At 41.3% G+C, this 1,074,950-nt stretch overlaps 6 protein-coding genes and 1 long non-coding RNA gene across 29 annotated transcripts; 3 read left to right on the top strand and 4 right to left on the bottom strand.

The window, feature by feature from the left end:
• Positions 1-34,240: 34,240 nt before the first annotated feature.
• On the bottom strand, positions 34,241-42,227 carry GHSR (growth hormone secretagogue receptor). Of its 2 annotated transcripts, none has more exons than XM_048864888.2 (3): positions 41,564-42,227; positions 40,432-41,287; positions 34,241-36,863 (listed from the first exon to the last, which is right to left on the bottom strand). In XM_048864888.2, exons 2-3 carry the CDS (start codon positions 41,201-41,203, stop codon positions 36,559-36,561), a joined length of 1,077 nt encoding a protein of 358 aa, XP_048720845.1. In that variant the 5' UTR covers positions 41,204-41,287; positions 41,564-42,227; the 3' UTR covers positions 34,241-36,558. The 2 variants fall into 2 exon arrangements, with proteins under 2 accessions (XP_048720845.1, XP_074988211.1); XM_075132110.1 differs by having other exon boundaries at positions 34,241-36,815.
• Positions 42,228-53,605: 11,378 nt separating this feature from the next.
• On the bottom strand, positions 53,606-66,060 carry TNFSF10 (TNF superfamily member 10). Of its 2 annotated transcripts, XM_048864381.2 has the most exons (5): positions 65,489-66,059; positions 61,131-61,283; positions 59,185-59,230; positions 58,463-58,555; positions 53,606-57,776 (listed from the first exon to the last, which is right to left on the bottom strand). In XM_048864381.2, the coding sequence occupies exons 1-5, from the start codon at positions 65,612-65,614 to the stop codon at positions 57,325-57,327; spliced, it is 870 nt and encodes a 289-aa protein (XP_048720338.1). In that variant the 5' UTR covers positions 65,615-66,059; the 3' UTR covers positions 53,606-57,324. The 2 variants fall into 2 exon arrangements, 1 of the variants encoding a protein (XP_048720338.1); XR_007358477.2 differs by lacking the exon at positions 59,185-59,230 and having other exon boundaries at positions 57,648-57,776; positions 65,489-66,060.
• On the top strand, positions 64,797-66,009 carry LOC125642691 (uncharacterized). The gene is made up of 2 exons (XR_007358479.2): positions 64,797-65,058; positions 65,342-66,009. It is a non-coding gene; the product is annotated as an uncharacterized LOC125642691 (long non-coding RNA).
• Positions 66,061-111,583: 45,523 nt separating the features above from the next.
• On the bottom strand, positions 111,584-139,564 carry NCEH1 (neutral cholesterol ester hydrolase 1). The gene is made up of 5 exons (XM_048863976.2): positions 139,238-139,564; positions 127,737-127,965; positions 124,212-124,281; positions 118,590-118,761; positions 111,584-117,327 (listed from the first exon to the last, which is right to left on the bottom strand). The coding sequence occupies exons 1-5, from the start codon at positions 139,466-139,468 to the stop codon at positions 116,710-116,712; spliced, it is 1,320 nt and encodes a 439-aa protein (XP_048719933.1). The 5' UTR covers positions 139,469-139,564; the 3' UTR covers positions 111,584-116,709.
• Positions 139,565-144,052: 4,488 nt separating this feature from the next.
• Positions 144,053-197,509, top strand: ECT2 (epithelial cell transforming 2). Of its 9 annotated transcripts, none has more exons than XM_048864749.2 (26): positions 144,053-144,183; positions 148,270-148,390; positions 148,972-149,130; positions 154,847-154,926; positions 155,026-155,118; positions 156,197-156,379; positions 158,118-158,207; positions 159,380-159,487; positions 162,516-162,589; positions 162,725-162,855; positions 164,118-164,233; positions 164,450-164,512; positions 165,070-165,292; positions 167,277-167,413; positions 168,083-168,202; positions 173,836-173,904; positions 174,825-174,935; positions 176,288-176,384; positions 177,594-177,675; positions 178,596-178,674; positions 178,919-179,038; positions 185,197-185,335; positions 187,076-187,230; positions 189,657-189,764; positions 190,383-190,529; positions 196,019-197,509. In XM_048864749.2, the coding sequence occupies exons 2-26, from the start codon at positions 148,306-148,308 to the stop codon at positions 196,106-196,108; spliced, it is 2,859 nt and encodes a 952-aa protein (XP_048720706.1). In that variant the 5' UTR covers positions 144,053-144,183; positions 148,270-148,305; the 3' UTR covers positions 196,109-197,509. The 9 variants fall into 9 exon arrangements, with proteins under 9 accessions (XP_048720706.1, XP_074988210.1, XP_048720705.1 ...); XM_048864748.2 differs by lacking the exon at positions 144,053-144,183 and adding an exon at positions 144,450-144,558; XM_048864752.2 differs by lacking the exons at positions 144,053-144,183; positions 196,019-197,509 and adding exons at positions 144,450-144,558; positions 194,343-194,729.
• Positions 197,510-223,698: 26,189 nt separating this feature from the next.
• On the bottom strand, positions 223,699-340,262 carry SPATA16 (spermatogenesis associated 16). Its single transcript, XM_048865252.2, has 10 exons — positions 339,648-340,262; positions 315,833-315,978; positions 304,926-305,015; positions 282,555-282,639; positions 262,827-262,974; positions 258,261-258,407; positions 256,237-256,349; positions 247,200-247,364; positions 240,966-241,046; positions 223,699-223,968 (listed from the first exon to the last, which is right to left on the bottom strand). The coding sequence occupies exons 1-10, from the start codon at positions 340,260-340,262 to the stop codon at positions 223,846-223,848; spliced, it is 1,713 nt and encodes a 570-aa protein (XP_048721209.2). The 3' UTR covers positions 223,699-223,845.
• Positions 340,263-476,253: 135,991 nt separating this feature from the next.
• On the top strand, positions 476,254-1,057,800 carry NLGN1 (neuroligin 1). 13 transcript variants are annotated; one of them, XM_048862808.2, is made up of 9 exons: positions 588,833-589,359; positions 592,580-592,732; positions 602,100-602,905; positions 603,338-603,397; positions 758,457-758,516; positions 767,820-767,972; positions 1,047,300-1,047,512; positions 1,052,241-1,053,030; positions 1,054,215-1,057,800. In XM_048862808.2, the coding sequence occupies exons 3-9, from the start codon at positions 602,413-602,415 to the stop codon at positions 1,055,035-1,055,037; spliced, it is 2,592 nt and encodes an 863-aa protein (XP_048718765.1). In that variant the 5' UTR covers positions 588,833-589,359; positions 592,580-592,732; positions 602,100-602,412; the 3' UTR covers positions 1,055,038-1,057,800. The 13 variants fall into 13 exon arrangements, with proteins under 13 accessions (XP_048718764.1, XP_048718765.1, XP_048718769.1 ...); XM_048862810.2 differs by lacking the exon at positions 588,833-589,359 and adding an exon at positions 589,582-589,933; XM_048862807.2 differs by lacking the exons at positions 588,833-589,359; positions 592,580-592,732 and adding an exon at positions 476,254-477,015.
• The last annotated feature ends 17,150 nt before the right edge of the window (positions 1,057,801-1,074,950 follow it).

Raw genomic sequence — 1,074,950 nt, 5'->3', positions numbered from 1 at the left:
TTGCGCCGGCAGCGCGGTGCGCTGAGGCTGCGAGGGAGGAGAGACGGCGGGGGAGGGGCAGGGGGCTAGCCACCCAGGCTGGGAGCTCAGGAGCCGGGCAGGAGGGTCCCACAGGCTGGATGTGGCCCGGGGGCCGTAGTTTGGCCACCTCTGATCTAAGGTTATTGTCTCCAACCAGCCTACTGGTAAAATAGGATTTATGGATACCTCTTGCTGGCTTCCCAATTGCTAATATGGCAGAGCATAATGTGTTCCCGTGCTACTGGTATGTGTGTGTCCTCTGTAGGCCCCTCTCACCCGAGCCTGAAAGTAGAGAGCTTGGGCGATAAGGTAGATGCCAGTGTTGGATTTTACTTCAGGAAATGCAAACCGCACTGTAATCATTCTTAGATTTTGCCATGTAAAGCAGCAACTCTTCAGTTCTTCTTCGAGGGATGGTCCCTGCTGTATTCTCCTGCGGCTTATATGCATGTGCCATGAGTCCGGAGCTGGAGCTTTTGAAAGTAGTCGTGTCCACATGGGGTCCTTGCTCTGCCACATGGTTTTGTCCAAGGCGATAAAGGGCAGGGCGGACCCACCGCAACCTTAGTTCCTTCTCAGCACAGCATGGTCTGAGTTGGAGCCTCTTCTGTTCTCTTGTGACGCACTTCTATAAACTGAGAAAAATGACTTTCTTTTATTTCTGTACATAGTTAATATTTTTGTTGCTTTTTGTCAGAGTTTTAGTGTCAGTAGTAGTTTTTAGGATTTTAAGGACTTTGGGATGCCATTTCACAAGTCACTCCCCTGCCCTCCAGCACCTTTCCTCGGTGCTGAATTATGCTGAAGACTCCAGGGTTCAAAATCTGCACTTCCTGCCCTCGCTTGTTCTCAGTCAGCAACAAGCACCTTTACTGCTTGGGGGAAGCCCATGTCACATCCAAGTTCAGTATCTGCCTCCCCTTCCTTGCCCATACCCAGGAAGGCCAGGCTGTTCACCTCAAGAAACACCTCACAGAGGTCACGAAGAGGCCACAGTCGGATCCAGACCAGGGAACCCCGTCCCCGTACATCAGCCTGAGCAATCAAGGAGCTCAGCTCCTACCACGGAGACCCAGTCCTGTTCTGCCGGTACCATTGCTATGGACCCTGCATCGGGGCCTAGCCATGAAGCAAGGAAGCATGTGCATAAGCATGGCAAGTCTTCCTCCAGGCCCAAGAAGGATACTGCTCCATCCACAAGTTCTGGCCATGGAGAAATGGCACATTCCAAGGCGCACAAGCATGACAAGAAGCTGCACAGGCCGTTGGCTCCATCCACTGAGCCTCATATTCCTTCCAGGTCAGCACCGCTGTGGTCAAGGGAGTTGCCAGTTCCAAGACAGACCTCCATTCCAGCTCCGGTTCCTAGCAAGGAGCACATTCTGCTGATGCCGGGGAGACTCGGGTCAGCCCCCAAGCCTCATTAACTGTTTGCCTGATCTGAGGAGAGGTCTCCACACCCCCATGTGATGTCGCCTCCTTGGAGGGTGCATTCCCCCGTGCTAGACCTGCCTCCTTCAGACCATGTTCCCACCCGCTCCCCTAAGGCTCCTGCAGTTCCACCAACACCACCATTTGAACTGAACTCTAATTTCTCAGGATTGAAGGACTCAGACAAGGCTCAGACGCTGCCCCTCCCATACCACCAGTGTGACTAGCCCAAGGCCCCACCAGCTCAATGGCAATATCCTCTGTAACTTTAGTGACCTTGTGGCCAAGATGGTGTTGACTCTGCAGGCAGATCTGGCCAAGAGAAGGCGCACGCAGGAACACAGCAAGGAAAGTCCCTTCCACCCCAGGGGCACCCAAGAGTGAACACACACACACCGGAAAAGTACAATATCAAAAAGTACAATATCGGAAAGGGAAATATTTATTTACAGAGGGATGAAAGGAGAAAAACAACAGGGCGATATATAGGGGGAGCAATAAAACAGGGTTGCATTCAACATAAGGCCCCACAGGCCCAGAGGTTTCAGTCTGAAAGGGCAGACACCGAGCAATGTGTCTTCACACAGAGTTCAGGAGTCCTGGGCAAAGTTCCAGTCCAGTGGTGAGTCTTGGGTGCTCCTGGTCATCTTCGGCACCAGTAAACTTTCCCCAACAAACCCCTCCGGTGCCCTCTTCTGCCGCTCTCTTCAAAGCCACACAGAGCAACAACCTCCCCACTTAACTAGCTAACAGCCTCTCTCCTTATTCCCAATGCAAAGTCACAAGCTCCAGTACTCATGGCCCCATGCAGCTCTAGGCAGCAGTGATACTGGGTCCAGCTCTTGTTTGTCCTTCTCGGGTGATTCCTCCCTGGCACAGTGCTCCTTCTGGCTCTTGTCCTGGGGTGTCCCCGATCAGCTGCTCTGTCCTTTCCAGGCTTCAGGCAGGTTTTGGCTGCTTCACTCTATGAGGGCCTGCTTGCTGCAGCCCTTCTGTCTGGAGCTCCAGACACACACACACCCTGTGGGTCTCCCCTCTTCCTCTGCTCCCCCTCCCCACAACAGAACTTCCTCCTCCTGGAACAGTCAGCACTTCCCCCCTTAGGAAGGGGCCATGCTCTCTAAACCCCAAAGGGGTTACACCTCTCTTTATACAGCACAAGGGTCTTTGGTACCCTACTCCATGGGGCCCTCCTCAGCAGCCGACGGAACCACCGGGATGGCCGTACTGGGGGTTGTGGCCACAGTGTCATAACCTTCACACTCTGCTCGTAAATAGTCTCCCATTTCCCCCCTTCAACCGTTGTCCAGCAGGCATTCCAAACCACTGTTAGACCATGCGCCTCCAAGTCCAATTCTGATGGTACTGATGGAACCAGAGTGCTTCCCTTCATTGTCCTAGGCTGCCACAGTGTCTTCGACTCCCTCCTCTCCCCTGGATGATGACCAACAATTCCAGGAACGGCTTCATAGGGTGACTGGTGCCCTCAACATCCCAGGAAGTGTAAGATAAGCAACACAACTACTTGAGATCTTGCATACCTCAGTACTGGCCCAAGTGACCCTACCAATCAATTATGGGCCATCCTTCAATCAGCCCAGACTATCAGACACACTCCAGCCACCTGCACACCCACCCCCGAAAGCGGCAGAGAAGAGTTACTAAGTGCCTCTAAAGGGGTCTGAGTTTCTCTTCTCACACTCTCCACCCAACTCCCTCGTCATCCAGGCAGCAATGAAACGGGCCCATCAGCAGCACCCATGTTCCATCCTGGTGGATAAGGAGGGCAAACACATGAACCTGCTGGGCCACAACGTCTTTTCCTCTGCCAGTTTTATATTTCCAATTACTTGGCTCTGTTCACAAAATACAACTTCCTTACCTATAGCAAGTTACTGGATTTCACAGACAAATTGCCCCAGCAGGATCAAGACTATCCTAGAGGAAGGGAAGCTGATTGTGAGGACAGCGCTGCAGGCTGGATACAGCAGGCACTTCTTTGTACACAGTGGCTCCAGGGATAGTCCTGCAAAGAGAATCCTGGCTACATTCGTAAGGTTTCCCAAGGGAGGTCCAGATCACCATAGAGGTCTTCCCTTTCAATGAGTCTCATCTCTTCAGTCAGAAGACTGATGACTCCCTTCACTCCCTCAAAGACTAGAGCAGCAATTCTCAAACTGTGGGGTGAGCTTCCCAAGGAAGACATGGGAATGTGTCAAGAGAGGCACAAGCTTTGTGTTTTTAGGGTGGTTTCTTTTTTAAGAGCTCTGGCTGTCAGCCCCGGGTGGCTGTGGCTCATGCAGAAGGACTGTGCCCACCCATAAAGGGGACAGCCAGAGCCCCACTGCCCGGGCTTGACTCTCCTTCCTCCAACTCCTCAATCCCTCACCAGGAGGCAGCCCTGGTCGGGCCCTCCTTCCCCTCCCCTTCAATCCCTCACCTGGAGGCAGTAGGGCTCCAGCTGTCAGCCCCAGGGTGGCAGTAGCAGAGCAGAAATAAGGGTGACAAGGGGTCACTAAGTCTGCTGTGAAAAGTGATGACAAATGTCACCTTTCACATCGCCTCCCTTATTTCTATGCTGCTGCTGGTGCAGTGCTGCCTTCAGAGCTGGGCGCCCAGCCCGCAGCCACTGCTCTCCGCTCTGTCTTCAGACTGGGAGGCGGTATTTGTACTTGGGGAGGGGGGTTTAACGACTACAGGCTCAAAGAAAGGGAGCCTGATTAAACAGATTTGAGAATCACTGCTCTAAAGCCACTCTGTGATCGCTGGGCCAAGCACAAGTTCTACCACCCACCTCCAACTCAGTGATTCAAAGCCCCCCAGTTCTTTCAACAGCGGCCCTATGAGCCTCTTCGCAAATGGCAGAGGACCCAATGACCCCGTCTCTCAGGTTCATCACCGTCACAACCTTCTGCATCGCATGCCCAATCCTCTCAAAAATGTTATTTCTGAGTATACATAGAGAGCCGCCAACCACCATGCCTTATACTGTGCCCCTGATCCACCCCTGTTGCCTAGCACTCTTCGTACCAACCTGGAGTGCGATAATAATGGACAAGTGGGTCCTGGATATCATTCGACATGGCTATACAATCAAGTTCCAAACGCTACCTTGTCCACATCCCCTGCCCTGAGCCCGCTTCAGGGATTGCTCTCACAACAGTATCCTAGAAGTGGAGTCCTGGCTGCAAAAGGGCGCCATCTCAACTGCTTCACAAGGAAGCCAAAGGTTCGAATGGTCACCGTGGCGGCCACCATTCCTTCCTCAGAAAAAGGCATGTAGTTCATGACTCTCGATGTGCAGGATGCTTACTTTCATGTGGATATCCATCCTACCCACAGACATCTCCTGAGATTCACGGCAGGGCGTTGTCACTTCCAATACAGCGTTTTTCCGTTCAGACTCACCACTGCCTTATGCTTCTTCACCAGAGTTTTCTTGGTCATGGCAACCCACCTCCAGCATCAAGGGGTCCTTGTGTTCCCTTATCTCGATAAGTCAGATCCCTTATCTGACTGAGAAAGGAAACTCGAGCCTCAACCGCTATGCTGCTTACACTCCTCTTCTCCCTGGGGGTAAGCGTAAATGTTGAAAAATCGACTTTGGACCCCACTCAATCTCTAGAATTTATTGGGGACACATTGATGCGATCTTAGTGCACGCTTACTTACCAGAAGACAGGTTCCAGACCCTGCAGGAGCTAATTTCCAGGGCGATATCCAGTCCTTCTGTCCCTGCCTTTCTTGGTCACATGGCAGCTTGCACTTACGTGACTGCCTTCACTCGTCAATGTTTTTGCTTCCTACAACTATGGCTCCAGTTTACGCCTGAGACCTGATCAATGCCCTCCCACCTCTCTTCCCCCGCCTCCCCCAATTAAACCAACCTTGGGTGAAACTCAGGGAGTTCACGACTAAAATTGAAAAAAAGAATGTTCTGCTGTTGATAAAGCACCCCCATCTCAGGAATGTCCCTAAAGAGAGTTATAGCCACCAAGGTTGTACAGCAGAGACACCCAGGTGCTGGGAAATTAGGGAGGATACAGAAAGAGACTCAATAAATGGTAAGATAAGCTCTGACCAGCATTTTAATGCTGACCACCTGCATAAGCAGAGAAGGTCATAATTAAGTTACAATATTGGCATGAAAGATAAAATGTAAAAAACCTGTAAAGGAAGGAGGCTACATAGGTGCCAGTGAGTAACTGGTTAAGATTTTGTTATTTAGGAATGGGATAATGTGATAGGTTTAGTAAATTTGAAGGAGGTAGCTAGTTTTACCTATATAATGTAAATGAAAAACAATCCATGTTGGGAACCGTTTCCAGACTGCAGTTCAACATCAAGCTGCTGGAACTCTGACCCCTCTGCACAACTGTGATGTGCAAAGGCTTCACCGGGAACTGCCAGATGAATGAATCCTGACTGGCCATCGGGTGAAATTTGTCTGTATATTGGGAATGGTGACCATTAGAGATTTGCTTGGTATTCGTATTCTGTATGTGTTGCTAATAAATAGATGTTTAGAGCACAGCTGTATAAGGCTCTTTCACTGGGAAAAGGATCTGCAGACCCATAGAGCCCTGAGCCCCAAGGGAAAGAGCAGGTACTTAAAATGACCAGGTTTCTTCCTGAGCCCTGGGGGTAAGGATAGGTGCCTTACACCCTGAGCCCTCGGAAGGGAAAGGGTGGGAGTGCCTAAATTGAATGGGTCATGCCTTGAGCCCTCGGTAAGGTATAGGCGAGGTGCCCTAAATTGAGCAGATAACACCAGAGGGTCTACTTTCCCATGCGACACTCAATAGACTTTCCACTCACTGTTTCCTGCAAACTTCTCTTTTCCCTCCAGTGGTGGATGGCTCTGAGTCAGGTCTGTACCAGAGTATCATTCCTTCTGTCTTCCCCCTCCACAACAATTATCACAGACACCTCACTCCTGGGTGGCTGTATGACTCAGGGTACTTGGACTGCTCAAGAGTCCTGGATGCACATCAACACCCTGGAGCTTTGGGCTGTGCAGAGAGCATGCCATGCATTTCTCTCATCCATTCCTTCCTGTCACATCCTCGTCATGTCGGACAACGCCACCACTGTCTACTACAGCAACAAGCAAGGGGGTACGAGGTCTCCTGCATGCGAAAGCAATTCGCCTTTGGGATTGGTGCATTGCCCACAAGATCCTGTTGTTGGCAGCATACCTTCCCGGAACTCAGAACATGACTGGGGACTCTCTCAGCAGGAAGTTCGTGACTGACCATGAGAGGGAGCTTTACAACACTGTGGTCATCAGCATCTTCAACCTCTGGGGAACTCCAACCAGGGACCTCTTCACCTCCCACACAACTGCAAATGTAACCAGCACTGCTCCAGAGGAAGGCATGGCACCCTTTTCAGGAGGATGCCCTCATTTCCTGGTCTGATCAGTTCAATTATGCCTTCTCCTTCTGCCGCTTCTGTCACAAGTCCTACACAAGGTCAGGTGGGAGACAGCGACGGTCATTCTGATAGACCCTTTCTGGCCTCACTATTTTTGGTTCCCCCTTCTGTGCATGTCAGTGCACCCCCCACTTCCACTGCCACCTCTCCTGGAATTACTCATGCAACAGGACAGACAGATCTGGCATCCCGGTCCCCAAACTCCTGACCTCCAGGCTTGGTTTTTGAATAGACATCTTTGTTAGAGTGGGAATGCTCATAAGCAGTACAGAATGTCCTCTTGAGTAGCAGAAAGGAGTCCATGAGGTGATCCTATGAGGCCAAGTGGAAGCGTTTTACCTCTTGGGCCCAGAAGAAGGATCTTGCCCCTGAGGATGTGGACATTTCTCTTCTTCTAGACTACCACCTCTGCCTAAAAATGTCTGGCCTTGCTCTCAACTCCATTAAGGTCCACATGGTTGCTATCAGTGCCTTCCACCCTCCAGTGGAGGGGCACTCTGTCTTTACTCTCCCATTGAATTCTAGGTTTTGGAAGTCCCTTCTTCACATCTTCCCTCCTGTTCAGCCCATTGCTCCCCAATGGTACCTCAACCTTGTCTTCGTGATGTTGATGATGTCATCCTTTGAACCTCTGGCCTCATGCGCTCTCCTCTCCATAAAGGTCGCCTTCCTGGTTGCTATGACTTCCGCGAGAAGGGTTAGTGAGCTGAGGGCCATGATGATGGACCCCCACTTTATTACATTTAATAAAGACAGTTTCCCTGTGCTTGCACCCTAAGTTCCTCCCGAAAGTTCTCTCATTTTCATCTCAACCAACCAATACACTTACCTTCTTTCTTTCTGAAGCCTCATGCCTCAACAGAGGAAAGGTGCTTTCATTCCCTTGATGTCCGCAAGGCTCTGGCCTTCTACCTGCAGAGGATGAAACCCTTCAGAAAGTCCCCTAGACTATTTATCACTATAGCTGAACGTGTTAAGGGGCAAGAGATTTCCACTCAGAGGATTTCTAAGAGGGTATCAGGGTGCATTACATGCTGCTACCAGTTATCAGGGCTGTCTCCGCCCCGTGGGATATGGGCCCACTCCATGAGAGCACAAGCATCACCTATGGCTGCGCTTCACAACGCGCCTCTTACAGATATATGTAAGGTGGCCACATGGGGCTTGGTACATACATTCTCTTCCCATTATGGCATCTAATTTAGTAGCCTGTCTGACACTGGCCAGTACCAAATGCTTCAGAGGCAATGCAAGAAACCCTATGGTAGGTAGTTATGGAATAAGTTGTCCAGAAGGATAGTTTCTTCCTAACTTCCGGGAGTTAAGTTTGGTTTATTCTTTGATATATAAGGCTTTATATCCCTCGTTCAGAGCAGCTGTTTTCCATTCCATGGTCCCATCATCTTAGAATCAGAGAACATCATAGAATCATAGGGTTTGAAGGGACCGCAAGGGTTATCTAATCCCCTGCCAAGATGCAGGATTTGTTATGTCTAAATCATCCAAGACAGATGGCTATTGAGCCTCCTTTTGAAAACCTTCAGTGAAAAAGCTGCCACAACCTCCCAAAGCAGTCTGTTCCATTGTACTACTGTTCTTACAATTAGGAAGGTTTTTTTTCTGAGATCTAATCTAAATCTGCTATGCTATGGTTTGAACCCATTGCCTCTTCTCCTGCCCTCTGTGGCAAAAGAGAACAACTTTTCTCCATCTTTTTTATGGCAGTCTTCCAAGTATCTGAAGACTGCTATCATATCCCCCCTTAATCTCCTCTTTTCCAAACTTATATATACTCAGTTCCTTCAGCCTTTGCACAGATGGTTGCATTCTGTCCCTTTGATCATCATTGTCACTTACCTCTGGATCCTTTCCAGTTTCTCTGCATCCTTTCTATACCTTGATGACCAAAACTGGATACAGTACTCCAGCTGAAGCCTAACCAGCACCGAGAAGAGCAGTGCTATCCCCTCGCCTCACTTGAATGCTATGCCTCTGTTGATGCACCTAAAATTGCATGTGCTTTTTTTGCAACGGCACTGCACTGCTAACTGATGTTGAGGTTGTGATCCACCACAACTCCCAGATCCTTCTCAGCAGTGCTGCTGCCAAGCCAGTTTCCCCCCATTCTGTATTTGTGCCTTTGGGTTTTCTTCCCTAAGAGGAGCACCTTATATTTGTCTTTCTTTAATTTCTTTTTCTTGCTGTATCCCAGTTCTCCTTTTATCAAGATCCCTGTGAATTTTAGCTCTATCCTCCAAAGTATTGGCAACCCCCCCCCCCCCCACCATCACCACCAAGCTTTGTGTCATCTGCAAACTTGATCAGTGTGCTCTTTATTCCTACAAACAGGTCATGAATAAAGATGTTAAACAATGCCGGACCCAGAACAAGATCTCTGTGGAACCCCACTTGAGGCCTCCCTCCAATCCAATATCATTTCATTAACAGTTACTCCTCCTTGCACCCTCCTGCTGCGTAGGTACTATTTGTTAGTCACCCTCAGTGGAATACAATAGGGACCATCACTCGAAGAAGAGGAGGTTACTTATCTGTAACTGGAGGTTCTTTCAGATGTGTGGTCCCTATCTGTATTCAACCTGCCTTCCTTCCCCTCTACTGCGCATTTCTGGTTTGCGATGGAGAAGGAACTGAGGGTGTGGTTGGTCTGCTCCACCCTTTTTCGCCTCTGACAAAATCATGAGGCTGAGCAAGGGCAGCATATGCACAAACCAATGGACACTACTACTTTCAAAAGCTCCAGCTCCGGGTGCATGGCACATGTGTATAACTCTCAGTGGAATACAGATAGGGCCCACACATCTTGAAGAGCCTCCAGTTACAGATAAGTAAGCTCCTCTTTCAGATCTTGGGACTCCCAGAGATTGGGAGAAGAGAGGACCCACTGCCTGCTTCTGAGAGTTTTGGCAAGAGCAAGAGCTATTTCTGGCCCTACGAATGAGCTCTAGACTTACACAACAGGAGAACAAGGACAGTGAACCAAACATTGTGCAGCAAGTCTATGTTTCCTTGCAGTGAAGTCTGGTCACAGTGACTAGTGACTGCTGTTTCTATAGTAGCACCACTTCCATCTCTTCCTTTTAAAAACAAACCATTCACTATTTATGCTTTACTTTGGACAGTCGCAGCTGTAGGGATAAATGGAAACTTCCAAAAAGATGTGAGACCCTAATTACGAAAGGGTTTATTCATCCTTACCAAACTCTCGCTTTACAGAAGCAAGTTGCGCTGCGGCAGGAGACAGTGCATTTGCAATGGGACAGATGGGACAAGTAAGAAAGCAATCTGGACATGGAGAACAATGTCACTCACTTCCTGTGTGTAAACTTTTCCTGCTAGATTCATGCCGAATATTGCATTTTAGAAATCTGCTGCCATGCCACATTTAGCCCTTGTGTTAAGAGCACTTTGCCATGGAATGGCACTTGAATTTCATGCTTGTTAACTCTTGTTCATATAGGAATAGATTTTTTTTTAAACAAAATGGAGCAGCTGGCTGCCCCACTTTCCAGGAACTCCCGAGGCTGCTCCCAACTCTGGGAGACTCCCTGGGCTACTCCCAGGGAGCTGAGCAGCATGGGGAATCTCAAGGACTCAGGGGAGTGCTGGAGTTTCCACAGCTGCCAAGCTCCCTGCTCTATGACGGGGGGCCTGGAGGTCCTAAGATCCCCATCTCCAGCCAGGGCTACCAGATCTGCCAGACTCCCTGCCCATAGGTGCTGGAACTATGGGTGCTGGGGGTGCTACAGCACCTTCTGGCTTGAAGTGGATTCCATTATGTTCCGGGTTTATAGCTTGGTGCAATGGCTCTCAGCACCCCCCACTATAAAAATTGTTCCAGCACTCCTGCTTCCTGCTGTAAAGCTAAGAGCCTAGAGTCTGGGCTTCTAGGCTCCCTGTGTCAGGAAGGGATCTCCATCCCTAGGACAATCCACATGGCAGGGCTGTCCCACAGCTACAGACCCTGAAATCCTGGGCAGTCCAGCCACCCACCAGGTGGCCTGTCAGAATGCCAGGGCAAAAGTTCATTGAAACCAAAAAGTTTCAGCGAAACATTTAGTTGTAGATTAATCTGCATTTACTAACCAAAAATCATTTTACTGACAAATACCCAACCAGCTCTAGTAAGAACCCCTTTTAAATCATCTTGGCCTTCAGAACACAGTGAATGCCACCTACTCTCTGTGAAATGAATACTCCAAACCGGGGGAATTTTAAAGGGCAATTGTTTCAGAGAATGCCTGCCCTCCATGATAAATTACGGTTGCATTTATAAATTCCATCTAAAATCACTAACTTCTCTACAAAACAGCATTGTGTCTGCCTGATAGTCTGTTCACAAAGAAACCCAGTCAACACACTGGGGAGATATTAAAGCAGATTCCAGGGGCCAGAGATGGCTTGGACAGAGCAGTTAATCAAGGCAGACCGCAGAACTGTCTTCTGTGAGACCCTTTGAGGCAGCTCCTATTTGCTTCCAAATTGAAAGTCATCTTATTCCATAGACTATACAGTAGCATAGTGCATCCAGAAATGAAGTACATGATTTTGTGCAGTCCTAGCTAAGACAGGTCATGGGGAGTGAACATGAGCCAGCATCACCTAAATTACCCATCAGTTGTGGATCAATATTTTAACACATGTGATTCTTTTCAGCCAGGAGAGGCCTGAGCTCAATTACTTTACAATTCTCTTTTTTGCTACAGAATCTGGATTGAACACAAGAAAATATTTCCTTGTAAGTGCTGTCATTCTCATCTGAATTGAGGAAGAAAGGACGGTTTCCAAACAGATCAATCATAAAAGTGCAGCTGTCAGCATATTTCTAATACATCATCATATAACTGGAATGGAAGGGCTGGCATTTCATCAGCACTGTCCGCAGAAGTCATAAATACTCTGTGTATAGACACAGTTGCACTTGTAAAATTTAAACAATATCCAGACTACAAAGTACATTAACATGCCACTGTGTAAGGGCCATGGAAATGGGCCTGAGAAGGTAAATTCAGATCCGGCTCTTGAACCTCAGACAAAGGCCAGGGAGGTGTTTCGATCCAGTTCCACCTCTAATAGGTTATTTCAACCAATGCTGTTTTACCAGGCCTATATAGTGGGCTTTTCCCTGGGCCTTTCTTCTTGTGTGAAGCGGGAATAATCACATATACCTAATATATAGTCTTAAATCACTTTATTTTTGACAGGACGCAAAATCAGAGATGTAAGGGCAGCTACTGCCGTAGACACTGAAGGCTTGTCTACACTTACCAGGGGATCGACGTGTGGCGATCAATGCATCGGCGGTCGATTTAGCAGGTCTAGTCTAGTAAGGCCCACTAAATCGACCGCAGATCACTCTCCCAATGACTCCTATACTCCACCAGAACGAGAAGAGTACGAGGAGTCGATGGGTAAGCGTCTCCTGTTGACATAGCATTGTGTGGATCCCGCGGTAAGTAGATCTAAGCTACATCGACTTGAGTTATGCTATTCAAGTAACTCAAATTGTATAGCTTAGATCAGCTTTCCCCTGTAGTGTAGACAAGGCCTCAGTCTTCTACAAACTGTCTACCAGCTGTCTGACTGCACTCAGCCACTACCTCTGTCCTTCAGCCGGCGTGCTCCATGATCTCTCCTCACACGGCTAGGAAGCTCCTTTTGTGAGAGTCAGCACAATTTAGTAGACTGAGTGAGAGACCATTCCCAGCTCTGACACTGTCTTCCTTTGTGTGGCCATGGTCAAGACACATAGGCCAAAATTTTCAAACTTGGGCACCCACAGGCATGGATTTAGGTACTTACCTTTATACAACTCACATTTGAAAATGTAGACCCTAACCATTCTGTGCCTTTTTCCTTGGGTGAAGTGGGGATAATCACATATAACTACAATTCAGAGGACTGTGGCACAATCAGAAACTTGATGTTTGTAAAGTGCTATATCAGTCCTAGAATACACCAGAAAACACACAAATCCCTCCTAGCTGCCCCAGGTACTCAGCCTACAAAGGGAGAAGGTAAATTAATGAACAAACCTGATGTTTCATCAACAGTGATGCTGCTACAAAGGGGACAGAGATGTTTCTTTCCAGGAGGGAATTGCATCCCATGGAGGACTGAGATTGGGAAAACGGGGAAATATGGCAGATTTTCCGTCAAACGCTCAGCTTTCTCTTTGAACGCTGTGCAGACACGAACCACAGATGAGTGTTTTGGAATCTTTAATCCAAGCACAACACATCCGCCAGCATTTTTCTTTCCTTTTTGTACATTGAGCTCGGTATAGATCATTTCCCTCTGACCACTTTCATTGCTCTGCCTGACCCCTTTGTCAGAGCTAAGGTTTAAAAGTGCAGCTGATACATGTATGGGAGTTAATTCTAATATTGCTAGAAACTGGTAAAACAGATCTTAATACTGCAAGGTGCTGAGTGTCTCCGGAGAGCGCCCTAGTCTGAGAAGAGGTCAGAATTGGGAACTCAACAGAAGCTGAGGGTACGCAGCACCTGGCAAGATCAGACACTCAAACTGTTTCTTGGTTGACTGACTATCCATGTTCATATTTGGGCATAGGCAAGTGTTCCGAGGGTAAACCAGCTCAGACTTTTCAAAAAGGCCCCCAACTCAAACATCCCTGCCCAGAACTCAAATGGAGGTCTTTTCCTGAGGTCTGAGCAAACCTTGGATAGCTTTCTTTATTCTGTAGATGTGATGAATCTGCGCAGTGCCATCGGTTCATACTTGAATCTGGCAGTTTTTTCTGGATCTGTTTTACAAACAAATCTGGTTTTGAAATTATGTGTGGACTCCAGATACTTTAATATTCACTTACATTTAGAGTGCTGGTGCAGATATCATTCACTGTGCTCCCTGTAGATATGAACCAGATGTAAATAGAGAAAGGAAGGCCCTTATATCATTTTCCCTGAATACTCATAGGGATGAGCACAATCTCATCAGAGACCCTTTGATAAGCCCAGCTCTTTGGATCTATACAATAAGTTGAAATGATCACTTAAGTCCCTACTCTTGGCACCCATCCTCTGACAATCTACAGATTCTTGGCTGGGTACAGTAGAAAACAATCCAAAGTTCCATTAGTTACTTTCAAATGCAAAGCTGTAGCTATAGCCTGTGATCTACTGTTATTTAGGCGAATGTGCTATTTGTTAGTTTGTGTATTTATATTGATGATGAGACTTGGTATTAACATTGATGTCTTGCCACTTGGGACAATCAATGCCTTTATTTACAGTGCATATTAGCATTACTATAAAGTTAATACCCAGTCCAGGCTGTTCAGTGTACTTTGTGAATGCGGCTTCCTGGCAATTTCACTAACATTTCTTCCTCACTTTTTTTCATATAGGAGCTGTTATTCTCTACTAGTAAAATTGGACTAACAATAAAAAACCCCACAAGGGTGTTGTGGGGATTAATATGTGAATAGAGCTGAGCAAATCATTCAGAAGGAGTAATTTACATGTTAAATTTAGTTCCATTTTCTGTCCACAGAATGTTTGAGAGCCAATCACTAAATTCACAAATTAAATGACTAACCAACATTGCGTATTCCAATATTAGCCCTGGTCTACACTAGGACTTTAGATCGAATTTAGCAGCGTTAAATCGATTTAAACCTGCACCCGTCCACACAATGAAGCCCTTTATTTCGACTTAAAGGGCTCTTAAAATCGATTTCCTTACTCCACCCCTGACAAGTGGATTAGTGCTTAAATCGACGTTGCCGGCTCGAATTTGGGGTACTGTGGACACAATTCGATGGTATTGGCCTCCGGGAGCTATCCCAGAGTGCTCCATTCTGACCGCTCTGGACAGCGCTCTCAACTCAGATGCACTGGCCAGGTAGACAGGAAAAGAACCGCGAACTTTTGAATCTCATTTCCTGTTTGGCCAGCGTGGCAAGCTGCAGGTGACCATGCAGAGCTCATCAGCAGAGGTGACCATGATGGAGTCCCAGAATCGCAAAAGAGCTCCAGCATGGACTGAACGGGAGGTACGGGATCTGATCGCTGTTTGGGGAGAGGAATCCGTGCTATCAGAACTCCGTTCCAGTTTTCGAAATGCCAAAACCTTTCTGAAAATCTCCCAGGGCATGAAGGACAGAGGCCATAACAGGGACCCGAAGCAGTGCCGCGTGAAACTGAAGGAGCTGAGGCAAGCCTACCAGAAAACCAGAGAGGCGAACGGCCGCTCTGGGTCAGAGCCCCAAACATGCCGCTTCTATGATGAGCTGCATGCCATTTTAGGGGGTTCAGCCACCACTACCCCAGCCGTGTTGTTTGACTCCTTCAATGGAGATGGAGGCAATACAGAAGTAGGTTTTGGGGACGAAGAAGATGATGAGGAGGAGGTTGTAGATAGCTCACAGCAAGCAAGCGGAGAAACCGGTTTTCCCGACAGCCAGGAACTGTTTCTCACCCTAGACCTGGAGCCAGTACCCCCCGAACCCACCCAAGGCTGCCTCCTGGACTCAGCAGGCGGAGAAGGGACCTCTGGTGAGTGTACCTTTTAAAATGCTATACATGGTTTAAAAGCAAGCATGTGAAAGGATTACTTTGCCCTGGCATTTGCGGTTCTGCCTTTGCAAAAGGTTTCTGGGGAGGGCAGCCTTATTTCGTCCTTCATGGTAGGACACTTTACCACTCCAGGCCAGCAACACGTACTGGGGAATCACTGTAGAACAAAGCATTGCAGTGTATGTTTGCTGGCATTCAACCAAAATCCGTTCACGCGGTGGGAGGAGGCAAAATGCGACCTTGTAACGAAAGCACATGTGCTATGTATGTAATGTTAACTTTCAAGGTTTACCCTGAAAGAGTGTAGCCACTGTTTTATAAAATGTGTCTTTTTAAATACCGCTGTCCCTTTTTTTTTCTCCACCAGCTGCATGTGTTTCAATGATCACAGGATCTTCTCCTTCCCAGAGGCTAGTGAAGCTTAGAAAGAAAAAAAAACGCACTCGCGATGAAATGTTCTCCGAGCTCATGCTGTCCTCCCACACTGACAGAGCACAGACGAATGCGTGGAGGCAAATAATGTCAGAGTGCAGGAAAGCACAAAATGACCGGGAGGAGAGGTGGAGGGCTGAAGAGAGTAAGTGGCGGGCTGAAGAGAGTAAGTGGCGGGCTGAAGACAGGGCTGAAGCTCAAAGGTGGCGGCAGCGTGATGAGAGGAGGCAGGATTCAATGCTGAGGCTGCTGCAGGACCAAACCAGTATGCTCCAGTGTATGGTTGAGCTGCAGCAAAGGCAGCTGGAGCACAGACTGCCACTGCAGCCCCTCTGTAACCAACCGCCCTCCTCCCCAAGTTCCATAGCCTCCACACCCAGACGCCCAAGAACACGGTGGGGAGGCCTCCGGCCAACCAGCCACTCCCCCACAGAGGATTGCCCAAAAAAAAGAAGGCTGTCATTCAATAAATTTTAAAGTTGTAAACTTTTAAAGTGCTGTGCTTAAAGTGCTGTGTGGCATTTTCCTTCCCTCCTCCACCACCCCTCCTGGGATACCTTGGTAGTCATCCCCCTATTTGTGTGATGAATGAATAACGAATGCATGACTGTGAAGCAGCAATGACTTTATTGGCTCTGCAAGCAATGATTAAAGGGAGGAGGGGAGGGTGGTTAGCTTACAGGGAAGTAGAGTGAACCAAGGGGCGGGGGGGTTCATCAAGGAGAAACAAACAGAACTTTTACACCGTAGCCTGGCCAGTCATGAAACTGTTTTTCAAAGCTTCTCTGATGCGTACCGCGCCCTCCTGTGCTCTTCTAACCGCCCTGGTGTCTGGCTGCGCGTAACCAGCAGCCAGGCGATTTGCCTCAACCTCCCACCCCGCCATAAACGTCTCCCCCTTACTCTCACAGATATTGTGGAGCACACAGCAAGCAGTAATAACAGTGGGAATATTGGTTTCGCTGAGGTCTAAGCGAGTCAATAAACTGCGCCAGCGCGCCTTTAAACGTCCAAATGCACATTCTACCACCATTCTGCACTTGCTCAGCCTGTAGTTGAACAGCTCCTGACTACTGTCCAGGCTGCCTGTGTACGGCTTCATGAGCCATGGCATTAAGGGGTAGGCTGGGTCCCCAAGGATAACTATAGGCATTTCAACATCCCCAACAGTTATTTTCTGGTCTGGGAATAAAGTCCCTTCCTGCAGCTTTTGAAACAGACCAGAGTTCCTGAAGATGCGAGCATCATGCACCTTTCCCGGCCATCCCACGTTGATGTTGGTGAAACGTCCCTTGTGATCCACCAGAGCTTGCAGCACTATTGAAAAGTACCCCTTGCGGTTTATGTACTCGGCGGCTTGGTGCTCCGGTGCCAAGATAGGGATATGGGTTCCGTCTATAGCCCCACCACAGTTAGGGAATCCCATTGCAGCAAAGCCATCCACTATGACCTGCACATTTCCCAGGGTCACTACCCTTGATATCAGCAGATCTTTGATTGCGTGGGCTACTTGCATCACAGCAGCCCCCACAGTAGATTTGCCCACTCCAAATTGATTCCCAACTGACCGGTAGCTGTCTGGCGTTGCAAGCTTCCACAGGGCTATCGCCACTCGCTTCTCAACTGTGAGGGCTGCTCTCATCTTGGTATTCATGCGCTTCAGGACAGGGGAAAGCAAGTCACAAAGTTCCATGAAAGTGCCCTTACGCATGCGAAAGTTTCGTAGCCACTGGGAATCGTCCCAGACCTGCAACACTATGCGGTCCCACCAGTCTGTGCTTGTTTCCCGAGCCCAGAATCGGCGTTCCACAGCATGAACCTGCCCCATTAGCACCATGATGCATGCATTGGCAGGGCCCATGCTTTCAGAGAAATCTGTGTCCATGTCCTGATCACTCACGGGACCGCGCTGACGTCGCCTCCTCGCCCGGTATCGCGTTGCCATGTTCTGGTGCTGCATATACTGCTGAATAATGCGTGTGGTGGTTAATGTGCTCCTAATTGCCAAAGTGAGCTGAGCGGGCTCCATGCTTGCCGTGGTATGGCGTCCGCACAGAAAAAAGGCGCGGAACGATTGTCTGCCGTTGCTCTGACGGAGGGAGGGGCGACTGACGACACGGCTTACAGGGTTGGCTTCAGGGAGCTAAAATCAACAAAGGGGGTGCCTGTACATCAAGGAGTATTTCAGGCAGGACTGCACGGAGGGTTCCAATAAGAAATGGTGCACCTAAGTTATCGTTGTTATTGGAACAAGGAGGTTAGCCTGGCCTCTGATTGATACATGGCTAGATTTACCTCGCTGCACCTTCTCTGTGAGTGACTGCAGTGTGACCTAGAGGAATGAGTCCCCTAGACAGGGGAGGAGGCAAATGAGTACAAAACAAATCTGGTCTATTTCTTGTTTTGACCCACTCCATCTATCTTTTACATCTTTGGCTGGCAGCAGACGGTGCAGAAGGACTGCATGCCATCCACATCTCATGGCTGCTTGGCAGAAGATGGTACAGTACGCCTGCTAGCCATCCCCATCTCTTGCCTGCCTGGCAGAAGATGGTGCAATACGACTGCTAGCAATCCTCATCTCTTGCCTGCCTGGCAGAAGATGGTACAGTACGACTGCTAGCAGTCCGTATCGCCTGCCTGCTCACCATAAGACGGTTCAATAGGACTGACTGCAGGACTAAAGAGAATGACCTGGTCAAGTCACTCCAAATTTAGTCCCTGCGCCCATGTCTGCCCAGGCGCTCCCAGCCGACGCGGCCAGGAGCACCTCGGACACGATGAGGACGACTACCAGTCGTATTGCACCGTCTGCTGCCAGAAGGCAAGGGGTTGCTGCTACTGTGCAGCAAAGCCGTACCGCGTCTGCCAGCACCCAGGAGACATAGGGTGACGGTTACCTGAGCGGGCTCCATGCTTGCTGTGGTATGGCGTCTGCACAGGTAACTCAGGAAAAAAGGCGCGAAATGATTGTCTGCCCTTGCTTTCACGGAGGGAGGGAGGGAACGGGGGCCTGACGACACGTACCCAGAACCACCCGCGACAATGTTTTAGCCCCATCAGAGCGCTCCATTGTGACTGCTCTGGACAGCACTCTCAGATGCCCGATTGTTTGCCATTGCTCTGATGCTGGGAGGGGCGCTTACAGGGTTGGCTTCAGGGAGCTAAAATCAACAAAGGGGGTGGCTTTACATCAAGGAGTATTTCAGGCAGGACTTCACAGAGGGTTCCAATAAGAAATGGTGCACCTAAGTTATTGTCCTTATTGGAGCAAGAAGGTTAGCCTGGCCTCTGATTGATACATGGCTAGATTTACCTCGCTGCACCTTGACTGCAGTGTGATCTAGAAGAATGAGTCCCCTAGACAGGGGAGGGGGGGGAAGCAAATGAGTACAAAACAAATCTGGTCTATTTCTTGTTTTGACCCACTCCATCTATCTTTTACATCTTTGGCTGGCAGCAGACGGACTGCATGCCATCCACATCTCATGACTGCTCGGCAGAAGATGGTACAGCACGACTGCTAGCAGTCCGTATCGCCTGCCCGCTCACCATAAGACGGTTCAATAGGACTGACTGCAGGACTAAAGAGAATGACCTGGTCAAGTCACTCCAAATTTAGTCCCTGTGCCCATGTCTGCCCAGGCGCTCCTGATCGACCTCACAGAGGCGACCAGGAGCACCTCAGACATGACGATGACGGCTACCAGTCGTACTGTACCGTCTGCTGCCACAAGGCAAGGGGTTGCTGCTACTGTGTAGCAATGCCGTACCGCGTCTGCCAGCACCCAGGAGACATAGGGTGACGGTTACCTGAGCGGGCTCCATGCTTGCCATGGTATGGCGTCTGCACAGGTAACTCAGGAAAAAAGGCGCGAAATGATTGTCTGCCCTTGCTTTCACGGGGGGAGGGAGGGAACGGGAGGCTGACGATATGTACCCAGAACCACCCGCGACAATGTTTTAGCCCCATCAGGCATTGGGATCTCAACCCAGAATTCCAATGGGCAGCGGAGACTGCGGGAACTGTGGGATAGCTACCCACAGTGCAACGCTCCGGAAGTCGACGCTTGCCTCGGTACTGTGGAAGCGCTCCGCCGAGTTAATGCACTTAATGCACTTAGAGCATTTACTGTGGGGACACACACACTTGAATTTATAAAACCGATTTCTAAAAAACCGACTTCTATAAATTCGACCTTATTCCGTAGTGTAGACATACCCTTAGTGGTGGATAATACCCTCTGCTGGCGGTGTGCCACTAAATTAAAGCTAGTGCTGTTGAATTCAAAGTTGTGTTTATAGTTTACCAAAGATAGATACTCTCTGAGGTACAATGCACGCTAAATGGTTACCAGAGTGCACTGAGGCTATTGCACAAAGAGAGAGGGAGGCAGGAAGCAAACCTGAATTTGTGAGCTGAACCATGTCTCAGATCACCGGGGTTGGCTGTACGTATACTACCATGCTTCAGCTGTGGTGCTCAAGATCTGTGCTTCTAACTGTGGGCTCTGGCTTGGTGTGTAGTTTGGACTGCCTTCAGCGGCTAGCTATTCAATATAAGTTTTTATTAGGGGTTAGTTACACATTGTTCAAAGAACTCAGAACTACATGGTGTTTACCTCCTCCCAACCCTTGAAGTAAGAAGTAGATGAATGTCGTCCTTTTGAAAGCAAAGATGGGATGATCACACTCCAGAGTAGGTACAGCATGGGCAGTGACAGTGCAAATGTCTTCATACTGCTTCTCCAGTGTGCCCCAACCCTGAGCTGGAGGGACTGGACTTGATTCTGATCTCACTTACACCAGTGTAAATCCATTAATGCTAACAAAGTTACTCCTGATTTACACTGGTGTGATTGAGATCAGAATCAAGCCCACACATTCTAGGGTGAGAAGGTAGGAGTCAGATATGCATTTTTTCAAATCTACAGCCTTTCTATTGATTTTACCAGCAAAGGTGCCAGGTGTGGCTTGGATGAATGAATATCTGTCTGCTATACCATTGCTTCGGGCAACCAGCTGTTGCTGCTCTCTGAGTAGCAACAGATGTCCGGGACCTTGCAGGTTGTTGTTTTTTCTGGTGGAGAAGAAATCAGTAGAGTGGTATCTAGGTATGTATAATTTGTTGTATTTATACATATTCAGAAGTCCTGGACCAGAGGTAGTCAACCAGCACACTGGGGAATCCCTTCCTTCAAGAATCCCAGCCTAACACCCTTGCTCAGTTACCAGAAAGCAACTGTGCCTCAAGAACTGACTCCAATCTGAGGCCATGACAAAGAGCAAACTCCCCTTCTGCTCACGCAGTTCCCTCTACCCAGGACTTTGCGTAAACAAAGCTAGCACAACACAGCATGTCTTCCCAAGGCTGAAATTTGCTAACACACTAAGTACAAAAAAATAAATTAGACTACATGTAGCAGCACCACCTGGTGACACCTGCCATAACACAGCTTATTTCACATAGGTGACCCTACAACGGCTGAATGGTAACAATATTCAGTTGCTACCAGTTTGAGATGGATTTGAACCAGTGGCTGACTTGAATACTGGCTTAATTAATTTTCATGGAGAATTTGGATTTTGCAGGATGCCTTTTGCTCTCTTTTGTAGTTCTCCATATTAAGGTCAAGGTGTTTATGCTACTTAGGTTATATGCTTTAGGGATTTTGGTATTGTGTACTAGCTGCAGCAAATGGTTAAAGTACTGTATTAGATTCTATTCCTCTCCTCCTGAGTGACAGATCATTCAGAGGACTAGACAGCTTGTGTGAATAAGTCTGTATAGCAAAGAGCAGCATGAATGATTGATTGTTTTGGACTCCTCTGAGCCTGTGTAACACTTTCATTTTGATGTACAACATTCTAACAATGTGAAAATCAATATACATGTGAGAAAAAGAAACAGGAGTGACATCTTGTCCTCTCTCGTTTCTTTGTCTTTTCTCCTCTTCCCATTGCTTTTACACTCTAGCAATGGTGGTGAATGCTAGTGAGGCAGCATTCAAGCCATACCTAGGAAGTTAGGTTTGGCTAATTTATTCCCAGTACCAATTTTTCTTTTTAAAATCAGATGGGCCAGGTCACCTGATCATTTGACTCCCAGCCTATCAATACTGTACATTATTTATTATCATTTGTGTTCTGGCAGTGCCTAAAGACCCCACCTGAAATCGGGGCCACATTGTGCTAGGTGCTGTATACACACACACACACACACACACACACACACTCACTCACTGTGAGAGACAGACCCTCCCGCAAAGAGCTCACAGTCTAAATAACAGGTTTCAGAGAGGTAGCCGAGTTACTCTGTATCAGCAAAAACAACGAGGAGTCCTTGTGGCACCTTAGAGACTAACAATTTTATTTGGTCATAAGCATTTGTGGGCTAAAACCCACTTCATCAGATGCACGAAGTGAAAAATACAGTAAGTAGTATAAATATTACAGCACATGAAAAGATGGGAGTTGCCTTACCAAGTGTGGGGTCAGTGCTAACAAGGCCAATTCAATTAAGGTGGAAGTGGCCTATTCTCAGCAGTTGAGAAGAAGGAGTGAATATCAAGAGAGGGAAAAGTACTTTTGTAGTGCTAATGAGGCCAACGCAATCAAGGTGGACGTCGCCCATTTCCAACAGTTGACAAGAAGGTGTGAGTATCAGCAGAGGGAAAATTATTTTTTGTAGTGACCCATCCACTCCCATTCTTCATTCAGGCCTAATTTGATGGTGTCCAGTTTGCAAATTAATTCCAGTTCTGCAGTTTCTCATTGAAGTCTGTTTTTGAAATTTGTTGTTGAAGAATTGCCACTTTTAAGTCTGTTATAGAGTGTCCAGGGAGATTGAAGTGCTCTCCGACTGGTTTTTGAATGTTACAATTCTTGATGTCTGATTTGTGTCCATTTATTCTTTTGCGTAGAGACTGTCTGGTTTGACCAAAGTACATGGCAGAGGGACATTGCTGGCATATGATGGCATATATCACATTGGTAGATGTGCAGGGGAACGAGCCCCTGATGGTGTGGCTGATGTGGTTAGGTCCTATGATGGCATCCCTTGAATAGATATGCGGACAGAGTTGGCAATGGGGTTTGTTGCAGGGATTGGTTCCTGGGTTAGTGTTTCTGTGGTGTGGTGTGTAGTTGCTGGTGAGTATTTGCTTCAGGTGGGGGGGCTGTCTATAAGCGAGGCCTGGCCTGCTTCCTAAGGTCTGTGAGAGTGAGGAACCATTTTTCCAGGATAGGTTGTAGATCATTGATGATGTGCTGGAGAGGTTTTAACTGGGGGCTGTATGTGATGGCCAGTGGTGTTCTATTATTTTCCTTCTTGGGCCTGTCATGTAGTAGGTGACTTCTGGGTACCCATCTCGCTCTGTCAATCTGTTTCCTCACTTCCCCAAACTAAGTTCTCTCTCCATTCAGGTGGCCCCGCAAGTGTAGGACTGAAGCACTTGGCAGTGAAGCTTACATTGCTGTTGCCTATGCTGTACTTGTCCTCTGAATAAATCTATCTGGCTAGCTAGGTATTTATACTATTCTCATCATGGTAGCATGTGAGTGTCTTAGAAATGTATTAAGGTTAACAACGTTCTGTGCTTCTCCCTTCCCTAGCTGGCACTTGTGGGGCTGCTATGTCAAAGAAGTGAGATTTACATTTGTTCTGAAAGCTCATGGTCACCCTGGTTTCTTCTAAAAGTCTTTATCCCTTTGTGCTGCACTGTGAAATGTACCTCTGTGGCACTATATTAATGTTACTCCTTAGCCAAACTTTGGAATCTAGTGGGCTGTTTCAGTTAAGAGGAGACATGGATGATGGAGCCAGGTGTTCCTTTAATGGAATTCTGTTTATTTACAAAGAATGTATAAAGTCCTGTTTCCATGCTGTCAAGGTTCCTCCCCCACTCTGAACTCTAGGGTACAGATGTGGGGACCTGCATGAAAAACCTCCTAAGCTTATCTTTACCAGCTTAGGTCAAAACTTCCCCAAGGTACAAAATATTCCACCCTTTGTCCTTGGATTGGCCGCTACCACCACCAAACTAATACTGGTTACTGGGGAAGAGCTGTTTGGATGCGTCTTTCCCCCCAAAATACCTCCCAAAACCTTGCACCCCACTTCCTGGACAAGGTTTGGTAAAAAGCCTCACCAATTTGCCCAGGTGACTACAGACCCAGACCCTTGGATCTTAGGAACAATGAACAATCCTCCCAACACTTGCACCCCCCCTTTCCTGGGAAATGTTGGATAAAAAGCCTCACCAATTAGCATAGGTGACCACAGACCCAAACCCTTGGATCTGAGAACAATGAAAAAGCATTCAGTTTTCTTACAAGAAGACTTTTAATAAAAAATAGAAGTAAATAGAAATAAAGAAATCCCCCCTGTAAAATCAGGATGGTAGATACCTTACAGGGTAATTAGATTCAAAACATAGAGAACCCCTCTAGGCAAAACCTTAAGTTACAAAAAAGATACACGGACAGAAATAGTTATTCTATTCAGCACAGTTCTTTTCTCAGCCATTTAAAGAAATCATAGAATCATAGAATCATAGAATATAAGGGTTGGAAGGGACCCCAAAAGGTCATCTAGTCCAACCCCCTGCTCGAAGCAGGACCAATTCCCAGTTAAATCATCCCAGCCAGGGCTTTGTCAAGCCTGAGAACACATACCTATCTAACACGTACCTAGCTAGATTACTTACTAAAAGTTCTAAGACTCCATTCCTGGTCTATCCCCGGCCAAGACAGAATATAGACAGACACATAGACCCTTTGTTTCTCTCCCTCCTCCCAGCTTTTGAAAGTATCTTGTCTCCTCATTGGTCATTTTGGTCAGGTGCCAGCGAGGTTACCTTTAGCTTCTTAACCCTTTACAGGTGAGAGGAGCTTTCCCCTGGCCAGGAGGGATTTCAAAGGGGTTTACCCTTCCCTTTATATTTATGACACATGCATACAGCAGGAATCAGTCAGCAAGAGACAGTGTCTTTGCTCACTGTTCTGAGCCCCTTTCGGCCAGCACTCAGCCCAAAAAGCCTTCTCTCTAGTCTTTATCTGAGGGCCACATTCTGGCTGTGTCCTTGGCTTTCTACTCTTTCTCTCTCAGCTTCTCTGCTGTTTCTCCCACTTCTTTCACACATATAGACAAACACACCTCCACCACCTAGAAAAACCCCTCTGCCCATAGGTGCCTTATATGTGCCTTGTGTTTTGGATGGAGGCTGCTTTTGTTTAAGCTCTCTATTCTATAAAGGCGCTCGACTGCTTTTGACATTTGTCCTGAATGAAAGGCATCTGCTACACCCACCAATTTCAACAAGGTTTAACCCAACCTAGTTTTAGTTAATAAAAACTGAAAAATGCCAGATGGGGAAGTTGGATCCCCAATAAACAAATGGGGCCTGGCAACATACCCCATACTACGCTTTCTGGAATTTCTTCATAATACTGTGTTATCTGGACTTCTGCAAAAACCAAATCAATATATTCTCAGAATACGTGTTAATCAATCTCATTATGTGAGCAGCTTGAGATACAGGGAGATATGATGGAAAAATCACTAAGAGGATGATTTTTTTTTTATCTTCCAGAGGAGGAATTATTCAAAGACAAATGCCTATTTAATTTGCATTTAATGCTGATGAAAAATGCCAGAGACTGAAGTCCTCTACCTCAGTCACAAATGACAGCAGGAAGGCAAGTTGCTTGTAGCTGCTGCACTTGCAAACTAGCCTAGAGGGATCAGCTATAGGGCAGGGAAGGAATTCAGCCCACATGGCCCATTCAGTCCTTCGCTCTTCATCTGCAACTGCTAGTTAGGGGATCAGTGACATGGAGACCCAGGCAGTGGAAGGATCTCTTAGGACATTGAGTCCTTTGAGGGTATGGTAATCTAACCATAAATGAGGCCTCAAAATGGGATTGGGCGTTGGGAGTTAGTAAAAATAAAATGGATCTTTTAAAAAGAAATATGTGACTAGCAATTGCTTTGGATATTCTGGAACCTAAAAAGGGACCAGCATGGAACCTGGATTCTGAACCTGCCCACTGAATTTTGCATGGGTGAGTTTTGATTTCAAATCCTCAGATCAAAATGCAATTATTGGTTTGGTGCTGAATCAGATCCAAAGCCTGGAATGAGCCTCTCTTCAATTTGGATGTAAGTGAAACCCCAAGATATGAACATGTAGGGCCAGATCCTCAGCTGGTGTTAATTGTCATGGTTCCATTGACTTTGATGGAACTGCACTGATTTGTGCCTTCTGGCTTATGGTCAGCAGCTCAGATTCTGTACTGGGAGATGGGTAGTTCAGAAAATATATATTCAAATGTTATTCGCTTTTTGTACTAAGCAAACTTTATTAAAAGTATTTTCTTCATTTGGGGGTTGTGAGACTTCAGATTCACTTGCTCTGGTTTGGTCACAAGAAGAAAAAGAGCCAGATAATAAATGGAAACATATGGTATAAAATATGGCTTCTGGAAGCTTCTTTAAAAAGTCTTGAGAGACTGAATGCTCTGAAGTGCAGTATTCCTTTTCTGCTATATATAGGATGGCAATGTAGATGATGCCTCTCAGGATGGAATGGACGCAATGATGAAACTTTATACCTCTCCTGGCAATATCTTTCCTGTGTGTCTGCAGCACCCATCTGTTGAATTGAACTCTGCTGAATCGTTGTGAGCCTCAGCTAGAAAGAGCTATAGTAGTTCAAAGAAATGCTATGTTACTGGTTGGGGTGTATGTATCCCTGCTCCCTACTGCAATGAAACAGACTTGCCCAAAGATCTGGGTGATATTCTCACCCTGTAATTGTTGGCCTACACAAACGTGTAGTCGGTGGGTGAGGTGGTATGTGTACACCCTGCTCTAATAGATCATTGTATGTTGGAAGCATCTAAGTGAAATGACACATCCAAAAAATGCCTAACATCACTGAAAGATGATGCTACATCCCATGAAAGAAGTAACATTAACTTCAAAATGTTTCAATACATATTAGCAAAGTACTGTTTATACTACTGCTGGGCAATGTGTAATCTTTGATTGCAACAGCATGTTTACGATATGAGAAATGAGGGCAAATAATATATGTCAGGCCAGATGTTCCAAAGGAGTGTGAGCTTCTGCAATTGTACCTGCCTAATGTATGTTTGGATACAGTACACCTAGTGTGTCCTTGCTGGGGTCCATAGATGCATAAGCATTTGTACGACCACACAAATACTGACTGTGTGTGTCACTTCAGTTATTTATATATATATACACTGGGAGTTGTTAGTGGTACACACACAAATGCATGAGCACATCTTTGGGAGTCAAGAGACCTAGGTTCAATCCCTGTCTCAGCCACAGATTTCCAGTGCAAGCCACTTAATCTACCAGTGCCTTAGATTGCCCCTCATAAATTGGGGTTATACTTCCCTACCTCACAAAGGTGGTGTGAGAATAAAATCCATTAATGATTGTGAAGCCTTCAGATATATAAGTACCTATCAAGACATCAGTAGATGTGTAAGTGATAAGTAGTGCTGTTTAGAAATACATGAACTTGTTCCGTTGGTATTGACACCTCCTCATCAATTATTGGAAGTGGACCACATCCACCCTGACTGAATTGGCCTTCAGTATTGGTTCTCCACTTGTAAGGTAACTCCCTTCTCTTCATGTGTCAATATATATTTATGCCTGTATCTGTAATTTTCACTCCATGCATCTGAAGAAGTGGATTTTTTACCCACGAAAGCTTATGCCCAAATAGATCTGTTAGTCTTTAAGGTGCCACCGGACTCCTTGTTGTTTTTATGAACTTGTTTTAATTATCTGGTTTTACTTTTCAGCCAAAGGGCAGAATCTACCCCCTAGAACAGTGGTTTTTAACCTTTTTTCATTTGTGGACCCTAAAAAATTTCAGATGGAAGTGTGGACCCCTTTGGAAATCTTAGATCCAGTCTGTGGATCTCCAGAGGTCCATGGATCACAATGGGAAAGCCACTGCCCTAGAATGTACAACACTCTACCTCCCAGCAATGACCAGATCCCACAAAATTCTCATTGACTTCAGTGGGAGCTGGATGGAATCCCAGAGAACACACTGTCAGGACATGGGCCCACAGAGACTGATACAATCCCTTTAAAGAAATAGATGGCTTAATCAGAATAACCTATGCTGTCTGGGCTTCTTCATTAAACAAGGAGTTAACAGTTCAGTAAAGCTTGCAGCTTTCATCTTTGCAAATAAAAGACTGTTCTCAACAGCTGCTTCATCCAGTCTCTCAGTAGAATGAAAAAATTCTCCTTTGTTTACACCTACGTAGAATCCTGATATGCTAATATAATGTTCACGGTGATGATCTTAATGGAGTGTGGCAGCACAGAGAAGTTCTTCCATAATAAAGAAAATAAACTGCCTGTATCAAATTATTTAATAAAATCTTTTATTGGTGTTCTTCAGCTACACTATGACTTGGGCTGTATGCCTGCGCAGTTGAATAAAAGGGAATAAGACCCTCTCTTACACAATACCTTGGGTCCAGATATGCTTGAGTGAACAGAGCTACAGACCCACTTACTTCCTCCCCGGAACAGGTGGTCAGAATGGGAAGAGCCTGGCTCCATATCACCTTCCCAAATTCAGTGCAGAGTAGCTGAGTCAGCCAGGGTGAACAGGGGGAATGTATGGGAATATATGCCTGGTATAAGCCAGAAGTAATGTATTTACTCCTTAGAAGGAAGCAGGGGGAGAATTGTGGCTTAGAGGGAAAGTCAGAAATGCCCAACTCTTTAAAAGCTGGCACCATCATAGCCTGAGATGGTATGACCAGAAGCAAGAACATTCCAGCAGAAGCAGGATAGCCCTTAAGGACTTAGCACCAGGCTCCCAGCAACGCTCTGTTCCCGTTTCGACACCTAAATAAGTGGCCAGGTTTCAAAGCAGCACAGCATGCTGGGTGCTATGCACTTTTGAAAATCTGACCCTTAGTCAGGTGCCTAATTGGGAGAAAATCTGACAGAGGGTGTGGGTGCTGAGTACTTGGAAATCTGACTTTGATCTCTTTTGAATATCTGGCCCCACACATGGCAACAGTCAAGGGTTTAATGTTTATCAGCACTCTGTTTTGTTTTTTAATACTTCTCAGTGGCCTTAGTAAAAAGGAAGGCTGGTCCAGTGGTTAGGCCACTAGCCTGCCACTTGCAAGATCCAGGTTCAGTTCTCAGCTGTGCCACAGACTTTCCCCCATGACCTTGGGCAAATCACTTGTTTTTCTCTTTGGCTCAGTTCCATATTGATAGCAGCCTTCAACTACCTGAGGCGGGGGTTCCAAAGAGGATGGAGCTCGGCTGTTCTCAGTGGTGGCAGATGACAGAACAAGGAGCAACGGTCTCAAGTTGCAGTGGGGGAGGTCTAGGTTGGATATTAGGAAAAACTATTTCACGAGAAGGGTGGTGAAGCCCTGGAATGGGTTACCTAGGGAGGTGGTGGAATCTCCATCCTGAGAGGTTTTGAAAGCCCAGCTTGACAGAGCCCTGGCTGGGATGATTCAGTTGGGGTTATTACTGCTTTGAGCAGGGGGTTGGACTAGATGACCTCCTGAGGTTCCTTCCAACCCTAATCTTCTCTGATCTGTAAAATGGGGCTAATAGCACTGCCGTGCCTCCCATGGCGTGAGGATAAATACACTGAAGACTGCGAGAAGCTAAGACACTATAGTAATGGCTCCATATAGATACCTAAGATGGATGATTTGGAAGTAAATAAAGTTCTTAACCCTTAAGGTTCTATGTGTGATTCTATTTCTCCAATAGGAAAAAAAGAATCATACTAATGGGGACCAGCCAGGCCACCCCTCCTGGCAGACCCAGGACTGTGCAGAGGCAGCCACCCTCTGGGAGAATTCGGATCCCAGGTGGTGTCTGCCCTCCTCCTCCCCCCCTCCAACCTGACCTGGGGGAAAACAACACATGGAAACCAGCCAGCGACTCCAGCACATCGGTGCAGAAGCAGTCAGAGCAGGGACACTTAAAACTTTCTTCAGTTTTGACTAGACTTTCTCTGCCCTGTGCTGATTGGCTGTTTCCTCCAGCCTCCCCCTCCCCCCCACCCAGTATCTTCACCTCAGATTCATTCTCTTTTCCCCTTCCCTGCCCCCCTCAACCTCCTTCCCTGATTCCCTACTAACTATCCCCCTCTCCAAAAAATTGTGGCTCTACCATGACATTTGCTGCCACCACATTGTTCACTATGCTTGTGTGTTACACCCCTTGCCTCACCGTGTCTGTCTTGTCTATTTGGATTATAAACTCATCAGGGCAAGGACTGTCTGAACAGTGCCTAGAACAACGGGGCTGCATTCCTGGTTAGCCTTTAGGCACTACTGTAATAAACATCATTAACAAACAACAACAACAATAATAATAATAATAATAATAGAAATTTGTTAAAATGAAAATGTTCTTTTTTATTTGAGCACTAACTACTTTGTGTTGCAAAGCTATATTGCAGGCAAATCCTGGTGTAAACTCAGCAGCATCAACTTTACTGTTTGCGTTTTGCTTCTTTTGATTGTGTTTACAGTCAGAGTATGGTGGAAAGCAACTACACTCCCAAGTCCATTTGACACACAAACTTCTGTCATATTATTTCTGAATGCCTATTTATGCAATTTGATATTTAAGTGCTATTTTATGGCATACTTTTGGCCACAATACAATAGGACATGTTCTTCTGTCCTGTGCTTGACTTCATGAAAGGTACATGCATAAATCAACGATGCTTTCCAGTAAAGTGCTTGGGATCTATTTCATCACCAATTTAACCTGTGACCGAGAAATAAGATGCAGGCAAATTGTTCGCCATTATTTGTGAAACTATAATAGACAATGTAGAGCTAGAAAAGCATTTAAATGCTGTATCATTTAATGAATGAACCTTCAGTCTAATGGGCAAATTGCTCTCTGTGTGGGTTCTTCTCAGATACGGGAGTTAAAATGCAGCAAATTTCAACTCATTGCGTTTTCTGGAAATGTTTCCATTTGGAATGGCGCAGTTTGCTTCCCACTGGACAGATGCAGTGGGATCCTCCTACTCAGCCTGTGGATTAACCATAGGCAAAGAGCTTTCCTACAGAGGCCTCCTGCCTCACTACTGCTGCCCTGCTCTACTGGCCCCTCAAGGGTTCCTGGGTAGCATAGCACTGATATGAAACCTATAGGAGACACGGTGTCCAGAAGCTCCCTCAACTTTGACTGCTTCTGAAACACCTCTCAAGGGGCATTTCCAAATCACCATGGGAGACTCAGCGTAAGTTGCTACAGACTCCTTCTGGGGGTTTGTGAGAGAGGATTCAAACAGAGCTTGGAGATGGAGTTATGATTTGTCTACCCTAAGTCTTGGAAGGAACTGGAGAAGTCTCCTAGGTCTTGTGTGCACTAAAAAGGTTTAGCCAGTAACCGCCCCTGTCATAAATGTAAAGGGAAGGGGAAACCCCTTTAAAATCCCTCCTGGCCAGAGGAAAAATCCTCTCACCTGTAAAGGGTTAAGAAGCTAAAGGTAACCTCGCTGGCACCTGACCAAAATGACCAATGAGGAGACAAGATACTTTCAAAAGCTGGGAGGAGGGAGAGAAACAGACGGTCTGTGTCTGTTGGTATGCTGCTTTGCCGGGAATAGAACAGGAATGGAGTCTTAGAACTTTTAGTAAGTAATCTAGCTAGGTGTGCGTTAGATTATGATTTCTTTAAATGGCTGAGAAAAGAACTGTGCTGAATAGAATGACTATTTCTGTCTGTGTGTCTTTTTTGTAACTTAAGGTTTTGCCTAGAGGGATTTTCTATGTTTTGAATCTAATTACCCTGTAAGGTACCTACCATCCTGATTTTACAGGGGGGATTCCTTTACTCCTATTTACTTCTATTTCTATTAAAAGTCTTCTTGTAAGAAAACTGAATGCTTTTTCATTGTTCTCAGATCCAAGGGTTTGGGTCTGTGGTCACCTATGCAAATTGGTGAGGATTTTTACCAAACCTTTCCCAGGAGGTGGAGTGCAAGGGTTGGGAGGATTTGGGGGGAAAGATGTGTCCAAACTGCGTTTCCCAGTAAACCCAGTTAGAGTTTGGTGGTGGCAGTGGTTATTCCAAGGACAAAGGATAAAATTAATTTGTACCTTGGGGAAGTTTTAACCTAAGCTGGTAAAAGTAAGCTTAGGAGGTTTTCATGCAGGTCCCCACATCTGTACCCTAGAGTTCAGAGTGGGGGAGGAACCTTGACAGCCCCCAAGTGGAGACAGAGCTCATACTGGTAAAAAAGTGCATTTGCCAGTATAACTTATACCAGTTCCCTGAATGAAATAAGCTGCAGCAGCAAAAGGCCTTTTTGCTGGTATAACTACATCTATACTAATGTTTTGCTGGTATAGCTATGTCAATTGGGGTGTGCAAACCAGGCCCGAGATTTCTGTCTGCTGTGTCCTCTGTATGCTATACTCTGGCACCCAACAATACACTTTTTTTCACTAACTCCATGGCTAGGCAGGCTTCCAGAGATACAGGTGCATTTTTAAGTGATGCTGCTTTGGTTTTTTTAAAGAATTTTAAGCTATTTTCTCTTCTAATGGTATTTGAAATAAGTTCTTCTGTAGAATTCTGTTCAGTTTTCTTATCTCCAGTATTATATTTAAAAGTCTTAGAAGAGAGATAAAGCCTCATGCTTCAGGGCATAAGCCAAGAACTAAGGCCTTGTCTTCACTGCAAAAGATGGTGGGTTTTTTACATTGAGAGTTAGTTTGAGATAACTATCCTAATGTAAAATCCTAGACATGGCACAGGTACTTATTAACTCGTTAATCTTATACTGTGCTCTTAGGACTGGCCTCAGTGAGCTACAGGTAAAGTAAAAACCAGCTGTGCCTTCTCTCCACTAGATTTTACCTGGGGAATGCTTTATCAATTTAGAAACCTACCGTTTTTTTTCCCCAGTGAAGACATAGCCTACCTGTCCTGGTCTAGGCAGTAACTTTCCCAATGGGCAAGCTATTCCTTATTCATTCACCTCAGGGGAGGAGGGGTGGGGGGGAGAGAGTTGCACCTTTTCTGAAGCATCTGGTACTAGCCGCTTTTGGTTACAGGATACTTGGACTACCTCAGGAACCATTGGTCTCATCCAGTCTGGCAGTTCCTATTTCCCTTGAAATAATGGTGTTCCAGTATCTACTCAAAGGACACAACCCTATTATTAATCCCAAACTGTCACCTCGTGTCAATCAGTGTAGCTCCTTTGACTTTGACGGAGTTTTTGTAAGGAGAGGTATCAACAGCTACTAGTATGGGAGCAACTAAGCAAATGAGATGATATAATGTTAGCGTGGGAGTGACTATGCTATTGTACATGGTAAACATCTGAACATGCCCAGAGACAACTTAAATGGTCCCAAAAGTCTGACCAGACTCAGGCTGAGCTGGCTGCTCTTGTAGTTAATAAAAATGCAGGTGCCTGTGTTTTGCTGATCAGGGCCAGAGTGCTCAGCACTTTACTGGAGCAAGGCCATGCACTGTATAATGTAGAGAAAGAAATGTACTTCCTTTTCATTACAACCATCTTTCCTGACATCTGTGATTCAAAAGTAAGGGTCTCAGGGCCTTGTCTACACACAATGTCGCTATATTGGTACAGTTGAAGTGATACAATCCCACCCCCCACCTCTCCGTGCGGATTCAGTGATATTGGTATAAATATGCTTTCTATTGGTAGAGTTAGTTCTGTAAAGGAATGGAAATAGCCATGCCAGTAAAAGGAACCTTTATTTCACCAGTATAACTTTGTTCACACTAAGGGGTTTACCAGTATAACAATTTAACTAAAAAGAATCACATCCTAACTGAAATAGGTTTCAGAGTAGCAGCCGTGTTAGTCTGTATTCGCAAAAAGAAAAGGAGTACTTGTGGCACCTTAGAGACTAACCAATTTATTTGAGCATAAGCTTTCGTGAGCTACAGCTCACTCCACTGAATGCATCCGATGAAGTGAGCTGTAGCTCACGAAAGCTTATGCTCAAATAAATTGGTTAGTCTCTAAGGTGCCACAAGTACTCCTTTTCTTTTTGCTAACTGAAATAGTTATACTGGGATAAAAATTATGTGTAGGCCAGGCCTTATTCTTATTTCCACTGAGGCCACTTTATCACATTTGGCAATGTAAAGTGGTTTTAGTGTAATGAGACTCAGGCTCAAACTTTACTTACAAGAAGTTATTTATGCTAAGTAATGAATCTGAGCAATAGTTATATTTTACCTTGGGAATAAAAGCAACACATTAGAAATGTTTCTAATTCCCATCCCTCCCCAAATAGTGTAAACAGTAGTATTGGAAAGTTTCTCATAAATTTATTACATTTTCTGTCCACACATAATACTATCAAACACAGTTAAATTTAGAAATGTTTATGGTTATGTTCCATTTGTATACAGAGTAACACAGTTTGTAAGCTAATAATATCTTTACAGTCTTTTCAAGATCCCCAAGTTTCTCGTTTCCCTGAGTTGTATGATGTGTCTAACCAGAACCCTGTTTGTGTCTCAACAGAAAAATGAAAAAAATCAACAAAGCAGAGATGCCGCTAGATACCAGCTCAGAGACAATTCTATAGTCTAGTCTGTCAGTTACCTGCTTCTGTCTCATACTAGCAGAACATGAACTGGTGTCAGACAGTCAGGGGCTTGCCTCACCCTTGAGTTTTTAATTTGTTAACCCTTTGCATCTTGGATGGTTATAAACCCAGCTGCTTTTGTCTCTTCACCTATACGTTTGCACCCAATTACTTCACATTACAGATGCTCACTGGCTTCAGCAAGTGCAGGATCAGGCCACAAAATGGACTCAGGTGTCACATCCCAAAAGAAGCAGTCTTAACTTTAATGCTTTTCAGATAGCACAGCCCAAACAAAACAATCTATATGCAAAACATACAGCAGATACAGAATAGGCCAAATTCTGATCTTAGTTACACCCGAGCCGTTCCATTAACTGGAGGTGTAAAAGAGTAGAATATGGCCCATTATCCTTAAAGGAATTTTGGACAAGACAGATAATTTATTAAGGGGAGCAAGCTATGGGCCAATCAGTAACAAATACAAGAAACAAAATAAGTATAAATCTGCTATTCCACATGCATGCTATAAGATTGTATAAGCCTACATAACAATAGAGGCAGTACAGGACATCCATACAGCATAAAAGATGGACAGTACTGGAAAAAGAGACCTGAGTTACAAAAATCATGGAATTCAAGGGTTTTGAAGATCAGCAACCCTGTGTGTGTTTTAAAGTGTGTCACTGCTCTCTGCTGGATGGAATCAGAACTGCTCAGCAGTGCATCATAGGCACTATACTGGTAACAGCAAACTGATATTCTTTAGATGAAAGGGAGCTGTGCTTTTGGGACAGGAGTTTCATAGATTCACAGAAGGGATCATTGCGATTATCTGGTCTTGCCTCCTGTGTATAGCAGGCTATAGAACTGCCCCAAAATAAATCCTAGAACTTATTTTTAAGAAAAACATCCAATCTTGATTTAAATATTGTCAGTGACGGAGAGTCCACCATGACCTTAGTAAATTGTTCATTCCAATGGTTAATTACCCTCCCTGTAACCAAGTTCTGAGTAGCCATGGTGTTCAGCACAATGACAAGTGGACAGTTCCTAGCTAGTCACAGATTTGTTACAATATTAAAACAATAAAGCTTGCAAGTTCAAAGACATCAAGATACTTACAATCAAGCCAAAGAAACTGTGTGGATGATATAGCTATCTTTTCAGTCGCATTTTGATGAGATTTGTGATTTAAAGTTTTTAGTGGGAAAAAATATCATGCTAAGGAATATTTCTTCTTTAAAAGATCACTTTGGTGGGGATTGCATTCAGTAGTTTTCCTTACTACATCGTTGTGATTCTGAAGCTAATACTGTCCTTGCCATACTGATACATTAAAAAAAAAAATTCAGTACTGCTCTAATAGCTTTGTAAGGCAGTTCTGCCTAAGGTATTGTTTTTATTTCCCTTCTGTTCTGACATGATCTGAAGGCCATTGATTTTTAGCATGTTTGAAACTTTTCCACTTTTATTTCTTTCTCTTTCATAAATCATTTCCCCTTGAAAGCTTTTGACCATGATTATGGCATAGCACAACAAATTCAATGTTTACTTGCAAAAGGCAGCTGAATTAAACTTCTTCTAGGGACTCATCTTTACTTAGGCAAAACTTTCAATGAAGTTGATCGGATTGCTATCCTGATTCCATTGACGTGTTAAGGTTATCATGGGACAAATCCTGCTCACCTTAGCTCCCAATGAAGTCACATAAGTAAGGTGGACAGGGTTGCCTCCTGCTTTTTAATGGTAAAGCCCAGCTCCCTTGCCAGTGTCTTCATATAAAATCATAGGCACCAAAAGCTGCAGGAAAATAACACTAGAGCATTGCTGAGTTCTGTCAGCATGGATCACCTGTCATCTGCTCAGTGCTCAACTCATTTGTCTTACCTTTAACTGGCTACATCATATCTTTCATCAAGCCCCAGTGATGAACAGAAATACTGCTTTACATTTTGCTTTGAATATCTTTCTCTTTCATTATGGCTTTCTGTATAATATTCGTAAGTGATGCTTTAGCACTTGATATAGGTTGTCATGTAATCACACTAGATTCTGACCAAGCACGAGAATGTTCCTGCTTTGTAACAGAGAATCTGTTCTTTGGGAGAACTTTGAGTCCAAACAACCTGCAAGCAGCAACTCGATACTTCTTAGACATAATGTTGTACAGGATAGGGTTGATGGCAGCACTAAGGTAGAAGAGGACAAAGGATACCAAGTTGCAGTACTGGCTGATCACAGCTATCTCCAAGGATCCGGCTTCAAAGGATTTGGAAAACAAATATCGTCCTACATGAAAAGGCAACCAGCAGAGTATGAAAGCAAACACCACCACAGCTGAAATGGAAACAGCAGAAGAATATTAAAACAATAGGTCATTTAAAATTAAATGTACTTCTTTAATACTAGTGAAATTTAAAGAGTGTGATTTGCATAAAGTAAAAAGCTGATCATAATTTATTTTATTTTTTGGTATTTGTTTTTCCTAAATTAATATCTACATTATTAATAGATTATAAATCTCATTAATAATAATACAGTAAATATACAGCTATATTTTAATATATAAATCCCAGTCGAGTTTAGTGTAGAATAGTTTTCAACTACATCACTTTGGGTTTTTGCTAAAACAGGATTGGAGGAACAATATAGTGATGAAAACACTGACATTAAGTGTTTTCAATTAACGGTAACATACACAGTGTTTAAAAAAGCTCATAAATATAACTGATGGCTTTAGAACTGCAATTTTACATTAAAAGTGTACGGACATAGAGCTATATTGAATCTGGGTAAAGGACTCAAAGAAAGGGAAAATGAAACTGGAGCTCTGGAAGATTTATCTGCAAGATAATGAAAGACAATAAAACAAGCTACTAAGGCAAGCACAATCCATCCTATGAACCTTCTGGCTTGTATATTGCTCTTGAGAATGAATTACCCCAAGAAGAGCAAAGCTAAAAATATGCATTTGAAAACTTGAGCTTTTGCCCATTTTGCTTTCTACACTTCCTGGAAAGTGGGGAATATTTTCTATTGGTTCATTACACATTATTGGTTCAACAGTACTTTTTAAATTGTTTTGAATAGCCCTATTCACATACAAAAAAGACACACGAATTTCAAGATAGAGTTTTTAACAGCCTTTTCATTTGGTAGTTAACTTATTTGATTTTACCAGAAAACTCATTTTGTTTATTATCGTATCTGGGTAAGATCCTGGCCGCACTGAATTTAATGGGTGTTTTGCCACCGACATCAATGGGGCCAGGTGTGTCATGCAATGGCTGAAACAATATTTATAGAGTGTGATTGAAAAGCAATTGAAAGGGGATAATTATCACCAGCTTTTCACAAAACATGATTTCTATGTTTAAATGCACATACAGCGAGAAATCATAGTCTCCCAATTTTGCTGAAAGCAGCTTGATTTTGGGAAAACCATTTAATAAGTTTCTGCCTCGGAGTCTCCATTTGTAAAATGGGACAGTAATATTTCCTTTACTGAGTCTTAATTTATAAGAAATTAAGATAATCTAAGAGAAGGTGCTAAGGAATCAGATTTCAGAGGAACAGCCGTGTTAGTCTGTATTCGCAAAAAGAAAAGGAGTACTTGTGGCACCTTAGAGACTAACCAATTTATTTGAGCATGAGCTTTCGTGAGCTACAGCTCACTTCATCAGATGTTTACCGTGGAAACTGCAGCAGACTTTATATACACACAGAGAATATGAAACAATACCTCCTCCCACCCCACTGTCCTGCTGGTAATAGCTTATCTAAAATGATCAACAGGTGGGCCATTTCCAGCACAAATCCAGGTTTTCTCACCCTCCACCCCCCCACACAAATTCACTCTCCTGCTGGAATCAGAGTTACTATTATAAACCAAGGCCAACATTTTCAAAAATAAGATACGTATGAAAAATCAGCTTGACTGGGCTGAATTTAGGTATGCTGAGCCATATTTAGCCTCTAAAAGCTAATGGCGTGATCGTCAAAGATGTTGAGTCCTATTGATTTTACTGAAAACCACACAACTTTTTTAGGCCCTTGAATATGGATATAGAAGCCTAACTTTGCCTTTTGATAATTTTGAATTGTTGGCCATTCAAATCAATGGAAGCTGAGGGCATTATGCACCTTGCATTACTGAACCCCTATTAAGTTCTTTCATTATATCCGTCATTAGATTTCCATCGGGTAGATAATGTTGTCTTTCTCTTAAAGGATATTCTAGCCACATGCAGTGTCATTGTAGCTGTGTCAGTCCCAGGATATTAGAGAGACCAGGTATGGGAGGTAATATCTTTTATTGGACCAACTTCTGTTGGTGAGAGAGACAAGAGTTCGAACCTGAAGAACAGTGCTGTGTGGCTCAAAAGCTTGTCTCTCTCACCAACAGAAGTTGGTCCAATAACAGATTCTAGCCACAGTCCTTTCATTCTCTGATGTGGTGTGAAGCAAGGTGTTTGAAATATTATTAATGTTTGCAGCAGTGCTTTAGGATTGAGGTAAGTATTTTAGGATTGGAAATTGGTATATTTAAACTTTTAGAAATATAAATATGGAAATGAGGTACTGGAGGGTTTTCTTCCTGTAACAAGCAAAAATTCACAATTCTGAAAATTTAGATCAGGAAACAGAAGTGTAAGTAGTGAGTTACTTCCAAGGTAACACCTAACCCTCTGAAGTAGTCTATCAATCCTAAAATGTAATTGAAGGTACATGAAGTATCACAGCTTTTATCACACATGCTGTTGTTGCCTAGTAAATTAAAAAAACATACGAATAAAACAATCAGTTAGATACAGTTAATAATTTAGATACATGGGACCACACTGTGTAGCTCTTTGGCCCATTACTCCAACTTAATTGAATTTAGTAAAGTGGGGCTGTCTCCTGCAAAACCTTATTCATGTGAGAAAAAGGTTACCTACATGAATAGACCTTCTGAAATCAGTGGGATTACTCATATGTGAAAGGACTACTTGCACAGGATCAATGCTGCTAGAATAATAAGAGAATTTGTAATTTTCTACCAATAAACTGATGGTAATTTTTTTCAAACTGATGGTGCCAGAAAGTGTTATCTTTTTCTGTACTAGTGGATCTAGTCCATACATGGGATGCCTGTTAACTGCACTGACATTGAATGCTTATGGGGTCAGATTCTTTAGGGTTAAAGACATGTGCCCATTTGTATGTTAAGGTTAATATTTTACAAGCAAATAATATTATTTTACTGAAAATATTTAAACATACTAAATTAAAAATGACAGGGGCTAATGACTTGGTCTTGTTTCCCACAAGTCAATGGGAGTTTTGCCATTGACTTCAATGGGAGCAGAATCACAGACTCTAAAAGAGAGAGAATATTCCTTATTAAGTACTTTAGCTTTCATTACATTAATAAACTATATTTGTTAGTTTTCTTCAACAGGCTCAAAGAAATTGACATTCCCATAATTCCCTACATGCATTGATCCATTCTGTTTAGATCTCCTGCAATCAAACATCATGCTTTTAGAAGGGTTTCGTTTTGTGGATAAATACAAATCCTCTCAAACTGGCATTTGGTACCTTTAATTAGTTACAAAGAGGTTCAGGAATTTTCAGTGCAATAGTGATTGTAATATTGATATTTTTCATTAATTATTCTTTTCAATATCAGAGATTGTTATATTAATATCTGCCCAAATATTTTGCATAGGACGCCGGTATAAGTCACAGAGAGTGAAGAGTGTTGTTATATTGCTACTATAAACTTTAGCCATATAGTAAAAATGGTCTATAAATACTTCACTTTTAGTGACCATTTTAAAGCACCGTCAATGTCTCTCTCTCCCTCTCTCTCTGACACACAAACGCCCAACAGTAAAATGGAATTAATATAAAATCCTACCTAACATTTTCACAGTTTGTTTGTTGTTCTTGTCCCTGACAGAGGTATTTGGTCCTATGTTCTTTCTCTTCCTCCTCCAGATTTTCCTCCCAATAAGGCTGTAAAGCACAGTCAGGCAAAACACAGGCAGGAAAAAGAAGACGCTGGAGGTCCAGACCATGATGGTGAGCAGCCCTGATTTGATCGCATACTCCGTAGCTCTGCACTCGTTGGTGTCCAAGGGGTTCGTTCCATTCTCGTGCTCAACCCCAACCAAGACAAAAATAGGTCCCGCGCTTGCAAAGGACACAGCCCAGAGGACCAGGATGACCAGCTTGACTTTCCCTTTGGTGATCACTACTTTTGCTTTGAGGGGGAAACAGACGGCGAAGTACCTCTCCACGCTCAGGGCTGTGATGTTGAGGATGGTGGAGTAAGTGCAACTTTCGCTGACGAACTGGAAGAGCTTGCAGAGGAGGTCTCCGAAGTTCCAGGGTCGGTACTGCCAGAGCCGGAAGAGATCCAGGGGCATGCAGAGAAAGATCAGCAGGTCGGAGAAAGCCATGCTGGACAGGTAGAGGTTGGTCGTAGTCCGCATGTCTCGGAACCGGGACACCACCAGCATGGTCATGAGGTTGCCTAGAATCCCAACGACGAAGAGGAGGACGCAGGTGACCGTGATGCCCGTCAGCACCGGGGCTGGGAACAGGTGCACGGGGTACTCGGGCCAGGTGTCGTTCTCGTAGCCCGGGGCAGGCGCGCTGGAGTTCGGCCAGCCGCTCTGGTTCCACATCCTGCCGCCTACTCCGGGGGCAGCAGGCGGGTTCCGCGGCTCGGCGGCTCAGCTTGTCCGGGGCAGCCCCGCGGCGCTGGGGTGCTGGAAGGAAGCAAAGGCGGGCGGCACAGGGTTAGAGACCGGGGGGCACAGGGCCCTTAGCAACCGAGCCGGCCCCACCAGCCACCCCGAGGCCACAGGCGGCTGCGCCCCCAGCCCTCTCGGCCTCTGCACCAGGTGCGAACCCCCTCCTCCTCCCCGCGCTTGCAGGTGCCCGGCGCCCCATCGGCGGCTGCCCCCTAAGCAGCAGCAGCGTTAGCCCCCGTCCCGTTCTCCGCTGTACCTGCAACTGCTCCTGCCTCTGCCTCCCCGGCTCACCTGCCCTCCGAGCTCCATCTCCGCTGGCCCAGCCATCCGGGCCGGGGCCGCCGCTGGAGCCGCTCTGCTCCGCTGCCGCCAGGCGCCGACCGGGGGCTGCTGCGCTCGCAGGTGCGGCCGGAGGGAACAGCTGGGGCCGCCCCGCGCCGCCCTCTCCCCCCTGGGCCACTGGCCCTGGCGGCGAGCCCGCCTCCCCGCGCTCCGCGGGCGGGCTGGGGGCTGCAGGGTGGCCGCTCCCGCGGAGATCCCGGCAGCGCTGGGGCCAGGGGAGGGGAGATAGCCAGAGGGGGAGTGTGAGCCAGTGTGTGAGGAGAGAGGGTGTGACTGTGTCAGGAAAGGGTGTGTCCCTGTCAGAGGAGAGGGCTGTCCTGTGTGTGTGTGTGTGTGTGTGTGTGTGTGAGAGAGAGAGAGAGAGAGTGGAGAGGGCTGTTCTCTGTGTGTGTGTGTGTGTGAGAGAGAGAGAGAGAGAGAGTGGAGAGGGCTGTTCTCTGTGTGTGTGTGTGTGTGTGTGTGTGTGAGAGAGAGAGAGAGTGGAGAGGGCTGTTCTCTGTGTGTGTGTGTGAGAGAGAGAGAGAGAGAGGAGAGAGAGGGCTGTTCTCTGTGTGTGTGTGTGTGTGTGAGAGAGAGAGAGTGGAGAGGGCTGTTCTCTGTGTGTGTGTGTGAGAGAGAGAGAGAGAGGAGAGAGGGCTGTTCTCTGTGTGTGTGTGTGAGAGAGAGAGAGAGAGAGGAGAGAGGGCTGTTCTGTGTGTGTGTGTGTGTGAGAGAGAGAGAGAGAGAGAGTGGAGAGGGCTGTTCTCTCTCTCTCTGTGTGTGTGTGTGTGTGTGAGAGAGAGAGAGAGAGAGAGTGGAGAGGGCTGTTCTCTGTGTGTGTGTGTGAGAGAGAGAGAGAGAGAGGAGAGAGGGCTGTTCTCTGTGTGTGTGTGTGTGTGTGAGAGAGAGAGAGAGAGAGAGAGAGAGAGAGTGGAGAGGGCTGTACTGTGTGTGTGTGAGAGAGAGAGAGGAGAGGGTTGTCCTGTGTATGTGTGTCAGAGGAGGGGGTGTACTGGGTGTGCATGTGTGTGTGAGCGGAGAGGGCCATACTCTGTGTGTGTGTTTGTACGTCAGAGGAGGTGGTAGATGGGGGGTTGTGTCCCTGTCAGAGCAGAGGGCTGTACTGTGTGTGTACCATCAGAGAAGGGTGTGTGTCAGTGTCAGAAGAATGGGTGTATTGTGTGTGTGTCAGCATCAGAGGAAAGGGGTGTATTGTGTGTGTGTCCTGTTGGAAGGGGGTATATTGTATGTGTGTTGGTTGCAGAGGAGGGTGTCTGTCTGTGTCAGAGGAGAGGGGTGTATTGTGCATATGTGTCCTGTCAGAGGAGGGGGTGTATGGTGTGTATGTCAGTGTCAGAGGCGAGGGGGTGTACTGAGTGTGTTGGTGTCAGAGGAGAGGGCAGGGATGCTGGAACTAGGGGTTCTGGGTAGTAGCACCCCCTGGCTTGAAGTGATTTCCATCATATCCAGGGTTTACAGTTTTGTTCAATGGCTTTTGGCCAAACCAAGAGCTGAGTGTGACTATAAAGGTAGATTGTCCATGACAAAGTCAGTGTAGAGTGTGCAAAAGTGCTGGAAAAGAGACAGCTATGTGTGAGGGGTTTTGTAGACAGAGCATGGATGTGACAGAAAAAAATGTGTGGATGTGTATGAGGTGTCAGTGTGGTCGAAAAGAGGTGTGTGTGTGTGTACATGCAAACAGTGCATGAGTGCTAGGCAGGAAGGTGGGCATATGCAGGGGGTGCCAAACAAAGGGGTGAGTGTGGTTCAGTGCAAAGTGTTAGTATCTGTGAAGAGAGAGTGTGTAAAAGGTCTTGGGAGAGAGACAGAAGTTTGGGATTTTTTAGGGGGAAATGGGTGTTTGAGGAGGGGAGCAGACAGTGTATGCTGTGTGCTGGGTTAGCAATGGCCTGGATAGGAAGAGCGCCCAAGCTCTCAGGGAAAGAAATCTAGAGGTCAGTGAAAGAAGCCCCATGTGTCAATGTCTGAAGAGCTGCAGTACAACTGATCCGCAGCCGCTGGAAGGAGGCCAGAGAGAAGAGAAGAACCACATGGGCTACATTATTTTGTTCAGCAAATCAAATCTGCACTTGTAAAACTGTGCAGTAAGGAGCTGACAGTTCTTGCAATTGATTTCTAACTTTCTGATATTTCCTTAGGTGTTGGTTTAGGTTAGTTTGTTTCCACAATGTGTGCAGTAAAAACCTGGTGCAGGGGCCCCAGTGTATGTGTCTTGCTGTTTTTGCTGCTAATCTTGTTACAAGAGGGATCTCAAGGGGAAGAGGAGGATACACATAAGGGTGCAAATGACATGATGACTAAATTTGTAGGTGGCTTATGTGACTCCTGGTAAAGTAACAAGGCAGGCTGATGTTTTCTTCTCTTCATTCAGATCTGTAGTTCAATGACATTGAGCAGTGAACTTGTGAAATCAGATTTTTAAAAACACATCATACATGGAAGGAAGGAACTACTGTTCATCTGGAAGTTTTTTTCCCCACTGTACTGGGGGATTCCCTGCTCCTTGGTGATGAAGAGGGATTGTGTTTACCCAGGAACAAACTCTGGTTTTAAAACAAACCCTCCTTTTAGATGCATATTGCCCTCTGTCCAAGACAAACCTGATAGAAATGTGTCATGATGAACCTGTTGTGTATGAGAGTGAGAGAATCACTGCTCTCTAACACACAATTAGGGTGTATTAGAAGGGTGGAATCAGACTGTCACAAGCTCTTTATTGCCATCAGGTAGAGTGAATTGTCTGTGGGCCTCAGAGTAGTGTGATCTGCTACCATGAAATGCCAAGTGACCATTGTGTGCTGCAAAATAACAACTAGCCATAGGTGTCAACGTATCACCAAATCATTCACGTTAGGAATAGTGAATACAAAAACTGAGGTTCATGTTAATTAAACAAACCCTGTTGGCCAGTTCCTCAGCTGGTGTAAATTGGTGCAGCTCCATGAAGTCAGTGGATCTACCCTTGATTTAAACCAGCTGAGAATCTGGCCCAATATCTTTTAAAGTTTGTTTACAAGTCATCTTTAGGAAAGGATTTCTAACTGAAGTATCGGCACTTTTCACGAGAATAGGGTCCTAGATAAATTCTCTTTTGGCTTATTAAGTACATTCTGGGGCTGTCTACATTCCCCTCAATTTTTCAACTGGATAAGATATATTCTTCAGTTCCTGACATCAGTGGTTGTGAAGGGAGGTTATGATCTCTTGAACAGCTGCTACATTTTGATTAACAGGTGACTTCACTTTATTGGTGGTTTAAATGGTCTCTGTGTGTAGTTTGTCTATTAAATTTGCAAAGTACACTGCAATCTCCAGAGTTGGAAGCATCTGTTAGTATCACTATCCAATAGCTGCAAATCTAGGGCTAAACACCAATGCTTCTGGGGCATTATACCTCTGAAAGTGACTTCTTTCAGATGACATAATACCAGAGCCCTGACCACTTATAGTCACTGAAGATTCCACAGTACGTTTTGTAATCATAGGGGTGTTATGGCATGCTGGCCATATTCCAGTTTGCTTAGGTTTGTTTTACTTACCTAAACTCTTCTTGGACTTTCAGTTGTAGTCAGTATTGTTCAGTTCTGACTGTAGCATAATGTTCCTCTGAGCTATTCAACAATTGCTGGATTTCACCCCAGAAGCGGCTGAAAATCCGTGGTGGTTGATTTGAAGAAATATCTTTCTATGCAGCTATCTGCTTCTCTATTCATCTGCCTTTCTAATTATGTTGCCAACTTTCTAACTGCAGAAAACTGAACACTCTTTCCCCTTCCCCACCCCTTCCCCCAGGCCTTGTCCCTGCTCACTCCATCCCCCTCCCTCCATCGCTCACTCTCCTCCACCCTCGCTCACTTACTCATTTTCATCGCTCTGGGGTGAAGCCAGGGTTGAGGGGTTTGGGGTGCAGGAAGGGCCTCTGGGCTGGGGATGAGTGTTTGGAGTGTGGGAGGGGGCTCTGGGCTGGGGCAGCGGATTGGGGTGTGGGAGGGGATATGGGCTCTGGGCTGGGGGTGTGGGCTTCAGGGTGAGGCCAGAAAGGAGGGGTTCAGGGTGCGGGAAGGGGCTCCAGGCTCAGGCAGGGGGTTGGAGTGCAGGAGGGGGTGAGGGCTCCGGCTGGAGGTGCAGGCTCTGGGGTGAGGCTGGGGATGAGGGGTTTGGGGTGCAGTAGGGGCTCTGGGCTGTGACCAAGGGGTTTGGAGTGTGGGAGGGGGTTCTGAGCTGGGGCAGGGGGTTGGGGTACAGGAGGGGGTTCGGGGAGTGGGCTCTGGGTGGCACTGACCTCAGGCGGCTCCCAGGAAGTGGCACCACCCCCACAGCTCCCATTGGCTGTTGTTCCCGGCCAGTGGGAGCCGCGGAGCCAGCACTCAGGGCAGCACCTGCGGGTTGCGCCAGCACACGGAGCCCTCCTGGCCACCCCTGCATCTAGGAGCTGGACATGCCATCTGCTTCCTGGTAGCCACCCGGAGCCAGGTAGGGAATCGGTCAGCCACGCTTCACTGCCAACTGAACTTTTAATGGTCAACACCGCTACCATAGTCCCTTTTTGATGGCTGTTCTGATCGAAAACAGGACACCCGACAACCCTACTAAACATCATAGAATCATAGATTTTCAGGCCAGAAGGGACCATTGTAATTGTCTAGTCTGACCTCCTGCATAACATAGACCTTTTCTGTATTAATTCTTGCTTCAGATCCAGTAGCTGTGGTAGAACTAGAACAAATCTTTTAGAAAAACATTCAATCTTGTTTTTAAAAATTTCTAGTGATAGGGAATCTGCCACAACCCTTGGTAAATTGTTCCAATGATTAATTACCTTCACTGTTAAAAATGTATGCCTTATTTCCAGTAGAAATTTGTCTAGCTTCCACTTCCTGCCATTGGCTCTTGTTGTAGCTTAGGTAGATTAAAGAGCTCTATATCGTAAACGTTAGTAATGGAAAAGATATAGTAGAACATCCAGTCCACATACTGCCAGCGCAGGATTGTTCCCTATCATTCATATTATTGTTTTGTGTCCAATCTAATTTAAATGATATCGCTCTATATAATAGTGGAACTGGTAGTGCTCCCTACATTTAGGTTGCCTAGCACATTGCATGAATACAAAGAATTCTTGCAATATTTTCTTTGAGAAGTTCTTGCACCTTCATTGTCTTCAGCGGACTTTTGATGCTTGGCAGGAAGAATGCCCTCAGGCTACTAATGTGCCTTTTCTTTGTCTCATGAAATCCTATTCAGCTTTTGCTGAGGGATAAACTTCCAGAAATCACCAGTTCCGATCTCTTGCTTTTGTTCCTCGGGATGATTGTGACAGCTCGCCTCGTGAACATTCTAAAGCTGGGGACATGTATGGCAGGTGGCAGGGTGAATGTGTGTGTGCTGGATTCTCCACTCCCCTGACCTATAATGTGGCCCTAGTAACCTGTTTCAGAGTAGCAGCCGTGTTAGTCTGTATTCGCCAAAAGAAAAGGAGTACTTGTGGCATCTTAGAGACTAACAAATTTATTTGAGCATAAGCTTTTGTGAGCTACAGCATCCGATGAAGTGAGCTGTAGCTCACGAAAGCTTATGCTCAAATAAATTCGTTAGTCTCTAAGGTGCTACAAGTACTCCTTTTCTTTTCTAGTAACCTGTGTCACCCTTGGGTGCACCACATGGGAAAGGAAATAGTCCAGGCTTCCACCCCAAACACATATCTTAACCCCCACCTCACTGAGTACTTAGCCCACTGCACATACTCCCTCTGTTCCCACGAGCACTGCATAGGATTGGAACTCCCGAAGTCCCTGTTGTGGAGGCAGGAGAAGGGAAGGCTAAAGAACATACACTCAAACATGTGTACGCAAACACACAAAACAAAAACAACTATGTTAAAAACATTTAGTTTGCAAAGTCAAGCACTCAAAAGTCAGGAAATGTCAAATTTATGATTGCCTATGCAACCTTAATTCAGCCCCCTTGTGTATAGGGTTAGCATTATGATAAGAGTCTTTAAATACATAATCACATGCTATTATTTCCACAGGACCCCTGCCTCTTTCAGTGCACAAGATGGAGCTACAAAGGGGACAGAATTAAGATTGTGCAGGCAACTGCAAATTGGTATGTCCTAACTGTTGAGTGCGTGACTTTGCAATATTGCTCTTTTAGCTTTGTTCATTTGTACGTAATAGCTTATATATAAATATAGTTAACTCAGCCCCTTTTCTTTAGGGCACAAAGGGAATGAAAGATGGGCACATACCTGATTTTGAAAAATGTTGCATACAAGTATAATTCAATAGAATAGATAAAAATCCGTATTTTTTTCAGATGTTATGCATCACCTTATGACATGCTACACAGCTCAGGGACATTCTCTGTGTTTTAGGGACTTAATGCCACAAGTCTGTGCCACTTTGTACCAGGGTGGTTTGCAACTTAAGGGCTAGAGGCCTGGGCCCAGCTAACCTTGATTACTAAGGAGGCACACCTGAGGAGGAAGCATAAGAGCAACAGAAAGAAACTGGACTGCTGGCCTTGCAGAGTTCTCAGGGAGACCGGGCAGGCTGGGGAGGAATACAGAGGCTGTTAGGACTGAGTAGACTCCAGTACAGAAACTTGAAACTTGGGAAGTGATACAACAGGTAGGAAAGGCCTGGGAGAATGAATGGACTCGAAAACTTTATTTTGAATGTTAATTTCATAAAGCAGAACCAGAGAAGAGATGGGAATGGATAAATGGATTTGTGAGGAGGAAAACAAAGGCGAAGGACCACTTGCAAGGCTGCTCTGAGGCCACAAAAGGGTACCCAGGCAGCAGCCCCTCTTTGATGCATCTATATCGGTGGATCTTGAATATGGGCCTGATCCTGAAATCATTCCACTGAACTCTTACTGATTTTTGATGGAAGTGCAGTATGTAGAATAATGGCATGACTGGGTCATAAATACCAAATTTCATTTGATTTAACAGCATTCCAGCCTTTGTTGCTTAAACAATGTTATGATTCAAGGGGTTTTCAAACTGTGTTACCTAGTCAGGGCTAGACCCAGGGCAGCAGTAATATGAGATTGAGAAAAGGGGATGCACAGATGATTTTTTATAACAATTTTTATTTCCGTTTGGTTCAGTCATGTGTTTGCTGTGATCTCCTTGCTGGTCTTCTGAGCACTTGGCGATTTTGGGCCACATTCAGGCTTGGTGTAAACAGGTACAACTCTGTTGATTCATGCATTCATGCATATACTTTAGGAATTGTGTAGTGCAGTGGCAAAGAGCTTTGCCATTGACTTTGATGGAAGCTGGTTTAGATCCCAAATATTATTTACTTCCTTTTATCTGCAACAGCAGGGGGCAACATTTTTAGTGCTGGTCCCGGAAAGGGAAAAAGTTAATTCATCACTGTTTAAAATTGCATGGATTTTTAATTTTTGTTTATTTCAAGCACTGTTTTTCCACTGTTCTATCCATTAACTGGATGTATGAGACACAACATTTAAAAAACCCACAGCAGTGTACATTTACATAGAATATGTTTACTCTCAAAATATCTGTGCTGCTTTTGTGAAGCAAGTACTAGAGTTAAGGTTGCAAGAGAGTTTCTATTTATTTCTCCCTGTTGTTTTCTCCATTTTCTTTTCATCCAATAAAGTATTAATTCCTGCTTCTTACATCACAGTTTGTTGTCATCGGAATCGCTGAAAGTTCTGAACATGGCATGATTGTGGCTTTATTGCAGGAAGATGCAGGAAGAAAGTGGGAAAACAGACTGGGAGGAAGAAATCTCCCTTTTAAAAATGACATATCTACAACAATTCACAGAAAAGCAAAAGGCAGATATTTGATTATATCAAAGGGCATAATATGTTTTGATTTGTATTATATATTTTATCAAGTGGAAGGGCTCTTTTAAAGACAATCATGTAGCATCTGACATATGCTTTTAAAGTACTAATAAACCATTTAATAACTAACAACAAACAAAATCTTTGTACTTTAACATAATGATGAAAAAAACCAGAATATCCTTGAGTCACTCCATAGTTGTTTACATGGAGGTAAACATCTGCAAAAAGACTTAGAAATGGTGTTATTTAAGCAGTGACACTCTACTGTAGAATTTAACTTTACCTCTTTGCAGTGCTTTAATCCATTACACTAATAGGCCATGTCATACTAATGCTTCAATCACTTATCTTCCTACTCACTAAGCTAGGGAGGGAGGCTGTGGTTCTTTGGTCAGGGCTATACTGCATAGATTCATCAATTCCAAGGCCATAAGGGAGCACTGTAACTATCTATTCTGACCACCTATATAACACAGGCCATAGAACTTCCCCAAAATAATTCCTAGCGCACATCATTCAAAAACAAAAATCCTATCTTGATTTAAAAATTGTCCACGATGGAGAATCCACCATGTTGCTTGGTAAACTGTTCCAGTGGTCTATTACACTGTTAAAAATTCATGCCTTATTCCCAGTCTGAATTTGTTTAGCTCCAACTTCCAGCCATTGGATCATGATATACCTTTCTCTGCTAAAGAGACCATTATTAAATAGTCGTTCTTCATGTAGATACTTATAGACAGTAATCAATTCACCCCTTTAAGCTAAATAGACTGTGTTCTTTGAGTCTATCACTATAAGGCATGTTTTCTAATCTTTTAATAATTTTTGTGGCTCTTCTCTGAACCCTCTCCAATTTATCAACATTGATTTTTACTCTCAGTTAAATAAAAATCTAGAGATTATATTAAATGACTTATGGCGTAAAAGAGTAATGGAAGATTTTATTGTATTTCTTATGGACATCAATGAGAGTTTTGCCAGAGTAAGGACTTCAGGATTTGACCCAATATTATTTTCTTCCTTTGGCTTCCCAGATAGAAAGTTTTGACTATTGTTAGGATGCCCAGCATCTTTCCACAAAGCTTTGCAGTCACACGGCAACAAACTTTGCCACATTGAAGGTAGCACTGACAAGGCTTCACCTGACTTTGTGTGTATTTTATTATTAAATTTTACTTGTGTTGCATTAGTTCCAAAAGGCCCAGGCTCAGACTGCAAAATAAATCATGCCCAGCCATACTTACTTGTTGGTTTGTCTGTTTCTCATATTGGATAGAGAGCAGTAGCTTGCTGACTGAGTTCACCAGAAATGGAAATCTGCAGTTAATTTGCTTTGTCATCACCCTGTGATTATAGGGAATAAGTACAGATGGTTTAATAGAAAAAAAGAGAACAATGTGATCTGAAAGAGTTCTAACCAGACAAAACCAAAAGTACATTTGAGAGAAATAGGTGATGTGGACTCCAATCTGATAAAATCATTAGTGACTACCTCCACATGTAAGAATGTGAAAAATGATGGTTCCCTAACAGTTGCTAAGGCTGTTGGTGCTATATATATCATACGTTTTAGGACTCCCTGGCCCAGTGGAATGGGGATATGGGCATCATAGAGAAGGAATATAAATTATGCTAAATGTGATAGGAACCGCCTATAAATAAAAATGAGACACTGCATAACAAGCAGATGCACACTGTAAATTACAGCCCTAATACCAGGAATCAATGCACTATCACCAATAAGACAACATTACTGTCATGTTCCTGATACAATTTCATGTTGTCCATATGAATTTGAGAAGAGATTAATGTAAAGAGATACCCAGAGAGATTCTGAATTGGAAATCACTCAGGAAACGGATCTTGGAATTGGTATAGAACCAGTGTTTCTCAACCCTGCGGCCTGCCTGGGGCCCAATTAGCACACAGCTGCTGCCCAGCTCAGCTGTGTGCTAAAGGCTGGCCTGCGTGGTGGGGTCCAGGCTGCCTGCCGCCCACTGTGGTAGGGCTGAGGTTGGGGCTGCTGGCACGCCCCGTGTGGCAGGGTCCAGGCTGCCGGCTGACCCCAAGGGGTTGGGGGTCCAGGGTCCGAGGCTGCTGCCTGGCCCCACACAGCAGCGGTCCAGGACAGCCACACAGCAGGGGTCTAGGGTGGGCAGCTGGCCAGCCCCGTGTGACCGGGCTCTGGGGTGGGCGGGGCTCCAGGGTCAGGGTCTGGGCTGCTGCCGCCCTGCCACCTGGCCCCTGGGGCACAGGTAACACATTGTGGGCTGCATAAATAAGTTGAGAACCGCTGGTTTAGACAGTTGAGTTCACTGTGCAGCGGTAATCAATGGAGGTAGGAGACTCTGTTAATCAGGAGAGAGTTAACAAAACAGAGACTATTTACAATGCTACTATGTAAACTAATGGTACATTTTTAAGCCTGAATATGGCATTCAATTTTGGTAATTTCATCTTCAGAGCAGCAGAAGAGAAGCAGAAAAGTGCTAGAGAAGGGCAGTGAAAATGATTAGAGGCTTCCATATTACAGATTTGAGAGACTGGGGCAAATTAGACAGTAACCTCCTCAGGTGTATGCTCTTCTGGAGTATAGGAATTGCCATACTGGATTAGAACCATGGCCCCACCAGTACTGTGTCCTCTCTCTGAGAGTGGCAGGTATCAGATGTTTTAGAGGAAGATGCAGAAATCTCACCTTAAAGCAATGTGGAATAATCTGCTCCTCACATTAGGTCTCTTCTTCATCCCTAATATTTAGAGATTGGTTTAAACCTAAACGCATGCATGGGGTTTAAAACTTCCAGGTGGGGCCTATGCTTCTTTACATGTTTGTACAACACCAAACAGTGGGGCCTGTTTGGGACATCTGGATGCTACAGCAATATAAATAATAGTGTAATTTAATATGGCGAAGGTGAAGTGTATAGTGAGAGTCAATTAGCTGATCTGATGTATCCTTTCCCATAACAATACAAAGAGGGAACCCTTAATTAAATCGAAAGGAACCCACACAAAATAAATATTTTTGAGGCATGTTCTGTGGGTGTCATTTCCATCTTGGGCACCAGTGCTACAAGATGAGCCACTGGGCAGACTCCTGCTTTTTGCTTTAATGGGGGTCTCCATGCATGCTGAGCTCCAGGCACATGGATCAACTTGCAGGATTGTGACTGTGCTTGCTACCACTGTTTCAGGTGTGTCCTTTACTTGAACAGGGAATAAAACAAACATTGTGGTGAATTTACTTAGATTGTAAACTCATTGGGGCAGGGACCAGCTCTTTGTTACGTTTGTACAGTGCCTGGCACATAGGGTTGAGGTCTTTAGGAGACAGTGCAATAACAATATTTTGTACTATGTAGGCACTGCCCTGGTAGGGCTGGTGTGGATCTTGCCTGCTGAGGGGAAACTCTGTTGTGGGATGGCATCTCCAGGAGGTACCTTCCTTATTCACCGACTTCCCAGCACAGAGTACAAATGCACATTTTGTTCCCCAAATGTGCTATTCTACATTGTGGGGATAGGAGGGAAGTAGCCCAGTCTCCTCCACACCATTTCACCAGTTCAGGCAATGTCTGCTCATGGGGACACATGGGCTGAGAAGTCCTCTGTGCTCCCCTTAAATTTGGGGTTACAATTGTCATTGCCCTTTTGAAGAGCTCCTGTCCACCTTCTCCCTCTCAACATGCTGTTCAAGGACCACGGACAATCTGTCCTATGAGTTCAGTGGGTCCCCTGCTGCAGTCTGGTAACAGAAAGGGTTAGATGTTTATATGACTAAGAACAGAGTCTCTGTTTATAATAACTACGGCTAAAATTATGGGCCTATTTCAGGAAGGTGATGAGACACTCCAGAAAGGCTCTCAATACCATACAGTCTCTGGCTTAACAAGGATTTTCAATTTTCTTCAATCCAGTGCTTCAGGGATTACCAGCTGGGATCAGGAAGCAACTTCCTCATGTCACGATATTGCAAAATTACATGCATTATGGGCCTTGCACTGAAGTCAACAGAGAACTCACTCTCTGACTTCACTGAGAATTGGATCAGGCCCATACATATCTCACGGTCAAGATATCAGATTAAGTGAGATGTTGTTATGGCAGCCTTAAAAGAACAAGAGTAATAATTAAAAGACAAAATAAGCATTTACTAAAAACATTTTATATAAAATGTACAAAAATTACAATTTTTTTATCGAAAAGTTAGTGTTATTGCAGCTGCACACGCACAATGAACACAAAACTATTTGCTACATTTACCGTTGCAAGTCAAGAGGGTAACGAGGCTGGGGGAATGAGAGAGTGAATCCACACACAGAAATAGTAAATACATCTATTTGTCTTCAAATGAGTCCTTGTCAGATATTGCTCATTAGTTTTTCACCAGGCTGTGTGTCTTTGGATTACTGGGAAATAAAATACAATTATTCAGTCTACTCCCTGTTGTGCTACATATATTCTCCCAGAATGGAGTGACATAAAAATGTGTACATATGGAGAGGAAAAAGGTTGGAAATGCCTGGGAGCACTTCCTAAATAAAATTGGGCCCATTACTATATATCAAGTTGCAGAGACAAAGTGATGAAAAACATCTGTGTGTAGTAGATACTACTATCTGTCTTAAGTTACTGTCAGCTATGAATTTGTGCACAGCCCCTATGGCTTCTTCCCAATTCTTTTCCATCTGTGTCTCTCTGAGCTCTATAGACTTTTTCTTAATCATACGTATGGTTTTCACTTTTAGGCTACAACTAATATATCTGAAATTCTCTCACAGTTAAGAATTTTTTTTAAAAAAACAAGCACCTAAAATAACTGGACTTTGAAAAAACCCCATTATTTTATTTGTATGCTTGTAGTTGAGTATGTTGCTGAGGAGTTAAATCATATGAGCCTGATTCAGGAAATGAAGTCTATGGGACTACTCAGTTTGTAAAGTGAAGTACATATATAAGACTTTGAAGAATCAGGGACAGAAACTAGATCTGGAGGGAGCTGTTTAATGCAGTCTTGTACTACTCCTGTATTAAGTAAGAGCACTGTGTCAGCTGAATCAAAAATTAGAACTGGGAAGAAAATTTGGATAAAAGTTGTCTGGAAATTATTTTCTTTTGAAAATTTATTAAGCTAAAAACTGAACTCTGTAGTTTGAAAATTAGTCAGTTTTGTGAAAAATAAACACAGTATATCCTAATCGGATTGGATCAGATTATGCTGGCCTTCCTCTCACTGAATAATATCTAAGGGGTTGGTCCTGCCCCATGAAGTTTTTTGCACTGATCTGAATGGGAGCAGGGTCAAGTCCTTACTCCACAAACAATTTCATTGAAAATCAATGGACCAACTTGCAAAGTAAGACCTCGCTCGTGGAAACACCTACACTCAGGCTTAACTTTATGCACTAAGAGTACTCCCATTACAAGATTGGGACCTAAAGTATTATGTAATATGAGTAAGGGCAGCAAAATCTGGCCCACGCTTAACTAGATAGACCCGAAGTATCTACACCAGTGTAAATCAGGAGCAGTTCAATCAAAGTCAGTGGTGACCAGCGTGAAACTAGTGCAAATTCATACTGTATTCAAGATTAGGAAGCCACCAAATAAAGCTAAAAACTCTGTGGTGTGGACTTGGAGAATTCTTAGATAATGCTTCAAAGGACTAGCTGAGAAAAATATATAACGTATAGGAGACATGACTGCACCGCAAAGCCAGCTTCTCCAGTAAGCGCTGGAGCAATTCACAGAATTGGTTACTATTGAAAATAACATATTTTCCTCCGGTAGAAACAGGAAACACAGACTGGAATAATGGTTTCGAATCTCAACCTGCTTGTGCTTTTTTCTTCTCACCAGTCAAAATAAAGAGATTGCTGTCAGTTCTTTTCTTGCTGTTCACAGGTAAGGTAACTAGAGTGACTGGCGTGCCTACCTTTCTGATGTATATAGACAAGGCAAGTGAGGCGACTGACGCACATTCATTCCCTGTTTGCCATCAAGAAGGTAGTAGGGTGAAGGGTACACCTGTCTTTCCTGTAAGCCATGGACAAAGTAAGGCCGTTTGCCGACTTTCTTCATTTTATGACTCCTGAGGCAAGCTTATTATATCAAAAAATATAGGGCCAAATTCTCTACTGGCTTAATTCTGTTTACTTTGATTTACATCTGCAGAGAATTTGGTCCATATGACTTCCTTGCCCCACTTGCCTTTCACTCCCTCTTTCTTTCAGAAATATATGGTCTTTCCTGGGCTAGATCTGTAGCTGGTGTAAATTGGTGCAGCTCCACTAAAGTCACTGGAATGGTGCTGACTGTTGTACGCTACCCGAAGATCTGGCTCTCCTGCCTATTTCTTAACAGAACTTTAACTTTTGAAAACCAGTTCTAATCTTACAGCTAACCAATCTAATATTCAGTCCAGGTAGAAAAATAAATGCTATGTCGTCCCCACACAACCCTGCAAATAAAACAAAAATCTAAACAATATTAACTAAAATCAGCCCATGCTGAAGCAGAGATAGTCACGTATCCTCTCCAGGAATGAGAATGTTCTCCTTCAAATCCAAGCTAATTATTCTGCATCACATCATGTTCCATGGCATCAAGCCAATCAACATGAAAGAACCACGTCATGTCATGCTTGATGTGAGACAAATAATGTAGTCCTCTGAATGCAACATTTAAAGGAAAACACTTGGGTTCTGGATCAAATTTTCAGTAAGTATAGAGTGAATCCATATTTGAACATGCTGTAAGTGTGGTGAAATCTCTGCAGTACAATGTTAGTCAACTAAGCAGGGATTATCAAAATGTACTGGGAACTCAGAGTATTGACTTACTGATTTCAATGGCTCTGCTGTGCCACTTCATTTTTCTGTCATCTATGCAACATCCAAATGAAGACAAAAATAACCAGGCTGTGATCCCAGGCAGCACTTAAGCACATGTTTAACTTTAAGCACATGAGTATCCCATTGATTTCAAATGGAGTACTTGCATGTCAAAGTTAAGTATAGGTTTCAGAGTAGCAGCCGTGTTAGTCCGTATTCGCAAAGAGAAAAGAAGGACTTGTGGCACCTTAGAGACTAACAAATTTATTTGAGCATAAGCTTTCGTGAGCTGTAGCTCACTTCATCGGATGCATTCAGTGGAAAATAAAGTTAAGTATGTGCTTAAATGCTACTGTAGTTTAATTGTTTGCTAGCCTTTCATTTTAGGAAATCTAAGATTCAAACATAGGGCCTGATCCTGCAAACCTTATTCTCAAGAGTGTAGTCCAACTGGCATCAGAGGGACTTCTGCTCATGTAAAGATTACTCACGGGAGAAAGAGTCAGCAGGATAGGGTCCAAAGTGTCGTTCATGATAAAATCCATTTTCCAACCTCAATCGAATCCCCTCTACAAGTCGATTGTCTCCATCTTGTCCCTATGCAAATCCACCGTTCCTGCAGAGGGACTGCCACAAATGAGGTTTTGAGATGCTTTGGTAGAGTGGCATGAGGAACCTTGGATAGTGCCTGCCTGCACTTGATCCGGTCCTAGCCAAAGCTATTCATCTTTGACACGTTAAAATCCAGGCAAGCCCTAGACCACTAGCATGTTTCGGGATCTGCTGTGCTGTTATACAAGGCACAGTCATATGCAGCTGCAGCCACCTGCTGCTCTTCCATATTATGATCTGTTGCGATCATTTCTCAGAGCAATGAAACCTTTCACAGGATGAATTCACAGTTGGGATTCTTGGGTTGTCACTATTGCTTTGAAGTCACTGTATTGTCACAGTGGCTTCCTCCCCTCTCTGCCACCTTAGATTACAGAATTTAAAAAATGATTTCCTTTGGGAGTCTGGTTTTCTGTTAATCATTTAGCTGATCAAAAAGGCTCCAAAAAAACTTGCTTCTTTGTCCATGTCAACCATGTCCTCATTACTGACAGAGACAAAAATCCTATCATCCCTTTTCATCTGAAATACTCCACCTTGATATATGGAATAAAGTCCATATTCTGCCTTTTTAGACCAGCAGCTAGTTCTTGCACTTTTCATGAGCAGGATAGGCTCTGGATATGTTGTCAGTTTGTAAACATACTGGACCATTTGCTTAGGGTTTCTGATTTGTGCTAACAGATCTGATTCTGAATCCTCGTTCTCAGGTTCGCGGAATCGAAAGTAAGTTTGAGAGTAGATGTAATAAAACCCTGTTCTGGGTATGATTAACTCCCCATTTTTCAACTCCACATTATAGAGGAATGAATGGTCTTTCCTTGAGGGTTCCCAGGTATTTATTTTCTGCCCAACACCTCTTCTGGATGAGAAATCTATTCGAGGGGGAAAAAAATAGATAAGAATATAGAGCTAAATAATGCTGTGTGCAACAAAGTCCACTGTCTCTTAGCTGATGTGACTGTTTTTCAAAAACTAAATAAGAGCAATGGGCCAGATCCTGCTTCAGATGGCCCAACCTCTCTTAAAAGGTATGTCTTCACTTGCTGGTAGATCAGCACTGCTGCAATCGATGCAATGGGAGAGCACTTGAGTACTCCACCGCCTTGAGAAGTATAAGGGAAGTAATAGTCTGTTCTATTTTTTTATGATGTGCCTTTCACCATAGCTTCTAGGCCCTTATACACATATCTTTCTCCAAAAAGACACTGCAAAGGGGATATACAAAGTTAGGAAGAGGGAATTTTAATTAAAAAAACAACTAAAGACATAAAAGGAAGGTGCACCATAGATCCCAAGTTGAATGGGTTTGATACTACAACCAGAGTGAGCTGAAGAATTATTCTGACCAAAACCAGAAAATCTTTTATTTTTTTTAAAACCTTCCCTGTTTTCTGGCCAAAAAGTGTCATTAAGTCCCTGAGAATCAAGCAGAAAAGGGTGCCTAGAATAATCAGCAGTCAATATTCATTTCTGGAAAATTGCAAAGCACACACATTCAGTGATCTTTCCCTATTTGGTATCCGTTTTCTTCCTTTATCAATATAGCAAAATATCTTACTTGATGTGGATAGAGAGCTCTTCTTATTGCGGCTTCCAGTTAAGTGAGCTGCTATTCTGTGTCCATGGTGCTGAGATCCCTGTTCTTCAGTTCCTGGAAGAGTTAGAAAAATTTCAGTTACGTGAAGATGAGAAATAACCAAACAACAAAGCCATTGTTATCTCCATGGAAATATGTGACTGTCTAATTACTAAATTGACAGTATTTGAGGATTTATGTGTTTGTCAAAATATTTTATTTGACCAAGTCAATGAGAGATTGAAGTGTTATGGTTGATATGGTCAAAATTTCTCAGAACTTCCCATACTCTCTTTGAAATGCCTTTTTAAGCCTTCTATATGTCGTGTCCCTCCTCTCCCCCCCCCAAAAAAAACAGTGCCCACAACAACAAAGTACTATTTGTTCTCTGAAGCACAGAGAGGTTAAATGAATAGCATAAAATCACTGAATCAGAGACAAGAACAGAAGCCAGGCGCTTTTCTGGAAACCTGGTTCCATGTTCTAATACCTTGACCACATTTTCTGACAGCTTAATATGGCTCTTAAAATAATACCAACAGCTACTCATTTCCCATGCTTTGCTGCAGAAGAACTGGACAACTGAGTTAGAAATTAGGAACTATTCTCTACAACTGGAAAACATGTATGGAACCACTGCACATCTGCTACCATCACAGTTTTTCTTTTTTATGTGCTAAATAAATGTGTTACATTAAAAATACCTTTCACCGCAGATGAAATGTTTTCCTCATAGTTTCTTGATATCATCTGCAAACACACGTAAAGAAAACCGTTTTCTTTCTGGGAAATCAGTAGAGCAGTGACAAAGATGCCAGAAACACAACTATTCCACATACTCTTATATGCCACGTAACTGAGCAAACTCCAACATTTGACCATCAAGCAAATTTTATTTCTATTTGTAAATAAAGGCAGACATCAAAAGGAAACTGTATCATTAATTTCTCACAGCAAACTGTTTTGCAATAATTTTAAATATCTGGGGCCAAATTTGCAACGGAGCTCATCCAATTGAGTGTTAAAGTTCTTTGGAAAATCTGGCACTCAGTAAGAGGAAATATAGAGTTCATGGCATCAGATTCTGCTTGCAATTACTCCAATGTGGATCTGGAGTAATTTGGTTGTGGAGTAATTCACTGGGGATACTCCAGATTAACCCTGGTACAACAGGGGTGAATTAGATCCAGTGGTCTTCACTAGGAGCCCCCTGGAGTCAGTGGCAAAACTATTGATATATAAATAACAGCAGGAATATACACACAGCCACTTTCAGGGCTAACACTTTAGTCATTCAGGGGTGTGAAAAAACACACCCCTGAGCGACAAAAGTTTTAGCACTGAAAATGCCAGTATAGACAGCGCTTTACATGGCTTCCGGCGATAAAAGCTACCACCTCTCATTCAGGGTGGTTATTTTTGATCACCGGGAGAGCCCTCCCCCGGCAATAAAGCGTGACTACGCTGCACATGTCACGGTGCTACCTCAGCCACGCTGTAACATGGACAGTGTAGGCATACCCTTCGGTACTGTAGTAAATCTCATACCCTGCTCTCAGTCAGTCTATCACAAAACTTACATTCAATATCTTGGACTAAGACTCTTGTGAAAATTTCCTGGCTTTCTTGAGGTTTTAATCAGATCCCACCTTATTTTCATGTAATTTTGATGTTTATTAAGCAAAAATCTTTTGTCACTTGAAGCCATCACTATTTCTCCAGTGTAACTCATGGTTCCAGCCTCATGGGAAGGGTATTTTGAATACACTGAAATAGCAATACAGTTTCCATTGAGCCATGATGGCTCCTCAATTGTAATATCACCATGAGAACAACAAAAGCATTGTCATCTCCATGGAAATGTAAGAGACACTGCCATTATCCAAGGAATACTGAGGTTACAGAATGTAATGGCTCTGGATTTCTTGATCTGCATTTCATTGACCCAAAAGGTTTCTTTCTAGCATAGTGTTTATATGGATTTTGGAAACAGCTACTATATGCATATGCAGCAGTTGCTTCTCTAGGAAACAGTCTGAATCCTAAGTGTCTTTCCAGTGGTAGCAATGTTACAAGTTGTAGCGCAGACAGGGTGACGGGCCTTTTTCCAACTATGCTGTATAACTGCAGGACTGCACTGGTGCAAAAAAAAAATATTTATGAATTTTCCCCATTGCAGAAACCTACTAAGTTAATATAGTGAGCCAAATTCTGCTCTCAGTTATACCACTGACATTTGGAGTAACTCTGTGGACTTCAGTTTGGGCCAATATTTTATTTAAAACAGACCTCCAGTGCATCATCATATAATAACTAAATCAATATTAATTTACTAGATCAGTATTTCTCATCCTTTTCAATTTGGCAACCCCTTATTCAAAGTAAAACTTCTTCACAATGACATTTGTGTTAAAAGTAAGAGTAAAAAAAAAGTATCAATGATAAGCATATATAATTTATTAGTGTGTGTGTGTGTATTTTGAAAGGGTGACACAGAATACCTGACTTGAATTGCAATTTGACCACTAACATGCAAGGAAACAGTTTGGGATTTGCGTTTTATTTCACTAGTTGGAGCTTAACTCTCTGAATCATCTGGATTGTTATAACCAAGCTCCACTGTTTAGTCTGTGTGAAAGTTCCAAAGTACCTTTTTAATTAACTTTCCTAGTTGCCACTTCACTTGCCAGCAGGGGTCACTCTCTCTTTCTTCATTTTCATTTAGATCCACATGTCTTATGAAAGTTCCGAGATCTTCCCCAGTGAGACAAGCAATGCCGCTCTTGGAATATGTGTCCTGGAGCTGTGGTAGAAGGCAATAAACTAGTTAATTCACTTAACGTGCAGATATATGATGCATTTCTAAAACTCCTGTGTTTAGGAAAACCCTTTCTGTTCTAAGTAACACCAATATGCTACAGCAAGTAATGATTTTATAAAGGAGAGTTAATCCTGTCTTTACATATTTATTTAGTTACAACCAGATACCTGATATGCAAGAATACACTTACATTTTTATCTCTCTGGTCATAAACTGAACATTCAGAACTCAGCTGAATAAGTTTATGCATTTGCAATATCTACGTCACTAATGCTGAGAATTATTTTATCAGCTCTAACACTGTTAGAATTTAGTTCCTTTACACAAGGGATCTTCCTTCACTGAGGACTGAAGATAAGCCTGAAAATCAGCTGACACTGCTGCCCCACTAACACTGAATATGAGCCCGCACATCAGCCACTAACCCACTCCCCATGTCTGCACTTTGGACAAATTCCACCCCAGATTCAAATCTTGCAGCTTGGGGCATTTTCTATAATGGAAGGGGGCTAGAAGACCACATTCCAAACCCCTTCCCTATGAATTTTGAGGAAGCAGGCACTCGGATCTGATTCCACATCTCAGTCTTGTGACTTGGGCCCTTCTCTACATCATTCAGCTATCTAAAGAGATCATTCCTTCTTCTGAGGTGTAAAAAGAGAGTGAAATCAGGGCCCCACTCAAGTCAATGGCAAAAGTCCCAACGACTTCACTGTGGTCAGGAATAACTTTCCTAGGTATAGTTTAAAAGTAGTAGTTTCAATAGTTTAAAATAATAAAGAATAGAGTGAACAACAAAACCCTTCCTCAAGCTCTGCTGCTTCTGCAGGGGATAATAATAACCCATTATCAAAACTGAAGCTGGCATTTGTTGCTTAATGCAAGAACACAGTAACCTAAGCAGCCTAGAGAGAACTCCTGTAAATTTACAGAACTCAGTGATTCATCATCATCATCATCATCCACAACCCCTGTTAAAACCTGTATGCCAGTAAAGTTTGGAAAGGAAAGAAACCAGTGAACATACAAAGCATTCAGACTGGCTTCTTCTTCTTGATTTAATAGTTTAACTTCAACCATTCCTATCTTAAAGGATTTTTTTTGTTTGTTTGTTAATCTGCTGCCTCTGGATGTTAATTTACTTAACATGTCACAGTTTCAACTATCCTTCAAGCTTGGAACATTCAGCATCAGAGAACCAGGAGGACTGTTCTCGACCCCTCCCCCCACCATTCCCATCCTGTCCTGTCTGCTTGAAAACAAAGGAGGCAAGCCACAGATTTCCCGCTTTAGCAGGATGGAGAGAATTCACCCATCTGACCCTACAAATCTGACCTCACTTAACCTGAAGCTCCTGACCTTTGTGCAGCAGCATCTACAGAGCATTCCCTTATGTTTAAAAATACTACCGTAGTCTATAATCATTGACGCAAAATGCTCTGACTGACAGGAGTATCCCTACAGGCTTCTGGATCATTACTGCAGAATAGGGTAGTATTATTAATATAAGATTTCTTACTTTGGGAACGTTACTTAAATTGATGGAAATAAGCTATACAGATATAAGCACCTTTATACTAGTGCAACTGCATCCATGCTAAGGGGTTGGTTTTTAAACCAATTTAATTAAATTGGTACCAAACTTGTGTGTAGACCAGCCCTTACCAGACCACTCTCCTACCAGATCTAGGGACCAGGAAAGGAGAGGGCACTTCAAAACTTTGCTCTTCAACCTGGAAGCAAACAGTACTGCCATTTCTGCTTTTTGCTTACTTGTCACACACCTAGCCCCTGAGAAAACTTTACTGTACTAGTACCTGGCATTGCTGCAGCAACTTGCACCCACAGAGTTTAATGCACTCTGCAAACACGAATGTGGCAGGGAAGTATTAATATTCGCATTTTAGAGGTTAAGGAAATGGAGGCACAGGACGTTATGAGGCTTAATCAAATGATATTTGTACAGCACTTTGAGATCCACTGAGGGAAGGTGTCACAGAAATGTTAAATGGAGCATTATTAGTGAAATATTTCTACAAGGTCACCCATTATCTAAGGGCAACATCTGGATTATGCTTTTAAAGTCAATTAAGTCTATTTTCTTCACTGTCCTATATCCTGGATGTGTAATCAACTCTACCGTGCATCCTAAGTCTGTCACTGCTTTTCAACACTCCCCTCCCATAAGCCAAACTAGGCTGTTCAAAAAGCTTTATCCATTTTAGGAACAACAGATGGTTACATTTAGCTAATCAGATGACTATCCATGTAGACTGAGAAAAATTACCTAGCATTAAATAAGATTTTTAATGTGTACTGACAGCTGAAAGGATCTGACACCTGGCCAGTGATGACTATTTGACAGAAGTCTCAAAATACAGATACTATGAAACGGCAAAAAGAAGGGAAAAGAGGGACCAGGCTCACTGATAAATATCACTAATCATAACCCACATGTACAATAAAGGTAACAAACTGTATTTACAGTTCTAATATAGCAGTGCCTTACATCTGTGTGTAGGAGAACAAAAAGGACATGTAATAGAGACACCATGTAATATAATTATGCAGATACCTAGGCTATTTTCAGCCCAACAGAAATTCCCTTCAAGGTGAGGGGAGCTCGCCTTCACACCACAAAGGTGTTAGTTATTCTCCTGCAATCATAAGAGCTATACCTGTGGTACAAATTGTTGGAGGTGGTTTATTTGGGCTAGTAGAGTACCCTTTCAAAAGTTCAAACCATACCTATTTGGAGGAAAAGCAAATAGGCGAAGGTGCTGTGTTTACTAATTGCTCATGTTCAAAAGTTGGATAACAAAGAACTTTGAACCAAGTATATGAGGGTTGGAACAACTTTGGGTACTCACCAGAACAGTGTAACCTATTTTCTTAGGACAAATGTGATGTTTCTGTAAATCCTTAATCTCACCAGATATGAAGCTATCAGAGTAACAAACTCAGCAGACAGGTCCCCAGTTTTATCCACTCAGGAAGCCTGGTATGGATTGTAGAATGGTGCAAATCATCAGATAAGAATTTCCCAAACCATCTGATTTAGCCATCTCAAAAGAAGCTGTGAGTAGAGTACTACTAAATTTTGCAGGTGGTAAATTCAAGGGTTGCAATAATATTTTATATTTATACAGCACCTTTAAAATACAAGGATCTCAAAACCCTACAGAAATGATAGACCTAGAATGCTGCTTGAGTGTAGCCACCTCTGGAGTTAGGGAGAGCACCCAGATGGGACAGCACAGTATAGTAGAGATGGACAAACCCACTACCCCTGCAGAACTGCCCTGGGGTCATGAATGTCCTTAGAGGACCCTGGTTTTTAAAGTCTTGTGCCAAAGTCAACCCGCCAAACATTGCGTGGAACTTCGATTACCTGCTTAAGAAAAGGTAAATGGCTGAGCTGATGCTTCCAGGATATGAACCTTTGGTTGCAGGGAGTGCAAAACACAGCCCACTCCACAGACATTCCCCAGCTCTCCGCGTGGGGGGCAAGGCTCAGCTTGTGGTCGGCCTGAGATTCTATCAGGATTAGTCACTGTCTGAAAGCGAAGTATTGCCGTTGGGGTTGTTTTTAAGCCTGGGTGACTATTCGGGTGAGAAAGCTGACTCCCCTTCTAGCCCCGAGCCACTACCCGTGTCCGGCAGTGCCGAGCAGGCACCAACCGGAGCGAGGAAAGAGCAACTTTGGAACATTAACGAAAAGCACCTTTCTGCTTCGGCGGGGAAATAGAAATATCCGGTGAGTTTTAAAAAACTTCTCTTTTCGTGGCCTTTGTATTCCGCACACAGAGCAAACAAACCCCGCCAAGCAGCAAAACAAGCCCACCCAGCCTAACCCATTTCTCCCACAATGAAAGCAAAAGCTCTGAATCGCTAAGGCTTTCCTGCTAAAATAAACATTGCCAAACTACCGTTCGCCTAGGGCCCAGTCCTGCTCCCTGTAAACACTGGGGGTGTTGCCACTGCCGTCAGCGGGAATAGGATCAGTCGTGCATGAGCCCCTCCAACCTTCCTTTGAACAGGACAAGGGCATACCCGACGCATCCCGCCCCCCTCCCCCGAACAGATCTGCAACGAGAGCGAGACAGAGAGCGAAGGAGCCGGCCAAATCAGCCTGCAGATGGAGCCGCGCTGGATCCGACCCCGTGGCTCACCGCCGTGGTACGCACCTGTTTCAGCTCATTAGTGAAGTAAAGGAAAGTCACCGCCACGCAAATGGATTGCAGCAGCACAGCGGAGATCAGCACGAGCCCACAGGTCTGGCCGGCGCTGGGGCCAGCCGTCGGCAGCATCATGGTGGCTGTGCGCGCACAGGGAAGACCCACAAGACTGGGAGAGCCAGCAAGGCAAGGGCGGTTGTTATTGTTGGCTTTGTTTGAGGTGGAGCTCTTCCTGGTTGAGCAGGGCTGTAGACTTTGTCTCTCGTCCACCCCCCTTAGAGGATTTCCCTGCTGGCTGCTCTCCAGGAAATAGGGAGGGGGGGGGGGGAAGGGGGGAGACGGCACAACAACAACAATCCTAAAGTCTGCACATGAAAAAAGTACAGCCACAAAAATCCAGCTTTCGTGTTTGCAAAACCGGTCTGTCCTTGAGCTCTGCTTTCTTTGCTGTATAGGCAATGCTGCTGGAAAACAGACTGGGGGGTGAATATCATTTAAATAGCTTGTGAATAGCTACGCCTTTGAGCAACCCTTTCTTTGTTCCTTGTAAAGCTATAATTTCTGCCACATGCTAATACAGAGCCTGATTCGCTTGGCTCACCAGTTTTACACCTGCCTAACCCCATTGAGTTCAATGGAGTTGTGCCAGATTTACATCAGAGGGAGTGAGGTCAGAATTAGACTCTTAGGTGTATTGAAAATGCAATAAAAAAGCAACACCAAGATGCTGTTCTCCATGTTGCAAGGCCAAATCCCCTCTTCCCCCTCCCTTCAAAAAAAACCACAGGGTAGGTTGGAAAAAGAAGGTACTGAAAAAAGGTCCTTCACGGAAGGGGAGCAGCAGTGGTTCTCAGCTGCCTGGCAGCCTCTGCTGGCAGTATGATCTGGGGACAGGGCTGAGGGGAAATGGATGTGGGGGAGGATAGGGGCCCTTCACAGCATCATTCCACCTTCAACCTGCGGAGAGTGTGCAGTGTAAGATATTGCTGACTTTGCCCTCCTGAACTTACCCTGGGTTTCCCCTCCTCACATTGGACTATTCTTTGAGGGGCATTTTTGGGCAGCTGCCATTAGAGAGCCATTGGAACATGACTCCTAAGAAACTGGGCTTCTGTGCAAATGCCCAAGCCATAAGCTCTGAATTCCACAAGATTTCTTGGAGCTTCAAGAAGATGAAGACCTCTTGAAAGAACAGTATGTAGGAATTGACATGTGGAATTGACATTCATGGAGATTCCTGGCCTTACTGAGGTTCTCCTGTAAGATAGCCTTTACCTGTAGAGTTGACTGGCACCTTAAAGACTAATGGATTTATTTGGGCATAAGCTTTTGTGGGTAAAAAACCCACTTCTTCAGATGTCTTCTTATGCCCAAATAAATCCGTTAGTCTTTAAGGTGCCACCGGATTCCTCATTGTTTTTGTGGATACAGACTAACACGGCTACCCCTCTGATACCTGTAGAGTTGGTGATTCCAGTCAGCTTGCTGGTGGATTGAGACCACCCCACTGGCTATTAGTTCCCTCCCAAATCAGTCTTGCCTGCCCCAAGCAATTTTGATTCTTTTCATGTGCTGCCTGCTTTTTGAGCCTTTAGCTTTCCTTTGTCCACAACCGTGAGAGCCAAGCAGGAGATTTTCAAAAGCCCCTCAGCAATTTAGGATCACAAGACTCACTGACTTTCAGTAGGATTTGTGTTTAAGGGATTTAGGCACTTTAGAAAATCTCCAGTCTAGAAACTCTTCACTTTTTATATGAAATATGAGATTCTTACATAATCACCTGACTCCAGAATCTGGGGCTTTAAGAGCAACATCAAATATCATGAGACTTATGATAAATGAAAGTTGACAGCACTGCCTCCCTTCTTCATTTCCTCCCGACACTCCTCCATCCCTGCCTTGCTGGCAGGCTCAGTAGAGAAGACTCCCCTTCTACCACTAAAGTTGGTTCCTTCGGGTCCGGGTTTTGGTACTTTGGCTGAGTTCTGTGGGCAAGCTGATATGGCTATTGTGCCTATTCGCACTCTAGTCTCCAGGGCTGTCCCTCACAAGCACTAAATTCACTTCAAAAAGATAAAACAAAACACGATTTCCAAGAGCTTTTGTTTATATGTGTTTACCAAAGCATCTGCTGCTACTAGTTCTCTCATAGATGATGGAGCCACCATAGTCTGTGTGTGGAGGGGTGTGTGTGGGGGGGAAGCATGTCTTCTCTTTCCCCTCCAACTTCTCTATTTAAACTCTGAAAACTGTGTCTCTTCTACTCAGACTTTGTTCACACTAGCAAGTTGTACCTGTAGAGTTAAAGCAGTACAATTCCCCTTAGTGCGGATGCAGTTATTCTGGTACGAAGGTGCTATAAAGAACTGCCTTAAGTCACCTTCGTACCAGTATAACTGCATCCGCACTAGGGACTGTAGCAGTATATGGGTTAAAAAAAAAAAAAAAAAATCGCATCCCTAACTGACATAGTATAAAAACTATGTAGACCAGGCCTCAGAGGTACTGTAGCTTTGAGGAGGTGTGTGACAGACAGTGCCAATATGGATCTATTGACAATGCAGATGGTTGTGGGTTGAAATCCACAGCAAGACCTGAATTTACTTTATATTGACATTTCAGAACTATATTAGGGTTAGAGACTGTCCTGTCAGACAGGTACCCCAATGACAACCTTATATTTGTTCAACACATGAGAGGCCTACAACACAGCCTTGGGCACCACCCTTTCTTCTTGACAGATTTAGCCAGTGAAGCTGTACCAGAGAAATTTCAGTAGTGGGGCAGGTCAAAACAGCTGAGAAAATTGTGTTAGGATGAACTTGCCAATAGGTGATTGGAAGCAAAAAGTCTGTGTGCTAAATGCTGTAGCATTCAGATTTTTATTGTATCTCCCTCTCCCCCATTTGGAAACTCCCATCCCATTTCCAGAGAAACAGGACTCTCTGCCCAAGGTTTACTGTCCAAATAGAGTGGAATCAAAAGTGAAAGTAGAACAGATTTCACAGAAAGTTATAAGGTGCGCCGGGTTAGGGATTCATTCTTCATCTTGCATTTTGGGCCCTTCTATGGCCTCCCAACAGACTTCCCCCAAATCTGCAAAGTTAATGGGACTAATCATATGAGTAGAGCTACTCATGCATGTAAGTGTCTGTTGGAACAAGGTCCTTAGACTGTACGGTGCCCCCAGTGTAGGGCCATGTCCTCCTATTGTTGTTCCTTATAAGCTCCATGCACATTTATGACGCTGAATAAGTGATAAATAATAACAGGAATAAATGGTACCCCCAGTGTCCTTATTTAAAACCAAATTAATAAAGTTCACATTGAAAAAGAAAGGTGTGAAAAAAGATAAATAACATTCAAAGGCTTTTCCCCCAAAAATGATGGTGTCACATTTCATTTTGAATTTCCAAATTTCACTAACAAAAAAGACCCCATAAAATTGTATGGGTTTTCACACTAAGGTAGGATAATTTGGGAGGAAAATCAGCCCATTTTCACTATAAAATAGACATATTTAAGAGGGAAAATTGCACTCATTTTAAAGTTTCCTGTTCTGAAATTAAAATATCTTTCTTACTGTACATTGCACAGGTGAAATGTACAATTTTGCAGGTTCTGAAGGTGAAAATGACCATTCTGTGGGAATTGCACACACACTGAAACTTCTGGATTACAACATGACCTCGAAGGAATTATACAAGCTTTCATATTCCATTTAGCTAAAAACCTGTTCTGCCCTTTTGCACACTGCAGGAGCTGAAGTAGCTCACTAGCAAAAGTAATGTATCTGATCAGCCTCTGCCTAGCTGCCAAGCAATCCCTCTGTCACCCCATAAAGCCTATTCATTGACCCATGCACGGGACTTTAATAAGGGATAAACTCACTCCCTGTCCCATGACAGGATAGTGGAAGAAACCTAGGTACATAAGATCTGCATTACTCACTACACCAAGAAAACATTCTAGCTCTGCACCTCCAATCACTCTTCCCTAGATGTCTGATCAGTAGGAATCTTCAATACCTATGCAAATCTCTGTAAAACATGCTGAAGTGTCCCTATTTCCCCACTGCAGTGATGGCAGGCACATTTTCAGCATCATGAGGGGCATGGAGGTTCAAGTCTAATGCTGCATTCATGAAGATGAACATCATTATTAATATTTATAATATATTATTTGATTTATTATTTGCAGTGCAGTAGCACAGAGGAGTCATGGACCATGGCCCCATTGTGCAGCTGCTGAAAAAAAGATGGTCTCTGACCTAAAGCACTTACAATCTACATACCTCCAAATGCCTAACTGGACAATATGAGCCACATGCAAATGAGGCAGACTATAGTAGATGTTCTTGCATATAGGGGCTCTCTACATTGCCACTTCTTCTTAGCAACAAGGGATGTCCTGGTTTCTCCATATGACTTTACTGTTGGTGCTATGGCTGGGGCAGAGGAATCCAGCCGATCTGGAAAAGGAAACAGCACTGTGCTGTGTTGTCATATTCTAGCTTTTCACTTCTGGAAACCATGGTCCAAATGGAACCCCTAGCTCTTTGATCACAAGTGGAATGAATCATCCCCATTTGATGCCTCAGGGCTTGTTTATACTGGGAAAGTATACAACTAAAGGTGTGACATTAATGCGCACAAGTTAAAGTGAATTAAGCCTCCCTGTGGAGTCTCTCATTCAGGAGTAAAGTGGCTTTAGTTCTCAGTTGCTTACTCCTCCTCCAGGATTAGTCCTGGCTACAACTGGGTCTCTCTATTTAGAGGTGACACAATGAAATTCACACACTAAAGCAAAGAGAAATGGGTGTTTAACTAGAACCAACTTCATGTTGTTTTAGTGGCCCGTGAACTCTTGATACCAACTGTCACAAATGGTCCAAGGCTTATCTCAGTGACAAGGTGAATGTGCACCTAGGGCTCTATTTTTAAGGCATTGCCCCAGTTTGGAGGCCTGATTCTTCCCTCACTTATGCAAATAACTGCATTAAACGGCACGATTCCTGGTTCCTTTTATGCTGGTGTGAGAGGCGAATCAGGCCCTGGGGGTAGCACATCCACACATGGGAAGCACAGCCATTACTACACCCTTGACGGAGGTAGCAGTGTGTGGTTTCCTCCATGGCCAGGCAGCTCTGATGGTCACTGGAGCCATCTTCCTGCCCTCCCTGAACCTTGTGCAGTCTTGTGTTCAGGTAAACACAAAAATTGTGATTTGGACCAGCCTTTGTATGGTGAGTGCAGGGTGCTATCAAAGGCTACTTGCATACACCCTTCCTATCTTTGTATATCTGCCTAGTGACAAATCCCAGCCTGGCCCCTACTTAGCATTTAATGTAGACTGTAGGTTCCTTAGAGGAGGGTCAATGGACCAGATTCTGAGCTCACTTTTCACTGTTTTTTAACCATTGCAACTTCATAAGAATTATTCCTGATGTACTCTGGTGTAAGTGAGATCAGAAATGAGCTCTATTTGCCTGTAAAATACCCTGCTCACAGGGTATTTTATTATTATTTATTAATAATAATTAATAAATTTAAGCTTGGCCTGCCTCAGTATAGGTTGGATGAGTCAATCTTTTCAGGCTGGGCACAGCTTTATTTTAAATGCCCCCAGGATAGGATTTATTTCAGAAATATCAAAATGACCTCATCAAAATGTTGTTTCAATAGCATCAAAACACCTCATTTTGTCTTTATTGTTTCAATTATTTTATTATATTGTATTATGCAAAATGATAAAGATTAAATGAATGCTTTGACCTTATCAAAATGAAATAATGAAACATTTCAATATTTTTGACAAAATCAATCTGTTCCCTAGAAACATTTCAATTTAATCAAATACAGATTTAATATTTTCAGATGAAAAACTGTCCTGTCAGAAAATTTTCAACCAGCTCTATCAACTTTAACTAATAACTTACTTAGTGAGCAGAAATCTGTCAAAGTCAGATTCAAGACTCACTGAATTTGTCAGACCACTCTGTTTATTAGCAAAGCGCTTTGCCAATGCACCCAGATATATGTGAGCCTTCTGCAAAAAGCTCAAGCCAACCCATTTATACAGACAAGCCAAAGCCAATCCAACATAGGAGACAAAAGGAAGCAGAAACCGACAAATATACATACATATCTTATTTGCATACTAACGTTTACCAATTTCCTAGCTCAGTAGGAGCTCTAAGTTAATTAGTTTGAGGACCCATTGTCTCACACTCCTTAATGTTTCTCTTCCTGACAACTATATTTCAACAAATCTTTCAAGCAGCATTTCTTTAATGAATTATAATTTCAGTATAATTCATTCTACTTTCACAATCCCGCCTTTTGGTCAAGCTACGCAATGACCAACAATTACTGGGTTCCACATATCAATTGTTCTTTATCTCTTTGTTCATCAGTGATATTTAAAATCATCAAATTAGCGCTCTGGTTTGGGGCAGCTATCTGTGTAGCATGCCTGACACAATTTTGGATACAACAGGAAAGTAACTGAGAACATACAAAAATTATTAGGATTCCAAACAGGAGAGTTAGGGCTCCCTGAAACAACCAGTTTCCTATGCCAGAGAAATTGAAAAGGTTACTTAGCCACTTCCATAAAGAACTTGGCTCTTCGTGGGGAAGATATGCGATTTGTTCTAAGTGGCTAGCACGATCTATTACCTCATTGGTGTTGTCTGCGATATACACACAGCAGTCTTTTCCAATGAGAGCACAAGTCCCTCCTTTTGCCGCCAGCACTATGTCCAATACCTGATGGTTTTGGAGGGCCATCTGTCGGATTGCCCCTGTTTCTTTGGCCAGGGCTCTTAAACTTTCTCCAGTTTCATTTGCCATTATTTCAACTACTGCTTGTTACCTTAGGAGCCTTTTTGCATGGTGTATTACTCCCCCTAATGGTATTAAGGAACCGCCAATGGCCTCTTCCCAGTTTAAGGGGCTTATGTTATTCACATACCATTGGGCATCTGTTAAGTCCCTTCTTTTTCGCCTGAAATTGCGGAGGCGTTCTCGAGGGAAGGTTCCTAGCACTCGGAATTGTGGGAAGAGTCGGGCGGGATAACAGATTCCTGACCAATTAGCTGGTAGTGCGGTATAAGCTCTGGTCCCACACACCCAGTGATGGCCTATTAAGGCTCGGAAGGGTCAGTTGCACCCATTTGTCATATAGGTGTTTGCAAAGGAGGAGTAGTATCCCCCAAAGGGTACAGGGTAATTCTTCTTACGAGGAATGGTGTTATTGGCATGACATTGAAAGATTGTATTGTTTTCACTAAGGTTACTCTAGGGGGAACATGAGATTGATTTCTCTGTTTGATCCCAGGTTGAGAAAAAATTTGTATCTCCATACCCGGCCCGCCACTTTTTAGTTTTGTTTGAATAATCCCATACACCATTGGCCACAATATGCTGAAGGCAACGGCTTTTCCCCAGATCCAGCCCTGTCCCATTACACACCCAACACCAATGACCCTTTCCCTCCACCACACTTGTCCATTTAGATGCATTTATTCCCACTGCTTCCCAAGTGTCATTGCTGTTCCATATTTTGTTAAACGGACGAGGCCCTCCAGTGAGGACTGGGGACTTGAGTGGGATAGCCAGGACAGGAACACCAGTTTGAGAGTGGGCTGGGATGTGGCTGCAGACCCAGCAATTAGAAATATTAAGGGTCTGAGCTATCCACACCTGCTGCTGGATAAAAGAATTGTCATCGTGGTCTCCCCAGACCGTAAGATACCAGCAGCCGAGGAACAGGCAGAGGCGCATGTTGGAGGCAAGGCTCTTCTGGTTCTGACAACCTCAACTTAGGGAACCACAGTCACGGTTTTATGACCACCAGGCAGTAGGCACTAGGCTCACTATTGCTTTTTTTTTTTGTTAGTCGTCTGCTTCTGGCAACCCTTACGAGAGCGTAGATTGTAAGGTATTGCAGACTGTTCCTCTGCGTCTTCTTCTGGAGTCAAAATTGACTCTGCTTTGTCCTGAGGTGATGATTGGTTCTCTGGGGATGGTGCCTTCTTACACTGTGAAGCATGTATCCACGCTGCGATGCCAGATAGTTTAACAGCTGTCTGTGTAGTAAGCAGTACCTGATGAGGACCCTTCCATCGGGGCTCCAAGGCGTGCTTTCGATGATGGCGCCGTACGTAGACCCAATCCCCTGGCTCGAGGTTGTGGCAAGCGTCGGAGGTGGGTTCCGTGGGCCAGGCGTCTCGAACCTGTGAATGGAAGTGACTTACAGCTTGCATTAGTCTCTTGCAATACTGAAGGAGCGCACTGTGAGTCAAGTTCAAATCTGGAACGGGAGTAATGGTAGTCATAGCTCGCATAGGGCGTCCCATAACAATTTCAAAGGGACTTAATTTATGCCTTTGGGATGGAGTGGATCTCATGTCCATAAGGGCTAATGGTAAGGCTACTGGCCAGCTTAGTCCTGTTGAGTTACAAATTTTAGCAAGCTTATTCTTAAGTACACCATTTCGTCTTTCAACTGCACCTGCACTCTGTGGGTGGTAGGGACAGTGCAACAGGTGTTTGATATGCGATATACGGTCCAGGTGTTGAACAAGTTGTCCAATAAAATGTGTACCCCAATCACTGGACAGAGTAGCAGGAATTCCCTTGGCAGGCATAATATGATTTAACAAACATTTGGCAACAGACAGTGAGTCAGCCTTGCGACAAGGAAAGGCTTCAATCCAACCAGAGAATAAACATGCCATAACCAATATAAATTCATATTGTTGACACTTAGGCATTTGTACAAAATCAAGTTGCCAATGGAAGAATGGTGCTTGAGGCAGGCCCCGGAACCCCGGGTGACTTTTACAGGTTTACCAATATTATGGCTTTGGCAAATGGTACAGGCTGCACAGTGGCGGGCCGCAAAAGAGCTAAAATGGGGGGCCCACCATCGTGTCTTAGTTACAGCAGAGACCATCCCCTCCTTTCCGACATGCGAAACACCGTGTAGCAGGGCGGCCAGAGACGGGTAGAGTGAAAAGGAGGCTACAAAGGCACCAGTAGGCGAGCGCCAAAGAGAATCGGGATGTAGAGAGCAACCTTGGGCAACCCAGGATTCTTTCTCGGTTTCTGGGGCAGAGTCTTGGAGCAGGGTGAGGTCAGTGAGGGACGGCGGCGGTATAGAAACAGAAAGGGAACCTAGAAATGCATCTGGGGAAGGTTCTATGGCAGCAGCATGTTTAGCAGAGGCGTCAGCAAATGCGTTACCCTTAGCAACATCAGTATCCGCCATTGAGTGGCCAGGGCACTTAACAATAGCTAGGGCAGACGGAAGTAAAACTGCATGCAGGAGGGCAGCGTTGTAGGGCCCATTTTTAATAGGAGTACCAGCAGAGGTAAGGAAACACTGAGTTTGCCAGAGGGTACCAAAGTCATGTACAACCCCAAAAGCGTAGCGGGAGTCAGTGTAAATGGTGGCGGAGCATCCCTCCGCCAAAAAGCAGGCACAGGTGAGGGCAACTAATTCAGCGACTTGTGCTGAGGTTACAGAAGGTAAAGGCGCAGCTTCCAGGGTTTCAGAAAGTGAAACTACAGCGTATCGTGCAAGGAGACGACCTTGGTTGTCTCGAAAACAGGAAACATCAGTAAATAAAACAAGGTCAGAGTTAGGGAGAGGGACATCAGAAAGGTCAGAGCGCGGGACAGTGACAGCAGAGACAGTTGCAAGGCAGTCGTGGGGATCACCGTCATTAGACAAAGGAAGGAGAGTGGCAGGGTTTAACTGAGAACAACGCTTTATGGTGATATATGAAGCTGATAGTAGTAGAAGTTCGTACCTGGTAAGGCGGGCAGAGGAGAGGTGGCCTGTGTTACGTTGTAGCAGGAGAGTTTCTACAGAGTGAGGGACCAGGAGGGTAAGAGGAGGGCAGAGAACAAGGGAATCAGACATTTCGATTAGGCGCGCTGTAGCAGCCACAGCATGCAGGCAAGGGGGTAAGCCTTGGGCAACAGGGTCTAAAATGGCAGAGAAATAAGCCACTGGGCGGTTCTTTTCTCCGTGCATCTGAGTGAGAACTCCAGGTGCATACCCAGATTGTTCGTGGCAGAAGAGGGTAAAAGGCGTAGAATAGTCAGGCAGCCCTAAGGCAGGGGCAGAAGCCAAACCCTGTTTGAGGGAAACAAAGGCAGAATTGGCCTCGGGGGGCCACGGCATGTGGTCAGGCTCAGAGAATCGAGTGAGTTCCTGGAGAGGTTTTGCAAGGGAGGCATATTGGGGAATCCACTGTCTGCAAAATCCAGCCATGCCTAAAAACTTCCAGACCTGGCGTGGGGAGCAGGGTCGGGGAAAGCTAAGGATAGCTTGGACGCGGGTGGGAGAAAGTGCACGGGAACCCTGGGAGAGGAGAAAGCCAAAGTATGTGACAGAAGCTTGACAGATTTGTAGTTTAGAGTGAGAAGCTTTGTGACCCTTATTTGCTAGGGCAGTAAGGAGCACTAAAGAGTCAGTTTCAGAGGCAGGCAATGAAGGGGAACAGAGGAGTAGATCATCCACATATTGGACTAGTGTGGACCTGGACGGGAAAACAAGGTCAGCAAGGTCTCAGGCTAATGCTTGGGAAAAATATGACGGGCTTTCAGTATACCCCTGGGGCAGTGTGGTCCATGTGTACTGTTGCCCCTTGTAAGAAAAGGCAAACAGGAACGGGGTGTCAGGGTGAACCGGGACAGAAAAGAAAGCAGAGCACAAATCAACAACAGTAAAATGAGTTGCATCTGGCGGGACAGAAGCCAGAATCATCGCTGGGTTAGGGACAACGGGAATGGCAGGTATGACAATGCGGTTAATGGCCCAAAGATCCTGAACAAACCGCCATAATTTACCATCAGCTTTTCGAACTGGGAGGATAGGGGTGTTACAGGGGCTGGAGCAGGGGATAATAATGCCTTGTTCCCGCAGGGCGGTCATGATTGGAGCAATTCCAGCCTCTGCTTCGGGGTTTAAAGTGTATTAAGACAGGCAAGGCAGAGGTTTGGAGGAATCAACAATAATGCAGACGGGGTCAGTATGTAAACAGCCCACTTCAGACGAGTGGGTTGGCCACAGAGAGGATGGGACCTGTGAAATTAGGTGTTCAATGGACGGGACCAATGGGCAGCAGGGGACCGGAGTGGAAAGGGGAGTTTCTGACAGCAGGGAGGCTACCGAATCACTCAGAGAGGACTGGGGGATTTGTAAGTAGACATCATCCGGGGAACAGTAGATGGTACAGCCAAGTTTACATAACAGGTCCCGACTCAAAAGGTTCACCGGAGTGGAATCCGAGAGGAGGAATGCATGGTCCACGGAAAGGGGACCAACCTGGACTGGTAGAGGTTTTGAAAGGGGATAAGGGGTTGGGACTCCCGTAATGCCCACAGCAGATATGGTTTTTTCGGAGCAGGGAACCTCAGGCAGGTCGGCAGTACGAACTGCAGAGAGCGAAGCTCCCGTATCAACAAGGAAAGGGAGAGAAAGATCATTAATAGTCAAAACACATTCACCTGTGGGAGTGAGAGGTAGTAAAGGAGCTAAAATTTCCTGAGGTTCCCTGGTGTTCTGTCGTTGCTGTGAGACAAAGTAAGTCTGGGGACTGTCGGGCTGTGCCGACAGGGGGTCTAGCTGGTTGTTTGCAGAGCTATTAGGCCGGCGCGGACACTCGTTTTTCCAATGTCCGGGTTGTTTACAGTAATTACAAACACCCCCAAAACCCGAAAATCCAGTTCCACGGCCCCTCCCGTGACCACGTTCCCCTCCCTGGTACTATTTACCTTGCCCTGAATAATGCTGTATTTGCAGGGCCATTAACTTTTGGGAAGATTGTTCCTCCTTTCCCTTTAGAGTGCGATGGCAGTGTTCTGCCACTGATTGCAATTTATCCATGGTTTTAGTTTCCCACCCAACACTTATTCGCTTTAGCATACCGCCAATAGCAGGTAGGAGGCCATTAACAAACGCATGAGCCAGGGCGCCCTTCCCATTTTCACCCGGTTGCTGTATACCAGAATGTTGCAGAAAAACATCAGTCAGTCAGGTGCGATAGTCACCCGGACTTTCTCCCTGTCGCTGTTTACAGCAATGTATGGCTGTCCAGTTTGTTTTTGGAGTCCATACTCGAGGGATGGCCTCATGTAGGTTTTTAGCTCGGTCTTTACAATTTTTCCGGTATTCAGCATCAGGACCGGTGTCTGGTAAAGTTGAATGGCGCTCGCTGATGGGCCAGTTGGCTGCTGTGAGCCATTTTTCATGCTCGCTAGGGGTTACAGGTAGCTTGCACAGCTGCAGGAGGTCTGCCTCAGAGGGTTCATAGGTGTCGCACACTAACAAAAATTCCTCTGCAAATGTTGTAGGATTTTCCAGGGGCTTTGGAAAACCTTTTACAATTGAAAGGAGCTCTGTACGAGTCCAGGGTTTATAGCTCCAAGTGGGACCCTCTTGTAGGCCCCCAGTATGCAGGATTCGGAGGGGAGCCTGGATAGGTTTAGAGCCAGAGCATAAGCGTTGGGCCCAATCAGTGTCCAGGCTATCTTCGTATGTATGGGGAAAAACAGAGGAGTCAGGCAGACTGGAGGGTTTCGGGGGAACGGGGTTTTTTTTTTTTTTTTACGGGTCTGAGTGGTACCGGAGGAATGGGCCTGGGCGGTATTGGACGATCCGGACTGGTCTGAACTGGAGACCCTTGGGAGTTGTTGTGACTGCCTATTGATCTGATGCAAGGATGCCAGGCCAATTAATGCATCTTCCTCATCGTCATCCCCAGAATTTAACAAGAGGTTTTCTTCGTCCTTTCCCACAATGAGATGGGAGTATGAAGGGGGATGGGATCGATCCTGATCTTTTCGGAGAACGGGATAAAGGGGAGCGCTCAGTCTGGCAGTGGGAGAGGAGGTTTCTAATAAAGCTTTTAACTTATCATTTGAATCCTGGACAGAGGCAAGTTTTGATTCTGTCCACCTATGATTTGCCTCTTCCCACCACTGCATGAAACAATCTACCTCTCCTTTTGCCAATTTAGTTTTAGGTTGGCCGAGTTTGTCTTTTAAGATGTCTACTCGGTCTTTGTCCCAAGATCCTAACAGTGGCCACTAAATTCTGGGATTCTCCTGAGTTAGCCTAGACCATTTTTCCAGAAATTTACAGGAGTCCGGACCCTTCCTAAAATACATAAAATGAGCCGGTGTTCCTTTAGTGAACTGTCCCGACTTAGACATCTGGTTACCCATACGGGAGGACTTTACACACCAATCACACAAGAAGGAAAGTCGGGTTTGTCAGAGCAATGCCCACTGCAACACACAAAAGGAGCCCACAGGCTACTGCCTCAATCGCCCTTGCTTTCACACCAAGGGTTTTACCCAAGGTGCAGTGCGGCTGCGATTGTGCAGATTTCACTCACTCAGACCATGGGGACAGGAACCCTTTGGTCAGCCGATCCCTGGACGGAGACGGCACCCAGACTCAAACACACCACAGGGAGGACGGATAGACACAGAGACAAGACAGTCCTCAGTCCGGACAAAACACAGTAATAATTACCTGACCAGATTCCTGATGTCAGATCCCAGGATCCCTACCAGAACAGAGTGGGAACCAACTGGTTCGATGGCGTAGACTTCACTGTGGTCATGCACCCTTCCGTTCTGGCGGAGGACCGCTCGGGCCAAATGCCCAGGTGCTGGCTTGCCACAGCCGTCCTAAGAACGGTCAGGAGTCACACGGCCCCAGTGAAGACGGTTGCCATCTCGGTGGGACCTCCAAATTGTCAAAGTCAGATTCAAGACTCACTGAATTTGTCAGACCACTCTGTTTATTAGCAAAGCGCTTTGCCAATGCACCCAGATATATGTGAACCTTCTGCAAAAAGCTCAAGCCAACCCATTTATACAGACAAGCCAAAGCCAATCCAACATAGGAGACAAAAGGAAGCAGAAACCGACAAATATACATACACATCTTATTTGCATACTAATGTTTACCAATCTCCTAGCTCAGTAGGAGCTCTAAGTTAATTAGTTTGAGGACCCATTGTCTCACACTCCTTAATGTTTCTCTTCCTGACAACTATATTTCAACAAATCTTTCAAGCAGCATTTCTTTAATGAATTATAATTTCAATATAATTCATTCTACTTTCACAAATCCTAGAATAAGTAAACATGGGTGCAACTAACTATGGGCCCAAATGTGAAGTCCTCATTCAATAGGAGTGAAGTCCTGGTCCTACTGAAGTCAATTGGACTTTTGTCATTGACTTCAATGGAGCTAGAATTTCACCCTTTGTATTTAGTTCTTACTTAGATAAAACTTCTGTTCAGATAAGAACTTCAGAATTTAGCCCATTGTAAACAGAAATCACCATCCTCTTAAGATGTAGCTGTGTTTCTCAGGGCTGTGAAAAATGTTGAGCCCTAAATGTCATGGTTAGGTCGAACTGGCCCCCGGTGCAGACGCAGCTAGGTTGACGGAAGAATTCTTCCGTCAACCTATCTGCCATCTCTCAGGCCATGTCTACACTATGAAAGTACTCCAAAGTTACAGAAGTTGATTTTTGGGAACAGATTGTATAAAGTCGAGTGCATGCGTCCACACTAAGCCCATTAATTCGGCGGTGTGCGTCCACAGTACTGTGGCAAGCGTCAACATTCCGAGCGGTGCACTGTGGGTAGCTATCCCACAGTTCCCGCAGTCCCCGCTGCCCACTGGAATTCTGGGCTGAGCTCCCAGTGCCTGATGGGGCCAAAAATTTGTCACGGGTGGTTATGGGTAAATGTCGTCAGTCAACCCTCCCTCCCTCCGTGAAAGCAATGGCAGACAATCATTTTGCGCCCTTTTCCCTGGATTGCCCAAGCAGACACCATAGCATGGCAAGCATGGAGCCCGTTCAGCTCACTGCAGCAGTTATGACCATTGTAAACACCTTGCGCATTATCGTGCAGTTTATGCAGAACCAGCACCTGAAAAACCAGGTGAGGAGGCGACGGCAGCGCGATGATAAGAACATGAACACAGATTTCTCTAAAACCGCGGTCCCCAGCAATTTGGAGATCATGGTGTTACTGGGGCAGGCTCATGCCGTGGAACGCCGATTCTGGGCCTGGGAAACAAGCACAGAGTGGTGGGACGGCATAGTGTTGCAGATTTGGGATGATTCCCAGTGGCTCCGAAATTTTTGCATGCGTAAGGGCACTTTCATGGAACTTTGTGACTTGCTTTCCCCTGCCCTAAAGCACAAGAATACCAAGATGAGAGCAGCCCACACAGTTCGCAAGCGAGTGGCAATAGCCCTGTGGAAGCTTGCAACGCCAGACAGCTACCGGTCAGTCGGTAATCAATTTGGAGTGGGCAAATCTACTGTGGGGGTTGCTGTGATACAAGTAGCCAATGCAATCATTGAGCTGCTGCTATGAAAGGTAGTGACTCTGGGAAATGTGCAGGTCATACTAGATGGCTTTGCTGCAATGGGATTCCCTAACTGTGGTGGGGCTATAGATGGAATGCATATCCCTATCTTGGGACCAGAACACCAGGACAGCCAGTACATAAACCGCAAGGGGTACTTTTCAACGGTGCTGCAAGCACTGGTGGATCACAAGGGACGTTTCACCAACATCAACGTGGAATGGCCGGGAAAGGTTCATGACGCTTGCGTCTTCAGGAACTCTGGTCTGTTTAAATGGCTGCAGGAAGGGATTTACTTCCCAGACTAGAAAATAACCGTTGGGGATGTTGAAATGCCTATAGTTATCCTTGGGGACCCAGCCTACCCCTTAATGCCCTGGCTCATGAAGCCATATACAGGCACCCTGGACAGTAGCGAGGAGCTGTTCAACTATAGGCTGAACAAGTCCAGAATGGTGGTAGAGTGTGCATTTGGACGTTTAAAGGGTCGCTGGCGCAGTTTACTGACTCGTTCAGACCTCAGCGAAACCAATATTCCCATTGTTATTGCTGCTTGCTGTGTGCTTCACAATCTCTGTGAGAGTAAGGGGGAGACATTTATGGCGGGGTGGGAGGTTGAGGCAAATTGCCTGGCTGCTGAATATGCACAGCCAGACACCAGGGCAGTTAGAAGAGCGCAGCAGGAAGCGCTGTGCATCAGAGAAGCTTTGAAAACCAATTTCATGACTGGCCAGGGTACTGTGTCACACTTCTGTTTGTTTCTCCCTGATGAAAACCCACCCCCTTGGTTGACTCTAAATTCCCTGTAAGCCACCTGCCCTCCCCCCTTCAATCACAGCTTGCTTGCAAAGAAAATAAAGTCACTATCGTTTAAAAAACATGTATTATTTATTAATTGATTATAAAAACAAGGTAGCCCGGGTGGGGTGTGGGAGGAGGGTAGGAGGGAAGGAAAAGGCCACTTTAAAACTTGTTTAATGCCAGCCTTCTCTTGCTTGGGCTGTCCGCTGGGGTGGAGTGGTTGGGTGCCCGGAGGCTCCCCGCCCCCTGCGTTCTTGGGCGTCTGGGTGAGGAGGCTATGGAACTTGGGGAGGAGGGAGGGCAGTTAAACTGGGGCTGCAGCGGCAGTCTGTGATCCTGCTGCTGTTCATGAACCTCCACCAGACTCCGGAGCATGTCTGTTTGATCCTGCAGTAGCCCCAGCGTTGCCTCATGCCTCCTCTGATCTTCCTGCTGCCACCTCTCCTCTCGTTCATTGGCCACTTTCCTGTACTCTACTATTGTGTCCCTCCATACATTCTGCTGAGCTCTGTCAGTGCCGGACGACTGCATGAGCTTGGAGAACATTTCATCGCGCATGCATTTTTGTCGCCGCCTTATCTGAGATAGCCTTTGGGATGGAGGAGGGAGGCTTGAAACATTTGCAGCTGCTGGAGGAAAAAAAGGGAGTGAAGCATTTAAAAAGATACATTTTACAGAACAATGGCTATACACTTGCACGGTGAACAATACTATTCACATTACATAGCACATGTGATTTTGGTACAAGGTTGCATTTTGCATCTTATATGGAGTGCCTGCGGCTTTGGTGTTAGCGATCACACACGCAGTGCCAGGCAACAGAATTCGGCTTGCAGGTGGCAATGGTAAGCCATAGTCTTTTGGCTTCTGCAACCTTCATAACTGCAGTGCCCTCCTCTCCCATACCAAGCAAAGCACGTTGAGTTGGCCATTTAGTGCTACGGTTTACCTGCAGCAGCAGAAACCAAACTAACCCCCCTTTCCCCCCACATCCAATTCTCTGGGATGATTGGTTTACCCCTCACCCCATCGCATGGCTGGTATCAGGGAAGATCCCTGCTAGCCAAAAGCGAACAGCTCAGCGCCAGTGGGGTCCCCCCCCACAGCATGGCTAACTGCGGGGAGGATTTCTTTTCAGTCACAGGCGAACAGCCACCTCTGAATGTCCCCTTAATTAAATTCCCCTATTTCAACCAGGTTACCATAAACGATATAACTCTCCTGAGGATAACACAGAGAGATAAAGAACGGATGTTGATTGAATGCCAGCAAACACCGGGACCATATGCTGTCAGGCTTTGTCATGCAATGATACCAGATTACTTGCTACTAGCATGGCATGGTAAAGTGTCCTACCATGGAGGACAGAAACCTTCTGCAAAGGCTTTTAGAGTACCTCCAGGAGAGCTTCATGGAGATGTCCCTGGAGGATTTCCACTCCATCCCCAGACACGTTAACAGACTTTTCCAGTAGCCGTACTGGCCACAAAAGCATCCCAAGTCCTCAGGGCTACTTAATCATTAAAAAATGCTTGCTTTTATAACATGTATTATATTTAAAAAGGTACACTCACCAGAGGTCCCTTCTCTGGCTTCTTTGTGTTGGGAGGGTATTTCAGTCAGGGTGATAAAAAGATCCTGGCTGTCGGGGAGAATGGTGTGCTGTGTGCTCTCCTCAAGCTCGTCTTCCTCCTCATCTTCCCTGTCCACAAAATCCTCAGGCATGGCGGAGAGTACCCCATCATCGAAGTCCACGGACAGGGGTGGGGTAGTGGTGGTAGTGGCCCCCCCTAAAATTGCATGCAGCTCAGTGTAGAAGTGACATGTCTGGGGCTCTGTCCCGGAGCGTCTGTTTGATTCTTTGGTTTTCTGGTACGCTTGTCTGAGCTCCTTAAGTTACACGTGGCACTGTGTTGCATCCCTGCTGTAGCCTCTGTCCCTCATGGCCTCGGAGATTTTTTGAAATGTTTTGGTATTTCATCTTTTGGAGTGTAGTTCTGATAGCACGGATTCCTCTCCCCATACAGCGATCAGATCCAGTACCTCCCGTTCGGTCCATGATGGAGCTCTTTTTCGATTCTGGGACTGCATGGTCACCTGTGCTGATCAGCTCGCCTGGTCAAACAGGAAATGAGATTCAAAAGTTCCCAGGGCTTTTCCTGTACATCTGGCCAGTGCATCTGAGTTCAGCGTGCTGTCCAGAGCGGTCACAATGGTGCACTGTGGGATAGCTCCCGGCGGCCAATACCTTTGAATTGCGTCCACACTAACCCTAATTTGAAACGGCAGTGTCGATTTCAGCGCTAATCCCCTGCTTGGGGAGGAGCACAGAAATCAGTTTTAAGAGCCCTTTATGTCAAAAAAATGGCTTCGTTGTGTGGACATGTGCAGGGTTAATTTGATTTAACGCTGCTAAATCCGACATAAACTCATAGTGTAGACCAGGCCTCAGAGAGGTGGATTAACTACATTGACAGACAAACCTCTTCTGTCAATATAGGAAGTGTAGAAATATCTGTTGATATAGGAAGTGTAGACTATAACTTTGCCACTGTAGCACCTGTTGTGTAGATATATCCTCAGGACATGAAATTTTTCACAACCCCAAGCGATGTAGCTAGGTTGATCTAATTTTTAAGTGTAGGCAAGGCCTCAGACCTCTTACTAAGATTTCTCATACTGAAGCAGACCATTGATCCATCAAGTCTAGTATCCAGCAGTGGCCAGTGTAGTCATGTTTGAATCTGGCTATTAAAAATTGGATCCTGATCTCCTGCAGCCTTGCACCTTATGGAGTCCTCCAGACCTGTGCAAAGTGGGTGACTATCACTGCACCTGAATGGTGGCATCTTACTTCCACTTTGCAGAGGTGAAAGCAAGTACTCAAGGTGCAAGGCAGTTGTGAATCTTAGCTTTAATAATTCAGAGCAAAGTGGGAGGGAAATCCATAACTTACCTAGCTGACTCTGTAGCATTTTAGAGAGAGGAAAAATAATTCCTGACAAACAGCAATCTACTTATGCCCTGAAGCATGACATGTTATTACCCTTATCTTTGATCAGAGACTTTGCCCTCCATGAAAATAGAACAGATAAGTACTGCTCTGTGGGGTGCCAAATATGCAAGCAGAGAAAACTAAGTTTCTTTCACTTGCTTCCTTTCTGTAAAGTGTCTTGACTGTCTTTGCCTGATGAAGTGACATCTGATGTGAAGTGACATCTGATCTGAAGTGACATCTGATGAAGTGAGCTGTAGCTCACGAAAGCTCATGCTCACATAAATTGGTTAGTCTCTAAGGTGCCACAAGTACTCCTTTTCTTTTTGCCTGGGATGTAGTTTCTACCCGAGACAGTTTAAAAGAAATACACAAACTGATACTTAGGGAATGATTTTAATGAGATTTCTCCTTTCTCAGTGAGAGAAACTGCCATTCGCACACTGATGTCCTAAGACTCCTGACAATATTGTAATGTGGTGCACCTACAAAAATGCCATCCCTTAGGCTGTGTCAAGCCCTGTGTTCAAGACTTGTGTGGGTGCAGAGAGCAAGACTGAAGAACAGGGGGCTACTTATTTATCCTCTTAAATGGGGTACACTTTCTCATTCCTATAAGTAAGAAGAGAAGCACCACCACTTGGCAAACAGATTTAGGGTTGTCTTCACAGCAGTTAGGCCAGGTCTACATTACAAACCTATATCGGTATAACTACACCCCTGAACGACACCATTATACTGACCTAACTCCCCCATGTAGACAGCACTGTAATGATTTCAGAGAGCGTGGGCTACATTACAGTTAGGAATTATTTAGGTTAGTCGATGCTAAAGAAAACTGGGGAGAACTTTAGAGAGGACTTAGGTGAATAGGCAGCATGGTGAATAGGCAGCATGGTGGTAGATTACATTAATTGTTAAAAATGCAAAATAATGCAAATTAGAAGGAATAATCTGAATGATTCATACAGATCGCTGAGTTCTAAATTAACTGCAACTACTCAAGAAAAAAACCTGGCCCTCATTGTGGATATTGTATTAAAACGTCTTTTTTAAGTGCAGCCATGGTTAAAAAAAAAAAAGGGTTCGGTTGCATAACAAATAGGGTAGAAAATTGTTTACTAGAAATACTATAAGGCCATTGCAAAAACCGATGGTCTCTGCATTGGGAGTTTTCTAGGGAAAGTTTTGTTTTTAATCATTTTGAAACGGCAAGGCTGTCACCTCCTCAGCCCAAAGTTTAGAGATTATAGGATAACAGGGAGTAGGACTTCCTCTTAGCCAATAACAAAGCCAGGAGTTTAAAAAGTGTGCTGTGGCCTGATAATCAAAGGGAGTGAAGCCAAAGGGGGCTGGGCTTGTAATGGCATTCCTAAAAACTGCTGTTCATGGAAGGTAAAGTTTGCCAGTTTCAGGATATTTTCCATTGCCTGAATAACCCCGAGCCCTGCCACAGTGCAATCCAGTTAATAACACAGGCAGGAGGAGGAAATGAAAACCATCTCTGAGGCTGACGCACTTGCCACATACATCATGCCCCTTCCAAACATGTTATTTAGATATTTAACTAAAGATTGGATTTAAAAACATTTGGTTTAAAAAAGTAGCCAGTTAATCTATAACTGTGGCAATAGTTGATGAAAGTCCATAGGGCTGACTTGCAGGCAAGTTGCATATTTTTTTAACTAAAGCCACAGTATATTTACTGGTCTCAGAGTAACAGCTGTGTTAGTCTGTATCCGCAAAAAGAACAGGAGGACTTGGGGCACCTTAGAGACTAACAAATTTGTTAGTCTCTAAGGTGCCCCAAGTCCTCCTGTTCTTTTTGAGTATATTTACTGCCATGGTTTAGCCTTTTCTGTCCTCCTGTATCTAGAGTTTAAAAATAAATTCAAGTTGATACGCCTTCATCTTGCAAAATAAGGTAGGATTTCAGTGCCTGGGGAAAAGGAATAAAGCAAGCACTTCCCAGCATTTTCCAGGCAGGATTTCCTTATTTGACAAGCTGCACTTGGGAAGGAAGTTGGACACTAAACCATAACAGGGGACAATCAGTATCTAGTGCAAAACAGCAAGCATAAAACTGAAGAGCGAAGTTTTTTTTTAAAAAAAAGATCAATATTTCGGTGTTGCCAAATCTCAAAATAATTGTCGTAGCTGGGTAGGTCCCAGGATAAGAGACAAGGTGGGTGAGGTAATCAGAAAAAAACTTTTCTCGGGAAAAACGTCCTAACAGTAAGAACAGTAGGACAATGGAATAAGCTACCTAGAGAAGTTGTGGAAACTCCTTCACTGGAGGTTTTCAGAAAGAGGCTGGATAGCCATTAACAAACCCTGCGTCTTGGGAGGGGGTTAGACTAGTGTAGTTCGAAAGCTTGTCCCTTCCACTAAAGGCAGTTGGTCCAATAAAAGACACTACCTTACCTATCTTGTCTCTTTCCTGTCCTGGGATCAACAAACATACAACAACACTGCAGTAATAATGGTTAGCACTTTAAGACAAGGGACAAACAATGATATACTCACATTCCTTATATTACTTCTGAAGCCAGATATGTTTTGTTACTCCCATTTTATAGATAAGGAAACAGAGACACCAAGAGCTTGAGGTTTGCCTAAGGCTGCATGGCAAAACATAGGGAGAGGCCTGGCAGGCAGTGGGATTTTCAGCCATACTAACTACCCATGTAGCTGCCCAAGTGCTAACTAGTGTAGACAGATAAAGCTACTGTCTGTGCCAGTGTGAGTGAACTAGGATAATAGTATAGGTGAAAATCATGACTTACAGTGGCTTTGCCATCTACAGCAGGGGTTTGCATTGGCACAGCTACGGAGGCATCTGTCCACCCATGGCTGTGATCATGGCAAATCTCTTGTGCAAACAAGGCCTAAGAATATGGATCGTTTAATGCTACCTGTCAATATTTCTGCCTGAGCTGGTCTAACTCTTTTCTTTGCAAAGCCACATTGTTTTGCTGTCTCCTTATGGATTGTGGATTGATACTGTATCACCTGGTTAGGAAACTTTAGGGGTGGGAATTGCAAAGCTGAAAATGTTGCAGTTTAATCTTTCTGAGGCAAATTCAAGATAGAAATTGCTTCATAATGCCTGGGGATAGTAATCTCAGAAAGATAACCAATGGCTGCAGGCTGCAATCAGCCAGGAAAACTAGCTCTTCAGGACAGTTAGGTTGCAAAACTACCTCCATGACCAACTCAGTTAAAACAAAAAGAAAAGGAGGACTTGTGGCACCTTAGAGACTAATAAATTTATTTGAGTATAAGCTTTCGTGAGCTACAGCTCACTTCATCGGATGCATTCAGTGGAAGATACAGTGGGGAGATTTATATACGCAGAGAACATGAAACAACGGGTGTTACCATACACACTGTAACGAGAGTGATCACTTAAGGTGAGCTATTACCAGCAGGAGAGCGAGCGGGTGGGGGGGAGAACCTTTTGTAGTGATAATCAAGGTGGGCCATTTCCAGCACTTGACAAGAACGTCTGAGGAACAGTGGGGGGTGGGGGTGGGGGTGGGAAAATATCTCCCCCCCCCAACCCCCACTGTTCCTCAGACATTCTTGTCAAGTGCTGGAAATGGCTGAATGCATCCGATGAAGTGAGCTGTAGCTCACCAAAGCTTATGCTCAAATAAATTTGTTAGTCTCTAAGGTGCCACAAGTACTCCTTTTCTCTTCTAACAAGGAACTTTACTAGTGTTAGGAAAACAGCATTTTCCCTAAAGCTACTTTCTGTTTCACTATACAGCATTCCTAATTTTTCGCCTGCCGAATTTCCTGCTATAGTTTTAAGAAAACAGAACACAGATTCTCATTGTAACAGGGTGTGTGCTGGCCCATTAAATCAGGCTATAGGTCAGAGGTGGGCAAACCATGGCCCGCGGGCCACATCCAGCCCGTGGGACCCACCTGCCCAGCCCCTGAGCTCCTGGCCCGGGAGGCTCACCCCCCAGCCCCTCCCCTGCTGTTTCCCCTCCCCCACAGCCTCAGCTCACTGCACCGTTGGCACAGTGCTCTGGGCGGCCGGGCTGTGAGCTCCCGGGGCAGTGCAGCTGCAGAGCCCGGCCTGACCCGATGCTCTGTGCTGGTCGGTGTCATGGCTGGCTCCAGCTGGGCGGCACGGCTGTAGCATCGCCAGCCTCAGGTGCTCCAGGCAGCACGGTAAGGGGTAAGGGGGGGTTGGATAGAGGGCAGGGAAGTTTGAGGGGGTGGTCAGGGAGCGGGGGTGTGGATAGGGGTCGGGGCAGTCAGAGGGCGGGGAACAGGGGGGTTGAATGGGGGCAGGGATCCCGGGGGGACAGTCAGGAATGAGAGGAGGGGTTGGATGGAGGGGTGGGGGGCAGTCAGGGGACAGGGAGAAGGGGTGGTTGGATGGGGCAGGAGTCCCAGGGGGCCATCAGGGGGCGAGAAGCGGAGGGGGTTGGATAGGGGTCAGGGGCCAGGCCACGCCTCGCTGTTTGGGGAAGCACAGCCTCCCCTAACTGGCCCTCCATACAATTTTTGAAACCCGATGTGGCCCTCAGGCCAAAAAGTTTGCCCAACCCTGCTATAGGTCAATTACTGCCCATGCCCGGTTCAGCATGTAATGAGGGAATTCTGGGGAATGTAGTTCAGAGAGGCTGATGGGAGATGTAGTGCAGACATGTGATGAACAGCAGGTGATTGCAAGACTATATAATGCAGATGTTTGGTTAGTTTTAGAAAGACCAGGGAGAGGTCAGACTTAGAGTAGAGGGAAAAGGTCTGGGAGGAGGCCTAAAGACAGGTAAGAAAAGAACAAAGAACTCTAAGGAGGGGTAAAGAATATGAAGGAAAAGGCCTGGGATGACATACATGAGTGTGGGCTTGAGATCTGGTGTTGGTATGTGTGCTTGGGCAACCCACTGGTGAGCATGCATTACAGGTTCCCCTCAGCGTCTAATCCATGGAAAAGAAGATTCCATTGTAGATGTTCCCTGTCCCCTCCTCCAGCTCTGGAGGTTCCCACTCTATCCCTGGTGTGTTGGCCAAGATGGCAGCTGCCACAGTTGTTTGGTGGCCTTCTGTTGAAATTTCCAGTGAGTGTGGCAGGAGGTCCCCTCTTGATCCCTTCCACTGACAGAGGTGAAAGTTGCGGCCTGTGGAGAACCAAAGAAGGAGTCGTTTAGCCTGAGGTGGGCCAAGAATCTCTTTAGCCCTGGGTCAATGAGGCAGTAGACTGCTAAGCCCAGGAAGGTTGAAGTGTTTTGTTTTGGACTCTTTTGGTTGTTCTGGAGAGCCAAACCACTAAAAAGCAACCAACCTAACTGACCCTTCTACAAAAGGGAGATTGAAAATCTGAGGAGAAATAGAGACACCTGAACTGGGCAAACTGAGGCACAACCACTTCCACTGATAGGTAGGACTCTGTTGCACTTGGAAAACCTAAAGTTGCGTGTTCTGACAACTGCAGTGCACTCGTGCTACAGTCTATTCGATTCCCCCTTCCCTGCATGCCATATAGAATGGAGCTGGGCTAAATGGGAATGAGTTAGCAGTTGGCTTTTTTCTGTGGTCCTGTGATGCTAGAGCACCTTGCTGAAAATGTACCTAGTTATTCATTCTGCTCTGCCCACCACTGTGGCTTCAGGGAGCCCTGTGAGTAATAGAACTAGTGTGATTCTGCTGACTAACAGGCAAGGAGACAGGAGTTGGGGGTCTGCATCTCTTGCACCTTTCAGGGTGGAAACCACAGAGTTGGCCTCTATCTCTGACCTCACCCAGCAGACCTTACAACACAATCTACAGATCCTCTCCTTATTGCCTGTTAGAGCTCCCTTAACACACAAGGCACTAGTGTCTGCCTAGCCCAGTGGTTCCCAAACTTGTTCCACCACTTGTGCAGGGAAAGCCCCTAGCAGGCCGGGCCAGTTTGTTTACCTGCTGCGTCCACAGGTTCGGCCGATCGCAGCTCCCAGTGGTCGCGGTTCGCTGCTCCAGGCCAATGGGAACTGTTGGAAGTGGCGGCCAGTACGTCCCTCAGCCCACACCGCTTCCAGCACCTCCCATTGGCCTGGCCATTCAAGGTGGGACTTTCCGGCACACAGCCTGGACAGCTGGGTTTAGTATAGGGAGGGAGATTTGGTTCCTGTGATAGCTGGAGATACTATGGAAGTACAGTGGCCCAGATTCACAAAGGGACTGAAGCACTGCAACACTGAGAGTGGCAATACCTAACTTTTAGGCACCTAGCAAATCCCAGGAATAACAATGCGATCCGCAAAGCCTAGTTAGGTGCTTTTGCTCTCTATACAACACATGGGGAGAGAGAAGTGCCTTAGAATGCAATTCACAAAAGCCAGCATGCTAGGTGTGGGGGCTACCTAAGCTAGCCAATGAGAGATCCTTCCAAGAAGGATATGTCCTAAACCCCTCCCCTCTCTTGGAGGTATGTACCGATCTGAGCTTGTGATCCACCAACAGGAACCTGTCTCCTGGAGTCAGGCCCCTTAGATGCCTAATAAGCTTTGTGAGGGAATGAGTCGGGCACTTGCCTTGGCTGGAGAAGGTGATGCCTGCCTTATAACAGTCAGCCCAGTGGTTAAAGTACTCACCTGGAATATGGGAGACTCAGGTTCAGTTCCCTTTCACTACAACAAGGGGAGAAAGGATTTGTACAGGGGTCTCCCATTTCCCAGCTGGGTGCCCTAAACACCAGCCTGTAGAATTCAGAGTAGCAGCCGTGTTAGTCTGTATACGCAAAAAGAAAAGGAGGACTTGTGGCACCTTAGAGACTAACCAATTTATCTGAGCATAAGCTTTCATGAGCTACAGCTCACTTCATCGGATGCATGTAGAATCACACTCTTTCCCACCCAATGGCTATGAAAGTATTAATCCACAGTGGAACAGTCATTGGGGGTGAGAGATTGACTCTGTTGTTGTTTAGGGCACCCGCCCAGGAGGTGGGAAACAGCAGGGTCCAGTCCCCCTGCTCCAGTCACTCGTTCGTTATTGCTCCACAGTGGAACAGTTTCAAGGAGAGAGACTTAGTGAGCCCCATATTAGAACATCCCATAGCCCAGTGATTAGAGCATTCTCCTGAGACATGAGAGACCACTGTTCTTTCTCCCCATCAGGCAGAGGGGGAAACTGAACCTGGGTCTCCCACATCCTAGGGGAATGCTCTAACCACTGGGATACAAGCTGTAACATGAGCACTTCCTCTTGCCAGATTATGAATGGGACCCAGTTTAGTGAGCAGCCTCTGAGCATGCCTTCTCTGCACGTAAGATAGACATTCGTCTATCTGTGAATCGCTATGGAAGATAGACAATTGGACACTTAGAAGGAGGCAGCAGTGTGTATGCCCAGAGGCAGAAATTTAGGCACTGGGGGAAATTCTACCATGAAATCTGAGTTGCCCAAGTGAGTTTAGGTGCATAAAGGGTTTGCTGCAAATTTTGTGGATTGCACTGGAGCCTAAAACTAGGACTTAAGTGCCTAAATCTGGGTTGTATGATGATGCACCTAAATACCTCTGTGGATTGGGGCCAGGGTGACCACATGTGGTGATTATTAATCTGCAGTCTGTGTCAACTGTGAAATGTACTGGGAATGTAGCGTTATGTGGTCTTTATCTCATGATATTTAAATGTAGGTATCCACACTATTTGACCCCAGTGAGAATTCGTCTGTCTCCACTGTCCCAAAGGTATGTATCTTTCTTTTTACAACAAGATAACTAACGTGCCACAGTTATCTCGCTGTCAAATCCTAGTGGAGACAAGGCAGCTGTAAGTTGAACAGCAAGATAGCTAGCTGAAGTCAGCATTATATTCCCCCCACACAGGGCTGACCTTGCCTAGTTTGTTTCCTGGTGACACTACGAGGCCTTGTCTCCACTAAGGCAGGGAATAGTAACTGAGAGTCTGCTGAAAGAGCCTTGAAAGAAAGAAGTATCTCTCGTTTCTAAAGGGTTTTCTTGTTGCTAGCAAAAAGTTTCAAATGTAGGAATATTTCTCTCAAATGGAAACTGTCCTTACAAACTGCAATTAAAAATCTTTTTTTGCCCTTGTGACTAATCATGCCTCAGACACCTTATGGACGAGTCCTAGAGCAGTTCTAATTTTCTTTAAATTCTATATTTGTTTTAACCTTCTTATAGAATTTGGAGGATACAGATTTTTGGAGATTTCTTTTGTGGTTCTGAGGAACTCTGACTGGACCTGAAACATTCCTTCCTTAGGGGAATAGAAGGAGAAATCATGGATTCTCTGTCTTAGTTGTTCCATATCACTTATCAACTGAGACAAGGTGAGTGAGGTAATATCTTTTATTGGACCAACTTGTGTTGGTCCAAGAGACATGCTTTCGAGCAGCACTGATTTCATCTTTAGGTCTGGGATAAGATCATGAGGAGATAGAAGTGTTGTGGTGCACTCTCAAATTAAATGGGGTCATGGTAAAGAGCCAGACCTGAAGAAGGGCTCTCTGTAGCTAAAAAGCGTGTCTTTTTCACGAACAGAAGTTGGTCCAATAAAATAAGGAAAAGCCTGGCTGACCATACCAAAATAGTCATTTCTGAACATCTTCTCTCTTATTTTAGGACCTTAAAACACTTTGGAAACACTGGGCCAGCACCTCAGCAGATGTTAAAACTTGCCATCTTTCAGAAATGGGGGGGTGTCTGCTAAGTGGGGGAAGGGAAAACATTTGTGTCCTAATATGAAGATCATGAGGAGACAGAGAAAGTGCCATAAAACTTCTAATTAAATGAGGTAATTGTAAAGTACAATTTACTCTCAAAATAAGGTACACGTGGAATCCTTGGACCTGATTCTCCTCTCATTTTCATCAGTTGAAGTTAATGGAACAACTCACATGAGTAACTAGTGTGAGCAAGGGATTCACCATCTGGCCCATTGTGTTCCCAAGGGTGCATGTTCTGCTTCATAGCTGATGGATATATATAGGTTTCATTTAAATTACAGATGTAACAGAAGCAAATGAGGGTGCTATTATAGAACTGAATTATTATCAGTATTGTCTCTTCTCTCAAGATTACCTTAGCTGGGAGAACGTGCTTGAGAAGAAAAGTACAATATCAAAGGCCAACAAATTGCATAGATTTTTACACAACTAGATTTTCTTCTCTCTAGTTTCTTTAAAGATGCACTTACCATTGCAACCCCTGTGTGACAAGGGGCAAGTGCTGTTTCTAAGTGCACTTTTGTTACACTTGAAAATATATCCCAAGAAACTGATGCTCATTTGGAGATCAATGTGCTATCTTTTAAATAGCCATTTCTTTGTCTATACTGGCATCTTCTACATTCTTAATGTCTGGCATTTTATAAATACTATCTATTATCTACTCGTGTTTGTGCTGGTATGATTACAAAGGAGGCAATTCCAACAGAAGCATACAGCACATAGGCAGGCAGAGAGACTATTAATTTCAGATAGCCCAGGAGTTGCCAAACTTTTTGGCCTGAAGGCCACATCTGGGTACAGAAATTACATGGCGGGCCATGAATGTTCAGGAAATTGGGGGTTGGGGTGCAGGAGGGGGTGAGGTGCGAGGTCTGGGGTGGGCCAGAAATGAGTTTTGGGTGCAGGAGGGGGCTCCAGGCTGGGGCAGGGGAGTGAGGGCTCCGGCTGGGGGTGCGGGCTCTGGGGTGGGGCTGGGGATGAGGGGTTGGGGGTGGAGGAGAGTGCTCCAGGGTGGGACTGAGGGGTTCGGGGGAGGGTGGGAGGAGGATCATGGCTGGGGTAAAGGGTTGGGATGCAGGAGAGGGTCAGGGGTGCAGGCTCTGGGCAGCGCTTACCTCAAGCAGCTCCCAGAAGCAGCAACATGTCACCCGTCTGGCTCCTATGTGGAGGCTCAGCCAGGTGGGTCTGCGTGCTTCCCTGTCCTCAGGCGCCACCCCTGCAGCTCCCATTGGACGCGGTTCCTGGACAGTGGGAGCTGCGGGGACAGCGCTTGGAGCGGGGGCAGCGTGCAGAGCCCCTTGGCTGCCCCTACGCGTAGGAGCCAGAGGGGGGTCATGCCACTGCTTCTGGGAGCTGCGTGGAGCGGGGCAAGCCCCAGATCCCACTCCCTGGCAGGAGCTCGAGGACCAGAGTAAAATATCTGGAGGGCCGGATGTGGCCCCTGGGCCGTAGTTGCCCACCCCTGAGATCGCTTTGCTCACAAATAAGGCACAATGAAGTTGTCAATCCCTTTGAAGCTTGTCTCTGGACGAGGTTGAGTTCAAATGCCGCCCGCCACCCAGCTGGTGCAGGAGAGGAGGAAATTCAGGCAGGAAAAGGAAAACAAAGAACTAAAGTAAATAAAATCCTATTTTCGGAGGAGGAGACACAGAGACAAGGGGAAACAGACTGAATTCCAGTTCCAGAAGAAGGGGGTGTTTGGACAAGCTAAGACAGATGTATGTGGGCTGTTGTGTTTAAAAACTTTTTTCTTTTTAGGCTTTGATATCGATTGTTGAGATTAAATCATACTTTGCTTTGAAAAAAGCTGTTTTGTCACCACGTTGACACTGGTCACAGTTCCGAGAGAGAAGAATTGGAGGACTTGAACCCAGTTGGGCCTGTTGAGGCCTCACATAGGGGACTGTAGCCTAGTATCCTGGTCTGAGGGTGAGAATCATGACATTCCGCCCCAGGGAGGTGAAGGCAAAAGACCTAGAGGGGGTGCACCTGGACTTCTAATGTGGATTAGAGGATAGACTGTGAATTGTGACACCAGATTGCCCTTCCTCTCCAAAGGCATTCCTGATACCACCACTCTATGACCCAGACTCTTGCCTGACACCACCACTGTATGACCCATGATGTTATTAATAATGGCCTGTATTTTTATAGGGTTTTTTTTTTGACATATGATATCAACTGTGATTCCAGCCATGGTATGTATTAAGAAGGGTTCATCTCCAATTAGTAATGTTCAGCATGCCCTTTGCTTTTCTTGGTGCATATCCATAACTCTCATTGGCATCAACTGCTGCTTCTGCTCTTCATGCAAAACTCCTATCTGAGCATATGGGATTAGGGTTGATCCTGTTGTTTTTGGGCTTTTACAACCCTGCATTCTCAGCTGGATCTTTATTTCTAGTGTACTGCCAAACCTACCTTTCCAGCACAGCAACAGCGTGAACCATGATCAATAGCTGCACCTTATTGCAACCAAGAAAATTTGCAATGAGATTCTCATGTGCTTTGGGGAAACCAGGCTTTCTCCAGCCTGAACCTTTTAAAGGCTTGATATTTAAAACAAACCCCCATTTCAGGCTGCTCACTAACCAACTCATGCTCTGGGTAGCCCATGTAAGGATCTTTTTCCCTTGTGCTGGGGACAGTTCAAGTCACCATCAAACTCTTATAAATTATTGGTAGGTGGTCTCTCCACTCTCTTCTTTTGGGTCTGAGGATCAGATTTGCATCAAAATCCCGCCTTTCACGTCCGAGAGTTAATAACTGGTTTACTGATGGGCGTGGTCCAAGAACTGGGCTAAGAGCCAGGAGCTTCCAAATTCTAACATTAGCTCCCTCTGTGACTTTGGGATAGTAACTTAACTTTTCTTTACCAGGTTTCCCCCCCTCTCTGTGGGGGGAGGGGAGGGAAAGGACTCTTACTCACTCACAGGCGGCTTGGGAAGAATTAATGTCTGCAGAGCACTACAGGTAACTTAGCACTTTCTACCTACTTAATGATACCTTGATGTGTGTCTGCTTTTTAAAGAGGTCAACTGCATCTTTTTTTTTTTCTTCACATGCTTCTTTATATACAGAGATTTAGGCGTAAATTATAATATTTATGTACCAATATTGCTCACATCAACATAAACTAAAATAGCAATCTTGAGCCGTGCTTGGCAGGATGCCACATCTGGAATGTCATCATGGTGATGGCTGTGTCAGCCAACCCTTTCTATGACTTAGTTTAAACGTACATGATTAAATTAATCCCTGATGCAATTCCAGTGTAGTTTCACCTGGCATGAACTTGGCCTGCAAATCTCCTTGGCAAACGTCTTCCTTACATTTATAAGATTGTCTGTCTTAAGTAATTTTTAATAACCAATATAAAAGTTTTTCAGTTCAGTGCAAGCTGAAAACTTGTATAAGGTGCTTATTCAGACTTCCATGAAATCCAAACAACATATAGTACAATTTCAAAAGCCCATGAGAGAGGAGTTCTTATGTTGTCTTTGCTTTGCCTCTTTGGGTTTAAATTTAACAGAGACTCTTACTGAGCTATGCTCCTAATAAAACTGTAATATTCTCCCACTCTCACATCTATGTATGCAGACAGCATCATCTCCGAACAGCCCTCATGGATTCTTACATTGTTTCTGCTCTTTGCTAGGGCCATGGATTTGGAGTTAGGGGACCTGAGACTTTGTTCCCAGCCTAGATCTTTCCTATCTCCTCCATGAGAGGATCTGTTCTGTCCTCCCCATCTTAAAACTCTTCTTTAGGTGTCTCCGTTCCTGTCCAGCTTGAGGTGCCTTCTGAATATAGTGCCAAATTTGTATAGCCGCAGAAGAGGGAGCTGCATTGTACTCTGACTCTGGCAATATCAACAGAATTGTTAGCTGTGTTCTAATTCTAGAATCTCTGTTCACCAGCAAGGCTCAGATAGAGTAGTTTATAGAAGGTTGGGTGGGGGAGGTACTGGTCTTAGGGGGACACTTGTGGTATGCTGTTGGTGAAATCTGGTTCTTTTCAAATGCAAAAAAAAGGTCAAAAGTATTAAAAGGCTGGAATAAATCAACTCCATGCTTGGTCATGCTGCTTTAGCCCTACCAGTTCCTCCACTTCAGTTCAATATTGGTGATGCACAGTGCAGAAGGAACTCAGCCTGATTTTCAGATACCAGACTCCGCTTGTAGTGCTGGCAGGTAGAAAAAAATCTTGTCTTGACTTGCCAACTGAGGAAGTCTTATAAAATCACTGAATAAATATGGAAGATCTGAATTTAATCTTTTACACAACCACTTCTGACCTATAGGAAAGACATGAATGTGTGGAGTGGAGGAGAGGCATTGCCCTCTACTGAAAACTAAATTTACTGTACAATGGTGTGGTGATTACACATGTGCACCTGAGAATTAAAGAGGCTAATGTAGAGAGTAGGAAGGAGCATGTGACCCAGCTGATGCTAGAAAAAGTAGCCCTATAGAAGGCAGAGGATTGGCTGAGGGAAGGATGCTCTCTGTAAGGGTGAAGCTTACCCTGGGTACTGAGGCAAGTTTCATCCTTAGAGGATCTTCCTTTAGTAGTAAGATAGCCTTTAGCATGGTTAGAACTCTTTCTGCCTGTGAGGGAGAGCAGTTCTTGGCTGCCATAGACCTTGAGAAGGTTTGCTTCAGATAACAGTGTTTGCTTCATTGCTATTTAAGACTGGGCTGCTGTAAAGCATTAATTGTATGCAGTGTTGTAGCCATGTTGGCCCCAGGATACTAGAGAGACCAGGTGGATGAGGTAATATCTTTTAATGTCTGTCCAGACGTGAGGAAGAACGCTGTATAAGCCCAAAAGCTTGTCTCTTGCAAGCAGAAGTTGGCCAAATAAAAGAGATTACCACACCCACCTTGTCTCTGTAAAGCATTAATGGCTTTTCTTTTTGCTTTGACTTCGTTTTCCTGTGTAAGCAAGCCCTGACTTTACAGTGCTGGCAGTAGAACTCCTCCATGTGGACACTTTATTCAGAAATAAAAGTGACTTTACTCCAGAGTAGGTATTCTGGAATGAAGTAATTTTTATTCCAGAATAGTATCCCCATGAGGGAGTTATACCAGTATAGCTATCATGGAATTACTATTTGACAATAGCTATGCTGTTTAATGTCTCCATGTAGACAAGCTCTTAAGCCTAGTCTACACTTAAATCTTAGATTGACATAGCTACAGTGCTCAAGGGTCTGAAAAATCCCACTCCTGAGCCCGGTAGCTATGCCAGCCTAACCTCTGGTGTAGATATATCTGTGACAGAAGGATGCTTCTGTTGATCGAGCTACTGTTGCTCTGGAAGGTGGCCTACAGAGATAGGGGGGGAAAAAGATCTTCTCATCACTATAGGCTGTGTCTATGATTTGAGGTTATGCTGGTCTAGCTATGGTGCTGTAACTGTTACTATAGTCCCCATAGTGTAGACATGGCCTTAGCCTGAAAAGGCCTCCCTTATCTGAAATATCCACAAATGATTATAGTTTACAGCTGATGCTTTTTGCTTAAGTATGTGTGGGATGGTGTTTTGGGTCTGATATCGGTGCTGCCTTCCATCATTCTGCTGCTAATGTGTAAGCCTGGAAAGAATCAAGGTCCTTTTCCCGTAGCTGTATAGATTCTGTAATACTAACAAAAGTAAAAAGTAGTAAATACTCACTCTATCTTCTAACACAAATAGAACCTTGAATATATACAAGGAGGAGACCTAGTACATGCAGCAGTGTGCTCTTTGATCATCACACAATTTAAGAAGCTTTGATGCTAGTTGGTGTCTCCACTCTACTGTGTATGTGCATTATTATGGTAGCATCCACATGCTCCATTCAGGACTGGAGCCCCGCTATGTGCCTGGAGGGCTTGCAGTCTAAGGCCAGGAGCCTGTAACCCCTTATGAACCCCATTGAAGTCAATACAGATCTGCAATGGTGCAGCAGATCACACCTGCAAGAAGCTCCAGGACTGATGACAAACACATGACTAATAAACATGTAACTTTACTCTGACCTGTGCAGTAACTAGCTTTTAAAAAGCTTTTACACCTGCTCCTCTTCTGACAGAAGAAACTCTTATTATGCAAATTCAAAAGCAGGGATAAGAGCAGGAAATAAAAGGGGAACTTGACATCTTGCATCAGCCTGATCTTATTCCTCCTAGACCTGCCTGCTGACAAGTCTTCCTGTACTTTTGTCAGATGTTAGTATGAAAGAGGCTGTTATGGGTACAGCCTCATTCTGACACCATTTGACTTCATTTCCTAGACCTGACTTTCTACCCTCCTGTGTGAAATTAATTTTGGCAAAACCTTTAGTGAATTAAATGGCTCCACAAGTGTTCTGTTGGCTCAAATCATGTTTAAAATCCACGGTCAGCTTGATTTATATTGAAAAGAGGAACTAGGACAGGCCAATTATCCCCTCTTTTTTTTTTTTTTTATTTGCCTTCTTGTGCATTGAGCCTTTGGCTACTAGAATTAAATTGGAAAACACAATTAAGAGAATAACTGTAGCAAACTTACAAAGAGAAATATCATTCTGTGCTGACAGTATTATTCTTCATATTGCTAATCCTCTGCAGATCTATCTGTGATATTAGATTTGATAGATGCAGGTTTCTTTTTCAAGATACCGAATTAATTGGAAAGAGTAAATCATATGCCTAGTTTCAGAAGGAGGAAAAGGGGAGATGTGGCCAGATAGGAAAATAATGTGAGATTCTTTTTTTCCAAATGAATGTAGTTTGAACCTAAAATACAGCAGCAAAAAGAAGCTTCAAAAATGTGTGGCTATCCTGAGTTGGAAACTATAGTGTAGAGGGCTATAGAAATGCCTATAAATAAGTTTGCAATCATCTGTGATGAAAAGTTCATGAAATTAGAATTACTGCTGATTTTTTGGGTCAATCTCAAAGCAAGGCTGACTGAGAGCATTCGAGGTCAGAACTGAATTATTTACACATCCCTAACCAGACTGGCTGTCCCTTGATACCTTTTATTTAAGGTTCCCTAAGTGCCTGATGCATTTAGCCAGTTGGAGCCTCTTTCTATGCATCTTTAAAATTCAGAAGGAGAGTGGCATTAGTGAAGGTCCCCTCCTGCAAACCTCAGGAAATCAGATAGGGGTTTGCTGTGCAAAGCTCCTTTGCTCTCCATTCCCAAGTTAGTTATTTAAAAACTAAGGAAATTCTCTCACAAAACTTTGTTAAATTAAGTTGGAAAGCTAGGAAATGCAGAGTTTTCAAACAAGGCATCCAAACTACTGACTTTGCCCCTGTAGTGATGGTCTGAGAATCAAACTCATACTACCTTATCTATAACCATTGGCTTTTTACTTTTATCAGTGACCCTAAAAAACTAGAATGCTTTAATCTTAATAGCACAGTGCCTTTTGTCCTTTATCATCCGAGTAAACAGTAAAGAATCTTGCAAAGAAATAGATAAAGATTAAACAAATCTAGTGAAATCTGTCAGTCCCCACCCTTTCATTAAAGACCTACAGAAGTACTCAACACCTTGCAGGTTTGAGCCCTGTGATTCTGTGTTGCAGCACAAAACATCTCCATATAGAAAATCCTACTCCTAGAGCATGGAAACACAGCATTTACATGGAAAGAACAAAGTCACATTTGGGACAGGAGGCATGTATGAATATGATAAACTATAGAACCAAGGTTCTGTGGTGCTCATTTTCAATACCTTATGCACAAAGAGTGGCCCAGGATAGATGGGGATGGCTGAGTTTTGTTCAGGCCCTAAGTGACATCCAATAATACAGGAAGGATTTGGATTCTGATGTGTGAAGAAAGGAATATGACAGGCTGGCATCTCCATGGGGCAAAATGTAAACTAGAACCAGACATCCTAACTACAAGTGCAACTGTAACACAACATTTTCTGCATTTCTAACCTTTTAATTGTAGTGGTATTGATGGGCAATAAGTATATTTTCAGATCACTGATGTGCATGCTACCTCAATTTCAGTGTTAAAGTTTTTCTTATGTGCATACTTTTACAGGCTTGCATTCAACATGGAAAGAAGAGCTCCAAGTTGTTCTTTATCTGTAGTATTTTCTTATTTTTGATTTACTTGAAAACAACTTGTTTTCTGCAATACTGGCAACAATTGAGATGTTTTACCAATAATCTTTACCAGAATGCAGAGACTCGACACAGAGCTGGGTGTAACTCCCCACAGTGGTTTGTTTATTAATCCTGATTACTCATGCTGTCACTGAGAAAACATGAGTAAAACTAACTTAGACTTGGGAAACTGAAACTTATCGCTATATTAACAAATATTCTTTTGCTTAATAGAAAAGAGGCCAGGTCCTCAGCTGGTGTAAATAAGCATAGCTCCCCTGACTGCAGTAAATCTATACTGACTTACACCAGCTGGGAATCTGATCCAAGACTTGTAAACTTTTTTGATTAATGAGAAGCTGCCATGTCATTCCCTGATCAACTTTCAGAGCGATGATATTTTGGTTCTGGCAACACCAAAGATCACGGGTTATCACAAGTTAAAAAGAAATCAGTGTATTTCTCTTACCTACTGTCCTAATCATAGATCTGTGAACATTGTCAAGCACATTAATACCCAAAGTTCACTGAACTAACATGGCTCATTCTATTTAAATTCTCACGGCATATGTAATAACGTGGTTGGCAGTGTTAAAGCAAGACTAGTAGTTTGGGCATGCAACTCGGAGTCAGGGCTTCTGTTTCTTCCACCTCCACCCTCCCCACCCCATTTCTATAATGGATGGCTTACCAAAGATCCCTGTATGAGTCAAGGTCTGAAAGTTTTGGCCTTAACCTCCCTGTGCTTCAGTTTACCTACCTCAAAGGTTGTAAGAGACTCTCTGGGAACTGATCCTGTCTCTCTCTCTCTCACTGGCATAGTGTGCTAACTACAAAGCCACCTCCATGGTGGCAAACTTAACACATAACTACCAAAATACTTGCTTAAATAAGAAATATTGACCCTAATGTGAACTGTAACTTTTTGCGCATAAACCATATATTTTCAATTGAATGAGTGTGGTTTTATGTCTGTGAGGCTAGTAAGCCCAGTTCTGCACTCTTTCACAGCCCTAATGAAGTCTACACTCCCATTGTTTTCTGAGGGAGTTTTTTTTCCTGGTGAGTACTACAAAACTTGGCACCAGTTCAGGGAACAGTTATCAGGAAATTAGATGCTACCTGAGACTGTGGAATTCCCCATCCCAGTAGCTGAAGGAGCAACAGTTGAGTTAATCAAATACAAAGGTGAACACCACCTCTGCTGGTGTAGATAGGGTAGCTCTAGGTCCTAGAGGCAGCATAGCGTAGTTGGAAGGAGCATTGGACTGGAACTGTGGAAATGTGGGTTCTGTTTGTGACTCTGGCCTGCTAGGTGATCCTGGGCAAGTCACTTCACTTCTCTGTGGCTCAGTTTCCCCATCTGTAAAATGGAGAAAATGTTACTGCCCTTCTCTGTAAGGTTTCAGAGTAGCAGCCGTGTTAGTCTGTATTCGCAAAAAGAAAAGGAGTACGAGTGGCACCTTAGAGACTAACCAATTTATTTGAGCATAAGCTTTCGTGAGTTACAGCTCACTTCATCGGATGCATAAAAGTGGAAAATGCAGTGAGGATATTTTTGTACACACAGACCATGAAAAAATGGGTGTTTACCACTACAAAAGGTTTTCTCTCCCCCCACCCCACTCTCCTGCTGGTAATAGCTTATCTAAAGTGATCACTCTCCTTACAATAAGAAAAGGAGTACTTGTGGCACCTTAGAGACACTCCTTTTCTTTTTGCGAATACAGACTAACACGGCTGTTCCTCTGAAACCTCTCCTTACAATGTGTATGATAATCAAGGTGGGCCATTTCCAGCACAAATCCAGGTATTCCCTCCCCCCACCCCTCTCCTGCTGTAAGGCTCTTTAATATTTACTGATGAAAAGTGCTATAAAAGAGTTAGGTATTTATTATGAAAGTTAGTGGATCTATGCTGGTTTATATCAGCTAAGGATCTGGCCCAAAGATTTTGCATTATAGTAACTGTTGCATTTATAAGCTCTTTTCCCTCTATCAGATGCTTATCTTCCTGCAGAGCAAAGGTCTCAAGGTTATTGAAACTTGATACGGACACTTTGGAGGGGGGTGATTAGCTTAAAATGTTACTAGTCTGAAAAGTGATTATAAAAATATATTTGCAGATCCTTTTAGCTAATAGGTCTCAATGATTTCTGTATCAAATGTACTTCATTTACACATAAAAAGTTCTTTCTAGTTCTGCAAACTCATGCTTGGGTGTTTGAATCAAGATGGATTCCATTCATCATCACCAATGATAAACTGACACCTGTGTAATCCCATTATCTTCAGCTGATTGGCATTTAGTAAACAATATTTGGTGATGCATACCGAGGAAGAGAATCCAACAACGTTGGCTCTGCATGGCTAACAGATTTAAAAAAATCATTAAACATTTAGTTTTCTCACTAAAGTCAGCAGATACACAGGGGTACAAGTCTGACTAGCAAGAAGGTGCCATTTCCCCATAGTCTTTGTCTTAAGAACAGCCATACTAGGTCAGACCAAAGGTCCATCTAGTCCAGTATCCTGTCTTCCAACAGTGGCCAATGCCAGGTGGTTCCAGGGGAATGAACAGAACAGATAATCAACAAGTGATCCATCCCCTGTCACCCATTCCCAGAGTCTTAGGGTAGAATCACAGTAAAGTGACATCAAAAAGAAGTTTTGAATCAAAATGTTGGTGTTAAAGAAAAGACCAAAAGGAGAAGGGATGGGGGTAGGGCTGTGTATGTTACAAAGCCTAATGCAAACAAATGTTTTCTTTCATGTAGATTTAAATAGTCCCTAGGAGACCCAAACATACAAGAATTGTGCTAGCCCATGAGAACCAGAGAGTGACACTAGCCGAGTCTGATAGTTTCTTCTGACCTTAAAGTCTGTGAGTCTGAGTTATCTGAGGTGTGATATAGTGCATTAATCCACACCAGAGGGGTGTGAATTCTAGTGTGCACTAGCCCTTGAAACAGGACTACATTAACACACACACAAGGGAACTTTTTGTGCACACCAGCAGGGTCCATGCAGGACAGCTTGTGTGAAGCATGCTAGTGCACACTAGAATTCACATCCTGCTAGTGCAGACCAATGCATCATGTAGACAAGCCCTCTGTTAATCTTAATGAAGTTATTCCAGATCTGTACTACTATATCAGTAAGACTTGGCTCTGTATACATTTTATTCCTTTTGTGGTTATTGTTGCTAACGTTAGATAACTAGTAACTTAATTTTTTTAAAATATATTCTTCCCCACATCGGCTATTGGTTTCCTGCTTCGTGCATTTCATCCCTTCCCTTCGACAGTGCAACTAAACTGGTCACTTCACATTGTGGGTCCTGTCTCTGATCTTGCCTACTCTAGGTACATAGGGGATAAATCCACAGAAATATGTGGAACAATCCTGCTCTGCTTCTGTGACTATAGAAGCTGAGCTAGGCGACCCAGCGTGGGTATAGTGTGGTGTTGTGGATGTTGTGCCATTATGTAGATCTACTTCTCATTCTTCCTGAAAGGAGATCAGGAAAGTAAGCAAGCACATGTGGAAGCCTTCAAGACTTCAGCACGATCTAGGAGCATGACTTGCTCTTGTTCACACAAGATGACCAAACCATATTTTAAACCTGTTGGTACCATGATGTAATCAGATCCTGCAACACGGTATCTCTATAACATAGATGAGACATAAGAGTGCAGTGGGAGGTAGGAAGAAGCATATAATGAAGTCAGGTTTCAGAGTAACAGCCGTGTTAGTCTGTATTTGCAAAAAGAAAAGGAGTACTTGGGGCACCTTAGAGACTCATCAACTCCATGCAGATTTCTTCAGAAGACTTCAATGGCTTTCTGCAGAGATGAACTGACTGACTTTGACTGGCTGCAGCAGAAGTCTGGTTATTATTTCTGCTTAATAAACTCCATAATTAGTCTCTTCTCTGTGTAAAGAACATAATCATTCCAGACAGCAGATGCATAAGGAGGCAATGTCACTTTGGCTTGCAGTCAACAAACATTTGAAATACCCCAGCATTCATTCTTAGCTACTGTCTGATTTAACTCTAAAAATACAGCATCACATGTTGTACGTAGGACTGTCTTGCAGGCCAAACATCTATTACAGAGGACTGAACTGTCAAATTAGACTCTTGTGCTTGCAACCAACTCTAGGTTCCTCCTGCCTACAATACAAACCAAATTATTATCTTATAATATTTGTTATCCTCATAAGCAAGGGGAAAAACTCCATGGTAGTACAAATGTGTTTTCCTGTGTGTGTATAAAACCCTAGGAAAACACATTTGTACCCCTGCTATGGAGTTTTTTTCCCTGCTTATGTGGACAAAACAGGTTATAAAATGGATTATATAATATGAACATAGTTTACTGTAGACCAGGGCCAAAGGCTGGGCATGTCTGTAGCTTTGGGCTTGTTCCTACTGTGGCTTGATACACGTTTCAACCAGGCTCAAAAACGATTGTCAGCCATGGTTCTGTGCTTGATGACCTTTCTCCAGCATAGTGGTACTATTATGGACAGGGATATTTTTAAACCATCATGGTACCCTAGGCTGTCTTTACTTTGAGCTTTTTCTTAAGATGTCCCCCTATCTCACTATACCCATTGCAGCTCTCTCAGCAATAGCAATGATGACAGGGCTAGTATAGACAGCAGAGTGTCTTCGAAATGCAGCTCAGAGCAAGTCTCCATGACATGGGTGGTAAAAACACAATGACCTCTAGCCCCTTCTCTGTAGTGAGAAACCTTTACTATTGGGCCAGTAAAAAGCAAAGAATAACAACACTTGGCTCTTCTTTAAACACTTTCCATCCATCAGCCTCCAAGTGTTTCACAAAGGAGGGTAGATATCATCGTTCTCATTCATTGTAATTTACAGACTGGCCCTTTTAGAGAGCTGCATTCCCCCAGAGGGGCTCTAGGGGGAATTCTGTCTCAGAAGCCACAATGGATATGCCTGCATAGCCAGAACAAACCTGTGGCAGCAAGTCTCAGATCCTGGGCCAGCAGACTCAGGCTTATGCTACAGTGCTATAAATAGATGTGTAAACATTCCAGTTTGGCCTGTGAAACCCATCCCCTCCCTGGCTTTGGAGCCCAAGCGGGACCCTCTACAGGGCTATATTTTAGTGCCATAACGTGAGCCTAGGGCTCCGGCTGGAGGTGCGGGCTCTGGGGTGAGGCTGGGGATGAGGGATTTGGGGTGTAGGACGGTGCTCCAGGCTGGGACCAAGGGGTTCAGAGTTTGGGAGGGGGCTCCAGACTGGGGCAGAGGGCTGGGGTGCGGGAGAGGGATCAGGGCAGGGGTTTGGGGCATAGGAGGGGGTCAGGGGTGCAGGTCCACGTGGCCTTTACCTGAAGCACCTCCTGGAAGCAGCGGCAAGTCCCCTCTCTGGCTTCTATGCGGAGGAGCAGCCAGGCGGCTCTGCGCACTGCCCTGTCCACAGGCTCCTCCCCTGCAGCTCCCATTAGCTGCAGTTCCCAGCCAATGGGAGCTTTGGGGTGGCGCTTGGGGCGGGGGCAACACCCCTAAGCATAGGAGCCAGAGGAGGGATATGCTGCTGCTTCTGGGAGCCTTGGCATACATGTGCAGAGAGGCCTCCGACCCTGCTCCCTGGCAGGAGCTCGAGGGCCGGTTTAAACTGGCTGGAGGGCTGGATATGGACCCCAGGCTGTAGTTTGCCCACCCCTGGTGTAGCAGTGAACCCAGTATCTCCTCCCAGTACACTAGGGGAGTACAGTTAGGGTACCACATCCCTCTCCTACTCATCTGGGATGATTTGCAAACATGAGGAAGAAGCATTTCTTAGAGCACAGAGATTGCTGTTGTGCCCTCCACCCACTTAGGCATCATTGTTAGAGGCAGACACAGCAGACCCTTAAAGCTAGATTCTGCAAATGAAACCATCAAGATATATCTTTGCCCCTACATAGCCCCATTGTTTATTAGCTAGAGCACTGGACTGCGGTTGAGGAAACTTGGGTTCTAGTCCTCGCTCTGCTTCTGGGTGACCTTGGGCAAGTCACTTCCTCTTTCTGTGCCTTAGTTTCCCCATCTGTACAATAGAGGTAATAATCCTGACCTCTGATCCACTGATGAAAAGTGCTATCTAAGAGCTAGGTATTATTATTCATTTGGAGGATCTAGCCCTAAATTTGCTCATTCCTGTTTTGGTCCTGGGAAATAGCCTTCCCTCGGCAATAAAGAAATGCAGGGATGCCTGCAGCAAACAAAAGGTGAGACTCGAACACATGCACCTCCCCCATCAATTGGTCCTCAAGGTCAGAATCCAAACCCACCGCAACTAGCTCTCCTGAAAAAGAATCTTGTGGTATGCAAAACACAGCAGGTGTGTCCAGTTGTGAGTGGGAGAGGAGAGGGCTGTGGGTCTCTCACAGCACAAAGACAGTGGATTAGCATGGATTCCAGTGAAGCATTTGCGAGTCAGGAAGTAGACTGAGCTGACCTGCATATAAATAATTCAGTTCCTGTAAGCACACTTTCATTTTTGTACTATTGTCTTTTTAAAAACATCTTTTCTTCATTCAGGGCAAAAACACCCAATTGGGAGCTTTAATTCATCACTTGCTTTCCAGTGTGCCCTCTGCTGGCAATTCATTGAACTTTTTTTTTTAATTAAAAGCCTGGGATCACCTATTGCAACAGAACTACAGATTTAAGAGTAAAATACCTTTTTTCCTGTCCAATAAACTCTGAATTCCACACCTAAACTGCACTAAGTATCATGCAGAAGTCGTGATACCTTCAAATGTCTCAACACAATGGAAGCATTGTAGTTGGGTCATTCTAGACTTAAAATGTCCCAGGTTTGATACAATTTCAAAATGAGCTACACAAGGATGTCAACTTCTGCAGAATAAAGTAGCTCATCAGGAGTTAGGGTGGAGATTTTTTTTAGACTAGTTTACCTAAAGCAGAATGTTGGAAAACATTTTAAGATGCTCTGAGGGAATGATTACTTTTGCATTTGGCATGACACTTGTGACTAAAAGATGTTAATGATCCTACTGCCATCACTATTTAAACAATATTAATGAAAAGAAACAAATGCAATGGGACTTGTGCCAGAGCAACGATGAGATTTTAAACCATCATATATTTGTGCCAGAGAGTTGTGTGAAAGTTTGCGGGGGGTATCATGCTGTTTTATAGGCAAAGCTCAGTTTTCAGAGTTATTTCCTCTGGACACATGTGCTGTTATAGCTGGGATTGTAGATGTATTGTGGCTTTCCCTGCAGAGCACAGAGCTGGCTTTGCACTCTCTCCACAAGAATCTCTGCCATGAGGGTGTTTCCTGGCAGGGGAAATGGGGCTGGTCTATATTGGGCTACAACAGTCTGCTGCCATGGGCATTTCTCAGGTGCTCAATGGCAGCTGTGACCACTCTTATCATGCTGTGTATAAGTCCTGCTGTCAGCCTGTCTTCCTCCTGTCTGGATCCACCTGGTGTATCTTGTCTTACACTTCAACTGCAAGCTCTTTGGGGGAAGGACCATCTTTTCGTTTCATATAGCACCTAATCCAATAGGGCCCTGAGTGGGCCTCTAAGGGCTACCACAATATAAATAAGGCCCATAGGGGCCTGAATGATCAGTGGCAGTTCCAACATACAGGAGCTGGTTCAGTCAGCCCTCTACTTCCTCCCTTAGTCCCTGATTTGGGTTCTGCACTAATGGAGGGATGAATAGCAACCATAGTTGTCACTGTTCCCTCCACAAAAGTTCCACATGGCAGCCCAGAAATAATGGGAGTGGCCAACGTGGAGGATTTGGAGCTGCTGTGACATGTTCCCCCTCTGACATGGCTCAAATATTGAGAGTGCTTTTAAGGGCTGACAGTGGCTGCTCACAGTCATTACACAAAAAGAAAAGGAGTACTTGTGGCACCTTAGAGACTAACCAATTTATTTGAGCATGAGCTTTCGTGAGCTACAGACTAACACGGCTGTTCCTCTGAAACCAGTCATTACACAGTGCACTCTCCTTGCTCAGTGAGAGCCCCAGGACCCAGCCATGGGCTTGGAGCAAGCGGAAGCACTGAAATGCATCAGCTATGGCAGTATTGATGGGCCTGCTGAGAGCATAAAAGCAAGTCCTCTTACCCACATGGCCAAGATCCACAGAATTTGGATCAGTGTTCTATAGATCCCCGGGGCAATGTAGACATAGCCTAAGTCAGACTTTTCAAGACATATTTGGTTCCTGCTGCTTTAAAATGTTGTGGATTTATTTTTATTTCTAGTCTTCTCCCTGTACCCTTTCTTCTTTATAAATCCCACAAGAATGGAGTTCTGTGGCAGGACGGCCTAGGTGGAAGCAGTGACAAAATAGCACAGCAAGACACTTTCAAAGTAATGCCATCAACACCATTAAAAAAAAATCAGAGTAAAAGGGAAAGAGAGGACAGGAGTTCAGAAATTAAACAAGAAGTCGAAGGTAAAAAGAATGTGGATGGAGAAGGATCTAAAAGTTCAACCATCTAGAAGCCAGCTCGTAAATTATAATAATTATACATATAAAATACTTGCCATAAAGAAAATCCCTGTACGTTAGTGAAAAAAATCTCTTTGAGTGAAGAACACAGACAGGTGTCTATCTTCAGGCAGCATGACAACAATGGTGCAGGGGTCAACTATTGCTCATCCAGAACAGATGAAATTGATATTTATCATTTGATAGAACAGAAATCAAGGAAGACAAGGTCACTGTAGCAGAACATTTTCACAGGATCAAGGTTTCCTGCTTTGAAAACAAATATTCTGGCTGTGACTCAGCATTTCTGAAGCAACCTTGTGGCCTCCGAAATAGTCTCATTCCATTGACTTCTTCTAAGTGAAAACATGACACAAATTCAAGGCAGCATGTCACACCTCTGAAAAACAACTTTTTTTCACCCTCAGGGCACGGGTGAGGGAAAACTCCCTAAACACACAGGACCAATCCTCAAAGGTCTTTTAGGCGTTGTACGGCTGAGCATTGCAACACCTAACCCTTAGGTGTCCTACTGCCTAGTTAGGGTGGCCACTCATACATCCTCAGAATACCAGACATTCCAGTACTTCTGGGAATGGTGTGGGCCCACCTTTGCTGGCATGACCTCCCATACCTATGAGGGCATGCCAACTGGGGTGAAGCAGTGTGCTTTTCAAAATGGCATCCCCCCATCTGTGATACCAGTCAGAAACCACATCCAGTTTTGTCTCGGTACTGGATAGGGGACAAACCATTTAAAAACTGGAATGTGGTTTAAAACCAGACAAATGGCCTGCCTGCACTTAGTGAATCCTCAGTCTTGAGCATGGCACCCAGGCTCCCCATACAATACACAGGGAGAATTAGATGCCGAAGAAAAAGCTGAGCTGTGAAAGCTGCCTAGCAGTGAAATTCTGGGAAGGGAGCAGGGAGAAGAGAGAGGCCTAAGCAGTTCTCTTGATGCACCTGGCTGATGTCACCCATCTCTTGTCCTCCCTCCACTCAGGATCCTCGGATATGAAACCCTATTCTGGAATTAAGCTGTTGACCTGGTTTAGGTACTTAGGTAGCCCATGGCTGATACCTCTCTCATGCTTACTCTTCATTTCCCCATGCACTTAGCTGTCTCCTGTGCAGGCACTGCACTGTCCTCCCCGCACATTCAACCCTTCAGCTGCAGGGAGTGATGGGTAACAGGCGTTAAGAATGCTCAGAACATGCCTACAAGATCTGGCCTTGCTGGGGAGATAGATGTTCCCCTGCCTAGTTTGAGAATCCTGCATTGGTGCCCCCAGGGCTTCAGCTTGAGGTAGGGCTCTGAGTAGCTTGGTAGTTGTAGGGCGGTATCAACGCTTAAAAAGTTTTGTGAATACTGACCAGCAAAAACTTATGTGCCTAGGGGACTTAGGTGTTTACAAGGTTAGGTGGCAGCTCTGCAGTGTTTTTTGAAAATGAGTGGTGTCTAGAAGACTTAGACACCTTCTAAATACAGTACCTTAGGGCTCTGGATCACACTATATTGTCCTCTGTCACTAGGAGTTGTTTTTGCATACACAATATGGTCATGAAAAAAGATGCACAACAAATACATTTTCATCTATTTATTGATTGTGTATCACACTTGCAAATTAAATTTTATGACCTCTTTTCCCCGGCAGTGGGAAAGAAGCAGAAACTGGTCATGCATAAGATATTACATGCACCCACACCAAGTATGTTGTTCTTTTGGTTTTGAACATCTTCACAAATACAAGAATGCAAACCCAACTGGGCTTTAACTATATTTTGTTACTTGCGCAGTTTAGCAGCTTAAAAGGATTTTAACCAAGTTAACCCACTATTTTCTCATTAGCTTTTTTTTTTTAAGCGATGCAAGTCAGACAATCTTGGTGACCTTTTTAGTAAAAGATGGGTGGGGATACAAAAAAGGTCCAAACACTAATTTGGAAAACAAAGTCTAGGACAATATTTGGGAATTCAGGAATAGTCAGTACTCCCCCTCTGGAAGTCGGGGCCCTTTCACATGTTTGTACTTGGACACCCAAAATCACTCGTCAATAGCCCGCTCCCTGCCCAGGCTCAGCTTCTGGGGACAGGAGCTGACTCTGAGCATGGCGGGGGGCTCCGGCGCACTTGGCTGCTGCCCCCAGAAGCTTAGCTTGGGCAGGGGGCAGCCTGCTGCTGCCGCAGCCAGGCGCTGTCCCAGTCAGCCGCTGTGCTGCACCGGGCACAGTTCCTGGCAGCGTGGCTGGAAGAGGAGAAGCTCTGGTCCCGCCCCTTCCTCTCTCCATCCCAGGCCGGCTGCTGGGGGCACTTGACCCTACTGGAGGGTCACTTGACCCTTTGTGCCCCTCCCACGCATCACCCTTGCTTGGTTAGTGAAAGCAGGACCTAACTACTAATGGTTCTATTAGGTTAATTTCTCTTTGGTTTCCCAGTGTACAGTTAAGTCCTAGACTGGTGCTTTCATGGTCACCAGAAACACTCTCCTCTCACTATGGATGAGGAGACCTAATTTGTGTAGGGGAAAAAAGCAACCTACAAAAAGTAGTTAATAGTATTGGTCTATTTTACCAAAAATTCAGCAGGTTACTTAGCATGACTTCTAAAAGAAGTTTAAAATGTTTTTAGATAAATATAAACATTTGAAATATATAGGATTAAGTCCAATATCTGTACAAGGTAACAATGTGCTAAAAGCCCCAACTCTCACTGAAATGAATAAGGGTTGAAGAAGCTCAATACCTCCCAGGATTTAGGCCTGTCCAAATGCAGCTCTTCAAAAAATGTGGAGTCATTGGAGTAAATCAATGTATTGTAACACGGATTTTCCTTAATCTCTTCCAGACAAGAATCAGATTTGCCTCACTGTACATATTGGGCCAAGTTGGACTCTCAGCTGAGTTAGACTGGTGTCAGTGCAGTTACTCCAGTTTAACTCAGAAGAGAATATAACCTGTGAACTTCGATCATGGGAAAAACTAGAGCAAGGAGGCAAGAAGTAGAAATACAGAGGAGAACAAGCCTATGGCTTACATCAGGCTGATGTGGAATTTCTGGAAAGTGTCTTGTGCTGCTATACTCAACTAAACTGTTTCAGAGCCGGAATCCTGATTTCTTGTAACCCGTTAGAGGACACATTACGCAGCTTTACAACTCAGTACCATATACTTGTTACTTAGCTGCAAGGTAAAACTTGTTCAGATACTTTGATATAACAAGTTGCTGCTGTTGCTTCACCTTCATATAGTGCAGCCATTGTGGATTTCACATCAAGATGGCGATGACAATGAATAAATTCAATCCAGTTATCTACTTGCTACCATCTTCTGTGCTAAAAATTTAATATGCTTCAGTGCATGAAGGAACTTTACAACCAGCTCCATGACTATATATTCTAGCTGTGCTATCCATGTCACTACAGTTAAAATAGATCAGTAGTTCCATTATAACTTCATATTAGGGATTTATAACTGCCATAAACATATGCAGGGCTAAAACTTTTGCAGACAAGTCTTGGGGCCAATTTTCTTATTATAGAACACAACCCCAAATTTACAGGGCTATTAACCACTTGGATGCTATTTTGTAGTACTATAGCAACTTTAGTTTTCTAAAATGCATTTTATAAGCCTGTAGCTGAGTGTACCTTAAGCTATTTTGGTACTAAGATTTATTTTTTGAAGTACAAGGTCTGATCCAGAGCTCAATGAAGTCAATGGCAAGACTGCCATTGATTTCAGTAGAGTTTGAATCAGGCCCATCGCCATAAAGGCCCTGAAATAGAGCTAAATGAAATCAATCGAAATGTTTTCATTGACTTCAGTGGAGTTTGGTGTAGTCCCTATGTTAAGATTTGCAGGCTAGCTTTCGAGTGTACACAGTAGCATTGAAACTAAAACCCTGGATCCATTACACTCCTGAGGGGGGGAGCTTTGAAATCAAGATCTGAGTCTGAAGCTTCCTACATTTTGGGATATTTGGATACACTAGCCAAATTTTGCTCCAATTTACATATATGCAAATCTGAAGTATCACCACTGAAGGCAATTAATCAAAACCAATGTAACTGAGAGAAGAATCTGTGTCAGTGGTTTTACTTGGCCAGTTACTGAAATTGGCTTGGGCTGTGCACTCTGTGTGAACCTACAGCCAGAGATCAGTTTCAAGCTCTCATGGTTCAGCATGGACTGGGGCCCTCTCTTGTTAACCTTTCTTAATACACACAATTATAGCAACATCCTGTTGTTTCTTGCTGTGAACCCATATGAGACAACCAGGTCATTCTGCCATTAGCTCCCAGTCTATATGTGCATATACTAATGAAAATGGACCTCTAAATATCCATTTTAAAAATGTGGAAGTCAATCTGGTCCATCAAGTACATGTGTTTAGAACCTTCCCACAGAAATCAAGTACAAAAAAGGCTCTATTTTAAAATGTTCCATAATAAATTGACAAAAGCCAGGAAGGTGCTTACTTTAGTGCTGTAAATTTGCAGAGCACTGTAAAGCTGAGCCAGAGAAATAAGTTGTCTTTATCAGAGGGCATGTACTCCAATGGCCCACGCTGGCATAGTACAGAACAATACAATACAGAGACTGAAGAATGGGAAAGTTTAACAGAGTCCCTTGTGGTATCACAGTGCCTCATTAACGTTTACAAATGTATCTTCAACACCCTTGTGAAGTACAGAAATATGACTCCCTCTCTTACAGAAGAAAGAACTGAGGCACAAAAATGAAGCAAGTTGCTCAGTCACACACACAGTGGCAGAGCTCAGAACTACTGAAATCAGCTATCCCAAGTTAAAGCATTAGACTTAGATCGCAAGACAATTGCTCTTTCTGTTTTAGCTTAGAAGCTCCTGGCTTTTGTCAGTTTGTCACAGCTTACATTCAATAACAACAACAAAAACAACAAACATTATGCAAAATACACACTGTTGTAAGTAGTTTCCATGTCCTTGTCTTAACTTCAGTTGTGGTTGTCTGGCTATTTTAGAGAGGAGCTCAAGTTGCAGAACCTGATTCCCCAGTAGCATAGGCTATTCATATCTGGGATTTTGGTTCCATCCATGAGAGCGAGAAGATCCAGCTGCATAGTTCAGTCTGAATCTGGACTTTTAGGGTAAAGCTCATCTCTAGTGATTTTGCTTGCTACACAGGGGAAACTTCCTCCAAAAAGCATGGAGGACAATGAACGGAAGTTACAAGCACAGAAGAGACTCAGTGAAGAACAACTGTAAATGTTAAATACAAACATCAGTGCAAACCACATAGAGGGCTTTTTTATTTGTTAGTATTTTCATATTTTCTCTGAAGTGGCCATAAAGCTGAAATTTTAAAGGCAGGCATAGTCACAACCTTTGGCCAAAAATGCCATCAACTTTAAAGATGTAAATTCACAAATGGAATCTGCATTTGGTGAAGTTTCCATTGGTCCATAAAAGCTTGCACACCGCTTTGTCTGTGTGTAGGATCAATGTCTGTTAAAGTCAACAGAAAGGACCTACACAGGCTTCATTCTTTTTTACAATTTTTTTTAGCGCTGTGCTTGTTTCAAAAAAGGACCAGATTCCAAAGTTGTTACATTTTGGGGGTAAAAAGCTTGCTTAGCATGCTTTAAAATGCCTTAAAGTTGGAACTGTTTTTTAAAAAAAGCTATAAATCTGTGTGCCTAAAGGCCAGCACCTAAATCCATATTTAAGCACCTAAATAAGTGGCCTGATTTTCAAAATTGATGAGCACCACAGCTTCCCTTGACTTCAGTGGGATTTGTAAATGCTCAGCGCCTCTCAAAATCAGGCTACCCTTATTTAAGTGCCTAAAACCGAACACCTGTTAACTGAAAATTGTGGCCTTGGTGCCTAATGTTATGCATCCAAACTTGAAATTTTGACTAATAAGAATAAGTTTGAGGAACACTGATTTTCTTGTTGAGAACTGCTCAGTGTTCATTCACCATGGTTGCAACTGATGTCGCATCTGAATCTACAATGGATTAGTTTTTAATGGCGCGACAAGGTTGGATGAGACCAACTTCTCTTGGTGAGAGAGACAAGTTTTTGAATCACACAGAGCTGCTCTTCAGGTCTGGGAAAGGTACTCCGAGCGTCAAAAATTTAAATTCATTACTCAGCTAGACACTAAAAACCATGGACTGAACAGAGACACTGGATTTGTGGCTTATTACAACAATCTGTAACCCACTAACCTCCTCTTTTTGTCCTGTGACTGCAGAGATGTTAACGGGCCACTCTACCTTGAATGGTCCCTTAGCAAATATGCTAACTATTTATGAAAAACCATTTGTTCCACCTTGCATTTTGCGATGACCCTGGGAGTACCTTTCCCACCAGAGCTGAAGAAGAGCTCTGTGTGGCTCAATAACTTATCTCCCTCACCAACAGAAGTTGGTCCAATGAAAGACATTATCTCACCCACCTTGTCTCTCTAATATCCTGGGACTGCCCTGGCTACAACTACACTGCATACCACAGTGTTTAATAAATATTTAGAAAATTGCTATGCTGGACAAGGCTAATCAACTACTAACCAAGTAGTTAGTGACACACTACTTCTTGCAACAGAAGCTCTATAACATAATCTTGAACAAATGAACTTAGCCTAAAAGTGCACAACTTTTTTCTTTTTGAAATAGTGAGCTTTAAATTGACTGTTCTGTGCCTTCTAGAGAGGACTCACTTTCTTCACAGGTTTTCAGCAAGCCACTTTATGTAGCTGTCTCTGGTCCGATGTCCTGAAGAGAAATTGGTAGGCCAAATAGTAAAGATCATGCAGCCATGAAAGCAGTCATCAAAGTGATCAAGTGTGACCTCCACACCTGCACTCTCCAACCGTTTGGCATACATTATTCCATCATCTCTCAGGACATCATTCTCGCAAGTCAGGATGTAGGTCTTTGGCTGAAGCTGGAAAATTTCTTTTTCTGCTAGCAATGGAGCTGCACGTATGTCAAGTAGTGCAGGTATTTCCTGGATGATTTCGGCCTTCCCTGTGGGTTGTATCACAGGTTTGTAATTCTTTTTGAACGTTGAAGGCAGGAGAGAAGTCCAGTTCAGACGTCCCCTGAAAGAAACAGCCTGGCTTATGTCGAGGGAAGTGTGGTTGTTGATCAGCATCGAGGGGGCAAAGTCGTAGTTACCATTGAAATAGTCTATCCAAAACTTCACCATGATGAAGCGAGGAAGAACAGGCATGTCAGTGTTCTGCTGGTATGAAGGGGTGTTAAAGTCCAATGCCTGAAGGACTGGATAGATTAAAGCCTGCAACTTCAGTTTGTTGGTAACACTGTCATCTAGACTAAGCTGTAGGAAAAACACAGGACAGAATCCAGATTGTAAAAAAGCGGTCACTGCTTATGCTGTATCTGATCTTACATCACTGGTTCCACTGAAAGGAGTTACAATTCATTCCCCCAAGAGGAGAGAAACCACCATTTGGTGTTTTATGGACAAATGCTCTGCTGGTGTAACTCCGCTGCAGAGAATTTTGCTCTTAGTCTGGAATCTTAACAGTTTAGATCTGATTCTGTTCTCACCTGCACTGCTTTCACACCAGTGATTTCAATGGAGTCATAGCTGATTCACACCAGTGTAAGTGAGAAAAAGGCCATGTCTACCCTAGCAAGTTTATAGTGGCACAGCTGTACTGATGCAGCTCTATGCAGATTGGAGCGAGCTCTTCCGTTGACATAATAAAATCACTTTAACGAGCGGCGGTAGCTATGTTGGCAGGAGAAGCTCTCACGCCGACATAGGGCTGTGCACACTACCACTTATGCCAGCAAAACTTTTTTTTTCATGCCCGGGAGCAACGTACATTTTGCCGGCATAAGTGTTAGTGTAGACATGGTGTAAGACATGCCATTTCCCAATAAAAGGGCTGCTCTCTTGGGTGTTCGTCCTAAAGAACTGACCTGATTTGGTAATTGCCCCTTATTGATTGATTAATGGCAATTGCCCCTAATTAAGGCCCCAGGCTGCCTTAAAAATTCCAACCAGATCAAATTCAGACTAATTTAAATTAGAAATACATATGGTATGAATAGCAGGGAAAATAGATTTTTCCTACAATTGAATTCAAACTCTTCTGTTAAATTGTCTTCCTGTGAGGAAAAAATGCCATTTCATTAAAAAAATTATTTCCCCTTCAATTGTATTAAAAGAAATAAGTTCATTTTCAAAGACGGGCAGCTGCAAAAATTGCTTATTCACAAAATAGGGAACTGAATTTAGGAATTATGCATTTATGTGCCCAATTAGTCACTTATGCAGGCAAATAAAGGATTCACTAGCACAATGGGTAAGGTTGGTACCTAAATTGCACTTTTAAAATCTGGCCCATAACAACTTATAAAAGCAGTAAGACATTCTAGCACTGCTTGATTCAGAAATAATTGACAGGTCTTACTTGTGTCTAGCAGCTGGCTTTTACGGGGGACCACTACCATTCTATCTCTAAAGCTAGTCTGTCTCTTTGTGATGATGCAGCACAAATAATCTGTCTACCCATGTGCACTGCTGGAATATGGATTGTTATTGTGATAGATACAGACAATGGATTTTACCTGCTGGCACACAGCAGCAGCCAGATTTCCTCCTGCGCTATCACCAGAAATTGCAATTCGACCTGGATCAACTGAGTATTTAGCTAGGATATCAGACTGCAGAAAATACTTTGTTGCACGTAAAGTATCGTGGAATTGCTCAGGGAAATGAACCTCTGGTACCAGCCTGTACCTACAAAAGAAGAAAGAGGCTTACGTAGGATAATCATTATATGCAGAAAATGTACCTTTCTAGGAGGACTATTATGTACTATCAGGTGGATAGTAAAATGCAAAAATAACTTAGTTTAAATATTATGGTTGAAATATTTCATATTTCACACTTAAACAGTATTTAACTGCCTACATGTTGTTATTACAACTCTAATTCTGAACGTGTGATGCTAACTCACTGAATATGAATAAATTAGGAAATTGTTAAGTGGAACTTTTAAGTTATCTCCCAATAGAGGATCTCAAAATGTGCGGATTCATTCATTAATGTTTTTATCACAAAACCTGTAAAAAGCAGGTGGTGGTATCTGTTCGGTGTGGAGGCTGAATACCCTGCTTAGCCCACATGGGTACGGGTAAGCCATGTGTCCCCAACAGAATAAGGATATGAAATCAAAGTTATGGAGTTCCCTGTCCCCTGCATTTGTAATTATAGTTGGTGGACACAACAGTGGAAACATTTAACACAGCTACAGCATATGCAACATGAAATGAATGTGGGCCAGGAATAATAATAATACCTAGCTCTTATCTAGTGTTTTTCATCAAAAGATCTTGAAGTGTTTTACAAAGGAAGTCTGTATCTTTATCCCCATTTTACAGTGGGGGAAACTGAGGCATGAGTGAAATGACTTGCCCAAAAGCATCCAGCAGACCAATGGCTGAGCCAAGAATAGAATGCAGCTCTCCTGAATCCCAGTGCAATGGTGTATCTGTTAGGCCTCCTTGGTCTTCAAAAAACAGTGGGAGATGAATGATTTTTCAGTCATTACTTAAACCCTTGGGGGTCTCAGGGTTTCTCTAGAGCTGTGTAAATACCATTGACCCAAACTGAAATTTGCGGGGAGGAGGGGAAAGAGGGGATTTTTGATAATCAGGATGAAAAGTCAAAAGTTTTTCAGTATCTTTAAAGCTTTCTCAGGACAGGAAAAAACTGTTTCCCGTATTCCTGAAATGTTCAGCTTAATTTAATAGAATCATAGAAATGTAGGGCTGGCAGAGACCTCGAGATGTCATCAAGTCCATCCCTCTGTGCTGAGACAGATTAAGTATACCATCCCTGACAGGTGTTTGTCCAACTTGTTCTTAAAAACCTCCAATGATGGGAATTCCACAACTTCCCTTGCCATCAGCCCATGAGCGGCAATAGAAAAGCTACCCTTTTCTCTAGTGTTCACAGCAGGCGAAGAGTCTGGTTTCTTTTGTTTTCCCTGTTAGGATTGTTGTGAGCAACTGGCCATTCTGAGCAGTCGTTTCTGCCGAGGCAGAAGTTAGCATTTGTTCTCTCCCAACTTGTGAGCCAAATCGGAATGGTGGTATTATGTGAAACAAGTTTGCAAGTCAAACTTGTGCCAGTAGGCAGGGTTGTAATATAAATGTGTCTAACTGCACCGGTTGGAAATGTAATGTTTCCTGACATTTTAGATCCGCAGAAAAAGATGGTCAACTCCTCCACTCAGGAAGCTAACAGGATAGCCTTGGACATTGCTTCCTAAAGTTGTGGCTGTTACAGAAAACACCCTCAGAAAGATATTCTTAATCAGTCAGCCTTTTGTTCTCTCTCCCCAAAGTGATCTATTGTATTTAAAAAATCTCACAGGCCCTGCAAACTTGGTTTTGTTCCTAGAGTAGTCTTCGGCTGATACTGCAAGCAGGCTGCTGCTTGGAAGCTACATCATCCTCAACACTAGGGCACCAGGAGTCTGTCTGGTGGGTAGACATGGGGTTGTGATGACCCTTTCTCTGTTGTGGGATTAATTTGAGGCTTGCAAGTCAGGCTGAGTCTTTTGACCATGTTTTTGCCATGGAAAGACAGGCAGCTGATTAAAAAGCACCTTCAAAACTTGCTCCCTTGTTTATCATGCCAGCCTGGCAACAGCAACGCAGGCCCTTGTGTCTAATAATAATAATAATTATACTTAGCTCTTATATAGTGCTGTTCATCAGCAGATCTCAAAGTGCTTTACAAAGGTCAGTAGCATTATCCCCATCTTACAGATAGGGAAACTGAGGCACAAAGAGGTGAGATAATTTACCTCTGGTCACTCAGCAGGCTAGCTGTACAGTCAGACATAGAATCCTGGTCTCCTGAGTTCCAGTCTGCTGCTCTATCCACTAGGCAACACTACCTCAGTAGGTGGTTTTTGCGATTCTTATTCTCTTAAGCCTTGTATAGCTTAGTATGTAAAGGTGTGTTGCTAGAATGTTAGCTAACATGTGCTAACCAAAATGACAGGCCTCAACTCTACCAGCTTAGCATACGTTAGAGGCAGTGTGTCTTGTCTAAGGCTAGCTAACACCCTTTTAAATTCTAGTCTAGATACGGCCTTAACTTTCAGCCTGCTGAGGATGCTCACTGATTTGATCTCATTAATCTTGCCCTGTGGGGTTTATTGAATATAATGTGGTGGACTGACTAACACTCTTAAATGCTATCTCCTGTATCCAGGATAAGAATTGATTCACCGTGAAGCACGTGCCTTTGCATAAAACGAAACGTGTGCTATATTAGATCATACTCCTATATTCTACTGACTGACTGTCTTGCATCCAACAGAAATTATATGTGCAAAATAAATTTCAGGCATAATATTGAGATAAATAAGAAGTTTTTCAGATTCTTAAAACTATTTAGGCTTTAGAAAGTAATCTGTTTATTACATTAGATAAAGTAAGATATGATAGGCCTTTGGGAATCCCCTCTACAACTGGATAACAGATTGGGTATGCAACATTCAAGTGAGAAGATGTGCAATTAAACTAATGAGAAATCAAATTAGACTGCACTGAGTACAAAAGGCTTGATTGACAGAGATAATGGTTGGGTAGAGAAGACAAATGGCTCACCAAAACAGGCAGGATTACAGCATCATAAACAAGAAAAGGAATAATAAGGGACATTTCAATATTGTGATAGCCACTTGTCTGCAATGGCTAACATCTTGCTCATTTATTTTTGTGTTTATTAGAGGAGACAATTAAAAGGAGCTGGAAACAACTACCCTTAAATTATATTGGAATGAATACTGTACCAGTAAAATCAATTCTGCATAGGCTGTAATTTGTAATGAGGCTGTAATTTGATCATGAGAATTGGCAAATAATCTCATTAATTCAGTCACTGGCCCCACTCTTCTGTCAACTTTAATATTTTCATTTACAAAAGAAAAGTGCTTAATGCAACCACTCAAATTTCCCTCTTCTGGTTTATTAGAGTAGCCCATTAATGTACTTAGCAACTTAAGAGGGTTGTTAAACTAAGACTCCATAAGGTAAAGAGAAGGGCTAAATTCACCACTGCCTTCCAGCTTGTGTAGTGATTTGCACTCGTGCAAAGTGTGTGGCAGTTATCAGGTGAGGCACACATCCTGGCAAAGTAATCTCTACACTTGTGTTTGATACCATCACCCTCAATGAGGGCTCTGCCATCATGATATTTTATTATGCTTGATCACAGAAAAACCTGTTGGTAAGAAACCTGACCACTGTGAACATACCTTTTGTGCTATTACTCTTTCTAATTCTCAAGTTACATACATTTTGCCTTTAGATATTTGCCCTTGACTGATCTAGTCTGCCTTTCCATCTGTCTGCTCAGTTCCTTATATTCTCTCCTACATTCTTCCATCTCCAAGCTATTCTCTTTCACTCTGCACCGTTTTTCCACTAGTTTATACACCTTCTCAGTTACCTACGGAGCACTCCGACAGTGACATTTCAGAATGTGTGCTTCGGTGGTTTTGAGCATAACAGTTTTCATTTTACCTCCGTATGTTGGGATTGTTCTCCTTCACCTGTCCCAGTGACTCAAACCCATTGTGGACTGAAGTTATATAATGGTTGTTGATTTTGGATAAGTCCAAATGTTGAATGTCCTATGTTTAAGTTTTAATTTTGTTTCACGCTAACAGCTGATGGTCTGCACCAGTCTGCACTCAGGAAAGTCTATGTTCATTGTGTACTTGATCTCTAGTATAGCTGTATCATTACATAGTTGATTTGGTTCTTTGTGATACCGTCAGGTAAGCTCCATGTGTGGACAGAAAAAGACTAATGCCTATGTTAGAAATATTATTTGAGAGCAGCAGATCCTGATGTCAGAAATCAACACATGCAAACTTATGTACTTTGCTCACATTAGGTGTAGAGATGGCAATAACCCTGAGAAAGTTATTATGGAAGGAATGGTAGCAGGGATGACAAATGAGGAAATGGATGGTATGCTGCAGATCACTGTAAGGTCAGCATGAAGTTAGAGATGGATTGTGAAGACTTCCAAAAATTCTGTTCTGATGTCACCAGTATTCAGACATGAATAAATGGAGGTACTTACTTTAAGTGTTCGGGTGAGGTTAGATCAATGTATCAAGTGTCTTTTTTTGTGGAGGAGCGGGCACAGCAGGAAATAGTCTCCACTGCATGTTTTAGTTAAGCAACAGTGGTAAAAATCAGCTACCAATTGAAGTTCTATACCAGGGATCAGCAACCTTTAACACGCAGCCCACCAGGGTAAGTCCCCTGGTGGGCCAGGATGGTTTGTTTACCTGCCACATCCGCAGGCTCCCACTGGCCACGGTTCACCACTCCAGGCCAATGGGGCTGCGGGAAGCGAGGGCCAGCACATCCCTCAGCCTGCACTGCTTTCCGCATTTCCCCCATTGGCCTCGGATGGCAAACTGCAGCCAGTGGGAGCCACGATCAACTGAACCTGTGGACACGGCAGGTAAACAAACCGGCCCGGCCTGCCAGGGGGCTTACGCTGGCGGGCCATGGGCCAAAGGTTGCCGATCCCTGTTCTATACCATACCTTAATTGCTTCTAAAAGAACGAGAAATATCCTTAGTTCAAATCTACCTCACAAATCTCAACCTCCTGCTGGGAAGCACAATGACAGTGACCACTGAGAGAGACAACAGTCCCATCTGCTGACTGGAGAGATTGAGGGATAGGTATTTCTCTCTTCCTTCAAAGGGTGAGGGGGTTTGTGTGTGTATATAGAAAGTGTGTCTGTGTTTGTATTGTGATCTCGATCCTGCAAGCACTGATGCACACGAGTTACTGATTCATCTGAGTAAACCCACAGTTTTTAATAGGATTACTCGTATGCATGTGTTAGCAAGATTGTGGCTTTTTAGTTCCAGTTAAAGTGGTTCCCCCTCACTCCCTTTTTACTATGTACTTTTAAATGTCCTGTACTATTGAGAGTGCCATTATCTCTTATAATGAGAACAGAATTCAGATACCATTCTAATCCACTGTCATTGAGAAGGGCACAAAATACCAAGTCCTGCTAAAGAGACTTTTTTCAAATGAAAACCTTTTAAACAAGTCACGACAAAGAAAAAAGCAATTAACTCATTCATAATGATCTATATTTCTAAATACTTTAAGATTTTGTTGATTACTCACTCAACTGAGACAATTACAGCATTCAGAGATTCTGCCATGATCCTGCAGAGATTGTTATAGAAGCTTGTTCCTGGGAATAAGACGACCAAACGTTAGTGGAAGACAGTAAATTTTGTGAATATGCATATTGTACACAGCTTTACATATCTTTAGATTCATAAGAAAAACAGCAAGCACTTATATTCAATCCTGCAAAAACCCCTGACATTATAATAGACACTCATTATTATCAGTAAATCTTTATGCAAATGTAAAGAAATGGAATGGAATGCAGTCAGTGTATAACAGCAGGTACCATGATCTAATGGAATGAACACAGTTTGTGCACTCTCTTCCTGGCTTTGCCATCAACTTATTGTGTGACTTCAGGCAAGTAACTTCACCTCTCTGCCACAGTTTCACTTACCGCTACCTAACTACACTGGGCTGTTCTGAGGATTAGTGTCTGAGAAATGCTATTTTTGTGCATTTTTGTCATTGTATATGTGGTCGTGATATTATGCATGCTGGACTTGAAACTTTCAGTTCCTACTCAAGGTAGTAGTCCTATTAAAGTCAATGGGACTGCTCACCTGTATCAGGGCAGCAGGTTCAAAGCCATCTTATTTCTCAGGGTGCTAATTTTCTTTAATTCTATGCCTCTTCAGTTACTGAATAGGTATTTAATGGTGGTGGAGGATATAACAATGTATTAAGCATCTCTTTAAAGTACACAGTCTTGATATTTAATATTTAGCAGTAATATTTCTACCACTAATTTTTACATCTCAAACTGCAATAATGTGGTTAGAGTTACAGTGATCTGAGTGAAGCACTGTAATTCTGAAGCACACACTCTGCCCCTTGGGAGTGCTATGCAAGTGTTACTACAGAACCAGTGCAGCTGACCAAGTTCTATAAAGCATCACTAACAGCTACCTATGACAGGTCTTCCTAAAGACTGCACTGGGCCACCGGGGGCGGACCAGTCATTGTGACCCTGGAGGCCACGCCCCCTCTTGCCTGCTGTACGTGCTCCAAGTGGAGAACTCAGATAAAAGGAGGCAGGCCAGTTGCGGGAGTGGGGGTACGCTGCTGGCTCTTGCAGAGGTACCTGCAGTGCCCCTGGCGGTAAAGCCCGGGGACCAGGTCTACCTGCCAGCTGCCGTGACTACCGTGGAAGCCGAGCTGCCACCTGTTGAGGAAGCTGCTTAAACTACGGCCCAACCCAGAGAGGCATGAGGCCTCTAGACTGATTGTTTACCGTCCCGGGGCTGCATCCTGTTTGCTGCTTCGCCCTGCCCAGGGGGCTAATTCCCTAGTCTGTTTGGTTGTTTGCTGTCCCAGCCAGAGGCTGCCAAGCTATAGACTAATTGCTTACTTTGCCCCACGCAGGGGCTGCAGCCTGCTTGCTGCTTTGCCCTGACCAGGGGGCTAAATCCAGAGACTGTTTGATTGTTTTGCCACTCAGAATCCACGGATTTCCCGTTTAGGTGACCCCGTCGGGGAGCCAGGCCACAGGTGGCTGAAATCAGCCATGTAACAGGGAAGCCAACGACCGAGTGGCAGAGTGGACTACCCCCATACTGGACTGATGGGGGCACCCCAGCTTGATCAGCAAGGCCCCGCCGTTACAGGGCTAATTGGGAGAATTCTGTGAGACTAGAAAGGTAGAGAAATTTTTAATGGGTACAGTTACTAATTATGGACCAAATAGGCTGGCATTTCCAAAAGTGCCTACGTGATTTAGGTACACACATCCAACTGAAAGTCAAAGGCACATCTGATAATCCCACCCATAATCGTTCTTCACACTAAAACTGTCATAGGGTTAAGCAGTAATTAAATCTGCACCTTTCAACATACAATATGCTTTATTATCCTCTTGGAAGCACAGAAGATGAAGAGGGCATGGCCTTCAATCTTCACCCCAACCAGGCAGATCTTAAGGACACCCACAGGGAGTGTTTGCGCTCACAGCCCCGCACTGAAGATTCTACTCCCTGACAATAGTGTGGCTGGATTAGTGGCCAGGCTATCACTGTCTACAGCTGCGCACTACCTTCCACATTCATAGCGTGTTAACTTAACACCACTCTAGGCAACTTTGATGGCCAAGGCAGTTTTCTGCTAAAAACACTGGTTTTCTAAAGGAGTAGGCCATGCAAAGTGCCTGGTCTCCACCTCCCTCTAGCTGCCTCTATCCCCTGCAGTCGCACATCACTCCAAATACGTGTAATTTAGAGCCAGTCAAAAAATGGGAACATTTCCACAAAAAGCTTCAACATTTTCAACTACCTATGAGGTGATTCTTGCAGAAGGATAAACTGCTGCCTGGGGCTTAGGCAAAATATATCATGTAGCCATCAGTCCCTAATCGTTTGGTCAGTGTTTACTGTCCTCCGTGGCATGCAACACAGAGACCATGGTGACCTACACCAGTGGTTTTCAAACTGTGGGTTGTGACTCAGTACTGGGTCAGGGGATGTAAGACACTGGGTCATGGAGGCTCTGGTCAGCACTGCCGACCGGGTCGTTAAAAGTCCCGTCGGCGGTGCTACCCGGCTAATGCAGGCTAGTTCCTACCTGTTCTGACACCCGCTGCACCCCAGGAAATGGCCAGCAGCAGGTCTAGCTCCTAGGTAGGGACGCCACAGGACTCCGTGTGCTGCCCCTGCCCTGAGCACTGGTTCCTGGCCAATGGGAGCTGGGGGAGAGGGGAGAGGTGCCTGCAGGTGAGAGCCATGCAGAGCCGCTTGCGCGCCTCTGCCTAGGAGTCAGACCTGGTGCTGGCTGCTTCCGGGACTCAGCGCGGTCCACAGTGCCGGGACAGGCAGGAAGCCTACCTTAGAACCCCTGCTGCACTGCTGACCAGGAGCCACCCAAGGTAAGTCTGCGCCCAAACCCCACACCCCAATCCCCTGCCCTGAGCCCCCCCATACCCAGAGCCTCTTCCTGCACCCCAAATCCTTCATCCACAGACCCTGCACTCCCAACCCAGAGTCCTGACGCCCTCCCGCACCCCAAGCCCCTACCCCAGCCCAGAGCCCCCTCCCACACCCTGAACCCCTCATTCCTGGCCCCATCCCGCAGCCCTCACTCTTGTACCCCAGCCCTGAACCCCTCCCACACCACAAACCCCTCATCCCCAGCGCCATTGGGTCGTCAGCGTCAACAATTTTCTTCAACTGGGTCACCAAAAAAAAGTTTAAAAACCACTGACCTATACCAGCTTGGTCATGAAGGAGTCCCCATAAATAACTCTCTACTCTTTTCAGTATGTGTTTAAAATAAGCTTCTGATTCTTTTGCAGCCATGTGCTGATAAAGAATGCACTTGTTTTCTGTTTCAGGATTACTTTTCTGCCTCTTATGGCGAGAGTTGGGACAGTTACTATAGATCCAGGGTTCCAGCTCTCATTAGGTTCAGACATGTCTCAGAGAGCAAAACTCTCAGCTTCTGGGTGGGAGAACAGCTTTTAGTAACACTGAATCTGCTGTGATGAGAACATATCATAATCCACTCTAATTAATGATAGACACATACTTGCACTTGCCAAAGCCCATCCTCCTCCATGGATGTAAACGACACTACGCTTTAGTGTTTCGTCTTGCTTTGGAGAAGGTTCAAACACTCTGACTTCCACTCCATCAAAAAGGGCGTCTGTTATCTTAATGTGTTCAGAGGACGAGGGCTCCAGCTTGTCAAAAGTACCAATCACATAATTCAGAACTCTCAAGTGATGGCTGAGTCTTAGACAGTGAACCAGGTTGCACTAGGGAGAAATTGAGGAGTGGGGGAAAAAAATAATTTGTTACTCACAGGCTTATCCTACTATGTTGCATTAAATATCCTTGCAATTTTCTTCAAATGACAGTACCTGTAACTAGACAGGCAACAGAACTTAACACCCATGAGGTAATGATGTCAAAGCCTTCCAAAGTTATATTATGACAAAACTGTGCCACTCAAGGAATTCTCAGGGCATGTCTACACTACAAAAAGAGACCCAAGGCAGTGAGTCTCAAAGGCTGGGTCAACTGACTTGGACTCCCGGGGCTTGCACTACATGGCTACAGTGTAGTTGTTTGGGTTTAAGGCTTAGCCCTGAAACCCAGTGAAGGAGGTGGGTTTCAGACGCTGAGCTCCAGCCCGAGCATCTATGCTGCTATTTTTAGCCCCATAGCGTGACTCCAAATCAGTTGACCTGGGATCTGAGATTTCCTGTCCCAGGTCTTTTTTTTTTTTTTTTTTTTTTTTGGCAGTGTACACATACCCTCAGTTGTCTTAATATATATTTTGGGAAAAAAAAGCACCATGAGCACTTGGAAGATCAAGATGGTAGTGGGACACTGAGACACTCCACCTTGAAAAACACAGTTAGATAGAAAAAGAATCGTCAGGAGTGGGTAGCACGGTAGCAGTGGTTCTCAACCTTTCCAGACTACTGTACCCCTTTTAGGAGTCTGATTTGTCTTACGTACCCCCAAGTTTCACCTCACTGAAAAACTACTTGCTTACAAAATCAGACATAAAAATACAAAAGTGTCACAGCACACTATTACTGAAAAATTGCTGACTTTCTCATTTTTATCATATAATTATAAAATAAATTAACTGGAATATAAATATTGTACTTACATTTCAGTGTATAGTATATAGAGCAGTATAAACAAGTCACTGTCTGAATGAAATTTTAGTTTGTACTGACTTCGCTAGGTCTTTTTATTTAGCCTGTTGTAAAACTAGGAAAATAGCTAGATGAATTGATGGACGCTCTGGAAGACCTCTGCATACCCCCAGGGGTACACGTACTCGTGGTTGAGAACCACAGCACCATAGGACCCTTAGAACTGCTGAACTGTGTGTCAATTTCTTCCAGTAGAGGGCAGTAATACACATATACAGTAGTCATTTTGTTATATTATTACAATTAATTTCTGCATTTCTCATAGTGTATTGGGAAAGTTTAGGTGTTAATAAAATCCCATAATCACAAACTTTTCTACACTTCCAGTGAAAATATGAACCATAAAGATCCAAATTTTCTTCTTCTGACTTTACTAGTCTGAATTGCATCACCTAGTTGTTAGGCAAGAGTTAAAAATTCAGTTAGCAGCTGAGACAGAAACCTACGTAACTAACAAACAGAAATACCAGCGGTCCAAGGATAGTGGTAGCTGTAAACACTTGATAGACTTACATGGTCAGATGTCCGCACAGTAACTCAGCCTCTTGGTAAGAAAGAACAGTACAAACCCCTGCACAGCTCTCCGGATATCTGTGAACACTCATCCCCCCACCCCTTCGCCTTAAGAATAGTCACAGATAAATGATGTAATTAAAATAGCTTCTATGTGTATGTCCTGCTCCTGTCATTATCATGTTAAATGTTCTCTCCCTCTCTCTGAAATAATGTTTGTCTCTGTAAGTACGAAATAAATGCAAATAAATTAATAAGAAAAGGTATATAATTGGTTACTGTAACACTATACTTTTGAAGCTGTTTATCAGTCTTTCAGGTACCTTGAATAAACCTCTTCAGTATTGTCTGTGCTTGCCTGATTCTAGGGGAAAAGAATCTCCTTGCTTCACACAGTAAAGCCTGCCTTGCTTTCTACAAGCTGAAAGAGTGTGAGTAGCTCACTCAGTTGGGGCCTCTGCCTCAGTTTATTCTTCCCTAAACTGATTGCAATAATACCTGCCTTGTAGGGACAGTGACTGTGAGGCTTAATTCATGTTTAAAAAGCTGTGAAATCCCTGGAGAAAAGGTGCCATAAGTGTATTCTTCTTCTTGTGTATAAATGATTCATCCTGAAGTACAAATCTTTTTACTTTCAGTAAGTTTCTTCGAGGAGAAATCTCAATTACTGAAAACAAGACTGAGAGCAGGGAGTTTGTGACTGAGAGGCAGGAATTGGTCTCAAGGGAACATGGTGGTGCTTGCTAATCAGCCCATCTGTGTTTGCTGACTGAATGTTTAGCCTCCTAGGATAAGATCAGAGCACTAGAAGCAGAGCGGGATGGGAATTTATTTCTACCCACTGAGCCCTTTGTTGAGATGCAACAAGAAAACCAGCACTGGCCTAACTTTTTACCTATATATGGGCTTCAGGGATGTCTATGCTGCAGTTGGGAGGGTGCTCCCAAGTGCAAGTAGACTGACATGCACTAGCTCTGCTTGAGCTAGCGAGCTAAAAATAGCAGTGTGGCTGTGGCAGCTCAGGAAGAAGCTTGGGCAAACCCACCCTATCGACTGGGGACATTCAGGTGCCTAGCCCAAGCTCCTGTCCATGGCCACGCTGCTCCTTTTAGTGCACTAGCTTGACTAGACCTAGAGCATGTCTGTTTACCTGGGCTGGGAAGTATGCTCCCAGCTACAGCACAGACATACCCTCAGGATGCAATTCTGGTATCTGACTTCTTGTACTTTGTTTACGCATCTTGCCCAGAGAGGATAAAGGACCTACTACTACCAGCTAAGGGAGATCCCCTTCAGCCGAAAAGGTAGAGAACTGTTTCCCAATGTACATACGATGTATATAGTAATTGTGCTTGCAACACATCATATTTTTCCCAGGCATGCTGTGGAAGATCCAAGAGGGGATGTGGAAGGGAGATATCAGGCCAAACCACCCAGTGCACTATGATAATGAGGCTACTAGTGGGTATTTTAAAAAAAATAGATGGGTTGGAGGGGAGGTCTTTCACTATTTTGGAAGGCTGACCGCTTGTCCTGGCTGAGGCATGCTAGAAACCAGGAAGGAGTCTGAGCCCCTTTTATAATTATTCCCAGCAAGTCAGAGTGTTGAGCTGGGAGGTAAGGGGAATGGTTACCAAAAGCCATGGGAGCTTGATACCCAGTAACATTAGAGGAAGTGTCAGAAGTGATATTTTACTTTGTGAATAGACCATGGATAAAATTTTCAAAAACACCTAAGTGACTTATGAGCCTAAGGGCTTGTCTGCTCACAAAAGTTTTACCTCTAACTATACTGGTGAAGTTGCAGCAGTAAACACATACCCTTAGTGTGGATGCCATTATACTGGTCTTTTATCTGGAATAACTAATCCTGCATGGGAAGGGGGGCTAAATGATACTGGTATAAGGTATCTTTATACCAGTAAGACTGCATCCACACTAGGGGTTGTACTGGTATAACTTTAAAAAAAAAAACACTAAAATAATCACTCTCCCTCCCCCCAATCAAAATAGCTATACCAGAATAAAAATTGGGTCGAGACCATGTCTCAGGAGAAAAAAATCAAAGGTCATTTAGGCTCCAAAGTGCCATTTGGAAATGGGTTTTAATACTACTAAGTGTTAATCTTTTGCTGATTTTTCCAATTCATTTTAAGGATGTGTATTTCACAGATTATCAGAGGGGTAGCCATGTTAGTCTGTATCCACAAAAACAACGAGGAGTCCGGTGGCACCTTAGAGACTAACAGATTTATTTGGGCATCATCTTTCGTGGGTAAAAAAACCTACTTCTTCAGGCATGCATCTGAAGAAGTGGGTTTTTTACCCACGAAAGCTGATGCCCAAATAAGTCTGTTAGTCTTTAAGGTGCCACCGAACCCCTTGTTGTTATTTCACTGATTGTTAATAAAAAACTGTCCTTTGTATTTACTACATCTCTGCACTGTTATTTTCCCTGGTCACTTTCCAGTGGTAAGCCTGGGAGCCTGTTACTGCAGGCCACAGTGTCAAAGCTTTCAGAGGATGGATAGTTTAACAGAAGCACACTATTCCTACAAATACAGAGGGATAAAGCCCATCTTTTTGTTCTGTGTATGTCCAGCAACTAGCACAATGGGGGCCTCGTCCATGACCAGGACTCCTTGGCGCTACGGTAATATAAATAATATTTCAGAGGAACTCCATTGAAAGAAGGATTTGTTGCATGACTGCAGATTCCTTGTCATGGAGGCTTTATTTCTTTGGGGCCATAAATCTAATCTCCCACCTATGGTACTTTACAAAATTTAGATAATCAATATTCAGTACAAATATGCGGCATTAACATTAATCCAACTGGTGTATAAAAAAGCCCCTAAACCACCTTCACTACATGTGCCTTTAGAAAGAGACAGGCTTTGAAGTATGCCTAATTTTATAAATCTCAGCTTCAATGGACCAAGGGGGGCAATCCACTTCCAAAGCTGAGAGGCACTGACAAAGGATGCCCTCCCAGCAGCCTGTTTAAACTGCGGCAGTATTACGCTGTGAAAGAGATGGCTTCTCAGGAAGCCAGGTTCCAAAATGTTTATGGTTTTATTGACTGAACACCAGCTCTCTGTGTTTAAGAAAGCCCTCCCATTAAAAAGAATACAAAAAGTATCAACTCAAACCCTGGAAATGCTGAATGCACAAGACAATTTGTACCTTTGAATTTCAGATCATACTATTCTCCCTCTGTTCCTCCCATAGGAAAATCCAATTCAAGGTTGAATGCAGGAGGGTTTCACTCACACATGTTACATTAGGGTAAATGTAAGTCAATGTGGATCAGAGAACTACCCCCACGCTTCCTTTGAGGTTCAAAGAAGTTCAGTAAAGTTATGTAATGCTTTGACATCTAGCTGCATTGACTTCAGTGGAGTTGTGCTGATTTACACCAGCTGTGATCTGACCCTTTGTGGGTCTTGTGGTTGTTCTGAGAGGTTATTTTTTAGCCAAGGAAATTTTGTGAAACCGTTTTTCTGCCTGATCTGCTGTAGTTCAACAACCAGCATGTTCATAGAATCATAGAATATCAGGTTTGGAAGGGACCTCAGGAGGTCATCTAGTCCAACCCCCTGCTCGAAGCAGGACCAGTCCCCAACTAAATCATCCCAGCCAGGGCTTTGTCAAGCCGGACCTTAAAAATATCTAAGGAAGGAGATTCCACCACCTCCCTAGGTAACGCATTCCAGTGTTTCACCACCCTCCTAGTGAAAAAGTTTTTCCTAATATCCAACCTAAACCTCCCCCACTGCAACTTGAGACCATTACTCCTTGTTCTGTCATCAGCTACCACTGAGAACAGTCTAGATCCATCCTCTTTGGAACCCCCTTTCAGGTAGTTGAAAGCAGCTATCAAATCCCCCCTCATTCTTCTCTTCCGCAGACTAAACAATCCCAGCTCCCTCAGCCTCATAAGTCATGTGTTCTAGTCCCCTAATCATCTTTGTTGCCCTCCTCTCCAATTTATCCACATCCTTCTTGTAGTGTGGGGCCCAAAACTGGACACAGTACTCCAGATGAGGCCTCACCAATGTCGAATAGAGGGGAACGATCACGTCTCTCGATCTGCTGGCAATGCCCCTACGTATACATCCCAAAATGCCGTTGGCCTTCTTGGCAACAAGGGCACACTGTTGACTCATATCCAGCTTCTCGTCCACTGTAACCCCTAGGTCCTTTTCTGCAGAACTGCTGCCGCGCCATTCGGTCCCTAGTCTGTAGCGGTGCATGGGATTCTTCCATCCTAAGTGCAGGATTCTGCACTTGTCCTTGTTGAACCTCATCAGATTTCTTTTGGCCCAATCCTCTAATTTGTCTAGGTCTCTCTGTATCCTATCCCTACCCTCCAGCTTATCTACCTCTCCTCCCAATTTAGTGTCATCTGCTAACTTGCTGAGGGTGCAATCCACACCATCCTCCAGATCATTTATGAAGATATTGAACAAAACCGGCCCGAGGACCGACCCTTGGGGCACTCCACTTGATACCGGCTGCCAACTAGACATGGAGCCATTGATCACTACCCATTGAGCCCGACAATCTAGCCAACTTTCTGTCCACCTTTTAGTCCATTCATCCAGCCCACGTTCAGGGAAAGGAGCAAACAGGTCTTGCCCAGATTGTTCATGTTAGCTCACATTCTCTCTGGATAGGGAGCCCACATGTCCAATAGTTAGGGCATGTCCCTGTTTCGTTTCACAGAAAATTGTTTTGCAAATCTGCAGCTGCCTGGCTACCTGCAGGTCTATCGCATGCTGTCACCATACCCTGCTCCCATGAGGCCTCCCTGCAAGCCCCACCCATTACATGAGTGATGGAGCCAGCCCACTCCCACTTATGGGACTTACTGTTGTCAAAAAACAATCAAAGGGAAGAAACCTACCAAGTTCACACATTCCTGTACATCAGGGTTTAGAGAGACTGAACAATTTCTGTTAGACCCAGACACTCTTTTTATCTTAATTGTGCTTAGTGCTTAGCTACCAAAGTGACAGGCGCATTAGAAATATCTTTGATATATGCAAAGATTCGTTATCATTTCTAGGGACTGAGAATGTGCTGGTTACTAAATGAGAAAGTCTTGTCCCCTGGACTTTGCAATCAAAATCTACGGTATATGGAATCAGAGACTGGTTCTGACTCTGGGCACGTCTGGTTGTGGCAAAGCTACTGCCAACTCAGTGTCTGCAACAGAACTCCCAATGTTGCTAGCACCTTTGGAGTTTAACTATTGTGAGCAATGGCTGGGCACTTAGGGTATGTGTACACTGCAATTAAAAACCCACGGCTGGCCCATGCCAACCAACTTGAGGTTGCGGGGATCGGGGTGACAGGCTGCTTAACTGCAGTGTAGACATTCAGGCTTGGGGTGGAGCCCAAGCTCTAGGGTCCTGTGAGGGTCCCAAAGCTCGGGCTGCACAAGCCCCAACATCTACAGCGCAATTAAACAGCCCTTTAGCCCGAGCCCTGTGAGCCCATGTCAACTTACATGGGCCAGCTCCTGGTGTCTAATTGCAGTGTAGACATATCCTTAGAAAACTTCCTGAATGGAAGCAGGGCCACAGAGGCTTGGTTTGTGTTTGACAGGGTGAGGCACAGCTTCCTGGCAAGCACCCAGCAGAAATAGGAGTGGTGAGCATTTGTGTCTCTGTGAGTATAATCACTGCCGAGAGATCACAAGGCCCTGAGGCTATGTATGAGTTTAATCATCTGAGGACTGTCATCCTTGATTGATTGTGGAGAAATGTGCCAGTCCCTTCCTCAAAGCATGTCACTTTTGCTTCCTTCCTCCCTTTCTTTGTAATCACACTCCCTATGTCTTTCTTGTATTTCTGCATTGCATCTACATGCCCTCTTCTTTATTAATCTTTCCTGTACCAAGGTCAACTTTATTGACCTTATTCCTTAGCCCTGCCCAAGCTACAGTTTAACTGAGTTTGTAACCAGTTAGGGGCCTGGCTGGCTCTCAACATGAGTTGTGCTCGCACCCCGTGTGTTTAAAACTTGATTGGTATCTGGATTTCCCCACCAGGAAGTTTGCCAATACAGCGGGAAGCATTAGACTGGCATAATGGTTCTACACTGCCCCCTGCCTCAAAGCCCCTATATTAGGCTCTTGCTGGGATGAGTTGGAGGAGGAAGGGGTTGTGGCAAGAGCAATCATACTTCAGTTGTTCTGAGCTATGGATGTGTGGGGAGCGTTGCAGCTCAGTCCTAAATTACAGCACCCCTGAACCAAACATCAGCCCAGGGTCACAGCCTGCTGGCATGTTTATCTTTCACCACAGTTCACCACAGTTACTTTGCTGTGTTGGCACGAGAACTTGCCAATGTTTGTGTAACCAGTTTGACTGGTCCTCCTTACCCAGAGCTCTTTGTGGTAGCACCCTAAAGCAGATTGCCATATGTGCAGCTGATGCCATATCTTTCAGGCACTCTCATCTGGCAAGAAAGATTAGGATAGCTGCCCATACTTTCCTAGAATGCACTTCTTACAAAAAAAACCTCATGGTTAATCAGACTGATAGGCAGAAAAGTTGCTGTGTGGACATAAACTGACCCATGTTTCTTGTAACTGGTTACACCCACCATGCCTGTAACACGCAGCAGAATCTTGGTTGTAGTGTGGACAAGGCTTTAGTCTTTATACTTTCTCTTCTTTCTCCCAGGCTTTTGGTTCTCATATTAACTTTCTGTCTCTTCTCTCTTGGTTTCTTTCTCACTTTCTCCTCTGATCTCCCTCACCTTCAACCTGTTCCCCCTTTCCTCTCTCATTCTCTGCCACACTCCTATTCCTTCTTACTATCCCACCCTGGTGTTGTCTCCCCCCATGCCAGGAATATGTTGCCAATTGAAAGTGAGAGAGATACAGAAACACACACACATGCTGACCTCCCACAATCCCGTGCTCTGACACAGCAAGGACAGTGAATTAATATAGTGAATTAATATAGTTAGAAAGTAAACATATCATTTCCACCAAGAAACTGTAATGTTTAACTGTCACACTGTCTTTATAAAGTTGTTTTAATAACATGGCTTCAGAATAGTCGAGAGGACAGTTAGGTATTATATGATTAGAAGCAAGTAAAGTCAAGTTTCAGAGTAATAGCCGTGTTAGTCTGTATTCGCAAAAAAAAGAAAAGGAGTACTTGTGGCACCTTAGAGACTAACCAATTTATTTGAGCATAAGCTTTCGTGAGCTACAGCTCACTTAAAGTCAAGTTCATGCTCTTGGGAGAAAAGGTTAGACACAAGAACTCCAGAGATTTTAAAATCAGAACATTTAGCCAGAAAAGTATTACTTCAGTCTGCAATCAAACCCCTCGGGGATATTATTGTGATAAACAGTAACAAGCTGAAAACACATTCAGGAGTAGGTGAAAGTTCAATGGACACATTTAAAGAAACCTAAAACCAGTCAGTGTTGTAACAACCACTGAGGGAGCCAGGGGGAAATTTAGCCCTACTGAAAGTATCCTTTGTTGTAAAAACTGACTCTGAAAATAACTGCCATGGCTTGACTTTTATAGTTACCTCTTCAACTACTCACATTGAGTTTTTGGTCTTTCAGGCTCCCATTTTAAAGACAGTCCCCCATTCCTGAGTTCATGCTGTCACTCAGCTTTGGAAAGCCTCCTAATTAATATCTGCCAAGCACCTTCTCCCTCTTTGCTCCTTAAAACAAACTCTTGAAGGCTCAGCTGTACTGTGATGTGTTCCATCTATGAAGACTACACTACACTCCATATTTGTTCTGTATTGTACTCACTTTTTACTTTCTTTAGAAAGTAAACTCCTGTGGGCGGGGACTGTTTGTTGTTTACCCAGTGTGCAGTACCATGTATTTCTCATGTTACATAAATAAATAATATGGTGGAGACATATGGAGTTTATACCCTAATAGTAACATGTACACAAAGACTGATTAAATCAAGAGCAGATGTCTTTCTGGAAGATATGCTGTCATTCAACTAGAGGTTATGGGCGTGATGCAAGAATTACAGAGTGAAATTCTATAGCCTATGTTATGTAGGAGGTTTAAGTAGATTATCATCACATGCCTTCTGGCCTTAAAAATCTATGAACTGATTATGATGGATACTTACAATCCAACTGCTTTAGACACTCATACGGAACACATGAAGGGGCCCAAACATGTAAGGTGCTGAGCACCCTTAACTTCTATTGAAGAATGGAGCTATTTTGGAGCACTTTCATGTCATTTGGCCAATGCAATATGTCATCTATTACAAGGATGTGTGAGAAAAACAAGATTTTTCAGTTCACCCCCATGTAGACTTTTTAAAATGGCAGTCTTGGTCTCCACACAAAAGCTAAGACACATCATTTAAATGTTTTTAAATTGCTATAAATTGGTGTTTTAAAAGGTGTTTTTCACCTATGCAGTTTTATAAAATGAAGCACTACTGGCAAAAATAGTTTTTTTAAAAGTGCCTCAGCATATATGGCAGGGTAAAACCCTGATTGTCGCTATAAAAAGATTAGACTATATTAGCAGAAGAGGAATTAAATTCATGTAAAACCATGATGTGAAACGTTTTGTAACCCCTGGTCTGCATGATGTCACCATGCAAACACCAGAACAAAATTTAAAGTGGGGAAAAGGTTAGGGAGCCTCTGAAATGTTATTTGGAAAACACAGTATAACAAATACAGTGTCCAAAGGTAGACTCCTCTTGTTTATTAGTGCAAGCCCAAATACTAATTTTACTCGACTTGAAAGACTTTCCCTCTGCTTTCAAACTCTTCCACACTACATTCTTCATGGAATATGATGGGTAAAGTGCTAGGATAAAAGCACTCAATTTGTTTCTTCTCTTAGGAAATGCAGAGAAGGCAACATGTAATAAACTCCATACAAAAGATCTCCATCATCTAGAGAGAGGGAAATACATTGCATCTGAAATCCCCAAAACCTTATGCTTCTGGATACGTGAGTGGGATTAAGTAAAGCAGAGATCAACAACAGCCCCTTCTCGGTTATGGCATGCAGGAAATGTCTACGACTGCGCGGGGGGCTGTAATGAGGTTAGCTGTCCTCCTTACCTGCCTGGAGTAGGGACTGACTACCAAATGCTTTGATTCTACAATGGAGTCAGCCCATCACTTCCCACTGTCAAATGATTCAGGGGGTGGGGGTCCTAAGGAACTGAAAAGGGTTGGTTTTGTGCTGAGCAGTGGGAAGAGCCTTCGCTCCGAGCTGGCTCCCCAATGTCACAAGGGCAGCCGCAGCCTGGTAAACAAGGTAAGGACCGACCTCATGCTTTTGAAGTGGATGGGCCGGTGGGGCATTTTCCTCCCAGCTGATATGTGTGAGAGGGAGAGACAGAGAGATCCGATTTTGTTTCTAGATGCCGGGAGTCCATCAGCCACCGCAACTACATTCAAGGGAGCAAAAAGAGCTGGCACAAAGAGGTTTCTTTGGCATTTCTCATTCATTGAATGCAAAGGCAGCGAGGGAGGAAGAGGGAGCGCTTGCTGCTGTAAATCAACCGACCAATTAATCCAAGAGGCGCAGAGCCGTCAAACAGCAGAACTGATAGCGTATTAGCATTGTACTTTAAAGAAATCAAGGTCAGATACATTTGCAGAGCTAATTTCTGCCAACTCGCTCGGAGGCGCCTTGGCGGCGGCAGCTGCTCCAAAAGGCTGAGACGCCTCTCCTCTCTTTAAAATCAGTCCCTGGACACACATGGCATTTCCTCAGCTGACTGCAACGGAGAGAAATACAAGGGGCGTGTGGGGGTGGCGAGGGAAGGCGAAGAGAGAATAAAATTGCATGGATCAAGCTTACCATTTGCTGGGTTGCCCTGAAAGTGGCATCCAGCAGCATGAGCTTCCAGGGATCCGACACTGTGCTGGGTAAGGGCAGGTACACATAATAGGCTGTCAGGGCTACCAACGCAGTCAGCAAGACAAAGGCTGATTTCATGCTGGACCGGTGCCTTCTTTGCTGTGTACAAGCACAGACACTGAAGCAAGTTTTTTCTGCCTCCTGACAAGTTTGCTGCAAGGTAGCTCCCATTCACGGCTTTCATAACCTTCACAAGCCAATCAGAGGACGCGTAAAGAGGAAGTCTAGGCTTTTCCGTCCCCCTACATCGGTGTCCTTGCAATTGTTTTCGTTTCATCATGTTTCGGGCCTTATCTGAGCACAGGGACATCTAGGGGACACCGTGATGCAGTGCACCACCCGAATCGCATGCCTATAGCCACACAGCAGATAACGCCCAGCACCAGGATCAGGCTGCCTTTATGTAATCCAACCCCCAAATCATCAGGGTTAACGGCAAAGTGCTGCAAATGTTGCATCTGATAATACCCAAGTCTCCAGTCCCTCCAGGACCTAACTTTACACGCAGCAGGAGCAGTACCATTGAAGCCCAACCCAGACACTTTGTGTGCCTATGAACAGTCCCAATGGCTTCAATGAAACTGCTCAGACAGGCAAAGCTCCCTGAGGGGCTTGCAGGATTGGGAGCAATATTTTTACAAAATACACTGCAGTACATATATTAAAAGTATGACTGCAGCGAATGAAAACTACACTACACTTAAGGACCATGAACAATGTATGTATTTTTCACCTCTGCCCCCCCTCCCCCCCACATGTAGAAGCTTAAAGTTGGGCAGTGACATATTGTCAAAAGAAAAGGAGTACTTGTGGCACCTTAGAGACTAACCAATTTATTTGAGCATAAGCTTTCGTGAGCTACAGCTCACGAAGGCTTATGCTCAAATAAATTGGTTAGTCTCTAAGGTGCCACAGGTACTCCTTTTCTTTTTGCGAATACAGACTAACACGGCTGTTACTCTGAGACATATTGTCAGTTACAATAACCTCTGCTACAGGCCAGTGACTCCTCACTGACTGACAGTAAGGCAGGGAAGGTATCCTTGACTATACTTGTATTTAATTTTACAGAGCCTATAATACCAATGCACCTATGTGGTGACAGGAATGGAGAGATCAGAATCCACTGAGAGAAGCATGAGGAGCATTAGATCTGTCTCTGTCAACTACCGAGTCGATAAATGAGAAATGAAGGATGTATGTTGGAATCCATTACTTTGGGTCACAGAAAGGGGGTACTTTTAGGAAGGGGGTAGACCCAAGGAAGGTAGTAAATGGCCATTCAATCAGAAGAAGAGAAAAAAGCCTCAAGTGGAGACAGTTTCTTAAAAAAATGTGTGATAGGGTTAAATTTGTACATACTATAGTTTGGAATGGGCATGCTGAAAACCCAGGGAAGGAACTGTAGATTTGGGATGAAAATCTGTCCCCTTTGAAGTCAATGGCAAAACTTCCCTTGACTTCAATGGGGCCAGGAGTTTACCAAATGGCTACAGCACAAATTTTGCTTTTTACTTCAGCAGAATTTATCTCACATACAATAAAAAAAAATCCTAAACAAGTTTCTTCTTCCTTATCCTTTTCTTCCCTCAAAAATTCAAAGTGGAGGCCACTTCACTGTGTCATGCCAAGTAACAGACATGACAATGTTCAGCATGGATCTGACTAACCTCCATATCACCAATGGTTACCCTATATTTGTGCTTGTTTATGGGACCATTAAACAAATTCAAATATTTTGTTAAATGGCTTGTCTCACCATGAATAAAATACACATAAAAGAATGAACACATCCCTAATTTTAATATTTATTTTAAGATTAATTCATCAGATAAGAAAAGACATAGGAAACTGACACAATTTATGTGACGCTCCTGAAAAGAGAAGCTTTCTAAAAGAAATGGACATGAAAAATTAGATGACTAGTTTATAAGAAATGAAAAGCTGACACCTGATCCTGTTGTCATTGGAGTCAAAGATAAAAAAACATCCATTAATTCCAGTGATAGCAGGAGCAAATCCCTGAACTTTTGAGGAAACGGGGTTTCAAGGACCACAACATATTTATAATTTTATATTACATCACAAAAACAGAATGTGTTTTTGAGAACTGTTTCCACATACAGTTTATTGAGCAAGTTGTATGTTAAAGGGCTATTAGGAAATGAGTCAGGAATACAGCAGCACATTAACACTGCTTTATTTAAAGAGAATCAGCAGTTCCATGGAGAATCTGTTTTTTCCAGAAGTTCATAACTTGGTTGTAAAAAATTGCTGTGGGTTGGAAAACAACAAGCAAGGTCTCAGCTTGGGAGGGATTCTTTTTTACAAATTAGCAATTTTTTCAGTCATTTCTATATGCAAAATATATGGGACACAGTCTCTGCTGGTGCAAACTGGCACAGCTCTACTGATTTCAATGGAACAGAGAATTTTTCCTGAAATTAGAATGAAAGCCAGCCTTTGAGCAACCACTCCAAGGTATTGCCAAGGATTTTACAATGTTATATTATTTGTAATAAGAATCATGTATTTCAGTGTCCATAAAGTACACGCATATATGCACATAGGGCTGGACTCTGCAAACACACACATTAAGTTATGCATATGTGTAACTGCAGAATCTGGGGCAAAGTTCATGCACAAGAGATTCTGCACTTCGCATTGTTCCATTTGTTGGTTCTAGTTTTGATGCTGAAATGCCAAACAGTAGTCAGATACAATGGCCGTATTGTTCCCCTGAGATCCAAGCCCAGCACTGATCCTCTGTAAAGGTATTTCCCAGTTAATTGACAGAAGTGGAGTCAGCTGTCTTTGTTGCAGGATTCCCCCATCCTCCAGACCCCATGGAGACCTTTCTGAGGATACAGGGTCTTTGCTGAGGGATGAAGTGGAGGCTGGATGGCTAGGAAAGGAGGAGTGGGATGGGGGCAGGACTCTGTCCCTCCAGAACATACCCAGAAAAGATAATGTACTATCTATCTGGTTTGCAGGGTTCAAACCTTTTACTCATACATGTAATCCTTATTTACATGGGACATATGCCTGCAAGCCCTTACTTGCATGAGCAATCCCTACTATCACAAGCAGTGTCCCCTTTCCTTTGGCCCTTAGGGTCTGACCCAAAGCCCACTGAAGTCAACGGAAAGACTCCCACTGACTTCATTGAGCTTTGGATCAGGTCCTTAGTCCTCAAGATACCTAGAGTAGTAAGAATCCCTAATATAGAAAGGATGAATACTATCAAAACTTTTAATTTTGGCATATAATAATTAGATTAGAAGGACATCAGTCAAATTCCTTTTAAATTGACACAGTCAGAACTTACTAAATTGGGCCTTTCATAAGATGCTGAGTACATACAAAAATACTCATTTCCAAATCACAAAGGTTTAATATTAGAGACAAATAAAAAGAAGAAAAAATCAAAAGCATTAGATATGGTTAGTTTTATATCAGTTTTGATACAGTTGAGTCAGCTGACATTCACATTAATCAACTCATTTTTCCTTCTTTTGATTTAATTTGATTATTCAGAAGCTCCTCTTCATCAAAATCATAAAATACTTTTTAACATCCTTAAGGCAAAGCTTATTAAATTTATTAATGCGGCAGTATTTTTGATGGCCAAAGTAAGTATTTATAATTATTTTTATCATGCCTAAAGGTGGCACAGGTGATTTACTGAGCAATTAGATCTTTGGCTTAAAGAGACAGATTTAAATATGATGTGACTAAGGTGCCAGCAAAAAAGTAGGGAATAATGGCGTGAGAAGGGTGAGCTAGCAGTAAGATTGTGTGACTCCGTTTAAGAATGTGCACACCTGCAGGGTCAATGACACATTGCTTTTCTTTTTATTATTATAGTCATATTTCTAGGAAGCATTTTAGAAGAAGTACCGCCTCAGGAGACATGAGGAAAGGCAGCTCCAGTTTGCCAGATCGGGAAGCTTGACTGAGAACTCAACTGAGCCAACAAATCCTAACAAATAGAAATGGTTTTCCTTCTAGCTGGAGCTGAGTTAGATACGTCTGGGAAAATATGTATTTTACCATCAATCTTAATGGCTACAAAACACATCTAGGTAGGAAGTATCTAGAGTGATCAGACAGCAAGTGTGAAAAACTGGGATGGGGGTGGGGAGTAATAGGAGCCCATATAAGAAAAAGAACCCAAAATCAGGACTGTCCCTATAAAATCAGGACATCTGGTCACCCTGGAAGTATCAGAGGGGTAGCCATGTTAGTCTGTATCCCAAAAACTTTAAGCTTTTGTGGCTTAAAAAAACCCCTTTTCCGTGCATCTGAAGAAATGTTTTTTTTTGTTTGTTTTTTTTTAACCAGGAAAGCTTATGCCCAGATAAATCTGTTAGTCTTTAAGGTGCCACCGGACTCCTTGCTATTTTTGTCAGGTAAGAGTCCCTCAGGATCTACAGTTTCCAAGTTGGGGCCCCCATCCCGCACGCCCTCCTGGGGCACAGCAAGGGCAACGCTCCCATCACAGGCAGACATGGAAAGGACAGCGCCTGATTCCCTTCTCGCTCAGGCTGGCTTTAAAGGGACTTCGTTTAGGGCCGTGTGACTCCTCCCCTCGTGGACACTGATGTCATGTCTTAGGGGCGCCGTGACCTGCAAGGCTCGGGTAGGGGGCAGCGGGGCGGGGCCCATGGTCAAGAGGGGCCCAGTGGCCGGCAGCTGCAGTGTCGGGGCGGTGGCGATGGGCGGAGCTCTGGGGACCAGGGCGGGGTTCCTAAGGCGCCGGCCTTGAGAGTAGCCTCTGGGACAGTGGCCGGGCAACGGCAGCTACATCCGGGTCTCTCTCTCTCTCACTCCCCGGCTTGCCGTTGGACTCATTTGAAAACCGCCATCAGCCAATCAGAGCCCAGGTGAGCTCAGTCCCTGTGATCTATGTTGGGCAAGAGGAGCGACAGAATAGTTCCCTTTCATTCACACACCTAGGGATGAGGGAATCCCGGCCGGCCAATGGGAGATCGCTTTGCAATGAGCAGCACGGACAACGCCCAATGCCCGAAGGCAGGACAACAAGCCCTTTTCAAAGAGCGAAGTGAGGGTGGGCGGAACCTCGTGATGCCAATCCCGAGAAGGTCTAATGGGAAACCGGCTTTCATAGGGACGCCTGCGCCGACGCCGCCTGGCAACCAATGGGCGGCTCGCTTAGAGCAGCGGCTCGCTTTTTGAATTGGGGTCGGCGGCGGCCGCTCATGGTACCTGGGAGAACTGTGCCGGTTGCGGGTTTGGCGGTGAGGCGCGGTCAGGGCCGGGGACGCCGGGCCGGGCGGTGCGAGAGAAGAAGGAAGGGGGCCGGGCGGGGGCTGAGCCTGAAACCTGCCGACGCCCGGGCCGCGCAGCGCACAGCCTGCTGCCGCCGGCTCCTCTCTCCCAGCGGTGTCGGCGCTAGCCCCCCGGCGAGCGGGTTTGTGTCGCTCGCGGCAGTCCTTCAAAGCCAGCAACGCACCTGGGCCTGGAAGGGACGCGGTCAGCTTCCGCCACTCGCCCTGAGCGCAGCCCCTGCCTGGGAGCGCACCTGCCGGGAGGCCTCCCTGCCAGGCGGGTGGCTTCACAAAGCCTCCCTGGCAAATACCGTCTCTGCCCCTCGGGGCTCTTTGCAAGCGCCCCGCGAGCGGGGAAGCTGGCCAGTGCCCTGGGAGGTACCGAAAGTGCTGTCAAATACCCGGCATTAGCAAAGCGGGTCCCCCAAGCGGGCTTATAGCAATATTAGCTGTTCGTTTTTAACAATAGTAATTGTGGCTGGCGGGGGCGGAGTGTGTGTATATGTGTGTGTGTTTGTGTATATATACTCTGCATGTTGGCAGCTTTATTTTTCTTGTAACCTTAGATATGTACTCCTGCTATCTTGTGACCAGAATTTCAGGGCTGTTTCAAGCCATGATCGTTAGACTCTCAAAACATAGAATGAGACTTTTTTTTTTATAAATTATTGCAAAAATCATTCAGAAAAGAGAGAGCTTTAAAATGGAGATGCACAGGGTGTAGCTTTTATTAAGTGGGCAAAGACCCCTGCTACTGTACTTGCTTGTATTGGTATCCATTTTAAATGTTTACACTTGTAAGCATGTTACTAGGGCCAGGACTCCATGTGACCATTAATGGCAGATTGACCTCCCTCCACTATTGTTTTAAATACTGCTTTAATAGACTTTTTGTTCTGCATTTCTAATTCAAGGACATCACATCTTCCTCTTTACTTGATACTTTGTTTAATTTGTGTAATTCTTGCCTACCATACTGTGGTATGTCAGGGCACTTAAAGTTTGTAAAATGTTTAGGACCTTTGTGCAAGAATAGTGTCCTCTGAACTGTAGAGGGAATTCCTTCTTCTGGCTATTTACAAGAACTATAGTAAAAAGCAGAATTATCAGACGCACAGAAAAACATGATTTGTTGGGGGGAAAAGTAAACTGCTTTTGTAATGGGAAGTCAGGCCTCAGTCTATTAGAATTCTTTGTGGGTATTAACAATCATGTGAATAAGGGTGGTCTTCATAAAGTGTACTTGGATTTTCAGAAAGCTTTTGACAAAGTCCCTCATCAAAGGCTTTTAAGGAAACTAAGTAGTTATGGGATAACAGGGAAGGGCCTTTCATGGATCAGTAACTGTCTAAAAGATAGGAAACAAAGGGTAGGAATAAATGGTCAGATTTCACAATGAAGAGTGGTTTTCCAGTGAGGTTTTCCAGGGAGCTGTACTGGGATCTGTGCTATTCAACATATTCACTAATGATCTGGAAAAGGGAGTGAACAGTAAACTGGTAAAGTTGCAGATAAGTAAGTCCAAGGCTGACTGTCAAGAGTTGCAGTGGGATCTCTCAAAACTGGGTGACTGGACAATGATACATTCAGAGTAATGCTTGTTGGGGGCGGGGGGACATAATCCCAACTACCCATATATAATGGTGGGTCTAAATTACCTCTTACCATTCAAGAAAGAGTTCTTGGATTCGTTGTGGATAGTTCTCTGAAAACTTTTCTCCGTGCACAGTAGCTGTCAAAAAGGCTAAGAGAATGTTAGGAGCTATTAAGAAAGGGATAGAAAAATGAGACAAATATAATGCCACTGTATAAATTTATGTTGCTCCCACACTTTAAATACTGTGTTCCATTCTGCTTACCCCATCTCAAAATTGATATAATGGAAGTGGAAAAGCTTCAGAGAAGCGCAACAAAGATGATCATAGATATGGAATGGCTTCTATATGAGGAAAGACTAAAAGGGTTAGGAGTGTCCGTCTTGGAAAAGATGACTGGTGGTAGGGATATGATAGACTATAAAATTGTCACTGGTGGGGGGGAAAAGTGAATAGAGAAGTGTTTATTCTTTCCCACAACACAAAAACCAGGGGTCACCCAATGACATTAATGGGCAGCTGGTTTAATACAAAGAAAGAGAAATAATTTTTCAGACAATGCACAATTAACTTTTGGAACTCATTGCCATGGGATGTTGTGATGACCAGAAGTATGACTAAGTTTAAAAAAAGAACTAGGTGAACTAATGGAATATAGGTCCATCAATTGCTATTAGCCAAGGTGGTCAGATGCACAACCCCATGCCCTAAACCTCTGACTGCTAGAAGCTGGGAGGGGAAGACCGCTTGATCGCTCCAACTGTCCTGTTCTGTACTTGGCTCCTTGAAGCTCTGGTACTGGCTGCTGTGAGAGACTGGATACTGAGCTAGATCCATTGGTCTGACCGAGTATGGCAATTCTTATGTTCTTTTCTCTAAGGATTGTCTGCACATACAGTGCCAGAGCAGTGGATCTGCACCAGTGTTTAGTGAAGACACTCCTAGACTGAAGGGAGAACGTCTCCCATCAGTGTAGTTAATACACCTCCGTGAGAGGTCACAGGTATGTTGGTGAGAGAAGCTCTCCACCTTGCATGTGAAGTTAGGTCAGTATAAATACATTGCTCAAGGGTGTGGTGTTTTCACTCCCTTGAGTAATGTAGTTACACAGACTACAGGTTTGTAGGGTAGACCTGGCCTATGTCAGTATATAAGGGGAGATCAACTTTGATGTCTGTAAAATAATGTTGATCTTTGTTACTTGATTGATTAGGCATTGCACTCCTTGCCCATACACCATGTTCCTGGAATTTTACTATGTCCTCTCCCATGCAGTGTTTTAACTTGTGACTTCAAAGACTACTATTTTAAAAGGACATTGTATTTTACAAGTTTTGTTTGTGTTTTAAGAAAAATAATCTGTTCATATTGTTGTAAGTAAAAATATTTATCCCTTTTTGAGCACAGTGAGTTGTAAGGATATCCATGAGTAACATTTTGAAGCTGTCCTTCCTTAAAATAATAAAAGCGTAGTACATTTGGGAGCATGAGGAGAGAATATCTGCAAAAAGGATACTTAGCACTTTCTCCTTGATTTTTATATAGTACCTATACCAGGGTATCTTAAACCTTTTTCATACAGTTTCATGTTCCCTCATACCACTGTGCAAATACTTTAAGCTGCATGATGGATCACAGGAATTGCATATTTCCAAACCCACTTACAAAAACATGGTTTTTCCTAGTCAGGAGAATCCTAGCCAACTGAATTGATGATTGAGATAAGTGGACCTGGCAACGTGAGACAGGGATAGCTTTTTTTCCCTGAAGTTCACAATTGTTCAAGCAGCTTCTCAGAAGATGGAGAAACATATTGTGCGGACAAGGAGTCAAAGGATCCTTTAGTGTGGGACAGTGAACTCTGAGAATGAGTGTTAATGTTCAACAGTCTTCATCCTGTGGAAACAATAGAGTAAATTTCCCAGTGCTGGATAGTAAACTTATGTTGCTGCTTTGCCTGTTGGCGTCCTGCAAATTCACTGATTCCACACCCCCATGTCAGTTAGCTGAGGAATTTTGTATTTAAATGCTGCACTGAGTACTTTATTAGTACTTTTTTTATAATACTTTATAATTCTGTATGTAGATAATGCACTTGGTGCCTCTATGAGGCTTTCCGGTGATGGCAAGGAACCCCTTCTCTCTGTCTGTGATAAGGACTGCATCACTGAAATTGCCTAGCAAGACAGGCCTGAGGAACTTCAACAGTAAGCTGCACAAATCTGGTCAACTCATCTGGGGAATCTGAGGTCAAGTGTGTTGGCCTGTATACTACAATCTTCTTTCACCTTTGGAAAATGTATGCAAACCCCATTTCTTTTTTAGTGTGAACTTCTCTGAAATTAAATGCAAATAACACGGTTAATCCATCTTCCTGAATCTCTTAGACCATGTTTTAACAAAATTCCTATCTGGAGTAAGCAAGCAATTTCTCGAGATCCTGGATCAAAATAAATCCTTAAATCTGACTTTTTTTTTAAAGGGAACACAGGGCTTTTTATTCCCATATCCCTAGCTATCAAAATGCCCTGTCTTCAAACAGTTTTCCTCAAAAATAGACTACTATGAATTACCTGTAGAAACTATTTCTGTGATAGTTGTTTGTATAATTCTGCGACTCTTAAAATAGCTGTAGGCTAAGAGGATACTAGCATGTAAGTGGGATTTGTTAGTTCTAATATTTAGAAGTCTAAAACTAACTTCTCTACCTTTCCACAGGACTTTTTACGGACTATTTTTTTAGTATGTACTGTTCAGATGAAACTTACTTTGGGTACTTATTTTGCAGCCACTGAGGAGAGAAACACAGACTTGATCATGACTGACAGCAGTATGCTAGTGTCTGACACCGGAAGGAGTCTCTTGGGAGATTCTTCTGTTCTTGATTCAAAAATTATAGAAACGTCCAAGGAAAATATATTTATTGGATTGGCTTCAGATGCTGAAGGTAACAGGAAAAGCCTTTTTCAATCCTGTCACACTTGTTTCGTTTGAATATTGTTTCTTGGACGATATATACATATACGTTGTTTTTGTTTTGTTTTTAAATGGGAAGGTGTCAATAGCCTGAAGCCCTTTGTACAGCCACAAAGTGGGTACTGAACCAAAAGTAGTGTTTCTGCCTTCTCCACAGATATGTTAAGAGGACAGAACTGTACAGGTGAAAGTAGTTCATTCTTGCTCATCACACAAAGTGCCAACCAAGAATCCAGTCATAGTGGTGGTTTTATGATGTGGACGCTTTTACTAAGAATAGTCATTGATCACCAACTTGCTTCATAGGCCTGTGAAGAACCATGAGATGGGTGGCTTTTTGGTCTCTACTGATGTCTATAGATTTGAACTAGTAATCTACATCTAGAAAGATCTACATTGATTACTAATCTCCTGAATCATACAAACCAGTCTTACCCCCCACCCAAGAGAGACTTTAGAAATTAAAGTATGTTCTATTTCCCACAAAATAGTGTAGTTTTCCTTGGTATTTGATTTATCCTCTTTCTCCTGGTATTTCCAGAATGGATGTCTCTACCTGATTACTTCATTCACCCTAAACCTCTAATTAGAGGAGATCTGTAAAATTAAAAGCAGAGTAATTCTTCAGTTTGGAAGCTAATGAGGCTCCTGCAATTCAACCAAAAGATTGTTAGTAACTTGTGGTGATTTGTCACTTGCAGTGGCTCTAAATATACAGTATCAGTATTAATAACTCTTTTGATCTAGGTTCAAAGTAAATATTTCATCCCATTCTCCCTTCCTTGTTTCACATGACAAAATCACACAGTTGGTAGTTTCCATTCAATAGGCCATGACCTAAACATCCATATTTGTGAAGAACACGAGCAGAGCTTTTTTGGAAAAGCTTGGAGAACATATATCCACAAAATGTCTGGTTAAATTCATGCCACTACTTTAACTTTTTGTGAATTCACCAAACTATGGTAAAATTTCTTACTACCAAGGCTTTTGACCTAAATTAGACAGTATAGGTTAAAAAAACAAAACCCTTCGTTAATCAAAGGAATGATGTATTTTGTCCTTTGATTACAGGCCTGTCTCTGTTCAGTACCCATCTGTTGCTAAAAAGTGCAAGTCATAGAAATGTAGGACTAGAAGGGCCGTCAGTAGGTTTCCTTAGCCCTGTCTCAATGCAGGGGACTAAGTATTATCTAGACTAGACCATCCCTGACAGGTGTTTGTCAATGGTCACCTTTGATGGGAAAGGCTAAGTAAACTAGCGTTACACGTACTATTAATTGTTCACAGGTGTGCATTTGTATGTCCCAAATTCGTTGGGTTATTTCTGGTGTGGCTGCAACTTTGTCTAGAGGCAACTAGGAGTTTGTTAGGAAAATCAGCACTCGCAGTTAAAACACATTCTCTGCAGTAACTTCCTTGAAATGAAATCCTGTGTTCAGGGTTTGAAAACTACCCTTGCTCATGGTCAGTAGAAAGCTTTCACAGACAAGTGCCATCAAATTATGCAGAATTTAATCTTATTTACAAAATTTAAGATTCTGGCTCTTTATCTGCAACCTGTCAACATGAGACAAATGGAAACTGAGGTAGTACTGTCTTTCTGAACTCTGTCTGCAGACTTGAATGCCTCTACTGCTGCTCCTTGCTTTCCCGGATTGCACCAGTGGAAAATTGTCTAGTTTCCTATCAGTTAAACTGAGGATATTTGGAGTCCTGTGGATAATGGTGAGACTTATGAGGTAACAGATTAATCTAATCCTGCACCTTGGGGAAGCTCTGAGCAGCAGCAGAGGAAGGCATTGGAGCTGTCCATATAGAATAGGGCTCTTCCCTTTGGAATTGGGGTGCATTTTGATCGGGTTGATAGTCCTTTAGAGAGCCTGACTATTATGTAGACTGGCCTCTCAAACCCCTCTTGATGGGGACTCTGACTGTTTTATTGCTTTACATTCTGCCATGGTATAAACTTGAACTGCTGTCATCACTTGCTCCCTTTTGTACTCTAGGAAAGTGAGGTCTCATAGAGATCAAAATACAGAGGCTGAAAAGCTAGATTCGATCAAGGTAACAATAACTTCTATAGTGCCTACATTGGCTCAGATAGGCAACCTCTGGAGCCCTGCCTCATTCCATAATTTTGTGTGCCCACATCCAATTTAATTTAATTGGTATAGGTAGTGCCAGTATTATACAATGTACTAATCCGTGAGTATGCATGAAGTACTTTTTTTTTTTAAACTAAAAGCTGTACTAAATAAAAATGGACTTTTGGTGGAACGCTGACAGGAGCATTTGATCTAAAGACTATCATTCCTAAGATTTTCTTCCCTCTACTGAGGTGGTGTAGAGCTATTTATAAGCTAAGTTTAAAAATCCTTTGATAGGAAGTATATTGTACTTTAGTGTTAAATAGATAATATTCTTTGCTGAAATTGGAGGGGGGGAAGACTCTGGACTGGAGTCAAGTATACAAAACTTGAATCCAGAATTTGACCAGTTATAAGTTCCAAAAATGACCCCTCAGAATGTAAATGCTCATGTATCCTTAACTATAGGAGTCTCTCTGCCTAGAATAGATAATGCTATACAGCACATGTTCTAGGCAAAATAAAAAGCCCTCTGCTTTCAAGAGCCTGGTCTAAAACAGAGATCTCAAACTCAAATCACCACAAGGGCCACATGAGGACTAGTACATTGGCCTGAGGGCTGGATCACTGACACCCTTTCATATAAAGATACAAAAGCCCCCAGTCCTGCCCCCACTTCACCCCTTCCATGAGGCCCTGCCCCTATTTCAACCCCTACCCCAAATCCCCAGCCCAGCCCCTCATCTTGCATCTCCTCCCCTGACTGCATGGCCCCCTGCTCCTCCCCCCTCCCTTCTGGAAAGTACTAAGGGCCACCAAACAGCTGTGCGGGAAGCTCCTGGAGGTAGGCAGAGGAGTGGGGGGAATGGGGCAGATGGGGAGGGGAGCTTGGCATGGGGCCAATGGGCCATGCATTTGAGACCCCTGATCTAAAGACAGGAATGGTGGTAAATAGTTACTGCAGCAGGAATGAGCCTCTGAACTTGGTATGCAGTAAATATGAGCATGCAAGGTAGTATGAAAGATGTGAAGTTGGGAGTGAGTAAATGAGATTGAGGGAGCAATTTAGGAAGATTCTTGGACACAAGTGATGTGATGGAGTTATGTAATGTTGTGGAAAAGGAGTGGCTTGAATAAGACTTTTCATTGAACTGTAAACATACAGCACTTCATCTTGACTCTGTAGCTAAGTGCACTTCCAAAGGTATATGCTAAATAGCCATTTGTGATTCTCAATTTTTTTTAAATGACTAATTCAAATCTGCCACCTGTACCTCTGACAAATCCTGCCCATTGTGGGAGCCCCTTTCCTTCCAAAAAGGTAAGACCTTTTTTGTTGCTGGCATTCCCGTTCAGTAATTCTCAATTTAGGCTTTCTGTATAACCCATTAATCAGTCATACTGGTGCCCATTAATAAAAAGCAATGTTTGAGAAGTCTAAAATTGTCTTACTGCAACTCTAGAATAAACAGACCTTTTAAGATCTGCAGACTTACTGTTTGGGGTAAGATACTTGCATATAATTGATCCTTTTTTTCCCAAAGGGCACAGCTAACTTAAACTTGTTCAATAGTTTCAGATACCCCTGCCCTGAGTTGCAATCCCCTATCCAATCCTTTAGGCTTTAAAATCCTACTCTCTTAAATTTACTCTCCTTTCCTGTGTGTGAAAGGTACATACCTAGGATGAAAATGACTAGATAAGGCTCATAAACTGGGGAAAATATCAGATGCTGTAGTGACTTGGGTGTTACGTGGGAGAGTTAGTCTTTCACAGAGAAATGTGATTATTTTTTTTTTAATCTCTTTAGTAAATAGTGTTAAAGTAAAATCCTGTTCCCTCAGTTATGCCAGGCAACTTTCTATCTGCCTCAGGCCTTTCAAAAGACGCAATTCTGTGAATGCCTCCGGGATGTATGCTGGAGAAATGGAGCAAGTTCATAGGGGCTTAGACATCACCCTTTTCTTTTGTTCGTTTTTTTTGGGAAAGCTTTAACGTTAAGATATTAGACATTAAAATACTACAAAATACTAAACAGCCATGCCTCTGCACCATAGACTAACTCCACTTTGCAGCAGTTTCTTCTAATTGTGACATAGAATAACTTTCTGTTTGGGATTGATTTGCACAGTGAAGGAGGAAGGCTGGTGAGTGGCTTAAACATTTCTTTGGTAAATTTGTTAGATAGCTAATTCTGTTAGTAGCATGGAACTAACGCTGCTGTGCCTCTCAATACTTGTTGATCACTTCCCCCCCCCCCCCCCCCCCCCCTTCACACAGTTCCTGTGTGAATATGAATGAGCTCTTCATTGGTCATAAACTGTGGTCTTGCTTCATCGTAGACTCTAGCAAGTATATGGCTCCTGAGTTCTACTTTTAAACTGTATCTGGCTTGCTGTCAGACTGGGATAACATATCTAGTGGGGCCCCGTGGGGGGGTGTCTGTTTCAGGTCCAGTACTAGTGAACGTTTTCATTAATTACTTGGATAATCGAGTGGAGAGTATACTCCTAAAATCCCCAGATTATGCCAGACTGGGAAAGGTTGCAGGTACTTTGGAGGATAGGATTAAAATTCAAAACAACCTTGACAAATTGGAGAATTGGTCTGATGAAATTTAATGTAAACAAATGCAAAATACTTCATTTAGGAAGGAAAAAATCAAATGCACAAATACAAAATGGGGAATAACTGGCTAGGTAGTAGTATTGCTGAAAAAAATCTGGGATTATAGTGGATCACAAATTGAATGAGATGACCATGAGATACAGTAGCCAAAAGGCAAACATTCTAGGTGTATTAACAGGAGTATCGTATGTAAAACACAGGAAGTAATTGTCCTGTTCTGCTTGGCACTTGTGAGGCCTCAGCTGAAGTACTGTGCCCAGTTCCAGGCACCACACTTCAGAAAATTATGTGCGCAAATGGGAGCAAGTCCAGAGAAGAGCAACAAAATGGGAGAAGATACCCAGATTTTTTTAAGCCTTTCCTCATAGATTAGGTAGTGTTTCTTTTTCAGAAGAAAAGACTGAGGGAGGATTTGATGTATTTGACGACTGTTAAGGGCTGTTATATTTAAGTCAGTTGTTCTCCTTGTCCATGAAGGTAGGACAAAAAGTAATAGGTTTAATCTGTAGCAAGGGGAGATTTAGACTGGATAGTACAAAAAAATTCCTAACTGTAAGGATAAGTACTAGAATAAACTTCCAGGGGAGGTTGTGGAATCCCTGTCATCGGAGGGTTTTAAGAACAGGTTAGACAAACACCTGTCAATGATGGTCTAGGTTTACTTAATCCTTGCTCAGCATTTGGGGCTGAACTAGATGACCTCTTGAGGTCCCTTCCAAACCTACATGTCTACGACTGATGCACTGTGCAATCCATCGGCTGCAAGCTTGACTTGAAGAAGAAGTTTGTTAAGGCAGCACCCAGTCTTCAGAGTTGAAGTACTCTTGGTAAATAATACTTTTTGAGAAAGGACTGTGGATCTTGGCAAGATACCAGTGTACAGTTGCCATACATTTATGGCTTTGTTTAACATTAGGATTAGATTTTTTCTATTGGTTATGAATATTGCAATTTTTCCCCCCCAAACAGAGGAAATGCCTCAGATTGAAACCAGAGTGGTTTTAATTCAGGAAGCTGGGAAACGTGAGGAACTCTTGAAAGCCTTGGAGGTATGTGGCTTTAACATAAAGAAGTCGTCATAATGACATTGTTTTGACAAACTTCATGTAAGTAATTTAATCTCATACCGAAGTTCTCCTCTTCCACAGACCATTAAGATAATGGAAGTCCCAGTTATAAAGATAAAGGAAACTAGTCCTGGTAAATCGGAAGAAAAGCTAATAAAAAGTATAATTCATATGGTATGTCAGGCATCTATGTGTATATGATTGCATGAAGCATGTTGCACTTCACTGGGACTGGAGTGCACAAACACTTAAATTTCATGATATTTGGGTGTGATGAAGGCACAATAGACAATGTTTCCTGTGGTGTAGTTTGAAGCTAGTTGAGTAGAAACTTGTATCAAATTTGAAACTGCAATTTACTTAAGTGTCTGTTCTGAATCCCTGAACTAACCTATTTGGTGTACTTAATGTGTTCCATGCTTGGATATGGAACTCTCAAATGATATATGTAATGCTTCTGTTTAGACTTTTGTAAGTTTCTTCTATGAACTAGCTTCATAATCAGTTAACTGGCTTTTCTGATTCAACAGTGAAAGAGCTACAATATATGATTGGTGCATGAACAGTTTTGTAAGCATTAAGTTGTTTCTTAATGTGAAGGATTCTAGAAAATGGAGTTTAGACCTGAAGTCTCCAGATTCAGAGCAGCCTGTAGTTAAACCTTCTGAAATATGAAGTCTAACTTCACGCAGCATGAAACATTCCTTTATGGAATCTTTTGGTCTGCAAGTTGCAACTTTAAATTGCTCAACTGAGTCTATTTTTAGTGAAAGAGTTCCAAAATATACAAACTAAATTCAGATGCCATGAAGGAAAAGATTCACTTTTCTGTTGTACAAGAACAATTGTATCCAACTGAGTTAATGTAACAAGATATTAGTTGATCTTACTCTTATATTGTCAATGTGGCACCCTCCTCCCCCCAAAAAGACTGAGGAAATCCCTAAAGAGAGGTAAAACCATTAATATTAGAACAGATACTTTAGACTCTTAAACAAGTCCTTAAATTCAGAATCTGAAATCACTTTAGAAACCTAGATCATCACTAGTTCAGTGCTAAGAATATACAAAGACATGGGGTTTTTTTGTATCTTTAAACAGAATATGTAACTTTTTGGAAAACTGTAAAGCTGTCTTTGATACTAAATTTCTTTAACACTTCAAGGTAAAAATAATCTAAGAATGACATACCTAGTAAATGAATGTTGCATGAATGACACTTTTATTTTAATATTGTGTGGAAAAAATTAAGGAAATTAAAGTGCCCTATATCAAGATGGAGTCTGTGGAAGAGTTTGGGGATTCTGAGTCTCCAGAATTTGAGACAGTCTTCATTGTAGCAGACTTTCAAGATACCATCTTGGAGAACTTGTACAAGTTTGACTGTCGTGTTCTTGGACCTCCAATAGTACTTCATTGTGCTCAAAAAGGAGAGGTAAGGTGAAAGCAAATGACCTATACTTTTACTTTATTTGTTGATGGACACTGACAACACATGTAAATAATACTAACATGAAGATTCTGACTACTTTCTTCCTATGGTAGACATTTCATTTAAATTGCGATTATAGCTCTCCTTATTGTTTACGTAGATGAAGATCTGGTATTGTGATGGGGCAGCTATTCTGAATCTCTAAATTCTTCTGAACTGGAGGCATTGCTGAAAGCTGTATCAGTCTTTCTCAGTGCAGAATTCAGGTCATTCACATGTCCGTGTTTCACAACATACATAAATGGCCTTTAAAAAACCAATATATATAGTAAGCACCCATGGCTCTAATTAACGTGACTTGGGATTTGTTGTTCAGCACTTCCGAAAAGTAGGCCATAAATGCAGAGTGAGTGGCTTACAACTGCCAAGCCAATGTGCACAAGTAGCTCAAGCCAGTCAGTTATGTTCACAAATTACTTCTCTTCCCCCACTTCCCTGGGATACCTTTCCAGAGAAATGCTGGAAAAAGTACTAGACCTGGTCTATATACTTGGTTTGGTTAATGGTGTGAGGTTTCTTAACCAAAATAGTCACCCAAGTAAAAGTCCTGGTGTAGATGCAGTTGAGCTGGTATAAAAGTGCCTTATACCATATAGTTTATTCCTTTTCATGTACAGGAATAGATATACTAGTATAAGCACCTTCTATGCCAGTGTAAATGCATCCACACTAGAGGGATTGTACTGCTTCAACTATACCAGTATATTACTTGTAGCACCTAGGATGGTTAAAGCAGTATAACTTTCTAGTGTAGACAAGACATTAATGTAATGTATAGTGTTTTTTCTTTTTGTGTATTGCTTCCTTTTCTTTCTTAACACTTTCGAGAGCCTTGGTGACAACATGAACCCCTTCATTGCTCCCCCTCTTATACTGCTATTTGCAGGTTATTCTCAGAAAGGGAAAGCTACTAGGAATTCAAGTCCTGAGAAATCCAGTTAAATTAACTCATAAAAAAATAAAAACATGGTGTTGAAACTGCTGATAATGATGCCTATGTTAAGTACCATTTGAACCACCCAAGAATGGGTATCCAGCATAGGCTGAAAGTATTTTATAATCCATTTTCTAATCCCCTCTAAAGTCTGATGACAAAAAAATATTCAAAGTAGGATCTCTGACAGACAGGAGAAGTGCACAAATACTACTTTGCACCAGGAAGAGGTTTAAGGAAATACAGATGCTAATTACTAACACTTACTTGACATTAATAAATTATCTAAAATGCTCCTCTTCTTTGGAATACTGCACTGAGTGAGTAAAGAGTGCTTTAGTGCCAGGCGCTTTTGTCCTACATGGTTGCTGTACGGTGCAGAAGAAGTTATACTTCTAATACTAACAGTTGGGGGATAATAATGCTCTGTTGCAGGACAGTAGTGTATAATATGATCCTACAGGAAACATAGGGACACCTATGATAAAGTTACAACTGTAACAAGTTTACAGCACTGTTTCAGCACAGGCTACAGAGATACTTCAATCATTTCACCAAAATGCTGGCAGTTCCTCTTTCAAGACATACCAGAAAACAATGAGCCTTGTTAATTGGTATCCGGTTGGTATCAGTGCATTTTAATAAAGTTAAAAGCCTGTAGAGCCACTGTCCAAGTTTTTTGTTTAACCTTTTTTTTAAAATAGCTTGTGGTTCTGACTACTGTAACAAATCGTTATTTGATTTCAGCCTCTACCTTTCTCATGTCGCCCATTGTACTGTGCAAGTATGTTGAATCTGGTGCTGTGCTTTACAGGATTCAGGAAGAAAGAAGAACTAGTAAGATTCTTTCTTTTGTCTTACACCCTTGTCCCCTCCCCTTTCTTGGACTGATTGATCTACATGTAACTATGTTCAAGGTAGTTTTCTGTTACATTACCCCTAGTGTACAATGTCTAACGGTTACTAAAGCTTGTATTCTTGAGTACAGTTTTAGGATTCTAGGGTGTACTTAAGACACTCTCCTGCTCCTGTTGAAGACAGTGGGACTCACTGACTTGCATGGGAGCAGGATTGGACCCTTAGGCAGCATCGAGTTGATCACCTAAGAATTTGACCTGTCACTTGTGTTGGATAATGTACGTGCTCTTGAGTGCACTCAAGTGAAACTTGGATATCCTGTTCAGAGCATTTGGAGTGTCACTGCCATGTACTGTAATAGTGTCAGAACTACAGCAGCATCGTTCCCGATCAGTAGTCAAATGGGAAACTTTGATATTACAAGAAGCAACTGATAATTCACTTGGTGTCTTGCTATCATATAAGCCACTACTGAATCAGTGTTCTGGCATGGTATCAAGGCAAACTGTACTGCTGGAGATGCTGGCAACTGCATGAAGCACAGAGCCAAGACCATCTTCCAAGAGCTAGGAGTTAACTCTGATGTCCTGCCAGACTCAAACTGAGCAGTCCACATTCATTTGTTCTAAACTCCTGTTTTTTTTGTTTTGGTTTTTCCCCCCAGCCAAGTATGTTAGCCTTCATTTCTATGTTTTAATAGCCCAGAATCCAAAGAAAACTGCCAGTTCCACTTACAGAAGTGGCAGCATGACAATGGGCTATGATATGTTGGGAGTCATCTTGTTTAGTGGCTTTGTGCTGCTAGGTAAATTTTTGACTTTGATGGGGTGAGATGATTGTGAAGCAGCATGAGCAGCTAACTGTATAGCTGAGAAAACAGCAATGGTGACTTGTATGTTTCCTTAAAATACATTTGATTATATGTTAAATACTTCTAAGGCAGGTAACATTTATGGCTTGCCAACCATGTCTCCTTTTTAAAAATGACTCCTTTAACTACAACAGTACAGGTTAAATGAACATGCAAAAGCTTTAAGTTCCAGTGTAATTTGTATGGTGTGTGCATAGACCTCTTGTCTTTGTCCCTTCATTAACAGCTGTAAGTTTCAAAAAGTGTATGATTCTCTTACTTCCTGACTCTTGCTCTTCAGGTTAAGCTTGTGACCTTGGTTCATCATATGGGTGGAATTATTCGAAGGGACTTCAGTTCAAAAGTTACACATCTGGTGGCTAATTCTACGCAAGGAGACAAATTCAGAGTACGTGAACTTGAGTTTGCACTTCAAGCACTTCAAAAAGTTTCTCAGTGTAGATTGACCCTTTCAAATCAGACCTTTTATTTTAACTTGGAGCAGATGCACTTTTGTAATGAAGAAAATATGCTAAGTAGAAAGGATTAAAGATTTCAGCATATCTTTACTTCCGTGATGTCAAGCTTTAAAAATAACAGGTGGTAATTGTTTAGCTGTTGGAATCAAGAAATGGCCTGTTTTTTAAAAATACCTTTTGTCTAAAGGCTTTTGTTACAGATGAAAACAACCTCTGAAAATAAGCATTTTGTCTCTTGTGAAGTACTTAGCATTAAGTTAACTGAGACCACTGCAATTAAGGTTTCAGAGCACTTATCAGCTTGTTCTGCTTCTATGGGTGTGCCTACACTACAATAAAAGACCAGCGGCACAGCTGCAGCTGACCCTGGTCAGCTGACTTGGGATGCTGGGCTAACAATTACAGGGTAGAGGCTCAGGTTGAGATCCACCCCCTTTGTGGGATTACATCACAGAGGCTGGTCTCTAGTCCAAGCCTGAATGTCTACACTGTTTTGAGCCCCATGGGCCTGAGTCAATTGACCTGGACTCTGTGACTTGGTGCCACAGATGTTTTTGTTTTTTATTGATGTGTAGGTGTACCCTATACTTTTCACAAGTATCAGGAACATTTGTTGGTATAATACAGAACATTAAGGGTGCCTTATATACATAGCAAATGTCTTTAAGTGCTGATCGTATTCCATCTTGTGTGCTGTGTAACTTGACCAGTATTGGCTGCAACTGCTGTTGGAAACTTAATGCATTACATAAAGATACAAAGTGGAAATCAAAATTGTATAGCTAATACGGAACACTTCCATCTTTTTAGGTCAATAGAAGGACCCTGCTAGTTACAGCAATAAGCCTTCATAGTCTCATTCTACTATACTAAAACAAAAAGAAAAGGAGTACTTGTGGCACCTTAGAGACTAACCAATTTATTTGAGCATAAGCTTTTGTGAGCTAAGCTTATGCTCAAATTGGTTAGTCTCTAAGGTGCCACAAGTACTCCTTTTCTTTTTGCAAATACAGACTAACACGGCTGTTACTCTGAAACCTATACTAAAACAACCATTCTTATGTTTTGGTCAGTATGTTGATCATTACAGGGGAATGCTTTGCTGTCTGGATGCAAGTTTACTGTGTGTATATATAGCTAATACACTCTGAATCTTTATTGGGATTTCTATATTTGATTTGGCACAGGCTACCAAAACACAACTATCTCCTTGCAATGGAAGCAGTGACAATTCTATTGTGGGGATGACCCTAAATTATGTCCTGCTGGATGTTCTGAGGGTGGGAAGAAGTGTCAGAATAAAATAAGTAAAAAAGGATACGATTTGGTCTTTAACGAACCTCTGTGACGTCTTTGGCTTCAACCCCTACCATAGAAGCAGTGCTCAGCCTTCAGTCTCTCCTTGCAGTTGCCACCCCCCCTGTGGTTTTTTTAGTAAAAGTTATGAATAGGTCAAGGCCTTCTGTAAACTTTTTTTGTTTTGTGACTTTTACTGAAAATAACCATGACCCAATTTTAACCTTAAAAATAGGCTAATGCAAACCTTCAAAAACTGTAAGCTGCAGATGCAAGTTTGTGGTAATTTCTCTCTTATCTGAGCAAAGGTAGAAACATTTTTCACTGGATAATGTACTTCTAGGCTGCAGCTATCATTGTAAATGGGGTACAGCTTAACGCTCACATTTACTGGGTAAATGTTGAAATGGATGTTGTGGCTTTGAGTCTGTTAATGAGTAAAGATACTTGCGCATCTAAAGATTCTCTGTACTGTAATCACTCTACCTACAGTGATACTACTACTACTTGGTTATCTGCTGATAGACATAGTATAAGGTGGGGTGCATAACTAGTTAAAAGACTGTACTCAGAGTAATTACCAATGGTTTGTCACAGTGGGAAGACTTATCTAGTGGCGGTCCCACAAGGATCTGCCCTGTGTTCAGTAGCATTAAATATTTTCATTAATGACTTGGGTAATGGAATGGAAAGTGCACTTATAAAATTTGTGGATGACATCACGCTGGAAAGAGATGCAAGCACTTGTGAGGACAGAATTAGAATCATAAAAGACACTGATAAATTGGAGAATTAGTCTGAAATCAACAAGATGAAGGTCAATGACAAGCACAAAGTACTTCACTCAGGAAGAAAAAAATGAAATAACTGGCTACAGAGTATTACTGCAGAAAAGAAACTGGGGGTTATAAGTGGATCACATATTGAATGAGTCAATGTGATGCACTTATGGAAAAAGGCCAGTATTATGGGTCTATTAACAGGAGTGTTGTATGAAGACCTGGGAGGTAAATTGTCCTGCTTTACTTGGCACTGGTGACACCTCCGCTGCATTACTGAGTCCAGTTTTGCTTTGAAATTTTAAGAAAGATGTGGGTAAATGAGCGTCCAGAGGAGAGCAATAGTGGGCTAAAATTTAGGAAACATGACCTATGAAGAAAGACTTTAAAAATTGGGTGGGTTGACAAGTGGTGAGGGGCCCTCCAAAAGTCTCCAAATATGTTAAGGACTGCTCCAAAAAGGATGGTGATCAATTTGTTAAAGTCCACTGACGGTAGGAAAAGAAATAATCTTACTTTACATCAAGGGAGGCTTTGGCTAAATATTAGGGAACACAGTCTAATTGTAAGGATAGTGAAGGACTGCAATAGGTTATCTAGGGAAGCTGTGGAATCCCTGTCACTGGAGGCTTTGTAAGAATAGTTTAGACAAACGCCTTTCAGGGATGTCCGTCTCAGTGTGTGCGGATGGACTAGATGACCGCTCAAGGTCCATCCGGCCCTACATTTTCTGTGATTTCTGTTTCTCGGAGGAATAACTTCATCCTTTTTACAATACCTGATTTCCAAATTAGAAATGTTGCCAGGAATCTTTCTCCAAGTTTGGAAGGAACTTAAATGGAAAGTTCACTTGTCATAGCTAATGACTTCCTTCTCCTTCTAGCTTGCTGTGAGTCTGGGAACTCCTATTGTGAAAGCTGAGTGGATTTACAAGGCTTGGGAGAGAAGGAATGAAATGTAAGTGTTCCAAAAAAAAAAAAAAAAAAACCCAAACCCCACTCAATTTGTACCTTTTCTATGGTACAAAAACAAGCTTCTATATAGTAGTGACAGTAAATATACAACTGGTTTTAATGAATATTTATTTTTAAGTGACTTCCGTGCGGCTGATGAAGAATTCAGAAATGAGTTCAAGGTTCCCCCATTCCAAGACTGCATGTTAAGTTTCCTTGGATTTTCCGATGAAGAGAGAATTAACATGGAAGAAATGACAAAAATGCAAGGTTATTGTTATTGATCACATTTGCAATGGAATTTATAGGCAATGCATTTTTATCTTTAAATCTGTCTAAAACTAAAATGCTGACTCTTTGCATGTAGGGAGATTTGAACAGATCTATTTAAAAAGCTACATTTAACTTTAGATCTCGGGGGCATAAAGCATGTAGCAAAAACAAAAAAACCACACACCTCGCTTTGGTACGAAATAAGTTTGTTTTTTCTGCAACGCTGTGGATTCAAAATTGTTGCTTTTACTATTTCTTTCCTGCCATCTACCCCCTACCCCTTCCTTCCTCCACATCTAATAGTCAATATTTAACTTTTTGGGAAGTTGGTTAGAAACACGTGCAGTGTGTATGCTTGGCTTCTTCTGACTCAAAGTTGCATTCCACAAATATCTGTTCAAGTGTGTTACTTGAAGCGTGTAGTACTCACAAGTTTTATTATGTATTTGCAAGAAAATAAATCCCTTGTATAGAATTTATGGCCAAATATTTGTTTCCCTTCAATAGTGTAATACAATGTAATGAGACTACTTGGCTGACTCGGTTGGTTTAAGGTCTGTTCTTACAGTGCTGTGTGTGTAATGTTTTATATATGAGAATCTTGTAACTAAAGTTTTTCATATTATATAGAACTGCACCAACTATTGTCATGCAAACATTATACAACTGAGCCTTTATCAAGACAGAGGGAAGGAGTCTCCCTCTTTCAATGTCCTTGTAGCCCATATGGTACAGCTAGCTTTACAATGTACATAACTTCCCATTTGTAATGGCTGTTTAGGTAAGCCATTTCTGGCTTGCTCTTTAGGAGCAATGTCTTTGTTGGAGTCTCGTTCTCAGACATTCTCAAAGATGTTCTCCAAATTATTTTTAAAAAATAATCCCTAGTGGCACCTGAGCTCCAGGAGAGCAAGAGATCTCTCTCCCTTTTTTAACTTCCACCATAGCAGAAACTGTGAACTTGGGGAGGGGCTATAGTCCTAAATGGTGCACCTTGGCTTATCGAGGCTGTCCCCTGAAGTTGTACTGCAATAGAATGTCTGCTGATACTGTCGTCGTTTCCAGAGTGGTGTGTGCCGGGGGTGCCCAGGATGCAGCTGTCTCAAAACTTGCTGACCAACTCCCCCTTCATCTTGCATCTTCTCTCCTTCTTTATTACTCCTTCTCTACCCCAACTTTGATACTACTTCAAAATAATCTCTTACCAAAACTTTAGATGCCTAATTCTTCAGTTAATTTGATTTATTCTCTTACTATAGGTGGGCAGTACTTGCCAGTTAGTGATGACAGGTGCACACATCTGGTTGTTGAAGAAAATACAGTAAAAGATCTCCCATTTGAGCCTCCAAAAAAACTTTATGTTGTAAAGCAAGAGGTTAGTGTAAACAGAAGTCTTAGTACTAGAGTATTTTTTTAATCATTCAATATGTAAGCAACAATTCTATTGGGTATATATAATATATATTCTGAATGAACATAGTTACACTTTGAGGATTTTTTCATACGTGTATGTGGTATTGAATATCTCAGGTTAAAAGCTTGTATCAAGTTTTTGAAACCAGTTATAAAAGACTTTCTTTTCCCCATATAGTGGTTCTGGGGAAGCATTCAGATGGATGCCAGAGCTGGAGAATCCATGTACTTATTTGAAAAGGTATGTTGACCTTTAGTAGTATTGTAATATGTTGACTCTGAAAGCTCACATCCTGCAAATACTTAACTTGATTACTGTGAATTGTCCACTGAAACTGATGGGATTACTCACAGTAATAAAGTTAAGCATGTGTATAAGTATTTTAGGGCTTAATTTGGATGCTGATAACTCATGATGACAGTATATTTCTAAAATTCCTAAATTCTCTTGAAGCATTCAGACTAAAACTTAAACATGTGATTTACTTGGACATTGCTTGCTTAGTAGTCACTTCATGGTGGTCTCGCAGTTATGCAGTACAGAATTTTTAAAGCTGGAAAAACAAACACAGCCTTTTTTTAATAGAAATCCTGTTTAATAACCTAAGGGACTGTAGTGTTTTAAACTATTAACATGTTTGCTGTATAAAACTTTCAATTATTTTGTTTAACCATACAGCAAAATGGGGGCAACTGTCTTGTGTAGTGTATATATAATCTCTTTTCTGTAGTCTATACAGAATCAAGTTGGAGGCAGTGACTAAAAGTACTAAACTGAATTTTCATATCTAATTACAGCCAGAGAGTCCTGAACTCAAAAAGTCAGTGTCGCAACTTTCTCTGAATACCCCAAATAGCAATCGCAAGAGACGTCGCTTGAGAGAGACCCTTGCACAGCTCACCAGAGAAACTGACATGTCACCATTCCCTCCTCGGAAACGCCAATCAGCTGAGCATTCCCTTTCTATGGGGTCTTTGCTGGATATTTCTAATACGCCAGAATCCATCATTACCAATGGAGGTAGTTGAAAGAGGTTTAACCAAGCTTACCAGTGCTTAAAGCAGTATTCTTTGCAAATTACAGAAGTAGAAAAAATAAGCTATGCTACAGTTCTGACAAATAACTACAGGCTTTCTCCCTTTCAAATTATGCAGGGAGCAGAATAGGAGTGAGGCATTCAGACACAGGTAGAGGCCAGGCCAGCTGTCGTCATGTCAGTAGATGTAGTCAAACATGGAGGAAAAAATACACATTTACCAAATATAAATCTCCAGATAATGTTACTCCAAAGCAGTGTGTGAAACTTGTGAAAAGTCTCCAGCGAACAAACAAGGTAGCTAGCATTAAGTCCTCTGGAAACCTAGGCAATAACATACCCGGAAAAGGGACAGTATCAAATCTCCAAAAAAAGATCCTTTTTCCAAAGGAAAGCAAAAAGATCCCTGTAAGGCCGACTTATCTTGAAGCCTTGAAAGATACTTTTGCCTCATGTCAACATCTTGTAGGGACAAATAACATATCAAACGTGCCACAAGATTGTGAAGAACCAACTTGCTTAACTTATGTTGACCAATTAACTAACCCAGAAACTAATATCTCTGCATTTGGTTCCTGTGGCAGAGAGCAAATTGCAAAATTCACAATTAGTCAACTCCTGGAACTTGGACTCCAGAATAAACCCCAATTCCAACATGCAAGAGAGAGATCTGGAAATGCTACAGATGTAAATATGAATACCCTGACTTGTATGAACACCTGTGATTATGTCCAGCAAGTAACCTATGGCCATAGTCATCAGGGAAAGGACAGCAAGGACCAATGTAGCTTTATAAATGAAACATCTTTGATAGAGGAGACTAATGTTTTAGTAGGAGACTCTGAACCTTCTTCTGATTCAAAATCAAAAGCCAGTTACAGTGATACCAGTGCTGCTCTGATAACAGGTAAGAGTACTTGCTGCAGGCGCAGTAATGTTGAAGTTGATCAGTACAAATTCAGAAAAATCAGGCATAAACTTCCCCTCTAAGCAGTGTTTGTTAAATGTACGTCATCTACTTGGGATGTGACCATGTCATTCTTCAGAATGTACAGAATATCCCAAATCAACCTCGGAGTCTGTATTCCGAACACCACTAGCTGCACAACTAGTTCCCCATGAGTCTCTCCTGTAGGGATAGAGGTTTTCAGGCTTTGCATAATGTGGACCTTATCTTTAGTCTCATACACCACGTACCATTTCATTGGCAGTTGCTCATCTCATGACAAATGCTTACATGGAAAAATAACAATGAGAAAAATACTTACACTTTTTTTTAATAGCATTCAGCAGCTAGAAATAGAGAGGTACCTTCATATGAACAGGCAGCTCTCTGAACCACTAGAGTGGTGCACCATTTTGAGAACTAATCCTATAGGATATAAAATTAAGGTTTTTTTAAACAAAAAACTGATTACAGTACTCTCCCTAGCTTTATGGATATTATCCATAGTGTAATGTCACTGTCCTAGGGCACTTGACAGTCCTAGTAGGAGCTTTAGCCCAAACTCAAACTCTGTCAACAGTACACATCTTACAATGGCACAGCTGTACTGCTGCAGCTGCACCGCTGTAAGGTCTCCGGCCAGCATAATTAAACCATCCCTAACTAGCGGCAGAAGCTATATTGGTAGGAGAGCGTCTCCTGCCAACATAGCACTGTCCACACTGGCACTTTTTGTTAGTGAAACTTGCGTCACTCAAGGGTGGGGTTTTCCCCCCCACACTCCTGACTGACCAAAGTTTTACTAACAAATGTGCCAGTGGGGAGACAGCCAAAAGAAGTCTCCTGCTAATGGAACACATGTTCTCCTTGCATCAAAAAAGATAATATAACCTTTCTATCCCTTTTCGATATTAAAGGGGATACCTTTAACAAAAGCAGCTGATCTTTCTGATAATCTTGAGAATCCGTTTTGAAGATTTTAACACAATTCTAAAATAGTCTGTCTCTTTCCCTTTCGTCAGAAACACCAAAATCCTCTTCAAAGCCTTCCAAAAATTCAACTCCTCTGCCTGCAAAGCAGTCTGCAAGATGGCAGGTTGCAAAGGAACTGTATCAGACAGAAAGTAATTACGTAGATATTCTGACAACAATTATTCAGGTAAGTTGTTAGATTTGCTACTGTATCTAGATGAGTCTATTTAATTTTCAGTCCCACCACTGATTTGCAGTTTGATACAGCCTCCTCTTTGGAGGATCTCAAAACACTTGGTGTTTATTAAAAACTCCCCTTTTCTCGACTGATGTCAAAAACCTACTCTAGTGAAGATCTGGAGAGAGAGAGAGAGGCATAAGACTTCAGAAAAAAGAAAAGGAATTTGTTCAGCATGCTTTTTTTAAAAAAAACTATACAAAAACAGACAACTAAAATATTGAATGCCATTGAGCTAATTTCCTTTGCAGTAGCTGATCATACATTTAAGAATGAGCTCAAATATGATTCATCAATTAGAGATGTTGTAACAAGCCTTTGCCCTACTTTTCTAATGTGGTGGTTACAGAATGGAACGGCCTTGGTAATGGATGAATTTAATGCTTCTACCCTCAAACCCAGGATTTACTATGTGGCATAATACAAAACACTCCAGTGAAGTGTGGGAATGAGGAGTTCCTCTTGTCAAGTTTATGGTTATAGAAAACATGACCAGGAAATAAAACATTGCAAATCTTTCCTTCACACCAATATTTCAAGTTTAATAGTGGTTAATATGTGTATACATTATCTCAAAGATGAAAGCTGAATCCATTAAATTTTTGTTTGTTCTTTCAGTTATTTCAAGTTCCTTTGGAAAAAGAAGGGCAGCTTGGAGGACCTATCCTTGCACAGGAGGAAATTAAGACCATATTTGGCAGCATTCCAGATATCCTTGATGTGCACACTAAAATAAAGGCTAGTTTTGTCATGCTTATCTCATTTTCTTTTTTCCTCCAGACCATCAGTTATTTTCCAACTTGAGTTATTTATTGTGTGTAGCTTTTAACAGTAGACATCTGTTCCACTCAATTGGAGGGGGTATTCTTAACTTGCTTGTGTTGTATAATGCTGTCTGGTTCAGAATGACTGGCTGCCATGTTTTGTCTTGAGTTGGCTCTATTTCAGGACTGGTGAATGATGTGCAAATCTAAAACAGCTTAGGATCCTGCAGGATCAAAGGCCCTGTACATATAAGTAGGTGGTACTTGTAGATTGAATGTAGAAGACTTCAGACCATTCTACAGTAGATATTGTAGAAACTCTTCATTCAGATTACTCCACTCCACAGGCTGGCTTGTTTCATTTCCTTCTCAATAGCTGCTTTCACAGGGAGATCTCTCTAGCTGTGGGATTTTTTTTTGGGGGGGGGGGGGGGGCGGTCTTTGACTGACCTGGGCCCACATTCTCAAAAATAGTCTAACATTAGGCTAACTTTCCGAAGTGTTGAACACCCAGCAATTCCCACTGGAGTAAAGAGCAAAGACACTGGAAAAATAACTGGGATGTGTGTGTCTTATTTTTAAAAAGGTTTGTCAGATTTTTGGTGTCCAGCAGTAGATTCCTTAAAGGGGCCTGACTGTTCAGAGGGGATGAGCATTCATCACTTTGTGAAAATCAAACCCCTTTAAAAAGTGCCTTGAATTGGCCACACACAATCAGTTGTTTTTGAAAATCTTGGTGTAAGCTTCTATCTCTAAAGACTTTAGTGTGGAACTGAGGCATGCGCTGAAGTTTGGGGTGAAATATAGCCTGCATCACTCAGTCTCTACTCTTAGTTTGGACACTTGATATGCAGGTTGCTGTCTAAATGAGCCATTAAGGTTTTTTTTTTTTGCTGCAATATGGCATATCAAGGAGCCATAACATTGAATCTCCTGATGAAACGAGATACAAATTTCAATCAAATGAAGAAAGATTTTTGCTTTTATAGTTTCAGAAAACTTAGTATGCAATTGCAAGATGCTATTTTTGGTGGTTTTGGACTTTCAGTCCTGATTCATATTTGCATAGTCTGGAATAGAGGCTTTCGGACTGCTTGCTTCCTTCTCAAATTAATTTTTAATAATCTTAGAAATTATACTGTATTTTGGAGCATTGTTATCAATGCATTAACTGGGAAGCACACAACATACACCTGCAAGTAGGTGGTACTCAAGGTGGAGAAGGTGAAGGACACTTGCTTCTTTCCTGTTTTCTTTTTCTTGGTAAAAAGGAAGAGCAGCACAGGAACAAGACACTCAAGTGACTTACACATGGCATAGGCTGTAAGTGCAAAGGCCTAGGATCGAACAATCCTAGCTGCCACATAGAGCACTGTAGAAACAGCACTGCTTGAAGTGCATGCTGGTCCTTTTCACTGTCTGCTCAGGATGCACTGAGTGCTAACACACTCCTAGCTCTGACATCAGCCAATGAGTATAAACCTGTGTAGTGTGATATGCTGGAACTGAAGTTGGCAACATGAGCAAGGTTTCTGTGGTGCTCTGGTGCAGTTGATAACTTTTTGTTTAAAATTTTTAAACAATAGAGTTTTAATGGAATAACTATGAAAGTAAATAGAATCACTTTTATAGCCTTGCTATTTTGAGATTAATTCAGTTTGTGCCCTCTGCATAAGTCCTACTTGTGGGATGCACTGGTGTGGGTGCAATTCAAATGGTGGAACCTTCTCAACAGTGCCTGATAGACTGCTCATGTGTTTGTCCTATGCTTTCCCTCTGTGTTCCTGACCATGAAAGAGGATATGGCATCCTCTTCCACCTCAGTTCCTTCCAACTGCAGCAGCAATTGTGTGTGAACCATCAGGATCCATTGAACTTAGATCTTTCTCTTGAGAAGAACTTAGTGGTTTATCTAGCTTTAGCTTTAGCTTTACTTTTTAATGTAGTTTGTAGTGTTAGTTGTGGTAATTTTAAGTTTAATTAGTTAATGAACAGTTTTTATTCTTCAGTAGTAAAGTCTGAGATTCTTCAAGTTGATTCAGACATGTATTCCACTTAAGTGCATGTGCACTGGTGCTAGAGAATCTTGCGTATCAGTACCCTTAGAGGGACTGTGCTCACACCTCATGGCTGTAGTCTCTCCCCTACCTATGTGAGGCAGCACCACCCTGTCCCTTCCTCTGTTCCTTCTTGCTACCTGTGGCTGGAGTTGGAGCTTGGAGTGGTTTAATCACACATTTCTCTCGACAACATTACCATCAGTAGCATGCTTTTGTACAGCCTTTCCCTCCTTTGAGGCAGTGGGACTATCCCAGGGTTAAGTCAATCTACACAAAACCAAGGCCAAACTTTGCAGCCTGAGCTCAGCTCCCTGCATCTTGGGGCGTGGCTGCTGCAGGGCTGAATGAAGAGGAACAGCAGTGTTCAGGTGACTGTCCAAGTCCTCCTCAATAGTAGAAAGCCCTCCATCAAGGTGGCCTATTCAGCAGTGTAAAAGGGCCTTTGGTGTGGTCATTAGCCAGAGTCCAACCAATACTAGCTTCTAGCCAGGACATTTAGGAGTACCTGCTGCACCTTAGTTGGGGCTGGTGATGACCTCCTTGAAAGTACATTTGGCCAAGATATTGGCTATTTCATTCACCTATTCAGGGATGATCAGTCATCTCCAATGCTATGGTGGCAAGATTTGTGAAAGGGCTCCTTTTGTCTGCATCTTCCAGTTCAAGAGTCTTTCCCAATGTGGAACCTTAATGTAGTCCTTGCAGCCTTAATAGGACCTCCCTTTGAGCCCCTGACATCTTGTCCATTCCTGATCCTGTGTCAGAAAACCACATTTTTGGTAGCCATAACATCTGCTACCAAAGAGTGAGTTGCAGGCTCTGATGGCACAGCCTCCTTGTATAGAATTTTCCAAGGATAAAGTGACTTTATGATTACTCCCAAAATTCTTGTTTAAAGTGGTTTCTCAGTTGCTCTTGAACCAGGTGGTATATTTACCTGTGTTCTGTCTGATCCTCTAGAAAGGAATGCAGCTTCAGAGTCTTCATACATTAGACATCAGGCAATGCTTAGCCTTCTACCTGGACAGGAGCAAACTGTTTTGTACTTTGCCTCATTTGTTTCTTATGCAGATCCCATGAAGGGTCAAGCAGTCTCTTACCAGATCTCCAAGGGGATAACATCCTGCATTAAGACTGTATATGAAATAACTTCAGCCGCACCCACTCAGCGGGTATGAGCTCTTGCTATCGACATTGCTTGTGCTCTTGTAGAATTTCTCATAAATGTTTCCATATGGACATCTGTAGGGCTGCTATTCGGTTATCTCTTCATATGTTCACAAACCATTATGCCATAATCGCATCTTTTGGGATGGATTTGAATGTTAGTGTCCTGCAGCCTTCGTTTAGGTAGACTCCAAACCCTGCTTCCTAGGGCAGTACTGCTTGTGAGTCACCTAAGTGGAATACCTGGCTGCATTGAGTCGAAGAAACTGTTACTTACTGTAACTGGGTCTTCAAAATGTGATGCAGATATTTATTTGATGACCCACCCTCTGTCCCCTCTGCAATGGAGTCTCATCTCCAGGCATAGGTGCCAAAGAACTGGGGAAAATTGGGGCGGCGCTGCCTCATGCAGTCTTGGGAGGGACTACCACCATGAGGTGTGAGCACTCTCCCTCTATGGGTACTACTAAACAAAAATCTCCAGCGTCCTGGGCACATGCACGCATAAGTGGAGTACACCCCTGCATCACGTCTCAAAGAACCACAGTTACACTAAGTAACTGTTTCTCCCATGGTGGATTGAGAAGTTGAGACCTGGCTTCCAAAGGTGTATCTCTCGTCCAACAGTCTTTCCTTTGTTGGACGTCCACACAACGTGCTTGGTGTGCCTCTGAGCATCCTTAAAGGAAAGTGGACCCTCTGAATCCACAGCACTTGTACTCAAAGGGTACACGATGACTGTCAGAACAGGCTGAAAGCCATATTGTTTAAGAAATCCTGGTTGCAAAGCTGCCCAGATCTGACACATCTTATCCAAGGTGAACAGGGCACTGATGGCCTTTAGGGACTAGAAAGACACTATGCAGAAGACTCCAATCTTTGCCATAGGACTTCTGTTTAGTTGGTTCCTAAATCATTGGATCTGACTTAGTCAATCCTGGCCTCTGAAATAAAACCCAAACCATGAGGAAAAAAATTTCAGATGCTTTTATGTCTTTTCAAGGGACTGAGATAAGGTTCCTGTTAGTAGGGCCCAAATGCATGCAGGAAACCCTTTGGTTTTGGATCAGAGAATCCTAAATCGGACAAAGATTCTGGTTCAGGGTAAAATCCCTGCCTAAGAGTTGTCACCCTTCGTTCTCTGAAGATCATCCCAGAGCCAGCAGTCAGGGCCGGGTCGGTAAGAGGTGAGAACCCAGCAGGGAACATCCTTCCACACAGATTTTGTCTCCTGGTTCTCAGCTGGAAATGCTTTTCAAAGGGGGACTGAAATGATGAGAAGTCTCTTTAGGTGTTTGCCCTCCTTTTTCTCTCTCTCTCTCTCTCCCTGCCCCTTTCACTCTTTGCACCTGAGAAGACACAAGCAGCAGCTGTTGGACTCTGGGGTAGGCACCCTGACCTAGAATTTGGTCAGTAATACTGTTTTTGAAGCATATGGTGATTGAGCAACTTTGCTTGAATCTAATATAGTTTAAGTTGGGCATTAAAAAGCATTTTATCTTGTGTAAACTTTTCTTACTCTTATGCCTCATTGCTTATACTCAAAATTCATTTCTTTGTAGTTTATAAATTCTTATTGGTTTTATCTAATCCAGTGTGTTTTAAGCCAGTGTCTGGGTAACTCCATTTAAGGTGGCAAGTAGTTGTATGTTGTTCCCATAATGGACTTATATATTTGAACTGTCCATGAGAGGGCTGGGCAGTACATTCCTGGGGGGAAATCCAGGACTGGGCATGTGTTGGGGTCACCGTGCAGTATAACTAATGCAGAGTGATTGGTAGGCTACAGTTACACACACACATCTGGGAGTGACCTGCACGCTGGCAAACTGTTCATTAGTGGTCCAGGTTGAGAGCTAGGGCATTGCAAGGCACTTCAGATTGTAGGGCAAGGGTGACACAGCACCCCAGTGGTCTGGATTACACCCCAGTATGTCACACTTAACAGGTTCCGTTATCTCTATTTGGGTTGGAGGGAGAAGAGGAAAGTGATAGTTTATCTTACGAAGGGTTTTCATTCTCTCCCACATCCTTTCCCTAACTACCGTCACTGGGAGTTAATATCCCATTTGAGAATGCAGGACCTTTCCATGTCTGTCTATCTGCAAACTGGGAGATAACCTTGTTTTGACTTACACTTAGATGATGATTGGAAAGCTGTTTCACAATGATGAATGCGAGGCATATGTACGTTTGTACGATTTGTAAGCTTAAAATCTGGAGCACAGTTCTATAGCAAGTGTTGGATTCCATAGCAATTGCCGCACAATGTCAGGCCTTGAGTAAAGAAATGTATAAATATTAGCTGTACAACTTAGATACATGGATCTTTTAAATCAGGCTGCTTATTGTCTTCCTAATACAATTGTTTATATTCCAGGAAGACCTTGAAGGCCTTATGATAAACTGGGCTGAAAGCAAAAGTATTGGTGATGTCATTCTTAAATATGTAAGTTATTTTTACAGTAGCTGTAAACTGGTTTTTACTAATGTAATCTAAAATGCATTGAGGAACACCACTAATCTTTTTGGATGAAAACTGCTCTGTACATATTTCTCATTAGTGTATCCAGGATAAATCCTCAGTTGTCAATTTAAATAATGACAGAGTAAGGAAGCTCCTGTAGTAACTCATGTTGAACTAAAGACTTCTTTCTCTCTTGTATTGTAATGTTGGGCAGAGCTCCAAAAAGCTGTGTACAGACGTTTATCCAGACTCTAGAAACCAGGCTTGAAATGTTACAAAGATTTTTCCTGTAACCTCTGGTATTCCACTGCAGTTTGAATAAACTGGGAGCACCAAGAAAACAGCCTGTCAGTTTTGTAATTGTGTGGTTGTACTTTATTGCTTCCACTTCATTCCTAGTGAAAAGATGCATGGGGGAGGGGAGAGGGTAGTTGAAGAGGGAATAAATTTAAACCAACTCAGAGGGTTAGTTTTAGTCAGACCAGGATTTCCTATCCCTTGGTAATGAATATGCAAGAAGGTAAGGACAAATGTAGTTCAAGACAAACAACAATTGGAATACAGTTGTCCAGTGCTCTCCCTGACTATCGACAATAGGCTTCATTTGCCCTACTGTGGCCATATTTTCAGCTGTCACGTTCACACATCTTAGCCCAAGATAAAACTACAGGCAACCCTGTGACTTCTTCTGTAGGATGAGGAAGAAAATCGGTGCAGAAAAGGGTTTCTGTTTTCAAGCTTCAAGGAAGGTGTGGTCTAAACAGTAAGACCCTCAGAAGTCCAGAGTGGAAAATGGTGACAGCTTTCAAAGCTGTCTTACTACTGTAATACAATGTACATAAAGACTGCTTGCTTGTTTACCTAAGGTCTATGCTTAAAGCATTTTGCAATATTTTTTTCAGTCAAAAGACTTGTTGAAAACATACCCTCCTTTTGTGAACTTCTTTGAAATGAGCAAAGAAACTATTATGAAATGTGAAAAACAGAAGCCACGGTTTCATGCTTTCCTAAAGGTATTTATGCACTGAACTTTATTTTCAGCAACTTTTTGAATATATTACTGAGATTAAAGTTTAATACCACTAAAAAATTCACTAACTCAGTGAATCTTTAGATTTCAGTTAGGGGAAGGAAAACTACAATAGAACTGTAAATTTTGGGTATGGGGTAGAATGGGAGGTTTAGGCACTATAATCCTCAGCACTTCTTCAAACCTTTATAGAGAAGTGGCATTTAGCAACCAGTATGTGACATTAGTGTCTCCAGGGTAACAGACTGTCTGAAACAAGGCTGTTACATTTAAAATGTAACAATCATCAGCACCTCCAGAAAGTGTTGATATCACTGTGGGATTAAGTTCGTGAAAACAAATGAAGGGCATCTTGCTGCTTCTTAGATGGGCAACCTATTTTTTCTGGACTAAAACAGATTTAACTCTCCTTGGTTGAATTTTGGCTATTTCCAGTGTTAGGAGGTTGGGGGTTTCTAACTACAAGTTGGCTCTTCATCGCTATTAAAAATAAGATGGAAGGCACTGGGTCAACTGGTAGACCATGTTAATGCTTTCATAAGGGAGGTCAGGGAGCCACAGTCACTCAAAAGATTTTTGAGCCTGTTCAATAGTTACAACAGTCAGGATTTTGCCAACTACTGCCCTCTATAACTTATCCTTCTTGGGAAGTGGTTATTCAGAAGGTGGTCAAACTCTGGTATTTGAAAGTCTTGGATTGCCTTCATTCCTAGACCTGTATGTGGAATACTAGAACTGGTTTCTTTTGCAGATTGAGTGATGGATAAGAATTGAATTGGATAGCAAAATTGACAGACTTAACACCTACTATCAACCTGATTTGGGGGTGTGTGTGGATAGGATTGCACTTGGATGCTACTGTGCGCCACCTTTCAGACTGCCCGAAGGAGGGGTATCTTTAATATAGAAACAAAGGGGTTGGGAGTGAGGGAAGGGTTCCTTTTAGACTCTGTAGTGGAGTGATAACTTGCTTAAACATAAATCTAGGTAATAGTTGTTCAAAAATAGGCTTTAGACCTAGCTTTAACAAAAGCTGTGTAAATGGAACTGAATGAGCACCCAGGGGTGTTGCAGTAGTCCAGAACTTTCACATTGCTGTTACTTGTATTTATAGATTCTCTTTTAATAGTGTCTTTTTTGGCATACACTATGCAAGTGGTAAGAGAATTGAAAGTACTCTTTAACATACTAACTTGAATTCTAGTTTCATATCTCAGGAATGTAACTGAGAATCCACTATGCTTAAGAACTTTTTTTAATTCCCTGTTAGATTTCTCAAGCAGAAAAGCCTGCATGTTGCTCTGGTGTAAAATGCAATGCCTTTCTCCTTTCTAGATAAACCAAGCTAAACCAGAGTGTGGCCGTCAAAGTTTGGCTGAACTACTCATTCGACCAGTTCAGCGCTTGCCTAGTGTTGCTTTACTTCTAAATGGTAATTTTTTTTGGTACCGTTTTGGGTCAGACACCTGGCTTATTAGGCAGTAAATGAAAAGTGGTGGTTGCTGTTTAGATGAATTAGAATCTTATTTCAATGTTCCAATCGTAGTTGGTAAAGCCAAGAGCCAGATTGTGTGGTATGTATTTCAGTAGATTCAGTTGGTCATATGCTTCACTTCAGCATACAGGTATAGACAAGCCTTTACTCTGTGAAAATGGGGTATATGCTCTAAATCTGAATCTATTTCAGCTCCCAAAGCCACAACCGTTATGCTAAAATAATTGGGAACACTTCAGTGTCATAGCATGAACTACTTTCTGTAGTCATTTCAGTTCTAATGGCTCACTTAGTGTGTGAGCTGCTACTTGTTGTAACAGTCATTATGTACTCCTGAGTGATGTACTTGGGATGCTCTTAAAGGCACTCTAGTTTAAACATCCCTCTTGCCCTAAATCTACTACCTAGCAGTGTTAAAGTAGAGCCTAAGACCTCTCAAACAGACATTGTTTTGTTTTATTTTGTCTGTGATAGAAGCTTGTGTAGCAAGTTTTGTAATTTTTTCTATATATGACTATCTTGTGATTGTCCTGTTTTTATGGATCTTTCAACCCACAAAACCAACCCCCGGCCTCTAAAAAAGGGAGAAGATAAGTTAAAAGAAACTCAAAAGAGAATGTGAATGTACAAAAACTGGCAGTGGACTTCAAGGCAGGGTCGTACTCTTGAAAGTTTTCAACTTTCTTAATTGACTAGATTTCAGCTTTATGTTCCTTCACAAGCACTGCATGTTAAGGATAGAACCTAATATTTGTTGCTGGGATTGGAGTGTAGATGACTTTTTTTTTCCAAACATATAAACATGGGTGTACAAAAATACATACAAATGGCTTGTTAAGTGGCTAGATATTGTGGAAACTGTGTATGCAAATGGAACATGCAGACATGAAACAGCATTGAGCACACATGACTCATACCTCTTGAATGAGTGTAGGTGAGCATGAAGGTGATTGAAAACACCCATGAGTGTGCAAGATTGATTTCAGCAGAAAACTCACTAATTTGCTTTATCGTGTTGGGCATGAGGCTGCATTAACTTAACAATGAAAAGTAAGGGGTCTTCCTATCATGGGAATTATAAAGCAAAAGTTTAAATGATTTATTGTTGCAGAGATTCAACACTTGTTTAACATTTTCCTGCTGCAGACCTTAAGAAACATACAGCAGAAGACAACCCAGACAAAGGCATGCTAGAGAGAGCTATTGAATCATTAAAGGAAGTGATGACGTAAGTGATGCTTTTGATATGAAATATTCTCTCGGGTCTTACTGAGGTATCTTGCAAATCTCAGCAATGCTGTGGCACCCCTTACCTCTTCAACATTCCTCCCACCCCATGTCAGAGCTTTCAATGGAATCCTCCGAAAGCGGCCTCATAGCTATCTTTTGCTATGCGCGCCTGGGGAATTCCGCCCTCTTGGCCCATGTTGGATCTAGAACTTTTAGAGCTCCCTTATGCCACTCTTAGCCGAAGTAAAGGAGATCTTCACACGCATGCACACCCCGCCTTGACTGACCCATTATCTTGATTCCAATGAACGCTATTGGAAGGACATAAACTACTGGTGGAGGGTCCGTTTCTGGTGTGTGTTGTGTAACTGTGTCGTAATAGAAGTGTTCTCCATCTTGAAGTTTTAGGCTCTAAGAGTCTTGCAGGTGTAGGATGTACCCTAGTGAGGAAAGATATTCAACATTAGACTAATGCTATATTTGTCCAATACAAAAAATTATTCATGAACTCTAACTAGCAACAGTTCACTTACACATGCCCAAATCTCTTCAAGTGAGCATTGCATTTAATTCAAAGGACAGAACAAAAATGGCGAGTACTTGACACTGCTGAAAATCAGTTTCTGCTTCTCTGTTCATAGTTGCTGAGCAGTTTGCTGGTTTCTGCTAACATGTGTAACTGCATTGTTCCAGATTTGGATGCACATATATTTAATACATTGCACATGGAAAAGCAGTTCACTTAAATGATCATGTTTGTGGTGGTGGTTTTTTTTAATTTGAATGATCAATTACTGTATACATTGGTGTGCCTGTGGGGACCATATCTCTGAATGTCCAGCCTCACTTTTGTGCCTTTACATTTAGTTTGATCTGTTCTTATTGTTTAATACTGATAAACCAACATACTTTCCTCAGACACATTAATGAAGACAAAAGGAAAACAGAAGCACAAAGACTGATCTTTGATGTTGTGTACGAAGTTGATGGATGTCCAGTAAGTTACTGCCCTCAAGCTATTGACCTGTAGAATGACTAACCAACTGACTTAGTCCTTGTATTAAAATTCTACTTAACCTGATTACCTCTGTATAACTCTTGTGTTTAGAATGTACATTCAACAATATCAAAGGTTAAAAGGTCCTTCACTATAAAACCATATTTCCAATATTGAGTTGAGTGAGTGGTAGTCTGGCTCGTATTTATTAATGTCTAATGAGCTGCTCATTTCTACCATTTAGGCCAATCTCTTGTCATCTCATCGAAGCTTAGTTCAGCGGTTGGAAACGGTTGCACTTGGCGATGACCTCTGTGACAGAGGAGAACAGGTCACACTCTTTCTGTTTAGTGACTGTCTAGAGGTAAGGCTGTAGAAAATTCTCACTGAACTGAGGCATTGCAGAATGCTTTGTAACTCAAACTTTAGTATAAATAAGCAAGTTATCCTAAATACTGAAACCCTATGAAGAAATACTAAACAGAGAGGGCAAGTTGAACATTTAGCCTGCTATCAATATTGTCGGTTTCTTGGCACTACTGTAGAGATTGCACTGACAAGTTGGTAATGTCTTATATCCCTAATGAACTAACTACATATTGGCAGTGAAAGACATTATGTTGAAGCAGCATATGGAATAATACTGTCTGCTAAAGAAGCACCATCGTTCTACAGTATCTGTTGCTCTTCCACAGGACACAGTTTCTTGGTACAAAAATTAAACTAGTGACATAAATGAGTTTAGCTTAGTTATAATTTTCTTCTGGCCTATGCCTTCTGATAAATCATTCAATTTTTCATAAGTAAATGCAGTGCATAAAGACAATGTTTACATGAATGGGTGAACGCCGCTTGTGTCTTTCAAAGCTTTTAAATTACAGCAAGTTTGAGCATTTTACTTGTCCCTAACACATCAACATCCATTTTCCTCTAAGAAGTAGAAAATGTTAAATCTCAGCATGCTTGGGATTGGATTGACAACCTGGATTTCAGTAGTTACGTGTGTGTGTGTGTGTATATAAATTAGTTATTTTCAGCTTGTAGTGAATCAAGCCTTTGGTGCTTGTCAGCCACTGGCACTACTGAAAGTGCTGGAGATACTGGCTTAGCACATTTGCGTCTTCTGGGGCTTATTGGTATTTAATATCAGTAAATGGGTCTCTCTCAGGTAGATATCTGCTTATGTACACATTTTTGTTTAGTCTAAAGTGTCCACACAAGCAGTATAACCAGTAATTGCTGTTGGAAAAATGAAGACATGGTGGGGGGAGTGTAATTGGGCTTTGGAGGCTTAAGTGGAGAGAGAGTATTTACAACTTCAACTACTGTGACTGGTTCAGAGACTTTCATTAAGGAATTTAAAACTCGCTGCAAAGTCTGCCCAAAGAAAGACCACAAGGCAGTTTAACACCTTGGACTAGTGTCACGCCACTACAGGCAAGATAACTTTATTGTATCACGTAATGACAAAACAAAGCTGAGCTACTTTGCCAAAAGAGAGGCAAGTTAAATTGGCTTTGACAAAACTTCGGGCGTGGGTTTCTTCGTTTTTTTTCTTTCTTTTTTTTCTTCTCCTTTAGAAAGCTGAAAATGACTGAGCGTTAATGGACATAGACTCAGGGCCTTGTGTAAATTCCTAAAACTACAACAATCTTGGTGGGGTAGTGGGCCCTGGTAAGCAGGATCCACTTTGATTCATTCTAGTCTATGCTACCATATGGGAATATGTGTAGATATGCCCACTTGAAGCATTGTAACTGTATAGGGGCAGGAGCACCTCTCTCATTAAGGCTGAGACTAGCTTGCTGTTTAACAGTTAATATTTTCCAAGGGCTCTAAAATAAATGTGTACATGAATTGTCTTTAAACTGCCATGTATCATTAGTGTCTGGGGTAGGGTTAGTGGTCCACATTGAAAGTTGTTTGAGCAAGGGGTTCCTGAGATACTGCTCTGATTTTAAAAAAAAAAAATAAAAAAAAAATCATGTGTTTTCTGCACACTTGGGGCTTAAATGATGGCTCTCATCTTCCCCCAAACTGATATAACCTACTCAGGAATGATCTCTACTAGTATCTGGCACCCACTACCCCTTTTTTGGGGATGCAGTGTTCTTTGAGTAGTGGAGCACCTGTGGGTGTTCCATTTCAGATTCACATACGCCTCTTGAGCCCTTGATTGAAGATTTCGAGGTATCAGTCAGTGTCCATTCAGCCCACATACATGCCCTATGAAATCTTGTGGCAAACACCAAGGCTAAATAGGAGTGCATGGCAAACCGTCCTCAGTTCCTTCATTTCTGCCTCTGCCTGAGACTGAACACTACACTGTCTGCCTAGAGCATACAAGGCTTTTCTCTTTGTCCCCTTTTTCTGTCATAGGTAATTTAGGGTGGTTGTTAGTGGTAGTTTAGGTGCGAGAACTGCATTCCTTCTTTCTTCCCTTGGAGACTTGCCCTTTCCTGGTGGGATATGCCTGGTTTGCCAAGTTTCAAATGCTGCCTCTCCTCCAGGAGGCTATACCAGTGACAATAGATGATTGCCTTGGGGAGTCCCACATCTCCCAAAGTGCTCCTTTTTTGTTTTTGTACAGCCCTTAAGTCCAGGACTAGGCAAAACAGGGAGATAAAACTCCAGCTGCTGGTGATGGAACAGTCCCTGCAATCACCCTCTGATCCAGGTCAGGCCTCTCTCCCCCCCTGAACATTTGTCCCAGGGCTGATCCAGCACCCCAATCAACCTCTGGTCATGTTTCTCATAAGAAAAAGCCTTTGGAGCACCCTCTGAATACTCCCAAAAAGACGAGCTCAGACTCTGTATCTAAAGAGCCAGCTGCAAAGAAGATTAGATTCCTGTCCAGGCCTTCATCTCCAAGGGTTCTGCTGAAGCCAAGGACTCTTCCTCTGGTGCTCGCAGGACCATGAAGCCTTGGAGATCCAAGGAGAAGAAACATAGCTCCAATAGGGTGCCCATACCCTCCACTAGGAAGGGGTGTAAGCAGAGGGTACCCTCGAGCTTCCCATTGGTGCCATCACACGCCTTAACCCAGCCATTGGTACCAATGCAAGTAGCTCAGGCATGGTGCCTTTACCAGCAGTACACTTGGTACTGAGCAGGCATCAGCATCTGACACAGCCTGTAGCATGCTCATCATTAATGGTGCTATCAGCTCCAGCCACCGTGACCTTGGCTGTGGTGTTAGTATGAACTAGAGTCCTGGTTGCTGTCAGGTACTGAGCATCTCACAATGCCAAGATCTCGGGCTCTGAGTGGCAAATCTGTGACACAGGACTCTCCTTCATTGGCTGCTTTTCCCCTTCCCTTCTCCTATGGGAGAACATGGAGGAAGACTCCCAGTCAGTCTCCTCGAGTCCCTCTCCCCTCCCCCAATCCCTATTAGGGGTTCTCCAACATTCCTCTTCAGGGAGAACTTTTTGCAGCTCATCTAAGATGGTGGAACCAAACCTGTATGCCACTTCTGCTCCATTATGGACCCCTGCAATGGCCATATTGGGACCTGTGGGCTGGCTATCGGCAACAATTCAATAGACTTCCGGAACTGTCCTTTAGGGAAACTGAGGTTACGCCATCCTCCTTCTGCCCTTTCACAGCAGGAAACATCATTTGAGGAACTGGAAGCTAGAGCAGAGGAGGAAGTCACCCCAAGATTCCCATTTCATTGTCGTCATTCCTTTAAAAAGTTGCATCTATAATGTAGCTTGAGCCAAGTTGGTGAGCCAGAGTCACTTGTCCAAGTGCAGCAACACTGGGATGGCTCCACAAGACACGTTTACAGGCAGCCTGATATCTGAATAATTGCATGCCTCAAAGTGATGATGTGGCCATGGAATTTGAGTAGCACCATGTACCATGAGTACTCCTGCCTTCAGCAGCTTTCTGAACTTTAGCTGTGCTATGCCTGTCCTGTACTCAACCTGTTCCCTGATTTTGAATAAACAGCCCTAGAGTTTCCAGATGTTGGCACTCATTGACTGTTCTAAGAATTCCTCATGGAATATCACCTGTGCATTGTCATGTATGCCAACAGACTATTTTCTGTGGCAGATTTTTTTGCTCCTTTTGCATGTCCCACCTAACTCAGCAGAGAAATGGGGGGGGAGGGTTTGCAGTCCCTTTGTGTATTATCCTCACTGTGCTGTGAGATCTGGCAACCTGCTGCAGTTATTCCTGTACTAGTCAATACAGTTGTCTTTAACCTTTTTCATGTGTCTTTTATATTTGGGAAAGGAACTTGCTGCCTGGTTTCACTAGCTCTTGATGGAGGAAAACTCTTCACTTTAATAGTGTTGAAAGGCAAACTTCAACATAGGTCTCCCAAAAAAATGCTTGAGGAACTTTGATATTTATCAGACCGGTACACAGAATACTTCCTAAGGATTGGGGTCAGGGTTTTGGCAGCTATTGATTTTGTGAAATAGTAGACAGAAAATCACTTCTGCAGTCTGTGCTAGATAGCTTTATTAGAGGTCTCAGTGATATAATGCACTTAAACCCACGTATATAAAACTCTGTCATGAGAGATTGTTATGAACTAAATAAAACTGCTAAAGCAGAACGGACCCCAAAGGAATCTCAACTTCTTTAAGTGCCAGGATGGGATACAATGTGTTTGGGGAGGGGAGGAGGATAGCAAGAAAGGATTAATTTGGAGATTCATGAATTGTAGATGGACCATGAAAATTCCATTTTAAGACACTATTGTAAAAATGTGTATTTCACAAAATACACAGATTACGTGAGTTGTGGTGGCTTTGTTTTTGGTGGGTGGTCCATTTCCTACCCCAAGGAGTTTCTAAAATTGCCTGTTCTAAGGGATGCCTAGAAATCCACTTTCCAAAGTTCCCTACCTCCTCCTTACATATTCAGTGTAAGATCACATGAATTGGGGTACTAAAAATAAGTAGGGAATTTTTCATCAGTGTAAAATCTTACATGATTTCATCAGGAAATCTAATGTAACTTTTGGCTCTAATGAGGACTACTTTCACCTTTTTAAAAAATGGATATTGCTAATACATACGTTCTCATTGAGGGAGAGGAAGAATCTAAAGTGGACTAGTACTGCATCAAACTTCTTAGAAATCCTGCAAGCAAACTGGGAGCCCATGATTTTGTAGCCTTCATTGTGTACGCACCCTAGCAAGTGTCTTATTTTAAATAATTAAGATTAAGTACCACACTTGTTTTTGATCAAAGGATTGCTTTCCTGTGCAACAGCCCCAGGCTCCATGGCTTTGCTTTCGTTTTTCACTCACCTAACTAGTAGGAATCTGGAATTCTGGGGTGGAGTCTGCCTTTCTGATGAACATCTCATGTAATTTCTAAAGTATTTCCTGCTGCTGAGCAAGGAACATGCTACAATAAATATAGTTAAAAACCTATGTAGTATTGGTGGATTGCAGAATACTCTCCAGTCCTCAAACAGTAAAAAAATTTGCTGTGTGTGAACTCTTTCCCTTTGAATCGGAGTGACTCAAGGGCAAGAGATGTGGAAGTAAACAAAGGGAATAGGGGATCCAGTGACAGAATCTTGAGGGGGCAAAAATAGTTAATCACTGAAGAAAGCACATAGAGGAAGTCATTATCAAAACGTAGCAGACAGGGTAGAGAAGATTCTTCCAGTTTTGTGAATGTAAGAACAGAATCATGAACTGACTCCTGTGAATTAGGTATCTGAGGTGTCAGAAAAACACAGCCTCCTCTAAGCTTGAATGTAAAAGAGAGAAGTGCTTCTTTGAGCGTGGGTGGTATTGGAGAGGCATGTAAGGTCAAAAGATGGCTTGCATTGGACCATGTTGAAACACTCTCCCTACCTTGGAGTACTTATAAACAACTTATCCCCAAATTCCCCTTCTTTCCTGCAGCAAATAGTGCGTGGCATCATGGAAAAGAGCAGTTAGACATTTAAAAAAATACTAACATAAAGCAAACGGCTGCCAAATTGTCTCCTGGGAACCCCTAGACCGTCCACCTTCCAATGCTGTGGCCCTCATTGCTTTGAGCTTGCCATGTTTTTTAGTAGCTTGTCTCACTTAGGTAAAGCCAAACTTATCACATTGTAGATAAAACTGCTTCAAGTCACTCTGTTTGCAGAGAAGTGGACTTTCTAAGCTGGGCCAAGGGCTCTGAAAATCCAAATACTGTACTGGGCTACAACTAACAGGTGGCATCCCTGTTTGAACATTGACCAATCTGCTGTTTTTAGGATCTGCTCTACAGCTAGGTGCATGCAAGAGTATACTGGGAAACTAGGGGAACCAGATGAGAGGAAATATCATAGCCTTTCAAGGAACATACTTTGTTTTTATTTAAAAAAAAAAAAGGATCCTAGTTCTTCTGAAAAGACATACAGCTTCTCTTCAAACAGAAGTATAAATCCATATGTTGGAGCTGGTTACTAGATGAAGACTTCATCTGTTCTCTCTCACTAAGCTTTAAGCTTTGATTTTTATTGATTGTTTTAATTGTAAGATTTAAACTTGTTACCTCATGCTCTTCTTACAGATTGCAAGGAAACGGCACAAAGTTATCAGTGCTTTCAAGAGCCCCCATGGCCAGACCAGGCCCCCAGCATCTCTCAAACACATTGTTCTCATGCCTCTCTCGCAGATCAAGAAAGTGCTAGACATCAGGGAGACAGAAGGTCTGTGCTTGGAATGGTGTTATAGCTAATAAACCCAGTGGGGGAATGGTGGGGGAGAGAGAACATTGAAGTGTGTATATAATATATTCTGAGAACTAATTATGTGATTACACTCCAGCTGACAGCTACAAATGCTAATGTTCTGGCTTGAAACCACAAAGCAACAAGTTTTTTATTTAAAGATTGTTTGCCTGCTGGCCAATGATCTTGAAATAACCACTAAAGGCCATATCAACAAGAGCCAGCCAAATGGCACTGTGAACCTGCAATAAAAAATAAGCCTACAGAGCTTTTAAACACAGCCCTTGTTCTGCTGAGTGTGCTTTTTGTTGCTTGGCCCATTGCTGTTTCCACAAATACAAATCTTCATTTCAAATGTGGTGGTGGCACTCAACAAGCTATCCCTCCCACCTGAGGACAAAGGTTTGACTTAACTCGCGTTAGATTACTTAACTCGCGTTAGTCACGGTTAGATTAATGTTTCACAGTAGCAACAGTTCATACCAATTTATTCAACATTGTAGCAGCAATACCATCATAAATCTGTTTTCAGAAGCTTGTAATTGCTGTAAACATTCTCTGGTTAGAAATTAAAATACAATAAGGCTTCACTTCAAGTGATCAAACTTTTTGGTTGGTGTTCTCTAGATCTCTTCATCAGATCTTACTGGGTTTGTATGTTTTTCAGAGCTTAAGACAACTCTTCTGAGTAAGAAGTAGGAAGAGGCCATCTAGTAAGCAGGCAGCAACCTCATACAGTCTAACTGTAACTTTAGATTTAACTGCAGTCATTTTTTAAACTGGTATTAATGGAGAGTGTGCTTTTTGCTGTAGTCTAATTATTTGATGGCAGAGACACCAGAGTAGACTGACAATGAATGTTAGCCCCTTGGCTTCTTCACACCAAAAGATGGTCCACTGGTGACAAGAGGGTAGCTGAACCCTTCTGACCACGTTCTAGCTCCCGTTTCTGAAGCAGTGCTGAGCACGGTCTGTCTACACTTGCAACTTAATTGTGTTCAGCACTGGTTGGTTGTCAGCAATGGGTCACTTGTCCAGCATAGACTGGGTTTAACATCAGTATCCTTTTAAGATATAAGATATAATTCTGTTTAGTCAAATTTGAATATCTCAAATGGTCAAACTTCCTTCATAATAGAAGACATAGCAGCTTCAATGTTGCTTCTCAAAGTGCCCTACAAAATAGGGCAGGCATCACTTCCCTCTGCTTTGCAGGTGAAGAAACAACCTGCCCAAGGTTGCAGAACTGAGAAGAGAATCCAAGATTTGTTACTGCCATTTCCCTATCCATTAGACCATGCTGCCTGTAAGGCAATGTCTACACTTCAATTAGACCCCCCTCAGCTGGCTTGTGCCAGCTGACTCTGGCTAGTGGGGCTGAAGCTAAGGGGTTGTTTTAATTGCAGTGTAGATGTTCAGGCTTGGGCTAGAGCCCAGGCTCTGGGACCCTCACAGCCAAAGCCCAAATGTCTACAGTGCAATTAAATAACCCCTTAACCCAAGCACCGCTAGCCTGAATCAGCTGGCACAGGCCAACCACAGGAGCTTAATTGCAGTGTAGACATACCCTAATAGTCTTTAACTTGAACCTGACTGCTACTTAAATGTAAGTCATAAGATTACTTGCTAAAAATCTCTGGGTTTTTTTCCAGAATTGTATGAAGGTAGACTGTCCTTTATTTGGAACAGTGTGAACTGAATGTTTGTCTTCAATTATAGACTGCCACAAAGCTTTTGCCTTGGTTGTGCGGCCACCAACAGAACAGAACAACTTGTTGTTCAGTTTTCAGATGACAACTGAGGAGCCTCCTAAAGAGGATTGGCTGAAGATGCTGTGTCGGCATGTAGCGAATACAATTTGTAAAGCAGATGCTGTAAGTTGTCTAGTAGTAGGTTATCAGTGAAAATAGTTCATTGCAAATGTCTTTTAGATACATTTAATTTAACTGCTTCTTTGTGATAATAGGAAGAAACCAGGCCTTGGCATATCCTCAAGCTAACAGAGTAAGAAACTTCTCTGGTGGTTAAGAGGGCTACTAAGGCCTATTCCTTAACCATTAGGTTCTACAGAACCTGGCTTTTTTTTTTTTTTAAATAAAAATACTACTAATTCTTTATGGTTGTGATAACAGTCCAAGGCCTATAGTATAGATACAATAGGGCATGTCTATACTATCTTTTGGGTCTTTTACCAGTGTAAGCCAGGCCAGTGCAATTCTCTCTGCACTGTTGTAGCATTTCTAACAGTAGGCATTTTCACTGAGATGTAGAAATTGACTGTGTATAATCCCCTTAATTCGTTGGTCTGTATAGACAGCCTGATAGAACAGTGGTATGAAATGCTTCTACCTCAGTGAGGCATAGAGCCCTAAAGCATCTTTCATCACAAACTGGAATGTTCTAAGGTGTCAGCCTTCTCCCAGCACACCTTTGAGAATTTCCAGTGTGTATTTCCAGGCCAGAAGCCAAAAATAAAAAATGTACTAACTTTGAAATACAGCATGTAAATGGTAACCAGGCAAGGACCTTCCAGCTTACATTTTCTGTGTGTGCGCGCACGTACGTACACCTCCCTCCTTCCCCCCCCCCCCCCCACACACGTGCACACACTCTGGAGTGAACAGCCAGTTTGAGTTTGACTGTGTTCAACATGTTACTTCATATTTTCACTATACAATCTGTTAAGTATTTGAGGTCGTTTCTGTAAGGCTGAAAAAAAAAAAAACCCTTTCTTTAAATGAGTCTTGTCTTTCCATGAGGACACTAGTTCAGAATGTGTGTACTATTTCTGAGCCACTGGCTCACTTTGAATGGGTGAACTTCTGGAGAAGGGGTATTTTAGCCCTCTTCTCTCTTCCCCCCCCCCTCCCCCCCCCCACACACACATACACAGTAAAAGATAATTTTATCCTGAGAGAAGTATCTGACAGTTTTACTAAGTGGGCCAGCCACCCATCTATCAGTTCCTTTAATTGTCTTTGTGGCCACTCAATTCTAATAAGTATAATAATAGAAATGGGGTATCATCTGTTAATAATGTTCTGTCACATTACAGTACATTGGAAATAGTGAGGGGTCAAGTGCTTTTCTAATGTGGAATATGATACTCTGAAACACACCTTGTCCGTTCCTAACTACATCCAGTCCTCAGAGTGATAATATATATTGGTGTCTACTTAAAGGCAGCAGCCCCACCAAACTTTAAAGCAACACATTTCCATCCTTAATGTGCCCCCATCTTTAGCTTGATTTGCATACCAAATAAAACTGGAATCTTTTTTGCATTTTAGGGGTCAAAAACTTGATCCTCTTCTCCATCTGTACCTGGACACCACACCGTTTCTGAAAAGTCTGATGTAAATACCCACTTCATTTATGAGAAAACATAGGCATAATTATACAAGTCTGCCACATGGTGGCAGTAAAGGCTTTAACTTCAGCTCTGCCTAGTAGCACTGCAGTGAACAATGCTGTCATAAGCTGTTCTTGAAACTTAACTGTGTGTACAGTCGTCTTCGGGCAGCTTTCCTCCAACTTCACAAAAGATCAATTCCTTATCCCTCACATAAAAAGTATAATCTAAAGACTCCTGTGATGCTACTGGAGTTTCAGAACACAAAATATGAAATATTTATTGGGATGTCAGTGACTCTTCTAAAACTGGCAAGTAAAACTATAAAAATATTTAAAGCTTCATCCTATCCTATGCACTAGGGCACGGCTCTTAATTATGTAACTGAATAGTCTACATTTTGAATCATTCCAGTAATGTTAATTTCTGTTCTCTGGAGGAACTTGGGATCTTCTGAAGCACTTTTTACCAAACATAGGCCAAAGGTATCAACTAGATATTTAACTAGAAGACTTTTGAAGACTACCCAATCTGTCCGTTAGAATAGTGGAGTATCTTGCCATGCCAAGACTCCACTACATTTACAGTTCAAATGTGCATATCCCTTTGCATCAGGCCTGGCTTTTTAATAAGTTCAGATTTGACCCACTTGGTTTGCTTTGACTACCCTGATTTTGAAAATGGGGCTAAGGTCTCCTACAAGAGACTGTTCTAGTAGCTAGCTTTGGTAAATCAAGTAAATCCAAATAGCAGCTACAAGATTAAGTACAGCTGCTACATTTGCTATCCCTTCTCCAGTGGAATTTAGAGATCTTCAAACAGGAATTGATGATAAATAATTAAATTTTAGAAGATTAAACTCACATTTTTGAGTGTACTCAAAGATGATGTGTTGGAAAAATCCTGGTGGATTTGTGCACCTGTTCTTATAATTATGCCTGTCTGTAGGAAAACCTTATTTACACTACTGATCCTGATTCAGTTGACATAAATACAAAAGATGTGGACAGTACGTTGAGTAGGGCATCCAGGGCAATAAAGAAAACATCAAAAAAGGTAAGTGTTTAATTCCCTACTTGCTAAGTAATTACCTGATATGTGAATCTTACTACTTGCACCAAAATCTTCTAGTGCCAGTGTAGTCAACAAATTTATGTTGGTATTTCTGCCTGTGCTGGCAAAGTTTGTTTTTTTCTCTATATATATATGTTTATATTTATTTATATACACAAACTGATTAGGAGGAGAAAGTGAAATTGGGGTTTTTTTTGTTTGTTTTTTAATTGCAGGATTGTAAATACATTCAAAAAATTTCTTTACTTTTTATACATTAAAAGAAATTCCATGAGATCAATTGTGCAGCAGAGTTGCAATGTGACTGTTTTGTGACCTATGTAAAATGAAGAGTCTGTGTTAATTCAACCCATGGTGTCCAGACCATATGTAGCAGTCAGCTGAAGGAGCAGGGATTGAAAAGTGAGCATGCACACGTTGACTACTAAAATAGACCTCTAAGATGCTGTATAGAAAGCACTGTAGGACATGGTCTCTCATTGCAAGGTCTCTAGACTGTTAATGTAATTCCACAGCAAATCAAAATCTGAATGCATGTTAGATGCTAATGGTCTCATGCTGAGACTTAATGTATGTAACAACTCTTGTCAAACTCTGCAGGTTACAAGAGCATTTTCTTTCTCCAAAACACCAAAGAGAGCTCTTCGAAGGGCTTTAATGGCACACAATACAGTAGAAAGAAGGAGTCCCTGCTCAGCTAATGAAAGTTACTTAGGCAGCCGCCTGACCAGTACATCCTCATTAGCAGTAAGTGACTTGACTGTACAGTCCAAATGGCATAACCTTCATTTTGATAAAGCTGACTGTATTAATTCTGGTGCACAGAGCTTATTCTTACATGGCAACCTCTTATTAAACAAGGTCCACAATGCATATGCCACACATGTCTATACTTTCTTAAAAAAAAAAAAAAAAAAATCTCCATTTATATTCTGGTCTGAGTAAAGTCTCTTAAGATGTCTATCATAGAATATCAGGGTTGGAAGGGACCTTGGGAGGTCATCTAGTCCAACCCCCTGCTCAAAGCAGGACCAATCCCTGACTAAATCACCCCAGCCAGGACTTTGTCAAGCCTGACCTTAAACTTCTAGGGAAGGAGATTCCACCACCTCCCTAGGTAACGCATTCCAGTGTTTCACCAGCCTCATAGTGAAAGTTTTTCCTAATATCCAACCTAAATCTCCCCCACTGCAACTTAAGACCATTACTCCTTGTTCTGTCATCTACTACCACTGAGAACAGTCTAGATCCATCGTCTTTGGAACCCCCTTTCAGGTAGTTGAAAGCAGCTATCAAATCCCCCCTCATTCTTCTCTTCCGCAGACTAAACATCCCCAGTTTCCTCAGCCTCTCCTCATAAGTCATGTGTTCCAGTCCCCTAATAATTTTTGTTGCCCTCCGCTGGACTCTTTCCAATTTTTTCACATCCTTCTTGTAGTGTGGGGCCCAAAACTGGACACAGTACTCCAGATGAGGCCTCACCAATGTCGAATAGAGGGGAACAATCACATCCCTCGATCTGCTGGCAATGCCCCTACTTATACATCCCAAAATGCCACTGGCCTTCTTGGCAACAAGGGCACACTGTTGACTCTTATCCAGCTTCTCGTCCACTGTAACCCCTAGGTCCTTTTCTGCAGAACTGCTGCTGAGCCATTCGGTCCCTAGTCTGTAGCGATGCCTGGGATTCTTCTGTCCTAAGTGCAGGACTCTGCACTTGTCCATGCTGAACCTCAGATTTCTTTTGGCCAAATCCTCCAATTTGTCTAGGTCCCTCTGTATCCTATCCCTACCCTCCAGCTTATCTACCACTCCTCCCAGTTTAGTGTCATCTGCAAACTTGCTGAGGGTGCAATCCACACCATCCTCCAGATCATTTATGAAGATATTGAACAAAACCGGCCCCAGGACCAACCCCTGGGGCACTCCACTTGATACCGGCTGCCAACTAGACATGGAGCCATTGATCACTACCCGTTGAACCCGACAATCTAGCCAGCTTTCTATCTACCTTATAGTCCATTCATGCAGCCCATACTTCTTTAACTTGCTGGCAGTCTGTATCAGTCTGTAAAATGCAGAAATATCTGCTGTACCGTGGGAAACAACGAGCGAGAATGCACTATGCAGATTCCAAAAAGTGACTACCTTTTAAGAATGAACGTACCATCTCATGGCAAGATGAAAAACTCTTCGCACAACTTGGAATGAAATTATTTCTGAAGCTATCTTAGGACGAAGTATACAACTGGTTCGTGTAACTTGAAATAACTAAATTTTGCATTTTTAAAAACAGACATCCTGTGCTTTCTTACCTCATTAACTTCTATCCTCATGGACTCTAAACAGGGCGGGGGAGGAACCAAGAAGCTGCAGCCCCAAATCCCCAGGAAAGGATATTCAGTGTGTCATAAATTTGGGGAGGGGAGAGGATCTCCGTCTTCAGTGTCTAAAATAACATACTGCCACTCTTTTCTCTGCTATAGTTTAAGAACTATAGCAGTAGACACTCAAGTTGCCAGCACAACTAACTATAACAGACGGGACTTGGTGGGATTGAAAATAAACGAAACTAAATTTTTGAGTAAATTGTACGTTATAACGCCTGCTCTTAGATCTGTAACTTGTTGAAAATTTCCCTTGTAACTCTCTTGTGGTGGTGGTCTCCTATAGTTGCCTTGCAGGGTATCCCCTCTGGAATAGGGGTAATAGAGTATAATGTGCACTCTAATGGCCTGCTGATAATCAACTCAGTCAAAGTATTGCTTCACTCTGCTGCTTGAGTTAAGGATGGGAGCATATGAACTAACGTTCTGAATCAGATCAGTGGTCCATCTGGTCCAGTATCCTGTCTAACAGTAGCCAGAAATAGCTGCTTCAGAGGAAACTGCTAGAAGTTCAGCAGAAGGTAACTAAGGAATAAATTGCCCACCGGGATAGTTGCATACTACCTCCCATTAGAGGTTCCTTCCCCAAAAAATCACTTACAGATTTAATTTTTATTCCTCCTCCCCTCTTGCTGTTTTATCTGTGGCTATCCTCATTCTGGTACAGTTTGTATCTCAAAAATAGTTACATTCCAGGCATGCATTTTCTCTACCTCCTATGTCCTTACATAGTTGAGCTTCACCCTTAAACATGTCAGCAGAACTACAAGGGATTGGTTGAATCCCTTTCTTTTCTGTGCATTAACAAGATGAATTCAAAATCTCTTGATGCTCTTCTAAATAGTAAACTACCAAACATATAAGTTGGCAGCATGGCATCCATCCTGTGCTTAGGAAAAGGGAGCTGTGGTTAAAAACAATCCAATTTGCAGCTAAATTAGTTATGAAATCAACAGTTTTGCATTTAGTTGGGGCTAAATGGCAATTTTCAGTTTTCAAAGTTACTGCATCTCTCATCCCTTTGTGGCCTCCTTGAGGGCACCCACACTCTAGGGGTCTGAAACTTTTCTTGGGTGGAGTCCCACAACTTTGTCTAGATCTAGAATGTAATTCCTACTTCAATTCACAGATTATCCCAGCATGTCTGCATTTCATTGAGCACCTGTAGTTCTGCTTGCTCTCTGGGGCAATGACAGTGTCAAAGCAAAGTGTGTGTGTGTGATTGTTTGGATCAAAAGAGAACATATCTTAAAAACAGCTCACATACTAGTCCTAGCTTACCAAATAGTCACCCATCTTTCATCTCTCCAAGTCCTTCAGGATTTGTCCCTCTTGGTCAGTGTCATTGATCAGGTGAAAGTGACTTCCCCATTTATGTTAGGGTGATCACTTTATACTGTGTTTCTGTTTTGGTTCGTCAAGGTCTCATAGTTAAATTAGCACATGTAACTTCCCCCAGGAGGTAAAGCTACTCCAGCCTTGCTGCTTGCTTAGGGATTTGCAATAATTACCCCAGTGATTTTTAGTTCCAGCAGGAAACCCTCTAATTCCTCCATGGGGCTGTATTCTGGATCCTAGCTCTTAAAGTTACATATAACACTTTTTTATAAAGTTGATTCAGTTGTTTTGTATATTACTGTGACAGATAATATAGACACCTGGGATATCCGGTCAAAGCAGTGCTTCATGTAGGCGTTTCAATGGCCTAATACACAATAGCACTGATAGTTACTGATAATATATACCCAAGAGCATCATTTGGATGGGGAAAATGACTTGTGAATTTGTCATTACTTCAATTTAAGACCATTAATACAATCTCCACTAGGAGCAAACTATTGCAGAAAGAGTACTGTTCTGGCTTGTATGCATTACTGAACCTGTTTAAAGTGCTGTGGCATGATCTCACCGCTGTTCCTGCAAAATTAATCTGTTGAAGATAGAGTAAGTTTTAAAATTCACAGAACATAAGAGCCCACTAAGCTTCTTACAAAGGACTCAAAGGAATTGTTTAGGTGAAGTGCTTTGTGTAGATAATATCCTGGCCGTAGGTATGTACAATTTTTTTTACTTAAAGAGATATGGCATTGAAATAAGGCACAATAAAAGAGTAACCAGTGAATTATTCAGTGTCTGCACTAACTCTTCACCCCACCCCCTTTCCTATTTGTAGATTGCACGTTCCTCTTCTACATACAGCCTAAATGGATCTGTCAAACATGTCGTTAGTGTTCAGCGCTCCAATTCTGTTGATGGGAGCTCTCAAAGTTCCAGGTCTCAACCTGTGCTCCGTCCTGACTCTCCAACTAGCCGTCTTTCACATGCCAGAGAAGGAAAAACTCCTTCCAGCCCTGAAAGCTTAAATGGCCACTCATTGGCCAGACCTTGTCCCATTCCTGTCATTACTACCACTTGTGATGTAGGAGATGATCGGAGTGGTGTTGAGAACAGTTCCGTCGTCAAACCCTGATCTTTAATGCCCATGTTGCATAAAGTGAGCTTCTTAAAGATTCTCATATTTAGCACAACTACTAAAAGATTAAAGAATCTGTCAAATGTTTCTAATGGGTGCTGAGTCTTCCTTGGTCTGCCTTGGTGCACATCTCAACTCCCATAGGCTACTTAATATTTCTTCTGTTAACTAGTTGGGTCTGAAATGGGGAATTTTAAATTCTTTGGAAATGGAATTGACATCACTGGTATTGAGGGGTTTTGGATTTCTTTCCAAGTTTTTTAACCACGTTTGCCCTATGATAGCATTTAAAGTGCCTCTTAATATTTACACATTTAACATAAGTATGGGAGAGTCTTCATGCTAAAGTCAAAATTTGACCAATCAAATTCTGGATTCAGCATGGAGTCTATTGCCTCTGATTGCAAATATGGAAGATTTTCTAGAGTACAACTGTTGACTTTCATGAGTCTTAAACAGTGAGTTTTGCAATTATCATCCTATGCTAAATACCTCCATAAGAACATGTTTCTCTTCTAGTTCAACAACTAAAGCACAACTATAGTACTATCACTTGTTATCACTTCAAGTGAAATTAAACTTCTGAGGTTGTAAAGAAATTTTTTAGCTCTTAAAGCAGCTCTTACAACTATTCTTATACTAATTTTAGTTTAAACTTTTTTGCTTAGCAACAAACTGCTAAGCTTGCAGATCACAACAAAATCCACTGATGATCAGTTCTGCTGAGACTTGTTCACATCAGAATAGCAAGCCTTTTGTCTAGTTTGCAGTGATACAGGCTAAGACTATTCAGTAATAAACTACCAAAAGTAAGTTACAATTTTTTTGTGGCCATTTTTTATACCAAAGTCTCTGTAAGGGTCAAATCAGTAGTTTCTGAGGAAGCTTAAAAATATGGTAAGAGCAGAACAAGTTTAAGTGGTTATGTAGCTAGGGGAAGCTCATCTCAATCTTTCAAGATTTGCTAATATAGCAAACGGTCTTATAACATGTTCTGTGTTAGAAAACTTGGAAGGAGATACTACACTGTTGTAAAAGCATGAACTGCACAAGGATGTGGGTTAGATATTTGCTTTATTAAGAACTCTTCAGAAGGTCTCCTAGTACTGTACATACCTCTCAACAGTCTTATTATGGGGGGAATCTTCATTTTATATAATGAACTTAACCATGTCTCTTACCCACCAAGTTAGTTATCCAAAACTTGAAAATGCCAGTCCTTAAAATTAAGGGTCAGCAGACTACCTCTACTGAATAAACTGGACCAACTGTGTCCCGCTTATTTTGGGTCTTGAAACGTTGAGAGGTATGACTACAACACTGAGACTGATACCTTGATCATATTAACATTTTTTTTTTTCTTTTTTGCCTACCAGGGTATCCCTTCTCCTTCCTTGGTCAACCTTCCCTCAGTGTTTGCAAAGAGGAGTCATACCTTAAGTCGATCAACAACCCACTTGATATGAAGTAGGCTTAAAATGGACTCCTATACTGTAATGACTGACAAGCTACTGGCTGTTCAGATGACCTATTACTGACATTAATGGTACTTTAGTCATAGCCACTTAGTTGCTTAACTTAGTTACCTAACATTTTGCTAACTGGTAGGGACTCTTTGACTAGTACTGAAGCAGATCACCTAATCAACCAAACAAGTGAAAAACTTGATCTAGGTTTAGAAATATTGTATTCCTTTGCACAATCCATTTCCTCACCAGCATAATGTAAACACTGTCTTTCAACAAACTGTCTCCTTTATGCAATAAATTGTTTTGGTGTTAAATGCTGAAATTAAGAAGTCTCTTGAGTCATTAACTGAAGATCATCATCCAGTGGATCTAGAAGAGGCTACTTAACTTCATCAATAGGCTCTGTACTACTAATATTAAAAGCTAATGCATGGACCATTGACTAAACTGAAATACTTTAAATGGTGTATCTTAAACTATAACAGTTGGCCTGTTATACAGCTGCTTTGTCTGGCTATTTTAGAAGATCTAGTTTATTGGTGCATGAGTGTACCTTTTTGAGTGGTCTACTGCATATGGTCCTTCGTACTTTCTATGCATCCTTTTCTAATCCAATACATCCAAATCCTGTGACTGGCTTAGCCGCCAAAAGTAACTGATTTGCAAGCAAATTAAAACTAACATTTTTGGATGTGGAAGTCCAAGGAAAAAAACATCACTGTACTTAAATTGTATTTATAGCCTTTGAATTGAGACTATTTTTAAATATAGTCTCCAAACTTTGTATAACTACTTTTTTTATATATAGCTTATTCATGCACAGGCTCCTCCAGTGCGAAGCTGAAATTGTGGACCTGGTTTCAATGTCTAACAGTAATATTTTTATGTACAGGTTTTTGGTGTATAATTTCCAAAACTTTTTTCTACATCTTCACTATACTTAGTCTTTTTGTATTTTTTTTCTTTGCAAGCTGTACATTTTAAAATCATGTTTTCAGTCTGTATTATCCAACCCTGTCTCAGGAATTGTCCAAATGTGTGTATTTCTGCACTTAATAACTTTGAACTAATTGCCTGTGTGTCATGCGTGGCATTTCCAACTCTAAAGATTCCCTTTAACTGCAAAATGCTGCTTTTTCTGTTATATGTAATTAGTGCTGCTTTTGAAGATGTCAGATGGCCTGTTACTTCTGTATTTTTAAGATAGGTTTTTTGCCAATATAAATCATGTAAATAAACTGTTTAAAACATTTCTTAGTCTGTTTAGTACAACAGTAAGCAAAGTCCAATGAGTCTGTGTCAAGGTGAGTGTTACTGCATCAGGAGCTAGTCTAGAAGCTTGTATAGTGAATCATAGTAATATAGTTGCAGTCCACTAAATATATACACATATACCCACCAAGGTTCCTGTGAAATTCCTTGTGAGGACTTACTGTTGTGGATACTGTTCTGTCAGTGAGTGTTGCATGTTTTTCTGACAATGTGACTATCTTTGGGTTTCTGTGTTTGAAGGAGAAGTGTCTCTCTTCCAAGAGGAAAATCCCTAAAGTACACAAACATGCTATGAAAGCTAGCTGTAGGATATATAAAATACAGTCTAAATTAAGGAAGAATCATTCAGTGTATTTCATCATAAGCTAATTGCTGCTTACACTACGTTACTGATATCAGGAATGTAATGCTTTAACTTTCCAGTAAACTGCAAAATTCTTATCTCATTGACTTAAGTCCCTTGTTGTATTGGGGCCCTTTTTTTCACTTAAAACGAACACACAGGATAAAGCAGTATAAGGGTGTCATGCTCTTTGGAATGGTTCATCACCATGAGTGCCAACCTCAGGCTAGACTGCCAAAAAACATGGTAGTCACCCCAAACTGGTTGCATGTTCTAAAATTGATTTCACCAAACCAGTAACAAATGTGAACTCCTGAAGCACTGTAATTACCTTACTGTGGAGTTCGAGAGAGTCCCCTTGGGCACTCCAGTCTATCTTACCACCCAGACAAGCTGGACTTAGTGATAAATGGTCACTTACCCCAAAGATCTCAAAATATTCAGGTTGATCCAAATCCCAAGAGACCGGTCACTTACCCCATGTTAATTTGTACCGGAGATGTCTCACCGAAGGCAATGCTTATAGCCAGTCCTATAGTAAACTAAACTAAGGATTTATTCACTAAGAAAAAGAAATGAGTTATTTACAGTTTAAAGCAGGCAACATATTTACACAAATCAGTTAGTGACAGATGTAACTGTCGGCATTGAATGCCTTTTAAGGCTAAACCAGGTTGATTGGGGAATCTCTGCTTTTGTTTCCTCACTCCAGCCCTGTGAAAGTCCAAACAGCAGAGGGATATGAAAATTCTTTAGTCTTCCAGAATTCAAGGTGATGGGATGAGCTTTCTTGCCCATAGCACCTTCACGGTGTAAGAGGACCATCAACCCAGTCTTTGTATCATGGCATTTGCATGATGGCCTATTTAGTCTTTATAGCCCTTGATGAGTGGGGAACCATTCCTCCTGCCTGGGTTCATAAATTCAGAGCAGGCATTTTCACAGCTATAGAACAAAACTTAAGTATTACCTTTTTATAACGTGAGATTTAGACCTTCTAAATAACATTAATGCATACAAGCATTTTCTATAGAGACTAAATGCATCCTTACGAGTCTAACACCTATCCTGAATAAGACCACTATAGAGGTGAGCTGATCTGGTTTCCAGCTATGAATTTGTCAGTGCTCATCTGGTGCCTAAAGCCCTGGTGAGAGCTGGCACCTGGTCTACCATCATCACAAAGGCCAATCAAGAGACAAGGTCACACAACGTTTATGTATAGATCTTTCTGGATGAGGGATTACTAGCTATGTTCTAATACAATTTGTCATAAGAATGCCTTGATGGAATTATGGCTTTATAGATTCATAGATACTTAGGTCAGAAGGGACCATTATGATCATCTAGTCTGACCTCCTGCACAACGCAGGCCACAGAATTTCACCAACCACTCCTACAAAACAAACCTCACACCTCTGCTGTTGAAGTACTCAAATCATAGTTTAAAGACTTCAAGGAGCAGAGAGTCCTCCAGCAAGTGACCCGTGTCCTATGCTACAGAGGAAGGCGAAAAACCTCCAGGGCCTCTTCCAATCTGCCCTGGAGGAAAATTCCTTCCCGACCCCAAATATGGCAATCAGCTAAACCCTGAGCATATGGGCAAGATTCATCAGCTAGATACTACAGAAAATTCTTTCCTGGGTAACTCGGATCTCACTCCATCTAATCGCCCATCACAGGCCACTGGGCCTATTTATGAATATTTAATTACCAAAACCATGTTATCCCATCATACCATCTCCTCCATAAACTTATCGAGTTTAATCTTAAAGCCAGATAGATTTTTTTTTTTGCCCCCACTGCTTCCCATGGAAGGCTATTCCAAAACTTCACTCCTCTGATGGTTAAAACCTTCGTCTAATTTCTAGTCTAAATTTCCTAGTGGCCAGTTTATATCCATTTGTTCTTGTGTCCACATTGGTACTGAGCTTAAATAATTCCTCTCCCTCTCTGGTATTTATCCCTCTGATATATTTATAGAGAGCAATCATATCTCCCCTCAACCTTCTTTTAGTTAGGCTAAACAAGCCAAGCTCCCTGAGTCACCTTTGATTAAGACAAGTTTTACATTCCTCGGACCTCCTAGTAGCCCTTCTCTGTACCTGTTCCAGTTTGAATTCATCCTTCTTAAACATGGGAGACCAGAACTGCACACAGTATTCCAGGTGAGGTCTCACCCGTGCCTTGTATAACGGTACTAAAACCTCCTTATCCCTACTGGAAATACCTCTCCTGATGCATCCCAAGACCGCATTAGCTTTTTTCACAGCCATATCACATTGGCGGCTCATAGTCATCCTATTATCAACCAATACTCCACGGTCCTTTTCCTCTTCCGTTACTTCTAATTGATGCGTCCCTAGCTTATAACTAAAATTCTTGTTATTAATCCCTAAATGCATGACTTTACACTTCACTATTAAATTTCATCCTGTTACTATTATTCCAGTTTACAAGGTCATCCAGATCCTCCTGTAGGGTATCCCTGTCCTTCTCTAAATTGGCAATACCTCCCAGCTTTGTATCATCCGCAAACTTTATTAGCACACTCACACTTTTTGTTCCAAGGTCAGTAATAAAAAGATTAAATAAGATTTGTCCCAAAACCGATCCTTGAGGAACTCCACTGGTAACCTCCCTCCAGCCTGACAGTTCACCTTTCAGTAGGACCCGTTGTAGTCTCCCCTTTAACCAATTCCTTATCCACCTTTCAATTTTCCTATTGATCCCCATCTTATCCAATTTAACTAATAATTCCCCATGTGGTACGGTATCAAATGTCTTACTAAAATCCAGGTAAATTAGATCCACTGTGTTTCCTTTGTCTAAAAAAATCTGTTACTTTCTCAAAGAAGGAGATCAGGTTGGTTTGGCACAATCTACCTTTTGTAAAACCATGTTGTATTTTGTCCCATTTACCATTGACTTCAATGTCCTTAACTACCTTCTCCTTCAAAATTTTTTCCAAGACCTTGCATACTACAGATGTCAAACTAACAGGCCTATAATTACCCGGATCACTTTTTTTCCCTTTCTTAAAAATAGGAACTATGTTAGCAATTCTCCAATCATACGGTACAACCCCTGAGTTTACAGATTCATTAAAAATTCTTGCTAATGGGCTTGCAATTTCTTGTGCAAATTCCTTTGTATTGTATAGTTGTAGATCTGATCTGTATGTGGTTATAGCAAATGCTGCTATCAACATTGTCGACTATATTTCTCAGCTGTGATGACATGAGTCTTTGACTTTCTCTTTTATGTGAGAAGCCCCAAACTGACTGTAATCAATAGGGTTCCAGTGCATCCGATGAAGTGAGCTGTAGCTCACGAAAGCTTATGCTCAAATAAATTGTTTAGTCTCTAAGGTGCCACAAGTACTCCTTTCCTTTTTGCGAATACAGACTAACACGGCTGTTACTCTGAAACCAGTGCACCAATGGAAATAGAGCAAAGACATGCTGACTATCTCGGTTAGTTCTGCCATTCCCACAACCAAAAAATTATTTGTATAATGTTCAGAAAACCAATGGATTTTTTTTTTCTGGTTTTTCTTTAGCAAGTCTTTTATATTTTGTGAAGGCAAGAGTCAAAGTAAAATAAATTGGATACTCTGTAGGTTCAAACTTCAAAAGGAGCTGGACTAAATAATCTTCCACCAGAAGAGACCAAAACTCTGCCACTCTTTGTACATTCTGCTTGGCTCTCTTGCAGTCTGTCAAAAGACCTATCCTTCTGGATCAGCATGGTCCATTACTCTGTAATTTGGCCATGGAATCTAGCTACTGATTGTAGAATTACTCCCTACCATAGAGTGCAGATTTTTTTTTTTTTTAAATCTCACCCTAGCAGTGGCCATGAATCGGGTTAAGAGTAGGGCTGTCAATTAATAGCAGTTAACTCATGCAATTAAAAAAAAATCGTAATAAAATTAATTGCAGTTTTAATTGCACTGCTAAACAATAGAATACCAATTTTTGGATGTTTTCTACATTTTCATATATATTGTATTCTGTGTAATTGAAATCAGTGTGTATTTTTGATTCTTAAACCCAGGGTTGTGAGTTCAATCCTTGAGGGGGCCATTTAGGGATCTGGGGCAAAAATTGGGGATTGGTCCTGCTTTGAGCAGGGGGTTGGACTAGATGATCTCCTGAGGTCCCTTCCAACCCTGATATTCTATGATTCTATGATTCTATGAGTATTTATCAATTCTCCTCATACAAGTACTGTAGTGCAATATTTGTTGTGAAAGTGCAACTTACAAATGTAGATTTAAAAATTTTTTTGGTTACATAACCGTTCAGATTGTTTAGCACTGGCCCAAGGATTGAAGTAAAGATAAAAGGCTATTAGAAAACTGAAAGGACTGCTGTAAACAGCCCAAGTGGGGTTTTTGAGGTCTGAAGTATAAAACCTAGAAGTAGAGCTCATCTTTCCTTTACTGGTGGCTTGTCTTTGTTTTTCTTTCCTTTAGTTTTCTACTCCATAATTTGGCACAAATGGGTAGCAAGCCTATTGCACCTCAGGCCATGTTTCTCAGGCTTTAGTATGACCATTCTGCAGTTGATCTCTGCTTGTTCATTTCATGCACTGTTTGCTAATTCCTAATATTGAAGATTTCCTCTCTCTCCCAACCAGTTGGATTCTCCTGTCTAGTTTCTGATGTGAAGCAGACTCTCTGCATACTTTAGGAAGTGTTTTAGGCAATATCTGTAGCTGATAATGGACACCTAGTGTACTAATGGACCATAAACAGGACACTTTTTTTTCCTTCTGGCTGGTCTTGGCTTCTCTGCTTGCCTGTCTGAATTTGGCTGGGGAAGAGCTTACAAATTGCAAACTTTGTGTGGTGAGAGAGGGGAGGGGATTTTGAGAACATTCTGCTTGTAATGTTTGAGTCAATCATTCAAAAAAGGTTAAGGAACAAAGCTGATGTAACTTGCAGTTCATGCATACCTCCTCAAATATGACTAACATAGCTTAGAAATTTAATGCTTAAGATAGTTAAAAAACCTACTTTCAACACTAGTTTTAGGCTGCAAGAGTAACATCAAATCCATTAACTGAACAGAGGCATTTTAATATCCCTTTTCGGGCCAGACCACGTAGCGCCTTATCTTTCAGATGCAGATCTTGCTAGCTTTGTCCATACCTTTTTCTTCAAGGTTAGATTCTATGCACTATACCTGAGAGGCTGCATTTTAAATTGATTTGGAGGTTTGAATTGGTGCAGAAGGTGCCTACTTCCTTGTTTTTAAATGGGGTGTTTTATAGAGAGCACAGTACAGCTGTAATCAACCATTTTGTGCGATGAACGCTTGATGCTGTAAGTCCTTAACTAAAGCAAAATTCTTCAGCAGGCTTTCTGTCAAGTAGGGTGTGGGAGGGAAGCTTGTTTCGAAAACTCCAAATTTAAGAACTAGGAATTAAACAGTACTATTGTACAAATGAGGCTGCAGGTTAGTCTTACCAAGATGAGGACCCAGTTTAACACTAAACTATAGTTGTAAGTCAAGGCTTGCAGATTCTACTCAATACTGTCCAGTCACGTTCTGTACTATTTATGCACCAAGATGGAAAAGCTGGCAAGAAGGGAAAGTTGAATTATGAGTACAAAATTAGAATTACAGGCTAGGTTCTCCAGCTTGTTTACCTACAAGTCTTCAATCATAAAGATAATATCACATTTTTGGACTTTAATACACTGGCTTGTTACATTCTTTATTTTGCCATTTAAAAAAATATTTTGGACTTTCATACGAAATCTTTCTTCGTCAGAGAGGCAAGGATCTACTGGTGTGCTCTCAAGAAACAATGCAATTTCACTTAATGGTGCAACTATCACTGGATTTTATAAATTGTGTTGTAAAAGATCAAATGGATACCCCAGAGCTCCTGCATAGAGATAAATTGTGCATGCTGTGTGGCAAAGAGCCAGAACCAACATCTTCTGCCTGCAGGTAGTATGGGAAATGGGCATATGCTTAATTCCTCACTTTCAGTGTGTTACTGCTTCAAATGATGTAAGCGCTTGAGTAGACCAGGTGCAGACAATCCTCCTGTAACTATTCTTGCTGAAGAATGGGGGTGTGGGGGGGGGACAGCAGGTTCTGTTCCTGACGTACCCATTCCCCAAAGACTTTTTCTTGACAATTACAAATTTAAATCTATTCAGTGTTTTCAAATGGAGGCTCTAGGTCTGTTCACGTCAACAAACCAAAGTTTCTATTAAGAGGAAGGGTGAGAATGAGGATAATGTCCGCCGTCTATCCCCCCAACCCTTTTGCTTTTCTGTGTAACTAGGCAAATCTGCCATAAATGGCGGGGCTGAACTTAGCAATTAGTTTAGAGGTTTTGCAGTAGGTCTGCACAAGGGCTGAGACCTTCCTATGTGACAGATTGGTAACAAAAATCTGCCTGGGCTACAGTTGATCAGGCTGGGGCCACAGGATCTTTTTGGGGAGGAGATGACGAGGCACACCAAGTGTCTAAATTTTAAAGCTTTATTGATTAAAATAACAGCAGTGTGTGTTGGGAACACTTCCACGTCACCCAGGGGAAGAAAGAAAGCGTTAATACCCTAAGCCCTAACCCACTTTCATACTCTTACACGCCTCCCAGACTGGCCAAGTCTGGGTGTAACATCAGAAGAAAGGGGGGGGGGGTGACGGAGAGGGGGACGGGAGTGCTGTACTGGATCTGCTGTGCTTTCCGAATTGCTCTAGCTCTCAGGAGGGTTTTAAGCCCTGGGCTCCTTTGGGGGTGTTCCATTCTGCAACCTCTGTTCCTGGTGCTCTTTGTGTCAGTTCAAACCAGCTTCCTGTGGCCTTCTCGGTTTCCCAAAACATCCCGGCTCCAGAGACTTTGTTTTCCCTTCTATTAGCCTTCACTGTCGTCGTGGTCTCATTTGCTCTCACTGTTCTTGCTGTTATCTTTGCAGCTTTGCTCCACTTAGTTTTTCTCTTCTTATGGCTGGTCGGGGTGGGAGGGGGTTGGACTTCCCCCCCTTCTGTCTTGGCAGGTAGCAGCTGGCCTTGGGCTGAAGTCAGCTTCTTATCTTCGGACTGAGCTTGCTAGCTGCAGTGTTGAGTTAACCCAGTCTCTGCTCTCTTCCCTGCCTCTTGTACCTGCAAAGGAAACTTCCCCTCACACACCTCTGACCCTCCCCAAAATGCTTTGCGATGCTTGCAATAGCGTTAGCAATGTACACTGCTGATCTGCCTTCCCAGGGGATTCCCTAAAGCGAGGAGGCCACTGGATTGTGACACCTGGTTAAATGAGGTGCTAAAATGCAGAGACTGCCCTCAGTGGCATTGTGTGCTGCTTTGTGACTGCATTGTAAAGTGACAGACTTGAGCAGCAGTTAATTCAGGGCATGTTTGTTCCCTGAACTGCTAAGAGCACCTGCCGTCGTCAGTCTCAGGCTAGTGGCAAAAGCCCTTATTCTGCTTTTAGTATTGCCCCTAAGAGAGCCAGAGTGGGGAAATAAGAGGAGGGAGCTCGTTTTAAAAAACAAAACAAAAAAACAACAGCATAGCTGGGTTAAAATACTAGAGACTTATGCAGTTCCACAACAGGTGAATAGTATAACTGGCAAACTGCATTAGTCATATAGGTGATTATAAAAAGAAAAGGAGTACTTGTGGCACCTTAGAGACTAACCAATTTATTTGAGCATGAGCTTTCGTGAGCTACAGCTCACTTCATCAGATGTTTCGTGAGCTGTAGCTCACGAAAGCTCATGCTCAAATAAATTGGTTAGTCTCTAAGGTGCCACAAGTACTCCTTTTCTTTTTGCGAATACAGACTAACACGGCTGTTCCTCTGAAACCTGTCATAGGTGATTATGGTTCTGGTGTTTCACTAACCCCAATGCTTCCCAACCCCACAAATGGATGACTGCGTCGGGTAAAAGTACAAGATCGAAATTCCATTGTATTAGGCGTCATACAACCCCAGGAAAAAAATGTTCCCTGACCAAAGATTTTATAATCCAAGGCTGGATGTAACAAGTGGGTGTAACAAACACAGTGCAGTACTGCGGTCAGATAATGAATGGGGAGCATTAGGCGGACATTCAAAGGGACTAACCTGATAATAGAAACAATAGAAGCTTTTCAGTCAAGTCAACTCTGTCCCTGCTCCTGAGAGGGAGCAAGACAAACTGTCCTAATACCCAGTAAATCGTGCAGTTTGATCAAAGCACACCTTGTGTGTGACTAACTGAGCTAGGGCAAACCATTTGGGAAGTAGTGGGAGGGGACAATAATTGAATGCACCAAAAGAACTATTATCAACACCCATTTGCCCATAGTAGAATGGGCAGGACTGGAAAAAGCCCTGCTTGACAGAACCAGCAACCCTTGACAACCACTTTGCCTCCACTCCAGAGAGAGGTCTGCTTTGTTCACTGACTAGTTGGAGGAATGAAAGAATGGATGAAAGGGGTAGCTCCCACTGGAAAAAACCTTAACCTACTGTAACAAGGACCTGGTCAGTTTAACTCTCAGTCAGGGGTGTGAAAAATCCACACCCTTGACCTGCACAGTTAAACAGACTTAAGTCCCTGTGTAGTTAGTGCTGGGTTGCTACTGCCTCTTCGGGAGGTGGACTATGCTCCTGGGACAATCCAGCCCTTTGGCAGAGGTCGTGACTGCACTATAGCATTGTAAGTGTAGATTAACATCTTAGGGCTTGTAGATTCACTGCTGCTACCTGCTCTTCATAAATAAATAATAGTTTAGTCTCTTAGATGTAAGGTATTCTGTAGAACAGTGGTTTTCAACTGGTGGGCCGTGGATATTCTGGGAGTCCTCCGACTAAGATTTCCAAAGGAGTCTGCACCTCCATTTGAAATTTTTCAGGGGTCTGCAAATGAAAAATGGTTGAAAACCACTGCTGTAGAACACAGGATATTTAATAATTATTTATCTTTTGTTCCTGTCTCAAAGAGCTTACAACCTATTTGTGTTCAGTCCCTGGTACAAAGGGGTCCATGCCTGGGACTCTTAACTGCACGCCCATATTACAAATAATTTGGCTGTTCCCTGGTAATTTGTAAACTTTTTTTCTCTTCAGATGTGGTTTAAAAAAATCACCAGGTTTCAGCCTCAGTAGTATACAGGAACTTTTTTGGGGGGGGTAACGGGGGCAGGGGTCCGTGTGGAAAGAACAGTAGCAGCAGGCACTTCTTTAAAGCCTGCTTCACTTTCACTTGTGACTTGGCAAAAGAGCAGCCCAGTGAATATTCAGCAGACAAGGGATGGTTCAGCTCTCCCTAAGTGAAAGCAATCTGAAGATGACTTATAGAAAATAAAGAATATGTTCCATAAACTCAGCAATCCATCTTGTCAGTGGATGTACAAAATTAGAAGCTCTTAAAGAATAGGAGATTAAGATGACTTGTACTGGCAGTTATTGGAAAATAACTGTAACTGGAAGAAATCTTATCTCTTTGGGGTAATTTCTGCTCCTGCTGCAGCCTGCAGTCATTTTGCCACTGATTCAAGGGGGTTAGGATTTGGATTTTTGTGACCGTGTAGATGAGCATCCACCTTCACCTATTGTATCAAACCAGGAAATGAAAAGGCAATAACAATCTCCCCAGGAAAGGATTCCTACTCAGATTAGTTTACGTGGGGCCATAACGTTCCTTGGTACCCTGCGCTGCTGTCCATCCCACAATTACAATCTGTGCTACTAAACAGTTGCATAGCTACTGTCAAGGTGAATGTTCGCCACACCTTCAACAGTTTTGGGTACCAGCCTAATATTTCTCTCCCAGTGAGTATGTACATCTCTTACAAGTCCCTTTTTTGCTAACTGCCTCACCCTAGTTTAGAGCTATCATTACTGTAGATCATAGTTAATACATTAACAGAATGCCATGGCCATGCTTAAGCTAAAGAGATTTATTATAATAAAAGTTACAGTGGTGCCCGGAGGCATCTTCTGTGATCAGTGCCCTCAAAAGCTTCCATTGTCAATAGCCAAGACAGACAAAACATGGAAGATTATTACTCCTGTTTTACAGATGGGGAAAAAGTGACATGCTCAAGGTCATCTGGGAAGTCTGGGGGGGGGGACGGGACGGTTGGACTTGAACCCTTTCCTCCTGAGTCCCTGTCCAGTGCCTGAATTGCAAGAGCACCCTTCCTTACATCAGATCGGAGAGCTCAAAGGTCGCAGCCAGCCATAAGCCTATTCCTATGTAGAATTCATACCTCACTGGTTGAAATAAACATACTTTCACTGCAAGCTATTAAAGCATTTATGGACTAAGATGATTCATCTTTCACAATTCTTTGTTTGAAAAGAACAAGTGGAGAGATTGGAACTGCCTGAAAGTACCTCTTTTTGAGTCTGGTGCAGAGAGGACTGCTTGACCTGTATTTTACAGTAAAAGAGCAGCTATTTCACACTATTTTCTTGTTACTATTTTTGAAACTGATGGTTACATCTAAAAGCCAGACATCAGCTGAAGACAAAGTAAGGGCCAGCTCCAGTGATTTTTTTTTTTAAACAGACAAGAAAAGCTGTTCACAGCTAGATATGTTGGCCAACTCTACACAACAGCTTTTGGAGTGGTGAAGTAAACTGATGTCAAGTTCTTTGCCTTGAGACTGGTTTTAAGCTCAGAGTCAGAAAACGGCTCTCCTCTACCACTGATAGAAGCCAAAAGGGCAATCTGCGTGCCACAAAAACAAATTAAATGTCTAACCCTGTCAAACATTAGGCAAACAAGTCATTTTTAGATAAGGACATCAGGGTGATTAAGGGCTGGATTTTCAGTAGCCACAGAATACATTTACAGCCCATGTGAAAACACAACTGAACATTTATTTGTGCAAATTAGTTAGGTACACAATTATCCACTGTGTGTGCAAAAGCCCTTTAGTTTTGTGCTCTTTTATTGCCTTTAATTGTCTGATCATAGCAGTACTTAATTAAGCCTGGTAATGTTCAGATAAGGGTTATATATAACCCCAACTGATGCAGTCGCCTCTAATAATGTAGGAATAATGACTGAGAAGTGGATTTTTTTTATTATTATTATTTATTATTGTATAAAGAGGGGAACAGGACCTATCGTGAAGAAAGAGGAGGCTGATAATACATTTGTGAAGGGTATAAGATGTGAGTATTCTCATATTTTGAGCACAGATAGGAAATACGGGAGGCTTTATATATGTGGAGTATGTATGTGAACTAAGAGTTAAGATATGCGTTTCTGCAGAGTGTGCTAACCAGTAGGAGTGAAGAGACAAGACCAGTGGCCTATAGATGCTGGATTGGAATGGTCTAGTTGATCACTAGATCTGTTTTGAAAGTTTTCAAAATGTTTTCATGATCATTGATTTATTTTTGTGAAAAAATTCATCATTTTTCACTTCTCTTCTCCCACTCAACAAAGTGATCAATAGCGATACGTAAGGGTATGTGAACTGGAGTAGAAATGTAAGTTGGGTAGGGTAAAGTGGGTAAGGGGAACAATAGTTGTGATACAGAGATAGAATTGATGGTGGTGGTTAAGCCATAACTGAAATTTCTGGTCTTTTGGAATCACTGGATGGCTAATAATGCAAAAAGTATTTTGCCAGCTGGGGTAGAGCAGGGTTTGACTTTTGACCTAATGCCAGTGATATGTGAACCCTTTGTTCCTGGAGGCGGGTGGGCCCTGGGGCTGGGAGCACTGTAGATACCACATGTTTCCCCCTTTTGGGGAAGTAATATTTTGTGCCAGTCCAATTCACAATCCCTGGCAAATGCGGAGGATGGAATTAATGGACTCAGGGGCGCGGTTGCAATCTACTTTTCTGGGCTGGAGGAAAGTTTGTTTCTATCTGAGGTCCTGGAAGGTGGTTTGTGGGTGCTCATTTTCACCCCTTTCCTCCCATAAAAGCACAGTCTGCTGAGCACAGTATTGATCTGTTGAGAGATTCTTCTAAATTGGGATTGACTAGAATCTAAATCCTGTTACCTATGCTCTTGGAGGATTTGTTTTGTGTACAGTTAAAAATGGTGGTGTGTGTTTCCCACTGTTTGGAGATACTAACTACCTCAGCATCACTGCCCTCATGAATATTCAAATTCTCTATCCTTACCTAAACAGTAAGTGATTTATTGCCTATATTGAATTGCAAGTTCCTACATGCTTTCTGCTACTCTGTGATGGCAAAGATAACATTTCGGTAGTTTCTGCAGTGTCTCAGCCTGGAGGGAATGTAAATATAAGCATAATTGATTTCCAAAATGTGTCTTTTCTCTGTGTTTCAATGGTTTGTGCATTACAATTGGTATGGCTGACAAATCAGCACTGATTGCTAATTAAAAAGCTGCATATATTAAGGAGTTTCACACATCCATTTCTTCCTCAGATTAAAACTCTAGCTGTATGAGTGAGTGCTAGCAAAGCTCTAATGGATACAGTCTAATTACTTGCCATTTTGCTTTGACTTAACAGTTCATGAATTACAGTAGCTATGACTGACAGATCATTGCTGATTGCTAATTAAATGGTAGAATTCAGTTTTCTGCACCTCCAGTTTATACCCCTAGAAAAGTGACACTCTGGATCTTAGCAAAAAGCTTTCTCTGTGCTCATTTGTTAGTTATGTAAAACCTGATGCTCTTATCCCTGTGTGAAATGAAATTTCTCAAGGTAGTTTTAGCGTAAGTGGCAGATAAATAGTAATTCTATTTTCTAAATCTATCATCTCACTTATAAAGGAGACTTTGGAGGGAGACGGTTAAAGGCAGGATAATGACTCAGCATGGTTCCCGGCACACTCAATCTCTTATGGATCACCTTATCCATCATTCACTGAACATGAAGAACAATGAGATCTTCAGCCTTTATCTGTAAAATGGGACAGTTTATTCACCACCCAGGCACCCACTAGGTCGCCCCCAGACACCAGAACATATGCAGGAATGGATTTTCTTACCCCTCCGTTTGTCTGTTTTATTCAACACGCTTTCGGAATTTAATTTGATCCCTGCCAGAGGGGCATACTTTAATGATAGCAATCTAGACAAAGAATGAGGCAGAAGGTGGGAGCTTTTTGAGGTGGTTGTCATCGAGCGTTAGATGGGAACAGACAGCATCATGGTGAGTTGGGGGACTAATAGCTATAACTTTTCTCAAAAAATGTCTGGTAATATTAAAAATATTACTCCAGAATTACATTCACAACCCGGTCTCATTAAAATTGGCCATTATGGTGCAGGATTGGAGGGAAGCCAATTTTACAGGATTTACCTTTAAAAAGGGTGCTAAAGGTAATCCAAGGAGTTACAGACCAGAAAGCCTTACTTCAGTAATAGCAGTTTTACTAATTGAAACTGTAATTAAAATAGAATTGCAAACAACTTAGACAAACGTTCATTAAAGGGGAAAATTGGCACTGCATCTCTAAAGGAAAATTGTGCTTTCCAAATCTGTTACGCTTCTGTGAGTGTGTCAACAAAATAGTGAATAGCTCAACCTATGCACACGGAAGTCCACAAGAGATATTGCCATAAAACCAAGGTAAAGGAGAACAAGACATTATTTCAGCTCGCATTTATCAAAAAGTATAGTGTTAGAGTTCTTGGCATTCAGATGATCATAATGGTCACTTTTGGTGTTGAAATCTGTTAACCTAAAGAAGGGAAAAAACCCAAGCAAGCTGTATTAGAAGAAAAAGATAAAGCATGATAAGACACATCAGGGGAAAGGAGTCCAGGAGAGCTGGCTGTATTTCAAGGAATCCCTGTAGAGGTTACAGGGACAAACCATCCCGATGAGTCGAAAGAATAGTAAATATGGCAGGCGACCAGCTTGGCTTAATAGTGAAATCCTAGCGGATCTTAAACATAAAAAAGAAGCTTACAAGAAGTGTAAGGTTGGACATAAGACCAGGGAAGAGTATAAAAATATTGCTCGGGCATGTAGGAATGATATCAGGAGGGCCAAATCGCACCTGGAGCTGCAGCTAGCAAGAGATGTCAAGAGTAACAAGAAGGGTTTCTTCAGGTATGTTGGCAACAAGAAGAAAGCCAAGGAAAGTGTGGGCCCCTTACTGAATGAGGGAGGCAACCTAGTGACAGAGGATGTGGAAAAAGCTAATGTACTCAATGCTTTTTTTGCCTCTGTCTTCACTAACAATGTCAGCTCCCAGACTGCTGCGCTGGGCATCACAAAATGGGGAAGAGATGGCCAGCCCTCTGTGGAGATAGAGGTGGTTAGGGACTATTTAGAAAAGCTGGACGTGCACAAGTCCATGGGGCCGGACGAGTTGCATCCGAGAGTGCTGAAGGAATTGGCGGCTGTGATTGCAGAGCCATTGGCCATTATCTTTGAAAACTCGTGGCGAACGGGGGAAGTCCCGGATGACTGGAAAAAGGCTAATGTAGTGCCAATCTTTAAAAAAGGGAAGAAGGAGGATCCTGGGAACTACAGGCCAGTCAGCCTTACCTCAGTCCCTGGAAAAATCATGGAGCAGGTCCTCAAAGAATCAATCCTGATGCACTTGCATGAGAGGAAAGTGATCAGGAACAGCCAACATGGATTCACCAAGGGAAGGTCATGCCTGACTAATCTAATCGCCTTTTATGATGAGATTACTGGTTCTGTGGATGAAGGGAAAGCAGTGGATGCATTGTTTCTTGACTTTAGCAAAGCTTTTGACACGGTCTCCCACAGTATTCTTGTCAGCAAGGTAAGGAAGTATGGGCTGGATGAATGCACTATAAGGTGGGTAGAAAGCTGGCTAGATTGTCGGGCTCAACGGGTAGTGATCAATGGCTCCATGTCTAGTTGGCAGCCGCTGTCAAGTGGAGTGCCCCAAGGGTCGGTCCTGGGGCCAGTTTTGTTCAATATCTTCATAAATGATCTGGAGGATGGTGTGGATTGCACTCTCAGCAAATTTGCGCATGATACTAAACTGGGAGGAGTGGTAGATACGCTGGAGGGGAGGGATAGGATACAGAAGGACCTAGACAAATTGGAGGATTGGGCCAAAAGAAATCTGATGAGGTTCAATAAGGATAAGTGCAGGGTCCTGCACTTAGGATGGAAGAATCCAATGCACCGCTACAGACTAGGGACCGAATGGCTAGGCAGCAGTTCTGCGGAAAAGGACCTAGGGGTGACAGTGGACGAGAAGCTGGATATGAGTCAGCAGTGTGCCCTTGTTGCCAAGAAGGCCAATAGCGAGCCAATAGCGAGCAGGGGCATAGCGAGCAGATCGAGGGACGTGATCGTTCCCCTCTATTCGACATTGGTGAGGCCTCATCTGGAGTACTGTGTCCAGTTTTGGGCCCCACACTACAAGAAGGATGTGGATAAATTGGAGAGAGTCCAGCGAAGGGCAACAAAAATGATTAGGGGTCTAGAACACATGACTTATGAGGAGAGGCTGAGGGAGCTGGGATTGTTTAGCCTGCAGAAGAGAAGAATGAGGGGGGATTTGATAGCTGCTTTCAACTACCTGAAAGGGGGTTCCAAAGAGGATGGCTCTAGACTGTTCTCAATGGTAGCAGATGACAGAACGAGGAGTAATGGTCTCAAGTTGCAGTGGGGGAGGTTTAGATTGGATATTAGGAAAAACTTTTTCACTAAGAGGGTGGTGAAACACTGGAATGCGTTACCTAGGGAGGTTTCAGAGGAACAGCCGTGTTAGTCTGTATTCGCAAAAAGAAAAGGAGTACTTGTGGCACCTTAGAGACTAACCAATTTATTTGAGCATGAGCTTTCGTGAGCTACAGCTCACTTCATCAGATGTCATCTGATGAAGTGAGCTGTAGCTCACGAAAGCTCATGCTCAAATAAATTGGTTAGTCTCTAAGGTGCCACAAGTACTCCTTTTCTTTTTACCTAGGGAGGTGGTAGAATCTCCTTCCTTAGAGGTTTTTAAGGTCAGGCTTGACAAAGCCCTGGCTGGGATGATTTAACTGGGAATTGGTCCTGCTTCGAGCAGGGGGTTGGACTAGATGACCTTCAGGGGTCCCTTCCAACCCTGATATTCTATGATTCTATGATTCTATGACTCGCACCATTGAGTTCAGCCCAGCTGTCAGTACTCAGGCCTGGGGCACCCTAAGCACTGAGCAAGCAATCGCACCATCACCATCAATGTATACTTTAGTACACCCATCATTGGCAGTACTGTCATCTTCCAGGATCACGGCCTTGGCATTTGTTTTGGTACCAACCCCATTTCAGTATCACAGGAGTTCAGACATACCAAGGACCTCTCAATAACAGATGAATGGGAGTCCACACTCATCACCTGAAGAAACCCTTCTTGTTACTCTTGACATCTCTTGCTAGCTGCAGCTCCAGGTGCGATTTGGCCCTCCTGATATCATTCCTACATGCCCGAGCAATATTTTTATACTCTTCCCTGGTCATATGTCCAACCTTACACTTCTTGTAAGCTTCTTTTTTATGTTTAAGATCCGCTAGGATTTCACTATTAAGCCAAGCTGGTCGCCTGCCATATTTACTATTCTTTCGACTCATCGGGATGGTTTGTCCCTGTAACCTCAACAGGGATTCCTTGAAATACAGCCAGCTCTCCTGGACTCCTTTCCCCTTCAAGTTAGTCCCCCAGGGGATCCTGGCCATCCGTTCCCTGAGGGAGTCCCAAGTGCCTAGGCTTGCCATCCTTGCTGGTAGAAGATACTGAGGCTCTATGGAGCTGTCTATCTCCTTCATGCTCAGAGACTTAACATCTCCACCAGTACTCGAGGAGAAGTCAGTTTACCTTCAGGACCTGGAAAATAATTTAAACAATCAATTTGCAGACACATAGAAGATAATAAGGTGATAAGTAACAGTCAGCATGGATTTGTCAAGAACAAATCATGTCAGACTAACCTAATAGCTTTTTTTAGCTGGGTAACAAGCTCTGTGGTTAGGGGAGAAGTGGAAGATGCGGTATATCTTGACTTTAGTAAGGCTTTTGATGCTGTCTCACATGACCTTCTCATAAACAAACTAGGGAAATACAATCTAGATGTAGGTACTATAAGGTGGGTGCATAATTGGTTGGAAAGCCGTTCACAGACCGCAGTTATCAGAGGTTCAGAGTCAAAGTGGAAGGACACATCAAGTGGGGTCCCGCAAGGATTAGTTCTGGGTCCGGTTCTGTTCAATAGAGAGTACACTTATAAAGTTTGCAGACAATACCAAACTGGGAGAGGTTGCAAGTGCTTTGGAGGATAGGATTAAAGGTCAAAATGATCTGAAGAAACTGGAGGAATGGCCTGAAATAAATAGGATGAAATTCAATAAGGACAAATGCAAAGTACTCCACTTAGGAAGGAACAATCAATTGCAAACATACAAAATGGGAAATGACTGCTTAAGAAGGGGTACTGCAGAAAGGGAGCTGGTGGTCATAGTGGATCACAGCAAATATGAGTCAACAGTGTAACACTGTTGCAAAAAAAGTGAACAGCATTCTGGGATGTATTAGCTGGAGTGTTGTAGGCAACACACAAGTAATTCTTAAGATCTACTCCATGCTGATTAGGCCTCAACTGGAGTATTGTGTCCAGTTCTGCGCGCCACATTTCAGGAGAGATATGGAAAAATTGGGGAAAGTCCAGAGAAGAGCAACAGAAATGATTAAAGGTCTAGAAAACATAATCTATGAGGGAAGATTGGAAAAAAAATGGGTTTGTTTAATCTGGAGAAGAGAAGACTGAGTGGGGACATAACAGTTTTCAAGTACATAAAAAGTTGTTACAAGGAGGGAGAAAAATTGATTCACCTGGGCACCCCTATATAACCTTGCTATCTGGCAGAAGAAGATATAGCGTGCATGCAGGGGAGATGGTCAACTGAAAATCTCTGATCAAGGACTCTAGAGGTTGATGTGTATCTGAAGTAGAGCACCCATAGGATACTACTCGGAGAACAAGAATGAGCCTTTGGCAGCGAATTTCCTGACACTGGATTTTTAAGAAAAGATCCTTTGTATCTTTATTTGATATGAAGAATAAGAGAGACACATTAGTAAATGATGCCTATGAGTGCCAAGCACGCTTTTTTATTAATATTAGGCCTTGTATAATTTGTATGCTGCACTCACTGGAAGGAGCTATGATCTCTCACACAGATTTAGCCCTGGGCATGTTCTCTCTCACACACACTTTATTATTATTTATGGGTGTTATCAATATATTTGGGCCTGTATTTAATACAAAGGATGACACAATCCATACCCCAAAGTGCTCACAGCCAAATTCCATATTCCTTAATTAAGCAAAACTCCCATTGACTACAACAGGATTTTTGCTCAAAGATGGTACAATTTGGTCCTTATAGTCTAAGGACTCAGTACTTTTCCTGTTGAAGTTAATGGGTGTTTTGACTTGATCAGTATCATTAGGATCAGGGCCTGAGTTAGCCAGTTCAGACACACATTGCAATTGAGATAATGAACATTGTTCAGCTTTCTTTCTGTGAAGAGAGGCTACCTGCCCTGGAACACAAATAAAATGGCTGGAGAGATGGACACCAATGGTATCACAGTGATTCCTTCAACTCAGCAGTGAGTGAACTTGGAAAAAGTTTTCAGAGAAAAACATTTTTAAAAAATCACTTTCTTAAAATAGAGACCACATTGTTTCCTTAAGTAGCTTTTGTGTAAAAAAATAATTAAAAATAAATCACTCTGGGCTATGTCTTCTCTATGAAGAAAATTCATGGCAGAACAGTTTAATTAATACATTACAAAATTACAGCTATGACTGCATGTTTGCAGCAATGCATTATTCAGCCGCAGCTTACTATCAATTAAATAAAAATAATAATCAGAAAAGCAAATGCTTATGTCAAACTGCCAGAGTAGGCCAACCCTGGCCACATCAAAAAATCCACCTTATAGCGCTGCTTTATGTTTGCCCTTCTTAATGTGCACGCTGTATGGGGCAAGAACCCTATCTTCTTTTATGCACCAGGTACAGTAAGTGATGGGCACAATGCCTGGGCCCTGATCCATGGTGGAGGACTTAGCCCAACCAGAATCACATTTTATTGAATGGGGTTTGCACAGACCTAGCGCTCTGCATGTGCAGATCAAATTGTATTGCAGGACCGTGGCCAGAGGTAGTTAAAGGCAAGTAGCCAGAATAAGGAATATATGGCATCTTTACATTCCTTCTTGTATTGTTTCTTAACTAATACAAGCACAACTTCTGCAGTGCAGTATATTTGCCAATGCCATTCATTCAGGCTTCGAATGAAATTTTAGTCCCACTGATGCCCATTGACTTCAATGGGGCCAGGATCTCACCCTTTATTCCAAGTGGAGAACTGCATATTTACATGAACTTGACCATTTCATCTTCACCTTAATTGTTTTTCAATTTGTTAACTGGATGTGTAATACCCTTCAAGAATAATACAAATGAGATTATGACCTCGATGATCCCTCATCAATAATGGTTATCTCTGTCTTGTTATTTATACAGGACACTGTAAGGTCTATGATGCATTTGTCTCTAGTCATTATCAATTGTTTACACTGTAATATTTGAACCACTCATACTTTAGAAAAGAACACTGCAAAAAGAGCCTGAGTATTCCTTCCATTGGTTTAATAGGGTTTTCTGCTCCTCAAAATATATTAATGTAAAGATTAGCCACTATTCGCAAAGTTCAGCCTAATTCTCATTTTCTCTGAGCCCTTTTAAAACTTAATTCCAAAATCACCCTGAAGATACCAGCCAAAGACAATGTATGTGCACAAAGAAAAGGAAGAACATCATCATAATAGACATTAGCCAGGTGGAATGTGTGCCTATATGGTGCATATAACATCTTTATGCACAGTGATGCTCATATCAACGCTCTCTATAAAATAGTGAAGTCATCTGCTCTAACCATCAATCAGGCTTTCCAAGCATTGTCTGGTGGTTAGAGTCAGTGATTTCTCCATTCTGTCCCTCATGCACTTCTTGGGCAAGAAACATAGGGTGCACCTAAACTGCAGCTGGGAATGAGCCTTTCAGCTCGGGTTGACAGATTTTCATTTGCGGGGCTCAAGCTAGTGTGCTAAAATAGCTCTGTGTATGTTGTGACATTGACAGATGTTTGGGCTAGCCCCATGAGCCTGAACCCATGGGGTTAGGGGGACTTGAGTTGGAGTGGCTAGCCTGAACTTCTGCTGATGCTCCACATCCATACTGGTATTCTTAGTGGTCTAGTGTGAGTCCTGCTCGCATGAGTCTGTCTACCGAGCTGGGAGGGTTACTGCTTGCTGCAGTGTAGACATGCTGTAAATTGATCTTTTTAAAAGCACAAATGGGAGTTAGGCACCTACCTTCATTAGGTGACTTGTGACAACCTCTCTGTGCCTCAGTTTCTCCATCTGTAAAAATGGGGATAATAGGATTCATCAACCTCACAGTAATGCTGAAAATGTGAAGTGAAAAAAATCAGCCCTTGACAGCACACAGTGAGATGGATGAGACCCCAGTTTCTCCCTGTATTTAGGGTAGGACATAACTGCAATGACTCAGGTACAGCTGTGTGGTAAATGACTTTTCACTGGTGACTGCAATATTATTGAGTAGCAGGAACAGCCAAGAAGAGGAAGAAGAATAAGATAAAAAGCTATCTCTATAGAAAAAGCTTTTTATCTTCAATATTGCATTTACTCAGGAAGGACCAACTTCAAGGGAGGGACAGACAAATTGCTTTAATACAAAGAACATTCAATCAAAGCGGGGGAAGGGGAGAGTAGTAAACATCACACCAAGTTTATTCTTGCATAAACTAACATCAGCGAGGTGTGACGTCTGAGGAGAGTTACATTATTACAGTTTTAAAGCTGGAATGAGAATACGGTTAGGTTCATCTTGTGTCATTTCTTATTTTCATGGCAGACTCTGAAAGAGGAATGAGATATCAGGATGTTAATACCCACTGCAGCTGAGGCAAGCCAAGACTGTGCAATTCAATGTTAACCTTTTTAATATTCTGCAGGCTAATTGTCTGTCCATTTCACCTTTTCCTCCCAGGTTAATGAAGTGGTTAACAGGGGAGAATAGGACTGGCTGGCCAATCACATTACAAAGCAAACTGAAAAGGTCAGAGTAATACAGTGTATTATTATCTTTCATGGACTATTCTGAAACTGAATCTCAGATCTCATCATGATGGATTGCAACAAGAACAAAAAATGGCCCTATGTGATGTGTGCTCCTGACAATGACTGTAGTTAAAATTGGACTGTGTAAGACTGTAACCTATGATTGCCCTATTTTAAAATTAAAGTTATATGATCAGCCCAAGCTTTAGGTGGCCCACAAGATCCTATTCTTAATATAGCAGCACCTCTGGGTTACATGGGTTTGTAATCATTGTATATTGCTGGGCTCTTTTCCGGTCTCTGCCACTGACTTGCTGCAGGAAAATCACTTCATTTCTCTATAGCATTTTAGAAGCTCATGGTCAGCGTGGATTTTTTGATGTTTTTAACCCTTTAAATACTGTTTATTTTATGGTGTTAATATGGTTGTAATACAATAATACCTAGAAGTCCCAACTGAGATTGTGACTACAGGGCCAGCCACTGTGCAAACACATGGTAGAAGACTGTCCTTGTCCTGAAGACTTCACTGTCTAAATAGACATCACAGATTAAAGGTGGGCGAAATGAAGGATTTATTATGCCCATTTTACAGATTGGAAACTGAGGCACAGAGATTAAATGATTTGCCCAAAGTCAGTTAGTAGCAGAGCCAGGAACTTATCCCAGCCTTCTTGAGTCCCAGGGATGTGCCTTAACCACTGGATTATCATTCCTCTGCTGTTTGCAATGATCCTGTCCTGTATTTTAAAGTGTTTGTGCAATACCCCAGCAGCTTGTCAAATGGAAAGACTTTATAAATTCTCAATGTGAAAAAGTTCACTATGGCCAAATGCTTTGTTAACGTTGAACAGATGGGTAGATTGTATTGCTAGCAACAGTTTTGGTTTGTGATTAAGGTTAATAGTAATTTACCTAGTACCTGAAAGGGTTAAAAAATCATGCCTAGTGTTTAGAGTGGAAACATTGGTCTTCATGTACAGGCTCTAACTTCAGCAGCAAGAAAAAAAACCACAGGCACTGTTAGAGGGCTTGGATATTCATATCAATTTTTGAAATTTGTGCAATTGTTTTTGTTTTTCATTGAGCAGTTATAACTGACATCAGCTGCTTGAGGCCAGTGAACCCAGTTGTCAATAGGTCAGACATTTTCATGACACAGGAGAAAGCGATACAGTAGGAAAATAACCAGTATTCATTCAGAAAATAGCCCTTCCAAGACAAATAACCTAAAATTGGAAGCCTGTGAGAAAAGTCCCAAATGTGCCCTCACTTACATGGCCGACACTCCCATTGCAGCCACAGACTAGAGAGTTTTTAATGTTGGCTCCAAACAGGAGGACAAGAAGTCGGGAATAGCAGATAAGTTTGAAAATAATGAAAGTCACTGAGTAGGTAATCACCAGATGCAGTGCCGCAGCACAGGAGATGATAGCGTCAAGTGGTGTGGCTAGAATTTTTTTTAAAGAGCTATATAATTGACTATCTATTTACACTTATAGTTATTCATGGTGAAGCAGGTGCAGTTGAATCTCATCTGTTAGCATCTACGTTGGCTGCTGAAGGCATAAGTGATTTTCATGGTGTATGCCACTGAATAATTTTTCCGGTGCATTAGATGGTTCTTTCCACCGTTTTCTGAAATATCAGTAATTGGGTATTGTGACAGGACAGGCAGGGTACCACACTGACTGGGCCACAGGTCTGACTGGTTAGGGCAAATCCTACATTCCCAGAATGGACTATGTTTTGTAGAGAGCCTCTTATACTCAAGGAATTTCAAAGCACCTGGGAAAATAATAAGCAAACTACTGGTGCTGCAGAGACTTCACTGTGGGTAAAGACAACAGTAATTACACACATAACAATAACTCACACACAGCCTTGGACACACGAATGAGAATGTTTTTATGGGCCACCTGCCTCTTTCTCCATGTCTGAGTTGAGTCGTTTTTAACATTTTATTTGCATTGTCCCTAGGGTGACCAGGGACAGGGAGTGGGGGCTAATAGGTGCCTATATAAGAAAAAGTTCCAAAGAACAGGACTGTCCCTATAAAAACAGGACATCTGGTCACCCTAATTGTCCCACAGACTTCTTTACCTGTGTGATAATTGCTATAGCACAAGGCATCCTGCAGGGTGTGACACATGGCCTCTAGCAATGACACAGATCAACAGATCAACCTGAGTGCAAAATGTAGAGCAGTCCTTCTTCCCCATCTGGACATCAAACATCTGTTCCTAACAGTGTGCTGCCACACCTTGCCTTTCCCCCATTCCACCACCACACACCCCGCACTTGGTCTCTCACAGCGGGTCTGTAGTTGGAACCACTCCAGAGCAAACAGATTTCTAATGTGGGACAGGGAACTGTTTTCAACAGGGTTAGTAACATATCTCCCTTGCCCCAAGCTTTAGATATTGTGTAATCATCTGTTTTCATTGCACTTTGTCCTTTACACCATACTAGGTAGAAATATTTGTGTTTGTATTCCATACTGCAGAATAAACAGAACAATCAGTTACACCAATTTACACCAAATTTCCTGTCATCCTGACAATTTGCCAAAAGAGGATGTGATTAGCTTGTAACTTTCTAGCTAATCACATCCTCAGCATTACAAGGAGCTAGCTTTCCATTTTACCCTGCGACTGCTCATCAAAAATGGATGATTGCCACCACCATATATCATAAAATTCCAGCTGACAAAATCTATTCTGTTGTACAATAACCCTGCCTCCATAGTACAATAAGCCTTTCTAGCTGTGTCCCATGAGTCTAAAATAGGTCTAGGTAGCTCAGATTATTAGAAAGCAGTTGATCACATTTTCATTCTGCTGTACCATTTCTTTGACTCATGGTTGCATATATCAAGCATTTTTCCTGCTGTGAATATCATGGCTTTACTAGCGTTTTGATCTCAGGTTCTTCAGTTTGTGTAAATCGCACTACTCGTTGTGAGACAATGCATTCTACAAGGGCTGGGCAAGACTGTCACAAGCATCTGAAGGGAATGGCAAAGCAGTAAGGGATGAAACCCAATGGTGAAGTATTGACCCCCATGGAAGGCAATAGGAGTTTTGCCAGTAACTTACATGGAGCCAGGATTTCATCTAAAAAGCCTTGGGATAAAATTTTCAAAAGCATCTAAGGGTCTTAGGCTCAGATCCTCAAAGGTATGTAGGCCCCGAGCATTCACAAAGGCACTCAGATGTCACGCTCTCACATAATTTTTACGGTGCCCTGCCACCCCCATGGAATCCTCAGCCAAAAATTAGGCACCCAGGCACCCTATACAATGCATGGGGACTCCGGAACCTGGACCTCCTAAGTGAGGGTGCTGTCGTCTCTCTGGCCCGATCAGTATTTAAGAATTTTATAGAAGGTGGAACAGTTTCAATGGGAGAGGTTGAGCGAGGAAGTGACCACCCCAGAATACCCCATAAACCAGTGGTTAGGGCACTCATCTAGGCAGTGACCTGAGCCAGCTCAGGCAGAGTGCGTGTGGGGGTGAGCGCTCTAACCACTGGGCAAAGGGAGGGCAGTGCCACCTCTTCCACAGCTGTGTATTTTGTGAGTTTGGCGTGCTGTGAGAAAACCTGTTGGCTCGGGCCCCCAAGAAACTAGGCAGGGGACCACCTAGTTGAATGGGGCCTAGTTTGTGAATGGGGCTTAGGCACATAGCAGCTCAGCAGCATCAGGTGGCTTTGCAAATGTGCACTGGCAGAAATTTTGGCACCTAGGGAACTTTACCAGCCGCACATCGGTACTTAGGAAATGTAGGCACCTACGTGGCTAGGTGGAAGCTAAGCAGGGTTTCAAAGATCTTAATTTTGGACTTAGGCAACTAAAGTGGCAATTAGGTACCTAAATCGCTTCATGGGTATAGCCTTAAGTGACTTACTCTGTGTCTACACTTCAGCCTCCAGCAAATGTCGGACAGGCATGAGAAGAGGTGTGAGCCCTGACCAATATCACTCTGCCCGCAAAAGCCACTAATGTAGACAGTTATACTGGCAAAACTGTGATCGTATCATTATAGCTTGTTTCCCTCAGAGAGGCGTGAAATAAAATAGTCTATGCTGGTAAAAGCACACCTTTGCTGGTGTGGCACTGTCTGCACTAGGAATGCTGGGCCAAAATAGATACTGGTATGGTTATGCCAATAAATTGCATCTAGTGTAGACATGGCATTAGATGGCTAAGTCCCATTTTCAAAAGTGACTTAGGTACTTAGGCCCAGCTCCTCAAAGGTATTTAGGTGCCTAACTCCTGCCCTGCTGGAATCAAGGAGGACTTGGGCCTCTGGCCTTGTAATGCTGAGCAGAGCAACGCCCAAAATACCTTTAAAAATCTTCACCCTAGTGTCTGTTTTCTGAAGCTCATGGCAGCCATTAATTTCAAATGGATTTTTCAGTTGGATGCTTAGCACTTCTATGAGTCAGGACCCTAATGCTGGGCACCTGAAAAAAGAGGTCCCCCTATTTCTAGGCCACTTTTGTAGCATGTGGGCCTGTAAGTGTAAAGCCTGCTGGCCTTACTTCAAACAGTCCTATAAGTCAAGTAGACTTCATGCAGAGGCAAGGTGAGCAGGCTCTGGCTCAAGTTGTAGTCCACAGAGTCACAGACTAATATTCTGTCTGAACATGTGTGTGTGTGTGTAAAAAATCTTTAGAGCAGGATAAAACCCACTCGCCTTTATTCTCTAATACAAGGAGAGAGTGGGAAAGATGCAGCAATGGCTATTTCTCCACCATGTTTAAATAAACAAGACAATTTTGAATAAGACTCTCAAGCCAAGCTTCCTGCAAACATTTATTCCTGCCAGTTGAGACTAATGAAGTGCAGGAGCTTCTTGCTAAGGATGAGCCATCGTGAGGGGACACCTCATTAATTTGAAGGCAGGCCTTTGTTGTCCCCACTGTCAAAACTTCCATGGTATTAATGTCCTTGCTGCCTTCTTCAACATGTCTTGGAGGGCTGAGGGGGGAGGAGGGGATAGTATCATATTTCCCCAGGGACTAGTGCTGCTGTACACTTTGAAGCCTCTTCATTTTCATTTTCTGCCTCCTGGCCGTTCTGAGCTTTTTGGTCTTTAAGAAGTTGTCTTCTAAGTGATATAAGAAGTCTTCAATTATTCCAACCTGCAAATAGAAATAAATAAATGTCAAAGGTCTGTTTCCCCCTGCAAATAAACACAAAAAGCTTCTTTTCAAATAGGTTTGTTCTCTCAAAATAAATTCTTTTTTTTTAATAAAGAAAATTGGTTTATAGAATGAACAGTGCTCCCAAAGAACTGGTTGGGGTAACTGTATCTAAATATTGTTTTGTCCCTTTCCATTGGGATTGCATTCCTTTACTGATGTGGAATAGACTCTTTCACTGGGTTCTGCACATTGGAAATAGGAATTTATCACAGCCCTGTCTTTTAATGGCATTGAAAAACAGTCCCTCTAAAAGAAGGCATGATGAGGAAATTAATCTCAAGCAAATTTTTCTGATAAGGAGCGAATGACGAAAGAGAACGGAGGCGTCTGGCATTTATATGCTGAAAGTCAGCACAGGGAGAAAAATGAGTAGTCCACATTGCCATGGCAAGAGTCATTTTTCTATTAAAGCTAAATGAAGTTCTGAATAAATGCATTTCCCCATGAAATATCATTCACCAGAGGATAGTAAAAGACTAAAGGATGCAAAACAATAATTCTCGACGATACCATCAGTCTCCTGCTAGAATAAAATCAAAATTATTCTAATAAATGGCACGTTTCAGATACACACACTTTTTTCTTGTCAACAACCGCTTTAAAACAATCTAAAACAGCATATATGGGGCTGTGTACAGGTGTTCTGTAAATACTGACGCATACATATTTATATGGTTCTCCAGACCCATAGTTTAGGTTTATTCAGATCCATTGCCATGCTCTGAAATGAGCAGCATTCTCATAAGGTGAACACGATTTTGATGAGTTTGCACTTAATTACATACAAACTCATTTCTTAGTACCCTATTTCTATAAGCATCTAAAGAAGCAACCTTCCAATTGCATTTTAAGATGCATGTATAAAATAAAGGCTTAATCTATCATCCTGACACACATTCAGCGGAGTGTTGCTTTTGTCATAACAGAACAGGCGACTACGAACTAAGTCGAGCATGGCTTACTACTACACTCACAGATTGAGGCCAGGTTCTGCTTGCACATGCCTCCAATATGGGCTGTTACTGGGCTACTGGGCTCCAGCTCTAAGCAGCTCCACTCCACCCTGGTTATGCCTGGTGCGTATGCATATGTGGGGGGCCATGGTGGGTGGTGCACAGAGACTCAAGGTTTTTCCTAGACTGCCCTGCTGAGGCACCTGCTGTAGAAGGCCCACAGTACACCCGCTCTTTCTATGACTTTTGGGGCACCCCCCCCCACCCCCCGCAGTGTACAGATTTTCAGTGGGCCACCTATACCCAGCACCTTGCTAGAGAGCAACTTGAAGCGCCTGCCCAGGTATTTCCCCCCCAGCTGTCCTAGGAAACGTGGTTCGCATTCAGTTGTGGAATTTCACCCACATGTGGCTGAGCACTCTGTCACAGTAGCATCGACAGGCGCCCACCAAGACCACTGAAAGAGAGAGCGAGACGGTCTCTGCCATGAAGAGCTGACAGTCCAGTCTAAAGAGACAAAGGGTGTGTGAAAGGAAACATGATTATCCCCATTTTAAAAAAGTGCCTCCTCCATTGTGCCTAGGTATGAAATTACCTACCCAATGTCCCACAGGAAGGTGCAGCAGAGATGGGAATTGACTTCCACAGTCTAGTGCTTTACCTGCAAGATCATCCTCCCACTCAAGGTTAGATTAAAAGGCAACTTCGGTTTTTTCTTTGAAGTTAACAAAATCACTCTTTTATTTCGGTCAAGCAAACACCTTGGGGGCGTGGCTCCCATTGTTTCCCCGCATGCCAGCATTTCCTAAACCTTGTTCAAAACAGGCTATGGGGAGTGTGTGTGTGTGTGGAGGGGGGCTTTCTCCTCTGGGTTCTTGAGACATAATAAGCCAGTGCAGCACTGATCCCATAGTTTATAATGTCTCCAGAAAGCCTTGGATGGGATTATTTTCATAGATCAAATCACAAAGTGCCTGTTATTGTATGCATTTTATATTTATAACACACCTCTCAAAGCAAGATCCCCACCCCCAAAATGGCATAGCAAGGGGTGGAGGGCTAACGGTGCCTTACATAACGGCTGTATTGCTGCCATAGTGGATGAGCTGATGATGTTATTTGCACAGCAGTGATGGCACTCAAACCATAGCTGACTTACAATTAAAATGTACGGCCGTGAGCCTGAGCAAGATTTAAAATTAGCATACGGACACAAAGAAAATACTGTCCTTTGACAACAGGACAGGTGGTGGGGGCTAGTTTAGAATGGCTGTTAGGTGGCTGCACCTTTCAGTAGTGCTTATTCATGGTTCTTCGCTTGCACATGTCATTTCAAGAGGTAAATTGGAGGCATTGTAAATGAAGCATATGGCTGTCAGGTTGAAGGGATATCGTCAGAAGGTGGCACAAAAGAGGTTACTGTCACAGAGTGGGCGTTTCATGGCTGCTGTAGAGAAAATGTTAGAAATATTTATAGCCAAGCCATGACAATAGCTGATAGTCTACCACTATCAAGGGCAAATCCTGGAGCGATAACACTAAGTCCTTCAGTCCTCACTCAGGCAACACTACCACTGAAGTCAAGACCTGCAGGATTTGGTCATAGACCTGACACTAGTCAATTATGTTAGTGATTCTTGTGTGACTCATTTCAGGCCTGGTCCTATGCCCATTGGCTCAGCCTTTCGGTTTCCACAGTGCGGGGAAAACCCACTCTCCACTTTATAGAGATGCACCATGTTTCACTGTGGAGTCAATGCCTGGACTGGGCCCATTAGGATTATCCGATACAAGAAGCCTTTGACATCATGGGAGCCCAACCAGTGATGTCCGTTAATGCCTTCCCTATTTGCAAGAGATGTACTTAACCTATGCATCCAAATGTACAGTGTCTTGGATGGCCCTGTGCTAGGGTGCAAATTCTCACATGCTTAATGACCTGGGAATCCAGGAGGCCCATTTGCATTCATCGACCAGACAACTTGTATTGCTACCTGTGCTTTGCTGTGTTGCTTCCACGAGCTGCACCGCCCCACAGGCTGCAGGCAGGTGTTCCCACCCTTCCTGCCTCTCAGCCATACGGTGGCAGCAGAAACCATTTCTATTCTGGATAAGCTTCCAAACCGCAGAGAAGCAGCTGAACGCAGCCTATACTCATGTTCTTTGGGCCATGACAGGAATGGCCCTTTCGCTGAGGTGACTCGCAGCTCTTCCCCTTCAGTTCCTAATTGCAGGTTGTACTTGGCTCTGTTTCTTCTCACTGGGTCACTACAGACAGGTCCCAAGAGACAGAGGAAACAGGGGAGATGTGGAAAGACATTGCAGAACAGAAAACAAAGAGAAAGAGGGGTGAGATGGAAGAAACGGGACTATATACTTTGTAGAAAGCTAGACCTAAATTCTGCAGCAAAGTCCCTCTATTTTGCAATACAGCGGCATGGCAGACTGCAAGTGCTGTGGCAGCTCTGGTTAAATATAAAAATTGAGATTTTTTTTAATGGAACAAAATGTGTAACTAATATCAGTGCAGTGTATTCCTTGTGATATTTAACTTGATATTAAATTCAATTTATTTTATGCTGCCCATAAATTTTCTCTTGTGCTTCAGAGTCTTATATTGACAACACACTGGAGAAGTTGTCAGGTGTAGAAGTTGGAGGTCTTGGTAGCTGGATAGTGGAAAGCTGGGGCATCTGATACTGAGAAAGGGACAAGAGGCAGCTTGGGATCCTGGCATACACACGTTAGCTACTACAATGATCAGGGTGAAATGCTTAACAATGTTGTGTGTAAGTTGTCCTAATTAAGTTTCATAGCTTATACCCTATTGAGAAGCATAGGGAAGTCTATGCCCATCTCACAACTAATTTAACTTATGTTGTTTGCAGCCTAAGGAAGACAAAAGCATCAGTTTCTGCTGGATTCACACGTATAAGCTTTTCGTTGTAGCCATAAGGAGTTTCTACTAAGGAAGTCAATGGAGTTCTGCTGGTTTACATGTAATGCTCTTCTTAGGGTATTTCTACACAGCCAAGAAAAACCCGTGTCTGGCCTGTGGCAGCTGAGTCGGGCTCGGGCTGTGGTGCTGTATCATTGCTATATAGACGTCTGGGCTTGGGCAGGAACCAAGCTCTGGGACCCTCTCACCTCATTGGGTCCTAGAGCCTGGCTCCAGGCAGAGCCCGAATGTCAACACAATGAAACAGCCCTGCAGCCTGAGTTGGATGGCACGGGCCAGCCATGGGGCGGGGAGGTGGGGGGTTGTGGGGTCTAGTTGCTTTGCAGACGTACCGTCAGATGCTGGTCTATAATTCTGCATGAAGAAATATAATGGCAGAAATATATAAGGTCCTGGGGAATTTACTGATATCGAGAAAAGCAACAAAGGCCAAACTGAGGAAAAGAGAAAGAGAAAAAGAAAAGACAAAGAGGTAGAAAATTCAGATGGACTGATAATTTGGGCAAAGAACAGAGGGTGAAAGAGATACAGAAGAAATAACCAGCCACTGGCCACCTTCGCTCCCAGTCCTCATCCTACTTCTTACCCTCTCCCTGTTGGCAAGCCTGCAGTCTGTCCTGCTTCCCAGTCCCCAGTGCCGGTTTTGGAAGGTGGAGGACCTGGCCCACAGAGTGGGACCTGGATGCCGGCCACATTCCCAGCCATGTGACGTGTACGGTAGTTACAAGATCACTGTGCAGCTGTGTGCACACAGCTTACAGTGAACATTGGTCCCACATGACAAAACCAAGCAGCACAAAAACTGGTTAGGGCTGTTAACAACCAGGCAGGGGGCACCTAAGTGGCACTGACAGTGAAAAGGATGGGGAAAACTTCAAAGTTGGGTACAGGACAAGATGTGCCATCAAACCAATAATCCACAGGCCTGGCATTCCACTGATTAGAAAGTACCTTCTCTTCTCACTCTTGCTGAGACACAGCCGTGTACCTGAAGGAGTTCCTTTTTTTCACTTTCCCACTTCACTTTAAGAAAGAAAAAAAAAGAAGAACATAAATGGAATGATGGAAGGTCTATGCCTGTCTTATTTCAGGGCCACACATAAAGGCACTTCCATTCTCCCACATCTTGAAAAAGATGAAAGGTATAATTAATGCACTCTAAATGACTGGATGGGCTACAAGTCAATTAATCTGCACTATATGTTAATTCTGAATTCACAGTAGAAAAGGAGCTGGTCTATGGTTCATTTAACCACAAAGGCAAACAGCTCATATTTAACTAAAATGTTGTTCTATTATTCTACAAAAGTGTGCAGAAATTGTAAATGGTTAAATACTTTCAGCACATTTATGTAATATAGTTAATGCCAGGCTGCAATGCCAATATGGGGTACTTTGATAACAGAATACGATTCATTTGAAGACTGAACTGCAGAATTTCTTGTCAGTCAAGAAGAATATATGGTTTTTACTTTAACTGGGAGTTTGATTCAGAAACATTTTATTGCAGTCTTGAAAGTGACATTAAATAGAACTCCATACAAAGATAAGGAACAATATATGCTTGTTTGAAGTGAATAAAGATATTTTCAGTCCTGACCCTACCTATTTTACCAATAATATCCTGCAAATATCCTGAGGCTCGCCAGCAGGGAGGGGTAAGATGGGTCAGTGACAGTGAATGGAAATGCAGGACACGACTGTCAATGTTGCTCATCAGCTGGGAAAGTGCCCTCCATAGGGAGTTGTCATGGATCCTAGGCACCTCACTCTGCTGTTCCCTGGTTCAAGTCTATTCTCTGGGGGACATCCTGTTTGCTTAGGGAGAGGTGGATGTAATTGGATGTATCTCAATTACTGCTGCATATGGGCCAGCTGTGCCCTTCTTACTTGTACCTTGTAATTGCTTGTGATGGCCAGATGGCTAGTTTTGGATATCTACACCTAGCCACTGATGGTCACTATACAGGTCTCCCTCATATATATGAGAGATCTGTATAGTCCCTGTTACAGTCACTCCCTGTGTCTTGAATACCATTAGCAGGTGGATCGTGAACATTCCAGTTATTATGCTGACTTATCTGGGGGACCATATGAGGGATCAGAATTAGGTTGCATCTCTTTGGCCATGGTGCCCTTATTACTACTGCCAGACTCTCCTGGTGTCTCACGTGGCTGCCTACACTCAGTACCCACTCATCCTTTTAACTCCACAGTCCCATAAGCACACAGTAACTGGGTGTGGAGGTGCCAGAGACTTTCTGAGTCTCTCGTGTGCTTTTGATATGCAACTTCACTGGAGCAGGGAAAGGGACAGCATGTGACACAGGCTCTTTCAGCCTGGCCATATTTCTTTTTGAAAGACTACTTCCTCCTCTTCTGGTGGCACTTGCTTCCCATATATATTACTAATACTCTCAAAGAGAGCCCAACTGCATTGACTTTTTGCGCACTCAGTGTATTCTTCACTGGGACAAGGGCACTTTGCATAGTCATCCTTAAACACACAACATGCACCAAACAGGAAGATAGGGCCCAAGATGTATTATATAGCTGTTAGCCATAGTCCAGGCTGTTTTCATCCAAGTCCTGATGAGTCACAGATGTCATTAAACTTGTCATTGTTATATATAATTGCTGTAGAGGGCTTGCACTGAGGCACAGACATCAATGATCAGAGATTTTCTTCTTTGACAGGGTAACTGGTTTGGTGGATGGGAGAATGCAGTAGACATAATATACCTGGACTTGGGCAAAGCTTTTGACACAGTCCCACATGACAGTCTGATAAGTAAGCTGGAGAAATACTGGCTCGGGGGAACTACCATTAAGTGAATACATAATTAGTTAACCACAAGCAAAGAGTAGCTATTAATGGAATGATGTTAGATTGGAAGGCGGTCTCAAGTGGGGGTTCCATATTGATCTGTTCTGGGTCTGGTGTTATTTAACATCTTTATTAATGACATGGATGTAGGAATAGAGAGTATACGGATGAAATTTGCATATGACATAAAGCTAGGGGAGGGGTTGCAAACGCTGTGGAGGATGGGATCTTGCTAAATTGGAGAACTGGGCAATAGACTACACAAGGAAATTCAACAAAGACAAATGTAAGGTTCTACATGTAGTGAAGAAAAACCAAATGCACAAATACAGAATGGGGGATAACTGGCTTGGCAGCAGCATTGCTGAGCAGGATCTGGGAGTTGTGGTGGATCACAACCTCAATATGTGATGCTTCTGCAAAAAAAGCAAATGCAATTTTAGGTTGCATTAAGAGAGGCATAGCATGCAATTCACGGGAGCTGCTAGTACTGCTCTACTCAGTGCTGGTTAGGCCTCAGCTGTGTCCAGTTCTGGTCACCAATGCATAGAAAGGATGCAGCAAAACTGGAAAGGATCCACAGGTGAGTGACAAAGATCAAATGGATGGAATGCAAGCCATATGAGCAAAGGTTGAAGGAACTGGGTATGTTTAGTTTGGAAAAGAGGAGATCAAGGGGGGACATGATAGCTGTCTTCAAATACTTGAAAGGCTGCCCTAAAAAAAAGATAGCGAAAAGTTGTTCTCGCTTGCCAGAGAGGGCAGGACAAGAGGCCATGGGTTCAAACTACATTATAGCAGATTTAGGTTAAATCTCAGAAAAAACGTCTTCACTGTAAGAACAGGAGGACAATGGAGCAGACTGCCTAAGGAGGTTATGGAAGCTCCTTCACTGGAGGTGTACAAAAGGAGGCTGGATAGCCATCTGTCTTGGATGGTTTAGATTCAACGAATCCTTCATCTTGGCAGGGGGTTAGACTAGCTGAGCCTTGTGGTCCCTTCTAACCCTATGATTCTATGATTTCCAAGCAATCACCAGGAAGATGTTGATTTATGCAGTACTCAGGAAAGCAGTTCTGGTCAAAAAATTGCCAGAATACACACATATCTTTTAAAAGGGCAGCATGATAACTTCACAGATCTGAGCAGGAATACCTAACATCCACCATGCTAGCTGCTAAAACAGATCAAAGGCTTTGCAAAAGCAGAAGACGCAGGAGGCAATATTCCATGGGGACAAACCAACAGAGGAAAAGTATCTACTTTATTTGGAGAAAAATTAGATAGATATGTAACAAACCAATTTATTTTCATCTCTGGAGGATATGATACATGGTAAAGTTTTCAAAAGTACCTAAGTCACTCAGGGGCCTATGTCCTAGTTTCCAAGGTGCCTAAATCCCATTGAAAAAATCAATGGGAATTAAACCCCTGCTGGGGCCAGATCTTTAAAGATATCTAGATGCCTATTGGCATTTTCAAAAGTACCTCAAAGGGCCTAGCTCTCTTTGATATCAATGGGACTTAGATGCCTTGGTGCTTTTGAAAATTGCACTAGATACCTATCTGCATCTCTAGGTGCTTAAATACCTTTAGAAATCTAGCCCTAAGTGATACAGTTACTCTTGAAAATCTTATCTAAGAGCTATAAATTACACGTATTGGCAAAATAAATCTTAAAACGTGTATTTATTTCTATTAGTTAGGAACTTTTGGTATTAGGAGGCAATATGCTGTTTTAAACATCTTGAATCATCTCAACATGTTCCTCCTTCATACCTTTATTTTACATTCAGGCTTATCCAGCTTCTATAGTACCTCAGTGTAATGAAGGTAGACAGTAAAACTCTATAGAAAGGGATCCTAGAGAGAAGCTAGTGAGGTATATATATGAAGCACAGGAGGAAGAGCTGAGAGGATTATCCAGTAAAAGTGATGAGCAGAAATCTTCACAGATTTAATTTAAAAAGTAAGTGATCTGGTTTGCACAGGTTCTGCGAGCAAAGGGTGTTCTTTACCTGGGGAAACTCTGGCCATAGAAATGCATGATTTTCCTTGCTGTGAGTACATCTGGCCGTGCATGTTTGAGAAGCACAGCTGCTACAAGAATGCTCTTTTTGGGGGCATGCACAGTAATGCATCGTGACAGATATGGCCATTTCCTGCCATGTCCTGGACAAACCTTACTGAATTAAATGTAAGTGTCTTAGGAGTTCATTGTATTAAAATACAAATGTTTATGTATCACTGTTGGATTGTATGTAATGACTCTAGGTGGGGTGACATGACTAATGTAAACCTGGGAGTGCTATGAGCATCAAAGAACTATTTGAAACAATGTGCCAGACAAGAATTAACTTTTAAAGTTAAGTGGGTTTCCCAGGAAAACTCTAAGGGGAAGTGAATGCAAATGTACTTCTCCGGTTATGCAAGAACTCAGCTTTTTGAAGATTCTCCTGAGGAGGGGACCTGTGTCTGCTGATCACCTGTTATGCGAGGACAAGATCAGAGGTCCAAACTGTATAAAGGAGTGAGTTATAGATTCATGATATTCTTGTTCTGGGCAAAAGGTGGTATGAACCTGTAACCACAGAAAACCCCCGTGGTGTAATTAGAAGGACTGACTTCTAGAAAAACCCTTGTTGGAGTTGGGGTGATCTCTGCTGAGCTTATTAGCATGTGTGTTTTAGATATGTTTTCTCTGTAATGCTGTTACCCTAACAATTACTGTGCTTGCTTAGGAAAAAGCTGTATGGTAGTTTATTTATAGCCTCTGACGGGATGCCTTGCTAGAGGATGTTGTGAAGGCCAAACACTATAACAGGGTTCAAAAAAGAACTAGATAAATTCATGGAGGATAAGTCCATCAATGCCAGAAGCTGGAAATGGGAGACAGAGGATGGATCACTTGATGATTACCTGTTCTGTTCATTCCCTCTGGCGCACCTGGCATTGGCCACTGTCAGAAGACAGGATACTGGGCTAGATGTACCTTTGGTCTGACCAGTGTGGCCATTCTTATGTTCTTATGTTATGTTCTTATGAGAAGAAAGCAAAGCAGGCCTGCTTAGGCAGTCTGACTTGCTGAGGAACTCACAGTGCAGGCAGAAAAGCCCAAGAGCAGTGATGGCTGAAGCACCAGGAGCCTAAATATAGGTGACTTGCTGACCACTTAGGGGGAATACAGGTGCAGTTGCCCTGAACTGTGACATACCCAATACTCATAACTACTGTGTCCGGATCCAAAGCACTTGCCTACAATTGGTTGACAACTTCATCTAAAAGGTTGTGCAATTCTTGCCTTGGACCTACTTCCAGAAGAGGTCACAATTTTGGATGCTGATGCAGAAGATAAATACAATGTTTCTCTTTCTTATTTTGCACACATCCAGTTCATCTGCATTGCCATTCTTTAATGAAACAGGCATGTTAATGACAGACAGCTCTGTCACACATTTCCTTCTTAAAGGACTGAATTAGTGAATCACTGAAAAACAATTCAGTATGCACCAATAGGAAACAGGGCGGTTGGCATGTTAGCATTAATTTGGTGCTAAAAGTAGGTGGGGGAAGAGGGCTAGCAATGAGAGTGTGAATACTAATAATGATAGATTACATTTACTAAGCGCCTGACAGCTTCACAAACTATCCTGCAAACACTCCCGCTCAAGTATAGTGCTTACTATTACAAGTAGTCTTGATGACTCATGGTATTTCTTATAGTTAAAAGCATAATGCTTGGTAGTAAGAGTTTGCAGGATTGGGTTCCATATGCATACCTGACTGGGCAAAGGATGCCACCTCTGTTTTGGAGGGCAGCAGCTAAGCATGGAATTTATGCACAGGGCTCTTCATGACAGCAAGCACTGAGGAAACGTGAGCCAACAATAACCAGTGCCAATCCCTAGTTATAGGAAATGTGAAGTGGGATCTTCAGCAGAGCTGTGAAAATAACTGATTTGACTGTTTGCTGACAGTTCTGAAAAACTGGAAAAGAAAATTCATTTCAGATAGACTTGACATGAACAAACAAAAAAATTACATTTTCAATGAACCGAGAAGTCAGGGAAAATAACATTTTGGCTTGAATGAAATGTTTCATTTTGATTTGTTTTTTTTTTAATTTTTTTTTTAATAATTGAAGGAAATTTCAAAATGAAAAGTTATTTCAAATAGAAAAATGAAACGTTGTTTTGAAAATGTCAGAATGAAAGGTTTTGATTCTTTTCAGGGGTTTTTTTTGTAATTTTTTTCCAACCAAAACAATTTGGTGAATTCAACATGAATTTACAAAATGTGTAACTCAACTCAAATCAGCAATTTTCACTGAAAAATATTTTGGTCAAAATTTTTTGCCCAGTTCCAATATTTAATGCCTTGTGCCCTGTGATCTACTGGAAAAGGAACTGAACTGGTGACCACAATCAGCTGAGTTTTTTAAGGTTTCAAGGACTACTATATTGCTATATTTTTCACCATTATTTAAAATTCTTCCCCTGAACAGTCTCTTCCTGTATCATGCACAATGGAACAGGCCAAATTTGCATGTGAACAGTATAGTACAATGCACAGTGGATTAGATTACCATAGATTTTTTCCCCCACCTCTACCTTCCAACATCCTCTATACCAAGTAAGTATAGTAGTATCCAGAATCCAGTACTATTCAACATGTGCTTTCTCCCATCAAGAGTGTCCCTGGTTGTTTCCTATTCTTGATCTGAAGATTGTCTAGACTATTCTGCCTTTCCATTGTTTACTTTTCAATTAAAAGGGAATGTCAATTAAATAGAGCAGTTCATCAAACAGCGGCCTGTTGCTGCTGAAAAAGGCATAGGCATTGGAAGCAAAGATCAGCTATCCAGCAGTCTGTTTGCCTGGCAAAAATATAGCCTAATTTTACTCTGTTTCATATTCATATACATTAGTACAGCTTTTCCCATACATTTATCCTTTTGTTAGTTACAGCTGTTCTTTTATTCATTCTTACGTGTTTGCTCTGCTGTCAGATTTATGAAATAGTCATTCCACTGAGCTCAGCACACGGCGGTCATAACTTAGCTACACTGCAAAATACGGGATGCCCTTGAGGTAAACTCAGATGTGAAGGTTTTATGAAGTGTCTCACATGTGGCAGTTCAGAGAAGTCTATTTGTCAACTTATGTCTATTGTTCAGTTGTTCAAAAGATGTTAAAAGGACCCTATTAAACCACATGCTGTCTGAATTCCAAGGGAACTGAAGGGAGGAGAGGGAAAGATTTGCATTATTACATATGAAGAGTAAAAAGATCTGTATTGGGCCCTGCTGCATTATTGTAACTTCCTTTTGATGTGGAAGCTACCAGTTGGTAGGTTCTAATAGGTCTGCTTATCCACTTACGTGCACCCCAGTTACTCTAGTATCTGGGTACCTCACAAATATTAATGAATTTATTCTCACAAGGGAAGTAAGTATTGCTATGTCATTTATTTATTTATTTATTTATTTATTGTACAGCAGGGCGGAACTAAGGCAAAAAGCAATTAAGTGACTCAACCAATATTGCACAGGATAGCTGTGGCAGAGTGGAAAATTGATTATAAAACTCCTGAGTCTTGTAGCCCACAGAGCTAGCTTTAGCATTTATTTTATTTAGCAGTAACGCAAGGAACCTCTACAGGCCTGTCTCCTGTAAGACATTGGCTTCAACAGTTAGCATAAGGCTTGAGGCCTATGAAGTTTGGCCCAGATAAATGGCCCAATGGTCACCCTTAAGTTTTGGGGAACTGGGAATAGAGTGTTTAATAGGGAAGTTTGTACTTACTGACACCAGGCAACCACAGGAATATGAGCTAATACCAGCTTTTGGATATTTTAGGATAGGAACATCTGCAGATGTCTGACCACAAGAGTGCCATGGCAACAAGGTGAGGTATATGATAATAAGTTGAGCTCATTAATATACTAACCTATAGGAGAAGGGCACCCCAACATTAGTAGGGTGAGGACATACAAACAAGGAAGAGGAGAGACACCCCTACCGAATATGCATTAGGCATAGTGATGTCAGCGTAACATATTATAAAAGTTGGATTCCCAGCCTCTGAGCAGGAGAAGAGAGAGAGAGAGATGTAGCCCTTGGGAGGTGCCAGGATGATGACCACTGGTGATGATAGGTTTCAGAGTAATGGCTGTGTTAGTCTGTATTCGCAAAAAGAAAAGGAGTACTTGTGGCACCTTAGAGACTAACCAATTTATTTGAGCATAAGCTTTCGTGAGCTACAGCTCACTTCATCGGATGCATACTGTGGAAAGTGCATACTGTGGAAAGTGTAGAAGATCTTTTTATACACACAAAGCATGAAAAAATACCTCCCCCCACCCCACTCTCCTGCTGGTAATAGCTTATCTAAAGTGATCACTTTCCTTTTCTCCTTACAATGTGTATGATAATCAAGTTTGGCCATTTCCAGCACAAATCCAGGTTTTCTCTCCCCCCTCACCTCCCCCCCAACACACACACAAACCCACTCTCCTGTTGGTAATAGCTTATCTAAAGTGACCACTCTCCTTACAATGTGTATGATAATCAAGGTGGGCCATTTCCAGCACAAATCCAGGGTTTAACAAGAACGTCTGAGGAGGGGGGGAAGAAAACAAGGGGAAATAGGAAACCTGTTTTTTCACTTTTCACTATAAGACTTTTTTTCAGTTGCTTATAACTTAGCCAAACTTTAATTATTCAGGCAGAAGTTTTCTATGCTGGGTGGCTGCTCCTGACTGAATTTATCTGGAAAGTTTCAGTGAAAATAGTTTAGCTGTTTCTGAGAATTAGATTAGGAAAAAAATATGTAGTTTTGCCCATGTTAAGAAAATTCATATAATTGTTTCATTGCGAAGGTCTGCTGCACCCATGTTTTGGAGCAGGGACTTGAAATTTAGCAGGAGATGCCCTTTATGTCAGGGATATGCCTTTTGCCATGCTCATGAATATTTGGCTGTGATAAGCCTTTGAAAAATCTTAGTTCTCACATGCTCAGTAGAGACTTGTTAAGACTTTGGCAGCTAAAGTCTCCAAAGAGCTCATCTGCACTGAGGACCGACTGTCCCCTCATAGCTTGTTGGAAATGTCATAAGCATGGGATACGTATAGTGAATGAGGTTGAACAGGCCAGGGTAATACTTACACTAAGCTTGCTGGCTATGGCCTAGTCTTTGACATGAGTGTTTGCCTTGCTAATATGTCCTTATGTTAATAGTGTTGTATAGGACAAAGGGTGATGTTTTGTTCATGGAATGTACTGACTTGATAGATAAGAGGAAGTTATCAGCACAATGAGCGCACAAAATGTACTACCAAAAACTTCCTACATTGTGAAAAAACATGAGAGTCCCTACACCAAGCAAGGGGTGAAAGGCCTGGTCAGCATGCATGATCAGTGATAATAAACCAATTAGAAGAGAGATATAACAACACGGAAATAGAATGGACAGCAAAAATTATGTAAACTGAAGCTTGCACTTGCCTATTGTATGAAAGACATACTGCTTAATAAGAAAAGGAGGACTTGTGGCACCTTAGAGACTAACCAATTTATTTGAGCATGAGCTTCTGTGAGCTACAGCTCACTGCATCCGATGAAGTGAGCTGTAGCTCACGAAAGCTCATGCTCAAATAAATTGGTTAGTCTCTAAGGTGCCACAAGTACTTCTTTTCTTTTTGCGAATACAGACTAACACGGCTGCTACTCTGAATACTGCTTAATGTTGATTGGATGGTCATATAATGCAATTGTTTGCAGTTGCTGTTCCTGGTTGCTACAGGTCACTGAGATGGTCACACTGGGCACCAAAATCAAGAGTGGGGGGAGACCGTTTCTCCTGTGCTCTCAGTGGTCCCTCTGGTGGCATGCTGGCAGCATGGAAGAAAAGGAGAAAGACAAATGACTGCACAGAGAAGAGCTGGACCAATGGGGCAGGGAGGGAGTGAGGGTGGAAGGGAGAGGGGTCAGAGGGAGTAGATTGGGATGAAGAGCCTGGGGGCAAGACTGGGACTGGGTGCCAGTGTGTGTGTGATCATGTAATTAAAGACAGTGTCATAATACTAATAATAAAGTTGCCCAATCAACCTTATTTTTGGTATTTCCTACCTTTGAATGCTTGATGTTGCAAACATAATATTTGTTTAACACAGATTTGGAGTTCTGTATACCTAGGACAGAACCATTCTGCCCTCCTATGGCTCAAATTGTAACTCTTTGGGAGACACCTAATTATATGAAGAGATCACCTCAAAGCACCAAATTCCGTTAGCAGAAATGAGCACACCTCTCACACTGCTGTCCATGGGAGTTGTATCTGAGGCTAGAAAGTGACCCTTTTAACTAAGGAGGAGGGGTAATTGTAAATGAGGCATAAGGCAGTTGGATCTTCGTGGACATTCAACTAGCTGTTTGTATTTCTTTTTAAATTTTATATCAATGTCTAGTTATTATTTATGAAGGAAATATTATAAGCATTAAAAATCTCATCTCATGGGATCTGTGGGCAGATGTGAGATAATCAGAAGATATACCAATTGCAGAGCAGAAATTTTGTGAACATTATAGCATTTATTTAATCTCTTCATATTTCTAATAAAATATGACAAAAAGACATCTCCTTATTACTCTAGGTATTTTTGAAAAATATTTGAAAAAACCCCAATGATTGCCTTTTGCAACAATCCTGAACTTTGAAAAGGTCATCATAAGCCACTGATCTGACATCTAGACAATGAATTATTTCTTGTTAAAACTGCATTCAGACACAACATATTCTGGGAATTTTAACTCAGTTGGCTTCAGTTGTAATCACTGGTTCTGAAAGTGACTAAATCCCTCTACGTTCCTCTGGCAGCATCTATTTGAACAGTTTTGAATATCTCTGTCATATTTGGTTAGTTAGAAATATTTTTGTTTGTTTAAAAGTTTTGAAATTTCAAAAACAAACTCAGATCACTGGACTATAAGGAAATAAACAAATGGAATGGAGGCTATTGGGGGATTCTGGTGATATCACAAACCACTATCGCTCTGCTGGTTTGAGAGAGCATGGAACGCTCAGTGCCCAAATTCCTCTGCATTCTTTGCATAGATGTAGAAGCACATTAGTTTTCTGAAATAATGAGGGACATGTTCTTGTCTCAATTACTCCTGTGTAACTCTGGAGTACATGCTACTGAGTTACCATGAGTCAATGGATTTAGGGTTAGAGTTTGCAGTGATGTGACTGAGACCTGAATCTAGCTCCTCAGCTCCCTGGAACCACAAGTTCAGGTCCTGGCAGGATTCAAATTCAAGTCATCTGCCCTTCATTTTTCCAAGAGAGATGCCATTTGCTATGCATGGGTATTTAGATGGGATCTTTAAAACTGAAGTCTCATCTGTCCAGCTGGGACACTGAAGATCCCATGACAATCTGTAACAGAGCAATGCTCTGAACCTCGAGCAAAATTTCCCCTTGCCTGTGCTGTCATCCCCTTTCTCAGAGGTGGTTGTATTTAACCAGTGGTGTATGTGCACAATTGTAAAGTGCTTTGGGGTGAAAGGCTTTGTGTCAATATACGATATCCTTATTTCTTCACAGGCAGGCCACTATTTATTACATAGAATCAAATTCATCCCAGTGCTGACAGTCAGCACAAGAGTCGAGGTACCATTTAAGCCCTTCTTACGTCCCTTAAGGGTGATATTGACCAAATGCAGAGGTCCCAAGAAAGGCACTACACACCTGGTAAGCCTCACACCACCTAAGCCTCACTTAAGTTTTTCAGTGGGGTTTAAGTGAGGTGTAAATAGCGCACAGAGTCTTGTGTGTGTTCTCTGATCTGTGCTGAATTTTACTTGTATTGAAAAACAGTTAAAACAATACCCCAAATGGGGGAGAATGAAGGTAAGTATACTAATGAATAAAACGAAGCGATTCAAACTGTTTCCCCAGACAACGACCATGTGAAACTGTTAACGCTGTCAAAGGTTGAACATATGAGAGTATTAAGTCAAAAACAAATACTTATTTGGGGCTAACCGTCTGTGCACTAACAAGCGCCAAGACAAAGGGTGTGGCTCACAATAGCACCAACTTTCGTTTTCACCACTGGAACAAATGAGAGCCAAGAGGACATTCACTCCCTGAGAAGCAGAGTATTCTGCTGTCTTCAGCTGCAAGTTTTACCTTCTGAATTTTATTCCACACACGTTCTTTATCACTTCTTCCTTCAAGGGTGTCCATGGCATCTGCCATTAGCGACTGCAGCTGCGGCACCAAGATAAAAATTATCAGTGTGGAATTCACACAGAAATAACTTCTCTAAATACATAGATTAAAACCTAATTAAAAATTCATTTGTACACTGATGATTTTATTACTCATCTTTCACACAATGAGCACCACCACCTCATCTTTGCTTCAACCATTACCTTGTATTATTGTGGATATAAAATACTAAACAATGGGGAAAATTCCACTGGAAAATTTGTACTTAAGACTATAGATTTTAATGCAGTAAATGTTTATATTTTTAAAGCCACTTTTGGGTTGTAAAGAACAAAGGTTCCATATTTCATTATTTAATTCTCCAAGATATTCTATGTATTACAAGAATTTTTGTATGTGTTTTCTTCCAAGGCTAATGTATCATAATTTAAGACAGCATGTAAAACCACTAGAGGACAATGCTAAAGCTGAGATGTTTTTACTGTATCTCAAAGCATGTAGCTCATTTACCTTTTTTAATATCATTTTCTTTGACAGAGCAGACTATTTCTACTGTAAACTATAAGAAGTATGTATTGATAAATGCTTGATAACCAGTATTCAGTGCTAGAGGCGAGGCCCAAAATTCAGTGTGGTTATGGCATTGCCTCATTTGGGGTCCTCCTCTCAAACATTTTCAGAAATACATTTTCAACTGCATTTAAATAGCATAATAATATAGGAATTGCCAGACTGGATCAGACACCTACTTCATCCAGTCCTGTTTTCTGTCTCCAGCAGTGGCCAGCACCAGATGCTTCAGAGGAAGGTGCAAGAAACCTCACATTAAGCAGATGTGGAATAACTGCCCCCTCCCGATTAGGTCTCCTCCTAAACCCTTTAGTTAGTGATCAGCTTAAGGCCTGAAACATGAGGTTTAATATCTCTTCCAAAGTTTGTTAGCATTACCTATTATAACTCTGGAAATCACATAAACGTCCAATCTCCTCAAGGGTTTGGTATAAAAGAACACATATATAAGGGAATTCAGAATTAAGATTCAGAAGATTCAGGTGGTGAACATTGCCAATTACTTACCTTTCTGTACCTAGGTAGTGCAGGACCTTAATATGAGTACGTGTTCTGATGACATATAGGAGCACTGACGTTTAGGCTCAATAGAGCAAGGTAAGGGACAGCTGACTTGTAATCTGAGCAGGTTTCAGAGTAGCAGCCGTGTTAGTCTGTATTCGCACAAAAAAAACGGAGTACTTGAGGCACCTTAGAGACTAACCAATTTATTTGAGCATAAGCTTTCGTGTGCTACAGCTCACTGCATCGGATGCATTCAGTGGAAAATACAGTGGGGAGATTTTATATACACAGAGAACATGAAACAATGGGTGTTACCATACACACTGTAAGGAGAGTGATCACTTAAGATGAGCTATTACAAGCAGGGGGGGAGGAGGGAAGAAAACCTTTTGTAGTGATAATGAAGGTGTGCCATTTCCAGCCGTTGACAAGAACGTCTGAGGAACAGTGTGTGTGTGTGTGTGGGGAGGGGGAAAATAAACATGGGGAAATAGTTTTACTTTGTGTAATGACCCATCCACTCCCAGTCTCTATTCAAGCCTAAGTTAATTGTATCCACTTTGCAAATTAATTCCAATTCAGCAGTCTCTCATTGGAGTCTGTTTCTGAAGTCTTTTTGTTGTAATATTGCGACTTTTAGGTCTGTAATCGAGTGACCAAAGAGATTTAAGTGTTCTCCGACTCATTTATGAATGTTATAATTCTTGACATCTGATTTGTGTCCATTGATTCTTTTACATAGAGACTGTCCAGTTTGACCAATGTACATGGCAGAGGGGCATTGCTGGCACATGATGGCATATATCACATTGGTAGATGTGCAGGTGAACGAGACTCTGATGGTGTGGCTGATGTGATTAGGCCCTATGATGGTGTCCCCTGAATAGATATGTGGACACAGTTGGCAATGGGCTTTGTTGCAAGGATAGGTTCCTGGGTTAGTGGTTCTGTTGTGTGGTATGTGGTTGCTGGTGAGTATTTGCTTCAGGTTGGGGGGCTGTCTGTAAGCAAGGACTGGCCTGTCTCCCAAGATCTGTGAGAGGGATGGGTCATCCTTCAGGATAGGTTGTAGATCCTTGATGATGCGTTGGAGGGGTTTTAGTTGGGGGCTGAAGGTGACGGCTAGTGGCGTTTTGTTATTTTCTTTGTTGGGCCTGTCCTGGAGTAGGTAACTTCTGGCTACTCTTCTGGCTCTGTCAATCTGTTTCTTCACTTCAGCAGGTGGGTACTGTAGTTGTAAGAATGCTTGATAGAGATCTTGTAGGTGTTTGTCTCTGTCTGAGGGGTTGGAGCAAATGCGGTTGTATCGCAGAGCTTGGCTGTAGACGATGGATCGTGTGGTGTAATCTGGGTAAAAGCTGGAGGCATGAAGGTAGGAATAGCGGTCAGTAGGTTTCCGGTATCGGGTGGTGTTTATGTGACCATCGCTTATTAGCACCGTAGTGTCCAGGAAGTGGATCTCTTGTGTGGACTGGTCCAGGCTGAGGTTGATGGTGGGATGGAAATTGTTGAAATCATGGTGGAATTCCTCAAGGGCTTCTTTTCCATGGGTCCAGATGATGAGGATGTCATCAATATAGCGCAAGTAGAGTAGGGGCATTAGGGGACGAGAGCTGAGGAAGCGTTTTTCTAAGTCAGCCATAAAAATGTTGGCATACTGTGGGGCCATGCAGGTACCCATAGCAGTGCCACTGGTTTGAAGGTATACATTTTCCCCAAATGTGAAACAGTTATGGGTGAGGACAAAGTCACAAAGTTCAGCCACCAGGTTTGCCGTGACATTACACAAAATAAAACTATTTCCCCATGTTTATTCCTCCCCCCCCACTGTTCCTCAGACGTTCTTGTCAACTGCTGGAAATGGGCCACCTTGATTATCACTACAAAAGGTTTTCTTCCCTCCTGCTGGTATTAGCTCATCTTAAGTGATCACTCTCCTTACAGAGTGTATGATAACACCCATTGTTTCATGTTCTCTGTGTATATAAATCTCCCCACTGTATTTTCCACTGAATGCATCCGATGAAGAGAGCTGAAGCTTATGCTCGAATAAATTTGTTAGTCTCTAAGGTGCCACAAGTACTCCTTTTCTTTTTGTAATCTGAGCAGTAGTTCTATAATTCCTAATTTTATGGAAAAAAGTATCAACATTCAATTTTTTTCAGTTAAAATTACTTCCCCATGCTGCAGTGCTAGAGAAATAATGCAAAATCATCTCCATGAATACGCACTTAAATCTCTAAATGAGTTTGCTTTGGTTACATTCACTCCCCCCTTTTGTGTTAATTTTCTACAAGTATCCATTGGACAGAGTCTTATTGGTCCAAATATTTGCAGAAAACAAATGTCAGTCTTTTGCATAAGTATTTGTGGAAAACAAAAAACACATGTTCTGCCATTGGCTTTAACAGGAGCAGAGTGAAAGTCTTTGATAGACCTGTTTGGGAATTTTCTGTTGGAATAGTTTTCTGATAGAAAATGTCCTTTTTGCAAAATTTAAGTTTTCTGCAGAAAAAATTTCATTTTTGCTGAAAAATTTTAATTTTGCATCAGGAAAAATTCAAACAATGCTTCTTGGCTATCTCTCAGGAAGGCTCCTGTCACTTTCTCTTTCTGCCTTTTCGGAGAAAGTGAAATTGACACGAGCCTTCCAGGAAGGCAGTCAGGAAGCTGAAAAATTCTGTTTTGGTTCTCCAGAAACAAAAGTTTTCTGGAAATTCATTCTCATGAAAAATTTCATATTTTTGATCTTTTATCCCATTTAAAATGGACAGTTTTTCAAAAAAGCAAAGTTTTTCATGAGAATGGAATTCCATTTTTCAGACAGCTTTGGTCTTTGATTTATGGGAATGTAAATGTGAAACCACAAAACCTCTGGAAGGTCTTTATTGATTGTTGTTTGCATTGACAGATCAAATTAACTGAAGTCTCCTCTGCCCCAACAGATTTTATGAATTAACAGTAATTTAAAAAATCCTGAGCTGAGGTTCTCTCTGCCATATTTTAGGACTCTGTGAATTTATATGGTTTAGTAGTTACAGAAAGGAGTTTATATCTGAAATGCCTCCAGAGGCCCTTTGCTGTATCAGTGGAAATGGCATAGTGCTGTAATTCTAGAGGTTTTTTTTCTTTTTACTGCTTAAACTGTACATAATAATAAACATATGGCAGGTTTAGCATTTTCCTACGAGTAAATCTGAAACTAGCCTTACATGGGCTGAAGTCTAATTTCATTTGCACCAGTGTAAATCTAGAGTATCTCCACTGACTTACATAGGTGCAAATGAGAACAGGATCTGATCTATTATATTCTTGATGGAAAGATATCAACAATCTAGTCATACAGCTATAAATGGGAATAAAGGACTAAGCAAAACCACCAGAGTGTGCACTCATTAAGGCTGCTATCCAGTGCCCACTGAAATCAGTGGGAATTTTCCTATTAACTTGAATGGATACTGTATCAGGCTCTGAGAGCCCAATCCTCCAAACAGTTACTCCTGCATGTACAGTCTCTCCCAGGTAGCTTCCCATTGAAATAACTGGGAGACTCAGCAGGAGTAACTGCAGAATTGTGCCCTAACTGAGAGATACCCAAACTTTGCTATAACATTCCAGCCCTAAGGAATTTGCGTCTCCTTTAATGTAAACAGTTTAAAAAATGCAGTCAGACAGAGTCCTGGAGAAGATGAGAGGGCAAAGAACCACTGGGAAATGAAGAAAATCATAAGTACATTTTAATACTGTGGACAGGACAGCTTGTTAATTTTTCTCTCCTTTTAAATCATCTGTACTTCGAGCTTGGCAAACAAGGAATTTCCTATTGAATGTTTAACATTCATGATTGAATATTCAGTAATGGGCTCTGGTTCTGCCAAGTCCTAAGCAAAAAAGAAAATAATAGTTTTTTCTTGTCCTTGTTTTCCTGAGGCTTCCTGGAACTTAGCTTCAAAAAAAGTTCTCAGGAAGGTCAAGCTTGCAGCTGGAGAAAAGCTGTTGTAAGTAGATTTAGGCAACATTTTAACAGTATGTTTCTTAGCTGTGATATAATAAAAAATATAGTACCCTGGAGAAAGTCTGTGCTGACAAATGTATCAGTAACTCAAGATATTCCTCTAGTCAGCCTTACAACATGGGGACATAGGGTTCTAATACCAGAAAACCCTTGCCAAAAGGATGGTGACTTTTAATAAACTATTTGCTCTGTAATATGGTTTCCCCTTATCTTGAGTACAGTCTTCAAAATCCAGCGACTACCTCCCTCAGCCATAGGCACTTGGTCAGCTTCTCTATGGCAAGCTACTCTGAGAAGCTTCCGTGCTGCAGAGCTTAGGAGCTTTGCAGGATTGCAGTCAAACCTCGGGGATTGGCTTTAGGAAATCCAAGAGCTTCGGTAAACCAGGATTTGGATCATCAAAGTCTGACCAAATAAATGGAGGGAGTGAGGATCATGTAATCCTCATTCAGGCAAATCATGAGAGAGATTTGTTTTGCTTGAATAAGAGGCCTTAAATATTTAACACATGCAGGTGGCTTAATAAAACAACCTTTATCCTATACGATACTGACAACGCTTGTGCTTTTATAACACTTGCCATTTATGGAGATTGAAGTCGGTTAAAAACGTTAATGAATTCTGCTTCACAACACCCCTCTGAGTGTTAATATCCTCATTTTGCACACAAAGAAACTGAAGCACAGAAGAGCAAAAGTGACTTGCCCAAAGTCACACAGCAATTCTGTGACAGCGCCAGGGATAGAAAACTTTTGAATCCCACTCTGGTGCTCTAACCACTCGACCATTCTGCCTCTTTTGTTTCATTCAGTCACAGTGCTAGATGTTTTAAATACATCACAATCTAAATAACTGCGTTTTCTAAGATTATTTTCTGAGGATGAGAGGAAGGAAAAACATTTTAAAAACGAAAGTGTAAATGATTCAGACGGGTTGCATAGAAGTTATTCTTGCAGGTGCTTAGCTCCTCCTCTGCAGTGAGGTTTTCAAAACTATTCCAAGTTCTCTGCACATTAAAAATTGACTTCCACTACAAATAGCACTGCAATGTTTTTTTCCCCCGGCTACAAAAGCCAAAACAAGGATTAAAAATAAATACTCACCAATTCAGCATCCTGCTGACTGATGTCCTGTAGATAGGGAATGGTTGCTAGCTCAGCCATCGCTTGATTAATCACTTGAGACTGTTCCTTGACTCGCTGCAACCGACTGAGGAGGCTGGCATACTGCAACTTCTCTATCACACCTGAACATGCAGAGAAACTCTCCTATCCTCTCAGCAAAAGCAAATGGGTTAGAAGAGAGCCACAGAAAATCTACTTCTCTCTTGAGACTTATGTCAGGGCTTATCATCATATATATTCACGCTGGCAATACTGGAACCAAAGAGGTGTACAGCACCTTTAAGATAATGCTTTCTAAAATCTTATATAGAAAAAAAATTCATCCTTTACACAATCTCTCTAGTAGTAATAGAAAAATAAATACATAGCTTAAAACAGATAGGAAGGGGAGACTGCAGATATCCGATATTAATGTAATTTTTATTGTCATCACTTAGAAAAGGCTTTTCCATAATCCTCTTTGTTAAAATATGGTTTGGCTTTCATGCTTTTCATGTTTCAGCGAAGAGGTTGAGGAAACCATGTAATGCATAAATCTACCACATGTTCACAGGCAAAGAAAATCCACAGCTTTCAAACCTGATCTTAAACACCAGAAAGCTGCAGAATCAGAGTCTGATCCTGCAGGCACTTAGGCAAGGGCTACCTTTCAGCATATGAGGAGCCTAGTCATGTGCTTATATTTAAGGACATCCCCAAGGAGTTGCAGAATTAGGGTCTTAAAAAGTGCCTAAAGATCTACACAGGTGCCTAGTGGGATTTTCAAAAGGTGCCTAACTCCCATGGCACCTAATCTACTTCAGTTCTTTTGAAAATCACCCCACATGCCTAATATTTGTTTGAAAATCAGATCTTTAGAGCATATTCACGTATTTTCTTGAGGAAGGTGGGACAGGAGAAAGGGGAGCTAATATCTTCATTACCCTCTTTTTTGAAGGGTACACAGCTCTCTCACTGAAAACTCCTTAACAGGTGTTACGAAAGCAAACTATTAGTGATTAGAAAGATATACAAGTTCAGCGGGAGCTGTGTGCGCTCAGCATCCCTGAAAATCAGCCCACTTATTTAAGAGCCTGAAATTCAAAATGTTGGACTAGATTTTCAAGACAGCTTCTAATAGTTTTGGCAGATCTTTGTTCCCACAATCACATATAGTTGCAAAACAGCAAGTGCGGTTGCATCCACCTAGATACCTAGCTTTGTGATTTATGGGTCCAATCAGTTAATGGGCTGGTTGACATTTTTTGAATGAAATGAGGTTTCTTTGGGCTGGTTGACATTTTTTGAATGAAATGAGGTTTCTTTGGCAAAAATCTTGACTTTTAACTCTTGGTTTTCCACAAAAGTTTGAGACTTTTTTAACTGATATTTTAATTAAAGAAGTCATCAAACGGTTATTGCAATTGTTATCAAAAACTTGTTCTAATAACTAGGCTCCTAAAAGTGAGCAATTGTGGATGTAATTAATTTTGCCCATAATTTTGGACCTCTGCTATGGGGGAAGGAATGGCATCCCAGTTAGAAATCAGGGTCTTCAAGCCTAACCATAAAAGAAAGATGGGAAGTTATATAAGTACAAGCAAATAATCCCTTCATCTCCCCAGGGAAGTCACTTCCTTAACTCCTACTCGTAAAACGACAGCGCTACAGAAGAAACCACCGGAGATCCTATGCAAGAGAAATGATTCTGTCCTCTATGCACCACAAAAAAGGTAACCCCAGCAGGTCAACACAGCCCCTGGTAGATAGAAAGACTGTAGCAGAAACAGGTGTACACCCTGTGGGTGCATCCATTATGTGGGCTCACTGAACCAAATCCCTGTATAGGGGATGTAGCAAGCCATGTTTATTACTTCTCCCCAGGCACAGATAGCATGCTCATTTAGGCTCCAGCTTAGCAAAACATTTAAGCATGTACTGAAGTCCATCCCTATTCAGCAAACCACTTAAGCATCTGCTTAACTTCAGGAAGGTGCTTAAGTCCCATTGGCTTCAATGAACTTTAGATCAGATTCTTATGGGAGGTAGGGGAGATTCCATCCCTCAGCCCCATCATCATTTTTGCAGTGAGAAAAGCCCTATTCTACAGGCTTTTCATGTCCCCAAGATATGAATTAGAATAATTAGAATGCAAAGTCAAGGAAAAGGTTTGTATCATTGCAGCAATATAGATATATATATTCATTCAAATAAAGAAGAGCCATTAATTAATGAGAATGAGAGAGAGAATTTATCAACATGTAACAATTGAAAACAAGTCAAATAACATTTTTGGTTGCAGCAGAAAGTTGTTTTCTGGACTTCTGATCTCCCACCCCCATATAAATGATAAGAAATGAGTGTATTCATAGAATCATAGAATATCAGGGTTGGAAGGGACCTCAGGAGGTCATCTAGTCCAACCCCCTGCTCAAAGCAGGACCAATCCCCAATTAAATCATCCCAGCCAGGGCTTTGTCAAGCATGACCTTAAAAACTTCTAAGGAAGGAGATTCTACCACCTCCCTAGGTAACGCATTCCAGTGTTTCACCACCCTCCTAGTGAAAAAGTTTTTCCTAATATCCAACCTAAACCTCCCTCACTGCAACTTGAGACCATTACTCCTTGTCCTGTCCTCTTCTACCACTGAGAATAGTCTAGAACCATCCTCTCTGGAACCACCTCTCAGGTAGTTGAAAGCAGCTATCAAATCCTCCCTCATTCTTCTCTTCTGCAGACTAAACAATCCCAGTTCCCTCAGCCTCTCCTCATAAGTCATGTGTTCCAGACCCCTAAACATTTTTGTTGCCCTTCGCTGGACTCTCTCCAATTTATCCACATCCTTCTTGTAGTGTGGGGCCCAAAATTGGACACAGTACTCCAGATGAGGCCTCACCAATGCCGAATAGAGGGGGACGATCACGTCCCTCGATCTGCTCGCTATGCCCCTACTTATACATCCCAAAATGCCATTGGCCTTCTTGGCAACAAGGGCACACTGCTGACTCATATCCAGCTTCTCGTCCACTGTCACCCCTAGGTCCTTTTCCGCAGAACTGCTGCCTAGCCATTCGGCAGTATTGACTCATCAGCTGAGGAAGAGGTTAAAAATGCTTCTTCATTTGGCTGAACCATGCTATCTTGGTGTGGGGGGAGGAATAAGCATGCTTCTCCAATTTTTATAAAAGGAAAGGGGGGGGGGAGGAAAGGAAATCCCTCTTTGTCATCTTGATTTGCCAGAAAAATAGGGGAACACATCATGGAGCTAAAGAAAACAGATTTGGTGCCTGAGCCAGCTCGTGCTTTATGGCCCTAGCGATGTTATTGACATTTACAGTAGGACAGAAGTAAATAAATAAATAGCAGACAGCAGGATATTTTTAAAGGAATTATAACAGGTTGAACATTGTCAGGGGTTGTGTTTCAGTGACAATGAAAAATGAAGAAAGAGAGCGTAAATAAGCGCTTCTGGCACGAAAAAGAGTTCACAGGGATATGAACCACATGATGAGAATTACATGAACTAGAGTGGAGTTCAAGAGGCTACTAAGCTGCAGTAAAAATATAATAAAGTGGCCACAGATGAAGCTGAAACTGCCTCTACAGGTACAATGAAGGTTAAGTAAATAGCAATCTTAAATGGAGGCTTTAGGGGGGAAAGAATTGGCCTATTTAATAGAGGGAAGAGTTAAATGTCTAAGAAATAGGACTGTGATGTAACCAACAAATTCATCAGAAAGGTTGAAAATCTGTCTTCAATAGGAATGCAATACGGGACTAAAACATTAATTGGCAGACAAATCACAATGCTTTTCCTTCCAGATGCGCACAGACATACATCATCCAGGTCTCACACAGAATAAATGAAAAGTAAAAGTAACAATTGTTGGGCCTTATCCTGCAGCCCTCACTCACATATATTGTCTGATTGAAGTGAAGGGCCAAAGTTACTCCTAGGCCAGATTGCCCCCGCCCCAAAGAAAACCTACAGCTAAAAGAGAAATCTCACAAGAGTTCCCCCTGAATTTAGACAGGTGGGGTTTGCCAGTCCACAGAAAAAGTAGTGGAATCTTGGGGGATCTGCTGGAAGGACAGGAACATCTAAGGATGTGTTTCAGAGTAGCAGCCGTGTTAGTCTGTATTCACAAAAAGAAAAGGAGTACTTGTGGCACCTTAGAGACTAACAAATTTATTTGAGTATAAGCTTTCGTGAGCTAAACACCAGCTCTGGGATCCCTCTGTAAATCCTTGAAAGGACATTGCTAATGGAGAAGACCAACCCAACAGCAAACCAGTCTACTCCAGGTGGAGTTTGCTTGACACAATTACTGGGCAGTGAGAGGGGCCTCTGAAGCACAAAACCTAAAGCAAAGCAAGACTGTTGTCTTATTGCAAAAGAAGCTGGAGAGTCTGTAACATACAGGGCACCTTAAGTGTCCTTAAGAACTTTTCAGGTTGCATTACTGGTCCCACATGACACTGAGATAAATCAGAGAGATGGTATTCCCCCTCTTGTTTTTCTAGATACTATTTAAGAACTAATATCTGTGTCCCCTCTATTCATTAATAAATTTTGCTTGTGGAGTCCTAGAGAATAAGAGAAACTAAGTGATTGTTCATCTTAGATTTAAAGCTGGAACTCTGACATCAAATGCAAGTGGTGTGTCTAACCATCCAGCCTTGCGGAACAGAATTTTGCAAACTTCTGCAATCCAGTCCCCTACAGCTGTTGTCCCTCATTTTTATGGTATCTCCATTTTATCAGTTTAGCATGTGAATGATGCTGTGCCTTGCGAACAAGCCCAATGGTGAGCTGGAACAGTCTGGAAATCTGTCATCACAGTTCTTCAATGCCCTCAGGATTCTCGAGATAACATACCCTGGAATCTGCTCATAATAAACACTGTTACAGAACTGAAAACAGACAGCAAAGCAATTTGTTCCCTAAGTGTGTTTTATTTCTGTATGTCTTGCTGTGGAACCCATTAAGGGGATTATATACCTAAGGGCCCCCTTTGGTCATGTTATGTAGCACCCTGTCCCATACATATGGGACGGCTCCAGGAGCAAAGTTCTACTCAACAGAGACAAGAGTAGCAGAGTCTGGCCCGTGGGACTACGTGCTTACCAAGGGCTTCATAGTCTGGCCCTAGAGTAAAAGTCTGCTTCTGCTCCCATTGTCTCAGTAAGAAAGACTTCCACGGGAGCAGGAAGTGGGAGACACTTATATACTAAAGAGGTGAGCCTGGTGTAAATGTCTGGAAGATTAGATTTAAAGAATTTTTACCATCAGATGAAGTTACTACTAGAATGTGGTATCCTTCCTTATTCATTCTCAGTCTTACTTGACTATGCAAACAGTCTCAGTGATTTTAGTAGGGCCCTGTGGGTAGCAAGGTACTACTATTTAATTAAAGCAAGAGTATCACAACTGGGAGCACAATGTATGTTCGGCGTATATTTATCATTAACTCCCTGACTTACGAACAGCAAAGTTTGAATTAATTGTATAATTAACTCCAAGTTACTGTGCTGCATGTCTGAAGTGGTGGAATTGATTTATATTTAGGACAGCTGTTATTGTTTAATTAGCTCTGCTTTAGCACAAAGATGTTTCCACCAAGGAATATTATTAAAATGACTAGGAGAAGAATTTTGGGTTGCACAGAATTTTGGGTTGCAGAAGAATTTTGGGTTGCATTTTGGGTAGCTCTGGCTTTTCAATTTAAGCACAGCTTTTTTGATTTTGTTTCCCCCCCATAAATGACCTTGTTTTCTTTTAACTCAGGAGAAGCTTGTGCAACTAACATCAGTAATTGAAGTGGAGTGGTCTACAAAATATATTCTTGTTGGGACTACTTTGTATATAGTTTGTGAGAAATAAATAACAGGCTACAAGAAAAACTTGGAAGTTTCAAGAAAACTGAAGTGTCCAGTTTTTGCATTGCCTTGAATGAGGCGTTAATCAGGGCTAGCAGAATAGACCTTGCTCTGTACTGTTAGGTCTAGCTTGCTTTGTAATCTGATTTTTTGGTCAGGGGTGCTACGTTGTCAGGATCATTCTGCATTAAGAAGACTGAAGGGAAGGAAAACAGTCCCTCCCACAATAATATATGCCTGCATCTTTATATTTTTGTGCAAGATTGGCAGCTGCTGGTTCTAAATCAATGATAATTAGTTTTGTGTCAGGTTTTTCTCTCTTCTAGCAAAGCCCCTACTTATGACCTCCTGCTAAAGTGGCTGCTGGTTTAGAATCTATATTCTGCTTCTTGTAAAGTTAACTTGCATTCAGGGAGGTCTGATCAAAACTTCATGGGTGAAATCCTGGTCTTGCTGAAGTGAATTGAAGTTTTGCCCCTGATTTCAATAGGGGCAGGAGATCACCACATCTATTTTGGGGTTTCTCAGCTGGTATCCGTCTCAGCAAGAACAGTCATTTTAAAATCACAGGGCTAGATCCATAGCTGTTGTAAATTGGCATTGCTCTATTGAAGTCTATGGAGCTATGCCAATTCACACCAGCTGAGTATCTGGCTCATAAACTCAATAACCCTACCACATTTTCTAGTGATCCTGTCTCTTAGAATCATGGAATCATAGAATATGAGGGTTGGAAGGGACCTCAGGAGGTCATCTAGTCCAACCCCCTGCTCAAAGCAGGACCAATCCCCAATTTTTGCCCAGGATCCCTAAATGGCCCCCTCAAGGATTGGACTCGCAACCCTGGGTTTAGTAGGCCAATGCTCAAACCACTTACATTGGTTGAGTGCATCTTTTCTCTTGCATCCCCTATACCAAGATCTCAAACGTGAAACTTTTCTATTGAGACCATCTAGCCTTGTTTCCACAAATTCATTTCCAGGATAGATTAGAAATGGAGAAACATATTTCCCTGGTACTGAAGTTAGGCTTACTGGCCTGTAATTGCCAGGATCACATCTGGAGCCTTTTTTAAAAACTGACTTCAAATTAGCTACCCTCCAGTCATCTGGTACAGAGGCTGATTCAAGCAATAGGTTACATACTATAGTTAGTAATTCTGCAATTTTATATTTGAGTTCCACCACAACTCTTGGGTGAATATCATCTGGTTCTAGGGACTTATTATTGTTTGATTTATCAATTTGTTCCAAAGCCTCCTCTGCTGACAATTTATTCTGGGACAGTTCCTAAGATTTGTTACCTAAAAAGAATGGCTTGTTTTGGACCCAGGTATGTTTCCATAAGGTTTTATATGAAGGTCTTAGAGAAGAAGTGGTAACATTACATACTTCAGAGATAGTTCTCTGAAAACATCCCCTCCATGTGCAGTGGCAGTCAAAAAAGCAAACAGAATGTTAGGAACCATTGCAAAAGGGCTAGATAATAAGACAGAAAATATAGTACCACTGCATAAATCCATGGTACACTCAGACCTTTAATACTGCATGCAGTTCTGGTCACCCCATCTCAAAAAAAATATATTAGAACTGGAACCAGGGGTTATCCAATGAAATTAATAGGCAGCACATTTAAAACAAACACAAGGAAGTACTTCACATGATGTGCAGTAAACCCGTGGAACTCATTACCAGGGAATGCTGTGAAGGGCAAAAGTATAACTGGGTTAAAAAAAGAATTAGATAAATTAATGAAGGATAAGCCCATCAATAGCCAAGATGATCAGGAATGCAACCCCATGCTCTGGGTGTCCTAAGCCTCTGACTGGAAGAAACTGCGACTGTATGACAGAGGATGGATCACTTGATTGCCCTGCTCTGTTCATTCCCTTGGAAGCATCTGGCATTGACCACTGCTGGAAGACAGGATACTGGACTAGATGGACCATTGGTCTGACCCAGTATGGCCATTCATGGTCTAAATAGACTTCAGGATTTTTTTATGCTAAAGATGCACAAGCACATCAGTAACACATAATGTACTTTCTCAAAGTGGTGCCATTTCAAATCAGCCTGCACACCATTTAGAAGGGGATTTGGGTCAGTCAGAGAATGATCAAGGACAGATGAATTCAAAGAGGCATGCTAACACTGAAAACAAAAAAGATACATTTCCTTTGGGATCTGTGCCATGAGACTCCTTCACCTTCCTCATACTGAGCTAAGAAGCAAATGTTTTATTAGGGTCCATTTCTGTAAGGTGCTGAGCACCTTCACCTCCCACCAAGTTTGTGAGATCTGTCCTTTATTGTCTGTTTACTTATTACTGTCAGAGTGAAGAAGATATAATTTCTCGAAGATTTTAGCTAATGTTTTTCACTTAATAGAGGTTGCTAAGTAGCAGTTCTGTCCACCTCCTACCTACTGTCAGACAGTAAGAATATTAATTCTGTCATTTGCTAAAACACCTGATGAGGAAATGCCTCTGATTTTTCCAAGACACAGATAACTAGAAAACTGTTATTGCTAGGGAAAAAATGTTAACATTAGCATTTGCAGTCTGTTGAGGAGAGGTTCTTCCACTTATTTTCTGGAGAACAATTTAAGAATTGCATTAAAATAGTCTAGTCTACATGCAAATTTCATTTTTGACCTTTTGTGCTAATCAAAAGCCAAAGTGATAAAAAGCTGTGTACATTACAGTAAAAAGTATGGTGTGGAATATGCTAATATCTCTACAATATGTCTGTCTCAGATTTGAAAGTAATTTCACATACTTCCCTATGTAGAGGCTAGGTTGGAATTGAATCTAAGGGTATGTCTACACTACAATAAAACACGCATGGCTGGCCCATATCAGCTGACTCAGACTTGCAGGACTTGGGCTGCGGGGCTATAAAATTGCAGTGTAGATGTCCCGGCTCAGGGTTCTGTTGAAGTCAGCTGAGTGCTTTGCAGACATACGTGCATAGTTTGCCACACATCAAAGAACCACGAACTAAAAATATTTTCCTGTTTCTGAAATTACAGATTCATTTAAATATCTGTCTGAAACAACAGAATAAAAGACATCAACAGAACATATCTTAATCATCACATATACACAAACCTCTATTACTGCATTCACTGCATTCTATAAAGTAGAATCTATACCCACAGTTAATTTGGTGCCTCTGATAAAATCCATTATTGGCAAGATCTTTTTCCCTATGGTCTCCAAGTGTCTTACTGATTCTTCTCTTGTAAGAGGACTAAAAGGAGCTCTGTGTTCTAAGAAATGAAATAGTAAACCTTGATATTGTTTTTGATCATACCAGTGCACAGTGCACCTTTCATACAAGGTATTCTGTCGGGGATTTAGCAAACCATGTGGGCTCGGGGAATTATCATCTTGCTGGGAAAAGCCACCCAGACACTCAGCTGGCAGGAGCAGAGAAAGTAAGCTACAGGAGGGACCTCTGGAAGCTGATGATGTCGCCAGAGCTTGGTTGCTTTATTTTATTCCAGTTTTTAATCTGGTCATTCTCCCGCCTGTGCTGGTTGGATGTTCACTACCACCCCCTTCCTTCACCCTGTCTATACTTCAGCCTCACTCCCCCTGCCTTTCATGCTCCCTTTCTTCCCTCCTTTTTCCTTACTCCCCTCCACTGCTGAATCTTTTGCTCTTTGCACAACAATAATATGACAGAACCACTGGGGCACTGTTGGGTCCCAAATAACTGCATTTGCTCAATAAATACAAATATGCAAGGCCTACCTACATACATACTGCTGCTCTGGCTGGTTTCTCGTGCTTCTAAAAATATGTGAGCACCACTCAGGGATTACAAACTATTTAATGGAATACTACCCTATTCCTATACACCAGGAGTGGCCAAATTTACTGACCCGCTGAGCCGCTTACTATAATTCTAAAAAGTTTGAGAGCTGCAAGACATGCACAATCTGCCCTGTGGGGTGGCACCCACTGGGGTGAGGGGCTAAATGCCTTAGGTCCCACTCCCTGCAGGGCAGAAGCCCCTGGTCCCACCACCCTGCTGCAGGGCAGAAGCCCCGAGCTCCCACCCATCCAGTCTGGTAGGCGGAGAATCGGCAGTGTGTGGGGGGCACCGCGAGCCACACTTTAACTGTAAAAGAGCCGCATGCACTCACAAGCCACAGTTGCTATACACTATACCCTTCCTTCAATGTTCTCTCTACCTTCCTTTGTTTCTCTTTAGCTAATCCCCTTCCAACAAAACCTTCCTTCCAAAAAAATTAAAAGATAGAAATAAATCAACCAAACACAAAAAATCATGGCACTGATGTGACATTTGCCAACCATCACATTGTTCCTCCCACCCTTTTGTCTGTCTTATCTAATTAGATTGTTAAACTCTTTGGGGCAGGGACTGTTTCTTACTCTACATTTGTACAGTGCCTCCCACAATGGGGCCCCATTCTTGGCTGGAGTCTCTAGGTACCACCATAATCAAATAAATAATAATAATAATAAATTTAATACTACTTTGCACTCCTACAGTGTTTTCCATTTGAAATATTAATTAAGTGGGCCTCACAACACCTCTGTGAGGTGAGTGATTTTTAGCCTCACAGATAGATGAGATGACTGGTCTCCAAAGATTACTGTAACACAAGTGCTTTCAGGACACCTAAAGTTTTCTAAGAGTATCTGAGCATCCCACAATCTTTACTGCATTTATCCTCACTACACCTCTGTGAGGTAGAGCAGTGCTAATAACACACAGGGAACTGTGGCACACAGAAATTAAGTGACTTGCCTAAGGAAGTTTGGCGGGAGCAGGGAATTGAACTCACATCTCCTAAGTCATAGGGTAACACCATAACCACAAGATCTCCTTCCTCTCTACAGCCAAGTGAACCATTTAAAGTGAATATCTGCCTGCATTGGCAATTGGCAAACACAGTGACAAATGTCTACATAGATAGGGTGGGGGGAGGGGGAGGGAAGTGAGTGGACAGTGGGGAGGAGTGACAAGTGCCTACAAATACAGGCTGGGGAGGAGGTGAATGGTTGTTTGCTTGCATGATGGAGTAGACATGCCCACTGTGGCCTGTGCTTTAGCATAGTCCCTTGATCTGTGCCCCAACCAGTCCTCTGCCCTTGCAGGTGACAAACCCCATTGCATTCAAACTACTAAGCAAATCAGCAATGCATACCTGAAAAGGATGGCAGCTTTTTACTTGACATCTTTTCCAAGAATTTCCCAACGTCTTTGTTTTTGAAACCCAGCGTCAACAAATATTGTTGGGGAGGCAAAGAAGCCCAATCCGCTGTCTGTGGTAAGATGTGAAGTCCATGAGGATCTGGAACAGGACAGTGATAGCATTTTGCACCCTTGCTTTTTCTTGAGGGCTTACGTTAGTGCCTTTCAAATTTTAGCCTCCTCGCTTGAAAAAGAAAAGGGCTAAAAGAGTACTGCAGTCTATTGAATTTAACATAAAACACCCACCAAAACAAGTGACCAGAGAAACCCCTTAAACACGTTCAGTGCCAAGGCATAGGTGTAAGTAGTTTTTGAAATTCTGAATGTTGATGATTTTTTTTGGTAGAAATTTAAAATTTCACAGAAAAAATGGTAAAAATTTTCATGAAAATTTTGTCTCATTTTTTGACTAGCTCATCAAAAAATCCTAAATTTAATATTTCAACATTTGTTGTTGACATTTTTAATTTTAACAAAACAAAAATAAAAACCTCAAACACCACCATCCTGCACAAAAAGCAGGATGAAATTTTAGTGACAATATTCACAAAAATGTTATCCTGTTTTCAACCAGCTCTACTTTTAAGATGCCCACTAATATAGTCAGAGAATGACAGAGAATCCCATTCACTGCTCACTGGGCTTGCCAGCACAAAAATAAAATACAGTAAGCAAGATATTCCTCTTCCCCAAGTATTTTGCCAATAGATCTCCATTAACTTTGCTCGAGTAACTACTGAGTTCCACTGAGGTGACTCAGAATGTGTTCTATTTGGTAGAGTCGTTGTTTTACTCATACACTGTACTCTGAATGTATGCACATTCTGGATGTGTGCAAATATTTTAAATGATCTAATTTTGTGCTCTACCATTCCATTCTTTTTATCTCATTTGTATATACAGAGTTTACTTAGCAGGTGGTTAACAGCCAGAAATTATAAAACCCTACCTGCTGAAGTTCTATGTAGCTTTTAATAGGATGCTAGGGGCTTGCAATTGTTGCTCTTAAAAGCCCTACCTATATTCTAAAAGCTTTCTGCCTCTGATGGATTCAAAAATTTAAAATAGACTGCATTGTGCATTTGAATTTAAAAATATACCTCCTTTTCTTCCCATGGATCAAAGGAAAACTTGTGGAGAAATTCAGTATAATACATCCTTACAATAAGTCAAAACTTGAAACAAGATTTGGACGAATGAATGTTACTGAAATTCATGATTAAGGTTATTTTAACTAACAAGTTAATAATAGAGCAAGTATTTCAAACTGTATTTTCACAGAAGTGGTTTAGTTCACATTTTAAATCCCAGAGATGAGGGGTATGGAGCCTCTCACCTGCAGGTCATAAGTTCAGACCTGTGCCAATCTGGCAGTGATAGAAAATCGTCACTGTGATAGATATGGCAATTTCCTGCAATATCTTTGGGAGATCTTATTGAATTAAGTTTAAATAGCTTTGCAGTCAAGTGTATTACAAATTCAAAGTTTATGTATTATTGTGGGATTGTATGTAACTTCTTTAGGGGAGAGACATGGACAATCCAAACTCTGGGAAATTTTATTTGCTTCAACAGACTATTTTAAACAATGTGCCAGACAAGAAGGAATACTCGGGACTAACAGAGTTAAATGGGTCTCCTAGGAAATACCTGGGGGGAGGTAAATGCAAATTCTCACTTTTGGACGCAATCTTTCGAAGATACACCCTGAGGAGAGAACCATTGTTTCTGACCGATCACCTGTTCCCAGTCCCTGAATATCAAAGTTCCAATCTGTATAAAGGAAAGGCTAACTTATGTTTTTGTTCTGAGGAAAAGCTGTTATGAACTTGTAACCACAGAGAAACTCCTGGGTGAGGTTTAAGGACTGATCACCTACCAGAGCCTTTGTTGAAGTTGAGGGTGATCTCTGGTAAGATTACCATGTGTGTTGGTTCTTCTTTTTTTTTTAAATACATTTTTCTCTGTTATGCTTTCACCTTAAGAATAACTGTGCTACTCAGAAAGGGCTTTGTGGAAACTTACAACAGTGGGCAATTTCCCCAGAGAGAAAGCAACCTGCAGATACTGGCTGTATAGGCCACCTGGCTTGTTGGGGAACTCAGAGTGTAGACAGGGCACTATGCGGTCTGGAAACCCCTGGTCAGGAGAGAGAGAGATGCCAGTCTCCACCTCAGAGAGGTGACGGCTGAAGAGCCAGGAGCCTAGAGTGGGTGTCCTTGCTGGTCCACAAGGTGCAATTGCCTTGCACTATGACAGGCACTAGCTGAAAGCGCTTTGATGAACTAAGTGAAATGGCTTGAGGGGTCTCAGTCCAGTTCTGAATAGAAAAGTCATAAACAACACTGGCACAGTTGGCACTAGCTGTTACCCTTGTCAGCTGCCCCAGCAGAGCATCTAGTGACAATTAATTTTTCCATCCTTGTCCTAAGTTCTCAGCCTTAGAGGGTGCTCCCTGCAGGTCAGAAACGGGGCATATTGGTGGAGAAGCTTGAACTGCCTGTGCTTTACCTGTTCTGTGAACATATGAGGGCTGCAAACTCCAGAGCTGTAAGTTCAGCATCCTTCACCATCATTGCAGTCACAAAAGCAAACAAAATAAAACAAGCCATGCTAAATCTTTTACTGGTTTTTTAACTTGTATGACACAGAAAGTTGCATACAGCGGACCGAATTATGACCTCAGATACACAGAACAATTCCCAGAAAAGTCAGTGAGCCAAATTCTGCTCTCAGTTACACCAGTGTCAAACAGAAGTAACTCCACTGAAGTCTAATGGGTGATATAACCATGCATCTGAGGCCAGAACTGGGTCCATTAGCTTTATTTATAAGCAAAATAATTGATTAAAATGGTCTATAACCAGGAGCTCTCCCTTTCCCCTCCCCTTTATCTTTTTTTCTTTCCTTGGGTGTAGTAGTGAAAGAAATTAAAAATTAAGGGTGACATTTTCAGAATGCCTATGTGATTTAGGCACACAAATCCTATTGACTTTCCAAGCAACTTGTCCTCCTAGATCACGTACATACTTTGGAAAATCCCACCCTCTCTCTGTATTGTTTGGGGGAGACGGGATTCTGTGAGGTATGAGTTTGTCTCCTTTTCAATCAGGTTCAGGGAGTTTTATATTATACTCCTCTTAATGCCAATACTTTTGTTCCCTAGAAGTTCTCCACAAATTCACATCAGCAAGTAAACAGAAGACAGCTACTTTATAACCTCCATGACAAATAACAAGTCCCTATTTTCTCTATTTAAAAAAAATACCACCACACACGTAGGAATGTTCTTCAACTTGTAAAATCAAGGTGATCTGTCTTTACAGTGACATTTTTAAAACAAGACATAAAATGAACAAAATAAATGTACTTCGTTGTGTACAATACTTGCATGACTTTGTTGTCAGTGCTTGGACTTACTAGTCTCTATTTGTTTTTTTATCAAGGAAGTTTTTAGTGCTCCTGAAAGGTTCCATATTGATTGCCCTGAAGGATGAAGTCATTATTCACAGAGCTGGTATTTCACAGAAAGTGGCATAGTCATATAGCCCAATCAATAAGTCTCAGCTCTGACCCAGGGCAATACCTCTAGGAATTAAAGAGCATTTCAGTCTTCTGGAGCATTCTGCTAGAACTGCCCACAAAGCTATAGTGTGGGTTCTTGTAATGGGAGCAAATGTCCTCAAGCAATTCGACATAGTGAGAAACTTACCTCTCCCTCTGTCTGATCCTCAGTCATCAACACAGTGTGATGCCTTAGGGTCTTCTCATAGTCATCACTGCTCCAAGTAACTCGGTTAGCAATGATAACAAGAGATGCCTTAGCCCATCATCCACTTTCCTTCTGGGATTAGGACCTACTCACTGTGATCTAAGTGCTTATCAACTCAGGAAAAGGCTACTTTAACTTGCTCCACCAGCAGCGTACAATGGGGGTCACAGAAAAGATTCCCCTGTTCACACCAAAACTCGATGCCCTCCACTGGATCCCCATTCACTTCTAGGTCTAACTCAAGGTCCTGGTTCTGAATGAGGCCGGGCTACCCATTCATGACCACTGGGAATGATCAATCGTTATTGCCCCTGGTGGGGGAGACCAGTAAGAAGCAGCTGCAGAGCATCTGCAGCAAAGGGGCTCTTGACAGTGGAACTTCCTACCTGAGGTTAGGGTGAGCCCAAGTCTGATAATCTTCAGAGCACACTGCAAAGCCCAATGTACAACAAAAGCTTTGCTGCAATAATGGAAGTTAAAGAACGATGCTTCGAGGCATCATGGGTACAATTCACCCTTGTGCAGGGTGTCAGAACAAAGCTACCCCTCCCATACATTGTGTTTGAGGACTTAAGTGCTACATAGGTCATATGTTGGCCCTCCGCTCAGGGGTGAATTTCACCCCATGTGAGAGTAAGAATTTGAGGGATCCGGCCCCAACCACCCACAAATCAAACTCAATGTCAGCTACAGACACACAATCCAATGAGGTCCAGTGCCGCTTGAGGATGTGAAATCCACTCTTACCTGTGTAGATGTACGCCACATAATCAGGGTGCTTTTTAGCAAAAGCTTCCTTCATCTTGTCTATTTTGTCAGCCTTTGCTTTTGTTGCAAATGGTGTGTACATAACTGAAAAAGATTCCTCCCTGGTGATGGCCTCTTCGATCATAGCCTAAAATAAAGGGGGGAAAATGACACATACTGTGCTGGTAAAAAGTGAGCTACCATTAAAAAAAATATGGGAGGGAAAGAAAAATAATTGCCATCGCAGCTGATATTTTTCCCTTTAATAATTGCACAGTCATGCAAAGATAACATATTTTGGTCTTGAATATTAATTAGAGAGGAATTCAAATTAGTTCCAGAAAACATTGCCTATCTCATGCTCAGAAACTCAATTTAGTGTAAAAAAAAGCATTTTTAAACAATATTTAGTTTCGTGAGTCTTCAGTGGGGAGAAAAGTATCAGATAAATTATCTTCAAGTGAAAAAGACCAAATTGATTTCATGTTCTCTGAAGGTCACATCCTTCACCTGAAATTTTATTCATTATTTGGGAGCTGGTTAAGCAATACTGTACATTTACGTTATCCCTTGGGTTGGCATGAATCAAGTACTGGGGCTGTATGGAACGTTAGCATTAAAATATTAAATCTATACATAGTTTGCAGAAAGAGTGAAATTCATGCTTGTGCAGAGGGCCAGCACAAGGTGTATGCATCATGTAAACCCTTAAAATAGGGCTAAATGGTTCATTATGTTGGCTTCCTGGACAGAGGTGAATTTCACCCTGAATGGACTACCAGAGTAAAATGAGATCACCCCACTGTTTAACTGGTCCTCAGCTGGGGTGAACTGCCAACATTGATCAGAACTAATCTTGCTCAGCATTATTACTGCCCCTGCATAGGCAAGATTTAACCAGTTTCTGAAACAGCATTGAACACAGACAGTTCATTCTGATTTGCACGTCCTGTTAAATCATGTTCAACACTGATTCAGCTGCATCCTTACAGACATATGTTGCCTTTTCCCTAGTGTCGACAAAGCTTCAATAAAATTTGGAACACTGAAACATTTCTTCAGTGTAACTTTGTTTATGTGTAATCGTTCACCCAACACAAGGTTAGTGAAGACAATCATAAAGAAAAAGCATAAAGAGACTGATTTGCATATTCTAACAGGAAATAGCCCTCACATCACACTCCATATTGAAGTGAATCACTGAAAATCTGAGTTTTTGAACTGAGTTTTGAACTGAGCTGTTTTACTGACAGACCAAATGGGCCTTACTTCAGTTGTTGAAGTCATTCCTCAGTGATATAAAATTGCCCAGGAAATAATGAGCATATATGAGAGATATGCTCAACAAACAGTTGTTTCTGCTAGGCTGGAATGGAAGATTGCAATAGGAGACAAGCTAAGTATCCGTGTCCTTTTCTGTAATGGCCTTAAGCAGGTCATTGTACCAATTTACTTCCAGTAACAGAATACTGGATCCAGTGAAAAGATCTATTCCCTTTGTACAAAGTGTCTCTCTCGCAAATGACTTGTTTGTGGATGTGGTTAAGAGTCAGAGGGTCTGCCCTTCATAAACATTTTCAAAAGGAGGCAAAATTCAGAAATAGGCTACTTTATACAGAGAAAACACATGCTCTCAATTGCACGACAATACCATATACATGGTCATGATACCCATTGCATAAATAAATTGATACAACCACAGAATATAATGTGGAATATAATGTGGAACCAGGAAATTAACTGCACTTACGCCCAAATCCTTCCATCTCCTTTGCTGACATGGACAGCCCTCACAGCAGCAGAAATGGAGCAGTTTTACTCTGCATGGAGTCAAACAGGATGCCAGGAATACCACACACCAAAAACACTAACCCAGGAACCTATCCTTGCAACAAAGCCCGTTGCCAACTGTGTCCACATATCTATTCAGGGGACACCATCATAGGGCCTAATCACATCAGCCACACTATCAGAGGCTCGTTCACCTGTGATATATGCCATCATGTGCCAGCAATGCCCCTCTGCTATGTACATTGGCCAAACCGGACAGTCTCCACGTAAAAGAATAAATGGACACAAATCAGACGTCAAGAATTATAACATTCAAAAACCAGTCGGAGAACACTTCACTTTCTTTGGTCACTCGATTACAGACCTAAAAGTGGCAATTCTTCAACAAAAAAACTTCAAAAACAGACTCCAGCGAGAGACTGCTGAATTGGAATTAATTTGTAAACTGGATACAATTAGCTTAGGCTTGAATAAAGCCTGGGAGTGGATGGGTCATTACACAAAGTAAGACTATTTCCCCTTGTTTATTTCCCCTCCTACTGTCCTTGTAAAGTGCTGGAAATGGCCCACCTTGATTATCACTGCAAAAGGTCCCCCTTTCCCCCCCGCCCGCTCTCCTGCTGGTAATAGCTCACCTTCTGATGAAGTGAGCTGTAGCTCACGAAAGCTTATGCTCAGATAAATTGGTTAGTCTCTAAGGTGCTACTAGTACTCCTTTTTTTTTCACCTTTCCTGGTCACTCTTGTTACAGTGTGTATGGTAACACCCATTGTTTCATGTTCTCTGTGTATATAAAATCTCCCCACTATATTTTCCACTGTATGCATCCGATAAAGCAAGCTGTAGCTCACGAAAGCTTATGCTCTAATAAATTTGTTCATCTCTAAGGTGCCACAAGTCCTCCTTTTCTTTTTACGGATACAGACTAACACGGCTGCTACTCTGAAACCTGTCATTATGCAGGGAATGGTAACCCCTATGCAATGTGGGGCCCAAAGCCATAGAACCAGCCTATGCAATCATGCTGACAACTCTTGGTAGGTAAGACACAGTGTCAAGGAGCTGCAGCTGAATGGACCTTCTGGTCTGTTTCTCCCAGTTTGTGCGTGTAAGGGCCATATAGATTGTTCCTCTCCCTTTTGCCCTGGAGGAGTTCTCCAGGGCCCTGCCAAAATACACAGGCTGGGTATTTAGGGTAGCATTTGGGGCTCATAAAGTCTTGTTAGCCTACTCATCTGCACTCTGCCCACTCATCCATCTAACATTCCAAACCTCTGAGACATGGAAAAGAAAACAAAACCCTGCCTTCTTTTCACCCTAAATACGGAGTAGGGAAAAGCCAGGATTGAAAATTACCCTGCTTTGCAGTCCAGAATGGGCAATATTCAGTCTTGGACCAGTGACAGGTTTAAAATATCTGTTTTACTATGAGCCACCAGATGTAGGAACACTAAGGATATGTCTACACAGCAAAGAAAGTGGTGGTGAGTCTCAGAGCCTGGGTCAAATGACTCGGGCTTGAGGGGCTTGCACAATGGAGCTAAAAAGGAGCAGGTATATATTCATGTTTGGCCTAGAGCCCAGACTCTGAAGTTCAGCGGGGGGGATGGGGAGGGTCTTGGAGCCCAGGCTTCAGCCTGAGCCCTAATGTTTACACTGTAAGGTTTAGCTCCATAGTGCGAGCCCAGGCCAGTTTACCAGGGCTCTGAGACTCGCTGCAAAGGGTTTGGTTTTTTTTTTTGCAGTGTAGATGTACCCTGACTGTTTCCTTCTAGTGAGATGGGATAATAACATTTACATGATATATATCTACAGTAGCCATGGCTAGTTCTGGCAAGCTGAAAAATAGTTGACCTTAAAATAGCAACGCAAGCTCTTTCAGATGTTGTACGTTAGTTTTATGAACTCTAATTTTTCTGTCACTCTAGGATTTGCAAAACCTGGCTTTAGAGATGAAGAAATATGAAAAATAGGACCAATAAAGTCTTCAAGAGACACATTTTTTAAAAAGCAGAGGCCCAGCTATTCGCACACGCACAATCAACACAACTTACAGTTCTAATACAAGTACTCAATGGGGTTGGCATTTTTGTGCTGATATTGGACACCCATTATTAGCATTTAACCATAAAGCTATAGAAAGCAATTTTCTAATTTGTAGTCTAAATGGAATGCATGGTGGCATGCTGCGGTGTAGAGGTTTTAGTGGAACTTACTTGCATAACTCACTTTTGGCTTCACCAGCCTTGAGAACAATTCAAAATCATGGCAATAAAACCTTTACACTACCATGTACCCATAAACAGTCCTTGCAGTATGCAAATAGGGACTGGGTCAGAGTGCAATATGGTAAAATATCACTCAAAGGGGAAAAAACAGTTCCTTAGATTTTGGTCAGTACTACTGCTGAAGGTCCTATTATTATCCAAGAGCAATTTTTTTCTCCAGCTCCTGAGCCTTCATGTAGCTGCTATTTGTTTTATTATCCCCTTGGATTTTTATGGGCTAAAATCTTTAAGAACATAAAAACTTCAGCACATAAAAACTTTGGAACAGAAAACTTTATGCAGTGGGGTCCCTAAAGATTTCTCTGCTGAAGTCTTTATGCCCTGAAGTCCATATGCTCAGGGAGACTTCAGCACAGAAATCTACAGGCATGTCTAGTCACTGAGAATGAGATGCTAGCAATTGTTATTCCTCTTCCCGTGTGCACCTAGAGCCCATTCAGTGCCCATTCAAGTTAGTGGAAAGACTTCCATTTATTTCACTGGACTTTGGGTTGGGTCCCTGGAGAACAGGATTGGGAAAGTCATTCTGTTTCCCGCCTTCATGCCTCTTGATGGGCTCTGCAGAGAGGTAGCAGGGAGAGGATGATGCTGATCTACCCCACTCGTGGCAATATCGTCACACCCCGCATAAGGATGGAGGTGGACATTACCTCTAGGTAGGCAGAAACATCTCCCTATGCACTATATAAGGCTGTGGCTGAATTTTCACACATGCCTGACACAAGCGATTTGTAGTGACATCTCAATGATGGCATTGGTACTTCTTTGACCCCAGTAGGATTAGAAAAGTGGGTGAGGGGAAAGAACACCAAGGAATTCAGAGAAAAAGATGGAAGAATGTGAAATCTGGGACTTCTGTGAACACCATGATAAACATCTTCCCCACAGGTCACACTGGATTCCAGTCGCTTGGGACTAATGTTGTCCTACCATGTACAATGCATTGGGATGAGGGAGGTGACAGCAGCATAGCATGTGCCCCGGAAAGACAGGTGGGCTCCCACTTCCTTTAAAAAGGAGACAGGTTTCAGAGTGGTAGCCGTGTTAGTCTGTATCAGCAAAAAGAACGAGAAGTACTTGTGGCACCTTAGTGACTATTTATTTGGGCATAAGCTTTCGAGGGCTAAAACCCACTTCATCAGATGCCTGGACTCCAATGAGAAACTGAAGAAATGGAATTAATTTGCAAACTGGACACAATCAAATTAGGTTTGAATAAAGACTGGGAGTGGATGGGTCATTACACAAAATAAAAATTATTTCCCCATGCTAATTTCCCCCCCTAGTGTTACTCACACCTTCTTGTCAACTGTTCGAAATGGGCCATCCTGATTATCACTACAAAAGTTTTTTTCTCCTGCTGATAATAGCCCACCTTAATTGATTTGTCTCATTAGAGTTGGTATGGCAACCCCCATCTTTTCATGTTCTCTGTATATATATATCTTCCTACTGTATTTTCCACTCCATGCACCTGATGAAGTGGGTTTTAGCCCATGAAAGCTTATGCCCAAATAAATTTGTTAGTCTCTAAGGTGCCACAAGTATGCCTCTTTTTTTTTAAAAGGAGAGAGGAAGGAGTGTGGGATCTCTTGGCCTTTGGTCCAGGCTTGCTATATTTATGTCTAAACATATATAAAATGGCCAGGGTATACCTAGAGTTAGAATATACTCACAATGAATTTGAATGCAATTTTTTTTCTTTATAAAAATGTGAAACATTTTCAAACATTCTCCTCCCTAGACCTCCCAGATTTGGGGCAAGTCAAGCTAACAGAGCTTCCATTCTCTCTCATTCAGGGCTTGATGTAGTGCTCATTGAAGTCAATGGAAAGACTCCCACTCAGTGGGCATTGAATCAGGCCTGTGTTGAGCATTGCAAAGAATCAAAAGTACCCTCTTCGGCAGTGCATTGAAACATAGGAATTGCTATACTGGATCAGACCAGTTCCTCCAATCTGGTATCATGCCTCCAACAGTGGCCAGTACCAATGTTCCCTCTAATTTTTGACAGGCTCTGTGCACAAAAAATTTCTTCTGTGCAAATTTTTGTGCTTCTGTGCAAATTGTTGTGCGCGCAGTGTTTCGCCATGTGCGTGGGGTTTCGGATCTGTGTGCACACGCACACGTGCACAGCTTAGAGGGAACCTTGGCCAGTGCCCATTGCTTCAGAGAAGATACAAGAAACTCTTTAATAGGAAGTTATGAAAAAACTCACCCACAGGAATATTTTCCTCCTATAATCCGTGGTTGACATGCCCTGAAGAATGAGAGTTTATATCTTTTCCAAAACTCTTGTTTTGGAACTGTGTGAAATCAGAGTCTGTAGAGTAATTATTAGGCAGCAGAGTACTTAAATTTTCAACCTCAGATATTGAATCACTGATTCATTTTCATCTGAAATAAAAATACCCATAGGGGTATGGAATGGCTGCCGTATGAGGAGAGATTAGTAAGACTGGGACTGTTCAGGTTGGAAAAGAGACAACTAAGGGGGGATATGATAGAAGTCTATAAAATCATGACTGATGTGGAGAAAGTAAATAAGGAAGTGTTATTTACTCCTTCTCATTACACAAAAACTAGGGGTCACCAAATGAAATTAATAGGCAGCAGTTTAAAACAAACAGAAGGAAGTATTTTTTCACACTACACACAGTCAGCCTGTGGAACTCCTTGCCAGAGGAAGTTGTGAAGGCCAAGACGATAACAGGGTTCAAAAAAGAACTAGATAAATTCATGGAGGATAGGTCCATCAATGGCTGCTAGCCAAGATGGGCAAGGATGGTGCCCCTAGACTCTGTTTGCCAGAAGCTGGGAATGCGTGACAGGGGATGGATCACTTGAGGGTTACCTGTTCTGTTCATTCCCTCTGAAGCACCTGGCATTGGCTACTGTCAGTAGACAGGATACTGGGCTAGATGGACCTTTGATCTGACCCAGTATGGCCATTCTTATGTTCAACATTTCCATGGTTTATCAAAGGAATGTTTAAGATTACATTACTATCTTGACAATTAAACACAAATTAAACTAAAAACATTCCCAAACAAATAGTTCTGACTAGACAGAGCCAAGGGTTTAAATACATAGTCCTTTAACAGAAGGAACACCACATATCCTGTTTATCTCTGACCACCCAACTTCTGTGGAAATATATCAGAGACACCCTATATCATGTCTACGAATATGCAGTTTCATAGACCTTGTAATGAAATCTAAATTTTAGCCAAAACAATCTTACATTGTCTCTTTAATAACAGAATTGGTGCCCCCACATATTTGTGGGGAATAATGAAGTTGGCCCAAAGAGCTTTTAACCAACATTGCTAAATGTCTACCTTTTCTTTATAAACAAAGAGATTGTTTTGATAATGAGCAGTAGTAGAATTCCAGTAGCTAAAAAGGAGAATTTAATGTGATTTTGTCCCTGCACAACCAGGTTTACTTCTAGCATCCACTAAAAAAGCCTACGGTTGTGGACCTTTGTTGCTGCCAGTACCTTGGGAAGGTGACTGATATTTGAATGCTCTGCCCATTGTTAGGTTTCTCCAGTGATATAGGAAAGGAATTATAAACTGCAGAACTTTTAAAGAGTTTGGTCTCAGAAAGAGAGGACAGTCTCACACCACATGGGCAGAACAAAAGTCTCAGCATCATTCAGCACTTGTACAATCACGCCCAGAGGCTAAAATCTACACAAAGGAGTCTGAAGCCACCAACTGACTCCTCAATGTGTTCGTCAACTCTTAGATTTTAAGGTCAGAAGTGACCATCATGATCATCTAGTCTGACCTCCTGCACATTGCAGGGAACAGAACCTCACCCACCCACTCCTACAATAGACCCATAACCTCTGGGTGAGTTATCCTCAAATCATGATTTAAAGACTTCAAGTTACAGAGAATCCACAACTTACACTAGTTTAAACCTGCAAGCAACCTGTGCCCTATGCTGCAGAGAAGAAAAAAAGCCCCAGGGTCTCTGCTGATCTGACCTGAGGGGAAATTCCTTCCTGATCCCAAATTGGACCATAACCATTTCTGCAAGACCCAACAGCCAGACACCAGGGAAATAATTCTCTGTAGTAACTGAGAGCCCTCCCCATCTAGTGTCCCGTTAGCAGATATTGGAGATATTTGCTGCTAGCAGTCGCAGATGAGCTACTTGCCATTGCAGGCAGTCTCATCATACTATTCCCTCCATAAATTTATCAAGCTCCGTCTTGAAGCCAATTAGGTTTTTAACCCTCACGTCTCCCCTTGGAAGGCTGTTCCAGAACTTCACTCCTCTGTTGGTTAGAAACCTTTGTCTAATTTCAAGCCTAAACTTGTTGATGGCTCGTCTATATTCATTTGTTCTTGTGTCAACATTGGTGCTTAACTTAGATAACTCCTCTCCCGCCCTGGTATTTATCCCTCTGATTTATTTACAGAGAGCAATCATATCACCCTTCACCCTTTGTTTGGTTCGGCTACCCAAGCCAAGCTCTTTGAGTCTCCACCCATAAGGTAGGTTTTCCATTCCTCTGATCATCCTAGTATCCCTTCTATGCACCTGTTCCAGTTTGAATTTATCTTTCTTAAACATGGGACACAGTATTCCAGATGAGGTCTTACAAGTGCCTTGTATAATGGCACTTACACTTCCCTAGCTCGACTGGAAATACCTCGCCTGAAGCATCCTAGGATCACATTACTGTTTTTCATGACCACATCACATTGGCGGATGATAGTCATCTTGTAATCAACCAATACATCCAGGTCTTTTTCCTCCACTGTCACTTCCAACTGATCCGTCCCTAGCTTGTAACAAAAATTCTTGTTGTTAGTCCCTAAGTGCATGACCTTGCACTGTTCAATTTCATCCCATTTCTATTACTCCAATTTCAAGGTCATCCAGATCTTCTTATATGATATTCCGGTCCTCCTTTGTAGTGGCAATACCTCCCAACTTTGTGTCAGCTGCAAATTTTATTAATGCACACACACTTTTTGTGGCAAGGTCATTAATAAAAATGTTAAAGAAGATTGGTCCTGAGACTAATCCCTGAGGAACTACACTAGTAATCTCCCTCCAGCATGATAGTTCATCTTTCAGGATGACCAGTATGACCTGGTCTCCTCCTAACCTAACCAGTTCCTTATCCACCTTTCAGTTTTCATCTTAGTCCCCTTATTCTCAAATTTAACTAATAATTTCCCATGTGGAACTCTAGCAAATTCCTTACTGAAATCCAGTTAGATTATATTTGCATTTCCTTTGTCTAAAGAATCAGCTATTTTCTCAAAGAAAGAGATTAGGCTGGTCTGGCATGATCTATCTTTTTTAAACAATGTTGTATTTTATCCCAATTACTGTTTACCTCTATGTGCTTAACTACATTCTCTTCAAAATTTGTTCAGTTGTACAACTGAGATTAAACTAACAGCCCGGTGGTTTCCCAAATCACTTTTTCCCCCTTTTCTTAAAAATAGGTACTACATTGGCAATCCTCCAGTCATAGTTCAACTCCTGAGTTTACAGGTTTATTAAAAATCCTTGCTATTGGACTTGCAATTTCATGTGCCAGTTCCTTTAATATTCTTGAATGGAGATTATCTAGGCCCTCTGATTTAGTCCCATTAAACTGTTTGAGTTTGACGTCCACCTCAGATGTGGTAATTTCTACTTCCATATACTCATTTCCATTAGCCAAACTCCGAATTACCCTTATTTTAAAAACTGAGGCAAAGTATTTGTTTAGGTGTTGGGCCATGCCTAAATTATCTTTGATCTACACCTCATCCTCAGTGTTTAGCAGTCCCCCTTCTTCTTTCCTTGTTTTCTTTTTATTTATATGGTGATAGAATAATTGACTATTGGTTTTAATTTCTCTTGCAAGGTCCAATTCTGTTTGGCTTTTGGCAGTTCTCATTTTCCCCCTACACTTTCTGATCTCCAAGAGGTAGCTTTCCTTGCTGATCCATACCATCTTCCGTTTCTTGTAGGCTTTCTACTTTCTCATAATCACGTGTCTGAGATGCTTGCTGATCCAGCTTGGCCTGAAACCCTTCTGATGAAATTTTCCCCTTACTTGAGATGCAGGCTTCAGATAGTTTCTGCAATTTTGGCTTAAAGTAATTCCAAGTTTCTTCCATATTCAGACCCTGGAGTTCTTCAGTCCAGTCCATTTCCCTGACTAATTCCCTTAATTTTTTAAAGTTTGCCCCTTTGAAATCAAGGATCCTAGTTGCAGATCTATTTTTGTTTATCCTTCAATTTAGTTTAAACTGAATTAGCTATGATCATTCAAACCAAGGTTGTCCCCTTACAACCAGTTCTTCTCTGAGCTCCTCAGCAGTACGAAATCTAAAAGGGCATCACCTCTTGTAGATTTGGAGAGTATTTAGTGAAGAAATCTGTCAGCTATTGCATCCAGGAAAATCTGGACCCTAGTATTATTTGTAGCACTTGTCCTCCAGTCTCAAAACACGGGGGAATGAGAAGCGACACTGAGTAAAAATACCCCTTGAAGGGGACATGGAACGCTTATTTCTGGAACTTTCCAGTGGCCTTAGCAGGAAAAATAGAAGCTGACACGAAAGCAATGCAAAAAGCTAAAGCTAACTGAAGGAGACATCAGTCCTCCATCCCAGCACACAGTTCCATGCCCTTTGGAAACCAGTCCCAAACATGAGAAGCTTAATCAGTCAGCAACAGACTGAGACAGACATGGTCTGCCTACAAACAGGATGACGTTACTGGGTTTCAGAGATGCATCAACTAACATGACTGGGCCAGTGCAATGGCAAACCACATTTTATGTAAGTGAAGGGCTGCTGATCTAGTGGCAGGGCAACTTGACTATATGTAGAATTCAGGCATGTTTTTGAAAACTGCTGACTGTTTACTCCCTTCTAAGAGACTTCATCGAAAGCTCTGTGTGGTATCCCCCTAGACTAAGAGTAGATGTCCAAGTGGAAACTCATGTGGCAGTTAATACTTCTAGGAGTTGCACAGGTATTCCTTCATCTCCTTTCAGAGAGGAGGTGGTATGCAGTGATGGGGGGAAACGGATAATGGATGCATAACTCCTGAAGAAGACCTGTAGCCTAGGAGGGAGGTGAGGCTGGGTTTTCCCTAATGTTTCCTTGGCATGCTCCTGAATGGGTCTAGATTACCCCATGAATCTTCAAGCTCTCTACCCTCTGCGGTCTAGTAAACCCGTCCCCTAAGCAGTGTATGAGTTCAGAATTCCACTCCTGGCATTTTCATATTATTTTTGTTCCCTCCTGCATTTTTCAAAATGGTATGGACCTTTTGTTAGCCAATCAGATTGCTCTCTTTTTACACCTCATTTTGACAACATGATTTATGGGTCTTCATTAATGGTTAAAACTTTTATTGGGTTTTGTATTGTGCTTTATATTGGGATTTCAATAGCTACTGACTATGACCAAGATATGTATTGTCTATTACTTTAAACTGAAATATTCGTTAAATAAATCCATCCCTTCTGAAATTAGAGAAAATTAAACCATTTGTTTTAATAAGAGCGACATTCAAAGTGTTAACTTCTCAATGTATGACAAAATCGGTATGATTCAACCGGCAATGACCCTGCCATTAATTATCTGATATTAAAAAAATATTACTAAGTAGAAATCATGTGGAAGGGAGAAAAATTAATAAAGGGAAACGACTGTGTGGAAAAAATAATTTAAAAATAACCTGGCTAGATACATGCATTAGGCTGCCTCGATGAAGATACTAATAACAACTACAGCAACAAAAAGCCTTTAAAATAGTATCAGATATGATATTAACTCGCTGCTATTTTATGGAGCTGTGAAAAATTCAAGAACAAGTGATTGGTGCAATCTCATAAGCAAAGGGACAAAATATTACAGAAACTCCAACTGTGATTAGGATTCGGATGGCAATGGGGTTGTACAAACACTTCCTCAGTGAGGAAGGACAGTCAAGTGGTTAGTGCAGTAGCCTAGGCTGAGGGAGACCTAGTTACAGTTCCTGCTTTGCCATAACTACCCTGTGTGATCTTGCACAAGGCACTTGGTCTCTCTCTGACTCAGTTTCCCCATCTGCAAAATGGGAATATTAGAAATTCCTTACCTCATACATGTATTGGGAAGAAAAATATATTAACGGTTGGGAGGTGCTCAAATACTGTTATGATGGAAGCACCTACTAATAGGAGAGTTCCTGCCCTAAAAAGCTTATAATCCAAATAAGTATGACAAAGAAGAAATAACTTTAATTGGCTTTAGATCAGATCTTAAGTGACTTGCTCAAGATGATACAGGAAGTCAATGCAGAGTGAGGAATTGCAGCCAGATCTCCTAAGTTACAGTCCAGTGTCTTAAGAAGAAGACTATCCTTCTTTTGTGTTGTGATACAGCCTGGCCAGAGGGCAGCAGGAGAGTGTTAGAAGGAAGCCTTATTCCCTGTAGAGGGAAGAAAGTTTGCTATAGATTAATTAAAGCACCTGAAGCCAATTAGAGCACCTGAAGCCTGATAACCACCCCCTGCTTCAGTCAGACAAGGGAAGGAGTTGAAGCCCAGTGGATTGGTGTTGGAGCAGAGAGCAGTTTGGAGGAGTTCATAGAATCATAGAATATCAGAGTTGGAAGGGACCTCAGAAGGTCATCTAGTCCAACCCCCTGCTCAAAGCAGGGCCAATCCCCAATTTTGGCCCCAGATCCCTAAATGGCCCCCTTAAGGATTGAACTCACAACGCTGGGTTTAGCAGGCCAATGCTCAAACCACTGAGCTAGTTGAAGCAGAGTGGATTGATGTTGAAGTAGAGAGCAGTTTGGAGGAGTTGAAGTAGAGTGGATTGGTGTTGGAGCAGAGAGCAGTTTGGAGGGAAGCAGAGGAGAGTTTGGAGAAGTGCTGCGGTGGGCTAAGAAGGCCAAGACCCTAGATAAAGGGACACCTGGTTTGTGCAGAGGGAGGGCAGGAAGCCCCACAAGCTGAAGGGCAGGACAGGGAAGTAGCCCAGGGGAAGGAACCACTTGTTCAAGCGGTTTACCGCTATCCCTAGGGCCTCTGGGCTGGGACCCGGAGTAGAGGGTGGGCCCGGAAATGCAAGATGATTTCACTCCAAACTTCAACTGGAAAATTAAAAGCACAAAGGGATTAATCCTTTAAAATATCCATGTCTCATATATACAATTCGGATAGGCCTACAGATTTTATTGGCAAGAGCGATGAGAGAAGATGAAAAGAAACACATTACCCTTTCCCACAGTGAGAAAAGTTAAAAAATACTTCTTAGGGCAAAAATACATTCTACTAGGGTATATGTAACTTGGATATTTGCCTCTAACTGCATTGTTTCAAAAATATGGGCCCTATCCTGAAGTACTTACACTTACAAAATACCAGCTGAAGCCAATGGACTTTCTATGAACATGGATTGCCAGACAGGGCACTTCTGAAGTGAAATATGATAACAAGCTTAGCCACAAAATATATGGTGCCCTGAAGAATTGACGAGAAATACATTTTCTCACTAAGATGACACCCCAGCGATCCAAAGCAACTAAACTATCAATTCACGTGAAACATTCCATTAGAAGGATTACAAAATATTTTCCCTGTTGCCAAGCTGAAAACCTGACATGCCATGAAGTGCTGATTACGGGACACATCTATAGAACCAGTATATAATGCTGCTGGTAGCCCCCATAACCAAATGAAGATTGCTGATGGTATTTTGGTTATAGTCTGAGTTTTCTTGCTATTAACCTTGCTCTCTTGGGTCATGATCCTGAAGTTGACCTCTATGGGAATTGAAGGTACTGATCACTACTCAAGAAGTACTCAGACCATGTAGGATTGGGGTCTAGTTGCTTCATCACACTGTAAATGAATTATTTTGTGTTTATGCACCATAGATTTTTGACATGGGAAGGGCTGAGGTCTCAATGAACATTGCATAAACAGAGCAAAACAAATTCCATTTAAATATTTAAAGAATTTGCTTCTACCACTAGTGTCCCCCTTCTTTTCTGTAAATGTTTGAGCAATACACTTGAACTGACATAAATGTTTGTAGAAAGCCAAGTCCAAAAGGCCCAGGCACAAACAGCCACAGATCCTGAAGGTTCTCTAGCTGGTGTTGTAACAGACAGATCCTCATGGATCAGCACAGAGAGGGACCTGTAACACATACTCACCAGGGGGTTACACTTGCCCAATAATCCAGGAACAGAAAAAAATACCTTGTGACTTATATGACCAATCGCAACTAAGACAGACATTGCTAATTTTACATATTTGTTATCCCCCCGTGGGGTAAAACTTTTGAAAAGATATTCTATGAGCAGAACAAAAGGCTTAATTTGAAATGGATATTATTATTCAGTGAATTATTAGCTCAGTGCTATGCAGCATTATACATAGGAATTGTTTTGACAAAATGTGTTTTCATCCAAAAAACCCAATTTGTTAAAACCAAAATTGGTCACGGGAAAGTTTTAGTATTGATCAAGTTCCAATTTCAAATTTTTTTTGGAAAAAAGTGTTGAAATTGTCAAAACATCCCATTTCAAGATTTTTGAAACAAAAAATTCATTTTGTCAGTTTGAAATGACTTTTCAGTTAGTAAAAATGTAGAAAAAGGTTGAAATAAAAATGAAACAGAAATTATGTGAATAAAATATGTCGACTGACCCAATTCAATTTGTTTTCTTCAGAGTTTCAGTTTGAGAGAACTTGAGATTTTGATTTTTCATCCTTATTTGGGATGGGAAAACCATTCCTCACTGAGCTCTAATTATACTTCCATCTCATAATGGACTAGACAGAAAAGATTATTATTCAGAACTAATATTGTATGTCATATTACACATCATTTCACAGAAGTATAGTGAATGAAAGACCTGCCTTAGAGTGAGAGATTTAAGGAGCTCAATCTATTTAGTTTATGAAGAGAAACTTAAGAGGGGCCTTGATCACAGTTTATAAGTTCGTAACTAGGGAGAAGATATCTGTCAGTAAAGGGCTCTTTTCTCTAGTAGAGACAACGGCATAGTAATATCCAATGGCTGAAAGTTAAAACTAGCCAAAGTCAAGGTGGAAATAAGGTGTGCATTTTTAACACAGAGTAATTAACCAATAGATTATCTTTCCAAAGGACGAGGTGAATTCTCCATCACTGAAATGTCTAAATCAGGATGGGATGTCTTTCTAAAAGATATTCTTTAGTTCAACCACAAATGATTGGGATTGATACAGGAATTACTGGGTTTATATATATATCTAAAGGCAAACAAACACAAGAGAAGACATAGGCCATCAGTGGAGAAGAAAAAAAGTCTAGGGGTTACTATGATGAGAAAGGGCTGTTTAAACAGGTATGTTTTAAGGAAGGATTTGAAGGAGGAAGAGGGATTTTGGCAGATGTTGCCAGGGATAGGGGCAACCAAAAACTAGAGAGAGGGATGAAGGGAGAAATAAGATGAAAGGATCAATGTGATCATAAGGAACAGAGGAAGGAAAAAAGGGTGAGATATTGATGGAGGCAAGATGATAATAAAGAGCTTTGTCTATATGGATAAAGAGCCTCAGTTTTATGCAGTAAGAGGAAGCTAGCCAGTGGAAAGATTCAAGAAGGGTGACACATTCGAAGCCATGGAAGAGGCAGAAGATGAGTCTTATTCCAAAGCAAAATCACTAAGTGAAGATACGAAGATAGCCAGTAGAATCCTGAAAACCTTGTGTCGGGCCATTGGATCAAAAGTAAAGTGTGATAGTTTTCCCCCTGCATAAAAATCAATCTTTACCAAAGTAAAGAGCCTTAATGATCTCCACCAAGATATCCATCCTGGGTATGTCCTCTTCTCTACTTTCCCTCAAAATCGTGAGACTGCCTTGCAGAATTCTGGAGGAGGAGAATGGTTAACAAGAAAAGGAGCGTGCATCAATAGCTGTTGCTTTGGTTACAAAGGCACATAAGCATGTACAGTCGTGACAAGTTATTTTCAGTTTAATCAGAGATAAAGAGAGAACATTAACATAAAGATCAGTACTTGTTAATGCTCCCCAGTCACCCTCTGGTGATAGGTCTCAATGGTGTCATGCCCCACAAAATACTGGGTAATCATTGCTATGGGCACTGTTAACACTGAAGTGACCCTTAATGCTGAATGCACAGAATTCAGCAACTCAGAAAGGTAAGGTTGTTGTTCATGCATCTTCAACATACAGTGCTTTCTTAGGCCCCAATATTTCTACGGATTTCAGTGGGCACAATATTGGGCCCTAGCTGCCTGTATGTGAACACTCTTAGATGTTATTGAGTCCTTATCCCATGCTAAAAACACAAAATTGAAAGCCAGTGACTTTGTCCAGTGAAGCAACGTCTGCCTCAGAGTGAAAATCAAGCACCTGGAAAGATCAAACAAATGGGAAGATCTTTGTTGACACTTCACAGCTTCTGCAAACAAAGGAGATGAGCAATTCCAGCTCCAAGGACAGGCAGAAAAGAAATAGGAACAGAGATGGCAAAGACTGCATGTTCCCACCAGTGAGGTCTTGGGGAGTTGGGACTTTACTGGATCTCCTGATGCACATGCAGTAAGCATGTAGGGGGAAAATACCCTTCCCAGTGTCCAGCCCATGAATCAAGCCCACAGAATGGGAGTGGAGCTGGAACCTGGGCTGAGGTAGAGGTTAATACACAGGTCCTTTGGTCGATTCACATTTGAAAGTTCACAGGCACAGCAAATTCTAGCTCAGTAAACTAGACATGCTTTGCACTCACAACAGTTCTGAAAGACGATGGCTCCTAGGGTGAGATGTATTCGTGTGTATAAATAAGAAGTCAGAGGATGCAGCTAACAATTTAGGAAAGGGTAGGGTGACCAGATGTCCTGTTTTTAAAGGGACAGTCCAATTTTTTGGGACTTTTTCTTATATAGGCGCCTATTACCCTCCACCCCCTTTCTCGATTTTTCACAGTTGCTATCTGGTCACCCTAGGAAAGGGAAGATTCATCCTGCAGACCTCCAGGAGTGATGCTGGAACATAAAGGGCCTGATTCTGATCTTCATTCCACTGGGGTTAATTAGAAGTGTTTTTTCTTTTGGTCTTCATACAACAAAGAGTAACTATGATATGGTGTACACCAGTGTAAGTGGGATCAGAATCAGATCCTGATATTTTATCATAAGGTAAAGTTTATGCATAATGTATGAAACCATTGTAGATTGTATGGATTTGTATTAACCATTTAACCAGTGACAAAGTAGCTTGACATAAAACATCTTTCATCTCATCCTGGGAACCAGGCCACGAAGCACTTGTTTGGACAATGGGACATGCAGATAGGGAGGTACAGCTGGGGCAAATATCAATCAGGGAGTGGAAAGAATTAGTTTTATAACTGATAGAGGGCTCACCTTTGCCTTTGGTCCTAAGTGCTGGAGAGTGGAGGGACAACCCATGAATTACTCTCCGATGGTAGGGGATGAACTTCTTGTTGGGTCTCACTGCCAGAAGAATGGAATGGGCCCCATCTGCAAATTGGGAGGTGGGTCCCTCAAAAGCTGGAACCCCAGCTGCCACACAGTCTTTGAACCATGTTATGGTTGTGCTTAGGGCCAGCGTGGGCAATCAGGAGGGAAGGCACAAACAGGAAGGGGAGAAGTAGGGAACTAATGCCCAGAGAGTGGATGAGAAGAAGCAACTGAAAAATAAGTATCAGGGGGTAGCCGTGTTAGTCTGTATCCACAAAAACAACAAGGAGTCCCGTGGCACCTTAAAGAATAACAGATTTATTTGGGCATAAGCTTACTCCATTTGGTCATAAGTAGTCCATGCATCCGATGAAGTGGGTTCTAGGCCACCATGCATCCGGTGAAGTGGGTTCTAGCCCACAAAAGCTTATGCTCAAATAAATCTGTTAGTCTTTAAGGTGCCACCGGACTTCTTGTTGTTTCTGAAAAATAAGGAGATCCTTCTATTAGCCCCTTAATCCAATCCTAAAAATAAAGAGACAGGAAGGAGGAGACACTCTCAAGCAGTTACTGGAGTGAGTAGAGTTTCAGGAGCACACACATGTATGTGTGTGTATACACGTGGGTTTGTGGGTATGTTTAAGACAGAGGTTAGAGATGTAACCAATACCAGTTGTTAGGATATAGACATTCAGACCTGTCTGTAAAGGCCTGTACTTTAAGAATTTAGGTGTATTCTTATCAATTGGCTAGTTAGAGGTATAAAAGAAAGAATCAAAATCACAGTCTGCCAGTGTAAGGTCCTTTTCTTACTGTGACAGTCTGAGGCCCTGTTCTTAGGCTAAGGCCTTTGACTAAGCGACAGAGGCAGCCATAAGCTGGGAAGCGACCGGTCACATCCTCACATTCCAAACTAGTCACATTGAAAGAAGGTGCTATTGGGCTGTTAGGAATACAATCCTGTCCTGATAGTGCCTATCACCTCCAGAGAAAGGGAAGTGCCTAGAAGATGTAAAAGGAAATTGAGGTTGATAGTTTTCTGTCTGGTAAGAACTCACTTATCAATAGACACAGCTAGGAAACTCTTATGTCTTTATAGATGTAGTTGTGAAATCCTCACTTCTGTATTGTTTTGTCATTATAGTTCCCACTTTGCTATTGTTTATTGGCATGGTCTCTGTCTGGTTCTGTGATTGTTTCTGTCTGCTGTATAATTAATTTTGCTGGGTGTAAACTAATTAAGGTGGTGGGATATAATTGGTTAGCTAATCATGTTACAATATGTTAGGATTGGTTAGTTAAATTTCAGTAGAATGATTGGCTAAGGTATAGCTAAGAATATTACTATATAAATTAGGGGCAAACAGGAAGTAAATTGGGATTCGAAAATAAGGAAAAAGGAACTTGTATTTAAGCTTGCTGGAAGTTCACCCCAATAAACATCGAATTGTTTGCACCTTCGGACTTCGGGTATTGTTGCTCTCTGTTCATGCGAGAAGGACCAGGGAAGTGGGAGAGTGAAGGAATAAGCTCTCTAACACCAGTGACCTAGCACTAAGCCTCTAGGCCCCAATCCAGCAAATGCTTACTTGATTACTTCCAAGAACACCAGTACTCCCATTACAGTCCATGGGGCTACACATGTGCTTAAAGTTAAACATGTGCTTGAGTGCTTTGTTAGATCAGAGCCCTGATCCTACAAAACCTTACTCAAGACAGTAATAATTGCTCGAGCGATGAGGGTCGTCAAAGCTGATAGGACTACATGCAGTGATTAATCTTTGCAGAATTGGGGTCTTACTAGTTGTCTTTCTTATTGTACTCTGTTTCCCTGAGACCACTGGTTAGGTCATTTTTCCTTCCATTTCAAAGTGTAGGAAAAGTTATCAGAAAAACAGTCTCAGCCAAACTTTTTAAAAAAAGGGTCTATATCTGGAATTAAATTTTATAGCACTCCATAAAATTGAAGTGTGAGCCAAGGGTCAACAACAACCTTGAATTTTGCCCTTAAAATTAGACCCAGAAAATCTGCTTAATTATAAATACGTTAGCACTATACAGTGTCCTGCTGACTGATATGCCCCAGAGCTATCTTTGTCGGCAGTCTTTTAAGCACTAATCCTTCATTTTGGTTCTAATAGTGAGATGGGCTCCTCCTTGCTAGTTAGACCATCAATTTTTACCTGCCAATACAGTTTGATGAGCTTGCTTATATGCTGCTCACTGCCTCCTGACAGCCAGTACATGTAGTCAGCAGTCATGGCACTCCTAATGACAAGAGCAGAATAAAGACGTGAATATTGGGGAGGGGGCTGAGATAAAAGTACCAAGCCTTTAAAGCAGATAATATAAAATGAATATAATATGAAGTTTATATAAAAAGGGCACACAGTTATACAGAACTATCAGTCATTGTTCAACAGTAAAACATATTTTGGGAATACAGCAAGTATTTTTATTAGGTAGCTAAACTATACGCAAGAAAACAACCTTACATTTTTTCCTTTTATGGTTTTTCTATTTATATTGTGCTCAGATATTTAATAGCTGCTCAAAAATATTTTATTCTGGCTGCTGCTTATTATGCTTTAAAGCATTTATGGACTAAAATACATTAAATACAGTCTAAATTTCTTCCAGAACAGCACTGGGATGTACTGTGAGTCTGAGAATATCTCAGTCTACAGCAAAGTCAAACATAGTTCACCTTTGATTAAATTATGCTATAAAAAAACCCCAAACCAATCAGCAATCTTTGTATCTAATTGAATACGCTTTAGTATCCAGACTGTTTGTTACAACCATTGCATTACTCTTATTAGACTGGGGGGATATTAAAAACTATTGTAAAGCAGATATTAATGCTTTGTTTTCACCTACTTTAGAAAATCAGTTTGCTTTTATTGCTGCTTCTCCACACTGCTCTCCATTTCCTATCCTCTGGAGATTCCAAATCCAATTAAATGTTACTAGATGTAATTCCAAATTGTCACTTTAGTCAATTAAACATATAATAATCTTGTGTACCTAATTACTAGCACCAAAAGTTTATTTGTTGAAGTAGTGCTATCAATGTGTACGTCTGCATGTTTCCCTTATCATTGCCTATATATTAATTGTACTTTGACATTACTGTAAATTGAATTTGAAATCTCCCCCCAGTTAAGTGTATTGCAACGAGTAATCCCAATCCTGTTGTAATACCCTTTCAGATTGTTTTCTAAGACAGTATCATGTTCTTAACAAGATCTGACCAAAAATTACAAGGATTTAATAATAAACATTTCAAAGCAGGCCTGGTATTAGGGGGCTGCATATTGTGATTCTGTCTTATAGACCTAGGAACGAAATCTGTGCTCAGTCGTATGCATGCAGCTTCCATTGACTTCAGTGGGAGAGATGACTTCAGTAGAAGCCATGGATATGCATCTGAGGGCTGGATTTAGCTCTAAGGCTCTATATCTAGTCCTCATTCAAGTCACTGGCACAAGTCCCAGTGACTTCAGTAGGACAAAGAACAGCATCTAACTGAGCACATTTAGTACTCTCACAACCCTGAAACAGTAGATACAAAGGGTGAAATCATGGCCACCATGAAGTCAATGGCAAAACCCTCATTAACTTTAGTGGGGCCAGGATTTCACCCCCAGCATATAGCTGAGGAGGAAGGGAGAAGCTACATAAGAACCCTGCAAGAGATCTGAAAGGATTTTGCCTAGATTTGTAGAACGATTTTGTATTGTTGTTCACAATTTATATGCAGGGTGGTCTGTAATATTTCCACCTGCTCTGGTAAAGGCAATAGTTAGTATTGAAATGCATTGTATGTGTGTGTGTGAGTGATGCTGCCCTCTAGCATCTAGCCCAAAAGAAAGACAAGATACTTTTATTATGAACTAAAGCAGTTCTTCTTCAAGTAAAGTGGCGAGGCCTGAAGAAGGCCAGAGGAGCTAAAAGTCTTTAGTTCTAGTTCCAGCTCACCAGGCATGTGTGTGATGAGGAGAGATTTATTTAAGAACTGTGCCTGCTATCTGCAGCTATGGATTCTTTCCAATACCAAGAAATGTTATCTATCCAGGTTTGACATGTTTCCATTTTCTAAGCTTTGCTGAAATGGGAAGGTGCACGGATAGGATCCATAATCCATTCAGCTGGCTTTATGTTAGGTGAATGCAGAAATAAGCAGACATTTGCTAGCTGGTATTGCATCTGGACCTATTACTCAACAACTGCTGCAATTTTAAAGATTAAATTTTGCAGATCCTTACTCCAAAATGTCATGCTCATCATGGCCTCATTCTGTCCACTGCAGTATGAATGTGTCACTGTGGGGATGCCAAGCAGCTCTGCCATGGGCCAAATATGACCAGATGGGTCGGTTGGCATATGCCAGGAGTTTGTTTCCCCATCCTCACTCCAGGCAACACTCGCTGAGCCTATCATCCAGATGACTCTATCCTGTTGAAAATGTAACCCCAAATCCACCTATCATTTCTATGACATGGACAGCCTCAGCTTCAAACAGTTTTCGGGGTAGTTTTGTAGTTCAAGCACTGTACTGGGACTCAGATGTGGATTCGTGCATGACACAGACTTTCTGTGTGACCTTAGACAAGCCACCTCATCTCTCTGTGACCCAGCTTTCTGTCTGTAAAGTAGGAACAATAATACTTGACTGTCTTGCCTGTTTAGTTTGTAAGACAACAAGGACCATTTCTTACTAAATCTTTGTACAGTGCTTGAGACACCATTGTACTTCAGATGATACCCTTTCCCTATTATTCTTCCCCATTATTTTGTTCTCATTTTTATGAACAGGGTTCTAACCATGTACACATTTGATGTCTCCATGTTTAGTTTATAGCATCTGTTCCAGTTCTTGCTAAATTTCTGCCCCTTCTTAAGCACTTTCGTAAATCCCACTAGGAACGTATCTACACCTTTCAGCACCGAAATACCTTTACAAATCTGGCCCTTAGTCTCTCTGTGCCTCAGTTCCCCATCAGCAAAATGGATATACTAATTCTTCCTTTCTCCTACCTGTTACCTATCCTAACTCTAGCATGTAAGCTCTTTGCAGAAGGAACTTGCTCTTACTCTGTGGTTTTACAGCACCGCAATCTCAGTTCTGGTGTTACTGTAATACAAATCACGGTAGCAATACAGAAGACGGTGTCTCACTCTGCTTTAAATGAATGTCAATTACTATACACAAGGGACCTCTATTTCAAGGGGCCTGTACTTTCTGCTCTTCCCAAAACCCAGATGGAAATGGAAAATAAATGATACCCCATAATCTGGTGTGCGTGTTATAGCGCTCTGTTTATCTTGGGAGTGCAGGTGACATTTATAAAGCCATTGAGTTCCACTCTCATGACATGTATTGTCATCATCAACCCTTAATAAAAATACAATGTTTCAGTATAATGTAGAGTTGTGTACATTTTATTCTCTCTCTAATTTTAAGTGTAAAATTGACTAACTCACAAGCTATGGCTCCCTTAGAGTCTTTACTGTCTCTGGTGTTAATCCATATTTAGTATTATATCAACCTGCCGTTTGGTCCATCCCATTCAATATACAATATAAAAGATACTCTGCTTGACCTGTCGCTAATTTCTAAATGTTAATAACTTGGGTTATTTTTTTAACAGCCTAATGCACATCGTAGATTTTGCAAAGGTAGAAAAGGATGGAAAATTGGAAGCACTAGAAGAAGAGGTGATAGTAGACACACACTATACAAGAACCAATTATGGAAAATTAGAAGATCAAGCTGAAACATGGATTTACTCATAAGAAACTCTATTTCATCTAAATGCTTTTAACTGTTGCCTGGAGAAGGTTTTCAGAAATTATAAATGAGAGGAAGGACAATCTTGTGGTTATACCAAAAGCCTCACAGTTAGGAAATCCAGGTTCTGTTTCCCAGGTCATCAGAATTCCTTTATGACCTTGGGAAAATCACTTTAACATCTCTGTTTCCAAAATGGGGACACCTTCTTCCCAAAGGTGTTGTATTAATTCATTAATGTTTGAAATGCTCTCTGAGATTTTCAGAAGGAAAGCCCTTTATAACTGTGTAAAGTATTATCAGTCATTTGTTTGTTTATTATAAAAGGAAGAAGAAGGCCACCCGACTGACAGACAGCTTCCCAAATTGCCTTAGATTTGAAGACAGCATTGTCCTCTTTGCTAAAATCCTTTCAAACATAAAGCAATGAAGAAAGAAATCAGAGCAAAGCATATGGAATCATGAGTCATCTGCAGAAATAAAGTTATAGCTCTAATGAAGGAGCCAAAAAGAGAAGGAAATGAATATGGGTCACCAGCAGAGGATCTGAAGTAACATTTTCAAAAGTGCCTCAGTGATTTATGAGCCTGAGTCCCATTTTCAAAAAAGCCCTTGGTTCTTAGAAGCCTACCTGTTATTTAAAGCCAGTGGGACTTAGGCTTCCAAGGGCTAGATTTTCAAGGGTATTTAGGTGCCTAAAGATGCTGATAGATGTTGATAGGTTTTCAAAAGTGTCAAAGTGAGTTAAGTGACTAATTCCCCTGGATGTCAATGGGAATTAGGTGCCTAACCTGTCCCTACACTCCCCTGAGCACAAAGAATGTACTTGTCCTCTGTCCCTACATGGGGGCGGGGGAGGAGGAAGGCAGAGAGAGACACAAGAAGGGGAGAAAGCTCCTTTTGGCACACTTCCTCCCTTAAAGCAGCTACGCAGGGACAGGACAAATTCTAGCTTTATAACTATGGTCAGATAAACAGTGTTTTCAAGACAATACTGTGTAATATGACTCCAGTTCATATCATCATCTCCCTGTTTCTGACACCTTCAGTGACATGGCATCATTGTATAAAATACAGACCTGTACAAACTTGTAATTTCTAAGGCTATCAATACACTCCTCATTACTCATATTGCTCAGGTGGCACCAAACGTGCATGGATAATCTGGACTGAAAGAGAACAAGTAGTTGCTGGCAGTTTATTAGGAAGCCAGTTCAAATAAATAGGCTTTACCAGTGAACCATCCTACATGGAAAGCGACCTCTTGTCTTCAAAGTTTTTTTTTTTTTAGGTTTTCTGGTTAAAGCAACGGGACTGGGATTAGGATCTGGGTTCTGTTCCCAGCTCTGCCATAGTTTCCTTGGATGACACTGAGTAAATCAGACCCAAATGGCAAAAGCATGGTGCTCAGCTTGAGACACCTTAAATATGGCCCGAATTTCAGAGGAGCTGCACATCCACAACTCCAGCTGAAGTCAGAGGCAGTACCAGGGGCTTAGCACCGCTGAAATATCATTCCCAAACCTGACAAACCCAAAGTTAGTGGCTGCATTTGAAAACATTGGCCTTAGTCTCTGTCTTTGCTTCTTCACCTGTAAATTAAATAACACTTCTTGTGTTATAGGAGTACTGGGGGCTTAATTTATTAATAGCCAAAATGTTTGAGAACTCAGATGGAAGGTACTAAGTTTAATAGCAGGACCAGCAATGACCACCAAGACGTTGTCAGGCAGTTTCCATTCTTACCCTCTATTTTTAGCAATGGACCACAGAGACTACCCTTCTTTACCCATTAGAAATTAGTCTTTTCCCTCACTCTCTCTTGAGAATTTCTTTTGTTGCCCCAATGAGAAATGCGTCACAAATTCTTCCTTCAGCTATTTGCCCACAAAGAAAGGAACAATTCGGAGGCCATGTGGCTTGGCATGGTGGCACATAGCTTTTTCCTATCCTTGCCGCGATCTGCTCTGATGTAGTGCTACCCTTTGCCATCCAGTCTGAAGTCTGTACTGGTGTCAAGCTTGGACTGAACTAAGCACTGCTTACCAAAACCTACAACCAACTCCACAAACCCCTGACAACTCACCTAAAGCCTGACCGAGAATAGGGAAAGGAGCTGCTGGTTCTGAAGCCCCTCACGTGAACAGTAAAGGAAATGAGAGCTACTGAGGTTGCAGCTTCTCATGTACTTGCACTTTGAGCACCGCCACAGCTAGGCTTTCTCTAGGTCACAGCTGTATTCGATGCCATCCAGGAGCATCACTTTGCATGGCAAAGTTTTAATCTTCTTGGGAGCACATGCATCCAAGAGTGGGACATTGCACAGGCAATTGTTCAAGGATCTGCTTGACATTTAAAATGGCTCTTCCAAAACGAGAAGTCTTTTGTTATATCCAAATGAAGTTTTGAAAGCAGTCACTAGTTAAACACCTGTGCCCTATTAAGGGCCACCACAACGAAGCCAAACCCAGCTTGTGTTAAGGTAGTAAGGCTAGATTCAAAAATTCTTGCTATATCTGCTCAATCTGGCCACTCGTGGTGTAAAACAATAAGATATTTATATAGAACTGAAGAACACCACAACAGACCCTGAAGTCTGTCTTAATCTTAAAGGATACATATTAAAAGAATCAAAGAAAGTTGTAGATACATGAGTACTGCTGATTCTAATAGAAAGCATATGGCCAGAACAGCATGAAGGGTCTGTGATGAGAACTGGAAGGTGTAATTATGATAAACATGCACAATTGTATGGAATGCACCAAAGTGTTAGATTTCTAAAAAGGACAAAAAACCCTACCATTATTACTGGAAAATCATTTCCCTTCATAAATTCTGGCAATAGTAAGACACACAGTCAGATCTTCAGACCTGCTAAAGTCCTCTTGGTGCCACTTGGGCAACTAAGAGAAGACTTAAGGATGCCTTAAAGATCAGATGAGGATTTCCCAGGTGCGGCGGGATTCTCCTCTTGAGATGTGGACACCTCTGTACCATCCCCTATGGTCCTCTAATGTAGAGAAATGTCAGGAGCAGCAGGGAGCGTGGCCTTGTTGGTGCAAAAGGCCACAGGAGGCCATCACAACTCTGTGCAAGTTAGAGCAGCCCTCAGGCTATTCTAAATTGTGCTAGGTGTTGAACTGGCCTGAACTGCCAGGATTGGGAGAAGGTATAGAAGGCAGATAAGTGGCAGAAAGTAAGTTTTGCTCCCCACCTGAGGTGTACTCAGTGATCTCCACTGGCCCAGAGCATCTATTATTACTAGTACTATTACAATCACGTGAGAAATAGGATGAGGAATCTTCCCCAAGGGTAGAGGAGGAGAGGGCATGTACCCCCAACAGGTGCGCTGGAACAGGGGGAGCCAGGGGACCATGGCTCCACCACTTTTTACTGGCTGTAAGGGCAAGCGACAGGGAGGAGGGGGCATAGAAGAGTGAGCAGGGGATGGGGGGCTTGGGGCAAGAGGCAGCGTGGGGGTGTGGCCTCAGGGAAAAGGGGTGCTGTGAGGGTGGGGGCTTAGGGAGAAGGAGCGGTGTGAGAGCAGGAGTTCGGGGGGAAAGGAGTGGCATGGGGGGAGCGGGAAGCCCCCCACATTTAAGAAGCTTTCGCTGCTCCTGACTCCCCAAGGCTGGAAGGATCACTGCCACCACTCCCAAGAGGAAATGACGGGTGGTGGTGGTTGGTGACTCCCTTCTAAGGGAGAAGGAGGCATCCATCTGCTGGCCTGACCTGGTATCCCAGGAGGTGTGCTGCCTGCTAGGGGCCTGTCAAGGTTCCTCCCCCACTCTGAACTCTAGGGTACAGATGTGGGGACCTGCATGAAAAAACCCCCTAAGCTTATCTTTACCAGCTTAGGTCAAAACTTCCCCAAGGTACAAAATATTACACCCGTTATCCTTGGAATGGCCGCTACCACCACCAAACTAATACTGGTTACTGGGGAAGAGCTGTTTGGACACGTCTTTCCCCCCAAAATACTTCCCAAAACCTTGCACCCCACTTCCTGGACAAGGTTTGGTAAAAAGCCTCACCAATTTGCCTAGGTGACTACAGACCCAGACCCTTGGATCTTAAGAACAATGAACAATCCTCCCAACACTTGCACCCCCCCTTTCCTGGGAAATGTTGGATAAAAAGCCTCACCAATTTGCATAGGTGACCACAGACCCAACCCTTGGATCTGAGAACAATGAAAAAGCATTCAGTTTTTACAAGAAGACTTTTAATAAAAAATAGAAGTAAATAGAAATAAAGAAATCCCCCCTGTAAAATCAGGATGGTAGATATCTTACAGGGTAATTAGATTCAAAACATAGAGAACCCCTCTAGGCAAAACCTTAAGTTACAAAAAAGATATACAGACAGAAATAGTTATTCTATTCAGCACAATTCTTTTCTCAGCCATTTAAAGAAATCATAATCTAACACATACCTAGCTAGATTACTTACTAAAAGTTCTAAGACTCCATTCCTGTTCTGTCTCTGGCAAGAGCAGCACCCAGACGGACACAGACCCTTTGTTCCTCTCCCTCCTCCCAGCTTTTGAAAGTATCTTGTCTCCTCATTGGTCATTTTGGTCAGGTGCCAGCGAGGTTACCTTTAGCTTCTTAACCCTTTACAGGTGAGAGGAGCTTTCCCCTGGCCAGGAGGGATTTCAAAGGGGTTTACCCTTCCCTTTATATTTATGACAGGGCCCATACATGAGAGATTACAAAAAGATTGCCTAGGATCATCTGACCCTCTATTACCCCATGCTGCTCATCCATGTGGGGACTAATGATACTGCAAGCAGATCAGAAGTGATTACAGTGCCCTGGGAGTGAAGATGAAGGAGTTGGGGGCTCAGGTGGTGTTCTCATGATCCTTCTGGTCAAGGGTAGGCCCAAGCAGAGACAGACACATCTTGGAGGTGAATGCATGGCTATGCGGATGATGTCACCAGGAGGGCTTTAGCTTCCTCCACCAAGGGATGCTGTTCCAAGAAGAAGAACTGCTGAGCAGAGATGGGGTCCACCTATCAAGGAAGGGGCAGAGTATCTTCAGATACAGACTGACTGACCCAGTGAGGTGGTCTTTAAATGAAGTTCAACAGAGGCAGGAGATAAAACTCAAAGGTAAATCTAAAACATGGAGAGCTAGATGACAGGTCAGAATCTGCGGGAAATATGGGCAATCACATCAGGGACAAAGGAGAGACAAGCGGGAATATAGAGGGGAAATCTAATGAACATCTTAGATGTCTGTATACTAATGCAATAAGTATGAGGAATTAGCAGGAAAAACTAGAAATATTAGTGCATAATCACAATTACAACATAATTGGCATCAACAAAACTTGGTGGGATAATTCACAGGACTGGATTATTGACATAGAAGGTACAGTTTACTAAGGAAGGACAGGCAGGGAAAAAAGGGAGGAGGTGTTGCTTTGTATATCAAAGATGTATACACTTGCACTGAGGTTGAGATAGAAGTGGGACGCAGACCTGTTGAAAGTCTCTAGGTATGGATAAAAGGGGTAAAAAAACAAGGGTGATATCATGGTAGGTGTCTCCTATAGACCATCTAACCAGGAAGAAGAAGTGGATGATGATTTTTTGAACAACTAACAAAACCATCCAAATCAAAGGACTTGGTAGTGATGTGGTATTTCAACTGCCCAGGCATCCATTGGGAAAATAACACAGCAGGGCACAGATTATCCAACAAGTTCTTGGAATGCATCAGAGACAACATTTTATTACAGAAGGTGGAGAAAGCAACTAGGGGAGATGCTGTGCTAGATTTGATTCTGACAAACAGGGAGGAACTGGTTGAGAATTTGAAAGTGGAAGGCAGCTTGGGTGAAAGTGATCATGAAATTATAGAGCTAATGCTTCTAAGGAATGGTAGGAGGGAAAACAACAGAAGAAAGACAATGGACTTCAAGAAGGCAGACTTTAACAAGCTCAGAGAACTGATAGGCAAGATCTCATGGGAAGCGAGTCTAAGGGAAAAAAAGAGTTCAAGAAAGTTTGCAGTTTAAAAAAAAATCATTAATGGGGCACAAGAGCAAATATCCCAATGCATATAAAAGATAAGATGTATGGTAAGAGACAACCTTGCCTTAACCAGGAGATCTTTGACAACCTGAAACTCAAAAAAGAGTCATACAAAAAGTGGCAACGATGTCAAATTACAAAGGATGAATATATACAAAAAATAACGCAAGCATATAGGGATAAAATTAGAAAGACCAAGGCAAAAAGCAAGATTAAATGAGCTACGGACATTAAAGGTAACAAGAAAACATTTTACAAGTCCTTGAGAAGCAAGAGGAAGATCAAGGATAGGGTAAGTCCACTACTCAATGACAATAACAGAAAACGCAGCAACAGCTGAAGTGTTAAATGCCCTTTTTGTTCCAATTTCCATCAAAAAAGTTAGCAGCGATTAGATGACTAACATAGTGAACATCAGTATAAATGAGTTAGAATCTGAGACTAAAATATGAAAAGAACAAGTTAAGAATTACTCAGATAAGTTAAAAGAAAAGGAGTACTTGTGGCACCTTAGAGACTAACCAATTTATTTGAGCATGAGCTTTCGTGAGCTACAGCTCACTTCATCAGATGTTTACCGTGGAAACTGCAGCAGACTTTATATACACACAGAGAATATGAAACAATACCTCCTCCCACCCCACTGTCCTGCTGGTAATAGCTTATCTAAAATGATCAACAGGTGGGCCATTTCCAGCACAAATCCAGGTTTTCTCACCCTCCACCCCCCACACAAATTCATTCTCCTGCTGGTGCTAGCCCATCCAAAGTGACAACTCTTTACATAATCAAGTCGGGCTATTTCCTGCATAGATCAAGGTTTTCTCACATCCCCCCCACCCCCATACACACACAAACTCACTCTCCTGCTGGTAATAGCTCATCTAAACTGACCACTCTCCAAGTTTAAATCCAAGTTAAACCAGAACATCGGGGGGGGGGGGGGGGTAGGAAAAAACAAGAGGAAACAGGCTACCTTGCATAATGACTTAGCCACTCCCAGTCTCTATTTAAGCCTAAATTAATAGTATCCAATTTGCAAATGAATTCCAATTCAGCAGTTTCTCGCTGGAGTCTGGATTTGAAGTTTTTTTGTTTTAAGATAGCGACCTTCATGTCTGTGATTGCGTGACCAGAGAGATTGAAGTGTTCTCCGACTGGTTTATGAATGTTATAATTCTTGACATCTGATTTGTGTCCATTTATTCTTTTACGTAGAGACTGTCCAGTTTGACCAATGTACATGGCAGAGGGGCATTGCTGGCACATGATGGCATATATCACATTGGTGGATGTGCAGGTGAACGAGCCTCTGATAGTGTGGCTGATGTGATTAGGCCCTGTGATGGTGTCCCCTGAATAGATATGTGGGCACAATTGGCAACGGGCTTTGTTGCAAGGATAAGTTCCTGGGTTAGTGGTTCTGTTGTGTGGTATGTGGTTGTTGGTGAGTATTTGCTTCAGGTTGCGGGGCTGTCTGTAGGCAAGGACTGGCCTGTCTCCCAAGACTTGTGAGAGTGTTGGGTCATCCTTTAGGATAGGTTGTAGATCCTTAATAATGCGTTGGAGGGGTTTTAGTTGGGGGCTGAAGGTGACCGCTAGTGGCGTTCTGGACTTCTACATAGAGTGCTTCCGCCGACGTGCACGGGCTGAAATTGTGGAAAAGCAGCATCACTTGCCCCATAACCTCAGCCATGCGGAACGCAATGCCATCCACAGCCTCAGAAACAACTCTGACATCATAATCAAAAAGGCTGACAAAGGAGGTGCTGTTGTCATCATGAATAGGTCGGAATATGAACAAGAGGCTGCTCGGGAGCTCTCCAACACGAGTTTCTACAAGCCATTACCCTATGATCCCACTGAGAGTTACCAAAAGCAACTACAGCATTTGCTCAAGAAACTTCCTGAAAAAGCACAAGATCAAATCCGCACAGACACACCCCTGGAACCCTGACCTGGGATATTCTATCTACTACCCAAGATCCATAAACCTGGAAATCCTGGGCGCCCCATCATCTCAGGCATTGGCACCCTGACAGCAGGATTGTCTGGCTATGTAGACTCCCTCCTCAGGCCCTACGCTACCAGCACTCCCAGCTACCTTCGAGACACCACTGACTTCCTGAGGAAACTTCAATCCATCGGTGACCTTCCTGATAACACCATCCTGGCTACTATGGATGTAGAAGCCCTCTACACCAACATTCCACACAAAGATGGACTACAAGCCGTCAAGAACACTATCCCCGATAATGTCACGGCTAACCTGGTGGCTGAACTTTGTGACTTTGTCCTTACCCATAACTATTTCACATTTGGGGACAATGTATACCTTCAGATCAGCGGCACTGCTATGGGTACCCGCATGGCCCCACAGTATGCCAACATTTTTATGGCTGATTTAGAACAACGCTTCCTCAGCTCTCGTCCCCTAAAGCCCCTACTCTACTTGCGCTATATTGATGACATCTTCATCATCTGGACCCATGGAAAAGAAGCCCTTGAGGAATTCCACCATGATTTCAACAATTTCCATCCCACCACCAACCTCAGCCTGGTCCAGTCCACAAAAGAGATCCACTTCCTGGACACTACAGTGCTAATAAACAATGGCCACATAAACACCACCCTATACCGGAAACCTACTGACCGCTATTCCTACCTGCATGCCTCCAGCTTTCACCCTGACCACACCACACGATCCATCGTCTACAGCCAAGCTCTGCGATACAACCGCATTTGCTCCAACCCCTCAGACAGAGACAAACACCTACAAGATCTCTGTCAAGCTTTCTTACAACTACAATACCCACCTGCAGAAGTAAAGAAACAGATTGATAGAGCCAGAAGAGTTCCCAGAAGTTACCTACTACAGGACAGGCCTAACAAAGAAAATAACAGAACGCCACTAGCGGTCACCTTCAGCCCCCAACTAAAACCCCTCCAACGCATTATTAAGGATCTACAACCTATCCTAAAGGATGACCCAACACTCTCACAAGTCTTGGGAGACAGGCCAGTCCTTGCCTACAGACAGCCCCACAACCTGAAGCAAATACTCACCAACAACCACATACCACACAACAGAACCACTAACCCAGGAACTTATCCTTGCAACAAAGCCCGTTGCCAATTGTGCCCACATATCTATTCAGGGGACACCATCACAGGGCCTAATCACATCAGCCACACTATCAGAGGCTCGTTCACCTGCACATCCACCAATGTGATATATGCCATCATGTGCCAGCAATGCCCCTCTGCCATGTACATTGGTCAAACTGGACAGTCTCTACGTAAAAGAATAAATGGACACAAATCAGATGTCAAGAATTATAACATTCATAAACCAGTCGGAGAACACTTCAATCTCTCTGGTCACGCAATCACAGACATGAAGGTCGCTATCTTAAAACAAAAAAACTTCAAATCCAGACTCCAGCGAGAAACTGCTGAATTGGAATTCATTTGCAAATTGGATACTATTAATTTAGGCTTAAATAGAGACTGGGAGTGGCTAAGTCATTATGCAAGGTAGCCTGTTTCCTCTTGTTTTTTCCTACCCCCCCCCCCCCCCCGATGTTCTGGTTTAACTTGGATTTAAACTTGGAGAGTGGTCAGTTTAGATGAGCTATTACCAGCAGGAGAGTGAGTTTGTGTGTGTATGGGGGTGGGGGGGATGTGAGAAAACCTTGATCTATGCAGGAAATAGCCCGACTTGATTATGTAAAGAGTTGTCACTTTGGATGGGCTAGCACCAGCAGGAGAATGAATTTGTGTGGGGGGGTGGAGGGTGAGAAAACCTGGATTTGTGCTGGAAATGGCCCACCTGTTGATCATTTTAGATAAGCTATTACCAGCAGGACAGTGGGGTGGGAGGAGGTATTGTTTCATATTCTCTGTGTGTATATAAAGTCTGCTGCAGTTTCCACGGTAAACATCTGATGAAGTGAGCTGTAGCTCATGAAAGCTCATGCTCAAATAAATTGGTTAGTCTCTAAGGTGCCACAAGTACTCCTTTTCTTTTTGCGAATACAGACTAACACGGCTGTTCCTCTGAAACCTGTCAGACAAGTTAGATGTCTTCAAGGTTGGACCTAATGAAATACATCCCAGAATACGTAAGGAACTGGCTGAAGAGATCTCTGAGCCATTAGTGATTATCTCTGAGAACTCACAGAGAGTATGGGAAAATTTCCCAGAGAATTGGAAAATGGCAAATGTAGTACCTATCTATGAAAAGGGAAATAAGGACAACCCTGGGAATTATAGACCAGTCAATTTAACTTTGGAACCTGGATAGATAATGGATCAAATAATCAAACAAACAATTTGTAAGCACCTAGAAGAAAATAAGGTAATAAATAACAGTCAAGAACAAATCATGTCAAATCAACCTACTATCCTTCTTTGACAGGGTAGCAAACCTAGTGGATAGGGAGGAAGCAGTAGATTTGATATATCTTGACATTAGTAAGGCTTTTGATACTGTCTCGCATGACCTTCTCATAAACAAACTAGGGAAATATAGCTTTGAGGAACCTACTATAAGGTGGGTGCCCAACTGGTTTGTAAAGCACACTAACCAAGCTGGAATGATATATCGAGTGAGGCCTGGCAAGGATCTGTCCTAGATCTGGTTCTATTCAATACCTTAATAAATGACTTGGATAATGGCATAGAGAGTACACTTATAAAGTTTGTGGATGATACCAAGCTAGGAGGAGTTGCAAGAGCTTTGGAGAATAGGATTAGAATTCAAAATCATCTTGACAAACTGTCTGAAATAAATAGGATGAAATTCAATAAGGACAAATGCAAGTACTCCACTTAGGAAGGAATGACTAATTGCACAAATGCAAAATGGGAAATGACTGCCTAGGAACAAATACTGCAGAAAAGGATCTGGGGGTTAGAGTGGATCACAAACTAAATATGAGTAAAAAAGTTAATACTATTGCGAAAAAAAGTAAACATCATTGTGGGCTCTATTAGCAAGAGGGTTGTAAGTGAGGCACAAGAAGTAATTCTTCCACTCTCCTCAGCACTGATAAGGCCTCAACTGGAGTATTGTTGTGTGCAGGTCTGGGCACCACACTTTGGGAAAGATGTGGCCCAATTGGAGAAAGTCCAGAGGAGAGCAACAAAAATTATTAAAGGTCTAGAAAACATGACCTATAAGAAAAGACTGAAAACAACGTGTTTAGTGGGGAGACGAGGAAACTGAGGGGAAACATGAGAATAAGAATGTAACAAGTTGTTATAAAGAGGACGGTGATAAATTGTTCTCCTTAACCACTGACAACAGGACAAGAAGCAATGGACTTAAATTACAGCAAGGGAGATTTAGGTTAGACATTAGGAAAAACTTCTTAATTGTAAGGGTAGTTAAACACTGGAACAAATTACCTAGGGAGGTTGTGGAATCTCTCTCATTGGAGATTTTTAAGAACAGGTTAGACAAACATTTGGCAGGGATGGTCTAGATAATACTGAGTCCTGCCTCAGTGCAGGGGACTGTACTAAATGACCTATCAAGGTCCTTTCCAGTTCTATATTTCTATGGTTTGAATGATTCTATAATAGTGTCTAAAGGTCCAAATCAGGGCCCCATTGTACTGTCAGTTAGCTGGGTCTCAATCTTCAAATGGAAAATTTAGTTATACTTCTTTTGCAGTTTTAATAGCTCTACAAGATTGTCTCTAATAAACAAACCTATGTCTTTCTGGTGTTAATGTTATTCTGATTTCATAACCTTCCTTTCCAAAATCCTGATACCGCCCCTCAGAGGCAAGGTATCAGACTAGGTGAACCACTATCCTCTTCTGGTATGGTACGCTTACATTTTCTGGAGGTTCTAAACAGAAAGAAGATTATATATATATATATATATATATAAAATTGGAATAGGGTTGGAGGCAGTTCCTTTTTTACCTAATTAGCTAACTTGGAGCATGAACAAAGAAATAATAGTTCAGGTTTAAACATCTGTCCCAGGTCATGAATAAAGGGAAACTCTGATTATTTTAAGGTCTCTGGAGATATCTGAAACCACCAGATAATCAGAGTTTCAGATAAACAAAATTTGGTTTCTACAGAATTTTGAATACAGGAGAGAGGTGTGAAATTAGCACAATCAGGGTTTGATGACTGTGTATACACGGATATGGCAATAGCTACCAAATGCAGTAAAAGGAGCCCTGTGGCTCATGACGTAGCTAACATCTTACTGGCTGCAGAGGAGTGAATAGAACTCCCAGGAAACCTGCCAACAGTGAACCTTTATCATATGGAGAAGCAACACAAAGCACTCAAGGGCTGAGAGTGCTGTTCTGTTGTACTCCGAGTCCCAGATGGCTTAGGCAGTGAGAGACCATTACTAGGAAACAAAAATAAGTCTCCAGCGGGGCAATAAAGGAGTGTTAACCACCAGGTCAGTAGTTCTTCTTGTGCAGTGGTTGCCTTTTTAAAAGAACCTGTCTTTTGGTAGTAAGTAGCAATATTTTCCTGTGTTGTATTGAGATTAATATAATTAGTTACAAAAATGCTACCTTTTTAAATGGCAACTACTATGTAAGGAAACAAAGACCTTGCAAATGTAGAGTAAAAACCAGAGAAGATGTACTTGGAAAGGACAAAATTTAAAGGAAAGAAATGACAGGAAGCACTTCGGAAAACAGGTCATTAAGCACAGCAAGATCTCAGATGCTCTGTGACACAATATCAAACAAGTAGTGGCTTGCATAGATCCGTGTCATGCAAATCTCAAGAGGCATGGAAACCCATACTGCGTGTTTAGGTTAACAGCTGAACTGTTTGAGAAAAAATGGAGTAACTGGGATGAATGGCTTAAAAACAGGTCGCTGATATAACTTTTAGAATAACAATATCTATACTCACTGTAAGTCATAACTGATACTTCCTCAGTTTGGCTGTATTCCCTTTTCTGATACACTCAATATCCCCTCTATAAAGACAAATCCTGTACTATCAATAATGCTGTTTACTTTTAGTGAAAAATATTAGTAACTAAAGCTGCCTTCTGTTTTTGACACTGCTTCAGCTGAATGAATTATTGTTTGACACTCAAACATTTGAGAGTGATAAAAGAATAATGAGTAGAGCATAGAAATAACAGCTAGGTTTTTTTGGATACAGACTGACAACATATATTGGTGTCAAATTAAATAATAAGCTGCATGGACTTTCCGTTGGGCTTTGACTGATCCTGTTAAATGTCAAAGCCTCTTTCTTAGCTGCAATTTATGAAGTGCTCCTTTGTAATATTTCTCTGGGGAAATAGCACATGCATAGTGGAAACTCTCCGTTCCTTGTTTGCAGAAAACCCCCCAGATTCATTTTCTTCCTTCAATACTGAAAAATCTGACATCACAAATTGTCATTCTCGCCAGCAGAGGTCTCCCTGCCTCCTGGTTCTGGGAAGGAAGTCAGTGACTGTAACTAACAAGAAATGCTTTCATCAGGCTGCACTACAGTAAGAAACGAGGAGGGAAACAAGGAGGAAAGAAAATAAGCAAAATAATGTGGGATAAGGTGGGTTAGACTCTTCCTTTATTTTATCTATGCAAGGATGTAGCAAGGAGGGCAAAGTCGGCATGCAATATGGGCATTCAAATGAGATCCTACCCATGCACAAGAGCATGCTATTAGGTATGAGTTTCTAAGACAACAAGACATTATTAAGGCAGCAGAGTATGTGATTTCAGTCAAAAGGGATGTGGCTGGTCCAAAATATGGCAAGCACTTCCACTGGGCAGAAATGCAAAGATAATGTGTGCATAGAATAGTCATGAGTGTCCTTCACTAGGTGTGTTCTTTGCCTAGTCCATACATTAAAACTTCTAAATGATACTTGCATGCCTTGTGCACCATCCTTATGTAACCCACTGGTAAACATGGGTTAAGGTCCCTTCTCTGTGCCAGTCTACAGAGGACAGGACTTGAAACAGCCCCTAGTTACACAGCCTTGGCTTTTTAGCTCAAGCTGTTTTAGTTTGTGCTTTTAGTTCTGGAAGTCCCAGATTCAATCCCCAGTGTGTCATCCAGAAGGGCAGCCATCACACATGCATGCTGCTTACAGTAGAGTTGGCACTGGCATTTATGCCATCATGAATAGCAAATGCAAAATAGTTCCCTTGTCTCTGAGCACTTCGTTCCTGAAATCAGCAGTAGTAAATGGCACCCCAAAAGACTTCATTGTTGAGCCAGCCCAACATAAGGATTCTTGCTTCACTGGATGTATATGGGTAGCTGATATCAAGATTCTTTCACTGGCTACATCTTCCTCTGCTGCAATGATTTTCCGGCATACTGAAGAAGCACTGCACAGGATACTACCTTAAGTTCATTCTCTCTATCTTGACCCCCAAGAAATTCACAGGGGCTGAGATACTAGTATAAAAATAACCTTCGCTACAAGATCTGTTAACATTGCGCAAACCATGCAGCCCCAACGGGAATTTCATTAGTGTAACCAGAACAAAGTTGGTTTCCATGACAACAGATTTTTATAGAAATGGTTTTTACTTTGTTTTTTGTAAACTGAAAGAAAATCAGTAGAGAGATAAATAGACCGTCCTCCATTTTTTGAAAAGCAAAAAACAGCGTGTAGATTTTTTTTTAACAGGAAGTAGCCCATGAAACAGGTAAGTGTAGAGGGAAGCCAATTAATGGCTTTGGGAGAAGAATATAGGATCAATATTTATGTGATAGCACCTTAGTGAAATTTAAAGTTATACTGTTCCTAAGAACAGAATGACTAAACTTCTGAATGACTAAACTTCTTAGGAACACTAAACTGTTCAAACATATGCCTTTTAAGTGATAAATCAGAACTATTTATCCACCCCTACCACACTGTACAAATTTGGAGGGTTTGGATAAAATGGGACCAGGAACTAGATTCATGCAGACAGAGAGAGAGAGAGAGAGAGAGAGAGAGATCCTGTAATAGACAAAATGCTGAGTTTCAGAACTATCAAGTCTGGTTTGCTATAGAGCTGATGGGACTATCTAATGCCATTTTAAAAAGGAAGCAGTAAACAGCTGAGTCATCCATACTGTGGCTATTAAGATCCTAAACCTTCTTCTTCCTTCAGCACTGCTTAGCACTATCCTGGATGGAGTCACGGGTGAATATGAGCTGTTCTGGCATAGGGAGAATGAGTCTGTGCTTTGATCCACTTTCTTCTGCTTTTATACAGCTAGTTCCAAGTCGCTAGTGTTCTAGCTGGTTACAAAAAGTACTATCGTAAGTGCCTCACAGAAGATGATGCAGTTAAACTAGGCAGTACAGCATTCTGAGCAGCAAAAAGATGGCAGTGAAATGGTTTTATTGTAAGAAGGAAAAATACGCTTCTGGACTTTGAACTTCAGGTTTCAAACTCAATATGGAGCCTAACTGTTTTTATGCATTGCAAATTTTCACTTTGTATTACTCAGACTCAAGCCTGCTCCAGCTGAAGAGGTTAGATCATACGTAACATATATTAGCAAGGTAGGGAAGAATGATAGCTTTCATATCTACGCCCCCTGGTTTGCCCATTTATTTCTGCAGGAAATGCATTCTCTCTGACTACTGCCTTACCACATCCCTCAGTGGGAGAGTTTTAATGACAACTCTCTTTGTACTGCCCTCATTAACTTCCCTAGATGCTCTCTCTTACTTACAGGCAATACAGCAAGTTTCCTGTCAGACTCCAAGTTCCTTCCCACCCTCTAATCCATTTCTCCAAATTTCAGAGATGACTTTGGAGGAGAAACATTTTGACTAAAATATTTGGTACTGTACGTCTTAGAGTCAGTGGCTACCACCTCCTAGAACTGCTCATTTTTCAAAGCTCTGATCCCTCAAGCAGTGCCTTTGGGATTACTATACAACACCGCACACTGCATGAAGTGCAGCCTGTTAGAGTCTTGGGTTGCCAACCCTGCAGGGTTGTCCTGGTGTCTCTAGGAATTAGAGATTAATCTTTAAGTAAAGATTATGTCATGTGATGATGCCTCCAGGAATACATCAAACCAAAATTGGCAACCCTATTAGAGTCACATACAGGAGTCATTTAGACACATGGAGCCAAATTCAGGCAGTGATACACATTCAACTGCTCACACTGATTTAGACTCCCTGGCATTCAGGGTGCCACATACATACTTATATCCATTCTACCAATGTCTGAGGCAGCCTGAGCTGGTGTCAGTTACACTGAGGAGCCAGAAGGTAGTAAAAATTACAAGACCTCTCACCCTACTTTAATTTGTACCTCTAGCTATTCAGTGTGCAGGGCCGGCTCCAGGCACCAGCGAAGGAAGCAGGTGCCTGGGGCGGGCAATAGAAAGAGGTGGCACTCCGTGCATTACCCGGGCGGCACATCCGGGTATTCAGCGGCACTTCGGCGGCAGCTCAGCCAGGCTTGGGGTATTTTTTTTCCTTCGCTGCTTGGGGCGGCAAAAAAGCTGGAGCTGGCCCTGTCAGCGTGTAACTCATACCAGTCCAGTCTTCTTACATATGGAGAGAATAGCTCTAAGTAAGTATGAAGGAGTCGAACTGAACGCAGTGGGGTCTAACGTACATCAGTTGACGCATCATCTCTCAATTTGGAACAGAGAACAGAATTTCCTTCAGGGAATTTAGCCTGCTATATCCTCAAAGAGATCAATAGTTCTCTATCTTGGGCACCCACAATCTGCCAGGTGGCCTGAGTTATTCCTGCCCATTTGCTGTATACATATATGCTACCTCCACCAAAAACAATTGTTCATAGCCTATAACAATGTTCTGGGTATGTATAATAATAACTAAGAGAGAAAAAATCACACAAGGAAACACACTAACCTCATTCACATATATAGTGCAGGCAAAGATAAATGACAGCTCATGCTAACAAAAGCATATTTAGACTTTTAGAAACTGCAGCTAAAACCTGCATACTGCAGTCTATTTGTAACAGACAGATTGCATTCTACACTGTTAACAGGGTCAGACTGGTACCACTGACTCCAAAGAGATGCTGCTGCTTAGCTTAGTTTAACACAAGGCTGGAACAAAAACTCCACACGGTTATTACAATACTACATTAAACTAAGCTAAACTCACAATACTACTGTCACTTATTTGGATCCACTTGGTCTCCATCTGTCAGAATGTTCTCCTCTTTTGCAAAATACATAATAATCTCATTTAAAAACAACTAGTTCCATGAAAGCTTCCTGACATGAAAAAAGGCTGACGCATTTCCTTCCTGCTTGCTGATGCAGTACTCCTGTTGACTGATTACTTATCTGCAGCAACACCAACCACCGTTTTTTTGTTACTAGATATCTGAGCACCTCATTTTCTCCTTGGATCACATTATGCTCTCAGATATTTTCATTTTCTATGCATTACTTTCTAGAAAAGATCAACTCCTGGAAGTGAAAAATACATTCTTCTACCTGGTTTCAAGTAAAACCCTCTTGCCCATTGGTGGGATAACAGAGAATTAACGGATCTGAAAATACACGCTTTAATCAGGCTTCCTTGCCAGTCATGGAATAATGTTGTCTCCTGCTATAACCTTTAAAACTGTGTAAGATCACTGAACCTTGAGTGTTGGTGATTCAATAGGTGGCAATTTTCTCTGAATCAATACTGACCCAATACCCCAGCAAGATGTTAGCGAGCATTGTGTTGTTGGAGGTACTTTCTTTAGAATGAGATGTAAAACCAAGATACAGATCACTTGTGGTCCAAGATCCCATGACAAGGTTTACAGGGTGTTAATCACAGCTCCTGGGCAAAGTTCACCAGAGATAATTACAAGTGGCCTCCCTAAATTCTCTCTGAAGTTTTGATTGGATAAAGTATTCTTCCCTTCCCATACTAAACTGTTGTGTAAGGGTTGCCATTCATTGTTAAAAAGCTGCCATGTTCTATGCCACAGGTGACTGATTTCAGTAGTGAGTGAAGTGACTGTTCTATATCTCTTACCTAATTCACACCTGTTCTGTCTTAATTCACTAATGGTTTGTAAAACGCTTTATGCTCCTCAAATGAAAGGTTCTATATAAGTGCTGAGTAGAAGCAGTAACATAGGTACATAGTTACCTCTTGCATTACACCAGGCAACATCACTCACTTCCTGGAAGGTAACGTCTTTCATGTAAACCTGTCAGCTGGTAACAATATTTGCTCCCTGCCGACACTACGGTTTCCACCATTTGGTAGTGCCAGTGCGCTGCACCACTGCTGCACAACACCTACACTTTTTCCCCGTATGAACACACAAGTAAAGCTCAATCTTGCAAGACTTTACCCCTGCCAGCAGTTCTTATTCACGTGAACAGTCCCATTGACTTCAGTGAGACTACTCATGTGAATAAGGGCAGCAGGATCAGATCTCTCCTATAGGTTTGATCCTATGCTCGCTGAAACCAAAGTTGCCATGGACTTTCAAGGTGCAGTGTCAGGGCCTCTAGTAGCACTTTACTATAGAAAGGAGGAGCAACCTCTAAGTATTATATAGTTTTGATTCTACCAAGGGATTCTGACAAAGTCATGGACCCCTAGAATGAAGCATGGACCCATGATGATGTCCCTAGTACGGATGAGCTTTAGGAAATAATTTCCCCAGTTGTCTGTAGTACTGACAGCTGGAATGAAGGAGCTGTAGGGAAATCTTTAGTTGTAGAAAATCCACAAATGCCAACCATACCTTGCGGCTTCAGAATATCGTTCCAACCATCTAAATACAGCAGCTTGACGAAGGTGGTTCAGGAAATAGGCTGGGTTCAAAATAATGCTCCTTTGAAATATAAAAGAGATGCTCAAGGTAAACCTCAAATTGTTACACGATTAAAAGATCATTAATATCAAAATCTGAATAAGGCACATGCTGTACACACTCTCTATACACAATTCAAAATCTTTCTCCCAAACCCCAATAATGCGTTATCACTTTTTCTCCCTTGACAGCTAAGATGGATGAACAGGCATTATTAAAATGTCTATTAAAGTTGTGTCATAAATGCAATTTCATTTATAGCTTTGCCTATTGTTATAGAAACAGCTATTAAATTCCTGGTGTGCGCATGTTATACTGCACTTAGCTAACATATAACATCAGCAAAGATACCACATATTATTGTAGAACTTCCTTTGTTATCTGTCATCTATATTTCTGGGTTGGATGAGAATCTTACATTATTATCTTAAAGGAATTATTCATACATAACTAATTAAAAAAATCCTAAAAGCCAGTGAGAGTGTTTCCAAAATTGTAACAAAGGATAGTCCCACGCAGGTTGGATTTGTAGGGATGAATCCTTGTACCTTTCTCAGCCTCACTGATTTCACTGACTGCGGGTATCCTCACACATGGATCCAATTGCAGAAGTGGGGCCTACATCAATAAGAGGTGTAAGGAAAACTAGTATACACTATACTATTAGAATAGACAGGCAGTATGTCTTTTGGTGTAAGCAGGGGACCGAGATTCAGGATGAATCTGGATCCTACTTCTGCTTTGCTGACATCACAATTTCACTACTAGAAAGGACTTAGATACTACAGTCATAAGGGCGGTACAAGGAATACAGCACCCAACCCCCCCTCAGTCATTTGAAATGTTAATTATAATTTAGCTGTAGTGAGCGACCATCGTTTTAAAAGGTTGACCACTGTTACCAACGATAGACAATATTGTATCAGATACTATATTTTTTCAACCAAATGCTGGAGAACTTGGAAGTTCAAAAGACTCTGAGGCACACCAAAAACGAGTTTAGCAAGAAAGCAATCCCAAAGGACTTCAAATATTTTTGACATTTAATGATCAGTATGCCTAAGGCACACTTTAACAAACTGAATGATAACTGGTGCTGCAGGAAGAGATTTTAAAGGAGATTATTGCTGTTATAAACTGTAGTCAACACTTGATAATAGCAACATCGATTTTTTTTTTCAAGTTATCGGCTCTACCACAGCTAAGCAACAGCAATGAAAAAAATCAATAATTTCCTGGTAGTTAGCAACACGTTTTCTACAAGTCTTAGAGCAGGATGTATTCTGATCGGTTTATAATAAATACAGAATTGTAGCAGAATCTCAAAGAATTAGATTTCAGCTCTCCTTTTTCATCCTGATTCATTCCTAATCTTAAGAAGATCAACTCCTTCTTTCTATCTATAAACTCTATACTGAAAAAATATGATAGTGTTCTCTAAAACCTACGACAAATATCTAACTCACTTGCTGTAAGCGGAGACCTAAAAACTACCTTTGATTATTTGATAGTTCAGCTGAATGCTGTTATATCTTCAGAGATGCGTACACTCCCAGGCACGCCCAGTTCTGTGGATTTACATAGAACAGCTGTTTGACACAGTAATACCACTACGGTTTAGCAGCTTTTTTGTAGAATAATTATCATTCGTGTCATGTGATGAACCTAAAAATGGGTAAAGCTGGCCCATGACCTGGGTAATACTATCTCCAGATCTGAGAAGCCACTTTTGGTAAAAAAAAGCAAAGTCAGGAGTGAGAGGGGGGTCATGTAAAAGAAAATGAATGATACAAATAGAGATCAAGAAGAAAAGCAACAATCCAGGAAGCCCATCCCTAAAATGAGAGCAGACTGGAGGTCCATCCAACTACGTGGGAATCTGCGAGGCTGTGAAAACTGAGAACAAGTCTCTGCTCCAATATCCATCTCCAGCCATGGACTGTACACGACACCAGGCCAGCTACCCAAAGATTTAGAAGGACTCTGTACAATGACAGGTGCTGAAAGAAAAATGAAGGGGGAAGGTCCAGCAGTGAAGGAGATGGGCCTAGTGGATGTACTACAGGGTCATGAAGAGCTGTGTGTGTATCATGTGGAGAAGTATCACTCACCACTGGGTGCAAAGCTTCCACTGAAATTTTACTGATGTGCTTTTGGGGGGAACATCATAAGGAGAAAGGAATTTTAATAAATGTTTTTGAAACAACTATTTCTCAATTTACATGCAAAAGAGTTTTAATTGGAAACGTTGTAAATAAAAAACGTATGTCTGAAGATTAAAACTTGTGTTCTTGCCAGACTTTCCCCTGACCTCTTCCCCCCACCCTTAAAGTGACTAGACTAAAGTAAACATGAAATAGATTTTCATTTATTTTTCATCTGCAGTGTAATCCAAAGACTGTCCAGTAAATGCCTTTCCTAAATCATTTGGTCAGTTTTTCTCAACAAAACAGTTTTTAAGTAATACAGTATATCAACCTGTTTTTTGACATTTTCATTTTTTCATCTTGACATCTTCCCTTAAAAATAATACAGGGTTTGTCCTATTATCTTTTCTTCAAGTTCTAAGGGGGGAAAAAAAAGAAAACCAGACATCAGTTTTCTCCCACCAGAGCTATCAGGGCATATGAATTAAAGGTGTACGTATTTGACCATAGTTTTCTACCTTTAGTTCTCCTTCAACCTGACTTCTGAACTCCAAAAACACCAGATGCAGCAAGAAAGGCAAGTTGCTGTATAAAAATTGATCTCTGGAAAACATCAGCCTCACTCTTCCTTTTCTCCAGAGATGCACATCTTTTTATTGCAGCTTTTCCCAACTGCAATGGGGATTTAGCTCTAAAAATCTGATTAACATTAAGAGGAACATCTTAGCTACCTACCAGCACATTGTGTTTAGTTAGCCTTTGTAGAAAAAAAGTTAAGGTGATGTCTCTATAGATGAAAGATACAAGTAAACAAATGTATTTCACTGGCTTAGTGCTTGTGATCATGTCCCTCTCTGGTGGCTAGGCACAGTAAAGCTAAAAGCTGGCTACTTCCTAGAAGAGAACATAGTGATTTCTTTAACTGAAGTGGCTTGGGGTTGTGCTTTCGTGGTTGAAGTTGCAGGATTTCTCCCAGCTGACATATGTGGTGTCTACATCTGCATGTAATGCACTCCTAGCTTATTGCACAAACATTTGCTTTAACATTTTTAATTGATAGAGGTATTTACAGGTAATTGCCCAGGTGTACAAAAGTAAATGTTGGATGCAATGTTGATTTATACAGTCAGATAGGTATGGCTGGTATGACATCACCTACACAAGGAGATGTATAGATAGGTGTAAGATGCAGCAATGTTATACACTAGTAGGAACACACATCACTGATATACAATAATTATACAAATATAGTCACTGGACATTATGTGTAACATTTTGTTATACACAATTTATGTGCAGTAATGTACCAGATAATATTATACAGAGTGGACCAGATCCTCAGCTGATGTAAAATGGCATGGCCCCATTTGTTTTCCGTAGTTATACATTCAGTATATAGATGAGACTGACAAGTTCTGATTATTATACAATTTAGTTTTAACTTGGGACTGTTTTTCTTTCTTTCCTGTATGTTCCAGGTAGCTCATTATCTAAAGTCCAGTACTCACCACACTAGTCTTAGAACTGTTTGAATCCACCATGATATAGTCTCTCTTACAATAATTATAATTATTATTTGTCTCTCTGTAGCACCTAGGAACCTTACTCATACTACAACCCCGTTCTGGTGGGTGCTATGCAAATACAGAACAAAAAGACAGTTCCTGCCCCACAAAATGACAGTCCCATTGGCTGGATCCTCAGCTGGTGTAAATCAGCGTATCTGTTGAAAGCAATGAAGCTACTCAACCTTACACCAGCCAAGGACTAGACCCCATCATATTGTCTGGGATTTTAGGTGTTTAGCTACATGGTGATTCTAGCAATTTCATTTGGGAGGAAACAGTACGGTGGTGCATTTCCTCACACCCATCTTAATGTGCTGAACAAGTTTCCTTGTTGGTGCTGTTTTGAAGATAGGGAGCAGTGTCTCCCAGCATACAAGACTTGGAGTTCTTCTCAAAATTTGTGTCAATGGTTTTTGAAAGCTTTCATATACAGCCAGCGAATAAGCTATCTGGAATGTTTGGGTAGGCCCATAAAATGACTAGAACTGTGCAAAACTGGCAATATTTTCCCCATGAAATGTGGCAATTTGGGAGGAACAGCACAGGGAAAAATGGGCCCAAGTTTGAGTTCATAATAAAATGTATGAAAACTGCTGCAAGTAATCTGACCTTTTGTTTCACGCTGTCCTAGTAATGGTCTATTTGCACATACCTTCTTCAGTAGAGGCTGCGTTAATTTTGCTTCTATCTTCTGGAGGGTAGAAAGAGTGTGAGCTTACTTGTCATTCGCAATCTCTCTATGATGCTGAGAACGTGGTGGTATAGGTGTCACCACAAAAAAAAATATTGTGGGGAGGAAAGGACCATCTAAAGAAATTCATGATACCTGCAGCCCCCCTGAGAGGGATATCAACAGGACAATAAAAATCTGGAGCTAAAAAGCCGGAGGACATATACCCTATTACCTCCCCACTGGCTGCATCTGTGAATGGTGCTATGTGCATGCTGGAGAATGCCTGCCCAGAAGACAACCTAAGATGTCTTCTATGGTAACCTGAAAATTAGTTTGAAAACTTTTCAAATTTAATCTTCACTACAGCTGATCCAACAACTGCTGATATCAATGGAAGGACTCCCACTGACTTTGATGGGGTTTGGATCACAGCATTGTTGGTGAGACAACTGTTTCTCCCTCTCCCTGTGTGAGACACAACTTGGTTTTGTGTAATCAGATTTTTTTAGTACAGCCTAACAGAATTAGCTATGAATATAGTGTCTGTGACAGCTGAGGACATTTTTAGCACACAGACCAAAAAATATCATGAAGCTGCTTTCATGTCTAAACATAATGAAGGGGTTTTTACACCAAGGCTTTCTCATATACATAGTATCTTTTTTTCTGACAGGAAAGGAGAATGCATCTTCCATGCTAAACATTTCTCTTCTTGCACATAGGATTCAGTGGTGAATCACTTTGAATTGCAAACCAAGAGATAAATCTGCCCGCCAGCTCTCAATTCATTAGCTATGAAGGAGAAGAACAAGGAGAACATTCTCCTTACTTGCTAAATGAAAGGATATTTGGAAAGGCCTTGTTTCAAAGCATCCAGTTTAGGAGCCTGAGCTATTTCTAATATGGGTGGACAGATTCTGCTTTCTCCTGTCTTATTCATGTAATCCACTGCTGACTGATTTCCCAACTGTACACGTACTAATTTCTTGACTACCAAATTTCACTAACATCTTTACAACTGCTGTCATTTTTAGGATGAGGATATTTATCTCAGCCTGCATAAAACCTGTTGGACTTTGCTTTAATCTTTTCAGTCATGAACTGTGTTTCTCCTAAGGAGAAAAAAAAGCTGTTTTAGGTGCTTCTTTTTGAATGAATCCTACAAAATAGTACACACTATGGGCATTAGTCACCCTCAAAGTCAATGGGAGTGTGTGGGGCAGGATCAACCCTATTGGATAACAAATACGTAATTGGCCCTGGAAATAAAATGTAGTTCAAAGGTGGGGAATGTTAACTGAAAATGTTTTTCATAAAGCAGTTGTATTACAAAGAAATATTCAAAATGCAGCATAAGAGAAGGGAATTCTATTGTGGGATGCTAGGTTTTTTTTAAAGCGCATCTAGCTTATGATGTCTCAGAACATCTCAAGTGAATAGCCTTGTATTAAATAATTGCTTATCAATTATGTAAATTGCAATGTACCCCGTATATTTGCTAAAGGTTATTAGAAGCCACTCATTTGGATTCTCCAGAAAGTCTGTATATTCTTTTCTTTTGGGCAGGGAGGGGGTGTTAGTGAGGGCATGGGGTTGGAGGGATGTATACGATATCTTAGGGCCTTTCCCTTCCAAAAATCATCAGCATTGGTCTCAATTCCTCTCCCTTTTCCAGTTTTATCAGCAAACCTCTCTTCCCATCTATAGTTATTTTTTCCTCCCTTTGATTCCACTAACTGCATTACCTTAAGCTGTCACCAGGCTATTTATTATCAATTAGTTATCACATAACAATTACATTATCAATATGCCTCTCCATAAATTGTGCAAGTGGTGTTACAAAGGGCCATATCCTCCACTGAACACATAAAAAGGCACAGAAGAAGCAGCCTTAGTAGAAAAGGGACATGGGTTTGCTGAGGGTGAAGTCCTCCATGCATTCCATTTTTGGAAGGGAGATGCAGAATTAGCAGGTGGCAATACCTGCAGAAAGTGTGAGGTTTGAAGAGAAACCTGGGTTAAACCCCACAGTTCTCAGACCGTCCACAGCAACCCTCATCAAGGCAGAAGTAATTCTGGATTTGTCAGGCATCATTTACACCATTCAGAGAGGGAAACATGCCACAAAGGGTGGTTTTCCCCTGACTCTTCATTGTCTCCTGCTTGACACATTCCTTTTCTTGAAGGACATATGTTGAGGGGATGCCAGCGGTTTTTTGGTAAGAAGAGCATAGTAAACTTTTCATTCCAGATGGTCCTCCATAACATACCTAATTTTTCCACCCAGCATTTCTGTGCTTTTTATTTTCCAATGCTCAACGGAGGGGAGCATATGCCCGTTGCTTGCCAAAGGATTGGCCATCTCTGTACCTCTGCTACAACATCAGAAAACTTACTATCATTTCATTGAAATAACATTGGGTGTGAAGTCCTGCTAGTTGACCAGGTTGGATAGTTACATCTTATCACTAAACTATCCTACCTGAACTTCTGAAGGAGTCAGGCAATGTCCTGGATTTCTAATCTGCACTTTTATGGACTCCACAACCATAGTGGTGCTGGATAGATTACAGTCATAAGACAAAACAGCACAGGGAACAAAACAACTTCTGTTGGCCTTTGTGTAGTTATCTGAGATGTGAGGATGAGGCCAAAGCTCCTTTTTGTTTCCTAACACTTGCACCCCTCCAGCACTTGAGGAAAATTCCATTTACAAGAATTCCAACAACATATCTGCCCTGGAATTTCTCATTCTGTACTCCTGCAATCTTCCAGGTTGATGAGAATTCTCAGGAACCAGCATCTCTGAGAAAATGTGTGTGCAGGGGGTGGGGAGGGTGTGCCTTCTTGAAAATACAAAGATACTGTGCTATTTTTCCCCACACACCAGCTGTGAAGCACGTGGGGTCAGTGTGGAGTCAGTGGGGTCAGGGGTCAGTTAGTTTTCATTGGAGTGGGGGGAGCGGGGGGGGGGGGGAAATACCAGCAAAGCTAGGCACAAATCTGAAGTCTCCTTAAAAAAGCAAAAAGAAAAGGAGTACTTGTGGCACCTTAGAGACTAACCAATTTATTTGAGCATGAGCTTTCGTGAGCTACAGCTGCCACAAGTACTCCTTTTCTTTTTGCGAATACAGACTAACACGGCTGTTCCTCTGAAACCTTAAAAAAGCAGAATTTCTGTCTCACTTTGCCAGATCCTCCACCTTGAATCACAGCACATCTCCACCCTCTTCAATGTTAAAGGTGCACAGAGAAAACCAAATCATAGTAGCTCCTCTTGGTTACATAGTCATGCATGCCATTGCACGGCTGCTTGTGTTTCCTCACATGAATGCAGCTTCCTGTATTTCTCTGTTGGGCCAGACTCTTTAAGCAAAAGGACAGGCTCAATAGAGTAGACTGATGAACTGAAACATTGTGTTCTGTTTCAAAATGGCTTTCAGTTGGAGCCCAAATAAATAAATAAATAAAATAAAAATCAACCTTGGAGATCAGGTTGAGCAACATAAGGTCTCAACACAATTCTGAGGTTCCAGTCAGTTTCTTGACGTAAAATTTAGACCTTCACTGTTTTGCCATCTGGTGTAATTGAAAATTGCCTTCTGCAACAAAGGGGAAAAATCTAATTTCTCGGCAAGCCATATGGGGTTATTAGGATAATTAAACCCTGGTATATGCCATAACGCCTGGGCCAAGAGGACTGCAGGGGATGTAAACGCTGTATGATTCAGTATTTATTGGAATACTGTATTTTTACCAGTTTAGACTGGGTGTTAGCTACCTAATGATTAGGCTAGTGGTCAAATAAGTTACTGTGGTGACTGTTTGGCTAGGTCAACTCAGATGCATTTATTCACACTGGTGATGAATTAGGAGTGTTTCTAATAGCCTTTTATCACCCAGCATGCATCTTTTATGTCAGCCTGCCAAATGGTCAAAATCCAATGGATGTCCTCTCTCTCATGTTACCAACAGTGCAGAAAGGCAGCCTCAAGTCCTGAGAATAATAACCAGCCGATTTATTTCCCGTTGTAAGGAAGAGCCCATCTTTACCTCCAATACATGCTCAAAAGCCAAGGACAATGGAAATGTCTCTCTTTCAGTCAGTTAGTGGGGAAGCTGTTCTCCGAACCAGCATACTCCTCTTAACCTAGACACTGGAGTTTGGTCAGTTGTAACATTGTGCAAGCTTCTTTTAAGCATATTATATATTTATTATATAACATGCTTGGAAGGAAGTGTCACAACTGACAAAACTCGTATATTTAGGGGCATGTCTACACTTAAAACGCTGCATTGGTGCAGCTGCACTGGTGTAGCACTTTAATGAAGACACTCTAACCTAACAGGAGAGAGCTCTCCTGTTGGTGTAGTTAATCCACCTCCCCAAGAGGCATTTGCTATGTTGGCAGGAGAAGCTCTCTTACTGACATACACAGGGGATTAAGGTCGCCATAACTACATCACTCCTGAGCAACACATTGATACCAATATATGTCTGTAGTGTAGACCAGACCCTAGTTAAGAAGAGCATGCAAGAGCAGACATTTGAAGAACAGCTTTGCATCTTTGGGTCAGAGTGCAAGCGTACACACACAAAGATGCGTGAGGATTTTTAGTTAATAAGGCTTCTAAAGTGTATGCAGGAACTGTGAGATTTACATGAAATTAAATAAAGATAGTCTAGCACATGCAAATAAATGCAGAAATGAATATTTTAATTTTGATTCATGATTACAACCTAACCATTGCAACACAATGATGACATAAAAACTCAGTAGGAAGCAAAATTCTGCATGCACTGGATAACTGATGGCTAAGAGCTATTTATAGTATGCGTACTCAGAGTAATTTATTTATTTATTCTTTTTGAGAAACAGATATTGATTATGCTTCATTTTTGGTATTTATGTTAATAGTATCTCAGAATATTTTCATATTGGAGTACTGTCTGTATCTGCTCCTGCAGCTCCACAGTCTGACAAGCACAGTGTGTAGATTTATTTCATAATCTGCATTATTAATTGAATTAAATTGAGGATTCAGTCATTATTGATTTTCATTTCTCCTTTATAGTAATTAAAAGGAAAGCAAGTTAGAATGTTTGTTAAAATCAGATGCAAGAAAAAAAGGAACAGAAAACACCCCAACCCGACACCAGATCTTTTATTCCTTCAGTAACCCAGAGATCCTAATCCAACTTCATTTATTCTGTCTGTGGCCCCTATCTCCTGCTATGACTCCGTATGTGCAGAGTTCCACAGAATACAGAAAGGCCCCACCATCTGTCTGTGCAACAGGCACTGGGGTTCCCCAGCATGGAGCTCACTACAGAATCAGGGCCATATTTTGCAATCCTAGTATTTTTAAAACATGCAAAAAAAGGTTTGCCCATTCATTTTATACACATTTGTCAGCCTCCCATTTTACTATGGTGTGCATCTTGGGGATGGTGGTTAGAATGAGGCAGGGAGCTCCATTATCATGTTTTCAAAAGTAGGCAAATAAACAAACTTTAGGTATTTTTCTTTGCACAATCTTTTAAGAAAGGTGGTGTGTCATTTACAGAGCAGAGTTGTTCAGGGGGCACAAACACCTAGTGCCATAAATCACTGTAGATCTGCATGCAGAACTCCCCCTGACATCACTTGCCCTTAATGTAGCAGATTACTAGCTTAGCACCATGACAGGGATCATATTTTTATACTGATGAATTGTCTGTCACCAATTTCTCTAGTGTATTAGGCACAAACATACCTTTCTTCTTAGATGTAATCAAGTTGTCTCTTTCACAATAGTTTTCCTTCATTTACATTCACTTAAAACAATTGTAAGAAAAACCCAACTTGTGTTAACTGTAATATTTATTCAGATATACTTAATGATAATGAAAAGTGGTGGACTGGCAGGCCACAGAGTGAAATCCTTTGTTTACAGAACAGGTGCAGGATGGAGAATGGCAGTGTAAGCTTCTGCTAATGTGCCTGAACACTGATTGGAGAATCCAGGCAAAATCTTGACTCCAAAGAGTCAAAGGGAGCATTTGATTTTCATGCCTTTTTGATTTCTGGTTTCTCTGCCGAGACTGCAACTGTGGTGCTGCTCTCTGAAATGTGGATAGTGGCTGCAACCACCAAAGAACCATCTGATGGAAAGAATTGTAAATCACCTCTGGCCTGACATTGAACTGATAACGAGCAGAAAGGGATTATATCTCATTTCCAATTATTTGAGCCTTCTAGCATCACTCTGCCTTAATAACCAAATTCCCAGCATTCCTCTTAGCCTATTCCAAGCGGGATTTTTTTGAAGGTGAATTATTGATTCCCCTTTTCTTGTCATAGGATTGGATAATTAACTGCTGCAAATCCTTCCAGTCCAAAATGTATACTTGTTTTTCTTTTCCCTGCTTCAAGCCCTAGTAACACATTAATCAATATTCATTTTTACCTGTGAGAATGATTCAGAGCCAGGTCAGGCTTCCTCATCCTTAGGTAGCAAGTTACAAGCTTCATTTCAATAAAACTGGCAATACTTGAAATATCCTCGGGGGATGCATCAAAGGGTTTCCCTAAAGCTGCACCTTTACTGCAGAGCTATCCAAGAAATAAAAACATTGTTTACTCATTTGCAATATACTTCTGTTACGCAGAAATGCATTTGTTAGCTGATGAATGAATAAAGTTGACTTCTGAGTGAAACATACTCTGACCTTAAATATTCATATTAATATAATAACAATCAATACACACTTTATCTATGAATTTAGTATAAAATATACTGTCACCTTTCATTGTGCAGTACTCTATAGAAGGGATATTCCAGACAACATATAATAAATTAAAAGCTAACCAAGCACTATTAGAAAAGATAACCATGTTTCCCCCATTCACAAAGTAAGAACCTGCTTCCAAGCTCATTGAATTCACTGGGAGTCTCTGGATCAGGCACCTAAGCAAGGGTAATTTCAGAAAGCATTTATGAATGTCTACGTACCACAAGAGAGGAGATGTTAGACTACTAGGCTGTCTTAGTCAGTCTTACAGTTAAGAAATCCCAGGACATAATAGAAGGAAACCAAAGGGAAATAAGGAGGCAATTGTCTCTCCCGGTTCCCAGGTAATGGGCAGGATTATTTGCCTTAATGGAAAAGTCGCATAGAATATAATAGGGATGAAGCCAATAGTCTTGGTTTTATTCTATTACTCTAAAATTGTATAGAATTTAATAGTGAGTAATCTCCTATGCAGAATTCTGAAGCACAAATATATTTCTCTATTCAATTATATGAGCTTTCTTAAAGGCCTATGAAAGGGAATCATTTTATAATAAAGTTCTAAAGGACCTTTCTAGAAGGGTAGTGGTTAGGCTGTAGGACTGGGAATTGCAGGTCTTGGTTCTGCTTCCAGCAGATTCACTTTTTGACCTTGGGCAACTCACTCATGGACACTCTCTGCTTCACTTTCCCTGTTTGTAAAATGGCAATAATGAGATGTACCTACCTATCTGGGGTCTGTAAGGGTTAATTTATTAATATTTCCAAAGCACTTTGAGATCTTTAGGGGAAGCACAGAAGGATTATTGAACCAACAGAGATCAAGACGATGACTGTTCTTTGTGTGCCAAGGAAATCTCTCTATGCCTGATTCTGATCCCATGTTCAACTTGGATAGCACCTTCCTCAGCATATAGCCCCATTCATTTTAATGGGTTTATAAATGGATTAAGGTGCTATTCGACATTAATAAGGATGTTAGAATCTGGTCCTATGGGAGATGAGTCCAGCTGTGTTAAATAGATAGGCTGTGGTAACAGTAGAATCTGTTAATGAAAATCCAGAGTGCTAGATATGTGGTGACCGTAAGACCGGTAAAATAACTTGTCAATAAGGTTCAAGGGTCTCACATCTCACCAGACATGCAAATAGACTATGAAAAAGAGCTGCCATCCTCAGACGTGTTAGGAAAATCATGGTATAGTTCATCACAGAAAGTTACAGTCCTCAAGTTGAAATATACCTGCAACTGTATACTATACTTGAGGATACACAGGTCATTTGGCATACAGAGAAAACTTCCTCTCAAGATTTCTCCTGCCCCTTACAAGAACAGCCAGGAATAGCAGAGAAGTGGGAATATATTGCACTAACACTAACTTTCCCTTGTTAACAGATAACCTCAATACCTACTTTGCAAGTAAAAATGTTTTATAAAGATCCTTATGCTTTTAGGGGATGAGGATAACCTGGTCTTCCTTTATGATCTGTTTCCTGCTATCCTGCTCCATCCCCCATTGCAGGTTATACACATTTTTCCATTGAGGGAGCTTTCTTTGCCAACTGTTAAGATTTACAGCTGATATTTCATAGCTCTTCACCTGGCCTTGAAGCTCATACGTCTGCAGCCTATTGGAGATAAAGATAATCCATTTATCTTGTCATATCCTCCAAGAATCCTCAGACAAGGTCTCTAATGCTTTGGAACCTCAAGGCCAGCTGACTAAATAATTTGAGGGATCTAGATTTTCTGCCAGACTAGTTCATCCTTTAGCAGTTTATACACGGTGTATAAATGGTCCTTTTCTGTAAGGTTGTTTGTAGAAGCATTAACATTTATAGTGAGTGCTCTACAGAATGAAGGAGTTTTAAATTGATTTCAGTGGAATTGCCCTAAAGAGCAAGAGCCTTATATGAGGGGAAGGCTTACAGAGAAAAGCATGAGAAAGGGAAGAGAAAGGAAAAACTGTAGCTTTCAAGGCCTATAATTTCTCATTCATTATCAAGCTGTTGACTCCCGCCTCTGGTCAGCCCATGATGCCAGACTCCATTGTCCACTTGTTATATTTTCAAACAAGCACCATCGTGCTTTCTCCTAGGCTGCCCCTCACACTTGGGAGGAGTTCACCATAAACATCCACAAAACTAACTCATTATCCTCCCTCAGAATCCTTCTTCTCCATGATGCCTACAAAAACTTGACAATTAGGCTGCTGGTGTGCTGAGACCACAGGCTATCATATTTGACCAATATTGTCTCATTGTTTCCTAGTATTGCCCAATCTGTCTGCATCCATCTGTTGTCCCTTGTCCTGTATTTAGATTGTAAGCAGGGATCATCATTCTGTTCTGTGTTTGTATAGTACCTAGCACAGTGGAGTTCTGGTCCCTGACTAGGGATCCTACGCACTACGGTAATACAAATAATAATAAGAGCATAGCTAAGATGGTAAGACTCAGAGTGCCTGGGATGGGGGAGGAAAGAGTAAGATTTGAATCTGACCATTACTGAACTGGTGAATTCTGCTTGTTAACCACAAAGTCACGTTGAGTTTCCAGTTTCCAGCTATAGGCTGCCGCTGAGGTGTAGGTCTGCCTACCGGCTCGCTAAGGGCACATCTGCACCGCAAGAGGAAACCGGTGGTAGCGAGTCTCAGAGCCTGTGTCTGAAGCCCACCATGCTCCCGAGGCTGGACCTCGGGATCTGGAGTCTAACTCTGAACATCTACACAGCTATTGTTAGGGCTGTAGCATGAGTCCTGCAAGCCAGAGGCTGTAGGCACCTGCTCTTAGACTTACCCCTGCCAGTTTCTGCCTGCAGGATAGACATACCCTAGGACTGAATAATGCTTAGCAAGGGTACTCAGACCCATGGGTAGAATTTAAGAACAAGAAGTTGATTTGGATATAACTGCGTTTCAAGCTCTCTGATGGGCTGGTACTAAACTGCCTTAGCTACAGACAATGTAATAAACTCTCTTTTTTATTTATTTAGGAAAAATTATCAAGTTTACAAATCCTTGCCATGTAAATATCAGAAACAAAACAATCATTACAAAAGTTAGCTTTTGTTTACAGAGACAATCTACGGGAGTAGAGTCATCAAGTCCTCCTATTTAACAGGGTGTTACCATGACAATGGAATAACTTTCTAGTGTCATATAAAAAGGGAAATGGAAATTAGGTTAAATTAGTTGACCATTCCTAGGACGGGAGCACTGAAATTAAATCACAAACACACTGTGGATCCAGTAGAAAAACAATGTCTTTAGAGAAAATAATTTAACAGAAGTGTAATTGTAATATGCCAAAAGAAAAGGAGTACTTGTGGCACCTTAGAGACTAACCAATTTATTTGAGCATGAGCAAGCTCATGCTCAAATAAATTGGTTAGTCTCTAAGGTGCCACAAGTACTCCTTTTCTTTTTGCGAATACAGACTAACACGGCTGTTCCTCTGAAACCTGTAATATGCCAGTCCTCTTGGCCAGAACAGATCTCTTTAAGAGGATAGCTTTAGTGGTACCTATTGGGAATTGGGGATTGGTGGGCACAAGCCCACCCAGAGCTAAAGACCCCCTCCCCTCAGCCTAAGGGGAGAAGCTACCAGACCCTGGTCCCAAGCAATTGTGGGAGGAGGACAGCAACATCACTGCAACCAAGCTTTAAACTCTCATGATGTTTTCATGAGTGATGGTATTTCAGAGGGTGCTGGAGCTCATCTGGCGATGATGCGAGAAACTCCACCCCCTCATGAAGTTCAGCCCTGCCAGAAGCTGACAGTCTCTCCCCTCCACTCATCCTTCTCACAGGGGGAGGAGGGAACACAGGGTACATCTACAGGGTGATAAAAGACCTGTAGCATGGCTGTGGCTGGCCTGGGTCAGCTGACTCAGGCTCAAAGGGCTTGGGCTGCAGGGCTGAAAATTGCAGTGTAGATGTTTGGGGGCAGGCTGGAGCACGGCCTCTGAGACCTGCCTCCGGGCAATTTTCAGCCCTGCAGCCCAAGCCCCGTGATCCCAAGTTAGCTGACCCAGGCTCAGAGACTCCGTTCCACAGGTTTTTAATTGCAGTGTAGATGTGCCCTAAGAGATCCAACAGCCCAATGTGGCTCTGCTGCTTAATCCCCACTCCCTTCCTGTGAGAAATATGAGCAGGATGACACCTCTGCTCCTCCCTCTTACCTCTGCAGCATCTGGTCTGGGCAGGGGTAGTGGGTGTGAAGAGCCCTTGGAGGGGGGGATAGGGGACCCACTGCAGCCCATCAGGCCTGGGGGAGGGTGGTGAAGGGCCCTAGAAAAAGCAGAAGTGAGGCTGGGGCAACAGAACAGGAGGGGTGGAGGTTGAACTGACTGGGGGCGCTGGGGGACAGAGGATGGACAGCTCCTGAAGCAGAGGCCAAAAACACCTTGCCCAGTAGATTTGGGAGAGTGGGCAACAGTGTGTGAGAGAGAAAGATGCACAGGGGATGGGCAGGGGGAGATAAAAAAAATCAAAAGGCAGACTGAAAAAATGAAGTCCCATCTTTATGCGAAAAGGTTCTCATGATTTTTTTGGGCCAATCTCATGCTTCTTGAGGGTCCAACTCTCAAGTTTTGATTTCATGAGCTTGGCAATACTGAGTTAGGGTTTCAGATTTGCCAGAGATGTGCCTTTAAACTCTAAGATCTCACTGAAAATGATCTATAGGACCCGAAGAGAGCACTAACCCACAAGCAAGTTCTGTCTCAGAAGAGTAACTTCTGCCTGGATCATGGTACACCGAGGCCTTGCCCACCTGAGTTCAGATTTGACAACTCTGGACTGCCTACTGTGCACATTACTGTGATCAAGAACCTTAGAATGTGGGACTGGGCATATTTCGGTTTCTTCTCTGTCCATCCCCTCCCCGCCAAAATTTGTGACCAGCTAATATCTGTTTTAGATGCAATACTCAATTGTTTATAGAATGTGCTAAGCCACATTAACAGGCCAAGACATCTCTTTAAATAACAAAGGTGGCACTGTAAGCAAGTGTCTCCATAGTCTCATCTTATTTTGCACCTACACACACTAGAAACAGGAAGGTTCATGTACCATCACTGAAATTTAACACTTACAAGGCTACCACGGTCTTTAAAATTCATTTTCTGTGATTGTTTTGAGACCAGCTCCATATTTTTTACAGACAACAGGGGTCATACAACCAAGCGTCCCCTTAGCTTAGGGGTGATGAATATCTTCTCTTTCCCTTCTTGTCTCTGCTGGAAGAAGTTGTGTACTCTGCAACACCCATAAGCTTACAATTTTCTATTATCTTGCTACCAGGAAGAGTTATAAATCAGAGAATTCATCACTTGTAACTTTACTCCTGGTGCCGTATACATCTGCTGAAGTCTTTCTATGGGTAAGACACACTATGTGTGGATAAAAGATTCAGAGAATTATGTTCACACATAAGTGAGTGTAAAGGTATCATAGGGGTTCTCAGTGGTAATGCTTCTTAGCTGAATAGGTCATGCTGTGACCTCTGTTAAATTTATGGGAATTGGAGAATTGAGGCTACTCCCTGGACTGCAGGTTCTTGAAGGATAGTGAGAAGGAGGGAATCATTCAGGATCCAAACACTGAAATTCTTCAATTCAGTGTCTTTCTCAAGGTTTCATTTTATTGCTGATTTGAAAAACCATGTTCAATGTTATAATCCTTCTAAAGTCTTTGAAGGCATGAGCCTTGTCAAACTACTTTAAAAAAAGACAAGGATTTGCCAGACAAGCTTTGACATAGACAAGAAGGATGGCTTTGTCATTAAGGCACTGGGCTAGGACACAAGGGTTCAATTCCTACCTGTACCATATACTTGCCATATATCCTTAGGGGGAGATTTTTCAAGGATGTAAATGACAATCTCTCCTTTAATCAGTTTGGTCCTCAGTTCCCCATTTACAAAATGGGAGTAACAATACTTTGTCTGTCTTGTCTATTTATGTAGTAAGTTCTTCAAGGCAAAAAGAAAAGGAGTACTTGTGGCACCTTAGAGACTAACCAATTTATTTGAGCATGAGCTTTCGTGAGCCACAGCTCACTAAGCGTTTATATAGTGGCTAACACAATGGGATCCTGATCTTGATTTGGGCCTCTACATGCTACTGTAATGTCCCAAGAACAGTGTTGCAATTAGAATATTCTCTATTTTCAAAAGTAAAAGTCTATGCACAACAGAGTGGTTTGAATATTTGAAATGTTTAGAATACCTGACATTAGTGAGATGAACAGTAAATTAAATAAGCTAATAGCTATTACCATCATTGTAAGGAAGACTTTTTTGTGTTAATACAAACAAGGCTGGAAGAAACTTGTGTTGGGTCATCCACCCCAACTCACTGCAGCAAGCATGTGGCCTTTTGAAAACCATTCAAAAGATGAAGGAAGTCTTGGAAAGGTTCTTAGCTTTTGCATAGATTGTTTTCCAGTTATGTTACAGAGCACAATTTGTTTTTAATGCTGAACTGGGAAATTTTGAGGTATTTTTTACAAAAGATTTTTGTACCATTTTGGGTCTGTGGAAATCTTTGTGTGTCTAGAATTTTTATAGGTGCTATAAAGTTGAAGAAAACAATTTAAACAGTTGAAGTTTTAGAGCCGTTCTGGGATTAAAAAATAAAAAGCTGAAACATATCATTTTATGTCCTTCACATATGATAGACAGTATTTTTACTTTCAGAAGGTTTACTTTTAAACTGAGATAGTCTCAGATTACCTAAGAATACTTACCCAGGGTACACTGAAGGGAGAGTACTTCCAGCAATAATGCTCCGTGTCTGAATAGCTGCAGAACAATACATACACATAATAAGAGACAGTGTGTGTGCCAAAGAGTTTACTATGTAAATGGAGAAGACAAAGGCTGGGAGAAAAGAAGTATCTCTATTTTAGAGCTGGGAAACAGACAGAGATTAATTATATTATATACTCTTCAGTGCAAAGACTGTTTCTTACTGTATGTATTGGATGTATAGAGGCTAGCACATATTGACTGAGGCCCCTAGGTGCTACAGGAATACAAATAAAGAGATTTGGCCAAGGTCACAGAAGAAGTTTGTGACAGGAAGAAATCAAACTCATATCTCCTAAATCCTAATCCAATGCCTTAACCACAAGACTATCATCACTAAGTACTGTGTTCAAGAGTGCCATCAAAACAGTGGAGGTGTGCACACTGCAATGCTCTTCCAGCTGATTTAACTCTCTTGCTACACCGACATAATAAAGCCACTAGTCCATGATTTTTAGTGTCCAGCAAGGTTATGATTTAAGCTCCCAGGCTCGTCTTTTGAAAGTGTGGTGCAAGTTTCCTTTGAGGATGAGAATTACTTCTTTTAGTGTATGTGCAACATGCCTCAGGTGGCATGTGACCAGGATTCACCACTGAATTTGGTCCGCTGGTTGGAGAAGAGCTCGGTGTAAGCTCAAAACCTTGCCTTTCTCCCCAACAGAAGTTGGTCCAATGAAAGATATTACCGTACCCACCTTGTCTCTCTGATATCCTGGGACCAAGAGGCCTACAACAACACCAAATCATACTGCATGTCCATCAGCCAACAGTTCTAACACTGCAATTTTGTCCCAAGAATTGCCTCTTAAGGAAGGCTACTTCCAGGAATAGCTTTCAAAACTTGGCAGCACCCACTGCTGTTTATGGCTTGACCACCACAACCTTCATATAAACAAGATTTCTTTGTCTAAATAAATAAATAAATACAGTCTCTTAAACCTATTAGTATATTCTGTTCAGCCTCACTTTCCAAGCAAAATGATAGGAAATCAGTATAATAAAGAACTAATTAACAGTGGCATAGTATAACCCGTAACAATCAGCGTGGATGAAAAAAAAAAGTGGAAAGGATTGGCTCTTAGTGATATCATTGCTCAAAACCCAACTTTCCTTCTTCGGGTCAACAATATATCGACATCTTGGGTTATCGCTTCAGTCAACTGAGCAGGAATTCTATGCAAAAATTCTGCCTTTGTTGTTAATGATATTTGTGTAAAAAACTTTTTGCACAATGAATTGAAAGGGTCATATCATTTTAATTCATTATTAATCCTGTATGCAGCTGTCACACAAGAAGAGCTAAATTCACCAGGCATTGCACAAGCTGTTCTGCCATGGATGTTTTGTATAGTGTATAGATGGAGATATGATTGTCTATTATTTAGATAGTGCTAGCCGTGAGCTAGGTGCACCTGTGACATGCAAAACTCTGGAAGATTCTCTATTATACTTACAGCCCTCATTCAGGAAAGCATCACTATTCCGGAAGGGCCCTGAAGCACACGTGTAAGTGCTTTTCTCAGCTAGACTGTATAACAACTTTTAGTGTGTCTCACTATGTGAATGGATTGATTGCGGGGTGGGCCTGAAAGTAAAAAATTCAGCTCCAGATTTCTAGCTCCCCAAAATTTGAGGGTATGTGAATGTGGGTCTTTGGTTCAGCCTCCTATGAAGATGGGGGCCATTTCAAAATTCAGATTTCAAATGCCCACAAAACACAGGGGATGCTTAGATCTCACATTTCAGGTTGTGTTCATTTCAAGTTGGTTGTTAAAAGACAGTGGTCATTTGCTACACTATATTATATTATAGATATATATAAACTTGGCATGAAACATTCTCATCTACAATAGCTAAGCATACAGTTCCTGCAGCAGTCCCACCCCTTAGTCATGCCTGTCTATTTTCCTAATTTCAATCCAAAATTCTATCCTACTTGTAACATACAGCTGGTGCTGTCACCATAAATTATTTACATCAGAAGTGTTAAATCAGGACACTAAGTTTTCAGAAAATGTCATCCATTTTACAGAAATGAATCCCCCATCATATTAACCTGTGTGCAGTACTATAAAACTGTGACCCTCATTAGGAATAATTATTTCACAATATGCTCCAGATGCGAATATTGCCAAGGTGAAAGGTGTGGTCAGGGAAGCAAAACCCACAAGCTCTGCAATTAAACATATATTATTGAATCAATATACCATGATGGTTCCAGAGGAGCTACTGCGGTCCGAGCAGTACAATCAAATCTCATTTATAGAGCATCTTGTCTTGCAAATGTCTCATGGCACTTTCTGATCTACCATATCTAGTATCACATATCCACAGCATGAGAGGTTAATATGTTAGTCCAGATAAGGGACAGATTCACCCTACTAGTGCAAGGAAATGCAAATTTCTCTGTTCTCTGTTACTGCTGGCTACATCATTATCCTGTCAACCAGGCTTGTAACCAAGGGGTCCTCTTCAGCTTTTCTCTCTCCTCTCTTGATTCCTGCAGCCTCCTTTCTTCTGGTCTCTGGATACGTAATCCCACACATTCAGTCCAGCCATATGCAGCCCCTCAATTTATGCTCCTTTCCTGTTAATCTGACCATTTTGCCCTCAGCCAAATCCCACTCTCACTACACCAATCCACCTTCTCTTCATTCAAATCCCACCCAAAGACACAATGGCATTTAACTCTACCACTATACACAAATGTTCACACATCTCAGTGCACCAAACCCAGTCCTAAGGCAACATCGGTGAGAAACAGAAGTAATTGTTTCACTTGGATGGCCAACTCGCCAGAACTGGTGAAAAGCAACCATTTACGGAAGTTATTTCCAAGCAGTATTCAGCATATCAAGCTAAAGTTAGCTGCACAGCCAGCCTCTCACTTCCACAATTCCAGTAACGTGTGGTGGGGTAAACTCCAAAGAGAGTCTTGCTCTGAATGCTGTAGTCAGCATGAGGTATTAGAAACCTGGCAATCTCACGTTCATTATCAACAAGCAAAACCAAAGCCCTCCCCAAAAGCATCCAGAATCTGATTACGCCCACCTATGCCTTTCATTGTCTGCTTCATGGGTATACAGTTTTTCAGCTCTTATATTCATCCTACTCCTGTTCAGCCTTTGAGAGTGTAAAATAACAAATGGGTCTGGTAAGAGCTGTCACTGTCTGCTGTCTGGGTGTGCTGGTGTGAATCTCTAAATGGAAATAAAGTACTTTAATAACACATTTTCTCCAAACTGTCCGCACAGATAAAGTTACCTTCCAATCAGTCCATGAACACTTGCCAACTCAGAGTGCCCACTACAGCCTGCATCTTCAGCTCTCTTCTCAGAGGAGCCTGTATAAGTATACAGCGATTTGATTTAAAGACTCTTCAGGTAAAAAATGCTTTCACATAACACCCCTACCATTACCACCACCTGCCTATGCTATTTAATCTGTGCTGTTGATGTTTGGACTTTCTGCATACTTGCCCAGATAGGAGTTCTCCCTACAAATTAAGCTAAATGTCACCATGTTTTCAATCAGTGTTGCTTCCAGTCATGAGATGCCACAGTCACAAATTAAACAATAATCCTCGTGCCCTGTGTAATCCTATTATGCACCTTCCAGACAGTAGCCACCAGCCCAGGTGCTCTAATTAATTGTCCCAGCATGTAAATTCCCAGACACTGGTGACGGGGAGCTTTTCTATGGAAGCACCTTGATTCTAGGAAGAAGCATGGACTCATGCTTGAGCCACTGAACTGAGCCAAAGCAGAGCTGGCTTCATCTCCTGGCTGTGTCAATGACTTCCTGTGTGAACCTGGGCAAGTCACTTAATCTCTCTCTTCACGTCCCCATCTGTAACTGTAGGGACAATTACGCTTCCCTGTCTCATAGGGGTATAGTGAAGGTACTTGCCTTAGTATCTGCGAGGTGCTCAGATAATATATTGATAGGGCCATAAAAGTGCTTAACATAGTGCAAGGCTCACACACTGACCCTGGCCTCTGTGCAATGGCTTAGGCAGACAGTAACTCAGGCCTATAGAATTAGGTGGGGTTGGTGTTTTGGGGTTCCTTTCACATTACTGAGGTGATTGTGACTAATCTAGCAATTGCCTGCCAGTTCGTAATTGTTGGTGAATCACTACTAAGTGGTGTTTTTGAACATATTGAAAACACGCTCAGAAGTGGGTTGCATGGCTTATAAATGCAGGTAATAAAATATTAGTTAAAATAGATTAGTCACAAGCCATATCTGGGTCCTCCTTATTGTTGGATCCACCCACTGCATTTCTGTGCAACAATCAGGAAAGTTTAGCTGTGGTTCCAGTTTACTAAGTAGGAAAGAAGCTCCCCAACATGCAAGATCTCTAAGCTGTCTATTCAAACTCAACTACCTGCTATCGTATCATAAGCTTGGCATATGGTACTTCTCTGTCTGCCATTACTGTAGTATCTGAGCACCTCAGAATCTTTAATATATTCATCCTCACAACACTCCTGTGAGACAGGGAAGTACAAGTACCCCATTTTGATTTCCAGGAGGCCAGAAACTTTAAGAGACTTGCCCAAGGTCACACAGGAACCTTGTGGCAACAAGGAATTGAACCCATATCTCTGGCTAGTACCCTAACCACTGGACCATCCTTCCTTTTCTGTATGATGCCTACTGAGGGTCCACTATATGTACCACATCTTAGTTTCTCACTGGTAGTGATACATTTACCCGTCAGTCATACAGGGCAGTGGAAGTTTCAGCTGTAAGTGACGGGTAAGGGTGACTTTTTGTACAATTGTTATTATTTTGTTTATTAATGTTTCCAAGGAAATAGGAAAATAGTTTGTGCTTTTGAATGCCTGACACCTCCAGGTAAATAATTTAATAGCATGTAAAGATGCCAGTTAGAACTAATTATAAATTGACTGATCTGCTTTGGCCCTGAAATGATAGCAAAATATGCTCTGTCCCTTCTGTGATAGGGATTTTGCTTCTGTACAAGTCTGGTTGGGGAAGCACATTCTTTTATGGATTCACACAGAGTATTCTTTGAGGAAAAGCACTGTGTAAGCCAAAGAAGTAACATCAGCTCAAACAAGGAGAAGGGCAGAGTGAGATCCCTTGTGGACAAATAGTTGTGCAGATTTTAGCTCTACCATGGTGATAGCCACTCTAGAAATGCCTGGAAGACAAAAAGATTCAAATTCAGTGATGAAAAGGTAAGGGTATGCCCAAATGGATCATTATCACAGAATTCCACTCCATTCCACTAACCAGATTTGATCCATCGGTAAGTTTCACATCCCTGATCAAAATCTTCTACAGCAATAAAAGACAATAAGCGGCAGTGAAAAAAAAATCAATTTCTTGGCTTTGAGGCCTAAAAATATAATGACTGTACTGTAGGGAGAGAAAAACTGCTGATTATGAGGCCTTTCTTCAAGAAAGTTAAATTCAATGTGTACATTTAAGGAATAGCTGTGTTAGTGGAGGATGAAAACTTTACGACTGGAGTATAAGCTCAGCATCTTGATTCTAAGCACTCTGGGGGCAAGGACTATCTTTGTCTCTGCAGCGCTTAGCACAATGTGGCCTTGATCCTTGGATGGGGTTCCTACTGGCTGCCTTAATGATGATGATAATAAAATAACTTAGGGGTCTGATTCAGCTCTGAAAAGCAAAACATTACAGAGGCTGAATTTCCAGCTTCAGCCCATAAGATTTTTCAATTCATAGGGGTCAGACTGTGGCTGGCTTGTTCAAGGGCACAATGAGGAGGGGTTGGGGGAAATAACATGGAGATGCCCTCTCTTCTCTTTCATGCCTGTGCATGAATCAGCTACAATTGCAGTCCCCTGCGTACTCCCTGGGACACAAGACATGCCAAAAGGCACAGGAAGGAACATGGAGAAGGCAGTAAATGGGTGCCCCCTATCCCTCCAAAGCAGCTAGTAAAAGTTTACTGGCTGAGGAAAAGAATATATCCAATATATCTCCAAGCATGGTGCAGTGGCTGCACGCCCTAAGAGCTCTATCAGACACTGTGCTCAATGCCTCCCAAAGTACCCACTGCAGCAGAGGGGGTCTACATGGTCTCCATGAGGGCCAGATGTGCCTAGCAGGCATTCTCTGACCATGCTATTTCAGATTAACCTTCTGTTTTGTGTAGGTGTTGCAGCTGCTTAGGAAATACTCGTCTTTGCTTCCTGCCTCATTTTGCATAGAAGGTATGTAATAAGCCACATGATGGAGGGCGATGTTCGATCTTATTGCCTAATTGTAATTATGTCCACTGTACCCTACCACCTTAATTTTCTCTCCCCAAATGTCTGGCCTTCAAGGATGGTGTTGTCGAGAAGGTGGAAAGGGTGTCCCTGCCAAACGCTTGTTTCACAAGGCAACAGCAAGTCACACAGAGGGTTAATCTAAAATCAGAAAGTTCACTTAAAAAAAAAAGACACTAATGCTTGTTTCAGTGTCATAGACGCAGAGCCCATAATGGCCATCTGTGGAATATGGAAATATTCCAGCTCATGAAAAAGACCACTATAGCACTCTTGTGAATTAATCACACTTTATTTGAGGTCTTCACCTCACTCGTGGGATGAATTTCATATCCCAGAGACACACGCTTCTCTGGATATTGTCTGTACTGTGATACTGTGGGATTCTTTCTATGCTCTTAAGTAACAGAGTCGTTCTTAGCTTCTTTCATTTCTTGGTTTAATGACTAGGCGAAAAATATTTTCAGGACAACAGAGTGTAATGTGTAAAATTTTAAAAGATGTATGACACAGCATGATGTTTATGAAGTATTTTTACACTTTCTGATGCTGGGAAGATTAATTTAAGATCAGATCTTTTGACCCATTTGCCGCCCCTTCCCCTCCTGCCCCCCCCCGCCCCCGTACCATGTTTCTTGCAAAGTTATTAACAAATGTCTACAACAATATTTTTTGACATATGTAAGTCTGGGTTTTGTAGAGCTTGTGTAACCCACATGTCTCCTGGGTGTGGTGTTCTGTACCATCTAGTGGCTGGCTGGCTGGCGGGGGGGTGAGGTGGGAGAGAGAGAGAGAGAGAGAGAGAGAGTCTGTGTGCGCGCGCTAAGAGCCAGTTGGCCTTTAGCTCATACGGTAGAGGCTCATGCACTAAGCTCCAGAGATCTCAGGGTCAATCCTGCCTGCCAATGACCGGAATCTGTCAGTGTTACACTTGCTGAAGCGGAAGAGTTATTTCTCATAGCAATCCAGATGTTTCCTTCTGTTCCAACAGATGGACGCCAAAAACTGAAGTAAAAACAAGAAGGAGTCCTTGTGGCACTTTAGAGACTAACAAATTTATTTGGGCATAAGCTTTCGTGGGCTAAAACCCACTTCATCAGGTGCATGGAGTGGAACATACAGTAGGGAGGTATAAATAAATCAATTTGTTAGTCTCTAAAGTGCCACAAGTAGTCCTCGTTGTTTTTACAAAAACTAATTTCCCCTTGCTAAATACTCACACCTTCGTGTCAACTGTATGAAATGGGCCACCTTGTTTACATTGGCCTCATTAACACTACAAAAGTGACTTCCACTCCTTCTTGTCAACTGTTGAGAATTGCCTACTTCTAACTTAAATTGAATTGGCTCCTTAGCACTGACTCCCCACTTGGTAAGGCAACTCCCATCTTTTCATATGCTGTGTATTTATACCTCCTTATTGTATGTTCCACTCATACATCTGATGAAGTGGGTTTTAGCCCACGAAAGTTTATGCCCAAATAAATTTGTTAGTTCTAAAGTGCCACAAGGACTCCTCGTTGTTTTTGGTGATACAGACTAGCACAGCTACCACTCTAAAAACTTCAGTGAATTTACAGCACTTTCCTCTCCACATACTATATTGTCAAGATACAGGGAGTAGTGCCCCAATTTCTTCAGGTGTTCTCCTTGCTAGTGGCAGAAACCACTTAATTCTTAAGCTCTATTGATGAGAGTTCTCCAAGGAAGCATTATTTTGTCCTACCCCAGATCAAGTGTAATGCAGCAAAAAATCCTTTCTGGTTATTTTAATGGCTGATAAATAGTACAGAAATGGTGAAAAGCAACTTATTCTTCTCTTGATAACAGCACTTTTATTACATCTGTGGTGATCAATAGCATGCTGTCTAATATAAAAGAGTCTCTGAATGAGACAAGAAATTCAATTTTCCTCTTCTCCTAATATTTTTCCTTGATTGATGAAATGTGACATCTTAGATTTTCAAAATCAACATTTACATGTGCAAATATATTATCAGGTTAGTACATAGGACATTCTCTGAGAAATACCAGGATAGTGCTGGCACGTCTAAAACAGGGACAGAAGAGTGTTGATGCTGTACAAACAAATAGGTAGGTGTGCAAAGGATATTTTAAACAAAATAACTGCTATTATTGTTATTTATTGTTTGTGTTATGGTAGCACTTGACTCCAATGGAACTGCTCATGCACTTAAAGCTTGGCGTATACTTTTCTGGATTAGTGCCTCAGACTCAAAATAAACAAATGTCAGGATAAAACAATAATTTATTTCCTTAAATCTGAATAGTATCTGTGATTGTTTCAAAGTTGGAGACTCACTTGAGATGCCAAGTGTCTTACTTACAATTGCTTTGGGAACCATAAGATTGAATTTCTTGGCCCACGTGCATGAAAACTCTTAACCATAATATTCATTAACTTATCGGCAATCAAGTGTAAAACTATAATTAGGCGGGCCAAAAAAGAATGTGAAGAGTAATGAGCAAAAGACACAGAAACTAACAGCATTTTTTTTAAAGTACATCAGAAGCAGGAAGCCTGCCAAACAATCAGTGGGGCCATGGGACAATCGCGGTGCTAAAGCAGCACTCAAGGAAGACAAAGCCATTGTAGAGAAGCTAAATGAATTCTTTACATTCTTCACTGCAGAGGATATGAGGGAGATTCCCACACCTGAGTCAGTTTTTTAGATGACAAATCTGAGGAAGTGTCCCGGATTCAGGTGTCAATAGAGGTGGTTTTGGAACAAATTGATAAATTAAATAGTAATAAGTCACTGGGACCAGATGGTATTCACCCAGGAGTTCTGAAGGAACTCAAATATGAAATTGCAGACCTACTAATTGTGGTATGTAACCTATTGCTTAAATCAGCTTCTGTACCAGATGACTGGAGGATAGCTAATGTGACATCCATTTTTTAAAAAAGATTCCAGATAGGATTCTGGCAATTAGAGACCAGTAAGTCTACCTTCAGTATGAGGCAAACTGGTTGAAACTATAGTGAAGAACAGAATTACCAGACACATAGATGAACACAATTTGTTGTGGAAGAGTCCACATGGCTTTTGTAAAGGGAAATCATGCCTCACAACTCTATTAGAATTTTTTAAGGGGACGGTCAACAAACTTGTGAACAAGGGTGATAAGTGGATATAGTGTACTTGGACTTTCAGAAAGCTTTTGACAAGGTCCCTCAGGAAAGGCTCTTATTCAAAGTAAGCTGTCATGGGATAAGAGGGAAGGTCCTCTCATGGATTGGTAACTGGTTAAAAGACAGGAAACAAAGAGTAGGAATGTATGGTCAGTTTTCAGAATGGAGAGACGTAAGTAGTGGAGTCCCCCAGGGGTCTGTACTGGGGTCAGTGCTGTTCAACATATTGCTAAATGATCTGGAAAAAGGGGTAAACAGTGATATGGCAAATTTATAGATGATACAGACTTATGCAAGATAGTTATGTCCAACACAGATTGCAAAGAGTTACAAAGGGACCTTGCATGACTGGGTGCCTGAGCAAAAAATGGCAGATGGAATTCAAAGGGCAACAAAAATGATTAGGGGTATGGAACTGCTTCCGTCTGAGGAGAGATTATTAGGACTGGGACTTTTCAGATTGTAAAAGAGACGACTAAGGGGAGATATGACAAGGGTCTATAAAATAATGGAGAAAGTAAATAAGGAAGTGTAATTTACTCCTTCTCATAACACAAGAACTAGGGGTCACCAAATGAAATTAATAGGCAGCAAGTTTAAAACAAACAAAAGGAAGTATTTCTTCACACAATGCACATTCAACCTGTAGAACTCCTTGCCAGAGGATGTTGTTAGGCCAAGGTTAAAATAGGGTTCAGAAAAGAACTGGATAAGTTCATGGAGGATAGGTCCATCAATGGCTATTAGCCAGGATGGGCAGGGATGCAAAATCATGCTCTGAAGTGTCCCTAGCCTCTGTTGCCAGAAGCTGGGAATGGGCAACAGGGGATGAATCACTTGATGATTACCTGTTCCGTTCATTCCCTCTGAAGCACCTGGCATTGGCCACTGTTGGAAGACAGGATACAGGGTTAGATGAACCATTGGTCTGACCCAGTATGGCCATTCTTGACCCAGAATGGCCATTCTTATGTAATGTAGATAAATACAAAGTAATTCAGATTGGAAAACATAATCTGAACTATACGTACAAAATGAGATAGCTAATTTAGACCCTATTGCCACTCAAGAAAGAGATCTTGGAGTTTGTAACTGGGTGCGACTCACCACTCCAGCACCTCCTCATGGCCGATACGGGCCAGTGTGCCCTGCTCTGGTGGTGCTCCACCTGTCACTTCTACACCTGGACCGAGGTCCCTCCAAGGACCACCGTGTCCTCTTCAGTGACACAGCCCTCTGCTATGCCACACACTGTGCTCCCCCCTTCTGGGGCCGTCTCTGCAATCCCTGTCCAACCACTTCTCTCAGCTGCGACTGCAGTCTGTCTTGCTATTTCCCAGTGGCGAGGGGGGTGGAGACTCTGTAGAAGGTTGCTGCTTGCTGCACCCCCTCCAACTCCTTGGTAGATTTCCCTGGGCCACTTCCCTGTGGTCCCAGCACCCTCTTTCCCTTCACCTCAGGGCCTCAGCCTGCAGATCCCTGCAGCCCACCAGGAGCTGCCTTTATCTGACCAAGTCTCTGCCTGCACCCTGTATCCAGGGTGCTTGCTGCCTTCAGCCTGAAAGGCAACCAGTCCATCTCCCTCTTCAAGCTCTAGGATGTGGATGTGGAAAAATTGGAGAGAGTCCAGCGAAGGGCAACAAAAATGATTAGGGGTCTGGAACACATGACTTATGAGGAGAGGCTGAGGGAACTGGGATTGTTTAGTCTACAGAAGAGAAGAATGAGGGGGGATTTGATAGCTGTTTGTAACTACCTGAAAGGTGAATCCAAAGAGGATGGATCTAGACTATTCTCAGTGATGGCAGATGACAGGACAAGGAGTAATGGTCTCAAGTTGCAGTGGGGGAGATTTAGGTCGGATATTGGGAAAAACTTTTTCACTAGGAGGGTGGTGAAACACTGGAATGCGTTATCTAGGGAGGTGGTGGAATCCCCTTCCTTAGAAGTTTTTAAGGTCAGGCTTGACAAAGCCCTGGCTGGGATGATTTAGTTGGGGATTGGTCCTGCTCTGGGCAGGGGGTTGGACTAGATGACCTCCTGAGGTCCCTTCCAACACTGATATTCTATGATTCTATGAGTGACTGAAGCTGCTCTGCCCTGCTGGGCCATAATTGGCTGCTCCCCTCAGCCCTTCTCTGATTGGCTGCCTCCTGTGCAGCCTCCCTTGGCTCTATTAGCCCCTTAGAGCCCAGTGTGGGCAGGTGCCCCATCACAGAGTCAATGTGGATAGTTATCTGAAAACGTCCACTCAATGTGCAGCAGCAGTCAAAAAAGCTAACAGAATTTTAGGACCCATTATGAAAAGTATAGATTATAAGATAGCAAATATCATAATGCCACTACATAAGTCCATAGTATACCCACACCTTAAATATTGCACGTAGTTCTTGTAACCCCATCTCAAAAAAGCCATATTAGAAATGGAAAAGGTACAGAGAAGGGCAACAAAAATGACTAAGGATATGAAACAGCTTCCATATGATTAAAAAGACTGGGACCATTCAGCTTGGAAAAGAGAAAGTTAAGGGGGCATATGATAGAGGGATATGATATGATAAAATCATGAATGGTGTGGAGAAAGTAAATAAGGAAGTGTTATTTAGTCCTTCCAAACGGAAGCAGGGCTCAACCAATTAAATTAATAGGGAGAAGGTTTAAAACAAACAAAAAGAAGTACTTTTCTTCACACAATGCACAGTCAACTTGTGAAACTCATTGCCAAAGGATGTTATGAAGACCAAAACTATAATGGGGTTCAAAAAAAGAATTATGTAAGTTTATGGAGGTTAGGTCTCTCAATAGCTACTAGCCAAGACCGTCAGGGATGGAACCCCATGCTTTTGGTCTCCCTTTGCCTCTGACTGCCAGATGCTAGGACTGGACAACAGGGAATGGATCATGTGATAATAGCCCTGTTTTGTTCATTTCCTCAGAAGCATCTGGCATTGGTCACTGTTGAAGACAGGATACTGGGCTAGATGGTCCATTGGTCTGACCCAGTATGGCTATTCTGATACACTTATATTTTTGCACATAATTATAAAGCATGGAGAAATTTTGTGGACATTTCCAGGAAGAGATGAGTTAAACAACTACAACTTCCAATTACCTTGATTTGCTCAGTAAAGTGCCTAAAATAAGGGTCTAAATATCAGTCCACTGAGATTAGTCCTTAGAAACTGGAAAGCTAGGCCAGATGTCAATAAGCATCACCCTCAAAATAATTTGCTTTTTTAATGACTTCTATGTAGAATTAACATTTTCCTGTCCTCCTTCATGAAGCCATAGTAGAAATCTATGTATTTTTTGATAAAGAGGCTGAGGGAACTGAGATTATTTAGTCTGAAGAAGAGAAGAATGAGGGGGGGATTTGATAGCTGCTTTCAACTACCTGAAAGGGGGTTCCAAAGAGGATGGATCTAGACTGTTCTCAGTGGTACCAGATGACAGAACAAGGAGTAATGGTCTCAAGTTGCAGCGGGGGAGCTTTAGGTTGGATATTAGGAAAAACTTTTTTCACTAGTAGGATGGTGAAGCACTAGAATGGGTTACCTAGGGAGGTGGTAGAATCTCCTTCCTTAGAAGTTTTTAAGGTCAGGCTTGACAAAGCCCTGGCTGGGATGATTTAGTTGGGGATTGGTCCTGCTTTGAGCAGGGGGTTGGACTAGATTATCTCCTGAGGTCGCTTCCAACCCTGATATTCTATGATTCTATGATTCTAAAAGATCATGGCCAAGATGATAGCTCAGTGAAGTTAAAGGGTATGGTGGGGAGAGGTAGTGGCTGCTGTATGCTTTGCACTTTCAAAAATCAGGCCACTTGTTTCGGAGTCTAAATATGAGTTAGGAGCCTTAGGCTAGGTAAGACTTCTAGCTGACAAATTCTTAATAGCCCTTTATGGGTGAGATTTTGCATCACTTATTGGAAAAAAAGGCAAGACTAACTTGGGCTGTTGCCTTATCTGTGAGGATAGTGGCCATCACTCAATCTTTATAGGGCAACTATATGAACTTCTGGAGACACTACTTTCAAAATGCTATAATATCACTTCTCTTGATGCAGCCTTTGGCTGCAGCATGATACAAGTGTAACAGGCTAATCACTAATGATTAAGAGAGACTGATGACATCATTAAGGTTGATTCTGCACACAAGAAAACAGTTTATCATAGCCTGTTCCCAGCAATTGTAATCCAATTTCTGTTATCTTTCATTGTTTAAAAGAGAGAAAGAGAGCAAGAGCAAGAGAGAGAGAGACTGTACATCAATCTGATAAAGATGTAAAAAAACCTGGTGCTTTTTTGCGATTATGTCGGTTTTATAGCAGCATTATGGAAACACGTCAGGGAAACTAAAATCTGATTACGTCTAATTCCTTACCCATTATGAGATTATTATGAACCATGACTTCTACTGTCACAGTTTGAATTACACGGTTATAATACAAGGGATTTCCAATATATTTAACTGAGACTGGCAGCACCAAAGAAATCTGGGCATAACTTTGCAATGCTGTGGCTTTCTAAAGATTTCACAATTTTTCTCTTCCTTGGGGGGAGGGATAGCTCAGTGGTTTGAGCGTTTGAGCATTAGCCTGCTAAACCCAGGGTTGTGAGTTCAATCCTTGAGGAGGCCATTTAGGGATCTAGGGCAAAAATTGGGGATTGGTCCTGTTTTGAGCAGGGGGTTGGACTAGATGATCTCCTGACGTCCCTTCCAACCCTGATATTCTATGATTCTCTTCCAATAGAATTCACTGTATTCGTATTAAAGCCCTGAGAATTCCTCCTTTTATTCCATTCATCTAGGAAATTATTATAGCATTGGTGAAACTATGGTACCTCACTCACAAACTTGGCCAAGATTTTCAAAAGTGATGAGGGATTTGGGAAACTTTAATTTTGGGAGCCTGATTTTCAGAAAGTGCAGAGCATCCACCCTCTGAAGATTAGATTCCTTTAAGGTGCTTGGGCCACTAGGAATAGTCACTCAAAATCATCTCTCAGTTTTGAAAATCTTAGCCAAGGTCTTACTTCTTTTGTGTCTGGAACAGCTGAGATTTTGCAATCCTCACTGAATCTGAAGCTCTGGTCTCTTAGCTGGCTGAGAAAAATTGAGTTATATCCACAGAGGACTGCTGTCTAGCAAATTGATCCCTGATAATGAGGAGAAAAAGGACCACACATAGCAGCCAGGGGTTACCTTCTCATAGAGTGCTCTAAGGAACATAACAGCAAAACACAACTTCACACAAACTCAGTCTTCCCTACAAAGCACTCTACAGCCTGTCTAATCCCAGCAGAAGATAAGTGACTGGAAGAATGGGATAGAAATCATCAGATTAAAAGTAATAATTTAATAATTTAATAATTTTTTAGTAAAAAAAATAAAGTCTACTGCTGCCTGGCCACTGAAAGAGCTATTTACAGGCATATCTGCTGGAAGGGGAAAACAACTGGGCAGGATCCTTTCCTTTTATGGGACAAGTGACATCACAAAAATGTTGCTTTACTCCTGTCTCCATCTACTGGAAGGCAGATCTGTACCCATTGTCCTGGATGGTATAAGGGAACATAGAATTATTTTCTTCTCACTCACTGTGGTCCATCAGCCTTCAGTTGTCATCTGTACACGTTTCTATTTGCAACAAATGGCAGTGAATCATCTAATATCACAACGGGGTACATGAAAGTAATTTAGATGAACATAAGAATTTTAGTATACAGTAAATGGGAGCATAAGAGGTGGGGGATTTCAGATAATTCAGGTTCACTTTTCTTCTGTAGTTCTAATCCAGTTACAGTGAGTGGAATATGAATCAAAATATCTTTTTTTTCAGATATGCATCCAAAGATTTGATTTTTCATTAAAAATATGATGATGCATTTTTAACTAATAAGATGCAAATGCATCAAGGGAAAAAGCGGAGAATGATAATTGGTTTATTTACCTCTGATGTCACATTCCCCCACAAGAAGGACATAACAGTTAGAGCTGGGTGAATTTTTTCAGCTACAACTTTACATGCAGATTGGGGTCAACTGAAACATTTCACAGATTTGTGTCAAATTCACTGAATTGTTTTGTTTGAAAAACAAAGAAAAAATTCCCTCCTCCCTCCTCCTCAAATCAAAACATTTTGTGCTGACATTCTCAAAAGAAAGTGTTTTGATTCTAAACAACTTTTTGTTTTGAATTTTGCTTCAATTTTAAGTTGAAAAAGTCAAAAATGAAAAAAGTGTTTAGTTTGACCCATAATTATTTTTTAATTTGGTTTGGCCACTGAATCAAAATAACTATTGTTCACATAGCCATAATAATAATGATAAGCCTAACACGGATCTGTTCATAAGGCAACAGGAAAAAGTTGGGGTTAAAGATGGGTAGTAAGAGCAACAAACAAGGAGAAACATCAATCTTAGGTACTCATAGGATCCCTATTACTGCAGTATCTGAGTACCTTTTTTGTGCTGCCCACCTGATGATCACTTTAGATAAGCTATTACCAGCAGGACAGTGGGGTGGGAGGAGGTATTGTTTCATATTCTCTGTGTATATATAAAGTCTGCTGCAGTTTCCACGGTATGCATCCGATGAAGTGAGCTGTAGCTCACGAAAGATCATGCTCAAATAAATTGGTTAGTCTCTAAGGTGCCACAAGTACTCCTTTTCTTTTTGCGAATACAGACTAACACGGCTGTTACTCTGAAACCAAGCTTTAATGTGTTTATCCTCACAAACACTACTATGAAGAATGGAAGTACTATTATCCCCATTGTAGAATTGGGGAACGGAAGCACAGAGAGAATGACTTGCTCAAGGCCACATTGTGGCAAAGTAGGGACTTAAACCCAAGTCTTTGGAGTGGCTCATGCCCTAACCACTAATCCATCCTTGCTCTCTGTAGGATACAGGAGTATGATAGAGGAACAATGCATTTATCCTAGCAGTTGAATTTTTCCCCTCATAGAGTATATTCCAGTACATTAGGGTTCAGTTAACACCACAAATCACTTGAGCTTTGTTGCGTTTATTATAATGCCTCACAAACCCCAGGATTTATGTATACCCCTTCGTTTGCAGATTTGGCCTGAAATCACATCTCAAGATTCTGATGAAACCATAAACACACTTGAGTTTTGTGACCATTGCTCATTATGATGTTGTCAGAACCACTCAGTGCAATCATAGACTTGCACTTCATAGTTTTCTACCATTAATCTATACTACTTTAATCCCATACCTCAAGTGCTGTTCTGAACTGCCCTGCTGCTACTGCATACTTCTTTTGTCTATAGCAAGTGCTGGCATCTTTTAAGGCTACCTGAAGCCATTTGTCAATCTGTGGCAGAAAGCTGAAATTAGGTGCACTCAGAGTGTCTACTATTTCAACATCTCGACACATTGATTGTGTGCTGGTAGACGCCATGGACCCAACGAACTCATATGTAATATCCTCCTCATCAATGTAGACCAACTTTATTTCCACATCCATTAGACTTTTCAGAGGAATATGAGGCCGAGGCATTGTGGCTAACTGATTATTAAGCTCTAACATTCTTGCGTCTTTTTTCACAGCTGGCTTTTCTTCACTTTCTAATTTCCGTTTAAGTCCTGCTCTGTCTAAATCATTACTTTGTTTTTCTTTGCCATTCTTTGCCATTCTTATTCTCTCCATTACATTTTCTTCTGCTGTTTCCCCAGGGGTTTTTTTCACCTCTTGCAGTGCTTCCGGAATATCATTCAGTTTATTGGCTGCTACGGTTGGCTCCCTACTAGCGCTTGCTTTTGGGGAGGTTTCATTTTGGCACCCCTTGTTTATGATGTCCCCAAAACCTGTGTTGCTTGCTGACTCCATGACTCACTGAAGAAAGCAGAATGTCCTATGAGAAAATGTGGAAAGGTTTATAATTCTAAACTGCTGCAAAGTAAACAATGCAAGTAAGTGTTTTATTCAGCACATCTACTCCTGGCAGCATTACCAGTCAACATTCACCAGCAGTTAGCACATAGTTTATCATAGACTGCATAGTTATTCTGTGCAAATGGCAATAAATAAGGTGTCAGATACTGTCTGGTAGCTGTTGGCAAAGGATATCTTTTTAATGGTGACATCAGTGACTCTGTATCTTACATAGATGACATACAAAAAACTGCAGCTTTCATAGATTCTTATTTAGGGCTCACAGAAACAAACATACTAAGGACTAGAGTGCAGTTAGGGCTGTATCTTTATGACAAAATCTAGTCCTAAACTGTTATTAGTAAAGACAGAGTCCTAGGACTTAACCTTCAGCCCCTTCAGTGGGAGCTACTGGTGCAACAGGAATGGAAGAGTCAGGCCCTTCATCTCAGAAAGAATCATCTGTGGCTGATTGACCCACAATGCACGCTTTCATAGACTGCCCAAAGTCATCTCAAGAGAAAACCATTGACTGATTTTCAGGCATTGAGGTAATGAGAGCTGTGGGATGTTTGACAAAAATCAGACAGCAGAGGGCATTAAAGCGGGAGTCCTAACTGCACATTTCCAAGATGAATCCTAATGTGAGCCAAGTCTGAGATCATTCACATCTGGGCTGATGGTTCAGGCCCATCTCATGTATAGAGACTCCACAGGTTACCCTGAGTTTTGAGGCACGTATTGCTGTTAAAAAACATAAAAGCTGAAGGGCCCAATTCTCTACTCCATTTTGATGGAGTTACAGAGGCATCAACCTAGCGTAACAGAATGCAGAATCAGGCTCAATCTCCATCTCTGCATTACTTTTCTCAGAAAGAGACAGGTGGCCTGAACCATATTACAAAGCTGACTGTTAGCTTGCATAATAGACTTCAGATTCAATTTTTTCCCCCATTCACAGCTGCCTCTTCTGAACTCAGTCTAGAAGTGTGGGAGACAGAAGAAATTTTTTTTTTCATTTTTCAATTTATTATGAGAACCTTAATTGTGAAAGGTTTAATGGCGACTGTCTTTCAGAATGGCTTGTTAAACAGAAAGGTTTGGCCTCTAACCTTGCATTAAACAATCTTCTACACATTTAAAGTGCTTAAATACAAGTACAGATTGCACAAATGATAGTTACAAAACCGATGCAATGATTTCTTTGGGCAAAACCAGATTTTAAAATATTACACATAGCAAACTTTTTTGCCTTTGGTAAAGGTCTCCAGCAAGTACTGTGGGGCTTATTGCAGGCACCGGAAAAATGTCTGTGGACACCATTGCACAGTGATACATCAGATTCACTGTTTAGGGCAATGGGCATTTGACAGCGGGAGAGGAAAAGAAAAAGAGAGAAGAGAGCGGAGGAAACAGGTGGAGGCATTGTAGGCCACATGAGACCATGTTTTTTGTCAGTCAGAGTCTAAAACAGAGGTTCCAAACCTTTGTCATGTTGCGACCCCCCCTAACCACACTAGGCCTCCTCTCATCTAGCTGGGATCTAACTGGGACCCCTCTCCCATTTCACCGTATTGGAATAGCAAGGTAGTCACAACCCGCAGACATTGGTTCCCAACCTCCAGGTTGAGAAATCTGTTCTAGAAGAACTGCCTCCAGAAAAGCATTTTCAGGCCTCTACGAATACTATAGAGCAATATGTTAGAGCCTGATTTAAGGGGATTTCAAAGGCCCTCTGCTGTGATGCACTGACCACCCACAACTCCCATTGACTTGAGTTGGAGTTGAAAACACTCAGCACAACCCCAGCTGGATGCCAAAGTGACCATATTTATAGCAAGCTTTTGGAACGGCTGCTTCAAGCGGCTGAAGGAAGCTACCCTTGAAATAGGCATCAATTTTGCCTGTTTTAGAACATGCACCATTTTTTAAAAAGAAACCTGCATAATGACCTGGACTTGTGATTGCTCAGTGCTGCCTGCAATTTTAGATTAAGGGTGAAATTCTCAAAAGCTTCTAAGTGATTTAGGAGCTTGAGTCCCATTGATTTTCACAGGGGCAAGCACAAGGGGAGGCAAGCTCCTCCGGCCCTGGGGCCACAGAACAGGGACAGTGAGCTCCTCCAGCCCCGGGGCTGTGGGGTATCACAGAGCTCCTCTGGCCTTGGGGCTGAGGAAGGAGAATGAGCTCCTCCAGCCCCAGGGCAGTGGAGGGAGCACAGAAGGTGCCCTTCCAGAAGCTTCAAATTTTTATTCCTGTGCATGCCCCTGACATTCAATGAGACCTAAGTCACTTTTGAAAATGGGACTTAGGACTCTTAAGTCACTCAAATTTTCTTGAAAATGTTGCCTTAAGTGTCCAGCATTTTATTGTGTGTACTGTACTGAGATATGATGGAACATGACTGAATTACTCCACTGTATTCCCAAAAAACTCAAAAAACCAAGTTCAATAGGAGTTTTCATAGTGGCTGTGATGGGAGAAGGATCAGGCCACAGATGCCATCAAGAACCATCCTCACGAGCAAAGTTTAAAATAATTAAGCATAACAAAAAAAAAAATCAGCCCATGCCCCTTTCCTGTAAAATGTAGACTCATATTTTTGCAATCACTGGTGGGAGATTTTTCCACTCTGAATGGTGTCTGAAATGACCCTGATGTATCAGATAGATCTACACCACCAGCCTCCCCATCTATTGTATTTTTATGTGTTCAAGTTGATTAACGTGACGTTAAGTTGTACTATGGAAGCACGTTATAACTCAGCTGGACTGCACTTTAATCACTGTCTCAATAAAGGACACTTTTAGGAAAAAGCTATTAGAAAATCATTATCTTTGTCAGATAAGTATTTTCCTGATAGACTTTGGTTAAAATGCCCATTCTTTATTTTGGAACCATGCACTGCAAAACTAGGTTCCTTACAGTAGCAAGCAATCTAAAACACAACTCTGGCAACTGTTGAAAGAAAGGATTTGTATTAAAAACAAAAATAATCTAAAATGCTTATCATGAATCAGTGTGAACACAGAGGGGCAACTCATCATCATTTCCAGAGGGCAGCTCTTCTAAACTTACTTAGTGGACTCTCAAGAATGAGCTTATTTGTGGTACACAATGAAGAATAGCTTTCCATGTATTTTGGAGTTACTTCTTTCTTGCACATATACTATAATTCACAGAACTGCCAGGTACCCCAACGAAGCTTTTGTTGGTTTTCTTTGTGATAGAATCAGCTGGAAAGGTCTCAATTTTAAAATGTGTTATTTTTACCAAAGAAATCTTATGTCACATAAGTTATCTTTAAAATCTTCTAATTTTAGCTCACTGATTGTTCTGTTCTTATAATGCCCTACCCTAAGGGAAAGTAGCCTATCTAGTAGCCTTCATTCAATGCACTAGTTCTGCTCCTCATGCCTTTTTATTCTGTAGCTAGTTAGGTTCTATCTTCAACACCCTCTTATCATCTGTCATCAGATGAAAACAGCATGTGCAGATAAATCATACTGGCACTTTAGATGCCACCTGTTATTAAGTTCTTCTGTCACTTCTCAAGTGATCCCATTAGTTTCTTCAGAATTTAAACAAAAAAGTTTTTAGCCCTTATAACTACAAAGAACCCCTTCCAAACATGGAATGATACAGTGCTATCTTTCTGCATCTGCAAATAGAAACAGTGGGCTAAATTCAGCATTGACTTAAACAGAATTACAGCAAAGATGAACTTGGCCCAGCTGCTCTGACAGAGACGTGAATTGTACTTTATCACCCAGGCCCTGATCCTGCAAGTAGGTTAGAAGTTTGGCCCCAATCTGGCAAAGCAGTTAAGCATGTGATTAACTTGAAGCATATGAGTAGTCCCATTTTTAAAGACTATGAGACTATTCACATACCTACAGGTAAGACCATGCTTATATGTTTTGCAGGATCAGGGCCTTAAGCCCAGCACCTTGCAGGATCAAGCTCCTAAAGAGGACAGTATTTAAGTGTTACTATTAACCACAACAGTTAAAATGAGCCAATGTTACATAACAAACAGATTAAGATTTTTATTTCATGAACCTGCCCATGGTATTTATGTGACTAACAAAATGTAAATAATCTGAGTAGTCAACTCAGAAACCTGATTTTATGCTTCTCTCCATTTGTACAGAGGCAAGTTGGATTGGTTAGAACATTCGCTTCTTTTCTTGTTGTTTTGATACTCTTTCCCTCATTCCGAGAGCAGGCAGAGTAGTGAATTTTAGTGGAGGAGAAGTTGTATGTGTACATGGGAATGTGTGCGTGAGGAGAAGCCTTTCGACGTCAGAGTTGTGTCAGGTCCTTAGCTTTTCTGGCAGTGAGTTCCATGCTCCTGTGCTGGCTACTGACAGGAATCCCTTTCCTGCCCTTTGAAAGCTCTGAAAACCAGAACTAGAGCAAAGAGCCTTAGCTATGGAGGAGCACAGAGCTCAGTTTGGGGTGAGGGATAAAGGTACAGAGGTGATGTTTGTGCTCATCCAGTCCTTGACTGACTGTGTATACTTGTCTGGCACCCTGGCATAATTTGGAGTAGCCATCAGGCAGTCCTGTCAGAAGCCAACAGCTCCAATATGCTTGTACAGCAGCTGGGGAGTAGCAGGGTGTAGAAATGCTGTGGCTACCAGACACACCTTTCTGTGTTTTATACCCTCAGTCTCAGTATGGCATAGAAGCCATTATGCTGGAGGCTCCTCATACATTGGATTATCCTCCAGAGCTGTCTGAGTCAGTTCCACATCCAGACTGATTGTGCCCACAAAAGTGACACAAAATAGCCATGTCAAATCTCAACACCTGAGCCTCAGATTTTGACTGTAAATAATCCAATATGGTTATGAATAGGAAGCTAGTGCAGTGACCTGAACACCAGAGAGACGTAATCCCAGTCACCTGGATATTACTGGCAGGCACCCAGTGGAGCTTCTTTAGTGGCTGTGGATTAATTCCACAGACAGTTATGGTTACCTCAGTACTTTTCTATGGTCAGATTTGGAAATATTTTGAATATTGCAGACACTGAGGGTATCTAGTTCACAGATATATTTTGTTATCTAAGTGGGTCACTACAATATTTTATTGCTCTCTTTTCCACAGTGATTGAAGCGCTCGTGGTCTGGTTCTGCAATGTCACAGCTGGTTTTTCATGCAGGTATAGAACAGCCTCCTTCCTCCCTCTGAAATTACATAGACATTGATACTAATCCCAGATATCAGGAACAACTCAGTCCTACCACTTTGTAGTCATAGGGCCATAAACTGAAGTCTGGTTAAAGCCCCTTTGTCCCATTGAGTTGGGGCAAAGAGCCCATAATCTAACTGCAAATCACCAGTGGATATTTCCCTTTACAGAGAGGAGGTCCCTGCTGGCACATCTATGCCATTTCTGGACCCTTCCAGCATAGAGAGCAGGTCAAGGTGAGATGGGTGTGATGGAGACAGAGACTGTGGTGAGGCACCACTATGTTACACCAATCCCCCATGCACTCTGTGCCAGTGGCCTAGTTTAGAATTACCTGAAAACAGTTCTGAATGGATTGGGGCTAGGGCTAGCCCTCAAAGTCAGAGGGCCAAAGCCAACACCTCGACACCTCCCATAGGCCCAGCAAAAGAGAGAATCTGTCCCAGGAACTGGGCCTCTGACAGGGTCAATACAGAGGTCATGAAAAACCACTGCTGGGACCTCAGTCAGGTGAATAAACCAAAAGATCTTTATTTTGCTGTAGCCTGCTTCAAGCAGGGCATCACCTGCAGCAGTCTAACCCAGCAGTGACAAGCAAATCACAAATCATTGGTAGCAAATCACAGTCATAGTCCCGCATCAGGCCTACTTTCCTTCAGAGAGGCTCTGTCAGGCAGCCGTCTCTAGTCAGTTCCTGGCCCTAGCCAGGCTTCTCTCACAGAGTGAGGGCTGACAAAGAGCTGCTCTCCTTCCCATAGCTCCCCAACGAGCTGTGTTCACCCCTTTTAAGCCCAACTTCCAACCCTGGCACCTATTGCAGACATAGCAGGGCAGAGCTGACTGAGCCTTTCCTGTCCAAGGTGGGGTTTGTGAGCCCCATCCCAAGGTCCAAAAGCAGCATTCCACCCAGTGAACAGCATCTTCAGCCACTGCATGGATCTGGTACTGTTAGAGCACCCTCCACAACTTCACTGCTGTCTTTCTCAGACACCTCAGGACTGCTTCTCAAAAGCTCCCAGAAAAAAAAAAACAGTCTTACTGAGCAAGGCACCCAAGCTGAGAATTCATCCTGACCTCCATCTTGAGAGAAAAATGTGGAAATAGAGCTGGACCAATTTTTTTGGGGGGGTGAATAGTAAATTCACGCAAAAGTGCATTTTTCAGGGCATTGAAGTTATTAATGAATTTAGGTTGAATTTGCAAATAGTTTTGGCTTTCTTTTATGTTCAAACGTGTCATTTTGGCCTTTCCAAAACAAAGTGTTTCAACTTTTCATTTCAAAACAGCATTTTTATTCTGAAAATTAGCTAAATAAAAAAAAAAAGCAGCGAAATAAACATCCCAAATGACCCAAAGCTAAATGAAAAACCCAAAATATTATTGTTTTGGGTTTTATGAAACATTTTGTTCAACTTGAAATTAAATGTTTTCATTTTTTTGTTTGAGAAAAACAGAAAAGTTCAGTTATTAGTTCAAATTGAACTGTGGGGTTTTTTGTTTTGTTTTGGTTTTGTTTGTTTAAATTTTTCAGTTAGGCCTTTAAACTGAAAAAAAAATAATTCATCACTCAGCTGTATATTTGGAAATGGCATCTGTTTCTAAGGATTTATCATATTTTTATCCTTCTGCTGAGCAGTAACAATTTCCGGTGCTTTTCAGATAAGCTTCCTAGTGGAGGAAATTTCAGTGACATGACATCTGGATATATTCAAACTGTAACTTGTTTATTTACACATTTATACCAGTGCTGGAACAGAGGTAGTCAGAAACAGCATGCAAGCAATCCCATTTTTCAGGGACCCACTACACCATTGGTACTTATACCATTGTCATCCCAACAGTTCAGTGACCTATGTCTCAGTTCTCCAGAGTGGATGCAGATATATAGAACTATTGCAAAACATATCCAAAGTCCCCGCCCCCATCAAACAGGCCATTAGCTAAATTTCAACTATCATAACTGCATTTGTACCAGATTCCAGATATCCTCATCAGTCGAAAAAGTAAAGGCATACCAGGTTTGTCACTTAAAAATAAAGCAAGATATATCTGTGTCAAAATTACAGATATATATATATATATATATATTGTGTGTGTGTATGCAGACAACAGGTACACTGAGATTTGAACTAGAGATTTTTCCAGTTGACATTTCAATGGGATGACTTCTTAATCCCTTCCTTTACTGCTGAAAACCACAGAAGCTTAGGCTATCTATTGATGACAAAGGTCAACACCTTCTTAGCAGCCCATAAAAGTGAATTTTTCACAATCAGGTTTCAGACTTTTTAAAGATTCTAGCCATTTCTCTAGGCAATGAAGCAACCTAGTTCTTTCATCTTGCTATTTTTATTGTTTAAAAGCCTGAGTCACATCTCATCTTTTTTATTTTTAGTTTTCTTTTGGAAAAAAAAACGTTAATGTATTTTTTCCAGGTACTCAATTTCTTTGTGGTAGACATAAGTAATAGCTTATTCTGTGCAATACCAGAACTCCTTACATTTTTCTTGCTGGGATAAGGGCACACTTGCCATTATTACAGCTGCATTGTCCAGGCTGCTGCAGTAAAGTTTTGTCAACACTTCCCCTATAAACCACTATTTTCACTCACTTGGTTTAACTTGGTTGTAAAAAAACAAATCAAAACAAAATTGTGCTCTTGGCTAAACCTTGGCATGAGGAGTGGTAATTTTTCAGGGTAGTTTGCAGAGAGTTAGCCATATGTCTCCCATAGCTCTTTGAGGCTGGGAGTATCATTTATTATATGTTTGTCCAGCACAGGGATCAGCAATCTTTGGCATGCGGCCCATCAGGGAAATCCTCTGGCGGGCCGGGACAGTTTGCTTACCTGCCGCATCTGCGGATTCGGGCAATTGCAGCTCACACTGGCCACTGTTCACCGTTCCAGGCCAATGGGGGCTGCAGGAAGCTGTGTGGGCCGAGGGATGTGCAGGCTGCCCTTCCCATAGCCCCCATTGGCCTGCAACGGCGAACGGTGGCCAGTGGGAGCTGCAATTGCCGGAATCTGCAGACGCTGCAGGTAAACAAACCATCCCGGCCAGCCAGCGGATTTCCCTGATGGGCCGCGTGCCAAAGGTTGCCGATCCCTTGTATAGCGCCTAGTAAAATGGGGCTCTGACCTACTTGGCCTGTAGGCACCATCAGAATATAAATGTTAACTAACAAAAATAATTAATGAGACAAGGTGGGTGAAGGAATATCTTTTATTTGACCAACTCCTACTGGTGAGAGAAACAAGCTTTTGAGCTAAGAGAGCTCTTCTTCTGGACTGGGAAGAGGAAGAGCTAGGTGCAACAGAAGTTGGTCCAATAAAAGATATTACCTCACCCACCTTGTTTCTCTCATATCCTGGGAGATACAACAACATTTCACACAGAAATACTTTATGTTAACATCAATAGGACAACTAAGCCTCTGGGCACTGTTGTGTGGAGGGGCCTGTGCTCTAAGTTGTCCAAAGTAACAAAAGTCCAAGTCAGCCAATTTCATAAAATTGGTTATGAAAGTCAGCTAAAGTTGAAGTAAAATAGTCCAGATTGTTTGGGCTAAAAGAACTGGGATAAAGGGTCTTCAAGGCTCCTGGTAAAGTCATGGGCTGGCAGGACAGTGAACTGAAAGATTCTAGAAATGAGAGGAAATGTTTATAGCTGAGATCATTGAAATGTGTTTCAACTGATTTAATGTTAACAGTATGAGGATGCCATGTATTCTTGGACATTGTTTATCTGGGGTGGATGCAGTGGGATTCATGGATTGGAAAGAGTGAACTTTACCATCATGGCTGTCATGTCCATTGTCTGATGGGGATCCCACAGAATCTTAGACATGTAAGACTGGATGGGACCTTGATAGGTTACCGAGTCCAGTTCCCTGCATGGAGACAGGACTCAGTATTATCTAGACCAGGCCTGACAGATGTTTGTCTAAACTGTTCTTAAAAACCTCCATTTACAGAGTGTCCACAACCTGCCTACAGAATTTATTCCAGTGTTTAATCACCCTTACAGTTATGAAGTTTTTCCTAATGTCTAACCTAAATCTCCCTTGCTGCAATTTAAGCCCATTACTTCTTGTCCTGACCTCAGTGGTTAAGGAGAACAGTTTATTACCCTCCTCTTTATAACAACCTTTCACATACATGAAGACTGCTATCATGTCCCCCCTCGTTAGTTCTGAATAGAGTGGAAGAATTACTTCTCGTGTTTTGATTACAACACTCTGTGTTAGCAGACAGCCCTGAATTATGTTCGCTTTTTTTTTTGCAAGAGTATTACATTTTTGACTCATATTTAGTGATCCACTGTAACCTCCAGATTTTTTCTGCAGTACTTGTTCCTAGGCAGTCATTTCCAATTTTTTATTTGTGCAATTAACTATTCCTTCCTAAGTGTAGTACTTTGCATTTGTCTTTATTGAATTTACTCCTATTTATTTCAGAGCATTTCTCCAATTTGTCAAGATCATTTTGAATTCTAATCCTATCCTCCCAAGCACTTGCAACCCCTCCCATCTTGGTATAATCTGCAAACTTTATGTGTGTATTCTCTATGCCATTATCCAAATCATTTATGAAGATATTGACTAGAACCAGACCCAGGACAGATCCCTGTGGAACCCCACTCGATATGCCCTTCCAGCTTGAGTGTGAACCATTGATAACTCTCTCAGAGTATGCTTTTCCAACCAGTTGTGTACCCACCTTACAGTAGGTTCATCTAGGTTATATTTCTCTGGTTTGTTTGTGAGAAATTCATCTGAAACAGTATCAAAAGCCTTACTAAAGTCAGGGTACATCACATCTACTGCTTCCCTCCTATCCACAAGGCTTCTTATCCTGTCAAAGAAGGATATTAGATTGGTTTGATATTATGTGTTTCTGATAAATCCATATTAACTGTTACTTATCAGTGTATATTCTTGGTGCCTACAAACTGATTGTTTATTTGCTTCTTTATCTTTCTGGGTACAGAAATTAAGTCTACTAGTCTATAATTCCCTGGGTTGCCCTTATTCCCCTTTTTATAGACAGGTATTATATTTGCCCATTTCCAGTCCTTTGGGCTCTCTCCCATTGTCCACAAGTTCACCATATCACTGTTGGGCCATCATAATCCTTATCAGGAAAGGCATCCTGACCAAACCGGAACACAGAGAGGAAAATGATGACATTGCCACCTCCATTGGCTTTATCTAAATTCTGAACAGCTCCTGGAACATGAGATGTGGTTTCCTGGTGCCACTCCCTCCTCATGAGTTCTTCTCCTTCTGCACTTTATTTCCTATCTTTCACTTTTTGCCTTTTGTTTGGTGAAGCTGGCCAAGACTGCATGTTTTCCAACACTGCTGTGAACCAGTGGCCAGTGAGGCAGCTAGAAGTACTGTCCTAAACAGTGCTGGTACAAATTTGCCAGGTCTTGTAGTGCCCAATCAGAGCATGTACTGTGCCTATGTTTCACCAGCAGCAGGGTTGCAAGTCAGGAGCAGTGACAAAAGCTGCATTTTCTAGCTTTGCCATTCTTTTTTGTATCAGAAACAAAGAGAAAGATTGTCCAGAGCAGATAACTTCTTCTCTTTTTGCCAAAAAGGGACAGTTAATACCATTTTAATACCACCTAAAAGCTCTCCCTAGCTAAAGGTAAAGGGAATAAGTGACAATTTCAATTCCTCTATTCAAGATTGTAGGGATTGTGGAAGTGAATTCCTCACTCTATCCGCTAGTAAAAGACTTTCATCAAAAAGCAAGGGAGTAAATACTGCCTAACTGCGGGAGAAAAAAGAGACAGCAAGAAGAGTATCTCCACATTGCATGGTGATATCTTCCTATCAGCACAAAGCCCCACATTGTTAGGTCAATATTGTGCCTGAATGGGATCTGAGGCCTAGTTTGCCTTTCCAGAAGGGACCAGCAGTTTAACAAAGCAGTAGCAGAGCCGTACAATTTCATGACCATAGATACACATGGGGGAAAATCAGGGAGGAAGGGGGAGAGAAAATAGAAATAAAAAATATATATATAAAGAAGAGATTTAACAGCCAATATGGGAAGAAAAGAAAAGAAACCAGGAGTAGTCCATGAAAAAGATCAGTTCTTTGTGTGAGAAACCCAGGGTGGATGTGTATGTGTAGGGTACAAACAGGGAAATAAGCTTAGGGAAATCCCTAAATCATGAAGATTTTCCCCATGGCTAGGAGCTGGGAAGGTGGGACTAGGAGCTCCAGAGATCCTATTTTTTTTTCTTGTGTTGGGAATGTGGGTTCTGTGATATTTTCTAATTATGTTAGGAGGTCAGGAAAACAATATAAAAAGGGATTATAAAGAGAACCAGCTGGTACTGGTCAGCAATTAATTACTACTCCACAGAGCAAGGAAGGAGCAAGATAAGAACTGTGGCTCAGAGGAGTGCCTGAGTCATAATGTCTCCTGGGGTTACTCCTGAGTTGATGCATTATATGGACCACCCTTTGATCTGGGTTATGCCTAAAGTTTCAATCCAGCCCTTTATCAAAGATAAAAAAGCCAAACAATATGTAGAAGGACCAGCAAGACCTAACATGTCTGATTAATAATAGGCTCAGTTCAAATACTTATGTCCAATCTTTACAAAATATATTGTGCTACTCTAGAGTTAACTAAAACTTCCAATAATGAGTGGCACAAAACCAGGATACAATATTTGTGTAGAGGTTATAAGTTTACTTGAAAGATCAATAACAAAATAATGGAGAAACTGGGGGAAAAGTTTTCTACTGGGACACAGGGAAAGGCTTATGGCTTAAAGAATGAGCCTTATATATCACAAAATCAGACAAGCAAAAGAAGAGAGAAGGGAAGACAGAAGACAAGGAGAGCGATCATGGAAAAGAAGAAAAGAAGAGGGAGGGAGAAGAAAAGATGCAAAGGAAATCAGAAGGAAGGGTCTGAGAAAGAGAAGAAAATTTAAGCCACCCTATAACTGCCCATACCTATGAATACATAAGCCAGTTTTAGCTATCTGATGGGCATTCTTCTTTCCAAAATGTCCTCCCATATTATCTTCATTCACTGCATAGGTCTCCTTGATTACATTTAGTTAACTCTAAAGTTAATTTTTGGTCTGTTTCACTGGTTGGGGTTTTTTTTGTTTGTTTTGATTGCTTTGTAACTACTATATTTGATGTTCCTTGAAGGAGCAGTGAGGTGGAAAGAAGAACAGTGAAAACAGCAGAGCAAAATCAAGGGTTGGAACACAGAGCAGCAGACAACAGACGCTGAAAAGCATAATCTCCTTCCACAATTGAGAAAATGTTGCAGGAAGGGTCCATGCAGGCTCCAGTCCCGATATGAGAATTAGGAAATCTTAAAGAGTCAGGCCAGATCCTCAACTGGTATAAATTGGCAACAATAGAGTTTTTAACCAGCTTTGGATCTGGCCTGGAGTTTCCTGCACACATATCTGGAAAGCTGGCAACTCCTACTGGGAGCTAATCAGTTCCTATGTATCAGAAGTTCATTCCTCATAGAAAAGAATGAGCAAACTATGTCATAACCATAATCCTGGTACTTCAATCTACAGAATTAAGTTGTTTTCCGACAAGTTAGCTGCACATAACTTTGGGTGCATTCACTGAACAATACAATTTATCCAGAAGCTTCTGCTCAGGCGATCCTTAAAGACAGTATAGGAATTCTTCTGCTTGAGTTAGGCTGGCTAATAAGAATCAGTGATAAGTGGTGGGAGGGCACTGAAGCATTCATGCATGTGAAATCAAATGCACACCCACAACCTGGAATTTCCTGATCCCATGAAAAGAAAAGGAATGCAGGTCTACAGGGACTTAAATCGCTGAAACTTTCAAGCCAATCTCTAGGCTCAGGTGTCATTCCAATGAGTGATGGTTAAATGACGCAGGTTCCTCATCGAGATGACAAGACATTTATCAAAAATAAACATCAAGGTAAAGTGGAGACGTTTATTCTCAAAAACCACAGACATTTATTCATGTGCAACAGTCTGTGCTAATAATTCATTTTTGTTATAGCAATTAAAGAGCAAGGTCTAAATCTGAGATCAGATGCACTGCTTTATTAAATGGGCTATTCACTATGGAGGATTGCAAGTGCTCGTAGGGGGGGAAGGGAGGAGTCATCCTGATGATGGAAAAAGATGATTGCTCCTTCCTACAGCAGTAAATACAATTCACTTTAAATTTAGTGGTGGCAAAGAGCAATTAGATTTAGAAGCAGCAGCAGTAAACACAATGGTGCCTGATCTCGACGAAGGCCTCTGAGTACTACTTGATGAAAATAACACAGAATAATAAGAGGACATCAGTGTTTGGTTGAATAATACAACCCAATAGCAAATATAGTATTGTCTTACTCAGAATAGACAGAGTGCTCTGTATTTTCAAAGCCCTATTCTAATATAAGCTAATTAATCCCCAGTGCAGCCCCAACCAATACTGCAAGGGGCTGTGCTCCCACCTATCCTGTTGAAAACCAGGGGAACAGAGGTGGCTCAGTACCTCACTCAGGCTGAATTCCCCATTACGTATGAAATTAAATCATAGAATATCAGAGTTGGAAGGGACCTCAGGAGGTCATCTAGTCCAACCCCCTGCTCAAAGCAGGACCAATCCCCAATTTTGGCCCCAGATCCCTAAATGGCCCCCTCAAGGATTGAACTCACAACCCTGGGTTTAGCAGGCCAATGCTCAAACCACTGAGCTAGAAATATTAGTGTTTCTATTTTACCAGTGGGGAAATTGAGGCAGTTAAGTTAAGCAATTTACCCAAAGCCAGACAGTAAGTCAATGCCCAAGGAGGAACTAGAATACAGGAGTTCCTGGCAACTAGTCCTATGATCAGTCCTGCAGATTCATGCTTCTTCTTTAGGCCACCACTGCCCTTTGCCTTGTTATCTTTATGGTAAAACGCTACTTGCTCTTCAGCTTAGCTACAATATTTTTGTAGTGATAGTAACTATAACTAGGCAAACCTCAAAGGTTTGGATAAATGATGAAGCATTAGGTAGCTCCCCAGATCTTAGGAGGTCCCAAGTCCTGACTTGCCCTAGCTCCTTAGCAAATACATAAGATATGCTTATTCCATTTCATGCAGTGTGGAATAACGTGGACGTTGTTTAATAGTCCTTGATACAAAAAAAGAAAAGATAAAGAAAAGAAATGAAAACCTATGTTAAATTGGAGATAAGCTTGACAGTGGACATCAGTAATTCAAAGGAAACAGCCTTAGTTATGTCCTGTAATAACAGCATGCAATAATCATAATTACAATTTTAATGTTTGTTATCTCAAATTAGATTAACCTGACTTCTAATGAGAAATTAGATTTTAATTTTCCCTCACATGACATCAAAGTTGCCTGAGTGCTTTAGCTGTGCATTTCCTTACCGTAACATATTTGGGTGTCATTTAAAAGTAACTTTGACTCCACATATCTTGGGTTTCTTCAGCTTGTGTTTGTGATGTAATTTTTTTACTCTTAAAATACTATTATGTACTCTCAATCTTAACTCAATTATAAAATAGCTTTTTTCACAGGAATTTCCAATTTTATTACTATTAAAAATGCTACATGTGAATGCAAAATGGGAGACCTAAAGAGTTGTGTCACAATCACTTTAAGGAGTTTATCACAGATGATATCAAACTTTTCAATTACTTTTTATATTTTAATTTTTAATGCCAGATTCCTCTGGCTGCTTTGTATCACTTTGGAGCAATGCAAGACAGCTGGAACATTATCTCTCTTTCCACGGATTTTTATGCCTCTCATTGCTGTACTATCTGAGAGCCAGGTTTATAGCTATTTTGCATCAATGAAACAACACAAACCATTGAGCATGTTCTGGCAAATCTGGCCCTTCATTTGCTTACATGTAGCCACTGAATTTTTAAGAGCAATTGACAGTTGAGGGCCAAGAAATCTATCAATGAAAATTATTAATTTGTGTAGACTTCTCTACCTCACCCCGATGACTTATCTCAACTAACAGAATTGCAGTATACTAATTAGCTGGAGAGAAATATGATGATTGATTGAGCTGCTCTTTAAGTCACAGTAGCCCCACTGAACAGTGACCTGAGTTATTGACTTGGCCCTGTCTATTGGTCTATAATAATAACTTAGCTTAATTACAACCTACGATCTTCAAAAGTACCTTATGTATGAGATTTCAATGAGTTTTAACTACCTGAAATTTTTGAAGAGTATGTGACATTCTCATTTGGGATTAAAAACAATATGTGACACAGACTGTTAAATTTCTTAAACTACCAATTTAAAATTTAATTTTAACACAGATTTACTTGTAAATGATCAGAAAATTCATTCTGTTCTCATAAAATAAATGCTGTAATTTTGGGGAGGGTACACTATATTTCCCATACATAATAAGGAATTTGAATCCATTTTTTAAGTGCAAAACTCAGCCTTAACTTTAGAACAGATACCTCCCCAAATATTCCTTCTACCTTTTATTTATCTTGCTTAAGGACTGAGGTCTCTTGGTAAAGGACTAAGAAGACCTATATACCCTTTTTGCAAACTTCGGTTCAGTATTTCTTTTTATTCTTTTTCATTAGCCTGCAACTTTTGACGCTGGATTATAGTGTCCTCCTAGAACAATCACAAGCTTCTAGTTGGTCTCTGAGACAGCTCTCTTACTTTTGAAGCTTATTTGGTATTCTACCAGTGGGTTGGTCCTAATTTCTGAACTTAATTCAGTTTCTTCATCTCTCAACAACTGGCTTTCATGGTGATCTCTTTTTCATCTCCATGCTCTTGCTTTAGCAGTGTCTATTACCTTCAATGCATTATTTTTCTTCACTATGGATTTTAAGATTACAACGTTACAAGCAGATTAGTTCTTTTCTCTCTCTTTACTGAATACTGCAGTCACCTTGGTTTGGTCATACACATCTAAAGAAGGGGCTGACATAAAACGGCATTGTAGGCTTCCTATTTATACTGGAAACCTTCCTACCAAGTACACACTTTCTATATGTATGCATTAATGCTCATTTAAATGTTCCTTCTACTTCCATTAAAAATAAATAAACCTAGGGGTTGCAACAGACTTTCGTGCCTGTGTTTATCATATTAAATATATGGTTAGTCCTTGCTTTTATCTCCTACAGACTACTGCTGGAACAAAGCCAATGCTGTCACAGACTAATGCTGATGCTGTAGTCCGTGCTTTCGTAACCTTTAAGTTACACTACCGTAATGTTTTATTTTATGACCTTCCTGAGAAAATTCTGCAAGGCTCCAATGGGTGGAAGATGTTGCAACCTGAATATTAACTTGCAATAAGGTGACTCAAAATATTAAACCAGCTGAGAGGGAATTACATTGGTTCCCTCGTTCAGGATCCAAATGATTTTAAAACTGCCAGGAGAACCTGATAGTGTATGGTAATGCTGTATTTGGGACCAGGGTGTCACCAAAGCATGACTTCTATTGCTGTAGATCTTCCAAGCTGTCCTATTGGCTACTGCAAAATCCAGGTTAAACAAGGAGCAGGTGCTTTCATTGCTGCGTGTCCTGAATTAGAAATACAGGTTATTTCTGATCAGAAACCCAAACTGCGGAGTTAAGAGACCATTTTCAAGTTAGATTTGATCTTCGATTATTCTTTTTTAAGAAGATGTTTTGCTTTTTTGTATCACTTTTTACTGGAAAGCTCTGTAAAATGAGTGTTCTTCGAAGGGCTTTATTTTATAAGATGGGTATGAATGATGGAGTGGTGTAATTAGCTGATGCTAGTTCCTAGTCACCTATGCAAGTTTATGCAATTGCATAGTTCAAAATTATTTAATTACCTTCCCCACCATCATATCGACGTGTCCTGAAAAGGAGGAAAGTTATTGGACCTGAGTCTCAGTAACTTGCAGGAGGGGCAGGAACAGGGCAAGGATGGTGGCAGTTTCCTTTGTGCTTCCTCTGTTCTGGAACTATTCAGAGCCCTACTGCTATATTTTACATTCTGCTTCCTCTGGACCCCTGTGGGCTTTGTAAAGCAGAGAACAACTAATACAGTGCACTGTCCACACCTTCCTCCCTGCCCCGACATACCCCCATCCCCATGTGCTATGATGGAGGAGCAGCGACAGCCAGCTCAGCTCTGACCAGCCAAGGTCAGCCCCTGCAGAGTGGATATTAGTGCCCCCTTATGCTACAGAAAGTCTGAAGGGGTCTTAGTGTAACTGAGAACCTAGCCCATATATATTTTCCTTTTCCTGATACTGCTGCATTTAAAGAAATTGCTTTAGGGCTTGTCAGGGAGAATTCTTTTTAAAATGTGATATCATTTGCTGTTCTCCAAATGTCTGTGTCTACAGAGGTACAGGAAATACAGGGGTTTTCAGTAGCAAGGCCAAACTAAAATCACTGTGAATTCAACCCTTCGCCATTTCCACCATGAAACAAGCACAATCTGAGTGGATGCTGGAATTAAATTAAAAAAAAAAAAAGAGGGGGAAAACTAAGCACAAAGACAGGAAATTCTTAGTGGAGGTCGCTTCAAACACGGGCTTCTCTTTAAATTCCTGCTGCAACTGCAGCTACATTATTTTCAAAGGGGCAACAAAGGCACAGCAGCTTAAGTGCGACTCTGTAGCCTAGTTACGGAAGAATTAAGGAGCCTACAAGATCCTAAGGCTTACAGGGTTTTTATATACTGTACCTTTTGAAAGATTTTTAATAAATATTTGAATTGGAGTGGGCACTGCTAGTCTTTATTTTTTGTTAAAGTATTAGATAAGATTTTACTACATCAAGCATGTATTCCCTGTGGTGCTAAGAACTAACACCTCGACACAGGCTGAATTTTATACCTGTGAGTAGGCCCATTGACTTCCATAAGTCAAGCATGTGCATGAGTGTTTGCAGGATCAGGGCCTATATTTTACAGTTGAGTAATACCACTGGAACCAGTAAAACCTTTTTAACTGTACCCACTGCACACTCTTTTAAAATAGTGTATATGGGTGGGATTTTCTCATTGTTGGTCTAACTCTGCTTTCATTGAACTCAACAGCAAAATTCTCATAGACTTCAATGGGGGCAACGTTAATGCTTTTAAAAATCCACTCTCTGTGTAACTAGTGATTGTCCAGAAACATCTTTCAATTGCCTTTTTAGAAACTACTGTGAATACCCTAGAAATGTTATCCAGTTGCAAAGGCAAAACTGGAAAGCATTTAAAGGGCAACTAGTGCATGCTTTTTATAAGTAATATTTGATAACTTGAATAACACTCCATGGTCTGTGGTCACAGAATCATACACATAAAGGTTATATGTGCACATTCCTTAGTTATGCAGGGATCGTCAACCTTTGGCATGCAGCCCATCAGGGAAAGCCGCTGGCGGGCCGGGACAGTTTGTTTACCTGCAGCATCTGCAGGTTCGGCCGATTGCAGCTCCCATTGCCCGCAGTTTATCGTCCTAGGCCAATGGGGGCTGCGGGAAGTGGCAAGGGCTGAGGAATGTGCTGGCCGCTGCTTTCAAGGAATCCCTGTTGAGGTTACAGGGACAAACCATCCCGATGTGTCAAAAGAATAGTAAATATGGCAGGCAACCAGCTTGGCTTAACGGTGAAATCCTAGCAGATCTTAAACATAAAAAAGAAGCTTACAAGAAATGGAAGGTTGGACATATGACCAGGGAAGAGTATAAAAATATTGCTCGGGCATGTAGGAATGAAATCAGGAGGGCTAAATCGCACCTGGAGCTGCAGCTAGCAAGAGATGTCAAGAGTAACAAGAAGGGTTTCTTCAGGTATGTTGGCAACAAGAAGAAAGCCAAGGAAAGTGTGGGCCCCTTACTGAATGAGGGAGGCAACCTAGTGACAGAGGATGTGGAAAAAGCTAATGTACTCAATGCTTTTTTTGCCTCTGTCTTCACTAACAATGTCAGCTCCCAGACTGCTGCGCTGGGCATCACAGCATGGGAGTAGATGGCCAGCCCTCTGTGGAGAAAGAGGTGGTTAGGGACTATTTAGAAAAGCTGGACGTGCACAAGTCCATGGGGCCGGACGAGTTGCATCCGAGAGTGCTGAAGGAATTGGCGGCTGTGATTGCAGAGCCATTGGCCATTATCTTTGAAAACTCGTGGCGAACCGGGGAAGTCCCGGATGACTGGAAAAAGGCTAATGTAGTGCCAATCTTTAAAAAAGGGAAGAAGGAGGATCCTGGGAACTACAGCCTCACCTCAGTCCCTGGAAAAATCATGGAGCAGGTCCTCAAAGACTCAATCCTGAAGCACTTACATGAGAGGAAAGTGATCAGGAACAGTCAGCATGGATTCACCAAGGGAAGGTCATGCCTGACTATTCTAATCGCCTTCTATGATGAGATTACTGGTTCTGTGGATGAAGGGAAAGCAGTGGATGTATTGTTTCTTGACTTTAGCAAAGCTTTTGACACGGTCTCCCACAGTATTCTTGTCAGCAAGTTGAAGAAGTATGGGCTGGATGAATGCACTATAAGGTGGGTAGAAAGTTGGCTAGATTGTCGGGCTCAACGGGTAGTGATCAATGGCTCCATGTCTAGTTGGCAGCCGGTATCAAGTGGAGTGCCCCAGGGGTCGGTCCTGGGGCCGGTTTTGTTCAATATCTTCATAAATGATCTGGAGGATGGTGTGGATTGCACTCTCAGCAAATTTGCGGATGATACTAAACTAGGAGGAGTGGTAGATACGCTGGAGGGCAGGGATAGGATACAGAGGGACGTAGACAAATTGGAGAATTGGGCCAAAAGAAATCTGATGAGGTTCAATAAGGATAAGTGCAGGGTCCTGCACTTAGGACGGAAGAACCCAATGCACAGCTACAGACTAGGGACTGAATGGCTAGGCAGCAATTCTGCTGAAAAGGACCTAGGGGTGACAGTGGACGAGAAGCTGGATATGAGTCAGCAGTGTGCCCTTGTTGCCAAGAAGGCCAATGGCATTTTGGGATGTATAAGTAGGGGCATAGCGAGCAGATCGAGGGACGTGATCGTCCCCCTCTATTAGACATTGGTGAGGCCTCATCTGGAGTACTGTGTCCAATTTTGGGCCCCACACTACAAGAAGGATGTTGATAAATTGGAGAGAGTCCAGCGAAGGGCAACAAAAATTATTAGGGGTCTGGAACACATGACTTATGAGGAGAGGCTGAGGGAACTGAGATTGTTTAGCCTGCAGAAGAGAAGAATGAGGGGGGATTTGATAGCTGCTTTCAACTACCTGAGAGGTGGTTCCAGAGAGGATAGTTCTAGACTATTCTCAGTGGTAGCAGAGGACAGAACAAGGAGTAATGGTCTCAAGTTGCAGTGGGGGAGGTTTAGGTTGGATATTAGGAAAAACTTTTTCACTAGGAGGGTGGTGAAACACTGGAATGCGTTGCCTAGGGAGGTGGTAGAATCTCCTTCCTTAGAAGTTTTTAAGGTCAGGCTTGACAAAGCCCTGGCTGGGATGATTTAATTGGGGATTGGTCCTGCTTTGAGTAGGGGGTTGGACTAGATGACCTCCTGAGGTCCCTTCCAACCCTGATATTCTATGATTCTATGATGCAGGTAAACAAACGGTTCTGGCCCGCCAGCAGCTTTCACTGAGGGGCCCATGCCAAAGGTTGCTGATCCCTGTTACAGTGTGTGCCCAATCCTGCAGTCCAAGCACGTCAAATTCATATGAAATCAAAAGAAGTTTGAAAGCATTAGAAAAATCAAGGCACAGTATGGATAGGATAAAAGAGGAATTTGATTTGGCAATGTAATGTTTTACACAAAATGTATATGATATAACTATGATGATTTTATGGCAAGCCTCGCCATATTTTGAGTGCTTCCTGAGGCCCCACATGGAAGCATGTGATTAGATGAGAAGCTCAGCTTTCATTAAAAAATAAAAAACCACCCCTCAAGACTGCAAAGAAAAGCTTGCAAACGTGACCCAAGTGCAATGTAAAGGCTCAGAAACCAGAAGGCAAAGAAAAAGCCTCCAAATGTATTATTTTTAAAAAATCTTATGATTTTTTGGAGCCTGAGTAATGATTTGTATTGCTTAGGAGAAGCAATACTGGATGAGGAAGGATGGTTTTGTTGTTAAGGCTGTGGACTGGAGTAAGAACCAGGAAATCTGTGTTAGCTTAGCTCTGCTGCAGATTTCCTGTGTAGCTTTGGATAACTCACGTGATCTCTTTGTCCCTCAGAGGGATAATAATGTTTCCCTTCTTCACCAGGGTGCTGTAAGAATAAACTTATTAATTCTTTTGTGAAACACTAAGGTATTAGGATAATGAGTGCCACTGAAAAGGCGATAAATGAATAAATGTATCTTCACTCATTAGCCCAAGAAAGCTCTGCTTGGTTTCAATCTGTGATTACCGAAGAGGCTTTATCATGTATTTTTTCAGTAAACAAGCTGATATTAAGTGGCAATATTTTAAGAATAGTTGTCATGCATTCTTTAAACTTTACTGGAAAAAAGTTCCATTTCATTTTCAGATTATATTTCCCCTAACTATAAAACAGACTGGTGAACTATGGGTTTGGATATTAGATTTAGAACATGTTATTAAATTTACTGAGAAAAAGGAAGCCCAATGAGATAAAAATCAAAATGTCTGAAAAGTATATTCTTTTCACTGGCCTGGAGTCTCATGTTCCTTCTCTATAGCCGTGAAATGTTGGCAGGAATTCTCCCAGCCCTGATACTGCATTTGGATCAGCACAGGCACAAGGATACATCCATGCAGAACCACTTGTGGGATCGGGGCCTAATGTCATTAAATCCACTTCTGTGCAGAGCAATTATGTGTGCTTAATATATTTATTATCATCACAGTAGCACATGGACGGGCCAACTGAGATCAGGGCTACATTGTACAAGTACATACACATAGTAAGATTCTACCCCTCCAAAGCTTACAATCCAAATATACAAAGCAGAGAAAGGAAGTATTATTATCCCCATTTTACTGAAGGGGAACTGAAACCCAAAAAGATGCAAGCATCTTGCTCATGGTCACAGAGGAAGTCAGTAGCAGAGATGGGAATTGAATTCATATCTCCTGCATCCTCACCCAACTACTTACTCATACTCCTCCTCTCTAAGGAACACTTCCTCCCCAAAGGCTGGTGAGCCAGCCCAACCCAGCTGGGCTGTGGGGACCCTTCCTACCTCAATAACTTTTTCCTTGAGGAGACAATGTTTTGCAACTGGAACATGCCAGACCTGAAGGAAAGGACCCTCTTAGCACACCCTCCTAGGGGAAGTTTATCCTGCTCCCCCCCATCCTATCACTTCACTCACAGCTTGTCTCAGCACAGAGCAGGAGCATTTACCCACCTTGAATTACCTATTCCATAGGCCCAGGCAGAGAGATTCGCAGATCAGTAGGGCCCAATGACATCTTCACTCCCTTCCCACCTGACCTCCCCCAAATGTAAATGGTAAACATTTTTTACAATAGCATGTTTATTGCTCATTCCCTTGATGAAATGCTAAATGCTGCACACATTTAAATCTGTGTGGGTGAATTACAATTAGTAACATGTTAACATTAATCTTTATAGAGTGCCATAAGTATATACAGCATTTCAAGAACACATAAAGAGACAACGTCCCTGCCTCTTCTAACTCAAATGAACAGGACTCATGAGACAACAGATTAAATAGCGGAAGTAGAGAAAGGCTCATCACACTGATATTTGATCCAATTTGCAGTCTGCACATTTGTTAAAAATAACATTTCAGAATAGGTTACACAGAGAAATCAAACTCAAAGCATCAGTTTTAGTCCTGTTTGAATCCATCCTGACATCCTCATTACTAAAAAGCCTTATTGTCAGACGTAAAATGGTGGATGAGGCAGCACAAAGAAAATACAATAAAACAAGAACAAATAAGACCTAAAGTTTCAAACAGAACAATAAATGCACTAGATTGTTACAAACCAGGCAGCTGAATGATTTAACTGCACCTACCAGGAAACTTGCTTTTGGTGCTACCTCTGAGCAGCTCCTCCAGCTGTGTCCTGGAACAGCACCTGTTCTAGCTATGTGGCTGTTGGGACAGGCACAACTCAGAGAGGTTTGAAATAGGACTTTCTATCTTCACCTCCTGCTCTGCTGGGCTTCAGCATATGGAGCTGTGGTACTAGGAACAGTGAGGCTGGGCTGGCAAGGGGATTTAAGGCAGCAAGAAGGGTGAGGAAGAGATATGCAGGCAGCCACAGGTTCCGTTGGGTAGACAGTGAGAAGGAATGTGGACAACTCACAGGAGGAATAGAGAGGTAGTGGGTGACCCACGCAAGGGTGGAGGGATGAAGGTGAGAAATCCTGGGGGAGAGAATGCAATAATCAGAGAAAAGAAAGAGACAATTGACTGGAGATGGAAGGGGAAGGAGAGATGGAAAGAGAAGGTAATAGAGAAACAAAAATGGGGACAGAAAGAAAGGAGGCTTCTGCCCATCCCTCCCTACCCTTTCAAAGTTAGTGAATGTAATTTTTACTTAAGTGACCCTGATGGGAGCAGGTGCAGGACAGAGTCTGGGGAACCCTCTTGATGTGCCCAGGGAGATGGCAGCACTGGGTGGAGCCTGATTTTAGGCGATGAAGGGAACAAAGGAAAGGTGGGGAACTTGACTGTAGGAGAGACATTTGATGAGGAGGAGAGGAGGCAGCTTGGAAGAAAGTTTTAGTTTCTTTTTATTATTGAGGCTTGGTGATTTAGGTGATTTGGAAAGAAAGAGAAGCTTCCCATTCCCAAGCCTTTTCTTCTGTTGGGTGAGTGGGGAAGGAGAAAGAGGGTATGGTTTGCTATACTACAGCTATGAGCCTTCTCTAGTTCTCCTTTAGGGTGTCTCTGTGTTGTAAGGGGAGAGCTAAGGGTCACCTTTCCCAGCTAAATCAAAGTAAAATGAACCTTTGTAAGGGAAAAGGTCATAGGTTAGCTTGCCCCAACCTCATATAAACAACCTCTCCATGCAGCTGAACGAATTATCACCCAAGGTGGACACTTTAACCGTGGAAACTTACTTTGCAGCAGCTGCAGCTCCCCCAGGTGCAACCTGGGTATGGCCCCTAAGTGGCAGGTGGAACCCAGAGGGGTTTGAAACAGTACATTCTATCCATTCTTCCTGCTCTGCCATGGGGGGTAGGGCTCCAGAGCACAGAGCAGTTGGAGAGGAAAACAGCTAGCAGCAGCATCTGAAGCAGCAAGAAGGGAGTAGAAGATCAGGGTGGCTAGAGGTTTCTGTGGGGTGGAAACCCATAAGCCTTCCTTCTACAACCTATAGCCCTATCACTGTGTTAGGGGTCCTCCAGTTCCTAGTTATGGCCCCATGACTGGGAGACAAGTTGCCAGATCAGTACAGATCTAAACTAGTGCGTTCTCCCTCAGACCACACTGCAAGCATAAACAATGATTTACATTACTTGTTCATAATACTGGACCTGTGCTGGGGGTACTGGTAGCAGAGCTGAAGTCCAATAAAAGTTGTTTGTTGGGAGTAATATGCTATACATCCTATAATCGCTTGCAGTATCTAAGCCATGCTTATAACAAGCTATTCCCTATGTTTTTCTGCTTTCCTGACTCTCTTAACAAAAACGCCTGAAACAGAAGGAAGATTTGAGGAGGTACCATACACGGTGCAGTATCCTGCATGTCCCCAATATTCTGACCAGCTCTAATGCACACTGAAAGGAGGAGGACATGGACTAAACCTAATCTATGGCAGCAAGGGGTTCTGCAGCCCAAAGTTGTTCTCTGACAAAGAATGCTCTCAGACCTGAAGGGTTCTTCCTAGACTCTGTCAGCTGTCGTCCTTTTGTGGATCAAAGAATTCCAGATAGCGTGTGAAAAAAGTGGTGGTCACTAAATCAGGTCCTAGCCCAGGGAGTGCTTTGTGAATTAATTTTAGGTCCTTGAGCTGGATTCTGTACCTGGGTGGAGAGCCAGAGTAGCATATGGACCACAAAACTGATATACTTTCTCAGAGCAGTTCCAGTTAAAAGATGGGCTGCCATGTATTGGACCACTTAAGTGTGACACTGCCCAAGTGTACCCAGGGCTGTGAGGCACCTCACTCCACCTGCCCTGTCATAAATATAAAGGGAAGGGTAAACCCCTTTGAAATCCCTCCTGGCCAGGGGAAAGCTCCTCTCACCTGTAAAGGGTTAAGAAGCTAAAGGTAACCTTGCTGGCACCTGACCAAAATGACCAATGAGGAGACAAGATACTTTCAAAAGCTGGGAGGAGGGAGACAAACAAAGGGTTTGTGTCTGTCTGTGTGCTGCTCTTGCCAGAGACAGAACAGGAATGGAGTCTTAGAACTTTTAGTAAGTAATCTAGCTAGGTATGTGTTAGATTATGATTTCTTTAAATGGCTGAGAAAAGAATTGTGCTGAATAGAATAACTATTTCTGTCTGTATATCTTTTTTGTAACTTAAGGTTTTGCCTAGAGGGGTTCTCTATGTTTTGAATCTAATTACCCTGTAAGATATCTACCATCCTGATTTTACAGGGGGGATTTCTTTATTTCTATTTACTTCTATTTTTTATTAAAAGTCTTCTTGTAAAAACTGAATGCTTTTTCATTGTTCTCAGATCCAAGGGTTTGGGTCTGTGGTCACCTATGCAAATTGGTGAGGCTTTTTATCCAACATTTCCCAGGAAAGGGGGGGTGCAAGTGTTGGGAGGATTGTTCATTGTTCTTAAGATCCAAGGGTCTGGGTCTGTAGTCACCTAGGCAAATTGGTGAGGCTTTTTACCAAACCTTGTCCAGGAAGTGGGGTGCAAGGTTTTGGGAAGTATTTTGGGGGGAAAGACGTGTCCAAACAGCTCTTCCCCAGTAACCAGTATTAGTTTGGTGGTGGTAGCGGCCATTCCAAGGATAACGGGTGTAATATTTTGTACCTTGGGGAAGCTTTGACCTAAGCTGGTAAAGATAAGCTTAGGGGGTTTTTTCATGCAGGTCCCCACATCTGTACCCTAGAGTTCAGAGTGGGGGAGGAACCTTGACATGCCCTTAGCACAAAGCAGTTTTGTCTAATGCCTGCTCTAGCTCAGCATCCTGAAACCAACAGCCATTGGCCACACAAACACTGACTTCCATGTCTCTTCAGACCTCGCCCTCTCCATTCTGGCTAGTGATAGACACACAACAATCCCCGAGTCCTTGAAGTACTCCCTGCAGTGTCCAGCCCCAGTCACTGGACACTCGCAGAAATTACCAGGTAAGCTGTCCCTCAAAAGACAGCTTGACTGGCACAGCTCAAGATCAGGCAACTTTATTACATTACACCATGGAAATATAGCAAAAGTTAAATCTGAATAGATAAAGATAAGTGGAAACAGAAATGGTTACTCAAAGAAAACTAAATGAAAAAATGCAATCCTAGGTCTATACTTATTAATGGTTAACTTTCCTATTTAGTAAAGTAGATTTTCTCCCAAGTATTCAGTCTTTGACAGAGCTTCTGGTTTTCAGTCATAAGCAGGATCCGAGCTTTTGTGAACACACCACACCCTTCAGGGGTTTCCTCTGTGAGGATAACAAAATATTTTACCTGTCCCCCAGTTATAGTCCAGAAAACCTTCACAGTGCTCTCCCATTGTTTGTTCTCTGGTGTGTCTCATGTTGACGTGGAATGCTAATGTAGCTCCCATTGGGTTTGGCTTGCAATGCTTAATTTACATCAGAGACAGGGATAAGTGAATAGACATGCTCTGTCAGGCAGAAAACCAGTTTGTCAATTCTGCCTTCTTACATAGTTTAAAATATGTTTTTAGTAGGTTCACATAACTTCTTACACACCCTTTGTATATACATCTTCCAATGCTTATGATGACTAGTGTGTCCAAGTGGCTTTCATGTGATACTTCACACAACATTCTTTATAGATAAATACTATGACAGCAATGTGTTAGGTGTAGTGAGTTTGTCAAGCCTCCAAGGAATTGATGACACAGAGTAGTGAACCCTTTGTCAACTGGAACCAGTGGGTCTCGGTGTCACCTTAAGATTCTCTAGCTAATTTTTATGGATGACAATGTTGCAATTATCATAGGTTGATGCGACAAAAGCATGGACCACTCTGCTGTGATCTGTATCTGACAGGATAGGGCATAGCATTCCACACATTGAAAGAAAAAAGCATGTCTGGCCTCTGTTGATATTTGGGATGTTTTAGAGAGAAATCATGGGGGAATCTGAGACTTCACAACACTCTGACAATTGGAGGGATGATGTCCTTGATAGAGGGAGCAGTCAAGGTTCCCCAACAATTTGTCTAATCACTTTTCTCTATCTACCAGCCTCATCTCATTCCTAGCTGGGTTAAGACTGATCCAACAGCTCTTCATCCAGTGTTTACTACATTCAAACACTGGGTTATCTGAGAGAAAACATCTACTTGAACTATAAAACAACAGAGAGGCTGCTTTAAGACCAAATCCTGCATTAAGTGACCTACTGCACATGTACTCCATGGAGAATACCATCCTTTTACTCTCATTCACGACTGTGAAGCACCAGCAGAGACACACCCCAGCCACTATTGCATGCTCAGAGGCTCGGTTACTTCTGTGGCAGCTGTGCCCTTTATAGAGTGGGATAGTGTTACCGGTGGAGTTTCATAGTCCCATATCCAGTAGCCATGCCGCTGCCCGTGCCTCAATATGGCATTTCTAAAGTACCTATCATTGTGTTATTGAAGAGTTTCTGCCAACCTGGAGTGATGGAGAATGCAGAAATGATCTGGGGTGCATAGGGGCTATGGTCCCCCACTCAGCACATGCCCTTTGCGTTTTGACTTCCCCTCTCAACCACTTCAGTCAGTTCTGTTCCGTTTAGGGCCATATGTACCTGCTGAGGAGGAGGAAGAGGTAGAACTTGTCTGTTCAGAAGAACAGTGGCATGTTAGGCCATTAAAATCGGGAAAGTACCAGACTGAAGTAAAAATCAGATATATTGGATCCTATCTGAACCCAGATGCAGTTTGGAAAGGAGACGCCTAAAGAGATGTTGACTCAGTGACTTAAAAAGACCAATGAACTTGATAGACATTTAGGCTTTAGGCCTTAATACAGACAGGCTCTCCCGCGGCCTGTTTTTAAACAAATTATTTTTAATATTGCCTAAATATTAATGTTTTAGAGTGGATACTCTTCATGTTTTCATAAATGTTTTAATGGTTCCAAGCCTGAACTCCACTGAGGTCAATTAGAAGACTCCAAATAAATCCTTCTTTTCTCCAGTTGTATTAGTATGCAGCCAGTAAAAGGACTAACATTGGTCCATGCTTTTATCTTAAAATAACCCCAAAGGACAATTACTTTTCATATGGGAAGTGCTAGAGTGCATAATTCCTGGGTGATACTTAAGGGGATACCACCAAGATAAAAATCATATTTATCTTTAATTTAGGCCTAAATTTCAGAGGTGTTGGGCACACACAACTCCGCCTGAAGTAAATGGGAGTAGTGGGTGTTCAGTACCTTTGAAAATTGGGCCCTTAACCTTTAATTTAGTGCTGAGGCTAATATTCTACAGGCTGGTTTTGGAATAAATTGTGCAGCAGGTTTGTGTATAAACCGACTGCAATAATCCCCATACAATAAAGTCATAAATCATATTACTATTACACATTTTTAAAAATACAGAATACATTAGGGGTTTTTTTTATTTTCATCATAGTTCCATGTGTTTTGGTATCAGACTGCGTGGTTTGCTTCACATTTTTGAGAAACTGGACTTCAAACCTTCAAAGTAAATGATAATTGATATTCATCATTTCTCCACAACAAAGAATTGTGTTAGGTCCTTGGACTGACATGCCATAAGGAACTAGAGGAATGGCTGCAACTTATCATGAAGAAAGAATTCTGATTTTCTGCTTTCTCATACTAGGAATGGCTAAATAGGATAAATATTATATGAGAAAAAGCATGGACTAAATGCAGGACCCAGAGTTCTGAGTTTGAACTTCTGTCCTGACTCCAAATTGCTGTATGGCCTAGGGCAAGTCACTTAGGACCAGATTTTCAAAGGTGTTTTGGTGCCTAAAGATGCAGCTAGATACCTAGGCACAGCTCCTCAATGGGAGTTAGGTGCCTAAATTGGATTGAGGAGCTGGGACGAGGCATCCAACTCCCACTGAATAATAATTTTTTCACCATTTATGCTGTTTGTTCACTCTGTGCATTTCACACATTTGCACAATGGAATTAGACTGGCCAACTTCATGCATTTATAAATAATTTAACTTTTTGGATTCTCATGCACGAGCACAGTGTGAAGTCCACCACACTGCAGGAGAATATTTGTCTCTTGAGAGGGAGGGCGAAAGCCATATTTACTTAAGATTTTTTTTAAACGAAAATTATAAATAAATACATGGAGATACAAGTAGTGGGTTGTAAGCCTCTAGGGAGCCAGCCTCGAGAGGGAGATATGTTATAGACACTATGTATATCACACATGTATAAGCCTCGGAACCAGTAGGTCTGTTTTTTAGCATAACAGCTTTGACAGTGTCTTTTTGATGCTTTTTAAATGCAATTTTCATAAATACTTTCTTTCATACACTGTTTGCAGAATTTCAAATTCTCCAGGACACTTTAAGAAATCTAACAGGCGTTCTGGTATTTGAAATGAGGCTTGAATTTGTGCTGAAGACACAGTTCTTACAGAAAAACTTTTCTGCTGAATAAATTACACCAGAATCAATCTCTGGTGTATGGGACAAGAAACCTCTGGTGATAACCTTGGCTGGTCTTATCGTAGATCACGTTCATGATTGAGAATACAGCTAGGGACATATTGATATAGCTATTATAGCCTTCAATTTAGGTACTTGCTATGGTTTTGGACATCTTGAGGGGAAAAAAAGACAATTTGGTCAAAGATCCTGGCATCTTTTGCTTTTCGTAAGAAATGACTTGTGGACTCATTAAATGTTTACTATCTAAACCCCCTTGTAATAAGAAATCTGGGTTGTATATTAGTAATGTACCTCATTAGCTATGTATATTCCAGCTGGAACTATAATAAACATCTTGCTCCAAGCAGGAAACTTGAAATGATTCAATAATCTGAATAAGAAATCAAGCTGCACCATTCTTTTCATCACTTTTTGTTGTTAGATTTTCTGTGTGCGCATATATGTATAGAGGGAATACGGGCTATGTCTACACTGCAGGGAAAAGTCCTGCAGTGCAGTATCAAGTCTCACAGCCCGGATCAATTGACGTGGGCTGTCAGGGCTCAGGCTGCAGGGCTGCAAATTGCAGTGTAGATATTCAGGCTTGAGCTGGAGCCTGGGATGTGAGAGCCTCCCCCTCGCAGGGTAGACATACCCATAACGGCTAGGTGAAATTAAGGACTCAGCTCCAGACTATTTTTGCTTTTAAAAAAAAAATCTGCCATAGCTGAGCAATCAAACACTTGAAGCCGCTGACAAACCCATGTGCTCGATTCCCCATCATCTTGCACTTTATGTAGTCATTTGCACCTGTGCAAGAGTGGGTGTAAAGTGCCATCATTGTCACTTGGCAGCATTCTAGACCCACTTTGCACGGGGTAAATGAGAGGCAAAGTACAAGGCAATGAAGAATCAGGCTCCTTTATGTTTTGTTATCTTCAAAAGACCAAAATAAGTCTGGGCTGAGAGAAGGGTTTGTTAAATGTTAGAAACAAATTGCTTTTTGGAACTGAACCTGAGAAAGAGAAGCAGAGGAATTGTGTAACTTCACATTGCTGTATTCCACTGAGGGTTTGTGATGACATAAAGAACACGGAGAATCTGCTTCAAGAAATGTAGTCATTTGACCTGGGCTCCCCAAAGAGAATGGACAGCCTCATTATACTGCTACTTCTGTGCAACTCTAACCCACCCCTGCATCTGCTTCTCCCCCCAGCATCAACACTCTCATGACTTCAAAAGTTCTTATTAGCCGTTGAACTAGGCACTGTGCAGGGATGGAATTCTGCCTGAAATGGACCCACTCAGGGAATGTCTGAGGTCTGTTCTCTTCTTGAGGCATGAGAAATCTATGATATTGTTTTTATTAGTTATTTGTACAAACCTACTGCTGCAGTTAGAGCCACTTGTGCAGACTTTTGTGCCTGTGTAGAGCCCCACTTGGTTTCAATAGGTCTCCATACAAGATAATCCAATCGCAGGATTATATAAATCATTTTGACCATCTAGGAGCGTTTCTCAAACTTCATTGCACCGCGATCCCCTTCTGACAACAAAAATTACTACACAACCCCGGGAAGGGAGACTGAAGCCCGAGCCCTGCCACCCAGAGTGCGGGGTCTGAAGCTGAAGCTTGAGGGCTTCAGCCCAGAGTGGGGGGCTGTAACCTGAGCCCCACTGCCCAGGGCCAAAGCCCTCAGGCTTCGGCTTTAGCCCTGGGCAGTGGGGCTTGGACTTTGGCTTCAGCCCCGGGCCCCAGCAAGTCTAACACTAGCCCTGGAGACCCCATTAAAATAGGATTGTGACCCATTTTGGTGTCTCAACCCACAGTATGAGAACCCAGGAGTGGATTTACCATGAAACAAACTGTGCAGTGGTACAGGGCCCTCAACGAGAGGGAACCCCCAAAATGCAGGACAAATATCTGACAACCTGTCCCCAAGTCCTGGCCAGTGGCATGCTGTGGCTGGTGGCCCCATGCCACTCCCACAGCTGCTGGCACGTCTCTGCGTGCCCGTGCCCCTGCCCCCCCCCACCTAGGAGCTGCTGCTGGAGGGGTGTGTGTGCCAGTCGCTTTGGAAGCCACACCGCCCAAGGTAAGCGCCGCACCCCTGCCCCCCTCCCACACCCCAACCCCCTGCCCCAGCCAAGAACCTGCACCCAAACATCCTCCCAGAGCCCGCATCCCTCACCTTCTCCCATCCCCCATCCTCCTGCCCCAGCCTAGAGCCCACACCCAGCACCCAAACTTCCTCCCAGAGCCAGCCCTCTGTACCCCTTCCCACACCCCAACCCCTGCCCCAGCCCAGAACCCACACCCCACACCCAAATTTCCTCCAAGAGCTCACACCCCACATCCCCTCCTCCACCTCAATCCCCTGCCCCAATCAAGGTACCTCACTTTATTTTCATTTACTTCCCATTACTTATAATATAGGAGGAGGAGGAAGAAAAAAAGAATGAAAAATGGGGGTGGGGGGGAGATAAGAGAGAATGTTCTTTTTCTTGGCTGGGTCCCGAAGAGGAGACCCGAAAATGAAGCTGCACACAGGGCCCCACTAACTCCAAATCCGCCACTGTGAGAACCGCTGAAGACCCTAGGTCATATAATTTCCCACAGAGGGATGAAGTTCTGCCGTGACTCATAAGTCAAACAATGGGGTTGCATGGTATGTAAATCAGTATAGAATTTGACCCTGAGTGATTATTATTGTTATTAATTTGTGGTAGGTAGCAGCCATAATGTGCTATGTGCTGTCCAGATGGACAAGAAGGTGGATGGTTTCTGCCCCAAAGACTAATGATGGACAGACAGGTAGAAACAGATTTGGGGAGAGGCACAACACAAAGGATTTTCTATACAAATTCCTCCTTTTCCGCCAAATGAATTGTTTTATATCTCCTCAAAAATAATGCAAATAAAATTCCTCTTCCTTGTATTTATGATTCTCTGCCATTGTGTTTATTATAACATTTAATTAGTTTGCTTAGTTACAGATTGCTACAGGGTTGTTATATGTGAAAAGTTTGACCACTGAATCACTGTTTAAATAAAAAATATCCATAAAATATTTTTGACCTTCACTGCGTCCACAAATACAGCCAACTGGTTTTGCGTTATGTTTTATAACTACACAGTATGTATATATTTTAAATTATGCAATCAATCCAAGAAGCAGTTGTTCCTGACTGCACATCAGACTGCTTTATCAGAACGTGAAGTGAGACTCTGTGAAGTTATAAAGAAATATTTCTCTTCTGTTAAAAAATTGTGAACCTGATTCTCCTCTCACTTTCACTGGCATAATTCAATTGACGTCAACTGAATTATACCTGATTTATGCCTGTGTTAAGTGAGAGAAGGATATAACCAGCACTTGTGTTGTTACTGCAGTGCAGTTTACAGAGACATGTAAAATTTTATTTACTGTCTCTTGTCAATTGCACTAAAGATCTTTGTGTAAAACTGAAAGTTGAATGCTTTATAAAATTTACCCCATATAACATTTGCATTTGCTTTAATTTCTATTTAAGTTACCTTGTAGGGGGCAGTTACCCCACTCCTGGGAGAAAAGATAGCAAGGCGCTATAACTAGAGAAAACCCTGGATCCAAAAGACCAGAATGGCTCACTTCCATCTGGTGGAGTGGTTGGAAGGAATAGGGTGTCAGGAACCAGGGCATAGGCAGTCATGTCCAGCAGTTAGAGCCATAGACAGTCAGGCCTGAGGGGTTGAGCCAGAGTCAGTAGCCCACCCACTACTGGGCCTAGAGCTCAAGGTTGAGCCAGAATTAGTAGCCAGCAATGGTAGCCAGGGGTCAAGTCAGAATCAGCAGCCAGGAACTGTCACCAGGGAGTCAGTAGCCAGGAACCAGAGGGCTGGGCAAGGAGGCAGGGACCAGGAACAAGGCAGACTCTATCTCAACAACAGGTGAGAGATCTACCTTGTTGTATAGACAATGTCCTGATACTCCCCTCAGGCTTAAACAGTAGGTCAGAGTCAATCAAAGGTCATGGGAGGAACTGCCAGTCACTGGGTGGCACTTCCTGCAGTGACTGATCTCCCAGGGTGTATGAGGAGTTGACAGCAGCTCTGCCAAGGATTCCTGGAGGTGCTGTGGAAGTGCAGACTGCCTGCTATTTCATTAGTTGTCCCCCGGATTTATTTGGTGTCCAGGTCATGTGGATCCCCCTCTTAGGCTGGGGGGGGGGATCCTTTAGCAGTGGACGGGCTTCGCCTGCCCACTTCCTGGATCCCAATAGGATCCCACAGACCCAACTTCAAGTCCTCACACTGAGGTGGCAAAGTGCATAGTGCCCCCTTATATACCTTTGCCCTCGGAATGTTTGAAAGCCCCTTAGGAGAGGGGTGTACAGGCACTGCTCAGAGAAAGTTCTACTGTGGGTGCCACCAGTTGGCACAGTCCCCATAAATGGGATTATGCAGAGCCATTAAGTAATCTTCATTTACAATGAGATCCTAATTTTGAGGGCTCAGTCAAGGCCGGGATGTCAAAGTAATCAAGTGTTTGCTTGTTCAGCAAAAATAAAGCAACACTGTCTGTAAAACTAAGATATTTATTTTTGGGGAAAATGCTCATGAAATTATGCATGCAAAGCTTTTAAAGTGGGATCTAATTAAAGGATCAGTCCCCAAAGTTAATATCACACCGTAGTGGGGTGGTCCCCCTTCTGCGGCCCCGAAGGGATTAAAACAGCTCTGGGAAAGGGCTGCCCTGGGGACTCAATAGGAAAAGTCTGGGAGGCAGCCAATTAGGGCCAGGCTGGGCCCTATAAAAGAGCTGCAGGGCCAGAAGGCAGAGGAGTCTCTTGCTAGCTGTGGAGAGAAGGACCTGGCTGCCTGGGAGCTCAGGGTACCTAAAGCAGAGCAGAGCAGAGCAGAGCAGTGCTGGGGAGCTCCAGCTGGGTAAACCCCCAGGCTGCAGGCCTTGGTGAAGGACTACAAAGGTACTGGGACTACAGAGGTGCAGCCTGGGAATAGGCAGAGGCAGCTGGTCCTAACCCCTTGCCAATGATGAGTGGCCATTACAGACTACAGTCTGCCCCAGTGAGCGGGGGGCTAGATGACAGCTGGCAGTAGCCACTGAGGCAAGATGGGTTTAGAGGGTTGTGGGGTCCCTGGGAGGGGAAACCCAGAGCGTGGGGGTACTGCTGGGGCAGAACCCTGAGGAAAAAGGCACTGAAGTCTGGGAGGGACATGGGGCCTGAGGCAGGCAAGACACCTGCCAGCAGAGGGCACTCTGAAGGCTGGAAAAAGCTAATTCCCAAGATGACCAGCAGGAGGCGCTGCACCGGTGAGTCTCAACTTTGCTCTACTCACCTACTGAGAATACATCCAAAATTATATTAATTGAATCCCTGCCTGAGTATGAATTCCCCAGCCTAGACCTTTTACAGTTTAGTTAACAGAAATTTAGACAATCCTGACATTTAATGAAGACCCTAACTTTACTTTTGATTAAACAAAAGCATTTTTCAGTAAAGATTTGTGTGGAGCTCAGTCATTTTGACGACTAGCAGGAGTTTGCAAGCATGGCAGCCTTTCCCAGGTCTTACTGAGGCTCATATGCCACACAAAAATTTGCAGCAACAGGGAACAAACTAAGCCAAAACCCATCCATATTTTTATGTGCAGTTATCAGCCTGCATTTCCCCCAGCTCTATAGGACCAGTGCGATTCAATGCTGAAAACAGGTGTGTGGGGGTGGGTACATCTACACAGCACAAAACACCTCCGCGGCAGAGACTCCCTGAGTCTGGGTCAACTGACTCAGGCTTGTTGGGCTTGCGCTATGGGATTAAAAATAGCAGTGTAAACATCCAAGCTTGGGTTGGAGCTAGGGCTCCAAGACCTTCTTGTTGTGATTCAGCCTGGGCTCTACCCTGAGCCTGAATGTCTACGTTGCTATTTTTAGCCCCACAGCAAAAGCCCTATAGGCCTGAGTCAGTTGGCCTGGGCTCGGAGACTCGCTACCGTGGGGGGGGTGGTGGTGGTTTGCAGTGTAGACATGTATGGCAGCTGAGAGCCTGGCCCCAAGTCCCACTAATCTCAGCCCAGTGTGAGGGTCTCTCCCATCACACCTCTTCAAGAGCTGCAGTACAGGTTAGTTTATGGATAAGCTGACTACCATTAGTTGGTCAATGCAGGCATTCTCTGACTCCTCTAACGGAGCTCATAAAACATCTGGGATAAGCTGGTGCAATGACAGGCAGAAGCAACTGATCTGGTATTTCTTCCATGGATTTTATAATGTGTGGGAGGGAGAAAGTGCCACTCACAGCACCTATTCCCCAGTCCCAACCCTCCTGTCACTGTCACTTCCCCACCTAAATAACCCACAAGCTGTACAGAGTTTTTGCAGCGGGGCAGCTATGCAAAGGTGGGATGAACATTCTATCTGGCCACCTTTGCTCTCTGCCCCACTTTCTCTTTTGCTCCTCTCTGCACTGACCTGCAGATGGTGGGTGAGGATAGGCACCTAAGTAAGGAGAAAGAAGTTACTCACATTTCTCAAATTCCTGAAGAGAAGACTCTTGTGTATGGGAGAACTTTAACATGGGAAACCTATTTCAAGATCTGACATGTCGCTGGCTGTAATAGGGTGTTCACCTCACACCAGCGTGGAAGAGATTAATGAAGATCTTATGGGCCTGCCATACCCCATCCCAGAAAGGAACAGTGGAGATGAGTCCTCCAAGCTAAGGAATTGCGGCTATCCCCATTTATAGAAAGGGAAGTGAGGCATAGAGAGACAAAGAGGTTTGTCTTCACTGAAATTAATTTGAATGTTGCCCCTAACTCAAGTCTTGTCATAGACTCGTGGATTTTAAGGCCAAAAGGGCCCATCATGAGCATCTAGTCTGACTTCCTGCTCTTTGCAGGCCACACACAGAACGTCACCCACCCACTCTTATGATAGACCCATAACTTCTGGCTGAGTTCCTGAAATCATCAAATTATGATTTAAAGACTTAAAGTTAGAGAATCCACCATTTACACTAGTTTAAACCTGCAGGTGACTTGGGCTCCATGCTGCAGAGGAAGGCTAAACCCCTCCAGGGTCTCTACCAATCTGGCCTGGGAAAAGATTTCTTCCTGACCCCAAATATGGTGATCAGTTAGACCCTGAGCATGTGGGCAAGACCCAGCAGCCAGATACCTGGGGAAGAATTCTCTGTAGGAACTGAGAGCCTGCTTCATGTAGTGTCCCAACACCAGTGATTGGAGATGGCCATAGGGGATAACAAACTAAATATGAATCACTGTAACACTGTTGCAAAGAAAGCAAACATCATTTTGAGATGTATTAGCAAGGGTATTGCAAGCAAGACACAAATAATTCTTTCTCTCTACTCCATGCTGATTAGGCCTCAACTAGAGTATTGTGTTCAGTTTGGGGGGCCACATTTCAGAAAAGATGTGGACAAATCGTAAAAAGTCCAGAGAAGAGCAACAAAAATGATTAAAGGTCTAGGAAAAATGACCTATATGAGAAGATTTGGGGGGGGGGGAATTGGGTTTGTTTAGTTTGGAGAAGACTGAGGGGAAGGGGGTCAGAACAGTTTTCAAGTACATAAAAGGTAGAAGGGAGAAAAATTATTCTTTAATATCTGAGGATAGAACAAGAAGCAATGGGCTTAAATTGCAGCAAAGGCAGTTCAAGGTTGGACATTAGGAAAAACTTCCTGTCAGGGTGGTTAAGCACTGGAATAGATTGCCCAGGGAGGTTGAGGAACCTTCATCACTGGAGGTTTTTAAGAGCAGGTTAGACAAACACCAGTCAGGGATGGTCTAGCTAATACTTAGTCCTGTCATGAGTGCAGGAGACTGGATAAGATGACCTCTCAAAGTCCCTTCCACTCCTACAATTCTATTATCAGTCACAGACCAGCTATATGCCATTGTAGGCAATCTCATCATACCATCCCCTCCATAAATTTATCAAGACCAGTCTTGAAGCCAGTTAGGTTTTTTGCCTATGCTCCCCTTGAGAAGAATGAATAGCCATATTGGGTCAGACCAATGATCCACCTAACCCAGTATATGGTCTACTGACAGAGGCCAATGCCAGATGCTTCAGAGGGAATGAAAGGAACAGGGTAATTTATCACTTGATCCATCCCACGATCTGAAAGTCAGAGGCTTAGGGACACCCAGACCATGGAGCTGCATACCTTACTATTTTGGCTAATAGCTATTGATGGACCTATCCTCCATGACTGACCACTCTTACCTCAAATGTAGTGGTATTTTTAACTCAAGCTGGCTGGCCTGTAGGGTTGCCAACTCTCCAGGATTGACCTGGAGTATCCTGAAACTGGCATCGGTCTCCCAGGGACTATTGAAAGCACTCCAGGAGATTTTAATAGGCTATTTTAAGAAAATGACATTACATCACATTGGCAAAAAAAATTCTCTCAGAATAGTTTCAGTCAGAGTTGGCAACCCTACTGGCCTGTCAGGGGGTCTAGGTTAAAGCTCGAGCTAGTACAACTCAGGTGCTAACATGACTCCTCTGCAGTGTGGATGCAGACTAGCTCCACTTGAATGCCAATAGTCCTCCAGTCCTTCCCACAGTTCTTCCTTTGTGGCTTGAAAAGACACAGACAAGTTCTCCCACAATTCAATTGGAAAATTCATAGAGTGGCTCGGATGACTGCAGCACAAAGAATCATGGGATGTGTCCCCAGAAGTTCCAGTGTCACATGTGAGTGAGTTCAGCACCAGTGGGAACGCAACAGTTCAAGTGTCTCACAGCGTGGCCACTCTCACTCAAGCTAGGCTAACTCAAGAGAAATAACATGAGTGAAGATAATTCAAGTTCACTCTGCAATGCCGATTTACCTAAGCTCCCACAAGACATCTCTGGCAGAGTAGGGAATTGAACCTCAGTCTCCCAAGATCCTAACCCCTGGATCAGAGAAGGTGAACAAGAGGGAGCAGAAACAGGTAAGTACATCAGCTTCCCCCCTGGTTATCTTCTCATGGTCTTTTGTGTTTTGACAGCCTTGAAGAGACTTTCTTGTTGGCCATATAGTTTACCTTCAACACCTACCAGCAATATTAGGAGGGTCTGTGTGTCACATCCACTTCTTGCAACCATTACAATACTGATGTACCAGTTCACTAGGATCAATATTTGATGTCCAACCGAAAGAAATCTAAGCTCAAAGAATATCGATCAAAGTATATGAAAGAAAGTTTTAGCATAGTTAATACATTATAGTAGAAGTTTAAATCACCAAGAGGAAAATGTAGAATGCAGAATCATGCTGCTACCTGTTGCCTAGCAATATTGCATATGTGTGGCACAAGATTGATAGATATCACCCACTCAGATCACTGGATTCAGACCTTCGCCATAGTCTTGTCACTCAGAGAATCTGCCAAAAATCAGTAAGAGAAACAGCAGATGGAGAAGTGAAGCCCCACAGGCTGACCTAATCTTACTGTCTCCAGTATAATAATGCCCAGAAGACCAGCTCTAAACCAATGGCTGTTCAATTATTCTGCATATATTTTCCCAGTGAAAATATGAAAACTTACTGCCTAGAGAGAGAGATCTGGGTCGTGCAAGTTGAGATAATAATATCTTGGAATTAAAATGGCAATTTGGTTTCATAATTTTTACTGACTCACACTGCATTATCTTTAAGTAGGATGAACAGAAAATTCTCAGATATTATACATAATTATGATGTTATTATAGTGTTCCTGATATCAAATGCTGAAGTTAAGGTTAAGATGCAGCCCAGCTTTTTCAACAACTCATAACAATCTCAAAATATACTTTGTTGAAATTTTCCATGATGCAGCTCAGCCTGAAGGCAATATTTAAAAAAAAAAATCATCAGGATTGGTTCAGCCATTTATTCAGTTGAGTATAGAAAAGACAGTGTCTACATATGTTCCATTTTTAATTTTGGACTTGCATAATTCCAAAAAATGGCTAAAGACAGAACTTCAAATTGAGTGTGTTTTATAATCCTCGTTAGGGTAAAAAAAAAAAAGGTATTCAAGTTTGAAGAAAATGAACTTAGTATTTTTTAAAATTCAAAAAATAAAAATAAAAATTCAGAGATGTCCACCAGAATTTTTCAGGATCCTAAAGCTAAAATGTTTCACAATATTGCATTTACTGATTTCAGAATAACAGCCGTGTTAGTCTGTATTCGCAAAAAGAAAAGGAGTACTTGTGGCACCTTAGAGACTAACCAATTTATTTGAGCATAAGCTTTCGTGAGCTATAGCTCACTGTAGCTCACGAAAGCTTATGCTCAAATAAATTGGTTAGTCTCTAAGGTGCCACAAGTACTCCTTTTTCTTTTTGCATTTACTGAGACTCTCTTAACTACTTAAGGACTCAAGATTAGAGTCATAGAATCATAGACACGTAACACTAGAAGGGACCTTGCTATGTCATCTAGTCCAGTTCCCTGCACTGAGACAGGACTCAGTATTATCTAGAACATGCCTGACAGGTGTTTGTCGAAACTGTTCTTAAAAAACCCCCAATGACAGAGATTCCACAACCTCCCTAGGGAATTTGTTCCGGTGCTTAACTATCCTGACAGGAAGTTTTTCCTACTGTCCAACCTAAATCACCCTTGCGGCAATTTAAGCCCATTACTTCTTGTCCTGTCCTCAGTGGTTAAGATAAACAATTTATCACTCGACTCTTTATAACAACCTTTTGAAAACTGCTATCATGTGCTCACTCAGTTCTCTCTTCTCCAGACTAAACAAACCCATTTTTAAAAAATCTTCCCTTGTAGGCCATGATTTCTAGACCGTTGATCATTTTTGTTGCTCTTCCCTGAATTTTCTCCAGTGTGTCCATATCTTTCCCAAAGTGTGGTGTCCAGAACTGGACACGGTAGTCCAATTAAGACCTCATCAATTCTGAGTGGAAGAATGACTTCTCATGTCTTGCTTACAACACTCCTGCTAATACATCCCAGAATGATGTTTGCTTTTTTGCAATAGTGATTCATATTTGTTGTTGTTGATTCATATTTAGTTTGTGATCCACTATCCCCCCAGATCCCTTTCTGAAGTACTGTTTCCCGGGAGTCATTTCCCATTTTGTTTATGTGCAATTGATTATTCCTTCCTAAAATATAGTATTTGTATTTGTCCTTATTGAATTTCATCCTACTTATTTCAGAGTGTTTCTCTAGTTTGTCAAGATCATGAATTCTAATCCTGTCCTCCAAAGCACGTGCAGCCCCTCCCAGCTTGGTATTATCCACAAACTTTATAAGTGTACTCTCTATGCCATTATCCAAATCATTTGTGAAGATATTGAATAGAACTGGACCCCGGACAGATCCCTCTGGGATCCCACTAGATATGCCCTTCCATCTTAACTGTGAACCACGGATAACTATTCTCCGAGTATGGTTTTCCAACCAGTTGTGCACCCTCCTTCTAATAGGTTTGTTCAGGCTATATTTCCCTACTTTGCTTATGAGAAGGTCATGTGAGACATTGTGAGACATCACTAAGATCAAGATATATCACATCTATTTAAATTAAAGAAATTAATTAAAGAAATTAATTATTTCATGTAATCTATTGATAAATAACTTATTAAGGCATTCCACTTTCATTTATTAAAAACAATACTAACCATTGGAAAAATCTCAGTAACAAAGGGCCAGCCAGCCATAGCTAACAGACCATGACCAAACAGCTCTCAGTCACTCTACTGTATTTGAAAAGGATTCAACATCCCTTTAGTGTGGGGAAATAGGGAAAGCAAATATACAAATAGCAAAGGGAAGGAGCCCCAAATACACAGAAGAGGAATGACCAATGAGAATTGCAGTGGCCCTAAAGTGGGGGACTCCAGTGGCCCTCTCCGTGGTCAGAATTCCACAACAAAAGACCATTGATCAATGTTGAATCTAGAGAATCAGCATACCAGCCTAGACTGACCAAAACTGCTAGGCAATATAGGTGATTGCTTCATTACTTATGACCTATATTACAAAGAGCTAAGTATATTCATTAGGGCTGTCGATTAATCGCAGTTAACTCATGCGATTAACTCAAAATAATTTAAAAAATTAATCGCAGCATTAATCACATTGTTAAACAATAGAATATCAACTGAAATTTATTAAATATTTTTGGGTGTTTTTCTACATTTTCAAATATATTGATTTCGTTTACAACACAATACAAAGTGTAGACTGCTCACTTTATATTATTTTTGATTATAAATATTTGCACTGTAAAAATGAAAAAAGAAACAGTATTTTTCAGTTCACCTTGTACAAGTACTGTAGTGCAATCTCTTTATTGTGAAAGTGCAACTTACAAATGTAAATTTTTTTTGTTACATAACTGCGCTCAAAAACAAAACAATGCAAAACTTTAGAGCCAACAAGTTCACTCAGTCCTACTTCTCATTCAGCCATTTACTAAGACAAACAAGTTTTTTTACATTTACAGGAGATAATGCTGCTCGCTTCTTATTTACAATGTCACCAGAAAGTGAGAACAGGCGTTCACATGGGACTTTTGTAGCTGGCATTGCAAGGTATTTAAATGCCAGATACGCTAAACATTCGTATGCCCCTTCATGCTTCGACCACCATTCCAGAGGACACGCTTCCATGCTGATGACGCTTGCTAAAAAAATAATTCATTAATTAAATTTGTGACTGAACTCCTTAGTGGAGAATTGTATGTCTCTGGCTCTATTTTACCCACATTCTGCCATGTATTCCATGTTATAGTAGTCATAACTATCATAAATATCAGGGTTGGAAGGGACCTCAGGAGGTCATGTAGTCCAACCCCCTGCTCAAAGCAGGACCAATCCCCAAATAAATCATCCCAGCCAGGGCTTTGTCAAGCCTGACCTTAAAAACCTCAAAGGAAGGAGATTCCACCACCTCCCTAGGTAACGCATTCCAGTGCTTCACCACCCTCCTAGTGAAAAAGTTTTTCCTAATATCCAGCCTAAACCTCCCTCCCATTGCAACTTGAGACCATTACTCCTCGTTCTGTCATCTGCTACCACTGAGAACAGTCTAGATCCATCCTCTTTGGAACCCCCTTTCAGGTAGTTGAAAGCAGCTATCAAATCCCCCCTCATTCTTCTCTTCCACAGACTAAACAATCCCAGATCTCTCAGCCTATCCTCATAAGTCATATGTTCCAGTCCCCTAATCATTTTTGTTGCCCTCCGCTGGACGCTTTCCAATTTTTTCCACATCCTTCTTGTAGTGTGGGGCCCAAAATTGGACACAGTACTCCAGGTGATGTCTTGATAGTCTTGGATGATGGTTCAGCACATGTTCATTTTAAGAACACTTTCACTGCAAATTTGACAAAACGCAAAGAAAGTACCAGTGTGAGATTTCTAAAGATAGTGTGACAAAGTTCCTCCTCTACCTTGGTGGGTCCTGGGCTTATTGGCAGATTTGCTTGCCTCAGAGATTCATGGCAGCCCTCAGTTTGGCCACTTTCGTGGTTCAAATCTGCCGTTCACTCATCACTGGCCAGCATGGGGAAAAAGAGAAGAACAACCCCTGCAGTCTCTGCTGATCCACCATGTAGGTCAGGGAACAGCCCAGAGATCTCCCCTCTGGTAGAACCCACAGTTCAGGTCAACTCCTCCTGTGTCTGATCAGGAGTTGGGAGGTTTGGGGGGGAACCCGGGCCTGCCCTCTACTCTGGGTTCCAGCCCAGGGCCCTGTGGATTGCAGATGTCTAGAGTGCCTCCTGGAACAGCTGCTTGACAGCTACAACTGGGCTACTTCCCCATGGCCTTCTCCCGACACCTTCTTTATCCTCACTACAGGACCTTCCTCTTGGTGTCTGATAATGCTTGTATACCTCAGTCCTCCAGCAGCACATCCTCTCACTCCCAGCTCCTTACGCGCACCCCCCCCCCTCCAAGCTGGATGGATGAGATGGGCCTAGATGGTTGCAGGGAGGAATTTCTTATTGAAATTTCTTCCCTTGATTTCTTAACTTTGACATGGCATTGACATTAGTTTTGATATGTAATATACATCTGCATTTATGAGTAACGGAGTATTTTTTCCCGTATAAGAGGAAAAACCCAAAGAAGAAGACAAGTGAGGTGAAAATGGATTTTTCAACTGAGGGGAACAAAAGAGGAAATCCAGCCATCTTTCCTGAGCACAGAGAAAGTAGTATTCTGGGAGGCACTTTAAGAGTTATTGCTGTAGATCTCATGATTTCCTGCAACGCTTCCAGACTAGAAATACAGATATGTATCGTTTTTGCAATTTGGTAGCTATATTGCAATCAAATATTGCGGTGAAATTTACCCCTGTGCAGAATGCCAACACAGTAGACATGTACCACTTAATCTCACATCCTTCCAATTTGGTGAATTTACCATTTTTAGTTCTATTCTGACTGTAATGAACTCAGTATTCCTTTTTCTATCAGGAAAGTAGATGGGTGCCAATAGCTGCCCTGTTATTTGGCAGGCAGGAGGTGACCTTATAGTAAACAGTCTATCTACATTTTAGTGGTTCAAAAGGGGAAAGAGACTTGAGGCTTTTCTTGAACCCAGGTCTTCTATATTGAAATACCCAGGCCTACATTTAACTCACCAGGTCAGGATCATATGATTTGCCTATATAAATACCACAAAAGTGCCTTTAAGATGCTGACCTCATTTTAACCTAACCAGAACTATAAATCCATTCCAGCACAATTTAAATTCGTGATCTAGTATAAAACAATCAAATCACTAAGTTGAATGTATATATTTAGTGTTTATCAGTGCTGAGTTATAGAAAGGGTTCTCAAGCTTTTTCAAAGTATGGACCACTTTTTAATAAATAGTCTCATCGATCCACCTCCCTGCCTAAGGGCAAAGAAATAACATCCCTGTGAAAACTGGGGGGGTCACAGGGGATAACAAGCTAAATATGAATCAACAGTGTAACACTGGTGCAAAGAAAGCAGACATTGTTCTGAGATATATTAGCAAGAGTATTGCAAGCAAGACACAAGAAGGAATTCTTCCACTCTACTCCATGCTGATTAGGCCTCAACTGGGGGAGGAATAGCTCAGTGGTTTGAGTATTAGCCTGCTAAATTTAGGGTTGTGAGTTCAATCCTTGAGGGGGCCCCTTAGAGTTCTGGAGCAAAAATTGGGGATTGGTCCTGCTTTGAGCAGGGGGTTAGACTAGATGACTTCCTGAGGTCCCTTCCAACCCTGTGATTACCTAGAACAGTAATATTAGGGAGATATTTATTGTGATTTTAGCTGTCACACAATTCAGTTACGGAGGCTGGAAATCCGGAAAAGCCAACATCATATGTACAGCCAGCTTTCCGCAGGCCACCAGTAAGTGCCCTCTGGGACCACAGTTCAGGAAACACTGTTAAAAGAGGACTTTGCTGAAGCAGTGATTTATGACAGTTTCTCATGCATTAAAGTAAGAACATTTAAATCCACACTGTAATTCAGCATCAAGGCAAGTACTTTCAATTGCTGCTGCAGACTATGTTCATGTATTTTACCCATCCATCAATGACAGCAGACAATTAAAGCCATAATTTAATTGGGAATTTTGGAGCAAAGGGTGTTGGGAGGAATATTGATACTTTAATGAAAGATCAAGCTGTGGTAATGGGTCCTAATGGTAATATGTAATGTGATGAGCTGGTTCTTTCATGCCAGAAAGTTAAAAAGAGATGCAAAGCTAAGAGTCACTGATAAGCTAACTGTACCTTATCAGCTACCAGCTGTATAGAGCTTTAGAATCCAGCATACTTGCATGCATCTGTATACCTCATGGAATCTACACCTGCATGGTGCTAAATTGTTTCTTTTCTTAAAAATTCAAGTATGGCTATCCATTTTTAACATTGCCTCTGGCGATGGGGTATATGAACCCCACACTGGGCAACAAGAGGTTGAGCAGCTGCTTTGAGTTCAGGTAGCCCTGCATTGCCACACCTGCAACAGATGCATAGGAGTTAAAAGGGAGCAGAGCAGCTTACTTATGGGCAGGCCAGGGAAGAGAAAGGACTTTTATTGTACAGCTCCTGAGGAAAAGCCTGAAGGAAGACAGGATTTCTCCCATCAACAATGGCCTTGAATGTACCTCCCCAAGGGAAGGGAGGCCCTGCTTCTGACAGACCCTGGGATGGAGGCATTTCCCCCTTCCACATCCTGAACCGGGTTTATTTGTGTTGATTCCCCATGTTTTGTCTATGGACTACTCCTGAAGGGCCAGCTCTACCTTTTTTGCCAACCCAAGAGGCGAAGCAAAGAGAAAAAAAAAAAAAGTGGCCACCAAAGAGGAAAAAATGAAGAAGCTGCCACCGAAGTGCTGCCGAGAATCTGAACGCTGCCCCAAGAGCGGCCGGAGTGCTGCCCCTTCCGATTTGCCACCCCAGGCGTCCGCTTCCTTAGCTCGTGCCTAGAGCCGGCCCTGCCTGAAGGGAAGAGATTTGGAACTGACCTAACCAAAGGGCCAAGGCAGAAGAGGAGTTGGCTGCTGCCTCAAGATGGGGAGAGGTAGCATGCCATGCCTGGCTGCGAAGAGGTGCCATGGGGTGAGCTGATTTCTCTTCCCCCCCCTCCCCCTCCACACACACACTCACACTTTCCTATTCTAGACTGCAAACTTTGGACTATAGCATGGTGGTAAGAAGTGGCCTAGGGAGGGCAGCCTTAAGGTGCTCCTGAGTGACAGACTCTTTCGTTGCCCTCACAGGCCCCGGCCTGTCCTACCAACCACCCTTATTATAGAGGGGGCATAAACCTTCCTTCCACAACCCCCTGCTCAGACGAAAGGAGCGGGGAAAAGATGCTGAAAGCACCAAGGCAAAGGCAGGCCACCTCCAAGGGTCAGAAGGTGGATTAACTGTTGTGGGGATGTGGATGTCTATATGTTTCTTTGAATTCTGTTCCCCTGAAAGGGAGTGAACTGAATTGGAGACCCAGCAAGAGGTGAGCTAACACAGTGTTGGAATGGTTGCCGGCAGTAGGCACTGAATATAGGGGCAAAGTGGTAGCCCACTGACCTAACCACTAGGCAGTGCTACTGATAAGCCCTGCTACTGGTAAGCCGAGCCCCTGTCACACACAGATTCTTGCAGGGGAGGGGAGTAGAGGTGTGGTGGGGGAACACAGTCAGCAGCTCTGCAGTATATCTCAGAAGTGGTCATTTTTTTGGAAGATAAAGATGTGCACTGTTGAGAGGATAAAATGAAGATTTATTGAAGCCAACAACAACAAAAAGGCTATATATTGGATTTCAGATCCTTTTTATATTTTAGAGTCTATAAAGTCAGGCTTTCTCCACTTTATATTGCAAGTCAAGCAAGAACCACCACAGAGAATTTTTTGATCACCTTATTTTATGTCCCATATATTCAAATATAAAATTCTGGAGTAAGTTCAGAGAAATGTAGGGCCAGAAGGGACCTCAAGAGATCATCAAGTCCAGCTATCTGCACTGAGGCAGGACCAAGTAAACCAAGACCCTCCCTGATAGTTGTTTATCCAACCTGTTCTTAGAAACCACCAACGATGGGGATTCCACAACCTTTTAAGCCTATTTTAGAATTTAACTACCCTTATAGTTAGAATATTTTCCCTAATACCTAACCTAAATCCCACTTGCTGCAGATTAAGCCCATTACTTCTTGCCCTACCCCTAGTGGATGTGCAGAACAATTGATCACCATCTTTTTTGTAACAGTCCTTAATGTATTTCAAGACTGTTATCAGGTACTCTTGCAGTCTTGTTTTCTCAAGACTAAACATACCCATTTTCTTTTTTAACTTTGCCTCATGGGTCAGGTTTTCTAAACCTTTTCTCATTTTTGTCTCCCCTAGACTCTCTCTTATTTATCCACATCTTTCCTAAAGTGTGGTGCCCAGATTTGGACACAGTATTCCAGCTGGGGCCTCACCAGTGCCGAGTAGAGCAGGACAATTATCTCTCGTGTTTTACACACGACACTCCTTTTAATACCCCCTCCTCCCCCAGACTGATGTTAGCCTTTTTTGAAACTGCATCACATTGTTGACTCATATTCAGTTTGTGATCCACTATGATCACCAGATCCTTTCCAACAGTACTGCCACCTAGCCAGTTATTCCCCATTTTGTAGCTTTGCATTTGATTTTTTTCCCCTCCTCTGTGAAGTATTTTGCACTTGTTTTTATTGAATTTCATCTTGCTGATTTCAGACCAACTCTCTAATTTGTCAAGGTCATTTTTAATTGTAATCCTGCCCTCCAAAGTGCTTGCACCCCTTACCAGCTTAGTGTTCTTTTGCAAATTTTATAAACATATTCTCTACTCCATTATCTAAGTCATTAAAGAATATTGAATCCTACCAGACCCAGGATTGACCACTTCAAGATTCCACTAGATAAACTCTCCCAATCTGACAGTAAACAATGGATAACTACTTTTTGAATATAGCCTTTCAACCAGGTGTGCACCTACCTTATAGTAACTTCATCTAGACTACATTTCCCTAGTTTGCTATGAGAGTGTCATACGGGACTGTGTCAAAGGCCTTAATGATAACAAAATTATATGTCTACTGCTTGTCCCCTATCCACTATACCAGTAAATCTGTCAAAGAGGGAAATTCGGATGGTGGTATGTTTTGTTCTTAACAAAGTCATGCTGGCAATTCCTTATAACCTTATCACCCTATAGGTGCTTACAAACTGATTGTTTGTTTAATAATTTGCTCCAGTATCTTTCCAGGCATGGAAGTTAAGTTGACTGGTCTATAATTCCCTGTGTGCTCTGTGTTCCTCCTTTTAAAGAGAGGTATTATGTCTGCCCTTCTTCAGTCCTCTGAGACTTCACTTGTCCAACCATGAGTTCTCAAAGATAATTGCTAATGGTTCCAAGGTTGCTTCAGCTAGTTCCATAAGTACTCAGGATGAATTTAATCAGGTTCTGCTGACTTGAATACCTCTAACATATCTAAATATTCTTTAACCTGTTCTTTCACTATTTTGACTTCCATTCTTTCCCCCTTGTTGTTAATATTAATTGTGTTGAGTATCTGGTCATCATTAACCTTTTTAGTGAAGAGCAAAGCAAAATAGGCATTAACCACCTCAACCTTCTTAATGTAATCAGTTTTTAGCTCTCCTTCCCTGCTATGTGGAGGACACTTTCCTTCATGTTTCTCAAGTTCCTATTATATTTAAAGAACCTCTTCTTATAGCCTTTTATGTCCCTTGCTAGGTGTAACTCATTTTGTGCCTTAGTCTTTCTGATTTTGTCCTTACATGCTTGTGCTATTCTTTTGTACTCATCTCTAGCAATTTGTCCATGTTTCCACTTTTTATAGGAGTAATTTTTGATTTTCAGGTCATTAAAGAGCTCCCGGTGGAGCAATATTGGCCTCATACTATTCTCCCTATCTTTCCTTCAAATCGGATATTTGGCAATGGTGCCTTTAATGCTGTTTTCTTAAGAAACTGCCAGCTCTTCTGCACTCCTTTATCCCTTAGATTTTCTTTCTAGGGGACTTTACCTACCAGTTCTCTGAGTCTGGGAAAGTCGACTTTTCTTTAAGTCCATTGTTCTTATTCCACTGTTCTCCTTCCTTTTCTTGGAACAAGCTTTCGCCCCGTGACTCTAAGAACCCCTCAATGCCAACTGGCACAGGAACCACCCTACTGTAACTCATACCAGGCCTGACACACTCACTACTCTCAACACACTATTGTTTTAATATGTACCTACAAGTGACATGTAAGGTATCATACATTAACTGGTGAGACCCTGGTCCCAAAAATCATTGTGTGATGTATGTATGGGTTGTGTACAAAGAGTTACATATATGTGCTGTAAACATGTTTGTTTGGAGGCAAACAAAGCCACCAAGCTAACAAGCAGCAGCGGAGACAATTTAGTAAGCATGCTGGGGGACAGAGTCTGCATCCCAGGATGCCTCCCTGGCTCTTGAGGCAGAGAGAAGTCTTTGGGTAATATAAGGGGTGCAAAAAGACATCTTGGGGACCCATCCCTTAAAAGACAAAGGCGGCCAGAGCTCTTGCAATCGGTGAAAAGTGGATCCTTCAAGCAGGTGGAAGGATCTGGCAACTGACTATATGTGAGGAATTGCCTGAGACCAAGATTACAATCTGTTAAGCTTTAGACACTAAAAAGCATGTTTTATTTTTGTTTTGTTTGCAGCCATACTTGTCTTTTTATTTCTCTTGGTCCGTTTCACTAAAATCTCTGTTCTTAATGAATAAAGTTATTCTTGTTTTTATCACAAAACCGTATCAGTGCTGTGTATTAAAGTGATGGGCGGGGCTACAGCTAAACCTAACCAGCTGGTGTGTACACTGTCACTTTGGAGGCAACAAACTTAATAATTTCAGTGAGTTTCATAGTGAAAGCGAATGGACACTGCCGAGATATGCCTCTAGGGAACTAGTGTTCACTGATAGTTACCAGCAGCACAGGGTTTAGACTGGCAGAGTCTCAAGAATTTTGCTGGTGGGGCAAACAGACAGATGTGGCAGGGAGCTGACACACAGTCTAATCTCCAGCAAAGCTCGCTCTTGCTGAGACAGAGGTAGCACAGGGCTTAGGGTTCTGGGTGTCCTCAGCAGAATGTCACAGCTGTTCTGTGCTAATATTCCAGTCTTGAGATTTAGCACACAAAGTCTCTGATGCCCATTAAGTCATAATGTATCCTTGTGTTCTAATATTCCTGTGTATTCCCCATACTACTTGCATATGTGTATATTCATCCAAGATATTAAGCAGATTCCCTCACCGATTGCCCCCTTGTTGCTGCAAAGCACCACAGGTTTCCCTATGAAAACAAAGCAGAGAGAGAGAAAATTGCTCAGTGCCTTATCAAAAAATGTTTTGATTTAATATCAATGGAAGTTTATTTTCTTGGCATTGCTAGCTGGATATTGATGCATCTTCAATATGTACAAGTTTATGTTCAAAGACTTCTGCTTTCTCACTTTGGGTGAAATTTGTAACCCTGCACAAAACCCTAACAACCCCCTGTGTGGGGCCACTTCCCCTCCCTCTAGCAGTGGAAATGAGCCATTTCTCAGGCCCTGTGGAGGTCTTCTGTTATCTCTGCAGCACTAGCTAATTTCAACAATAGGTAGTAATCTCCTTGATGCTAAATATCAGTCAAAGCTATGTTCCCAATCAACCTTTCCCTGGGAAAACCTGCAGAAGGGATATTAAGGAGAGGACATCTGTGAAGCTTTCTCCCAGATTGCTCCACTGAGGGAGGTGAGATTTGCTCTCTGTCAGGTTAAGCAATGGTACCTACACACAAATCTCAAGGATCCCACCAGCTCACCATAGGTATCTCTACCATAACTTTCCAGCTGAGGCATACCTCCCAATTTCTAGCAACACACCTCAATCAGATTGCCCTGTCAGCATAGGCGCCGACATCTCCTCCTGCCGGTGGGTGCTCGACTCCCCTCTGCCCCCAGCTCCCCCTAATCCACCCCTTCCCCCCCCTCCCCGCCCCAACTCCACCCTCACCCTGCCCGTACACCCTGCCCCTATTCCAACTCCTTCCCAAAATCCCTGCCCCGGCCCCGCCTCCTCTCCTGAGCACACCACATTTCGCTCCTCCCCATCCCTCCCAGCACGCCACCAAACAGCAGCAGCAGCAGCTGGGCTGGAAGCACTGAGAGGTAGGCGAGGATGCAGCATGCTTGGGGGGAGCTTGGCTGCCGATGGGTGCTCCAGCCCCAGAGCACCCACGGAGTCGGTACCTATACCTGTCAGGACTTAATCAACCAGCAGCTCTTTTGAGACCCAGCTCAGCACGGTGAAAGAGGGCCTAGCTGATAACTTTTGCAGCACTGAGATATTCCTGTGGAGTTACAGGGGTGCAGAACTGGAGTAACACAGAGATAGATCAGCTCTTTGGTATTAATTACAAGTATTTGTGACTTGCTAAAAAAAACTTGAAAATTTATTTTTAACAGTAAATGTGAATATTCTGAATATACATTAGGCACTTTCAAAGTTAAATGTATAAGATGTTTTTTAAACATCAATAACAAGGGTTATTTACTATATTACATTTTGTTTTTATTGAAAGGATAAAAAATCTGAAAATAGGAATTTTGTTTCCACGTTATATTAACATAAAACAAATAGAGATTTTTAAAAATCAAAATGTATGTACTGGCATGCCTTAGAATAGGGACTCTGATAAGACTTATGTCAAGGGTGAGGCCAGCCACAGCTCTTACACAAGGGATTCTGAAAACAGAGATTTAAACATTTCTCAGACATTGTTTAGTATTGTCAAACCCCAAGGTTCAAAATCCATGAGTGAGACCTCCAAAAATCATGAATGGCCACAAAAATCAAGAGGGTTTTCCATTGTAAATATAAAAAGAATGTTTTTTGGTCTGGTGGGTTTTTTTGTTTTGGATTTTCCCCTGCTCATTGTGAGTGTGCCAGAGAGAGAGAGAATTAGTGTTGGCAACGGCTCACAAATTTATTACAGTGATTTTGGCTACGACTGCAGGAGCTTTCATACTTCCACATCTGCTCGACTCCAGCGAGCAATTAATTCTGCACACAGTTAGCTCTGCCTCCCAAGCCCTTCTTGTCACAACTCCTCTAGCACCTGCTCCTTCCAGGCTTTTCAGACCCCTCCCCAGGGTTGGGAGGGAGGGGGCTGCTCCAGAGGTTTTTCACTCCTTCTCCCCCCTAACCCAGGCCAGGTGGTGCAAGGAGAGAGTGGGGAGGGGTGGAGGAGCCAGGCCAGTGTTCACAGGTGGGGAGGAGGGAGCAGAGTTGGCCTGAACTGCAGGGCTCTTTCTGTTCCCCACTCCTGTGACAATGATGTTGGCTCATAGGAGGCAGGGGGAGAGCAGCTTGTTTCCTGCAGCAGCTCCAATGGGCTGCTCTCCCGCAGGTGGTGGGGGTGTGGGGAAGATCAGCCAATCAGAGAGGGTCCCCCTCATGGGCAGAGCTGAAATTTGGGAGCAGGCTGCAGTTTTGGGGTCATTGGGAGACTGGCTCCCGTCTCAGCTACATTCAAGTGATGTGTGAAGAAATTGCAAGAATTGTCTAACAACCGGGGTTACCCACCACACACTGTTTACATGAGCTCCAGTTACAGGGTACCTGCACATCTCATGGACATTAATACATCCCCATTGCACCCTCAGCCGGCAGGGTAATTTTAATATCCTCATTTCACGGTGGGGAGACTGAAACAGAGAGATGAAGGGACTTGCCCAGCTCACTCCATCTCTGACAGTGAGTAACAGCCTGTCCTGCTCACTGTATTGTGATAAGCAACCTTTCCTCCTAATCCTAACTGCTGGTCCTCCTTGCCTGCAGGATGTGTGCTGCCACCACGATCCTGAGAAGTTCCAATGGTCATTTTGCAAGAGTGGGTACACAGACATACCTGTCTTATCTGACATTCAAACAGAATTCCTCACCCAACCCTAGAAACTATTAGGTAAACATTGACATCAGTCTCCAAAAATCTAGATTGTATGTGGGCTCTCAGTATAAATCTATCACTCAGCAACCTAGTAAGATAAACTGGGAAAGCCTATTCATTTTATGAATGACTCAGTGTCCCTCATTGATTTTGTATTGCTGCCTACCTGAATCATAGAATATCAGGGTTGGAAGGGACCTCAGGAGGTCATCTAGTCTAACCCCCTGCTCAAAGCAGGGCCAATCCCCAATTTTTGCCCCAGATCCCTAAATGGCCCTGTCATAAATATAAAGGGAAGGGTAAACCCCTTTAAAATCCCTCCTGGCCAGAGGAAAACTCCTCTCACCTCTAAAGGGTTAAGAAGCTAAAGGTAACCTCGCTGGCACCTGACCAAAATGACCAATGAGGAGACAAGATACTTTCAAAAGCTGGGAGGAGGGAGACAAACAAAGGGTCTGTGGGTCTGTCTATATGCTGTCTTTGTCGGGGATAGACCAGGAATGGAGTCTTAGAACTTTTAGTAAGTAATCTAGCTCGGTACGTGTTAGATTATGATTTCTTTAAATGGCTGAGAAAAGAATTGTGCTGAATAGAATAACTATTTCTGTCTGTGTATCTTTTTTGTAACTTAAGTTTTTGCCTAGAGGGATTCTCTATGTTTTGAATCTAATTACCCTGTAAGGTATCTACTATCCTGATTTTACAGAGGGGATTTCTTTACTTATATTTACTCCTATTTCTATTAAAAGTCTTCTTGTAAGAAAACTGAATGCTTTTTCATTGTTCTCAGATCCAAGGGTTTGGGTCTGTAGTCACCTATGCAAATTGGTGAGGCTTTTTATCCAACATTTCCCAGGAAAGGCGGGGTGCAAGTGTTGGGAGGATTGTTCACTGTTCTTAAGATCCAAGGGTCTGGGTCTGTAGTCACCTAGGCAAATTGGTGAGGCTTTTTACCAAACCTTGTCTAGGAAGTGGGGTGCAAGGTTTTAGGAAGTATTTGGGGGGAAAGACGTTTCCAAACAGCTCTTCCCCAGTAACCAGTATTTGTTTGGTGGTGGTAGCGGCCAATCCAAGGACAAAGGGTGGAATATTTTGTACCTTGGGGAACTTTTTGACCTAAGCTGGTAAAAATGATAAGCTTAGGAGGTTTTCATGCAGGCCCCCACATCTGTACCCTAGCGTTCAGAGTGGGGGAGGAACCTTGACAGGCCCCCTCAACGATTGAACTCAAAACCCTGGGTTTAGCAGGCCATTGCTTGAACCACTGAGCTATCCCTGCCCCCCCAACTGAGTGCACAGGTAAGTCAAAGGAAGCTGATGAGGGGATGTTGAGGGGCCAAGAAGGAAAGCTAAAAACTGACACAGAGATGTCAGCCTTAGGTACACTGTTTCAAAGGAGATAAGATAAAGGCTGGCTCTATCCAAGTTAGAATGGGGTTCACTTCACAGAGCTGAGCCTAGAAGCAAAAAAAAGCAAAAAACCCGAGAAGAGGGAAGGGGATCTGAGTGAGTGAGGAGAAGCTGACATGCTGGGAAGACACAGATACTTTGAGCAGGACAGGCTGCTATTCATAGTCTGAGATAGAGGAAACTGGGCTGAAGGAACTTACAGGGTGTAAATAATATCCATACATGTAAGAGAGTCAAGGTGGGTGAGGTAATATCTTTATTGAACCAACTTCTGTTGGTGAGAAAGAAGCTTTCAAGATCCACAGAGCTCTTCTTTACAATGGAACCCTACAGCCAACCATGTACAACAAACCCAAGATCACCACACCTGGCTTCATAGATCCAGTAACCCTCCCCCCACCATCCCTTCCAAACACACCAAGAAATCTGTTATCTACAGCCAGGAACTCAGATACCACAGAATATGCTCCCAGGAGAAAGTCTGGGATATTTGCATTCACGAAACAAGGACACTCCCACCAGAGAAGTAGATAGCATCATGGAATGGGCAACCCAAGTACCCTGAGAGAACACAGAAATACCCATAGTTGTGACCTCCTACCCCACACTGCAACCCACACAGATCATCAAACAACTACAACCCATCCTGAAAGAAATCTTTTCTGAACCCCCATTTCTGACCTTCAAACAACTCCCCTCTCCCACACCTCTCCAAGCTCATCATCAGAAGCAAGCTTCCCACAAACCAGGACACACCTACTCAAAGCGGCCCCAGACTCTGCCAGAATAACAGATGCGAAACCTGCAGACATATCTCCACTGCCACAATGATCAACACCCCCCACAACACACCTTTCAAGATCCATGGATCTGACATATGCCTATGACAATGTGGTATACCTCATCCAGTACACTAAATGTCCCCAACAACAACTATGTGGGTGAAACTATACTCTCGAATGAACTGTCAGGATGTTTTTGTCTTTCATTATTTTCCTTTATCACCTGTGGGTGAACACTTTTCACAGAAAGAAAACGAGTACTTGTGGCACCTTAGAGACTAACCAATTTATTTGAGCATAAGCTTTCGTCAGCTACAGCTCACTTCATCGAATGCATACTGTGGAAACTGCAGAAGACATTATATACAGAGACCATGAAACAATACCTCCTCCCACCCCACTCTCCTGCTGGTAATAGCTTATCTAAAGTGACCACTCTCTTTACAATGTGTATGATAATCAAGGTGGGCCATTTCCAGCACAAATCCAGGGAGAGTGAGTTTGTGTGTGTATGGGGGTGGGGGGGGGTGAGAAGGGAATGCAAATAATACTTGCTCATGAGAAATAAGACCATTTCCTCCAAATATAGACTAATTTGCTCTTGCCTTGTTAATGATTTACACCCTAGTCCAGAAAAAGATATATAAAATTAGTGAGGAAAGCTCACACAAATGCTGGGGATGTAATGGTGTTTGAGGTACTATGCTACATTTACTTCTGGACTGCCTAAAATAACAGCATTGGCTAGAGATAGTGAATGGGCTGGGGGACATGGAACAAATTAAATTATTAGAACTGGGCTTTCCTTTGCTGTAGTGGGAATGAAAATAATAATAATAAAATAACGGGGAGCCTCATTACTTCTTCTCCCAGGAAAACCTGCAAAAGAAAGGAAGGGGGTGAATCCTTGTGAGATTTTCCTTCTGGGAGCGTCTCCTGATATTCATTGTGGGAATGGGTCTTACCACTTACAGAATTTATTGAGGGACTACCTACAAACCCCCACAGATCTCTTATAGAAATTGGAGGACCAAGGCAATTTGAGTGGTGGTTCCATGCCATCTCTGCGCCCCTGGAAGTATCTTTCTATTCCCCAGCTCCTGTTGATGTAGATGGTTAACTTGCTAGAATTCACTAATATTCTCCTCTGGAATTAGAGGAATTGGTGACTCTATTGATCTCCATTCCGCACCCCAAACCTAGATGCCAGCAAACTGCTTAAGACATCCTTTCCAAAAAGTGTCTCACTGAAAAGAGTTGTCTTGGGCCATTGTAGAAAGTCTAATGGACAAAAGAGCAAGTTAAGATGCCGTGTACAGTCAGAAGAAGCTTATTGTGTTGGTGTACATTCTTTTGGGGAATGCCAAGGGCTTGATCTGTTTATAGGAGGCACAGCTAATGGTCTGAGCACAGTGCTGGCAGGTGGGAACTCTGGTGAGACTGTCTTGGGCAAATCACTTGACCTCTCTGCCTCCATTTCCCATCTGTAAAATACAGATGTTTGTATTAGCTAGCTTAACTCACATTAGTGTGGTGAGGTTTAATTCATATTTGTTTATAAGGTACTTTGAAGATAGTGTAAATTCTAGGTATTATTTTTATTAGGTGTTGCTCTCTGACGTCCCCCATACATAAAAGAAAGGAGCAACATTTCCCCTGGGACCTATCAAATGGTTAAGTTGAAAGTGCAAAAATAAAGCTAGCATTCCTTTTGTTACATTCCCCGTGAGTACAGATGGCTCTCAAGGACTGTATATGAGATTCACTATACAGCAAATCCCTGATGATAGGAGTATCATACAGGACACTGAAGGTGGATAAAAAATTATATCAAATACCTGAGAGAGTTTTCAACGATAGACTACAAGAACTATATTTTAGACAACTGAGGTTGTATTATACTCTACCAGTTCTAACGATCAGCTATCATGTTGTGAATTTTTACAAATCCGCAAGTAGCTTCCTTTATTTTTCATATAGACTTATCGTGCACACCACCACACTATTAATCAGATACCAGCTTTTTCCAGCTGTTTAGATGAGCATGTTGAGGACTAAGTGGTTTACATTGGCATAATGTCATGCTCAGCGTATGGCAGCAGTCTGAATACTGTTAAAGCAAAAATGGAGAGAAACACACCTTAGTCTTGCCCTACCATCTGGCATAGTAAAGTAGGGCTGATGCATGTCAGTGCAAATTTTGAAGGCATTGATGTTACAAGCCTAAGTGCAGATCAATAGGGACTCTCACTAAACCAATTTTCTATCCTTGTAGAGAGAGACACAAAAACTTAAAATGACAGGTACAACTGCTGAACTGAGTTGTTTTTAGTGTGGTAGCCAGGAACATTTTGGTTTAGTCAACAAAAAGTTAAATGTATCAAATACAAATGATACAACAGAAAATATTTAAAATTAAAACAAGCTAAACTGTAGAAATGTCTAGTTAAAGATGAGTGACAAGCTGGTCTACTAGGTTGGCAGAAAGGCTGCAGGAGTACTATATTTAGGGACAACTTGGAGAATCCAGATCTGAGACTCTGGCAGTCAAATGCATTAAGTATTTGAGGTGCTAGGCCTCTGAGAAAAGTAACAAGTGCCTGCAGCTGCCGCCAGCTGATTTATGGAGAGACGATGGTGTTGGACTGAAAGAGGCCACTACTACATGCTACAGAAAGAGCACTTTGTGGGAGTTGAAGGGGAGGTATAAATTGTTTTCATCTAGCCTGCTTTCAGCTGCTCTAGGGAAAGATGCAAATAGAAGTCACAATCCCGTGGCCGAAGGGACTGACATCCCCACCTCTGCCATTTATATTCATAGTAAATCTTGTGGTTTTAAAAGGATTTTTTACAACACTTTGGTCCTACCTAAGCAGCTTGACATTGACTCAAGTGAGGAAGAGTTCCTAGAGATCACATAAGAAGTTAGGGTGTAGTTTGCTCCTTCACCTCAGTAGCATTTTCACACTGTACCAGGCAGGGGCACACCTTATTTTTCACAAAGGAACATGGCTTCCTCTCACTGGCCCAGGGAAAAATACAAGAGTTTGGTCTCTGGGAGGCCTGGGGAAGCACACCTGGGCACTTGCCACCTAATCAGCCCTTGCTGGTCAATCTGTGCATCATGCAATGAGAACCATTGAAACCTCCATATTTGGTACTTCATGGCAACTGCCGCACTGTAATATGTCCTGTTGTTGTAAGTATAGGAAGGTATCACAGTCACTGCAGGTTCCTGGGTTGGTGAAATTTGTCTTTAATGGCACCCCTGTAGACGTCAGTCTTAGAGGAGCCTCTTTTAAGACTGGTGTAAAAAAAAGGTGTCAGCTTCTGAATAGAAAAACATAGGGAGTTTAAAATATGAACAAGTGGAGAACCTCACCTGATGTGAATTTTCTCTTGTTTCTTTGAGTAAGGTATAGCCACCCAGCTTCAGTCAATAAGTCTTTCTGGAACAAATTTGTATGCAAGTTTGACAATCAAATCTGCCCCTGCTGTGGTGGCATGAGAGAAGACATGACTCAAAAATTTTTGCAGGCTGCAAAATAAGTAAAATGTTTGTCAGGGAAGAGAAAGATGTGATTTGATGCACCTTTTAAGAAGAAAATTGAAGCTATACTTCCACTTGATTGAGACATTAATCCTAGAAAATTGGCTCCTCCAAATAACCTGAAACTATGCCACACTTTTCTACCTCTGATATGAGAAGTCGAAACCATATCAAGGGAAAGAAATCTATCTTCTTGTCCAAAATGCGAATGATTTCAAGAGAAAACACGGAGACCAAAGAGGGATTTGAATAGGAAGCACAAAAACTAATAACCTCAGCAAAGAAATAAGATGTTTGTCTCTAACTAAAAGTGAGGACAGTGTACTGCAATTGACAGTAATATAGCAACTATAATTTGGATCACAAACCTTTCAAGAAGCAGTAAACAGTGTTGTACAATTTCTTGATGAGGAAGTGGGCATGTTCTTGACCTCACTAGTCTAAGACATTTATACTGCTGTGGATATTCAGAGCACATGGCATTTCCATTGAGTGCTCTTGTTCTGTTTGCTGAAGTGTTATATGGCTGTTTCATTCAGTGGCTGAAGTTACACAGAAGCCAAAGCAGAGATCCCAACCATGCACTCATAAAGGGTCCTGGGGAACCATTTCAAACAAAATGGATGCTGAAAATATTGAACATAGTAGTAAAGAAAGGTGGTCCTTCTGCTAATATTTGCCTTTTTATTGCACATAATAGTTGCCCAAATAACCCTGGGAGTCAACAGATGGTGCTATTAGACTTACAGGTTCTGTTTATGGACTGGATAGGCAGTTAGACCTTGGAGAAATTTCTCATTGCGATATAGTTCTTTATAGAAACTGTGCAAATTATTTTACTTAGGAAGGGGAAAAAATCAAATGCACAGCTACAAAACTGGGAAGAATTAGCTAGGTGGTAATACTGCAGAAAAGGATCTGCGAATCATAGTCGATCTCAAACTGGATGAGAATCAACAGTGTGATGCAATTGCAAAAAAAGGAGAATATCACTCTGGGGTGTATTAACAGGAGGGTGGTATGTAGAACACAGTGGTAATTGTCCCGCTCTAGTTAGTACTGGTGAGGCTTCAGCTGGAGTACTGTGTCCAGTTCTGGGCACCACACTTTAGGAAAGATGTGGACAAACTGGAGAGAGTCCAGATGAGAGCAACAGAAATGAGTAAAGGTTTAGAAAACCTGACCTATGAGGAAAGGTTAAAAAACTGAGCATGTTTTGTCTTGAGAAAAGACAACTGAGGGGCGGGGGGAACCTGATAACACACTTGAAGACTAAGGGCTGTTATAAAGATGTTTAGCAGAACTAGTAGTAAGTGGCTTACTTTGCAGCAAGGGAGATTTGAGTTAGAAATTTTTACCTAATATTTAACTATAAGGATAGGTAAGCTCTGGAATAGGACTGCATGGGAGGTTGGGGACCCCCCATCATTGGAGATGCATAAGAACAGGTTACACAAACACTTAGATATCCCTAGTGCTGCCTTAGCACTGGCGGCTGGCCTTGATAATCTCTCAAGACCCCTCCCAGCCCTACATTTCTATGATTCCAGGATATTTCCAGTGAAGTCCAATTATTGCCTTAGCCTCTCTGACTTAAGGACAGAGCTATTGCATATGGTACACAAATATTACATGACATCACAACAAAGGTTCAGTGCTTTCTTGGGTCTCTAGATGCCAGCTAATCAGCAAATATCTTCAGTCTTAATGTTCTCTTCTGGTGTAAAAATGCACAGAGTGGAAGGCATTAAATAACTTAGTGAAATTTTAGCCTCCTAAATGACAGATACTTTTGAAAATTTTACCCAACATTGTTATTTATCAGAAGCAACGCCATCAAAAGAAGAACTGTAAAACTGACCATTGTCATTTATCTTAGCTTCTTCCTCTGTATTGGCATAAACCTGTTAGCAGATGGGAAAATAATCAGGTTACTAACACATTCTGCTTTTGGGATCAACTCTAGCATCATCCTTGTTGCTGGAATCATTGCTGTTTTATTTTCTTCCAGTGGCTAAAATTAGATCAAGTCAGGACAGGGAAACCCATACATTTTGGTGGCTGTTAACACAGATCTTGATATCACGTGATGATACAGCATTGTATTGTCTTGTGGTCAGCAGATACAGCAAGGAGAAGAGAAATCTGACAAGAGAAGAAATGCATCTAGAAACAGTTCATGTCCCCAAGCAGGCCCACAGCCAGCCAAAGATTATTTGCATGAATAATTTGCAGAAATAGGGGACGGCACATGCCAGTGCTCTTGAGAATCTGTATTGATGTAAATACAAACACAGGCACCTTCCATAGAAAATGTTGAAATACCCAATGCAGTTGTCTCCATTGTTGAGTTTTTAGCCATTTAGAAGTAATTTTTTTTATGCAGAGTCAAGGTACTGTCCTCTGGTCCCCGAAGAGGATGGGAACCCTGCAGGAGAGAGATCTATTAGGGTATGACTACTTTGCATGTCAAAACATCCATGACTGGCCTGAATCAGCTGGCATGGGTTTTCAGGGTTTGAGCTATGGGGCTGTAAAACGGTGGGGTAGACATTTGGGACCATCCCCCCTTCAAGGGGTCCCAGAGCTTGGGCTGGAGTCTCAATGTCTACACCACAATTTTACAGCCCCACAGTTCCAGTTAGCCATGGGTATTTTCGATGTCAGTGTAAACATACCCTAGAGTAGAAGGGGCAAGTGGACTCCCAGTAGACTTCCCTCTCAGCAGCTGTGGCTCTAGACACCTAACTCCCATTGAAATCGTTGGGATTCAAGCACCTAGACACTTCTGAAAATGCCACTAGGCACCTATCTGCATCTTTAGAGGCCTAGATACCTTTAAAAATCCAGCACCTTCTTCCTGCAGCCATTTTAAATTGAAAAAAAAAAATCCATTCTTAACCATTATCTGTATGTCTCTGTATTGCAATGGGGAAAATAGCTTTGTTTTTATTGATGTAGCTCAATCCATCATTATAAAGTACATATGACTTTAAGTTCATTTGCACACTGTAACCACATCTGGTTTAAATGCCTCTCAAGTTTTAAGGCCTGATCCTGAGCTTGTGTAAATTGGCAAAAATCTGCTGATTTCAAAGGAGCTATGCCAATTTATTTCAGCTGAGGATCTGATCCTTAAACATTTTGTAATCAAACATGTGAGCGAAGTTCTTAGAATGACATCCACATCTCAGGGGGGAAAAAAAAAATAGAGAGATTCGAATGGTGCCTCGCTGCCCAAATAAGATTTTAACTACAGAAGTAATTCACTAAACTTGCACACAGAAGTTGGACAGTATGTAGGATCTATAGCAAAGAGATAGTTGTGTGTTTTCAGGCAGAATTGATTACTTGTTATGGGAGGCAGAATTACCAACTCTAGAGAGAACAGATGTTGACTGGCATAATGCCCTCTTCATGCAAATAAATGCATTACATGCTGTATGAGTCTTTAAATTGGGAGAAATCATCTTGTCTGAAGATACTTTTACTAGATTTTTTTGCACTATTTATTTTGTTGTACAGAATTGGGATAATATAGTTGAGGAGCTTCCAAAGACAAAGTGAGATGCTCAGATTCATGTTAACTGCTATTTTTATGGTTTTTATATGAATAGCTCTCTATATGTGCACAGACTAACTGCCTTACTTGGGACAGAGAAGAGCCTGGATGCATGGCTGGTAGGCTAAACAGTGTTGCTGGCACTGATCCATAGTGACCAGAGACCAATGGACTGCGCAAATACACATCAATCAATAGAATTATTGTGTGGGAGGGGTACACTGGTATTTCCCCTTACCATTTAAAGGGTATCACATTTATATCCTTCCTACATCACACATGCTTTTTATGGTTCATATCTTAACAACATTATCAAACATGTACTTAATCCTCTACTTACATTTGTAAAGAGAAATTCAGTAGGGCACAAAGATATTGATTTCTGTGGGAGCCTCTGTTGGAGATTTTTAATTTAATTTGGCTGATGGAGAAAGGTGATGTTATGTTAATGAGTAGCATCAGCAGAAGATCTACAAAAGTAGTAGACTATAAATTAGAGTGGTCCAGCAACAATATGTAGATGTGCAACAAGAAATTCTAAAATAGGTATGTGATAGGGCGGCCAAGAAGGAGGCAGGAGTTTAGCACTTAATTGGTTTTCACTGGGGCAGATGGGATTATTACCCTAATACCATTGTACATTATACCTTCTCTGAGCTTTGATTTCAGTTATTTTGCCAGCTTCTCTCCCTCTCGCTCCTATCTTCATAACAGGTGGAACTGAAATATCCTCTCCAAATCAACCAGGCTACAGGTCTTTTTAAAGCTCTCTCCTTTCTCTTCCTCAATGCTTAGCCAGACAGTAGGCCATAGTGATCGTTGGACATTTGGTCCATTCCTGCGCAAGCTCAAAGGCTTGACGGCCTGAGAGTCCAACATTGGAACAGACTTGATGAACCCATGTAACAGGGGGTCTGCCTCTGGGCCGCCTCCACCACTCAGTTGGCGGAATATTATCCCAGATGTTACAAGCCACCCAGAGAACAGCGTTCGCTGGAATGTCTTGTGGCATCCTTGCGACATGTCCAAAAAGCTTAAGGTGCCACCTGCGGACAATGGCCCCAGTAGTCTATAGACCTGAATGATCATAAACATCTGCATTACAGATGAAGTCATTCCACTTTATGCCCAGTATATGATGTTGATATTTTGTGTGGAAAGCCTCCAGCTTTGTCCAGTCTGTGCGGCATAGTGTCCACGTTTCGCAGCCATACAACAGTATAGGAAGGATGCAGCTTGAATAAATCCTGAACTTGGTTGTCATACTAAGATGATATCTATTGTAAATGGCCTATGGCAGATGCTCCGATGCCAATCCAATGGAGAACCTCCGTGTGAGAATTGAAGGAGCTGGTAAGTATAGAACCCAGATAGCAAAAGCTGGAAACTGATTTGACGGTTTTGTTGTTCAAAGAGATTGGAGTCGCAGGTGGATCTGGTCCTAGATTTTGCAGTTTTGTCTTTGACCATGAAACATGGAGACCTTTGGGTCACTGGGTCTCTCCTTTGGGTCACTGAAATTATTGTTATAAAATAACTAACAATTAAAATATAGACGGGACAGAACAGAATGAGATACTTCACTTAGCTGATGGAACCATCATACTTGATTTCCTGTTTCAAATAATAAAGGCTTCTTTGCAGGAGAAAAAAAAAAGTATAGAACTGGTATAAACTACAGTGGAAAAGAGTTCCCATCCTTCACTGTTCCTTGAGACTCTGGGAAAGTACATGGGCTACTGAAACCCAAATCAAGCTGGGCTGTAAGAGAAACATGCTTTGGAAATTTTGGATGCTTACCTTACAGCCAAATGTTTAAAGCTATAAAAGAGTACCCATAAAAGGGGCACACACAGAGGGTGAGATTATTACTTCAGTCTGTTCTTTCACCTGGCAATAATTGCTAACATATGTTAACTACAACACTGTTGCTGTAAAAAAAAACCTTCAGTCCTGCAGGAAGAGGCTGAATAAGAGGGCATATGAAAAAAATATACAAAATAATGAATGGCACAGAGAAGATTGAGTGGGAATTTCTGTTCACACACAAAATACAAGAATATAGGAACAGTCAAGGAAATGAAAAGTGGTAAATTAAAAATGGATTAAAATACTTTTCAAACCATACACAAATTAGCCTGTGGAACTCATTGCCACAAGATAGCTCTGAAACCAAAAGTCTGGCAGGATTAAAAAAGGATCCACTGTTTATAAGAAAACAAATCTATCCAGAGTTATAATAGAAAATATGTTTTTATAAAGTGCTTTGGAAAGGATATAAATCTTCAAGACAACCTCAGAGCATAAGCCAGGCTAAAATCATTTGGGATTTAAGAGGAAAATTTTCTAAGAGGGTATAACTGCCTGCTTCAGGATTACTTTCTCCAAAGTAGTTTTTATTAACCACTGTTTGAAAAAGGATAGTGGACTAGATGGACCATTGGTCTGACCAAGTATGGCATTTCCCGTTCTTTATTTTACGGGAACTCAATACTGTTCAGTTGAATTCACCCTGCAGGGCAGGAAATCTTCGGCAGGACAGATGGAATTTTGAGCATCCAGTACTGTAAGGTGAGTGTCACTAAAATTCCAGCATTCCCTACCCTGGTAAATGCAGTGTCTTATGTAGTTGGGTCTGTGGTATCCCTGGTGTTTTCTGATAGTTAGTATGGGAGCATTAATATCACTCACTGTATTCCTTTTGACTATAAAGTGGGCTACCCCCGCTTTTTTTTTTTTAATTTAAAGATGCCAGGACTCTCCAATCCAGACCTGTGATCTGACTGCAAGAAGAGATCCACCTTTCTCTTGCACATCCACAGGGGCAGGCTGTGCAGGAAGCAGAAGAGAGAACCACTGTCCACCTCATCCCAGCAGAGCTTCACACTGTCCTACACAGGTCTCACTCAGGCTTGGAGATATCATGGCTGCAGCCATGGGGCACAAGTAAGACATAGCAGGTGAATTAGGAACTTCATGTGAAATAGAAGCAGCTGCCTGCCTGAGCTAGACCTGGCAGGGACAATGTGAAGCTCACTGAGGTGGCTGCATGAAGAAACAAGTGGCTCCAGCTTCTGCTCTGTAGCCTTTTACTGAATTTTATTTAGAATAGATTTAGTGATGCCATCCTACACCACCATGAATTTGGCTCTGGTTGGTACAGTTTCAAGCTCAACGGATAAGTGAAAAGAGAGTTGACTCTATCTCCAGAATCAAAGGCCCAGTTAAAGCAGTAAATGCTAAACAGATAAAGAAGAGTTTTGGAAAGGATATCTAAACTATCATGCTTCCGAGTTTAAGCCAACATCTAACTCTTCAGGGTTAGAAGACAAAGTCATTACATATTTCAGGGTATCTTTCACCTTTTTTAAAAGCCTCTTGCAAGTGTTAATGATAGGATAGCGGAGTGGATGGACACTGGTTTGTTCTGTTATGGCAGTTCCTATCTTCCTATGCCCTAGAAGTTTTACAATTTTCCAACATTCTTAGAATGAGGGGGTGGAGTCATGAGGGCAGAAGGGAGATACAGATAGCAGGGAGATACAGATTCCCTTGCTAGCTACCTGTCACACTACATAGCGGCTTCCTTTTTAGCCATTTATTTGCTCCCCAGGGCTGACCTTTTAACTTCCTGAAATCATTTTTCAATGATTTCTAATATCTTTTACCTATCTACTCATCTCTCCCATTTCCCCACACTGTCGAGACAGTTTCTTTGTGTGCAGTGCTGTTGTTTTACAGAAGCCACTCCCTCTTCACACTCATATCTCCCTGCTTTACATGCTACTGTGAGCTCCCTTTACTAGTGTCTGCATTTCTGCAGAACATCACTCACGTTGTGACAGATGCAGCCTCTAAAGTAACGTGTGCATGTTGCGCGTAACCCTAAAATAAACATTTATTTCAGTTAGGTGCATCAAACCTGCAAATAACCTCATTTATCTAGACAAATTTATTTTAATGATCATTGTATAGATACCAGTCTCAGCACACTCTACAATACCATCTGTCAGTTGCTCTTGTACTATGCATAATTTAATATAGCCCAATGTTATTCGAGATTTTTTATGTTGCCAAATTCCCACATGTGTTTCTACATACTTTGACAAGTGTGTTATAAAGATTACATAAAATATTATACTAAGATCTAAAGTCAGGCTTTTTTGGTTATGTGATGTTGATCAAATAACTTCTTTGACACTATCAGCTGCACAATTATAGACATAGGCAATGCTGATATTTCCCTCAAGCTCTGTTTGAACACTTCCTGATAACCTAAACATCCAGGGGTAAAATGCGCAGATTGGTGTGATGTGAGAATTAAGTGCATAGCTCCCCTTCCTGCTAATGAATTTGAGCACCCAATTCTTCCAGCTCCATGAGAAAAGTTTCCCCTTTGTGAGAGTTTTACTCAGTTTATATCCTGTTTTGATAAGTATGGAACAAATTGTACAAAGTAATTTCTTTTGTAAGTTCTTGTAGCTCAAAAAACATTCCACCGAGATTGATGTAGCTTTGCCACATATTATTTTTATGACACTGGAGTTGGATAAGATCACTATGGTCCTGTCTCCAGTACTGGCCAGTATCTTATGTTTCAGAAGAAGTGCGAGAAATTCTGCAGTAGGTAACTATGGGATATCTTGGTCCTAGGGAAAATTTCTTCCTAACTCACAGTACTTAGAGATTGGCTTAAGTCCTGAAGCATGAAGATATATAACCCTTATGTCTTTGCGTACTGTAGGTGTTAGAGCAGGTGTGGCCAACCTGTGGCTCCAGAGCCACATGCGGCTCTTCGTAAGTTAATATGCGGCTCCTTGTATAGGCATCAACTCCGGGGCTGGAGCTACAGGTGTCAACTTTCCAGTGTGCTGGGGGGTGCTCACTGCTCAATCCCTGGCTCTGCCACAGGCCCTGACCCCACTCTACCACTTCCCACGCCCTACCCTGAGCCTGCCATGCCCTTGCTCCTCTCCCTCTCCCCAGAGCCTCCTGCACGCCACAAAACAGCTAATTGAGAGGTGTGGGGAGGAAGGGCGAGGTGCTGATCAGTAGGGCTGCCGGTGGGTGGGAGGCACTGGGAGCAGCAGGGGGGAGCTGCCGACATATTACTGTGGCTCTTTGGCAATGTACATTGATAAATTCTGGCTCCTTCTCAGGTTCAGGTTGGCCACCCCTGTGTTAGAGGGCTTTCGCTTCACCCTCCTACTTCCTTGGTTCTTGTCATGCAGACAGAAGTCCGAAGTGCAGACAATGCAATGTTTATGGGGGTTAGTTTCCAAGCAAGCATATTCCGAAGCCCTTCACACCAGTCGGGCATATCTCTACTGCCGACAGAGTCTGTTCCCCAGTGTTCCATTCCCAGCTCTGATGCCCCAGATCCTTGCCTGTGTCCCTGTTCCCTATTCCCATCCCCCTCCCCCTTAGCAAGCATGATTCCAATTTCCCTTCTACTTCCACTGTTTGACCCCAGTTTATATAGTAACGTTCTCAGCTATACCTCAACCAATCATTTTACTGATATTTAACTAACCAATCCTAATATATTGTAACATAATTCTCTAACCAATTATATCCCACTACCCTAATTAACTTACACATAACAAAATTAATTATACAGCAGACAAACAATTAGAGAACCAGACAGATTAACAATAGAAAAGTGGGGGCCATAAAGATAAAACAATACAGAAATGGGGGTTTCACAACCACTGATAAGTGATTTCTTGCTAGACAGGATGCTATCAAACTAAGTTTTCTTTAACCATCTTAAGATCTGTTTCTTTATCTGGTGGTGATGGGTACTATCAGGACAGGATTGTCTTCCTAACAGCCTTAATACCACCTTATTTCAATGTGACTGGTTTGGGATGTGAGGATGTGACCGTAAGCTTCCCAGCTTATGGCTGCCTCTACTGCTTAGCCAAAGGCCTTAGCCTAAGAACAAGACCTCAGAGTATCCTAGTGAGAGAAGGCCCATACACAGGTGGACTTGTGATTTTGATCCTTTGTTTTATACCTCTATAACTAGCTAAGTGATAAAAATACACCAAAGTTCTTAAAGTATAGGCCTTTACAGGCAGGCCTGAATATCTATATTCTGATAGTAGGCTATACCTTTGCACTTCCAAAACTGGAGTATGTATTGCTTTGTTTTCTAATTCCAATGTCTTTGTAACAGAACTGCAACGTCATACAGTAGCTGGCTATTTTTTAGGAAAGGTTAATGTTGGCTGGCTAAGAACTGCTTTTGAAACTGAAGAACAACTAATTAATATCAGTACTAAGGGCCCATTTCTGAAATCAATGAGTTTTGCCATTGATTTCACTTAGAGCAGAATCTGGCCTTAAGTCACTAAAGCTCTTAGGGCACTAAATTAGATATTATTTGAGAAAAAAAGTTTGCAAATGCTAAAGTTTTATAGAGGATTTTTAAAACATGCAACAGCACAAATCTAGCCTCCAGCCACTAGTTTTATAGACCACCATGGGTGATGTTCACAACTCCGAACAGAGGGAATCTTGTGCTGTATGAACAGCCGCTGGTCATTATTCCCATTTAGATAAGAATTCTGCTAATGGTATAAGAATAAAGAAAATCCCCAGAGATGTTTCCAATTGCTATATAAATTATATATAAACAGAAACAGCATTAAAAGTCATGGAGAACTAGGGAACATCTGGAGTATTATAATTTGATATTGGAAATATTTTAACCAAAACAATTCAGTCAAGAAGGCAGTTTTAACAAAAATATTTTTCAAAAATACTTTGCTTTAATCAAAAATTGCTATCTTTTGACATGTTAAACATGAAAATTTTACGTACAATTTCATCATTTTTTTTTCGGTTGGAGAGATGCCACTCACATTTTAACTTTTTTCCACTAGAGAAAAGTTAAGTGAAAAGTGTACATTTCCTGCTGCCCTCTCCTAAAATTTAATTTTCAAAATGTTGAAAAAACATCATTGCTAAATTTGATGGAAAGTGAAATATATTGTGAAAAAAAACTGAGCAAAATGAAAATGTTTTTCCAACTTTTTTGTTAAATATAATTACCTCTTTTCAACCAGCTCTAATGAGAATCCTTTTTCTTCTTCCCTTTTTAAAAAATGTGCTTAATATGCGCTGAACTAATATTATTGGGGTAGAAATTTCTACCTTTTACTTCCTCTGTGTGCCAGTATACAGCATAATAAAATGCCCTTCAAAAAGAATGAGAATCCATCTTAACTAAACACAATTTCAAAATATAGGATTGACTTCAGTGGGAACAGAGTTAGGCCAATCTGTGCATTGATTGCTTTTGAAAATTCTACCCCTAGAGTTCAAGGACCTACTCTCAATATTACAGGTGATTGCATTTTATTCTTTGAGAAATATTATGCCAAGCTACCTTTGTCCAGTCTAACAACTCTTGCTTGATCACTGGTGTTTTGTTTTGTTTTTTTTAAGACTTGGAACTAAACAATTCTCATTTAACAATCAAAAAACCCCCTTTGACTCTGGAGGACATTGAGAACATTAGTGCCAATTATAAGTACTATTGTTAAAAACAATGGCTAAGGCCTGGTCTACACTGGGGGGTGGGGAGGGGAGTCGATCTAAGATACGCAACTTCAGCTAAGAGAATAGCGTAGCTGAAGTCAATGTATCTTAGATAGACTTAGAATCACTTACTTCGCATCCTTGCAGCGCGGGATTGATGGCCGCTGCTCCCCTGTCGGCTCCGCTTCCACTTCTCGCCCTGGTGGAGTTCTGGAGTCGATGGCAGAGCGATCGGGGATCGATTTATCCTGTCTACACTAGACATGATAAATCAATCCTCGATAGATCACTACCCGCCGATCCAGCGGGTAGTGTATACGTGGCCTAAGAATTACCTACATCACTGAAATAGAAAGGACTGATGGATGACCAGTCAGATAGCTGCATACTACATTTCTTCTGATGTGGATGTCTGGTTTGGTCCTTTATAGAAAGATAAAACAGATTTGAAATCCTGACCTACATTAGATGCTGGCCAAAAAACTCAGGGTGTTAAGGTGAAAGTCTCTAAGGTAATCTCAATATATCCTGAATAGTGAAAGGTATGGTCCCAAGCACTGCAGAATCCTAGGACCGTATAGTAAAGTAAGGCATGGCATTGTAGCTAAGGCTGAATTTCAGTTTTTATTTTTAACCCCTAATTTTCAGTTGCTTAGATCTTTCTGAAATGTTTACCTTTCAGGCTGAAGTTTTCCAGATTGGATCTCTTGTTTTAAGGCAATTTTGTTTGGGAAAGTTTAGGCCATAAAGGTTCTGACATTTGAGAATACACCAGGAGTGAATAAAACTCACTATGTCCATTATGTTAAAAACAATGCAACTTCTTGGGTCAATTTTACAGCAGAAATATGTTGTGGCAGAAACTTTACATTTGACATGGAACTAGCCCTTATCAAATCTTTCAAAAATATCTCCTGTGAAATATTGGATAAGCCATAAGACATTGAAGAAAACATACCATATGTGCAGAGTACTTTTTGAATTGGTGTTCTCTCAACTGAGGGACTGACCCAGAACATATTGACTTCAATAAAATGTGCAGCTATGGAAAGTCACAATGAGCCTGTGTGCATAGCTAAGCTAGCTAGAGCATCTACTCCTTTATTCTCATCCCCTGAATGACTCTGACCTAGCTAGGATCCATGTGCATATGTCTGAGGAAATACAGGGTCTGGTTTAAACAAAAAAACAAACAAACAAACACACACCTCTGAAAATGGTTCTTTAGTCAAGAGGAATGTACATAGAATATCCTGGATCTCAGCCTCAGAGCCACTTCTGTCCTCTTCACTGATCTTTGAAAGAGGTTGTACTTCACTTATTTAATGGGTGTGAGGTTGGAGGAGATGGTTTAGCAATCTAAACCCCAGTTCAAACAGAGGCATGGCTGGCTCAGACCCCCATTCTCAAACATCATGAACCGCAGAGGCCAAGCAGTTTGTTTTTTAACTAGACTTTGAAAACTCATGAGTATTGAAGAGCTCATCATGCAGTTCGTAAAAGCAGAGGTTTGCAGTGATGTTGTTGAACAAAACATCCCCTTGCCCTGTCAGCATCTTCTGCTCCAGTTGGTTGCTGCTGACCCTTCACTTCAGAGCCTAGTGCAGTACCACAGTGTTCAATGAATAAAATGCAGAAAGTGCTTTGAGATAAGAGATGCTATATGCCTAGCAAATATAATTACAGTGGATTCTAACTCATTGGGACACAGTATATTAGGCCAGCTGGATACTGGAACGTCTCCCAGGAAGCTGATTTAGCCTAATGATAGGGAATGATAATAACGGTTGGTTAAGTGAGACAATGTTGGCATAAACCTAGATAGTGCCAAGTAGCTTAATGGTGCTAATCCTAAATCTGTCCCCTTCTGTATATGTAGTATGATGCTGGCTTCTAGCACACTATTATATGCAGATCCTCAAATAATAAGTCATACCACCACTCACCACTGGAGCACCTCCCTGTAGCAAAGCACAGCCGAGCAACTATCTTGTCAGCCTAGCACCGCTGCAAAACAGTCACTCTGCGGTTACTTTACCTGGGACTCAGCCCTCTGGCCAGGTCACAAATTAGTCATCCCCTTTTGGAGTAACAGAAAGTTTGACTAATATCCTCACAGGTGGGTCTTTGGCCTCTACTCCAGGCTCACATCATTACCAGTGACTGGTAGGAGAACCCAGGCTGTTCAACCATAGCAGGCTCCAGCCCAGGGGCCCTATAATCAGCAATCAAGCTCTTCGCAGTCCCACAGCTTGCTATTATTCCCCTGAGCTCCTTCTCAGCCTGTCTGATTCCCCATGACTTCTCTAGGTTGACCGTTCTTTCACAGCTAGTATTCCAGGGCTTATTTCCATCCCTCATTACCTTTCTAGCTACTCTCCTCCACCCCATAACCACAAACACTTTCTCTTCAAGAAAAGGAGTACTTGTGGCACCTTAGAGACTAACCAATTTATTTGAGCATGAGCATCCGATGAAGTGAGCTGTAGCTCACGAAAGCTCATGCTCAAATAAATTGGTTAGTCTCTAAGGTGCCACAAGTACTCCTTTTCTTTTTGCGAATACAGACTAACACGGCTGTTACTCTGAAACTTTCTCTTCAGACTCCTTCTGTTGCAAACTTACTCTCTTTATACTAACCAGCCTGCTCCTGCCCAGCTGGGCTTCATGTTCAGTTAAGGCTGCCTCTCCCTCCAGCTGCATCCAGGTAACATAAGTGGCCTCCCAGGCTCACATTACCCCATTCAGAGCCTGTGTGAAGTGCACACCCCACCAGTCCCATTAATCCTTGAATCACCCATGTGTGATCATTGCACTTTTCCAAGGATGGGCAGTGACAAAATTAAAGACAAATTTCCAACATCGGTTAAAGAGATGTGGCTTGATGAAGTGCCTAGGTTATCCCTTGTTTAGAAAGGACTGCCAATTAATCAGAAGGCACTTCAACCTGTATTGTGTTAGCCAAAAGAAGTGAGCAAACCGCTCACCAGGGTTTTCAGTGATGCCAAAAGCTAATTGCAATAAATCAGGTACAGTCTAAGCATTAACATGTTTTGCAACATCCAAGGTATGCAGCAACCAAATCTCCCAAATTCTCCTTCCTTAACAGTTGTCTAGTGCTTACAAATCCCTAAAATGGAAACCAGCCCATTTGCTGTTTAATCTGCTTCATTTGGCAGGTTAGCTTACTTTCCAGCAGAAGAATAGATCTCACTTTCCTAAAAACAGGAAAGGAATTTGCTCTTCTATTGCTGCTCATGGTAGGGTGCTCCTCAAGTTTATAACCCTTGGGGGAAAACATTTTGCTTGAATTCTATTTTTAACTGCTGTTTGTTTATTTTTAATTGCTCTCCTAGTGTCCTGGGGTTTATCATTGATTTTTATCTGCCTGCTCTCTCCTCCTTAGTATGCTGAAGGCTTTGATTATATTTTTTGGCTATATATGCTCTTTTAACCTTCTATTGTCCTGTCGAACTGCTTGAAACCTGTAGCAATCCCTTGTATTTTGAGGAGGAGTGCATTAATATAACGGAAGTTGTGAGGATATAACACAAAGAAAAGATGCTATCTGAACACAAGCAATTTCTTGGGGCAATTGTCTTTGTTATAGTATCTCAGGGAAATAAACACCCTGAAATGAGGAACTTCTGCCCCAAGGTTACCTAGGGAACCTTGTAACTTAGATGTGGGAGGCTAATTTAAGTGTGTCATAAATGTGCTAACGTTCTCTGCAAAGTGACACCCACCAGCTTTAGAAACACCTTTTAAGATCACTGAAAAATGTACCTGTAATTCCACCAGAGGCTTCATTTTTATAATAACTTCTCACAATATGAGCATAGAATATCAGGGTTGGAAGGGACCTCAGGAGGTCATCTAGTCCAACCCCCTGCTCAAAGCAGGATCAATCCCCAATTAAATCATCCCAGCCAGGGCTTTGTCAAGCCTGACCTTAAAAACTTCTAAGGAAGGAGATTCTACCACCTCCCTAGGTAATGCATTCGATTTCAGGTGAGAATTGAAGTTTTCAGAATAGGTGTGGGTTCTGTACTATCATGATCTTTTAATAGATTCCATCCTTTCATTTTAAAGAAAGAGGGCTAGATCTGCAGGGCTATAAATTGGAATAGTTCTATTGACTTAATTTATATCCACTGAAGATCTGGCCCAAAGATTCTATTCCCTTTCCCTGAATAATTAACTTTTCCTGCATAAGCAAATATATAAAACGTTCTCTGCTCCAGGTAAAAAGTAGTGGCAGCAAAAGTATGAAATTCACTTCCACACTCAACCCAGTGGATTAACTATTAAAGGAGGGATGACCTGTTTCCCACTAACATGAAAAACATATGATGTAAACTCAACTAGAGTTAAAGAACATTTAGAAACAAAAGTCTAGAAGGTGATCTCATTTAAACAGGTAGAGCTGGGTAAATAATAATGAATAGTGTATTTGATAAATCTATTTTTCTTAATTTAGCCCCAATTCCCAGGCAGAGTCTCATTGACATGGGGTCTAATAATGCTATTGATCTACACAGTGAGACCTCTGTACCTAGGTGGAGCCCAATTGACCTCGGTGGGTTCTTGCTAGTGATTCTGATTGCAGGCTGAAACTATAGACTATAAACTCTTTTGTGCATGGACATTTTATGTGTCTTGTTAAGTGCCTTTCAGGCACTGTATAGTGACAATAACTTTCTGTTTGTGACTAGTCGGAGAGTAGTTTAGTAATCTCTCAAATGTATTTGCTTTTCAAAAATATCTGCTGAACAATTGCTAAGAATAATGCTTATTCTGCAGGTTGTGTGTGTGTCAGATTGCATTCCCCTTGTTCATGATGAGTAGGATTCTACCACACAAGCAGGACCCAATGAAGTCAATAGGATTCTTTGAGGAATTAATGTACTGGGTAATGTGAGTACAACATCTAGTCCTTCGTGAGTAGTTCTTTGTCACTATTCAATATTTGAAATTTGAGCTGTGTTGGGTAATTATTCTAGGACACAAATAGGGTTGCCAACTTTCTAATCGCACAAAACCGAACAGTCTAGCCCTGCCCCTTCCCAGAGGCCCCGCCTCCACTCACTACATTCCCCCTCCCTCAGTGTCTCACTCTTCCCCACCCTCACTCTCTTTCACTGGGCTGGGGCAGGGGATTGGGGTGCCAGAGGAGGTGAGGGCTCTAACTGGGGGTGTGGGCTCCAGGGTGGGGCCAGAAATGAGGGGTTCAGGATGCAGGAGGGGTTCTGGGCTGTGGCAGGGTGTTGGGGTGCGGGAGGAGGTGGGGTCCAACTGGGGATGTGGCAATTGGGGTGCAGAAGGGGGTCTCCAGGCTGGAGGGTGGGTCCAAGGGATTAGGAGTGCGGGAGGGGTCTGTGTGTTGAGGCAGGGGGTTGGGGTGAGGGAGGGGGTGTGGGCTCTGGGGTGGGGCCAGGGATGCAGGAGGGGACTCTGGGTTTGGGGGGGGGGCTTACAGCTGCGGCAGGGGGTTGGTGATGGGGCACGGGTTTACCTTGGGAAGCTCCCAGTCAGCGGCACGCTGGGGATAAGGCAGGCTCCCTGCCTGTCCTGACACCACGCTGCACCCCGGAAGCGGCCAGCAAGTCTGGTTCCTAGGTGGGGGGCCATGAGGCTCCATGTGGCATGCAGGTACTGCCCCCAAAGCTCCCATTGGCTGTGGTTCCCACCCAATGGGAGTACCGAGCTAGTGCTCAGGGTGGGGGCACTGCACGGAGCCCCGTGGCCCCCCCGCCTAGGAGCTGGACCTGTTGGCCACTTCCAGGGCACAGTGCGTTGCCAGCACAGGTAGGGACTAGCCTGCCTTTTAAGGGCCTGGTCGGCCGTGCGCCATGGTCCCTTTTCAACCGGGCGTTCCGGTCAAAAACCAGACACCTGGCAACCCTAGACACAAATCACATGGCATTTTGTTCCCTTATGGAAACAGAACTCTTTCTGATGTGAATACAAGGACAAAATTCGCTTTCTGCAAATATTTTCCAATATTCCTTAAAATTCTTTATGTCTGTGGAAAGTCATTCACTAGAATATTTATGGAGACCAAAACCACCAAAGTGAAGAAAGTATAGCTGAAAAAAAAAATGTAGTTTGAGCAAACATTAACAGTAAATGTTTTGAAGTATTCACCCAGCTCTACTTCATTGACTTCTGTGGAATTACTTTGGAATGGATCAGAATCTGGCTTAATGTTTCCATGTTCTCTTTTTCCAATTAATGAACATACCCAGAAAATGACTGAGGTTTTCATTTCCCCTTTTTTCTTACCATTTTTTCAATATCCCCTTTCCTATAAAGGTGTCTTACATCAAGGCTGCTCATAGCTTTTGTCAAGCCCATGCAAAATAAGATGTGCAAGGCCCCAGACAGCTACAGAACCTGTAAGGAGAACTGTTGGTGTCGTTGCAATTGAATAGAATTGGGGAAAGCAGTGAGTGAAAGGAGCCCTAAAGTAATGGTCCTTAAAACATGCCAATTGCCTGGACTAGTTGAGGATTCCACAACTCTTATTCATGCTTAGCAGCTCTTACTCAAGTAATGTCATTGAGTTTAATACATCTACAGTTACAAGTCAAAGTGATTAAGGATTGCAGAATAGGACTCTAAATAAGTGTTTGCAGTTGGATAACCTCAGTATTCAAGGTTTTTCCTCTGATAACAATAGAGAAATGTTGAGGAATATTGCCATTAGTGAGATAAATTTGTCTCTGTATATCACTGGTGGGCAACCTGTGGCCTATGGGTCGCACATAGCCTGTCAAGATAATCCGCTGGCTGGATGAGAGACAGTTCGTTTACATTGACCGTCCGCAGGCACAGCCACCCGCAGCTCCCAGTGACCACGGTTCGCCGTTCCCGGCCAATGGGCGTTGTGGGAAGCGGCGGCCAGCATGTCCCAGCTCCACAGCTCCGATTGGCCAGGAACGGCGAACTGCAGCCACTGGGAGCTGAGGGCAGCCATGCCTGTGGACAGTCAATGTAAACAAACTGTCTCGCGGCTCTGCAGCGGTTACCATGATGGGCCGTGTGCAGCCCGGGGGCCATAGGTTGCCCACCACTGCTATATATCTTAAGAAATCTGAAAAAGTGTTTAACAGCCACCACTGTAAAGTACGTAGCTGCATCCATCAATACTTCCCTGTACGGAAAAGGTCTTTAAAAATGTTCTTCTTTCTGTAGGTTCATTGAATCATCTTATAAAATTCAAGAGAACTATATTTATGAAGTGGTACAGAAAATCTGTAGAAAAGAGATTTGCTATTAATGCTATGGACCAGATCCTCAGAGGATGTAAATTTGCATATCTCCCTTGAAGACAATGGAGCTTTTTTTTTTATACCATCTGAGGATTTGGCCCTATCAGTTTTTAAAGTAATTTCTGTAGACCTCCTATTAAATGTCTATGGAATTCTATTGTTTTCATCCTTATTCAATTCTGTAGGACTTTATATTAAAGTTCCAAACCAGACAGTTGACCAGCTGACTCTTTTCCTCGACTTCCGTTGCACAGGTCACTTGTCACTACTCATTAGTCCTTGCTAACACCTGGAACTTACCAGTGGGGACCAAGCAAATTCTTTGCAAAGAGCAGTGTTCTGCAATCATTGGAAAACCAAGGTCAAGGAAAGGACAAACCTAAAGCTGACTCTTCTGTCTTGTTATATGATGAGTTGACATGGCACCACAAACTAACAACAGGTTTTAAAAAGGTCAGCATGGTCTACAATTAATCTAAACCCATGGCCGGCCTACACTGGCTGATTGGGGCTAAGCAGCTGTTTAATTGCAGTGTAGCTGTTCGGACTCAGGCTGGAGCCCAAGCTGTAGGACCCTGCAAGGCGGAAGGGTCCTAGAGCTCAGCCTGCAGCTGGAGCCCAAACATCTATATCACAGTTAAGCCATCCTTATCTTGAACCCTGGAATCCCATGCACCGCTACAGACTAGGAACCGAATGGCTTGGCAGCAGTTCTGCAGAAAAGGACCTAGGGGTTACAGTGGACAAGAAGCTGGATATGAGTCAGTGTGCCCTTGTTGCCAAGAAGGCCAATGACATTTTGGGATGTATAAGTAGGGGTATTGCCAGCAGATCGAGGGACGTGATTGTTCTCCTCCATTCGACACTGGTGAGGCCTCATCTGGAGTACTGTGTCCAGTTTTGGGCCCCACACTACAAGAAGGATGTGGAAAAATTGGAAAGAGTCCAGCAGACTCTTAGCAGCTAACATCACAAAGCATAGCAATCCATTTGTGTCTTATGAGGAATGGGTAGTCAGTGTACAACACACAATCTAGAGATGTACCACCATGTCCAGCTGACATAAAAAACACAACCTCATGATACTTTAATTGGACTCCTGGTGTAGTTATATAATTACTGTCTATTCTGCAGGCTTTAGAATACATTCACTCATTAGGAACTATACAGATGTCACTTTGTACTTCTGGGTACAAACCATCCCACCATGCATCCGATGAAGTGAGCTGTAGCTCACGAAAGCTCATGCTCAAATTGGTTAGTCTCTAAGGTGCCACAAGTACTCCTTTTCTTTTTGCGAATACAGACTAACACGGCTGTTACTTTGAAACCTGAAGACTGATAGTAATGCACTGGAAATCACTAGACATGACTACAATGACACACCAGCATCTTGACACTTGAAGTATAACTAGAAGAGCAAAGCTAGTGTCACGTAAAACTCATCTGCCATGCAGGAGAGAAAATTAACTTCATAGACTCATAGCTTTTAAGGCCAAAAGGCATCGTTATGATAATCCAGTCTGACCTCCTGCATAACATAGGCCAGAAAACTTCACCCAGTAATTTTGCATCAAGTCCACAGCTTCTGCTTGAGCTATAAGCATATCTTTTAGAACAACATCCAGTCTTGAGATGGAATGTACATCATGTTCCTAGGTAAGTTGCACCAAGGTAGATTTACTGATTTATTGATTAGCCTCAATTTTGAAATTTTCATTTTAGGTTTATTCTGGATTGGCTAGCTTCAGCTTCCACCCATTGGATCTTGTTATGCCTTTTTCTACTAGACCAGGGGTGGGCAAATTTTGGCCCGAGGGCCACATCGGGGTTTCCAAACTGTATGGAGGGCCGTGTAGAGAAGGCTGTGCCTCCCCAAGCAGCCTGGCATCGCCACTTCCAGCCCCAAAGGGCAGAGGGCAACAAAAATGATTAGGGGACTGGAACACATGAGTTATGAGGAGAGACTGAGGGAACTGGGGATGTTTAGTCTACGGAAGAGAAGAATGAGGGGGGATTTGATAGCTGCTTTCAACTACCTGAAAGGTGGTTCCAAAGAGGATGGATCTAGACTGTTCTCAGCGGTAGAAGAGGACAGGACAAGGAGTAATGGTCTCAAGTTGCAGTGGGGGAGGTTTAGGTTGGATATTAGGAAAAACTTTCACTAGGAGGGTGGTGAAACACTGGAATGCGTTGCCTAGGGAGGTAGTGGAATCTCCTTCCTTAGAAGTTTTTAAGGTCAGGCTTGACAAAGCCCTGGCTGGGATGATTTATTTGGGGATTGGTCCTGCTTTGAGCAGGGGGTTGGACTAGATGACCTCCTGAGGTCCCTTCCAACCCTGATATTCTATGATTCTAACCTGAGTCAGCTGGCACAGCTGTGGGTGTCTAATTGCGGTGTAGATGTACCCTCAGTTTTGCCTAGGCTAGGCTCAGCACACAGCCCCCCCAACTGACTTCACTACAAATAGGGTGACCATACTTTCCCAAAGGGAAAATGAGACACCCCATGGGGCCATCCTGAGGCCCCACTCTACCCCAATTCAGGGCCATCCTGAACCCTCCTTGCCTCCTGCCCGCATGGGGCCAGCCCGAGGTCCCCCTCCTCCTGCATGTGGGGCTGACCCAAGCTCCCTTGCTGCCCACCTGTGCAGGGCCAGCCTGAGACCCCCCTCTCAACCTCTTGCACATGGGGTGGCCTGAGCCACCCTGCTGCCCACCCGCGTGGGGCCAGCTAACATGAGATGCTCTCCTGAGCCTTCCCTCCCACGTGTGGCTGGCATTGCTGCTCATCCGCCTTTCCTCTGTGCCCTACTAGGGGGTCGCACCCCACTCTTTTGGCAAAACTGTGCCTTTATCCCATTAGTTCTTGCCAACTGATGGCCAATTGGCAAGAGCAAGCAGGACAAATGCCTAATTTTGCCAAAAAAGTCAGGATGGCCGGGACAGGGCTTTCAAAAGGGACTGTCCCGACCAAAACATGATGTATGGTCACCCAAATGATAAACTTCAACCAAGCAAAGACTCATACAACAAACTAACCGACAATAAACTCGCCACAAGGGTGATATTGTTGCTCCTCCTTCACTTGGAGAATTCCCTTGCAAAAACTCCTGTTTGCTGCTTCTGTTCACTAGCTCCACTGAGGGGCATTGGGAGCAGAAAGATGTGACTGGGATGGTTTCCATGCTCATTCCCTAGTTGCTGCAGGACCTACAAAGGCCATGGCAGCCAGAGAGCAAACACCTCCTCTCGGTTCCTGTGATGCCATATGATGGATGAGCTTTATCATTTTGTAACTGTCCCCAACCCCATGTCCCTCCCCACCAATCTCATTCCACACATTTAACCATTAAATTGAGGAATCTGTTATTTTTATTTAATAAACACAGACAAATAAACACATTTGGTTTGTGTCCATTTATTGGAAGGCAGCTAAGGTTCCAAAAATTGCAGCAATTATCCTGGGGTGTAACATGCTATTGTGCTGACTTCACACCCACCTTGCACAAGTATAAATACCTAAACAAGTTGCAAGGCCGTAGAGAATCAGGCCCGTTATATTATAAACCATTAAGTTGGATTAAGATTTGAAAAGAGTTACCTCAGTTTTAATAATACTTGGGAAAAGGGAACAAAAGAATGATGTCATGGGAGGAGGACCCCAAATGAAGAGGTCTGCCAGGAGCCCAGGTTGTGTTTGAACAGTTCCTGAGGGCAAGGAGCAGAAAAATCAGTCCCAAAGGAAAAATCTTGAGGAACTTGTGAGGGAAGGAGTTAGGGTATAGACTGATTGAGATACACTTATGCTTGTGATGCACTCACTGTAGCAGAGAAAACTAGCAGTCTGCAGCTCAAGGCCCAATTTTCAGTTACACTAAGGCACCATCACACCACTTGGGGCAAAAATGGTCCTCCAGAAATACTCCTTCACAGGGGGCCTTCTAAGCCAGTGTAGTGCTGAAATAACAGCTCTATGCTGGCCCTGCTCCCAGTCTCTGGAGTAGAGGCATGTCAAGGGTTACTCCTACACTGCAATTAAACACCCAGGGCTGGCCTGTGGCAGCTGACTTGGCTCACAGGGCTCGGACTGTGGGGGCTGTAAAAGTGCTGTGTAGATGACCACGCTCCAGCCTGAGTCCGAATGTCTACACTGCAATATTACAGACCCGCCTCCACAGCCCTGTGAGACTGAGTCTGCTGACCCGAGCCAGCCGTGGGTGCTTAACTGCAGTGCAGACTTGCCCAGTGTCACCCCTGGGCAGGAAGAGATGTGGCCAGAGCCTACTGCCCTATGACTTTTTTCTGCTTCCGAGGGCCGTGTATGTAAGTATAAGAGGGGAATGGGGGGATATTGCCCCTTCCCAACTTTTGGCAAGCTTTTAAAGGGGAGGGAAGAGAGTGAATCTCCTTTGTGCTACAGGGAGCAGCACTCTTTCCCCTGTACAGCTTATGTGCCTGCCTGCTGTTTACAGCAAGAACCTGCAGTTGCAGCCTCCTGCTGGGCAAATAGGAGCTTACAACTGTGGCTCCAGCCTGCAGATTTCTCAGCTCCTTCCTTGCCTGGGCTCACCTGCTAGCTTTAGAGATCTGCTGAGCAGGAGGGGTTGGTGAGAAATGAAACTGGAGGGAGAAGCAGTTTGGGTAGGAGAGAGGGTCTTGGGGGCGAGAGGGAGAGAATGCGGAGAGCTTGGGGAAAGGGAGAACAGAGAATGAGGAGGGGATTTCTGCAGGGCAGAGACCGGGGGATAGTAGAGGCGTTCCTGCAGAGCAGAGATTGTGGGGAGCTGTGGGGGTGGAGGTTCCTGTTGGGTAGAGTCTGTGATTTGGGAGAAGGAGAGAGGTTGCTTGGGGGAGAGTGAGGATACATTGGAGGAGTTTGTGTGAAATAAGGGAGTTAGGAAGATGTCACACAGAGAGAAGTCGGTGGGGGTAAGGGGGAGGGAAAGCGGGGAGATTAGGGAGTCTAGCAGGATGGTGGAATCTAAGCACATAGTCTGTAGGCTGCTTCAGCGGAGGATGGGAGCCAGTCAAATACAACCATATAGGAAGAGAGAGGGGATGAGGACAAAGTAAGCTCTGGGGTTTTTACTTGTTTTTAAGTGGGTAGAAAGAAAGGAACTTAGGTTGGAACCTTTTGGGGGCTGCACTGAAGGGTGGTGGCCTTGTGCTGCTGCAGGGAAATGTCTGCCTCCTCAACATTTTGAGCAAATGACGCCGGTGCTCATAGGGGTATGGAAAGCAGGGTGTAAATTAGAGCAGCCTTGAAGCTACTGTAAATTTTACTGGGGATTTGGCAGGCCCCTGCCTGTTCCGGAATGTGGCGAGAACAAAAGAGACTTAAAGCCTCCTTTGCATCCTCCCTACCCTGACTGCCACAAGCGCAGGAAAGGAGTAATTGACAATTGTATTATAATACGGTGCTAATTCCATTTTAAAAAGCTGTGTACTTTTCTGTCCCTTTGGGATCTCAAGCAAGTTTTTAATTTTCAGCAAATCCTTTGCTGATCACCTTTAAGATCAGGGCCAGAGCTAATTTTTGTTAAGTGCCTGAGGCACGGTTCTGGGGAAAGGAGAGGGGAAGCAGTCTCTAATGGCTTCACAGAGTTCAAGGAGATTTTATGGGGTCCTGAAGCTTTGAGCACGATGTTTAGTGCTGACTGTGACTGGAAGTGCAATCTTATTCAAGAAGAAAATACAGAAACCTACAGCAAACACAGTGGTGATCAGAGTTGCAAGCAAAAGGGAAATACCAGGACCTACCAGAGGCCTAATTCTCCTCTGACTCACATGGAGCAAATCAGTAGTAACTGCATTGAAATCAGTGGGGCTCCAATGGTGTAAAATTTGAGTGAGAAGAGAATTGGGTTTTAAGTTCACAAAGATACTGGTAAACAAGCGAAAATTCATAGAAAAGAACCACTGTAGGGGCTGGAGGCTCTCGTCAGAAAGATCTATCTAGCTCTGCAAAGCCTTTGCTGGGAGGGCAGGGAGACATAGGTCTATAAATATCAGACACGAAAGAGGGACAGGAATTATTTAGAGCAGAAGAGAGGAATGTGATGAAGTTGAAAAGGGAAAATTTAGGCTGCATATCATGAAAGGCATCCGATCTGTGAGATCTACTATTATGCTGTACAATAGGCTCCAATGAGAAGTAATGGAAGGCTTGTTGCTAGGTATATATACAATGAGACAAAACATGAGATATTTTCTTTAGGCATAATTTCAATAGGAGCAGAACATTATCCTCCTTCTGCCGGTGGCGCGCGTCCTTACCAGGAGCACTTGTACTAACTTACGGGGGACACACAGGTGTGTTGAGAGACTAAACACAAACATTTGTGAGGCACTCAGATACAGACTGCGGCTGTAGGAGCAATATAAATATGTAGATGAACTACCACAAATACAAATCTGAATTAGTTTAGTTTTCTTTATCAAAGAAATTTGCTCCCATATTAGGGATTTCATGCCAGTTTTCATCCCCGAGTGCATGCCCGACTATTAAGCCTCTGAAAACAATGGGTTATTAAGTAAGTATTGCCACCACCTTACTTAAATGGTGATAAAAAATGTGAAGCTTTAAAATATAAATGTCTTTTTTGTTATGATCTCGGTTATATAGGAATAGAGTAATTTTTACAATAAGTGGGTAATAATAAATCTTAAAGTATCATTGAATTCATATGGAAATATACATATTAAATTCATATTAAACCAAATGAATTCATAATGGTTAATATTGTTACAATAAATGAAGGAGGTTTTTTTTGCAGAACTGTTACCTGAGGGTCAGACTGATCAGACTATGTGCAGTCTGAGCAGACAAATGGAAGACAAGTGCAGATTAATTTTTCTACATTAAATATCTTTTGTATGGCATATTATTTAGTTCATATTTCACACAGTTGCAGTTACGTTTAATGAAGCGATGAAAGTGAAATGTAAATTGCACCAGTATTTATATTCTATTTTTTCCATTATAAAGAAACAAAAATTTGAGCAATAAAAATCTGTAAGGTATGAAAGAATACCTATGAAGTTTGGTCTCTTCGGCTTGGATTTACCGCATATTAATTTTAATAAGAAATTGGGGGGGGGGGGGAATAGGAAAAGGAGATTGTAAACTAGCATGTTACCTATTTGCCTTACTTTAAATATTGTAAAAACTTGTAAAAGTTGGACTGCTAATGAGAAGAAAAACAATCTATGGGCAGCTTTAACTTGAGTGATTCACACCAGAAATTTGCTAAACTTGCCAGTTTTGGGGCACGTGTTTCACATTAAGGTGCGTGTTTATTCAAACCCAAAACAGTAAATATAAAGCCAGCCCAGTGAATTTAGCATCATTTATGGATTGTATATAGGTTCTAATGGTTCGTTCAATGACAGAGTTATCATACAACTAACTATTGCAAGTATGACAGGTTTCAGAGTAACAGCCGTGTTAGTCTGTATTTGCAAAAAGAAAAGGAGGACTTGTGGCACCTTAGAGACTAACCAATTTATTTGAGCATAAGCTTTCGTGAGCTACAGCTCACTTCATCGGATGCATCTTCACCCCAGCACCTTCTTTATCCTCACTGCAGGATCTTCCTCCTGAAGCCTGATCACGCTTGAACTCTTCACTCGATGCATCCGATGAAGTGAGCTGTAGCCCATGAAAGCTTATGCTCAAATAAATTGGTTAGTCTCTAAAGATGCCACAAGTACTCCTTTTCTTATTGCAAGTACAATTATTAAAACACCAGAATCTCTATGTGCCTGATACAAAGGCCACTGAAGCTAATGAAATTCTTTCAACTGATTTCAGTAGCCTTTGGTCCAGGTCCTTTATAGCATATGTTAGAACTGAATCAAATTTCTGATACATTTGGTTTCAAGACCAAACTTAGCAATTCTGGAATCAGAGAAGCCTTAGCAAATTAAAAAAAATAATTTTTTCTCCTGTAGCTGTAAAATGTGTCTGTGTGTGTGTGTGTTCCCTTAAAGACATTGGGTCAGATTGTCATTTTGCCATTGTAAAACCTCAATTCAGGACATTACTTAGCCACATGCCTAATTTTAAGCATGATTAATCCCATTCAATGTAAGAACATAAGAATGGCCATATTGGGTTAGACCAAAGGTCCATCTAGCCCAGTATCCTGTCTACCGACAGTGGCTAATGCCAGGTGATTCAGAGAATGAACAGAACAGGTAAGCATCAAGTAATCTATCCCCTGTTGCTCATTCCCAGCTTCTGGCAAACTGAGGCTAGGGACACCTTCCCTGCCCATCCTGGCTAATAGCCATTGATGGACCTATCCTTCATTAAATTATCTAGTTCTTTTTTGAACCCTGTTATAGTCTTGGCCTTCACAACATGCTATGGCAAAGAGTTCCACAGGCTGACTGTGCACTGTATGAAGAAATACTTCCTTTTGTTTGTTATTAAACCTGCTGCCTATTAATTTCATTTAGTGACCCCTAGTTCCTGTGTTATGAGAAGGAATAAATAACACTTCCTTATTTACTTTCTCCACACCTTTCATGATTTTATAGACTTCTATCATATCCCTCCTTAGCTGTGTCTTTTCCAAGCTGAAAAGTCCCAGTTTCATTAATCTCTCCTCATATGGAAGCTGTTCGATACCCTAATAATTTTGTTGCCCTTTTCTGAACCTTTTCCAATTCTAATATATCTTTTTTGAGATGGAGTGACCACAGCTGAACACAGCATTCAAGATGTGGGCAAACCATTAGAACCTATATACATGGTGTGACAAAGTTCCTCCTCTGCCTCAGTGGGTCCTGCGCTTAGTGGCAGATTTGCTCACCTCAGAGGTTCACGGCAGCCCTCAGTTTGGCCGCTTCTGCTAGAGGCTCAAACCTGCCATTCACTCAGCTAACCTCATCACTGGCCAGCATGTGGGAAACAGAGAATAATCCCTACAGTCTCTGTGTCCCACCTAGTGGGTCGGGGACAGGCCAGATCCCTTTCCAATTTAGACCTTCCCTTCTGGTGTTTCTCACAGACCAGGTTAACTCCTCCTGTGTCCAGTCTGGAGTTTGGGGGGAACCCAGGTCCACTCTCTACACCAGGTTCCAGCCCAGGGCCCTGTGGATAGCAGCTGTCCACAATGTGCCCTCTATCAGCTGCGTGACAGCTACAACTCCCTCAGCTACTTCCCCATTACCTTCACCCCAGCACCTTCTTTATCCTCACTGCAGGATCTTCCTCCTGAAGCCTGATCACACTTGAATTCTTCACTCATCCAGCAGCACACCTTCTCACTCCCTGCTCCTGGCATACCCCCCTACTAACTGATGGGAGGTCCTTTTTAAACCAGGTGTCCTGATTAGCCTGCCTGCCATAATTGAATCTAGAAAGTTCTTAATTGGCTCCAGGTGTCTTGATTAGCTTGCCTGTCTTAATTGGTTCTGGCAGCTTCCTGATTGCTCTCGGGCAGCCCCTGCTCTGGTCACTCAGGGAACAGAAAAATGCTCATCCATTGGCCAATATATTTGCCTTCGACCAGACTCCTGTATCCCATTGGTCTGGGTCTCTCACAATGGATTTATATAGAAGTGATATGTTCTGTCTTATTATCTATCCCTTTCCTAATGATTCCCAACATTCGGTTAGCTTTTTTGAGCGCTGCTGCACATTGAGTGGATGTTTTCAAAGAACTAGCCACAATGACTCCACAATCTCTTTCTTGAGTGGTAATAGCTAACTTAGACCCCATCAGTTTACATGTATAGTTGGGAGTATGTTTTCCAACGTGCATTACTTTGCATTTATTAGCATTGAATTTTATCTGCCAGTTTGTTGCCCAGTGTCCCAGTTTTGTGAACTCCCTCTGTAACTCTTCAAAGTCTGCTTTGGGCTTAACTATCTTGAATAGTTTTGTATCATCTGCACATTTTTCCACTTCACTGTTTACCCCTTTTTCCAGATCATTTATGTCCCAGGTCTAACCAGCTGAACTGAGTTAGAGATATCGCAGCTCTCCCATATCATGGCACCTTCTGTTATGGAATCAGTATTCTCATTTTATTGAAAAGGAAATTGTTTGAGCTTACTTTAGAGATGTTTGAAATACGTGACAAAGTAATAGTTTATAGAGAATAAACTGGTGAAGTGATACAAGAAAATAATTCACATCCACCATAATGATTAATTGGGCAATTCAGGAATATTTCAGATTTTCTTTAACCTATTTTAGTAAGTGTTATAGATCTTTGCATATAAAAATAAAATCTGAAGTGTATGAGCTGATGCAGACAATCCAGATATATTATGTGATCACTTGTCCATTTTAGTGATAGAAATATATGGATTATCTTTTTTTGTTTCACAAGGTAGTTCTGTGAAACTGAACTGTAACAATGCACAATTATTTTAAAAAATCCTTTACTGCAAGTATGATTTATTCCATCATGGTTTACTCTCATCTTCTTTTTTTTGAGAATGGTAGTGGCCCATTACTAGATGGAAATGGTAGAATTATTAGTAATAATGCAGAAAAGGCAGAAGTGTTCAATAAATATTCCTGTATTATTTGGGGAAAAATCATGTTTGGTGGTGGTAACACTCTTTCCATTCCACTAATATCTCTGGAGGATGTTAAACAACAGTTACTGGTGTTAGACTTTTTAAATCAGCAGATCCAGATAACTTGCATCCAAGAATTTAAAAAGAGCTGGCTGAGGAACTTTCTGAATCATTAATATTGATTTTCAATTAATTTTGGAGCACTGGGGAAGATCCAGAAGACAAGAAAGCTAATGTTGTGTCAATTTTTAAAAGGGTAAACAGGATGATCCTGGTAATTATAGGCCTGTCAGCCTGACCTTGATCAAGGGCAAGTTAATGGAGCAGCTGATATGGGTCTCAGTTAATAAAGAATTAAAGAAGGGTAATGTAACTAATGCAAATCAACATGGATTTCTGGAAAACCGATCCTGTCAAACTAACCTGATATCTTTTTTTAATGCCATTATAAGTTTGGTTGATAGAGGTAATAGCGTTGATGTTGTATACTTAGGCTTCTGTTAGGTGTTTCACTTGATACCACACAAAATTTTGATTAAAAAATAAAACAATATAAAATGAACATAGCATACATTAAATGGATGAAAAACTGTCTAATTGATAGGTCTCAAAATGCAATTGCAAGCAGAGAATCATCATGGAGCAGGTGTGTTTCCAGTGACATCCTGCAGGGATTGATTCTTGGTCCTATACTATTCAACATTTTTATCAGTGACCTGGAAGAAAACAAAATCATCACTGATCAAGTTTGCAGATGACACAAAAATTGGGGGAGTGGAAAATAATGAAGAGGACAAAGCAATCTGGATCGCTTGGTAAACTGGGTGCAAGCAATCAATAGGCATTTTATACAGCTACATGTATACATCTCAGAAGAAAGAATGTAGGCCATACTTACAGGAAAGGGGACGCTATCCAGGGAAGCAGGTACTCTGAAAAAGATTTGGGGTTCACGGTGGATGTGAGTTTCCAGTCTGATCCTATGGCCATAAGAGCTAATGTGATCCTTGGATGCATAAACAGGGGAATCTTGAGTAAGAGTATAGAGGTTATTGTATCCCCGTATTTGGCATTGGTGCAACTGCTTCTGGAATACTGTGTCCAGTTCTGATGTCCACCATTCAGAAAGATGTTGATAAATTAGAGAGGGTTCAGAGAAGAGCCATGTGAATGGTTAAAGGATTAGAAACATGCCTTATAATGATAGCCTCAAAGAGCTCAATCTATGTAGCTTAATAAAGAGAAGGTTATGGGGTCACTTGATTACAGTCTATAAGTATCTACCAGGGGAACAAATATTTAATAATGCACTCTTCAATCTAGCAGAGAAAAGTATAACCAGTGATCCAGTGGCTTCCTTAAGGAAGCTGTTGTGGGTGCAGAGATTCTGGCCAAATACACAGCAATAAGCGGTGATTTTCCCCCTGATAATATTAGTCCGTTTAGGCTATTAGATTAAATTCTGTGCAGGATAAATTGTACCAGACACTGGGACAGATCCTCATCTAGAATGACTGGACATAGCCATAGCTCCACTGAGGTCAATGAGGCTACATCGATTTACATCAGCTAAGGAACTGGTCCACTGTGTCCAATGAACTTTTCTCTTAATATTTAAAATTTTCATTGATTTCATTGGTTTCATTGATTTCAAAGATAACGTGATAAATGTCAAGCACATGATGACTTTAATTGCCTGATAAATTATTAAGGGCACGCCTTTAATTGGGTAGTATGGAGTTCACATCTTCATAGAAAACACTTAAGGAAGCTGTTCACAGTGGCTGGAAGTTGAAGCTAGACAGGTTTAGGAATTAAGGAAATAGTGTAAATTTTTAACAGTGAGAGTAATTAACCATTGGAACAATTTACCAAGGGTTGTGGTAGATTCTCCATCACTGACAATTTTTAAATCAAGATTGGATTTTTTTTTAAAAGATATCCTCCAGGAATTATTTTGCAGAAGTTCTATGGTCTGTGTTATACAGGAGATCACACTAGATGATCTCAGTGGTCCCTTCTGGCCTTGGAATCTATTAATCTATTGAATATTGTCCTGATAGCTCTAGTCAGGTGCCTGTCATTGATGGTTTGTTTGTTCTGGCGTTTGTAACAACTGTTTGGTGGGAAGCTAGTGTCACCAAATAGTTGGACTACATGCCTGGGCAAGGGAATAAGAAGGAGCAAACCACCCCTCTGTTACATCCCTATGTACAGGTATCTGGACCTTGGGTCTGGGTGCACTTACGTAGGCAGGGCTACCCATCCACTTGCTCCTGTTCCAAAGAAGGTGGTTTGGTAGGGCCAAAGAATGGACACCCCCTACTTGGTAGCTAGTTTAGCAAAGGCCTCTACCAACCTTAAATTACAGTCTACCAGGAGCAAGGAGGAATCAGGAGAAGAACTGAGACTCAGGGGTGTGTCTCTGAATCACAGCAGCTCCTGGAGTGTTCCTCGGGTGGTGCAGTTTACACAGTAACTCCTAGCTTAGTGCTAGAATCTAGTCCCTTATTTTAGGCCAAATCCTGCTATTCTTACATAGGGCAGATGTCTGTTTCAGGATTTGGTGCCAGTTGAGCCATTTTCTGTTGGGTAAATGGCTAATATGAGTGGCATTATAGATAGTCATGATGTTGTTTGATGTGAACAATCTTTGAACAAGATATAAAAGCATATACTAAGTATAATGAATACCACCAAGTGAGTTTGTGAGACAGTTGCAATTCCAAAATATAAAGCAAAATCACTGCTTTCATAACTACAGGATTTCTTTGTAATTTTATAGTATGCCTAGATGTAATTTTTGTAGTAGTATATTCGTAAAAAAAACAAACTACCTCTCTGCTTACTTTTAGCAGGTATATATTTCAAGTGCAATACAAATGATTGTGCAGAAATATATATACGACTAGTTTTTTTGAGGAACTGTAAATATATGCCAAAAAGAATTAGTGTATCATATATACAGCTAATGATTCTTACATACACAAGTTTTGATCTTAACATTAAATCAAAGCAGTAATGGATGCACATCTGTATACTAAAAATGTGAAATTCCCCCTAGTTCCGGCAAATAGCTTGAATTTGACTTTCTGGGCATCGTGCAAAAATCATTTTTATAGGATTTTTGGGATGGCTGAGTGATATTCTCAGAGATAGTATGGGGTGAAGAGTTGTTTTCCCATTACTTTGGCTTACTAGCTGTTTGAGTTCATTTGTTATCTTCCATGACTGTTGCTGCTAGTGGGCTGAATTTATTTGCTTTCCGTGTATGTTTCTTTAATGCTGCTGGGTGGTCATTGTTATATAGATCTAATGCTAATTAATTGTCAAGGTGCCTACAGCTTTTTGCAGTGGTGGTGTTTTTAAAACTATTATTTGTCTAAATAAATAAATTCAATTTACACTTAGTGAAGTTACTCAATCCTTATGCAGCACTAAATTAAGCAATTATAATGATTTCAATTGCTACCCATAAGTAAATACAATCATGGAAACATTAGCTTTGTATGGCTGATTGTTGTAAACAATAGGTGCAAGAGCACAAGAGAGTAGGTAGACATTCCAGGATAATGCATGCAGAATTTTTCCTCTTTTTATAAATCGCAGTATGAGCACGAGGATAACATGGTATCTCAGCAATAACTTGACAACAGATGTAAACTATTCCCTCAGAGAATGGAAAAAATCATCATTTGTCGCCAATAAAAGTATTTAACATTCTGAACCAATCTTAACATAAATTAATTTGCTGTTATACTAGCAGTGTTTTACATATGCATTTTGCATTTGCATCAAAGTCCTTCCCAGTGTTCAGGAACACGTGCTGCTTTTCTGAGGATTAACCATTGAGAGTATTAGTAGAGGTTAACATTCTGCATACTTTAAGATCATCTATGGTTTCCCACTTATGTAGTGCACTTAGTCTTCAGAGGATTAAACGTGTCTGTTCTTGACGATCCAGATGAGAATGAATATTTATTAAATATTGTGTTGGGATGTGCTTATTCATACAGCAAATGCAATACTTAACCTACGTACAAGGACATGAACAGAACTGAGAGAAGCACTTCGTTTTGCCCAGCAGAAAGCATGTGTTTGGCTACTACCTATTGTTTTAGGATCTGGGTGTCTAAAATACTACAGATATATACTGGAATAAAGTAGCATAAGAGAAATGGCTTTCAGAAGGGTCACACTTTTTATCAGATGAGAGATATATAAGCCAGAAAGATGCACGCCAAGTTTATCAAATGATCTTGGTGACGAGACTGATAATCCTAGAATACCAGGCAACCACAATAGTGTGCCTGGTGATTATATTACTAGGTATAGATCAAATGAAAGCGGAGGAGGAGCTATATGGTCTCTGTAGTATTTATGGGCTATACAATAATTATTGTTCATTATGGAGCAGAATTTATAAAGTGCTCTGAAGACGGAAAACACCAGGTATTATTATTTGACCAAAAAGATGAATAATAATTTACATGAATATAACTGTACTGTACTCTCACACCTACAACAATATTTATAACACTATTATGAATTTTGTAATTGATAGGATTAGTTTAGTTTAAGGCTCAAGCTCTTCTCTGCTAGATTATGCATTTAGACACTAATCTACATTTTGGAAGAAAGGAAAGTACAATAAGAGGAAAAAATAGGGGTTGATCTTTCTTTCATGAAAGCCATTGGTACTTGAGGCCTATGGATTTTCAACTGTGCTTCCATTTAGATATCTTTGCTTGGTGTTACTGACCAATTTACCTAATTATTTTCAGCTAAGTGGTCAATATTCTAATATATCTTCAGGAATCTTGATGTCTTCCCTGGTTAAGTATTAGCCCCTTTAAATTTCAAAATGTTTACATTGGTTGTGTAGCATCTGGCCTCATTAAGATACAGCAGTTGATAAGACATTTCACCAAATTGCTTATCAGGGAGCGAGAAACACAGAACTATAATATACACACTTGTCAAGGATATTATGCAGACAGAAATGGAAATATGTTGGGGAGGAATATGTGACCATCTGTAACTCTTTGCTTAAGTGTATAATATATGGCTATCAAGGAACAGCATAAAGTAATTCTGCATAGAGAATCCCATACGTGCAGATAAAGAAAAAATATCCTAAATGAATACGCATCTCTTGATACCATTGTTCTAATGCTATGTAGCTAGCCAAAATGTCTTCCTCTCAAGCATTAGATGAAGCTGAAGTGGGCAGAGGCAACTAGTTCTGCCTGGTTGCTGTTGTGCATATGTCTGGCATATGCAGAATAGTAGAAAATAACCATAGCTGAGTGACCCTGCCAGCCTTCTTCCGGTACCAGCTGATATCAGAAAGATACCCAACCCACTGTAGGCCAGATCCTCAGCTGTTGTAAATCGGTGTAGCTACATTGATGTCACTGGAGCTATGCCAGTTTACACCAGTTGAGAATCAGATCCCATGAATCCAGAGCTGGCAAGGGAAATAGAGTGGCCATCTTATACCCATCTGTCCCCACATAGAGAAAGAGATTGTCTTCTTTCTCCCATGACCCCCATTACCATAAAGCCAAAATTGTGCAAATGCCACCTGTATAATGTGAGTCCAGGGCAGGATCTGTGTAAGAATTCTAGTAGGGTATGGACTATTCAAAAGCAATAAAGGCTTAACCCTTCAATTTTGTCTGAGTAAGAGATGCTGGAGTTTTATCCTTATGTTGCCCTTTGGGCATTGATTTTGTTTTCTATTTTTCTGTTTGTTTGTTTGTTTATTTATTGAGGTAACATCCTAAGCCAATGAGGACTGTGACATCATTATGCTTTACAAACACACAGGAAGAATTAGGCTCTTTCCATATTGTCATGTCTGAATTATCAGTAATATTGATTATTATTAGATGCTGTCATGTCTCGCTCTCGTAATACGAGGCAGTCTAGTCTTTCCACCTCTATCTAATGCCACATTTCTTGCTCTGTTATAGCTTGTTACCATGACAGCAACATCTTTCTCAATGGTTTTCTTATGTGTCATCTGTTGTCCTCCTCTTTTCCGTCTTCTACCAGGTGGTATTCAGTCAAAGTCTTGTCTAGGAATTGTTTGACATCCATATCAGTCCAAACTACTTCAGTCTTCTTTCTCAAATCATTGTCTCAGCAGTCTGCAGGCCAGTCCTTTGTAATACATCAGAAAACACCAAATATTCTTCATTAAGTTTCCTATTGTGGGTTTCTAGCATTTGCCAAGTTTCAGAAGCATATACCAATGTGGGTATCACAATGGCATTGTATAATTTTGTCTTAGTTCTTGTCTGAATCTCCTTATTTTTCCAGATATTTGCCAGTCTTGAAAACTTATCTTCCCAGTTCTTGCTTTCACCTCCTCATGGACCTGGCCATTGGCACTAATTGTGCTTCCAAGATACACAAGCTCATTAACCATGCCATATTCTTCATTAATGATCATATATTCACTAACACGGCAGATTCCTCTTTCAACAAACATGACTTTTGTTTTCTTTTGGATGATTCTTAATCTTGCTTTGGTGAGCTCATGTTTGACATTGGTAGTGGTCTTTTTCATAGCATCATCATCTGCATGCCACAGAACAATGTCAGATGCAAAGTTGAAGTTTTCCTCTACTCCACATAATCTCTGTATCTTCCTTTGATGTTTCTTTTCACAAAACATGATCTATCACAGTGCAGAAGGGAAGGTAATAAGATGCATCCCTGTCACACTCCAGTGACAATATAAAACCAATCAGTCTCTCCACTTTCTGTCCTTGTATAGCATTTTGAACCTTATCTTAGCTTGTGACATTATCTTTCTAGGAAGTCCATATTGTCCCATGATATTGCTTAGTGGCTCTCTGTAAATGTAGTATTATTATTATCAGGAACAGGGGGCCCAAACCTGTTATTTATGGGAGTCAATGAGAGTTTTGCCTGAATAGGGAGTAGGATATTGCCCTTATAATTTACTTAATCAAACCTTTATGGAGCGTTTGCTGTCATGTGAGTCTACTTCATGATCCTTTGTGCCTACATAGAACAAGAGATTAAAAATAATTTGATTAGGGGATTATTTTCTGTTGTCAATATTTATATTATGATTAAGGCTACGATTTAATCATGGGTATTTTTAGTAAAAGTCATGGACAGGTCATGGGCAAGAAACAAAAAAATCACAGCCCGTGACCTGTCCTTGACTTATACCATAAATACCGCTGATTGAATCTTGGGGGGCGGGGGAGAGGGGTGCACTGCCAGGGACTGGGGAGCCCATGGCACCAGCTGCCGGGGAGTGAAGCCTGCTGCCAGAGCAGAAGGCCAGGAGGGCCAGTGGTTGCGTGGGGCCATCGCCGGGGACGGGGGGGGGGGGGGGAAACCCGGGGCCAGCCACTGCTCCAGCTACCCTGGGACTACTGCTGTGAGCTGCTGAGCTGCAGCAGCTCTGGCTGCCCCTGGGACCGCTGCTCAGGCGGTCCCCAGGGCCAGCTGCATCGGCCGCTGCTCAGGCGGTCCCCAGGGCCAGCTGCATCGGCCGCTGCTCAGGCGGTCCCCAGGGCCAGCTGCATCGGCCGCTGCTCAGGCGGTCCCCAGGGCCAGCTGCATCGGCCGCTGCTCAGGCGGTCCCCAGGGCCAGCTGCATCGGCCGCTGCTCAGGCGGTCCCCAGGGCCAGCTGCATCGGCCGCTGCTCAGGCGGTCCCCAGGGCCAGCTGCATCGGCCGCTGCTCAGGCGGTCCCCAGGGCCAGCTGCATCGGCCGCTGCTCAGGCGATCCCCAGGGCCAGCTGCATCGGCCGCTGCTCAGGCGGTCCCCAGGGCCAGCTGCATCGGCCGCTGCTCAGGCGGTCCCCAGGGCCAGCTGCCCGGGGCCGCCCAGAGCAGCGACCGGTGTGGCTGGCTGTGGGGCCCCTCCAGCAGTAGCAGCTGTGGCTGTACCGAGGGCCACCTCAGCAGCTGGCTCTGGAGCCGGGTGGCCCGGGGGGTCAGCCATGCTGGCTGCTGCCGAAGTCATGGAAGTCACAGGAAGTCACGGAATCCGTGACCTCTGTGACAAACCCGGAGCCCGAATCATAACTCCCAAAGGCTTCAGTGGGGCCCCCTGGTGTTGTGTGCTGTTAAAACACAGAAAAGAGACAATCCTCCCCCCAGAGGGCTTTGTTGAGCAAGTGCAGAGCAAATAGCAAAACGATATGTCCCAGAGCTTGGACTGGGCAACTGCAGGAGCAACAGCAACAGCAGCACTCAGCCTCAGACGCGGCAGGAAATACCATCAACAGATTGAAGGATTTTGGCCTGCAAACTTGCAACAGACCGAAGGAATATGGCACGGGAAGCTGTAGGAACATGAGCAGCAGTTTGTGAGACAGACTGGCTTATGTGAATGCGGAAACGGCAGCAGCAGACTCTGATGGGAAGTGTTACTGAACTGTCTCCAAAAGTTTTAAAACTGGCTGCTCCTGTAATAGCAGGGCCCTATCACGTATATGCTCAATTTATCACTGTGTCTTGGAGCTGTTCCACTTGAGTGGAAGAAAGCAAATATTATCCCACTATATGAGAGAGAGAGACACACACACACATCACTGGGCTTATTACTTACAGACCCATCTCACTGCTTCCAACCCTATCCTTAATAAATAATGAATAAATTCGTTCACAAGCAACTGTTTAAGTATTTGGAGTTAAACAACATACTGAATTATGCTCCGTCTGAATTTAATTCTCACTATTTCACTGTCATTGCATTAAAATTGTTGGAGACATTTTCTCTGCTCCTGGATCAAAGTTTATTCAGAGGTGCAATACTTATTACCCTTTACAAGGCCCTTTTGACACTGCTGGTCATTCTCACATAGAGAAATTAATCTCAAATCAATTTAAATAAAAAAGCAGATGATTGGTTTCAATCATCTTCTTCCTCTAGGTACCAGATGGGCAGTATAAGTGATGAATTGTCATGTCCACAGCATATTGCTAATGATGCTTCACAATGCTCTGTATTGGGCCCCAAACTGACTATTGTATGTTTGTAAAATGATGCAGCCCTTGATAACAGAAGAGTGTACCTCCATATGGCTGAAACTGTTGGATATAGCAGAGCCAAGTCTTCACTAAAATAGAAAGTAAATATGTAATTGGAGCTTGATCTCTTGCAGACATAACACCTGATTTTCCAGTCATGAACACTGATATAAATCAGGAGCAACTCCAGTATTGTCATTGGAGTTAAAATGGTGGGGAGGACAAATCAATCCCATATCTTAAAAAATAAAATCCATTTGGAGAGGGATGGAAGCACTCCTACTAGGGATGGAAGGGTTCTCTGTGGTGAGTTGATGCATCATGGGGTGAACGTCTACCTTTATGCTCTTTATTTTGGTTTCATTAATATTTTTAAATCCCAGACACAAGAAATGGTAGAGATCTTCAGTTGGTTCCTGTCATTAGGCAGAAAGATGAAATCTTTCTCACTGGATCAAAAATAGCCAACTGAAAGGGCAAGAACAAAAAGCCAAGATAATTTGATTCTCAGGCTAAATCTTCTCTGAAGCAAAAATCTGTAGCACTGATACCATTCCCAATTTTCCTCAAGTGTGCTTTGTAAAATAGCTGAATTTTAGAAGCTAACCATCTTTGCATGAAAGATGTGATTGCCTGAAATAAGAACCATGTGACCAGCCTTTCAAAAAGTTAAGTCCAGAAGGGGTGAGGAGATAGGAAAACTAAACTAAGGTATGGTCATGGTGAGATGCCATGTCTGATATTCAAGACAAAGTACAGGAGGTCAAGGAATCTGGGTTATACTCCTGTCTTTGCCACTTCCTATGTGACGTTGGTCAAGTTTATGTGTGGTTGCTGACTCAAAATGTCAGCACAACTGAAGCTCCCTACATTAAATTATACTACACTACAGACAGGTCCATTTGAAGCATAAGAAATTATTCTATGAAGTGAAGACACTGACTTTTAAAGGGCATATATGGTAATCCCTCTGTGTCTGTATCAGTAAAATAGGAGTAACGGTTCATATGTATCCCACAAGAGGTGAAGTTTTAGGTTTCATTCATACATACTTGGTCCCAGGCCTTCAAGGCTAGATTGTGACTCAGATTACACACCCATACAAGAGAGGAAGAGGGTGTAAGAACCACTCTACCTTACACATGCTTCCTGGGCCTTGTGTTTTTATTTCAACTCACTCCCTTGGGTTCAGGTGTATAGGAATAAGCCCAGTTATCTGCTGATTACTGCCTCCTCAGAGGATTTGGGAGGAACCAGAATAGCTGGCCAGAATAGCTGAGTCTGTGCAGGAAATGTAGTGATTTACTCCTGATGTATGTCAGCAGTAAATTACTAGTACCAATTCCAGAACAGGGAGGAAGCAAGGGAGAAGGTGTGATTCAGAAGTGGATCTCTTATGCACAATAATCCCAAGGATTGCTTCTGAGATATGTGGATGAAGAGAGATTAATAAGACTATGACTTTTCAGCTTGGAAAAGAAACGGCAAAGGGGAGATATGATTGAGGTCTATGAAATTATGACTGGTGAAGGGAAGTGTTGAGAAAGTGAAAGTAAGTGTTGTTTGTTTACTACTTCTCATAACACAAGACCTTGGGATCACCATATGAAATTAATAGACAGCAGGTTTAAAACAAACAAAAGGAAGTATTTCTTCACACAACACACAGTCAACCTGTGGAACTCCTTGCCAGAGGATGTTGTGAAGGTCAAGACCATAACAGGGTTAAAAAAAGAACTAGATAATTTCATGGAGGATAGGTCCATCAATGGCTATTAGCCAAGATGGGCAGGAATGGTGTCCCTATCCTCTGTTTGCCAGAAGCTGGGAATGGGCAAGAGGGGATGGATCGCTTGATGATTACCTGTTCTGTTCATTCCCTCTGGGGCACCTGGCACTGGCCACCGTCGGAAGACAGGATACTGGGCTCGATGGACCTTTGGTCTGACCCAGTAGGGCCATTCTCATGTATGTTCTTATGTAGATGAAGCAATTTATCCATCACTTCTTGCTTAGGGCTGTGCCCAAATTCAGAATCTAGCCATAAACAGACAAAACTTTCACTGAAAACCTGACTTCACACTGAAGTTAGGGAGAGTTTTGCCTGAACAAAAATCCACAGGATCAGGTCTGATGTGTTTAAATATTTGGGAATGGGACTGCCTCCTTTTAGAGCAGCCCAAGATTAAATGAAGCATGAGCTCCAGACACAGAAAAATACTCTTTCTTCTTGATATCAGTGCTTTGATCCAGATAAAAAACAAGGATTTTGTACCAGTCAGATGATGGGTGCCAGGCTTGCTGACAGCAATTCCAGGCCCCAGGGCAGAACAGTCAATGGGCTCCCACACACGCTCAAGCCACACCTGCGTGGATGTGCCTGACTTTTGGGCGGTGCTGTGCCTGTGCTCGCTGGTGCCCAGCGAGCTGCTGGCTGCGCGGCTGGGAGCACTCTTCCGGCATGGCCAGGGCTTCCACATGCCTGCCCAGGAGGGTTGCCAACTGTCTAATCACGCAAACCCAAACACCCTTGCCCCGCCCCTGCCCTGCCCCTTCCGGCCAATGGGAGCTGTGGAGTCAGTGCTTGGGGCAGGGCCAGCGCGTGGAGATCCCCTCCTCAGGGGACGCAGGGATGTGCTGGCTGCTTCTGGGAGCGGTGAGGAGCGAGGGTGGGCAGAAAGCCTGTCTTAGCCGCACTGCACTGCTGGTGGCAGTGGCCAGGGGCCCCTGAGCCCATTTAAATCACCCGGGCCCCTGGGCAATTGCCCCCTTTGCCCCCCGGCCCCGTAGGCAGGCCTGATTGGTGAACAAGGAGGGTGTCTGTCAGGAGCAAGGCCCTCAGAAGGCCCCACTCAGTACTCCTGACAGCCTAATGAACCAACCAGGGATTGGCTGAGGGAGCCAGCAGACTGGTGCTTAAACCTACCAGCTGAGTTGCTGGCTGCTCAGCGTACATGCTTGTGGACTTTGCTTCCATGTGCTTGTCTCTCAAAGCCCTGTTCTTGCTCCGCTCCTCCAAAGTTCCAGCCCAGAGCCTGTCCTGCACCCAGCCTTGTTCCCATCCTGCTCTAACTCCTGGTAGTCTGGCTCTGACTCTCAGCTCTTCCTCTGCCTCAGTACTTGGCTTTGGCATTTGGACTCTGTCTTCAGTCCTGACCTTCAGCTCTGATTCCTGACTTTGACTCTGTCTTGCCCCTTGGCTCTTGCATTCAGGCTCCAACCACTAGGCATGACATCCTATGACCTGGGCTGCTGATAGTGTCACAATTTCAGGTACCAGACTATTGGACTTAATTTTCACACCTGAGATTTGTAGATGGCAATTAATCATAAACTTTCGAGTTCTACTGGTTTAAGCAAAAAGTCAAGACAAATTAAAATTTCATCTTTTGTTGTCCTATCTAGGTTATGGTAGCGGTGTGAGTATTTTTAAATTTCTTCCCACGAGCTCACCAACTAATTCAATAATACTTAACTTGATTTGTAGGCTTGTCCTTTCTTGCAATTTTTCTGTCCATCATTGTGAAATATATATGCAACCTTCATGGATTTCTTTTCAGAATATGTAACAACTCCCCTGATTCATATTTTTATTCACTGCCTGTCTGTTTAGGTACCTGCTTATTAGAAAAGATTTATTCTTTCATTCTCTATCTGTTTTTTTCTCTGAGATCCTCTAATGAATCTGGTTTTGTACTACCCAGAGTTAATATGAATTGTAGAAAAGTTCCATCTATTCTTCCTGGTCTCTCATTGCACAATTGTGATAGTTTGCCTTTGATGTGAGAAAATGCCATAAATGTAAACATTTTTAAAGTGTATGTTGGAGAGGTTAAAAGCAAAATATGCATGTCTTAATATTTATCATTTATTCACTTGGGTGCATGATTTAATCTTTGTAGTATGTTCTATACTTATATTTTTTCTCCACTATGCTTGACATATAGTATTTATATCAATAATTTCATGGCAAAACATGTTCTAAATTAATTTCTTGTTGAACTGTTGAGTCAACAGCTGATTAGCAGTTGCTTGGTTCATGGGCACAGACAAGCTCAAGCACCATCACGTTTTACATTTCGTGTTTTAAAAAAGAAGCACCCACAATAGGAAGTCCACCACTCTCAAGAGCACCCAGAGAGGACTTCCCCACAATAGTGAAAACCTCATGAGAGCCTTAAGTTGGGTGTATGAGTTTGAGGAGAGCAGCCATGCATGGAAGGGGTTGCCAAGTGCTAGGGTAGGGAGCTCTACTCACAATATGAGTAGACTGGCATGGAAGGGAGCTTAGAATGCATCAAGGAGGGGCCCACTTCTATGTGGATCCAGTGGTAGGGAGCCCAGGTTATAAGGGTGGAAGAAAATCAGTGGCCATAGGGTGCTGATGTAACCCCACACACCTTTTGGGTGTGATGCTCTGTCCACTCTAGTGGCACCAATACCACTTAGAGATTAATGAGTCTTCTACAGCCTTAGTTAAAGGCCAGATGGCATGCAGTAGAGGCTCATGCATTGAGGTCCCAGGTTTGAACTTGTCCACCGATGACCAGGGTCTGTCTGAATTACTAGTGGGGGTTCGTCCAGGATTTCAAGTGGGAAGTCTCTGAAGCTTGGGATGCGCTTCCTCAGCTAGGAGAAGTATGTAACCCACATACCACCTGGGTGTGATGCTCTGTCCCCTCTAATAGCACTGACATCACTTACAGATTAATGAGTCTGCTACGGGCTTAGTTAAGGGATATGTGATTTTTAACTCATGCAGCAGAGGCTCATGCATTTAGCTGCAGAGATCCCAAGTTCAATCCCAGCTGCCGACAACCAGGGTCTGTCAGTGTTACATGGGCCAGGAGAGTCAGTGACCATGAAGTGGCTGTGCTGTAGCTTCACAGCTATTCTTGTGTTCATCAATTTATAAGTTTTAAGATTAGAAGAGACCATTACGATCATCTACTCTGATGTCACAGGCCATAGAACTTCATTCAGTAAATCCTTCAGCTGAGGGAATAGTCCTTCTCCACTAGCTGGAGAAATGGATTGTGTGTCTCCCCCTTCCCCACATTAACTCCCACATAGTACACCTTGATAAAGACCAGTTGCTCTGCCTTATGCAGTTTACCTGCATTTCACCCTGATGGACAATTATTTTGAACAATTCTGCTTCTTTGTGCGGTCTTATTTACTGTTATCATCATGAACCAAAAAGGGACATGCTCTTTCATCAAGGCAATCACTGAAGAAATGACAGCAAGAATGCATTGGCAGCAAACACAGAAAAAAAGGAGAGATTGAAATGGCTTGTGAAATAGTCCTTTCAGGCTGGCAAAGTAGAACCTGTCTTCCACCATGAATAGGGTATGGAAAGTAAATAAGTAAAAACTGGTTAAAGTGAACTGTACTGAAGGCTACAACTAAGGTTTTATTATTGTTTAGTTAGTTAGTTTTGTATATAGCACACTTAATGTACTTCATAACTTGTCCCTAAATAGGGCTTCTTCAAGAACAATATAACTTCCCTATAAATTCCAATACTTTTAACTACCATAGCATTTAGTTAAATGCTTTTTCACGTTGCCAGTGATTTTGAGATGTTCTCGGGTTCCCCTTACACTAGCCTCACTTCTCCATGAGGTCGGTACCACCATTGACCAGCACCGCACCTGCCATTGGCACACACTCCTGTGGGGAAAAGGATAATCCAGAATGAAATTTAATGCTGCTTCCGCCGGGGTGTGTAGTTTGTGCTCCTAGCGGCATTAATCCCAGCTGTCTTTCCTGGCAGCATTTCTGCTGATTTGAGAGAATACCTTCATGCAGGTTACTGCAGCTGCTCCTTGGCCTGCTCACACATAGACAAGAGGCAAACCCCAGCCACAATGGAGGCCCAGCTCATGTTGATAGGGCTTATTCATGTGAGTTGTCCTGTTAGTTTCAATGGGGATTACTTGCTAGTGTGAGTTTTCACCAGAGTGAGTACAGGTAGCAAAGTCAAGCCCTGGACATGTGGAGGGGTTTCTGCAGGTGGAAAGGGAGAATTCCATGAAGATGCTTTGCCCTCTGCTCCCCCTCTCTGTTTCTGATTCCCCATTCAGTGTCTGCCTACCTCTTCTGCCTTCTATTAGTGTGAGCAGAAGGGAGCACACAGCCCTTTTATTAGATATACTTGTAGAGGCACGTGTATATTTTAAAATTAGTTCTTCATCTACTTCCAAGTGTTACCGTAAATCCCTGACTTGTTAATTTATGTATGACCTGCCTTCTGGAACTTTATCAAGGACTTCCTGAAATTTTCATATAAATTACATTGCATCTACTGTCCTTGTTAATAATCTCTGACAAGACCTTTCCTGGGCGAAAAGCATTTTCTGTCTGCTTACCTGTACATACAAAGATCAGAAAAGGTATCTCAGCTCACCTTTTTGCACTTTTGTTTTACATCAGTAAATGAAAGAAAACATCTAATAGGTATTATAAAATATTTTTTAAAACAAAGTGCTTATGAAAGCTGCTGTTTAAGAGACTTATAGAGTGGAATCATAGTCACGTCTCCACAGAATGGGTCTGAAATATATGGTGAAAATGCAAGTTTTCTTGCAAAGACTCACTCTCCCACAAATAAACAATAGGCAAGGGATATAATTAAGAGAAATGGTAAATCTTACTCCATTTTTAGGTTAACAACAGAACTATTTAATGAAATATTCATGAAGTGGGATGCACTACTTAAATACAAAATACGGTCAACCTGTAACAGTACATATAAACATTGTGGTCCATAATCTATATGTCTCCAATGGTGTATTCCCTTATTTTGTATATTATGATGTCTTTTCTTTCTGTGAAAATTTTAGGTTAACAACAGAACTATTTCATGAAATAATGAAGTGGGATGCACTATTTAAATACAAATTATGGTCAACCTGTAACAGTATATATAAACATTGTGGCCCATAATCTATATGTCACCAATAGTGTATTCCCTTATTTTGTATATTATGATGCCTTTTCTTTCCGTTTATATCAGCAAATAGCTTGCAATGTCCACATTTCTATTTACTATTAAAAAAAAACCAGGACTCAATACTACCAGTTGTTGAAAGAGATGTGGTGAGCCAAAGTTCTAGGAGTTTCTCTGCACCTGTGCAGAGACTCAGTATAGTGCAGAGAAATGTGAGCAAATCTTTGGCTCTGTCAAATTGCATGCTGGTGAGTAATGGGGAAAATAAGCATAATGATGGCAAAGTCAGAGCTTTACCACCTCTACAGTGGCTCAAATGCAACCCATAGAATGCAGATGATGTCCCCAGCAGCAATTTTTAGCTCTTTCAGTTACTTTGGCTGCCAGCCAGGAGGATTGGCTACTCAGGTGTGTTCCAGAGATCTATCGCACAAATGCAGAGGAAACAGATTCATAGATTCCAAGGCCAAAAAGGAACACTGTGAATCATCTACATAAGAACATAAAATTTGGCCATACTGGGTCAGACCAAGGGTCCATGTAGGCCAGTATTCAGTGTTTGGACAGTAATCAGTGCCAGATGTTTCAGAGGGAATGAACAGAAAAGGGCAATTAATGAGGATCCAGTCTCCACTTCCGGCAGTTAGAGTTTAGGGACACCCAGAGCATGGAGTTGCATCCCTGACCTTCTTGGCTAATGGCCATTGTTGGACCTGTCTTCGGTGAATTTATCTAATTTTTTTAACCCAGTTGTACTTTTGACCTTCACAAAATCCCCTGGCAACAAGTTTCCTCAGACTTTCATCCTCCTCAACAGCACAGAGACTATCAGACCAGGGATGGAACTGCTCTGCTGTGTCCTGGAAAGTCTCACCTATATACCTCTCTGTCTCCCTTAGCTCCTCCAGTTCAGCCACTCTGGTTTCCAGTTATTTAGTCTGACCTCTTGAAAAACACAGACCATAGAACTTCCCCCAACCCCAGATTCCTAAAATAGATGTTTTAGAAAAACATCCAATCTTGATTTTAAATTATCAGTGATGGAGAATCCCCCACAACCGTGGGTAAATTGTCTGAATGGTTAATTACTATTACCATTAAAAATGTGTGCTTTATTTCCAGTCTGAATTTGCCTAGCTTCAATTTCCAGATATTGGAATATGCTATTCCTTTCTTTTCTATATTGAATAACCCACTATTAAATATTTGTTGCCCCTGTGGATACTCAAAGATGAACAATGTCACCCCTTAACCTTCTCTTTGGTAAACTCAATAGACTCAAAGAGCTCAATCTATCACTATTTGGCATGTCATCTAATTCTTAATCTTTCACATGGCTCTTCTCTGAACACTCTCAATTTATCCTTCTTGAATTGTGGGCACCAGAACAGAACACAGTATTCCAACGGTGGTCGCATCAATGCCAAACACAAAGGTAAAATAACATCTCTATTTCTATTCAAGATTCCCGTTTATGCATGCAAGGATCACATTAGCCCTTTTGGCCACAGAGTTTCACTGGAAGCTCATGTTCAGCTGGTTATCCACACAACCCCCAAATCTTTTTGCAGGAATCACTGCTTCCCAAAATAGTTGCCTATCTTATAAGTATGGTCTGCATTCTTTGTTCCTAGATACATACATCTACATTTAGCCATATTAAAACATACACTGTTTGTTGCACACAGTTGACCAAGTGATCCAGATTATGCTGAATCAGTGACCTGTCCTCTTCATTGTTTACAACTCCCCCAGTTTTTGCATCAACTGCAAACTTGATCAGTGGTAAAACTGTAAAATGGCATAGGGCTAAGAACCAATCTCTGCAGGACCGCACTGGAAATACACCTGCTTGATAACAATTCCCTATTGACTTTATATTTTGAGACCTATCAGTTAGCCAGTTTTTAATCCATTTAATGTGTGCCATGTTAATTTTATACTGTAGTTTTTTAACCAAAATGTTGTGTGGTACCAAGTCAAATACCTTATAGAAGAATAATATCAACCCTATTGCCTTTATCTACTATTACCCTTGTAATCTCATCAAAAAAGATACCAAGGTAGTTTGACAGGATCTATTGATCTATTCATTTGCATTAATTACATTATCCTCCTTTATTCCTTTATTAACAAATGTAGGATTCTCAATACTAAACTCGTGTGTGTTGCCAGCTTCTTCAGTTGCTGAAATCTTTATTGATAGCTGTTGCATGTGTGGATCAAAGAATAGATAAAGGACAAGTCGATTTATTTATAACTGGTAAACGTGTACTGAGAAGTCGTATGTAAAGAAGGTCACTATGCCTCTCTGGATACAGTTTTTAATGTGAGATTATTTCCTACATAGGAGAAAACTTTAGAAAAATCAAGAAAAATACCACACCTGAAGATACGCAAACTTACCAAATGATGATATTGTATATTGTTAAATTCAGTACAGATGTATGGGGGAAAAAATAAATGTCTCCCTTTAGGAAGATCATTTTCTAAACTTTCCATCAGAAATCTGTGGCACGTCTTAAATTCTGATATTGCCCTCACTCTGCCTCCATTCATGAGGGAAAGATGTGGGGTGGGGGTGGGAAAGAAAATATTCCTTTAAAGCTACAAGCCTAATGCTGCCCCCACTGAAGTCAGTGGGTGCAGGATTGAGCTTTTGAGTGGAAACAGATTTTAAAGCTTGTCAGCCAGCATGTCAGCTAAACCTTCCACAAATGGCAAAATACAACTTTCCCTCATCTGGCACAAACGACCATGACTCATAGGCCATCTTTTATTTTTCTGGTTCCAGATAGCAAACCGACTGAAGCTAACTTTAAACTATTCTGTCCTTCTTGTTGCCATATTGAGCATAGAATGATCTTGCTCAATTACTAGGTATTTCCTGCTAGGAAAGAATAAAGTCCTTTTGACTAGTCCTCAAATGAACTTTGGTCATAAATATCAGGTAACTAAAGTGAACCTATTTTTAATGCAAAGGAATAATTCTTTCTACATTTATATAGTTGTAAATTATGAAATTATTTATAGTAACCTCTTTATTTCCTTGTGTTTATAAAGAATGTTGAGTGGATTGTTGCTGAGTGTGAAAAGAAGTTAAAGGTAAAATTATAAATTATGGAGATTTATTTATTCCTGGGATTTTTTTTTCTTTTCATGAAATGTGTTTATTTGTGTATTATGAACTCGGTATTGGCAGTTTGCCTCCTGGGTCCCTATGCACTTGTGAGGTCTGTTGAATGCACAATATTAATGTTAGATTCTTGTTTTTCTCTCATGTCTATAACCCGTAGGCAGCCTTTCCATTGTTTTTCAGTGGTGGAAGAGACCCAGTGTGCTTATTGTTTTATGGATGAAATTCATTCCTATGCAAAGGGCTGGCATGAGGTCTAATAGGCACCTTTGAAGTATCATTTAAGCCCTGTTTTGAGGTTCATAGACCTTATATTAGCCCTGTGCATGGCGGAGAGCAGATTTCACCCTATCAATTTGGAAATAGGTCTGATGTTTTGTATTAATGAGAATAAAAAATTGACCAAATGCAAAAGAGGGGCAAATGGTCAAAGCTTAAACTAAAAAGTGGGTGTAAGAGGGAAGATGGTGGATCCACCAGGCATTGCCGGTCCATCCTTTGCAAATAGGCAGTGGCTTGCAGCTACTTTGTGACTTGGCAGAGGTGGGAAGATAAGGATTAATTGCACTAGTGTGGATATTCCCCTCATCTAACCTAGCTGCTCAGATTTGATGTTAAGAGGAGAATTCGCTCATTAACATGGGCCACCAAACAGCCATTAGCTAGTTCACAAATGTACGTTGCAGTGTAGACATACCCTGGAAGCCTGGGTTCAGACTCAGGCTTGGAAGCAGGGTTTAGGTTAGTCTATATGGAAATCTTTCAGACTCAAGCTTGGACGTAGGGTCCTAGGAACCTGAGAGATGGAGAGTCCAAACTCAAGTCAAGCTGGGACCCAGGATTCGAGCCCTATTGCTTTATACTGTAGACACAGCCCACCCTGCTCGGGTCCTGGGAGTTGACCAAATGTATCCTGCAACCCCATGGCCAACTTCCTTTGTCCTCTCTATCCCAAAGAATTTCCAGTCAAACCCTTTGGCATAGTGCAGCATCTTGGTGAGTCCGTGAAACTTTTCCATTGTCTTCTGAACACCGAGCTGCAAGCACACCATCAGAGAGCCTTCTGTGTTTGAAATGGAGACTGAACAGAAAAAGTCTTTTGCAAAACCCACTGCTCCATGGCCATGGGAACATAGCCAGATTTTTGTGCGAGGCCAGAAAAACAATGGACTTGAGTAAGAGAACCAGAAAAGACCATGCATACCAGCAACTAGTGAAGAAGCTGGCAACATTGCAAATGTACCAGACTAGTGACCAGCACAGGGAGTGGATTAAGTGACTCAAGACTGAGTACAGGAAAATTTGATACCGGAATTGCACCTCAAGCAACTTGCCAACATCATGCCTGTTTTTATGAGGAGTTTGAATGGGTGCTGGGCACTATGCTGAGCACAGAGCCAACAGTGGTGCAAGATGACCTGGTCAGCTGGAAAGGTGACTTACTGGCTCAAGATTCCACCATGGGGACTGATAGGAGCTGGAAGCAGGCACCAAGTGAAGACAGTGAAGAGACTTTGTTGCTAAAACTGATCCCAGAGGAGGCTTTGCAGCAGAAGGAGCTGTCCTCTAAGGAGCTGTCCGATGCCCCTTCCGGGGACAAGCCCACCACAGAGCATGTCGCAAACATGGAAGGGACAGAAGTTGCCCCATAGCCCAGTAAGTTTCTGTCTACATTTTAATGTTTATTAATATAGGAACAGGAAGGATTTTCATTTTATTAGACGCCCCAGCTAGCACCATGCATCCGCTAATGGCAGATTAGCTTGATGCCCTCGACGCCCCACCCCACCACATGGAGTTCAAAACGGAGACCGGGAAATGCAAACATTAAAAACCACCAGGAATTTTTATTGGGAAGGCACAGATATTTTCTAGGGCATTCCCATTTCTTAAAAATAATAACCTTATATTGCCATGCCTGTAAGTATTCCACTCTGACCTCTCAATTGTGTAACAAGCCACCTGGAAACAGTGAACTGGGTGCATGTGTGGCGGGAAATGTGTTCCATTTACAAATCTAGTCCATTTCAGTTAAAGATAGTCCGTGCGGTCCATAGGTGACTGTGACATTCCTCAGGGTACAGTCTGGACTACTGAACAGCTGTCACCTCAGTTCTCCAGCCTGCCTTTTAAACTGCTTTGCTGTGAGAGCAACCACTCCTGGTCTGCTCACACACAGTCTCCAGCATGTAAATCTCTCCCAGCTAGACATATGAGTGCTATTGCCAGCCATTCTTGAATTACACTGCAGAGTAACACCAGCAAATGCCCAGTCCCAGACTTTCCCCCAGAAAAGTGCATCTTGTACTGCCCAATCCTTTCCTGGATAACACAGGTTCATGCCATTTTCATAATAGAAAAGGATATACACAAATCAAGTGGATGATCACCTGTTTTGCCTGCCAAAGAACAGCTGCTTAAAAAGGCGTGAGTGAGAAATTTACATCTTGGCAAAGAAACAGCTAGAGGTTCCCGTCCGCACAGACTGTCTCCTGAACTCCAGCTGGAGATGGTTCTCAAAGACGAGGAAAAAGTATACAGAATGGGCAACAGATGCCCCAAATTATCTCTACTGATGTAGCGGAGCAGTGCTGTGGCTCCTCGGCTAACTGCTGCCTGCTGTGAGGCAACCCCTCCTGAGAGTAGGGGGAGATCTCTCTTCTGCAGTGACTCTGCAATTTCTGGTTGTGCTTCCCCAACCCAGACAATCTGGGTGGCCTGCTGAATGGAATCAGGGGCTGGAGGTGGCACTCCCTCCCTGAGCCCCAGCCCTACGGGGCTGGAGACTGGTTTGTGGCAGACCCCTAGGAGGCCACAAACTCCCAGCTGAGAACCAGTGGTCTACTTCATTCAATCCTTAATATTATCCATACTGTGAATCAACCAACCCACCCACCCAATAAGTGGTCACGTCATTCATGGCAATCATGTCACTGCATGGCAATCAACCCCCTCTCTATCCCCAAACACTGAAACACTCTCCCCTGCCCCCCCCCCTCCCACAATCAATGAACTCCATCCCTCTGCCCACAAGCACATTCATAAATGTAGTATTCTCCTGATGCCGTTAAACCATGCAAGTCCATAATGGGGGAGTACAAAGCATCCCTGACTTCTGTTGCCTGGGTGCATCCAGCTCCCGCTGTGGTAGGTGTACTTTCTGGGTGAGGGGACCAATTCAGCAGCCCCTTGCTGAATTATTTCCATTCAGAAGGAAATGGCTCACCCCTGACTTCACAGAGATTGTGACAAGCACAGCAAGTAATGAAGAGTTCATGGATGATGGTGGGATCCAAATGGGTCTATAGACATCTCCAACAGGATTTCAATATGCCAAAAGCACATTCAACGACCATTCTACACCTGTTGAGATTGTAATTAAACTGTCTTTTGCCAAGGCCTCTGAAATCAGGATACAGTTTCATAAGCCAAGGCAGAAGTGGTTACATGGGCTCCCCCAGAATAACAGTGGGGACAGTAACTGTGGGCAGGTCTACACTATGGGGCTAAGTCTAGCTAAGTCACGCAACTCCAGCTATGTGAATAAAGTAGCTGGTGTCAACATACCTAAGTTGACTTATTGCAGTGTCTATGCCACGTTGGTGCTTCTCGTGCCGGTGGAGTACCAGAGTCAACGGGAGAGCAATCGGCAGTCAATTTAGCAGGTCTTCACTAGACCCGCTAAATCGACCTCCGGTAGATCGATCACTGCAGCATCGATCCACAGTAAATGGAGACAAGCCCTTAGTATATCACAATATCATTTGGTAGGAAATGTTGAAGCCTGTCCATCAATATAGACTCCTGACACTGGAAAACCCAGGCCTTATGAACTTTCTTCATGCAGCCCACACTGACATTCATAAACTGCCTTCTATGGGTCCACAAGGGCCTGCATTACAATAGAGTAGTACCCTTTGTGGTTTATATATTCATGTGCTCCTTGAGGAGGGCAAATTATGGGCCCATGAGTCCCATCATTTGCCCTGGAGTGGTTTGGAAACCCCATCCTCTCAAAGCGAGCAAGTACTTCAGGAATATCTTCTATGGCTGCCATCTTGGGGTAAACCACACACCTGATTGCCTCAGAAACCTCTGCCACCACTTTAACCACCCTTGACTTTCCAACACCAAACTGGCTGGCAATGGACCTGTAGCAGTCTGGACCTTCCGGACAGTTTTAGCAACATACTTCTGGACTGGGATGCTCATGCTCAGGTTTGTGTCTTTCCATGGGAGGGCCAGACTGGCTGCTCACAAGGGTCCAGAATGGTGGCTTTCTTCGTGCAAAAGTCCTGGACACACTGCTAGTCATCCCAGGTCTGCATGAGGAAGTGGTCCCACTAGTCTCTGCTTGTGGCCCTGCTCCAGAAGGCCAGTCTTCATAGAGGGAATTAGTGACTATACTGAGTCTCATGAGCAGCATGAGCCAATTAGTCTGTCATGTCTCCTCTTGTTCCATCACAAGCTCTGTCAGGTGCCTGTGGTGGGTTAGAAAATGCTGCCAAAATGTCCACCCACATCTCAAGAAAGTTCTGCCCATTTCCTAACACAGGAATGACAATGCAAGCAAGAAACGTTCTTCAGAAGGTTCCTCCTTCATGTTTCTGGCTCTGGTAGCTGGGATTCTGTGAGCAGAAAATGACTGCTTGGCAGGATGTGTGGGCAGGCTGTTCAAACTTCCTGTAAAGTGCAGGATGGACTGTCAAGTTTTCCCATAGTGCACATAAGTCAAAAGGCTAGCATGGCTATATTTTGGAAGGGCACTAGAAAGTCTGGAATATGATTGGTTTGACTTGGCTCTGTATGCTGCAGTGTGGATGTCAGAGCCCCAGGTTCAAGCCCAGGTTAGAAAATTGTAACAATCAGTGTAGCTCAATGGTGGGCAACCTGCTGCCTGTGGGCCGCATGTGGCTGCTCAGGATAATCCGCTGGCAGGCCACCAGACAGATTGTTTACATTTTCACGGCCACCCGCAGCTCCCAGTGGCCGCGGTTCGCCGTTCCTGGCCAATGGGAACGGCGCGGGCTGCAGGAACGTTCTGGTCGCCACTTCCTGCAGCTCCCATTGGCCAGGAACAGCAAACAGTGGCCACTGGGAGCTGCGGGTAGCTGTGCAAATGTAAACAAACTGTCTGGCGGCCTGCTGATCTGGTAATCTGGCGGATTACCCTGACAGGCCACAGGTTGCCCACCACTAGTGTAAATCCTCAAGCCCTGGGTTTGCTAACCCAGGGTCAGCCAACTCAAGTCCCACTAACCCTGGGCTTTTGTTGCTTTATAGACATATCCTCAGTCACTGCTGAACTGGGAACAAGAGTCATTTTAACTTAAGATAATCAGCAGTTTAAATAAATTTTTCAATAACAAGTAATGCTTTTAACAGGCATTTTCATAGTGGTTTTTCTTGAAAATCCCAGGGCACTTTACAGCTGAGCAATTAAAGAGAAAAAGACAATACAGCTACAAAATAGAAGCCCCAGCAAAGTACAGCTGCATTTGGATCTCTGTTGTGCAGGTCAGAGCCAGATCTTACACCATGTTCTAATTAAGTTTTCAAATAATTTTTTGGTCATACAACAATTATTGTCATTTATTGCCTGTTAAGTGAATGTGGGCTAAACCTTAAAGCAAATTTATTAAGGATTAACAATCTTTGTATATTGGAACTACTAATTAGAAGACAATTCATCCTAAATGATTGCATAAATCTCAAATGCAAAACCTAAATGGTGCATAGCCAGGCACACTGAAACAAAAGCAAATGTTTACGCAAATCATCTGAGTTTTGCATAACGGTACATTTATTTTATGCCAGCCAAGGCTCCAATCCAGCAATGAGCTGAAGCACGTACATAACTTTATGTGTTGTTCCACTGGTTTCAGTTTACAAACATTTAATTTGTTTTGCTGGATCAGGACCTGAGGCCACAGTCCTGCCAACCTTTACTCACCTGAGTATCAGATAACATGTAAGGTATGTCTGCCTACTTGGCCAAAATTTCCCTCTCTCCACTGTTTAGAAACATCTAGAGCAAGAGTACTCAATTAATTTTTTTGTGAAAGCCCAAATTCCTTGGTTAAGGTATAGTCAACGTCCAGACTTTAGAGAAACATTTTTTCACACCAGAAGAATAATAATCATAGAATCATAGAATATCGGGGTTGGAAGGGACCTCAGGAAGTCCTCTAGTCCAACCCCCAATCATAATGATGATAACAAGTAAATAAAAAGATTTCATGACCCATTCAAATGTGTCTGGGAATCCGGATTTGGCCTGTGGTTTGCCTATTGATAACTCCTGATCTAGTGTCACTTAAATACTCTAGAATTACTAAGTACTTGTTTCTTTTCCCCGAGCCCTTGGAGGAAGTAAAAATTCTGTATTCCCCAGACCCACTACTCCCCACATCTTCTCCCCTTCTCTCCCTGACCCGCATATCTGAGTTATCAAGGCATGTCTGGGAGCCTTTACCTCTGACTTTTTACGTGCCTCTGCAAAATCGACATCTAACCTGTGAATTATATTAGGAAGGACCATGCATGAAGCTTCCTTGAAGGATCTCACCCACATTTCCAGTATAGGCTAGTGGCAAATCTGCCCATAAAACAATTCATCATACTACTCTGAAAAGCAAACACACGATCTCCACGCTAAAGGGTTCATCAAATGCAAAATGACTAAATAATCTTGTAATGAAATGTAAATGGCAGGCTATTTCCCTTTTTCCTGTGCGCTTGAATCAAAACAGTGCTAATGATTAATAACTAGATTTTTGTCTGTCTCGAAAACCAGTGTTGTGGAATCATACAAACTATCCTAAATAAGGAAGTTTGGTTACCATTGTGGCACTGCAACTATCTGATAGTCTTTGAAAATAGTGGGAAATCTCAGGGGATTTGTAGTGGTACAGTGATCCTTTCTTTCAGCTCTGAGTTATTGTTTCAAATCTGGCCTACGCCTAAAGTTATGAATAATATTTACCATCTCTGTAATATTCCACATTATCAAAGCACATTACAAATATTAATTAAACCTTGCAATATCCCTGGGAGACTAGTGTTTAATTGTTACTATCCCCATTTTACAGAGAAGGCAATTGAGGCATGGAGATAAAGCCAAAATTTGTAAACTTTTAGGCACCTAAGTAAGTGGCTTGAATTTAAAAGCTCTGAGTCCTCACAGCTCCCATTGATTTAAGTGGAATGGTCCTTCCCAGTCTGGATTAAGGCACATTAGAAGGACACTTAAGGGACGTTTGCACTGCTGCTGCCTGTGAGATACCTACTCTGTTCATAAACAAAGGCTTCCAGTCCCCATGGCTATCAGTAAGGCACCATTCATAGGTACTGATAAAATAGTTAAAACTGCAAATACATAAACAGGGAACAAAAGTGCCACTTGCTCATTAAAATTCTGCAAAATGGAAATTAACGTGTTTTCGCTGATTAGCCTAGCTCAGAGCCTAAATTCTCCTTGGTATTACACCAGTTTTAGGCCTGTGTAATTCTGTTGATTTCAGTGGCATCGCACGGTCATACCATGATGTGATGCATTGGTGAATCAGGCCCTAATTCTGCAGATCATTTTAAAATGTGCAAATCTCATCAGCATAATTTGCTTCACAGTATTAACGTGGGGCCATATCCTGCATTTACCATTCACATCGGGTAAGATTCACCTATGTGCAGAGGGCCCACACAAGTGCACACTTAGTGAGATTTATGTGGTGCTTATACCTTCTGCTGGCCTTCCACACAGGGATGAGTTTCACTCCTGAAACTTTTACTGGCTTTAGTGAAGTGGTGCCCAAACTTTTGCTGTCAACCCCCACCCCCTTTGCCAGTAATGGAATCTCTCTGCAATCCCGCGTCCTCCCCACTCCATTACTGTACAGCCAAGGCTTCCTCAGCAGAGGAGCTTGGGCTGAAGGCGGAGCTGGGGGAGGAGCGTGGGCTAGAGGTGAAGATGGCTTGGGGGCAGAGGGGGAATGAGGGCAGAGCTGGGCTGAGCCAGAGCTGGGCTGGAGGCAGCGGGGAGCTGCGGCTGGCGCAGGAACTGAGATGGTGGGGGAATGGAGCTGCGGCTACGGCCTGGGCCGGGGATGGAACAGGGAGTGGAGCAGAGCTGTGGCTGGGGTTGGAGGTGGGCTGGGGGCAGAGCGTAGTTGGGTGGTGGTCCCTCCCTGCCCCCTGTGGGGGCTGGCCCAGCCCCCACCGCATGTTCCTCCATGCCCCTCTAGGGGAGTGCCCCCACAGTTTGCAGACCACTACTTTAGTGGCTATTTCTGGGGTGGAAGGAAGCCAGGATTCAGGCCCAGAAAATATAAAATAATAGAAGAGAGATCTGAATGACATTTTCTTCTTCTTTTTCTATCATATCTGTGAAGAGAGAGCTTTCCAGCAGGAAATATACTGCAGTATGTTTCTAAGGCATCCAAGCCTCCTCCTCCTGCCTTCTAATTCTATTCTTTTCACTGATTTTTATGCTTTAACTTCAATGTGTATAGTTTATGGCAAAGACTATACTAGAGACATTTGAAATCCATTAGAAAATTCCTGGATAACCTCCAACGGTAGGTACATTTAGTTGTGACCTGTAATAGCAAATAGTCATTAATATATTTTTTAAAACATGTACTTATTCAACAAAAGAAGTTGATTAAAAGAAGGCTCAGAAAATCTCAATGATCCCTTCAGACGGATGTGAGTGGGACTTTTTGTTTAATCCACATAGAAACATGCTCATGCTGTTTTGAGCTATTCATATCAGTTTGTCATAGAGATGAGACCAACTTGCAGAATTCTGATTCTAATCCAGATTTTGAAGACCAAAAAAATCAAGGGTGTTTGGAACCAGATCTTCAGTTTGGCCCAATTTAGAGTGGGGTTCAGTCTTGGAAATCTGGGTTCAGATTTTGACCACACCTTGTGTTTCTGAGTCTTGGGTTTGAGCCCATTCATAGTTCATATTTGGTAGAGGGAACAAGTTGCTTGTCCAAGTGCCAGGATTTCAGATACATTATCTCAGGATGATGAAGCTATTGAGAACCCAGTGCTCAAACCTGAAATTGAATAGGACTCCCCATTGATAATGGGACTACTTAAGTTCAGTGATTCATGTGAGTATATATTATCGCCTATGAATAAGGTTTGCAGAATTGAGCCCTATGTTTGGGTTAAAAAGTTACATACTTTTTTTGAATGAATATATAAAAATATTTGTCTTCCGTAACAGGGTAGCTGGCCCATTGTATGAAACTGGGCTAAGCTCTCCTGTTCCAGCTCAGGCACTGCCAGTTGGGTCAGTTAAGAGGGTGGAGCAGCATCTGGGTGCTCTAAAAGATCAGTCAGGAGAAAAGCAGGAGAGGAGAGCTGTCAGAGACAGAAGGAAAATAAGAGGAGTTTGCTGGCTGGTATCCACAAGCCAGAGAGCCTGGGCTGGAAGGCTGATGGCAGGAGCAGCAGCACAAGAACAAGTAGATGCCTACTGACTCTAAGCCAGAGAGCTGGAGCCAGGGACCAGAGTGGGCTGAAAAAAGGGGGAGCAGCAGAGGGTCAACTTACCTGCTGACAAGTTTTTGCCTGAGCATTGGAGGAACAATGGAACAGTGAAAAGGGGAGGAGTGAGGTATGCTGCCTGTCAAGAATGCTCCCATCAGAGAGGTTCTGGGAGTTCCCTTGGGGAAGAGTGGGGTTGCACCCCCAGAAGGAAGGGCTGAGGTGACTATACTTGGTAGCAGGATGGAAGTGCGGCAAATAACACCAGAGTCTGGTGAGAAAGAAACTTAGTTTTAAGGAGTATACGCATGGGGTAGGTGTGATATGGGACTTTTATCAGTAAACCATGTTGCTGGACTAGAGATCCAGCTTGCCTGGGGACCTGTGACAGGGTGTGCTGAGTTATGAGCTAACCCAGCATTCTGTCATTCAAATTCCCACCTGTGTTGGCTGAGACCTCATTAGTAGGTCTATCAACTGAGCAGAGCTACAGCTGAGGGGCTAATTAGAGGTGGAAGCAACAGCAGCTGGGAGCACATAAATGGAGGGGAAAGAAGCCCCCCTAGAAGGGGGGAAGCTGAGAGCTAGAAGGTAAGCTCTGTTCCCTTGCCCAAAATCACATGGGGGAGCTGGCTGGGGCTCAAAAATATATGTACATAGCACTAAGGTGGAGGTCTGATGGAACACTGAAAGGAAACATGATGGTGTTGAAGGAGACCACAAATAGCATGGTCTGGAATGACACAGGGGAACACCCTGTGACAGAAAGAACCCAAGAGGAAAACTGAGGTGAGGGACAACCCGCAGGGCTGCCCTGAGTCCATGAGGGGTCACCCAGGAGGAGGCCAGTGTTTACATCTACACTAGAACCAGCAGAAATGTATCACCTCTTTTCAGGTAAGAGGGATCAGGCAACGCTTTCCACATTTCCACCTTCTATTTTGTGATCTTGTTAGACTTTTTGCCTAATTAATTTGGGATCATCTATTAATTTTGGATATACCAACTGGTGGAATGCAAGAAACAATACTTCACTATAGGTGGATGATACCCTACTTTAACTGAGCTTTGCTCAGTTTTTCTTATTGTATTGTCTGACATTTAAGAATTCAGAAGGTTATCATGGAATATTTCTCATAAAATTAACAAGTTATAGAAATTAAATTGTACATCTTCTATTTTTTTGTCCAGCACAGAACTTAAAAGAATAGAAGAGTTTACCTTCATCCATTCTGGGTAGAAATAATGTATTAGAAATGAACATATTGCCATGTTTCCTATTTCTGTTCCAAGTCATCCCATGTTATTTGTTTTAGCCTTTCTTTAAAAAAATTGTTACTTTTTTAAAAGCCATGAATTATGATTTTTCTTCCTGGACCTTTGCAGTTCAGTAGCTACAGCTCCATCATCGGCATTGTGGTTTTTGTGATATCCTGCAATTCTACTGCAAGATAAATATTCCTCAAGTCTGACCTGCTCTTTCCTAGACTAGGTGAGCCCCTCCCCTGGATCTTTCTTCTATTTTGCTGAAATGCTGTCCAAGTTTTGACATTTATTGCAAAACTATGATTGGCCCTCTATTTTTCCTTTCAATTTAGTGTAGCAGATCTAAATAAGGTCCTATTTTTCATCTGCTGCCATTTATTTACATATTTATTTAGATTTTTTGCTTTTTCTTACATGCATTCTAAGCATTCATCAAAATATTCCATCATACTTCTCATTGTGCTCTCTCCCCTCTTGTATTTTTTTTATATAATCTATTTCTCCATTTTGGGGGCAAGATTTTCAGTAAGGAGGCTAAGGAGGTTGATGGAAGGATGTGTTGTGGTCAGACGGAAGCTGTTGGAGGTCTTTTTCCTTTTTCACATATATGGTTGTATTTCCTGTATGGGTGTCCTACTTTGATGATTTTTTTTTTAATTTTAAAGTGTGTATTATGTGACTTTGGTAATGCACATACAGCTCAAGATATGTGCAGCTAAAGCAGCTCTATGCCCCCTCACTAAACTAACTTCAGAGAAATTCACCTCCTCCTCCTCCTCCTTGCTAGAAGTGGGCATTTGTTCTTCATAATGTCTCTTTATCTTGTTGAGTGCACTCCAATCCACCAAGTTGCCTTTTACATTTTTGTTGATTAAGTTTCCATCTGACCTGCATAGCTGCCTTTCACTTAGTTAGTATACTTGGGGAACATCATTAATCTGTTTTAAGCTACATGACTATTAAGGATTGTCTATATTTTGCGAAAGTGCCTCTCATTTTCATTTCTGTTTTTGTTGCTTTTATAACTGGAGGCCTTAATTAACTATTGTACTTCACATGTATTACCTGTTACCAAGGCAATATTGTCTTTAAATCTGAGGAGGTGGAATTGCTTGCTTGCTTCTCTCAAGGACTCTATTCTGATCTCTGATCTGCACTTGCTTAGCAACAAAGGCATGTGTTCAAGGGGTAACAACAACCTCTGCTCAAAATGGAAGCTATACCAGGATATTACCATCTTCAAAAGACATTTAAAATTCCATAATAGTCTATATGGTGACATTAGATTATAATGGAATATATTTCAACATATTTATTTTGAATACAAAACCAATGTGTGGAGTAGTCGCCAAGTAAAATTGTTATGATGTGATTAATGGGATGTGTGTATATACTACAACATACAACCTATTTGAACTATCCCATTCACATCACGGTTCAGGTGGCTTAAACAGATGACATCTTTTGTCAAATCAAGCATAGAAGCAAAACAAACAACCCAAACAAATGTTTTTAATGCAGGAAAATTCTTTCTTCTCTGTAGGTCTGCTTCCATCTGTTACTTGATGCTACCAGCTGCCAACCATCCCAACACATACACAGCGGTACAGACAGGTAGAGGGTGACTTTACCTTCTGCTGGAGAATCTGGTTCCCTGTTTTACAACCCTGATGTCTTTAATAGAGTTCCCCTGTGCAATTGACAAACTGCACAGGTGAAAAGCCAAAGTTTATATGGGCATAATAATTTTTCTAGTATAAAAGCAATATAATATAGGTGACAGATGTGGCTTTGAACCATCTTTTGAAAAGTGAGGCTGTTCAAAAATTAACATTACAAATTTTGCTAGCAGTGACAAAAGCATGATGGGGTTTTTTTCTGTTGAATTAGGGACAGAACTTGTGCCTGAATAAGAATAGCAGGATTGTTCCCTCTGTTTGTTACCAAAGTGCAGACATCACTTCTGCTATTATATAGCCATGAAATGGAGGGGAGGAGGAGTAGTAAGGTTTGACCTGCAAATGACCTCACCTAGTATTGATAAGCAATAATTGTGGGAGGGCTTTTTTTTTCTGCTTGGATAGCCTGATCCTGTGAAGAACTGAGTTCAGTGGCAGTTGCTCAGCACCTTAAAGATCATACGTTTAGCCTTTGAATCTGGATTTGACTGTAAATCCAGCATTATCTATTTCACAAAGTCAGGGTGTTCCATCTTTTAATGGGATAAAGTACAAGACTGCAAACTTGGTCTGGAAAAACACACAGTAAATCCTGATCCTTAGGATATTTCTCCATATTATTATTAATAATAATTATAATAATTAATAATACAGAATTACTATAGTGTTCACACATGACTCTTAATCTTCAAAGTACTTCATCATCATTTGCTTAATTATCATTAAGTTAATCTTTACAACATCCCTGTTTTACTGATGGTGACACTGAGTAACAGAAATTCTATGCTCTGCCCACTGAATTTCCATGGATACATTCTCATTATTCCAAGGGAAGAAAACAGACTCTTTTGACAAATGTGCAAAGGGAAAAATTCTGCCTGTGAGTGGGAGTCTGGTTTTCCGTCCTGTGTCTCTCTGAAAGACTGTGCGATTGTGTGAGAGAGAATTCTTACATTACATCAGCTTCAAATGACAAGAGAATTTTTTTCCTTAAGTGACTTATGAAGCTGGCACCCAGGAGACTCTTGTGCATGCAGAAGATAATTTTCAAATTTAAAAAGGAAAGTAAGAAAGTGTAATTTCTGTGTCATTCTCGTAGTTCCCTTTGAGCCTAGTCTCCTCTCTCTTTTGGTTGCAGAGTCCTTCCAGCTGTACCTTCTACACCTTTGTTTTTTCTCAAGCCTCACTGTTGATTTAAGGGAATGGCTTTTCCCAGGTGACCTCATATGGTGCATCTGTTCTTGTGCTCCAGACCAAATAGTACAAATCCCACTAGGGGGTTCCAAAACAGCCAGGAAAAAGTGAAAAGCATGGCCACCATAACAGCACTCAGAGTTACTTTGCATAGGATCCTTAAATTCTGTTCTATCGGGAGTCTAATACCACACCCATAGTATCTGAGCATCTATAGTGGCCAAGTTATGAGCATATTCAGAATCAAGGCACACAATGTTGCCCCTCTGAGATGGTGACATGGAGCTGTCATTATCCCAATGTTTCCTGTCTCCCACTGGGGCCAAAGAGGTTATTGCAGCTGTAGGTCTACAGCAATGTCTGAGGCATCTACTGGGCAAGAAGGGGGGGAAAGAAACCTGGACTGGGTTTCACATGGAAGGGTGGAAATTCTACAATGATGAAGGAATGGGTGCATTTTAAGACTGTGCAACTGCAAATGCAGCCAGGAAAGGAAGAATCTTCCAACCAGTTGTATAGTCGGGGGGGGGTGGGATGGCGCCTGCCTGCTCAGATCTTCTCTCTTGTGTATTTAGGGTCTTACCAGCTGACTTCAATGACAAAAATAATTTTTAAATATTTTTCTTTTGCTAGCAGAGCCAACAAAGCTCTGGGAAAGCGATCTGAGTTCTGTACTAGCTCATAAAACATTAAACATTGTTAACTATTAGCCAGACATATACCTAAGCAAATCCATTGCTTTTTGTCATTTTTATATGGAGCATAAGTAAGGGCAGAATTTAGCGCAAGGTTCCAAATTGCAGTGAAGAAAATGGAGAGGTACAAATATAAATGAGGCAGAATCTTTTTATTGGTGATAATGCATGAGCCAGAAAGAGCACAGTCTGATTTACATAGCCCAGGTAAAGACCCAGAATCTGATCTCAGCCACACCCATGTCAATCTGGTGTAAATCTACCAAAGTGAATGGAGTGAATCCAGCTTTACTATGGTGTGAATTGAAACCACTATCTGGCCCTAAATTTGCAAGGCTAGTATTTAGAAAAGACAATTTTTAAAAAACTTGTACACTCAGCCGATTTGATCTGGATGTAATTGAGCCACAATGCACATAAAACCCCACTATGACACTTTTAAGTCAGTTTTCAGGGTAAACCCAGATTTTTAAATTAAAGCAAGACTTCATTAGAATCTGGCTAAGATCACACTCTTTGCACCATGGGCAGGGGAGTGGGAAATGGGTTGGTGGTTTTTTTTGGAGATGGGGTTTAAACGGGACTTAAGTGTTGCATTCACCCATAGGGTCTGATCCTATTTCCACGGGAATAAATGACAAAAATCCCATTGGACTGACTGGGTCATCTCCATAGCTAGTCCAACAATGCAGAAGTAGAACAAAAGCATATTTTACTGTACGGATTCAGGAAGGTGTTCCAATTACAAGCTATATTTAGCAGAATAAGGCCATAATCAGTGTCTACGTCATATAAAGCAGCCAGATAAATTCTGGAAGCACTTAAAACTAAAAAGCCTTTAGGATTGTAAACAACCCATATGTCTGTCAAGGCTGTCATTTTGCTGCAGCAAGTAAAGGAAACAAAACTTAATTTGCAATGAAGCTTACCCTGCCTGAAAGCACAAGTCTCCCTCTGCTCTCATTTAAGTTACTGTTCACAATCACAGCTTTTCTGCTACTTCAAAACCCTATGAAATGTCTTGTTTCTTTTTTCATAGAAATGTAGGACTGCAAGGGACCTTGATAGGTCATCTAGTCCAGTCCCCTGCACTGAGGCAGGACTAAGAGCTGTAGCTCACGAAAGCTCATGCTCAAATAAATTGGTTAGTCTCTAAGGTGCCACAAGTACTCCTTTTCTTTTTGCGAATACAGACTAACACGGCTGTTCCTCTGAAACCTCTAGACCAGTGTTTATCAACCTTTTTGATACCAGGGACTGGCTTGTTCCCTTCCTAAACTGTGTTAGGGAGATCTCAGGGGCCTGCGTCAGTCCACGTTTCAGTCACTGAAAAAGATTGGACTAGATGACCTCCTGAGGTCCCTTCCAACCCTGATATTCTATGATTCTATGATTGCTCTAGACCATCCCTAACAGGCATTTGTCAAACCTGTTAAAACTGCCAATGACGGAGATTCCACAACCTCCTAGATAATTTGTTCCTGTGCTTACCTACCCTTACTGTTAAAAAGTTTTTCCTAATGTCTAACCTAAATCTCCCTTGCTGCAATTTAAGCTCATTGCTTCTTGTCCTGTCCTCAATGGCTAGGGAATCACAAGAAGTTAATTTCATGGTACAGCATTTCTGTTTTCTGATGTGCACAAAGGAAATAAGGTTATTGTTGGGTGGGAGCTGAAGGGGAGAGGGAAAACCAATCATGATCTGTTTTTTTTTTGGCACTTGTGCTGGAAGATCTCTAGGCACCTTAGCAAAAGATAATAGAAATCCTAATTAATAATAAAGGGGCAACTTGCCTGTTAGATTCAAGGATCAGAAGAAAATGAACATCCCCATCCCCAAAGATAACAAACATCTATTTTGCCCAACCGATCACTCTACAATGAACAACAAACTTTAGTTTTAGTCTTTACTTTTGCCCTGGTAAGAGATTTTTCTTGGGTTAATTTTTGAATTCTTAAAAGCAAAGAGGTGGGATTTTCAAATGCTCAGCATTGACCTAATTCTTCTCCCACTGAAGTCACAGAGAAAGAGGGAGAATGACTCCATATCCTGGTGCTTTGGGCACTCACATGGGAGACCCAGGATCCAGTACCCCTGCTCCAGTGACTCGTTAATTATTTATCCAAACTGGAGCAGCTTCAGTGGAGAGATGGGGGAGCCCCATTTTAGAATATCTCATAGCCCAGTGGTTAGACAAGCACTCCTCTGAGAGGTAGCACACACCTGTTCAAATCTCTTCTCCCCCTCAGATGAAAGGGGGGGGGGCTTGTATGGGGGTCTCATGTCCCATAGAGTACCTTAGCCACTAAGCTAAAAGGGATGAGGTTCCTACCCTCTGTCACCCAGCCATTTTGTGCAAGCTCACCTATAAGGCCCTGATCCAGTAGGTGAGCCCTGAGATCACTTACAGGATCGGGCCCCACAGGCAAGTTAGGGGGACAAATGCCTATCTTCCCTGGTCTATGCATTGCTCTGGGGCTTAGGCCCAGAGCTGCAGTGTGCATGCTCCAAGGTAGAAATATAGGTGGCTAGAGAACTTTTACTGCAAAAACTTAGGTGCTGAGTGAGTTTAGGCACCTATAGGGTTCAGTGGCAGCTGAGAGGGCATTTTGTGAATCTCAGTGGGATTCAGGTGCCAAGTGGCATTAGGCACCTCAATCCTTTTTGTGAATCTAGTCTGGTGTTTCTTCTTATAATTCAGTAGTACTTAACTGCCACTACATATGGTAAAGAATGTATTGAAATAGCAGATATATGTCCATTCTGCATCAAAACAGTGAGTTGATGCTTGTGGGGCCAAATCCTGTTTGCTTCACTCATGTGAGTGGGGCCACTGAAATCAAGGGAACTACTCACGTGCATGGTGCAAGCAGGATCTGGCCCTTGATGTGAACATTTCACCGCCTTAATCATCAATGACCACCTGGTAAAATTAGTTATTAGCTATAAATGAAAATTCCTACAAGTGAAAATGAACCATACCATTAGCTACTGTTATTAGGTCTGACCTGAAAAACAAGGTGGTAAATTGTGTTCAGCTATATATACACTCACTTGGGGCCAAATCCTGAAGTCCTAAAGCAATTTTTAATCAGCTTTTACTCAAACAAGACTCCCACTTCAGTCAATAGGAATTTTGCCCATGTAAGGACTAAATGAAAATGGGGACCCAGATAGTACTTTGAAGATGCACATGGAAAGGACCTTCTTTGTGTGGATCTCCCACTGCCTGGGTAGAATGGTGTGGTCAGCTACCTTCATGAACTCACCACAGACGTCTCTAATTGGGACCAGTGTCCATGTGTGGAGAGTGGGTGGAGAGTAGGCCCCTCTCTGGCCTTACAGAGATTCTGTAGGACAATAACGTGTTGACTTTTCTGCAATGCCTCCTGTTAGGGATTCTTGTCCTGACCTACTCTGGATTCCTGGAGATATGCTGAAACAAGGGATGGGGCCCTGCCCCTGTTTCTATGAGGCTGGGTATAACTCTTATTATCTCCATATAACAGGGAAGGAATTCTCTGAGTGATTTCTCATGGAGATTTCCTCTATTTGAGTATCTCCTCCTTTTACTGTAGGTTGGGATGATCAGTGTAAGGAGTCGAGGATTTTGGTCTGTAATGCTGATCATCTGGCTTTGTTTCATGTTTTTTTCTCCTTTCTATCAGATTTTGCCTCTGTAGGATACACAAAACCACTAATGTTGCAATGGACTCTGGAGAGGCTCACAAAGTATGGTTGAATGAGAAGTATAATTAGCGAAAGCAAGCTACAGAAGTGAAATATTTAAAAGAAATAAGAGAAATTTTGTTCAGTCATAGCAGGGTGTCCATAGCATGTTCAACTTCCTTGAAATCATTAATATTTTTAAATTATGTATAGATTGGAGAAAAGGTGTTAAAACAAACACCCCCAACCCTAAAACTTTAATAATAATAATAATAATAATAATTAATAATTAATAATGTACAGTTACTGAGCCAACTTGAAGAGGAATTTAAAAAAACACACCCCTATTGGTTCAGTAATCTCTCCACATGTGATTTTAGAGATTAATACTCTGAATGTGCAGAGCTTCTTCATGTGTCAGGCCTTCTAAAAGGATGAAACTGTACAAGTGCACTAGTGGCCAGTTTAAAGTATTAATGTCAGATACATTTTAAGGACAATTATAAATCTTTCCATCTAGTGGATCCAGTAGTCTCAAATATAGAAATGAGACTCTTGACAACTAAAATATTTGCAAAAGTAGCAAAAGTCTTAAACGTATATTTTAAACTTAGATAAGCTGTTCCATCTCTCTGTGTTGAATATTCTATTCCAAACTATATGTATGTCAGTTTTGTTTCAATGATGGTAGTTTAAAGATCTGATTTCGTCCCTCTGTTATCCGATGTGTGGGTTTTCAAATGCTGCTGCTTAAACAATGCTTCTTTATTCAAGAACAATATGAAGTAATTTCATGTTTCTACAATACACCTACAAATAAATACAGACTTGCTTGAATTAGCCTTCTGGAAGATCATGTCAAATTGATATTTTATCTTTTGTTCACATCTAGGGTGCTGTTTGCTCCCATTAATATCAGTGGAAGTTTTGCCTAAATAAGGAGTGCTGGATTGGTCCCTTTTTATTCATCGGAGTTAAAAAGATATCTGATTTGGTGCAAAATAGAATTTTGAACATATCGTACTGATGCTGTGGTTAAAGATACATTTAAGTCAAGCAAATGTTAAGGTATATTTTTCAAAAACTATTGGATGCTGGTACATTTTTGTTTGCTTGTTTATACTATTATATAGCATTTTAACATCGAACAATAGCTTTACAAATGTAGATTGTGAGCTGCTATGCTCGTGGGGGCTGTTAGTCTAGTAACTGACTAATTCTTTGGGCTGATATATTTATTGCTTATTTAATGTAATGTTGGCACTTCAGAATGAAACCCTCTGTTTGCCACAAGCCAGCTATAATCAGACAAGTGCAATGATGACTATGCTGTCCGGTACCTTTAATGAAGCTCAGCGTTGACCTGTAAAGCACCCTCTACATGAGTTAGTCCATAATTCTGCCTCTGAGGTGTTTGAGAGAGACTCTGCTTTTCAGTTAACATTAAGCTGAAATATATGAATTATTCTCCCACACCTTATTGCCCTACTCTAGCAAATTGTCTTTTAAGCTTAATTATAAATAAACTCAGCTATTCAATCATTTAATCTGATTGTCCATATCATAAACATAGCAGTGAAATGCTGTGATAAATTGTGTTCATTCTAAATGAGCCACAAGATGCTCAGGCTAGATTGTGCCAGACTGCTGTGAGTGCATAAGAGGTATGAAAGTACCAGATGCCTCCGATCCCTGAGTTCCTGCATCTGGGTCAGGGCATCTTTGGTGTGTCACATTCACCTAATTACAAGGCTAGTGCTGCTAGCCACCTATGTGGAGGTGGGGAAGAAGTGTGGCCATGGCCCCTTCTCCTCACATTGGCCAGTTTGAAGTATAAGGGGAATGAGCTGGATCTGGAAGTCAATGGTATATTTTTCCTGAGTAAGATCTCTGGATTTGGCCCAAAATGATTTCATTGGATGCCCGATCCTGCTTTCATGGGAATCAGTGGCAAAATTTCATTAGCAGCAACCAGCTCTGTGTGAGTAATTGTACACAAGTCACCACACGTTTGGCCCAGTCCTATGAAGTGATGAACACCCATAACTCCCCCTGAAATAATTCAGCAAGAGCACTTAGCACCTCAAAAGCCTAGGCCCTAAGAGTGGAAATGTGAGAGATGAGAATATACTTTAGTCATCACTAAATACCTCTTCAAAATCTGGTCCCTGGCACTTAATTCTAATCTGAATTACAACAGTTTATCATCAGTATACCTCGTTTGGCTTCAGTGGGACTACTCCTCATTTACATCAGCATGAAATGTGAATCAGGCCCAGGGTTCCTTGAACAGAAGTTTCTTCTAATGCCTATATCCATTGCTTAACATTTGGCTCTGTGATGCTACTGGAGTAAATGCAACTCTATTATTTAATGTTATGGGGAGATGCATGAATTTTAAGGAGAGTTAACATACACCAAATGCTCATGAGTGTCTCTTATGTTCTCCATATAAATATTAAAAGTAAGACAACTGCAGTGAGGCGAAAAGTGAAGCCACCTCAAATCACACCAGGATCCCAACACATCAGCATTTGTTTCCTCTTTACATAATGGTTTCTTCTTTCTCAATAAGAGCCCCTTAACACTGCTGTGTCCATGTTAATAACAGAAGGGAGTAAAGTATCTTTCCCCTTTTAAAGCAGTAAGCACTAAATGCAGGAATGTTTTCTTATAGTAAGCAGTATGTCCCACATATTCTATTATATTTATATAGCACCTTTTGTACCATATTATACATAATTTTTATTAAAGGTACTATGTCAGCTTTTTAGGCTTTGAATTTAATCCTTGAGGACATTTGCTTATATATCTATTTTAAATGGAGGAAAAAACCTTACTGTTTAAAAACAACCTTGCTTGAAATTTCAGTCTTTAACAAAATGTTTGGATTGTTACATACTTCTAGAATTCTTAGCATCTCAATGCCCACTGTCCTTGTGACCAAACCAGCTCCTGGTAGAGTCAGTGAAAGTTTTGGCTGAGTAATGACTCTAGGAAGATGGACAGAAAATAAGATCTAGAGATATAGACAAAAATGATAAAACTTTAATACTTGAATTTACTCTTACATCCATACTCAGGCACTTAAATTAACTTTTTTACTTTATTTTCAGAAGTACTGAGCACCCACAAATCCCACTGTAGTCAATGTGAGCTGCAGATGCTCCACACCTCTGAAAGTTGAACCATTTTTATTTTAGTGCCTATACTAACCTAAGAGTCTAGCTTTGCACCCCAGGTTGAAATTTTTACCATACCATATGCATAATATTTCCATGTGCATTTATATTGCTCCTTTAACCAAGAATCTTAAAAATCTTCTTTACAAGGATGGGTGAGTATTATCATCCCTATTTTTACAGAGGCAGAAAAGTTAAGGTCACACACTGCGTCAGTGACACAAACAGGAACGAAACTCAGGTCTCCTGATCTTCAGTTTGTCCTCCCTTCCCACCATAACACTGGACAACACTGCCTCTTATATAATCATTTTGCACAAGGATGTGAATTTGGGGAAACTAAACAAGTTGACAGTTTTCTTTGTAAGTCTGTTTCTGCAGTAATTCATTTCCAGCCTTCTCAGTCTCTTTTGGACAGTTACAAAAGACAGCTTTATTATGCAGCTTTCTTCCCTCTACTTATGTGCATATCGTTTTCTGTTTGTCATGTTTTGGGCACCTTCATTTTCTCAGTCTCATAAAGCAGAGCTGATTACATTAGGTTTAGAAGTCTTTCTCTCTTTCTCTTTCAGACATTAAAACAGGCAATTATTTCCCATTATTCTTTATAAATTCTAGCAAGGTTTCTCTGCGTGTTGAAGAACCTGGTAAAACCTACAGGCTAGCACAGAGAACTGTGATTACAGCCTAAGGAGGGCTAAATTTGTGTTAATAAAGTGACTTTGTTGTCCTTGTGAGCTGTTTAGCTACTGGCTGAATTACAGCCTCTTGCTCTCTATATAAATCTACAGGAAGAGGTGTAAGAGCTGGGAAGGACTTGAAAATATGTACAATCCTGTTTCATCACAAGTAAAGAGAAGGTATGAGAAATACCCCTGAGGCTAAACCTGCCTAATCACCCTCATGATGAAAGGAGGAACTGATATGTGCAACTGCCTTGCATTCAAGCTTCCACCCACAGAAAAACCAGCAGAAGATGGATGGAGTGGAGAAACCACATAGAAATCTCCAGAAAGTTCCTCCTACTGAAGAGAAAATGCTGGGGAAACACACAATGGAAAGGCTTAAGCGATCATGAAGAAGGAGCTGTGGGCATGTGGGATGAGCTCTTGAAACCAGCCAGAGCCATACTTTTTGGGGTGCTTATGTTTCTATATGTCCCATTTGAAACACCTATGCATGCAGATACTACTGTGATTGATTAGGATCATATAAGTACCTGAATCGATGGATGTCTCATGTTGGGCACCCCGAACTAGTGACTGCTTCTGAAAATGTAACCTTTATATCACTTCGACCCCTTAACAGCTCTCATAATGCCTTTCTTCCTTTGGGCAGCATGACTTGTCATGGGTGCAGTTGTCCTGAACTGTCTTTCCCTTCCTTGGTCTACCAAGGACAACTATTGAAAGGCTTGCAGCTCCCAGCCATCTTTGGCAGAGATCTGTGTCCCTCTTGACTGGAGTTTTCCAAGGCAGTACCATTCCTTGCCTACATTAGTATTCCTAACAAGCCAGACTGCCCCAAAAGGCCAGCATCTACCATTTGCTTTCTCTTTAAAGGCATATGCATAGCATAATTGTCCACAGTTATAAGTTCCCATGCAGCTCTTTATAAGCACATTTATTCCTAATATGACAGCATTAGAGACAACATATTAAAAAGCATAAAAGAACCTACTCGCATACTAACAAGCTTATCAGAGGTCAACCCTAACTCCAGCCTTGAGCTCTGGTAGCTGTCAGTCCTTCAAAACCTACAACTGTTGTTCCCCTCTCTTCCCTCCCCCGCCCCGCCCCGCCCATGATTACAAATTCAGAACCAGAACGGACACTGGGCACATCAGCCTGTTTCTTATACAGCTCTGCCCTTTGATTTCCAGTCTCTGGGAGCAGTTACTCACCCTATCCCCAGGGCTTCGCTTCAAAATGCTGGGTTTTTGCACATAAAATCCACAGTAATACATAAGCTGCTCATTTAATACAATGGACCCTAAAGACACTTAAAGTTAATTCAATAAGGTCTTCCAAGGATGTGGTACAACATTGCCCCGTCGGTCTCACGGCTCCCTTTGAGAAGCAACACTGCCTTGGCTTCTCTGGTATCTGCAACTTACTACTTTCTCAAATGGGTCTGAAGGTGAAGGATAGATATTGCTACTTCCATTAGCAGTAACAACTATGCAGATTTCCAGGAGAAATTCACATAGCATGGGGGGGGGAAAATATGCCATGTAGAATAGCTGTTCCCCAGCTCTCTCTCTCTCCCACACATGTGGGTCCCCTCACCACAAAGCTGCAGGTGCCTCAACCACCCATTTCTCCTGTGTTTGTGGGTGGGGCAGGGTAGTGGCTAGGGGACTCCATTTCTCTGACTGGGGATGTATAGCACAGGTGCTACTTCCACCAACCCATGTATCTGGGGCCCTTGTGGCTCATTTTGCTTCCCTCAATGCCATACAGCAGATGGGAGAATCTGGCCCTGCTTTTGCAGCCGTTGGAAACAGGCACTAAAAAGAGAGAGTGCTCATATATTCGAAAGTCATGTACATTTCTCCTGGTGATAAATCAAGGTTTTGTATGGCTGTTAAAAAGGCATTTCCATGCACCAAACTTTTGGGATTGCTGGACAGATTTCTGCTTTAGAACCCCATATGTTACATGGACTCCAGCGCTAAAAAATAACCCATATTTGAACACATCCATGTGTGATACCTTTTGGAATATCTGCAGGATTTCCAGGCTGCTCTGCATCCAGCACTACTATTAACGAACAAAACATTTCACTCCATCTGTTCATCCAGTTGCACCGATTTCTCAGCAATGATATTTTGCCCTTTCTATAAATAGCTTTTGTGCATGCCTGTCTCACACAGGAACTGTGAGAAATCTTTGCTGGGCTCAGCCTTATGCCTCCTCCTTCAACCACTTTTATGTCCCTCCTCTCCTACTTTACTTCGTTTGAAATCACACTCATGAGACAGGCCACACTTACACACAACATCAGCAATATAACAAATTGCTGGGCTGTGATGTTTCGCTTACCTGTCTGTCTCAATAGGAAATGCTGTGTCAGATTTTCTTTCACAAGGAAAGGAGTACTTGTGGCACCTTAGAGACTAACCAATTTATTTGAGCATGAGCTTTCGTGAGCTACAGCTCACTTCATCACGAAAGCTCATGCTCAAATAAATTGGTTAGTCTCTAAGGTGCCACAAGTACTCCTTTTCTTTTTGCGAATACAGACTAACATGGCTGTTACTCTGAAACCTTTCACAAGGAAGCGTTGAGGGGCTTTTGAGGGCCTGCAGGATTTAGTCTCTGCCTGCCTGTTCAGGTATGTCTACACTGCAATAAAACACTGGCAGCTGGTCTGTATCAGCTGACTCTGGCTGTGGCCAGGCTTTCAAATTGCAGTGTAGATGTCTGGGCTCAGGGTGGGTTAGCACAACTTGTGTGTAAATGGAAGGGGTGGATGCCTCGATTCTGAGTTCGAAGACTGCTCGGCTTACATTGCAGCGTAAACATACTGTAAGCCAGTGGTTCTCAAACAGGGGTATGTAGAGGTCTTCCCGGGGTCATCAACTAGTACCATATGATACTGCTGTTACTCTTGATTTCCATTCATTCTTTTCCCCTCTGCCCTGACATCCCCAATGTCTTGTTCACTCAAGTCACGTCCTAACTCACATTGTAAACTCTTCAGGCCAGAGACTCTTGTATCTGTTTGTTAAGCAACTTGCACATTTATGAAGATATAACAATAGTAGTAGTTAAAGCAAGAGACTTTGTCCCTTGTTTATCCTGGGATTTTCTGGCATTGGGGTTGTAACACCAATGTATCACCTGTGGTACAACCCTTCCTTTACAGAAGTACTGTACTGGTATAAAATGAGCTTGCACGGGTACCAAGGTAATTTACTGGCTAAAGTAGCACCAGAGCCCATTTTGCTCTGATGCAGCTGCTTGCATTAGACAAGACCTGGAAGATAGGACTCCGAGATGCCATTCACAGCTCTGCCACTGCCTCTGTGCGACCTGTTAGCTAGCCTCTCTGACCCTCCATCAATCACCTGTAAAATTTGTTCTATGGGCAATGATAATAGTAATTAATACTATACCAGAGGATCTGTGGATCCCCATTAATTAAAATGGGTAAAGCTCTTGGAAATTCTCAGACTGGAAAAAGAGATAGGAAAGATGAGGCCGGGTGGTCTCTCTGTGTCTTGGGCATGCACAGTGTGGAACTGAACTGATTATGATCATTCTAAGGTGGGGCATAGGGTGTAGAAAACACACACATACCCCCATTAGCAATGGGCATTGCTGGGGAAGAGCACGATGGAATATAGGGAAGAAAGGTAAGCAGCAGGATACGGACCCTGGACTTCAGGAAAGCAGACTTCGACTCCCTCAGGGAACGGATGGGTAGGATCCCCTGGGGGACTAACATGAAGGGGAAAGGAGTCCAGGAGAGCTGGCTGTATTTTAAGGAATCCCTGTTGAGGTTACAGGGACAAACCATCGCGATGTGTCGAAAGAATAGTAAATATGGCAGGCGACCAGCTTGGCTTAACGGTGAAATCCTAGCGGATCTTAAACATAAAAAAGAAGCTTACAAGAAGTGGAAGGTTGGACATATGACCAGGGAAGAGTACAAAAATATTGCTCGGGCATGTAGGAATGAAATCAGGAGGGCCAAATCGCACCTGGAGCTGCAGCTAGCGAGAGATGTTAAGAGTAACAAGAAGGGTTTCTTCAGGTATGTTGGCAACAAGAAGAAAGCCAAGGAAAGTGTGGGCCCCTTACTGAATGAGGGAGGCAACCTAGTGACAGAGGATGTGGAAAAAGCTAATGTACTCAATGCTTTTTTTGCCTCTGTCTTCACTAACAAGGTCAGCTCCCAGACTGCTGCGCTGGGCATCACAACATGAGGAATAGATGGCCAGCCCTCTGTGGAGAAAGAGGTGGTTAGGGACTATTTAGAAAAGCTGGACGTGCACTAGTCCATGGGGCCGGACGAGTTGCATCCGAGAGTGCTAAAGGAGTTGGCGGCTGTGATTGCAGAGCCATTGGCCATTATCTTTGAAAACTCGTGGCGAACGGGGGAAGTCCCGGATGACTGGAAAGAGGCTAATGTAGTGCCAATCTTTAAAAAAGGGAAGAAGGAGGACCCTGGGAACTACAGGCCAGTCAGCCTCACCTCAGTCCCCGGAAAAATCATGGAGCAGCTCTTCAAAAAATCAATCCTGAAGCACTGGATGTACTGTTTCTTGACTTTAGCAAAGCTTTTGACACAGTCTCCCACAGTATTCTTGTCAGCAAGTTAAAGAATTATGGGCTGGATGAATGCACTACAAGGTGGGTAGAAAGTTGGCTAGATTGTCGGGCTCAACGGGTAGTGATCAATGGCTCCATGTCTAGTTGGCAGCCGGTGTCAAGTGGAGTGCCCCAGGGGTCGGTCCTGGGACCGGTTTTGTTCAATATCTTCATAAATGATCTGGAGGATGGTGTGGATTGCACTCTCAGCAAATTTGCGGATGATACTAAACTGGGAGGAGTGGTAGATACGCTGGAGGGCAGGGATAGGATACAGAGGGACCTAGACAAATTGGAGGATTGGGCCAAAAGAAATCTGATGAGGTTCAATAAGGATAAGTGCAGGGTCCTGCACTTAGGACGGAAGAACCCAATGCACAGCTACAGACTAGGGACCGAATGGCTAGGCAGCAGTTCTGCGGAAAAGGACCTAGGGGTGACAGTGGACGAGAAGCTGGATATGAGTCAGCAGTGTGCCCTTGTTGCCAAGAAGGCCAATGGCATTTTGGGGTGTATAAGTAGGGGCATAGCCAGCAGATCGAGGGACGTGATCGTTCCCCTCTATTCGACATTGGTGAGGCCTCATCTGGAGTACTGTGTCCAGTTTTGGGCCCCACACTACAAGAAGGATGTGGATAAATTGGAAAGAGTCCAGCGAAGGGCAACAAAATTGATTAGGGGTCTGGAACACATGACTTATGAGGAGAGGCTGAGGGAACTGGGATTGTTTAGTCTGCAGAAGAGAAGAATGAGGGGGGATTTGATAGCTGCTTTCAACTACCTGAGAGGTGGTTCCAGAGAGGATGGTTCTAGACTATTCTCAGTGGTAGAAGAGGACAGGACAAGGAGTAATGGTCTCAAGTTGCCGTGGGGGAGGTTTAGGTTGGATATTAGGAAAAGCTTTTTCACTAGGAGGGTGGTGAAACACTGGAATGCGTTACCTAGGGAGGTAGTGGAATCTCCTTCCTTAGAAGTTTTTAAGGTCAGGCTTGACAAAGCCCTGGCTGGGATGATTTAATTGGGGATTGGTCCTGCTTTTGAGCAGGGGGTTGGACTAGATGACCTCCTGAGGTCCCTTCAACCCTGATATTCTATGATTCTATGTCATGGTGAGTGATGGGCTTTCTTAGAATCATAGAATATAAGGGTTGGAAGGGACCCCAGAAGGTCATCTAGTCCAACCCCCTGCTCAAAGCAGGACCAATTCCCAGTTAAATCATCCCATCCCATCCTTTGTCAAGCCTGACCTTAAAAACCTCTAAGGAAGGAGATTCTACCACCTCCCTAGGTAACGCATTCCAGTGTTTCACCACCCCCTTAGTGAAAAAGTTTTTCCTAATATCCAATCTAAACCTCCCCCACTGCAGCTTGAGACCATTACTCTTCGTTCTGTCATCTGATACCATTGAGAACAGTCTAGAGCCATCCTCTTTGGAACCCCCTTTCAGGTAGTTGAAAGCAGCTATCAAATCCCCCCTCATTCTTCTCTTCTGCAGGCTAAACAATCCCAGCTCCCTCAGCCTCTCCTCATAACTCATGTGTTCCAGCCCCCTAATCATTTTTGTTGCCCTTCGCTGGACTCTCTCCAATTTATCCACATCCTTCTTGAAGTGTGGGGCCCAAAACTGGACACAGTACTCCAGATGAGGCCTCACCAATGTCGAATAGAGGGGAACGATCACGTCCCTCGATCTGCTCGCTATGCCCCTACTTATACATCCCAAAATGCCATTGGCCTTCTTGCCTGCTTAATGCGCTCCTGCATGTATAGAATGGAAAAAGGGGAAATAGGTGGTGATCAGTCCAGCTGTTCTTTCTTTCTCTCTCCATACACAATATTAAACAAACTGACTGACTGGATGATGTGTTTTCCTGTCAGACCATCTCTGTTCCTGAACTTAGAGGGGGAGAAAGGCCTAGAGAAGGGGATATATTGAAGCAGACACCTCCCTCCCCCATCCCAGCATGCTGTATGGATTCCCTGTCCTGATGGTCCTGTTTCCTGCGTTTAAAGACTGGAAAAATAAAGGGGGAGGAAGCTGGGGAAAGTGGTCGGACAAACCAACAGCTCTGGGGAAACTTTCAGCGGCAGAGGCTTTCAGCAGCTGCTCTTGCTGCTGCTTCTCCTCACTCACGTGCATCTCTGTGTCTTTGGTGCACGTCACATCTGACGTCTGGGCCCTTCACGCTCAGTGCTGCCACCGCTCTGCTGCTGGCCAAGTCTGGAGCCAGGAGAGAGGGAGTGTGAGAGAGACACGAGAGAGGGAGAGAGAGCGCGAGCAGGACGCACACGCATACACACACACGCGGGATCCCCCCCTCCCCGCCCCGGAATCCAGGCCCCACTGTGAGGGAGCAGAGGAGGAAGGGAAAGGGAGGCACGTTGCTAATTGGTTAACCTGCTCCTCGTTTTTGCACAGCCAGCAGCAGCCTGCATGTTGCACAGCTGTGGGTCCCTCTGTGTGTGTGTGTGTGTCTACAGGTAGCAGCAGCAGCATCAGGGAGAGAGCAAGCAACTCAACTGCAGCAGCTGCACTGGCTCGGATTTGGGAGGCGATCGCTCGCTTTGCCGACGGATGTATAGCTAGGAAAGATTTATCCAGCCGTCCCGTTTGTGCTCTTTTCATGCATTTTTCCAGTGTGGCGTTTTTGCTTCTAAATCTCCCTCGGAATTTTGTATTTTGCATCAGTTTTTTGCATTCGTGCTAGGAAATCCGTGGATACGTCTTGCTTGCCAAGTTTGTAGTGACACCTCTCTGATTTCCCCCTCCCCCTTTTGTTGGATATATTACAGTACCCGTTTGTATATAGACAGATATATGTTTCTGCCTCTTTCAAGAAAATTGGAATTCTTTGGGGGAGCGAATGGATACTGAAGAGGACATTCTTCTTTTGAGCCTATAAAAGAGGCGCGTGACGAAATTGCTTAAATTCAGCCATCAATTTAGCTTCTCGTTGAGTACCTCGAAGTATTTATGGTTGCAGCTCAGGTGCAAACGAGGAGTAGTGATAAGGTAAGGGTGAGCTATTTGAGGCAACACCATTTGCTGTGGGTTACCAATAACTTCTTTTTCAGAGCAATCCCCTCGTCCTTTTGAGTTTTTATAATGCATACGGTTGCTTTCTTCCGTTAATATTGATATTCGCAGCTACTCGCATCGCTATATTTAAGAGTTTGTTCGGTTGTGCACATGTTTGGACTATATTTTGGTAAGTGTTTTAAAACACCCATCTCCTGTTTTAAAATAAATCTTCTGAAAGCACTTTCTGGAGCAGGGCAGTATTTCTGAAAAGCCCTGTGGAAAATTGCACACAAAAGCCTTTATTTGCATTTAAAAAGGAAAGATAAGTAGTTAAAATTCCCCAAGGGAGAACTCGACAGTGGAACAACAACAAGAACAAAAAGAAGCAGGTCCTCCCTCCACTAAAAGCAAATTAATTTCACTGGGAGGTTCATTTTAGCAAGAGTTACCAAGAGGAGACTGAATCGTGGATATTAGGGTTCAGATTGGAAGATAAGGGGAATCTTTTTGCGGTGTGTGTGTGTGTGTGTGTGTTTAATCTCCATGAGTAACCAACACGACGTTTCCTGCTCCAGACCAGACTCTGGTATGTCATTTCAGTCTGAGGGACTTTCTTTTATCAGTGTAAATCCCCATCCTCCCTGCTGCCCGCTGCCTTGGCGAGTTGTGTCTTCTTGGCTTTCCCTCCCGAGATTTCTGCGGCTCCCCCTCTTTCGTTCAGATGATCGCTTGACCCCTGAATGCCCAGTGGCTGCTGTGTGCGTCTGTGCGCCGGGTAGCGCGGGCGAGGAGGGATTCATCGAGCGAGTGAGTGTGTTCAGGCAAAGCCTCCGGGGGCGAGAGACCGACGCAAGGCGAGTGCTGGGGCCGCTGCAGCCTCGGTGCGGCGCGCTAGCTAGTGAGTTACAGCTCGGCGAAGGAGCCGGAGACGTGGGAATGGGTAGCGAAGATAAAGGAGAACCAGGAAAGGCCGGGGAGGGGAAGAGATGAGGGAAGAGATCTGACCACAAAGGGAAGGAAAGGAGGACTTGTGGCCCCTTAGAGACTAACCAGTTTATTTGAGCAGAGATCGCTAGGGCCGTGCAAGCTCCAACACCCACGCGAAGAAACCGCATCCTGCCCCTGCCTAGTCTCCACACTCTCCTGTTGGGTAATCCCGTCCCTCCCTCCCTCCTTTTACACTAATCCGGCATCCCCCCCCCCAAAGTTTCTGCATTTCCTTTTGCAGCCCCTGTAAGGACACACCTTGGCTCGGGTAGTTCTCGGGCGCTCTGCATTGTTCGGCAGTTACTTTCCTTCTCCCCCAGGAATTTAATCCAAACATGTAAACGGTTCTGTACGGGCTCAGCAGCACGTCTGGTGGCGGTGGTGGAAAAGCACCTGCCTTGCATGTGAAATGAATGTGGGTTGTGACTTTGCACTGACTGGATAGTCATTCTGGACAGAGCTGTGCAATCGGGGCATTAGAACTGGGCGTGGAGGGGTGGGACTCCGAATATTGGCCCGCTCTTCATTCTCAAACATGATCGATTCTTGGTCTCGATCAACTTGCTCTAGTTATTTGTGTTTTTCCAGGGCCTAGGTAATGATACACCTGGCACTTGAGGAGTAAGAATTTCAGTTAGCAGCCAACTGTAGGAATATTCGGCTTTTTATGGGATTTAATGGTTTTCCTTTTAAAACAAAGAAATATATTAATGTTAATAATGCAGCGGTCTATAAATACTGTAACCTTAATTATGTTTTAATAAGGGTAACTTTAGCCTTTTGCTGCATCCCCCGAATAAGTAATTACACTGAACAGTTGCTAAAAGGGTCTTGGTAATAAAGGTGTCCTTAACAAAAGGTGGATGCTTCTTTCTGTGGGTCTCACATTGTATGGAATCCAGTGAATATATCTTTGATTTTAGACAACCATTGTAAACTTGCAACAGGCCACCCTACAGAGAAGAGTTTATTTGGAAATAAGGGTAATCCCTGACCATACCTTTTCAGTGTTGTAATGTTTACATTGTCCTTGGCATAGACAGGAGCTGAAGTCTGCCTAACAGCCTGCTTCAGTGACCACAAGTACTCCTTTTCTTTTTGAAAGAAGAAGGTAATCATCACTTAGGCCTTCTGATTAGGTTTTGATTAAAAGACGAAGTAAATTTTTTTTTTTTTGAAGCTTGCTGATTCTGTGGTTAGGTTTTTCAATCCTCTTAAATATAAGCAGGATCTGTGGTGTTCACTCTTCCAGCAGAATATATTGATGCTCCTGCAGCGCTGAGGGGAAAGCTCCCTTTTCATGTTATCCCTTTCCCTTGACTTTATTTTCACCTTTTTCCTTTATTCACTGATTGGATTTTTTTGATCCATCATTTACATTTACAATGTATCCAAAATTGAAATAAAAATTAATGCCACTCTTTTGACAGAAGCCTGGCTGTTTTAAAAGATTGCTCAAGCTCAGGATTTGCATTTACCTAAGTTTCCCTTCAATTCTCTTTAGTAATCTTTAAAACAATCTGTAGCTGGTGGTAGAGACAACCCTTGTAAATAAGGCGACTTTGATTATTTATTTTAAATGTATCTCACACAGTGTTCAATTGGAATTCCATTTAAAGTTACTGACAAATCATTCATCATAGAAAAACATGATTACAAAAGTAGGTTCAATTCATTATGTGTTTCTCTGGGCTACTATTGAACATAATATAATTAGTCAAAAAAACTGATTTTTTAATCAAAACATTACCTTGTATTTTTTCCATAAAATGTGTATGTGCATTTTCTGATAACATTGTCTTCAGTGGGACTACTGGCAGGGTAAAGGTGCTTCTAAGGAAGAATAAGGATTTCAGAATCCAACCCTAACATTATTTCATGATTTATATGGTGGCAATATTTTTTTGGTTTACCACATTTTCTCTGACACTTCTTGGAATAAAGTTTCATAACTTGTATTAACCTGAATGCTCTCAGAAACGTTGGGCCCAATCCTGTTGTCCTTACTAAGGACTGGAAGGGACCAAAGAGTTTCTTTCAAAATGAGTTAATATGCAATCCATTCAACTCCAAAACAGGCAAGCCATCCTCTTTTACCCTCACTGGTTTAAAAAAAGCAACCCTATCCTACAGTGAGGACAGGTTTATTTTTAATTTAGCTCTTTTAATTTCCTTCCTTTTAACTTCAGTAATATTTAGCAATATTAACTGGTTACTCATAACTGGCATATCCATCTGAACTTCACATTGTTAAGCTTGCTGTGGGATTCTTTGTTCTACATTTGCCTGCAATTTAATTATGGGATCATGAAGTCAGTGTTTGCAGAACTTTGATCATTTTAACTTGAACTTCCTCTTTTAGACAACCACTCTATCCTCTGCAACAAAACTCTAGATTTCAGTGGTACATATGCTGTGATAATCACCATTCCTAAAGTGACAGTCAGTTGCAGACAAATGCTCAAGTTCATAGGTCGACGTAGTAATTCATTACTGGATAGAGAACACTGCTGATCTAGTGCATGCTACATTAAATCTCTAGGCATAATTTCTGGTAGAGGTAAAATACAGTTTCCATTTTGTTCTTGTTGTTAACTTAGCACTGGGAACATCTTTTAAAGGAAGAACAATATTACAGAAATCTGATATGAGTAACATCACAGGATGGAGTTATTTATACTCTGCAGTGGGAGTACTGGGCCCAAGGTTTTTCAGTATCAAATACATTGATTTGTTGTACCTATGTTCAAATGGTTACTAGTAATACTCTGCACTTACATAATACCTTTTTATCTGAAAATCTCCAAGTGCTTTACAGTTGTGGGGAAGTATTAATATCCCCAGTTTTGTTGATGAGGAAATAACCCCCCTTTCCCCCAAGTAAGTGATTTATGGAAGGTCACAGCAATTCAGTGGCAACTGTAAATAGAACTCATGTTTCTTGACTTCTGATTCCATGCGCTACCCACTAGGTGGAAGTTAAACATTTGGAAAAATTGCAAATATTGCAATAGATAGGACAGATCTGGAGAAGAAAAGCAGTAAATGATACAGGACAATGAAATGGTACCTTCCCCCAAATAGACTTACTTGAAAGGAACATGGAGATGGGAAGCCTGGAGCCAGAGCACCCCCTTTTGCAGATATCTTGCAAAACTCCCACTGGGGTTACAGGATCCCAAATTGGCCTCATCATTCCATCAGTAGGCCAGGGAAGTGCAAGGGGCGGACAAACCTGGTCTGAGCAAGGGATCCATAGATAATGGAGCCTCCACCACATGGGACAGCAGAAACCTTTCAGGCATTCCCATTTCCCCCACTTATCTGGGTGATACTGATGGTTTGCACATGCTATTGGCATTGGTACCCCCATTGCAGTGGGGCAGTTCCAACTCTGCATATGGGGTCTTTATGCCATTGTGGTGTTATGAATGAATACTAATCTGGCAGCACTAATCTTACATTTTGCTGTGGAATTTTATTCTTTGCCTTAGCCCATCCTCTTGTGGCTTGTCTGCACAGAGGATAACAGCCTGTTGCTGTTGCCAGCTAATGGAGTTACTCCTTTAACTCATATATTAAAGGTCTGGGCTTTGCAAGCTGAAAGTCTGGGGGTCAGACTCTGCCGATGGCCCATGATGAGGTCCTTACAGTAATTTGCTTTATGACTAAACAAGCTGGCCTACCAGTGTCTTCCATAACATACTCCACAGAGGGCCAAAGACATTCATTCTAAGAAGGATAATTTAAGTGGGGTTATACGTTTTGTCAAAAAACAGATTTAGGATTTTGTAAGTGCTGATGAAGGGAATAAGATTCTGCTTTTGATTATAAAATAGCTTGGAAGTAGGGAGAGATCAAATTGTTTTAAGACTGTCCATGTTCCCTGAGGACTGTTATGTCCAAGATCATATTGTGCAACCTCCTGAGAAATGGTGACACCCGACCATGATGTACACACTGAAGACCCTTTGTAAAAATCAAGAAAAAAAGAGAAACGGTTTTATTTCTTCTTTAAGTATGTTTTCACCTCAAAATGTAGTTCCAAAATGAAAGCCTCAGAGCGTGTCCTCCCCTGAAAAAACAAACAAACAAAGGAAGGGAGGAATTATGTGGTTGGTGTGTATGCTGGCAGAGGATTCAGAGGTCGTGTTCCTATGGAGTGGAGACCTGTCCTGAACAGATAATGGGACTGCTGTCAGGGAACCCATGGAGGCTACGCAAGCTCATACATCTGCAGGTGGGAGGAAGGAGATAGAGCTAGGGGAAGGGAGCTGATGGAGAGCATGAAGAGTCAAGCAGGGAAGGTGAAAGTAAAAAGAAGGGAGGACAGGAAACAGGGAGGAAGCTGGAAAGAAGATTACATATCCAGCATTTATTGGTGATCAAATTGCTACTAATTGAATATAATAGCTACTAATTGAATATAATTAGAAACTTCTTACTGGTCAATATCCATTATTTGTTGGAGGCACGCTGATATTTGTGAAGTGGCTTGAAACAAAACTAGTTCCAACTCAAATGTAAGACCTGAGTCAACACACAGCCCGTCATATACCATTTGAAAGCTTATTTTATGTATGTTAGATGAGGTATGATGCGGAGCTGTCAAATGGTACCATAAGCCTGTAAGAAAGGTGAACCAAAGGTACCCAAAATAAGAGTGTCATTTTTTGCATAGTTCCAGGAACACTACAACGTGACTATGACTACCCTTGTTACTGTTTATATTAATTTCAACACCTTAATGTGGTGTTTATTGGTCAAACAACAACGTTGCTACCAAACAACAATGTATTAAAAGATTTATATTGGTTTTGCATGGGCAAGCTTTTCCCCCCGAGAAATGAAGCTTTTTAGCACGTGGCAAAAATGGTGACTATGAACATTTTGCAGTATACTAACATGGAATGTTTTTGTATCTCATTCTTAATTGTTAAAGTATCTCACAAGTGATTTTTATACTTTCAGTTGAAATTTGCTGACCAGAGTGCACACATAGTGAAGGTTGTGCACCAGTAACAGTAGATTGCATGCCCATGGTTTGTACTACATAGTGGGAAGATATAAATGTATGTGAATTCCTATTGTAATGCTTCTCCATATGTACGCTTTTGTTCATACAAGGTAGCATTTAGAAGGTTTTAATTTGTAATTGCCTATGCAGCCTTTGAAATATTCTAGAAGTTTAGCTTTTCAATTCAGTGACACTTATGCACAGGTCAGTATGTGTTAGAGATGATGATACACATATTCCTATTATGAATATGCAAAAGCTGTCAGAGAAAGAAGTGGCCTAACAAGAAGTAGTGATGAAGACAAAGTCCCAATGCAAGTCCTTGCCTCTGCACCGAAGAGGGATGAAGAGCATGTTATAGCACTTATCAGCCATGTCATCAACAATATGACAAACCCATTTGATCCAGAATTACATCCAAAGATGCTTAACAACATATCTACTGGACTGTATGTAACATCATATGACAATAGTCTCTGTTGAAAATAACAAATGTTGGTGAAGAACAAATGGTGAGATTTCTGAGAGGTTTACTAGATTCTGATGGCACACGTAGCTTCTCCAGGCCAGTCAACAAATCTGGCATCAAAATATTTGCTGAGCAAATTAAGTCTGGCAAGAGAGGGACAGTCACAGCGGCTATCAGTTCAGAAATTGTTTTCCACAGAACCCTGCCGTTAGCAAGATGCAGAAATGATCATAGAATATCAGGGTTGGAAGGGACCTCAGGAGGTCATCTAGTCCAACCCCCTGCTCAAAGCAGGGCCACTCCCCATTTTGCCCCTAAATGGTCCCCTCAAGGATTGAGCTCACAACCCTGGGTTTAGCAGGCAGGTGCTCAAACCACTGAGCTATCCCTCCCCCCATGATGTTTAAATGGCAACTGTTCTTAGTCACCCTTTAGGATCTGTGCTGATGGCCCTCTTCCATGCTGATGAAACAACGAGAAGAGCAGACAAGGCTTAATTAGAGCATCAGCTGGAAGCTGAAAGAATCTATGAGCTAAAAGCCTTCAACAAAGAAACCACAGGGTACATCAGAAATGCCATGGCCGTCATACAAATGATGGCACATTTGATGAATTGGCTGCTGAGTACTTGAGGCAGGTCCTACAAGGATTTGACAAAACTAATTCTGTAATAAAAGACTTTGACAGATATCACAACCGTAACTCTATGGAAAAATGCAGAAAAGACAGTGCAGAACAGGATCTAAGGTTGGAGGCAAGAAATACCAGATAATTGATGGATGACCTCTGCCTCCATGGAAGAAGTTTCTAAACATGGCATCCAAGAAACAGTCACTTGTAAAATTCCTCTGTAAATATATGATTCAGATTGCACCTGGGAGCACAGGAGCACACCCAACACAAACACTCCTTGCTTGAGGATTTTCCAGTGGTGCAAAGTTCATCACCAAAGTAGAGGTGTTGAAGAAGCCCAAGACTTCTACAACACTCAAGAGGAAGTGGACAGAAGGATGTTTCTGCATGCTGCATATGGCATTGTGGCTTTCAGGTCTTTTGGTGTGAAAGGACCCATAGTAATTAGGTTACCTGATGCAGCTGTTTTGATCCTTGCTGTTCATACTTTCCAAAAATGGAACACATAGGTTACATATGGATTGAAATAGGCAGTGACACCAGCACAACTGACAAGCATCACTTCAGACCTGTGCATATTATTTGTGACACATTCACCCCTGACTTCTGCAACATACTTCTGCTGCATACACATTAACAGGATGTGACTCTGGTTTCATAGAATCATAGAATATCAGGGTTGGAAGGGACCTCAGGAGGTCATCTAGTCCAAGCCCCTGCTCAAAGCAGGACCAATCCCCAACTAAATTATCCCAGCCAGGGCTTTGTCAAGCCTGACCTTAAAAACCTCAAAGGAAGGAGATTCCACCACCTCCCTACTTAATGCATTCCAGTGCTTCACCACCCTACTAGTGAAAAAGTTTTTCCTAATATCCAACCTAAACCTCCCCTACTGCAACGTGAGACCATTACTCCTTGTTCTGTCATCTGCTACCAGTGAGAACAGTCTAGATCCATCCTCTTTGGGACACCCTTTCGGGTAGTTGAAAGCAGCTATCAAATCCCCCCTCATTCTTCTCTTCTGCAGACTAAACAATCCCAGTTCCCTCAACCTCTCCTCATAAGTGATATGTTCCAGTCCCCTAATCATTTTTGTTGCCCTCCGCTGGATGCTTTTCATTTGTGATGTCATCCTATTGCATCGTTGGGGGAAGGAAATCTATGTTTAATGTTGTCAGAACTTCTTCTTAGCATATACGCAGTGTGTGTCAGGTGTCACATGACCAGGATTCATCACCAAATTTTGGTCTGCTGGTTGGACCATTAGCTTCCCCAGGCTGGGTACTCGTGTGGAGTGCAACAGTGAATGCTGATCCATGCCTCCTATTGTCAAAATAAACAGAGCTAAAAATTTTATTAAAGCTAATATTAAAAAAAATTATATGGTACACAGGTTAAGAAAAGAGTGTCTGTGCATCTGGGTATAGTGCTTAGATTATAAACAAATAGAAAGTTTGTTTTAAAAGTCATAAGATACATATAGTACATAATCAGCAATAACCCACATTTAGGTGAATAAATTTAACAATGCAGTTTAGATATTAGCATCCAAGTATTTGGGTACATCACTCATGAAAAGTTATACAGAGAGTTGGTTGTGGAAAGCAAATACAGCAATGAGTGAAAATTGTCCCTCAGTAATTGAGCATTTAGGGTAGATTGTCCATTTAGAAAATACAATCCATACTTTCCCAACTGTGCATCTCATTGGCGCTCCAGCTCATCCCTCCTGGTATTACAGATGTCCTATGTGTTCTATGTAGACGTCCTTGACCACTTGATGGCGTCCGACACCATGAGTTGTCGCATCGGCTTAGCATAGCACTGACCAATTCCGCATTCTCTCAACACTCGCTTGTTACTGGGGTCCCATGTGCCCAAGGCTCCGACAGTCAGCCCAGGTTTCTGAACCTGGTAACCCCTAGCTCTCAAGGTTTTGGCCAGAGGGGCGTATTTCTCCACCTTTCGAGCTCAGGCATTGTGGAAGACCGGGGTCCTGTTCTCGAAGAGCACTGTGACATCCACCATCAAGATCTGGCCAAATTGGGAGAGACAGACAACCGTCAATCTCTGCAGCAAGGAAGTTGGTACACAATGCTGTATGACCAGAGCAAGAAAGAAAAGGAAACCCACAAAGATCTGAATTGCTTGTACCTCTGTCTAGTCATCAAAAAAAGGACAAGTCACTGGCCAAACTCCAATCGTGTGAGGACAGTTTTGGAGAGTATGGCAAAAGAATATTTTGGCAAACAAAGATTTGGATGGCTATGTACATAGGTGAACCAGATATTGGATCACCATTGCAACATGGGTGGTAAAATGTGCATGGTGAACTAATAGTGAATAAGATGATGAAATTGACTAGAAGTGTCATCAGTGCTATTTCATTTCCGTGATACCTGCACTCATTTATTATTAGATTTTGTTTTACCCTTTAGATTGCTGTTGTGATGCTTTGAGGTCACAAAGAAATCCAATGTTATGTCTTGAAATAATAGATAGAGACATTAAACTAACAACAAATGAATGTAGATATTTCAAAGTGGTCATTTTAATGTGTTGAGGGTGTCATTGTTTATCCCTGTTTCTATGGTAATGGCACCACTTGACAGCTCCACAACATACCTCATCCTAAAGTAGACATAATAAGCTTTCAAATGAAGTATGATGCATGTGTGTGCATGTTCTGTTTCTTAATATTTCATATTGTTAATTACCAAAACTCAGTAAACATAAAGTTTAAAATAAACAAAAGCAAGTGTATGCTAAATCTTAAAGGCCCTGCATGAGCTGGTGGTATTTTATTTTGACTATTTCTGTCTCTTATTTTTGTTCAGCATTCCTACTGCAGAATTAACTGATCTTTTATTTTCAGTAAAGCCTTACCGCCAGCTGAGATATATTTAATTTTTATATTTCATTAAGAAAAAATCTGAACTGGGAAAAAAACCCTGAATGCCTCCAATTAAACATGTTTATTAGAAAACTAAAGTTAAAAGTGGCTGAACAGCAGATGAAAGCCATAGCCAGCTGGCAATTTTATTGTTAAAATGGCAGTACAGTGAAAATTTTAAAGTTTCTCAGTTATGGAAGAAAAGCTATTCACCGCACTTATTATTATTTACTATTTGTAGTCCAGAGCACATAGAGGCCTCAGTCTGAATCAGCACCTCTGATGTACAAACCCACAATAAAAGACAGTCTGTACCCTGAGGAGCTTACATTTTAAGGACCTGTTCCTGCAGTGAGCTCTGGGGCAAGTGGACCTCTGCACTCACACGGAGATTATTGCAGGCTCATGGCCTAAATAAATAAGGTACAGGGAGGAGAAGTAGGCTTCAAAATACAAGTAGAGTGATCAGGGCAATGGGTGGCAAATCTCCTTGGCATGCAAAGGGACCTGAGCATTTGGGAGCAATTTTTTTGAATCACGAAATCAGAGACTCCCTGGAAAACCTAGTATCTGTAAATGTATGTTCTATACTATATGGTACTGTACTGTATCAAATATTATACACACAATGGGCCTGTTTCTGATATAAGTTACACCAGTGTAAATAAGGAGTAACTTCAGTTAAGTCAATGGAGTTAAACTGGTGTTAAAACACTTCGTGTGATTAGAACGAGAGCCGTTCTTTTTTAATTAGAGTGCAACTTTTATATATATGTACCTGTAATCTGATATGAAAACATGTCTGTCTAACTCTAACTTTCGGTGTTTCAGTGGTTTGATTCCTCAGACACAACAAGCTGAAAATAAAAAAATTACAGTAACATCTAAGTGCAACCTGTCTTAAACAACCATTCAAGAGACAAGTGATGTTTGGTTGCTAAGTAAAGGTGTTTTTTAATTACAGATTGAACAAATTAGACTGGAAACCTTAGTTTAAAGTGGTTGTTTAAGACAAGAGACTGTCGACTGAATGGGGGCCTTTACTGCAACTAACACTTAAGTAAAGAGTGGTTTCCAGAAGATGCTTTCATTGTTCTTGGCTCACACCTATTCTGCTTCAGTCTTGTGACTCTTACGCTTTTGTATGTATGATTACTATGAGAGAAAAACCACTCTATCCTTCAAGTCCCATTGTTTTCGAGTAGAGATAAGTCCAAAAACATTACTGTAAATTTTCATGTCCTTCTTTTTATTTTCCCCATAAGTTTTATGTAACACTTCCATAAAAATGAGTTTTATCTTGAATCTACTTGTAAACGGTGGATAAAATTCTATGAAGAATCATGCAGTCCTCTCAGTATTGTGTATGCTCTCATGAATTTCCTGTGAGGGTTAAGTGCTTTGTAAAAGAGACTGACTGAACCAAAAGCTCCTTGTTCTATATTACTGTGTCGTGTCCCCTCCCCCCCCCCCTAAACTTTTAAGATAAAGTTCAGGTCTGGATCCAAACTTTGTGGCTTGAGTTCACCTTCACTTGTTAGTAGATGGCATTCTTTTCACACCCTAAAATACTGTGTAAAATGAAGGATACAAATATTACCAGAAAGAGACACGGTCTCCAGAACTGAGAGTCAAGAACTCTTTCTAATCCTGGTTCACATACTGATTTCCTCTGTGACCACTTAGGGATAATTATTGCTTTTGCTTCAAGTTGTCTGAGAGGCACAGTTCCTTCTTTGTTTCCTTCATGCTCCAGGGTGATGTGGTAACTTCTTGCAAGCGTATACCAATATGAAATTATAACAAACCCACATTGACTTAGGTGGACTGGTTGGCACTGACTTGGGTGGACAGAGAAAAGCTTTGCCCATTCTCTGTCCTTTCCCCACCCATTCCTCATCCACCTGCTGTGGGTAGGGGAATAACAAGTGCATTTCACCTGCTTACTCCTATATGCCTGTCTCCAAGGTCTTAGCCTGCACATGGGCCTATGGGCGAAGAGAGGGTGGTCTTTTACCCCTTACACTCCTTTATGGCTGCATAGGCCAAGACTCAATCTCTCTTTGCTAATTTCCCATCAGTAAAAGGACTGCCTTACAGAGGTGCTGGATGTAATTAGTCTCTGTAAAGTTTCTTTTGAAGATGAAAAGTGCAATGTTAATTATTCTTAAAATTATTATGCATAAATCTTTTGTCGTTTAAAATAAATAAGAGTTGACGTACTATTTGTGAGGGGATGGCTAAGGGAGAGAGTCAAGGGGGCAGGAACAACTCTGGGCCTGGGAAGCCCCACCCCAACAGGCCTGCTGGGTGTTCTCCAGTTGGAGGAGCGAGGGACATAAAAGGGAGTCTCTTCAGCACAGCAGGGTGGCAGGCAGAGAGAGGCCAATCTGCAGTCATAGCTGCAGAAGGACTATGCCAGGAAGGCATCCCCAGGTCTACTGCATGGAGCTGGGACTCCCTAGCCTGCTGAGACCCATGGATCAGATTGCCAGGGACAACTGCCAGCCATGACATGCCCTGATGGTGTGGGCCTTATGGTGCCCAAGAGGGTCCTTGAATTGGAACCCAGTGGAGTGAGAGGGCCTGGGTTCCTCTACCCCTATGCTGCTAGGTGGTGTTGCTACCATGGACTCTTAATGCTTAGGCAGGGCTGACTTTTTAAGACCACAGGAATTGCACATGGAGGGCTTCAAGGATTGGGACCTGATAGATGCTATTTTCAAATAAAAGTATTTCATCCGTTTCCAAGCATGTTTCTTTCCAAAATATTATGTATGAAAGGGTGAGAGGGTTGGATCCAATGTGATCTAGGCACCTATCTAGCTAGAACATACAAACAGAAATATCCAACATACTTATATCCTTAGATATAAGCACATTTCCCTGAAATACGGAGCCTCTCACCGGGCAATTTGTGTATTAGGATTCTCCAGAATATAATAAAAAATAAACCCACAATGATAATAAGGAATGGTAATGGAAATGTTGACAGGCCCTTTACTATCACAGAGCTTGTGATAGGTGCTGCTTTAATCTTCCTTGTCATAAACCTTTTCCTACTCTAATATTTTAGAGTAGGGCCTGGCAACCTATTCTGACCTTAGTCTTGATAACTGTGGCACCAGAGTGCACAGCTTTCAGAAAACTGGGAAAGCGATTTCTAACATAGTTCTAACACATGCAAATACCAGAAATGTATGAATTAATCTAAAACTAAATAAGCCAGTATGTTGCACTTATTATTATAGCAGCAGCTGAGGCTCAAATGGTAATTTTATCTCTTACACGATTTTGCAAAGTTGTATATTCAGAAAGTGTTAAATATTTTTTAACTTTAAGTTGTTTTTTATTCAAAATAGAGGGACATTCATAAATACCAGCAAAGAGCTGAATCCTGTAGTATGCTGCATATACGATACCTTAAGTTCTGTATGTTGCTTTGCATCCTGTTAAACTAAAGAATCAAAAGTTCATAACTGCATTTTCTGGCTGAAGCCATGACTAAAAAAGGAGACTACCCTATAAACACATGGACCTGATCCTGCTGACGGTTAGATTGTGAAATACAGTCAGTAAGATCTATGAAATCTAGAGAGCCGTATTGATGTTGGCACCAGAGGGAGCCACTTGTCCACCTCTTGACCAGATAAGAACTATAATGATGGTAATGTTCAAACAATAAGGGACAAAATGGCAGAAAAAATTGGTAAATCAGTTGGACATAGTCCAGACACTGTAAATTATGTTTTAAAACATAAGTCCTTACTTGGAGGAGTTGACTGATTCTGGCATTTTTTCTATTGAATACTCTTATTTTTTTTTTATATTTAGATGTGAATGTACACATCCAATTTTGCATTTAGAGTGTTGTCATTAAAGCTAGCGGGGGGACAGAACATTAAATATTCTAAAACTGAATTATGAATTTCAATCATGAGTATCATCTAGATTCTGTATATACTACAATAATATGTGTTGCAGTCTGACTGATATATATTTTATATATTATGCAGTTAAATACATGCATTTGCAGATTAACTTTAAGGTAAATAAACTCAGTAATTACATACTGGGCCCTAACATTTCTGTTGCTACGTCACATCATGTAATATCTGGTAGGTAAATAGATATGGCCAATTCTGCATTTCTTGTGCCCCAAATCCTACATTCCTTGACTTCAGTGAGATTGTTGGGTGCGCAGGAATTAAGGATCTGGCCCATATTTTGACATGTACTCCCTCAGACTATTAGACTGTGAAATTTGTGCAGTATACCATGGGAGAGGCATTTATCCTAGATTTGCCTCTAAGATCTTGTATTTTAGGCATAGCTTATTATGTATTATTTATTTGTATTACAGTAGTGTCTAGAAGTCCCAACTGAGATCAGGGCTCAATTGTGCAAGGCACTGTATTTACCAATAGTAAGAGACAGCTCATTCTCTGAAGAGTTTACAATCTAAATAGACAAGACAGACAAATTATTGGAGAAAGGAAGTATTATCCCCTGAATAGCAGTGGGCTGAAAAGTTTGTCTGAAACAGGGCTTGTCTGACTTGCCAAGTTCACAAAAGTAAGCCTATGGCAGAGCTAGGAATCAAATCTAAATCTCTTAAGTCCCAGTACACAAGATGATCCTTGTTCTCCTAACTTTAATGCCACAAGCACTGATCGCCATACAGTGAATACAGTAGGTTATTTAAAAATAGATTTGTATTTTCAAGAATAAACTTGGGTAGTAGAAATCAGTTACTTATTTACACACAAATATATCCTTTCCTCTGGGACAGATTGCTCCATTGGTATTCCAGCAATGTAACAATACTGAAAATGTCATGCAAATTCATGTAGAGTTGAAGAGTAATTTAACAAAGTATTTCATAACTGCAAATTAATGTCTCCTTGAACAGAGCATTTCCAAATATACATGCATAACATTTAAACATATGTAAATCCATATTACACACAAATATGTATTATACATGTGTGCAAAATTAGAGATTTTGTAAACTTGCCCCAAAGTGCTAAATTGCATTAACATACATCTACTGAGAAACTTCAGGACACATACAGGGTCCTAGCTTTGTTTTATTTGATAAGAAAGATCAGAATTGCCTAATTTGTTCGCTGCACAGAGTTTGGAAATGAATGGACATGCTTGCCAATTTTACATGTTTGGACTAAATCAAGTATGAAATTCTTCTATACTTTACAAGTTGTGCTGCCAGATTTAAATGAATTCCCTCTCTGAGAGTGAAGGGAACAAAAAGTGATGGTGTTTCTACAACAGATTTTTCACTTTACATTTTTAATTAATTAAATCCAGAAATTCTCCTGACATCCCTACCTTATCCATCCTTTTGTTTGGCTGGCGGGCAGCAGTTGTTTAGTGGACTGAGTTCAGAGACCAAGAGTCAGGTGATCTAGATTCTAACAGCACTACTAACTCCTGTGGAGACTTTGGGCAAGTCACTTAATGTCACTGTGCCCCAGCTTCTCTCTCTGTTGAATGAGAATAATACGTTTGTTTGTAAAGTGCCTTGGTGAAGTACTCTGGGGTCTTCATATTAAAAAAAAATCACACTTCTAATAAATATAAAATATTATTTCTTCTCTGCTTTTATCTGGATCCTTTAATTCCTATTTAATTCTCCGTGTCTCCTAGCCTTTCTGTTCCTTCAGTCCTTTTGTAATCTGTTTACTCTACCACCCTATATATTTCCTATGCCCTCACTCTCCGCCCCACAGCTGCTGCCCCTTTAACTTGAAACACTCAGCAGCTTCTATAGTGTTTTTGAAGAAAAATCAAAACTTGAAACAAAACCTTGCTATAAAATATTAACATTAAACATTCACTCCAAATTCATACGGCCTCATTTTGTGAAGGAGCAGGACAAGAGGAAAGTATTATGGCCATTTCAGACGGATTGGTAGGCAGCTAGACCACTGAGTGGTCTTCTGAGCTTTGAATTTGTTCTGCCTTTGGCAGTGGGACTTGGAGTTACTATGGGAATGTAGCACATGGGTTAATCAGCCAGACATAACCAAAGACTGGTGATTTTTTTTTTAATTTATTGATTTAGCGGCTGTTTCTCAAATGACAAGCTCAGGGATTTTAAACAAGTTGCCTTCAATCAGCTCAGGGCAGAATTTGGTCATGAGCTGCTCAAGTGTCTGCTACAAATCATCATATCTCCTATGAAATCCTATATGCTATCTGTAAGCGGGGGAATAGTCTCTCTATTGTGGGGAACTTTCCTGGCTTCTGCACTACCCCGGTGACGTGGGCTAGTGAAAAGATCTGAGTCCTTGCTTCCACTTCCTTTACCCAGTGGTCTCCCTGCCCTTGAGGGCTCCCCTTCCACTCTCCTGTCTGGCAGAGTCCTCGTAACCCCAACAAAACTGGGCCCAGGATTCCTGGGGGGCTCGACCCCCAACCCTGCTGTGGTCACCTAGGACAGGGGCTAGGGTGTCCCCACTCCGGGGTACGCTCTCTGCACTGGGCACTTCTCTGATCCCCTGACCATTACATACAATTTAAAGCAAATGCAAGTTATTTAATCAACAATTAATTTTAAAAAGAATAAGGAAAATGGGAAAGGTTAAAGGAAACACGTCAACCTGAACTGTGGCAGGGAACATCACAAACAGTGTCTCTGGAATATCCGGGCAGTTCACAGTCTGTTCCTTGTAAGTCCCAGGCCTTCTTCTCAGGCCCTGGCTGTGCTGCAGGGATGCTGTGGGTTGGACACTCGCTCTGGTGGTGGCCACACGCTCTCAGGCTCTAAGTGGTAGGACCCTTCTTCCCAGTGTCGCCCCCGCCCTGTCGGGGTTACGATCCAAGCCTGGCCTGCAGAGCCTCTTGGCTTGAGGTGTCTCCCTCTGCTGGGCCCGCTGCCCAGGGTCCCGCTTGCTCTCCCCAGCTGCTCACGACACCCGGCCCAGGACTGCTCCAGCCCCAGCTCCACCACTCTGTCTCTGCACTGCAGCTGCTCTGCCTCCAGCTCCCTGGGCTGCTTCTCTGGCCCCTCTGGCTCTGGTTGCTGCAGCTCTGCTCCCAGGACAGGTCTGCTCTGCAGGCTGCTTCTGTGACTCTGCTCCCAGCACTGACCTGCTTCGTCGGCTGCTTTTCTGGCCCCTCTGGCTCTGGTTGCTGCAGCTTTCTTCAGAGGGCAAGTCTGCTCTCTCTGGGCTTTGCCTCTGGCTTTGGGGCTGCAGCTGTACTCCCAGGACAGGGTCTGCTCTCTCTGGGCTGGCACAGCTCTGCTCCCCAGCTCAGCTTGGGCCCCTGCTTTCTCCTTAGCTTGGCACCACTCTGTCTGACCCAGGCAATTCCAGCTCACATGGAGGATGGGACCTCCCTGGCCTCCTGACTCCCTGGTTAGCCTGCCCGCCCTGTCATTCAGGCTGACCTGGAGCATTGGCCTCTCCCCATTGTTCCTGGGGGCTGTCAGTCTCAGAGTCCTGATTCTCCATCTACCCTTCCCCCTTTTTAGTACTGGGAGCTAGAAACTAAAATACCCCCACTGACTGTTAGCAAGGGGGCAACAGTCCCCTTACATATAGTGATCGGCGCATTAGAGATGCCTAAGATAGACAGATGAAATGTGAGAGAGAAGGCAGACACCTCACATAATTAGAGGATCATGAAAAAATGGCTGGATGTATTGAAGCAAATGAAGGCTGATGATTTATATCCAGACCCGGGCGGGGGGGGGGGGGGAGGGGGCGAGGGGGTGTTGCTTGCAAGATTTGCAGATTCAAGCAGATCGTACAGGTGCGATTCTTCTTCTAGCTGTTTTAGGTACTTATCAGATCCCATTACCAGTATCTGAATGGCTCACAATCTTTCATGTATTTATCCTTGTGTAGCGCCCCCTCTCCACCTGGTTACCTCCTTTAATGCCAGTCTGCTTACAGGTTTTGATGGATAGGTCTGAGTTGTTTTGGATCCCGCCACCCACTCAGCGGGGTGTATCTTCTTTATTTTTTTTCTATGAAATTATTTGGCGGTGCCTCCACCCCCTCGCTCCTTCCTGGCAGGGTCACCAGGGCAGCTTGGGCAGAAAATTCTAACTACAGAGTAATCCCCACTTACTTGCCAGATAGTTGGAGACTTCCAAGAAATAACACAAACACATAAAAATATATTCAACACAATAATTATATTAAACAGGAGACAAATACAACATAACAGGGTAAAACACTATTTTTAGGGTCACCGGTGCCCGCGCTGCAAATACCCATGACTTGATGTAGCAAATGTAAAATTAGTGTCCCATTGGTACACGTACTTTGCTGGGGCCCTTGATGACCTGTAACCACAAAATTCTTCTCTGCAGTGGTTTAGCAGCGTGGCTGACTGGGTTCAGTACAGCCCAAAGGACTCACAAGTGGGAAAAGGTGGTAAATCCATCCACAGGTATAATATGCAGCAGGTTATAAAATCCTCAAACCCTTACTCCCTGGCTTGAGGACACAGTTCAGGGAGTAGGGGGTCCCCAGAACAAATTCCCTGACTAACTAACTAAACGATGGTGCACTCACAAACTCCATGAATGATCCTCAGGTTCAAAGATGACTCTGGACTCCTCAGTCACTGCAGAGGGGCTGCTCTCTGCTGGCAGGGATCCTCCTCAGGCAGGAAGCAGGCTGCGTCGGTCCCAGGATTTCCCCTCCCCACAAAGGGGTGCAGGGCTCAAGGTGTAGGTTACACAACTACACTAACATCCAAATGGTAGCCTCCTAGCCCAGCCTCCAGTCACACGCTCAGCAGACAGCTTTCCTGGACTAGCAGACAGAGCAGAGCTGGCCATGTGGTGACTGGTCTCACCTAGGGAGCTGGAGGGCGAACTCAGCCTGGCTGGGAAGTTTCCCAGCAAATGATGCAAATAGGGACTCATCAGTGGGGAAGGAAAAAAACCCAGCTGAGGGATCTGCTGTCAGGTCCCTGGAGGCCAGTTCTCAGGGGGAACCCTGCATGCAGGCCTGGGACTCACCAGCTCCCCACACAGCCAGTCCTGCCCTTTTCCTGGCTGGCTCCAGACTGACTACCAAATGGCTTCTCCCTGGGAGGGCCTCTCACTCCCTATTGATTGCTGGGCGGACTCTGAGTCTGCCTTGGCTCCCCATCCCTACCAGGGACAGTGTGCCTCTCCCTGAGCTGCCGGCAGACAGAGTCCCAGGAATCTAGGTAATCTCTTTGGGGGTTACACTTGTAACACCGCTGCGAGTTAGGGAGTACTGTTAGCCCCATTGTACAGGTGGGGAGTTGGGGCACAGAGAGACTAAACAACTTGCCCGAGGTCACTCAGCAAATATGGTATAGAGCAGAAATCTGAACTTGGCTCCCAAGCTAGCATCCTTACCACTGGACCACTTTCCTTTTCTTTCCAGGATCTATAGAAAAGGTCATTTTCACGTTACTATGCTTCTCCTTGCTTCTGGATAAAATTGTATCCTTAAAGATCAGTCATGGGGGAACTGCAACTTTCATTTCTTTTTCAGCCATTTATCCAAATCTTGAAGGCTGAAGACATTTTCTTGCCCTGAAGTGATAAGAAATTCTTCTTGCAAATTCAAAATCTGAAAGGTCTTCGTAAAAGGACCAAATCATCTGAAACAGCCACAAGAAGACCCTTCTTAGTGTTTTTTGTTTTAATGTAACTAACTTCATGCTCCTGGTCTTTGCTTCAGGTTTTACTTTCATTTTGGCTCAGAGACCAAAAGCAAATAAAAGATTTATTATGATTTGACTGGACATGTGAAGGGCATCCAGATTAGGAGATTACATAATGAGTCTTCTGACTTCTTTCAAGTCAAGTGCAGAATTGCTAAAGCATCATTTTATATTCAGCTTTCCTAAAGTCTTTCTGTACATGTCTCTTAAGTGAGTCTGCCTATTCAAAAGTCTTCTTACCACCTAAATATTCAGAGAACACTAGTTGTTGTTTGTGTCTTGAAAGAAATTATTTATTACTGGGACAAAATGAGTCTATACTAACCCACTGCTCGATGCAGGATGATCTAAACAAACTGGAGGATCATGAGAAACTCTCGGTGGAATGATTGGACAGAAAAATGGCACTTGAAATCAGTGGCAGAAATAGATTGAACTTCCCCTCTGAGTTTGTGGTGTACCCAGGAAAAACCTTTCAAGCATTGTGAATTAAAGGTGTGTACTAATTTATTTGGAAGCAGGATTGGGCATCTCATGTGGAATAGCAAGCCATTAAAGGAAGCAACCAGCATGTTTTGGTGTATTTGATCAAAAGCCCATTGAAGTCAGTGGAAAAGGTCCCATTAACTCCAGTGGGCTTTGGATCATACCCTCTAAAACCTTTGCAGATGTTACTGTCTTCCTCTAGTAATGGCATTATAATGAAAAACAGCACATCCCTATCTAAAGTATGGTGTAATCTAAAGTAATTATTTTAATTAATCCATTCATAATATTTGTGGCTACTTTATACAAGCCAAAATAAAGGTAATCATGTCTCATGCTTAAGGGCATAATCTGATCATCTGCTAGGTTTGGGAGAATTGGCTTAGTGCATAATAATGGGAAAGAAGAGTCTCTTTCCTCTAAAACTTTGGGATGAAGCCACCTCCTACAGCACTATACTGGATTTAATGGACCTATAGTTAGACCTGTATAACACCTGTATAGTTCATAATAGGAGGTGCAGGAAGGGTCAGTTAATATTAATGTTGGGGCTTTAGCTTTTTATATTTCCTTTTTTTAAACGATGTAAACTTGAAGTTACATTAATGTGGGTTATTGAACTGTATATACTATGTAGTATAGATCTGTGTTTAATGGTTCTTGATCTTTCTGCCATTTCTCTCAAAACTGGGAAGGTTCCCAACTGACTGTGAAGACAGTCTTCACAATAGCTCAGTGCTGTGTATATATAGAAGTTGATGTTAAATTGCAATTATTACTTAAATCTGTTTGTTGATCTGCCCAGCACTGTGGTGTGTGGATATTGTGTTTGTTCGTTTTAAATAAAAAAGAAAATGTTTACAGTGTTTCCAAATTAGACCAGTAATAAGTTGTAATAGCTTTTTGATTAACTCCTTGGTTCCGGAATAGGACTTAGTGGGTGCAAAGTCTGTTTCTGACAGTGGATGCGCCAGTAACCACCTGCTCAAAAGAATTAATGCTATAGTTGAATCTCAGTTTACTTTAGTGAATGGATTATGTTATCCTAGGCCAGATTGTGGCCAGGCTGTATAAAGTGGGAGCAGGGAGGAAGCCTCTCCCCTCCAGTCCTGCATAGGGCCAGACCATGAATGCAGTCGTTGCACTCCAGTGGGGAAAAGGGAGAGTTCCTAGCTAGTGGTGCTTAGTCACTTGAGAAGGAAAAAGCAAAGAAAGTTCTACCTCTTACAGAAAAGTCCAATAGACTCTCAGAGAAAATGATTATAGCTTTGGGAATCAATCCTATAGAATGCAATAGACATGATATCCCTACCAAAGAGCTGAATAGGATGATTTTAAAAACTTTGAATACAAAATAAGATCTTTTCTCTTCTTTTTGGAGTAATTTGAGAGTAATAGTAATTTCTTTCTTTTATCCCTATTAAATAGAGTAGGGCTTTTCCATAGAGATGTTTGTCGTTGCTAGCAAACATCCATGCTTCTACCAGTAAAAATTGGTTGAAACTAAAAACGAAGGGGTCCTGTTTTCCCTCTGCTCCCCAGGACACAGTTAGCTCCCTGTGACTGCATTTGTACACCCTGGACACTTTGGGTGTTAGGAAGGACAGTAGGAGGATTTAGTACTTCCACTGCAGCTCCTTACAGTCTAGCCCACCAAGATAGTCCCCTTCCGAAGGCTCAGAAATAAAGCAGCCAACAGGGCACTAGGGATGTTTAGAAATCTTCTCCAGCTGCTGAGAGACAAGAATTCCCAGTCAGAATGTGCCACATTGCCACAGTTCTTTGCATCACAACTAGGGCCAGATTTTCAAAAGAGCGCAGGTCCCGTTTAACTCTCCAATTCAGGAAAGCACTTAAGCACATTAACTATGTGCAGAAGTCCCACAGAGGTCAATGGGATTTAGCAGTTTGCTCAAATGCCTTCCTAAATCAGACCCTATATGCAGTGGCCAGATTTTCCAAAGTGCTCAGCATCTAACCGCTTCCATGGAGAACAATGGGAGCTGTTGGGTGCTGAACTCTTTTTAAAAATTTGGCCACAAGTGGTTTCTCCTTGACGCCTTGGTAGAAGCAGTTGGCTCCTGAAACTTTGTTACTAGTTTATATTGAAACAAGCATGTAAATTAAGGAGTTTATATGTTTCCTTTGCACATGGTTTGCTCAAAGGACTCTAACTGTGTTTTAAGAGACAGTACTGTTGGGGTTTCAAGAACCATAGCGGTCTAACTCCCATCAAAGTCAACTGACTTCACTTGGAGTTAATTTTATCTCATATGGGGCAGAGGCATGCACAGGAATTTAAATGTGACCCCTTTTTGGAGGGGCACAGTGCCCCCCCCCCAGGAGCTCCCTCTTCCCTCCTCCAACCCCGTCCTGGCAGGAGCTTGCTCTTTCCCCTGTCCTGGCAGGAGTTCGCTCTGATCTCCCCCTGTCCAGGCCTGGCTCCATGAGGAGCTCGGTCTTCCCTCCCTGGCCCCAGCCTGGCCCTGGGAGGAGCTCGGTCTTCCTCCCGCTCCCCACAACCCTGGCCTAGCCCTGGGTAAAGCTTGCTCTTCCCTGCCTCCGTGGCCCAGGAGTCGGAAAAGTTCTGTTCCCTCAACGACTATTGGGGAGGGGCATGCTCCTTCCCCCACCCTTGTGCATGCCCCTGGTCCTGGCTGATTGGGCCCAGAAGCCCTACAATTGAAGCAAACGTTCTTACGCCTGTGTTGAATTCCCTCTTGACATTTTTTTTCTTTTTATAAGCAAGTCAACATGTCTGCTCTGCAAGTGACTGAGAAATAAATGTCATTTTTCTGTATGCAAACTTCAGCAGACTTGTCCTTTATGTAACTACCATCAGTTGGGGGCTTGAGGAAACTCACAACTCTGTGCATTGCAAGCACTGGTCAGAAAGCCAACAGCTGAAATATATGTAGTGGGTTTTTTTCCGCTGAATAAATTTAATAAAGCATTTTCATAATTTCCACACAGTGGTAATCATTTTATTGCTTTCCTTTGTCTGTAGCTATTACTGCTTACACTGTAGCTGTTCAATTCTAATAACTGGGTGGAAATGCATTCCATGCATAACACAAGTTTTGCAGAATTTAATACATTTCCTGAATTTCCACTTCAAAGTATACTGGTGAGGTTTATGGTGGACGATATTAAGAAATTTGTAGTCTGATTTGATCTGGAAACATTTAGTAATTCCATTTCCTGATCATTTATTTATATATCTCCAGAAGGAATTAAGGCTTTTCAAAGTTATGTGTATAATTAGGATTTATACAATTAGTTGGCCTAGCAATGTGGTGGCAAAGTGTAGGCTTGAATGACTCAGGAGAATGGGATTGAAGAACGGGAGCTTCAGTCTTTCAGAACCTGACCCAACAGCTCAGCATCTGAGAAAGAAAAGTAACTGATGGAACATGTGCCAGCAATCTGTAAATTGGGTAGCATCCTCACTCAACACAGTGTGTGCATGCACAAATACACATGTATGCACCCATACACACACATGTTGGTTATTATCCAAACTCATTCTCTTCTTTGGGTTTGTCTTTATTCAAGTAACAAAAGTCTAAAAGGGGGCTATACTCCCCCAAATTTAAGGCTTGGTTTTTGTGACCATTGAAGTCAATGATAAAGCTGGAACTGAATTCAATGGTGTAGGATCTGGCAAAAAGGGCAAGATTTTTAAAGGTTCCTGAAGAAACGGATAGTGGGATTTTCAGAAGCATTTAGGTGCCTAACTCCCACTGAAGTCAACCCCAGGAGGCACCAATCTGCATCTTCAGGCACCTAAATATCTTTAAAAATCTGGCCCAGAGTGCACAGTCCTGCCATTGGTGGAGTCAACAGCAAGCTCTTATTCACTGTAATGTCAGGAAGCTCAATCCTGTAAACCCCAGATAACCCCCCCTATAAACCTCAATAACTTCTTGAGTTGGCTGTTCGTAGAGTTTCTCCCTGCCAGGACCTCATGTCTTCCCTCTTTTAGCTCTCCCTAGCCTCAGAGAGATGCTTAGCTTTTTTATGTACTTGAGGGGTACCCAATGAGACTGTCTTGAGGCTTCTGGAATGAGTCAGGAGAAGAGCTCTCTGCACCTTCACACATGATCTTAAGGTTGATAATTTGTCACATGCTAGCTACTGGATGAAGATTGGAGAAACACATGAATTTATCTTATTTTGGAGAATTTGGCACATATTCTGGTCAAGGGTGGACTTCTTGTAAAAGTAGAATTTTACATTCTATTAAATTGTCAATTTGGACAGTAGCAACTGATTCACATGCAAACGTACAGAATACATATTTTGATACCTGCAGCTTCATTTTCCATAATCCAAGTTGCAGTAGAACACCTGTGACAATGAAGATAGAGATCTTTGATATAAATAGAATTACTTATGGTGTCACTCCGCCATAACTGAGGGAAATAATTATGCATCTCTGTGGTTTTATAACTTTTTTAACAAAAAAATCACATTTTAAAAACAATCTTTATAAATTGTGGATCAGATTCTAACATCTTTTATATCCGTGTAACACCACTGAAGTAAATGACATTGCATGGGTACGACTGAAGGCAGCATTCAGCCCTATTAATTTCTTTATGCAATGTTTTGGCAGCTTTTGGAATATCAAAGGAGGTAATGTGTCTTTACTCTGCTGATCTTATGATTCACATTTATAATATTAACACTTAGTACTTCTCATCTTTAAATCTCAAAGTGCTTTACAAAGGTTCATAAGTATTATTATTCACGTTTTATAGATGGGGAAAACGGAAACACAGAGAGGTTAAGGACCCAAGCTCACAAAGAGTATCAATAACAGCTTGGAAGAGAACTCAAAGGCCTGATTCTCTTCTCACTTGAATTGTTGTAAATCAAGTGCTGGTGTTTAAGTTAATGATGTTACAATAATGTAAAACTGGTGCAAATGACAGGAGAATCAGGCCCAAAGTCTCCTTCCTCCTGCTTTGATTCTTGATCCACTAGGACATGCTGTCTCACTATAAAAGTTCTGAGTCTACATATGAGATTGCCTTGTCTTTTCCTTCTTGATAAATTAACAGTGAAGTCTGAAGAAATCGCTGTTTAATATTTTGACTTCTGCAGAGAAGACAGGAAAATCTTTTATTTACACAGGAATTTCTTTATAAAATATAGGACTGACAACGTGAGCGGTTGAGATTTGCTAGAAAGCTGAAGATAAATATTCTTACTACTTTGAAGAATTTTCAGTTGGGTAGTCCCAAAGAGATTTTGACATACCTCATTGGCTTGTGCAAGATGTACATCCACCATAGTACTAATAATGTGAATCACTAAAACTTTTATTATTATGCAAAATCTTTTATTGATCAAATATGGAGCAGATTTTTTTTTAATCAAGTAGGAAGAGTGGCAAGCCCTTATGAGAAATTCTGTTAGGGCCTGATCCTTCAAGGTGTGTTTAGTACCCCCAACAATTAATAACTTCAGCAGGAGACTGGCACATGCTTTAATGGATGCACTGTAGTTAAACAAAAGAGACTGTACAGTAGGTGAAAATCCCAGTAACCATATTGCAGATAATGAGTCACCTGACTGTTGCTCTGCATCACTCTCCCACTTTCTGATAGGCAGATAAATTATTAATTATTAATACCCAGATTCTCAGAGTTATTTAGGCATCTTGCTCCTATTGAAATCAATTGAGGATCTGGGCCTAAGATGTTACCAATACCAAATTCTTAATAAAATTGGGTACCAAGGTCCTGCCTTGTTCCTGGCAAATCATGAAGTAGTTACGAGCAATGCAGGCTCATACAAGTGCTTCAGGGAGGGGTCATAACATCAGCTGCTTCAGGAACTGAGTACCAAATCCTGAGCTGGGCATATTTTTACGTTTTTACCAATTTCCCTATGTGTTTTGTGCCGATCTGCTTCTTTAGTGTATACTTCCCTTCTTCCTTTTTCCTTGGCATGCCATACTCCTTGAAATAATCAACAGGCTTTCCACTCTGTAGATGTTACTTCAAGTAGGACACTATCTACCACTGCTGTAATCTAGTTCCATTAAAATGTAAAAATATGCTTGGACTGTTAGAACTCCTTCAACTGCCTGGCTACCCCAATGACATAATGCTCTTTCCCCTCCAAGGTTTGCTGTGGAATCATACATGCATCATTAGAAACTCACCTTGCTGGGATGACTCTGCTAGTCAAGTCTGTTCATCTTTTAATCGTTGTGCTGCTTCAAAGTGACATTACATGCCTGAGATTCTTATGCCATTAACCTGTACAGATTTTGGAAGCGGTCTTCACAGAAATATGATTTGAATTGATATTTGCAAGATGTTCACAACCAGCATTTGATAGCCTAGTACATTTTCCTTTATTATCTGGACACCATGTGAGAGAGGCAAGCTCTCACAATCTTAATGGAGTGGCTTATGTGTCACTTGAGGCTGCAAATAAAGGGTGTGATGGATTAGAAAAGATCATTCTCATTTGTGTTTATCAAATATCAGAAGGAAAAAGAAATCACTTTAGGTATTGGGACATTCAAATGTGTTTGGGCGGAAACATGGGCATGCTCCAAAAACGGCAATGAACAGCTGGTCCCTTTGACTTGAAGATGCCAAGATGCAGGAGTCTTTGAAGAGAGATATGAGATTGGATTGTCTGATGCTAGATTCATTGTGGTACTTCTCAAACCCTCATATTCTGTTAATCTGGTTGAAGCTTTTGCAGGGACATATTCCAGAGAAATGGCAGTACCCTTGGGTAGAAGTGATAAATGTATGTGTAACTGATTGATGTCAGAATTCAGATTAAAAAAAATGTGAAGGGGATATTTGAGATTGTTTTTGTGTGGTCCAACACTGTGCTGCAATAAATAGGAAAGCATATGAGTTATGAAGATTATAGAAATGAGAAGAAAGAAAATGGATTTAGAGAGTTGGGTGTGTCATATAAAATACATGGAAATTGTAAGAAGTCTCATGGGCTAATCACTGCGAGAATCTTCCCGATTGTTGGTATTGAACAGCGATGTGAGTTTGGGTTCAGTTTAAATGGAAATTGTTTTGCAAGTTAAAGGGAAGCCTATTCTCTGTGTTTGGGACAGATAAATATTCCTAAAATCTAAACTGTCTGAACAGATGCCCAGTATACAGTAGCTTTGATTGATAACTGCTCAACTTTGCAATCTCCGATATTCAAGAGAGCGCTGGCACCTATTAGGGAAATTACCCCTCTGAGAAGGCCAGGTAGTGGCAACACTGTCACCCTCCAGTAGGGGAGCTTTAAATTCCAGCTGGGGCTCCTTAGAAGTCTTAGACTGGAGGTTGTCTGGAACATACATTGATTCTGTGCATCTTCCAGTGCTGTAGGGCTGTGCCTTCCCTAAATAGCACCACTCACTTTATAGATAATGGGGTTTGTGGATGATTTCTGCCATTTTGCTCTCTCCTCCACTGAGGATCAGCCACCTGGGTTCCACTAGGGGAAAGTGAGTTGGGCCGACTTCAGTTTGCATTCCCAATCATTGACTTCTCTGCCATGCTGAGACTGCAAACAAGGAAGCCCACTGTTTCTGATTGGGTTGTGATGGATGAAATGTGGACACCATTATACTGGGAAATGGTCAGAAATCTGTGAACACGCTTCACATAAAACACCAAACAGCCATCGGACGGTAACAACTTTCAGTCAAAATTTGGGCTGGATTTGAATCAGTGATCTAGAGGTAAAAAGTTCTGTGACACAATAGCAATCCCTTGGACCATCCAGTCCCAGCTACTATTTTCAATTTTTAATTGACATTTTTGACTAATTAACAACATAGTTCACAACTGTTGCTATAACTATTAATGGTCCATTAAAACAGTGTGGGATGTTTTGCTTGTGAAGACAAAGAAAATAAAAATCTTTCTAGCAGAGAGACATAATGAATTTTGTAAAGTTTCAGTTGCCATGACTACTTGATTCAGCTCATTATGTGGTGCCCTTTCTTCTGTCATTCTGAGAACTTCAGTTACCCAAAAAACTACACAGCCAAATTCAGCAGGTGCAATACCCAATTAAATCAATGGGGAGCTTCACCTACTTGCACCAGGGCTGAATATGGCTGATTTTTAGTCTGGTTTTCACTAATGGAGACAAGTTGGTTTCCTGGGAAGAAGTTTGGAGTATGATGGATAACATATCATGAATAATTAGACAATGCTAGGCTGTAAATCCCAATAGAAACAATGCATCTTTGAGATTAGTTGTTCCTTCTGCAAAGGGCAGTGTGCACTGATGAAGCAAAGCCATTCATTCTAGATATGTTCTATTTGCAAGTGAAAGGAAAGCAAGATGTATGATAGTTTACATGTCAATTAAAGCATAATAGGAATTGTAGAGCATTTCCTTAAACGAGCTCCTTGAGAAGGCATTTGATCTATGTTACAGTCTAATACCTATGTGAGAATCAACAACAGACTCATTGTAAAACTACCTTAACCACAGATTCTCACAATTAACACTGAAAGTGAATGCAGAGAACCTAATATTGTAATTAGTGCAGGTCTGGAACATATGAACTATCCCAGCAAGAGCATCTGAACTTTCGCAGTGTGGTGAAAGAGAACTTCAAAGAGAACATTATTCCCTCAGTTCAGTTGGATAGTTGGCTGTTAATCCTTTAAAAAAAAAATCTAACTCCCTGCTGTGGAAGATAACTATTGAAATGCTGAAAATGCTGATTTGCAGAAAGACTTCTTAGAATGAAAGCTGCTTTTTCTTCCCATTAGTATTTTACTGCCCTGTGTATAGAAGGGGAAAAAGGAAAGTAAGCTGGATTATGATATCAGCACCCTTCGTCCTCTTTGTGATATTGTTTCTCTTTGTTGGGTTGTAAAGTTTTCAGTGTTAGGATGTCAGCCACTTGTCTTGAATTCTTGAGGATTTGAAAATGGTCACAATGGTTGAGATTTTGATTTAAGCCATTGTTTCAGGTCTGTTAAAACCTCCTTTCCCTGCTTCCTCCCTAAAGAAATAATCTTCTCAGATTCCTTCCTGTAGTCAAGAAGACATGCATGCTGCATTTTCCACAGCTGGTGCCAGCAGACTAGTAAATACAGTGCTCTCTTTAATGAGGGGGCAGTTTTCCTACCTCAGAAAATTAAGAATGTCAGTCTGCAGCCATTTGGCATGGGGTAGCTCTGCCCATATCACTGTCTTCCAGTAGCACTGAGAACAAAGTGCTGCTGTTAACCATGAGCCCAGATCAAACCTTAAATCCTATATATAATATATCTTTAGCTCAGCTCCTAATCAGTGTTCCCACTGTATACCTCAGAAAGGCCTCATCACAGGTAATTCTTCCCAATATTGTACAGTTGGCCGATGTTGCTCAGGATAGGGGAAGGCAAGGACAAAACAAGAAATAAAAAGTAAATCGCCCATTCCCAGTGTTTAGATGTTTGAATAGTGCAGAGGTTACTGACCGAACAAAATGGAAGGACTGGGCTAGGGTTGCCACCCGTCCGGTTTTCACCCAGCTTGTGTGTCCAAGTGCCATTTGGCAAGCCCTGATGTCCAATTTATGTGATCTGTGGAAAAGGTGGCAACATTTGGTGGAAGGAAGGAGGCAGTGCAGCAGCAGCAGGGGCCAGGCTGCTTGTGCGGCTTTCGGTGGTGTGTGGCATGCAGTGGCGGGACCTTGGGGAGGAAGTGATGGGGTAGGGCCACGGGGGGAGGAGGTAGGGCCTTAGAGGTCTGATTACCAGCCATTAAAAAGGTGGCAACCCTAACCTCGCCTTTCAAAAATAAAGAAATTAATCAAATCCCTTATTAACTTTAAAAAATGTTTACTTAAAACAGCAAACATCAGAAGGGGCAAAATCGATGCAAAATGCAATTTAATACTGTGCCAATAATTTTCTATATAACCTCAAGTCCTTTCTGCAGGATTTGGCAGTGAATGAAAATATGGCTTTTTTTTTTAATGGTCAGAAAAGTGACTGCAAAAATGACATTTTATTGTTCAGCAGATCTATTCCCTGTGTACATTCAGACTCTCATCTGCTGACTTTTGTAGAAAAATAAGGGCGTGCTATTCTTTAATCAGTTAGCATTACGGAGCCATCTCTGGGAGACTGTGAACTGGATTCTGGCTTGGCTCTACATTGCCAATAGAATCGTTAAGTCCCAAAAGCAGACCTTTATTAAAAATTATGGTGCATAATCCGTAAACAACACAACTTGATGTTCAGATCCCAAGCTGAAGCTTGTGGTGATGGCTGTTAGAAAACCCTCCTTTTACTGACAAGCTGAGTAAATTTGATCAGGAGTCACAGAGACAATATGTGTTGAACTTAGTGATGCCATTTATATAGATTCAGTTCTCAGACGTAAGTGCATTTTATTCTTATCATGAAAGTGGACGTTTTTTGTTCATCCATAGAACAGGTACACCATGGGCATTGACAGGGTCAGTTTCCAAATGAAGAGATTCATTTTTCAGTGAGAACCACCTCATTTCTAGCCCACATCTTCTTAAAGTTGATCTGCATTGTTTATAACATCACAATCTGTAGATTTGCCAATATTTTGGTTTTGTAATAAGGGACAGTTGAAATTTGTGACTGAGTACACCAGAGGTGGAGGAAATTGAGTAGAGACTCTGAATCCATTTATCTTTTCCAGTTAAGGAAACAAACAAACAAAAAAGCACTTCATACACACAGGAGGTAGGCAAGATCATCTGCTCAGCAAATTTATGAGTACTGTGACAGGGTCAGGCCAGATGGCTGAGAAGAGTAATAGAAGGAGAGTAACAGAAGGCAGATATATTAGCCCCAGCTTAAGTAGGTCCCTTTTCCCTGGGTGAGGTAACAGGGAAGGTTCCAGAACAATCAGGAACCTTCTGGAGACAATTAAGACAGACAGGTTGATTAGAACACCTGCAGCCAATAAAGAAGCTGCTAGAATCAATTAAGGTAGGCTAATTAGGGCACCTGGGTTTAAAAAGGAGCTCACTTCAGTTTGTGGTGTGCATGTAAGGAGCTGGGAGCAAGAGGTGCTAGGAGCTGAGAGTGAGAATGCATGCTGTTGGAGGACTGAGGAGTACAAGCATTATCAGACACCAGGAGGAAGGTCCTATGGTGAGGATAAAGGAGGTGTTGGGAGGAGGCCATGGGGAAGTAGCCCAGGGAGTTGTAGCTGTCGCACAGCTGTTCCAGGAGGCACTCTAGACATCTGCATTCCACAGGGCCCTGGGCTGGAACCCGGAGTAGAGGGCGGGCCCGGGTTCCCCCCAAACCTCCCAACTCCTGATCAGACACAGGAGGAGTTGACCTGGACTGTGCGTTCATGAAAATGGCCAAACTGAGGGCTGCTGTGAAGCTCTAAGGTGAGCAAATCCGCCAATAAGCGCAAGACCCACCAAGGCAGAGGAGGAATTTTGTCACAGTACCCTTACTGGAAATCTCTGTATAATCTTTGACTCCCATATAAAGGTGGGTGAGTACAGAGCTTGTGGATTTTCTTGCTAATAAAGCCTGTTGTTTCCATGTTATTTGAACTCCCTTTACACATTTGGGTAAGCTAGCTTTTATTCACCAGAATGTTCACAGAAAGCAAAAACACCATGAATACCAGTTAATAGTGGCAAAAACGTTTGTATTAGTTTAAAAGTTCTTTGCAAGCTGGGAGCTGGAGAAGGAAGAAGGGAGGATTTTGTGTAGAACAAAGAGGCCACGAAGTAAAGAAAAAGGAAGCAACAAGGAAGTGATGATGGTGGAGTGACTGTAGTTGAGAACTGGTGACACTTTAGGCTCATGATGGTACTTTTGATTGTCTCCAGCCGCCTGACTCTTTTGATAGCCCAGCCGTCATTGTTTGTTTGATGGAAGCTGATGGGTATAATGGGAAATATTCTAAGGTCCCTGGGTGTAAAGTTAAGCATGTGCATAGGTCTTTGCAGGATTGGGGCCTGAATATCTATCTTTTAAGGATGAGCAAATGAAGCAAGGAACATTTGCACAGAGAAGGAAAATGGATTTAAGATGGAATATACACTTTTATTAAATACTCACTTTTAAAATTTTCTGTGCTGTGAATGTTTAACATTAAGGCAATTTCCTGTCCTATTAAAGACTACTGTAATTCTTTTTTTAAACAAATGATGCCATTTTTCATCACAAACAGTAAACCTGTATGTGGTATACTTACATTTAATTTGTATTTATTTCTTTGCAGATTTTAAATTTTTTTAATGTAATTGCCCTCGGTGGATTCTGTCATGTAGCACTGTACCCTGCCAAAAACTCTGCATTAATTTTCATATTGATTTATACAAATTATGTCATTAATGTGAAAAATAGATGGGATTTGCATCAGATACACTATTTTTAATGTTTCCATTCTTGAACTTGATATTAATCATTCATAATATAGTTAACAGAAAATATTATTTTAAATCTCCACTGGTATTTGAAATAAATTTACTAGAAATCTTGGGCTCACCTTGGGTCATATCTTGCTTCATTTACTAGATCATTCTTCTCTCTGTCCTTCTTCCCTCTACCAGCCTGTCAAAGGTGCCATTACTAGTCCTCTTCCACCACTCCAACCACATCACTCTTCTCAGATCCCTTCACTGGGTTTCTCTTACCCCATCAACTCAAGCTCCATGCCAGCACTCTAAAGGCCTTACATAATCTCACCTACACCCTGCATATATCAATGTTCTGAGTGTCTCCCACTCTGTCAGTCACTTTCTGAACTCAAGACAATAAGTACTCCCCAGCAAACTGAATCTAAATTCTGTGTCAAGATTCCCGGAGCCTGCAGCACTCTCGTGTGGCATATGGAAAATGTGGTGGCAGTTCCACTTTAAATTTAACTGGAGGTTTTTAATGAATGCCGTGTGAATGAATAGTTTCCAATCAGAGCAAGTAGCTGCTGTGTTTTTATCCAAAACTACATTTATTTTGTACTGTCCACACATGTACAGTTTAGTGACATCACAGATATTGGTACTGACCTCACATAATGGCATTATGGGAGCAGCTGAGGGAATCTGGAAGTTCTGGCAACCTGTTAGAGGCCATACACAGCTTTTGGCTCCAGAGGAGGCATTGGCGGTAGTTTGGGATTGAGGGATAAATATATTAGCTGGATGTAGCTGAGCAGATACTCAGATACTGCGGTAATGAGAAGTGTAATAATAATCTAGACAGATGGATACGCAGATGTTTAAATACACATGCTAAAATGATCACTATTGAAGCAGTAATATTCACATTTAGACTGCAGTTGTTAGGTTCCAGAGTCAAACATTCACATCAATGAGGTTGGTAGCTTGCACCTCTCAGAGCTATTGTTCTTGCTGTCTGTAGTCTCAGGGAGAGAACATTATTTCAGTTATGCTCATTTTATGTTTCCATGGTTCTCTTCTCAGTTATGAATGATATATACATATATACACATACATACACAAAATGAAAGCTTTGACTTTCAAACACAATTGTGAGGCAAAAGGTGAATTCCACAGCAAATTCCACTGCCATGTAATTGGAGAATACCCAGGGAATTTCCTATGCAAGGCAAAATCATCTTTCTCCTTTTTTGCTGTTTGATCTTTTTATCTGTATTCACAGCTTGATTGCCCCAATAATTGGAATAGTTCCCACTTTTGTCCGTCATGCCCCTTCTATGTCCTCCCTAAAATTTCCTCCCTAAAATCCAATTATTCTTTCCTTCTTACTTGTCCATTCCAATAATCTTCGCTCACCATGCTCTGACATGTTTCGTCTTTTGTCTGTTTTTATGTCTTCCTTAGATTGTAAGACGGCCGTTCTGTCTTACTTTATATTTATAAAACACCATGTAAATGTACAAACCTCTACATTTGATTATTTGTACTAATAATAGACCTGAACAAATGGCTTTTAAAATTTTATGGGTTTGAGTTTGGTTTGGCATGTATTAATGTGTCTTGAAATTGCAAATGTAGTTTATTCTATGGAATTGTTGAATTTGTTTGGTTGACATTGGAGGCCCTCATATGATCATATTTTATGATCAGAAGGCTAATTAGCCAACACAAGGCTGATAAATAAGTGGTCTGGAGACATGTAAGAACTATAAGTTATAGTCTCAGAGGGGTAGCCGCGTTAGAGTGGATCTGTAAAAGCGGCAAAGAGTCCTGTGGCACCTTATAGACTAACAGACATATTGGAGCATAAGCTTTCATGGGTGAATGCCCACTTCGTTGGATGCATGTAGTGGAGATTTCCAGAGGCAGGTATAAATGTGCAAGCAAGAATATATGAGCAAGTTATAGTGTTACTTAGTAGCAGATGATCCATGATCTGTCAGAGTGTAATCAATAAATCATGTGCCAGTTTTAGATATTCTACACATCAAGTCATAGTTCTACTTTACAGTGTCCAGACTGTTAGAGAACACACTGTGTGTTGAGGACTTCCTCGGTAATGTTTTAAGAGCTGTTTTTCCTGTCTTTGTATATATAAAACTCCAGCTTGTTATCTGGCCTTAGTAATATACATGTGATAGTCAAAGCAAGGTAAGGTCTTTTTTTCATAGTGCATTATTGTAAAGCAAATAAGTGTATTGGAATTAAACGGACACTGTCATACTTATATAAAGGTGAATTGTATTATATCCTCTTCTGTGTGTAATGCCCTCTTAGAAGCTGGAGAGCAAAGTTTTCTTATGACTCGTCCTTTTTCTATTTGTCAGGTTTTTTTCAACCTGTACTTTTGATGGAGTTTGACATTAACATGCCTTTTTGTTAATTTCCTTGCTTGTGGATCAGCTTCATAATATTAATATTAATATTAGCTGTGCTCTGGAAACAGGGTATGACTATTTGCTACTGTTGCAGAACAAGTTGATATAGCACAAGGTATTGTTTTTCTGTAAGATCTACATAAACAGGGGCCAGTTACAGAGTGATATACAGTGGTCATGGGTCCTATACACCTTAATCCGGCAAAGATTAGAATGTAGTGGAACTTCTGACTGAGTAAGATGCATAGAATAGGCACTGGAGTTGCAATACTTGATCAGACCAGTGGGCCATGTCCTGTCCAGTGTCCTGTGTCCAACAGTGGCTTATACTGTACGCATCACAGGTAGGTGCAAGAAACTCCATGATAGACATTTATGGAGTAACTTGCCCATAGGGGAAGTTTAATCTTAACCCACAGAGGCCAGGTCTACACTATAAATTTACATCAGTATAACGACATTGCTGAGGGGTGTGAAAAATCCACACCCCTGAGTGATGTAGTTATTCCGACCTAACCTGCAGTGTAGACAGCGCTATGTCGATTGGAGGGCTTCTCCCGTCACCATAGCTGTAACCTCTCATGGACATGAATTAACTATGCTGATGGGAGAAGCTCTCTATTTGGCATAGGAACCTCTTCACTGAAGAGCTGCAGTAGCACTGCAATGTTTTATGTGTAGACCTGCCCTTAGTCTGTGATTGGTTTATGACATAAAACACGAGGATTGTATCTCTTCTTAAAAAACAACAACCCTGTAGCTAATAACTGTGAATGCTCTCATCCATATATGAGAGCTCTCATCCATGCTCTTGTAAATGTGTAGGGCTTGTTTGAACACAACTAAGCTCTTTCCCTCAATTGTGTATAGTGGAAATGAGTTCCACAGGTTAATTTGGATTATGTAAGCGTGTATATCTATGTAAATACTCAGTAGTTATCCTTTTATCAGTTTTTAAATCTTCTGGTTTTTAATTTAATTGACTGTCCCCTTATCCTTGTATATTGAGAATGAGTAAACAACTAGCCCAATCTACTTCTCTATGCCATGAATATTGTTTCCTCTTATTCATTACTTTCTTTACTCAACAATTACATTCCTTTCTATCTCTTTTCATATGGAAGTCTTTCCATGTCTCTAATTTTTGTTGCCTGTCTCTTAGCCCTCTCTATTTTTGCCATATTCTTTTCAGATAGGGATTGAGATTTTCAGAACCAGTTAGGGGATTTAGACACACAACTCCCATTAATTTTAATGTTATTAATTTCAGCAGCAGATGTGTATCTAAATATCCTAATCTATTTTGAAAATTTTTCACCAGGGTCATTAGAACTGAATGCTATATTCCAGGTGAGGGCGTATGAGCTATATAATGACATTGTCATCAGTGGTTCAGGTAACAATGCCTTTAGTTAAATTTGCCCAACATTTCTCATTATAAGACCTTGTTTTCAGTTGCTTATATCTTTGCTAAACTTTAACCATTTGGGCTGAAATTTTCTGTGCAGGGTGCCTGCCTGGGGCTTTTTTTCCCAGCTAAATCAGTTCAGCTGTTTGTCATAATGAGATTAGAGAAAAAGACATTGTTTTGCCAATATTAAAAAAATCCATACAACCTTTTAGTTGAGAAGCTCTCGGTCTTCCTTGTTTTGGAGCAGACACTTGAAATTTGCCATAGGGTTCTGCTCGTATCAGGGATATGCCTTTTGATGTTCCCTTGAACAATGGCCAAAATCGATCCAGTTGTAAAGTTCTCTGAAAAATCTCGGCAAATGCTCAGTAGAGATTTGTTAGAGTTTGGCTGCTAAATTCATCAACAATTACACCTGCGATGAGTGTGCTCCATTCCAGGGATACAGGGGCTGAGCAGGACTTTTCCTGCAATTGCTGCTTCTGGCTTCTATGGTGCTGTGCACAGGAAATGAGATCAGGAACACTGTCTATCTTTGCTCTCAATGCATCACTGCTGGTGCCCACTGAATAAGGCAAGGGTCCTGTGGAACAAATAGTATGTGATTATATAAAGACTGTATCATTATGCATATGCACAATGGGGCCACATTAAAGTTACATGGACAGCCTTAGTTTTTTGTAATAATATTTATAGTGTTCTTTAAGTCCATCTTATATTGAAAATCCTGAGGATATTCTGAGTAGCTAAGTACAATTAAATAAACAATTTTTTAAAGTAAGGAAAAGTGTTCTATTTAGGTCTAACTACAGCATTAATGGTATATAAACAATTTTTGTTAATAATAAGAAAATGAAAGAATTCAGAACTCTGATTGAAGCTATGGATGAAATCTGGTATCAGTTACACACATCCAGCCCCAGTGAAGTCAACTGGGGATATAACTGAAGGCAGAAATTGTCTTTCTAACTTGAACTCACCTCAGTGTACTCCCAGTAGCTAATGCAGGAACTAGTGAGTCACTGTGTGTTCCTTACTCACGTCAAACTCAATAGGCTTGACTACAAAAGCAGAAGTGTAAGATCAGTAAGTTTGCATGTAAAGTCATACACTGGATGGAGATCCGTGCACTGTCTAGGTGGTGCACAACAGTGTTATGGTTGTAGTTTCAGCCTGTTTATGCAGGTTTTACATAAAAACATAGTCTTATGCTAGATCACCTTGCTCTGCAGCAGTAATCTGTCATACCCTTACTCATGTTGAGTGGTATCTTACTCCACAAGTAGTCCCATTCACTTCAGTGAGACCATTAGTGGAATGTGGTACTATTCAGCATAAGGGGAAATTAGTATAACATGACAAAATTCAGTTAGATGAAATGATTAAATGGCTCAATAGGGATCAGGGCTTTTCAGGTATCTTCACCTATACAGGTGTTTCATATAAGACTTCATACGCATTAGCAGAGCTATATAGGCAAATGGAACAATGGTTACATGCATTAAGTTATTAATCACGTTTATTACGAAATGCTGGTGGGTCAACCGAGATTGGGACCCTTTTGTGCTAGGCACCATACAGACACAAAGTAGTAGACAGTCCCTGCCCTAGAGAGCTTACAAACTAAATAGAAAAGACAGACAAAGGGTGGAAGAAAGGGATATAACCCACAAGCAAAGTAGTCAACATAATAGTGGCAAACAGCTCAATTTTTTTTAGAGGGATGGGGTTGGGAGAAGATAAGCTAACTGGAAAGACAAGGGAGGGATGAGAGGAACACCGCAGGTGAGAAAAGGGAGGGGAGGAAGGTATGAGGAGCAGGTGTAGAATAAGGCTCAGGTGAAGAGACAGTAAGACAGGTATTGGGGGGTAAAATTGGAGAAAACAGCCAATCAGCACAGAGCAGAGAAAGTCCAGCCAAAACTATGGAACATATGATCAGTAACTGTCGGTCCCTGCTTTAGCTGCTTCTGGAGCTGCTCTGCCAGCTTCAGTCTCTGGTGCTCCTTCCTGCAGTTTCTTTCCTAAGCACCACATGGATGGGGGTGGGGAGGAGAGGGAAGGCAACTCATGGACCCTAGTGCCCCCAAAGTGTGTAGCTCTCCTGCACACTCTGAGGTAGGGGCTGGGGGTGCTAAAATGAAGAAGGGCCCTGCTGGACTCCATTTTATGTCCTCCCCCCACAGGACAGCAGTACCTGCTTGAATTGCTTCCGCAGCTGCTTTGATGGCTTCAGTCTTTGGCTGGTTCCTCCCTATAGCTTCTTTTCTAAAGCCCACATGGTGGAAGGGAAGGAGCATGCCTGCACAGGTCTGAGTCCAGGGGTGTGTTGGGGAGGGGGAGAAGAGCGGCCTCCCTTATTTGACCCTTTTCTTTTACATTTTTAGTTTTATTAGCAACCAACTTACCCCAAAATTCCCTGGAAGCACACAGAAGTTGAAATGGCAGCAGTGGCTCGATCCATTCGGTAATACAGAGCCGTATCTGCAAGGTGCTTAGCTCTGCCTGACTTAAGTGGGAGTTGAGGATGTTTAGCGACTTTTACCAGCTGTTCAGCACTTTAAAGCATTGAGCCTTTAGTTGTAACAAATGTGGTCAGTTGTTGCACATCCCATACTATTGGAAGGTCAAGGTAGCAGCTGAACATGAACCAGCTGCTTCTAACAGGGGAGCATCTTTTTAGCTGTTAGCAACAGTACAGCAGCTTGAAACTCGACTGAACAGTTCTGATTTTGTTAGGGCAGTGGGACACATACCCACTAGACAGTTCCTCACAATATGTAGATCATTTAAATGCCTAATTTTAACCTCACCTTCAGAGACAGTATGGCCTACAGTCACACCTTCTTAATTTTGTATTACAGTGATGCTCATTCTGATTTGTGGTTAAATGAAGTTAACCTGTCATGATGCATTTATTTCATGAAGATGCTGTTTTGCCTGTTGCAGTATCACAAAACATAATACACAATGAAAGTGCACAAGAGGATTTAGCCTTGTAACATGGTGGCAAATATAGCAATATTTCTAATTTATCTACAGGAAATCTTGTGATGATCTAGCAAGGTGATAGATTTTTGCATAGCAGCACTTTTCTGTTTAATTATTCACTCTCTTATCTGGTGCCCTGAGCTCTTTGGATAAATGTTACTTGATTGTTTAGTAGCTAAGGTGCTTTTGATAAAGCCTATCATCCTGCCAGAATCCATGCAGTTTAGTTCATTCATGTTCTGCTTATGAATGGGTAAAACTCGATCAGTTGGGTATTAAGTAATTACTGCTTTGGGCTATTGCAGCAAGACTGCTATAATGGAGGGTATTGCAGACATAAAGATACTGTATTCTGGCATTCTGCTCTGTTGAGGTGTATTTTAATTCCTTCCCAGAGAACACAATGGTTAAAAAAAAATTACTTGGTTCCTAAGAACAAGCTTATATAGACTGTGGACTAAACTGAACAGAGTTTACTGTTGTGCCCATTAGAACTGTCTTTAAAGCTTGGTTCTGATTCTGATTGATTGTACACTCAGTTTACATGGGTGTAACTCCATAACTTCAGTGAGGGCACTTCTGGTTTATATCAGTGTATGATCAGTCAGAATCAGAACCAAGATTTAAAGACAATCCTAATGGGCACGACAATAAACTCTGTTCAGTGTAGCCCACAGTCTATATAAGCTTGTTCTTAGGAACCAAGTAATTCTTTTTACCATTGTGTTTTCTGGAAAGGAGTTACAATACACCTCAACAGAGCAGAATGCCAGAATACAGAATCTTGCTATCTGCAATACCCTCCATTACAACAGAGGTCAGAATCAGGTCTTTTCCTTCTACTTGACAGCATATTCAGAAATTAAATCTAACAATAAACCTTCCAGACACTGACCTTTTCCAACATAACGAGCCTTATGTGCACATGACATGTAACAGTGAAGAAGAAAACATTGCTGACCAATGGTTGTTCTTCCGCACTCCTTGTAAATCTCTGTAGTGCACATGGGTATTGTAAAGGGGTGACTGTTATAAGCCCAACTTTAAATACAGTTTATTATTTGCTCGTCAGTGAGCAGCTCCTTTGAAATAACTGTCTGTCTGTGAGGGAGCTCACAGCAAGTTGCACCTGTCTGCCAAAGTGTAAGTTGCTGTTTTGCTTCAGACTGATACAGCCTAGAGGTACATATGGAGCTTGAAGGGAAAAACCGCACGTTATTTCATAATTAGGCCAAATCTCCAGCCTAATCTCCATAAAGTGGTAGTATGGGCTTCCATGTGCGCCAGCCATTTTTAATCAGTCATTTTGTAACAGCATGTGACCTGGGAAACAGGAATGGAAGCAAATCAGCCATACGGACCCCTGGGAGGGTCAAAGGGCAGTGCTGCTGTCCATGAATATGTCAGGAATTGAAGTGGTGATACTTTTATTCTTATGATCAAGACTGTGACAGAGATGTGGGGAAAAAAACTGCACCGCATAGCCTCATGACAGATATTGTAATGAGATTGAAAAATACTATAAATTTATCCCATTCTATTTACATGGTAATCTGGTGATCCTCTCAAATACAATTCATAAAACAGATTAAGGAAAAGAATAGCAGGGGAAATTTATATGATCACAAAATTTGATCTTGAGGCCAATACTTTTGGTGTCACAATACAATTACAGGTAATCTATTCCACTCATCTGATTGTTCTAGATCAGTGGTTCCCAAACTTGTTCCACCGCTTGTGCAGGGAAAGCCCCTGGTGGGCCAGGCCGGTTTGTTTACCTGCCGTGTCCGCAGGTTCAGCCGATCACGGCTCCCAGTGGCCGCGGTTCGCTACTCCAGGCCAATGGGAGCTCCTAGAAGCGGCGCGGGCCGAGGGACGTACTGGCCGCCGCTTCCAGCTGCTCCCATTGGCCTGGAGCAGCGAACTGCAGCTACTGGGAGCCGCGATCTGCCGAACCTGCAGACGCGGCAGGTAAACAAACCGGTCCGGCCCAGCAGGGGCTTTCCCTGCACAAGCGGTGGAACAAATTTGGAAACCACTAGCCTAGACTGTTACTGTTTACAGGGTGTACTTATCTAATGCATGCTGTTTCTGAGAATTGATTGTATTTTCCTTGTAATTAATCACCTATGTTATGTTTTCTCTATTGTGTAATATTGTTTCTGTGGAAAGCTATACATGGATTACCGTATATACTCATTCATAAGCCAAATTTTTTTGTTAAAAAAGTGAAGCATTAAAGAGCGGCGGTCGGCTTATCAACAGGTCTACATCAAAATTTGACTATTTTAAGAGCTATTGAATATCTAATACATTCTCATTTTGTTTATCTGGAGCGTTCGCAGGCACGGAGCCCCTCAGCTCCCAGTTGCCGCGGTTTGCTGCCAATGGGAGTTGTGGGAAGTGGCAGCCAGCATGGCCCTTGGCCCGCACCACTTCCCGCAGCTCCCATTGGCTGGGAACGGCAAACTGCGGCCACTGGGAGCTGAGGGACTCCGTGCCTGCAGACGCTGCAGCTAAACAAAACATCCCGACCCTCCAGTGGCTTATCCTGGTGGGCTGGGAGCCAAAGTTTGCCAACCCTTGAAATATAGGGCGGCTTATGAAAGGGTCATACAGTTTTTGCCATTTTTACCTATCCATCTTGGGGGGTCGGCTTATAAACGGACTAAAAATGAGTTTATACAGTAATTGAAAGTGCTGCTGATTAACAAAAAGAAAGTAAGCTGTCCCTTGTTCCCACCCAACTCCTTCCTCCCACTCATTTTAGAGGCATGTCAAAGGCTGTACAATGTTATGCTTGTGATCTGAGATGGTTAAGATTGATTCACACTGATGTAGTCTTGAAAATCCTGTCTCATATCATTCAGTGAAAATTTCTCTTGGCACCCATATGCCCAGGCGAGTCGCTCACACAGTTTTGGCCAGTTTTTCTAAAATCACAGGGACATGAAGTATTCTTACTGAGGTCTGAAAAAATCTGTGAAAAGCTGGGCACCCAGTTCTGGCCATCTGTATTAATGAGTAGACACTCCGCTTTGAACCAGCTTTGAAAATTCCAGCCACGGTTTCTGTAAGTCTTTCTCTATGATCCACAGCCATGTAAGGTGTTGTGTAGACAGAGTTGATTTTTTTCTGAATTTTTTAATTGTATTTTTAAGAAGTAATTGAATTTTTTTGCTGCTTGGTAGGTGCACTACTAAGAGAGGCCTGCCACTTAGTCCATTTTATGAAGCGAGCTCCCTCTGTCTACCAGCTGGTAGGAGGATCTCTGACATTTCCTATAGTCTGGTCTAGCTCCAAGGAACCATAAGGAAGCAAATTAACTAGTAAGAGGTGGTTGTTCTACTACTTTCAGGGCCCATAAAATTATGATTGGGTTAAAAATAATGAGGTTTTAAAATAATAAATTGATGGTGTTTTTATTTCCCTTCTGGTCTCTGAGGTCATAGAGAGCACTTGGGCCTTGTTTTCAAGCGCTTCCCTGTAACCATAATGGCTAGAAACTTTCTTTTTTAAAATGAAAGCTGAAATTCTCATCTAATTACAGGACTCCAGGGTTAAGGAAACACATAGATATTAAACTTGTGATAAAAGTCACAAAAGTTGCAACAGTGAAATGATCATAATATGAAAAATGCTGGCGAGGAACCAAATGTTGTTCTCAAGTAAGCTGATGTAAAACCAGAGTTGATCCCATTGGCTTGCACTAGATTTACATTACTGGGAACATAATCTGGTTCTGTGATAAATACTAGTTGTGCAAAGCAGCTACACTGATAGTAGAATGGAGAATTTCAAATGCTGTCTGTTGGCAGGGTGGAAAATCTTTTCAGTATTACATGCACCTCTTTAAAGATTTCTGGCAGCCAGTTCAGATTTCCTTTAATTGCAATTGTGTTGGTTTAGAGTGGCAAAATAAACAGCATAGGTTGTTATGCTCTGCAGTGTAACAAATTTACAAGCAAGATCAAAGTTTCTTATTACCTACACTTCCTCTGCAGGGCATTTTTAGCATTATTTTTTCAATGATTTCTGACTTTCTGAAGAACACAAATCTTGTGAAGTCTTGAAGTTATAGATCTGTTAAAAAAAATCCTAATCATTTACAAAACACTTTTTGTAGCCTCTTCCCATTAAGCAATATGTTGTGTTTGATTTATTTAACCCATCTTGTTGTGTGATGTGGCAGTCACTTCATTAAACATCTATACAAGAGTAAAGAGAAAACAAGCTGTCTTGCAAAAAAAATTATAGTGTATTTAACTATATTAATCACTCCAGTTTTCCATATTAAAGCATAATTAACACAGACTAGAAATGTTGACACACAGAACTCATAAGCAGTGTTCATGATAGACAGACACACACTTTATGGACTTCTTATCAAATGGCCTTAATCCACTTATGTACCAATAGACACTGTAGTGTAGTTTCCACTTTTAGAAATAAATCCTGACCTATCCTTACCCAATTCTGTAACCCTTACACTGAGTAGCACTGAAAAAATGCTACGGAACATTAGTAAAAATTGAAGAAATGGTCCCTATAATGAATACCAAAAATCAGTGCAGCGTGGGAAGCTGCTCTTAGTCAGAGATGGTGTCCAATGCACCCAGTCTAATGGCAATCATACCACTTCATATCAGTGTCATGCAGAACCAGGCCAATTTACTATAGGCTGCTTGTTTCAGAGTAACAGCCGTGTTAGTCTGTATTCGCAAAAAGAAAAGGAGTACTTGTGGCACCTTAGAGACTAACCAATTTATTTGAGCATAAGCTTTCGTGAGCTACAGTAGCTGTAGCTGAAGTGAGCTTTAGCTCACGAAAGCTTATGCTCAAATAAATTGGTTAGTCTCTAAGGTGCCACAAGTACTCCTTTTCTTATAGGCTGCTTGTGGCTGCAACTTCTCTGAGAAGCCTTTTATAGCTGGCTTCTTGCTTATGCTTAGAATGGTTAAATACACACTCTCTAGTTTCACAGATGATCATACCCCTTTGTTCCATTTTCCACTGTCTTTTGCTTTAGCCACATCTATTTAGCACAGAGGTGTAGACCTGTTTTTACCTTCATCACAGGGCATAAACGACTTGCTTGCCAACTTTGCATTCTTTACTACACTCTAAAGCCTTTTCATTCCTCTCCTACCTGGGGGGCGGGGGCGGTCTTGTTTTCCCTGCAGGGTTTTAGTCAATGGAATGCAACCTCTGAGGCAGGAAATCCTCTGTAGAAAAGGTGAAATGAGGACTCCAGGCTTTCCTGTCCTGCTGCCTCTGAATAGGCACAGGGAGAACTTTGCAATTAGTGTGTGATGTACCTGCTTTACCATAACGGTAGAACTGTCTCTTAGCCCTATTGTTAATCTCTCTCCTTTGTGATGTGATGCTGTGACACCTGCTCATCTTACCCAGAACTGTGAGCCAATGTGTTACTGCTCTGCCCCTGCAAGAGTGGGCTTTGCTGCTGCTAAGCTCTGCATGAGCTCCCTGACACAACAGCTTGGATGCCTTGCTAGCAAACTCCTCAGGACTCTGCCCATCCAAACCTTGACTTGCAGGTAACAATCAATGAACCCCAGTTCCTGAGTTCCCCAGAGACGTCTCTCTGCAATGTCCAGCCCTCTCACTGGACCCCCATAGAAGTATTCAAGTTCACTGCTTCTAGCAAGACAGAGCACACGTGAACCTGTGAGCTTGGCTGAAGATTTTACCCTTCAGTTTACCACACAGTACTGAGATGGTTTTGTAATAAGACAAAAGGTAAGTTTATTAACGAAGCACAGAGATTTAAGTGTTAAAAAGTAAGAATAGGAGACATAGAGATGTTTACAAGTAAAACAAAACATGCTTCCTAGTGACTAAAACTTAACTTCAGCAAGTTACTATCTTGTTTTAAGCAGGTTTCTCACCTATTATCAGTTCCAAGAGACTTCAACCCTCTTGGCTGAAGCATCCCACTTTCTCAAAATAAAAGAGTTCTGGTCCATTGTGTCCAACCAGCAATGGATGCCAAAATGGTATTCTGCTTGAACTTATATTTTTTGCTTTTTTATTTCTATTTGGAGGGGAAAATGGAGTTCTCATCTTATGTAAAGAATTGTATTATTTAAATGTTAGATTCCACAAGATTTGATGGTTCTTCATTGCTTTGATGCCCTGGTTTTCATAAGTGGTCTCATAGAATATCAGGGTTGGAAGGGACCTCATCTAGTCCAGCCCTCTACTCAAAGAAGGACCAATCCACAGTTTTTGCCCCAGATCCCTAAATGGCCCCCTCAAGGATTGAACTCACAATTCTGGGTTTAGCAGGCCAATGCTCAAACCACTGAGCTATCCCTCTCACCCAAGTGTGTTTTTGCTTACATCACAGAACAAATAAAGCTTAGAATGGTTAGCAACAGTAGTTGCTGGCAACAGTAATGCTTGAATAATTGAGGTGTTGCATGTCAGGATTGCGGTTCATTGCCAAAAGGGTACACGAAGTAATGGGGAAACCTGCAAATCACCTTCCACTGCTGGGACAAAATTTACGTCTCTTACATTCTTCCTACCCCATTCGCTTCAGTGGATGAAAATTACAGAGGATACACTTTGTATGAATGTGGGGTTGCCAACTTTCTAATCGCACAAAACCGAACACCCCAGCCCTGTCCCTTCCCTGAGGCCCCACCCCCCCGCTCATTACATTCCCCCTCCATCCCTGACTCACTCTCCCCACCCTCACTCACTTTCTTTGGGCTGGGGCAGTGGGTTGTGGTGCAGGAGGGGTGAGGGCTCTAACAGAGGCTGTTGGCTGTGGGGTCGGGCCAGAAATGAGGGGTTCAGTGTGCAGGAGGGTTCTCCGGGCTATGGCTGGCAGTGTGGGCTGGGGTGGGGCTGGGGATGAGGGGTTTGGGGTGAGGAGGGGGCTCCAATCTGGGGAGTGGGGCCGAGGGATTTGGAGTGTGGGAGGGGGCTATGGTTTGAATCAGGAGATTGGGCTGCAGGAAGGGTATGGACTCTGGGCTGGGGGTGTGGGCTCTGGGGTGGGGCTGGGGCTGAGGGGCTTGGGGTGCAGGAGGGATCTCTGGGTTTGTGGGGGGGTTCAAGGCTGGGGCAGGGGGTTGAGGCTTGGGGTTGGGGTGCAGGCTTACCTCAGGTGGCTCCCGGTCAGCGGTGCAGCTGGCCTAAGGCAGGCTCCCTGCCTGTCCTGGCTCCGCGCTGCACCCCGGAAGCAGCCAGCAGGTCCGGTTGCTAGGCATGGGGACCAGGAGGCTCCACGCGCTGCTCTCGCCTGCAGGCATCGCCCCCCGAGCTCCCACTGGCCGCGATTCCCAGCCAACTGGAGCATGGAGCCAGTGCTATCAGTTAGGCAGTTTCATGAGCATTACTTTTCAGACACATTTTTTAAAAAGATATAAAAAGGCAATGAATATAAAATTCATTTACCATGATATAACAATAAAGGAAAAATATATTCCTTAATTAATGCTAATTGCATTAAAAATTAGAAACTTGAACAAGCTTAGATCAGGCACTAATATATTGTATCTGGGCTTTGGAGAAAGTGCTCTTTACCTAAAAAGTAGGACAAATGTTACAGTCCAGCAGGCAGTGGTAAAATGCATCTCACTTGCCTTCAGTGGATTTAAACAAGTGTAAGTGAGAGCAGAATTTAGGCCTAAACGTATAGGAAATACCGCAGTAGACAATAGAGTATGTTACTTTTTTTAAAAATTGGCAACTATTGTACCTTCATTTTGAAAGGTAAACAGAGCCAAATTATATCATCGGGGATGAATTTGGCCCATTTAATTTTAATTTTTGATAAACAGGATTTCTCGAGCTTTTTTCCAGCTAGACATGTCCCTGTTGCAAGTGGTATCTCCCTTCTTTACTTTGATTACAACCCATCTAGTTAAAGAAAGAGTTATTGATTGACATACAAAATAAGAAGCCTTTTGTGTATTGTAAAGCTGGGGCGTGTAGACCCTTGGGAGGGTACTGAACTTTTTATGTGTACATGGTTGTAAATGGTGCATAACACACTAATGAATAGGACCCTAGGTAGCCTCACGGGCACATATACACCAGATGGAGTTGTATACCTTATTGGTCAACAGAGCAGAGTTACAGTGAGAAGAGAAATGAGGCTAATAAAGTGTAAAACACTTGTGGTTTCACAATGAGTTTGTATAGCCATTTAGAGTGGTGATGTGATCTTAAAATTGTAAAAAAACCTCACACAAACACTGACCAGGGTGCCAATCTGAATCCAATACACTGAAGATATAGCAATAGATTAATATGATAATGATGATCCATGTAAACAGTATTTGAAAAGAAGTACACAAGTTAATGTGTTATAATCGCTAATTGGCATTGGTACTGAATGTTATCTTCTGTTTTGAATTTGGGAGGTGGCAGAAGAATAAAGTCTGTGTGAGTATAATGGAGTACGTGATCTGCATTTAACTATTTTGAGGACTACTAAGGTAAATGATTTCTCATGGATGTCAATAGATGGGGAAGCATTTAAAGGTGTTTGGTGTTTGAGAGAGTACTGTCTGTGTGACCTCTCTGTGCTAACCCGCAAAGATACCTGTTAGCTGGAGAATGCCCTATCTCAATAAACTGAAGCCCTTTATGCTAAACTCTGTTTGATTACTGCTTCATCCCTCTAACTCACCTTCACCCACTTTGCCTCCTTTGTCCATCTGTTCATCCCCTAAACATGGGGATTGTAAATTCTCTTAGGTGGAAATTCTCTTCTTTTTCACTTGTCTGTAGAGAGCCTAGCACCATGGACCATGATCCTTGACTGGAATTCCTAAGTTTTGCTGTAATAGGCATAAATTATTACAATAATGTGTGTATATCCTAGAATCATTGGACTGGAAGGGACCTCGAGAGGTCATCTAGTCCTGTCCCCTGCACTCATGGCAGGACTGAGTATTATCTAGACCATTCCTGACAGGTGTTTATCTAACCTGCTCTTAAAAATCTCCAATGACTCTCATGACTGTACAGGTGGAAATTAAAATCCACATTTCGAAATGAGGAGAGCGTTAACTTACCCGACCTCAATGTCCTAGCTAGAATTCCCACTCTCATTTAAAAAAAAGTGTGTTCTTTATTCCAAGGCAATGGGTGAAATATTACTGAATGCGTAATGGCTGCCATTTACTTACTCAGCCACTATACTAACAGCACCTAACTAAAATAATTTATATATATAAAGCATTTTAAGATACCTTGAGTATGCAATGTGCTATTTAATACTAAATATTTTGTCTAGGTCCTGCACTGGAGTGTTGTGAGGTTAATTCATGAATGTTGGTAAAGTTCTTTGAGATCTTCAGATAGGAAATTATAAGGACATGCAAAGTTATTTATTACTCTCTGGGCAATAGAGTGGTCTATTAGAATGGTCCATTAGCTGTTGCATTACAGCAGATGTTGTTTCTTCTAAAAGACTCATCAGACTAATCAGCCAGTGAAGAATTCTCATTGGATCAAAGTTCCTGGGAGTGCTGTATTTTATTATACTTTAAATATCTTTCATATTTTTGAAGGTCAGTTGAAGGAAAAAAAGAATTTACGGCTCTGACCAACTTTTTCTTTGTCTGACTTCAATCGCAGTAAGAGATTGGAATTGACTTTACAACAGAGTGAATATCTACGAACTAAACATAATAAACTAGTCCTCAGTAGTAATAATTTGTAACCATTACATTTTATGGAATGTAAATGGTTGTCTTCATAAACATACCAAGCTTTAACAAAATCATTGATTGCAACCATTCAGTTCCATTTTACAACAGTAAACTATATTTACAAAGCTGCTATGATAGAAGAAACTGTATATGTAAAGATAAATGCCAGAAAATGTAAGCTATAGATTCAGTGAACTAGTAAACAGTACCAGATAAGCTGTCTTTAATGTTATATGTGATCAGATAAGCTGGCTTTATTGTTAGAGTTATAATTAGCTTTCATTATTTGTATGTAACGTTAGACTGCCAAACCTATATTAATGTGATTGAACACACAAGATATGGCTTCTAGTGACATATCCAGGGCACTAATAGAGAGAAATTAATAGATAATGTATTTTCTTTTCTATTTTCAGCTTAATGTTTGCATTATGTTGAATGAAATATTGTACAAAATGATTTAACAATGATTTTTAATCCATAGCTAACATTTAAATTAATATTACTTATTTGTATTCCAGTAGCATCTAGAATCCCCAGACAAGATCAGGGAGCCATTGTGCTGTCCTCCTTGAAATCCTAAAAGAACATACTTTTCTCATTTCAGAGGAACAGCCGTGTTAGTCTGTATTCGCAAAAAGAAAAGGAGTACTTGTGGCACCTTAGAGACTAACCAATTTATTTGAGCATGAGCTTTCGTGAGCTACAGCTCACTTCATCAGATGTATACCGTAACGGTATACATCTGATGAAGTGAGCTGTAGCTCACGAAAGCTCATGCTCAAATAAATTGGTTAGTCTCTAAGGTGCCACAAGTACTCCTTTTCTTTATGCTTTTCTCATGTTACTAGTTTACATTTTTTGAAAAACCCTCCTTTTGTGCCATGGGGCTAGCTTGTCCTTGGGTTGGTCGGTTCTTGTTAAAGCAGTACAGCCATAGTCTCCTTCAGAATTAGCCTCTTGTGCTCTGATCCAAGTAGGGACAGAACCTACTTGTCTGAGACATCACAAGTCAAAATCCAGGGTACTGCCTGAAGTTGATAGTATTAAGTCAGCAGATGGCACTGTTCCCATTGGACCAGTACTGTACTCATGACCCTTCATATTGTTAGGAGACGCTGTATTTGCAAAGGTGCTCTTGTTCAAGTGTGGCATGAAACAGAGTCCCTGCCCATTTAAATATCACATGGTGCTTTTTTTTGTAAAACAGTGTTAACTTTCAAGTTATGACCAAACTGCAGTTTGGGTAATTTCATTCTGCCTATCTAAATCACCCCTCACTGTCCACTCTCATTCTTCCTTGAATTTCTGCTCCTAACTGTTGGTTAGTGTTTCAACAGCTCTGATCTGAGGTGGGAGCCGTTTTGATGATGAGCATAGTCATGTGTATGCATTCCTTACCTACCTTATATTTCAGGAGAAGACTTGATTAATATTCTTAAAGTGCTTTGAGATCCTTGGAAGCAAACTATATTCTCTATTGTAAAGTATTACATTATTAATTATTATGGCAAAGAAATGTTCTCCCACCTCTGAGGAAATGGCCCAAGTCATGTCATTGGGTTTTTGTTCACCCTTTTTTCTTGGCCACACTTATCCCCTATTAAAATCCTAATCCTAATTCTCTCCTGCCCTCGGATGCATTTCCAGCTTTCCAAGGACAGTCCACACTAAGCCATGCACCATCCCTCCAGAGATTGAGAAATCGCCCGCCAACCCAAGAAAAAATCTTTTCCTCAGGTTTGGTACCGGAGCACGTAGGGTTATTTTGACTTTTTTTAAAAAAATAACTTTAATGATGAAATGTTAATGGGTCACAGTTAATTAATTCTTTACATCCTGACAAATGAACGCCTACAGCTGGACTCCTCCTATGAATGTAGAATGCAGACGGTCCCATCTGATATCATTTAGACAAGTTACTTGACCTTCCAGTCTTGTTTAATTATTACAGCTGCCAGTAAGAAGCAAATGTTAAATGTCAGTAACTAGAAAAGCCCCCTAAAATGCCATGTGAAGCAACTGCCTTTCTTGGGCAAAGCATTTCAGCTGTGTGTGAGTAATAGCAATATAGGGCATTTAAAAAAATAACCTAGTCTACTAGATAAAAATATCAGAAGGATCTGAACATCCTCCTACATTTTGGAGGTGTTTGAAATCCAAAGCAAGATCCTTATTTCAATTTAGTAAATGGCAATGGGACTATTTGTGTGAGTACTTGCTCACATGTGCGAGTAGGATCTTCATAATCTGGCCTATAATGATCTGATTTCAGGAGTAATGTGGAGAGGAGGACATTGAGGATCACAACTTCTCTTCCTCTGCTAAAAGCTGAGAGAAAACTCTTCTTTCTACAAGAGTTCCCTCTCCTTTGGGCTGGTGTAGGGAGAGAGTCCCCTCCACAGGCAGAATCCATCCCCTGCATTTAAACACACACTGACCTTAGTGTTCAAAAATCTGAAACCTGAGCCCCTATCTAATAAAAATGCACAGTAACAAACAAATCAATTAAGTAAGCTCCTAGCACGTAACACAACTAATGTGCATTGCTTTGATGGAATTGGTGTGGAGGCAGCGAAAGGATGAATCTACTTTGCATAAATTTCCAGTCTTGTGACATTTATGAGATGCCACTTACTTTGTGTGCGGACCCCGTGTTAATGGATGGGCAGTTACATGCAGCTAGCTTCCTGACAGATCAAAGGCAGACGAGGAAGGACAAGTTAGTCAAAAGAGGGAATATGCATTCATGAAGGAAAAAAACCCTGAAAACGTTGACCTTGTGTCTCTGTCTAGCAGTGTGGTGCTAACATGCACACTAGTTAATTACTCTGAGAGCATTTTATGGAGCTGCTTATCAACATGATGCCACTACTACGGCAGTGAAACTTCAACAGAAGCTGCGCTTAAAATTACATTTCTGCTCACAAAAAAACCCCCAGAAAATGAAAGAAATATTAGTAGTAAGGTAGCTGTCCTGGAGATTTCTCCAGGGATGGGAAGTTGCTCCAGAGATTTCAACAGGGATGGGACTCGTCTGCAGACTATTTCTCTCCCCCACCAAACACACCTATCAGAAAAAAAAAGAAAAGAGAAACAAAAAACCGTTATTTGTGAACGTGCTTAACCCTAATAGAGTTGCTTCAACACAAAGGATACATTTACATAGATCGCTTTCATCTATCTTCAAGCGCCTTACAGAATTATACCATGGGCCTGGTTGTGGGAAGCATTCCTGTCTTGAGTAAGGACTAGAAAAACAGGTCCTGTGTACAAAGATCTCTTCCCTCATTATGGAAACATAGCGACCCTTTTACTCATCTTTATGAATGCATGTTTATATCCTGCTCAAACACTAAGGGCCTGACCTGTAAGCACCTCCTTGCTATTCCATGGACATCTTCAAATCCCATTGAAGTCTATCAAAGTCGAGGCAGGACCCTAAGAGGGAAGTGAATTGTCTTTTATAGCTGAATGGGCTAAACATCTGGATAGTGACTGGTGGCCGAACAATGCAGGGAGCTCCAGCTGCAGTGGGAGAATGGTGTCATTTTCTGATATCGTAAACTCTTTTTTGAGTTCAGTGTTCAGCATACAGCTGTATGTTTGCACCTCCTTGCAGTTTACAGGGAATATAATATTGGGGATTATTGTGTCGCTTGTTGAATGTTTGATATTCAAGATGAGGACCCATCCCATTTTATTTATGCCATATGTGATGCTTACCCTCATGTTTTGCCAGGGTTTAATACTTCCGGTTGGCAATGATATGTATCCCTATTCGTTTAGCTTTTGTACATCAGACCTTTACTTTTATGTTTCCAATAACATGGCTTAGGTTTTGTTTTACTTTTTGCAGGTGCTCATTGTTTGGGCAGGATTCCCTTGTTGGTTTTAGTTAGTTTCAATAAGGCATCAGAGGTTTCTTGGGCATGGATGACCACCAGTAAAAACTTCATCTCATTAAAAGCCAGGTCTGCAGTTTATCGCTTCTGAGATATCTGATGTATCTGCCAAAAGATTTCTTCAGTACTTAATTTGTGCCAGAGCTGAGCCCCAGCAGCTCTAGGCTTGGCAGTTTATAGCCCCAGCATTTCTGGGCTTGCCACATCAGCTATGAAAGTAAAATAAATTGCTTGAGCCCCTACACGTATTTGCTTGCACTGTATTTCTTCAATATGGTTTCTAATTTTGACTCTTTCACTATATCAAAATAATGTACTGCACATACTCTATACTAGAAACGTTTAATATCTGTTTACGCTGTACTATTCTTAAAAGAATGCTCCCATAACCCTCTTCATTTCTACAAAAATCCACATTTCTTGTGGCTGCAAGACTGCCTCATTCCTAGTACCTGTGATCCAGACTATTTTGTTAATGAAGCCTGCTTAAATTCGTCATCCTAGCCCATGTAAATTTTGTTGACTTAAACATGTTATGGTAGTCAGTCCATTCTCCCCCACTCCCCCAAGAATCATAGCAGTCTTAGCCATCTAGGGCAGATTCTCTGCTCGTGTAAATTGGTATGACTCCATTGGCATCTATCACTCCAGTGACTACTCCAGCTGCGAATCTGATCCTTAGAATCTTTGTCAAGACATAGCAGTTGTATTAGGGAAAGAGTCATTTAGTTCTTTGCTGTATACCAGCCATTTCTCCAGGTTGTTTTATTTTCCTGCTGTGTTTTCAGTACAGTGCCGTGATCCTGTACTGCAAGGGAAGCCAAAGGACGAACAGCATGAGATATTATAATTTGGTTTTATTCAAGACCTTCTGAATAATATAATCATTTATGGTAGCCAAGTTTTCCATAAAGACAATTTATGCAAAACCAGTTTTATCTCAAAATATTTACAAAAGCATGTTTTTAAACTAAATAGTGATTTTCTGCAAAGTGAAGCAATTCTGGGTAGATACAGCCAACTCGTCCAAATATGTGGCATGTAGATCTAAATTAAGTTACATTTTGTGTAGCAGGGTACATTGAGTGCTTTATTTAGAAAAATGTCTGAGTGAGCTTTGTATTAGGATGTGTTGTCTTAATATATTCAATACATACAGCTACGGAACACCCATTTTCACTTAATATGAAATTGTTCAGTACATTGTGTTAATGATAGCATTTCCTGCACATCAATTGATTTAAAATGAAGTATTCCATGACATATTTAATAATCTGTGAAGCTAAGAAGATTGCTTTTCCTTAATAATGACCAAAATCTCTGCAGTTTACAATAGTATGACCACAGTGTTTTAAGTTAATTAGTGTACAGCACTTTGTTTTTCTGTAATTTGAAAATATGCTCGGTGACTTTAAAACTGTTTCAGTGGCAGCTTTCAATTCATTTATAAGCAGAAATCCATTCTGCTGATGCAGTTCAAATACCTGTCACGGTTACTGATTTATTCCAGGTTTTATATGCGGTAAAGAGAAACTGAAGTGGAGCTTGAATCTAGCTAACTAACTTGAACATTCAGTATGTTGCTAATATTACAGAAGTTCTAAAAAAACTTCAACTTCTGAGCCTACTCTTAATTAGTGATGCAGCAACAAGAAGTCTTAGCTGTTCTGTTTTAAACAGATAATTCAGACAACCACTGCATGTCGACCCAGCCTTAGACCTCCTAACTGAAATAAGCAGCTGTATTACTTTATAGTTGCTGGTTTCACTACCTCGACGCATTTTGACTTGTATAATATATATATTTTAAAATCTCTTTCTATAACGTTTGGAGTAAATAAATAGCTTTTAAAAGGCTAATATATAATTTTTATTAGTTGTTGCAATCATTCTAAAATATGCAGTGCAATCATATTGGAATGACCATGCTGTGTGGCTTGTGACAAGATGTTTCCTGTATGAAGGGTCCACTTAGATTTAAATTTTGGCCATTAATCTTTTCATAGTAGTGGTCAAATTGCCAACAAATTCTAGTCTGATTATTAATTTACTACCATTGCAAGAAAGGAGGAGCCATGACAGTTTGGTATTTTCCTTATTGAAAATTACATGATATTCTATAGCAATGTTCAAACATTACATTTAACAGCAGTGGTACTGCATTTATTAGGCCATTATTGTACTGTTGTATTTTTATTCATTGTCAACTAAAATTGTCTTTTTAATTCTGACCTGAGCCTATGTTGCCTGTCCATGGTGTGTGTATCTCATCTTTTCACACAAATGGAATGAAAAATAGATGGTACGGTACATGCCTATCTTTTTCAAACTGATACCATTATATTATGAGCCCTTGTATTCCTAGAATTTGATATGCACGTGGGAAAGCTTACCATCTGCTGTAAGAGGCTGGAGGTTGTGTATGTCAAAAAGGGGAGGAGGTAATTTAAAAATGGACATGTCTTGCCAAAAAAAAAAAAAGAGAGCAGAACTGAAGTGTGTGTATGTGTACTGGTTAATAGTGACTCATGTAAGGAAACTTATAAGAAGTGGAAGCTTGGACAGATGACTAGAGAGAAGTATAAAGATATTGCTCGATCATCCAGGGGTGTAATCAGGAAGGCCAAAGCACAATTGGAGTTGCAGCTAGCAAGGGATGTGAAGGGCAACAAGAAGGGTTTCTACAGGTATGTTAGCAACAAGAAGAACGTCAGGGAAAGTGTGGGACCCTTACTGAATGTGGGAGGCAATCTAGTGACAGATGATGTGGAAAAAGCTGAAGTACTCAATACTTTTTTGCCTCGGTCTTCACAGACAAGGTCAGCTCCCAGGCTGCTTCACTGGGCAGCACAGTATGAGGAGGAGGTGAGCAGCCCTCAGTGATGAAAGAACAGGTTAAGGGCTACTTTGAAAAGCTGGACATTCACAACTCCATGGGTCCGGATCTAATGCATCAGAGGGTGCTGAGGGAGTTGGCTGATGTGATTGTAGAGCTATTGGCCATTATCTTTGAAAACTCATGGTGATCGGGGGAGGTCCCGGATGATTGGAAAAAGGCAAATATAGTGCCCAAATTTAAAAAAGGGAAGAAGGATTGGGGAACGACAGACCGATCAGCCTCACCTCAGTCCCTGGAAAAATCATGGAGCAGGTCCTCAAGAATCCATTTTGAAGCACTTGGAGGAGAGGAAGGTGATCAGGAACAGTCAACATGGATTCACCAAGGGCAAGTCATACCTGACCAACCTGATTGCCTTCTATGATGAGATAAGGTTGGATATGGGTAAAGCAGTGGACATGATATATCTTGACTTTAGCAAAGCTTTTGATACGGTCTCTCACAGTATTCTTGCCAGCAAGTTAAAAAAGTATGATGAATGGACTATAAGGTGGATAGAAAGCTGGTTAGATCGTCAGGCTCAATGGGTAGTGATCAACGACTCGATGTCTGGTTGGCTGCCGGTATCAAGTGGAGTGCACCAGTGGTCAGTCCTGGGGCCAGTTTTGTTCAACATCTTCATTAATGATCTGGATGATGGGATGGATTGTACCCTCAGCAAGTTGGCGGATGACACTAAGCTGGGGGCGAAGTAGATACGCTGGAGGGTAGGGATAGGGTCCAGAGTGATCTAGACAAATTGGAGGATTGGGCCAAAAGAAATCTGATGAGATTCAACAAGGACAAGTGCAGAGTCTTGCACTAGGATGGAAGAATACCATGCACTGCTACAGGCTGGGGACAGACTGGCTAAGTGGCTGTTCTGCAGAAAAGGACATGGGGAAACTGGATATGAGTTAATAGTTGCCCTTGTTGCCAAGAAGGCTAATGGCATATTGGGCTGCATTAGTAGGAGCCTTGCCAGCAGATTGAGCGAAGTGATTATTCCCCTCTGTTCGGCACTGGTGAGGCCACATCTGGAGTACTGTGTCCAGTTTTGGACTCCCCACTACAGAAAAGATGTGAACAAATTGGAGAGAGTCCAGCAGATCGCAGTGAAAATGATTAGGGGCCTGGGGCACATGACTTACGAGGAGAGGCTGAGGGAACTGAGCTTATTCAGTCTGCAGAAGAGAAGAATGAGGGGGGATTTGATAGCAGCCTTCAACTACCTGAAGGTGGGGGTTCCAAAGAGGATGGAGCTAGGCTGTTCTCAGTGGTAGCAGATGACAGAACAAGGAGCAATAGTCTGAAATTGCAGTGGGGGGGATGTCTATGTTGGATATTAGGAAAATCTATTTCACTAGGAGGGTGGTGAAGCACTGGAATGGGTTACCTGGGGAGAAGGAGGAATCTCCATCCTTAGACATTTTAAGGTCTGCCTTGGCAAAGCCCTGGCTGGGATGATTTAGTTGGGGTTGGTCCTGCTTTGAGCAGGAGCTTGGACTAGATGACCTCCTGAGGTCTCCTCCGACCCTAATCTTCTATGATTCTATGTTAAGAATTAAAAGTGATCTGAAAATAAAATGAAAAAAAAATCTTTGCAAATTTAGAACTATATGCTGAATGCCCAATAGAGCAAGAGTAAAAGAGGACATTCAGCATAGAACAGATATGCAACATACCTTTCTTTATTCCTTCATCTGTAGGGCCAGATGCTCTAGTCACCAGCTCTTGCGCTATGTCACGTCTTAATATGCACTATGCTAGTGAATCACGCATGTCACAGAAACCCAGTGCAAACTTGATTTGGGCTATAGAGCTTTGGACTTTTTCTTGTGTTTTCATGTTGCAAGCAAAGATTTTATTCTGAAATATTCTAAATTACTGAAATAAGGTTATTATAGGGACCCTGTCAGGTTACAGATCACTGCCCCTGATGCTGCAGCGTTCCATGCATGTGGACCTCTGTGCTAAAGCAGAGCTAACTGCACAATTAAGATCCATGTATTAAAAGAGAAAGGTCCTTATCTCTATCACCTCAAATTATTGAAAAATAAAAGATGATTTTCAGTATTTATGTCCTTTGTTTACTCCTTTTGCTTTCCTCTCAGCTTGGACCATTAAAATATAGCAGTTGGTTTCATTTTTGTTTCTATTTCATGTCACTCTTGGGGTTCTCCTGCATTGGCTCAAAGCTGCAATGTGCAGATTTATTTTAAAAAAGGCAAGAAGCCAACCATGTTTCCAACTAAATTAAAATATTTAATGGCAATGTTTTGAGCAGTTTGAGAGCTTTGTTAAAGTTTTTACAAAATATAAATTTGGAGACGAATTTTGTCCCAGTGCTGCTGCCATTAAAGTATAAAAATAATAAGTTGGTTCAAGTCAGCAATGGAATTATTTTCTGGCTTGCCTTCACACCAGGGCACATAGAAAATTAAGAAAAATGTCCCTGTGTGAGTTATTATTAATCGTGTTTATTATAGTAATACCAAAGGAACAAGTACGATCAGGACCCCATTGTGCTAGGCACTGTGGAAACACATAAATAGTCCTTCCCTGAAGAGTTTACCATTTAAATAGATAAAACAGACAAATGTAGTGAATACTCCTCTTCCTCTTGCAAGAATTTTCAGCACATACAGTATTTCTATGGGGCGGAGTGAGCAGAGCTATAGCAATTTGCACCAGCTGAGGATAAGTCCCTATATATGCTGGAGATTTCTTTTTAAAATGTTGGAGGTTTTATTGATGTTTACAAGATCACGTTGCCATGATTTCAAGAAAATTTCAAGCATAATAGAATGTTACAGCTAGATTCAAACAACAGTGTTATCCTTCAGAAATATAACATGGACCTACTTATTGAAAAATTTGAATATTTAAGGATGTCACCTTCCAAAGGAACAGAAAATACTCCCCACTTTCCCCAAACTATTGTTACCTTCTTATTTTTGTGTAAACTTCACCCGACAGCAACCCATGACATCTCCTTTTTTGTATAATTATTTGCTGGAATTTTAAAATTCTTGTTTGTTAGTGAATTTTAAGGTCCCCCAGTTCAGCGGAGTTCTTAAGCATATGTGTCATTTTTATTTACGTGAGTAATCCTGTTGGTTTCATGTGATTAAAGTTAGTGAAGTGCTTAAGTACTCAGTTGAATTGGGACTGCAGTAGCCTTTGAGACTCAGAGCCCAGTTCTTGTGTACATTAAGCTCCCATTGATTTTTAGAATATAACTTCAACTGGACTTTGAGGAACACAAAGATTGAAGGATCACACTACGTATCCTGACTTGATATTTATGCCCAAATGTCCCTGCATATCACATAGATCAAAGGGGAAGGGCTAAGTTCTGCTTTCAGTTATGCAGGTGTAAATCTGGAATACTGCCATTCAAGTCAGTGGAGTTACAAAAGATTTAAATGGTGTAGTTAGGAACAAAACTTGGTCCTGAGAGAAAACACTTCTGTCTTTTCATTGTCAAAAATACAACATGTGGGTTCATATAGAATATGTCGTTGCATATAGATTTGAGGCATCATTCTGGGTGACACAAATCGCTGAATCTAGAGATGAAGACCTAATCGTTCATCTAGTCCATCTCTTTGCCTCGTCAGTACTGTTCCCTACTGTACATTCTTTCTTGCTTTATTCAGTCTCATTTTAATTGTGCCATGGGATGGGGTTTCCACCATTTTCGTTAGGAAACTTTCACAGCCTAATAGCTCTCACTATCAAGTAGCTTTTCCTGGTATTCAGCCTTTCTTAAGCATCCAAAATGTCAAACATACAGGGCACAGTAACTGTGGTTTGTGTTTTGGCCATGTAAAACTCTCAGTTGTAGTGTATCACAAAATCCCAGAGAAGTTAAACCACAGCTGTAGAGTAAATGTGTCTATTGGAGCTCAACGTCTCAAAGAGCATACGTGAAATAGATTTTTGGACTGAGAACAACATACACATATTTAATGCAAGAGGAGAGAGCTACAAACCACCTCAAGCCTCAGAGCCACCATTTTTCTGTTTCTTGCTCATTTTTATCTTGCTCATCCCACTTTGCCTTCCCATGCTGCACTGCAGAAACCAAAGGAACTCAGAGCCCCTTGGTTCTGTTTCAGTGACCTGTTGAGACCAGCTGAGATATCTAGGGGATGCAGATATTTGTTTTACTATCAAGTTTATTAAGTAAATTATGATGGTTGGAAGACCAGTACTGTTTCTGTTGAAGTCAATGAAAAAACTCTTATTCACTTCTGAGGTGTGTGTGCATGCGATTGGTTATTTTGTTTTTTTAACATTCTTTCTTATTTTATGTCTTGTCTTCCAGGACCTGGGTAGGTGGAATAGGGATGAGGCAGAGAAAATACCCTGAATTAGGGATAATATGACAGGATTTCTTTTTTTTTAACCAACTAAAATATGTATATGCCAAGTAATTTATCAGTAGTCAACTCCCGTGGTGAACAAAGAACAGAAAATCTGTTGATTAAAGCACATTTTCAGAAAAAGTAAGACCCAAAATGTATGAATAAAACTATTTTCTTTAAATATTTATGTACTTTGGCTTTTGGAAGTGGTATTTCCTTTCTAGTAAAAGTGTCAGACTGACATTTGCTATATGCCTATGGGATTATTCCATTAAATGTAAGTGGATTGTTTGGTAATTACCAGAAAGTGAGACAAAGTGGGTGAGGTAATACCTTTTATTGGACCAACTTCTGATGGGGAGAGAGATGAGCTTTTGAGCTCTGTGTAAGCTCGAAAGCTTGTCTTTCTCGCCATCAGAAGTTGGTCCAACAAAAGATGTTACATTGCCCAATTTGTCTGTCTAATATCCTGCTACTGACACAGCTACAACAATTTTGCATATTCCAGAAAGGGAGGCATTCCTCCAGGATTATCTGCTGCTACATGCACGCAAATGGTTGGCATTAACTTACTCCACAGGTTTGTTTTGCAGCTTCCATTTTTGGAAGACAAGGACATTAAGGGAGTGAGTTTGGCACAGGTGGCAGAGGTGGCAGAGAAGTCCAAAAGACACAGAGATTTGGAAAGCAGGAAAACCAAATTCCATGCCACACCCACATCATGGATTCCATAATGAATTGGCACACATAAGTTTAATGCAACACAACTTGGAAAATGCCTTGAAAACCTATTTTGGAACAACAAATGCACGTCATGAAAACTGGAGGATGGTTCTGATTTCATGTGTTTGGATCCTCTTTCTGAGTCAACTAAGCCAGATATCGAAGGGACACTTTTAGGGACAATCAAATTTCCATTCCTACAAGAACTTTAAAGTCCATACAACAGCTCTAAGAATTCAAGAAGTAACTACAGAAGCTCACAAGCAATGTGGATTGAGTTTAAATCATCATTTAAATCAGCAATCAGAAAACTTCAATTTAAATAGTTGATTTTAATATTGTCTTGCATTAGTACTCTTTAGTTATTTTCCTAAAAAAAGGTTCAGTTCATTCTCGTACATTCTTGTCAACTGCTGGAAATGGCCCACCTTGATTATCACAACAAAAGGTTTTTGTTTTTTTTCTCTCCTGCTGGTAATAGCTCACCTTACCTGATCACTCTCGTTACAGTGTGTATGGTTACACCCATTGTTTCATGTTCTATGTGTATATAAAATCTCCCACCAAGGCATTTTCCACTGCATGCATCCGATGAAGTGAGCTGTAGCTTACGAAAGCTTACGCTCAAATAAATTGGTTAGTCTCTAAGGTGCCACAAGTCCTGCTGTTCTTTTTGTGGGTACAGACTAACACGGCTGCTACTCTGAAACCTGTCACATATTGATTTGCAATCACATATAGACTTTGCACCTAATATGCTACTTCTTTTTTTGCTAACCAAGAAGATATACTATATCTATTGTGACAAATCCAGACCAGTGGGGTACAGGAGTCTGGTAGAAGGCAAATATACTGGCTACTGGATGCATAGTTTTCTGTTCCCTGAGTGACCAGAGCAGGGGCTGCCCGAGAGCAATCAGGAACCCACTAGAACCAATTAAGACAGGCAAGCTAATTAACACACCTGGAGCCAATTAAGAACTTACTAGAATCATTTATGGCAGGCAGGCTAATCAGGACACCTGGTTTAAAAAGGACCTCCCATCAGCTAGTGGGGGGCACGCAAGGAGCAGGGAGTGAGAAGGCATGCTGCTGGAGGACTGAGGAGTACAAGCATGATGAGGCTTCAGGAGGAAGATCCTTCAGTGAGGATAAAGAAGGTGCTGGGAGAAGGCCATAGGGAAGTAGCCCAGGGAGTTGTTGCTTTCATGCAGCTGATACAGGGAACATTGTGGACAGCTGCTATCCACAGGGCCCTGGGCTGGAACCTGGTGTAGAGGGCAGGCCCGGGTTCCTCCCATCCCCCCAACTCCTGATGGGACACAGGAGGAGTTGACCTGGTCTGTGAGAAACACCAGAAGGGAAGGTCTAATTTGGAAAGGGATCTGGCCTGTCCCCGACCCACTAGGTGGGACACAGAGACTGCGGGGATTGTTTTCCGTTTCCCCCATGCTGGCCAGCGATGAGGTTAGCTGAGTGAGTGGCAGTCTTGAGCCTCTAGCAGAAGCAGCCAAACTGAGGGCTGCCGTGAACCTCTGAGGCGAGCAAATCCACCAAAAAGCACAGGACCCACCAAGGCAGAGGAGGAACTTTGTCACACTATGCACAATTATTTAAGTAATTATATAGCTTAATTTACTATTTTTTACCTTTTAATATGTTAGAACGTGGTGCATAATGCATTTCTTATGTATTAGGTGATTTTTTTCCTTACTTGGGATTTGTGTGGAGTAGCATTTGGAGGAAAATTGGAATTCAATTAAAATATATAAAACCAGCATTTTTTAAATTGTTGTATGTTAGTTAAATAAAACTACCTTCACTGTGCTGGATATGTTAAGGAGAAAAAGTAAGTTAATCAAAACATATTGTGTATTGAAAACTATCAGATTCATTAAACAAAGGAAGTATTAACTTTAGTCAATCAATTGATGAATTGTTTCTGGTCATGAGGGGCCAGATGTTCAAATACATTTAGGTGCCAAATTGAAGACAGGTGGCCTAGTAGGATTTTTCAGAAGTAGTTCCTAAGAAACTTATGTAAGGTACCTAACTCCCATTGACATCATTTGGTTTTTATTCATCGATTGGAAAAGAAAACAAGCTTTCCTACTTTTTTTCAACTCTCAGTAGGTTTTTTTCAAGCATGAACTAGGCCAAGTGAAGAAAATATTCTCTGCAGCTACTATTTAAATAGAAATCAACACTAATTTAGGCAAAAGCTTTTCTATGCAACTGAAATTGAAAGTCCTGACATTTGGAAAAATGTGATATTAATATTTGCTCCATTGTAAAGATTGCAAATAAGATGGATGCATGACATTGTGACATATTTATAAAGCTTGAATTGACCTCAAAAGGTGTCTTCCCCCGGTTCTGTACATAATTAAAAGAGCAATACTCATTAAAACGTGGCAGTCTCATTGATGTAACACTTTATTTATTTACATTATTTTAATAAATTATCGTTAAGATTGGGGAAACATAGGTTGTCACACTTTCAAATGTAATTTTAAGCAGGTTTATTTTTAAAAAGAAAAATGTATTTAAAATAAATAAAATATATGTGTTTGTTTTTTTAAATCTGATTTTTTTTTGAATAATCAATTTTACCCACCCTGCTCACAGAAGCAAAACACGGGGAAACTAGAAAACAAAGAAAATAAATCCCAATGATCTAACCCCATGTGGTGCAACACAAATTCAGTAATATGCATATCATCTCATTATAATGTTACACATGACAACACAGCATTACACGTTACAATGCTATTGTTTCCAGGGGCGTGAGACTCATTCTGAAATCTCATACTACAGCACCTCCGTAGTTCGTAAACCATACAGGCACGAAAGGGCTGTGGTGTTTCCCCAACCCCTCCTCCATAAAATAAACTAGGTTTGATATTATGTGATTGAAAGGGAGGGGCAAGGAGGTTTTTCTCACACAAGGCATATTCATGTTAGTGTGTTTAAATTCTATATTTGAGTCACTAAAGACCCAAACCATATATATAAGATGTATTTGTGCATATACTTATCAAGTAGGTGTTGCCACCTGGCTATCAGATGTAGGTAGGTGGTGGTAAAATGCATGAGTTAATCTTCTAGAAGTGCAGGTAAGCAATCTCATAATTTCTGTGTGTTAGGATAATTCAGCTGAGAAATTTATCCAGGAGCACAAAAGATCCCTGATGATAAGGGAATAACAACATATGTAAGTACAATACTAGAATACAGCGTTTCGTATTAATAGAATATTTTGTAAGAATCTCATTAAACTGTAACGAGAATTTACATATTGAACAATACTAAGCTAAATCTTTCCTTAAGGGACAAAAATGAAATGTAAACCTGGCTCCTGCCAGACTTAATATATTCACTTGAAATAATTCTCTTTTTGATGTGAGCCACCATGCTCCCTATTTTTTTTCTCACGACCCAACTGCATTATTTATACCCTTTGGACCTGCAGTCCTTTGACCCGGGAACTACTGTCATGTGTTTTCTCAGGCCCTTCCAACTTGAATATATCTAACTTTTTTAAATATTCTTTAACCATTTCTTTCCCTATTCTGGCTTGTGTTCCTTTCCCCTTGTTAATATTAATTGTGTTAAGCATCTGGTCACAATTACTCTTTTTAGTGAAGAGTGAAGCAAAATAGGCATTAAATACCTCAGCCTTCTTGATGTTATCTGCTGTTAGCTCTCCTTTCCTTCCAAGTAGAGGACCTACTCTTTCCTTGGTCTATCTCTTGCTTCTAATGTATTTGAAGAACCTCTTCTTATAACTTGTATGTCCCTTGCTAGATGTAACTCATTTTGTGCCATAGCCTCTCTGCTTTTGTCCCTACATGCTTGTGCTATTCTTTTGTACTCATCCATAGCAATTTATCCATGTTTCCACTTTTTATAGACATTCTTTTTGATTTTCAGTTCAATAAAGAGTCCTGTTGGAGCCTTATTGGCCTCTTACTATTATTACTCTCTCTCCTTTGCATTGGCTAGCTCAGAGGTTCTCAACCTTTTTTTTTTCTGAGGCCCCCCAGATAGGGTTGGCAACTTTCTAATCACACAAAACCGAACACCCTAGCCCTGCTACTTCCCCGAAGCCCTGCCAGCACTCGCTACATTCCTCCTCCCTCAGTGGCTCGCTCTCCCCCACGCTCACTCACTTTCACTGGGCTGCAGCAGGGGGTTCAGGGTGCAGGAGGGGACTCTGAGCTGGGGCAGAGAGTTGGGGTGCGGAAGGGGGTGAGGGCTCTGGCTGGGGGTGCGGGCTCTGGGGTGGGGCTGGGGATGAGGGGTTTGGGGTGCAGGAGGGGGCTCCAGGTTGGGGGGGGCAAGGGATTCGGAATGTGGGTGGGGGCTGCAGGTTGAGGCAGGGTATTGGGATGTGGGAGGGGTACGGGCTCTGGACTGGGGATGCTGGCTCTGGAATGGGGCTGGGGATGAGGGGGTCAGGTTAACAGATGGATGCCCTCATCACCCTCAGAAGGGAGTCCCCAACCACCACCACCACCATGCTACATCTCCTTCTCTTGAGTGTGGTGGCCATGAGCCTCCTAGCCTTGGCAGCAGGTATCTCCTTTTCTTCAGCCATTGTGGGCTGCTTCTCCTGCTGCTAATACAGCTTGCTGGTTCTTATCACTGATGGATGGGAGACCTGGGTGGAGGATGGAGCACTGTCTGCTGCCCGAGGTGGTCAGCAGCCAGTCTCCTCCCTGAAGAGCAGCTGGTTCTCCTTTCTTGTTTGGTGCTGCTGTAGTCTTCTCTATTTGTCTAGCATCTTCCATCCTGGACATCTCCATGTGCATCCTGTTGATGACGTCCTCAGGCTCCCAGATGCTAAGCAGATGAGCCATCTCCTCCTGCAGCTCTCTTACCTTCTTCCAACAGACACCTCTCACATGGTGGTTCTCCCATTATGGCTTTCTTTGGCAGGGACATGCAAGCCCCCACAGGTTGCAGGAAGAGGAAGACCTAGTAGTGGTAGGGGCAGTGCGCTGTTTTCTTCCCATTGCGGGTTCTTCCATGTAGAGTACCTGCAAGTAAAAGAAGGAAAATCCCAACCCTACCTTCCCTTTTTCCTCCACTGGTGAACTCAACTGGCAAACTCCCTTAATCTTCCAGCTGCCTGAACAGCTGAATCAGAAGACTAAAAATTAGGATTTAAAATATCAATTATAATAACAGGTTTAGTGTCTAAGAAGTATAATTGAGGTTGGGAAATTTATACATACTGCATATGAGTTTTAGTGAAGAGGAAATCGATTTCACAGTTACATTTCAAGGGTGTGAAGTCTTCCTGTGCATTAGGCCCACAGTGTGCTCCATCTGTTTCAACTATCAAGGTTACTGAACTTCAGATACACTTTTCCTACTGCGTTTACAAATCAATTAAGTAAGAAGAACAAAGCTTTTTTACATGCTGCCGAAGTAATACTCATTAAATTTAGGATTAAGGTACAAAGACAATTGCTTCTAAAAATGGATTAAATTAATTGCTGTCTTGGTTTCTTTTGATCTTCTTTAGCTTACATTATTCGTGTAGGTTTTTTCTCCCCCTCTTATGAATTTATTAATTTTCCAGAGACTACCATGCATTACTGATTAAAACAATATTTTTATGAATACATTTGCCTGCTCTCTGCCATCTTCAAAAACAATGAGCTTGCATGAAGAAAACAGATATTTAAGATAGGCAATGTCTTCATTTACTAAATGCCTTTATTAAGGCTACTTTTAAGAGGTAATGTTGCCCAGTTGTTAGAATATAGTATTGGGATCCACTCTGGGCTCAAAGAACAGACTCTTCAGATAAAATTCCACATGTTTTGTGGACCCAAAACCTCCACTGATTTTAATAATGCAGCACTGGATTATGTGTCTCAGCTTCTCAGTCTGTAAAACTGGGATAGTATAGCTATTTTACAGGGCGAGCAATGAGGATTAATTAATGCTTGTACTTTGAAGATATAAGGTAGGCTATGTAGAATAAGTGGTAAGTAATGATTACTGCTGAAGAGATAATAAAGTTGCCTTAAGCATTCAAATTACAAAATTTTATAGAGAAACAATGTCTTAAAGTACAAAGAGCTGTTTGTTTAAAGCTCAATTGACTCTCAATAGACAGCTAATGCTTTGGAAATTACTATTATTCTAATATTGGAAATTATGGAGAGCAAATTTGTATACTTAGATTACAAATTACTTTGTATTCAGTGCAAATTCCAGAATAAGCATTTTGTTCCTACTTTAACTTTTTCTTTTCCTGAGTATAAGTGGACACTTCTCAGTTCAGCACATAAGTGCACATTCAAAACTGAGTAGAGTCATTTCAAGAGATGCTTCTGAGAATATATTATTCAGAAGTTACAACCTCTCTCAACAAAAGTGTTTTAAGTTACAGTATTCCCGAGGTACAATCTGACACTGGAGTCTTTAATCAAGCAAATCACTCATGTCAGTGGGATTTTTACCTGAGCAATGATGACAGGATTGGGTTCTTAGTGCAAAAGTAGTTTATATGTCACAAAGAGAGCACAGATTTCTGTGCACACTGCTGTTTAATTAAAAATACATGTAGCCTAGTAAACCTTGCATAGTAGGGTTCTTGGTTCTATATGGCACTCTGCTCACTGGTGTAAATAATTGATTGGTCCAGCAAGGATTTGATTCCCTGCAGGTCTTTCTCATGCATCAGATAGAAGAAGGGAATTGCCATGGGGAGGGGAAAGTTAGGGGGCAAAGCTGAGCTCACCAAGTATCTTGGCACTTCCCCCTTGAATGCCCTGTATGGGGCTCCATTTGGGGAGGGGTGAGACTCTTTCCCATCTTGACAGGGGGACGGAGGAATTGGGGGCAGGGCAGTGATCCAATGAGGTGGTTTTGTTGTCAGGGAACAATACTGATAACCCCAAACCCAAGGACAAGGATGGATGAGGTAAGGCTGAGTCCAGCTCAGGATTTGGGTGGAGGTAGTTCCTAAATGTGTGGGCAAAGGTGAGGTGCTCCTTTGCTGGGCTCTCAATTCCTCAGATGCAAGTCAGTTTAGGGGATTTTGGCTAAGGGTAGCCAACCCTCCCCTTAGTCTGGTGTAAGGAATTTACTGCAATGGAGCAGGTGTTGCTGGGAAGTCTAGTAACTATTTAGATTAATAGCATTACTGCCATTATTGAGCCATATTAATTCATATTAATAAGCCATATTAATTTTTGTCTATGTCTGGTTGTCTGTCATGTCCATATTAATCAGAGTAGTAATATGGCCAATGTATGTTAACAGCTTTTGATTTTTTTTTTGGAAATTTTTGATAAACTCATTATTGAAATAGGAAATATTTAGCTGGATGCTTTTAGTGATATTTGGATTCTCTGGATATATTTCTAGACGGGATTGGGATTCTTATGTTATATTTCCAGTGTGGTCACTCGTGGAATTACCAAACAATTCCAAATCAGCAGAAGTATCGCTGTAAACACATTTTAGCTCATGTGGAATAGAAGCCTCTATAAATACCTGTTCTTGACGGAAACTATTTCTTCTTGATAAGATGTGTGAAATAAAAACATTGTGGTACTGTTTGGTTGTGCAGTAATATAGTACTTAGATTTGCAATAATGTAAGATATAACTTGGGGCATAATTTCACTTGTACAACTGAATATAAACAAACAATTATGCAAAATGTACATTTGACTTTAGTCATAATACACTACTGCATATTTAAATAACTGCACATACTACAAAATATCAAAATAATAAAAATACAATCCAAAGTAATTCAGTTACATGAGATATAAAATTGGGGTTTTTTTGATTCATTGAATTATTAATAACAATAATGAGTCACATGATTGAATTGGAGAACAGCTAATAATTACTGTCGGCTTTTAAGACTGAAGTCAATGAGAGACTTTCCACTGGTTTCACGGGACATTGGATCAGGTCATTAATTTTCAAAATGTGTTACAAACATTAATCTTCACAAACCCAGGAAAGATAGGCACATATTATTATTCCCATTTTACAGATGAGGGGAGACTTAAACAGAAGTGACTTTCTCAAAGGCCAGAGGAAGTAGCTACTGATAACTAAAACTAAAATATCAGAACCACGGGAAGCTTTGGAACTGAATCCAAACTTTATGGTTCCTACTTGTTATGTGGGTCCATTAGTACTTCATACAGAAAATACTGATTTCCCCTGATCTGGCTCATCATCCAGGAAGATCCTAAGACTACAGCTGACTTTTCTTTCTTCCTCCATGATCTTTATGAGCAAATGTACGAGGTGATTATAAGGGAAATGGGTGATGGACAGTGGTAAGACTCAGCAGTCTCTTTGTATCTTGATCTCCTAATTCTTCTGCTCTTACTATGATTGATAAAACTCATCTTTCACTATGCTTAGGACAAGGAATCTAGCAAAGGGACAATATCCATTAACCTGAGTAATGTCATCCTATCCCACATGATTCATTAACACTTACCACTATGTGTTTTATCATATCTTTACAGTGCATCACTGGTCTTCTTTTAATATCTGAAAAGCAGTCAACTCAGCTTTGCCTAATTTTTGGGTGCTCATGGAAGCGTTCTTAGAAGGATTTGCTTTTGGTTTGGCTCTGTGATTGCTTAACATTCTGCATCAATGATTTTATTGCACAGACGTTGGCATTTCATTCATTATCACTTTGGTTCTCATGCCCGATTGTTGCAAGAAGAGTATATGATACCAGGTGTCAAGCAACCTTTTTCATTCTGCTGAATGAAGCATTGCTTGTGTTGCACAGTCAAAAGATTACATCCAGTCCTTTGTGAACATTTGAAAAAAACCAACCTCAGTCATCTCATGGCCATACATAAAAACTAAACTGGGAGGAGTGGTAGATACGCTGGAGGGGAGGGATAGGATACAGAAGGACCTAGACAAATTGGAGGATTGGGCCAAAAGAAATCTGATGAGGTTCAATAAGGATAAGTGCAGGGTCCTGCACTTAGGACGGAAGAATCCAATGCACCGCTACAGACTAGGGGCCGAATGGCTAGGCAGCAGTTCTGCGGAAAAGGACCTAGGGGTGACAGTGGATGAGAAGCTGGATATGAGTCAGCAGTGTGCCCTTGTTGCCAAGAAGGCCAATGGCATTTTGGGATGTATAAGTAGGGGCATAGCGAGCAGATCGAGGGACGTGATCGTTCCCCTCTATTCGACATTGGTGAGGCCTCATCTGGAGTACTGTGTCCAGTTTTGGGCCCCACACTACAAGAAGGATGTGGATAAATTGGAGAGAGTCCAGCAAAGGGCAACAAAAATGATTAGGGGTCTAGAACACATGACTTATGAGGAGAGGCTGAGGGAGCTGGGATTGTTTAGTCTGCAGAAGAGAAGAATGAGGGGGGATTTGATAGCTGCTTTCAACTACGTGAAAGGGGGTTCCAAAGAGGATGCCTCTAGACTGTTCTCAATGGTAGCAGATGACAGAACGAGGAGTAATGGTCTCAAGTTGCAGTGGGGGAGGTTTAGATTGGATATTAGGAAAAACTTTTTCACTAGGAGGGTGGTGAAACACTGGAATGCGTTACCTAGGGAGGTGGTAGAATCTCCTTCCTTAGAGGTTTTTAAGGTCAAAAGCCCTTGACAAAGCCCTGGCTGGGATGATTTAACTGGGAATTGGTCCTGCTTCGAGCAGGGGGTTGGACTAGATGACCTTCTGGGGTCCCTTCCAACCCTGATATTCTATGATTCTATGATAATTTAGCAAGGACTGAGAGTACTTCTGACACTGTACCTTCTCTCAGTATGAGAGGAGTAATGTCTCACATTGCTCAACAACATCATCTCTGGCCTGTTAATTAACAGGGCTGCTGTTAATTAATGGGCTCTGAAAGCAGATGTATCTAATTACTCCTTGGCTGGAAGCATGGTGGTTGTGCTGTGGAGACAAAATATGGTAGAACTTAAGGCTCCACAAAGATACAAAGGTGCCCTCAAAAATTAAAAAATTGCTTATAAATATCTATGTGCAATACCCCCACCCATATGTTTACCTGAATTGTATGTAAGATGATCACTCTGAGTCATGCTTTCAAAGATCCAGTGGAAAGAACATGACACAGACCTGTAAATCCTAATTAATTAAAGAATTATTTATGTTAAATTATTATACCTTTGGAGGATAAAACATCTGCAATTCTTGATGCACTAAATTATTTTAAACTTAGCAATGAATTTTTAATTGCTTTCATAAAGAAAAAGAAAGCTTAATCATAGAATTATAGAACTGGAAGGAACCTCGAGAGGTCATCTAGTCCAGAACCCTGCACTTGTGGCAGGACTAAGTATTATCTAGACCATTCCTGACAGGTATTTGTCTACTGCTTTTAAAAATCTCCAATGATGGAGATTCCACAACATCCCTAGGCAATTTATTCCAGTAGTTAACCACTCTGACAGTTAGGAAGTTTTTCCTAATCTCCAACCTAAACCTCCCTTGCTGCCATTTAAGCCCATTGCTTCTTGTCCTATCCTCAGAGGTTAAGAAAAACAGTTTTTCTTCCTCCTCCTTGTAACAACCTTTTACATACTTGAAAACTGTTATCATATCCCCTCAGTCTTCTCTTTTCCAGACTAAAAATCCCAGTTTTTTCAGTTTTCTCCCATAAGTCATGTTTGCGAGACCTTTAATCATTTTTGTTGCTCTTCTCTGGACTCTCTCCAATTTGTCCACATCCTTCCTGAAATGTGGCACCCAGAACTGGACACAATACTGCAGTTGAGGCCTAATCAGCACAGAGTGGAGCGGAAGAATTACTTCTCATGTCTTGATTACAATACTCCTGCTAATACATCCCAGAGGGATGTTCGCTTTTTTTGCAACAGAATTACACTGTTGACTCATATTTAGCTTTTGGTCCTCTATGACTGCGAGATCCTTTCCCGCAGTACTTCTTCCTAGGCAGCCATTTCTCATTTTGTATGTGTGCGACTGATTTTTCCTTCCTAAATGGAGTACTTTGCATTTGTCCTAATTGAATTTCATCCTGTTTACTTCAGACCATTTCTCCAGTTTGTCCAGATCATTTTGAATTTTAATCCTATCCTCCAAAGCACTTGCAACCCCTCCCAGCTTGGTATCATCCGCAAACTTTAGAAGTGTACCCGCTATGCCATTATCGAAATCATTGGTGATCGCCCAATGTTCATTCTGCTGTCCTGCGACCAGTGTTGCTCCCCACTTGGCGGCATCTGCTTCAGGACACTACCCTCCGGCAGTGCCCGCTACTCCAGACCCTTTGGGGGCGGGGGGGCACGCGTTAATAGCAGTCTTTGGGACTTGCACCTGCCTCAGTGGCCAACCACAACCCAAAGTCTAGCCCCTTAGCTCAGGGGCAAGCTGCAGTCTGTATTGGCCCCCGTCTTCTGTGACCAGGTGCAGTGTAAGGGGGGGACCCAGGCTCGCCCACTACTCTGGGTCCCGACCCAGGGACTCTCTAGGGGCAGCCTCTTTCTGCCCTCCTTCGTTACCCTCTTGTCTGCCTATTATATTCTAGATGTTTACAAAGCTCTGGCATAATTTGAGAAAGCCCCTCATCATTCTCAGCTAAACTTTAAAAGATAAAAGGCCAGTTCCTCAGGTGAGGATATAACTTTGATATAACTTCTTTGAAGTCAATGGGGATATACTGATTTATAGGAGTTGAGCATCTGGCCTCTAATAGTTTACCTGAACACCATTAAAATGTTCTATACTTTTACAGTTCATTTCCCATGATTGCTGATTAGCAAGATATTTGAAATTTCCTTATAAAGTTGGCTTCTTTTCCTTTTAACCTTTCGGCATGTGTTTTGCCATCATTACTGTAAGAACCATCTCCAGAAGATGAGAAAGCTGGTAATGACTTTACACATGGCAACTGCCCATCTCAAAAGATGATGGTGTAAGTGCCAAAGAAGTTGAGTTACTATGTATTGTACTGCAGCATCACGAGTGGCTAAAAAGTCCAGTTCTCAGGGGCAGACCTTGCCATTGTTGGGGTGCAGGAGTAAGTTGCAGAGTCAGAAGATGAAACCAGTGCCCTATTGATGCTTGAAGCCTGCCACACTCTTCTCTTTCTCAATCATCTGTCTTCAGCTTCTTTGACTTCTTGGGGCAGCACAATCCTCCAGTATAGCCTGTTGCTGGCTGCCTCTTCCCCGTTTCCAGTGTTGATGTTGAAAGTTTTCAAATCCATCTTGCAAATGGCCATGAACCTGAGTCTTGGAGCATTGGCCTGGTTATGACATTACAGTCCTAGAAACCCCATTTCACTGGGTCTAGTCTAATTCCTTAAAGTATTTCCCTGAAACCTTGTACTTTTCAATATTAATGTACCAGAGTGGTTGGGTGACTAGGATTAATGACTATCCATAAGTGGGACAATGTAGAGGGCATATTAACACCTATGCACACAGCTGTAAATGATATTTGTAAGTACTGTAAAATCTTATACAATAAAGGACTCCCTTGTGACAAGCAGGATTACAGCCTAAATGAGAGTTTCATAGAAGAAGTTGGGTGAAAGAGATTGAAGGACTAATGATTATTTAATGCCTCAACTACCTGAATGAATAGAAAGAAACAAAAGTGAGCACTGACCTTACTGTGGTGCTCAAATCAGTTGATTCTAGCACTCAATCCTGTAAAGTGTTGAGCACTCTGATTCAGATCTTGTAAAGCACTTAAGCACATGCGTAACTTTAAGCACACAATAGTCCTGTTGGTGCGAAGTCGCTCTCCTTTATTTTCCTGTTCAACTTCCTCCTCTCCATTCATCCTTATCTCTGGGGGCTCCATTCCATATCATCTCCTTTGATTAATTCCCCTTTTCTTTGAGTTCCTTTCCCTGAAAGGCTAATGTTCTCCCTCTGCTTCCCACCTGGTTGTTACCCTGCATCTCTCTCTCTCTCTCTCTCTCTCGTTTCCATAGCATTACTGGCTGGCTCAGTTGAGAATGTCTGGCAGCAGAGCTGACAAGAGTCATGTTGTGTAGCATTTGGGCAGGAAGGCAGAGAGAACAAGGGGGCAAGTACACAAGCGTGTCAAAGGACCTGTAGAACGCAAGAGTTAACACCCTCCCCACAGACAGGGATGGGGGAGGGGGTGGGGAAGGGAGAGAGCACATGGCTTTTTACTGTCTTTTCACATAGCAGCAGGACTCATACATTGACAGTTGGGGTCCCCCTCCCCACAATTTCATGGCTGCACTTACGGCAAGTGTGTGAGAGAGGGTTGAGAAAAGCACCCAGCCTTCCAAAAGTCTTCTGAAGGGACATGGGCAGAGCTGAAAGTCCTCACTCAGCATGCTGCCTTCCTGACATGGAGTCATGCGATCTGCTAGTATTCTGCACATGAGAGAAGAGCTCTTGGGTACCTCCACTTCCCCACCCTACAGGTGTCTCCCTGCTGAGGCTTTGATAAACTGCAGAGAGGGATTTAAATGTCCCTAATCTCTGGGATCATGCCCTGAATTTATAGCAATGAATAAAGGCCCTCCGTGAAGGTGAAAATGGGCTGTAACAGTTTTCTGGGCTGCAACTGGCTGAAATCCTTCTTTTAGCCAGCCATAGTAGTAAGAGCCATTTATAAATCATAAGGCTATAACGCAGGGGCCTACAGGCCTCAACTGCCCCCCTTTGCTTGGCTGCTCCTAGGGTTTTCCTCCAGGACCGTCTCTGTCCCCAAAGTGCCCTTTTCATACCTTTTGTATCTTGTCTGGAGCTACCTGAATCTACCTGCCAGCATGACTCAACGGTAATTACTGACTTTAAATGCAGGGTTTTATCATTTGACTTTAGGGTGACTTCATCCCTATACATAATTTGAATCTGCAAAGCTTCTTAGTCCCTTCCTAAGAGACCTAGCGAAGGTATTTCTTAAGTTTCTGTTACCTTGATTTCTAAAGCGCAAATCCTCAAAGGGATTTAGGCACCTAACCCCCACTGAAATCAGTGGGAGTTAAGTGCCTAAATACCTGTGAGGATCTTAGCCTAAGTGCCTTGAGCTTCACAGTGTATTATATTAACCATGGTATCAGAGGAACAGCCGTGTTAGTCTGTATTCGCAAAAAGAAAAGGAGTACTTGTGGCACCTTAGAGACTAACCAATTTATTTGAGCATGAGCTTTCGTGAGCTACAGCTCACTTCATCAGATGTGATGAACATCTGATGAAGTGAGCTGTAGCTCACGAAAGCTCATGCTCAAATAAATTGGTTAGTCTCTAAGGTGCCACAAGTACTCCTTTTCTTTTTATTAACCATGGTAGTCAACTACAGGACACCATAATAACTCTGGTTTAATAAGCAAATTTTAGACCTTGCTAAAATGCATGAGAGGGTATTGCTTGTTAGTTTATAACATTTATAAGTTCCTCCTGGATGTGGAGCTTTGTCAAATGTTTTCTGACAGTCTAAATAACCAACATCTTTGACATTTACTACATCGTCTTTGCCAGTCCAGACAGTAATAGCCTCAATAAAGTCTGAGTTACTGAGGCATGACCTGAAACAATATTAGCTGTCCTTGATGAAATTCTGCATTTCCAGATTTCATCTACCCATTCACCCACCAATGATCCCTTATAATAGTCTTCTAAGACTTCCTCTACAACTAATGGGAAATGAACTGACTGGTAATTCCTTGCTGTATGTCTGGTTGGCTCCACTTCAGTCTCTTGAAATGAGTGAACTAAATATAAATTTTCATTACACTTTCTTCAGTGACTATGCTTACTTCATTTAGCACTTGCAGGTGAATATTGTCTGGTTCTGGTCTCTTATCAGTTTTAAGAAGAACAATCCAGTTAATTGCCAGTTTAGGTATTATCTGCCTGTTCCTTAATTCCTCACTTTCATTCCTGCATGTTGAGTCTTAGGCAAATGTCTGCTCTCTTCAATTGTAAAGATAGGTACGGGAATAATTGCTGTATAGTCTTCCTATTCCTTTACACTCCATCACCTTTTTCTCCTGTCAGTTGCTAAGTGTATAATTATGCTTAAAGTATTAGTTGAGATGCTCTGCACTATTTGATGCTCATTTTTCAATTTGGCTTCCTCAAGTATTTTTGATTGCCTCAGGCTCTTGTTATAATTTACATAATCTTCCTGTTTTCCAGGTCCTCCTTAGCTTTCAATGCTGTCATTTTATCCTTGATAGGTGTTTTCCTCCTACTTAGCTGCCTCACTTTGGCCTCTGGTCTCATTTGTGACATGTAGTGTAGATACAAGCATAAATTGTAATACCTTCCTTTGCTACTCTTGATTTTTTGGATTCTATTTAAGTCACATCAATTTTCTTAAGATCACTACTTCAGAATCTACCTTTTTAAAAGTCCATTATTTTTGTGCTTGTTTTCTTTGAAAACGTTCTGATGAATATCTTGGGTGTATTATACATGGCTTGTTTTCTAAATCCACAATAGCCTGTAAGGAAACACTACCTCTTCTTAATAATTCATTCTTCTTCTAGGGTGGAAAAGTATAGTCATTATGCATTATACTTTCCCAGTGCCTTAAATCATTAAATAACATTAGCTACATGGGGGTTACTGCAAAAATGGAGGTAAAGTCATCTAAGGCAAAATTTGAAAGGTTTTAAGCATGATAATTGTAAAATACCCTGGTAACAAGTATGGTATAAAATATAGATTTCCTCCCTATTGAAATCAGGGTGTTCTCATGGTAGGAAGCATACACTCAGTTGCCATTGACTTGTTTAGTCATTTATACTAATGCAATGCATGTAAAATGCTACCATTATGATATAGAAGCACTCAACCCCCTTTTGTTCTCTTTGCACTATTATTGAGTACACAAAATGCAGGGTAATAGTGAATGTGTCCCTAAGGATCAGGCCCTAGTATCCCAATTTAGTTGTATGCTATTTGTCTTGAAATACATATTAAATTCAGAAAACATGTAAAATGCAAAACCACAAACCTGCAGGATCTGCAGAGATTTTCACACCTGTGGTTTTTCTCTTGTATCCTGGCATTCAGATGTTGGGGGATTTCAGTGAAACATTTGCAGTCAACATTGTGCCAGTGAGCATAGGTAGACAAAATGGGCACTGATGTCACCAGAGGATCAGGGCTTCTGTAAGATTTGCTAAACTCTTAGCAGGTGCCATTGAAGATGCTCAGAAATGACATATCGGAAGACTCAAACCCATAATCTAAAATTTGCTCAGTCCCAAAAACATGATGGCTGCCTGAGACCAATGAAGGAAAATTTTAGCCCCAAAGCTGAATGTTGCAGAATATTATAAGCATATGGAAACAAAGGGTTGTAATGGAAACTACTTTCCCACCTCCGGGTACAGCTACAGGATGCAATTGTTCTAATGCTTACTGCTCTGCAGTCTGTCTTTCTTAGTGCTACTATTATACTGATAGAAGCACAAACTTGCCTTCGCTCATGTTTTTCCTTCTGTGAAGGTGGAATAAACTTTCTATTCCCCCCCCCACCACTCCACCCACTTTTGTATTTCTCTCTGATTCTGTTACTTTCACTGTCAAATTAATTCTTTGTCATGAATTATTGATGATTTTTTTTGTATCCCTACTCACCAAGACCTGTCGTATAAAAAGAATATTCAATGTTAGCCTGTCTAACTGCTTACTTCTCTGATGCCAGCTTAACTCTCAACCATCTACAAATCCCATGCTTTCCCTCACGAGTATCTTCAGTAGCCCATTAGTTATTCATTTTATCCTTGACAGATCAAAGTTTCTATCTATGAACTATGAATTAACTTAATGTATCTTCTGCTCAATTTCCTTAATCTTACCTTGGAAAACACCTATCTCTTCTATAGGTACATAACACTCAAAATTGCACATCAAGATCAATGCCAATCCATTATTCAGTGCTCTGGGGAAAGGTGAAACTATCCCATCATCCAGTTTTTTGCTTAGCCAAAGTGTGAACATTTGGGGGGGGGGGGGACTCCTTCTCTACACCCCTGTGGGTGATCATCCTACATCCTCAACAATGAGATTAATTTTCCTTTGTCATTAGTGCGGACTAATGTAGTATTTTAGGGTAACTATCTATGATACATTGCATTTATTCATGTTTCTAAGGTACCTAGAATCTTTTTACATCCTGCTAAACTATTTGACTCAGTATTGTATTGTGAAAGTGAATTCTACCAATTAATTATACATTGTGTAAAGAAATATTTACATTTATCAGTTCCAAACTGTCTTTCTCCTTTAGGTACAACCCTTTTGGCACATCTCCCATCCATCACAATGGGAGTTGCATGTCTAATTCTCCAAGTGATTGAAAAATTCTTTCTTTAGCTTTTATTTATAAATTGTACCTTCCTTTATCATGCACTACTAGTTTAATTCATGAAGTGGCTTTTACTATTGTTTTCATAATAATTGTGATGGCCAAATCTCAATGTCCTTGCTCGGAAACTAATTTTGATCTCACTTTTATCAGTTTGACACCAGTATAACTCCAATTAGCGCAATGGAATTAGTTCTGATGTACATCACTATAAATAGGATCAGGAATAGCACCCCATTTCTTACTCAAACTGTCTCTCCTTGAAAATGTTTTGGGGTTTGCATGCAGAATCCACAGATGTCCTCAGGGCCATAGAAGACAAGGGGTATCGGCTTTGTCACCTGGGGACCCTAGCTCCTGCTAGCCCCTCATGAGCACAGTTCCTGCAAGAGATTTTCCAGGAATTCTCCTGACTGCAGCTATCTCAAAGCAGGGCTTCACAGAGCAGAGGGGGAAGCTGGTGTAAATTAATACAGCTGGAAGCTCTACTAAGGTACACCTGACTTCCCTTCCACGAGTTTTGGAGCAGGAGAATTTGGAGTAGCCCAGCCTGCTCATCACCCCACTCTAAACTTGTGGCTCCACAACACAGGGTTTGGAGGCATGCTATATAGGTGGAATCTCCCCACCTTCTTGGAGTGGAAGCAGGCTCACCTCCTTATGCGGATGTGGAAGGAAACATAATGTATTAAAGTGACACCCCCATATTGAGGTCAGTGAGAATTTTGACTGAGAAAAGACTGAGTAAAAACTAAGTAAGGACCTCAGGATTAGATTCTATTAAACCACTATATCAACCCGTATGATTATATGACATAATCTTGCATTGGTATATATTTCTGTCCTTCAGCACCCAGCATTTCCTTCACACTCTTGCTTCATTATATTGAAGTAGAATTGTCTCAGCGAGTCAGAGTACCAGCGGGTGCTGTTTGGCTACTGAGCCATAAACATACAGCTTTGTTTCTGTTGTGTATTTTTCTGCCCTCTGATTGGTTGTGGGTGTTTGAACTCCACAATCACTAACTGGTTATTTCTCAAGAACCATATAGAGTGAATAAGCAGATCTTTCTCCTGTGTCTGGTGGCTATAATCCCTCTCTACTGGTTGGCGCATCCTTTCAGGATTTGGCAGCATCAAATAAGCACCCAACCCCCCTATTTCTCAGTCTTTCATCTGAAGCAGAATGAAACGCCAGGATTTATGAGAAAGAGAATGAAACATCTGTCCCCGAAAATAGAGAAGGGGGCTCAGTAATAACTTGTAAAAGCCTTTGACTCATTTCCTTCCTTGTTCACTCATTGTTCTTCTCTCCTCTTAGGCTAACAAGGTTCTCGTCCCCAGAATAACTGTCATGTGTTTGTGCTTACGTTGTTTGTTTTTTATTGGAAGAATCCCAGCCCCTCACTCCAGAAACACAATATAAGCATGGAGAAGTATTGCAACTCTTCTGGGATGAAGAGGTTGCTGCACTTCAGGGGCTGGGAAAAGGAAATAATAGGGTAGGAAGAAGGAAAATGAGAAGAGGGAAAGATGAGAAGGAAGAGCCAAAAGGGTTCAAGTATTTTTCTTAAAATAATGTATCGTTCAGCGTTTTGACAGCCCCATTTTTTGTAGTTTCTTTTACTTTTCATTGTGAATACTTAATAAAGTATTTACATGTAATAATAACATAAGATCCCTTCCTGCTAATTCAGTAATAATCATATCCTGAGCTATGTCACTTTGGCCTTCATCCTTGGCCTTTATTCAACTCAGGATATGGTTATTTATCTTGTAAAAAGTGAATTGTTATAAAGATACATTGACTGATACAGTAGTAGAGGTCTATGGCAAGGCTCAAGTTAATAATACTGGGTAAAATTCACATGATTACAAGGATTATTAAGTCATTGTAGTTGGCTACAGGTATCTCACACTCCTTGCTTAGCCCACTATATATGCTTGTGTTCATCATTTGACCCAAAAGACTAAATTCTGCTTTAACAGCAGGATACCTGCAAAAATTGAATGTGGCATAAAATAAACTATTTGGAGAGGTTAGGTAAAACAGTCCTCTGCAATGCCAGTTCTGCTCTTCATAACATGCAAATAGCCTTTTAAAAAAGTCTAAATTTTAAAAAAAGAACAGGAGTACTTGTGGCACCTTAGAGACTAACAAATTTATTTGAGCATGAGCTTTCGTGGGCTACATGCATCCGATGAAATGGGCTGTAGCCCACGAAAGCTTATGCTCAAATAAATGTGTTAGTCGCTAAGGTGCCACAAGTACTCCTGTTCTTTTTGCAGATACAGACTAACATGGCTGCTACTCTGAAACCTCTAAATTTTTAGTGGGTCAGGAGATCTCAGACTTAAACAAAGCAGCCTGTACTATGCACACATTTTTCTTCTTCACCAATGGGATGAACATACCTTGCTGTTTCAGAGTAACAGCCGTGTTAGTCTGTAATCGCAAAAAGAAAAGGAGTACCTTGGTGTGTATGTTGAATTCAAGTTTCATATCATAATGGATGGTTCTTGAAATACAAATGGTTAGATGTTTTGCAGGTGAGTAATAAACAGAAGATCAAATTATAGAACTTGAAGAACCCATAATGCCCAAGATTTTCAAATGCTACTGAATCTGTACGACCTTTTGACATTGTTTTTGTGCTTTGGAAGACTTATTATGCAATCTAGGGTTTTTCCATTATTTAATTACTTTTACTACATTTTTGATACTTTCCTAGTAGTTTAATAGGTAGTTTGCATAAAATGCTACCAGTCTTAAATATCTGTTTGTGCAGCTACCAACACTGTGGTGTTCTTCGTATCCCAATATATCACTTAAATGGAGATGAACTAATGATTACATTTACTGTTTAGAACAATAGACTTGGATTTACATTCAACTGAGGCTACATATGTAACTGTTTTGGCAGTGTTATTTGAATTTTTAGAAGATATCAGTACTTACTGCCACTGTTACTCTGGCTTTGAACAGAGAGTCTTATTTTATTGTCCTGCCCTTAACCTGCCCATCTTTCAACAGCAGTACGTGTGAACATTTCCTTTATCCCAGCAGTGAAAAAAGTAAAACCTTTAGGAATATTAAGTGATATGTGGTACTGTTGTCTGGCTCTGAGTTTCACTACCTTTTAAAAATCTGAAGGGCACTAAAGGTCACTGAGACCAAGGTGGATGGAGGTTTCTTGAGCTCTGAAGTGGCCCACAGGGAATCCCCAAGCATTGTCCCCTAAACCTCACCATCCAACCCCAAGAAATACTGTGCCTGACTACTGAAACCCCCAAGATCCCATTTAACTCTGCATCTTCCTCTCCGAATCTGAACGCACCAAAGAAACAGAGGAGATCTGCTTCCTCTCCTTCTGCGAACAAAATGGTGCCTCAGTCTGATAGAATGCAGCTGATGGCTGGACTACAAGAGGTGGCCACAGAGACTGTTGAAATTAAATCTATAGTTTTCACCCTACGGACCACCATGACTGAGATTCAGAGAGCCTTACAATCGCTAGCCAGATGAATGGGTGAAGCAGTACACAGAATTTCTGAAGCAGAAGATGATTTCAAAGAACAAATTACAGGTGATGAACAGTACTGATATCAAGACTATTAAGAACAAGCTAATTGATCTATAAAGCTGCTCATGCCAGTATAGCATGAGGATTATGGGTATCCCTGAGGGAAGAGGGAAAGGTAAATCCACTGAAATTTTCCCGAAACTGCTAACTAAATTGTCGGATCTGCCACTAGATTTTTGTTTTGCTATAGAAAAGGCACACCAGGCCCTTGCCCCTAGGCAAACTCCAGAAGGTCAGTCTAGAGCAGCGGTGGACAACCTGTGGCCCACGGGCCACATGCAGCCCATCAGGGTAATCCACCAGTGGGCTGCAAGACAGGTGACGCTTCCTGCAGCTCCCATTGGCCAGTAACGGCAAACCGCAGCCATGGGGAGCAGTGGGCGGCCATGCTTGAGGACGGTCAATGTAAACAAACTGTCTCATGGCCCACCGGCGGATTACCCTGACGGGCCGCATGTTGCCCACCCCTGGTCAAGAGCATTGACTGTGAAATTTCTGAAGTTTACCACTAAGGAGCTTATACTGCAGAAATCCAGAGGGGGAAAAAAGGAGCTGTTATGGGGAGAACCAGCAGGTAAAATACTGCACTTTCAAGATTATGCCCATGATGTGGTTGCAGTGAGGGCAGCTTTTAACCAAGCAAAACAATTGTCCAGGAAGATGGACTTGAAGTATTTTATTAAATACCTGGCAATGCTTCATATTAAGAATGGTGAGAAGATAGTATTTTTCAGTTTCCCTCAGGAAGCCGAAAAATACCTAAAAAATCCACAAACTCCTCCCCCGCAAGAGGAGATATCCATGGAATGTTATGACTATATGGAATTTATGTCCTGCTCTCTGAGATCTTATATAGCTGCTCTAAACAAGTTGATGGGTGCTAGTTGATATTGATACCTTAGTTCTTTTTTTCTCTTATTGGGATTGAAGGGTTAAAGGGCTATAACCAATTTATTTATATATAAAATAAAAAACAAATATAATTGATTTATTAGATGGTGCTTCCTGATGGACTCTGGTATCAGGATATTATTGGTAATAGGTGATTACTGTAGTTGTAATGTCTGTGGCTGTGAGGAGCTCTAAGTTTCACCTAATCTGACCGTCCCCTTTGGGTATCAAGCCTGTATTTTAGACTGTTTAAACAGTTTCTTCTCTTTGATTGTATGGTACTAATGTGTATTTCTCCCTCCATTATCTTTTCCATTTTGTTTTTTTTTTCATTTATTTAATTCCTCTTTCTGCCCAACCCTGCTGTTACCCTACCATGGTGAGAATTTCCCTCTCACTCCTGTAGAATATGTACTGGGAAGTGACACTCTACCCCTGGTTTATATACCTTTTTTGCTTAACTATACAAGAACTGTAGTGAGGGGCATTGCTGTACTAATTCATAACAGCTGAGTGTTGATATTCTGAGCCCAAGGTCTGACAGTGAGGGCAGATTTACTGTTCTCAAGGCTGGAATTGGCAAATCTATAATCATTTTTGCCGGTCTTTACAGGCTAAACCAGGATGATCCAAAATTTTTTCCTAATTTTTCTTTTTTTTTAGTATAAATGGCATAGGCTACTATTTTATTTTTTCAGCTGGAGACTTTAATGAAACCTAGATCCTGTCCTTGATAAATCTTCTCCATCTCCATCTAAAAAGGCACGAGTACTTGTCAGTTACTTCATACAGACATGGCTGATTTAGGTTTACAACATGTGTGAAGACTGGGTAATCCTATGGCCAGAGACCATAGTTTTTTTTTCCTGCAGCTTATTCAACATATTCAAGACTGGACTATTTCTTAGTGTCACAAGATTCGATCAGTTCTGTCGCTGATCATGGTGTTTTGTTCTATTGTTATACCTGACCATGCTCCTATACATCTCATAAATGCTAACCACTATTGGAAACGTGACTCCCTTGGTGCTACATAGGCTTATATGTTTTGGAAGTGCTCCTGTATTCAGAATTTCCAATGGGTCAAAGGACCAGTTTGATATTTGATGCTAAGTTGAAAATCTCCCCCTTAAATGGTATTCTTAGATATATTCCTGATCCGTGGAAATTACATAGTAACATGGCAACATGGTTCCAATGTGCAGCTTTGGTTGCTAAAAAATTAATCCTGCAAAAATGGAAAAATTGATCCCCAACAAATATTGATGCCTGGCTCAATGATATGGCTGACTCCGCAGCTAATGAATGTCTGGCATTCCACAGAAAAATTCAAAGCAATTTGGTCAGATTTTTTTAGAGATCTATGATTAACTTAGAACCTGAAGATAGATATGTCACTTCCCCTGGTCTCCCGTTGTCCTTACTGTGGCGGGTTGCCCCTAGGTTGTCACCTGGAACTGGGGTACCACTGAGCCCTCTGACCTACCAGCCTGAGCTCCCTCTCACACTGTGCTGCTGTGACAAGCTGCAGACCTGCTCCCAGTCCTACACTTCCTCCAGCATTCACACAAGTAGGGACACACCCAGTTGCAGTTACATGCAGGCTCCTGACCAGTCACTGCTTAAACCAACAATAGAGAGGCTACAGCCAAAATAATCACCAGCTTCCCAGCCTAGGACCCTAGAGCTGTACCATCCTGCCCTGCTCCCAACCCAACCTAAACAAATTGGAGGATTGGGCCAAAAGAAATCTGATGAGGTTCAACAAGGACAAGTGCAGAGTCCTGCACTTAGGAAGGAAGAATCCCATGCACTGCTACAGACTAGGGACCGAGTGGCAAGGAAACACTTATGCAGAAAATGACCTAGGGATTATGATGGATGAGAAGCTGCATATGAGTCAACACTGTGCCCTGGTTGCCAAGAAGGCTAACAGCATTTTGGGCTGTATAAGTAGGAGCATTGCCAGCAGATCGAGGGACATGATCTTTCCCCTCTATTCAGCATTGGCGAGGCCTCATCTGGAGTACCGTGTCCAGTTTTGGGCCCCACGCTACAAGAAGGATGTGGAAAAATTGGAAAGCGTCCAGCGGAGGGCAACAAAAATTATTAGGGGGCTGGAGCACATGATTTATGAGGAGAGGCTGAGGGGACTGAGATTATTTAGTCTGCAGAAGAGAAGAATGAGGGGGGATTAGATAGCTGCTTTCAACTACCTGAAAGGGGGTTCTAAAGAGGATGGATCTAGACTGTTCTCAGTGGTACCAGATGATAGAACAAGGAGTAATGGTCTCAAGTTGCAGTGGGGGAGGTTTAGGTTGGATATTAGGAAAAACTTTTTCACTAGGAGGGTGGTGAAGCACTGGAATGCGTTACCTAGGGAGTTGGTGGAATCTCTGTCCTTTGAGGTTTTTAAGGTCAGGCTTGACAAAGCCCTGGCTGGGATGATTTAGTTGGGGATTGATCCTGCTTTGAGCAGGGAGTTGGACTAGATGACCTCCTGAGGTCCCTTCCAACTCTGATATTCTATGGTTCCATGAATTTATTATCCAGTTTGCCTCCCCCTCAATGTGGAGAGGAAATGCAACAAGCCTGTGTTAAACCAAGCTGAGATTTTTTCGCAAACACTTCACTTAAAAACACACTTGGTTTAAATTAAAACATAAAACAAGTTTATTAACTACAAAAAGATAGATTTTAAGTGATTGTAAGTGATAGCAAACAGATCAAAGCAGATTACCTAGCAAATAAATAGGGTTGCCAGGCATCCGGTTTTCGACTGGAACGCCTGGTCGAAAAGGGACCCTGGCAGCTTCAGTCGGCACTGCCAACCAGGCCATTAAAAGTCTGGTCAGCAGTGCAGTGGGGTCCTGGGGCTAAGGCGTGGCTCCTGGAAGCGTCCGCCAGGTACCTGCAGCCCCTAGGCACATTGTTGGCCATGGAAGCGCCGCGCGCTGCCCCTCCCCCAAGAGTTGGCTCCACAACTCCCATTGCCTGGGAACTGCAACCAATGGGCATTGTGGGGGTGGCGCCTGTGGGCATGAGGGCAGTGCACGGGGCCTCCATGGCAGTCCATGCACCTAGGGGCTGCCAGGACCTGGAGGCCACTTCCTGGGAGCTGCAGTAAGCACCGCCAAGACCCTGCACCACAACCCTCCGCCCCATCCCAGTGTCCCCTTCCACACCTCAAACCCCTCATCCACAGCCCACCTGAGAGCCCACACCGCCAGCCAGAGCCCTCACGTCCCACACCACAACTTGCTGCCCCAGCCTGGAGCCCACTCCTGCACCCTGAACCATCATTTCTGGCCCCACTCAGAGTCTACACCCCCAGCCCAGAGCCCATACCCCCTCCCACACCCAAAACCCCGCATCTCTGACTGCATCCCAGAACCCTCACCCCCCTCCCGCACCCCAACCCCCTGTCCCAGACCACTGAAAGTGAGTGAGGGTGGGGGAGAGCAAGCGATGGAGGGAAGGGGGATGGAGCAAGCAGGGACAGGGCCTTGGAGAAGGGTAGGGCAGTGGCGGGGCCTGGGAGGGAGGGGCGGGGCAGGGTTGGGTTCTGTGCAATTAGAAAGTTGGCAATCCTACAAATAAACAAAAAAACCCCCCTAAACTTAACATTCTAGATAGATTGGATATGAATTAGCAGTTTCTCACCCTGAGTGATGGTACAAGCATCCTTTCAGATTCTTAAGGCACAAGCTGTACTTGCTTTACACCTTGCAATCCCCAGGTTTTTCATACACAGGCTAGAAATCCCTTTACCCTTGGTCCAGCACTTCCCCCAGTTCAGTCTTTTTCCTCAGGTGCTTCCAGGAGTCCTCTTGTGTGGGGAGTGAAGAACAACAGATGATGTAACTCTCTGCCTTATATAGCTTTTTTAGCATATAGCGGGAATCCTTTGTTTAAAACTTGGGTTCCCAGAGCAGATTGTGGAAAAGTACAGACATCCCAAAATGGAGTCCAAAGTCATGTGGCCTGGTCACATGCCCTTGCATACCTTGCTGAGTCGCAGCAGCCATTAGTTACTGGCTGTCTGGAATGTTTACAGGAAGGTTAAGTTCTTCAAGGGTCCATTGTCTTTGCTGATGGGCCATCAGCACTGTATGGCTTCTTCACTGTTGTATCTGAAAGGCTAGTTGTGGGTGTCATCCAGAGTAAACACATTTGAAATATATATACATAGTCAATATTCATAACTTTAGATACAAAAATGATACATGCGTACAAATAGGAAAATCATATTCAGCAAATCATAACTTTTCGAATGACACCTCATATGACCCATCATGTGCAAAATGCATCATAATTATGCCATAATTATATCATAATATCACTATGAAGAATATGTGGTGCAGTGTCACACCTACCCTTTTTATTTACTTTGTGTATTATGATGAATCTGGTATTTTGGTTTATTTGTTGTATTTGGAAAAATTAATAAAAAATATAGCAGCCAGGCAGGAGTATTAGTGTCGTGTGTATTTGCTTTCACCTTTAGCAGCAAAATTATTGAATTCTTGAGATGACCATGGCTGGGTTAACAGCAGGGTCAGTCATGTCTGCTTCTAAGGGCATGTCTACACTTACCTCTGGAGCAATCGATCCAGCGGGGGTCGATTTATCACATCTAGTGAAGACGCGATAAATCGACTGCTGAGCGCTCTCCCATCAACTCCAGTACTCCACCAGAGCGAGAAGCATAGGCAGAGTTGACGGGGGATGGGCAGCAGTCGACCTACCGCAGTGAAGACAGTGCCGTAAGTAGCTCTAAGTACGTCGACTTCAGCTACGCTATTTTCGTACCTGAAGTTGTGTAACTTAGACAGACTTATCTTGCCCCACCCCCACCCCTACCCATAGTGTAGACGAGGCCTAAATTTCCTTCCAAAAGAAAGATACCATGGTGCAACCTTTGCTTTGGTGAAGCATACTATATATTTAATTGCCTTTGTCATATTGATCATTGTCTGAGAAGCACAATATTATTTTCCTATTTCGTTTAAATCTTGTCTCCTAAATGTCGGTTGTATGGGGTTCTACCCACAAAACTTCCAGTAAAGTCAATGTAAGTTGCATGAGTAAATGCCCTTGCAGCCCTTTGTAAAATTAGGATATAGAGTTTTGATGATTGGTATTGATATGCAGTATTAGTGACCATAATAACACTGAAAACTTTTGAAAATGTTATGGAGAAAAAAGCAAAAAAAAATGGCTACATGAAGAATACATTCTTCTGCAGCCCTAGAATTCCTCCTGTCCTGGGGGGCAATTTCCTGCCCTGCTGAGTAAATGCCATTGAGTAACAGCGAGTTCCTTTTTTTTTTTTTTTTTAAAGAGCTCCATTCCCTGCATTATATGTAGAAAGTTATGGCTCCAGGACTGTAATCACTTCTTTTGCTAGTGCATTTTATGTCAGCATCCCCCACAATGGTTAAATCTGTGCTTGATGCATAACCTTTGCATCGCGTGCGCATGATGCTATATATAACAACAAAAGGCCTGAGGAGATTACAAGTTCATTTAGAAATGATGTATAGAAAGATATCGGGTCAGAGAAGGGAGGGAGGAAAAATGAATATCTTCAGAGTAAACTTTGGTATCAGTTACCTTTGACAGGTTTCCAGAAATCTCTCTGCACTCTTGAAAAAAGAATCCTTTGTGTATCTCATATAGTCCTTCATTTCATTTCTTCTTTTTCTCTTGGCCTGCCCAGATCCAATTGTAGTTCTTTTAAAATGTCAATAATAATATGCACCCAACCATATTTAGCACCTAATTTATTTCCTTTGTAGCAGAGATATAAATGCCTCCCCCTCCCCGACCTTCATTAGGCATTGTGGTTTATGGGGCCCTAGTGCCCTCCCTTGTGTCCTGGGGATGGGGGTGTCACTCTTTCCTTTATTTTGACAAAAGTCAGGGTGGATATGGCAATACAGAGACAGGTGAGCTGCTTGCACAGCAAACAGAGCTGAATAATGGCTATGGCATTCTTCTGTAGATACAAGCACGATGAACGTGAGGGTTAGGAATCTCTTCCCATCCATTGCTGCAAGAATTCTAATGGACAAAGTCAGTTTGGATACCCTTGAGAGTCTGAGGGAGATTGTGGCTTAGCGCTTCAGTCCAAAATGGAGGAAGGTGTGGAGGGGACATGCCAGAATTTCTCCTGAGTGCTCCAAAAGAAACCCATACTGCAGCAAGAGTGCACTCATCTCTATGACGTGACAGGAAGAAGGTGAGACCTCACCCAACCCCTACAGTCCCCTCTGGGGAGGCCAGTGCTGTTAGTAGTGTAAGTGATGTTCCATGCCTCTACTCCCTAGGGATATTATGCCTGGTCCATATGCAGGGTCACAATAACAAGAAGGATTTTTGCACCCTGGTTTGAAAGAGAAGGCCAGTCAAAAGGAGAATGGACTGACTCTGTTTCCGAACAACCACCTGTTATTCCAGAAGCATTCACCAAAGGGTGAAGCCCTCCCACCAGGTTGGTACAGCAACAAACATGTTCCCCATTGAAATTCCAGAGGTCTTGTTCCAGTCTTTTAGGAGCCCTTTATTTTTTGCAACCAGCACTATAGCTCTCATGGCTTGATGATTATAATGAATTCGGATGGCCAATGCTTCCATGGTCAAAAAGGAACAAAAGTGCTGTCAGGAGCCAGCTCTGATGAATACCCTGTGAAAGATGGGAAAACTCTTATCATTAGTGATTAGGCCATTAGTGATGAGTGATGCTGAAGGGTAGAAATGATGTACTAAGGAGATATATTAGGTCATGAGAAATGTACCACTGATCAATTTCTTCTGAAGGTCTTCTCTTTAACCATCAAAAAGGACTCCATGGAAATCTACAGTCCCAACTTGCTGAGTAGTATTTGAACATTGCCTGATGCTACCCTTCTGCAGACGTTATGGGGGGTTGTTTGTTTGTTTTATTTATTAGAGGAACGTAGTCTTGATCTGTAAGCAGCGGCCGATGTAGGTTAGCCTTTTGGATGGGGCTCTGCAATTCACGTGAGCTGAACATGTGCATATGGCAATGACTGAAAGTGAAGGTCAATCTGTGCTGCAGTTACTTGGCTGCTCAATGAAGCCCTGCTGCTGTTGCTTGGAACATTGTCCAGGAACGTGCATATGCCTATGGTCTACTCGTGAGGCCCTCGCATGGATATACTATCTGAAGGAATATTCTGTCAAATTAATGGCTGCGAACAACGGCCAGAACTAAAGTGAAGGTACATTTATTTTACTCTGATTTCATTTTCTAGTGTGAGTGGGCAGTGCCCCATTTGCCACAGCAGCAGATTTGCGTCAGCCTGAGTATATTAGTGGAGATAAGTATGACTCTAAGCACTGGCCAGATATACTTGGAAGAATATGATAGCCACTCAGTGTTTAATATGGATGTTACACAACAGTGCTGACACAAAGTGGGAGATAACTTTGTATTTCTAAGGCATGACAGCCCCAGAAGTTCCTCCTTTTGGATTCATTATATGCTCATAGCAGTTGGTGTAATTGAGGTTCAAATAATTATTTTTATCATTCTAGTGTCAGACTCAAATGCTTTGTTGACTGTCATTTTTGAAATAATAATACCTAGCTCTTATATTTAGCACTTTTCATCCATAGATCTCCTATTATGTAGATGGGGAAATGGAGGCACGGAGAAATCAAGTGACTTGCACAAGGTCACCAAACAGGCTGGTGGCAGAGCAGGGAATAGAACCCAGTCTTCCTGAGTTGTAGCCCAGTGCTCGATTCACTAGGCCACACTACCTAAATATATTACCTTTAATTTTGTTGCTGGTTATAGGACTGTCCAGAATTTACCTGGTTTCTTGTGGGAAGATGTATGAAATGTTTATATCTGGGTTTGTTCAGAATTGGTATAGAGCAGTGGCTCTCAACCCTTCCAGAATACTGTACCCCTTTCAGAAGTCTGATTTGTCTTACATACCTTCACGTTACACCTCACTTAAAAACTGCTTGCTTACAAAATCACACACAAAAATACAAAAGTGTCACAGCACACTATTAATGAAAAATTGCTGACTTTCTCATTTTTACCATTTAATTGTAAAATAAATCAACTGGAATATAAATATTGTACTTACATTTTAGTGTATAGTATATAGTGCAGTATAAACAGGTATTATCTGTATGAAATTTTAGTTTGTAATGACTTCGCTTGTGCTTTTTATGTGCTTTTTTTATGTTGTAAAACTTGGCAAATATTTAGATGAGTTGATGTACCCCCAGGAAGACCTCTGTGTACCCCCAGGGGTACGTGTACCCCTGGTTGAGAACCACTGGTATAGAATGTCGTAAGATTGTGGAAGATTGGTTTGTTCTGGTATGCTTGGCTGAAACTATCCATTTAGCAGGTATAGTGTCACTGTATGTATCTGTTTCAATCTACAGCAGAGAGAAATGTTTGGGCCTCCCAAAGTAACATGATGCCAGCTCATTATTTTCAGTATGTTTTATGGTTTGCAGAGTTTAATCACATTTGAGAATCTGTTGTAGGAGATGAAACAAATTTGTAGCACAACTGTATGTACTAAAATTCTCCTGCTATGCTTTGCCAATTCAAAACATTTTTTCTAGGAGAAATTAGGACATCTCTCTAATACGTAAACTGGCATATTTGTATTTCCTGTAAGAGTGGGTTGCAGCAAAGTCCCGTTCCAGAGTTGAATTTCTTTCTCTGAGGTTACCAGATTCTGTCTTCATCCCAAATCATAAGTCTTCAAGGCCTTCCAAAATGGTAGGAAGGTAGATTGAAGAAAGATAAGATATATATATATATAAATAAAAGAATATATATATCTTATCTTCAGTCTACCTTCCTACCATTTTGGAAGGCCTTGAAGACTTATGACTATATATATTATTGTTGCTTTCAATTTTTCATTGGCTGGCCTAAAGCAATCAGTAAAGACATTGAGGCATAATCTGAAAGAACTATATTCTCTATCATTTGTAATAAAATTTGTTTTACATGTATCAAACTCTTTGTATCTTTAGGGACATTCTAAGGTATAGAAGTGTATTTGAGAATAATGCAAATATGACTATACTGTTCAATATTAAAGATGTTTTGTTCTTGATTGGATGACTTTTCTGATTAATATATCAGATGGCCCCCTTCCAGTTATCAATGGAATACAAAAATATAAGCAATGGTGCTTATATTTTTTTTACTTTCATGCATAATGTATGCAATAGCAGAGCTATATCACCTCTCTGTAAATCAGTATTATGATGAAAGTTATATGTGTTTATTATTATTTTTATTTATTTTAATAAATCTTCTTTATTTACAGGGCCTAATTATTTTGGTCATATTTTTATAGAGATTTTTCCATTGTGTTATAATGACATCAGTGTTCTGTGGAGGGAATTTATAATGGTCTCTGGTGGATCTGAGAGTAAAAGTGCAGTAGCCTCTCTTCAAATTATGGCATTGGGGAGGTAAATAAGAAACAGGGCATCTGATAAATTAAGGGTCCAATCCTGAAAGCACTCCATGAAGGACTGCCCACAAAGTATTTGAAGGGTCAGAGCTTAAGAACCTATATATACAACACCTTGTAAACTACTGATCTTTGATCCACAACAGTTATCACAGAGTCTGTGTCTACACTGCAGCTGGGAGGTATATGTGCTATCAGTGCTCAAGCTAGTGCACTAAAAATAGAAGTGTGGCCGCAGAGGCTAGCAGCCCGAGTATGTCCCCATCCCAGAACCTAGACACGTACCCTAGTGGGCGGCCCAAGCTGCCGCCTGTGCCTCTGTGACCACAGTGCTACTTTTAACATGCTAGCTTGAACAGAGCCAAGCCGTGTATGTGACATACCCTAAGGGCTTGTCTTCACTACCAAGGTAAGTTGATCTAAGTTATGCTATTCCATCGATGTGAATAACATAGCTGGAGTCGACATAGCTTAGGTTGATTTACCCCAGTGTCTTCACTGCGCTGCATCGACTGGAGATGCTCTGCAGTCGACTTCCCTTACTCTTCTCGGAGAGGTGAAATACCAGGGTCAACTGGCGAGCACTCTGCCATTGATTTAGTGGGTCTTCACTAGACCCACTAAATTGACCCCTGCTGCATTGATTGCAGCAGCGTCTATCTCCCCATAGTGAAGACCAGCCTTAAGACTTCCTCAGTCATCCAGCACATGAGCTGTCTCTGAAATTATATTCCTAAAACCCAAAACAACAATGAACATGAAATGGCATTATAAGTAAACCCATCAAACATAGTGCCTTTTACAATGTGTTTAGTAGTTTTGTCTATATTGAGTAGGCCTTCTAATTAAGAGTTTGAATCAAAGATAAAACAATGTTTTTTTGGGTGTCTCCTCTTGAGAACAGTCCAGAGAGCGAAATGATTAGTAAACAAAACTGATGTTTAAGGGAAGTAGATCTTTGTATAAAATCATGTCTCTTCAGTCGAAACTAACCTACCCTTAAAGTACATAAATCTTCACTTGGATAATATACATCTTATTTTAACATCTAACCAGTTTAACAGAAAAAGCATTTAAAGGTTCCCCCAACTAGACCCAACGAACAAGGACAAATAGCCTTAGCATCGTTTGTACCAATTTTGCACCATCCCAATACAGCAATGCTTTGTATGCTGTAAATTTATGATCAAGTTACTTTAACTATGCTAATAAAGCACTGTCAGTGTTGATCAGCCTCAGATACAGTCCTTCTCTCCAATTTATGACACTTTAACTGTAGAAATATGCTTCTAATATTGAAGAGATTCTCCACTCTCTGAAACAAAGTCTGCAATAACCTCAAAATCAGATTGTTTAAGTAATGTGACCTAGAGTATCTGGGCTATAGATCCTAGATTTCTCATGCATGCATGCTCTCTGCTCTTCCCTCTGCTCATTGTATTCCATTAGTCTATTAAAAACATTGTTATACTTTAAAAAAAAAATTGACATTGTCCACACTAGTGTGGTAACCAGGTTAGCTGGAATCATGTTAAATAATGTTTCTAGCTAGCAAGGTACTAACAAGGCTTCCTCAGCTAATGTAGACATGGCCTAACCTTGTTATCAAGGGTTTTGCAGGAGACCAAATGAACCAGTAAGAAAATCATAATCACTCTGTCTTTAGCCCACTGTGTTCTTATGTTTAAGGTAAGCAGTGAGAAGACAACATCTTGGGCAGGTAGTCAGCTACCAGAACTGGTATAGGATTTCTGAGCAGCCATTCTGGGCTACACCCACAAAAGGACTTAGACACCCAGCTGTCACTTTAGGTACATAAGTCCAACATTCAGTTGCCTCCAAGATCCTCAACATCCTCAAATGTGAGAGGATAAAAAGCTTCCCAACTAAGACTGTAGCATAGCAGAGCAAAAAGATTTGTTAAGGAACTATAATGATGGAAATAAGCATCCTTCAACATTCATGTTTTTCCAATATACTGTATTTATTGCCCTTTGTGAGATACAGATATATTAGATTTAATTTTAACAAACTTTCGTGATTCATGAGGACTAACTAGAATTATCACAGCAAACATGCATGTCTGAAAATAAATGAGATGATAAAACAGTTTTACTTTTTCATCATCAGACATTACTTCAGCATGTTTTTCTGAGCTCCACATCTGGTGAAACTTATGCCACAGAGAGGGCCATCCTTTGACTGTTACTTGATTTCTAGCTCCACTTGTGTTAGTCAGTAAATTGTTTATTTGTTCAATGGGATTACAATCCCGACACTGAGGGAGCTACTTCATCCTAATTAGCTCCCCAGACACCTCTTATTTTTTTAAAAAACAATTCTATAAAGTCAGGATGACTGTTTTGCTCATTATCTTCTTGATAAATGTACTCACCACCAAGCCGGTCTTTCCCAAAAGGGACCCTGCAATGTAGAAGTATATTGTGTTACACTTCCTGTTCCATGATTGCTTCAATTTTCTCAGTTCACCCAACATTGTTTCCAGAAGTACCACCCCAAATCATCAAACAACAACATTCAACAGGCAAGAGGCCCTCATAATTCATCAGAGCATCATTGATCATAAGTTCTCTCCTCTGCTTGTTTCATACTTTGATGGACAGGATGCCTGAGGGGATTGGTAGTGGTATTCAAGGCATTTCATCTGATAGATTGCTAGTTGTTTCTGTGTCTGGTCCAGGTTGATATTGACCTGAAGTTGTTACTATTTGATGGCTGTCTGTGTATGCATGAAATTAATTGACAAGGTACGTGCTGTTCTCACTAGGCAAAGGTTGTTCACTTCTAAAATTTACCATAATAATTTTACCGTCCCACCTTGGGATGTGATTTAGTCAGATCTAAGCAGGGATAATCTTAGTCAACCCTTTGATGGGAACCCTTAAGGAAACCTAGGTGGTGCAGGAAGTGGTGTTGGTGGTAGAGTGGGTGCCAAATAGACAGCGACATTGCACATCTTTAAATAAATAGCTTGTCAAAAGTAAAGAAATCTTTCATTTTTAGACTCAAAGTTTATCTCCAGCCCATAGAAATGTGGTATCATCTTTCATTATAGTAAATTGTGTAATTATTGGCTTGTGCTCTTTGTTTGTTAATTATTCACCTGCATGATTCAGTCACATGTCAAAGAAAGCCCAGCACTTTGGTTAACTACATGAGCACTCAAACTCAATCTGACTGTGTTTAGGCTTTTGGAAACATCTAGTTCATAATCAGTACACTCAGCAGCTTACCGTGGATATGATATAGGCATGTTCACTGTCATATTAACCCAACATCATCACGTTTGTGAAGCCAAAGGCTGCCAAGTGTCACATGACACTCATACCTGGAGACCCCCGTCACAGGTTCCTGCAGCCCCGTCTGTGGGAACGGAGCACAGATTCCCTTGCAGTGACTCCTCCTTTTTATTCAAGGCCACTGTGCCACCTGCTTTGCAAGCAGCCAGGCAGTCTCTCTGCTTTCGCTTTTGCTGCTCACCCTGCCAAATTGCAGCCACCCTGGAGCAGCAGCTGGGGACAATGAGGAAGCAGTGACAAGACAAAAGGTGAGAGAATACTCCCCTGCACCAGTACCCCCAGAACCACCCTTGCTTTGCCCAGAACAACCCCAAGCTACCCAGTGTTGCCAGTTCTCACAATTTCATTGCTAATCTCACAATAGTTGGTGTTTTTCTTAAAGCCCCAGGTCCTGGAGTCATGTGAATGCATGAGAATCTCAGCTTACTTTTTTAAAAAGTAAGTTTGCAACCCTCATGGTTGCACAGCAAGGCAGGAAAATGTGAGACTCCTTCTCAACATACCCCCAAGGCATGATTTTTTTTTTAAACTCATGAATTTTAAATGCTTGTAGTTGGCTATCCTGGGTATCTCTACCACTCTCCACTCAGCATCCTGCTCCATTTGTGCAGCCTATCCAGTGGCTCCATTGTTTTCCACATTCCCTATCATTAACCACCCCCCCAACCCCCATCCAGCTGACTAAGCATCCCAGTGGGGAGTGGTGTAGAAGCAGCTTCGGCAGGTTTATGGCTCTGGAGTCTCCCTCTAACCTAGATTTGGGGTAATCCTTCAGTGGTCACTTAGCTGGTTTCAGGGCATCTTTGTGTTACTGGAGCAATCCAAAGCAAACCCAAGGAACCAGATGATTATGGCCCTGTAAGTGCTAAAATTTTTCAAGATGCATATTCAATTTCTGAGAAAAGTAGGAGAGTAGTAGTCCCGGACTCCAGGTTATTAGGAGAATAGTCTATTCCAAAACTTTTCTAACTGTTGGCAGCTATGCGCACAGCCTAGCAGTTACCTTGGTAACTGTTGGCAAATGTTCATTGTCCTCTGAACATCACTGTGTACTTTAATGGTGCTCCATAGGCAATTACTAATGATATAGGATGACAGGGTAATATTTGCAGTGGACTTTATACCTTGGTGAAAGACAATAAGTTAATAACAGATGTTGTGTGCAAATGGTGATTGCATGAAACTTGAAATGTTGACTTAGAAAACACATGGGAATATTTTTTTAATCACTGCATTCTGTTATCTTCGATTCTAGGAGTTTCCATATTTTTTTGTCTGACTCCTCCCATTGTATGAGTTGCATGCTTCTGTCCCAATTTTTCATCAATGAGTCACTTTCTCTATTAGGAAAAAAAGAGGCTGATTAATTATCTTAAATAGTAACTTATGAATAACAGGCACATTCTGTACTCCCATAAATTAAGCAAATCTTGCGTCAGGACACAATGATTTTGTTATTCTGTATTTAATAAGACTGTATTGGAACAGTTTTAATATTGTACTTTTCATAAAACAATTCTTAACCCGCTGTTGCTCAGCAGGAGCAGTCCAATATGTCTCGATTGTCTTATCACAGAGATTACATTTAGCACTTACCAAGTTTTATTAATATGTGTAAGAGTTTCTGTGCTAAAAAGTAAAATGTACCGGAAACATTTTTAATAATTTGAAACATTTGCTCTGCCCTAAGATTAATAAATTGCAAAATGTTGAAACTTCTTCCAGATTTGTTTGAACAAAGGAAAGGGGGAAAAAATCATGAACCATTTCAAGGCTTGAGATTGTGTCTTTTTAGCTTTATCCTCCTCCTGTGTGATTTTCAGAGCCCTAAGGGATACTGGTACTTGAAGAATCGAATAACAGGCAAGGAATTATGCCTGCTTAAAGGCATGTTGCAGATTTAGGGTCAGGGACACAAGAAGTCTACACTTTGCATCTCCCATGCAAAAGCTGGGCATGGTTGCAATCCCTGAGCTTCTGTGTACAGGGGCTGCCCCAAAGGAGGGCAAGAGTGGGGGAACTGTGGCTCCGTCCCATCTTTCCTATCAACGACAGGAGCTGGCCGTTCAGACAAGAAGGTGGCCTGTTGCTCCTCTATAAGGAGAACTCCCCCGCACACATCTTAGAGTGGTGGGAGGTTTTGCACCCCTCCTGGAGCTTCTCCTTATTCAGGTCTGTCTCTGACAGGCACAGTTGAGCCTTTTTTGATTTGCATCTTAAAAGCAATTTGTACTTTAGGCCTGCTAAGCTCCCCCCATGTAAAAACCCACTTTTAATTTGGATCATCTTGGCAGTTGGATAGCTGATATTTCAAAAACCTTAATAGACATTTTTATTTTACTTCAGTGGGAGCTTGCGTGAATAAAGACTGATTAAAGACCTCAAGATTTAATCTGACAGAAATAAATTTTTCATTGCTCGGCAAATGTAGCTTTTTATCCTTAATGTTTATGAAAATATCTTTATACTGTCGCTCAAGCTTGCAAGCGTATGACATTTGACATTGCAAGCCTTCCTTGCAGGGTAAATCTACTAGGTATGCCTGGGTCATAAAGGCCCTGCATGATTATAAAATACCGAGAACGCTTGAGAATGAACTAAAATCAGAAGTGAACAGAGTGTATATGGAACAGTTCATATATTGCATTCAACAGTGAATTAAAAACACAGTGTGCATTTTGGATGCCTTGTTCACATTTGTTGACCTACACAAACAAGAAGGAGGAGACCCAGGTTCACTACCGTGGAGGAGACCCAGGTTCACTCACACTGCACCCTCTACTGGCTGACGAGAAGGTCATCTATGATTTTAACTTGAAAACAATTATCTTGTGTTTTCCTCGTGGCCACCTGGGAGATTCTACATTAATAACATCTGCCAGTGGAAGTGGCAGAAGGAATGAAAAGGGTGGGTCAGCTGAAAAAGGGAAGTTATAGACCAGGGATGGCCAAATTTACCAGCCCTCCGAGCCACATACGACAATCTTCAGAATCTTCAATCACAATCTTCAGAAGTTCATCCCAATACATGATGCTCTGATATTAAAGCATTAGGATTATTAAATTGTAATACTACTACTAACTTAAGTATTCATTTAATAATGTATATCATAATTAAGTACATTATGGTTGATATTTTCAAAAGTGACGAGTGATTGGGGCTGCTCCAGTTTGGTGACTAACTTGAAACACCTTAAAAGGAACTTGTTTTTCAAAAAGTCTTGAGCACTCACCCATGAAAATCAGGTCCCTGTGAGGTATCTCAGGTTAGGACCATAAATCACTTCTGAAATTCTTACCCAGTGTCCTGCAGTGTCTGTGTATTGCTGCCCTCTACAGCGCTGTATGCCAGATTTGCTTAAATTGGTGGGATTTGTCACCGTGTTGTGGCTGCAGTTTACATAAAATTTAAGCCCTTACACTGACAAATGAGTGAATGTTATTTGGGGTGATCACTAGTGTAATAGCACTTTGCACTGCTACAACACCTTCCAGATTTCAAAGCACACTAAGGATATTACTAATTGATCCTCACATCAACAAGGCCAGGCAGATTCATGTTTCAAGAACGCAGAAAATATTTCTTGTATATAGCCTTTTCCATAGTTCATTATTATGACAGTAGCACCCAAAGGCCCCATTGCGCTAGGCACTGTACACACTTATAGGCTGAAATCCTGGCCCCACTGAAGTCAATGGAAAAAACTCTCAGTGATTTCAGTTGGGCCAAGATTTCTCCCCATAATGAGAGACAGTTCCTGCCCTGAAGAGTTTGCAATCTCAGTAGACCAGACAGGAGGTAAGGGAGGTGAAATGACATGCCCAAGATCACACAGCAGGTCAGTGGCAAAGCCAGGAATAGAATACAGGTCCCTTAACTACTAGTCTAGAGCCTAGATGCTTCCAATTGTGCTGCACTTGAATAACTGAATTCCAGACATAAATACAGATCAAATAAATAGACTGAAGTGATTTATTACCATTTTAAATTATTTTTTATGCATTCAATACATTCATTGTGGATTTTTTTAAGGTATTATAAATTCACATTAATTGCATGAGCTGTTAGTTAATGGGAACACGTTCGTTGCTATATTTTAACATTTTAAAATATTGGTGCTGTGTTTTGATTCATTTTGGACAGTACCCATAATTTCAGCCAGGCTAATGACATGGGTCATTGAGTTATTGGTGTAATCCTAATTAGAGGCAAACAGATGCCAATCATCCAAGAATTTGGAAGGAAAATAATACTATATTTGCCAAATCATATTATTAGTAACTGATTGAAGTAGGGATCTGAGTTACCTCTTCAGTGCAATGCAAGCCTCAAGAGTTCCACAAGTCTCAATGCACAAAATTTCAAGCCTTACTGGCTTATGGGAACAGGCTCGGAAAAAGGAGAAAAACATCCTTTGATGGAAGCATGCAGAAAGCTGCAAAAGGCTTCTTTTGCTTTTAAGTGCTGAATTGTCAATCCTGCCTGTGTTTTTATTTTTCAGCGGAGGTCACTGATGATGTAGACATCAGAAAGCAACCAAACGCATGGGGCCAAGTTCATCTCTGCTGAGACTATATTGACTTCCATAGACTTACACTGGAGATGAAGCTGGTCCATGCTGCCATGTCATTATTAGGCTAGACAATGAAGGAATATGAACTAAATTTAATAACTCAGTACATTTGTTCAGCCTTCTTCCCTGATAGTCCCTGTGTGCTTTATAATTCAGATACAGTTAAAAACAGCATCCAGCATGTATGTTTTTAATTTTGATTTAAACACTAGAAACACTTAGGCTTTCACAGTGTAAAGAAGAAGCTGATTTCATAAGCATAATAAATACTAAAAGCTCTAGCCCCTGGTGTTTCCAGATTATATTGAGAGCAAACCAAGAAATTTGTGGACTCTGACTTCAGAGAACAACTGGGAACTTTGAATAGGAACATAAGAAGAAAGCAAGTCATAAAGTTATTCTAGACTAAAAGTATTTGCAACCCTATAAGTATGGACATGAACTTTAAAATTAATGCAAAATTTCACTGGCAAACAATGTAGAGATTTCTAAACTAGAGTGTTATCATCTAATAATCAAGATCCAGTAAGAACACTGATAGCAGCTTGCTTATGGGGACACCATCAAAGGGCCTAATAACATCAGCCACACTATCAGAGGCTCGTTCACCTGCACATCCACCAATGTGATATATGCCATCATGTGCCAGCAATGCCCCTCTGCCATGTACATTGGTCAAACTGGACAGTCGCTACGTAAAAGAATAAATGGACACAAATCAGATGTCAAGAATTATAACATTCATAAACCAGTCGGAGAACACTTCAATCTCTCTGGTCACGCAATCACAGACATGAAGGTCGCTATCTTACAACAAAAAAACTTCAAATCCAGACTCCAGCGAGAAACTGCTGAATTGGAATTCATTTGCAAATTGGATACTATTAATTTAGGCTTAAATAGAGACTGGGAGTGGCTAAGTCATTATGCAAGGTAGCCTATTTCACCTTGTTTTTTTCTACCCACCCCCCCCCCCCCCCGACGTTCTGGTTAAACTTGGATTTATGCTGGAAATGGCCCACCTTGATTATCATGCACATTGTAAGGAGAGTGGTCACTTTGGATGAGCTATTACCAGCAGGAGACTGAGTTTGTGTGTGTGTGGCAGGGGGTGTGTGTGAGAAAACCTGGATTTGTGCTGGAAATGGCCCACCTTGATTGTCATGTACATTGTAGGGAGAGTGGTCACTTTGGATGAGCTATTACCAGCAGGAGAGTGAGTTTGTGTGTGTATTGGGGTGGGGGGGGTGAGAAAACCTGGATTTGTGCTGGAAATGGCCCACCTTGATTATCATGCACATTGTAGGGAGAGTGGTCGCTTTGGATGAGCTATTACCAGCAGGAGAGTGAGTTTGTGTGTGTGTGGCAGGGGTTGTGTGTGAGAAAACCTGGATTTGTGCTGGAAATGGCCCACCTTGATTATCATACACATTTTAAAGAGAATGGTCACTTTGGATGGGCTATTACCAGCAGGAGAGTGAGTTTGTGGGGGGGGGGGGGGGCGGAGGGTGAGAGAGCCTGGATTTGTGCTGGAAATGGCCCAACTTGATGATCACTTTAGATAAGCTATTACCAGCAGTAGAGTGGGGTGGGAGGAGGTATTGTTTCATGGTCTCTGTGTATATAATGTCTTCTGGAGTTTCCACAGTATGCATCCGATGAAGTGAGCTGTAGCTCACGAAAGCTCATGCTCAAATAAATTGGTTCGTCTCTAAAGTGCCACAAGTACTCCTTTTCTTTTTGCAAATACAGACTAACACGGCTGTTACTCTGAAAAGTGTCTTAACAGTAACCAAAAAGGGCCTGAAAATAACGAGTTTCAGTAGAAACAACGAGGAGTCCTTGGGCACCTTAGAGACTAACAGATTTATTTGGGCATAAGCTTTTGTGGGCTAAAACCCACTTCATCAGATGCATGGAGTGGAAAATACAGTAGAGAGGCATAAATACACAGCATATGAAAAGATAGTAGTTGCCTTACCAAGTGTGGAGGGGGTCAGTGCTAATGAGCCAATTCAATTAAGGTGGAAGTGGGCTATTCTGAACAGTTGACAAGAAGGGGTGGAACTCACTTTTGTCGTGCTCATGAGGCTAATGTAATCAAGGTGGCCCATTTCAAACAGTTAACACTGCTTGCTTTGGGATTTGAGGGTGCTCAGCACCTTGCAGGAATACCCTTAGCTATGTTTATTATCTGAATCCAGGCACAGACTCATAATGGCAAATATTATCTTCTCAGCAGCAGAACTAAGGTCCCGGAACACCACCTTAAAGGAGATCAGGAGGAACGCTGCCCTTGTTATCTTCAGGTCAATCTGTAAATTGCACCTCTTTGTCATAGTATCCCCCAGAGAATCAGGGCAAGAACTGGTCACACCCAGAAGTATTAAACCAAAATTAAACCTAGAGTGGAGTAGTGGACTGACATTGTGCTAAAAATAAGGGTCCCTATTATACCAAGAGCAGTATTGAGCACTGGGTGCCACATAGCAGCTCTCACTGAGTTTTAATCTACATCTAACACTTATCAGAGTGGTAGCTGTGTTAGTCTGTATCAGCAAAAACAACGAGGAGTCCTTGTGGCACCTTAGAGACTAACAGATTTATTTGGGCATAAGCTTTCGTGGGCTAAAACCCACTTCATCAGATGCATGGAGTGGAAAATACAGTAGGCAGGTATAAATACACAGCACATGAAAAGATGGGAGTTGCCTTACCAAGTGTGGGGGTCAGTGCTAATGAGCCAATTCAATTAAGGTGGAAGTGGCCTATTCTCAACAGTTGACAAGAAGGAGTTAATACCAAGGGAGGGAAATTCTCTCTTGTAGTGCTAATGAAGCCAATGAAGTCAAGGTGGCCCATTTCAGACAATTGACAAGAAGGTGTGAGTATCAGCAGAGGGAAATTACTTTTTGTAGTGACCCATCCACTCCCAGTGTTTACTCAGGCCTAATTTGAGGTGTTCTGTTTGCAAATTAATTCCAGTTCTGCAGTTTCTTGTTGGAGTCTGTTTTTGTAGTCTGTATCAGCAAAAACAACAAGGAGTCCTTGTGGCATCTTAGAGACTAACAGACTCCAATGAGAAACTGCAGAACTGGAATTAATTTCCAAACTGGACACCATCAAATTAGGCCTGAGTAAAGACTGGGAGTGGATGGGTCATTACAAAAACTAATTACCCCATACTAATTTCCCCCTACTGTTACTCACACCTTCTTGTCAACTGTTTGAAATGGGCCACCCTCATTACTACTACAAAAGTGATTTTTCCTCCCTTGGTATTCTACTGTTAATTGAATTGTCTCGTTAGCACCGACCCCCCCACACTGGGTAAGGCAACTCCCATCTTTTCATGTGCTGTGTATTTATACCTGCCTACTGTATTTTCCACTCCATGCATTCGAGGAAGTGGGTTCTAGCCCACGAAAGCTTATGCCCAAATAAATTTATTAGTCTCTAAAGAGAACAGAAAATCTGTTGATTAAAGTCATGTCCAGCAGGCACTTTTAGACTGGTCAATAAAGCAGTACTCTGACTGGATTCAACTTCACAAAAGTCTTTGCCATTTGACCCTGAACTTTATGCAAACCAGTGGTCATAACTGTTAATCGAATGGAAATGCTAAATATACTTACATCAGAAGGATACCTAGATCATACTGATGGTTAATATTACCCCAATGGCAAGGTGTGCATGCTAAAAAGCCAGAGTCCCAGAAGAGAACTCTGTTTGATGGTAGGGCATAAATCCCAACAAGTGATCATATGTATGAATCCCAACCAGAGGTTGGCAGGGAAGGGGTTAACCCTCACCTTCTGGCTGGAGTACTAGTATTTTTAGAATAGCAGGGCTGGATCAGCTGTGGGATTGATTCGTTCCCTTCTGGTTCACTATCAGAGAGAGATGCTGTGAAGAATAGCAGATGAGTTTGATTGTTAGGGAGGAAAGAAGGATCTCTAGGAAACTGGAAAGAGCTAAAAGGCAAACCAGAGAGTTTTCTGTTCCTGTCTGGAGCTTAGCTGAAGAGAGCCACACTTTAAATCTTCACTTTTGGACTTTGGCACAGAGAAGCCTTGTTGTGTTTGGCCCGTTAAGTGGCTGGACATTGTTTCAATTCATTTTTATGTTTAACAATGAAGCAGGTAACAAAGGCATTAAACTCCACCTGATTGTGCAGTATACTTTCCTATTTCTTTCCTATCCAGACAGTCCTATACTAAATTGCAGTTGAGAAAAAAGAATATTATGATTAACAGTGTAGAAAGCTGCAAAAAGTCTAAACAAATTAGTGAAGAGAGATGATCAAAATCTTTTCAGTTAGGCAATCAATGTAATCTTCTTTGCCTAGGCAGTCTCAATATAGTGATGTATACAAACTGTTGTTATTTTGTCCATAACCATATAACCATATAGAGCCAGGACGTTGGAGAATGAATTTGGCCCCTCTTACAGGGTCCTTTGTAAGGGCGCAATCCAAGCTGTCAAATCCAAAGAGCCCCACTTTCCTTACAATGATACATTCCATAAGCAAGGGTTAAAGCCTGCTCTTGACACGGCTTGCAGAGTGGATATATCGTGGTCCCATCTCTATTGATTTTCATTTTTGTAGTGTGCCCTGTCCACGTTCTCGTGGTAGTGGATGTTATTTTCTGAGGTGCTTTCATGTCAATCGGAGAATCTTTTGTCTTTCGACCATTTATTTATGCTAATGATCCCTTGATAAGTCATTAATGTCCTCAACTATTGTCATTCCAACCAGCATTTCCAGTCTCCCAACTTGGGCCAGATCATCAGCTACATCACTTCTGTATATACCTTCAGATAAGAATGCAATGAATATCATGTGATGGATGTGATATATCTTAATATTAGTTAGGCTTCTGACACATGACATTCTCATATGCAAACTAGGGAAATGTTGTCTAGATGAAATTCCTATGAAGTCGTGCAACAGTGGTTGAAAGGCCATATTCAAAGAGTTATCAATGGTTTGCTGTCAAACTGGGGGGATGTATCTAGTGGTGTCCTGCAGGGGTCTGTCCTGGGTCCAGTACTGGTCAGTATTTTCATTAATGACCTGAATAATGGAGTGGAGAGTATGCTTATAAAATTTGCAGATTACCCCTAGCTGGGACAGGTTGCCAGCACTTTGGAGGACAGGATTAGAATTCAAAACGACCTTGACAAATTGGAGAATTGGTCTGAAATCAACAAGACAAAATTAATTGTCTGGGTATACCGCAAGAAGGACAGGAGACTTGTTATGGGTTTTAATCAGGCTGCAACTTTATTATATAGATGTCTGGGACTACCTGGCAGACAAAGTGTACAGTGCAGGCAAATCCATGTTTATTCAAATCAATTCTCTAGAGCTTCCACCAGCCCCCCTTTGTTTCCATGCATGTCCCCCAGCCAACCCATGGCTTGGACCTTACCATCCACCACTCTCGTAAGAGGGTTAAGGAGGGCTATGAGAACAGGGGTGTCGGGGAGCGGGGCTGGCTCCCTGCCATACCAATCATAGGAGTCCCGAACCCCCTCCCCCGTTCTGTTCCTTTATCCAGTACCTCCTTTTAAGCCCTTTACTAGGCCATTTATCTGGTCACTGGTTGCCCTCTCTATGGAGTACCTGCACTGAATTGGAGAATTGGTCTGAAATCAACAAGATGAAATTCAATAGAGATAAGTGGAAAGTACTACACTTACCAAAAATAAATAAATAACTAAATCAAATGCAAATCTACAAAATGGGGAATAACTGGCTAGGCATTAGTACTGCAGAAAAAGATCTGGAGATTATAGTTGATCACAAATTGAATATGAATCAAAAATATGATGCACTTGCTAAAAAAGCTGGGTGTATTAACAGAAAAGTCATATGTAAGACATGGGAGGTAATAGTCTCGAGATAATTGGCTTTGGAGAGGCCTCAGCTGGAGTAGTGTCCAGTTCTGGGCACCACACTTTAGGAAGGATGTGGACAAACCAGAGACAGTCCAGAAGAGAGCTTCAAAATGATAAAAGGTTTAGAAAACCTGATCTGTGAGGAATGATTGAAAAAACTGGGCATGATTAGCCTTGGAGTAGAAGACTAATAAGTCTCCAGATATGTTAAGGGCTGTTGCAAATAGGACAGGGAACAAGTGTTGTCCGTGTCCACTGAAGATAGGACAAGAAGTAATTGGCTTAATCTGAATCAAGGGAGATTTAGGTTACATATTAGGAAAAACTTTCTAACTATAAGGATAGTTAAGCACTGGAATAGGCTTCAAAGGAAGATTGTGGAATCCTGATCACTGGAGGCTTTTAAGGACAGGTTAGACAAACACTCGTCAGGGACAGTCTAGGTTTAGTTGTTCCTGCCTCAGTGTAAGGAGCTGGGCTCGACGACCTCTTGAGGTCCCTCCTCGCCCCACGTTTTTTCAATTTCTGTAATCACATTTTTCCAGCAGTTTAGTTAAAAACTATGGACCATATTCATTAGAAGTTGGATTCACTTACATTAGGGCTAAGTTTGACCCTCTATGTTCAAAAAACCTGCTATCAAAAAACTTGATAGCTAGACAAATTACCTGCAAGTGGAAAGAGATGCTTTTTCTAAAGAATTAATGTGGTCAGTTGTTTTGTTTTTTGTTTTTTTATAAATTTCAGAATGAAAAAGAGAGGTTCTCAATGTACAGGAGATTTGGACCAAACATAGGCAGGCATTCCTTTACCCACCAGATTAGAACTAGGTCATGAAAACATGTAACTGAGCTAAATGTCGGGCTTTAACTTCATGAAATCTGAGAAGGATAACTGAAGAGGACATTTTTTATGTCTGCAATGAAAAATTCAAAGAGCCCCACTGGATGCAATGAGAGATCAGAAAACTAAAACATCTCTTCATGCTGAAATCTTTATTCAAAAATACCTTCAAAACATTAAACACTGCTACAGAGGGCATAAAAATTATCTTTATATTTTCACTGATGTTCCTCCAAGTTGTCCATAGTGCTGCCATCACCTATTATCATTCAGAAGCAATGGAATGATAGGACATATGTAGGAAGCTTAACAGAACAATGTGTGCATTGTACCTGGAAGTTAGTACAAGCCAAGTGCTTAACTGGTCTTTCCTAATTAAGAAGTTTATTGATGTTGCATGGGCTGTTTCTTGCCTGTAAAAATAATCTGAGCAATAAATTGCCTTTGAAGAAGCCAGAATCTTTGGCTATACTAATGTCTTATTATTTTGGAGTTCCAAGATGCTAAGAAGACCTATAAAACAGTTGCTCTCAACTTGTATTTCAAACTTCATGCCTTACACAGTAGGAATGTGACAAAGCTACTTGGAATGCTCCTAATCAAGGGAGCTATTTTCTCCTGATTAATACATGAATTTCTATTATAAACATTTGCAGCTGTATGTATTTCCTCAAACACCAGTCAGATTTACCAGATCAAAAATAGGGACAAAATAGTTTAGGGTTTGTGTGCACAGGGATTTGTTCCAGAATAGCTATGCCTGATTAACTCTTCCTGATTAACTCCATGTGTGGATGTTCTTATTCTGGAATAAAAATTCTTCATGGATTAAGCTAATTCAGAATAATGCATCCTAATTCAGAAAAAAAAGCATCCACACATGGAGTTAATCAGGAAGAATTAATCTGCTTTAAATTTGCACCCTATCTTATTCCAGATTAATTTTCATATGTAGACAAGCCCTTAATTTAGTGACTGATGCAAACCCCACTGGAATTAATGGAAATCAAATTTCTAGTTAGACTGGACATCCATCTGTGAGACTGATCAGTAGAAGGAAATATTTGAGGTGTAAAAGATATTAGAGGTAAAAAAGGAAGCAAAAAAAAAAGTAATGATACTAAGTAATTTCAGATAGACACAAAGCAAGTGAATTAATTACATTATGTCAATGATCCCTTACTCTTACTAATGTACATGTACTAATATATACAAAGTCCAATAGTCACAAAAATTGATGAGAAAATCTATCATATACATCATTCATATGGATTTTAAAATTGCCCATCAATAATATTTTGGCGTTACATAAAAAAGTTCTGTAGGCAAAAGTTCTGAAAAATCAATCAAAAAAATCTGAATATGTATTGGAGAGCTAAAAGATAGAACCTAAAATAAAAGAAACAAAACAAGATTTGAATGAATAAAAGACTTTCAGTGGTTTCTGTACAGACCTAAGGGTAGAGTTAAAAATAACTTCTATATTGCCACCTTTCCCAGGACTTTGTGTGTGCTGTGAAGTTGTTAATTCCTTAGATTTACCTGCTGTAAAAACATGATCTTGTGTAATCTGCTAATAATACCATACAGAGAATATAACTCCCCAGAAGTACACATTAATTTAGATCATATACAGTCCATGGAGAGAGAAGGGAAGCAGTGGAAAGCTTTTGATCTGTGCAGTGGTGAATAGTTAAATTTGTGACTTGTAATTCTGCAGGTTTTGAATGGAGATGATTTTTTCTGCACATTTTTGGTCAATAAATTAAGCTAGTTAGTGCCTCATCTTGGGAAGGGTGTAAGTGATTTAGGGTTTGTAGGCCTACTTGAAGAAGGAAAGACTTGAAGGAAGAGAGGGTGGAGGCATGTCCAAGTGGATCAGAGAGGGAGTTCAAGGTGTATGGGTAGGATCCTATCAAATTCACGGCCATGAAAAACATGGCAAGGACTGTAAAATCTGGTCTCCCACATGAAATCTGTTTTTTTGTGTACTTTTACTCTATACTATAGAGATTTAATGGGGGAGACAGAGTTTCTCAAACTGGGGGGTCCAGACCCCAAAGAGGGTCATGGGAGGAGTCGCAAAGTTATTGTAGAGAGCTGAAGGCAGCCCAGAAGTAAGGATGGCAATACCGCAACCCCCTTACAGTAACCTTGTGGACTCTGCCCCCAGCTCCCTTTTTGGTCAGGACCTCTACAGTTACAACACTGAAATTTTAAATTTAAATATCTGAAATCATGAAATGTACAATGTTTAAAATCCTATGAGCATGAAATTGACCAAAATGGACTGTGGATTTGGTAGGGCCCCATGTATGGGGTGTCTTGGGAGAAAAGGGTGGTTAGTCATACGACTTGGAAGGAATGAAGTATGGTAGGGAAAGCTGTGGAAAGAGATGAGAGCAGAGAAGTAGGTAGGAGATAAGTTGGCGAAGGCTTTGAAGGCAGGGGCAAATTTCATCTAGACTGTGAGGGGAAGCCAAAGGAGTGATTTTGAAGAGGAGCTCGGTGTGTCTAGAGCAGCAAACTTGCAGATGGTTTTTGTAGCACCAATTTTGAACAGGCTAAGAGGAGTTGTAAAGGAGGCAGATGGGAGCCTACCAGGTCAAAGATCACTGGTTGCTGTAGATGAGGTGTAAGTAATCAGAGTCTCAACAGGGGTTTTGTCACAGAGAATGGAGAACAATGGGCAGATTTTTGAGAAATTGTATAAGAAGAAATGCCAGGATTTAGCAACCCTTCTTAGCCTCACATCTATCCATTACTCAACTTTTTAAAGTGACACAATTCTGTGGTGGTTGCTGATCTGTTCAGTGAAATGTAGGTGCTCTCCTGCCATCTGGTTGCTCCTTCTATGAAATGTCCTGGAGGAATATTAACTACACAGTATGCGGGACACCGGAGAAGGTACATGCATCCTTTGGAGATCTAGAAAAGGAAAACTCAGTTATGAATAACTCACAGAATGGGGAGGAGGATGCATTTATTTCATTTTAATGTTGTTTTCTCGGATTTCTGAGTGGGGCAGTGCTCCGAAGGTTGAACCATTATTGGCTGGCCCTCCCCAAGTTCAGAGTGTCAATAAATAGGCTGGTGTTTGGTAGGTACCCATGGGCACCCACTTGGGTATCTTCAATTTTTCCTATATCTATTTTTAAACAATTTTGTTAAAATCTAGAAATATTAAAAGTAACAATTAGAGACTAGCTCCCCCCCCTTTTTTTTTTCAACTTCCATAATAATAGTGTTTTGGCTCTTGGTTGTTTGATGTTTTAGGCCCACATTTTAAAATTGCAATGCCTAACTGATTTAGGAGACTAAATTTCATTTTCAAAAGGCCTAAGTCTCATTGAAAGTCATCAAATTTTTGAAAATGAGATTTAGGCTCCTAAATCAGCTGTCGCAGGACTGAACAGAGCAACTCCTAAATATCTGTTAAAATCTGGGCCTTGGTCAAATTGGTGGCATGTGATTGGCTGCTATTCATAAATTAACTTTGTTCACAGAATCTATTTCTGGGTTTGAAACTTTTTTTCCCAGTGCCTCATTGAGAAGAATACAACAGAAATCTTATTTCACAGTCAGGGCAATATGTGATTTGCTTTTCCCACCAATTCTGCAATGTCTGTGTTTTCAACTGTAGTGAAAGAGTTAAATTGCACAGTTTGTGAGGGCTTCTAGGACCACGAGTCTTTGAAACTGAATTCTGTGTTATTGGTGCCTACTAGGTTAAATGCATACAGGTTAAAATGGTTCCAGTGCCGCAGAAATACCACAGAATTCACTGCACTGCCTGCCACCATATGCTCTCATCCTTGCCATAGACATATAGATTAGATCTGCCACTGAATTCCAGGGGGGGCTGTGTGCAGGTAAGGAGAATAAAAGCTTATCAAATTTATGGGCACCTTTAGATCTTCCCTGAATCTATAGGCACACTGGAATCTTGAATGTGCGTGCTGTGCTTGATTAATGTCAATATTTTAAAATGAGACAGATTTGTTAAAAAACTATAATTTTTAGTGTTACAGAGAGAAGGGAGAGCCTCTGCTAACAGAACATGAGATGTTAATAACTTCTCTGAAACAGGCTTAACTCAGGATGCTTGGGAGCTTCTGAGCATGTGTTTCTGGTTAATGTTTTAACATGTTGGCATTTCAGAATTCAAAGGGTTACTTCCCCCACTGGTCCCACTCATCCATCCTGAATGGTCACCTTTCATTCTCCTGCTGTGGCCTCAGTAGCAAAAATGACATTTCAATAGGAGGGAAGCATATGTCTGAATTTAAATATGCAAAGCAGGCAAAATCAATTTTAAAAAGTAACAAAAAGGAAAAAAAGCTTTCAAAAACAATGGAAGGGAAATAGTCACAAATATATGATGTCCAGATAGTGATTTTTTCAAATAAAATGGGTCTGAATAGCTACTATTTCATACCAATGTATGTTTATATGAAATAATATTCTTGTATATACACAATATGTATATTGTGCAGACTTTTTCTTTTAGATGTAACTTATATCTGCATAATTTCATACATTTGTGTGTGAATGTATACAAACCTGAAATTAAGTGATGTGCACCTAAATTGTTTGCATGAAATAATATTCTTATGTATATGCAAAAGATATATATATATATATATATGTAATATATATATTACAAGCAGGTGCATAATTTTTTTCCTTGGAATGAATACTTTGTAAAAATCCAATACAGCTTTTTAAACTTAAAAAAAGTTTTAAAATCAAGTCATTTATTGTGTAGCCTTTGCACTATTAAAGTTATTCATTGTCCAGAGACATTGTTAATTAACAAGGCTGAACAGCCTCCTAAAATTGAACTTATGTAAGCAGATGGCTGTCTTTTGGAGTAAGATCTCTTGCCATTCAGCTGTTGACCACTAGGGGTATCTTTGTATTATTTTTCATCCAACAGCAATTTGGAGTTGAAACCTGTAATAGAGGAAAACCAAGGTTCTCGGCATTTTTTTTAGCGAGCAGCGCATCCAGGATCCAAAAAAGATTTTTTTAAAAAAAAAAAGAAAAGAAAAGAAACACACACACAACCTCCTTCAGTCACCCAACAGTGCTCTGAAATCACACAACTGGACATCAAGCAAAGGGGATTCATCTGGAGGGCAATTTCAGATCAAGATAAATCTATTGGATTAGTAGGATTATCTGATTGCAGCTGAAAAGAAGTAACGTTTGATCATTTCTATTTCTTGCCTGATGGTCGGATTTAAATGGAGGTGGCTTGCTACACAGGATGATGAATTCCGGTGGGGATTTTTTCGTCCCAATTTTGGGCGAGGGAAAAAAAATTATATAAATCGATGCCATTTGGAAGTGTCCGGGGGATGATTTAAAAACCTGGGGGTTACAGCTGCTTTAAAAAGGGGATAACGGCTCGAATCCAGCGAATGACAGTTTTAGCTGTGATTGCAAAAAGCCACTGTGAACTGGTAAATACTTTGCTGCTTTTCAACGGTGTGGTGTTTGCGGTGCGATGGGATAGCAAATTGACCCCTTGAATTATTTGGGGGCGGGCGGGGGGAATCAATGCGGTGCCCTTGTCTGTCTGTGTGAGTGTTTCATGAGGGGTTAAATCTCGGTTTCTGTTATTAGGGTGGCGAGGGCGGATCTGTTCCTGCTATAATAAGAAGGGGATGCAATCAGGGGCTTCTCTGCTTAGGGGTGGAGGGATAGTGAGTTCATGGGCATTTTGCACAGCTGCCAAACGGTCAGTGTTTGCCTCTCCCCCGACTAGCAAAACAGTCGTGCGTGTGTGCAAAGAGACTGGCATTTTAGCTTCTGCAACTTCGCCTGGAAGACAGGGCTTGGGGTTGATTCCTATCTGGTAGATTTTTTTTGCCTGTGTAACTTACAAGAGCAAGCCTCGATGCCTGGAAGGAGCCGGATGCAGGGATCGCCCCAGTGTTTGCCCTGCTGCTGCTTGGGGAAATCTTTGCAGGGGGATTTGGCCGCGTACAGAGAGAGAGACGCACAGAAGGCAGCGCCGTATCACCTAGAAGTAGGGTACGCTATATGTTTGGATCCTCTCCTTTGCAATCGCACGCATTGCTCTCCCTACTGCAGCCAGGGCTAACTTTATTCTCCCCTCCCTCTTTAAATAAGTAGATGTTCCAGCTTGATTTTTGCCCATGCACTGAGCTGTTGTGTGCATCGTGCAACCCCGAGTTGCATTTCTGATGCATCAGGACAATACAGTGCCTCCTGCTAGGTTGCCGTGCCTGATGGAAGGATGGTTTTGTTTTTTTTCCCCTTCAGACATCTTCTTGCATCTGAATCCTGGGTGTTCAGGACTCCTTCTTCCTCTTTCTCTTCCACTGGAAAATGCACTAGGGCCTTATCTTGATTTGCTGAAGCAAACTCAATTTTCAGCAGGTTTAATGAAAATCAATCAGTCAGATTACTTAATATTAATTGACTTCTCATTAAAGCTAGAAGTTACTTTGGAATCAGGAGAAAGAGTGTTTATCCATATCATTTTGAGGATGAATATGGTTCCAAAGCGATTGTATTAGAATAATTGTTTTTATTTAAACAAAACACAGGTTGAGTAAACTGTGGCATTCTTGCTGCAGCAGGTACCATGATCAGAAGAAACCATTTCCCCCTTCTCAATTTAGTGACCTTTTTTAGGGGTTATATTTTTAGTTTTTTTTTTTTTTAAGATTGGTTTGTTTTTTAGTTTTAAGAACTGTGGCATTAACATGCATTCATATAAAATGGACATATCTTGTGCCTGCAATATATATCAAATATCATGTTTTTAGCACACTTAAATGTCTCATGAATTTGAAACGAAACCGTTCCCTGTAGCATGAACTCAAGCAAGTTATTTCAGCAAACATTTTTCAGGCAGTGCCTTTCACTGAAGATATTTGCATTTATACAGATGCATTTGAGGTATCTGCCTGTACCAGTAAGTATGGACAGGTGATTCACATTAGAAAACATATATTTGTGAACGTACGGAAAACAAATTTTCGGGGATTTCTAAACACCTGGTTGCTTGTTATATTTTGTTTTTGTTTTGTTTTACAGAAGGAGCATTTCAGTGTATTTAGAGATTGATTATTGGTGAACGAGGAACACTATGAGCTCTTCATACTTCCTTTTACTCTTTTCTTGGTGCTTAATTCAAATAAAGGATACTTATGAAATAGCACAATCCTTATAAATGGTGCAAGATGGCCTTTTACCTTATCCACATGCATGAAACACATGTACACCTAAAAACATGGGCTACAATATTAACATCTGGGTAGCTAAAGCTAAGCTCCTAAATTCATATTTAAAGTAGCCTGCTTTTGTGAAAATTGTGTGGGATCAGCACCTGAAAAATCAATCTATTCCTTTTTATTTTTATGTGTGGATTTAGGAGCTCAGAGTTAGTCACCTCTGAAAATTTTGGCCTTGTAACTTTTTTTTTTCCAGAGTATTGCCCCGATATAAAGTTTACTCCTCTCTCACCTCAGCTACCTTTGATGACTGTCACCAGCTTTCTTAGAGGAAAGCAATAGACTGAAGTAATGTTCTAAATTAATGGCCTTTTTGCAGTAAAGGATGAGGAGAATGTAGATATGTATGAAGGAAAAAGGCATTCTCTTAATCTATGATATGTCGTGCAGAATGTGACTGGAAGAAAGGATGAGCCTGAAAATAATCATGCTAAAGTGTACTGAGAAGCAGGATTTGGTGGAACAACTCCCTTCTGGGTGACATATGGAATCAGCAAAGGAAGCTAGTGAAGGCAATACAGGCTGCTTATGACAATACTGTTACGTGGAAATGAACAAGAAGGTTGGGCTGAAACTGATTTTGGGATATTTTTACCCCCTCATAGGAAAAAGAGATAATATCCTGGCTAACCCTCTTAACAAAGTGGGCATGCTCAGGGTTATATGGCTGGAGGTGGAGCAGTCTGTTGAGGAGGGTGATTTAAAGAGCAGGATTGAGTAGGAGCTTGATAAATTCATTTGAAAGTGGATGGAAAGACTTGGGGATGGTGCTTATTTTATTTTTATCAATTTGCATATTTCATAACCACTGACTCATACATAAGCACACACTACACTATTGTTAGAATGGAGTGGGGGGAAGAGAGAAGCAGCAGCAGCTGAGAGATGAATTTAATTTGTAGACATCCCTTTCTTTATTAATAGATATATTCTCTACTAATAGATCTGTATTATAGATCTCCGGCCTGCTTTGAATCACTTGTTTGTTGCGGTATTTGTGGGTTTTTTTAATCACACGGAAGGAAATCATTTAAAAATTAAATACTGAAAAAGAATGATGAGCATAATGCAGTCATTCTCTGAAAGTGGATAATGAAAAGGCCACACATTGCCAGATGCTCATTAGAAAGTGTTGCAGAAGATATTTTTAAAATGTACGTGCAGGAATAATTGCAATAAAATCTGTTCTGGTATATAGTACTATGTCCATTACTTACCAGTATCCTAACCATCCCTAAAATTGTAGGGGTAGCAGATAGAAGACAAAAATATTTATTCTTCAGATGTTGGCTGAAGATTAAATGTTTTTTGTATTTTTTTACATCAATATATTCCATGTATGTCTGTTGTGAAGAAATGCATTTAAACATATAAGGGAACATGCATTTTAACTGTGATGTGTTGGTATTTATTGCAGAAGAGCTTGTATCAAAGAGAGGGAGAAAGTGGATGGTGAAAGAGGGAGCTGGTTGGGAAAACTTCAGGAAACATTGCATGTTGAAAGCACATCCTGTAATTTTAGTGACAAGCGATGGCATTAAACTTCCCCCAGTCACTATTGGTATTACAGGTGAGAATCCTGCTGACTTCTTAGTGACTCAGCTTTGTATTTACACCTGCCTCTGAAGACCGATATGTTTTCCAAAAGACTTGCTTTTCATGATTATCAATTGATTAACTAATGGCTATCTGTGTGTTACATTTCATGCAGAGATGTAATGGGTGTATTTGCTTAGGGTTGCTTTGTTTTTCTGTGCAACCTCTAAAATAAATCAGTTTTTACCTAAAGAATGTTAAAGAGACATTGCCTACATAAAAATCATGGGGTGGATTCTCGGTGAAAATGGACCCACAACAATTCACACTGGTTTGGGGATCTGGCCTCAGACTTACGTCTAAACATTTTTTGCCACTGCTGTTACAAGTAAAAGGTTAGGTTACTATGAATGAAAGTGTTTAGAGCAGGGGTGGGCGAACTTTTTGGGCCGAGGGCCACATCTGGGTGGGGAAATTGTATGCAGGGCAGGGGGTTGGGGTGTGGGAGGGAGTGCGGGGTGTGGGAGGGGCAGAGGGTTGGGGTGCACAGGGGTGTGGGGTGTGGCGGAGGCTCAGGGCACGGGGTTGGCGCAGAGGAGGGGTGTGGGGTATATGAGGGGGCTCAGGGAAGGGGGTTGGGGTGCAGGAGGGGTGTGGAGTGCAGGAGGGGGCTCAGGGCAGGGGTGCAGGAGGGGTGTGGACTGCGGGAGGGAGGGCAGGGCTTTGGGGTGCAGGAGGGGTGTGGCAGGGGGGTCAGGGCAAGAGGTGGTGCATGGGGGTGTGGCAGGGGGCTCAGGGGAAAGGGTTGGGGTGCAGGAGGGGTGCAAGCTGCAGGCAGGGAGTTGCGGGGTGGGGTGCAGGAAGGGTTCGGGCTCCGGCCCAGCGCCGCTTACCTAAAGTGGCTCCAGGGTGGCAGCGGTGCGCACTGGGGCCATGTCCCTGCGTGGCCCCTGGGGGAGGCGGGGAGCACAGGGCTTCCGTGTGCTGCCCTTGCCACGCCTCCAGGTACCTCTCCCGAAGCTCTAATTGGCCGCAGTTCCCTTTTCCCGGCCAATGGGAGCTGTGGGGGGCGGTGCCTGGAGGCAAGGGCAACACACGGAGCCCTCTGCCCCTCCCCCCCACGGGGCCTCAGGGACGTGGTGCCGACCACTTCTGAGAGCGACGCCTGCAGCACCATGGGGAGCAATCCCGTGGGCCGGATCCAAAGCCCTGAGGGGCGGACCCGGCCTCGGACCGTAGTTTGCCCACCCCTGGTTTAGAGAATTACCCTCCCCACTTTTAAAACTTCTTTCCTTTGTGTATATAATGCTTTTCGCATTCACTGTAGCCTCTGAATCTGTTAGTTTCCATTGGTGTTTGCTTGGATGTTTCACACAGAAAGAAGGAAGAAAAGCCATCTTTAAAATTGGGAATGTGTGATTTAAAACCACAGAAGTGGTGTAGGGGGACACAGTTTGTGGGCGGGGGCAAGATGACTATATTTCAAGTTATCTGAGTTCCTTTAATTGAACAATGAATGTAAAGGGCAAACTTTTTTTTTAATATTTCCTAAAAATGTTCCAAAATTCACTTTCATAAAGATGGTATTAGCATACTTGTTGGAACTGGTTGTAATGCGTTAATGAGGGAAACAGGTTGGCGTTGCACTTTGTACTTGAATTGTCCATTTAAGTGATTTAGAAAAGAATAGCTCAATATTTACATGGCTGGTTATACGGTAAGCTGCAAGAGTTGAATTTCAGTTATTTTTTAATGATAGATGCTTTAAATAATAATAATAAAAAAGCTTATTTGTTTAATTGAAAGTGGAAAATGTCATTTTCCCATAAGATTCATCCACATATTAGTAATAGTGTGTAACTCCATAACAATCACATTTAAGAGGAATAATACAATATAAAACAAAATGAATGTTTTTAGTTCTTGATCCCACCAATGTAACGTCACTGAAGTCAGTGGAGTTACTCCTGTTTTACGCCTGGTGTGAGAGGAGAATAAAGTCCTCAAATTCTTGTATGAAGAGAACTGGTGCTTCCTGGTTTCAAAGTATTTCTTATTGCAGGAATCATGGCCAACATGATCATAAGAAGACCTGAGACTAGGTTGCTGTAACTTAATTAGGTATCTTTCTTCACCCAAGTAGCAAAGGACAAGGAAAACAGGACAGCCAGCTGAAGAGTAGGAGCTAAACATGAAGTCAGATGGAAAGAGTAAATCACTGCAGACATTTAATAGTATTATACACTAAGCTTTTGAGAAATTTTATTTTAATTTTTTTACAACAGTAAAGATAGTCTCTGCTATGTCTATTTCATGTGAGAGAAAAATCTCCAGTCTGTGGCACAACACTTTACTGCTGCCATTACTGCAGACTTTATAGATCAGAGATGTGTCAGCAAGTTAGCTTTAGCTGTAATGTTTTTTTGTGTGAAACCTTATGGCCTTGCAGCCACTTTTTCATACTGACGCTCATAAAACGTTCAAGTTCTCATATTTATTATTTAGTTTTCTTCCTTTATAAAGCAACAGAGCAGTCCAGTATATGAACGTGAAGTCAAAAGTGACAGGCAAGCATGAATAGGACTTAATGAGTTTTAATAATACACATATTAGAGACTGCGAAAGAAAGTTTAATTAAGAAAAACAAGCTAAGCATGAAATTCATCTTAGAGCAAATACAAGTGAAGTTACAGCTACAGATGAAGAATCAAAACCCGGAATGATACATCACAGGAAATGGAATCTTAAAATAGATGATAGGTCCATTTAATACTAATATTAAATGTAGCGTGTATTCTACAGGGCTTTAAGTGTGGCTATAGGACACAAAAACCCCTTGCTCTAGATTCTGAACTATAGTTAGAGGTGACAGCTTTGTGCTCAGCAAAGTTATATTTTGATTTGATTCTGATCTCAGTTACATTGATGGAATTGAGATCTGATTCTGGGGTAATGATATCAATGTTTCCTTTTTTGGTGTAGCACAGATATATACACTGCATTTATTTGTGTACTGAATTGAAAAAGCTATTGATCTAGCTCCACAAATATGGATTTGGAATGCTTTGGTAGTGATACTGTGTGGTGCTGTGATGGAAGAACAATCCATAGCCAGAGTCTCTGCACATACTAACCTTTTTGCCTCAGAGTTCTCCAGCAAGCTACAGGATTTGGCAGACAATTGTGTTTGACTTCGTGTATCTCAAATGCTTAATGTTGAAAGATAAGAAAAATGCAGAAATTGGCATGTTTCCTACATGTTTGATGTGAAAGCATGGGTTATTTGATCAACATATATTAAAGGGCAATGATAAAGGGTCAGATTCTGTTCATCTACTCAGGATTAATCCTGTTGAATCAAGATTTGGCCGTAAGTATGTTTTATTCATCAAAGTTTAGTACGGATTTTAGTGCTTAATCTTTCACCCATTGAAGTCCATGACAAAACTTCTGGTTATTTCAATGGGAGCAGGATTGGGGCTCTCTAGCTGTGAATTCTACAATGAAATGTAAGACTGATCAGATTTGATTTAAGATAGTGGAGCATGTGAATGTTTCATAAAATGTTGGTCAGTAGAGAATTAAATTAATTGTAATCTTCAAATACAGGAAGTCTTCTGTATCAAAGAACTCACATGAGAAATATCTGGGGCATTTTCCCTCCCATAGGATCTATCATTAAAACAAGATCATCTAAATTTCTAGACCAAGCCAAAAAATTCTCAAGTCCAGAAGCACACTGTTGATATGAGCATGGTAATCAACTGTATATTGTATTTTTCAGAATAGTTATATAATTCAAATTGAGTATAATATTTAGTCCATTTAAGAGTTAACCATAAGCTGCTAAAAGGAATAAAGGTTCACTTCACTACCCATTATATTCCAAGCCAGTGCATCTGTCATTTTTAATTTAAATCTGTATTACTTAACTGTCTAAACTTTACACACAAGTGACAGAGTTATCTATTCTTTCTGTTCTGAGTAAAATCACCATTTTCGTTGCCTGTTTACTGTGCAAAATGTCAGACAGTTCTAGTTTACATGTTAAACATAGTAGCCAACTTATGGTAATATAAACAATTACTTTAGCTAAGGAGTAGGAATATTTAAAAAAATCGTTATTGATATCAGAAAATGGAAGATAAGAAGTAAATGACGTTATGCCATGAGACTTGCTATAAGTGTTGCTATCTTGGTAAATCTAAGTTACAGAAAAGTATTTAAAGACAACATTTGATAATGTAATTAGCAAATGTGCCCAATAATAGGAAGAACAAATATATAATGAGGCTGAAAAATGTAAAACAAGTTTTAATATGCGTGCTCCTTTTGTTTTAACATAGCTGTTTATTAACACTTTGTATATAGAATGTATATTACATCTATACATGTATATTACATATAAAATTGTATATTTCTTACTAATTATGCATCTAAAATAAAACATATGGCTTTGTTTACAAATATAGATGTAATATTAAATAAAGGGGAGTGGATGGCTCATAGGTGTATAGGAACGGAGCCAATCACTTCTAAATAGTGGGTTCTATCTGATGACAGCTAGTCCTGTCTGAAAATTCTTACCATCTGATAGTTATGGGGTGACTTGTGTGGAATAACCTTTGTGGTCTCAGATCAGTTCCTGGTGGGCCGGTGACCACATCAAAATCGCCAACATAACATTTGGCACCATTGTTGGCTGTTTCAGCAGAGAGCAAAGATTTGAATGGGTTTGGATACTGAATTTCTTTCTAAAGCAGGTGTACTCTAATGGTGAGACACATGGGCAAGACAGTGTGGGGAAGCATGCATTGTTGTAGCCTGTGTTGTACATCTCTTGGGTGTATATATACAGGACTGCAGTCTCTAGTGCTGTCAGTTTGACAGATTTCAATGCATTAAATTCACGTGGATAGAAGGAAAGTAATTTTCTTTAAAAAGATGTAGGAACAATTCCTTTTCTGAGTTAAATCCATTGACTATACTTGTGTACACACGAGCAGAATTTTGTTTCAGACTTTAGTATCAGATAGAAAGAAAATGAGAAACGTTTGTTTCAAAACTTTTTTCTTCAAGCAATGAAAAATGTTAGAAAAGAGAGAGCAAACCCCAGAATAGAATATATCTTTTCAGCCTACCTGATAATGTTTGCAATCAGCATATCCCTCTGGTGCAGTATAATCTTTTTTTAGTGCCGTGTATTATCCTGCCTATAACATTCTTGTTTTTGTCTAACATTAGTTTATACTTTTTTTTTTTTGTCGACATGAAGTAATGTTTTTGCTTTTTAGTTATAATTTGAGGTGGATGTCACTAGAAGGAGGATGAATGGTGCAGTGCTCTGCAAACTTGTTTGAGTTTTGAAAGGAAATTGCTTTGAAGGTGTTCAGGTCCCTTTTGTGTTCACTTTCCATGAACATTTGTGCAAGAGTTGCACAAATGCTTGTGGAAAGGGTCAAGTTATGGGATACTTTATGGGCTACATTAGGGCAGCTGTGTGCTAGTTCTCTAGCTCAAGTCTGCCCCAAAGATGGAATAACTTACCCCAGGTTGTGTAGAGCTGCCATAGCAACTCCTCTGCCACCCCATTTCCAATAACTGGCACAGAGGATGTGTCCAAGGGAAAGGAGACTTAGCCAGGTACTTTTATTATCTCACTCAGTTGCTGTAATAGTCCACTGAGGCTATTAGCAGTTGGTGCAATTTAGAGCACCCCTCAGGCATGAAATTAAGTGGTGAGGAGCAGTTAGGCTGCTCTAAATTATGCTGGGGGACTGGTCTGTTCCAGAATTGTTCAGGTCATGAGGAGCACCAATGTGACCTAAAGCCATCTTTGCATGCTGGCTCCTGAGCTATGGGGAATGCTTGTCTGCTGTCAGTCAGGATTGGGGACATAAAGTAAATGAAATTCAGAAAAAAAATCAAATAATTTTGAAAAACAATATATAGAAAATCTCAATATGCTCAGAAATTTCCCAAACCCATGAAATAATTTATTGAATAAATTTTATATGTTAGAGGTGATTTACTCCATGATAACTGACAATAATGATTTTTAAGTCTAGACCTCAGTATATTCTTATGCCACAGGCATGAATGATTGTCTTTAAACTCTGCGAATTACCAGTAGTGGTGAGCAATTTGAGGTATCTTACTTTCCAGCCCGCCATCCTGCTCATTCACATGCTTGCTCATTGCTGCTTCTGATAGTAATGCACGCACACAAGACTTATTTTCTCCCTACTGGTTCCTGTCCAGTCCGCTTCAGTGCAGGTACCAGGGGAAAGCTATACAGGGAACACATGCTGGGGTCTAAAAAACGTTTCTGGCAACAATTAAGTAGAACAGGTAGATGTGCTCCAGGCAACAGTCCCAGCCTGTCTTGAGGTCACCTCACTACTAACAAGTAGATCTTTGTGTTAGAGTTCCACAAGAACTTGAATAAGGTAAACAATCTTTGTATCTGAGGGTAGCTTTCATAGGGCTGAAATAATGCACTATTTCTGCCATCCCAGAAGTGGACTATCCAGAGGAGGTCAGATCTCTTACTACTTCTCCATAAACAACTCCCTTCACTATTGAAAAAAAGCCTGTTAAAAAAGAAACATAAATGCAGATACTGGAATGTGTGGACATTGCTGCTGGAAGCCTTTTCCCACCTACTGGATTATACACCCTTTGACTCTGCTGGCTCCTGCTAACCAGTAAGGGTTAATTAATAAAAATAGCCAAACAGATTATTGATTTATGTTCTTATCACTGCAGCCTCCTTTTGATCTATGACATCATAGCTTTATCCGTGAGTGGCAGAATGACACTATCGCTGTTTAGCTGCTGGGCATGACATCCAATGGCATGGTTTAAAACCACAGCTCTACACTTATGGAAATAGTTTAATAACGAGGGGGAAACCCTCCGACATCTGAACTATTAGGGGGACTACTGCTGACTATTTAATTTTATGTTATTTTTAAGACAACTGCTTTTGGTTCCTAGATTTATCTTTTTTGATACTGGAGTATACCAAAAAAGTGCTTGTCTTGGTAACTGAAAAATAGCTTTGACACTTTAAGAGAAGGGAGTCTGCTAAATGAACTGTTATTTAAAGCGTACCTTGGTAATTTTCCATGTTGAACTGACTCAGCTGCTCAAAATGAAAAAGAAAGGAAGGAATTATTTGGTGCTGCTTTGTTAAATTTGATTTCTCCTTAGACATTCCCCAAACCACATATTTAGGACAGCTACTCCTGTGAAGTACTTATTATTAAATAGAGAACATCAGAATTTTTGGGAGGAGAGAGGCAGAGGGCAGAGCACATTCCTTTACCACTGAGAAAAAACAAGATTTTGAGACTTAACTAGATGGATTTAATACAAGCAGTTTGAAATATTTTACTGGCCTATCACTGTCCACCAAAATTGCAACTTTTGAGTAAGCAACTTTCTCATTTAGACTTCGGAGGTTGCACTGACCCTGCTCTTCAGTCTCTGAAATACCACGTTCTTACTCCTGGTCAAGAAATTTCTTGCTGTCTCCAAAATCTGAAAGGTGGCAAAACAAAAGTCTCACAAGATGCAATTGTCTGGGTGTCATTTTTCACATGTTTATTAAGCTAAATTGAAATGCATACATTAACCTTCAGCAATAGTTTGTGCAAGTAAATTTGTGTGTTTCCAACAAATACTGAGAATTTGAAACAGAAGAATGATGGGCATAAGCCTGTCTTCTGTATGTTAATATAGTTTCACAGCAAAAGGTATTAGAATTAGCAGAGAGTGGTGAAATTGTCAAAGCTACATCTATCTCCTTATTGCCTTCTGAGATAGATTTTTCAGAGCTAAAGGAATATTAGACATGAACCAAATCTCCTGCTGTCCTATATAGCTTTTACAATCTCCTTTTTAATAAGCCAAACTGCAGGGCAGTCTGTCTGTTAGACAAGCTCTTCTTTTGAATTCCCTCTTCCATGTGTATAGACACGATAAAAACAATTTTCATTAAAGCTGCCAATGCTGTCTCAAAATGTGTTTCAAAATGTGGCGTGTACTAAGTAAAACTCATTTCCTGTACATTACACATTGTTTTACAATGAGTATAAGATTATCCTGTTACTTTGTACATTATACTGCATTTAAAATTAAAGTATATTGTAAATTGTGTTGGCAATGTGATTAACATGAAAAGGAAAGATGTTATGGTATGCTCTAAGCAATCTTCAAAACTACTGCATCACCGTCCCTGTATCACAACCTTTGTGATAAAATAGAGTTGAAAATAGAATCTGGGATTCCAGATTATATAGTCTCTGATCCTAACAGATTATTTTTCTAGGCTATTGTGCAGTAGATATACTGGTGTTTGAAAAATCAGGACTTGTGGGAGCATTTAAATGGTTGTATTGCAAATTAAGCGTAGGGGGAACTGATTCTGCATTCCTTGCACACACACACTTTTCACTGCAGTCAATAATATGCAAGGAATCGGGCCATAAATGAGAATTGTGATACACAGTCAACTCTCTTTGTTTTGTGTGTCCATTCCCTTTTTCAAATAATTTCCAAAAGAAGCAGCCTTTGAGGTCCAATCCTGCTTCTTGGAAGTCAGTGGGAGTATTGCTTTGACTTCAGAAGGACCAGAATCTGGTCCTGTATTGTGAATATTTGGAAATCAAGTTAATTATTGTAAAGATTGTTTCTCTGGCCACAATGAGTGTCAAAATCCTTACATCCTGATTTTCCATTCACTATCAGAGATAAATTCATGGTAAGAGGTCATCAGAGAAAGTATTTAATGTTGTACCCTATAAAATATTGCACAAAGTTGGGGTTTTTTTCCCTCCAGTTGCTTCAATGTTCGAATTATAAATTACATTTTAAAATGGGCAAATGAGTTTCTTATATGTACGTGTAATCTATTTTTAATGAAATAAGTTACTTTGTTTTAGCATTCAGCATACTGATCTGACTTGCTTTTACTGTGTATTGAGATTTAATAAAATAATTGATCTATGGTTTCCGTTGTCTGTTGAGAAACCAACCTCTGCTAACAAGTTTAAAATGGAATTTGGGCCGGTTAAGTCATATAAAAATGTCATGGTAAAACATATTTAATCTGGAAGCAATTTGTTTGTTTTTAGGAATGTGCATTTTAACACTGCATTTTTATGAGGTCTGTTTCTTCTGAAAAACTCTGTAAACTAAGGAGGAGACACTGTAAATAATCCAATAATCAGTAGTTCACCCGTCATTTCATGGAACCCATAAACTACCTACTGTAGAATTTTACTTACATGGCTCTAGCAAATATTAATATGTGTGCAATAACTTGTAAAATAACTAGTTATCACTCTGCCCATATTAGCTCTTTCTTACTAATGATTTATTTTCATTTTCTCCAGGATATAGACCTGCAGCTAATTGGATTTGATTTATAAGAGGGAAATCTGCAGTAAATGGCCGCTCTCTGCATATTGCTACTATGGAAAACAGAATTGTCAATAGGATGTAGTCTGATAAATAGTGCTGTGTGAAGATGCTGCTTCAATAAGTGTGGAATCAATGGAAGACACTTGCCGTGTGAAAAGCCTTTTGAGATTTTTCTGACAGGCTCATATTTAGGAAACTTGATCCATTTCTTGCGGTTGCCCTGTTTTTACACAAGTGGATACAAATAAGATTGCTTCATTGTAGCTATACAACTAATGTGGGACAATGGCCCTTCCAAGATCCGTGTGGCTGAACTGCGTATGGAGAGCGATGATGGTCCGTCTATTACACATGGGATTGGATGCCACTTTCGTTCTTTATATACTTGGATTTTTGCTTCATGCTGCAGCTGTGTCCTCACAAAAATTGGATGATATTGACCCACTCGTGACCACCAACTTTGGCAAGATAAGAGGGATTAAGAAGGAACTTAATAATGAAATTTTGGGGCCTGTTATTCAGTTTCTTGGGGTTCCGTATGCTGCCCCACCAGTAGGAGAGCATCGCTTTCAACCTCCTGAACCTCCATCTCCATGGCCAGATATCAAAAATGCTACTCAGTTTGCTCCAGTGTGTCCGCAGAACATTATAGAAGGCAGATTGCCCGAAGTCATGCTCCCTGTGTGGTTTACTAATAACTTGGATGTAGTTTCTACCTATGTACAAGATCAGAGTGAAGACTGCCTCTATTTAAATATATATGTCCCAACTGAGGATGGTGAGTTAATAGCAGACAAAACAAGGAGACCTTTTTATTTTCCTATTCTAAGGTTTAACAGTATTAATTCACGTGTACTGGTAGCATGCATGGCTTTCCTTGTTTGCATGCCAGCATTTTACATGTATGCATGCTGCTTTTTCTGTGTATGCATCTATTCCGATATAATTTTTTTTCCCTGTCTACGCTCATTTTCTTTCTCCCACAGCACGTGTACTTTAGGTTGAAGTTGGTACCTAATTCTCATTCCCACCCACTGACTTCTGGGAAGATGCATCAACATTTATCCATTGCATGTGCAGGCACAACAAATTGGGAATCCTCCGCACCTAATAAAAGCAGGCCATATTTAAGTTAGATAGTGGTGTTGCATGCTCCTACTGTCTGTGATGGAGCTCCATTTTATTTTCTAGTCTTCTATTCATTTTTCAGTCAAAAGAATATCCAAGGAATGTGCCAGAAAACCCGGCAAGAAAATTTGTAGAAAAGGAGGTATGTATAAAAGTGGACCAAAAAAAAAAAAAATGGGGGAAAAACAAAACTTTGCAGAGGAAGAACAAGTAACAAATCGTAAAAAGGCTAATTGCTGATCCTGTGAAGTGAAAGGTTAGGGAATATCTTGTATTTAATGAAGTCAGAAAGATAATTAAATAGAGACCTAGTTAAAGTAGATGAGAGGATAACGTTTGTAAAGCCTGAACTCAGTTACACCTGATTATATCTCTTGTACTGTCTTGTGCTGACTGTATTGACAAGTTCCATCTGTACTTTGACCTCTTAGTCTAGAGAAGTGGCATTCAAGTATAACTACAGAATATGCATGCACAGTGGGTGGTGCATATGCATTAGGGATTGCCCTGCTGCCACTGCCATCCATGGCAAAACTCCCATACCCACTGATTTCAGTGATGTAGTGATTAAGCCCTAGCAGCGGTTGGAAAGCTCCCCAAAGCAGAACTCATTTAGGAAACTTATATGTTTTAAGAATTGAGGGTGTGTTTGCCTTTGCTTCATCTGTAAGGTTAGAAATCTCTTATTAGGGGTGTACTGAAATGTTAAAATATGTTGACCCCATAACCTGGAAACTACAACTCCTGGCTGATTTTTTGTCTTCCAATATTAAAGTCTTTGTTCTGTTAGTAAGGGAGAACTTGCAAATTTCTTTTGTGAACATTTGCAGATTCCCAAAGCAATTGAGGTACAGTATAAAATGCATACAGCTATGCTTATGAACACAATTTAAAACATGCGAAACAATGTATTATTTAGAAGTTGCTTTTACTCTTAAATCCACAGTAGAAACATCATATTAACATTATATTCAGACCATCTCGTTGTTCTGACATAATATTTTTCATATAATTTGCCAAGAACCACATGTCATTCTCCTGCATAATTAAGCATAAAGGGCGATGTCAAGAAATAATTTTTAAATCCTTAGGCCAAAATGTTTAGGCTCCTAACTTCATATTTATGCATCAAAATAAACATGGCCTGATTTTTCAAAGGTTCTGGGCAACTACAATTCCTACTGGCTTTCAGTGGTAGTGGGGAGGGCTCAGCACCTCTGAAAAATCATCTGCTGTTATTTAAATGCCTAAATTTAGAACAGCAGCCTAAGCATCTGGTCTGAAAATACTGACTTTATCAATGGCTTAGGCCTATTCCTTTGTGCAGTTTTCTGGACTTTAGGCAGAAGACAATGTTTTCTGTGTATTTCCATGCCAGTCTTATTTGGGGGGGTAGGGGGGGGAAATCCTTCTATACTTTGCTTAGTGCTTTAAAGATGCTCTGACTGTCTGGTAGGAGTGCAGTACACCAAGCAAAGGTGGAAGGAGAGAGAATAGGGGTGTTCTGGGGAACATTACCCCTTATTCCATCTCCAAATTCTCATAACTGCAATAATTTGCAGTCCTTCAACTAACATGTGATGCTGCAGTGGTGGTTGTTATGCAAATCACCAAGCATGTGTAATTAATTGAGCAACTGTTGCCTGCTATCACACAGAGGTTGATTCACACTGTCATAAATAAAGATGCAGGGCCCCTCATTTTCTGAAGATTACACAAATTTCTATTAGAGAATATTTAAAAAAATCAAGAAATAGGGGAAAAAGGGAGAGACTTGTAGGTGAGAAGGTCATATTTATTTGCAGATAAACTTGAAAGAATAAAGACATAATTATTTGAAACATTGTGGCTACTCTTCCAACTGAATCCATAATCCACTGCATGGCACAGCGAAGAACAGCAGAAGCTTACCTTTTTCGCAGTGACAAATTCAGATCCACATCTCTGGGCTATGACTATAGTAGTTTGTTTCAGTACATACAGGGTATATATACCCTGAAGGACATACCCAGAATAACTCTAGCTGCTATTCATCCACACTTTTAGATCCTAGGTACAAGCACTGAAAGGAATCACCCTAACTCAGTTTCATAGAATGGTGGGTGGCAGTTACTGGATCAGTCAATCACTAACTATATAAAATTGCCAGTTAATTAGTAAGAAAATTCAACATTTTGAATGAGATAGAAAGAAGCCCCAGGAAGGTGAGCATGGTAATGAAAGGCAACTGAATTTAAAAGTTACGTTATACATTGTAATGGACACTATAGTTTGAAAGGCTAGAAAGGAACATTGTGATCATGTTATCTGACCTCCTGTTTCACACAGGCTACAGACTGTCCCTGAAGTAATTGCTGTTTGAACTAGAACAGATCTTTTGGAAAAACATCCAATCTCGATTTAAAACTTTTTTTTAATGATGGAAAATCCACCACACCCGGTTGCTTTTTATGAATGGCATCAATAACTTTACAACGCTGCGCCATTAGCAATATAAGAAATTTTAGGGATTTGAGAAGGAATGAAGGAAGCCTATCTTAACTTGTTCTGCCTTGTTTTTCATGCTAGTTTGTTCCAAAGCTTCCTAAAAGAATTTGGCAATGCTGGTTGTCCTGGTGTCAAGTGTTCATATAAACAGGAGTGAACGTAACCTAAGAAAGGGATGGACACTGAGATTTGTGTAAATTCACTGAGCTGTCTTCTTCAAATAAAGATGACTGCTAGCTCAGATAGCCTTGTATCCTGTAGTGTCTTCTGTGTTCCTGTCAGAATTTTGCATATTTCAGTGATACTCACTCTTGGTCATCTTGGACCAGGTCTTGCGAAATGCTGACCACCTCCTGCAAGAACCCTCATTTCTAATTTCAGTGGAAGTTGAGGACATACTATGCCACCTTTTGTAAGGAACACAGATCTACTTCAGCTAGTATTTCCCAGGAACTAAGGATCAGATTGTGTCTTTCCCTGGGAAAAGTGGGTGGAGGGGGAAGCACAAGGAACCTCTTGCTTTCATACCTCGCCTACAGGCTGGCTTTCGGCACCTACTACCTTTGAAAGTCTGGCATTAAGCTCTTACTGGGAGGATTTACCTCTGATGCCTCCTGACTGAAAGGCAATCAGTCTGACACGACTCAGGAGGCCAGATTCATCCCTGCAGTACCAGCAGGCATTAATTTAGCACCATGGTCCCCAACGCTAGTGCACTACATAAAACAAGAATGTTCCATTTTTTGTTGGTGTTTGAAGTATTGTTTGTTCCTGTTTTTCATTCTTTAGCCACCACACAGGCATTTCCTGTTGCACCTCTCTACTAGTAATACATGGAGGAAGATAATGAACCAAACATTGTCTTGTACAGACCCTTTCATCCCTTCACAATCTAAAGCTGTTAGGGTCAGGTGGCAGTTTTCAAAGACTATGAGTAGTTTAATGACCCATTTGAAATAATGTAAAATGCTTGAATTCTAGCACACTTTCTACAGTCGTTTTTCTGAGAGAGGTAATGCTTGAGGTAGAAGGTTTTTCAGACTCTGAATTTTCAAACACCAACTACCTCTAATGCCATCTGTACTGATGGAAGCCATGTTTAAATGTACAGCTATTTAGGCAACCTGTGAGCTCCTGCAATGCGGCCAACACACTGTCATTACTTTGTAAAGAAGCTTGAGGCATATACCTCGACTATAGATGTAACTTTATCAGACTGGAATCCTATTCTAATTCTGTTCAGTTTAAAACTTGTTTCATTCCAATGTTCCTGATTTTACCGCTTACCTTTTCAGTTTCTACATCCTCCCACACACAGATATGCAGGGCTCTGAAATATCAATATCCAGATAAAACTGTTCTAAATAGCATACAGCTGTTCTGACTCTCTCCCGTCCCCCTTTCTTGTTTGGACTAGTTGAATGCAATAAGCCAATGAGCTAATATTTTAACTGTTCTTTCTGAATTTTGTACTTAGAGCTATGCTGGACTAAGCTGTAGAAAATAGCTGGTGGGGTGCATTTGTATATATTGGCAGGGGAACAGATTGGATGACTTTTCAGCGTTTCAATAGCTCTGATTCTTGTGCTTTCCTTTTGTCAAATCTTATTGTATTATTATTCCCCTGAGTTCATTCTCTTCATTCCCCTATTCTCTGTAATATACACGGATACAAGTACCATTCTTAGCAATTCTTTATATATATTTTGAAGCTGAAAATATGCCTCCATGTTCTGTCGAGCCATTCTTAAAGATTGCCTCAATTATAACATTAATAATCCACTTATAACTTGATTATTACTACAAATATCTTTTTCTTGTTTTTTTCAGATTCTTTACACTCATAATTCTTTTGCCCTTTCACTTACTTTATTTTGTCAGATTTCCATGCCTTACCCTTCCTTTCGCTGATTTTTCTTTTTTTTTTCTCCTTTGATATCTATAGTATTGTTAATTCTGCTCTGCATTCAGAACCTTACCGCTCTAATGAGCTTAACATCAATGAGATTTGTTTTTGGGATATCAAGTATTTTCCTTCCACTTGTTAATATTATTTTTTTTATTTTGCTCATTATTTCTGCATGCTCGCAATAACAAACTCTTGAGGCCAGATTCCACGCGGCATCTCCTGAAAGAGGCAGCACCAAATGTCCAACACGAGGGGAAGTGGGGCAAAGCTGCCTTTAGGCCATCTTTACACGACTTGGCTTCTGGGCTGCTGTGGGGGCCCCAGACATAAATTGGAGCAGCTTCCAGGGTTGGTCCAACTTATGACAGCCTTTCCTAGATTGTTTATTAACTGTAGCACAATCCAGAATCTCCATAGAGCCAAGTGCTATGGCTATTCTCCCCTTCCCCGCTCCTCCTGCTATGTCTGTACTGGCAGTGTGTGGGGGGGTCGGGGGGGGGGAGAAGAGCAGGGTAAAGTGACCCTTCTCCTATGCCACTGAAGCAGCAGCCAAAATCTGCCCCTGGCTATAGCTCATTATTTGGCTTCAGAAATACACTTAATTCAGATATGAAATTTAAGGGCTGATCTTGTCGTCCGCCCCCCCTTACACTACAGAGTAATTCCTTACTCTGCTGGGTAGTCCACTGAGGTAGACTGCTCACTTGAGCAAAGAGTACTCATGTGTAAGCGATGCAGGGGCAGTCTCTAAGTGCACAGCAGTCTTACCTGTTAGGAACAGGTACTTGTCTTTTCAGAGAATCAAAAACACTAACAATACAGTAAACGTATTGTAATTCCAATCTTTGGCCTGCTTATTATTAACGTGGCAAAGGAAGGGAAATTGCCTCAGTGCTGCATTTTACCTTCCCCAGCTGCTAAAGGTGTGGAAGGCCCTTACTCGACTAGGATTGCCTCAACTCCAGTTTGCAGTGGGAAGAGGCTAGGTGGGGATTGGACGTGTTCTATGGTGATTTTATTTGTGGTGGGCAGGGGTTTGATCCGTCTGTATATCTACTGGCCAAAAACTGCATTTGGAGTCCAGACCAAAGCCACTGCTGCAGCTGATAAGGCAAGCTGTGTTGAGCAGCTTAGATTCATAGATACTAAGGTCAGAAGGGACCATTATGATCATCTAGTCTGACCTCCTGCACAATGCAGGCCACAGAGTCTCACCCATCCACTCCTGAAAAACCTTACCTACATCTGAGCTACTGAAGTACTCAAATCGTGGTTTAAAGACTTCAAGGAGCAGAGAATCCTCCAGCAAGTGACCCGTGCCCCATGCTACAGAGGAAGGCGAAAAACCTCCAGGGCCTCTTCCAATCTGCCCTGGAGGAAAATTCCTTCCCGACCCCAAATATGGCGATCAGCTAAACCCTGAGCATATGGGCAAGATTCACCAGCCAGATACCCAGGAAAGAATTTTCTATAGTAACTCAGATCCCACCCCATCTAACATCCCATCACAAGCCATTGGTCCTATTTACCATGAATATTTAAAGATCAATTAATTACCAAAATCATGTTATCCCATCATACCATCTCCTCCATAAACTTATTGAGTTTAATCTTAAAGCCAGATAGATCTTTTGCCCCCACTGCTTCCCTTGGAAGGCTATTCCAAAACTTCACTCCTCTGATGGTTAAAAACCTTTGTCTAATTTCAAGTCTAAACTTCCTGGTGGCCAGTTTATATCCATTTGTTCTTGTGTCCACATTGGTACTGAGCTTAAATAATTCCTCTCCCTCTCCGGTATTTATCCCTCTGATATATTTATAGAGAGCAATCATATCTCCCCCCAACCTTCTTTTAGTTAGGCTAAACAAGCCAGGCTCCTTGAGTCTCCTTTCATAAGACAAGTTTTCCATTCCTCGGATCATCCTAGTAGCCATCACAAGATGGACTCATAGTCAAACTAAAATTAAACATAATCACATTTTTTAGGCTGTGCCTTCATCCCTAAACCTGGTTAAATAAATGTTACTGCAGAGAGTAAAGATGAGCCTTCAAGAAATCAAACAATTCAGGCACTGTGGTAAATGATGATAGCATCTCACCCACCCTTCCCAGCTTGGATCAGGGAATGTGGTGATCCAATTGTAACACACATGTGCAAATACTTGTAAGAAATCTAATCCCCATTCAGCAATGCACTTTTTTTAATGCATGTAAGTAGTCGCATTGATTTCAGTGGGACTGCTCACATACTTAAAGTTAAGCATGTGCTTAAATGCTTACAAAAGCTGAACAATAGCTTCTTCTCCCATACCAAGCTGCTGTAGAAAACACCTGCACAAGGCCCGTTTTCTCAGGATTTGTGCAGCGATCCAGAATTTGGTTCTTGCTTTCTAGAGATGAATGAAAACACTGATTCTTCTCCTATAACTGCATACGTTTTCTTTTTCAGTATAAAGATGGCAGTTCAGGGCCCAATCTCTTGTTTAAGGTACTGAGTAGCCACATAAGATCACTGTTTTAGGGCTCCATTGACTGCAGTGGGCTTTGGGATCAGAAACAGTATCAAAGTCTTTTAGCGTGATTTAATATTCACTAAAATATATCTTTGAACCTTTCATTATTATGCAGTATGGGGAAAAGAATATACACGGAAGATCTAGAGGGTGAAATCATATAGAAAATACAAACCATATTTGTATTCATTCCCTGGCAAGATTCAGTTTCTCATATTTTACCCTTTTTGCAAAGGCCTTCTTTAAAGTAACTGTTAGCTGAGAAACAGGTATTTATGCAATTACCATAATTATATCTATGCATCTACTGCACATGCAATCATTTCATTAAAATTGTAATTATATAATTATAGGAGATAATGACGTACTTGCAGGATGTTGCAAATGTCTTCATTAAACTGTGGCACAAAAGAACTGGGGGTGATTCTGAAGTTTTAAATACCGTTTTATTGGAAATATCAGAAGTGATCAGCCCACATTACGAACTGGTTGTAAAATGTACGTGAAAGGCACAACCCTCCCTCCAATGTTCTTTTGAGAAAAGGAGGTACAGAAAGCATCTTAAAAGCCTTGCCTCTCTTGGTCTTCTTATGCGTGCAAAATGGCTGCAACCCCCTGATGGAAAAGCATGTTTTACAAAGAGCAGAAAATTACTGTCTTTCTGAATCTCTCAATGTGAGGTTCAGCCCAGTGGGGGATAGTCCTTCCAGGCTTTACATAGAGAGAGATTCTCCACACAGAGATCTATCCCTTCCCAGAGGGAGGGAGGAAGAAATTCAACCTGAGGATGCATTAATGGCCTGATCCAAAGCCATGGAAAGGCTTTCATTACCTTAAACAGACTTTGCATCAAGCCCACAGTTTTTAGTAGTCCCTCGGTGCCGTGGAACCCCCTTTAAGTGGGAGGTGGGAGAGATCCTGGCAGCACAGGTCCGTTGAAGCAATGCTGCCAGTCAGCTGGAGGGCGGATGACCAGTGTGTGGGCACAGAGACTTTGCACAGTGGGCCCTGTGTCTCTAGTTTGGAGGATCGCTCAGGGATTGGGAACTGAGTTACTACTACTTCCACAGGGGAAGGGCTAGGATCCCTAATTGAAGAACTTACAGGAAACTGCCCAAAGGGAAGCTCATGGAGTTTTCCTCCTCACTACCCACTCCAGTCCACGGGAGTTTCTCCTCTCGCTCCCTAGAATTAATTTTTAGAATAGTCCTTGAAAGCGGGAGGTGGGGTCAAAGTCTTAGGACTTTTAGTAGTCATAGTTTATGTTTAAAAATCTTTTAAGTATTATTTAGTGCTTGTGAAAAGTGATGGCTTACCAGGTCAGGGCACTGTCCTCTCTTTATTCACAGGACAGCTATAATATGGTCCACAGCAGTGTCCCATATTGCCATTGCCTGGTCACCTCAACCTCACCCTGAAGGGACCGCCCTCTGTGTGACTCAGGGAAGTTCAGTGTTCAGGCCATACATATTTGGCTCCTCTTTTGAGATTGCCAGTAAGAGTGTTAATTTGTGCAACCTATTGTGGGGTGGGCATCTCTTTACTGGGAACTGAGCCCCAGCCTCCTTCCCAAATGCCATTGCAATGCCTTTGCCAGATCCATATTCACTTTCTTCTTGCCAACATTTCCCTTTGCTTTTTGGACTCTTATCTTTTAATATTGTAATCATCTAATAAACCTATAGATAAAATATATGATTTGCCAGCAACAGGAAAGATCAGGTTATATCATTCTGTTACTGGAACCAGTGCTCCCCGGTTCCATAACAGTAATCATTTTTGTTAACAAAATGGACTAGGTGCTAATTCAGTGTAAAAGATGCACACTCAAAAAAAGCTGAAACTTTGTGTCTCTTGTCTTTATTTAGGTTTCAGAGTAGCAGCCGTGTTAGTCTGTATTCGCAAAAAGAAAAGAAAGCTTATGCTTAAATAAATTGGTTAGTCTCTAAGGTGCCACTTGTACTCCTTTTCTTTTTGTCTTTATTTAGTTGCAAATCCACAAGCGCACCAAGATTTTCATATAGGTATGGGTACATTTTTCAAAATTGGCTAGGCGACTTAGATTTTTTTTTAAAAGTCATTTAGGCTCCTTAGTCACTTAGACAATTTTCAGAACTTTACCCATGCACATCTAAGGGCTAAACCTGCTTCCATATAACTAATCGTATAGCTGTTGATCTGTAAAGCACTTTGGAATCCTTCCCAAAGGTATTATAGTAGAGAACTTTAAATGACCTTTCATCAGACTTTAGGTCCAGTCCTGTAGACCTTAGTCCTTTTCTGTTTCTCCATGCGTACTCAGATGAAATGCCCTACTGTATGAATAAAGTAATCTTTACAATATCTAGAGCTCTAATGATATGTATGTTCTGTCTTCGACTTTTTTCAATCATTTATTAAAAAGATGACATACGATTAAAAGAAGGTCAGCAGATGACTCTTGCTAGAAACACTGTCTTTTGATAGCCAACATGTTTAAAATTATTAGGTAGTGGGGATGGATAGGTGCCTGTTCTGCAGTCACTTATGTATTATGTACAACTTAGATTCTTACATAACAACGGAAAAAAAGATGCATCACGTGTCTTGTTTAAAAGACCATGGATTGCCCCATATCCATGGACATCAGTTGAGTCCCAGCCCACTGTGCCATATGATGCCAAATGTGCACACAGTGTTTTACAGACAACTGTAGAGTTGTGGTCAGATTACTGAACAGTTTACAATAAAGAGCCAAATTCTGAAGCTGAATCTACTAGTTCTGATCCTTTGCTTTCAGTGCTCCGGGGCTATGTCTTCTTTGTCATTTTCTCAGTCACAGCACAGAATGTGGCCCCATTAATGTTGTCGCACTGACATGTTTTGCTTGGGTTGTTCTGTTGGTTTTTTACATAATTATTTTGAAAGATGATTACTGAAATATGGTTAGGCCTGAGAGAGGGTATTTACCTGGTGAGCTGAAATTAGTTATGGAAGATAAGCTGAAAGAAACAGAGCAGAGATTTGAAGGACAGGGAAGGCTCTTGACATGCATGTGAAGTCAAGGCATAGAAGTGAAAAAAGCTTTTCATCTAGTAGGATAAAGGAGGTGAAGAAGAGGGCAGCACATAGGGGGTGAGATGGTGGAATTTGTATTAACAATGTATTTTAATGTAAGAAATTCCTGTGGCCCAGGTCCTTAAAGGTATTTAGACGCTTAACTCCATTAAAATCAGTGGAGGTAGGCCCAGATCCTCTAAGGCCAGATTCTCAACCTTTTTCTTTCTGAGGCCCCCGCAACATGCTATAAAAATTTCACGGCCCACCTGTGCTACAACAACTGTTTTTCTGCATATAAAAGCCAGGACTAGCATTAGGGGTTAGCAAGCTGGGCAATTGCCCTTGCCACAGGGGGCCCCAGTGAAGCTAAGTTCCTCAGGCTTCAGCACCAGGTGACAGGGCATCGGGCCCTATGCTTCAGCCCCATGCGGTGGGGCTGTGGCTTTCTGCCCTGGGCCCCAGCAAGTCTAATACCAGCCCTGCTTGGTGGCCCCCATGAAACCTGCTTGTGGCTCCCCAGGGGCCCCCTGGTTTAGAACCACTGCTCTAAGGGAATGAGGCACCTAAAATTCCCTTCTGCGTTTCAATGGGAGAAGCCTTTTTCACTGCCCTCCTAAAACCCTTGTGTTGTCTTTGGCGCACATTGGCTGTCATTTTCCAGCCCAGACCACTGATGGATTGAACTATGGGCTGGCTGGGCCAAGGCCAGGGGCAACATGCAGCAATGGAGGGAGAGAGCAAGGAGTACCCAGATGGTATATAAGAAATATTTTCATTTCTGATTTGACTTTTTTGTGTCTTTGACTGTACCCAGTGGAGAGTACTCTGACCACTTCCTGGGGTAGGGACAATCTTTTTCTTCTGTTTGTACAGTACCTTGCACAATTGGATTGTGGTCTATGATTAGGGCTCCTGGGTGCTAAGGCAATACTACTATTAAAAATGACTGTGTTCTTACTGTATGGGAAGATTTACCTTTTTTCCTGAATTTAGTGCCAGTACTTTAGGTAGACTAAGGCGGGTGGCCGGTTGGAGTGAGTTTCTTACAATCTTTGTTTAGGCAGAGTAGACCGTGAAATTGTATGAGAGTTCTACTCAGTGTTTTGAGGGCAGAATTTGTTCCACAGTTCATTCAGCACTTTGTGATTCTGTGGGATTAAAGGTTCTGTGTAAATAGCAATGCAGGGGAGAATCTGACCTTTAATATCCCTTAAAATGTTCATTGTGGATGAATATAGATAAACCCATAAGCATGTGGGATTTTGGCTGATTCCATCATTTGAACTATGAATAAACTACTAAATGCTGCATCTTCCTTAAAGGTGGCAAGGTGTAAACTATGGTTTCTTTTGAGTTTTTGAAGTGGCTTTGATTTAAAACTTGGCTGATTCATTGCTTGGTTCACTGAAGACTGTTGTTAGGAGCAAGGTTAAGGTGTTAACCCCTTGGTTCTTGAATTCTTTGTAACCAAATGCAAAGTTTGCCACTGTGGTGGCTTTTAGGAATTAAAAGGTAAAGGAGCAATTGACATATACTCAAGACATTTCATAGTTTTCAGGTTGTGGCAGATCTAGAATAAAAAAATACACAAAAACTATACTAATACAGCAGACCCTTACAACTAACTAGCACTTTATACTTGCAAAGAAATGAGTTTGAAGGGGAACATACCACAGACAGCAGCTGATTCTTAGCTCTGTCCATCAGGTATGGCACATCTCCTCTTATCCTGTGTAGTCCTTCTATATGGCCTTTAAATGGAAGGAGAAGTTTGACACAAAGCCAGTGCTCCCTTTCCAATCGTTATTTGCCTTTCCTACACTTTGCACCACATGGTTAAGCAGCATCTGGCTCTTTGCTTTTAGTAAGCTTGCATGACTAGATTTCAAGTATAGATCCAGTTATTAAATTTGTGGATAAGGTATAGATCTGTTCCACTAATCAAATAATACAGCGGTTAGCACTGTATAAATGCAGGGATGGATCGATTAGATTAGATTATTCGAAGAATAATAAGAAAAGCCTTTAGAAAGACTAAGCAATAGAAAATAGCCCCAAATCACAAGTATTTATTTTAAAATAATTATTCATACTTTATTGATTTTTGTTAACTGGGCTAAAATTGTGGTGACAAAGTGCCTCAATTTCAGAGTTGTCCTGGAGGACAGAGGCCATTTATACTAATTTCTTTAGTATAATTACTGTGTATGATATTGATCACAGGATAGAACACAATTCTATGTACTGAAAATGAACATACACATGGGAATCTAGAGTTGATTAAAACAAAACAATGGAACACTAGATGATCAGTGTGTTGAAGGAGCACTCAAGGAAACCAAGGCCATTGCAGAGAAGCTAAATTAATTCTTTGTGTCAGTCTTCAGTGCAGAGGATGTGGGAGAGATACTCACATCAGAGCTATCCTTTCCGGGCAACACATCTGAAGTACTGCCCCATACTGATGTATCAACAGAACAGGTTTTAGAGCAAATTGCTAAATTAAACAATAATAACTCACCATGATCAGATAGTATTCACCCAAGAGTTCTGAAGGAGCTCAAATATGAAATTGCAGAACTACTAACTGTCGTATGTAACTATCACTGAAACCACCCTTTGTACAAGATGACTGTAATGTTGATTTTTCAAAAAGGGCTACAGAGACCATTCTGGCAATTATATGTGGGTGAGCTTAACTTAATTACCAGGCAAAACAGTAGAAACTCTAGTAAAGAACAGAATTATTAGACACATAGATAAACACAATTTGTTGGAGGAAGTCAACACAGCTTTTGTTAAGGGAAGGGAGAAAAACAGCAGGATTCCACCAAAGATCTGTACGGGGACATGTGCTGTTCAGCATATTCATTAATAATCAGGAAAAAGGAGTGTAAGTGGCAAAGTTTGCAGATAATACAAAATTATTCAAGATAGTTAAGTCCATAGTCCAAAGCTGACAGCAAAGAGTTACAGGGATCTCACAAAAGTAAGTGAATGGGCAACAAAATGACAGAGGAAATTCAGCATTGATAAGTTCAAAATAATGTACACTGGAAAAAATAATCCTAAACTACATACAAATAAGGCTGGGTTCTAAATTAGCTGTTACCATTCCAGAAAGTCACCATGGATGGTTCTCTGAAAACTTCAGCTCAGTGTGCAGAAGCAGTCAAAAAGGCTAACACAATGTTAGGAACTATTAGGAAAGAGACAGAAAATATCATCATGCCACTGTATAAATTCCAGATGCAACCACACCTAGAATACTATGTCTGGAAGGATATAGTGGAACTGGAAAAGATTCAGAGACAAGCAACAAAGATGAGCAAGGATATGGAAGGGCTTCCATATGAGGAGAGCCTGAAAAGTGTAGGGGTTAGGGCTGTTCATCTTAGAAAAGTGTAGGGCTGTTCATCTTAGAAAAGAGACTACTAAGGGGCAATATGACAGAGGTTTATAAAATCATGAGTGATGTGGAGAAAGTGAATAAAGAAGTGGTATTCATGATAACGTGCTTAGACAGCAGAGGTCTGTAGCACCAAGTGTCCATGACCACACTCTATGGCTTTATTTCAGGTGTCTAAGAGCTCCATAGGATTATTACTGATCAGGTGCAGCCAGGTTGATTGTGGGTGACTGTGTGACTACTGCCAGTCCATGACTAGGCAGTATCCCTTGTTGACCTACAGTCTGATCTTCAGACCTTGATGCACAAAGACTTTGTCTTCAAAGTGGGCAACATGACCAAAAAGGGCCAGCCAGTAGTGGGCAATGATAATTGCAATCCTTGCAAGGCCAGTTCTCAATTATACTTACCTATTACTGATTTACCCCTTCCTACAATATAAAAACCAGGGATCACCCAGTGAAATTAATAGGCACCAGGTAACACAAACAAGAGGAAGTACTTTTTCACACAGTGCACAATTACCCTGTGGAACTCATTGCCATGGGATGTTGTGATATGCAAACTGTGTTCAAACAAGAGCTAGATAAATTCATGGAGGATAGGTCCACCAATAGCTATTAGCCAGGACGGTCATGGATGCAACCCCATGCTCGGGTGACCCTAAGCCTCTGACTGCTGGAAGCTGGGAGGGGATGAAAGGGGTGGATCACTAAAACCGCCTTGCTCTGTACCCTCCCCCTGAAGCTCTGGAACTGGCCACTATCAGAGACTGGATATTGGACTAGATGGACTATTGGTTTTACCCAGTATGGCAGTTTTTATGTTATGTTATCTCAGTACTGTCTTTGGGCAAATCGGATTCCAGCTATTTGGATTTTTAGAGGAAAAAGCCTTCTGCTTTCCAAACAGCCATTTCATCTCTAGGTTATATACCTTCAGTATTATGTTGCATGATTCTTTCTTATGTAATAAAAACAAACAAAGTATGGTATTATCCGCCTACTATAGCTTCTTCAGATAAACAAATCTGAGCTGATTTCACTTTGTTCTTTTCCAGTTTTTCTTTGAAAATGGTTGTATATACTGTAGCTGTTCGTGTGTCAGTATTTTGCCTTAAAGTAATGTCTTCTATAGAGTACAATGTTATCCCAAGTGACAACCTTAGTAGCTTTTCTTTATATATGTTTTATTAGGTGCTAGAGTTAATGCTTATACGCTGTATGCATGAGGGAAGTGGGGAGAATAATATACATCAAAAGCAACAATTAACGTATTTTCGTTTGACTTGTTCAGCCTATTAGGTTGTTAAATTTTGCATAGAAAATCATTAGCATGTTTAATGTAGGAAGGAATCTCTTGGATGAGGAGTTGTAAATGTAAATCCATCAGTGGAGAGAGTCACTCTAACAATATTGCGATAGCAGTTGGAGCTATAGGATATTGCAAAGTATTTTCCCTAGCCATTTTTTGTTAACATACAGAGCAGAAAAAGCTGCAACATTATCACTAATCTTGCAAGTTAATGCAAAAATGTGCAAAGGCACGGTCCAGGAACTATTAATGTTGAATATAAGGATGGTAACAGAAATAGCTCTGGAATAATTGTAGTGTCCAGGGCTCATTTTCCTCTCACTGACCAGCTTTACATCAGTGTAACTCAGAGACTTTGGAGCACTTTTGATTTAAACAGGTGTAAGTGAGATCAGAACCAAGCCATGAGAGCCACTTTAACATAATCCTCAAGTGACATATTGAGGCTCTTAATGTTCCAGTAATTCAGAAATTAAATTCTTTAGTTTTAAAATACTAGAAGAATAGTTCAGATTGTGCCCAATAAAATTCAAAAAGGGAAAAGCAAAAGTCCACAACAAAAAACTTTGAAAGGGAACAAATATGTAACTATATAGTCCTAGGCATATAAAGGCTAATCAGTGCCTCGGAGTGTCCTGCTGTGTCCTAGTCAGAAGCCAGTCATTAGGTCTTTATTATGAAAAAAGATCTAGTTTCCAGAGTCTTTATTGCAGTAAAATCAAGTACATTACTGCCCTGATGAATGATTTTTTACTTTGCTCCTATGATATTTTATCTGATTAAATGTTCAGGACTGGACACAGGCCTCAATTTTGTGCAAATAAGTGTGGGTGCAGTTACTATCATTTCGATGTCTAGGTACTGGACTGCACTCCTAAATAGGGTACAAAGCTATTTACATGACCTGAGTGTCAGAACTGGAACCACATTTATTTTAAAGGCACAAAAATGGAGGCCTTGTTAAAGTTGGTTTGAAAATTTGGCCCTAAGATGTATCTATACCCATTTGCAAACACTGGATGAACTCCTGGGCCCATTGAACCTAATGACAAAACTCCTATTGACATGAGTGGGTCCAGGATTTCACCCACTGAATCCCACAACTCCATACCCAAATCAAGTAATGGACACATATTTAGGGCTGGGTAGGGGATTAGTAACTTATTAAATTTTGCAGAAGCCTTTGAAAATTGTCCCCAAAAGCAAGATTCTCTCTGGTGGTTCACATTGCCAATAGTTCATATGAATGCAGTGATCCACATGGAGGTGAGAGGAAAAGAATTAGTTCCCAAGCATTAGTATCTCATTGTGATGTCCCTATGGAGGAAGCCTGTTGTAGCATTTTGGGGCTCACAAACTCAGTGGACTCCTATCAACCCTAATCAGACCACGACACCCACAACGAGCTTCAGGGTTTCCGGTATGTCAAGTGATATGAGTTTGTGCCCTTCCCTTTTAAATTTAACTGACTCATTTTATATTAAAGGGGGAGGGGAATCTTTGGGCTTTCCTCAGTCTGCTGTGTTGCAGGAGAGGAGGAGCTCACCTGCGTGTGCATGGATCTGTGGACAGTTACCAATATATAAGCATTTATTTCAAGAGGCCATTCTTCAGTGAGCTGCTGGTCTGTGAACTGTTAGGCCTCCCGGTGCTGGATGTGTGTGTGTATAAGCTATTTACTCTCTGTCTTGGCTCCAGTTGTTTAACTGTGGAATCCAGAGTAGCCAATATATAACAGTAGTATAATATTAGTGCTTAAAATAGCATCCAATCCCTTTCCCCTAAGTATACAGACATCCAGGATGTCTGCCAGGAAAGTACAATAAAAAGTCCATAAATAACTTAAAGCCACTAACTTACTGTACATGTTTTCTCTGTCTGTTCCTGCTTCTTCCTCCTTTTATTTTATTGCATTTTTCTGCTTCCATGTATCTATCACTGTAGTATCTGAACAACTCACATTACCCTTATGAGGTAGGGAAGTGCTATTCTGCCTATTTTACAGATGGGATAACTGAGGCCTAGGGAGGTTAAGTAAAGTCACATGCCCAAGGTCACACAGGAAGTGCACTGCAGAGCAGAAAATTGAACGCAGGCTCTCCCATGTCAGGGGCTAGTACCCTAGCCCCTGGACCATCCTTCCTTTCCCATCTGTCCATTTACAAAATATTTTCCTTTGCTTTTCTCATTTCTATCAGTTATTTCTCCTTTATTCCATTCTTGTGTCCTCTAATTCATTCTCTTTCATGTTCATAACATTTCACTGTTCTCCATGCCTGTGCTCATAGTACCTAGTCTCTTTCCCCTTTCTCCCCTTCTTACGTAATCTCTGTTCTTTTTGGTCACTTTCATCCACTTGTTGTCAACTCTAGTCCTTTATTTCCAGGTGATACTTCCCAGTTCTCTTTCTTTCTTGAAATGATTACTGCTTCTGCAGCACTGTACAAACATGAGCTAATTATCACACCACCACCCTGTGAAATTATCATCTCTGTATTGAAGATGGGGAAACCAACCGAAAACGGCTGACTTCCCCAAAAGCAGGGGTGGAGGAGAGGTATCCCTGTCAAAACTGGGATCAGCATGCAAACTGTCCTTGTTCTGTGTCCCACGTTCAGTCCATTGGACCATGCTGCTTCTGATGCTGTTAAGCTGCCTTTCTGGCTTGTGTAGTTGACTAAATGCTGCTTGTTTTAAATTCCTGCATTGTTTAGTGCTGCTTCCTAAATGGAGGTATTTGTCAGTCAGTTACCCAGTACTGCCAATCTCAACAGCTCAAAAATCATGAGTCCGATCCTCAGAAACCAGTAGACTGGCCCCACAAATCCTGAGACTCACAAACACATGTTTTTAGTCTGCCTTTTGACTCTTTAATTCCACTCTACTTTCCTGGCAATGTATGTGTGATAATTTCAGGTTTAAAAATCAACCCCTTTAATGCACACATGCTCCCCCCGGCTGCTCAGCTGGAGACGTGGTATATGCTGGAAGTACACCCATGTATTTAAGGAGAAGATGCACAATGATTAAGTCTTTGATTTATTTGTGCTAGTCCTAAAAAGTAGCAAGAGACTTATTTCAATATACTTGTCACGCTTCTGTTCAGGGTATCTCATTGTTAGACTGGATGTCCCCTCCAAAGAATCCTTTTGAAACCAGAGAGATGAGTTGGAGGGAAGGTATACAAGCTGGTGGGGGAAAAGGGGGAATATTTATGTTAAGTTCTTGTACACAACTATAACCTAAGTACTCAGCGAGCTCTATAGTGTGATAAAGTTGAAATATGATAGAACAGGCTAATTCACACACATTTAGAAATATACTGTACAAGGCCTATAAAATGGAGCTGGAAAATGAACATCCAAGAAACACAAAGCGCTCACATGTATCAAGTTTTCCAATTATTTTGCAATAAAGATTTATGTGAGTGGCAAAGATATTTACATGCAAGAATATCTCACAATATCAACCACCTTTCAGAGCCTTCTGTATTTCAGTGCAGTAATTATATTTATAATCCCTAAATACTATTTTGAAATAAATAAATTCAGTCGCTTTCAAAGTAATTCAAAAATAAATTTAAATAATTCTTCCTTCTTTGTATAAGTTTGATAACTACATAAATGTGTATATTATTCAGGAATTACAATAAATTATCAATTAAAAAATCTCATAAGTATCCTAAAACAAAAATCAATTGATTTTAACTATTTTTCCCTCCTGTAACCCTCAGGGCTTCTCCCCTCTCCTGAACCTAGTGGTCTCCCCAATTTCAGTCCCTGTCCCTCAGTTCAGCTATCCCCTTACCCCCAGCCTCACATTTGCTCCTCCGGGGGCATTTCCCCTCACCCAGGCTGCAGCAGGGTTCCCTGTCCCCCTTCCTGTGCCAGGGATAGCAGCTCCAGGGGCCCCATGCCTGTTCTCAGGCTGAGTGCTGCAGGGGGGAGAAGCAGATACCTGTATGTATTTCTCTCAGGAGGGGAGAAGGGACCAGAGCCATGCTGGGTTCATTGCTCCCTCCTCCCTTTCCCTTGCTGTGAAAACTGCAAGTAGAGAGGAGAGACTCTGCCAGCTTCCATTAGAGCTGAGCTTTGCAAGAGGGCTGGAGCTTCTCCCATCATTGCTAGATGAGCTCCAGTGCCCTCTGAAATCCTGTCACTCAAAAATCGCAAGAGTTGGCAATACTGGTTACCCCATATAGGAGAGAGACTCCGATACTCATCCCTTGCTTAGGGTATTTCCTGCCCCAATTTTAACCGAGTGCTAGCCAGAGGCCTAACCCAAACACAGGGAAAAAAAGGATAGCTGCCGTTATGTATGTATGTATGTATTGTTAACCAACATTCACAGAATGCTGCAAATTTACATGGCTTTGTGCAAACCTAGGCATGTTCCCTGCCCTGGAGAACCTGTAAATAAAAGATGAACAGAGAAACAGAAATGAATATCTCGAACCTCTAGTTCTGGAAAAGGAGGTGGCAGATTTTGATAAGGAGAACAACACTTGTTTGAAGACCGAGTTGGAAGGAGGGGAGAGGAGGAGGGATTGGCAGATGAAAGAAGGAAGGTATTCCAGCCCTCGATGGTCGCACAAGAGAGAGATCAGCAAAAGGAGGCAGAGGCAGCAGTAGAGGCGAGTAATAAATAATGCAGAGAGATTGCAAGAAAAGCAAAAGGCTTGACCTGATCTGTGTGTTTACCACTCAAGAGCCTGCTCCTAGTAGTGCACTTTCAGCTCACCAAAAAAAACATTTCGCTGAATGGGGAACAGAGAGAAATTCTGGTTTTACTTTGAAGCCTGCAAAGTACTGCCCTCCAGGATGGGACACTCGACCCCATGGTTTCCTAGCATGTGATCCTCTGGTTGATACATATTTTCAGAAGTCAAATGTAGCTATTGAAAATGGCCCATTTGCAAGGAATGATAACATGTTTAGCCTCTAGCACCAGGCGTTCTTCAGTGCAGTTAGAGGAGCCGTTATTTTCCCTTCATTCTCACGGTCAATATGATGATGGTGCAAAGCAAAATGCTAGATACACTACTGAGTAAGCTGTCCTTTGTACGCACCGATACACATTTAAAAAAACCCTGTCTATTTATCCTGTCTATAGGATCTTAATTATAGAAACATGAAAGGACAAGGGCAAGCGAGAAAAGTTTTTATAAATAGCATGGAGTACCCAGAGGGAAATACGCTGGACTTTGCAGAAAGCACTACAAAAATCTACAAACGCTGACAGTACTTGCCAGTGATCTTTTGCCAAGGCTATTCTGTGCGTCATATGGTACTGTACATATACTAGGAGATACAGTGGTTACTATGGGAATTGCTTGAATTAAATGAATATTGAATAGTAGAAGGTATGATAGAATAATTAGCCAAAGGAAAAAGTAAATTGAGACAATACATAAAAGAGAATACATTTCTGCCAAAAGTGCCCAGTGTGTCTAAGTGAGATAATGTTTCACATTTATTCAGCTCAGGACAAATAACTTCTCTAACTTATTTCTGGCCAGGTATTCTTACATTATTCTTCTGTAGCAAAATTCAGGTAATTTATGTTAGAAATACAGTACTGTGCCTACACACCTAGAGGGCTTCCTGCTCGCACTTAAGCCCCCCATCTAGGAAAGCACTCACTTAAGCTTGTGCCTAACTTAAAGCGGTTGAGTAGGCTGTTTGGGACTACACACACGCTTAAAATTATGCATGTGCTTAAACGCTTTCCTGGATCAGGATAGACCCATATACGGTAGATTTTACAGGGCTGATTCTCATTGATTCTAAGGCTTGGTCTATACTTAAAAGTTATGTTGGCATAACGGCATCAGTCTGGCCTGTGAAAAAAACACATTCCTGACTGACATAGTCATGCCAACAAAACACCAGTGTACATGGAGCTATGTCGATGAAAGAGTGCTTCTGTACCTAACATTCATCAAGCTGGTGTTGTTCACCAGAAAAACTCCTTGTGTTGGTGTAGACATACCCTAAGTCACCTTTACAACACTTTTGTAGTATAAAGAGACCGTAAAATGAGTGTAAATCTAATGTATAATGTAAATGTAAATATACCCACTTTGAGGTCCTTTATCTGAGTAACACAATTTTTTTTGTTTGCTCCTTTATGTTCCACTATTGAATGGAGATGACTGGAGGCATTGCCTAAAGTATTGTTGGCACTATGTTATTATAGTCCTGTTAACTTATTCTAATTTTCCTTTTATTAACTTTAAAAGGGATTGTTTTAATATATGATCATGAAGCATGATGGCTAATCTGTGTACAAAAAGATCATGCAAAATATACATAAATGAACAAATACATAATCACTGATCTTGTGGGAATAAACCATGCTTTCAACTTCTAACAAAATAGCTTTAAACAACATAACATTTGACTAGAGCAAGGAATTCCCCTGCCACAGAAACTGTGCCCCAGGGATTCTGTCATTTATTACAGCTGCAAGATTGCTAATTGCTTTTATGACAGCATTAGCTTGCTATGCTTTTCATGTTTTACCTGTAGAGTGTTGCACTGTTTAAAATATTGTTTTAAAAAATCAGTGAAATTCATCTCTCTCTCTCTCTCTCTCACTCCACACACACACACACACACACACACACGGAAAGGGGATTCGCATCTGAAGTGTGTCCACTGCCTTACCTATACCAATGCTAGGAAGCAAACAGCATTGTCTGTATCATGGTCACACTACAGAAGATTGTTATGGTATAAATCAGCAACATGGCTGCTACTCTGAAACCATGTTTTTTCACTAAACCACAGAAATGCAGAGCACTTGAATTCGCTTCCTTTTTATTGTGTATTTTTGCACCTGGGACTGGAGTGATGGAAGGCAGTCCCATGTGGCAAGTGTTTGTTGTTTGTTTGCTGCTTCCTTGACTTAGCAGGGAGGGTCTAAGTGCTGACTGCAAAAGCAATTTTTAGCTACATAGCAGAGTTTATTTCCATGACTATGGAGAACTGCTGTCCTGGTAACTAACTTTCAAATGATAGATGGGCCCAAACAGCAGATCTGGATCCCCTTAAACTTTGACAGGTTTGGACCTAGGGTTGCCAACTTTCTAACTGCACCAAAACCAAAAACCTTTGCCCTGCCCCGCCCCTGCCTTGAGGCTTGGCCTCTGCCCCACCCCTTCTCTGAGACACTGCAACCCACTCGCTCCAGCCCCACTCCCTCCGTTGCTCGCTCTCTCCCACCCTCACTCACTTTCACTGGGCTGAGGCAGGGGTTGCAATGTGGGAGGGGGTGAGGGCTCCAGCTGGGGGTGTGGGCTCTGGGGTGGGACCAGAAATGAGGGGTTCAGGGTGCGGGGGGGACTCCGGGCTGGGGCTGAGGGGTTTGGAGTGTGGGAGGGCGCTAAGGGCTGGGCAGGGGGCTGGAGTGCGGGAGGGGGTGTGGGGTGTGGGCTCCGGGAGAGAATTTGGGTGCTGGAAGGGGTTCTGACCTAGGGTAGGGAGTTGGTATGTGAGCTCTGGGAGGGAGTTAGGGTATGGGAGGGGGTTCCGACCTGGGATAGTGGGTTCGGGGTGTGGGCTACAGCTGGGCAGCGCTCACCTCAGGTGGCTCCCAGTTGGCGGCGCAGTGGAGCTAAGGCAGGCTTCCTGCCTGCCCTGGCTCCGTGCTGGTCCTGAAGGCATGTCCGGCCTCTAGGCGGATGCGCAGCCAGATGGCTCTGCATGGTGCATGCTGCCCGTGCCCGCAGGTGCAGCCCCCGCAGCTCCCATTGGCTGAGGTTTCTGGCCAAACTGGATCCAAACTTTGTGACTTGGGTCCATCCCTCTTTCAAAGAAGAGCCAATTAAGATGAATTTTATGCCTTCTTTGGAGCCATTATTTCAGTCCTGGCTACCATTATGATTTATTTTCCAGGCTTATAGACCCAAAAACCTTTTTAAACAGGAAAATTTTGTTTGTGTAGAATACAGTGAAAGCTGCCCTAATTCCAACTGTGTTTCCACAAGCATAGATGATGATATCCTCATTTACAATCCTGGTAAGCAACAAGATATACTGCTTTGTTATCCAGCTATATTTTAGTGAATCATAGTAATGCTCCCTTCTTATTATAAAGAAAGCATGGATCTGAATTACCAAAACCTGATCCCTACCTGACCTTATCATGCTGTCAGTCTGATGTTACCCAGATTGCTGATGTGATCTCACCCTCCTTCTCAGGGAAGAGTGAAAATACACTTATTCCCAGTGAGAAAACGTAGTTTATGCGCTGAAAGCCAGTCAGGGCTTAGAATGGTTAAGAACTGCCAGTAAACACTCTAACTGCATCAATGGGCAGAATTTCTCCACTTCTTTTTCCTGTTGGTAAGGATTTTTCAAAAAGTGATTTTTTTTAAAACTAGAGTTGATGTTGGTTTTTATTTTACAGAGATTCATCACTGTCACGATGACATTTACACCGAAAGGGCCAAATTCTGCTCTCCAGTATGAGTGCCTTATGGCTCAGTGGGCTTATGAATTTCAGTGTGATTTTTCTTTTAGCAGGAAGAAATAGGTCATGTTAAATGGTGTTAGTTAAATTGTATTCAGCTGAAAAGTACTGAATTTTAAATGATTGTGTGAAACAGACTCTCAGAAATTAAGAAATTTAAAACTAAAAAAGTTTGCAATCCCATTATTTACTTTGTACCTAGGTTGAAATTGACTAGAATATCACTGTAAGCAAAGTGAACTGATTTTGTCTGTTTTCAATATCCAAGCTGAGCGAAATGCACGAAGTAAAAAGACAGGATAAACTATGAAAATTAAATCAGATGTTAAAAGTCCTTTCAGTTCTAGAAATCTGGGTGATATGCAGTATATAGGGGCTGTCAAGTGATTTAAAAAATCGTGATTAATTGTGCAATTAATCGCACTGTTAAACAATAATATAATACTATTTATTTAAATATTTTGGATGATTTCTACATTTTCAAATATATTGATTTAAATTACAACATAGAGCACAAAGTGTACAGTGCTCACTTTATATTTATTTTTGATTACAAATATTTGTGCTATAAAAACAAAAGAAATAGTATTTTTCAATTCATCTCCTATAAGTACTGTAATACAATCTCTTTATCATGAAAGTTAAGGTGGGTAGAAAGTTGGCTAGATTGTCGGGCTCAACGGGTAGTGATCAATGGCTCCATGTCTAGTTGGCAGCCGGTGTCAAGTGGAGTGCCCCAGGGGTTGGTCCTGGGGCCGGTTTTGTTCAATATCTTCATAAACGATCTGGAGGATGGTGTGGATTGCACTCTCAGCAAATTTGCGGATGATACTAAACTGGGAGGAGTGGTAGATACGCTGGAGGGCAGGGATAGGATACAGAGGGACCTAGACAAATTGGAGGATTGGGCCAAAAGAAATCTGATGAGGTTCAATAAGGATAAGTGCAGGGTCCTGCACTTAGGACGGAAGAACCCAATGCACAGCTACAGACTAGGGACCGAATGGCTAGGCAGCAGTTCTGCGGAAAAGGACCTAGGGATGACAGTGGACGAGAAGCTGGATATGAGTCAGCAGTGTGCCCTTGTTGCCAAGAAGGCCAATGGCATTTTGGGCTGTATAAGTAGGGGTATAGCCAGCAGATCGAGGGACGTGATCGTTCCCCTCTATTCGACATTGGTGAGGCCTCATCTGGAGTACTGTGTCCAGTTTTGGGCCCCACACTACAAGAAGGATGTGGATAAATTGGAAAGAGTCCAGCGAAGGGCAACAAAAATGATTAGGGGTCTGGAACACATGACTTATGAGGAGAGGCTGAGGGAACTGGGATTGTTTAGTCTGCGGAAGAGAAGAATGAGGGGGGATTTGATAGCTGCTTTCAGCTACCTGAGAGGTGGTTCCAGAGAGGATGGTTCTAGACTATTCTCAGTGGTGGAAGAGGACAGGAGAAGGAGTAATGGTCTCAAGTTGCAGTGGGGGAGGTTTAGGTTGGATATTAGGAAAAACTTTTTCACTAGGAGGGTGGTGAAGCACTGGAATGCGTTGCCTACGGAGGTGGTGGAATCTCCTTCCTTAGAAGTTTTTAAGGTCAGGCTTGACAAAGCCCTGGCTGGGATGATTTAATTGGGGATTGGTCCTGCTTTTGAGCAGGGGGTTGGACTAGATGACCTCCTGAGGTCCCTTCCAACCCTGATATTCTATGATTCTATGAACTTATAAATGTAGAATTATGTACAAAAAATAATTGCACTCAAAAACAAACAATGTAAAACTTTAGAGCCTACAAGTCCACTCAGTCCTACTTCTTGTTCAATCAGTCACTCAGACAAAGAAGTTTGTTTACATTTGCAGGAGATAATGCTGCCTGCTTCTTGTTTTACAATGTCACCTGAACGTGAGAACAGGTATTCACATGGCACTGTTGTAGCTGGCGTCACAAGATATTTATGTGCCAGATGCATTGAAGATTCATATGTCCCTTTATGCTTCAACCACCATTCCAAAGGACATGTGTCCATGCTAATGAGGGGTTCTGTTTGATAATGATCCAAAGCAGTGCAGATTGATGCATGTTTACTTTCATCATCTGAGTTAGATGCCACTATCAGAAGATGATTTGCTTTTTTGGTGGTTCGGGTTCTGTAGTTTCCACATCGGAGTGTTGCTATTTTAAGACTTCTGAAAGCATTCTCCACACCTCATCCCTCTCGTTTTGGAAGGCACTTCAGATTCTTAAACTTTTGGTTGAGTGCTGTAGCTGTCTTTAGAAATCTCACATTGGTACCTTCTTTGCGTTTTGTGAAATCTGAAGCAAAAGTGTTTTTAAAATAAACAACGTGTGCTGGGTCATCATCCGAGACTGCTGTATCATGAAATATATGACAGAATGCGGGTAAAACAGAGCAGGAGGCATACTATTCTCCTGCAAGGAGTTCAGTCACAAATTTAATTAACGCATTAATTTTTAATGAACGTCATCAGCATGGAAGCATGTCCTCTGGAATGGTAGCCAAAGCATGAAGGGGCATACGAATGTTTAGCGTATCTGACAGGTAAATACCTTTCAATGCCAGCTACAAAAGTGCCATGTGAATGCCTGTTTTCACTTTCAGGTGACATTGTAAATAAGAAGCCGGCAGCATTATCTCCCATAAATGTAAACGAACTTGTTTGTTTTAGTGCTTGGGTGAACAAGGAGTAGGACAGAGTGGACTTACAGACTCTAAAGTATTACATTGTTTTGTTTTTGAGTGCAATTACAAAACAAAAACATATATATTTGTAAGTTGCACTTTCACGATAAAGAGATTGCATTACAGTATTTTATGAGGTGAATTGAAAAATACAATTTCTTTTGGTTATCATTTTCACAGTGTAAATATTTGTAACAAAAATAATATGGAGTGAGCACTGTACACTTTGTATTCTGTGTTGTAATTGACATCGATATATTTGAAAATGTAGAAAAACCTCCAAAAATATGTAATAAATTTCAATTGGCATTCTATTGTTTAGCAGTGCCATTAAAGCAGCAATTAATTGTGATTAATTTTTTTGAGTTAATTTCGTGAGTTAACTGTGATTAATCAACAGACCTAATTTTTTTTTAAATATTTAATTTCAGAAGGCCTATGTAAATAAATACCAATGCACAAAGAGTGTCAATGCAACACCGAGGAGGAGAATTGAGGCATTCAAAAGTGAGGAACTTACTTCTACAGATTCAGACTTCTACTAACATGCTTGTCAGTCATACTATATATCTTGTATGTTCTATGGCCTAGATAAAAAAACATGAAAAGAAATACTGTTATACGGTAGATTTAACAGTCTTCTGAATGACCATAAATTGTTTCTCTGAATGACAATGAATAGTCATCTGGCCATGAAATGAGAGTGAGATATGGCTCTGCACCCTTGTGGGGGCAACCAAGGATGTGGAAGACCCAGATTCAGTCTTTGCTTCAGTGGCAAAATTTAATTATTTATAAAAAGGGGAACCGCTTCAACAGGAGAGATTAAAAGACACTTGCACCCTCCCTGCCCCAGAATATCCCACAGCTCAGTGGTTAGGGTGTTCCCTTCAAAGGAGAAAGACCCAAGTTCAAATTTCTTTTCCGTAAGAGGCAGGGAAGGGAAATTGAACCTGGATCTCCCATGTTCCAGGTAAGTGCTCTAACTGTTGGGTTAAAAAGCACATGTGTACCACTTCCTCTAACTCTTTTATGAATAGCATCTAAGTCCTTCCAAAACTATTCAGAAAATTTGTGTCAAATTCACAAATAGTAGTGGGTCAGACAAAATGGCATTTTTTGGTGAATAAGTTATTAATCTGTAACATATCTAACTGGGCAAGGGAGAGGGCAGATGGGGATGTTGTTCCAGATCAGGCAAGGGGCCAGTAGACCCTAGCCAAACAGTGAGCAGGTAGTTTCTGCTGCATGTAATTTGCACAGGCAGAGGGCACCAAACAGATTTTTGCCTGCAGTAGCAAGTGGCTCTGCAAATGTCTCTGTTTCCCAGGTTCTGCACAGGGTCAGCCTCATGCTCCTGCTAGCAAGCGTGTGGAGGTGACCAGTCTAATTGAGCCAGGGTTAGCTAAACCTGCAGGTGCCCTCTCATCCACCTGGACTTGGGAGATGGAACCCCAGATTCCACTGAAAGGACTGGGGAGGAGACCAGTTCTGCAACAGGCTCCAGCACTTCCCTTTCTCCCTGCGGTGAGTGAGAGGATCATGTAAGGGTCAGATTCTACAAGCTTCACCATGCATGCAGACCTTTGCTAAGGTGGGGCCTCATGAATTTTAATGTGGCTTTATGTGATTGTAAGCCTCCTCCCAGGTGAAGGAGCTGGTAGGATTGAGGTTTAAGAGAGGGAGGTAAAGAGAGATAGGGAGTGTGTGAGACTAAACATAGAAAAAGTGAGCCCCAAAGCAGTTTATTTAGAGAAAGCTATGAGCAGCTGATGGGTGTGAGATGGGGAAAATGGAAGCTAGAATTCCACCATTAACTGTAACAGTTGCTACCCACAATTCCTATCAGACAAATGTATATGTTGCTCTAAACACACTTCTGTGAATTGAAAATGTGAAACAGTAAGTACCAGTCATTGCAGTTCTCACTTTATTTTTATAATTTCATATATGTTGTTTAAAGACAGTAATACTACTGCTAATAAAGATGACCTTTCTGTTTCTTTATGATATATTAAGAGAGCCTGAAAGGTTTTTTTAAAAATATTTTTCAGCTAGTTTTTTGCGTTAGAAATAGCTGGATTGTCAAACCTGTGGTGTTTTGTTCTGTTTGCTTTCTCTCGGGGGAGGGGACTGCTTGGTTGCATCAACTATGTGTTTTGGAACAGTCTCTTTAATTAAAGGCACAATGGTAATAAACCCTTTTCAAAGATAACTTTTCTTCCAAACGTTAAATAGTTGCAAACACAGAGGAATTTTAGAGTCTAAAAATCACTTCCCCTCTCAATAATCAGACTTAACTTCCTTGGTATCTCTGGATATCATAAACATTCTAATTCTCCATTTTTCCATAGACTTTTCCAAGTCCAAATTTCTAATGCAAAAAGCTAGGAAGTAAAACCCTTTGTCTTGTAAAAGAAAGCAAAATATTTTTAAAAAGATATTTCCAGCTCTTTTTAATATATAATAAAGAACCAGAAAAGGATACACACCTTTTATATGTATTGTCTGCAGGTTATCATTAAACTGATGCAGCCTTTGGGGGATTCCTTTTGGCTGAGAATGTCTGTTTGAAATCACGGCAGAGAAATTTTGCCAAAAGTTAAATACCACAGAAAAGTATAATCTAAAATGGAAAACCTGACAGAAGCTCAACTATAGGTAGCACAATGTTACAGTGTAAAGTTAAAGGCTACAGCAGAAGGCAGTGTGCTTCTTTGAACAGTAACCGTAAATATTTACACTTCAGAATAAATGATGAATAATTCATGGTACATAACAAGTGCAAATGTATTGTGTGTAACATATGCTGCATGTGGCTCTTTAAAAATAACTTGTTTTTAGGCAACACCTTTAATTCCAAAGTGCTTTGCAAACAGATATACAGGGATCACTTCACCTACCGCTGAAAAGTGGCTTTCTCTAGAATGAATTGTGGCAGATGTTTAATAAGGCACAGCAAACATTATGGAATTTTAGAGCGTGGAGAGAAGACACATACCATATCAATTTCAAACTGCAATAGGAATTTAGGTGGGCAGTGTAATTGGCTTGGAAACTGGGGCTTACAGTTTGTAAAGAGTTCTGTGGATTGTTTAATAAGCACAAGTGGGCAAGGGCTTTGGTTTATATCTCATCTGAACAATGAGAAGCACAGGGCCTTCTGTTGCTGTGGCATTGGTTCAGAACTGGCTCAGAGGTTAGAATGCCATCTACTGATTCACTGGTATCTCTTTCTGCAGCATCTATGTTTTCCTTTGGAAAATTCCTATCTAAATACTGACCCGGCCTAACTCTCCCTACATGGTGACCGTTGATGGGATCTCAGCACTACGTGCTTTAAGAGTTGCTCATATTCTTGTCAAGATACATGGATTTCCTCATAGGACTATTATGAGTGATGCAGATAATGATGATGATACTTAAGATTGCTTAACATTTTCCATTATAAGACCCTGTTTTCAGTTGCTTATACTTCTGCCAAACTTTAAACCTTCAGGCTGAAGTTTTCTGTGATGGATATCTGCCTCAAACAAAACTTTGTTTAGAAAATTTCAGCAGAAACAGTTAAACCATTTAAGAATAAGATTAGGGAAAATTCTTCTGACCATTTTGTTGAGATGCTCTACTTTTAGCAGGTCTGTGATATCTTTGACTTTTTAACTTTAACACTCTCTCTTAATATATGCATATAGTCCCTATAGGTCCCATAAATCTGATGACCAGGTGGAAAAATCTAACCGGAAGACATTGTGAGAATGAACTAGAGAATGTGTATTCCCATAGAATCAGAAAATGTCTCCTCTATACTAGGGAAAAGTCTATAGAATATGAGAGTTAATAAAACCCACAGGTTGAAATCTTGGTTCCATTGAAGTCAGTGGCAAAACTTCCTTTGCCTTCAGGGGAGTCAGGATTTCACCATAGAATTTAATAGAGAATTATATTGCTGCAATAGAATCAGAAAGTAGAATAATTTAAACAAAACTTTCAAAAGGACTTCCATTTTCTATTAAATTTGGGGGGGGTTTCACAATAGATTCTATAAGATCCTATTAAATATCTGTAGGGCCCTTTCATAAGGGAACAAGCAATTTGTTTGTATCCCTGTTAAATTCTACAGAACACATCCATAAGAGAAGAGGCAGCTCTTTTATTCAATTGACTTCCATCAGTAAAGACTCATGCACAGGCGCCTTAAGGTGGAAAGTCCACTGGGAGGGGGATGTTGCAGTGCTAGAAAGTGAGCTGTCCACGAGAGAACTTTTAGGGTGCAGCATAGGCCAAAAAGTTGGTGAAAGTAGTTAGCCAAGGGTTCATCCATGCAGAAGCCCCACTGGTGGGACTCCTATGAGTCCCCAGTGGATATCAGATTTGCCTTTCCACAGCAAAAGTGCCAAGGGAGGGAACGTGGCAGAATCACCACCCATAAGACAGCCCCTGGGAATGTAAGGGGATTAGTCGGCACAGGGAGGTATAAATTGCACACTGCTCCACATCCTGTGTGAGTCAGGACCAAAATCATCTGAATGTAAATACAATTTTCTGATCTAGATTCCACATTTTGTTTTAAACAGATGTATAGAAGTCCTAGTCTCATTTGTAAGAGGCCATCTCCTACTCTTTTCCCCCTAAGAAGGGTATTTATGTGAGAAGCAGGTGTGTGTTCTTTCTGGTAGGACCATTGTATGAGAGAGAATGTTTTCATACATCACTTTGAAACATTACATGGCTGCCTAGAAAACTAGAGGAGTGTTTTGGGAATATGCTGAGCAGGAGCTGACTTTTTTTGCACCAGTGCTCCATTACTTACTGGTAAGGTTCTAAATAACTCAAAGTATCCTACAGATAAAGTACTGTTTGTTTGCTATTTTGTTTCTTCCCCTCTAAATCTGGACCAGGTAAAAGCTGGGATTGAAAACCATAACTATTTCACAAAGAAGTTTTCTGTATATTAATATTACATTATGAAATGATGAATCACAGAGAAACCATAGTCAGAATTTCCTAGAAACACCTATGGAATGTGGGTTACATCTTATATGTGTCTGTATATAATATTCCCCCTGGGAACAGAAGGAAAACAATTGTTGATTTAATAGAGTTTAATCAGAGCCCTTATCCTGCTCAGAAGATATTTCATAGACTCCTTTCAACTCCTGACTTCACAAATGTCTTTGAAATCTCAGGGCTGTGGTAGATGTCAACTAATTCATTCCTAAAACAGTACACATTTTCTTAAGCAGAGATTCTATATATAAGAATGTTGCAGATTATGAGCTGCTATCTTGCCAATTCCTAGGGCTAGAAATTAGAGTTATAACATTAGAAAGGAGGGGAATATCTGCTCTCCAGTGGAATACCTGATTCCTTTCTAAACCCCAATGGCGTGATTGAATTCAGCATGTGTAATTTTCAATTTGTGCTTTTACCTGATTTCGATTTGGTGGGGAGGCAGAAATTAAAACAATTCAGCAGGGAAATTGTTTTATTTTTTAAAATGATAGTGGGGAAAGAAGTGACAGGACTGGATCTTGTAAGTATCTTGGCAGAGCTAGAAGAGTTGGCAGAGCTAGGAGACTTAGCAGAGTGTTGGTAAGAAGTTCAGTGGTGCTAAATAAGTGTGTGGATTCTATGGTTTATTGACTAGATCTCAACATTATATTAGAAATAGTCATTTATTCCATGATCATGCTTGTGGGTATGTATTAGTAACATCTCATTTAATTTTCTCTCCTTTTGAGGAATAGTCCTATGTTGGCCTTAGAAATCATTTTATCACAATCTTCGTTCAACGGGTATAATCCAATGCTAAAACTTAGACCAACTTTCCTTCTGGTGAATGAAAACCTTTCAATTTTATGCAGGTTAGCTGTTGCTGAATAGTACTTGTGTTAATTTTGATTCTGTAACTTTTACTTCAGACCATTTCTCCAGTTTGTCCAGATCATTTTGAATTTTAATCCTATCTTCCAAAGCACTTGCAACCCCTCCCAGCTTGTTATTGTCCAAAAACTTTATAAGTGTACTCTCTATGCCATTATCTAAATCACAGATGGAGATATTGAATAGAACAAGACCCAGAACTGATCCCTGTGGGACCCCACTTATTATGCCCTTCCAGCATGACTGTGAACCACTGATAACTACTCTCGGGGAACAGTTTTCCAACCAGTTGTGCACCCACCTTTTAGTAGCTCCATCTAGGTTGCATTTCCCTAGTTTGTTTATGAGAAGGTCATGTGAGACCACCGTAACAAAAGCTTTACTAAAGTAAAGATATACCACATCTACCACTTACCCCCTATCCACAAGGCTTGTTACCCTGTCAAAGAAAGCTATCAGGTTGGTTTGACACAGTTTGTTTTTGACAAAACCATGCTGACTGTTACTTATCTTCTAGGTGTTTGCAAATTGATTGCTTAATTATTTGCTCCATTATCTTTCTGGGTACAGAAGTTAAGGTGACTGGTCTGTAATTCCGTGGGTTGTCCTTATTTCCCTTTTTATAGATTCTGAATCTGTGTTCATGTTTTCATGGCCCTCCATCCATGCTGTGGAATTCCTACCCTCTAGGGGGAGTCCTAGAAACGGGCCCAGGTGGAGTCATGCAGCATACACTTCTACCACTTGAGTGAATGAATAACTCCACACCTTACTGGGTCTGAGCCAATCCCTTATCAGTACAACATCCCCTTTTGTCAGTGATACCTCAGCCCCGAGCAAAAGCACTCCGTTCATCTACAGTACGAAAGGCAGCAGGGAGTCTTCACGTGTGGAATCACGTAAGAAAGAGACAAAACCAGAATGGTACTAGGTGTCAGTCTGTATAGGGATACAGTATGTTTGTCAATACACTGGCTTCTTAACTATCTTCTTATAATTTGGCACTTCAAGCGTTCAGTAAGTGAAAGTAACAAGGGAACCAAATATGCACTTCAAGTTTCTGTAACTGACTGTAACGAGTTAGAAGAAGTGGTAACCAAAACTGAGGTTAAAAAATGCTTTAGAGACTACGCAGAAATTAAATGCAGGTGCCATTTAGTGTGCCACTCTAGAGCCTGCAGATATTGTTTATTTCCCTTCTGAGGTAGAAACCTTTCTCTGTGAAAAGCCTGGGCAAGAGTACTGATGATATCCATGTGCAGCTGTGTATTACAGGGATACACACTTGAGAGGAAAACTTTTAAGGCCGTCTCTGTTTAGTTGAATTATTACTGCTGTAAGCAAAATGAGCTTTGTATATCTGGTTATGGGAAAAACCCAACTGTTATATGCAGCACTTTAGGAGCTGGCACTTTTGTTTCGCTATGGCATGGAAAATGTATTAATCCCAAAACAAATTGGGAAAGTTAGTGTTTACTGGAAGAAACAGGTTCAAGATCTGGATTTCTTCCCTAAAAACACTGGCCTTTGATGTGTTTCTTGGAAGGTTTTCTGACAGACCCAGCTAGGTTTTTTTCTCTAGTTCAGTAGGGCTATGGCCTTCAATCATTTTTTCTGCGACTGACATGTCTGCTCTTCATAATGGCAAAATGACAGCCTCCTTGACTTCGCCCTTTGTGGGGCTGAAAGGGACCTTGAGAGGTCATCTAGTCCAACCCCTTGTGTTGAGGCTGGGCCAAGTACACCTAGACCATCACTGACAGGTGTTTGTCTAACCTCTTCTTAAAAGACTCCAGTGATGAGGATTCTGCCACCTCCCTTGGAAGCTTATGCTAGTATTTAACTCTCATTATAGTTAAGAAACTTTTCCTAATATCTAACCTAAATCTCCTTTAGATATACCAGTGGCATGTCAAAACAGTTAACCATGTGCATGCAGTGTTGCTGTAGCTTTGTCAGTCCCAGGATATTAGTGGGATATTGGGCCAACTTCTGTTTGGCAAAGTTTGAGATCTTCCATTGTCGTATGCAATCTTGTTGTAGCCTTGTCTCTCTACTATCCTGGAATTGACACAGATACCACAACGCTGCATACAACAATGGAAAATATTGAATTTTGCCATCTGACGTGGAAACTCCACGACATGAAGAAAAGGGAAGCGAAACTTAATCTCAACATCTACTTCCAGAGCAAATGAAAGAAACAAGGTCTCACCATCTATAACTCTCCGACCACTACATCACCTTGATCGATCGGTCCTTCAGCTCTCACATAGGTTGTGCCGATCACGACACATCTTCCATTATTCTCTTGTCCTGGCCTTCCTTCTTCATGTGGAGCTATCCCTTTTCACATTAAAATCTTCCCATCACTTTGGAGGTCGGCCAAGCGGTCATTTCAGTTCCCGGGGGTATCACTCGGCGACAGTTGTAGTCCAGCGATTGTCAGTGAGCCTGGCTATATGCCCAGCCCATCGCATTTTACTGTATCTGCTTTCAACAGCGACGCCCTGCATGTCACTCTGCTGCTTGATCACTTCATTGGGGACTCAGTCACGGATTGAAATCCCCAGAATTCTTCTTTCTATCACCCTCTCTGGGACAGACAGTTGTTGTTCCTCTATCATCATCAGCATCCATGTTTCACTGCCATACAACACTGCTGGCAGTACTGCTGAGTTGAAGAGGTTGGTGTGTGTTACCTTGATTTTTTCCCTTGAAGGAAATCCTTGATAGAACTGAATGCATGCCAACCAGCTTTCTTTTTTCGCGAGAGTTTGCCTTCCTGATTGTGGTGCATGTTAATTTCTTGGCCCAAATAGACGTATTGCTCAACTTCTATTTGTTCTTCCTTGACTATTATTTGGGCTTTTGGCAAGGCATCGAGCCACATAAATTTAGTTTTAGAGTGGTTCATTTTCAGTCCGACTTGGCTGCTTTTTGTCGAGTTCTTGCAGCATTTTGTGTAGTTTGATAGTTTTTTCGGCAATCAACATGATTTCTTCCACAAATCTGAGGTGGTCTAACTCTTTACCACTGATGCTGATTCCACCCTTCCAGTTCATCTGTCTCATTACCATTTTGAGACAGGCTGTAAAGGGTTTCAGTGAAACGTGTCTCCTTGCTTTACACCTTTTTTGACTGGGATGCGAAGGGGAGTGTTGAACAGAATTATATCCATAGTGCAGTCAGAGTTTGCTTCCTTTAGTAACAGATTTCAGATGAGCAGCCGTGTTAGTCTGTATTCGGAAAAAGAAAATGAGTACTAGTGGCACCTTAGAGACTAACCAATTTATTTGAGCATAAGCTTTCATGGTATGCTCAAATAAATTGGTTAGTCTCTAAGGTGCCACTAGTACTCCTTTTCTTTTTCCTTTAGTAGTTTGATGTAATTTGTGTCAATTCCCTGCTCTGCAAGAGCTTTCAGCACTGCGTTGATCTCTACGTAGAGATCAATGTAGAGACCACTACATACAACTCCAAATATGCTGAACAGCTCTGCAGGCAGACTTCAGGAAAACTGAGGAACTACTTACTGCCACTCACATACTCCAGAAGGGACTACCTCCAAAAGAAATCTCCTGCTCCAACACACTTGAAGAAAAAAAATCAGGAAAGTTACCTGGAAATCATGCAAGGAATCCAAAACAACTATATACCCCCCCCCCCCCGATGATAGCCATCGAACACAAAAACAAAAAGTGGAACCAACTTCAACTACTCCACAACCCATAGAACACCACCTCTGGGAGAAACCATGACACCAGTACCCACCACTACGCAACCTGGAGTTGGTCCAATAAAAGATATTACCTCACTCACCTGGTCACTCTAATAACCATGTATATGTCATTTAAAGAGCAACTAAGTAGAAGCAACATCATTCAGCAGTTAGAAGGGTTCAGCACAGCAATAAACACAGCTATGGACCTCAGTCTGTTTCATGGCTGATATATGTGTTTTTGAGCAGATAAAGGAGACCACAATAGTTTGATGGCTATTACACACACACATGACAAATGGATTTAGAATGAATCAGTTCTCAGTGGGGTTGTTGTTTGCAATGTCAGATAAGCACTAAATCATAGGTGATAGAGTGAGTGGCTTCTTTTTAATGTCATTTCCTGGCTTTCTACCACTTTTTTTCCCCAAAACAGAATAAAGTATGTATATATTGACTCTGAGACAGCCTCATAGTGCCTTTAAGTTCTTGTGATGGTTAATGGAGCATTGTGGTAACTTATTTTCTTTAATTATAAAAAAAGGGACTCTTGTTTTCCTACATTCAGTCTGACTGTACAGAGCTTTTGTCCCCAGGAGAGAAAGGTAGAATATTAAGTGTGTATTTTTATAAAATAAAAGGGAAATTTTAACCATTTTTGAGACACCTGCACAATATTGTGACAGCTGTAGCAGGTGAATAATGTACCACTACATCAGGCACCCAGGTAAATGGGCCTTTCTCCTTCCTTTGCTGTAAAGGTACCTAGAAAAAAAAAAGCAGTTTTCCAGTATATAGTGTATCACTCAGAAAGGCCAACTGACACTCACAAAACACTTGTCCCAGATATTACACCTGTATAAGTCACTTATCACACTGTGTCCATCTCAGTCACATCATGACCTTACATAGAGGAAACCACTTGGGATGGGTGACTCTCTACAGAAAAAACAGTGTTCTGCTTTTGCTTTTAAACCTGTGGAAAAGCCATAACTCTGTAAATAGAATTATAAAGGTGTTAGAAAAATATTACTTTTTAGCTGTAATGGTAGAGTATATTTTGAGAGCAGTTTGGTGGCCATTGAGGTAGACCTTATGTACTTCACAGATGGCAGGGACGGTATATTGTTCACAAGCTTGTCAAAACCAGATGAGAAAATACTAAGAAATAAGAGGTTACTCTCTCTCAAACCAAAGAGCCTATAGGAGGCCCTTGTATGAAATGGACTTTCCATTAGGTGCTCAGATTCTACTGTGATTGGAAGCTGTAGATGTACCTAGATATATAAATAGGAGTTAAAGGAATCTGCATTTGTGAAACAGGTCCAAAAGGATTTTGGGCTAAATAAGATTCAGAATTGTCCCTTTATTATGATACTGAAGAGTGTTTACTAAAGATGTCATGTGATTGCGATAATGTGGTGGTATGCATTAATAGACCTGTCACCCCTGTTATTACAGCTCTCAGAACCAGCTATATAAACTATATCTTGAAATGCTATTGCCCAAGGCAAATTCTCCAGACCAGTGTATGAACATCACACATCTGTCTTATGATAGGTGTATTGGACAAATATGAAAACATCTGGCATTTTGTACATGAGACTTTAGGCTTGGACTTCTTCCCATTACCCCTTGAAAACTGCCATAAGATACGAAAAAAAAAAGTAGAAATAATCAGATGTAAATTCACATTCCAGATGGATCTGGAAAATACAAATTTAACTCAAACACTTATCAACCACTCCATCTAATTCTTTACTTCTTGAAATAATCACTTTCCTAGAATGTAGTTCACTGGCCACTCCTGGAGATTCATTTATATGTAACCTTTCTTAGAAAATTCATTTTCATTTGAATGTGCTTCTGATGAGACATTTTATCACAAAAATTACATATCTGTATGAGTTGGAAAATGTATAGTGAATGAAACTATACCTATATTATAGCCCTCTTCTGATTGTATGGTGCCAGTGTTTAGTTATAAGACTAACTTAATGCATAATTTCTGTGCAGCCAAGTTTTTTGGGGAAAAGGGGCAAATAAATGCCATAAATATATAATTATTGTTGGGTCCCTGCTAATCAAGTGTGAGCAACTTCCTGTTAATTAGAATTACTGTAGGTTGATTGCTGAAGGCACAAGGCTGTCAGTATTTAACTGTGTTCTTGCACTTTTTCCCCCTGGGCTTTATGTGTGGTAAATTCAGCAATCATTTCCCTTCTCTGCTCTTTAGATTACAAGTATATAATAATCTATCACTGGGAAACTGAACTGTCTTTAACTTTAGACATAAATGGGATGAGACTGTGAAGCCACAGTAAGTTCAAAGCACTCAAAAATGTGAATAAAACCGAAGGACCTCTTGTTATCTGGGGAGAACACATGTGTGCACTCTCTCTCTCTCACACACACACAAACACACGTGCGTACGCAATATGCAATATCTACCCTGATGGATAACTGTGGTTTCTTTTTAATGGCCCTACACTTAAAAGAAAAAGAAAACCCAAAAGCCCAAAGACTATGGGTAAAATGTTCAAAATCACCTAACTCCCATTTTCAAAAGTGACTTGGGGTCAGATTTTCAAAGGCATTTAGGTGCCTACTGTGATTTGAAAGTCACCTAGGCACCTAACTTCTTTGCTTTTGAATATCCTTCTAGATGCCTGTCTATATCATTAGGCATTTAGGTCCAGATTTTTAAAGATATTTAGATGTTGCTACAGTCAGCATTGCGACACCTAACTGATTTAGTCCAAATCCCATTTTCAAAAGTGACTTAGGCACTTAGGAGACTTTTGATGAAACTTAAGCTCCCAAATATCTAAGTTGCTTTTGAGAAGGTAAATCATATAAGTGCTTTTGAAAATTATACCCCTGATCCTGTAACTCACAGAAACATGATGACAGGGGTGGGGAAGTTTTTAGAGCTGATACTTGGATACTGAACCTCCCTGTAGATGGACAAGGCCTCCCAAGGGTCTGCTTAGATGTAAAATCTGGGGTCAAACCCTTGTGTTCATTCTGTGCAGGGCAGGCACTGCCCCCAGTGCAACAATCTGGGGAAAATCACAAGTGAAATTTGAAAGCAATAGGAGCACTACAGAATGAGCAGAGTCAAAGCGTTTACCTGTTCATATGGGGGAAAAGCAGAACAGCTGTTTCTCTTCCCTGTCAGTACCAGGACATTACTGTGTGCCATTCAGCCTGCCAGAGCCTGACTGTGTGGACAGACCTTCAAAATAGGCAGCAAAGATCTGAACTGAGTAAGAGACACTGCAAAAACTAGCTTCAAGTTACATGGGTTAGATGTCTGGGACAGGTGTTTTCGAGGAACTTGGTTTCATTATTCATCTTTTGAGATGTTTAAATGATGTACATTTTTTAAAAGGTATCAATGAGACATTTAAAACTGGGCCCAAATTGAATGAAGTCATCTCTTGTTCTGTACACCATGAGATACAACATGCTCTCTGCTTGTATTCACAATGTCCAAAAAATGGACTGGAAAGACTCCAAGTATCATCTTCTATAGATTAAAGCAACAGTTTAAAAGTAATGTTCAGTGATTTCTTTCCTATCTGGCTCACTACAATTGTAAGGGGACTGTTGCCCCCTTACTAACATTCAGTGGGGGTGTTTTGGTTGGCTAGCTCCCAGTACTAAAAGGGGAAGGGTCGATGGGAAACCAGGACCCTGAGACTGATAGTCCCCAGGAACAATGGGGAGAGGCCAATGCTCCAGGTCAGCCTGAATGACAGGATGGGCAGGCTAATCAGGAAGTCAGGAGGCCAGGGAGGTCCCGTCCTCCGTGTGAGCTGGAATTGCCTGGGTCAGACAGAGTGGGGCCGAGCTAAGGAGAAAGCAGGGGCCCAAGCTGAGCTGGGGAGCAGAGCTGTGCCAGCCCAGAGAGAGCAGACCCTGTCCTGGGAGCAGAGCTGCAGCCCGAAAGCCAGAGGCACAGCCCAGAGAGAGCAGACTTGGCCTGGGAGGAGAGCTGCAGCAACCAGAGCCAGAGGGGCCAGAAAAGCAGCCGACGAAGCAGGTCAGTGCTGGGAGCAGAGTCACAGAAGCAGCCTGCAGAGCAGACCTGTCCTGGGAGCAGAGCTGTAGCAACCAGAGGCAGAGGGGCCAAAGAAGCAGCCCAGGGAGCTGGAGGCAGAGCAGCAGCAGCAGTGCAGAGACAGAGTGGTGGAGCTGGGGCTGGAGCAGTCCGGAGCTGGGTGCGGTGAGCAGCTGGGGAGAGCAAGTGGGACCCTGGGCAGCGGGCCCAGCAGAGGGAGACACCTCAAGCCAAGGGGCTCTGCAGGCCAGGCTTGGATCGTAACCCCGACAGGGCGGAGGCAACACTGGGAAGAAGGGTCCTACCACTTAGAGCCTGAGAGCGTGTGGCCACCACCAGAGCGAGTGTCCAACCCACAGCATCCCTGCAGCACAGCCAGGGCCTGAGAAGAAGGCCTGGGACTTACAAGGAACAGACTGTGAACTGCCCGGATGTTCCAGAGACACTGTTTGTGATGTTCCCTGCCACAGAGCGGGTTGATGTGTTTCCTTTAACCTTTTCCATTTTTCCTTATTCTTTTTCAAATTAATTGTTGATTAAATAACTTGCATTTGCTTTAAATTGTATGTAATGGTCAGTGGGTTAGAGACGTGCCTGCTGCAGAGAGAGTACCCCAGAGTGGGGACACCCTAGCCCCTGTCCTAGGTGACCACAGCAGGGCTGGGGGTCGAGCCCCCCAGGAATCCTGGGCCCAGTTTTGTTGGGGTTAGGAGGACTCTGCCAGACAGGAGACTGGAAGGGGAGTCCTCAAGGGCAGGGAGGCCACTGGGTAAAGGAAGCGGGAGTGAAGACTCAGATCCTTTCACTAGCCCACTTCACCGGGGTAGTGCAGAAGCCAGGAAAGTTCCCCACAATAGCGGGACTATTCCCCCGCTTACACAATGATAAGCAGAAAAGCCATCATTTTAAGGCTTCTTGAAATGGTTGGCTCCCACTGACAAGAGTTGCAGTGTAAAGATAAAACAGCAGATGGTACTCTGGAGCATAACTAGATGATCATAATGGTCCCTTCTGACCTAAATATCTATGAATCTATGAAAATGATATAATCCAACTTTATAGTGATAATGGTGTTGGAGAAGAGTTTGGGACAACGAAAGCAACAATTTTTTTCTTTTTTAACACATAACATGTTTAAAATCCTGTGCACTGAGATAATGAGGTACCCCTCAGTTTTCTTCTGTTGTTTGCAATAGTAACAGACCTCTAAAACTGCCTTATGTATTTTTAAAAACTAAGTGGATTTGTTATGATAAAACCCCCACATATCTTTGATGTGTATAGTTACCTTCATATAAAAGTCAATAAATTGGATTTAAAAATGCCAGGGTACAAAGTGAAAGAGAACAGGTGCAGACTAAAGAACTTCATTAGCACAACATACAGTATTTCTTTTGAAAGCAAATGGATTCAGGTTAGGAATGGAATGTTTCCATTTAATCAGAGCTTGATAGTTTTAGTCCGCAATGGATCTTCTGTCAAATAGCAGGAACATTATTAACAGATCAATCATGGCATAAAAGGGATTCTCCTGGTGATATCCTTGCACTTTAAAAATGTTCCCAGTTCTCCTTGGATGAATAGTGGTTTCGTAGCTATTCCGAGGGTTTAAACCCACCTATGCTTCTGCAACATATTTAAAATAAACGCTGCATTTACATGATGTAAATGTATCCTAAATAAAATTACAGTTGCATTTAGAGGTCAAATCTGCTGTTTAAAAAATAAAAATTACATCTTCTTAAACAGTTCTTAAGCAAAATATAAAACATAAGTCAATGTACAAAGTTGTCCTTACATAATACATAGATAATTATGTGCATAACTGCAGCACAATTTCTAAAAGATTGGGTTTCAAATCATGTATATGACACATGTATCATCTCTGCATATTAATAACTTTTATTAGAATGTCAAAACCTGACAGGTGTACAGCTTACAAGAGATCAGGCAAAATAAGAGAATTTTTTTCCAGTTTAGGATTTTTTAAAATTTTAATAAACTGAAGAAACAAACTGCAGTAAATGAATATATTTGGTATAAATCTGAAATGGGCTAAAACCACAGCAATTTGTCTGTCAAACTCCACTTTTGCCCAGGTTTTGAGAGTTCAGATAAAATCAGAACTGGATACAAACCATTTAAACTTTATTCATCTCTAAAAATAAAAAAATATAGTACAAAAATCACTGATAAAAGGCATAATATATATAAATTATACACTGCATAATAATTCACTTCTTTTCATAAAGTTCAGAAAAGGTAGGCAATACCATCTAAAAATGTCTACTTAGATCTGCATCTTTTCATTATGACTGATTTTCCAAGACTTACTCTCTATGATTCAGATGTAAATGACTATTTCCGCTTTATGAGGACTGATTTTTTTTTTTCCAGTGAGGAAAGTTTGTAATATCCATCTTCTTTGGTCTGTGGCATTTATAGGAAGAACATTGCGTTCTCTCCTGAAAATAACAAGATATAACACCTACAGTATTGGGTTAGCCATATGCAGATGGATTAGATTTAATCACACATTTTTGAAAGTGTGAGGGCCTAATTCTGCTGTGAGGCTACCTGTGAAGTCAATGGGAGACATCTGGACACATCCAAGACAGAATTTGACCCTTGGAACATTATACGATTACAAAATGTGTCGTAGAGTATGCAGGTTAGAATTGCTGTTCAGAATGAGGCAGCATGATCCAATGGCTAGGTCACTGGACTGAGAGTTCGCAATCCTGGATTCTGTTCCTTGCTATGCTACTGATCTGCTGTGTGACCCTGAACAAGTCAGTTTGCCTCAGTTTCTCCTACTCTTTGTCTATTTATACTGTAAGATCTTCAAACTGTCTCTCCCTAAAAAAACAACCTTCCACACAAACTTCCTCGTGGCTGGACTTTACAAAAACTAGACAAGACATTTACAACACACACTTTGCTTCTCTACAAAAGAAAAAGGACACTAAACTATCTAAACTACTACATGCCACAAAGGGCACAACAGTGGTTCCCTTAACCCATCCAGCAATATTGTTAATCTATCCAACTATACTCTTAGCCCATCAGAAGAATCTGTCCTATCTTGGGGCCTCTCCTTCCTCTCCACCCCCACGAACATGATACAGTTCTGTGGTGACCTAGAATCCTATTTTCGATGTCTCTGACTCAAGGAATGTTTCTAACACGCCTCTGAACAACCTACTAACCGACAGAGACCTTCCTACCAAGACTACAAAAAGAAAGATTCTGGGTGGGCTCCTCCTGAAAGTCGAAACAACAGACTGGACTTCTACATAGAGTGCTTCTGCCGACGTGCACGGGCTGAAATTGTGGAAAAGCAGCATCACTTGCCCCATAACCTCAGCCGTGCAGAACACAATGCCATCCACAGCCTCAGAAACAACTCTGACATCATAATCAAAAAGGGTGACAACGGAGGTGCTGTCACATCATGGATAGGTCGGAATATGAACAAGAGGCTGCTTGGCAGCTCTCCAACACAGCTTTCTACAACCCATTACCCTCTGATCCCACTGAGGGTTACCAAAAGAAACTACAGCATTTGCTCAAGAAACTCCCTGAAAAAGCACAAGAACAAATCCGCACAGACACACCCCTAGAAACCCGACCAGGGGTATTCTATCTGCTACCCAAGATCCATAAACCTGGAAATCCTGGACGCCCCATCATCTCAGGCATTGGCACCCTGACAGCAGGATTGTCTGGCTATGTAGACTCCCTCCTCAGGGCCTACGCTACCAGCACTCCCAGCTATCTTCGAGACACCAATGACTTCCTGAGGAAACTACAATCCATTGGTGATCTTCCTGAAAACACCATGCTAGCCACGATGGATGTAGAAGCCCTCTACACCAACATTCCACACCAAGATGGACTACAAGCTGTCAGGAACAGTATCCCTGATAATGTCACGGCAAACCTGATGGCTGAACTTTGTGACTTTGTCCTCACCCATAACGATTTTACATTTGGGGACAATGTATACCTTCAAATCAGCGGCACTGCTATGGGTAACCACATGGCCCCACAGCATGCCAACATTTCTATGGCTGACTTAGAACAACGCTTCCTCAGCTCTCGTCCCCTAACGCCCCTACTCTACTTCCGCTACATCGATGACATCTTCATCATCTGGACCCATGGAGAAGAAGCCCTTGAGAAATTCCAACATGATTTCAACAATTTCCATCCCACCATCAACCTCAGCCCGGACCAGTCCACACAAGAGATCCACTTCCTGGACACTACGGTGCTAATAAGCGATGATCACATAAACACCACCCGATACCGGAAACCTACTGACCGCTATGCCTACCTACATGCCTCCAGCTTTCATCCAGACCACACCACACAATCCATTGTCTACAGCCAAGCTCTACGATACAACTGCATTTGCTCCAACCCCTCAGACAGAGACAAACACCTACAAGATCTCTATCAAGCATTCTTATAACTACAGTACCCACCTGCTGAAGTGAAGAAACAGATTGACAGAGCCAGAAGAGTACCCAGAAGTTACTTACTACAGGACAGGCCCAACAAAGAAAGTAACAGAACGCCACTCGCCATCACCTGCAGCCCCCAACTAAAACCTCTCCAACGCATCATCAAGGATCTACAACCTATCCTGAAGGACGACCCATCACTCTCACAGATCTTGGGAGACAGGCCAGTCCTTGCTTACAGACAGCCCCCCAACCTGAAGCAAATACTCACCAGCAACCACATACCACACAACAGAACCACTAACCCAGGAACCTATCCTTGCAACAAAGCCCATTGCCAACTGTGTCCACATATCTATTCAGGCGATACCATCATAGGGCCTAATCACATCAGCCACACTATCAGAGGCTCGTTCACCTGCACATCTACCAATGTGATATATGCCATCATGTGCCAGCAATGCCCCTCTGCCATGTACATTGGCGAAACTGGAGAGTCTCTACGTAAAAGAATCAATGGACACAAATCAGACGTCAAGAAGTATATCATTCAAAAACCAGTCAGAGAACACTTCAATCTCTCTGGTCACTCGATTTCTGACCTAAAAGTGGCAATTCTTCAACAAAAAGACTTCAGAAACAGACTCCAATGAGAGACTGCTGAATTGGAATTAATTTGCAAATTAAATACAATTAACTTAGGCTTGAATAGAAACTGGGAGTGGTTGAGTCATTACACAAAGTAAAACTATTTCCCCATGTTTATTCCCTTCTCCCCTCCCCCCCCCCCCCCCCGGCGGTTCCTCAGACATTCTTGTCAAGTGCTGGAAATGGCCCACCTTGATTATCACTGCAAAAGGTTCCCCCTCCCCCTGGCTCTCCTGCTGGTAATAGCTCACCTTACCTGATCACTCTCCTTACAGTGTGTATGGTAACACCCATTGTTTCATGTTCTCTATGTATATAAATTTTCCACTGAATGCATCCGATGAAGTGAGCTGTAGCTCACGAAAGCTTATGCTCAAATAAATTTGTTAGTCTCTAAGGTGCCACAAGTCCTCCTTTTCTTTTTGTGGATACAGACTAACACAGCTGCTACTCTGAAACCTCTCCCTATGTGTTTGTGCCAGGCCTATTGCAATAGGTTATTACTGTGTTTATGTCCATTCCAAACTGAACCTCAAAAAGCTTGAGTAATGGTATTTTTTCTCATCTAGGCACTAAGGTAACTGAATCAGAGGATGTTTTTAAAAATTAAATTTTGTGCTTATGAATGGTGCTGAACTGACGGCTTTCCTTTCCTTTAAACACAGATCTGCAGAGGCAGACGTAATGTGAACTTTCCACAGTGCCCTTGCAGCGTTCCTCAATGTATTCCAAATCTAGTGGCTATTCCATCTCCATTTCTTGACATATTTACTAAGACTGCCAACAAGATGGCTAATTGTGGGGGTGGCTTTTGTGATGTGGACCCCCATCAACTAAGAAGTGGCCAAAGACCACCCTCCTATTTTACAGAGGTCATTGAATGACAATCCAATAGAATTGCTTTGGATCACTCCAATAATTGTTCCATTATTAAAAAAAGTAAGGAGTCCTTTTGGCACCTTAGAGACTAACAAATGTATTTGAGCATAAGCTTTTGTGGGCTAAAACCCACTTCTCTCTAAGGTGCCACAAGGACTCCTTGCTGTTTTTTGCTGATACAGACGACCACGACTACCTCTCTGAAACCTGTCTCTATTAAACTTTCCTATCCCCTGAGACGGGTATGTTAGTTTAAGGTACAGTAAGGGACTCTGGATAGACACTAGCATTTTCTGTCCAAAATAGTGCAAGTGTAATTAATTAGAAGATATTAGTAAGATTTGCCTTAATGCCTAACTCCTTTGGAACATGGAAATGGAAGGAGGGGGATGCTATTTTCAAGTGTCACAAATAAAATATATTTAAAAAGTTATTTTTGAATAAAAAGCCATTGCGAAAGGTGTACTTTTTATATATTGAACTAATAAACAGTTCAGTAAATCCTTTGCAAACTTGTCAAAATGTCATATCCAGGTACTGGGTTGGAAAATTAGTAACTGCTGAAGTGTGTGAGTGTTTAAAGGTGTTGCTGTGTCTGGCAGCCTGGCAGTTTTTAGCTTCTGGCATAAAGGAGAGATGTTAATCATTATGGTTGATATTTAAAATGTCAGAAGACCTTAGCATGAAGATAAAGGATTTAAGGTGAGCCTCTGCTGTGTGGCATTTTGTAATATAATAGAAGGGAGAAAGGAGCATGTTCCATTTTTTTAAATACAGTGAAATTATAATAGCTCAAATGACATCACAAGCAATAGAGTGTAGGGCTGTGAAGTCGGTGGTTTGGCTATTGCTCTTGGTATAGAGCTCCTTTTTCTCAATGGTGGTTCTCGTCAGCTTCTCATAATATGCTCATCAGTGTAATGCACTGCACTCAAAAGTATTGATAGGAAAGAGAGGTTAGAATAGGGGACATGGGTTCTTGACTTATGGGTTCTGTTTCTGATCCTGTCAGTTGTGACTTTGGTTGAGGAAATGGGGGGAAATTCACTTCTCCTGCCACAAGCTCCCTTCTAGGATAGAACAGGGGTTGTTGCTCTGGATTTTCTGTATATTCATTGGATCAGCATAATTGCAGAACCATTTTACTTCTGCTTCTACTTCCATTGACTTGAATTTACTTGCTAAGATTAGGCCTAAAATTGGCGGGGGAGGAGGTCTAATCTCTCTCTAATTCCATAAAGAGCTGCAACGTATGGTCTAGTGATCTGAGCCTAGAGGTGGAAACCTACAATTCCTGAGTTCTAATCTCAGCTCTGACACTGACTTCTTCTCGAGCATTGAACAAGTCACTTGTTAATCTCTCTGCTGCAATGCGAACACCATAAATGAGGTGCTAATAGTTACTTAACTACCGTATGGGACATTAGGAGGATTTGTAGAGCACTAGGAAGATGAAAATGTCCCATAATTGCTAAGTTTTATGGTTGCATAATCCTTTTTTAGAAATCAGTAGCATTAGGACTGGTCTACACACAATTTTTATACTGACTGAACTATTTAAGCTAGGGATGTGATTTTTCTCCTGAAATAGTTAAATCTGCATAACCCCTAGTCTGGATAAAGCTATATCTGTATAAGGCCTACAAGAAGCAGTCCCTATACTGATATAACTGCATCTCCACTAGTGGGTTGTACTGCTTTAACTGTATTGGTCTAATTAAAGCAGTACAACTTTTATGTATGGAGAAGGCTTAACTGTACATTTTAAAGCTCGCACATTTTGTTGAACGATGAAGTAATAAAGTTCTGCCAGTGACACAAATTGTTGCCATTGCGCAACAAACTACTAGCTGCCCAAGGAAGGCTCGAAATATCAATTTTAATTCAAATCTTTATTTTCAAGTTCAGTAATGGTGAGCAACCCTCTGCCATATGCCCTTTCAGAGTGCTTGGCAGTTGAAGCATAGCACTTTTTAAAGATAACAGAGATCAGCAAAAGATATACTATATGCTGAAGACCATTTTTAATATGCTAGGAAACTAGATGAAAACACAAGATTTTTGCTCCTGGAAAGGTAACACAGAGTCTTCATGGTTGGTATTCAAGATTTGAAAAGAGAATGGAAAAAGATTGATATCTTGATGCATAATAATATACATAATAATAATCAGCTGTCCTCACTTTCCTATGTAACAAACTATTTTCTAAAAGCAGGATTGCATTTGTGGTGTTGTTACCTTGGTGTCATTCTAAATAATACAGTTCTGTGCCTCAACCTTTATCCATCATTTTAAGTAAATACTTTTTTTCCAGGAAGAGTGAATCGCTCAGGGGACTTGGCAGTGGGCTATGGGTTTTCATATCTGGGTTCCTAGGGTCCAAGGCCAGAAGGGGCCATTGTAATAATCTAATCTGACTTCCTGTGTAATACAGGCCACAAAACTTCCTCAAAATAATTCCTAGAGCCATGGGCAGCAGGTATCATAGACTGGGGGAGGCTGTGCGTCCTCCAACAGACAGGCATGGCCCCGCCCACACTCTGCCCCCCAGCCCGCCCTTCTGCTTCCTGCTCGGCGTGGCTCCAGTGTCCAGTCTCCCTTCGGGGTGGCCCCAGTTTGGGCTGCGCCACCTGCCCTCCGAGTGCTCCGGGCTATGCCACATGCTCTCCATTGCTCCCGGGCTGAGGAGGCTGGGGCTGCACTGCCTGCCCTCCTGGTGCTCTGAGGCTGTTGGGCTGCAGCGGCGCCACCCACACTCCCGTTGCTCCAGGGCTCGTAGAGGGGCTGTGGGTGATCTGGGGTTGGGGCACTAGCCTGAGGTGGGGGCTGGTGGCTACAGTGGAGGGAGAGGGGCTCTGGTGGGGGGCACAGAAGAGGCATGGCCTCGGGCCGAATGGGTGGTGCTGGAGACTAGCCTCCTGCAGCTGGCGGTTCACACACCACCCATTCCTAGAGCTGATCTTTTAGAGAAACATCCAGTCTTGCTTTTAAAAATGCCAGTGATGGAAGATCCAACATCACCATTGCTAAATTGTTCCAGTGGTTAATTATTTTCAGCATTAAAAATGTATGTCTTATTTCCAATCTGAGTTTATCTAGCTTCAACGTCCAGCCTTTGGATCGTGTTATACCTTTCTCTGCTTCATTTAAGAGCCCATTATCAAATATTTGTTTCCCACTTGGATACTTATAGACTGTTACCAAGTCACCTCTTAACCTTCTCTTTGTTAAGCTAAATGAATTGAGCTCCTTGAGTTTATTACTGTAAGGCATAAGATCCTTTAATCATTCTTGGCTCTTCTCTGAACTCTCTCCAATTTACCAACATTATTCTTAAATTAGGACACCAGAATGGACATAGTATTCCAGCAGTGGTCATGGCAGTGTCAAATACAGAGGTAAAATAACCTCTCTACTCCTACTCAAGATTCCTGTTTATGTGTTAAGGATTGCATTAGTCCTTCTGGCCTCAACGTTACACTGGGAGCTCATGTTCAGCTGATTAGTCAACATGACGCCGAAATCTTTTTCAGTCATGTCTCAGGATACAGTTCCCCATTGTGTAGATATGGCCTACATTCTTTGTTACTAGATATAGACATTTACATTTAGCCATCTTAAAATGCATATTGTTTGCTTGCGCCCAGCTTTTCAAGCAATCCAGATCATTCTGTATCAGTGACCTGACCTATTCAGTGCTTGACATTCCCCTAATTTTTGTGTCATCTGGGTACTTTATCAGTGATGAGTTTGTGTTTTCTTCCAGGTCTTTAAAACAAATGTTAAATAGTGTAGGGCTAAGAACTGATCCCTGTGGGAACCCCCTAGAAACACACCCATTTGATGATGATTCCCTGTTTATAATTACATTTTGAAATCCCTCAGTTAGCCAGCTTTTAATCCATTTAATGACTGTCATGTGAAATCTATATTCTAGTTTTTTAATCAAAATGTCACATGATACCAAGTCAAACACCTTACAGAAATCCAAGTGTATTAAATCAACATTATTACCTGTATCTTTTTTGATGACATGACAAGTTTGATTGATACCAAGTTAGTTTGACTGGATCTATTTTCCATAAACCCATGTTGGCATTAATTATGCTACCTTCCTTTAATTCATTGTTAATTGAGTCCCATATCAGCTCATAGACTTTAAGGTCAGAAGGGACCATAATTATCTAATCTGACCTCCTGCACATTCCAGGCCACAGTACCTTACCCACCCACTTCTTAATAGACCCCTAGCCTCACTGTGAGTTACTGAAGTCCGCCAATCATGGCTTAAAGACTTAAAGTTACAGATAATCAACCATTTATGCTAGTTTAAACCTGCAAGTGACCTGTGCAGAGGAAGGCAAAAAACCCCCAGTGTCTCTGCCAGTGTAACTCCAGGGAAAATCCTTTCTCGACCCCAAATATGGAGGTCAGTTAAACCCTGAGCACATAGGCAAGATCCACCAGCCAGACACCAGGGAAAGAATTCTCTGTAGTAACTAAGAGCCATCCCTCCCTAGTTTCCCATCACCAGCTGTTGGAGATATTTGCTGCTAATAGTTGCAGATCAGCTACATGCCATTGTAGGCAGTCTCATCACACTATCCCCTCCAAGCGCCATCTTGAAGCCAGTTAGGTTTTTTGCCCCTATTGCTCCCCTTGGAAGGCTGTTACAGAAGGTCACTCCTTTGAAGATTAGAATCCTTCACTAATTTCAAGCCTAAACTTGTTGATGGCCAGTTTATGTCCATTTGTTCTTGTGTCCACATTGGCGCTTATCTTAAATAACTCCCTCCCTGGTATTTATCCCTCTGATGTATTTATAGAGAGCAATCATATTTCCCTTCAGCCTTCTTTTGGGTATGATAAACAAGCCAGGCTCTTTGAGTCTCCTCATGTAAGGTAGGTTTTCCATTCCTCGGATCATCTTAGTAGCCATTCTCTGCATCTGTTCCAGTTGAATTAATATTTCTTAAACATGAATTGCATCCAGTATTCTAGATGAGGTCTCACCAGTGATTTATATAATGGTACTAACACTTCCCTGTCTCTGCTGGAAATATCTCACCTGATGCTCCATGTTCACATGTTGAATTCAGCCCAGGTCAGGAGTGACCAAAAGTTAGCTACCATTTAATGGCTGTTTGATACCCTGTGAAACAAACTTGGTTGTCCCTGTCCTGTTCTCATTGGAATGGGCATTGATCTGCATTACTGCAAAAGCTGCCATCACCATTAGTATTAACTGACATCTTTGTTGGCAGCCACTGTGGAAAGGCCAAGCATTGAATGGCCAAGGAGACTGAACAAACCCATTGTGACATTTCCCAAGGGGTACCCAGGATTGTGATACAACTTGATACCACGTGCCCTTAGCATGAGAGAGCATTGTCTGTGTCAGCTGGGGCTCAGCTCCCTGACTCTCTCAACCACAAGCAAGACAATAGGGTGACCAGATAACAAGTGTGAAAAATCTGGACACTTTTTTGGAGGTGCGGGAGGGTATAGTTGTGTATATAAGACAAAGCCCTTAATATTGGGACAGTCCCAATAATATCAGGATGTCTGCTTGCCCTACAACACAAGCACATCCCCCTCAGCCCACGCACACTTCACTATACCTCATGCAGGTTTGCAATAGGCACACTCTAACCGCCGAGTTCTCCGAGTGGTCCCCTTGTGGTGTCCAGCCCCTTATCTACTGGACACTCACAGAATTACCAGACCTGCTATTCCCAAAGGAAAAGTACACACCAGCTTACTAGTTGTACCTTAGAACCCAGCTCTGTTTAACACACAGCATTTAGATGTATTTATAGAGGAAGCAAGTAGAAGTTTATTTAACAAGGAATAGGAATTCATATGATAACAAACAGAAATATTGGAAACAAAGGGTTACATATAAAACGAAAAGGAGTACTTGTGGCACCTTAGAGACTAACCAATTTATTTGAGCATGAGCTTTCGTGAGCTACAGCTCACTTCATCAGATGTTTACCGTGGAAGTGAGCTGTAGCTCACGAAAGCTCACGCTCAAATAAATTGGTTAGTCTCTAAGGTGCCACAAGTACTCCTTTTCTTTTTGCGAATACAGACTAACACGGCTGTTCCTCTGAAACCTGTACATATAAAACAAAACCTTAACACACATTCTAGAGCCTAAACTCCCATAACAAGACGCCCTCTTGTCCTATAAGGTACTGCTTCCCCCAACATTCTTCTCATAATGTTTTTCTACCAGGATGGCTGAGACCTTCATCTCATGAGACCAAGCCTACTGGCAGCTTGCTTCCCCTGATTAAGGATGCTAGGGCATCTCTCTGCACCCCCAGATATACCAGACCAATCCTTTGTTCTTCACTTCTGGAACAGATTCCTCCCCCGCCCCATTTACCTTTTCCTATTTCATTTTCCTTCTGAAGTCCTCACAAGCTTTTCATTAACATTTGACTCAATGTGCTAATAGATTTCTGTTATAAGATATACAATACCCAATGGTTAGCTAGGGAGATACGTGTCTCCCACCTTCTGTCTGGAGAAATTTGTCTCAAGGTATACTACCTTTGAGTGACCTGCCTTTAGCTACTAGACCTTAAGAACATAATTTTCAATCTCTATATCTATCTCTTTGCATATTATCTTCACATATATTTTACAAAGATTATGATGACCAGTGTGACACAGGCTTTCAGTAGAAACCTTACATGACACTCTTTGGTCAACTAGAATGTAAATGTCAGGCCCTGAGAAGCTCTGTAATCAGTAGGGTTGCCAACCCTCCAGGATTGCCCTGGAGTCGCCAGGAATTAAAGATTAATCTTTAATTAAAGATTATGTCATGTGATGAAACCTCCAAGAATATGTCCAAGCAAAATTGTCAACTGCAGCAATCAGTGTGCCCTCTGCCAGTTGGCACCAAGAGGTCTTTGAGTCACACCCATCTTCCCTAATGTTGGTCCCTGCCGTTCAGTGTTTGCCTGGAATACTTTAGTGTGACAGTGCTCTTCACTTTCTGTACCTATTCTGTGAGCAAAGGACTCTGTGTTTTTCAGGATCGTCAGTCTGCATCTTTTAACAAGCACTACATTCACATTTATTTTATCCAGTGTAGTATGTATATTTATGGCAGTGAGTTTTGAGTTCTGGGGGCACAGGAAGTTCCTTGCCATGACCCCATGCTCAGGATATTCTTATTTATCCTTCACAGATCCCAACAGAATCAGACACTTTTGCTTTCCTTTTCATGCTGGGTGGCCATTGTGCCCTCATGAAGTCCCCCTTCTTTTATCACTCCATAAGCCATCGCTGTACTACTGAAACGGACACAGTGGCTAAGTACCTAGGTTTCTGAGCTGGTTGCTGGAGGATTGTTTGTAAGTGATGTGTTGCATGGTTCCTTCCATCACCTGAAGGCTCAGAGCATCAGCTCTGTTATCCTCCTAGCTTCCACATGCCAAAGTGAAACTGAAACGGGAGTTAGTTTCAAACTCAGATTTCTCACATAGCTGAGCAGTGCACTAGGCTCAAAGCTACAACATCTACCTAATCTTAAAGAAGCTGTTACAGTATGTGAATTGCTGGAGTTATTTCTTACTGTGTCTTCTGCTATCTTAGCATAAGATAATATAATGAACAGAAAGCAATGCATTTCATTACACAATATTTTGCTTTCAGCAGCTAAGTTCTAAGCTTTGTAAAACTACATTTACCAGTGGCCAGCTTCTGTAGAGCATTAATACATGTATTGCTTACCATTACTTGTTTTGGAATAGAAAGCAGTGATAATCATTGGGGGGAAAAATGCTGTGTACTGTCTCTATCCCTTCATCTCTCTTATCTTCTTCCATCCCCATAACTAATTTCTTGTTTGTCCTGGCATCTATTCAATGGTACCTCCCCACTAGCTGACAGGCTGGATAGTTTCATACCAGAGGGCTCAATCAATGTACTATAGCTGATATAATCTTCCCCAGGGAGTAAAGAGGAAAAACGTCCAGATCCCACTAATTCTTCATCAGCCAGACCACCTGATGGGAACTGGAGTTGGGCTGAGAACCTGGGATAAGCCATTGGCAGAGCACTAGGGGGTATGATAACTTGTGCACTGAGAACAAAGGCTTTATTTTTCCGTAACAAAATCAAGTTTGCTTAATCAAAAGCATTAAAAAGACATATTTGTTTTTCTGATCTCAGCGATAATTGATGGATATTCTTGCTGTCTTGTATTTCACTAAGACAGATAGCATTAGGTAGAGGCAAGTTTTGTATCGGTATCGTCAGGTGCAAAATACTGCCTATAATTTTAAATGTCTAAGGCAACTTTGACAAGTATAAACTTGACAGTCAGTGGTCAGAATACATTTAATATAGCTTTCATTTGCTGAATTGAGTAGGTCTAAGATCGCTCTAGGGTAATATGATGTAAAGATGTTCAGTGCACTAATTTACTCACAGGCCATTAGTTCTCTCCAGAAGCTAGGCTTTAAAGACTTAGACAGAAAGAAAATATGCTTAAGATGTCCAAAGAATTCAAAAATTCTTCATTTCCTTAATGTTTAACTCTCTGTTGGTAATATGACATACAATAAAAGGTAGATCTTAGAAATTGTGATAATGGATCTTGTTCTTTTGCACTAAATATTTAGTGATTTTTCATTACTTAACTAAAGTGCAGTGATTTGAATTTGAAATGGAAAGTTGATTTATTGCAGTCAGCTGTGACAAACAGATTTCTGTGCTGTTTCAGTATTTTTTTGGCACAGGAAAATGAGAGGCTAACTTGGAATGTAAAGAAAAAGCTTCATAAAACTTTCTGTCGCTGTTGTCTAATTTTAATGAGGTACCTATAAAAATGAATAATGAAACAATATATTAACATTATACAGTAAAAGCAGTCTTTTTTCATTAGATCTATCACCCTACCATACTATAGACAGGATTTTATTTTATGAAGATAAGTTTTATATAAAATGGTGAGAAATTGTAGAATAATACATATCAATGGAGGTTTAATGTCACATACCAAATTGTGTTGGTGTCTGAATAATATATCCTACACTGTCGTGCCAGCAGATTTAACAGTCATGTAAGCCATCATTATTATGTTATCAAAGGGGCCATCTTCTTAGCACTGGGTAGTTTAATAGCTTAGAGTATGCACACAATAACAGATAATTATTGGATATCGGATGATCTCAATTGAGAATCAATTAAAATAAGTTGCAGTTAATGTGACCATAGATATAGACAAAGTGAAGCACACTTGACAGTTACATATTACAGCAGGCAGCCAAAGGAATCCTATGGAGATACAAGGATAGAACGTGGTTAAATTAGTAAACTGTGTTGACACACTGGCTGTCATTTTAAATGAGTTAGTGTGGCGTATTCCCAGTTCTGGTAAACCTTATAAATTCAGCTTACTTACATTTTATGAAAACAGAAGACCAAATATGATTTTTAACAATTAGGGTTGCTCAAAACTAATTATAACAGTAAAATGGAAAGAGGAAGCTGTCTCAGGGGGGAGCTGCAGGGGTCTGTGTTGCTACCTGAGTTCAAAAGGGACTGCCAGCAGGATGCTTTTTAACCTGGGGATGTCAGCATGGTAATACTCTCATTCTTCTTAGAGAGAGGATGCAGGATTCCATCCCATTTCTCAGCCACTCTTTGTCCACAGTAGGATTGCTGCATCACACAGCTGCAGCGGGAGTTAGGGAAATGTAAATCTGGGACAATTCTGCCCTGTTGTTACTGAGTTGCAGAGCTTAAAGTTCCCTTGGCGTATGCCCTTAGTTGGGATAGTGGCCAAGAACAGAACATATTCAGATGCCTGGGAATGGAGCGAGAGAACAAGCCTTTTCTTTTGATTTCTAACAGGTGCCAAATGATTTTGGCATATTTTGGATGAAGTGGTATTCATTTCATTCAGAAATTTGTATGCCCACATGAGGCTCAATTTGTGCATCACAAGATTGATCCTAACAAAACTCTAAAACCAAGTATGACCATTTTAAAATTGATTCCTGCATTAAAAGCACAGGATAGAATATCCTCTAATTTGCCAGAACATTCCTGAATGTTAAAAAAGGAACTATCATTTATAAGACAGAATTGTTACCATTAACTTTGCTCTCCGCCCCCCATTATTAGCATGTTGCATTTGCAGCCCCATACTTCTAGCACTAATGACTTTTTCAAGGTCATTGACTGTATTAGCCATTGGAAGGTTATAGCACAACACTGTGGCCACCGCTTTCTATCATGCACTGCACATTTTATTGCATGCTATTTTCAATGGCAGTGTCATTTTCGCCTCCTCTCTCTCCTTTCCCACAGCCAGACTTGCCAAGTCCTGCTATTTTTTCCTTCACAATACCTCTAAAATCTGACGGTGCATCATATTCCATTCTGCCCTCTGAATATCCATTCAAAAGATGATGTATTTCCTGAAATCTGATATTTGATTGTGAACAATATCTAGTGGAAAACTGTAAACTCACATTTTCCATCAGAAAAAAAAATCACTAATTGCTTCAACAAATAATATTTATTTGGTAATATTTTTTACTAGAACTCTGATCCTTTGCTGTGTTTCAGTCACTTCCTGCTGTTCCAGGGGCACAAAGAGTCCCTAGAGCTATGGGAAGATCACCTCATCATAGACCGTTCCTTCAGAAGTATAGTGCTGGTGTACTGACTACTAACTCACCCCTACTTCTGGAGCTGGCGTAGAGGGTGTGGCTGTGGGTCCCATGCCCTTGATGGTCCCCAGTTGGACAATGCTTATTATAGCAGACTTCAGGCTGTTCTAATGTTCTTCAAGGGGCCACCCTCTTGCGTTGCGTAGCAGGGCCAGCATCAAGCCATCTTTGTACCCTACCCCATCCCAACATGCACAGTGTGCTCCTTGAACACTGCTGACAGTCAGGCGCAGTGTCGTATTCTGCCTCTTAAATGATAGCTAAGATTTATCATATAAACTCATAGTCTGTGCTTGAATTCACATATCCCATTAACTTTTTCACTGCTAAATTATTGAGAACATGCTTTTTATCTAATTGACCATGATTTAGCCGTACAGATATATTTAACTTACAGCATGGCATGGTCCTTTTCAAAAGTCTGTTCCCAGTGTGTGTGTGTATATATATATATATTTTTCAAACCAAGTATTACTTATTTATTCTGCATTTTTAGAAGAGCAACTAAGGGAAGTGCACAAAAAGAAGTGAGAGTATAGACGTAGAGTGTTGTTCAAGACTATAAATGGGCCTCAGCCAAACCACAAGGTCTGAACTATGGATTGAAATCTAAACTAGATTTACAATTTTTAAGACCCAAAGGAAATATTATCATACTCTCGTCTGACCTCCTGCATAACAAAATCCATAGAACTTCACCCAATTTTGAGTCCAATGATCTGTGATTGAACTAGAGCACATCTTTTAAAAATACACACAACCTTGATTTGAAGGCTAAGTAACAGAGACTCCACCACATCCCTTAGTAATATATTTCATTGGCTCTTTACCTACACTTAGCACCTTATTTCCTGCTTGAGTTTTTATAGCTTTAACTTCCAGGCATTGGATTTTGTTATACCTCTGTCTGCTGTAATAAAGAGCCCACTAATATCAGATACCTTGCTGTATAGGTACTCACAAACCATGGTCAAGTCACCTCAACCTTTTTGGACAGTGTTATTAATAAAATGGAATAAGATGAGCTAGAGAAAATCAGTGATTTGATTGTCTTCTGTATGTGCTTCGTTAAAGGAGTATGGAGTTGTTGAGGTCATCTTAGATCCCCTCCAGTGTGAATAGTTTGTGAAACTCAGTTTATTAAAAGAAAAGGAGTACTTGTGGCACCTTAGAGACTAACCAATTTATTTGAGCATAAGGTTTCGTGAGCTACAGCTCACTTCATCGGATGCATTCGATGAAGTGAGCTGTAGCTCACAAAAGCTTATGCTCAAATAAATTGGTTAGTCTCTAAGGTGCCACAAGTACTCCTTTTCTTTTTGCGAATACAGACTAACGCGGCTGTTACTCTGAAACCTGTCACTTTATTAAAAACCTCAAACAGTATTTTTGGGGTATGTATGTCACATTGTAATAATTGCTTTACTTCATTGCTGGAAATTTATCTTTTGACCCTATGACTGACAGTACACCTCGGGGAAGATGTATTAGTGCATAGTTTACACGATTCATGGGTTGTGAGCTGTGTATTTTTAGTAGCGCAATGCACTAGTTTTGCAATAGCAAACCACTTTCTCATTGGATCTGAATCTAAATAAAAACACAGAAGCAAGTTAAATCATTCTTATGAACCAGTGAGGAACGCTTCCTTTTAATTTTTGTTGGATTACTCCAGAGTGTCCATGCATTTTTATGAAAACTCACCATCGTACCTGTTTTTGTGTCTAGAGCAGTGGCTCTCAACTGTGGTCCACCGTTTATTCAAGGAAAGCACCTGCCATGCCAGGCCGGTTTGTTTACCTGCCGCGTCCACAGGTTCTGCCGATCGCGGCTCTCACTGGCTACGGTTCGCCACTCCAGGCCAATGAGGGCTGCAAGAAGGGTGGCCAGCATATCCCTCGGCCTGCGCCGCTTCCCGCACCCCCCATTGGTCTGGAGTCGTGAACTCTGGCCAGTGGGAGCCGCGATCGGCCGAACCTGCGGACCCGGCAGGTAAACAAACCAGCCTGGCGCGCCAGGGGCTTTCCCTGAACACATGGTGGACCACAGTTGAGAACCACTAATCTAGAGGTACCAGTGTCATTGGTCCCCCCCCCGTTATATACTCCCTATACATCCAGATTCTTCTGAAAAAAGATTTAGAGACCATTAGGGTATTCCAGAGACTTTTCATATGAATCAAATCAATAGGGCCAGATTCTTGGCCCTAGTGCAGCTGATTGCACTGCTGAAGTGTTGTAAAACAGGCATAAAGCTGGTTTAAAGAACCCCTGGAGGATTACCCCAGTTTAAGAGAATCCCCTTGCAGTTGCTGCACTACCCCATCGCCTGATCCCAAGTACAAGAGGCATGGCTGGGGAAAAGTGGATATGGATATCATCTTCAGTCTTTCTCATACAGTACTAAAAGCAAGGGAAAATCTCAACAAGGAACCACACCATGCACAACACTTCTCTCGTGCGTTAAATATGAGTGAGAATGGTTGAGAATGCATGTTTCTACCATATAAGGTGTGTGTATAATACATACGCCTTTTTTATGTAAAGAATTCTTGCTGGATGTTTTCATTGTTCAGAAATTTTTTTTTTATATATTTCTTGAAGTTTGAATTCTTGTGACGCTCAGAGGTAGTTTTTCCATATGAATGTTTCTCTTTATATTGAGCTTGAGTTGTCTGGTGTTCTCTGACATTTCCCCCCCATCACTGTATACCGTCTGTATGTCTTTAAAGCAGCGAGCCATTCTGGTACTGTTGTGACAAGACCTGACAGGAAATTCCACTGAATAAAACAAATTATACACTAGAGATGTGCTGAACTGAATGAAAACAATTTGGACACCAGGGTCCAGGAAGAGTGCAGAGAAGCTTGTGAACCATGACAACATTTCCTCTTAGAATTTAAAAAAAATGTTTCAATGTGTCAGCATGAGATGTGACGGAAGGCAGAGTGCTACATTTAATCACGGTATTGGTGGAAATGAATTACTGAATAGCACTGTGCCATATTGTCCCATGTGATACAATGTGTTGTGACCAAATAGTTCATTTTTGGAATTGTGTGAAGGTGTTGGTGTACAACAATGGCTGTTTCAGACATTTCTGTGCTAGATATTTTAATCTAAATGTATCTAATTCAAACTTCAACAAGGACGCTCCACTTAGCAATCAAATCTGTTTGTCTATAGTGGCCTGAATTCTGCTTTCAGTTACATCCCTTCAACCCCACTGAGTTTGCGGTGTTGCACTGGTGTAAATGAGGGTAAAATTTGGTTCAGTTTGTTGGTGAAGTTGTCAAACAATCAGAATTAATAAAGTACTCTTAGCAATAAAACTAGAAATTCAGTTCATGTTTCTTTTTTTTCAGTAAACCAGGATAGTTTTTTAGCGAATCCAGCCCGGTTTATAGTTTCATACTGAAAACATATAAAATTCAGCATTCTGTGTGAGTTCAGTGAAGAACAAGGTAATACGTGATAGGTCTAACCTGAGTTTCACTTCGAGATTTTGGATTCATTCCCAGCAAAAGCAGTGGACATATGATCCACGCATTTTCATGACCAAAGAAAATGTCATCATGAGGCCTTGTGATATGAAATGTCAGGATTTTACATGGCACTAACATGTAGAGCTTGATATTCTGGTGGGTTTAAATCTCTTTGGTGGAGGAGGTAAAAGTTAGCTAATGACTCTTTCATAAATAGTGATGAAATCATGTTCAATATAGGTCTTGTCTTGTAGTGGGTAATGGTGCACCCATATCTTTTACCCATGTTTTGCTGATTAATGGTGTCTAGCCAACTTGTAATGAGACCAGGTTTTGTACTCAGGTAGTACTTCTGTAGTGTTCCACTTCATAACAGCAACCACTTACATGGAATACAAAACAAATTCTAAATTAAATGCACACTGTCATATAAATATCAAAGCAATAAGGAAGGCTGCTTTTGCTACATACAGCTATGAAGAGTTTCTTATACGTTTAAATAAAACAAGGAAGACATGGAAGAAGTCTAAATGTCCTGGATTAAAATACAAAAGGCCCAAGAAAAAAAAAGAAAAACTAATATGAGAAAGTTACTTATCTAGGAGTATTTGGTAAGCATTTCCTCCAACCTTCATAGCAAATGAACCCTTGAAGACATTGGACCTGATTTTTCTTCCATTTACACCAGCGTGATTCAATTGACTACAGTGGGGCTACTCCTGATTTACATGGTTGTAAGGGAGAGCTGAATCAGTAAGTTATTGTCAGTAAGTTACCAGTGCCAGCTTGTCCATGAGCAACAGAACACAAATGTGAGCCTTTAAAAAGGCGCACAGAGTGGATGTGACACTAGTAATTAAAGGAATTTTTTATATTCATTAATCTTTCTCATCTTGCTTTTCATCATGTAATTTTTTTAAAAACAGAACTGATGACATGGCAGTCTGAGCTGCAGTCTACAATAAAATCTGCAAGTCAAAGTTTTTCTTCATCAGGAGATGATATTCACATAAAGCGTTTGCTTTCTGTGGTGTTCACTCAGAATATAGAAAGCATAGCTTCATTAACTAAAATGGAGCTAAATTGGTTTATACCAGCTGATCATCTAGACCATAATATTTGAAGGGAGTTTTTCATCATCTTGTCTGAGCGATCGTGCATTTTGTCACAGTGTGCTGAAAATCATCCCTGGGAGAGTGGGGGAGTCCTTTCAGAGTAACTCCTGAAAAAACAAGACATTTAGTGCCCTATTGACACCTGGAAATAAAAGTATTGGCTCAGAAATGTAGGTGATAGAAGACCAAGCTTACTGAGCCTGAAGAATCAGACCAACATTAAATATAGTCAATGTATTCGTAAATTTGTTGTACACTAGAAACTGGAGGCCTGATTGTTATCTCATACCAATGTAAATCAGGAGAGACTCTTTACAAGTTGGAATTACACTAGTGTAAAAACCTATTTAAGTAAGAACAGAATCAGGATGTCAGGCCAATTTCTATATGCATTTAAACCCATATATGCCCATTGGTATAAATTGGATTAATAGTGTTGTCCTAGATTCACACCAATGTAAATGGGACCGGAATTTTGTGCACTGGAATGACTGAGTATGAAATTCTGAGGCTTGTGTCTGTCATTTCAAACTATCTACTATTACTGCCTTGCTTTATGCAAAAGTTCAGTGCATCTTAGAATGTCTGTGTTGTGTGAAATTTAGTATAACCTGGACATTGAAATATACAATCTTTGCATGTAGTATACTAAATACACCGTTTTCAATCTTTTCAGAAAAAAGCACAATCAGAAATACTGGTCTCCTTAGAAATATAAAGTAGATTACAGACTTAAAGGCACTCAAAAGCAGTTAAATGGGACACATGTTCATGGACAATGATTTATGTATGAAGAGCCAAATTTTAAAAACCACTCAGCACTGTGACACTTTTATAGCCAGATTTTTCAAAAGGGCACAGAACTCAGGGTACTCAGTTTTTGAAAACTTACCAAAGACCTCTCTAGTACAGTCTCTCATCTCCAGCGGTGGCCAATGCCAGATGACATAACTCTCCCTAATGTACCTAACATGGCAGTACTGTACCATTGAGAGCTATCAAACTGACCTTGAATAACTTATGCCCTGAAGTATGCGGTCAGATAGTCTTTGTAATTTTATTTTAGATAAATAAATATTTTAAATGTTGGATATTTCCAAAGCAATTTCTTTACATTTTTGTCATCATAGAGATATGAACTGCCAGATCTTCCTCACTCCCATTTTTCTAATAGGAAAGATGCCAGATGTGTATGTGCATATGTATACACCAAACTGTAAACATTGTTCCAAAGACATGTGACTAAAACTGAATAGATTAAAATATTCAAATATTTAGCAGAATAAAAAATATTTTTGTCAGAAAAATTTATAGTACCCAGTATATACCCTTTTTGTCTGTACAACTCTAAATGCTGTATATGTGCTAAACATTTTTATTATTGTAAGCTAGACATCACAGATTTTTCTGTGCTGTTCATTAGGTGAGCATTTTAAAATTAGTTATATGGACATCTTTTTGGAACAAAAGAGTCTTTCCTATAGCCATTGTACAATTGTTACTCCCACAGTGGTAACAGGAGTTAAATGTATGTTGCAACAGAAGGCTAGATCAGAAAGTAATATGTCTGAAGATATATTTTTCTCTCTTCAATTCCTTTTGTTTTCTTCTTGTTTATTGCTAAGAGCTTGTCTTTGTCAAATAACCAATTCGTCCCCTTATTTAATCTGATTCTGTCTTCCAAAGTTCATTTGGTCACATGCTTTGCAAAAGTTTAATTTAGGGCAGCATATGTACACAGCCCACGTTTGCGAGGATTCTCATTAGGAAACAGCTCACAAAATGATAGCCTGAAACCTCTCAGAATTATACTTTTTTATATATAAAGGAAAAAACCCTAAATGCCAATATTAATTCACATGTATTTTAATGCCCAATGTTAAATGTTAAGTGCTAACAGTGAATATATGGAGATGGTGTCATATTTTGCAGTCTGAGTACTTTTAAGTAGCACAAGGTCTTTCAGCATAATTAGCAGAGAATATCGAACCGAGCCAGAAATATGGGATATGTCATTAAATTTAGAGTCTTCTTTATCTCTGTGAGTCTAATCGTGTGTGCAGAAGACTAATTGTTAATGGCATGGTCTTTATTGCTCATAGCTTTCTTTTATTTTATATGGAATGGTCTGCTTTGTGAGAAATAATTAGGTTTTATGGTCCTACCTGCATAGAGTCTTTTGTTGAACACCTTGTGGTTTTACCAATTCAGATCCTGAGAGCAATTAGCAGCAGTGAATGGTGCTTTTCCTAAAATCACACACATTCTGTTATTGTCTTCTTCCTTTTTTTCCTTTTCCTTTTTTCTTTGAACAGCACTGGCAGGTGTAGGAACTGTACTTCCTTAAGAACAAATTTCAATAATTAACTAGTGCAAAAGGTGAGTTTGCAGGACTTGGGTTTGAAAATAGAAAATGTTTTGTGGGTGGATGTGTTTTAATGAATTGCAGGAAACTTTGTACTGTTGAAAATAGAAAATGAAAAATGCTAAGGAGAGATACAAAACACACCCCCACATAATTTTCAGTGACTATGTCATCTTTTGCCCTTGATATTTTACTCAGTTGAAGGGAATGGTGACTATAAGTAGGCATTGAGTAATCTTCTGCTGGCTGCTTACATGGATGAAAGATTTGTTTTTCTATAACAAGGGTCATTTGTTTTGTCTTGAAGTCTCTAGAGAAACGCTCATCACACTTCTATAAGTACAGTGCATTCAAGAGTTAGTGTAAGTGTACTGTTTATACAACAGCAAGGGACTGTATGTCAGTGACATTTAACAGATCTATTGCCTGTGGATTCAAAGGTGGAGATCTCAGCTTTGTTTTGTATAGGTTCCAAGTCTCACTTGTTGATTGACATACCTTGACATGTGTTTAGAATGAGAGATTTAGGCCCATTAAGGAAAAACAACAACAATGACAGAAAAGTTAGCGTGAGATGCATTTTTCTTTGTACTCGAATGGAAGTGGATAATTTTTTTTGAGTCCCTCTCCTGTGTTTTTGAATGTGCCTCCTGCTGGTTGCCAAGATGTCTGGAACAGTACTGCTATGTCTGCACATACTCCATTAACTGCCAGTGCCCTCTGTTGTTGCAATGTTTTAAAAACAGGAAATTACTTGAAACCGTATATTTTTCCTTTCTCCCAGGTAGGCAAATTCTGTGAGAATTTTTAAGCCTAAACTCTATATTACCAGGTGATGTCATTGATTTTAAAATGCAGAGAACTCAAAACCCCAATTAAAAATTAATCTTATTTTAAATGCATTTTCTTCTCAAGGAAAGGAGAGATATATTTAACAAGAACTATGCAGGCTTTTTTGTTTGATTACCTAAAGGAAATATTTCTCTATGAAAATTACTGTTTGCTGACGGATGCATTTAGGGATAATACAGACGTTGGCAGCTGGCTTCACTAGCCTCATTTAGGTACTAGGCAATGAGGAACTTTAAAGCATCAGGGCTGTAGGTGAGAAGTTATAATAACTGCTGTGTTTCCTGTGCTTTATAGCATTTCTCATAAAGAAGGGAGTGAGAACAAGCAAACAAACAAAAAAATAGTGTTCTACTGTCTCACCAATATGATAGAATAGTTAAATTAATGGCTAAACCTAATTAGGAACTGAAAAATTACAGCTTGTCTGCTGCCAACACTAAAGCCAATGGACTGTGAGATAGAGCCATGGTTGCATTCCAGAATTATCTCACCATTGTTGAATCTTAAGATGGCTTTGCTGCCTGCACTTGGAAATAAAATAATCCTAGCAATTATGGTTTGTAATTTGTGAGTGGTTTGAAATGTAATGGCTTTTACTATAATAAATGGATTATCATATGTTGACAAAGTACAGGTTTAATTAACAGTGACAGATAAACCTACTTGCATTCAGAAGCTGTTTATATTAAAAATTACCTGATAAATGAATTTTTTTAGCATCCTAAGGACTCACTTGTGCAACTGTCAACTAGATCTGCTCCCATATATATTCATCATTGCATGAAAGTTGCCTGGATTTCAGGCCTGATACTGCAATGATTGTAGTATGTATTTCTGAGACATTATACTTCCATAACTGATAAATTAATGGCTTGATTTATATATTTGTTATGGAGAAACTGCCTGTTTATATTAGTGTAATTTCAATTCTTATGCACATTTTGGCTAACGTGAGTTTGCAAATAATTATTTTCTAGTGGAAGCTCATAGTTTTTATTGCATTTTAATCAGTTTATTTACGCATGACATTCAACAAAATAAATAAGGCATGCTACACTGAGGATCTCATATAGCATATTGCAACACCATATTGCAATACCTGATAATAGTACTCCCTGGGGAATTCTGTGACAAAAAATTAAAAATTCTGCACACAATATTTTAAAATTCTGCAAATTTTGTGCAAAACCTGGTGCCATCTGACAAAGCCACAAGTGAAGCTTCGTTCTGCACAGTTCATATTTAATAGTTTAGTTTATAGGTCTGATATTGCCGGCTGCATCACAGTACAGCTCAACCCTAATGAGGAAGGGAGGTTGTTCAGAGGTGTTAGCATGGAAGCCCACCTGGTGAAGTGAAGAAACAGATTGACAGAGCCAGAAGAGTACCCAGAAGTTACCTACTACAGGAGAGGCCCAACAAAGATAATAACAGAACGCCACTAGCCATCACCTTCAGCCCCCAACTGAAACCTCTCCAACGCATCATCAAGGATCTACAACCTATCCTGAAGGACGACCCATCACTCTCACAGATCTTGGGAGACAGGCCAGTCCTTGCTTACAGACAGCCCCGCAACCTGAAGCAAATACTCACCAGCAACCACACAACAAAAACACTAACCCAAGAACCTATCCTTGCAACAAAGCCCATTGCCAACTGTGCCCACATATCTGTTCAGGGGACACCATCACAGGGCCTAATCACATCAGCCACACTATCAGAGGCTTGTTCACCTGCACATCTACCAATGTGATATATGCCATCATGCTCCAGCAATGCCCCTCTGCCGTGTACATTGGCCAAACTGAACAGTGTCTACGTAAACGAATAAATGGACACAAATCAGACATCAGGCATTATAACATTCAAAAACCAGTCAGAGAACACTTCAATCTCTTTGGTCACTCGATTCCAGACCTAAAAGTGGCAATTCTTCAACAAAAAGACTTCAAAAACAGACTCCAACAAGAGACTGCTGAATTGGAATTAATTTGCAAAATGGACACCAATTACATTAGGCTTGAATAAAGACTGGGAGTGGATGGGTCATTACAGAAAGTAAAAGTATTTCCCCATGTTTATTTCCCCCCACCCCACTGTTCCTCACACATTCTTGTCAACTGTTGGAAATGGCCCACCTTGATTATTACTACAAAAGGTTTTTTTTTTCTCTCCTGCTGGTAATAGCTCATCTTAAGTGATCACTCTCGTTACAGTGTGTATGGTAACACCTATTGTTTCATGTTCTCTGTGTATATAAAATCTCCCCACTGTATTTTCCACTGCATGCATCTGATGAAGTGACCTGTAGCTCATGAAAGTTTATGCTCAAATAAATTTGTTAGTCTCTAAGGTGCCACAAGTACTCTTTTTCTTTTTGCGGATACAGACTAACACGGCTGCTACTCTGAAATCAAAAAATATAGTCACTAAAGTTTTTATACTACCAAAAAGAGTGACCCCCTCCCAACCCCTTGCTGGCATCACACCAATTTGTGAATTTGTGGAAAGACTTTGGCTCACTGTTTTTTATCTTGTGTGCTATTCAGTGTGGTAAAGAAGGGAAAAGGAATGTTTACGGGTAAAAAAGATGGGATCGCCCTCTTGCTGGAAGTTGTTTGTTTTTCAGCATTATTGTGCTACATATAAGGGAAGGGGGAAATTAAGAGAAATTAAAATGAGGAGACAGTAAAAAAGTGAGGACTACAAAAAGCACCAAAGAGCAGTGAGCAAGAAGCAGGCTCTGAGTCACATACTAAAATGGCAGCAGTACTGATGGGGGCAGGTTGTTAAGTGAGAACAGGAGAGGTGTGGCAGGTACCCAGCTCACAGAGTCAGAGATGTTAGCAACGGAAAAGACCTGTTAGGCCATTTTGTACTTCACCCCCTTAACTCTTATTTCCCTTCTTAATACAGGATTCTTCTCTCTGGTATTTTCTATTGCTGTGTGCAGTGCCATTAAAAAAATGTCAGCATCCCCGCTTAGCACCCAGATGAGACACTAGAAACAAAACTCTTTGCCACAGGGCTCCTCCATCATGATCCCTTGCGTCCTCCTGGGTGAACTAAATGTAGTACCACCGCTGTCAGTGCAAATTACACTGATGTGAACTGAATACCTAGTTTGTTTGGTAAACGGAATCAAGAATGAGAGTGAGATTTTGTGTTTTCATCTGTCATCAGTTTAGCACATCTATCGGCTGCATGTTGATACAGACAGAGGACATGATGTTAGCCTCCAGCATGTTACTAACTTTAGTTTGTTTGGTAAGGATTCAGCTTAGTTCATTTGTTTGGCTCCTATCATCAGTTGTGTGACTAAAGAGACAAGGCAAAAAGTTGTTTTATTTAAGGTCCCAGCATCTGATAAGTTACTTATTTGTTTAATGAATCAGAGGAGGGGTTTTTTATTAGAGATTTTTCCTAGGTGTTCTAATGTGAACAATAATTTTAAAAATTCAGGTGGGTAATCAGCATATCAGCCATGAGTTATGATCTGCAGCACTGGCAGTAAAGTAACACAAATGTGCTTGCAGTGCTAACGCTCCCTGGAGAGTTTTGGAATGCCCATGAGGTACCCCAAGGCATTGTCTCATGTAGATGAAGCCTTAAGGCTGCTTAAAATAGTTGTCACATTGCAGGGAACTGAAACATCCATTGCAGTGCTTAGCTCTGCTGTTGGTGGGACACTTCATTGAAGCAGTGTTAATGGTATTTTGAGGGGGGAGGATATAAGAAATCTTCCAGGTTCTTACCTCTCATTTAAAAATGATATTTTAAAGCATCTCCTAGTAGTTCACTGTAATTTTTCATTTGGTTGATAAAAAATATGCCTACAGTTTGATTTCAAAAGGGAAGATTTCGGGACATTAAGGGAATTAATTAAAAAGGTTAGCTAGACTGAAGAGCTCAAGGACTTAAACGTGGCTGAGGCTTGAAATTTCTTCAAATCAGTGATACAAAAACTATTGGAAATTTGCATCCCAACACTATGGGGAAAAATGTAGAGAGGCTCCAGACCCAGCTGGATGAATAACCACCTCCGAAGGGCGATAAGAGCAGAGAGCCTACGGGAATCCGAAAAGGATTAATCAGCAAAGAAAGATACATCATGGAGGTTAGAAAGTGAAGGAATAAAGTGAGATCTGCTAAAAGTCAAGCTGATCTAGCTCTTAACAAAGAAATTAAAATACATAATAAGAGGTGTTTTAGTTATACAAATAAAAGAAAATAAGGAAGGATGAGGTTGGGCTGTTATGCTGTGTGGATGGGAAGGAGGTTAAAAATAATCTAGGTATGGACTAAAAATTGAATGTATACTTTGCCTCAGTTTTCAGTAATGATGATAATATGGAACATGAACATAAGGAAATGAGTGTCTAGAAATAGAATTTACCAAATCTCAGATGGAAGAAAAACATAAAGAGTTTAATGCACTCCGATCAAGAGAACCAGATATTTTCCATCCCAGAATACTGAAAGAACTGGCACATGAGATCACTAGTCCACTAGCAAGGATTTTTAATAAATCCATCTATTCGGGGGTAGTACCATATGAAAGAATAGTTTATATTGTAGCTGTATTTAAGAAAGGAGGAAAAAAGAGATCCAGGCAATTACAGATCTGTTAGCCTGACCTCAGTAGTAGGCAATGTTTTTGAGCAAATTTGGAATGAAAGAATAATTAAATTCATGGAGGCAAATGATAAAGGGAATGTAATGCAACATTTACCAAAGGTAGTTCACATCAGACCAATCTGATTTCCTTCTTTGAGAAAATAACTCATTTTTTTTACATAAGGGAAGTGTAGTAGATTTAATATGTTTGGACTTCAGTAAAGTATTTGACACAGTGCCACACGGGAAATTATTAATTAAATCAGAGAAGACAGATCAGTACAAGCTTTGTAAGGTGGATAAGGAATTGGCTAAAGCGGGGAAGGCAATGGGTTGCGCTGAAGGTGAATTATTGGACTGGAGAGCGGTTACTAGTGGGGTTCCTCAAAGATTGGTCTTGCGATCAATCTTATTAAAAATTTTTGTTAATGACCTTGGCACAAAAAGTATGACTGTGCTAATGAAATTTGATGACAATACAAAGCTGGGAGGATTCGTCAGTACAGAAGGAGGATCAGAATATTATACAGGAAGATCTGGATGACCTTAAAGACTGGAGTGACAGAAATGGAATGAAATTCAGTAGCAGAAAGTGCAATGCCGTGCACTTAGGGTCTAATATTATGAATTTCTGCTACAAGCTGGGGACTCATCAGTTGGAACTGACAGAGGAGAGAGACATGGGTGTGTGGGTTTAGGATGACTATGAGCCACCAAAGTGATGTGCCTTGAAAAAGGCAAATGTGATCCTAGGATGTGTTAGGTGAGGCATTTGCAGTGGCGATAAAGTAGTATCAATGCCATAGTACAAGGAATTGATAAGACCTCATTTGGAATACTGTGTACAATTCTAATCACCCATGTTCGAGAAAGATGAATTCAAACTAGAACAGAGAAGAGCTACTGGGATAATTAGGGGAATGGAAGGCATATCTTATGAGAGGAGAAGGGAAGAGATTGGCTTGGTTAGTCTTGCAAAAAGACAGCAGAGAGGGGATATGCTTGCTCTCTGTAAATACATTGTGGGTAATTAGGGAGAAGAACTATTTAATCTAAAGGACAATATTGGCCAATGAACAAATTCAGACTGGAAATTAGAAGGTTTCTAACCATCAGAGGGGTGAGGTTCCGGAACAGCCTCCCAATAGGTGGTATGGGGACAAACAACTTAATTAATTTTAAGACAGCTGGACAAATCTGAGTGGAATTTTATGACGGGGTTGCTTATGATATGGGAGGAGCAGAGCTCAACAAGCTGTGGGGCTAATGTCCTGTTTATATCTTATGTTCCTAAAACTCATGCTTCAGGGTTTCAGACAGCCACCAGCAGGGGTCAGAAAGTGACCCCCCCCCCCTCCAGTATTCTGAAAGATTTGTTTTTCCTTCTGAAGTATCAGGAATGACCACAACTGGAGATGGGACAGTGGGTGGGGTGGATCAGGTCTCTGACGTGGCACAACCCATTCTCCCTCTCAGGTGTTTAGCCGGCTGATTCTTGCTCACATGCTCAGGGTCTAACTGATTGCCAAATCAGGAAGGAATTTTCCCCAAGTCAGATTGGTAGTGACTGTGGGAGTTTTTTTTGCCGCCTTCTGTAGTGTGTGGGTGTAGGTCACTTGCCAGATTATCTGGTAATGTTTCACTTAATCACTTCTCTGCAATTGCAGGGGCCTCAAGCACTGGTGGTCCACATTCCCCCTGTTTATCTGCTTGTGGCACATAGTAGCCTAGTCTGCTGTGGGTCTCATTCCCTTTGGTCTCATCTCCTCTGTTGGTTTTAGTGCGCAGGGGCTAGGTGGTGGTGGTGCTGGCCTGTGATATTCCGGAGATCAGACGATATGATGTAGCAGTCCCTTCTGGCCTTAAACTCTATAACTCTAAGTATAGTCCCCATGGTGGTGGAAGGTCATTGATCCACTAGGACAGCTATTGAGATTTTTCTATTAGTAACCTATACCTTCACTGACATTTTGTTTATATCTTTCTTTTAAAGTGAACTGATATTATAATATGATGTAGGTGCATTCTTTATTCTGTCTTCTGTATCTTCTATAGCTCTTAAGGAGAAGTTTATTTTTCTTTCGGGTGCTATTGCCATTGGCATTCCAGTTAGCTTTTAAAATTTCAGCTCACTGCTGCATGAACAATAATATATGCCACTAATACATTCCTCCATCTGTATCCAAATATATGTGTGATATCTATCTATATAGATACATAACACTAGTCATAAGAAGTCAGAAATTACAATATATGAGCTTGCAACATCAATGCTAACCAGCTGCATTACATATCTGGTATAGCTTTTATGATATTCACAGCAATGTACTAAACATTTTAATTTAGAAAAACAGGAATAGAAAAGAGTGCTCTATGTGCAATCTGGCTGAGTTAATGCTGCTGTTGGAATATTAATTATTAATTATTATTAATATTATTAATTATTGCCTTCTGTTTGGGGCCAAATTCAGGGGTGATGTGAATAATGTCTTGTTGTAGACCAATTTATTCAGAATATACCAATGCATTTTAAAGCATGCTTTTCAATTAGCTAAATATCACAGCTGCATCTTACACATCAGGAAGTCTGTGTTAGCTTAGCTTCCATGCTGAGATGCTGGAAGGCCAGGGTTGTAGAAGGAAAAGGAACCACACGAGGCTTTAAGGTGGGATGTGTTGATTACTTTTTCTGCCTTCCTGAAAGTTACACTCAGTTTTGCCAAAAAAACAAGGAGTCTGGTGGCACCTTAAAGACTAATAGATACTACAAAGGTTATTTAGAAATCTTTTCTTAGGACTAGATGTTCTTCTAATGTAAATTCTCGAAACTCCAGTGAAGTCAATACAGAGACACAATTTACAAGTGCCACCAGACTCCTCGTTGTTTTTGTGGGTACAGACTAACACTGCTACCCCTCTGTCAATTTTGCCGGAACTTACGCCACTACTTATGTCACCATTATATTTGACCCTTTATGATATTAACTGTGCAACTTTAATCTTGCATTAATATAGTAGTTTTATTTTTTCTCCTTTTATTAAAAAATTGAAATAAATGCAGTTACTTGTGTTTATCATGGTTGACGTTTAAATGGTCCCACTTAGTTGAGTGGGGTGAGGGGACAGGATTTTGAAATGCTTTGAAGAAAAGTGCATTGTTTGTTATAAAAATGAGATGTTGGGAGAGGACGTCTTATGAAAAAAAACTATTCCTAACTAACTGACCTGCAGAATGAGAGAGGTGCAGAAATGCTGAGCTGAAGGATGTGATCTCCATGGTGATTAGGGTACAACTCAACCACTCGTCAGTTCTGATAGTTTAAGGATACATAGTACCTGTTTTTATTTTACTGTATTTGCAGTATTCATTTATGATTGTCTCTAAAAAGCTGTGGTCTGTGAAATAGAAGCACATATGTTTTATGTTAAATAATTCAAAATGGCTTTTCCTGAAGAATCTGTCAGTGGTTCTAATGAATATCAAAGTAAGTGTGAAGATTTCACTTTTGTTCCCTTCTTCCCTGTATTAATATTTGAAATCTTCATAAAGGTACAGCATTGTTCCTTTGGGTTTGAGAGTTTTGAGGTTTAATTGTGAATGTAGTGATTGTTGAGTCAATTGGTAATGCTTTAAATAAAGGTTCCATTTATAAATTATTCATTGATATGTGATTCATGATTAATAGATGCAGCTCTGTTCTTCAGCTTATTGAAAAGCACATTCACATTATATTTATTAAATTCTTAACAGATGCTGCTATAACGAACTGTTATAATGAACATTATACATAGATAGTTAAAGCTGTTTATAACAATATAGCATTTATTACAAAAGATGTTCTGAAGTGTCATTGGGCTTGATCCTCTCTTATATCACTTTTTACATCAGTGTCAATCAAATGGTGTTTCTTCTGATTTATAATGGGGTGAGTGAAAACCAAATCATGCCCATTGAGAAAACTTCACTGAGATCAGGATTTCACCCATTGAGTTAAATGCTAATGCTCACATTTTGAGGTGCTGTAAATTGGTGTCTCTGTATTGACTTCACTGGAGTTACGAGAATTTACATTCCTGGAACATCTAGTCCTAAGAAAAGATTTCTAAATAACCTTAGTAGAAAATTGTAGTTAATTTTTGATTGCTGTTCACAAACATTGTCATAAGGAATACCTTACAGGTCTGAGCTTTCTGTTGTGAGAACTTATGCACCCTCGGAGTTCAGGTTCAAATTCCAGTAAGTTCAATTCAGACCCCCTTCCTCCTCCTGTAGGTAAATTGAATTCCAAGCAGTTTCTTAGTTAGAGGCATTTTGGATGGAACCTTAAGAACCAAAGGTCTGCCTGCTTTGTCTGAACGACAGCGCTCAAGGCACATTTTGGGAGACTGTATTTTCACTGAGTCCCTCAGTGTCCTACTGTTGTAGTGTGCTTTGCAGCCATCTTCCCGTCTAAAGGCAGCTGCAGTTCAGTGGTGCTACATGTAAAGAGGGCCCAATCCTGCAGCCATGCACAAGGCCCCTTACTTACATGAGTAGGTCTCCTGTTGGCCTCAGAATAAAGCCACTCACATGGCATAAGTGTCTGCAGGAACAGGCTCTTAGTTTGTAAAGTATAATTGGCAAGGCTAAAAGTGATTTCTGAATACGTGAGGGATTTAAGAGTGGGTGATCTTTGTATTTTAGCTGATTTTTAATGTGAGTCTTAATTATAAAGGATATTGATGGATACCCATGCACCCTTTTTGAGACTCTGTATAAAAGCTAGTGATGGGAGAACCTGAAAATATTTGCAGTTCAGGTTAAGTATACAAGGCCTCTCCTACCTGTAGTTGCCTAGTTGGGGTTGGGAACAGTTCCAGATGTCTGTTAGCTCAACTTCCTTCTGATATCCCTAGGAGAGCCTGAGGAACCACCCCATCACCGCAGCAAGAAACTGCTTAAAGCACCTGGGGCATATGGCATCATGCATCTGTGTGGTGCACCACGCGAGACTACGTCTTAGACCTCTCCAGTCTTGATTGGCATCGGTATATGCACTGGGCCGACACCATCTGGATAGGGTGGTCTCGTTTCCCCCGTTGGTGATTTCCACCCTCCTTTGGTGCCTAGCCCTGTGGACAGTATGCGCAGTAATCCCATTCTTGAGGCCCCAGCCATCACTGTCTCTCGTTACAGACGTGTCGGCGATGGGATGGGGGGCTCGCCTCAGGGCCTCTGGTCCTTGTCGGAGCTCTTGTTACACATCAATATGAGGGAACTGAGAGTGATGTGCCTTGCTTGCCAGGTGTTCCAACCCGACTTGGAGGGCACCTGTGTGTCACTCCTTACAGACAACACAACAGCAATGTTTTACATAAACAGGCAGGGCAGAGCATGCTCCTCTCCCCTACGACAAGAAGCTCTTTGCCTGTGGGAATTCTGCATAGCCCATTTGATCTACCCTCCCTAGGTCGCAGAACGATTTAGCAGATCCTTTTCCAACTCAGCAGATCCTTTTCCAACTATCACGAGTGGTCCATTCGCCCACATGTTGCGAGTACCATTTTCCAGAGGTGGGGAACTCCCCAGGTAGACCTGTTCAAGACAAAGCACAACAGGAAGTGTCTTCAGTTCTGCTCCTTCCTAGGCTGCAGTCTGGGTTTGCTCATAGGTGCCTTTCTCCTCCCTTGGATGGACCATCTCTTCAACACATTCCCTCTCATCCCTCTCACAAACAGGGTCCTGCTGAAGGTCAGAAGGGACAGGATGAATGTTATTCCTGATAGCCCCAGCCTGTCTGCATCAGCACTAGTTCACCACCCTCCTAGATCTCTCGGTGAACACACCAATCAGCCTGCCCCCATTTTCAGAACTGATCTCTCAGAACCACAGCCATCTATGTCATCTGAACCTCAAGTCTCTTCGTCTCATGGAGTGGAAGCTCCATGGCTGAACCCCACAGAACTGGCATGCTCTGGGGCTGTTTTTGAGGTGCTTTTAGGGAGCAGGAAATTGTCCTCTAGAGCCACATACCTGGCAAAGTGGAAGAGATTCTTAATCTGGTCAGCACAAAAAGGTGTTTTGCCTACTTAGTCAACACTGCCCTTTATTCTGGATTACCTACTCCACTTGAAACAGCAAGGCCTAACAGTATCATCTGTTAGGGTCCAGCTAGTGGCAATCTCAGCTTTTTACCAGGTGAATGGCTGGTCAGTCTTCTCAAACTCAATCTGTGGTTGTTTTCTTAAGGTTGAAGCAGCTATTCCCCCCCAGTATGCCAGCCTCTTGTTCCCTGAGACCTCAACTTGGTGCTGGCAAGGATAGCAGGACACCCATTTAAACCATTGGCAATGTGCTTTCTGCTCTATCTGTCTTGGAAGGTGGCCTTCCTGGTTGCCATTATTTCTGCCAGAAGGATCTCAGAGATCTGAGCTCTTACTTCAGAACCTCCATACACAGACTTCTTCATACACAAGGTTCAGCTAAGGCCACACCTAGCCTTCCTGTCAAAGGTGGGCTCGCAATTCCATGATAACCAGGATATGTTAGAGGAGAGAGGGCCATAAAAGAATAATTGTGGTATAAATATATGCTCATGCACTGTTCTCCACGTGCAACATTTGCAGCTTCTAATTTGAAACCTGGAAGTATCTGTGCTGTGACTAAGCAGCTCTATTTTATTTAATTGCCAAAAACACATTGGTTTTGATGTTTCTTTTAAATAGTAGCTGATTCTACAGCAATCTGCTAAGTAACTTTTCATACAGAACAGCCGAAAGTAACATGTATAAATATAAGGGAAATGTGGTGTAAATAATTTACTGTGTTAAATTATGTTTTATAGTAAGTTTCCCTTAAAAACATTTTTTTGAGGTGGTTCTCTTTGGAATATTGATGCCTGAACATGGTAAATTCTTACTGCTAATGACATTTAGGTTTTAAAAAGTAAATTGTATATTACCAGCAGTTTCTAGATGCTATTATTCTGGTTACATTATGAATACCTAAGATAATTAGAAAATATTTTACTATGAAGTGTTTGGGTTTAGAGTAGATGCAATAAAATAAACACTAGCCAGGGGCTGAAAGTTAGGCATGTGCTTAAGTACCTTGTGAATTGGGGCGAAAATTACAGCCAAGAACCACTTATACTTCTTTTTGCCATCTTGGCGTTTCTATGTAGGAAAGGATTTTGTGTATGCAGTGTATGTTCTCCAGATACATCTGCTCTCCTTACTGTAAAGTGTGGTTTGAACTGGAAAGTGATTCCATAAAAGTGGCTTTGTGGGGTTTCATGTTTATTGCTTACAATGATTTCCAGTGCTCAGTTCACAAGTAAAGAAGTTTTTTCTTAAATGCCTTTCAAAACCAGTGATGGACCTGAGGCAAACTGGGCCCCTTCCTTTTCTCGCATCATTACCAGTAACAACCTTCCTGGAGGCTAAACAATGCCATGACTCAGACCTGAACATCTCTGTTATCTTCACCTTGGTGAAGCCCATGGTGTCAGCTGATCAGCCCATTGCCTTTGACCAATTAGTGTTTAGTAAACAAATAGGTTAATTTGTACGAGATGGCATAGATTCCCACTACCTGGGCAAATGGAAGTAAAAGGCAGTAGAAATATGCAGCCATGTTTTCAGTAAGTATTCACCAATTTTGTCTCTCTCTGTTTTGGAGTATCTGACTTAAGGCACTTTGGGCCTTGCTTTCATTTGTGCTGAGGACATCTGTTAAGGCTACAATTTCGTCATGGAGGTCACGGAAGTTATGGAATCCGTAACTTCCAGCAACCTCTGTGATTTCAGCCTGTGGTGGTTGGTAGCTGCAGGGTCCCCTGCTGTCTGCAGGGGCAGGGAGCTGTGGGGTACCCCCACCACCACTGGTGGCCCCCGGAGCTCCCGCCTGCTGTGGGTCACGGGGAACCCCCAAGCTCCTGGCCACCGTGGGTGGTGGGGGAATCTCCGAGCTCCCGGCCACTGCAGGCCCCCAGAGCTGTGGGCAGCAGAGGTACCCCACAGCTCCCAGCCCCTTTGGGTGCCGCGGGGGACGCCTGGAGCATCAGGTGGGAGGGGTAGCCCGCAGCCCCCAGCTTCTGCAGGCAGCTCCTAGCCCCTGCGCAGCAGCCCGCTTCAGGCGGTGTGGGGACCTGCAGATCCCAATTTTGTCACAGATATTTTGAGTAAAAGTCACGGATAGGTCACGGCTTTCATGAATTTTTCTTTTTTGCCCGTGACCTGTCCGTGACTTTTACTCAAAATATCCATGACAAAATCACAGCTTCTACTGAAGTTTACTGTGTCCAGTCTAAATTCAGGGGAATCTTTAGGTCTTCAGCACCTGGAAGAACCAAGCACGAACAATTACTGTTGAAAAATCTGGCCTTTTTTTTGTCCATAAAGTCAGCGTGTAGGACGCTGAATACACAGATGGAGCAGTAGATCTGATACGTGAATCAGTGCCCTTCTTACATAATAACGTTTTAGAAGGCAACCCTGCTTTAAATATCCCTCCCCTAATATCCTCATTTCTCAGCCCTGAGCCCTCCACCACTTTGGTTGGAGGCCATCAATGCCGCTTCTAAAACAGAGGCGGGATGCAGGATGCTTCCTCTCCCCTGTGTCTTCTCTTCCTTTTTCCCATATATACTGCAGAGTATCCAGCCCTGGCTAGCCCAGGGGACAGGAGAACTGTTATTTTAGTGAGTGAGAGTGAGAATTCTAGTGTTGCTAGGAGCCAAGGGATATCATTATCCAAGAGAGAAGCTTGCAGTAAGGGGGCAGAACAAATCAGTTTAGGTTATTTGTTAATCGTGCTTTTTAATTAGGATTTTTCACTTCTGTAGTCCTGTGACTGGCTGCAACTCCAAGATGAGTCATTGCCACATGTCTTTAGGAGGATATCATAGCAACCGAAATATGGTGAAGGCAGTAAATGAAAAAGTCCACAGTCCAGCAGTTTGTTTTTACAGACGTTAATCAATGAAACTGCAGCTTCGATCGCAGAGCCTGAATTCATCTCTAATGTTTGATTTCCCCTCCAGCTACCTCTGCAAGTTACTTTTTATTAAATAACTGCTGATGAGCAGATGGCTTTAACCACTCCTCAGTCCCATTCCTCCACTACATTACTGTGAAGTGGAGGTGATTAAACTACCCCAACTGAAGTAAATTTAAGCAACATCATTCTGTTTTGTGATGTCGCAGTAATTCTTACTGTTACAAAGCACCTTTGGTGAACTTTAGTCATTAACTGAATTTAAAGTAATCTAGGCTGAAGTGCTAATTTGATCTTTGTATAGGCTGATAAAAGACTTCTAATAAAAATGAAAATGTCAGCAGCAACAAAAAAGACATGAAATCAAATAATTTTTTTGCCATTTCTAGCAGAGGGGTTAGCACTAGAGGAAACACTTTTATAATCCCTAATTTTCTCTAATTTATTTCCATGCCCAGAAGAGTTGTATCTTCTGTCCCATCTGGTCCAGGGAGGCATGGACTTGCAGAGATAGAGTTCAGACAGCTGAGCCTATATGACTGAGCACCCAAGTGGATCATGCTGAGTTGGTTCCTCTAACCCTTTCATTAGATCAGCTGTAAACAAAGCACTTTGTACACTAATGGGATGGCAAACACATTGCTGCCTGACACAGGTGATGCTGTGTATGGAAAGCCAGTAGGAAATGGATAGTCTGAGACTGAATGTGCAATCTTTGCCAGAGTCAGTATTGCCACTTGTCTGAGGCCATGGGAAAAATCAATTGGGGGAAACCAATTTGTAAGCAAAGGAGGCAGTAAGCAGTATAACTATGGGAAAGACAAGGGCTTCCACAACCCCCATGAAAAGTGAGTTGTAAGGAAATGAGGAATAAAAGCCAGAGAGAAGTGTAGATTTTTGGAAGGTCTGTTGTGCTATGGGTTTCCCAGAAGCTTATTTTACATGGTGCATTTCAGAATGAACTTATGCACAGAAGAATGAGGAAGAAAGAGCGTTTGTCAAATAGACATTGTGACAGGGCCCCCAGGGTGAAACCCGGACTGCGGGACCACTGAACCCTCCAAACCCACCAACCTGGGTTGCCTCTCACACTCTGATGCTGATGTCAAGCTACAAACCTCTAATAGGCACTGCACTTACACAGACATCTACAGGCAGGGACACACCCAACTGGGTTATGTGAGTGATCTCCCAGCCACTCATGAACCATCAACAGAGAGGCTCCAGCCAATTCCCCCCAGAACCCCAGTCTTGCACCCCAAAATTGTACTGTCTTGCAGTGGTCAGAAGCCTGACCAGTATAAGTTCATTACTTAGTTTGGACATGCCCTTTTTGGACACGCACCAGCCTTTGTAAGCTGAGCTGAGATTTCCCAAACAGTTTAGACAAACTCACTGGTAAGGATAAAACATTAAAAGAAGTGTATTAAGTACAGAAAGGTAGATTTTAAGTGATTATAAGTGATAGGCATAAAGATCAGAGATAGTTACCTTAAGAAATACAAATAGAAACATGCATTCTAAATCCTAAACTTCTAGTGTGAGCAAATGTTGTATCAAACAGCTTTTCTTACTCTGACAGATGGTACAAGCAGGTTACAGTTCCTCAATACACTGGCTGGGATTACCTTCCAGCCAGGGATCAAACTTCCCCAGTTCAGTCTTTGTCCTCCAGATGTTCTGCCTGGTGTTGAGTTGGGAAGGGGGGAGATGAGCAAGGCCAAGTGATGATGTCATTGTCTCTCTTTTATACTTTCTTCCGGCTTGCTGGAAAGATCTTTGCTGAGATGTAGATTACTCTTCCCCCGTGGTGTACTTTACTTCTTCGAGAAGTCTTTGCGATAGTCGATTGTGTGTTGAGTCATTATTGCCATCTGACTATTGATGACTACTCCTTCGCTGTAACTGAAAGGCTGGTCGTGGGTGTTCCCAACCTCACAACATATTTCAGCAACACATATAGCAACCCTTCATAACTTCACATACAATGATAGCACAAACGATCCAATAGAATATTAAAGTTCAACAGATCAAGACTTTTAAAATGATACCTCACATGGCATACTTTGTAAAACATACCATAATCATATCACAGTGGTGAATATGGGGATGTGCATACTTAATAAAGTAGCTAGTGTGGAAGCAGGGAAAGAAAGAGAGGGTTTAAGTGCAGCCATTTAAGTGTCAGAGACAGAACAACTGTTGAGCTAAGTCTTAGCCTAATATTGTGAGACCTGTAGAAGCAGGGCTCACGTCAGAAGCGAGTGGGAAACAGCCGAATAGCCAGTGTGACCTAGCCTTGAGATAATGATGTTTTGAGAAGAGAAAGTGAGAAAATACTGGATTAGATAGTAAATAGGCTAAATAAAATGTAGATGTTTTTAATTAATGCACATCACAAAGAGATATAAATGCTTGTGTGATTTTGCTTGTACTTTGGAGAAACTGAGGCAGAGATTCATAGATTCATAGATACTAAGGTCAGAAGGGACCATTATGATCATCTAGTCTGACCTCCTGCACAACGCAGGCCACAGAATTTCACACACCCACTACTGCGAAAAACCTCTCACCTATGTCTGAGCTACTGAAGTCCTCAAATCGTGGTTTAAAGACTTCAAGGAGCAGAGAATCCTCCAGCAAGTGACCCGTGCCCCATGCTACAGAGGAAGGCGAAAAACCTCCAGGGCCTCTTCCAATCTGCCCTGGAGGAAAATTCCTTCCCGACCCCAATAGGGTGATCAGCTAAACCCTGAACATATGGGCAAGATTCACCAGCCAGATACTGCAGAAAATTCTTTCCTGGGTAACTTAGATCCCACCCCATCTAATATCCCATCACAGGCTATTGGGCCTATTTACCATGAATATTTCATTACCAGCTCTCTGCCAGCTGTATCCTTCCCTTGCAATTGCTCGAATAAAGCGGTCTCTGATTTTGTTGCTTCCAACCTGAGAGTGGAGTTTGTTTTCTTCCACACTAGTAACCAAGAGCTCAGTGGTGGAGCATGCTTGTGGGAACGCATGGGCTGTAATTGTGGTTGGCATGAGGTCAGAAGGCAAAGTTAAGGGTTTCTTGCTTCTTCCCATTCCTAGGACAGGTTCCAGACTCAATCTGGTCTCAAGGAAACCTCAGATATTTATCATAACCTCCTTTCTCTCACTCCATTTATTATTCTTTCATCCCCATCTTGTTCTTTTTCATCTGAGCCTTCATTCCCTGTGGCTCCACCTCTCTTCATCTCCCCTTCTCCCATCTGCATGTCCCCCTTTCTATTTCCCTATTTCTCCCTTGTGTTTCTTTCCTTTCCTGTACACAAACTTGCCATTGTTTCTTATAAAACGCAGAGTGATAATGCCTGTTGATGATTCTCCTCTATATCAATGACAGATTGCCTATAAAGATGAGTATTTATGAAAATAATTTTTCATTGAATTTACATGTATTTGTCACCTGTGGAAAAAATGGAAGCCAGTAAAGGGCTTTGTTTTCCACTCCACTGTGTTGGCTCTCTGTTTATTTGATGCACCATTTGCATAGATATAGGATCAAAGGTAATACCCCCTAGGTTGTGTGCATGCACTTGTCCTACTACATTTCTTGCACTTCCTCTTGCTCTCTGCTTTCTAACCATTTTAGGAGCATAACTGAAAGGAGCAGTATTATCCAATCACACTAGTTCTGCATTTATGGAAATTTGAGCGCTTCTATTTTTACATGAAAGGAGAGAAAGCATGTAGGTGTGGTTTAAAAAACAAGAATTAGAACTGCACATTTTGCAAAAAAAGTTTTATTGCCCTTTTTATTGCCTACAAAATGCAAGGAGAGTTTAAAATTAATATCAACCAGTGTAAACAGTAACAGAGAACAGGAACTAAAATATATTTATTGCCTAGAACAGCTGTAGTCCGCTTCCCTCCTTTCTTTAGGAACACGCAAGCTTTCTGTTTGCTTTAGCAGTAGACAAGAAAAATATGGTGTGTGTTTTTGCAAACACCAAGAATTTTTCTTTTTAATCATAGATCTGTAGGAATGCATGTACTACAGAAGTACAGCAGGAAAACAGATATGAACTTTTAAAATAGTTAACATTATTGAAATACTGCTGGAAATGATGCACTTGCAAAGAACAGTTAGATAATGTTCTTAGGAATTTATGTCATGGATTATAACAGCAAAATTCTGGGGTTCAAATTAGATGTCCCATTTCTATTCTCTTCTATTCAGGTTTTTATGCTGCCCTCAGCACCATAGTCTCTGAATGGCTTCCAGGAGTACATTAAGCAATGTGACTAGCATTTGTCATGTGTGATTCTTTGTCCCTATTCTCCCCAACGGGAAAATTATATGAGGGTTGGGAGTTCTTTAAAATAGCTAAAAATAAATTAATTTGGTCTGCCGTGCTGTGTGTGTTACTGATGGGTTGCTCAAACAAGTTCACCTGGCTCTTGGAACAAAAAGTAGTGATGTTGGAGGCACTTCTTAGACCCTGTGAGAATTCACAGCTTTGCACCACCCCAGAGAAAGCTCTGTCTCCTGCACAGGTAAGCGTTACCCTTACACAGATAGCTCCAGTGTACCTGAGGAATGGAATTGTTAATCACTACCCTTATCTTGGAGCTCCTGATGATCTTTTAGATATCCTGGACCCATATCACTGAATGCCTTGAAAATAAGAAAAAGAGACCTTGGATTTGACTCGTTAATCGATGGGAAGCCAATCTAGAGAGTGGAGGACAGGTGATGTAGCTGAGAAGACATGGTGCTGTATTCTGTTACGAATCTGAGTGTCCTAAAGGCTTATGACTTCATGCCTAGGAATGTTGCATTGCTGTAGCCCAGCTGGAAGGAGATGAAGGGATGTATGACTGAGACTAGATTGTAGATGGGATGGGGTCTTGACAGCTGGAATTATTGAACATGTTAGCTTTGCTCTGAAAGCAGGTCTCCTAAGCATCAGCAAAGAATCCAGGTGCGTTTCTAAACTGCAGAGTGAATTGATCCACAGTAGGTATATATCTTCAACCAAAGGGGACTGCACACTCCTCCCAGTGCTTCCCTCTGCTAACCAGCACAATCTCCCTCTTGCTCAGGTTTAGTTTCTACCATCAGTTGTCCAGCCATTAGCTGATCTCAGCCAAGCACGTGGTCTTTTTCTGGCCATCCTATCTTATTCTATGACTAGTCAGCATAAGCTGACTGTAAAATGAGTCCGCCTCATTTAAAAATCTTTCTTCTCCTGTTTGGGGAAGGCTGGTGCTTAATTCATAAGCATGCTGCTCAGTAGTTGTTGCAAAACACAGTCAAATCGGAGGAGCATAAGTACTGTCTATGCTCCATTTACTCAGGGAGATATGCATCTCATTTAAAAAATAGAGTCCACAGTCTACAGCAGTCACATATAAGGAACTCAGCCTCTCAATTCACTTAGAATAACACATTAGGCAATGCTATTTTCCAGCGACAGTCACAGCAAATATCAGACTGCACTTGTGTGGCCATGCTCCTCTTGAATAGCCTGCACCACTGATTAGGGTGACCAGATGTCCCGATTTTATAGGGACAGTCCCGATTTTGGGGTCTTTTTCTTGTATAGGCTCCTATTACCCCACAGCCCATCCTGATTTTTCACATTTGCTGTCTGGTCGCCCTACCACTGACCCTTCCTGTACAGGGCCAGATCGTTTGAAGTGCTGAGGGCCCACAGTTCTATTTGGCTGTTCCAGCAATGGATGTCATGCCAGCCTAGGCCCAAAGTTGGCTGTGACTGGATTTAAGGCAGTACATCTGAGAGACAAGGTGGATGAGGTAATATCTTTTATTGGAGCAGTTTCAGTTGGTGGAAGAGACAAGCTTTCGAGCTACACAGAGCTCTTCTTCAGTCACACTGTGAAGCTTGAAAGCTTGTCTCTTCCACCAACAGAAGTTGCTCCAATAAAAGATATTACCTCACCCACATTGTCTCTCTAATATCTTGGGACCAACGTGGCTACAGCAACCCTGCAAAATTATCATCTCTCTGTCTATTTTATCTTGGGTATCTGGCCAATGTATGGGGATTGTTTACCTATCATGACCAAATCATGGCCTTGCCTCCTTTTCGCTGTTGATCAGTCTCTTAGACCCTGGCTCTCACTGGGGCTTCTTCCTAGACTGGTGGGCTGGCTGGTTTTCTTGCCTGCCTTCCTTCTAGGCATCCTTCTCTGGCCCTTCCTCAGACTTTATTCTTGGCTCCCTCTCACTCCTCCTTCCCTTCACTGCAGCCTTTATCCAGATCCCAATAACACCCTCAGTGGAGAAGCTATCTATCAGGCTGCTATTTTCTTTAGTCCTCTTTCCACACTGAGAAAAGTGGCCTGGCTTTACGCTGCTACTTCTCCCGGGAGTCCTTGCTCTCAGACTTACAACTCTGATGTTGCCTGGACTACAAGTCCCTTGATCTGGAGGACAACCAGGCAGAAATAGGAGATGGATCTTGAACCCCTCTTAGCGCTCCAGCTCATTCAGTGTCAGCCAGTTAGCATAGTATCTAGGCAATGAACATAGTAAGAGGTCATAAGCAAATGAAAGTGGCTACTGCTCTCACCATTCAGGATGCTGCCTGATTGTGTCAGGTTCTCTTGGTTTGTTTATATGTAATGGTCATCAGGGCTCCAGTTTTTGTGGATAGACTTTTGCATCGTTAGGTGCAAATTTAGAATTGTAGTGGCATCTCCTGTGTCAGTATACCAGTGTAAAAACTCTCAACTCTTTCATGGGAGTCCTTGTGGGAATAAGAATTTACACTAGCAGTAGCAGGATTGGGACTTCAGATTTGAATTTATGAGAAAAATACCCTAATTTTGTTTCAGTTTCTGAGGAAGCTAAAACTTTACATTTACTGTTGTATTCTGAAATAGCAAGTGCAAATCTGTACACAATTTCTTAGTAAGATTTTTTTTTCTTGGAAGCTGACATCCAGGGTCCATATTTAATCTTTAAATTGCGCTAGCTAGGAACATAAGTTGTGTAGGTGTGAAAACAGGCAATCGGGTTGCATTCTAAAGCAATATGCACACTGTTTGAAATGTACTAATAATTCCTTCCTTCCCCTGTTTTTTTACTGTGGTAGTGAGAAAAAATATGCAAATATGTTCTATAATCCTGATTTATACTGTTTATGACAGATGTACATTAATATAAAAACATTTTTAAAATGCACACATGGACAATCCAGATTTCTTACAGCAATAACTGGGCTAATTAAAATTGAATGAATGTTTTAATTACCTTGTTGTTGTTTTTTTAAAAAAACATATTTTATACCTGCATACTCTGTATAATCCATTCATTCTGAGATCATAAAAGTAGGAAAAATGTCCAACTACATTAAAGTCAGGAGGAACTAAAATATTTGCAGTAGTTTGTTAGCTTTTTTATGAGGAATAAATGTTCAAAAATAGCCTCAGCAAAACTGTAAATGTTATGTGGGCAACTTCAGGATAGTTTCAAAATCTAGCCATTTATGTTGGGATTCAATGTGTTTTAAAATAATATAGCTGGAGACAGAGCTTGAGCAGACTAAGCAGTTGCTGAGGGCCCCGAGCAGCTCAAGGGGCCCCCCATTCGCTTTTTATTATGTGTTATATGTGGGGGGGAGGAATATTCCTGCTTATGGCCCCAATGGCCTAGCACTGCCTCTGGCTGAAGAAGAGCTCTGTATATGCTCAAAAGCTTGTCTCTTTCAATAACGGAAGTTGCTCCAACAAAAGATATTACCTCATCCACCTTGTCTCTCTAATTAAAAAAAGTTGATTTTCCTTTCTTATAAGTATCAGAGATACTTGGTTAGGTTTCCTTGTGCTCTTGATCAAATGAACTGTGCTCTTGCATATCATTTGTACGGTACGGACTTTATCTATACCAGTTACATTATAAATGAAAATAAGCTCTCCCCCTCAATATCACCTATCTTCCCTGCCTGTCTTGCTAGCCTTATTACCTGATGCTGGATTCCCTGCATGCTCAAAACTCTTACGGATTTCAAGGAATACCACATGAGGTATTCCTTTGTATGTACTGTAATCTATCTGTAATGAAACTCTTACCCTCATCTTTTTAATAATATGGTACCTTACTCGCATCAGTACTGTCCAACTAACAGTTGCCAGCTTACAGTCTTTTCAGTTTGAATCTGTCTTGTTCCAGTAACAACTATGTTTTGTTTTTTGTTTTTTTCCACATTTGTATTCCTCATAATGATCTTTGGCTTCCATTATTTGCTGTGAATATTTCCAGTTTAGATGTTGTAACAGGTTTCATATGCTTGTGCTGTGAATCCTTTATTCTTAACATTTCACATGTATAATGTAAGTAAAATGCTATTAATATAATTAATTCAGGCTTCCTCCACATGAAGAACAAGAGTATTTTTCTACTGTTTGAGTGCTGTGACACAGATGTGAATTTTGTCTCATCAGAAATCTCCCTGATCCGATCCCTGGCCTTGCACTATTTGGATGGAATACTGGCCCCATTGCAGTCAATGGGAGTTCTGCCTCTCTTTTTCTCACTCTCTTTAATAAAATCAGCATTCTGGCTCAACCGCAGCATGGGCTCAATAAATCCTCTCCTCCCAACATACCTTTTTCTTCTCTATCCTTGCATCTTACCTCTCTCTTCCTCTCCAAAAGCCCCCTTAGCTTTGCTCAACTTCAGCTTTGACAAATCCATATCCGGTCTCTGCAGCTCTCATGGTCTCTCTTGAGCAGGTTTGCCTCCACAACTTGCAAGAGCTGGGCTTTCTCTGAATCATTAGTGTCCAGTTTACATTATATGCCTGTGACTCTGGAGAAATACCACAGCACACAGGATTTGAAGGCCGCCACAAATAAAGCACAGACCGCTACATGGATTTAGACCTCACTATGGACTTCCTGAGATATCATCAAAGGTTTGAGCTCTTTTGGGAGGTGGAAGGGGTGAGGTAGAAGAGTCCTCAGATCAGTTGCCTAGAGAAGGATGTACTTCTGTGAACCTCCAGAAGATTCGGGGTTTCTTTGGTTCAGTGTGTCCTTATGATTCTTAGTTTTTCCAACTGCTTTCCCCATTGTTATGTATTATATAGTATTCTTAAGATACAAAATACCCTAATGAAAAGTTGGTTCCCATATCATGTTTTCATGGTATATTCATTTTTTTGGTCTGTGTTAGCCACTTATATGGGTACTGCCTTGCCCTAGTGACAGCATTATGCCCTGCTACATCTCCTTGTAGCATGCTCCCATGTATGACGGTCCTCACTCCTTCCTGCTGCCTTTGGAGTGATATGAACCCCTGTGGTTCTGACTGGCTCTTTGTCCCTACTTCCACACTACCTTAAGGGCCTGTCAGTCTGGGTTTTCATTTTCAGGGTTGCCTCCTATCTTCTTGAAGAATTACAGGAAAACAAAACAAATTAAAATAGTCTGAATATATGCCCCCAGTGAAGAGGAAATTTAGAAATGGAAAGCTATGGACTGCATTCTAACTGCAGCCTTGGCTCAGTTCTCCAGTTAGTGTGAATGGGAGTTCCATGCATTAAGCCTGGGTTGCAATATAATCCAATAGCATACACTGCTTGTTTGATTCTATGCAAAAATTAAAGGTAGTGAAAATAATTCAGGAAGAGAACTGGTGGTGGTAGAGGATGTTGGAAAATAAGAACCAGATGGCGCAGTGTTTAACTTTCGCTCTCCACTTCCACTGCAGCCAGTGCAAATCGAGGGCACTCAGCACATTGTCCAAAAAGCGCAGAGACTGTTCTATCTTTTGGGGCTCTCAGGGTAATTGCTTTTCATGGGATAGATTTTAAAAAACAACTTTTATGAACCTAATTTAAATGTTAACACTGAGGTGATGTAGATGACTAATATCCTCTGCTAACTGCTACTGTATAGAACTGTTACCATCTCCCGAAGCATTTTTTACACTGAAATCTTATAACAGAATCTTTACATGGCCAATCTAATATCTAATACACAGAGTCTCGGGAGATAATAAATGTGTGTCTTTGGGAGAGTACAGCGTTCCATGCATAATTTAAACAGCTTTATTACTAGACTGCCTTCTTAAAGGAATAACAATTTTAAAGTTCTTTTTCTTGTTCTATATTCTGTGGTGGTGTGGTTTTTTACATCTTTTCCTAATTAAATAAAAAACAATTCTGAAACAACGTTACTGTTGTGACACAAACTGAGACCAGAAGGGATTAAATAAAGAGTATTTCTTGATTCAAGCCAGTTTGTACAAAGAAAAATGCACAATGATGGAGTAAGTTAGCTTTGTCTCTGAATTTTCTTGCTTTTGTCATTTTGTATTTCAGTTTTAGTGTTTATCTAAATGAAGGGTGATGGGTAATATTTAAAAATTACAAGCTTCCTTTTGTAATTATTTTAAGGTGCCCAAAAACTGCTTTGCAGAAACACATATATGGTCTCTACCCCGATAGGTCGACATCCCAAATTTTAGATGTTACTTGACAAATGAAGGAACAAAAGATGCCAAAGAAGGACAAGGATTAGAACAATGTGACCTTGTTGAGATTCAGTTTAGGGAAGTTCACATCTTAATGGTTCAGTAAAATGTTTTGAGATCAAATTCTTGATTGTGTTTCAGCCTCTTTGTGACACACACTGAAAAGCATCCAGATCTGACCAGTTGAGAATTTCCCTGTTGTGGAGGAAATCTCATTCGGTGCATAGCCAACATACCTAGCACTTGTTCTGCTCTCTTTGGCCCCAGCACAGGGGGCATGTTGGAGTGTGGTGAGACAGGGAGGGGTCACGGCCAGAACATGTTGCATTCCATTTGTTCTCAGCAAGCTACTGCCGTTTAGGGATGCAAGTCAGGTGGTACAAATTAGAGCAACCCTAAGGCAGTCCAGATCTGCCTTGAGAATATCAGTGATTTAACCAGCTCCCTGACAGTCCGCTTTCTCTGTTGTGCTTGGAGAAGCAGAGAAACTGGCCTCCATTTTTATTTTTAATATAGCAGTTGTGAAGGTTGACCCACTTCTTGTGAGCATTGCAGAACTTAGTCTTGATTTGTATGTGTCTGTTTGCTTGGGTGTGTTTGAGAGAGAGAGATTGAAGTGTGTTGTGCTGAGGGATCAAAAGGCTGCTTAGATGTCTTTTGTAGTCAGTATCAAAAGCCCTTATTCTAATATCCATGTGGCTACAGCTGTGATTCTTTGATGTCTACTTTATAATGACTTTATGATGGCCAAGCCGTCTGGAACATTGCCTAGGTCTGGGAACATGGTGTTTTGCCATTGTGGGGGTGGACAACCATAGAGAAATGTCTATTTGTTTTGCAGATAAAATTGACCATATTACCTGAAGATGCTGTTTTGTAGCTTTTGTGTATGAAATCGCCATTTGATGTTAAGATATCAGACAACCGTTATCCAATTTTCCATTCTTGAATAAGAGTATAGAGAAGGTTGTGTCAAGACCACCCTTAAATGCCTAAGGTCTCTTTGCTTAGGCAGAGATGCTCAAGCGAGAGCCACTCAGTATTATCTAAAGGGATAAGAGGTTACTAAAGTTACTAACAGGGCAATTTCTAGAAGGGTCCTTAACTTTTTCAAATTGCTCCTTCTCATTTGTCTGAATAATAGCCCATCTTCATTAACCTTCAGGGCATGCTGCAAGGCCTGTGTATTTACCATTGTTTGAAAAGGAAAGGCATAATACGGGCTGATATTGTGGTAAGTGGGTATTGACTATGTATTGATTCTGTCTCTAAACCAGTACTTTTTGTTTCTGTGTGTGAGAAATAGTTCCTAATTGAGGTCTTTGAATTGTGATTCTGTGTTTAATTGATAGCAAAGTTGTCTAGATCTTTGGAGAAGTATTATTTAAAGTAAGTATTCGAAATTGAGATAAATAATATTACAGAGAGATTTGAATGACAAGATGATAGTGGCCTGGCAGCAGGGTGGATAGATTTTAAATCACCAATTTTAATCAGCAAGCAGCAAACCTTAATTTAAATAATCCATTGCTATCTTGTTTTACATTTGTATTTTTAGTTATTTTTCCTAGAGAAAGGTTGATTCTTATTGATTGGTATAATTTGGTAGTACTTTTTGCTAGCTAGGAAGATACGTTATATCTACACATATTTATTTGAGCAGTTACATAGCTTAATATACACTGATTCATATTCTTAATGTTTACTTTTTTATTATGTTAGAAAATCATATATGACACTTTATTTACTAGATTTTTTTATTTGTGATTTATGTCAAGCTGCATTTGGATGGAAATTGGAATTCAAGTGAAATTAGGGGGCGGAGGGATAGCTCAGTGGTTTTGAGCATTGGCCTGCTAAACCCAAAGTTGTGAGCTCAATCCTTGAGGGGACTGTTTGAGGTCTGGGACAAAAATTGGGGATTGGTCCTGCTTTGAGCAGGGAGTTGGACGAGATGACCTCCTGAGGTCCCTTCCAACCCTGGTATTCTATGATTCTAAAATGCACAAAAACAGCATTTCAAAATTGTTTTTAGTTGGTTAAGTAAAATTATCTTAAATGGGCTGGATACATAAATTTCTTTTTTTTCTTATCAACTCATGTTTTGCATTTAAAAGTAACCAATTTGTTAAACAAAGGAAATATTCTCAGTATTTAGTTAATTAAACTGTTTTTGGTCACTATGTTCTTCAAAGATTTTAAGTTAGTAGGTCTCTCCTTTTACATCTCATTGGTATTCATAATTTGAAGAAGAAAAAAAGCTTTCCTGCTTTTTCAAATCCCGATTATTTTTCAATTTTGAATAAACTCATCATTCAACTCAACTAGTTGAATCAAATGAAATGAAGAACATATTCTGTATGCAACTGCATAAGTGGCTACTGCTATCAAAAGCTGGTTTAGCACTTCATCAAACTCTGATTCCAGATGGTTAGCCAGTGACCTCTCCCAATTATGTGGTTTGACTTTTTAAAAAACTTTATCAGCAAACATGTTCTGCTTACATTTTTTAAATTTAATTGAAATAATTTTAATAGATTATTGTAAATTTAGGCCTTAATATAGGTTGGCATAATTTCAAATTTAAATAAGCTTATTTTTTTAAAAGAAAATGTCTTCATTTTAATTAAACAGATTTGAATAAAATAATCTGATTTTTTTAAAATTTATTTTTATCTAATTTGCCAGGCAAGCTGTAATTGGCAGAGCATTCCTTTTGTAGGAGCAGCATGGTTGGAACATCAAAGCTAGCATTGTTGCTCAGTGAAAGGAGGGGGTAGGATGTAGAAAGAAATTATGGGCCGGGCCAGCTTTTCAGCTAGCATGAATCAGTGTAACTCCATTGAAAATAATGGAATGGTGCCGATTTATTCCAGTTGAGGATTTGGCTTAATTCTCTTCTCATCCACTGTTCCAAATCAAGAATAACTCTTCTGAAGTCAGTAGGACTACACCAATGCAAGTAGGATTTGAATCATTACCTAGGTTGGATATGAAGACTGGGCTGAAGTTATGGAGGGCGTTGAGGGTGAAGATAAGATTATTCTTGATTGATTAGAGGAGTTAGAACCACACTTATTATTTACATCTGAAATTCCAGCCTACTGGGTAAATATGTATACATTATAAGCAGGTTTTGTTATATTGAATTTACTAGATTTTCCAGAGGGTTCATGTACTGTGTATAAAAGCCTTGACATGTATAGATAAAAAGTGCTATATAAAGTAATAAGTATTATAATGGTACTATGAATCTTAACAAGGGCAAATAAAGTGCTTAGTGCAACTGAATGTCTTTTTGTGCCTTTTTTGTATGTCCCAGTTTGTAATTTTAAGTGCCTCTGAATAATCTGAAGGGTGATGAGAAAGGGATAAAACTATTGTAGAGGATGTGTAGGAGTATTCTTCCACAGGAACATTTATTCAAAAACATGTGCCATCTGGTGTTATGAGGTGTATTTCAAAGGCAAAATATTTGGTTTGTAGAAGTATCTTTGAGTTGGGATAAATTTCTTCTTTGAAAAATATGGTGAGGCAGTATCCAAAAATGTTTGAAATTCAGGGAAGGGGAAGAAATCAAGCAGAGGCAGGAAAATCTTGTGGCTCTCTTTTAAACCCTCTCCCATTTTTCACAATACTTTTTGAAGCATGGCACCAGAAGTGGACACAGGAATGGTACCATGCTGTAGACAAAAGGTCACACCACCTCCTTACTCCTATCTGATATTCCTGTTTTACATCCAAGGATCACATTAGCCCTCTTAGTTACAGCATTGCAGCTCACGTTCAGTTGGTTAACAGCCATGACCCATAAGTCCTTTTTGGAGCTGCTGCTTTGCAGAATACAGTTTGCCATACTATAAGCATGGGCTATATGCTTTGCTTATAGAGAAATGACTGGGCATTTGGCCATATTACAATGTGTGTTTGCTTGTGACCAGTTTATCAAGCAATTCAAATTGCTCTGAATAAATTGTTGTCAGATTTTGCAATTCAGTGGCCCCACTAGTCGTATTAACCTCATATGGCCCTGGCCAGCGGGGCTAGCAGCTTTAATTCAGAGCAATAGTAAGAGAACCCAGTCACCGGGTTGAAACACCTGGAGGGGGAGCCTTTTTTTAATTTTTTTTTTTATTATAGGCTGCTCTCTGTGTGTTCCGGGCACATAAGAGATTCTCTCTGAGGAACGAGCCTGAAGCTTCAGGCTTCTCTTGCAAGTTAAGGATGTTTTGTATCACATTATTTGCTTGAGACGGTGGTTCTTCCCACACTTCTCAAGCAAGACCTAAAATCCCTCATGGCTGGCTCCCATATAGTAGCTTGAACAGAGAGAAGCTGGGGGAGGACTGTGATACATCTCATGTGGCAAACAGGTAGGGGGGGAGCAACTGGTCCCATGGTTGGACATCCATAATGATGAACCTTCTGAGCATAGTTTTGAATGTTCAGTTGGATTGTTCCACCAAATCATTTGTGGATGGTGGACAAATGTTCTGAGGGTGTCAATCATGGTTTTGGGATTGCACTGTGTTTTCCCCCAGGGGCAGTATCTGGGAGAACTGTTCGAGTAGGACCAGGTTGGCCACTTGAGCTCCCACCTTCATCTCCAGTCTGATCCATCTCCAGCATGAATCTTGTAGCTTCTGGTGACCAGGCAGTTGCTTCCAGAGGGTACTGCTTGTCATCAAAGCGTTACCAGAAAGTCCTTTCTGAGATGTCCATGGCATCAAGAATGGCCTCCTTGAGCTGTGCATACCCTCGGGTCACAATGGGATCTAAAGCGCAATAAGTGATTTGTGCCACCCCGGTTAGGTTTGGAGCCAGTGGAATGGCCCATTGGTCTAATGACTACCAAGCTATTGTGACCACTTGCTTGAAGGTTTCGAGGACGGCGTTGGGATTGTCATCAGGCCCCATCTTGGTAAGCCCGATGGGGGCAAGGTCGAAGCTCACTGACTGCGCTGTGGCAGATGGCTGTAGTATCATAACCACCAGCTGTACCAACTTCTGTTGAATGGCTAAATCATGGATCAAGCGCACTGCTGATTGGCTATTTGATGAAAGAGTTGCTTCTGATATGCTTTCTGTTTGGCCATCCATTTTAGCAGCTGATCCATCTCCATTAAGCTATGGGAGAGGGTGTTTGCTTGAGTTTTTTTCCCCCTATCTGATTCCCTTATGCCGGGAGTAGAGCATCTGCATGCATTCTCCACCACTTCTGTGATAGGATGCTGGGAAGGCCAACCAGTTAGTGCACTTGACTTCCAGCCCCTTGCTTCCCTGGCAGAAGTGTCTGATCCTTGACCTTTGGCTGGGAACCTTCTGGCCTCCACTTGCATCTGTGCCTCAGCCTTTAATGGGGAGTGGTAGTCTGATTTGGTGGTCTGTAACAGATCCTCAACTGAACACAAAATAGAGTACTATCAGTTAGAACTTTGATCCATAACCATTCCAAGTCCTGCCCTTCTAAGTTGTCAATAACAGGTAATGGTATCTTTAACGTAGAGCGTAATGGACAGGGGCACAGGCAGTCTGGCCTAGCTATCACAGCTGGGCTGCAGTCTGCCCACCAGGGGACGATAGTCACCAGGCAGAAGCTGGAGGGATCTCAAGAGCCAGGTTCTGTAAGCAAGGGTTAAAGTCAGGCCAGGGAATTTCTTCTTTTCATATCCTGTTGCGGTTCAAATACAAGACAGAACAAAGCTTTAAGCAAGCAAGCAGGCTGGTCTGCCAACGGGCTGGTCTCCTGTCAGCTTTCCACCCTTTCCTTTATTCTTTCTCTCCCCCCGCGCATTACATACTCCAACAGATAAAAGGAATACACTGGCTTTGTTTAATATTCTTATTTACCAATTTCTATCTACCGCATTCCTTGCTCTCGGGCCTTGAGCCCAGTCCTGGGAGGCTTCCCATGGTTCATGTCATCTGGGTGAGATTCCAAGGTTCATGCCCTTGAGAGGAGCCGTGTGTGCACTGCTCCTACACAACACTCCGGGTGTGCCCTGAATGTTGCCAAGTCCATGAACCTTGTATGAATGCTACAATATCCCATGATAATTTGATTCATTTTGTTTGTGACACCTTGAGTATAAGCTATATGTTTGAGCATTTGTATGGCATTGAGCACCTTACGACACTCTTACCTTATCATTAGTTTAATGCATTCCCAACTAGTTTAGCTAGTCTGGGACCCAGAAGGTTAGATTCCCTGCTTTTAAGATTTTGTAGGTTTCTTGATGGTGCTGGTTAGCCAAGAACTTTTCAGCCTTTTTGATTCCAGAGTAGTGTAAAGCAGTCCCAGGGTAATGGAGAATCAAGCTCTGACTTCAAACACCAGGTGTGATCAAAGAGACTGAAAGCCCAGCTGTACAGGGCCAGATTTAAAGACATATTTAAGCATGTAGAGATGCAGACAGGCATGTGTTGTGATTTGTGAAAGTTCCTATGGGTACATTTGAGCTGGGAGGGGTGATTCCTAGCTTCTGTAAATTACCTGTGGCAGCATCTATAAAATAGCAATGTGTTCATGGCAGCTCAGGCTACTGCCTAAGTACATACCAAGAGGGACAGGCAGGATAGTACTCAGGGTAGGTATTCTAAGCTGCTGCCCATATGAATATGCTGCTGTTTTTAGATACTAGCTTAAGTAGAGCCACCAGAGTATGAGGCACAGTGGGTCTCAAACCTGGATATGCAGAATTGCAAGGTAACAGACACCTCCATATTACCACCCAGCAGCAGCTATAACCAACTTGTGCGCCACTACCCATGACCTGTTGAGGACACAGACCACAGGAAGTCCTACCTTAGTGAGTCAGACAGGCAGCAGTGTCATGGCTCCTGATTGGATCCCTGTCCTATAGAAACCCCAGGGGTGTTCCAGAAAGTGACTAGATAACAGTGTGGATTTTCTGCAGTAGCTTCCATCTCCTTGGCTGTTCTCAGTTCTTGAACTCCTGGCTTTGACCTTGGCTGACTTGGACTCTGATCCTTGCTATTGACCCTGGCCTGGAACTTGGCTATGAACTCCTGTGCTACTCAGCCTCAGATTTGACTCTGCTCTGATCCTTGGTTCTGACTCCCCTAGTCAGGATCTTGACACATGGGTATGTTTATGCAAGCTGTGAATTGCACCTCCCAGCTCAGATGTGGGTTAGTGAGTTAGGCACCTAACTCCTGTTGACTTTCAATGGGAATTAGGCACCTAACTTGCATTGGAGCATTTGTAAATTCCACTGGGCACATACCTCTGTAAATCTGGATCAGAGTCCTTACAGAGACACCATAAACAGACCAAATGCCCTTTAAGTACATATAATTTCTTCTAAATGTACAGAGCCAAATTCTCTCTGGCGTAACTCAGAGTAGAATTTGCCCCACATTATTGTGGTGATCCCTTTAGAGCACAACATAAAAAAATAGTGATTAAATTTATTTGAAAAGGGACTACTGCTTTACCAGGGCATTAATCATTCATTATACTTTCATATCCTTCAGAATTGAAAAAGAAGTCAAACAATTGACTAGCAGTTTGTCAAACTACATTTTTGTGATCTAATTTTTTATTTATTTTTTTTGTGGGCTGACATTTATTTATTTATTTTTGCACTTCTTTCTTTTTCTTTTTTCTTTTTTTTTTACTTAAAAAGTACAAGACATTTTATTTAGTTAGTAAACAACAACAAAAGTTCATGGAGCTAGACCTTTGCATGCCACATTTTTTGCCAGGAACAAATGTTTACAGCCAAGTTACAAACCTAGGAAAATAGGGGTTCATAATGGAAATGGCAAGACAACTGAACTGTAGTGGGGGAAACAGCGCCACTTATAATACACGGAGACACTTACATTGAAAAGGAATTTCCTCAGAAATGAAGCCCCTCTGATTGCTTTCCACATCACGTTTTAAACAAACACTGCAGTGCTTTAGCCATTACTTGGTTGCCTAGGATACACAGTCAATGTAGGCCTAAGATGCTTCTTGCAGTTATTCTTTGAGGCCAGGCCTATAAGTGCTGTAGGTAGATGATTTTTAATATAGATTTATAGGAGAAAATGGGTGACAGAATTTTAATAGTAGCAGCATTGTGAGGCAAACTGTGGTTTGTTTGGTTTTATTTTATTTTACCTAACTAAATGGTGGTGTGACCAGTTGCCAAACGTACAGGACCTCTGAGCTGAAGAAAAAGAGCTGGCTTTTACTTTTTTCTTTTCTTTCTTTTTTTTTTTAAAGGACTGTCTTTTCTGTAAAAAAAATAAAAATAAAATAAAAAGGAGGGGGAAAGAAAAAAAATGTTGCTTTGAATCAGGTGGGCAACTCTGATGCATTGAGCTTTTACAAATTACTAAGCACTGACTCTTATGTAACGTCTTAACATTGCTTATGGAGGGTTCTTGGGAATGGCAAAGGAAGGGAATACATATTTTTTTCTGAAGCTTGCCACTTCTTGGCAAGGCACAGGGTTTAAACTCATTTCAAGCTACTGTAACTTGGACTTTTTAGTTTGTTTAATTCTGAATGTTACTGGCAGTTTTGTTTCTAAATGAAGAGCAGCCTTAGAGATGATTTTCAGTCATCAAGAGAATGAATTAACTCTTTAAGCAAATGTGTATATTTTCCCTTTGGCTGCTAAATAGTAACTGCCCAGCTAGGGATGGATACCCACAGACCTCTCTAGGCTAGAGTATTCTTAGGCTTGACAGAATCAGATTTTTTTTAAAGCTTTTTTTAGACTTTTATTTATTTACATTTTCACAGTTGTAATAAGTTATGGGGGGTTCAGACAATAATTTATAGCAGTTGACTTAGATTCAAAAGAATAAAGCTTTATAAACAACTGAAACACAAATTGTCAACATCACATGTCAAATTATACAAAGTAAATATCCTTAAAGCAGCTCTGCTAATGCTGGCATCACAGCATGTTTTGTCCACATTAAGGTGGGACTCGAATATGTTCTCAAGCAGCATTTTTCTTTCTTTGCCTATCTGTAACTTTCAGTTATTATTGATGGAAATATTTTTGTTCTTGTGTGTACAGTGAAAACAACATTAACTGACACTTACTAATAAAAATCTAATCTTTCCAGGCCTAAGTATTCTGTAAGTGCATTAGTAAAACTGAAAGTTAAAATCATACCAAGTTTTGAGAACAGTGACCCAAACCCTATCCCATGGTGCCCTTAGAATCCTTGTAGTCTACCAGGATTCTGTAGTTGTGGAGACAAACTGGGCTCCTGTGGTATTTCCCTTTGCATCTCTGCCTCTCCTCACTGAGATCATTCGAGGGAGAAGAGGATTCTTCACTCTGACGAGGACCCACCCCTACCCTGGCTGACAACTTCATTATAGTAACTTTGCCTCCTATCATGGCACTTGCTAACTCTCCAACTGGAGATAGGGTAGGGCTGAATGACCCTGGGTCTGATTCTCTCCTGCCCTGCACCTAATGTAGTCATTCACACTTGTGCAAAGTGGGTTTCAAATGCTACTGAATCAAAAATCCATCAGTCAAACCGATGGGAAGTATTTGATGCCCCACTGTGTGCCTTACTTCCATGAAGTAGAAATCTCGAACTGTTTTTAATATTTAACAATTATTATCCCTATCAAAATAAGATGTTACAACTTCTATGGGTGAGAAGAAGCAGTGCTGTTATTCCATTTTCAGTATGTTCTTAGTATTTTGAATCAATTAAAAATCAAAATCCAGAGTACAGTGAGCTCAAAAGCAGACTTCAGTGAATCCCGTTCTAACTTTCTAGTTTAGATAAGTTTAAGCAGATTGTCATTTTTTTTAGAATACAGAAGTCCCATTGTGACCGTTTCAGTGTAGACTGAATCTGGAGATTCAGAATTGAAGCAGCAGTTGGTGTGTAAACTGTAAATGTATATGAAACAGAACTCCCCTCAGTTGCTTACAAAATTATTTAGGATCTTTCTGTTGTAATCTTTGGTTAGCAATCTCTAGGGGTCAAAGTCTGATTTTAGTTCCTTACTTTCTGGATCAGAACCCCTCATTTTGTTCTGGATTCTCCTTTACTACTTTGGCACTTACTGTTGGGAGAATGACTGAGTGGATTTCCCCAAAGCCCATGCCTGAGTTGGCTGGCAGGCAACAAAGCCCCTAGATAAGCTGGTTGGCAGAAGCTACTTTCTGACATTGGCAGCTCCACCCTGGAGATCAATTGTGTTGCCTGCATAGTGGCGAACAGAATGAGAGCTCGCATTTCCTTCTACTGTAAATCTTTATTTCTCACATTATCTGTTCTGTTCTACTGTCTACATTAATTTACTATAATTGCTATTAATTTTGTTGTCGTTACTTGTTTAGCACCCAGCAGTGTGCTTTGCATTGTACACTACAAGATATAAATACAGTCCATATCACAAAGAGCATTACAACAATAGCCCTAATCAGATCCCCACGTGCTGACCCCCACTCATTTCAATGGGACTATTTCATGGGCAGAAGGATCTGCCCATGAAAGTGCAACATATGGACCTAAAAGCCAAATTTAAAAGGGCAAATAGGGCTAATTGTAAATGTAGACCTGTAAGAACAAAGAATTTAGGTCATGCTTACAAGATGGAGAACTTTACCCTGGGAAGCAGTGACTCTGAAGAAGATTGGCGATCATGGTGGATAATTAACTAAACATGAACTCCCAGTGTGACTCTGTGGCCAAAAGTGCGAATGTGATCCTTGGATGCATAAATGGGAATCTTGAGTAGGAATAGAGAGGATATTTTACCTCTGTTTGGCACTAGAGTGACCATTGCTGGAATAATGTGTCTAGATCTGCTGTCCACAATTCAAGGATCATGGTAAATTGGAGAGGGTTCAGAGGTGAGCCACGAGAATGATTAAAAAACATGCCTGATAGTTTCAGAGTAGCAGCCGTGTTAGTCTGTATCTGCAAAAAGAAAAGGAGTACTTGTGGCACCTTGGAGACTAACAAATTTATTTGAGCATAAGCTTTAGTTTAACAAAGAGACGGTTAAGAGGTTACTTGATCACAGTCTGTAAGTACCTACATGGGGAACAAATGTTTAATAATGGGCTCTTCAATCTAGCAGATAAAGGTATAACATGATCCAATGGCTGGAAGTTGAAGCTAGACAAATTCAGACTGGATATAAGGCATACATTTTTAACAGTGAAAGTAACCAACCATTGGAACAACTTACCAAAGAGCACGGTGGATGCTCCATCTCTGGCAATTTTAAAATCAAGATTGGATATCCTTCTACAAGATATGATCCAGGTGTCATTTAGGGGAGCTTCAATGGCCTGTGTTATACAGATGGTCAGATTAGATTACCACAATTGTCCTTTCTGGACCTGGAATCTGTGGAAGTTAAAAAATGGAGGATTGGGAAATCCAGAGGTAGGGGTGGGTATTGGTGATAATATATAAAGGTTTTAGTGGTATTGTACTATAAAAATAAATTAACATTCTTGAGTACCAGAAGAAGCTTTGCAATAGCTGTAGGATGCAGTGCATAAGATAATTTCACAAGAAATAAATTGAAATAAATAAAAATCTCTCTTTTTTAGCTACTTATACCACTCATCACCATAGTATCTCAATGCCTTACAAGATTACATTAGTCCAAATGGATGATCCATACAGACACTTATTTCTCTTGTATTTCCATTTCAGCAATGTATTGCTTTCATTTTGCCATCTGTCTGTTTAGTTTTGCTAGATTGTTGTTACAAGCCTACACACATTTTCTTGCTAATTGAATGTTATATTTCTCTAAGTAGAAAGGAGAGTTTAGAGAAGCGACAGCATTTAATAAATATCAACAGCACATGAGAGGTGCAGATTTCGCACCCTCCCCTGGAATTCCAGGTGCACTGTTCAATAGCTAAAAGGGAACCAATGCCAGCTACAAATGGAGAGGCAGAAATTAGAGCAACTCCTGAAACATCACAGAAATTAAGGACCTGCTACTTTAGTGTGATTGGAGCATGTAAATATTAACCCTAATGATGACAACATGTAAATTGGAGTGTGCTATAAAATTTGAGCACATGATACAGAAGTGCCAGAGCGTGTTTTATTGATGATTTAAAAAAAAAAACCAGCTGCATTTAATTTGCCAGGCTGTTTATATGTGCTGTCCAGTAGTTATGGTTGCAGCAGAGTTTCTCTGCAGTCACCAGTATTTTCAATGCTTGTGTGTGTATAAATGAAATAAATACAAGTAAGATAAATTATTCAGACTTAGTCATGAGTTAGGCTTCTGAGGCTTTTTCGATTCACAAATATTCTTATTAACATTCTCCAGCTTTGTTGACCAGGCAAACAGAAAAGTCAACAGAGATAATTACGTAACATTAAAACTTTGTGGCTTGTTTAACAATTAAAACTCTCATCAGCTAATCCACTAGAATACTAGCAATAGATTAGTGTTAGTGCTTGTGAATAAATCAGTTTTACAGTAAAACACAAAACCAACTGAAAAGTGGCTAGTTTCAGTTTGAACAAGGGCAGATTTACAGATTTAATCCAAAACTGCTTTGAGGAGCAAGCATCTGTTTCATGAGACCTTGGAATAAAAATATTGGTGTCGCTAGATAGGCATGATTTTTTCAAAACTGAGCTTTGTGGCTTTGTTTATGTTTTATAACAAGCTGTTTCTGACAGTTTCTCATGTGCTAGGTCTTCTAGTTCCCATGAAATCTCACAAACAGTGAAGCTATGCCAATTTTGTTTTAAATGTTGGCTTTGATGTATGGGTTCAGCCAGAATGGAATATAAGTGATTTTGAACCAAATCTGGAAAATAAAATGGTCAAAACTAGCATTTTGATACTATGGGGATGGGTGCTCTTTAAATACCTAAAACAGAAAGATTAGATTGTTGTGCAAATTAAATAGAAGAATGTATCCCAGAAAACTGATCCATGAAACTTAGTCTTCCAGATCAGTCTAGCAGTGACATCAATTTTACTATAAACCCATAACCTGACAGAAAAAGATTTCCATTGATGATGATGATGATCATCATCATCTTCAGGGATTTTTCAGATTCTCTTGTCTAACATATTTAAAAAGCTTCAGGGTCACGATCTTGTATATCAAAGAACAGACAGAATATATATCTTTATAGCTGCAACAATAAGCACTTATTTCCCTGGTTACAAGGTCCCTTTGATTTACTTGGCCCCACATTTACTCAGTAGTATAAGAATAGACAATTACCATGGACCCTTCATGTCTGTCATGAATTGATTCTCTCATTATTCTATATAAAAACGTTTTTGCATTTTTAACGTTTAAAAAACATTTACCAATATATTTAACTTGTTTTATTAATGTTATCATAGGAAGGCAAAAACACTCCTAATCAAAATTAGTCCTATACAAATGAGGGAGAAATTGCATGGCTTCTCCTAACGCCAGCTTAATATTTGGAATTTCATATAGACATGAGTGATAGAGTGTTATCAACAGCATCTGTACCAGCACTCTGATCAATGGGTCACCAATTAAAGCTCCCCCCTGGAGTAAACCTGAGGGCCAAAACTGGGTCCAATTGATAGATTGGGGATGGGCTGGAGAGAATGACAAAGCTAATTTACCCATTAGCCCAGAAAGTAGAAAGGCACCTGAAGGACGTGTTCAGAGGGAAGAGAGAGACTGGTAGGCTTTTGAGAGTTGGAGCCAGGAGAGAGCTCTTGGAGGAACACAGACGGTATCTTCCCCCCTCCTTGGAGGAGTGAGCTAAGGAGTGTATGCTATTGTAAATACAGAGCTGCACAAGTTTATAAGGGTGGTGGGGATAAGACTGTAAATTGCACCAGAATAAGGTCTCCAAGCAGTTGGAGACTAGCGAAGAGACAGGAGCAGGGTGACACTATGTCACAACATACAATGGTGCTCTGATTATTGTGCCAATGCCGCAACATGCACAAAAAAATACCAAGTGGTACATTCAAAGAAGCTGTTTTGAGGCAGAATGTTTTCTATGAAAGCATCTCAGTGTAAGTTTCCAGAGAGTTGTGTGTATTTACTTTATTTTTTAGAGTCATTGAGTATGAACAAGGCAAGGAATTCAGTTGTTTTTGACATGTGTTTAATGCATCTTAACTGTGTTTATGTATTGAAGGGGTGAACAAGGTAAACCCATCTACTGGTTTTAAAAGTGCTGCAGAAGCTATTTATAGTAGGAGGAGTTACCTATGAGGTTTTCCTTGGTGACCTCATGGCTGAAGTCAAATAATTTTCTTTCATGTTTTTAAATTATGACTGGCTTTAAGTAGCTTTCTTAGTGTTGCTGCAGAACATCAGGCTGTAATTAGCTTCTCAAGTGGAAACTATATTATTTTGCAGAACATCAAAAGAATGTATAGAAAATTGTTGATTCAGATCAACTTGGTGACAGAAGGCTACCAAGAGACTCAGCCCTTTGTGAGATGCCAGGCTAGTAGCCCTCCTTTCGGGAAGGAGGGGAAGAGAAGGGAGGTGGAATTGTTTATCCTGACAGCTGACAGGGTTTGCTTACGTTAACTCAGGATTTAATAGTAGACAGGCAGAGCCATGGGGACCTGCTGTCATTTTGTCAGAGTCCTTGTGGAAAAGGTATTTCTGACATGGAGGGAAAGGTTTCTTGAGAATCCATAATTAAATGTCATGGCCTAGAGTGGGCAGAGCTATAGGAAAAATAAATCAGAAACCTTTCAATAATATAGAGAAAATGAGGCTTTTTGGCAAGATGTGATTTTTATAGATCACTGAAGAAACCTTGGCCTGTCAGCAAAAGACTGTGTTGCAAAACTAGCACTCAGCAAATAACTTTCTTACAGTAACAGTTAGCACTAATCTAACACTTTTCATCCAAAGATCTCAACAGGGCTTTACAATTGATTGATTAATACAGAGAAACATATTTGTTACTGCATTTTGGCTTCTTGGCACCCTGTAAGTTCAATTGTTCCTGACTTGTATCAGTGAACCGACATGGATTGAGGATTTCATATATTTTGAGGCTGGTGGCAGATGAATATAGAAAATTGTTGACCTAGAGAAGTGTTAATAGCCCATGATGTCAAGGAAAACAATGGAGTTACTCTTTTTCTCCCATCCCGATAATTTAGGCTCAATTTGAAAACTGTGGCTTGACTTTCAGAGGTCTGGCATGAGGAAACGCTGTCATTTGTATTAGTGAAGCGGTTAGTTACTACAGAATCAGCCAGCTATCTCAGATAAAAGGGGGGGGGGCAGGCAACATACTACAAAACAGGGGGCTATGGAGTACCGTCTCCTCAAGGGTGGTCTAAGAAACTGACTGTGAGGAGTGCTGTGGAAACTGAGTGAAATAGATTGATAACACCATATCCTCATAAGGACTGCTAAAGCCAATGAAAATAATGTGGAGTCCAAGACTTTAGGATCGGGCTGAAGTTTTCATTGCCTTTTGTTTCAGAGTGTGCTGAAGCAAAACCAGAGGTCGCTAAACCCCTGCTCTTCTGTAGCACAAAATAGGGGGCTCAATCCTTCAAGCTGTCCACACAAGTCAGAAGGTTGATGTGGTCAGACTCTTAACACAGCTGTGCTGCCAATTCCTTGTCACTGACTGCAGATGCTGAGAGGAGCTGAAGTGAGTTTGTTTTTACACTGCCAACTTAGCACTGTGCAACTTGTGTACTGCTGCATACCTTAAAACTGATCAGTCAGATTAAATTAATTGAGAAACACAGGCAATAAAAATAATGATTTGGGAAGAAGGGAGGGACCAAGAAAACAGGAGAGAGGAGGAGAAGAAGGAAAGTGGAAAACGCACAAATGGAGTGAAGTAGCAAAAAAGCATGGGGGTAAAGGGAGAGACAGAAAAGGAGATGGGGGGGGGAAGGAACATGTAGTGAGAGAGAAGGAAGGAAAAAAAGAAATATGAAATAGAAAAGGAAAAGGGAAGGCTGAGGGAAATGCACAAGAGGAAATAAAAAAGGTAGAAATAAGGAAAAAAAATAGGAAAAAATTAGTGTTCAGTAAATGATGCTCCCAGGGAGTTAGCCCTTCCCACTCCAGGGCTAGAGTGAGACTTATCCAGCTTCTGGCCCACAGCCCTCTTATCAGGGCCAGCTGGGCCCTAATTGAGCTGGCCACAGCTATGGCTGCTTCTGCAGTCAGCCTAGCTTGGGTATTTAACCCCTGTTCTCCAGGAGTGGAGCAGTCGCCCCACGACAACCTGTTATACCACTTGTTCCTTGTCCATTTTGTCAGTTACTAAGTTTATCAATTACAGAGCATTTATGAGCATGCCTTATCAATTAGATCATTTTGTCCATTACAACATACATCTATAATAACTGGTATCTCTTTGTATATTATTAGAGTGTCCAGATAGCAAGTGTGAAATGTTGGGACAGGAGGCGGGGTGTAATAGGCGCTTATAAAAGAAAAAGACCCGAATATCGGCACTGTCCGTATAAAATCGGGACATCTGGTCACCCTATATACTATGTGTGCTCACAGAAAAGAGACAAAGAAAATGACTATTGACTATGGACTTCTTTACGTGATATCTGGTTTACATAATGGATAAGCTAAAGCTAGCCTCTAATTGTCAGAAGTGGGTAGTAGATGATTGCCTGTTCTGTTCCTTCCCTCTGAAGCACCTGGCCACTGTCGGAAGACAGGATACTGGGCTAGATGGTCCATTGGTCTGACCCAGTATGGTCATTCTTAATGTTCTTATGACTAGGGCTCCGTGTCTGTCATGGAGGTCGTGGAAGTTGCTCGGGTGGCCGCGGGGCCTACCATACCAGCCGCTCGGGCAGCCCCACAGCCAGCCACACCCGGCCACTGCTGCAGCAGCCCCAGGGCCAGCCACACCAGCCACTGCTCTGGTGGCCACTGGCAGCTGGTGCCGCGGCTGGCCCTGCACCTCCCCCCCCATAGCAGTGGTCCCCCTGGGGTGCACCCCCTGTAGTAGCGGCCCCCTGGGGTGTGCCTCTGCAACAGTGCCCCCCATTTAGTCGGGGTATTTACAGTGTGTCATGAGTAGGTCACGGGCTGTGAATTTTTGTTTATTGCCCATGACTTGTCCATGACTTTTACTAAAAATATCCCTGACTAAATTGTAGCCTTACTTATGACACATGTTCAACCATCCACTATTTTATCAATTACAAAAGATATCTATAACCAAGTCATCGTGACAGAAATCATCTGTTGGACTCATTCCTGATCAAGCTAAAAACATTGTTGGATGATGTCATAAATATAAAGGGAAGGGTAATCACCTTTAAAATCCCTCCTGGCCAGAGGAAAAATCCTTTCACCTGTAAAGGGTTAAGAAGCTAAAGGTAACCTCGCAGGCACCTGACCAAAATAACCAATGAGGAGACAAGATACTTTCAAAAGCTGGGAGGAGGGAGAAAAACAAAGGGTCTGTGTCTGTCTGTGTGATGCTTTTGCTGGGAACAGAACAGGAATGGAGTCTTAGAACTTAGTAACAGGTTTCAGAGGAACAGCCGTGTTAGTCTGTATTCGCAAAAAGAAAAGGAGTACTTGTGGCACCTTAGAGACTAACCAATTTATTTGAGCATGAGCTTTCGTGAGCTACAGCTCACTTCATCAGATGTTTACCGTGGAAACTGCAGCAGACTTTATATACACACAGAGAATATGAAAATTATTTCAAATTCTCTGTGTGTATATAAAGTCTGCTGCAGTTTCCACGGTAAACATCTGATGAAGTGAGCTGTAGCTCACGAAAGCTCATGCTCAAATAAATTGGTTAGAACTTAGTAAGTAATCTAGCTAGATATGCGTTAGATTATGCTTTCTTTAAATGGCTGAGAAAATTAAGCTGAGCTGAATAGAATGAATATTCCTGTCTGTGTGTCTTTTTTGTAACTTAAGGTTTTGCCTAGAAGGATTCTCTATGTTTTGAATCTAATTATTCTGTAAGGTGTTTACCATCCTGATTTTACAGAGGTGATTCTTTTTTACTTCTATTAAAAGTCTTCTTGTAAGAAAACTGAATGCTTTTTCATTGTTCTTAAGTTCCAAGGGTTTGGGTCTGTGGTCACCTACACAAATTGGTGAGGATTTTTACCAAACCTTCCCCAGGAAGTGGGGTGCAAGGGTTGGGAGGATTTTTGGGAGAAAGATGTTTCCAAACGACGCTTTCCTAATAAAAATAAACCCAGATAAATATTTGGTGGTGGCAGTGGAAGTCCAAGGGCAAAGGGTAAAATAGTTTGTATCTTGGGGAAGTTTTAACCTAAGCTGGTAAAAGTAAGCTTAGGAGGTTTTCATGCAGGTACCCACATCTGTACTGTAGAGTTCAGAGTGGGGAAGGAACCTTGACAGATGATTATTATCTTATTAATTACAGAAAACACCTTCCCTATATCGGTAACAAATGGTTTCTTTCTGGATATTTCCCTAAGGGTCAAGAATTCAGAGTACAAAGGATACACATTATTTAATAGCATGATAAGGTTCAGCTAAAATTCAGCTTAATGATAACGCAATAGGGTCAGCTAAAGTTCAGAGTGCATTATGAAGTACAGGACCACTAGGACAAAGGTATTCATTTTTCCAAAACAAAACCCTCTTTAACAGTAGACTTTAGCCAGCACCTTTGGCTACAATAGAAAAGAATCTGTGATGTCTGGTCAAGAAATCGAGAGTTTGATATAAAAAGAATAATAAAAGATTAATATTTACTGACAATATCTGCCATTAATTTTAAAACTGATACTATTATAAAATTAATGGAAGCTATGTTGCTAAATTCCCTACACTGGTTTGGAAATATCAGTCTCAGTTATTAGGAACAAATTAAATGCAAGGGGTTTTCAGCATTCCTAAAGTAGTCAGTAAAGGATTCTGATGGAACTTCTCTAGGAAGGAGGTTCCATAATCAAGAGAAAGGCACACCTGATTCTGATGGAACCTAGGGACTTGAAGCAGTCCCTACCTTCACGCCCAAGAAGGTACACAGGATGAGAGGCAAATGCTCAAGTACTAAGCCAAGATTAGGAAAGGCTTTATACACCAATACTAAAGCTGAAGACCCTTTTCTTGCAATGAGGTATGTTCGCTCAAAGGTCCTTTCACACAGCCAATTGCAGGATCAAAGCTGTTAGATTGCATCTTCTGGTAAATCAGCTGTCCCATTATACCTCATGAAGGATCAGCTTAAGCGTATCTGTATAGCTAGTGAATTTTGAGAGTGCTTTTCTCATGCAAAGCTTTAGCCAAATGACCCCTTTGCAAATAATTAACTCTTGCTTTGGCAATAGAAAGCTGACTGTTATCTTCCTAGGTATAAATTTATTTTATTTTTCTCATTAATGTTTTATATCCTTATTAATATTTTAAATCACAATACCCAACATGTATAGGTCAAACAAACAAAATATGAACTGACTTGTTTAACCACTCGTGACAAATGCTACAGTTTTTCTTGTCATGTTATGTTTCTGTTGTAGAAATGTGTTACAGTTTGTCATGGTATCCTAGTGGATTAGTAGTAGTCTTGTTAAATTTGCTTTAGTTTTCATATGTGGACTTCAATTAAATATATTAATCAGTTAATTATATATACCTGACCTTGATTAAATAATTAGCTCTCCCACTATATGTTCAATGGCAATGAAGCATATTGCATGTAGCTAAGAATATTTGCACAAGTGTCAGTATATTTGTACGCTGGAAGCAGAAATACTGTTTAAGACTTTTGTTTTACTTGATAGGCACATATGCACAGCTCTAGATACCTGTCAAAGTTGAAACTCATGATTAAAAGTTGTATCTATATAATATTTTCATTTAAATGCCACTATACAGACATTCCCACAAAAGAAAACCAAAAGACCCTCTACCCAACTATTTTATGAGGTCCTACCAGATCATTCTTCAGTCTCCATCCCCTCCAGTAATAACATCCAACCTCTCTAAAACCATGATCCTAAGTTCACGTGAAGTTGATGGAAAGACTCTTATTGACTTCAGTGGGCTTTGCATCAGGCCCTATGTTTGCGAGTAAAAATGGGCTTTGCCATATGTCTAAAGGATTGACAAATCCTGTCTGTGGCTGGCAAAGAGAAACGCATATTGCAGAGACAGAAAAACACCCTGGTACTGGTGCACAAACAACCTGACAGCAACACAGTCCTATTTGTATCCCTCCGCATTCATATTAAGAGAGCCTTAGTTCCAGTTTCTCAGTTAATCTGTGTTATAGGTTCTTTCATTTCAACTGGAATAATGATTGACATAAACAGTCAAGCGTTAGTGCTCATTTGCCTTCATCTTGGTTTACCTATGAGCTAAGAGCAATATGGATTTAAACTTATGACCTTTGATTATTGCAAACTTTCATGTAAAAAAACAAGTAAACCAATCTAACTGCTGCAAGGCATGGTTTGAGTGGAAGAAGGTGACTATTGAAGTTTCCTTTTCTTTAGTATTGTTTAAACCCTTCTCTGATTACTTTTAACCATCTCTGCCAGGAATAACTGTTATCTTTGGCTCAGAGAGTTACCTCTGGAGAGGAAAATATTTTTGACTCTGTAAGATTCTGGATTTTGCATATAGTTTCAATGAATGTTCCTCTTTCCCCTCTTCCCCTTTTAAGTTCTTTTTACCAGTGTCTGTCCCCATGCAAATTACTCACTTCAGACACGCTTCAAGGGCACTTCACTTTAGTGCTGAACTCCTGGGAAATTCATCTCAGGAATCATTGTTTTATTTTAACATAGAAAGAATGGTTCATACTAGTAACCCAGTTCCTTTTACAGGTACCTTAAATCCAATTCACCATTACCTGCAAATATCCAGGTTGCAGTTAGCAGCAGCAGTATCCTATTTATTCAAAAGCTTGTCATCATGAATTAGCAATGTAGACTAGGGCATGTCACCCCTTTGCAGATTGACTAAGTGCAGTTGTAGTGGCTGTACCTCATCTATTGGGGAGGGTTTGATAAATCTCTCCATGTTGCCTGTCGTCACTGGGAAGCCTCCTATAAATCTCTCTAGGCTGCTTGTCCCAGCAGTGAAGGCTCTATAAATCTCTCCATTCTCCCGTCTTCACCACAAATGCTCCTATAGCTGTCTCAAAGCTACCTGTCCCCCAGTGCACTGAATTGAGGCAGAGAGATTTATTGCTCGGAGATAGGTGGTACAGGGATATTTAAAGGACCCTTCCCATCAGGCAAGTTATTTAGAGTTGTATTTATCTGAGGTATTGGAGCACATGCACAATCTGCGGGACACTTAGTAGAATGACTATGCCAGTATCTTATGCTATCCTATGTTTAGCAACATGGATATAGAGTAGTAACCATTAAAAAGTCAACTTTTGCTAACAGTTCATTTGGAACCAGAAGTACATGATCAGGCAGCAAAAGAAACCAAAAAACAACAACAAAAAAGCAATTAGAGAGTACTATGTTAAATGTAAACTACTAAAAAAATAAAGGGAATGTTTAAAAAAAAAGATTTGACAAGATAAGGAAATTTTCTGTGCTTGTGTCATTTAAGTTAAGATGGTTAAAAGCAGCATTTTGCTTCTGCATAGTAAAATTTCAAAACTATATTATGTCAATGATCAGTTGTAAACTTTTGAAAGACTAACCACAATGTTTTGTTCAGAGTTACGGACATTTCAGAGTTATGAACAACCTCCATTCCTGCTGTGTTTGTAACTCTGAGGTTCTACTGTATTTAGTTTGTGGAAAGGTTAGGGTGACCAGGCAGCAAGTGTGAAAAACTGGGACGGGCATGGGGGGTAATTGGCGCCTATAGAAGAAAATGCCCCAAATATCGGGACCGTCCCTATTTTATGGGGACATCTGGTCACCCTAGGAAAGGTTGAAGTGTGTGGTGTTGAAGGTGCCACTCCAAGATCAATGCAGCCAGCTACACTGGTACCGCTTCTGTCACGATGTCTAAGAAGACTCACAGTTTTGAGGCAGACTGGTAACTGAGATTAGATGTGCTGCAACATCTAGACAAAACAGAGTGACTTAAGGCTGGAGTGACAGCCTGGCTTCAAATGTTTTTTCTCTTGTCCAGTTATGAGACCCCTAATAATTCAGAATATATAGGGGAGTTGGGAAGACATTACTGCTTTATCAAGTGGTTTAACAGACTTCTCAGTCTCTGGTTTCGAACAACTGGATTGATACGCTCACTCGATCTCACTATCTGCAGTTGTTTTGTGGACTCATCTACTGTATCAGAGTTGTGTCTGTTCAGGAACACCTCAGCATGTGTTTAGGATTCCTCTTGCCTCTGTAATAATTCAGGCTGTGCAGGAGAGTTCATGTAACATTACTGCTGTATTCAGCAGCTCAACACAGAATCCCCTATGGTAATGGGCTCAGTTGAAAAGGAAGCAGTGAACTCTGCCATCTTTACAGAAACCATGGTAAAATCAGTGGTATATGTAAGTCAGAATTTTAAGTGGATTGTTCCTAACTTGTAGTCACGTACGTGCTTAACGCCACTTTTTCGAAGTGCCACTCAGTCTATTCTATTCAGTATAGATTCTTATACCACCCTCTTCACAGTAGTATTTGCATGCCTTCCAAGAGTGCATTAAGTGATCTGACTAAAGTCAGTCACATGTAGTTTGTTTTCTCTCGGATCTTCTCCCCAGGTGGAGAATTGTGTGTGTAGTGTTTTGCTTAAGTAGGGGGTTTCTTGGTCGGTTTTTTAACGTATACATTTTCTATGTGTTATTTTCTCGGTAATACTTACTCCTGCCTCAGTGCAGGGGACTGGACTAGGTGACCTATCGAGGTCCCTTCCAGCCTTACATTTCTGTCACAATAGCCAGGTCTACACTAGGGGGGAGAATCGATCTAAGTTACGCAACTTCAGCTATGTGAATAACTTAGCTGAAGTTGATGTACTTAGATCTACTTACCACGGTGTCTTATAGAATCATAGAATATAAGGGTTAGAATCATAGAATATCAGGGTTGGAAGGGACCTCAGGAGGTCATCTAGTCCAACCCCCTGCTCAAAGCAGGACCCCCTGCTCAAAGCAGGACTGGAAGGGACCCCAGAAGGTCATCTAGTCCAACCCCCTGCTCGAAGCAGGACCAATTCCCAGTTAAATCATCCCAGCCAGGGCTTTGTCAAGCCTGACCTTAAAAACCTCTAAGGAAGGAGATTCTACCACCTCCCTAGGTAACGCATTCCAGTGTTTCACCACCCTCATAGTGAAAAAGTTTTTCCTAATATCCAATCTAAACCTCCCCCACTGCAGCTTGAGACCATTACTCCTCGTTCTGTCATCTGATACCATTGAGAACAGTCTAGAGCCATCCTCTTTGGAACCCCCTTTCAGGTAGTTGAAAACAGCTATCAAATCCCCCCTCATTCTTCTCTTCTGCAGGCTAAACAATCCCAGCTCCCTCAGCCTCTCCTCATAACTCATATGTTCCAGACCCCTAATCATTTTTGTTGCCCTTCGCTGGACTCTCTCCAATTTATCCACATCCTTCTTGAAGTGTGGGGCCCAAAACTGGACACAGTACTCCAGATGAGGCCTCACCAATGTCGAATAGAGGGGAACGATCACGTCCCTCGATCTGCTCGCTATGCCCCTACTTATACATCCCAAAATGCCATTGGCCTTCTTGGCAACAAGGGCACACTGCTGACTCATATCCAGCTTCTCGTCCACTGTCACCCCTAGGTCCTTTTCCGCAGAACTGCTGCCTAGCCATTCGGTCCCTAGTCTGTAGCTGTGCATTGGGTTCTTCCGTCCTAAGTGCAGGACCCTGCACTTATCCTTATTGAACCTCATCAGATTTTTTTTGGCCCAATCCTCCAATTTGTCTAGGTCCCTCTGTATCCTATCCCTCCCCTCCAGCGTATCTACCACTCCTCCCAGTTTAGTATCATCCGCAAATTTGCTGAGAGTGCAATCCACACCATCCTCCAGATCATTTATGAAGATATTGAACAAAACCGGCCCCAGGACCGACCCTTGGGGCACACCACTTGATACCGGCTGCCAACTAGACATGGAGCCATTGATCACTACCCGTTGAGCCCGACAATCTAGCCAGCTTTCTACCCACCTTGTAGTGCATTCATCCAGCCCATACTTCCTTAACTTGCTGACAAGAATACTGTGGGAGACCGTGTCAAAAGCTTTGCTAAAGTCAAGAAACAATACATCCACTGCTTTCCCTTCATCCACAGAACCAGTAATCTCATCATAGAAGGCGATTAGATTAGTCAGGCATGACCTTCCCTTGGTGAATCCATGCTGGCTGTTCCTGATCACTTTCCTCTCATGCAAGTGCTTAAGGATTGATTCTTTGAGGACCTGCTCCATGATTTTTCCAGGGACTGAAGTGAGGCTCACTGGCCTGTAGTTCCCAGGATCCTCCTTCTTCCCTTTTTTAAAGATTGGCACTACATTAGCCTTTTTCCAGTCATCCGGGACTTCCCCGGTTCGCCACGAGTTTTCAAAGATAATGGCCAATGGCTCTGCAATCACAGCCGCCAGTTCCTTCAGCACTCTCGGATGCAACTCGTCCGGCCCCATGGACTTGTGCACGTCCAGCTTTTCTAAAAAGTCCCTAACCACCTCTATCTCCACAGAGGGCTGTCCATCTCTTCCCCATTTTGTGATGCCCAGCGTAGCAGTCTGGGAGCTGACCTTGTTAGTGAAAACAGAGGCAAAAAAAGCATTGAGTACATTAGCTTTTTCCACATCCTCTGTCACTAGTTTGCCTCCCTCATTCAGTAAGGGGCCCACACATTCCTTGGCTTTCTTCTTGTTGCCAACATACCTGAAGAAACCCTTCTTGTTACTCTTGACATCTCTGGCTAGCTGCAGCTCCAGGTGCGTTTTGGCCCTCCTGATAACATTCCTACATGCCCTAGCAATATTTTTATACTCTTCCCTGGTCATATGTCCAACCTTACACTTCTTGTAAGCTTCTTTTTTATGTTTAAGATCCGCTAAGATTTCACCATTAAGCCAAGCTGGTCGCCTGCCATATTTACTATTCTTTCGACTCATCGGGATGGTTTGTCCCTGTAACCTCAACAGGGATTCCTTGAAATACAGCCAGCTCTCCTGGACTCCTTTCCCCTTCAAGTTAGTCCCCCAGGGGATCCTGGCCATCCGTTCCCTGAGGGAGTCGAAGTCTGCTTTCCTGAAGTCCAGGGTCCGTATCGTGCTGCTTACCTTTCTTCCCTGTGTCAGGATCCTGAACTCAACCAACTCATGGTCACTGCCTCCCAGATTCCCATCCGCTTTTGCTTCCCCCACTAATTCTACCCGGTTTGTGAGCAGCAGGTCAAGAAAAGCGCCCCCCCTAGTTGGCTCCTCGAGCACTTGCGCCAGGAAATTGTCCCCTACGCTTTCCAAAAACTTCCTGGATTGTCTATGCACCGCTGTATTGCTTTCCCAGCAGATATCAGGAAAATTAAAGTCACCCATGAGAATCAGGGCATGCGATCCAGTAGCTTCCGTGAGCTGCCGGAAGAAAGCCTCATCTACCTCATCCCCCTGGTCCGGTGGTCTATAGCAGACTCCCACCACTACATCACTCTTGTTGCACACACTTCTAAACTTAATCCAGAGACACTCAGGTCTTTCTGCAGTTTCGTACCGGAGCTCTGAGCAGTCATACTGCTCCCTTACATACAGTGCTACTCCCCCACCTTTTCTGCCCTGTCTTCACTGTGGTAAGTTGATGACTGATGCTCCCCGTTGACTCCGCCTGCACCTCTCGCTCTGGTGGAGTACTGGAGTCGACGGGAGATCACTCGGCAGTCGATTTATCACGTCTTCACTAGATGCGATAAATCAACCCCTGCTGGATCTATCGCCCCGGAGATAAGTGTAGACATGCCCTATGTTAGGAAAGGCAGGTTGAAGACATGCATCTTTCCCTTTGAAGGTGGTGAGTTTTGTGATGGTCCTTAGTAGAGCTGAGTGAATAGCTAATTCTTTTGGCTTGGTGGCCAAAAAAATTTATTTAGGGTCAAACTAAATATTTTATTTAATCTAAAATTATTATTTCTTTGATTTTGTTTTGTTGTTTTTTCAGCAAACATAAACTTCTGAAAATTTTGCCTTTCTCGAGAAAAAAGATGTCTAAAAATACATGAGAAAAAAAGGTAGCATATAGTGTCATTATTTAAACAGCAAGGAAAGGAAATATACAGTATCCAAACATACCCTTGTACAGAATTAGAACATTATACAGTAAAAGAAATCCACTGTATTTTCATGCTGTCGTGATTTTTAAAAATGGATCTAGGATGTAGTAACAATGTCCTGCTTATGTAACAAGGACAAGCTTCATGTTTGTTATATAACGATGATCTCATTCATATTTATCAGAATAAACTAGGTGATACTAATTGTTTAGCAGGAGAGTGTTTTATAAGTTCATTCCATGTTAAGTACATTTTGCAGTGTACTGTGTATGAAGTAACATTGTGCATGGAATACAAAGCTATTAATCCAAATGCAGGTTGAAAGTTGAATGGCACAATACTGTTAATTGCTCTGTGGATCCCATCTCATCTCTGCTTTTAGTTGCAGTGCAGATGACACACAATAATTTCTGGGGCAGATCAAGCCCCAGAGTATGCAAAAACACTGTGTGGAGGTGGTGGCCTCAAGACTTGAAACTTTTTTCCCGTGATCAGATTTGGATAAAGTTCAATTTTAAGGGATAAGTTTCAAGATTTTTTTTTTACTAAAATGATAAAAAGTTAGCTGCTCATTGCATTCAGTACTTATCTTAAAACTAAAACCAAATAAACGTGACCAAGCCCAGATATTCCACACCCAAAAAGAACAGTGAATTCTGACTTGAATACTTTGTCTCTTTTATTCTGTCAGTTGATTCCCCTCTCTGTTGTATTTCTTTTTCATGGCCAGATTCAACCAACCTCACTCTGATTGAGTTATAACTTTCTGTATACATTTTTTAATTGGTTTCAATGAGACAAATTGCAGAATAATGCAGAGGGCAAGTCAGGGTGGCAGAATCTGACTCTAAATGTCTTTCTTCCATCCATTCCTGTGTGAAACTCCCATACAAAGAGTAGGGGAAACTGACTATACAAGGGAAAGAGTGAAACTGACTATAAACAGAGTGCTGTGCATATCACATATAAAATAGGTGAAAAAAGGCAATTCTTGTAATCTCTTTCAATTACATTAGTCTTTAAGTGTTACTTGTAACAATAGGTTAATAAAAATCAGACAGAAGTGTGACATTGAAGTTTACAATGTTCCTTTAAAATTGTTTTTAAAAATACTGGGAAAATGAGGTGAAATATCATGGTTTCAAGGTTTCATAGAGCTCTTCTTGACCTGAACAAGAGCTTTGTGTAAGCTCGAAAGTTTGTCTTTCTCACTGACAGACGTTGGTCCAGTAAAAGATATTAGACAACATAAGTGAGCTCTCTAATATCCTGGGACCATCAAAACTACAACACTGCATATTGAAATATCCTGATCATGTACCTGTTGTACAGTCAGAAATAAACTGCTGGCAGAGTCAAAAGTCAGAGAGGTCCCAGGGGCAAGGAGAAGCTGTTGCTGAAGGGCCAGCTGAGATGTGGAGACCATATTTGCCAGCCAGGTGGCATAATGTGGGTGGTGCACAAGCATTAAATTGCCAGCTCCTCTGTCATGGAGGGAGGTTACCCCATTTATATTTATACCCAGATGATTATTTTTAAACCAGTATGGCTCATCTCCTTTCAAAATGAAACAGCTGACTGTAATCTGACTAAATATGTTCCTGACACTAAACATTTCCACATGGATTTGTTAAAAATAGGATAGGAAAAGAATAATAGGAGCTTATATGTTTATCCTACACTCATAAAGGGATGACTGTCATAACTCATTTGTCTCTTTACCAGTTCTGAGTTAAGGAGTCTTTACCATGATGCACTTTCTGCCTTGCTTTACCTGTTGAATTTGCATGTACCATACTGATCTTATGGTGGGGGGGAAGGATCATATCTTGGTTAAATTTTTGTCTGCATTTATATAGTGCCCACATTTCCAGTGGTGCACAACTCATGAAAAGTGCTTCAGGCGCAGTGTTGACATGCAAGTTCTGATCCCTGGAGAGTTTGTTTCTCCAGATTTGATTGAAGTCCATTGGCATGTTGTTTTGTTGTTGTTTTAAGGCATGGGCAAAACATCAGTTGTGGCGGTGTTGGTTTAGCTTGGTGCTTCACTGTTTCAAATTAAGAATGAAAGTTTGCAAACCATTTGGCCATAATGTGAATAATAGCTTTTTGGTTTTATGACTAACAATAATAACTAGCCATTAAATAGCACTTCTTGTCTATAGATCTCAAAGTGCTTTACAAAGAAGGTCAGTATAATTATCCCGATTTTATTGATGGAGAAACTGAGGCACAGAGAGGGGAAGTGACTTGCCCAAGGTCACCCAGCTGGCCAGAGACAGACAAGACTAGAACCAGGTTTCCAGAGCCCCGGACCCGTGCTTTATCTACTAATATATCTTTATTAATTGGAAATGGACCTGGAGAAAATCCTGCAGTCCTTACTAATGGCTCATTCCTGCATCCGTTACTCATGTTAATACCATTGACTTCAGTAGCAATATTCACATGACTGTAAAGCCTTCCAGATTGGCCTGCTGAATCTTTACTCATACAAAGGTTTCATTGGCTTCCATTTGCTTTTGCTTCAGCCAGGACTGAAGGATTTGTCTCCATGTGCTGTACCATCCTGTGTAATCATTTTTAGTGCACATATAAGCAACAATGATCAAGGCTACTCGTTGATGTAATGTAACATGCTGATGAACCATATTCCTGTATCATATCAAAGAATAGTATTCTTGATGCATATGTAAACAAATAATGTTAAATACATATCAAAGAAAACTTTTTAGTTGTTTGAAGGTTTGACTTAAGTCCATAAAATCAACGAAAACGGCAGCTAGAGCTCCTGCTTCTTCATTAATTCAACACGGTGCCTGCCCCTGGTCAGTGTTACAGCACATGTGGATTAAAATACCCTTAATTGATTCTCTACAAGATTCCTGCAGTACCCAGACACAGTGAGATAAGGTAAATATGGAGTGGTATGCTCACTCTGAACTAACCTGTTTTTGTGAGCTTCGGTCAGAACTCCTTAATGGTTCCTTTTTATTATTTTATCTATTATATATCACTGATACCTAAACCTTTCTCTGTATAGCTATGTAATCTATACGCAAGGCTAGCTTTAAGTTTCCAAGCTGCTTGCCTCTCCCTCTGGTCCCACTGCTAAAGAGAGGGAGATGGTCCATTCCATGAACTGCAGACCCTATATGGAGTACAACCCTCAACCCTTCCATAAAACAGGTTCACTTTTTTTGGCAGAGCTTTGCTTCAACGAACATTTTCCAGCCAGCTCTACTAATTTGTAATTAGAAATTGATAGATTTGATGTGTATTCAAATACATGTAACCTCCTGTCATTCTCTGTGTTTCTGTCTAGTTAGGTTCTTATAACAGTACCCCACACAGTAGAATATGTGTGCCTTCTAAGAGATAACAAAAACTACAATAGGCCCAGTTATCTAATTTACTTCCCCCAAGGCAGGTGGGATTATGTGGTTTTTATTTTTAACTGTATTTCCTTCTTTTCTTTCCCCTTCCTCCTTCTTACTCCTCTCTCTCTTGTCTTTGCTTTCTTTCTTTTCCCTTCTGTCGACTTTTTCCCCTTCCTTCAGTTGCAGCTTTGAGAAATCTAAGTCAAAGAAGTGAGGTTGACTCTTCCTTCAGAAAGCTGAGATTTGTAGTCATTCTAATCATCTTAAGTGGCAAATTCCAAAGCCCAGATCCTCTGCTGAGGGAGCCCAGCCCTGTCTCTCTCTATCATTAGTTCCATCCTTGAGGTTGACAGTTTCAGAGTTCCTAGGGAACTCTCATGGGAGGTTGTTATTGTGGACAGAGGCACTCCTGGAGATATCTTGCACCAATTCCATGGAGGGCCTTGCAGAGTAACAGCAAGACCTTAATTTTTGACCCTGTATTCTATGGGAGCCAGTCTAGTGAGAAAAGCAGATATTACTAAGGAAGCAAGCTGCTGCATTCTGGACTAATTGAAGCTTTTTAAATGTTAGAAGTGCTTAAACCCAGGTACAGAGAGTTGCACAGTCCAGCTAAGGTATCACAAAGGCGTGAATAATTGTTACCAAGTCGTAGGCACGAGTCTCATGATTTCCTTAGGTGGGGACCTAGTCTTCATATGTGTTGGTACAGCACCACACATGCCTATGGTGGAAATAAAACATGTTTACTTTTCTTTGTGATAGTAATTTTTGAATGTAAATTTCCTGGCTCCTTGCTCAGTGTGTACATATTGCCTCAGGGGTTCCTTTAATATGTATGATGTTGGGTTAATGTTTTTCTTAGTCTTGAGAGTTTCTTAGTCCTTTGGTGTAATTAAGATTTCTGGTAGCATCTGATTTTAAGCAACTTCTGGTTTTTGACTTAATTGTCGTTTTAGCGTAACTTGTTTTGGAGTTATCACTCAATTTGTTTTTGACACTGGAAGTATGTTAGACGGGGATGTTTTGTATTTTAAATATGTTAGACATTTCATACAAATATATATTTTATAAACTATAGCAGTACACAGTTCAAAGTGAGGTGCCAAGGAAAATGAAACAGAAGTAAATAAAAGTCAACGTGCTCAGTTATTTAATACCAGAAGGAGAGAGGAAATGTTTCCTAAGTTAGGTTCATGGCTTGATCCTGTATTTCATGACACTATAGTCAACAATACAATGTTTACATCCGTTAAGAACCAAAATATTAAAGGAATAGGTATTTTCTCATTATATAAAAGTTGCAATGTCTATCTTCTGTTTCCTTGTATATGTCCCATCTAAACTTCCTAGTGCAGATGGGAAGTTCTCCTTGGCATAGAATTCTTGCCACCACATTCAGGTAAAGGTTTTATGTGCGTGGGGGGCAACACTCAAATAAGAGTCTGAGTTAACTTTGCTATGAAGACAAGCCCTGTGCTGACTGGGTAACTAAAGAAATGATGAAATAACAAGTCAGGAGGCCCGGCTCTTCAGCTTGTGTAAATCAGTATAGCTCCCTTGAAACTGATTTACACCAACTGAGGATCTGGCCAAACTGAAAGGTAGCTGAGCAGTTGAGAGGGGAAGGGATTTTTAGTTAGCCTGTTTTATTTAGATAAGATATATTTAATTCAGTGACTAATTAATGAATATTGCGGACATTTTGTTAGAGACTCAAAGCCACCTCCCCTTCAATAAAGGTGTTAAAACACACAAGACCCCCCCCAGAATTATAAGAACAACAGAGGTGACATTTGTGATATTTCTAGGGTTAAAAACAAGATGGGTCCCACCTCTCTCTCAAACGAAAAACAAAATGAAACAGCTCCCCCCATCTCCTCCCCCCACACACATGCAACACTTCAGTCTGTCTTTATACATCATCATAAAGATCCAAAAGAGAACAAATGCCCAACTTTTTCAAAAATACTTTGCAAGTCACCTTCAAAATCGGAGCTTAAAAAATCAAGGAGAAGTTTAAAAAAATGGGAACTGGGCATCCAACTTCGGGATTCCCATAGGGATCCAGTGTTTGAAGACGGTTCAGTAACCATAACAAAGAATGGAAACTTAAAGTTCAATAATCAGGATAAAGTGTTATTACTCTGGAGTGCTATAATAAAGACCTGGATTTAATTCCCAGTATTTTGATTCCTGTGCTTATCTCTCTGTACTTAGCCTTGCTGGGAATTATGCCAATAGTGTTGCCTCCCATCCACTCTTGCTATGCCAGAATTATGGTGTTTGGAAGTAGGTTTCAGAGTGGTAGCTGTGTTAGTCTGTATCAGCAAAAACAATGAGGAGTCCTTGTGGCACCTTAGAGACTAACAAATTTATTTGGGCATAAGTTTTCGTGGGCTAAAACCCACTTCATCAGATGCATGGAGTGGAAAATACAGAAGGGAGATATAAATACACAGCATATGAAAAGATGGGAGTTGCCTTACAAAGTGGGGGGGTCAGTGCTAACGAGCCAATTCGATTAAGGTGGAAGTGGGCTATTCATTGTTTTTGGTGTTTGGAAGGGCCTTGGAGGGATGAAGTAGGATGTGTGGAGGAACTGAAGTGGTTCTCTGAGGACTCTGAAAGGGACATGGATAATGAATGAAGCCCACTAGAATAAAAGAGAACCAAAAGCATGAGGAAACTATCTCATTTGGTGAGGAGATGTATTTGGATCAATGTGGTATCAAGACCTAAAACAATGAGAGATAAAAGGTAATTGGCTTGGCAATAAAAGATAATTGACCACACAGAAGAGCAGACTCTACTGTGGGACAGCACAATGTTCAGATTGAGAAGAAGTGAGAAGAGGCCTGTTGGAAGGATGGTTAGGCAGCTGAGGGGAATCAAACTTACTTTCCATAGAAAGGAAATGAGCTTTAAATTTCGAAAAAGACTTTAAGAAGCAAAGATTTTTAAAAGGACAGCAGAGGAATGACTCTGGAAAGATTTCAATGGAAATAAAAGGATGACTAACTGGGGTGGAAGGTAGCAGAGGGAATGGAGGGGAACTGGGAATGATAGGATCTTGGAGAAGAGCATTTTCTCTAAGCTCCTGCCAGATGGAGTACTTTTTACTTTAAAAATGAACTTCAGTCCAGTACATCCATCATGTACTAGGTTTTGCTTCACCATGACTGTCATTTGAAGTCAATGAGTATCTTTTAATTGACTCCAGTGGATGCTTGATTGGCCCTGTAATAGCAGTCAGATCAAAGTCCTCATCCTTAAAGTGTCTAATGGTAAGAATGGGGATAAACTCATTTTCACCATGTACACGCTATCTGGGTGCCATGGGGAGCTGAAGGTGTCACCTTGTGGATTCCACGCGTTCTGCCAGCACATGGTGACTCTCAGGACTCTGCCCCAGCTATTGCTTAGCAAGCTATGTAAAGTGTAGGCAGTCTTTTCTTCTGCCTCTTGTTAGGAGGAGTTAAAGCTTTTATCTGTCAGGCCTTGCCAAAAAGAGTGAGAATGCTAACACAGGAATCAGACAGGCTGATGTACAGGTGACTGAAGGCAAGTTCTGAATGAGAGACATAAGTCCTACCTACTAGATGACTAGCACCACTTAAGTATTCTGAATGTTCTTTGTCATCCAAGAGAGCAGGCCTAACCCTGCTTGGCTTGAGTTTTGTTTTCTACAAATGTACTTTAGCCTCAGTGTATCTGACCTATTAAGCTTAAGTTATAGTTTCTAGCAGAACTAGGTCTCTGTAGGCTCTTAAAAATGAGAGATGGAAAAGACCTATGAGACGGTTAGCCACATGTACAAGTCTGCCGCATGTAGAGGATATTGTCCCCAATGGAAGACATAACAGATTTTAAACTCATTCTACCCTTGATCTTAATCAAAAGACCAAGAAACTGCAAGCCAAGACATAAGGACAGAGTTGTGTTATGTCAGTAGTTAAAAGATCTAAAATATAGTAAAAATACATTAAAATATAGCTGCCATGTCCAAGGCAAAAATGAGACGACAGAAGATTCACATGAAGTTTAATTGACCCTTGTGCAGGTGAGGAGCTCTAGGTCTGTGCCCACCTTACGTTCCACTTATGCCCTCAGAATAAGGCTTCAGAAAGATATTAGGGATACTGTGATGGTGTGTATGCAGCCTTTGCGGCTCCCTGTGGGGGGACTTCACAGTACAACTACATCCTACCCCAAGAAGCAGCAATCTGAGAAAAAAAGAACAGTGATGCTGGGTCCTCCAGGCTTGCCTAGAGAAGACTCTTGGAGCCGTCATTTTGGAAACCACAGAGATCTGATCCTTAAAGGGCTAGAGAGGCTAGCAACAGCCAATCTGGGCCTGGCTGCCCCAGATAAAAGGAGCTGCATAGCCTTAGCAGTCCAGTTCCTGCCTAGGACCAGAAGAATGAGGATGGGAGCTCCTCTCTGGCCAAAGGAGCCTGACAATTAGTGTTTATGGCTGGCTGAACTGAGATAGCTGGGTTGCAGAGAGAGAATAACCTGAGGGTGTCGGGCCTGAGATAGGACTGGAGATAACGCGCCTGGTAGGAAGAGGCCCAGGGAAATAACAGTGACGGATTGGAGTAAGCAGTACATGGATGCTGTATATATAGTCTCTGGGTTGGAACATGCAGTAGCGGGCGGGCCTAGGTTCTCCGTCCAGTCACAGGTAAAAGTGGTATAAATCCCGAGAAGGAGGGACAAGCCTAACCTTAGCCCTAAGGAGAAGACAAGGTTTGTTTGGAAGCCCAAATGAAGGGCTGAACTTAAAGGGCCCAGAGCCAGTGCAAGCAAATAGAATATTTGTTGGACACTTCAACACCCCAGAAGGGGTTCATTTGGACTTTGTGACTTGGCTGGAGGGTCAAACCTCTGAAGTCCCACCAAGGTCAGTTTGCAGAGGGCACCAGGATGAGAAAAAGTTGAGTTGAGTGCCACTTTACAGGCACATAGTCTTTGTCCTGGCCCATTGCCCACCAGTGCATTTCATCTATAGTGTATGTAAGTTCACCATGGAATCATTATTTTATTCCTAAGGAGCAAGGTTACTGTAGTCTAGCAATGAATAGATATGACTAAACCAAGTGGGAAAAGATAATCATGGATTATGAAGGGAGATGAGACAGCATGAGTAACTTTTTGGATGTACGCATTTTCCAAGAGTTTTAACAATTTCCAGTTCTTACCAAAAAAAACAGGAGCTCTTCAGTATTTCTCCTATTGTGAAAGTAATAGCAGAAATAGAGCCAACTACATCAAGAAAGGAATTAACAGCAGAAAAATAGATAAGGGATCTCCACCTCTATTAGTAATAATGGTCACATTATGTTGTACTCCTTTTATACTGGGGGTCTCAGAGTCCGGTAAGATTGAGATCTGATATCGAACCATTGAGGCAAGAAATGTCATTGCTTTGAAGGCACAAATTGCATTCCCATGTTAAGGTTATCTTTACCAAGGTGACCAACAAATATAGAGGGAAGTATTTTACTTTAAAGTGTCCAAGTTCAGTGCAAATGGTAAACAAAGCAGAATAAGTTCTATGCTAGGTGTAGGGGGAAATGGCTTAGCAACTAGAGGATTAAGGAACAATATATTGTCAAATTACTGAATGGTATCCAGTTGCTGAGGAGATAAGGAAGGGAGGGCAGTTTTTATTGGAAATAAAAGTGCTTATTAAAGGCTCTCGTCTCCCTAGCTACTAGCAAAATAGCTTAGAAATAAACACCACACTCTGGTCCTTGTTTAAGGTTCTGAAGCACCCCTTGACAAATCAACCCATTGGTGCAGAAGATTTATCCCACTTGCTTCTGTGCTCAAAGTTTGTGTAGAGTTTGGTGGGGGAAGAAAGGGAGATGAGCATGAAAGGCAAGATGGACATGTGGTTAAGGAAATGTAGACTGTGGTTCTGACTTGACTCTGCCACAGACTTCTTGTGTGACCTTGTGCAAGCCACTTAATCTTCTGGTCTCAGTTTCTGCCTCTGCAAATTGAGAATGGTCATACCTCTCAGATGTGTTGTGAGCATAAATCTGTTAATCGATGTGAAGTTCTCAGATAGTTTAGTTATGAATATTGTAGAAAGAGCTAATAAAAAAGCTTAAGACTGTAAGAAGTTTGAAAGTCTAAAATTGTTGGGAGTTGGATGCTTTACTCCCCTTTGTGCTTTTGAAACTCCCATTAATTGGCTCCTGTGTAAATCTGAGAAGACCTCAAGTACATATAAAATACAACTATGAAATACAACTAATCTTAATCTCAAAATCTATGCAGTGTCTGAAGCTTGTATGTTCCCTTTTCTATAGCTTAGCCGTTAACATGTACAAAGCTTTCGTTTGTAACCATGACAAGGTATTAGTTTTAATCAGCTCCTAGGGATAGTGATTACATTTATGAATTGTTTATGGGTTAGGTCCTTCACTTTCCTTGCTCACTTCAGTCCAGGTCTGCATAGTTTTGAATTAGTTTCTGTCTCAAACAGTTAATGGGCATAAATCTATTTATTTTCCAGTCTTTATCAAATATCTCTTTAGTCTCCTGTTTTCTAAAGCATAGAAACTAATTTTAGCACATTTGCATCATAACTTATACCCACAAAACCTGACTCATTTTAGTTACCATCTGTTGCATATTTTCAGTGTCTGCAGTATGCTTGCTATGATGTGACAGCCAGAGATGCACACAGTACTCTAGATTTTATCTCAGTAGTGGCTTAAAAGGACCAGAAGAGTGCCCACTAATGTTACACTCCTTAGCCTATCAAACATTACTGGAGAGACCAATATCTCTATAAATCAAATCACTGTATGTGTCACATTTTCAAATTTGCTCAGGAAGAAGATGGTTTTGGCCTTTAAATACAGACTTATTGAGAATAACTTGATTTTATCTGCAGTGTTAGTTTCAATTTATAACCTACAGAAGCACAATTAGTAAAGTGCATTTGTTTTTCTAAGAGGTTTTCTTTCTAAATGAGAGTTTGAATGAAGATCTCTTTTAAAAAAAAAATCTGCATTCCTTGCAATAACAGGTGCACTACATTGGCAAAATTTATCAAATATGGGGTAATGAGATCTGCTCAGGTAAATGTAGAATTTTTGCTGTTGCCTGTGTGGCAGAAGAACACTATAACTTACATGGTTTGCTGCCCTGACCTTTTACAAAAATCTACATTGGCCAATGTGTGATAAGGTTTCAAGTTCCATAGATTTGCATAAACCAAAAGACAAATGGTCATGTTTAACCCATGTTTTAAACTTTACATATGTTGTGATGTCCTTGCAAACAATGTGCTTTGTTCTAGCTTTCAAGTACAAAAAGGATTATAAAGCAATTTCTTAACTGTGAACAGCATGGAGTCAACATGTATCTGAATAGGAAAGGTCTTGTCATATTATGTACTTGAAATAGTACAGTATTTATTTTCTCAATAACAAATTTCCATTGGGATACACTCAAAAGAGGGTGCAAGGAAAAAGAACTTCCAGGGCAGTCTGCAATATTTATCTATACCAATATTCTTCTACCAATCCCCTAAGAGAAAAGGGGAGCAGAGAATAACAACCAACCTGCACGTTAGGCTCTCAGCCTTTTTCCAAGTCCCCTGTTAAGGAATGGATCCTATCCTGCATTCTCTCCCATTTCTCTCACACCTCGGTGAGGTTGTGATGGGGTGTATCAGCCCTGCGACGGGATCTTCCTCATGCCCTAAAACAACTTCTCCATAAGGGACATAATCTCTTTCCCCTTATTTTCAACAGACTGGGATGCTCTAATCTTAACCATACACAGCCTCCTGTCAGTGAGACCAGAAGAATTTCTGGGTGAACAATCAATGAGAAGTCAATCCACAATTCATAATTTAGAATGCAGATCTCTAACTTCAGCCTAGGGAAAGGATAAACCAACACACTCAGTCCTAGAGGCCTCCTAAATCCTCTGCTTCTCTGATCACTCCCAAAAAAACCCACCCCAGTGAACTATCCCTTCATCCTTTCTCCTGCCCTTCATCACCAAAAGCAAAATGAAACCAAAATCTAAAATTATTCCCATCCCCTTATTTCAAAAATAAGACACACACAATTCCCCAAAGCAGTCATTGTATCTTTTAAAAATAACTAAAAAATCCATATAATTTTCTGTGCACTGGATATTTTAATGGCAGAATTTGGCTATTGGGCTGAGTATATGTCCTGTCTTGATAAAAGCTTCTGTTTACAGCAAAACTGAAATACACCCTACTTTGAGAGTTTACTATGGGTAAGAATGCGTGGGGTGAAAGTGGAACATTGGTGCTTAGGTCTTATACTGGCCTTCTGTAGAGGGAAGAATTTCATTGTTAGTGAATGCCACAGTTGCAGGCAATCATATTCGGGGACGACATATAACTGACTTATTACAATTAGCTAATTCAGGTCTTTAGCTTTAAAAACAAGAGAGAACAAATAGTAAGGCTGTAATGTAGGAGCCATATTATAATTTAGAGGCTCTGTTCCAATAACTGTGTTTCACTTGTTTTTAAATTTGACCACACCTAACCTCATACAGTTCTGTATTTCTCCTTGATGACTGTATCAATCATTACTACTGACCTGTAAGGAAACAAAATCGATAACACATTTTTATTAGTCATCTTAATGTTTTCTTTAGTCATTAAAAGTAGAAGAGAACAGATTTCAAATGTCATTGGCATGACTCCAGTTTCCCTTACACAGATACTAATTAAGCTTTTGACTAATTTACTTACTCCTTAACCATTAAGATTTGGAGGCTTGGGGTTTTTTTATATGAATTGCAATGGTGTTTTTCTTCTCATACAACAAGGAAAATATTAAAATGTACATTTTTCAAATGTGTTAGTTTTAAATATTGAAATAACATTATATACTTTTAATACCATTAAAAAGGGAAGGTGTGATGTCTTAGCAGTTCACGAGTATTCATACAGCACAAGAAGTTCAGCTAGCTGTTATAGAAAGTTTCTAAGTTGTCTAGCATTTTACTGCTACAATTTTTCTTAGTCTCTGATCCAGCAAAGTAGTTAAGCACATACCTAACTTTAAGGACATGAGCATTTATTTATTTATTTAATTTATTTAGAGTTTAAAGAACACACTGTGACTGGGCAAGGCCAGATAGCTATAGAAAAGTAGTGGGAGATAGATATATTAGCTCCCCACTAAACAAATCCCTGGTACAGGGTTAAGTGAAATGGAAGCTGCTCCAGGTCAATTAAGACATCTGGGGCCAATTAAGAACTTTCCAGAAGGCAGGGAGAATGCTAGGTTGATTGGGACACCTGAAGCCAGTCAGGGGCTGGCTGAAACTAGTTAAAAGCCTCCCAGTCAGTCAGGTGGGTGTGGATGTCAGGAGCTGTGGAAGGAAGCTGCGCTGTTGGAGAGCCTGAGCAGTACACACCATATCAGGCACAAGGAAGGAGGCCCTGAGGTAAGGGTGAAGTGGAGCTTGAGGAGATGAGGGCTGCTGTGGGGGAAGTAGCCCAGGGACTTGTACATGTCATGTTTCTAAAAGGTCAGCTACCATAGCTGATACTATTAGGGTCCCTGGGCTGGAGCCCGGAGTAGAGGGTGGGCCCAGGCTCCCCCCCACAACGTTTGCCCCCTGATTAATCACTGAGACTGGGAGACGACAGAGACTGTGCAAGGAAGGATAACTTCTCCTCACCTCCCTTGCTGGCTTATGATGAAAATGGCTCAGTAGACTGTGACCCTTGTCCCTAGAGAAAGAAGGGTTACGTGGAGGGTCACAGTGAGCCTCTGAGGCTAGCGAAATCCGCCAGGAAACTCGGGACCCACGGAGGCAAGGACAGAGCTTTGTCACAACTGGTGTCAGGAGTGGGACTTCGTTCACAGCGTGGCAGAAGAAAGAAGTTTTTTTTAAAAAAGAAGTGCACTGGGGTTTTGGATTTTTTTTGTTTTGTTTTGGTTTGTTTGTTTGCTTTGTACCACAATGGAGAAGGTGGTCAGAGCTCTGGTACAAGCCACGGCAGCCCAGCAGGAGGCCACCCGGGTTCAGGCAATGGCACAACAGGAGTCTATGCGGCTACAGCAGGAAACCATTCAATTATTGATGAGCCGGGCGACCCAAAATCGTGCCCTCTTGAGAGAGGTGGTGGATCAGCTGAAGATCCTCACCACCCAGGCCTGGGGGTCCGACGGGATGCGAACCCTGAGGGCCACTGGTTGTCTGCCAAAGATGACGTCAGGAGATGATGTAGAGGCATATCTCCTCTCATTCGAAAGGACTGCTCAGCGTGAGGCATGGCCCCAAGAGCAGAGGGCCAGCATTCTCGCCCCTTTTTTGTGTGGAGAGGCCCAGAAGACCTACTTTGACTTGTCTGCCATGGATGCCACTGACTATACCCGTCTGAAGGCAGAGATCCTAGCATGATCAGGGGTAACAGCAGCGGTAAGGGCCCAGAGGTTCCATGAGTGGAAATACCAGGAGAACAAACCCCCGAGGTCCCAGCTATTCAACCTCATATACCTTGCATGGCAGTGGTTACAGCCCGAGGTGTGCAGGCCGGAGGAGATTTTGGAAACCCTGGTCATCGACCATTACATGCGGGGACTGCTGCCAGATCTCTGCAAATGGGTAGGCCAGAATGATCCGTCCACGTACGATGAGATGATCACACTGGTAGAAAGATGGATGACAGCCAGGGAACTGACCCGACTACCCAAGAAAGGCCCCTTTCGAAGCAAGCACCCGACCCCAACCCTGGAAGGTTGGGCAGCCAAACCTCTGGGGAGTCCTAGGTGGAAGGGGGGGGGCAAAAACCAGCAGGGACCCCAGAAGGAAGGGATTGGGCTGAGTGGGGGGAACCCTGGGACTAAACCCCCTAACCCCCAGGATAGGGGAGTGATTAAAAGCAATTATAGATGTTATGCATGTGGGGAGTGGGGACACATAGCAGCACAGTGTCCCAGCACCGAGGAGCCTATGCAAAGTAACTTGGGGATTGGGAGGTCCCATGCTCCCTTATCCACCTCGCGGGGTTCGCATTAGCCCCACATAATTACACCAGGCTAGTGAGGATAAATGGAGCAGAGACTACAGCGCTTGTGGACTCTGGGAGTGCTATCACCCTCATATTGGGTAAGCTGGTAAAAAGTAGTCAGCTGCTACAAGCCAAACGCGTAGCAGTGACATGCGTGCATGGGGCTGTGAGGAAAACCCCATTGAGGTGACCGTGGGTGTAGTTCCTAAACTTTCATATCCTGTAGTCATTGGGAGGGACTATCCAGGGTTTGATAATTTACTCCCCCTGGAGAGGCTGGAGGGAGGTGGGGACCCTGAGGACATTGGAATGTCAACCCCCAATGTTCGCTGAGATTTCTCAGGATCTGTTCTCAGCCCCCAGAAAGACCCGAAGACAAAAAAAGAGAGGAAGGCTGCGAAGGCCTTGGGAACCCGGATCCTGACCCAGGGCCAGAAGACCTCCCTAGTAGGCAAATGGATGCGAGCAGCCAAAAGAGAAACTTCCACCACAGAAGGTGAGCGAGAAGCTGCCCCCAGCCATGATGGCGGCGAGCCGTTGGAAGAAGCAGAAGCCGGCCCCTGGGAGCTTGGGCAGCTTAGTCCCGGGAGAGAGACTTTTGGGCGGGACCAGGCGGAGGACCCCAGATATGATAACGCCAGGAAAGAGGTGGCCGAGATCGATGGGATACCCGTGGCTGGGAAGGTCCAGGGTCCTGGACCTTCCTTTATAGTGAAGAAAGATCTTCTGTACTGCGTGGTGCAAATGCAGGAGCAAGAGATACAACAACTTCTGGTGCCACGAAAACATCAAAAAGCCATATTGAGTCTCGCTCACAGTCACCTGTTTGGAGGATACTTAGAGGTAGAGAAAACCCAGGCACGGATCCTGCGGAGGTTCATCTGGCCAGGAGTGCAAGAAGATGTCCGGCAATACTGCACCTCTTGTCCGGAGTGTCAGTTACATAGCCCTCGCCCGCACTTGCAGGCTCCTTTGATACCTCTTCCAATAATAGAGGTTCCTTTCGAATGGATAGCCAGGGATCTGGTAGGGACCCTAGAGAAGACAGCTCAGGGCCACCAACATGTGCTTGTTGTACTGGACTATGCAACCCGGTACCCGGAAGCTGTTCCCCTGTGCAACACAGCTTCCAAGACAATAGCTAAGGAGCTAGTACAGATCTTTGCCTGGGTTGGGCTACCCAAGGAGATATTGACTGATCAAGGGACACCTTTCATGTCCAAGTTGATGAAAGATCTCTGTTCATTGCTCCATGTACAAGCCCTATGGACCTCTGTATACCACCCGCAAACAGATGGCCTTGTGGAAAGGTTCAATAGGAACCTCAAGGCCATGATCAGGAAAGTGGTGAGCCGGGATGGGAAAGATTGGGATACCTTATTGCCTTACCTCATGTTCGCCATCCAGGAGGTTCTGCAAGCATCCACGGGTTTCTCTCCATTCGAACTACTATATGGGCACCACCCTCGGGGCATATTGGATATAGCCAGAGAAGCCTGGGAAGAGGAGCCAAATCCTGGAAGGAACATAGTTGAGCATGTACTGCAGATGAGAGATCGGGTAGCCCGAGTTACGCCCATTGTACGGGAGCACTTGGAGAGAGCACAGGAGACCCAACGAACACATTATAACAACCAAGCGAAGCTTCAACAGTTCCAGCCAGTGGATCGGGTGATGGTACTGGTGCCCACAGCAGAAAGTAAACTGTTGGCCCAGTGGCAGGGTCCCTACGAAATAATCGAAGCCGTGGGAGAGGTGAACTATAAGGTGCGGCAACCAGGCCGCCGGAAATCAGAGCAAATTTACCACATCAATCTTCTAAAACCTTGGCATGATCGAGAGGCATGCTTAGTCATGCAGGAGACCCTTCCCCAGGAGGATAACTTACATGAGCAAGTGAGGATATCATCCGACTTGACGCCGATCCAAAAGATCGAAGCAGCTGACGTGATTAATCGCAACAGAGATGTGTTCTCTACAAAACCAGGGTGGACGACTGAGACCTATCACCATATCCGCACAATCCCCGGAGCCAAGGTAACATTGAGACCCTACGGAATCCCAGCAGCCAAAAGAGAAGAAATCAAGGCCGAAGTAAAGAAAATGTCAGAATTAGGGGTTATTGAAGAATCTTACAGTCAGTGGTCCAGTCCAATTGTTCTAGTGCCTAAACCTGACGGTACCATGAGATTCTGTAATGACTTTCGCCGACCGAATGAAATATCCCAGTTTGATGCATACCCCACACCATGCATCGACGAACTGGGTGACCGACTGGGTAGTGCCCAGTTCTTGACTACACTGGATCTGACAAAAGGGTACTGGCAGATTCCTCTGACCAAAGAATCTAAAGAAAAGACAGCATTCTCCACCCCGAATGGGCTATTTCAGTACACCGTCCTCCCTTTTGGGCTACATGGGGCCCCAGCCACGTTCCAGCACCTCATGGGTAAGCTGCTACGCCCCCATACTAATTATGCAGCTGCATACCTAGATGATGTCATCATCTATACGTCAGACTGGGAAACGCACTTGGAGAAAGTTGAGGCAGTACTGCGCACCTTAAGGTGGGCTGGCCTCACTGCTAATCCCGCTAAATGCGCCATAGGGCTAGCACAGGCTAGGTACCTGGGATATATTGTGGGAAGGGGCATAGTGAAGCCCCAAACGAATAAGCTAGAGGCAATTCAAAACTGGCCCCGGCCAACTCGAAAGAAGCAGGTCCGTGCGTTCCTAGGCGTGGTAGGCTACTACCGACAGTTTATTCCCCACTTCACCACAAGGGCAAGTCCCCTAATGGACCTGGTGAAGGCACGAGGTCCAGACATGGTAAAGTGGACTGACGCAGCAGAGGGGGCATTTACAGACCTTCGGACAGCCTCTGTTATGACCCCATACTCATAGCCCCGGACTTTAACAGGGAATTTATTTTACAAACAGACGCTTCCGAGGTGGGGTTGGGAGCAGTTCTGTCACAAATGGTGGGAGAAGAGGAACACCCGATCCTCTACCTAAGCAGAAAGCTTCTCCCAAGAGAACAGAAATACACAGTAGTCGAAAGAGAATGCCTTGCTGTCAAATGGGCTATGGAGACACTGCGTTATTACCTCTTAGGCTGGCATTTTGCTCTTGTGACGGACCATGCACCCTTCCAGTGGATGCAGCGGAATAAAGAAAAGAATGTAAGGGTCACCGGGTGGTTCTTATCCCTCCAACCATTCCAGTTCCGCATACGGCACAGGGCTGGATGCCACCATGGCAACACTGATGGTCTGTCACGAGCATACTGCCTGGCGTCCCAAGTTGCCCAACTCTATGGTGTTGAGCGGGGGCGGGGTGGGATATGTGACGGGGCAAGGCCAGATAGATATTAGCTCCCCACTAAACAAATCCCTGGTACAGGGTTAAGTGAAATGGAAGCTGCTCCAGGTCAATTAAGACACCTGGGGCCAATTAAGAACTTTCCAGAAGGCAGGGAGAATGCTAGGTTGATTGGGACACCTGAAGCCAGTCAGGGGCTGGCTGAAACTAGTTAAAAGCCTCCCAGTCAGTCAGGTGGGTGTGGATGTCAGGAGCTGTGGAAGGAAGTTGCACTATTAGAGAGGCTGAGTAGTACACACCATATTAGGCACAAGGAAGGAGACCTTGAGGTAAGGGTGAAGTGGAGCTTGAGGAAGTGAGGGCTGCTGTGGGGGAAGTAGCCCAGGGACTTGTACATGTCATGTTTCTAAAAGGTCAGCTACCATAGCTGATACTATTAGTGTCCGTGGGCTGGAGCCCGGAGAAGAGGGTGGGCCGGGGCTCACCTCCGCACCTTTGCCCCCTGATTAATCATTGAGACTGGGAGACGACAGAGACTGTGCAAGGAAGGATAACTTCTCCTCACCTCCCTTGCTGGCTTATGATGAAAATGGCTCAGTAGACTGTGACCCTTGTCTCTAGAGAAAGAAGGGTTACGTGGAGGGTCACAGTGAGCCTCTGAGGCTAGCGAAATCCGCCAGGAAACTCGGGACCCATGGAGGCAAGGACAGAGCTTTGTCACAACACCTATGCATGGCTCTAAGTGCCCAAACATGTAACTAGCAATACAGCAAAATCCCAGGAGCATTCAAGTAAGAATTTCAAACAAGAACTCAGCTAGCTGCCTACAAAAAATTTTTTCCAACCCTTTCATTCTAGGAAGCACACTCCTCATTCTTCTTCCCAAACCCATAAAATGGATGCCTTTTGCAGTACACCCAGGTCACTAAAGTCACATGCAGAGAGTTCCATTATACTCTGTGGCTACTCATGCTTAAAGTTATACAGATGCTTAAGTGCTTTGCTGGATTGGGGCCTTAGTCCTGAATTCCAATCCTAAATTTGTAGAACAAGTGATGATTTCCATTTAATTAAAATTAATTTCTTTGCCAAGAGAGAAGCTTGTAGAAGCCACTTTTCTCATCTGTGATAGAGTCATCCAGTTTTGATAACTCTTATTTATCTTCTTAATGTTTACAGATTAATAAAACTAAAACATTTAGAAGGGTAAACAGATTTTTAAAAATCTCACAGATGACTGGCCTATTGTAAGAAAAATGTTTAACATTTTAAACATTTCCCCAATCTATGGTTATAAGAAAGCAGAAAACTTGTTCAGACAAGGGTTTACATACTTCGATCATTCTTCTTTGGGTCTTGAATTTATTTTTTAATGTTAGCCTAATATATTCCTTAGGCAAGGTAACATAATGTAGCATATTATAAAACTCATTGATATAGTATGATGTGGTGTTAGGCAAGGATATTGACTGGAATTTTATAATTGTTTACCACCTCCTTCTTTTTGTAAGAGGGAGAACTTCAAGCCATATTAACTGACAATGGGGAGCCTTTCAGCTAAACATGAATGACAAGAAAAATACAAGGTAATTGTTAATTCTTAGTATGGAGTGTTCTGTGTAATGCATTTCTAGGAACTGAGGCTAGTCTGTAATTAAAATCTCCGCTGCTTTCTTTTTCCATTCTCTAACAATATTAGTCACCCAATGAGATTTCATTTGATTAGTATAAGTTAATGTTTTCAATTGGCCTGTTTGCACATTTGAGCTTAGAACGTTGTGTTTCTGGCATTGCACAGTGATAATTGTTGTGGAGAATTGCTTCAGATAGAGTGTTTGTTGGCCCACAAAGTTTCCTCCTGTTTACTCTCATTACACTGTGGACTAGGAAATCTGAAGATTCTAGATATTACTGGGATTGGTTCTCTACAATCTCTTGATAAGAGTTTCCCATGTGAGAGTTCAGGCAAGGTGGTGATTGGCAAGATTTGCCCTATCAAATGCATTTTTTTTTCTTGAGCAAAGGCCAAACTTTAGGTTCACTACTTTAAGATATTATGGTGCCTTGTCCACCCTAAAGGAAGCGTTGACGTTCTTCTCTAATAGCAGACCCAGTATCTTGTCTCTGGATTTCAGGTTGCAGGAGGTTAAAAGCTCACCTAGCCCTTCCAGAAACTCACTGATCAACACTAGCAGTAACTCAAGCAGGGAATGCTGTGTTTACCCACCTCAGATACAGCTCTGCTTCCAACTAAGATATGAATCTGACAGTCTTATTCCCAAAGCATGAAAACTCCTTAAAATGGGAAATACTATAGTATGTAAGTAAATGGAGAAAGTGTGGATTAAATGGAAGTTCACTCCCTGGAATAGTTTCACTTAGTGGGAGGTGCTATGATGAAAGTCAAAGAAATCTTTCTTGAGCTCATGCATACCCACAGGGAGTAATTTTAAAGTCTTTGTACTGCATGCAGTCAGACTCAACATGAGACTTCTGCCACTGGCACGCTATCAGTCTTCCCTCTTCCTTCATATGTCACAAGCTTGAAGTATATCATGATGTCCTATCCGTGTTAAGCAGAGGGGGAAAGCAGTTATGGGCCACATATTTGATAGCCAAGAGGAAAAGACTATTATAATGCCTTGCCACACCATCAGTGGAGTAGTCTGTCACTTCTACATATTTTCCTTGGAGTCTTCCAAAAGCAATCCGAGTCCGTTTGGCTCAGAGAGCAGATCATCGAAACAAGTCCTCTGCCACAATGAGAAACGTGTGGTTGAATGTCAAATTGGAGGTGATAATGGTTGATCCAGTAAGACAATCCTATCATATCTCTCTCTCTCTCATCCTGTAATTTCAGCCAAATGCTTTCGTCACAGTGTGGCCAGGTATGCCTTCAGCTATGTATCACCATTAAATTATACTCTAGGTTACATTATATGCTTGTTCCATGCATAGCACTCTCATTCACAGGAGTTCAGTGTTCAGCTAGTGTAAGGGCCTGTAATCATGGGAATAGTTTGTTAGTGGGACTATTGACATGAATAAGAATGAGTCCCATGAAAAAAGGCTTTGCAAGACTGAGCTCTAGAAATGAACTTTAATATATGTTTACCAGCAGACATTCATTGTGACTCATCAAACAAATAGTAGTCATTTTCCAAATTAGTACTGTATGCATACGAAATATGTACTTACCAAACAGCTGCGGTCCATGGAATATATACTTTTCTTTAAAAGAAAAATAAAATTAAAATGACATATCTGGATAATCTTTTTAACTAGCCTGGGACCTGGGCTCCTTATATTTCAGGCAATAAATCTTAGCAATTGCATGTCAAACTAAAACTATTGGCATCAGCAAGTTAGAACTTTGCCTCTAAAAATCCCTTAACTCAAATACCACTCTAGAAGACTACTAAGAAACAAAATGGTGGGAAATGCCAATGAGACGCAGACCTCTGCATGGAAGGGATTCCTGTCTGGGAGCGTGTGAGCTGCTTGCACACACTAGTGACTTTCACCACTGCAGTTCCCAGTAGAGCCCTGCAGCTCCGTAGATATACACAGTTATCCACATTTGCAGCTATAAATTTTTTTTATCCGCACAGGGCTTTAGTGACAACACCAGGTCTTGGTAGTGGTTTTGAAGTAAAAAGCTATCATGATGAGCAAGTCATTGTAACACATAAAATCTCAGTGGAAATTGTGGCCACAAAAGAGAGACTGGGCTATTATAAATTCGGCTGATTGTTCTTAGTTCACGGTACAGTGCCATCTCCCCTTTACAATTATGAGGTAATTTGTGTCAGATCTGTATGTGTCATACAGCATACAAATAATGATATCATATAATAATTACAGTCTGTGTCTGTGAATATGGGGAAAAGATCTCTTATGGGCCTTTGAAGCTTGAAACCTGAATCAGGCTCTGCAGTTTCAGTTAATATGGCAAGTGCAACTAGCATGAAGACTTTGAAAGTTCAGTGAATTTTGCATATAGCATACATTTTTTTGAATGCCCCATCTCTGCCCTCAGTAATACATGCACTAATTTTGGATACAGTGTATCAGCTTGATTTTGCAGCCATAACGCCATACTGTATGTTCTCCTTATGGATGGGATATAAAACTAGTACATCCTGTCAGTATGGAAGTTGAACTCCCATACAAGAATTAAGAACGAACTGACAACTAACTATCCCAGTTGCTTCACAAACTTCTGATTCCAGTAAAATAATATAGAGGTTCTGACACTTAACCCTCTGCCTACTCGCCAGTCTGCAATCATAGAAATCATAGAATCGGAAGGGACCTCGAGAGGTCATCTAGTCCAGTACCCTGCACTTGTGGCTGGACTAAGTATTATCTAGACCATTCCTGACAGGTGTTAATCTAACCTGCTCTTAAAAATCTCCAGTGATGGAGATTCCACAACCTCCCTAGGCAATTTATTCCAATGTTTAGCCACCCTGACAGTTAGGAAGTTTTTCCTAATGTCCAACCTAAATCTCCCTTGCCACAATTTAAGCCCTTCTCCTATCCTCAGAGGTTAAGAAAAACAATTTTTCTTCCTCATAACAACCTTTTACATATTTGAAAACTGTTATCATGTCCCCTCTCAGTCGTCTCTTTTCTAGACTAAACAAACCCAATTTTTTCAATCTTCCCTCACAGGACATGTTTTCTAGACCTTTAATCATTTTTGTCACTCTTCTCTGGACTCGCTCCAATTTGACCACATCCTTCCTGAAATGTGGCACCCAGAACTGGACACAATACTCCAGTTGAGGTCTAATCAGTGTAGAGTAGAGTGGAAGAATTACTTCTCGTGTCTTGCTAATACGTCCCAGAAGGATGTTCACTTTTTTTGCAATAGCATTGCACTCTTGACTCATATTTAGCTTGTGGTCCATTATGACCCCCAGATCCCTTTCCTCATTACTCCTTCCTAGGCAGTCATTTCCCATTTTGTACATGTGCAACTGATTGTTCCTTCCTAAATGGAGTACTTTGCATTTGTCCTTATTGAATTTCATCCTGTTTACTTCAGGCCATTTCTCCAATTTGTACAGATCATTTTGAATTTTAATCCTATCCTCCAAAGCACTTGCAATCCCTCCCAGCTTGGTATCATCCACAAACTTTATAAGTTTGTGAATGTGGCTTTTAACTTCACACACTCTCAAGAAGGATACATTTTATTTTATTTAGCCTGTAGTCTTAGTAATAACTCACATCCCAGGTAAATGCATCCATTTACTCAGAGTCTGAGTTAGATTTTGCTTTTAGGCTTGGAAAGGGAAATGGAGCCCAAGAGAGGATTGTATTCTAAAGAATAGCTGCAAACTGTGGGATAGTCTCCATTGCACTCTTCACTTGCACTTTTTGATCTACGATTAAAAGACTTCAACCAGTGAAGTTTCAAAGTAGCCAAAATGAGTTGAGATAGTGTCAAAGTCAGCATGGTGGTGAATTAGTAGAGTAGATCATGTGGTATGAGCAATTACTGGGGATGGGATGAGCTATTTTGGAAGAAATAAAAATCAGCCTGAACATATGAGTGTATTCAGATAAAACTGAAACTTTTTTCAGGTTCAAATAGGGACCACACATTTTTTCCTCCTCTCCCCGACTCCCAAAAGCTGCAGTTCCATTCTTCTCTGCAGTTTTTCAATAGTCCTTCTCCCCTGCTCATGAACCCATCTCCTTCCAGTCACAGCTTCTTACCCCTAACTTTGAAAATCCTTCTGTGGGAACCAGGTGCCCCCATAATCTCTCTGGTTGGCCTTGGCCATCAGTGATGCTCAATGCACTCTGTGGTGGTAGCCCTAGGGCATAAATCTCTGCAATTCAGTAGCGGTTGGGGCCCCACAGAAGGGCTGCAAGAACTGCTGGCCCTTAAAATCGTCTTATGAGCTATGAGTGTCCATTATATTGGAGTGTCAGAGGTTATCAAATAGGCCCTAGTTTTGTATCTGATGTTTGTGGGGCTGAAAATTTGCTGTTGCACTATGTGGTACACTATGACTAGGGAAGAAAGAGCCAGGGGACCTACTGGAAAGTTGTCAGGAAGGAGAGGCAATCCAGAGCACTCCTATAAGATTATAGAGAGGGAATCATAAACACAGGATGGACTCCAGATTAGCATGCAAACTTTTGGATGCTTATCCAAATCATGACTAACCTCCATTTTTCTGTATTTTTAAAGATTTATGTAGATTATACTCATTAAGAAAATTCTGCTTGCTCCATTTTCCCACTAATATAATCAAAGCGTCAATCAAGGGTACTACTGTAACTGGCTCTGATGAAATGCACTGGAACATAGAACATTAAATGTCTTCTAATAATGAAGCAGTCCATCTGCCCCTTGTTTGGGTAGAAGCCTGATTGTTTCTATAATAATTTGAAATCTAAAATAACAATTCCCTTTCTACAACAACTTCTCAAGAAATAACTCTAATCTATCAACATGTTACAGCCATCAGATTAATTAGATGTCTTTGTTCTCTCTCAGCAAAGTGACCCTGACACTATCATGGCCTATACAAAACTAAATTTCACCAGTAAACAAAAACCAACAACAAAAAATTATTTTGAAATATTTGTCTCATTGATTTAATTCACTGAGCCCTAACTCCAAAGTGATAGGGTCATCATCAATAATGGGTCCTCTTTTACCATTTTTTCAAATGACCATTTTTTCTCCCCAGCCAGTCTTTCTAAGGGTATGTCTTTGCTACCCGCCGGATTGGCGGGCAGCAATCGATCCAGCAGGGGTCAATTTATCGCATCTAGTCTAGATGTGATAAATCGACTCCTGAGCGCTCTTCCGTCGACTCCTGTACTCCAGCGCCGCGAGAGGCGCAGGTGAAGACACCACGATAAGTTGATTTTAAGTATGTTGCCTTCAGCTACGTTATTCACATAGCTGAAGTTGCGTAACTTAGGTCGATCCCCCCCTGTAGTGTAGACCAGGGCTATGTTGAATGTGTCAAACAGATGCATTGCAAATCTTATCTTCCAAAAGAAGGGTGAATTCTTCTAACCTGTAACTCTTAGTTTAGCCAATAATAGAGAAGCCACCTTTATTCACATATTTCTAAAACCTTCCCCCTTCATTTGCATCACAGAACTAACATGAAGATAGTCCTCCTGATCATCACTGGGGATTAAATTTACAGTTTCTAGATTTAATAGTATTGATTTAAGCCTTTATAGCCTCTACTAAATAACTAAGGGCCAGCACCAACTGAAGTCAATGGGGGGTTTTCCATCATGGGGAAAAAATAGAGATTCTACATTTAGAATTTAGTTAATCATCCAGTTAATGCAAGAGGAAAAATAGAATCCACCTCATCACTGTGATGGCTCTGCAGGGTTAATGAGTAAAAATTTTCGTTTTAATCTAGTTAGTACAGAAGCAGGTATGGTATTTAATGCACTCACAAAGAATATCTGAATAAGAAGGTGCCATTTTTACATAATCACCTTCCAAACTGATGCTACACACCTTTTACTTTATTTTTAAGCATGTTGAGTTTTTACAGATTGGGCTTTTTAAAAAAAATTAAAATTACCATTTGTTAGTCCACTATGTTCATTCTTTCGATCACCTTATTCTAATTAACATCACTTCATTTTTCCTTGTAAAGAAATGAAAGGATTCTTCTCACACCTGTTTTATATCATCTCACTCCAGTGATTTCAGTGCTGTTTCTCATGATGTATATTACCGTGAGTGAGAGGAGAATCATGCATACAGTCCTTAGACAACAAGTAAAAGGAAGCTAGGTGGTAGTGATGGTATTTCATTCCATTTAAAATTAAACATTTGCTTTTAAAGTATTCCTGCTCTGGATAAGTTGCCAGTGTTGTTCTTTTTCTAAATGTAACTGATGTATGGGTCATCCAGGATTGAGTTTAAATACAGACACAAAACAAAATAATTTTTCATTTTGGGAAGTGTAAACCCACCCTCTCTAGTGGAAGAAAATGTGCTTAATTCTTCTCTCACGCTGATGTAAATCAGGAGTAACTTGGTTCACGTCAGTGAAATTGGAAGGGTGAATAAACTGTGTGAGAGGAGAGTCATTTCTGTAGTTCTGTTCTTGGTTTTTTTATTATTACTTCACAAGTATTCCTGAAGAATTGCATTAATCTTCTTAAAGTAATAAAGTGAAATCCCTGCTGGCACAACCCTAACAGCCTAAAATAGTCTGGGGAAAGTATTCTGCTTGATGACATTGATTTTGCCCCAAGTGAGAGATGTAGCTGATCCCATCTACCACAGTCTTCATTTATTTTATTAATAATTGGACCCAATTCAGTTTTAGCCAGATCTTGAAGCTTAGTAAATATCTTCTGCCCAAAATGTTTCATTTCCTCTCTTGCCAAGTCAAAATTCCTTTCCAAAATCTGTGTTCCCTGACAACAGGAAAGTACTTAAACTGGGCCACGTAGATTCATACCAAGTATGTGATCCAAAAGGCATTGGACTTCAGAGAAATGAAAGGATCGTGGCCTCTCCTCCTACTCAGTCTTTCCCATCTATCTGGGATAACTACTATGATTAGGGTGTTAGCCTTGCTCACTCCTTTATTTAAGGGAAAGCAAGTATTGAAATTGTACTCAGACTATGGGTTTGTGGGCAAGAAGAATCCAGTTTGACCTCCCCAATCCTTTGCATCCACACAGGGACTAGGTAGTGTGAATAACTCTAGCTTCCCCTATTTTAAGCTATAATTTGGTATTTTAAGATTTAAAAATATCGTTTACTATCAGTAATATATAAAAGATGCCTGAGCCATGAAGGCCAGTTACATGTACAAATATAATTACTGTGTTTGCCAAAGGAGTTTGCTCTGCCCAGTAAGATAGAATTGGATTATTAATTATACCTTTTAAGATTTTAGGGTCTGATCCAAAGCCCATTAAAGTCAAGGTCAGTCTTCAAGGTCAGTCTTCCCATTGATTTCAGTGGGCTCTGGAGCAGGGAAATAGGGAATACATGCTGAATTTCTTTTAGAAGCATGGCTGTAGGTTTATGTACTAAACAGAAGATATTCCGGTGTTACCCCAGGGACCGTTTGCCAAGACAGATGATTATTAATGATGTGCTTAATAATTGTATATGTATCATTATTACAAAAATGTAATTCTTTTACCTCATGTTGTATTAATAATGTTTTCCTTATCAAGAGGGCACATGAAAGAAACCTTTGGCCAACTCGTAAACAAGACAGTTCAGTGTTTACTTAAATTGCCTTTGTGTTAGAAAAAGACCTGTTTTGTCCCAGTGGGACCAGCTTCAAAACAAAGTTCCAAGAGAAAAGTTGAGAAATATCCTTTACAGTCTATTGTCTCAAGTAGAAGATTCCCCCCCCCTCTTCTGCTTGTAGATAGTTGGTATATTATTAGCATATGCTTAATTTGCAGAGTAGTCTGTAAATGGCAAAGTGTAATGCAACTTCAGCTGGGAGGAAGTCTTGTCAGATCAAATTGTAGCACAAAAGAAATTGCTAGTGTATCATTGTTGCATGCCTGTTAATAAGCATTTTTTGTCCTTTACGGTGTATGTAGTACTTGTGAAATTGACTATGCAAAAGTATAGATATATTTTAGCAAAGATACTTTCCAAAACATCTTGTCCTGTTCTAAGTTGGTCAGAAGTCAGTTTACATAGTGATGCTTGTCTTTTTTTGTCACACTGTAAAGGTTTGTCCCAGAGGTTTTATAAGCTCTGTTTGCCATATTAAGAGGATAGAATGCACATTATTACTATGACTGCATGAGATCACAAGTTTTTTGTACAGCTCAGGAAGTTGGGAACAAAACTCAGTGCTGCAATTCCCATTCCAAATGGGTGCCGTTCCCATTGGTATCCATGCTTATGCCAACGCACAATTTGGATCTAGAAGTGAATCCATAGGATATTTATCTAGTATATTGAAACCATCTCCAGGGTGACTGGATGGTACAGGGATTAATGGTGGGTTATGGACCCTGTCAGCTCAAGTTCATCCATTCAAATCCAGCACAGCTCAGTAGATTCAAACAGGTTCTTAGTGGCCTGTGTGAAATGAGCAGGTTTTGGTCCAGTTAATAGTTGTCTGACAATCATCATCTTAACTGGCTTCCTTGTTTGCAGTCTCACCACTAGGGTTGAGGACTGAATCAGCGGGTTGAGTGCTCTGTCCTCACCCCTTCAATGTGGTTCCTGCTGTTCAGGGATGAAATACATTTTCAAGGACACATGAGAAAACGTATAGATTTGTTTTTAAGGTCAGAAGGGACCATTGTGATCATCTAGCCTGACCATGATCTTAAGACAAGCTATAGAATTTCACTCAGTAATTCCTGCAATGAAGGGAATTATTCTTCTCTAATATGTAAGGGAACTGTTTACAGTGCTGCTGCCCAGGCTGTACATATTCTATGGATTTAAAAAAAAAAAACACCTTCAATCTGCAGGGGTTTGTCTTGAGCATATTTTACTAGCACTGAGTACACTGCAAAATAAAAAAAGAAATTAACAAACACATTAACGACAAAGCATGCCTGGATTATTTCAGTGGCTCTGCAATTCCTTTCACCCTTAAAATTAAATCCAGATTAGACACGAAGATTCAGTCCAATGTTCTTTATCCAAATATGAAATACAGTTGTTGATTTCATGATAGTTCCCTGTCTTCTTTCAATGGGGATGAAAGGAAAGTGTGCCCAATAGAGTTGAACTGGAAAAAATGTGACAGATCTGCTATCAAAGGCATTCTGTCATTTAAAAAGGTTTTATGTTCTGATATTCACAAAATAATGAAATGCCAATGTCTAGAGTTTTGAATGGCTTAAATTATCTTTAAAAATTATACAAAGTAGGCAAAGAAGAGAAAAACTCTTCTAAAAATATTTATATATTTTATTACAATAGAAGGAGGAGGAGAGAGAACCAATAGGGTGGAGGGGATGTCATTGCAATATGAAATCAATAGATCTTTCGACAGCTCACAGCCTCTTATCCTGTATTGTCTCTAGTGATCCAGTAAACAGATTAAAAATTATTGAAAGAATTGCCTTACCTTAGATCCCTCTCCTTTTCAGAAGATCAAATGATTTAATATTTTTTCACAGGTAACTTTTTACCTTTTGAGGCCCAGAGTTTTAAGAAATTCAGTTTGGGATCAAATATATTTTTCTGCATCAAAACACAGCTGCTGTATAAGTTTCAAGTTTTCAGTATCTGCAAGTTTCAAGTTTTTGTATCCGTCAAGGTGGTTCTTAAACCTTTATGTAAGAGCTCTACACACGTGCCTTATGAACAAAATACTTTTTTACTGTAAAACACTCACTATAAAATCTATTACCTGTTTTTAAAAATCCCAGTGTAGTAATTTTGCTAATTATGTCCATACAGTATACTAAAAATAAGTACGTCGGGGGGGGGGAGAATCTTGAATTGAGAAAAGAGTCTGTCAAATGCTGGGAAACCTTACATTTGTATCTGGCATGCATTTTGTCTGCCTTTCTCCACAGAGTGTTGGCATTGTCACTAGATAAGAATTAGACAGGTTATGTTGTCCCCAGCCTGTCAACTCTCACCTTAATGAGTACTGTGAGAGTGGAAGCAAGGGCCATGTTGACATTTTGCTCTTAAACTTGATGTACTTTTCAAAAACTATTCTGTGTACCTAGACGTGACATTTTGTGAGTCTGTCTATTTTTATTGGCCATTTCCTGTTCGCTAACTTCAGCAAACTTCAGCTATTAAATAGTAAGTGGGTGAAGAGGGCTTCTGTTTACATCTGTTCTGAACCTTCTGTTCCTGTGTAGGAGTCCACTGCAGCTGTCTAAATGCATGGCCTCAGACTCTGTGCTTGTCTTTTAGTTCCACTGCATTAGAAATGCTGTGCTGATTTCTTTTCATGCTTCATTCAGTATAAGAGCTTTATGTATCCGTATGGGAATGCTTAATATAACATGCAGAACAAGTGAATGGTAGTTTCAAAACAAGAGCTACGCTAATGTTGAAAACATGTCAGAATGCAAATGACTCTTTTATGACATGTATTTGATCCTTCTAATCTTCAAACACTGCTTGTACTATTCTTGTTCAATGTCACTCCAGTGCCAAGATGTTTTGAATTTTCCTGCCTAAAAACTTTGCTCCTCTAAAAAGTCTGTATATACGTATAAGAAGATTGGTGCAACTCCCCATGTCTCATACTTCTTTAGATAGCCTTTGAAATATATGTTGCCCTCTGAACTTTCCCACCACTGTTCTTGAGAGCTATGCACTTTGATTCTGTCAAAAGGCGTGGTAATGAGGGCAATTATAATTATGTTTAATTTAGCTAGCTGCCAATGTCCCAATTAAGGAATATTGTAAGGATGCCCTTAAATCCTTTGAACTATGGAGAAACATTTAAGTTGAAGTGTTACTATTTTATAATGCAACAAACTTGTGTGAATGGTGCCCACTGAACAATAGATTATTAGTATGAGGTTTTGATTTTATTTTCAGCATTCATAATTTTTCTTTTGGTAGCACTCGCAGTGTGCTAGATGCTATCTACATGAACGGGTAAACACAGGTTCTGTCTTGAAAAGCTCACAATTTAGGAAAACAATCAACACGTAAGGTGTGGTTGTATGTCCATGTGTGTACAGGTGCATAAATACATTCACACACCATGGTGTATGGTGTCTAACTGAAACAAACTAGAGTTATTCAAGGTGAAATTCACTATGGCACAGGTGTTCCACAAGTCTCTTTGCACCATATAATTCCCAAATTTGCTGTCCTGGGAAAGGCTTACAGCAGCGGCTATCAACTGGGGGATACATGTGCCCCTGAGGGTACACAGAGGTCTTCCAGGAGTACATCAACTCATCTAGATATTTGCCTAGTTTTATGAGACTACCTAACAAGCACTAGAGAAGTGAGTACAAATTAAAATTTCATACAGACAATGGCTTGTTTATACTGCTCTGTATAGTATACATATAGTATACTGCTCTGTATAGTATGCTGAAATGAATGTGCAATATTTATATTCCAATTATTTAATTTATGATTATATGGTAAAAATGAGAAAGTAAGCAGTTTTTCAGTGTGTTGCGACACTTCTGTGTTTTTATGTCTGATTTTGTAAGCAAGTACTTTTTAAATGAGGTGAAACTTGGGGGTACACAAGACAAATCAGACTCCTGAAAGGGGTACAGTCATCTGGAAAGGTTGAGAGCCACTGGCTGAGAGCAGAGAAGTGAAGGAGTGCCTTTCTCCCTAAAGGTTAGAGCTTTCCTCCCTTAACAACAAGCTGCATGCCCTCCAACAATATCAATATATTCCCAGTACAGTACTGGCTTTTGAAGTGCTGTGCTGGGTGAATTTTAAAGATGTATTTGGATTCTGCTATGTGGCCTGCAGGTCAATAGCTAAAATATCAACAAAGCTTTCCAGGGCTGCTGTTCCCTACGTTTTGTCTCTGCGACAGAGGAATGGGATGGAGTAGCAGAGGGCAAGGCAGCTCCCATGCTCTTTGAGCTATGCACACCATTGCAGGGAAGCTGTTCAGCTGGGGTTGATGTGAGTGAATGGGCCACCGGGCTAGCAGATCGTTCCCTTTAAACTCCTGGCCCACCGACCTATTGTATGTTCCTGTGGTGGGCCAGGCAAAGATGCTATCTAAGCAACACCCGCAGGCCCCCTTTACAGCTACTACAAAAGGCCTGGTTATTCAATGATTTTGGATGCCCTCTGAGATAGCTAGATAATGAGGGTTTACCTGTAATTATTTGATTACATCAGCCCTTACATTCTCAGAGATCGTGCATTATAAACAGTACACAGGTTATAGTGGACAACACACGCCTGGAAGGATGTGGTCTAAGTGGCAGATCTGGGCAGAACTTAATTCATGCCTAATAATGCTTTATTCTCAATTATAATTCATGGTTACTTTGTGAAAATATTATAGATTAATTTGATTTGCTCTGTAATGTGCAGTTATTTCTACATGGCTACTTTTCATGGGCAGCGGTTAACTCCAGTATCTAGGGCCTGGTTCTAGTCCCAGCTGTGCCACAGATCAACTACACAGCCACTGTAACAACTACTATAATTAATGGGGTTACTTGTGGAATATAGTGCCACCCACCATGAAGAAGGTTACCAGAATCTGGTCCCAAGAGATTATTGTTGTGCATATGGATCTCTCGTCATAGTCCAGGCCTATAGAACTGGTGTACTGCCTTAACTAAAGTTGATTCTTTTGAAGGAAGTATAGTTGGGTCCATGATGAGTAATGTCACAATGACTTGACAAACTTGTACTTTTATGCTAAATCCTGGGCCTGCCATGCTTGATTGCACTTCATGATTCTCCCCAGTATAGTAAAAATTAGGCCTTGCATGTCAATTTTTAAACTGGTTGTACTAAATTTATTTAGGTATTCTGGGCAGTTGGTAGCAGTGGATATTGTCTGGCAACATACCTTAAGGTTGGTGGTGACTTCATGACCTGGTGTCAAGCAGTGAAGCTTCCTCAGTAGCAACAGTATCCCTTTGTACATTCTTATGCTGTGAAAGCTTCACACACTTAAATCAGCCATTGCAGCATGAATGTTGGAGACCTTTGAAAAAAGTGAAAGTATTTGAATATTGATAGATGACAGTGTGGCCAATTTCTTCTGCTGGGATTTGAATTGTGGACCTTTGAACTCCAAACTTGCAGTTCAACCACATAAGCTGAATAAGATCTTTTGGAAGCTTATAGAATAAAGAGAGTTCATATCCTTCTTACAATTCTAGAGGAACTTAACTGAGATTTGTAACAAGAGTTTAGTATGCCATCTAGATTCCAAATAGAATAAAGAAGAATATATTTGTAATGTAGACAATTTGGAGTTATGTCACATCTAGTATGTGCTATTTGAGTACCTTCAATACTATTTGCTGCCAATTAAAAGTCCAGTAATGGACCAGATTCATCCCTAGTGTAACTCCATGGGGTTTTGTCTGGCATAAATTTGACCCTTCAATTAAAGGCCCAATCGTGCCAACACTTTTGTGTGTGTGTGCTAAACTTTAAGCACATGAGTTGACTTGTTGACCCAAATCTTCGGAATGCAAATTGGTACAGCTCCATCAAATACAGTGGAGCTACACCAATTTTATATTAACTGAACATTTAGCCTGTTGACTTCAATGATTTTATTAAGATGCTTCAAGTTACGTATATGTATAAGTCTTTGCAGGATCTAGGCCCTAGTCATTACTCATGAACACAGAAAATTGTTTCATGCACTTTCAATTCAGCTGACAGAGCAGCTGTGGAAGAATGAATTCATTATAGCGGAGTGTCATATCTGGAATATGAATATTTGTAAAACAAAGTGAATTATTAATGCAAGTTAAATGTTAAAAACTGCATGGATTAAGGAGTGGGATTGTGATTGGTAAATGCTGTAAAACCAACTATTGTCGAAACAATAACTATATTTTATTGTTATCACTGAGATTTACTGTATAGAATGTGTAAAAACAGTATAAATAATGGTCATCTTGTTACAATGGGAAATCTATGAAATAAAAGTTATAGTTCAGAGACTGGCATTCCATCCTCAACCTTAGATTTTCTGGCATTGAGGTTTTGTATTTTAGCCTTATCCAGCCATCATTTTTGTTAATTGCCTTGATTTTTTTTTCTCCCTAGTTTCCTGGGTAGCCCCAATGTAATTTAAAGCTGCTCCCCCTTCCTCCCAATGAAATCCATATGGGAGGGGCAGCACTACTGCGACCTTATCCCAAGTGCCTATTCCACCCCCCTATGCCACTGGGAGTGAACCAAGCTCATAGACTCTAACCCTAATGGTTTTTATTACCCTGATATTTTTCCCTTTTGCATTGACATCTGGTATATGTGATGGAAGCCAATGTGGCTAAGAAGTTACAATAGGTATGTGTGATTTCCAGTACTCAAATGAGCCAGAAAGATTGATTGCCAGACTATCAGATTTTTTTCTTCATTCTTCCGGTCCGTTTTATGAACATTAGTACCCGGAATAAAAAAAGATTGATAGTTATCTAACTTATTACCAGAAAGCAGTGATCATGACTACGAAAATAAGATTTAATTGGAATTTTGACACATTTTGTAAGTGCTATCACAATCCATGGAATATTTATTAGGTGTTTCTGACGATAGAGACTGATCCTGCAGGTGCTTAGACACATGAGGAACTTTAATGGCATAAATAGTCCCAGCAAAATCCATGGGACTCGCATGCCCAGTGTTTGGGCCTTCATTTAAATGCAGCGCATTGCCCATTAATTTAAACATTGTGTTCTAAAAGTACTAGACTTGTTGGCTGGTGTGAGAGCATGCAGTGTGTTCCAGCCACATCTCCACAAAGTGACACATTTGGCTGCTGCACTGTGCTGGGAATAAAATATTTGCCACCCCTAAATAGAATGCTCTTCTGTATGTCTCACTAATGAGGAGACTGCTTGCTAAGCTATTCTGCATAAGCTTAATTATTTGCTAGGATAAAAGTGATTTTTGGTATTTTTTTTTAAATGGCTGCCTCCTATGTAAAGGAAAGCCTTGGATGGCCACAATGCCTGATATATACTTTAATTACAATCTGATAAGGATTTATAGTTGGCTCCATACAAAATATTCACAGCAATGTCATAAGCAAAATAAAATAAAATTGCATACTGCCAGTGTACCTGCTCTTGCAAAATTTATTCAGATGAGTAGCACCACTGTACCCATTTCTGATGTCACTTACACCCATATACATTTGGAATTTACTTACACTGGTAAACAGAGATCAGGATCTAACCCATTGACTCAAGTGTGACTATTCATGAAAGTCGAGGTTGCAGGATTAGGTATCCCGTCCTAACTACTCAGCAGCATGTTGGTGTAAAGAAATATAGCAGTGGGTAGGTAAGCAGTGCCAGGATAGCCTGTTTGGTGATTGAAGAGTATGCAATTAAACAGGTAAGCTTTCACAGAAAGTGGGTTCCTTGTTGTGGGTGCAATTAGTAAATTAATTTTGTGCCTATTTTTTTTTGTACCTGCAGGTGTAACTACAGTACTTGCTCACAAAAGCCTTAGCCTAGCTGAAAAAAGGTTCTATAAGGTTCATTAGAGGAGAATTAGGATCTGTGGAAACGAAGACAAAGAAACGTAGCTTCTGTAGAGACTAATGATGCCATAATCTTTTTTTGTTTGTTTGTTTGTATGAACAGTTGAAATGCACACAGTCATGGTCCAATAGCAATTGCAGCGGTCAAAAATGGAACCCAGTTCCTTATCATACCTCATTTATATCTGAAGCCCTCTTCTGGACAGAACATTTGGAAATGGGCTTTTAAGCAGGATCAGGTTGTATCTATGAGAAGGGAGCTGAAAGGCTTGAGGAAAGCAGGAAGTGTGGATCTTAACAATTTTTTGTCTTTTGTGTTTTAGTATTTATTTTATTTCTGTGGTACATACAGAAAAGTACTTGCAGTCTAAAGAGAGAAAAGAAAACAGATGGGAGGAGCAACAATTATACAGTTAATTAGAAAATATGAATAAATAGGACATGTAAAATCTAATCTATTTACTCCTCAAGTGCACCAATGTCAGTAAGTTTCTCATAGGTGAGTCTTCAGTGGTTATTTTTGTGTGTAGAGGGCAGGAACTTTATGGATAAGTCCAGGAAGCTTCTTAATCTTTTTCAAGGAGCAGCGTGGAAGACAACACAGAAATGATTGTCTGAGAAGCTGATGAATGGGCATTTGAAGCTCACATCATTGGAGTAGGAGTGAATATGGGGCGGGGGACCTAAACTAAGACAAGAGTTGACAAGTAGGGAGAGTCGAGGTGGGTTTTGAAGGCAGTAATAAGTGCCAGACAGTGTTGCTGGTTTTTTATTAAAGTAATTACAGTAAACAATCATATAAGACAGGTAGCTCACGAAAGCTCATGCTCAAATAAATTGGTTAGTCTCTAAGGTGCCACAAGTACTCCTTTTCTTTTTGCGAATACAGACTAACACGGGTGTTACTCTGAAACCAATGAAGAAAGGGGTTAGCAACTGGCAAAACCACGCTATACAAGTGTAGGTTCTAATAGCAGTGGTACCAATAATAAGTAGCTGAGGTCCACACCCAAGGTTGTACAGCCCACACTGAAGTCCATGCTGCCAGAGCTTCACTGCTGTTAGCACCCACGCTAGCTTGGGTATGCCAACACTTGCTGCAATCACACACCCCCACTGCAGTGTGGGCAGCAGTTAGGAGCCTAGCTCCAAGTTAGGGTCATTTGTGCCTCTGAAAATCTCCTCCCAAAGAAATTCTGGTTATGTTTCTCCCCCAGCTGCTTTTCATGGTTTTTTTTATTTTATTTTTATTTTTTTAAATTAATAAAATTATTTTATACCACCATTCAGTAAATGACCATCATAATGGATCTTTCCAATTTTTCATAACACTTATGCAGGCAGCTGTCATAAAGACTTGTATGAATATGTAAACATATGTCTGATTTTAGAATTGCAAGCAATGAGTATAATGGAGTGTAAAGGTCTTAGGAGGTTGATACTATCCCCAAATTAAATTAAAAAAAAATCATTAAACCTGAAAAGTACCAATGTTATTTAAAAAAAATAATCTGAATTTACTCTAGTTGGAATCCATGTCACCTAATGTTCTAAAATGACATCTGATCCAACAAAACCTTGGATATTATTTTATAGCCCCAAATGTCTAAAATGAACAAATACAATTTTATTTCATAGATCTTTAAATGTCCAATCAAAACTTCTATGCTATTGATGAAGGCATAGTGGTAGATGGATAGGAACTCACGTAAATTAAAGGTAAATATATCATAATATTGTAACAGGTATGGAGCAGTTAATGTGGAACCAGAACTAAATGTAGCCCATTGAATGAATCTTGGCAGTACCCATATTGTTCCATTGTTAAAACCACCTTCCCCCATTTCAAGTTATGGGACAGACTATCTAAGCCAGGTACAATAGTCATCTAAATGAAGGTACTCAAACGCTATAGAGTTTTGTGATAAAATAAATCACTCCTGCATCAGCATTTTAAAGGTTTCAGTCTTTTTTCATAATTTAAGATACCTGCTCTGTGTGCCAATAGGTAACATTTATGGCATTAAAAAGATGCAGCAATGATAGTTACAACTTGGTCCAGAACAGTGAGCTGCTCTTTATATTTGAAGGCTATTTTATAAACATCATAAAAGGATTTTTTTTCTTAATGGATGCACAAGGGTTAGGTGGAATGAGTGAAAAAATAAGAGGAACTAGTGAGCATTCATCAAGGATATTAAGAGGCAAAAGTGGAACAACAGAATGAAAAAGCAGATATAAAGCCACTTATATAGAAAAATGTAGTAGTCTGGTGCCATAAGAAATAATTCTGGAAAGTTAAGAAGCTTTTATTTTATGCTGCTCTGTCTCCCCTGTCTCGCTACCATTTAGTGAATTCTGTTTAATTAGCTTTTAGCACCTGCACGAAATATAAAATCAAAACCAATTATTTCCCCAATGGAAAAACCCCATAGAATCTAATAGTGAATAAATGGCTGTAGAAATTATTTTTGGCAAAGGTATAGATGAATAAACATAAACTTTCTATAAATATTTATTTGAACTTAACTAAGAATTAAGTCCCTGCTATACAATTCCAGAGCTTGTTTAAATTTTTTATTGAAGGGATATTCTTGACTGCTACAGTCTGTAGGATTTTTCCATAAGGATTTATTTTCTTGCTGCCTGAGTTGAACTCACATTGACTTCAGTGGGAGTTTTTCCTGTTTAAGGACTGCAGGTTTGAACCCTTATCTTATAAAGTTAACCTAGTAGGCAGACACAGCAATATTATTAATCAGTGGAGTCTATTATTCCTGAGAATAAGGAAATAGTCAACATTATTTACTATATTGGAATGAGAAGCAGTGCTGAAGCAAAGGAAAGCCAAGTCTATGCTACTCTACTACTGCTTTTGGTGTTTCAGAAGGCTTTCATATTGTCTAGCCTCAGGTACTATGGTTATGGGGGCCTTATAAGTACCTAACATAGATATCCAAACAAAAAATTGCCACTGTTTCTTTAAGGTTACAGTGCCTTTCTTTTGGAATTTAATGGTTAGGACAGTCACATGACCAATAGTACTTAAACAAACCTTTCATCCAAGGACTACAGAGCATTTACAAACATTAATGATGCCTTGCAATACATCCTGAGAGGTAGGAAAGTACCGATCATCACAGAAGCCTCTCTACACTGTGATACCATGACCTAGGTTTCAACCACATCAGTGGCCTCAGGAAGTAGATCTCCCATGGCAGAAAGTGTATCCAAAGAGGTAGGCATTTGTTGCTCTGAGGTGGCCATTGCCAAAGTGGATGCTGCAGCCAATAAGGTTTGCAGGAATGGGCCAGGTCATGCTAGAAATCAAACCTACTATCTATCTTGGAAGAATATCCAGGGGAGGGAGGGCAATGGTATGATTGAATTCTCCCCACCAGGAGGGGAGATTAGTTGAGCCTCTTATTTTAGACTTGATAGAATTTAAATGTAAATCTGGGATTCCTGGACTACACTGGAAGACAAACCATGTTAAACTATGCTAGCCTGAAGTGTGTTCAGGATCATTTGATTCCATTAACAGTGTGTTTCCCACTGTTATTGGGATCTGTGTGTATTGCATATGGCCATGTAGCAAGCTGACCAGCAAAGTGACCACCTACGTTTCAAAGAAACAAAAGACAACTTGTTGAAAAATAGAGGCTAAGCTTATTTGTAAGGGACATGTTTCGCTGTACTGTGTGTCATTTTGCAGCACAAGATCATAACTTTACATAACAGTGTTTGATTCTTTGTATGACTGCTGTTAAGATATGGGATTATATTGATTTTAGACAAATATGAAACACAATGTACCATATGAGGGACATGCCTTATAATAAGGGATTAGTCATCTTTCAATTTGCAATTAAATATTTTCTGAGAAGGAGAACTTTCCCTCTACCCAATTTATTTACAGAAATACATGAGACATTTGTCTTTCCAGATGTCTCTAGGTTTGCCTGTCGGTCACTCCTTTTAACATAACGTTGTCAAGAAACCCTTAAAAAGAATACATATTTTTAACTGTAACATGTCATTCCTGGTTACTATATGCATATCTCTTAGAACTGGTAATAGTTCATTCTTCCCTGTATGCTTTACTGAAAACATACCTTTAAGTGAATGATCTTCTAGTTTCCTTGCTATACTTAGTGGTTTTGTCCTTTTTCGGGAATGTAGTAGTTATGGTGTGAGAATGATAGCAGCAAATCATTAGGGTGCTACCTGCATTTAGATAGGGTCACATTATGTAGATATCATATTTTGTAGCGATTATATTGAGGATTTCCATTAGCAGGAGCTATTGCATTCACCAAGGTTCTGAATTAAACAGAATGATTGCTTGCAGGTGTAATTGTAAAATTCTGTTGAATTTATGATGTATAATTCCAGTGTTCTGTATTTAGAATGAGCTTGAAACTATTCTCCTGACTGATGCAGTAATTAAGGTATTCAGCTGTGGTTTTCAACTATATGGTCCGGTTTCAAAATTCACAACTAAAATTTAATGGTACATCCTGGATTATTTATGTTGTCAAACATATGCACCTGGTTCAATACAAACAACATTTTCAGATTTTTTTTGTTTAAGTGCACTAATCAGAATTGTAGTGTTCTTTGTACAGATTACAGGCTTAATGTTGAATTACTAATATCCTGTAACATAACAGAAGTAGATGGAGCTTTTTAAAATACAAATGTTTTAACACTACTTCATTGTTCAATGTGCTTAAAGTTAATGCGTGCCTCTTGCCTACATGTACAATAGATATCGAGACACACGTTTCATCTTTATTCTTGTTTTTGTCTGTTTTATGCATGAGAAAGTTCTTGTTTTCTACTATGTGCATGGCTGCGTTTTTTAACTTGAGTCCTGTGTTTGTACTGATTGCTTTTTTTGCATGCAAATTACAGAATGTCATGGAAATTGGATAGCTCTGAAAAAAGGAAAGATAATACTGAGTTCCAACTGTCTTGTGTTTGTGCATAAGTGTGTGGAATACATGATATATGGAAATATTTTCATTACGGCCTTTGACTTTTCTTCTGCTGTATTTTTTATTACTTGCTAAGAGAGAAGGGCAATTTTTTTTCTGTTGCAAGAGATGATGAATCTCCTTACATGTTAATGGTACTTGTGTTGGCATGGAATATGGAATGGAATTATTAAACCTTAATTCCATTATTCTTAGTATTGATTGTAGGATGTTAGTTGCCCTGCCTATGCTGAGACTGGAATAGCCTCTGTTTTAAATGTTATTTTTGTATAGACTGTGTGACATCCTAGTCCCACTGAAGTCAATGGAAAATGTAGCTCCCATTGACTTAAGTAGGGCCAAGATTTCAGCCGTTGTTTCTAAAGCCCACTTCGGGACTTTCATATTTTTTAACAAATATATCAGCAGATGGTCAAAGAAAGGTTACAGGGAATTTTCAGTCCACAGCTGTATTTAAATTGGAATATAATCAATGAGTCGTCAACAACAACTAAAAAGCCAAATCCATGCTTGTTCTTTTTAAGCAGGAGCTAAAATTGTTGGACTCAGAAATTTGACTTCACTTGTCACAGAAAATTTTCTCTTCACTAATTGTCAAAATATTCATCAGCAACATTATTTCATCAAATATGAGAGCTAATTTGGTTTTAGTTTGTTATTGTCACCACCTGTTCAAATTTAAGAATGAAGGAGATAAATATAGTTTCTGGTTATTTGTTTGTGGTGGGTATGCTTTTAGTAAACATTTCCTTTAATTCTTTATTTTTTTTAATGTAAAGTATCAGGCACTATTTGCCTCTCCTGCTGGACGTTTCTAATAGCCATACCCTATAGGAGAGATTTTGCTATATAGTTTAAAAAAATGAAACAAAAATGTGTGTGTTGAACCTCCCCACAAATGTTTTTCTTGAAACATCCTTGGGAATTTAATATTGACTATTTTTTTTCCTCAGTCTTGTGTATTCTTGAATTGTCTTTTTTTTTCCTCCATTTTCTCCATTCTCAATCCTAGGTCCCCTTACAAAGAAACAGACAGATGATTTAGGTGATAATGACGGTGCTGAAGATGAAGGTATTTTTTTTTTTGCCGCCAAACTGATTTGCATGACAAGGATCCCTGAAAATCTTTTTCTCCCCTCTTTTTTTAACTTCTTGTCTTTTGAAGATTTTTTTTATTCCCATTTTTGATGTGTTTTGTCTTCTTGCTTGTTGTTTTTATATATATATATATATATATATATATTTAATTCTTTTAAAAGAAAGAATGTTGTTAAGTTTTACATTTTTATGCAAATGAGTAACAATATTTAAAGATGAGGGGTTTTGTTTTCTTGAAATGGACTTTTGATATGTTTCATCCCACCTTTTGACTGAATTTTGTCCATACTATTTGAACTAACACTTTTTTTTAAGTCTCTCTGTACACCTTTTTGCATGTTTTCTAACCCTCTGTATTTATATATTTCACCAAATACAAAGATGTTTCTTTTACCAACTTATCTCAGTTTGATAAACAGAGAAAATATTGTGTTTATAAAGAAAAAATGTTAGAAAACTCTTATAAAGTGTCTCTCAAGCAACTGAATTTGCAGTAGAAAAGCACAAAATCCCTTCCCTTCTACATTATCATGTCAAGAATTGTAAACTCAGATATACCTAATCTCACGCAGACAAGAGGCCTGGCACTAAAATTTTAGCCAGATTTTCAGCTGCTGTATATTGGTCTCATTCCATTGAATTCAGTGGAATTGAGCAGATCTTCACCAAGTGGATGCAGTCCATTATGTTTTTACTGTTACAAAGATCTACAGTTGTCTGGGCTGACGTTATTGAACACCTTAACAAACACTAAACAGAAGAACTGCCTTTTCCCCACCCTCCAAAAAAGCCACCCAGGACGTCAACATATCAAACCACATGCCAACCTTACCCCCAGCTTTCCCCTGACAAATTCTGCAGTACAGTTATTTGTGGTCAGTGCAAACATCTGCAGAGGACTGAACATTTAGGGGCAGCAAAAAGCAAATATAAAAATAAGTTACACAAAAAACCCTATTCAGTTTGGGCTGGCCATGGCAAGGAGGGCTGTGCTGCATAATTCATAGAATCATAGAATAACAGAGTTGGAAGGGATCTCTGGAGGCCATCTAGTCCAACCCCCTGCCCAGAGCAGGACCAGTGCCAACTAAATCATCCCAGCCAGGGCTTTGTCAAGCCTGACCTTAAAAACTTCTAAGGAAGGGGATTCCACCACCTCCCTAGGTAACGCATTCCAGTGCTTCATCACCCTCCTAGTGAAAAAGTTTTTCCTAATATCCAACCTAAACCACCCCCACTGCAACTTGAGACCATTACTCCTTGTCCTGTCATCTGCTATCACTGAGAATAGTCTAGATCCATCCTCTTTGGATCCACCTTTCAGGTAGTTAAAAGCAGCTATCAAATGCCCCCTCATTCTTCTCTTCCGTAGACTAAACAATCCCAGTTCCCTCAGCCTCTCCTCATAAGTCATGTGTTCCAGACCCCTAATCATTTTTGTTGCCCTTCACTGGACTCTCTCCAATTTCTCCACATCCTTCTTGTAGTGTGGGGCCCAAAACTGGACACAGTACTCCAGATGAGGCCTCACCAATGTCAAATAGAGGGGAACGATCACGTCCCTAGATCTGCTTAATTATGTGGGAGGGACCGTAATTGTACGGTCCCTCCCACATAATTAAGTATAATGTGTTGCAAAGAGCACAGGACCTTGCCTATGTTTCTTTAGAGGCTCAATGAGCACTTACCAAGAGCCTGGATCATAGCCACCTGGTTTAAGGGACTGGACAGTACTCCCTATGAAGTCAGTCTCTCACTTTAATTAGCAGCAGATTTCAATATAAAACAGTATTAGATAATCCCCAGTCCCATGTATTACTACTACAGCATCAGCATTCACAATCATTGCCAGCCCAGGGACAAAGGAGCCTGGGATTAGTAATCAGACTTGGGTCTTCTGTATGTGCTACAACCATTAGGCCAGCCTTAATGAGATCATTTTTCATTTTTGTTTCCAGAAGACCCAAAGGCACTAGTGCACATTACAGGCTAATGATCTGCAAATTTGCAGTTTAAAAAACGAAGGTGTTTTCAAGTCCTGGGTAAAATGTGTGCAAAATCAGAAGTTATGTAAACTTCTTTGCTTTCCCATTTTGTTTACATTCTTGCAACTGTATAGCCTTTGTGTCTTAACAGGCCAGCATCTGTCTCACACGAGCTGCACTAAAAGTCTTGCCTTGTCTACACTTGGACATTTTCTTGCCTGTTTTTGAACAACTAGGTAGCTGCACTTGTGTTACCACTGAGCTACCTCAACAGCTGTGCATGACGTTGTAAAAACACCTGTGATCCATGTAGCATCAGTGAATCTGAACCTTTGCTGACAAATGGGTAAGAATCTAGTGTAGTTACAACATTAAACTAAAAAGAAAAGGAGCACTTGTGGCACCTTAGAGACTAACCAATTTATTAATGCTCAAATAAATTGGTTAGTCTCTAAGGTGCTACAAGTGCTCCTTTTCTTTTTGCGAAACAGACTAACACGGCTGCTACTCTGAAACCAAACATTAAACTAAGGGTTTCTCAGGCAGTGAATAAACTAGCATCCCAGATCTGGAAACCTGGTTTGGGTTAAAAATGTAAAGGATTTGAATGTTTTCATCCTAGTCCCCTATTTTTGTATAGTTCATAAATTAATTTAGTTTAATCTGGATTTATTTTAAAAAGTACCTATCCTTTAGGCACTTCTGGTAAAATACATTATAATAATTATTAGTAATATCCTCAGCTGGAATTGTGGCCCAGAGTACTAGGTGCTGTACAAACATATGAAAACTCGGTCACCAATGGACTCTTCTCATCCATCAGAAATCCCATACACTCTGTAACTCACCTATGTTTCTGTCTCACTTCATCACCATGGTATCAGAGTAGCTCAAAATCTTTACTGTATTTATCCTCACAACCTCCCTGGTAGAAAAGTGTCTTGCCCATTTTACAGATGGGGAACTACGGCATGGAGAAGCTAAGTGATTTGCCCGAGGTGACACAGGAAGTCTATGGGGGAGCAGGGAATGGAATCCAGGACTCCAAAGCTAGCCCTTCTCCACCACTTTCTCCAAAGTCTGGGAGAAGAGATAGACATTGCATCCTGTTCTGAAAATCAACAGACTGAAGCTCTATTGTACCAAGAAGGGAAGTGAATTCAAGGACTGTGTATTTCTGGTGAAGAGCCCTCGACCAGCCCCTAATGTTTTAAAAGTAAGCTAGGGGACTGCTAACTCAACTCTCTCAGCTGATCTCTGTTGCCATGGCAGCCCAAGAAGATAGGCAGTCTCTTGGGTAGCTATGACTCAAACCATATGACTTTAGAGAACAGTATATAGTAGTACACATTTGTCTATATCACAAAACAACCACATGCTTGAGCATAATTACAGTCCCAGCCAGGCTGGAAAAGCATAAATGTTGCAATTTAGGATGGAGATTTTTTTGACTGATACACACAGACAGCACAATGCCTGCTCACACTGTCACCCAGGCATATTAGTTTCTCATTCCATGAGCATCAAAATTTCAGAGTTAAAACTTCATTTGCATGTTAAATTTTTCAGTGAATATTTTCCCCCTCTGAGAACTTCTGTTCAACCTACATTTAATTTTTACAATGATGTTGCTAACACTTCAAAATATAGGTAGTAAAAATTCTGACAGCCTCTTAACGTAAGCAGCTCTATTGGGTTCCATTATAATTATATCCCTGCCAACCATTGGTAGTATGGTGAAGGTTCTGTCAGTTTCTGCGATACCTTCATCTTTGAGTCTTGGTTGCAGAGTCCCTCTCTAATTAGAACCTTATATTGCTGCTTACCTATTAAAGACCTATCAGAATTACAACTCTTGCATTTCATACAACTTTGTATCTCTTACATCTATACAGTGCTACATTTATACAGTGCATACAAGAAGGATATCAAAGCAATTTGAAAATCAGCAATTGCTATATAGGGATCCAGCACTTAAATGCAGCCACCTCTCAGGTGAAATGCACCCAGCAGCTTAACAGCGTACAGCGAAACGACCCAAAAGCTGAAGATAGGAGCTGAAGAAGAATACTACATTCAACTAAAATTTGAGGTGGTATTTAGGCTGAATGTAATTAGAGGAGGTGGAATTTTGCCAGAACGTTAGGATTAGGATTAAACACTCCCACTCTTAAGAAAAGTGCAATAGGTTCTTTAATGATCACAAGCTGTCAGGCCTTCAATTTGACAACTCATCTAAAAGATGTGATTATTTTTAATGGAAGTTTGCATACTGAGATTTTCAGTGACACTGGCTTACACTATTAAAATAACTATAGATGTATTTAGCGTCTCATAGATCTGAACTCAAAGTAAAATGGCTTCAAAGAAGATTTTAAACTGTGAAACTAGTTTCATTGACTAGTGCCATGTTCCCATTATGCGAAATTTGTTAGAAAAAGATTTTGGAATAGCTAAAAGAGTACATATGTAGAATCTTGCTAAGTAAGAAGTACATGGATTCCTGAGCAGCTAGTTTGCTTGTAAAATCTTCTTAACAGTTTTCAACAATAACATGTTCACAACCCAAATGGACCTGAGATGGTAAATAAGTCACACATCTCTATAGTGTCAAAGTGAGACTTTTAAAAGGACCCTTGGAACAAATGAAACTTTATGAACTTTATTTTTGAAATTAGTTATTTGTTCTTTATGCATTACTGTAGTGCTCCAAAACCCCATTCAGAATTGATGCTCCAGTGTGCACTCTGGAAACACAGAATAAGACAGCCTCTTCCATGAATGATTTAATCTAATTAAGAGCAGAGATAACAAGTGGTTGTAACAAACATTAAGAAGGAATGGCAGTTGGAGAATGATGGAAACCATAATAAGAGCATGTAATTACATAGGCCATATAAATAAGATAAATATCAGACGTACCCACTCCAGTCTACTTAGACATTATCAGCTGGCAATTTAAGACCAAATAAATCATGGTATCAAGGCAAAACACAGGTATGAATAAAAGATGAAGGGAGTGAGATGCCTGAAGTCAGGGAGGATTTTGAATGGAGATGTCCCATAGACATTTCTTTTGAAAATGTTCACACTTCTTGTCAGAAACTCCAAACTCCTGGTAGAAATACCAAACTTGTGACCTGATTCTGCAGGCCTTATTCACACTGAGACTACTCACATGAGTAACTACGACTCAGCATGAGAAAGGGTTACGGAGCAGGCCCTTAGTGGCCAAATCCACCACTGGTGACTTCAACAGAGTACGCTGTGGATAAACCCATTCCCTGAGTCACTCAGAATCAAATTCTGATTTCACGAAAGCTGCAAAGGTATACCTGAATGTAGAATTTGGACCTCTGTCTAGACACTGCAATGTGTTAAAGTGAAGATATTCTAATGTCATGAAGTTTACTGACCACACTGCAATACTCTGGTACAATGGGTTGATATTGGCTCAGAGGTTAGAGATGGAAAACACCTGTCAGGTCATTTAGATGGGATTTTCAAAAGTAGCTGAGGGAGTTAAGTGCCCAAATCTTATTTGATTTCAGTGGGAGTTGGGCACCTAACTCCAATCCAAAACTTTTGAAAATCCCACCCTTAATCCTTCTTCATACCAATACAGATTTATCCTTACACAATATTTTTAGTACTTTGTCCACTCTCATTTTTAAAGGTCTCAAACAATGGAGCTTACACCAGTTCCTTGACCACATATTTCAAGGTCTAATGGAACTCATTAAGAAGTGATTCTTCCTACAGCCTACATTGCTGCTTTCTGAATTTCATACCAGTTCAATTATTAACTTCTAGTTCCTAATATTCTCTTGTCCCACTTAAACAACTCCCATCTATCCCTAATGTTTACGCCTCTCAAAAACACCCAGATGTGGATAAAGTACCCAAATCCTGTTCAGGCAAAGTTCCCACTGACTTCACATGAAATGCAATATTGGACCTCAAAATTAAACAGTCTTTAGTCTGTTTGAAATTAAAATTCATAGTAAGGACCTGATTCAGCATTCTAATCTGCTGGCACATACTCTGCACATGTTCAGATTCCCGTTAACTAACTTGTCTCCTGATATAGGATTAGAGCCTTAGTATGTATTTCATCTGCGGATCTCGAGTTTGCTCTCAGGTGAGCTTGATAAAAGTGTGGCTCGGTCTTGTTCACTGTTAAACTTCCCTTTCGGAGAGTGAGTCACACACAACCACCACCTTTAGTTTCTAGAAGAAGTGGTTACCCTTAAGTCAAGGTTGAGATCTTTGACAAAGCAGTGTGGAGAAAATTTATATTGCATCTAGTCTTATCTGATGGTGGCATATAGATAAATGGAGAGTAATTTGCAGTGCTTGCCTGTTCTTAACCTTTTCAAGCATAATATTTACAGGGAAATCACAGAAAGGCATAATGTCGGCTGAATTTATCAGAGAATCCTTTCTTTAGACCTTGAACTTTGCTTTGCTCATGAATGTATAGTTCATCGTTTGTTTCCGATAAAAGCCACCCAGTCTTCTCTAAATACCCCAATATTATTTTCCACATAAACAGAACAATACTACCAAGATTTCATTACTGTTCACAGTTGGTGCCTTCTAATTCTATGTAATTTTAATTAAAGAAGAATTTGAAACAATCTCCCCCTGTGTTACCTCCAAGTCTACAATTAACGGTGTACAGTTTCTGCTGTGAACAGTCATTTTAGTGATTTCAGATTAAAAATTTATCATTGCTTCCTCAGTTGTATCCAGGCTAGAAAAATAGAAAGCAAAAGCTGTGTGTAAACAGCCATTTGAAATAAATGCTTTAATGAATCTGAAAGGACTTTGCTCTACCCCTGTTTGAAACCTAAGCATGTAATTCCATTGGACAGAAAAAGATATGTGCCCTCTTAACTTTAAACTCTGAGAGTGGTACATTGGAAAGTATTTATTGTGTGCTTCGGTGAAGGGCAAGTTATTTCATGGGCCACCTCTTACCATCCTTTTGGTTTTGAAATAAGTGATTATTCTAGAACTTGCAGTATAGAAGAGCCCATTTCTGGAGTTTGAGCACTGACTTTTTTTTCAAAACAAACAACACAAAAATTAAACAATAGCTGCCCTTGTAGAAACAGAAACATCTGTGTTGACCATTGTCACCAAATACAGATGAAGGAGCTCCTGTGTTTGAACAGCCTGATCTCATCATTGTCCTTGCCATACTTGGGATGTGATTCCAGATAAAAGTATGAAGAATTTTATTGAAGGCTGCTTCATTGAGTGTGCCTAAAATTAAAGGAATAACTCATAAATCTAAGAGAGCCTTTTCCACACTGATATTAAACAGAGCATGGATGGGAGAAAACATGAATATTGTTGTAATGAACACGGTTATCTTTCATAGAGAAAGCAAATTTTATGCCAGGACATTGAGAGAACTCCCTTTTCCTTACTCTGGTATTTTAAATATCCTCTTCAGTCTGCTAATTTTCATAATCTCTTCAGAGACATGTTAGAATGCAACGTTGTGTGCTGTCTTGGGCAATGGAAAATGACAAGCTAGTAGCAGATCAGATCAAAATATCATTAATCCAAACATGTATCAATAACAGTTTAATTATAAACTTTTACATCACTTTATTTCTTCCATTTCTGATAAAATGATGGTTAATCAAGTTTAAACAGTTAAGGGGCAAATTTGGCATTTATTAAAAATCCTCCACAGAAGCTCAGCATGGCTATCGGACCCACTAAGAAGAATCTTTAAAATGAAATTTGTAATTCAACAAATAGTTGAAGTAATATGGCTTCATAATAGCCAATAGCTATTAATAGAATAGCCAGTAGCGTGACTTCATAATGAATGTTTAATGCTGAATTTGTCGGATGGACTTCCCCCACAATGGACCATGGAGGAAAATTTTTTGACTCTACTTCAGAGATCCAAATTTGTACTTAAGTGCACACACAAGTTTACAAATCACACTTCATTCCGGTTTTGACTTGTTATTGTTATAGGTTCCATCTAATATTAGTATAAATGAATGTTTAGAGAGTTACAAAATTTTCCCCGTTTCCCCAATTTATTTACTTTGTGAATATGCAGCATATTGTATATAGTCAATTTCAGTGTTTCCCCATACAGTCATAGTGGTGTATATGCAGTATAGTTGTGGCTCTGTCGGTCCCAGAATATTAGAGAGACGGGGTGGGCAAGGTAATATCTTCTGTTGGACCAACTTCTGTTCATGAGAGAGCTCTGTAAGGCTCGAAAGCTTTGTCTCTCACTAACAGAAGTTGGTCCAGTACAAGATACCTCACCTTATCTAATAGTTGTGTGTAGGCAGTGAGTTTCCCCATTATCACCTACAGCAGCAGAGGAGAGGAAAGCTTTTTATTTTCTTTCTTTCTCTTCTCACCTCCCCCTGCCAAGGAAAATCTGATTATAAAACCAAAGAAATTACCATTTGGAAATTGGCAAGACTTGAAATGAAGTGTCTTCTGAAACATAAAGGCCAATATTTTCAAAAAGAGATGCCTGAAGTTCCATGCCAATTCAGTACTTTTGAAAATTAGGCCACTTATTTAGATACTCAGGTATGGATTTAGGAAACTAATTTCATGCAACTCTGTTTGAAAATCTTGGCCAATCTATACTTTCTTTTTCTCAATTATGTATCCTCTTATCCTTATCCTTCTGGCTTTCCCTGGCACAACGTAGTATCAATTTGAGGTCTAAAGCATGCAAACTGTTTTCCCCAGCAACAGCAGAATAACTCTGACACCGAAAACTTCATGCATGTTCACAACTCCTTTTATAAGTTAGTTCTCTTATCTTGTTAGAAACCAGCAAATAATACGTGACTTCACCTACTTAGATATGGGGTCAGATCCAATTCATCTTAATAACAAGCTACGTATGTTAGTATGTGCACAAAACTGTAGGGTGGGATTTTCAGAAGAGTTCAGCTTTGGCTTAACTCTGCCCCTACTTAAGTCAGTGGACAGTTTACCATCAACTTCCATGGGGGCAGAATTAGGCCAAATGAGTGGTGTTGAAAATTTCACCTGTTTAAATAAACTCAGTGACCAAATTATATGTTTTCATACGTTTCTTGGTTTATTAGTCTGTTCAAAGCATGAAGTGTGGAAACAAACACTTGTGCCCTCTCCCAGCCCAGTAATTAATACATGTTGCTTGAGAGACATATGCTGAAAAAGAAAAATAACCTTACTAAAACACATTATTGCATGTATCTTTTTTTGCCACTGTCTTGGGATAAAATGTTTCTCAATATTTTTTCCAGACATTCGGGACAGTGGGGGACCTAAGCCAGTGATGGTGTATATTCATGGAGGATCCTACATGGAAGGCACTGGAAATTTATATGATGGCAGTGTTCTGGCAAGTTATGGCAATGTGATAGTCATCACAGTCAACTATCGCCTTGGGGTACTTGGTAAGAAGCTTTTGGATTTCAATTAATCCCTGCTATCTGCATTGCACTTCATATTATTAATGAGAATATATTCAGAAAACTGCTTTTGTCTTTGTTTTTAAAAGCCTTTTTCCAAAATAAGTCTTGTTATCTGTAGATCCAAAACAAAATGTCTGCCTTTAGTATGCCGGATAACCTGAAATTCTGCTTCCAATTTAATGATATAAAAATACACTGCAGATGTTCAGATTTGTTGAGTTCATGTTGACTCTTTCTGTTATTTATGAACATTATGTTGATTAGACTTACATACTGCATAGGGAAAATGAATTTATAATATTCAAGTGCTAATTCAGAAATGGGGATTTTTGGTTTGTGAAGGGAAAACCGAATAATGGTTGAAATAATGCTTATGTTCTGTTGATCCACCGTGGCTTTTTGTCCTCTGAAGAAGCAAGAGATTTTGGGATACTAAACTGTCATTTTTATAAAGACATTGTGCTTTCTTGATGTAGCTGGATTCCTTTGGTTTTAAAGTGGGACGTATCAGTCTAGTTAAGTACATCCAACATTTTCTAGACCGAATAAGAGAGTCAGAATGGAGAGTGGACTGCTATTGTTTTGACTTAGATGAATGATGTATGCTAACATTTATGGTTTAAATAAGGAAGAGTTGTGAGGTTGTCTCCAAACAAACCATTCATAAGTATTTTTAGAGTAACATTTTGCCACTCATTCAGTATAGGCAAGCCTGTGACAGAGCTGACACCTCGAGACAACAAAATAACTTGTTTTTTCCATTGTTTTCTGCTGAAAATTTGTATTTTGAAACCCATTGGTTTCTAGGATATTGTATAGATTGATACAATCTGAATTGGATTCTACGATATTGTATAGATCGATATTGCATAATAGTGTACCAGAAATTTTATGAAAGAATCATGACGCTATATATAATATCCCAAATGGTTTGATAAACTGGCAGCTAAATAAAGTGTTTAGTTAACAAGGCCAGTGAACTTTATTCTTAGTATGTTAGCAATAGGAAAAGGCTACTGGGGGTTACAGAGCGTGTTGCTTTTGTTTTCCATTCCATGGTCATGTTATTTACTCAGTCCCCATTTAATTTTTGTTTAGTATGCACCTAGTCTTTTCATGAATTCATTAATTCTTACTGACTCTCCTGGGTAACTGCCATCTGTCGATTACCTTTTTTTGTTAAAAACTGGGGAATTGGAAGACCGTGAATTTGACTTTCTTGCTATTCTTGCCTGCCTTTGGTTTTGATGTAGTCTAACTTCGATTCTTGAAACTTGGTATAATTTTAATTGTTTTACATTGCACCCAGTCATTTTCACATATAAAGTGAACAGTACTATTTAAAGCTTATCTAGCTCTTCGTTTAGTGTCCAACCCTGGCTTTAATTTGTCCGCAGTTCTTTTGGCAATGCAACATGTTATCTTGTTTGCTTTTATTTCAATGTAGTTACACACTGACTTGTTGGTACAATAATTTTGAATTCACTTTCGTTGTCAATATATTGTATCAGCTTTCACTTAATGGACTTTCGTTTTTCTAATTTATTTTAGTGCACTCATCGCTGATGAATCAGTTTACATTTATCTGCATTACCAGTCCACTAGGCTGTCAAGTGATATAAATGTTCATTGTCTGATTGCATTGTTACTTATTTGCTAGTTCCAAACTGTACTTGTAACAGCAATGCTGGAAATCTTGTTTTTTGTACCAAAAAATGAACTACTTTGTATGGATGATTATATTTTAGCCTGAGATTTCAACACTGATCCTTCTAGTAGCTGGCTAGTAACATCTTACTAAACTTAAATATTCCTTGGTTCTCCCTCTGGTTTGTGTGGTCTTTTAGACAACAACAATGAAGAAAGAAGTACTTTTTTCTTTTTAATTGTAAACTGTATCGGTAAAAGCACTAAAACTGAAACAAGAACTTCGTGACTGCTATAATACTTAAAATGACTGTCCTTTCAAGTTTGCTTTCAAAAACTGACTAAATTTCAGGTTGCCAGTCTTCCCTTCATACAGTAAACATACCATTTGATTGCATATAAAATGACTGTTGTACTTCACTATATATGCACTACAGCAACAAGTCAGCGCTTAAAAAGAGAACTTACACAGTATGCAGTTTTCTCCTCTGCCTTGCATCATTATTTTTTTCTTCCTTTAACATCTCTGCGGGTACTATTATGCAATAAGTGTTTAATTCCTCAACACAGGTCTTTTGGTATAAATTCAGTAGATACCAACTTCGATTGATACTCTTTAAGAATATTACTTAGCATTGAACAACTGTCCAGCAAAATATTAGTCTTTGCAGTCCCCAGGATTTCACTCCTTGTTTCTCACATAAACTGTCTCCCTCACTGACAGAGCTAAGCTATGTAAACACTTAAAAACGGGTAAACATATTAAGCTAAATTGGTGGGGGGGGGGGGAGGAAGGAAGGAGAACTCTCAGGGCAGAATTTGACCCACTGGTATGTTTTTACAAATACATGACATAAAGCTTTGGGGGAAGTGGTTCTCGACTTTTTCCATACTGAGACACCCTCCGATCTATCCAGGAAAGAGGCAGAGTCTCCTCTTATTTAGCAATATGGGAAGGGCAAAGGTGTCATAGCCCCTGACACAGTTTTGCAATCCCCAACTTGAGCCACCTGCATTTTAGGGCAATATAAAGATGGGTTTTGAATTGTTTGTGAGTTGGTAATATTGCTGCTGATCCTTTTAACTTATGTAAATAGCTTGTTTCTTTTCTTAACAACAGTAAACTCGAGCGGCTTATTTTTACTTTTTCAGTTTATTATTTATTCAGTACCTTCTAAGAGCCTTGGGCTCTTCGCCAAGTCCAGCACTTTTGAATGACTGCTTTTTGTGAAACACATGGCAGAGATAATGCACATCTGATATTCGAGTAATTACTAGTTCTTGAGTACACATCTAACTTAAATCCTATTTCTCATTCCTAACTGATCGAAGTTTATACCGAGCAATCTATTTTTGATCAACAAGTTTTGAGGAAGCAGCACTACATTACTCTTAGGATCCTACATACAACTTTCTGCAAATGTGTATCAAAAGAAGTCACAAATTTATTGTAATCTTCTCTGATTGATGCTGTAGATTAGTTTTAGGTATCCTTGTGTTCGCATTCTGACTTTGTAATAGTTTCTAATAATTTGGTGGTCTCTTTCCAGGGCTCACTCTGCACTAGTGGTAGGGGAGTGTTGCTGTACAGATCTGGATGTGGATTACTATGTAGCCAACAATAATAGAACACTGCAGATGAACTCACTAGAGGCCACATTGCTCTCCCACAGCTTTTTCCTGGGAGGATGGTGAAACTACATGGAGTTCTAGCCATCATCTCCTCTAATGGGGAAGGAATTTGCAGGTCTGCAGTGGGGTAGGGAATCCCATGTGTTCTGAGAATTTATGAAGCTGCATTGAACATAGCTTGAGACAATAAAACTGCTCACACTCCCACTTGCCTGACTCAAATGTTAGTAGTCAGTTGAACTTGAAATGTATTTAATAAAGAGAAGATGATGAAAATGAAGAGGGAGATTTAAAACAAACCAGAAACTTGCTGAGGTTTCTGGCCCAATTTTACCTTTGTGTGGAACCTGTCTCCAGAATAAAAGCCCATTACAATCTTTCTTTAACTAATGGCGAGGGAAAGAAGAGCTGTTTGCATTGGAAACTTGGGGACCATTGAATGGAAATAGATCATTTATATCTTTAGTGGCCTTTATATTCTGTTTAAATGCACGTTCTGTGCAATCTGCCTCATCCAGTGAGGGATGGTAAGTGAGAAGTCTGATATCCTTGAACTTCCGAGACTCTCAAGGGAGAGCCCTGTGGTAAGTACTAGGAAGGTTTTATGTTTTCTTTATAATAAACACAACTTGCAAAAGGGCAAAAATGCAGACAAGTTAAATGTTGAGGTCAGTTAATTTAAAACTTTAGCTGTATATCTCAAATAAGTGAAGTAGTGGCAGGTTATTTATTTTTTCTTAATTTAAAAAAAGAAACATGAAAATAAAGAGCCTCTGTTTTGTGATTAGAATGGGTTAAAAAGTCCTCCTTGGCACTTACAAAAACATATTGAAATGACTAAAATACTCGCAATGTTATTTTTCATGTCCTTCTATTTGAAAAGAAATATTTAGAAAGGGCCAGTGCTTTGTGATTTGCATCAGGTTGCTTTACCATCTGTCTTCCTTGGCAGTGCCAGCAAAAGAGAGAGAGAGTTTGCCTATGCCTATTGCATGATCATCTTTCTTCTGAGGCATTAGTTTATTTTTACAGCTCTTGGACTCTTTTTACCTCCCAGGATCCTAATGGGATTCAAAGGAAAAATAGTTCAGACAGTCTTTATTCCAACTCATCTCTGAACTGCCTTGGGGGATGCAAGGATGATTCATGAGAATCTTTCTCTGGAGCTAGTGATGGGCCTCGTTTAAATTTCCCATTTTGTTCTTCCTCCACAAGCCAATGAAAACTTTACCATAGAAACAGCTAAACTGTTCTTCTCATGGCCTGCAGCAAATATTTGTAATGATCAAAGTAAGAACAGGAAACTTCTGATTTCTAGTTTTGTACATTCCATCTTGCTGCACTGGCGCTACAAACAAATAGCAGATCTCCTAAGAGTGTGAGACCACAATGTGCATACACCCACACAGAGAGAGAAATATGCTGATAAATGAGATCCTCCTGGTTATATTGCAATAACTAATAGCAGTTTTCCCTGCTGAGAAAGCAGATGTAGGTGTGCTTAAATTCTGTAATTGTACAGTAGTCTTTTAAATATTTAGCAAGATATTGACTCTGATAATCAGGTTAAAAACACTGACCTTCCTCTGTGGTATATTCAGCTAAATTTACATTAAAACGGTTAAACCTTTAATCACAGGTACTCCAATCACCCTTTCTGTTTTCTGATACAGTTTCTGTGTATGGGGTGAAATGCCTATGGGTTAACCTTACCCCATTGTGTTCAGTGGAATCCAAATCTTCCAACATTGTGTCCATGGCATCTCTGATATTAAATGTATTGTGGTCTGTTTAAAATATTTTTCATGGTAGCTATTTTGACAGAAATTGTAATCACCTGCAAATAAGTTAGAAGTAATTAAGAAAAATCCATTCATTGTTAGCAGAAGCTATGAACATTTAGGATGTGTTTTACAGTCAGTGTGGTTGTGGTAACTATCTATGTACTTATATGATCCCCTTCGCTATAGTATCTAGATGGGCTGAATTTAAATATCCACTATCTACTGGTGTCTGCCTAGCTTGAACTACCTGCATATTATTTCATTTCCTCATGTACCAATTTCCAGAAGTTCATATTTCTGGGAATTGTTTTATTGTGCCAGTCAACTAGCCGGGACACTCAGTGTTGTAATGGAAATGCCAATTAATTAGTTAAACCAGTTTTCCTCTTTCTGCAATTTCATTCCTATACGTAAATTCTTAATAAGTGGCACTTCTGGTCAGTCACAGGTTGGCATTAGTTGAGAAATACTTATTCTCTATGCAGGTCTCCAATCCAATCTCTCTCATCTGTCTTTGTAGTTACCAAAGTATTTCTTAATCTGTGTAGCATGTTTTGTAATGTGTGGCAATGTGGAAATGATAAAATAGAATACATCTTTATTTTGTAATATACAGTGTCTTTGATAGAAACTGTATCCCAGAATGTTTTACAGAATTAAATTATAGCTATCCAGCAAAATGAAAGAGAGAGAGAGAAATGTCATGGTAATACTATGTACCCTTGATAATTAGTTTTAAAGCTGGGTATTTGTTAAAGTATTTCACACTCTGGTCCCAATATTGTGTTTTGTTCCTATTTTACCTCTGACATACAGTCAGCAGTATTATTGGACCCAGTCCAGATTCTATACACCAGAGGTGAAATCCTGGTCATATTGATGTCAATGTGAATTTTGCCATTGAACTCTGAGGCTGCGATTTCACCTCAGGTCTTTGTAATCCTAGCTGGTGGACAAATGTAGCAATTCTGTTTTGGAAGTTTGTTTAAAAGGCTTCTTTTTTTCCAGTGAGTGTCCTTAAAGAATCAACATCTACCATACTGTTATTTCTGGTATTCTCTATAATTAGACCCGGGACTACAATACTGCCAAATACTTTGGTAAATTGAACTGCTGTTGATAGTAAAGGTTTTTGTTAATAGTGCTAAATTGTATATGCTTGAACTGTATTATTGTTTCTATATGGAATCTTGAAAAGTGGCTTGTATATTGATAATTACTAATAAAAACAAATATTGATATGAAGGCAAGCAGAGAATCTTCATTTTTATGCTCCTGGTGAAAGTCAGTCTATAATTCCCTTTCCCACTCTTTTTACGCTTGCTAAAATGATGAGCAATTCTTAGAAATCTTAGTTTTCTGTATGGTTACTCAGCAAATATAGAATGTTAGGGTGTTAATATCGTTTGACTGAGTATTTCAATTCCAAGGAGCACTTTATTTTTATTTAATCTCTGAATGGCCCATTGTTTCTTTATAAAGTGCTCGTTGACTGTACTGTGCTGTGTTTTTCATCTTGTCATGGTTCTTTGTGTTTGAAAATATATTTTAGCACTGAATAGGTGGTCTTTTAAAATTCGTACTCTTTCAGCTACACTCAAGGATTTATACTGCCTGACTAAGACTATATTGTGAAGATGTAATGTTCCACCTGGCTTTCCAGATTGGTTGTGCTTTGAGTTTCCTCTCTGTTTCTGTATGGTAGATGAGCATCCAGCAACTTAAAAAGTATGAAATAAACGCAACCTGCTAAATGCAATGGTTACACAGTAGATTCCACCATTTGGGTCCCTATCAGTACCAAATAGATAAGAATGTGAGTCATGTTTCCTGCACTAGAGATGGCAAAAAAAGAGCACTGTCTGTACAGACACATGTTGAAAGGGCTTCATGCTATTAGAATTCACGGTTTAAAAAAATCTAGGTTCAGATTCTGATATCCTAAATCATGTTGTATAGCATTTTATTCCCCAAATATTCCCATTAAAATCAGTGGGACTATTTTTAAGAAGTAAGGTGCTTCTCAGTGAGAGTGGGAGTGGCAGAGTCTGGTCCTTATTCATTTGAAACAATGATTGAGCACCAGACTGTAAACCTCTTACTCCTATTGGTGAGCAGTTACTTGTACAAGTTATCCCATAGGGTTCAGTGGGATTATTTGCATGAGTAACTACTTAGCAGTGTAAGTAAGAACTTTTCAGTCTAGCCCTTGACTTTTCAGCAGTCTGTTCAAGTAGGAATATGCAGCAATAACCAAAATATAATGTGTTCGAGCAAAAAGCTACTTCCATTGGTGAAAATTAAAGCCTTTAGGCCAACTTTTGTGGCAAATGTTCTAATAAAATGAATATAAATTGCATTCTTATTCTCATTTGGAAAATGTATTAGTTTTGCAAAATCATTATTGCTTCTACACCAAATGGTGCATGTTTTAAAGACGAACTGCAGTAGTTTATTGTTTGGAGAGCTGTGTGTTATTTGCTCACCGTGACCCACATGAGTACATGCCCATTGGCTTCAATAGACCCCGGATTTCCCCAGACAGACGACTTGCATAATTCAGGGCTATCCATTTGAATTAAGGGTTACAATGTTGATCGCTAAGTTTACAATATGTAATATTAAAAATGTATTTCCAATAGCTTTAAAATAACTTCTAGATTCAGTATCACCATCAGTTTAATTAACTGAAAGTGTTTTCCCCTCTAAATAGAATTTGATACCTGGTTTTTCTCAGTATTTTCAAATAGGACCTTCATTTTCTCAGTGTGAATCTAACTCACAAAGCTGTTGATGACATACTTGTTTGGTTAATTATTAATTTTTGTGTGTGATCTACTCTCCTTTGTATTTGGATGTAGTGGATAGAATAATTTCTTCTATATTGAATTTTTTTCTTCAGAAACATATACAAAATAGAGCATATTAAGTAGCATTTTCAAAAGCATATAACTGATTTAGGACTGTGTACAGTGTGGGATAATGCACACTATGGGGCGTGTGATCTGTAAAGCGCACTAATGTGTTGCATGTTAACTGACCTGTTAGCCTTGTTGGTGCACACTAAATATTCTCTAGTGTGCTTTAACTTAGTGCTGTTTTTGAAAAAGTGACTTAGGTCTACGTCTTCCATAGTATTTAAGCACCTAATTCTCAATAGGAGTTAAGTGCCTAAGGACCAGATCCTCAAGGTATTTAGGTGCCTAAAGATACCAGTCATAAAGGGGTTTTTAAAAACATCTAAGCATGGTAGGTACCTAACTCCAATTGTTTTTCAAATCAATTGTATTAGGTACCTAACCTGCTTAGAAAATCCCGTCAAAAGTCAAGGGCCTTTTGAAAATCTGGCTCTTAAATCACTAAACCATTTATAAAAATGTAGCAAATATTGTAGTAATAGTGCACTCTTGCAACCTTTAAGCTTCTTCTTTCGTACGGCATTTGAAAAGCATTGGTTTGGGATTATAACTGAATCATAAGACTTGAAAGCCATTCTAATGCTTCTGGGGTAGCTAGGTGGATCTCCCTCCTGAATGCAGCAGTTGTCTGTGATGTGTCACATGATTTGTACCTCACCACAGTCACAACCTGGTGAGTCTTTGACTTTTTTCCCCCATTTGTGGAAGAAATATCCACACCTTCCGTGCATTGTCTGAATACGGTTGAGTACAGTCCACTGCCTACAGGGAAGGCAGAATCCCGGGACTTCTTTCATTGGCTCTTTAATCAGGTCTTTGTTTGGTGCATCACAAGCAGTCCACGATTCAAGCCAGTGAGTGCTGGAGTCCTTTCCATTGGCCTGTAGTGTTGATACATGGATCCAGAAAGGATTCCTGGATTTGAGTCGGGAGAGTAGCAGTACGTTGAGATCTTGGTGTATCAGGTAAGCATGTCCAGAGTGGCCAGGATCTTACTGTATTCCCACACCACAGCAGCGTCTCGTCTGATGCTGGCTGGCAGGATGTCCACCAAAACTGGGAGGCACAGTATTGGCATTGATTTGAGAGAGCCACTAAAGATCCTGAATGTGGCATTGATTTCGGCGTCAACAAAGATGAGTGTGGGAGCTGTTGCACCAAACTGGTGCATGCTACTCCACCGTTGACAAAACCAGGACTTGTACTGACGTTTGAAGTGTGCGTGCATCACATCCCCAGGGTGTGCCATCGAGTTCCGGAATGACGTTCACCCTGGTTTTTATCTTCTTACTCATGAAAGTAATCCCTTGAACCTGAGTCAAAATACAAGTTATGCTTCGGTCAAACACAAGTTAATGGCTCAATGCAGCAATAACTGGGTGAAAATTAATGGCCTGTGACGTACAGGAGATCAGACTAGATGATCTAATTGTCCCTTCTGGCCTTAAACTCTGAGTCTATGAATAGTCAATGGAACTACTCATGGCAACAAGTACTGCTTAGTACGAGTGAGAGTTGCATAAGCAGACTCAGTAGTTAGACATCAAACAGACATAACTGTGATTATAAAAAAAAACAATGTTTTCCTCTATTTGTCATACAGTGGAATTCTTTTATAGTTCATAGTTTAATATCTAGTAAAACTTCAGAAAATGTTAATCATTAGCATCAGAGTGACAGGCACATCCATTATCTTTTTATGAACCTTTAAAGATACTATCAAGAGATGGCATTTTTAGTCTCTTTCTGCTGTGCCACCACTGGTTCTCTGGTGAGCTGCCTTCTGTGTTTCCTCCCACTCCCCATTTGAGTAAAGATGATAAATGAATGGAAGATTATATATTATTGCCTAATTAAAAGTACATTAAAAAGTGAAAGTAAAGAGGGGAGAATTAATAGCAAAAATTAAAATGCTGCAGTAGAAAATCATTCATTTAATATTCCTGAATGTAAGAACAGATAGAGGAAATGCAACTCACAACCCCTTTTGGGGGGCCTTAACAACTGCATATTGAAGCTTCTAAATTTTTCCCAATACCTAGTAGTTACTCTGTGGCACTTTAACGGCTTTGTGGGATTACATTATGCTACATGTTATGTAATCAGTACAGGTTGCCTGCCATACTTGATCCCATCAGTCTTGGGGCATCAATGCTGTCTGAATCACCTGAAGCATGCAAAGTAAGTAGTTTCATTCTCATAGATAGTAGTGGTAAATGTTTACAAAAATATCAAGGTCCTCTGACAGCATTCATCTATTTCCTATATCAATGCATTTATGATACCCTGATTAGGCTTGCTTACAATTGTGCAAGCATTTGAGTCACCTCTTTCTTTAATTTAACAAGTGACCTCAGGATAACCCAGATCATATGAAGCCCAGCCACTACTCACCAAGATTTACAATGTCCTAATTTCCTAGGTCAGTTAATAGGATTAACATTCAGATCTCAGACCTGCTGTAATTCATGACATTTAAGTGGCTTTTTGTGAGGTTAGCCAAAAAGAATCATGTATGCAGTGAAGCAGAGAGAGACGAGAAGATTGCCATGCTTCAATCTGTACCGTCAAAATGACAAAATGGACTTATAGTAAACAATAGGTTATTGACTTGGTATGTTTAAAGGGTCAACTGCAGTGCACAGCAGGCAAGATATTTATGAAATGGGCACCCTGAATTTACAGTGCGCATATAAAATGAACCGTTTCTTTTCTATCTGTGCATTTTCTGGCACACCAAATTGACATTATCCATTTGTTTAGATAGATAACTCTTGCTTTTCTATTTTTAGGGCATGATGACACTATTGTTTGCTGCTAACGCATAGAGCTCTAGCCTAGTACAAGGACATTTTAAATAGTAACTTTTCCACAACATTTTTCATTGGACTCTCTCTTTTATTAAAACTGGAAAAACAACATACCTTTAAAATTACTCATTTTGGCACAAAAGCATTTTTGTCACTCCTGTAGAGAGAAATTACTCTTTGGTAAGAAATTCTCTTGATCAATATTTAATCATGTAATAAATGTATCTCAGTTTTGCCAAAAAACAAATTTATCTTTGGGAGTTTATTAAAGTTCAGCCTGATAATTTTGTCTGCAAAATATGCAGGAGGAAGCATGCACTGAGGGCAAAAAAAACCAGGCATTCTGCTTCCCATAGAGCAGACACCAAAACAGGATCTCTGACTCCCTAAACCGTTACTTTTGCCCAACTCCTGCACATTTTTGTTAACTTGCAATCCTCATCTAGCTGCATCTAGTAACAATCATGCTCCTCAATACAGTGTCTGAGAAAACTACTTTTTTTCACCATTGTTTGGTCTTTTATGCAGAATAAATTGTATTATACTGGCAATCATAATGACCCAGATCCATAGCTGCATTGTTGGGGTGCAGGCAGCTGTGGTGTAAAGGTGGGTTCAATGAGGCCAGGCTTGTCCCCAAGTCTATAAGAGACTGCAACCTAAACCCTTCTAACTTATGCTGGTTGCCAGTGTTCCCAGCCAGAATCACATCCACTTTCCCTAGGCAGAGGGATGGAGGTAAATTAAGATCTCTTATGCTGTCTGTACACCTGTCAAGGTTCCTTCCCCACTCTGAACTCTACGGTACAGATGTGGGGACCTGCATGAAAACCTCCTAAGCTTACTTTTACCAGCTTAGGTTAAAACTTCCCCAAGGTACAAACTATTTTACCCTTTGCCCTTGGACTTCCACTGCCACCACCAAACATTTATCTGGGTTTATTTTTATTAGGAAAGCATCGTTTGGATCGTTTCCCCCCAAAAATCATCGTTTCCCCCCAAAAGTCCTCCCAACCCTTGCACCCCACTTCCTTGGGAAGGTTTGGTAAAAATCCTCACCAATTTGCATAGATGACCACAGACCCAAACCCTTGGAACTTAAGAACAATGAAAAAGCATTCAGTTTTCTTACAAGAAGACTTTTAATAGAAGTAAAAAAGAATCACCTCTGTAAAATCAGGATGGTAAATACCTTACAGGGTAAATAGATTCAAAACATAGAGAATCCCTCTAGGCAAAACCTTAAGTTACAAAAAAGACACACAGACAAGAATATTCATTCTATTCAGCACAGCTATTTTCTCAGCCATTTAAAGAAATCATAATCTAACACATACCTAGCTAGATTACTTACTAAGTTCTAAGACTCCATTCCTGTTCTGTCCCCGGCAAAAGCATCACACAGACAGACACAGACCCTTTGTTTTTTCTCCCTCCTCCCAGCTTTTGAAAGTATCTTGTCTCCTCATTGGTCATTTTGGTCAGGTGCCAGCGAGGTTACCTTTAGCTTCTTAACCCTTTACAGGTGAAAGGATTTTTCCTCTGGCCAGGAGGGATTTTAAAGGTGATTACCCTTCCCTTTATATTTATGACAACACCACTATAGGACCTCTCTACATTGGCATAATCTTCCTGCATCTGGCTATGCTGGCTGTGTGGTCACTGCAGAATGGCATTGAGTAAATGCAGTACAGCCCAAAATCTAGGCTAGTACCTGTGAGCTGCTTTTGCAGTCGAAGTGGGTCTGGCTCTCCACTTACACTTCTCTTTCACTGGTGTATCTCCACTGACTTCTGATTTACACCACTGTGTGATGAGAATAAGGCCCAATATATAATTATACAGTATAGAAATGGAGTGTCTGGTTTTCTAAGGCTTAATTGAAATTACTCCTACATACTATAGTTGCATTCAGTAACAACATGATAATTGATGGTCTGTGGGCATTACCATTCTAAACTCTGCTGCCATTGTGCATGCTAATTTCTAACTGTATAAAAATGACTAAATTCTATGTTTTGCACATGTAGAGCTGCTAGCATATATAAGTAGCAGCTCCATCCTACAGACTGATATGATACTTCCTTGCCACAATACTTCATAATATATTTCTGTGTCTAACAGCAGCTCTATATTATAGCGTGTAGCAGTACCTTTAATGCCTCCAAAGAGCCATATGCACAGTAGATTTACAAGATTTCAGGATGCAAAACTCTCTTGACAGCAATAAGGGCAAACGAGGGCCCTAAATTATTTCTCTGATTTGATGTGTGGTCCCTGTGTAAATATATGCTTTAGTGGGCCAGCATAGAAAATTGCACAGTATAATGTAGCAATTTGCATTACACTCCAACTGAGAATAAACAGAAGACTTCAGATTCTGACATGGCAGTTTCTTAACTTGCACCCTTCGAAATCCTGTCATATAAATAATACTTTTTGGTGAAAAATGTCCCTGAATGCATAATTACACAACAGACATGTTAGAGCACCAAAGGAGCTATTGTAGCCTAAAGGGTAAATGATATGCATTTTTTGAAAGTCCCTGTAATGTATTTTGAAAATTGTCTTTAAAACATTGCTTATTATGTAAATATATCACCACCTTTGGAGCATCGTAAACATCTCTTGTGCTGTACACATTAGCAAGCTAAATACAGTTTTAGACAAAACCATATAGGAACTTCTTTTCTTTTCTTTCTTTAAAGCTGAGCATAAAAAGGAAACAGGGAATTATGAATTAAGGCTAACGTCTAGTTCTCTAACTTACCCCATTATTATTATTTATGGTAGTGCCCACTGTGTGCTCAGTGCTCTTTAAATGTTCCAGAAAGACAGACCCTTTTGGAAGAGTTTACAATTTGAAGAAAAAAAAAAGGCAGACCTGAAGACAAAGGTTGTGGGTACAACACTGTGGGAACAAGAAGTAGCTATTGGGTCAAACCCTGCATTTTAAAGCTCAGCAGTAAAATACAGGATTCTGCTGTTTGGTTTTGGTCTGAGTGCACCAATAAGACCAACATACCATGATAAGATGCTGCATTCTCCTTCAAGGATGTAGAGGAAAATAATTGCTACCTTACAGCAGTATTGTGAGGTTTGATTAAATATTTGTGATGCCTTCACTGCAAGGCATGATGGCAAGTGCAATGTATATTAACAATAATTTCTCATGCAAATGAATTTGGTGGATCTTCCTCATGTTTCAGACTTTTCTCAAGAGTTTAGTATTGCTCAGAATGAGAAGCAAGCATGCTTGCTGAGTCACTGGAATTCGTACTTGCAGACTGAAGTAGTTTTTGATTCTCTATGTGTCAGGGATCCTGAGAGAGAAAATAATAATAAACAAAAATGGTGAGCAAGCAGTCTTGTTCAGAACAATTCACTTCGTATGCAGAAGTTCCACTTATACTGAAAATCATTTTTCCTGCTGTATGTTTTCATCATCTATGGGCAGTTTGGCTTCCTGAAGTCTTTCCATATTCATTAGAATTTCTTCCATCTCTTCACAAACCTTTCACGAATATTTACAGGAAGAGATTTTACATTACTGCAAGTATACAGGGGAATTGTGGGGGTGGGTGGGGTAGGGCCGGGGGGAGATTTTAAGCTGAAGTGCAGCTGTGAAAGAGCTAGAGGTGGGAAATACTTGGATAGGCAGAATGCCATGTACAGTCTAGTGCTTTCAATAAAAAATGAAAGCCAGACACATTCCTAGGCAATTTACTGTTCTCCTTATCTAGACTGTGCTCCCCTTGCACACACTGGTGATCACTTGTACAAATCGCCCCATTGTCTTTAACCATGGACAGTGGACAGGTTTTAACCTCAGTTTCTGAAATGCTTGTTTCAGACAGTACTTGCAGAAAAAATGGTTTATCTGTGTCAGTGACCAGGGTGTGGGCATTTGGTCCTTGTGGTTGGAGCAGGAGTCAGTAGTCTGGATTCGGAGCCAGGAGCCAGAGGCTCCAGAACCAAGGGTCAGAGCCAAAATCTGAAGTGAGGAATTGGAGCCAAGGGCCAGGACTCAGGTTACCTAGAGTGAGCGAAGGCAGGAGCAGGGCTGGGAACAAGCTGGCACAGAAACTATTGCAGCCATGGGCAAATGCTTTGAGCAGCCACTGAACTGCTTACCAACAAACCTTGTGTAAGTTAAGATTCAGGCTGCTGACTCAACCAATCAGGCAACCTGTGGCAGGCCATCTGCACTTGTTACATTGCCCGGAGACCGGCTCTGTTGTAGGCCCTGATTCCTGACACCCATGACTTCTACCTATTGACAGTGATCAGCATGGAGCAAGCCTAAAATCCTCTGGCTTTGGTACTAATAAACTGAAATATCACAGCACAACTGAAAACAGCTCAGCACTGAAGTTTTATTAAGGCAATGGGACACAATAGGGCATCCTTTATGGAGCCATGAATGCATGCCTCGTGTGTGTTGTGAGGCATGAGGCCAAAGGCTGTGTACTTTCAGCTACCAAAGAACCATACTAATGATCCTGTAAGTAACACCCAGGAGTGTCTTAATGCTCTTATAATAAGGGACTTTATTATATGCCTTTTAAAAAAATCCTCTCTGACTTTCTATAACCCTTAACTATGAAGAGTTTATGGTGGATGCAAAAGGGCAGGTTATATAGAAATAAAGACTATGGACTTTCCTCTCCACTTTTATTTGTATTTTAAAACACTTCCTTATAATGCTTCTTGAGCTTGTACCCCCTTTAGAGTTGTGTACCCATTTTACCTGCCATCTGTCTAGCTGTCATTGTTAATTGTGGCTCACACACATGTTGGTGTCTTACTCATTAGCTTCGTAGGTTTGTCTTAAAAACTTCAACTGGAAACTGTTTACTATTCCATAGTTTGTCTTTTTAATGGAAAAAGAAAGATAAGGACTGTGCTAGCAGTCCACCCTTTGCTCTAGTATTTCACCCACTGTGTAGACAGGAGTTATGCTTTCAAAGTTCAGTTTCAGAAAAGAAGATGTTACCTGTGCATATCCAGGGTTCCCAAGACGGATAAAGTTACTCAGTATTTGCAATATTCCCTAGATTCAACATTTGTAGTTTTATTTATAAAAAAAATATTAAGGAGGTGATGGTCATGACTCTGTATTTGTCTGCATTCTGAAATGGGTTTAAAATAGGTTATAAATTCCTGCTTTTTTTCCCCCTCTGCATAGGCGATCTTTCTGTATAAAATTACAGTGTGTGTTAGTTTCTGTAGACCCCTGAATTTTCCACATAGTTGGGGGTTTTTTTTGGTTTGGTTTCTTTTCATAAATGTTTAATAGAAAGTGTTTGATCTCTGTCTGACTTTCATCCATGTCAGCCAAACTTCTTCTGTTCACAGCTTACTTTTTTTTAAAAAAGTCTCTCTACACAAAAACTGGCAGAGAGGTGAATTTTGAGTAGATCTGGTGCAATGAGTAGTTTTGGGGAAATGGTTTAAGGTTAATAGACCATTATTGCCATTATTCATAACTAGCACACCAAACTACTAACCACCACCAAATATCCCCAACAAATAGCGTTGAGAGGTTGTAATGTGATGAAGACCGTTTGTAGAATAGAAGTTGGAGTAGACTGGTACATTTTCTTTCCAGGGGGAAGTTTGGTTAACGGGATGCCACAAACTTCCTATTTTTTTTATCTTTTACTTTAATAGATAAATCTGTGTGGACCTAAGCTTTCTCCTCCATGAATTGGGGATAATACTTTTCTACCTGACAGGGGTGTAGTAAGGATAAAATTCATTAAGGTATGGGAGATACTATTGTGATTCCCATAGAAATGAAATTCCATGAATGAAAAGAGACACCATCCTTCCCCAAGCTTCCAGGCATGGAGAGGAAACATCCCCACTGCATCACTTGAGAGTGAACCAGCTGTGGAAGCTGGTGTAGGGGAGGAGAGAGAATGGCTCTGTCCCCTCCCCTGACAGCTCTGGAGGGTGGTTTATGTTCACAGACTGTTGAATTCAGGAGAGTTCCAGGGGGCTGGAGGCAATTAGCACTCTCTTTTCTTCCTAATTTCCACACTGACAAAGGGACAAGTAACAGTCTGCACTTGTGCCAATGAAATCTGGGTCTGCTTGAGTTATTTGCCAATTTCCTATATTAAAACTACTAAGTAAGACTGATATTATATCTCAATTTTGTCCTTGTTTTCATCATGCACAGGTTTCTCTTCCACTTGCTCCCACTCACCTGAACTTTCCTTTTGCACAACACTGTGCCTCTCCTGACCATGCATTTTTCATATCTCTTGGCACGTACTAAAAAAAAATCATTTTGGTGAACACAGGTTTCTTAACTAAAAGCTACCTACACCATGGATGAATTCATCAGTTTAACTACATTAGTAAAATTCGAAAACCTTACCAACATACCTGGTGCAAGTTGAACATGGAACTTAATGCAGCATATGAGGAAAAATGTAAATTGCCAATTACCGTTAATAGCATTCTGCAATTGACATGTGTCAAGTGGATTGAAGGTCCTTTTAATAGTTCCTTCTAAGTAGGTGCAAAAGAAAAGGAGTACTTGTGGCACCTTAGAGACTAACCAATTTATTTGAGCATAAGCTTTCGTGAGCTACAGCTCACTTCATCGGATGTAGGTGTCAATAGCGCAACATTTTGAGCTAAAGTAGTCACAAAAAGCAGGTTAAATGTCTCATGCTTAACAACTTGCAGAGTCTAGAAGGTTGTTTTAAAGACATCTTTGGGTATTGCTCTCTGAGATGACAACTGATAAATAGCTTTGTTTTGTTTTCCCCCAAGAGAGACTGTTTACATGCGTCTGGGACCTTTCATTGCATTTTCTTCATAAATCTGTCTTTTGTTCTCTATAAAATCATACAAGATTAAAAAGACTAGAGAGGGTAAAACAACTTTGGTAATAAACTCTGCATTACTCTGTAAAGTGTTTCCACCAGTGATTATACACTTGCTTTAAGTGAGATGTTGACAGGAAGGATCAAATGAACAAATTGAAGTGTTTTTTCCCCAAATTTGTTTTGTCTATTAAACTGCTCATTTTGCAGAAAGAATTCATTAGTAGTTTTAATAGTGGAAGGAAGCTTCAAGACAAGCAAGATGCTGGTAATACTATTGTAAGTAAAGCAATAAAAATTTCTCATTGAAATAGGATTTTCTCTACCATTTTTGTTATATGTTTTTTATGCTGTTTAAAGTACATCAGGTACAAATGAAAGGTTAAGAGAGTAATAAACGAAGGCTGTAATACGAATTGATGGGTATACTGCACTTTGATCTTTAGACCATTAAGAGTCCACCTGGGTCAGCACTGGTAGTCAGGAGACCATCAGTGGTTCAGTGCACTATAAAATTCTAAATGCATTATTTCATGCCATTAAAAAAAAGCACTGGTTGGTGGCAAAATACCGGGGCGGGGAAGAAACGGAGAACATACATGTTTCAGATCAAAGCCTTCATCAAAGTCAAAGTACAGATTCAGGAAAAATTGCAAGTTTCATTACTGTGACTAATTTAAAGAGACAGTACTTTGAAGTGGCATGAACAAAGTATTGAAAGAAAGCATTATGCAATCATTAAAACCATACCAATCTAAGATGTGAATTGATATAAAATACCAGACAACAATGAAGACAGTGAAAAAGATTTTCTGATCATGAAAATGATTTTGTAACTAGAATTAATTTGCTGACTACATGATAATAAAAGTCCATATTAATTCCCATTGCTAAAATTACACTCATAGTATTCCAATAAATTCCTTTATAATAACTTTCTTTTTCTTGTCCTCGCCCTCCCCTTATCTCCCATCCCTCATCCTGAAGAGATTTCTTGTTCTGATTAAATTGATTAATTTCAGTGATTCTTCCAACCATAATTACCTTCACTATTGGCCATGTTAAGACGTTACACCTGCACAAGTGAGTAAAAATCCCTCTTGCGCCCCTACATTGGCTATGCAGACTTTGGGTCTGGGTAGTAAGGAGTAAGAAGCTACTCATCTGTTTACTACCTCCCCAGAGACAGGTGGGAGATGAGGGGATAGATTTAAATCCAAATAATTTAAATCATTGATTTTAATCATGATTTAAGTCAGCAAGCAGGAAACCTTGGTTTAAAATAATCAATTTTAATCTTGTTTTGCATTTTTACTTTTTATTTAAGGAAGCTAAAGGAAAGGTTGGTTCTCATAGTTTGGTAACATTAAAATGTTCATTTGCAACAAAATATGGTCTTTCCACTGAATTTGGTACTCCTTTTTGCTAATGAGGCAGATACACTATATCAGGGGTGGCCAACCTGAGCCTGAGAAGGAGCTAGAATTTACCAGTGTACATTGCCAAAGAGCCACAGTAATAGGTCGGGGGAGGGGGGAGGAGCGAGGGCATGGCAGGCTCAGGGGAGGGGGAAGGAAGGAGTGGAGTGGGGGCTGAGCCCATGGCAGAGACAGGGGTTGAGCAGCGAGCTCCCCCCAGCACATTGGAAAGTTGGCACCTGTAGTTCCAGCCCCAGAGTCGGTGCCTAGACAAGGAGCCGCATATTAACTTCTGAAGAGCCGCATGTGGCTCCGGAGCCACAGGTTGGCCACCCCTGCACTATATCTATATACACTTATTTAAGCAATTATATGGCTTAATATACATTTATTCAAATTCTTAATTTTCACATTCTTCTATTAGTTATTGTTATTGCCACATTTCTTATTTATTAGATTATTAAATTTTGTATTTGTAATTTGTGCCAAGCTGCATTTGGATGGAAATTGGAATTCAATTAAAAATACATAAAACAGCATTTTATAATAGTTTTAACTAATAAATACCATTTTAAATGTGCAGAAAACATAAGGAAAAAACCCTAAGTTTATCAAAACATGTTTTGCATTTAAAACTAACTGATTTATTAAACAAAGGAAGTGTTATCTATAGTTAATGAATTGAACTGTTTATTACTGGTCACCATGACCTTCAAGATTGTAGAACTAATAGAGATTACCAAGCTATTACCAACAGGAGAGTGGGTTGGGTGGGGGGGGGGAGAAAACCTGGATTTGTGCTGGAAATGGCCCAACTTGATTATCATACACATTGTAAGGAGAGTGATCACTTTAGATAAGCTATTACTAGCAGGAGAGTGGGGTGGGGGGAGGTATTTTTTCATGCTTTGTGTGTATTAAAAGATCTTCTGCAGTTTCCACAGTATGCATCCGATAAAGTGAGCTGTAGCTCACGAAAGCTTATGCTCAAATAAATTGGTTAGTCTCTAAGGTGCCACAAGTCCTCCTTTTCTTTTTGCGAATACAGACTAACACGGCTGTTACTCTGAAACCTAGTAGAGATCATCCTCTCACACCTCCTTTTAATTCATAGATTGGAAGAGGAAAATAAGCTTCTGCTTTTTCAATTCCCAATCAGTTTCTCAATTTTGAATGAACTAATCATTGAACAAAAATAAAATGAAGAAAATATTTTCTCTGCGGAGGAGGCTATTGCTGTCAAAAGCTGGTTTAGCACTTCAGCAAACTCTCTGGTTACAAGTGCTTAATCGGTATCTTCCACTAGTTCAGTAGTTTCACTTTCTTTAAAAACTTTTCTAGAAAACATGTATTGATTAAATATTACTTTTAGTTAATGTAAAAGGATTGTATTTGATTTATTTAAGTTCATGCCTTAAAATAGCTTATCATTTCACATTTGATTTTAAATAGGTTTATTTTTTAAAAGAAAAAATGAATTTTAAATTTATTTAATTCAGCTTTATCCACTGTGTAAATCATAGAATCATAGAATATCAGGGTTGGAAGGGACCTCAGGAGGTCATCTAGTCCAACCCCCTGCTCAAGGCAGGACCAATCCCCAACTAAATCATCCCAGCCAGGGATGGATTGGAACAAAATATTATTCCTTAATTAAAAAAATATATGCACCAGATCTACCCCTGAATTATGGTTTCATATATTTCTAGGAATATCACATAGTGCTTACAGCTGTTAATATGTAAGTCACTTTTTAAAATTTGCCAGTGTCTTCTAAGTATGAGCTTATTCTATACTAATCCAAGTCATTGGAAAAATACCCATTAACTTTAAGGTAGTAGAATTAAGCCCTAAATTCTTACTATGATGTAACACGTCAGTATATTTATGGAGTCTGGCAATATGTTTAATGGGGAAAAAAACATTTTGACCTTGATGAAGGCATTGAGATGAAACGTATATTTCTATATCATATTGACAGATAAAGCAGAGTTGGTCACAGAATTACTGCAGAAAAGGAAAGGAGTACTTGTGGCACCTTAGAGACTAATAAATTTATTTGAGCGTAAGCTTTCATGAGCTATAGCTCACTTCATCAGATGCATTCAGTGGAAAAGGAAGAAAAGGAAGAAGTCTTGAATAAATATTTATTCTTTTGGTATTTGAGAAAAAGACAAATTATGTAGTGATGACGATACACTTGCCATTCCAATAGTAACTCATGAGGATGTTAAACACCATATACTACAGTTAGACATTTTTAAATCAGAAGATATGGATAAATTGCATCCCAAAGTTTTAAAAGAGCTGGTCAAGGAGCAAGAGCCAGTTAATGATGATTTTCAGTAACTCTTGGGATGCTGAAAGTTCCAGAAGACTGGAAGAAAACTAATGTCAATATTTTAAAAGGGACAACTGGAGTAATTAGAGGCCTGCCAGCCTGATAATGATTCAAGGCAAAATAATGAATGGCTGATATGGAACTCAATTAATCAAGAGTTAAAGGAGGGTAATACAATTAATGCCAATCAGCATGGTTTTATGGAAAATAGAACCTATCAAACTAACTTGATATTTTTTTGAATGGTTGATAAAGGTAATAGTGTTGACATAATGTACTTAGACTTCTGTAAGACATTTGACTTGCTATCATATTACATTTTTATTAAGAAACTGGTTTTATATATTAAATCAATATTTAATACATAAAATATTGGAACAATATTAAATCAATATGGCACCTCTTAAAAGGATTAAAAACTAGAAAATATGTTTGTAGAGATGGAGCTCAGTCTGTTTATCTTAACAAAGAGAAGGTTGAGGGATGACTTGATTACAATCTGTAAGTACCTACATGGGGAACAAAACTTTGATAAAGGGCTCTTCAGTCTATCTATAAAAAAAAGGCTGAAAGTGAAGCCAGACAAATTCAGACTAGAAACAAGGATCCTATTTTTTACAGTGGGAGTTTACAACCATTGGAACAACTTACCAAATGTTTCAGAGTAGCAGCCGTGTTAGTTTGTATCTACAAAAAGAACAGGAGTACTTGTGGCACCTTAGAGACTAACAAATTTATTTGAGCATAAGCTTTCATGGGCTACAGCCCACTTCATTGGATGCATACCCACGAAAGCTTATGCTCAAATAAATTTGTTAGTCTCTAAGGTGCCACAAGTACTCCTGTTCTTTTTACCAGATGTTGTATGGATTCACCATCACTGGAAATTTTTAAATAAGGATTTGATCATTTTCTGAAAGAGGTGCTCTTGTTCAAATAGAAGTTAAGTTAATTCATGTTCTGTGGCCTGTGTTTATACAGGAAGTCAGGCTAGAAGAACACAATGATCCTTTCTGGTCTTAGAATCTATTAATCTAATTTTTCCTGGAGTTAGCTGTCAAGCAATGCTTGATCAGCAGCAAGAGAAATCTTCAAAGGATTCATGAAGTGAAGAATCAGAAGATATATTATTCATATTCCTATAAAATTTTACATTGCTCCCATCATTATGAAATCAACCTTTGGGTTTAAACCACCTCCTGTTTCTGTTACTGTTCTGCCATTTGTCTGCCAGGGGTTGAAGGATCTGTATCTTTGTTTCCCTGATTTTTTTCTCTAGAAAATGTGTTGCCACCTTTTGAACATTTGACTAGTAGGAGAAAATTGATAAATTATGAGGTTGAGTTGGCACATTGCACCATAACTTTATGATAAACTGTGTTGGTTTTGTTTGACTGAAAAGAAATCTGCAGTATCCTTTAAAACTGATGTCTCATCAAAGCTGAGACAATTCTAGAAATATGAAAATGGGTTGCATCAGTTAAAACTCTTAGCATGGACAAATGACATTGCACATTCGTTAACTTTCTCCTTGATTCCCTCTTCTGGCCCAGTCTCTCCATAGAGTGGTTTCATTTTAAACTCTATATTTAGATTGACAATAATCAAGTTAATGCATAATGGATGAGCCAACCTTGTTGCTTTTACTCAGTCAAAATTTCTAATGGCTTCAATGGGAGTCATGAGTTAGGACCACCACCCTAACCCTGCAGTCAGATCAGTGTGGGCAGATGCTTGAGTCTTTGTAGATCCTTTGGCTGTGCTTGGGTGGGAAGGTGTAAGCCATCTGTTTGTTAACTCTTCAAACTCATTACTGATTTACTGTTTGGTTTTTGCTGAGGTAAAGGCAAAACATATTTTGGGACTCTGAGAATCCATATACTGCATGCATAGGCAGTCCAAATGTGTAATTATTTAGAGTGCAAAAAGAGGGTAAATATAAAGTGTTTCTGTGTATTTTCATCTGAGTAGGGGTCCTATAAAGGTAGCCAGCCAGTCAGGCAGCGGCACAGAAGCCAGCAAACAGAGCTGTAAACAGGGGAGTTTGAGTGGGAGTTTGCAAAGGGAGTTTGTATTGCGGTGCTTGTTTGGGGTTTGTTTTTGCTGTGGGTGCTGGTGTTTTGGTGTGGTTTGTGTTTCCCAGATTAACAGGATTTAGGTGGGAAGGCTATGACAGATACAGAGGCAGCAGTGGGACTGACCCATGTAGTGGAAGACACAATGAAGATGACTGGATGTGGAAGCTGCGGTATGTACATGATCCTGGAGCGGGTACCTGGAAAGAGTTTCGTCTGCATGAAGTGCCATCTGATAGAGCTGATGGAAGAAAAGATCCGAGGATTGGAGATGCAGGTGGAAAGTCTGACTGAGTTTAGAAGGGGGTTCGAGCGGATTATGGAGCAAAGACATGAGGCGGCTGAAGGGAAAAGCTCAGACTTGCAGATGGAAGCAGGACTGAAGAATTCTGAGGGGAGAATGCTGGGTGAAGAAAATAGTGGAAGCATGTGACTAAGAGAACCAGGCAGAGGAAAAGACGGGCTAGTGAAGGAGAAATAGAGCTCAAGAACAGGTTTGCAGAGTTGGAAAATGAAGAAGGGGCTCAGCAGCTGGTCACTGAAGGTGGAAGGGCAAGGAAGAAGAGAAGAGTGCCTAGTCCTATAGGAAAAGGGGAAGAGTCAATGGAGATTACACCAAATAAGAGCCCCAGGAAGATACAGAATGGGTTGAAGAGGATTACAAGGGAGAATAGGAATGGAAAGAACTTGCAGCCAGAGGGAACAGGGGGTAGACTGGAGAATCGCACCATCACCAGGAAAAGGCAGGTCTACATGATCGGGGACTCCTTACTGAGAAGAATAGACAGGCCTGTAACCAGAGCTGATCCAGAGAATAGAAGGGTATGCTGTCTTCCATGTGCTAAGATATGTGTTGTGGACCTAAGGTTGAAAAGGATCCTAAAGGGAGCAGGATAGAATCCACTGATCATCCTTCATGTGGGAACAAATGATACCAGTAGATTCTTGCTGGAATGTATCAAGGGAGACTATGCCAGGTTGGGGAAGACGCTTAAGGAAATCGAGGCTCAGGTGATCTTCAGTGGGATTCTGCCTGTTCCTAGAGAAGGGCAACAAAGGTGTGACAAGATTACGACTATCAACAGATGGCTTAGGCAGTGGTGCTATAAGGAGGGCTTTGGGATGTATGGCCACTGGGAGGCATTCATGCACAGAGGACAGTTCTCTTGGGATGGACTTCATCTGAGTAGGGAAGGAAATAGACTTCTAGGATGGAGGCTGGCACAACTGATTAAGAGAGCTTTAAACTAGGAATTTGGGGGAGATGGTTGGGAGATGTCCAGGTAATCTCCATGCTGGATTTTAGCATTGAGAGGGAAGAAAACAAAGTAAGAAAGGATACAGCCGTGGGTAGGAGAGTGGACATAGGGAGGAAGGGCAGTGTGGATACCAGTCTAATAGGACATACTGGCTGTAAAATGTCCGTGCCTTATCAGGTAAAGAATGTGAGTGAGGCCAAACAGCAAAAATTAAGATGTTTGTACACCAATGCGAGGAGTTTAGGTAACAAAATGGAGGAACTAGAGCTACTGGTGCAGGAAGTGAAACCAGATGATATAGGGATAACAGAAACATGGTGGAATAGTGGTCATGACTGGACTACAGGTATTGAAGGGTATGTGCTGTTTAGGAAAGACCGAAATAAAGGTAAAGGTGGTGGAGTAGCATTGTATATCAATGATGAGGTAGAATGTAAAGAAATAAGAAGCAAGGGAATGGATAAGACAGAGTCCGTCTGGGCAAAAATCACATTGGGGAAGAAAACTACTAGAGCCTCCCCTGTGATAGTGCTTGGGGTGTGCTATAGACTGCTGGGATCTAATTTGGATATGGATAGAGCCCTCTTTAATGTTTTTAAGGAAGTAAATATTAATGGAAACTCCGTGATCATGGGAGACTTTAACTTCCCAGACATAGACTGGAGGACGAGTGCTAGTAATAATAATAGGGCTCAGATTTTCCTGGATGCGATAGCTGATGGGTTCCTTCATCAAATAGTTGCTGAACCGACAAGAGGGATGACATTTTAGATTTGGCTTTGGTGAGTAGTGAGGACCTCATAGAAGAAATGGTTGTAGGGGACAATCTTGGTTCAAGTGATCATGAGCTAATTCAGTTCAAACTGAATGAAAGGATAAACAAAAATAAATCTGCGACTAGGGTTTTTGATTTCAAAAGGGCTGACTTTCAAAAATTAAGGAAATTAGTTAGGAAAGTAGATTGGACTGAAGAATTTATGGATCTAAAGTTAGAGGAGGCCTGGGATTACTTCAAGTCAAAGCTGCAGAAGCTATCGGAAGCCTGCATCCCAAGAAAGGGGAAAAAATTCATAGGTAGGAGTTGTAGACCAAGCTTGATGAGCAAGCATCTCAGAAAGGTGGTTAAGAAAAAGCAGAAAGCATACAGGGAGTGGAAGATGGGAGGGTCAGCAAGGAAAGCTACCTTATTGAGATCAGAACATGTAGGGATGAAGTGAGAAAGGCTCAAAGTCAAGTAGAGTTGGACCTTGCAAAGGGAATTGAAACCAATAGTAAAAGGTTCTATAGCCATATAAATAAGAAGAAAACAAAGAAAGAAGAAGTGGGACTGCTAAACACTGAGGATGGAGTGGATGTTATGGATAATCTAGGCATGGCCCAATATCTAAACAAATACTTTGCCTCAGTCTTTAATGAGGCTAATGAGGATTTTAGGGATAATGGTAGCAAGACAAATGGGAATGAGGATATGGAGGTAGGTATTACCATATCTGAGGTAGAAGCGAAACTCGAAGCTTAATGGGACTAAATTGGGAGCCCAGATAATCTTCATCCAAGAATATTAAAGGAATTGGCACATGAAACTGCAAGCCCATTAGCAAGGATTTTTAATGAATCTGTAAACTCAGGGGTTGTACCATATGACTGGAGAATTGCTAACATAGTTCCTATTTTTAAGAAAGGAAAAAAAAGTGATCCAGGTAACTACAGGCCTGTTAGTTTGACATCTGTAGTATGCAAGGTCTTGGAAAAAATTTTGAAGGAGAAAGTAGTTAGGGTCATTGAGGTCAATGGTAAATGGGACAAAATACAACATGGTTTTACAAAAGGTAGATCGTGCCAAACCAACCTGATCTCCTTCTTTGAGAAAGTAACAGATTTTTTGGACAAAGGAAACACAGTGGATCTAATTTACCTAGATTTCAGTAAGGCGTTTGATACGGTGCCAAATGGGGAATTATTAGTTAAATTGGAAAAGATGGGATCAATATGAAAATTGAAAGGTGGAAAAGGAATTGATTAAAGGGAAGACTACAGCGGGTCATACTGAAAGGTGAACTGTCAGGCTGGAGGGAGGTTACCAGTGGATTTCCTCAGGGATTGATTTTGGGACCAATCTTATTTAATCTTTTTATTACTGACCTCGGCACAAAAAGTGGGAGTGTGCTAATAAAGTTTGCGGATGATACAAAGCTGGAGGTATTGCCAATTTAGAGAAGGACCGGGATATCATACATGAAGATCTGGATGACCTTGTAAACTGGAGTAATAGTAATAGGATGAAATTTAATAATGAGAAGTGTAAGGTCATGCATTTAGGGATTAATAACAAGAATTTTAGTTATAAGCTGGGGACACATCAATTAGAAGTAACAGAGGAGAAGGACCTTGGAGTATTAGTTGACCACAGGATGACTATGAACCGCCAATGTGATATGCCCATGAAAAAAGCGAATGCGGTCTTGGGATTCATCAGGCGAGGTATTTCCAGTAGAGGTAAGGAGGTGTTAGAACCGTTATACAAGGCACTGGTGAGACCTCATCTGGAATACTGTGTACAGTTCTGGTCTCCCATGTTTAAGAAGGATGAATTCAAACTGGAACAGGTACAGAGGAGGGCTACTAGGATGATCCGATATAATGGAAAACCTGTCTTATGAAAGGAGACTCAAGGAGCTTGGCTTGTTTAGCCTAACCAAAAGAAGGCTGAGGGGAGATACGACGGCCCTCTATAAATATATCAGCGGGATAAATATCGGAGAGAGAGAGGAATTATTTAAGATCAGTACCAATGTGGACACAAGAACAAATGGATATAAACTAGGCATCTGGAAGTTTAGACTTGAAATTAGATGAAGGTTTCTAACCATTAGAGGAGTGAAGTTCTGGAATAGCCTTCCAAGGGAAGCAGTGGGGGCAAAAGACCTATCTGGCTTCAAGATTAAACTCAATAAGTTTATGGAAGAGATGGTATGATGGGATAACATGATTTTGGCAATTAATTGATCTTTAACTATTCATGGTAAACTGGCCCAATGGCCTGTGATGGGATGTTAGATGGGGTGGGATCTGAGTTACTACAGAGAATTCTTCCCTGGGTATCTAGCTGGTGAAACTTGCCCACATGCTCAGGGTTCAGCTGATTGCCATATTTGGGGTCAGAAAGGAATTTTCCTCCAGGGCAGATTGGAAGAGGCCCTGGGGTTTTTTCGCCTTCCTCTGTAGCATGGGGCACGGGTCACTTGCTGGAGGATTCTCTGCTCCTTGAAGTCTTCAAACCATGATTTGAGGACACAGCTCAGACACAGGTGAGAGGTTTATTGCAGGAGTGGGTGGGTGAGATTCTGTGGCCTGCATTGTGCAGGTCAGACTAGATGATCATGGTGGTCCCTTCTGACCTTGATATCTATGATTGCATTTTTCTCTCTCAGCTAGTGAATATGAACAATTGGTCCTGCTTCACTCCTGTGAACAACTATTACTGTAAGAAACCATGAGGGGAAAAGATTACTTGCTTCTTTCTTGTTCTACATTGAAGTGGCAGGCAGCAGTGATATTCTTTCCCCTGATTCTCCTTGGCTTATACTAGCCATTTTACACTAGTGAGTGCATAATATTTAAAGCAATTGCAGTGCAGTGCACCCCCTGAGATTCTATTCTAGGATTTTGTGTCAAGGAACTTGAGTGCTGTGTTGAGTTGTGTGACATGCGGGAAGTTAGTAAAAGACTTCTGTTCAACTGAAAGCCAGAATGTGCTGTTTCTTTACATTTAGTGTAGTCTTCTAAGAGAGCTCTTTCAAGAGGTAATATTATAATTCATCTTTTTTCAAGATGTTATTTTTAATCTGCTATCATTGACTAGAAAACTTAATTCCCACCAAAACCAAGTCAAATTCTATCTGTATTATAGTCTTTTTTTTTTCTACCTGGTGACTTATCTAACTAGTTAAAAAATCAGCGAAGTGTGTTAGAAAAAATAATTAAGTTGGCATGGGTTATTTAACCAACTAAGGGTATGTCTACAGCAAAGAAAAAACCCTGGCTGGCCCATTCCAGTCAACTCAGGCTTGGGCTGTGCAGCTGTTCCATTTCTGTGTAGACTTCCATGCTTGGACTGGAGCCCAAGCGCTGGGACCCTCCCACTCCGCTGGTCTAAGCCCAGAAATCTACACAGCAATGAGACAGCCCAGCAGCCCAAGCCCTGTGAATCAAAGTCGGCTGATACGGGCAAGTCGTGGGTTTTTCCTTGCTGTGTAGACATACCCTTAAATGCGTTAGTCACTGTGATTCAAGTTTGTATGTGATAGATGTTCTTTGCTGTTTCTTGCCGGTAAATGGTTTTAAAATATAAATCAAATACAAATCGAAAACTAAACCCAACAACCCCCTTCCAAATTATCCAAGTTGGACAAGTTGGTAAATGAGTTTCTCTGGTTTTTTTTATACAATGGCGGAAGAAGGGTGCAAAGCAAGATTGTAACTGGTATAATTACCAGACAGGCTTGTAGCTATGTAGTTCTCCATGTTGTTTTCAGAAATTGCCTATGCCAATAATATTTCAATATTTGGTTTGGGTAGTACTTAAATTGTAGTGCCCTAGGCGATCTGAAATTGTACCATTAAGCCAAGCTGCCAAAGTGAAATATGTCATCACACAAGGGATGGGATTGAGGAAAATAGAAAAATGGGAATATCTGAGCTCATCTTCTGTTCCACTCAGACTTAATTATTTTCCTGGTAGTTCAGTTTATAAAATTAGTGTCGATAGAAAAAAAGGAGAGAAACGTAATGTTGCTATGTACTGGTGTTGTGTTGTTTCTAGTTTCCTATCCAATAGATTTAATAACACTGCTTTGGGTTTAAAAATATAGTATTCCTTTCAATAAGTTTTTCTTCCCCCATCTCCTCGCTATTGCTGCTACACTTTCCGATGACTCAGGTATCTGTTAAAAAAAAAAAAAGTCTCCCCCTACCCCCATCGCTATTAGCACAGTAAATCTGGGTGTCATCTGCCTAACAGCATAATGAGCAGTAATAGCTCATAATGACCATAATGAGCACTAACAGCTGAACATGTCAAATATACTGAAGAAGAAAATAGTTCCCTGTGGGACACAAACCTCAGCAAAGTGCAGTTAAAAAGTGGAGTCACTGTAGCTGGCACTATAAGTGCAGTGGAAGAAAGGTTCCTTCCAGAAATGCTTTAAAGAGGAAGCCATTTTTCTTGGTAGTCACTTTTTGATAATACACTCATTGCAAAGTAAGATTTCTTGTAGGATTCAAATACAAAGGAGATATTCTGGCTTTAAACTGAATATGAAAGATGAGCTGGTTTTATTACCATACAAATACAATAAAGCCAATCTTAAGCTACCTCTCAAGGTGCTGACAAAATTGATGGTCTTCCAGTAAAGGCAGAGCTGAATGTATTGAATACATTTGGGATTTCTTTGGGGCAGTCTCTTAATTCAGGATATTGCCTAATACATTTCTGATAAATAGGTATACCTTTTTTATCTTGCAGTCTAATGCAGAAATTGTTCTTATTTGGTAGCTGTAGCTCACCCAACAGTAGTGTCCATGTCCATGTTTCCAGTTACAGCTGGCTTCAAATCAAGTAAGTTATCTTACACAAAATTTCATAAATTCTCCAAAATTTCCTATTTTAAGCTGTAAAAAGAGTCTCTGGGGCTCCTCATCACATCCAGTTTCCATCGTGGGGTTGACCTGATACAGGCCACAGCCTCTTAGTCCTGGTAGTGGCTGTGAGTCGGGGGGCCTGCTTATGGTACTTCTGGGTGAAGGAAAAGGAAGAGTTCAGGCCAACACAAACTAAGCCCCTGCTGGGGACAATAAGAAGGGGGAAAAGATCTGAGTTACCACCTGATTTCATGGGTGCCTGAGTAGAAGCTTTGCTGGAATCCTTATGGCTGGGTAGCGGAGTCAGCCCTTCTGTATTGAGCTTATCCCTGGGGTTTGCTGGACTCTCCACAGAGCGGGAACATTTCTAGATTCCTCCTACTCTAGTCACTCCCTTCTCAGGGCTTCCCCCTTGTGTACTGCAGCTTCCTCCTTTTAAAGCCTCCCTCCCTACCATGCATGATTGACGGGACAGTGGTGTGAGCCTATTTTAGCATGCACAGCCTTCCAAGCCTTGCCCCCATCAGTGCAGGGTACATATGCCACATCACACAAGCCTTTGGGTACTTTTGCAGCCTTTTTCTGACTGTCTTTCCTGCTCCATCACAATAAAAACTTGTATACCCATGCCAACATGCCTAGAAAGTAACATGGTGGCTACTGTTGATGTCATCAATGCAATGACTTCATTTGCTACTTGGTGATGATGCATGTAATAAGCTCTAATACATGCCACTGTATTGGGGTTCACTCACCAGAGTGGTGCCTCCTGCTGGCCACCTTGGGGATTAGCTCTTTTGGCCGGCACACCCTCTCCTTGTCATGCCTTGCTTGTCATCTTCTCTGTCTGCTGACCCACCTCAGTTCAGGACCCGCAGTGTCCTCTTCATGACTCGGCCCTATGGCCTTATCACCATCCATGCTTTCCCCTTTCTGGGGGTGAGTATCTCCGTCTATAGTCACTAGCCACTTCAAGTCTAGCCAATTCTCCAGTGTTGAGTAGGGAGGGGGTCCAGGGCCCACCCACTACTCTGGATCCTAGCCCAGGGACCCTGTGGATTGCAGCCTCTTGCTGCACCTCAAATTCCACTTGCTACTATGTTTCCCTGGGCCACTTCCCCCTGGCCCCAGCACCTTCTTCACCCTTCCGCAGGCATGCAACCACCCAATCTCAGCAGCCAACCAGGAGCCCTTTTGCTCCTGCCAGCTGTTGCTCTGTCCAAGGTGCTGCAGGTCTCAGCTAGAGACACTGTTTTCACTTCTTGAGCTCCAGGCAGTGATAGAACCTACTCTGCCCTGCAGCTCTTTATATGGGCTTGCTCGGCCCTGATTGGCTGCTCCTTGCAGCCCCTCTCCTATTGGCTGCTTCCTGCACAGCCTCCCCAGGGCTCTATTAACCCCTTCTCTGTCAGTGTGGGGTGAAGGCCCCATCACAGGTCCTTTCATCAGGAAATGTTCTTTTACAATCTCCACTTCCAAATTATCTGCAGTTTCTATTTCCCTTGGTTGGTACATTTTGTTTTAGCTTTCTATTTTTTATTTTTTTTTTTACATTGCTATCTGACTTGCTTATCTGCTTCTTTCAGATTGGAAAGAGACTGATATCAGTGGGTTTTGGATTAGGCTTGCAACTTGCAATTAGCTAGTCTGTCACTTTCCTTTTCTGTGTCTTGTGGTAATGAAAGTTTAATTTCTTAAACAAAATACTCTTCATCCAGCTATAGAAAAAAACAAAAATGCAGTGTTTCTCTCTTTATGGAGAGTTTTTTTTTTTTAAATTGAAGTAACTTTTTTTTTAAGAAGCCATTGATTTCTTGATTTCAAGCTGCGCGGGAAAGTGATAAAAACCACAGCTTCAAAAGAGAGAAATATGATAATTGCTCAATATTTGTTTACAAAATGATCAACTGTGTATTTTGCTTTAATGTATGAGGCTTTGAAGCTGCAATGCCATGTTTGGTTTTAAATCCCCTGATGAACAGAGTCAACAAACTGGGAGGAGATAAATTCAGATTTACCAAATATTCCTCAAGCACATATCTCTGTATTTGGATATAGTTTGTCATTGAAATATTGCGTTTCAAAATGATCTCCTAAATGCCTCCAAGTTGAAGTAATTCTAGTTTAACATAAGCTAACGGTTAAGGCCTTTATCCTGAAAACAATGTGTGTGTATAACTTTTTTCATAATAGTCATCCTGTGGGCTTCAACTGAAACGCTTACAAGCGTAAAGGTAAGCATGTGCCTAACTGTTTGCAGCATCAGGGCCTAAGTGTATAAGAGACTCAAATACAAGTTAAAATTCGACGACTTTTTAGCAACCATTCTTTCTTTTTAAAATATGTCCAAATCTTTGTCCCATTGAATTAAATGAAAGTTTTTCCATCGACTTCAATGGGACCAAGATTTGGCCCCTAATTTTTACTTCAGTGGGACCAAGATTTGGCCCCTCATTTTGATTAAGTATTTCTGATTCTTCTTTCCTCTTTCCAGCATTCTGCCTGCCACACACACAGGCTTTTTAAGTTCTGTGTTGACATTAGGTGCCTATATGCGATTTTTTTTTTTAAACTGCAAATTAACATAGTCACCAGTGTCCAAACCTAGACACTTTTAGCAAGTGCCCCCAATGTGAAGCAAAAGACAGGAAGCCACGAAGGTATTATTACAATTTTATCACACTGAAAATATTTGTAGCAACATAACTTTGCGCTTTATACATTTATAAAAAAATCAGCCAGGAGTGGTGGTCTGGCCCCATTGAAGTCAAAATTTCACCAGAATTTCTCCCAAAGTCTCTGCATCGAAAAGATTAGTCTAAGGCCGCAGTCCCATAATGAGTTCTGCACAATCAGAGCTCTTCACCCATCCAAAGCCTGTGTTGAGCTCCTTGCAAGATTGGAGCATAAGGCAGAGAAGACCCAAGTCATACAGAGCTTTATAGATCAGAGTCTTTTAAGGGATAATTACAGCTGTCATACATACATAATTGTGCAGGCACCGATTTATATCAGGAGCTGGGTCTCCAATTGTTCCTCAAGCAAAACGCTCATTGATTCAGTGGGAATTAAACACGCAGATTAGGACCTTGGAAGGTGTGTTTTGAAGAGTTGGCTGGTGTAAAATCACTTATTTTCTCCTCAGTGGATGCCTTTCCACTCCCCCATCCTCTTTCTCTGGATGTTTGGAATAGACAACATGGAATGCTTGGGAGTCCTCTTCACTTTCTTGAGACCCAGCATCAGACATGCCTTGTGTGTGAATGTTTGTGTACTAGCTCTTTGCTTTAACAGAGAGAGAGAATGTACTTCGTGGATTTTTCTTTGCCTCTAGCATTGTTTACCCCCTGAAGACAGTGCTGAGCGGTGCGAGCGATGTATAACTTTTTTGTTGTTGGCTTATAAAAAGACCACATTTTTTGACTTTATAATGATAAAAATTGCACCAAACACATTTGCAGGGGGAATTACTGCTGGACTTTATTAATCTCCACCCCCCCTTCCACCACTCTCTATATTGTACCATAATACGAATACAGAATACTCATCATAAGAACAAACTGAAGAACTGTGGCAAGTTTATTTACTATATTGATCACTGTGGAAAGTGGTGGTGTTCTCCTTCCTTGGTTATGGGTAGGAATCAGCCACTTTTGAAAGAAGAAAGGATGCGCAGAAGTGTAGCATTTTAGAATGCAGTAAAAATGCAAAATAAATGTGTGTGAAGGTGACTTGTCAATAGAGGATGTTTCATTATTTTTAATGTGCCTTTAGTGTTAAAATATGTTTTACTGGAGCATACTAAAATTTGGTAATCCCTTTGAATCCCCAAGATTTTTCATTTTTTCATCTTTCCTTCATTAAAATGACAATTACTAAAATGCAATTCAACTGTATATTCAGCAAAACTCTTCTTGAATATAGACATTTTGCCTTATGTAGAAAGTTAGCATTTCCCCTTGTAAAAAATTTAGTCTCTGAGATCTTATCCTCTTCCTTTGATTTTTCTAGAGGTATATTTCTGAAGTGTGGTAAGTACCCCTCTAGAGAGTATGTTCAAAGATGCACATAATTCCAAAATGCTCAGTACCTTTCAGGATATGGCCCCTACTTACCATCACAGCATGGGGTGAAGAATGATCTCTATAGTAAGCACTGGGAATAAGACTAGACTTCTATTGCTAAACTTATCTACAGGCTGGTTGTGAGACCTTGATCGTTCTGTAGAATGGGGTAATATTACTTATTTACCTATCACACGCATGCGTTGAGAAATTACAGTCATTAATTTTTGTAAAATGCTTTGAGATCACCAGATAGAAGAGCTACCACACAGGAAGTATAAGATGAAAATCATTACAGAAAAACAAAAGTATTGCCATTAATTATAACTATTATTCTTAATATTTATTTTGTTCTATTGCACATTCCCTACATTTGAATTTTTTTCTCTGTTCTAAAATAGAAAGACATTACATTATGGATTGGTTTATATTTTAGAATTGTATTCTAAAAGCTGCACAAGTAGAGTAAGATGAGCTCTTTGGTACCGCTCTTTTTTCCAGAATCCATCCACAAATCAGAAGAGGAGAAGGATTTGTCACTTTCTATTCTGGGTCCTTTAGCTGGACAGCAACCCTCTATTTAATAATTACAGTTGTCACAAAAAACTGTGCCTCTATCATGCCTTAGATTTGATTTATTTTGTTCAAATAGTGCCATTTAGAAAGGTATCCAATGTATTAGGCTTTCTTGCTCACCACAGCTGTTTATTACAATGGGTTGTGGTTTTTATCACTGGTTATCCTACCATAAACACACAACTTTAATTTCCAAAGGTGTCTTCCTGCTTGAGTCCTACAGTAATCCTCAACCCACACATTATTGGATTTCATTTCCTTTTGAATGTCAGTTTAAAACCTTTAAGTATGAAATGAAATTTTTATATGAGGCTCTTTATTCATCATGAGGAGTAAACTGTATAGAATAGGTCACATGTGTAATTATAGATATCTTAGCTAGGACACTATCTCTGAAAATTTTTACCCTTTGCTTGGCTTGATTCTTACCCTAACCCTATCTTAGGAATGGTTTATGTATGATTTTAAAATGGTTTCTTTTGACTAATCTAAACTGTAGATTGTATTGCGGAAATAGACAAGTATGTCCTCTAATATGCATTCATTGTTAGAGAGAATGTTTTCTTTATCTCTGATATTTGTGCATGTGAATTTACTTCTGTTGAGGTAAGAGTGGTGGGGAAGAGATACTTGCAGCATGCCTCTTCTGCTGAACTCCTGCTGAACCTCTGAATGCATACAACTTCACCCTTGAAGCCCAGCAGTGATCTAGCTGCTGACCTGGCCACCTCCTTGTGGGCCCAGTGCCCTGTAAGATGCCCACAAATCCAAACATCTAGTAAGCTTTGGATATTTCCTGTAATCAGAAACAGACAGGGTTTATCACACTTATTGCCAGTCCCAGCAACCTGTCAATTTCTAGTGGCCAATTGCCTGGACATTTGTGTGAGTGAAAACCCTCTGATGCTGCCAGTGCTGCTGCCCCAATCCTGAACTAATGTGTACCTAAATTAGCTGGGTTCTGAATGCAGTATGCCAAAGCTTTTTTCAATACTGCAGAGAACTGGTATCTTCTCAGGAAGCTGCCATCCCTGGGTATAAAGAATGGGCCCAGCTCCTGGTTCTGTATGGCTAGGAGAGCTTTGAATCCCGCTATGGGGCACAGGCATTTCTCTGCATATTCACGTAACATCACTAAGGCCCCTTTCCAAATCTGATCTGCTTTAGAGTACCTTAAATGCACCCTAGAGTGTAGAGTACCTACACTGCACTGGGTGACAACAGTGCATCTGACAATGCAACTGCCTACATAGACTTGTTCCTGGCTCCTTGGAGGCACCAGTTCTCTTATCCTGAAAGCACTACAGAGGGCTACAATGAATGCTTCCTTAAATAAAATGGCCTCCATCCCACAACTGCACATCCTGGGCAGAGCATTTAATAATCCCGTAATCATTTCTGTGGCTATGGGGTTCCTGTCATCTTTCCTGTGCCCGTCACCTCCAAGAGCTTCTGCACTATGAAATCCCTACAGGGGTCTAGGAAACTTGCTACTTACACCAAAAGGACAAGCCAGCTAGTCAGCCCAATATATTGGAGCAAGCTAACCCATGATGCACAATGAACACTGCATGTCTCACTATCTAATAGTGATGGACCAGCGATGCTGGAATCCTTTCCCAAGCTCTAAATTCTGTGAACTCAGTAAGGCAGGGCTTTTAGTCCCTCAACATCCTTGTGGCACCTGCATTCTTGACTAGTCTTATAGCTATCAGAAGCCAATATTCTATAGCTGACTGGGCATCACTTTGTATATCTGTTGGCAAATGGGGTGAGCTCACAGAATCTGTCTGCCTGCCATAAAAATGGTCTCAGCTTCTTCTGCCTGGCTGCCAAGATCTTCCGGTTCTAATCTGCTTCTCAATCCAGGATGGGAGAGGGTCTCCCCCCAGCTCCCCTCCTCAGCATCGTTGCCTTCCATCTCCTCCAAACACCGAGGCCACCACTCTTACTACATCCATGAGGACTGTATTGGGACCCTCAAGGGCAGAAGAGGGGACATCCTTTCTACAGCCTCTGGCCACTCCTGTGCTGTGCCCCTCCTTCCTCCCAGCAGCACTAACCCTGTATACTGCAGAGGGAGGGGCAGCTGTAAAGCTAGTAGCTGCCCCAGACCCCCAGACGCTGTATTCTGACAGCCATGGGCTTGCCCCCTAGCCCCATCCCAAGCAAGGGGGGAAGAAAAGTCTAATTCTGTCCGTGCAGTGACTCTACCAACATATGGGCCCTGGTACCCTCCCCCATGAGCCGAGAGTGGTGATGGAAGGGACCCAGCATCTTGATGGGTTCCAGCTGAACGGCTCCAGGAGCACGTGCTGGAAGAGCTCCCTACCCTATCATCAGTAGCAGCAGTCAGATGTGTCCCTTGCGCCCCACTCCACAAGTAGGATGATGGGGGAGGGCAGCAGTAACTTGGCTGGTCCTGGCATTGGGTCCCAGAGAACAGGATGCTTCTGCAGCAGTGGCAGCAGCAGCCTCCCTTGTCCCTCAACGCCATGTCCTGCAAGTAGGGAGCAGGGGAAGGGAACAGCACCCTACTTAGTCTTCTCAGCCTCCCTGGCTTGAATTCTCTGCAGTAGGCAAGCTGCATCAACAACCCCACCGCTGTCACCTTTTCCCCTCTGCCCAGCAGGGCTCCTGCTCCTCCAGAAGGATGCACCTACAGATTGGGGAACTGGGTTGCAAACTCCACTGTGGGACAGAGACCCCATCTGCCGGTTTGCACCCCCCACAGAGCTCCTACCTTCCCTCCGGGTGCTGCATATCCTGGGCTCAGAATCTGCCTCAATTCTTCCCTGTCCTGGCATCCTGGAGCTGAGACCCCCCCCCCCCAAAAGTATCTGTGAGGTGGTTCTGTTCCCGTGACTCTTCCAACATTGCCTATGGGCTCTACTGTTCCAGGCATGGCTGGCCTTCTCTCATTCCTCTGCTGTCCAGTCAAAGTCCTCCCCTGCTAAAAGCATTAAGAGGGTATTTTGAGGGACCTTCTCCATGGGGAGAATAACATTCAGTCTTTGGCTTCTCCACTGAGATTGCCAACAAAAATGACAGTTATGATGATTTCCCCCAATGAGGACACTTGGACAATGGGAAAAGTACTGAGGTCAGCAGTATTTCATACAACCACCAGTAAACTATAAACTCTCTTTTTGTACATTTGCTTCTGATAATTTTTCTCTAGGAAGAATTACAGTTTGGTGCCACTGAAGGCAGAATGCTTCTGCATTTGGTGAGAAACAAAGTTGGGTTTTTTAAACCAAGGGTATGATTTATATAAAATGTATCCTCTAATATTGTGTCATGCTCATTGGCCACCTCTTGAGTAGTGCAGTAACTCGAGGGTTATGTGAAAGTTAGGCAAATCTTTAATCCACTGCATTTCAAAATAATGTGCTCTATGGTTTTCACTTTAAGTTCAGAAGGGTCTAGGGCAGCACACTGCCCTGCAGTGGATCTGAGTTTGGGGACTGCGATAGCTATAACTGCAGAGACAAGGGGCTCTAACATTTGAGTAAGAGAGTACTCTGCTTCACAGCTGAATGACTCAATGCACCCTTCAGCTGACTTTGGAAATGGTGGTGTGCTCCAAAGAAAACTATTTTCCACTCTTCTTGATTTTATGACATGTTCTGCTGGTTTTGGAAGGGAATTGTGAGGAATCATGGAAGGCTCACCCTAACCCCAAACTTCTTTCTTAATTGTGGTTTGTTTGAAACTAGAAAGCCTGAAGCCTGGTGTTTTGTTTAAATAAAGCAGTCATGTTGTCTGTATGATTGTCTGTAGATTGCACACCATCTGGCTAAATATGGGACACAATGTAGTGAAAAAGAACCAAAAGGAAAAACATGGGGAAAAGATCATGCATGAAGCTTTAAGCCATGTAAGATTAATGTCTTCAGCATAAACAGTGTTGCCTACAACTCAGTTCTATTATGCCATATTTCGGATGTAAATAATTTACAGTAATAGAAATAAGAATGTTAGGTTAGTATAGGGCAGAGGTCAATTTGATGTCCCTTGTAATGAGAGATGTTGGAGAAGTATGATAGACTGCTACATTCTATGTTCATATAGTCATCCTGCACTTCAGTATTGGTAAAGAATTACATGTCCTTTGCTCTTAGTAGGGTAAGTGACAGGAAAAAATCACATTTGTGTCAATTGTGGAAATGAGATATAAGCAATGTGTTATAAATTTGTTGCAGTTCATTGCAGTGACAGCAAATAGATGTATATATTGGCAATTTGCTTAGTAGATTATCATTTACTGTCACTTTTATAATTAGAATGTGATCGTCCATTGTCTTTAATCTATTTGCATCATGGATGATAAATTTCTTTTCCTTAGGCATAATCCTTTCTTATCATAAGACAATTTTTACTCAAACTGTTACGCTAAGTCTAAGAGGAGAAAGCCCATGACTCTAAGCATTTAACTTCTGAACGTTTGGAAGCTCTTAGAGTGATAGCACACTTGTAGTGATTGATTTATCAGGGATGTAGTTCACCAGTTCATCTAATAGCACTAACCTTTTGCACCAGTTACAGAACATATCCAGTATACGGTAACTGTTTTGACTCTTCAGATCCCTATCCGAGAGGTCTTGGACCAATCTGTTTACTACAGTCAAAGCAGTATCACTGACAGACAGAGCAAACTGTTTGTTCTAGATTAGAGAAGGAGGCTGTGAGTCAAGATTTCTAAGCTTTGTTTCCAGCTCTGTCAGGCACTTTCTCTGCAACGTTGGGCAAGTCATTTAGACCAAAATGTTCAAATGTGTCCTCTGATTTTGGATGCCCAACTTGAAACACCTTAGGCCTAGTTTTCAGGTGTCAGTGGGAACTGTGGGTGTTTAGTTTCTCTAAAAATAGGACAGTTTTGTTCTTACCTGTACCTTTGCAGTTCCATCATAGTTTGGGATAAGACTACTGGGTAGTCACTCTCCCTAATGTACATAGAGGTAGCTGACTAGATACCTTCTGGGACTGAGCTGATTTCCCTGTACAACCCATAAAACTGCATGAAAGGCTAAACACAGTATCTTCCAAAGCCTAGGACAGCCTATAGCATACTAACAACATAATTAACAAAGGGATTGATTCTCCAGGCTGATGGCTTCCATTTGTGCTATGAAAACACAAATTTACAGGTAGGAAAGAAATTGTCCTTTTCTAGTACCCAAGGACTTTCAGTCTGTAAACAGACTACAAGGATTCAGCAGTCTAAAAAATGTCTGCAGTACCTCAAGCATGCCACCAGGGCAATAGGCAAGCATTTTTGAAGGGGAAATCATGAGGTATTACAATGTATTTGTACAATGTCTAGCACAATGGGGCTCTATCTAAATTAGAACCTACAGAATCGATTGTAATACAATAATAATAAAGATGAAATAAGATAGAAGTTTCATTGGACAACATCTTTGGTTGTCCCCTTTCTTTCTTTCCACCACCTCCCTAGGTAACGCATTCCAGTGCTTCATCACCCTCCTAGTGAAAAAGTTTTTCCTAATATCCAACCTAAACCACCCCCACTGCAACTTGAGACCATTACTCCTTGTTCTGTCATCTGCTACCACTGAGAACAGTCTAGATCCATCCTCATTGGAACCCTCTTTCAGGTAACTGAAAGCAGCTATCAAATCCCCACTCATTCTTCTCTTCTGCAGACTAAACAATCCCAGTTCCCTCAGCCTCTCCTCATAAGTCATGTGTTCCAGTCCCCTAATCATTTTTGTTGCCCTCAGCTGGATGCTTTCCAAATTTTTTCTTTTAGATGAGGTCAGCTGTGAGCACAGTGTGCTGCTTGGTAGAAGTAGTATCTGGGCAAGAATGCAGAGGTTGAATGAATGTTGCTTATTAATCATCAGTCTAAATAACAGCCAAACTGTAGGATTATGATTATCACCTGTATCTAAATATTGGACTATTTGCCTGTTCTTTGCCTAAAAAGTGTTGCGAATGTTCAATAGATCACACATATATGTGTATACATTTGTGTGTGTGTGTGTGTAGATAGATAGACATAGCCATTGCCTTTACAGAAATCATTCTTAAACTGCTTCTGGAAATGTATAGCTTCTGTTGGCAACAGTTTCACAATGTATGTTCTGCAATTGGTTCATGTGTAAAAAAAAAAAAATGTTACAGCTTGGCTTGCTGAATTGGGGAGTGTAACTGTAGTCGTTACAGGCACATTTCAGTATTAGAGAACATGAACTGAGACGTTATTTGCTCTGTGCTCTGTCATTTTTCATACTTCTGTAATATTTTTTATTGAGTGGAGATTTCAACTTTTAACGCACATAGTGATGAATTTCAAATATGTAGCACTACATTGTAGAATTCTACTGGAGCTTACCAAAAATCTTTTTTTTTTAGTTGCAATTCATTTATTTTGTATAACTCTACAGCAATTAAACCTGCTGATAACTGATGAGAAACGATAAAGAAAATAATGTGAATACAAAGAGCAGTTATCAATCACTTGTGACAACATGAACTGAGCTATGGTGGCATGTAGCAAACAAACCCAAGCCCTCATTTGATGAGTAATATTATGTTTTCATAATTTTGCCTGATTTAATCAGATCAACATTATGAAGGCATTTAACCACTGTAATTGAATTAGTGTCAGAAACTAGCTGCTAGTGAAGTTAAAACTTAAGGCAGGGACTACTGCTAAATTGTGGAGAGAAATGTTGATAATTCTGTCATATGTTGTGCAGAATTGCAGAGATATCTCACATATCAAACCCCAATCTCTGCCCTCAAATAGAGAAGTGTGACTCTCAGGAATTGTGCCCATTGTTTTTCCCAGATGCTGTTGCCATGTGTGTTGGTTATTATTACACACTTAAACATGTGCATAACTTTCATTAACGTGAGCAGTCTCAGTGACTTACGAATGTGTAACTGTTTGCACAATCAGGTCCATAATTACTATTATTGTTTTAAGTACTGTATCACTTTTGTGCTCAGTGTTGTACAAGACACACAAGAAGTTCCTCCTCCATTGAACTCGGGTGTCCCACATACAACAGTATTGTCCTTGCAGCCCACGGAATGGTTGTTTATAGTTTTAGAGAAAACTATAATTACATAATGAAAATGGAGTAGGAATTTCATCTTTTTAAATTAAGTAGAAAACTATAAAAAGTTTGCTTTAAGACTTTATAAATTCTAGTACCCACGGCATGAATCTGCATTGGTTCTATTTCTACTTTAAGCATTCTAGTTTTGAAAAGTGACTGTGGCTTGGTCTACACTACAGAGTTAGGTCAATGTAAGGCAGCTTATGTCGACCTACCTGTAAGTTCCTATACTACAGTGGTGCTCCCGCCGATGTAAGTCACCCACTACCCCAACCTAATAACTCCACCTCCATGAGAGACGTAGCAGTTAGGTTGATATAGGTAGGGCGACCCAGTGTCTGTAAAAATAGCATTGTGGGGTTCCAAGTTGTTTTTGCTTCAGTGACTCCAGATCAAATCTACTCTGGTTTTCCAATTGTCAGTCCTGTAAATTCAGCCTGCAGTCTCTAAGCTGAGTTGGCTTCTTTGTGGTTTATGTATGGGTCATGTAGTTCAGTATGCAACAATAGAGATTTTGAGATCAGAACTTAGTAGGCAGTCCTGTTGTTGTGTGAGCAAAATAGAATCCAGCTCTCTGTCCCAGAGCTGTGTTGTCTCTGCCATGTCATCAGGAATAAAATGTAACAAAATACACTGTATTGCTTTTGTCAATAGAGCAAGCGGCTGTGACTCTCAATACATGTAGGAAACAACTCTCACGTGAGAGGTGACATTTTTACACAGCTTCTTTGCAGAGTGGAACAGCACTTTGGGCCTAGGCTATTTAAGGTACTTATATGTCCCCCATCACTTTTAATCTATTTATCTCCAAATCACCCTGTGAGGAAAGGATAAAAGTACTATCCACCTCTTTTTTTGTAGACTGGAAACTGAGATACAGAGAAACTAAGGGCTTGCCTACACAAATGTTTAGTTTGCAGCAAGCTGGGATGTGAAGCTACCCTACACTAGCCTGCTGTGAATTAACTGTCCATGGGCACCCTGCTGACACACAGTAACTGTTCATTAGAGCACTTTGACTAGTCCTCTTTGAAATGTGGCTAGCTCAAAGTACTCGAACTAACTGTTAACTCAGTGGAACAGGGAACTGAACCTTAGTTTCCCATAGCCCCAGCGAGTGCTCTAAAAGACTTGCACTGACATCAATGGGTGTTGAGTCAGGACCTTTCAGATAAGCTGCTTCTAAAGTTTATTTATCAGACTAATAAGAAATGTATTTTCAGAGTAACAGCATGGGGGTGGGGTCCAGTCGCTACAGAACTGGACTGGCATGCAGAGGCTTTGGGTTCTAGTCCCACCTCTACCAAGAAGCTGCTTTGTTTTCATCCCAGCCACGTCACTAACTTTACTTTGGGCAAGTCCCTTACCTGCCCTCTCCTCCCCTACCGCCGGGTCCATACCTCTGTTTTCCATCCCTTCCCTATTTATACTGTATGCCCCTCAGAACAAGAGGGTTGTGGATTGCCTAGCACAATGGGGCCTCTAAGTACCACTGCAATACAAATAATATAATAACCTATCCACTGTAAATAAATCAACATAATAAAACTACTCAGTAATCCACTTCATTTTAATGCTAATATTTTAATGGATTTTTCCCTTTTTCTCCTTTGGTGAAGCATGCTCCAATGTCAGCTGTATGCATCTGATGTTCAGCTCTGTCTCTTCATCAAACCCACATTTATGCTTTCCGAGTGCCCTAAACAAGATTCGGACATGGCTAGGAGTGAACCGTTTGGACTGAATCCAGACATGATATAATATTGGTTGCTCAGTGTGTTCATCTAGAGGAATGGAGGAGTACTGTGCCTGCATCATTGTTGTTAGTATCAGGCGGTTGGTACTGTCCCTTTCCAAAATGACAGGCTGTCTCAAGGATCCTGTTAGATCTCTTACTACAACAGCAACAGATGATGTCTTTGCCTGCCTTACAAAGGGAATTTAATCAGTCCTAATTGCAGGCACCCATAGTTTCATCACTTCCAGGCTGGATTCCTATAATGCACACAATTTGGAATTCACTCCCCATGACAGTTCATCAGAGCACAAATCTGATGCGCTTCCGTTCATATTGCAAGACTTCTTAAAAATCAGACTTATTCGAGGAGACTAATCTTTTGATTAATTTACTTTAAGTTAACAAATACATTTTAAAAAATCTATTTTCATTGGGGTATGTTCTTACTTAATGTATTTTTGCTTTTAAAATGATTGCCCATCGAGTTCTTCCTTTCCCCTTATACAGTGCATATTTATTACTTAATATTTATAACAAAAGTGAATTTAAAATGATGCTTATCTAATTCCTTCCAGTCAATATCTTGTGCATGCGTGTGTGTGTGTTTATTTTCTATATCTATAATGTTAAACATGTAGGAAACGAATAAAGAACATACCAAAGAACATAAAACTGACACACATTAGATTTATAATTTTCTTCCCAAAATTCTTTTAATAACTAAACTTTATTTTTAATATTTATTTATATCTGTACTCTATCTCTACCTGAATAATTGATATAAGGAACTCCATATTTCCTTAAAATAGATCACCTAGTTCTGAAGCTAGTGAAATAGTTACCCGTATCCTGCTGAGTTGGATATGGATAATGTCCATTTGGAAAGACAAGGGTTTGTCTAATTTTTCCAGTATCTTAATATGACTTTTAGCATTTATTAAGGATATGTAAATCCACATTTTCAGAGGAAGCACCAGGTACTACTTGGGGTAATTTGATATGCAGAGGTCCAGAGTAAGCTATAAATCCAGTCCTATCGTCTCTTTTACAGCACTGATTATTGTATCCCAAAATTCATAAATCACCACTTGAAACTTCCATTTTCCAGCTGCACATTTGTACCTTTCAGCATAAGTTAGAATCAACTGATGTAGCTGAAATAGTGTCCAGTGCATTTATTGGATTGCTTCAATGTTTGGTAATTGCAACTTGGCACAATATTCACTCAAGCTTGTAAAGGGATTTAGGCTTTCTCAACTGAATGTGAACATGTTCTTTCCTGGCATCCTGCACCTGGAAGGCTAGGGGCTTCAACTAGGCTTAGTTGATTTGCAATAAAAATGTATACAGATTAGATGTGTGGTAATGTTTACATCTGATTTTCTCTTAAATCTGTCAGTTTACAGCTGGGAAACATTCTTAGGAAAAAGTATCCAGGGATTTTTGAATGTTTGCCCTTTGTTGTAAGTATTTCCAGAAATCTGACCCATTCGAATCTCTGTTTTGGGGATCTAAGAAGTCAACCTATATTTTGCAGGATAGATCCTTTTATAGAGACCCACATTTGAGTATGCATGGAGCTTTTGAAATAATTTACATACATTGGGTAAAAAGTTCTTAAGTAGGTTGTAAAAACATTCGTATATGATAGGCTTCCTCTAAAAGAAAACCCTGCTATTGCTTGATGAAACACTGGTTGACTATAAAACCACATGGATTTGGAAGGCTGCTTTGATAGCCTTCTCTATTCTATCGGTTCCATTCCTGATGAAAAAAATAAAATTAATTATTCTTTGACCTTGAATAAATTATTTCTGCGGCCGCAAAGTTTCTTGAGGCCAACCAGAGATGACCCTTTGTGTTGTACTCCCAAACATTTGGGGTTATCTGGTGTAGCTGCAGGCATATGCCAAGACATTCTTGTCCCCCTGAAAGCCCAGCAGCTTGCTTCAAGGACTTCGATCTTTTAATGCAGCATATGTTGAATTGTAGCAAACAAATAGAAGGTCTTCTAGCTGCTTTCTGTGTTAATATTTAAAGAATAATTTTATCATAAATGTAGTCCTCGTCTTAGCAATATTACATCTTACAATATATTACAATATGTTACAAAAATAAGTCTAGACCCTCAGGAGGTCAATAGATGCTATGCTATCTTACTCCAGCTGAGGAACTCACCCATAATGTGAATTCCAGCACTATTCCCTTTTATAATTTTGTCTTTACTTTCTGTATACATTATCACAATATAATTTCTACCCTCACAGTTGAAGATGATATCAGTGATTCCAATTCACTCTGTTGTTTTAAATAAATATTTAGTTATATTTTACATGTTTAAACAGGAATATTTAACAAACCGTGCATCAGCTGTCAAAATGATACATAAAGTATATGAAAAAAACTACCATGGTTTCACATGTCCATATGTCTTGTATAAGATATTTCCTTCACAATTTTCACAAGGAAATTTTTTTTTCAAATTATTTCCAGTACCAGGGATTAATTCACTCCTTGTTTCATAATCTTGGCATATCTGTGGTTTTTAAACACAATATACAATACATGTATATATATGTACAGAAGTATAACGAAGACATATGTTTTGAAGTTTCAGGTGTTGTTAAAATTTTTCTAATTCAAAGTGTTAGGGCACGATTTTGCTCTCAGATTCTGAAACCACAAAACATATTTATGCTTCTGTAGATTGCGGGAGGGGTGTGTGTGTGTACTGCTCCAAATGTCTAGAAAGATTTAGGAGGCCTCCACATTATTAATCAAATGATTACGGAAATCACATTTTGCTAATGGAAGGAGTTTGTATGGGAAAGGAATTAACTTTGTGGAATACCTCTGCATTGATTTCTGACATATGTGGAAAGCACTACAAGATTCAAGGTCCTCCCCCCAGCCTTCTTTCACATTCAGAAATGGAGACTTCCATATAAAGAGTGCAGCCATCCCTTGGGGGATGATTTTGTTATTTGTTATAGGTTTTTTTATTTCTTGCTGGTTAGATTCCTGATCAAAGATATACGACTAAGGCAAGTGTTAGACCATGATTATGGCCACAGCTGTGTTGCTTTTGCAGCTGTGTGTCTATTTAGTTCTATGGTGACTGAGGAGAGTCAGTTGCCATCAATTTTTCACCTCCCCAAGCCCACAGTAAAATGAAGGGAAATATTTTTCTTAATTGAGTGCTTAATTTAAATAGGCTGTCCATTATGGAAAAATGAAAATACTCTGTTCTTTTATTAGTTTAGCAGGTCCTCTAGAAGGTTCTGATTTAATGTGAAGAGAGTCAAACAAAGGACCAACTTTCTTTTTAACAAAAGGGAACACATGGGGGGTCTTTAAAAACTAATTAACTAAATGAATTAATGTCAGGGTCACTTGAGCAGGTGAAGATGGCAGCTGTTCATGTCCTGCTGCTGCCGCTCCTACTTTTTCTTGTTGGATGTCTCTAGTTACTCTTTTAGGATAAGAGAGAAATACTATAATGCCAAAAGAAAACCTTCTGTGCGTGCTAAATTGAAAGCATGTCACCCCCAAGCCTGCGCTGATCAGAGAGAGCCTGTCTGCCTTTGTTTTCATACATTCAGAAGGCATGGATGTCTCTATGCAAATAATGCTAGTACTGCTTAGGAAGAACTCAGTGGATATTACTAAACAGCCATTCTGCACGATTGGATCTGTAGAGGATAAGACATTTTGAAAGGTTAGATTCAAGGTGTGAAATATGAGAAACTCTGGACTTAGAGATTGAGATAACAGCTGATGGCCATGATAATAATCAGAGAGTAGTAAAGAGGGGAAAGTGCTGAGAAATCAAAGTGATTATTTTGTAAAACAAGATCAGATTAAGGAATTCCTTCTGGATTGCACAGGTGTTTGAGATGCAGGAATACTAAGAAAAGAGGTTGGAGTTTAAATTTCAAACATATGTGGTCTGCTGATCTCATATTACTTAAAAATAGATTCAAGCAAGTATCATTTTAGTACTGAGAAACAAGGCATTCTTTCCTCTGGTTTTCCTTCTACTTCCTCTTTGTCTTTTAAGTTTGTTTCAAGTTTGTGGCTTCCTCCTATCACATCTGTATTTCCTGATGTCTTGGACAATTCTTTTGCTTCTTTCTTGCTTCTTTTCTTTCCTTCTTCCCTTCTTCTTTACTTCATTCTGCCAGTTCTTCACATCTTTAATCTGGTTGCCCTTCTCCTCCTTTTTCCCATTGTCTCTCCCCCGCCCCACCCACCACCCCACCATTGCCAGTCACCCCTGGCCCCTCAGTTATCTCCCTGCTATGAGGTGTACACATCCCACAATAAGTGAGGCAATAACTTCCTTCAAGGGGAAACAGGGAAGCTCTTCAGCCTGCTGGCTAGAAAGAGGGGATTCCCATCTGTGCTCAAAAGGGCATATATATTAAAAGGAAAGGTAGTGGATTAGAGTTTCTGAGAAGGGTTCTTTCCTATCTTCTCAGGCCAGGTAGGTATTAGATCCAGAAGGGATCCCTAGGAAACTGACTGGCTTAATCACACATGCGTCTCCCCATCTTCCTGGGCCAGGGAGGTAATGGAGCTAGGAGACTCCCACACCAAGCCCCAACCAGTAGGCATGGAATACCTGAGAAACTCTTAACTCAAAGTGTATCTTGCAAAAATTACCATCCTAAATTGAGTGCTTTTTTTCTCCCTTACTTTGGTTTTCCCTGGCTGCAGTGAGCCTGCCAGCACCTGGCAGTGGATTCTCTTCCTTTTCAACCCAGTGGAGGAAAGCCTTAGCCATAGCTGTCTCTAAGCTGCCCAGAGCAGAGAAGCTTCATGCAGGATGGCATGCTCATTAAAGAAACAGTATTATATCTGTCTTTTGTTGTATTCTCCCTTAACTTGCTGGTGCCCAGTGCAACAGCTCTGGGCTATTCTTGTGCATTCTCCTTGCTCCTGCCATCAATGTTTCTTGCCTCTGGTTCCTTGTATCCCTGTTGTTGTTCTCTGCTCAGCTCCAGTAGTCTTTGATTTCTTGTATTCTGTTTATGTTTGACATGTGCAGGGCTTGAAATTGTGCACTCTTTGGACATTGCAAGGCTTCTAAAATGTTACATTTTTGTTGCATTTATTTTAAATGCTGGCAACTAAAAGTCATCACAGCCAGGAGTGTTCACTTTCAAAGAGGAAACCCATAACACAGCGTTAGAACTGGTGCACAAAAAGCAGAGGGGATCGCTCCATTTCAAAGTATGACCTCATAATGCGCCAGACTGAAGCAAGCACGCTGCGAGTTATTGAGTTATTGTGTTCCTTTGAAACACAAGGATCTCCACTGCTATGAAATATCAGTTTAAGTATGGCTTTATTCCTTAAAAGAGAACCAGAGTGCTTTTCTTCTCTTTTACATGACCACTCCACCAATTCACCTGTTTATCTTGTCACCATGTGCATATAAGTTTGTATTGTGAAGCTATGTACTGTACTACAAATGCACTTTGAGCTAGTCATTGGGGTGAAATCCATTGAAGTCAATGCGAATTGACTTCACTGGGGTCAGAATTTCACTTCAGATCTTTTCTTCTCATTTTCGTGGTGCTCTGAACTCACTCCTAAATTCGATGGACTTGACTTTGGAAGATGACATCCTATGGCCCCAGTCCAGCAAAGTATTTAAATCTATCCCTAATTTAAGCTTGTGAGTAGTTCCCTTAGCTGGATTATGGCTTCAGTTCTTGGACTCTGTATTGAGACTGCCCATACGGTTGACAGTTAGAGCTCATGGTTGTTGCAGGGAGGTCTGGGTACCTGATGAATACTCTTTGATTAAGTCTTGTTGAGCAGTTAATTGTCAGTTCCATTTCACAACATATTGTTTTCAAATTATTCCTTTGTTTTTTCTGGTATGATTAAAGAACCTTCTCTTAGCAGAGCTTTAATCAGGCAGGCATTTCTATATCACGACACTTGGAGATCCAGCAAATTAGAGCATGCATGAATCTGATTTTAGGCAGCGTTCACTTCTGAATTGTTTACCTTCCCTCCAGATTAAAGCTACCCCTCCATGGTACTTACTGTGAGAGGCACATGAAGTTTTCTGCCTCCTCTGATACACTGTGTGCCTTACCACCATGCAGGAAACTTGTGTACAACAGTTGGGTTACAACTGACCCATTGCTATTAGCTTTTTTTTTCTAATGCCATTTCCCCTGAAGCTTTGGCCTGTCAGGCTGCCTGTCTTTCATAGTGCTGAATCTGACACTTCTCAAAGCAGTGCCTCCCAGTTAACCCACAGGACTTGCTGCCTCTGGAGAGTAGGACACAGCCACACTGTGACTGACAGACATACCACTGGGCTGTCACAGCAGAGGTAAGGCAAAATCCTTTACTATTTTGAAAAGTTATTTGAAGGAGAGGGTTAATGGGAAGAGAATAACATGCTGGTATTTGCCACCCAACTTCTGTTTTCAAGTTTTGCTCCCTAGTTGCCTCCTGGCCAAATGTCAAAATTCCATGGGCTCCCCGAATCCCTTTCCTCCTAGTCTGCTCTATTATCAGCCAAAAAGAGAGGTGGCTTTTAAAGAGGCACTGTGCAACATATGCGTCAAATTAAGATTCAAGATACACAATCCAGACTGGATTTACACTTTAACCGACAAATTTGATCTTTACTCATGACAACACTTGCTGCTGCACTCATGACTCAAGGTAAAATGGTCTGTTAATATCTCTGCAGTTACAGGACAAAAAGAGGGGTTTAGTGGGCGTTTTTTGGATCCATGTAGATAGATACTTGGCTTCTCACCCATGACCACTTAGATTCTTTGGTAACCTCTTGTGAGGGACCTTATCCAAGGTCTTTTTGAGGGCTAAATAAATTGTCAACTGGTTTTCCTTAATCCTCTACTTTATTGACACATTCAAAGAATTCTAAGAGATTAGTGTGAGATGGTTTTCCTTTGCAAAAACTATACTTGTCAGACCCTATCATATCATGATCATAACTATGCTGCAGCCCATTCTGGTCAGCTGTACTGTTTCTTTTCACAGGAGCAGCAAAGTGCCCTGAAAGCCCATTCCTCCTTGCCTCTCTAGCCTGCAGCTGAGACATTGTGCCCAGCTGGCAGTGTAGATCCCTATCAACACACACTTACAACTACTCTGCTCTATTTTTTGCCCATGTGTGTCTCTCACTTAAGGGCAAGATTTCACTCATAGACTGGAAAAGATGCTGGGCCTAGTGAATTACAAGGATCTCTTGCATATCTTAAACTGTAGTATTAAGATTTTAAGAATACCAGCTTTGTCTGTAGTCCTTTTGCAATGAAACTGTTCTATTCAATGTTATTTCTATTCTTTGGTCATAGATTCATATTAGTTAGTGATAAATGGCTATCTAGACATTTCCCTGGGGGCCAATGCAGGATTATTCCTTTTAAGTACATTTTGTAGGGCTATTCCAGCATGATACTGCTCTCTGTAACAACTTTTGGGTTTTTTTATTTCACCCCATAATTATTCCTTGCATCCTCCTTTACCATCTGAAATAATCTCTCTACTCTTTATTATGTGATTGTATTACTATTACTACTACTAATAAATGGCTAGTACCTATTCACATCGTTCTGATATGTGTAGAAAGTTCTTACCCTGGGTTGTTGCACAGTCAAGCTAAAAATATTTTGTTTTTTATCTTTCTTTCTCTCCTCTGATTGTTTGATTGACTTTTCGGAGCCCCTTCAGTTTGCCTACATCATTCTGACAGAAAAGTTCCCAGGAATAAATGCAATAATTTAGGCTTGTCCTCTGGGTACAGTTATTAGTTCATTAACAGGAAGCCTCTTCCAGTTATGTAATTAACCTTGTGTCTAAGAGGAGAGGTACGAGAAGAGAGGTTCTTAATACCATTCATGATATCGGCCACAAGGGGATGTCAAGGAATGATAAAGTCTGCACTTTGCAGTCTCTGGAGCTGAGACTCAGTTTGCTGCTATCCTAGCCTTCATTGGCACAAAGATCTAATGCCCCAGAATTGCTTCCAAACTTCAGCCTTCTATATGGCATAACATGGCATTACCAACTGAGCCAGCAGGAGAGCTTTAATTGATCTTGACATGCAACATCACAATTAAGTGTCCTAATGAAAGCAGCAATTTCAGCTAGTTTAATGACAGACTTCAAGGAGGAAAGCCTTTACTTCAAAGAATCTTTTAATTAGTGTGAGGTAAAAAATGAGGGAGGAAGAAATAAAATAACAATATAAACATAGCTGTATCTTTTAAATGATTAAAGAAAAGGTCCAGTAGTTTAAAATTTAATCTTAAAGAGCCTGGAACTTAAGTCAGGCATACAAGAGCCTGAGCAAAATACCTATGCAGTTTGGCTTGTAATTTGCTCGTGCAGTTGCCACAGTTGAATACAGTTATGGGAATTTTGCCTATTCAGCCGTTTATTTGTACATATCGTTATCAAAAGTACACACCTTACTTGTTTAAAAAAATCAGTCCTACACAACTACTTTGTAATATTAATAGCATTGACAAACACTCTGGGTAAAATTCTGGCCCCACTCAAGCCAAGGGAGTTTTCACATTGACTTCAGGTAAGCTAGGATTTCACAGTATAAGGGAAGTAGATGAGTTGCAAGCAGATCATGTCCTCTGAAAGGTAAAACGTTCTGCTAAAGATCAAGCTCCCAGATGAACATAACTTTTATTCTAAAACCAAAATTCTTGCTCCGCTCCATATGCTAGGTCCTGCCCACCCAGTGGCAGAGGTGACTTCATTGCACAGCATTTTCCCTCCTGCAATCTGGACTTGCACTTAGAACAGTAGCATTGACACACAGTGGAAGCAGGAGCAGTGGGTAGGAGATTTTTTCATTTAAAAAAATAAAAATGTTAAAATAGTGACTTTTTTATACCACATATAAAACCTCAGATATAGATATCCATCCACAGAACGGTTCTTAAATTACTTTATATTTTATTTATTTGAATAGCCTCATTCAGAGCAACACTAGATTGGGGGAATGAATCAAAAGATCTTCTCTGTAAAATAGTGGCTTTGTAATGCATGGCATTGGAGAGGACACAGAACGGAAGGGGGCCATCACTGTGAGTGTGGCATGGCACTGCGTGTGTGGAGGTATATCTAAATTTCCCTCTGTAGTCACCATTTATTGGAGCGTGAATAAAAGAATTCAGGAAATGAATGTTAGCAACAATGATGATACTGTCTTGAATTACACATGAATTCAAGTTAAACTTGTGCTCAAGTGCTTTGCTGAATCCGGGCCCTGGTGTACCCTGCGCTCATGTCCATGCACACAAAGCAAAGGTTTCTGAGCTTTGCGAGTGAGAAAATTTTGTCATGGTTTGTCAAGATAAGTTGAATCACGTTCTCCCGCTCTGCAGGTGGTTTAGGGTGATGCCTCCAGTCTCTGGGTTTTATCCTGTTGCATGTCTTTCCCAGAAGTACCATCGCTGAATGTATTCTTTTCAAAGATGTATATCAATGTTAGGCAACACTTTAACAGCGGTCACAGGAGTCCCGTCTTCCAGAAGCATTATTTTAAGAAATGGGCAGGAGGATGCCCATAACTGAGGCCAGAACTTCAGAAGAGTTTGGCATCTGCAGCTCCTGTGGAGAACAACTAGAGCTATCTGTCTAAGGTGCATACGTGGCCCATGTTAACATAGTATCTGAGCACCACACAGTCTTTTCATATATATATATATATATATACTCTCAGAACACCTCTGTGAGGTAGGGAACTACTTTAACTCCATGTAACAGAGGCTGAGGCAAAAAGAGACAAAGACTTCACGTTGGACGTCTGTTGCAGAGCAGGGAATTGAGCCTGGGTGTCTCTCAAGTGCCAGGCTGGCACCCTAAGCACTAGGCCTGCATACTGAGCCCATTTAAAACACCCATTCCAGAGATTTTATAGGGCAACTTTCTGATGACCAGTACAATGTAAAAATATACTGGTTTAAACTGCATTTAAAGAAGAAACAAAAAAGCATGCAGTCCATTATCAAGGCTTAAAAATGGGGTCACTTTTTCATAAAGACTATATTATCGGGCAGCCATTTAAGGTGAATTGATTACTACATCTAGCAGGCAGCATGGTCCAGTATATAGAGCTTTGGACTACAATCCCTAGCTCTTGCTGTGTGATTTTGAGCATATCCCTTTACCTCTCCAGCTCCAATGATAACACTTTTATAAAATGATTGAGGTCTTTTGATCCTTTGCTTGTGTATTATACCACCTTCCTCCCCCATCTTGACTGATGAGATTGAAAGCTCTTCAGAGCAGAGACCATCTGTGTTTGTACAGTGCCTAGCCCAATGGGACTGCATTCTTGGCTAGCCTGTAATAAAGTGCTATATAAATATTACTGTTGCTATTACAGTAAAATCGTTTTATATTTTACAAAATGATGAATGGTGAAATGTCTTTGTTTCACTTCCTAGAAGGTGCTAAAAGGACTAAACTGTGTGTGTGTGAGTACACATCACATTTAGATATCTATACCTCCTATGCATATGTTTTTATTTAAAATTAATGTTCTGATAAAAAAGGGAAAGGGCATAACACCCTCTGAAGCCCAAATTACTTATGTCTGAAGATGTCTGAGAATTTCATTTATGCAACAGAATGTTATTACTCATCTAAAGCCACAACTGTTCAGAGTTAATGGAATAAAGAATTAAAATACCCCTCTCCCTTTCCAAGACAATGGCAGTAATAAGAGTGTATAATTTAACAGGCAGCATATCAGCAAGTGCTTTGCCTGCATGCAGTATGACAAGATGGTAATTGGAAGCAATGAATGGCATGCTGCTGGCAGGGGTGTCAACCTATTTTAGCAGCCATGTTGCCTTTCTGACCTTGCTTTCTGCATAACTGCAGTCTCCAGCCAGGTGTAGCCAGCCTCTTTGTAGGAGATGTTGACAAAGAGAGCAGAAAAGAGGTTTGGAGGTCAGCTCATGCATCCCCAGAGATTGTTGCTTTGCATTATAAAACCCAGTGGTATGAGTATGAAGTTGTAACTAGCCACTTCCAAGCAATTTCTTTAGAGATCTTTTCCTTTTGCGTGCCAAAATATAAAGGGTACTGTCACATTTTCCTTTTTAAAGTTATTTTTAAATACAGTCCATTTTAGCACTATGCTGTATATCTTACAGTGGGAGCTCCTCTTGAGTCTCAGAGGCTACTACCATACGTACTGGCAGATGAGATTAATTAAAAAAAAAAAAGATAACATCTGGCAGAGACCTGGGTAGTAGTACCGCTGCCAAAGTCGTAGTTATAGGAGCCACTTGTAACAGCTAAGCAAGCTGTTTGATTCAGATCCGTCTAATAGAATAAGCTTCTTTTTGGTTAGATTTACAGGGTGCATGTGCACGTGTGTGTGTGCATTGTTTGGCAAGCAAAGGAGAGCTGCTTGATTTTGGATGTTCTTGGTTTGGGATTTTTCCTCTTCACTGGAAAAAATTCCAGAGGTAACAAGCAGCACAAAGACAAAGGGCAGCAAGAAATTTGTGATAACGGGATGATGTGGTTTCTTTGAGATGAGTGAATTACCTTCATTTTTAGCTTGCATAGAAGAGTTCATGATCATTCAGTATAAATTTCTTTTCAGGCTTTGTAGCAGTCATTAGTGATCAGATGACAGTACTATGTGCTTATTGACCTTTCATCCAAGGACCACAAGTTTCCTTAACAAACAACCACCATCTTGTGGAGTCATGTGACATTGTTATTTCCAGTGTTCACATGGATAAAGTGAAGCACAGAGAGGACTAAAAGTGAAGTGCACAAGTTACTATTTTGAGGGCTTATGTAGGACTTCAGTATTATAGAGGCTCTGAGCGGACCTTCTGCTCAGGGGTGAATCTCACATGCCTTTGTATGTGCACAAATCTATTTTGCTTAAGTGTATTGGGTGTTTTATGTATGTGTACAAAAGAGTGTGTACACTTTTAAAAACTGACTGGAGTAACTTGCCCAAAGTAACACAGGAGACGAATGACAGAGCTGAGCTTATAATCCAGTCCCCTGCTCAAACAACTAGCTTTTTTCCTAATAGTCAATTGCTGAGCGTATATCATGGCTGCTTATTCAGAACAGGCCAAATTCTGCCATCATTACTCACCTTGGATAGTTCTCTGGTTTGCAAATAATCCTATTGATTGTGCCGGCGGTGAGCAGAGCTCCACCCATTTCTGACCCTTACTCACTTGCTGCCCGCCTGGTTCAGGGAGGGTGCATTGCCCTGTTTGCCCCACATGCCTGGACCCAAAGTACAGATAGCCCACAAAAGGATGTGGGTTCTTACTCCATTGTGTGGATGCACAGTAGAGGTCCCAGATCAGCCCTGCATTAGAGAAGACAAGAATCAGAGCAGTAATTCAGGTAAGATTGATTATATGTTTTTGAGATGCTGGAAAAGATTTCTGTAAGACCTGGGTTATAACAAGGGATTTGACTGAGAGGTGAGTAGGGGCATGGTGGGTAAGTATTGGTAGGCTTTTCCAAGCATATGGGGTCTCAACGGTAAAGGTTCAGTGCTGAGAGTGGGAGAAGGCGATAAAAAGAGCACCAAGGTGAGAAGAAGGGAGAAGCCAAAGGAATGAGAGGGTCAGGGAGAGGAAATGAGGGCAGAGTTGGAAGTGGGGCAGTTTTCAATAGACTATGCTTACTGCCATTTTCCAAAATATTCTGACTTGGAGACAAAACCACACCAAGTACATGAAAGTTCCCACAGCAGTGTGATGCTGAGGTCACCACTGAAGGTATGTGCACTAGGTGGGACAATCTAGTTTGAACAGTATATACTCAGGATATTATATGACATTATTGAAACTGGTGTTTGTTGAAATGGCTCTTAGTTACCCTAAGTCTCACACATGGGCCAAAGTCTTCCCAGGCAACCTTTTTGAAGTCACTATGGACAGAGTCTTCATTGTGCAAAGGTCAGTTTGCACTGCCTATGTGTCATTAAATGGCTTTAAAACAGCTGGAATTAGCATAGATTTCCCTAATATCTATGTCCTCTGCCCCTCCCACTCCAGCCTAAGAGGAGAGAGGGTTTGTATCTGGCAGCAAGGTGGCATAGGTTGGTGGAGCAGAGCTCCACTACATCTGATTCTCCAATGGCATCAATGGCATTGTAGATCTTAAGCCAGTGGCAGAAGTTAGAGCAGGCCTCCTGCTTCCCTAACTTCTGCCAAAGTCCTGAGTATTAAGGAGCTGCAACTGGATCCCAGCAGCCACCGCTCTACACTAAAGCTTAGATAGCAACTTTCACACACAAGTTAAAAAAAAGGAGGCTGTACCTTTAATAAGATTTCAATTAAATGGTCCAGAAAACCAGTGTAAGATAACAATGCTGCCCCAGTCATCAGTGAGGGATTTTTTTTCCTTATGAAGAATAATGAGCCTAATGGGAATTTCCCCTCTGTACACAAATCTAGCCAGATGAGGGTTCATGTCTCTACACTCTCCTTGGTGTTAAACCATACATGGAGGGGATGGTACACAGGATATTTCTGAGGAAACCCCAGGCACAAGGAATTTTTTTTGAAGTCTCTCTCCAGACTCAAGATCTTCCAGGAGCCGCCGCTCACATAGGATTTTTGAGTGGCTTAACCTCCATGGTTTCCCCAGAAGCAGCTGCATTTGCTTTTGCAGTAAGCAGCACCCAGACATGAACACCTACTTGGGCTACATACACATTTGTATTTATAGGCTGGTCTTTGTATCAGCATGAAACGGAGAGGTTGATCTGCCAAAAAAAAAATCATTTTAGAGCAAAATTTAAAAATAAATACAGGCATCCTTTTCATGAGACAAGAATGCTAATTATGCATTGTATAAAAAATTGAGTTGACAGTGTTCCTTTTAAATTCTTCCCATTGTACACCTCTTTGGACCATCCCAAATGATTCCTCTGGCTTCCTGGAATATTTGTACTACATATAATATGAATGATGCTCTCACTATGCTCTGTGTAAGAGAGAGAGAGATGAGTTTAGCTTTTCTATATCCTTGTTACCTAGGAACAGAATTGGCTAACATTGTTTAATAGAGTAATCATATTATCACATTAATACCCACTAGTGAATGACAAAGGTGGAAATCAGTATTGTTGTGAAAGACATATAATGAATATTTTACACCAGGGCATTGATGTTTACTGACCTGTATAAGGTTCAGGGACTTCATATCATAGGTGTGGCAATAGATTTATGTCCATGGCATAAATACCACTTAAATTTTGAATTGGTACAAGTAGAATGGCATGATATTCTTGCATCTATTTGACTAAGTAGCTCCAAGCAATCGGATTTATATGTATAAAAGCCCCTTGTTCAGCACCTTAATGTGCTGTCTAAAGTTAATGTAAAATACAAAGAACATCACAACCTCTAAACATTAAAAGAGCCTCTTTCACCTTGTTGTTCTGACAACGGGTGCTGCTTTCAATAATGACTCTTCTTAAACTGAAGAAATTGTTCCTGATTTGAAGATTTAAGGCCTGAAAGAATTGAGCACTCTCAAGCTACCTAATGGAAATTGGGTATCCAAATCCTTTAAAATTGAGCCATTTAAATGTCCATTAAAATTAAGCTTGTCGATTAGATGAAGTTTAAATGAAGCCAAACTAAGTCTTCAAGGGCCTGATTCTGCCACCCATACTTGCACCAAGTAGTACCTTAATTAAATAACAAGTGAGCTTCTGGAGTTGCAGTAAAACAAGCCTTGATTATACAATTATAATTCTGTAGTCATTTATAGTTACTTCTGCAATTTGGAACACCCAATTCAAAACACAGAGGTCTCCTAAGGCATCTTTCTTAGTGCCTTTTTTTCTGCACTTTTTTTTCTGCACTCTGTAGTGTACGACCTTCAAACCATGTTACAAAATGGGATAGATGCACAGTTCCAGTGCCACTTTACACCACCATACCATCTCTAGACTTGAGATTTTCACTGGTGCAGCTACATCAGAGTGTCTACACCAGTGGCTACAAGCACCAGTGTAGACAAAACCTTCATTTGAAAATAAAGTTGAGTGATTTAGACACTAGTTTTTCTCCAGAATCACTGCATGTTGTGTGGGTTTGGGGTTTTTTTTAGTAAAGTTAGATACCGCTGAATCGCCTGGCTGGAATTTTTACTCAACAGCTTGTCAGTTATATGAAGTTTAAACTTGATTATTGAGTGATGTTTGTGCAAAAGCAACAGATTTTTTGCCAAAAAAAAAGTGTGGAGTACTTTTTTTAATGTCTTGCTCTCGTAGGATTCTATCTAGCCCAAAACAGCCTTTGCAGCTCCTGGCGTGTGTAGGTTCCACAAACATCCTAGCCTTCACAGTAAAGGAGGCTACTCCAGTTCCAAGAGACTAGTTCATCCACAGAAGCATCAACCCAGTCCTTCCTTTGTCAGCCAGCACGTGCGCGTCTAGCTTTTGTACAGCCTACTGTGTGTATGTATTATTTTTATAGTGTCATAGATATGTGTAATACTTTACAGGCAATTAAGCAGGAAAGATCCCTTGCCCCCCAAGCGTGTGTGTGTGTGTGTACACATACATACTGTGGCAAGTTGCCGGCACTACTTTGATGGGTCTCGCACTTTCTCTTCTTGGGGAGGGTTCAGGGCACTGTTTCTCGCCCCTGAACTGGGGTATTAACTGCCCCACTAGTATCCTAGAGGAGGGGAGTGGAGAGGAAGGGACCCAGGCCTGCCCTCTACTCTGGGTCCCAGCCCAGGGGCCCTAGGGATAGCGGTAAACTGCTTGAACTAATGGTTCCTTCCCCTGGGCTACTTCCCTCTCCTGCCCGTCAGCTTGTGGGACTTCCTGCCCTCCCTCTGCACAAACCAGGTGTCCCTTTACCTAGGGTCTTGGTCTTCTTAGCCCACCGCAGCACTTCTCCAAATTCTCCTCTGCTTTCCTCCAAACTGCTCTCTACTCCAACACCAATCCACTCTGTTTCAACTCCTCTCTACTCCAACATCAATCCACTCTGCTTCAACTCGTCCAAACTGCTCTCTGCTCCAACACCAATCCACTTTGCTTCAACTCCTCCTCTTGTCTGATTGAAGCAGGGAGGTTTTATCAGGTGACTGGTTTCAAGTGCTTTAATTAATCTATAGCAAACTTTCTCCCCTCTACAGGAAATAAGGCTCCCTTCTAACACTCTCCTGCTGCCCTCTGGCCAGGCTGTATCACAATACATACATATTTGTGTAAATAGTATGGTTGAGGGTGAATACAATTTGTACTGAGAGTCGAGAATTATAGTCTTCTGCTGTTTAAGATTCTTGTTTCTGTGACTGGTTAAAGCTATTTATTCCTTTCCCTGACATATATGTACATTTTAATGTTGCATATTTGATCTAAGTAAGGGATGGAATTTTTTTAACCAATCTGATTTGAACTCTTTCTTTCATTGTCATAGCTGGTTAAAAAAACAAACCGTGCATGCATGCTCAATGTACAAGATGTACTCACGATAATCATTATAGGGATCCCTGGGCAACATAATAGAAGGGTTGATACAGGTCTCAGTTAACAATCAATTATAGTAAGGTAACATAACTATATAAGGTAATATAACTGCCAATCAATGAGGGGTTATAGAAAATAGATCCTGTCAAATTAACTTGATATATTTTATAATTACAAGTTTGATTGATAAAGGTAATAGTGTTGATGTAATATTAGACTTCTGTAAGGCATTTGACTTAGGGTTGCCAACTTGGTAATATTTAAAAATCGGACACTCCAGCAGGAGTGCCGGAACCTTCCCTGCCCCTCCTCTTCTCCCTGAGGCCCTGCCCCGCCTTTTCCCTTGAGGCCCCACCCCCATCCACTCCTCTCCTTCCTTTGCCCCCCATTGCTCACTGCTTTTCCCATCCCACCCACCTTGGTCAGGAAGGACTTGCATGCAGAGCCAGGGCTGGGAACTGCAGCCACCCGATGAAGGTAGGAGGCAGCCCTGGCTGAGTAGGGGCCAACATGGTGATGTATGCCCACCTCTTCCCTCTCACAGTAACCGAACTTTCCAGATACTGTCAGGTCCCCTTTTCAACTGGACTTTCTGGTCGAAAACTGGGCACCTGGCCACCCTAATTTGACTTGCTTTCACAAGGCATTTTGATTAAAAAAAGCTACAATGATATAATTAATGATGTAATTGTAAGCAGGGTGTGTTTCTAATGGTCCCACAGGGATCAGTTCTTCGCCTTATACTATTTAATATTTTTATTAAAGATCTAGAAGAAAACCTAAAATCATCACTAATAAAGTTTGCAAATGACACAATAATTGGAGGAGTGGCAAAAAATGAAGAGGACATGACACTGATTCAGAGCAATCTGGATCGCTTGGTAAGCGGGCTGCAAGCAAATAATGTGTTCTAAGATGGCTAACTGTAACTATATACACCTAGGAACAAAGTTGCCAGAATGGGCAACTTTATCCCAGGAAGCAGTGACTCCTGAAAAAGATTTGGGGGTTGTGGTGGATAATCAGCCTCAAAAACAAAATGTGTTTGGTTATAGAAGCAATAAAAAATCTCACTGCATTCAAACACACACTTTGTGCCTGGTTAACATAATGTAAAAATACTTCTACATATAATTTAAATCAGAATGTATTGTAACAATTAACTTATTTAAATTATCCAGTCTTCTATTAAACATTGTACATTTAATATGTGCAATGTGTTATATTTGAAACATAACTCCTAAATGCTATATGACTATTTCTTTACTTTACAGCCTCTCATTACTATATCCTTGAATGCTCCTGGTACCTCAGGACCATGGTGATGGGCCGTTTATGAACCCTGTTCTGTAATTCTTACAAACACACAGTGAAATTCACCCTTTTGCAGAGGCCTGTGCCCTAAAGGTCTGCTTACGCCTTCAAAATAGGATATAAATGATACACAGGCCTTTTGGTAGCCTGCAGCACAGGGGTGAATTTGACCCACAAGTAGTCCAGTTTACTGCAGCGAGACTGCTCACATCAGAAAGGATTATTCAAGTAAGGATGCATAGCGGGATCAGTTCTTAGAAATATCTCAATAGATAGAATACTGTTTTTAGCCACCATTGCATAAATGTCCACTTAATTTTTATATTAACATATTCTAATCAAAAGAGACTCTCAACATTTAGCTCTGTTCCCTCTTTGATACATGTCTAGTTCTCGTTAGCACCCCTGGAAGGTCTGAGCTATAGAAAGGCTAAGAGAGATACTTTAGGATTTTTTTTTTATTTTATTATTTTTTTTTTGCCCAAGGTAAAATTCAGCAGGCCCTTACACAATAGCTCCATACACTGTATTTAGTAGGGTTCTATAGAATTTACTTTAAAAACTGAAGAATATAATAGAAAATTTACCATCGTATAGCTGGGATATAATTTTCTGTTACATACTAGGACTTCTCAATGAGGGTGGCTTCTAGCATTTGTGCATTGGCAAAAGGATTAGAATAATAAAACTTCCGTCTCTCTGCTAATTGCCACCAGGATCGAGGACTGGATTCTGTCAAAAGTTTGCTGGATATTAACATTGGAGAAATAGATGTAAACCACAAAAAAATTCACAAACAAACCCTGCTTTGGGTGTCTGGATTAGGTTACTTAATCTGGTTACTGTTTTCATATAGTTTTCACAGGTGGGAAGCTAGATAGAATTTATGTTTATCGTGCTTATTCATGGCTAAAAAGACATTGCTTACTTTCCTGCACCTTTACTTACAGCTTCATTAAATCCTTAGCAATCTCCAGGTGGATGCTTTGATGCTTGGCTTACTGGCCCTGGCTATAGAAAGTGCTGAATGCCCTAGAATCCCAGTCAAGCCAGTGGGAGTTGAGGGCATTCAGCACACTGCAGGATCAGGTCCCTAATGAGCATTGTCATGTACAATGCAAATTACATTATGGGTGGAATAAATTCAACAGGAGTTTCTTTTATGTTTGAAATCAGAGCCCTATGTAGTAACTTAATATATTGCAATTAAAATCACAAAGGGAGACTCCATTGTGTGTAGGGTTTAGTGCACAATAATAGCCACATGCCTTATTGCATCTTATTACCTCATCATATCATCAGATAATAAGGAATTCCTAAATTTCCACAATTTGGCTTACATCTCTGAAAACAAAAGATGAAAGTCAAGCAAATTCTAACAATAGTATGAACGTTATCTTTAAAAAGCACAATAAAATGTATTAAATGTATTACCATAAATAACTGTTTAGGCCATTACAAGCTCCACTACTTTTATAGCCAACATTTTATTCCTCTAGGTTTGTTAAGTCTAGCAGTTTATCTCAATTATCAACCAATATGAAAGTAAGTAGACCTGAAATAAATCCATATTAACCTCTGCTGGAATAGCTTCTGAAACAAGGAACCAAGCCTCATCAGAATGCACAAAAATCCGTTAAAATATAAAACAGCCCTCCAGACACATTGGCAATTCTTAATTAAATAGCTGAGAGTATTTATCCCATCCCAAAAGTCAGGAATAATATGCTGCTGACGTTGTGCTGCAAGACGTTGAATGTCAGAAAGCCCACCAAAGGAGTTCAATCAGGTATTAACTTGAAATTGGAAAATAGAGCTTAAATTTAAAAAAAAAAAAAAAAGTGCACCTTCTAAGACATCTAGGCAAACAGAATGCTTAGCAGAGACAGGCTAATTTATCATAGTGCAGTTGCTATGGCAACAACAGCGCTTGGAGATCATGTGACCCGAAGCAGTTTCTGTTGACTGGTTCTGACTATCAGTTCAGCAAAGGTTCCACTGTTTACCAGTGAAAGGGAAGGCAGAGCATTGATACTTGTTGAAAAGGCATAATAATAGTGCATCAGAAGCCATGAAAGCATCTCTTTGTCTTCTCGGCGTTTATTTCTATTCTAGTTAAAGGAACCCCTCTATTTTTTTCCTACAAAGCCGTTTTTTATTCACACTTTAAAAATGTGTTTCACTGTTTACTCAGTAGGAATGTCAACTACATGGATGAGGTCACTGATTCTACATATTTGGTACTCAACCACATTTTTGTCATCATTGGCCCAGCACCTAAAAATGTACTGCTTTCTTTTTTGTTTGTGTGTTTGTTTGGGGGGGGGGGGGAAATAAGGTTAAGAGAAAAAGGTCAACAAGTGTTAATCTTCTTAGGCAGCTTCTTAGTCAAAGATGACAGGTGTAATAATTAAAAAGGTGTGAGGTGTGGAAAGCACGGGGAATAAGCAAGCTTTAAGGGCTGTGCTGGTGTCTGATAATTAAAATATGGCTAAGGAAAATAATTTGCATGAACACCGTTTCATTGTGTGTTTGTATTTTGATTTCTAGCTCGCCCCTGAGAGGTGCTCAGCTTAGAGATCAATGGAAAAAGACAAAGATTTTTAGAAATTCTCACTTCCAGAGAGAGAGAAAACAAATGTTGCTTCTAAAGTTTCTTTTAATGTTACAGGCAAAAAAAAAAAGAAAAAATAATAAGTTAATCTTTCACTTATGTTTACACTGGTACCCTGGCCCAAACTCTAAGTGGTCATAGCTCTATGAAGTTAATGGAATTGCATCTGGTTATTCCAGAACTGAATTTAGTCATTGACTTCAATGGAAATTGAACATAGATATCAGAGGGTAGAGTCTGGACTTGGATTTTAAAAATCTTTGACTGTTTCTCCCCCTGTTGTTAATTAAAGGCAAAATCTTGCAGTCCTTACCTGAGAGAGACTCCCACAGGAATAACTGTTTCTGGCAAAAGGTTTGGGTTTTTAGACATAGTAAACCAAGAGATTGTTCTATTTTTTCTTTGAGTACTGTCCCAGATGTTCATCTTTCCCCTCTGGAATTATGGAATACCTCCTTTAAGAACAATTTTTGAATCATGTTGAGCCTTTGCAATTTACATATGTATTTAAAAGTTTGGAACTAGTACCACAGAGTGTACTTCTACATCATCCATCTTTATATGGCACCCAGCCTCTCCATGTTAGCTTCTCATATTATTTAAGACTTGATCCTGTGTCCATTGACAAAGCTCCCATAGGGTTCAATTACCAGTCCCTAAATAGGCCAAGTTAATATATATTACCTTATTATCCAGACCTCTCAGTCAGTATACAATAGATCAAGATTACAAAGATTATCCATATATGTTCAGTATTTTCCATGGAAAACCATATTTTCTTCCTTCTACTAAGCTGCTCTTGCATAGTAGTCAAATATTTAAACTCTGCCATCACGGAGGCCAATTTTGCTTTGTCATGCTAAGAGCTGTAAAAATTGAGAATGTGTCCAAACATGTTTAAGCTTGAGGAATCCAAAAAAGAAATTTCTGTCCTCTCAGGGAGTTCACTTCAGCAACTTGTGATTCCAATTTTACATTCAGCTTTACTAGTAGGGTAAAGTGATAAAAGTAGACTAAACTAAGTAATAGTCATCATCAGTGAATGTTTTTATCTCTTCTGTGTCCAGGTATTGTTTCATGCTCAGCAACCTATTCAGATACTACTTTTTTCTTCTTCTTTTGTTTGATTACAATGCAAATCCACATTTTCTGCAGTCTGATTTCTTCTTCAAATTGAGATAATGCCTGAGCCACGTCAGTTTAATTATGTAGATTAAGAATATTGGTTAAAATATACATCAGTAAGGGATTCCTATCTTTATGAAAACTTGTAAGATTTTTTTTCTGTTTTGGCTACATTTGATTGCGTAGTTTTTTTTTTAAAAGATGAAGGCAGAATCATGATGTAATTGTTAGAATTTTAATTTAATTTTCAGTCTTGAGAAACCAATTAGCAATTTAAAAAGCAATACCAGATGATTTGGGGGAAAGATAAAATAATTCTGTACTATTTCTGGCCAATCCTCATTAATCAAATGCATTTGGAATACAAATAGGAAGCCTGATTCTCCACTCACTGACCCCAGTTTTACACTGATGTTGCTCATTCAACTTCTGTGGAGTTATTCCTTATTCACACAATTATGAGTGAAGGGAAAATCCTGCATCTCCAGCAAAACACAATTTGTTTGCCAGGAAGGATGGGGGGAAATGTAGATATCACCCAGGAAATGTGCCCCTAGCTGCTGTGTTTACCATAAGGTGCTCAAAGAGAATTATTTAATCCTTGTTTGCATAGTAACATCTGATAAATAATTCAGGAACATATGGCCTAAAGTTTTTTAAGGCATTGCCTAAAGGAGAAACACAGTTCTGCTCCAGTTTTAACAAGGAACGAGGAACACCAGCAGAGTTATATGCATTGTATACAAGCTCCTCGGACACATTTTCATCTAAGAGGTATAGTGAATTTCATGAGAAGAGGACTTCAAAGTATTTAAGGGGTGCTGTCACAAGAGTGCGTGCATATTGTGAGAGAGAAATTGTAGGCTGGAAGATAGATGTTTAGTAACTGGGTTTAATAGCATAATCCGTTAAATCTAGTGTCTAGAGGGTGGTGTTCTGAAGAAGGATTTTTGCGTTATCTCAACAAGATGCTTATTACAGACTTGCTGACAGCAAGTGCTTAAAATTAACTTTTCTCTCTCTTGGATTAGGTTTAACATGTGTTACAATGATCCTGATTAAGCAATGAATATGATATAATTAGCCTTCGCTGCATTTTCCCTTATACTTCCTATTTATATAAAGTTGTTTTCCTACAATACCAAAAACGATGGCTTGATGCAAATATTCAGCTTCACTTGTCATGTGCTGGATTCTACCGTGCTTACATTGACTATCACCTTATTGTATTACTTAGCCCTATTGACTACAGTGGCATTACATGTGGAGTAATGAGCTAGTCAGCATAAAATCATAGAAATGTAGGGGCTGGAAGGCCTTGAGAAGTCACCTAGTCCATCCCTCATACTAAGGCAGGATCAAGAATACATAGACCGTCTCTGACAAATATTTGTCTAACCTGTTCTTAAAAACTTCCAATGATTAGGATTCCACAACCTTCCTTAAAAGCCTATTCCATGCTTAACTATCCTTAGAGTTACAGTGTTTTTCATAATATCTAACCTAAATCTTCCATGCTGCAGATTAAGCCGATTACTGCTTATCCTACCTTCAGTGGTCATGGAGAACAATTGACCACTTTCCTCTATTTCAGTAGTTCTCAAACTAGGGCTGCTGCTTGTTCAGGGAAAGCCCCTGGCGGGCCAGGCCGGTTTGTTTACCTGACGCGTCCACAGTTTCGGCCGATTGCGGCTCACACTGGCCGCGGTTCACCGGTCCAGGCCAATGGGGGCTGCGGGAAGCGACGCAGGCCGAGGGATGTGCTGGCGCCCTTCCTACAGCCCCCATTGGCCTGGAACGGCAAACCGGAGCTAGTGGGAGCCGCGATCGGTCAAACCTGCGGACGCAGCAGATAAACCGGCCCGGCCCGCCAGGGGCTTTCCCTGAATAAGCAGCGGCCCTACTTGGAGAACCACTGATCTATTTAACAGCTCCTAACATATTTGAAAATTATAAGGTTTCTCCCTCAGTCTTCTTTTCTCAAGACTAAACATGCCCATTTTTGTTGCTTTCCTCTGGATTCTCTCCAGTGTCTCCGCATCTTTCTTAAAGCATGGTGCCCAGTATGCCAGCTGGCCTCACCAGTGACGAGTAGAGTTGAACAATTACCTCTTGTGTTTTACATAGAACACTCTTCTTAATGCCCACAGAATGATATTTGCCTTTTTTGCAACTGATTCACATTATTGACTCATATTCAGTTTAAGCCACTATAATATCTAGATCCTTTTCAGCAGTATTACTGCCTAGCCATTTATTCCCCATGTTGTAGTTATCTTTTTGATTTTATGAACTGTAGTACTTTTCACTTGTCTTTATTCAGTTTACTCTTCTTGATTTCCAAGTTTATCCAGTTTATCAAGGTCAATTCTGAATTCTAATCCTGTTGACATGAGTAAATGTCCCATCTGGCCCCCATATTTTTCATTTAGAATAAATTGTCTGACTTTTGGCTTAATTATCAATCTGCTGTACACCTTCTCAAACCCAAAGTGATTTGCCTTAATTCCCTCACTTTTGGACCATTGGCATTCACAAGTATGGCACCATAAATAAGTGTTAAATAATAATCATTGCCTAGGTACATCCAGGTATGTGGATTGAAGACACAATATGCCCTGAATTCTGTTTGTCCAAAAGTTTCCTCTAATAACTGTTAGTGATTTTAGTGGTGATATCCTTTTCCATTAAACTTTTTTTTAAATTTTTCTCTCTGAATGAAATTTTTTAAACTAATGAAGATACAGGAAGTTTCTTTGGGTCACATATGGGAAACTTATGAATCTGGAATACTGAACCAACCTGATCAATATTTCAGCTTCTTAGCCATGAGAACAAGCTTGTGGTTCTGGAATATTGTATATATGTTGTTTATTACAAGGCCTACATGATTTACCTACCAAATGTTAATTCAAAAAAAGTAGATATATGTGAAAAGGGTACTTTGTAATGGCATTTTATGGAAAAAAATCTTTATCCCATTTCGGACAATTTTGCATTTTTGAAATTTAGCTTTTGCACAACATTTTGGGGGAATGACCATTTTTCACAAAAAGCCACTTTTGCATGTGTCATAAATATAAAGGGAAGGGTAAACCCCTTTGAAATCCCTCCTGGCCAGAGGAAAAACTCCTCTCACCTGTAAAGGGTTAAGAAGCTAAAGGTAACCTCGCTGGCACCTGACCAAAATGACCAATGAGGAGACAAGATACTTTCAAAAGCTGGGAGGAGGGAGAGAAACAAAGGGTCTCTGTCTGTCTATATGCTGTTTCTGCTGGGGAATGGAGTCTTAGAACTTTTAGTAAGTAATCTAGCTAGGTATGTGTTAGATTATGATTTCTTTAAATGGCTGAGAAAAGCATTGTGCTGAATAGAATAACTATTTCTGTCTGTGTATCTTTTTTGTAACTTAAGGTTTTGCCTAGAGGGGTTCTCTATGTTTTGAATCTAATAACCCTGTAAGGTATCTACCATCCTGATTTTACAGAGGTGATTTCTTTACTTCTATTTACTGCTATTTCTATTAAAAGTCTTCTTGTAAGAAAACTGAATGCTTTTTTCATTGTTCTCAGATCCAAGGGTTTGGGTCTGTAATCACCTATGCAAATTGGTGAGGCTTTTTATCCAACATTTCCCAGGAAAGGGGGGGTGCAGGTGTTGGGAGGATTGTTCATTGTTCTTAAGATCCAAGGGTCTGGGTCTGGAGTCACCTAGGCAAATTGGTGAGGCTTTTTACCAAACCTTGTCCAGGAAGTGGAGTGCAAGGTTTTGGAAAGTATTTTGGGGGGAAAGACATTTCCAAACAGCTCTTCCCCTGTAACCAGTATTTGTTTGGTGGTGGTAGCGGCCAATCCAAGGACAAAGGGTGGAATATTTTGTACCTTGGGGAAGTTTTGACCTAAGCTGGTAAAGATAAGCTTAGGAGGTTTTTCATGCAGGTCCCCACATCTGTACCCTAGCGTTCAGAGTGGGGAAGGAACCTTGACAGCATGAAATCGTGTGCTTGTGAAATTTGAAGCAGAAGTTCGAAGGTGGTCATCATTAAAGTGTTCCTTTGATGGTTTAGAAAGAGGGAGGGAGAGACGGTTAAAAAAACTTATTTACTTATCTAATACACATACACTTATTTACATATCTAACACACACAGATTTTTTTCTGACAAACAGATGAAGGGGAAAAACCCCACCCAACTTTGATGTATTTTCAATGGAGGTGAACAGCGGACGTGAAACTGGACATGTTTCCAGAAGATTCACAAACTAAAAACATTACACATTTGATATAAGACAAAGTGCAATTTAGGTTGTAATATGGAGTTGAATATTTTGCACAGCTGTCCCAAGTAGGTTGTTGAAATGCAAGAGTGGATGTCAGCTATATATTTCCAGGTGGAGTGGATTTGTTTTTAAAAAAATGTCTTTGTTCAAAGCACATGAATCATTTGTCTGAATTTCAAAGATGAGAAACAGGACGGATGGTACTCAATGTTCAATTCCTCCTTATGTATTTGTCTTCAGAATTCCTATGAAGACCCTTTGATACAATGGTCCATTGAAAATCTTTTAGCATTGCACGCTTTGTTCTAGCTTTGCTTTAAAAGAAGCAATAACATTTTGATTTTTCTGCCTGATGACAATGTGGTAAACATATATTAATCTCTGGTGTGCTTTTTTTATCATGGGGGGGTTAATTATATCTCTTTCTGATTATAATGTCTAGAGGATCTACCTTAGGATCCAGCTAAACCTCTGACTGATTTTATATAGCTCTGTCCCTGTGGACCTGGTATGCAGCATCATGGCCTTGATTCAGCAAGCTGTTTAAGCACATGCTGAAATTTCAGCATAGGAGCAATCTCATTGAACTCAAAAACTAGATACATGCTTAAGCACCTTGCTGAGTCAGGGCCCATGTCAGAAGCAACGTGGTTTTATAACAATTCTTAGTACTTATTATTGCTTACAGCATGCATTAGTATGCTGGACATATTATAGTGAAAATAGGAAAACCAGATCCCTGCTTTTAAGAGTTTACAATCTAAGATCTCAATCCTGCAAACACTCGCTCAGGTGCTTAATTGTATTCATGTCAGTATTCTGTTGACTTCCATGGAACTACTCACGTGCTTAAAGTTAATCACGTTAGTAAGTGTTTTAAAATATACCAGGGCCTCACTTTAGATTAGATGCAACAGTATAAAAAAATAGCAGGAAGAAAATGAGGCGATACATAACGATGATTACATTAACAATATAGACATGCACGCATGGTGGTCCACATAAAAGGGTTAGAGAGTTTTTGGTTTTTTATGTACTGCTTTAAATTTTCAAAGCATATTAACTGTTTGTTTACCCAGTTACAATTGTCTGTTCCACTCATATTCTAAGATAGACACTGTGTTACTTAGTCACAAGGAGACAGTTGTATTTTCAATCTGAGGAACCCATAATAAATGAGACACAGCTGACAAGTTTTGTGCAGTGCCATGTGGGATTTTTATGCCAATTAGTTAATTTGCATATAACCATGAACTTCAGTTTAAAATCATTGGGTAGATTAAGGGCATTGGCCTGAAAGCCCTGCTGAATGAAGTCCTTGTTTATTGGCAAGACAAGCTTCTAGTACACTTTACCCTGCTGTCATGCCTCAGGCTTGACATGCAGGCAGAGCATACTTCAGGAGCGTCAAAGATAATTCAGTCTCCATGGCCCAAAGAGTTCGTGCCTCTCTGAGTTTGAGGGTAAATCATGTGACAAGTATGTGGTGTGGTATGGAGATCTACCACAGTTATTTTATATAGGAGCCCCCAAAAATCCAGTAGAAAGGCACAACTTTTAATCCCTACTGAGCTGCTCTGGATTCAAGCTGGTGATCTACAGGTGGAAGGTTCTGTGGTTTATTAGCTCTCTCACCCACCCACTCATTTTCCCAGAGGTATGAAGCTCATGACAGGTATGCCAAGCGCAGACATCTGGTGTCTCTGAAAGGACAAAGTAGGATTCAGGGTGGTACGTGGACCTTGCACAGTGTGATATATTGGTTGGGGAGAGTAAATCAACTTAGAAGTTCCCAGCACCATATAGGAACTAGGGGTAGGGGAGCAGTCTGTGGTTTAGGTTTATAGTTTTATAGTTATTGCTTTCGCAATTAAAATATACAGCTGCTCAATAAAATATATATAACAAACTTTCAAAAGGTGCTTTTTGAAGAACAGTTTTAAGAGAAATTACTTGGCTAGCAATCTCCAAATGTTGGTTTTAGCAAGCAGCCTTGTGCTGGTAGTCACAAAATTTCTCCTGAATAGTACATAATGGCATTTTTGCTAACTGCTTTGTTCAAAATGGAGAGTACCTTTTTTGTTCTTTCCTGCTGATCCTGGGAAAGGAACAAAAAAAAAGTCTGAGTTAAGAGTTAAGCAAAGCTCTTTCAAACCATGAATCCATCCAAATTGCATCTTGATTGCAATTTAAAAGTCAGATTATGTGGTAATGTCTGAATCACAAATGCTTTTAAAACTGCCATAATGGAAGTGTTCAATTGGTTTTGAATCTATGTATGCATTTTTTCCTTTATTTTTGAACCTTCTACTTAACACATCATGTGTGTTAACTGCTGCATCTATTGTGCTGCACCCCAAGAGTATGACAATACGCAGTAATGCAACCGATTCCTTACAAACCGGTTGCTTAATGATATAGTTTAACACACATGGGCTTTTTAAAATAATTTAATATGTGGAACATCTTCCACAGAATTCCTATATAAAAGGACTACCTAAAGCAGTTGACAGTGCCTGAGAACTGCTTTTACTCAATGGAAACAGATGACAGAACTACCATCAACACAGTCTACCAATGTATTTGTACTTGATGCACTGTTTGATATAATTAATTTCAATATTTCCTCTGAGCCTTTTACTGGCGGTGTCCAAACATTCCCTTTTGAGATGGGACAAGGGACACAGAGGAACTCACACACAAAGGCAGAGGTGGATTGTACTTCAGTTTTCTAGAATGACTGTCCATTGAGGTAAAATAGCTAAAGAACTTAGACGTGCCTAATGTTACGTAAATGAGTTGCTTTTCAATGATGAATAATGACAGTTTTTCCAATTAAATAAGGAACTTGTCAGATGCAGAAGATAAAGCCTTCTTTGGCACCTTCAAGTTGTTTGAAGAAGTCAAACCAGGGGAGGAGGGTTGAACTTCTCAGTTTTCTGATTAACTAGGTTCACATTTGCACAGTTTACAAATAAATGGAAATCAGACTAGAGGGAGGATTAAACTCAGTACAGAATTAGCCATTGTTAAAATTTACTCTTGCCTTGTCCATAAGAATTATATAAATCTATCTATCCAGAAAAGAGGAATAGTGTAATGTAGTGGATTGAAAGCATCTCAGCAGAAAGCAGATTTGTAACCTCAGAAGTGCAGACCCAGATTTGAATTTTCCTAAAGCTCAAGGGTAGAGCTGTTCAGAAAATTTCCATTGCAATGACAGTTCTGCAAAAAATTGGAGAGGGGGTGGGAATCACAGAAAAATGTGAAAAAAAATGTCCCCATTTTTTGAGCAGCTCTTTTTAAAGGGTTATCCATAGTGCTGGTTCAGGCCTATCTTTAATTGTAATTGATTGCAAGGAAGTAAGGGCCAGATCTGTAAAGGTATTTAGGCACTGCAACTGTGAAATTGGTATTGGAGTTAGGTGTCTGAGTATCTTTGAGTGTATGGATCTTAAGAACCTAAGTCTTATTGAAAGTCAGTGGGGCTTAGGCTCCTAAGTCACTTTTGAAAATGAGACTGGGGCTCCTAAGTCAGTTAGATGCTACAGTGCTGAGAGGAACAATGTCTACATACTTTTTTAAAAATGGCACATAGAAGCTTGTGCTAAATGCTTGGGGTAATGTTTTTTGCATTACTGGATAGCTATTTCCCCTCTATAAATTATTGTACAGTATTGCCTAAAATCCTGTGTTTACCTTAAAGAAAATGAAGAGTTGTCAGCTTTGTCTAGTGTCAGAGGGGTAGCCGTGTTAGTCTGGATCTGTAAAAGCGGCAGAGTCCTGTGGCACCTTATAGACTTACAGACGTATTGGAGCATAGGCTTTCGTGGGTGACACCCACTTCGTCAGATGCATGTATTCACCCACGAAAGCTTATGCTCCAATACGTCTGTTAGGGTATGTCTACACTACGAAATTAGGTCGAATTTATAGAAGTCGGTTTTTTAGAAATCAGTTTTATATATTCGAGAGTGTGTGTCCCCACAGAAAATGCTCTAAGTGCATTAAGTGAATTAACTCGGTGGAGCGCTTCCACAGTACCGAGGCTAGAGTCGACTTCCGGAGTGTTGCACTGTGGGTAGCTATCCCACAGTTCCCGCAGTCTCCGCTGCCCATTGGAATTCTGGGTTGAGATCCCAATGCCTGATGGGGCTAAAACCTTGCTGCGGGTGGTTCTGGGTACATATCGTCAGGCCCCCATTCCCTCCCTCCCTCCGTGAAAGCAAGGGCAGACAATCGTTTCGTGCCTTTTTTCCTGAGTTACCTGTGCAGATGCCATACCACGGCAAGCATGGAGCCCGCTCAGGTAACCGTCACCGTATGTCTCCTGGGTGCTGGCAGACGTGGTACTGCATTGCTACACAGTAGAAGCAACCCATTGCCTTGTGGCAGCAGACGGTGCAATAGGACTGGTAGCCATCATCGTCATGTCCGAGGTGCTCCTGGCCACGTCGGCCGGGAGCGCCTGGACAGACATGGGCGCAGGGACTAAATTTGGAGTAACTTGATCAAGTCATTCTCTTTAGTCCTGCAGTCAGTCCTATTGAACCATCTTATGGTGAGCAGGCAGGCGATATGGATTGCTAGCAGTCGTATTGTACCATCTTCTGCCGAGCAGCCCCGAGATGTGGATGGCATGCAGTCCTTCTGCACTGTCTGTCTGCTGCCAGCCAAAGATGTAAAAGATAGATGGAGTGGATCAAAACAAGAAATAGACCAGTTTTGTTTTGTACTCATTTGCTTCCCCCCGTCCCCCGTCTAGGGGACTCATTCCTCTAGGTCACACTGCAGTCACTCACAGGGAAGGTGCAGCGAGGTAAATCTAGCTACGTATCAATCAGAGGCCAGACTAACCTCCTTGTTCCTATAAGAACAATAACTTAGGTGCACCATTTCTTATTGGAACCCTCCATGAAGTCTTGCCTGCAATACTCCTTGATGTAAAGCCACCCCCTTTCTTGATTTTATCTCCCTGAAGCCAACCCTGTAAGCGTGTCGTCAGTCACCCCTCCCTCCGTCAGAGCAACGGCAGACAATCATTCCGCGCCTTTTTTCTGTGCGGACGCCATACCAAGGCAAGCATGGAGGCCGCTCAGCTCACTTTGGCAATTAGGAGCACATTAACCACCACATGCATTATCCAGCAGTATATGCAGCACCAGAACCTGGCAGAGCGATACCGGGCGAGTAGGCGACGTCAGCACGGTCGCATGAGTGATCAGGACATGGACACAGATTTCTCTGAAAGCACGGGTCCTGCCAATGCATGCATCATGGTGCTAATGGGGCAGGTTCATGCTGTGGAACGCCGATTCTGGGCTCGGGAAACAAGCACAGACTGGTGGGACTGCATAGTGTTGCAGGTCTGGGACGATTCCCAGTGGCTGCGAAACTTTCGCATGCGTAAGGGCACTTTCATGGAACTTTGTGACTTGCTTTCCCCTGCCCTGAAGCACATGAATACCAAGATGAGAGCAGCCCTCACAGTTGAGAAGCGAGTGGCGATAGCCCTGTGGAAGCTTGCAATGCCAGACAGCTACCGGTCAGTTGGGAATCAATTTGGAGTGGGCAAATCTACTGTGGGGGCTGCTGTGATGCAAGTAGCCCACGCAATCAAAGATCTGCTGATATCAAGGGTAGTGACCCTGGGAAATGTGCAGGTCATAGTGGATGGCTTTGCTGCAATGGGATTCCCTAACTGTGGTGGGGCCATAGACAGAACCCATCTCCCTATCTTGGCACCGGAGCACCGAGCCGGCGAGTACATAAACCGCAAGGGGTACTTTTCGATAGTGCTGCAAGCTCTGGTGGATCACAAGGGACGTTTCACCAACATCAACGTGGGATGGCCGGGAAAGATACATGACGCTCGCATCTTCAGGAACTCTGGTCTGATTCAAAAGCTGCAGGAAGGGACTTTATTCCCAGACCAGAAAATTACTGTTGGGGATGTTGAAATGCCTATATGTATCCTTGGGGACCCAGCCTACCCCTTAATGCCATGGCTCATGAAACCGTACACAGGCAGCCTGGACAGTGGTCAGGAGCTGTTCAACTACAGGCTGAGCAAGTGCAGAATGGTGGTAGAATGTGCATTTGGACGTTTAAAGGCGCGCTGGCGCAGTTTACTGACTCGCTTAGATCTCAGCGAAACCAATATTCCCACTGTTATTACTGCTTGCTGTGTGCTCCACAATATCTGTGAGAGTAAGGGGGAGACGTTTATGGCGGGGTGGGAGGTTGAGGCAAATCGCCTGGCTGCTGGTTATGCGCAGCCAGACACCAGGGCGGTTAGAAGAGCACAGGAGGGCGCGGTACGCATCAGAGAAGCTTTGAAAACCAGTTTCATGACTGGCCAGGCTACAGTGTGAAAGTTCTGTTTGTTTCTCCTTGATGAAACCCCCCGCTCCTTGGTTCACTCTACTTCCCTGTAAGCTAACCACCCTCCCCTCCTCCCTTCAGTCACCACTTGCAGAGGCAATAAAGTCATTGTTGCTTCACATTCATGCATTCTTTATTCATTCATCACACAAATAGGGGGATGACTACCAAGGTAGCCCAGGAGGGGTGGTGGAGGAGGGAAGGAAAATGCCACACAGCACTTCAAGCACAGCACTTTAAAAGTTTACAACTTTAAAATTTATTGAATGCCAGCCTTCTTTTTTTTGGGCAATCCTCTGTGGTGGAGTGGCTGGTTGGCCGGTGGCCCCCCACCGTGTTCTTGGGCATCTGGGTGTGGAGGCTATGGAACTTGGGGAGGAGGGCGGTTGGTTACACAGGGGCTGTAGTGGCAGTCTGTGCTCCAGCTGCCTTTGCTGCAGCTCAACCATACACTGAAGCATACTGGTTTGATCCTCCAGCAGGCTCAGCATTGAATCCTGCCTCCTCTCATCACGCTGCCGCTGCATTTGAGCTTCAGCCCACCACTTACTCTCTTCAGCCCGCCACCTCTCCTCCCGGTCATTTTGTGCTTTCCTGCACTCTGACATTATTTGCCTCCACGCATTCATCTGTGCTCTGTCAGTGTGGGAGGATAGCATGAGCTCAGAGAACATTTCATCACGAGTGCGTTTTTTTTTCTCTTTCTAATCTTCACTAGCCTCTGGGAAGGAGAAGATCCTGTGATCATTGAAACACATGCAGCTGGTGGAGAAAAAAAAAGGACAGCGGTATTTAAAAAGACACATTTTATAACAGTGGCTACAGTCTTTCAGGGTAAACCTTGCTGTTAACATTACATACATAGCACATGTGCTTTCTTTACAAGGTCGCATTTTGCCTCCCCCCACCACGTGGCCACGCCCTCAACCCTCCCCCTCCCCGTGGCTAACAGCGGGGAACATTTCTGTTCAGCCGCAGGCAAACAGCCCAGCAGGAACAGGCTCCTCTGAGTGTCCCCTGAAGAAAAGCACCCTATTTCAACCAGGTGACCATGAATGATATCTCACTCTCCTGAGGATAACACAGAGAGATAAAGAACGGATGTTGTTGGAACGCCAGCAAACATACACTGCAATGCTTTGTTGTACAGTGATTCCCGAGTATGTGTTACTGGCCTGGAGTGGTAAAGTGTCCTACCATGAAGGACGCAATAAGGCTGCCCTCCCCAGAAACCTTTTGCAAAGGCCTTGGGAGTACATCCAGGAGAGCTGCGAACGCCAGGGCAAATTAATCCTTTCACATGCTTGCTTTTAAACCATGTATAGTATTTTAAAAAGTACACTCACCAGAGGTCCCTTCTCCGCCTGCCGGGTCCAGGAGGCAGCCTTGGGTGGGTTCAAGGGGTACTGGCTCCAGGTCCAGGGTGAGAAACAGTTCCTGGCTGTCGGGAAAACCGGTTTCTCTGCTTGCTTGCTGTGAGCTATCTACAACCTCATCATCATCATCATCATCAACTTCGTCCCCAAAACCTGCTTCCGTGTTGCCTCCATCTCCATTGAAGGAGTCAAACAACACGGCTGGGGTGGTGGTGGCTGAACCCCCTAAAATGGCATGCAGCTCATCATAGAAGCGGCATGTTTGGGGCTCTGACCCGGAGCGGCCGTTCGCCCCTCTGGTTTTCTGGTAGGCTTGCCTCAGCTCTTTAAGTTTCATGCAGCACTGCTTCAGATCCCTGTTATGGCCTCTGTCCTTCATGCCCTGGGAGATTTTGACAAAGGTTTTGGCATTTCGAAAACTGGAACGGAGTTCTGATAGCACGGATTCCTCTCCCCATACAGCGATCAGATCCCATACCTCCCGTTCAGTCCATGCTGGAGCTCTTCTGCGATTCTGGGACTCCATCATGGTCACCTCTGCTGATGAGCTCTGCATGGTCACCTGCAGCTTGCCATGCTGGCCAAACAGGAAATGAGATTCAAAAGTTCGCAGTTCTTTTCCTGTCTACCTGGCCAGTGCATCTGAGTTGAAAGTGCTGTCCAGAGCGGTCACAATGGAGCACTCTGGGATAGCTCCCGGAGGCCAATACCGTCGAATTGTGTCCACAGTACCCCAAATTCGACCCGGCAAGTCCGATTTAAGCGCTAATCCACTTGTCAGGGGTGGAGTACGGAAATCGATTTTAAGAGCCCTTTAAGTCGAAATAAAGGGATTCATCGTGTGGACCAGTGCAGGTTTACATCGATTTAATGCTGCTAAATTCGACCTAAAGTCCTAGTGTAGACCAGGGCTTAGTCTATAAGGTGCCACAGGACTCTTTGCCGCTTTTACAGCTTTATCTACACACTTGTAATTGGAATTACCTTTAGATTAGTGTGAATATAGTATCTGATTTTTTTGTAATAATCAACTGTGAGAACAGTTTGGGGCTCCCCAGATATTTGCTGGGGAAGGAATCTACAAATTGACTTTGTACAGCTTATTCTTTCCTTGATGCACATGTGTAACCATCATTATGATTAACAGTCCTAATGAGTGTGTGTTTGAAGATAGACTCAATCCCTAAATTAATGTAATTGTTTAATAGATTGTTTATAGTAGTGGCAAAGGACTTGATCCTACAAATGCTTATGCATGTGAGTAATTTTTATTCACCTTAATGGACCCATTGACTTCAGTGAGACGACTCGCACAAGTAAGGGTTTGTGGGATCCAGTTCACAGGCTGCACATGTTTCAAACCCTGGCTACTGGGAGACTTACAATTAAATATCACATATCAAAAAGGTAAACTGGATATTCCGTTTACTCCTTTATTCCTTTTACAAGAAGAATAATGAATTTACTCAGATAAATGTGCTAAAAGTTACAGGAAGAACTATTGTTTTCTTATTTTCTAAGTGACATCCATTTGTACGGCTAATATTTTAGTAATAAAAAGCAAAATGTAAATCTGCAGCCTGCTGTGAAGGGAAGTTTACACATTCAATGAACACTACAGGACCTACTCATAAATATTCATTAACACTGCTTCACCGAAAACAAAATTTAAGTACGTAAGTAATGGAATAAAAGCAGGTGAAAACCTATTTCCTATGAGTGAAGAAAACAGGATAGTAAGAGATAACAAAATAAAGGAGATAAAGTGATGGCTTGACTTTTATCCTAAAATATGAAATAAGGGGATTGTAGGGTTAATAAATTTAAAATGCTTTATCCTATGGTTAGTGAAGACAAATTATCTTATGATGAGATTGAACAGAATATTGGGCTATTTATATCTAGTCACATCCTCATTCATTGCTATATTACGTTGTCAAGCATTTTGTGTTGCTTCATTTTTTTTGTTGATTTTCATACTATTCTCTACTTATTCTTAAAATATCCCTGGTCAGTCAAAGACTGAGAGGTTCTCCCACACAAGGAGCAAAACTTGTACTTTCAACCTAAATGACTTATATTCTAGATTCAAGAGAACAAGAGAAGAATAAATAAAATGGGTGTATTAAACATAAACTCCAATGGTGCTATGCTGATTTTCATGAGCTGAGGATCTGGCCCACAGTCACCATCAGAATGAGAAATTTGAATGTCTCACTCAGTAAGATCGTTCATGATTTTCTTCAAATTATTGTCTCGTATGGTGCTGCACCTCAGGATATGTGCACCGGCACTCTTGATCGGAGATTTTTGTCAGCAGTGTTTGCAGGTCTGCTCCTGCGCTCTACACTGCTTCTGCAGTTCCTCCTCAACTGCCTGCGGCTAGAGACTGGGCATTGCTGTGTCTGCTGTTAGCTACATGGCTGAATTTCTGTATAGTTTGACTTCTTTATTTCTTTGTTTAGCACAGGCTTGTGCTTTTCCAGGGGTTCCCTCAATCTCTTTCTTTGTGACCAGGGCCTCCTGCACCCTCAGCTTCTATTATCTGCAGCGTCCAGGCTCAGGTTATGCCAAAGACCCAAGGTTTCAAACCCTGCCAGACCTGCCACAGATCTTTCTTGCTCAGCAACAGGCATTCCAGCTACCTTTGTTGCCTTAGAGAGTCCCACTTCCCATCTAAGTGTAAGGTTTGCTCTGCGTTTAAGAGCAAATATCAGAAGATGAGGGAAGACAGAGTGAAGCTCCTCTTGATGGAATGTACTTAAGACCCGTGGGGTCCAATTTACCCCCACTGTACATCCATTTCAGCTGCTCAGAATGCTCCTTTGACCTCAGCCTCAGAGACCATGGGGCAACTTTGGAAGTCTTGAAGTTTTCAAAAAGGAGGACACCCCGCTACCTGGAGAAAGACTCCAACAGAATGAGAAAGTCAGTTCTGAGGCCAAGGAACCAGAAGACCTCGTGTCCTGATATGGATACTGCGAGGCTTCTGCTAGCCCCAGTTCCAAGATGGTGATACCCATTGAAAAGATTTCTGGCATGCCGCGCATTGAGAAGTCCTTTGGCAAACTGCCTCAAATGACATCATCATCAGTATCAGAACTGGAGAACTCCAAAAACAAGGAATCCTCTAAGAAGCTATCTTCACCTGTGCTCCGGTACCATCCTCCTCAGGCCTCAGTCACAAGGAACACATGGACTATATCTGCACGCTGTCTCTGTATACCACTCAACGTTCCTGTTGATCAGTGCCCAGGATCTCTGGTACTGACCAGGTTCCTATCCTATGAGCATCTCCTCCACATTGAGGTTCTGCTTGGGAGACTCCTGAGGTGGAGCATCACGGGGACAGTAACTAGAAGAAGGAGCAGTTACCTACCTGTACAGTAACTGGAATTCTTTGAGACATTTTGTCCCTGTGGGTGCTCTACCACCCACCCTCCGTTCTCTCTGCTGCAGAGTCTTGCTTCTGGGCTTGACAGGGAACTGAAGTGGCAGCAGGTCTGTCCCTCCCTATATCCCCTCACACTGGAGCACAAGGATGTATAAGGCACAGGCATGCACCCATGGACACTGCTGATGAAAATCTCCAGTCAAGAATGGACCCATCTTGAAGAACTCCAGAAACTGTACAGATAAGTAACATCTCTTTTAATTGCCTCAGAGCCCTGAGCTTCAAGAGACTGGCAAACGAACACCTTACAATTAAGGTGCAGCAAGCAGAAAACAAAATATAACAACCGTTGTAGATAGCTTGTGAGGTAGAGCATGTACTGATATTGTTCTGTTCTCAGCCCAAAGGAATTAATGAACAGCCCTGATCAATGACATTGCTACAAGAGAACCAACAATTCCTGCTTATAGTCTTTAACACTGACTCTTAGACCTAGGCTCTTCATACAGAATAGCTAATGCCATCTACTGTAATATGGTCCTCAAAGGTGTTGCCAGCAGTTGTTGGTGGGGTTGCAAACCTCCACTGATTCCCTTGTTTCTAGTTTCCTCCTGCAGCAGATTAGCTCAGACCCTGAAAACCATTTTCTCCTCAGGTGCTGGAAGAGTTCTCAAACCTATTTGTGCCAAATCACATGCCGGTTCCTTTGAAGAGCTTTGAAACCCAACGCAAAGAACCAAAGTGCATCTGAGGAGAACCTGTTGTGAGCTTGCTGCCCACTGTTACGATTTTATGGAGAGTTGTCTGGCTGCATCTCTGAGTACACTGTGAGCCTAGCCAGATTGCCTTTTCAGAGGCCAGGAAGGGATTTTTTTACCAGAGATTAGCTCATGGAGGCTGGATTTCTTCCCTTCTCCATTGGAGCCTAGAGTTCTGGCTAGTTAGGAAAAATTAAAAACAAATACTAAAAGAGAAAAAACCCTACTCCACCTTTGTCACAATTCGTAGCCAGTGTCTAGTGCAGATAAACATAGTAAGTGGCTGAGCAGCTCCTGGGAAAATCTGCACATGAGGCAGAAAAAGCTACTGCCACCAGCCCAGATTGGTTTGGAGCGGGGGCAGTCTCTTGAGTCTCACACAGACTGAATAACTCTTGCCTGTGACTTTCTCACCCACACAAGGTAAAGGAAGGCGTGTGTTGGTAGGCTGTTTCACACCCCTCCTACCACTCTTTTGAGATTAGTTGACTAAAATTGCTGTTTGCCACATTAAACCTATTCCTTTTTTTTCTGTGTCATATTTCATCGAATCATAGAATTGTAGGACTGAAAGGGAAGGGACCTTGAGACGTCATCTAGTCCAGTCCCCAGCATTCATGGTAGGACTAAATATTATCTAGACCATTCCTGACAGGTGTTTGTCTAACCTGCTCTTAAAAATCTGCAAGATAGAGATTCCACAACCTCCCTAGGCAATTTATTCCAGTGCTTAAATATCCTGACAGGAAGTTTTTCTTAATGTCCAACCTAAACTGCCCTTGGTGCAATTTAAGCCCATTGCTTCTTGTCCTATCTTCAGAGGGTAAGGAGAACAATTTGTCTCCCTCCTCCTTGTAACAACTTGTACTTGAAAACTGTTATCATATCCCTCTCAGTCTTCTCCAGACTAAAACCCAAGTTTTTCAATCTTCCCTCATAGGTCATGTTTTCTAGACCTTTAATCATTTTTGTTGCTTTTCTCTGGACTTTCTCCAATTTGTCCAATTTTATGTTGGGATGGGATCCCTGGGGTACAACCTGGAACTGAGGTACCGCTGTGCCACCTTAACTCTCCAACCTGGGCTCACAATGCTTTGCTAGTGACAAGCAGCAAACCCCTCCAGGAGCTGTTATCACTTAGTGCAACAGCATTTGGAGCCCCACACCCAGTTAAATTGCATGAATGCTCCCTGAGCCACTCACAAATCACAGAGAGAAAGGCACCAGCCAGTTCCCTCCAGGTCCCCAGCTTTGCACCCCAGAACTGTACCATCTTGCCCTAGTCAGAAGCCTGACTAGTGTAAGTTCATTACCCAGTCCGCCCCTCTCTCGGTGTGGAGAGGGCACATACTAGTCTTTGTAACCTTAGCTGAGATTTCTAAAGCACTTCAACCAAACTCATTGTTTTAGGTAAAATATAAAACAGATTTTTAAGTGGTAGGCATAGAAGGTCAGATAGTTACCAAAGAAAATAAATGATAAACATGCAGTCCAAGTCTTGAACCTCATTGGACTAGATAGTATTTGGATTAAGCAGTTTTTCCTCTCTCCGGTGGATGTTGCAGGTAGGCTACAGTTCTTAATCTACAGGCTTCCCCTTTAAGCCTGGGACCAGTCTCCTCAGTTCAAATCTTTGTCTTCCCAGCATTCTTGTTGCTTCTAGTGTAGGTGTGGGGGGAGGAGAAAGGTAAAAGCATGATGCCACTGTCTCCTATATTATATCTTCAGTCCATGTCCCTGGAAAATACTAGCCCAGACATGTCCTAGTGGGCTCTGCTGAGTCACTGGCTTGAGCAATCCCCCATTGTGTGATGCTAGCGCTGCTCTCTTACAGCATTGTAAATCCTTTTTTTACAACTCCCCTGCTGATTAATGGTCATTTAACACCCTCCTGGGAGTGGGTCACCTCCTTTGGTGTCACTGGCAGTGGACAACCCTCAAACTTAAAACATATTCAGTAAGAACCACACAGGAAAATTTCATGACTTCATACACACTAACGATATACATATGTTGATAGTACAATGGGTTTCAGCAGATAGTGAACTTTCTTATTATATCTTATATGGCATGTTTTGTATGAAATATCATAACTATATATGAAGAATATATGGGGGTTCCAGGGTCCTGCTTTGAGGTACAAAGTGCCACACCTGTGCATGAAGATCAGTAATGCCCTGCTAGGAACATAGATCATAGAAAGTATGGATGGAAAGGACCAATGAAATGGAGTCCATCAACCGCTGTTGTCAGGATCATGTCTTAAATTATATATATGGCATATATCGTATATTAACCAATACTGCTCATGTTCTGAAGCAAACAGGATACTCGAGTAACTCAGTAAATAAATATCTGTGTATAAAATAGAATTTTTCTGAGTTATTTAAATATTGGCTAAAAAGCTTTAAGATATATTTAATTAATGTGATGAGGCAAAACAATTTTATTTTTAATAAAAAAAGAAATTGCAAAAAGGACTCGTTATGTACTTAAAACAATTAATATTTAAATAAAACATCTGCCTCTGTCATTTTTTACGATAATTGCCAGAACAGGAAGAGAATGTGAAGGCTTGTGTTTAAAATTAGAAATAAATACTTATATTCACACAGCATCTCTCATCCAGAAAGGATGCCAACGAGCTTTTTACACTGTGGGCCTGGTACTTTTCTGACACCTGTATAAATCCAGAGTAGCTCCATTGAATTCAGTGGAATTATGGTAGTGTTACTGAGAAGATAATTAGGCTCTGTGTGTGTGTGTGTATATATATATATATATATATATATATATATATATGAATGATGGTTATTTCACCTGTTGCCATACTGCAGCCACTACTGAATGGAACAGAGAAACTTTTTGCAAAAAGATTTAGAGTAATTATTAGAGAACCTTATCTAAATAGTAATTACATTGGATTTTTAATTTCTGTTTCACCTGCTGTTTAAAATGTTTCTCTAACTGCCTTTGATGTCTGACCCTACTGTTCTGTGGACGTGACTGATATTAGTGAACATGCACAGAAGACTTACTTCACCCTGTTGTAACCAATGCATGTAGCCTCTAAGGGCTGTACAATGTATGTCAGATTTTAAAAGGCAATCAGTTGATGGACCCATGAAATTAGAAACACAACACACATGCACACAGAGCTATGCATATTTGTGCATATTAGAGCCTTTGGATGCACAGATCCAGTAAATGAGTGCTTACCTACCTGTTCGTGCTTCAAAATGGGGGGTTGCATTGCTAAGTCCTTTGTTGAAAAATCATAACACCTGGATCTGTAGAATAAACCAATTCAGATACTAGCCAGTATCCCCCCTGCCTCTTTTTTCAAAGAAAGACTGATTTGAAGATTTAAAGTTATCAGTTTTTGTATACAAAGAAGCAGCATAGTAAAGTGGAATAGTACATGTAAGCAGATAAATAGTCTTAAAGTTATCAACTCTATGATATTTTTTCTTGTAGCACGTTGAAGGATGTTAGTAAAGTTTCTAAATTGCAATTCTCAGCTGAAGAGGTACCACAAGATTGAAGAAATGACCTTTACGGTGCAATAACATTCTTTAGCCATCAGGAATTAGTATATTGCATCTATCATTCTTGCAGGCCTTTAAGGTAGGTGCCGAGTTCTGTTGTGCCATTCCTGTAATAATGTTACAGCCTTGAAAGAGACACTTCACTCTTCTCAATGCCATTATATCATTGAAATTGGTACTCTTGTTTCAGCCTTATATTACCACCATCATCTGTTAGGCAGTTAGTAGAATAATGAAATGGATTTTGAAGTGTCTGTCGTTCTATTGATCTGATATTACCAGATTGTATCACTGAGGCTATTGCTTTAGACCAACTACTTAGCTGCAGTGTTTGGTAACTCAGAATAAGGTTATATAGTTAGTTAGAGTAAGTAGTGCTAGTTGGAAAAGTTAGAGGCATGAGGATTTGAGCTGAGGTCTTGTACAAACAAATACAATCAGATAGACTTCTATTCCCTGGGATATTTTATTATTTGAAATTATTAACCAGATCCTCTCCACTAAACTGTCTATTAAAAGGAGAAATCTATTGTGCCTGGCTCAAAGAACTATTAATTCTTCTAGTAATGCACTTGCAAAACTTTATAGCCAGGAACTCATAAAAAGGAATTTACTTAACCAAATAGTAGTTAATGTAAGAAAAGGATTTTATTTGCCCAATTTAATATGTATACAATAATATAAATAACAATGCAGGGTAGGTTTCAGAGTAACAGCCGTGTTAGTCTGTATTCGCAAAAAGAAAAGGAGTACTTGTGGCACCTTAGAGACTAACCAATTTATTTGAGCATGAGCTTTCGTGAAGTGAGCTGTAGCTCACGAAAGCAAATGCAGGGTAGAATATTCAAAAGCACCTAAGGATCCTAAGTCCCAAGTAAATGGGATTTAGGCTAGTAATGTGAAGGATGATTTTATTGACCTTAAGGGAAAGGTCAGGTTTTCCTCTATTAAAATCAATCAAGGTACACAGGGGACCTGGGAGGGGGTATAAACTGGTCCTGATGGTAGCCCTTAGTACAGGTTTAGGCTTAGGAAGAGATAGGGAATATTATATTGAAATGGCCATAGCAAAAGGCCACCAGTGACTACCACCTAGGAAAAGTGCTAAAATAGTACATTTTCAGTTGATTTAACACTGACGATACAAAGGAATGGAGTCATGCTTCCTAAGGGCCAGAATGCCCCTGGCCTTTGAGAGTAAGTCTACACAGCAAAGAAAAACCCAGGGTTGGCCCTTGCCAGCCAACTCTGGCTCATAGGGCTTGGGTTGCAGGGATATTTCATTGTTATGTAGACTTCCGGGCTTGGGCTGGAGCCCAGGCTGTAGGGCCCTGTGGAGTGGGAGGATCCCAGAGCTCAGGTTCTAGTCTGAGCCTGGAAATCTGCACAACAATGAAACAGCCCATCAGCCAGACCCCTGAGAGGCCGAGTCGGCTGGCACTGGCCTGCTGCAGGTTTTTCTTTGCTGTGTAGACATACCATGAGTGAGTACACAGCAAGGACGCCCATTATTTCTCTACTTCTTAAGCAAGAAATATGGAAAATTTCACTCCCTGTGATTGTGGGAGGGCAGTAATCCGTGGCCTTGCTCTCTCATCTCCCCTGCACCATTTTCACAGTTTTCTGGGTGAGAAAATGCGAGCCTGGTACACCATCCTTAGAAATGATACTGCCTGCTCACTCCTGCCGTGCACACTGGGGAGTTGGCGTGAATATTGTTTCTCTGCCTAACTAGGATTTTATAACTTGTTTATCACCCCATGGAGCCACCTATGGTTCAGGACATGTCCACACCACCCCAATACAGGCCAGTGGCCAATTGCCACAGTCTCGGGCTAAATCATATTAAATAATAATGGACCACTTGAGTGCATTAACAAAAACAAGATAGCTCTTAAGAAGCACTGCTACCATAGCCCTGTGCCTGTGTGACGTTCAACTTGGGGATGTGATTTGTAAAAGGGCCTCAACCTGGTCTCTGATTTCAAAGCAGTATTTATTTCCACAGATATAACTGTAAAACCCTCACCTTAACCACTTGGCAACTTTGCTACTGCAGGATCTGGATTGAGTTTGGTGGAATCTCTATCCTTAGAGGTTTTTAAGGCTGGCTTGACAAAACCCTGGCTGGGATTATTTAGTTGGCCCTGCTTTGAGAAGGGGATTGGACTAGATGACCTCTTGAGGTCTCTTCCAACCCTAATCTTCTATTATTTTTATACTAGCCGTTTATACTAGCTGCTGGAACAGAGCTGAAAGAGGATCCACATGGTCCATACTCCAGGTTAAATCATAGAGCTGGGGGATGTGGACCATTCAGTATCCCTTCCCCCCAACTGGTATCTCTTCCCCGCAACTGGCCAATGGGTACCAGAGACTCCGGGGGGGGGGGGAGGAGGAGCTATCTAGTGACCCTCAACGACTGTCCCCTTCCCTTGCTGCTAGAGATGTCCCACTTACTTGCTGCCCCATCAAGTTCTGCCACCCGTTGAGGCAAGTAGGTGGCATTTTGATATTGCCAAATAGGGCAGCATCAGCATTCTGAGGAACAGAAAGGACATTGTATTAAATATAACAGTAGCTCCCTTTTAATTCCATCGTTGCCATTTTTCAGTGTAATTCAAAAATGTGTAGTTACACATGGGGGCTGTGAAATTATTTGGTACATTTGAAAAATAGCATATACATAACAACAATTTACATATAAAGCAGAAGCCTGGGTAAGAGGAAGTTATGTAGTGTTGAATTTTTTTCATATTGAACAAAAATTTAGTCAAAGAAACATATAAAGATTTCAGTTGGAAAGTCTAATCTGAATCTAATATTAGTGGTCAGAAATGAATTGTGCTCATCTCAACAAGATGCATTGGTTTTCTACAGGGGGTTGGGTTTTTTCCCCACCTGCCTTAAACTGAAAAGAATCAACTTTGAATTGGGTGGGGAATGAAACATAGGCCGCCCTTAGCACGAATGTTCACGTGACGTCTGTCACGGAGTCCCTGGGCGATGCTCTGGAACTGCTCCCCATGAAGCCAGTCAGGACTCTGGGGCAGTCGCCTTTCTGTGAGCAGCCTGTCTGCAGGACACACAGCTCACACAGCTTCCACCTTCCTGGGTCTGACCTCGGAGCATTCAGCATCCTCTGCCCCTCCGTGCGCTTCCCCCAGCGAGTCCGCTCAGGCGGGGCTCCTGGGGAAGCCAGAGGGTCCTGCACCCCAACTTCGCAGTCAGACGTGACTCTCAGCCAGCCAGTAAAACAGAAGGTTTATTAGACGACAGGAACATGGTCTAAAACAGAGCTTGCAGGTGCAGAGAACGGGACCCCTCAGCTGGGTCCATTTTGGGGGGCAGTGAGCCAGACAACCACGTCTGCACTTCACTCCATGTCCCAGCCAGCCCCAAACTGAAAACTCCCTCCAGCCCCTCCTCCTCTGGCTTTGTTCCTTTCCCGGGCCAGGTGGTCACCTGATTCCTTTGTTCTCCAGCCCTTCAGCTCTCACCTTGCAGGGGGGAAGGGCCCAGGCCATCAGTTGCCAGGAAACAGGGTGTCAGCCATTCTCTGTGTCCAGACTCCTGCACACACCTGCCCTCTAGGGCTCTGCAATGATCATACACCCTTACTCCACCCCCTAGATACTTAAGAACTGCCTAGGGGAAACTGAGGCACCCCCACACTATTCAGAGGAAACATTAAGAACAGTCCCACTTCGTCACATCTCTCCCCCCTTCGAGATCGAACTGAGCGGGGTCACTTTAGCTGGTGACCTGGGGAAGTTCGAAGCCACCAACGTTCCCATGGATGCCCCAGCATCTCTCCCATTCCTTGGTAGGAGTTACACCAGGCCCTTCCAGTTTCGCCCCCTCCCTTAGGTCAGGGGTGGTCGATAGCACTCGCAGGCCGCATGTGGGAAGGTTTATGCAGCCCATGCCCTTTGGCCACCCCAAGAATGTCTCCCCATTGACCATCACCTTCCGCTCCCACTGGAGGTCCGAGAGGCCTGGCCCTAGGAAACTCCACACAGACATATAGGTTGGGTTCAGGAGTGGGAGCCTGTCCACATCCCCAACCATCTGGCTGACGGAGTCTATGGCCTTGGGACCCAGCAAGGGAGCTAGACACCGGGGCTTTTCCGCAGGGACCCCCTGGTTCAAATCTCCAGCCTGCTCAAAGGCAGTGAGGTGGGCATCCACACACCCCCCCTCCTTAACCAGGGGCAGCAATTTAGTTTCAAGGTTCCCTGCGGAACTGGCCCCCCGGGATCTATCCCCACTCACCCCGGGGAGGTCCCCTAGGCCTCTCCGCTCCCCCACTGCCAGTTCATGCTGCTACTGCTTCTGCAGCTCTTTCTCGGGCTCTCGCTGTCTCCCACGGTCCTCTTGCTCTCTCGGACTCAGCTCCAATCCCGTCCGTCTCGATCCCCCGATGGGGAACCCGATCGTGAAGACCCCCGTCTGGTCGGGGACAGGAGTCTTGGCGATGCCTGGCTCCCGCTCCAGCTGCTCCCAGATCCTGCTATAGCCCCAGTTGGGGTCAGGAATCTGTTCCTTAGAGCGGTCATCCTTATCCAGCTGCACGATTAACTCTGCTTTGGTGAACTTTCCAACGCTCAACCCTCTCTGTTTGCACAGGGTTACAACGTCCTTCTTAAGGAGACGGTGACAGGCCATCACTCCGCTCCTCCCAAGTTCTTGTGGACTCACAGGCCCGTGTGTTCTCAGCTCCCCACGGTTTCCAGGGAGAACCCCTAGTGTGCCAGCCCTTCTCGAGGTCACCACCTCTTTGCCAGGGTCGAGCTGCAGACTCCTCCGCCCCTGAGACTGCTCACTGCAGTCCCCAGGGGGACCCCATTACTGCACAGTCCTTCTCGCTGGTCACACACTCCCAGGGGTTAACCGCCCCCCGAAACCGCTCCTCTCTGAGCCTTCAGCAGGCCTGGTCCTCGGCAATCCCCCTTCGTGTTACTGCTCCCCAGTCACTTACTGCAGGAAGCGTCATCCACGGGGTGCAGTACATCCCACCGCTGCCACCAGTTGTCACGGAGTGCCTGGGCGATGCTCTGGAACTGCTCCCCATGAAGCCAGTCAGGACTCTGGGGCAGTCGCCTTTCTGTGAGCAGCCTGTCTGCAGGACACACAGCTCACACAGCTTCCACCTTCCTGGGTCTGACCTCGGAGCATTCAGCATCCTCTGCCCCTCCGTGCGCTTCCCCCAGCAAGTCCGCTCAGGCGGGGCTCCTGGGGAAGCCAGAGGGTCCTGCACCCCAACTTCGCAGTCAGACGTGACTCTCAGCCAGCCAGTAAAACAGAAGGTTTATTAGACGACAGGAACATGGTCTAAAACAGAGCTTGCAGGTGCAGAGAACGGGACCCCTCAGCTGGGTCCATTTTGGGGGGCAGTGAGCCAGACAACCACGTCTGCACTTCACTCCATGTCCCAGCCAGCCCCAAACTGAAAACTCCCTCCAGCCCCTCCTCCTCTGGCTTTGTTCCTTTCCCGGGCCAGGTGGTCACCTGATTCCTTTGTTCTCCAACCCTTCAGCTCTCACCTTGCAGGGGGGAAGGGCCCAGGCCATCAGTTGCCAGGAAACAGGGTGTCAGCCATTCTCTGTGTCCAGACTCCTGCACACACCTGCCCTCTAGGGCTCTGCAATGATCATACACCCTTACTCCACCCCCTAGATACTTAAGAACTGCCTAGGGGAAACTGAGGCACCCCCACACTATTCAGAGGAAACATTAAGAACAGTCCCACTTCGTCACAACGTCCTATTGCATTTATCTTGTTGGCTAATAACATTCATTGATCACTAATCACCAGTGGTTGTTTACAAACATTTTTTTTCCTGAATAGCATCACATTGAGGATTCTAGGTACTGCAGGAAGGGTTCATGATGATCTTAACGAGAGGACACTGAAAGCTTTTTCCTTTGGATAGTACAGTGATAGGGGGTTGTCAAAGGAGATATAATTGTTTTCAGCCAGGAGGAAAATATTTTTCAACATTAGATCCCACAAATCACTTTTCTCTTTCTCTATAATGATGTTAAAGTTGAAAAAAGATTATTCCAATCCCCCTTTATTAAACAAGATATTGCAAAGCAAAGTGAAAGATTTTCGTACTTTCAACTTTCTGGCTAAAATAGTAAAATATGTCCATTGTCACCTTGACAATATTAATGCTGTGTGTGTTTGTGAGAGAGAGATAGATGTCTAAAGCAACGAACGTGGTTGCTTCAGCTGAAATCTAAATTTTGATTCTAGATTTTAATATTAAAGATAGTTCTCCTACAGGTTTTCAGTGTGATTAATTAACCTACCATTACAGATTGGTTACTTAGAAGTATAACAGGCATAGAAGCTAACTGTAAATTTTCACAGCAGGTTTTATATTATTATTGGTAATAACAGTAATGCTTTGGAATGAATCATAGAATATCAGGGTTGGAAGGGTCTTCAGGAGGTCATCTAGTCCGACCCCCTTCTCAAAGCAGGACCAATCCCCAACTAAATCATCCCAGCCAGGGCTTTGTTAAGCCTGATCTTAAAAACCTCTAAGGAAGGAGATTCCACCACCTCCCTAGATAACGCATTCCAGTGCTTCACCACCCTCCTAGTCAAAATTTTTTTCCTAATATCCAACCTAAACCTCCTCCATTGCAACTTGAGACCATTACTCGTCGTTCTGTCATCTGATACCACTGAGAACAGTCTAGATCTAGTGAGACTGGTCCATTCATCTTAGGATCTCAAAGATGCTTTACAAACGATAATTAATCATGCCTCACATCACCCGTCTGGGATATGTAAACAGAATTAGATATGTTTGGCATAAATACTCAAGTGCCCACTAATTTAGGGAGCCTCAATTTCTGGGTGCCTGCTTAAAACCCAATGGCCTGATTTCCAAAAGTACTGTGCACCCACAACACCTATTCAGTTCATTTGAAATTGGTGGTGATTAGCATCTCTGAAAATATATTAAATAGCTGCTTTAAGAATTTTGGCTATGGTAACTTACCCGGTGTCAGAGTGAGAAATGGAAACTCGAATCATACCTCTCATGTAACCTGCTCTGAAGATTAGACAGCAGTCATTCCTGGTTCTTGCACTATGGTTTCCTAAAAGACCAAAAAAAAAAGTGAAATTTTCTTATGGAAAATGTTTTCCAGATGACAAATATAAATTGCCAAAATGTTGCCTTTTAAATTCACTGTTCCACAATTGCATGAATTTGTTTAATTATAGAAAGATGGAAAGGACTTTAATGGTGGCTCCTTTGGACAGAATGTCTAAGTTGTTTGTATTGAAAATAATGACGTATCCCAAATGTCAAACAGTAAAGTGAAGTTAGAAATCCTAAGATTATGCAGATTCAAAGAGACTTTGTGGCTGTCCATTAATATTTGCATGCTGGATAGTTCAGTGTGCTGCTCCAATTATCTGAAGCTTGATCGCTGTGGGTAATCATTTGTTCTCAAAACTACCCAGGCCTGTCAACACTGCCTGAAATTAAGCCACTGCTGCTTGCACACAGCTTATGAAATATTGAATGGCAGCTCATTTTCACAAAACATAACAAACATAAAAAGAAATTATGAATTAATTTTAAACCTTGCTTAGCAGAGTCTTATCAAATGGATGGAGTCCTTTGTCTTACTGACGTCTGGCATCATAGCTGATATGCTTAATTAGTATCAAGCATCTCTAAATGTCTCTGGTTGACAGGTTAGATCATTCAGTGCCCCCCTCCATGAATTGGAGTCTAGAACATAATAATTTAGCTGCGGGAGGCAGACTAAATTCAACTTTCGCACCCTTATGCCAAATTAAACTCAAAAACTGCATTGCTGTTGTAGAAGAACAAACGGACAAAAGCCATGAAAGTCAAAGATCAACAAAATGACAATTGCTACTGTCAAGCTATTTAATGCTTAGATTGTTGTATTCTGGTCTGATTTGAATTTAAATATGTTATTTTGACATGTAACACTTTGAGAAATTTAAAAAAAAACAATGAGTAGCTAATGATTGGGTCCTAGACATCCTATAGAGTCCATGGAGAAAGTACAAACTAAGGGCTCTTTCTACAACAGCTCGTTGCCTCCTGCAAGACACAAGATGCCCCTGATATCAGTGGAAATTGAGGACACTTTGCACAAGGGCAGGCCTTATGGGTGGGTGATGTGGGTGATTGCCCAGGGTGCTGTGGTCAGGGGGGTGCCATGGTCAAGAGGCAAGGGGCGGTCCTGGGGTGCGAGGCCGCAAGAAGGGAGCTCAGGGCAATGCAGGGGTGGGCAAGGCAGCAGGGCCCGGTGTGATGGGAAGCCCAGGGAGGGAGAGGGGGGCCAATGGTGCCAAAATACAAGTTAACTCAGGGTACCTTTTCCTTAAGGTCGGCCCTGCTTGGCATCTCAAGGCTAAACCCTAAATAACTTAACCTCATCTCAGAAATGTGCTAAACTTAACCTCATCTAAGAAATGTGCTGATAATTGGTGATGCTAGTGCACAAATAATGATTTCAGCAAAACAATTAGTTTCAAGCTTTGTTCAAAATGTGGTGATGGTGTTTGCCAAATGGAAGAGTAATAAAATTTTCAAGAGGGGACCACAAACAGCTGGATTCTTATTTCACTTCACAGAAATAAAGCCAGGGTAGCAACACTGGTTTTGGTAGAGTCATTCCTGATTTGCATAGGTGCAACTGAAAGCATTATTTGGTCCATTGGACAATAAAAAACAAGAAAACAAAAAAACCTAAATTGCAACAGCATCTTTAAAATTGTCCAGGTTTTGCACAATCTTAGCAACATCTCAGGGGGAAGTGTGCAAATGGGCAAATCCTGAGTTAATTTAAACGCTTTGCGATGCCATTAAAGATAATGGTTGGTCAGAGGATGAATCAGCACAGCATCTGGGCCCAAAAATCTAAGGCAAATTATAATAAGTTAAAGAGTGTCAGCCTTAGGACCAGCTGTAGGCACCAGCAAAGCAAGCACATGCTGGGGGTGGCACATTTCAAGGGGCGTCATTCCGGCCATTTTTTGGGCAGTTGCGCTCTCGGAGCTTGGGGCGGCAAATTTTTTGCTTGGGGTGGCAAAAAACCTAGCGCCAGCCCTGGTCAGCCTTAATGCAGTATTTGCTTATCTCAGTTAAATGCCTTGTCAATAATCTTGCTGAACTCAGTTACACTTTAATCTCTCATCTTTGGAAGGCACTTGATACCCGAGTTCCCTTTTAGGTTGTGAATGCTTTTGCTCTCCAAGATGAAGCCCCCGTAAACCAGTGATGAGCTTAACCTGTTTCAAGGAATTTGATTAGTTCCTACCAGAAGACTATTTTTATGCCAGCAGTAAGGACGGTTATTTCCTCCCTAGACCTCACTCGACTTAGGGCTGGTTTCCACTCTGGGGAGATTGACGCTGCTGCAATCGATACAATAGGGATCGATTTAGCGGGTCCAGCGAAGACCCAGTCCCCTCCGGTCGACCCCGGTACTCCAGTTCAATGAGAAGAGTAAGGGAAATCAACCAGAGAGCGTCTCCCGTCAACTCAGTGCCCTGAAGACACTGGGGTAAGTCTACCTAAGCTACGTCAACTCCAGCTACGTTATTCATGTAGCTGGAGTAGTGTAACTTAGGTCAACTTACTCCCGTAGTGAAGACAAGCCCTCAACTCTAAACTCACTGCTGTTTTATTTTTCATCGTTCCCAGATCCTGTCCTTTAAAAGTTACATTTCTAGGCTAGGCAGCAGTTCTGCAGAAAAGGACCTAGGGATTACAGTGGACGAGAAGCTGGATATGAGTCAACAGTGTGCCCTTGTTGCCAAGAAGGCCAATGGCATTTTTGGGATGTATAAGTAGGGGCATTGCCAGCAGATCGAGGGACGTGATCGTTCCCCTCTATTCGACATTGGTGAGGCCTCATCTGGAGTACTGTGTCCAGTTTTGGGCCCCACACTACAAGAAGGATGTGGAAAAACTGCAAAACGTCCAGCGGAGGGCAACAAAAATGATTAGGGGACTGGAACACATGACTTATGAGGAGAGGCTGAGGGAACTGGGATTGTTTATTCTGCGGAAGAGAAGAATGAGGGGGGATTTGATGGCTGCTTTCAACTACCTGAAAGGGGGTTCCAAAGAGGATGGATCTAGACTGTTTTCAGCGGTAGCAGATGACAGAATGAGGAGTAATGGTCTCAAGCTGCAGTGGAGGAGGTTTAGGTTGGATATTAGGAAAAACTTTTTCACTGGAGGGTGGTGAAACACTGGAATGCGTTACCTAGGGAGGTGGTGGAATCTCCTTCCTTAGAGGTTTTTAAGGTCAGGCTTGACAAAGCCCTGGCTGGGATGATTTAATTGGGGATTGGTCCTGCTTTGAGCCAGGGGTTGGACTAGATGACCTCCTGAGGTCCCTTCCAACCCTGATATTCTATGATTCTGAAATACCATTACAGAGCAAGAAAAAGCTTTTATTAAGCATATAGCTGGAGGTGTTATATGTCCAAGAACCATTTTAGGGCGGAGGATAAATTTTTCATTTCAACTTACTTAATATTTAGCATTTAATAGCTGCTAAAGCAGAGGTGGGCAAATTGCGGCCCGTGGGTCACATCCGGCCTGTGGGACCCTCCTGTCTGGCCCCTGAGCTCCTGGCCTCAGAGGCTCGCCCCCGGCCCTTCCCCAGTTGTTCCCCCTCTTCCGTAGCCTCAGTGCGCCGCACCGCAATGCTCTGGGCAGCTCTGGGCAGCCGGGCAGCGCAGTTGCAGAGCCACGGCCTGACCTGGTGTTCTGGGCAGTGTGCTACCAGTGCTCCAGGCAGCACGGTAAGGGGGCAGGGAGCACAGGGGTTGGATAGAGGGCAGGGGAGTTGGGGGTGGTGGTCAGGCGGCGGGGGTGTGGATAGGAGTTGGGGCGGTCAGAGGGCAGGGAACAGGGGGGTTGGATAGGACAGGTGTTCCAATGGGGCAGTCGGGAAGGAGAAGGGTGGTTGGCGGTGCGGTGGCGGGGGCAGTCAGGGGCAGGGATCCAGGGGGGCAAGTCAGGAATGAGAGGGGGGGTTGGATGGGGCAGCAGAGGGCAATCAAGGTGAGGGGTCCGGGGGTGGTCAGGAGACAGGGAGCAGGGGGTTGGATGCGACAGGGCTCCCGGGGGGGCCATCAGGGAACAGGGCAGGTTGGATGGGGTAGCAGTCCTGGGGGGGGGGCAACAAGGGGTGAGGAGCAGGATGGAGGGGGCCAGGCCACGCCTGGCTGTTTGGGGAGACACAGCCTCCCCTAACCAGCCCTCCATACAATTTTGGAAACCCGATGTGGCTCTCAGGCCAAAAAGTTTGCCCGCCCCTGTGCTAAAGATATTTATGTACCTACCAACAGAAACAAAATTATTAATTCTTGTAGTTATTAGTAATGAGTATGTTGTTTGTTTTTAAATAGAATGACAAGAAATGCAGCTAATTAGACACAACTTGGCAAAAAAGTAGAAAAGGCCCCATAGAAAAGGCCCCATTCTGCAAACTCTTATCCCTCAATCCTAGAACAGACTCATCTATCTGCTTGACATTGCACATTGCGAGTAGTCGCAATGACTACTAAGTGCATGAAGTTGAGCATGTGTACAAATCTTTACAGGAGCGGGGAAGGGTCTTATTTTCTTAAGGGAAAGGGTTGTGGGATCTCATGTGTGACTTTCCAGTCCCTGTTCTCTCCTCCCCGGACTTCACATCCTATGTTTTCCCCCACTAGCTCCAAGGCCCAATTCTCAACCCTGGGTTCTTCGTGCAATCTCAGTGTCACAGGCTGGCTCTTTCTCAAATCTGTCTCGTCTCCCCCTTCATTTCTCTCCCTTAGTTCCACTGGTTCTCAGTCCCAGTCTCCTTGTGCAGCCAGTCACAATGCCCTCAATAGTCCAGGCCTGTAATTGCAAGGAAAATACTGCTCAGTATTGATGGATTCTTTGTGGAATTCAGCTGCTAAAATCTAAGAAGTTGCTACCGAGCCTGTGCAAAGAATGATTTTTTTTTCAAAGGCATGTAACTTGACCAAATTTGGGTGGGTTTTCACAGGGACAGCAAAAGGCACATCACCAATACGAAGGCCACTTCTCTGCCAAATTTCAAGTCCCTGCTCCAAAACATAGGGGGTGTCAGAGCTGTTCAAGGGAAAGGTCACCAAAATTGTTCAACAAAACAATGCATTTTCCCTAGTGTTGTTCTCAGAAACAGCTGAACAGTTCTGGCTGAAATTTTCCAGGAATATAGAGAGTAGTACAATACCTTTACACTTGATGGTATAATATCTATAATTTTCATAATAAGGATTTGTTGTTGCTTTACTATTCAGAAACAAAAGGGCAAAATATTTGTCCAGTGGTAATACACTTTTCTGTGTTATTCCATATCATAGTAAATATCTATTTTTAATTTGTACATACAGTTAGTGGTCTGACTCATGTAGATGATACACAGAAAAGTACATATTCCCTGCATTAGTATTTTTATAATGATTTTACCCCAGAGAAAAACTGGCTTGAAGCAAGCTCAAAATGACTCCAATCTTATCCTTTTCCATTATAAATCTTTGATTTCAAAAGTGTAAGGACAACCCTTGGAAGTTTTTAGGGCAGGAAAGAATCAAAGATCCAAACTGTAAACTGAATATAATTTTGAAAGATTAATCTTAAATTGCTCCTGGCAATTTTTGTTGCTGGCACTTTTGTTTCTCATAGCACAGCAACTGTCTGATGTTAAAAGTACTGTCTAAACAGTGCACGCAAATATCTGCTTAAGTAGAGATGGGAGAAATACTCATACGGGATTTGTTTGTTTGTTTGTTTGTTATCACGTGCTTGGATTTGAATAAGTGAAACGTTCATAGAAATGCTTAACGTTAAGCACATGAGTTTTGCCATGTGCTTTGCGGGGGCCTTATGTGCCTTGCTGTATCTGAGCCTTACTGCACTGATGACAATGTTTGAGATATTTTGAAACAATAGTAACTCCATTCACTTAGCCCTAATCTTAAAAAGGAACCAAACCACTCTGTTCAAATACATCTCATTCTAAATTTAGTATGCTCCATTGTTGAAAATTGATCCTTTCATGGCATGGTTCAAACATTTCAGGTTTTTTTTTTAATGTGGATAAAATTATTTCAGAAGTGTCATTTACATGGCCGCACATTTCCACACCATAAAAGTGAAGCACAACACTGGGGTAACGGGACACACAATATCTGAAATTTCCACAGTGAATATTAAGCGTGCATAATAAATCTGCAATTAGCAGAGGCAATAGCATTAATAATATCTTGCGTTGCTGCATCAATTACCTGGTTCAGTATGCCATTGAAGAAAAGGCTCTAATAAATCCTACCTGCTGCTGTTGAAGGATGTTAGCCATCCATTTATGGGGAGGTTTTCATTTATAGAGATGTGAAATGATGTTTGACCCAAGTGGTTATTAAATGTGAGCCAATGAAAGATACAAATAATTCTGTTGTTTTGGTTTGCCTTACCAAACCAACAGGAGGGGGTAAAAAGAAACCATTTGACTTTTGTAGTTTGATTTTGTTTTTGCATAGAAGTAGTGTTTTTCTAATAGAAACTGTAAATATTTCTAGCATAGTTTTCCACACTCCATTCTGTTCTAAGAATTAGCCTCCAGCTAATTTTGCTTAAAATAGTAGATGGCAAAATATAAATGGACAAATAAGATTATGCTTTTCAGAGGGACCCAAGATAGCTTGGCAACCAGCTCCCATTGAAAGTCCATGTGAATTGGGTACCTTAATTGTCCTTTGTGCCTTTGAAAAATGTAGCCTAAGACTCTGTTCATGGTGACCATCCTGAAAAACTTTTCAGTTTTGCTTTAGACAAACAACTAGGTGATGCTACACCAGTATTTTCAAGTGCACACATAGCCCCTTGTGGAAAGGAGGACAAATTTCTGCAGCAGCAACAGATCAACTGGGCCTTCTCCTCAAGCAGGCCACTTCTACTTGATCTGTAATCCACCTCTATCTGCTGCAGCAAAAGGTGATCCTGAAAAGCTCAGTTCTGCATTGTGCTGGAAGTGAGTATCTTCAGCATAGCACCCCCCGCCACCCAGCCCTCACCTTGTCCTTTGGAACTGCCCCAGTACTGTTGGCTGAGGAGGCTCTGTGGCTGGATTTATGCCTGTAGATTAATATCACTGGTACAAATTCTACACTGTGCTGTAAATGAGTGCAGAACTCCTCCCTGTTCTTTACAGAAAGTTAGAGGCATTTTGCATAAAGTTACATACTGCTTGTTGGTAAGATGGCAGGAGTAAGACTTACTGAATTCACGTGTTTACTGAGTGTAGCACTAAGGAAGCTTAAGGCTTCATCACTTCTAGTTCTGTCATTAAGCATCATTTGTAAAAATATGAATATAGATGACTTTTGAGGAGATTTTGATAATTAGTCTGCTGAAGTCACTCCTTGGATAAGATTTAGTACATTAACATATTTTAACCATATAATTTTTAATGAGAGAAATACCAAAATATAACTTTCTCCAATGGGAGCATCAAAATAACACAGCATTAATTTAATGTATGAGTCTATATAATAACCATAATAAACGAATATAGGTAGCACTTTTCTCTGTAGATACAGAGATGTGTAATACATAAAAAATCAATTTTGCGGATTATACTTCCTAATGTATATGTATTTACAATGCTGTCATAGATGTACAATTTCTCAGGTGTTGAGACTTCAAACCCAAGAATTAGTTTGTCTTATTAGCTTTATTATATGTTAGTCTCTCACTTCTGAATTTGATCCTTAGGAACCATAGATGCAGAAAACTATTGGCCAGTCTAGCCTTTCTTCTGTTTATTTAACAAGCTTCGTTATCTCTGGTGATTACAGATACTGTATGTATTCATCTTTGCCTTGGAGGTACTGATATTCTCTGTTCTTGCAATATCAAGTTGAAGTCACAGGTTTCCTTCCATTTGCACTGTCAAGAAACTATTCCTCCTTTCATTTAACAAAACACTCATATTCCTCAGAGATATTTTGGACTTGTAAAGAGACCTCTCTACTGTAGCTGGAGAGAGTGATCTCTCTCTAGGAAGATGCTTTTCCAAGAAAGCCCTTTTCATCACTAAAATTTCTAAAAAGAATGTTGATGAGGGGAAAGGTATTATATATCCTTTTAACTACAACTTAAAATGTTTAAGTAAAATGTTAACGGATGGTCATTTACTTGGCCCTGCCTCAGTGCAAGGGCTGGAATGGATATCCTCTTGACGTCTCTTCCATCCCTGCATTTCTGTGTTTCTGTGATTTCACAAAGATAATGTATGATGTCCATAGATTATGAGGTACAATAAAGATCTCTTACCCTGAAGAATGGATAGAAACAGAAGTGATAAAAAGAACATTTTTATTAAACTGAAAAGGTGTTCTTATAATTATTTATATGTATGATATTTTGTATTAACATAGCATCTAGGAGCCCTAGTCAAGGACCAGGACTTCATTGTGCTAGATGCTGTACAAGCAGACTGAAAAGACAGTCCTTGCCCTAAAGAGCTTACAGTCTAAGTCTTAAAAAACAGGAGAAAACAGATGGATAAAGACAGACTGGGCAGTACAAGGAAAAAATGAGACAATATTGATCTGCAGTGGTCTATGCATACCAGCAGCTTAACCATTGACAAGTGTTTTGTAGGCATCATGGCAAAGAAGAGTTTTGAGGAGGGTTTTGAAGGAGGATAATGGGTTAACTGTGTAGATGCTTATGGGGAATTCCTTCCAAGCTTGAGGGGTAGCCTAAGAGGAAGCACAAAGTTGCTTGTTTGCAAATTTAACAAATGGGCAAAGGAGGCTGGCATCATGGACCAATCAGAGGTGGGAGTTGACATTTTGATTGTGAATTAGAGGTGATTGGTAGCGTGGGGTTAGGCTGTGAAAGGTGTTGAAAGTGAAGACAAGTGATTAATGCGATTAAGAAGGGGGAGCTGGTGGAGGGATGCAAAGTGACTGCAAGGAGATACAAAGGGATGTCACAAAACTGGGTGAGAGGGAAACAAAATGGCAGATGAAATTCAATGTTAATAAATACAAGGTAATGCACATTGGAAAACATATTCCAACTATACATATAAAATGATGGGATCTAAATTAGTTCGGAAAGGGACAGATAATAAAACAGAAAATATCATAATGCCACAATATTCATCCAGGGTATGCCCACACCTTGAATACTGTGTGCCATTCTGAGTGCCCCTTATCGAAAAAGATATATTCAAATTGGAAAAGATACAGAGACAGGCAATAAAAATCATTAAGGGTTTAGAACAGCTTCCATATGAGAAGAGATTAAAAAGACAGACTTTTCAGCTTGGAAGAGAGACAATTAATGGGGGATTTGATAGAGGTATATAAAATCATGACTGGTGTGGAGGAAGTGAATAAGGAACTGTTATTTACTCCTTCACATAATACAAGAACCAGGGGTCATCCAATGAAATTAATAGGCAGCATGTTTAAAACAAACAAAAGGAGGTACTTCTTCATATAACACACAATCACCCTGTGGAACTCATTTCCAGGAATGTCGTGAACACCAAAAATATAACTGGGTTCAAAAAATAATTAGGTAAATTCATGGAGGATAGGTCTATCAGTGGCTATTAGCCAAGACGGTTAGGGATGCAGCCCCAGACTGTGTGTGTGTCCCTAGCCACTGACTGCCAGAAGCTGTGAGTGGACAACAGGGGATGGATCACTTGATAATTGCCTGTTCTGTTCATTCCCTCTGAAGCACCTGGTAGTGGCCACTGCCGGAAGACAGGATACTGCGTTAGTTGGAGCTTTGGCCTGACCCGGTATGGCGTTCGTATGTTTTGAGATGAGTGACATGGTCAAACAACAGCCAAGAAAATGATCTTGGTAGCAGCATTCTGAATGGCTATAAACAGGGCAAGATTTCATTTGTCAAAGCCAGAGAAAAGGATGTTGCAATAATAAAGATATACTATGATGAGAGACTGGATGAGAGATTTAGCTGTGTGGATGGATGGAAAAGGCTGTATTTTAGAGATGTTATGCAAAAAAAAAATTGGAAAAGATCAGATGTATTCTGAGTGTGAGGACCTAGAGACAGGTCTGAGAGAAAGATGATGCTCAGGTTATGGTCCTGAGTGACAATCATGATGGTAATGCTCTCCTCATATTTTGAGAAAGAAGATGGTGGGGAGGCTTTGGGGGAAAGGTCTCTGTTTTAGCTAAGTTAAACTTGAGCTGACAGGTAGACAGCCACACGAAGAGTAAGGAAGGGGAAGAAATTTGGCATGAGGGAGATCAGGAGATAGATTGGGATGGGATCACTGGGGCAAGTGTACGTGTTAGAGAAGAAGAGTAAATAAACTTCTGTGTTTGTGATCGGGGAGAAGGAGAAGAGAGTTTGTTATAGATGGGAAGGGAAGGCAAACTGAGGGGAGGGTAAAGGTCAAGTTGATTTTGTCAGTTTTCTCTTGAAAGAAATCAGCAAGATCCTGTGCAGAGAGAGGAGGGGAGGGTTTGAGGAGTGAGTCAAAGGCTTTGAAGACAGCTCAGATTGTGGGTGTGGGATTCAATTAAGTTGGAAAAGTAGAATTATTTAGCTAGTAAGATGGCAGAACTGAAGGAGGAGGAGGGAACAAATTATTGTTTAATTTAAGATTTCAAAGTGGTTAAAAAAATTAAGGTAAGGCATGACACACTTTTGGGCCCAGTGGGTATGTCTGTGTAACCATCAGAGAACTTTTATACTCATAGAATCATAGAATATCAGAGTTGGAAGGGACCTCAGGAGGTCATCTAGTCCAACCCCCTGCTCAAAGCAGGATCAATCCCCATTTTTTTCCCCAGATCCCTAAATGGCCCCCTCAAGGATTGAACTTACAACCCTGGGTTTAGCAGGCCAATGCTCAAACCACTGAGCTATCCCTCCCCCCTCATGCTAAATCACATAACTCCTGACACACATTTTACATATTGATCTCAAAGTCTGGTGAACTTAGAAGTGGACTGTTTAAGCAGTTTGAATTTCTGGTAAATTATTCTATACAGTTGTGTATGGTGGCTTTAAACAGTAGATGACACCTGGTATGAATTATGTTATAGGCATAGCCTAAGGAATTTATTAGGCTGAATCTTTTTAAAAAAAAAAACCCCCAATGCAAGAAAGCTTTGGCCATCTAAAACAATACAATAGCCACTGTGAACTTTGATTTTTACCTCTGTTTTCTGTCATGTATCACATGGTTTTAAACTAAAGTTATAAGGGCAAAGGTTGCTAGCATATACTTCCGTTCTGTGCTAATGATTGTGATGATGAACATGTGTAAGGTTAACAAATGTAACCTGCATATCCCAACATATAAATGTTCAGTTCTGTAGAAGACAAGCCAGTAGGATTTGTCTTAAAGTCAAAGGAGATTGTTTTACTCTTTGATTTAGCAAATGGCTTGTTTGGATTTAATTTCTAATTAAGCTTCTTTTATATTGGGGAATTTTGTTTCACAGTCAGATTATTACCAAAAATGCATCTCAGATAAACAGGCAAGAGCAAACCACAATCAAATCCATCACTAATATTCTGACTTTATAAGAGATTTTTTACGCTAATGCACAAAATCACCAAAGACAAACACTTAACCCTATTCAATATGATACTGTATGTCAGATGTTGATGGAGAGGTTTACTAATGATTTTGGATTTGCCGTGTTCCACTTAGGATTCTCTAGTGTTTCCACTGACAAATATTGAGGCATAACTGTCATTTGCATGAATAGAAATTGTAATTAGAAATGTACTTAGGCCCTATGTAGAAGTCAGGACTGTAAAGAGGGAGGCTGGCTGATGCAGAACTATGAATTTCTATGCTATAGAAATGTTTATTCTTTACGATGTAAATTGTATTTCAGACCATTTGAAATACATTTTGGTTTTAAAATAATAGTAACAAGCTGGATTTTAATATTTTCCACTATGTTGCAATTAAATTTTTAATCATATAAACAAGCTTGGCAATAACTGTGAATTCATTTATCATATGAGAGAAACAAGCGTGAGAGTAGGCTTTGCAAATTTAAGGCTTAACGGATGATGAAGGCTGACACTACAGGAAAGAATTCATTTAGTTTAAGAAATCATGACAGCGTCCCAGACCAGACTGTAGTTGCAAGTGCAAATCATTGTACTTCACTCATTAATTAACCTGTGGGTTGGTGGTGGTATTTTACTTAAACCCAAGGCATTTCCAAACTTCTTGTCAGTGATATGGTATTATTACAATGGTAATCTTCATGTATGGAGGAAGTAAGACATACAGGAAGAAGTAACTTAGTTATTAATTATTACAGGTGCATTTTTAATTGTGCATGCTAGAGTTTGTCTTGGAAAACATCAATTTTCACCAGTACTGGTAAAGTTGGAAATAAATTTTATTAACATCTGAAATAGTATTGGTTCAGTACCTTATGCCAAGCAGTCAGAAAAATAAATAAACGTGTAATACAAAGAGATAATTCCATCAAGGGCCTAATTCAGGTTCCTTCACAAATTTCTAGCATTAGGCCTTTTCTTGCACAGGGACCTGGTATGTTTCAAGGGAATAGATATCTTCCTCCAGAGCAGGAAAGCAACTTCACATCAGATAATTTTGCCCGTGGGCTGAAATTATCTGCTGTAAAGCTGCTGCCACATGCAAGGGTTTTGGCTAGTTGATAAATTAATGTCCGTGCCCTTTAACTAACCTCTCTCCACACTGCTGCAGAGAGTCTACAAGGTGCAGCTCAGTGACCTACGAGGAATGAAGAATCACCCTTGCTGGTCTCTCTGCAGCCTGCTTTCCAAGCAGCAGAACCACCGTCGCTCTGCTGGTTTAGGGCCTACCATCCTGAAGCATGGGGAGAGACTTGGCCTTGATATTGGAGCCTGAGTGCTTTTTCACCAAGTTAAACTTAGTTTGGGTTCCATTCATGCACATTAGTTATTTGATATCTAGTCTAAAGTTAGATCAGCTCTGTTTCAAATATTTTCTCCTTAAAGTCCATATTCTAAGCTGTCAATCAAAAATGTTATGAACAAGTATGATGACACATCAATATATAACAACATATTTGAATGACAGGAAAGTCTTCTATATGTGAATGTAACATTGCATCTATGGATAACAAAGGTATCTGTGGATAAGTCATCTGAGGCAGAACTCTTCCATCCATGTTTTATATTTGGATTCTATGGTGAAAGCATGCTTTAGAAAAGTATACAGCAACATCAGTGATAAATTAGGAAGCAATTTATGTAAAATTGTTTTTCAAATACAGATGGGCCAGATTCTGATCTCAGTTTCAGCAGTGTAAATCCAAATAACTTCACAGACTTCAAGGCATTCCTCTGGATTTATGCGAGTGTAAGATTGGAATCTGGCCCTTGGTCTTCACAATATCTGCTGTCAATTTAGGATTATTAATTACCAAGAAACTTTCAGCACATCTGTTAGATACATGTATAGGTATCTGTGAGAGATATAGAGTTTATTTTGTAGTGTATGTAAATCAAGGGCTCAACATTTAAATGGACAGGATACAATACTTCGCATTTCGTCACAGCCTCTTACCACTAATCTTTGAATCTCTGGCTAGCGTAAGGATTCCCACCGAACCTGTCAAAAGGAAAACACAATGTGTTTTTTATTCAGCAGTCTGACCTAGAATATTTTAAATTCTTTTTAAAGAGCTGCCTAAAATACAATATCACAAAACTTTTGCCATTTTGGAAGGAGGCTAGAAATGAATCCATGATTTTTGAAGAATGAAAAACAAAGGGGTCTCTTTCTCTTGCCCTTTCTCTCTCCTTAAAATCTGTTTTAAACAGAATTCAGAGTTTATGCCAATTTGTGTAGTAGTAAGATATATGTGTTCACAATGACCAGCAATATCTCTTATACTTCATTACGGTGATACAGCCCTGTTCCTAAATTTCTGAATGTTATGCACTGGAGGAGGACAGGCTTAAGACAGTAAAAGAATATATTTGTTCATCCACTAAACCCAAATAGGAGCTTCCCTGACAGCTGAGTGCCTAGAAGGAGTTAAGAATGCATAGGTAGAATGCCAGAAAAAAGTACATTTAGTTTCTAATACAATTTCCAAAATATGTCAGTTTTTCTAAGGGAGACTTTCCCTTGGTAGCTTTGGCCAAACTCACACACCAAATGTTAGTGCGGTTTGTTTGCAAGAGTCATTCTCTTGAGGAATCTTTTTTTTTTTTTTAATTAAAATTCCTGGAAGTGCTCTGGTGCTGACAAGCTCTTTTTGTAGTGTCTGGGTCATTTCTTGGTATGCTTCTGAGAATGTATCCAAATCATGATCTTTAGTTTCTAGTTGAGCTATCCAGGGTGAATAAAACTCGTTTTTTGCTATAAATACTTGAATAGCTTGCAAAACAGTATCCTAGGAAGTCAATATAATTTTAGTGGTACCTAAAGAAAGCCTCATGTTCATCCAGAGTAGCAATATTTAAATTCGTATCAGCTGCCAAAACTGCACTTTCACCTGAGAGTCTGTAGAAAGAGTAATAATCGCAGGGCTGGGAAGCAGGGAGTTCCCTGCTGTCTTAATACGAACATTAAAATAGCCCTCTGCCTGGGCATAGTGGTCCCATTGCCCCAGTGACTAGCCCTTGAGGACCTAATACACAATGGTGCCTTCTCACATGGAGGTGTAGAAGTGTAAAATAGACTCTGTGGCCTTACTTTTTTGTTCAGTGGATTCAGTGGTCTGAAGCAGCCAATTTCTAGCCCAGAGGCCTTTGCACTGCTCTGAAGCCAATAAAGTTGAATTGCCTTTGGCAAGGACTACCAATCTGCTCTTTCCATTTTTCCTGGTTCGGTTAGATGTAGAACGAAGGTGCAGCTTGTTATCTATTTGTATTGTGGTAGTGTGTAGGAGGCCCAGTCAAGGTCCAAAACCCCACTGTGAACTGTACAAATTAAGAACAAAAAGGCAGTCCCCAAAGAGCTTGCAATGAATGTAAATTATCTCTCGGGTGTTTCAGTCAGTTGCCTCATGAGTGGCATGCTACTGAGCAAAAGAGAGTTCCTATCACTAGGACAGCTTTTTGATATCTGAATGAGTGGTTATTCCATGTAAAGTTCATAATTCCAGAACCTTTCTGTTAGAGCTGAACTGCCAAAGATAAGGAATATACGGTTTCAAGCTTCTTTTCTGTTCTGTTCTGTTCTGTTCTTTTCTTTTTCAGAATTTGGTTATTTTAATTTATTTCCCAACATCACTGTTTGGGAAAGTGACATTTGAATATGTTTATCATGCAAGCGATTACAGTAGGCACAATTCCCAGAGTCCTTTAAAAATGTACCAGTACCTGCTTTAATGTCTTTGATGCTCTTGCAGTAGATGAGCTGTAATGAAATTTGTTAAGTGAATAACGTGTAGGATCTATTTTACAGCCAGATGGTGCACTTTACATTCTGTGTACAAAAATAGGCACTGTGGGTAAATTATTACAGCAGCAGACATGAATTATGCAGTCATCCTCCATAACCATATATCTCACACCGCACAATAACTAAAAGATCTTTTTTTTTTTTGCATCACTAGGTTTTCAGCTGAATACTGTTAACAAAGATAAGGTAAAGATTTGACATTGGACTATGCTTCAATTTGTTGTCAACACAGGGATTAATATTTCTCAGTTTTTGTACTGCTGCTAAAATATATTTCAATCAAAATGAGGTATAGACATTCTTTAAAGTGAGTTAAATATAAAGAGTCTGTTTGCTATACCATGGCAGCTACAATTTAGTTTGTACTGTCATATGTTAAATACAGGTTTTCCCCCTTTTCCTTAAAGACCATTAAAGATATTAGAATTGTTTTTTTAAATACAAAGTGTGAAAGAGGTTTGTATAAAGTATAATAATTTTTGTTATATTTTTATTGTATTGAGTGAAACAGAATTTTTTACTGAAAAATAAACTTTAATTTTTTTAATTAAATGTACAAGCATCAGTGCTGATAAATCTTCAGATTAAATATAATGATAATTTCAAAATACAGAAAATAGATGCAGGGTAATTTTAATTGGGTGCAAGGTGCTGGATTATTAAACTATAAAGTGCATTTGAAATTCTTTACAAAGTTCTCTTGAGAAACTGTTGCTAGGAAACAGCATCAAGTATGGTAGCTGTTTTGAGGTCAATTTCTACCTTAACCACAGTGACAAGTTTAAAAGGAAATGTCAGTTTACATTGATTTTTTTTAAGCACTTGTCCATTTGCTTTGATGTAAACCCTTACATTTTGAAAGAATTGCTAGGGATTTAACCACACAATTCCCAGTGACTTTAATGGGTTTTGAGTGACTAAATGATATGCGGAGCAACACCTTGAAAATATAGAAATGGTATTGTGTAATATTTGAAAAAGAAGTTATTCATCTACTGATGGTGTCTCAATCAGTTTATTTTATGACTAATCAAAATTAAAAACTACGCTTCCCGAATCCTACACCCATCCTAATGGGATTGATGCATGGGCGAGCAGAATAATTGATTGACACTAAGATCACAAAGCAAACAGTGAGCTAACAGAATCAGATTAATGAAAACATATGGCAATTACAACTGTGGAAAAATAACTTAGAATCTATAATGTCGCCTTAGGGTAATAATCAAAAGTGTTATCAAGGAATGATTAGAGTTAATAAAAATCTTATTGTGCATAGAGGATTAACAAAATCTCAGAAGGGTACAAATTAAGTTGTACAAGTGAAGTTATGGATGTATTTTAAATGAAAGATTTATTGTAGGGTTGTTGTTTTTTTGTCTCAGATAGATTAGTATGACACGTTAAACACATTGGTGATTAACAAATAAAATAAATTATTCCTTAGGAAGTTATTTTATGTCACAAGATCAAAATTTATGTATGCTTTTTCACTTAGTCTATAAAACATTCATTTTATATGGCTTATTACATTACATTAATAAATTGTCCTAATGTATGTACATTATCAATGCGAATTTTTATCAAGAATTATTATATTGGGGATGAGCTTGCAGTCTCTGGCTACAAAAAAACTACTTCACCTTAGAGACAACAGAATAAAGTCATAGATAGTAATTTAGGGGAGAGAGGCAAAAATCCACCACAACTTTATTAAGATATACAACTAACAGCTTTGCCTGAGGGCAGGAAGCCTTGCAAACTCAGCTATGGGGAGGGACATACCTTTTCCGCCCCCCAAGAAAAACGCCCCACGCCAGCATCAGTCCTGGGGTATCAGACATGCTCCGAACCTGGAGTATAGTATCTGCAAAATAATAAAGTATCATATCTCAAAAATGTTTGGAGTGGAATTTGTCTTGAAAATTTTCCTGTAGCGGGAAAATGTTTTGAGATTTCAATAATTTTTCGCATTTCTCATTGGGACTAAATTCAGACCTCTCTAAATTTTTCAGGGACAAAGACTCCTGACACAGTTTCAGGGCGACTGCGCCTGTGTTCCCCCTCTGTGGTGCATCAAGGGCACCCACTTTTAGACTCTGGCTCCCTGCCATCACCTCTCTTGGGTAGAGGCTTGCATCCATCTCCCTCCTAACTAGGGTTTTCTGCCTAGGCTGTGATATCCCCAGCAAGCCAGACTGCCTAAACAGGCCAGTGTCTGCTGCTTGCATTCTCTTCAAAGCGTATACCCAGTATATTGCTCGCAGTTATAAGTTACCACACAGCTCTTTCTAAGCAAGCACATGTATTCATAAGGTAACAGTGTTGCAGAAAAAATATATTAAAAACAATAAAAGAACCTACAAGCATGCTAAAATGCTTACCAGAAGTGAAGCCCAGCCTCAGCCTTGGGCTCTGGTAGGTATCAGTCCTTCCAAACCCACAACTGGGTTTTCTCCATGGTTACAAGTTCATAACTATCTCAGATTCAGAACCCAGGCTGGACAGTTCAGCTGTTTCTTTATGCAACTTGGGCCTTTGTTCTCCAGTCTCCAGGAGAAGATAATCAGCAGGTAATCTCCCTCTTTTCAGGATGTAGCTTCAAAAGGCTGGGATTTTGCATTACCAGAGGTGGGGAATTTGCATTAACCTTTCCCAAGGTATTCCCCAGGAAATCCACTTAGCTTCATTTAGTTATTGCCCCAAAAATCCATTCTTTTCTGGCACATTTTCAATATAGTCCTTGCGACTCCCAGGCTTCACCTTATATTTACCCACTACATGGAATCCCAGCCAACAATAATAGGTACACTTTGCATTTAATACAATTGATCCCAAAGATACTTAACTTAATTCAATAAGGTCTTCCAAGGATATGCAGGCAGTTGCCATATCTGTCACAACTCCCACCCCAGAACACCCACTAGCATGTTCGTTAAGGCACTTACCTGGAACGTGAGAAACCTAGGTTCAGGTCCTTGCTCTACATGATTTGGAGCAAAGATTGGACTGCCCTAACAGCTCGGGAATTTGCTGTTCTGGGGTGTGTTGTTCCTGTGTTTTGACCAGAAATTCCATCTTGGACCTAAGGAAAGTTTTCTCGAAAAATTCCCGACCAGCTCTAGTTTGGAGGAAAAAAGATAATTAAAATTGATGTGAGAGACCGGATCTTAAAAATATAATAGGAAATGAAAAAGTAGGAAATTATCACTACATGTTACCATTATTATTGCTGAAACTCTGCTGTTCTGATATTGGCTGAGAAAAGACATAGATTATTGCATATATAAAAAGCATACTTAAAGTTAAAGGGGAATAGATAAAGTCCATTCCTGCAACTCCTCATTCATGCAAAGAACCCAACTGAAGTCAATAGGACTGTTTGAGAATGGATTACTCACAGGAGAAAGAGTTTGTAGGACTGAAACGTAATTTTATTTATCAAAATTAGCTTAGACCAACTTTAGAGTGTGATCCTGCAGCCTCTCTCATTTAAGTAATCCTCTCTTACGTGAGTAGTGTCATCAAAGTTAACTGTTACTCCAATATAACTGAGAGCAGTATTTGTCCCCTGTTTGGACCAGAAGACAGTGAAAGTTACCTCAGTTTAAACTCATTTTGATGCATGAAGACACCCGAGCATTTGGCCCCTGGAGCTCCAGGAGTGTCATTATCCCTGTTGCCTTTGCAGGGGCTCAGCCAGCTGAAGTTGTTGCCCCACTTGTGCACCAATGAAGGGCGGGGCACTCTCTGGTCCAGAATGCGGAGATTGTTTAGTTTTAACAGCAGCAGTATAAATGGGATGACAAAATCAGGTGGTTCTAGTCTCTCACTTTCATGTTTCCATCTCAATCTTGTTGCTCTGTTTATTCTTCGTCATGATCCTCTTTACAGTAGGAACTTACAGTGAAATGTATCTGGAAAAAAAACCGATTCATTGAGACATTTGACAACTTAATCAAGTTAATTTTGTTTTCATCTGCAATACTTTTACACAAAAATAATATGAAGATAAGAAATTTCTGCTCTTAAACAAATTTACATTTCTAACATTTTATCTGGTTTCAAGATTAGATGACGCCACTGGGATCATGGTAGCTGTTTACAGTATTGGCAACTTGATTAATCCTCACTTTTAATGGTAGTTATAGCCATATGCGCCTTCTTGAGATAATGTCATTTTGATTTAAAATGGAATTAGTAAACATCTCACAGCTGTTGTGGTGCAAAATGTGTTTGTATAGTAATGCATATTCATGAATATTTCATACTATACCAATTTTATTAATTTTGTTTAGCAAAGAAACAAGTCAATGATGTTTTGTATATTGATGTTTGGCAAATAATGTAGTTTGCTTTTTCTGCTGGTGTTATTTATGTCTGAATCCTCTGAAGTGTATTTTCTCATTGAGTATCATTTCTTTAAAGAAGCCCTATGTACTGTTGAGGAATATTTCTTCCTGTGTGTTTTTAGGTGCAAAATGAATAGTGTTAGGTTCATAATGTATTGTGATTTTTTTTAATAGCATTTGGTTGTTTTTGCATGTGACCCATACACATGTGAGTAGTTGCATTGGCCTGATCTGTCTGAAATATATTTCCAGTCTTTAACCCAAATTCTGTTCTCTGTCATATCTGTGGAACCTCAGTGACTTCTATAGCATTTAGTCCTTCTTTAAGTTTTGCCATAAGATTAATTAATCATTTCATAGTGTTTAAGCATAATTCAGAATCCAGTTTCTAAATAAATCTATTCTATCATCATTATTATCTATCATTTTTTGTTTCCAGTAGTCCCCACCTGGAAACAGGTCAATGAAGTGACTTACCTGAGACTGCATATATGAGAAAAATGTCTAAAGGGTTGCAGGATTGATCCCCATAGCATCCTGTGATATCAGTAGCTGTTTACAGAAACATTTGAATATATTTTGAATTGTACACTTTAAAGTGTACTATAGACCATACTGTTTCCTGCTAGACCATATTATTTTGTTTGTAGGGACTAATACTTTTTATCTAGGGCTGTAAGAATACAAAGATTTGTATAATTATATAATACTTACTATGAGGACTGTTTAATTCACACAGAGCTCTGAAAAAGCATTAAATTACCCAGTTAGAGTGTATATTAATGTATATTCTAAAATTATTTAAATAGCTGCCCTATTATTATTTCATGGTTGGATTGTGAGGTACCCTTAGTGCCAGGGAAATGTTATTTCTCTTGTTAAATTCTGTGCCAGTCCAAACGTTTGATTTATAGTTCCTCCCTGCCAGCAGATGGAGACAGTACAAGTCTTAGTGCCCATAGCAGGACCAACCCCAACTAAATCATGCTAAATTTCATGCTAGATTCAATGTCTCAAAGTTGTGTGGTCTGTTTTACTGAGGTCTGGGAGCTGGCTAGTCCCTTTATATACAAGGGATGACATCACCAAAATGTCTCAAAATACTGTCACAATCTCCGAGTAGGAACTACATATCAGGAATCTGGACTGGCATAAAAGTTATGAGGAGGAAAAAACTAAAAGGGAGAGAACATTTGCATTCATTAATCTAGCAGTGCTAAACCCATCCTTTCCCAAATTCTTCTTTTATTTAGAAATCAAATCATAGGCCACATTCTGCCTTCAGTTACATCAGTGATATCCCACTGAAGACAGTTATGGGTATAACTGAGGGAGAATTTGGCCCAGAGACTACAAATATATTTCATACGGTTGAAAATCATAGGGCTAAACCCTGGCATCTGGTATGTTTGTGCGCCAATGGGGGAGGAAGGAATCTCTCATGTATCCAGCAGCACGTCAGGATTGCAACCATGTTTGAGTATAAAATAAAGTATAAATTGAGCTGGAGAGAGGGCTAGGTTACAGCTTTGGCTGCTAGCCTAGGCAGTGCACCTTGGTGGTGGTGGTGTTATGCTTGGGAACAGGGTCAGCCTTCCATGTACATGGAGCTCTCCTGCCCACCATGTATGTTGTAATGTGCAGTAGTTGCTAGCTGGTGCACATGCTACTCTTGCCCCCCACCCCCGGAAACATCCTGCCCTCTACCAGGAAAATGGCTCTTTTTCCTTGGGTGACCCTGACCTCTGTCTTCAGTTCCAAATAGTAAAGACAGGGTTTTGCTGGTAGAAATTAGGGAGGAAAAAATTTGTTAGCTGAAGTCTTTCTGCCACTATAAAGCTATTTCCTACAGTACAATTGCTAGTGTTGCTTCAAGCATCCACAGCCACTATTCGTCAATGTTCTGTACCTGTTTTGCCTTTAGCGAATAAGCACCTTAGAGCAAGGACTGTTTTATTTAGTGTATTGACCCTTCTGTATAGTGCTGTATAAAGTCACACAGCTATGTACATGACGCTTTATGATGACTCTGGATAAGGGTGTACACACTTCCCAGAGTCTGAGGAAACTTTTGCTGCTGTTCATCCTGTTCAAGGAAGAACAGCAAACTTGTGGTTAGGTCAAAAGACTGGGAGCCAAAGTTCTGGTTTAGTCTCTCTCAATGACTCATTATGTTGCCACAGAGGCAAATTACTTTCCCATTTATTAAAAAAAGACAAAGTTTATAAATTGTTTTGAGATCCTTCAAAAAGTGCTCTGCTGCTGGAATCTTAAAAATCTATATCCTGGAAGGAACTGTGTGTTTGCTTTTTAACAGGAAGATTGGTGGTGGTCAATAGAATTCAATAGGTTTCAGAGTAGCAGCCGTGTTAGTCTGTATTCGCAAAAAGAAAAGGCGTACTTGTGGCACCTTAGAGACTAACCAATTTATCTGAGCATAAGCTTTCGTGAGCTACAGCTCACTTCATCGGATGCATACTGTGGAAAGTACAGAAGATCTTTTTATACACACAAACCATGAAAAAATGGGTGTTTACCACTACAAAAGGTTTTCTCCCCCCCACCCCACTCAATCACTTTAGATAAGCTATTACCAGCAGGAGAGTGGGGTGGGGGGAGAGAAAACCTTTTGTAGTGGTAAACACCCATTTTTTCATGGTTTGTGTGTATAAAAAGATCTTCTGTACTTTCCACAGTATGCATCCGATGAAGTGAGCTGTAGCTCACGAAAACTTATGCTCAAATAAATTGGTTAGGCTCTAAGGTGCCACAAGTACTCCTTTTCTTTTTGAGAATTCAATAGGTTTGCCCAAGGAGTCCCATACACGAGAAGTGGAATGTTAAGGCTTCAGAATTATATATCAGTGCAAAGTATTATTATGCATTACTATTATACTTTCCTTTGCTTTATTCAACCCATTAATCTTGGTAATGTCCCCTTACACCTCATTGGTGTTTATATTCTTTGTACTCTTGTACATGACAGTCATGTCCCCACTTAGTCATCATTTGGCCAAGCTATACATAGAATTTCTTATAAACTTTCTTCATAAGTCATTCTCTCCAAATTCATAATTACTTCTCTTGTTCTTCTCTGTTTCTTTCCAATCTATCAACCTCTTCTTGGTAGTGAGGTAGCTGGAACTGAATATATTATTCTAGATGCAATTACACCAGTGCTTCATAAAGAGGGACTGTCATTTCCTTTTTCTTAAGATGATTTATAAAGAGGTAGCATACTTATTAAATTATGGTATATTTGGTATAGGCAAATTTGTGCTTAGTTATTTATCTTACTTTCCTTCACTGGACGGGGTCTTAATTTTTTATGTGGATGTTACAAAAGTGAAGCAATTAAATTAACGATTATATAATACAACAGGACAAGAGGCTGTCCAATCCCTGTAGATAAATGATTCTTCAATGTAATTTATTTTTTCTCCTGGTTCTTGTTTAAAATATGTAAATAAGCAGAGGACACCCTGCAGCCATTTTCATTAGCTTTTGGTGTCACTGGGAATATGTTAACATTGTTATAATGAGCGACCTGTATGCAGAGTAAAAGTAGCATTTTAGTAATCATGGATGGGATTCTTGTGTGATCTGTTACAGCAGTATAATACTGCCTTAAAGATCAAATTCATAGTGGCCAAACAAAATTATTACAGTCACCCTTTTGATGATATTCAACCAGATCTAAAAAAAACAAAATAAAACAATGATCTAATTACACACATATTATGTTTACTATAAAATATAGAAGGTATGTGCTGTGTAAATTATAATTCCATCCCATGTAATCGGTAGATCTCTAGCATGAAGTCCAAATTAACTCTGTTTACATGGTTCATGACCTGACCTGCATTGTAGAGACATTTAACTTACGGGGTACTAAACTAATGTTGCTTTTAACTGTGTTTTGTGAAGTTTCTGTTTGATTTTTCTAGGATTGCTATAGTAGCATTTGGTCAGTAGATGGAGTCACAAACTTGTCAGTTTTCCCATGTGACATCACTTTGTTGACCCTTATTCGGTTCAGTAACGTAAAGTTTTAGTTTAGACATGCACCAGTCACAATTTTTCTGTTAATGAATTAGGGTCAGATCCTGCAGGCTTTATGTACATGTGTTGTCCCTTTTGAGTCAATAGGAGCATTCAGGTGAGCAAGGGTGGCAGGATTGGGCCCCTAATACTGAATTCATAAAATCAAAAGCAAATTTAGGTAGATGAATATTTATTCACTTTTAAGCAATTTATTACTCTAAAGCAAATTGAATGAACTGATCAGACTCTATATTAGATTTATTGCACTTTTTTGGAGACCATTTTTCTAAAGATAAATCAGAATAGAAAATATTTTAGTTTTATATGTGGAGCCAAATTCTGCTTTCAATTGCACCAAAATAAATCCAGATTATTTCCTTTGAAGTCCATAAAGTTTCTAGGTACTAACGCTGGCAAAACTGAGAGCAGACTGAGGCTGCTTGAAATCCTGGAGATCGCAGTGGAAAGTTGGTTGTTAAGTACATGCTGCTTGATTAAATCTTAAATTACATGAAAAGACTCTTAAACTAATCTCAAACATGAAATCAAGAACTAGTATGTCAGTTTGGCAATTAAAAATCGAACTGAGTTAGGATCTACTAGAATTCAACTTCCTTGTATTTCTAAGGAATGTTTTGCCTAGTGTCACCCATGGCTAAAATTAGCAGACTTTTTTTCCCTTGAATTGAAGGCCATTAGTACTATTTATGCTGAATTCCAGGGTGGATATGACGTGGTTGGTGAAGTTATGACTTTCTTTTCTCAGGCCTACTAAAACCTTATATCTGACACAAGGACTGTTCTGTAGGATGTTATTTCTTACAGTAGCAGTAAAAGGTAACAGTTCACTTACTCAGTGGGAGTTTTCCCTGAGTAAGAAATACAGGATAGAGACTATTAATAAGCTCTTCTTCTGGTATTTAAAGCATACAAATGCAAGAGCATAAAACCATTTTAAATAGCATCGACTTATTGAAAGACTGCAGGAAAAAATGTGTTAAGGCATATATCAGTAATACTGCCTATTACACAGAGTACATTTCTCTTCTGAACTGATATGCTATGTGTACTAAAATATAGTTAAAAATTCTCGTCTGACAAATTTTAAATAACTTCTGATTTGTTTATTAGTGAAATGGTTTATGATTGGTGAAACATGCAATTAAAAAAATCAAATATGTGAACTAAGCTTGTTTCATAAATATGTCTTGTTTTCTGCATGAAAATTGATGAGTGTATTGATGATTTATTGTATTTTCTTTTCAGTAACACATTTCATTTTGTATCAATAGCCCATTATGCAAATCACCTTTGATTCCAGTGGAAACAGGATCAGGTCCAAAATATTAAAATGCTAGAACCGTAATTGCTTTCCACATTTTTAAAAAGGCAATTACAGGAGATTTTATAGTATGTTTTGGTTTTGTGGTGGAATAATGTAAATGTAAAACTTCAAGGTGAAAACATACTTTCTTGACTGACTCAATTATTGCTCAGCTTAATGGCAGGAGAGGAACAATGCTATAACACTGCTGGATTTTCATTGTGCAAATAGAGCATATTAACAGGAAACCATTAAATGGAATTTATGTGTGAATAGCCCACTTGATAGGCACATTGGTTCCATCATTTGCAGGATTAAATAAATGTAAAAGTTTCGCATTATCACTCTCTGATTAGAATGAATACTAAGTTTTTGGTCAAAAATGTCCATAGATATATTTTAAGAATGACACAAATCCATTGCCTTAAAAACTAAGGTTATTCTTGTATATTTACCCCTGTACAGTTTATTATGGCAGTACTTCTCTTTTAGCATTTGAATTTTTGTTGTTTTCCCTGTATGACTTGCCTTCAACTTAGTGGCAACACATTTGTAATTTAAATGTTGGTTTAAATCGTATATGTGTGTGTGTGTTCAGTAATTAAAATCTTTGGTCAGTATGCCCATGAAACTATGGTCTACAATGAAAAATCACTGATATACCAGTTATTTTCCAAACAGGTGCATAAAGTATGAGTTAAAGTATACATTTAACATAGTCTTAACTGTATGCCAGAAGGCCATCATGGTTTTACATTCCATGTGAATGCCCATTTCAGAAATAAGAGGGTGTAAGCTGGTTTTTTTCCTCCTTATGCCAACTTACCCTGCCTGTAACCCACTTGATGGTGTGTAATTTACACCTCCATTCATCACCTCTGAATTTGGCCCATAATTCCTGCTAAATATATTCAAGCTGAGTAAATACAAATACGCCTCAGGGATTACTTCTTTTGAAGGGTAGGCCCAAATGTTCTTTACATGCAAATGTACTGTAATCTAATAAGTGCAGCCTTATAGCGTTTCTGCTATTGAAAAGATGCTCCCAACGCTCGTAATCTGCAGTATGCTAGCAGTAGTATTCGCCGTCTTACGGGTGATGTACAAACCAAGGATATTACACACAATCATCACCAGCTATTAAACTAATTATATGCTCTAGATATTGTAATTGGCTGATTTTACAGTACAACAACCCAGGCATTGAGAACAGGTGCAGACTGACACTGTGCCAACTTCCCCCAAACAGTGGCTACATATGTAGGGACTAGTACCACCTTATGATTATGCATTCTTTTCACTCTGATTTTGCTGATCAACGTTGTGGCAAGCTCAAGACAAAAACCGCTTGTCTATCCACCCTCTGGTTTTGCTGAATTGCCTCTATGTGCCATTTTACCTGATGCAGGTCCAAATCTACTATTCCGTGAGACTGTTATCGCTCTTCTGTCTGACAGATGTATTGCCCTGACCTAACATGTAATAACAATGTGTATTTAACATCTCAGGGGGAGCTGGGGTTGTCAATGTGCCATAACATTTTGATAGAGAGCCTTATAATGGGGAAATACTACATTAATTTTCAGTTCTCAACTATTTGAGTCAGTTTTGAGAACATTACTCAACTTATTCAAAATAAGCTTAAAAATTAGAGAGCAGTTTCACCTTTATAATTAGTCCTTCAGATAGTTTCTCCATAGTTGTCCAGTGTTTCATTAGTTTTCTAATGCAGTACCTTCCACATATCTAAATCGCATATCTACATATCACTTATCACATATCTAAATCACATACACATCTAAATCATGCAGTACCTTCCACATATCTAAATCATGTAGGTCATCTTGAATAGAAGATAGAATTTGACTCAAAAAACAGTATTTTAAAATGTTAATAAATTATATTTAGCATTTATTCAGTCCTTTACATTTTCAAAGTTCTCTGCAAACATTAATCCTCAAAACACCCTTGGGAGACAGCTTACAAAGGAAGAAAGAGAGAGCAATGTTAATAACAATAATTCTAATGAACAAGTCCTAAGAAGAAAACAGCAAGTCATAATACATGTTATTTCTCTGAATTAAACATCTGCATATAGTGTTAGAGGGCTGGAGGGGAATAAATAGACTCTGATGGGAAAAATCACATAACTGTAAGCACAGACATCAAACTTCCCTACTGGCTATTTAGCAATACCAATCCTTCGCACTTACAAGCCCCAGTTCAGCAAAATATGTACATCTATCATGAAGTGCATCTCTCTTTAGTAAACCATTCAAGCATGTGCTTAAGTCTGATTGACGTCAGTGGGATTTAAGCATGATCTTAAAGTTAAGCGTATTCTTCAGTGATTTGCCAAATTAGAGCCATGGTGCCTTTGACAGAAGATTTACCAATTAATCATAACATTTCTGTGAGATAAGTGTGATAATTCCCATTCAACAAATGAGTAAACTGGGGCAGCAAAAGATGAGTTACTTTCTTAAAGTCAGCCAGCAAGTTAGTAGCAGAGGCAGGAATAAAACACAGAAACACTAGCTCCATGTTCTCTGCTTCAGCCAGTAGAAATCACTAGCATTTCTTTGTCGTCCAGACTCTAGTCCCAGCAATCTATAAACCATATTGATTAAAAATAAATAAATACCCCAAATAAAAATTAAAGCTCCATCCTGCATTAAAGAGACATTTCATTAACTCCAACATTAGATAGGACTTTTGGATGTAATAACACAACAATTTCTCCCCCATATAATCTTGAATTCCAAAAGCTTTTTAGTCTTTGTAATCATTACTATTAAAAATCAACAGAGGTGCAATCAAGTAACCTTGTCAATTGTTTGCTGAGTGGAAAAATAAAAGCCTTATAGCCTAGTTTGTTTTTTTTCTTCTTCTTCCGAATACGGTCAATAAGTAAGGCACCTATGTGCCCTTTTTGAGTTACGAATGCTAGCATTGGACAAATAGCAAAAGCTGGCTCAAAATAAGCAAATCTTCCGAAATGACTTCTCTTTCCTCTCAGGAAAACTAGAATGTGCACTTTACAAGTGGCCATCATGATATTCCTCTGGCCCATGGCCATTTAAAATATCACAGGTATCAAAAGAGTTATTGACATCTCCTTTCATTTTTAGGAACCTGATTCAAATTTAATTTCAGATCCTACATAATGTAAATTTAAGGTAACTCATTTCAATCAATCATTTTTCCAAATTACAAAACTATCACATGTAATTTGACTCAAGTAGCAATTTTATAGCTTGCAATTAACTTCATTGTTAATTGATTCCCAGTATAAGAAATGCTGGAGGAAACAAAAATTACATAGTTTTATATTTATACCAAAAATAAGACTATTTTAATGGCAAGATTGCTACAAAACTTGATTTGACTTTGGAGAAGGAATTAACGGTAATTGCCATAAAAAACATTCATTGATGTACAGTAAACAAACCTTGTGTTCTCATTTAGAGTTGATAAATTATAAAAAGTCAATGTGGTGTCCCTTTATTGTGGCTGTTTCATAAAATGTGATTTTTTTAACAACTCTTCAAGACTGCATTGGCTATACTGTAATTCCAATTAATTATTTCATTGTGGCTGTCTAGTTCAAGGAGTATTGTTCTTTCAAAGGATGTAATTAAATGTTCTTTTGTAAGGAAATCTATTTCTGTATCATTTTGAGGAAGTCCATATAAATTTGTAAAGGATTAATTTTACATTAATATCCATGCTGTGCTCCAACGCAAATGCTAATTTGAATGCTTCTGTTGGTTTTAAGGGACTGTGAATGTGCTATCGTACACTAGCTTTCATCTTAATCTTCAGTGGGCAAATCAAATCCATTGCTGTTTAAATATTCCATTCCAGTGAGATGAATATATCTTGAACATAGGGTAAGTAAAGGAGAAAAAATTGTTGCAACAACCTAATTAATAAAATGGGTTTGTAAGTGGCTAGTTGGAAATGGAACATAATTTCATGCCATTCTGAAGTAGTATTCAATTAAAATGATGAAAAATCATTAGAAGACCACGCAAGAATTTTAATAATTGAAGCCATAGGGCCAGATTTTCAAAGGTATTTAGGCATCTAAAGATACAGGCCCATATTCTTAAAGGTATTTTGGCATTGCTCCACTCAACATGGCAACGTCTAACTCACTTAGGAGCCTAAAGTTTCATTTTGAAAAGCCACATAGCATATGTTTACACTGAGGTGAAACGCCTGCAGCGAGCCTGGGTCAGCGAACTCGTGCTTGCTGGGCTCAGGCTAAGGGGCTATTTAATTGCCGTGTAAACATTTGGGTTTGGACTGGATGTGGGGTCCCAGAGCTCGGGCTCCAGCCTGAGCCCAAATGTCTACATTGTAATTAAACAGCCCCTTAGCCTGAGCCTGAATCAGCTGCCCCAGGCCAAGCGTCGGTTTCTGATTGCAGTGTAGACATACTCTTAGGATACAATCCACAAAAGTACTTAGCTGCCTAAATCCCTGCATTGGTTCCCCTGCAATGCACAAACCCCCCAGCAAACCTGCAGGCGTCTAAACTCTGCGCTTAAGATTTTGCAGTAAAAGTTCTCTAGGCATCTGTATTTCTGCATCTAAGCGTGCACGCTGCTGCTTCACTCTAGGCTTCTGCAGGCCTATTTCCCACCTAAGCCACAGAGTGATTCACAAATCATTCAGCCTTCAAAGTCATGTGTGGGGCAATCCAGTAGGCGGCCTCTAAGCATTTAGAAGACTTAGGCACCTATCTCCATGAGAGGGATGGGGCTGAGCATATACACCTTTAGTTGGAATCTCCCATTGGTTAAGTTAGGCGACTCCCTGCCTAGCATGCTGGCTTTTGTGGATCATGTGCTTAGGCACCTATCACTCCCTATTCATTGTATAGGGGAGTCTAGACCTCCAACTTCACTTTGTGGATCACAGTGTTGTTCCTGTGACATTTTATGTGCCTAAAGGTTGTTGCTCTCAGCATTGCAATGACTAAGTCCCTTCGTGGATCACATCTTTAGTAACTTAGGAGCCTAAGTCCCACTGACAGCCTCCTAGGCCAAGATTTTTACAAGTATTTAAGTGCCTGAGTCACTTTTGAAAATGAGACTTAGGCTCCTAAGGCAACACCTAAATACCTTTAAAAATCTGAGCCACAAATAAGCGCTTAGCAGGATCTTCAAAAGCACCGAAGCAGGTTAGGCATCTTACTCCCATTGAAATCATTGGGAGTTAGGCACTAAACCTGAGTAGGTGCATTTGAAAATCTTGGTAAGAACTAAATACTTTTGAAAATCTGTGTAAGAATCCTTATTAGTAAGGATTGCAGGGCTCCACTCTTAAATAGTGCAGCTGAAAATCCATGCCAATAGATCAGAGAAAACTGTCAGATCAATCACAGAGCTTGCTTGGCCCTATTTTTGTTTAGTATATTAGAGAAAAGAGAAAATTAAGTGTGATTCATATTGTACTATGGCCCGTATAATCAATGGTAGACCTGGAGAAAGTACCCAAATCTTTTAAGGTAGATATCGCTAACATCACGTATAGTAAATTCTTATTGCTAGTTTTGTACCTGCCTCTATAAACATTCCCATGTATCATTCCTGGAAATATTACTGTTGAAGGTTGCTGTTTCTGGGAACAGTGTTACACGACTGGGAATACTAACTGGCTGTACAATGTCATTTCCAGAAGCACTGTTTCTGGAAGACGGAACTTCCATGAATGAAATGATAGCATGGTGAGTTGGTGTATACCCAAACCATACAAGCATTTTCCTGCCACACCCATCATGCAAAGCTAGGGCCATAATGAATGGCATATTCAAATGTGTTGTCTCAAATCATACTTAAGTGAGGTAGAACTTTGACCCTTTTCAGTGCAACTCTATATTATGTATGTTTTGTGCTTCTAGGAAAGGGACTCTCTCTCTCTCTCTCTCTCTCTCGCTGAATACAGTACAACCTATCCTAACTGCTACCCATACAAATGACTTGTTTTCTGTATTCCTAATATATTGAGTAGGCCATGTGCTTTTGGTTGCATAAGTAAAAAACAAAAAAAACTTGTTATTTATGGTACTGTTTTCCCACTTACCCCATCCCACTTTTCTGAATGGTGGGGTTTCACAAAGTGTCCATTTAAATGTAAGGGGGTGGGAGGAGGGAAGGCTGCCAAATATATGGAAATGTGCACACACGTTTTTAAAAACAGAAAAACACCTGCAAATATTAGATGTGGCCACTGCTGTTCAGAGCTCCCTCAGGCTACAAGTGACCCAAAGTGTCCTTAAAGATTGGCTGTTATATGCTGGGCGGGATTGGCTGCTGCCTAGAGTTTGGGATTGGCACTTTTTGAGAGAGAGAGAGAGAGAGGGAGGGATCTGAGAGGAGGAGTTAAAATGAAATATGGGCATGCTAGTTTGGATGAGGTTTTGGAGATAATTTGAGTCTGTTCTTACATTATCCAAAATTAACCTTTTTTTTTTGAAGGAGAGAACATGGCCTAGCATGTGGGCCTAGTCTAAACTTAAAAGCGTAGCTAGTTTAGCTATACCAGCAAAACCTTCTTTTCTGTTTTCTCTAATGTTCTAAAACGTGTTTTTGATGGGGTCTTTTATACTGGTTTGGCAAACAAAATACATTGTGTCAACAAAGTACTTTTATGCTGGTATGGCTGTGTCTACATTTGGGCTTTTGATGGTATAAAAATTTCACCAAAACAATCACGCTCATAACTGACATTGCTATACCAGGAAAAGTTTCTAATGTTGAGTAGGAGGCAGTGATGGTCTCTGAGCACCATTTCTATCTGTGCCTCTAATTCACTGAACACCCCTGGACAAATAACTTAGGGTTTAATTGTGCCTTGTAATGCATGAGAGTTCACATATCGGAATGGCTTAATGAGTAGCCTGTTGTATACAGGGGCTGTGTATGATGGCACTCTTTGAACTTACTGGAGGCCAAGCTGTATGCCAGCACCACTGTTGACAGTAGCAGGGTCTAGTGTGGTATGGACAGTGGAGCTGGTCCAGCTTCAGGGAGAATGCACAGTGCATATTGCAGGGGAATGTAGCAGCTGTGCTCCTCTTCCGTGGTTTGAGGCATTGGGCCTCCCTGAGATGCAGTGCCTCAAGGAGCTCTTTCTAGGGTGCTGCATCTGTGCATTTCCCCCAGCTGCAATCCACTCATTGAGCCCCAACTCCTGTGGTGCAGTTATCCATCTGTAAAATGGATTGAATATTCATCTACCTTGCAGTGGCCACATCTAATATTTATATTGTGAGACATTCAGTCTGACCGTGAGAGGTGCTAAATTCACTTATCTTCAGTTGACTTCTGTGGGACTTGATGGTACTGAGCACCTTCCAGGATCATGCCTTTTGAGATCTGGAAATGCAGTGTAGAAGATGTTGAGTATTATGGCAATAGTAATGAAGTCAGGGAAAGTCTGGATAATTCCTCCCTCCCTCCATCCCTATTGTTTTTTCAGATTAACACTCCTTTGCAATCCCAAATGGATTCTTGTTTGTTTTTTGCTTTTCCTTTCAATTGTTTTGTTTTGTTGGGAAATAAATCCCAGTGAAAGCATAAAGGAACTAGAACAGCCAACCAGTCAGTGTCACAGTAACTGACAAACCATAATCAATTCAGAGTACTGTATGTACAAATATATTTAATAACGAAACACGCAATTAATCTGACTGAAGTTGCTCAGGAATAAGTCTCCTAGAATTAAGACCAGACTTTTCATATTTATCATATAAGTGATGAATAGCCCTCACTAAATATGCCAGATCATTGAGGCTAAAATATGATTCAATGCTAAGTTTGTTTGCTGACTTCCAATTTCTAACCATTCTAACTCTTTGCCAGTCAGTCGTGTATTGAGCCCTTTGAGCTAGAAGTGTCCTTTCTAGCCTTATCAAAACCAGAGCTACCTGCTGATCTCTTGCATCAAAAGGGATCCTCAAAAAGACATCTCACATGCTAAGGAATTGTTTGACACAAAAGACTGAATAAATAACAAGAAGGCAAATCAAGAAGCTGAATAAACAAAGTCTTTAAAACAAAGAGTGGTTGCAGCCACTTAGCCTGAGCATGATCCATCTTCTGTCTTCACTGACAGACACCGAAGTCAAAACTCATGCCCAGCAGATTCCATCCAGCCAACCCGAGCCTGAAATGCAGATTATGCCACAAGCTGTTCTCCACCTCTGTAGCCGGAGAGCTGGCATTGCAACAGACTACAGGTAGTCTCCGCCAGTGAATCTCTCTCTCCCAGTTACACAGCGAATCCTGCAATTCTGAAAGATATGTTCCCCTCCCTACTTCACTATCCTTGACCAATCAGCCAAATAAGTGTATCCCCTTGCAACAACTACATCCCCTCCCAAGTTGCACCGTAACATGTGGAAACATGCAACTGTGGTTTGACTTGAACAGAAAAGAATGCAAGGCTTAGTCAGAATAATAATACTAATTCAGCAAATGCTGATACAAGCTGCTGAGAATAAGGATTGACAGCTTGTTCTAAACGCAACACAAGGATGGGAGGGAAAACCTTGCTGCAACAAGAGTAGAGAGCACTCAGTGTAAGAATGGGCAGTGCCCTTCCTCTTGGCCAATAAAAGGGTTCCTTAATCCTAGAGAAACATTTGGCACAGCCTGACACAAAGCGGAGCTATGATTGGTTGGGAAAACGAAGGAGGCTCTGCCATCTGTCCAAGAAAAGCCTTAGCAGGCCCAGCCCAGCTGCTACCAGCCTTAGGATATGTCTACCTGGGTCCATCAGACCTTGGCTTGTGGACTCAATGGTTCCATGCCCATGTTTGAGGATCCACACTGCATTGTAAATCTTCATTTACAGTTGCTGGAGCGAGGTCTCACAGCTGTGCTAACAAATGCATACTGCACTACTTGACCTTCTAACTTGGGACCGTAGCTTCAGCTGCGTCCACACTGCAAGATGACAGGGCTTGGACCTGAGCCACAGCAGGGCTTGGACCCGAGTCACAGCAGGACTCGGACTTTGACCCACCCCTCTAGCAGAATCCTAGGACTTTGATCCCGAGTGTTTACTGACCTGAGTCAGACTGATTTGTGTGTGGATGGGAGCTCAAACCTGAGTCAGAGCCCAGGTTTAGTGAACAGTGTAGATTTACCTTTAGGGTACATGTACACTGCAATAAAAGACCCACAGAGTGGCCACAGCTGGCCTGGGTCAGCTAACTCAGGCTCGTCAGGCTCAGGCTGTGTGGGCTGTAAAATGATAGAGTAGACATTCAGGCTAAGGCTGAATCCTGAGGTCTGAGGCCCCATGAGTGTAGACATTGCAGCGTAGACATACCCTCAGAGTCTGTGTGGTGGGCAGGGGCTAAGGGAAGAGGAGACTGCTGAGCCTACTTATTAGAAAAAAATAGGGTCAATTTTATTTAATTATTTTTCACATGTGCCACATCCCTGCTCCCACAAGTTTGCTTTAGAAAATAATGAAATAAAATGGTAAAAACTGCACTTGGCAGATTAAACTGGGGCTTCTACTTACTCCATCCTTTTTGCAGCACACGATGGTGGTACAGTGCCAGAACATATGGTTTTAAATTACCAAAAGTTCATCCACAGTTCCACCAAGTTATCACCTCTTGTACATGTTGAGTTTCTGCTCCTTGCCAGCAGCAGTCCAGTAAGTTCTGGACAGGATTTTCTCCTGAATCAATCTCATTCTAAGTCTGTAGTAGACCTACTAATGTGTTTTATGAGTTCTGCTTCACATTTTCCTGTTGATACTGCAGTTTATGTATTGACCCCCAGAAATTTCTGTATTCATCTTCTCTAAGATAGAAGAGTATTGGAGATGCTGGTAAATGACAGCTGCTGCATTTTAGTTTTTACTGTAAGGTTCCAAGCAAAGATAACAATGCTGAGCTTTTTGGAATAAAATCCTAGGGCAAGTTAGTCTGCTGCTAACAACTAACTGAACCTGTTCAAATTTCCATGGGCATCCTTGCCAATAAGAGCTACTTCACAGCTCAGACAGACAGGAAGGTATATTTTCCCGATGAAACAAATTATTTTAGTTTAGGGTAAATGCCACATAATTTTCTTAGGGCTTCAGAGAATCTGAGCCTGCCAACTGCCTTGACCAACACCAGCGAAAATCTGGAGTGACTCCGTAGGCTTTGAAAGCTTAAAGCCAGATCCTGGCTCCGTGACAGTAGAACAAAGCAGTCAGAAACCCAGCAAACCTGCTCCATGTGTGGCTGGACTCCACCGATGGTGTAGAGCTGCCATACCATCTCCTATACCATCCCAGCTCCCAGTTCAATGAGCAAGACTGAAGAGAAAGAGTACATGGCTGCAGTGTTTTAATCCTAAGTGATTCTCAGGTATCAAAAAGGCCCTTTGGAGCTGTGGGCATCTGGGAATAAGTTATATTAACAGCCCTTGTAATTTATGCCAGGGGCCAGACCTTTCTCCACTGGCCCCAGACTCAATGAAGTGTAGAACTGTCCACCTTTGCTCCATTCCAGCTCCTCCTTTTCTGGACTGAGTGCATGTAGGACACACCAGAGGATCTATCCCAGGGGTCGGCAACCTTTCAGAAATGGTGTGCCAAGTCTTCCTTTATTCATTCTAATTTAAGGTTTCGCGTGCCAGTAATACATTTTAATGTTTTTAGAAAGTCTCTTTCTATAAGTCTTTAATATATAACTAAACTATTGTTGTATGCAAAGTAAATAAAGTTTTTAAAATGTTTAAGATGCTCCATTTAAAATTAAATTAAAATGCAGAGCCCCCTAGGCCAGTGGCCAGGACCTGGGCAGTGTGAGTGCCACTGAAAATCAGCTTCCATGCCACCTTTGGCACGCATGTCATAGGTTGCCTACCCTGATCTATCCCTTAACATACAACAGTGAAGCTGGGAACACAACTATCTTTCAGTTGCATGGGGGCCCTTAACCACTGTGAGAGCTGCGTGTCACCATGCCTGCAGTTGAAAAATAAAGCAAAATAAATGTTCAATGCATTGCAATTGCCTGCTGGTCAGTCTTTTGTGATACTTGTCTTCAAGATTTATAGTCATGCCCATTACCAAAATATCTGAGCATCTTGCTATACACGTATAATAACAATAGAAAAAAGATTATGTATAAAGTGTGTAATTAATAAATTTTAAGAAAATGTCCAAAAATAGATTATGGGACAGCTATAAATTATGGGACAGCTATACTTGTCAGGATGGTATGAATTGTTGAAGCTCTATGAAGTCAAAATGGAGCTACACTGATTTACAATAGCTGAGAATCTGGCTGCTTAAGTGTAAGAGGCCACAACAAAAAATCATGCTACCCTCAGTCATGCTGACTTTCGTGGAAACCGCATGCATATACGTGAGAGCAGAATTAAGCCAAGCAGATTTAAGCTTACCATGACACAGTGCTGGAATCAGAGCTCTGGTTTATTCTGTTCCAGGTCTCCTCCACCTAGGTATGCTCTAATCATTCCTTTGTGGCATATGCATACTCGTCCCAGAAAGCTTATTCCATTTTACCATCACAAATCTTTAGTTTGACAGGGAAAGAGCATCAGTGTTATTACCTTTTTGTCTGCAGAAAGGCTTTTTTGCTGGGTAAAACAAATTTTCTTTTAAGTTTTGCAGAAGGTCTCAGGTCAGGGAATACTTTAACTTTATGGCTCTTGTTATACAAGTTGTGTTGTTACATTCTGCTGAGAGCATCGTCTCCTAGTCTGTTAGATTTGAGGCTGAGAAAGAAAACATGCTATCCCGCTGTAGACCTTGTCTTAATCATGTTCTATCAATTCCCAATACAAATAGAATCATCTCTCACAGCCTGGGAGAGAATCTCAGAGCCTCTTTTTAGAAAACAAAATTCAACTAATACTATTGACATCCAATTTCTTTGTACAAGGAACTTATATAAGGTGATGATAATCATGGCGTAAAGCAGAATTAGTGACTTTATATGTATAGGGATTACTTCACCCATCACTTTAGTGCAGCTACCTTTGGGGTAAGTAATCATTTTAAGAGTCATTATACCATCTACTGTAGCAGTTATAATGATAACATCTAAATGATGATCCCTGAGACTTCATGTAGACACTTGACCTTCTAAGGAAGGCACATCCAACATATTGCATTTAATTTTATTCATTGGGATTTGTGAATTTACAGTTTTAATCTTCCAACTTTCCCCTGTGATTTTTTTCAGTCATGCCTGTATCTGCCCCAGTCAGGATAATTCAATCTGATTTTCGTAGCTTTGACCAACAGGAACAAAATGCTCAGTCATAGAGAGACACATGTGAAATAGCCACATGCATCTCCTCAAACAGAAACAGATTGAGAATAACAGTCCAGCATTTCAGACCCATTTACTTTGCTTTTCAGAATGAAAAATATATTGCGTGAAGCCAGAGCTTACGGTGGAAGGGGAAAGTCATGTTCTAGTTTAATTTTACTGTTCGATCTCTTTGAAATTTTCCTGATTGATTTTGGTTCTGTATGTTCTGTGGGTGAATGTAGTGCTTGTGAAAGAGGTTGGACTGACAGCCTTGGAAACTGAACTCTTCTCCGTATCTACAGAAGAGAGACAACAATCACAGGGCAAGCATCATCCACTGCCTTGGCCTGGAAGAATCACCTCTTCGGTGAGAGTGGCTCAGTGTCTGTGAAATTTTATCCTTGACCCATTTCAGGATGCCAATTCTAATCGTGATCTTGCGTTGTGGACACCTACCTCCTGTATTTGAATGAATGGCAAACTTTTTCTTAGCAATTATTGTGCAAGTGATTCTTAAAATGAGGACAAAAGCCTCAAGCCACCTTTATACATGGAAACAGGGCAAATCTTTGCTACCATTTTCCCCTTCATTTAGTATGTGACCGGGATACGAAAATTAATCATAGCTTTAGAGCTGGTGCTAGTATCTTGGTATCCTCTAAAAGAAAAGGAGTACTTTTGGCACCTTAGAGACTAACCAATTTATTTGAGCATAAGCTTTCGTGAGCTACAGCTCACTTCATCGGATGCATGCTGTGGAAAGTGTAGAAGATCTTAATATATACACACAAAAAGCATGAAAAAATACCTCCTCCCACCCCACTCTCCTGCTGGTAATAGCTTATCAAAAGTGATCACTCTCCTTACAATGTGTATGATAATCAAGTTGGGCCATTTCCAGCACAAATCCAGGTTTTCTCATCCTCCCCCCCCCCCCCCCCCCCCCCCACACACACACAAACTCACTCTCATGCCGGTAATAGCTTATCTAAAGTGACCACTCTCCTTACATTGTGTATGATAATCAAGGTGGGCCATTTCCAGCACAAATCCAGGGTTTAACAAGAATGTCTGGGGGGGGGGGGAGGGTAGGAAAAAACAAGGGGAAATAGGCTACCTTGCATAATGACTAAGCCACTCCCAGTCTCTATTCAAGCCTAAGTTAATTGTATCCAATTTGCAAATGAATTCCAATTCAGCAGTTTCTCGCTGGAGTCTGGATTTGAAGTTCTTTTGTTGTAAAATAGCGACTTTCATGTCTGTAATCGCGTGACCAGAGAGATTGAAGTGTTCTCCGACTGGTTTATGAATGTTATAATTCTTGACATCTGATTTGTGTCCATTTACTCTTTTACGTAGAGACTGTCCAGTCTGACCAATGTACATGGCAGAGGGGCATTGCTGGCACATGATGGCATATATCACATTGGTGGATGTGCAGGTTCAGACATTCTTGTTAAACCCTGGATTTCTGCTGGAAATGGCCCACCTTGATTATCATACACAATGTAAGGAGAGTGGTCACTTTGGATAAGCTATTACCAGCAGGAGAGTGAGTTTGTGGGGGGTGAGAAAACCTGGATTTGTGCTGGAAATGGCCCACCTTGATTATCATACACATTGTAAGGAGAGTGGTCACTTTAGATAAGCTATTACCAGCAGGAGAGTGAGTTTGTGTGTATGGGGGCGGGGGGGGGGGGGGTGAGAAAACCTGGATTTGTGCTGGAAATGGCCCAACTTGATTATCATACACATTGTAAGGAGAGTGATCACTTTAGATAAGCTATTACCAGCAGGAGAGTGGGGTGGGAGGAGGTATTTTTTCATGCTTTTTGTGTGTATATAATAAGATCTTCTACACTTTCCACAGCATGCATCCGATGAAGTGAGCTGTAGCTCACGAAAGCTTATGCTCAAATAAATTGGTTAGTCTCTAAGGTGCCACAAGTACTCCTTTTCTTTTTGCGAATACAGACTAACACGGCTGTTACTCTGAAACCTGTCATTATGCAAGGCACTGCATTTAGCCGTATGGAGTGGAAATCTATCAACTGCATGAAAAAACTTGTACAGATACAGACAGACATTATCTTCCTTTCCAAATGCAAACAGATGGACATCGTACCAGAAGGACTGAAGGTAAAAAATCCATTACAATCTACATACCACACAGACTATGCTGACAGCTTGTGCCACACGCTCTCAAAGAAACTGCGGAATCACCTGATCAACATCCTCTACAGCAAACAGAGAAAGATTAAGAATGAGCTCTCAAAAATGGATACTCTCATAAAAAACCAACCTTCCACACAAACTTCCTCGTGGCTGGACTTTACTAAAACTAGACAAGCCATTTACAACACACACTTTGCTTCTCTACAAAAGAAAAAGGACACTAAACTTTCTAAACTACTACATGCCACAAGGGTCTACAGCAATGGTTCCCTCAACCCACCCAGCAATATTGTTAACCTATCCAACTATACTGTCAGCCCAGCAGAAGCAGCTGTCCTATCTCGGGGCCTCTCCTTCTGCCCCTCCACCCCCACGAACATGATACAGTTCTGTGGTGACCTGGAATCCTATTTTCAACGTCTCCGACTCAAGGAATATTTCTTCTACTTTCCACAGCATGCATCCGATGAAGTGAGCTGTAGCTCACGAAAGCTTATGCTCAAATAAATTGGTTAGTCTCTAAGGTGCCACAAGTACTCCTTTTCTTTTTGCTAATACAGACTAACATGGCTATTACTCTGAAACTTGGTATCCTCTGGAGATATCGGATGGTAGTCCACTATTATTTTCATTACTATCAACAGTTTACCTTCCCTGCACTGTTGTTCCTGTAATTAGTTGTGCTGTACACTGACAATTGTCCACTCCAATAAGCATCTTAAGCTCAGACCCTTATGGAGAAAGTATCTAAGCACTTTGTTTTTCTTTTATTGGTGAAATAATACCAGATCTATTCATGTTTGTACTTCATTTCAGATAAGACACTAGGGACACATTTTCAAAAGAACAGGTGAGAAAGGGTGTGTGCACTTTTGAATGACCCTGGCTTACACACTTACGACTTCTGTTTAGATTCTTGTAACTGTCTCTTCTGTTCAGGTTTTTATACCTAATTTGTACACACAAATGTCAGGAGATACCTGTCATCATTTGATGAGCTTTTGCGCGTATGCTTTTGAAAACGTGGCACAAGTTTTATGTGGTGCCCAAAACTTCCCCCATAACTGAAATACTCTGGTGACAGACATATGTAAAATTATTAAATAATTTTCTCAACCAGTTTTTAAAAAGAGATTAGATTAAAGAATGAGATATAACATGAATTATAACATGATGAATTTGGGCCAATATTATTTCAACTGAAAATAAGAAATCAACTCCTCACTTTGCTGGCTTCTATAGCGTGAAAATGAGATATAATAATTTATAATTATATTAATAATATAACATGAGTATAATAATAGTCTAATTTTGTAGAATTGCCTTCCTTTCCATTCAAAGTCTGCTTCAGAGAAGTAAATTAACCCTTGGCAACAACAATATTTGTTTTCCTTGTGCGTTCAGTGCCTCACTTATGGAGCAGCAGTAGGCTCACCATTGTTCTAGCATTAGCATCACAGTGACATATGTGAAGAATAGAGGAGCCCTCCCAACCCACTGTCTTGTTAATTCTTCTGTCTGGTACATCTGTGTCCATTACTGTAGACCATAGCATGAAATAATACCACCTCCTTTCACAAGCTATTCAATTGAGGGTAGGTGGGTGGGTCAACTTTTAAAGCCGTTCATTTTATAGAACTTTTATTTATGACCTCTCAGTTCTAAATACCTTTGGTAAACTCTGGTGAATATGGGATTTGGCTACCTGTTGTCCCAACCATGTCCCAGAATCCTTTGCATGGCTGTGCAGTCAGCAGGGAGATTCCTGACACAATCTATTGTCCCTTGCTTGCCTGGAAATGAATAAGTATGGTGCTCCCAAGCACTATTTTAGGGGTTCTCAAACTGGGGGTTGGGACCCCTCAGGGAATCGTGAGATTATTACATGGGGGGTCATGAGTTGTCAGCCTCCACCCAATGCCCTACTTTGCATCCAGCATTTATAATGGTGTTAAATATATAAAAAGTGTTTTTAATTTATAAGGGGTGGGGTCACACTCGGAGGCTTGCTATGTGAAAGGGGTCACCAGTATAAAAGTTTGAGAATCACTGCACTGTTGGAACTATTGAATGGGACTCTCTAGGTAGTCTCCCTATGCCCAAAGCTGGCCTAAATTCCAGTGTCTTCTATAGTGATATAGGCAGTTATTCTCTTTTTATGTTCTTTTCCTTTTGCCATGAAACATAAATATTTAAGTATGGAACTAACCCAACTAGCACCCACTATATCTTCCTGTAATGAAGGCGAGGAGGAATTTATTCCTAACCATTTTCCACCCTTCCTTGAAGCATCTGAACTTGCTATCAGTAAAGAGACTGATCCTTGCCAGCATGACTGAACTTGAGAAAATTGGCACTTGACATTAGACAACATGGTGCTGATTCTAACAGCAGCATCAGAAATTGAAACAGAGTCCCCAAGAGCAAAAGGTTTAATAATGCAGCAGTCTGTTGAGCAACTGAATTTAAATAATGGTATAATGCAAAACACTAGTTACTAATTACTACAAGGAAGGAAATCGTAACAGAAAACTTTCAACAGTTGCCGTTGTCCTGTGACAGTATTATAAGATTGGCTTGCGCTTGCAATATAAAATTCTGATCTCAAATTGATTAACAAAAACAAACCAACCAACAAAAACCTTTTTAGAAGCGGACACCTTGAAAACTGGAATTGAATATTTAGAGAAAAGATGCAATATCTACCTAAGTAGTAATAAACACAATAAAAATGTGTCAAGTGGTTTTCATGATGCCAGTAGGTGGTCGAAAAGGCTAATGTGGAGTTGCTGAGCACTAACTACTCCCATTGATGTTAGATGGGGTTGCGGGGGCTCAGCACCTCTGAAAATTAGGCCCTAAATGTTTATTTAACTAATAGCATGGTATAAATAAATTAAAGAATAAAAACTAAAAAAAACAATCATTATCAATCAGATTTATCATAGGTGTATTCTGTATTCAGGATCATTTTAGATTAAATTCACACTAACCAATTGTATTAAGAGTCCCTTATGGCCAATACATACAGTACTCTTTCTATGCTTTTCGTATTAAAGTACTGAAAGGTGTGAAAAGGAGAAATCAATCTATTCCATTTTGCATTTTATTACAATACAGTTTACTGTTAAATCCAATGCGTTTTGCTGAGCATAACAATGTACCCATCAATTAGGTACAGGGTTTGCATTTTTTTAATCTAAAAATATATCAATTTTGAGGTATCTCTTTTAAACATTGTGGAATATAGACAAACTCTAACATTTAAGAATAATTATAACAATTATTTATTTAGAATCTTTGTAAAAAGCCTCACAGCTCTACTGTGGGTTGTGTCATTATCACTGTATTACAAGTGGGTAAAGTGAGTCAAAGATGACTTGCCCCAGTCACAGAGCGAGTCAGTGGATAGGGTGACCAGATGTCCCGATTTTATAGGGATAGTCCCGCTATTTGGTTTTTTTTTATTATATAGGCACCTATTACCCCCCAACCCCATCCTGATTTTTCACATTTGCTGTCTGATCACCCTATCAGTCAAAGAGCCAGGAACAGTACTCAGTAGTCCATTTCTTCGTCCCTTGCTTTAACTGCTTAATACAGCTATTGATTATAGGCCATATATTGTAATGGGTCACATTACACAGAGAAATGACAGCAAAGTATAGTATGAAATAAGATAGGCATCACAATACTGGAGTAATGGCACAATAATACTACAGGAGAATGGCTGGAAGGGTAATACATTGCTTAAAGGGTCAGGCAGAAACAACTGATGAAAACAAGGGCACTCAATGGAGTGAGGGGTGGGAGGATGCATTATGGAGCTAAGGAGGTAGATCTGCTTTGAAAGTTAAGAACTCCTGTTACATTAAATGATTAAGGGAAAGAAGAAACACCAATATTTCAGGTCAGCAAAGTGGCAGAAATGTTTGAATCTACTACAGTGGAGAAAATGGGAAGGGGTGGTATGAAACTAGGCATAAGAAAGTGGTCTGAGATTATATGGAAATACGAAGTAGAACAATAACGTGGGGGGGAAGGGGGTTTATTCTTTTATGGTATGTGCAGAACTCCCATGAGCATTAATCAGATTTATGCGCATTCTTGAAAAGCAAATACACAAAGTGATTGAAATTTACAGTTAAGAAAGAGAACCTGTCAACATGAAGCTTGAGCAGGGACACACCACGACAGGAAGAGGTGCTATGCAGAAGTAGCTGTAGACACTTAGAGCTTTCCATCTCCCCTATGTCTGAGAAGTAGTCTCTTCCTGTCATTGGAATGTCTTATTCTTTTAGTATAATCTGTGCTTGCGGCTTGAAGAATCCTAAGCAGGTCTACCATGAGATTTTAATTTCTTCTTTTACTTGCAGCAGCATATGCTTATTGAGATGCTACTATTCTTCCTATAAAACAACTGGTGGGAAATGTGAAGTGTGAATGTCATTTAAGCCTTTTTTCTTCTTGTCCTTTGGGCATGGGCTAATTTACCCAACACATGAATTTGTAACGAGGTAAGGCACAGATCTTTCAGTATACAGGGTCACTTCTGAAGCATAGAGCAATGTTTACTTTTGTTCCTCACAAAATTAACAGCCCTGTCTGGGGTCTTCATTAGAGGGTTAACAGAATCCTTTCTGTGAGTTCTTCAGCTAACAGGGGATCTCAATAGGAATTTATAATGTAGAATAAGTAAGCAGAAAGTTTGGAAAACAATGAATTGAAGATCAATGTGATAACGAGCATCTTCGAAATGGAGGAATGAATATTAAAAGACATGGCTCAGTGTGGTATTGATGTTAGTACAAAAATCAGGGCTGAAATATTACTATATGGAAAAAGAAATGACACTAAATCAATTACCATTTGGGGATTGTGGAAGCAAATATCTACTGTGATCTAAATTCTGCCTTCCTTATGCATGATGAACAATGCCTTATGCAAGTGGTCGTTCTAGTGAAATGAACAGCACTGGTTGAGAAATAAGATGCTACTCAATGTGAGTAATGATTGCAGAGTCAATCTCTCTGTTGTTGGTTTTGCCAACATTTTCTAGTGATTTTATTAAAGAACACAGGGCACTATAATATGCATCACTGCTGGAGAATGCTAAGTGGCTATCTATGGATAGCTTGCACTGATAATTCTACATCTTCTTATCTGTTTCTTTAAGTTGTAAGTGAGTTTTGTAACCTGTATGAATGGAAGGGGTGGGATTATTGGGATGGATAGAAGTAAGAATACTGGGATTTAGACTGGAGATTGGTATGGGAGAAAGAGGAGATTTCTGAATATGTGGTGGGACGTTGCAGGAGGTAAAGTTTATTTATTCAACTCAAACCCCGAAAACATTGTAATTAAAACATCTTTGCCTGACATCACCCCATCACTCTCTTTGCATCCTTTCCGCCACCTTTTAGCTGTCTGTCTTTTCGTTTGTGTGCTTTTTGGAGTAGGGGTTATGGGGATTTTTTCTGTGTTTGGAAAGCAGGTAATACATTTTCGACACCAACCCAATGTAAGAGTAACAACAAATAATGTACCAATTTTTTTTTATTTCTGCATATTTGACAGTGAAATTCAGACTCTGTGGTCTTCTAATTAGATTCTCAATTTTGGCTGCATCAGTATATGTTGTTATCTATACAATTCCGAAAGGCTTTGCCCCAGTAGTAGCCTGTCCAGCACAAACGAAAATAATGTTAGCTAAGCAGATGTAGTAATAGGATGCTTACAACCAACTCCTCATCGCCATCTCTAGAAGGGACTAAAACAGAAACTAAGAGACAGAAGGTTATTGTCACTCTTAACATCACCTTGATAGGAAATACATGCGGCTTGTGTAAGCAATTTCTTTCTGTGTAAGCAATTTCTTTCTGTTGTAAATACGATATGATGAAGCTTCTAAAGCATATTGCTGTAGTGAATTTTCAAACAGTAGACTTGTAGAAATGGGACACATTTGAGAAACCATTTGTTCATATTAGCTGGTGTTGATACAAGCCTACAAATACTTATACCATGTTCAGCAAGAGGATTGAAATTCTGTCAGCATGTAGTAATTAAGGAGAATTCTGGTTTAAAAAAATCAATGAGTGTATACCTGGGATCAAATCCTGCAAATCCTCTTTGTGTGGGACTTCTACTGACTTCAGTGTGAATTAGGTATGATGAGAGTTTATACGACTGAGCCACCAGTGTTTAATATAACCAAGCTGTTGAAGGGTTATGTTGCATGTTAGATACAATAGTTTCAGAAAATCAAACTGTTAAGGCCAATTAAATTGTATTTGCCCATAATATGGTTTTATCAGGGTTTGAACAGTAATGATAGTCACTGTTAATCGATGTACAATGTAGAGAGCAAAAGTATTATTCTTTTTACTACTTTGTTTCATACACAGTAAGTACAAGTGCCTAGTTTGTGCATTAGAATATAGGGCTCTGATTTGCATATGCTTAACTACTTTGCTAAAGTGGGACCTACGCTAACTACCCTTGACAGGAAAATTTCTATATGATAAATCCAAATAGATTATCTGAATTTTGAGTTATATAAGTGTAGAGAGGTTTCAGTGTAGAGACCTTACCAGCAATTTTAGGGGGTGACTTTCCTGTCATAGGATCCTAATTTGTTCCCACTGAGTTGAAGAGGAAGTTTGCTGTTGAATTCAGTAAGAGTAAAATCAGGCTTGTAGAGCCTAATCCTGCAAAATGCAGAGCACTTCCTGTGCAATGCTGCATGCCTCAAGTCCCACTGCTTGCTTTGGGATTTGAGGGTGCTCAGCACCTTGCAGGATTACCCTTAGCTATGTTTATTATCTGAATCCAGGCACAGACTCATAATGGCAAGTATTATCTTCTCAGCAGCAGAACTAAGTTCCCGGAACACCAACTTAAAGGAGATCAGGAGGAACGCTGCCCTTGTTATCTTCAGGTCAATCTGTAAATTGCACCTTTTTCCCCCAGGGAATCAAACCTGTCATACTCAGAAGTATCAAGCCAAAATTAAAGCTAGAGCGGAGTAGTGGACTGACATGCTAAAAATAGCAGGTCCTATTATACCAAGAGCAATACTGAGCACTGGGTGCCACAGAGCAGCTCTCACTGAGTTTTAATCTGCATCTAACACTTAGTTACTCTGGTGATAAGTGCTTTACAAATGCATCTAAATATCATAGACACTGTTTGAAGGAAGTTATGAGATCCTTACTGCACCTTTCCCAATCAGTTAAATTATTTGTGTGTGTGCACCATTTGCAAATACAAATGATATACTGTAGATTTAAGAAAGCTGTTCTCCATTTTAATAAATCTAGCAACCTTGTTATATACTATGGTAAACATGAAATTGATCAAATTAATAATAAAGGGGCTTCCCGTTTATCTTGGACTGCATCAGTTCCTCTAGGGAGTGTGTGGTTTGTTTTCATAACAAGACTTTTAGACCACACATTTTTTCCATTTTCATATATTAAGATTAATTACTTGCTGATTGACATTTTGAGATGGATCCTATTTTCCTCCTGCATAATTACGTCCAATCATTTTGTTATCTTTCTATAATTTCATGACAACTCTACCGAAAGTATTGTGACTGTAGATTGATGTTCCATGGCGTCTTATATTTTTGTAATTTAGAGCCTATTAATGGCTAAAAGAAAGCCTCCAAGAACTTAACTGGATTTAAATTGGTCTTAAATTGTAATTAGAGGAGAAGAGAAGTCATAACTTAGGTATTTTTTATCACAGCAAAATTTAGAAGGGTTGATTGGTTCAGGCTCTCTTCTGAGCTATGCACGCACTGCCTGTGCTATATTCTGTAAAGGGAGCATCCAGCTGGTATTTCAAGCAGGGTTGCACAGATGGGAGGTCTAATAAGCATATTTTAAACGCCAAGTATGGGAAGAGAAATTCCCCTTTTCTGATAAGGAAAAGAAAATGAAAAAGTTTTAATAATTTAGCAGTAAAGTGGCAGTTGGCTGTCAGTGCTGTACGCAGAGCATGGAAAACTTCCTACTATTTTAGGTGACACATACAGAGAACAGAGTCGGTCCCATCTGACTGGCAAAAAGGCATTATTTTACATAATAAATGTAAAACATAAAGACAGCAACTGATACTGTTGTATCTATTGTGGCATTTCTCTTCTATCCATCCTGGAGAAAGATTTTGCTTTCTGTCTTCTTGGTCTGAGACACTGATATCTTAACGAGAAAGTGAAGATAACAGAAAGCTGTTTACACTAGTCATTGCACGACTGAGGAAATCTTCATAGTGCCCCAGGTTATTGAGAAAGGCACAAGAATTCTAGCACTCCATTCACATTGTATTTGTGGATATCAAAGCCATGTTTGACTGCGTTGACAGGGAATTGCTTTGGTTGATCTTGAAACTTGCATGACGAAAAAGAAATATCAGGGATGGTGAGAGTCTGCTGCTCAATGGAGAAGGTGAGCTGGTAACGGAAGATAAGAAGGTGAAGCTTCTCATTGCCTACTTCTCTTCAGTCTTCAAAAAAAAATATAACGTGACCAGACGACCAATGAAGTTATCATAGATAATAAAGGGGAAGGGAGGCCTGTCATAAATATAAAGGGAAGGCTAACCACCTTTAAATCCCTCCTGGCCAGAGGAAAAAAACCCTTTCACCTGTAAACGGTTAAGAAGCTAAAGATAACCTCTCTGGCACCTGACCAAAATGACCAATGAGGAGACAAGATACTTTCAAAGGTGGAGGGGGCGGGAAAAACAAAGGGTTCTCTCTTTCTGTGTGTTGTTTTTGCCCGGACCAGAGCAGGAATGCAGGTTAGAATTCCTGTAAAAGGCTAATAAGCAATCTAGTTAGATATGCATTAGATCCTGTTTTGTTTAAATGGCTGATAAAATAAGTTGTGCTGAATGGAATGTATATTACTGTTTTTGTGTCTTTTTGTAACTTAACTAGAGGGATTCTCTGTGTTTTGAATCTGATTACCCTGTAAGGTATTTACCATCCTGATTTTACAGAGGTGATTCTTTTACTTTTTCTTTAATTAAATTTCTCTTTTAAGAACCTGATTGCTTTTTCGTTGTTCTTAAGATCCAAGGGTTTGGGTCTGTGTTCACCTAAGCAAATTGGTGAGGATTTTTATCAAGTCTTCCCCAGGAAAGGGGGTATAGGGTTTGGGAGGATTGTGGGGGGAAAGACGTTTCCAAGCGGGCTCTTTCCCTGTTATATATTCGTTAGACGTTTGGTGGTGGCAGCAATAAAGTCCAAGGGCAAAACGTAAAATAGTTTGTACCTTGGGGAAGTTTTAACCTGAGCTGGTAAAAATAAGCTTAGGGGGTTATTCATGCAGGTCCCCTCATCTGTACCCTAGAGTTCAGAGTGGGGAAGGAACCTTGACATGGTGGCAGAGCGGTGGGATTAACTTGAAATCATTTTGAGATCAATTTGAGATTTTTTGAACCAGAAGCACAGATTTTTTAAAAGGAAATATTTTTTTTTCCTTTGGGCTGCTGGAAAGCAGGTTTTAAGCTGAAAGCAGTTAGAGTTTTTTTTTTTTTTTGTCTCTGCTTGGGAGCCAGAGCAGAGACAGAAGGGAATTGTCTTTTGTGAGCTGGAGTTTTCTCTACCTAAAGGCAGGGAAATTCACAAGTCTTCACAGACCTGAAGTTGTTTTTTCCCCTGGCCAGAAGGGATTTAAAGGTGGTTATCCTTCCCTTTATATTTATGACACCAGACGACCAATGAAGTTATCATAGATAATAAAGGGGAAGGGAGGCAGATAAGGATAAGTATAGAACACGTCAGAGATCATCTGACTAATGTGAATGAATGCAAATCAGCAGGGCCTGATACTGTTCACCCTAGAGTGCTGAAGTAATCTCAGAGCCACTGGCAATAATATTTGCAAACTTGTGGATGACAGGAGAGGTCCTGAAAGACTGGAGAAGGGCTAACATAGTGCCCATCTTTAAAAAGGGGGGGAAAGGAGGAGCCAGGGAACTATAGACCAGTCAGTGTGACCTCGACACCTGGGAAGGTACTAGAACAACATATAAAACATTGAATTTGCAAATACCTGGAGGATGAAAGGGTGATCACTAGCAGCCAGCATGGATTTACTAAGAACAAATCATGCCAAAGCAGCTTGAATTCCTTCTTTGACAAGGTAACTGAATTGGTGGATGTGGGGAATGCAGTGGACATAAAATTTTAGCAAGGCTTTTGATGCTGTCCCACATGACATTCTCATAAGTAAGCTGGAGAAATGCAGGCTTGATAGAACTACCATTAAGTCGATATATAATTGCTTAAACCCACAAATTAGACTAACCATTAATGGAATGATGTTAAATTGGAAGGAGGTCTCAAGTGGGGTTCCACAGGGATCTGTTCTGGGTCTCATGCTGTTTACCATCTTTATTAATGAGGTGGATGTAGGAATAGAAAGCATACTGATCAAATCTGCAGATGACACAAAGCAAGGGGGGATTCCAAACACTTTGGAGGATGGAGCTAAAATTTAAAGGGATCTTGATAATTGAAGAACTAGTCTATAGACAACAAAGTGAAATTCAACAAAGACAAAGGTAAGGTGCTACACTTAGGAAAGAAAAAACAAATGCACAAATACAGAATTGGGGATAACTGGCATGGCAGCAGTAGTGCTGAGAAGGATCTGGGAGTTGTGGGCGATCACAACCTCAACATGAGTTAGCAACGCAATGCTGTTGCAAAAAAAGCAAATAAAATTTTGGGTGACATTAGCAGAGGCATAGCATGCAAGTCATAGGAGGCGATATCCCATTTTGGTTACCGCTGAATAGAAAAGATGTAAAGACGCTGGAAAGGATCCAGAGGCAGTGACAAAGATGATCAAAGGGGTGGAAACAAGCAATATGAGCAAAGGCTGAAGGAACTGGGTATGTTTAGTTTGGAAAGAGGAGATTAAAGGGAGACATGATAGCAGTCTTCAAATACTTGAAAGGCTGCCATAAAAAAGATGGAGAATTTTTTTCTCTCTTGCTATAGAAGGCAGGCAATGAGTTCAAACTATAGCAGAGCAGATTTAGATTAAATCTCAGGAAAAGTTTCCTAACTGTAAAAACAGTAGGACCATAGAACAAACTGCCCAGGGAAGTCGTGGAATTTCCTTCACTGAAGGTTTTCAGAAAGAGGCTGGATAGTCATCTGTCTTGGATTGTTTAGACACAACAAATCATGCATCTTGGCAGGAGGTTAGACTAGAAGACCCTTGTGGTCCCTTCTAATCCTAAGGTTCTATGATTCCTGAAGATGCAGTCTTGTAAATGAGAAAAGAACAACCTTATTCCAAAATTAGGTTGGGCATTCAACAAGGATACTTTGCCTCCTCAAAACTCTTTAATGCTGTCATAGACTACATGCTTGACCAGACACTAAGTAAATGCATTTTAGGTGTATGTCTTGGTAAGACCCTCACTTACATTGATTTTGCTAACCATATAGCACTTATTGTCGAATCAATGCATGCATTAGTTGTGACACTTAAAGTTCTGGAAAGCTCTGTGGCAAAAGTCAGCCTGAAAATTGATTGAGATAAAACAAAAATTCTTCTGATTGACAATTTTGAATATGCTGCAGGCTCTAACATCTTAGTGGGTGACCAGCCAATCGAGATTGCCGGTCATTTCACCTACCTAGCCAGTCATTTCACCTAGCTCTGTTGACGATCACACAGGCAGTATCAAGAGAGAATTTGAAGCCCACACTGCAAAAGTGTCATCATTAACAGGGTGCCTCATTAAGGGAATGTCTTTTGCAAACCAAACACACTGATAAGTAGAGAGACCACGCTGAGGATATATAATGCTTTGGTGGTCCATATTCTTACTTATGGGATGAAATGTGGCCCATCACTGTCAAGACTGAAAGGAAGTCAGATACCATTCAGATGAAGCATCTCCAAATTATTGAAAACATCAAGTGATACAATTCAAGTTGAACAAAGAGATCGATTTTCTAACTAACCAGGTCTTGCTCTCTCAGATGATTGTCCAACATTCTCTAAGGTCATACGGTCATCTGTTCCAAATGCCTACCAACTTCCCTGTGTGAATCATCTTGAAAATCATCCATGAAAGCAGGATGGGGAAGACTCCTCAGAAGACCTAAAGCATGATGGCCAGATGTGTCAACAGACAGGTGTCCCTCCCAAGTGCTCTGCTCCATAATGCACCAGATTTGACTTGGAACAGAGCATCATAAAGGCATATAATGCATTCGGTGGTAAGTGACAGCTTTGAGAACTAGCCTAACCTAAAGTATGCAGATTATGGCTGTAATCCTCCAAGTGAAAACAGAATTCTGATACTCTTCAGCAGCTATAGCTGTGGTGATTCTCTAACAGGAAATCTTGAGGGAGCCCTGGATACGTGATGTCAGTGAGGCCGGTAAAGCCTTCCAAAGAAGTATCCTAGCTTTCTCTTGTGTATTGATTTCCTAATACAGGGTCTGAAAACTAACTAGTAAAATCCACTCCTGTTGCCGCTACCTAGAACATAATTCGTCTACTGCTGGTACCACACACTGGGGCTGATGTTCGGCTCTTGGTGGGGGAGAGGATAGCTCAGTGGTTTGAGCATTGGCCTGCTAAACCCAGGGTTGTGAGCTCAATCCTTGAGGGGGCCATTTACAGATCTGGGGCAAAAATTGGGGATTGGTCCTGCTTTGAGCAGGGGGTTGGACTAGATGACCTCCTGAGGTCCCTTCCAACCCTGATATTCTATTATTCTTTCACAATTTCCAAATACAATCAGACCATATGCCAAGCCATACTAATGCTCTGCTCATTCCTTGCTCAGGTGAAACTACAATTGAAGCATCAGAAAGAGTTTTGCCTGAGTAAGAATTTAGTGAGAGCTTCAGAATCCCTCCCAGGAATAAAGGTATTTTAACCAGCTGGTGAAACTGATCTTGATTTTCCCCTGCCTCTTCTTTTCCTCCTGCTCCCCAAACTGAACTACCGGTGTATCAGGTTACTAAACATTCCTGCTTGTTATTAGGCACTGGTCTCTTGATCATCTGCTGTATCAAGGTTACATTTATAAAAAAGTTAATAAATTATTAATAGATGTTTTAATACATGGTTAATCCATTGTTCAAGATTATTATAGAGTTCAGCAACTCAATAAGTCACTTAAAACTATGGCTTATAACTATAAAAGCTTCTATTGATGTGCTTACAGCCATCTATAATGCATACAACTCAGGCTTATAACATCTATTCATCATTTGTTAATGCTTTCTCAACTATTTAAAAATGTAATTTTAATATAAACGATGAATGAAATGTTGAATGGAGAACAACCCAAAAAGAGGAAAGATTTTGGAATACAATGCTGTCCTGTATTAATTGCCTGAGCTATTTGAAAAGGGAGATAGAGGAACTGAAATATAAATGGTGAGAGAGATTTATCTTTTATTGGTTACTATCAATACAAGAAAAATAAAAAAGGTTTGAAAGAAGAGGACATACATGCTGAAGGCAAGTATTTTGCAATAAGGCATAAAGACATAATGCAGATATTACAAATTAATGCTTCCATTCTCTGGTTTTCAGCACCATTGTGTTGCAGCCCTACAAAGGTAATGGTATGGGTTGATAGTAGTGACTAGTAATGAAAGATCCAGTAGCAAAGCATATTCATAGGGTTAGATTTCCATCCCAGTATATGCATGTTACAATTGAAGTTTTAGCCTTCTGTTTATTCCCTAATAATTACATACCATTTTCATTGAAGATTTTTTTGTCACAAACAGCGAGAACATTCTTGCAAACTGTTAGTCTATGTTCAGGACTCTAACTGATGGCAGAAGTGATCTGAAACCTCACCAGTGCCCTATATTTGGAAGTAAGGGTAAGGTAGCTCTCCCTCATGTGAGGACTAAAAAACAGTAGCATCTTAGATTGATATAGTGTCTTCCAACCCAAATCATTTCACCAACATTAGCCCTGATCCTGCAGTCTGCCATCATAACACACATTGAAATAGGAATTCTGCCAGAGCAAGGACTGAAGCCCACTCCAGTGGGAGCCCTAGGATGGACCAGAGACTCAGACCCACATTTCCTTTACTGCCTCCCATTTGTTTCAGGGAGGAAGTAAGTTACTGCAGTCCTTTACTGGATGCAGTTTACTTCTCCACATCACTCTGGCTCAGCTATGCTAGTGTCAGTCCAGTGACTTCAGTGGAGTCACTCCTGATTTGCAGAACTGTGAGGTCCGAACAAAGGCCCTGAACTGCCAATAGCAAATCTAGTGATGTCAGAGATTTATTGACTTAGTTGTTTCCTTTTTAATAATTCACACTCCTACATCAATTTCTATTTACTACACAATAGATCAGCTTTGTAAAATAATGAAACACAAAGTTAACTAGCTTCTACTTCATTCTGGAGGAAAAAAGGGGATCAGGGAAGGCATTGTGTTTCAATGGGATATCTCTGACACACAATGCTTCTCAGAACTACATTACAGGTGGTGCAGCTTATGTACCTCCCATCCCTGGTTTAGGGCATCATCTACCCCTTTTCAATGAATGTACAATAGGCACAATTCTGGACCCATGTATTTGTACAAACTGTTTTATGTAATGTAACAGGGGTAGCATAGGCAGTGACTCCGTGGGTGCTCTGGGGCTGGAGCACCCACCGGGAAAAATTGGTGGGTGTTCTGCACCTACCGGCAGCTCCCCAACCCACCCCCCGCCCCAACTCACCTCCGCCTCCTCCCCTGAGTGCGCCGCCTCGTCCTGCTTCTCCCCCCTCCCTCACAGCTGTTTCGCACGGCAAGTGCTGGAAGGGAGGGGGGAGGAGGGTGAACACAGTGCACTCGGGGAAGAGGCGGGGCCGGGGCCGGGATTTGGGGAGGGGTCCAATGGGGGCAGGGAGGGGGTGGAGTCAGGGCGGGGCTGGGGTGGGGGGGTCACGAGCACCCACCAGCGCCAAGGAAAGCTGGCGCCTGTGAGGGGTAGCCATTTTAGTCTGTATCCACATAAACAACAAGGAGTCCGGTGGCACCTTAAAGATTTACAGATTTATTTGGGCATAAGCTTTTGTGGGTAAAAAACCCACTTCTCCATGCATCAGAAGAAGTGGGTTTTTTACCCATGAAAGCTTATGCCCAAATAAAACTGTTAGTCCTTAAGGTGCCACCGGACTCCTTGTTGTTTTTGTTTTATGTAATGGGGCCAACCTCTGCTCTTGTTTACATGGGGTGTAAATCCAGAGAGACTCAATTGCAGCCACTCCATTGACTGTTACATCAGTGTAAATGAGGGTAGATTTTGGCCCCCATAATCTTTGTTCCAGAGGCAGCAGCTTTCAGTTGTCATTAATAAAGATCTTCTCTTATTTTGCAGTTGCTGAACTCTAAGCACTGCCCGCTGACAACAAAATTGTAGAAATGTCAGACATGGTGTTTGCCTCAAATTGTTTCCTTTTTTCATAATAATGTTTTAGGGGAAAATAACAATATATAATACTTGCACATTTAGAGTGTTGCATATCCAACAATTTCAGCATGCTGTATAAGTATTTATCAGTCCTCACACTCCCCCTTGGAAGGTAGGTAAGTGTTATGATGTCAGCTTTAGAAATGGATAAATGGAAGCACCGTGGTATTAAATGATTTGGTCAAGGTCACAATGAGATGAATCAGTAGACGCTCTGGGAGTAGAATGTAGGGGCACTAGTACGCAGTCCTGGCACTCAATTTAAATAGTAGCTCACTGTATCTCCAGTGGTATAAGAAAAATGTCTGTGTGTGTTTGGTGCCTAGTTCTCTCTGAGAATGGTTATGTACTTGTCTAACTGCATTGGCTTTAATAGAGTTATTCCTGATTTCCCCAGTGTAAGTAAAAGGAGAATCAGGACATAATGTACATTTATTATAGCTTTGCATATATGCACAGTAAATACATTCAATACATATAGAAAGGAAATGCCATAGGTCATAATGAATCAGAGAAATCAAATGCTGCATCTGAACCAAACTATTATTTTAGAATTGTTAGCTATTATCTGCTGTATTTGTAAATCATTAGTGGCACTAATTACATTGTACTACATACTGTGAGCATGAGCTATTTATTAGTAGCATCATACTCTATGGAGGGTATCACTAACTTGAGATACACTATCTGCATTGTCTCATATTCATCAAAACAGAATAGCATATACTCACTAGTGTCTGTGCAGAGTGTGTATATGTGTATAGACAGAGCAGCTTTGTGTTAGTATAGCACTCTCTCACCACACTTTATGCAAATAGTTAATTTTCATTATCGCGATTGTACAGATGGAGAAACTGTGACACATAGGTTCTATTATTTGCCCAAGGTAATAAAAAGCCGGTGGTAATCAGGAATAGAATTCAGGTCATCTGATTCCCATTTGCCTACTAGAAAAAAAGAAGTAGGTCCTAAAATTTACTCTGGACTGCAGCCATCCCATCGAAGATGGAATCATGGACGCAGCCAACTTCGAGCAGTTCTTGCAGGAACGAATCAAAGTAAATGGAAAAGCTGGTAATCTGGGTGGAGGTGTGGTGACCATTGAGAGAAGCAAGAACAAAATCACTGTAACTTCAGAGGTTCCATTTTCCAAGAGATATCCGAAGTACCTTACTAAGAAATATCTAAAGAAAAACAACTTGTGTGACTGGCTGCGTGTAGTTGTCAATAGCAAGGAAAGCTATGAATTGCGATACTTACAGATAAACCAGGATGAAGAAGAGGAGGAAGAGGAGGATTAAATCCATGTGGATCTGGAAATATTTTGTACGTTACATTTCCTTCAATAAAATGTGAGGGTGGGGGAGTAAAAAGGACTCAAATGCTTATGCAGATGTTGCAAATGATTTTACTGCTAACACTTTCTCCACCTCTATTCATATGGACTTTGATCTGAATCTTTCTAAGCTAAAAACTGTTATCCTTTTGGCATTCAGACAGTTTCCTAAATGACCCATTTCATTCATTTAGCTGCTGATAGCATGACAAATGCATTTTTTCCCTTAAAACATTTTCTCAGGAGCAGATATTTAGTTTATGACATTGTCACTTTTTTGTGCTACCAACCCTTGGGATCCTAAGTAAATCCTAAGGTTTTATTTCTCCACTGGAAAAAAGAAAAGGAGTACTTGTGGCACCTTAGAGACTAACCAATTTATTTGAGCATGAGCTTTCGTGAGCTACAGCTCACTTCATCAGATGTATACCGTGGAAACTTCCACGGTATACATCTGATGAAGTGAGCTGTAGCTCACGAAAGCTCATGCTCAAATAAATTGGTTAGTCTCTAAGGTGCCACAAGTACTCCTTTTCTTTTTGCGAATACAGACTAACACGGCTGTTCCTCTGAAACCTTTCTCCACTGGGTTACTCTGTCTCTTTAACTGAAGTCTCACTATCTAGTCTGTGGTATTTGAGAAGTTCTCACTTGGGATCTGCTGTGACCTTGGTGTTGTGTGCCATTTGTGCATCATTAAAAGGTTGTAATGAAGTTCTGCCGCACACAGATTGTAAAAGGTCAAGCAGAAAGTTGGGAGCCAATGAGGTTGGAAAGAAAAATTGTGCTAGCGGCAGAGGTTGAGGGATTCATTATATTGATGCTATGGGGTTTTCAGTGGAGTAATAACTGGGTTAGCAGTAGAATGTAAATCTTCTGAGCCACTTAGTCGGAGTCTGCTTCTTCTTGATTTGTGGGGATATATTTTTACTAGAGTACAGGAAAAGTCATTACACTCTTAGTAAAGCCCCTGGAACTAGTTAATGCATTGTAGATAGAAAAGCACAAGACAAACAGAATTGTAGGGAAGAGGTATATCACTCATCAGTAACTCCTGAGCAGTTGCTCAGACAATGTGGGAAGTTAACTCACATGAAAATAATGGTCTCTAATTAAAGCCTTTTGAGTAAATAATTGGGGTTGCTCAAGTACACAGTTATGGTCTTGTAGATTTAGGTGGACAGATTATGTCATAATTAAGCAGAAATTTAAGAACCAAATTATACACTCTTATGAAGACACCCACAGGAAAGGGACAGTGGAGCCAGGTGATTTCCTTGAAATTTTACCCTTCATTTCAAGGGTTTGGGGAGTTCACAGAAGAGACAGTGGGAGTGACCTCCAATTCCACATGTCCATGGGGAAGGTAGCCTTCAGCCCCCACAGAGTATAGGACCTCACCAGCCCCTTTTCCATATCCCTGGCTCCTGCAGTTGTAAGAGTATAAAATGGTCCTTACATACAGCAACATTTAGCAAACCAAATAACTTTCTTCCATTCTAATCTACTTTCAAGTTAAATTTAATGTATTTTGCATTATCAAATAAAATAAAAGAGTAATTCTAAACTCCAAAAATTGTCATGCCTTTAGCAACATTAGGGATAGGTAAAATATATTAAAAGTTTTACCTCCCACTTCTCGGAGACTTGCTAAATTATGTTTCAGCCACAGTTCACACATAGAGTTAAAACTGAGCCTTGGTATGATTATTCTGGATATATTTGTTGTTTTAAATGTAGAATTCAGCACCTGTATATTTGAGAACTAAAAGCCAATAGCCTCTAATCCTAATCCATCATCCTTTGAAGTCCATTGGAGTCTTTCCATTGTGCACTTCACTCCATGTCCCCAGCCAGCCCCAAACTGAAACTCTCTCCAGCCCCTCCTCCTCTGGGCTTTGTCCCTTTCCGGGACCAGGAGGTCACCTGATTCCTTTGTTCTCCAACCCTTTAGCTCTCACCTTGCAGGGGGGAAGGGCCAGGCCATCAGTTGCCAGGAAACAGGGTGTTGGCCATTCTTGGATCATGTCCTTTGGTAGTTCCTAAAATCTCCTATTAACTAAATATCCAGTGGCAGAATTACTGTTATATTGAATAAGGGGTAAAACACAAGAGCTGATACCAACTTCACTGCCAGGTACATCAGACCCAATCCTACTGTACATTTCAGATATACTGGATCAGGCGTATTACTCCTAAATTAACTGCCTTTCAAACCTGAAAAAGCAAGTTTATTTTCATCTCAAGCCAGCGATCTGGGTAGCTCATACAATTGGCAATTACAGGCAGTTTTGAAAAAAGATACTAAAAGTATTGGGGAAAAAATTTACTATGACTAAAACAGGTTATTTGGCATCCACTCAATTTACATCAGATCACTGCAAATTACCTGTCACGTTATTCCATTTCTGACTATGCTTTGTTTCAACATCCTCAGCTAAGCAGTTACGTGTTTTCTCATTTTCTTTTCTCCTTTCCTTCCCCCCCCCCTCCCCCGTTACATTTTCAGACCTGAGCTTCAGGTCAGTTTTGTTCTAGAAAATAAAGCACCTGTACAGTTTGTGATAAAAGAACTAATGCGATTTTCAGAGAAAGCTTCAATAACTATTTGGGGCCAGATTCTACCACCCTTAACACTGAGTAGTTACTTAGTCTGTGAGTAGCATTTTAATTGAATAAGACATTACTCAAGAAAGGGTTGCAGGAAGATTCTGGACATTTACTTTCATTGGCAGCATAGTGAATGGTGACATTTACTAGAAATGCTGAAGACCGGAAACAACCAACACCTCCCCATTCTAAACCCACCCAATTTTGTGGAATTTAGATCCGTCTGGATCCATAATTCTTGATTCTATAATCTTCTGAATCCAAACCGCAGCTCTGAACAGCCTTATAACCTTCCTCTCATGTTTTAAAGAAGTTTAGAGCCCACATTTACATGTTCCCTGGGTATGCTGTAGGATCAAATTACCTAAAGTGTACTGCATTGTCTTTATAATACTAATTCCACTACATTGCTATTCTTACATGACCATAGGCAATTGAAACTCAATGGAAAGACTCACATTATAATTTCATCAGGCTTTGGATGAAGGCCAAAGTGCAGATACGTTCCGGAAAGTGATGGTAAAATAGGCTTGATATGGCTTTATGTTCATTGTTTCCCTATCATTTCCATAACAAATGAACTCAGTTTATAAGTAAAAATATGGAGTCTTATTTCTAATTTCAAGGCTTGCAAACTCACCCTGGTCTCATCTTTTTCACATATCATCACCGGTATTAATAGTTCTGTAGGCCAAATTAAGGCCTTCAGTGATGACTGGGCCACCAATGCATAGGTGCAAGTAACTGATTGGAAATGGGTAAATAATTCTGTTGATAATACTCAAGAAGGAGCACAATTCAGCTCCCTCTGTCTTAGCTCAGCAGGACTAAAGGGAACAAAAACCAGTGTAAACTTATTTTCAGGGCTGATCTTATGGGTGGGCAATGTGGGCGACCACCCAGGGCACTGTGGTCAGGGGGCGCTGTTGTCAATAGGCAAGGAATGGGTGGGTCTGGGGTGCGAGGCCACAGAAGGAAGCTCAGGGCAACGGTGGGGGGAGGCATGAGGCCTGGGGAAGGTTGGAAAGCCTGGGGGTATGGATGAGGAGCCTGAGGGGATGGATAGCGGGGCAGTGGAGGCAGTGAGGTCCAGGGGCGATGGGGGGGATGGATGGGGAGCCAGAGGGAGCCAGGGGTATCAAAATACAAGTTCGTCCAGGATGCCATTTTCCCTAAGGCCGGCCCTGCTTATTTTTATCACTAAAGTCAGCTGATATAACCCTGAATATTCACAAGGAGCAGATCCGTTGAGTAAGAAGGCACATAAATATTTCTCAAAGTAGAATCACACTTTACAGTGGTCTTTGCTGGGGCAAGGTGTATTTGTCCTGACATCATAGCTCAATGACTTGTTCATATTGGAAAATATGACCTGCACACCCGTGATCCATGTAGGTTGTAGGTTACATTCACTTACACTTACAAGCTCCCTTTTAAACTAACTTTTATGTTATGCATTTCTTGCTAATGACAATCAGTTACAGTATTTGTGGCATTAAATCACAAGTCCTGTTGCTGTAGCATTCAGTACACCATCTATATTATTAACTATGTAATTGTTTCATTGCTGAAGGTGGCAGGATGGTATGAAAAATAAGATGGGTTGCCACAAATAGCACTTTCACAATAAAAATGTGTAAATAATTAGATTACGTTGTGAGTGGTTTAGAATGGATAAAATCTGTCTCTAGTTGGTTTTCCCTCACCCCATCACCCAAAGACTGAAAAATAAAAATGGTAGCAGTGACTGTTTCATCTTCCATCTAACTCATGAATCACAGTGTAGATGAAAAACACTTAGCAACAGATATTTTGGGGCTTCCTTATAAGCGATTATACAAACGGTTGGTTAGAAAGCAGAAACTTTTGCTTCTGTTCAATATTTAGCAGGCTTTGGTTCAGTAATTAGAGCATCCAGCATTGATTTCCTTGCCTTTTGAGTTAGAGACGAGATTTACAGTAGCTTTGTTTTACAAAATGTGGCATATAAATCTGCACTTTTCCCTATTGTGAAATCACATGTACTTCTACTGTTTGCAGAACAAAGAAATAGTGTTCACCTAGTAACTTTATACTCTTTAACTTCCCTTACTACATGGGAATAGATAGACTCTGAAAACAATAGAACAGACGATCAAATAATAATTATTCTTTAACGTAATAAGGGGTTCCTGTTTAAATCACATTATTACTGATTAATACAGAAAGGTACTGTGCAGATTCTGTTCTGAGTTGCACTGATTGCACTAAATCCACATGAACCCCACTGCCTTTCATTTAGAAATCTTTGGTTACATACAACCATGTGAGAAAGACGTTTCATTTTTGTTTCCATTAAATGGAGAAAATACTGTTAATTAAACTCTTAATTTACATGACCTTTTGCTGACGTTAAAAAACAAAGTTAAAGGACCTACCTCACAGTTGCTTTAAATTGGCATAAGACCATTAAAGTCAGTGTTTATTTGGCTATGCTGAATAGGAACAGTCTTTTTGGTTCTCTGTTTTCTCAGCACCTGACACAATGGGATTCTAATCCATGACCTGGGGAACCAAGGTGCTGGAATAATATAAATAATAATATTATTTTCTAATCCCATTTTTCTTTTAAAATCTGTATTTTAGTACTCTTTTTATGATGACAGATTAACTAAAGATTACATATGTATTACAAAATGGCTGGGTTGCTGTTGGGATCTTTACTTTTGCATCTTCTGCAGTGTTACCACTGTTAATGTAGCTTTTAAAAATCCATTTTCTTTGGTTGTTTACCAATATTTGCACTTCAATGGGCCTTTTTTGGTTTTGAAGTTCACAGGTTGATAGGGAAGGGGAGGAGTCAGAGGACCCAATCTAAAATGAAATGTATTCAGTGGCCTTTTGAGGAAACTCAGAGTTTACACTTTTGCTGTTTCTGTTGTTTGTCAGGAGACCGTTTCCTGCAAGGTTGGCCAACCAGACAACAGCACTTGTGCTTGCTCATTATGTCCTCCATCCAACCCACTCCTCCAAAATTCACCCACCTTGGGAATGTCAGTCCACAATACTGAATTTTATTACTATTATTCCTAATGTACCAGCACCTTTGCCAGGGACACCTAATGGGAATGGTGTCAAAGTCCCAGTGATTTAGCATTGTCAGCCCTTTAACAGTATCTAAGTATTATACTTTCCAAACCTCTACTTTCAGAAATAACAAGGAGCAGGCTGTTCCTAATGTGGCTTGATCCTACTCCCATTTGAGCCTATGGGAATTTTTCCATAGTGGCAGCCAGATTGGGTCCATAGCAGTTGGTACCATGATTAGCAAAATACCTGACCAGTCTATTATTTAATATGTATCCCTCTATTTGTGGGAAGGAAGTGGGTTTTTAATGTATTCTCCCATTCCTATAGAAGTCCAAGGGCCCCATTCAGTGGGACCATCAGGCCACTTATCAGATTGATCAGACCAGAAACATTCATTTGGGCCTCATCCTACTTTCCTCTTTCCGAACCAAGTATAACTCCTGTTGGTTTTAATATGATGAGAGACTCAATCTATAATATTTCTTAGGTGCTTATCACTTTATCACATTCATGTTGTATGTAGAATGCCAAGCTCTGCCAGATTCCTACATTATCTGTATTATTAAATTAACTTAAACTGGGTGGATTCATAATCTTCTGCAATATATAGTCACGTTGTTGTATTAGAAACTACTGTGGGTGCACTGGCATCTAAAGTACTAATGAAACCAAATGCCAACATGCTGTTCTTTATACCTCTGCCCACTCTGCACTACTAAATTAGCTCGTGATTACTAGACCAATTAAAACTGGATTTTTTTATTTTAATTAGCTATCCAATTTACTTTGATGTTTTGTAATTTATCAAAATTGAGCCAGGATATTTGTTGCAACACATGCTTTGTGTTGTAGATGTTAGAAAAGGAATTGGTGCTAAAAATAGTGAAATTATGTTAAGCAAATTAGGTAGTGTAAATGCATTTCAAAAGCGTACTGCGTCAAGGAATTTAGGCCCAAAGTGTGGACTTCCTTAAAGTTCCTTTTATGGGGTGACTTGATTACAATCTCTAAGTATCTACACAGGGAACAAATATTTAATAATGGACTCTCAGTCTAGCAGAGAAAGGTCCAAAAGGATCCAATGGCTGGAAGTTGAAGCTAGACAAATTCAGACTAGAAATAAGACATGAATTTTTAATTGTGAGAGTAATTAACCATTGGAACCATTTACCAAGGATTGTGGTGGATTTGCCATCGCTGACAATTTTAAAATCAAGATAGGCTGTTTTTCTAAAAGATCTGCTCTAGGAGTTAATTTAGGGAAGTTCTATGGCCTTTGTCATACAGCAGGTCAGGCTAGGTGATCCCAATGGTCCCTTCTGGCCTTGAAATATATGAATCTATTATGGGGAGGAAGTGTCTTACAGATTTTAAACATAATTTTCTGAAAGAATCTTCAGTTCCTCTGGTGAGAAACCACATTATTTTAGTTGTACCTACATAGAAAAATCATTTTTGTACTTATTTCCCTTGTTGGCTGTGCAGCAGCAGTTAACTAACAAAACACTGTTCCCAAGCTATGCACATTACTGCTGACGTCCTGGTTGATTGATGGTGGTGTGCAAACAAATAAACAAACCAGAGCTAGGTTGTGTTTTGGAGGCTTATAACGCTGTGGGGGAGAGAACTGGTGTTTTCCAAATGGAAGAGGATGGGAAGGAGATTTTATTTTCATTCTTTTACTATCTCAATGCAAGCAACACTCTCCTCTGGCTTTTTCCCTCACAATACTAGCATGCTTTAATCTCTCCCATCTTAAAAATACCCACTGTGGACTGCATTTGTCTCTCCAACTACTGTCTCTTCTCTAAAATCATTGAACACACTGTTTACGGTCCCTGTCTGAAGTTTCTGCTCTCCATTTCCATGCTAGACTCTCCAATCCGGCTTGCACTCCACTGAAATCACTCTCACCAAAGTCGCTAATAATCTCTTCTTAGCCAATGCTCAGAACTCCATCCTCATCTTCCTTGACCTGTCAGCCGCCTTTGATACAGTCATTCATGCTCTTCTTGTGGAAATATTGTCCTCATTTGGCTTCTGTGACTCTGTCCTCTACTGGTTCTCCTCCTATCTGTCTAATCACTCCTTCAGCATGTCATCTGGCAAATCCACTTCCTTCACCCCTCTGACTTGCAGGGGGGTTCCACAGGGCTCCTTCCTTGGTCCTTTCTCTTATTCCTCTGTTTATCTTTAGATAATCTTATCCACATATACAGATTGAGTTACCATCTCTATGTTGACGATTTACAGATCTACCTCTCTATTCTGGATTTGTCTCCTTGGGTCCAAACTAAACTCTCGCCATGTCTCTCTGACAACTCCATTGGATATCTAGCTGTCAGCTCAAGTTCATCGTGGCTAAAATAGAGCTCTTAATTTCCTCCCAAAGCACTTCTCCATACCTCCTTTCATGATCATGATGGACAACACCACCATTCTTCCTGTCAGACCTGTAACCTTGATGTCCTCTCTCTAGGTTATCACATCCAGCCATCTAAATCTTGCAGATTCTTTACCTTTAACATCTGTAAGATACAGCTTTTCCTTTCCATCCATGCAGCTAAAACTCTGCTGTCATCATCTCACATCTTGATTATTGCAACATCCTTTTCTCTGACCTTGACAAATACAATCTTGTCCTGCTCAGATCCAGTTAATTCAGAATGCAACTACAAAGATCATTCTCCTAGCTCATTGTTTTGGTCATGTCACCCTTCTTAAAACAAACCATTGTATTAATTCCTACAAAAATATGATGGAAGTTAAGCCGCTGGTGTGCAAAATCCACTGCTTATCATACTGACCAATATTGTTGCACTGTTTCCTTGCATTGTCCTATCTATCTGTCTGTTTCCATCTTTTAATTCTTGTTTTATTAGACTTAAACTGTAAGCCCTTAAGGGGAGGGAATGTATTTTTTGCTTTGTGTTTGTACAACAGCTAGCACAGTGGGGTCCTGCTACATGTTTAGGCCTCTTAGGCACTATTATAATAGAAATAAATAACAATAATATTTGTTTATTCAAATTAGCTGCCAGTGCCCTATAAGGACTGATTCTGCAGTCCTTAAGCAGTGAAATTTTTGTCTCAGGTAAGACTTTTGCCTACAGTTTGCAGAATCAGATCAGATCTTAAAGCTACTTTATGCACACATCTAGTCTATGGAAAAGATGGCTAAAGTTTTTGTTACTTTGCCTTCCCACCCTCCCCCATTTGTTTGTTTCATCTACCCATTGTGTCTTGAAAGTAACCAAGGTTGCAAACTGTTTGGGGAAAAGGCCAGCTCTTTACTGTCTGTTTGAACAGTGCCCGGTATATTGGACCCTGATGGGGGCCTCTAAGTGACACTGTCATACAAATTATCCATACTATAATAATAAGAAATAGTGTAGGGCTATGCAAGATATATAATCTGTGTAGGAAACTAAATGTATGGAAATTGAAGCCTAATTTTGTAGGATCTCTGTAACAAAGGAAAGTTGAAATCCATAAAGTATGCTTTCAGAGAAAAGTGTTCCATTAATTTTCAATAGTGCTTTTATCTTAGTGTGTGTTTGCACACGCATGAGGGTGAGTGTTTGTAGTAGAAAAGGAACAGGCTCTGTACATTGCTGTGTATTTGTTACATAGAAAAGACTGTCAGCCCAAACCCCCAATCTTACAAGCTGTTTAGCACTCTGGTCCCAAACCAAGAAAGCACTGAAGTGCTGAACTTTGAGCGAGTAGTCCCACTTATTTTAATGTGTAAAATTAAGCATGTGCTTAAGTGCTTTGCATGATTGGGATAGGAATGCTGAGCACATGAAGGATTGAGCCCCTAAAGCCAAAATTAAAATATTTCAAATGTTCAGGGAAATAGCCAATTCATATGAAGAAATAAATGTATGTGCAAAGTGATGCAATATTAAAATTATTTTAGAAAATAAAAATGCAACCCAGATGCTGTTCCAGCAGCAGTATGTCTATCTAGGTCACTCAAACTTCTACAATAACCACACAAAGGAGCCATGTTTACAGCCATGCCTCCAGATATCAGAGAATCTGCTCAGAAATAAAAGAAGCTAATTTTCAGTGCTTGAGGCACACTCATATAAATTTTACTCTCATCTTTCCTTGACTGACAGATCTCAAGAAGGCAACACAGGCTTTTTTTGAAGTCTTATAAACAAAAGCTTATACAGCTGTTCACATACATATAACCAATTACCCAACACTATATGACAAAATGTCATGCAAGGCATGCAAATATGTTGGCACAATGAGCTCCAACTGTAAGAAACCCTTCTGGAATTGGCAACAGCAGCCTTCAGAAAACTCTGAATAAGCAAATGAAACTTAAGTAGCAAATTGCCTAGAAAACAGACCATTAATCAATGTGGACACTAGGAGATCAGAGAGAAGAACTGGCATCCTGATGAAAACATGCATTTCCTTTAACTGAGCAAGTGGATGATGGTGGCTGATTTCATCTGGGGGATAAAGCTTTTCAACTCTAAATCACTGATGCAAATACACTCTAGTTTGGTAGAGACCAAATTCTGAGACCTTCATGAAATGTTGTGGTGGTCCCAAAAGAGCTGTCCACATCTGTAAAGCCCCCGCCTACACAGTTGATTCCTTATTGGTTGTCTCAGAGAGGTCAAGAGCTGAACAAGCCTGATGGCTCACCACTTTATGCTTGAGGCACACAGGTGGTAAGAAGAAACTTCCAGTTAAGCTTCCAGTGCTACACCTCTTCTCTAGAAATATAGATCTTCAGGGTTATTAGTCTGGTACCATTCAAAGGAATAAATTCACTTTAAAAAACAAACAAAAAATGAAACTTCCTAAGCAGGTACAAACAGGGATCAAAGATGGTTGTTGGAAAATAATACCATTTAATTCTTCTATTGTGCTTTAACACTGCAGATCTCAAAGGATGTTATGAATATTAATGTATTAAGCCTCCTAACACTCCAGTAGGTAGGTAATTATTAGTATCCTTATTATGCAGATGGAGGAACTGAAGCCCAGGGTTGAGGAACAACATTTTAACACTTGGGTGCCTATTGTTTAGAGACCTAGTGTGAAATCCTAGCCCCATTAAATCAGTGGGAGTTTTGCCACTGACTTCAATGGAGTTAGGATTTCATCCTTAAATATATATTTCGGCAAATAAATAAGTAGCTAATTTTCAAAGGTGCTGAAAACACAATTCCCATTGAAGCAAATGTGAATTGGATTTACTTGCCAGAATATGGATTTAGGTATCTAATTTTAAGGCATCCAGATTGTAAAATGTATGCTAAGTGACTAGCCGAACATCACACAAAGTTTATGGCAAAACCAGGAATAAAACCAGCAGCTCACTCTTCCCAGTCCTATGCCTTATTCGCCAGAAGCTAGATTCACAAAAGGACTTAGGTTCCCTAAATCCCAGAGTCAGGCCCCACTGGGATTCACAAAACCCTCACTCAGCTCCCACCAAACTCTGTAGATGCCTAAACTTGCTCAACACCTCAATTCTTGCAGTATAAGTGCCCCTGGGCACCTATGTTTCTGCCTCTGCGCATGTGCATAGCCCCACACCAAGCATCCGGATGCCTAACCCCACAGTGATGCATGAAACAGGGGAAGATAGGCTTTTGTCCACCTAACTCACTGTGGGGCCCAATCCCGTACATCACCTACTGGATTGGCCTCCTATACAGAAAACAAATGGAGAAGTTAGAGAGGGGAGTGTGGAAGCCCACCTCCCTAATAACTTTTAGAGCAGTGGTTAGAGTACTCCCCTGGGATGTGGAAGGTTCCTCCTCCACCTGAGATAGTTAAAAGAAAGTCATTGGCACAGTGGGACTGGATGCTGTCATTAAGCTGGGTCTTCCACCTCCCAGGTGAGTGTTCTAAGCACCAAGCTATAGAGTCATTCTCATGCTTGAATACTCTCTTTGGCCCAATGATTCTTTCATTATTTAATTCATAGCACAACAGCTTCAACAGGAGAAACCAAGTGGTGGTTAGGGCAGTCATCTGAGGTGGCAGATCCCAGTTCATATCCCTTCTCCCCCTCAGGTGGAGGGGGGACTTGACCTGGGGATCTTCCACATCCCAGTTGAGTACCCTAATCACTGGGTAAAAGTTATGAAGGAAGTTGTCATTGTCTTCCTCCTTTCCCCCACCAGCTTCTTCTTAAAAGAGTGTGGGCTCTTAACAACGAGAGGATTTGCAGCTGAGAAACCCAAGCAGAGGGAGGTGCCTCCCTGAAGCCTGGATTTAGGTGTCTACCTCCAAGAGAGGGGTGGGGCTTAGCACACACCCATCATCTTGGCATCTCCCATTGGCTTGTTTAAGCGGAGAGCCGCCTAATATGCTGGGTTTTGTGAATTCCATTCTAAGGATCCTATCTCTGCCCATTCATTGTGTAGGGGCCTAGGCAGCAAACTCAGACTTTGTGACTTCCAGTTATTTTCAAGGTGCCTAAAAATTAGGCTCAATGTCACTGCACTTACCTTCCTTTTTGATTCTAGCCCCAGGTCTTCCCTCTGTGTTAAGCATCACACATTGGCCTGCCCGGTTTATGCAGGTGCTCCAGACTTACACTCTGTGAGCTATGATAAACATTTGTAGTATTTGAAAAATATCAAAGTAGATCTGCTAAATGTCTCTTAACCAGGCATTGCTCAGTCAGGAGTTTTTATACTACAATTAGCAATATTACTTGTAGTCTTCAAAACAAGTAACTCAGAAATACCAGATTTGTAAATGCTAGATGATGGGAAGAAGTTAACGTTGAATATTTTGGCATGTTGCACCAAAACTAATTCCTCCTGCAACTCCACTGACTTTCCTGGATTTACTTCCAGGAATGAATTTGGCTCATAGTTGTGGCAAAGCAAACAGACAATAAATTACTTGTACCTGTCACCTATGATTACCTTGTTTATACCTATGATTCAGACACCTTTTTTTTTTCCTCAGCCGACCATCTCCTAATGTTCCCTCAAACCCCACTATTATTTTAAATGGTGGAAATGGAATGATTCAGATACTTCAGCACTTGTCAAAAGCAGCCATTTCAACACGTATCACTTGACGAAAGACTAAAATATAGCTTACGGTTGGACCTGCTGGTTTAGAGGGATCTTTCTCTTTGATCCTTTACTGTATGTAAAGGCTATATAGTGCTTTATTCTCAGAACTTGCCTCTCACTAACTGAATTTATGATTGTAATAAACATCTGTGATTACTACAAATAAGAAACTTTTACAAAGTTAGTTATGTTTTTTATGCTATTAACCACTCCCATTAATCAGCCCAACTTATTTTCTAAATGGCCTGGAAGGAAAACATACTGTGCTCTGTGAGGAAAACATACTGTGCTCTGTGCACCTTTTGCTTTTTCACTTCCTTGAAATTGTGAATCGTTGGAGGGTTTGTGGATTTGCATTATTGAGAGAATTCCTTTGTAGATATTCTCATCACTAGGGAGACTAGGTCTTTTGTAGAAAGTTTCTCTCCACTGAGAGTGACCTCCTTGACATTTTTTCTCATTTTGGTAATGCTGAGGGAAGGATCCTCTAAAACTAGGCTGCCGGCTTTTTATGGCAGAAAATAAGGTAGGAAGGAAACTGCCGTTGTATTTCAGTCTTCAGTACCTGGTTGTTTTACAAGAAGACGGTTAGGATCTTTCGTGGGGGGGAGGGACTTCTTTGCATAAGATAATGAGAAAACTAAGAACATTTTCACATCATACGAGGCCTGATACAATCTCAATGGGAGTTGGACTGGGCCCAGTATGGATAGGATGAGTGCTCCTATTCAGGTATAGATCTAAAGTATGCCTGAACCTGTACTACATGGTTATTTGTCCCCAGTCCAGTGATGCAGGGGGAGGTGCAATCTGCTTCCCTCCACTCTGGTGTGGAGCAAGAATTTGGGGCAAACAAGCATCATCCCAGAGAAGTTGTGTCTGGGTGAGACATGAGTGGTGCAAAGCCCCAGGGTGTCTGCACCGGAGAAAGTGCTTGCTGCATCCTTTAGAGCTGCAGCAAGGCCTGCCGTGCAGTGCATACTTTGCTCCCCACAGCAGTGTGTCTCCTTTCTTTCCCCACGTGGCTCAGTCACAGATAGAGGCATAACTCAGCTGTAATAGTTAGTGCTGAATGATAGTGGATTTATATTCCCTTTTGTGTTAACTGCACATGCATGATGTTTACCATCCCACCTTCCATTCATTAAATGTAACATCAGTTACCATGAATCTAGGGGGGGAAATAGAGTGTGTACCTGAGTAGGTGCCAGCGTATGTGAATACACACACACACACATGCCTCCGTATAAGCTGCATTCTTTTTCTTACCATCTTTTTTGCCTCTTCTCCTGGATATATGAGGTATTATTATACCAGGATAAACTCCATTGACTTCAGTGGCATGCCTCCTGGTTTACACTTGTGTAAGTGAGATCAGAATCAGGCCTATAAAGATACTCCTCTCCTAGTTCTTGGCCAGATTCACTGGTTCACTATGGCTGCTTTGTGCCCCTTAAACCATGCCAAATTTCTTTAAATCCATTTTAAGTGTCTCATGTCATAGTGGTCAACAGAATTGCTTGACTACTCAGACTGGATTTGCTAAAGGCCTATGCTCTGAGACCTGGCTCACCATTCAGACTCGGGGCCAGACCCTGACTTGGTGTAAATTAGTATCATTCTATTGACCTCAGTGGACAGCCTTGACAGAGTCCCACCAACCATTATCCTGGAAAAATTGCGACAGCCCCATCCCTGTTTTGAGCTCTGCATTTTCCTGCTAACATTTTTTCCCCAGTAGAGGAAAAAGAGAGAGAGAAACACAATCCCAAGGTTGGTTTTCTAGAAGAAAAGGAACATGAATGAGCATGCTTCTCCCACAAGGGTTACTAGCTTTCTGGGAAAAGGGCATAGTTTGTAAAAGCATTTCCTGTCTTTGACCTTCAGGTCAGCAGCACTGCTTACTTTCAGCAATCATTAAGCGGTACATTTCACACCTCTTCTCTTGCTGCCTTCCCTTCTAGTTCTACTGTCAACACCAGCAAAGCACAGCAGAGTACTGTTCAAGAGAATTTGGTTCTCTCCTGTATTTTTGTACTTATAGCCACAGATCTGATTTTCAGTGGTAAAAGAGCCCGTGACTTCTTTTGAAAAATAGGGTGCTCACCACCTCTGAAGTTTGGGCTGGATGGTTGCAGAATAGTTAGTACGGGGATCGGCAATCTTTGGCATGCAGCCCGTCAGGGAAATCTGCTGAGACGGTTTGTTTACCTGCAATGTCTGCAGATTCGGCCAATCACAGCTCCCACTGGCCGCGGTTCACCGTTCCAGGCCAATGGGGGCTGTGGGAAGTGGAGTGGGCCGAGGGATGTGCCCCCATTCTGTGAGGGAAGTTTTCTTCACCTTCCATCTCTGTCACTTACTCTCCGTTTGCAGCACTTTTTGTTACAAATTGCTCTCAAAAAGATCTCACCCATATCTTTCTTGAGCTCAGAAAGGGTCTTGGGCTCAGCAGTCTTAGCAAACAGATACAATTTCTTTTACACAGAATCCAGTACGGGGAAAAATGGCTTTTTTCTCCACCATTGATGTGCATGTTAAGTGCTACGTGGCTCTCCATTTGAGATCAGTATTTCTTATTTGCTTTTGAAGAGTCCTATTTTTTAGCCGATTATATCTCTGCTAGGAGCAAGGGAGGAGTTAAGTTCAGTTGTTATCTGCTCATTCTCCTTATCTACTCATTCTCCTTATCTGCCTGTTTCCAGACAAAGTTGTTTTCTCAGATTATCTCTGGATTTTATCCCTAAAATTTGAAGTTTCATATAAATCATCCTGTGTTTTCTCTGACTCAGGAACTTGATGGTTTAGCTGTAAAGAGAGCTATCAAATTTTATTTAGCATAGACAAAGCCTTTCTGGAAGTCTAAGCATCTATTTTTATCATGTATTTCCAAGGTCAAAACAACAACAGAAGAGTTTCTAAAGATGGGATTGCTGGGTAGAATGATGACTGTATTAATACGCTACACAGTCAAAACAGGCATCCTTCTTTATGTCTGTTCTAAGATTCTCTGCTAGAGTTATTGCCATCCTTTTTAGGTAGCTGATGACAGTTATATATATATAAGGTTTTCCTGCCAGCCCTTCCTCCCTCTTTATTACTCCTTATTGGCTAAATCTATCCTCCTCCAATGTTGACCTTGGTCATGGATTTCTACAGGTTACCACTTTAAGTGATGAAGTGAGCTGTAGCTCACGAAAGCTCATGCTCAAATAAATTCGTTAGTCTCTAAGGTGCCACAAGTACTCCTTCACTTTAAGTAAAGCCACCTTGGTTTTGTTCACACTGCTCACCATGTCCAGTTGCCATATGGAATTTCTAGAATGGGAGAAAAGGAAGACTATAAATGAGGGGAAATTACACTCTGGTAATTGTGTGTCACAATGCTTCCTCTTCCTCCAACCAACTTTCTTCCTTTCTTACATAATTCTTGGTGTGCCGTAAAAACTTACAAATCACCTCTGTTGTTAGTTTGCTTTTAAAATAATTAGAGAAAGGGGGTGGAACCTGACTATATATACCTCTTGTGATTTAAATCCTGGTAGGTGACAGGTGCTGGATCCTGCTTGGTGGCATGAAGGATTCTGGTAAGTGGAACTATAAAACATCTAGGGCAAGCACAATTACGAATATGTAATTTTCCCTAATGAATAAAGCAGAAAATGCCACGTAAAGAAGGTGCTAGAAGGACCTTTTTAGCTGCACTTTATATGCTGGTTAAGCACACAAGAGTTTATGGACCAGATTCTCAGCTGGTCTTGCTACACTGGTCTAGCAGCTAGGCCTAACCACATTGACTATAATACATCTATTCTATTTTACACCATCTGAGGATCTGGCTCTATATATGTTGTCTAGGCATTGAAATGTTTTGTAATAAACTGTGATATACTGAAATAAATTACTTTGTCTTTAATTTTTTACCCTATATAGGTATAACATGAGTGTCATTGTAGTCAAAGGCACATTGTAGGCAATTTCAGAACAATTTTAATATAGCAAAGTAAAGGGTTAAAAGCCATTGCTGATGTAATAATCTGGTATATGGATTTGTGTACAGGCCCAAAGTCCAGAGTTTCGTCAAGAGGTCAGAGGCCTAGCAATAGCTAAGAGAAAGCAGAATAACTAAAGATAACCTTGCTTTTGCTAAGATATGTCTGGTCAGCAAAATGCCAAATGTTGGGGGCAATAATTGTGTCTTATTCAAAGTTGCAAATAGAACAAAGAAGCCCTGTTTTCTGTTGTGTTAGTTTCTTCCATAGGGAGATGTTCTTCGCACACTTCCAACCTTGAGTTTATAAAAGGTTCAAGCACGTTAGTATAAAATATGGCCTCCTCCCACCTCACTTTCCGAGGGAGGTTTGCATTGATTTGATTTGCACCCTGAACCACAGAAATGTAAAGCTGAGGTGTGGGAGTTCATTAAGTTACAAAACAATGAGTGAACTACAAAACATTGCAATTCCAAATTGTGCGTGTTATGTAGTTGTTGAGCACTGTCCATAGGAGCTGGAACTAGTGATCCTGGGGGTGCATTAGCACCCCTGGCTTGAAGGTGTTTCCATCATATACAGGGTTTATAGTTTGGTTCAATGGTTCTGAGCACTCCCACTATACAAATTGTTCCAGCACCCCTGACACTGTCAATACAATGACAACACAACTACAATTTTCTCAGTAATTATGCTACTGAAAGCAAAAGACATAGGAAAACTACAGCATCAAAGACAGAAAACTCTTATTTCTCTTCACTAGTCAACGTGATAAAATAGCATTAAAAAATAGATCATGGCCTAAATAAAAATATTAGAATGTCACCCCATCGGTATCTGCTGACATATGCTACTAGTGACAATGCACTAAAATCTTCCCCGAATCTAACTGTTTCCAACATTTTAGAATGCAGTTGAACTAGCCTCCTCCTGTAATTCAATCATGCATGGAATTTAATACATTGTACTATACTTCAACCACTTGGATTGTCAAATCTATCCTGAACTTATCCAGTCTTGAAATCCTTTGGCACACAAACTTCTCATTGACTTGAGTGGCAGTTCTCCATGTTAAATGACCAAAGGTCATAAATGATTAGGCCCTTAATCTATATGCTACGGAGCTGTAAGGGCTTCTTTTTCATTTATAACCCTGTTTTAACAGAAAGATAAAATATCCTTAAAGTCCACTGAACAATTTTATTTAAAGTCTGATCCTGCGGTTCACATGCAAACAAAACTCCATTTATCTTCACAGATCATTAATCAAGCAAAAAGTACATTTTCTTTCAAACAGCAAAGCAAGACATCTAGCTTTCTTTTGATCCTTTCAAAATTCCAGCCTAAAGGACTATTCTTTCCTGGGGTCTGAATTGTCAGTAGCACTTAAGGAAGTCTACAGCTTGTGGATTTCTTTTTACTGGCATTTTGACATTCATATTTTTCTTATCCTGTTTGGTGTTATCTCCTAAAACTTGCAAAATGTGCCAATATGACATTAGACCATGAACTGCAGCAATGTTTTAGATATTTATATAGCATTCTAGATAAAATCTATAAAAATACTATGCCTGTAATAAATTGTGTATAATGATCTGCTGCACATCAGCATTAAAGGTAGATAAAGAAGGCAGTGCAATTTCTATGCAGTAAAGAGATCAGAACTAACTAAAACATATTCCTAGATATACTGCCTCTGTCAGCATTATACACATCCAAAATAATGGCAACTAAACTCACTGATGTGGAAGTTCCCTTCGTAATATTATATTGCTAGCTTGTATTAGAGAGGTTTTAAATGATTTGGCAAAGTGTAATGAGGCCTTGTCAATTTGTCCTACAGAGAGTCCTTTGCATTAACCAGCTTTCCACGAAGACACAATAGCAACTTTCCATGTACCTGCTTTAAATGCAGATCCTTGTGATTTCATATTGAAATTACCTTCATAGTTAGAAACTTCCAAATCAACCCTGAGAAAATATAAGTCTTATTATAAATGCTTATCAGTTTGTCAAGTTCTACTTGTAAATCAAGAGCCAGAGCTGGTTTTTATCAGCTCTTCAGTTATATCAGTTTTTTACTTTACTTGCTGTGTGTTTCTTAAAAGATTTGAATCTCCTCTAGCATTATTGCCAAAGTTTTGTTTCCGGCAAAACTTAATTCATCTAAAAATGCCAAGTAAAATCTTGTTGAGTGTTGGTGTTAACTTTCAGTCAACAAACTATTACGGTTTTACAAGGATTCAGAGAGTTTCAGCAATGCGTCCTTGTTTCTGTTCAGTGGTTTTATATCCGGTAAGAACAAGATGATAACCCTAGCAGTGCTATCAGAATTTAAAGCTACTGAGTCTCTCCATAAATTTCTGCTGTCTTACAAGAGGGTACAAAATGCCTTTATCATTTCTTGTGCTCCGAAGACAGTATGAAATAAAAATGTATAGATGTGTCAAATTTAAGTAACTCGAACTATCAAAAATTGCCACAAAAGCAATGAAACACATGCTTTAGTTTTCAATGTTCTTGCCATTCTGTATGATAATTAAAGGCTTTGAATCTAAGAATCACATGTCATATAAAAAATGTTGTATTTCGGTAAAATACGATCATTTCTACTCCTTGTTAATACCTTCACAGCGTCTTTCATGCAAAGTGCTTTACAGAGGTTTCACACAGGGAGGCTAAATAACAGTGAATCAGTGCCTGAGGTGACTGTAGAACCCTGATCTTCTAACTTCCAGTTCCCAGCTGTAACCACTGGACAATGCTATAGATGATTAACACCAATTAATGTCCGGTGGGGGATTTATTATTGCAAAATATGAATGAGTAAAAAAGGTTATTATGTGTGCTTATAATAAAATACTCTTTCATCCAAAGGACCAGATTGCAGTTATTGAAATCTCAGCTCTGTTAAGTTGAGGTGCAAAGCAATACCACACCCCTAGCATTCTGTCTTCAGAGAATACATGCACACAAAATACAACCAACTACTATACCTTAAAAAGGTCCACCTGCACTTCCCCCAGTGCCAGCCCCTGGGAATGGAATAGGGCTCTTTGGGATGTCTAGCACTGCTCATGGCATAGACACTCCCTACCTTTCACTCATGGGATGAAAAGCTGACTCAGTTGAAATTAATGGTAAAACTCCCATTGACTTCAGTAGGGCCAGGAAGAGCCGGATTTAGGGACAGGCGACCCAGACAACCTCCTGGGGTGCCAGGCTTGGGAGGTGTCAGGGTCAGGGTGCTGTTTTTGTTGTTAGGGACAAAAAGGAAAATAGAATGTTTGAAGTAAAATGTTTCAGGTATTCTGTATGTGGATTCATTTTTCACTAAACTCCTATCATGTTCTGGACCATTGTAGGATCTCGTGGGACCTCCAGACTTTGAGAACTACCTTTTCCTCAAACCTCCTAGACTGTTGTCAGCCATGCCCTCGCGGGAATATAAGCGGGTGGTGCTGACGACTCTCCTCACCTGGGGCACTGTTTGATCTAGGACAGGTCTAGGTGCCAGGATATCCACCCTGGAATACAGCTACCAAGATGACTGTTCCCTGTGCAAGTGTAGGGAGCCTGTTCCTTGTGCCCTAGTTCATCCAGGCAAGAGTGGTGAGCATCTCACCCTAAATATCTATCACACAACTTTATTTTGATATTAATGGGATGAATGTAATGCAACAGGCTTGTCAAGCTGCAAAGAAACTCCTCTTTGTGTATTGAAAAAATTATAATTTGTTCTCCAGCCTTTTAAGACTTTTAAGGCAGGAACTTTAAACGCATCACTGATCACTAAGTGTTGGTTAAGTTGTCCTGTAATTTGAGACTCCCTTTTATGAGAAATTTGAAATAAATCTTAAACAGGCCATAGAAAAGGAATCCTGTCTCTTTTTTAAAAAAATCAGTAGCTTTCAAAGCCCAGGACGGGCTTTCCACTGAGATTAATAAAGGCTAAGAATCCATTCTGAATGCAAGCAATGACTTCCATTACAAGGGTGGAAATGAAAAAGCTGCTATTACTGACATAGTCGATAGATCGAACCTCAGTGTATACTGGGCTTTCTATATTTTTAATATAAATGCATTCAGTTTAAAAAATAGGAGCATGACCATCATTCATTAGGCAATAATGCAAAAAGTTAAATCTCATGTAATAAATAAATAACCTGTCTTTAAAAACATGTACTTGGAATGCATTTTCCAAATGCTTATTCAGAGGTACTTCTAAGGTTTCTGTCTCCAAAACATTCTGTCATTTTTAAAAAATGCTATTTCTGTATTTGAAGCAGAATATAATGAAATCTTTGTCATCCACTGTTGTGAGGAATTGTGCTGATTATAACGGCAGCCTTATTTTATGTCAGACCAGTGTAGTTTAATGTGATGAAATGTTAAAATATAGTTTAAGGCATGTGATTCTTTTTCAAGTGACATGTAAATTTTCCAGCGAAAAATCTACCAGAATGTTTGACAATAATGAAAAGATGAATTATATTTTACTCATCCATCATTCAAATATTCCTTACCTTGGGCAAGTAGAATTTTCAAAGGCCACTCTTACAGAATGACTAGGGCAGTGCACCACTGCTCTGCACTCAGCACAGGTCTGTGCATTAAAGAAATAATCAAGGCGTAAGTTTATGCTATTAAATGCAAAGTATAAGCAGTCTACACTGTGCAGAATAGGCAACTAATTGTTGCTTTATGGATCTTAGCTTTGGCATTTTCTGAATTATTTTAATTTAAGTTGTCCAACCCTCAAATTGCATCCATATCATTTTTTTGAACATTTAATTTCTTCAGGGGTTTTCTCTGACTTTTAAAGGAAAGCATTGAAGAAATGACCTTCTCTCTATAAATGTATGTGGTCAGATCCTCAGATTATTTCAGCTATGTCAGTTTATATCAGCTGATGATCTTCCTCTTACCATGTAAATGGTCTGAATTAGATTTTATTCAATGAATAGAATTAGATTTTATTTATTTATAGAATTAGCTCTAGAAGGAATTCAATAGTAGGATTCATGTTTCTGTAGATCACTTGCTTTCTGTATCTGTTCCATGTCTAACTTGGCAAATACATTCTGTGTGCACAAAACCTTTCAGGTCTGGTTAGAATCAAGTAAAGGAAAGTGATTTTCTGCTACTGAATGTACAGCTTGTAGGAAAATAAAACTGAGACATAATCACCAATCTTTGAGGTACTCCTTTACTGAGGGGAATCGTTTGGAAAGAGACTATGTAGTTTGACTCACATCTGAGAATAAATAGGCTTTTCTATTAACATAATCCAAACAATGGGCCTGATATTTCTCTCATTTATACCTGTTTTACATCAGCATAACTCTGTTGACCTCATTGGAGTTACCGCTGAGTGATTCTATTCTGAGGGAAAGAAGAATCAGGCCCTCAATATATATAGGAGGATAATATACCTGTCTTAAACTACTAAAAGACTGCAAGCACCAAACAGAGAGAGGATTTAGAGTGGCCCAAGTGCGTATAGCTAGCCATAATAGGATGTAACTTAGCAAAGAAAATTTAGGTTGAATATTGGGACAGTGACCTATTATTATGACCTATGAGGAAAGGTTGATAGATTTGAGCATGTTTAATCTTGAGAAGAGAAGACTGGGAGAAGGAGAGAGGCAAGGACATAAAGAGGATAGTGATCAATTGTTCACCATGTCCACCAAGGGTAGGACAAGAAGTATTTGCTTAGTTTGCAGCTTTGAAGATTTAGGTTAGATATTAGGAAAAACTTTCTAACTACGAGGATAGTTATACACGGGAACAGATTACTTAGGGAGATTGTGGAATCCCTGTCACTGGAGATTTTTAAGAACAGGGTAGACAAACAGCGGTGAGAGATGTTCTAGATCTACTTCATCCTATGTTAGCGTGGGGGGATAGACCAAATGAGCCCTGAAGGTCCCTTCCAGCCTACATTTGTATGTTTATTTTATGCTATGGCATAACCCTCCAGGGTTAGTGGTAGAAGCTTCATTGATTGAATTATTTACAACTAAACTGGACAAACCTTTCAAGATAGAATATAGGGAACAATCCTGCCGTGGCAAGGAGGTGGATATGAAGACATGATATTTCTTAACCATTTCTAATACAAGTCTGTACACACATTGTAGCTCGTTTACAATTTGCAAAATCATTCTCTTGTGCGAATCAAATGGTTGATGCTAAGCTTAGGCTAGAGATAGATCTTTCAGTATTCCCAGTGAAGAAAGCCCATTTTCCAGTCCACTAATACAAAGATTTCATACAAAGTCTTCTGGAGCTCTTCCTCCAGTTCTCATTGAAAGGCCTAATATAGAAACTTTACGGAAAATGTGATTTTCACTATTTTCTAGCCTATAATGCATCCCAAACACTCATCAGATAACTACCTTTGACTAAAAGAAAAGGAGTACTTGTGGCACCTTAGAGACTAACCAATTTATTTGAGCATGAGCTTTCGTGAGCTACAGCTCACTGTAGCTCACGAAAGCTCATGCTCAAATAAATTGGTTAGTCTCTAAGGTGCCACAAGTACTCCTTTTCTTTTTGCGAATACAGACTAACACGGCTGTTACTCTGAAACCTACCTTTGACTAGGATTTCAGATCATCTACCTAATCTACTTATCAGGATTAATGACTCCAATTATTGTAATATATAATCTCTTTCTATTACCCAACCAAAATGTTGGCTGGTAAACCTGATCTTAAATCACTCTTACATTTTCCATTTCAATAAAATGTTATTTTAATTTCTTTTCTTTTTTTTTCTCTCATACTTCATCTGGCTCTATTATAAAGCAACTAATTTTATCGATTGTTTTGCACCTTTTTGTTAGTCCTTGAAAAAATATTTAATGCTCTACTGCAAATATTTAATGCTCTACTCACTCTATTAAAATAAACTTGATCCATTTATTTTGATAGTATCTTCTATGAAAACAACCACAAAACACTCTGCATCCCTTACTTAACTTCCTCAAAGAGAATTTAGTATTATGAAAAAAACATGCCCTGTTTAACAATGAAATAAGGCATCATGCTTAGCAATACTACAAGCTTCCCTACATTTTCCTAAGAATGTATTTTTAATCTTGAGCTGAAGGGGCCAGTTCTAGGCATGAGTTATGTCCATAACATTTTAGTTATTGGGCTTTCCTACTGAGACTGCCAATAAAGGTGATAATGTTGCTGATTTATTACCTGCTTAGCAGGAACTAGAATAAAACCACTGATTCATTTCCCAGTGGCCAGAGATGAAGGATAGTCTAGTGATTAAGGCACTAGCACATGACTTGGGAAATCTGCATTCAAGTCCTTGTTACATCACAGACTTCCTGTGTGATATAGAGCAAGTCATTTAGCCTCTCTGTGCCTCATTTTCCTATCTGTATAATGGGGATAGTAGGTTAGTAGGGTACTTCCTTATCACACAAGTGGTTTGTGAAGATAAATATGTTAAATATAGTGAGATGCTCAGACACTACAGTAAGAGGGGTCATAGAAGTACCTAAGTTAAGCCATCAAATAATTTGCAAAATTTGTAACAATTATCAGTCTTGGGAATGATCCAGGCAGTTACAATAATTCCTTCCTCTCGTCCAAGAAAACCCTTCTCCAGTATGAGGAACGATTTACATTTTCCTGTGAGAAGCATAATAACCTGGTTGTCAGACTAGAGGTTCTGAATGAAAAGATTTTCTTCAGTACATAATTTTCATTAGTGGAATAGCATACTGTCAACAATGGTAAGTCTTGTATTCAGAAGAGGGTACATCAGTTACAACATGAAATCAAAGAAAAAATACAGAGATGTATATTCAGCTATATTATCACCAATAAAATGCATATAATAAAAACCCACGCTCTGTATAGGTAGAGCTCACAAGAAAAGGAATAACTGGAGTGCAGGGGTGCTGAAACAATTTGCATTGGCGGGCGGTGGGGGGGAGAGACAGTGCTGAAACCCATTGAACCAAACTGTAAACCCTATATATGATGGAAGCCACTTCAAGTCAGGGGGTATGGCAGCACCCTTAGTTCCAGCACCTATGCTAGCGTGACTGATGTTATTCTGGAGCAAGGGACTGGAAGCCCCTGAAATGCATATCAAGCTGGAATGGACATGGTAAAAACTGGGTAATGAGCAAAGGAGTGAATGAAATAGGGCTACGTCAGAAGAGCTGCATGTGGAGGGGCCCACATGTACAGATCTCTTACTTTCGGCATGAAAGGTTGGAAGTGATACCTTTGCAGTACCAATTCTCTCGCTCCCTCCCTGTGTGGCTGCTTCATGGATTCTGGGACCAGTGGCAGTAGAAAAGAGGAGCTGCTGACTGCAGCACCATCCCCCGCTCCCATATTTTTGTGCGGAAAACCAGGCCAGAGGTAACAGAGCTCCGAGCTACACTGCCTCCCTCTTTGCGGCTGCTGCTGAGCAGGGTGATCCAATGACAGCATTTGTCTTGCAGAATCCAGAATGTCAAATGAGAGGAAGACCAGTGGAACAGCAACAACCACCCTTTGTAGCTGCACCAAAGTGGGCCCCCATCTCTATTCCTATATATACGTGAGACCTATGGAGCTGGGAATCCCCCTTTCAGCTGCTTCCACAAGAAGGGACTATACAGGGAAAATTCCATGCGGGCAACTTCATGTTGTTGTCCTCTCCTTGCTGCCTAAATCATCTGACATTGGTTTTGCCACAGGAAGGGTGATCTGAACCTCAGGAGAATTGTGTAGTCTAGTGATGATAAGGAATACGAATGCACAAAGCCTTGGAAACAAGCAGGGAGAACTGGAGGTCCTGGTGATGTCAAGGAATTATGATGTGATTGGAATAACAGAGACTTGGTGGGATAACTCACATGACTGGAGTACTGTCATGGATGGTTATAAACTGTTCAGGAAGGACAGGCAGGGCAGAAAAGGTGGGGGAGTAGCACTGTATGTAAGGGAGCAGTATGACTGCTCAGAGCTCCGGTACGAAACTGCAGAAAAACCTGAGTGTCTCTGGATTAAGTTTAGAAGTGTGTGCAACAAGAGTGATGTAGTGGTGGGAGTCTGCTATAGACCACCAGACCAGGGGGATGAGGTAGATGAGGCTTTCTTCCGGCAGCTCACGGAAGCTACTGGATCGCATGCCCTGATTCTCATGGGTGACTTTAATTTTCCTGATATCTGCTGGGAGAGCAATACAGCGGTGCATAGACAATCCAGGAAGTTTTTGGAAAGCGTAGGGGACAATTTCCTGGCGCAAGTGCTCGAGGAGCCAACTAGGGGGGGCGCTTTTCTTGACCTGCTGCTCACAAACCGGGTAGAATTAGTGGGGGAAGCAAAAGTGGATGGGAATCTGGGGGGCAGTGACCATGAGTTGGTTGAGTTCAGGATCCTGACACAGGGAAGAAAGGTAAGCAGCACGATACGGACCCTGGACTTCAGGAAAGCAGACTTCGACTCCCTCAGGGAACGGATGGCCAGGATCCCCTGGGGGACTAACTTGAAGGGGAAAGGAGTCCAGGAGAGCTGGCTGTATTTCAAGGAATCCCTGTTGAGGTTACAGGGACAAACCATCCCGATGAGTCGAAAGAATAGTAAATATGGCAGGCGACCAGCTTGGCTTAATGGTGAAATCTTAGCGGATCTTAAACATAAAAAAGAAGCTTACAAGAAGTGGAAGGTTGGACATATGACCAGGGAAGAGTATAAAAATATTGCTAGGGCATGTAGGAATGTTATCAGGAGGGCCAAATCGCACCTGGAGCTGCAGCTAGCCAGAGATGTCAAGAGTAACAAGAAGGGTTTCTTCAGGTATGTTGGCAACAAGAAGAAAGCCAAGGAATGTGTGGGCCCCTTACTGAATGAGGGAGGCAAACTAGTGACAGAGGATGTGGAAAAAGCTAATGTACTCAATGCTTTTTTTGCCTCTGTTTTCACTAACAAGGTCAGCTCCCAGACTGCTACGCTGGGCATCACAAAATGGGGAAGAGATGGCCAGCCCTCTGTGGAGATAGAGGTGGTTAGGGACTTTTTAGAAAAGCTGGACGTGCACAAGTCCATGGGGCCGGACGAGTTGCATCCGAGAGTGCTGAAGGAACTGGCGGCTGTGATTGCAGAGCCATTGGCCATTATCTTTGAAAACTCGTGGCGAACCGGGGAAGTCCCGGATGACTGGAAAAAGGCTAATGTAGTGCCAATCTTTAAAAAAGGGAAGAAGTAGGATCCTGGGAACTACAGGCCAGTCAGCCTCACTTCAGTCCCTGGAAAAATCATGGAGCAGGTCCTCAAAGAATCAATCCTGAAGCACTTACATGAGAGGAAAGTGATCAGGAACAGCCAGCATGGATTCACCAAGGGAAGGTCATGCCTGACTAATCTAATCGCCTTCTATGATGAGATTACTGGTTCTGTGGATGAAGGGAAAGCAGTGGATGTATTGTTTCTTGACTTTAGCAAAGCTTTTGACACGGTCTCCCACAGTATTCTTGTCAGCAAGTTAAGGAAGTATGGGCTGGATGAATGCACTACAAGGTGGGTAGAAAGCTGGCTAGATTGTCGGGCTCAACGGGTAGTGATCAATGGCTCCATGTCTAGTTGGCAGCCGGTATCAAGTGGTGTGCCCCAAGGGTCGGTCCTGGGGCCGGTTTTGTTCAATATCTTCATAAATGATCTGGAGGATGGTGTGGATTGCACTCTCAGCAAATTTGCGGATGATACTAAACTGGGAGGAGTGGTAGATACGCTGGAGGGGAGGGATAGGATACAGAAGGACCTAGACAAATTGGAGGATTGGGGCAAAAGAAATCTGATGAGGTTCAATAAGGATAAGTGCAGGGTCCTGCACTTAGGACGGAAGAACCCAATGCACAGCTACAGACTAGGGACCGAATGTCTAGGCAGCAGTTCTGCGGAAAAGGACCTAGGGGTGACAGTGGACGAGAAGCTGGATATGAGTCAGCAGTGTGCCCTTGTTGCCAAGAAGGCCAATGGCATTTTGGGATGTATAAGTAGGGGCATAGCGAGCAGATCGAGGGACGTGATCGTTCCCCTCTATTCGACATTGGTGAGGCCTCATCTGGAGTACTGTGTCCAGTTTTGGGCCCCACACTTCAAGAAGGATGTGGATAAATTGGAGAGAGTCCAGCGAAGGGCAACAAAAATGATTAGGGGTCTGGAACATATGAGTTATGAGGAGAGGCTGAGGGAGCTGGGATTGTTTAGCCTGCAGAAGAGAAGAATGAGGGGGGATTTGATAGCTGTTTTCAACTACCTGAAAGGGGGTTCCAAAGAGGATGGCTCTAGACTGTTCTCAATGGTATCAGATGACAGAACGAGGAGTAATGGTCTCAAGTTACAGTGGGGGAGGTTTAGATTGGATATTAGGAAAAACTTTTTCACTAAGAGGGTAGTGAAACACTGGAATGCGTTACCTAGGGAGGTGGTAGAATCTCCTTCCTTAGAGGTTTTTAAGGTCAGGCTTGACAAAGCCCTGGCTGGGATGATTTAACTGGGAATTGGTCCTGCTTCGAGCAGGGGGTTGGACTAGATGACCTTCTGGGGTCCCTTCCAACCCTTATATTCTATGATTCTATGATTCTATGAATGTGTATAGTACAACCTTAATCATCTGAATGTAAGAAAATTTTAAATCATTAAGGCACTTTCAGTGTAATTAATAGCGGCGCAGGTAGGGAATGTGATCCTGTTATAGAAAATGGGGCTTTGGGTAACTGAGGGTTGCATAAAACAAGATTGTAGTGTATAGGAGATACAGTTTGTGAAATGTATACATCCTCTATCATGTAATTCTTTATTAAAATAAATAAATACATAAATAAAAAGCATTCAGTCCAATTCACTAATTAAAAATAAGGGTTTGGTTTTGGTCCTATTGAAAAACCAAATTTGGAACGTGATTTATGTGGTTGTTTCCTTCCAGAAGCTGGCGTGCATCAAGGATGACAACCTATTGTTTTACTCCTAGCTAACATTTACTCCTTTAGCTCAGATAGTATTAGTAGAAGGAGCTTGTGGATTTTGGTGATGATGGTCCCACCTTCATCACCCGAAGACCCATGGTGTGTGTTTGTATGTGGCTACAAGCTCATTACATTATCAGAGCCAGATTCTCTAGTACTGAGTAAAATAGAGAAGAAAAGATTTTCAAAAGTGCTCAGTTTCCTTTTTCACATCCATAAAACCAAGATTTGCAAGAATGATCAGCACCCTGCATCTCTCATTGTGACACTCATGGGAAGATTTTCAATGTGTTGAGCTGTTTTTGCAAAATCTGCCCATTTATTTTTGTGCCTCAAGAGGAGCTGAGCTCTTTAGTAAATCTGACCCTTACTGTCTTTTTGTAAAAGAATAGGTGATGTAAGAATACTATACTGAATTTTGCTGTCATTGGGGCTCAAAGAAAATTATTGCTTATCCAATTTTACATAGCCTAAAAGCAATTTTGAAAAATAGGAATCACTGAGCGATATCATTACTACTGCCATAAATCAGACTTATCTGCATAGAGATGAAAATTCACATCTAAGTGCTCTACACAGTAATGCTGCCCAAGGGTAGCAAGTAGACATTAAGAAGTGGTCCCAAGCTCTCAGCCCTGGACTATACTAGAATTCAAAGGATATCTTCTACCTTTTTTAATAAAAAAAGCCCCCTATCTGAATCCATTCAGTAAGTAAGGATAGACCTATTGGCTAGTCTTAGAGCTAATGCCATAATACTGAAAGCAATTCATTAAAATATCATGATAAATTGTGTCAAAAGCACATGAAATATTCAGTAGGTAAGTCACATCGCAAAGTTCTGATTGTAACCTGTAGCAATGTTAATTCAGAAATGTGCATTGAGATGTGGGAAATAGCCTGTTACAAATAAATGAGAGTTAGCTAGCTAGTTTCTAGGTTCCATTTTTTCCTAATACTTTTGAAAAGAAGGGAAGGTGAGTTATAGGACAATAATTTGCAGGTTCATCAAGGGATGACATTGGCTTCTTTAGGAAAGATACAATGATAGCAGGTTTAAGAGCAGCTGGAACAGAGCAAGACATAAAAGACAAATTAATCTTGAAATTACTGAAGCATATTCTCAGGAAAAGTTATGAAGGTGTTTTGTAGGTAATGGATCAAGTGCATATGTGTATGTCTCAGAGTTAAGAATAATAAACTAAGTCTGGCCATGAGTGGTCAAGGCTATACCAACTAATTAGAGGTCTAAAGAAGTAGTTCCAAAGGGAGTAGATGAAAAAGCTTGCAGTTCAAAGAGATAGAGAGACTGCAGATAAGAGATTCAATTTTTATTAGAAAATATCCAACAATTTTTCCCCATGGTAAATTCAGCAGATGAAAAAGAGCCATGTGCAAAGTATTTGGAAATGGAATGTTTTATGCAGAAAGGTCCCTCCCTATAGTTTTTTAATGGCTAAATGAGAACAGAACATTAATTACATTTTGCTCCTTTTAGTAAAGATTTCTCCTTGGGCTCAATTCTTAAATCTTTACTAATGTGATGGTATCTACTCATTCAAGTGGTCTTGTTGACTGTGATGGGCCTACTCGAGTAAGTAAGCACTACTCAACCTGAATAAAGGTAGTAGAATCAGACTCTGCATAAATATATTCTTTACTCCTGTAACAATGGACATTGGGGCCAATATCATGTATCAGTATCATGACTTTTTTACTTAGGTGGATGAATGTAAAACTACAGTATGTTAGATATGTTTGTGGGCAAAATAATACCAACAATAGTTGACATTTACATATATGCATGAGCCAGTCTCTGCAAGACTCCTGTGAAGTAAGTAAAATTACCTACTTCTAATCAGATGAGGAAACTACGATGCAATGTGATTAATGGGCAAACTCTACTCACTTGCACACACATAGCCCTAATTGTTTCAATGGAGTTGCATGGATGTAAATGAAAGTGAGAGCAAAATGTGGCCTTATGTGACTTGTCCAAGGTCAGACAACGACTCACTGGCAGTGTTGGGCTAAGAATGCAGGTATACCTGGTTTTCAGTTACATACTCAGTTCATTAGTGCAAAATAACACCTCTAACTACCCTTTATGTATTCCCTCCCCCCCAAAAAAACCCAACTTCTGAGAAATGTCAAAAAGTGAAACAAAATCCGACATCATATGGTGCCCTTGGACCAGAAGACCAGAGTGCCAGCTCAGTGGCTTACCAAGAAAGGATTAGACACTGATATCAAAAGCCACAATCTAATTGATTAGTTGGGCCTTCTAGATGTCACAGCCATGCAGAATTAGGACCTCGTCACCAGAAAAGAAATACAATTCCCTGAGCCCATTATATTTAAAGATTTGGGAGGTAATCTGATGGGGAATGGAAGAAGATTTTGTCATAGTTGTAGTTGTCTCTCCACCTATTTTCTAGTATATAGAACACTGGACTGGGACTCAGGGGATCTGGGTCTCTATCACAGGCTTGCTGGGTGACCTTGGGCAAGTCACTTCCCTTCTCTGTGTCTGTTTCCCCATCTATCAAATGGGGATAATATTATTGACCACCTTTGTAAAGCATTTTGAGATCTGCTTATGAAAAATGCTATATAAGAGCCAGGTATTATTATTTTTAAATGATTAAGTATTAAGCAAGAAGAGAAGCCAAAGCCTGATGTAACACTCCCCCATCCCTTTCTCCAAGCTCCTCCACTACTCCCTCTCTTCTCTAGCAGGTGGTTGGAAACTTGAAACTAATACATCTATTTTAACAGGCTGAATTTGGAGTCCTAAACCAGCTCCCAGTTCAAACAAGTTCAGTTAGAAGCAGCCCTCAGCAGTGCCTAATAAACGATTGGGATCTTTCTGATTGAACTAGACATATCTGATTGTTGATTTATAGCTCCCAATTCAGCCTTGTAAGTAACAATGACACTTTAGAGTTCCTAGAAGACAGACAGACAGACAGACAAAGACATCTTGGTGTGGGGAGATGTCTAGGGAGGAAAGGAAGTTCAGTTAGAAAGAGACAGCTGGGCTGGCAGGGGAATGAAGGAAGGAATGAGGAAGGTTACACATACAAGTAAGTGTTTGCAAAATAAGCTCCTAAGTTACCAATGGTTTTGAGGTCAAAACCTGTTTGGGTTTTAAAATACAGCATTATTTTGAAATGGTGGCTGCAGATAAAATAATAATACGTATCTTTAGTTCGGGATTGACGTTGGTGATTAATGCTGTATCTTGTGGGCGCATAACTTTCTCTCTTCCATCCATGATTGATCACTAGTATTTTCATCTGATTTCTTCCTTAGAGCCATAGAGCCACCTTATTAACTCAGTTATAATTCCTCTGCAGTTCTTCCACCAAAGCATGAAACCACTTACTTGGATGCGCTGACTGGCTGCCCCCTTCATGCAACAAAGAATTACATATCGATAGATCAAACACATTTTCTGCACTAAGGGGAATAATCAGCCAGTATGGAGGCTGTTGGGTTGGCTGACCTAATGTATCTGTAGAAAAGTTACTTGAGAATTGCATGAGACATTCAGTACAGAAACCTCCCTCGACAGCTCTCTGAAAGAAGTTTTTTGAATATGGTCAATGCGGAAAGATACAATATTTCATACCTGTTAGCACTGTCATTAATGAATGAAAATGCTCTAAAACTCTAGTTCCCTTCCAAATGAAGCAGCGCCTGTATTGGAAATGATAAAACACTTTCCTTGTTGTAGAATTCCAGTGATACTACTTTGACATCTAGGGCAACTTCCTGCAAAATCTTTGGGACACCATGTTGTATTAAGTGTCTGAATGGTTTATGTATCAATGTAGGACAGGGATTGTATGCACTCCAAGGGGGGAAGGTTACCAAAGCTCCTTCAGGAAGTGATGAAAACATTCGGGGATGATTAAGACAAATCACTCAGGTTATAAGTTTAGAGAGATATCCCTGGTCACGAGGCTTGCATATTCTGGTTCAAGCTGGATTCTCCAGAGACCAGCAGACAAAGAAACATTGGGCTAAATAGCATGATCTTAAACTGACTTGGGGCCTTCATTTTGGTTATTGATCTAAAGACTGATATGAACTTCTAACTGCAGGGAAAACCTAGTTGTGCAGTTTGAAGGACTGACACCTACCATAGCCCAGTCTTGGAATTGCAGGTGACCACTGGTAATCTTTTTAGCATGAGTGTAAGTTTTTTATTGTTTTTATATGCTTTCTCTGTAATGCTTTTACCTTAAGAATAAATGTGCTTGCTTAGAAGGTGCTGTGGCATAACCTTTAACTGCTGGCAATATGTTGGTCATAGCCCTTGGAGAAAAAGCAAAGCACCTAAATAGCCTTTTAGGCAAACTGGCTTGCTGGGGATATCAGAGTAAAGTTCAGGGAGCTGTGCAGCCTTAAAACTGTCAATCAGAAGGGAGTGAGACACGAGTATCTACCCAGGAGAGGTAATGGCTGGGAGCTGGAAACCTTTAAGCAGGTGCCTTTAAGGAGCCACAAAGGGGAAAATACAGGTGCAGTTACCCTTGGAAACGTGATGGCTACATGCAATGTTTAATATATTATACAAGTCCATTTCAATATAATTAGTTATAAGCATATGCTATATAAGTTTAAAGGGCTAAATTCTTCCCGTGAATAAATCGGCATAACTCATTGAAGTTGTATCCCTTTACTCCATAGCTGAATTGAGCACAGTGAGACTATTTCTGCATTCATTCTCTCTTTTGCAGGGGGTGCAGATTGGGCATTAATTCAGCAAAGTTTGCAAACACAGGGCAGATTCAAAGGCCCAGCGTACAGAAAACTTGCACTAATCAGGCTCCCTTAGTCCTACTTAAAACTTGTCTGCCAATATGGAGAAAGAACTGTAAATTTTCGGAAGACTTTTAACATTCTAATTTACAGTATTAGTCGCTGTAACAAACAACAAACCTACAGTGTCCTTAGTTTAAAATGGAATTTATACAAAATAAGATCAGTTTACCAAAAAATGGATACCTCTAATACTACCAATTCATAGAAACTAAAACCTAATACAAGTGGAATTTTTTTCCTATGAAGAATCAAAGTTTGTGTCCGCATAAAAATATATATTTTAACGTTGAGGTATGCTATCACTTAAAATATCGGTTGCATCACTACATGGCACAGTGCATGCAGAAAGAATGTCATGTAATGTAATCTCTCAGGTAATGAAAGGCTACATTTATTTGGAATTAGATTATCTGCCATAATTTCAACTGAAGAACATCTGAGCCAAATGTAGTGTGGCAGGTAGAACCTGAATGAATGCTAAATTGCCCCCATTCCTTTCACAAAATCTCACAAGCAGAAGGCTTAGAAGAATACAATATGATGAGTCTTATTTCATTGTGAAACGAGGAGAGAAACCGAAAGAAAGCTTATTGTTTATGTCAACTCCTATAGCTAAAATTTTTTTTAACTTTTTAACTGCATGTCCACAGATTGCCTGGGAGAATGCAGTGACTTTTCCATACACCTTTTGTTTCAGAGCTTATGTGGAGTGTTTTTAAGTGTTCACATAAATGAGGTGCTACAAATTGTATGGCCATGCATAACAAACTAAATTCGTTTGTACAGTCGTTACATGTTACTTAAAAGCAGAACAGAGATACCTGAAGACACCATGGCCTGGCCTTCATCCTACAGAGTGATGATGATTACTACAGCCCTGTGATTTTTGTCTGGCAAAAAAAGGACTTTCTTGTTTATTTAAAAACATAAGTGACAGATATCCTCTATAGGTAATCCAGTTCATGCGAATTCTTATTTTGGAGAATGACACCCATAAAGTCAATGCTTGTCCTTTATTTTCAATGGATTGACTAAGAAGTGAAAGGAAAAAACCTAAAGTTATCACTGTTCTTTTCTTTCTACAGTTATCTCAATTACTTTTAAAAAATGGAATAATCAACCCTGTGATTTTTGACATGGCAGAAAAATTGCACAGCTAAAATTAATGAGGAACTTTCCAAAATTTGATGAATTTATTTGCTTTGACAAGTCCCAAATGTTTTTAGTGTCATCTTATTTTCAAAACAGTACAGGTGCAGAAAAGGTGTAGAAATAGCATTTCATAAAATTATGGCTTTGCCGGCAGATAACACAATCATCCTTTCAATCACACATATAATCTCCTTTCAAGTACAGTAGTTAAGAAATGAAAGCCTTATTCAAATGCTAAATAAGAAAAATGAAGATAGGAATAGAAATTTCTGAAGGGGGAAAAGATGGGAGGGATAAGAATAAAACCTTGTCTAAAGTTCTCAAAGAGATACATAATTGCAGTTGTTATCTGGGTGTTGATTGGCTGATTGGAAAGCCTTGGAGGTGTCAACAAGCTGTCAGGCCAGGGAATTCAAGTTAATGGACAGCTAATATCATGATTGAACAGTGAAAGTGGAGCCTGATCTCTTTGAGGATGGAAAATCAATAGTCTATTAGATTTCTTAGGAGGAGTGGGATAGACAGAGAGAGAAAGAAAATGCTCTGTATTTGCTTGCATTGCCAGGGCTGAACTAATTAAGCACCAGCCTCAAGATGGAGGGGAGCCTGGAGAATTGAAGTAGTACCGTAATAAGATTCAGCCTTGAAGTAAATGAAGCAATTGCACCATAAGGCATGTTGATAGACAATTAAACCTCTTTATCAATGAAGCTTCTTTCCAGAAATAAAATCTCATATGGCAGTTATAAAATAAACCTGAAGCTTGGATGACTGTAAATTTTACCACTGTTTGTAGTTGTTTTTATTATTGCTCATTTTTTGACATTTTGGGTTATTTGCATGAGAAGTTTAGGGGCAATGAGTAATGCTGAGCTTTTTGAAGAAAAGTTTCTGCTCATTATTAAGGTTTTCTTCTTTGGGGGAAAAAAAAGCCCTATTTTATTGCTGGGATTGGACATGGGAACAGTCCTCTTGCAAAAAAGCTTTGATTGACAGTAAAGAGCACTGAAAAAGTAAAAAGAACAGGAGTACTTGTGGCACCTTAGAGACTAACAAATTTATTTGAGCATAAGCTTTTATGAGCGACAGCTCACTTCATCGGATGCATAGAATGGAACATATAGTAAGATTATATATACATTCACACAGAGAGAGAGAGGGAGAGAGATAAGTTGGAAGTTACCATACAAACTGTGAATGGCTAATTAGTTAAGATGAGCTATTATCAGCAGAAGAAAAAAAAGTTTTGTAGTGATAATCAAGATGGCCCATTTAGATAGTTGACAAAAAGGTGTGAGGATACTTAACTTAAGGAAATAGATTCAATATGACAGGTTTCAGAGTAACAGCCGTGTTAGTCTGTATTCGCAAAAAGAAAAGGAGTACTTGAGGCACCTTAGAGACTAACCAATTCATTTGAGCATAAGCTTTCGTGAGCTACAGCTCACTTCATCGGACGTATACTGTATTTTCCACAGTATGCATCCGACGAAGTGAGCTGTAGCTCATGAAAGCTTATGCTCAAATAAATTGGTTAGTCTCTAAGGTGCCACAAGTACTCCTTTTCTTTTTAGATTCAATATGTGTAATGACCTAGCCACTCCCAGTCTCTATTCAAACCCAAGTTAATGGTATCTAGTTTGCACTAATCTAGTTTGAACTAATGCAAACTAGATACCATTAACTTGGGTTTGAATAGAGACTGGGAGTGGCTGGGTCATTACACATATTGAATCTATTTCCCCATGTTAAGTATCCTCACACCTTCTTGTCAACTGTCTAAATGGGCCATCTTGATTATCACTACAAAACTTTTTTTTCTTCTGCTGATAATAGCTCATCTTAACTAATTAGCCATTCACAGTTTGTATGGTAACTTCCAACTTATCTGTGTTTGTGTATATATATATATGTATTACTATATGTTCCATTCTATGTATCCGATGAAGTGAGCTGTAGCTCACGAAAGCTTATGCTCAAATAAATTTGTTAGTCTCTAAGGTGCCACAAGTTCTCCTGTTCTTTTTGCGGATACAGACTAACACTGCTGCTACTCTGAAAACTGAAAAAGTAATTACTCCTACATCTCTGAAAGATGATTTTTTAATATCTGCCTGTGAACCAACATCCTGATAAAAGGGTGCTTCTGTCTAGCATGTTTCCTTCCCCCAGTGTATCCGCTGTTTAAAAAGACAAGGAGAAATGCAGTTTGAATCAAATACATTTTTTAGGTCTTGATCCATCAGACACTTATTAGCATGAATAGTCTTTTACTCATGTGAGAAGTCCCATAAATGGTAATGGAACTACTTGTGTGAGTACGGACTACTCACCTGAGTAGGTGTTTGTAAGAGCTGGGCTCTTATATAACTATTTTCAAACACATATGTATGGATTGCTTACAACAGTTGAACAGATGAATTTTGATTCATTTCTTACGTTAGGCTTTGCAAATGCAAATATTCTTAAAATGTTGATTAGAATAAGCATTTCCCTTACTGATCTCTTCACTTACTAATATGCCTTATCAGATAATTTCATTTATTCAGATAAATAAAAAAGTCTTGCTTGCTAGCTTCATATCTCAGAGTATATTTCCAAAAAAACTAATTGTTGATGGAAAACAAATGTATATCTTACTGCTTGCTTACACTGCTAATTCTCCTTGTAATAATTAGTGTGATGCTGAGTGACTGTACACTTTTTTAACTCACCCCCATACTTCCACCCATCCTTCTTCATGCCTGATCTGATCTAGTCTTCTTTCACTATTGCCCAGTATATTAACCACTGATATCTATGACACTTCATGTTTCCTAATAGCACTAGAGTCCTGGGTAAGTGCCAGCTCATTTAGTGGCACAAGGTTGCTCCAATTCTTCTGATTTTTTCCTTCCTGCCCTCAGGGGGCAACCAATCTGCCTAATTTAATGAACATGTGGCGATCTCATCCAAACCTGATGGTAATTTTAATGTTTCTGATGTAACACTAAGAATCAACCCATGGTCTCTGGAGTTCAGTAGTGTACAAAATTGTGCAGTTGGCTCAGATGTTAAGCTTTCATCTCTGGAGATTTGACACAGTTTCCTATATGTGTAAAGATAGATAGATATAGCAAATGTTTACGAAAAAGCTCAATTTACTATTAACTAGTTTCTAATTATTAAGGCTGAGTGAAAAGAAGGGTTTCTGAGCTCAAGATTTCTGGCTGTCATTAAAGCATTTTTGTACTAAACCTGGTGTAACACTGACAGATCCCGTCAGTGGACGGAATCAAACCTGCGACCTCAGTCCGTGAGCCTCTGCTGCATGAGCTAAAAGCCATATGGCTGTAGAGCAGACTCATTAATCTCTCTCTAAGTGGTCTCGGTGCCACTAGAAGGGACAGAACACCACACCCAGGAGGTGTGTGGATTACATACTTCCCCTGCCTGAGGAAGCACATCCCAAGCTTTAGAGACTTCCCAGCTGAAATCCCGGATAAGCTCCCACTTGTAACACCAACAGACCACGGGTGGGATCTCTGGAGCTTAGTGCATGAGCCTCTACCGCATGAGCTAAAAGCTATATGGCTGTTAGCTCAGGCTATAGAGAAGACTCATTATCTCTAAGTGGTCTCAGTGCCACTAGATGGGACAGAACATCACACCCAGGAGCCTGTGGGTTACACTGGCAATGACAGCTTTTGCAGTGAGACCCCCATATGTTTTGCTCGTTCTCTCCTGATGATGATGTAAATGGTTAGAAGCCCCTTCACACTGCATGATTTGTCTTTTCAGGAGAGGTGTAATTCTGCACACAGAAGTCCCTCTTCAGTCTGAGCCCAAGCCTACACTCATTGAAGTGACTTGGAGTTTTGACATTGACTTTCACAAGAGCAGATTGGATTCGCTGCAAAGCTTCTCTGATCATAGACCATTGAGTAGTTTCAGTACACCACGTTGATTGCTTTGGGGGCTGCTTAGCCTCGGTGGTTATCAATCCCAGATCCCCATGATATTGTAAGATCAAAGGGAAAATTCTTTGGGTTCAGCTTGTGTCCCCTTATGGAAATAGATATGTAGTAGCCACCAAGTTTTGTGTATACAGTATCCTGAATGCCCTCTGTTCACTTGCTTGATTTCAGGTCTGTTACAAATGAAATGCAAAATATTATATAATGTTCTGAGCAATCAATATAGATGTGATACACAGAAGATATTAGAGCTCTTTAATATAAATATATAGTAAGTGGTTACGTCCTTGGTGTTGCTATACATATGAATCAGCTGCTTGTTTGCTGTTACTTCCTTCCATTCCTAGGCTTTTGATGGCTTATAGGATTCCTACTATTAGTTCTTAATTTTTTGGCTATAAAATGTAGGCCAGGTAAATCTGCAGAAACATGTTAATACCGTATTCTTTCCAGCATCAGATGTTATGTTTATTTGGTTGGTTTTCTTTTACTATGGATTCTCCTTGATTTGTAATTAAATTCATTTCCACTGGGTACTGTATCTTACTTGGGTTTATCACCATTTAGGGTTCTACTAGCTCAGTGGTTCTCAACTGTGGTCCGCCGCTTGTTCAGGGAAAGCCCCTGGCGCGCCGGTCCGGTTTGTTTACCTGCCACATCCGCAGGTTCAGCCAACTGCGGCTCCCACTGGCCGCCGTTTGCCACTCCAGGCCAATGGGGGCTGCGGGAAGAGCGGCCAGCATGTCCCTCGGCCTGCGCCACTTTCTGCAGCCCCCATTGGCCTGGAGCGGTGAACCGCGGCCAGTGGGAGCCGCAGTTGGCCGAACCTGCAGAAGCGGCAGGTAAACAAACCGGCCCGGTGCGCCATGGGCTTTCCCTGAACAAGCAGTCGACCACAGTTGAGAACCACTGCACTAGCTGTTCCTCATCTCAAAATTCCTGCTGCTCTGACCATATGTATTCTTTTCAGTTACCTGTTTCCATTATGTCTCTAGTTTTACCAGGTTGCATCAAAAGAGGTTAAAGTTCATAGTGTGAGTTCCCTTCAGGCTGGACTATTTGCTCCTGTATAGATGTTCTTTAGGTTCAAAGATTAGCTGTGAGGGTGGAAATATGGGTCATAGTTCCTTCAAGGCAGTCTTTTCGTCTTCTTAACTTACCCTGCTTCTTTTGCCTGCAATTTTGTTACATATTGCAATGGACTCACGTAAGGCAAAATTATAGGTTGGAACGTTGGGTTTTGGTTTTGTTATTTGTTTACAAAAATTGGATTCAGCATTAATCTGAGATCTGATATATCCTCTGAGGGACTGTATTTTGCACTTTCAATGGGATTTACTCAATCTAGTAAAACTTAGTGGATAGAGCACTGGACTGGGACTCAGGAGAGACCTGGATTCTATTTTTGGCTTTGCCACTGGCTTGCTGGATGACCTTGAGCAAGTCACTTCATCTCCCTGTCTCTCACTGTGAAGTGGAGATAATGATACCAACCTCCTTTATAAAGCACTTTGAGATCTACTGATAAAAAGCACTACAGAACAGGTAGGTGTTATTTATATATTTATTTATGATTCACAATGGTATGAACAAATAATACAGGATATATTCAAAATGTGATGCAGTATGGTAGCCATATTACTCCTAGTGGAGCCATGAGTCTGAAGTTCCATACAACTTTCTGAATGTAGATATATAAAAATGCAAACAAAAATAAATAAAATACACCCGTCTATATGTAACAGGCATCTCTGACATAACTTAAAATATTGTGTAAGTAATACCTTAAATGCAGCAGTTTGATTTAAAATAAACTGGAACAGGTATCTTAAAAACTTTTTTTTAAAAAATGCTTTGCAAGATACCCTAAAGATATCAGATTTAGGCTCTTTCAGACCAGCAGGTGAGTGAATTCCAAAGTTATGGAGAACACCGTGACAGTAGACCCCTCTCATTTATACCAATCAGGCTGCAGTTTGAGTGCCTTTGCAGATCTCAGCTTTGGCACTAAAGCACAGAGGGAGAGATAGTCTCTTGGGTAGGTGCCCCAACGTGGTGGTGTTGATGAGGCTATATAAATCTCTTTCAAGTGGAACACTGATTTTGACAGTCTGTCTGAAATCTGACACATTAAAATGTATAAATCATTGTAGGTTTGTGCACATATAGCTTTATATATCCTTCTGCACACATTGGCATTTCAGTGACATTTCTTAGCATCACAGTCTACTCTGCATGCTGGTCAGGAGAGTTGATTGCTGTGTCAGAGTAACTGCATTAGTGCTTTGCAAGAAATGCATACTAAATCCCTAGATTGCTTTAGTTATTTAAATATAGCCAATGCTCTCATCTTTTATTTAGATCACTTATATAAATATATGAAGTCTGGGCTAACATTTTCAAAAGCGCCTAAGTGATTTTGGAGTCTAAGGGCATGTCTACAGTGCCCCACAGTTTGGACTAACAGGGGTGTGAATAGCAGTGCACCGCAAAGACTCAAAAAGTAATAGCAAAAAATATTTTAAGTATGTCAGAAGCAGGAAGCCTGCTAAACAACCAGTAGGGCCACTGTATGATCGAGGTACTAAAGGAGACTCAAGGACAATAAGGCCATTGCAGAGAAACTAAATCAATTCTTTCCATCAGTCTTCATGGCTGTGAGGGAGATTCCCAAACCTGAGCCATTCTTTTTAGGTGACAAATCTGAGGAACTGTTGCAGATTGATGTGTCATTAGAGGAGGTTTGGGAACAAATTGATAAATTAAACAATAAGTTGCCAGAACCAGATGGTATTCCCCCAAGAGTTCTGAAGGAACTCAAATGTGAAATTGCAGAACTACTAACTGTAGTTTGTAACCTATCATTTAAATCAGCTTCTGTAGCAAATGATTGGAGGGTAGCTAATCTGATTCCAATTTTTAAAAAGGGCTCCAGAGGTGATTCCAGCAATTACAGGTCAGTAAGCCTGACTTCATACTGGGCAAATTGGTTGAAACTATAGTAAAGAACGGAATTGTCAGACACATAGATGAACATAATTTGTTGGGAAAGAGTCAAGATTGTTTTTGTAAGGGGAAATCATGCCTCACCAATCTACTAGAATTCTTTGAGGGGGTCAACAAGCATGTGCATAAGAGGGATCCAATGGATATAGTGTACTTAGATTTTCACCTCACCAAGTAAGCTGTCATGGGATAAGAGGAAAGGTCCTCTCATGGATCGGTAAGTGGTTAAAAGATAGGAAACAAAGGGTAGGAATAAGTGGTCAGTTTTCAGAATGGAGAGAGGTAAATAGTGGTGTCCCCCAGGCAGAGGTGAAAGTAAGCCGGTACGCCCCAGTACGGCATACCGGCAAGAGCCGGTGCGCCGTACCGGGACCAGCTTTCCCAGACGGCAATTTAAAGCCCTGGGGTAGCGGCGGCAGGGCTCCGGCGGGGATTTAAAGGGCCCTGGAGCTCCAGCCGCTGCTACCACCCCGGCCCTTTAAATCCCCGCTGGAGCCCTGCTGCCGAAGCCCTAGGGTAGCAGCGGCGGGGCTCCGGAGGGGATTTAAAGGACCCCGGGGCTCCAGCCCCCGCTACCGCCCCAAACCCTTTAAATCACTGCCTGAGCCCTGCTGCCGAAGCCCTAGGGTAGTGGCGGCGGGGCTCCAGAGGGGATTTAAAGGACCGGAGTGATAGCAGCGGCTGGAGCCCTGGGGCCCTTTAAATCCCCAATGGAGCCCGGCTGCCGCTACCCCAGGGCTTAGGCATCAGGGCTCCGGCAGTGATTTAAAGGGCTCGGGGCTCCGGCTGCCGCTACCATAGCAGATCCCCAGACCCTTAAAGCTCTGCCAGAGCCCCGGCGTAGCGGTGGCAGCCGGGAGTCCCCAGGGCTCCTCAGTGATTTCAAGGGCCCAGATCTCCTCTGCGGTAGCGGCAGCTGGAGCTCCGGGCCCTTTAAATCACCCCTTAGCCATGGGGCTCCCAGTTGCCTCTGCAGCTGGTAGCTTGGGGGTGATTTAAAGGGCCTGGGGCTCCCAGCCGCCACTACTGCAGCTGGAGCCCCGGGCCCTTTAAATGAAGATTTAAAGGGCCCGGGGATTAAGACCCCACCTCTTCCAGATGAGGCCATGCCTCTTCTGGTTGAGGCCACGCCCCCTGCTCAGGTCTCTGGTGTACCTGTAAGTCCTTTAATTTACTTTCACCCCTGCCCCCAGGGGACTGTACTGAGACCAATCCTATGCAACATATTCATAAATGATCTGGAAAAAGGGGTAAACAGTGAGGTGGCAAAATTTACAGATGATACAAAAGTACTCAAGATAGTTAAGTCCAAAGCAGACTGCGAAGAGCTTCAAAAGGATCTCACAAAACTGGGTGACTGGGCAATAAAATGGCAGATGAAATTCAATGTTGGTAAATGCAAAGTAATGCACATTGGAAAACATAACCCCAAATGTACATAGAAAATGATGGGTTCTAAATTAGCTGTTACCACTCAAGAAAGAGATCTTGGAGTCATTGTGGATAGTTCTCTGAAAACATCCACTCAATGTACAGCGGCAGTCAAAAAAGCAAACAGAATATTGGGAATCATTAAGAAAGGGATGGATAATAAGACAGAAAATATCATATTTCCTCTATCTAAATCCATGGTATGCCTAATCTTGAATACTGCGTGCAGATGTGGTATTCCCATCTCAAAAAAGATATATTGGAATTGAAAAAGGTTCAGAAAAGGGCAACAAAAATGATCAGGGGTATGGAACAGCTTCCATATGAGGAGAGATTAATAAGATCGGGACTTTTCAGCTTGGAAAAGAGACAACTAAGGAAGGGTGACAGGGGATGAATCACTTGATGGTTTCCTGTTCTCTTCAGTCACGGTGGGGTACCTGGCATTGGCCACTGTTGGAAGACAGGATACTGGGCTAGATAGACCTATGGTCTGACCCAGTATGGCCACTCTTATGTTCACCGAAGTGTGGTGCTGTAACTCCCCCATGTGGAGGCTGTGGGTGTGAACTAAAAGGTTCCTAGTTTGCATAAGGCAAACATGGAACTTTCTAGTTCATTCCTGCAGCATCCACACATGGGAGTTACAGTGCAGCACTTTGGTGCACACTGCTATTCACACCCCCATAGTCCAAACTGCAGGGCAGTGTAGACATGCTGTAAATCTCATTTTCAAAAGTGACTTAGCAACCTATGTTCCATGGGCTATCAATGAGATTAAGGCAGAACAGAAACAGATTAAAAATATGCTTTTCATTTTAGGCTTTAATATACCATTGATTTATTTCATGGATATAAATGATGTCAAATTTAGGAATAAAGAAAATTCTAACGATAACATTTGCTGGTATATTTACACCTAGAGAACCTCATTCTGTTCGCATTTACACTGGTATAAATCAGAAGTAGCTAAGTGAAGTTAACATTCTACTGCTGTCAAACAAGGGTATACTAAAGAAGAATCATACCCAAAGGCTCTGTATTATAGTCAGCTTTTCTACTAGCTTAGAATGAATTTAGGGTCAAACATTTTTTACTAATACACTGCCAAAATCACGTTCAAGTAACATTAGACTTCAGAAGGAGCAGTTAGGCCAATCTTGACTGTTATTGAAAATCCCATCCTTTGGGTTGGACTGAAGGCCATAAAAGGACCAGATGTTTGTTTCAAAGCACTGTATAAGGATTAAGCAACACAGTTCCTGTTAATCACTGAAGTCAATGGGAATCACACAGCTAAATGCTCATGAAACATTTTGAATACTTAAGTATTAGTGTCAAGACCAACATGTCATCCTTAATTTATCCCATGATGCCTACATACAGTGGGCCAAGTCTTCAGCTGGCATGGATTGGCATTGCCCATGGAAATCAGTAGAGCTACACTGATTTACACCAGCTCAAGATCTGGCCCATTATTTTGCCAGATATGGTACTTTATTTACAGTCATCCACAATTATCTGAATTGAATCAGCTGTCCAAACTGAATAGGGATGGAATTTCACCTTTACCTTTAATTCTGAGTTTCTGGGTTGGAATCAGATTGGACCCATTACTGTATGAAAGAACTGAAGAATGTTCCCAAACTGCTTGCAAATCCCCTAGATTACTTGTGAGGGACTAGGTGCAAGGCATTTTCAGAGTAGTTCTGTTCAATGACGGCTACACCTACTTGGTAATGATTTAGGATGTGGTTTGCTGACACAATGGAGTAGAATGGCTTCTTTTAAATTGTTATAGTGCGTTGGCAGAAGGCCTGATCTGCAATCCTTTAATTCATACAGTATATCCATGTGAGACTGCTCCGCGCTAGGGGACGCTGTACCTGCTGTGCATGCATGGTAACTCAGCTTACTAATAATCAGCCTGAAATGTGAAACCATTGCTAAAATACACAATAGCTTCCTTACCTAACAAAACAATATTCTGTGCCCTCCAATGACTCAAAATAGCTAAACCAGTTTAAACACCTGGGCTGAAATCTTGTAGGCCAGAGGTTCTCAACCTTTTTCTTTCTCGGGCCACCCTGACAATGCCACAAAAACTCCAAGGCCCACCTGTACCACAACAATGGTTTTTCTGCATGTCCCAGAGATTAAAAGCTGTATTAAATGGATTGTTATACAGTTAAACACCCACACACAGAAAATATGTAAGAAAGGACCATCTAGGCACAAAAATAAACTGAATATTATTTTTTATTTACTCAGTGTGAAACTTCTTGTTGGTGCTGGTCAACTATTCTGTCAAGATGTGGGGGTATCTCTGAAGAGCACACTTGGTTCGATATTTTGTTTTCATTGATGTCATGGCTGAAAATCCAGCTTCGCATAAGTAGGTGGTACTAAAGGGGATCAAAACTTTCAGCGCTGCTGAAGAAACAGTGATGTGTTCATCAGAACACTCACACCAAAATGTCTCCAGCGGCATTTCTGTGAACCTGGTTCTGGGTGAGCCATCTGACTAAATGTCAATGAGCTCTTTTAACAATTGTGATGGAACATCAGATGGAAGTTTAGCTTCAGTGTTCTCACTGAAGGGGTCTGTAGTCCAAATGTGCGTAACAGCTTGTTCTGTTGTGAGTTCGGGAAAATAAGCATTAAATTTTGTAAGCAGACCAGACAGATGCGCTGCTAGCTGAGGTTTAATTACGGCAGAGTCAATGTTTCGTTCCTGAATGAAAGAATGTAAGAGCTCAAACATATTAGTAGTGCCCCCACAGACATGAAGTTTCCAGAGTTGTGGTTTTCTTTTGAATGCCTCGAGTCTTTCACGCTGGGCAATAAAATTAGTGTTCCTATCTTGCAAAGCTTTCTTCAGCTTATTCATTTCACAGAATATGTCTGCGGGGTAACGCAGTTTTTCCAGCCACACATCGTCTTTCAGCAGTTTGGCAAATTCAGTTTTCTTATCAACTAAGAAAGTACATAGCTCTTCCTTGAGATTAAATATACGGGCAAGCATTCTGCCTCGAGATAACCATCTCACCTCTGTATGCATGAGCAAGGAATAGTGCTCTGCACCCAATTCCTCACAAAGTGCAGCAAAACACCTGGAGTTTGTTACTCTGGATTTAATAAAATTAACAAGCCTTACTGCGGTATTCAGAACACCGTGAAGACCTGGTTCAATATCTTTTGCAACAAGCGCTTATCGGTGTAAAAAGCAGTGTGTCCAAATAGCGCAAGGTGCAAGGGCTTCTATTTTTTGCACAACACCGGCATGTTTTCCGGTCATTGCTGCGACTCCATCAGTGCAGACCCCAGTGCAATTAGTCCAGCTGATTTCTGCTGAAATCATAAAATCATCTAGCAGTTTGAAAATGTCATCAGACTTTGTTGCTGTCTTGAGCTCTTTGCAAAACAAAAAGTCTTCCTTTATTTCCTTATTCCACACATACCGAACATAGGCAAGTAAATGGGACATTTTTGAAATGTCTGTGGATTCATCTAGTTGTATAGGGAAATCATTGTCATGCAGCTGATCAGTACACTGAGAAACTATGTCTTCTGACATAGAAATGATCTGTCATCTGACAATGTCATTTGACATTGATATTTTTGTCAGTACCTTGGCCTTCTCCTCTCCAAACACTTCCTTTGTTATTTCAATAACACATGACATTATCAAATGGCATTATCAAAATCTTAGCAATCGTATCTGATTTTTTTGTTTTTGCAATTTTCTGCACCACTATGTAAGATGACCTTAAAAGCTTTTTGTTTGCTGTAGTTGTGGCTGTCATTACTGCTTTAGTACCAAGCAGTTCCTTAGCCTTTTGCTCAAAAAATGAGTGGTGCTTATCCTTATAGATGTCATGTTTTGTAATTAAATGCCTCTGTAATTTGGAGGGTTTCAAACATTCATTGGACAATACTTGTGCACAAATTACACACTACGGTTGAGATATATCTCCACTTCCGGAACAAATAAAACCAAAATTCAAACAGCTGTCTTCATATTTCTTAAATTTTGTGAGGTTAATAGTGGCTTTATGTTTCTTACTCACATCACCTCCTTGATGTTCTTCAGCCATTATGGTGGTTGAACTTGTTGAAGGAAGTTTGGTATTGTCACTCTCTGGATTTTGTTGTTTTGAAGCTGATGGTCGAATTAAAAATTTATCTATATCTGATATTTATTGTATACACTTAATTTTCCCCCCTCCCCTGTGCTGTGGAACATGTCCTGCTCCTTTTGAACTAGCTCCTTTACAACCAGTATAAGGACCTAGCTAACTTGCAAGGCTGGTGTCAGACTCACTGGGCCAAGGGCAGAAACCAAGGAGTGAGCCCTCGCATGCAAAGTCTTTGGGGGCAGAGACAGAGCTGGGCCAGAAGGTCTTAAGGCTGACCTGCAGGCTGGGTGACCCCCACTCCAGGGGCTGACCCAGAAGTCTGAGCCCCCACCTTCCCTGCAGGAAGCTGGGGCTTGAGCTTCAGCCCACTGGAGGGGGCTTCACCCCCAGTTAGATTCAGCACTGTCACTGGGTCTCATAGATTCAGCCCTGGCTCCCAGCTTTAGCCCTGTGGGGATGAGTGGGCTTTGGGTTTCAGCCACAGCTCCCAGCTTCAGCCCGTGGCACCGCGGCTTCAGCCCCGCAGCAGCACTGGGGCTGAAGACTTCTGCCCATGGCTCCCGACTGCTACCCACCCACCCCTCCCCCGCAGTACCAGGACTTGAGGCTTCAGCCCCACAGCGGCACCAGGGCATGAGGCTTCAGCTCTGTGGCACCACTGGGATTCAGGAATTTAGTACGGGGCTCGGGGTTGCAACCCCGCAGCTCCCGGCTGCAGCCCCGCCATGGCACCAGGTTTGCAGCTCCCAGTTGCTGTTCCACCGGGGCTTACAGCTCCCAGATGCTGCCCTGCTGTGGCACTGGGGCTCCAGGCTTCAGCTCTGTGGCTGTCGCCTGGAGGGGGTGTTGGGGCTCCAGGCTTCAGCCGGGGGACCCTGCGGACCCCCTGAAAGAGCTCAGCCGCAGACCCCCAGTTGAGAACCGCAGTTGTAGGCCACATGTCAGTGAAGAGCTGGTTCCAGAGCCAAGTGATTGGAAATTGGAGTTTGTAATAGAAATACCAGCAGAACATTACCATTAGTGGGTGCTGTTTTAACAGAGACACTTTTTCTAGCTGCCAAAGGCTCTCTTACCTCCCTTTTTATATGAGTTGCTATAAATACCGACCCGTACACTTCAGCTGTGTGTAAAGGAAGCTGACAATATAGCGTCTGATCCAAAGCTCATGGAAATCAAAGGGAATCTTTCCACTGATCTGAGTGCCTTTTGAAACAAGGCTATAGTGCTGGTTTCTATGTTTATGAAAGTTTTTGGTACCTGAGTACCTTGTACATGCTAATACTCTGTGTTTCCCTTTCTACTTTGGATTATTTAAAATGTAATATCATTAAGTCCAGTATTCATTAGCAAGCCCTGCTTTCAAATTCTCAGAACTACTGATGAGTGCAGGGAAGCATTGCTTGTAAATAACACCAAGCATATGTTCTACCCATTTAGGGTGAAAGATTCTAAGTAATTAAATATATCCAGCTATGAATGGCAACTTAAAAACTCATACTAACTGGAGTAAAATGCTTGTAATTTTTTTTCTCTTTTTCATTTGCATATAATCCCCCAGTTTTATAGCAGAATACAAACAAGTCCAGGAATCCTGGTAATACTATAAATATTTAACTGTGGTTGCTTCGTGCTTGTTTATCTGGTGCTGCATGCATTCCAGCCCTAAATGTAAACTAGGGATCTGTCACAGAAACAATTACAATGTGTCACAAAAAAGGAAAATTTAAACCCTTGTTCTTGTTCTCTGTAAATTGTGAGACTTACATATTATGTTGGTTTCCCCTTGAATTTTAAATTAAGTAAATGTCAAGTTTAAGTTCTATGCTTTTCAGATATAGAGTTTTACACATTTCCCTTGGAGGACTTATTCAGTTAAGTTTTATCTTGATCTAAGAGAAATGCTTTTTAAAAATTTACCAGGATTTGAAAAGAGCCATCTTGGGGATGTTGATCAATTTGCATACAGCATGATAAATCACACCCTACTAGACTTATTAGAATACATATTGTACTGTACAGAATATATTGTACAGAACCTCAGATATGATGCAGCATACTGGGAGAAAATGGATGCATTATGTATGGAAAAGTTAACAATCTCCTTAGGTAATGTCCGTTGCAAGGCAATGTTATGAGTGCTGTGATACATATGAAGCATTCATGGGGATTGGCAACTTTCCATCACCATTCTGTTGAGATTTGCTGACCTTGGATTTGAATTCAAATAAAACATTTTTTCCAGTCTTTTAAAATGTGTCATGCAGACTACATTTTAATTGAAAATATTGTTTCCTATCTGTAGTCAAAACAATATACAAAAGCAGTATATACTAAAAGGCTAAGGACCACTAAAAAAGGACCTTTTCTTCTCTTTCCAATAGACTCAGCCTGCTTTATTATTGCACTTGCTAATGTTCCCTTAAGTATGTAGCCTTAATGAATGGTTTATCTTTGGCACTTCAGTGCACAGCATAAATGGTATTGGCCTTTGAGGGGTTTTTGAGTTAATATGCTAGATGTGAAGCCTCTATTTCCAATAATTTATTACAATTCAAGGCCTGCTCTGGGAATATAAGATGTGCATCTGGTACTACAATTTTTATTTATTTCCAATCAGTTTTTAAAGCCACAGTATTTTCTTGCATGCACAAGTAGATTTCAGGCCACTCTTTTTTCCTGTTTGAAATATGAATAGAATAAACATGATCATGTATTGATTTGTATATCACCTTTTGCAAGCTTTAAAGTGCTTTGCAGAATTAGAAACTATATTACATTCCCAAAATAAATTGATGGCACATTAAGGTTATGTATTAAAACACACACACATACACAAAGTCACTGTGAGAATTTTAACCTATTTTCCCCGGAATAATTTATCTTCCACTGTGTATTCAGAACATTATATTAATGTAGGTTTTTAAGGGATTTGCTTCATTTAATGTTGTTATTTTCATTGGTCTAATGGTCAGGATGCCAGACCGGAGACTTGGGTTCTAAGCTGTCTCACTGATCTGCTTTGTGACCTTGATAAGTCATGTCACATCTCTGTACCCCCCTTCTTACCCTTTATCTATCTTGCGTGTTTAGATTGTAAGATTTTTGAGGCAGGGTTTGCGTAGCATAATGGGGCTCCGATTTCAGTAGGGGTCTGTGACTGGGACTATTCAGCCTTTGCAGCTCCCTGATGGGTGCCTCAGGGTACTACCACATCCAACCCCAAGAAGCAAAGAGCTGAGAGGAAGAGAGCAGCAAAAGTAGGTTGTTCAAGCTGTCCTAGAGAAGACTCTCCAGAGCAGCCATTTTGGGAACCACAGAGACCGCATCCTTCAAGAGCTAGAGGGTCTAGCAACAGCCAATCAGGGCCATGGCCTTATAAGTTCAGTTCCTGGCTGGGCTCCAGAGGAGTGAAGAAGGGTGCTCGTCTCTAGCCAAAGGAGTCTGACAATTAGGCAGAGTTTATGACTGGCTGAACTTACATAGGTGGGGTTGCAAAGGAGAAGAACCTGAGGATGTTGGCCCTGAGATAGGGCTGGAGAGAGAGGCCATGGTAGGAAGATGCTCAGGGAAGTAGCAAAGAAGGTCTGCAGTACGTTGCCATTGTGTATAGGGTCCCTGGGTTAGAACCAAGAATAGAGCATAGGCCTGGGTTCCCCTAATGGCCACAGGTAAAGCAGCATAAACCCCAAGAAAGGGACAGTCCTTATTTGGGAACCTAAACAAAGGCTCCCAAATTTAAAGGGCCCAGAGCCAGGGCTGAAGACCTTGGGGAGGGCAAACAGACTGTTTATTTATTGGACTCTTTAATAACCTGGAAGGGGTTCAGTGGGACTTTGGGATGTGGCTGGAGGGTCAAGCCACTGAAGACCTGCCAAGGTCAGCTGGCAATCTGCAGGAGGTACCAGGGGTGAGAAAAGGACTGTGGTACCACACCCTGCTGTTTGGAGGTGCTCAAGAGGTGAGTGCCTCTTTATGGGTCCTGAGGCACTACTGTATTACAAATGAACAAAGGACACATGCTACCTGTGTGTAACAGCGTGAAAACAGTCCCTACTTGGCTTTACAGTTCATATTTCCATGAGGTGTATGGTGTGTTCACACCTTCATTGCTCTTATCAGTTGTCCAAGGTTATTTTTCTGGATAAACAGAGTAAAAGCCCACTTGAAAAATTAATAGCAGCAGATGGTTTCCATATAGAATAATACACTAAAGACTCAATCTTGCAAAGACTTATGCATGTGCTTCTCTTGCGATGTATAAGTAATCCTATTTAATTGAATGGGACTACTGAGAGTCATGGAGTTAAACATGAGCAGTCTTTGCAGGATCTGGACCATAACGTGCATATTTTGGAAGATTGTGTTGTGCATGTTTCAATGAAACATTAGGGCAGTCTGCACTGGGAAAATGTTTATATTAGGGGCTTCATCCTATAAGGTGGTTTAAAGTTTTGATTTCAGTGGAACTACTCACATGACTAAACTAAGTACATGCTTAAGTACTTTGTTAAATCAAGGCCTGAGCATGCAGTCGAGCTCTTAGTAGGGGTACCACATACATGAAACTATAATGGTATTCCTAACATTTTCATCTGCAGTTACAGAGCACAGGCTAGGTCTGGATAGGTGAGCTCTGGATAGAACATCGTTGTTGGCCCTAAACTTTTCACTTAGCTTTGTGCATGTGAGTGAACATTAAATCAAACTAATTATTTTTATGACATAAGTATCATTTGGCACTACCATGTGCCAACAGTTTCAGCAGAAGAGAGCACATATTTTTCTCTACCAAGTGGAAGGTGGACAAGCACTAGGACCCAAAGGACTCATTGAAAATAACTCCTTAAATAATCAATTACTTTGAAAGGAATTAGATTGGTACAGTCTGAATGAGACCACTGATAACTTCGGAGAAACAGAAAGCTGTGTTACAATCTCTTTCTTCTGGCGGACTAAAGTCCTGTCAGTCACATGGTAGATTAGAAGTTCGGACGTATGCCAACCTAATTGCACTGCATATGATTTCTTTGATGTCAATTGCATTAGTTTTCCCCTACCAATGTGTTGCATAGCAAGTAAAATTGAGAGAATCAAGGTCAACAAGCCAGTAGGTTCTCCTACGATTTGTATACTTTCCTAATATGGTACAGTCACAATGTTTGAGAGATTGAAAATACATAAAAAAGGAGTACTTGTGGCACCTTAGAGGCATATGCTCAAATAAATTGGTTAGTCTCTAAGGTGCCACAAGTACTCCTTTTTTTTTTTTTGCGAATACAGACTAACACGGGTGTTACTCTGAAACCTGAAAATACATAGGAATTCAGGCTGAGGGCTAGATGGCCTTCTCCTGTGCCTAAAGTTCGATTTCATCCTGATGTCCAAAATGAAATGAGTGGCTGTCCCTGCTTTGTCCAGAAAACAGTTTACTCTGAAATTTTTAAATGGACATAGATTTCCCTCAGACACTGTGACCGGATATTATGTGCAAAAATCCAGTGGGCTACCCACTCTCTGTAAAATATGACCCACTGCAGCATGCCTGTCTAGTTTTCTCTGTTTCATTCACTGTAGAATGCAATAGCACATAGAAATCAGTGTAACAGATGAGTAAGGGCTAGACGGTGACTGGATGGTATGACTACACAGGGGAGTAAGTCCCTATTACATTCCTGCAGGAGTTACCCACCTGCTTGCTATCCCTGAGAGCAGGTTGTCGAGGAGGCATGATGAATGGATGGAGCCTTGTCTCTACACCTAGTGTGTCGATCAACACAGATGAACCAGGGCGCTGGTGGTAGAGGTGGCGTATGTGTGTGTAGTTTGCTACTGATGTAGAGCAGCAGCAAAGTACTGACTCCTGACCAGAAGGCTCAGGGGGACGCAGGGGGAACTATGATCCAGAGATGTGAATCTTAGGCACAACACCTTCTGGGATGATGGTGTTCATGCCCCAATACAGAGTTTACAGGCACAATTTAGCCCTAAGAAATCATCAATAATATGACACGTTGACATTCTAGGCACACCTTGTAATCACAAAACCTCCTAGTAAGATCTGGAAAAGGCCTCAGAGAGGGCAGAATCTAGCTCTATAAACACACTTCTATGGAGAAGCGCCCAACCCACCAGGGGTTTGCCTGACCTTTATAGACTACCCCTGAAGTTCCCTGCTAGGGCATCCCCTATACATGAGCTTGCAACCCTTTGAGAGCTTTCACAACTTGAGTTCCTACCTCACTGCTAGGACAGGGGTAAACTATAGCTCCCTAGGTATTCACTACAGCAGACTCCAGCATCAATCAACTTGTAAAATAATTTGATTGACCCTGAAGGCTTTTCAATGATTAATAGGGGAACTAGATGAAAAGGAACTTAAATGAGGATATTTCTGGAGAATATGAGAACATAATCCAGCATTTTTCCTTCTGAAATAACAGTTGAAATCTCTCCTAGAGTTATTTGACATGTCAACTGGTCAGAGGCTGTGGACCTGGATGAAGTGAGATAGTAGGACTAAGGGACAGGGGTTGGGAATGGATGGCATAGTGACATCGTTGGGGGGGGGGGAAGAGTCTCTGGGGTGCACCAATTCCGTCAAATGTTTCTTGATGATGCTGATCTTGGGGGAGAAATGGGGCCAGAATTCAGTGTCCTTCTGTATCCCCCTTAGGGAAGTCCCCTGCTGAATGGGAGCATTGGCTGGAGTACGTAGCCCTCTTTATAAGCCAGGATAGTGGCATGTTGGGGGCAGGAGGGGAAGAGGCTGTAGCACAGAGCACTCTGAGTATTCTGATAAACAACCTGGGTAAGATTGCTGTGAATAAGAGCAGCCCCCAGGGGCAGCACCAGTTTCCGAAGCAGCCTTGAATGTTGGAGGTGCATAACTGGTATAAAACCACATTTGTCCTGTGCCAGCCTCCTGGGCTGTGTCTACTGTGCTGCACCCGCTGAGGATCACAGTACAGAATCAGGTTCAGGAAATTTTGGAAAGCGTAGTGGGCATATTTATTATTTTTTCTTGCTCAAGCTTGCACGTTCTTATATACCTTTTCTAATTGGTCTCAGAGAAGGCAGGCTGGCTCCTGGGTGGAAGATAGATCCATGCAAAGCATGCCATGGTATTTGTACCATGAACTCTGCAATTTTATGATCAAGAGGTTGTCAGAGAGCCGATCACTGCTAGTTAGATGGATGGTTCAGGTTTAATAGATTCATACCTCAAGTCAACATCCCACAATCCAGCAAGCCCAATAATTGCAGTCTTCAGAGGGATCCAGTGGCTTCTTCTTACCTCCTACTCCTTCTTCAGCTTGGTGACCTCCTGCCTTCATCTTCAGGCAGATGCCAGCTGGCTTCACTTTGCAATGTTTGTGTCTGAGGGTGAAGGGAGGTGTGAGGGAAGGCCAACACCCTTTTTCCCTGCAGTCCCTGAGATGTTCTGCGGGACAGAAGGTGGCCTGACACCCCCATAAGGCATCAAAAATGGAAACTCTGTCCCTCCAACTGCAGTGATTCTGCACTAGGCTTCAAGGGCAAGTAATACCCCTTGGAGACCTATGGTAGCATACTGGTTAGGGAAAGCTCAGGTGTTCAGCTATCACATGATACAAAGTTATTACTGGGGGGGCATGCCATTGTTTAATTGCTTGGGAATCTCTGAGGATGTGAGGTGTGACACTGTCAGCTGCTTTGGCTTAGATCAGAGTTGCTGTAGCAAAAGACACTGGAGGTTTGGGGGACAGTCAGTGACCCACAAAATAGGGGAGTGTTCATTGAAGACCTATGAACCATAGAATCATAGGACTGGAAGGGACCTCAAAGGGGGTCACTAGTCCCAAGAGGCAGCAGACTGGATATGGTTACCAACCCTCTCTCCCATAGATAGCAATGGTGAGTTGGTGGAACAGTGGGAGGCCAAGAAAAGAGTGTTCCACTGTGTTTTGCCGATTTCCCAGCTGCAAGAACTGCTTCCATCCAAATGTATAAAATCATATCAATCCTTGAACCCAGCCCAAGTTTGAGCTGGTTCAAAAGTTGATACCACTGTTTCACCCAACATTAGTGACTGCTTAGTGAAAAATATATATATTTTTCCTCAAAAGTTGGTGCCCACAGTTCTGAAATTGTGATGAGCATGTGCTCTAAAGGATGTAAAAAAGTGGAAGGAAAGAAAACTCTTCGTGATGGAATAACAAAAAGCTAATAGGTTCCTTTGATCTTAAATTGTTTTCAATCTAGAGGGAGTAGATTCTTTTTTTAACCTCTCTGATGACATTTCCTCAATCTTATTCCATAATAACCTCTTCAGAGAAAAGAGGAAACACAATTTGTAGTATTCCCATGACCATTGTGTGCTAAATTTGCCCTTCAATTTTCACAGTGACTGTTCTTAAGTCGTATAGGGATAGACCTCCCAAAGCAATGTAACTCAGCTGTATTGTGTCTTTCTTCATATGGATGATCATGAATGCTCATAAAATAGAGACAAGGACAACATTTCATCAGTTACCCTTGATAGGTTTACAACCTTAAAATTATAAGAGAATGTTTTAGTTTCTTCAACTCTATGTAACCTGTCAGGTTACTCAGTATTGCCAGGCATTAATGAACAAAAGCCAAATGTGTGTTGCTTAGTTTAATAGCAACGACAGAAGTCTTTAGATGGTGGAGAAGGAGTAGTTCTACCATCTAACTGAACTGGCATCTTCAAAAAAGGTACTATATGGTATGGAGGATAAAACAAAAGATGTCAGAGAAAATGTGGAAACCATTCCTAATGGCCCAGTGCTATTTAATTCAATGGCAAAACTTCCATTGACCTCAATGAGAGCAGCACTGGACCCTAAAGTAGAAATTTGACCTGAGATAAATCCCTGCCACAAAACTGTCCTGAACTTTGGGTAAATTAAACTGTGGAGCCCAATTTTTGCAGCTGAGACCCATCACTAAGACTAAGGGAAAAGTGCAAAGGCCTGTATCAAGGCCCAGATATAATTACATGGCTGAGAGCTGTGGTATGTAGGTCCAGATATGTTGGAGGAATGTGACACAGGGGTGAGGGGACACATCTGGACCAGTTATGCACTTTTGGGGCTACTGCAATTCTCACCTGCACCACAGATATGTTTGGGGCTTCTTTATGGTGAATTATAAGGTTTGTGGTTTTCCAGGGTTCGTGTGACTAAAAATACTGTGGATTATGGCTTTCTGATCAAGCTTTTTGGTAACCCACTCTGGATCATTCTTCCTGTGTCCATACATTGCCATGACATATTATTTTAGAAATATTTTACATGGGGCAGATTCAGCAATGCTGCCTCCTGCAATTTCATTCATTTCTTGCTTTAAAGCTTCCTTCCTGATATTTTGTTAACCCTTTCTGGAAGAGCAGAAAATCAACAACTAACAGACACTTGTGGTTGTGCATCAGAGTTTATTATATCATTCTGCTTGGGGGTGGTTGTATATGAGTTCTTCTCTCTTGGCAGCCAACTAATTCAGTTGCTAATAATTTCCTCCTTGAAGTGAAAGGTGAACTGACACAAAAACTGAAACCTCAATTAAGCCCAGATTTTACTTCTGAATGTCCTTATGTAAGCAGTCTGTAGAGGGCATTCAGAAATAATTATAAAAGGTAGTTTAAAAATGTATTTTTTTCCTTCATCTGCAATCCATGGTATTAGTATGGGCAAAAAATGATGCATTGTGGGATGCTTTTGGTGAAACAGGAAGTACTGACAGAATTTCACAGATGGGAGGGGGAAAATCACTTGTAAAAAGATTAAGTTAGGTTTATGAAGATTTCTTTGATGAATGCCTCCCTCAGCCTGGTTACTAGTGATGTTCAGGTTTCAGAGGAACAGCCGTGTTAGTCTGTATTCGCAAAAAGAAAAGGAGTACTTGTGGCACCTTAGAGACTAACGAATTTATTTGAGCATGAGCTTTCGTGAAGTGAGCTGTAGCTCACGAAAGCTCATGCTCAAATAAATTCGTTAGTCTCTAAGGTGCCACAAGTACTCCTTTTCTTTTAGTGATGTTCAGTGCACATACCTAGACATGATTCAGGTTTGAGCCATTTTGTTTAGACAAATTGAAATATTTATTATATTTACATATGTTATTATATAATGTATACTATAATATTTTGACAGTGTCAAAACAAAACATTTTCATCCCAAAATGAAATATTTTGACATTATCAAAATGAAAATTTTTGATGTTTTTTAAAAGAATTTGACATTTTGAATCTGTCAGAAATATTGAAGTTGTGACTTTTCATTCTGATTCAGAATGAAAATAAATTTGAAAATGTCAGAATTTCCTGCAGAACAAAAATTCTGTTTTCCAACCACCTTTACTAAATATGGATTTAGATTGTTAACTTTTCTCAACCCAAATTTGCAATTTTGGCCTAAGTAATTTGCCCAGGGATGCAAAGCTATTAAGTGAAAGACTTAGGAACAGAACCTTGAAATCCCAGTTCCCTTTTCCTTAAAGTCTCAGTTCTACAAGCTGCACACTCTTTTCCCATCCAGCAAAGCACATAAGGATGTGTTTAACATCAGACTTACATGCTTTACTGAGTAGAGCCAGAATACTTGGCACTTTCACTAAGTATGGAAGTCACTAATGGATATGGAAACACATTGTTTTGCATATAGAGGGAATAATCACACATCAAACACCTGGCAATTTTTAGGATCCCTATTTCATAAGAATAGCATCACTCTATTACAGAAAAGTAATAAATTAGAACATAGGACAGAAGTGCCAAAAGCAATCTTTGTCATTTTTATGAACATCTGTCATTTTGTTGAAGTACAAAGAAAAATATGTTTGTGTAGAATGAAAAATTAGATCTAAAATGAAGACAGCACCTTTTGCAAAATGTTCTTTTTTTAAAAAAATACCTTTTAGTGTGTGAGAATTTGCAGCATTCATTTTATGGCTATGCACCACCCCACTGTGCATCCGTTCCTGCTGTGGAACAGAGGACTTGGCTTATACATGAGGACAAAAAGAAGCATAATGAATCATGAAATGAGCCCATTTTATTCAATAAGACAGAGTCTCAGCTTTCTTTCCACATGAAAAACTGGCCATTCACACAGAAATGGCCTGCAGAAATTTTTGCATAGAAAGGAATCTAAATGCACTGGGGCAGAGGTAATCTAAACTATGTTTCATGATATGATGAGAATCAATTAAGCAATACTTGCATTTGGCAGTTTACTTAATACAGACTATTATATGTACTGCTGTGAAGGACAGCAGTGGAATCTTTTTATCTGGAAGATGTCATTGATTTGCTTCTCCAGTAGCTTACCTAGCTTGTGTGTACACATTTACCCTGTTTTCAGTAAAAATGCAGGTGTAGATGTGTAGTACAACAGATAAATCAAAATTCCATATAGGAAAAACAACTATGTATAGTAAATGGTTTATATATTACATTCACATTGTTGCCTGATTTTAGGGAATTCATATTATTGTTTATATAATATGGGTTAGAGGCTTGCCAATTAATCTGATAAGAAGATAAGGTTCTTGTCCCAGAATCAGACTACACCGAGTTTTGCAAGGACCCTCAGGATGTATAACAGGGACACTCATGCTGAGAGCAAAAAAAATAGAGCCTCAAATACTTCTGTTGAGATAAATGGAACAGTAATCGAATGAAAAAGTAATCAAGCAGAATTAAAAAGAAAATAAAATTGTTCTAGAGCAGTGGTTCTCAAACTTGTTCCGCCACTTGTGCGGGGAAAGCCCCTGCCAGGCCGGGCCAGTTTATTTACCTGCCGCATCCGCAGGTTCGGCCGATCGCAGCTCCCACTGACCGCAGTTCGCTGCTCCAGGCCAACGGGGGTTGCAGGAAGTGGCGGCCAGTATGTCCCTCGGCCCGCGCCGCTTCCAGCAGCTCCCATTGCCCTGGAGCAGCGAACCACAGCCAGTGGGAGCCGCGATTGGCCAAACCTGCGGACGCGGCAGGTAAACAAACCGGCCCAGCCCAGGAGGGGTTTTCCCTGAACAAGCAGCGGAACAAGTTTGGGAGCCACTGTTCTAGAGGTACGTGTGGTATTATTTAGTATAAAACTTCCTAGCACCCTTTCTTGATAACCTGGGGGTAAAAGGACAGCCTTGCCTCTGGCATGCCAAAAGAGTCCAGTGATCCAGTTTCCTCAATCCTTGAGTGGAAGATGAAGAACTTAAGAGAAGCTAGAAAGCTATAGAAAGACCTAAGAGAAACTAACTTAAAACCCACCTAAAACTAACTAAACGTGGTGGTTTGCCTCTTTTATAGTGCCCGAGCACTATGTGCCCACCCTTCATATCCAAACTTCATTTCCTCACCCACATATTATCAGGGTATGCTTACTCTATAGGCTGGCACATTCATACATATTAATGACAATTAGCTCATTCTCACATGTGTTATTTCTCACCTGAACCAGTTTGGTGGCTGTTATTTTCAGATTCTTTGTGGTGTACCTGTTAAGTTTATAAATTTACATTTATAAAAGGCAGTTGGTCAGCCACTTATCTATGCCAAAGGACACAAACGTGTATGCTAACCTGCCTCAGCTCATCATTACCTATCTATGTTAAAGGTCACAAACATAAATAAGCTAACTTGCTTTAGCGCATCATATAGGATGTGGCCTGTAGGTTCCTTGCGTTACTGCCAAAGTGCTTTAGTAAAAATCTATACATCTATTATCTATTATAATAAAACAAACAAATAACCCATAATACAGGATATAATAAAGCAAGCAAGCAGGCTAGCCCTATGGACTACAACATACATAACAACATAAAGCATATACACCCAGAAGGGTACTATTATGTGTGACATTATGAACCCTACAATCCACATACGGTATAGTATTCAATTTTAGTAAGAAAAGCTTATATAGTTTGATGTCAACATTTTCATAGATTCTAAAACCAGAAAGACTAGCCTGTATTACACAGGCCATAGCACTTCCCTCAAATAATTCCTGGGGCAGATATTTTATAAAAACATCAAATCTTGGTTTAAAAATTGTCAATAATGGAAAATCCACTGCAGCCCTTGGTAAATTGTTCCATTGGTTAATACCCTCGCTGTTTAAAAATGTACCCCTTATTTCCAATCTGAATTTGCCTAACTTCCAGCAATTGAGTCATATTATACCTTTCTCTGCCCATTCTAAAATATTAGTTCCCTATGTAGATATTTATAGACTGTAATCAAGCCACCCCTTAACCTTCTCTGGTAAGGGAAACAGATTGAGCGCCTTGAGTCTATCACTATGAGACATGTTTTTCTAATCTTTTAATGGTTCTCATGGCTCTTCTCTGAACCCTCTCCAATTTAAGCCACAGAGAGATGAAATTATTATTATATTTGATATCATTTATAGATTGCTGTACTGTGGCACAGAGGCACATTGGTGCCAAATGGCAAAAGAGTTTACTGTTCTTAACCAGTAACTCTTGTCTCAGACCTGACAAAATCTCCATACCCAGTACACCACTTTCATGGTCCATGATTGGAGGTCTCTGTGGAAAGCTTGTAACTTAGCAATACTCATAATCATTACAAGGTGCCTGTATGGGTAATATTTTAGGAATGATGTAACTATATGATGGAGCAGGTCCTCAAAGAATCAATCCTGAAACACTTGCATGAGAGGAAAGTGATCAGGAACAGCCAGCATGGATTCACCAAGGGAAGGTCATGCCTGACTAATCTAATCGCCTTTTATGATGAGATTACTGGTTCTGTGGATGAAGGGAAAGCAGTGGATGTATTGTTTCTTGACTTTAGCAAAGCTTTTGACATGGTCTCCCACAGTATTCTTGTCAGCAAGTTAAGGAAGTATGGGCTGGATGAATGCACTATAAGGTGGGTAGAAAGCTGGCTAGATTGTCGGGCTCAACGGGTAGTGATCAATGCCTCCATGTCTAGTTGGCAGCCGGTATCAAGTGGAGTGCCCCAAGGGTCGGTCCTGGGGCTGGTTTTGTTCAATATCTTCATAAATGATCTGGAGGATGGTGTGGATTGCACTCTCAGCAAATTTGCAGATGATACTAAACTGGGAGGAGTGGTAGATACGCTGGAGGGGAGGGATAGGATACAGAAGGACCTAGACAAATTGGAGGATTGGGCCAAAAGAAATCTGATGAGGTTCAATAAGGATAAGTGCAGGGTCCTGCACTTAGGACGGAAGAACCCAATGCACAGCTACAGACTAGGGACCGAATGGCTAGGCAGCAGTTCTGCGGAAAAGGACCTAGGGGTGACAGTGGACGAGAAGCTGGATATGAGTCAGCAGTGTGCCCTTGTTGCCAAGAAGGCCAATGGCATTTTGGGATGTATAAGTAGGGGCATAGCGAGCAGATCGAGGGACGTGATCGTTCCCCTCTATTCGACATTGGTGAGGCCTCATCTGGAGTACTGTGTCCAGTTTTGGGCCCCACACTACAAGAAGGATGTGGATAAATTGGAGAGAGTCCAGCGAAGGGCAACAAAAATGATTAGGGGTCTGGAACACATGACTTATGAGGAGAGGCTGAGGGAGCTGGGATTGTTTAGCCTGCAGAAGAGAAGAATGAGGGGGGATTTGATAGCTGCTTTCAACTACCTGAAAGGGGGTTCCAAAGAGGATGGCTCTAGACTGTTCTCAATGGTAGCAGATGACAGAACGAGGAGTAATGGTCTCAAGTTGCAGTGGGGGAGGTTTAGATTGGATATTAGGAAAAACTTTTTCACTAGGAGGGTGGTGAAACACTGGAATGCGTTACCTAGGGAGGTGGTAGAATCTCCTTCCTTAGAGGTTTTTAAGGTCAGGCTTGACAAAGCCCTGGCTGGGATGATTTAACTGGGAATTGGTCCTGCTTCGAGCAGGGGGTTGGACTAGATGACCTTCTGGGGTCCCTTCCAACCCTGATATTCTATGATTCTATATTGAAAATTATGCACTTATGGTCTTGGAGTAAAAGTTAGGTTTTGTCTACACTAGAGAGCTTACAGTGGTACAGCTGTACTGATGCAAATCTTACAGATCTCTCATGTAGCCGCTCTATACTGACGGGAGAGAGCTCTCCTGCCGATGTAGCACTATGCACACTACCACTTACGCTGGCTAAACTTACGTTGCTCGGGAAGGTGTTTTTTCACACCCCTGAATAATATATGTTTTGCCCACGTAAGTGGTGGTGTAGACATGGCCTTAGTCACCAGGGAATCCTACGTCTCAGAGATGACCCATTCAAGTGGGAGGGAGTTGTCACTTTCCCTGGCTAGCCAATTATGCAATGTATTCTTCAGTTGTCTACCTTTGCCCTATCCCAGAACAGTCAATGGACAAACCTATAGTTTGCAGTGTTGTTGTAGCTGTGTTGGTCCCAGGATATTAGACAGACAAGGTGGGTGAGGAAATATCTTTTATTGGATCAACTTCTGTTTGGGAAAGAGACAAGCTTTCAATCTACACAGAGCTCTTCTTCAGGAAAACCATCAAAGATAACTGCAAACAATCAAAACCACTTGGAGGTAAAAAGGAACATTCAGGCTATGTCTACACTATGGACGTTATAGCGGCACAGCCGTTCTATCGCCAGCAGGAGAGAGCTCTACCACCGGCATAATTAAACCCCAACAAGTGGGTAGCTATGTTGGCAGGAGATGCCATCCCTCCGGCACAGTGCTATCCACAGTGTCGCTTTTCTCTGTGAAACACAAGTTCTCTGTGTTATACAGGAGCAGTGATTTGAGGTAAAACTGATAAATTGGGGGAAATTGTTTCTTTGGCAACAGAGGATCTAGGATTTCGGTGAGTTAGGGGCTGGATGTCACAGGGGAATGCTTCAAGAGGACTAATGGACTGGGATGCACTTCTTGTTAACCTGCAAGGCAAAGACAGGGCTGGCATGACAGAGAGTGCCTTAGTGGCTCACCTGATAGGCTGGTGGTGGTAGGGTTTGGGAGCTAACAGCCAGCCAGTACAAGCAAGGCTCCATAAAGGCAAGAGATAACAAGCTGACTTTCTGTCCTTGGCACTCCAGGAACTGTCACACATACATCTGACCAGTGTTGGACCTCATTCTGCTCTGAGCACCACTGAGTTACATCATGGAGTTACACCAAGATCAAATTGGTATGACAGCAGAATTGATCTCCATTGGTATTTTACGGCACTCAGTTTCCTTCCTTTCCCCACACTGGAATCAGCCTCAGGTTCTTGGCAGAACAAAAGGTTTCCACTTCACATTCAGAGTCATATCCCTGTTGTGACCATCTGGTTACATAGGGACTTATTCTACAATTAGTTCTATTGTAAGGCTGGCAGAAATGGGCCCCAGAAGATCAACACACACAATGCCTTTTCCATCCCTATGTAAATTTAGGGGGAGAGATCTTCTAACAGTATTATAACTACATTCAACCCTCATTCAATTTCATAACGAGCAATTAACCTTTAAATGAAGGTGGAGTATAATGGCTTTGCCAGAAACAGGACGTTCCCTGCTCCTCCAGATTCCAGGAACTGGAGATTTCCATCACTTGTTTATCAAGAATGCAATGCAGCCTTCCACCTAGGGAGCCTTTTTTAGGAGCAGCCTAGGGTGCAGATTGGAGGATAGACTGTGGGATCTCCTACAATTCCTAACGGCCAATAGCTATTAAGTGTGGGAACCTGATAAGCTAAGGGGGGCAATTAACTGAGGGTGGTGACCAAAGGAAGAGTTTATAAAGAGTACATGGACATGGTAAAAATATTTTAGTGCCCGCCTGCCTGGCAGGCTAATAAGGTCATTGACCCTTCTGCATTGGTAAAACAGTTTTTGTCATGGGAGTAGATTTGGAGGTGGCATAATTCAGTATATGTGGCTTACCAGAATTAGTAGTGTGGTGGGTGATCATTGCAGTTTAATGGCAGATCGCTACATACGCTGGGCAGTAGAATACGAGGATGAGGAGGCTAGAGGTTATGCTACCAGTCCTGATTCACAGGCACTGCTGAGGTGCCAGTGCTGTACTTAATTCCTGGCACAGAGGGTAGAGGATGTTCGCTTGTTTGTTTAGAAGGGTTGTTAGGCAGTGAGCCCTTAAAGCAGATTAGAGAGGTATTTTAGTCATATAATTTAACACACACTGAGGCCTTTCACCATGTAAGTGTTATGTCTGTTGGGGTGTCTTGATGCATCTCTTAGTAATAGTCTGCAATTATATAGCGTTTATGAAATATTCTCTTATGTTTTTGCATGTGAACCACTGCATTTTAGCTTCAGTGGAATTCAAGTGGTTTTCGGTTTACGTCCACACAACATGTTTGATAGTTCCATGCCCACAGTCTCTTTATTTGTTCTTGCTGTGGTCGCGGATGCTTGTACTTGATTGGTATTTGAATAGGGCAATTGAAAAAAGGTCCTAGAAAAGCTCTCCTGGATAAAGGTTGCTGCAACCTTTTGGTCCTGCTTCGAGCAGGGGGTTGGACTAGATGACCTTCTGGGGTCCCTTCCAACCCTGATATTCTATGATTCTATGATTCTAAGACTCTGCTCCTTAGCAGTTTGTCAAGATGGCAATCCTGCATAGTCAGGGAGGCTGTGAAGCTCAATATACAGAAACTTTGATTTTTCTTTTAATTTTCAGATATGACTTCTTCACAGAGAAAACACTCACTGCAAGTCATAGGGCAGCAGGCTATCAAATCAAATTAAAACTGGAAGCACAGAATGAAAGTCAAAGAAAATTTCTCTTCACCTCTGAGCAGCACACCAACTCCTCTGCTCATTAGGCACTGACCTTAACTTTTTCATTTTTAGCAGTCTTTAATAGAGCAAGGAAATAAGTAACCTGGGGATATCTCAGGGAGAGATGTGATCTACAAACAATTCTTTGAACCATGGTCAGCACCGCCTGAGTCACTTCTGGGCACACCGTTGCTGCTTTAAATAGTTTTACACAGCTTAATGTGTCTTACCGATATTTGACAGATTTCGTTATTCATTTTCATTATGAAAGGGCAATTTAATGTTCTGTTGAAATTCTAAGACAGTCCACATAATTTTCCTAAATGTCATTATATCAGCTATAGTTCTTATCATCCCACATAACTGAGGTTTCTTAATGTTCCTTAATATTTTAGCAATACTAGACATTCTGTCTGAAAAGTTCTCTACTTCTTTCAATGCAGACATGGTTACTTACACTTTTGCTAACATGAGTCTGGTGAAACACTAATTGCCTTCTTCAAGGTCTGAAACTTGGTGCTAAGTGAAAATGTTTGTACTTTTGGAAAATGTGTGTCTGATTCTATTATTAAATGCTAGTTAATGTTTTTTTTTAATCTGTCTGTAATTTCATCATTTTCTGTGCAGCACTTTTGGGTTAGGCACATCTTTTAATCTCATCCTTGATCAAATTTCATAGGTACACATAGATTCTACTTGTTCTACAACTTCACCACTGCTGCATTTCAACACTTTATTTATTGTCCCTTTTCCAAAGTACAATCACTTTGTCTTCTTAGCATTTATTGTAAGTCCAAGTCAACTACACAAATTTTCGAAGGTAAAGAAGAATGTCATCATTAATTCAAACATGTCCGGCAGTTATATGACAGCATCTGCCTAAACTAAGGAGCTTAACTGTATATCATCCAATATCATGCCCTCCAACTTATCTAATGGTCTTACTGTCCAGTTTTAAGAACGTAATAAGCTAAGGTGATTCCATGCCCCCTTGTCTTACACCAAATTTTGACTTGAACCAGTTGCTTAATTTTCCACCAATTCTTAATGGCACTGCAGGAGTCTTCATACGTAGCTTTTATAATTGCAGTTATGTTAGCTGGAATTTCCTTTGATTGTTGCTGCTTTCCATAATTCTTCCCACCAAACTGAATTAAATGCCTTTGTAAAGTCTATGAAAACAGTAAATATCTTTAATCCCCATGACCTCTGTGAGCATAGATTCATAGATATTTAGGTCAGAAGGGACCATTGTGATCATCTAGTCTGACCCCTGCACAACGCAGGCCACAGAATTTCACCCACCATTCCTGCAAAAAACCTCACACCTATATCTGTGCTATTGTAGTCCTCAAATCGTAGTTTAAAGACTTCAAGAAGCAGAGAATCCTCCAGCAAGTGACCCGTGCCCCATGCTACAGAGGAAGGCGAAAAACCTCCAGGGCCTCTTCCAATCTGCCCTGGAGGAAAATTCCTTCCTGACCCCAAATATGGCGATCAGCTAAACCCTGAGCATATGGGCAAGATTCATCAGCCAGATACTACAGAAAATTCTTTCCTGGGTAACTCAGATCCCACCCCATCTAATATCCAATCACAGGCCATTGGGTCTATTTACCATGAATATTTAATTAATTACCAAAACCATGTTATCCCATCATACCGTCTCCTCCATAAATTTATTGAGTTTAATCTTAAAGCCAGATCGATCTTTTGCCCCCACTGCTTCCCTTGGAAGGCTATTCCAAAACTTCACTCCTCTGATCGTTAGAAACCTTCGTCTAATTTCTAGTCTAAATTTCCTGATGGCCAGTTTATATCCATTTGTTCTTGTGTCCACATTGGTACTGATCTTAAATAATTCCTCTCCCTCTCCGGTATTTATCCCTCTGATATATTTATAGAGAGCAATCATATCTCTCCTCAACCTTCTTTTAGTTAGGCTAAACAAGCCAAGCTCCTTGAGTCTCCTTTCATAAGACAAGTTTTCCATTCCTCAGATCATCCTAGTAGCCCTTCTCTGTACCTGTTCCAGTTTGAATTCATCCTTCTCAAACATGGGAGACCAGAATTGCACATAGTATTCCAGGTGAGGAATGATCTCTGATCAATGCAACTTCAGCCTGGTCTGAAGCCACCTTCTTTCTCGTGGTCTATATCTCCTAAAACTGTTGACAATTACTTTCATCATAATTTTTATTCTCTAATTATTTGGCTTGGCATTACGTGTGCCGTCAAAGTGAAAGTGTAGCAAACCAGTGTACAAATAGTATTACTGGATGATCTGGAAGCTGCATTAAGTAAAAGACATCAGAAGGCTGGAGCCGGTAGAGATGAGAGTTTTTTGAAAGAGGGCATATGTAAAGTGGAATAATTTTAAGACAAATGAAGTTAGAAGAAGAGTAGGATATAAAATCAGGGTCCAGGATTGGTTACATTAAAACAAATTATGACGGTGTGGACACTGCCTCAGATACACAGTTGATAAAATGCCAAAGAAAATAACGCAGTCCAACCTAGAGGCCAGCCACTGATTAGATGGCAGGACATTGTATGTGGGGGTAGGACCAGGCTGGGCTTAATGAAGGAACAAAGTTATTAGTGGCAATGCTGCACTGCTGCCAGATGCTTTGGGGATGAAAGAGAGAGTTAATTAAATAGTTGAGGCCATTGAATTTGTCTGGAAGTAAAAGACTCATTTGAGAATGGTCACCCTTGAAAAACTTGCTAATTGACTTACTTTGGGCTTCTCAGACATTTTCACAGTGGGGACTGTGCTCCACATCTTTAAAACACATATGATCTCCTGGTCCTCTGCCTTGCTATATGTGATCATACAAGTCATCTCCCCTCCCATTTGCAGCCACATAGCATCTTTGTAGCACGTACAGCAATTGCTGGCCTGGAAAGAGTCATATTAGGCCAGTACCTGGGAAGCTGTGTAGCCCAGTGGATATAACACTGATTCATCTTCAGAAAGCCTGTGTTCTAATCCTGGCTCTGCTACCTTAGACAAGTCATTTCCCCTCTGTAAATCCCGTTTCCCCATCTGTAAAATGGGGATAATGATACCTGCCTCCTCTGTGACACACTATAAGGTCTACAGATGAAAAGAACTATATAAGAGATAGTTGTTATTGTCTATGTACTTTAATGTAATAAGTATTTTGGCCTTTTTGAAAACAGTCAACCACAGTTCAGCTTTTGCTCTTCATCTCATCTCATCTCTCTATCTCTCTCCCCCATCTGTTCTGTTCCTCTCCCTCCCCTAGATTGTTCTGCAAATGTTTTGTCTGGCTTGTGGCCCATTTCCTCTCCTCTTCCACTGCACGTGTGCACCTGCTTCACTGCTGTCTGGTTGCCGTCTCCCTCTGCACAATTCCCTTCTCTTTTGTTTCCCTGGATGTAATGCCCAGCTGCCATTATATTTGGACATGCTGCCCAGATACCTTTCGTTCTTTCCTGCTCCACTACATATTTCTCTCCCACTTGTGCCTCTAGCCCCAGAGGGCAGGTTCTCTTTTCTCTCCTCTTACAATGACAGCAGCAGCGCTGTGCGGAGACATCTGGGCTGGCACCTTCTTGTTTCCACCTGATTCTACGGAGCCTGGATGCCTGAAGCAGCTGGAAACAGCACAGTGTGCTGATCCAGCTCTCTGCTGACAGCCCGCAAGAGTTGTGTGAAATACCCCTAATTCACAGAGCAATTGGAAACCAATACCTTTGACAACTCCTTAAATAACTTTACCTCAATATCTGCAGTATTCCAGGTATTCCCAGGGTATAGTAAGTAAAAGGAAGTTAATTAAATAAATAACAAGATAACTGTTTGAATCTATCCAAGGCAAAATTGGCATGTTTTGCAAGATGGCTAGGTTACTTTTAATCCTATGCAGTTTACAGAACAGTTTGCTTCATAGCTCACAGTGCAATTTAACTATGGTAGGTGATTTGTGAAACTCTTATAAGGTACAGTTGTCAATATAAGCATGTGATTCACCAGCTGCATGCCCCTTAGTGGTGGGTGTGGCATAGCAGGCTCTTCTCCATAAGCGCCCCCCACTGACAGCCATTCTGGCCGTGAAGCGGTCTGCTGCTTCTCGCAACTCCGTCTTCTGGTCAGATCACACATAGTCCCATCCCCTTTGGGGTACCAATCGTCCAACAAATAACATTGGACTGTAGGTCTGAGTCCAAACTCACTAATCCTTACCCCTGGTATTGGGGAAGTCAATAGTCCTTTCCCTTCCTGTGGAGAGGGGAGGGAGAGGAGGAAGGAGAATGGTTCTACTTCACCCTTTCAGTGGGTTGGTGGGGGAACCCAGGCCCTCCCTTTCCAGTACAGTATGGTCCCGGAACCCGTGAATACATAATCCAGGCCTGACTTCAGACCCCTTGCTGCATCCCTGAACCACTTCATACCTTGCCCTGTCATGGGCCTTTGCTCAGCCTCTTCCTGGGCTCCCAGTTTATCAGCCCTGCTTTCTTCCCCAGGCACGCTGCAGGGTCTCATCACTTTCAGCCACCCAGCTGGTTCTGCTGCAGGAGAGTTTTCCCTGCTCCCTCGGCAGGGCAGTCCCTGACCATGCTGGAACTTTCCTGCCCCCTGCAGGCCCTGCCAATGCGCAGAATCCTGGATGGACTCCCCCCTGCCACTCCTTCCCAACTGCCTTGGGATCCCTGTTATAGAGGCAGCCTCCCAAAGGAAGATACATATGCCACCAGTCTACCTCAGCTCCCTGACTCCAGCCAGGCTTCTGTCACTGAGTGAGAGCCAGAGATCTGCTCTCCTGCCTGGGCAGAGTCTAACTGAGGCATGTTCAGCATCCCTTTTAACTCCTCCCTCCAGGTTTGACACTGCCTGCAGGTGTAGTGCTCTAAGGCTGATTGCACACCCCCCTCCAGGCTCTCATTAACCCATTCAAGCCCAGTGTGGGGTTGGTAGGTCCCACCATAGTCAAGTATGTGAGGTGAAAAGAAATTAGTAAGTAATATAAACACGGCAGGTGATTTTCATGTTTGAAAACCTTTACAGATCCGAAAAGCCTGTCCTACCAAGATGGAATGCTAGTGCCTATTAATAAAAAATAAATGCATTCAAAATTAATCTTTAAAAAGTATTTCAAAATTCATTCAGAACTGATGTGATCTCTTAATAGCTGTGCCCTTTAAAAGCAATTTGTCTATTTCCGAAGCTTCATCGGGGCATAGGATGTTCATCAGTGGGGTCATTAAGAATGATGACCTTTCTTTCAATACATAGATACATATATTCTAGCCTGGAACATTCTATTGGGTTAAGAAGGGAATCCCTTAATTGTGTCTATGCTTGCTTTGGCTGGGGAAGATGATCTAGTGGTAAGGCAGTGATATGGGAGCTGAGTATTCTTAAATGTTTTCTAAATCAGAATTACTAGTCAGGATAGGATTATTGGAGACTTGGCTTGAGAAAGTGAGATCATTCTCACCTGCAGTGAGATCATTCATGGAAGAAGGTTCTGCTCCATATAAACAAAGGTATCCAATTCTAACACTGTCTTCCCAACTCTTTCACCAATATTTCTGACCACTTGTTCTGATTTTGAAAACATCTGAGTCTCCACCTTTTCACACTACTAGTCTTTAACCCTAAGGCAATGGTCCCCAAACTGTGGGGCACGTTCCTCTAGGGGGACGTGGAGGAACATGTGGCAGGGCCCGGGCCAGCCCCCATGGGAGGGAGTGCCATCCAGCCCTGCTCTGCCCCCACCTCCCCGCCCAGCCTCAGCCACAGCTTCACTCTGCCCACTGCTCCATTCCCTGCCCATCTCCAGTCCCACCCCCAGCTTCACACCGCTGCCTGCTCCACTCCCAGTCCAGCTCTGCCCCCAGGCCAGCTCCACCTCTAGTCCCAGGTCCTCCCCCATCCCCAGTTTAGCACCCAGTTCTGCCTTCAGCCCAAGATCCTCTGCTGAGCTGTGCAGTAATGGGGTGGTAGTGGCGAAACATGGACAGATTCCATTACTGGTAAGGGGGGCATGACAGGAAAAGTTTGGGCACCACTGCCCTAAGACTTTATCTACAAGCAGAAGTTCCACTGGTTTAATTCCAATCATTTTTTAAACTCAGTTTAAGTTAATTGAATGCAAGTCCCTGTGAAGACACTTAAATTGATTTAGGAGTAATTTATTTTGCTTTAATTTAAGTTGATTCCAGATTAATTGAAATTAATTCAAATAATCCTGTTTTAAACCAAAAGAGGTGTCCACGCTGCCTCTTGCACCTGTTCAGCTAAGCGGGAAAAAGATCACACCTAATGCTAAGACTAGTGCAGCTTTCTCTTGCAGTCAAGTCTTAAAATGAGCAGACACATAAAGATCTCATGGAGTGCTCCAGGTAAATATAGGGACCATTTCTATCATTAATAAGGAATTAAAGGAGGGCAACATAATTAATGCCAATCAACATGGTTTTATAGAAAATAGATCCTGATACTTGGAAGGAAATGAACAGAACTGGGCAAGCATCTAGTGCTCAACCCTTTGTTGTCCAGTCCCAGCATCTGGAAGTGAGAGACTTAACGTTAATAGACCAAAATCTGGTCTCAGTTATGTTCATACTGACCTACTGATATTGAAGTGAGTGAGGGGAGAACATAGACAACATTACTGAAGGGTTTTGTTTGTTTGTTTTTTATGTGATGGGTTATGCATCACTTATTGTGTTTTTTCTAGTGCTCCTAACAAAATGCTTTACTTTTTCCATTGAAGTAATGCTACAATGAATTTTGCTATTACGAAAGTTATGTATGGGGTGGGGGGAATCACTTGACACATCAGATTATTTTTCAGGCCATTAATAGGTGGCATTGTCACATTCTTCAAGAAATTCACTAGTGTAACAAAGCTCTGTCCTTGTCTCCGTGGGTCCCATGTTTCCTGGCGGATTTCACTAGCCTCAGAGGCTCACTGTGACCCTCCACGTAACCCTTCTCTCTCTAGAGACAAGGGTCACAGTCTACTGAGCCATTTTCATCATAAGCCAGCAAGGGAGGTGAGGAGAAGCTATCCTTCCTTGCACAGTCTCTGTTGTCTCCCAGTCTCAGTGATTAATCGGGGGGGGGGCGCTCAAAGGGGGGAGCCCAGGCCCACCCTCTACTCCGGGCTCCAGCCCAGGGACCCTAATAGTATCAGCTATGTTAGCTGACCTTTTAGAAACATGCCATGTACAATTCCCTGGGCTACTTCCCCACAGCAGCCCCCACTTCCTCAGGCTCCACTTCACCCTTACCTCAGGGCCTCCTTCCTTGTGCCTGATATGGTGTGTACTGCTCAGTCTCTCCAACAGCACAACTTCCTCCCACAGCTCCTGACATCCACACCCACCTGACCAACTGGGAGGTTTTTAACTAGTTTCAGCCAGTCCCTGATTGGCTTCAGGTGTCCCAATCAACCTAGCATTCTCCCTGCCTTCTGGAAAGTTCTTAATTGGCCCCAGGTGTCTTAATTGACCTGGAGCAGCTGCCATTTAACTTATCCTGGTACCAGGGATTTGTTTAGCCTGGAGCTAATGTATCTATCTCCCACTACTTTTCTATAGCCATCTGGCCTTGCCCTGTCACACTAGTGAAAATAAACTAGTTTGCCTAGCCTGAGGTACAAGATAAGAGAGAAGTATAGGTACATTTTTTCCTATGCTTTCATCGTGAATTAGAACTTATTGAAAACCATAAATGTCAATCCTGCAAACTGCTCTATGCCGGCAGTTCCGCATATCTATTGAGAGCCCCGCTGAGGGGTCCCAGAAGAACATAGGTTTTAGTTTGCTGATTTGGGCTCTAAATGTTACCTACGATGTAAAGAAATATAAATAATGAGATTAAGCTAATAACATTATTTAATTGGTATTCATAGCAGCTTTGGAACCTACTACGATATAATGCCAGTTGGCTTGGAAGGTAGTTTAGCTGGAGTAGGGTGGGGAAGAATTTGCCTATAGTGATGCCAATGAATTTGATTAATTATGGAGATGAAGAAAGAGAGAAAAAAATATACAGTTTCAGTGAACAATGAGGCAGACAGAAGTATGGAGCTATGAGCATGAGCTCCTAAACTTTGCCTTGACTCCATGTTAAAAAAAATTAATAGATGAAAAATCTGGTTATTCTCAAACTAAGGTTTTTTTAGCTAATCTAAAACTGACACTGATATATAACTAGGAATGATGCAACTAAAAAAAATACTAAATATTTAGGCTCCAGGTTAGCAAAGCTCTGAACTTGAAATGAAACACGTGTTTAAGTGCTTTTCAGGACTGGGGCCTTAAAGTATACAAATGAGAAATAATATAAAGGTAGACTAGGTTATAAATATTTTCCATGTGTTCAAATCTTCATAGTTTATACAAACTCTTAAATAAATGTTCCCATGTAAGATATCACGCTAAACATACCTTAATTGCTGATTTTTAAGAATCTGATATATTCAGTGCTAAGCATATGTTGCAACTTCAACGGTAACTTGCGACTTTAATGTAAAGATAACCACAATGTTTCTGTTTTTCATTAATCTAACACTGAGATATGCCATATGTCACATATTAGATATTGAGGCAAGCGCTATAGCACTGGAATTCTTCCCAAACCTTCTTCTATATCACAGTAGCAGAATAAATTGTCATACTCCAGTCAACCACAGCTCATGAGAGATTTAGCATTAGAATGATTGTATCCAAAAAATGTGACATTCCCTGGAGGATTTTTGAATCCCTCAAGTTACTAAGAGCAAATACCTTATTATTTAATGGAGTGGCAATAACACAGGGTTTCGTGGAAGAAAACCACACTATTCATCAATCCAGCTAGTAGAGAAGGGATTTTTTTGCCCTTTCTAGCAGTTGTCCTCTGTTATACAAAAATGCAAAGTGCTTTTGGAAAAGCATCATTCATTAGTATGATATATTCTTTTAGATTTTGGCAGGTTATATTAAAAAAAGACAGTGTCCTTATGTAATGAAAGGATGCACAATTCACGTCTCACCTTCTGCCACTACCTTCAGAAATGGGTGGAAGTGAGTAATTACCCATAAATGGCCGGCCTCCATTACTCACAGAGAGAGTAAGTATTTGGCAGTAATCATTTCAGCTTTCAGTGTATAAAAAAAATCCAGTATGATTTTTATAGACGCTAGTTTCAAACCCTTAGCAAAAGTTTCCCCTGTATACATCAGTCAATTTAGTAGTGGTTAGCTTTGGAACCACAGTATTAGTCTGTCCTTGCTTACCTCCCTCTGACAGATATATACACAATTATCCTAGAAAACTTTATATATCACAGATTATTACTGCAATTTACATCCTAAATGCATATGAAATTAGGCCTTGCTGTGAGAAACCTCAACTGAAAAATAAAACAAGTTTGTATCAAATTGCCCACTTGTAATTCATGCAAAAGTTGAATAGTGTCGACATACTGCAGTGCTGCAGAGTTGTGGGCAACATGTAGTGACAGCCTGCGGCTGGGGTTAAATCAGGAGAAGGAGAAGGCACAAGACGCCTTTCAGCTTCCCCCATTGCACCCCTATAGAAGGGGCTGTCATATGGCTGGGATGGGGAGCAGTTGCTCCATGCGAGGCTACTCAAGGGGGCAGAGATTGGAGTAAGGGCTCATCGCCCTGCCCCACCACCTGTGGAGTGAGCTGGGCACAGTCGGGAGTGCATGCTGCGTCTGGCTAGTGTGGGGGAACTCCACTGCAGCAGGCACTCCTCCTTGGAAGCCCAGGTGGCAGGGCCGGCTCCAGCTTTTTGCCGCCCCAAGCGGTGAAGAAAAAAGAAAAAGAAAAACCCGATTGAGCTGCCGCCGAAGATAAAGAGAGGAAATGAAGGACTCGCCGCCGAATTGCCTCCGAAGACCCGGACGTGCCGCCCGGGTAACGCACAGAGTGCCGCCCCTTTCTATTGGCTGCCCCAGGCACCTGCTTCCTTCGCTGGTGCCTGGTGGTGGCCCTGCCAGGAGGAATTCTGTCTGATCAGCCAGAGTTTGTCCTACACATCTGTGATGCAGGGCTATGCCTTTAAGTCACTTACAACCTAAGAACATAAGAATGGCCATACTGGGTCAGACCAAAGGTCCATCTAGCCCATTATCCTGTCTTCCAACAATGGCCAATGCCAGGTGCCCCAGAGGGAATGAACAGAACAGGCAATCACCAAGTAAACCTAAACTGCTTTTTTGCTATGCTACATGCAATTGCACAACTGGAATCCTGTTTGAGAGACCACCTTCCTTTCCATATGCCACCTTAGCAGCTGAGATCATGTGCAGTGTTTGTCCTAACAAAGCCTAGTTAGAAACTTCAAGGGGCTGATGCCCATTCATTTTTATTGGAGGCCTTAGACTCTAGGATTCACTTCCACTGGGAAGGCCTAACCTTTAAGGGACAGCACAGGTTTCATCTCTTTTCTTCGCACATTTTTTAAAGCTAAAGGGGGGGTGGGTGTCCTAGGGAGGATGGTTTGTTTTGGAGAAAGTCTTTCTTTTTGGCTCTGAAAAACTACATTGTGTTCATTTTTCCAGACACATATTTAATCATTTTATAATCTTCAAAATAAAAAAAATTTGCTCAGATTAACATCCAGAATGCTTTAATATGTAAAGGACACAGTACACGATATCTCTTGAGATGGCCTTTCTTTGACCACATTTTTCTGTGTCATTACAACAAGTATTGCTCGTGCCAGCAGATCTGTGTCTATAAAGTGCCATGCTCACTGTGTTGCTAATAACAATTCTTTAGATAAAGTCACCCAAATATTACATTTGAGCTACAGGAGTTATTACTGCTGTCATCTGAGCTCATGATGGTATAATTTTCCTACCTTGTCTTCTGCATCTCCATGCATTAGAAACAGTGACTGTTGGTGCATGTGGATCACTGTTATCAATAGCACACCCATGATTACAAATTTTGGATATTTTTCTTTTTAAACCAACAACTGGGCTCTGGATGACTCTTTAACTGTTGGAAGCCCTACTGCCTCAAGACTGCACCTGAGTCAGAAAATAGATTTCCACACAGATGCCACTTAAGATTATTGTACAGGTGTCTTCTTCAAGAGGTGAACTTTCATTTCTTGCGAGCATATATGTGTGTTCATTGTAAACCTATTCACAGCCATCAAAGAAATACTTACTGCTTCATACACATTTACAAGGATCATTTGCATTGTATTTGCTGAATTTTGTCCAAGTATAAGGAACAAACTTCATGCTTTTGCCTTAGGGCTGAGTAAATAGATATGGTGAAATTAGCCATGGTCAGCTAAAATGCATTGAATCTGAATATATCAAGCACAGGGTGAGTTAACAAAATCCCTTCTGAAGGTGATGGTTGGAGTACAGAAATTATCTAATATGACAAGCCAAGAAAATCCTATCTCTAAAGGACATGTAGCAAAAGAGGTTGTGCCTGACCTCACTAATGTTGAAGCTCCTCTTTCCTGGACTCTGTTCTCAATGTGAAGAGAAAGTAGAGACCAGATTTAGTAATTTCAGTTTTCTCTCTAACTTCATGATCAACTGCAGCTCATACCTAAATCTGTTTTTTGGCAAGTCCTAATAGTATTATAGTGTGGCCTATATAATTGTGATACTTTCGAGGATATACTTTCATCACGACTGAGAATTTCTGACGAACATGACACTGTTTTTTCCTGAAATAGTTTTAATTGTTTCTGCAATCACTTTACTTTGAACAGATCAAACTTAGTGCTTCAGAGTGAAAAGTAACTAAAGCTTCAAAGTGATTTTTCTCCAAACTCAGCTGAAATGCAATTGAACTAGAGAAATAAAGTGCCAGTGAGTTTCTGAGAAGTCTTGTGATGTTATCAGCCTTAATATGGCTAACTGGAAGAGGCATAAAAGCAGTTCTATTTTGCTGAAAGAGCCTTGCCCTCATCTGTTTTGTGAGGAGGAAAAAGCGCCATCATCTCTTAGTGCCCCAGAAACTGGCTATCCCTGTTTGAGTAATGCTGAATAACTTGATGTTGTCCTATATATCCAATACTGAAGTGCCTTACATTTATATAGGACATTTCATTCCAAAGAATCCTAAATTAATTTACATCTACACATACAGCAGTATTTAAATGTAGCTGCCAACTTTGTGGTGGAGGACAGGAACTAACTGGGTCCTAGTCCAGTGGCCTTGGAATTAATGTGAGTATTTCCCCTAATTTCAGTGTGCATTGGGCCAGAGCTCTGGTACACAGCATGCTGCAAAAATGTACAGTTTTGGCTACAAATACAGGGTAAACCCTACTGTTATGAACATACTCATATTCTCAGTGGTAGAAGAGGACAGGACAAGGAGTAATGGTCTCAAGTTGCAGTGGGGGAGGTTTAGGTTGGATATTAGGAAAAACTTTTTCACTAGGAGACTGGTGAAACACTGGCATGCGTTACCTAGGGAGGTGGTAGAATCTCCTTCCTTAGAAGTTTTTAAGGTCAGGCTTGACAAAGCCCTGGCTGGGATGATTTAATTGGGGATTGGTCCTGCTTTGAGCAGGGGGTTGGACTAGATGACCTCCTGAGGTCCCTTCCAACTCTGATATTCTATGATTCTATGATACTCTGAGATCTTTAATGTTGTGTAGCGTAGACTTTAGTTTTTAATGTCCCTTCGAATCTCATCATTGTGGGAGGGAATTCAAGGAATTCACTGACTGTATTACTGTGTAATAAAAATATCTGAAAGTGCAGCAGCATGACTGTCTTTTACCCTTAATACTCAAAATAAATAATGTTTGCAAACTTTGGTAAACATTGTTGATTATTCCTAGATAGTACTTTCTATCTGGCTCATGGACTCTTTCTAGTGCATTTGAAACCCTGTATCATTCCCTTTGGTTTGAAACTTCAGATGAGCATCAGTCAATAATTTTACCACTAAATGTGATCTTAATTGATCAATATATTGGCATTTGAAAGTTTTAGTGCACCTCCTTGAGATTTGGAAATGCTTAGAGCTGAGGTTTTAGTATGTCTCTCATAAATTCTCATTAAACCAAGTCCAGCTGTACGTCTCTTCCAGATACTAAAAGAGCAACACTGCATTTAATTTATTTCACTTTCAAAATAATTTTAACAGGCTTAATAAAGTGGGTAGATTTATTTGGCATTTCTTGAACCTAGGTTATTAGCATTATCTTAAAATATTCTTTAAAAGAGAGTGCTGATGTGGAAATAATACAGAAATTCATAATTTAAGTTGTAGAATTTGAGGGAGTGGTATGTGTGCGGGAGGAGTCCTTCATTCATGGTTTAGAAGGAGCAAATGATGCCTAAACTGTAGATATTCTAAGTCTGTTAATGTTCTCCTTCCACAGGAGATTGTTGGGGATTTAGCCTCCCAAGCATACTCTGACAAGAAGATTTACCAAAACATGAATGAAATATCTGTGATGAGGTTTGATTAGAAGAAAACAACAAAATCTGAAATGTCACTGAACTAAAATGAACTTTGTTCTTTCTTGGAGGGAGGCAGGGCGTTGCGAAACATGGCTACTTAGCAGGGCAGATTAGGTTTAGAGCAGACGTCAGTGGAAGGTTTTCTGTGCAACACTAATGGAATGATTGTACATACAAGTCTTGAGAAAGATCAACAAAAACAGTGGATATTAAAAAACAGTAGAAAAAAGATAACTATGGGTTGTTGTTTTTTTCTTTATAAATAGGATCCTAACGTTTAGAATGACTATCCCTGCCATAGTTTTTGAGAAAAGATCAAAAATCTATCATTTTAATATCAAAAAGGGTATCTTGTATATATTTTTCAGGAAAAAAACACCTCTTGCTGTGTCTTTTTCTTTTTCTTTTTTTCAAAGACAAAGGCATTTATACTCTAGGGTGGAGGCTGTTTGCCTCTTCCTTTCAAGAGATGTTTGACAGCTGATCCCAGGAGAGGATCTCAGACTGTTTAAATTTTTATTAGGCCGCAATATTTGGAATTTTGAGCCTAGATGTTAGTCTTTGAGGTAGAGTGTTTGATGGTATGACTCTTAAGCTGCAGTGCTGCTAGAGATTATTACAGCGATTTGCCACAGATGGTTTGTCAGGAGGACAGCACGGCATTTGTAAGCAATATATATAGTGCAAGTATGCTTGCAAACTTTTTCATAAGGCAATATAAGGAAGACTCACTGTTACATCTGTGTGATTTACATACAATAGAGCATCAGAGTTATGAACACCTCAGGAATGGAGGTTGTTTGTAACTCTGAAATGTTCGTAACTCTGAACAAAACATTATGGTTGTTCTTTCAAAAGTTTACAGGTGAACTTTGACTTAATACAGATTTGAGACTTTACTAGGCAGAAGAAAAATGCTGCTTTTAGCCATTTTAATTTAAATGAAACAAGAACAGAAACAGTATCTTTACCTGTCAAATCTTTTCTTTAACTTTCCCTTTTTAAAAAAAATAATTTACATTTAACACAGCACTATACTGTATTTGCTTTTTTAATTTTTGTCTCTGTAGCTGCCTGATTGCATTCTTCCATTTCCAAATGGGGTGTGTGGTTGACCGGTCAGTTCATAACTCTGGTGTCTGTAACTTTGAGGTTCTACTGTAGTACTTAAAATTAGCACAAATTACCACCAGGCGAGTATAAAGCCACTTTTTAAACATAGGCCTCAAATTCAGATCAACCTGGGCAAAAAATCAAAAACAAACCAGAAAACCCAGTTTGATTAAGAAAAGTCATTTAAAACCTTCTGTTATCCATATTTGTAAATGTTAAGGGAAGCTAAAAAACACCTTTAAAATTAGGGCTGCATAAATGTTTCCATTCTAAAACACTTGCAATTGTAGCTGTGGCATTTCCTGGCTTTTAGTGTTTAATCATGTCACCTTACAGTTTTCCTAACATAAAGTCCATATTCTGCTACCCTTATTCTGGTTGAGAGTTATCTTACTCTGCAAGTAGCCCAACTAAGGTAAAATTTGTGAAGTAAAGTACAGCTGAACATGAGAAAGGATGGCAGAATATGACTCAAAGTTGATTATATGCAAAGTATTAATTCTACAAAGACACCTATTTTAACCCACCACTCACGAGACTGACCTTTGTCTCATTTGCTTATTGGAACTGCATATAGGATCATAAAGGTAGAGTAGAATTGTGCTCATTACATTTGGGATACTTTGGGTGGTCTCAGGTTTGATGGTTGCCTAATAAGCATGGATTAATCTGCAGGTTTAATGCATGTAACTGCTTTGCAGCGATGACAGACAATCACAATATCAGATTCATGCTGTAATGACGTGTAATGCTGACAGATCCCGGTCATCGGCAGGCAGGATCAAACCTGGGACCTCTGGAGCTAAATGCATGAGTCTCTACTGCATGAGTCTCTACTGCATGAACTAAAAGCCATATGGCTCTTAGCTAAAGCTGTAGAGCAGACTCATAAATCTCTCTCTCGCTAAGTGGTCTTGGTGCCACTCTAGATGGGACAAAACACCACACCCAGAAGGTGTGTGGATTACATACTTCCCCTAACTGAGGAAGTGTGTCCTGAGCTTCAGACATTTCCCACTTGAAATCACAGACGAGCCCCCACTTGTAACACCGACAGACCCCGGTTGTCAGAGGGCAGGATTGAACCTGGGACCTCTGGAACTAAATGCATGAGCCTCTTCCGCTTGAGCTAAAAGCCATATATATGCCTCTTAGCTAAAACTCTAGAGCAGACTCATTAGTCTCTCTCTCTCACTAAGTGGTCTTGGTGCCACAAGATGGGATAGAACACCACACCCAGAAGGTGTGTGGGTTACAGACGTTTTTGTTCACCAGTGGATTATGTAAGAGACTGGATACAATGCTTGTGGTTGTACAGATGCTGGGTGCTAATCTGTGGGGATATGAATTGTGCTAATTATGCAAGTTAAGAACAATATATTGCAAAATTCTGAAAATAGTGGCTATAATTGAACCACACACAAAAAAAACCCACTTAAATTTCATTGTGTTATAATTCTGTTAACAGTTGGGGTGAAGTGATGTGCAGTACGGCATTAGTATGGACTGCAAATGCAACAAAGGGGTTAGCTTAAATGGGAAATAAAACAATGTTCTGGACTTCCTCAAGAATGATCTGTAGTAGGGAAAATATTGTCAGTTGGAGGGAAAATATATAGTTAAAGTAGCTCATAATAATAAAGTTTTCATTCATTGCTGCAGTGAGCCCCCCTGCAGGTTGTTGTGGTGTCACAGTAGGGATCTGCTACATCTTTAACTATATTCTATCTTTGAACAGCCCAAATAACATGAAGATGGGGTTTCTCATGCTGTGTAGAGAGTTTCAAAACTCATCTGCTCTAGCTGCCTTCTCAAATACTTTCTATCACTACCAAGCACGCAATTTAGAGATGAGACTAAGTCACTTATTATTAAGGCTGAAGTCCCAAAAAAGTAATCAGTGGAGACTAAGGGAAACTTTTTTTCCTTACATATGAATTTTCAAATACTGTACAATTACAAGACAGCTGATCCCTCGAGAGATGGAAATATACACGTCTTCATATATATATATAAAATCTCCTTTTTCCATATTTATGTTCTCCTTTTCTATTAAACAATATTTTCTGGAACTTCTCCTTAATTAAACCATTGAGAGTCCACCTGCTTTTGCTGCTCATAAGGTAAATGACAGTACCATAGTAGTGGCTTCATTGGTTTATTCCATCACCCACCTTGTGATCCTAGCCTGATAAGATACCAAAATGAAAAGTTTGCCCTGCTTATTCTCTCCCTGGAGTTTTCCTTCTTTTATTCTTTACCACCTTCTACAAGGATCCAACCTGTAAGGTGCATATATATTATGTACATATGAAGAAACAGGTAAGTTGGCATCTTGTAATCAGAAACGAGCACAACACTTGTGCAGAAAGGTGCTTCAGAGAAGGGAAGTTTATATTAATTGATTCACACTAGCTTTCGTGTTCAGAATGTCATTCCTCCGTCAGAGGAACTGGAGGAAAGCATTCCACCAGAGAAATATGGCCACAAATTTCAAAGATGTTCACTGTTTGTGATTGCCTCAACTTTTGAGTCTCTGCCTTGAGAGACCTTGGGCCTGGTTTTCAGAAGAGCTTATCAACTGCAATTCCAGTTGAAGTCAATTGGAGATGCTGCTGATCTGCACCTTTTGAAAATCCAGCACTAGGCATCTAAAGAGGGACTCAAAAGTAGGCACTTTGGAAAAATTTGGCATAACAGAATAAGTGACTTGGTGCTGCTCTAGTAGAGTTGCCAACTTTCTTCTCGCACAAAACTGAACGCCCCTGCCCCTCCTCCAAGACCCCGCCCCTGCCCCGCCCCTCCTCCGAGACCCCTCCCCCCACTCATTCCATCCCCATCTCCTTCTGTCACTCGCTCTCCCTGTTCTCCCCAGCTTCACTCACTCACTCATTTTCACTGGGCTGGCTCAGGGGGTTGAGGTGCGGGAGGCGTTGAGGGCTCCAGCTGGGGGGGTGGGCTCTGCGGTGGGGTCAAGGATGAGGATTTTGGGGTGCAGGAGGGGGCTCTGGGCTGGGGGGGAGCCGAGGGGTTTGGAGTATGGGAGGGGCTCTGGGCTGAGGCAGAGGATTAGGGTATGGGAGGGGGTACAGGCTCTCGGCTGGGGGTGTGGGCTCTGGGGTGGGGTTGGGGATGAGGGGTTTGGGATGCAGGAGGGGGCTCCAGGCTGGGATAGAGGGGCTCAGAAAGTGGGAGGGGTCTCAGGGCTGGGGCAGTGGGTGTGGGATGCAGGCTCCAGGTGGCGCTTACCTCAAGCAGCTCCTGGAAGCAGCAGCATGTCCATCTCCAGCTCCTATGCGGAGGTGCGGCCAGGTGGCTCCACATGGCACACGATGCCCCATCCACAGGTGCCACCTGTGCAACTCCCATTGGCCACGGTTTCCAGCCAATGGGAGCTGCAGAGCCAGTGCTTGAGGTGGGGACAGCTTGTGGAGCCCCCTAGCTGGGACATGCCACTGCTTTTGGGAGCCACACAGAGCCAAGGCAGGCAGGGAGCCTGCCTTAGTCCCACTGCACTGCCGATCAGCCTTTTAATGGCCCAGTCAGCACTGCCAGCAGGGTCCCTTTTCGACCGGGTGTACCAGTCGAAAAATGGACAACTGGCAACCCTACTCTCTAGCAGATTGTCCAATTACATTATGAAATAAGTTTCATCTTCTACACAGCCTTGCACTCATAAAAATCTGACAGGCGCTCTGTTAGTACTGCTCTTGTGAATAGTTTGCTAAGAAGAACTTGAATCTGTTCTTATTAATATTTGCTTTCTAAAAATATATGTGGTGAATAATAGCTATAAATAAAGGTCCAAATCCAGATTCTGAGGCTGTGTAGGCAGGAGGTTGGCTAGAGTGCTCCTGGCTGGCCTTACTCCACACTGAGCCAAGTATCACAGCGAGAGTGCAAAGGACCAATATCCTAGCTTGAAAGTCAGCATCTCACTGGCTAAGTGACAGGGGGCCAAGCAGCCAAAGTCACTTGAAAGCTCTCAGATCAGATGAAAGCTCTGAAGCAACAGCTGAATGGGATGAATAGTTCATTGGGCCCCACACACACTTAAGCAGTTTAGTAGCCCACATGCACAAGAGAGGAGCCAAGATATGTGAAGGCCCAGTTGAGAGATCAGAATTCAGGCACCCTCTCTTCAACTCTGAAGTTCTGGATTTAAAAGTTTTCAGTGAGTCCCTTTGATCTGCTTTGCATTCCCAGATGCAGGGAAGCTTAATATCCAAGTGTCAAAGGATCTTTCAGGCCAACTCGGAACTCCCATATACAGGAGTAAGGGGCCTACATGCTGCTCAAAATTTTGCAAGCATAACAGAGGTCACAAAGCTAGGAATATTTTTGTTGACAAAGAATGACACTGCCATCCAAATCTTTCTGTATCTCTCAAATCCTTTGGTCTATACCAAACTTCCCGGTTGTCCTTTGTGAAAGGCAAATTAGAGGGACTCAGAAAACTTCCAGAGCGTTAGTATCTGCTACTTTGGATCAAATTCAGACCTTTTTCCAAGTCTAGGGAGTTCAGATCTGTGGTTTTGGCTCCAGCCCACCTCCAAACTATTTAGAAAATATTCCACTTACCTCATGTTTTGTGCACATCAGCTCCCTCAGGCCTAATTACTAAAGAATGATTATGTGTGGACAGGATCTTTGCTTTTAAAGAGTTTATGTGCTCCTGCTTTTTTTCCTCTCACATGAAATTGTAGTCCTCATTCTGTGTCATCATAATATGGTAATTTCCAAAATCACCAGTATTTTTCTATGTTTGAACACTTTCGTTATTGCCACTATTTTTAACATTTCTGCATAGTCTATATTACTCTGTTTTTTACGCCTTGTGAACTAGCCTGCCTTGTGGTGCCAGTCCTAAGTGTATTGCTGAGAAGCAATAGTGATGGTCACACAAAAACCGTGACAATGTTTTCCTTCCATGTCTACAGAGTGACTCCCCTATCTATGCCTTTCCCATTCCCCCGCCCTCCACCCCAACTTTGTCACCCCACTTCCCTAGATTTTACTTCTTTTTTTCCCCTTCCCAACCTTTCTTTCCAGTTGCTTTCTGTCTGGTCAACCACCTTGTACAGCCTACACTGCCTGGGAAGCAGTCCCAGAGCACAGCCTCTTCTTACTTGTTTTCCCCTGTCCTCTTATGTATCATAGTAATCATGTGTTACAGAGCACAGTGTCATTCTGATGATATACTGTCATAATATATCATCAGAGACCCTTTGCTCAGTTGATGTATTACATCATCAGAACAATGGCTGACCAGAAACAATGTGCTTCAGACATGCTTGCTTCATAAATGATATTAAAATGATAGACTTGTTCAATGGTAGGCAGATGATGGACAACTCTCAAGATTTCATATTCTGAGTGTTCTGTATATCTCTAAAATCATTATTAATGCTACTGATGATATTTATTGCAGGGTCATATCTAATAAAAAGCGTAAAAAGAAGAATTCCAGTTCCAGCTCATTTCACTTCAAGATATTGCATTTCATCATGCTTGGCATGTTGATTTTATTTATTTGTTGCTGTTATATTTTATTCTGTTTTATTCAGTTCCAGCCTTATAAACATAATGAGCCAAAACACTGCTATAATAGCACTATTGTAAAGTGTAGTGCTTTGGACCATCAGTGTTGAAAACTGCAGTCTTTTTAAGCCATTCTTTTCAAAACATTTGCACTATTTTTTCTCTCTCTCTGCTTTTCTCTTCTGCCATGCTTGTAGTCCAAAACTGACACTCCCAAATATTCAATAGAAAATTCACTGCACAGTGAAGGATTATAAGATGAGAAAAAAATGTTTGTGGGAAGGATACATCCTAGAAAAAATAGATTATGAATGGGGAAGATCCTGCAATTGAAACTTTTTCAACTCCAATTAATGGAGATAAATATAAAGTGCTATTTGAGTTCCAATTAGATTCATAGATTCATAGATATTTAGGCCAGAAGGGACCATTATGATCATCTAGTCTGACCTCCTGCACAATGCAGGCCACAGAATTTCACCCACCACTCCTAAAAAAGACCTCACACCTATATCTGTGCTATTGAAGTCCTCAAATTGTAGTTTGAAGACCTCAAGGAGCAGAGAATCCTCCAGCAAGTGACCCGTGCCCCATGCTACAGAGGAAGGCGAAAAACCTCCAGGGCCTTCCAATCTGCCCTGGAGGAAAATTCCTTCCCGACCCCAAATATGGCGATCAGCTAAACCCTGAGCATATGGGCAAGATTCATCAGCCAGATACTACAGAAAATTCTTTCCCGGGTAACTTGGATCTTACCCCATCTAAAAACCCATCACAGGCCATTGGGCCTATTTACCATGAATATTTAATTACCAAAACCATGTTATCCCATCATACCATCTCCTCCATAAACTTATCGAGTTTAATCTTAAAGCAAGATAGATCTTTTGCCCCCACTACTTCCCTCGGAAGGCTATTCCAAAACTTCACTCCTCTGATGGTTAGAAACCTTCGTCTAATTTCTAATCTAAATTTCCTAGTGGCCAGTTTATATCCATTTGTTCTTGTGTCCACATTGGTACTGAGTTTAAATAATTCCTCTCCCTCTCTGGTATTTATCCCTCTGATATATTTATAGAGAGCAATCATATCTCCCCTCAACCTTCTTTTAGTTAGGCTAAACAAGCCAAGCTCCCTGAGTCTCCTTTCATAAGACAAGTTTTCCATTCCTCGGATCATCCTAGTAGCCCTTCTCTGTACCTGTTCCAGTTTGAATTCATCCTTCTTAAACATGGGAGACCAGAACTGCACACAGTATTCCAGGTGAGGTCTCACCAGTGCCTTATATAATGGTACTAAAACCTCCTTATCCCTACTGGAAATACCTCTCCTGATGCATCCCAAGATGACATTAGCTTTTTTCACAGCCATATCACATTGGCAGCTCATAGTCATCCTATGATCAACCAATACTCCAAGGTCCTTTTCCTCCTCCGTTACTTCTAGTTGATGCGTCCCTAGCTTATAACTAAAATTCTTGTTATTAATCCCTAAATGCATGACCTTACACTTCTCACTATTAAATTTCATCCTATTCCTAAAAGAATATTTAAAAAGAATAACTTACAGAAATAGATAAAGTACTGTACTCGGTAAAATGATCATGTATTCAAAGCTTAGTGAGGCCTCCATGATTAAAGTCTGTGGAAGCAATTTTCTGAAAATGGTGTCCACCAATGAATTTCTTTGCATATTTTGGGCCTGAGTAGATGTGCAAAGGGGTGGGGTATCTACCTTTGACTCTTTTCCTTTTGAAATGTCCCAGAGCTGGCACTAACATCAGTGGTAGTAACGGAGAGAATGCTAATGTAAAGTGGCCTCCAGCACATTAACCACAGTGTCTCTCAGCAGCATTACATGACACAGGGTTTATAATGCCAGCAGCTAGTCTACTCTAGAGTTGAATATGGAGTTTCCCATATTTTCTCCTGGGAGGTGGTTCACTGTGTGCAAGTGTAAAAATGTAATTGAAAACTAAACAGAATAGATTGCAAGATTCTTGCCTAATGATTCTACGAAGAGCTATCATGCTGACCACTGTATCCAAATGATCATTTATTACGTGTCTCTCATTTTCCAGTAAGTTTTGCTTGTTAGTGCATGCTTTGGAATACATTAGTTCCACTTTTTATTTATTCCTTTATAAAGATCTTTCTTCTTCTTGGAACTCAGGCACTGATCAACAAGATAGTTTACTTTTTGAGCAAGCTTGTAGCATGAGAGAGACCAAGCCTGCAAAACCCTTACTTATGTGAGTTAATAGGACTATTCATGTCTGTGTAGATCAGTCATGTGGGAATGAGATGATCCAGCCCCTGATTAATGCTACATTAGAGCTGAGTGAATAATTGATTTTTTTCGGTTTGGTGGCCAAACTGATTTTTTTTAAATACTTTTGGATTGAATCAAAATTGAATTTTGGAGCACGGGATATTTGTCAATCAAATGAAAAAAATAAATTTTGTTGTGTGGAATGAAATGTGTCAAACATTGTTTGGAAACAACATTTTTCAAAATGAAACTGTTTTGAAGTAACGTTTTAAAATAATTGAAATTTCATTTAGAAACAGTTAGTTTCAACATTTTCAAAAAAAAAGTCCTCGTTTTTATTTGGTCAAAACTTTTCCCCAGATCCTACCCAAATTTGTGAATAGTTTTGGTCATCTCTAAACTGCATTTTTTGGTGAATTTACTATTCAGTTGAAAAAATTTGTTCAGTTTTGCACTACAAAGTGAAACCATTTTGTAGCCACCTTGGGGGGTACCTTGATGTAATTGGGTTCCTGAACACTATTGTAGTTGTAATATAGATAAGGTTGTCTGAAATATCTAGTGTTGGGTAAAACATCAACATTCAAAGGTATGTGTAAGACAAGGTAACCATTTTCCTTTTCAGAGGAACAGCCGTGTTAGTCTGTATTCGCAAAAAGAAAAGGAGTACTTGTGGCACCTTAGAGACTAACCAATTTATTTGAGCATGAGCTTTCGTGAGCCACAGTGAAGTGAGCTGTGGCTCACGAAAGCTCATGCTCAAATAAATTGGTTAGTCTCTAAGGTGCCACAAGTACTCCTTTTCATTTTCCTTTTAACTTCCAGAAAGCTTATTTCAGAAGGTTCATAATACAGTTGTAAAAGTGGCAAAATCTATATTTATTACAATCCCTATTTATTTCCAGATAAGGGAGCTCATTACACTAATAGTGTAGTATTATGTAAATGTATTTTATACAAATATCTAGTGTCTTGTAAGTAGTTTATTCTCTACATCCCTAATGTAATATATCAAACAATAACTCATTTGTCAAAGAGAGACAGTTCATTACTATTCAGTAACCATTTGGACTGAATAAAATAGCAACAATATAAAAACTGATGTTGCGAAACTTAACAAATGAGGGAATAAGGAAAATGTGATCCAGGAGATTGCAGGCCTGCCCTCAAGGGCCATTTTTAGGTCACTTTTCTGCATTTTAATATTACATTTGTTTTAGAAAGAGAGTCTCCACACTATTAGTTTGGGAGGAAAGCCAATTTGCAACTAGGTGACTTTAATAATCCACGGGGTTCAGTAAATGAGAACATAATATTTGGAATAGAGTCAGGGTGAAAAAAAGGTGTGACACCACAGATAATGGTATTTTTAACTCAATTTTACAGTTAAATTACTGAAGGACGTAGACCTCTATTGTTTAAATACCAAAAAACTTGCTTATTTAAAAAAAACAAAACTTAGTTGAATTGTTTTTAAAAAAAGGGGAAATAGCTTATACCATGTGACTGAAACCTGCCATGTGGACAAGACAAAGGGGTGTGCATTTAAATTTGACCGCTTTTGGGGGGGGCACATTAAACACACTCAAATTAAAGGTTCGCGTGGCCCATCCCCCCCCCCCCCCCGAGATTTCTTGGGACACCTCTGTGTGTGTGTCTCCGTGTCCCTGCAGCCTGGGGAGGGAAGAAGTAGCAGGGTGGCTAGCTGCCAGCTGAGATCCTCCTCCCCCCACCCTAAAGCTACTGCTTCTCTTTCCCTGCTGCTGTAGTCCCTAGGACTCCCAGCGCTGCTGCCTGCTTTGCAGACCGCCTGCTGAGGTGAGTCGGGGGTAGAGGCAGAGGCAACACATGGAACTCCAGCAGCAGAGAAGGAGAAGCAGCAGGCTGTAGCTGTAGGGGTGCTGGGAGGAGGAGCTATACCAGCAGCCAGCCACCCTGCTGCTTTCTCCCTCTCCGGGCTGCAGGGACACCTGGAGATTTGCAGGCAGGGGGTGTCGTGGCCCTTGTGCACACCCCTGACAAGACCTTACTTTCACAAATGTAATGGAAAAAGCAAATCAACTGTATAGATTTTCCCTACTTTAGTATTATACTTGGTGTGTTTCTGTATGTGTGACCAAGTTTAGTAAGAATGAGGGTCAGAATTGTCAAATGGGGGTGTCTAAAGTTAGACGCTCAATCCATATTTAAACATCTAACTAAGTGGCCTGATTTTAAAAGGATCTGAACTCTGACTGCTTGTATTTTTTTTTTATTCTGTTCTGGTTCTTATGCCACGCCCATCCCCAAGATATCTAAGCATGCTCAATTCTAGCTGTGAAATTTGTGAGTTCCCATCTCTGAAAATCAGGCTGTTTTTATTTTGGGATCTAATTACAGATTTAGTCACCTAACTTAGGCACCTCATTTTGAAACATTTTAGCTTTTGACTATCTGCCACGTACCATAAGTGGGACCCGCCTGATCTCTCTTGTGCAGTTGCACTCAATTTTACATATAGCATTTTGTCCCTGCTCACAGCATTCCTTCTGCTTTTCACATATACATATCCTTGTTATATACCAGTCTGCATCATCCACAACACAGCAATATTGAATCTTGGCTGACACAGTCTGCAGAGGCTTTTACATGGAACTTTCCCAAGAAGTTTGAAAGTCCTTCTCCCCCATCACTGTAGTAGAAGTTGTTTGTACATGGATCTCTTTTGTGTGAAGAGTTTGAAGGACAATGGGTATGGCCTTTAAATATCCTGCTAAGTAAAGATGCACTTTCTTTCCTGACTCATATGTCACCCGAAAAATGTCAACTGCAGACTTCGTGAATCTGTGCATTTCTCTAAATATTGCTCATCTCAGGTCAAAGAGGAACACTGATGGGGTCTCTTGCACTTCAATTGCCCATGTTGTAACCATTCTATGAAAGGGGGGATTCATTCTCTAGTGCAGTCAATACACTCCTTTTGGCAAGCAATTCTTGTACAGTATCTTTTTAATTGACTTTTTCAATAAATGGACAGTATAGGTGCCTAGTATTGAGAGGAAGTTAAGTTTTCCAAGATCCAGAGTAGCAGCCATGTTAGTCTGTATCCGCAAAAAGAACAGGAGTACTTGTGGAGACTGGGAGTGGCTGGGTCATTACACATATTGACTCTACTTCCCCATGTTAAGTATCCTCACACCTTTTTGTCAACTGTCTAAATGGGCCATCTTGATTATCACTACAAAAGTTTTTTTCTCCTACTGATAATAGCTCATCTTAATTAATTAGCCTCTTACAGTTTGCAACTTCCACCTTCTCTGTATTGCGACAGGGTCGGGCAAGATGTCTATAGGAGAGTAACCTTATTGGGATCCAGGAAGTGGGCAGGACCTGGAAAACCAATTAATTACGGGGGACAAATAATGAACAACAGGGACAGGAGTGCGGTCAAAGGGTTAAACGAAGGGAACCTGACGGAGACACCGATAGGAGAGTAACAGAAGGCAGATATATAAGCCCCAGGCTAAGTAGGTCCCTTTTCCCTGGGTAAGGTGACAGGGAAGGTTCCAGAACAATCAGGAACCTTCTGGAGACAATTAAGACAGGCTGATTAGAACACTTGCAGCCAATAAAGAAGCTGCTAGAATCAATTAAGGCAGGCTAATCAGGGCACCTGGATTCAGTTTGTGGTGCATGCGAGGAGCTGGGAGCAAGAGGCAGTAGGAGCTGAGAGTGAGAACGCAGACTGTTGGAGGACTGAGGCATACAAGCATTATCAGACACCAGGAGGAAGGTTCTATGGTGAGGATAAAGAAGGTGTTGGGAGGAGGCCATGGGGAAGTAGCCCAGGGAGTTGTAGCTGTCACACAGCTGTTCCAGAAGGCACTCTAGACAGCTGCATTCTACAGGGCCCTGGGCTGGAACCCGGAGTAGAGGGCATGCCCAGGTTCCCCCCAAATCCTCCCAACTCCTGGTCAGACACAGGAGGAGTTGACCTGGACTGTGAATTCAGAAAAACAGCCAAGCTAAGGGCTGTCGTGAAGCTCCAAAGCAAGCAAATCCACCAATAAGCGCAAGACCCACCAAGGTAGAGCAGGAACTTTGTCACAGTATGTATACATGTATCTTCTTACTATATGCTCCATTCTATACATCCGATGAAATGGGCTGTAGGCCAGGAAAGCTTATGCTCTAATAAATTTGTTAGTCTCTAACAGGCCAGCTCTAGGATTTTTGCCGCCGCAAGCAAAAAAAATTTTCGGCCGCCCCCGCATTTTTTCGTTACCCGCCGCCCCCGGCTCTGCCCCAATTCTGCCCCTTCCCAACCCCTTCCCCAAATCCCTAGCCCTGCCTCCTCCCCCGGGCATGCCGCATTCCCCCTATTGCTTCCTGCGCTCCCCCCGCCCACAACCACCCACCCTCGCTCACCTCCGCTCCACCTGCTCCCCTGAACATGCTGCCGCTCTGCTTCTCCCCCCTCCCTCTCAGGCGAGGGAGAGGCAGCACATTCAGGGGAGCAGGCAGAGTGGAGGTGAGCAAGGGTCAGGGGGGGAATGCAGGAAGTAACGGAGGGGGGTAGAGGAACCGCTTCCTGCCCCAGCTCACCTCCACTCCACCACCGTCGCCTCCCACGAGCACACAGCCGCTCGGCTTCTCCTCCCTCCCTCCCAGGCTTGCCACGCGAAACAGCTGTTTCACGCGCCGCAAGCCTGGGAGGGAGAGGGGAGAAGCGGAGCGGCGGCAGCGCGCTCAGGGGAGCAGCCAGAGGCCGAGCAGAGGCGAGCTGGGGCAGCATGGCCGGCGCCGGAACGCCGCCCCTAGAGCTGTGCCGCCCCAAGCACCTGCTTGTTTTGCTGGCGCCTAGAGCCGGCCCTGGTCTTTTTCCAAGATCCTTGATCTAGATTTCTTTGTCTTGCCAGGTTTATTCATGAAGATGTGCCTGTTCACTTGATTCAATATTCCATTCTCCTGTTATTTTCTTCCTAAAAGAAGCGTAACTGCCATTCTTCAATTCTAAGATTAGCTATCTACAGCTTTTCCAAAAATACCAAGAGCTGCCACAGTTGCTGTTGAATCAGAATTAGAATAAAACCATCTTATAATGCTTTCTCTTTTATATTCTGCTCCCTCATTTCCATCTTTCACAGCTAAATCAGGTTATTTAGATTACAGCAAGGTCTGAACCAACTCAGATGAACAAAATTATCCACATAGCCTATTTACATTTCTTTAATGAGACACTAGATTGGCTTTGGGGGTTTTTTCTGTTTTATTTTTTCCAGAAAACTAATTGGGATAAGCATAGAAGTTTTGTGAAATAAAGATAATCTATAAACTGGAGTGAATTTTGTAAATAGATGCCAGTACTATCAGTATATGATATAGATGGGAACTAATTATAAAAGCGAGGACTGTAACATGTCATTTAAAGTCAAGAGTTACCCCACAATGGTATTTGCAATACTGTACCTAAGTTATTCTGTGTCCAACTTTTGTGAATTACTTTCCAATGCTGCTGCTAATTGTTGGCAAATACTGACTTTTTAATGGTCACCACTGTATATGAACCAGGAACTTGTGTGAAACTACCGAGCCAAACTTTGGTGCAAAATCAAAACCTGAGTCATGAGTTAATCGCGCTTCTAAGGGACATTATGGCAACAAGGATCATCGGAGTGCAGTGTGCTCCAGCTGTGGTTTCAGCACCTCTCCTATCACTGTGGGGATGGACTGAGGTGGGCTAATATACTTCTGGCTACAGTGGCATTTCATCAACCACAGAGTCATCCTTAGGTATCCTTTATGGAAGCTTTCAGGTCCCTTTGTGCCACTCTAGCAGTTCAGTGGGACATCAGCATGGGCCAGGATCTGATCTTTCATCGTCCTTACCCATCCTAAATTTAAGTGTTGTGCTTAAAATGAATCCCAGATCTGAACTGCCTCTTCTTTCCTACTTTGTTTTGCAAAAGCAAACCAAACTCAAAACATGGCAAAATCAACCTTGTTTTTTACTACAGCCACCTTTCTGCCACGCTCATTGAATGCAGAGAATGTGTCTTTTAAAAAGGGTTTGTGTTCCTTTTAATAAGAATCAATAGGTATCAACCTATGCCTAAAAGGCTAGACTCTACTGCTGAGGTTTTCAAACTTTCCCTGCCGTGACTTCAGTTGTCATGATGAAAAAGATGGTAATTTCCATCCTGTTAATCTCCAAAACACATTTAAAATGCTGTGATTTTAATTAATTTATTTGTTTCATTTAATACAAGTAATAATTGACAGATTGGGACATTATTAAATATTGCACAAACCCTAAAAACAATATGCCAGATGCTTCAGAACTATTATTATGTAGTAATTCTTTTCAAAACATCATCTATGTGCTTTGTTTCTTCTGATGAGTAGCGAAGGGATGTTATAGAGTTGTATGTTGTATGAGTGCTGCTGATTTACAGGCAGAGAAGGCAACAGTGAGACAGAAGCAGTTTTTATTTTTTGGTGAGCACAGTGATGAAAAATGAAAATCCAGCCTCATATAAATAAGTTTGAGAAATAACGAGTCATTTGTGAGGAGTGCAGTAATGAATGATTACATAGCTATCAGGTGTTTTATTACTGTAGGCCTTTGGATGCAGCCCTGGCAATAGACAGTGGGTATATATATAATAAAATAATGTGTAAATTGATAGCTGTGCAAGGTGATTTGCTGTTCATATTCTCACCTCTCACCATCATTTTCAAAGCCATCTTCTCTTTCCCTCAAAGAATCCCAAACTAAAATTCTGTGCTGCTTATGCAGCACCTTTCATGTAAGTATCTCAAAGTGCTTTACAGACAATAAAAGAAAGAAATAACATTTATGGCATTATGCACCTGTAGACGTCAAAACACTTTACAACAGAGGGTATCATTATCCTCATTTTATAGATGGGGAAACTGAGGCACGGAGCCACAAAATGACTTGCCCAAGATTACTCAATAGGACAGCGGCAGAGCCAGCAATAAAATTCAGCCTCCAATCCTATTCCCTGTATGACACTGCCTAATTAATGAATTGCAACTACAGTTACTAACTGAAGCCATCCATCTCTCTTTTCCTTAGATACCTCCCTTCTACCATCCTTACTAATCCCCTTTGTTGCTTCTTCTAGGCATTCATCGTTAACCCAGAATCATGTCCTCCTCTCATTCCCTATTACCGTGGCTCCTGCCTCGTCTCTGTCAGTCTACAACCAAGCCCCACTATGCTCCATCAGCTACTCTCTCCTGACATATGCCCATAGCTAGAGATGGTTAAAAAAAATAAACTATTTTATTCCAGAGCAAAATATTTGAATGAGAAATTTTCATTTGAAATTTTTTGTTTGAAATGTTTTGACTTTTTTGCTGGAAACATTCAGAAACAGCAAAGTGAAATTTTCATTTTGTTTTGATTCCAAGTTTTCTTTTTGATTTGATTCTAATAGAAATTTTCAATTCAGTTTTGGAAAACAGATTTTGTTTTTGAATTTTTCACATTTTGATTCTCCGCCCCCCCGCCCTTCTCTCTCCCTGTAGAGGGGCTAGCCAGGACTCGTCTCTCTCCGGGGCGGCAGGGAACCACACCGCCTCACTACCTTTGGGAATAGCTCTTGCAGGGAATTAGTCTGGCCGCGGGAGTCTTCCTCTATGGCCTTAGGGAAGGTACAAATCAACACAGTGAGCCCAGGCCCTGGGTCACGGCGGGGCAGTGGTGAGTCGGGCCCTCGGGCAGGGGCTGAGCAGTAACAGGATATAATGGTAAGCCCAGGCCCTAGGTCAGGGCGGGGCAATGGTGAGTCAGGCGCTCAGGCAGGGGCTGAGCAGTAACAGTGTATAATAACAGGCCCAGGCCCTAGGTTCAAAAGGGCCTGGGAGAAGGGGAGATGGCCACCCGCGAGTTGGGGGTCGGGGGGGGACGCAGGCCCTCCCACTCCACTGCATCCCCAGCCTGGGGCCCTAGTAGCAGCAGAAGACCCGCTGCTGAGTCAGTGGGGATCCTGACCGCAGCACACTGACATGGGTTCTGGCAGCGCTGCGGCCAGACTAGGGTTGGCTGCCCCCGGGCTACTTCCAGACTCCCCACCTCTTGAGGTACCTGGGTCAGGGTGGTGTCCTCAGGGGGGTCCAGCACCATGGGTTCCTCAGGATAGCTGGCCAGGGGTAGACTCGGCAACTCCTTGTGGTAGCTGGCACGGGACAGGCTCAGCGACTCCTCCGGGTAGCTGGCGCGGGGCAGGTCGGGCCAGTCCTCAGGTCTTCCACAGGCCGCTGGGCTTTCCCACTCGCGAGCTAGGCCGGCTGCTTCCATAGTGAGCCCTGAGGTTGGGCCTTTATCCTTCCGGGGCAACGCCTGACCCACTGGGGGGCGGGCTCAGAGCTCCCTGGCTCCACCCACTCTGGTGTCCGGAGGGGCTCATCTGTCTCCGGGGCCTCAGGGAACCACACCGCCTCACTACACTCCCCTTTATCTTTTTTGTCAAAAAGTGCATCGGCACCCATGGGGAAAAAAATAGTGGGTGCTCAGCACCCCGCAGCCACCCATCGATCAGCTGTTCAATGGTGGGTGAGAGGTGCTGGGGGGAGGGGGCAGAAAGGTGGAGTGAGGGCAGGGCACCTGGGGAGAGGGCAGAGCAGGGGCAGGAAGAGGTGGAGTCTTGCGGGACAGGGTGGAGTAGGGGCACGGCCTCATGGCAGAGAAGTGGGGAGGCACCCACCCAGAAAAATGAAAGTCGGCATCTGTGGTAAAGTGTGAAAGAATAAATAATATGTCGGCTTTTTCCCACCGACTTTTTTCCCCTTGTTAGTGTCTCATTTTCCTTTTGCCGCTCTGTAACTTTTAGCAAAGTTGTAGCTATTTTGAAAAGTTAGAGTGGGAAAAGAAAATCAGTGGGGAAAAAACTTGGAGAATATTTATTCTTTTGCTCTCCCTAAGTGAAATGAAAATTTCTGTTTAGTTTCAAAATTTCCAGTCAAATTGGAAAAAAAAATGTCAAATGACATTTCCCTGCAAAACATTTCATTTGTGATGCAATTGCATTTTTTGGCTGGGAAAATTTTCCATAAAATATGTCAAGCAGCTCTAGCCTTAACTTTTCTCCAGAGTTTCTCCATCTCCTCTCTCCCTTTGTCTAGTCGCCCTGGTTCCAGCCTCAGTGAGGTCCTCCATCCTACTACCTAATGTCTCTTAACCTCTTTAATGAGTTTAGAGACCAATTCACCTCTTCCCTCCTGATGGAAGATAGATTCAGAGCCTAGACTCAGAGGCTTAAAGGCCTGAAGGGACCATCGTGATCATGTAGTCTGACCTCTTGTACATTGTAGGCCACTGAACCACACCTACCCACTCCTGTAGTAGACCCACAACCTCTGGCTGAATTACTGAAGTCTTCAAATCAAGATTTAAAGACTTCAAGTTACAGAGAATCCACCATTTACACTAGTCTAAACCTGCAAGTGAGCCAGGCCCCATGCTTCAGAGGAAGGCAAAAAAAGCCCAGGATCTCTGCCAATCTAACCTGGAGGAAAATTCCTTCCCAACCCCAAATATGGTGATCAGTTGGACCCTGAGCATGTGGGCAAGAACCACCTGCCAAACACCTGGGAAAGAATTTGCTGTGGTAACCATAGGCGCCGGCTTCCTCCGGGCCTGGCGGGGTGCTCAACCCCCTGCTCCACCCCAGACCCACACCCCCACCCTACCTCTTCTCCCAAGCTCCCACCAGTCTCACCTCTTCCCACCCCAATGCCGTCCCCTCCCCGCCTCTTCCCTGCCTCTTCCCGCCCAGTTCCACCCCCTCCCCTGAGCGTGCCCCATCCCCACTCCTCCCCCTTCCTCTCAGAGCCTCCTGCATGCCGTGAAACAGCTGATTGCAGTGGGCAGGAGGCACTGGAAGGGAAGGGGAGGAGTTAATCGGCGGCGCCCCTGGCAGGTTGAAGACGCTAGGGCGGAAGCTGACTGCCAGGGGGTGCTAAGCACCCAATAATTTTTTTCTGTGGGTGCTCCAGCCCACGGAGCACCCACGGAGTCGGTGCCACTGTTCCCTCTAAGCTGTGCACGTGTGCACGCACACGCAGATCCTAAACCCTGCGCACACAGCAAAACAACGCGTGCACAAAAATTTGCACAGAAGCACAATTTGCACAGAAGAAATTTTTTGCGCACACGGCCTGTCAAAAATTAGAGGGAACATTGGTCGGTGCCTATGGTAGTAACTCAGAGCCCTCCCCATCTCGTGTCTCATCTCTTGTCATTGAGGATATTGGTTACTAGCAGTCGCAGATGGGCCACATGCCATGTAGGCAATCTCATCATAACATCCTCTCCATAAACTCACCAAGGCAGTTAGGTTATCTGCCCCCATGGCTCCCCTGAGAAGGCTGTTCCACAACTTCTCGCCTCTGGTGGTTAGAAGCTTTTGTCTAATTTGAAACAAACTTCTTGATGGTCAGTTTATATCCATTTGTTCTTGTGTCCACATTGGCACTTAATGTAAATAACTCATCTCACACTGGATTGGGAGCCAACCAGGAGCAGCTGGGTTGTGACACAGAGAGAAATGTCTAATTTGAACACAAATGCAGTATAACCTTGAATTATGTCAGGTGACATCTTTGACCTTCTGATAATTGCGTGCATCCACTCTGAAGTCTGAACTTAGGATCCCTCACCAGAGATTTCGAAGTGTTGTCACTAAAGTCTTATTGAGCCAAGAAAATTAAGGGATAAAAGGAACTTCCCTTAACAAAAATGGAAACTGCCATTTACATCAATTTGTATCCTTGGATTGTTCAGATTCTATTATTATTACTTATTTGTCTGATGCCACAGGTGTGCTTGGAGCTTTACAGACATGCAATATAATTTGTAAGACAGAATAGATAAACTTTGATTTTTAGATGCTTCAGACACGGGGGAAAAAGGACAAAGAGCAGTCCAGGGCATCCAAAAAACAATTTTTTAAAGGCTAGCAATTAATCTACCCAGAGACTGGATTAACTGTCTCTAACCCCACCGGGAGACACCTTTATGGAACTATCTGGCTGCTTTGCAGCTGGCTTGCTGCCAACCAGCCACAAAAAACTCTCCTTCAGCCTGGATGTCAGATGACTTCCTTATGTAGTCAGTGGAGTTCAACTGAGTTGTTGATTAATATATAAGGCCAACAAAAGGAAGCTGATTGTCATGCAAATTGAGGCAGAAGGCCCTAAAACGGTGCACTGTGCCTCTGGTAAGAGGATAATTTAATGTCTCAAATCAAGATTCAACTCTGCGGATGCTGAGCTGTAGAAGCTGTACGGTATTTCCACACCTGAAACCCATGGAAAGCCTATTTCTGGTTATTAAGAGGCCTTAGTTTTTAATGTTTACCGCATTTCATCTGTAATAGAGCTTAGCATTTTGTCTGTCTCCAGCTTCCCAAGTCTTGAATTTGCTGGCTGGTAAACTATTAAAACAGATTAACTAAACTTCAAACAGATTTATTTCAGATGGTTCCTGCAAATCCATTTGGATTATCTGCCTTTGGACATCGTTTCCTAGCCTGCAGAGGTTCATTAAGGAAGAATTTAAATGTGCTAGCTAGGAAAGGGCCAGCAGGAATAGTATTTTGAAAATTATTCATATTACCATGCCTGATTCTGCTATAATGTCTTACTGTTCAGAAACCACACTCCAGCATGATTTATGTATCATGATTTTGTTTAAATGCCAGAGCCACTGGTAGCCTTTTCAGTTATTTTTGGTAAGGAAATGGCCTATGATCAGAGTGCAAAAAAACAAAAAAGTTAAAATAGCCCCAAGAGATACTTCCTTAAAATCTCGGAAGTAGAAACTCTCTGAATTTTCCTTTGAGAAGAGCCTTGAGATTCAAAACATAGCACTTGAGCATTTTGCTTTGTTTCTATCATTGAATCCATTACAGAAGGCAATTAGCCTGAGGTTGGATCTCAGGCTTATGTGATTATAATTTTCAAAATGAAAATGGAGACGTTTAGAATTACTTGAATTGTGCTACCCCCTGTTTCATAAATTCGCTCTGCTACTCCTAAAAATCACATTTGGAGATCTATTTAATCAAACTTTATGTAAGAAAAACAATATGAACTTTGCCTCAGACTGAAAATTATTTAATCACATTCAGCTAAAGACCCTCATTCAGGAAAGCACTTAAACACACGACTAGCTTTGAGCATCTCAGTAGTCCCATTGAGTTCAGTGCTCAAGTGCCTTGTTGAATTGGGGCCTATGGAACAAATGCTGAGGTTCTGACTGAGGGCTACGTTGTGCCTGACTGTTACATAAGTCAGAATTGTAGCCCCTGCTTTCTGGTGTGCACGTGGCTTGCTCTTTCCCTACTACCCTAGTGGTGCCTGCTGTTCAGACGAGGACAAAGAAGGTTCTAGGCCACAGGGCTGTCACCCCGGAACCAGTTAGCAGAGCTGGCAATAAAGTGCAGCCCTTGAAAGGGTGCAATAGCAGCCATGTTATTTCTGCATGTCTAGGAGCCGCAGGAGGCATTCTGAATGCCAGCCCATGCTTCTCCTGCTTCTAAATGCAGGACTGCACCTAGATGGCACAACGTGGCCTTCAGATTTACTCTGTCCTCACACAGGCTACATTCCTGTTAATTTAAAATAAAGGATTTAAAGATTTGGGCTTAAATTCTTTTAAAATGCTTTTATTTTTTGCTTTAAATCTATGATAATCTTATGTGCATGCAAAGGAGAGTGACAGCATTTAGCTAGAGGCATATATAGAGCTTTGCCACGTCACCATATGAGGGCCCAATCCAGTTCCCAGTGACTTCACTGAGAACTGGAGGCAACTCCAAAATGCACCTAACTTCTGATGAAACTCCATGTTCTTACTGACCTGGGATTTGCCAGGAAAAAAAGCTGCCATCTGCTCTGAATTGTGCAGGTCTGTCGATGTGGAGTCAAAGGGCTTTTCAAAGTAGGTGCAGCCTGCCAAACTCATTTCATAGATGTGAATCCACGAGTCCATAGATGAACAGCTAGTGCATTAAACCATTTCACTACCCTGCTTGACCTATGTAATAAAAACTCAACCTACATTTATTATGGCTATGGCATTTTTAGCATTTGCACATTAAGTACTGAACTTTCAGCCATGCTTCTTTCCCATCTTCCACTTGTTCGTGTGCAAAATTACAAGCAGACTTGCACTTTTTTAGAAGTACTAACAACTATGCGCATACCGTTGCTAGAATTAGAACTTGCAAGCATGCACAGAACTTTGCAGGCTCACATACAAATACTTGCATGCATGTAAGTGCATCAGCAGTGTGCTTGTGGGTGTTTGTGGCTGCAAAACATGGATGAATATGGAGACTGGGGGCTGAATAGCATTCTTTTTAAAGTACTTTAATTAACATTAAAACTAGTTAATTGTCTTAGCATTACATGTATTTTTCCTACGCCTCAGAAACATGAAAATCAAAATAAATTGGAGTTTTCATCTTTGTCTGATTGGATCTCACCATTAAAAAAAATGTTAGAGACATTCTCTGCTGATTTCCAAATGCCTACATATGGGAACGTGTGCCAAATTCTAATCGGTAAACAGCACAGATGCTTCCCCTATCTCCAAAAGATGCTGCCATGATGCATAATACATCAAAGCTAAGGAAAAGGGAAATCAGTCAGTTCAAACAGTGACTTTTAAACTGATGCTCTTTGTCATATTTGCTTGCTTTCTAAAAGGACAGAGGCCATCTTACTCCTGGCTGGTCCCTTCTCTAATGATTTTGTAACCACAGGAAAGCTTTAGAGCTTCTCTCATACTCATTTCAAAAGTCTATAGGGAACAAGTAGAACTAGTCATCAGAATAAAATTTGGCAAATTGATTCTGTCACACAATTGGTTAAGTCTTTTTCACTGCCTCAGAATATAAAAAGAAGTAAGTTGGAATGGGTCTTTTCCTAAGTGCACGTCACATGCATAAAATGCAAAATCCTCCAAAAAGGACTGGCCCTGATTTCTAAGCCCTAATTTAGATTGTATCTACATTCTTTTTTAAAATGCCTCCTTTTAGAGAGAGAGAGAGAGAGAGAGAGAGAGAGAGAGACAGGATCAGAAGCACACAGTGTACTCACATTCAGGTTCTCTAACCTTCAGTTATAATTGGCAGCTGGCCTACTTCAAGGATAGAATTTATAAAGCAGACAGTGTCTCCCATATGCTGCCCTTCTAGGGGGAGTCTTCTCATTACTGGAAAGCAGGAACACAATAATGGTAAAATACTGTAAGGATCATTTATCAATAATGGTATCAGCATGGCTATGGCACCATATAGCTATAAAAATTAGACATGGAAAAGATCTATTTGTTCATTCCCTTGCCAATGAAGAATTTTGTAGTGCTTTCTCCATTCCAATTTTAAAAGTACCAAGCAATGGGGCTTCCACCACATCCCTGGAGAGACTTTTGCACACTCTTAACAGATCTTGCTGCCAAGAAATGTGTTTCTTGGTATTGAATCTGACTTTTTCCTTTTCTTGTTTTCATTGTAGTGATAACCCTGTGTAGCACCTAAATAATTCACAGACTGTAATGATGTCTTCGGGAATGGAGGGGACATTTTTTTGACCATTCTGTACTTACCTTACCTTATATATTACAATATTTTAATCTTTTTCCAAAGTCACTCACCTCCAGCCTGCCTGACTGTTTTCCCTTCTCTTTTTGTGACCTTCCTTCAGTTTGTCTACTCATTATATTTCTGGTAATCAGACATCCAGCGTTTCAGGTGCTGTCAATCTGGAGTTGTGTAATGAGGGCTCTGACTTTCCTGCTCCAGAATTTTACTTTGCAAACTCATGCTGGATGTCCTGTCCACATTTACTCAAAAGTGTCTTTCCCTTTTACTATTACCAGGCTTCTGTCTCACATTGAATATCTGGGATATGTATTCTTTTAATTCTTCCCTTCTCCTCCCCATATTTAACAGCTTGCATTTTTCAAAGCTTAATCGTTTTCTGCCCGTGTTTCTAATCTCTCTGCTTCCATATTTATTGCTCCTGTGTTCTCACTGGTGTTCACAGCACCTCCCTGTTCAGTATTATCAGTTAATTTAATTAACGTGCTACATACCCCTTCTTCCCAATCATTCGCAAAAATGTTAAATAAGATGAGCGCTAACATAGATTCCTGTGGTACCCCAAAAGACACCCTCAGCCCTCAGTTTGGTATACTGCTGTTAGATCATTCTCCTTTGTTTACTACTATTTAGACAATTCATTCCACATGATATTGTGGAACCCTCAAAACGTACTTAAGAATCTGCAACCAGCATGCAGTTAGAATCTGAATGAAGGAAACCATAGATAGGGTGACCAGATAGCAAGTGTGAAAAATTGGGATGGGGAAGGGTAATAGACGCCTGTATAAGACAAAGCCCCGAATATCAGGCCTGTCCCTATAAAATTGGAACATCTGGTCACCCTAACTAGTGAAGATGGAAGGAAATTAATAGGCAGCAGGAAGTACAAGAGGAGGTACTTTGTCACACAACGCACAATTAATCTGTGGAACTCATTGCCATGGGATGTTGTGATGACCAAAAGTAGAATTGGGTTAAAAAAAGAACTAGATAAGAACATGGAGGATAAGTCAATCAATGGCTGTTAGCCAAGATGGTCAACGGTATAACCCTATGCTTGGGGTGACCCTAAACCTCTGATTGCCAGAAGCCAGGAAAGGAAGCCACTGGTGGATCATTCCAACTGTCTTGTTCTGTACAGTCCCACTGAAGCTCTGATACTGGCCACTGTCAGAGACAGGACACTGGGCTAGGTGGACCATTGGTCTGACCCAGTATGGCCATTCTTGTTTTCTTATGCAGTATGAGCAGGATGCAACTATCAATTTGAAATTTCTACACACAAAATGAAAAGGAATACTAGTGGCACCTTAGAGACTAACCAATTTATTTGAGCACAAGCTTTCAGCTCACGAAAGCTTATGCTCAAATAAATTGGTTAGTCTCTAAGGTGCCACTAGTACTCCTTTTCTTTTTGCGAATACAGACTAACACAGCTGCTACTCTGAAACCTACACACAAAATATTACTGCTGTTGATCAGTACACCCACAATCTCCACTGGTAGACACACAGTATACCCACTAATATAGCAGGTGCAGTTGGAAACAGAGATCTAACAGAGAGTTAATAAAAGGACTTGTGAAGACCAAAAACATGAAAAAAATATTGCCCCAAGAAATTAAATAATTTAACTCTGTTGCAGAGAAGGGAGTGTACTTTAGTGGTTAGATCAAGGAACTGGGTTCCATTCCTGGCATCATCCACTACTAGTGTTACCTTGAACAAATCACTTAAGTGCCCTGAGTCTCACTGTGTTCCTCTGTAAAATGAGAATAACTGTGTCAGTTTCACTTGGTATATGAAGCTTTAAGAATGAATATTTGTAAAATACTTAGAAGTCTTCCAATAAGAGATGCTATATAAATAAAAAGTATCATCACTATCACATATATTCTGTGACTCTGTCCTCTCCTGGTTCTGTTCCTTCTTCTCTAAACATATCTTCAGGGTGTCCTTCAGAGAGTCATCCTCATTCTCCCTTGGACTTTTTGTGGAGGCTACTCAGGGCTCTATCCTGGGTCCTGTTTTCTTCTCCCTCTACACTTTGTCTCTGGGTAACCTCACATGCAAACAGAAATTCTTCTGTCAACTCTATGCTGACAATTTACAGATCTACCTCTCTAGTCCTCACCATAGTTGCCAACTTTCACACAGTAAATAAGCACCCCGACTTTCACAATAAGACAAAAATCAAGCTAATCCCATTCAAAACAAGGCCTAAACAAGCCAATCCCTAAGAACCCCAACTCTCTGTGTGACTAGATCCCCCCGGCGTGTAGTTGGGGACAGTGGTGGGCCCACTGTGCACCCCTGACTCTCTCCCCGCTTTGCCACTGCTTGCCGAGAGCTGATTAAAAAAGCTACAACAAGCTACAAAAAGAACAGGAGTACTTGTGGCACCTTAGAGACTAACAAATTTATTATAAAATAAGCTTTCACTTGCTATGAAAGTTTATGCTCTAATAAATTTGTTAGTCTCTAAGGTGCCACAAGTACTCCTGTTCTTTTTGCCGATACAGACTAACACGGCTGCTACTCTGAAACCTGTCAACAAGCTACAAGATACAAACCAAAAACTAGCCAACAAGCAACTCACAATCCAATTAAGTCCAAAACAAGCCCAATTTCTGCATTTTTTTCACGGGTTTGGCATGTCTGGTCCTCATCTGTCTCCTTTCGTCCAAACCAAATCTCAGCCTGTCTGAGATCTTGCAGATGTCTAGCCATCAGCTCAAGCTCCACATAACTAAAATGGAGCCCTTACTCTCCCCCACACCGATAGCCCTCCTTGCTACCTCCTTTCTTGATCACTGTGGACAACACTACTAACCTGCCTGTCATTCAGGCTTGTTTCCTGAACATGACCTTCTACTTGGGCATCTCTCTAGGTCCTCTTATCCAGGTTATGTCTAAGTCTTATTGATTATTGCTACATAAGAGCTGTACGATATGGCCTTTCCTTTCCATTCACACAGCTAAAACTCTTGTTCAGGCTCTCTGCATGTTGTATCTCAATTACTGCAACATCCTTTTCTCTGGCCTTGACAAACACAATCTTGCCCCACTCATATCCATTCAGAATGCCGCTGCAAAGATCATTCTCATAGCCTGTCATTTTGACCATACCACCCCGCTCTTGCATCCCTCCGCTGGCTCCCCTTCTCTGTCATATCTAACATAGGCTGCATGTCTTCTCTTTCAAAGACCTTCACAGCCTATCATCTCATTCGTTATTGAGATGTCAGCTCCTCCCTTTGATCAGTTTCTGGTACCAACTTGTTACATTTTCAAACAAGCCCCTGCCTGCTTTCTCCCGTGTTGCCCCTTGCACTTGGCAAAGGCTCCTTGTAAACATCTGCAAAATGACTCCTGTGATACCTACAAAAATGTGTTAATGGTTAGGCAGCTGGTGCACTGAGACTACTGCCTATCATACTGACAAATATTGTTTAATTACTTTCTTGTACTTCCCCCTCTATCTTTCTGAATTCATTTGCTGTCTTTTTTCTGTGAGCAGCAGCAGAGGCACTTAAGCTGTCTGCCTGCAGACTCGGGAACAAAGCAAGGTACCTTGGTTTGGTTTTGGACAGTTTTCTTCACAACCGTAAGGATTGGAAAATCAAAAGAAAGTTTAGATCCTGTAGAAGCTGATGGCATTCACATGCTAAAGATTTTTACTCACCTGGAAAGTCAGTTTTTCAAATCCTTTTTTATGGTGTCTTTGTGCACTTTTTTCTTTGTTTTTGTTGTTGTTGTTGTTTTTTAGGTTTAGAGCTGTGTGAAGTCTAGAAGTATTTCATATAAACTACGTTTAAGGCCACAGTTAGCCTTCTGTATTCCTATTATGTTTTTGTAGATCTTATTACATGTAGACAGCAATTAGTGCTCTGCTGTGATGTATTAATTTATTAGTTGTTTTTTCAAATTAATATACCAGTGGTCTCTAAAGAATACTGCAACTGCACCACAGCACTATAAGTATTTGTATGCTTTTATAGAAAAGTCCATTATATACAGTGACTCATGTAGAATAATTGGGAAGCAAAATTAGGATTTATCAGTCTAGGGCCCTTAAAGGTTGTACACAACACACAAAAATCAAATTAGAACTGCAGGGAATTTGTTCAATATCTTAATAGGCATTGCAGCGCTGCAGACGAATATTATTGCCCACTACTTAAACTTTATTACTCCATTTTTCTGTCTGGAGCCCTTTGCCTTGCCAACTTACCTTGAAAAAACAGCAGGCAGAACCATATAATACTTTTTACAATCTTGGCATCTGCACTGTTTTGTCACTTGAAAGATAAGTACTATTGTGAAAATGATGGGGACGGCAGGCAACCCCTTAAGTTTGTTTTACAGGCCAGAGTGAAGTGCTGTTTGCCCTGAATTCCAATCACAAGAGCCATCTGATCCCTCTCAGTGGCTCTTCACCAGTTCTTAATGACTACAAACAGAATTTACAAGACTGTTTTTTTCTCACAGCTGATCGTCTTAAAATGGGAGGCAGGATAATCAAGTAGTTAGGGCAGAGGACAAGGTGTCAGGATGCTTTTGAGCTCTGGTTTGGACCAAGGTGCAGATTCACTTATATGACCTTGCATGAGTCACTTGACTTCTTTGTATCTCACTCAAACTATAAAATTGACTAACAGCAGGGCCTAAAACCACGCCATCCTGGATAAATAATACAGGCAATGAAAACAAATGGGAAATGGGGGTCATGTTTTTGCATCTTAAAATGCCTTCCTTAAAAGAGGGTGGGTTTGCTATGCACGATTATTTCTTTAGCATAAATTACTCTTATTTTCAATGATGCTTTACCGGGTATATGTATCAAAGTGATACAGGGGTCTGCTTGCTATTATGATACATTAACTTTGCCAGAGTGCGTTTATTATATTTAAAACCTGTTAGATACCTGCAGAGGGTACAAAGACTGTATAGTTTTAGTTTTTACTTTAGCTTCTGGGAAACAATGTTTTGAATACAAAATATTCTAGGGGTGAGAAGTTTGCACACACACCCCCTAATTAGTAATTTGATAATGCATGAGGTTGACCACTATATCGATGAATTAATCACTTCTCCTTTTCCCTCTTTGTACTATTTAATGTAGTAAACAAGCTATAAACCAATTTGTTTATTATTTTATAATGAACATTTTCCTCAAGCAATCAATCCCTTTGCAATAAATAATTCCAGGGTTTTGTTTTAAAATATATATGGAAGATTTTGCTGCTCCAGCAGTAAACAGCGGGAGATGCACTAATGTTCAGTTTCCTGGTTTTCTTTTTCTGTCTTAAAAGTATTGTTTTTCAGCATCATGCAATAAATACAAATTAAAGTCCCAATCCTGTATTAACAGCTAACAGATACAGGAGTCCATGCCAGCACATCTTTTGCAGGGCTTCAAACTTAATTGTGTGTGTGTGTGTGTACAAGAGATTACAGTATATTATTAGATTATAAATATGAGAGATGTATGTATATTACATACAGAAATTATGTTAGAAGAACATTAATTTTTCAAAGTGAAGCACTCAGAGGTAGAAACTGCCAGAATTAAGGTTGCTTGTAAATATGACTCCCATCAGAGTATATATTATGATATTCTTCATTTACATGATACTACTTTGGCCATCATACTGACCCCCACATGGGCCATTAGCCCAAGAACCTTTAGATCCATAGCACAGACCTTTACTACTTGAATTAACAGGGTAACTGGTAGCAGTTGTAGGCTATTATCCTCTGTGTGGACCAGCCATTAGAAGAGGAATGAGACACACACTTTACCACTGGGTTTCACTGCTGTTGCTTTTGAGCAGAGGAATACGGGGGCTCAGGAATTCTGGATTCTGTTCTAGGTTCTGGAGGGGAGTGTTCTCTTGTGGTTACAGACACTTCCATTGCTAAAAAGTATATCTAACAAATGTTTTAACACTTTTATATGTAATTCTGTAATTATAAAGTACACACATACATCTCACAAAAATACTGTATGTATATGTATGTAAAAACAACGAGGAGTGTTGTGGCACCTTAAAGACTAACAGATTTATTTGGGCATAAGTTTTTGTGGGTAAAAAACCCACTTCTTCAGATGCTTTGGGCTTCTGGGCTCACCATTCTTTATAAAAATGCCCATTCTCTGGTTTCTTCCCAAGTCAGTGTTGTTTTGTAGATACTGAGTTTCAAGATTATGAATTAGTATGACACATAGTGTACTGCATAGTAAATCTTTTGGACATGAGGGCCTACTGAAGTCAATGTGAGTCTCTTCGTTAAAGGCAGTGGACTAGAGATTAGGCCCTTTGAGGGCAACTGTCTGTCATTGGAGAGCATTGCAAAGCCCATATCAATAAACTAATATGAATGAGTAACTGATGAGGCATGAACTTGAGATCTTGGACACCTTTTAAATATACTGTTTGCTTCGTTCCTAATAAAGGAACTCTTCTACACTATATAGCTCTTGGGAATAGTACGTTTACTATCGAACTTGATTATCCATTCTTTCAGATGTGCGTATACATCCATACTGTAAACATAAAACATAAAATTAAAAGGGTATACCCCAAATTAAAAAAACATAGTAAGAGAACCAAAAAAGTGCCACCGTGGTTAACCAGCAAAGAAAAAGAAGCAGTGGGAGGCAAAAAGGCATCCTTTAAAAAGTTGAATCCTAGTGAGGAAAATAGAAAGGAGCATAAACACTGGCAAATGAAGTGTAAAAATATAATTATGAAAGCCAAAAAAGAATTTGAAGAAGAGCTAGTCACAGGCTCAAAGTAATAGCAAAAAAAATTTTAAGTACATCAGAAGCAGGAAGCCTGCTAAACAACCAGAGGGGCCACTGGACAATTGAGATGCTAAAGGAGCACTCAAGGATGATAAAGCCATTGCGGAGAAACTAAATCAATTCTTTGCATCGGTCTTCACAGCTGAGGATTCCCAAACCTAAGCCATTCTTTTTAGGTGACAAGTCTGAGGAACTATCCCAGATTGAGGTGTCATTAGAGGAGGTTTTGGAAAAAATTGATAACCTAAACAGTAATTAGTCACGAGGACGAGATGGTATTCACCCAAGAGTTCTGAAGGAACTCAAATGTGAAATTACAGAACTACTAACTGTAGTCTGTAACCTATCATTTAGATCAGCTTCTGTACCAAATGACCGGAGGTAGCTAATGTGACACCAATTTTTAAAAAGAACTCCAAAGGAGACCCTGGCAATTACAGGGCGGTAAAGCCTGACTTCATACCAGGCAACCTGGTAGAAACTTTAGTAAACAATAAAATTGTCAGACACATAGATGAACATAATTTATTGGGGAAGAGTCAACATGGATTTTGTAAAGGGAAATCATGCCTCGCTAATCTACTAGAATTCTTTGAGGGGGTCAACAAGCATGTGGACAGGGTGGAATCCAGTGGATACAGTGTACTTAGATTTTCAGAAAACTTGTGACAAGGTCCCTTACCCAAGTCTCTTAAGCAAAGTAAGCTGTCATGGGATAAGAGGGAAGGTCCTCTCATAGATTGGAGACTAGTTAAAAGATAGGAAACAAAGGGTAGGAATAATTGGTCAGTTTTCAGAATGTAGAGAGGTAAATAGTGGTGTCCACCAGGGGTCTGTACTGGGCCCAGTCCTATTCAACATATTCATAAATGATCTGGAAAAAGGGGTAAACAGGTGGCAAAATTTGCAGATGATACAAAACTTCTCAAGATAGCTAAGCCCCAGGCAAACTGCAAAGACTTACAAAGGGATCTCTCAAAACTGGGTGACTGGGGAACAAAAAGGCAGATGAAATGCAGTGTTGATAAGTGCAAAGTAATGCATGTTGGAAAACATAATCCCAGCTATAGATATAAAATGATGGGCTCTAAATTACCTATTACCACTCAAGAAAGAGATTTTGGAGTCATTGTGAATAGTTCTCTGAAAACATCCACTCAATGTGCCGCAGCAGTCATAAAAGCGAACAGAATGCTGGGAATCATTAAGAAAGGGATAGATAATAAAACAGAAAAAAGATATATTGGAATTGGAAAAGGTTCAGAAAAGGGCAACAAAAATGATCAAGGGTATGGAACGGCTACCATATGAGGAGAGATTAATAAGACTAGGACTTTTCAGCTTGGAAAAGAGAGGACCAAGAGGGGATATGATTGAGGTTTGTAAAATTATGACTGGCATGGAGAAAGTAAATAAGCAAGTGTTATTTACTCCTTCTCTTAACACAAGAACTCGGGGTCACCAAATAAAATTAATAGGCAGCAAGTTTAATCCAAGCAAAAGGAAGTATTTTTTCACACAGTCTGTGGAACTCTTTGCCAGAGGATGTTGTGAAGGCCAAGACTATAACAGGGTTCAAAAAAGAACTAGATGAATTCATGGAGGATAGGTCCGTCAATGGCTATGAGCAAGGATGGGCAGGGATGGTTTGCCAGAAGCTGGGAATGTGTGACAGGGGATGGATCACTTGATTATTATCTGTTCTATTCATTCCCTCTGAGGCACCAGGCATTGGCCACTGTTGGAAAGACAGGATACTGGGCTAGATGGACTTTTGGTCTGACCCAGTATGGCCGCTCTTATGTTCTTATTTTCTAATGTGTTATAGTAAGAGTTTGATGTAATAATCATTATGGGGTCTGATTCACCATTGTGTTACTCCAGTTTTATACTGGTGTATCTTCACTGAAACTTTTATATATACCAGGCAGCAGCTGCCAAGACCAAGACTCTGAAATACAGAAAACCTGCCCAGTCTTTGTCAGCATTGAAAATACAGTTGTTCAACTAAATGTAAAATTAATTAAACTGACCCCTTTATTTTCAAAGTACTAAACAGTGCTTTAGTTCTAGGACTCCCATTAAACTCAGTAGAAGCTGCATGGCTAAAATTCCACATAATTTGAAAATGTAAGGATAAGAGTCTCAAAGCCTGAAACTGCCAAGCAATGTAGAGCTCAAAGTGGTACTGCAAATAATGGGCAGTGAGTGATTAGTACTTGAAGAGATTTCATTAAATTGGCCAACATACCTGGCTGCATTAAAGAAACCGAGGCACAGATCCTGTTGTGGTTTATGTAGCCATTCATTATACCCAGTGCTGATGTCAAGCTGACCACTGTAAATAGAGGGGTTCTGCTGAAAAAATATTTTGTGATCATGAGAATAAAGACTGTATCATAATGATACTCACAAAGGGGCCAAACTGAGGTTACACAGGCAACCATAATTCTGGCATTTCCTAACTTTTGAGTGCTTGACTGCACATCCTTAACGTTCTTTTACCGTAGACTTTTTGGTATATAATATTGATATTATTTATCTTGTTTGCATACTCCATCTTATATTCACCCTTGACAAAGAATTGGGGAGAAGAACAAGGAAAGAGAAAATCAGGTCATCAGATCTTACCATTTTTAAGACTGATTCCCGAAAGTTACCAATAAGTGACTTACAGTATCAAAGTAAACATCTTTCATAATGTGTACTGGTATCACTAGTGTGCAGCCACTTCTGTGGTGGGATGCAGTAGCAATTTAATGATGCACAGCAACATTACACAACAGTTTAGGGAAGGAAGTGGACTAGAGAGAGAAAGAGAGACACTACAGAGGAAATTTAGGTAGGCAGGATGTACTTCCCAGCTTGAAATCTGGCCAGAATACCAAGGTTAACACACTTAGTCCTGCAAAACACTTCAAGTACTGACCAGGCCTAATCCTGTTTCATCTGTGAAATCTGAAGAAGTCATAACCCAAGGGAAGTATGGGGACAGACATTGCATAGGTATTTATTTACTATATCACAGAAATAATATTGGTTGTGGGTGTAATGTTTATATCGTGTATAAGTCTTGCCCTAACATTACCACTCTGGGGCGCTGTTAGGTGAATTATGAGCCAAGCACTTTGGGAAACCTTTGTTGAGTTCAGCAATGAGAACACTCAGATGCATCATGTTTTTTATAACTTACTCTCTGCTTTTAAGTACCATGCAACATAAGGGCCAGGTGTAGTGTGCCAGTTGTTTAATTAAAAGGACTATTTTACCATCCACTAATTAAAGCCAAAACAAAAATGCAAAAATTGGATTATAGGGGGCACAGTTTAGTGAATATTCATCTTCAAATAAGAGAACTGTCATGTAAGATATAAATATCCAGTCAAAAGCTACAGTTCAGGAAATAATATGCTTTATATAAGTGACAACTTTTTCATTTGTTTCATGCAGAGAGGGAGTGAACATTTTGTTAGGAAACTGAATTTTTAGATTCACTTTATTCATTAATATTGTATGCTTTAGAGTAGATGAAAGTACAGATTTGTCGGTCAGTGCACACAGTGCCAGAATTAAGATAACTGAGTTCTCACTAAGCATAGAAGACATCACCAAAGAAAATATATATCGCTTGATTCTCCACTGCCATGCCTCTTGTTTTGTCATTTACCCCGGTGAAAGTGAATTTCTAAATGTTACCATGCTGTTTTGACAGCATTTTACACCAACTTTTGGAAAGGTAAAATATGTATTTAAGTTGCAAATGAGTGACAAATCAAGCCCAAACAGTAGAAATGTCTATATACATGTTGGATAAACTTATTTAATGATTGGTACAGTAACTGAGAGCAGAAATATGGTCCATTCTCATTAAAAAAAGAGAAATTCATTACAATGTTATTGTCTGAAAGACCTAAACTTTAAGTCAGGATCTTCAGCATTAAGTTTCCATAAACATCTGTAACTAAGCCCCAGAATTTGCCACCTTTTGAACTCTCAAGTCTGTGAACTGTAATTTTGGGGTGCATAAGTTATCTCTTCTAGCAAAAAATATATCATTGTCTATTCAGTCATGAGAATGACTCTAAAAACCTACAGGAATATTAAAATTGTCTGTTAAATTCTATAGAACTTTTGCATAAGGATCAGCAAAATAGTGTCACGGAAAATCTGAGGCAGCTTTTCACCATTCATATTGAGTTTTTGAACTTGGTTGGTTGGAGCTGATCATGTGGTGCAAGGATCCTCTTCAGCTTCAGGACCACATCCTGTATCTTAGCACCCAGCAGACAGCACACCCTTCTGTTCTCTGGATCAGCTCTGGTTACAGGCCTGTCTATTCTTCTCAGTAAGGAGTCCCCAATCATGTAGACCTGCCTTTTCCTGGTGATGGTGCGATTCTCCGGTCTATCCCCTGTTCCCTCTGGCTGCAAGTCCTCTCGATTCCTTTTCTCCCTTGCAATCCTCTGCAACCCATCCCGTATCCTCCTGGGGCTCATATTTGGTGTTGTTATCTCCATTGACTCTTCCCCTCTTCCTATAGAACTAGCTGCTCTTCTCTTCTTCCTTTCCCTCCCACCTTCAGTGACCATCTGCTGTGCCCCTTCATTTTTCAACTCCGCAAACCTGTTCTTGAGCTCTATTTCTCCTTCACTAGCCCATCTTTTCCTCTGCCTGGTTCTCTTAATCACATGCTTCAACTGTCCACTTTCCTCACCCAGCAGTCTCCCTTCAGAGTTCTTCCATCTGCAAGTCTGAGCTTTTCCCTTCAGCCTCCTCATGTCTTTGCTCCATCATCTGCTCAAACCCCCTTCTAAACTCAACCAGAGTTTCCACCCGCATCTCCAATCCTCTGATCTTTTCTTCCATCAGCTCTATCAGGCGGCACTTCATGCAGACAAAACTCTTTTCAGGTACCCCCTCCAGGATCATGTACATGCCGCAGCTTCCACATCCAGTCATCTTCATGGTGTCTTCCACTGCTTGGGTCACTACCACTGCTGTCTCTGTATCTGTCATAGCCTTCCCACCTAAGTCCTGTTAGTCTGGGAAACACAAACCAAACCAAAACACCACCACCCACAGCAAAACAAACCCCCAACGAGCACCACAACACGGCCAGACCACCACACACTCCCTTCACTAGCTTATCTGTACCTTTGCCTGGTGCTCCTAGTCTTCCTCCCAAACTTCCCTTGCAAACTCCCACTCAAACTGCCCTGTTTACAGCTCTGTTTGCTGGCTCCTCTGCCGCTGCCTGACTGGCTGGCTACCTTTATAGGACCCCTAATCAGAGAAGCCGCCCCCTAATCAGGGCTCAGCTTCTCTCCCAGCACACTGCCCCTACCAGCCTCTACAAATGCCTTCTCCTCCAACAGAACTCTCACTCAAACTCCCCTGTTTACAGCTCTGTTTGCAGGCTCCTGTGCCGCTGCAGCTGTCTGTACAGTACTTTAAAAAGTGTCCAAACTAGAATTTCAAAGATGAATGCATGGTATCTGAGACTCAGAGGGATATGCTAGCACAATATGTCACCAGCCACTTCACTGCTTAAGAGGCCATGTCAGATTCTGGAGTTGAGAGAAGGACTGGACTCCCCAACACCAATGCTGTGTCACCAGGAGGAGACAATCTGGTGCCTGTACCAGGAGGAAAAAGACTTGTGAGCCTGGGGATGAAAGGTGGCCCATTGGTAGGGAGATCAAGGTTCAGTTCTCTGCTCCACCACATACTTTGGGTATGACCTTGGGCAAGTCGCTTGGTTTTTCTGTGGTTCAGTTCCCCATCTGTAAAATGGGGAAAATAGCACTGCCCTACTTCACAGGGGTGTTGTGAGGATAAATACACTAAAGATTGTTAGGTGCTGATACTATTATGATGGGTAGCAGCTAAGCACCACAGATACACAGGGCTGGGAGACTTTGCTTAATGTCGAAAAGGAACAGACTTTAACTGAAGATTGGCCAGAGGGCTAATTGCTCAAACTCAGAATTGCCTGTCCATTAGGAAGAGACATTGGACAACATGCTGCAGGTGGGGGAGGTGGGAAACTATGCACAGGGAGGTACAGTAACCCCATAAGAACAGGTTATCCTCTACCTGCCTACTGCAGGGTTTCTCACACCTTGCTCTGAAGCATCTGATACTGGCCATTGTGCCAGACAAGACACAATGTTGGTCTCATTTATTAGGCAAGTGACAAGCTATGACTTCTGTTTTACTGCTAAACTGTTTTATTGTCATTTCATCCTCACAACTCACCCATTTATCCATTTTGTCCACCAGTTGCATCCTATCTACATTGCAGATTGACGCTCTCTGGGACAGGGACTCTTTGCTACTTGTCTGTACAACACTTAGCACAAGGCCCTGAGCCATGATTGGGGTTCCTCGGCGCTTCCAAAGTGAAAATAACAACAACAATAATCTGTTATCGTTTCCGGGATTTTGTGTGGGCATCCCTTACACTCATCTCAGTGTTCCTTATTCCCACATATGCACCCACTGACTTCAGTTAAATTATATGCATGAATGAGGATCATTCATGTGTATACTGGCCTTAAACTCCACCTCATGGTAATTGTACTTACTGACTTTTTAATGGCTACTATATAAACACATTTTAAAATGATAAATAACCAAAATAAACAGATACCATTATGTGGTCTCTGTGGGTAAATTATGACATTTATTGTAATCCATTGTGGATAAGATTTCTACCTCGGGACCTAATTCTGCCACCTTTACTCATAGGATTTTACTAAACACATAGTGTCATTTAATTTCAGTTATTCATCATGAGTAAGTGTGGCAGAATTAGGTCCTAAGTAACTAACATAAGTAATTTCTAATGGGACCAAATACAGAAAGAGAGTGTAAAATGGTTTTGTACTGTTTAATTAATGTACCATCTGTTTAGGGAAATTAGCACAGATTAAATTTCAGACTAACTCACCTGAGGCTGTGAAAGTTCCACTTGAGTCTGTGGTGTTTGGTTAACAGTGTTAAAAATATATTGGCACTATTTTATGTAATATGTGACTATTGCCAGTCTGAATCCATTTTACAGTAAAACAGAATAATAGAAATGAAGGGCTGGAAGGGACCTTGAGAGGTCATATAATCCAGCCTCCTGTGCTGACACAGGACCATCCTGCCTAGACCATTGCTGAGAGTTTTTGTGTAACCAGTTCTTAAAAACCTCCAGTTATGGCGATTCCATAACTTCCTTTGGAAGCTTAATCCAGTGCTTAACTATCCTAATTGATAGAAAGTTTTACTTAATATCTGACTTAAATCTTCCTTGCTGCCGATTAAGCCAATTACTTCTTGTCCTGCCTTCAGTTGATATGGAGAACAATTGATCAGCCATCCTCTTTAGAACAGCCCTTAACATATGTGGTCCCCCCTTCAGTCTTCTTTTCTCGGGACTAAACATGCCCAATTTTTTTAACTTTTCCTCATAGGTGAGGTTTTTTAAACTTTTTATCATTTTTATAGTTCTCTGGACTCTGTCGAATTTCTCCCCTTATTCCTAAAGTATGGCACCCAGAACTAGACACTTGGCTCCAGCTGAGGCCTAACTAGGGATGAGGAGAGCAGGAAAATTACCTACTATATCCTACATTTGACACTTCTGTTCATACATGCCAGAATGATATTAGCCTTTTTCACAACTGCATCGCATTGTTGACTCATATTCAATTTGTGATCTACCGCATCTTTTTCAGCAGTACGACCACACCTCATTTTGTAGTTGTGCATTTAATTTTTCTTTCCTAAGTGTAGTACTTTGCACTTCTCTTTATTATATTTCATCTTACTGATTTCAGACCCATTCTCCAATTTGTCAAGGTCCTTGTGAAGTCTCATCCTGTCCACTAAAGTGCTTGCAACCTCTCCCATCTTAGTATCATCTGCAAATTTTATAAGTATTGTAACAGGGTCAGGCCAGATGGCTACAGGAAAGTGATAGAAGGCAGATATATTAGCCCCAGGTTAAGTAGGTCCCTTTTCCCTGGATAAGGTAACAGGGAAGATTCCAGAACAATCAGGAACTTTCTGGAAATAAATTAAGGCAGACAGGCTGATTAGAACACCTGCAGCCAATCAAGAAGTTGCTAGAATCAATTGAGGCAGGCTAATCAGGGCACCTGGGTTTAAAAAGGAGCTCACTTCAGTGTGTGTAAGGAGCTGGGAGCAAGAAGTGCAAGAAGCTGAGAGTGAGAAGGTGTACTACTGGAAGACTGAGAAGAACAAGCATTATCAGACATCAGGAGGAAGGTCCTGTGGTGAGAATAAAGAAGGTGTTGGGAGGAGGCCATGGGGAAGTGGCCCAGGGAGTTGTAGCTGTCATGCAGCTGTTGCAGCAGCCACTGTAGACAGCTGCAATCCACAGGGCCCTGGGTTGGAACCCGGAGTAGAGGGTGGGCCTGGGTTCCCCTCCATCCCTACTTGATACTGGAGGAGTTGAACTGGACTGTGGGTTCCACCAGAGGGGAAGGTCTCTGGCCTGTTCCCTGATCCACTAGGTGGATCAGCAGAGACTGTTGGGATTGTTCTTCTTCCTTTCCCCATGCTGGCCAGTGATGAATGAAACTGAGTGAATGGCAGATTTGAGCCACGAAAGTGGCCAAACTGAGGGCTGCCGTGAACCTCTGAGGTGAGAAAATCCGCCAATAAGTGTAGGACCCACCAAGGCAGAGGAGGAACTTTGTCACACTATACTCTCCATTCCACTATCCAAGCCATTAATTAAAATGTGGAATAGTACCAGACCCAGGGCTGACCCCTGTGGGGCCTACTAGATATGTCCTCCCAAAGGCACAAGATACCAGAGTTTCACTGGAATACTTCTAGATCAAAGGCCAGGAGGTGTGGGGAGCAGGGAGGAGAGAGGTTACTCTTTGCCATAGGATTTCTCAGTAAATTGAAAAAAACATTCTTGTCCTCCTGTGACAGCTTTTTGTTATAGTTGGCAATTTTATGTAAATTCAGTGTTTGTTTTGTGCTAAGAATTTGCTTCCCGAGACCTCCCTTTCTTATTCTTTTTGGTGACAGTAGAATGGTTACAATTTAGCTTCTGCTGCTGATGGGTGTTTTTTTAGCTTTAAGATGTCTCATTTAGTCTGGTTGTGAACAACTGAAGAATGTGAAAAACTTAGTCCTCCTACTCAAAGATCAGGCAATTATGTTTGTTTCCATATGTGTTATTTCAAATATAATTGTAGGGTAGGTTTTATATGTAGTGTTGGTTTCTAAAATACCTAAAGAATCCATGAATCATTGACTTACATATTATGACATATACATATTTTTTGTTTTATACCTTTTGAATTTCCTCCCTGTAGTGCTTTATCTGCCTCTTTGTTCTTCTGGTAGAAAGAGGGAGGGGCAGCTAGGCATATCATCTGATGCTTTTCTGAACCAATGATGCTCTCTGATCAGTCAGCACTGAGCAAACGGAGTTTACAAAACAGAGCAACTTCTGAAATAATATACTGGCACTGAATGCAAAATCTGCCATTCAGCTGTACAGCACAACACTGAACACTTCCGTATGTCACTTTCATTTTATGTGTCACAGGAGCATAAAACTTTTATGTGGACAGATCTGTCCAGAAAAAAAGACCAGTTTCAGTACTTCACATTAGCTCAAGTATATACATAGGTTTCTTTTTGAAAGTCTGCATCCATCATGTACTTCAGCCTCTGGTCATCACATGGACGGACAGTTGTCTTAAGCATCAATTATGCTCTGCTATTCATAAAATATAATTTATTTTATGAATTGTCACCACAACTACAGTTGTTACAATGAACATCACTTGCAACTGCAGCACACATGACCTTTTGCTGTCCACAGAGGTCAGAAACATATGGAGTTCCTCTTCTGGTGTAAATTGGTGTGACTTCATTACTCCACTAAAGGAACTTTGATGCACACCAGCTGAGACTCTCACCCATCCACTAAACAGCCAAGTGATGATATCAAAACATTGCATGTGCCTTTTTTAAAACTGAGGATTGGCAATGCCCTTGACACTAATAGGAAGAGTGAAATACACAAGGGAAGATGGCTGCAAATCAACAAATCTACCCCAGGACTCACCTGGGCAGTGGAAGTGTCAGAAACAGCATAAAAATAAATGATTTTTCCTGATGTTAATGGAAATTATCTCATTGTTTTAGAAAACATTTATTAGGGCTCTAGTCTCCACTCAGTAGTGTATGGTTTTATACATTAGCATAATGGGAAGTTAGTTACCTACATGCACTTAGGTGACACCAGGGTCTCATCAGCAGGGTATACTTTAAACTTTATTACAGCATTCTTTAACTAAAAAATAATAATGGCAAAAATGCATCCCTTTGTCAGCAATTGAATGAAATTAATAAACGTTTGAAACCTTTAAGTAACTAGAAAATGAGCTCAAGGTTCTTTGCGGTCACTGGTTAATGAAGCTCTATTAGGTGCCGTTTGAATGAAGTCAAAAAATTGACACGTGGTGTGTGTAAAAAAAGCATTTCTTATGATTTAAAATGTCAGTGTGGCTATTGTGACCATGTTTTTGAATAGGATCAGGATGCTGGGTTCAGTCAGAGAGGGGGCCCCAAAATTGAGACTCCCACTACTTTGCTCAGCAAGTATTCCAGAGACCTTCTTTCAGTCAATCGGTAATTTTTTCACGGACGACATCTAATCTATGAGTATAAATTACTTGCACTCTTATTATTCCTTAATTGAAGTGCACCAATGTGAAATTACCATAGATGTTGCTGGAATGATTCTAGCCTCAATTAACTTGGGTGGAACTGAAGCCTTCCCCTTCCTCCAAACTGGGGACTAATGTTTGACATGTATTTATTTAAATTCTTGCTACAAAATTAGAAAGAAGATCTGTGTGTGATCAGGTGTTTTATAATTATGTTCTTGAGCAAAATGCAGGGTTTGTACATACTACTTGTATTTTAATGTATAAACTTTGCATGCTACTGTTTTGCTCAACAGATGTGCAGACAGCGGTAGCTTAATCTCTTGGGATTTTGTTTGTGAAGAATACTTTAATAGCAGTCATTTTTTTCTAAAGTGGCATTTACAGCCTGTTATTTTTATTTCAAAAAGCTGCATTCAGGATCATCCCCTTTCAAATTTTGCTATACGGCTTCCAGACTTTAATTCACAAAATGTGAATAAAATGTGGATTGCAATGGGGGGAAATCATTTGGAATAGCTATTACATCTTACATTAACCAATGGTAAATACAGAAGCTGCAGAGAGTAAAGCGTCCATGACAGTAAAGCATCCATGGTAGACCAGGATGTTTGGTAGGAAAAAGCAGGCATGTGATGTGGCACAGTAACTTCTTAATTACTTGATATTTTTGGCTACCAATGATCACAACTAAAGTACTGAAAACTGAAGACCAAAGAGTTAGAGATGATGCCTCAAATATTGGTAAACTGTCAGGGTCCTTGTCACCATTCCTGGTGCACAGTTCATATAATGATGGATGCAGTATAACAATCTAGATAAGTAGGTAAGTCCATAGATTAGATAGATCCCTGACCAGGGGGCTATATCCCTTTGTTTGAATAAGAATAGACATAGTAGCTCTGTCCTCATGAACACAAATGCCAATCGTGCTAACCTGCTTTCTTTGTGGTGGATCTGTGTGATAAGGACTGGTATCTGTTTCACCTAGCCTCCTTTTTCCTTTAAAATTCAGGGCTGAAATTGAATTGATGTTTTATCTACCCACCTACTTTATGAAAATTGGTGCCCATTCTTCTTAAAAGAAAGCTAAAATAACTATAAATTGAGCTGTTGCCAACTGGCAATATTTTTGATAAAAGACAGATTTGCTGTGGAGTTGTTTTTAAGTGACAGAGTGCTCTCTTGTAGTCTCTCTTTCTCTCTCATTTTCCTAAGTCTTGGGTACCATAGCACATTAGCTAGTGTGGGTTCCAGACCACAGGAAGGTCATAAGGTCGGTCAACTATGCAGTCCCTCTAGGGAGTGAGGTAAATTGTTGCCATAGCAGTAAAAGAATTGCTATGCATTCTGTAGGGATGTTAAGCCAAAAAAAAATAAAAGAGTGTTTACTCAAGTGTGTTTCAACAAGTATGTCTCAGAATGAATGACTGATCTCAAAGAATAAGATATAGTGTGATGGGTTGGGTCACAGAAACCCCCTTGGGACTGCCACCTGATGTGCTGAGACTACCTCTGAGCCCGTTCTCCCTGGCAGCTTGGGACTTCAGTACCCAGTCTTGTTGAGCCAGACGTGCTAGCCTGCTACAAGCACAGACCCAGGTCTCAACTACGTCCCCCACAAGCTGCAGACTTAACTGAAAACAGCTTAAGAAGTGCTCCTGTCTCTAGCACCCAGAAATCCAGTTCCCAATGGGATCCAAACCCCAAATAAATCTGTCTTACTCTGTATAAAACTTATACAGGGTAAACTCATAAATCGTTCACCCTCGATAACACTGATAGAGAGATGTGCACAGCTGTTTGCTCCCCCAGGTATTAATTACTTGCTCTGGGTTAATTAATAAGTAAACAGTGATTTTATTAAATCTAAAAAGTAGGATTTAAGTGGTTCCAAGTAATAACAGACAGAACAAAGTAAATTACCAAGCAAAATAAAACAAATACACGCAAGTCTAAACCTAATACAGTAAGAAACAAAATGCAGGCAAATCTCACCCTCAGAGATGTTCTAATAAGCTTCATTCACAGACTAGACTCCTTCCTAGTCTGAGTCCAGCAATCACTCTCCTTCCCCCTCCCCCCCCCCCCCGTAGTTACTGTCCTTTGTTCCAGTTTCTTTCAGGCATCTCTTTGGTGTGGAGAGGTTATCTTCTGAGCCAGCTGAAGACAAAATGGAAGGGTTTCCAGGGCCTTTTATATTCTTTCTCTTGTGGGCAGAAACCCTTTTGTTCTCCTGTGCAAAATCACAGCAACAAGATGGAGTCTATAGCCACCTGGGCAAGTCACATGTCTATGAATGATTCAGCTTTTTGCAGGCCGACTCCATTGTTTACATGTTAGTTTGAATGTTCCCAGGAAAGCTCAGATGTGGATTGGCATCTCCCAAAACCCATTGTCAGTTAAGTGTTTCTTGATTGGGCACTTACTGAAAATAGTCCTTTCTCAAGAAGCTGACCAAATGCTTCACTGAGGCTACCTAGAATCAAACAAATGCATAGCCAATATTCATAGCTTCAAATATAACAATGATATATGCATACAAATAGGATGAATATATTCAGTAGATCATAACCTTTGCAAAGATATGTTACATGGCATATCTAGCATAAAACATATTCCAGTTATTTACACTCATAATCATATTTCTAAAAAGCATTATGGGGTGCAATGTCACATATAGTATAATTAAACTAGACATAATTTTTAAAAAGAGATGCTTACGTCTTTATTTTTAACTTGATTATTTAACTCATGGTAATACAGTATGAGTATGTCAATGTTTTCAAAAAGCAAACTCTGAGGTTCACATTAGCACCTGAATTTCTGAACTCAATTGGATGATTGCACATTCCAATGGCTGTTTAGGATCTAACTACATTTGTGCATGCTATTACAGTAATTGCACACACATTTTTGCAGGCAGATTCCTGACCTCCCTTTCTTCAAATCTGACTCATCAGGTTATATACTAACATTGGATCCTCATCACAGAGCCTCCCAATGTTGAGTTACTATTGTATCAAAGAACCTGAAAGTGGCTTGTTCTTCACATTTTTAAAGCATTGTTATAAGAATGACCACCAAAAGTGTCAATCTGCATTTCACCATCTCATCGATCCATATGCATTTTCAAAAGCCTTCAGAAGTGATTAATACTAACCAAAATCCATATTAACAGCCAGATCAGCCACTACAAATCCAAGATTATTTCATGTTTTAACATGAGAGAAAACTGTTCTGCGGCCCTGCAGAGATCAGCAGAAGTTTTCAATTTAAAGACATTACTAAGCAAATCTAAACTGGACCAATGCACATTCTAAACAGTCGCATGTCTAATTAACTGTCCCATGACACAATAAACTAAAATGAACATTTTCAATTTACGGTCAGTAGGAGCTGGGGATGAATCAGGCTGCCTGAATATAAATTTAAGTGCCTCTGTTTGGCCTAAAATCCCATCCTCCACAGCATCTTCTAACCATGAGAGCTCTGTCAACCTACCATTTTTCATTTGGGAAAATTTTTTCTGCGAAAGCTGAAATTTCATAAAAATTGAAGTTCTTGGCAAGTGCACAAGTTTGGGTTATTTTCTGGTCTCTTCTCAAAACTGATTTAAATTCCCAATGTTTTAAAGGGCTTCCCGTATGGATCAGATTATAGAATAAGAACCTCATTTCGTCACAGATTCTTAAGGAAAAGGAAACAGCTGGATGGGAAGGGAGACTTTTTCAGCAGATCTCGGCTCTTTTATTATAAAGATTCTTGACCTTATAGAGTTGAGAAGGCTTTTGACTCCATGTCTATCCAGTGTTTATTGATATTCTCCATTACACCAAGCTATCATGGCCCATAGTTGTTCTACCCAATAATATCCAGTAAGGTCTGAACGTTCCAGTCCTTCATGTATAATTCGGTCAATATGTAATATGCCATGTGTCCATTTTTGCCACTGAAAATTGATTCTCATGTTGCTCAGTAGGCAAGGGGTAGGCATTTGATTCAATGTTCTGTGTACTGCCTAACACCATATCTTGGTATTTGAGATTGATAGGATTGGAATAGTGGGGCAACCATGATATAATTATGAGAGAAAAAGAGGTAAAGCCTTCTTCAAGGAAACTGTTTTCTCCCACTAAATAGGCAAGTGACAAAATATGGCATCCTGAAAATATTTCAGGTGGGAGTTTCAAATCTCCTAAGAACATTGGATTAACCCTGCTCCAATTGAAAGTAAAACTCCCCATTAACTTTATGGGAGGAGAGTTAGGCCAGCATTACAAATCTCACCCATTATGTTTGTGAGTTGGTGGTTTATTTTTAGGGATTTGGTTGGGGCTGTGTTTAGGTTGGGGATGGTCTGTGTTCCAAAGGATTTGTATATGATTGATTTTTTTTTGTATTATACACATTACCCTGCTATTAGGATTTGCTTTGGGCCATGTTGTCTCATAGGAACTATTGGTTTTATTTTTATTAAGGTTTTCAGAGGTGTTGGGTTATGAGAGCATTGTTATTGTTTTATTTACTGTGGAGCACTCTTCCATTGACATAGCTGCATTTACACTGTGGGTTTTGTTGGCATAGCTGTTTCAGTCAGGAGTAGGGTTTTATTCATAACCCTGACCAAGGTAGCTGCCAATATAACTTTTCAGTGTAGACCAAGCCTAAGATCCAAAGTAGAGGAAGTTTCTTTCCTTGTTTTAAAGGACTCCAGTGGCTGGGGCTTTTTTTGTGTCACCTGTGACACTAAAAGAAAATGAGGAATAAAACCCAAAGGAGGCGGAATTTCTTTTTGTTGTTTCAAAGACTGCCACAGCTGTAGCATTTTTGTGACCCCTGGCCTATCCCACCAACACTACTCAAAAGGAGTTGGCACCCAATAGTGCACCTTAGAGATCCTCATAATTTGTAAAAACATAGATGAGAATTAATTCAATGCTATGCTTTTCTCCATGAGTACTTTCAGAATGCTAGGCTGAGCCAAAAGGGTACCATTTTCTTTTAAGTGCCTATATTTAGCATGTGGACCTTTCGCAATTAGCTGATTAGGTTCTACAAATAGTTGTTTTGGCAGCAGGAATGGGGATTTCCTGAGGCCAACTACTTGTGCAGTAGTGCTGAATACTGGACTTGTTAAGAAATCCTACCTCCCAGCTGCAGCACGTTAGGGTCCAGTAAGTTAATGAGTTAGTGCAGTTGCTTTGCATTGCTCATAATATGGCTTATTGTTCGTAAGCTTAACTTTTCAATACTGTTCTTCCAAAAGCAAAACTGAAATGATGTAGATAAAATAGCTGAACTGTTTCCTAGTATTTACAGGTTGAGTAAGGCTGTGTGTGAATATTGGGATATCTTTTTGGAGTCCAAAACGTTTTTCAAGTCAGCCATGTTCACACCCCTTTCTATTCACTTTTCCATGAACTTTTATAGGGATAGATTTTATTACAATAACTCTTAGGTAATGGCTGTTCTTTGCGCCAAATCTTCTAATTACCTACAAACAAGGGCATAGCCTATTTGTCTGAAAGATGCTTGCCCCCAGTTTATAACATTTCAGTCATGAAATTGCAGAGCATAAACAATACCATATGACTTAATTGACCAGTGACACACAATGAATATTTAAAATACATATACAAGGTGAATGTTTACGTACAATTCAGAGATTGAAATATGTTCACATACATGGTTTGCTGAACAGCTACATAGAATCCATATCTGTTCATTGATATTTTGCAATCAGCAATAAACATGTATCCTGCAGTTTGCCCAGGTACAATGGTGACCCAGGTCTCCGTACTGCTTTATTAATCTCATTTTCTACTTACAAATCCAAAATAAAATTAGTATCTCTAGAGCTGCTTATGTGATCCTTCAAGATGCAGGTTGCTATGTAAGTGTAAGTTCCGTCAGTGTCCATTCCATCGTTGACAGTCAATAAAGAATGTATCTGCTTATTAATCCTAAAACATATAATGATTTAGTCTGTTTTTGAACATCTCACAGAACTAAAATAAAATCCTTCAGTTCTTAAATCATTCACCTACTTGTAATCTGTATGTGTTTGGCATGAATCTACAGAAATAGGAAGACTCTCCACTTGTATTACAATCACACTGTCTTTTGCATATAAAATGCATTTGATACAAGAAATAAGTTCGAGCAACATTTTCAGAAGCCTTGTTTATAAGATCTGGAACCTGATATGTGTTGCAGACACCTGATTGTGGAGGAAGACTTTTTAAATTCATTTTATGTTTTATGGACTCTTTCTACTTTTTCAGTATTGTGATTCCTAGTTTGCTAGTTGCTTTATCCCTTCTCCATTAGTAAAATATTCTGTTAATATTAAGGATATGCTGCCTGTGTAGCTGCAAGCCCCATTCCAGAGCCTGGCAGCTGCAACACAATGCCATCCAAGATCGCCTGGTCAGAGCCATCCTGCCACCCATAGGGAAGGTTGCCGTGAACTCCACCATCCCCGGAACCAACAGCCAACTGCGATTGGACAGCGTCATCACCAACAAGGACCAGAAGAAGATCATCATGGTGGATGTCACAGTGCCCTTCGAGAATAGGACCCTGGCTTTCCACAATGCCCAAGCTCAAAAGGAGGAGAAATACTCCCCTCTTGCCAAAACCTTGAGAGCTAAGGGTTACCAGGTTCAGACACACGCGCTGATTGTCAGAGCCTTGGGCGCATGGGACCCCAGTTACGAGTGAGTGTTGAGAGAATGCGGAATCGGTCAGTGCTATGCTCGGCTGCAGCAACTCATGGTGTCGGACGTCATCAGATGGTTAAGCTAGACTGCCAATGAGAAGCGCAGTCAGGAAAGTAACCGAAATACTTTCCTCATGGATTGTATTTTCTAAATGGACAACTTACCCGAAATGCTCAATTACTGAGGGACAATCTTTACTCATTGATATATTTTGCTTTCCACAACCAACTCTCTGTACAACTTTTCATGAGTGATGTACCCGAGTACTTAGACTCTAATATCTAAACTATATTGTTAAATTTATTCACCTAAATTTGGGTTATTGCTGATTATGTACTATATGTATCATATGACTTTTTAAAACAAACTTTGTATTTATGGATAATCTAAGCACTGTACCCAGATGTAGAAACACTCTTTTCTCAACCTATGTATTATATAATTTTTTTAACATTAGCTTTAATAAAAGAATTTAATCTGAGACTAGGAATCCGGTGTAACTAAATTGAACAAAATATGCCAATTAGATGTTGTATATAAGGTCTTAACACTGGAGAACTGCTGGCCTAGCATTTTATATCTCTAGCCTGTTCCTTCCCTGGGCAATAAAGCTCAGCACTGACCTAAAACAAACAAATGCACCTCTAAATGTAGCATAGCTCAGATCTCTCTGCAGCAAGGCCTATTAGCTTTCCATGTAGTTTACAGTTGGGGAAGGTCTGTTAGAATGAATGTGAGAGCATTTGACTGAACACTAAATTAGTGCTATTCATCTGAAGTCAAAATAGAAGACTAGAGCAATGAACAATAGTCATGTGTATTATAAATATTTGTTTATTACTGTAGAATTTTAGTAATACTAACTAGTAACAGGTTTCAGAGTAACAGCCGTGTTAGTCTGTATTCGCAAAAAGAAAAGGAGTACTTGTGGCACCTTAGAGACTAACCAATTTATTTGAGCATGAGCTTTCGTGAGCTACAGCTCACTTCATCGGATGCATACCGTGGAAACTGCAGCAGACTTTATATACACACAGAGAATATGAAACAATACCTCCTCCCACCCCACTGTCCTGCTGGTAATAGCTTATCTAAGCTATTATTATTATTAAGCTATTATTATTAAGCTATAGCTGTAGCTGCTCAAATAAATTGGTTAGTCTCTAAGGTGCCACAAGTACTCCTTTTCTTTTTTAACTAGTAACAGTGATTAGGCATAATCTGACAAAACAGAACATATCAGGTACAGTGGACCAAAGTCTGCCCTCACTCACCAGTCGTTAAGTCATTGGAGTGACTCTGGACTTACTGTGGTGTAACTGTGCGCAGAAATTAGTCTAGTACTTCTTTTCCTATTATATTATACATAACTTGCTGTTGTCATCCCACATTATGAAAAAGGCTGGACAAATAGGACATCTCCATTTGACCATCACGAGCTGTCTGAAAATTTCACCCAGCCCAATAAGAATTAAATGTGTAATGAAATCTAGTCTAAACAGTGTTACTTGTTTTAAATGAAAGTTTGGCTTCTTTTGCATACTAATAATTATAGTAATAAAAAATAGTGGACTGCTGTCCTCTAGAAAGGTTATATATATTTATATATATATATATATATAAATATATAATTTAATCTGATTGTGCTTCTGCTTTTACTATTGGTCTAGCAGGTGAAGATCTACATCTGCAAGCTCAGATTCATATCTGTCTCTCTTAAACAAAGTTTAAGAACAGACTAAGGGATGGTCCAAGTTCCGTAGCCACCCCCAGCCAGCACTGGGGATTGAACTGGGGAGCAGAAGAGCTAAAAGCATGAAGCTCGCCAGCTTGAGTCGAGAAGCACATTCCGTAGCTTGGGGCTGTAACACATTCACATCTTCTGTGGATAAAGTGCATGGGGACTACTGACCAATGTGTTATTCACATCGCAAGAACTGCAGTTACTGACTTTCTGCCTGAGAAGAAGGGGATTTGATATTGGGAAGGCGAGTGATAGAGGAATAGAAGTGAAAGAATGAAAAAAAAGGGGTAAGGGCCTGTTGAAAGGGAAAGGCTGCCAATAGGGAATTAAGCATAAAGGGAAGAGGAGCAGTAGCTGAATGTCCAAAAGGGTATGGGGGAACTAGAAGGTGGAATGGAGCCTTCTTATCTTGTCATCTCTTCCCCCAACCCATGCTGGGCAACTGTTATTTGGCTGCAGATGAATATCAGTATTTTGGTCAAAATTTATCTAAGTTCTTGTTCAGTAGAAGCCACATGATTGTACAACTCTGAATTAAATATCTTGTCACAACCTTCAGGATTAAGAGTTCACACTTGGGTGCCTAAAATTTGGCACATTGTAAAAAAAAAAAAAAAAAAAGTGACCTGTTTTTCGGAGAGTGTGGACATCCCAGCTCAAAATTACTTCTTTCAGAGTTGAATGTGCTCAGCCTCTCTGTACATCAGAACACTTGTATTTAGGTGCCTAACTCTGGACCTGTTCCAATGCCGGTGAAGTCAGTAGGAGTCTTTTAATTGACTTCAGCGGGTGTGGAATCAAGTCCTTTATTACAAAGCTTGAAATCATGGCCTTAATGTTGCTATGCATTAAGAGAAGAAATATTCTGAAACCTTTCTTCTCTTGCATTGTATCCATTTCTCACTGGAAAGGTGCATCAATTACAGTAAAGCCTGATCCTCCTCTGTTGGCTTTTACTACACATTGTGTTCTGTATTTCTGCAGTCACTCTCCTGTTGACTTCTAGAGTCAATGGTCATCTCTCTCTATCTATGTAACAGGGTCCATAAACTCAGCTTCTCCCTGTTTAAGCCCTGGTATTTTGGGTAACAAAAGGGATATTTTTAAAAGGACATAGTAGCTAGCTGTAATAAATAAGGAATCTTTTTTCTTCCTTCCCCATCAATATAATACACAGTTATTATTCTGAATTTAAGTCTTAAGAGCTGCATGTATTGCTGTTGATGTGACAGTGTGAGTGATGAGGTTGTTAGAGAATGTTGTATGCTTTCTTCTGGAAAAGTACTGTAAACTTTTTTGTTTAGCATGGTGATCTCTGCATCAAAGGAGAGTTAAATTAGTGTAACTTTAAGTAGAACAGAGGACCCACTAATATGTAGTTCATGTAGAGATAATTGCTTTAATGGTGGTACTTCTCTACAGGGCCCTCATTGAAAGGCTGTTACATTGTCCATTTTGTGTGCGTGAAATCAGTTTCATACACAAATGGAGGCTTTTGGTTTTCCTTAAAATGCTGATATTATTTAAACCTTTGCTCAAAAGACTTTATAAGCTGTGCATGAGACCAACGGGACCCATGGGGTCCAAGATAAAAACGAATAGGATCTTTTCTCGGATGTGTTTATTGTTCAGCTTTTAGAGTCCGCTGCCTAATGGTAACAATCACAAGTCTTTAATAAACAAAAAACCGAAATTCCTGTGCTGACTACAGGAAAAGCATTCTTTCTCCACCTGATACAATTCCCAAATGACTATGAGGAAACAAGTTATGTGCTCCCTGGTTTACATCTAAGCTCCTATCTATTTAATGCTAGGGGGTTACTAGAGAAGCTCAAATTGCCTTGTGTTTCCTTTAATGCAGACTCAGTTAACCCAGGTTAGTGGACGTGGGTTGGAGCTCAGGGAGTAGGAGAGTCACTCAGGTTGTACAGCTCTGTCTGTCCTCTGACATAAATTGAATCTTTTTGGGAGTAAAGCGAATGGGAGAGAAAAGAGGAAAAAAGGAGGCAATGTGGTAATACAGGGAGTACCTACACCACAATCAATGGATTGCAAAATTGAGCAGTCACCCCTCTGGCATGCACCAAACACACATCTGCATATGCAGATTGGGTCCCAGCTGACTCCTATGCTTACATAAATTGCTGCAAAACGGGCATGCACCAAGTTTTTCAGACATAATCCTTTTAACACACACAGTCAGAAGCTAAACATTTGACCTTACAAATGTTGTGGTGTTCTATTCAAATTTGTGTTATTATTTTTTGTTAGTTGCATTCCAATAGTGCCCACAATGAGAAAGGAACTGCTCACATACAGAAAAACATGGTCCCTTCCCCAAAGATTTTACTCTCAATGTATTACTATTAAAGCCATAGGTCCTTACTGACTTATTTCCAGTCTCATTCTGCAATGAGCATATTATCCTGTATTGTACCTATACAATTCTCACATTCATTTATCATTGTTAATATTACAATGAACAGCAAAGGATTTACTGTAGCGAGGATGAGTCACTTGTAAATTATTGCCAAGTGGATATAAAAAATGATGTATTTACAGAGTACTTAGCTCCATTTACATTTGAAACATTACTGAGAAGATAACAGAGCAACAAGCGTAATCTGAGGAGCGTATGCTAAACCTTTTCTCTTGTTCCTTTACATTTGCAGGTTTCTTGAGTACTGGGGATCAAGCAGCAAAAGGAAACTATGGCCTCCTTGATCTAATCCAGGCTTTGCGATGGACTAGTGAAAATATTGGGTTCTTTGGTGGTGACCCATTAAGAATAACTGTTTTTGGATCCGGTGCAGGTGGTTCATGCGTCAATCTATTGACTTTATCCCATTATTCTGAAGGTAACCGTTGGAGCAATTCAACCAAAGGTATTATGCAGGTTGCAAATATTGACAATTTTGGTGTCTGCATGCCACCACCATTAGTACTATGTGATGCTCTGTATTTCTCTCTCTGTTTCTATGGCCTGCTGAGTTCAACTCAGTAATAATCTGGCTTTTTAAAGGCTGTAATAGCTGCCTTTCTCCTCAACTCTTCTGTGCACGTTTAAATTTGGGGTGACTTTCTTTCTGTTTCTTTGTGGAGCTTCGTAGAAACACGTTTGCAACAGACTTCTGAACAGCACACGCACAGTACATCATTTTTGTCTCTTTTCTTTCCTACCTAAGGGTGTCCTCTTTGGAAAACCAGTCGGTGATGCTCACAGTAGATGAGGTCGACTATATTCAATCAGTCATCAAAGGCATGTTTAGTTTCTCATGAGGAGCAGGATTTAAAGAAAAATAAAACGACATGGTTCCTGTTTTCAAGCTAGTGGCTGAGATGCTTCACAGTATTATCTAGTGGGAAGGGGAAAGTGCCTAGTTCAGAAATCTTTTGTCTGAAACTGCATGAATTTCACTTGCTGTCTTCTGAGAAAAGAATGTTTGCATGCGTGAGCCAAAATTGTCAAAGCATCAAGGTCACAAATTAATTTTTTTTGCCTATATGTGTTTTTTCTAATCTATAACTAACACCTCTTCTCTAATTAAGTTAAGGCAAACAGCAGGAAATTTAAAATGTTGTTTGAGTACAAAAAACTTTTTTTCCTTCCATTTTGGCTCCAGAGTTCCACACACTTTTTTTCTCATTTGCACGGCCACTGCTTATTGATCACATTGCTTCTCTAACACCATCCTGTCATTATCCGTTTCACATATATTGTTTAGACTTAGTGGGCAGATGACAGAAAACCCTTGTTGATGGAGTCTGGAGAAACACATAAGGCCTCATTTTCCTCCGATTTACATTGGTGAACTCCCTGGAGGGCCTGATTGTACACTCGTACTGGAGTAACTCCACTAACATCAGTAGAATTTACTTCTCATCGAGCACCTAATCCAAAGCCTATTGAAGTCAATGGAAAGGTTCCCACTAAGTCTCAGTGGGCTTTTGGATCTGGCCTTACAGTGATGTAAATGGGAGAAGAATCAGGCCAATTCTCTTTTATGTAAACAAAACTATTGTGGAAAATAGATTCCTAGGACAGTGGGTTTAATTTAAAAAAATATTTTAAAAATTATTTAAAATAATTATTATTTTTATTTATTATTATTTTTAGAAAATAATTTTTAACCATTTCCAGCCAAAGACCACTTTTCACTTTAATACTTGAAATACCTTGAAGCGGAAATGTAGAATCCATGTATAAATTTGACACTCACAATTATATAGGTCTTTGCACGTTAACCTGTGACATGTTTTGTAAAATGGCATTTTAAGCCAGTAGTTTACCAGTCAGACCTTAGCCTAAGCATAGTGCCCATAACCATGTGTAATCTCTGGGTCATATCATGCCATCAGTTTTTCAGCAGAACTCACAGTGTGGGTCATCTGTGGCATAGTGGATTGAGGATGGGGCTAAGAGTCAGGAAACCTGGTTTCCATTCTCTGCCAATGACTGACCATTTGGCCTTCGGTTTAATTACAAGTAACTGATGTAATGCTGAACACTATATGTTTTTATCTGGAATGACCCATCAGTCATGATGTGCATCTTGTCAGCTAACTCTACACAGTCATGTTGTAATGCTATAACATTTTGTCAAAAGCGCAAGCCCATTTACTGTCTGCTGAGTGCCTACTTGACTGCTCTCATCTCCCACTGAACAGAGCATTCTTCAGGGGTCGGGAGACACTCGGCACTTTGCAAGATGGAGATCTCAAATAATTTGTTTTGGCTACCCCATATGCAAAATGGGAACCATAGTGCTTATCCATCTCGGTAAAGTACTTTGAAATCTGTGGATGAATAAATGCAAATGATTATTTACCTCAGCGAGACCTTGACATACAAACGATAGCAAAGTGTGGCCCATTATGCCTTAATGTCATTTTAATATCAGCCTACAGCCCCTTGAGCCACGAGTGTGAATATTTCCTGATAGAAATCTAATTCACTTCCTTTACTGTACATTGTTGTTGGCAGAAATCAGTTACAGTATGAAAATTACTTTTCTCTGTCATCCATTCTTCACTAACATGGTTCAACAGAAGTATTTCTTTAAAGTAACTGAATTGAGCTTTATGACTAGAGGACTTGACGACTTTTAACATAATCTGGCCTTTTATGTGCAATTTAGCAAGCTATAATGTTTATCTCAGCACTTTCTTACCATGTAACTGACTCTTTCTCTAATTGGTATAGAAAATAATTCTAAACAATTAAAAAAAAGAGATTTACACAGCATGCACATAAAGTGAAGCTACGTTGCATTAAGAATTACATCCTAGTGAAAATTCCAATTTGGTACTCTGCTGCATGTATTCTACTGGCCAGGTCCTCAGCTGGTATAAATCACTGTAGATTCATTGACTTCAAGCTGATTTACATCAACTGAATATCTGGCCCTATAAATATTATTTTTTCTCTGGATCTAATTCTGAGGTTCTGCTTTGTTTTTACTCAGCTCTTACTCAGACAAAACTCAGTTATGACTCATCTCATGAATCTAGAGATGCACTTGAGCCATATATTTCAGTCCACATCCAGATTCTACTAAAATGAAAGTTTTGCCTGAGTAAGGGCAGAGTAGAGACTGAGTAAGGACCTCAGGGTTTATAATCTTCAAGGATCGTAAAACTCCCCAAAGACCTTTTTTTAAAATGTTTTCATGCAAGCAATTAATTCTAACTAGCATTTGAGCATGGTCCTGATCCTGCAGTGTGATTCAGGTAGGCCCTAACTCAGGCTCTGTGCAGTGCCTGAGTCCACCCGCACATCACATTGCAAGATGAAGGCCATAATTTGTATTTGTAAAGAGCCAGATTCTTAGATGAGCCAAGCAGCTGCAACTCCTGTTCACTGGAGGTACTGGCTGATGTGCAGGATGTGCCCCAAAGACATTTTGTTTGTGTAAGTCAATGACAGAGGGTCAGATGTTGCTTTCAAAAGTTGCCTTCAGTTATCTTACTGCAAATCCTTAGTATCTCTACTGATGTCACTAGAATTACTCCAGATTTGTACTGGTGTAAATAAAAGCAGATGTTGGCCAAATATGCTTTATGTTAGTGTAATGTGTAGATGTCAAGGGGCATTTTGCATAAATTATAGTTAGCTATGAAATATAGGTCAGATTACAAAATATTTTCCAATAGACTGCACAAAGAGACTGCATAATTGCAAATTGTTTGGTGTCCTTCCGTTGTAGAACTTATGTGGTGATGCAGAACATTTTTTAAAAGGTTAAAACTATTTAGCAAGAAGGGTAAAATATAGTGCCTAATATGGACTAAATTATGATTTCCTAGGAGTGTGGAGTAGAAGATCCTTTCCCACTTCATTGCACAGGGGCCAAACTCAAAATTCCTGTTGGAAGTAGAGCTCCCCAAAGGGAATGGGGAAGGGGTGAAGTGATGCCATGGCCCAACACAGAGGGGAGCACCAAAAATATGGGATCAGCCACTCTAGTGTTATCCCTTCAGGACAGAATTCCCCATAAAACCCTTTCATACATGCCTAGTACATGAGCCATGGCTTAGCACTGGGATGAAATCCTGTCCCACTGAAATCATTGGCAAAACTCCCGTTGACTTTGGTGCGGTCAGGATTTCACCCATGATGTGGACAAAGATACCTAAAGGTTAAAAAAAAAAAGCGCAATTCAAACAGGGCTTCATATATTTATGAGCAGAGCTTTTGGTCCAGATTCTACTCTCAGTAACACCAGAGTAATCCGGAGTAATTGCACTGATGTCAGTGGAGTTACTTCAGGTGTACACATGTATAAGTGACAGCAGAATCTGCCCCATCCACCCCATCTCTCATAAATGAAAACTTGAGTAAATGTTTAAATTCTAAGTCACAAAGCAATATTTTAGGATATTCAGTATAAAACATCATTTTCCTTTTTTATTTAAATGTGATTACCATAAACCTTAATTAAAAACAGGACCTTTTACAAGAAAGGATCTTGCCTCTTAGATAAATGAGTTAGGAATGCTGCCCAGCACTGTGTATGGCTTCAGAATATAAAATTTGTTATAATACCCAATTGAGAAGACCTGTACATCTCAAGCCAAGTTCAATCCTAAACAGAATCTATAAAAACAGTCTATTAGGTCCTATTCAGACTTCAATTTAAAACATAGTCATACACATGCAAGCTGCTGATAACTTGAACAGTATCTAAGAAATCAGTCAAATGCAGGGTATAATTCACTTTTCCTCCAACCTGATAAAATAATGTTAGTATTATGGGTTTTTCAAAGCAAACAGGGTTATCTTGAACAAGATATGGCATCAGACAATTTCTCCCACTCTTTCGGCTTCCTGAGTTACTCAGGTATAGGTCCTCAGTTGCTATAAGTTGGTATTTGCATGAGTTTTACTTATCTATTGGTCTAGGATTTATATACATATGTGCATTTTTTTGTACACGTTAGATGTGGATACAGCAACAAGCAGAGTTTACCTTCTGTATTGCATTTATTTATTAGTAATTTTTTAAAAAATGGTAAAAGATTTCCTATTGTCCCACAAACCTAATCTAAACATTAAACAGCTACATGCTTATAAAGGTCACCTCAGTACTTTTAAAATATTTTTTCCCCCACAGGACTTTTTCAAAGAGCAATAGCTCAAAGTGGAACAGCTCTCTCCAGCTGGGCAGTTAGTTTCCAACCTGCAAAATATGCCAGGATGTTGGCTACAAAAGTTGGTTGCAACATGTCAGACACTGTAGAATTGGTAGAGTGTCTACAAAAGAAGCCTTATAGAGAACTTGTGGACCAGGACATTCAACCAGCACGATACCACATAGCCTTTGGACCAGTAATTGATGGTGATGTGATACCAGATGATCCTCAGATATTGATGGAACAAGGAGAATTCCTCAACTATGACATCATGTTGGGAGTTAACCAAGGGGAAGGTTTAAAATTTGTTGAAAATATAGTTGATAGCGAAGATGGCATATCAGCTAGTGATTTTGACTTTGCTGTTTCCAATTTTGTTGATAATTTATATGGATACCCTGAAGGCAAAGATATATTGAGAGAAACTATTAAATTTATGTATACTGACTGGGCAGACCGACACAATCCGGAGACAAGAAGGAAAACTTTGCTAGCTTTGTTTACTGATCACCAGTGGGTTGCACCAGCAGTGGCTACAGCAGATCTTCACTCGAATTTTGGATCGCCTACATACTTCTATGCCTTCTACCATCATTGCCAAACAGATCAGGTACCTGCTTGGGCAGATGCAGCCCATGGGGATGAGGTTCCTTATGTACTGGGAATCCCTATGATTGGTCCTACTGAATTATTTCCCTGTAATTTCTCCAAAAACGATGTTATGCTAAGCGCAGTGGTGATGACATACTGGACTAACTTTGCAAAAACTGGGTGAGTACTAGATAGAGAGTAATCTCATCTATAAATTGAGGACTTGATCCAGCAATCCTTTCCTATGGACTTCTGTAGGAAATACTTGGGCCAGGAAGGCGTATTTACGTGAATAAGGGTTGCGGAATTAGGTTGAGAGTTATATGTTTTTAATATCTTTCAGTTCAATTAAAAATTGAACATTCTGTTGACACATGGGGAAACTGTCCATGTGACTATTCTATACATAACAGTGTGATAAATTCTTTGTACATAAAAAAAGAAGGGCTGCAGAAAGCAGCTTCTCTGATATTTTTATCTTTTTCAATCTAATATTTAGCTTTCTCATATTACCATAGTTGGCCTTAAAAAGTGTATTCTGCTTTGTAAGATTATGATGCTTTGAGAGAGATTTCTCTGTACTTAAAATGGGGAATTCTGTTGGAACTGGTAACACTTTCAATTTTTTAAGTCTGGCCACTGTGTAAGAAATTGTAACATGTTCTATAGTGAATAAGGAACATACTGAGATCACATATAGCAGTTATAAAGTATACATCATTAAAAACAGATCATCATTTAACAAACCACAATATTGGACTGTACTCCCGTAGTGGTGGTATTTTGATTGCATAGAACGTGAAATGCCACCAACATCACAGCACATGGAAGGTTGGTCTTAAAATTATGTCCACTTATTCAAATGAATAGGCACTTATGAATGTGAGATACATGGACTAGCAAAGGTGCCAAGGACTCACCTTGTACCACTTCTCCGCGCTCAGTTTGGCTTTCAGTGAATGTGTGCTATATTAAGTTAACACACTGCCCTTTCACCTCTGAAGACCTGAGGTGTAATTTAACTTACAAATAAAAATAAGGTTTGTGACCCCTTATCCTAGTCTCTAGTAGGCATTAATCCACATCACTAGTACCAAAGTGTAATACAGTTGACAATTTTTCCTCGAGAGAAAAGGACTAGGATGCTGATTGGGGTTGGGGTACAAAGGGCATTGGGGAAGCTTGCAGTGTCCACTTGCATTGTGTTGGCTCTAACTGCTATTAGGCCTCCAATTCGATCAAAACTACATTCACTGCCCTTCCCCTCCTTCCCCCAAATAAATGTTAAAATGAAGGATCAAATCTTAATTTTATAATTGCTTCTGAAATGCAGGCTTTACATCTCAGCTTTTTTTTTATTCTAGTGACCCAAATCAACCAGTCCCACAAGATACAAAATTCATTCATACTAAACCCAATCGTTTTGAGGAAGTAGCATGGACCAGATACTCTCAGAAAGACCAACTGTATCTTCACATTGGATTAAAACCACGAGTGAAGGAACATTACAGGGCCAATAAAGTGAACCTGTGGCTGGAACTGGTACCTCATCTGCACAATCTTAATGACATTTCACAGTATACCTCGACCACAACTAAAGTGCCATCAACAGATATTACTTTCAGACCAACAAGGAAAAATTCTGTACCTGTTACTTCAGCTTTTCCTACAGCCAAACAAGATGATCCCAAACAACAACCAAGTCCCTTTTCAGTGGATCAAAGGGACTATTCCACAGAGTTGAGCGTTACTATTGCAGTTGGGGCATCTTTGCTATTCCTAAACATTTTGGCCTTTGCAGCATTGTACTACAAAAAGGACAAGAGGAGACATGATGTTCACAGGAGATGTAGCCCACAGCGTACTACTACCAATGATCTTGCCCATGCACAAGAAGAGGAGATAATGTCCCTCCAAATGAAGCACACTGACTTGGATCATGAATGTGAATCCATCCATCCACATGAGGTGGTTCTTCGGACCGCCTGTCCCCCAGACTACACACTAGCTATGAGAAGGTCTCCTGATGATATTCCCTTAATGACACCCAACACCATTACAATGATTCCCAACACTATACCAGGGATTCAGCCCCTACACACATTCAATACCTTTACTGGAGGACAGAATAATACTCTGCCCCATCCCCACCCCCACCCCCATTCACATTCAACAACCAGGGTATAGCCAGACAAGATGAAACAAACTTTATTTTTTTTGATGGATTACAGTAGGTGACATTACTGAAGATTACTTGGCTTTCAACCTACAAGACTCTTACTATTTAAATATAGAGGAATATTATGTGAATATACATATCAAGAACTTTGGGGGTTTTGAAAAAAAATGAATTGTACATATATACAAATGAACTTAAAAAAAACAACTTTGCAATTGCTTGAAGCAATTGTCCTGAATGATACTTTTTCATTCACATTCAACTGTTAATTTTTGAAGATTTAAGTTACATAATGGAATTAGGCATGTGCAACACAAACAGAAAAGAACTCTGACTGAAATTTTAAAAAAAAATCTATAAATATGCACAAGGGACACACTAATGGAATGTCAGATAATTTTCACCAATTTTTATTTGGAACTGTTTTATTGTGTAGTCCATATTTACATATTTGGATAAGTACACAAAGCACCAATGCTGTTAAGGCCTTAGTAGGGGGCTCATGCTGAAATCTGCCAGTCAAACAAAGAAGTTTTAAAGCCTGGCAGGTACAACATTATCACATAAGTGCTGTCAGTATAAAAGTTGTGGGAATAAAGGAAACTGGATATTTTTAGCACGATGTGCATGATAATTTATATGCTTGGTGGCTGTGCTGCTGATTAAGCCGTAATTAAAATTCTTCTCATCCCATTGGAGTTTTTAATAGAAGCTTCCTCCATCAATTGGCACAACCTAAAGAAGATTTTTTTAAAGGGGCAAAAGTAATTACAGTAAAATAATTCACAGTAGCTTCAGTAATAGAAGGAATTACAGTAGTTCTTAAAGGTATTTGATGGTATTCTCAGTATTTAGGGGTGAACACTCCCTGAGTGAATCCCACAGGGAAAAATATCTTTTTGTGTTTTTAATGTTCTCTTTCGTTTCCACCTAAATAATTTATAGAACTATAACCTTAATGGAACCTCTTTGATGAAGGATTTATAATTTGCTGTGGTTTAGTTACAATATATTTAGTTCATATTGGTAAGATAAAGTGTGTCCAAAGATTTCATTGCAAGGATATTTTTGCAGTATAAAGATGCCCCAACATTATCACTCTGATTACAGCTCTGTTATTGTTTTAACTCATGGTGCATGTGACAAAGTTTACTGCTAATATTTTAATGTAAAGTTATTTCCCTTTTTGCTATACATTATCCTTGCCATTCAAGTGAATTCACTGGATGAGATCTCTATAGAGTACAAATGTAGATAGAGAAGATCCATAACGATGGAGAGAGCCAACAAATGGAAATTTTTAAACCTGAATCTTACATTTGTTTGTGTGATTTTAAATGAATGGTCTAAAATCACAAGAAACTCTTCATTCCCCTGTTGTTTTCCAGAAACGGCATATCACGGTCCTTTCAAAATGTTTGTATATGTAATCAGATGTACATTTATATAAAAAAATGAGATGGACTTAAGAGCACATCCCTGATAAATACTTTCTCTTACCTGTACTATATTTCTATTAGACTAAAGTTATGTGATTTTTTTTTACATTTTTTCAAATTACTAGCAATTTTGATAGTTTGTAAGATAATGCAAAGAACTCTCTCTGACAAACTAACTGCAGTAACAGAAACATTTCTTTTCAGTTACTCTTTTTCAAGAATGAAAGCTTATTACACACACAAAAAAATTGTATACTACTTGATGAAAAAATACTTTGTACTTCTTGGCCATATTACTGGTCACTGAGTGAAATAAAGATAATCTGGATAACAAATATTATTCCAATGCTAAGAGATCTGATCTTTGCTCATTAAAGAGCTAAAATGTTTATTGCTGTTTTGTCATTTTTTAATGAAGTAATGGTAACTGTCTCAAATAAAGAGTCATTTCTTAGACAAGTCTGGTTTTTGAAGACATGGATATGCCTTCTACAGATAATACAACTGCATATTTATAGGCCAATCCTACCTAAAACAGTTCCTTATAAAAATCATGACACTGTGAATGTATAATGTCGCAGTGTTACATTAATTACCACTACCCACTAACTTGCCATAATTTTGCAGCCAGAAGTAAGATTTAAAAATACATACATCAAATTTAGAAAAGGCAAGGAACAGATAAATATGCAGTATTCCATGAAATGAAACTCACCTGGTTCACACTGTGAGGGTGATTAAACTTTCATAAAATGATGTTACTAGAAAGTTACCCTTCAAAGTGTGTTTAAGAACATCAAATAGACTTCAAAAGTGACACTGAAAACAAAACAACAAAAACCACTGCAGTTTCAGTCATTTTCTTTAGCTAATAAACTAATAAAAAATATACACTAACAATTAATATAATATAGATTATCATCCCCAGTTTTAAAAGGAGCATTTTTGGTAGAAGCATAAAGATTGAAGTCTTCAAAATCCAGGATGGTCTATGTGCAATTTCTGCCTGATGTGGTTGTGCTTTTAGACTGTGACCTGCCAATGTAAACCAATAAAAAGAATTGTCTGCCATCTGATAATTATTGTTTAATAGGAAGATTGTTTTTTGCTATGTTAATGAAACAAAACAAAACAAACAAAACCATGAATGGCCATAAAACAAGATATACACAAAATATGATTTCATGTGCTTTTCTTAACTTTATCAAACTCAAAATAATTTTCTACTATAATTTAATGGTGGCCATATCTATATCTATATATCTCTATATACAGTATCTGGTAATTGTTTACTTTTATTAGTTCAGAAATAAATGATTGAGGTAAACCAAGCATGACAGTATACTTTTTCTTTTCTGTCAGCCAATAATACCACAAATGTGAAAGATCAAGGCAGCAATGCAAATTTTATAACATTTTCCTGGTCAAAAATTCACATGATGCAGATACTGTGAATACAATTTTAGTTGCTACTTTATAATTACAGTTCAGCAGCTAGTTTTCTGAAAGTAAGAGGATGTCCCACTTTTTATAACATGAACGAAGGCCACAAAGTGTTTTTAAAGCTGAAACATACTCACAAATGTAAGAAACATTTTGGAGGATTTTTGATGGTTATGCATTATGGAATTTAATTTTGTCATTTTTAAAAGATATATTTGGTTGTTTTTTTTTTCAAAATAGACAATGATTAACCAAATGGAGTGTGATATTTTATTTTTTGTATTGTTCATTGGAGCAGATTTCCAATGCAATTAGGATATTAGTCAGTATTTGGAAGTACAGCAAAAATATGAAAAGCCTGTATTTACTGCTTTCCCATTTTTGTAAATATGTTTTCAGACATTTAAAGAAAAAATATTTGATTATTTTGAGGAAAAAACTATGGAATAAATGCCTCTTTTCCCCATTCATTTTCTATTAAAATTATAGACATATATTACTTCATATCTAGTCTTGGATGCGTAGTTTACGCACAGAGAAGGCAGTACTGACATTGCATAGGGAAAGAAAGCAAATTGAAACACATTTTGCTTAATAGTATCTCAGTAGGCCACATATTGTATACTGTATCCAGTGAAGATTTATGGAGCATGGAATTAAGATAGATAAACATACTCTTCTATAGGACAGCATCAGGGTTAGTGGTGTTGTTACTAAATGTATTCAAAAATGGATTCTTACTGTATATTTTTGGTTAACTGAACTCAAATAAATATTGATATGCAATAAAAACAGGGTGAAAAGAAGCCTAACAAATAAACATGTTACAGCTTTAAACACCACTACATAGAAATTGCTGAGATTTCTCTTGCGAGTTTCAGTGAAATATTCTGAAGAGACAAAATAGAACTGGAATTGTTAGGAAGCTGTAAAACATCATAGTGGTTCTTTAGTAACTTGTTTTCTTCTATGGTATTAATTCAAAGTATTGGCCTTTCCCCTGTCCCTCACCTCTCCTTTTCTAGTAATGATTTGTTATGGACTATTGCTTTTAAATGTAAGCGAACATTAGATAATTTGGTCATTATTGCGAAAACATGCTCCCACATAAATTAAATTAATGGTCATTTCCCTGCTGAGGTTTTGTTATCGTTCATTCAGCTAGCTTGTCAATTGCAGCAATTGTTTTGGCTTTTTATATATATATATTCAATAAACTAAGGGACTTTCTTCAAATAGTGTTATACCTCTTTTGCTCTTGAAATGATAACAATCTGTGAGTCAGATGTCCCTCTGAGGTCTTCAGAGAAATCTGACTGTTTGAAACACACACACTGCTGAAGTTGTTTCTCTCTCTTAAGCTTTCTGATTTGATTTAGTTCTGGCACTTTGCTGTATTTGTATGCAAGCCAGAAATTAGCTGCATTTGATAAAGGGTTCAATAGAATTATACAGAAGAATCAATGAATTAACCACAAGCAGAACATGAGGTTCTTTTTTGTCTTGGTTTTTTTTAATGCTGTTGCCATAATTGATTTCATATTGGCAGATTCAGTGGAAACTTGATTTAAAGGCATCGTGTAGGGTAAGAATACTAAATATTAACTGATTAAATAAGTTTGGAGGGAAAAAATGTGTTTTAAATCACCTTGGATTGATAGATGACTAACTTCCAAAATGTTAATGTGCAACTAACTCAACCTTCGTTGTTTTAAGTAGTAACCAAATAGCCCCTGATAATTCATGCATATATGAAAAAATAAAGTTTATTTAGAATGTTTACTATATTTTATCTACTGAAAAACAATTAAATATAATGTTAAAAATGGTAAATTGAGGCCTACTGAGGACCTAATCTTCCTGCTCCTTCACATCAATGGGAAAACTTTTGTTGACTTCAGTGGAGCTATGATCAGACACTACAGGTTAATGTCATATGGTAACTGGAAATAGTAGTTTAAACGAAGACAAAATAGCACAGGAGTTTTGAGAATGGTGTAAAAATTAATTTGTCATAGTATGACTATAAATATGTTGTCTGGGCCATTATATACGTCAATTGTATTCTGATCAATATGTTGTAAGTCACACACCTTCAAAGCATGTAAACAGAGAGTATTATCTGTTCACCCTGTGTGGATACAATTCAAGGATAAGTGCATGTATTAAGTACAGAGGTGGAGTTGGCAGCTGAATCTGCATTCCTAATATTACGGGACAGAGCCACAACTGCTGTAAATCATCATAGCCCCATTGACTTCAGTGGATCTATGACAAATTTATACCAGCTGAAGATCTTCCCCCAGGCCCTCGGTGTTCATCATGGCTCATCTCATCCTCCAGTTCCTCCCTGCCCCCAAAATAATTGCAAGTGCATATGACTGCTGGATTTATGAATGCAAACAAATGGTTAGCTGTGCTATAAAATGTGCCTGCCATCATTTGTATGATTGTCCAAACAAGAGAGGCCCTCTCAGTTTAATGACATTCTGACAAGCATAACATCTCAGCAAATGAAGTTGTTACAGAGAGTGTGTTGACTAAACCATATTTTTCAATGTTAAAATTAAACAAAAATTATGCTTCTGCGTATATTCAATATGGGCCAGATCCTCAACTTGTGTAAGTCATTGTAGCTCTGTTGAAGTTATTGAGACTGTGATATTTTACCCCATCTGAAGATCTAACCCTATATGTTTCATTGTTATTTGTTCACCCATTGTCTACCTCCCATTATTTGAACAGTAAATGGAACAAGACATACTGTTGAGTTAAATTCTACTTTCTATTACACTGATATAATTTTAGAGTCAATGAAGTAGCTGCAAATGTACACTGATGTCAGCATACAGTATAAATACAGCACCAGCAATCCCAAGCATCCAAAAATCATGAGTCAGGCCCCCCAAGCCCCGTGAAATTGGCTTAAATTCATGAGATTTAAAAAATAATAAATTTAACTTCTTTTTATTTGCTTTCTGGGGTTGGGGCATGTAGGGTTCAGGTTTTCAAGCTTTTCTCTGCAGCTCTGAGGATGAGAAATGTACTTGGTTTTAAAAAATGGAAATTGGGATTCTCAGGTAATATCTAACAGTTTCTCTACACAGGGACACTCAGGAAAGTTATTCCAAATTAACTAAAGATGTGCATTTAAAGTGGATTAGTTATTAAATTGCAATAAACCTCTGTGTGGACAGTCTCAGGCAAAATTAAAGTGGCCTTAATTAAGTTTATCTTAATTCACTTCCAAAGTGAATCACTTTTTTAGTTATTTCCAATTAATTTTCCTATGGGCTTATCAATAGAACAAGTAGATCATGGCAAGCTGGGGTGTGAATCTACCCCCACACTAGCCTGCCATGGACTAACTATCCCAATACACCATGCTGATGTGTGTTAACAGTTTGTTAGTGTGCTTTGAGCTAGTCCTCTTTGAAATGGGACTAGCTCAAAGCACATTAACAAACTGTTAACCTGCATCAGCAGGATGCATATGGACAACTGGACCACAGCTGGCTAGAGAGAGGGTAGAGTCACACCTCAGCTTGCCACAGTCTAATTTTTCTTGTAGACAAGCCCTTAGTGTCCCCCTGTAGACAAGCCCTAATACTAGTAGTTGAAACTTTAAGAAAAACACCAAATAGCATGAGTCTGAAGATACGATCATGAGAGTTGACAACACTGTAACTATATTTTACAAAAGGCAAGTTTACACTTAGTTTTGCTCCTATTGAAGCTAATAGAAAATTTGCTACTGACTTCATTGAGGAAAAGATTGGGTGAGGAGTCTGTGTTTGGACTTCTGTTTCTTAAAAGCACTAGTTGATGTAAATAAATATGGCCATGTTTTCTAAGATCCCCTGGATAGTTCCAAATCTCTGTGGATTAGTTACTTAAATAGATTATCATTGTAATAAGAGGGAGAGAATGGTGGAGTCATGCCCTTCAATCCCCCAGCTACTAGCAAGCAGAGTGAGCCAGTTTTGGGGTGGGAAAAAACACTTCACACCCGGTATAGCTGTAACACCAATGTACACAGCCCAGGAACAATCAGGAAAACACCTGGTGACTCTGCCAGAATTCCTTCTGGATACTTCAGCTGCAGCCCAACTCTTGTGCTCTCCCTCCATCTGCCATGGTCTGAGTTTTTGCCCAGAATGGTTCCAGGTGTCAAGGGAAACTGTAGCTCTAAATGAAGTATTTAACCTGTTATTTGTATAAACCACATAGTCATGGGCCTTCCTAGAAGTGGAATTTAGGTCCTTGTGCATTTGAAATGTGATCATGGGCAATGTCTATGCTTGGATATTTGACCACCATGTCTTCATGCACAAGTTCATCTTTTAGTATTGTGTAAAATAAGCTATGGGGCTTGCATTATTTTGTAATAGTATCTTTGACAGTTGTTTGAAACAACAAACTAGCTCTGAATAAATTGAAAAGTCCTGAAGTCCTGAAATGTTTTCAAATGTATTTTCAAATTAATTTCCACTGACTGATGATATAAGATACTGCTGTAAAACCTTTTTGTTTTCTATCATAAGGGTGCTGCACTGGTGTGATAAGTGTGGCTGGCTAACTCTGATGATATGAAAACCATGCAGCAATTTTTCCTCTCACTTACACTAGTGTAAATCTGGAGCAAGTCCATTGAAATTGGTGGCAATCCTCTGGATTTCCACTGGAATAACTGAGCTCAAAATCTGGACTTCTGAAGATGGGATCAAGATGGCTCAGGTAATGTGGACTGAGATATGGAAGCTTTCATTTCAAAGACACTTGTTCAATCCAGATAAGGTAAGTAATGTCCAAAAATCATTACCCTCTCACAATGTGAAACTAAGTACTACTGATGTTTACTAATTTTAAGCCCAATAGAATTATACTTTACCCTCCCTTTCTCAGCTGCTGGACTCACAGTGCCATGGCATCTTTTGCAGAAGGCAAAGAGAATGTGGGCTGCTGGTTCACTTGTGGGTCTGAACTGCTGTGCTCTGCCAGATGATCAAGAAGGGGTGTACATGGAGGAAGGACAGCAAGCCGTCTTCTTTTTGCTTTTCTCTCTAGCCAAGTGCTGGCATTTTGACCTTTTGTAGGGTCACCAAGATGCCAGGAATCAATAGTGCCAGGAATGGCTGAACCACATGCCTTGTCAATCATAGTCATGTTTCCTTCCTCCATTGGCTGCTGAGTAAGCAATGGCTTCCAGTGACTGAGTAATTTGAATAGTAGGGCTCCATAAAAGGAGGTTCCTCCAGGGAACCATCCTCAAATTACTCTGTTCAGGGACAACTGAGGATACCTTCTCTTGCATACTTTGTTATGTATATGTAGAGGGAGGACATCATGTTATTGTTACATTAATCGAATATTGGTAACTTTTGTATGTCTATGACAGTATTGACATTTTGTTCTTGAAAAGTAAAGAATTTTATTTGCAGTGATACAATCTTAATGCAATGATACAATGTTAATAAAGTGCTGGTCCAGGTTTTACAGTTACTTTTTAAAAAATAACAGGTTATGGTGTAGTCCAAGATGGTGGGCTGATTGCTAGGTCTTCCTATCCAATTCATTAGAAGACCATTGGCTTCAGTTGGGTTGTACAGGTTGTAAAATAGAGCAGAATTTGGCCATTTGTCTCCAAATCAGAATTGGGATTGGATGGTGAGGGATAATGTTCACATCTGTGTTGTCCCAAACGAGGTGTCTGTGCTGGACTGATAGCCAAATTCCCAATGCAGGGAAGAAAAGAGAGATGGGGCATTTGTTTACATTAGGCCTTTGGTTGGTAGCCAGACAACTGGGCGGGGTGTCCTGTTTTATACTTCATGATTGATGTTGGCATAGCTGGAATTATTTAGGTGCTTTATGGCCCACATCAGCCTAGTATCTAAGTGTCTCACAATCATTCATGGATTTTATCCTCATAGTACCCTGTGAAGTAGAGAAATAATATCCCAGTCTAACAGATGGAGAATTGAGGTACAGAGTACAGTAAACAGATTAGCAGATTTTGTATTACTTTATTTTAGAATGATTCAAATACTTCTCTTTTTAAATATAGCTTAATACATTAATAAATAAATAAAACCCCTTTATGCAGTCTTCTCCAAACCTTTCTTACTGTTTGGAGGGCAATAGCTTGATGTTCTTCAACACAGCTACTTAGCATGTTACCGGCATTCTGGGTTACTACACTGTAGTACAACATCCAAATTCCTAAGTATTTACTCATTTTTTCCTGGCTCTTCCTGGTCCATTCAACAACTGTGATTTCAGGGGTAAGGGTGTGTGTGATAATGAATAAGGCTACGATTAGGGGCACAAAGCTCTAAAGATATAGAGCAGGTTGCACAGAGGAGCCAAGAGGCCAGTGAAGAAGCTTGGCAACATGTGACCTCCAGAAGAGGTAAGCGGAATGTCCGGGTTCCAGTAACACAGACACAGGTAACTAACCGCTTTCATGTTCTCTCCACAGGTACCGTTGCGGAGAGTGGACCAGATGATATGTCTGGGCTGAGAAAGCAGAAGGAGACTGCGCTGGTTGGAAGGCATGAGATGCGATGTCCTGAGGTTGGGGGTTCCACGACCACCACTCCCAAGAGGAGAAGGCGGGTGGTGGTGGTCGGGGACTCTCTCCTCCGGGGGACTGAGTCATCTATCTGCCGCCCTGACCGGGAAAACCGAGAAGTCTGCTGCTTGCCGGGGGCTAAGATTCGCGATGTGACGGAGAGACTGCCGAGACTCATCAAGCCCTCGGATCGCTACCCCTTCCTGCTTCTCCACGTGGGCACCAATGATACTGCCAAGAATGACCTTGAGCGGATCACTGCGGACTATGTGGCTCTAGGAAGAAGGATAAAGGAGCTGGAGGCGCAAGTGGTGTTCTCGTCCATCCTCCCCGTGGAAGGAAAAGGCCTAGGTAGGGACCATCGAATCGTGGAAGTCAACGAATGGCTACGCAGGTGGTGTCGGAGAGAAGGCTTTGGATTCTTTGACCATGGGATGGTGTTCCATGAAGGAGGAGTGCTGGGCAGAGATGGGCTCCATCTTACGAAGAGAGGGAAGAGCATCTTTGCCAGCAGGCTGGCTAACCTAGTGAGGAGGGCTTTAAACTAGGTTCACCGGGGGAAGGAGACCAAAGCCCTGAGGTAAGTGGGAAAGCGGGATACCGGGAGGAAGCACAGGCAGGAATGTCTGTGAGGGGAGGGCTCCTCCCTCATACTGGGAATGAGGGGCGATCAACAGGTTATCTCAAGTGCTTATATACAAATGCACAAAGCCTTGGAAACAAGCAGGGGGAACTGGAGGTCCTGGTGATGTCAAGGAACTATGACGTGATCGGAATAACAGAGACTTGGTGGGATAACTCACATGACTGGAGTACTGTCATGAATGGTTATAAACTGTTCAGGAAGGACAGGCAGGGCAGAAAAGGTGGGGGAGTAGCACTGTATGTAAGGGAGCAGTATGACTGCTCAGAGCTCCGGTACGAAACTGCAGAAAAACCTGAGTGTCTCTGGATTAAGTTTAGAAGTGTGTGCAACAAGAGTGATGTAGTGGTGGGAGTCTGCTATAGACCGCCGGACCAGGGGGATGAAGTAGATGAGGCTTTCTTCCGGCAGCTCACGGAAGCTACTAGATCGCATGCCCTGATTCTCATGGGTGACTTTAATTTTCCTGATATCTGCTGGGAGAGCAATACAGCGGTGCATAGACAATCCAGGAAGTTTTTGGAAAGCGTAGGGGACAATTTCCTGGCGCAAGTGCTCGAGGAGCCAACTAGGGGGGGCGCTTTTCTTGACCTGCTGCTCACAAACCGGGTAGAATTAGTGGGGGAAGCAAAAGTGGATGGGAATCTGGGAGGCAGTGACCATGAGTTGGTTGAGTTCAGGATCCTGACGCAGGGAAGAAAGGTAAGCAGCAGGATACGAACCCTGGACTTCAGGAAAGCAGACTTCGACTCCCTCAGGGAACGGATGGCCAGGATCCCCTGGGGGACTAACTTGAAGGGGAAAGGAGTCCAGGAGAGCTGGCTGTATTTCAAGGAATCCCTGTTGAGGTTACAGGGACAAACCATCCCGATGAGTCGAAAGAATAGTAAATATGGCAGGCGAACAGCTTGGCTTAATGGTGAAATCCTAGCGGATCTTAAACATAAAAAAGAGGCTTACAAGAAGTGGAAGATTGGACATATGACCAGGGAAGAGTATAAAAATATTGCTTGGGCATGTAGGAATGATATCAGGAGGGCCAAATCGCACCTGGAGCTGCAGCTAGCAAGAGATGTCAAGAGTAACAAGAAGGGTTTCTTCAGGTATGTTGGCAACAAGAAGAAAGCCAAGGAAAGTGTGGGCCCCTTACTGAATGAGGGAGGCAACCTAGTGACAGAGGATGTGGAAAAAGCTAATGTACTCAATGCTTTTTTTGCCTCTGTTTTCACTAACAAGGTCAGCTCCCAGACTGCTGTGCTGGGCATCGCAAAATGGGGAAGAGATGGCCAGCCCTCTGTGGAGATAGAGGTGGTTAGGGACTATTTAGAAAAGCTGGACGTGCACAAGTCCATGGGGCCGGACGAGTTGCATCCGAGAGTGCTGAAGGAATTGGCGGCTGTGATTGCAGAGCCATTGGCCATTATCTTTGAAAACTCGTGGCGAACGGGGGAAGTCCCGGATGACTGGAAAAAGGCTAATGTAGTGCCAATCTTTAAAAAAGGGAAGAAGGAGGATCCTGGGAACTACAGACCAGTCAGCCTCACCTCAGTCCCTGGAAAAATCATGGAGCAGGTCCTCAAAGAATCAATCCTGAAGCACTTGCATGAGAGGAAAGTGATCAGAAACAGCCAGCATGGATTCACCAAGGGAAGGTCATGCCTGACTAATCTAATCGCCTTTTATGATGAGATTACTGGTTCTGTGGATGAAGGGAAAGCAGTGGATGTATTGTTTCTTGACTTTAGCAAAGCTTTTGACACGGTCTCCCACAGTATTCTTGTCAGCAAGTTAAGGAAGTATGGGCTGGAAGAATGCACTATAAGGTGGGTAGAAAGCTGGCTAGATTGTCAGGCTCAACGGGTAGTTATCAATGGTTCCATGTCTAGTTGGCAGCCGGTATCAAGTGGAGTGCCCCAAGGGTCGGTCCTGGGGCCGGTTTTGTTCAATATCTTCATAAATGATCTGGAGGATGGTGTGGATTGCACTCTCAGCAAATTTGCGGATGATACTAAACTGGGAGGAGTGGTAGATACGCTGGAGGGGAGGGATAGGATACAGAAGGACCTAGACAAATTGGAGGATTGGGCCAAAAGAAATCTGATGAGGTTCAATAAGGATAAGTGCAGGGTCCTGCACTTAGGACGGAAGAACCCAATGCACAGCTACAGACTAGGGACCGAATGGCTAGGCAGCAGTTCTGCGGAAAAGGACCTAGGGGTGACAGTGGACGAGAAGCTGGATATGAGTCAGCAGTGTGCCCTTGTTGCCAAGAAGGCCAATGGCATTTTGGGATGTATAAGTAGGGGCATAGCCAGCAGATCGAGGGACGTGATCGTTCCCCTCTATTCGACATTGGTGAGGCCTCATCTGGAGTACTGTGTCCAGTTTTGGGCCCCACACTTCAAGAAGGATATGGATAAATTGGAGAGAGTCCAGCGAAGGGCAACAAAAATGATTAGGGGTCTGGAACACATGAGTTATGAGGAGAGGCTGAGGGAGCTGGGATTGTTTAGCCTGCAGAAGAGAAGAATGAGGGGGGATTTGATAGCTGCTTTCAACTACCTGAAAGGGGGTTCCAAAGAGGATGGCTCTAGACTGTTCTCAATGGTAGCAGATGACAGAACGAGGAGTAATGGTCTCAAGTTGCAGTGGGGGAGGTTTAGATTGGATATTAGGAAAAACTTTTTCACTAAGAGGGTGGTGAAACACTGGAATGCGTTACCTAGGGAGGTGGTAGAATCTCCTTCCTTAGAGGTTTTTAAGGTCAGGCTTGACAAAGCCCTGGCTGGGATGATTTAACTGGGATTTGGTCCTGCTTCGAGCAGGGGGTTGGACTAGATGACCTTCTGGGGTCCCTTCCAACCCTTATATTCTATGATTCTATGATTATGTCATGGAGGTCATAGAAGTCATGGAATTCATGACTTCCATTGACCTCTGTGACATTTTCTGCCCCGGGGCTGGAGCTCCCAGCTGCCCCTCCACCCCCGCCGCAGCTCCCAGCCCCCGCCCTGGTGGGGGGACCCCCCACAGCTGCCCAGCCACAGAGGGCAGTGTGGGGACCTGCAGCTGCCAAGCCATGGCGGGGGGACCCTGAAGCTGCCCAGCCATGGAGGGGGGACCCTGAAGCTGCCCAGCCATGGAGGGGGGACCCTGAAGCTGCGCAGCCACAGTGGGCAGTGGGGAGACTCCCCGCAGCTCCCAGCCCCCGTGGGCGGAAGGGGACTCCAGAGCTCCCACTTGCCGCAGGTGGCACCCCCCCCCCAGAGTTGCACAGCCGCCGCACGGGGGGGGCGGCCTGGAGTTCCCACTCACTGCAGTGTCAGGGGACCTCAGAGCCCCAGCAGTGGGTGCTGAACCTGCCTCCCCATTTTATCAGGGATATTTTTAGTGAAAGTCAGGAACAGGTCACGGGCTTCCATGAAGCTTTTGTTTATTGCCCGTGACCTGTCCCTGACTTTTACTAAAAATATCCATTACAAAATCTTAGCCTTACTAATGAAGTAACTTCTTTACCAACCTAGTTAAATCATAGACCTGGAGTACTGCTAGGTATATAATGTTTTAGTTCTCAGTTTCATCCTTCTCTTGACAGTGATAGCATTTCAGTCCTTGCAGTTATGTTTTATTTTCCTTTCTTCCTACTGCTTTCAAGCTGTTAATTTAAAAAAAAAAACATTTATTTTGATAAATGCAATTTTGTTCTTCATCGCCTCTCTCATCATGGTTCCTATTGTCTTGCACAGGTTTGTAAACTGGGTTATTTTTAAGGTTTCATTATCTCTGTTCATTTCACTTCTTATCTTTACCACTCTTCTTGTCTCCTTTAATTGGACTTTTGGTTTAAATTGTTTTCTCATATCCAAAGATTTTTCTTTCTCTTTTCTATGAATTTTGTGAGGGGTTATAAAAGCTCGTCCTGAAAGCCTTGGAGACCAAATTCTTAAAGTTACCTACAGAAAAACATAAGAATATAAGAATTGCCATACTGGGTCAGACCACTGATCCATCTAATCTAGTATCCTGTTTCATCAACCATCAGTACCAGCTGTTTGAAGAAGGTGCAAACAACCCTGCAGTCAGCAGTTATGGAATAACCTGCCTACAGGGGAAGTTTCTTTCTATCACCCCCTAATTAGTCAGAGGTTGGTTTATACCCTGCAGCAGGAGGGTTTATACCCTTTCTTAAACTCATGGTTTTTTTTAAAAATCCTAACTCTAAATGCTCTTAGTGTCCATATATGTGTTCAATACTTTTTTGAAATCTGCTCAGCTCTTAGTATCAATGATACCTTGTTATAATGAGTTATACAGGGTAACAACAGCAGATTGGGGAAAAGTAGTTCCTTTTCTGTTTTAAATTTGCTACCTTTCAATTTTGCCAAATGTCCCTTTGTTCAGAAAGAAAAGAACAATTAACCTTCTTTTATTCAGCACCTGTCTAAGATAAACAGTCCCAATCCTTTCAGTCTCTCTTCATATGAGAGTTTTTTCATGCCTCTAATCATTCTCATTGTCACTCTTTGAACCCCCTCTATTTCCACAATATTCTTTTTGTAAATGAGGTGACCAGAACTGATCAAAGGCTGCTCCACACTCCACCACCCATGTGCTTCCCTGTTGACCTGGAAGGACCTAATGTAAAAGTAGGAAGGGGTCTAGGCCCCCTTGTTCCTTCAAGTCTTTCTCAATTCATTTCCTCATGCCTATAGGAAATAACTACACTGACAACATTGCTGTGAAAATTAGAACATACAACCAACCAACCACTGACACTTATTGCTGAGAGAGAAAATCTTTTAGTTCTGTCTGGAATATATTTGTTTTAAGTTCAAATCAGTAATAATAATGGGACAAATTATAGTCCCAAACCTAAATTCCCTCTAAACAGGTGTAAATGAGCTCTGTAGCATCAGTGTTCATGGGCGCTGTATTGGGCAGCCCATAGTCAGCCCATCTCACGTCATTTGCGAGTAGTTTGCACAGCAGAGTTGCCAGGGCAGGGTACAGGCACACAAACTGGTGAAGCACTCCCCTTTGAGTTATAGGTGCCCATCATGGAGGCAATGTGTGCAGGTTTGGGTGGAGCCAGAATTGAGTACCACATGCCCAGCAAATTCACAGCCATCAGCGGCTTCACATGCGCAGAAGGTGATTTTTCCCTTTGAAATATGGTGGAGAGATCAGTTCTATAGGACCTCTGTGACAGAGCCATGGGAGGAGGGGCAGAGAACAGCTCATGTGAGGGGCCGCAGACTAATGCACATACACCTCCAAACCCAGCAGTGCCTGCTATGCATGTCCTTACGCCTTTAGCAGGAGGGACAAATGGAGTAGGCTATGAATGTGCGTGGAATAGCTCACAGCCAAAATATGGCCATTGTCCCTGCACTTGTCAGCATGAGGCCCTACGAATACTTTGTTTCAAAGAAAATATATAAATAGGTTTTGTCAAGATGACTGTGTTACCTGTAACAAATAGTTCCACTTATTAGCTGAACTCCAGCAGACAAAACTTCAGGAATGAAATCCTGACCCAACTGAAGTCAATGGTAAAATTCCCATTGACTTCACTGGGGCCAGGATTTCACCCCGGATAGTTAAAGGAAATGACTTAATAACAACAGGCAAAAACCTATTAGGCACATTGGGCCTGATTTTCCATTGCTTTCCACTTTGTGTTGTCGTTCTCAGTAGAGAGGAACGATGGCCCACTGGTCAGGACATTCGCATGGTCGCTGGAAGATTTGCATTAGATTCCCAGCTCTGCCACATCTTTCCTGTGTGAGCTTTGGCAAGTCACTTGGTCTCCTTGATCCCCAGTTCCCAATCTCCCTACATCACAGGTCTGTTGTGAGGATAAATACTTTGAAGATTGTGATGTACTCCAACGCTACAATAATGGGAGTCATATAAAAGCTAAAGATAGACCGTTTTACATAGTGTGTAAGTCACTACATGTCAAAATAGCAGCAATTACATCCACTTTATTAAGTATTATGATTCTGAGAAAAGGACTCAGTGTGCAAAGCACTGTGCAAACTCAGAGGAATAGACAGTCCATGTCCCAAAGAGCTTATGATCTAAATAGATAAGACACACGAAGTGGCGGTTTGCAAACGTCATGTTAGTGCCACCATTTTTTCCCCCATTCTTGGGGGGGAGTTTGTTAGGAAGGAGTTAGCTAAAATGGAACGACAAAGGAACAGAGAGGGAGCATAGAAGAGAGGGAGGTAAGATGGAATAGAGCAGGGGAGAAAAGAGGGAGAAGGAAAGTGGGGATGAGCTGAAGAGACTGTGAAGGAAGGGGCTAGAGCAGGTTGGAGTGAACAGCCAATCAGCACAGGGAAGAGATGGGAAAATGACATCATCATCAGCGTCTGACAGTACCTGCAACAGAACCTCAGGTGGCTGCCTCTGGGTCGGCTCTACTAGTTGGAGTTTATCTGGCTCCTCCCTGGCTGGGGTAAATGGCTACACAAGGTTCAAGGGAGTGGAGAAAAAACACCCAGTATATTGATGTGTACTTGTGGTATACAAGGGGCAGGAGCAGATGCATCTACCAACAGATTACTGTCATTGACACTAGGTACCCAAGACTGTAACTGGTTGCTAATGAGTGCAGGAACTGGTTAGGTAGTGGAGTCAGATTTATGGCGTTCCTGACTCTCCACCTAGCTCTTAATGTGCCTGTGTTTAACAAGCATGCGAGGGGAGGTAAGAGTATAAAGGGGGTGTGGGCCCTTTTGGAGGGACTGGGAGAAGATAAGAAACATTAGCAAAATTGCCCAAAAGGGAAGGGTGTTTTATTACTATTGAGTAGCATATCAAATGTCAGCTTTGCAACCTCTAGTTATAATATCACAGTTAACTGGCTTTGTGCGAGAGCACTGTTTTAACCCATCTGTGTGGAGCATGAAGCCGTACAATAGATGGATCCATGCCAAGTTGTTGCAGATAGTTTTGCACATTGTATGTTTAGCCCTCTGTGTGGTCCCTAACCTCCGGGAATACAAGATCACAAGCAGCCCTGAATGCTTCTCTAGTGCTATATTTGGTTTAAATAATTGTAAACTGTACTCTGCCAGAGAGATAGCTGAGCAGCAGTGCCGCTATAGAAAAAGTTACGGTATAAGGAGAGCTATGCAAAACTTGATCATTTTGGTTCTTGGAGGGCGAGTTCTGTAACTTGTTTTAGGTTGTTGATTTTTTTTTTTATATATATCTGCGTGGGTTGAAACCTGTGAACTTCAGACTGGGTTCAGATGAAATGGGAGGAAAAGGTCAGAGGAAAACTGAGGAACCTGCCAAAGGTGTGCCCTGCTTCAGGTCACAGGTTCGCAAAATGAACAAATGTTTATTGTCCCAATGAAACAGCAAAGGTTGGGGAGAGATCACTAAGAAAGGCACCAGCCTACCTGATACTAAACGTGTTGTGATCACTACCAAGCAGAAGTCTGTACTGTCAAGCTCTAAAAGTTCTATGAACTGGTTTTCCAGTTAAAGGGGTTAGAGGTGAAAGCACTGACTGACAGCCAGAAAACTCTGATTTTCAGGGAACAGTAGTCACAGCATCTGACCGGCTTCTCGCAGAACTCGTTAACTCTGCTAATCTTCAAGGGGTTCTCTTAGTCCAAAGAATCTGCTAAGAGAACAAAGCAGTTATATGAACTTCCTGGTGAGGCACAATCCCAGAATAAATAGATAATATAAAGGTGAGGGACCTTGGAATGACACATACTTACTCAAGTCTGAGTGTAGCAATAGTGCGATTGAAAAGACAGTATCTTGCAGCAGAGGAAAGTGAGGCTCAGGACTCTGTGCTTATCACTTGGTTTCTTTCTGCTTTCAAAAGGGATTCACTAGTAACCTAGGATGATCTTCTTCCAAAAGATGGCTTGGTTTTCACAGCTGCATCGTCTATTCTAGAAGTTTTTGAAGATCCGAAAAGTTTTATCTTCCGTTCCTTCTGCTGAACACTGGGTCACCCTGGTGCAGTTATGTGGTGGCAGGATTTCAGTCAGCTCATGTTGACTGGACAACCAGCTGCTCAGGCAACACTCAGGCCTTTGTGATATAACTGAACAAAAGCACTGACTCTTGTGGTGTGTTAAGGAGGCCTGATTTACATGTGACATTTTCTGATGAGATGAGGTAGGGAGATTGTGCAGCATATTTAATTGCCATGTTAATAGCTTCATTTGGCTTTCGGTAATTAAATGAAGAGTGCTTCTAGGAAAGGGGAGACTTCTTGATTTCCTTCTTAATGCTGAGGTAGTTAGCTCCTGTAATAGAATTTGTGTTAATCTCTTTCCCCGCCTCCTGATTCTCACAGGCATGCTGCAATGAAACCAGAAATCTTGACTGTGCCTGTTCTACCTCAACTACAAAAATGTTGGCCCCATTTTGAGTCAGTCACAGTAAGCTCATAGGACATTATTAGTCTCAGTTACACACATACACTTAACGAAGTGTGTCACTGGAAGTCACATTAGAATACAGTGATAGAGTAAAAACATGATGATCATCGAAAACAGTCATTCATCACAGTGGAATGCAAACACTGCAGCTTCAATAGGCCTACCATCTGGCTCTGTGCTACCTGTGAAGGTCACTCTGAGAAGCTGTGTTAAGGTTATCAAAAGGATGCATTGATATTGGAGATTGCCTCTTATCAGGCTCATATGCACCTGTGGTTCTCTAACAGGTCAGCGTCATTTGAGTCAACATCCAAACTGTACATTCCCAAGGGGCAGACTGGAATTTAAGACTAATGAAGAACAAAGCTGCTCATTTTAATCCTTTGTATGGATTTCACTGCTGTTAAGCTCTGGGATGTTTAGATCCAGAGTTTTGGGGTGTTTTTTTTCCCAGAACAGAAATAGGGATCAGCACATTAAAATTGGATCCATAGCTGGATTTAGATTCTGCATCTAAAAATAAATAAATAAATAAATAAAATAGCAGTGAGGTTCTTTGGATATGCGGCTCCCCGTCTTAGCTCATTACTATCATGGGAGGTATTGGCTACAGTGGAACTGGTGAGTTTCTGCTGCACAGGGTTGGAGATTCCTCCACAAGGGTCTGCCTTCCCTAAGAGCCTCATTGTTTAGCTCCACAAATGAGCATTTTTAAAGCTAATAAAAAGAAATAGTCATCCCTCTGTTACTAAGCAGAACATGCTATGGAATTCTCCCTCTCTTTGGTTTTAGGCTTCCACATAGTATTGAGATTGCCCTGAGTGAATCAGGTGACTAGCTCCTCCTGGAGCTGATTGGAGATGTGTTCATGGTGATTCTTTTACAAACATAAGCTGCCTTCTTCACCACTGATCGCGAGGTGTTTGCACATCTGTCGGCCCTACCCTGTACTGGTCGTCTGAGTGTCTCTTGAGTAGCTCTGCTCTTTATTTCATAGAGATCCTGGTACAGGTTTATTGCTCATCTACCCCCTTGGTCTCCTTCTTGTGGGGCTCCACAAGATGCTCATCTGTCACCCCTTCTGTGCAACATATGAAACCAGATACTCAGCTGGCATAAATTGGCATAACTCAATTGAATTAAATAGAATGGAGGATCTGGCCCATATGTGGGCCCACCAGGCAGATTAGTGAAGGAATATGGGTAGTGCTGTCTTCAGAATGGGGATCATAGAATCATAGAATATCAGGTTTGGAAGGGACCTCAGGAGGTCATCTAGTCAAACCCCCTGCTCAAAGCAGGACCAATCCCCAACTAAATCATCCCAGACAGGGCTTTGTCAAGCCTGACCTTAAAAACCTCAAAGGAAGGAGATTCCACCACCTCCCTAGGTAACGTGTTC

This window comes from Caretta caretta, chromosome 9 (genome assembly GCF_965140235.1).
Source record: "Caretta caretta isolate rCarCar2 chromosome 9, rCarCar1.hap1, whole genome shotgun sequence".
NCBI lineage: Eukaryota > Metazoa > Chordata > Testudines > Cheloniidae > Caretta > Caretta caretta.
This window is presented reverse-complemented; position numbering and strand designations above follow the sequence as displayed.

Coding starts and splice junctions, on each gene's coding strand:
- GHSR (XM_048864888.2), bottom strand. CDS start 41,203: ATGTGGAACCAGAGCGGCTGGCCGAACTCCAGCGCGCCTGCCCCGGGC. Junction 36,864..40,431: donor ACAAACTGTGAAAATGTTAG/GTAGGATTTTAT, acceptor TTTCCATTTCAG/CTGTGGTGGTGTTTGCTTTC.
- TNFSF10 (XM_048864381.2), bottom strand. CDS start 65,614: ATGATGCTGCCGACGGCTGGCCCCAGCGCCGGCCAGACCTGTGGGCTC. Junction 61,284..65,488: donor TCACTAATGAGCTGAAACAG/GTGCGTACCACG, acceptor CTTCTACCACAG/CTCCAGGACACATATTCCAA. Junction 58,556..59,184: donor CATTTCATCTGCGGTGAAAG/GTATTTTTAATG, acceptor TAACTCTTCCAG/GAACTGAAGAACAGGGATCT.
- NCEH1 (XM_048863976.2), bottom strand. CDS start 139,468: ATGGGAGCTACCTTGCAGCAAACTTGTCAGGAGGCAGAAAAAACTTGC. Junction 124,282..127,736: donor ATGGGCTTTGGCAAGTGCAA/GTATGTGTCTAT, acceptor TCTTATTCCCAG/GAACAAGCTTCTATAACAAT. Junction 118,762..124,211: donor GCTGTAATTGTCTCAGTTGA/GTGAGTAATCAA, acceptor CTTCTTTTGTAG/GTACAGGCTGGTACCAGAGG.
- ECT2 (XM_048864752.2), top strand. CDS start 148,306: ATGGCAAGGAACCCCTTCTCTCTGTCTGTGATAAGGACTGCATCACTG. Junction 164,234..164,449: donor TTTATGTTGTAAAGCAAGAG/GTTAGTGTAAAC, acceptor TTCCCCATATAG/TGGTTCTGGGGAAGCATTCA. Junction 168,203..173,835: donor ATGTGCACACTAAAATAAAG/GCTAGTTTTGTC, acceptor TTTATATTCCAG/GAAGACCTTGAAGGCCTTAT.
- SPATA16 (XM_048865252.2), bottom strand. CDS start 340,262: ATGGAGTCAGCAAGCAACACAGGTTTTGGGGACATCATAAACAAGGGG. Junction 282,640..304,925: donor CGATATTCTGAAGCCGCAAG/GTATGGTTGGCA, acceptor TCTTGTCATTAG/GAGTGCCATGACTGCTGACT. Junction 223,969..240,965: donor TGTGGAATAAAATTCAGAAG/GTAAAACTTGCA, acceptor TTCTATTTGCAG/GTTGGAATAATTGAAGACTT.
- NLGN1 (XM_048862807.2), top strand. CDS start 602,413: ATGGCCCTTCCAAGATCCGTGTGGCTGAACTGCGTATGGAGAGCGATG. Junction 603,398..758,456: donor GAAAATTTGTAGAAAAGGAG/GTATGTATAAAA, acceptor TCTCAATCCTAG/GTCCCCTTACAAAGAAACAG. Junction 767,973..1,047,299: donor CTATCGCCTTGGGGTACTTG/GTAAGAAGCTTT, acceptor TTACATTTGCAG/GTTTCTTGAGTACTGGGGAT.